The sequence below is a fragment of the Pleurodeles waltl genome, chromosome 3_1, assembly GCF_031143425.1.
Source record: "Pleurodeles waltl isolate 20211129_DDA chromosome 3_1, aPleWal1.hap1.20221129, whole genome shotgun sequence".
Taxonomy (NCBI): domain Eukaryota; kingdom Metazoa; phylum Chordata; class Amphibia; order Caudata; family Salamandridae; genus Pleurodeles; species Pleurodeles waltl.
Genome location: NC_090440.1, coordinates 521,792,228 through 522,945,660, shown reverse-complemented (window position 1 = coordinate 522,945,660; position 1,153,433 = coordinate 521,792,228). Strand labels below are relative to the sequence as shown.

General features: G+C 45.1%; 1 protein-coding gene and 1 long non-coding RNA gene across 4 annotated transcripts; one reads left to right on the top strand and one right to left on the bottom strand.

Moving 5' to 3' along the window:
• Positions 1–357,063: 357,063 nt before the first annotated feature.
• On the bottom strand, positions 357,064–1,011,839 carry LRRK1 (leucine rich repeat kinase 1). 3 transcript variants are annotated; one of them, XM_069222801.1, is made up of 34 exons: positions 1,011,367–1,011,838; positions 865,745–865,932; positions 825,898–826,061; positions 819,354–819,525; positions 817,742–817,921; positions 786,360–786,508; positions 753,669–753,895; positions 726,147–726,274; positions 725,865–726,028; positions 686,211–686,348; positions 633,765–633,877; positions 610,604–610,680; positions 604,985–605,114; positions 599,837–599,949; positions 598,087–598,301; positions 577,061–577,225; positions 549,428–549,600; positions 531,405–531,525; positions 528,603–528,762; positions 526,157–526,433; positions 522,117–522,288; positions 517,318–517,481; positions 514,730–514,869; positions 466,945–467,194; positions 450,037–450,203; positions 445,426–445,623; positions 441,670–441,947; positions 425,173–425,367; positions 419,661–419,812; positions 416,987–417,104; positions 411,157–411,273; positions 390,295–391,142; positions 387,560–387,661; positions 357,064–357,850 (listed from the first exon to the last, which is right to left on the bottom strand). In XM_069222801.1, exons 2-34 carry the CDS (start codon positions 865,809–865,811, stop codon positions 357,679–357,681), a joined length of 6,006 nt encoding a protein of 2,001 aa, XP_069078902.1. In that variant the 5' UTR covers positions 865,812–865,932; positions 1,011,367–1,011,838; the 3' UTR covers positions 357,064–357,678. The 3 variants fall into 3 exon arrangements, with proteins under 3 accessions (XP_069078902.1, XP_069078903.1, XP_069078904.1); XM_069222802.1 differs by lacking the exon at positions 1,011,367–1,011,838 and adding an exon at positions 878,487–878,559; XM_069222803.1 differs by having other exon boundaries at positions 357,086–357,847; positions 1,011,367–1,011,839.
• LOC138284246 (uncharacterized) lies at positions 1,011,239–1,058,529 on the top strand. Its single transcript, XR_011201369.1, has 3 exons — positions 1,011,239–1,011,403; positions 1,025,503–1,025,634; positions 1,057,530–1,058,529. It is a non-coding gene; the product is annotated as an uncharacterized lncRNA (long non-coding RNA).
• The last annotated feature ends 94,904 nt before the right edge of the window (positions 1,058,530–1,153,433 follow it).

The window sequence follows — 1,153,433 nt, the reverse complement described above, 5'->3', positions numbered from 1 at the left end:
ACCATATACTAGGGAATTATAAGGGTGTTCCAGTATGCCAATGTAAATTGGTAAAATTGGTCACTAGCCTGTTAGTGACAATTTGAAAGAAATGAGAGAGCATAACCACTGAGGTTCTGGTTAGCAGAGCCTCAGTGAGACAGTTAGTCATAACACAGGTAACACATTCAGGCACACTTATGAGCACTGGGGCCCTGGCTGGCAGGGTCCCAGTGACACATACAACTAAAACAACATATATACAGTGAAAAATGGGGGTAACATGCCAGGCAAGATGGTACTTTCCTACACCTGGCTGGGGATAGGTGGGCTAGCGCCAACAGCCTTTTGCCGTTGGTGCTTGATTTTCAAATTTTGCACATGAGTGCCTATGGCGCTTAGCACCTACTGGCTAAGGGGGGGCGGGCAATGGGGTCGCCTTGGTGGTCTCAGGGCACAGGTAGAGGCATTTAAATCTGGCCTCCAGTGTGGCATACTCACCTTTTGTGAATATTGCTGTGCCCCTGCTGACCGGCAACGCGACCCCCTCTCCTTTTTCCTGGAGCAGCCCTCCCCACCTCTTTTTAGGGTCGAGCCTGCTTTGCATGCGCTCGCGCATGCGTGTAGCAGGGAGACTCTTTAGTATTTAGAAAAGGGCTCCGAGCCCTGTCAACTTCACATCAGTGCTTTTTATTGGTTTGTGGGCTTCCCTAATTAAATCGGCTTGCTTTCATTAGTCGAAGGCACGCATAGGTCATGCCTTTTCCGGTGGCTAGCCCTCCTCGAGCGCAGCGACCAAGTACAGAAAACATGCGAGGCTCGCTGTTTTCCATCGGGCTGGTGGACTTTTTTTTAAACTAATTTACGAGCCCGATGTCGCTTGGCAGAAGTCGAGCGCTTTACCTACTTGATTTCACTTTTTCGGGTTACGTGCATAAATGCACTTTTGCCCGATAGGTGAAAAGTCGGGTTAGGAGTTTACAACGCGATCGGCTCTAACACGAGCAAACGCGAGACCCGATGCATTGTAAATGCTTGTTTCTCATTGTTTCCCTCGTTGCGTCTTGCCGGAGATCCCGTCCTGCTGGCCCCCTGGGAACCGGGCTGCTGACCTGCGCCCCGGTGCAGACGGCGGCACGCCCCCTTTTCCAGCACCAATGAGAATGAAGGCACTGGTCAACTGTTCACGTTTTGCCCCGCCATCCAGGGGAGCAGAGTCGAGGAGTCGGTCCTTAGAAGGGAAGCTGGGCGGGTTTGAGGGCTCGCGCGGAGGCCTTAGTCGTGGGGGGGGGGGCGGTTTCTGGGAAAAGTTCTGTTCCGGTCAAGGGTCAATTGTGCTCCGTGTTAATTTTGTCTCTTACTTTCCCTTTCTGTGTTTTTTTTCCAGTGGGCAGTGTGCAGGGGCGGGAGGCAGAGCTGGTATTTACCTTTTAATTTAGTGTCTCTATTCTGACTACGGAGGCTCAGCCACAGCTTTACCAAAATGAATTTTGTTAAATAACGAAAAAGCATCTGGGTCATTTCTTTGTTCGGCGGGCCCCAGCATCATTTAGGCAGAGCCGTTTCTTACACCAAGTAGCTGGGGCCGGACTGCAAGTTTTTTGGGTCGGCAAAGTGGGCCTCCTGTTGGATGGAGTCACAAACAGTTAGGAGCACACCTGCCTAACATCCCAGCAAATAATCAGCCCCAACTACATTTATCATGATGCAATGGGGCAGATTATTTGCTGGGATGTTAGGCAGGTGTGCTCCTAACTGTTTGTGACTCCTGTTGGATGGATTTTGCAAGCTAGTGGAGGGGGTGGATGGCAGGAGGCTACAGCCACCATCACTCATCATTTTGCACATAGGCGGTAATGACCTCGCATTAATTGGGAGGCGCAGTGTTTTCGAGAAGTTGATGGTGGAGATCTCATGGATAGCTGGGAGATTTCCAGAGACTGTTATTGCTTGGTCCCACATTATCCCACGTAGGGTGTGGGGTATAGGTGTGCCTTCTAAGAGTCTGAATGAGTCAGTATGGCGCCTCAATAGTAGGTTGCGGAGGATTCGCAACTCAGCAAAATTGAAGACAATTCCCCATGATTGCCTTAGAGGGGAGGCAATTTTTCGCAAAGATGGAGTTCACCTTTCCGCTCAAGGCAATGAACTGTTCATCGAAACCTTGTTGGCCTTTGCATAGCACATCTTGTCTAAATCCCAGGTCCTTCCAGCAGTGAGGGAGATGCGGTCGGTCAGTTAAGCAACCGAGTCTGTGGCGGTGAAGGGGTTGGGTTTGGCCACATATCTGATAGGCTCCTCAGCAGCCGGGGACAAGAAGGCTGGCAAATTCCTGAGGCATTTGTTTTTCAACTATGGGCAGAAGTAGTACGGAGTTGAAGGCAGGACCCGGACACCCGCTACAGCAATTGTCTTTGGCTCTACGGGTACTTAAGGACACTGCCCTGACATAGTGGGGAGTGGGACCTTGCACTCGGGGACCAGAATCAGCCCCGGCTGCCCAGGCCCATCTCCCAAAGGGTGCCGGGGGTTGCTCTGGCATGGCTGATTTCGAGCTCAGCTGGCTTGCTTACCCGTGGGTCCTCTCTCTCAGTGAGGGGGGTTCTGGATTTTGCCTTGTTCAGTGTCCATACAAGTTAATGGGAGAGCCCAGTGGCTAGCACTCGGGCTCACTAGTCTTTCAGTGCGCTAAGAACCAAGGGGTGGCCAAACTTAACCTCTAATCTGATGTCAGTTGCTGTATGTTAGTTGAGTTATGTCTGGTCTAATTTTTCAAAAAACTTTTGTAATTTTATCTTAATGTTGAATTGATTCAAAAGTGTGTGCTACTAATATGACATAATTTGTAATAAATTTGGCCTGAGAGTTGTATTCCCAAAGTGCAAACCTATCGGTCTCAGATCAATTTTTTTTCAGGTATTGCGGGAGGGGATGGGGTGTTACTGGCATAACATGGGAAAGGCACCACGAATTTCATGTTGTAGGAACCCGGGCCCAGGCATGGTCCCCAGCCTGTAAACACGTGCACGTATACAACAACTGGAGGTAGCTGTGCGAATGGAATGACAATGCAGCAACTTGGATAGTTGTCACAGCAGGCAGGGCAATACATGTACACTTTATATCCACACACAGTTTCTGACAGTAAAATGGCAGAAGGAGACCAGTCTTGCTCTTTCTTCTTCTATACTGGCCACCCTGCCAGCCGGATTGCATAATGCCACAGAAGAAAGTGCCAAACCACACGTGCTTGTATCACTCTCCAGTGTCAACCTCCTTTCCTTGTTACCACACCCAAACAGCTCCCCAGAAGAAGCGAGCTGAGTGACACTGAACAATAGCTGCTTGTCCTGAATTAGTTCCAAGGCGTGGCCTTTGGTCTCTATGCTCCCCCCTCCCTCCCAGTTAGAGTGGCTAACACTCCACTGTCACTTCGCAGGTTACTTTGTATATTCTTTCATGCGCAGAGACTGTTTATGTGGGTGGAGACACTTTGTGTACCTGGATACATCAGAAGATGTGTGTTGCGGAGAAGAAGGATTGTGAGTCAACAAATTCATTATTGGGTTTATTTCCTGAAATTAGGCAATTACTTCACTCTGCCTAATAATGCTGTGGCACAAATTTCAGCAGTGGAACAACACAATCAATCAGAACGCGAGAAGCTGTTTGTGGAAAATGTGTTTTTAAGATGACATATGTCCTCGTGTCTAAAGTGGAGGTGAGGACGTGTTTCGTGTTAAAATATAGAGCTAAATGGTGATTTAGCATTTTGCATAATTTTACATATTTTTACTTTTTTAATGAAATCTGCACACCCCTAGTTCCAAATCCTTTACTACTTTTTGGAGTAAGTCTTGACAGCTTGCTGTTGGCACATTCGGAGACACAAGTTCACAAAAAGATTAACTCTGTCAACTAACTGGAATGAAATATCCTTAAGAACTGGAACAGCAATGACAAAAACAACAGTATCCACCATGGATACTGCCCAGTAGGCACCTACTGTCCCAGGCCCTAAACAAAAGGCCTCATATTCTACTTTTGCGTAGAAATAGCCACAATACAGGTAAAGGGTGCTATAAAACAAAACACCTTGGCAGGATCCCTAACAGGATGGGCAGTTCACTAGAGTAAGCACATTGCGCCTCTAGAACTTAATACCTAATCCCGACTGTACCATGTTACCATGATGTATTGAAAATACGCACTGAATTAGAAATCTGGGCAGGACCTACAGTACAGTGACATTTCCCTGGTAACGTAGCTCCTAGGCCTTTCCATCAGAATCACTGCCACTCCAAATGTACTACAATGGGCAAGCTGAAAAGTGTGCAACTAGGCAACACTGAATTTAATTTTGGCCTCCTGTTGGGCCAAAACGTGTGCTCTTGGGCAACCACCTTTCAAACTTATTCATCTGCCCTATTTTTGTTCAAGATTACTAGTATTTTGAATCAACCTAAAAGCTGTAACTTTGTGGTTAAAAAAACTGCACTGGATATTACTTCGGGGAGGGTGGGTAGACGGTGCTGATTTTCATGTTCTGTTCACCGAAATGCAATATGGTAGTAAAAAAAATAACCGGTGGAACAAACAATACTGCATTACAACCTTAGGTCTCCAAATTACCCAGCTGTTTGATCCTGGGCAAATCATACTTTGCATGTGTCTCTTCCCCTAATCTGACAATGTGTGTGCACCTCAAATGAGGTTTAATGGAAGAAATAAAAAACAAAGGTATATTCATACCAAATGTGCCCAGCATGGTTTTCATTGACACATTTAGGTTTGTTTCACTGCTGGCCTCCACATACCCTATAAGAACTTCTAAAGGGAAATGTGTCCCTGGTGCTTCATTGTGAAGGACCTCTCCAGCACCTGATCTCCCCCTGCCAGCCACACACCGGCACTTCTTTCACAGCTCTAGGATGGTTGAAAAAGGGAGAGACCGGCACCCTGTCAGGTACAGCAGAAGTCCTAAGGAAAAATAAGGACAAATTAGCATCTGTAATTTACAATGTTGTTACAGGATGTGACGCCACAATCAAAATGTCATGTTCTTCTAATATTTCTCACTCAAAGTGGAACGGGCATATTTTACAAAAACAACTGATCATAATAATGCAGAAATGTGAAAAGAACATTTCTGCGTATTCGTTTCACTTTTTTCTAAATCTGATGTATGCTTTCCACACATCAATGTGTATTTGAGCTCAGAACCCTATTTTTAAACAGACAAGACAAAATGGTATTAAACAAAACCAAGCGGTGCCTTCGGCATTTACTGCCGCCTTGTGCCAGTCTGCCTGAGGATCAGGCAGCTAGCTGAGCAGCTGAGTGCACACAAGAATAGGCCACCCACACGAAGACAAACCTGCTAAAATACTGGATGATTGGCCAACATGGCGATTGTTGAAGTTTCGCGTGAGGTTATATATTCGACACCCGTGTAACCCAACCGTGGAATGGCAGCTGCCTCCTAGGTCTGTCCGCCCCCACCCCGTACTAGTGTCGTCACCCCCTGTATTGATGTCTGCATTGAATATTATTTGCACAAGAGACCATCATCAGTTTATGTAAAACATTATTCCGGTTGGGGTGAAAGACGTTACAATAAAGCCATGAGCCCCTGCCAATGTAGATAGCTAAGATACCTGGGCCCCGCCTTCGCTCTGTATGCGTTTACCTGGGAATTTCATCTGAAAGACTCCTCCCGCCAATAAAAATTCTTTGAATGTTTACAGCAGTCAGCGTCTACCGTCCCGGAGCAGTGGGCGGGGACTGCAGGCCTGCGTTGCTGTGAAGAATGTTAGCGCACATTTAGAGGTGAAAAAGAGAGATGACACAAAAGTTTGTATTTGAAGACGGTACATTGAGGTCTTCACCTTGACAAGAATTGTTTAGCACATTAGGAGTTCTTCAGGCATAAGGTGCAGATGGATGGCGAATAGGCAGCTCCTTGCCACCACACTCCATTGCGCCCAGAGGCCAACGGAGGATCGTTAGTAGCGCTTTACAAATGCATTTTAGACCCGGCGCTGCCTGGTTGTCTTAGTTCAAGACCTCGCTCAGCATAGCTGGTTTTCGTGCAGTGTTGTGTTGCTCGAATTTTAGTACAGCTGCCAGTACTGTACTAGCCAATGCAGACTGGCCTTATGGGAAATGAAACTTGAAGAACGACTGACCCGTCCGGGCTCCTTGCCTTCCAGAGGCACAAGCCTATCGGAACCCCATCCACCATTCCTCGTGTGCCAGTGATCCTGCTTCGGAAGTAGTGCATGAACGTCATTTATGGGTCGCCCCTTGCTCGCGCCTTGCGAGCTCTGCCACTGATTTTGCGACCCCGGGCCTCGGAAGTGGCTAATCAGTGCCAGGAACGCATAGGCAGCTTGTCTCTAGTCCTTCCTTACGGATGTCAGCTAGGGCTACACTCTGTTTTCTCCCATTTTTATTACACCGATAGTGAATAATGTTTGATTATTCACTATTACTGTAATAAAACGATGTATAAATAGCTGGAATATGACCTTCCCTGTAAAAAAAAAAATACTTGTAAATGTGTATTGTACGCGTGCTTGCCGGTAAGAGTGTGTTTATATGACAGAGAGAGAGAGTGTGTAAGTGTAAGCATGTGAGTGAAACTGAAGTTCAAAGTTCGTGTGATGTCACTTCCGCTACCCCAGCCATTTTGGTGAACTGACGTTCATGAAGTGGTGGCCACTCGTTGCTCCCTGCTGAGGCTGCGCCCGCGCTCGAGAGGAGCCTTCCTTCTCCAGGCAGTTGTGGGAGTGCCCTTGCAGCTGCTCTGCCAATACCCAGCACCTGTGAAACCCTCCTCAGCTGCACCAGAGCAGGGGCGTAGCCACCAGTGGGGCAGCAGGTGCAGTGGCACCAGACGCAGGGGCCTGTTCAACGCCCATAATTGCTGCATTTTACTACCCTAACAATAATCAAAGGGGGCATTTTCCTTACTTGCGCCAGCGCCCGTGGCATCCTCGCGGCGCTCCTGCACCAGAGATAAGTAGCTGAGCACCCCCGGTGCAAGGAAAGACGAATATCCATTGCCTGAATGAAACGGACTAGCAAGAACCAAGGGAGGAGCAAAGGGAAAAGGTTGACAGTCAGTGAAAGAATTTACGCCCCAGGGCACAAACATTAATAAGCCGGATCTTCACATTCCAAGCACACATACCTGTCTGCTGGCTACGACTTGACAGTCAACGGCTGAATATCAGTTGTTTTCCTTCAGCAAGATGGCCTTTCACAAGTAATGTCATAGCCCCCGCTAACGCCTCCAAAGTGGTGAGCTTTTGAAGCGTTTGTTAAATAACGATGACCAACCCACATTACTACAGGTCCTGCCACAATGCAACAGTGCTACTTCGTGAGTGCTTCATTAATAGAGCAGGCATTATTAACCCGGGGTCTGCCATGACGCCAACTCAGGGGATCCATAACTGCTTAAAAAATTAAATAATATTAGCAGTTTAATAAAGTACATTCACATACAAAAGCTTTGATGAACTATAAATATTAATGTGATAAAGACGAAAGCAAGGGTATTAAAAAAAAACTTGGAAGTAATTTGAGATGTGGTTCAATGGGCGACAACTGGAGAATGTATCTTAATTGAAGTATTTGGGGATGATCTTCAAAAGTAAACTCACTTTTAAAAATCACTTCGTTGCTCATAAACAAAGAAGCAAAGTAGAGGCCGGAGTCTTGGCCAGAATGGACCATGAACTGGGACACCATCCCTTAGAGGTAATAAAAGAAACATATCATGTACAAATTGTCTGTTGTATGGTGCTAGAAGAGAAAGAGGTAACGTGTATAGACAATAGTCGAGATCAATGTCTGGAAGAATTGGTTTGGACTCTCGAGGGGCACAGTTAACTGTGCATCAAGGTTGGAGCTTGGATTGATGAATAAAAAATTCAAATATTATCAAAGAATACTAAATTATTGGTATTGTATAACTACTGCAACTGAGGGATCATTTGAGATGTACAATCAAATGTTATGGCCAGCCTGGTGACTCCCTGCAGTGGCTGGATAATTTAAATAAATCAAGGTGATTGTTAACTCTAACGGGTTGCTGAAACCGAGTGAAACAAAAATAATAATTAAGAGGAAAAAAATGCTCAAACACTTTGTAAAATCATCTGCTATTGAAAAAGATCTAGAACACTGTGGTATCAAAAAGCAACATAAAAATATGATGGACATAGAATATTGCAGAGAATTACAATCTTAGCTAAAAACATTAAAAAAGAAACACTAGGAGGTGGTTGCTGATGCTGAGATTAGGTCAAGTGTCATGATTTTCTAACTGGAAGTTGGCTTTAAAATATGATTGTAATTGTGCTAGCAGGATAAGCTATATGCCTTTTTTGCTAAACTACTCTATTGCACTTGCTGAATCTGGAGGGTCACCCAAAACGCTACCCTTGTAGTTGTACAAGGCTACTGCCTTCACCTGGAGTTAAGCAGAATGAGCCCGGTGGGGGCAGCATACCCTGCGGTGATCCGTAGGAGTGTGAACAGAACCTTTTTTAACACTAGTCACTGGAGTGAGGCCTACAGGCTCACTCACTTTAAGTTTTGCTGCTGTGTGCTTAAATCATCCTTGGTCTACACCAGTTCAGTTAGATGTGAAGTGCTGTGAAGTGCAAGAGTGGTGACTCTGCACTGGTTGTATGTGTGCCTGGGAAGGGTTCAATACAGGGACAGAACAGTGCTGTAATGAGAGCAGGTACTGGGTGTATGTGTACCTGCAAAGGGAACAGTACATGAGGGGTGTAGTGTTGTATAGAGCATGTATTCTGAATGTGTGTGCTAGCTGTAGGTGTGTCTTGCAAGTGGCACAATACAGAAAGGCTACAGCACTGAGCAGCATGTACAGTGTGAATTTGGGCTGGGTGTATGTGTGCTTGTGGTGGCACAGTACAAGGAGGTAATGCTGGGCAATGTGTGTGTTGTGTACACACATAGAGTGCAAGTGTACCTGTAATGGTACATTACATGGAGGACCCTGGGTTCAATTTTGGGAGGCCCAGGCCTGCCTGGTGAAGACATGAAGAGGTAGAGGTGCATATAGATTTGGGTATTGCTGCATCTCTCAGTGGCAGCTGGTGGAATTTAAATATTGGTGGGGGGCTAAGAGCAATCATTGAATTTTTGCACACAAGCAAGCAAAGCCCAATGCTTTTTAATGTCGGTTTGGGACGGTCTCTCCCGAGACTTTTTTTATAATGCAATTTCGGCACTATTTCTTTGATAGATGGACCAGAAATACAGCTATTTTAGGGATTTATAAGGGAAAACACACTAATTCAAGCAATCTTTGACATTTTTTAAAACGTGTAGAATGTTAATTTCACCATATTATTCCACCAGCTGCAGCAGTTGTGATATTCTGTGACAAGGCAGCAACCAGAGGAAGTGAGTGAATTGCAGGCCCCTGCTTCATTCCATTACTTCAGTCTCCCGCCAGTTGCAGCAGCTTCAGATTTTTCCTGAAAGGGAAAGGGCTGCATTGACACTTCAAATCAGTATTGTGCCAAGCATCAGACAATGCAAGGTGACAGTTTGACATGATCGTACCTAACCAATTGCATTCCTCAAATTATATTTTTAGGCATGGGGAGATTAAGTGATTTTCCCCACATCGCAGGATGTTGAGCCAATGCAGAGACTTTAATTAGGCAACTTGCTTTCTAGACACAGGAGTATGTCCTGGATAAAGTACTACTTTTCAGAAGCTTCCGTCTTCGTTCCTTGTCAGTGAGCCAGAATTCAGAATGCTTTCAACTGCCTAATGTATTTCTTAATCATGCGAATGGACAGAAAGAGCAGGAAAGTGAATAGAGAGAAAGGAAGAAAAGAGGGAATACGATTTCACGAGAGGAAAGTGGTAAAATGATAGTAAAAGAAAGGAGAGAGGAAAGGAGGGGACAAGAGAGCATTGGATACTTTATTGTACCCATTTTAAATTCTGGTTTGCTGAGTGGTATGTTTGGTAGTGGTGCATGGTTTTTGTAGATGGTCTTTTCATTATATATGCTTTAAAATTCTTTTAGTGTTGAAATTGAAATGAGGAATTGTGGTTTTGTTTGAGTTTCAGTTCTCTTTGGGTCATCCAGGTTGGTAATTTGTCACTACAGTGATATGTCTTGATACCGTTAATTACTTTCAGCTATCACCTGGCCCCATTCCATGTGTGAGCACTTTAACACCTTATAGCTCATTAGCTAAACGCACTAGCATCTTGAACTTGTCACATTTGACCCTGGGCCACTCAGCAGCAAGACTCTGACCAAAGGTAAACATTGGACTTGATGTGTTTCCAACATTACACTCTCTCAAGATCTGAGATTGGGAGTTAATTGTATAGTGTTCCTTCTTGAAAGGTTTAGGGTGTTGAGGGGGCAGAAGGGCTTAGGAATAGTAACGCTTTCATTCCAGTGTGGATAATATAAATACGTACCACGCAACGCTCACAGCTGCCCTGACATGCGCGCGCATTGAATTAACTGGTTGTGACATCCGACAGATGAACTTGCAAGTGCCCGGGACTCACCCATCCTCTGCAGTTATCTGACATAGGTCGGGCCTGGTCTGCTAGAGAACGCTCATTGCTCGTCTTTCTTCCCCGGAGCATATCTGACGGCCTCTTCTGCCCTAACTCCCTGCTCGCTGCATGTTAGACATCACTCTTAACAGCACGTCGCCTCGTTTTTTCCAACCAACACAGGCTTCGCTGGAGTAAAACCATGCAGTAATAATACTACAGCAGGGCTGCGCTGTAGGCTAATGTGACAGGACACAGCACACTGACGCATGTACTGCTCCTTCCGCTCTGTAGAATGCCAGTGAATACAAATGTGCAAAATAAGAGGGAAACCAACAGAGCGAAAACATTATTTCAATGTAGCACAGTGATTGTTTTAAATCACAGTTCGCTAAAGAGCACAAAAAAGAGCAAGTGAGGAACGCAAGGAGAGGTAAAGAGACAAGACTGATTCACCCAAATTCTCAGTCTTGTCCCCCGCTCCGTCCGGCTGGTGTTGTCGACGGAGGTACAGGGTGCTGCACAGCAGCAGTGAATTCGTTCCCACCTGTGCTGCTGCATGTTCTCTGACAGAAACGGCGTAAACAGAAAACACGAGGCGCAGAAGCAAGCGCGGTGTATCTGTTCAGTGCATGACGCACGTGACCCGGCTCCACAGAGCCAAGGGCTGACGCTCACAGAGCTACGAGTTGACGCTTATGTCTTTGTGACGTTAGGTCTCTCCAGGCGGCAATCCCTCCCTTTCCAAATCGTCACCTTGTGACGACTTGGGAAAGGGTAGGGTTCGTGAGTGGTAGCTTCAGAAGTGACAGAAAGCCCCGGGAGTACGGGGCTGATACTGAACACGCCCGGGGCTGCTTTAAAACTATGCTGCTGCATCATGTGTTTACTGGGCGGTCCCTGGGGACCCCTTAGTATTGAATGTCAGGCTGGCGATATGTCAGCCCGCAGGCTCTTGAAAATTCACCACCATGTAAGTGGCACATGCGTACTGTGTGCAACAAAAAACTTTCCCGACTACCTGCCTGACGTCCGTTTGCAAGCCATCTCACTCCATTATAATGGAAATGTGGATGGCAATCAATTTTTGCAATTACCATCCATAAAGCTTGAAAACTTACAAGGGCATAGCTGCTCCTTCCAGGTTCAGAAACCACCCCTGGCATTCCTACATATAGTTTTGTATAGTGCTGCATTCCGGTGAGCTGGGTGGGACACACTGGAGAAGGGAGAGATAACTGTCCCCCACTTACACTTCATAGGGTGCTCTTTGATTCATTGAGAATTCACAAGAAAGGGGCATGACACATCTCAAAAAGGAAATGGGGCTGATAAGGGTGGAGCTGGGAGCCTGAGATTAACGCTATCATTCACATATTACAGTACCAACGCATCCAGCGTCTTGGAGGGTGCTCTATGATCAGGCACTCCCAACAGCTCCATTCCTGCTCAGGTGAGGTGACTGCAAGCAAACTTAGTTGCAGCACTGAGCAACTTGCTCCTTAGCCTATGCAGTCATGCTTCAGCAGCAATCAGAGGTGTTTCAGTGATCCTCATGCAGGGTAAGATTCCGTGTTCCCAAAGGGGGTGATTCCGATGCTCATGATCTCGATCTCCCTGAAGAGGTCATGCTCCCACCTCCTGACCTTACTCAGTCCACGAGGTCGAGTCAAATGGCAGTTCTTGTTTCTCCTGGTGACATACAGCTCAAAGTTCACAGGCTTCCCCCAATCCACACAGCACAATTATTCCTGGCAGCCCCTCCTGGCATACGGGTTGACACACCACTGTCACACAAGATGTCAGCCCACACCACTGGACCTCGTTCCCTCAGGCGCTCTCCTCTTCATCACAGGGCACACTGGTCTTGGCAAGCAGGCAGGCCGGCGCAGGTGCTCTAGGTTCCATGACAGGTGGTCTTGGATTTACTGGGTGATGTCCCGTCACCCAGCAGAGAGACTAGCAGGACTTGGCCTCCAGTCCTAGTCACAGGCAGAAATCCTGCAGAGCCTCCCCTCCTCATGCAGCCCCTTTGGATGCATTGCCAAGTGGCAATTTTTGCGGTCTCAACTTCCCTTTGTTATAATCCCTCCTAAACATCGGATGTCATTCAGGGTCCGAGTCTTCAAAAGTTTATGTTGGTCTTCTGCTTTTTGGAAAAACATTATCCTCTGCTCCCATTTTTCTTTGGAAAAAAAGTATTTCACAGTAGGTGTGTCTGGAAAGTTAATAGTTCTACAGCACAGGCCATGGGAGTGACTAGAGTTCACATCTGGATGTCAGCTAAAATGATATGTGCATCAAAAGGTTAGCCCAGGGCCCCAGCCTTACTCTTTATGATTCTCTTATCAGCCCCATCTCCTTTCCGAGATGTGCCCAGGCCCTTTCCTTGTGACCTCTCACTGAATCAAAGAACCCACAGGGGAAGCCATGTCCGCCCCTTGCCAGTGTGTGTCCCACCCAGCTTTCAGGAATGCAGCAATCCACAAATCTGTCTTGGGTAGATCTCTCTACCTCCTCTCCATGTTTCACCATATAGGCCTGGGTCTTACAAAATTGAACGCAGGGCCCTCCATGTATTGCACCATTCACAGGCACACATACACCCAGTGAACGCATACTACATTAACACACTGAACAGTATTGTATACTCCTTGCACTGTACCACTCAGAAGCACACATACACCAGCATTTGTACTTTACATGCATGCAGTGCCCAGCACTGTATTGTTTATGTTCTGTACCACACAGAGGTACACATACATCCAATGTCTACATTTAACATGGACGCACTGTATCTTTAATCTATTTTACCAATCACGAGTACACATACATTCAGTACATGTATTTATCATGCATACATTACGCACTACATTCTTCAGGTACAGTACCACTCATAGGCACATGCACCTCCAGCACACACATACACCTTGCAAGCACTGATCAGTCCTGCATCATCCCTGCATTATACCCTTCCTAGGCACAAATACACCCATCACAGATGCACAACGTCTGTGCTTTGCAGCACTTCAAACCAATACGATGTAAGCCAAGGGTGAATTAAGCATGCAGCAGTGGAACTTTAAAAAGTGAGTTAGCCTTGGAGGCCTTACTCCAGTGACACAGTTGAAAAGGACCTGCTCACTCCTACTAATCACTACCTGATATGCTGCATTCACTGCACTCATGCTGTTTAACTACTGACGAAGGCAGTAACCGTAACCTTCCACCACTATGAGAGTAGCGTTTGGACGCCGCTCCCGGTCCCACAAGATCATAGTCCATGAGACATGCCTATGCCATGGGGCACACACAGGATCAGTGTTTACCTATGACAGCAAAAATCAGCATTATCAATTCATACATCAGTACTGTTGGGCATTCGGGGCAAGGATGCTCGTCTGTTACCATGCAGATGACTTTTCCACCCCAATAATATTTGTTTGTGAATTAAAGAAACTATTTAATAATTTATGTGTTTCTTTGATGTATGCTTGATTCTGTACAGTTTTGTGGTTAATACCGTGGAAATTGGTTAGGAGGGGGTCTGTGTCTTTCAGGTGTGATTCACAGGGGGTCCACAGAAGTCTAAAGGTTAAGAACCATCACTCTAGAGAAGAGAGAATTGAGAATCAATACATGTTCCTTTCGTGAATTGGATTAGATCCACAACCTTGAGGCTTCCAGGAGAACTGATATTTTATTATTTTCACATCATTCTTAGGAATGCTTTATCTGTGTGCCACTGATGATTTTTTGTATATGATTTGCTGAGTAAATTACCCTTTTCAACTAATTATAGACGTACTGCAAGCCACTGAGCAGGTTTGGGACCATACAGAGAAATAGGTCTAATGCTGAAAGACCAATCTATAGAACAGTGGGCAGCCTGCAGGCCTGCGGGTGTTGCAGAGCCCCTCACCTCTATCTGCTCATACTCCAGAATGCTATACTGGGATGACGGAGCCTTTTTAGATCTTTCCTGAGACAGTGAATGAGCTGCCACTTGCAAGATCTTTTGTTAACTAAACCTAAAACAAAAAAATGCTCCAAGCTTGCCTATTACTTTCCATTGGTTGGCTTCATCTTCACTCTGATCTTTTTCCTTTTCATTGGTCAGCGGCAGCTGGTTTCCTTTTGCCGGTTTCAATACAGACAGCTTTAGAAGGATTTTGCTTTCACCTGCTTTAGATTCAGCACACAAGTTTACTACGTTGAGTGCAGATTTCCACCCTATGAAAGAGGAAAATGTAGTCACTCAAAGTGCCGTTAACAGGAAGCTTAAGTTGGCTGATCCATTGCCCCATGCTGTATGCTGTAGATGACAGAAGCAAAATGGGAATGGCACAACAACAGTCCAGTAGGTGAAGAGAGGTGGCTAAAAGCCCCTTAAGTAAGTATATTATGCATATTATTTAAAGTAAAATCAAAAGGTCTTGGCTAACACCAGACCTGAAAAGGGGGCTGAGGCGTGTGAGGTCTATTGTCCACTGAATTGTTTATTGAAGGTGAATGGAAAATATATTTCATGTGGGCAGATTCCTGTTCACCTTTTAAGCTAATAAACAAGGCTTCTATTTTGTAGAAGAAGGTGCTTGATGGAAAGAGCAATGTGCATGCCAACAAAGTGATTCTCAAAGAGCAAACTCAAATTGAGAAGTGCAACTCAAAAGTTATTTCCAGGAAAATTCAGATGTTTAGAAACATTTGAAAACAAGGAGTTCCACCCAAAGTCCACACAGTTCGTAATGTTCCGTTACCCTTACAAGGTCAATTGAGAGAGGAACTAGATAGTTTGTGTTAATGTGGAGTTATAGAACCCATATAATTTTAGTGGGTTAGTCCAGTAGTTTTAGCCAGGAAAGCTAATGGGAAGTGAGACATGTGTGTGGACCTCAGAGACCTAAGCGATTGCAAATGGATGGATCATCATCCACTTCCCTGCAATGGTGAAATGTTGATAAATGTGAGGGAAGCTTGGTGTTTCACCAAGTTGGATTTGTTAAATGCTTACCATCAACTGCGGTTTCTTCCATAGTCAAAGCACTAAACATATTTTTAAACACCTGACAGTGCCTGTCAGTTAGTGTGTATACCATTTGGTTTGCCCTCTGCGTGAGCCATTTTCCAGAGAATAATGCAAGGGCTGTTGTGCGGACTGAACAATGTTTTATTTTCCCAAGATGCCTGTCTGTTATGGGTTCTGATGTCACGTAAAATGATGCTGTGTTGGAGGGATGGTGCATAGACTGGAGCAGGCTAGACTCATGACAGGTGTAGGCGTAGAGAAATGTAGGATTACTTGGGACGCACATTGTTATGGGAAGGAGTGAAACCATAGTTAGAATTACTGGAAACTATTGAGAGGGCACCTTATCCAGGAGATAAGGAGCAATTATGTTCTCTTCTGGTACTAGTGGAGTATTACTCCAAGTCTGTTGAACAAAGTGCATGTTTAGTTTGCACTTGTTGATAAAAGAAGGAGCAAAAAAACCAGTGAACAAACATTTGTCAACAAGCATTTGGAAATGTTAAAGAGCCAATTGTCAAGGCAGTGGCATTAAAGCCTCTTGATCCCAGTGACAAAACAAAAGAGTTGATGGTAGCCAGTGGATATGGTTTGAGAGCAGTGCTTATGTAGATTGTGGGGGACAGTAGAGAGTGGTGTCATATGCATTGTGAATGTTGAAGAGGCCAAAAGTACATACTCCACCATTGAAAAAGAGGCACACGTGTGCTGGTGTGGTGTGCCACATTTCAGGACGTAAGTGATTGAATTGCACACCAACCACAGACTACTCGTAGATTTATTTTCAATCAAAGGGGCGGGGTAAGGCAACACTTTGCATGTCTCAGTGGCTATATAAATTGCAGGAGTTCACATTTGGGATCAAGCATGTACTTTGAATTAGGAATGTCAATGCTGATTGCCTGTCACCTTTGCCGTTATGTGACACTACTTACGAGGAACATGATGAATGGATGGTGGCCAGTGTAGAAGAATCATGTAAAGGATACTTTGGTGAAGATAAATGGAGAATTGCGATGTGAAACAATGTTGTGCTACAATTATTGGTGACAAAGTTCCTGTTTGGGATAGTTTTGCAAGTAGAAGGATAAGAGAAGTTTGAGTGAATTTTTAACTCTATGGAAAGAGTTGTCGGTAGTGAATGACATTGTTTGTAGTTGTGATAGATTGAGGCAATTAGTTTGAGGAATAGGTTGTTGGAACTAACGCAAGGAGGACAGGGAGATATGTCTGCTAGGAAGAGAAGGACCCATGTCAATTACTAGTGGCCCGACATGTATAGGGAGATTGAGAGACTTCTTTGGAATTGTGTGCCCTGCACATGCAGTGCGGAAAACCACAGCATGGCAAAACACTCCCTTCTGTCTGTTGAGTTTCCAAACAGGATATGGGAGAAAGTAGCCATTGACAGTAGCATTCATGTCTTTTGTAGCTCTTAGAAGTAGTCAGCTTGTGAGAGGGGATGGATTTTTAAATTAAGATCTCAAGGAGACTGGATGGCTTCCGCAGAATCCAACCTCCAATGAGCAAACAGAGCTGGGAATGTTGCATTCTCCGAGCCTCAGAAATATCCAATTATGGACGTCTGTCCTACTGTATTGAACAACTTATATAATACTTCGCACGTCTGATGAGGCACTAAAACACTTTGATTTTCTTTGAGTTCCTTGTGCCCTTTCAAATACATGACTTTCATTTTGGCCAGTGTGGAAGTGTTTGATGAGGCTTATGGGGTTTGGCGATGTGCTCCAAATAGGTTGCAGAGAGAGGGAATAAAAGCATGACGTGTTGCAGGGAAGTGTAAGAGTAGATGGATTTCATTGGCGAGTATTAACCTTTTTTAAATGGCCTGCATCTTGCGGTTATGTAGACAGAAAGAGACGGATTTCCAGTGCTCTCTGTAATTCAAGGTGGCTGTGAAAGCTCATTCTAACAGGCATCAAGTTCTGTTGCCTAATTGTCGCAACACAGTAGCAGTGTCCATCAGTCTGAGACTGTTTGAAATGAGTGATCGTCAAACCTGAGGGAAACGGAGAGCACAGCGATCTTGTTTGGCAGTAGGTGCAGAGCTAACTTTGAAGGAAAAGTGATTCAGTGCAACCATTGCTTGCGTATCAATGAGCAATGACCTATGTGATAAATATTATATATCATAAAGAACACTCTCAAAGGGCCTCGAGGGCACGTGATGGTAAGATAAAAAGAAATGTAAATACATGATGAGGTCTTTTGGGTTTCTGGAACCCATGGCTTTACTTCACCCACTGTCCAAGTACTCAAAGGCGGTAGCTCACAGTGAGCACAGCAAGGAGGATTTGATAAAAACAACAACACCCCTTTGGATGATGGCTTACTTTAAGGATTGAGCCTGTGAAGGCATGCGCTAGCACATGCGTCTCGCTTGTGAGACTGTTGTGTTCAGTAAAGGGCTTGAAGCCTGCCTATCGCTCACCATTTTTGGTTTACATGACACTCTTCTTTACAGCCTCATAATTCGTCAAGGCACGCCTGGCATCATTTCGTTCCTCTTTGTGGAGCAGGAATCAAGCACTAATTGATTCAACTTAATTAGTGCCCGTCCCCTGTTCCCGATGTGTTTGAGGTACTATTTTGTTCTTTTTAACTTCTAGTGCCCGACAAACAGAGGGCTTGTGACTGGCAAAAATGTGCCCAGCAAGACAAACAAGATTGCAATATTTTATTTTGTCAAGTTGTCTTTTCTCACTTTCTACTCATGTTTTCTTTTGTTTTGGCTCATGTGCACTGTTCTCAAACAATGACAATTAACTTGTTCGAAATATTGCTCACCCCAATCCACCACACCCCAGACCACCCCACTCCAGTCTATTTCCACTTCACTGCAGTCCAATTCACCCTACTCCAATCCAACCCACCCACCCCAGACCACTCCAATCCACTCCAATCATCCCACCCCACTCCAATAATCCCACTGCAGTCCAGTCCAACCAACCTCACTCCAATCCAAACCACCATACTCCAATCCAATTCGCATATACTCAATCCACCTCACTCCAATACAGTCGACCCTCCTCCAACACAATCCACTTGAATCCACCCCGCTCACAATCTAGTCGATATCAACCTACCCTACTCCAGTTGAATCCACCCCAATCCAAACCACCTTGATCTTCCCCACTTCAATCCAATATACCACTCTCCAAACCAGTCCAATCCATCTCACTCCAATCCAATACACCCCATTCCAATCCAATCCACCCCACCCCAATCCAATACACCCAAACCCAATCCAATCCACACCAACACAACTCAATCCAATCCACACTCACCCCTATCCAAGCTTCCCCATCCAATCCACCACACTCAATCCAATCCACCCAACACACCCTATTCCACCTACTCAGTCAAATCCACCTCACTCCACTACGGTCTATCTCACTCCAGTCCACCCCATCCCATGCCAATCTAATCTACCTCACCTCAGTGCAATCCGCCCCGTCTAATCCACCTCCTCCAGTCCACCCCAATCCACCCCACTCCAATCTACCTCACGCCAATCTAATCCACCACACTCTACAGCAATCCAGCCCACCCCATCCCAGTTCAGTCCACAGTACTCCAATCCATCCAACCCATCCCATCCCACTCCAATCCACCCCACTCCAACCCAACCCAGCCCAATTGAATCCACTCACCCTATCCCAGTTCAGTCCACCCCATGCCAATCCAATCCATCCACACCCCTGCACTCCAATCCACCCCCACCTCTATGCAGTTCACCCCACTCCAATCCACTTCAATACAATCCAACACACCCCACCACAATCCAATCTACCCCACCCCAATCTAATCCACCCCATCCCAATCCAATCAATCCTGTCCCAGGCCTGTCACACCAATCCAAGCCACCCACCAAATCCAATGTAATTCACACTCCTCGAATCCACCTCAATCCCATCCACCTCACCCCATTTCAATCCACCCCACTCCATTCCAATTCACCCCTCTCCACTCAAGCCACCCCAACCCAATTCTACTCCAATCCAATCCACCCCATTATTTCAATCCACTCTACCCCACTCCACTCTACAACACTCTCTGCCACAAAATCCTACTTCACTCTACTCAACTCTATGACACTTTATCCTCCTACTCCACTATACGACATTCAGACAAATCCACTCTACAAGACTTTACTCCCCAAACTCTACAAAAATAGGTTTTGTATAGACGAGACCTATTGGCTTTGCCAATGCTTGTTTGCCTTGGTGGCTGACATAACAGGACAGGACTTGTGGAAATACAGGTGAGGAGACAGAAGTTAACATCTCAGTTTTGAGTAACACGTATATAGTTATGCTTTCTTGCTGGAACATTAGTAACCACTGATCCAGTCAATAATGCAAGTTAGTGGTCCTCACCAGACTTAACGGCCTGAACTGCAGTCTGGTTCACCGGAGGAAGTGGAGGGGCATAAGCACACAATCGCTATGATATTGACTGACAAAGAAATACTAGTCAGGGCATAGTTGGCAATGAGTGTGGGAGCCTTGTGGAGGGACTGCCAGAACCAGGCCCTGCCCAAGAAAGCCACGTTGCTAGAGCCCCTTCTTAGGTGATCTACTTTGTTGGATTCCCTTTCTCATGCATCCCAGCTCCTTCCATCCTGACGTTCACAACAGTTTGATGATCCCATGCACTAGGCAGCTGTGGTGAGAGGAGAGACTTTGTAGAGGACACTTTATACTTAGAGTGTAGGGAACATTACGGTGGGGGGAGAACAGACTATGATCCCTTTTTAGGTAAGGAAAAAGAGTCCCTTTGCAGGAGTTAAACTCTTGGAATATAAAAAGAACTATGGCTCTTTAGTATTTATTTGTTTTTTTTTATAGATCTCTATACTATTCTAACACCAATGTGACACCCTTTTGCAGGAACTACATATTGAGTTGTGATAAATACTGAGGGGCATGTTTACAAGCCCCTTGCTCCTTCTTGTGCTGCCCTAGTGTCATTTTTTACGCTAAGGAGGCGTTAAGGAGGCCTCCACTGTGCGCTATATTTACAAAATGGAGCAATGCATGCATTGCTCCACTTTGCAACCCCTCGCGCCAATGTATACCTGTGTCAGGTGTAATGTATGCAAGGGGGGGCGTTCCTAAGAAGGGAGGCCCAAAAAACATGGCGCAGTGAAATTTTCAAGATTTCACTGCGCCAATTTTGCTGTCATATTTAATGCTTGCTTAGGGCAGGCATTAAACTGACACCCCATAATAACCCAGAGGCCTCCATGTTCTTTGCTGGACTAGCACCATAATTCATGGCGCTAATCCAGCAAAGCACCACAATAGCATCATAACTTATGACACTATTGTGCTAATTTGCGCCATGGTGTGCTGCTTAGTAAATACAGAGCTACCATGGTGACGTTAGGGGGGCGCAGGTCAATGTAAGAAAAGGGGCGCATCAGAGGTGATGTGCCACTTTTTTGTAAATATGCCCCTTAATAACAATACAAGGAATGATGAAAATGTATCTATAAATCATATGCCTTTCCTCCCCAAGCCAAGTGCCTATAGTTAAAAAACTGCCATGTGCTCCCTGTTTTGCATACTATGCTCTCTTGTGCAGGACAGGCTTCCCTTTAACCTTGCCCTTCAGGAAGCTCTGCTGAACATTGTACACAAACATGCTTTTCCTTAGAGAATATCCATTATTATTATACATCACCATAACTAAAGGCATAGTACACATGTGCGTTATAACCATTCCATTCCACATATACACCACGTGTCCTGTAGCCATTAATAATGGTTTCACTGGTGGATTCCCATGAGCACACTCAATGGAAGAATATCAGGCACCATCATCCCAGAAGCACCATCAAATGATAATCCTGAAACAGCACCTAATATGCAGGACCCTTAAATCATCATGCACACAGCATGGCAACCTAGCTATATAGTTGGCAAACTGCAGCTAAACCAAAGGTAAAACTACTGTGATATAACTAGCATAAACATATCACCGCTTGTGCATGCAACATTACTAGGAATTACCTACCTGGGCTGTGAGGAATAGTTAAGAAATATTTTTTCTCAAGCTGAGTAATGACAACCAGCCATCCAATGCAGGAAAAACATGAGAGTCCTTCAACACACCCACCCATGCACAGAAAACTCTTCAAATATCTCCCATTTTACCTTCACATTAACCTACAGAAACCACATATAAACTAAACATTGAACATAGTCTACTTATCTTTCACAATCAAACACCAGAGACATCTGATGTCTGATATTTAATGGATTAATGGACTTATAGCCTTCCTAGTTCCCAATGAGAATACACTATGGTGACAATGAAATGGTTGTTAGCGCTTTACAAATGTGAAGAACATAACATTTAAAAGTGATCCATCTAGCCACTGGCAAGGATTTAGGAAATGTGGGATGTGGGTCTGGGCTGATGAGAAGATGAGCTGCCTGACAGCTGAGCTTTTCATTCTTTGTATATAGGAGTAGAGGTAATGTAAGGTATGTTGTTGAAAGGAGAGAGTAGTAAAATGATAGTGGCTTGAACATTCTGTGGGAAACCTTGGTAAATAAAACTTGATGTCCTGCATCACTTTAAGTAGAAGGTTTGTCTGGAAACATGAATTGCTTATCATACAAGAGAGAGCTTAGAGTCCATGACCCCCAAGTCCCCTAAGTCCCCCCAAGAGCAGATGGACAGTGGGTGGTAGCTAGTCCACTGGTCATAAGGATGAACCTTGGTTTTGAACGTGTGCAGCTTAAGGTGACCTAGTGGTCACCCACTTGGAGGCATTGATTGATGGTACAGTAGGAAGATTAAATGGAATGTCAAGCTTCAGTGCAATATGAATGTCTTCAATACATGAAGTCAGGTAGTGAGTCAAGAAATACATTGAGAGGAATAGCTGGCAAAGGTCAAGTATGATGGACATCAGCTGTGGAGCGGAATGGGGCAGAGGAAAAGGGAGGAAGTTATGTGATCTGGGATCTGATAGGAAGGTGATTATCCAGTTAAGAACAGTACCTTGGATTCCTGTGGTATCATGTTTCTGTAGCAAGGAAGGATGACAGACAATTTCAAAGCTATAGGAGGTAGTTTTGAAGTTATCCCATGTGGTGACTAGTGCTATTTCAGTGCCATGTCCAGGGAGAAATTTAGGGCCAGATGTAGAGTGCATTTTTGCGGTCGCAAATGGCCTGATTGGGCTGTTCGCGACCACAAAAATACATTTTGGTATGTATTAATTCTAATTTGTGATTTGGTAACATATTACCGAATAGCAATTGGGAATTGCGACTACATACCGATTCAGTATTTGAAGGGGCGTGTCAAGGGCGTCCCTTGATAATACCGAATTGCAGCGGTATGTAGGAATGTTTTGTGACCTAAATGTGTTCGCAAAACAGTTGCATTTTACCACCTACTTCATGTAGGTGGTAACCCATTAGCAAACTGGACCCCTTCCACTTAATGCAAAAATGGACCACTGCCTACTCTTAAAAAATCGAAAGAAAACTTTTCATTTTTTTTTTTGTAAACACATCCCGTTTTTCTTTAAGAAAAGCAGGCTGCTTTTGAGAAAAAAAACTGCTTTATTCAAAAGCAGTCACCGACATGGTGGTCTGTGAGCCCAGCAGGCCACCATCCCTGTGATTTTAGCGTTTCCTAAAGGGTTGCATATTGCAAATTGCAAATGAGGTAGGTCAATTTGCAAGCTATTGTGAAGTGATGAATGGAACTTTTGGCGTTTGATATAGTCAAATAGTGCTTACCTAATTGTGAATCACAGAAAATAGCAATTAGGTAATCACTATTCCAAATATTGACACATCTGGCCCTTAATGTGATATTTGTCCACAGGCAGATTTTTCAATATGTTTCTCTAAGCTTGAATAATTGGACATAGCAGGATCTTGCTATGTTTACAACAGGTTTGATGTAGGAGTTTTGAACTTACTTGGAAAACAAGAGATGATTCTTTGTTTCTTGAATTTGTGGGGTTTAAGGATCGTGGAGTCAGAGCTGGGTAGCGATCGACTATCCCCAGATGAGTGAATTTATTTTCCAAGTACTTTGGTGTGCCATGGTGTACGGCTTTATAGATATTTCAGGCCACTTTCACAACGCTTTTTAGGGATTTCAGTTGAAGTAACAGACAGGCAGCTCCCCTATAGAACTGAGTTGCTGAGGATGTCTTGCACAGGATAAGTGTGTCAAGGATGGGGGTCAGATAGAAATAAAACTGATGGACTGTTATTGGATTACTAGGTAAATAAGTGGATAGTGTTGAGTTGAAGGAGGACAGACCAAGGGTCTTCTGTGGTCGAACACTTATTTTATGGTTTGAGGTGATAGTTGTCATTAGGGCCTGTTGATGAACTTTATTTTTATTCCTCCAGCTTGTCCTTGATCGTTTTTCTGCCCAGGAGCACTTTGTCATTTACATTTCTCTCCCTTGGTCTGTAATTTGGCATTCTTTCTTTTGCAACTTCATTATAACGTGCTCAGTGCTTGATGATCCCACAGATGTCAAAGTTTCATTTCCCTAGCCGTGTCTGCCAAACATCTATCTTTGCATGCAATACCAGTGAACAAATAAAGACATCCTTTCTTATTGAGTTTGTTGTTGTTCATTATTTTACTTTGTCTGTGTCTTTTGATCGAGTTCACACCTTTTTAAAGTTGATTTGACCATGGCTGAGAGGTAAGTACATCGCTTTCTGATATTTGGTGAGAGCTCGTTCAAACCATTGTGTGTGAGACCTTCTACAAAACATGATTCTGAGTCTGGTCATTAAGAAAGAGAGCAAACAGACCAGTCCATTGGGGAACTTGCTCAACAGATGTTCTGTGATTGCCTCTGCATTGGATAGGCACTAGCCCAAAATAGCTGGAATACCACCTTTCAAATTCTACAGGGCATTCCACAGTTTAATTTGCTTTCATGAGAGCTTTCTAATGCATCCAGTCCAACAGAAAGGTCACCTGCAGCATCACACTATAAACCAATTATTTACTCAAGGTTATTGCCCTGCTACTGAATCACTTTTCTGCCAGAAACACATACAATACATGCACAGCGACAGTCATGTATATTCCAAAGTGTATGTGATGTTTACAAAGCACGAACCTAGTCAAAAGGCAGCAAAGGATTATTCAGGGACAAAAGCATAGGCGCAGTCGCCATATGATTGCAGCTGTAGCTGGATTCTAGGACTGGAAGTGGGCGGTTACTGCATAAAGTTGCAGGATGCTTTTTATACGTGATGCTGAGAAGAAGCAGTGCGTTTTAAGATGTGCAACATAGGTGTTATATGAAGTTAAAGTCGTGTGCTTTAGAGTAATGATCCCAAATCTGATGTAAAGAGATTTGACTTCTAGAGATACAGCGGGACTTAACTTTGGAGATCTCACTGCCATTGGAGTTACAGCAGTATTGCATAATGTAGCAATCAAAGATCTCACTGTTTTTTTGGTTTCTGGTTGCATAGCAAGGTGTTGGGAGGGGAGGTCATTGAGCCAGTGTGTTATGCTGCCGCATCATGAGACTTCATTGGGAGATTTCACTTTTTGTGAACGGCAAGACACAAAATTATGACAGTTGACTGTTAATGGAAACGCCATAGCCCTGCAGCAGGTTGTATAGGCAGGGCCATCGGAATTATGCAGAAAGAGAGGGCCAAATTATGCAACAGGTTTGAGTAAATTATGCAGCAAGAAAAAGCAAATTATACAGCATAATGTGGCACATTTTGTAATAGTATAGCCATTATTTCGTCATTTAGTTAGAGTTTAATACCAAAATATTGCAATAAACAAGAGAAAGGTGACCAGTTCAGCTTTGCAGAGGCCCTTCACTGCGTGGCAACACGTGATACTGAATTTTTAGTAACTTTTGAACCGTTTGGGCTAGAATTTTTTTTTTAATTAAAATCTGGAGATAATGCGGCAGATGATGGATTATGTGGTAAATGCAGCAAATCTATAATTATGCAAAAATCGTTGCACAACTGCACAATTCCAGTGGCCATGCACATAGAAAACACTCTGCCACTAGGCTATGACACTATAATCAAATACTGTGAGGTAACAATGAGCAATGTGGTTACAATAGCACTGCTAGGTACTGAGAGAGAAATCGCACTGCCAGTGTTGTTATGCTAATAAAGCATGCACAACACGAGGGAGACCTGACTAGTTGTAGAGGGAAGATGGAATTGCAACATTTTATAGGAGGTGTGTCCCAATGCTGTGCCCATGGGTTTGCAATGACCTAATAATGCATAACAAGGATAAATGGAAGATGTGTTTGGATGGCATGGATAAACTTTGTTGAAGAAGATGCTACTGCCAGGTGGATTACAATGGCCCAACATGCACAATATGGGAGGATCACACTTAACAGGGGGGTTGCAATGGTGTTGACATTGCAAATTTTAGACACAAGTGGAGCTGCTTTACTTTGTACACATGGCTATTTCAAGTTCCCAAAAGATGCCTATCGCCTGCAGATACCTGCAGCGTTCTATACTGTCTCCCGTCATCTTCAACCACTACCTGGAGCCCAGAGGGGCACTACTCACAGATAACAGAATTAAGTTTCATCAATATGGCAACGATATGGAACTCTACTTGAAAGCCTTCTTTGCTCCAAAAATCTAATACATTGGACACTGCTTGTACTTCATCCAGGCCCAAGGTAGGCTGACCTGTAGGGCAATCAGGCAGTGCCCAATGGGCTGTTCTTACAGATCAGTATATGGGCTGGTTTTATGGCCAGTTTGGCTGGTCTTTACTGTTGATTTTAGTGATATTACCACTTTTTTACTGCTTCGCTAATGGGGACCATTTTAGGTTTGTCCTGCACAGCGCTTGCACTGTGCTTGCAAAGGCTTATGTTACTAAAAATAAATCTTTAAAGGGACTTAGAACTTGCTCCTACTTTGCCCCTTACTTACCTGAACTTCCTGCTTGTTAATTCTTGGTTCCTTTCCTCCTCTTTGGGCTTATGTTATGTACCGTAGTTATTTTTATTACATTTGTTAAAAAACTGTGTTTTGGATGATTTCTCTTTTATGATATCCTACTGCTAGGAGTTGTGTTGAATTGATGTTTGATGTTTACTAACATAACATTCAGAAATTATATCAACCACATATGGGGGCTATAAAAACATATGTGATCTCTGTAAATTTTTCTGTTAGCACAGATATGTTTTTTGACCAACGCAATATGAAAATGGATTTACCCATAAGAACATTTGAATAGGTATTGTATAATTCTGCTGAAATCTGCATGGGTGGAAGGCTCACTCATGGACACTTATTGGATTAGTTTTTTATCACTTTTCACTTTTATTATTACTTTGGTCACTCCTTTTCGAATATTACTTTGGTCACTTCTCTTTAATTTTATTCTTGGAAAATTGTAAACATAATAATACTAATCAGGGATGGATTTCACCTATCTTATATTTTGGACTTCAATCCAGCACTTGTGGTTAATTTCAGTTGCATTTATCTCTTCTTTTTCTCTCTTTGGGACTAATACATATCCTTCCTCTAGTCACTTGCTAGCACTCACCTACAAATAAAGTTTGTTACACTTTTGCAATGAGTCTCTGAGAGACAAGTAGATTTTTGGTGGAAGATTGCTTCTTTGAAAAATACGACCTCTTTTTGCACTCTGGGTGATATTCCTAAGTATTCTTTTTTTCTTCCAAAAAGAAGAGTACCTTCTTCTAATTTTTTTACTTTTACATCCTTGAGAAAGCCCCAGGTTTACATACCCCGAGGGGGCAAAACACGTGTCGGCTGTTGTTCCTCTCTATGTATCTCATAATAAATATCTACTGGATTCATAGACTGGACTGAATGTGCTTCTTAAAATCTGATTTTGATGTGAAGATTTGGACAATTAACTTGATATATGGGTCTACCAATACTTTGTTGCAGCTATATTTACTTATGCTGAGGAAAAAAAGAGGGTCCACACCTCATTGGTAGCTCATACCCCTAAAAAATAGGGCATTAAGAATAAGAGAGTGTTGGACCTTAATGAGTGCATTGTTCATTCAAATGTCACTCCAACATCACTTGAATTTACTTGCTGTTTATTGGCTAGCAGGTCACTTATTGCTCATCTGCTCTTCTGTTCTGCTTCTGAGTGAAGCGTGTCCGAACTACACTTTCCATTTTTTGGTGATTGGCAACTTGTTATGACGCGAAAAGATGAACTGAGCGCAAGTCAATTCATGTTGAAATGTGTGTAAACATGTCAGCCATCTTGCAATGGAGTATCGAGTGCAGATGTAAAGAAAGCAGCGAGTGGGCTCATTATGTTATGTTTTTCGTTACCTAACAATTACGTTTCTGATGAATAACATTTGTAAATATTTAAATTATTTGTGTATTTGTTTCTTAAATTACCAGTCACTCATTTTTAAAGACAAGTCATTTGTATAATTGGGCGACGTTTTATTTTGAATTGTTATTCACTTAGTGACCTAGTAACAGGCAATCATGAGTGCAGTTATCTTGCAGGCACTAGGGTCAGGATTTGAATGGTGCAGCAGGTGTTGTGGCACAAGGGCCAAAAGTTGTCATAACTCCTCTAAACACCAAGTATTGCTATATTTTACTACTGAACAGTCAGTCACAAGTGGAGTTATCTTGCATGCATTAGGGTCACGGTTTTAATGGTGCAGCAAGTGCAGTGGCAACGGGGCCACAGGGTATCAGAACCCCTCTAAACACAGATTATTACTGAATTTTAATACTAAACAGGAAGTCACAAGTGCAGTTGTCTTGCAGGCATTAAGGTCATGATTTGAATGGTGCAGCAGGTGCAGTGGCACCGTGCCCAAAAGCTCTAGGAACCCCACTAAACACATATTATTACTAAATTTTACTTCTATACAGGCAGTCACAAGTGCAGTTATCTTGCAGGCATTAAGGTCATGATTTGTATGGTGCAGCAGGTGTAGTGTCACCTGGGCTAAAAGTTGTCATAGCTCCCCTTAACATCAAATATTGCTATATATTACTACTAAACAGGCAGATACGATTACAATTACCTTGCAGTTAAAAGGGGCATGACTTGAATGGTGCAGGAGATGCAGTGGCACTTTACTAAATATACATTACTATACACTAACACAATACCATATTAAATAAGGTACAAATCAGGAGCTTGGAACCGTGGGATATTAATTCAGAATCTATCACAACTTAAACAACTATTAACATCAAATTTAAAACAAACGTTATTATAAACTTTTCTAATACTTATAATCCAGTTACTAAGGTAGAATGCAAAAGAAAAAAACAAAATGCAAAACCTATTGGCTTTGCCAATGCTTGTTATTTTGGTGGGCCACCCAAGACAGAATTCCTGTTATTTGCCAAGAACAGCAAGCAAGAAATAGTACAAACCTGGCTCAGTAATATGAAGTGAATGCCAAATCATTTGGATTCATCTTGGACAGCAGCCTCACCTTGCAAAGAAAACAAAGACAGCCTCGTGCCAGCTCTCTCTTCTAAAGAAAGTGGAACCGTTTTTTTACAGAAAGTGACTTCAGAACTGCTGTTCAAGCCCTCATACTCTCACACCTGGATGGTGGCAATGCCTGGCTCCACGGCAGCTTCCCAGACTCCACATAGCCAAGAACCCTTAAAGCAATAGTACATCTCATCCTAGGCCAGAAGAAATATGATTGATCACATCATCCACTTCCTGATGGAACTCCCCTCATTGGCCCGCACCATCTTCAAAACTAGCTGCATCATTTAGAGAGCCATAATTACCAGCACCCCCGCTTATCTCGTGGACAAGCTCAACAACTCTGGTGGCTCATGGAATACCCCCAGCCAGGCCGCCATGGTATTATAGACAAAGAAGTGTTAAAAAAATAATAATACAAGGCACCAGCCTTTTACACTTATTCACCCAGGGTCCAGAAACAATAGCCCGGTTTCCCTAAGAATAGCCCCAATGCTGATTCAATTTAGGAAAGAGTTGAACTCACGCCTCTTTAATGAACAGTACATCACAGTGCAGTAACAAATAACCATTTACCTCTTCTATCACTCGACATTATGCTTGCATTGTATTGCCTTTTTGGTTAGGGCTATAAAATGACCACATATACACATTTATTTACATCTCAGTGATTTGGCATAAGACACTTAAAACGCCTGAGTGCTAAATGTGGATGAGTAGCACGTGTCTCTTTGCATGTTGGGCCATGAGAGCTCAGAGGGATAAATAGGAACTTTGATTCTCTAACACACTTGAGTGCAAAAATGCCACTGCAGGTAGCTCCTTGTCCAGTGCCCTCGGGATAACTTTGCCACTGAAGGCCCACTAAAACGAGAAGCAGAGAAACAGAAAGGGCGCTGTGATCTTTAACATCAACGACAGACTTGCTGCTTGTGAGGGCCATCACGTGCACCATGGCGCTCGCAGAGCGGGATCTTTGTGTTTCTATCCCACTGAGCGCTTCACCGCACAGCCAGTGTGTGCAGGCTCTGTCGAGAAAGCAAGGGGATGGCTTCACGCTGTAAGAGAACTGTTGCAGGAATGATGTCATGTTTGGAATCTCTGCCAGAAACGGCCCATTTGAATGAACTGTGACACCAGCTGATTTTGCATCTCCAGCTGGAGGAGAGGCTGGGCAGATGGAGGTCGGAGGAACTGAGGGTAGGGAATAGGGACCATGATGAATGGCGCCTGAGGGGCGCTTTGTCTCTCTCCTCACCTCACAACATAATGAGTTCCCAACAGCTCAATCCTCCTGGAAGTGGAAAGAAAATTAGGCCTGAAGTGTGGACACAGGACGTGGGACTTCTTTGTGTAGCGTCCGAGGCAGGAAATTCTAGTCTCCTCGAAAAAAAAGTCATTGCTTTACCCCTCCCCCAAAACTTCCAGAAATGCACACACACATTGAGAATTAAAGATGCTTCTGCATTATCGCTTTCTCTATTTTGTCATGCATTGTTATTTAGCCACCCTTACAAATCCGTTCACGTACCATAGAAAGATCTTACTCATTCGGATCATGTGGTTATGCTGTCAGAAACTCTTGGCCGGGGTTTCTTCCACAGACCCACCAAGTCACAGTGTCAGTCAACCCAGCCATTTAGGATGTGGCATAAATGGCACTGATTTCCCCTGCCGTGGTCATAAGTCAAGTTAGTTGATGGATGAGAAAACTTCCTGCACGCCACACCTATTGATTTCTGTTTTTTTCACAATAAAATCTCACTTTGGGATTTTTTTTCTTGAGTAAGAAAAACAAGATTGCTGAGCTAGTGAAAACAATATAGCGCTTACTCAGCACTTACCTATTTCTACAGTGTATCTGTTTTATTGGTGGATACTCCAGAGGCACAGGGATCGCTAGGCAGATATGACTGGTGGTTCTCCACCATGGGAGTGGATGCCAGAGCGGCTGCTGATATAGGGCTATAGTACATACAGTGCCCTGGGTGTGTAAGGGCCATATGCACCCATTTTGTACATGCTGCAGGGCATTGTAGTATTAAAGAAGGAACCCCAGATGGATATGCAGCCCTTTTTATAATTGAGCTAGTGCAGGTGCTATATCTTAAGGGGCTTTCCCTAATTTGCTTTGGGTCATGACTCCATGCAATTAAGAAAACACTTTGCCGCCTTAAGGTGAAGAGGGCACAAGGGTATGCACTGACTATGTGTCACAAAGAGGTATCACATAGCCTGATGGTGCCACTAAAAGTTTGGAAAGACATCCACCTGTAGGCAGGTACAGTTACTCACTACACTCACCTGTAGGGGGATCATTGACGTGCAGGCAAGGTGCCACCTGCACTGTGAAAAACATGGTGCTTGTTTAAACAAACACTCTGCCTTTCTCTAACAAACTGCCCTAATGGCGGCCAAGAGTTCAGGGGTGCCCTGAGGTCAGTGGATCATATGTGATAGGGTGCACTGTCCTTGCTTGCATCTCATTAAGGGTGCAGCGTTAATAGGAACAGTGCACCCTATGTATAATATGGCTGTGGTTTGCGTGTGTGTCACCCACTCCCCCACGATGGTTTAAATGACCCCTTATCTAATTTTGAAGCCCCAGGCTGAGAGGCATCAAAGTGGTCCAACTTTCAGGGGAAGTTTTTACATCTCGCCTAACAGACAGCTCTAATCTGTTCACAGCAGACCTACTGTGGACCATACCAAAAATATAAAGTGGGATTCGAGCCCACCCACGTTCCTTTGATTGCTTCATATTCAATGGGTGACGTTATTCTTCTTGTGTTTGTCCCTCACACGTAGCATAGCTTCTTTACCATCCTTTTGATTGCTTGGCTTGTATCCTCCCACTGCACACATTTAGGGAGCTACTTTTTTTTTACATTAAGCACTCCATTAGAGTTCATGTGTTTTCTTGTTCTCTCTCTCTTTCTTGTGTGCTGATTAACCCTCTCAAGTAACCCGCACACTCTTGACTCACCGTCGACCATTTGCTGTACACCACTGACAAAAAAGCATTGAAAAAGCCAATAGTTCAACAAAAAAGGCTCATAGGTGTCACAAATGTTTTTGGATGTGGGTATTGAACAGTCGGGATGTTAGGGCAATTTAAGAATTTCTTCTTTTACAGTATGTATTTTTCAGGAAAGTATTTTACGATATCAGTTACTCAAATTTTAGAAATAGGTTGGTGAGATGTCATCAGAGGGAGTTTGTGCTTCTCTGAAGAGTTGTTTAAGGCAATTTTCAGCTGTGTTTACTATTTTTCTATTAGTGTAGATATAGTTTCCAATGGGCTTTGTATTGTTTTCTCCTCTCTTTTGAGGTTTTGGACAAATACTTCATTATGCATGCCCTGTAGCAAATTGACTTTCATAATTTTAATCTAGGCATGAACCAACATGCATTGTTTTTGCTGTTTTCATGTGCTATTCGAAATAGTGCACAACAAGGAGATGTACTGGTAAGTTGGGATAGTGATACTTTTGATATTAGTAGTAGAAGAAAAGGAGGATTGGTTCCAGTAGTTAATATAGAGCTTCTTGTTTTATAAAGTATATTATTGGTGTTTCTAATAAGAGCACATTTGGGTTTAGGTTGAGGTACGGCTCCTGCTAGGGAACAGATGGTTGCACTAGTCTACTGGGTTTGCATCTTTAGCTTTGATACAGATACTGGCAGCAATGGTCTAGGGCGGCCCTCTTGGAATGGTTCTGAGGACATTGAAGTATTTCATTATGAGTTCGGAAGTGGTTTAGGACTGTTACAGCGTTATCAAAATTGTCATGCCAACAGAGATTGAAATCCCCAACCAGCAATAGAATGATTGCATATCTATCAGATCTTCGATTATGTTCCATTTTTATTAGCATTTCTCAAATGTGGTTCATGGTTTATAAATTTGCTGATTGCCCACGCAGTAATGTTTTAGCACAAAGAACTTCACATCTTATGTTATTTTGCACATTATAAAGTGTTTGATGGACATTATGCTTGATCCCATTAGTCTGTGGTGCTGACATAAAAACAGCATACAATTGCCATGCTTCTTATACAACAGCTTATCACAGAACCAGCTTATATCACTGTTATTAACGTTATTCTTTGTGCTTTAAAAATTAGAAAATCATACAGAGTTGATACCCTTTACAGGTACCGATCAATTGAAATACTAATGCATTATTACTTTATCTTAATGTTTTAGAGTATCGAATTTTAAAGTTCTTTAAAAAATCTGTATTTTTCTGACTATCTGTTTCTTTTGAGATGTGGTTACTTTTATGACTAACCTTTAGACAAATAACGATTCTGAATTAATTATTTGCCAAAGAATGGTAGATAATGACGGAATTGAAGGAACATTAATTAGCGGTTAAAAAATTATCTTGTGGGCATTTAAAGAAGAGGCCCTTAGGGAAGTTAGGTTAGTTGATTGGCACTTGAGGTAGTCCTTATGTATCAGGACAACACCATAAAAATTCCCACTGTTCCTGCCTTGTCATAAGATTGAGAACCCATTGAGTACCACCCTTAGGCTACACTACCCACGGACTTCAAATACTGATGTCACAGAAAACACACCAAGGGCCTGATTTAGATATTGGCGGATGGGTTACTCTGTCACAATGGTGACGGATATCCCAACCACAAAATTTAAGTCCCACTGGACATAATGGGATTTAGATTTTGGCAGATGGGACATCCATCACCGGCGTGAGGGAGTATCTAAAGTATCTCAATATCTAAATTAGGCCCCAGGTCTCCATAAACCAGACTCTGACCTAAATCAAATCCCAGAGCATATTTCAAGCAACCCACAATGTTACAAGGCCACACCAGTGGTAAACGTGAATTATAGAAATGCCAGTGATATGAAGTGCCTTTAGATAACACAAGATAATACATCATAACAACATAGCTAAACATGACAGGCCTCGCTTGTAATCCTGGCTTCCCCAATTGTGCGATTCTGGACACAAAGCTTCAACACACGTTTTGGAGATGAAATTATAAAATTGAATGCCTTTCTTGCAAGCATTTCATTTATTTTAAAACTAGGTATTTTTCTGTCTGACATTTCATAGCAAATTACTTTGATGGAAATTTTAAAACAGTCATTAGGTAGGTCAGGTTCTAAGAGAAACCCTCCTGATTTGTCGTTTCAATTCTGAGAGCAAAACCGTAGGCAGAGCAGTGAATGGGTGTTGTAGGAGCATCAATCTTGTTACAAATGGAAGATTGTAGGACTCAGAAATATTGAAAACAAGAAATTATACATCTGTCCTTTTAATAATATTTCAGAGGCTGTAAATCAGGTGTCTCCAACCAGTCGATAGCGAGCTACCAGTAGCTCTCAGACACCTTAGGAGTAGCTCAGAGCCTTCAGCTGATTTTTAAATAAGCACAAGGTCACATTTTTCTTTTAAAGTTAAGGGAAGGCTGTGTTCAATTTACATTATTATCAACAGGGTGCAGAGAGCAGAGCCTGATAATGAGCACTGCTCAGTCAAATATATTGGTCAGGCTGGGGCATAAAGGTGAAGAACTGAAGCACTGAATTATATAACTCTTAAATGAAAGCCCTTGTAAGCTAATATGGAATTTTTTTTAATGAAAAGTTACCTTAATGATTAACTCTTCATTTGAATTTCCCCACATTTCAAAGAATCATATTTACATGCAGCAGGCCTTTTTCTGTCAGTGGCGGCCAGTAGGAACTGTGCCATACTTATAACTGAAAAATAGTCATTTTTTTCAAGTGGGAGAAATTTAAGAAAAAACTTTTTCTATGAAACAGTAAGCCCTAATGTCTTTCTTCACTTTCAATTAAGCCAATAACATCTTAATGTTTTATGAAGCATATTTCTTCACTTAAAATACCTCCCATTTACACAAATGCATTTTTTGCTATAAATACAGTACCCTGTCTACAGGGAGCTGGGAGCAAAATACTTGGTGTTTGCAAAAGCAACACTTGGAAATGGGAGAAAATGTAAATGATGAGTAATGGATGTAGATAAAGTTAACCTCCAGTTTAATTTCTTCGACATAGTGCCATATTTATAAGTGAAAAATACAGCCATTATTTTAAGTGGGAGACATTTAAAGTGCAGAAAACTTTTCACTGTAGAACATTTTTCTGAATTTTAAATTCCTCCCATTTGTGTCCCAGGTATGTCCTGTGCCACAGGTACATACGACACAGTCTCTCTGTCACCCATACACATATATCCCATTCATATGTACACACTAACATCTTCATATGTTCAGATATTCCCAAAGATCACACTCTGACTGACACACATGGCAGCCCTGTCATAGTGCTCCTATTTTGTTCAAACCTTAGTATCTGTTTCTTTGGACACTAGGCTTAAAGCCAATTAACCCCTTCGCTGCCAGGCCTTTTCCCCTCCTGTGCCGAGCCTTTTTTTGGCTATTTGGGGAAGTTCTTGCTTAGGCCCTCATAACTTTTTATTCACTTAAGCTACCCACGCCAAATTTGCGTCCTTTTTTTCCAACATCCTAGGGATTCTAGAGGTACCCAGGCTTTGTGGGTTCCCCTGAAGGAGACCAAGAAATTAGACAAAATACAGCGAAAATTTTGTTAAAAAAAAAAAAAATGGGGAAAAAGGGCTGCAGAAGGCGGCTTGTGTTTTTTCCCTGAAAATGGCATCAACAAAGGGTTTGCGGTGGTAAGATCACCATCTTCCCAGCTTTCAGGGAACAGGCAGACTTGAATTAGAAAACCCCTTTTTTCAACACAATTTTGACATTTTACTGGGACATACCCCATTTTTACTATTTTTTGTACTTTCAGCGTCCTTCCAGTTAGTGGCCGAAATGGGTGAGAAACCAATGCTGGATCCCAGAAAGCTAAACATTTCTGAAAAGAAGGCAAAATTCTGAATTTAGCAAGGGGTCATTTGTGTAGATCCTACAAGTGTTTCCTACAGAACATAACAGCTGAAATAAAAAAATATTGAAATTGAGGTAAAAAAACCAGCAATTTTTCTCCACGTTTTACTCTGTAACCTTTTCCTGTGATGTCAGATTTTTTAAAGTAATATACTGTTACATCTGCTGGACTCTTCTGGTCATAGGGATATATAGGGCTTGTAGGTTCATCAAGAACCCTAGGTACCCAGAGCCAATAAATGAGCTGCACCTTGCAATGGGTTTTCATTCTATACCGGGTATACAGCAATTCATTTGCTGAAATATAAAAAGTGAAAAATAGGTATCAAGAAAAGCTTTGTGTAAGGAAATGCCTCCTTGGCATGGTTACCCCCTAACGTTTTGCCTTTGCTGATGCTAAGTTATGATTTGAAAGTGTGCTGGGACCCTGCTAACCAGGCACCAGCACCAGTGTTCTTTCCCTAAAACTGTACCTTTGTCTCCACAATTGGCACAACCCTGGCACTCAGGTAAGTACCTTGTGACTGGTACCCCTGGTACCAAGGGCCCTGATGCCAGGGAAGGTCTCTAAGGGCTGCAGCATGTCTTATGCCACCCTGGTGACCCCTCACTCAGCACATACACACTGCTTCACAGCTAGTGTGTGCTGGTGGGGAGAAAAAGACTAAGTAGACATGGCACTCCCCTCAGAGTGCCATTCCTACCTCACACTGCCTGTGGCATAGGTAAGTCACCCCTCTAGCAGACCTTAAAGTCCTAAGGCAGGGTGCACTATACCACAGGTGAGGGCATATGTGCATGAGCACTATGCCCCTACAGTGTCTAAGCAAAACCTTAGACATTGTAAGTGCAGGTTACCCATAAGAGTATATGGTCTGGGAGTCTGTCAAACACTAACTCCACAGCACCATAATGGCTACACTGAAAACTGGGAAGTTTGGTATCAAACGTCTCAGCACAATAAATGCACACTGATGCCAGTGTGCACTTTATTGTAAAATACACCCAGAGGGCATCTTAGTGATGCCCCCTGAAAACATACCCGACTTCCAGTGTGGGCTGACTAGTTTTTGACAGCCTGCCACACACCAGATATGTTGCTGGCCACATGGGGAGAGTACCTTTGTCACTCTGTGGCCAGGAACAAAGCATGTGCTGGGTGGCGGTGCTTCTCTCCTCCTCCTGCAGGAACTGTAACACCTGGCGGTGAGCCTCAAAGGCTCACCCCCTTTGTTACGGCGCCACAGGGCATCCCAGCCAGTGAAGATGCCCGCCCCTCCGGCCACTGCCCCCACTTTTGGCGGCAAGGCTGGAGGAGAAAATGAGAAAAACAAGGAGGAGTCACCCCCCAGTCAGGACAGCCCCTAAGGTGTCCTGAGCTGAGGTGACTCTTACTTTTAGAAATCCTCCATCTTGTAGAAGGAGGATTCCCCCAATAGGATTAGGGATGTGCCCCCCTCCCCACAGGGAGAAGACACAAAGAGGGAGTAGCCACCCTCAAGGACAGTAGCCGCTGGCTACTGCCCTCCCAGACCTCAAAACACCCCTAAATTCAGTATTTAGGGGCCCCCAGAACTGAGGAAGATAGATTCCTGCAACCTAAAGAAGAAGAAGGACTGCTGACCTGAAGCCCTGCAGTGAAGACGGAGACGACAACTGATTTGGCCCCAGCTCCACCAGCCTGTCTCCCTACTTCGACGAAAACTGCAACAGCGACGCATCCAACAGGGACCAGCGACCTCTGAAGCCTCAGAGGACTGCCCTGCATCTAAAGGACCAAGAAGCTCCAGAGAACAGCGGCCCTGTTCAACAAACTGCAACTTTCTCCAACAAAGAAGCAACTTTAAAGACCCCTCGTTTCCACTCTGCACCCAACGCCCCCGGCTCGACCTGCAGAAAACAAACACCTCAGGGAGGACTCCCCGGCGACTGCGAGCCCGTGAATAGCCAGAGTTGACCCCCCTGAACCCCCACAGTGATGCCTGCAGAGGAAATCCAGAGGCTTCCCCTGACTGCGACTGCCTGCAACAAGGAACCCGACGCCTGGGACCAGCACTGCACCCGCAGCCCCCAGGACCGGAAGGAACCAAACTCCACCCAGCGTTCCCCCAAGTCTCCTGATAAAAATGGTACCTCACTTTTGTGGGTAGGCCTACTGTCCGCGAAAGAAAATGCCCCAAAACACTATCTGGACACATCAAAATTATCAAAAACAAAACTACCTGTTTTTGCGTGGGGGCACCTGCGTTTTTGGTCCTGGGCTCAGCAGCCATCAAGGGAAACCTACCAAACCCAGACATTTCTGAAAACTAGACACCCGAGGGAGTCCAGGGAGGTGTGACTTGCGTGGATCCCCCAATGTTTTCTTACCCAGAATCCTCAGCAAACCTCATATTTAGCTAAAAAATCTAATTTTTCCAACATTTCTGTGTGGGATTACCGCACTGGGACAAATTTCATACCACTCAACATTTCCCTCAGTCTCCCGGTAAAAATGATACTTCATTTGTGTAGGTGGGCCAAGTGGTTGTGAAAGGGAAGAGACAAAAACATGTCGACATTGAGGGGGAACCAAAGGGGGTCCAAAAGGGCAGTTTACAAAAAAAACCTTTTTAGGCTGACAAGTGCAGCAGACTTTTTATCGGTATAGATGAGACAATGCTGGGTGGTAGAAATTTTGTGGATTCCTGCAGATTCCAGAAGGTTCCATCACAAAAACGTGAGAAAATGTGTGATTTCCAGCCAAGTTGGAGGTTTGCAGGGCATTGTGGGTACGAAAATGGTGCGGGGTGCATGTGAAACACACCACCCTGGAATCACCCAGATGTTTAGATTTCAGGTGTGTCTAGGTCTTGTGGATTTTTCTACATGGCAGCGTCCCAAAGTCCATGAAGTGGAGCCCTCACCATTCCAAGTGGGACGATTTTGAGAGTTAGCCAAGCTCTCATGGGCCAAATGTAAAACCAAAACCCAAAATAATCATAATGCTGTGGGATAAGATGTTTTAGAGTGCGGGGAGAGCTGAAAGACTGTTACTCCCTTCAGTTGGGGTGGGGGCATAATCAGGCCCATACTAGTTGGTAGCCACCACCCCAATATATATATATTTTTTTTAATTCCCTGGCATCTAGTAGACTTTCTGCCCCCCGGGGTGTGGATCAGGGGTAATTGCCCCATCTGCCCACTGGTGGGCAGAACAACTTTGGCCCAAATATATTTGGGGTGGCCATACCCCCCACCCTCTTATTTTGGAGAAAAAAAACTTCCCTGGTCTCTGGTGGGCTTTCTGCCCCCACCCCTTTGGGGCAGATGGGCCTTCAAAAATTAGGCCCATCTTCCCCAAAGGGGGGCAGATATGGCCAACAGTAATTTGCCCCCATGGGGAGCGACCCTAACCCAAGGGGCTGCCCCCCTAAAGAAAACACAAGCATACACACACACCAATCCCTGGTGCCTAAGTGGTTTCTGCCACCCTTGGGGGCAGATTGGCCTAACAAAAATCGGCCGATCTGCCCCCAAGGGTGGCAGAAATAGTCTAAATACAATTGCCCCTCAGGGGAGTGACCCTTGCTTAAGGGGTTGTTCCCCACCTCTAAAAAAAAAAAAAAAAAACTAAAACATTTTTTCCCTGGTGCCAAGACGTTTCTGCTGCCCCCACCCCGGGGGCAGTTCAGCCTAATAACAATAGGCCGATCTGCCCCTGGGGGGGCAGAAATGGCCTAAAATAAATTTGCCCCTCCTCCCCCCAGGGAGCGACCATTGCCTAAGGGGTCGCTCCCCATCTATAAAAAAAACAAAAAAAAAACAAATTAGCCCTGGTGCCTAGAGGTTTCTGTCCTCCTTTGGGGCAGATTGACCGAACAAAAAATCGGCCTCACAACAATGAGCCAATCTGCCCCCGGGGGGGCATAAATGGCCTAAAATAAATTCCTCCCCCTCCCCCCCGGGAGTGACCCTTGCCTAAGGGATTGCTCCTCTTGCGTGAAATTTACGTTAAAAAAAGATTGGCCTCATAAAAATAGCCCCAAGGGGGGCAGAAATGGCCTAAATATAATTTGCCCCCCAGGGGAGCGACCCTTACCTAAGGGGTCGCTCCTCACCTCTAAAAAACAAAACAAACAACAAAAAATTATCCCTGGCGCCTAGAGGTTTCTGCCCCCCCTGGGGGCAGAAAAGGTCTTGAAAATAAATGCGACCCTTGCCCAAGTGGTCGCTCCCCTCATGCCAGTTTCCTTTTATAAAATAATCCCTGGTGTCTAGTGGGCATTTCAAAAGCCGGATCGCTTTACGATCCGGCTTTTGAAATGCTCTGAGAGACTTCAAAGGGAAGGAAATCCCTTTCTTTCCCTTTGAAGCCTCTCAGGGCCCCCATCACATGATCGGAAGAGAAACGCTGGAAGCTGGGCTTCCAGCGCTATGGGAGGTGGCCTCTGTGAGGTCAGCACGCGATCGTGCACTGACGTCAGGGAGGGGTTGGGGGGTCGGGGTGGAAGGGGAGGGGCTTTCCCTTCCATACTGCCTTTGGGGGGTGGGAGGGAAGACCACAGAGGGAACGCTCCCTCTGAGCTCTGTGCCCAGGACGTAATGGTTACGTCCTGGGCACGCGAGCACTGTGCCGCAGACGTAACCGTTACGTCCGTGGCACAGAAGCGGTTAAACTGGGCATGGGGGCATCTGTTAACAGTGCACAAGTTACTAAGCCTTCAGTAGCTCACAATTATTTACACTGATCAGAAGTAACTCTCACTACAGAAAAGGTTGGGGACCCCTGCTTTAAATCGGGACGCAATCGTTTAAACACAATACAAAACATGAACTTCAAAGCTCATGGTTAGGCCTTTCTCATATGTTTTCTGATCTTAAAACTGTTCAAATATGCAACTGAAACACTGACTGGATACATCACTTTATCTGTTTGTTTTCTGTTACTTTATATGCATTTTGGAGAGGAATAACTATATTTATTAATCACTGTCACTGTATAAAGGAAATTGCATTTGCATATCCTAGGGTACGGTTTAGCCAAAGGTTAGAGTGGGACAGCATTATGTTGGCCTCGTCTCTTCTCTGATATGTGCTCGAAGTTTGTGATAGTCTGCCTAGTGATTCTGTTGTGTTTGTGTAGCTACCACAATGGGTAGTGTGATTGGGAGAAACATGATGTAGACTACAGAGTAGAATACCCTTGCAGTGTTGGATGAATGATGATGTTTTGCCTAATGTTAACTGTTGTGTTAAATGAGCGACGACTTCGATATGTTCAGTGGTGTTCTTGTGTAGTGTTTCTCGGTGGTTTGTGCTGTTGAGAAAAGCCTGATAGCTGACTGCATGGCTTTTCTGTGCTATGATGAATGTATGCAAAAAAAATTGTCAAGTGTCTTCTACTGCCTTAATGTGTGGGGACTCATGCAGCTAGTGGTGTTGGAAGCAACTTGATAGCCAACCATATGTTACGTGTGTGCTGCGGTGAATGAAAGAGAAATGTTCTATCTCTTTTGTCCTGTTCTGTTTCTTGTGGTATTTTTTCATGATTATTGATTTTTGGAGCGACACACTTATTAGCTGTATATCCTATCTGTGCTGTGTTGGGTGCATGTCTGACATTCTGTTTACTGTCATATCTTAGAAGTTATTCTTTCCTGAGGGTACAATGCATACAGTTCCGTAATTAGATGAAATAACTTTAATTTGGTCACAAAAAAACATGCAATAAAACCTATTAACACGTTTCCAGTTCTTCTACACGAAGAAATAGCAGGTGAATGGTGTCAGGAATACTGGAGTAGAAGAAACTGCAAGGCCATACCTGTTCCCGAATGGCATCAGGCTTCCGAATGGCTCATGTTCTTGAGAAACCCAAATAATATTAGAGCCTCAAATGCATTCATAGTTTTCAATGGGGGGGGAGGGGGAGATAAGTTGCCTCCACGGGTATCCGCAAGTGTTAGTGAAGGCATTGAGTCAGAGATGAAACAGGGAAGATCTAGACCAAGCTAAACATTGCTGCATAACAGAAAGGAGATGCGCCCCAACGGTGATATCAGTAAAGTGTACAAAATGTATCAAGCCTTTCAGAATAAATCCATGGGTTGACTGAGCGCATTTGTTGTGCAATGCTCCAAAATATGCCATGTTAAAGTTAATTCCAGAGACTAAAGCTGTTCCTTAGGAAAATGTATCTCATGCACAGAAGTGGCATGCACGCGAGGGTCAGCTATGCTTTGTGGGCAGTTGGGCAAAAGGACTTCTGGAGTCTTGAATATGTCTACTGGTAGTGCCTACGTATTCACCATGCGTGGGTTGGTTTCTTGTGTACACAAACTAAAAATGCTATAAAATTCAACGTAAACTGATAGGTACGTGGTGAGTGAATCAGCTATTCTGACAATAGGTTGATAGTTGCATTTCATTAGCAAAATCCCCATGCTAGGCCTCTATTTTATCCTTCAAAATACAGGCCTCACTGAAGCTAAGTAGTTGCCTGGGTTCATTTTGGGAAAATGCAATGTGGCTGGACGTGTACACTAAACTATAAGAGCAGATCTGATGCATGTTTATGAAGTGTATCTGCATATTTTAAATCTAATAAATCATGTATACAATGAAGTGAAAAGCTATACGCCCTAAAAAAAGCAGAACACAAATTATTCTGGCTCCTGCATGGTAGAGTTCAAAGCTGCATTCTTATCAAAGCTGCATTCTTATCAAATAAAATACACTGGGAGCGACGTCAATGGACCCCCTATATAATACATTGATCTCACTGTGCATAGGAGCTCCAGGAGCTAATCGGTAACCACAAGGTCAGTGCTTAATTTGTGCTTGTGGTTTCCGGTGCTTAGCACCGGCACTTATTTCTGAGGGCCAGCGCTTAGTTTTGCGTCTCAAGCATTTATTGTGAGCAAAAGACACGTGGGAAAGACGGAGGAAGAGAAAAAAGAAGAAGAGTCAGAAAGGGGAAAAGCAGGAAGCTGCACGAGTGAGCTAAAGGGGCGGGGAGTGGCTGTTAATGGATTGAAGAGGCCCGAAGTGGCTTCAGGTTTACGCTGACTTAGTATTATGTGCTCGCACTTTTAATTGCAGCAGCCGCGTGTTTAGGAGGAGAGCTTTTAGCACGGCACCTTTTTATTTACAAATTAAGCACTGCACAAGGTGCAGCCACAATTAATGCATTCTGTGAGGCAACGTAGCCAATCGCGGTCCCCTAAAAATGATAAGTGAAAATACAAAGTATAAAACGATATCTGCAAGTTTTCATTACATTGTAGAACTCCTTTGCTTAAATCCAGATATTTTGATGTCTGCCAATGCGGGTACATTAGGAGTATAAAAAGTAGATGATTCATCATATTTTAAAATTAGATTATCTAAATTAAAATTCTTAGGTATTGAGAAGTTTACAAGTCTGTCAAAACACACCCACTCATGGTGGCAAAAGAAAAGAATACAGCCCCAGTAAAATTCACTTTGAGAAAGCCATCCTCCATTTTGAAACAGGGAGAGTCAGATGTGGTGTTTTGAAAGAGGGTAATACTTCTTGTTAATAGTCTGAATATTCCCTGTAAAGCCTACACATGCGTCAAGGTTGAGCTAAAAAAACTGTTGTCCAACCAGTACTTGCAAAAGGGTAATGGAATATATAAATAGTGGTCACAGGAAAAGAAAGGAAACTTTTATTCCATTCACACACTCTCTTTGCTGCAGAAAAAAGGACTCATCTGCACAACAGAAACATTGTGTCTGCTATACGACTCTGCCCACAACAGAACTATTTCATATCTGAGTCTAGAACAGGCTGAAGAAAGAAACCACAGAACTTTCTTTGAATGACAAACAGCTACAGGGTGCATGGCTGCTGATTTAAAAAGTGCTTTTCTAAGCACATGCCTAAATGGGAATAACAATAAGCTGTCACTGGCACAGTGAAAAGAAGACTCTTCAAATTTCTGTGTTTCCGTTTCATCTTAATTTCTTCATTAGGGAGGATTTGGATTTTATATACCTTCAACCCAATATCTGTGGTGATTATTCATTCAGATTTAATTCACCACAGAGGCAACTGGAAATTCTGGTGCAGGAGCACAGAGTCCTAAAAGTTACAAAACCACGCAACTCTTGGAACAGTCCATTGTGGACCTTTGAGATGAGCTGGGGAATAAGAAAAGCTCATTTATTATAACTTCAGCCAATCTCATGAGTCAATAATGAGAGTTATAATGACATTTGAAATGTTATATTAATCATTAGTTAATGGATATTTTCATGTTTTCTTTATTAATCAAACATAAATTACACAACAGAGCATAAAGTGTATCCTATAAATCTATCCCCAATCTATATTTCTATGATAGGAAAATACATTCAGAATCGAGTAACTCCTAAAGAGTTTTCTCATCAGAGAGCAGTCAAGGCTCAACAACAGAGAATCATCTGAGGCAGACAGTATCAAGAAATAGAATGTTAAATAGCAGACAGGATTATGTGTCTCAGAGTCTGTCTTGCCTCTAAGGCTGTCCAGTTGTGAATGAGAAAAATATGCCATCCAAGGCAAAAAGATCGAAAATCTCTAACAAGCAAATAGTGAATGGGGTTGGCATATGGGATAGCGTTGTATCATGTGTACCTGTTCTTTCCCTGGGACACTTTTATACAAAGTACAATGATGCAACAATTTCACAGATAAATGTTCAGTCATCCAATAAGAAGAGGACACTGCGAGACAGGAACAGTTTCTGTCAAGCTGGTAAGTTCTAACAAAGAGTGTTCTAAATACATGAAACATTTATATTAACATTTTCACTACAGAGCAACACTGAACGAGAGAACAGCCATGTACGTTTTTGGTATAATCATATTATATGATCTTTGTTCTCACACATCTTTAAACTAGAAGTCTATTCATAAACAAACAATATTTACGATTATTTAGGGAAGAGAGAGCTTCTACTACAGGTCATGTGATTAAAAAGAATAGAAAATATGACTTTTCTTTGTTAACATAAGAAATGTGTTATGCACACTATGCAAATAGAAAGAAACTTTTCATCTAAGGTAGTTTGTTAATGTTAGTAAGTCAAGCAATTGCCGGTCAGGCAGAGTTTAGAAAAGAAAGTTCACGTTTAAAATGCAGTGTTTAGTTGGACCTACAATGCACTCATACGGATTAGTATTTTAATCATTAGACATTATTAAAATCGTTAGCAGCTTCACACATGTTATGGTTTAGAACCATCACAAAAATTTCATTCACAAATGTATGTCAAAGTTCAGTTTCATGTTTGTCTACCTTTTTTAAATCTCTTATTTTCTTCATCTGGGGCCTAATTACGAGTAAGGCGGTTCATGGACTGACATACTTGTGGTGGCCATCGGACCACAGCAACCTTGAGAGTCCAACCGCCACACTGCAATGCTGGCAGTCAGATTGCTAGCACACCACCGCCACTGCCAGGATCAGAGATCCTGACAGGTTGGGGGGCAGTGAAAGTCATGGTCAGCCATTGCGGTGCCAAGTTCCGAACCACTGTGCTGATTAGACTTTTCTTTCTGCCAGCCTTTTCATGGCGGGGTCCTTGCCATGAAAAGGCTGGTGGAGAGGCAGTGCAGGGGCCCCCCTGTCAACACCCTCGGAATGCACACTGTCTGCTGTGGCAGATAGTGCATATTCTGAGGCTGTTGGGCCACCGTCTGTGTGATGACATTGCAAGCCAGCGGAAACATCGTAATACGGCAGTGGGAAGGCCTCTAGCTTGGAGGCCTCCTCCCCACCACTGTATTGGAGTTCAGGCGCTCAGACCACCTAACTCCTAATGAGGCCCTCACTCTTTCATTCAATTCTAATTCCTTCTTCATTCTTTTATTAAAATCCCTTCTCTTCTTTATCAGTAACCTTTTTATTGCCTTTGATCTAATTGCTACAAGCTTGATGTTTTCCACTAATAATGTTATAGAAGTTCTGGTTGCCAATCTATCTACTACTTTTGAAAGCTTTCTATTTTTCCCTCATTCAATATGACTCCTACAACAGGTATAATTGCTCCAAAAAATCTCCAACTAATTGTTTTCTTTCATTCACACTACGTGTGTATATATGTGCAGGTTTCAGTGTTAACGCATCTAAACTTTGTATATGATAAATTTTCTGAAATAGTAAACCTAAATAGCAAATACAATTTGCTGGTAATCTAAAAAAAGCATTCTCTCCACAAATAAAATATACTCCAGGTATAGTTGGATCTTCTTCTTGTAATATTTACCATGATCCTCCAGACAATTCAAACACATGATCACAATTTCTATTTCCCACTGCTATCTTTCATATACTGATTCTTATCATAAACACACATACTTTTCCTTTATGCCTTTTATCCAATTTTAGCTTAGGGACAGACATTTTTCTTCCAAACTCATCTTCTTCTTTTCTTCATACATCCATTTTAAGAACTTCCTTCTCATATGTAATCATTGTTCATTTCTCTTTTCTAACATTAAGAGAAAAGCTTTTTCTTGTGAATTCATAAAACGTGTTAGACTTCTCTACTGTGCCTTAACAGGGCTGTATTAGACTGGGCTTTTGTTGCAGTAGTCCCCTCACTTTTTGCCTAGTATTTGGTGCAACTCTGACTGAAGGGCACTGGGTTCCTGCTAACCAGGCCCCCAGTGTTCTTTCCCCAAAAATGCACAACTGTTCCACATTTGCCAATACCTTCTGCACCCCGGTAAGTCCCTAGTAAATGGTACCCCAGGTACCTAGAGCATGGGTACCAAAGAGAGTCCCCAAGGACTGCAGCATGTATTGTGTCACCCTCAGGAACTTCTCACCTAGCTCATGCAGACTGCCATTGCAGGCACCTAAAAGTGAAAACACAACATGGTACACAGCCTGTGCACCATGCCCCTTAACACTTTGTGCAATATATGTAATCACCCCTATAGCAGGCCTCACAGCGCTAAGCAGAGTGCATTTTATTACATGTGCGGACATATCTGCAAGAGCAGATATGCCCCTGCGATGTCTCTGTCGATTCATAGACATAGCAAGTGATCAGGGAAGCCATTTTAAATCCATGTGCTTGGCACCGGTCAATATGAGTTCCCCAGCTACATGATGGCTTCACTGAAAAGAGGGATGTTTGGTATCAAACATCTATTAACAAACCCTCTCTGATTCAAGTGATGGAATTTATTAATAGGTGAACCTAGAGGGCATCTTAGAGGTCCCCCTGAAAAACATACCAACTATATGTGTGCTGACTGACTAGTCCTAACTAGCCTGCCACCAACAAAGACGTTTCTGACCACCAAGAGTGAGAGCCTCTGCTCTCGGGTGGTCAGGAACAAAGACTGCTCTGGCAGAGGTATTACCACTCACCTCCCAACAGGGTGGGCTGCAAATCTGCATTCCAAGGAAGGGGGGCTTCAAAGAGCCCACCTCCCTTTGTATGCAGACCTGACTTCCCTCAGAAGTCAGGAGATGCTGACCCCCTCTGACCCAGGGACCATTTGGTGCCTTGGACAGGCAGGAAAATTAGTAATCAGAGAAGCGTGTCCACTCTCAGGTCAGTTCTACCCCTAAGCTGCCTAATAGGGACACATAACTTAAAGTCTGCCTTCTTGGCGATGGCAGAACTATGGACTCTGGGACAGGGATATGCCCACTTCCCACAGGGGGTGATCATATAGGGGGCATAGTGACCCCAGAGGTAGTTATCCCATTGGCTAATACCCTACACTCCCCTAACATTCCTAAATTCAGTATTTAGGGGAGCCCCTGGCACCAGAAAAGCAGGTCATGCCAACCTGAAAGAAGAAGAGGGACTACGAAGAGTCGCAAAAGCAAGAACAGAAGACTAGTAATTGACTTTGCTCCAGCCCACCTGGCCTCTCTACTGTCCTTGACATTTGTGTGACGACTTATCCTGCAACTGCCTGTGTCTCCAAAAGCGTGGGAGGACTGTCAGCCTTCAACCAAAACCCAGGAACTCCCGTGGAGTAGTGCAGCTGCGTCTCTGCATCCTGCAGGCACCCCGACCCTCCAGAGAGGAAGCCCACCTTGGTTTTGCCAACTCTGGACTTCCAGACGCCACCTGCAGCCTCTTTCTTCAGGCTCCTTCTACAGGCTCCCTTCAACTGTGAGCATCTCCTGCACTGGAGTCTGATGCCAAAAGACACCACTGCACCTGAGCCCCACAGGCCGAGGAGAAATTAGCTAAAGGTGTTCCAACATGCTTGAGGATCTCAAGGGTCGAGCTCCCCTGTGGATTGCCCCGAACTAGCCCCCCAGTCACTACTTGAAGCCTCTTTTTGACCAGACCGATCTCCATTGAAGTGAATTGGACACCCGACGTTGTGACACACCTTTGCACCTGGATACCCCAGAACTCCTCGAGGTGACCTGTTGGTGTGGCCTTGGACCTTTCCATATACTCACCTCAAGTCCAGAAGAACAGCCCTGTAACTCGTTGTCAAGTACCCATAAACAATATCTGTTTCTTCCCCTATTGGATAACATTAGGTCACCCCTGGCTGAACAGCATCTCTTCACTTGGATGCCCCAAAGCCTCCTGAAGTGACCTGTTGGTGCTGCTCTGGAGTTTGTCCCATACTTACCTTAACTCCAGAACAGTCCTGTAAGTCGTTGCGAAGTACCTGAATGCAGTATATGTTCCATTTCCCAGACTATAACATTAGGGCACCTGACCCTAAAAAGCAAGTCTGCACCCAGATGCCCCAGTGCCTCCTGAAGTGATCTGTTGGTGCTGCTTTGGACCTTGCCCCATACTTTGCTTAACTCCAGAAGAAGAGTCCTGTAAGTCATTGCTAAGTGCCCAAATGCAATATATGTTCCTTTTTCCATAGGTGCTCAAAAGCACCTCTGCACCTGGATGCTCCAGTGCCTCCCGAAATGATCTGTTGGTGCTGCCTTGACCTTGCCCTATACTCACCTCAACTTCAGAAGAACGGTCCTGTATGTCGCTGTAAAGTATCTGTATGCAGTATATGCCTTTTCTTCACAGGATAATATTACCGCTTCAGAAATTGCACTAAGCGTTGATTTTTCAAACCTGTAAAAACACGAAACATACTTACGTGATGATCATTGTGTCTAAATTTATATAAAGATAAGTGTTATTTTTATAAATTGGCATGGATCTCCTTATTGAGTCATGTGTATCATTGATTGACTGTGTGCAGCAAACGCAGCAAATGTCTAACACTCCTCCCAGATAAGCCTAAGGCTGCTCAACCACACTACTTCCCCTAAAAGAGCACTTTGGGATTGCTAGTGCCAGCCCTGTCTACCTATATGGGAAACGCCTGGACTCTTTGCACGGTATACCTCATTTGGGTATACAATATAAAGAGCCAGCTTCTTAGAAAGTGTTAGCAGGAAGAAAGGGTAAAAAATAATGCCAAGCAGTTTCCACTCCTCTAGATTGCGGGTGTAAATTAATGCTCCTTGTTAGTGGAACCTTTGAAAGAACCATGTCAAAGTTTGAGCAATAGTATTCAAGATATCTCTGCCTATATACTAAACTAATATACTGCAAGAAATAGCATAGGAAAGTGGAATATGGTGTAAACTTGTTCACCAGCTGAAGATGGCACGTGTGCACAAACATAACTATTTTTCACATCAACAGCTTTAGTGTATTCTTTTATTAGTCTAGAATAAACATTATTTGAGTACTCGTCATTTAGTCTACAAATTATGCTTCAACTCATCTTAATTTATACTTGGCTTAGAAGATGCACTTAAAAATTCTACTACAGATTTTTTTCTGTCAAGTGTCAAGTGTAAAACTAATACTATTGATGCTCCTACAAACATTAGGAGTGTAAGTAAAATCCCTAAGATTATTTTGCATCTAATTCTATTAACAGTAGACATTTTCTATAAAATCAGATCTATTACCAATAATTGTTTGTAACAGCAAGTTATTTTCTTCTTGTTAAAATTGAATTATACCAATAACTTCTTTCATCATGTTAGTTTTCTTGAAGTTAGTCTTTTCTTTTCTTCAAGCTTTGTTATTAATATCTAAGTATAGACATCTTTAACCCTACCCTGTGTTCTTCTAAAAAAGCTATCCCTACTTTTCTGCTGCTCCCTCGGACCTGGGTATTTTTCTTTTCTTCTTTGAATATTTTTGTTACCCATATTATATAATTCAGTCTATAAAATGTGATCACTTTTTATTTGTCATTTCTCTTTCGAGTTTCAAAGTTAATTTTGTTACCAAATATTTCTCCTTTTGATTTTTCTGAAGGGGGCTCAGGCAATTCTTTGTTCCAATCAAGCAAATCTGAAAGTGGAATGCTCAGAATTTGACTGACTTAGAATGTCCATTGAAGTGCTAGATATATTCAACAACACACTCTAGATCTCTTAGTTCTTCTGAGTGTATTTTGTTCTTCTTATGTGTCACTTTTACCACTTGATTCTGCTTCTTCCTTGATTGTCAGTGGTATGGATTCAACTGACACACTTTATTTCAATTTCTTTTGACTGTACACATTTGGCCATCTGGCATTATGTGGATCATTTCTTGTCTCTTTTCCAGAACTAGTTCCTTCCCCTAGATCCTAAAGATTTTCTACTTGTTCTGAGATTGATCAGAATGTGATTCCTTGGTTTTCCTTCTTTGGTGCCAAGAGCTCCAATATCACTGTGTGAGATATCTGACAACTGGACTTCTCCGCCTATCAGTTTCTTCACCCCTAATTCCTTCTTGTTGTCTCTGATCACAGACCATTCTCCTTTGAGTTTCACCTTGTACAACTTTCTTTGCTCTGGCTCACAGAACACTATTTTTTCATAAGGATCTCTTGTTCTCTGGGCATGCGAAGCATTCATCCAGTTTGGAATCTAGAACAATTGACACCTGTGTTTGTGATCAGAATAATTTGGAAAGGGGTCTTTTTAGTGTGGCTTTAGACAAGACATTTCACTAGTCTCTTTCTTAAGACCAAGTCTCCAGGACTAGTATTTTGGCATTTCTCTCGGTGTGGATTCACAGAGATAGCTTCACCCTGTCGAGAGACAGAATTACGACACCAGCCAATCTCTTACTGTAATCGAGTACAATGTCATCTGTAATATTCACAAGTGCATTTGTTCGACCTGCAGGTAATCTCATTGCTCTGCCCATCAATATTTTGTGGGGTGACAACCCTGTTATCCTGTCAGGTGTACTTCATAGGCTCATTAACACCAAAGGCAAAGTATCAGGAAATTTCAATGAAGTAGATGCACAACCTTTTGCCAGTCTTGATTTATTCATTCGGTTAAGCTGCTCCACTATGCCTGAAGCCTCTGGTCACTTACTGCAATGAAGCTTGTGTTCAACTTGTAATGCTGCACACAATATTTTTATAATCACACTGTTGAAGTGACTAACTTGATCTGATTGTACAGAAACCGGTATGCTGTACCTAGGTACAAGCTCCCTCAACAGTAACTTTGCAACAGTGAGACTATCATTTTTTCTCACTGTGTAGGCTTCCACCCATCTTGTGAAGGTACACACCATGACTAGGATATATCTCAGCCGATTACAAACAGGCATTTTGATAAAGTCCATTTACATCCTGTTGAAAGGACCACCTAATCTCCCTAGTGATTTAGTGTAACATGTTTGTTTACCTACTTTCATTTGTTGACATGCCACACTTCAATGACACAATTCTTCGGCTTGGGCTCTGAATCTGGGATTGAACCAGTATTGTTTAAAGGTTCATATCATGGCATCCCCTCCTAAGTGAGCTGGTCTGTGAAAATGTATAGTCATGGGAGATAATAGAATGTCTGGTAGTACTGGCCTCTCATCCACTCTAACCTAAATATTATATTCATCTTTCCCGCAGCCTGCTCTGATCCATCCCTGTTTTTCTATTAGAGATACACTTTCTTGCATTCATCTCAATTCATCCCAAGTGTCTGCAACCTTCAGCATCATAGAAAAAACATTTTCTTCTTGAGATTCATTTGTGAATGTTCCATTCAATGTACAGGGCACAATTGCACAATAGTGTGCTGCTTCATCAGCATATCTGTTGACATAACTATTGTTGCTCCTTTGCGCTTCACATTTACCACAGCAATTTCAGTTGGGAGTCGTAGAGACTCTAAACATTTTCTGACCTGTTCAGCATTCTTCATAGGTGAACCAGACAAGGTCATGAAACCTTGCTGTGACCATAATTGCCCAAAATTGTGGACAACACTAAAGTCATACTATCTATAGATATAGTCATTCCCATCTGGGCTGTCAAGTTGCAAGTTCTGGTGAAAACAAGCAATTCTGCAACGTGTGCTGAGGAAATTCCTTGAATCCACAAAGCTTCTATTATTTCTTGGATTGTACAAACAGCAATAGCTGCTCCAAAAATTCCATCATTTGCTCTGAGGCATAGGCCATCCACGAATAGGATGTAATCGGGACTCATTAATGGCTCATCTTTTTCGTCTGGTCTAGACTTGGTTCATAAGTCTGTGATATCAAGGCAAACATGCTCAAAGTCGTCCAACTTCTCTCTGTCAGGAATGGGTAACAGTGTACTGAGACTCAAGATATGGCACCCTTTCAGCACAATGTTACCTCCTGCCAGGATTTGCTGCTCATATTTGTTTGTTGGGTGTAAGCCATGTGCTGAGTCCCGTTTCTTGTAAGCAAAATTTCATCAGAGTGAGGAACCATAACTATTAAGTGATGACTCACCACTATGTTTTCACATCTTTCAAGACTTGCACATTCTGCAACTACTGCTTTGAGGCAGCCAGGCAAGGCAGCAGCTATATGATAAAGGGTCACAGAAAAATAAGCAACCAGTCTTTTGGCATTCCCCATGTGTTTGTGTTAACACTAAGAGAGTGCATCTCTCCCTCTCATTGCAAAACAAAATGAAATCTGTTGAATAATCTGGCATTCCCTGTGCCAGGGCAAGTGAGAGGCTTTCTCTAAAGTCGAAGAATGCTTTGATCCATTCATTGTTCCATGGAATCAGATCTGGCACATCTTTATGTGTCAACCCTAGTAAAGGTTTCACCACCAAGAAAAAGTTGGGTATCCAATCAATCAATCAATCAATCAGGGGATTTGTAAAGTGCACTACTCACCAGTAAAGGTCTCAAGGCACTGAGGAGGGGAGGGAGCGGAGGAGGTCTACAGCCACTGTCTACAGTCAACAACCATTCCCAAAAACATCCTCTCTTCATGTTCTGGGTGGATTCATTAGCAACATAGGTTCAATTCTTTCTTGTGACACTTTTCTCTTTCCTTTCTCAATGATGTGTCCCAAATATTGGAGTTCTTTTTGGCAGTACTGCATTCTCTGCCAAGTGATTCAATAGTGCAATTGTGTCGTTTTTGCAAGATTCTATTGTCTCAATGCTACAAGCAAATCACCAATATATTGCACCAAGACTGAGATAGAGGGCATTGTCAATGATTCCAGATTTCTTTTCAGGATCTGACTAAAAATAGAAGGACTCTCAGTGTAGCCGTGCGGGAAGTGACACCAACCTGTTACACAAATGACAAGGAGTCATCTTCTTCAGCAATGCAATAACAACACCTGTACTCAGATCAATTGGAGCACCTCTACCTCTACCTAGAGACACCATAGTTCCTCCTTGAGCACCATGCATTCCTGCTTGAAAACCACCTGTCTCCATTCCATTCAACCCATTTGCATTCTGTACTCACTACCATTCCCCACAAACAACTGATTTTGAAACCCTCTTTGTGCAAATTTCACCTGTTCCAACATAAACTTTTCTTGAAGTCTGCACTGTTTCATTTCAGGGTCATCACTGCAGTATTGTGCATGCTTTGCAATCTCATTCACAGACTTTGTCTGCCAATAAATCACATTCTGCTATATGTGCTGACTAATCTCCGGTCTCAGACCAAGGATACACTGTAAAAAGAAAAATCCCATATCTGCTGGATCAAGATTAGTATGCCCTATATGCTTCTGAAATGTTTTTATCAATCCCTCATAATATTCATGCACTGACTCTTTAATGTCACGATGAACTAATTTTATTCTCAAATAATCTAAATCTTTAGGTGGAACTCTACCCTGCAAAAAATGTTATCGCTTCAGTATACTTAGCCATTACAAGAGGCAAAGACTCATTTGCATTAGGATCACTTGTCGGTGCTGCATCTGTTCACTGAACAGAAATCTTAGATTCTGTCCACAAGTCACTCAGAACCACAATATAAAAGAATGTATTTAAATCAATCCACAACACCTTTGAAATGTAAAAAAAATCTCTTGGCTTACATATAGCATTGCATAGGACTTTTCCTCAGTTTTGGAAAATTGTTTGTAAATGATTCAAGGTCTCACCTACTCCAAGGCACATGCACATAACCTCCACCAGTATTTCTCTAAAAATATAACCAGTAGTTCCCATATCTGTTTCAGTATATGCAGTTTGTTTTATTTTCCTTTCAGCCTCCTATGCCTATTTCTTTTTGTTTTCATGTTTTGTGACCATTTGTTTTCCCAACTATCAAATTTACTCCATCTTTATATGCATTTTATCAATTCAGTAATATGTAATCGCATTCCTGCAGAATGTACGTTTCAATGGATTCATCATTCAGATTTACCATTACATTTTTCTGCAGTGGGACACTCTTTGAAATATCGTCATCATATTTCTGTGCTAATTCTGTTAATTTGTCATGTACAGTTGCAGTTCTCTTTGAAATGTCTTTACACAAATAAACTAATATATTTTTTTGATAACGATTCATATGATCAAGATCTAAACATCCCCTAATTATTTCTTCCAATTCAGTTTTTAATCTTGGAACATTTATTGGTCTCTCTTTTTCTGAGACTGGACTGGTATTAGACTTGAACTGGTATTCAGTCTTTCTGCAGCTCCCATTGTGACACCATTTCTGGCAGGCTCTTCAAACCAAGGGGAACATATGCCACCTTCTAGCAGATTATGTTCACCTAGTACTGTTTGTATTGTTAAAACAATTGTCTTCCTTCTCCTAATGCTTGAATAGTTTGTGGGGGTGTCCAAACACAATCTGAGAATTTTGCGATGTCGGATAAATCCATTTACTGGAATACCTCTAGTAGCTTCTTGACCTACTGTAGTTGATGTGCAAACAACATGTGCAGGCACTGATTGGGATGAAACCAATTTAGTCATTTGTGCTGGAGTCGTATTCACAGAAGCTATAGCATCCATAAGTATTACAGTCTGAGCAGTTCCCATTTGTGCTGGAACACTTGTAAGTTGCAGAAAATGTAATAGAAGGCTGTGCAAAAACTAGCTGTGTTGTCTGCATTGGACTAGTAACCTGTAAAACATCTGGATCTTTAGGAGTGTAGCTATGGCCACATTACTAGTCAACTGAAGTCCATCATTTGGTACAGGACCCACATAAGGTGGATGATGTATGGTCATCTAAAATATCATCACCTGAGTCAGTATCAGATTTCCTTTCATCTTTTGTTTCTTTGTTCCCTTTAATCCTTTTCTTCTTAGACTTTACAAATTCTTCAACCTTTGCATTCCTTTCATTAGTAAGTACAGGATATAGTCTAACACCCTCTACTAAAATGTTTTTCCATCTTTGATTTTGATCGTCCCAAATTGCACCTGCATAATTTCTCTTTGCTTTTTTAGTCTTTAGTACCTCTCTCTCTCTCTCTCTTTATTTCAAGCCATTTTCTCCCAAGCACTCAGTGATTCAAACTGTCTAGGAGGTGGCTTCATTTCATGAAGTTATTCTCATAATCTGTCAAGAATTTATAAATTAAATGTACCCAATCTAGAAAAACTCAATGCACCCTCTATTTCATTGACATTGCATCATCGAAGAAGCCAAACACATGTATGTAACCCTTCATCAATCCTCAAATGGTATGCTGGTGTACACTCAGGAGGTGCTCCCTCACCCTCACTTACTCGTATCATTACATCACCTCTCATGAGACTCCTAGGAGTTTTGAAAAATTTCATGACTGCAAATTAATGTCAAAAGAATCGATAATCAAAATTGCAGCTTCTCAGTTGTTTTGAAATTATTCCGTATTCGTCAAATCTCAGAACCCTTTTCTTCAATCACAATACAAATCCATAACACAATCAACCAATCACAGCGTGGATCTTGACATAATTCAACCAATCACAGAGCAGCATTACACCAACCAACCAATACCAGTTTAGCACAATATGACACAACAACTCACTCCTTGCAGCAGCTCACCCTCCTTTGCAATTTCTTCATACAATACAAAAGCTTCAATTCTAATGACTAAGCAACATAAAATAATATCAATCTTTGTCTGCTTCTACTAAAGAAAAACAATAGTACAAACAGCAGACAGAATTAGGTTTTACACCTTCTGTTCCTTAAATCGAACAGTTTTTTCCACTCACAATGATGAGTCATGGACCTGTGGGAAAACCATCTAATCAGTGTTATGTCACCTTTGCACATCAGGTTTTCCAAACACCAATCAAAGTTAGTACAAACACAACAGTGTATTACCCTATCTATTTGTGTAGTCGACAACATCTCACGACATACACTTCATCTAGCAGACAAGGAACCTGGTCACCTAGCCTGCCACTTGCCTGTGGCTTTCAGTTCCTGCTTGTTCCAGACTGATCTAGTGGCACCGTTGCTGCCTGGGTTTTCCCGTTGGAGATTTCCTGACTGGGTTTTCCCATTCACTGTTCTTCCCGCCAACAGAAGCCCCGCCCACCAAGGACCTATTTAATGCAGGCCACAGCATGGCAGTGTAGTCGACAACATCTCACGACATACACTTCATCTAGCAGACATCTAGCAGACAAGGAACCTGGACACCTAGCCTGCCACTTGCCTGTGGCTTTCAGTTCCTGCTTGTTCCAGACTGATCTAGTGGCACCGTTGCTGCCTGGGTTTTCCCGTTGGAGATTTCCTGACTGGGTTTTCCCATTCACTGTTCTTCCCGCCAACAGAAGCCCCGCCCACCACAGGACCTAATTAATGCAAGCCACAGCATGGCAGTGCAGCAGATGTGCGCAGCAGGCGTGATGCTGGTGTGTTGAAGGTGCGCCAAAGGCTAGCCTGTCTGTACCCGTCCGCGCCTGGATCATGCCAAGCACCACGACCCCTTCCCCGCCCTCCCCTGAAGATACACCATCACCGAACTCTACACACTCGACTCTGGACACCACAATAAATACTGCCACCATGGTGACCCACACTGCACGCTAGGACCTCTCACCTGCAACCACTGCTACTTGACCTGCCACAGCAAACACACACACACTAAGCACCCCACCCGAACACACTACCTGAACAAAAACACCAACTTGCATTCACCCTTTTCAACACACGCTCACTATGAAAGCATTGAACCGAGTTATGGGGACTCATCGCCACCCTCGCACCCGACATCATCTTCCTCACCGAGACCAGGCTCCACCCCACTTGTGCCCCAGACATCGCCACAGCGATCCCCGATGGATATAAAATAATTCACTAGGACCGCACCAACAAGCCAAGAGCGAGAACAGCCATTATCCACAAAGAGACCATACAGTGCTCCACCCCCACTACAATACCACCACCCTCCTGGAACATCTCAACTTTATGCTCCACATGGACGGCAATACAACCATCAGAGGCACTCTACCATACTGACCCCCAGGCCCGTGTTCCAGCTTCTGCAACACCACCATAGACTTCATTACTCCCCCTAGCCTTAGACTCTTAGGACTACATCTTCCTCAGCGACCAAATTTCCACATCGACAACCCCAAAGACAGCAACACTGCACACCTCCTCGACTGTATGAGCAGCCTCAGATTGACTCAGATCGTTCATCAACCTACACACACCGGAGGACAGACGCTAGATCACATTTTCACCTCCAGCAACTGTATCAAATACAGCCATGTCACAGAACTGACATGGACCAATCACTCCATCATCCACTTCAGCATCTCCAGCCTCCTGTACACCTCCACTCCCAAGATGACCAGCGCTCCCCACCGGAGGGAGAACAAAATCTCAGAGACCAGCTGGGCGGATGTCCTCAACACCTCGAACCCAGCTACCGCCACCAACCTCGAAGAAGTCGTGAAAAAACTGGATCACAAATTGGGCAACAGCATTGTCCTCATCAAGAGCAACCTCCAGGAAAAATCCTCCAAAAAGACCAGCTGGTACACCTAAGAACTCAGAACAGAGAAATTAGACAGCAAATAGCTGTAGAGGAGCTTGCACACCAGCAAGGACACTTCCAACAGAGCAGCGTTCAAGATCTCCCTCAACCTCTACCATTGCCTGCTGAGGGCTACAAGGAAGACAGCCCTTGCTGCACACATCGAAACCAGAGCAAACAACACCAAGGAAGTTTTCAACATGGTTAAGGAATTCTCCAACCCGGTTGCCAGCGAAAATAACATCACATCCTCACAGGAGCTCTGCGACAACCTCGCCCACTTCTTCCATGACAAGATCACATCGATATACAGAAATTTGAAACCCCAAACCACACCTATGGACTTCCTCGACAGATATGCCACCACAGAAACCGACACGAACCACACACCTGGAACATCCTCTCCACCCAGGACATCACCTCCGCCATGAAATCCATCCACTCGGGAGCACCCACAGACCCTGCGCACATCAAATGTTCAATCTTGAAAACCAAAGAATCAGCCAGGAACTCACCACCCTGCTCAACACCTCTATCACCACTGCAACATTTCCTGATGCCTGCAAACACACCAAAGTCAGACCACTGCTAAAAAAACCTCCGCCGACCGCAGCAGACCCAAAAACCACTGGCCAATCTCCCTGCTCCCATTCCCAGCTAATGTAGTTGAAAGGATAATAAACAAGCAACTCATGACATACCTGGAGCTGAACCAGCTACTAAATGCCTCCCAATACCGCTTCTGGAGCAATCACAGCACCAAAACTGCCCTGATTGCACCCACCTATGGCATCCGACCCTCCTTGACAGGGGAGAAACAGCAGCTTTGATCCTCCTCGACCTCTCTGCAGCCTTCAACACCGTATCCCACCATATGCTGACTGAAAGACTCCACCACATTGGCATCCAAGGGGACACGCTCAGATGGATCATCGCCTTCTTCACTGGAAGAACCCAGAGACTCCATTTCCCACCTTTCACCTCCGAACCCAAGTAGATCAGCTACGGTGTCCCCCAGGGCTCTGCCACAAGCTCTTCCACACATATATTATCACGCTGGCCAACATTGTCAGATCCCATTGTCTCAACATAATTTCCTACTCAGCCTATACCCAACTCATCCTCTCACTCACCAACAACCCCTCCACCACCTCCACAGATGCATGACAAGCATCATTGACTGGATGAAGAACAACTGCCTGCAGCTGAACACAGTACTGATCTCTGGCAACGGCAGTAACGCATTGAACATCTCCTGGTGGCCATCAGACCCACACCCACTTCCTGCGACCACGCCAGAAACCTCAGAATCATCACTGACAACAGCTCACCATGAAATCACAGATCAATATTGTCTCCTCCACTTGCTTCTTCACTTTGTGCATGCTACGTAGGATCCTTAAGTGGCTGTCCCTACACACAAGCCGCACTGTGACACAGGTCTTCATCACCAGATGACTGGAGTACAGCAATGCCTTGTATGTAGGAATCACCGCACACCTCCTACAAAGACATCAGATCATACAGAATGCCACAGCCAGACTCATTCTCAGCCTTCCCCGATGAACCCACATCACACCCCACCTCAGGCATCTCCACTGGCTCCCCGTACAGGGCAAAGGCCCACACCCAAAGGGGGCTATAGGGGCTGTAGCTGAAACCCCGCTAATGCCCAGGAAATATGAACACCAAGATAAGGAGTTTAGGCACGCAGAAAGGTGCCAACAGGAAGGCCAGGGCAGAAAGAAGGGGAGGAGGACATGGGTGCTATACAAACAAGTAAGGGTGTGAAACCCTGAGCCAATAGGATACTCTGCATTGATTCAAAATTCCCCCACCCCCCACAAGGTTTGTGGGGGTCATAAAAAGGGCTGACCTGGTGGGAACCCTTTCTTTCGCCGGGGCAGCCATGCAGTGTGCAAGAAAACCACCCCCACCCGTACAAACCAATGAAGACACCCAGGGAGTCGCAGGCTGGGAGAAACGGAGGCAGAGCAGCAAAGGCAGAAAGGAGTGTAAGAAGGATGGGGAGGCCACACCCGACACAACAGGGTGGCAGGAATACTTATCTTGGGAAGCCTTATGGCAGGGTAAGACAGTTAGGCTGAGGAGGTAGATGAAATACAATGCTCGCAGCCCACCTGCACCTAAGGGCAGGACGCAACAAGTAACAAAAGGTAGCAAGTTAAGCCAAAAAGGTAAAAAAGTACACCCCCGCAGGATAGGACAAACGCCAGCTCCAAGATGCAATGTGCTTAAAGACAAACCAGTGATTCATTTATGGCAAAGTGAGTTACAGTCTTGCAATATATAAATGTCAGTATGATTTATGTTAGGCCTGTCAATAATGATTTTTGACCTATAAATCACCTGAATGTCAGAAGTGATTTAAGACAAAGTACGTGATTTATGGCCCTAACAAAAACCAACAAGGGTGTTTGTGCTATAGCTCAATTTAATAATTTTAATAAACCATGGCCAATAATTTCCAAACGACAAAAAGGCTACGTGTATCATTATATGGTTGGGGAGTAGGCCTGCATGCAGAGGTTTACTAGAGATGCTAGTTCAAGCTGGTGACCCCCACACACACGGCTCTACACAACCAAGGACCCACATACATTGGCCACCGCCTGAAATTTCACCAACTGTCTAGAAGACTACACACTGCCTCCCTTTCACTTGCCCATACTCCCCACATCTACCCAAGCAGAAGTGGAGGACGCTCCTTCTCCTACATTGCAGCAAAAACCTGGAACAGCCTACCCAAGCACCTCCGGACCATCACCTCACTTTCAGATTTCCGAATGGCCCTCAAGACCTGGCTGTTCGAATAAGCCTCCAGGACCTGCAAGTCTCTGGAAACCCTACTGGGTGATTAGCCTCACTTTATAAATCTTGATTGTTGGATTGATTATGCATCTATCTCTATCCCGGGATCTTAGACTACTCCTTAGTCTGATAACCTTTTATCTTCTTTGACAGGAGCACAAATAACGCAATTCAAAACCTCAATAAGCAGATGCAATTCATAAATTCATAATTCACATCAATCATCACAATTTCAGCGCATCACCATATTGATAGTCACACCCATCGATTCACCAGTTCTTCAACTGCTACCTGAAACTGCTTAAGAACCTGTACTCCATCAGTCTTCTCAATCAGGTTCTGGACAACTGGGCTTTTATCTAATGTCGGCACTTTCTAAATACTGCAGCTTCTTTCCCTCATCATATAAACTTTAAGTCTGATACAATTTTTTTGCAGGAGTGGAGAGTCTAAAACTTACAAAACTTCTGCAACTCTTGATATACTCAATTTTGGACCTTGGAAATGAGCTGGGAAATAAGAAACTGCATCTCTCTCTAAAGCTCACTTATTATAACTTCAGTCAGATTTCAATCTTGGGAGTCAATAATGAGAGTTGTAATTAAATTTTGATTGTTTTACTAATCATTAGTTCTTAGATCTTTTTCATGTTTTCTTTATTAATCAAGCATAAGTTATAGAATAAGGGTGTCCCATAAATCCATCCCTAATCTATACTTCTAAAATAGGAAAATACATTTGCAATCCAGTAACTTCTAAAAGGTTTTCTCATAAGATAGCAGCTGAGGCTCAACAACAGAGAAGTGAGTCAGAGAGTATCAAGAAATAAAATATAAAATAGCAAACAGAAACAAGCATCTGAGAGTCTGGGTAGCCTCTAAGGCTGTTCAGTTGCAAGTGAGAAGAATATGCCAGCAAGAGCAAAAAGAGAGAATATCTCTGCAGCGAGCTACGAGCAACGAGTAGCTAGTGATTGGGGTTGGCATATGGCGTAGCGTTGCATCGTGTGTACCTGTTCTTTCCCTGGGACATTTTTCTACAAAGTACAATGATACAAAAGTTAAAACAGATTATTAGATAAATGTTCAGTCATCCAATAAGAAGATGAGGACATCGTGAGACAGGAACAGTCCCCATTGAATCACTAAGTTCTTGTAAAGAGTGTTCAAAATACATGATAAATGTAATATAAAATTTAAACTACCCTGCAACACTGAAAGAGAGAATAGCCTTGTAAATTATTTGTGATCTTTGTGCTCATTCATCCTTACACTAGAAGCCTGTTCATAAAGAACCAATATTTATGATTAATTTAGCAAAATAGAGATTCCAATACAGGTCAGGCGGTTACAAAGAATAGAAAATATCACTTTTCTTTGTTAGCATAAGAAGTTTGTGTCATGAAACCTATGCAAATAGTACCAAAAGAAACATTTCAGTTGAGCTATTGCAGTTTGAATTTTTTTAACATAGCAAGTGCAGGTCATACAGAGTACAGAAAGGAAAATTCACATTTGAAATGCAGCGTTTAGGTAGACCTACATTCCACTCCTATGGATTAGTATTTTAATGCATGTGCTTTTAATAAAATCTCTAGCACTGGTGATCATTTTGGTGCACCCAGCTTGAGGCCATGATCCCTATAATGGAATTGAATACTACCATCAGTAAATCAGAGTAAGAAACATTGCCCCAGGATCCATACCGTTAACTATTCAAACTATTCTATTTGTCCCATTTTTTATCAAATGTTTGAATGTTATTTTTTACATTACAGATCCCCCGCTTCCATTTTACATGTAAGGCATGCATATATCACTAGGAATGATTAAGGCAACAAAAATCTAAATTTGATATTTAAAATTCAAGAAACTGATTGCACCTCTTTAATCAGCTAACCGTATTGCTGTGCTGTGTCATATTCTTAACATTATAATTTCATTTTATAAAATACTACATTTACTCCTGTTTTTCCGCAGAGCATAGTAAATTATTTATGTCATTGGCCTGGTATAAACCCAGTTCTCTATTTGTCATCTTTACGAAATAATTGTGGCTTTATTTGTAATCTGCTATGATTTGATAAAACATAATCTGAAAATTAGATTTCAAACTGTGAGTGACTGTGTACACTATTATCACAAAATTAATTCTCACTGTGACCCATCTGTAGGACAAGGCCCCACTAGCGAACAGATTTGAGTTGTTCATGCATTAGTGTTAATTAGGTTATTTAGCCATTCAGTAAATGTAGAATCTCTGATGTAGATTGACTCAGAGACGGGGAGCAGGAACGAGTAGCCCTGAGATTGAGCAGATTGTGTACCCAGTTCCTAGAGGCCTTATATCACTCATACCATCCACCCTGATATATCCCTGTAATTTGGGAATTAGTGAGAATATCTTTTCAGGAGCCAGTGAGGAGGGGGAACCCTTGCGATAAGCGCAGCCTGCAACCCTGGGTTTATTTCCCCTGCGAAGTCACTGGATATGAATACGATTGGCTCCAAGCCTAGCTGGGTGAGTAATCTCCAGGGCAATAAAATAAAGGGTTATGCTAGCCCGAGTAGCCCAGTTAGGATCATGAGGGATATTAAGCTTTCTAGTTGTATCACTTCTAATAGAGCGCAATCCCCGGGCGAAGCTTGGCAAGGAAAAACAGATGCATTAGATACTGTTCTTAGCTGGAACATAGCAGGGCTGGAGAACAAAATGCAAATTCGAGAATTACGCCAATTCATAGACGAACATAAGATATGTATTTTTCAAGAAACATGGGCATTGGGGCCTAAATATAGATCTGGCTTCAAAAGCTACTGGGTTGCAGCGTGTGAGGCGACCTCCGGTAGACCCTCGGGCGGGCTGCTCATATGGTTAAGCTGTTCTCTCAAGTGCCAGATTGAAGTTGTAGATATGGGTTGCCCTGATTTACAGGCCTTAATAGTATCGACACTTAAGGACAGACCTCTCCTAATAATTAACATCTACAACAGGAATGCGGGCAGTAATTATGAGTCTAACGCTCTGACCATATTGGATAGCTTCCTTCATAGCAATATTTCCTCCCATTTCATCTTAATTGCAGGGGACTTTAACGTTACCTTTGAGCTCTATCCTCTGGCCCAAGAATTATATAAAGAAGAGGATGCCTATTGGGGCATCCCCCAACTAGTGTCGAGTAAAAGACCCAGGATGAATAGAATAGCTCATCAAGTTGTAGATATTACACTATCACATGGTCTTCGAGCTTGCAATGGTCGCTCCCGCTCAAATGTTAACTCTCACCATACTTTTAGGCGTGGAGTTCACAGGAGTCAGATTGATTACATTTTATTTGACATCCGATTGTGGGGTCACATGATTGACATGAGGGTTCTAGATCACGAAGAAAGTGACCACGATCCACTGATTTTATCGACCAGGGGTCTGCTGCCTTCGCTTGAAGTTCCCCACCCTAAGGCACATGCACCACAGCTTGCTCTGACAAATAACAGATGTAATGTTAAATGGGAGTCTGTCAATACCTCTCTTGGTTCCCTTACATCAATATATAGTTTATTAGCAGACCAAATGGAGCATATGCTTTTGTATTTAGAAGACGGCGATGGGCTTCTAGCAGCTCATACTGAACTGTTTAACTCTTTAAAGTATTTTTTCACTAAAGAGATTGTTAGTAAATCTAGAAAGAAGCGCAGCGTAGGGTGGTTTAGCAATACATGTAGGGAAGCCCAGCATAAGTTATTGAGAGCCCTGAGAGGGGGTCATGCAGAGCATATAAAACAAGCAAGGAAGGATTACAAACAGGAATGTTGTAGGGCGCGCAGGAGCTGGGAGGAGTCTAGATGGGTAGCTATCCTGGAGACTGGAAAAGTAAATGATATTTCCAGGTTCTGGAAATTGATAGCAGGTGACAGTGGGGACTCATCCCCCCTGCCTAGTACCTCAATCCTCTCCGCAGTGTGGGCTGAGCACTTTGGTCGATTATATGAAGGGCCACCCGAAGCTACCTTTAGGAACCTTGATGACAGCTTGACTGCCGGGGCCACCCCAAATAAATTTACTCTAGCAGAAACTAAAGCTGCAATAATTTCACTGAATTGGGGAAAGGCCCCGGGTCCTGATAAGATCCCTGGTGACCTCTATAAGACAAGACCTGACATATGGGCCCCTTACTTAAACCTAGTCTGTACTGCAGTTGCGGCAGGAGTTCCTGTCTGGTGCTCTTGTGAAGGAGCCGAGACAGTGCCCCTCTTCAAAAAAGGTAGCCCCAGTGACCCTGCCAACCACCGTCCGATATGTTTACTTGACAACTCCCAAAAAATGTTTGCGAAGCAAGTTCTGTTCCATCTTGACGAATGGATTTAAGAGTCCGAAGCTATCTCTGATCTACCGGCAGGGTTTAGACCCGCAGTTAGTGCAATAGATAAAGCCCTGAGGTTCCTAGCAGTCACATGGAAGAATGTGGATCTGGGGGGGGGGAACCTGTATGTGGTTTCATTGACCTCAGAGCTGCATTTGATTTGGTGCCCAGAAACTTGTTATGGTTGACACTATCCAATAAGGGCGTTCCAAAAGGTCTTTTGAAACTCATTGTTCGATTGCACGAGAATACTTATGCACAAATAAGGTGTGGTAAGGATGGCGAGATGACAGACCCAGTAGCCATCAAAAGAGGAGTCAGACAAGGTTGTGTTCTAGCCCCTACCCTCTTCCTCCTATACATAAACAATTGTATTCAATATTTAGAGAATTGAACCAATGACTCGCCCCAAGCTGACTGGGAAGAAAATACTGTGTCTGCTTTATGCGGACGACACTATCCTGCTAGCTAAATCACCGATGGGAATCCAAAATTTGGTTAATAAATTCTGTGTTTTCTGTAGAGATTATGGGCTGGATGTTAATGTCAAGAAAACAAAATTTATGATATTTAGTGCCTCGAGAAAGAGATCATGTGCAAAAATAGTAATGAATTCAATTTCTCTGGAAAGAGTCTCAGAGTTCGATTATTTGGGCATTGGCTAACGGATTCTGGCAGATGGGAGGCAGCTATCAGAAAAGGGGCACTCATTATAAGCCAAAGAGGTGGGGCACTAGAACACAAGGCTAGAGCTGCAGTGAGTCCCCCGTTGAATCCAATCTCCAAGAATTATATAATCCAAATCCATGCTGCGGCCCTATATGGAGTGGAACTCTTGGATTCCTACAGACAGCTGGATATTTTACAAACTAAAGAAAATCACTTTCTCAGCCATGTATCCAGGTTAGGGAAGGGCACACCAATGATCCCTCTCAGATTCGATCTAGGTTTAAATAGTATTAAAAACACAGCAGGTCTGAGACCGCTTTTATACTGGATTCGAATATGGAAATGGATGAACTTGAACCATTTAGGGTGGCAATAAGAGATCTCATAACATCCCCGCAGGGTTGGGAAAAAATCCTATGGTTGAGGGAGATTAAATCCGCCTGGGATAAGTTAGGTTTCCCTTACTATTGGAAGTACCACGAGTTGATCCCTGCTAACGCTAGACAATTTGTTAAAGGGAGGTACTGGGGGAAAATTAACAATGAGCTTTTCCACCGCAATGGGGTAGGCTGGTTAACTGCAGAGTTTATGCAGGTTAAACATGAACCCCGGCCTGAGAATTTCGTGGACCTCCCTATACCTGCACGTACCCGCGCCTTATTCCTCCAGCTAAGATATGCATTTTACCTGTTAACAGTTTTACGGCCCGTTGGTCGACAAGTAATCCCCCGACTGATAGATGCATAAATTGTCATCGATGCAAGGAAACACCCGAGCACGTGTTGTTCTTCTGTCCCCTTTATAAGAGCCATAGAGGGAGGTGGCTCATCCCTTTGTGCAAAGTTTTACTTTTGCAGGACCGAGCTAATGCTTTCAGAATATGCAAATATGACCCATCTACACTGGTAGTAAGCTCAGTCACCAAATATCTGTCTGTAGCTTGGTCCATCCATTATAGGTTCACCCTAGACTCGGGGCTCTGAGTTGGATTGGTATTCTATAGCTTATGGATGGGGACTCCAACTAGATTTACTTGGACAAGTCTAGCAGATTTTAGGCTTTTGATGTGTCATGTATTTCAACTCTGATGGGGAATTTTACCTAACCAGTGTGTGGATTTTAAATATCTCAGGTTCACTAGAGGGGCTTTAGGATATGATTTTTGGAATGCATATTTTACCTTTAACTATTATTAACCAAGGGTTCTGGTGATTTTACTAATCTTTTTTTCTACAGTGCAGTTTAATTGGCATTGAATGCAGTCCAAAATTGTGGATTATTTTTATAATTGTTTACATAATTTAGCCCCAAAAGTATTGTTTTAACAACCATTTCTATATTCTTACAGTACACCATATTGTATATTGTTTTGTTTGAATTTTTCTTCTTCTTTTTATTAGGATCGTTTTTATGTGAGTAGCTATGGTTTCAATAGTTTTTATAGATGCATTTTTAGCATAAATTGTATGGCATCTTTGAATGATGGACACAAGCTTTTATTATTGCTATGTATGATTGTTTTATTTTATTTTAATGGTCTAAATCTAGACCGAATAAACAATAATAAAAAAAATAAAAAATGTAGAATTGTCCTCTATACCACAATTCAATGATTGTTGTGCAGTGGAGTGTGCATTCTCACCATTTTCAAGTTGTCACTTGTCCATATTCACTAGAGTAGTTTCTTAGCGCTTTCATCCAGCTTTAGATCCAGCCATCAAACAACCTCCAGACCTGGTGCAAAGACACAAAAAGTGCTGCAAACCGGTGCAAAGTGTTGATAAAGTATTTACATTCCAGCACAACACTTTTTTGTACTGGAATATAGCCCTAAAAGTAGCACAAGAAATGCTGTGCACTAGTATGTGCCAATTTTCATAAAGGGAGAGTTCTATGGGCGGCACATGGATGTTCTAACTCATGGTTTTTATGCAAAGCTCTATCTACTAAAACTGGCACAGAGGGCTTTGCACTACAAAATGAGCAGCTCTAGCTTTGCGTTCTAGTGCCCCACCTCCTTCGGGCAGGCGCTAACAAGGAGAAATATTTTTAGTCCTCCTAACATTTCATATCTTATATGAATGTTACCCTGCACAGTGGTATTTAGTATGCCTAAGAATATCATCCAATACAAAACCTACTCTAGATATCATACACACACTTTTAGACTAAAATGCAAAGATGTATGTATGGGGGTGGGCAGCCTCTTTGTGTTTGCCACCAGAGTTGAGGATGAAAGCAGAACCATAACTTAGTTGATGAGGTTTTACAAGGCTGTCTCCCTTAGAATGACTCAGCACAGCAACTTTGTTTGCTGCCCTGTGCCCCCGACTCTTTTGATATTTCAAGTGCTGTCAAATCTACAGTAAGTTTACCTACTCCAAATACAAGTATACATTATCAGCTTAATTTTAGGTATCTCCAACTGTTGAGGAGGGCTCCTCAGACCTTCATTTCTCAGCAATGATAGATCTAGCCATAAGTCATTAAAAAAACATCAAACTCTCAATGCCAGTGTCATTCCTTTAATTTTATCTCCCTTCTATGAAGGCCAAAATTCGAATCCATTCCTAAAGACGTTTTGAGGTTCTTAAGAAAAATCCCAGAAGGTTTGTAGTAATGGAAAGGTGACCAGGTGTAACGATTTGACAGTCCCAATTTTTCACCATCTGTCCAAGCAAATTTCAGTAAATCTAGTTCATGTCCTGCTTCTTAAAGAGTCAACTGAACGCAGAGGAAGGCAGGGTTTCATGTGTTCTAGTGGAGAATACGTTAGCAAGCCTTCAGCAGAAAGCCATGATATTGTGTGTAAATGTTGCATTGTCTCATTGTCATGTGTTTTCTGTGTTGCACAAATACCAGCAATTATGTCAATCTGTGCCCCACAATTGATACAAAAATTAATTTCCCACTTCTATATTTGCGGAATGTCCGGGTTTTTGTTTTTCAAAGTATGATGACTATAATAATTTGGGCACTAATCAGGCAACCAGGGGCCGTATTATACATATGGTGCATTTGCATTGTGTGCGCCGGGAGCACCTTTTGAAAAGTGCACCTGTCACAAACAATGAAAATGCGTCATATTAGCATAAACGCCCTGCCCCAGAGCAGCCACGAACTTGCCCTGCCCTGGGTACAGAGCATTTATGTACCCAGGCAGGTCGCTCCATGCTCTGCCGCCCCGCGCCACCTCCACTTTACCGGTGGTATCCTCCCTAGCCTCCGTCCGTTTCCTTTTCTCTCCAAATCCCCTGCCGCTGCGTCCCCGCGGCCCCTCCGCCATCCCCTCTCCGTCTGTTTCGATTTCTCTCCAAATCCCCTGCTGCTGTGTCCCCACGGCCCCTCCCCCAACCCCTCTCCATCCGTTTCCTTTTCTCTCAAAATCCCCTGCCGCTGCATCCCCGCGGCCCCTCTCTCCTCCCCCACCTCCTCTCTGTCCGTTTTCCCGCCGCTGCTAATCTCTGCGGCCCCACCCCCCCCAGCCTTCCCATTCGCCCAGCCCTCCCACCTCCCAGCTGCCACTCCCTCCCTCCTCCCCATTTATGGCAGCCGCGGCACGGATGCGTCGCTGGCACGCCAAAGGCAAGCCCGTCTGTGCCCATCCGCACCAAGACCGCGCCCAGCGCCAGTCCCCCTGGCCACCTCAGACAAATCTACTCCCCCCTCACTCTCCACTCACTCAACCCAGGCCCTCGCCCCACCTGCACCCTTTCCAGCCCCACACACACCCATGGCTCCTTCACTTGCTACACCTGTCATTTCTTCTGCTCCTCATCCCTCACACCACACACTAACCATAGCGACCCCCTAACAACAAACACAACACCCCCAACGCATTACTCACCTGCTCTGCCCCCGCCCCCACCAACCAGCCCCGCCGCACACCACCCCACAACCAGAACACACCCCGCAACAACACCCTCATGCACCACACCAACACCACCCACCACCCACCACAACCACCTCAACTGCCTGCTCCTCAACACCCGCTCCCTTCACAAACATGCCATAGAACTCTGGGACCTCATCACATCACACTCACCTGACATCACCTTCCTCATGGAAACCTGGACCAACCCTTCCTGGGAACCCGCCAAAGCCATCGCCACCCCCAAGGGATACAAACTCCAATGCAAAGACCGACTTAACAGGCCAGGTGGTGGCATTGCCATCCTACACAGGGACACCATCAAAGTCACCACTAGTTCCCAAGACACTATCGACAACACAGAACGCATGCACTTCCTAATCCACATTAACAACAACTCCACCCTCAGAGGTACACTAATCTACACTAATCTACAGACCACCTACAGACCACCACGCCCTCACATCCGCAGACTACATCCTCCTCGGTGATTTCAACTTTCACTTGGAGAACCTTCAAGACCGCAACTCAACCTCCCTCATAAACAACCTCACCAACCTCGGACACAAATAACTGGTCACCGCACCCACCCACTCAGCAGGACACACGCTTGACACAATTTTCACCTCAAGCCAACACATAGCCTACACCCACACCACCGAACTCCACTGGACTGACCACCACTGCGTCCACTTCTCCTTCACCAAACCGCCCACACACCACCATCAACACACCACACCCTACCACATGTGGGACAAGATCCCCACAGAACGCCTGAACTCCCAACTGGCTCACAACCTCCCCCCCCACACCAACGACCCCAACGCAGGAGCACACAACCTCTCTAATTAGATCACTACCTGCGCAGACACACTAGCCCCCCTCAGAAAACACATCGCCACCCGCAACTTCAAGCATGCCCCATGGTTCACACCCGAACTCCAAGACTCCAAGCGCAAATGCCGCTAAGCGGAGACAATATGGCGACAAGAACCCTCTACAACCAACTTCTCCACCCTCAAAACTAGCATTCGCACCCATCACCAACTCATACGCACCACCAAAAGAGATCACTACACGACACGACTTGACAACAACTCCCAAAACAGCAAAGAACTCTTCACCATTATTAAAGAGCTAGCCAAACCCAAAGCCAGCAAAATAGACCCCACACACACACAGCCCCTATGTGATGCCCTCTCCAACCACTTCCACCACAAAATCCTGGACATCCACAACAGCTTCATACCACACACACCCACCACACACACCCCTCACTCACCCAACTCAACCCCCACTCATGACCCCCCACCACACTCACCACCTGCGCCCCCACCACACACGAAGAAACTGAAAAAAACATGAACTCCGTCCACTCCGGATCCCCCTCTGACCCCTGTACTCATCGCATCTACAACAAAGCCAGCCCAACCATCGCCCCCATACTCCGCAACATAATCAACTCCTCTTTTGACTCCACCACCTACCCAGACCCCTGGAAGCACGCAGAAATCACCGCTCTCCTAAAAAAAAGTGAGTGAGTAGCGCGCTCTATAAATGTTTTCAATTGATCGACTGATTTATGTGAAAAACAAAGCAGCTGCTTTGAAGCTGCTCTGTGTTTCACAGTGCAGGTGAAAACCTGCCTGCACTTTTATGGGGGATTAGAGATCCTGGTGCAGTGAGTGGATGCACCCTCCTGCAAGAGGATGGCTGAGTGATCCATGGGACCCCGTTCCCCCCACCACAGGGCTTTCATCATGAGGCGCAATTACAGTGCACCTTCTGGCAGCTTCTTTGCCTCTGCGCATGTGTGTATGATATGGCACGGGTGCAAAGGCACAGGGATTCCCTCGTTTGCATGAGGCCACGCCCATATGCAAATGAGGGAATGCCCTCTGATGATAGCAGTGGCGCTTTATGTGAGCCAGCACTATCAGCATTACAGAAGGGACCGTACAAACGTTTGCGGGCCCTTCTGTAACACTAAAGTGCCCTGGGGGCACACAAAGTGGGCACAAATGCCGTTGTGCCCCCGGGGTACTTCCATAATATCAATCCAGCTCTCCATTACATTTTGACATCTCGGGCCATATCATGAGGCTATTCTTTCCACTGCACTGATGCAGAAGGGGCTACACATTCATTTGTTTCTGAATTCAGGTCATACATTACCTCAGAAAATCTCTGAGATGGTGCATGTGCTGCTGACAGCAGAGCTTGAAACACAAAGAGAAAATGACTGCCCCATGTTTCTGAGCTTTGTTGTCTTGTGTGTTTTGTAGAAGAAGAGATACTTAAGTATTAGATTCAAATCTGTGGCCATATCATTTAAGGAGCACTCTTCCCTAGTCTGCACCACGGCACAGATCCTATTTCAGTTAGTGTGCTGCCCCCAGGGCAGTTGTGAACTTGTGCTTGTCCTGGGGGCAAGGCATTACTGAAAGGCTAACCAGCTCTTTGAAGCCTATTGTCCACCTGTTACTGTGTAGGTGGCAACAAAGCCTGCATTTCATTGGGGACAGAAACGCACTGCAGGAGGATATCTGGGTGATGGATCTTGGGGCCATCTTTCCCCACTTTCAAGGCTTCACTATAGGGGGCGCACTGGCTGTATGCCACCTTTTTTCACGCAGCCAGTGCGCTCCTTGGCAACTTCTTTGCCTCTGTGTTCCCGTGTATAATATGACAGGGGCTCAGGGGCAAAGTGTACCCTCATTTGGTTTGGCCACACAGTTTGATTAAGTGGGGAAGGCTGGATTGATCCCAGTTTTTTTGGCTTGCAGGCGAATAGTTTATTTCACTGAGCCACCTTTTTCTTCATTATCACATATCAGAGTGCCTTCAAATACATGAGCTCAGGATGTGCACTATGCAAAATCCTCTTGTGTTTGATATAAATAAGTTATAATGTTGCACTGCCCTGTGTTACTCAAGATTCACCACGCCAGGCGGCCTTGCATAGCTTGTTAATTCTCATTCTCATTCTAGGTTGTGTGTTGCCCTGCGTACCCTTGTGAGGAGCAAGAGTGATGCAAACCCTTTGATAAATAGGTTGCATAGAATTTTGCTGGGTTTACAGGCATCTGAGTAAGAGGACAATCTTACTGAGCACTATCCTTCCCATATCCAAAATCAGCAAGGTATTTCAAAATGTTACAGAATCCTTAAGTCCCTTCCATGGACATGTCACCTCAGGCAGGCTGGGCAGATCTCTGCCAATCAGTCGGGCATGTTTTTTGCCAACTAAAATAACATCCAGAGTCTGAATTAAATCTATCTAGTGTCTGTAAGAGTATCAGGACTTACACATTTGGGTGCCTCAAGCATACAATAATGCCATCTATATTCATTGATACAATATTTAGACCACTGCCCACTCGTATTCCTCAATCCGCCAATACATTCCCAAGGCGCATGGCCAATGGCTTCATCGCTAAAGGAAATAGTAAGGGTGACAGGGGGCAACCCTGCCTTTTAACCCTCTTTATTTCCCACTTTACTTTTTTGATACTATTCCCCCCAGTGCATACCTGAGCACTGGTATTGTGAACAGATGTTTGATCCATCCCATGAACTGTGGTACAAACCCCATTCTCCAAAACTCCATCCACAGATAACTCCAATTACGAGTATCAATGAATTCTCAATGTTCACCATCACCAGGACTTCTTCCATCACTTTCCACTGGGCCATGTGCATAAGAAAGTCTTCTCAAGTTCATAAGAGTCCCCCTCCCTACAACAAGGTGCAGCACCACTCTTTGTAGGTGTATAGCCAGGGCCTTAGAGAGTACCATTGCATCTATGTTCATTCTCGAGAGGGGTCTATAGGACCCAGGGTCAACTGAGTCCCTACTGGGTTTGGGTACCACAGATATAATAGCTTCCCTCAAGGATGGCGGCAATAAACAAAACCTCATGGCTTCCCCAAGGGGCTCCAGTAATCTAGCACATAAATGTGCTGCATATATTTGATGAAATTCCAATGGCAAGCCATTGGGACCCAAGGTCCTACATCGCAACATACTCTTAATAGATTCAAGAAGCTCCTCACCCTGCACCCCTGGTTAATGTCATATTGGGCTTTGTGTCCATTTTAGAGGTGAGGTTGTCCATCTAAAATGCAATTGAATTCCCTGGCCTATATCAGTAGGGTATCCACAAAGGGCAAAAGCTTCTCCGACAAGAATGCATAAAACTCCTTGTCACTGATGTTTGGGCATACACTTTTAAAAGGCATTTTTCAGAGCCATGCAGCACCCCATATAACAGGACATACCTCCCCTCAATATCCACCTTGAGGTATTTCATTTACAAGGGTACTGCTGTTGCCAGCCACATCAAGACCCTCCTTTTGTAGAAGAATGCAACTGCCCCTGCCCTTTCTTTCCACTTGTAGCACCTCCTCCTCTAACAAGTGAGTTTCCTGAAGTAAGGCTACATTAATCTCCTGTCACTTAAGAAAGCAATGTACTCTATTTTGCTTCACATATTTATTCAGGCCAGATTCTTTACGTATGGCCATTTGACAGGAACGCATCATCCCACCTTAATTTGCCTTGTTCTTTTGCACCGCTTTCCTCATCGGTGTGTGCAGTTGTGCACCACACTCACCAACTAGGCCTCCACTAAGCATTCTACTGTCAGGTCTTAATGTATATATATATTTGCAGTTACAGCCAAACAATGAACTGTTCCTCCATCCCTCCCTCAGCCACCTGGATAGATACTCACCTCAACCAGCTGTGTCTCCCCATACATGTTCAACAAAACCTTAAATCCACCTAGTCCCTCCACCCCATAATCAAAACCACACCTATATCCCTAAATCATCGTAAATATACCAACACAGGAGTTGCAACCAAACCTCCATCCCCCACAAACCAAGGCCCACAGGCACCAAACCAGCCAAACCTCTGAACTGAAAACAAAACTAAGAACAACAAAAAAACAGCATGCAGCATGGAGGTTAGACATTGCCAAAAGGGTGATTATCAACCCCCATGTTCACAGTTGCTCACTACAGGCCCCTAACTAATATCTACTCCCAACACATACCCAGTCATCAGGGATAATTAGCCGCTGTCCCTTCATAAACTCTTAATTATAGTCCTCAAAGGGATCCTTACCCCACCACCCATGTCCCTTGAAACCACTGCACAGGAAATTATGTAAACAGTCATGGAGACTAGTATCACGTGTCATGGAGCTCAGGTGTTTCATCAACCATCCCTTATGTTTCTCTACTTATCACCACGTCATCCCTCATCTGGAGTCCCCTAACTCAACTCATATCTTGTCCATCCCCAATTTACCATTGTTAGACCTGCCATCTTTTGGTGTGTTTCCCCTGTCTCTTTGCCTTCTGACCTCCTGTTTTTTATGATGTGCTGTTTTTGCTGGTTTATTGTCTCTGCACACTTTGCCACTGCTGATCAGTGATAAAGTGCAAGTGCTCCCTGTGTAAATTGTATTGGTAATTGGTTTTTCCTGATTGGCATGTTTGATTTACTAGTAAGTCCCTAGTAAAATGCACTATGCGTGCCCAGGGCATGTAAATCAAATGCTAATAGTGGGCCTGCAGCACTGATTGTGCCAACCACATGAGTAGACCTGTAAACGTCTCAGACCTGCCACTGCAGCGTCTGTGTGTGCAGTCTGTCCAATTCGGCCTGGCAAGTGTACCCATTTGCCAGGCCCAAACCTTCCCTTTTACTACATATAAGGCACCCGTAAATAGGCCCTGGGTAGCTCCATTGGCACGATGTAGTGTAATTAAAAGGTGGGAGACGTACTAGTATGTTTTACATCTCCTGATAGTGAAATACTGCCATATTATTTTTCACTACTGTAAGGCCTATGTCTCCCATAGGTTAACAAGGGGACTGCCTTTAAACATCATTTAAGTGTAGTTTCCCATTGGGAGCAGATAGAAATATGGAGTTTGGGGGTCTCTGAACTCACAATTTAAAAATACATCTTTTGGAAGAGTTGGTTTTTAGATTGTCTGTTTGAAAACACCACTTTTAGAAAGTGGACATTTTCTTGCTTAACCGCTCTGGGCCTCTTCCTGCCTGTGGAATCCACGTCTGGGTCAGACTGACAGTTGGGCTGTATGTGAATTCCCTCTAGACAGTGACACAAGGGAGCTAGGGTGTAGCCTGCATACCCTGATGAGTCTGCTGGGCTAGAGTGGGGAGGCAGGAGCTGACACTTGCTCCTAAAAAGGCTGTGCCTGTCCTCACACAATACAGTCTCCGCCACCCTGGAGTGTGTCTGGGGCCAGGTCATGGCAAGGAAGGATCTTGTCAACAAGAGAGACTTCCCTTTGAAGTTTGCCTACTTCGAAGGCAGAAAGGGGTATAAGTAGTGGACCCAAAACCCCAGACTTTTAGAAAACTTCTGGATCAAGAGCAACCTCTTCCAAGGAGAAGAGTGGAAGAGCTGGAGGACGAGTACTGACCCTTTGCTGTTAGTGCTTTGCTGGGTTGGCCTGCAGTTGCTGCTTCCGCCTTAAAGAGGGCAAAGACTGGACTTTGCTGTATATCCTGCTTGTGAAGTTTGTCACACGCAGCACTGCCAACTTGGGCCCACCGATGACAGCGTATCAGGAACAACGACGCTGCTGCCTGCACCGTGACCTGTAGACAGCGCATGTTGCACCGCCCCACACCGCAGCCCTGGTCTGACCAATGCTGCAGGATGCCATCACTGAGCCGCTGCCTTCACCGTGACCGGTGGGCACCGCACGTTACATCGTCCCACTTCTCACCAAAGCCCTGTCTCCATCAACGCCAGAGCTCCTGACTTCATCATCAGCCTGGAGTTCGATCTGCAACGCATGTGACTTCAAGGGCCCACCAACCTGCGGACCGACCCAGCGACGCCACACTCTGGATCTCATTGCGGGGATCATGATGCCCTGCATTTCCAAGGTACTGTTTGTGGGTCTTCCCAACACCATAGCTGGCCCGCGATTCCGCGGCCGGACTGAACTGTTGTATTTGTTGTTCACAACACCGTGATAGTCCCAGATGGAGCTATCAACTTCAGGGAACTGCATTTTTAAGTTAATTATTGCAAAATTCATATCTTTATTAGTGCATGTTGGAATTCTTTTCATTTTGGTCTTGTTTTACAAAGATAAATATTGGCTAATTTTCTAAAACTGGTGTGGTGTCCCCTTGTTGTGTTTTCACTGTATTACTATGTGTTATGTGCAAATGCTTTACACATTACTTCTGAGATTAGCCTGACTGCTTGTGCCAAGCTACCACGGGGGTGAGCAGGGCTTATCTGAGCTGGGTATCTCCCTTATCCTGACTAGATTGAGGGTACCTACTTGAACAGCGTGCAAACCGACTGCCAACTAGAGACCCCATTTCTAACAACCATCCTGTTTAACCACTGCTGGGGGCTCCATCTTTTTATCCCACCTGTCCCCTTGGTGTCTTCTTGCCAATGAGCTAATTCTCATTCTATGCAGGATCCACAAGCGGCAAGAAGCAACCACCAGAGCCAGCATTTGACCATTTCCTCTCACATCAAGCCACTCCCAAACCTCCTGTGGTGAAGTAAAGAATTGTGCCTTAACCTCACTCATCACTTTCAATTTTGTAGGGGAAAGGAGCACGTATTTAATGGCTATTGCCCTCAGCTTTTTTTAAATTTCAGTGGTCAAGGTTTTTGAACTCACTGTGTATAATCAGAGAAAATGTGCATAATCTGTCCCCCAAATTTGGGGTCTCTGGATCTCCACACATCTCGCAGGATTTCATCCCTCATGTGGTAGTTCAGTATTTTTGCAATTATGGTCTGTGGGGCGCATCTAGTAGGGGCTTGGGGGCAATGTTCTATATGCCCTTTTCAGCCCAGAAAAAGTCAGAAAGACCCTCTGTTTGAAAGAAGGTTTTAATCTATTATTCCAAGAAAATCTCTGGCTTCTACCCCTCCACTTCCTCCATAAAGCCCACAAAGTGCAGACTTCCATGCCTTGAGTGGCTTTTTGCTTCCTCAAATCTGTGTGTGGCCTCTGTCAGGGAACTCACAGTCGACTTGAGGACTTTAACTTTCTCTTGAAGGGATGCCACATTCTGCTCCATTTCCAAAATCTTTTGGCCACCTTTCATAGGTCTATCATCCAGAGATTAACATCCTTGGAGATAGTATCTATTTTACCTTACAATGTAGCTTCTGAGCTATTGATAGCAGAAAGGATCTGAGCACTGGAAGGTCCCTGCCGCTTCAATAGACCGCCATGGGCCTCCAAGGCTGCTACAACACTGCCACACTAGTCCCAGTGGCTACAAACAGGTCCTTCTTGGTCTGCTGTGTCCCTCCCGATGATTTATCCTTCACCATCCTGAGACCAAGTTCCTGGCAAATGCTGACTCCACGCAAGACTACCCTCAAGTTTCAACACTGGCCTAAGGCAGTCCCAACAGGATTTTGCTATCTTCTGCTGTTTAGCACCAGGAGCCCATCACCATTCCCCAAACCACCACTCCACACTGGGGGATAGAAAAAGGAGGGGTTCCCTCAGTGAGCTCAGGATCTCCAGTTGGTGCAGCCCTCCACATCCCAGGGGAGGGTAGGACTGCACAGACTTCCGCCAAGTCTGGCTGGCGGTGCTTCCTATGGGATTGCGACCGCGGCGGAAGTGCTGCGGTCGCACCGCCGGGACCGGCGGTTTCCCGCCACATTGATCCCGGCGGTTGTAATCCCCCAGGGGATTACGAGTCCCCCTCCCGCAGCCCGCAACCGCCATGAAAAGGCTGCTGGAAATGGGAGTCACTGGGCCCCTGGGGGCCCCTGCACTGCCCATGCCTCTGGCAGTGCAGGGGCCCCCTGCCACGGCCCCATGGAGCTTTTCACTGTCTGTATAGCAGACAGTGAAAAGCGCGACGGGTGCAACTGCACCCGTCACACCGGCGCAACACCGCCGGCTCCATTTGGAGCCGGCTCCCGTGTTGCGGCCGAGATCCCCGCTGGGCCGGTGGGCGGAAACTAGGTTTCCGCCCGCCCGCCGGCCCAGCGGGGATCTCCAAATAGCCACCGTGGGAGTGCGGCCGCATTGGCGGCCACGCAGTGGATTCAACTTGGCGGGCGGCAAGAGAAAGAATAAGAATAATGTTCTTGTTGTGTGATTTATTTGTTTGCATCTCATGCACATCATATGCTCTTTAATATGGTAAGGTTTTTAGAGCTGAAACATCTAGTAACATTACAGTCCGGTTTGATTCTCCTCGTCCCCTCAGAACATTCACCTTCACAGCCCTGTGCCCAGAACCCTGGATCAATCCCCAATCCACACCTTGAAAACTCACTGTCACGGACAGTGGAATTTTCAAACCTCACAGAATCGGAAACCTATAGGGAAGTCTTCTTTGTCGGTACGACAGCCATGGACATTGCCAAATCATTATATTGCAATACTGGCATCTTCTACCTAGAATCCAACCCTCAGCTGGAGTCAAAACAGTAGAATCTTTACACTAGTCTCCCAAGTCATTTATCACTCACACAAACATCTCCTTCATCAACTTCGCCGCCCACTTCTAAGTTCTAGCTACTTCTTTAGAGTGTCTTTACTCACTTCTTCTTTCTCTTGCTTCGTCATAATTTACCTCTGCCATCCAACCTCTGATGCCGAAATAATTTCCTCAATTCTACTAGATCATCTAAAACTCTCAAGTGACCCTTTCAGCCCCCAAACCATGAAGTACCCCACTCCTGAGATTTATTCTGCGCGAACAATGCTTCCAATCACGTTTACCTCTCCTAAAATAAAAGTACACTAATTTGTCCTTGAACTAGCCGCCTGTCTTGAAACTCTTTTTTGTCCAAAAAACACTATAATGTCTAGTGTTCAGTCACCCCACTCACTACCTCCACATACACATGCTGCTAATCACTTACAATGAGAATTTCTTTTAGAGGCTAGACTCATTTGTATTGGCAGCAGCAGTACCTTACAGCTTCCAGGTCCTCGATATTCAAAAACTGATCCCTGCCATCAAATCTAGAACGTATCGGAATCCTTGATGAATTACCTCTATATTTCATCTGTTGTTACCCATACGCTTTGTAATGACCTTGGCAAATAGTCATATACCTTATTAGTCACCAATGAGGTTTTTTATTAGAGAAGTATGAGGCTCTGTTCAAACTATTGCTCTGTTTTTGTGTTTCAGGGTAACCCATGGAAGAGCCTATAAGTACATCTCTCTCAAACCTTCATGTTACATCTTGGTCACAATCTAGTTTTGACAGCCAAAATCTTCTTGTCACACATACATTCCGGTGTACAGCATCTAACTTTGAAACTGTTTATCTACTTCACCCTCTCTACTGGCCTTCACTCCCAGCAGACCTGAGACCTTTCAATGCAGTCCACAAACTCAGGTCAGCCACTGAGTACAGACCATCCCCTGCACCTCACTGGAAATGAAAGATGATCAACTTCCTAACGTCTGCATCAACTAAATAGGCAAGCTCGACACATTGATGGGGAGACAATGCCTTTAGTGCTTAACTTTGTGCTCGATGTGACTGCAGCCCTTAGCTATGAGTTTGGGACCCCATCACGCCCTCTCACCCATGCCTTGTTCGCAATACATGTTATACTCTGGGTCTGCCTTTTGCAGGCCTCTCTTACATCTCCAGCACTTGCCTTAAGTGCATTGATGGGCTGAAACAGAATGTCCAGATCTTGGTTCTCTGACAACAATAGCTTTTTGTCAAGTGATGATCCATCTTAGGCTGGCACGCTCCTGAAAGTTCTTTTCACACATTCCAACACCTCCCTTCCAAAACATAGCACTTGGGTCTCTTCTGTTTGGTAGTTCCCCTGACAAGCACACTCATAGAATCTCCTAAAACTCCATTATTTCACATGCACACAGGCACATCAGTGCAGGCGCTCAGCCACTCAATCACCCACATACACTATCACTTACTAGAACTCGGCAAATGCACACTTCCTGCATCATCTCCTACACACACACTGTCAGAAGCCCTTTCAGAGGACCGTGGGGCACGCAGGGGCTTCTGGGGCCAAACATTATGACTGAGGACTTTTACTCCTGATGTCCCAACCTCTGACCTACTATGGATCCCAGTCATCTGGGCCAACTACCCCTTCTGCACTTGACTCTCAGTGGGAGGTGTAGTTGAGCAGTCAAAGCTCCCTTGGGGGTGTGGATACACATCAGTGAATATGACCAATAACTCAAAGGGCAAATAGTACAAACAATAAATCAATGTCCAGTCAAAAACACATTCTTATAAGAAAAAGAAGTATTTTATTTCTAACTAAAGCATACCCCATTCAGAAGCAACAAAACAATCCCTTTGAGGTTGGGTCTCTAGGAGTTGTCATACAAATCCCTGTCCCACCCTTCTTTGTGTAAAGTGTTTGGGGTTATTACCCATTTACTGGTGGCCGCATCCAAGGAATACTCATAGGCTGTACACAAGAGTTGCCCTTTGACTCTTCAGGATTTAGTCAACAGTGTCTATGGTGCAGCAGTAAATGATGATCTGACCACCATCCGTTCCCCGGCTACTTGCTCCAAGCCCATTCTGCCCCACCTTCTTCGCTCATCTGTTTATCTCTAGCCCCTCTCTCCTGATGTCTTCCCCCACCCACGTCCTTCTCTACTGCCCTACCTCTGTGCTGCCTCAGAGAAGCACGTGCCTACAAATTAAAAAAAACACTGATGTGGCCAGCACTTGCTGTGTCATTTCGCTTTTTTGTTTGTTAAGCCACGCTGCTGTGACATATGGCTACAAAACATTGCCAAAGTCAATAGTTATTTAAGATGATACTTCAAAGCTTGGTGTATTTGTATGCGCTCACAAACAATGTCGTAAGGTGCTCTGACTAAGCCCTAGGGCTGCATGTTGATATTATGTGAAACACATAAACCAGCAAATAAACATTCCCAGGACTAGCACTTTGTTCTCAAAGGTGACAATGATTTTTGGAACTTAAGGTCTGACTGTGATATTGAGTGAAGGCAACGTATAGCCAACTACTCCGGATCCCAAATGGACGCCATGCAGTAATACTTTCCAGAGACTACCCAAGTAGGCTGGGTTTTACCGATGACCGGCAGTGAACAGCTCAGCCCTGGGGCTCTTCCTACCACCTGTCTCTGCGGAAACGAATTAGGATCTAGCGGTCGACCGCGGTCTTGCCCTCTTGTCCCTCGGCTGCCCTCTGGATAATCATTTCTAAACCAGGGTATCCCATCCTGGTGAGTTTGAGCGCTCTGCGGCTGCTCAGCATACTGCATTGACCGGGATTTTCATCTTGCATGTCGTATGTTGTGCTGCATAATGAAAATGAACAGCGCAGCATAATCCCGATTCACGTACATTCATATCAATGGGCTAAATGAAGTCGCAAGGTATTAGAAATGCGCAAAATGTCTCACAGACATTGAAAGCAAAGGCGCCACATACAGTGGCGGTGAGATGAGTCGTGAAGAGGTCTACACACTCCAAGTGTTGTGTGAAGATGTGTCTGTGTTTTTTTTTTTTTGTTCGGGATACTGGACAGCCAGATTCCAGTAATATTATCCAGACATAACCCATAACGTGCTTAGCACAATTAGCTGCTCTCCTACTAATGGAATGCTAATCCCCCGTCCTGACAGCGAGGGATTATGGCAGTCCTGAAGGATTTAGGCAGCGGAGCTGATGACACACATGTACGTTTGTTTTCCACGAAGAAGCCTTTCGATGAACGCGGGTGACGGCGAGCGAGGGCATACCCAGGGCAGTGACGCTTTAAGAGGCGGACATCTGAGCCAGCTGTGGTGGCTGAAGCCGAGCCAGTCTTCCCCAGCCTGGACCATCTTTCAGACGGCTCGGCCTGTGTTAGGAGTCAACACAGGCTCCTGCACCCATTGAGGACCAGGAGGTCCCCATTCAGTCTAAAGCCGATCGATCAGAGCACAAGTCCTAAAAAAAGAAATGGGGGGACTAACCAAGTTAAGCAGTATACAAGTGACGTCATGGTGCATGTCATCCCAGCCTGACATCACAGCATCACAGGAAGTGACATCGCAACCCATGACCTCAAGGAAACTGACATCACAAGAAGTGACATCACATCTTAACACTTTACACACCTGTTGCAGGTCTATTATGGGTACATTTGAGCGAATAATGAGATTTACAAATGAGATTTTGTGTCTGGGTTGTGCCGAAAAAGTGACGTAAACCTGTCACAAAATGTGGGCCTCAATTTATATATATATTTTTTTAAATAAAAAGTTTGTCACAAATAAGTTGGCAACATGGAAAAAAATAGCACTAAATATATTCTTCAAAATTGGTTGCAAAGTCTACATTTTAAAATATTTCATGGGGTTAGGGCACCTGCTGCGCAGATCTTTGTGTGCCCAGTAATTCCCAGGTAACAAAAATAATAATAAGATAACCTTGGAGGGTAACACATTTGCTGGAGAAACATGTGTTTTCTCTTGTCGCAGTTTCTAAACAAATTAGCTTAGAGGGCTAAAGTGTTTCCTGCAAAGTACATCATGCAGATGACAGATTTTTATTTTATGTAGCTAGGTATGTGAGTTACTGATTTTAACACAGAGATCCTTTTGTTACTCACGGTTCATAAATTGTAATCCTTCTAATATAACACAGTAAGCTATAAAGGGCACGTGACTCCTACACCTTGTAACCCTCACTGTCCGATGTAACACAATTTGTACATTTATTTACACATTTATTACACTGCTTTAGCAGTGACCACTCTTTCTCTAACTTGGTTGATTTTACAGAGCATGGTGGGACGTGGGTGGAAGGAGCGTTACACCAAAGGGGGACATGGCAATGTTTGTAATGGGTTTGGACAGCTTACTACTAAGGTAACTATGTACATTCATGTCAAGAATGTTAAATAGGAAAACTACAAAAATATTACATGTTAGCATTCAGTGAATAGCCTTGTAGGAAGCATACAAAGCTCACTTGGTGCCTGTTTCCCCCTACACCGAAAAGCCACTATTCACAAGGAGGACAGTGATGTAACGAAACTCGAGGGGACCCCACTACAAAATTCATGGAGTGGGGGGCCCCAACACTCTGGACTCGGTCACAAACAATCAGGCAGGGGCCTGTGCACAGTGCCGGAGAGCGGCCCATGGAGCTCAGGTCCCCCTCTCTCCTAGGACAGTGAGGGCTGCAGAGGCTTTTGTTGTGCCACTGAAGGAGGGCACTGTTCCTTTCCAACATTTTCCAGTTTGCAACTGTTGTATGCCCTACCCTCTTGTTTTAGGGTTCAGTAACAGATCAATGGTTTGTGACTACAATATCAGTCACAAGTCATTAATAATTTGCAAAAAAACAAAGGTGACAGCAATGCCCACTGCTCACTCCCTGCAACAAACAAGGAGACATTAGGGTTAGGAAATTGGGTTATTGGTTGAAGGGGGGCAGAAATCATACTTAAGCAGTAACCATAATGCTGACCAAGGTGAAAGACAAGCAAACCCCAAATTATCCTCTGCTCAAGCCTCTGATAGCTTGACACAAAGCAGTCAGGCTTAACATAGAGGCCATGTGTAAAGTATTTATACAGGACACTACATGGTGATATACAGAAAAAAACAACACAAGAAAAATATCACTTTGAGACCAAAAATTACAAAACTCCAATCAGTAGAACCAGAGATTTGACGTTTTAAAGGATTAGATAAAAAATAGTGCTTAGAAGCACAAAGTGCAAACTGTGTTTATCTGGTTAAACCGGGGCAAAGTTACAAGTTGAGGCCGACCACAGGCTTGATGAATGGGCCAGGTTAGGCCCACCAAACAATGTACTTTAAAAGTGGGTTGCAGAGCGTTACAGGGTCCCACTTCGAGGATGCATCTCACAGCGGTGGCTGTGAGAAGCTGTAGGACTATGATGCTAGATCCTGCATTGGGGATGTGCCTCACTGCAGCGGTTCCAATGTGAGGCTGTGAGGCGATGAGTTGTGCTGTGTTGTTTCTGCCCAAGTGATCACAGCTGCGCTGGTGGAGCACCTTCAGGCTCACTTCAAAGGGGCAGACTGGGGTGGCACCACTTGGGGACAGGACACAGGACTCACAGCAGGCAGAGTCCAAGTACTTGATTCAAGGTAGTTCGCGCCTTTTCTGTTCCTGAGACTTTGATCAGGAGGCCACCCAACTAGCCTTTGGAGTCACTCTGGTGGTCCTGGGGGGCAGATGCTAGTCTAGTCCTTCTCACCCAGGCAGCAGGGCAGCAGAGTAGAAGTCCTTTTTTGCAGCACAGCAGTCTTTCGGAGTCTTCCAAAGGTGCAAATGTGCACTAAAGAGTTGGGGCTGAGGGTCCAATATTTATACCTGGTGCCAGCTTGAGATAGGAGAAATGGGTTCATCGCCTTAATGACAGTGTGAAGGTGCTCCCCTGGAGGTCTCACTTCACCAGCAGGGGATTTCAATTAGGTTGCAATTTTTGTTGCTCCCAGGGAACCCCTCTGGCAAGTAGGATCACCAAACCCTCCCTGTACACAGGCTCTGGTCCATTGGGCACAGAAAGGTCCTCCCTGACAGCCCTTCCTGACAATCGAGGTTGGGCTCCCCACGGCACATGGGCTAGGGCTCTCACAATATGGCAATCTTTTCATGTCATCACCTCCTGGCATATGGGGTCACCAGATCCCCACTACAAACGTGCTCTAGCCTGATCCACACAGCAATGCAAATGGCTCAATTCATTGCAGTCCTCCTCTGGCATATGGGTGTTGCCGACTTCATCTTGCACGTGGGCAGTGATCTGATCAGTGCACCACCTGTCTCCTCACACCTCGCAAAGGGAATCCACTCCACAGGCCTCCCCACTGGACCTCCCTTCAACACCCTCCTCTTCCTCACAAGGCACATTGGTCTTGGTTAGCAGGCAGGCACTGGTGCTCCAGACCAGGTGATCTTGAATTCCGTGGGTTATGTCACCTCACCCAGCAGGAAGACTAGCAGGCCTTGGCCCCCAATCCTGGTCACAAGAAGATGTTTTGCACAGCTTCACTTCCCCAAAAACCCCATCTGACTACTTGCAGGTGATGATTTTTGAGGTCTCAAGCTACCCTTCTTATGGTCCATTTCTAGATGCCAAATGTGATTTAGAGTCCGAATGCCTGATTTAGATTTTGGTGGAGGGGTTACGCCATCACAATGTTAGCAGATATCTCGCCTGCTGAAACCTAAATGTCATAGGAAACAATGGGATTTAGATTTCGATGGGTGGGATATCTGTCACTGCTGTGACGGAGTAACCCTTCCTAAATGAGGTCCTGAAGTCTTTGAAGTTTATTTTGTCTGTCTACTTCTTTTGAACTGCCCACTCCTCTGCCCCCTCTTTCTCTTGAAATCAGTCTGTCACAACAGGAGCAACTTCAAAGCCCCACTACACAAGCCATGGGAAGGACTACAGTTCACACCTGGATGTCAACCACAGTGATATTAGCCAAGGACTCTACCCTACTCTTTATGATTCTGTTATCAGCCCCTGCTCTGTGAAATCACTCTGAATCGAGGAACACCCTTTGAAGTGTACTGGCTCTTCTCTCTCCAGTGTGTGCCCCACCCAGCTTACAAGAATGCAGCAATACACAAATCTGTCTGGGGGGATTCCTTCACCTCCTCTCCTCATGTTTAACCATGCAGGCTTGAATCTTCCAAAAGAGAATGCATAATCCTCCAAGTACTGTACAACTCACAAACACACATACACCCAATGCATGTATACAGCGTGCAAGCACTACAAAGCAATGTATTGGTACTGTACCGTGCCACTCATAGTCACACATACACCTAGCAAATACATTTAACATGCATGCACTGCACTACATCCTTCATGTATTGTACCACTCCCTGGCACAAAAAATTCCAACACATGCATTCAGCATGCACATATTACACAGTTCTGCGTTATCTCTGTATTGTACCCTTCCCAGGCATGCATACACCCAGCACAAATACACTACTCATGTGCTGTGTAGCACTATCCACCAAACTGATGTTGGTGGATCATTGGTCATTGAGACAGGCTGCACTATAGGCCTCTGAAAAGTGGAAGGTGCATTTTTTCAAACCAAAGGGCAGAACAGTAAATTGATAATGCCCTCCAATGGTTGAAAATGCAGTCTTTGGTTTTGCATCTTTTGACAATTTGATATGCCAATAGCCTGCAGGTAAGTCAAATGTGCTTAGATACTTGGCAGATGCCAGTGTATCTATTAGCTCATCTTCCCATAGGGTGAGCATCAGTTTTTGTGACAGTGTTGAGCCCTCTGTAATCAACACAGACCCTCATCACTTTTCTCCCATTGTGAGAGTGTGGTTTTGGAACCAGCACTACTGGGCTAGCCCAGGGGCTGTCAGAGTGCTCTATGACTCCTAGTTCTAGCATCTTTTGCACTACTGCTTTGATACAATCTCTAACATGATCAGTCTGCCTGTAGATTGTACTTTTAATAGGCAAACTGTCCTCTGTAACAATGGTGTGTTGACACTATGTTGTCTGACAAGGTGTTAGAGAAAACAGTTCTGAGAACTACCCCAGGAGGTTCCTGCAGTCTTCTCTCTGAGATTCAGAAAGACAATCTGCTAGGACAACTCGATCCACTGAGCCATCTGCTGCAGTGTTGGAGAAGAGGTCACTCTCTTCCTCCTGTCCCTCATCAGTGGCCATGAACAGGGTCATATCAGCCCTGTCATAGGATGGGCTTAAGGTGATTCACCTGAGGGGGATTCTGGGAGTACCTAGGTCAACTAAGTAGGTGACCTCACCCCTTTTCTCCACTATAATGTGGGGACCACTCCACTTGTCCCAGAGTGCCCTGGGAGCCACAGGCTCCAGGACCCACACCTTCTGACCTGGCAGGTAAACAGTTAGGAGAGACTTCTGGTTGTGCCACTGCTTCTGCAGTTCTTGGCTGGCCTGAAGGTTTTTAGTGGCCTTTTTCATGTACTCATCTATTATATATCTGAGGCCAAGTACATAATCCACAGGTTGCTCCCAGCCCTCCCTTACAAGAGCAAGTGGAACCCTAACAGGGTGTCCAAACAGAAGTTCAAAGGGGCTGTAGCCCACTCCCTTCTGAGGAACCTCCCTGTAGGCAAAAAGGAAGCATAGCAGTAGGACATCCCATCTCCTGAGTTTTTCAGAGAGTCCCATGATCATGCCCTTGAGAGTTTATTTAAACCTCTCTACCAAACCATTGGTTTGGGGGTGGTAAGGTGTGGTGAACTTATAAGTTACCCCACATTCCTTCCTCATGCCCTTAAGGTATGCAGACATAAATAATTTGCCTCTGTCTGATACCACCTCTTTTTGGAAGCCCACTCTGGAGAAGATTCCCAGTAAGGCTTTTGCCAGAGCAGGAGCTATAGTGGTTCTTATAGGTATAGCCTCTGGATACCTGGTGGCATGGTCCACCACCACCAGTATAAATCTGTTTCCAGAGGCAGTGGGCAGGTATAGGGGGGCAACAATATCCATCCCAACCCTCTCAAAGGGAACCCCAACCACTGGCAGTGGAATTAGGAGGGCCTTAAGGGTGCCACCTGTCTTGCCACAGGTGACACAGGAGCGACAAAAAACCTTTGAAAATGTGGGACAAGTCTGTCCCAAGTCTTGCTGTGCCACAGGTCACCTGCCAGCTGTATGTCATGGGCAAGGGTCAACAAAAAATCTCTATACTGCAGAGGTACTACCAACCTCCTGGTGGCACCAGGTTTGGGTTCCCTTGGTTCTGAGTATAAGAGGTTGTCTTCCCAATACACCTGGCAGGTGGCATGGACATCCCCTGCTTCCTGAAGGACAGCTTGCAGTCTTAACTCTTTCAGTGTGAGGAAGGGTTTCTGTGCCATACTGAATTCTTCCCTGGCAGGCCCACTGCACCTAAAAGCGCAGCTACCTCAGCTTTCAACTCTTCAGGTGTAGGTTCTGCCAAGGGGGTGGATTCCTCCTCCTCAAAGGGGAAATCCTAACTGGAGGGTGGGGTAGTGGGAAACTTTTTGCCCTTTCTACCTTTGGCCTTGACTCCAAGATTACTTTCTCCTTATGTTTTTTTGGCCTGTGCCCTAGTCAAAGCACAAATATGCCCTGGGATGCCCAGCATTGATGCATTGGCCTCCAACTCCACTTCCGCCAAAGCTTAAGTCTCCAAGTCATTCTCCAACCGACACTCTACAGGTAAGACTTTGGACACTACAACTTTCTTTGGGCCAGTAACCCTCCACCCCCCAGCTGAAATCAACAACTGCCATGGAGTGTCATACAGTGTTGTTGTGGGTGTCAATCACATGGTACTGATAACCAAGTAGGTGATGCTCACGGGACACCAGTTTTTTAGTCACCATAGTGACATTGGCACCTGTTTCCCTTTAGGCCTCTGCCTGAACACCATTTATCAAGGGTAGATGCCTGTAATTACCCAGGATAAGGGGACAGACAGCAAGGGTGGCAAGATCAATGCCCCATCTGAGACTAAAACAGCCTCAGTAGTTTTCCTAACTAAGCAAGCCCCCTCCACACTTCCTAAAGTGAGCCCAGCTACACCCTTGGATTGGCTATGGTTACCTGACCCACCCCACCACTACTGCTGTTACTAGGGGCACTAGTGGTAGAGGTGGGGGTTGTGGTGGTGGGTGGCTTGGTGCTTTTCTTAGGACAGGAGCTGTATCCTGGCCTATGGCCTTTGTTCCTACAAACATAGCACCACGGTTTATTGTTATGGGAAGAGGAAGAGGTTTTGGACCCATCCCCAGAGGCATTTTGTGGGCCTGATGAAGACTTTTTAGGCTTGTTTTTGTCCCCACCCTTGTCCTGAGACTTACCTGTTTCTTTTTTCTTGTCTTTGTCACCCCCTGTGTGAGCTTTGCTGCTCACCCTTGTACTGACCCATTTGTCTGCCTTCTTTTCCAGTTCTTGGGGAGAGGTCAGATCTGAGTCTACCAAGTACTGGTGCAACAAATCGTACACACAGCTGTATATGCTCTCTCAGAATAAGATTGTATAAGCACTCATAATCAGTGACCTTGCTACCATGTAACAAGCCTTCCAAAGCCTTCAAAGAGCAATCCACAAAATCAACCCAATCCTGGGAGGTCTTTTTCCTGGTCTCCCTGAACTTTATCCTGTACTGTTCTGTGGTGAGACAAAAACCATCCAAAAGAGCAGACTTCAAAACTGTGTAGTCATCAGCATCCTCCTCTTTGACAGTGAGGATCTATCCCTATCCTTGTCAGAGAAGGAGAGCCAAAGTCTAGCAGCCCACTGTCTTTGGGGGACCCTCTGTACTTTACAGGCCCTCTCCAGAGCAGAGAACCACTTGTGGAACAACTTTACTAAGGTTCCTGGAATCAAAAGAGTCCTCCCTGACCATAGGCTCCCTGAAATCAAAGTTGCTGCTGCCACCATGGGCTACTAACCCTAACCCTAACCCCTGCCTCTCTCTCTCTACTGCCAAGGCCTCCCTATCTAGGGCTAGCAGTTGCAACCTCAGCTTGGTCTCCTCCAGCATCAGTTTCCTGAGTTCCCTGTCTAAGGAGTCTTCTTTTGGAGTTCAGCAGCATGTCTCCTCCGATACTGAGGTGGCATGAGAGTGGGCAGAGGAGGATCTGTCCCTAGTTTTACTAACCCTCTGGACTAGCCCTCTTCATACAAAGGGGGGCTACTAACATGGCTTCCCCTCACACTACCTGTAATGCTCCCAGCTGCACTAGGGGGGTTACTAGGGACCCTGTGATCCCCTGAGGGACCCTCCTGACCTTCCTTAGTATCCAGATCTCTTTCTGACATTGGAGAGCTATAGTCTATGTCCTCCACCCTCTCCTCATGGCCACCAGGATGGTCCTGGGCATCCTGGAGGAGAAGGCCTAGACGCAGACTCTTGTTAGGGTTCCTCCCTGTCTTCAGGTTCCTTTCTTTGCACTTCCCCCTCAACTCCTAAAAAGTGAGGCTCTCATAAGGAGAGTCCATAGCCTGAGATGCGCTCTGTCCTGAAGTCATGTTTGTGTTAGAGTGGTGTAGGGTGTGCCTAACCTCCCTAATGTCTAGTCTCTTTTAGAGAAGTTTGGATCAAGGGCTATGCCTAGACCCCTCTCTCACCCAAAGCCCCGAGACTATGTCCTAAAACTAGGTATAAGTGTAGGTCCCTAGCTAGTATGTGGTCTTTCCTGTGGAAAGTACCAAGTGACAGAGCGGTAAGTTAAATGCAAGTGCTTATCCTACCACTGCACCACCAATGTAGAAAGCTGGCCTGGTGTGTGGTGGGTTCCTATGGTCCTTACACCTTATACCAGGGTTCCCCTATTAGTAGAGTGTAGTCAGTGACTAGATGCCAAGCTCTCTAGCGGTAGCTGTCGATGAGCAGCCAAGGCTTATCCAGGAGACATGCAAAGCTCATGCAATACTACTGTAGTCACACAGCACTCACACACATGAAAGAATACACTCAGTTGTACAAAAATAAAGGTACTTTATTTTTGGAACACAATACCACTAAGTACTAGAAGGGCAACCCTCCAATAGGAGGTAAGTAATACACTAAATATATACACTAGTAAACAGTAATGGGCATAGAAAAGGTTAGAAAACAGTGCCAATAGCAATAACCAATAGTGACCCTAGAGGGAGCCCATACCATATACTAAAAAATGGAATGTGGACACAGGACCCCTACTTAGGTAAGTGGAATGTGGAGAGGGGAGCTGGAAGTACTAGAAAACCACAGAGGTGATTAACACTGTACCCCCTCACCCCAGTGACCAGGAAAGCAGGAGTAAAACACTGGAATTTTCCCAAACTACCCAAAAGGAGGAAAAATAAGAAAAGAAGACACCCAGACAAGATTTCAAGAAACCAGCAGTGGATTCCTGCACAAGAAGACCTGTGGAGAGAGGGGACCAAGTCCAAGAGTCACAGTGGAGTCCAGGAGGAGTAGAAGCTACTACCCACCCAGCTGTACTTGCAGGAGTTGGTCGACAGTGAGGAAGAACAGGTCAGCACTGCAGCCCTGGAGCCGGAGAAGAATTCCTGATGGATGCAGACGATGTCCCACGCTGGTGTGAAGATTTAAGATTGGTGTTGGTGCAGGGATTCCACCATCAAGCCTTGACAAAGGCAAACTCATGGTTAGTGGAAAAGTGGTCCTGCCGGGGGCCAGCAAGGCTCAGGAGGACTCAACCCAGGAGGGGGAGTCACAGGAGACCCTCAGCATCGCAGAGTGTCCCCAGAAGCAGAGGCAGCACCCACAGGAGTCCCACAGGACGGGGACACAGGAGTCGGAGAAGAAGCCTATGCAGCACTACAGGAAGGGATCCCACACCACATGAGCACCATGTAGAGGGCTGTACATCGCAGGAATGAGTGCTAGGGACTGGAGCTACACGTCCCCTGAAGATCCCTTGGAGGAGATGCAAACAAGCCTGGCAGCTGCAAGAGATGTGGTGCACTGGGGTACTGTCCTGCGTGGGAAGGCAAGGGCTTACCTCCACCAATGTTGGAAAGCTGGCAGAAAGGACCAAGAGGACTACTCCGGACCACTACCTGTGATGCAGGATCCATGCAGCTCAGGATGACAGCAGATCCACGCAGGCGGTCAACGTTTGCAGTAGGTGCCTGCGGATGCAGGGGAGTGACTCTCTCACTCCAGGGGAGATTACTTCTTCTTCTTGTGCAGGCTGAAGAGTTGCTGTCTTCTGAGGATGCACAGCCGGGGCATTGTTGCAAAGCTGACTGGAGCCGTGGAAACAAAGTTGCAGAAGAGTCTTGTTCGTTGATTGCAGCATTGTAGGTTCCTGGAGGGTCCGGTTGCAGTTCCAGTGGCCAGAAGTTGAAGTGGAGGTTGCAGAGGAATCCTGCTGGAGTCTTGCAAGCCAAATCTGAGGTCCCACCCAAGAGAGAGACCCTAAATAGCCCTGAAAGGGGAATTGGTCACCTATCCAGGTAAGTACCTATCAGGAGTGGGCTCTGAAGTCACCTGCCTGGCTTGGCCACTCAGATGCTCCCAGAGTTCCCTGCCAACCTTCGAAACAAGATGGTAGAACCCAGGGACCCTTTGGAGGTGCTCTGAGCACCACCCCTGCGGTGGTGATGGACAGGGGATTGGTTTCTCCCCTTTACATTGTCCAGTTTCGCGTCAGAGAAGGGAATGGGGATCCCTGAGCCACTGTGGACCGGTTTATGCATGGACAGCACCAAATGTGCCCTTCAAAGCATACGAATGGCTCAGGGAGGCTACCCCTCCAAAGCCAGTCATACCTAATTTCAAAGGGAGAGGGTGTTACCTCCTCTCCCAAAGGAAATACTTTGTTCTGCCTTCCTGATCAAATCAAGCAGCAGGAGGGCAGAAACCTGTTTGAGGGGTGGCAGCAGCTTGGACTGCCCGGAAAACCCTGTAAAACTGGTGGTAGCTATGCTGGGGGTCCTCTAAGGAGCCCCCATAGTGCATGGAATCATACTTCCAATACTTGAAACAGTACTGGGGTATGATTCTGACATGTATGATACCAAACATGCCCAGGTTCGGAGTTACCATTATGTAGCTGACATAGGTAGTGACCTATGTCCAGTACACATGTAATATGGCGTCCCCGCACTCACAAAGTCCAGGAAAATGGGCCTGAAGTTCGTGAGCGTGGCTCTGCTAGTACAGGGGTGCCCTCACACACAGGTACCTGCTCCCTGCCCTCTGGGCTGAGAGGGCCTGCCATATGGGTAACTTAAAGTGACCTGGTGGAGTGACCAGTAGTGAAAACAGGTGAATGCACCCATTTCACGCAGACTGCAATGGCAAGCTTGCAGAACCCTTTGCATGGGCTTCCTATGGGTGGCAGAAAAACTGCAGCAGCCATAGGGATCCCTTGGTACCTCAATGCCCTGGTACCTAGGTACCATGTACTAGGGACTTACATGGGGGGGCAGTATGCTCGGTCACAGTCTCTCAGGTGGGTGTCATACCCACAGGATTTGCAGGGGGCAGGCCTCACAACAGCCCATGGAGGCAGGTCTACAGACCGTCCGCCGGCAGTGACGGCTGCTCAGTGGTGGTGGTGGTGCTGCTGCTGCTGGTGGAGGGAGGGAGCTCCTGCCCATCCCCTGCAGCCTCGGATGGCTGCCCACTGCTGGTGCTGCTGCTGGTGGCTGTGGGGGAAAGTTCCTGTCCATCCCCTGCAGCCTTGGGCGGCTGCACAACCATGGTTGTTGTTGGGGGCTCCGACTGAGTCCCAGCACCAGGCCTCTTGTCCTTCCTGCCTGCTGGTGCAGGCACCTTGCCCTTCCTGGCAACACCTGGGGATGGCTCCTTGCTCTTCTTGGCAGCACTTGGGGCAGGCTCCTTGCCCTTCCTGGCAGCAGATGGGGATGGCACTTTGCCCTTCAGGGCAGCAGCTGGGGAAGGATCCTTGCCCTACCGGGCAGCACTTGGGGGTGACACCCTTTCCTTGAGGCTGCCTGGTGCCCTGGATCCTTTACAAGTGGGTGTGGACACTACTGGGCCTGTGGACTGGGTGGCTGAGGTGCTTGCTTGGGTTTTAGCCACCCTGGCCAGACGTGAAGGATGGGGGGGGTGGTAGGGAAGAGGTCAATGGTAAAGAGGAAAAGCTGCTTAGGGACCATGGGGCAGGAAGAGGAAGAAGGTTTGGGAGTGGAGGAAGAGGGAGTGGTTGTGGGAGGTGTCTGTCTGCTGTGTTTAGGTGCAGATGCATGGGCTGGATGCTGTTGTGAGGTGGATGGCTGTTGAGTGTCTGAGTGCTTGCGTTTGTGTACCTTAGAGGGGGGACAAACACAGACACAGGGGACATGTGCATGGCTGTTGTGGAGGTGTCTTCCAGTGAGGTGTGTGTTCTGATAGATGTGCTGGTGATGGCGGTAGTGGATGAGGATGTAGTGCATGCAGCTGTGAGTGTAGACGCAACTGGGAGGGAGGTGGAGGATGAGGAGGAGGGGGTCACACTGGAGGCAGTGGATGTTGGTATGTCTGCATATGGATGGTGTTTGTGTGAGTGCCTGTGGGATGATGTGTGATGCTTGTGTTTGCCTGTGCCACTCTTGTGTGTTGCCCTGTGTGCATGCTCATCTGCCTGTGTGCTTGGGATAGGTTGGGGTTGAGAGGAATGGGATTGGGAAGAGGGAGTTAGATGGTGGAAGCAGGGGCAATAGCTGCCATCAGAGAGGAGGCCAGAGCCTGGATTGATCTCTGTTGGGCTGCCAAGCCAGTGTGATTGCCCTCCAGAAATGCATTTGTCTTTTGCATTTGGGCTCCCAAGCCCTGAATGGCATTCACAATGGTTGACTGCCCAACAGAGATGGATCACAGGAGGTCAATAGCCTCCTCACTCAGGGCAGCAGGGCTAACTGGGGCAGGGTCTGAGGTGCCTGGGGTGAAGGAAATGCCCACATTCCTGGGTGAGCAGGCATGGGCAACTCAATGAGGGGCTGCTGGGAGGGCGGTACTGATATGGGGGTGGCGGCTGTACCTGTAGCTGGGGTGGTCACAGAAGTGTCCGCCATCACCAGGGAGCTTCCATCGGAGGAGGTATCTGTGTCCGACCTGTCCCCTCTAGTCTCTGCCGTGGTGCTCCCCTCGCCCTCTGTCCCACTGGTGCCCTCACCGTTGGTGTACTCTGCCTCCTGGGTCCTGTGGGACGCAGCCCCCTCCATCGCCACTGCCTCTGCTCCTCCGCCAAATGATGCTAATGCACATAAGGACAGGATGACAGGAGAGACAAAGGATACACTGGGTCAATGGCTGCACCACCACCACCATTGGCGTACCACCCTCACACACAGGGAACAGGCCTACGCACTATGCAATGCACTACCATTAACAGTGCTAGCCATACCGCCAACTGCAGCATACCTGGGACCCACGCAGCCCTGTCCAGTAGTGGATGCCTACAAACTAGGTAGGAGGAAAATCACATCAGATCCCTGCCCTACATGGGACCTACTCTGCAATGTCAGGCCTGGCCTAGGGGCACCCACAGACACACATCCACAACCCGGATACCACCCCACCAGGCGTAAGTTGTAATGATGGGCACTGTACTCACCCCCTTGTGGCTGCTGTGATGCCATCAAGCGCCTATCCAGCTCCGGATAGGCCACCGCCAGTATGCGGGCCATCAGGGGGTCAGGGTTCGACGGGAACCCCTTCCTCGTTGGGTGGACATCCCCAGCTGGGCCTCCGCGGTCTTCCGTGCCCAGCGTCTCTGGTCCCCCCACTGTTTCCGACAGTGGGTGCTCCACCTGCTGTAGACCCCCAGGGTCCGCACGTCCTTGCCGATGGCACACCATATACCCTTCTTTTGATGTGCGCTGACCCGCAGAGAAATACACACAGGGAAAGATATTAGTCAGACCGTCCTGCCTGTTACACTTATGGCCCACCATACACCTTCACATCGCCAGTTTCACACACAGGACCCAGCACACAAGCTACACGCCGCCCAGAGGACATCCACCAACCCCCTTACACGAGTCCTTCTCACACACCACTCCATGCATTCATGCCCCATCTATCGAGCTCACAGTGTACTCACCTGTTGGTCTGGAGGCCCATACAGCAGTCCGTACTGGGGTAGGACCCCATCCACCAGGCTCTCCAACTCCGCCAAGGTGAAGGCAGGGGCCCTTTCCCCAGTCACACACACCATGGTAGGTTCCAGACACAGGTCACAGCAGCACATGCAGTGTAGGCCCTCTCCTGTTGAAGGTGAGTAAACAAATACAAAATGGCGGTGACGTCCGCGGCGGTGCATACCGTCACCGCCGGCGTACATCACCATTGGCTACTGTACCCCATAGGGACCAATATTATCCAATGAGGCATTGCATTGTGGTTCCCAACCGCCTCCCGCAACGGCGCACAACGTCAGTGGAATTACCTCACTTCCACCTGTCCCTCCACACAGGACAGGCAGATGCCATTTCAGAGGGTGGGGGCAGGCCCTGGATTATAACTGCGTCACAGTTCACAATTGGATGTACAGGATAAATGCCACTTATACATTTCAAATTAACATCATGCATTGTACTGTTGTGGCTACATTGTTCAGTTTGTGACCGGCTCCGCACTCTTTTGCCCCATAGATTGCTACCGCTGCGGATGAATAGGAGATGGAGACATACCCCAGTGTACAGACCCCTGGTGGACTTGGCAACAATGGAGGACAGGCACATTATCCACACCTACAGACCTGACAGGGCCACAATGACGGAGCTGTGTGCCCAACTGGAGCCTGACCTGATATCTGCTATCCGTCATCACACAGGGATCCTCCCTCTTGTGCAAGTTCTATCAGTGCTCCATTTCCTGGCAACTGGTTCTTTCCAAGTGATAGTGGGCTTGGCAGCAGGAATGTCACAGCCAATTTTCTCAATAGTGCTGACCAGAGTGTTCTCTGCCCTTATTAAACACATGTGCACCTACAGTGTTTTCCCCCAGGTGGAGGATTTGGCCACAGTGAAGGCTGACTTCTATGCAATTGGACATATCCCCAGCATATTTTGGGCAATTGATGGAACACATATTGCATTTGTCCCCCGGCAAAATGAACAGGCATTCAGAAATCAAAAGAGTTTTCCTTCCATGAATGTCCAGATGGTGTTCCTGGCGTTCCAGTACAACTCCCATGCCAATGCTAAGTATCCTGGGTCTGTGCATGATGCCTTTATCCTGAGGAATAGCAGCATCCCAAATGTGATGGCCCAACTACAGAGACACAGGGTGTGGCTAATAGGTGAGCACTGGTTCCCACCCAGTGGATGTTGGTGTATGGGTATGATGTAGGCCATATGGGACAATGTGTGGCTAAATCTTGTCCCTACATATTTGCAGGTGAGGAATCCCAGGACAAGGCAGAAGAACGTTACAATGAAGCATATGGGCGTACAAGAAGGATGGTAGAACGTACCTTTGGCCTCCTGAAGGTCAGGTTTCCGTGCCTCCATCTAACTGGTGGATCCCTGTGCTACTCACCCAAGAAGGTCTGCCAGATAATCGTGGCATGTTGTATGTTGCACAACCTTGCCTTGAGACGCCATGTGCCTTTTCTGCAGGAGGAGGAGGCTGGAGATGGCCTTGTTGCAGCAGTGGACCCTGTGAACAGTGAGGATGAGGAGGCAGAGGATGAGGACAACAGAACTGCAGTGATCAGACAATACTTCCAATGACACACAGGTAGGACAGTGTTACTTCATCTTTCATTGACATTTTCTTGTTTATCTTTGTCACTGGCATGCTATTATTTCCCACTTCTATGACCACTCACTGTACCCTTTGATAACTCATTTTGCAGATGTTGGTGCCCCACTATCGCTCCTGGTGTGATCACTGCAGCCAACTACAGGTCTTTCCAATGTGAACATTATTGTACAGTTGAATTGCAATGTTTGAACCTGGTTAAACGAATACATACTTAAATCATTTGACATACTCTATATTTGTATTTTTTCAAAGGGTGTTTATTTAAGTGCTAAGAAGTAGAGGGGCAAGTGCATTGGGATGGGGTGATGATGGAGGAAAGTCCAGGGTATAGTTATAGTCTATTGGTAGCACAGGTGCATTGTCCAAGGGGACATAAGAAGGGGAGCAATGGCAGTTCGAGGTGGGCAGGTGACAGAGTGGAACACAAGGGTGATAATCAGGAGAGTCTTATTTCCTGGCTGGGGTCTTGGCAATAGTCTCTGGCTTCTACCTGGATCGCAGGGAACATTTGCGGGGTGGTTCACCTTCTGCAGGGGTGGGGTGCTGGTGGCCTGTGGGTTCTGTGGCGGGGCCTCCTGTCTACTAGCGGCAGCGGAGGTGGAAGGCAGTTCAGATGTCTGGCTAGTGGGTGGGGTCTGCTGTTGTGAGGCTGCCTCCCTCATAATGTTGGCAATGTCTGCCAGCACCCCTGCAATGGAGACCAGGGGTGGTGTTAATGGCCTGCAAGTCCTCCCTGATCCCCTGATACTGTTCCTCCTGCAGCCACCTGTTCTCCTGCATGTTGTCCAGGATCTGGCCCAGCGTATCCTGGGAATGTTGGTATGCTCCCAGGATCTCGGTGAGTGCCTCCTGGAGAGTCGGTTCCCTGGGCCTATCCTCCCCCTGGCGCACAGCACTCCTCCCAGTTTCCTTGTTGTCCTGTGCCTCTGTCCCCTGAACTGTGTGCCCCTGCCACTGACCCCAGGTCCCTGATTGTCTTGGGTATGAGGTGTGCGCTGGGGTCCTTGTAGTGGTAGACACACTGCTGACTGACGTGCCCTGGGGACAAAGAATGGGTATGCTGGGTGGGTGCTGTGGTGGTGGTTCCTGAGGGGGGAGGCTCTGTGGTGGTGTGTGACTGTGGCTGGGTTACCCACTGTCCAGAGGTCCCTGATGGGCCAGGTTGGTCATCAGATTCAGGGGACCAGAGTCGCTGTCATCACTGTGGGCCTCTTCTGTGGGGGGACTGAATATTGCTGGCACCTCTTCTCCACTGACATTGGCTGGGGTACATGTGTGGATGTAAATGCAGTGTTATTGTTTCTGTGTTTGACATATTGTGCATCAGTGGGTTGCCCTCTTTGGTTGTATTCACCCTGGCAACTTTCACTTGTGTGAGTTGGTATGTGGTGGGCTAGCTGATTCTCTCTAGTGTGCATGCTTTAGTGATAGGTGTCCATACAGGGCTGTGAGTGGTGTCCATGCATTGGTGGTGCATGCAGGGCTTGGCATTGGGATGAGTGAGATGTGATGGTGGGGTGGAGTGATGGGAGTCCGGGTGAGGGTGGGGATATGTGATGGCATGCAGGTAGGGGGTAGTAGTAGTATAGAGTTGACTTACCAGAGTCCAGTCCTCCTGCTACTGCTGCCAGGCCCTCAGGATGCATGATTGTCAAGACTTGCTCCTCCCATGTTGTTAGTTGTAGGGGAGGAGGTGGAGGTCCACCGCCAGTCCTCTGTAAAAACAAGTTGGTGCCTTGCTGCAATGGAACGTACCTTCCCCCATAGGTCGTTCCACCTCTTCCTGATGTCATCCCTGGTTCTTGGGTGCTGTCCCACGGCGTTTACCCTGTCAACGATCCTCCGCCATAGCTCCATCTTCCTAGCAATAGATATGTGCTGCACCTGTGCTCCAAATAGCTGTGGCCCTACCCAGATGATTTCCTCGACCATGACCCTTAGCTCCTCCTCTGAGAATTGGGGCTGTTTTTGTGGTGCCATGGGTGTTGTGTGAGTAATGTGGGTGAGGGTGAGTGGGGTGATGTATTGGGGTGTGTGATGTAAGGTGTGTGGGTGGTGTTTAGGTGTAGGTGGTGTGTGGCTCTGGTCTTGTCTGTGGTCATGGTGTCTGTCTCGTGCCAATGGTTTGTAGTCGTAAAGGTTTGTGGGTACTGTGGGTGTGTGTTATATAGTGGTGTAGGTGTGTGGGTGTGGTGTGTGTATGGGTGTCAGGTGTGTGTTATTTAAATTGACCAATGTTTGTGTGTTTGTATTTTGAACACGGCAGTGTGTACTGCCAATGGTTTACCGCCATTGAATGTCCGCTGTGGTGATTTGTGGGTCATAATGTGGTGGGCGTAGTTCTGTTGCTGTAATGGTATGGGTTTTGATACTGCCAGTTTATCACTGACCTTTGGTGTGGCAGAATTGTGTATGTGGCTGAATAGTGAAGGATTGGTGTGTGGATGTCATAATATGGTGAGCGGATGTCCGCTGCGGCGGCGGTAGGTTGGCAGCAGTCAGCGTGGCAGTAAGCAGGATTTACCGCCAGTGTCATAATGGGGGCCTATGACTCCCTAAAAGCCTACTATGACTTTCCCAAGACTTCGGAGTTTGCCAATGTTTGTTTGAAGATGTTCTCAGCGTTTCTAGTGAGAGTGTGAATGGAATAGGTTTTGCGCTTGCACGGCTTAAGCAAATCGCAGGTGAATTGTGATGCTTGTGAGTGAATAGGGAGTCTACGTACTCCAAATGAAGTTGTTTAAGGAGTTTGCATACTCCAATGAAGTTGTTTAGGGAGTCTGCGTACTCCAAATTAAGTTGTTTAAGGACTTTGCGTACTACAATGAAGTTGTTTAGGGAGTTTGCATACTCTAAAAGAGTGTGTTTAGGAAAGTTTTTGAACTTCACATGTGTGTGGCGCTTTGTACTAAAAAACAAAAAAAATTTGCCCACGTGGTTGTTGGTATACGGACCCTGCATGGTTTAAGACTCCGGAGTATTGTACAAGTGTATGAGGCACTTGGCTTGATGTTGTAATTTGTCTGTTTAATAGGTCAATCGGGCGAGGTTGACAAACTCAGAGTGCGTGTTAAAGTGAGTGATAGTTTTCGACAATGATTTGGTGAGTCCCATGTGCACCAAGAGGATCTAATGATCAGATGAGATTTAAATTTGCTGGTCGAATTTTGCTGGGGAGTCAGGGAAACTGAGATAAAAGGAGTATCTGTTAGAGCTAAAAGCCGCAGTTTAAAATTCAGTAAGGTTTCTGAAGCAATTGTGTTACCTACCTGTAGTGAACAGACAAGTTGTGTGTTGATTTTTATTTATTGTTCGTAATATTTCCATTTAGTTTTAAGTGGATCTGAATTGAGGAAGACAAGCCGAAGGGCTTTGTCAGCCACTGTACGTGTGAGGGTGACATCACTAGAGCCACGCTAGGAGAGGTTGGTTGCTGAGAAAAGTTGCAAATGGATTGGTGGACAACCATGAAGCGTAATTGGTTGAGAAGGCAGGTGAAAAGGATTTTGGGATTGAAATTCACTTCCTGATTCGATTGAAGCATAGCCTAAACACAGAAATGAACGTTTTCAAAGCATTAAAGAGTGCCCTAAGGGGAGGAGATGTGTTAATTCCAGTTACAGTAGGAGAAATTACACCGCCAGAAGGTACACATGCATATATTGTATTTGAAGAACAAGGTGCAGCGCCATGTCTTTGGTTAAAACAATGATGCAAAGAGACAGAGAAAGAAGGGAGCTTAGCGTTTCCTGCCCTTGGAACATTCAATGTGAGAATCTACAGAATCTAGAGAATCTAGAGCATTTAGAGAATTTGAGGAGAGTACTGTATGATTCGAAACCTCCACCGAGACCTGCACAATTCAAAGCATTAGCTATTTGGAAGTTAGTGGCCAGACATCAGAAGCAACAGAAATTTGAGCGAAGAATGAAAAAAGCTGAGAAAACTTTAGCTGAAGCGAGATGGGATAGTGAGCAGAAATTATGGAGAACTGTATCTTTACAGAGAATTAAGATGTTTACTGCAATCATATAACAGAATGAAAGCAATGTCAAACAGAATACCAAGGAGAAGGGTTTCTGTCATTCTGATGACATAGAGCAGAAAATGACAGAGGCTAGAAAGTCTTTGACTTATGATGAAGAATCAGATGATGATGAGTTTATTTTGCAATTATTGAGAAGTTGTCTCCTACCATATGCAGCACATGAGACAGGTCAAAGTACTAGTGCAGACTCTACATCTCCGATACCTATTGAAACTACCAAGAGACAGATATAGGTTAACCATATTGTCCCAAACACCACCACAGTTCAGACACCTATGCCACAGGTTGACGTACCGAGAATTTACCAAGATGTACCTATTGTAGATTCTGCAACGAGTTTAGTGGTGCCTACAGGACACGTTTTGCAGAGGATACAGTATCAGAAACCGACCCTGATCCAGATAGAGTCTACCCCTAATTTAATGTCCCCGATGCAAGCACAGACAATCCTGAGATACACCCCTTTAACAGGGTCACCGACAAAGACGTCTGTATTAACAAGTCAGAATACAGGAGTAATGTATCGTAGAGATAAAAACTTCCAACCAAGTCTGGACGCTGTGTCAGTACCCATTGCTATTGGTCCCGTTATACCATTGTTTACCTAGGGAAGCAATATCAGCAGTGAACAGAAAATTTTGGATTCAAGTTTAGAAATGGAAAGGTTCAATGTACATACAGGAGTGATGACTCCAGTGAAACTGGCCTTTTGATATGGAAGGTCCGTTAATTGACTTGAGTTATTCCAGGACTCCACCGAATAATCCGGGGATATCAGACGTACGTCCTAACCTTATTATGATGACACCAGAAACTCTGTGTCTAATGATACAACAAGTGCCCAGTCTAAGTAATAACAATATCTCATTACAAGGTTTGATAGCCAACAATTAACTGAATGGCTGGAAAGGTTGAATAGCACACCAGGATATTCAAATGAAGGAAGTCCTCTAAATTTGACCAGCCATAAATTAAAAGTAGAAGAATTCATTGAGGTGAACAATCGGTTTAAACAGAATTGACTCATTCAGTGAAGAGGAGTTGCGCTTTTTGTGCAAACTAATTACCAACAAAGCAGGATTGATACATCAGAAATTAGCATATCTGGCAGAGAAATACAACATAGAGATTGAGAAAATGAAGCATTTGAGAAGAAGTTACAGATTAGAATTTGACGCAAAGGACATTGAGAACATGAGAATACCGGGAATGAAAATTCACGTTAGGGAATCAATCCAGAGCATTCAAACATAGGGAACATTAGATAAATGGGAAGGCAGATGGGCAAAGAAACGAGACAAGAAGAAAAGAGATTATGCAAATTTAACTGTTAGCGTGCAGCAGACTGGTAACCCAGTGAAAATATTACCAATGAGAGAAATTCCGGGAGGGAATTTTGTCCATGTCCCTTGGATCAGAAGTGACATTCTGTCATTCACAAATGATTACCCCAGGTTGAGAGAGAAACCAGTGGAATGGTACCAGCAAACAGAAAGGTTAGTAAAACCTGCAAAATGCCTGTGGGAGGATTTGAATACCCTATTAGAAATAGTAGTTCCAGCAGACTTGTGGGTTGAATGCAAAAGGAGTGTAGATTAGCCGACCAGAGAACCTCCACGAGATCCAGCTACAGGTGCACCATCTCCAGAGGTAATGTAATACTATTTCAAAGTGAATGAATTGTTGAAGATGATAATTCCCCCCAAGAACATAGATTGGCAGAGGATAGACAGGACAGCACATAAAGGAAAGGAGTCCATACATGCGTATTATGAGAGATTGTTGCAGGCATTGAAACATTACAGCGGTACAGAAACAAGTGAGCCGAAAGACATGATTAATTTTGTGTTCAGGTTTGTTGAAGGATTAAGATCTGAAATTAGCCAGATGATTAAGAGTCATTTGATTTGTTGGCAAGCAAAGCCGATTGATGAAGTATCGCAGAATGCCAAATACTGTAGTGATGAGACTCAATTGAATCAAAGAAAGTTGAAAGAAAATGCAATGGTGATGCAGATTAAAGTGGCATAATCAGGAATGCAAGGATGTTTTCCATAGCAGCAGCGGGGATGCATGTGGTTTCAGAATCAGGCAAAAGGTAGAGGTTGACTTGGAATTGAAAATGTGAATCGTGGAGTTGCTTTAAATACGGTAGTTGCCCAGAATGATATGCACGCTATGAAAAGGATATTACCTTGCTAGGCATGTGGAGGCCTTAGACATTGGAATCAGGAGTGTCCCATACTAGGACAGGAAGGTGTTGTTCCACAGACTAATGAAATCAATTCTTTTCCAAACATGTGAGGACAAAGAATGAGAGGTCAAAATTTTAATTTCCATATTAATGTGAATCATGTGCAAGGTCTTCAGCCTATGCGTCAGGTGCAAATACCACGTTTGCAGATGTCCCAGTTGCAGCAAATGCATCCCCAAGTCAAAATGGTCACTCGGCAATCAATTCAGATACCTCAAGCCCCAATGGAACAGCAGCAGGTGATGCTTCCTCAGCAGGGCACTGGTCAAAGGTTTAACACAAGTAATAAAACAATACACCAATACCCATTACACATTGAAGATGAATCAAATGATGACTGGGTGAGTGAGAGTTCAGGTGAAGAAGAATGTGTGCTAGCAGCTTTATTAGAAGTAGACCAGAAGGGTTCATATGTGAAGGGAAGAGTGATGGGCCACAAAGCCTCATTCTTAGTTGACACAGGAGATACACGCCCCACAGTGAGAACTGCAGAAGTTCCCAACTTGCCCCTTTCAGGGAAAACAGTACAGATTGTAGGAATCACAAACCAGTATTTGACAAACCAGATTACAGAAACAGTTGCAGTTAAAATTGAAAAGGCTTACACAAATTTGTAGTTTGTGACTCGAGTCCGGTTTCCTTACTAGGAAGACATTTGCTATGCAAAACGAGATGTTCAATTACCTGTTCAAATGATGGGATTGCCATTCAGACAAACAGTGATGATGAAGATGACCAGTTTGAGGTAACAAATTGTGATTCAGTGAATGAAGAGTACCACTTGATCAGTTTCTTTACTGTTTTACAGCACAAGATCTTCCTTCTGACTTACAGGGAACAGTTAAAATGAAAGTATGGGATTTTGGTTTAATCAGAGGAGTTGAGCCAGTTAAAGTCCCAGTGAAGCCAAATGCAATTTTCCCCAGATTCCCCAGTGCCACGTGACACAGGATACTATTGAGGGGATAGCACTTATAATTGTGGAATTGGTAAGGCAAGGCATTCTAAAAGAAGTATTGTGCACCCCATGTAACTCACCTATCATGGGTGTACGAAAACCCTGTGGGGAATTTCGGATTGTTTAGGATTTGAGGAAAATCAGTGATATTGTGATTAAATGTTGTCCAGTGGTGCCACATCCAGCAGTGATATTGTTTCAGATCCCATGTGATGCTGAATGGTTCACTGTAGTAGACCTATCACAAGCATTATTTTCTGTACCTCTTCACTAGGATAACCAATTTCTTTTCTGTTTTAAATTCCTTGATCGAGTGTACTGTTGGTGCAGAATTCCTCAAGGATTTTCAGAGTCACCATTCATTTTCAATCAGATACTGAAAAGGAATTTGGAGTAATTGGAAATGCCTTTTCAATCGACATTGGTTCAGTACATTGATGATTTGTTAGTCGCTTCAAAGACAAGCATTAAGGCATAATACTATTGACTTGTTAAATCATTTGGGAAAGAGCGGACATAAAGTATTCCCAGCAAAATTGCAGTATTGCCAGAAATAAGTAAAATAAGTAAAATATTTTGGACACCAAATTGAAAAGGGAGCTCGAAAGATTTCCAGAGAGAGAGTCACAGCTATATTGCAGAATAATCCCCCTGCTACAAAGAGAGATGTCAGGATGTTTCTGGGAATGATGAGCTATTGTCGCCAGTGGATTCTCAAATTTTCAATAATTTCAAAGCCATTGCAGAAGCTGACTCACAAAGAAGTCACTGATCCCCTAGTGTTAGACCAAGCTTGCACGAAAGCGTTTACTGAGTTGAGAGAAAGTTTGTGCAAAAGCTCCGGCTTTGGGAATGCCTGACTACACAAAACCATTTATGTTTTGTCATGAGCGTGATGCATGTTCTTTGTCTGTCCTGACGCAGGTGCATGGTGGTGTAAACCACCCAGTAGCATATTTTTTAGCTACTTTGGACCCAGTTGCAGCAACTTTATCTGGCTGTTTGCGAACTGTAGCAACAGTTGGATTGAGCCTCACTCAGAGTGAGAGCACTGTGATAGGATATCCTTTAACTGTTTTGGTACCTCACTCCATTAATGTTTTGTTTACCCGACCAAAGACCGAACATCTTACAAATGCCAGATTGACCCGATATGAAACTATAATTTTGGGATCTTCAAATGTTACTCTGAAAAGGTGTACAGTGCTTAACCCAGCAACTTTGCTTCCATAAAAAAACGTTGAAATTGATAAATTTAAAGATGTTGAACATGACTGTCTGGAAGTTACTGGTTTGTGCATGAAACCTAGACCTGATATTCGAGATACCTGACTGGAAGAAAATGACCAAATTCTTTTTGTTGATGGTTCCTGTTTCACAGATAACATGGAAACACTGAAAACAGAGCATGCTGTGTGCACAATTTCTGGTATACTCAAAGCTTCCTGGCTTCGAGGAATGTATTCCGCTCAAGTAACTGAATTAGTGCCTCTTACTAGGGCATGTCATGTCTCTGCACAGCTTAAAGTTACCATTTATATAGCCAGTATGGATTTGGAATAGTCCATGATTTCGGTCAACTATGGTCACAGAGAAGTTTCCTGACCTCTTCTGGTTTGCCAGTTAGAAATGGTGATAGAATACATGATTTGTTACAAGCTTTACAAATGCCTGAAAAGATTGCTGTGGTGAAATGCACTACACACCAGTGATCACAAGATTTTGTATCAATGGAAAATGGGTATGCGGATCAAGTCGCAAGGTTTTGCGCATTGAATTGTATATCTTTCATAGACAAATGGGAACTGTTACCTGAAGGAGAGATTTGTACGAATTATCCTTTAACTGTGAGTGACACTCGAGAAGAGCTGAAAGCTCTTCACGAAGGTGTTGACAAAGATGAAAAATTTTTGGGTTAAAATGAAATGTGTGCAAAGGGAAGATGATGCTTGGGTATCAGGGGAAGGCCAAATAGTCCTGCCAAATAACCTGTTGACTCAAATTGCTACATATTATCATGGTTAAGCACATGTTGGGAGGGATGCTATGATCCGCATCTTTAAGCAGTCTTGGTTCAATCCAAAGTTTAGACAGGTTGCCAAAGCAGTTTGCCACCATTGCATCATTTGCCAGCAGATGAATGTGGGTAAAAGGACTGTGATTAATATGAGCAACATAGGAAGAGCGGGCGGTCAATTTAGCAGAATGCAAATGGATTTTATTGAGATGCCTGTGTGTGGAGGATTCAGATATGTGCTGGTGATTGTTTGCACTTTTAGTCACTGGATTGAAGCCTACCCTACATGAAGGAATGACAGCCTTAATGTAGCAGAGCTATTGCTTAGGGAACTGATACCTCATTTTGGTTCTATGGTCTCTTTAGAATCAGATAGAGGAATTCACTTCAACAGTGAAGTAATTCAATCCCTATGTTTAGCCTTAAACATTAAGCAGAAGTTGCATTCTAGTTACCGCCCTGAAGCATCAGGACTTGTTGAGCAAATTAATGGTACCCTTAAGTCAATATTTGCAAAGATGTGTGCGTCCACAAATCAAAAATGGCCAGATGCACTACCGCTAGTTCTGATGAGTATAAGAAACACACTCGACAGGAAGACTGGACTGTCGGCACATGAAATCCTCATGGCCAGAGCAATGAGGTTGCCATCAGTTCCTGCCAATGCTCGTGTGAACATAACAGATGATATGGTGTTGGACTACTGCAAGGGTCTGGCTGATGTGGTTCGCTCTTTCTCTCATCAGGTGGAGGCCACCACTGTGCAGCCATCACAAGATCAAAGCCACAACCTGAGAGCTGGAGACTGGGTTGTGATCATAAAACACGTGAGGAAGACTTGTTTGGAGCCTCAGTGGAAGCATTATCACTGTAGCCGGGTGCTGGAACACCTGGCTACCCAAGATGGTGGCCTCCTGACCGACCGGGACCCCGGGGGCACCGCGGGGTCGGAACCGGAAGACACGCCCCTCGGGAATCCGGATATCCGGATTCCCATCACAGAAATGACGACAGCGCATCCATGGAGGGCAGAAGAGGACACGAGGAACCAGGAAGAGGAAGAGGAAAACGACGCAGGAGATCCGAAGACAGACACTGACGCAAGAGGAGAAGAAAAGACGGAGTCGGAGACTGGAGAAACTAGAGAGCGACAAGGAGAAGAACCCCACGCGGAGCAGAGCTTCCTGGGGCAGCTGACTCCTGAAGACAGGCCCGAAGAAGGGAAAAGGAACCCAGAAACGCCGAGACACCGCCATGTCCCGGGAGGGGCGTGGCTCCAGCAGTCCACCTTACCCCACTCTCCCCAGATCCTCTCACTATACTAAACCGGTTCAAGGAGTTAAGAACAGAGCCACGACTTACCTTACCTTCTTTCCTTTCCCGGCTTCCCTGGTGACTGCGTTCCCCATGAGAGCTTCGGCTGGACCACAGAGGACCTGAAAGAGAGAAGAAGAAGTAGAGAATGGCCTTAGACATTGGAAGCAGGAGTGTCCCATGCTAGGACAGGAAGGTGTTGTTCCACAGACTAATGAAATCAATTCTTTTCCAAACATGTGAGGACAAAGAATGAGAGGTCAAAATTTTAATTTCCATATTAATGTGAATCATGTGCAAGGTCTTCAGCCTATGCGTCAGGTGCAAATACCACGTTTGCAGATGTCCCAGTTGCAGCAAATGCATCCCCAAGTCAAAATGGTACCTCGGCAATCATTTCAGATACCTCAAGCCCCAATGGAACAGCAGCAGGTGATGCTTCCTCAGCAGGGCACTGGTCAAAGGTTTAACACAAGTAATAACACAATACACCAATACCCATTACACATTGAAGATGAATCAAATGATGACTGGGTGAGTGAGAGTTCAGGTGAAGAAGAATGTGTGCTAGCAGCTTTATTAGAAGTAGACCAGAAGGGTTCATATGTGAAGGGAAGAGTGATGGGCCACAAAGCCTCATTCTTAGTTGACACAGGAGATACACGCCCCACAGTGAGAACTGCAGAAGTTCCCAACTTGCCCCTTTCAGGGAAAACAGTACAGATTGTAGGAATCACAAACCAGTATTTGACAAACCAGATTACAGAAACAGTTGCAGTTAAAATTGAAAAGGCTTACACAAATTTGTAGTTTGTGACTCGAGTCCGGTTTCCTTACTAGGAAGACATTTGCTATGCAAAACGAGATGTTCAATTACCTGTTCAAATGATGGGATTGCCATTCAGACAAACAGTGATGATGAAGATGACCAGTTTGAGGTAACAAATTGTGATTCAGTGAATGAAGAGTACCACTTGATCAGTTTCTTTACTGTTTTACAGCACAAGATCTTCCTTCTGACTTACAGGGAACAGTTAAAATGAAAGTATGGGATTTTGGTTTAATCAGAGGAGTTGAGCCAGTTAAAGTCCCAGTGAAGCCAAATGCAATTTTCCCCAGATTCCCCAGTGCCACGTGACACAGGATACTATTGAGGGGATAGCACTTATAATTGTGGAATTGGTAAGGCAAGGCATTCTAAAAGAAGTATTGAGCACCCCATGTAACTCACCTATCATGGGTGTACGAAAACCCTGTGGGGAATTCCGGATTGTTTAGGATTTGAGGAAAATCAGTGATATTGCGATTAAATGTTGTCCAGTGGTGCCACATCCAGCAGTGATATTGTTTCAGATCCCATGTGATGCTGAATGGTTCACTGTAGTGGACCTATCACAAGCATTATTTTCTGTACCTCTTCACTAGGATAACCAATTTCGTTTCTGTTTTAAATTCCTTGATCGAGTGTACTGTTGGTGCAGAATTCCTCAAGGATTTTCAGAGTCACCATTCATTTTCAATCAGATACTGAAAAGGAATTTGGAGTAATTGGAAATGCCTTTTCAATCGACATTGGTTCAGTACATTGATGATTTGTTAGTCGCTTCAAAGACAAGCATTAAGGCATGATACTATTGACTTGTTAAATCATTTGGGAAAGAGTGGACATAAAGTATTCCCAGCAAAATTGCAGTATTGCCAGAAATAAGTAAAATAAGTAAAATATTTTGGACACCAAATTGAAAAGGGAGCTAGAAAGATTTCCAGAGAGAGAGTCACAGCTATATTGCAGAATAATCCCCCTGCTACAAAGAGAGATGTCAGGATGTTTCTGGGAATGATGAGCTATTGTCGCCAGTGGATTCTCAAATTTTCAATAATTTCAAAGCCATTGCAGAAGCTGACTCACAAAGAAGTCACTGATCCCCTAGTGTTAGACCAAGCTTGCACGAAAGCGTTTACTGAGTTGAGAGAAAGTTTGTGCAAAAGCTCCGGCTTTGGGAATGCCTGACTACACAAAACCATTTATGTTTTGTCATGAGCGTGATGCATGTTCTTTGTCTGTCCTGACGCAGGTGCATGGTGGTGTAAACCACCCAGTAGCATATTTTTTAGCTACTTTGGACCCAGTTGCAGCAACTTTATCTGGCTGTTTGCGAACTGTAGCAACAGTTGGATTGAGCCTCACTCAGAGTGAGAGCACTGTGATAGGATATCCTTTAACTGTTTTGGTACCTCACTCCATTAATTTTTTGTTTACCTGACCAAAGACCGAACATCTTACAAATGCCAGATTGACCCAATATGAAACTATAATTTTGGGATCTTCAAATGTTACTCTGAAAAGGTGTACAGTGCTTAACCCAGCAACTTTGCTTCCATAAAAAAACGTTGAAATTGATAAATTTAAAGATGTTGAACATGACTGTCTGGAAGTTACTGGTTTGTGCATGAAACCTAGACCTGATATTCGAGATACCTGACTGGAAGAAAATGACCAAATTCTTTTTGTTGATGGTTCCTGTTTCACAGATAACATGGAAACACTGAAAACAGAGCATGCTGTGTGCACAATTTCTGGTATACTCAAAGCTTCCTGGCTTCGAGGAATGTATTCCGCTCAAGTAACTGAATTAGTGCCTCTTACTAGGGCATGTCATGTCTCTGCACAGCTTAAAGTTACCATTTATATAGCCAGTATGGATTTGGAATAGTCCATGATTTCGGTCAGCTATGGTCACAGAGAAGTTTCCTGACCTCTTCTGGTTTGCCAGTTAGAAATGGTGATAGAATACATGATTTGTTACAAGCTTTACAAATGCCTGAAAAGATTGCTGTGGTGAAATGCACTACACACCAGAGATCACAAGATTTTGTATCAATGGAAAATGGGTGTGCGGATCAAGTCGCAAGGTTTTGCGCATTGAATTGTATATCTTTCATAGACAAGTGGGAACTGTTACCTGAAGGAGAGATTTGTACGAATTATGCTTCAACTGTGAGTGACACTCGAGAAGAGCTGAAAGCTCTTCACGAAGGTGTTGACAAAGATGATTTTTTTTGGGGTTAAAATGAAATGTGTGCAAAGGGAAGATGATGCTTGGGTATCCGGGGAAGGCCAAATAGTCCTGCCAAATAACCTGTTGACTCAAATGGCTACATATTATCATGGTTAAGCACATGTTGGGAGGGATGCTATGATCCGCATCTTTAAGCAGTCTTGGTTCAATCCAAAGTTTAGACAGGTTGCCGAAGCAGTTTGCCACCATTGCATCATTTGCCAGGAGATGAATGTGGGTAAAAGGACTGTGATTAATATGAGCAACATAGGAAGAGCGGGCGGTCAATTTAGCAGAATGCAAATGGATTTTATTGAGATGCCTGTGTGTGGAGGATTCAGATATGTGCTGGTGATTGTTTGCATTTTTAGTCACTGGATTGAAGCCTACCCTACATGAAGGAATGACAGCCTTAATGTAGCAGAGCTATTGCTTAGGGAACTGATACCTAATTTTGGTTCTCTGGTCTCTTTAGAATCAGATAGAGGAATTCACTTCAACAGTGAAGTAATTCAATCCCTATGTTTAGCCTTAAACATTAAGCAGAAGTTGCATTCTAGTTACCGCCCTGAAGCATCAGGACTTGTTGAGCAAATTAATGGTACCCTTAAGTCAAGATTTGCAAAGATGTGTTCGTCCACAAATCAAAAATGGCCAGATGCACTACCGCTAGTTCTGATGAGTATAAGAAACACACCCGACAGGAAGACTGGACTGTCGGCACATGAAATCCTCATGGCCAGAGCAATGAGGTTGCCATCAGTTCCTGCCAATGCTCGTGTGAACATAACAGATGATATGGTGTTGGACTACTGCAAGGGTCTGGCTGATGTGGTTCGCTCTTTCTCTCATCAGGTGGAGGCCACCACCGTGCAGCCATCACAAGATCAAAGCCACAACCTGAGAGCTGGAGACTGGGTTGTGATCATAAAACACGTGAGGAAGACTTGTTTGGAGCCTCAGTGGAAGCATCCTCACTGTAGCCGGGCGCTGGAACACCTGACCGGGACCCCGGGGGCACCGCGGGGTCGGAACCGGAAGACACGCCCCTCGGGAATCCGGATATCCGGATTCCCATCACAGAAATGACGACAGCGCATCCATGGAGGGCAGAAGAGGACACGAGGAACCAGGAAGAGGAAGAGGAAAACGACGCAGGAGATCCGAAGACAGACACTGACGCAAGAGGAGAAGAAAAGACGGAGTCGGAGACTGGAGAAACTAGAGAGCGACAAGGAGAAGAACCCCACACGGAGCAGAGCTTCCTGGGGCAGCTGACTCCTGAAGACAGGCCCGAAGAAGGGAAAAGGAACCCAGAAACGCCGAGACACCGCCATGTCCCGGGAGGGGCGTGGCTCCAGCAGTCCACCTTACCCCACTCTCCCCAGATCCTCTCACTATACTAAACCGGTTCAAGGATTTAAGAACAGAGCCACGACTTACCTTACCTTCTTTCCTTTCCCGGCTTCCCTGGTGACTGCGTTGCCCATGAGAGCTTCGGCGGGACCCCAAAGGACCTGAAAGAGAGAAGAAGAAGTAGAGAATGGTACATTGAGAAAGAAGAAACTAAAAAGACTGATAGAAAGGACTTGTGAATTATTACATCTCTCACAAACCTAACCTCCTGAGTCATTTTGTATGTCCTTACCACTACGCCCGCCGCCACACTCACCAACTAGTACTGGTTACTACTACAGCTGTGAAGTTTGCAGGAGTTCGGAACTGGATTCATGCCAGCCATACTCTAAAAGTACCCTGTCCTTTGGACAAAGAGTCGTTGAGAGTACCAACAACTTCCAGACAAACTCAAGAATCAGAGAAGGAAGCTGGAGAATCAGAGATAGACTCTGAGCAGACTGAAGACGATCCAGACACTCCTGTGAGAGACGAAATGGAGGACCTATAGGAGAGTGGCATTGAACCAACCTCAACTGAGGTAGCAGGAGACTCTAGTCAGAGGAGGGCTCTTCCAGAAGCAGACGATCTTGAAAAATAAACAGACCCAGTGGCAAGAGTTGAGTTGGATCAAAGTCAAACCGATCTGACTCCTCCAAGAGAAATTGCAGGTACATTGAGTCAAAATCCTGCAGAACTGGAAGAAGCTGAAAGTCTAACATTGAAAAGAGCATTAACCAAGAGTCCACTGAAAGGAGATAATTGGCCAATATCACAAACTAAAAGAAAAGAATCAATTACAGTGTCAATAATCGAAGAAAAAGTAGACACCACAAGAAAGGAAGATTTGAGTGATGGAGAGTTAAAACAGAGATTGAAGACTGAAAAGAAAGTAAATTGCAAATCAAAGATACGAAGGTCGGGAATGGGCGTATGCAACAACTAGTGATTGGCAAAGTGAATTTTTGTCATTTTATTTTGATTGTGAAATTCCAGGTCAATACTTTGGCACGTGAAGTTGGTCTATGAACTGAACTTTGAGAATTCTGTGAAACTGAGAACAGAAAAGAGACAATTGAAACAGCAAAGAGACTTTTGAAGAAAACTGATTTGACAAGCTGCTAAACCAGTTTTTGATAAGTAACCGATTTAACAAAGGTTCTGGAAAAGAGACTGAAAGCTGGAAATAATTGCAAAGAAGATTTGTATTTTGCTGCATAGATTTCTTTTCGTTTTCTCCTTCCTCTTTCTGATCCTTTACAGTTCATGAGTAACCACAACGAGCGGGTTAGAAAGAATAGGTGTTGTAAATATATAGGGATTGGCTTAGCAATTGTGTGTATGATAGTATGTTTGCTATTGATTGTGAGAATGAGCTTTCCCAATAAAGCTGTAGCTAATCATACCTCTGCTTTAGAAACTACTACTACACTTACAGAGTTAGACAAGTTTAAAGGGGATGAGATATATTTACACATAGATAATTCACAAGGCGATCTTTCTTCTAATGTTTTCTATCACTTATTGCATGAGTATGTTGACACAATGAATGTGCGAGAGTGTTATGTTTGAGCGCAAATTCCTTCATGAGTGGAGGAAGGGATAACCTATCATAGTTTACCACTAACGTATGAAATTAGTTGCAGTCTTTTATTAACAAGGTTATATAACCAAGAATACATCCATATTTTTATTCAAATCATGATTTTGGGCCAGATGTATGAATCTGGCCCACTGCGATTCGGTAATTGCGATTTTTAAGAAATCGCAATTACCGACTCGTAAAGGGCCATGTATCACATTTGCGATTCAGTAATTGCGATTTCTTAAAAATCGCAAATGCAATTACCGAATGGCAAATTGCGATACTGGCCCCATTCGCAGCTATGAGCCTGTTGGCCCATAGCTGCAAATTTTTTGCATTTCGCAAATTGCGATTTCTGAAACAGAAATCGCAATTTGGAAAAAGCAAAGGGCCAGGGTGCTGGGGGCCTAAGGCCCCCTCTCTTGCACCCCATTTTTTTTTTCCCACATGTAAAGTACACACATGCCAAAAGGGCATGTGTGCTTTACATATCAAATTTCAAAATGCAGTTTTACTGCATTTTTTAATTTTGCACCAGGTTACCACCTGGTTGCAGGTCATGGTATTTTGCACTTGCAAAATACCATTCTGCGAAAAATCGCAATTTGCGATTTTTCGCAGAATTGCATTGCGACCTGGATTTTGCGAATCGCAAATTGCGATTCGCAAAATCCAGGTCGCAACGCAAAAAATCGCAATTTTTGTGATTTTCAGTTTTTGGTCTGCGAATGCATTTGATGCATTGCAGACCTCGATTTTGCACTCGCAAACGGCCGATTTCGCTGTTTGCGAGTGCAAATTCTGTTCATACATCTGGCCCTTGGTGTTTTCGTTTGTTCCTATTATTAAATAGGCTCTCTAGTGGATGGCTTCTCCACTGGTTCTGGAGGGGGCCTTGTGCCCAGTGTGCTTTATCCTGGGAAGGATGGGGTGAGTGGATGGCTTCTTCCACTGGTTCTGGAGGGGGCATTGTGCCCAGTGTGCTTCATCCTGGGAAGGATGGGGTGAGTGGATGGCTTCTTCCACTGGTTCTGGAGAGGGCATTGTGCCCTGTGATGCAGATCTTGGGGAGTGCAAGGTCAGTCTCTCACCTGGGTTTGGGTACAGGATTTGCAGGGGCCAGGATGCACTACAGCCCATGAATGCAGGACTACACACTGCACACCGGCGGTGACGGCTGCTCAGTGGTGGCAGTGCTGGGGCTGGTGTTGGGGCTGGCAGTGGTGGGGGGAAGCTCCAACCCATCCCCTGCAGCCTCGGACGGCTGCCCACTGGGGCTGCTGCTGCTGGCAGTGGTGCTGGTGGCGGTGCTGGCAGTGGTGGGGGGAGGCTCCAGCCCTACCCCTGCAGCCTCGGATGGCAGAACCACCATGGTTGGTGATGGGGGCTCCGAATGAGTCGCAGCACCAGGCCTCCTGTTCTTCCTGCCTGCAGGTGCAGGCCCCTTGCCCATCCCTGTTGCAGCTGCTGTTGCCACCTTGCCCTTCCCGGTCACAGCTGCTGGTGCCACCTTGCCCTTCCTAGACGCTGTTGCAGGTGCCTACTTCCTCTTCCTTGATGCACCTGGTGCAGGCACACTTTCAGTGCTGCTGGCTGGTGCCAGGGATCCTCTCCCACCTGCACTAGCTGTCGACAACTACTGTTGCTGTGGACTGGGTGGCTGAGGTGCTTGCCTGGGTTCTGACCACCCTGGCCCGATGTGAAGGATGGGGGGGAGTAGTAAGGAAGAGGTCAAGGGTAGAGAGGAAAAGCTTCTTAGGGACATTGGGGCGGGAAGAGGATGAAGGTTTGTGAGTGGAGGAGGTGTCAGTCTGCTGTGTTTGGGTGCAGGTGCATGGGCTGGATGCTGTTGTGAGGTGGATGGCTGTAGGGTGTCTGAGTGCTTGCGTTTGTGTAGTTTCAAGGAGGAGGGGGGCACAGACACAGTGGGAGAGGACACAGGGGATGTGTGCATGGATGTGGGGGTGGTGACTGCCAGTGAGGGGTGTGTAGTGATAGGCGTGCTGGTGATGGAGGTAGTAGATGAGGTTGTAGTGCATGCAGGTGTGAGTGGAGACGGTACTGGGAGGGAGATGGAGGACGAGGGGGACACAGTGGAGGCAGTGGATGTTGGTATGTCTGCATCTGGATGGTGTTTGTGTGAGTGCCTGTGGGATGATGTGTGGTGCTTGTGTTTGCCTGAGCCACTCCTGTGTGTTGCCCTGGGTGCATGCTCGTCTGCCTGTGTGCTTGGGATAAGTTTGGGGTTGAGGGGAATGGGACTGGGTAGAGGAAGTTGGAGGGGGAGGCTAGAAACACGGACAATGGCTGCCATCAGAGAGGAGGCCAGAGCCTGGATTGATCTCTGTTGGGCCGCCATGCCAGAGTGAATGCTATCCAGGAAAGCATTTGTTTGTTGCAAATGGGCTGCCAGCCCCTGGATGGCATTCACAATGGTTGACTGCCCAACAGAGATGAATTGCAGGAGGTCAATAGCCTCCTCACTCAGGGCAGCAGGGCTAACTGGGGCAGGGGCTGAGGTGCCTGGGGCGAAGGAGATGCCCACCCTCCTGGGTGCGCGGGCACGGGAAACACACTGAGGGGCTTCTGGGAGGGCGGTGCTGGTACGGAGGGTGGCGGCTGTACCTGTAGTTGGGGTGGCCACAGAGGTGTCCGCCACCACCAGGGAGCTTCCATCGGAGGAGGTATCACTGTCCAAACTGTCCCCTCCTGTCTCCGCTGTGGTGCTCCCCTCGCCCTCCGTCCCACTGGTGCCCTCACCGTCGGTGGATTCGGCCTCACAGGCCATGTGGGATGCAGCTCCATCCATTGCCGGTGCCTCTGCTCCTCCGCCAGATGATGCTAATGCACAGAAGGACGGGATGACAAAACAAAAAGGAGGGGGGAGACAAAGGATACACTTGGTCAATGACGGCAACAACACCCCCGTTGGCGTACACGACACACACACACACACACACAGGGAAAAGCCCTACGCATTAGTCAATCCACTAACAGTCACGAGGCTAGTCACCAGGCCATGGACAGGAATACCTAACGCCAATAGCAGCAAACCTGCCCAGTAGTGGATGCCTACTAGCTTGGTTGGAGGTGGTTCACATCATACCCTGCCTAACATGGGATCACCCCACCACGCGCAAGTAATATATTGGGGAACTGTATTCAGCCCCTTGTGGCTGCTGTGATGCCCTCAAGCACCCAGCCAGCTCCGGATAGGCCACTGCCAGTATGTGGGCCATCAGGGGGGGTCAGGGTCACGCTCTATGCAATGCACTACCAGTAACAATGCTAGCCTCCAGGGCATGGGGAGGGACACATACTGCCAACTGTAGCATACCTGGGACCCACACAGCCCTGCCCTGTAGTGTATGCCTACAAGCTAGGTAGGAGGAATATCACATCAGATTCCTGCCCAACATGGGACCTACTCTGCAATGTCAGGCCTGGCCTAGGGGCACCCACAGACACACATCCACCACCCGGATACCACCCCACCAGATGTAAGTTGTAATGATGGGCACTGTATTCACCCCCTTGTGGCTACTGTGATGCCCTCAAGCGCCCATCCAGCTAGGCCACCACCAGTATGTGGGACATCAGGGGGGTCAGGGTTCGACGGGTACCGCTTCCTCGTTGGGAGGCCATCCCCAGCTGGCCTCCACCGTCTTCCTTGCCCAGCGTTTCAGGTCCTCCCACCGTTTGCGACAGTGGGTGCTTCTCCTGCCATAGACCCCCAGGGTCCTCATGTCCTTGGCGATGGTACGCCATACACCCTTTTTCTGATGGGCGCTGACCTGCAGAAAAATACACATAGAAAAAAGTATCAGTCAGACCGTCCGGCCTGCTACACTCATGTCCCACCATAGCTCTCACATCCCCTTATGCACAGACATTGCCCACCATAAATGCAGCACGCTGCTCAGGACCCTTCCACCAATCCCCCCTTACACGAGGCCCTCACACACAGCACTCCATGCATTCATGCCACATGCATCGTGCTCACAGTGTACTCACCTGTTGGTCTAGAGGCCCATACAACAGTCCGTACTGGGGTAGGACCCCATCCACCAGTCTCTCCAACTCCAGCGGTGAAGGCAGGGGCCCTTTCCCCTATGACATGAGCCATGGTTGCTTCCAGACACAGGTCACAGCAGCACTTGCAGTGTAGGTCCTCTCCTGTTGAAGGTCAGGTAGCAAGTGAGTGGAGAGATAGGAAATGGCGGTCATGTCCGCGGCGGTGCGTACCATCACCGCCGGCGTACATCACCATTGGCCACTGTACCCAGAGGGCCCATTGTTAACCAATGTTAACACAACGGCGCACAACATCAGCGGAATTACCTCATTTCCACGTGTCCCTCCATTCAGGACAGGCGGACACCATTTCAGGTTGGGGGGAAGGCCATGGCACCTAACTGCATCACAGTACATATATGTACCATTTGGGCCTCCACAACAATATACTGTTACAGTCACAGCACGCAATGCAGTGTAGTGTTTGGAAATGTGGAATACTGACCAGCTGCTCACCATTTTGCCCCCTAGATTACAACCACTGCGGGTGAATAGGAGATGGAGACATTCCCCCGTTTACCGACCCCTGGTGGACTTGGCAACTATGGAGGACAGGCACATCATCCTCACCTATAGACTTGACAGGGCCACAATCACAGAGCTGTGTGCCCAATTGGAGCCTGACTTGATATCTGCTATCCGTCAGCCCACCAGGATCCCCCTCTTGTGCAAGGCCTATCTGTACTCCATTTCTTGGCAACTGGCTCCTTCCAAGTGACAGTGGGCTTGGCAGCAGGAATGTCACAGCCAGTGTTCTCAATAGTGCTGACCAGAGTGTTGTCTGCCCTGATAAAAACACATGTGCAGCTACATCGTATTCCCCCAGGTAGAGGATTTGGCCACAGTGGAAGCTGACTTCTATGCAATGGGACATATCTCCAACATTATTGGGGCTATTGATGTTACACATATTGCATTTGCACCCCCCACCCCCTGGAGAAATGAACAGGTGTTCAGGAATAGAAAGAGCTTTCACTCGATGAAGGCGCAGATAGTGTGCCTGGTGGGCCAGTACATCTCCCATGTCAATGCAAAGTATCATGGGTCTGTGCATGATGCCTTTATCCTGCGGAATAGTAGCATCCCATATGTGATGGCTCAACTCCAGAGGCACAGGGTGAGCCCTGGTTCCCACCAGTGGATGTTGGTGTATGGGTATGGTGTGGGCCCTAACGGTTAGTGTGTGTCTAACAGCTGTCCCTCCATATTTACAGGTGATTCTGGTTACCCCAACCTCACATGGCTACTGACCCCTGTGAAGAATGCCAGGACAAGGGCAGAGGAACGTTACAATGAGGCACATGGGCGGACAAGAAGGATTATTGAGAGGACCTTTGGCCTCCTGAAGGCCAGGCTTTGTTGCCTCCATCTAAATGGTGGATCCCTGTACTACTCACCCAAGAAGGTCTGCTAGATCATCGTGGCATGATGTATGTTACACAACCTTGCCTTGAGATGCCATGTGCGTTTTCTGTAGGAGAATGAGGCTGGAGATAGCCGTGTGGCAGCAGTGGACCCTGTGGACGGGGAAGATGAGGAGGATGAGGATGAGGACAACAGAACTGCAATAATACGACAATACTTTCAGTGATACACAGGTAAGACACTATGGGCCTCATTACAACCTTGGTGGACGGCCTCCGCCACCCGCCAAGGTGTTACCGCTGTGCGGCCGTCAATGTGGCCGCACTCCCGCCGTGCCCATTTTGACATCCCCGCTGAGCCGGTCCAGCGGGGATGTCGGCCGCAACATGGGAGGATTAAAACCGCCGGGACAGCCATGGCGGTAAACCGCTGGTCCCGGCGGTGCGACCGCGGCACTTCCGCCGCAGTCGTAATAGGCAAGATTGCACCGCCAGCCTGTTGGCGGTGCAATCGCCAAAACAGCCCTGGCGGTCTTTGACCGCCAGGTTTGTAATGAGGCCCTATAACTTCACTTTACAATGACAGTTTTGTGTTTAACATTGTACATGGCAGGCTGATTCTCCCACTTCTGTGGCCACTTACTGTACCCTTTGGCATCTCTAATTCCAGATATCTGTGCCCCACTCTGGCTCCTGGTGTGTTGTCTGCAGCCTACTACAGGTCATTCCTATGTATACATTACTATACAGTGGTATGGAAGTGTTTAAAGCTTGTTAAACAAATACATAGTTCAATCATTTGCCAGACTCCGTACTTGCATATTTTTTTTATGGTGTTTATTTGAGTGCCAATAAGTATAGGGGGATGTGCTATGAGCTGGGGTGATGGTGGAGGAATGCCCAGGATAGAGTCCAGTCTATGTGAATCACAGGTGCATTGTCCAAGGGGGCATAGGAAGGGGAGCAATGGCAGTTCAAGGTGGACAGGGTGACAATCAGGAGAGTCTTTGTTCCTGGCGGGTGTCTTGGCAATAGCCTCTGGCTTCTGCCTGGATCGCAGGGACCATTTGCCGGGTGGTTCTCCTTCTGTAGGGGAGGCTGGTGGCCTGTTGGTCCTGTGGCGGGGCCTCCTGTCCACTAGCGGCAGCGGAGGTGGAGGGCTATTCATCAGTGTGGCTAGTGGTAGGGGCCCGGTGGTGTGCTACTGCTTCCCTCATGGTGTTGGCCATGTCTGCCAGCACCCCTGCAATGGTGACCAGGGTGGTGTTGATGTCCTTCAGGTCCTCCCTGATCCCCAGGCACTGTCCCTCCTACAGCCGCTAGGTCTCCTGCAACTTATCCAGTATCTGGCCCATCGTCTCCTGGGAATGGTGGTATGCTCCCAGGATCCCTGCAAGTGCCTCCTGGAGAGTCCCTGGGCCTATCCTCTCCCTGTCACACAGCATTCCTCCCAGCTTCCCTGTTGTCCTGTGCCTCTGTCCCCTGAACCGTGTGCCCACTGCCACTGACCCCAGGTCCCTGATCGTCCTGTGTTTGTGGGATGTCCTGGGGTCCCTGAAGTGGTGGACACACTGCTGATTGACGAGTCCTGGGGACAGAGGTATGGGTCCGCTGGGTGGGTGCTGTGGTGGTATTTCCTGAGGGGGAGGCTTTGTGGTGGTATGGGACTGTGCCTGGGTAACCGACTGTCCGGAAATCCCTGATGGGCCAGGTTGGTCATCCAGATCCAGGCATCCAGAGCTGCTGTGATCACTCTGGGCCTCTTCTGGGGGGGGGGGGCTGCATGTTGCTTGCACCTTCTCTCCGGTGACGTTGGGTGGGGGACCTGTGGGGATGTAAATGCAGTGTTATTGTTTCTGCGTGTGCCATCTTGTGCATGGGTGTTTTGCCCTCTATGGTTGTTATTGCCCTGGCAGCTTTGCTTTGTGTGACTTGTTATTTGGTGGGCTAGCTGTTTACCTCTAGTGTGCATGCTTTAGTGATGGGTGTCCATGCAGGTCTGTGATGAAGGTCCGTGCATTGGTGTTACATGCAGTGCTTGGTATTGGGATGGGTGGGTTGAGATGGTGGGGTGTATGTGAGGTGGTGGAGTGATGGAGGTGAAGGTACGGGTGAGGGGTTTGTGATGGCATGCAGTTAGGGGGGGGTGTTAGTAATAAAGAGCTGACGGACCAGAGTCCAGTCCTCCTGCTACTCCTGCCGGGCCCTCAGGATGCATGATTGCCAAGACTTGCGCCTCCCATGTTGTTAGTTGTGGGGGAGGAGGTGGGGGTCCACCACCAGTCCTCTGTACTGCTATTTGGTGTCTTGCTACCATGGAACGCACCTTCCCCCGTAGGTCATTCCACCTCTTCCTGATGTCATCCCTTGTTCTGGGGTTCTGTCCCACGGCGTTGACCCTGTCCATGATTGTCCACCATAGCTCCATCTTCCTAGCGATGGATGTCTGCTGCACCTGTGATCCGATTAGCTGTGGTTCTACCCGGATGATTTCCTCCACCATGACCCTTAGCTCCTCCTCTGAAAACCTGGGGTGTCTTTGTGGTGCCATGGGTGTAGTGTGAGTGGTGAGGGTGTGTGGGGTGATGTGTTGGGGTGTGTGCTGTAAGGTGCGTGGATGGTATATGGGTGATGGTGTTATGTGGCTCTGGTTCTGCGGGTGCTCTTGGTCTATCTTTCTCAGTTGGCATTTGTTTGTATTCGTAATGGATTGTGGGTATTGTGGGTGTGTATTTTTAGTGGTGGGAGTATGCGGATGTGTGTATGTGTGTCAGGTGTTTGTAGTTTGAATTGTCCAATGTGGTGATGTTTTGTATGTGTGTGTGTATTTTGAGTGCAGCAGTATGTACAGCCAATGGTTAACCGCAGTTGAATGTATGCCGCGGTGATTCGTGAGTCATAATGCTGTGGGCATAGTTCTGTTGCGGTAACGGTGTGGGTTTTGGTACCGCCAGCTTATCACTGACCTTTTGTCTGGCGGACGTGTGTGTGTGGCTGTATAGTGAGGATTGCTATGTGTATGTGATAATATGGGTAGAGGTAATGAAAATTGTGTTGTATGATGCAAGGTGTGATGACACATTTAGTCAACAGAGGAGGGATTGTGAAAACTGTATTAATTACTAACAAATTTGCATTGATTAAGGGTTAAGAATTTACATGAAATAGGATAATATAGAGAAAATGTTGCGTCTTGGAAAATGTGCCCACTTGAGTGCCCACCATAATGCGTATGTCAATTAATAAAGAATTCACACTTATAGTTTAAATAATGTGCACATTTAGAATAAAATGTATTTGTGTATTAGTGGATCAAACTGATATATTAATGTTATGTATTTGCTTAAATAATATTAGGCGTTGATTAATTACGAGGTATCGGGCCTACTCGACGGAGCCTCATTTTAAGCTCCATGGCATAAAATAAATGTTTGTAAATGTTTTGTGAAAGCTGAAAATTAACATTGTCTATTGTTCACACGGCGCTGACCAAGCAATTTGTAAATGTCTTATACTTTCTCATGAGAACTGCTTGCTGAAACGTTCTGTACTAGAAGTTGATACTTTGTAGATTTGATGCCTGAGAAGATGTTGTTCCCAGGATCCAACAAATGCTGCACTCACTGCAGCTAGGATTGCAACAAAAAAAAAATGCCTGACGAAGCTGAAGATGGAAACAGGAGAAGAAGAGCCAATCATCGACGTGTGAAAGGCTATCTAGTTATATTTTAGATTTAGAATTTGGGCCCATATTTATACTTTTTTTGCACCGCAATTGCGTGATTTTTTTACGCAAAAGTGGCGCAAAGTTACAAAATACAGTTGTATTTTGTAAGTTTGTGCCACTTTTGCTTCAAAAAGCGGTGCAAATGCGGCACAAAAAAAGTATAAATATGGGCCTTAGTGTTTATTGGTTCTACTGTGAACGTACGAAATTTTGACCAATGACAGCGTGAATAAATTCTTTAGGGATTTTTTGTATATCCAGACTAAACACTTTGCAGGACGATTCAGTCATTCTTTCATTCTAGTCTTGTTCAAGTCCTGTTCAAGGAGCTGAGCAGTTCCTGATGTCTTCTCTTTCCTAACTTTAGCTTCATTGCTTAGTTTGTAAATGCTGTTGATGCTGTTTCCTTAGTCTAATGTTTTCTAAGTTGGTTCAGTTTATTCTAAAGCCCAATTGTGGCTGAGCCAATCCCTTTCACTGTCCCATTGCTGATGCTGACCAGACGGGTGTCCAACTGATGAAGAGAAATTGCAGTTTACTGATCCATTGTCTGTTGCAGATTTTTGTTCTTTCTTGTAGGTGCCAACCGCTATTTTGATAGAACCCTAGTTAGATGATTTGGAAATTAACTTTGTACTAAATTGTTTTTGCATGAAGCCCAAACATGCTATTCTAATTGGAGGGTTAGTAAGTATGCCCAATGTGTTGACAAATGTTATTAACAAAGAATTGATTTTGCTCATCTGTTGAATCTAGATGTATGCTATCTCTGTTGTTCAGTTATTGATGTTATTAATTTGTACTGTAACTCTTGAATGTTTAATAATAAATGTTTTTGCTAAATTGAGGTTCTTTGCCGGTTTGGTCAGCCTGTGTTGTTTATGTGTAAAGATTGTGTACATGGTGGAATCCCTGTAAGCGTAGTCAAAAAGTCCATCTAACGCGTCCCCTTATAAATAAACTATGAGAGAACAAATAAGACCAGACGCGCTCACACTGTTAAATGCACTCACTGACAGGGTGCAGAGATAAAGAAGAGTGGTAGATTCTGCAGCAGAGGGTGACAACAACCATGGCAGGGCTGATGGGCAGTGGCAGCAGCATGCTGCAGCAAGAGGGGAAGGGCGGGGATACGCCCATACAACCTGCACAGTGTATTTACAGGTCAGAGAAAATGCTGTGGTGCCCGGGGAACAAGGGTGTGTCCTTCCCCTTTCTCCTCCCACCCTGGCCTCTCTCAGACAGATGCACAGGACGTGAGCTTGGCCTGATAATCTCACATGTCCTGGCTGGCTCACAGAACAGCCTGCTGTACAGAGAAAGGTGGACTCCCAGTCAAAATAATTGGGCTAAATTAGGGCATGTGATTTTTAGGGAGGCCAAACATGATTTTGGGGATGCCTGGCCCCACTAGATTCCCCCGTGGCTACGGCCCTGGTTGAGTAGTGTACAGATAGAGGTGGGGGTGGGGGTGCATGAGTGCACGATGAGCAGTAAATGAGTGCTAAGTGGGAGGCGTGTGAGTGCAGGGTGAGCAGTTGGTGTGTAACTTCAGGGTGAGCAGTGTGTGAGTGCAGGGTGTGCAATGTAAGTGTTGTGTGAGAGCAAGGTAAGAGATGTGTGGGTACAGTGCAAGAGGTATGTGAGCAGTGGGTGAGTACAAGGTAACGTGTGTGTGCAGGCTGAGCAATGTGTGAGTGAAGAGTTAGGAATGAGTGAAGGTTGTGTGCCTGCAGAGTGAGCAGTTTCTGAATGTAGAGTGAGCAGAGTGTGTGTGCAGGGTGAGAAGTGAGTGAGAGCATGGTAGCTGCTGGGTGAGAGCAGGGTGAGAGGTGTGTGCAGGGTTGAGGGGTTATGAGTACAGGGTGAGCAGTGCATGAGTTCAGAGCGATTGGTGCCTCAGTGCAGGCTAAGAAGTGCAGGAGCAAAAGGTGTGCAGTGACTTCATGCAGCGTGAACAGTTGATGTGTTCAGGGTGAGCAGTGTGTGCATGCCAGGTGAGCAGTGTGTGAGTGCAGAATGTATGATGTGTGAGTATGCAGGGAGAGTGGCGTGTGACCATGCTTGATGAGCAATGGGTGAGTGTACAGGTTAGTTGGCTTGTGAGTAGAGGCTGAGCTGGTTGTGAGTGTAAGCTGATCAATCTGTAAGTGCAGAGTCAGAGGTATGAGTTCAGGATGAAGAGTGTGTAAGTGCATGGTGAGTGGTATTGCAGGGCGTGTGGTGTGTGAGGTTAAGGTGACTGCTGGAATAACACAGGTTGAGCAGTGTGTGGGCAGTCGGGGCAGTGTGTAAGTGCAGGGCAAGCGGTGCGGGTGCAGGGTGAATAGTGTATAATTGTAGACTGAATAGTGGGTGACAACAGAGTGAGCAGTGTGTGAAAGCAGGGTGAGAGGTGTGTGACTGCAGTGAGAGATGTGTGTGCATTGTGTGAGTAGAAGGTATGGTGAGTGCCAGGTGAGAGCAGTAAATGACTAGTGGGTGAGAGGAGTATGAGTGTGTGGGTGCAGGGTAAACAGTTTGTGAGTGCATAGTGAGTGGTGGGTGAGTGCGAGTTGAGCGATGGATGAGTGAAGGGTGAGCCGTGAATAAGTACAGTGTAAGAGGTGCGTGAGCTCAAAGGGAGGTGTGTGAGCAGTGCAGGATGAGCAGTGTAAATGCAACAAGGGCACTGACTGTGCAGGTTGTGCGATCAATGGACAGTCTGGGCCCATAGGAGTGATGTCTGAGTGCAGTGTGAATGTGCAGAGTGAGTGGTATGTTAGTGTGCGGGGCGTGTAGACCATTAGTGTTCAGGGTGACAGACGTGAGCATGTGCTGGGGGAGAGGTCTGTGATTTTAGGATGAGTGGCCATTGTGAAAGCTGTTTGAGTGCAGGGTGAGGTATGTGAGTGGTGTGAATGGTTTGAGAGCAAGGTGACCACTGTTTGTGTGCAGAGTGAGCGGTATCTATGTGCCAGGTGGGTGAGGCATGAGTACTGGGTGAGCAGAGTCTGAGTGCATGGTCAGCGATGTAAGTACAGGACAAGTATGGAGAGAGCAGTGTGAACACGCAGGGTCAGCAGTGCCTGAGTCCAGAGTGACCGTTGTGTAACTCTGCAGGTCGAGCACGGTACAAGTGCTGGGTGAGCAGTGAAGGACAGGTTGAGCAGTGTGTGACTGTGCAGGGTGAGCAGTGTGTCAGTGCGCAGGATGAATGATGCGCAAATGCGGATACTGAGTGGTGCATGATTGTACAGGATGAGCAATTTGTGAGTAAATCAAGAGTGGTGTGTGAGTGTGCAGGGTGATTGTGTCATGTGCCAGGTGACCAGTGCTTGGGGAGGGTGAGTGGTATATGTGTGGAAGACGATCAGTATGTGTGTGCAGGGAAAGCAATGTATGTGTACGCAGAGTGAGGTGTGCAAGTGCAGGGTGACTGGCAGGTGACTCTAAGGTAGTGGTATGTGAATTCCGTTTGAGCGGTAGGTGAGTGCAGTGTGAACAGTGAGTGACGGCTGGTTGATTAAAGTATGTGTGGTGTGTAAGTGCAGGGTGAGCAGTGGTCAAGTGCAGGGTGAGCAATAGGTGAGTGTGCGGTGAGTGATGGAGTGAAAAGTGAGCAATGAATAAGTGCAGGGTGAGAGGTGTATGAGTGCAAAGGGAGAGGCGTGAGCAGCGTTTGATAGAATGAGCCGAGTAAGTGCAGTGAGCAGTGTCTGCAGAGTGAGTGGTTCACGAGCACTCGCTGAGCTGAGTCTGGTTTCGGGTGGAGTAGTGTCAGAGTGCAGTATGAGATCAGAGTGAGTAGTGTGTGAGTGTGCATGGTGAACAGTATGTGAATGTGCAGGATAAACAATGTGAGTGTGCATGATGAGAGGTTTGGGACTAGAGGGTGGGCAGTATGTGAATGTGAAGGGTGATCGGTGTGGTGTGGTGGGACTGCAAACTGTGCTCAGTTTGAGCGCTGTGTGTTTGCAGGCGGTTTATGTGGGCAGTGTGAGGTGTTTAAGTGCAGAATGAGTGGTCTGAGTGCAGAGTGAGAGGTCTAAGTGCAAGGTGAGCCGTTAGTAAATGCAAAGTCAGTGGATCGTGAGTGCAAGGTTATTGGGGTGTGAGTGGCTGGTGAGAGGTATCTGAGCAGTGTGAGTATACATTGTGGTATCTGTGAGTGCAGGGTGAAAAGTGAGTGCAGGATGAGTGCAGTGAGTTATGCGTGAGTGCAAGGTGAAGAGTGTGTGTGCAGGGAGAGCACTGTGCATTTACAGGATGAGGTGTGTAAGTGCAGAGTGAGAGGTTTGAATGTGGTTGAGAGGTATGTGAGTGCCGTGTTTGTGGTTGGCACATGCAGAGTAAGTGGTAGGTAAGTACAAGGTGAATAGCAATTGGTTGCTCGGTGAGTGGCGACAGAGTGGCATCTGGGTGTAAGGTGTGTGAGTGCCTGGAGAGAGATGTCTAAGTGTACAGGGTGAGCAGTATGTGGGGCCTGTTCACAACCTCTACTTTGTAGTACAGTTACTAATACTACAAAAGTACTAGAAAATGCTATTCACAAACCTATGCACTTGGATCTCCACCTCAGCCTCTATTATATTTTCAATGGGGAGATCCTCAGACATGTAAGTTTGCTACTTGGTGGTAAATAAGGGAGGGACCACTGGATACTTACTACTAAGTGGAAGGAGTTTAGGGAAGAGTAAGAAGGGGAATAGGGATAGGTTTAGGAAAGCTTAGAGAGGTGGTTAGGGACATACACCACCCATAAAATAGAGAACTCAGTGATGTTCACAAACTTCACTTCTAAAGTTACTGCAGCCAAATAGGGACACAAAACGGTAGAAATGTACTCCAGCTCAGAGCTGGAGTAAGTATTACTAACACAGCTAGTTTTTATTTAAATACTCCTGTTCATGTTTTGTATTTCGGAGTCGGTATCCTGCAATACAGTGCTTTTATTTTTTACAAGATGACACCTGATTATAGCTGGTTGACTGTTGTTCATGTGACGTGTTTAATTTTAGCTTCGGACGAAATTCTTGGCTGGCTCTGGGGCTGTGACCAATCCCCGTTCCTGTCGCTGGGAACATACGTGGAACGGGATGGACCACATCCAAAGACATCCGGCCGCTTGGAATCATACCACAGAGGTGCCATTTAATGCATTACAAAAGAGACGTCTTTCATGCTGCAACATGCAGGTGAGGGATTTTCTGCCAGCATCCTACCAAAACAGCAGGGCTATCCTAAACAGGAGAAAAAAGGCACCGTGAGCCCACGCAGGATATAATGACGCCTTTAAAGAGATTAGTTGTTTCTAGACTACTGCGACCCCTCCATTAACGCCTTCTGAAGGGAGCAGGTGGAAATGTCACACTTCGTTTGTACAGAGACTTCTGATCCCAGGCTTATGGATTACGTGGGCCTCGAGACCTAGCTCTGCGTAATGACCGGTTTGCGCGCACACGGCGCTTCACACCCCAGCTAACATTAAAATATATCCATCCACGAGCTTTGAGTGCCTGCCAGACCTGTTCAGTTTCTGCACATACCAGTCCTATCCAGGACTATTGGACTGAAGGCGTTCGTTATCCCTTGACTTCCTCAGTTATTACACAGTTATTTCATTAAACCTTTTCCAGAAAACTCTGCTTTAAAACTTTAAGATGATAATTTGACATTCACCAAAATGGCCGTTCTTTCGAAGAAACACTAATAACTTTTTTCATTTGACTGTCAATGTTTGAAAAACAGCTTTCAAAGTGGAAATCCCAGTTCGGCCATTACTAACAACCAGCTCCAGTTGCTGCAAGTAGGGTTTTGTTCATTTATGAGTGGAGCAAGCTGAGTGAGAAAAAACATCTCGGGAGGATTCCCTTCTGAGCCAGGGTTTTTTTCAGTTTGCATCTCCAAACAGAGTGAGGCAGTCAATGTGTGACAAAGTCCTGATTGTGAGTATGGTGGAATATTTTGAGTTTACGCTAAATACTGTACCACTGTAGTCTCCCACTAACAGATTTTGACAGGTCTTACTCGGCGAAGTCATCAGAATAATCCAAGGCATGCAGATGTCACATGTAATTCTCCATTTTCCTGCACAAACTCATTCGTGGACGTTTTTGCTGCAAAGCAGGACGCTCCTAATCAGGCCCCTAATATTGGATGGTCGTTTTACTGGTAGGAGGTGGAAACAGCTGAGTGCAAGTGGGGTACTGATGAACAACAGATCTCATGTAAACGGAACAGAGGAATTTATGATCTTCTAAAATACACCTCCCTTCCATCAAGAAGGTGATGGAAGGATAGCTTGAATTAGTCTCAGCCACTGGTGATCGCTTTGGGACGTATTCCAGGTGATTGTTTGGTATGCCATGGATTCAGTGCTCGCTGTGCCACTGAAATCAGGCTAAACCCAACTGACAACCCCAAATCAGGGCCAAACCGGTCTTGAGCTGCTTGTGTTCTGGTTCAGGGAGGACCTGGCCTGGCAGTTCGGGCTGGACTCTTCATATTGGCACAAGGTCATGACTGATTTCTATATGACTGAGTCCAAACTGAGATGGCATGGTGGGCAAAAGAACAATGAGTTGGAATGCTACCCTGAACGACTGACTATGGTCAGACAAATGGCAAGCACTGCTCCCATCATCTTTTGTGCATGTGGTGTAGCCATTCATTCATGTCACACTCACATAGTGCCTGCACAAGGACACTGTGTAAGGCAGTTCTCTCAGGGAATACGATATCAGTGTAGCCTCATTCAGTTTGAAAAGCATGCTTCATAAATAAACTATAGTATGGACATCTCAGGTACAATAAAGCTTCCTGTTGCTGCATGCCAACCCATGTATTTGCAGCATAGGCAGAGGTGGCAATTTTAGCCCACCTGCTCGACATGTCTGCTCTAGTGCTGTTAGCCATACATTTTGTCCTAAGAAGGCTAAAGCACTGACTGCCACAAAAACTTAGGCCCAGATTTAAGAAAAGTTAGTGCCGCGTTTGTGCCATTTTTTGACGCAAAAGCAGCGCTAATTTAACAACATATTTATATTTTGACGCAACAGCAGTCTAGTGTAAAAATGATCAATTTAGTGTCATTTTTTGTGAGTGCTACCTCACCTTGCGTCGTTTAACGACAATGATATGCAAGGTAGGCGTTTCCTCCTAAAAAATTAAGCTATTGTCAAATTTAGAACCCAAAGGAAAAATGACGCATACGAAGATCAAGTCGAAAAAATGAGGCCAAGTCCGATTAGCGGCAAAATGTTAACGTCTTGTCAGACCAGGCATTAAAATGAGGCCCACACACTAATACATAAGGGAAACACACAGAAGGAGCACTGGAAAGCAACTGGACGCCATGGAACTGTTACTCCTACAGCTCGGCACCTGTAGGAGACGACGGCAACGACCCCAGGTGCCACCAGCACCACCACAATAACCGCATACACATCCACAGCAGCCACAAATGCAGCGTAAAAGGCGGGAGAGGATCTTTCACCAGCGTGCAAGCATCCTGACCCTCAGGAAAGAAGAGGCTATCAGACTCTACCATCTGAGGCGGGGGTCCATTGTACGCCTGCTCCACCACATTGCACCAGACATCACAGGAAGAACTCAGAGTTACACAGCAATTCCACCCATGACCAAACTCCTGGTTGTCTTCCACTTGCTGGCATCAGGTTCATTCCAGAAGAATGTGGCACAAGTGGGTGGGATCTCCCAACCATCCCTCTCTGACTTTCTTACGAAGCTCCTGGACGCCATCATCAGACTCACACCCCACCACATCCAGTTCCCCAACACCCAGGAACTGCAGGAGGAGACTAAGCAAGGTTTCTACCAAATTGCTGGCTTTCCGCATGTGCTGGGTGCAATGGATCGCACTCATGTCCAACTTGTCCCTCCTGCAGCAACTGAACACCTCTACAGGAACCACAAACATACCCACTCTATCAATGTGCAGGCCATTGTGGACCACTGTGGAATTATCACAAACGTTCTTGTAAAATATCCCGTAAGCGCCCATAATGCTTTTATCTTCAGGCACTCCACTCTAAACCAACAATTCCAGGATGGATAACTAGGCAATGGCCTACTTGTTGGTAAGGAACCATACAAATCATAACACACACAACACACCAAGCTTGTAGTACAAACTATACAAGTACACCGAACACACCTGGACAGGGAAACACAGATGCATAGACCACAACACATATGCCACATGCAACACCACACTGCATGCAATATACATCACCCTGACATACGCCCATATCTACAAGTTCCTTGCACCATCTGACTGACACATCACTGTTAGGACGGGTCGAGCAATGTCCCCTATGAATACAAAAGGTGGACACAAACAACTATGTGTCCACAGATTCACATAAAACACTTAGCAAGGAATCGCTCAGCTATGTGAATTGTATTGGTCATTCAAACATGAAACAACTCACATATTGGCACTGCTCCACATTTACTATGCTGTATAAATCTCAGGCAGCACTGATATATATTGCCACCGAGTGGTCCCATCACCATCTACATATCAGCAAAATATAATAGATATACTCTCTGTGTAAAACTTTCCCTTATGTGGTGTATAGTGCAGCATACATCGAAATATAACATCACCATCAATGAAAGATCATGTGCGGTAATGGACACATCACAGCACAACAACAAACATACCTGTAAATCCCACATCTCAATACCATGATACAAGAGTACCAACAATGGACTGCAGCAAATGGACTACTGACAATGTACAGGGAGAGACCAGAAATCCATATGATTGAGAATACATGGAACCTAGCAGGGCTGGACACCTGATGCAGGGCAGTGCTGAAAGGCACAGCATGCCCTGTCCTGTCCCACAGCTGTCTGAAAAATCTTGCATACATCACAATACATCCCATAAAACTGTCCCACGCTGGGCAAATGAACCTCCTGTACATACGTATGCCAGACAGCAATTGGCAACAACAACACTTTGTGCAAGGGAGGTATTTCAATGGCAAAGAGCTGGGATTCACATGTAACACACCTACACGTGTTACATGGCAGAAAACACACAAAATAGGTACACATGTCCACTACATCACTCTTCTGCAGGTCTAAAGTGAAGGCACTAAGAGCCACATGTCAGAAATGTTGGGCAGCAACTGAATCAGTGGTACTTTGCTTGTGCACCTTAGCGGCTTCCTACACCCAACATGTGTGTGCTGTATACAATATATGGTGCACCATGGTGCAGAGTAAGTGCAGTAGTGTCAACATGATTTATACCATTGATGGACTGTGTAGTATAATTGCCAAATGTATGGTGCAAATCCTGCACACTACATGGGGCACATTTAAAGCAATGGTGTGCCCTATACTTATGTGTGATCTGTGAAGGCGTCAAAATTACCAGATGAAAATTACGCATTGGAACCTCTTATATTCCTTTGCACCATTTTTGCTTTTGCCTAATGTGGGAAACACACCCATTGCAGGCATGATGCTGTGAACAGGCATAATATGATGGAGAGGTTCACTGAGTGTTGCACTGCTTGGGTATTGGCACTTTGCAAACATGGCACTGTGATTATTTGCCTAGTTGGCTCACAATAGTGTCTACAAAAATGAGACTAATCTGGTGCAAGGAGGTGCTAGGGCCTTGTAAATTTGGGCCCTTGGCTCAAATTTAGAGTGCACCACACATATATGGCATGGGTGAACTGTCATACAAAAATTTTCAATGACAATCACCATGTCCCTAAAGCACAACCTATGATCGGAAAGTGCACCACCACAGACCAATGTAACCTTCCATCCAAACAGGAACGCACACAATACCAGATGTTAGTCTGATATGCCACTCCACTCAAAACAAATATGGGCCATGGCACCTGGCAATTAACTAATGTGCATGAATGATACATGTTCTCACTTTACTTTGCAGCTGACCAAGGGTATTGCATCCAGCCATGGTTCATGACACCTTTTGGAAATCCTACAACGGATGCAGAGCAGGCATATAATGAGGACCAGAAATGTCATGGAGCAGACATGTGGCCTCCTTAAATCGAGGTTCAGGTGCCTACATCTTACAGGAGGAGGACAGTTATATGCACCACTCCCTGTATGCACAATTATCCTTGTGTGTGCCATTTTGCACACCATTTGTTGATGCACACATGTCCCCTGGGATGAACAAGTAGATGTCCCCAAAGAGGAGGATAACAACAATGGTGTACAACTGGAGGAGGGGGAACAACAAAACACTGCTGCTGGAGTATGCATAAGAGAACTAATTGTGCAATATTTTTCACATAGAACTGTACTCCAAGAATCACCATGTAAATAATTAAATAAAATCATGTAAACTTAGAATGTACATGGCTTACTCTTTTACACCATCACATACCAATTGAAACTTGCCCATATCTCAGAGAGCATGACTACACCACAACAGTTGTAAAAACTTGGGAACATAGGCCCGATATAAGAGGGCCTAGTGCATCCTTGTTCAACATTAATGGCAACCATATCACGCTAATGTGGCCCAATTATGCAAATATCTAAGCAGCACAAACTCAGTGGCGCAAGTCAGTCATTGTGCCACATTGTAACACCTTGTACCACAAAATGCCTGTGACAGGTATTAAGTATGCAAGGGGGTGTACAGTAGTAGGGGGGAGACATAATTATGCAGTGGAATCTAACAAAAACAACTGTGCCATATATTGCTGCTACTTTTAACACCTGCTTAGAGCAGCTGTTTGAGGGGGGCACATCATTGGTACCAATGGTACTCTCTGTACTGTTCATGGTAAGGGCCAACATTTTAACTCTGCCCCTGGACAGTACATCTATTGCATCAAATACCTTGTATACTATTGCTTCATACCCTGTCCCATGGTGCGCAATCTTAAAATACGGTGCACACATGGTGGTGGCAGAGGGATGCTAAAGGGGTAAAGAAAAGTGGCCCTGTACTGGTTGCTGTGCACTTTACTTTAATCTGCCCCATAATCAGGAACAAGAAACATCTTTAAAATAATTCACTACCACATGAACTTGTTGGTGGAATGTAGGCATTATCTGTAGCTAATATATTTTACATTGTCACACACATATCACACAAGAGTGTTGGCTTGACATGTGCCTGTAACAATCCTGGAAATATACAAGAAGACTGCTGTAAAAATATATGGGCTAGGTAGGAAAAGGCTAGCAAGTACCTACAATGGTAGATTTGCATCTGGTAGGTAACCAAGTTAAGCCTGAATGACAATATCACATGTGAGTACTGATTACATACTTCTCAGTTCCACTTACCTGTATTAGCAAGAGAGTGACATACAGAGACTAATACCCACAACTGTCTAGGTGTATCACGCCCCATCAACTAGGAATGTGCATGTAAGTCAAGCAATGGACTAACAAGTCACAGACCCTTGGCAAATTGTATCTCTGAAGAATGCCATAGAAAGCTTGATTGTGTCATTCCCTCTACTCATAGCTGACATGAGTAATCACAGTACCAAAATAGACTAATTGAGAATGTTACATAGTTTGTGGAATGGAAATGTGAGCATGTGGCCATGTATGATATAAGTTGCAAATCTACAGTAGAACAGTGGTCAGATAAGTTGGAAGACTTAGAGGGCTGGTCTTGCTGCAATAATGTATGGATACTGGTGTTACCTCTAAATACTAAAGGTCCGGCCATGGACCTGTTTGTGGACGATTTCATCCTGAAACAGATGCAAACACGTGGACTTCCAAAAATATTTTAGGTGGAGGGAGCCCACCCCATCCCAGGTGCACCATGAAAGCCTGGAGCACACCCTTGTCCCATCATAGCAAGACTCATAAACGTTCGATACCGGGACATGATTCCCCAAGCAGCTCGCAGTGCCCCTCCACTGCATGTAGGTAAAGCTCAGTTTACCTTCTTCCCCAATTTCTGTCTTTGGATACAGAGGCTGCACCACAGTTTCCTCTAGGTGAAGAAGGCTCTGAGGGAATGGGACCACAAGTAAGCGATTAATTACCTGGTCATGATTAGCTGGATTCAATGTCAGGTAGCAGGAGGGTCAAGATACTGCAACCGCCCTAAGAGGCGCTGGGGTTGCTGAATGGCAAAGGAGAATATGAAACACATGAAGTGGAGTTGCAGGTGAAAACAAATTACGCCTAGCCTGGGGCATTGTCCCGATCACCAGACCAGATCTTGGGACCCATGTGAAGACGAGAGGGGATTGTGGGATTGTAAATGTGGCACTGGAGATGCGCCCGGAGCATCTTGTGGGTGGGCTGGGAGCAGCCCGCGATGGTCCGAATTCGGTGATTGGGGGCAAGATTAAGACAGAGGATATGAGACACCAATTTGGTAAAGACGTTCCAGTAAGGGACTGGGTGGGGGCCAGAAGGCGGTAGTGATGCTTCCTAGTTAGCAGTATGTTTGGTTGGGGCAACAGGTGCTATGTGCAGTTGGGGAGGTGGGCAGTTTGGATCCTGCAGCACATTATAGCAGGGGGGGGGGCAGTGATGATTGAAGAGGGGTTATTGGATAGTTGTTGTAGTTAATGTTCAGGCAAGATACATACGACCAGTCAACATTGCTGAAGCACACAGGATATTCACTGTCACAGTCTGAACCCCAACCATCTTTGGCCCGGCATCCCCCGGTTGTCATCCATTAACCATACAGTGGGATGACCAAAGTTAGTAAGTCAACCCTAAGGATACTATCCTGGAATGTCAAATCAAATGGAGAGTGATGCTCCAGTACATCAAACCAGACTCCCCTGATATGGTTCTCCTACAGGAGACTCACCTCCTGGGTAATAGGTGTCATGCCCTTGACCATTGGGAAAATAAAAAGGCTGCTAATGTGGGTCATACCACCTCCTCTGGGGTAGTATTCTTAGTGAGGAAAATGCTGCCCCTCGTCATTTGGCAAATATGGCCTGATCTGCTGTGTCCCTATGTGGTGCTCCCTGGGACCTGGGAGGGTGGTGCATCTTAAACATACCTTCAGTAGATTTCACAATTTGAGTTCACGACTTGGTACTACCAGCCTTGACCACTCTGCTACACAGTCTTCCAGATGGGGAAGTGATCATGTGAGGGGACCTTAACGCAACGCTGAGTGATAGCATTCACCGACATCCCCCAGGCCCCTGAACTCGGTCAGACGACCATTAGCATACTTACTTACTGCCCAGGGACTGGCAGATGTATGGTGTACCCTTAACCCAGCAACCCAGCCCTTCTTCCTATTATTTAGGGGTGCATGATGGTATCTCCTAAATTGACCACGTTCTCATGCCGACTCCCCAGCTGTTAAAAGTCAGGGAGGCCACTAACTTAAACAGGGGTATTTCTGACTATTCTTCCCTGTGGCTGGTGCATGGTCGGGGCAAGAGGCCAAACACTACCCGCATCATATTGAGTACTTGGGCCCGTATTTATACTTTTTTTAGCGCCGCATTTGCGCCGCTTTTTGACGCAAAACGGCGCAAACCTACAAAATACAATGGCATTTTGCAAGTTTGCGCCGTTTTTGCGTAAAAAAACGACGCAAATGCGGCGCAAAAAAAGTATAAATACGGGCCCTGGTACCTAAAAGAGCCAAAAATTAGAGAATGCATGTTAGCCGCAGAAGAACATTATTTTCAGGGAAACAGCACTTCAGTCGAGTCTACACTCATGTTGTGGGCAGCTATGAGACAGTAGTCATGGAGGGTGGGTCACACCATGATGGCGCAAGGGAAAAAAACAAAAAAGGGCCAAATAAAAGGCTCTTGAATGTGAGTTTTTGTCACTTGAGGCCGGCTTACCTGATGAGGAGGGATCAAAGGGAGCCCACATACTAGCCCTGAAGCAAAAGGTATACTGAGACGTGGCCCAGGAAGCTGCTAATATGCACCTTAGGGCAACACAGGAGCACATCAATGTAATGGGCGACAAGACAGGAAAAATATTGGCTTGGCTGGAGAAGTAGGAGGCAGCGGACAGATGGGTTCCTGAGATCCAGAAGGAGTCAGGGGAACTTGCTAGTAGAGGACAAACCATAGGCCTAATGTTTGCCCACTACTATGGGAAAATCGATTATGCAAGGTATTTTGCCACAAAAAGAAAAGCAGGCGAGCTACTGGGTGACATCCCCTTCCCAAGCATCACTACAGAGGATAGGGAAGCCATAGAAGACACACTTTGCCTGGAGGAAATTGCTCCAGCCATCAGGGATGTGAAGTTGGGCAAAGCATCAGGGCCCAACGGGGGTACCAATAGAACCCTATAAGTTGACAGCCATTAAGCTTGCCTCACATCTGAAGCAGATATATGAGAAGAGCCAGAAGGGGTGAGTACTCCCTTTAGACCAGCGCCAGGCTTCCATAGTTGTCATCCACAAAGAAAGGACGCCCAGGGAGGACAGTACCTCTACAGTCAAGACCCAGTTCCTCAAACTATCAATGACCACACCGATTCATGGCAAATCATGTAAAGCCATGTGAATTGATGTGACATGTCCTACGCAAACAAGCTGGCAGTCCTCAGTATATGATAGGGCAAGCCTGACATCAAGAACCTCAAGAGTAACAACACATACATGGCCATGGGATCACAAATGTGCAGGTGTATGTCTGCAGGGGACTGCGCATCGCAATGCTGATGAGCTATCATGAGGATGGCAGATCACCATCGAATGCCCCCTCAAATCCCTGAGCAGTATACATTGGCCCTTGACACAGTCAAGGGCCTGCTGATTGCGCACAGTGAACTGAGATGACTACAGTCAACCGGTGTTCATACATGCAACAATACCCCTGTGTGGCCATTAGAAGTGTCACAGGAGCACTTATGACTAGGATGCCATCACTCCATGAGAGCACCACTGCCATATTGATTTATTCAGTTTGACCAATCTGCCACTAACATCAAAGTTTGAGTCACTGAACTTTGGAAATGTATGTTTGTAACACATAATACTTAAATGTATCCACCCATGTCCCGGCTAGGTGGACCAGGCTTGGTGCTGTCAATTTGAAGATGCACAAATGATTACATTTACATAATAAATGTGTATGTCAGATGATAACTTACAGCTTATCATGACCAGTACAAATGTCCCCCAATTGTGAAACATGTTTTACACAGATATGAGTACACAGATTTGGAACACTGGCCTACATAATAGGCAGCTGGAATAGAGATTTAGGGGGTCATTATGAACACGGCAGGACTCCCCGCTGTGTTCATGCTGGCAGTCTAAACACAGATTGCCAGCCCGTAGAAGACCCCGCCAGCCCTATAATATACATTCTACTGGACCGGCGGGCGGAAACAGTGTTTCCTCCAGCCGGTCCAGTGAATGCTGGGCCAGGACATTGCCAATGGCTCCACATGAAGCCGTTGTCAATGGCGCAGTGCGGCAGGTGCAGCAGCACGCGCCGCGCATATCACTGCCCGCAAATCAGGTAGTGTCCTGCACGAAGGGGCTATGCACGGGGGCCCCTGCACTGCCAATGACAAGTGCATGGGCAATGCAGGGTCCCCAGGGATTCCCCAGGGGGTCCCTGGAGCACCCCGTCTGCCAGCCTTTCCCTGGTGTGGGAAAACGGCAGGGAAAGGCTGTAGGAACAAGGGTTCTTTATCCGGGCTGTCCTGTCGGATAGGGAAATCTGCCATCGTCAGGCAGCCTGTCGGCGGTAGCCTGGCAGTGGCAGAGGGCCGCCTGTGGCGGTCTTCCTTTCTTTATGATATGGCGGTCTAGACCGCCATGTTAATAATGAGCCCCTTAGTGTGTCCAATCCCTAAATACACCACTGTATGATGCAGCACTTATCAGACATGATGCATATATTTTCACACCAAAAACATGTCACATGTATATCTACAATGACATGTCAGCACACCATCTCCAAAATTTTGCATGCATGGGAAACCATACATGACATGTGTTGCTTTGCATCATTAAGTCTGCTCCGTACAACACACCAGAGTGTGCACATACTCACATTGAAATGGCTTACAAGAGCTAATCCCGGCCTTAGTCAACAGAATCCTTTGCTAAAGATTTGTTAAGGGTATGATATGCCTGAACATGTTTTGCACATGGCCCTTCCCATCTTATGTTGTGTATTGTAACGTACAGTTGGAATTCTGACATGACAAAATGGTAGGGCCACAACATGAGTAGCATCACATATATACACTCAGTACACATGTGTAAACATGTATGTGGCAAAGAGTCTTCATACATAGGCGCATTTGCGAACAGTATAAGTTCTCCCATGCATCACGCACATATAAACATATGGTAACACATTCCTAAGTTACCGGTACACAATTAACTGCACATGCATACCCGTATAGCCATAACATACAAACTACATAGATTCATAGAACCTGTAACAAGGAATGTGAATGTGGATGCACTGTCAGCCTTTCCACCAAAATCCACACATGGCTGTTATGCGTCAAACAATTTGATGCACATGCAAAGGAGGATGTTGCTATGTTACAGGTTTATTTACCAACAGGTCTACCAACCCAAACTACCAGCTGATCCAGGACATCCCCTTCCCGGGTAATGAGGTCTGCTGTGCGCTCAACCTTGAAGATCCTATGCAGCTGGAACAGCACCTTCCCCCAGCACAGCTTCCTAGCCTCCTTAGGGGAGTCCATGATGACACAGCCACCCATTTTCACCATGTTGGGGAGGTGGTGGAACACTAACCATATGAAGCCCCCACCAGTTCATCTGGACTCATGCACTGTGCCCTTCCCTTGCCAGACATCCTGCAGTTTCCCTCCACAGCAACCAACAAACCCACAAAAAAGTATATAATAACCCACCTAACCCTAAATACCCCAACAAACTACGCTACCCCAAGACAAACATCTAACAATACAGAAGCAATAACAGGACAATAACACTGCACAAAACTTACAAATACAAACAAATAGGGCTGAACAGCAACAGGACACAGCACCAAACTCTCAGAAACCACCACTCCTCAACCAGCGCCAGCTCCACAAAACCTCTTAAAACCACAGACTGTAAGACTGTAAAATAAATGTGAAAGTAAATTCACTTTACCATGTGTTCAGCAAGGGAGTCCTGTTACCGCAATTTGTGGGCATTTGTGTCACGTTTTCTGATATGTGTTGTTCTTTTTGACACACGATGGCCATGCTTGGAATTTTTCCATGAAGGCTGGCAAGGCCTGTTGACCAGCAATTGATGCACAGGGGCCAGGCATTATTTTTGGCATGTGTGCTGTTTGTAGGACAATGGTATGCGTCAACATTTTTGGCATAATGATAACTGCAGCATGTGATGAGAAAGGTGAAGGCATCAATGGGCAGGTTTAAGGAAAGTGGCGCTGCACAAAGTAGCACCCCCTACCACCACGATGTGTGCGCTGTATCTAAGAAGTGGCGAACAATGGTGCAGGTTAGGGGGCAATTGTGTCATAATATTTTATGCTATTGATGTAATTCTCAGGGTTATTGAGATAAATCTGCTGATAAACCTGACCAGTACATAGTGGGGCCATCAAAATATAATGGTGTGCCCCCTTTTAACACCTGCTCTGAGCAGGAATTAAAATGTGCAGAACAAAATTACGGAAAATGTTCCTTTAGGCTTAAATGTGCCATTTCTTCAGCCCCCCCCCCCCCCCAACAGGCAAACACCCACTTTTCATACATTATGGCTGGCACAGGCATGATTTAACAGAAAGGGTGATAAAGTTGCACAATGCATGCATTGCACCAATTTGTGATTCTGTGGGCAACATTATGCCTGCACCATGCATGATGTATGCAAAGGTGCCATTCCCCCGTTAGGGTGGCCAAAAAATAACAAGCATTTACAATGCATCGGGTCTCGCGTTTGCTCATCTTAGAGCTGATCGCGTTGTAAACTCCTAACCCGACTTTTCACCTATCGGGCAAAAGTGCATTTATGTACATAACCCGAAAAAGTGAAATCAAGTATGTAAAGCGCTCGACTTCTGCCAAGCGAGATCGGGCTCCTAAATTAGAGAAAAAAAAGTCCACGAGCCCGATGGAAAACTGCGAGCCTCGCATGTTTTCTGTACTTGGTCGCTGCGCTGGAGGAGGGCTAGCCACTGGAAAAGGCATGCCATATGCGTGCCTTCGACTAATGAAAGCAAGCAGATTTTATTAGGGAAGCCCACCAACCAATAAAAAGACTGATGTGAAGTTGACAGGGCTCCGAGCCCTTTTATAAATACAAAAGAGCGCATGCAACGCAGGCTCGACCCTAAAAAAGCACAAAGAAAACTAAGATAATTCTTTGTGTAAAACATTCTGGCATTTGTTACACATGCTCAGACCAGGCACCAAAAGGAGGTACACCATTAATTATGGTGGGCCCCTATGTACTGTTCAAGGTTGGCCAAAATCATGGCAGTAACCTTTAACAGTACATCAATAGCATCAAACATTATGATGCTATTGCCCCCAACCCTGTGCCATGGTGCGCCTTATCTTAGAAACGGCGTGCACATGGTGGCGGTAAAGCGGTGCTAAGAAGTGCAAGGAAAGTGGTGTTGCACTGGGTGCAGCGCCACTTCCCTATTATCTGCCTCTAGGTTTCGGACAATTAACAGTGTCATGTCCTCCAGTAAGTGTGACGTATGAATCAGAGACATGTATGTATCGGTAAGTCACATTCTATATATGTTTTTGAGTGCTACCTATGACAGTCTGACTGCGACGTTGTAGATGGCAGTGGGTCATTCCTAACACTAAGTTGGCTAGGTCACTCAGCTAAACAAGTGCAATGTGTAACAGTTGCCCATGCTAATCTTTGTTCACAAATCACAAAGCTATGTTTTCCTGTCATGTCTTGCAGGCGGACCTCCACGCTACACGATAGGCAAGGTTTCCACTTTCGAAGACCCCAATACAACCAGTAAGTGTCACCTTGTATGTCACATGTGTACATACAATGTTGTGTCTGAGAGTGTTTGATGTGTATTAATCCATGTACAAATGGCATATGTGTCAATTTAGAAAACGTCATCTATCCTTGGGTATCAACTTCATGTTTGATGACATGCTGAGCATGTGGAATGATTTGAATGATGCACAGGTGCCAAAATGTGCTGCCATGGATTAGTGGGTCTCAGAAAATGTGTTGTATGCCCACAAATACACTGATGTCAGTCTAGATATGTGTCAGAGGTCCTGGCTTTCTGCAATGCATGGATGTTTCAAACATATTTTTCACAGCACCTGTTCCTGCACTGTGTGCCACACGTTGCACAACTGTAGTGAGGTCATAGTACAATATATGTACCTGGATAGAACTCTAGGAGGGCCTTTCGCAAGGAGACACTTACAACACCAGTGCTTCACTGCTCTTCAATAATGAAGTGAGGCACCGGATGTTAAAGGAGCTCTTTTGAGAAGGACAACGGTCAGTTGAGTACACATAGAGATTTGCGTTCTTCTCCAGATGGATGTGGGACAAGTCCATGGATTGTAGCAAATAAGATGTGTGCAGATAAAACAACAGATTTTAGCCATCATGATAGTTGTGAGCAAGCATGATCACATCATGTGTGTATGAAATGTGCCTGGTGAGTGTGTGCCTGATAGTTAGGAGGGGTTTCAAGTTTGTGTACAGATAGGGGCAGATACAAGTGAACACCCAGTGCTGTGTCACTTCTCTTGCGGTCCTTAGCTTCCCCCATCCGCCACTATGTGTGTGCTGTATATGTGTGGTGGGTAAGTGCCAATTGTGGTTAACGTCTTGATAAAAATGATGTACTGCTCATAGTTAGTGAAAGAGAATCTAATGCTAACCCTGGACTGTACATAGGGGTCCATTGTGACCAATGGTGTGCCCCCTTTTAATTCCAGCTCCGAGCTGGAATTCAAAGTAGCCACAACAAAATGATACAGCTGAATCTCTTAGATTGCAGTGCGCTATTTTGGCAGTCACCCTACCGGGGGAACGCCACCCTTGCATACATCATGCCTGGCACAGGCCTAATGTGGCGCAAGGGGTGACAAAGTGGCACAATGCAGGAATTGCTCCACTTTGCTGATATTCTGCTGACTATTTGGCCTTGTAAGCCTTATTAGGGTCATATTGATAGTGACGTGAATGTGGTGCAAGGAGGCCCTAGACCCTTTCAAATATTGGTACTAGTGTGCAACTTTGGAGAGCCATTATCCCTGTGACATCTACAAAATACTGTAGATGCTTGCTAGGCAGATTTGTATAGACTTAGGTCTTGCCCTTGTTGTTGGCTTACTGGTTGACAACATGTGCCATCAGAAAATGTTGTTTACAACGCATGCTTGTTCTTCTTCTACCCAACACAGTTACTAATGATACGTCCTCATGTTTTAGCTCCCACAATGACTCCAGCACAGAAACACCTATTCAAAAAATGTGTTGAACGTTTCCAACGCATGTGCAAGGTCCAAGCTGGGTTCCGGAAGATGTTTCACAGGTACCACACAGAAAAGTCATCGGTTCTTGGAAGACTTTCCCACATGGTGTACCAGCTCAACAGCCTGCAACCACCTCAACAAAAGGACTGTCTTCTGCACTCAGAGTATGTGATGCTCCATCAGTCCTGGCACCCTCAAAATCTACAGCACATCTGACACCAGTAGCACCACAACAGCCACCACTATCTGCCCCTGGGTCCACCGTGGTGGAAATGCATAAAGAGGTGGCTGAGGTCAAGGCTAGGTTGGCCAGACTTAAGGCAGACAATGTAAGGAATTACAAAATCCTAAAGTACATTACGAGAAAGCTGAAGAAGCTGTAGATGTGGCCACTCTCTACTTCCCATGACCTCCCCTTCCCCAGTCTGCATTGTGTAATAGTTTTAGTGGATTGTATGGAAGATACACATAGGTTAGGTAGGATGGAGTATGTTAGTTGTAGGATATAGTCAGTGTAGTCTGGGGGTCTGATTTAGTTTTTTTTTTTTTGGGGGGTGGTTGGGTGGGGGTTATGTATAGGTGTATATGTTTAAAAAAACAATTTTTGAAAAATATAAAAAATATATATTTGTTTAGGACATAGGATTAGTTAGTATATGTGAAGCTTTAAATTGTGTTGTCCTACATGTCTATTGTCTTATAACAGGTTTGGGGAGACAATGTTTATTGTGTGGCGTTATGTGTATAAGTTAAGTTTAGATTAGGATAGATAGCTGTAGAGTTAAGTTAAAATAAGTTAGTATAGGTTAGCTTAGTGTAGGTTGGTGAGAAGTATAGGTTTTTAATAGGTTGTGTTTTTAAGTACCAATAAATCCTGTTAGGTTTAGGCAATTAGGTATCCATGATGATTGACTATCTGGGTGTTCTCAGGTCTGCACTGACCAAGTTTGAGAAATGCCTTAGGATATACATTCAGTATTGATTTACATGTATGACTATGTGTATCCCCTATGACCAAGGAGCTGTCTGATTGGCAGCGGTATGGCATCAGCTACTCAAGACATTTTGCAGTGCAGTTCCTGGTATTCAGATTGTGTATGGATACAAAACCTTTGACAGGTAGTAATGCAACATCAACCCTATGAGAGATCCTGAGCCATTTGATGTACATTCAGAGTCCAAGGGTGAGGGACATGTCATGAGACGTGTAGAGAAAGTGTGCAATAGTGAGGAGGTGTCCAAATTGGCAATTGGTAGGAATTGAGACAATGACAGTCCATACAAGATAAGTCAACAGTGGTAGAGTGAAGAGAGCACATTGCCAGCTGTCACAACACTGGTGTGATCTTAAGCACAGAACTAAAGAAATACTGTTGATGTGCACAGACTGCAGCTACCAGGTGGTTTTATGTATGACTGTTGTTCCTTCCACATCTTCATCCTCTGATGTGTGTGGTGCCTCCTGTGCCATGGGTGGTGCTGTTGTTGAAGCTGAGGGGGGCACATCCACACATCAGGGGATAGAGATGTGGACTCAAAGGTCCCACCAGCTGCCATTTGTGTTAATACATAAGGCATCACTTCAGAAAGGAGAAACTGCTGATTTTGCAACACCGATGCTACATCACAGTGGTAGGCAGCCATGCTTTCCCTGAGGGAGGCCACTTCCCACTGTATGGACTTCAGGGCATTTTGCATGGTCCCTGCCTGTTATCTATTATGCTGCTGCAACTTTGGGAGGGCAATTGTTCAAGCCTCTGCCTCATGACAGCATCCAGGGACTGCTGGAGTCCACATAGCGGGGAGTGGGTGCCTCTGACGTCAGCTGAGTTGTCCTTGTTCGGACTGAGGCACCGCTGCATTCCCTCTAATGTACTGGACTCTTACCACTGCCATCTGAAAGGTGATGTCTGGGTCCCCAGAGTCCAGAACTGGTTGGTTCTGTGTGTTGGTAGTTGGGTGGTTCATGTGGAAACCCCGCAACACTGTTTGTCCTCCATGCGACTGGAGGTGGTGTATAGAAGGAACTCATGACATCCTGGAGAGTATCTTCATTGATGGTCGGCAGCTGATCATCCATGTTATCGGTGAAAACCAAGACAGGCAGGTCCACAGCAGGCAAGCCATCATCCTCTGCAATGGGATAGCGAAAGGTCAATCTTTGACTGTAGTGGCTGTTGAAATGGCGCATCATTTTCTTGCTTCTGGTGGCTTAGTGACATGTTACAGACCCCCACATGAAGGCACACATTTGTGAACCCCTAATGGCACACTATTCCACCTGAACATCATTTGTGTGTAGTCACCATTTGCACAATCTGCCAGTCCACATTTCCCAGTGTGTCACACCCACCTTGATATTTTAATCATGGTCTTCGACATATGTACCCCTTTTATTGACTTGACTGTGTAAACTTTGCAAGACATGGGCGTAGTTCCTGACTTGTGTTCACTCCACAAGTGGAGATGTTCAGATATACCTGGATTTTGTTCTTACAGTTATTTGAGTTCTAAAGTGACTCATCTGCCACCCTACATGTGTTGTTGGAGTAGGGAGTGAGCTGTCCACGTCAATCCTCCTACACGCTGTGAGTGATGTGTCCAGAATCCTGCACCACCCATTGTGAGATTCAACCACATTGTGTGTATGTGAGCAAACAGGATTTGCTCACCTCCTGCAAGACAACACTCTTCTGTGCATCTCAGGTTTCCTTGTTGCATAGCTGTAAGGATGGCTGCATTGCTGGACTGAGTTTTGTTTTGGTTTGCACACATACACACACAAGATGGTTAATTGCCATGTTGTGTGGTGAAGGATGCAGAATACATGACTATGGGGACAGATTTACTAGGCCCTACCACCACGGAGCTTCACTTTTAGCAATGCTCCGGTGGTGCTTTTCAATGCTCCATTTTTACAAGGAGGTATATTGGCACTGGTTGTGGCATTACACATCCTTGTAAAAATGTCTTCGTCAGAGGGGCGTTCAGTGGATGTTGCAGTGGCCGTTCCACCACAACCTCCATAACTTATCATGCTACCCCAGATTTACAATAAATCCAAAATTTGTAGCATCAGCAATTACTGACACCAACCCAGGGTTGGCTTTGAAATGAGGAGGTATGTTTTTATTCCTCATTGTTGTTTGCTTTTCCTATGTGTGCAGCATTCTGCAGCACACATAGGAGAGGCACAATGCCATGGATGTTTGTTCATGTACAGGAAGGTGTCCCTTCCTGCACATTAACAATCTGTCTCCTCCAAGCAGACACACATGCACTATGTGGCACTTAGGCACCAGCAGAGGGGAAACTGCAGGGGTGAGCCGTATTCCTGTAAATAAGGTGCATCCCTACATTTTAAAAAGTGGCACAGCCCAACACTGCTATTTTTGGTGCAGCAGCGCGCTGTACCACTTTGTCATGAATCTAGGCCTAAGTTGCTAGGAGGATGTATGTGGAAAGGCCATTCACTTCCATCACTCAGTGAACACACATGTGGTGGGAGGCGGACCTCAAACATTTTGAGACTTGATGTGTGGGTACATAATGTTGGGACACCACATCAAGGGTGGCATTTGTAGTTGTGGTATTGAGAATAGGCATTGTAGTATTCCTATTGTGGACTACTTTCAATGTGTGTTGCAATCATCATCAAACATTGTAAGTGGCAGACAGCATTCCTGTTAGTAGAGTTAGCAGGATGTGTTCCTTCCCGCAGATGTGCATTAGGACGGACAAGAGGAACACCCCTACATCATGCAGGTTATGTGGCAATGTTGGTAAGGTCCTCATATTTTTGGGATTAACAAGGTTAGTATAGGGCTACATTGACTATCTGTGAGAAGCACACATCCCTGAACATTTGAACTGATACTGCACAGCAGAGCAAGCAGAGCTGTTGCACTGTGTGTTTCTTGATCAATGGGTATATCTGTGCCAGTATATCCAGACACAGACATCATAGTGTTGTACCCAAGCATCTAAAAGTTAGGACCTATACCTGAGTGGTGGATAGGGATAAGTCATACTTAACATGCCAAGGTGAAGCACATTGCATTCCTTATCCTGGCGTATTTTCCTTGTGCCCCTCTCACACCTGACACTGCATTTAATAGGCATTCCATGTGTATATTTGTTATCTTCCCATGCAACACATGTGTGACCCACCCAGCATCTGAAGTGTTTGAACAGGTCAGCACATCTGGATTAGGTTCTCAGGGTGGTGTGGGAGTGACACGTGGGTGTGTGATAAGTTTGTAATTCTACAGGTTGTAGTTGTTTATTATGTGTTACATTGTGCATCACACATAGGGCAACTTTTCAAAATATTTAGTGCACTGATCCCACACCACCATTTTCCTTGCAGGTCCCTTGCCTCAGCCACTCACGCCATGGAAGCACATAATTTACATGACTACACCATGGTGGACATTTCCAAAGTAGTCTAATGAGTTTTGTCACTATTTTTGGAACTTTACTACATTGGCACCATGAATGATGGCACTAGTGCAGCAAAGCACAAGAAGGTCCATTGCTTACAATGCTTGTGCCACTTTGCCATCTGCCTTTAGCAGGCTTCACGCATGAGGTAATTAGATGGCACAATACAACCTTTATGAATTGTCAGCTTCATTACGTCTTCTCTCCCTGCGTAAGGGATATTTCCTTGCATGCAGCATTTCTGCCACAGGCATATAGTGGTGTAAAGATGTACAAAGTGGATCAATGCATGCATTGTGTGACTTTGTTGATGTGGCAGAAGGGGAATGGGGAGCTTTGTGTGATGCTAATGTTGCATTACGGTCTTGTAACATTGGACCCGTAGAGCAACATTGAGGCCACTTGTGGCTGTTCTTAAGCATGACTGTGTCCCTTTGTGCACAACACCAACCATTCCCACAATACAGGCAACCTTGTTACGTGGTGAAATGTGAGCTACTTGTACAGCAGCACAAATTATGATCACAGACATGCCCCATATGTTGCATATGTTCACAGTTGTGCGCATTCCCAAATGGTGCATGGAGGTGTGTGAGAGTTTTTGTTGGACCACCCTGTGCAACTCCCGTAATACACTCAGGGGGTCATTCTGAGGTTGGCGGGCAGCAGAGGCTGCCTGCCAAACTCAACTCGCCACCTGACCCCTGGTGCCGTCAGGACATCGTCCGACCTATTACGACTTCACCGCAGGGCCGGCAGAAACAGTGTTTCCTCCCGCCGACCCTGCGGTGAAGAGGGCCTTAACACTGACGCTGGCTCGGAATCGAGCCGGCGCCAATGTGGCTGTGCAGCGGGTGCAGCGGCACCAGTCGCACATTTCACTGCCCGTAATTCGGGCAGTGAAATGCGCGACGGGGCTGTGCATAGGGGCCCACGCATTGCCCATGCCATGGCACTGCCAAGTGCATGGGCAGTGCGGGGGGCCCCCCGGTACCTCCATTCCACCAGCTTTTCCACAGCAGTGTAAACTGCCATGGAAAGCCTGGCAGGCAGAATAGGAGTTGTAATCCAGAGCGCTGCCCTGGTGGATTACAACCGCTGGGACCACAAGGCTGGAGGCTGACTGCAGCCTTGTGGTGTCGGCGGTTTGACCGCAGTGTTTCAGCCGCAGTCAGAATCTGGCGGATCGGATCGCCACTACTGCGGCGGTCCAATGACCACCCCAAGTCTGGCGGTCCTTGGAAGACCCCTTGAGTGTTACACCTGGGCAAGTGGATCAGTGGCAACAGTGAAGCGATTGCTGGGATGGTTGAGAAATGTTTGGTGCACATGGGGGGAAGGTGTGGGCGCAACTAAAGTGTTGGGCCAGTATTGCCCAGGTTTCATGGAAAATGACAGGGTGCAACATTGCACCACATTTGGCAGTGCCACACTCCATCATTTTCAATATGCTTGGATGCACCATTTTGAAGCATATATGTCTCAGCCCTGTGTTGGCCCCTGCATCAGACCAATATTTGCTGCCGAGCCTAACGCACACAACTGTGCACCAAGGATGGCTGCACTGCGGGAGAGGTTATTTTTGGGCACGAAGGGACACCTTCCTGCAGAAAATACAATCTTCTCTGGGCATTTGCACTTTCTATGTGTGCTGCAGGATACAGCACAAATAGGAAGAGCAATAACACGAGGAGGAAGGATAGCATGTCTCCTTGTTATGCCATTCTAACACCACACCTGGGATGGTGTTGGATTTAGTCACAGCCTCAGGTCCATATGAAGTCTTAAATCTGGAGAAACAACAATATGCAATGGGTGTTGTAGTGGCACGCCCACAGCAACACCGATTTCCCACCCCTTCCAGGCAAAGTGCTGCATGTGAAGGGGCCATATTTACAAGGTGGTGTTAAGCCACAAAAAGTGACTTAATGCCATGTTGTGAATATGGCAGAGTGCATAGCACCACCAGAGTGTCATTAAAAGTGAGTCTCTGGTGGCGATAGGGCGTTTTGATTCTGGCACTATGTGTCCCGATGCGACCCGTTTGGATGCATTCAGTGTGTCCTATGTGCCTCCCCCTTCTGAAATTTGTAGATTTCCAGATAGTCCCCCACTGCAACTTATCATGCATTTGTGGTACGTCTTGGGAGTCTGCCCTATCCTGTGATTCCGGTGACCTGCTCCTCCGGAATGATGGCTGCCACCATTTCCTCCAGGTCATCCAGGTCCTCCTGGGGTGCGGGACTTCCACCTCCAGCCTGCAGTGCTGCCTTTCGGTTCCTGGCCAGTTTCTCTTTACTTCTGCGGTTGCAATCGTGCCAGCGCTTCTTACAATCAGTGACAGTCCTCTTCACCTCTGACACACTGTTGACTTTATCTACTATTGCCTGCCATATAGCCTCTGTCCTACCTATTGGCAATTTGGAGGTGACGAAGAGCTGGTGTTGGCGTTCCATGACCTCTCTGACCAAGATGTCATTCTCCTCCTCACTAAAGCGATACTTGTGCTTCCTTTTCTCCTTCTCCTGGGACTTTGCTGGCCCCTCCTGGCTTGTACTGGGCTCATTGGGATCTCTCTGGGGTCTCTCTTGGCCTGCATTCTCCATCTAGGCTCCCTATTTTTTTTTCTTGTTTGCGTGTTTTTTTCAGCTAAAGCCGCTAAATATTGCGTGAACATGATTTGCATGAAAAAAACGTGCCGCAAAACGTTCTAGCGCCACTTTTGCAGCATTAGTGTCATTTTTCCTTCCTGCATGTTGTAATGGTTAGCGTCATTTTTTTAATGCTAACTTTTCCTTAGCTCCATGGTGTGTCATTTTTTAAATATGGTGCACGGATGGTGCTAAGGAATGGCGTTAGCTGGTGGCAGTTTTATCCATCATTTTTCTTAAATCAGGGCCTTAATTCGAACTGCTGTAGTCTATAGATTCTGAAAATAAAAAAAGACAATCATGATTTTCAAGACAACGTCCAAAGTAAATGCACAAATAGCTCCTAAGGGACTGCCAGTAGAGAATGCTGGAATTCTGGAAGATATCCTGAACATGGAGAATGCTCACCATGCAGGCTCCTAACCTGTCTATTAGGAAACAGCTCAAGAATGTAAAAATAAAAACACTGGTTCTGTTCCAGGTAGTTCTTGTTCTGCTGGTAGTCTTTGTGATTATGATATTTCTGGTGGTTCGGGTTCTACTTTTGTTACTTTACTGCTGGTCTGACTAGTTCTGGTCATCCTGATCATCCTATTTTTCCTGGTGGCCCTGCCCTGGTTCTCCTGATGGTACCAGTTATGATCCTTTTAGTCCTGTCAGCATATGCTGAATATGGCAAAACGTTATTGTTGTTGGTCTTCCTAGTCCTTCTCGTTGTCTTACTGCTACTGGTCCTCTTGAGCTTACTCCACCTAGTTCTGGTCTGCTCAGTCCTTAGTTCTGGTGTACATTCTCTGACATATTGACAGGTCAGCCTTCACAAGAGACTCAACAATATTCGAGCCAATAACCTGCTCTTGGCCAGGATATACAAAATTGGCAGGAATTTGATAATTAGCATTTTTAAATTGCCAGCATAACCTGGCAGTCGATAAATTAAGATAACCAATCCAGAGTTTGTTGCAACATTTGCAAAGGTTAACCGCTCACCTTTCTGGTACTTAGCATTCAGGTGCTTAACTGGTACTAGTTAGTTGAAACTATGGACGAACAGTGTTAAAATGCCAAAACAGCAGATTAGGTGTCACACAATGTGCAACATTGCACATATAAGTTGCTTTTTTGACACTTAACTAAGTCAACTGCCACAAAATTTGGACTTCTATTGCCGCATAATTTCAGTGACCCAATCCACTATTAATAACCCGTCTAACATGAAGTTTCAACACGTCACTAAAACCTCTAAACTAAAATACTTTATTCAGTGGATACATTTTTTAAATACAGTCAAATAGCCCTCCAAGGCCTGAGAACTAACTTGTTCGGTCACTTCATAGGGCCAAGTTTAATCATCACTTTGACTATAACTAGATTATTTGGGGGGGGCATGGCTAACCACCTAAAACGGCGGACGCACTTCAGTGAGGCTCCCAACAGGCACACGGGAACTTACACAATCCTCTATGGTCCTGCAAGTTCTGTGCGACACTTGAATGCCCATGATACTGTGTGCCCCGTGCAGTGCCGTTACCTGCAAAACCTGCAGCTAGGCGAGGAAGGGAACAACTGCTGCAACTCCCCATCTAGGCCGGGAGACAGAAAAAACTTCACGGGCTTTGAGATGACCTTGGTGGGCCGGATTCGCAGTGACCCAGCTCCTGCCAGCTCTGATTGCTCTGACCATGGAGGGCGGGGCAGGCCCCCCAGCTGATGCCGAGCGACCATGAAAAATAGCCAAACAGAAGACCGGGACACCGCTGTATAGCACAGAAAAGCCCTGAGGACAACATCAGCTGGTGAAGAATGGACCCTGAACCCAGCGCGTGACCTCCTGATCGGGCCTACTCCAGTAGAACGAAGGATCAATAAACTGAGTTGCATACGCTGGGAAAATGGTGCGTGCTGGCACGGTGATGGGGGTCTGGATCTGATGCAGTCTTCCTGTTCAGAGTGAGAGCGAGGATCAGTGATGCTTGCTATAAGGCTGACCTTGATATGCCGGCATATTGTGAGGGAGATCGCCTTGCCTCAGACTGGATAACTTGCTTATGGTACAGCAAATTTGTGACTTGGAAGACTGTTGCCTGCAGCACTGATTACTATGGGGGCCAGATTGGGGCTGATGTAAGGAGCCTGGATCTCTGTTTTCTTCCTGTATGCCTACGGGAGCGCCGACTACACTACTCAGAAGACTCTGGCTCTCATTACAACATTGGCAGTAAATGCCGCTTACCGCCGTGCAGTAGACCGCCAACACACTGCTGCGGCGGCAGAAATCCGCTACAGCTATTATGACCCACAGGCCGGAATCCGCCAAAATCTAGACACCCAAACAAGTCCGACACACCAAAGGTCAGTGATAAACTGGCGATAACAAAACCTCCACCGTCACGCCAACAGGAATACGCCCACACTATCATGACCCACAAATCCATGCGATGGTCTTTCAACCGCGGTATTCCATTGGCGGTACACACCGCCGCGCTCAAAATACACACACATTTACAAAACACAACCACATTGGACAAATCGTATGTGTATCACACACCTGATACACATACACACACCACACCCACACACCCACACCACTATAAAACACACACCCACAAACCCCTACAACAAAAATTGAGAACGAAGCACAGAGAGACACCACCATCAACAAACTAGCATCCACAGGCACACAACACCATCACTCACACAACATCCATGCACCTCACTCAACACACACAAACACATCCCCTCACACATCACAACACACACCACCTCACACATCACCCACACCACACCATGGCACCGCAAAGACACCCCAGGTTCTCTGAGGAGGAGCTCAGCCACAGCTATTCTGATCACAGGTGCAGCACACCTCCATTGCTAGGAAGATGGAGCTATGGCACAGAATCGTAGACAGGGTCAACGCAGTGGGACAGCACCCAAGAACACGGGATGACATCAGGAAGAGGTGGAACGACCTACGGGGAAAGGTGCGTTCCGTGGTCTCAAGACACCAGATTGCAGTTCAGAGGACTGGCAGCGGGCCCCCACCCCCTCCCCCACAACTAACAACATGGGAGGAGCAGGTCTTGACTATACTGCATCCTGAGGGCCTTGCAGGAGTAGCAGGAGGAATGGACTCTGGCAAGTCAAATCTTAACTACTATATCCCCCACCCTACCTGCATGCCATCACATACCCCCACCCTCACCCTCACCCCCATCACTCCAACACCTCACATATGTCCCACTATCACAAACCACCCATCCCAACACCAAGCCCTGCGTGCAACACCAAAGCATGGACACCCATCACCAAAGCATGTCCACTACAGATACCCACACAGATCCCCAAACCAAATATCACACAAGGTCCTAGACAAGAATGTAAGCAGTGGGGTACAGGGTCACCCACCCATTGCACACAATGGCACAGACAGGTGCAATAATCATGCCTTTACACACCTGCAGGACCCCTACCCAACATCACCAGACAGGAGGTTCCAGACATGTCCACCCCCCCCCCACAGAAGAGGCCCACAGTAATGACAGCAGCTCTGTCCATCTGGGTCTAGATGACCTGCCCGGCCCATCTGGTACCTCAGGACAGTCGGTTCCCCTCACACTGGCACATGCCACCACAGAGCCTCCCCCCTCAGAAAACACCAGCACAGCACCCACCCAGCGGGCCCATACCTCTGTCCCCAGGACACGTCAAGCAGCAGTGTGTCCACCACTACAGGGAACCCAGGCAAACCCACAAACCAAAGAACATCAGGGACCTGGGGGCAGTGGGCACACGGTTCAAGGGACAGAGGAACAGGAAAACAGGGGAACTGGGAGGACTGCTGTACGACAGGGGGAGGACAGGCCAATGGAATCCACTACCCACGAGGCCCTCTCCAACATCATGGGAGCGTACCATCATTCCCAGGAGACGATGGCAACGGTACTGGCCAAGTCTCAGGAGACCCAGCGGCTGCAGGAGGAACAGTATTTGGGGATCAGGGAGGAACTCAAGTCCATCAACACCACCCGGGCCACCATTGTAGGGGTGCTGAAGGACCTTGTGAACACCAGGATGGACACTGGCATAAAAAGGGGTCCCTGACACTAGCCTTGATGATGAACTGCCCACCACCTCCACCGGCGCTAGTGACAGGAGGCACCACCACAGGACCACAACACCAGCACCCCACCCCTGCAGATGGAGAATCACCCCGCAAACGGTCCCTGAGATCCAGGACAAAGACAGAGAACAATGCCAAGACCCTTGCCAAGAAATGAGATCACCCTGAATGTCATCCTTCTGTCCCACTTTGTCACCCTGTCCATCCTTAAACTGCCCTAGCTCCACTTCCTATGCCCCTTTGGACAATGCACCTGTGAGACACATAACTGGACTCTGCCATGGACATTCCTCCACCATCACTCCTGACCCTTTTCCAACTCCGTCCACTAATGTGCACTTAAATAAACACCCTTGAATCACAAAACAATCTGGAGTCAGTCTGTGCTTTCACAAATGTGTATTTGCTATAAATAACAAAAATAGCAATTACCATTTTATTGTCAACATACCTATGTCACACAGTCCATGAGGTAACATAGCAGAGGTCACACAGTGGGACCCCCATCTGTGGAATGGAAAGTCAAAGTGACATGTCAGGGTCCAAACACTGGGTGAAAGTGACAGACATATGATAGGTCTAACAATTGTATGAGATGTAGGAGGCAGTGATGTCTTCTTACCTGTGTCTCACTGGAAGTATTGCTGGATCACGTTGTTTCTGTTGTCGATATCCTCTTCTTCTGCCTCCTCTTCTTCACTGTCCACAGGCTCCACAGCTGCCACAAGACCTCCTTCTGGACCATCCTCCTGCAGAAAAGGCACCTGTCGTCGCAAAGCCAAGTTGTGCAGCATACAGCAGGCCACGATGATCTGGCACACCTTCTTTGGTGAGTAGTGGGAGAACCACCTGTCATATGGAGGCACCGGAACCTGGCCTTCAGGAGGCCGAAGGTCCGATTGATCACTCTCCTCATTCACCCATGTGCCTCATTGTAGCGTTCATCTGCCCTTGTCCTGGGATTTCTCACTGGGGTCAGTAGCCATGACAGGTTGGGGTACCCAGAGTCATCTACAAATGTCGAGGGACAACTGTTAGACACACACCAAACCTTGGGGACAACCCCAGATCCAGACAACTATTCACAGGGTATAGGGTCCATGTTCTCACCTATTAGCCACACACAGGGGGTGATTCTAACTTCGGCGGGCGGCGGAGGCCGCCCGCCAAAGTTCCCCCACCAAAATACCGCTCCGCGGTCGAAAGACCGCTGAGGGTATTTTGGGATTTGCCCTGGGCTGGCGGGCGGCCGCCAAAAGGCCGCCCGCCAGCCCAGGGCAAATCAACCTTCCCACGAGGACGCCGGCTCAGAATTGAGCCGGCGTAGTGGGAAGGTGCGACGGGTGCAGAGGCACCCGTCGCGTATTTCAGTGTCTGCATAGCAGACACTGAAATACTTTGTGGGGCCCTCTTACGGGGGCCCCTACAGTGCCCATGCCATTGGCATGGGCACTGCAGGGGCCCCCAGGGGCCCCGCAGCACCCCCTACCGCCATCCTGTTCCTGGCGGGAGACCGCCGGTTTCCCGCATCTGACCGCGGCCGAACCACCGCGGTCAGAATGCCCTGCGGGGCACCGCCGGTCTGTCGGCGGTGCTCCCGCCGACCCTGGCCCCGGCAGTCTCTGACCGCCGGGGTCAGAATGACCCCCACAGTGCCTCTGGAGTTGCCCCATCATATAAGGGATGCTGCTATTCCTCAAAATGTAAGCGTCATGCACTGAGCCTGGAAACTTGGCGTTCACATGGGAGATGTACTGGTCAGCCAAACACACCATCTGCACATTCATTGAATGGTAGCTCTTCCTGTTTCTGTACACCTGTTCACTCCTGCGGGGGGTTACCAAGGCCACATGTGTCCCATCAACGGCACCTATGATGTTGGGTATATATCCCAGGGCATAGAAGTCACCTACCTCTGTGGGCAAACCCTCCACCTGAGGGAAAACGATGTAGCTGCGCATGTGTTTCAGCAGGGCTGACAACACTCTGGACAACACGTTTGAGAACATAGGCTGGGACATCCCTGATGCAAGGGCCACTGTAGTTTGAAAAGACCTACTTGCCAGGAAATGGAGTACTGACAGGAGCTGCACTAGAGGGGGATTCCTGTGGGATGGCGGATAGCTGAAATCCGGTCTGGCTCCGACTGGGCTCACAGTTCCTGGATTGTGGCACGATCAAGTCTGTAAGTGATAATGATGTGTCTGTCTTCCATTGTCGACAGGTCCACCACTGAGCTGTACACCGGAGGATGCCGCCATCTCCTCACCTGCCCCAGCAGACGTGCCCTATGGACGAGAACAGCAAGCACAGAGTCAGCCAACACTGAGGTAGTAAAAAAAGAATTTATTGCACACATTTGTCAATCCGCTATGTGCCTGTTACTGTGTGTATGCAAGGCCTAGATATGTGTGACGCATTTAAAAATAATGCCATGTGGCCACCTGAAATGGCGGCTGCCTGACCTGTAATGTGGGACAAGGGGATATGAGGTAACTGCGCTGGCATTGTACACCGTCGCGGTAGGCGGTTGAAGACCGCGGCGCAATCCTATATTGGTTAACATTGGGCCCTATGGGTCCCAGGAGCCAATGACGATGTACACTGGCGGTGACGGTACGCACCGCCGCGGATGTGACCGCTTGATGCCTGACCTTCGACAGGAGAGGACCTACACTGCAAGTGCTGCTGTGACCTGTGTCTGGAAGCGACAATGGCTCATGTGTCTGGGTAAAGGGCCCCTGCCTTCACTTCGGAGGAGTTGGAGAAACTAGTGGATGGGGTCCTCCCCAAGTACATGCTACTCTACGGTCCTCCAGACAAACAGGTGAGTACACTGTGAGCATGCTGTATGGGCAATGCCTGTTTGGAGTGGTGTGGATGGAAGATACGGGGGGTGACTGAGGCCTGCATGAGCGGACGGGGAGTGTATATGCATCAGGGTAAGGGTGGGAACGTGGGCCAATGACTGACGGTCCGGACGGTTGAAGATCATCCTTTTCCCCTGTACTATTCCTCTAGGTCAGCGCCCACCAAAAGAAGGATATCTGGCGTGCCATCGCCAAGGACGTCCGGACCCTGGGGTCCACCATAGACGGAGCGCCCACTGCTGGAAAAGATGGGAGGACATTTGCCGCTGGAGCAAGAAGACGGCTGAGGCCCAGCTGGGGATGGCCTCCCAACGTGGGAGGGGTGCCCCTCGCACCATGACCCCCCTGATGTCCCGGATCCTGGCGGTGATGTATCCGGAGTTGGATGGGCGCTTGAGGGCATCACAGCAGCCACAAGGGTGTGAGTACCGTCACATCCATCTGACTCTGCGCGCATTAGGAGGTGTCTGGGTGGGGGAGGTGGGCAGTGGGTTACCCTAGGCCAGGGCGAGCTTTGTAGGCAAGGACCCTTTGTGAGGCAGGCTACGTGGCGCCCGACCCCACCAGTGGTAAGAGCCATCTACACCTAGTCAGGCTCCTGTGACTTCCATGTGTGCAGCAATCGGGCATAGGGTTGTACACACCATGTCCCTGTGATTCATTAGGGAACTCTAAGTGCATGGCGTAGTGCAGAGGGCTCCTGTGTCTGTAGTGTCCGCCAACGGTAGCGGTATTGCATGCACTGAACATGTCTTTTTTCTATCTACCCACCCCCTTTTTGTGGTCTCCCTGTTCTTGTGTGCATTAGCATCATCAGGCGGAGGAGCAATGCCACCGGAGCAGGAGGGAGCGGCATCCCACATGGCCCTGGAGGGTGAGACAACGGAGTCTGAAGTCACCAGTGGGACGGAGGGCGAGGGGAGCTCCACGGCGGAGACAGGACCAAAGACCAGCGACACCGACTCCTCCTCTGATGGGAGCTCCCTTGCGGTGGCGGGCCCCTTTGTGTCCCCCGCATCAATAGGTATAGCCGCCACCCGCCCTACCAGCACCACCCTTCCAGCAGCCCCTCAGCGTGTGTCCCATGGCTGCTCACCCAGGAGGGTGGGCATCTCCTTCGCCTCAGGCACCTCAGGCCCTGCCCCAGTCAGCCCTGCTGCCCTCAGTGAGGAAGCTATTGACCTCCTGAGATCCATCACTGTTGGGTAATCTACCATTGTGAATGCCATCCAGGGTGTTGAGAGGCATTTGTAGCAAACAAATGCATACCTGGAGGGCATTCATTCTGGCCAGGCTGCCCAACAGCGAGCATTTCAGGCTCTGGCCTCAGCACTGATGGCAGCCAGACCCAATCCCCTGTACCTCAGCCTATCCCAAGCACACCATGAGACCAGTATGCACACACCTCAACACACAAGGGTGGCTCAGGCAAACATAAGCACCACACATCCCACAGGCACTCACACAAGCACCATACCCAGGCAGACATACCAACATCCACTGCCTCCACTGTGTCCCACTCCTCCATGTCTCCCTCCTCCCTCCCTGTCTTGTCTCCACTCACACCTGCATGCACTACATCTTCAGCCACTACCTCCATCACCAGCACGCCCATCACCACACACCGCTCACGTGCACTCACCACCCCCACTACCATTCACACATCCCCCTGTGCCCTCTCCCAGTGTGTCTGTGAGCCCTCCTCCCAAAGTACACAAATGTAGCCACACACCCACCCAACAGCCATCCACCTCACAACAGCCTCCAGCCCATGCACCTTCACCCAAAGTCAGCAAAGGTACACCTCCTACATCCACTACCTCTTCCTCCACCTCCAAACCCCCTCCATCTACCCGTCCCAGTGTGTCTAAAAAGCTTTTCCTATCAAATGTTGACCTCTTTCCTACACCTCCCCCCCGTACGTCCCCTAGGGCCCGCCTTTCCAGGTCCCAAACCAGCACCTCAGCCACCACATCACCGGGCACAGTGGTGCCAGCAATAGCGGGATTTTGGAGTGCGCCAAGCAACAGGGCTGCCAGTGTTCCAAGGAGTGAGGGCAAGGACATTTCCCCACCTCCAAAACAGAAAAAGTTGCCCACATACATGAGGGAGAAGGCGAAAACACCTACCACCAAGGGCTCAGGTAAAACAAAAGTGGAAAGTGGGAAGACAGCTGCGCCACCATCCAAGGTGGGTAAGGGCCAAAAAATCAAAGGCAGGTCCACGTCGACGCCAACCTGCATGGCGGACAAGACCGCCACCAGCACCACGACCTGCACCGCCACCACAGACACCGGCGCCAGCACCGCAGACACTGAGCCCTTCACCAGCACCGCAGACACTGAGCCCTTCACCAGCACCGCAGTCAGTGAGCCCGCCACCAGCACCGCTGCTACTGACACCGCCACCAGCACCGCAGTCAGTGAGGCCGCCACCAGGACCGCAGTCAGTGAGGCCGCCACCAGCACCACAGTCAGCGAGGCCGCCACCAGCACCGCCGCCACAAAGACCGCCGCCAGCACCGTTTCCACAGAGCCCGCCGCCTGCACCAATGCCACAGAGCCCACCGCCAGCACTGATGCCACAGAGTCCGCCCCAAGCACCGCCGCTACTGACACCAGCGCCAGCACCGCCAGCGGCCCCGCGACATCCTGAGCCAGTGGCACCACCGCAGACATGGCTACCATCCCTAGTGGTCAGTAATACGAGGCTGGTGGTCAGTTCCAGGAGCCTGGCCAGCTTGCATGTTGCACCACTGTCAGTGTGAGAAAGTAGCCTCTTTCTAGCCTTGTTACCCCCACTTTTAGCCTGTTTGTGAGTGTATGTCAGGGTGTTTTCACTGTCTCACTGGGATCCTGCCAGCCAGGGCCCAGTGCTCATAGTGAAAACCCTATGTTTTCAGTATGGTTGTTATGTGTCACTGGGACCCTGCTAGTCAGGACCCCAGTGCTCATAAGTTTGTGACCTATATGTATGTGTTCCCTGTGTGATGCCTAACTGTCTCACTGAGGCTCTGCTAACCAGGACCTCAGTGGTTATGCTCTCTCATTTCTTTCCAAATTGTCACTAACAGGCTAGTGACCAATTTCACAAATTTACATGGGCATACTGGAAGACCCTTATAATTCCCTAGTATATGGTACTGAGGTACCCATGGTATTGGGGTTCCAGGAGATCCCTATGGGCTGCAGCATTTCATGTGCCACCCATAGGGAGATCTGACAATTCTTACACAGGCCTGCCAGTGCAGCCTGAGTGAAATAACGTCCACGTTATTTCACAGCCATTTACCACTGCACTTAAGTAACTTATAAGTCACCTATATGTCTAACCTTTACCTGGTAAAGGTTGGGTGCTAAGTTACTTAGTGTGTGGGCACCCTGGCACTAGCCAAGGTGCTCCCACATTGCTCAGGGTAAATTCCCTGGACTTTGTGAGTGCGGGGACACCATTACACGCGTGCACTATACATATGTCACCACATATGTATAGCGTCACAATGGTAACTCCGAACATGGCCATGTAACATGTCTAAGATCATGGAATTGTCACCCCAATGCCATCCTGGCATTGGGGAGACAATTCCATGATCCCCCGAGTCTCTAGCTCAGACCCGGGTACTGCCAAACTACCTTTCCTGGGGTTTCTCTGCAGCTGCTGCCAACCCCTCAGACAGGTTTCTGCCCTCCTGGGGTCCAGCCAGGCTTGGCCCAGGAAGGCAGAACAAAGGACTTCCTCAGAGAGAGGGTGTTACACCCTCTCCCTTTGGAAAAAAGTGTCAGGGCTGGGGAGGAGTAGCCTCCCCCAGCCTCTGGAAATGCTTTGATGGGCACAGATGGTGCCCATCTCTGCATAAGCCAGTCTTCACCGCTTCAGGGATCCCTCAGCCCTGCTCTGGTGTGAAACTGGACAAAGGGGAGTGACCACTCCCCTGACCTGTACCTCCCCTGGGAGGTGCCCAGAGCTCCTCCAGTGTGCTCCAGACCTCTGCCATCTTGGAAACAGAGGTGCTGCTGGCACACTGGACTGCTCTGAGTGGCCAGTGCCAGCAGGTGACGTCAGAGACTCCTTCTGATAGGCTCCTTCAGGTGTTGCTAGCCTATCCTCTCTCCTAAGTAGCCAAACCTCCTTTTCTGGCTATTTAGGGTCTCTGCTTTGGGGAATTCCTTAGATAACGAATGCAAGAGCTCATCCGAGTTCCTCTGCATCTCTCTCTTCACCTTCTCCCAAGGAATCGACTGCTGACCGCGCTGGAAGCCTGCAAAACTGCAACAAAGTAGCGAAGACGACTCCTGCAACTCTGTAACGCTGATCCTGCCGCCTATTCGACTGTTTTCCTGGTGGTGCATGCTGTGGGGGTAGTCTACCTCCTCTCTGCACTAGAAGCTCCGAAGAAATCTCCTGTGGGTCGACGGAATCTTCCCCCTGCAACCGCAGGCACCAAAGAACTGCATCACCGGTCCTCTGGGTCTCCTCTCAGGACGACGAGCGAGGTCCCTTGAATCCAGCAACTCTGTCCAAGTGACTCCCACAGTCCAGTGACTCTTCAGTCCAAGTTTGGTGGAGGTAAGCCCTTGCCTCCCCATGCCAGACTGCATTGCTGGGAACCGCGTGTTTTGTAGCTACTCCGGCTCCTGTGCCCTTTCCGAGGGAATCCTTTGTGCACAACCAAGCCTGGGTCCACGGCACTCTAACCTGCATTGTACGACCTCCTGAGTTGTCCTCCGGCGGCGTGGGACTCCTTTGTGCAACTTCGGGGGAGCACCGTTTCACTCCACTTTGTAGTGCCTGTTCTGGCACTTCTGCGGGTGCTGCCTGCTTCTGAGAGGGCTTCTTGTCTTGCTGGGCGCCCCCTCTGTCCCCTGACGCAATTGGCGACATCCTGGTCCTTCCTGGGCCACAGCAGCACCCAAAAACCCCAACTGCAAGCTTTGCAGCTAGCAAGGCTTGTTTACAGTCTTTCCGCAGGAAAACACTTCTGCACGACTCTCCACGGCGTGGGACATCCATCCTCCAAAGGGGAAGTTTCTAGCCCTTGTCGTTCTTGCAGAATCCTCAGCTTTTACTGTCCAGTAGCAGCTTCTTTGCACCCACAGCTGGCATTTCCTGGGCAACTGCCCACTCTCGACTTGATCGTGACTTTTGGACTTGGTCTCCTTGTCCTTGTTCCACAGGTACCCTCGTCTGGAAATCCATCGTTGTTGCATTGCTGGTTTTGGTCTTTCCTGCAGAATTCCCCTATCACGACTTCTGTGCTCTTTGGGGAACTTTAGTGCACTTTGCACTCACTTTTCAGGGTCTTGGGGTGGGCTATTTTTCTAACCCTCACTGTTTTCTTACAGTCCCAGCGACCCTCTACAAGGTCACATAGGTTTGGGGTCCATTTGTGGTTCGCATTCCACTTTTGGAGTATATGGTTTGTGTTGCCCCTATCCCTATGTGTCCCCATTGCATCCTATTGTAACTATACATTGTTTGCACTGTTTTCTAATACTATACTGCATATTTTTGGTATTGTGTACATATATCTTGTGTATATTGGCTATCCTCATACTGAGGGCACTCACTGAGATACTTTGGCATATTGTCATAAAAATAAAGTACCTTTATTTTTAGTATATCTGTGTATTGTGTTTTCTTATGATATTGTGCATATGACACTAGTGGTACTGTAGGAGCTTCACTCGTCTCCTAGTTCAGCCTAAGCTGCTCTGCTAAGCTACCATTATCTATCAGCCTAAGCTGCTAGACACCCTATACACTAATAAGGGATACCTGGGCCTGGTGCAAGGTGTAAGTACCCCTTGGTACTCACTACAAGCCAGTCCAGCCTCCTACATTGGTTGTGCAGCGGTGGGATAAGTACTTTGCAACTACTTACCACTTTTGTCATTGTACTTTTCATAAGAGAAAAATATACAAAACAAGTTCAGTGTATGTATACCTAACCAAAAAGTTTTGCTTGTCTCCTTTCACTTCTTTTCTAAGTGCTGAAAAGTACCTCTAAACTTTCTAAAAAGTTCTTAAAAAGTTTTAAAAGTTTTTTTTCCTGTTCTTTAAAATGTTCTAAAACCTTTTTCTCACTTTTTCTATCACTTAAACACTTTCTAAAATGTCTGGCACAGGCCAAACTGTTGATCTGTCCAAACTTGCTTATGATCACCTTAGCTGGAAAGGAGCAAGGAGTCTCTGCATAGAAAGAGGTTTAAGTGTAGGGAAGAATCCCTCTAGAGAACTATTGGTTAATATGCTTGTTGAACAGGATAAGGCCAGAGGTGGCACTTCTGTTGAGAAATTAGCTGATGGTTCCCAATCTGACCCTGGGGCACCCCTAGCAAAAGATTTAGAAAGGAAACTTCCTAGCCTGCCCATTAGCAGACAACCTAGCATAGCTGGTACTGATGTAGAGTCACATCACACTGATAGTGTTGTCTCACATCACAGTAAGAGTATCCCTTCTCATCATAGTAGAAGTGCTGTTTCTGTTAGCCAAGCTGTTAGGGTGCCATCTGTTAGGGACAGGTCTCCTTCTGTTCATTCTCACCATACTTCTGTTCAAGGAATGTCCCACCCACCCACCCTGATGACAGAGTGTTAGAAAGGGAGCTCAATAGATTGAGACTGGAACAAACCAGGCTGAAGCTCAAGAAGCAACAGCTGGATCTGGATAGGCAGTCCTTAGAAGTGGAAAGAGAAAGACAGAAATTGGGTTTAGAAACCCATGGTGGCAGCAGCAGTATTCCCCATAGTCATCCTGCAAAAGAGAATGATTCTAGGAATCTGCACAAGATAGTTCCCCCATATAAGGAGGGGGATGACATTAACAAGTGGTTTGCTGCACTTGAGAGGGCCTGTGTTGTACAGGATGTCCCTCAAAGGCAGTGGGCTGCTATCCTATGGCTATCATTTAGTGGAAAGGGTAGGGATAGGCTCCTTACTGTGAAATAAAGTAAAGCCAATGATTTCAAAGTTCTTAAGAATGTACTCCTAGATGGTTATGGCTTAACCACTGAACAGTACAGGATGAAGTTCAGAGAAACCAAAAAGGAGTCTTCACAAGACTGGGTAGACTTTGTTGACCATTCAGTGAAGGCCTTGGAGGGGTGGTTACATGGCAGTAAAGTTTCTGACTATGAAAGCCTGCATAACATAATCCTGAGAGAGCATATTCTTAATAATTGTGTGTCTGATTTGTTGCACCAGTATCTAGTGGACTCAGATCTGACCTCTCCCCAAGAATTGGGAAAGAAGGCAGACAAATGGGTCAGAACAAGAGTGAACAGAAAAGTTCATACAGGTGGTGACAAGGATGGCAAGAAGAAAGATGGTGAGAAATCTCAAGATAAGCATGGGGATAAGGGTAAAACCAAAGATCCCACTTCAAATCTTAAACACTCTTCAGGGGGTGGGGATAAAACAAATTCTTCCTCTTCTTCTCAACCCACACACATTAAAAAGCCTTGGTGCTTTGTGTGTAAAAACAGAGGCCATAGGCCAGGGGATAAGTCCTGTCCAGGTAAACCCCCTGAGCCTACCACCACTAATACATCAAGCTCTAGTGCCCCTAGCAGTAGTGGTACTAGTGGTGGGACTGCTGGCAACAGTCAAGCAAAGGGTGTAGTTGGGTTCACTTATGGGTCCATCATAGAAACTGGGGTAGACAGTTTCTGTCACACCTAGTGGCATTGGCCTTGCCACACTGGCTGCTTGTCCCCTTACAATGGATAAGTACAGGCAGACAGTTTCAATAAATGGTGTTGAGGCCTTGGCCTACAGGGACACAGGTGCCAGTATCACTTTGGTGACTGAAAACCTAGTGCATCCCGAACAACACATCATTGGACAACAGTATAAGATTATTGATGTCCATAACTCCACTAAGTTTCTTCCCTTAGCTATAATTCAGTTTAGTTGGGGTGGAGTTACTGGCCCTAAGCAGGTGGTAGTATCACCTAGCTTACCTGTAGACTGTCTCTTAGGTAATGACCTGGAGGCCTCAGGTTGGGCTGATGTAGAGTTTTATGCCCATGCAGCCATGCTGGGCATCCCAGAGGAATTGTTCCCTCTCATTTCTACTGAAATGAAAAAGCAAAGGAGAGAAGGCCTGAATACTCAGGATCCCTCTCCAACAACAGGTAAAAAGGGTATCACAGTATCCCCTAACCACCCTGCCAATCAGGATACCATTCCTGTGGTGGGAGAAACCTCTCCTAGGGTAGCACCTGTTCCAAGGGAATCATCAGCTGGCATAGCTGTACTCCCTGAGGTAAAAGTACCTCTCTGTGGTATAACTCATATTGGTGAAAAAAAGAGCACAATTTTTGTTAACATGGAGCATCCCTCCAACCCTCCCAGAGAAACTTTAGTGCAGAAACTCTGCACTACCTCACAACACCTAGGACAGCATCCCTGCCCTAGTGTGGAGCTCATAGGACAGCATCCCTGCCCTGCTCCAAATCAAGAGAAACAGCATCCCTGTTCTCTCTTCCCGCCATATGGACAAAGTCTTTGCCCAGCTATGGCTTTACTGAGACAGCATCCCTGTCTGGCATTTTCATCACTACAAATAGGTTCAGTGGACAATTCCCACTGCTCTAAATTAAAACTTACTGATAGAAACTCTGAAAATACATCTTCACATTGTTGCTTAGCTAAAAAACTTCAAACAGGGTGGTTTAAATCCCCACAGGGAAGTAACCATATAGTGGATGATAAAGGGAGTAACCAGTCTATTGCAGAGCTACTCTCTACTTATCACCACTTAGACAATAAAGTCTCAACTGGCCAAGGTTAGCCTTATTGTCCTTCTTGGGGGTGGGGGGGAGTTGTGTGAGAAAGTAGCCTCTTTCTAGCCTTGTTACCCCCACTTTTAGCCTGTTTGTGAGTGTATGTCAGGGTGTTTTCACTGTCTCACTGGGATCCTGCCAGCCAGGGCCCAGTGCTCATAGTGAAATCCCTATGTTTTCAGTATGTTTGTTATGTGTCACTGGGACCCTGCTAGTCAGGACCCCAGTGCTCATAAGTTTGTGACCTATATGTATGTGTTCCCTGTGTGATTCCTAACTGTCTCACTGAGGCTCTGCTAACCAGAACCTCAGTGGTTATGCTCTTTCATTTCTTTCCAAATTGTCACTAACAGGCTAGTGACCAATTTCACCAATTTACATTGGCATACTGGAAGACCCTTATAATTCCCTAGTATATGGTACTGAGGTACCCAGGGTATTGGGGTTCCAGGAGATCCCTATGGGCTGCAGCATTTCTTGTGCCACCCATAGGGAGATCTGACAATTCTTACACAGGCCTGCCAGTGCAGCCTGAGTGAAATAACGTCCACGTTATTTCGCAGCCATTTACCACTGCACTTAAGTAACTTATAAGTCACCTATATGTCTAACCTTTACCTGGTAAAGGTTGGGTGCTAAGTTACTTAGTGTGTGGGCACTCTGGCACTAGCCAAGGTGCTCCCACATTGTTCAGGTCAAATTCCCTGGACTTTGTGAGTGCGGGGACACCATTACACGCGTGCACTATACATATGTCACGACATATGTATAGCGTCACAATGGTAACTCCGAACATGGCCATGTAACATGTGTAAGATTATGGAATTGTCACCCCAATGCCATCCTGGCATTGGGGAGACAATTCCATGATCCACCGAGTCTCTAGCTCAGACCTGGGTACTGCCAAACTACCTTTCCTGGGGTTTCACTGCAGCTGCTGCTGCCGCCAACCCCTCAGACAGGTTTCTGCCCTCCTGGGGTCCAGCCAGGCTTGGCCCAGGAAGGCAGAACAAAGGACTTCCTCAGAGAGAGGGTGTTACACCCTCTCCCTTTGGAAAAAGGTGTCAGGTCTGGGGAGGAGTAGCCTCCCCCAGCCTCTGGAAATGCTTTGATGGGCACAGATGGTGCCCATCTCTGCATAAGCCAGTCTTCACCGGTTCAGGGATCCCTCAGCCCTGCTCTGGCGCGAAACTGGACAAAGGAAAGGGGATTGACCACTCCCCTGACCTGCACCTCCCCTGGGAGGTGCAAGAGCTCCTCCAGTGTGCTCCAGACCTCTGCCATCTTGGAAACAGAGGTGCTGCTGGCACACTGGACTGCTCTGAGTGGCCAGTGCCAGCAGGTGACATCAGAGACTCCTTCTGATAGGCTCCTTCAGGTGTTGCTAGCCTATCCTCTCTCCTAAGGAGCCAAACCTCCTTTTCTGGCTATTTAGGGTCTCTGCTTTGGGGAATTCCTTAGATAACGAATGCAAGAGCTCATCCGAGTTCCTCTGCATCTCTCTCTTCACCTTCTGCCAAGGAATCGACTGCTGACCGCGCTGGAAGCCTGCAAAACTGCAACAAAGTAGCGAAGACGACTACTGCAACTCTGTAACGCTGATCCTGCCGCCTTCTCGACTGTTTTCCTGGTGGTGCATGCTGTGGGGGTAGTCTGCCTCCTCTCTGCACTAGAAGCTCCGAAGAAATCTCCTGTGGGTCGACGGAATCTTCCCCCTGCAACCGCAGGCACCAAAGAAGTGCATCACCGGTCCTCTGGGTCTCCTCTCAGCACGACGAGCGAGGTCCGTTGAATCCAGCAACTCTGTCCAAGTGACTCCCACAGTCCAGTGACTCTTCAGTCCAAGTTTGGTGGAGGTAAGTCCTTGCCTTCCCACGCCAGACTGCATTGCTGGGAACCACGTGTTTTGCAGCTACTCCGGCTCCTGTGCACTTTCCGAGGGAATCCTTTGTGTACAGCCAAGCCTGGGTCCACGGCACTCTAACCTGCATTGCATGACCTCCTGAGTTGTCCTCCGGCGGCGTGGGACTCCTTTGTGCAACTTCGGGTGAGCACCGTTTCACTCCACTTTGTAGTGCCTGTTCTGGCACTTCTGCGGGTGCTGCCTGCTTCTGAGTGGGCTCCTTGTCTTGCTGGGTGCCCCCTCTGTCCCCTGACGCAATTGGCGACATCCTGGTCCCTCCTGGGCCACAGCAGCACCCAAAAACCCCAACCGCGAGCTTTGCAGCTATCAAGGCTTGTATATGGTCTTTCCACAGGAAAACACTTCTGCACGACTCTCCACGGCGTGGGATATCCATCCTCCAAAGGGGAAGTTTCTAGCCCTTGTCATTCTTGCAGAATCCTCAGCTTCTACTGTCCAGTGGCAGCTTCTTTGCACCCAGAGCTGGCATTTCCTGGGCATCTGCCCACTCTCGACTTGATCGTGACTTTTGGACTTGGTCCCCTTGTACCCTCGTCTGGAAATCCATCATTGTTGCATTGCTGGTTTTGGTCTTTCCTGCAGAATTCCCCTATCATGACTTCTGTGCTCTTTGGGGAACTTTAGTGCACTTTGTACTCACTTTTCAGGGTCTTGGGGTGGGCTATTTTTCTAACCCTCACTGTTTTCTTACAGTCCCAGCGACCCTCTACAAGGTCACATAGGTTTGGGGTCCATTCGTGGTTCGCATTCCACTTTTGGAGTTTATGGTTTGTGTTGCCCCTATCCCTATGTGTCCCCATTGCATCCTATTGTAACTATACATTGTTTGCACTGTTTTCTAAATACTATACTGCATATTTTTGGTATTGTGTACATATATCTTGTGTATATTGGCTATCCTCATACTGAGGGTACTCACTGAGATACTTTGGCATATTGTCATAAAAATAAAGTACCTTTATTTTTAGTATATCTGTGTATTGTGTTTTCTTATGATATTGTGCATATGACACTAGTGGTACTGTAGGAGCTTTACTCGTCTCCTAGTTCAGCCTAAGCTGCTCTGCTAAGCTACCATTATCTATCAGCCTAAGCTGCTAGACACCCTATACACTAATAAGGGATACCTGGGCCTGGTGCAAGGTGTAAGTACCCTTTGGTACTCACTACAAGCCAGTCCAGCCTCCTACGCTCAGTCCTTGGCAGGTTGAAACAGTCTGGGCACAAAGCCCCCTCCAGAACCAGTGGAGTATCACATCCACTACCTCAGTCCTTGGCAGGATGAAGCACTCTGGGCACAAAGCCCCCTCCTAGAACCAGTGGAGAAAGGCATCCACTACCTCAGTCCTTGGCAGGATGAAGCACTCTGGGCACACAGCCCCCTCCAGAACCAGTGGAGTATCACATCAACTACCTCAGTCCTTGGCAGGATGAAGCACTCTGGGCACAAAGCCCCCTCCAGAACCAGTGGAGAAAGGCATCCACTACCTCAGTCCTTGGCAGGATTAAGCACTCTGGGCACAAAGCCCCCTCCAGAACCAGTGGAGTATAACATCCACTACCTCAGTCCTTGGCAGGATGAAGCAATCTGGGCACAAAGCCCCCTCCAGAACCAGTGGAGAAAGGCATCCACTACCTCAGTCCTTGGCAGGATGAAGCACTCTGGGCACAAAGCCCCCTCCAGAACCAGTAGAGAAAGGCATCCACTACCTCAGTCCTTGGCAGGATGAAGCACTCTGGGCACAAAGCCCCCTCCAGAACCAGTAGAGAAAGGCATCCACTACCTCAGTCCTTGGCAGGATGAAGCACTCTGGGCACAAAGCCCCCTCCAGAACCAGTGGGGTATCACATCCACTACCTCAGTCCTTGGCAGGATGAAGCACTCTGGTCACAAAGCCCCCTCCAGAACCAGTAGGGAAAGGCATCCACTTGAGAGACTGTGGCTTTGCACTCCCCAGGATAAAGCAGTGAGCAACCCACCCACTGAAAAGACTTGAGAGACTGTGGCTTTGCACTCCCCAGGATAAAGCAGTGGGCAACCCACCCACTGAAAAGGCTTGAGAGACTGTGGCTTTGCACTCCCCAGGATAAAGCAGTGGGCAACCCACCCACTGAAAAGACTAGAGAAACTGTGGCTTTGCACTCCCCAGGATACATCAATGGGCATGGAGCCCCCTCATGGATCTGGCGTCGTGCACTCATCCGACTGAGGTGCCCCCCTTTCCCTTCCCCCTGAGGTGCCTGTTTCATTTCGATCTGATGCCCCAGCAGTGTTCTCTCCTTTTGCAGTCTGGTATCGAGTGTGGGCCTCGCCCATGCATTTTGGGCCCAGTGGTCCACGGACTTTGAATGGTGCACTATCCGGACTTGTATAGTTGGTGTACTTAATTGTTTATACTGTATTTAAAGTTTTGACTAATGGATTTTTATTGATTACAATCGTTAACATAATTTCCTTTTGTCATTGCGTTCTTCCAGGGGGTTTGGTGGTGTAAATCTGTTGTTGCAGCATGTATTGGTGTGTGTGTTGTTGTGGGTGAGGGTGGAGGTGTTGCATGTTGCGTGTGTGTGTCACTCTCTTTTCCCTCCGTCGCCGCCGTCGTTCGTGCTCCTGGTAGAGGAGCAGGAAAACTATCGCAGGGAGGATTTGGAGTTCTGGCTCCATGGCATCCTGGTTCCTCGTGGGCTGTGTAGAGGTGAGTGTTTCCCCTTCCAAGTCCTGTTTCCGCCGTGTTTTTGTTCGTGTTGAATTGGCCCCGGAAAAGGTGGTGGATTAGCCTCTCATAATAGTGTGGGCGGTACATTGTTTTCCACCTGTCTGTTGGCGGTGACCGCCATGCTGTTTGTTTGTACCGCCATGGCGGTCGGAGTGTTAAAGTGGCTGTCTATGTTGGCGGTTTCCGCCATGGTCGTGATTCCATTTTTTTTACCGCCGGCCTGTTGGCGGTCTTACTGCCGCTTTAACACCGACCGCCAGGGTTGTAATGAGGGCCTCTGACTTTACATTACAGGATATACTGCAATGTAAATCATTATCCCTCCTGGCCTACTTAGCCCAAGCGCCTCGATACTGAAACATCGCCCGAACAGCCTTTAGTGGTTCTGAGGATGGGCTGCACTAAGTACATAAGGCAGGCTCCTCCTCCAAGCTAGGACAGCCTTGAATACGGATGTCCTCACTCTGAGAAATCACCAGATTATACAGGAGTGGACATAACACCTTCTACTGCACCCATTCCTGGCCATGACAAACTTGGCCCTATACAGAAAGAAATCTGAGACTCCAGGGTTGCAGTTGAACATCGCATTGGCTCTTTGCAGCAGGCTTAGGTCTACATTGAGACTATCATCGCAAGCTGACGGAGAGCATTAAAACAACATAGGTAGATCTTAAACACCTGATTCCGCAACAGGACACCCACTCTGCTGAGATAGACGACTTGCACTCTCAGGTTCATCTCCTGCATGACAAAGCAGAAGAAGCAGAGGGAAGGGCACAGCACAACAATGTGCGCATCACTGAGATGGTGAAGGGATGGAAGGCCCTAATCCAACGCAATTCATTGAGAACTGGCTGCAACATACAGTGGCACTGCAGGGCCTCTCAAATCTCTTCATGGTGGAAAGGGCGCACATATTACCCACACAAGGACCAGCCCCTGGTACACCACCGTGGCCTATGGTTGCACGCATCCTGAACTATAGGGACCAGGACACTATTCTGCAAAAGGCTAGAGAGTGTGCACCGATCATAATTGACAATTCAACGGTTTCTTTCTTTCCACACTATACCCTGGAAGTTCAGCAAAAAAAGTCATACAGTTTAGCAGCAGAAAGCCATCAATATTTTTGATACTCCTGAATCGGTCTGGGACTGGCTGGAAAAACACTACCCAAATGTTCGTCTACCTGTTGTCACCGGGGCAGCGCACAACCCTCCTGGTTGCGTCCCTTGTTGCCGGAAGTGGGAAGCCCGACCCCTAAACAAACACTGGAGGAGCAACTTGTGGTGCTTGCTACAATGTCTTCATCCAAACAATGTTGTTCTCCACATTCCTCATCCAGCTCCTTGAGTAATGCCCATTGGATTCTGGGACTTAAATGCTAGTGCAGCACTGTTGCCGATGATGATGCCTCAAACATCTGACACTGTTATATGATTGCCCCCCCCCACTTTTTAATTCTTTTTTCCCTACAGATTATATTTCAGAGACTCAATATCCTTTAAGTGTACATTTGATAAATATATCAGTCCTACTGGCCCATTGATAAAGGCTGTACTGCTGATGTATTATGTGTCTGTTACAGCGGCAAGGCTTAGTTTTGACGCTGTCTTGTAGTATTACACTTGTTCCTGAGTCACCCTAGGGAGCCACCCTTTTTTTACCTCAACTGCTTATTTAGTGAGTTATATGCCTGACTCATACTACCTGAGGTTAATGTTAGCCTATCCCAAGAGCAAATGCTACGACGTATGTGTTGTGTTCTTATGCTTGTTGTTATGGTCGAACAACTGGTTCTCATTGGACCCAGTATTCAGTTACAGTGAGGGTTACTTCTGCTCCAGTATTGCGGTTGGGGCATGCCCTGGTGGGAGAAACTGGAAGTGCGGGTATGAGACACTTAAGTGGATCATACCACAGCTATATAAATGCCTACTACTGTCAGCTCATATAATATACTGACATGGAACGACAGGGGGATAGGCACAGTACAGAAACAACACAGAATATACACCCAACTTAGTCATCGAAAAGTCCAGGTGGCATATTTACAAGAGGCACATCTCTCATCCACAGAAGCACTGAAACTTTGCCGTAAGTGGTGAGTGCAATAATTTGCTACAACCTTCTCGGCATATGCTTGAGGAGCAGCTATCTAGAGTCAAACTAGTATGCCATTCATGGCGCTTGATTCCAAGATAGACATTTATGGTCGTTAAGTACTGGTGTGACAAAACCTGGATTGTAGGCTGTTGGTACTGGGAAGTGTGTATGCCTTGAATACAGAATAGGACTGTTTCCTATTGCATCTCTCAGTGTTGGCGGACTGGCCCCATTTGCCATGGTTGATCGGTGGTGATTATAACGCAGTCCTTGATACTCACCTTGATCGGTCCTACCTGTCTCTCCCTAATGCGCTCCAATTCAACAAGCCAAAGCCCTGAAAGAGTGGTCCATGCAATTAACTTTGTTGGATTCCTGTCAGAAGTTGAATGAGGGTATGAGGGAATATTCATTTTATTCAGTCCCACACAACTTACACTCAAGCCTAGATCACATATTTCGTTCACCGCATCTCATTAGGGGCATTTTACATTCTATGTATCCAGAAAAAAACCTGTCTAATCATAGCCCACAAAAATTACATATTACCTGTGGGTGGATCCCCACTCCAGTGTCCACCTGATGACTCCAGCCTTGCCAGTTGGAGCATGCAGCCTTCAAAGACACCTTGGCCAATACCATTACTGCTTGTTTTGTGGAAAATGCGGGTATGGCTTCATCACCGTTAATTGAATGGGAAGTATTTAAGGTTGTTGTACCGAGAACATCTATGTTCACATCCCCTGGGGCATGCCAAATGGTACTACAGGAGATCAAGAAGGTGAAGAAATGGTTGAGTACACTAGACCAAGTGACGGCCCATAACAATGCCCGATCTAAAGAACTATAGGATTGCCGCACCCAATATGCAGAACTCCTAGAACGCCTGCGGGTGCTAGATTATCACGTTTACACAAATATAATACATACATAGGGTGATAAAGAAGGTGCCTTGTTGGACCGCTTGATCAGGCTGCAGTTCACCACCACCACCACTCTATCGATATGCAGGCCAGAGGGAATTATACTAAGGACGCAAGAATCGATTAACACAGCATTACGGGAATATTACACAAACCTGTATGGCCCTCTCCACACCCAGTCTCATGCTAACCTACACGGCCTTTTAGATGACATACCATTGCCACAAGTACCTAGGACACACTGTGCAGCCCGGAGTGCCCCATTAACACAAGAGAAAATCAGTTTGTAAGATTAATGATCTCCCGTACAATAAGGCACCTGGGCTGGATGGATTATCGGTCGAATTTTATGCTACATCTGCCACTCCATTGCTCCCAAACTTAGAAAAGTTGTATAATACATCACTTAAAGATGGATCCCTTCAGCCCACAACTTCCTAGTAACATCCTTGCTCAAGCCTGGCAGAGACCCAAGAGACATGTCATAAGACAGGCCATTGTCCCCGTTCTCCACAGAGTATAAAATACTGAGTAAAGTCCTAGCTACGAGGCTGCTCCCTCTTTTACCAGATCTTATCCATGCAGACCAGAATGGGTTTATGGTGTTCATAAATATATCAGGTGATGGAGGTTGCTAAAACGAGCTACCCGAATGTCTTCCCCTGACCTTCAGCAAGCATTTGACACCTTATGTTAGGATTATGTTTGCAACACTGAAATTTTGGATTCCCCCGTCTTATCTAAATTGGGTGAAATTACTATATACCAACCAAACGGCCTGTGCCCGGACAGGCCCATAAATTTTCTCTGCTTACCCAATTTTCCAACGCACTAGACAGGGATGTCCTTTGTCACCACTCCTTTTTGTGCTGGAAATGGAGCCACCAGTGCAGAGAATCCAACTGAGAGCGGATACCTGGGGTATTCCATAGTACAATACCATCATGCGATTTTTCTGTATGTAGACAACCTTATATTGTATTTCCATGACCTGACAATGGATATGTCATCACTCAATGCCCTCACTCAAATCGATGAGCTCTCAGGTCTGCGTATTAAGTACAATAAATCTGTGTTTTCACTTTTCGAGAAGGTGCTCCTGTTAGAAGTATGAAATTGGGGACGAATACTATCCTGATGGCCCGGCACACATTTCGTTACCTAGGAGTTCAACTTTACAGAACTACTTCTGATCTCTTGGAAGGTAATTTAAACAAAACAATTGCTTCACTCCGGTCACAGATTCAGTTTTGGATCACTTTACCTCTATCTGTGGCCGGGCATTTAGCACTGCAAATATGGTAATGCTTCCCTGTTTATTATATTATTTAGTTAATCTACTGGTGGTGGTCCCAATAGCGTATTATCGACATCTAAACACAATGCTTATAGATTTGCTCTGGTGCAAAACGAGATGCTAAATTACAACTCCCTCCAGACAAGAGTGGACTGGGTGCCACATACTTCATGGCATTTTGCTTTGCAGGCAAATTGCAATGGTTGGCATACTGGCTGGTGGGCTTCCACCTGACAGAAATAAATTACACACCACTGGACTGGCAGCAGGGTAAGTTACAGATTTTGTTGTTAACAGGAGTGCATCACTCCCCCGTCTACCTCTGATTCTAAATAATGTCCTAGTATACTTGAGTCAAGCACTTAAATACACGAAAGTTCCACTACACCAGGCACCCAACATACCTTTAATTGGAATACCGACACACCTGAGTCCACTCACATCCATTAGTATCTGTCCTTGGAACACAACAGGAGTGAACACAGTTGGCAATGTATTTTCTGATGGTGAGTTAATGTCACATCAGGACCACCCAAATGCATGGCTTATCAGAATCCCTCTTTCTTTTACATGCTGGACTATCCCGCTATATTTGCAAATATTAGGCACAGGAGGAGAATGAACCACCAACACATTCACTTATTCAGGCTGTACATGAGATGGTAACGGGCAGACACCTGGTCAAATGGCTGTGCAGGACCATGCAAGCACACTCATATATCTCACTGGCACCCCTTAGAGCGCACTGGGAGGTGGACATCGACCGGGGCTTGCATGACAAGGAATGGCGTTTCATGTTAGAATATCCCAGCAAGATATCATTCAACTCCCATTTTAAATTCATAGAGTTCTCCCTATTACATCGGGCATATTTTACACCACAAACATTACACACTATTTCCTACAGTGTCCCTGGATTCTCTGAGATGCCTTACTGGGTCCTGGTAATCTCCTACATATGCTTTGGTCATGCCCTTCCCTATAGACCTACTGGATGAGTGTCCATTTTGCCCTGGCAGATTTGAACACATTGGAACACTGCATATTAGGCCTTTATCCTCGCCCCAGATCCTCAAAAGCCCTCTCTCGCTTTGTAGACTTGGGATTATTTTTGGCCAAGAGACAAATAACAATATGGTGGACATTCCCTGTGGTCCCATCTGCAGCAGCTGGGGTAGAGAAGTAGACCACTGGGGACTGGCTGAAAGTCATGCACTTAGGAGAGAAGAATTCCATGTCCTCCGTTAGAGACCCATCTCCTTGTAGTGGGATGCCCCCCATGAATCATTTACATCCCAGAATGCTGCTGAGCAATGCTGAGGAGTGGTGGGTTAGTCCCTACCAGAACTGTGACTCCAAACCCCTAGTTTTCCTACCTAACAGCTTGTTGTGTGGTGGTAAAATACTGCTGGACAACTTGCATCTTCCTATGAGATAGAAAACTTGGGATGCCACTAATATCTAGAAGGATTCTCCTTCCTCCCCAACCATTCCCCTGACCACACCCAACAGGGTTAGGGTGGGGGGAGAATTCAGATACAGAGTTCTTAAGATTGTCCTTGGGACTGTTGATTGACAATGTTATCATTCATATCTTTGTTGATATAATTACAGAAATGAGATATCTATAACGTTGTCACTGATTATTGTACACTTTGTCTGATGTTTGCACTACCAAAGTAATGCTGTTATGATTCCTTTGATGCTTCTGTCGTAAGGACCCTTGTATCTACAAGACTGCTGGATGAGGGGTGGCAGCATCTCTGATTGTAGGTAACTGAGTCACTCCTACACCAGTTGGCAGCTGTCGGCCCAACTCTTTTGGTTTCCTAGCAGCATCCCACCAAAACATAAATAGTGAAGGTGATTTCTGGCAGCCTAGCTCATGGACTCTGAAATCCTCTCAGGGAAATCGAGGTGCAACAAGTCTTACCCTTTTCTCTTATTAGAAATGAGTCACTTACACACACTCAGGCAAGAAAAAAGATGCAGAACAGTTTTCAGTACATTTTTCTAAGACTTCAGTCTACAATAAAATACATGAGCTGCAATGATTAGGATAATGACAAGAGACAAAATCAGGATTGTGAAAATAAGCGATGTGAATATGAACAATCCCAACATTTTACAATAAACATGAATACACAAATTCTTCCCTACAGCGTATTGTCTACCCTAAAGACAGCAAGGAATGATAAACCCGATCTGCCCAAGCCATGTCCATGAACAGGGCCCCAACCCCATTACCATAGAACAAGGTCAGCCTCCAGTCTCCAAATCAGGTGGTGTAGAAACACAAAGGCTGAGGTCTGCTGCAAAGTGACGTGCAGTATGGATGGAATATCCTGGGTGAAACTCCCTCTAATTACCTTGGTCACACAGAGTGTTTTTATAAGGCTCATGTTATTGTCCGTGCAGACATCCTGACGTGGGTATGTATCTAAGTGTTAGATTGTGTGTGCAAACTTGGATCGGCAATATCATAAAAAAATGCCTGATATGTTCACATTCTGTTCTTGACTAACATGAAGCGAAAGGACATGATGACAATCCAATACGTACATTACTGATAATTATATCTTCATGTAATGGCAACTGATTATAAAATATATACATTTCTTATAAAATGCAAGAACTGCAAGTACTGCTATAATGAATTGTAATGAATCTAGATAAAAGGGCAACCGGATTGCAAGCCGAAGGTAAGCTAATCTCCTATACCCAAACAACTAAAACGGATCTACAACACTTCTTTTCACAATTGCCTTTCTCTTATGTCATAAAAAAAACAATAACATATGTTTTTACAAAAACAAGATTAATTTGAACACTTAAGTTATGTACGTCAGGGGCGCTACTCATAGAACTGTTGATTAAGATCCACAAAACAAGTTTTAGAGTGCAAGTCGCGTACTGTGTGCAGATATTGAGTTTAGGGATATCTAGGGACGCATACTCTGGGGTGGGGGGAGTAAAACAGTATATGTTCACATCTGTAAAACACACAACTTAAGAGTGTTCCCTGAAACATGGTCCTGAATATTTCATAGGGAACCAAGGATCACTCTGCCCTCTTGGTTTCTTTATCCAACCACTTGTAAAACTTCTCTACTGCATTCTCTGGAAGTGAAGGTCAGTCATACATTTATAAATCACAAGTGAGGTCTATCAGGAGTGATTGCCTTTGTTGTATTGTTTACTTTTACAGTGATCAACACTTTACAATATTCTTGAATGGAGTATGGGTACAACAACCTGGAACTCAAGATCCATCAGGAGCATTGGATATTTCCACACCTCACCAAACCCACAACTAACTCACCAGTACTATTGTGGAGTTATACAGTAAGTTTGGGAAAAAGGAATGGAAGAGTGAAACAGAGACACTAGTTGCACAGCTGGGCCTAATCTGCAATGCAGGAGCACTGAGGTGTGAGTGTGTGAAGTAGAGAGAGTGACATCACTGCAACTCACAGGAGGCCTCATGTCTGTAACTCCAAACACCAGTCCAGTGTTCACCAGCACAAATACACTTGTTTGTAATCTCTCTAATGTTCTTCACTCACCTGGATGTATACCATTTGTCAACTTCTGGGACCTGACTGCAAAGCCCAACAGGCCCTGTTTCTCTAAGTCCAACTACCAGCCCAGTGTTCACTTGCCCAAAGACACCTGTCAACTCTCAATTTAAGTGAACTCACCTGGGAGTAATCAACATACAGATCATGCTCACTCAAAGATGCGCCTGTCTACCTAGCTCCATCTTGACTTGCTAACCCATGATGAAACTATTGAGAATAGGAATGACACCTTACCCAGTGTGTACAAGTAGTCCTAAGGCCTCAAGATGCATCACCAGTTTGGTATTGGCAGCGGACACATTAGCACAGCATTGTGCACATGATACTCCAGTCACATCTACCACAAAGTCCTGGGTTTGCCTGCATCCCACTCCACTAGGCCTCCAAATGGTCAAAGCCATATCTTGCCTCTCCACCGCGGTGGTAAAATGTCATTTTTATGCCATCTTCCAAAGTGCAACTGATCTGCACATCTCACCAGCTGCTTGAGTCAAACTGAATTGGCATGCTTCACACCCTGTTCCATGGTTACTTGGCACAATTGGATTACCTACAACTTTACTTTGTCCAGGGTCTCTGCTTTCTGTAAGAACAAAACCTTTGGAGGCAGGTGTCACAATTCAACCAGTAACAATGTACGTTGTTCATCAACAGGTTGAACTGCAGCTGGGCACACGTAGGCTACGGAACAGACTACCACTACCACTCTGGATGAAGCCCTCAGTAACAACACTCCTGGACTTCTGGACATGGAGGAGGGTTCTGGCCTATCTTGGCAACCTGGTCAGATGGCAACAGTGAGTCTCACTGTGGCCACAATGTCACCTCGCAGCCCTTTTCCATCAACATCACAGGAAACCATTCGTCCCCCCAACCAGTGTCCCTAGCCCAGTGTCCATTAGTGCTGGATCCTGAGTAGCAGTCAACACTTCCGACATTGAGGGTCCAGGAACAAGTTGGAGAGGGCACCCTGTGGCAAGGGCATAAGCCCATGGTGGTGGGGTGCGTGGGAGGGATGCTGTGGGCCAGCAGGGTTGTTCAAGAATGCCATCAAACACATCTTTGGGGTCTATCAGGAGTCCCAAGGCTTAATGGGCCATGTGTTGACCGAACTCTGGGAAATCAAGCAGCTACAGAGGGACATGTATGAACAGATGGAAGCCCCCAATTCCAACATGGGCTCCCTAACAGGGGTGCTAAGGGACATATATACCACCATGAGCAGGGCTTTTCAAAAGCAGTCTACCCCTTCATTTGGCCCATCAACAGCAGGCCCATCAACATTGGCACCAGCCACATGAAAAGAGGCCCTGCCAGTGGAAGAACCAGCCACAGTGTTGCAAGTCACTTACCTAAACTCTACATGGTTCCGATGAAACAACGATAATCCCTGAATCCCAATGAGAACTGACAGGAAAACAATGAAGGACACACTGCAACCCTAGGAGTTTCCAAGGGGTATGGGTGTGGTGATGATAGAGAAAGAGAGAAATACCAGGACTTCTGTGTATTCAGATTTCTCTACTCCGGGCACTGTTGAGCTCAAGGATATCTGAATTCTAGTTAAGGCTTCAGGATACTGGCAATCAGGATTATTCAGATACAAGTGTCTAGACTCGAATTTCCCCTGTAATGAAACCACACTTTAAAACAGGAAAAACTAAACAGATCTTTGGCATTAACTAACGTCAAATCAACATACCAATAATTCACACTAGGAGAATTCCCCCGTGTGATTCAAAAATTATTCAGGAATTATCATGTATAGGGTTTCCACTGAGAGAAAATACCTGGGTAATCACAACAAAACTACTTCACATTCTTCAGTAGTCTCAAGAGTTAAAGGTTCATATGCAAATATGCAATGGCAATCAGATTATAGTTCTCACTTGTACCAAAAGTCTTTAGAACACCAACATCAGATTCTGATTGAGAAAACATGGATTGAAAACTAACTATGAGCAAAGATAAAGGAAGGCGCACTTATTACAAGAAATACGACTTTTCTCGAATGTCTTTTAAGTCACAGGATTGATCTGAATATTATTGCTGGCTTTATATAAGTTTAATTAATCAGCGATGATCAAGATCCCAAATTAAACAGAAAAACTTGTGTCTTGTGTCTTTTTGCCAGCGCAAGAAAGTGTGATGCGAGAGATAAATTGCTTGCTGCACACCTTTGACAGGTACTGTGGTAAATGCGGAGAAGCTCAGAAATACTACATCAGAACTCAGGAAGTGCGTTGCTGCAATCAGAAGCCGGTCACTGTGAAAGAATGGATGCCTCTGTGAAGAGACGACTGCCACTGTGAAGGGAAGACTCTGAAGACTGGAGACAGGTAAGTGTTGCTTCCAAGTTAAACAAGGCTAAGCAGGATTTAGTCTGAAAAGCCGGCTTTTATAGCCAGCCAAAACGAGGTGCAAGGAAATACATGGGGAAAACAGAGGAACTCGTTGGTCAATATTGTAATTGCTTGTTTCTCAAATGTCTTTTCCCATTAGGAAGATTAATTAAAGAACCTGCAGATGTCAACAGTTGACATGTGCTTCCTGGAGTACCTGGGTAAGGCCTCAGTGGTTGTAGACTGTTGACATGTGCTTCTTGGATTAGCTTGATAAGGTCCAGGCGTTCAGAAGTTATATTTACAACAAGCATTGGTCTAGATCTGCTTTAAACATTGCCATTATGTTAATAACTGAGTTGCCAAGTTACACAAGGTTTCAAAGGCATAACATGATTCGAACTGGTACTGTGATGAAAAGAAAATAACAACATCTCTGATATCACTCATAAGGGGAAATAAGGCATGATTAGCCCTGCTTACAGCTGGGACCATGACACACAGACATCGCTGCCTCTGTAGCAGCTGATCACCTCCACTCCTACAAGTGGGGACGTCCTGCAAAGAATCCAGGAGGTGCAGATGGCAAGACTCTCACCACTGCCGGCAAGTAACCGCGTCCTTAATGTCCTCCTTTGTGTGTCACATTCACTCTGTGGACTGATCCTGAATCACTACATTCCAGTTCCAATGGGAGGAGTACTCTGAACTTTGAACTTCCAATGGTGTGACATCTACTCCAATTAGTTCATTCACCATAGCTGACCCCTTCACATATTTTTTGGGTTGATTCATGACACATATATTTTCGGTAATTCCTAACTTCACAATAAAATCACCGACCACTGATTCATTGTGTGATGATTTTGCTTTCATTTTGAGCCATGTAGATATGTCAGACAATTTATCCCATTCGATGATGATCCAAGGTACTTGTTCAAGATGGGATATGTTGCATTTAAACAGTTTCCAGCACAGGATTACAACCATCCCACTCAAACACATACATACAAGTGTCTGGTCACACTGAAAAAATATTACAGTATTCAGTACACAGGCTGGCAACAAGTCTGAACTATTGGAAACTTAAATGTCTGTCTCATACTGAGTAACTGAACATATTTACAGGTACAGACCTCCAGACCATGAAAGGTAGGGATTTGTCACACATTATCCTGTAGAATAGGCAAACACTGAAATGGTTTTGATGTCATCTGTGTGAGCCTTTACACATCAAACACCAAAGTAATCCAACATCACATTATCAAAGATTCAGACAGATGTCAGTATAGCAGTTCCTGATCACAGAGCCATTATAATCCAATATTCATGCATCAGGTGATATAACACAAACATATGTCAGGGCTACAATGTTGAAACACATCTACAGGTATATACAGGTCATACTAAAAGAGTGTTTAGCCAATGTGAATGGGGAATAACTTGGTTATAAGCTAGGAATGCATATATTATGACCACATGATGACACACATGATGCATCAGGCTCACCACAGGACACAAAATAAGTTCAATGGGCACTTCTGAACTTCCATCCAAACACTGTGCAGGCTGTCTTGGCACAGGTCTCATACATTCAAACTATGTGACCTACATTACCTGGAACAATCCATGTCAATTTCATATGTCAGAACAACAACACATACTTGCCAATGTTACGACTCTGAAATGCCCACATGAAGATGTCATGGTGAAGGTACCTGTACAAAGAACAAAACAAGTATAGCCTTGAAACCATACATATGACACAAGTCACATCGCAAGCATCTGTAAAACCAAGTACATTGCTATAATTCTGACACAAAACGACATCATCAAGGTGGGGATTTGTCAAAAGCTATCTTATCAATCAGCCTTGACTGTATGTTTGCAGTGTATCAGCTCCCTGGCTATTTTTAAAACACTCAGCTCCACACATTCGGACAACTACAGGTCACTGGACAGTCCCAGTCATGACATCACATGGCATACTCACACTCATGAGAAGTAACTGTGGATGAGATCTTCTCGCAAGTCAGCTCCTTCCTCTTCACCACTGTCATCTTCAGTTGGAATTTCAGGATTCTCAGCTGGTGGCACTGCAGGCTTCCCCTCCTCTGGGATATACAGGATATTCCTCGCAGGGCAATGTTGTGGAGCATGCAGCATGCCACAGTGATCTGACACACTTTCCTAAGTGAGTAGAGGAGGGCTCCGTTAGTCCTGTCGAGACACCTGAACCTGGCCTTCAGGACAAAACGACACACACATTTGAGATAAAGAAATCCACCAAACAGACAACATGTACGTTGATGGAATGGAAGTTTTTTCTGTTGTGATAGACTTGTTCAGTGACTTGTGGTGACACCAAGCCAACATGTGTGCCATCAATGGCCCCCACCACATGTGGGAGGTGGGCAAAACCATAGAAGTCAGCCTTCACTCTTGCTAAATCCTCACGTCTGGGGGACCTGACATAGCTGTCAATGTGTTTCAACATTGCTGATTGGAAATCTCTCAACACCACACTGAACAAAGGTTGGGAGAAACCAGCAGACAGTGCCACTGTATGTTGAAAGGACCCTGTGGCCAGGAAGTGCAGTACTGACCTGCTGTGTACAATGGGTGGTATTCAGTATGGTTTAGTGTTAGCTGGCATCTAATATGGCTCCAACTGATGGCATAAATCCACTAATGTTTGCCTAATCACACTGTACAGCTGGATTATGTGGCGGTTCTCCATGGTCTGAAGGTTTAGCAATGGACGGTAGACAGGAGGTTGTCACATCCTCCCTCTCCCAGGGTACCTATGTGTGAAAATATATGATTTGGAACATTAGTCACTGTGTCCCCAGCAACATCCATGATGCATGCCAATAATATCATGTGACAAAGCATGTCTGAATGGATAGACATGCCAACCAGTACACATCGCAGCTGACAACTACACAAGGGTCAAATGTGACTCCCAGGGTTGTGAACACACGTCCAAAACATGGATTTGGGCGACCCCAACTATCTGCTACACAATTGCCCCTAGAAATGTGAATGTATTTTCCGACCGCCAAAAATACGATCAGCGGTGGTAGACAGTGCACCGCCGTCATATGCCATCGGCGTCCTGCAACACACTAGCTGGTGGTTATGTTGTAGGACCTACAAAACAAGACAGAATAAAGATGTTTGTGATGATCCTACACATATCCACACGTGTGATCCATTTTACAGGGCCATAGACAGTGTTTCAAACAGCCAAAATGGCGGATGTCTGACCTACTCCACTGGACATTAGAAACCACACATCGCCGGCAGCGGAAGCCATCTGCATGGTAGGCGGTTCCAACCACAGCAGACACAGCCGTAGACTAACACTGTTGCCTGTGGCAGCAACGGCCCAATGGCTGTGTCCGTAGGCAGTGATGACCACCTACATGGTGTACATGTCTGCCGCGTTGAGCAAAATCAGCCACTTGACTCCTGATACTGCTGCCAGCAACACCTCCATAACTTCAGCTCCTGTGTGCTGCCTCTGGGAGTAATCATGCCACATCCAGCAGGTAAAAGGGCCCCTGCCTTCTCTCCAGAGGAGCTGGAGAGGCTTGTGAGTGAGGTCCTTCCCCCGTATGAACAGCTCTATGGCTCACCAGAGGAGCAGGTAAGTACCTCATGTGCACAATTGACCCTGTTCAACACCATCCTTTTCCTCCTCACAGGCTACAATGTGCCCCTGTGTGCCAGTTAGACTACTTGTGTGCCTCTTGTTGCAGTCTGTGTGGCATCAATGAGGCGTACATGGTGCAGGCATTGGTGACCAGTACTATATGTTGTGTTCATTAACATTGCGTTGTGTGATGTTTTTTGGGGTCCTAGATTCTCCTTGTGTTGAATGCACATAACTAGGCAAGGAGACTTTACTGCCATACAATGACATTTCTTTGTTTATGGTGGTTGTAAATGTTAGACAACATGAATGTGCATGACAGCATGAGCTGTGTATGCATCTTGTCTGCGTCATTTGAGGATCTTGATAGCAATGTGTATTGTGCCATAGATCTTTCACCCTACAAATGGCCGTTCCAAACTGTTTTCTAGATGGCATATCATGACTCACTCTGCCCGTCAGTTTGCTACACAAGCCACAATGATGGTGGCCACATGATCTACTGTCATGCATGGAAGTGATGGAAATGTGTCATGTCTGGTCTGTATGCTCAGCCTTCAGAGACCAGGGCCTGGTAATTTGTCTCTGAGTATGGGACATAGTCCAGGCTGTGGGAGAGTCACTGTGGCTCTGCAACTGTGGTACTGTTGCCACTCCATGTGGACCTGCAGATCATGTCAGATGGCCGGCTCTAGTGGCAAAACGTGCCCTGAATAATGCCTTAGTCCATTGACTAGATTAGGAATGGGTACTGAGGTAAATCCCAGAACTAGTCCATATGTGCATTTTGCATCATTGTCATAGTGTGTCTTTGACTCATGACAGGTCCCTTACTCCTACAGTTTTGTTGTCACCTTCACAGAAGTAATATTTGTCCTGTACAGGCTTATTGCACAAATGAAAGGCCCACAGTGCAGACAGTGTGTAGATTCCTGGGAGGTCATGACATGTGACTCAGTAGCTTGGTTACATACCTGACATTGCACAATACATACCCTTTGTATGTTTTATGCCATCTCTGTGGGTTAGAAACATATGTCCAAAGGTGTGTACTGTGGCACAGGTACATACCACAGAAACCCACCCTCAAGAGGCATGAGTCTGCATTTGGTAGGCCACATGTCCACACACACAGGGAAGAAACATTCTGTACCCACCATTCCAACCTTTTTATTGTCACTCAAGTGTAAGGGTGAAGACTGTACTATGCTAGTTGCCTTTAGGGACTGTATTCAGTGAGTCAATCTTGCAGAGTGTGACTGTATTGGTCCAGTCAGGCCTAAGGAGTTTACCCTTCAGAAGCCACATTGGTGTGTAGTGTTTCATTGTGGTGCACATCACAGTACATGTTGCTGGAGCATGTGCTACCTGTTGTCAGTAGGCTTGCTTAGTCATTGTTGGCCATGAGCAGGGTAGTTGGTTAGTCTGCAGATGAATCCAAAAGTGTTTAGTCATGTCCCTGTACCTATCGGCATGTGTGCTTCACAATTGTGGTGTGTTGACAAGTTTAAAAGTTTGTGCTTGGTTTTTCTGCCGTGTGTGGCACAACCATTTTGGCAAAATTTTTTATTGGTAATCGCTTTATTTTTCTCTTGCATCTATACAGGTAAATGCCCATCAGAAGAAGGAGATTTGGAGAGCCATTGCCTGGAAGGTGTGGACCCTGGGTGTCCACAGCTGGCGGAGTGCCCACTGTCACAAGAGGGGGGAGGACCCGAGACGCTGGGCCAGGAAGATCACAAAGGTGCAGATGGGGCTGTCCTCCCAACGTGGGCGGGGTGCACGTTGGACCATGACCCCCTTAATGGCCTGTATTCTAACGGACCTTCATGGGCATTTAAGGGGAGCACAGCAGCACAAGGGAATGAGTACAAGGCATATTCCTGCCTGTCACATAGTCAAGTTGATGTGTTAGGTTCCGACATCTCCCCCTGATGATTGTGGATGGGCCATGTGTGACACACTAGATGAGTAACGGTGTAGATATTTAATGTGATACATACTGATGTAGCTTGCCTATTATCCCAGGGATTTAGGACACAACTGGGTACAATCCACAACAAATGTGCTGTACAGTGACAACACATGGCTGTGTACACTGATCAATCAAGTAATCTTTGTTGTTGTAGTGGGTATAAATTCTACACTACAGACCACTACTCCTCAGTGTTACAGGACAAAGAAAAAGAAGTGATGGGTCACTGTCCTCAGCCATGTGTCTGGTCAAGTGAGTAGATTGGCATCTGCCGCCCAGAGGCTACTTGTGTTCAGTGTCTGACAAGTGCTGCTGCTTCCCTACTCTCTATCATGTGAAGGTGCCCATCATACATGTGACAGAGCATACATTGTTCTTTGGGTGCAGCTACATTTCAAAACATTACCTTGGTAAGTGGGGAATGTCAGTTGACATGATTTATGTGTTATCACTGTTGCCAACATACCTTGCCAACATACCTTGTGCAGACATGTTACGATGTGTCCATTTCTTGTTTGACAAAATGTGTACACTCCTGTTTCATGCACGATCTACCTGTTTTTGTGGGATGATTTATCTATTCCCTTACATATATGTGCATGCCAACCTGTGTTTGTATTTGGACATATGTAATGGGGCTACATTTCACGTGGTACCCCAGACAGGAGTGTCACCATTGACTGTTGGCTCACACATACTCTCACCTGTCATTGAATGTAATTTGGGTTGTAGAATTGCAGTAGTAATGAAGGACAAGGCAGGTAGGACTAGTGCTTTTTCACACCATGCGCATTTCCACAGTGATGTAGCTTCCCACTGGGCAACATGTTAAGGGGCTTCAACAAGGACTTGCAAATCTCTTGGACTCTCCAACATTCAAAGGACTAATGGCTTCTACTGATGCAATCTGAGTATGTCATTGTAAGGGGTGCCAGACATTCATTGTGCTGTGGATTTTTAGAGATATATCTCCATGACAAGTTGCACATGTTTTCGACAGTGTACATTACCATGCTAAATGTGTAGTATATCTGAGCAACATCAGTATTACCACCCTGACTGCATTAGGGAAAATTACACATGGTGAAGTGTGCATTGTTGATATTTTCAGTGTGACATGAGTATTTCCATGTCACTTTCTTCAGGCTACTGTACTGCTGCCAGTAACATGGCCGGATTTTGGAGCAAGTGATCACGAACATACGGTGAACCTTTTCCTCTTTGTATTTGCAGCATCAACCCAGGCAGCAAAGGAGACAGGGCACAACCAAGTGGGGAGGCATCTGGCCGCGGGACCTCCAGTTATGACACCACTGACACGGAGGGACCCAGTGGCCCAGAGGGTGACAGGAGTGCCTCGGAGGAGACAGGATCAACCTCTTCATAATCGGATTCTACCTCCAGTGGCCACTCTCTATTGGTGGCGGACCCATCAGGATCTGCTTCTGCACCATCCTTGTCCACCACCACAAGTATTTTTGCCATCCTCCCTGTTGCTCCCCACTCAGTTGGCCATACCCACTCAACCAAGAGGGTGGGCATCTCCTTTGCCCCAGGCACCTCAGCCCCAATCTCTGTTACCCCTGCTGCCCTGATTGAGGAGGCTAATGACCTTCTGAGGAGTATCTCTGTGGGGCAGACTGCAATTGTGAATGCATCCAGGGGCAAGCCAATGTTAGCAGACCAATGCCTTCCTGGAAAGCATTCATAGTGACATGTCTGGCCTACCGAGATCTTTTCAGGCTCTGGCCTCCTCACTGATGGCAGCCCCCAAGTCCCTCCGCCCTCCACCTCCCTCTTCCCAATCCATATTCCCTATTCCTCTACCTGTTCTAAGCACAATGACACATCCCTACACACCCACCTCAACACACACAAGCAGCACACACCGCCACAAACACCACAAGACACACCAGCACGCAGGCATTCAACAGTCACCTGCAGACACCACATCACTTCAGACGACACGCCTACAGACCCACCGACCCACACACCACATACAGCATACCCGTAGACACCACCACAACACTCAGTGACACATCGACCACACCCATCATACACCCAGACAACATGTAACAACCCACAAACCTGCACGCCTCAGACACCATACACCCAGACACCAGCACACTTCCAGACACATCCACATCAACCATTCCCACTGACACCACCCCAACAGACACAGAACATCCACCACTTCCAGCATACCCACAGACAGCACTTCAACAGATATACACTCATACACCACTCCCACACCAGCTAGCACCTCCACATCCCAGCCCTCCAGGACACACAAACGGCGAGACTCACACATACAACAGACACCACCCAAACTGAAGCATACCTCACACACCTACACCCACACACAAGATGACCACTCCCTCAAACTCCAAATCCCCAACCCCTTCTGATGACTCTACCCATTGTCCCAAAGACAGAGTTTCCTTTTTTACCTTGCCCTTTCCCCTGTTACCTCCAAAACTCTTCCCAAACTCAAGAGGCCCTGACCCACATCCCAACCCACCCCTTCCACATCCAAGTCCTCCCTTGTCACATATGCCCCCTGCAAGCACCCAAGAAGAAGCCTACCCCTCCAAAGAAAAAAAAAAACTCCTCACCCATCCCAAATCCGACCTCCAAGGATGATCTCTGGGGTGCCTGCCTGCCCACTTAATGCCCCTTCCTTTGGAGGTTCCCTGGCAGTGATTGGAGTCAGGTATGGCATAGTAATGTGCATGGACTTATATGGACTGCCCAAAAGCCCTTTTTGCTCTTAAGCATTTGGATCTCAAAAAGCCAAGTTTTTTTTTTTTTGTGTACACCTTTGGCCTGCAATTACTTTTATACCTTTATGTTATTCCTGTGTAATCTGTGTTGAATGCCTACAGTTGTGTGTGTTTCACCCTGATTGTTGATCCCATTGCTGTTGTTTGCAGTATCTAACGTTGTGGGCAGCGCTGGTGTCACCCAAGACAAGGGTAGATATTCACTGTATAGGTATGTGGGTGGTAATGCAATTGGGGTGTCATTGCATTGTGTTATGTTTGCTATGGTAAGTACTTGATATTGTGCTGTCCAATGTCAGCATACATGGTATTAGAATTGTCCTCCTGATATGGACTGTACATCCGTCTCACGTGAGGAAGCTTGAGCTTTGTTTGTCGACACATAGAGGGTTTTGAATTGTGCTAGCGTGCTTTGCATTTGAGTGAGCATGTGTCCATCTTGATGTGTGTACCTTGCAGCTACTTTGTCTAGATGTATGGCCATGCTGTTGCTGTTGTATGTACTTTCTTGACTTGCACTCACACATTATGCAGATAGGCATGTCAGTTGGCTCTACTATTATTTGTCCATTAGATACATGAATGGCCTGTTCCTGTGCAAATGTTGTTTTAGGGGCATGTGCAACGTGAACTGTGTCCCAGTGCAGTATCCTTCCATGATTGCGCCTAATGCCGCCATCCCTATTGTGCAGGTATTGTTTGCATTGTGAGCTTTGGATATTTGCCTCTCAAAATATTGTGCATCCCATTGACCTTCCTTTATATTGCAATGTGGGTGATGTGTGGGTCCATTCCAGGGATGTTTCATGGAAGGGGTATTTAGGTTCCATGCCACAGCCATACATACATGTCTTCAATTTGACAATAGTCCAAGGCATGTGAGGAAGTCAGTTGAAATGGTAGATGTGATGTTGCTGTGGTGTTGCTGCTGTGTGACACAATGTTCTGTGCACTTCACAGTCCCTGTGCCTGAGATGGGCAGACGTGTGTTATTGTGGAGCATGGAAGTGCAGTGGGGGAGACATGTCCAAAGGGGGCATTTGATAGCTGTGAATGTTTTATTCGTTGTGAATGACTCTGACCCAGGACACAATAACATGTGTACTTGGTGCCCGTACTGTGAGCCCCATATCATGTGGATGACAGCACAATGATCTGTTGTTGAGCTTAATGGCACAGGTAAGTGAGTGTACTTACCATTGGTTTGGTACATGGCGGTATGCATTTTGGGCTCCATCGATGAGCAGTGGCAAGATGTCTGTGATGGGCTCCATGGCGTCAGAGAACATGTAATGCTGCCTGCAGGTGAGTTGCTTCCTTTATGCTCTCCGTTTCCACCAGCTGGGGCGTGGTGGTTGGACTGCCACAGTCACACTGGTGGTGTCCTGCCTTGCCACTGCAGCAGTATTTCCTCTATAGGCCCACCAGCATCCTAATACAGTGGTCTGACCGTCAAGCTGATGGCAGTCGGACTGCCGCCACTGCCATGGTGGTGCATGGACTGCCAAACTCGTAATGAGGCCCTCTGCATTTTCAAATTTTTTTATGATTCAAAACATGATCTTCCTTTTGAGCTGAGATACAAATACATTTCAATGTAGTAAAAAAAAAAATATTCAGGTTTACAAATTGCTTGCTTTAAAAAGCATCATTCAATATTTGTAATTCACACTTGAATCCCATTGAAGGTGATAAATGAGTAACCGTAGCATGAAAGGCATTTATTAGTATTCCATGTCTAGTTTCTGCCACAGGTCAAACATGTAATCAATATTTTCAATGCCAGTATACCATACAACAATACTTATATTCTGATATAGTACCATTGAATTTTACAAATAGTTCATAACTCGTAATGGTTAATTCCTTGAGAAATAACTAGTGCAATAGTGCTCATAATCCCAAGGATGACAATTGATGAAAACAAGTGCTTTAGGCCAGATGTATCAAGTTTCCCAATAGCGATTACCAAAATTGCGTTTTTTTTGCGAATCACAATTAAGTAATCGCTATTGGAATGTATGAAACTCCAGTAGTTTCATATAGCCATTCGCAAGGGCTCGCAAATGGACCTATCTCATTAATATTCATGAGGTAGGTCGCAATTTGCAACCCATTGCGAATGGCTATAATCACAGGGATGGTGGCTTGCTAGGCTAAGCAGACCACCATGTCTGTGATTGCTTTTTAATAAAGCAATCTTTTTTTTAAAATGCAGCCCGTTTTCCTTGAAGGAAAACGTGCTGCGTTTAAAAAAGAAAAATGAAAAGTTTTCTTTTCATTTTTTTAAAATAGGGAGTGGTCCGTGGGACCACTGCCTGCTCTTAAAAAATGTTTTTGCATGCATTCACAAAGGGGAATGGGTCCCTTTGGGACCCATTCCCCTTTGCGAATGGGTTACCACCAATTTGAAATTATTGGTAACTGCAATTGTTTTGTGACCACATTCTCAGTCACAAAACAATCACACATACCTCTGCAATTCGGTATTGGGAAGGGATGCCCTTGACAAGCCCCTTCCTAATACTGAATCGGTATGTAGTAGAAAATCCAATTTGCGATTCGGTAACAAGTTACCAAATCGCAATTTGGATCTGATACATACCAAAATACAGTTTCTGCGATCGCGAAACTGTTTGATACATCTGGCCCTTCGTTTTTAATCCTTATAAATGGCTCCTTGTATAAACAACAAGTGCAAGTTTATACCTTGTAAGATACTACCATGGGTCCACAATGTTGATTGCCACCTTCACAGAACAGGTAACATGATTCCAATATCATGTCTAGCTGCAGCAATAAGTTATCATGATTTCAAAACAAAGATACTATGGAACACAAGGAACGTAAACAGTCTGCTTCAAAATGGTTGCCACCTTCAGCAGGTCTTGTGAGAGTTATGTGGGCTCATGTGACATTTAGTCATCTTTGTTTTTATGCAGGTATTTCACAAAATGTGTCCTTCTGAGACGTGAGGCTTGTGCCCAGGCAGTATCCACATCCTGCACATGGGTAGAAATAGTGAACATACTAGGTACACTGGCAAGACTTTCTTATGACTCTGCCATACAAGCTCTTGGTATACAGTCACTTTGTGACTTACCAACCTTTAACACGCTTCCACTACTGAAGGCACACATGCTCATGAGCCTTTGGATAGCGAGACACACAGGACCAGTATGGAATGGGAAGATACAGGCTGCACCGTACCCTCACAATGGTATGAAGGAAACCCATGCATGTTTTAAATGTGCTCAATATACTGAGTTTTTATGAACAACTCTGAATTTGGGGTTACCTATTCTATCATGTGATTCAAAGGACATTTTGCAAAGTGTGTTCTTTTTTTAAAACTAGCTTAATGTCGGAAGCCAAAAATGTGAGGAAACTCAAATGTCATATTATTCTGTGTTTCCACACATCTTCCTATTAAAAAAACTGTACCACACTTGTGTGGCAGGGCCTTGTCACCTGCAACAGGAATGGCCCCAAAATGCAAAGTGGAAAGTTCAAGATTGTGCCTTGAAAATGTACCCATTTTGGCCATGTGGGTAGCTGCATGCTCAGCTGCCAGCCAGGGAAACCTAACAAACCCAGATTTTTCTGAAAGCTAGACACCAAGGGCAGTGCAGGGTGGTGTGACCTGTCTGGGTCCCTCAATGTTTTGTTAACCATGTTGCTGTGCAAACAACAAACAATGGTTACAATTGTGCATCTTCTTCACATTTCTGTCAGGGAAAAGTCCAGATCGCAAAATATCTACCATCCAGCAATTTTCACACACCTTCTGATAAACACAGTACCCTATTTGTGTGGATGAACCTATTTCTGTGTAAGGAAATCCACCAAAATGCAACGAGGAGCCATCAAGATTTCTTGTACCATTTTTTGCGATGTGGGCAGATATGGGTACTTGGGTCTAGATTCGGCCACCACCTGAGTAAAACTACCAGATGCAGACAATTCTAAAAACAGGACACACATGGGAGTCCAGGGCGGTGAGACTTGTATGGATCCTGCTACGTTTTTTCCTAAAAATATTTGTGCAAACTTTTTCAAGTTTAATAAACATATTTAATTTTCCCTATACCTTACCATATTTACAAGATGAGTCCTCCATTCTGAGCAGCCAGAATGGCACTGGTATTTAACACAATTTTACAGACATGGAATCCTGGAGAGGTTCAATAGTTAGCCCAATTTATAAAGGAGGTGATCGGTCACAACCTGACAACTATCGGCTCATAGCCTACTACTGCTAAGGGAATTAACAAAATGGACACGGGACCAAACAGATCATACCGATGAACCAAATAGTCTTCAGCCAAAAAACTGTCAAAACGACTAAAATCATGGAGCCCTCCCTCATATCAGACTACAAGTTAAAAAAGAAACAATTTTATTAATGCTTAATAGATTTTCAGTTCCCTTTTGACTGTGTTCAATGTAACATCTTGATGGGATATTCCAACATACCTTCTAAAAGCTATAGTTACTATACACTAATACTTGGCTTAAATACAAGGTAGAAGATGGCACCTGTCTATGAAGGAAAATTGCTACACAGCACAAACCGAAACAGGGTTGTGCTTTTGCGCTATACATATTTAACCTATTCCTAGCCGACAATACCGCAGTACTAGATGCAGTAAACTCACAACCGCCGAAAGTAGGATGGCAGCATATCTCAAATTTGTTGTATGCAGATGATGTTGTCATCTTTAGTTCAACCAAAACTGGCCTTTAGTGTTTGATTAATGAACTTCACTGCTATGCAAAAGTAAAGATAAAAAATAAAAAATACAATAATGGTAATTATACAGAAAAAACAAGGTCGAGGTTATCAAGCAAAGGGCTACTTCCAAGATCAAAAACAGGAGCTATTATGGAAGGCAATACAATAACAATCGCCTTTTACATCTTATATAGGACACTGAGAGGACAAAGGGTGGCACCCTTACTAAAGGTAATCCAAGCTAGAGTTCTTCCAATGTTGATATGGCAGTGAAGCATTTCATGGCAGTTACATAGCTATACTGGATTCAGCCACTTCAAAAATATTCAGCTATCTTTTCAATTTATCTAAATTGCATCACCAGCCCAAATATGTTTGGAATTTAGCCTGAATAAACAAACACTCGCCAGAAGGGGGGGCCTACGCTAAATGTTGTTATAGGTTGAAAATGTCAACAGACAACCTTTCAAACAAAGCTTTATGGGAAGAAATAGCAAGCAGCCCAGGTACACCAGCAAGACTAAGGGGGTCATTCCAACTTCGGCGGGCGGCGGAGGCCGCCCGCCAAAGTTCCGCCGCCAGAAGACCGCACCGCGGTCAAATGACCGTGGCGGTCATTCTGACTTTCCCGCTGGGCGGGCGGCCGACCGCCAAAAGGCCGCCTGCCCGCCCAGCGGGAAAGACCCAGCAACGATGAAGCCGGCTCCGAATGGAGCCGGCGGAGTTGCTGGGGTGCAACGGGTGCAGTGGCACCCGTCGCGATTTTCTGTGTCTGCTAAGCAGACACTGAAAATCATTATGGGGCCCTGTTAGGGGGCCCCTGCACTGCCCATGCCAGTGGCATGGGCAGTGCAGGGGCCCCCAGGGGCCCCACGAAACCCGTTCCCGCCATCCTGTTCCACAGGATGGCGGGAAGGGGGTCGGAAGGGGCTGCTTGCAGCGCCGCCATGGAGGATTCCTATGGCCAGGGGAAAACCGGCGGGAAACCGCCGGTTTCCCTTTTCTGACCGCGGCTTTACCGCCGGGGTCAGATTTGGCCAGGAAGCACCGCCAGCCTGTTGGCGGTGCTTCCGCGGTCGTTGGCCCTGGCGGTCCATGACCGCCAGGTTCAGAATGACCCCCTAAGCGCCGGATGTACGACCATTTTGCTTTACGACTCGCAATTTGCAATTTTTTGCAAATCGCAATTTGCAAGTCGTAAAACAAAATGTACAGTGGTGTCAACCACACTGTTTGCGATTTGCAAATGGGTCGCAAGGGACCTGCCTCATCAATATTCATGAGGCCGGTCACAAATTGCCACTCTTTTATTAATGGCAACAATCACAGGGACAGTGGCCTGCTGTGGTCAGCAGACCACGACGTCTGTGATTGCTCTGTCAATAAAGCATTTTTTTTAAATGCATCCCATTTTCCTTAAAGGAAAACGGGATGCATTTAAAAAACAAAAATGAAAAGTTACTTTTTCATTTTTTCTGAGCAGGCAGTGGCCCTCAAAAAATGTCGGCGTCCACATTCACAAAGGGAAAAGGATCCCCTGGGGACCCCATCCCCCCTGCGAATGGGTTACCACCAATTCCAAATTAATGGCAACTGCGATTGTTTTGCGACTGCTTTCATGGTCACAAAACAACCATACATGGGCCTGAAAGTTGCGATTAGGAAGGGACGCTCTTGATACGCCCCTTCCTAATTTTGAGTCACAATCCATATTTTGTGAGTCGGTAACAGGATATCGACTCGCATAAAAGGGATAGTACATCCAGCAAGACCATTTTATTGTTGCAAAAGGCGATTTTCGCAATTTGCAACTGCAAAATCTCATCGTACATCTGGCCCTACATTTAGACTCTGCCACACAAGCTCCTGGAATACAATAACTCTGGGACATAACAACCTCCTACACTGCTTTCAAAAAGTCCATCAACGATATTATGAAGAAGATATCCGTAGTCGAGGATGACGTTGCGGTATCGAAAAGATCGCACGCTTGGAAGCTTTAAACAACAATAAAACTCTTTAGCCACAGCAGTACCTTGAGTCTGGATCTGTGTTGGTTCTAAAACAAACATTTATAGATTACCGTTTTGGATTTCTGCCATCGCTTTTGGCAGACCTTGCTGGCTTTGGAACTTAGAATTAAGCACCCCCCATTTATGTGGGTCTGCTAAAGAGGACCTTGTTCACCTGCTCTGCATACGGTCGGGCCTGTTAGCGGATAGGAGAGAGCATTTGAGCGTGCCATTGCCTATGCAGATAAGCAGTCCTCGCTTGTTTTAACCCCGTGGACACAATCCTGAACTGCAGGTTTACAAAACGTGTATGAAGGGTTGACTTCAAATTAAAGAAACTGTGAAGTTTTATGTTAAATCGAAGAAGCCCAGCATAACTGTGAGTAACTGCCGCTACACATGCCACTTTCACAAGAATATTTCATTCTTGTATGGTGGTTCGATTTAAATCAATTACGTATAATATTATATTTGATTTATACTGTACCATAGAGGGACTCTGCTAGCAAGGGCGGAAATCTCCTATGGTAAAGTATAGGAATAAGTGAATTAAAGTTTATAACACTTTTGAACATAATTTTAAAAATATTTCTTGTATTTCTTGTAAAAAAAATGTTTATATGTATTAATTTTAAATGTAGAGATAAATGACAAAATATGTGAACTCCATATCTAAAGGGCTGTTTGATGTTTGAAACTGTGGAAATGTGTGGAAACAACAGGGAATGCCGAACAAAATATTCAATGTAAATTTACCTGTACCAGACTAGAATATGTAAGCTAGACCAGAGCCACTGTACATTATTTATAAAGAGAACAGAAAAAGACAAAAGGGAAAACCAAACAAAAGACACAACTTATGTGTACCTTACAACAGTATATAAGTAAGACCAGAGCCACCGAATATAAATAAAAAAAGAGTACAGGCAGTGCTACTTGGTTTCCCAAGAAACGAATCATACATAGCATCGGAGTATACACATACTAAGATGAATAATGATTATGTAAAGCATCTTTTATCTACCTTTAAAGAATGTCACTAAAGGGAAGCGTTTCCTCCCCCCAAGCCCATGGGGCCTTATAAAAAACCTAGAAAGGTGAGTTAGGCCACACCTAACAAAACCCCAAAACAAACACCCATCTATACTTGTCCATATATTGCTGTAACAGATATGCAATTTTACAGTATATTTGAGTAAGGATTGGCTTTATGGTATACAGTATACACCTATGGTGGTGCAGGGGCTTTTTTCAGCACAGAGTTTGCGTGGTTTGCAGTTAACCCAGGCTTGGATGTTGTGTTATCTCATCTGTACAAAGACACTATTTAGAATGAATGCCTCTACGCTTGAACAACAATGTTAGGCAGGCGATGATATAGGTTTTTTCTTGGTATACTACAGGTTTTCCATCATTGATCGGGTATGAGACCCTTATGCCTCCATTTCACACACATCTCTAGAATTTGAAAAGGATAGTAAGGAAGGTCTAGAAGCCCTGAATAAGGCAGAGTGATCCATAGGGCATGTTTACATTTGGCCGAAATATGTTGGCAAACAAGAGATGCGGGAGTCATTGGGTTTCAACTTAGCACCCCATTGAACTGTTATTAATCTTGGTATTGGACCCATAGAATAAAGAGATTTGGGATATTCCCATAACCATTTTAGTCTGAACTGGTCCGCTTCAATAGTCCAGATAATTATATATATATATAAGCTCAAAAATTTGATTGAGCCTACCAAAGTAGCTGTGATCTCCCTAGGTGAGAAGAGACACCAGTGATGAAGCATGCCACCATTGGGTGGGTGAGGTGTCTTCTCTCATTATCTTTAGTAATCCTGTAAACTAGAGTTCTTGACACAGGTATGATCAGTCCCTAAGCTCTCCCATTCTGTGGTGAAGAGAGAAATGTTTTCACTACACATTTTGGGAGGCAGACAAATTCGTATTTGGTAGTTCAAACAAGGTCTACCTCTACATTGGCAAATTTCAGTGCCTATTTGGATGACATTAAAATATGAAAAAACATAGGCTGACATATTGAGAATGGTGCCAACAGGCATGTGTGAGAAAAGACATACAGCTACCCTGACAGTAATGAATAATGTTATTAGCTCCCTAGGAAAAAAGAGCAGAAATTGAACTTATCAGAGTGTAATGTAACTGGTGGTCATGTAGAACGCTCTCTACCTTGGGTTGTGTTTGAGCTATATAAAACTGGAGGAAAAAAGTGAGGTTTTGAGTACAATTAAAAGCCATAGCAAAACACACATTGAAATTTCTGATTTGGATACCGAAAACAAGTGAGAACAGTCCTCTAAATGCTATTAAAAACATGGCAAAACACATATTTAAGTTTCTGATTTGGATACCAAAAATAAGTGAGTACAATCCTCTATTGGCTGTTATTAAAGATATGGTAAAACACAAACTGACATTTCAGATCTGGATACCAAAAACAAGTGAGAAGAAACTTTTGTAAGCTGTTATTAAAAGACATAGCAAAACATACATTGTTATTTCTGATTTGGATACTAAAATCAAGTAAGAACTATCCTCCTTAATGTGTTAGTCAGCTTGTTCAGACATACCTGGTGGTTTGCAATGCACGACCTGCCCTGCATATTGCGCTGCTGCAGTGACACTGACTCGTGCCACAGCTGAAGCAGTCAATCCAGCTGTATGTAAAGAGTACTAAAATAAACATTAACACAACATGCATACATTTTTAGGGCTAGTGTTAGAGTGTTTATGTGGGTTAAATTTGTGATGTGTGACTAACAATGAAGGTATGGGTGAATGACGTATATCGATGAGTGTTTGTAGGTTTGCTTTTATAGAGATGGATTCATAGCTGCCAAAATGTTCCGGTACATGCTTGAAAAGCTAAGCTAGTACCATTTTTTTCTTGGAATTCTGGGAGTTGTAGTTGTATTGAATCCACTTTAAACTCAGAAGTATAAGTCCCATAATTCAAAGAAAAATAACAGGACTCCTTATCTTGTCATACAAGGACTTGGGAAACTTGCCAGCCATGGAGAGTGGGAAGACGTTGGGGGAGGTATGATCTTACCTGGCACCACATTAGTGTTGTCCCATACAGCAGGTAGGCATGCATCATGGAGAGGACAGCCTTCTCGAGGGGGGGAGTGGAGACGGGCTCTAATCAGTCTCCATGAAGAACGTTATCCACTCAGTCCTGGAGAACTTCTTCTTCACCCTCCTTCTCTCATCCTGCATTTATTTTTATATCCCTACGGGTCCAGACCTCCTTTCACTGAGGGAGCAAGGCTGCAGCCCACAACTTTAACTGCAAAGGCTGACTTTTCCTAATTAAACTTTCTCTTTCTCTTCAACACAGGGAGCAGTGTGACTTCTCAGAGAAGCACTGGCTACATGATCCCAAAGTTTAAGAGGAAATAGAACTTATGGTGTAGGTAGTATTTATGTGGTTGTTAGGGAATTGTGTCAGGTGTGTCTTATTTCTTTCAGATGTATATCATTTTCCTATTAACTGCTATTCGGAGGGCTGCTATTTACTGGCCATGAAAGGAGAATCCACCAAGGTGCTGAGAGCTCCTATTCATTACCAGATGGAATCTCCACACTTAAGACAGAATCCTCTACCCACACCCACTCCCATAGTGCAGGGATTCGACCACCCATAAAATATGGTGGTAAGTTCCATGTTGTAACTATGTGGTCATACATTATGATTATTCTGACTCCATCCCTTAACATGAGTGGGTGGAGACATATACATCTAAACATTTAAGTAACTTTACACCCAGATTTTGTGAATAATAGAAAAAAGTAGAAAAGTTAATCAAAAGTGTAAGACTAAATGACACATGTAATTTTACTCACAAGTGTAAAATACTTGTGTTAATTGTCCTGTACCTGTTTCTTGCCCTACTCATTTAAACTCAGCCCCGCACTCAGACATTTTATTTTGTCCTAAGCTTTCATAATCAGCTCAGGAATTTGAAGGAGGTGTTTTTATGGGTACCCCTGGCTGTTAGTTAAGGGGCTAATCGCAGGGGCTAAATCTGTTTGGTGGCCTTTGGGCGGCAGGGGGACATATCGAATAGGTTGCACCATCTCTGCCCCATAATGTATCCTCACTTCAATGGCATTTAAGAACAGGTACAAGGAAGACTGAATCGAAGTAATAAATGGGCAAATGTGTAACTGACTCGTTTCAAGCTTCAATTTACACACGCATGTGTATTCCCCCCTGTGCTTTTTAACACTTGCTCTCTTGTAGCATTTGCAGCTTCTAAAACCAGGCAGGCTATGTGCTGCCTGTTAACATGCAATTGACGCCTTAATTTTTTTAAAGCCTGAGGAAATTTGGAGAAGTCACCGACCAAACACTCATAAAGCAGCTAATGTATATGACGTACTTACATAAAGAGTCGTTTGTTAGTCAGCTCGTGCCAAAAGCAAGTTTCCTTGCAATTAAATTGTCAGACTCAAACATTCATGAGCAGAAAGTCTCCAGTGACACTCCTGTTTTCGTAGTGTGAAGCTTTGTACGTTTCAAGCCTGTGAACTGAATTGCCTCTCGGTGCCCTATGAGGATGCCTGACAGCTGTAGAAGGTGGAAATGGGACAGTTGGATTGATTTCTTAATTGAAAAGATTTGTATTGACAGTTTTCTTATGTGCCGGTAATAGTTGTATGGTCTGATTAGAAGAGGCGGTGTAAATATATAGAAACAATTCCAAAACTCTGAATAAAATTAAGTCAAAACTTGTGAACGAAAAACTACAATGTACTGCAAATATATGCTGTGTGTGCCCATTAATGCGTAGTGCCTAATAAAACAAACAGCAAATATAAATATGCTGTCAATGCATGTGTTTATTTTTCATCTTGCAGATTACTTAAAACTATGAAATTACAATATCTCTGGTTAATCTTGCGCCTTTGTTTTCATAGAAACGGTATTTTATTTTATGAATTCAAATACAACAAGCATAGGCAAAGCCAACCAGTCTCCCCTTTGTGAACTATTGGCTTTGCCAGTGGTTTTTTTAACCACACTTCACAGAAACCATGACTCTATGCAGTATGGCTAAAGTTTACAAAATGCAAGTAACACAGCCTCCTGCATCATTTTTGTAGGTGCATGTGCCTCTCATGCATGCCTACAACATAATGTAGGCACTTTTATTTCTTTTTTGTAAACAATCTGAGTTGGAACTGTAAATAAAAAAGTAAATTACACAAGCAAAAGCTTTTTTTTATTTTTTATAGTGGGCTAGGAGACTGGAAGCACTATCAGAAAGGGTGGAGGGACGACACAGCTAAATGGGGGAAGAATTGAAGCCACACAGGAGGGAATGCAGAAGCAACAGGGGAAGGAAACCAACGCTGGGGGCAGGACTGAAATCAATGCTGGGGTTGGAGGAAAGCAACATAAAGGGTGCTGGTGAGGGAAAGGAAAGGGAAGAAGCACTACTGCAAAAGGGAGGGGTAGGGAGAAGCAGTCCGGCAACAGAGGGCAACACGGAGTGCAAGGGAAGAGGCGTAAACAAGGGAGACAGACACATCCTAATGAAATGCTTCACACAAAAGTAAAAAAACAAGCATTTGCAATGCAATAGGTCTCACATTTGCTTGAGTTAGAGCTATTGGCGTTGTAAATGCATAACTGGACTTTGATTGCCACATATATTGGTAAACCCTCCGCATAATTAGGTCCTCTCTAGCACACAACACCAGTGGCCCTGCATAGAACTAAACACTTCTATTTACCTTCTTCTTCTATCTTCAGCAAAAAATGTAAATATTGCCATTAATTATTATACTTGTTATATTATTATTTTGGGGTCCCCCCAATCTAGTGTGGGGACCCAAAGATGACCTAGAGAGAAAGAGCACATTGTGCGGTTGTAGGAAAGTACCATCTTGCCTGGCATGTTACCCCCATATTTCACTGTATGTATGTTGTTTTAGTCTATGTGTCACTGGGACCCTGCCAGGCAGGGCCCCAGTGCTCATAGGTATGTGCCCTGTATGTGTTCCCTGTGTGATGCCTAACTGTCTCACTGAGGCTCTGCTAACCAGAACCTCAGTGGTTATGCTCTCTCTGCTTTCCAAAGTTGTCACTAACAGGCTAGTGACTAAATTTACCCATTCACATTGGCATACTGGTACACCCATATAATTCCCTAGTATATGGTACTGAGGTACCCAGGGTATTGGGGTTCCAGGAGATCCCTATGGACTGCAGCATTTCTTTTGCCACCCATAGGGAGCTCTGACAATTCTTACACAGGCCTGCCAGGGCAGCCTGAGTGAAATAACATCCACGTTATTTCACAGCCATTTACCACTGCACTTAAGTAACTTATAAGTCACCTATATGTCTAACCTTCACCTGGTGAAGGTTGGGTGCAAAGTTACTTAGTGTGTGCGCACCCTGGCACTAGCCAAGTTGCCCCCACATCGTTCAGGGCAAATTCCCCGGACTTTGTGAGTGCGGGGACACCATTACACGTGTGCACTGTACATAGGTCACTACCTATGTACAGCGTTACAATGGTAACTCCGAACATGGCCATGCAACATGTCTAAGATCATGGAATTGTCCCCCCAATGCCATTCTGGCATTGGGGGGACAATTCCATGATCCCCCGGGTCTCTAGCACAGAACCCGGGTACTGCCAAACTGCCTTTCCGTGGTCTCCACTGCAGCTGCTGCTGCTGCCAACCCCTCAGATAGGTTTCTGCCCTCCTGGGGTCCAGGCAGCCCTGGCCCAGGAAGGCAGAACAAAGGACTTCCTCTGAGAGAGGGTGTAACACCCTCTCCCTTTGGAAAAAGGTGTGAAGGCTGGGGAGGAGTAGCCTCCCCCAGCCTCTGGAAATGCTTTGATGGGCACAGATGCTGCCCATCTCTGCATAAGCCAGTCTACACCGGTTCAGGGATCCCCCAGCCCTGCTCTGGCACTAAACTGGACAAAGGAAAGGGGAGTGACCAATTCCCTGACCTGCACCTCCCAGGGGAGGTGCCCAGAGCTCCTCTAGTGTGTCCCAGACCTCTGCCATCTTGGAAACAGAGGTGTTTGTGGCACACTGGACTGCTCTGAGTGGCCAGTCCCAGCAGGTGACGTCAGAGGCTCCTTCTGATAGGCTCTTACTTCTCTTGGTAGCCAATCCTCCTTCCTAGGTAGCCAAACCTCCTTTTCTGGCTATTTAGGGTCTCTGCTTTGGGGATCTCACCAGATAACGAATGCAAGAGCTAATCAGAGTTCCTCTGCATCTCCCTCTTCACCTTCTACCAAAGGATCGACCACTGACTGCTCAGGACGCCTGCAAAACCGCAACAAAGTGGCAAGACGACTACTAGCAACCTTGTATCGCTTCATCCTGCCGTCTTTCTCGATTGTTTCCAGGTGGTGCATGCTCTTGGGGTAGCCTGCCTCCTCTCTGCACCAGGAGCACTGAAGAAATCTCCAGTGGGTCGACGGAATCTTCCCCTTGCAACCTCAGGCACCAAAAGACAGCATCACTGGTCCTCTGGGTCCCCTCTCAGCACGACGAGCGTGGTCCCTGGAACTCAGCAACTCTGTCCAAGTGACTCCCACAGTTCAGTGACTCTTCAGTCCAAGTTTGGTGGAGGTAAGTCCTTGGCTCCCCATGCTAGACTGCATTGCTGGGTACCACATGATTTGCAGCTGCTCCGGCTCCTGTGCACTCTTCCAGGATTTCCTTCATGCACAGCCAAGCCTGGGTCCCCGACACTCTAACCTGCAGTGCACAACCTTCTGAGTTGTCCTCCGGCGTTGTGGGACTCCCTTTTGTGACTTCGCATGGACTCCGGTTCACTCTTCTTCCAAGTGCCTGTTCAGATACTTCTGCAGGTGCTGTCTGCTTCTGTGAGGGCTCCCTGACTTGCTGGACGCCCCCTCTGTCTCCTCCTCTAAGTGGCGATATCCTGGTCCTTCCTGGGCCACAGCAGCACCCAAAAACCTCTACCGCAATCCTTGCAACTAGCAAGGCTTGTTTGCGGTCTTTCTGCATGGGAACACCTCTGCAAGCTTCATCGCGACGTGGGACATCCATCTTCCAAAGGAGAAGTCCCTAGCTCTCTTCTTTCTTGCATAACTCCAAGCTTCTTCCAACAGGTGGCAGCTTCCTTGCACCCTCAGCTGGCATTTCCTGGGCTCCTGCCCACTCTCGACACTGTTGCGACTATTGGACTTAGTCCCCTTGTCTTACAGGTACTCAGGTCTGGAAATCCATGCATTGCTGGTGTTTTTTCTTCCTGCAGAATCCCCCTATCACGACTTCTGTGCTCTCTGGGGGTAGTAGGTGCACTTTACACCTACCTTTCAGGGTCTTGGGGTGGGCTATTTTTCTAACCCTCACTGTTTTCTTACAGTCCCAGCGACCCTCTACAAGCTCCCATAGGTCTGGGGTCCATTTGTGGTTCGCATTCCACTTTTGGAGTATATGGTTTGTGTTGCCCCTATACCTATGTGCTCCTATTGCAATCTATTGTAATTCTACACTGTTTGCATTACTTTTCTTGCTATTACTTACCTAATTTTGGTTTGTGTACATATATCTTGTGTATATAACTTATCGTCATACTGAGGGTACTCACTGAAATACTTTTGACATATTGTCATAAAAATAAAGTACCTTTATTTTTAGTAACTCTGTGTATTGTGTTTTCTTATGATATTGTGCATATGACACCAGTGGTATAGTAGGAGCTTTACATGTCTCCTAGTTCAGCCTAAGATGCTTTCCCATAGCTACCTTCTATCAGCATAAGCTGCTAGAAACACCTCTTCTACACTAATAAGGGATAACTGGACCTGCCGCAAGGTGTAAGTACCTCTGGTACCCACTACAAGCCAGGCCAGCCTCCTACAGCGGTGAGTTAGGGGCAAAAATGTTTTATAAAAGGAATGCCCCACAAAGCAATATGGAGCGAGGTCAAAGTGCAGCGAATATTGTAGTATCTTGACTGTAATGCTCAGAACAACCACTACAGGGCACCACTATAAAAATAACATTTGTAAGAAGCATGGTCATGTAACCATATAGTCAGCCCCTAAAGGGCATAACCACACGAAAACAGAATGGCAGAACATAATACAGTGTAACCAAATATTTAGCCCCTAGAGGGGGTAGTGCATTACACATTTCCAGGCCTAGTAGGCCTACTAGAATAATATTACAAACAAGGCCCTTAAAACACAAACTAAGCCCATGTCAGAGTCACCAGATCCTCGGGGTTTGTGCACGTTCCCAACACTTCCACCACAAGACAGCTCCAATACTCTAATTAGAATGATCAGAGAGACTAAGAGAGTCCAAGTGGGGAAAAGGGGATTAGGAATGGAACAGCTGGCAAGGAGACCTGTAGGAAACAAAAAGGTTAAAACACACAATATCAAAATTACATCATATGAAACAGTACTAGGCTATGACTCCAACCATTGTCATTCTGAAAACATTAACAACCTAATCATAAACTTAAAATGACTAGGCTTCAAGATGGCTGAATACCTGTGAGGGAATCAAGAAAGGTTAAATGCAATTTTCAGATTCAAGTATTATCCTTTTCATGAGGATTAGGAAACAATCTGAATAATTTTAAAGCATCATATGAATCGTGTTTGAGAAGCATATTAAGAACACATAACATTACATCTAGAACTCTGGCTTTTTGTTCTCTCAAATTGCCAGAACATGAATTGCGCACTTTTCAGATTTTCACATTAATAGTAAATACCATAGAATGATTGTGCACCATGAATAACACGAATTAGACTCAAGGAATAAATCACGCGACTTGCCAACTCGAAAGCCACCAAGTAAATGCCTTAAAATGGTAGCGTACAATGAGTAACATGAATTACACCCAGGGAATGAATCGCGCGTCTTGCCGATTCGAATACCACCATGTAACTGCCAAGGAATGGTAGCGCACAATGAATATCAAGGGTTAAAGCACAAGAAAACGAATCGCACATCTTGCCGATTCGAATGCCACCATGTAACTGTCAAAGAATGGTAGCGCACAACGAATAACATGAATTAAGCACGAAGAAGGAATCGAGCGTCTTGCCGATTCGAATGCCACCATGTAACTGCCTAGGAATGGTAACACACAATGAATAACATGAATTAAGCTCGAGGAAAGAATCGCGCGTCTTGCCGATTCAAATGCCACCATGAAACTGCCAAGAAATGGTAGCACACAATGAGTAACATGAATTAAGCACGAGAAAACGAATCGCGAGTTTTGCCGTTTTTAATGCCACCAGGAAACTTCCAAAGAATGGTAGCGTACAATGAATATCATGAATTAACACACAAGAAAAGAATTGCACGTCTTGCCGATTCGAACGCTACCTTGTAAATGCCATAAAATGGTAGAGCACAATTAATTTCAACAGTTAACACACAAGAAAAGAATTGCACGTCTTGCTGATTCGAACGCCACCCTGCAAATGCCATAAAATGGTAGTGCACAATGAATATCAAGAGTTAACGCACCAACAAAGAATCGCGCATCCTGCCGATTCGAATGTCGGCATGCAAATGCCACAAAACGACAAAGCGCACATGTACACTCACAAGAATAAAGTTGTTTTGTCATGCAAGATTAGGCCCAAGAACTTGAGTGCACTCGATAACGGGGTCGGGGGCCCAGCCCAACCACCGTCTTACCGCCCTGCTTAAGGATCATCAAAGTAGTATGAAGGTCAGAGGCCTGGAGGATCAAAGTAGGCCACCGGAACAGGAGCTCAGGAAGTTGCTGCTGCTCTGTACCGGGACCTCTGAATAGTGAGCACATGGAGCTGGGCTGGCTCCCTTTTTATAGAGTCGTGGCCCAGCCCACAACCACACCCAGGCATGCTGCAGGGAAAGCTTCTAGAAGGCCCTGGAAAGGGACCACACCCTGACACACTCTGAAAGCCTGCAGCAATACATTGCAAAAGCACCGTATTTATAAGCACCTTAAAAATAAGTCTTCAGGATTGAACTCTGCAATGCAAAAGGTTAAACAACAACATATCAGCACAATGCATAAATTACGTTGTTTTGAGAGTGCTGTTTTTTTTCATTCTAGTCTCCCGTAGAGCCTCACTGCCCTGGTGTTGACAGTACTCCCCTCTCCCAGACGCGCTCTAGGGCCTGGTTTGTCTGGATTGAGATGATGAAAGCGCCTCACAAGTACTGGAGCGTGAATATCAGATGCGGAAACCCATGAGTTACTTTCAGGGCCATAACCTTTCCATGAGATTAAGTACCATAGGTTACGCCCTCTCAGTTTAGAATCCAACACTTTCTTGACTTCATATTCTTCTTCCCCCTGTACTTGAACAGGAGCTGGATGAGGGTGGACCTTTTGGACTGCCTTTTTCAAGAGGGAAGTGTGGAACACTGGATGAATCCGCAATGATTTTGGCAATTGCAGTTTATAGGTCACAGGAATGATTTGCTGAAGGACAGTGTAAGGACCTATAAATTTGGGGTTAAACATGTGCTTCTTCTTGAAGTCTATGGCGGTCATTCCAACCCTGGCGGTCCGAGACCGCCAGGGTTGGGGACCGCGGGAGCACCGCCAACAGGCTGGCGGTGCTCCCATGGGCATTCTGACCGCGGCGGTACAGCCGCTGTCAGAAACGGAAAACCGGCGGTGTACCGCCGGTTTTCCGCTGCCCTGGGGAATCCTCCATGGCGGCGCAGCTTGCTGCGCCGCCATGGAGATTCCGACCCCCATACCGCCATCCTGTTCCTGGCGGGTTCGCCCGCCAGGAACAGGATGGCGGTATGGGGTGTCGTGGGGCCCCTGGGGGCCCCTGCAGTGCCCATGCCAATGGCATGGGCACTGCAGGGGCCCCCTAACAGGGCCCCAAAAAGATTTTCAGTGTCTGCCATGCAGACACTGAAAATCGCGACGGGTGCAACTGCACCCGTCGCACCCCTTCCACTCCGCCGGCTCCATTCGGATCCGGCATCCTCGTGGAAGGGTGTTTCCCGCTGGGCTGGCGGGCGGCCTTCTGGCGGTCGCCCGCCAGCCCAGCGGGAAACCCAGAATAACCGCGGCGGTCTTCTGACCGCGCAGCGGTATTCTGGCGGCTCCCGCCGGCCCTGCGGTTACCGCGGCCGGCGGGAGTCAGAATTACCCCCTATATATTTTGTGGAAAGCCACACTTTGTCACCTGGTTGATACTGCGGTCCCTCACAATGTTTCTTGTCATAATGCTTTTTGTATTTTTGTTTGGCTTTTTCTAAATGCTGTTGAATCAGTTTCTGGGTTTGATGCAAATGTTGAATGGTTTCTGACACAGATGGAGTAAGAGAACTTTCTTGAGGGATTGTGATGGGCAAGGTGTCAGGATGATAGCCAAACAAACCAAAAAAGGGTGTAACGCCAGTAGAAGTGTGGAAGGAGTTATTGTAAGCTAACTCAGCTAACCAGAGCATTGATGTCCAAGAATGAAGAGCCTTTTTAGCGTAAGCACGTAGGCATTGCTTCACTGTCTGATTTAGTCTCTCCGTTTGACCACCTGTTTGAGGATGGTGGCTAGTAGATAGTGTAGATGTCACTTGGAGTATTTTACACCATGTCTTCCAGAAACTGGAGGCAAATTGCGACTCTCGATCGGAGAGGATCACTTTTGGCAGTCCATGATAACGAACCACTCTATTCAGTAAAATAGTTGCCAGTTCACTAGAGGTGGGCAATTTCTTACAGGCAATGAAATGTCCATATTTCGTGAGACTATCGACTACCACCAGAATTACTGAATGCTGTTGAACCACTGGCAGACCGGTGATAAAGTCTAAGGAAATGTGCTCCCACGGACGACTTGGGGTTGGGAGTGGGTGTAACAACCCTTTCGGTTTTGAATGACTTGTTTAAGTGCGAGTACAGTCTTCGCAGTTGTTTACCATTGCTTTTACATCTTTTGTTAGGGTAGGCCACCAAAAATAGAGTTGGATTAATTCAAGAGTTTTAGGAGTACCTGGATGACCTGCCTTAGGTATAACATGCAACCAGTGAAACACTATCTTGCGAAGTTTGGTAGTGGGCACGAACAAACGAGCGTCATGAAAAGGTAATCCTTGCTTGATTGACCTTTTTGGATCTGCTTGAGCCCATGTCTGCCATTTCTCAACAGTAAAAGAATTGCGGATGTCTTCAAAGAAATCTTCAGTTTTTAAGATACATAGGACTTTGTCGGGAGCAATGATAGCTCTGGAGGGTTGAACTGCAGGCAACGTGGTAGACTCTTGGCGGGACAAGGCGTCAGCTTTGCGATTGTCTTTATCAGGCCGGAAGGTTACCACAAAATCAAATTCGGCAAAAAACTGCATCCAGCGTAACTGCAGAGGAGTCAAAAGTCTGGCGGAACTCATGAACTAAAGATTGCGATGATCAGTATATACCGTGACAGTGTATTTGGCACCCAACAAATGATGTCTCCATTCTTTAAAGGCGTCACGAATCGCCAGAAGTTCTTTTTCAGCACTGACATAGTTCTGTTCGGCTTCATTTAACTTCCGAGACATGTAAGCTACAGGATGAAGTTGACTAGTGTCCTTGTTTTGTTGCGACAAGACTACTCCTATTGCCACATCTGAAGCATCAGCTTCCACTATAAAGGGTCGATCCACGTCAGGATGAGTCAAGACTGGTGCAGTGGAGAAAGCTTCTTTCAAAGTTGAAAAGGCTTGGTCAGCCTCTGGAGACCATACAAATTTCTCTTTCTTTCTTAATAACTTAGTGATTGGAGCCACTGTCTGGGAGAAATGATTTATGAACCTCTGGTAAAAGTTTGCAAACCCCAGGAAACATTGTACATCACGAACAGTTTTTGGGGTGGGTCAATCAGATACGGCTTTTACTTTCTTTTCTGCCATCACCATACCTTGAGGGGTAAGGATAACCCCTAAATACTCAACTGTGGTAACATGAAACTCACACTTGGTTAGTTTGCAATATAAATGGTGCTTTCGAAGGACAGCAAGAATTGTCTTGACATGTTGGACATGTTCATTTTCATTGTCTGAGTAGATCAAAATGCCATCGCTGTAAACTATGGCAAATATGTCGAGGTACTCTCTAAGAACGTCATTCAAGAAAAATTGAAATGCTGCCGGAGCATTACACAGACCAAAAGGCATGACGGTGTATTCAAACAGGCTAAATCTCGTCTTGAACGCTGTTTTCCATTCGTCACCCTCTCTCTTTCTGATCAAATGATAAGCACCCCGAAGGTCAAGCTTCGTGTAGATTTTGTCTTTCTTTACTTGTTCCAGTAAGACCGGAATTAGAGGCAAAGAGTATTTATTCTTGATGGTGACTTTGTTCAAACCCCTATAGTCGATACAAGTTTGAAGTTCTCCATTCGCCTTCGGAACAAAAAACAAAGGAGAAGCTGCGGGAGACTTAGAGGGGCGAATGAAACCATTCTCCAAGAATTGATCTAGGTATTTTCGTAAATGTTGATTTTCATGTTCTGACAGGGCATACACACGACAGTTGGGAAGTATCGCACCTGGGACTAGATCAATTTGACAATCATAAGATCTATGAGGAGGTAAGTTCTCTGCTTCTTTCTCATCGAATACATCTTCGTAAGATGAATACTGTTTGGGCAACTGAACTTCTTTCCCCGCGGCAGTAGCTATGTAAGAGTTGCAAACTTTTGATACTTGAACCTTTTGAAGACATTGTTCTTTACATAGCGGAGATGAGAACACGACCTTTCGTTCAGCCCAATTAATCTCTGGATTGTGATGAGTTAACCATGGCAAGCCAAGGATAATCCCATACTGGGGAGCATGGATCACATCAAGGATAAGTTTCTCTTTATGTTTCTTTCTTTGACTTTTATCTTCACAAATCACCGACAAGGGGACAGTCTGAAGAGTTACCGGACCTCGAGTCAAGAGTTTTCCATCGACTGCCTGGATGATTTCTGGGGTCTTCTTTTCAATACATGGGATTCCCCATGCACGAACCAATTGGGCATCAACAAAGTTCCCATTAGCCCCAGAATCGACTAGAGCCTTCTTGAAGTAGGTCTTTTTCTTAACCTGAACTCTTATTCCCAGTTTGAGATGCCTAGATTGTGAAGGGTCCACGGTGACACCCAAGAGCAACCCTTCTCTGCATCTTGGGTGCTTTAGTTTTCTGACTCGACTGGTGCATTGGCTGCAACCTTCTGAACTGGACCTCGCTTGCTCTTTGGTTTGATTGGACAATCTTTGGCAAAGTGACCCTTCCGCCCACAATATAGACATTGTCCATTCTTTCTACGTAGGTCCTTTTCCTCTTTGGTCAAAGGTCTCCCGATGGTTCCAATTTCCATTGGTTCCGGCGTTCTTTCTTTTGGAGTTCTTGAGTCTCTGTTATCGTGAACACGCCAGGAATATTTTTCAGTCCTTTTGTGCGTTCCTTTTCATTCTGTTAAACGATGATCAAGCCTCAAGACAAGGTTTATTAATTCTTGACAGTCTGTAGGTTGCGGGTCGATTTGCGCTAAAATTTCTTTTAGCTCCTCTTTGAGTCCCTTGTAAAACAAGGCCGCTTGTTTTTCCTCAGGCCAGGATGTCTCAGCAACCAACTGATTAAAGTTGGCTAAATATGACACTAAGGGGGCCATTCTGACCCTGGCGGTAGACTACCGCCAGGCCAACGACCGCGGATGCACCGCCAACAGGCTGGCCATGCATCCATGGGCATTACCGCCGCGGTCAGAAACGGAAAACTGGCGGTGTCCCGCCGGTTTCCCGCTGCCCTGGGGAATCCTCCATGGCGGCGCTGCAGGCAGCGCCGCCATGGGGATTCCGACCCCCTTACCGCCAGCCTGGCTCTGGCGGTTTTGACCGCCAGAACCTGGCTGGCGGTAACGGGTGTCGCAGGGCCCCTGGGGGCCCCTGCAGTGCCCATGCCACTGGCATGGGCACTGCAGGGGCCCCCTAACAGGGCCCCACCAAGATTTTCAGTGTCTGCCAAGCAGACACTGAAAATCGCGACGGGTGCAACTGCACCCGTCGCACCCCTTCCACTCCGCCGGCTCCATTCAGAGCCGGCATCCTCATGGAAGGGGGTTTCCCGCTGGGCTGGCGGGCGGCCTTCTGGCGGTCGCCCGCCAGCCCAGCGGGAAACTCAGAATTACCGCGGCGGTCTTTTGAACGCGCAGCGGTATTCTGACGGCAGTACTTTGGCGGGCGGCGGCTAAGTCCTGATTCCCTTAGCGTAAGTCTAATAATTCACGATCTGCTGACAGTGTTACAGTTCTACGATCAAAAACTCGCTCAAACTCGCGAACAAAATTTCTCCAGTTGTATAACAGGGGACTGTCTTTACGCACAAGAGGAATAGCCCAGGTAGCTGCATCTCCAGACAGATATGATAACAAGAAAGCTACTTTGGACTGGGCATCGGAGAAAGTATGTGGTCTGCAGGTGAAATGTAGTTCCACTTGAACCAGGAAAGATTGTGCTTTCAAGGGGTCACCTGAGAAATGTTCTGGGGGAGCTAAAGGAATGGCTTAAGGAACATTGAGGGAAATGTTTGTAGGATTACCTCCAGAAGTCTGAGAAGAAGTACCTGGCCAAGACACACCTGTGGGACTTTGTTCCTTCTTCTCTACCTTATCCTGTAACTGACTCACTCTCTCAGATAGGCTAGTTGCCAAATCTTTTGATGACCCCACCTCTGCCTGGAGCTGGGTGATAGCCTTGACTAGCTCGTCCAGTGTGGCCATGCTGAGAACATACACAAACCAGGAGGATAATAATTTGTGGGCTCGCTATTCTGTCAGAGTCACCAGATCCTCTGGGTTTGTGCACGTTCCCAACACTTCCACCACAAGACAGCTCCAATACTCTGATTAGAATGATCACAGAGTCTAAGAGAGTCCAAGTGGGGAAAAGGGGATTAGGAAGGGAACAGCTGGGAAGGAGACCTGTAGGAAGCAAAAAGGTTAAAACACACAATATCAAAATTACATCATATGAATCAGTACTAGGCTATGACTCTAACCATTGCCATTCTGAAAACATGAACAACCTAAGCATAAACTTAAAATGACTAGGCTTCAAGATGACTGGATACCTGTGAGGGAATCAAGAAAGGTTAAATGCAATTTTCAGATTCAAGTATTATCCTTTCCATGAGGATTAGGAAACAATCTGAATGATTTCTAAAGCTGCATATGAATCGTGTTTGAGAAGCATATTAAGAACACATAACATTACATCTAGAACTCTGGCTTTTTGTTCTCTCAAATTGGCAGAACATGAATTGTGCACTTTGCAGATTTTCACATTAATAGTAAATACCATAGAATGATTGTGCACCATGAATGACACGAATTAGACTCAAGGAATAAATCATTCGACTTGCCAACTCGAAAGCCAACAAGTAAATGCCTTAAAATGGTAGCGTACAATGAGTAACATGAATTACACTCAGGGAATGAATCACGCGTCTTGCCGATTCGAATACCACCATGTAACTGCCAAGGAATGGTAGCGCACAATGAATATCAAGGGTTAAAGCACAAGAAAACGAATCGCACATCTTGCCGATTCGAAGGCCACCATGTAACTGTCAAGGAATGATAGCGCTTAATGAATAACATGAATTAAGCACGAGGAAAGAATCGCGCGCCTTGCCGATTCGAATGCCACCATGTAACTGTCAAGGAATGGTAGCGCACAATGAATAACATGAATTAAGCACGAAGAAGGAATCGAGCGTCTTGCCGATTCGAATGCCACCATGTAACTGCCAAGGAATGGTAGCGCACAATGAATAACATTAATTAAGCTCGAGGAAAGAATTGCGCGTCTTGCCGATTCAAATGCCACCATGAAACTGCCAAGAAATGGTAGCGCACAATGAGTAACATGAATTAAGCACGAGAAAACGAATCGCGCGTTTTGCCGATTCGAATGCCACCAGGAAACTGCCAAAGAATGGTAGCGTACAATGAATTTCAAGAGTTAACACACAAGAAAAGAATTGCGTGTCTTGCCGATTCGAACGCTACCCTGCAAATGCCATAAAATGGTAGCGCACAATGAATATGAAGAGTTAACGCACCAACAAAGAATCGCGCATCCTGCCGATTCGAATGTCGGCATGCAAATGCCACAAAACGACAAAGCGCACATGTACACTCACAAGAATAAAGTTGTTTTGTCATGCAAGATTAGGCCCAAGAACTTGAGTGCACTCGATAACGGGGTCGGGGGCCCAGCCCAACCACCGTCTTACCGCCCTGCTTAAGGATCACCAAAGTAGTATGAAGGTCAGAGGCCTGGAGGATCAAAGTAGGCCACCGGAACAGGAGCTCAGGAAGTTGCTGCTGCTCTGTACCGGGACCTCTGAATAGTGAGCACGTGGAGCTGGGCTGGCTCCCTTTTTATAGAGTCTTGGCCCAGCCCACAACCACACCCAGGCATGCTGCAGGGAAATCTTCTAAAAGGCCCTGGAAAGGGACCACACCCTGACACACTCTGAAAGCCTGCAGCAATACTTTGCAAAAGCACCATATTTATAAGCACCTTAAAAATAAGTCTTCAGGATTGAACTCTTCAATGCAAAAGGTTAAACAACAACATATCAGCACAATGCATAAATTACGTTGTCTTGAGAGTGCTGGATTTTTGCATTCTAGTCGCCCGTGGAGTGCGCACTGCCCTGGTGTTGACAGCCCAGCCGTAAAATAAAAGTTCCAGCCATGAAAGAACTTAAAAAGACACTGACTGGTGGGGGGAGGCAGTTATTTTGCGGTCCCCCCTAACCTAGTGTGCAGACCCAGAGATACCCTAGACAGAGTGTGTTTTGCTGAAATTTTTGATGGTAGTCCCATTGTCCTAGAACCAGAACACAATGAGTTATGGGCAAAAATGTTCTGTTAAAGGAATGCCCCACAAAGCATTATGGGGCAAGTTTCCGAGTGCAGCAAATATTGTAGTATCTTGACTGTAATGCTCAGAATAGCCCCTAGAGGGCGCCATAATGAAAACAGCATTTGTAAGAAACAAGGTAATCTAAACATATAGGCGGTCATTCTGACCGCGGCGGTCGCTGCCTGCCAAGCGGTTCCCGCCGAAAGACCGCACAGCGGTCAAAAGACCGCGGCGGTCATTCCGGCTTTCCCGCTGGGCCGGCGGGCGACCGCCAGAAGACCGCCGGCCGGCTCAGCGGGACAGCCCCGTCAACAATGAAGCCGGCTCGGAATGGAGCCAGCGGAGTTGAAGGGGTGCGACGGGTGCAGTGGCACCCGTCGTGATTTTCACTGTCTGCTAAGCAGACAGTGAAAATCTTTGTGGGGCCCTGTTAGGGGGCCCCTGCACTGCCCATGCCAGTGGCATGGGCACTGCAGGGGCCCCCAGGGGCACCCGTTCCCACCATCCTTGTTCCGGCGGTGGACACCGCCAGAAACAGGCTGGCGGTAAGGGGGTCGGAATCCCCATGGCGGTGCTGCAAGCAGCGCCGCCATGGCGGGTTCCCTGGGCCAGCGGAAAACCGCCGGCTCCCCTTTTCTGACCGCGGCTTTACCGCCGCGGTCAGAATCGCCCAGGAAGCACCGCCAGCCTGTTGGCGGTGCTTCCGCCGCACTCCGCCATGGCGGTCATGGACCGCCAAGGTCAGAATGACCCCCATAGTCTGCCCCTACAGGGCATAACGAAATGAAAACAGAATGGCAGAAAGTAATGCAGTGTAACCATATATGTAACCCCTAAAGGGTGTAGCGCCTTACACATTTTCAGGCCTACTGCAATACCATTGCAAACAAGGCCCTTAAAACACAAACTACTCTCAGCTGTAAAACAAAAGTTCCAGCCATGGGTGAGCTTAAAAAGACATTGAATGGTGGGATACACATAACCACAAACAAATACACATATATATATATATATATATATATATATATATATATATATATATATATATATATAAAAACACACACACACACATATACACACACACACACACACACACACACATATACACACACATGTACACTAAACAACTCATGAGAATGAGACCTTAAGACACTGGAGATGCACTGACCTGGTGAACGAGGGGCAGCACCCAGTGCTTAATTTGATCCGGTGGTTACCAGTGGGCAGACATTTTCTGCAAGCATGAGAGGGAAAAACACACAAAGGGGAAAGATGAAGGAAGTGAAAGATGGAAAACTCACAAAGGAAGAAAGCAGGAACCCACAAAAGAGAGCTAAAGGGGCACCAAGTGTCTGGCACTGGATTAAAGAGGCCAGGGTTGGATTCAAGAGTATGCAACCTTGCTATTCAGAGCATTGACATTTAATAGCGCCACAGTGTAATTATGTTAGATGGTATGGATTTATGTGGAGTGACTTGGATTGGAACTATGTGTAATGATGTTGAATTATATTGTTTGGATTGCAATTATGTGGTGTGGAGTGGAATTATGTGGGTTTGAGTGGAATTGTGTGGACTGGAATTTATGTTAAGTGTTGCAGAATTGTGTGGTATTGTCAGGATACTTCAATTTGATTTCCTCAGAAGCAGAAGATAACTCCTCAGTCCCGACCCGAGCTACTCACAACGAATATTAATCCTTTGTGCTGAGTACCCCGGAGGGGGAAAGGGGAATGGGATGGTAGAGAGACTGCCACAGAGATGATGAACGCCAGTACTCAGTCTGCCTCTTCACATCTAAGATTGGATGCAGCACCTGCAAGAGTCACAGTCGCAATTACTAGGGACATACAACATCAGTTTTTCACTTTCTACTCTCAACACTTAATTCTCTTTAATTCTATTATTTCTTCACTCACCCTGAGTTCTCTGTAGCCTTGCTTCTCTCTATAAATGATAGCTCTTCTTAAAAAAATGCTTATTACTGATTCTGGAAGAACTTCTCAACCTTTGTTAGAGATTGGTTTTATGTTGCTATATATATATATATAGTTGGTGATAATGCGTTCTTCAAATCAGTTGATGTTATTTAATTTCTCCTGTCTTATTGTGACTTCTGTCAATACTTGTATTTGTAAATGCTTGTTTATTAAAGTTCGTTTCTCCTTTCTTACTTCGACATTTGTTGATAACTTGTATTTGTAAATGCTTGTTTATTACAGTTAGTTTCTCCTTCCTTACTTCGACATCTGTCGATAACTTGTAGTTGTAAATGCTTGTTTATTTAAGTTCGTTTCTCTTTTAAACTCTATTTTGGTTTATTACCATTGAATTTGTAAATGCTTATTTGTTAACAGTTCGTTTCTCCTTTAAACTTGGCCTTTGTTTATAACCTTGACATTTGTAGATACTTGCTCTTTTAAAGTCTCTTTTTTCTTTGACTTTAATATCTTAAACAAGAACCTTGTAAACATAAGGTTAATTCATACATTAACTCTGTAGCCTTACTGACTTCCACGGGAACGGTCTACTATCAAACTCTTCGAATAAACCTTGACAATATTTATCCATTTTCTGTAATATAATATTCAAATGTAATTTTACCTCACTGGAGTTTCTGTTCTGAAGCGCGCTCTCTCTCCACACAGCTGATTCCTGTCAGACCTCAGTTGAAGTGCACGGCTTCCAGCTGGAGAGCTTGTAACCTAGCAACCAACCGATTGCAAGACTAGAACTGTAACTAACCTTCAGGACTCACAGCGGCCATCTTGGATCTTCTCTTCTTGATTCTTCCTTTGAAATAAGCGCAAGATTACTCTGCAAACCTTCTTCCAGTTTGGGCTTTGCTGTCTCCACTGAGGATATCTCTTTGCTTTTCTCATGCACTTCTTTGATTTGACTTGGCAAGTTTGTGTGGTCATGACAGGTATTGAATTGTGTGGTGTTGCATTCGACAAGGGGCAGTAAAGCAAGTCAAAATGAGTGAAATGTAAGCAAATATACTTCTGCCAGTTATATATAAGAATCTGTTATTACTGAATAGCCAGTACGGAACATACATTTTATAGCACATAAATCATATAAATCCCATGTAAAAACAATGCTATAGATGCAAGTGTGTGTTCAATACTAAAATCAATCTGGGCTTAGGAATAAAAACGGAGCACAATGTGCACAGTGTGCCAGCTAGCAACAAGACACCATAAATATAATTTGGAACATACTGATGCAGAATCAACCATATTAAATATATGTAGCGTTTTGCTAAATTTGCAACAAACTGTGCTGTAAAAGGCCGATAGAGCATCAGAATCACAAGCCCTTGAGGAGAGACGAGATGACGCACTACCTCGCGTTATGTAAACGTCTGAACAGAAAATGAAAAATAAGACTGGAAAAGTATTTTATTTTTATTTTAACAGAATGAAAAGTCTTGCCTCGCATTTCAACGAGCAGAGCTGCCTGAGAAGATTTATGGCCCCAATAAAGGAGATAAGCAATGCCCTGTGTGCAATGTCGTGAGTGCTGGCAGGAAGGGGCCCTGGAGCGAGAGACTCACGATGCAAGGCTAAGCAAGTTTCACATCATTGCTTCTAGGTTTAGCTGCATTCTACCAGAAAGGGCATATTGTGGCTTTCGTGAACAGGGAGCTAAACAACTGGGTGTTTCTTTTGTAAAATAAGCTTATTTTAGGAGCCAGAGGTAAACGAGGAGAGCACTGGAATAAACCAAAACAAATGTCAGCGACATGGGAGGAGATGGGAGGAACAGAATGCTGCAATAAAACGCAGGCAGCTACCAGCCTAAAACATCCACAGTGAAAGGGAAGCACCAAAGAAATAACAAAAATACTCAATCACAGCAACAGATAAAGAAACCAAAGTGGAATAATACAGTAGTTGGTCACTGCTCTGAAGCAGAAAAAGGATGGAGAAAAAGGCAGAACTGACCAGTAGCGACCAAGAATTTTTTAAAGGACACTGCATGTGTCAAATGACTTTTGTTTTAAGCCATAAGAAGTAAACAAAAAGTATACACGAGGTTTAACGCTTAAGCTCGACTTAAAACACAAGCAGTGGAACCAGTGATTCCAGCCAATCAAAGAAATTGCAATGAGGCAATGCTCCATGCAGGGGACGAATACAAGATTGACAACTTAGGACACCTATAAAAAGCAGCCAACTGAGAATGACAAGGAAAGCCAACCAATAGTAAGCAATGGGCAGGCAACAAGACCCTGTATGTTCTTGTTAAGCCACAAATGTCTCCCAGCAGACTGAGCATGTGCTGTCAAGTAGGCTCCACTTAAACAGTGGTGTTTCATTCTTATGACATAGACAAAGAAATCCCTTCGATTTCTGGAGGAAGTGTGAAATAATTGGTGAAATTTCCTCCAAAACAGCTAATGTGATGGGGGGATTCCACCAGTGGATTTGATCCACATTTCACATTTTTCACATTTTGAGAAATCAAAGAATTTGATATCACCACCAAGCTGTAAATCATGCTCACTGTACTTTGATACAATGGTAAACAAAAGGAAAATTAATCCTTAATGTGGCAGATCAAAACCATGAAAAATGCATGTTTTGTTGCAAATATTGTTGTATTTTACTAGGATTTAAGATTTCCATACTTATTAAGAGCTACTGGGAAAATTAAACTTTGAACAAGATCCTCTGCTTGTTAACTTCATCCTCTCAGAAAGAGAGGCCATGATTTCCGAGCAGAATTGTGGCCTGTAAGGAATCCACTCCATAAGAACGAAGGCTTGCAGTGCATGTATATTTTAAAGTACAACTAATAACTTATAAATAAAACAAAAATACATTTTATGAACATGTGCACAAACCAGGAACACCCCTATAAACCGAACAGTGCCCCAGAGTTATGTACTGTGGATTTGGTAGCTTTATTAAAGAAAAATCGTCTCTTCCATAAAGGTCTAAACAACTGAAGTATTGAGAACAAGAGATACAAACAGCAGAAAATATGGTCTCATACCTAGGGCGACACAAGTGACCACTAAAAACATTGCATGAAGTGTGGGGGTATCTGTCAGGTCAGAAGCTTCAGTGTATCATGCCATTGCTGTGAAGCATTGACTGTAGAATAGACGTTTCGAGTCATATGGTCTCACCAGCGACAGCACATGCACTGCATGCACTCTTGCTTATATGAGAAATTGTACACAAAAAAAGAGCTTGGAGCCCACCTATTGCTCAGCATTCGTTGGCTTCATAGTCACTTCTTTTTTCTGCCTCATAATTGGCAGCACATGTCAGCTTCACTTGCTCCTCTTTTCTTGGGCGCATGGACAAAGTACATATTGCTTCACCCTGAAGCATCCTTCTGCATCTGGTGCTGTGATTGAGGTTCTATTTTTATTTTTTCATCTTCCTGTTCTGTTGCTTCTTTTTTTATTTTCTGCTTTCCTTCATGTTGCTTCTTCCTCCCATTTTGCCTGTGTGCTTCTTCCCTTCCACCCCAAGCCTCTTTAGTCCGTGTTGCTTCTTTCCTTGCCCCATAACCCTACTGTTGTCCATGTTGTTTCTTCCCTCCCTTTGCCCCATGCAGTTGTCTGTGCTGGTTCATCCTTTGAATCCCCTGCCCTTCTTACCCTTATTGCCACTTCCCTCCAACCACCCCACTGTGTGTGTTGCTTCTTCTCTCCCACCTCCGCCCTTCTATTGTCGGGTTTCCTTCTTAATTCCCATGTCCTAAATGTGTTACTAGTTTTTGAGCTGACAGGTCAGTGCACATACTACCAGACCCTTTTAATTGTTACCCCAGGGGAATGCATAATCATCTTGTTTGCTACAGAACTTTAATAAAAGTGATTTATCCCAAAAAAAAAAACTTTGCAAATTGAGGTTAACTGGTACATAGTGCCACTGTTCCTGGCCAGTGGGTGTTAATCCTCCAATACTTACCATTCAAATAAATAAACTGATTTATACATTTCACTTCAATTCAGTTTATAGTTATAAAGTCATATCGCTAAAAAACATTCAAAATTTGCTTCTAATTCTCCTGTTCGGTGAGTGAATTCACAGGTGCCTCGAAGCTCTGCAATCACAACGCAGAGCTTTGCAATGGAGTGCAATGCTTGCCAGCTCTGCTTATGACTCCGGACCATGAGGAAGGAACAAATAAAAATGCACTTCTTTCTTGCGTGTAAGTGAAAAGGGCAGAGAAGTTGAACAAGAGCACGCATAGTGCCAGAGAGACACAGGATGTGTAACAAGGATTGGCCTTGCCAATGGGTCTCACTTTAGTGAGACCTATTGGCTTTGCCTATGTCATTTAGTCATGTCGTAGAGAAGCTTAGCTACTGTGCACCATAGCTAAAAATATATTTTAAAAAACCACTAGAAACGCTTTGTTTTAACCTTCCCTTAAAAAACTTTAAGCCATGAAGCACTGCAGCCACACTGCTCTACAACATGTGGAAGAGACATCTGCAAAGCCACTGTTTTTAATATACGCGAGACCTGTTGGCTTTGATAATGATTCTTTTTAAAAGTTAGCAGAAAACAAAATCAACATTTCTACGGTGCCTATAAGTGTACATCGCAAGATGTTTGTACTGCAGTAGATGGACAGACCAGCCCTAGTTCGCACTCTTCTCTGAATGTTTCACAATGGAAGCCAGTCATTGATGGCACCATCTGGACAGTTGTTGAGCCTCTGGATATCTGCTAACTGTATGTGATGCTACCTTTTGTTCGTTTTTGGGTCCCGGCTACAGACAGCTTTGATTGTTTTTATTGGTTGTTTCATTCTTCCAGTATGAACTAATGTGGAATTCTTGTAGAGTCCAATGTTCTTCGAAGCTTCTCGGTGCTAAGGTAGTGCCCTGGTCATGAGTGGTGAAGTTAAAGGATATACAAATGCGACTTTGACGATTTTGTAAACTGAAGTAGGTCAGATTCTGTGTGAAGTTGAATGGAAGAGCATTCCATTCCTGTAGGGCTGTTACAGAAAATAATCTATCGCCAAATGTGAGTTCTTGTTTTAAGACATCAAATGTATTACATATAGGGTACTATTTTCTCTCTCAACCCCTTCCCTAAGTCGTTTATTCACATCCCAATCTTTTTAAATCCCCTTCCCTTAACTAATCCTCTCCCAACATCCCTTTTCCCTATCGAAGCCAAGCTAATTATTTGCCACCTACCGTGCTAGCAGTCAGCTGTGATCTTAAAATGTTTTTTAACCATTTGAAGAAGGATGCATGCACATGGGATTGATTTTGTTTTACAAATCCCATTCAAAGATGGCTGACTCAGATGTGCATGAATCCACAGTGGCCATTTTTTAACAGGATTTGTAAAAATAAAATTAATCGAAATATGGTCATGAAATGTATTCAGAGAGGACCACTTCAACCGTGCATGTATTCACTGTATACATCTTTGAACAGGAATAGTAAAAAATAAAAATAAGTTATATTTATAATGTATCTTCTCCTAAAGTAGGGATTGCCTGTAAGACGTTATTAAAAGTCAGTACTTGATATCTTAAGCAGTCTGTGATGTCAATGACAATGTGTAATGAAGGTTTGCAGGATGGTACAGACTGTTTAGAGATTCACCAGTAGGGGATAATGGTTAGAAACAATATCTGCATATTCACATACATAACACCCTTCCACTCAAATCATGTATATACATATATGTGAAAGCACCTTATAAAACTGTCAATTTTTAAAAAAAGGTATTGTTCTGGGAATTTAAATTGCCTATGTTGTTACGTACTGGGGTAGGTAATGGCGCGCTAGGAAAACTGTTTGAGGATATCTTTCAAGAAATAGACTCCCCAGTAAGAAGTAGCTTCCCTTATCCCTATGGAAGGTGACTTCCACCCTCAATGAATTTAGCCTGAAGCAGTTACACCCACTAGAGCCCTATGAACATCACCAGTCATTTCCCTCGCTAGATGAAGTAGCGTGTGCAGTGTTGGAAAGGAAGTTAGAAGACGGGCCCGACAACACACGCTAGAAGACACAATAACACAGGCCATGAGGAAATACACACAACAACCCCCCCCCCCCCCCCCAATCGCCGCTCCCTAGAACAGGCTAAAATGGAGCTTAACACCCTCTACACCTCACAGGTAGAATATGCCCTACAACGGCTGAAGGGACGCCACTATGAGCACAGAGAGAAAGCGGGCCGCTTACTGGCTGCCCAACTACGCCAACGGGAAACAGCACTTGCTATACCGGCACTACGCACCCAGGATAACTTACTCATTACACACCCCCAGGCGATTGCAGAAGAATTCGGCCGGTACTACCAAACTTTATATTCCTCAGAAACATCGGAAGACACTGCCCGCTTAGACGCATTCCTGCAGAGGACGCACATCCCCCATCTTACAGATGAAGGCAGGGCTCTTCTAGAAGGGGATATTAGTAAGGAAGAGATACAACAAGCAATAGCTAATCTATCATATCACAAAGCACCGGGGGAGGATGGATTTACATCTGAATTCTATAAATGGACGGGAACCGACACTGTAGATGTCTTATACGAGGCATTTCAAGGGGCCGAAAGGGAAGGCTCCATACATCCTATGTCTAATAAAGCCACTATCACAGTCTTGCCGAAACCCGGAAAAGACCCACTTCTTAGCGGAAGCTATCGCCCTATCTCTTCTTGAATGGAGATATTAAAATATTAGCGGGAATACTGGCCACTCGCCTTAAAAAAGTTATCCCCTCGTTCATCCATCACTCCCAAGTAGGCTTTGTACCGGGCCGCTCCTCCAGGAATCACCTCCGCACACTTTTCCATGCCATTTGGGCCGCCCGCGATACACGAGAAGAAGCTCTAGCCCTCTCGTTGGATGCCGAGAAAGCGTTCGACCGAATAGAATGGTGGTACCTCTTCGAAATCTTGAAACAATTCGAGTTAGGAGAAGGCTTCATTAACAAGGTGCACCTCCTATATGGCTCCCCGACAGCACAGGTAAACTGTGGGGGGTTCCTGTCGGACACTTTTGAGATCCGGAGAGGGACACGTCAAGGATGCCCACTATCACCCCTCCTATTTCTACTCGCGGTGGAGCCTCTGGCGGCAGCCATCCGTAGTTCCAACCTCATATCAGGAATCCTGCTACCAGGCGGAAAATCTGACATATATTTATACGCAGACGATATCTTACTTACCCTCACTGACCTGCCCACTTCCGTCACTGCCCTGAGGGAGATTCTAACGGAATTTGAATGCATATCAGGATATCGAATCAATTGGGACAAGTGCGAAGCTCTACCACTTTCCCCAGTCACAGTGAGTGCCTCCATACAAGGCTTACCGATTAAATGGAAACACTCCCGACTAAGATATCTAGGAATTGACGTGAATACAGGGTTGGTCAATGTGGTGTCAGACAATATAGACCCACTGATCAATACCATGAAACAGGACTTTGAGAAATGGGGCCAACTGAACCTCTCCATGTGGGGCAGAGTACAGGCGGTGCAGATGGTAACCTTGCCGAGGTTCCTATATGTCCTAGGCATGCTCCCCTTACAGATCGCCTTACCTGTATTAAGAGAGATAGACCGCTGTATCCGCTCCTTTGCTTGGGGATCCATGCGCCCACGACTACCCAAAACCACCTTGATAGCCCGTCGGGAATGCGGTGGACTAAGCCTTCCCTCGATCGAACACTATTTGTACGTATTACATCTTTCACAAATGGCCCTCCTACTCCCAACTGTAAGAACCCCGCCGCTATGGGTGGACGTAGAACGAGCCCTTACAGGGGCTCCCTACGGCCTCCAGCTATTATACGATACGAGCCAAAAATGCCCCCGACCGACCAATCCTATGATAGGAGCCATGAAGAAAACCTGGCAGCGGGTACATCGGCTCCTTAAGATAGACCCCTACTTACATGACAGGGCTCCGTTATGGGGCAACAAAGGGTTCCAAATCGGAGGGAAAACTATTACCTGGAAGGATTGGGGTCAACGAGGCATCAGACGAGTGGACCAACTTATATCAGGGGAAACCTGGAAAACTTTTAGGGACCTACAGGTGGAATTCAACCTCCCGGAATACCACTCATGGCGTTACCTCCAACTCAGACATTGTCTTAAACAGAGACTAGGTGCCCTTCCCCGACAGCTCCCGCGCTCTCCTATACTACACTATCTAGAGACATGGGGGAAAATGAAAGGTGCGATATCGGGACTCCAGGTATTGCTGAATCGCCACCTCTTCTCACTCCCACTCCTGACTTCCCTCAAAAACAAATGGCAGACGCACCTACAAACTGAATATGACCTGGAGGACTGGACTGACCTGATCGAAGCCAGGGACCGCGGAGCACGCGAGGCTCGTCTGAAATTCTGCCTCTTTAAGACACTACATGATTGGTATTGGACCCCACAAAAATTACATATGGCAAGACTTCTCCCCCATGCAAACTGCTGGAGGTGCCCACACACACACTGCGACTTTCTCCATATCCTACACGATTGGGCAGCCGTACAACCTTTTTGGAGAACAGTGGGAAACACCCTCCGAGAATCCCTACCCCTCCCACCACTCCTCACCCCATCTCTTCTATTGCTACACGACATGGGAGAACTCCATAAGATCACACAAACTCAAAGTAGACTCCTACACACTGCGCTAGCAACGGCCAAATTATGCATCCTTAGACACTGGCGTGCACCGACCGTCCCCTCCCATGATGAATGGTTGACAGCAATGTACCAAGCAGCCACACACGAACAACTTATCTGCAGTTTACAGGACAGAACGGAGGTGTTTCTCCAGACCTGGTCATCCTTCATCTCCGGACACTAGGACCAGATTACCCCTAGAGAACTCCACAAAAAACCACGTAGTGGGAATATACCATTCCTGCTATCATACCCATGCAGGTACATCCACCCATACCTAACACACCATCCCTCCCCTCCTGGACTCAGATGACCCCCACACCCCACCGGTAGAGAGGTAGAAAGCTACTGTATAACCTATGATAAAAACCGCTGCTCACCATCCACTATTCATTGACCTTTTTGGCATAACCTATTCCATTATTCATATCCCAATCCTTATACATATTATTGATGTTCATATCACCGTGTCATTCCCCGATCCATTCCCCCCCCACCACACCCCCCTGCCCCAAAACATCTTATAACACTTTATAGTCTGGCTCTATTTTTCTCTTCATATGGAAGCAGCCACTATAATGATTTGCCTTTTGAATTCACACGGCCCCCTCCCCTTGGTCACTATCGCTATCACTATCACTACTAATATCACTACTAATGTTAACATCATTATTATTACAGTGATTTTTATTGTTACTATCGTTGCCACTTCCTTATTCTTCTTCTGCCTATTAGACACCATGGACACTAATACAATCCATATATACGCCCTCTTTCCCCTTACCCCTTCCATACCATCCCTCCCTATTCTACATTTTCTATACACTTAGATTCCTACCCAGACACCTCTCCCCCTCACCCGCCACCCCCCCCTTTCTTTCCCCATTCTCATAACCCACACTAATCACTACTTCTCTTTATATCCCTCAGTATACTCCTAATGGTCCCCCACTACCCTTGACCGTATCCCACCCTTACCACAAAACATTATGACTCACACTCTTTAAATGACTAGCAGCATATTCCAGGGAGACTCAAGGAAATGGCAAATGGGACACCTGGTTAGTATTGACCCCGACTGTTATTACAGTAGAATTGTATAACGAGGACATCATGGAGCAAATGGATCCTTGTTTTTTTTGTTCTCTCCCTCTTCTTTTATAAGTTGGTTTCATTGATTCGTTTAACATATCTCTGATTGTATATGCATTATTATAAGAAAAAAGCCGCAACTATGGCAAATGGCATTGCAATAGACAAGAGAGATATCAAATAACAATTGTACATGTATAATGCCTAGAAAAAACAGACATGTGTATTGATAATGACTCATAGAATGTAAAACTGTACTTGTTGTCTTCCCTATGAGAAAACCTGATTGGAAACAGAAATGGCTTAGGTAAACACTATACTATGTAATATGATGCAATTAACAATTAAAAAAAATACAACACAAAAAAAAAGGAAAGGAAGTTAGAGCAAATGCAGGCATTATGGCATAGTCAGGTTGTCCACCCAGTGAGAATTTCTTTGGACAGTTTCTAATGGACTGAAATCTGTTATTGTTGTTACTTAGCAAAGGAAGGTCTTTTGTCTCATAAGTGCAGAAATCAGGGCCAGAATTTACAGCTCCCATGTGCGCACAACCACGAATGAAGCATGAAACAGATTCCAATATCAGTGTGAATGTTTGGTGGATTTTGGGTGGTTAGGGAACCTCTTTACGAGAATGCAAAGGGAAAGTTTCTCACCTGTGCATTGACTCAGAGATATCCAAAGTCTACTTAGTGACAACTGGCATTTTGATGTGTGTCTTAGACTGAAGCTAGAATCTGGTCACCCACCTGAACATATCTGTGCTCGTGAATATTTTCCTCCCCAGTCTGACTAAATCCCACTAGTACTTGATTCTGAGGAGCTTTAGTCACTAGAGTGACAGTTCTCTTTCTTTGCTTGATTGCACTGCCTGTTCCTGTCTCTATTGCAGGCCTTTATGAAATACCTTACCTGGGTATGATCGGGAGACACTGTGCTCAGGAGCAGTGGGAGTGGGCAGGAAGCGGTAGTCAGATGATGGGATTTTGTATAAAAGGCTATTATGAGTCCCACAGGTGTTGAGAACACCATAGCTCAAATTTAATAGCACAAGAAGAGTATACCGAACGCTTAGTGAGTCTCTGATCGAGGAGGATGGAGAAGTGCATATGAATCTTTGAAAGGTACTAACTCTAGAGAACTTGAGTTAGAGAAAGTAACTAATTACTTCTCCACCAATGGATCTTTCATAGATTCACAAGCTTAAACGAGAATAGCAAGCTGTGTAAGACACAATCATAAATCAGGAAGCAGCCTCACTAGAAACAGGTATATGTGCTGCATTCAAGTCCAGGCAGCAGCACTTGATGAACACGAGCCTTCTTTTCCATGTAGGTGCTTTATATATATCCCCCCATAGAGTGCAACTGTTTCCAATATGTTTTGGTGAAATGCAGCTTCAACCGGCTCCTAAGAGGTGTTTTGCTTTCTCATTGCAGAAAGTACACAGGCTGAGACAAAGTAGGCATAAAAGGCCCTGTTTAAACAAGGGTAGCCTCTCAAAGGCACCCAAAGTAAGAGTGGGTCAGATGTTCTTATAGCCTTAGTACTGTACATGTAAAATGTAATGCGCATAGCTCCATCTAGTGAAGGCAGTGCTCTCTCAGCCAATGTTGAAGGTTTTGGGAAGGAAGAACGATGTATCATAGGTTCATTTAAATGAAATACTGAACATACCATTGGCATGTTCAGTCAGGGTTGAGGGTTGTGGAAAGGAAGGACGAAATATCATAGATTTGTTTAAATGGAAGACTGAACATACCTTTAGCATGTTCAGTCTTGGGTTGGTGCACAGGGTGACTTTGTACTTCATGAAATGCAAAGTGGTTCATTTATCTTGAAGGTTTGTAGCTTGCTGGCTCTTCTTGCCAAAGTGAAGGCCAGGAGAAGTGTTCTTTTCCAGGAAAGATATTTGAGACCAGCTCTAAATACAGGCTTAAAGAGTTTTAGTATAAGTTGGCTATGTACTGTATTTAGTTCCCATGGCACTGGAAAACATAGGACTGACGAAAAGGCACAGAATTATCCCTTCATGAACTGTTTCATCAAAGAAGGAAGAATCATCGCTTGCCCTCACAAATTGAAATTTCAGCCAAAAGGACTCTTACTGATGTGTACTTAGGCCTTCCTTGGCCAGGTAGAACAGACATGGTGGACTCTGATGTGGTTGTACGAGGATAGAAATCGGGCTTTTAGCCTTGAACCAAATGCAATAATGCTTCCACTAGTATTATAGTTTGTGTCACACAGGGGAGGGTGCTTGCAGCCTTGCACCAGTATTGCCCTGTGGTTTGCTGAAAAGTTGAAATGTCGAAATTCTACATGGTCCTGACCAAAGATATCCGGATGGATGATTTCAAATGGTGATGCACTGTCTGCATCTAGAGAGAAGCTTCAGGTGGCTATTCAGCGGAACTGGTGGGTAAAGGGCCAGCAGTAGCAGGTTGGTGTACCATAATTGAGGTGTCCATGCTAAGACTGTCAATATCAGTGAACAGGACTCCACTTCAGCCCAGGGAAAGTAATAAAAAAGTGTAACAAAGAAGTTCAACCACATCATTTGGAAGGCTTTGCCACTGGGGCTGCTTGATAGTACCTGCTTGCTTAGTATGGACATTTGTTCCTCAGCAGGGTGGCAAACAAGTGTAACGTGAGATGACCTCGCAGCTTGAAGATTTGTCGTAGTTGGACTTAATGGAGCTCACACTCATGACAATCCAACTGAGGGCAGGTGAGAGCATCTGTATGCCTGTCATAATTCCTGGTAGCTATTCCACAGAGCTATCAACTATGTTCATTATTGCCTCGTCTCACAATAGTTATGCCTTTTGTGATAAGAGTGACTTCTTGTCCCTCACTAATTGTAAGTAAAGTAAGTCTGCCATTGATACTTTGCGAATTTCCAGGGATGAATTTTTGGGCACTATGTGAGGGCAATAAACTGTTAGTGGTGTCATGCTACGGCACATTTTATACACTGCCTGTGATTCAAATGTATCGGGTTCTGAAAATAAGCCTTCTGTAGGCCCAGGAATGTGAAAAACTATCCTTACTGTGGCAACAGTGTGGCCTCTTGCAAAGTGACCATCTGAAAGGACTGTATTTGAGAAATCCTTTCTCAAAGCTTAGTCTTCAACTTCAAGAATCTGTAGTAAAATCCCTGATTTATTTGGGCATTTGGTACTTTCCTGATTGCTCCCTTAAGAAGAAGTCCTTGCTCAAGTTCTTCAAAGAGAGGTATTGCTCTTACTTGGGTGAATAATGACACAGTTTTTGTAGAAATAGAAGAGTGCGTCTTGATATTCTGGAGTACCCAAAGGTTTGCCGTAATTTTGGTCCATGCTCCCTAAAGAGAGTTCAGTGGACATATTCAACATTTTGGCTTCCACCTCCGGTTGAAAAGAGATGGTTTTTAGCCCTGCCTTGTCACCTGTGTGACGCAGTCCCTACAAACTTGCAAAACCCAATGTTTGACAGATGGTAGGGCCAATGATGGCAGTGGAGGTGTTGGCTCGTTCTTTTACCATGGCCTTAGTTTCCTCTCATCTATTTTCTGGCATCAAAACCATTCATAGAGAGATGTCATGCTACATCTGAAAGTCATACTATTCAAGAATAGCCAGATAATTCCAGTGGCAGTGCTGATCCTGCGCCACAGATTGGTTATGCACCTAAGATCCCAATCTGGGCAGAGTTGAGCTAGGCATAATGAGATTATGGAACTGCCTCTCACCTGCTGCCGCAATGAAGGTGTTGGAAATTGGGTTACTGGTTGACTGAGGTGTTAGCCCTGGTCAAGCACCAAAAACAATCCTAAACAGGGTACGGTACAAGCAACATCAAATTAACCACTACTCAACCCCCTGGTAGATTGGTACAGAGCAGTAAGGCTTAATTTAGAGGCAATGTGTAAAGGATTTGTACAACACTTCAGAACAGTAAAACAGTGAAAACGCCATGCAAAATGATCCCACACCAGGTTAGAAAAATAGTGCTGAATTTAATATATAAAACAAGTCCAAAGTGACAAAAATGCAATCAGTAAAACCGGGGTTATGAATTTTTAAGAATAAACTGAAAAATAGAACCTAAAAGCATAATGCACTGACTGGGGATATCTTGTTGTGCTGGACCAGGTCAAAGTCAAAAGTTCAAGCCGACCGGAGTGCAGGTTGGATACAGTCCCAGATTAGACCCGCTGAAGTTTTACCTTCTTAAGTTTTGTACCAAAAGTCCAGTTCATTTAGAAGATGTTTGCCAGAAGCAAGGAGAGCTTCGCTGGCAATGGTCACCATGGCACAAGGAGCAGGATAGGCATCGCGGACGGGCAGGCTGGAGTCTTGCCCTGACAATCCATGTGGACAGACATTGCTTGCTGTGTGACTAGATGGATTTGCGGCAGCTCACACTGTTTTTTTGTGCAAGCCGCAAGATTCCAGAGGGATCAGGCCTATTCGTGGTTGCGAACAGCCCAAAAGCTTGACTTAAAGAGCTTGAGAGTCATACACATGGCCCAGGATCAAAGAGATGCCTCTTGGGGGGGTCAGGAAATCATTGAAGACGAGTCCAAGAGCTGTGAGGAGCTTGTTATGTCCCTGAGGCTCAGATCAGGAGACCAGCAGACTAGCCCTTTGAGTCATTCTGAGATCCTGAGTTCAAGATGGAGGTGCAAGTCTAGTTCTTCTTCCCCAGGCAAGAGGGCAGCAGGCATCAGGTTAGCACAGCAGGTCAGCAGTTCCTCGCAGAGCAGCGGTACAGCAGAGGGGCAGTCCCTGCAGCAGCACAGCAGTCCTTCCTGGCAGAGTATCCACAGGCCTAGAAGTATACTAAAGTGGTTGCGTTGGAGGTCCTTCTTTTATACAAATGTGTGCCTTTGAAGTGGGGGGAAACTTCTGAAGGCATGCCTTTGGAGTGCACAGATGCCCTGCCTTCTCTGCTGTTGCTCCAGGCTCCAGTGGGTATGCAGCCCTTTGTGTGAAAACAGGGCACAGCCTATTCAGGTGTCAGTTAGGCTGGCTCCAGGTCCTCCCTCCCATCCTGCTAGTAATAGCCCATTAAGTCACACCTAAACTCCCATTGTGCATGACTGTCTAGGATGAATACACAATTCCCAAATACCAACTACACCCAGTCATGTGACCAGAGATTGGCTGCAGGTACCAAACAGCTAAGGCAAGAAAATGCCAACCTTCTAAAAGTGTTGTTTTCAAAATTTGCAATTTAAAATCTGACTTCACCGAAATGGCAATTTAAAACTGCACACATATGCTATGTATTGGCAGACCTGAGACATGTTTAGAGGGCTACTTACGTAGGTGGCACAATCAATCCTCCAGGCGCACTTGAAGTATTTCATTTAAACGCCCTTGGTACATGTAGTGCACTCTACTACAGACTTATAATTAAATATGCGAGTTGGGTACAAGCCAATGTTACGATGTTTTCGGGAAAGAGCACAAGCAACTTAGCTAGCAGTGGTAAAGCGCGCAGAATCCTACAGCCGGCAAAGCTAAGTCAGCAAAAAGTTAGGGAGAAACCAAGCCAAGGATGCCAGGTCTAACAGATGGAATCAGATATGGAATAGACTGACAGACATGCTGGGGCTACAGCTTGTGCTCTACATTTCTTTTCAAGGCATTTTGATGCAGGCTGAACTGTGCCCAACACCGTGATTAGATTAAGCCCCTCCTCCAGGCATAGTCTAAGATTGGGTTTGGTTTGACCGTCTGTGGCTCCTTAAATTCTGAGGGGAAGTACTGTAGTTCTACTGGAGACATTGGCAGAACAACATGGAGGGCAGGTATGGAAGCAGAAAATGTCATCCGGTGGTGAATGTAGTTGCAGATTGCCTTGTATTATCTTGAGTTAGAATGAGAATGAAGTATCTCCACCCCTAATCTTCCTGATGCTTGCCTTCTTCATCACAGGCATGTTCTGGAACCTCACCTTCTTACATCTTCTGATTCCGTGTCATTAACCTACAGATTCTCCTTGGCCATGTCCAATGAAGTGAACACACTGGGGAGATTGCAGGGCCTAGTGCTGTTAGCTCTTGGGAAGGCAATAATAGAGGTTCATATATCTGGGGGGAGGAGTGCTGGTACAGGAGGATATTGTCAGGGCAGCAGCAGAACTGGCCCCTGAGGAGCATAATAGTATTGTTGCTGCAGGACTAGCTTTTCGGTAAGTCTCCATGATTTGTTGTAAGATGCCCACCAAACTGAAGGGAGTCTTCACCATGGGCAGATCCCTCAAAAAGAATTTGTGTTCATAAGCCACACTCATAGTGATATCTATGACTTTCCGACCAAGTGAGAATCTTGTGAATTGTACCCTTCATAGCTTTGCGGTTGTGGTAATGTTCTCCATAAACCTCTCCTTGTGCGATCTTCCATAGTCCTCTTTCTCTTATTCAAGTATGGAATGAACTTCTAATTGAGTAGGGCTGTAATGCGTATCGGACGCCTGATCCTGGTTTCTAATGTCTGCTTCCATGCCTGATTCTAAATGGTGGGCAACTTCAATGGCAATTTGTGCACATAGAAGTATAACATCAGACTGTCCTGTAATAGAGAGATGGCAATGTCCACTGTTGTCGATGGTATTAGTGCTGGCACAGTAAAGAGTGGTGGTGTTGTCGTTGACATGGTTATTGTTTAAATTTTGATTATTTGTAGAAGGAGGGAGATCCCACATCAAAGATGATTCAGAGTCCTTGTCAGGGTGAACCACAAAAGTCACTAAATAAACCTGTGCTCAACCCTCTGGTAGCTTGACAGCCCTCAGTTTAATTCACATACACATCAATTGCATCACCACTGTTTACTAAACGCTCATTTGATTTACCCCAGGATAGATCAATTGGCTTTGCCAATGCTGCTGTAACTTGTAGACAGTAACCACCTACAGGAACCTGTTTAAAGATGGTTACATGACACAATAGTGACCACCACATCACTGAATTACCATAAAATCGCTAAAACAAAATGCTAAATGTGTAGCCATTTTAGTTATAGCTCCATGCACGTTAGTTTGACACACTAGGCCGCTGTGCACTTTGACCTAGATAAATTTTATTCGGCTTTGCATTGTTATTTTTACAATAACCAGTTTTACGGTCTTGTTTTATTTTCATCTAACTGTTTTTGCTTAGCCCAGCACTGTGTTCTCAAACAAGACACTCTTGATCACTTTGTGCTTCAGTCAAGGCTACAGTTTGGTACATTGCCGGCGAACGTGGTAGAAGTTTAGTCTCCAACATTCGTAGAAAATACATATCCTTACGTAGGGACATTTTCTTAGAACATCAGCTGTGTTATTATAAAAACACTTCCTAGTCCCATTACACGTTAAGAGGGAGATTCCAGCCAGGGAACCACGACTGTATGCTGATCGCTGAATGCTTCGCTGCAGATGCTAACGCAGACTACAGGCCTTTGCTCAGGTATGAGGGTTGATGTCCTCCAGAGGGAACATGAAAGGCAGAATTAGAGCTTAAAATGCTGTGCTCAGATTATGACTTAGATAGGAAATAGTCCATAACTCCTAATGACAATATGATAGCGTTATTCTTATGCTTCACTCTCCTCGTCACCATTTTAATCTTGTCATGTTGTGTCGTCCTGGTTATTGCAGCTCACGCTTTGCTATCTAAAATGCAGTCGTTTTATTAAACCAGTCATTAAAACTTATACTGCTTCTTATTGTCATTTATATATGAGACCTAAGTGTGAATGAGAGAACCGGATGCGACCTGAGTGACCACGACTTCCCTGAGAAGCCTAATATGTCATGTGCTCGGCTGCCCAATCATCCCTATCCTCTAGTAGAGATGAGGCACTGCTAGTTAGCTGGAGCAAAACCCGGATTTAGGGCGGCAGGTGTCACCCGCAGTGGGTCAGACTCAGTCTCCCACACTGTGTACAATCTTGCTGCTCAAAATCCAGTAGTCTCATTAGAATAATGAGAGCCTACGGGACAGGTTCACCTGTCATAGTTGGCGCAACGAGGCATATCGCATATAAAAGTTTAGTGAAAGGTGATAACTTCATTAATTTCCCAAAGGAAGTGGAATCCGTGTCATCTGGGGCAACGGTCTCATCTGCCATTTATAATCGGCAATTACAGTTCCTTTCTTGAAACATAGTGTGGTTGAACTCAAAACATAATAATGATGAATGGATCTGTTTTATTAATAATTTTGATATTGTGTGCCTCCAGGAAACCTGGGTATGCAGCTGTGAGCAAATGGCACTGGATGGTTTTCGTTCATTTTGTTCCTACGCTATTCCTTCAGCTGCAGGCAGAGGAAAGTGTGGGGGGGGGACTGGTGGTCTTGCTCTCTACCTCATTAAGGGCCAAATGTAGCAATTTCCGATTTTGCGAATCAGAAATTGTGAGTCGGTGCGACTCACAATTTCCGAGTCGCAAAATCGGATGCAGAACGGTGTCTCAGACACCACCTGCGAATCGCTATGGGGTCGCAAAGACCCACCTCAATAATATTAATGAGGTGGGTCGCATTTTGCAACCCCATAGCGATTCCCTGCACTCACAGGGATGGTGGCCTGCTGGAGACAGCAGACCTCCATGTCTGTGACTGCTTTTTCAATAAAGCAGTTTTTTTTTTGTATTGCAGCCTGTTTTCCGTAAAGGAAAACGAGTTGCAATACAAAAAAAATAACGAAACCATTTGTTTTTGTTTTTTCAGAGTAGGCAGTGGTCCAATGGACCACTGCCTGCTCTGAAAAAACATTTATGGGAACATTCACAAAGGGGAAGGGGTCCCCTGGGGACCCCTTCCCTTTTGCGAATGGATTACCACCAGTGTGACACTGGTGGTAACTGCGAATTGCTTTACGACCGCGTTCGCGGTCACAAAGGAATTTAGCATCGCGGTGCGAGTCGCAAATAGGAAGTGGACACCCCTTCCTATTTGCGAGTCGCATTCACATGTTGCGAGTCGGTACCGACTCGCAAAATGTGAATGAGCATCGCGATGCGCGTTTTGCATGCCGCAAACTGCGATTTGCGCAGTTTGCGCCATGCAAAACGCTACCTACATCTGGCCCTAAGTTCTTTATATTCTAAAATGTTGAGTTTTTCTCTATCTTACCAAATCTTAAATTTATATTCACCCAAAGTAGATCATGTTCTTTTGTCAGCTGATCTTTCATCTTTCAGCCTCTGGAACACTTTTGAGGTCTGTCCTTCCCCCTTTAGTGACCATCATCCTTTATGTGACAGTTTTACATTCCCATACTTACCTCCCCAAGCCACTGAGTCAAATCCCTTTTTTAACATATGTCTTGAATAAGGGGGGTATGGAGAAAAAGGGCATCCATTAATCCCTAAGTAGTCTTTAGGGACTTGATCCTAAAGAATGAGGCAGAGATAGAATGTTGCCTATCAGACATGGCTGATCCAGTGGATAGCTGCAGAAGCTTCTCTGGGATTTGTAAGTCAGCAACAGTAGCCCTAACCTTGAACAAGCCTAGAAAAGATTGGTCTGGCCAATCGTGGTTCAACCAGGAATGCAGAATAGCTTATAAAACCTTAAAAAAGCCAACAAAAGTAGTCCCTCCAGACCACAATATAGTAAGGCAGGCAAGACGGGCGTATAAGCAGTCAGTAGAGAACAGGAAAGCTGAGTTTAGACCAGGAGCCTGGGAAGACTTGGAGGCAGCAGCCCTTTTGAAAGACAACCGGGCATTTTTGGAACTAATAAATCACCCTTTTTTTTGCCGGAAAACTGCCTACGGGTAGGGAATGCCACATTGTGGAACAAGATAAGGTGGAGTGCTTTTCAGGTATTTTTTCCTGTGGTGATTTTTTCATCTAATGTCATTGCTCCTATCTCAACAGCAGAGCTATCTAAATTTAGTCAATCGATCTTGGTATGTGAGGTGTGAAAGGCAATTGTTACCTCTGCAACAGGGAAAGCACCAGGTCCAGATGAGGTCCCAGCTGAGTTGTTCAATACAACCCTGATTTTTGGGCCCCACTGATTACTAATGTTTTCGGAGCAGTGGCCAAGGGGTGTCCGATTGAGACTTGGAGAGAACTGATGATAATTCCTATCTTTTAAAAAGTAGTAAGGAGACCCCCCCCTCCAACTGTAGTCCTATCTCCTTTCTTGATGCCTCTGGGAAAATCTTTGGTAGAGTAATCCTGGGTAAGTTAGTAGCCTGGGTGGGAAAAAAATCATTCTTCTCTGAAACCCAATAGGGTTTCCCCCCAGACTAGGTACTACAGAACATATGTTAAATGTAGCTCTGATACTTGGTAAATATGTCAAGGCCAGGAGAGGTGCTGTTCATTTGGCCTTCATGGATCTCTCCTTTGATGCAGTGGACAGAGATATTTTGTGGGATCTTATGGCAGATGCAGGGATAGACCCTGGTCTTCCACATGTTGTTAGAAGTCTGCATATGTATGGAAGTGCCCTGGAACACAAATACCTCTCCCATGAAACAGCCCCCATATTGCAACACAAAGGAAGGTCAATGGGATGCACAATAGTTTGTGAGACAATTTTATCCAAAGCTCACAGTGCAAACCATACCTGCACAACAGGGATGGGGCACCAAGAGCACTCATGGAAGGATGCATTACACTTTGCACATGCCCCTAAAACAACATCTTCTCAGGAACTGACCTTTCATGTATCTCATAGGCAAACAATATTTGAGCCAACTGACATGCCTATCTGCATAATGTGTAATGTGTAAGTGCAAGCTAAGAAAGCACATACAACAGCAACAGCACAAGCCATACATCTATATGAAGTAGCTTCAAAATGGACACGTGTTCAGTCAAATGCAATGGAAGCTAGCGTAATAGAACACCCTCCATGTGTGGACAAACAAAACTCTAGCTCCCACACATGAGACAAATGTACAGTCCATATCAGGGGACAGGTCTAACACTATAAATGCAGACATTGGCCAACACAATATGAAATACTTATCATACCAAACATAACAGCATGCAATGACACCCCAATTGGATTTCCACCCACATATTCATACACTGAACATCTATCTTTGTCTTGGGTGACACCAGCACTGCCCACAAAGTCACATATTGCAAACAGCAGCAAACAGATCAGCAATCAGGGTGAAACGCACACAACTGCAGGCATACAACACAAGTTACTCAGGAACAACATAAAGGTAGAAAAGTAATTGCAGGACAAATATATACTCAACAAAACAACAACTTGGGTTTAATCAATCCAAATGATTTGGATCAAAGGCCACTGGCCAGTCCACATCAGGTCATGAACTTTACTGTGTCCAACCTTGACTCCAATCAGAGCAAGGGAACCTCCACAGGAAAGGGCATCAAGTGGGCAGGGAGGCACCTCAAGGATCATCGTTGGGTGGGTTGGTGTCAGATTTGGTTGGGGTGGGATTGGGGGGGTCTTTTTCTTTGGAGGAGTGGGCTTCTTCTTTGTGGGGGAGGGGTATGGGTGCTTGCGGGGGGCATGTGTGAAAGGAAGGGGAGGTCTTGGATGTGGAAGGGATGGGTGGAGATGTGGGTGGGGGCCTCGGGTTTGGGAGGGCATTTAGAGGTGACAAGGGCAAGGTCGAAAAGGAAACCCTTTTTGGGAAAATGGGTAGGGTCATCAGAAGGGGATAGGGATTTGGAGGTTGAGGGAGTGGCCGTCTTGTGTGTGTGTGTAGATGCCTTGTATGTGTGCGTGTGTGAGGTGTGCTTTTATTTAGGTAGTGTGTGTTGCATGTGTGAATGTGGGTGTTTGAGTGTCTTGGGGGCTGGTAGGTGGAGGTGCTGGGGAATGTGGGAGTGGTGGAGCTGTGGGATTGTTGGGGAGTTGTCTGTGGGTATGGTGGATGTGTCTGTGTGTGTTGGGGTGGTGTCTGCGGGTATAGTGGATGCGGTGGAAGGGTCTATGTGTGTTGGGGTGGCGTTTGCAGGTATAACTGATGTGGTGGATGTATCTGAGTGTTGTGCTAGTGTCTGAGGTTATGGTGTCTGAGGTGTATGGGTCCGTGGATTGTAAGCTGTTGTCTGGGTGTGTGGTGAGTGTGGTGGAAGTGTCACTGGCTGTTGTGGTGGTGTCTGTGGGTATGCTGGATATGTGTGTGCATCAGTGGGGGTGGTAGGGGTGTCTGTTGAAGTGGTGGCTGATATGGTGCCCTGGATGAATGTTTAGTGCCTGCCTTGTGGTGTTTGTATCAATGTGTGCTGCCTATGTGTGTTGAGGAGGATGCGTGGGGATGTGTCTGTGTGCTTAGGATAGGTAGGGGAATAGGGAATTTGGACTGGGAAAAGAGAGGGGGAGGAATTTGCGGGGTGGCTGGCTGCAGTCATTGAGGAGGCCAAAGCCTGAAAAGATCTCTGGAGGCCATACATGGCACTATGAATGTCTTCCAGGAAAGCATTGGTCTGCTAAAGTTGGGTGGCCAACACATGGATGGCATTCACAATGGTAGTCTTCCCCTGAGAGATACTCCTTCAGGAGATCAATAGCCTCCTCACTTAGAGCAGCAGGGGAAACAGGGGGTGAGGTGCTGGCGGCACTGGAGACGCTCACCCTCTTGGGTGAGCGGGCGTGGCCAAGTGGGTAGAGAGCAACATGGAGGGTGTCAGTAGAACTGGGGGTGGCGGACAAGGATGGTACAGGAGCAGGTCCTGATGGATCCGCCACCACTATGGAGTGGCCACTGGAGGTAGAATCCAAAGATGAGGAGATTGATTCTGTCTCCTCTGTGGCACTCCCCTCACCCTACGGGCCACTGGGTCCCTCCAAGTCAATGGTGCCATGACTGGAGGTACCATGGCCAGATGCTTCCCCGCTTGGTTGTGTCCTGTCTCCTTCACTTGCCTAGGATGATGTTGCAAATACAAAAAGAAAAAGGGTCACCACATATTCCTGATCACACATGAACAACAGCGGTGTTTAGCAAACATTACCATGATGTCAAGTAGGGCCCAGCAACAAACTACATCAAAGTGGCTCCTACATGTGCCATACCATATGAATGCATGCATGTGAACTCTCAACAGTTGCCCACAGGAAAATCAGGATGTGAGACAACTCCAATTGCATGGCTGAAGTTGTGCAATCACAATAACCATTGAACAAGTAGGAGGCCACCACACATTCAATGCTTTGCCTCATGGAGAACACATCAGTTATCTGTTGTCATACAATAGTAGGCCAATGCCAAGTTCATTCCCACAGATCCCACACAAGGTCATGCAAACATCTATTTGTCACATACACAATAACACAACAAGATGCTCCAAAAACTTAACATGTTGCTGACAGCAGTACAGTAGCCTGAAGAAGGTGACATGGAAACAGTCATGTCACACTGCAGGTATGTCAACAATGTACACTTCACCATGTGTAATTTGTCTTAATGGAGTCATGGAGGTAGTACTAATGTTGCTCAGATATGCAACACATTTGGCGTGAAAATGTACACTGTTGACAAAATGTGCAAATTGTCAGGGAGATAGGTCTCTAAAATCCACAACACAATGAATCAGCAAGCCCCAGGGAAATCACCACTTCTGTCTGGCACCCCTTACAATGACATGCTCTGATTGCACCAGTAGAAGAAGAGTCCTTTTTAAGTTGGAGAGGCCCAGATATTTGAAAGTACTTGTAGAAGGCCTTCAACATGTTGTCCAATGGGAAGCTACATCACTGTCTCCATTTTGGTGCTGCAAACCCAGATGTCCGTGGATTAATGGTTGTACCCAACCACTTGTGATTCCAACATGACTGAAAGTCACTCCATGATGCATGTCAACAGCCAGGTAATGAACCCTTCACTGTTACATATGTGTATTGCAGATTTCCACATGATGCCACATCAATGGCAATGAAATGCACATTGTGTGTAAAAACTCTAGTCCTACCTTTATGTCCTTTATTGCTACTGCATTTGTGCATGCCAAATGACATTCAATGACGAGTTAGGGTATGTATAAGCCAACAATCAATGGTGACACATTCCTGTCTGGGGCACCACATGAAATGTAGCCCCATTGCATATGTCCAATTGCAAACACAGGTTGGCATGCACCTATATGTGAGGGAATACAGAAATCATCCCATTTACACAGGTAGACCATGGATGAAACAGAAGTGTACACATGTTGTCAAAATAGAAAGGGACAGATTCTAACATATAGGCACAAGGAATGTTGGCAAAAGTGATGGCACATAAAACATGTTAATGTACATTCCCCACTTACCATGGTCTGTAGCTCCCCCAAAGAGCAATGTATGCTTGAACACCTCTATGATGGTCACCTTCATATCACTGCCAGTAGTGAGCACCAGCACTCGTCACACACTGAAAACAAGTGGCCTCTGGGGGGCAGATGCCAATTGGCTCACATGACCAGACACGTGGTTGAGGAGTGATCCATCACTTCTTTTGCTTTGACCTGTAACACTGAGGAGGACACCCACTAGAATAACAAACATTACTTGATTGCTCAATGTGCACAGCTGTGAGTTGTCTCTGGAGAGCAAATTGTTTGTGGATTGTACCCAGTTGTGTCCTAGGTCCCTGGGTTAATAGGCAGGGCACATCAGTGTGCACCACATTACATATCTATACAAGCAGTTACTCATCTAGTATGTCACATTGGGCCCATTCCCAATCGTTAGGGGGAGATGTCCGAATCTAACACATCAACTTGGCTATGTGACAGGCAGGAATATGCCCTGTACTCACCCTCTTGTGGCTGCTCTGCTCCCTTCAAACGTCCATCAAGATCCAGTATATATAACAGTCTAGGCACACGTCGTCTTATATGTCTTATGAATACAATTAAATTCAGTCCCAATAAAGTCCTCAAATTCTTCTTGAGTTCTTCTTGTAAAAATCACTCCAGCCAAAGCCAACACATGTTTCATCTGGGGTGTGTAGCCTCATGACTTCCTCAGGGCTTATATAGGCTGTAAACAACATATAACATGTATTCTTTAAGTATAATGTCCAAAGTAATATTTTCATACCACCATATGGTTTTGTGCTGTAAACATAGTGACTTAAATATGCATTGGGTGGAGACCAATCAATTACATTAGTTCTTTATACATTACCTAAGTTTTGCCACATGTGATACACCACATTCATTATATTTTGTTTTTTGTTGTATTATCTCACCCCAGTGTCAATTACATGCACTCCCAAGTGAACCTGTAACCCCATATATCGGGATCTATTAGAAATATTTTCATGCACAATCCGTGTTATGCACCCTTCCACACTATTGACCTATTCTTTGTTACCCCTCTGATATTCCTCGTTAAATGTTGATCCGTTCATAAAGTCTGTATCACGATTAGCGTTCTGTTTTCATTATGCAGTTCTTAGAATTAATCGTTTTTATTGGGAAGAGAATACGTCCAAAAGGTTTCAACGTATCCTAAATATGATTAAATAATAGTTTGGTACAAGTGTTTCTCTCATAAATAATTATAATTGTTGTAATTCTCCTTTGACACTCTTGTTCCTCATTATCCATAACTCCCTCACTCACCTCTCTGATCTAGCGTATCCCCGCATGTTGGAAAGGTTTCCCATCCGAACTGTAGCTTTAGCCTAAATACACAAATACATTGGGTTACTGAAAGCATATCCACCGCGGGATACCACTTTGACTAAAGATTTCTCATTTTTAATTAGTTCTCACTCCTTCACTCACCTGTATTCGAAAACATATTGCTGTCTAGGGCCGCGAGTACGCTACATGGCTCTCAAACAGAGGCCATTTCCTGTCTCAACGTTTAAATACGTTACCTTTCAAACAATAAAGACAGAAAGGGGACTATGCCTCTCTAAAGTCTTCGCAGATAGTTGGGTATCATCCGAATCCATGTTGTGGACACGTGTTGACAACCATGGGGGTCAGATTTCACCCTTGTGTAGTTGCCGCTGATGTGTACTGTGTGTCTGGTCTATCCACTCAGAAATGCTTTGTCACATGATATTGTTGGCATGCATCATGTATGTTGCTGTGAACACAGTAACTGATGTTACAAATCATGGGCCCAATTCACAAACATAAACTTAGATGTTTGGTCTAAGCTTAGACCAAACATCTAAGTTTACAACTTTGGGAATTCACAAAGGGCATTTACGAGTAGTATCTTTACGTCCTCACTTGGGCGGATCTCCACCTGAGTGTGGATGAGAGATGACAAACAGAAGTATTTGGACAAGTGACCACTGGGCTGGTGTTTGCGGTTAGTGAAGCAGTGCCTCATGAGAGTTGGAGTCATGTCACTCCCTCTACTGCACACACTATACAAATGGTATCCTCCTAGGTGAGGACACTTCAATTGAGAGATTACAAAGAGTTGTATCTGGACAAGTGAACACTGGGCTGGTGTTTGGAGTTAGAGAAACAGGACCTCCTGGGAGTTACAGTCAGGTAACTCTCTACTACACACACTAGACACATTTTGGGTATTACATATCTGCATGCGAGCTGCATTTAGGTTTGGGCATCCATTTACATGTTGAGACATGCCTTGAGTGCTGGGATGATTTTTTGATACTGTAAGGCTTACAGGCACCATTTGGACATATGGCATGTGATGGCCTTGGTATCTGTGCTGTTGGGTCCAGCAATACAGATTGACAGAGTTAATATTCAGATAGTCTGGGTATTGAATGTTGGTTAAGTACATGAACAAGACAGTGGCAAAAGCTGAGCTGTGAGCATGCAGGACATTGCATTTTTGTGACAGTTTTTGTGTTGAGACTTACCAGAATCCACTTCCCCGGGTATTCCTGTGAAGCCCTCAGGATGGCCAAGACCTTCTCCTCTCAGGGAAAGAATATTAATGGGGGACCTGGGAGGGCCACCACCAGTCTTCTTGACCTGCAGCTGGTACCTGGAGATCAGGTAACGAACCTTGCCCCTCAGGTCGATCCACCTCTTCCCGATGTCCTCCTTTGTGTGTAGGGTGGTGCCTACAGCAATCACTCTGTTGACTATCCTGTCCCAGATTTCCATTTTCCTACTGAGAGGAGTGTGCTGGACCTGTGCTCCAAAGAATTGTGGCTCTACTCTAATGATTTCATCCACCATGACTCTCAACTCATCCTCTAAAAAAACGTGGATTTTTGGACTGTGACATGCCTGACAAATCAAGGGGGTGACAGTGACTAACTAAACAAGACAAGTGAATATGAGGAACAAATAGACTAGGGGGTCATTACAAGTTTGGCGGGTCCAGGACCGCCATGTGGCAGTGGCGGTCAAACCGTAAACAGGCTGGCGGAGAAGATTGCCAAATTATGACTATGGCAGTACTTCCAACAGAATACAACCAAACCAGCACCGCCACTGCGGTCAGGCCGCCACAGACGACAGCAGCCAACTGCAGGTTGGTGGAGACTATGGCCCTCATTCTGACCTTGGCGGGCGGCGGAGGCCGCCCGCCAAAGTCCCGCCGTCAGGTTACCGTTCCGCGGTCGAAAGACCGCGGCGGTAATTCTGACTTTCCCGCTGGGCTGGCGGGCGGTCTCGTTCAGACCGCCAGCCAGCCCAGCGGGAAAGACGCTTCCACGATGAAGCCGGCTCGGAATCGAGCCGGCGGAGTGGAAGCTGTGCGACGGGTGCAGTTGCACCCGTCGCGTATTTCACTGTCTGCGCAGCAGACAGTGAAATACATGTAGGGGCCCTCTTACGGGGGCCCCTGCAATGCCCATGCCAGTGGCATGGGCACTGCAGGGGCCCCCAGGGGCCCCGCGACCCCCCCTACCGCCATCCGGATCTCGGCGGTCCGACCGCCGGGATCTGGATGGCGGTAGGGGGGGTCAGAATCCCCGCGGCGGTGCAGCAAGCTGCGCCGCCGCGGAGGATTCAATGGGGCCGCGGTACACTGGCGGGACCCCGCCAGTGGTGCCGGTCCGACCGCGGCTTTACCGCCGCGGTCGGAATCCCCATTGAAGCACCGCCGGCTTGTCGGCGGTGCTCCCGCGGTCCTCCGCCCTGGCGGTCAAAGACCGCCAGGGTCAGAATGAGGGCCTATGTTTCCGCCAGACAGATTATGAGGTTGCACATCGCCAAGGTTTCTGCCGCAGTCGCACCACCATGGAAACCCAGGCGGAAAGCAACTGTATAAAAGGAGACACTCACCTTCAGGGAGCCATTATCATCTGGAGCCACCGTGGAACCAGAACTACACATCCTCCCTCTGCTCGCCCAGCAACTTCAGAACCATCACCGACAACAACAATAGCAACCATGAGTACACACACTTACCTGTCACTGTTGTAAATTGTGAAAGTACATATGCACACACAACATGCAAATCAAGAGCAGGTTGCGAGGGCAACACTCACATGTAACACCACACTTACACGCACACTCACACACAGCAACATGCACACCTGCACATACATGGTACACACCCTACAGCCATCACACACACACACACACCCATCAAAAATACACACCAACCCCCAGATACACAGCACCGGCATAGTCACACACAAAAACACACCACCACCAAACGACACAACTACACCACAATCGCTACATCATCAAAACATTGTCAAGGATACACAATAGACAATACTCCTTGAAGAATCATACATACAACACCCAGTACCACCACCAGGGAACGAACACACACAACCACACATCCAAAAAAGGCACTACACGACAGACCTCGCACATACATGGTACACACTCTACAGCCATCACACACACACACATTCACACACCCGTCAAAAATACACACCAACCCCAGGTACACAGCACCGGCATAGTCACACTCAACACACAACACCACCAAACGACACAACTAGACCACAATCGCTACATTATCAAAACACTGCCAAGGATACATAATAGACAATACCCCTTGACAAATCATACATACAACACCCAGTACCACCACCAGGGAATGAACACACACAACCACACATCCAAAGAAGGCACTACACAACACACCCCGCAAATATACTTCACAACGTACCTGACATACCATTCTCAACACACACTCATGCACACAGTCCAATCACACAAAGGCACACAGCACTGCAACAAACACATGGCAACACAAACACCACACAATACCAGAACAACAACATGTCCACAACATACATATGGCCATTACACAACACACCCATCACTCATGGGCAAATGCAATGCACACAACCACACATGCTTCCCAAACAAACCAGGTAGCACAACCACCACTGACTAACAAATTTTCACATACAAATAGTGTCAGCCAAGACCAAAACTGCCCTAAGTAAAGAAATGCAGGACAAAGATATGACATAGAAACCAATAACAGGTTGGTCCTAACATATATTATCATCATAAATGAAATATCAATGTCCAAGGCCAGAGGCCAGTCCAACAAATGTGTGTGCAACATGCACACAAAGCACATGTTAGTGCCCCCAACTTGACTCTTGACTGCCATGTAACCTCCACAGGGAGGGGCATCAAATGGGCAGAGAGGCACCTCAGGAATTGGGGAGGAGGTAAAAGGGGTTTGGGCTTTGGATTGGGAGGGGGACCTTTGGGTTTAGGTTTGGGAGGGGGGACTTAAGTCGAGGCTTTGGGGGGGGCTTGGGTACTCGGGAGGGACTGACTTCTTGGTGGGGGAAGGGCATGGATACTAGGGGGTGCAGGGGAGGTCTTTGAGGTGAAAGGGCCAGACTTGGGAGGGAAACAGAACATTTAGGGGTATCACAGGGTGGGAGAGGAGTAGGGAAAAGGAAAACTCAGAGAGGAAAGCTTTCTTTGTCATACGGGACAGTCATAGCAGAAGGGTTTGGGTGTGGAGGGAGAGGGAATGGTTGTAAAAGTTGTAGTTGTGGATGTTTTGGGTGCGTGTGTGTGAGGTATGCTTGTGGGTGGTGGGTGTCTGTTGGGTGGGTGAGTGTGGGTGTTTATGTGGTTTGGAAGGGGGGTGGAGGTGCTGAGTGATGCCGTGGTGGATGGGTGACTGTCTGTTGGGGTGGTGACTGCAGGTATTGTGGATGAGCTGCATGTAGTCATAATCGTGTCTGTGGTTGTGGTGTCTGTGATGACTGGTGTGGATTTCCGATGGTCTGCTCTTGTGATGTCTATGGGTAAGATAGGAGTAGAGTAGTGGATCTGTGAATGTTGGTGTTGTGTCTGCAGGTGTGTCTGGTGCTGTCTCTGTGATGCTGGTTGTGGTGGAAATATCAGGGCAGGTTGTGATTGTTGAAGTGTCTGGAGGTGGATGTTGCTTGTGTGCATGCCGGTGGTGTGTCCTGTGGTGCTTGTGTTTGCCAGAGCTACCCTTGGATGTTGAGGTGGATGCATGCTTGCCTGTCTGTGTGCTTTGGCTGGGTCGGTGGAAGAGGGGTTTGGGATTAGGAAGAGGAAGGTGGAGGGGGGAGGGAAGACCGAGGGTGACTGGCTGCTGTCATTGTGGAGGCCAGAGCCTGAAAAGGATCTCTGTAGGCCAGCCAGTGCACTGTGAATGCCCTCCAGGAACGCATTACTCTGTTGCACTTAAGTTGCAAGTCCCTGGATGGCATTCACAATGGTTGATTCACACAAAGAGATCAATTACAGGGTGTCAATTGCCTCTTCACTGAGGGCGTCAGGGCTGGCCGGAGCATAGGTGCCTACGGCCAAGGAGACACCCACCCTCTTGGGTAAGCAGGCATGGCCAACTGGATTGGGAGCTACAGAGAAGCGGTGGTAGAAAGGGGGTAGTGGGCAATGGTGGTGCTGGGGTGGTCCCAGATGGGTCCGCCACCGCCAGGAAGTGTCCACTGGAGGAGGACTCTGAGGATGATGATGTAGATCCTGTCCACCCATGGCACTCTCCTCTCTGGCCAGTGGGTCTCTCGCTGTCGGTGGTCTCTGCACCCTGGGTCCCTTGGCTGGCAGCATCCCCACTAACTTGTGCCCCATTTCCTTCCCCTACCAATGCTGATGCACAGAGAGAAAGAAGAAGGGAGAGAGGGAGAGAGAGGGGGTCATCACATCCTTCACATACACACATTACAACATGTAGAACTGTGAGTATACATCTCTTGGCAAGAAAGTCACAATTTAAAACCCTCAGATACCACATCATGTCCAAATATGATACTTCAAACCACCCTATTTTTCAAATGTCCACTGACATCATAAGCCAGGTATTTGAACACTACTTTACCATTCCATCAAATCACCTGTAACTCAAAGGCAGTATTCTCATCATGGCTTAGCCAAAGCACATATTGCCTCACCATACAGCACATCACTGTCCTTCAAGTCAGTCAAAGTCACACCTGCCTAGTACATCACCAAAAGTCATGTTCCATGCAAGGAGTGACATTTCTCATCACATACGAGATGGCACCTAGCCTTCCAATCACATGTCTAGCTGATCCTTGTGCATAAAACTGACACAATGGCAACATACACTGATGAATACACAACATGGGGCAGTCCCATACAGTGTCTATCTCAATTTGATATTCCATGTCTGGAGAACAGCAATGTCAATACATGTACCAAATCTGACAGGATTTTCTGCAGCCACTATGCACAGACATTGCAAAATACACCATGACTCCATATACTGGAACTGTGGGCTACCTAGCACCCATGATACATCCACAGACCAGACAATCACAGAGAGCATAGTTACAACAACAAACCATGGAGATCCCACACTTTTTTATGAGGGTTCATACCATTTCACCTGACATGCTGAATCAGAGCCACAACATGACAACATGTGTACACATACTTCACTTACAGCTGACCTGACATGTGCTACCCATGAGAAAAATACTGACAAAACACTTACCCCACTGAAAACCTATTCACACATGAATGACACATGCACCTACATTACTGCTATGTAGCTGACTACTTATTCCATAACAACAGCATGTGATAGTGAAATGGAAGTACAGCTAAACTATTATATGTGGCTCAAAAGAGGTGAGCCAAGACCAAAAGCTGTTCAGACTGGATACATCAGCTAAAGTAAGTGTAGCAATGAATAGCCCACTATACAGTATCAGCCAACAAGTATCCTTTGAGACATGGTGTAGGCATGTTATACCATATGCAGCACTCTTATAGGTATGGCATTGGCATATCTAGCATGGATAAAGCACATTGTCCAAGGGTAAAACTGCCTAGCCACTTACCTCATCTACCACAAAGAAATTGAGACACAACTTATCTGTCACATATCATAATAATATCAAGAAACGTAAAGGGCTAAAACACAAAATGAGTTCCCCATTGTTGGATGTCCATTTGTTACAAACTCCACATACCCCATTGAATGATGTTAAGTTGACTATGGGGACACCTCCTTAAATCACATATGGACAGTACTATATTGGCCATACCAATTGCCTGAATGAGATGCCTGCCTCATATGACGTATACAACTGTGTCAGGACACTGGATAACTAGGTCCTGTAACTAATAGTTGAGGCCCAATCTTTCACATAGAGAAGATCCATTGTAATGGAAGTGGTATAACACCTTAGAGTGACATGAAACACTAATAGGATTATTGGAAGGATAATACTGCATCGTACTGACATATACATGACTGGGTAGAGTAACACGTGGTTCAGTCACATGTGCATCTCCATATGCAGTCATACATATCACTGGGCACAGATGATCAACATGTTTCCATGTACAACCCAAAGGCAAGATCATCATTTTTTACAATGGCAAATGGAGTACTGTGTATTCCTATTAGTCAACATACCTGTAGCACCTACTACATGGTCACTGCTGCTATACTGAGACAGCATACACTAAACTAGCAGAGTAAAGTACCTGGATTCAGTCAGTTTTCACCCCCTTGTGGCTGCTGTGCTGCCCCCAAGTGCCCATCCACCTCAGGGTATGCCACCATCAAACTGCGTGCAATTAGGGGGGTGGATCAGAGTCTGACAGGCACCCCTCCCTCTTTGGGAGGACATCCCCAGCTGAGCGTCAGCAGTCTTCCGGGCCCAGTGTCTGAGGTCCTCCCATCGCTTTCTATAATGAGTGTTCCGCCGGCTGTGGACCCCTAGGGTCTGCACTTGCTTTGCGATGGCACACTAAATCCCCTTCTTCTGATAGGCATTGACCTGCACGGATGACACAGACAAAAGTAGAAAGTCATGTCCACATGCACCATACCAATAGGAGTGGACAATACACATCGGTCGCAGCAAGGTGGCACACATAACCATCCTCTCTGCTCACACGCCTCTACAATATACCATCTGCATGCATCAACACCTTGACAAGTACGCCGTCTGACACAACACCTATCACACATTGCTATGACATTGGACTCACCTGCTCCTCTGGTGCGCCATATAGCTGTCTATACAGGGGTGGACCTCCTGCACTAGTTTTTCAAGCTCTTCTGGGGTGAAGGCTGGGGCCCTATCACCTGCAGGATGTGGCATGGCAGCTTCCAGAGGCAGTACACAGCAGCTCAGATAGTGGAGGTCTTGCTTGCAGCAGTGTCAGGAGACAAGTGAGCAGTACTGCAGAAGATGGTGGTCACGGCCGCCACGTACATGACCGCTGGCGGACATTGCCATTGACCCTATTCTGCCAAAGGAAGCAATGTCTCTACACCGTGGTTGTGACCACCTTAGGTCACTTCCACATGTCCAGCACAGTATTTTGAGCACATTTCATGTATGCTGCTGTTTCCAAATCTGCGTAATATACTTCACAGCTACTTAGATGTTACTATTTGTTGGAATAAAATGAATAAGTCCAACAATATGTGAGATTTATGTAAAAGTGCTAAGTCTTTTACACATTGACAGTTACAGTAGTTACAAAAGTTATAACCTATTGTTACGTTTGGCAATGTGCAACAAGGAGGGTCAAGTAGGATACATAGCTATGTGTGGTACTGTATATGTCAGATGTAGTAGCCGTCCTCGACGGCTGTTAGGTGTGAGGAATGTAAAAAGCTGTAATAGATGTATGCATTCTGCATTTCTCATACTATTTGTACTTTTTTCACATAGTTATCCTGCCATGAGGAGAGTAAGGCAACCACCAGTGTACCGTCTACTGGACGACCTGCACACAATGGAGGAAAGGCATGTCATTCAGACATATTGTTCAGTAGTCATACCATCATGGATCTATGTGATCAGTTGGCGCCAGATCTGATGCCTGCCATTTGCAATTCCTATAGCACACCTCTCATCATTCAAGTTTTGTCAGTGCTACACTTCTTGGCCTCAGGGTCCTTCCAGAATGCAGTGGCTCTTACAGCAGGGATCTGTCAGCCCATGTTCAGTCTGGTTTTGAAGGATGTACTGTGTGCATTGTTTAACACCTGGACAGCTACATCAGGTTTCCCCACCGAGCGAATTTGGCCTATGTGAACACAGACTTTTATGAGCTGGGACACATTCCACATGTGGTAGGGGCCATTGATGGCTTAGATGTAGCCTTGGTCCCTCCCATTGCAAATCAACAGGTGAATAGGAACAGGAAAAACTACCATTCAATCAACGTTCAAGTGGTGTGTTTGGCAGACCAGTACATCTCAAAAGTCACAGCCAAGTATCCCGGATCTGTGTATGTTTCCTTCATCATGAGAAACAGCAATTTCCTGCTGCTAATGGCATGACTCTACACAGAGAGGGCCTGACTGGTTGGTAAGTTACCACGGAACTGTGTATTTGCGATTTATGTCTATTGCCATCACATTATAGCATGTCAGACATACATGTTTGTCTTGTTTTCACAATTTGTTCACAGGTGACTCTGGCTATACAAACCGTCCTTTGCTTTTGACACCAATGAGGTTACCAACCATGCCAGGGGAAGTCTGCTACAATGAGGTCCACAGGAGGACAAGGCGTGTAGTTGAGCGAACGTTTGGGCTTCTAAAGGCAAGATTTAGGTGCTTGGACTTATCTGGAGGAGCCTTCCTCTACTCGCCCAACAAGGTATGTCAGATAATAGTTGCGTGCTGCATCCTCCACAATCTAACCCTGAGACTTTAGATACCATTGATGGCAGATAAGGGAAAGGCAGCTAAAGCTGTGGCTGGTAATGCTGATATGCCAAGTGATGAAGAGCCATAGGAAGATGGAGCTGGTGACTCTAGGGCCGATCTCATCAATCAGTACTTCAACTGACATACATGTATGTAAATTAGACCTATTGTAAAAATGTTAGTGTGAAACCAGATGTAGATTTGTGGCATCTCACCTCCTTACTTGCTTCTTCTGTAGGATTGTAATTAACTCCAATGCCTATGAGTGAGTTGAGAATGCAGGCTGAAAGTGTGTATTGTGTAAGGGCCAGATTGTTCTGCATTCACATATAATGTTGTAGCAGATTCTAGGTGACACTTCTGGTACAGAATTCACAGATCTGTCCTATCCTCTTTCACTCACAGACTTGCCTTCATTCTGTTTTGCTCTGCAGCCTTAACTTGAGGGATACTGTGTCAGAAGCAGCTGGGAATTGCTGACAGACATGAGGTGTACATGACAGGTACCTGGTGATATTAGTTTAGTGTAAGTGGGGTGTAAAGTTAATGGTTTAACCATCGTAAGACTGAGGTGGTAAATGGTTTCTCCTCTTGGATGGAGGATGTCAAATGGTGTATCATGTGTCTGGAGGAGTGTCTGGCACATGTGTTAAGGTTGGAGTAAATAGTGATCACCATTGTACCGAGTTTTCATTTTGTTCTGACTTTGCAGTCCAAGGTGCATGTCACTGTAGACTGACATAGGTGAGTGACAAACGTGCAGGTATGGGACCAATGTTAGTATATGCTTTCAGTACTGGGTTTCTCTGTTCTGATCTCTGTATGTTCCATGGGATATGTGAATTAGAAGCTCTGGAATGGGTATGTGAAGAGCATATACCAGGTGATACAGGGGATCTATCAGTGTGGCCCTGCTGTGTAGCTAGATGAACAAGAGCCTGACTTCTGTATCCTGTGTCTATCCATTCTATGACACAATTGCATACATCCCGAAGGTACTCTCTGTCATGCTTTATGTGTTGATTGCAATATTGACTATACATTTGTATTCACCTAGATTTCGACCTGTTTAACATCTGTCCTGTGACATTTTTGTTGTAAAGAGTCTCCTGCTGAAGGTTTCTCCATTTGATATCTATTACAATGTCTGTTTGAAACAGGGGTGGGGTGGATTACCACAAAATATAAGCATGCATTACTATTTTAAATGGATTATAAATAACATCTACACAGTACCTGTGTTTAAGTGTGTTTTACTGTGTATATAAAGAGTAAACTGTAACCATAATACTGATAAATAAGTACATAACAGTGATGGGCGAAGTCATGGTGGATGATTTCATCAGGGTAGCTGCTACATCAGTTGGTATCACAATTCCAGTGTCCATGTGGGAAAATGGAGTTAGGTTTCAGAACTGTCAACAGGGTGTATCTGTGGCACACAAGGTGGAGTAATCAGGAGAGGTTCACTTCCTGTCAGTGGGTTTGGTCTTGGAATCTGTTGCTGCTGGATGTCTGTGTGGACATCCACGTTTGCAAGGGAGGTTCTTCAGCTACAGATGGAGGGGTGTCTGAGGCATGAGGTTCCCCTAGCACGGCCTCCATTCCACTAGCAGCTGCAGATATTAAAGGGGCAGAAGTTACATTGCTACTGGAAGGTGCCTGATGTTGTGTTGAGAAACTAATCAGGGTGGTATTGATGTCCCTCAGCACCCCTGCAAATGTGCCATGTGAGCATTTTGTGCCTGCCACTGCTGCGTGACGTCCTGGTGGTGGTCCCTCTGCAGCCCTTGATTTTCCCCCAACATTGTGATGATTTGGCCAATCCTGTCCTGGGAACTTTGGTATGCTCCCAAAACCTGGGAGATGGTTTCCTGGTCAGTGATGTCCCCTTGAGACCCCATCCTCGGGCCCACAGCACCCTTCCTAAGCACCCTACCCCCATGTGCCTGTGCCCCTGGCAAAGGGTGCCCACTCCCAGTGGTTGCAGTTCCATCATTGTCTGTGGTCACAACAGGAGACTCAGGTACCTGTACTAGGGGGCACAAGATAGAAGACACTGCCCTTGGGTCACAGGTTTGGGAGCAAATGATTGCCTGTGATGTTGATGCAACAGGGTTGCTAGGAGTTGCTGTGGACAGGGCAAGGCTGAGAGTCATTGACTGACCAGGTGTCCCGGATGGGCAAGGTTGTTCGTCAGTGTCCAGACATCCAAAGCTGTTGTCCTTACTGGGGCCTTCATCCTGAGGAAGACTGACAGTCTCAGGTATCCTCTCCATGGTGGCAATGGCAAGGTTACCTGTGGAGGGAGTGAGACACGGAGTTCAGTATAAATTGTGTTTAGTTGCATTTGTGTGAGATGCAGACAGTGGCCTAACATGATTTCCTGCAATGACATTGACAGATCCTGCACAGCATACCCTCATTTTACATACAACTCTGTGACTAGATTTCCATGCTCCATGTTTGGATTAGTTATACTAGGATGGTACAGATTGCACCGCAGATGGCATCTGTTTATTTGATTATTGACATGACTGTTCACCTCTGTTACCTAGTGAATAGTCAAGCTTGCTAGATGTTACACATCAAAGCTGCACAAAGGTATTCTGGTGGGAATACAGTATGTAGGTATGCAAGGGAAATTGTCCTGTATCTAGATGTTGTGCATGTGCATTGACTCAGCCATCTTCCTTTCCAAACCAGGTTTTGGATATCTGTGACCAGTAGGAATGGTCACACAGCTGTAGCTGTGTTTTGCTTTGATTGCTATTGTGAGTGAGCCACTGTATTGCTGTCATTGCCATGTACTGGTCATCCCTGGAACAATCTAGATGGTACAGCTAGTAATTGGGTTGTACATGCATTACATGTGATGTGTTTTGCACATTCCAGGTTTTCACAATGATGGGTTAGTGCATTCTGGAAGTTGTAGTGATACGATTAGCCTGTAGTTCACGTGCCATTTCCAAGGGCTGTGAGGGCAGTTGGGGTCAGTGGAGAGGTGGCATGCCAGAGAGGGGTATTAGTTGATTTGGTGAGAGGTGTAGTGGCTTAAATAGTTAAATTGGGTGTGACTGGGTGTGGAAGCATGCAGCACAAGACATTGGTGTGACATAAACATTGTGGGTAGTTACCAGACCCCAGTCCCTCAGTATGACTGTGAGGCCCTCTGGGTGCAGTACGTCCAAGACCTTCTCCTCCCATGATGTAAAGGTAGGGGGAGGAGATGGGGGCCCACCACCAGCCTGCTGTACGGCTAGCTGGTGCATGGATGCCATGGAACACACCTTCCCCTGTAGGTCATTTCACCTCTTTCTGATGTCCTCCTTTGTGTGAGGATGACTGCCTACAGAATCAACCTCGTTGACTATCCTTTGCCACAACTCCATTTTCCTGGCAATAGATGTTTGTGGGACCTGTGCTCCGAACAGATGTGGCTCTACTCTTACAATTTCATCCACCATGACCCTCAAATAGCCATCAGTGAAACATTGGTGTTCTTGTGGGGACATGGTTGTGTAGACGGTGTTTGAGGGTGTTGTGAATGTAAGGGTGCAGTGTTGGGTAATTGGTGTGGTGTGGGTGCTGCGATGTGAGTTGGAGACGTTTGTAGCAGTTTATCTGTGCTAGTGATGTGTGTATTGTGATAGTTGTTCTGATGTAGGGTGTGTGCTGAGTGAAATGTGTATGTATGCCTATGGTGTACAAGAGCTAAATCTTATTATTTTGGCTTTTCGGTGTATGGATTATGGGTTGTGTAGGGGTGTATTATATGCTGCTGTGAGTAGGTGTGTTTGGTGTGTGCATGTGTGTCAGGTGTGGGGTATTCAAACTATCCAATGTGGTGATGTGTTCTAACAGAAGTGAGTGGTGACTGCCACGTTTCGGATCGCCAATGGTTTTCCGCCATGGAAGAACCACTGTGGTGATTTGTGGATCATAATGTGTGGAATTGTGTCGGGCTGGCGGTGCCGGTGGTGGGACCGCCTCGTTTCCATCCTCCAGTGTCCTGGTGGTTTCGGAATTTCGGCTGTTTTTTGGCAGGCGTCACAATGTGACTCTTAATACAGAGGTCAGACTACTGCCAACATGGCGGTATTTTGGCGGCTGCCACCGCGGCAGCCTTGCAAAGACAACCAAAATCATAATGAGGCCCAATGTGTATGAAGGGTGGAAAATGTGAAGGTGGAAAAAAGGGAAGTTTTATAACAAAAAATGGATGACATGATGTGTGGTCTGTCTTGCAGTGGAAATGCAAAAGATTGTGGTCTGTGGAGGGGTGTGTTTTATAGTGTGTTTTGCAGGTGTGTCCACTTGGCCAATATGCATTAGCTGTGTTGTTTTTTAATTCATACAATGTGCACTTGTCTGTTACTTTGGTGGACGCGGACAGTGGTGTCCGACTGCAATTGGCTGACTGCCATGAGGAGACCACCAGGGCGACTGTGTGATTGTAACAGGTTCAGTGGTTGGCAGTGGCACTGATGATGCTGGAGGTCGGGTCACCTATTTACAAGCTGCTGCACCGCTGGCGGTCTGCCTTTTTTGCTTGGCGGATGGCAGTCCTGCCTGAATATCCAATAATACAGCAGTCCGGGACCATTGGTGTGGTGTTCTTTTTAGGACTGTCAACATGGGAGTCTGGCGGTCTGACCACCAAACTCGTAATCAGGCCCTAAGTGTAGAATATGCAACAAACAGCCAAATCTCTTTAGAAATAAATAAATTAATAGTCCTAGCATATGTACCAGACACAGAATTAGCTAACACCCACAACAACTCAATAGAATCCACCTACAACCAAGCACACAAACAGAAACTAAATTGATTAACTATTTTGAAGACATTTGGGTTGGCAGATTTGCTGGCCACAAATGCTAACCCAAGTTCCAAGAAGTATGCTGAAATGTATATGACAGCACTATCACTGAAGAAGCCAAATTCAGCATGCTATGGAAGGAACGGTACAATGCCTTCCAAGCCACATTAAGCCAAAACCACCCTACCCAATATCAAAAGATCTTAGAATAGAACAATCTGTAACACAAATTAAACCCAAAATGTCTAAAGAAATGTACAAAATGCTACAATGCAAAATAAAAATCTTTATAAATTACAAAGGAGTACCCTACCTAGAAAGCATAGCAAAAACATTATAAACTACCTAACAATCTATTTAACACCAAAATGCAACAGTGATTTATGTACACAAAAAAAATATTTATTTATAAATATTAGTTAAATTACCTCCATAAATCAGTATGCATTAAAAATAAAAATACAAAATATAATTAGACTGATAAATAAAAATAATTTAATTTAATTTAATAAATATATGTCATAAACACATTAATACAAAATGTAGAAAAATGCAAACGAACAAGCATTTCATAACAAATACATTCAAAATACAACATTTTATTTAAAATAATTTAACAATAAATAACTTAGAGAGCAGCAAACATTACTCACAAACATTTAAAACATAAACTCACATTACGGGTTTGTAGCTGATGACCATGATTCTACTCCAGTTCACAAAAAATGAATCTGCAAAAATTATCAAATGATAGCTCAAATAAAATGCAAAATTAAAAGTCCAACAGATATATCAACAGAACAAATCTATAGTCCATGGCAGCAATAAAATCCTGAATACATTAAATGGATAAGAACACTCCCAGAATCACAAAAAAGGAGATTAAAAATTAACCTTAGTAAAAAATAAAAAATAAAAAATTCATTAAAAAAAAACTCATTCAAAAATAAAGGAAATGTTCTATTCTGACTAAGAAATATACAAAACACGGTATACCCACCATCGCATAACAAAAACCCCAAAAACAATAGAAACAATATCATAATGCTTTAGAAACATTATTCAGATAACAAAATGAACTAATAAAAGTAAGTAAGCTACACACATTATACTAAAGCCTACTGCACTGCACTACATAAAACCAAAACACCTAACATCAAAGTACACAACTACAAAATAACACACTACTCTACACTTAACTGCACCTACCCACATCGCTCATACCGCCAAAAACCTAAACATTAGTTTAAAAGTGGTCTCAACTTACCTGTACACCAGCATTTGTGACCACCAGGAAGAAACTTGGGTAAGTAAATAAAAATAATTATTATAAATATAAAAGCTATATAATAAAAATGAATACAAATGTTTCTAAATGTTAAATATTGTAACAAATACAAAGTTATTGGTAAACGTTATTAAAATGAACGATAGAATAAAATTATCAATAGTATAACTGTATATATTTATGAACTCTAGTTATGTTGTTTGCAAAATGTTCATCTATTAGCTTTGAAATAAGGATGTTTTTGTTAAACAATGTTTAAAAAGTCTAAAAGTACAAAAGAGCATCTAAACACCATGTGTTGTGTAAAATTACATTAGAACATGTTTGTAAATATTAAAATAAAAATATAAATGTATGGCAATATGTAAATGTATGGGAATACAGAAAAATATCAGTAAATGTATTGATTTGTTTTATTTAAATAAACCTGTCTAGAAACTAAAGTAGCTGAATCTATGTGTTGCAATTATTTTAAAAGAAATATGTTAATGCATAAAACACTACAAACCATGTGAAAAGTCAATAGACATAACAATACAGTAATTTACCTGTATACTTCTTTACAAAACAACTGCCACTAAGAGTAACACTAATATGTTACCTACATACTACAATATAATGTATTTTGGGGAAGACACTATACATTAAAAGGTCGATATGTACAATTTTCACTATAAGCTAAGGCATTTTGGGAAGATCTTAGGGGCTGATTATGAGTTTGGTGGATAGAAACATCCATGCGCCAAACTCCCGACGAGGAAGTCGCTGGCCCCATTATAACTTTCCCACTGGGCTGACCTGCGGAAACCAAAGTTTCTGCTGTTGAGTCTTGTGGGAAAGAAGTGGCAGCATTGCTGCCGGCTCACAATAGAGCCGGTGGAAATGCTGCTGCATGCAGGGGACACCAGCACCCTTGAAATGCACATTGTCTGCACAGTAGACAGAGCGCTTTTCAAGGGTGCTGAGCAGGCGGTACCCCTGCACTGCCCATGCAATGTGCCCCTTTTGGTCCCCTGCACTTGTTCTCCACCAGCCTTTTCCTGGCGGTGGAACCACCGTGAAAAGACTGGCAGAGAACAAGTTGTAATCAGCAGGGCCCTGGCTGAATACTACCTACACGGCCATCAGCTCGTTGGGATCAGAGATCGTGGCGAGGACGGTGATAGATTGGCAGGTCGGCTTGCCAACCTCGTTATGTGGCAGACAGACAGCCGCATCGATCCGGCCGAACACCGCGAGGCTGGCGGTCCTAGGACCACCAGACCTGTAATCAGGCCATTAAACAGCAAAGGGGTCTGATTTATTATTCCCACTCTAAAGGTGTCACATTCACTATTTCCACTCCAACCTAAGGTTTTTTTGAAAGGCGCTGGATATTAAAGATGTCATATTTACTAATCTCTCTCCATTGTAAGCTATTTTGGGGAAGGTGATGGGCATTAAAGGAGTCTATTTTACTAGTCCCACTCCAACCTAAGCTGTTTTGGAGGAAGGTGTTGGCCATTAAAGAGGTTACATGTACAATTCCAATTTCCACTATTTTGGGGAAGACATTAAAGTGATCTCATTTATAATTTGCACTCAAATTTAAGCCATTTTGGGGAAGTTGATGGACAATTAAGGCATCCAATTTAGTATTCTCACCTCAATCTAAACCATTTTTTGGAAATCTTTTGACAATAAAAATGCTGCATTTCCTACAACCACTCAAATCTACAATAAATACAAATCTGTATTTTAATTTACAAAGACTAAACACAATAAAAACTGTTACATATGAAGCATATTTAAAATAATAATATTCACAATAGAAAACAATTTGCATCAAAATGTTGCTTTTCAAATTTTGTTTAATTTGATTTACAATAATTGTCCTTGCTGTAAATAAAAATGCATAAATACACTTAAACAAAAATAAAATATTTATACATAATTTCAAATTATTTAATATTTTTCAGTTTAATTAAATGTATACAAAAAATGAAAAAAATAACATCAAACACAAAGTAAAAAATAAAATAATTAATCAATACATTAATTGAAAATAATATCAATACATGAGCATTAAAAAATAATGTTAAAAACATTTTACAAAATTGAATATTTGTATATACTATTTTAAGAAATTAAAAAATAATATTATTTATAGTATACTTACAAATTAATAAATATGGCAACAATACAACTTCACACAAAAAATAAAACATTAACATCTGTAAAATGAAAACCTAATTTTTGAAAAGAAGACTTAAATATTTGAAAAACATACTTTGAAAATGTCTCCTTTTCCTTCCCATATAAAACTAACACCCCATTACTATCACTACTAAAAATAAGTACATAGAAAAAATAGCACAAATTATTTTTTATAAACCACATTTTTGTTAATCTATGCTCAAATAAAAAATTGCAGAACCTCCTATGAAAAGCATAACTACTAAATTAATAAACATATTAAACATTGCAACATAAGAAATATTAATAACGTATTACGTTAAAAAAATACATATAATTATATTTTTAACCACAATATATTTAACAATGACATTAAAATGAACTCTTGAAAACAATATTCTTATCTATGATTTTCCTGTAAATTATATTCTCTGAATCACGATATAGGTACAACAATTTTCTGATTTCCCAATATTAAAAATGTTATATTTTGTACAAATACCTTTAAAGGCACCATGTGCACTTCTATATTGTGTGCCATGTCATATTTTCGCTCAATCTACATCATGCCCTTTTGAGAACTTGACCTCCAAAAAAACCTTACAATTCGATTCATCTTAGCCAATATATGGTTTGACCTCCCAAAATACCTGTGAGAACTGGTATTTTTAAATCATAGACTTAGCTGGACCGAATATGATCCATTTCTGCTGAGGTACTGTATGTATTTCTACTGTGGTGCTTATGTATATACTTGTGAGCTTTACTGTTAAAGGCAGAAGATCTATTTTACTGCGAGTTCCTGAAATGCATAGTAACTGTAGGTCCATCAAACACCCTGGAAGGGTTGGAACATATTTAAATTAGATCAATAACAACTGAGTTATGGGGACTCAAGGAGATAAAGGGAGGTGGCCCCGGTTGGTTTTACCTTATACTGACTGGAACTCTCTTGCTTTTACATGTAGGAAATCCATGTAGTGTTTAGGAACAAACTTGACCCACCTGGCTCTTAGAGAAGACTAGTTTGTGTGAACAGACATTCTATTAATGCCAATACTATGTCATATCTTGTAGTGGTATCACTGGCAATTTGAGATTGATACAGGATGCAAACATGGATGACTTTTTCAGTCACAGATATGTTGTAGACACATTGTGGATCTCACTCCGCCATAGACATCTCTGTTGAGTCCTTGTGAATGGGAACATAAAGGCTGTACCCAAGGTCACTGCAATTATGTGATTTTGTGGCTGTAGTGTTTTCTACATAACTATGCATATGTTACATTATCCATCATCTGCTGCATAATCTGCAGGGTTTAACAAAAAAAATGTTTCTAATCGAACGGATCAAAAGGATACTATAACTCAATGTCGTTTTACAGCAAAAAAAATGCCTTTCACAAAGGCTGACTAGTCACTTTTCAGTTACTTATTGCTGTATTTGAGTGGCTTAAAATAGTACTAATGAGGTGAAACCTTTGTCTACAGTGTTAACGTGTAAAAATAACAAAATATTGTCATATTGAAGCAATGTACAGCATTATTCTGCATAATTTGTGTTTTGTGGCTGCATAATTTAGTCTACCCTGCTGCATAATTTAGTCCTCCTCTGTTGCATAATTTCAGTGGGCCTGGTTATACCCACACATTGTTCCACTCTATCAGCAACAACAAGCAAACTCAATCACTCGTGTTTCATTTAGTGGTCACCAGAGGTCACAGCTGCGAACCCTGGTAGAGACCTTGCAACTCCTGGCACTAGCTTTGCAAGTCTAGGCCACAATGGCAGAATTGTGCCAAAAACACAGAGGTGGTTTTGCTTTCCTTATTTTTTGTCCATTTTTCAATATAGTAATACTGAATAATATTCTACGACTCACAATTAGTTTAAGAAAATGTAACACACTTTACTGGAAGGATCCCTTTGGTGACAGCTGTGGTAAGTAAAAGTGGTTTTAAATGTATATTGTGTGCATGATTGAGGGTGAGAAGGTGTTTAGGTGAGAAAGAGGGTGTGTATGTGTGAGTGAGCATGTGTGTCTGCATGTGTAATCAATTACGAGTGAGAATGTAATGTAATGCTTGTGAGTTTGTCAATGGCCCTGACATACTAGGGCAAAATACTGGCACTGGCATACTTGAGTCAGTTCTTAGCATAACAGACACCTGTGACAATATACTGGCACTGGCACACTGTGGATAATTCCTGGCATAAAGGGCCCTAATGGTAAAACACTGGCATTATCTTTAGGTAATTCATGGCATACCGGGCACCCATGGGAAAATACTGGCATAAATGAGGAAATTCTTGGTATGTGGATACCAGTGGCAAAATGCTAGTAGTAGCACATTGGAGGTAATTATTGGCATAAAAGTGGGCAACCTCGCTTAGGGGAGGGTGGCAACCATGAAAAAATATTGAGGTAATTTCTGACATGAGAGTAACTATGGTATATGGATAGCAAAATTTGCAAAATTCTGACAATGGAATAGTTTATGTCATTTTGGTATAAGGGGGTGCCAGTGGCAAAATACTGGTCCCATCACAATGGATGTGATTTTGATATATAGGGGCACCTATAGCCCATTTTGCAAAAAATGGGGTCAGCTCCTAAGCAACATCAGGTTTCACTGGTTTGGCACACCATGAAAGAATTTAAATATTTAATGAGTGCCCTTTCAGCGCCTATGACATTTCAGCAAATGTATGTCACATTTGTGCTTTAAAGTGCACTATTTCACCTCATTCAATCCAATCTTTCCTCAGGGGGAGAAGCCCTCTAGAAGAGATCTGACTTATTTTCTTTGCTTGCTCCCTTCAGTTCAGGGCACGTATTATGTCCCAGAACTTTCGAATTTCAAGTGAGCAACACAGGAAATCGGGAGGACATCAGGAAGAGGTGGAATGACCTACGGGGGAAGGTGCGTTCAGTGGTATCCAGGCACAACATCGCGGTACAGCGGACTGGCGGCGGACCCCCACCTCCTCCCCCACAACTAACAACATGGGAGGAGCAAGTCTTGAGCAAGTCTTGACCATCATGCATCCAGAGGGCCTCGGAGGAGTCGGTGGAGGAATGGACACTGGTAAGTTAAATCTCAACTATTATATCCCCCACCCTACCTGCATGCTATCACACACGCCCACCCTCACCCCCTCCCCTATCACTACAACTCCTCAATAATGTACTCATAACACAAACCACCCATCCCAACACCAAGCCCTGCATGCAAAAACAAAGCATGGTCAGCCCTCACCAAAGCATGCTCACTGCACATACCCATAACAACCCCCTAACCATCATCACACAAACCCACACACAGGAATGCTTGCACTGGGGTACACAAACACCCACCCATTGCACACCATTACTCACACACATGCACTAATCATGCTCTTATATCCCTGCAGGACCACTATGGAACGTCACCACACCGGAGGGTCCAGACATCTCCACTCCACCCACAGAAGAGGCCCACAGTGACGACAGCAGCTCTGCCCTACTGGACCCTGATGACCAGCCCGGACCATCGTGGGCCTCGGGACAGTCGGTTCCCCTTGCACAGGCACAGCCCAACAATAAACTTCCACCCTCTGGTAACACCAGCACAGCACCCACCCAGCGGGCCCATACCTCCGTACCCAGGACACGTCAATCAGCGGTGTGTCCACCACTACAGGGAACCCAGGATAACCCACCACCCCAACAACAACAGGGACCTGGGGGCAGTGGTAGTGGGCACACGGTCCAGGGGACGGAGGCACAGGAACACAGGGGAACTGGGAGGGCTGCTGTGCGACAGGGGGCGGACAGGCCAAGGGAACCCACTCTCCACGAGGCCCTCTCTTCCATCAGGGGAGCATACCACCACTCCCAGGAGACGATGGCCACGGTACTGGCCAAGTTTCAGGAGACCCAGCGCCTGCAGGACGAACTGTATTTGGGGTTCAGGGAGGAGCTCAGAACCATCAGCTCTGCCCTGGGCACCATCGTAGGGGTGCTGAAGGACATACAGAAGACCATGAGGGACACCGTGGCACTCCAAGGGGCCCCTGACACTAGCATGGACGATGAACTGCCCACCACCTCCGCCAGCGCTAGTGGACAGGACACCCCACCACAGGACCACCACACCTGCACCCCACCCCCTGCAGACGGACAACAACCCCGCAAGCGGTCCCTGAGATCCAGGAACAGGACAGAGCAAGATGGCAAGACCCCCACCAGGAAATGAGACCACCCTGATTGTCCTCCCACTGTCTCACTTTGTTACCCTGTCCCCATTGGAACTGCCCCATCTCCCCCATATGGGCAGTGCACCTGTGCGACTAATGGACTGGACTCTGCCATGGACATTCCTCCACCGTCCCCCATCACCATATCACTACCCCCCTCCATTTTTTAGCACTGGAATAAACACCCTTGAACCACAAAACAATCTGGAGTCAGTCTGTGATTTGGTAAATATGTATAATCAATGACAGTGTCAACATGCTTTCCAATTTTATAGCCAACATACCTATGTCACACATCACAAGTCCTTGAAGGATGCAAGCAGATGACACACGTTGCTAACCACACCTGAGAAACCGTAATGGAAAGGTACAGCTCAGTGACCAAATACTGCTATGAACTGACAGACAGGATAGAGGTAGAAGTGTGAAAGTGAATGTAATGGTAAAAAGAAAACTGTTCTCACCTGTGTGTCACTGGAAATATTGCCGTATGACTGACTCCCTGTTGTCTATGTCTTCTTCCTCAGCGTCCTCCTCATCACTGTCCACAGGCTCCACAGCTGCCACAACACCGCCATCTGGACCATCCTCCTACAGAAAAGGCACCTGGCGTCGCAAAGCAAGATTGTGAAGCATCGAGCAGGTGATGATGATCTGGCACACCTTCTTTGGTGAGTAGAATAGGGAACCACCTGTCATATGCAGTCACCTGAAACTGGCCTTCAGGAGGCCGAAGGTGCGTTCGATCACCCTCCTAGTCTGCCCATGGGCGTCATTGTAGCGTTCCTCTGCCCTGGTCCTGGGATTCCTCACTGGGGTCAATAGCCAGGACAGGTTGGGGTAACCAGAGTCCCCCAATAGCCACACCCGGTGCCTCTGGAGTTGACCCATCATATAAGGGATGCTGCTATTGCGCAGGATGTAGGCGTCATGCACTGAGCCAGGGAACATAGCATTTACCTGCGAGATGTACTGGTCTGCCAAACATACCATCTGTACATTCATGGAATGATAACTCTTCCTGTTCCTGTACACCTGTTCACTCCTGTGGGGGGGACCAGAGCTACATGGGTGCCATCAATAGCACCTATGATGTTGGGGATATGTCCAAGGGCATAGAAGTCACCTTTCACTGTTGGCAAATCCTCCACCTGAGGGAAAACGATGTAGCTCCTTACGTGTTTCAGCAGGGCAGACAACACTCTGGACAACATGTTGGAAAACATAGGCTGGGACATCCCTGATGCCATGGCCACTGTTGTCTAAAAAGACCCACTTGCAAGGAAATGGAGCACTGATAGCACCTGCACGTCAGGGGGGATTCCTGTGGGATGGCGGATTGGTGACATCAGGTCTGGCTCCAACTGGGTACATAGTTCCTGGATAGTGGCACGGTCAAACCTGTAGGTGATGATTGAATGTCGCTCCTCCATTGTCAACAGGTCCACCAGCGGTCGGTACACCGGAGGATTCCGCCATCTTCTCAAATGTCCAAGCTGACGGTGCCTAGGAAGGACAACAGCGACCACAGAGTCAACAAAATCCCAGGTATGTATCCACAGATACACAGAACACGACACCAAAGACAAAAATTCTTCCTGCATGTGTGTCGAGTGTAGGCCCAGGTATGAGTGACGCAGTTGCAAATTAAGCCATGTGGACCCCTGAAATGGCGGCTGCCTGACCTCTAAACTGGGACAGTGGGATGTGAGGTAACTGCGCTGGCGTTGTACACAGTCGCGGTAGGCGGTCGTAGACCGCGGCGCAATGCTGCATCTGTTAACATTGGACCCTATGGGTCCCAGGAGCCAATGATGAAGTGTGCCGGCGGTGATGATACGCACCGCCGCGGACGTGACCGCCATTTTCTCTCTGTTCAATCACTTGATACCTGATCTTCGACAGGAGAGGACCTACACTGCAAGTGCTGCTGTGTCCTCGGTCTGGAAGAGACAATGGCTGCTGCGTCTGGGGAAAGGGCCCCTGCCTTCACTGCTCAGGAGTTGGAGAAGCTCGTGGACGTGGTCCTCCCCCAGTACACGCTACTCTACGGTCCTCCAGACCAACAGGTAAGTACACAGGGAGCACGTTGTATGGGCTATGCCTGGGTGGACAGGGCTGGTTGTAAGAGGGAAGGGGGCAGAGTGCAGTGAACATGAAGGACTATGAATGCATGTGCCACATGGCAAGGGCAGGGATGGGGGCCACTCACTTCGACGGTGCTCTTGCTAATGACTTCTCTTCTTCCCCTGTGCATGTCATGTAGGTCAGCGCCCACCAGAAGAAGGACATTTGGCGTGCCATCGCCAAGGACGTCCGGACCCTGGGGGTCCACCAGAGACGGGGCACCCACTGCCGGAAAAGATGGGAGGACATTCGCCGCTGGAGCAAGAAGACGGCGGAGGCTCAGCTGGGGATGGCCTCCCAACGTGGGAGGGGTGCCCGTCGCCCCATGACCCCCCTGATGTTCCGGATCCTGGCGGTGGCCTACCCTGAGTTGGATGGGTGCTTGAGGGCATCACAGCAGACACAAGGGGGTGAGTACACAATCATTCTGGGGACTTTGCGCGCAGTTGAGGGGTCTGGGTGGGGGAGGAGGGCTGTGGGTTTCCCTAGGCCAGGGCGACTTCCATAGGCTAGGCCCCTCCGTAATGCAGGCCATGTGGCACTCCACCCCACCGCAGTAGAGTGCCAAGTACAGGTATACATGCCCCTGTGGCATCCATGTGTGCAGATGTCCACCATAGCCATGTAGGCCATATCCCAGGAATTGCATCTGTAGAGGCCAGGAGCACGGCGTAGTGCAGGGGTCTGCTGTGTCTGTATTGTCCGCCAACGGTAGCGGTATGCCATGCACTCAACCTGTCTTTCTTCTGTCGTCCCTCACCCTTTTTCTGCTCTCCCTGTTCTTTTGTGCATCAGCATCATCAGGCGGAGGTACAGTGGCACCGGAGCACGAGGGAGCTGCATCCCACATTGCCATGGAGGGCCACACCACGGACTCAGGATGCACCAGTGGGACGGAGGGCGAGGGGAGCTTCACGTCGGGGACGGGATCACCAACCAGCGACACGGACTCCACCGCCAATGGGAGCTCCCTTGTGGTGGCGGCACCATCTGTGCCCCACACTTCTACAGGTACAGCCGCCACCTCCCCTACCAGCACCGCCCTCCCAGCAGCCCCTCAGCGTTCGCCCCGTGTCCGCTCACCCAGGAGGGTGGGCATCACCTTCGCCCCAGGCACCTCAGGCCCTGCCCCTATCACCCCTGCTGCCCTTAGTGAGGAGGCCATTGACCTCCTCAGGTCACTCACTGTTGGGCAGTCTACCATTGTGAATGCCGTCCAGGGTGTAGAAAGGGAGTTGCAACACGGTAATGCATTCCTGGAGGGCATTCATTCAGGTCAGGCTGCCCTTCATCGAACCCTGCAATCTTTGGCCTCAGCACTGATGGCAGCCATTGTCCCTGTGTCTAGCCTCCCCCCTCCAACTTCCTCCACCCAGACCCAAGCCCCTGTACCCCAGCCTATCCCAAGCACACCAACAGACAAGCATGCACACACCTCAACACACAAAAGTAGCTCAGGCAAACATAGGCACCACACATCCCACAGGCACTCACACAAGCATCAGACACATACACACACAGCAACATCCACTGCCTCCACTGTGTCCCCCTCCTCATCGTCTCCCTCCTCCCTCCCAGTGTCGTCTACACTCTCACCTGCATGCACTACATCTACAGGCACTAGGACTCGCACCAGAACACCCAGCACCACACCCCGCTCACCTGCACTCACCACCCCCACTCCCATTTACACGTCCCCTGTGTCCTCTCCCAGTGTGTCTGTGACGCCCCCTCCCAAAGTACACAAACGCGGGCACCCACACACCCAACATCCATCCACCTCACGACAGCCTCCAGTACCTGCACCTGCACCCAAAACACCTAAAGTGACACCTCCTACAACCACCTCCTCTACCTCCACTCCCAGACCCCCTCCAGCGACCCATCCCAGTGTTCGTCATAAACTGTCCCTCAGCAACGTTGACCTCTTTGCCCCCATCCCCACCCCTCCAATTCATAAGTCCCGTAGTAGCACCTCAGCCAAAAAGTCTCCAGTACCAGTGGTGCGTGTTACAGGTGTGTGGAGTGCACCGGCCACCTGGGCAGGCAGCAAAGGCACTGCCAGTCCACCCCCTGTAAAGCATCTCAAGTTGGAAAGTGGCCGACGGGACAGGGTGAAGACTCCGGGTGGCAAAACTGCTCACAAGGGTCCCAGGAGGATTGCAGAGTCAGCTGTGACTCCTCCAAAGGTGGTGAAGGGCCAGAGGAAGTCTGCACAGTCTGGTGAGAGCAGCACGGCAGAGAAGGGCGCCATCCTCCCCGGCGGCCGGGACGCCACCACCAGCACCGTCGTCACTGGTCAGGAGACCACCGCCAGAGTCATTGCCCAGGAAGGCACAAGTATCGTCACTGGTCAGGAGACCACCACCAGAGTCACTGCCCAGGAGGGCACAAGTATCGTCACTGGTCAGGAGACTACCGCCAGAGTCACTGCCCAGGAGGGCACAAGTATCGTCACTGGTCAGGAGACCACCACCGGAGTCACTGCCCAGGAGGGCACAAGTATCGTCACTGGTCAGGAGACCACCGCCGGAGTCAGTGCCCAGGAGGGCCCCGGCTGCCACAGCCCCGCTGGAAAATGAGGGACCGTCATGCCACACACCAATGCACAGGTCAGAGCCCGCCATGGCAAAGCACCGCTGAACAAGGGAATCACCGCCATGGTGAAAACCGCTGAACATGGCACAGCACCGCTGAACAGGGCAGAGAACCGCTGAACAGATCAGGGATCGCCATGGCAAAGCACCGCTGAACAAGGGAGTCACCGCCATGGTGAAGACCGCTGAACAGGGCACAGCACCGCTGAACAGGGCAGAGAACCGCTGAACAGATCAGGGACCGCCATGGCAAAGCACAGCTGAACAAGGGAACACCGCCACATCAAGCATCATTATCCCATGTACAGCTGGGACTGTGATGGTACATGAACCGTCACGGGGAGCTAAATGCAGTGTGGGCACCATTCCCCCTCCATAACCAGTGGAGACTGTTATCCACTTGAGAGACTGTGGCTTTGCACTCCCCAGGATGGAACAGTGGGCAAGCCACCCACTGTAGAGACTTGAGAGACTGTGGCTTTGCACTCCCCAGGATGGTACAGTGGGCAAACCACCCACTGTAGAGACTTGAGAGACTGTGGCTTTGCACTCCCCAGGATGGTACAGTGGGCAAACCACCCACTGTAGAGACTTGAGAGACTGTGGCTTTGCACTCCCCAGGATGGTACAGTGGGCAAACCACCCACTGTAGAGACTTGAGAGACTGTGGCTTTGCACTCCCCAGGATGGTACAGTGGGCAAGCCACCCACTGTAGAGACTTGAAAGACTGTGGCTTTGCACTCCCCAGGATGGTACAGTGGGCAAACCACCCACTGTAGAGACTTGAGAGACTGTGGCTTTGCACTCCCCAGGATTGTTCAGTGGGCAACCCACCCACTGTAGAGACTTGAGAGACTGTGACTTTGCACTCCCCAGGATACATCAATGGGCATGGAGCCCCGTCCTGGATCTGGCGTGGTACTGTAATCCGGCTGAGGTGCCCCCCCCTTCCTTTCCCCCTGAGGTGCCTGTTGTATTTCTATCTGATGCCCCAGCAGTGTTCTCTCCGTTTGTGGACATGTATCTTTTTTGGGCCTCGCCCATGCATTTTTGGACCAGTGGTGCACGGACATTGATATGTGCATACCTGCACTGCTTCTCGTAATGTATATACTTTTGAATATATATATATATATATATATGTATATATTTGGTAACTGTATTTTGATACATTACAATTAATCGACTGATTTCCTTTGGTCTTTGCATTCTTCCGGGGGTGTTGTGGGTTGTTACTGTGATGTTTTGACATGCATAGCTGTGTGTGTTATACTGTGCGAGGGTGGGGGTGGGGGTGTTTCGTGTGTGTCCCCCTGACTTTTGCCTCCCCCCTCCCCTATGTCGTAGGTGCAGTACTCACCGTTGTCTTCGCCGCCGCCGTTGCTGGTGTTCATAAATGAGCAGGAAGACAAGGGCAGGTAGGATTTGTAATTCCGGCTCCATGGTGTCCTCGTTCCTCGTGGAGTGTGTTAAGGTGAGCGTTTTCCCATTGCAAAAGCTGTTTCCGCCGTGTTTTTATCCACGGTGAATCCGCCCCGGAAAAGGTGGTGGATTGGCGGGTTGTGATACTGTGGGCGGTACATTGTCTTCCGCCTGTCTGTTGGCGATGACCGCTGCACTGCTTGTCTGTACCGCCGTGGCGGTTGGAGTGTTAAAGTGGCTGTCTATGTTGGCGGTTTCCGCCACGGTCATGATTCCCTTTTTTTTTGTCCGCCGGCCTGTTTGCGGTATTACCGCAGCTTTAACACCGTCCGCCAGGGTTGTAATGACCCCCATATTGTCGAATCAACACCCATGCAACCACTGCTCCCCACTGTTGATCATAGTTATATTGAGTGCAATGACTGCACATGCTGTGCAGCTCAAAGGAAGTTATGCCTTGAGTGTTAATGTGCCAGAATACTATCGATTGGTTGGTGAGTCCGCTACAGATAGCATCACTACCACAGCAGGCCCAAAACCCATACCTGCTTCTGCATACTGCATACTGCAGCACTGGAGCCAATCCATACATGAAGAATGTTGTCTTGAAACTTCTCCAGTATAAATAATTACATTGCTTGAAAACAAGGTAATAGCACAGTTATTCGTGCAATAGCAACTATGCATCGTCTTTCACCAGACCTTCTCTACTGGTGTTAAAAAAACAGGTAATAATAATTGTGATAAGTCCAGCTTAACAAAATAAACTGTTTTACATATAAGCCATATACAGAAGGCAGCAAGAAACTCCTTTTTATGCTGAGTCTACTAGACAGAGCATGCATTGGCTGTTGCATACCAAATTGTGGCTTACCATGAACATAGAGGGGCTTAGAGTCTGCTCATTGCTTACCATTGGCTAGATTACTAGTCACTCTCCTTTGCTGCCTTCTTATTCGTATCCCAGCTTCTAAATCTTGTGATTGTGAGTCCTATGGAAGATTGCGTCTTTACCATGTGTGTTGTTTTCCTGGTGTCTGAGCTCAATTTTAGGAAACTACGGCCCAAATTTATACTTTTTGATGCATATTTTAATGCCGGTCACAGCCATTCCAACACGCCAGCCGGGTGTCCTATTTAATGATTGACGGTAGCCGGCGCTGCGGCCTGGTTAGCGTCAAAATAATTGACGCTAACCGGGGAGCGGAGGCGTAGGGAAGACTGGGGGTTGTGTGTCAAAGAATAGTGCAAGTCAGGTTAAAGTAAAAAATATTGACTCTAACCTGACTAGTGTCATGTTTTGACGCACAACCCCCATGGAAATGACTCATGTTTTAGCAAAGACAGGAGTCATGCCCCCCTGCCCAAAGGCCATGCCCAGGGGGCTTCTGTCCCCTGGGCATGGCCATTGGGCACAGTGGCATGTAGGGGGTCCCAGTGGCAGGTAGGGGGGTCCCACGTTAGGCCCCCCATGCCACTTAAAAAAATAAAAAAAATTAACTCTACTTACCTGTACTTACCGTAGATGGGTCCCCCAATCCATGGGTGTCCTCCAGGGGTGGGCATGGGTGGCAGGGGGTGTCCATGGGTGCAGGGAAGGGCACCTCTGGACTGCTTCCATGGTCAGAGACCATGGAAATGAGCCACAGGTCCTCTACCACCTGCTCTGACCCAGGCATTAAAACAAAATAATCTAAACAGGCTTAGAGAAATTTTTTAAAGCCCTCCTCCCGTGCGTCATGTTTGCACGGGAATATAAATAAGGCACAAATGCCTTTGAGTCATTTTTTTGCCCGGGAACGGCTACCTTGCATCTCATTAACGCAAGGTAGGTTTCCACAGTAACAAAATGACTAACTCCATAAATTTGGCACTAGACGGGTCTAGCGCCAAAGTATAAATATGGAGTTAGGTTTGCGCCGGATTTGCGTAAAAAAAAAATGACACAAATCCGGAGTAAACAGAGTATAAATATGGGCCTACGTTTTAGGTCTCATCTAGAGACAGTGCATGCACATTTGCTGAGATGGAGGTAGTTTACAATAAAGGGCTTGGAGCCCGCCCATTGCATACCTTTCATTGGCTTCATTGTCACTCTTCTCTGCTGCCTTCTAATTGCTCAGTGTGTTCCAGGAGTCACTCCTTGTCCTTTCTCTGGAACACGGATCAAGAACAAAGTACTTCATCTTGATTAGTGTCCATGCACTGCTTGCGCTCTGATTGAGGCACTATTCCTTCTTTCTCTCCCACTCTCCCTTGTCCATGGTGCTTCTCCCCCCCAATTAACCCCTTTCTGTGTTTCTTCTTCATTGTACCACCCCTTCTCTGTGTTTCTTCTTCCGCTAACACCCACCCCTTCGGTGTATTGCTGCTCCTCATTCCCCAACCCCTCCTGTTATCATAGCTTGCCCACACACCATCTCCTTTGCCCATCATTCCTTGCTTTCCCGCCACATCCCACCTGAAAAAAGCACTATGAGGTGGTGCCAGTGCTGGCCACATGTTAGTGCTTTTTGATTACCTTTATTTTTAGCTATGCTGCACAGCCATGCTGCTGTACAACATGGCTAAAAGACAGTGGGGGTCATTCTGACCCTGACGGGCGGCGGAGGCCGCCCGCCAGAGTTCCCCCACCAAAATACCGCTCCGCGGTCGAAAGACCGCTGAGGGTATTTTGGGATTTGCCCTGGGCTGGCGGGTGGCCGCCAAAAGGCCGCCCGCCAGCCCAGGGCAAATCAACCTTCCCACGAGGACGCCGGCTCAGAATTGAGCCGGCGTAGTGGGAAGGTGCGACGGGTGCAGTGGCACCCGTCGCGTATTTCAGTGTCTGCATAGCAGACACTGAAATACTTTGTGGGGCCCTCTTACGGGGGCCCCTGCAGTGCCCATGCCATTGGCATGGGCACTGCAGGAGCCCCCAGGGGCCCCACGACACCCCCTACCGCCATCCTGTTCCTGGCGGGAGTCCCGCCAGGAACAGGATGGCGGTAGGGGGTGTCAGAATCCCCATGGCGGCGGAGCGCGCTCCGCCGCCATGGAGGATTCTGCAGGGCAGCGGGAAACCGGCGGGAGACCGCCGGTATCCCGCATCTGACCGCGGCCGAACCGCCGCGGTCAGAATGCCCTGCGGGGCACCGGTGCGGGGTCAGAATGACCCCCAGTGTCGCCTCCTGCATACAAGAGACTTATTGGCTATGCCAGTGTTCGATTCTTTTTGTATAAGCACTCACAGTGAGTGCATGTTTTTTTGAGCTGTCTCCCTCGTGTGCTTTTGTCCCCATACATGCAGCTGCTTGTCCCTATGTGCTTCTCCCCATGCCTATTGTGATCGCCACTGTGCTTGTCTGTTTTCCATCTTCCTCCCCTAGTTTGGTTCCACCCCTACTGCCCTTTCCTTATATTTTCTGTGTCTCCAGTGGCGTAATATTAGCCCCTGCGTCCCCTGTGGTGCCGGTCCAAACTCTAGTGGGACACCTCAGCATAGTAGACTGAGCAAATTGATAGGTGGGGATTGGGGGCGTGCATATACAGGGAGTGCAGAATTATTAGGCAAATGAGTATTTTGACCACATCATCCTCTTTATGCATGTTGTCTTACTCCAAGCTGTATAGGCTCGAAAGCCTACTACCAATTAAGCATATTAGGTGATGTGCATCTCTGTAATGAGAAGGGGTGTGGTCTAATGACATCAACACCCTATATCAGGTGTGCATAATTATTAGGCAACTTCCTTTCCTTTGGCAAAATGGGTCAAAAGAAGGACTTGACAGGCTCAGAAAAGTCAAAAATAGTGAGATATCTTGCAGAGGGATGCAGCACTCTTAAAATTGCAAAGCTTCTGAAGCGTGATCATCGAACAATCAAGCGTTTCATTCAAAATAGTCAACAGGGTCGCAAGAAGCGTGTGGAAAAACCAAGGCGCAAAATAACTGCCCATGAACTGAGAAAAGTCAAGCGTGCAGCTGCCACGATGCCACTTGCCACCAGTTTGGCCATATTTCAGAGCTGCAACATCACTGGAGTGCCCAAAAGCACAAGGTGTGCAATACTCAGAGACATGGCCAAGGTAAGAAAGGCTGAAAGACGACCACCACTGAACAAGACACACAAGCTGAAACGTCAAGACTGGGCCAAGAAATATCTCAAGACTGATTTTTCTAAGGTTTTATGGACTGATGAAATGAGAGTGAGTCTTGATGGGCCAGATGGATGGGCCCGTGGCTGGATTGGTAAAGGGCAGAGAGCTCCAGTCCGACTCAGACGCCAGCAAGGTGGAGGTGGAGTACTGGTTTGGGCTGGTATCATCAAAGATGAGCTTGTGGAGCCTTTTCGGGTTGAGGATGAAGTCAAGCTCAACTCCCAGTCCTACTCCCAGTTCCTGGAAGACACCTTCTTCAAGCAGTGGTACAGGAAGAAGTCTGCATCCTTCAAGAAAAACATGATTTTCATGCAGGACAATGCTCCATCAGACGCGTCCAAGTACTCCACAGCGTGGCTGGCAAGAAAGGGTATAAAAGAAGGAAATCTAATGACATGGCCTCCTTGTTCACCTGATCTGAACCCCATTGAGAACCTGTGGTCCATCATCAAATGTGAGATTTACAAGGAGGGAAAACAGTACACCTCTCTGAACAGTGTCTGGGAGGCTGTGGTTGCTGCTGCACGCAATGTTGATGGTGAACAGATCAAAACACTGACAGAATCCATGGATGGCAGGCTTTTGAGTGTCCTTGCAAAGAAAGGTGGCTATATTGGTCACTGATTTGTTTTTGTTTTGTTTTTGAATGTCAGAAATGTACATTTGTGAATGTTGAGATGTTATATTGGTTTCACTGGTAATAATAAATAATTGAAATGGGTATATATTTGTTTTTTGTTAAGTTGCCTAATAATTATGCACAGTAATAGTCACCTGCACACACAGATATCCCCCTAACATAGCTAAAACTAAAAACAAACTAAAAACTACTTCCAAAAATATTCAGCTTTGATATTAATATGTTTTTTGGGTTCATTGAGAACATGGTTGTTGTTCAATAATAAAATTAATCCTCAAAAATACAACTTGCCTAATAATTCTGCACTCCCTGTATGTTGCGGGGGGGCTTAAGTTTTGTTATGCCACTGTACCCCATCCTCATTTGTGCTGCTTCCATGTTCCCCGCCCTCCTCTGTCCCTTCTGACCCACCCTGTTGCTTCATTACCCTCCTTGCTTCCGCTGCTCCACCCCTTTAAAAAAAAAAAAAGACTTTGCACATCTCAACCCAGACTGGTAAATAAAAACAAAAAAAGTGCCTGCGTCATTGTGTAGCCACGCGCTTGCGTGGTGCGTGTGTTCACAAACTAAAGCAGGTGGGCGAGTAAAAGATTTTATTTACCTTTAGTCATGCTGCACTTCATCACTGATGTTGTGCAGCGTAGCTAAAACCATTGGCAGATCCTAATGACTTTGCCAATTATGAATAATGCTAATACACCTCGGCAAACACTTTCCAGATAAAAGTAACACATGGTCAGGCCCCTGGAGGTAGAGAGTGTGAGGTACAAGTCATGGCGGTTCCTCTGTACGTGGGGCACACTGCAAGAATAATGACTTACTCACCTAGGGGAGGAAAGAAACAACTAGATCTTATTACTTGAATTTAGGCCTCGGTAATCAGTCTCTGCCTGGAGCGGCAACAGTGGTTTATGGGCAGAGATCAAAGGCATAGAGAATGTCACGCTGGAAATGTTTGTAATTGCAAAAGCTGTTCTGCATACTGCAGGGGACTCTACTGGGAAGTAAAACTAACGATGCTTTTCTTGGAAAAGTTAAATGCAAAGTAGTCGCGTAGGGACTAAGATTGAGTATCGGAGTTCAGTGTGTAATTCATTTCATATTAAAACCCAGCCATTTCACCAGAAAAGCATATTCTTCCATTAGGGGTGCTTACAAGCAAGTGATTGTCTTCTAAATTAATCAAAATGTGAGGACACCACAGCAAAAAATAAATAAATAAATACATAAATAAATCTGAGCGAATTCTGGGCAAAAAACGAGATGCATATTCCAAACGTTATTGCAGAAAGGCTGGTACAACATGTGAAAGCATGAATAAAACTTCTGAAATGAAAAAGACACATTATTCTTATAACTCTGCAATTGTATTCCTGGTTAAAGAGCATGTAGACCCCTTGGGCACAGAGAAATTACAGGGTACTTGGATACACATTCATAGTAACATGCACACATTCATATGTTAATCCACTTAAAGAAACTAAGGGGTGCATTACGAGGATGGTGGGTGGACAAGCCGACCGCCAAACTTGCAGGGATGAGGCTGTTGTCAACCTGGCTGCCTTTACCCCCTGTCGTTTTACAACGTTTTTACAGTATTGGTCTCGGCTGGCTGCCTTAAGGGTGCCAAGGCCAAAACATAGCACACCTGCACCCTCTGAATGTGCACTGTCTGCAAGCAAAGCAGACAGTGCGCATTCCGAGAGTGCTGGGGAGGGGGGCCCCTGCACTGCCATTGCCCTGTGCCCTATGGCCCCCAGCACTGTTTTTCCACCAGCTTTTTCATGGTGGGATAACCACCATGAAAAGGCTGGCGGAAACTGGACTCGTGGTCAGCGCGTAGGCACTGAACTCAGTGCCGTTGTGGCTGACCAAAACTCCGACCACTGTCAGCCCGTTGGGAGCCATGTTCCTGGTTGATCCCCTGATGGTCAGACTGCTAGAGTTGTAATGTGACGGTCGGACCACTTGGAGTGCCACGATCCGACCGCCACCGCGGCATTAGCAGTCCTAGAACCGCCAATGTCGTAATCAGGCCCTAAATGTATCTCCACCACCTATACTGGTTCCCACCTACCTATCAGACCTCCTCCGTTGTATATATGCTGTTGCCACATTATTGTCAGTGTTTGCAAATGTATCCACATAAGCTATTTTCGGAATTCCATGATGATTAGGGGCCTCTCTCCTGTGATTATGCTATGTTTATGTGATGCATTCTTTAGCCTTAAGAAACTCAATAAAATTGTAATTAGAAAAAGTGTATCATTCATAAATAACACACTAGTATGTATTTTTATTAAAAGAATAATTATATTTGTTGTGAGTGGTCTATGTGCTCTTGAACTAGACATTCTATTGCACACTACGCTCCAACTCCAAAGAGTACACCTTTACTGCTCATCTTCACTATCACATTAAATTCAAAGCCTAAAGGGTACCTGCAAAATCAGTTAGTTTGCAATATAATCTCATTCCTGTGTTTCCAAGAACAGTGGTAAAGCTTGTCAATAGGATGGCCTAACTGTCCTTCATTAACACTAACTCTTGGGAACTACCTTGACACGGGTGGCAAGCGAGGTTGGTTCAAAACTCTGGATCTGAGAGAGCACTGTATACCAAACAATCAGTTTAAGTAATTTACTTGGGGCCCCATTCTCAAAGGGATTTACATGTAGTAAAGTTACAGGTGTGGACTGTGCACATTCAGGGGGAAAGAGTGCGCCGTGCGGAGACTCCACACTCGTAACTTTACTACATATAAATCCCAGAGTGAATTGGTTCCTAAGTGCTTAGTATAATATGGCAGATGGCTTGCTCTTTGAGGAAGCTGATTAAGAGGCTTTTTGCACAAAGAAGTTAAGAGCAGACTGTAGGCATGTTCAGTATCCAGGGTACCTAAGCCAGAGACAGCAGCTGAGCTAGTGGCGTAGCAATAAGCTGATCCTACAAACTTTGCTGAGACTGCCGTGAGTGTGGACCTCTCAGAGACAGGCACCATTCGCAAGTGCTGCATATCAGAATAGTACAGGGCTACAATTCTAATTCCAAAGAACTCAGGGCTAGGTGTACAGAGCATTATATGGGCTGTTTGCGACCAGTAAAATGCATTTTAGCATGTACAAAAGGCAAAATGCCACTCAGTAACTTGTTACTGAATCACATTTTGCTTTTGCGGAAGGGGCCTGTTTAGGCCATCCCTTCCTATTAACGAATAGCACTGGTATGTATGAATGTTTTGCGACAGGAATGTGGTTGCAAAACATTCATATTTCACCGACTCTGTAGAAGAGGCAGTAACCCATTTGGAAACATCAAGGGGTCGCCAAGGGACCCCTTCCCCTTTGTGAATGTGGGTGAAAAAAAAATTAAGAGTAGGCAGTGGTCCCATGGACCACTGCCTACTCTTAAAAAATTAAAAGAAAAGTTTTAATTTTTGTTTTTGAAATGCATCCCATTTTCCATTAAGGAAAACAGAATGCATTACAAAAAAAATTGCTTCATCGCAAAAGCAATCATAGACATGGTGGTCTGCTGACCCCAGTCATAAGAGTGTGAGCGGCTGTGTAATGTGGAAGAAGCTATAAAACCTTGTGGGGTTGTTTAATCTGCTTATAGTTTAACAATGCTTGGTGTTTGCTCAGTAGAGCCATATCAGATTGATTTGCAAATCCTTGATACAAAGGAATTTGCAGTACATATCAACACCTGGGAATAATACTTGGTATCCCAACAAATGGTGAACGGCCATGATGGCCTTGAGCAGGCTTAAACTTCTGAAAGTGACATAAGGGCGTGGCTTCGGGCGTCAAGATGGCGGTCGCACTCTGAGAGTGCTCTGGACCCCTCCGTCATCCGCCCTCAGAAGCCGCCATCGAGAGGTCTACCATGCTGCCCTGGCCGCCCCTGTGAGCTCCTGGACCTCGGGGAGGCCTCCGGCGCTAGCGCTGGCTCAGTCCGAGCCGGGAGAGCTGTGAAGGCTGGATACGACCGGGTCGGTGGGTCTCCTAAGATGGCGGCCTCCTCCGGCGCCGGTGCCGTGTGCGGGGCTGGAGTGCCTGGGGCGAGCTGAAACCTGGTGCCCCCGGGGGACGGGAGAGCGACGAAGCCGGCGTTCTCCGTTGGTCCTCGGAGGGCCGGACTATGAGGTGCTGGACCCGTGGGCCCGGCGAGAGGCCCGGAGAGAGTGAGCCCCGGGAGAGGGGCTCCCCTGCCTGACTCGAGTGGACGTGGTCGGGCCCCTGGACAGGGGCTTGCCCGCTAAGAAGACCGCGCGGAGTGTCCTACGGAGGGCGTCTGGACCGGATTCTGCAGTCCGGAGCCCACGGGCCGGCTTGTGATACCCTGCCTATGCGAGGGGAGAGTAGCGAGGACGACGTGGAGGAGGTGAGCTGTGCGACTACGGGGACGTGACTGTGCGGCACGGCCGCTGATCCTGGGCGACCGGGGTGAAGTGGACGCCTGCGGACCCCCCTGGTCCGCCCGCGCAGGAGCGCAGTTGCCCCTCACGCCAGAGAGGAGAGGAGGAGGGGAGAAGAGAGATCGGGGCCCCCCTCCCCATAAGTAAGCAGCGTAATGGGAACTCAGTAGGGCGCAGCGGGCCTGAACATTAAGGCTGTGCCCTGCGATTCACAATCCCTAATTTTAAAGAGACTCCCCAAAGGCTTGCCCCTATTCCTCAGCCGCAATTTTGATAAAGCACGCCAATAACCTCGGAGATGGGAATTTAATTGCGACGCGCTGGGGCTCGCGGATGGTCATCGAGCCCCACGACTTCCCGTCTTTCCAAAACTGTCTGATAGGAGAAGAAACCGGCCACGGGGTAATCCAGCTACACATGACTGAGTGGAAGCCAACAAATTCAAAGGTCCTTGACATATTTCGCTGGCACACCCTGTTGGGGCCCGACCGCTGTGTCTTCCCTGTAGATGCGCTTAGGGTGCTGAATTTGGACGGAAGAGCTGCATAATTCGATCTGGGTTCTCCATCCCCTCCCTCCGAGATAACATGGGGAAAGACAGAGCAAGTAAACACCCTCCACCCTCTCAACCAAAGATTGATCAATTTGCAACGCCAACAGGTCCGAGAGGGGGCGGAGAGACAGCCGTGAGGGACCCAACACCAGACGGAGTGAATGCCATCCTCCTGGCAATCCAGTCTTCGCAATCAGCTGTAGAGACTAAAATCGGAGAGGTGCGTGAGGAGATGGGCCTTATCAGGCAGGACCTCAGAAATGCGGCAAATCGGATCACTAACGTGGAGGGCAGAGTCTCCTGCAACGAAGACGAACTAGCTGACCTTAGAACCAAGGTGGCCCAGTTACAAACTCGAACAGCAGAATTACATAGCCGGGCAGAAGATGCGGAAAATCGATCGAGACGAAACAACCTACGTTTTGTAGGATTCCCGGAAGGCGCGGAAGAGAATAAAGCCACAGAATTTTTAGAGCAATGGATCAAAAGCTGGATGCCAGACCAATCTCTTTCACCTTGGTTTGCAGTGGAACGTGCGCACAGGGCCCTTGGTCCTCGCCCCCCTCCGGGTGGTCCAAAACGGCCGATGATTGCCCGAATCCTCAACTTTAGAGATCGTGACAATATCCTCAAAGAGGCGAGGCGCTCTGAAAATCTTCAGTGGGACAACTACAAAATCTTAGTATTTCCAGACTATACCCGGGAGGTCCAGGTCCGCCGCCGCTCATATGAGCAAGTGAAACAAAAACTTAGGGCGATGCAGCTTTCGTACATGCTCCTTTTTCTTGCGAGACTCAAAGTTATTATGGCAGACAAGGCGTACTTCTTCGATTCCCCGGAAGAGGCATGGGACTGGCTGACTGAGGAGGGCGTCGGGGCTCGGAGGGGCCCGGCGGCGCGAAGAGGGGAGCCCTTCCGGGGGGATCCCCCCCCCGCTGGTGGGCCCTGGCGGGGTCGTAAACGTACTAGGTCTCGAAGAGGAAGACGAGGACACTTGAACACTTCTGTGAACGGAGAGGCGGTGGGAGAGGCTGGCCCACAAATGGGAGGGTTGCCCGTTGAGTCTCCGACGGGACAGATTCAGGCGCAGGCCGAGGAGGAGGGCCGTCTGAGTCAATCCCCAGCGCTTGGCTGACATGTTCCATGGAGCCCCGAATGGAGCGCATGGGGAAGTTTGGAGAGTCTGGTCCACCTTGAAGAAACCCGTGATGGGCTACAGCGGGGATACAGGCTCCCCTCAAGTACTGTAAAATATGGCTTGACTTCTAGTGAATAATTGTAAATGATCCGTCTTACTGGAGGGGTCCATCACTCCACTCCTATGGCAGTCCGTATGGCTGTCTTGTTTTGGTTGACGGTTAGGGCGACAGATGCTTCCTGGGTGGGAGTATGGGGTGGGGGGCGGTTTTGGGGGAGGAAGGTTAAGTTAGGGTTAGATAGTTGTATTTTGAGTATTGCGTTATTAAGTTTTAATTGGTCATTCCTTAGCCCACTGACTGGCATCCAAAGCTGTAAGACTCCTACGCAACCCACGTCTGGTCCACATTGACACAAATCATTTCTTGGAATGTGAACGGGCTGCTAGATAAGATCAAGAGATCTGCAGTAATTAACACTCTCCGTAGATATTCCCCATTGGTAGCCCTATTGCAGGAAACACACCTCATGGGAACTAAATGCCCTATGTTGGCCCGAGGGGGATTTGATAGGGTCTATCACGCAGGCTTCTCTAGGGGATCAAGAGGGGTAGGTATCCTGCTTCATCGCTCACTACCCATGGTGGTAACATCTACGAGATCCGATCCACAAGGCAGATTCATAGTAGTCTCAGGACTACTTCGTGGCGTGACATTGAATCTTGTATGCGTATATGCCCCCCCAGCGGGATTTGACACCTTCTTATGTTCACTTCGACATGTGGTGGCGGGACTCCCCCAAGGAATCACAATAGTAGGAGGAGACTTTAATGCGGTTCTAGACCCTAGATTAGATGTGTCAGGAGATGTCACAGCGGGCAGGTCGGCCCGAGCCACAGGCCTTAAGAGTTGGGCAGACAGCTTAGGCCTATGTGAAGTGTGGAGAACTTGGCACCCTATGGAGCGTCAATATACGCACACGTCTGCTGCCCATCAGACACACTCTAGAATTGATCTAATATTTATGCCGGCCATGGACTTCTCCGGTGTCACGGGAGCAGAGATACTGTCCCGTGGGGTGTCGGATCACGCACCGGTGCGAGTCCGACTGGGAGGAGTAGACCTCACCAGGCGCCCGGTATGGCGCCTAAATGCTTGGCTCTTGCAAGATGAAGATTGTGTCCTCGAGATTAGAGATCGTCTCACGCAGTACTTTGAACTGAATGTGGGAACAGTCCAGTCGTCAGGCACGCTATGGGCTGCCTACAAGGCTACCTTGAGAGGGCAGGCTAAGTGCCTCTTGCGAGCACGTGAGCGCATTCGTGAGTCACGTGTGTCCGAGTTAGAAGCGGTAGCGTTAAAACTGGAACGCCAGCAAGCAGTCTTATCCGAAATCCCCACATTGAGGCAGCTCACCAGGGTCCGAGAAGAAATTAAACACCTAACACTTGAGTCAGCGAAGCATATGTGGAGGGCATCGTCCGCCCGAATTTATGGCTGGGGGGACAAAAATGGGAAGCTCTTACACTGGTTGGCCACTCGACCCTTAGCTAACAGAATCATTCCCGAAATTAGAGATAACACAGGTACCCTTCACAAGACACCCATCGAGATTGCACAGAGTTTTGCTTCCTATTATGCATGCCTATACGCAGAACACCCCCGGCCTACGGTTGAAAAAGCTTCCCCCCTCCTAAACGACATAACACTCGCCAGAGTGTCTCAGGCGACTAGGGACAGGCTGGACGAAGCACTTGACCTAGCGGAAGTAACGAGTGCGATTGCCAGTCTGGCTTCAAGCAAGACACCAGGTCCGGATGGGTTTCCTGCGGAACTGTACAAGAAATGTAGTGACATTCTGGCCCCACACTTACTTGAGATGTATAGAGAAGCCGAGCAGAAAGGTCACTTCCCCTCAGGGATTGACCTTGCTACAATAGTAGTAATCCCGAAGACCCAGCCCCCATCGCCAAATTGCTCGGCTTATCGGCCTATCTCCCTCCTCAACACTGAGATCAAGGTGCTAGCCTTGATCCTTGCCAATAGATTAAAAGAGGCAATGCCCGTCTTGGTGCACCCTGACCAATGCGGCTTCATGCCTACGCGGAGCACCAGGCACTGTATTAGGCGTCTACATTTAGCCTTAGCACACCGTAAAATCCTGTCACACACCCCTCTAGCGCTGCTCCTACTTGATTTCGAGAAGGCCTTTGATACAGTGGATTGGTCCTATCTTGAACAAGTACTTATTAAAAACGGCCTTGGACCCAAGTTCCGAGGTCTTGTGGGACTGCTCTACTCTAATCCGACGGCTCAGGTCCAAGTAAACGGAGTGGTCTCAGGGGTGTTCCCGATCGGGCGTGGTACCAGACAAGGATGTCCACTATCCCCCTTACTCTTTGCATTAATAATAGAACCCCTGGCGAAGTTATTTCGAGAGGATCCTCGGATGGAAGGCTGGTCTTGGCCAGTGTGTCCAGAAGACCGTGTGGCACTTTATGCGGACGATGTCCTATTATACATAGCCAATCCGGCCAGGAGCGGTCCCCGTATCATGCAAATTCTGGATGTCTTCTCGGAGGCATCGGGTCTCGCCCTAAACCCCCAAAAATCCCTGTTGGTTCCGCTCCATCAATCTAGAGATTGTATGGACTGGCAACAAAGTATTCCAGTGCGAAGAAATAGCTTCAAATACCTGGGGGTGCATGTCGCAATGCTCCCTGAATTAGCATGGGAGCTCAATGTCACACCTTTAACCAGAAGAATCAAAGACGATCTTCAACGTTGGAAGGACCTTCCTCTTAATTTGCTGGGAAGAATCGCACTCTATAAGATGATGGCCCTTCCCAGACTTCTCTACCTCCTTCAAAACTATCCTAACCCTATCCCCATGAAATGGTTTAGAGACATGGACTCGCTAGCACGCCAATTTCTATGGAGTGGTACCCGTCCCCGACTAGCGCTTAAAACCTGTCAGAGAGATGTTAATGAAGGGGGCTTGGGAATGTCTAATGTCCATTACTACCACCTGGCGACGCAACTACTAGTGATCAACGACTGGTTGGGGGGGGGTTGGACAGATCCGGCGTACCGTCTGGAACTCCAGACATTGACCTACCCCAAGATCTTTGACGCCCTATATGGTGGTAAGATCACTCGTGAGACCCCTGGGGTGACAGGGGTGGTGCTGCAGGGATGGCGGACGGCTCAAAAGATCTCGGGATGGTGGGGACGCCTTACTCAGCAGACCCCACTGTGGCGGGGGACCTGCTTGGGCGAAGTTGTGGGTCTTGAGGGATTCCAGAAATGGGATATTATAGGCATCTCTACTCTGGGTGATGTATGGGAGGGCACGAGCATGCGTTCCTTTGAGGATCTCCAAGAAATCTTTGCACTAAATAAGACACAGTTCCACAAGTACCTCCAAGTACGACATGCCCTTCTGACGCAGGTCCAGCCAGGGAATAGCATACCCGTAAGCAGTCCTATGGAGAGGAGGGCTCTGATGGGGAATCTGGGTAGGGGAGGTGTCTCCCAGGTGTATTGCACATTAATCTCTACTACGGCCTGCTCCCTGGAGGAACTTCGTCAGAAATGGGAGGGATGGGTGGGCCCTCTTGAAGAGGAGGACTGGACTGAAGCTTTGGCAGCTCCCCACTCCCTGACTATGACGACACGTCTCCGACTAGTACAGACATATTATCTTCATACTGCTTACCTTGCACCCTCCAGATTGCACAGAGCAGGACTCCGGCCTACGGCTGATTGTCCCCGCTGTATGAGCCCTAAAGCTGATTTTTTCCATATGGTGTGGTCATGCTCGGTTATCAGTACATATTGGAAGATGATCTCGCGTGAGGTCTCGTTGATTCTGCAAGTTGACGTGGCGCTGACACCATTGACATCCCTATTAGGGGTTATGGGAGAATCGGGACTACGTAGAGCAGAACGTACCTGGCTGGGGGTGGCATGCCTAGTGGCCAAAAGAGACATCGTGGCGGACTGGAAAGCCACTATGGCTCCGGCCCTGACCAAATGGAGGAGGGGAATGGACTGGTGTGCCCAATGTGAAAAGCTCGTATATGAGGTTAGAGGGTGTCCGAGTAAGTATAACAAGATCTGGGGGAAGTGGGACGGAATGACATTTTAACCCCCTGGAATGCGGACCGACATAGTGGAAAGAAGAACCCTTACACACTCCACCAACTCCTTTGGAGGGAAATGAGACACATACGTGGCACGTTGGTATTGACATGTACCGTCTATCTACTCAAGGTGCTGTCTGGGGCTTTGGAGCTGACCACTGTTTGGTGCCCATTGGCGCCTTGTTACTTTATTTTTAGTATATAATTGTATTGTTTGTTTTGTATTACTTTATTTTATTGCAAAATCAATAAAAATTCGTTATAAAAAAAAAAAAAAAAACTTCTGAAAGTATCTACACTGATCCACAAGGGAAAAAACTGACATGGACATGCTTTCTGAAGGGTTACAAGATTGGGAAAGCAGGGAAATAGTCAGGAGACATCAGAGATCAAACCTATGGATGGGTATCACAAAAGTGGGATGCAAGGCCAAATCAAGAATAACTGCCCATGTATAATTTCAACACCACAGCTGTGTAATTTACTTTTTAGCCTGCATTAGGTTTGCCAGAGTGCTTGCGCAATAGTTTAGTGTTTTATTATCTGTTGATGATTGGAAGCATGAGGCAGGCATCAAATCTCAATTACATCCCAGCAGGCATCAAAACTCAATTACATCCCAACAGACAGAATTGTCTGGAAGCTGTCAGGTGAATTACACAACTGTAACTAGCCTACTGCATGACCGGACTCCAATTTATGTAGGCTGATACTGTATTTTCAGTATTTTTGCAAATTCATCAACATGTCTGACTTTGATGCAGATGATGGCTGCCCTTATCTTTCCAAGAACCTGCAAAAGTGTTGTCACTTAGATATACACATCAACAAGACACGTGATGTAACATCAGTCTCGAGCAATTGCCGAGTTACTTCAGTTTCAAGGTCAAACAAGGACAATAGCCAAAACAGTGTAGTCTGAATTGTTGTATTTTTACCTTATTTGTTTAAAATAGTGCGCCCTACACTATCATCTTGATGCTCATTGGTTTTACCAGACATTCCTAATTTGATGTTGGAAATTCTATCTTAGATAAGATGCAGTATAAGAGGACCGCCACTTGACCACTTGTCAGGAGAGGTCTGTGGTAGATGGCTTATGTTATCTCAGCAGGGGCAGTGTTAAGGATTCTTTGTCTCATGCTGAAGTCACATATGACCTCATTTTAGAATGTGGAGTGTTGGGCACTTGACTGGGAGGAGAGAAGCGAAATGGCTGTCTAGGCTGTTGGTGGATAGGATTCTCCAATAAAGAACCTACTTATAACTTAATGGATCTGGAAAATCCCTCTTTTACAAGGACATTTGCCACAGATTATCATGCAAGATACTGCCAGACAAGATCCTGCCTGCCAGAGATGCTGCCATATTGCACTTTCTTCTGAAAGCTGATATCGAGCCTGAGTCCGCAAGGAGCTGATGCAACGCCTGTTTGCCTTCTGCAGAAAACGGCCTCCCTGACTACTGAGAATTAAGACAGTGTTTGGCTGTAAGCAAGTATGCAGTGTGCTCATTTTTTCTAAGAAACTCTACATGGGTGTTATGCTACTCCATGCTCTCCTAGCATAGCGAATAGAAGTTGGTGTTAGGTTTTTTAACCATGGTAGAAGTGTTCATTTTATTCTTGTTGTTCGCAACATACATTTGGGCTGTTTTAATTATATTCAGTGTGGTTGTTAAAGAAGTACTGAGCAACAGGGTCAACTGCTAAAATAAACATGCCTTTTTAGTTGAAGTGACTTTCTTTTCTTAGCGCAGTCTGTGTGTGTAGTATTGAAAAGAACAAAAAAGGTTTACCTATTGGGTGGGGTTCTCCAGGGCTACAAAAACCTGTCCTATACATTTAAGCATTGGCGCATTGAACTACGTTCACTCATGACACCCATGAGTGTTAAAACAAACCTTGTGAAGCTGAGCCACAGACTCAGTCTATACAACAATGAAGGCCACTAGTGCTAGCAAACTATGAATGACCCTCATGTGGTAGCCCCGTCAAGGTTATAACAGGGACCAATGCAATTGGTGGGATGTTAAGAACTAGGCATCAATTTTTAACTACAGGGAGGTACAGAAACCTGAGAGGCCCCTGTTGGACTGAGGAACAATCTAATTAAGGGTTGATTGTTTAAAAACGAACTTAGATGTTGGGGTCTTGTGAGGGCTGTGATAGTGAAAGCAACGGCCACTAACAGAGTAACCTTGAGTGAAGATGAGATCCCTCAGAGAACGTTTTCACCCAGGATCTGAGGCAGCTGTAGATAAGCCTGATGTGCCTGTGCTGCAGTCCAAACTGCCTACCTCTCCAGAGAGGGCAGAGCTGACAGCAATGGATCAGCTACTAAACCTAGGAAGTATGACAGAATTTCAGGGGTTGCTGGGGACTTGAGATTTACGAATGCTAAGTTTGCCAAAGCTAAGTCAGTGTCATACTGTGGAAGAGATGCACCAAAATGTCCAAAGAGAGGACACTCGGCCCTATTGTGAGCCCTTGGAACCGGAACCTAGAACCAGAAGGTTGGTAGTCCTCAAGCAGTAATGCAAGAAGTGAAATAGCCTCACTTTATTTCAACCCTTGATCCAAGGCACAGATTTAAATTTCTTGGGATACACGTGTGCTATAACTTTGGAATTTTCCTCTGGCTGCTGTAATGAGACTATCAACAACAGTTACAACTGGATAACAAAACAGACAGTACACCAGCTCTAGGACCATTCCCTTTCACACACACACACACACACACACACACACACACACACTGTCCCTCAAGGTTAGTGTATTCATGTTGGGTTATGTTTCTGTATATAGTGGATTTCAATAATGAACCTCTTTCTCTAGAAAAGAGATGGTAACTTACTGCCCTATATTCCACTATCTGAAGTCCAGTTCACAGTTTGAGTCTACAATATGTGTGAGAACAGTAGGGTTCAGTTCAGTCTCAGCTTTTAACTATAGAATATGACACTTGGAAATTTGCCCCAAGAAACCATGCTTCAATTTTTATTGCTTTCCTGACAGTAGGTATGTACACTTGTCATGAGTAGAGCAAAGCGTGCTGATTTTTATTATATGATTGATAAGCATCTCTGCTGTTATGATTTATGAAGATGTGTAAATTTATGTGTGGTGCCAGTATGATGACACTCCTTCAATTTATTACACCAAACAATTTTTATTTCAAATGCCTTGTGAAATTATTTCTCAATAGCTTGAAAGTCTGTTTTTGTGTTATCCACCTTTTGTTCCGCACCTTAGAGCTTTGGACGTCAGTCACTGACTACCTTCACTGTGAGAGGCAGCATATGGCCAGTGTGTTGACAATGGCCCATGGATACCTACCTCTCCCCACCAAAACATCAAATGTCAATCACAAGGCCTGAGACCAGAACTTCTTTATGTTAGGGGTCGTCAGACCCCCCCAGCTGTATTTATTTCACACACGCACAAAACACTGATAGATAAAATTTGCACTGTAACCACATTTACATCTTGTTCACAAGTAAGACCTAGTCTTAACAGAGCCTCTAGTACATAGGAGTCACCTAACCATAACTAGTTTGTTTCTGTGCAACCAACAATATAACTGTTCCAATAAGATCATGACTGCCTCTAGAGGATGGGCCCCTCTTTATGGGAGGATCCCACCTTCCCTCTCCCATACAGGGAACTATCCCGCCTTGGAAGCTCTTGTTCAAGGGGCCCGGCTGCCCTTAGGATGCCTCCCTTGGGCACCCCTACACCCAAGTTCCTCGTCCCCCAAGGGCCTGTGCTAGCTCACACCAACTGCGCATGCACAGGTGGATGATAGGAAAGGTCTGCATGCCAGCAACCCCCCCAACCCCTTGAGCCACTGCAACCTCCTTTTGACTTGCTGCCAGTACCCCTTGGAGGGTCCAGTGATGCCGATGTTTTTTAGTTATAAAAGGGTACCATAAAAGGACCCAATAGTGCCCCAGTCAATCATGACCTCATCTGCCAACCTGGATAAATATGACAGATCTAAACACAACATATACTGGATGCTAGAAAGAAATAGTGTTAATCACATAACTTCTACAAATCCTGATTCAATTCCTAGCAGGGTAAAAAGTTAAAAATGACCACACCCATGTACGATCACCCCCTGCGCCTCTTTCTCTGGGGATGGGAAAACCAGAGCTGCACTCATGCTGCTCCCGGGAAGAGCGTGATGAGAGGCTGCAGTCGGTGCCGTGGCTCCATTGCTGCAACTAACAGTGGTGTAGGGAATGGGGCAGTCTGTGATCCAGGAGTGTGGGGGGAAGAGAAGGAGTACAGTCTCCACAGTGGCGAGCAGGAACAAAGAGACCTTTTCACCTCCCTTAGCCTCCAGAAGACCATCAGTGCTTCTTTTGATCGATGGCCATGTAGCCAATGCTTGCACTGGCAAACCTCCAGGCCTAGGGCCAGCACCACCATAGCACCAGCTCTTCAGAGTTGAGAGAACCTCCGAAGTATGGAAAGGGAGTCGCTGATGACCCATGGATACCTGCCCCTCCTCACCAAACCATCAAATGTCAATGACAAGGACTGATACCAGAACTTCTTAGGGTTAGGGTTCTTAAAACTCCCAGCCATTTTAATTTTACACACAAAACATTGTTAGTCAAAATATGCACAGTAACCACATTATTTACATCTTGTTCACATGTTAGACCTATCCTTAACAGAGCCTCGGGTACAAAGGAGTCACCTAACCAGATCTAGTTTGTTCCTGTGCAACCAACAAACATAACCGTTCCGAGTGGGATCGTGACTGGCTCAGTGACCCGTCCTCTTAAACCTCACATTCAGATGATGGGTCCCTCCTTAGGAAGCCACACTCGGGCAACCCTACATCCAAATTCCTCATCCTCCCAAAAGCCTGTGCTAGCTTGCGCCAACTGTGCTTGCCTGGGTGGTTAACAGGGAAGGACCGCATGTTAGTGACTGTCCCCAACCCCTGCACCACTGTAACCTCCTTTCAACTTGCTGCCAGTGTCATAGTTGGACTCTCGCTCCTTCGAGACTGCTGGTCTAGGGGTGACAGCATTTATGTTTGTAGGCAACTGAGTCACTCCTACAAGTCACAACTGTTGGCCCACCCTCCTGGCTCACAAGCAGTGCCTTCCCAAAACTCAGAAAGTAAAGGTGATTTCTGGAAGCCTTACGCATGGACTCTAGATGAGACCTCTCAGGGAAGGCTTGGTGGAACGGAAGTAACTGTAATGTAGCATGAAGTCCACAAAAGGAAGTCGTTTCTTTCAAGTTTAATGGCGGAAACTGAAGATACAATCAAGACATATAAACATCCCAACCTCCAGTCCTCAACATCTCTCTCCTTCTCAAGCTCCTTGCCTCCCGCTCCTAGCAACCCAAAGATTCCAAGCTCTAAAAACATGGCTACAGAAGAAAGTTCTGAGCCATGAGAAACATGAATACAACCAATACAACACATCTCCCTCCCATTTGAATTAACAAAGGAAAAAACAGGAAAACAAACATTTATAAAGAGTAAAGTACATTCTATAACTTGATATACAAATATTTACATTTAGACCTTTCAGGTCAAAATATAGGGGGTCATTTCGACCTCAGCGGTCTTTTCACAAGACCGCTGAGGGACCGCTGTGCTGAAGACCGCCAGTGGTGGCGGTTTTCCGCTCAGCGTATTATGACTGCTGGCAGCCCTCTGTCCTTTTCCAGACGTAGAGCCTCCACCTCCACTGCCACATCAACAGAACACCGACCACCGAATCACGTTCTGTGATTCGGTGTGGCGATGTTCTGTTGACGGTGTGCTGGCGGCGGAGCAGCCCCCTTGGATCCCGTCCCCTCCCGGAAGATCAACGGACAAGGTAAGTTGATCGTCCGTTAGGGGCGGGGTGTGTTGTGTGATGTGTGGGTGCATGGGGCTATGCATGTGAGTATGTAGGGGGGGTGTGAGTGCGTGTATGCATGCAGGGGTGTAGTGTGAATGGAAATGTGTGCATGTCTGTATGGATGTGTGTGTCTGAATGAGGGTGTGCGTGTATGACTGTGTGTGTGTCTGTTGGCATGTTTGTTCGTGTGTGTGCAGGAATGTGTGTTGGTGGTGTCTGCATGCATGTCGGTGTGTGTCTGTGTTGTGATGTCAGGGGTAGGGGTGGGGAGGGGGGTCCTGCCACCTTTGGGGGGTGGCAGGGGTGTGGGGGGTGTTGGGGACGGACTTGGGGGAGGGGGGAAGGGGTGACGGAGACCCCTATCAGTGCCAAGGAAGGAATTTCCTGGCACTGATAGTGCTTACCGCCATGGATTTCATGGCGGTTCCAAACCCCATGAAATTCATGGCGGTAAGCCGGGTCATGATACCGCTGGTGGTCTTGTGACGGCCGCCAGGCTGGAGACTCAAGTCTACAGCCCAGCGGTCCTCTCCGCCATGGCGGTCTGACCGGAGAAGTGGTGGATGACCATGACGGTAACCGCCATGGTCATAATTCCAAATTTTTTACCGCCAGCCTGTTGGCGGTAAAACCGCCACTTCTCCATCAACCGCCAGGATCGTAATGACCCCCATAGTCTTTAAGATGAGAAGGCACCTTAGCAAGCAATCCTTTTAGATTTTGTTGAAACTTCATCCTCTAGAGAATGCAAGCTTCTACTTTGTCGTGTTTTGAAATTTTCCAAGTCCACGGTGTTGCCACAAAATCTGACGACTCTATTTAAATTCCAAATTCGACCATCTTCAGTCTTCACCGTATTGGTGAAGAGTTTCAGGACTTTCATAGGAGATGATAACTTCTTCCCATAACCTTTCAGAAGAGGTCTATTGATCATGACCCAATCACCTATTTTGACGACAGTTTTTTTCACAGAGTTCTTTCTGTCAAAATTTTGTTTGCTTATTAAGGATTTCTCTTGTTCCTTATCTCTTCAATTAACATCCGTAACATTCTCCCTTTTTCCACTCAAAAATTAATTGACCCAATTCGGCTCAAGAACCGTATTGCCTCTTCTTCCACGAAATAGAACTAAAGGCGTTTGACCTGTGGTGGAATGAGGAGTGTGTCTATACACAGCTATCTTTTTCATCACTTCTTGTTTCCAATTCAGCTGACTGTCTTTAGCCATGGTGATTGTTTCTTTAATGACACGGTTAAACCTTTAGACTAAACCATTACATTCAGGGAGATATAAAGCACACAACTTGTGTTTGATACCACACACCCTAAGAAAACTCTCCATTTCTTTTGAAACCAATTGAACACCATTATCGGTAAGAAGTGTGCTAGGAATGCCCTCCTTAGTTATCAAGTCTTTGAGAAAAGCAATTACTTTCTCTGTTTTAATGCCTTTGGTGAAGCAGATTTCAGGCCATCTTGAATACATGTCTACCACCACAATGATATAATCAGATGAACCTCCACTATGTATAGGACCCACAGTGTCCAAAGTTATATCCTCCCATGGTCCTTTAGGCTTACTTCTTATCAACGTAGGCTGTACCCTGGGCTTCATGGCTTTTTCGCTTATCGCACAGTGCACACAATCCCAAACCACCCTCTCAACTTGAATATCCATACCGGGCCACCAATAAGATGACCGCAGCCTTTCCTTGGTTTTGGACATGCCCAAATGACTACTATGTGCATGATCAATTAACTGATTCCTCACACTGGACGGAGGTATCAACCTCGTACCTCTAAGAAGTGAATCATGATCTACTGCCAATTGATCCCTCACTACATTGGGATTTACTTCTCCAACCTGTCTGTATTAACTTCATCACCTTCTGTAAAACCATGTCCGATTTGGTCTCATCACGCCACCTTTCTCCAGAAATAGTTTCGTAATCTACTTCACACACTCTTTCAAACTCTTCCAACTCCCCATCCAAACTAGGCTCATCAGGATTAGATTAAGCAGGTGGCACTAATCTGGATAACACATCAGCAGAATAGTTGTCTGAACCTGGAACATACTTCATCATGAAGTCTTACTCCTGCACAGCTATTATCCACCTAGTGATCCTGCTCAACACCGCTTCCATACCTTTGGAATTAAATATTTCACATAAAGGTTTATGATCAGTTTTCACTACAAAGGACCTACCCCACAGAAACTTCTTTAATTTTTTAATCGCCCAAAATACCGCCAGAGCTTCTCTCTCTCTATTACTGAATACTTAGCTTCTGCTACCTTCAAGCTCCTAGAAATAAACACAATAGTGTTCTCAGGACAACACACACCTTGTTGTAATACTGCAACTAAGACTTTACCACTAGCATCGGTTGTTAGAATAGATTGTAAGGTGGGATAAATGTTTTTTAGTTTGGGAGCATTGGACAGACTATTCTTTAGTGCGACAAATTCCTTCTCACAATCATCATTCCACACAAATTCTTTGCCCTTTTTTTAGTAAGAGTCTCATATTGTAGCAAGAACTAGCAAATTCCTTAACAAACTTATTGTAGTACTCTGCCATTCCTAGAAACCTCATAAGTTCCTCTTTGGATGCGGGTGAGGCCAAACCACGAATGGTGTCAGCAAGACCTTTCTTAGGTATCAATCCACCTCCAGTAATGGTATGACCTAGGTAGTCAATTGTATCAACCGCAAACCTACACTTCTCAGCCTTAATGGTTAAATCATGCTCAGAAATTCTACTTAAGACTCTCCTGAGAGTCTCATTGTGCTCACAATTGTTTTTATCATACACCAAAATGTCATCTTGGTAAACGCAGACACCACTAATTCCTCTTAATACCCGCTCCATAGCCCTCTGAAAAACAGATGCAGCAGAGATCAGACCGAAAGGAAGACGAATAAATCTGTACGTTCCAAAAGGAGTAATAAATGCTGTCAGGTTCTGCAAGATTCATCTAGTTTTATCTGGTGATAGGCTGAGGTTAGGTCGATCGTGGAGAAAACATTGGCCCCTGACACCATAGCCAACAATTCAGATATATTAGGAAGCGGGTATTTGTCTACAACCACATTCTTGTTAAGCCTACGTAGATCCACACAAAGCCTAATGCTGCCATTAGATTTTTGAGCAATAACAATAGGGGACAACCAATCAGTCCCCTCCACTTCCTCAATGACACCTAGATCTTTCAACTTCTCAAGTTCAGAACGTAATTCATCCCTTCGCCGCAAAAGAAACGTTCCTAACCTTACTGCAGTAAGGCACAGCACCTGGAAGTAGATTGATTTTATGGGAGTACCCTTTCATGCACCCGATTTTACTACTGAAGACCTTATCAAACTCTTTGCGTAATTCCTCTGAAAGAACAGAAGCAGACATAATGCTTCCCTCTGCAGACTTCTGTAGTTGTCTTAATATAATAGGGGAGAACTGTTAGGGTCAAGCATCACTCCCAGATCTTTCTGGTGCCACCAGCTTATAATACTATCCCCCTTTTTAGATACATAGATCTTCCCTGAAGCGTAACGTCGTTCATATTCAATTAATCCAACAAAATATCCATGAAGATTTATTGGCTCACCACCATAAGCACACGGGGTGATATCTGGCCGCAACAATTTGACTTTACCTTTTAACTCATTCTGATAAAATGTGTTAGAGACTATAGTAATCTTTGCCCCCAATTCAAATAACACCTTAGTTTTTTTTCCTTCTACAGTGATATAATCTAGAGGCCCACCCAAACTCTTCTCTGAAACTTGTAGAACTATTTGGCCACACGCAAAGTCTGAGTCATCATTGACCTCATTAGAGTGATCATCAATAACACTCAGTGTCTGCTTAGATATTTTTAGATTGCAAACAGCTGAAAAATATCCTTTCTTCTTGCAAAATAGACAAGAACTATTAATAGCTGGACAAAGTTTGCTGTTTGCTAAGTGACCTTTTCTGCCGCATCTATAACATTTCTTTCTACTAGTACCAGTTGTTTCTCTGCCAGAAAACTTGTTAGGTTTAGATTTTGTACTACCAACCACATTGATATCTTTTGAATCACTACTTTTGACAACTTGGACACATTTAAGGGATTGCTCAATTCTCTTAGCAAGTGATACCACTTGATCAATTTGAGGATCATCTAATAACCATAATTCGTTGCGTACTTTTTCAATATTACAACCCAACATGAATTGGTCACGAATCCTTTCCTCCAAAGTTGATCCAGACTTACATGACGACGCTAAACGCCTCAATTCTGTAACATAATTTTAAACAGTTTCACCCTGCATTTGTTGCCTCTTGCCAAAGTAGTACCTTTCTAAGATAGTACTAACCTTGGGGAGATAATGAAGGTCTAACTTTCTAATGCATATCTCATATTCATTGAGATTGATAGCTTCACTATTTGGAAGATCGGGAAGATGATCAAAGATTTCTTGACCCTCTGTTCCCAAACAGTGAAGCAACAATGCTGTTCTTCTTTCATTACTTAAGGATGTACAACAAACCCTGGCATATCTTTCGAAAACCTTTTTCCATTTTCCCCATTTGATGGGAGGTTCTCCAGGAGTGGAAAGAAAGAATGGTGGAGATGCAACGTTCTGCATTAGAATTAGCTACAAGCTTCAGTATACAATACACATATGTGGCATCAACTTGATACAAGGCAGCAGTTAAATGAGCAACGAGAGATGACAGTACGAGGTCTCCCTGGAAGAAAGAAAATGTAGAAACAGCAATGTTTGTCTAGTATTCCTTTTGAGCACTTCAGCATACAATGTACATATATAGCATCAACTTAGTTCAAGGCAGCAATTGAATGAGCAACAAAAGATGGGAGAAAGAGGTCTCTCTAGAAGAAAGAAATTGCAGCAACAGCTTTTTGCCTTGTGATCCTTTACTGACAAAAGAGCATGGACGCTGTTGTTTTAATTTGTGAGGGAGTTACAATTGCAGCCTGCGTGTAGTAGAGACGATGTTGTGCAGAGTCAAGAAAACGTCAAAACAGTTCAAACGAGGCGTGTGCCTCAGCATGAATTCCTGCTTTCAGTGGCAATCCAGCAAAGTCGCCTGTGTGCAGTAAAAGGTGAGTAGAGGCTGTCCCTGTAAAGCCTCACTCTGTAGCCACCACTGCTCCAGGTGCTGCTACTGCTGTATGAGTCCCTGGAGCTGTATCCGCCCCCGTAGCCACCGCTCCTGGACTCAAGGTGGCTGATGCCGTCGTAACTGTGTTGGCCGCCTCGTCACCTGTGGCCGCACCTGTAGTAACCACGGCTCCGGTCCACAGCTCCGGTCAGACTTCCTCAAACCAGGGAAGAGCTTAAGCGCTGAGTTAAAAAAAATAAAGTGCGCCTGAGGGTCTCTCGGGAAAAGCGCATAAAAGAGAGGTGCGTCTACTTCCTCAAACAAGGGAAGCGCTTCAGTGCGGATTACAGCGCTACGTGAATTCTCTCAATTAAAAAGAGAAGTGCGCCCGAGGATGACCAAAAGCACAGCTAATCAGGAAAAGCGGGGTGCGCCTCAGCATGAACTTGGCACAGTGTCTAAAGGAGAAAAAAAAAATAAAGAAACAGCAGTTGCTTGAAACCGAAATCAAAGGCCGTTGGTTGTTTACCTTTGAATAAGGAAGGAGTTGGGATGTCGTCTTCCACTGCGAAGGTCGACCCAGCTCGTCGCCAGTGTAATGTAGCATGAAGTCCAAGAAAGGAAGTAGTTTCTTTCAAGTTAAATGGCGGAAACTGAAGATACAATCAAGACATATAATCATCCCAACATCAAGTCCTCAACATCTCTCTCCCTCTCAAGCTCCTTGCCTCCCGCTCCTAGCAACCCCAAGATTCCAAGCTTTAAAACCATGGCTACAGATGAAAGTTCTGAGCCATGAGAAACATGAATACAACCAATACAACAGTAACCCTTTTCTCTTGTTAGCAATAAGTCTCATACACACATGGGCAATGAAGAAGCTGCAGGAGAGTTTTCAATATATTTATTGAAAAGAATGAAAATGCATGTGCTGCAATGATTAGATGAACAGTCATAAAAGCAGAATTGTGAAGAAGAGAGCTGTGAATAAGCAACCCCCCACCATCTTATAATTAACATAAGATATAAAATTCCTAACCAGGAAAGCCTAATTTTCTACCCTAGTGCGAGCTAGGTATGATAAACCTAATCTGCCAGTACCATGTCCATGAGAAGCTCCCCCCAACCCTTGTTACCTTGGAATGAGACTCTCTGAAGACACAAAGGCTGAGTTCTGCAGCAAAGCGACATGCAGCATAGATGGCATCTGGAAGGAACCTCTCTAATGACCTTGTCCGTGTGAGGTGTATTTATACAGATCATGTAGGATCCCTGACGCAGGTATGTACCTAAACAACTGCTGATGTGGCAGACTTGTTTGGGCAATTGCATAAGCAATCCCTAACAAGTGTGCATGATGTTCCTATCACATGCTAGTGAGAAAATGACATGATGACAATACCTGCGTGCATCATTGATAGTGACGCCGATAATGACGCCTTCTCAGAATGGCACTGATAAAGAAAATCAAAACATTTCTTATAAATGTAAGCAATGGCAGAAGGCTAAAAGAAATAATAAAATAAATGAAATAAAACAGAGCATACTAAGCAGGTAAAAGGACACTAGGTGATGAGGCAACAGGTCTGTAAGCCAAAGGCTAAGCTAACTCCTGTGACCAGTGGGAAACTAAAATGGATTCACCACACCAGCACCCCTTGGAGAGTCCAGTGAAGCCAATGTTATTTTGGTTTTTAAAAAAGGGTGCCGTTAAGGGACCCAAAGTGTCCCCACCAATCATGTCCTCACCTGGCACAGTCCAGCACAGTTCCCCTACTATCTGCCCCCACATACTAGACAGGCAATCAAGTTTTTCAGAAACATTGCATTATCTTCTTTCGATAAGTGTGCCCCATCCTGCAAGACAACCGCTCACCACTGTTCAACAACTTAACAAGCCTTCCTCTTCAAGTGTTTTGCCAACTCATTGAGCGCCTAGCACTTGTGCGGGAGCCTGCTTTCCTAATGATACTGCCCTCGGGCATCCCGTAACATCCACCAACTTACAACCTCTTTGCCCATGTAAGAACACCAGCACATCTGTAGCACCTCTTGCCCTTGTACTGACAGGAGACATTGAGGTATCCAGCAGCCCCATCTCCTTATCATGTCCTCCACTTGGGTTGACAGGAGAACATGTGAAAGTGAGAAAAATGAATGGCAGAACATTTACATGGTCAATCTCACATAGCACTTGTAACTGTAAAAACTTCCACCTGTCTTTCTTTGAACTGAGTAACCCACCAGCCCCACCCATGCCACTGCTATGGATGCACCAATCCAAAATGAATGTGAACTATGCTCTGCAGGATCTAAGCATGCTGACACCAAGGCCCTACTGAGTACCCTGGCCAATTGGAATCTTGTGAGTGGCGACCTGTCTTCATGAACCCCAAAAAGGTGGGGGGCCCAACTACCCCTTGTTCCCGGTGATCCATAAAGCCTACAAGATTACCCAGCGGACAGCATGCATTCCATTGGGCCCTGTAAAGCAGGATGAGGTCCCCTGTACTCAACTGCTTGGCCCTTGTACTACCAGATGAGAGAGGATACATTGCATTACTTCCTTCTAAGAAAGGGTAATGGTGACCTTCTAGGAGCCATTTGGCCATTGAGTATCTGCTAGCTGCAAACCATCCAGTTCTATCCTTCTTGTTCTCTGCCACAAGCTCTCCCACCTTTATTGCCCTATAGACCACTGGGGAGAATCTGCTTTAAACCAGCGAACCTCAACTGTTGACCTGCACATACCCTCCAGGCGGCCTAAGATCCTCACTAGATTCAACATCTCTATAGGGCACCTGGACTCCTATTTGCAGACCTCCAATCTCTGCAAGCCCTTTGAGATATTGTAAAGCTAATCGAGATGTGGAAAGCTAATCTAGTGGAACCCTACAATATGACTGACAATAATTATCCAGTTGCAATTGACCCCACGCTAAGCCTTATTGGGAATGAAAAACCACTCAATCCCTAGGAAATTTCACAGTGGAGATTACTAACCTGCTTCATGATACCATTGAATAGGGCTCAAAACCATCGGGAGGTCAATAAACCTGGTAGCCGTGGACTACCCCATCTATAATATCAAATTGCTCTTCGCCTTCAGCACACATCTTCTCTTACCAACAGTTGCATTGTACCTAGGACATTCTCCTGTATGCCCCTGCATGATATATTGCAGAGACTTAGCCCCAAAAAAAGGCCACCAGTAAAAAGGTTCCCTTGTGGTTGCTTGGAAGTGATTGCCCTAAATCGACCATCCATAACCCTCCTGTTGTATGGAAACTCAGATCTGCCAGAGAAGGTACATTCCAATATGCAGTGGCACTTGGGTGTGTCTGTCCAACACTTTCGCCAAGCGGGAACCGTCAGAATACCGCTGCGCGGTCAAAAGACCGCCGCGGTTATTCTGAGTTTCCCACTGGGCTGGCGGGCGACCGCCAGAAGGCCGCCCGCCAGCCCAGCGGGAAACCCCCTTCCATGAGGATGCTGGCTCCGAATGGAGCCGGCGGAGTGGAAGGGGTGCGATGGGTGCAGTTGCACCCGTCGCGATTTTCAGTGTCTGCTTGGCAGACACTGAAAATCTTGGTGGGGCCCTGTTAGGGGGCCCCTGCAGTGCCCATGCCATTGGCACGGCACGGCCATTGGTGATGATTGTTTTACAGTTTGTGTGGCACAATCCAGAGATGGCAGTTCACTAAATTTAAAAAATGTTTGCTGCACAGGCACAATGCATCAAAGATCGTTGTGAGCGTTTGTGCAATGGATTTGCGTGAATACTGCCATGGCATAAGGTTGTGACTTGTTATAGCTTTGTGCATGGTGTGTACTGTATGCGTAATTTAACCAGGTTTGCGGTTATCTGAACTCTGTGGCATACCAGCATACATTATTCCGAAGTATTGCGAGATCTCTAAGCAGTTTGTTGTTTCTGCTGTGGGGGATTTTGGCACAAACATAAATGCTTATGGCCATTCCCCTTCTCTTTGCACATAGCCTAAAGTGTATTTGTTTAGGGGACGTGGGCTGCAGGTGCTTTAGGTACCTGTGAACCTCCTGGTTTTTAAGATTGAATCGGTAAACCAAAGATATGTTAACACTTATGAACGTTCATTTTGGCATCAGGGGGGTCATTCTGACCCTGGCGGTCATGGACCGCCAGGGCCAACGACCGCGGGAGCACCGCCAACAGGCTGGCGGTGCTCCCATGGGCATTCTGACCGCGGCGGTACAGCCGCGGTCAGAAACGGGAAACCGGCGGTGTCCCGCCGGTTTCCCGCTGCCCAAGGGAATCCTCCATGGCGGCGCTGCTTGGGGATTCCGGCCCACTTACCGCCAGCCTGGTTCTGGCGGTTTTGACCGCCAGAACCTGGCTGGTGGTAACGGGTGTCGTGGGGCCCCTGGGGGCCCCTGCAGTGCCCATGCCAATGGAGGTGGCAAACCTGAAAGGAGAAAGGTTGAAGCTCGATAAACCACCTCAGGATACGATTGTTGGTATTTTTATATCTCGAGAGCCAGGTAAGGGGAGCATGATCTGTATACAATAGGAAGGACCTTCCCAAAAGGTAATATTGGAGGCTTTCGATTGCCAACATAATGGCAAGACACTCCCGCTCGATAATGGGATATTTCTGTTCCCTGGGAAATAGTTTACGGCTAATAAAGACCACGGGATGGTTTACTTCGGTTTCATCCTTCTGAAAAAGTACGGCTCCCAATCCTACATCGGAGGCATCCGTTTGAAGATGGAAGGGCTTATTAAACTCAGGGCATTTCAAAATCGGTTGAGTAGTGAGGCATCTCTGTAAGGTACGATAACTACGATATTGACACGGGCTTAGTCTAGTAATGGTTTTCGGTTGTCCCTTTCTCAGAAGGTCGGTCAAGGGCGCGGCCAGGGTGGAATAATGGGGTATAAACCGTCGATAGTATCCTACCAGGCCTAAAAAAGAACGTACCTCCTTTTTTGAGGTGGGAGCATCGATGCGTAGAATGGCTTCAATTTTATTCATTTGGGGTCTTAGTACACCTTTCCCTATGTGATAGCCCAGGTAAGAGATATCATTAAAGGCCAGTCGGCTCTTAGAAGGGTTGACTGTCAGTCCAGTCTTTCGTAATGCTGTAAAGATTTTACCTATATGCGTTAAATGGTCTTCCCATGTCTCTCTAAATATGACGATGTCATCCAGATATGCGGCAGCATATCCGGTATGAGGTCGTAGAATGGTGTCAATGAGGCGTCGGAAGGTCGCGGGGCCTCATGTAGCCCAAAAGGGAGAACATTAAAATGATATAGTCCGGAGGGGGTAGAGAAGGCCGTTTTTTCTCTATCTTCTAGGGCCAGCGGGATCTGCCAGTAGCCTTTTGTCAAGTCGAGAGTAGACATGTATTTAGCTTTCCCCAATTTCTCTAAAAGTTCATCTACTCTTGGAAGGGGATATGTGTCAAACTGGGAGATAGAATTGACTTGTCTAAAGTCAATACAAAAACGTATAGACTCATCCGGTTTGGGTACCAATACCACAGGCGAACACCAGGGACTTTGAGAAGGTTCTATAATATCTAGGTCTAGCATTTTCTCTATTTCACTTTCTACCAGAACCTTCCTAGCTTCGGGGATACGATAAGGGCGTAACCGCACTATCTTACCAGGAGGGGTTATGATCTGATGATGTACCAACTTAGTTCTACCGGGTATCAGGGAGAACATCTGAGTATGTTCATCGAGGAGTTTGTTTAACTGCTTGCGCTGCTGAACCGAGATGTCCATATTTATGACCGGTACCTCATGCCCGCTAGGGCGATCAGTTGGGCACCACCCTACCTCCAATTCCTTAACGGTGTTAACCAGACATCCTCGGACCGGGTCGGTCATAGGTTCTTCCCATTTTTTTAGTAGATTAATGTGGAAGATCTGTGACCTATTGGGACTATCGGTGAGCTGAATTTTATAGGTCACGGGTGTTATTATTCCTGTCACGTTGTATGGTCCCTGCCACTTTGCTAACAGCTTGTTGTCTGAACTGGGGAGAAGCACTAACACCTTATCCCCTATGGAAAAAGACCTCAACTGGGTATTCCCATCATAATACCTTTTCTGTTTCTCTTGAGCCTTCTCCATGTTTTCTCTTACGTTTTCCCACACCGTGTGTAGGTGGGTTTTTAACTCCTGGGTATATTTCAGAAGGGTCTTTTCCCCATCCTCCTCCTCCCACAATTCCACTGCCATGTCTAATAGGGTCCTGGGTTGTCGTCCGAACAACAGTTCAAACGGACTATGGCCCGTAGAAGCTTGTTCATGGGTCCTGATAGCGTACAATACTAAGGGGAGTTTCCTATCCCAGTCTTTACCTGTCTCGGAGATGGATTTCTTTAGAAGATTTTTCAGCGTCCGGTTATACCGTTCCACCAGACCATCAGTCTGTGGATGATAAACCGACATCCGCAATTGTTTGATCCCCAAAAGTTGACATATTTGTGTCATCAAAGAGGACATGAATTGGGTACCTTGGTCTGTTAAGATTTCTCAGGGAAAACCAATTCGGGAGAAGAACCCTATCATGGCGTGGGCAACACTCTTGGTGTTAATACTACTAAGAGGGATGGCCTCGGGGTACCTTGTGGCGTAATCCACCAACACTAATATGTAACGGTATCCTCTGGAAGAGGGTAGGAGAGGACCAACAATGTCCATTCCTACTCGGGAGAATGGAATATCTATGATAGGAAGTGGTTGCAAAGGGGCTCTTCTCCTTGTCCCAGGATCAATCATTTGGCATTTAGGACACTGTTGACAGAATTTCCTAATCTGAGAAAAGACACCTGGCCAATAGAACCTCCTCAACAGATACTCTTCAGTTTTTTCCCTCCCATAGTGGCCACCCCCTGGCTGACTGTGGGCTAGGTGCAGAACTTGTTGTCTATAGGGTTCGGGGACTATCAATTGCCTCTTTTCTTCTCGGTCATTGCTAGTGACTCGATATAATAGGTTTTTAACTATTGTGAACGATGGCCCTCTATTTCGGGGGGTCCGGGGCCTTGCATTTTTCCAGGCATGAACCAAACTTGGATCTTCTCTTTGGCAGCTCCGAAAGGGGGGAAGGTTAGTAAGGGTAAGAACCGGTGTAATTACCCTCTCTGGGTTCGTATTTTCATTTGCGTAGGCTTTTCTGGCTGCTCTTTTTTCACCTCGGGAGGGTTTGTACCGGTCTACCGGGGAAGGTATAGGTATGTTATAGAAGGGAGCATTTTTCCACCAGGTATTCATTTCTTCAGAATGTCTTGTACTATCCAGAAGCTCCGAGAATTTTGTAAAATCCGTTCCAATAATAGCTTCTTCCACTAGTTGTTCCACTACCCCCATCCTTATGGGATTTTCTTTTCCTTCCCATGACAGGGTCGTCCAGGTTAGAGGATATTCCTTGGTTTCGCCATGAATACAACAGATGGACACAGTAAGACCTGTAGTAAAGGTAGGGTTATCAAGTAAATCAGCCCGGATTACGGACTGACTGCATCCTGAATCAATGAGGGCCAGGGTGGGTCTTCCATGGATAACGAGTCTCTTCTTATAGGGGGTGTCGTTTCCCCCGGTATAAAAGACTCTTCCCCTAGTAATTCCTATCTCCATTGGTTCTGGTTTTTCTGTTTTTAGGGGGCAAACCCGGGCTATGTGTCCCCATTCACCACAACTAAAACACTGTGGTTGTTGAACGTACGGCTTCTCCAATCCTCGCATTTTTCCAATATCATCGTTGGTTCTTCGCCCCACTGATAAGGATGAACTGGGACTCTGGCGAATGGGGCTAGGCGTTGGCCTAGGGGGGGGGATTTTGAATTCGAGAGAGCGGTGAAAGGCACAGGCTAACTCGATGGTGGTGTTAGTGTCTGGGTTTGGATGTTGTTTGATCCAGTGACGCGTGTTGGGGGGTAGGGCGTCTAGATATTGTTCCAAGAGGACGATCTCAATGATGTCTTCCCTATTAGTCCCAATGGGGCCCAACCATTTGAGACCCAAATCTTTGATCCGGAAGTATAGGGCTCGGGGGTTCTCGGAAGGGCACCACTTGGCTTTTCTAAACCGGACTCGGTAATGTTCTGAATCAAAACCCACCCGTTCTAGGATGCTCTTTTTAATGTCCTGATAGGGAGTTATTCCGCCGGGGTTCACGGCTTGATAAGCCGCTTGGAGGGTTCCTGTCAATAATGGGGCGATATATTGACCCCATCGCTCCTGAGACCAGGTAGCGGAAGTGGCTACTCGCTCAAAATTGGTGAAGAAGGCATCCGGGTCTTCGCCTTCCTGATACCGCTGTAGGACCGAACTGGGCACATTCGGATGCACCCGGGTGGCAGCAATGGTATCCGTGAGATTTTTGATGGCAGTCTCATGAACCAATTGATTGTTGGCCATGATAGTGGCCTGACTTTTGAGCGCGCTTTGTAGGGCCTCCCTCTCCACTTTAGCCTCCCTCTGTTGCTCTTCCCACACTATTTGCAGGTGTCTCTGCCCCTCGGCCAACTGCTGCATCATATCTGATATCGTGGGTTTCTCCTCCATGGTCTTGGACTGCCTGTCGCCTGGTCCAATATCCCACTTCTGACACCACTGTGAAGGGTTCTTTATCCCGGGTTGAAGGGATATTGGATTAAGGCGACCGACGCGTGTTCAAGGGTTTAATGAATTTATTTCGTTTTGGGGTCTAAGATGAATTTATCATCTTCTCACAATGTCAGGGTTGATTTTAGTCTTTCAACGAAAATAATACAGTCCCCTTTGTTTTTATTCTCTCTTTCAGGGTTCGGGTAAGGTTCCTGGTGTGGTCTGGTCCGGCTTAAGAAGATTCTGGTCTTCCCATATGTCAGCGGCCCAGGTTCCCCAGAATAAAGAAGAAAAAGAAAACAGGTAAGTGGAGATTAAGTAAATATATAGAGTTATTTAGGTTTAGTAGGTTGGTGGGGGATAGGTAGGTGAGGGGTTTACTTTTCCTGTGTCTTCCTCCCTACCGCAGCACGTTGTGGAGTTCCCCTTATTTTTGATAACAGCTATTTAGGGTTGGGTTCCGTGAGGTTAGAGGGTATACTGGTTGCCCTTTACACGGTCTCCCCTCCCTTATAGGACCTCAGCCCTTTGCCCTTATATCCCCAAAATCCCGAGAACCACCCGGCACCCCGCTCCCATTTGCGGTACGATCGTACCTCTGATGGCCACGCCCCTCCAGGGACGCGGCCGGCTTCTTGGCAGTCTCCCGACTTCACTGGGTCAGGGGCGGGAGGCTCCCTAAGTATCTCTCTTCTTCCACGTCGCTCGTCTGTCTTGGGGGGACTCGCTTCGTTCTGGTGTGCGTTTTTCTGTTTGTCTTTCTCCGTTGAAGCTCTCCGAGTGTTTCTCTCTCTCGCGTCTCCCGGGTTCTCCGCGGCGTCTCCTTTTTCAATTTCCTTTCTGGCGTACATGACGTTCGACGTCATGACGTCCAGAGCTCCTCGGGTGCCCCCCGGGTATTCCTCCTTAGTTTCCGCATTTTCCTGTAAACCGGCGTCAGGAGACGTCCGGTTACACCCATAAAGGCCTCCAGGGTCGACACCCATGCAACCAATCCTCACCCTCGGCCCAGGCCCGGGATGAGCTCTGCAAACCTGAAGGTAGCCCCCAGAGGTGGCCCCCAGCTTCCCCCCATATCGTCAGCTCTCTTGAGTTGGGAGAGTCTCTGGAATTCTGCTCATTCACAAGGAGCAGATCCGTAAACAAAGTAGTTCCATTGAGTGTCAATGGCTACTATATGTGCTTTTTTAGACCTTTTTTTTTGTCTCATTGGGACATTTTTATTTTTTATTTTGATGAGCCCCTGCAGTTTCTCCAGCAATTACGTTACACAGGAAACATGATAAAACAAAACAAGTGTTGCTTGTTTAATTTTTTTAGTGCGCCATGGATCTAGGGAGTCTGCACTTCCTGCTTGTCTATGTCACCTTCGGTTTCAGTAATGAAGCTAGTCCACAAAATGGAGTAAGAAAAGTACACATAAAAAATGTTAAAATAAAAGACATGGTTTAATGGCAAATACATCAGACGTGAGCAGTAAGGTGCAAATTTGTTATTTTTGCAAAATAAAACAAGCATTTGCAATGCAATGGATCTTGCTTTTGCTTGAGTTAGAGCTATTGGCGTTGCAAATTCATAACTGGACTTTTCTTGCCACATAAGTTAATCAACCCTGCCTTATGCAGTATGTGCAATAATTACATAATTAGACACAAATGACGCATCTACAGACTAACATAATGCCAGCAATGTCCATACATGTCATTGTGAATATACCGGATAGGAGCAGGACATAACAAATGAAGTAAATATAGTAAAGCAAAATATAGAAGTGTAGCTTAACCCCTTCGCTGCCAGGCCTTTTCCCCCTCTTGTGCCAGGCCTGTCTTTGGCTATTTGGGGCAGTTCATGTTTAGGCCCTCATAACTTTTTGTCCACATAAGCTACCCACACTAAGTTTGCGTCCTTTGTTTCCAACATCCTAGGGATTCTAGAGGAACCCATAGTTTGTCGGTTCCCCTGGAGGAGACTAAGAAATTAGTCAAAATATAGCGAAAATTTAGTTTTTGTTTTTCTTAAATGGAAAAAAGGGCTGCAGAAGAAAGCATGTGTTGTTTTCCCTGAAAACGGCATCAACAAAGGGTTTGTGGTGTTAAAATCACCATCTTCCCAGCTTTCAGGAACAGGCAGACTTGAATCAGAAACCCACATTTTTCAACTGAATTTTGGCATTTTACTGGGACATACCCCATTTTTGTGCTTTCTGCCTCCTTCCAGTTAGTGACAGAAATGGGTGTGAAACCAGTGCTGGATCCTGGACAGGTAAACATTTCTGAAAAGTAGACAAAATTCTGAATTTAGCAAGGGGTCATTTGTGTAAATCCTTCAAGTTTTCCTACAGAAAGTAATAGCTAAAATAAAAAAATATTGAAATTGAGGTGAAAAAAGAGCCATTTCTGTCCACATTTGCTTCTATAACTTTTTCCAGCTATGGCAGATTTTTGAAAGCAATATACTGTTATGATTGCTGGACTTTTCTGGTTGTGGGGATATATATGGCTTGTAGGTTCATCAAGAACCCTAGGTACCCAGAGCCAATAAAGGAGCTGCACCTTGCAATGGGTTTTCATTGTATCCTGGGTATACAGCAATTCATTTGGTGAAATATAAAGATTGAAAATAGGCATTAAGGAAACCTTTGTATTTCCAAAATGGGCACAAGATAAGGTGTTGAGAAGCTGTGGCTATTTGCACATCTCTGAATTCTGGGGTCCCTATACTAGCATGTTAATAACAAGGCATTTCTCAAATAGTCGTCTTTTTTACACACTGTCTTACATTTGGAAGGAACAAATGTAAAGAAAGACAAGGGGCAATAACACTTGTTCTTCTACTCTGTGTTCTCCCAAATCCTCCAATAAAAATGGTACCTCACTTGCGTGGGTAGGCCTAATGCCCGCGACAGGAAACGCAACATGGGCACATCATATTTTTACATTGAAATATGAGGTGTTTTTTGGAAAGTGCCTAGCTGTGGATTTTAGTCTCTAGCTCATCCGGCACCTAGGGAAACCTACCAAACCTGTGCATTTTTCAAAACTAGACATCTAGTGGAATCCAGGATGGGGTGACTTATGGGGCTCTCACCAAGTTCTGTTACCCAGACTCCTTTGCAAACCTCAAAATTTGTTTAAAAAAACACTATTACCTCATATTGCAGTGACAGAAAGTTCTGGAATCTGAGAGGAGCCACAAATGTCCTTCCATCCAGCACTCCTCCAAGTCTCCTGATACAAATGGTACCTCAATTGCGTGGGTAGGCCTAGTGCCAGCGACAAGAAATGCCCCAAAACACAATATGGACACATCACATTTTCCCAAAGAAAACTGACATATTTTTTGCAAAGTGCCTAGCTGTGGATTTTGGCCTCTGGCTCAGCCGGCACCTAGGGAAACCTATCAAATCTGTGCATTTTTGAAAACTAGACACATAGGGGAATCCAGGATGGGGTGATCTGTGTGGGTCTCACCAGATTCTGTTACCAAGAATCCTTTGTAAACCTCAAACCACATTTCGGTGACAGGATGTTTTGGAATCTGAGAGGAGCCACAAATTTTCTTCCACCCAGCATTCTCCCAAGTCTCCTGATAAAAATGGTACCTCACTTGTGTGGGTAGGCCTAGTGCCTGCAACAGGAAATGACTAAAAACACAACATGGACACATCACATTTTCCCAAAGAAAACTGACCTGTTTTTTTAAATGTGCCTAACTGTGGATTTTGGCCTGTAGCTCGGCTGGCACCTAGGGAAACCTACCAAACTTGTGCATTTTTCAAAACTAGACACCTAGTAGAATCCAGAATGGGGTGACTTGTGGGGCTCTCACCAGATTCTGTTACCCAGAATTCTTTGTAAACCTCAAAATTTGGCAAAAAACACCTTTTCCCTCACATTTCGGTGATAGAAAGTTCTGGAATCTGAGAGGAGCCACAAATTTCCTCCCATCCAGTATTCCCCGAGGTCCTCTGATAAAAATGGTACCTCACTTGTGTGAATAGGCTTAGTGCCCGCAAGAGGAAATGCCCCAAAACACTACGTGGACACATCAAACTGATCAAATATAAAACTACCTGTTTTTGCGGGGGAGGGGGCACCTGCGTTTTTGGTTCTGAGCTCAGCAGCCATCTAGAGAAACCTATAAAACACAGACATTTCTGAAAACTAGACACCGAGGGAGTCCAGGGAGGTGTGACTTTTGTGGATCCCCCAGTGTTTTCTTACCCAGAATCCTCAGCTAACCTCAAATTTAGCTTACAAAAATCATATTTTTCCCACATTTCTGTGTGGGATTACTGCACTTGCACAAAATTCCTACCACTCAACATTCCCCTCAGTCTCCTGATAAAAATTATACCTCACTTGTGTAGGTGGGCTGAATGCCTGTTACGGGAAGAGCCAAAAACATGTTGAAATTGATGGGGGGCGTGACCAAGATGGCTGCCGGAGCGGACGCTTAAGCGAAGAGCTCCACTCACGGCCCACCAATACTTCAAAGATCCTGTGCCCTGCTGCATCCTAAGTCGGGGATTGATGCAGGCAAAGATCTCCCTTCCCGGCCGGAACGCACCTGAAGATTGCGGAGCTCGTGGAGGCGGCGCCTGGTGCGGGGAGCCGGGGAAGCGGAGGCGGCGGCGCGGCCTACGCCTAGGGCCGCAGGCCTTACCTCAATGCACCGTGCACTGGGCGGTGGCATTGTGGGATCTGTCTGGTCCCTCTGGGCCCCCGCCGGGGCTCCTCTTGATTGACGCCGCCGGGACGCCCGGGGTGGGAGCAGCGGCGGCGGCCATCCCCGAGGAGGTGAGCTGCGCGCGCTGCGCTCCGGCCCGACCGCGCCCTAACTGGACGGCCCGAGGGCGCACTTGACTCGAGCGGGCAAGCGCGCGCGGCGCATGGGAGCCGGCTCCTTGTTTCGTCCACCGGATCAGCGAGATCCTGGAGGGATTGCGCTGGGCTCATTGCCGGGACAAGGCGCGGTCCCCCTGGCCCCCAGCTGGATCGAGCTCGGTGTGCGCTGGATCGAGCGCGCTGAGACAGGGACGGGGGCTGGCCCCCCACAGCACGGCAGAGAACGTGCAGAGTTAATGGAGCCACAGGAAAACAGCACAATTTAAAAACTAAGCATAAAGGTGGACTTATTACAAAAGGAGACAAAAAAAAAAAAAGAAGAAAAGGAACAAAGAAGACCAAGAAAAAGTTCAACACAAGTGACAATTCACTTATCTAGGTGGAAAGGCGACGGTCATCATCAGAAGTAAAACAATCGAAGGGGGAAAGCACAGCTTGAAAAGGGGACAAAGTCATAGCACTCCGGGAAAGACAGGCATCTGGCAACAAGAAACAAGGTGTGCTGGGAGCGGAGTGGCTCACGTACTAGCCGGTGAGCTGGGCTAAGGGCTGTATAATTTATAATATAAAGGGGCACATGACCGGTCGCAGCCCTGGGCGAACAAACTCTCTGGGGCACTACTCTCGGCCCACAATCACACAGTACATCCAGCCACACTACCCGTGCAGTATACATTGGCCCCTCTGACAACTCCGAGTAGCTTCTCTGCTGAGCGGTGACCCCCTCAATCGCCCGGCCTGTGCCCCCCGACGACCACACCCAACTCGGTCTGTATTCGCGGAGCGGGTGGAGCTGCCTCTGTGAAAAAGCATGGTAAAACCAAAACACCCCAAACCGGGGATCCATGGGCCCCCCCGTCAGCTGGTCATTCGGACATGCAATCAGCAACACTTCTTCAACTGAATGAAGCATTGCACGCGCATTCCCTCCAGTTCGACAAAATCATGCAAGCAATAATGGACACTAAGGGGGTCATTCTAATCTTGGCGGGCGGCGGGAGCCGCCAGAAGACCGTACCACGGTCAAAAGACCGCGGCGGTCATTCTGAGTTTCCCGCTGGGCTGGCAGGCGACCGCCAGAAGGCCGCCCGCCCGCCCAGCGGGAAACCCCCTTCCACGGGGATGCCGGCTCCGAATGGAGCCGGCGGAGTGGAAAGGGTGCGACTGGTGCAGTTGCACCCGTCGCGATTTTCAGTGTCTGCTTTTTCAAAATCTTTGTGGGGCCCTGTTAGGGGGCCCCTGCAGTGCCCATGCCATTGGCTTGGGCACTGCAGGGGCCCCCAGGGGCCCCACGACACCCGTTCCTGCCAGCCAGGTTCTGGCGGTCACAACCGCCAGAACCAGGCTGGCGGGAAGGGGGTCGGAATCCCCATGGCGGCGCTGCCTGCAGCGCCACCATGGAGGATTCTTCAGGCCAGGGGAAAACCGTCGGGAAACCCTTTTCTGACCGCGGCTTTACCGCCGCGGTCAGAATTGGCCTGGATGCACCGCCAGCCTGTTGGCGGTGCATCCGCGGTCCCCGGCCCTGGCGGTCTATGACCACCAGGGTCGGAATGACCCCCTAAATCTTTATTGGAAGGGAAAATCGACGCCGCGGTACTGGAAGTCTCAATGCTTCGTGCTGACCATCGCAAATTAACAGAAAGGGTGCACAAAACAGAAACAGCATTAAAAACCATCAAACCAGAAGTGGCAGACATGAGAACCAAAATCCAACTAATGGAAACGGATATAGCTCAACTGCAACGCAGGGCTGAAGACGCTGAGGGTCGATCAAGACGCAATAACATCAGATTCCTCGGCATTCAGAACGTATTGAGTCCCCAAAAGCAGAGGAATTCATAGAGAGTTGGCTGGAAAACACACTGAACGTGCAGGACCCTGCCATAGCTCCAGTGATAGAGAGAGCCCACAGAATCACGGGCAGACCACCACGGCCCGGAGCGCCATCTAGCCCGCCGATAGCGCGCTTCCTAAACTACAGAGATAGAGACTCGGTCCTCCAACACTTTAGAATCTCAAGCCCAATCAGTCTGGAAAATAGCACGGTAACGGCCTACCCAGACTATACGAAGGAAGTACAGCGCAAGAGAGTCGCATATGTTAAGATCAAACAATTACTGCGTGAACATGGCATCACCTACTCACTCATGTTCCCAGCACGCCTGCGCATAGTCATAGATGAAAAAACTCTAATGTTTTCCACACCTGAAGACGCATGGACATGGATCCATGCCAAAGGATTCGCAGACCCAGCCAAGGAAGATACAGCAAATGAATAATGGATTACCCCCAGCTCCAGAAAGAAGAAAAAGGCTAAAGCAACCTCTGCCCTACAAAATCACAAATGGCAGCAGACCAAGCATAAATCCTAAAGGAAGCCGGCTCATTCACCCGTTCACTATTAGACACCAGGAGTGAAACAGATACCAATGACACCGCCTCGCATGGAGGGGACTCCAGCCCATCCCCCTCCCCGTTGCTAGTTGGCCCAGACCTCACCCCGCGCTCGGCGGCCGAACTCTAGGGGCTCGTAGTGAACGCCCACAGCGCCTCCTCCGGGCGTTGCGGCAACCGGAGCGGGACCTTCCCCTTCCTCAGTAGTTACATGTCAAGGATTGCGACGGTCATTGGAGGGGAGTCAGCTGACAGCTGCATTGGAAGCATTAACTGTCTCTTATTATATAACTCGGCCACACACAGGATCGCACAGGCAATGAATCATCCTGAAGGTGGGCCAACTAAGGGCCCGACCTCAATCAATCCACGTCCCCCACTACCTGAACGGTACCCGAATGGAACTGAACTTCCTGGACGCTAGACTAGGCACCGGTTGTGCCACTTTGTTTAAAACTGGACATCGCCCGAAATATCCTTTTTGTTGTTGTTTTTTTGTTTTTCCTTATCTTCCTCTTTCCCACTCTGGGTTTATTCTTCCTCTCTCAGGATCTGGGTTGCATGCGGGTGGGTGTGTGGGGGGGGTGGCTGGGGTGGATGCGCGGAGGTGTGGCGGTGAGGGGTTGATGCGCATAAGAATGGGATCTTGGGAACAGCCCATATAGTTCCTTATAACACCACTCAATACAATGAAGAAGGAACCCGTATATAATATAATAACCTGGAATGTGAAGGGTATGGCCGGAATAAATAAACGAAATAGGATACATGCATATCTAAAACGCCACTATATCCATTTAGCAATCCTCCAGGAAACACACATCACACCGGAAGACATTACGCGGCTAGAAAAGAGTTGGGCGGGATCAATATACAGCTCTGGTAACTCGTCCTTCGCTAGAGGCGTGCTGATCTGGATAGCCCCGGGGGTCCCCTACACAGTGCAACGCAGCATAGAAGATAAGGATGGTAGGTTCATACAATTAAAGGGGCTGTTAGATGGGAAGGAGCTTATGATTAATGGGTTATATGTCCCGAACATTAGACAAGGCGAATTTCTACAAAAAACAATATCACAATTAACAAATGACTTAACTACACCCTGCGTATGGGGCGGGGACATGAATTGCGTCCCGCAAATAGAGATGGATAGATCACACCGCCCACTGGTGGCCGCCCCAATAGCGAAAAATTCCCAGACATTACGATTGTGGATAACAGAGTGCCGCCTGATTGATATATGGAGGCATCTGCATCCGCATGACAGAGTATACTCCTACTGCTCCCCAGTACACCTTCTACACACCCGGATTGACCTCATACTTACATCACAGGACCTAACACATAGAATAATGAGTGCAGACTACGCCACCAGGGTAATCTCAGATCACTGCCCACTTATTGCGCAAATTAGATGGGGCAGACATCGCACCTGTATCCCAACCTGGCGCCTACAAACTCAACTACTACATGACCCCCCATTCGGAAAAGAGATAGCCTCGCACATCTCTTCATTTTTCACCCAAAATGTTGGGACAACAAGCTCCAGAGCTATTGAGTGGGATGCACACAAGACAGTCATAAGGGGGATATGTATATCAACGACAGTAGGAGTACGTCAAACACTGACTCGTGAGCTCCGTAAACTAGAACAAGAGATTCACTCTTCTGAATGCAAATTTGCAAAAGGCACGATCACACAAGCGGAGCTCTCTAGTATACGCACTAAATGGAACGAGACAGACAACCGACTCAGGCACTTTGACCACTGACATTACATGGCCCGTACACATGCAGAAGGGGACAGATCCGGCAAATTACTAGCATGGCTCATAAGCAATGAACGTCGGAATTCCCCTATAGATGCCATCCGCCTTGATACATGATTAATAGTTAATACACAGGCAGAGAAAAACAGCGCCTTTAGAGAGTACTATAGCTCACTATACAAGGCCCGACCCCCACCTACTGAAATACAATTAAGCGAGTTCTTCAACGGCATTACCCTGAACCACTTAACGGCCACACAGGTGGCGGACTTAGATAGGCTGATAGATATTACTGAAGTGCAACAGGCACTACAACAATTAAAACATGGCAAGGCGCCCGGTAGCGATGGTATACCCATTGAATACTACAGTACGTTCTCATCTCAAACTTTAGCCCCATACCTAGCAATGCTAATGGAGGCTCTCAAACGGGGCCAGCTCCCTGACACTTGCCGTGAGGAGCTGATAGCGGTACTACCTAAAGCAGGCCGCGATCCATTACATGTACGCTCATACAGGCCACTATTGTTGCTAAACACAGATTGCAAATTACTTGGCAAAACCCTAGCCAACCGCCTTCTCCCATACAGATCAGAATTGGTCCATCAAGACCAATCGGGCTTTATCCCTGGCCGCAATACTTTCAGCAACATTAGGAATCTACTGCGCCTGATGGAAAACTCCCCTGAAGGCGAGTGGCATCGGGTAGCAGTATCACTAGACATAGAAAAAGTGTTTGACACACTAGGGTGGCCCTTCTTGATAGCACTGGCTGACAAATATACCCTAGGACAAGGTGGCTTTATAGCCTACGGAGCAGTGCGACAAGCAATACGAGCATGGTAGAAAAGCGGCTACGCGGAACCTAATATTTCCCCCATGCTTCATGAATTGCTAGGAAGCATAACTGCCTCAACAAGCATATCGAACATATACAAAACCCTTACTACTCAGACCGAACATAAACAGGAACAAGCAAAAAACAGATGGGGCTGTGTACTATCAGAACCCCTAACACAGCACACATGGAAACAAGCTATGAAAATGATTTACAAAGTATCCTGCAACCCCCGCTTCCGGTACATGCAGTTTAATTACGTGCATCAAACATACCTATCGCCGCACCGCATAACACGCATGTTGCCCCAGTCGTGCCCCAGATGCGGTACAATAGAAGCCACTTTTTTTCATATGACATGGGACTGTCCCCCGATCCGAAACACGTCGACTGACATAATAACCTTACTGGCCGAGTGGACAGGCACTACACTAACCCCCAACCCCAAATTATGCTTACTGTGCATAGGACCCTGTCCCAAAAAAACGCAAACAAACACTTCGATGTATCGCCCTAGCATTGGTGACGTAAAGGCGCCTCATAGCCATGCAATGGAAAGCGCCGAGCGCCCCTAGTATTGTCCAATGGCGGGCTGAGCAGCTACTGTGGGCTAAAGCTGAAGCACAGACACTGCAGAACCTATTGGACAAAGGAATCCTGGTCAAGGGCCTAGACACTTGGAACTCATTCGTGATTGCTGTAGAAAGCAAGGATGACGAGCGTCCTCCCTGAAAATAGTAAACAACAGACAACACCTGATATTCAAATGAGAACCCCAAGACACTAACACAGGCGCTCATTGTCACATACATAACAAGTCGTAAACCAACATATGCATTGAAATACGGCCAATGGGGACAGGCCAGGTATATCACTAGGGGGCCGTAACACTTAACTATATGGCCGACTCTGGTGTGTCTGGATGCCGTGGGTGTCCCCCTCTTGTTCCGGAGTTGCCGCGCCATCGCCTTCCTCTTGAACGGGGGTTGGGCCCCAGCCCTCTCCTCGAATTACTCCTGGGCCGTGAGGGAGGCAGTGCGGCCCTGGCCGGGGAGCGGGCTTGTCAGCGCTAGAAAGGGGGGCCGCACTCCTCCCCGCACCTTGTTCTCCCCCTCTGCTCTTCCCCTGCCTCCCCCCCACCCTGGCGGCGCTCGCTCAACCCGCTCCGGCTCTTTTCTTTATGTCCTTCCTCTGTACCCTTAATTCTTTCTATTACTATCTTATATGGTGAGCCAATTATGCATCTCAAATGTACATTATCTCATCGCCCCTTTTGCCCTCGAGAGCGCGGGTTCCCGCACTCTCGTGTGTGCATGGGAGATGGGGCTCCTACACAGGAATTGAAGATGTGGCAAAGCAAGACGATTTCACTGTATCTGTGCCCTGGAGCAAATTGTAATCACCTGTATTTCACTCTAATGTTGCCTGTTGGCTGATATAACAATAAAAACATATTTAAAAAAAAAAAGAAATTGAGGGGCAAACCAAAGCTGGTCTAAAAGGGCAGTTTGAAAAAAATGTTTTTAGGCTGACAAGTGGGGCAGAATTTTTATTGGTATAGATGTGACAATGCTGGGTGATGGAACCTTTTGGAATCTGCAGGAATCCACAAAATTCCTGCAGATTCCAAAAGGTTCCATCACAAAAATGTGGAGAAAATGGGTGATTTCAAGCAAAGTTGGAGGTTTGCCAGGCATTGTGGGTAGGAAAATAGTGCAGTGTGCATGTGAAGCACACCACCCTGAACTCACCCACATGTTTAGTTTTCAGATGTGTCTAGGTCTCGTAGATTTTTCAACATGGTAGCGTCCAAAAATCCAAAAAGTGCAGCCCTCACCATTCGAAGTGAGACGGATTTTGAGAGTTAGACCAGCTCTCATGGCCCAAATGTAAAACCAAAACCCAAAATAATCAAATGTCCTCTTGCTTGCCTTTGGGATAAGACCTTTTAGTGTGCGAGGGAGAGCTGGAAGACTGTTACCCCGTTCAGTTGGGGTGGGGGTATCACAATGCACATACTGGTTGGTAGCCACCACCGCACTTTTTTTTTTTAATTCCCTTGCATCTAGTAGGCTTTCTGCCTCCCTGGGGAGCAGATCGGGGGTAACTGCCCCATCTGCCCAGCAGAGGACAGAACAACTTTGTCACCATATATTTGAGGTGGAGGTATGGCCATACCCCTCCCTATTTTTTTGCGAAAAAAAAAAATCTTCCCTTGTCTCTGGTGGGCTTTCTGCCACCCTTGGGGGCAGATGGGCCTTACAAAAAGAGGCCGCTTTGCCCCCAAGGGGGGAAGAAATGGCCAATAGTAATGTGCCCTCGTGGGGTGCGAACCTTGCCCAAGGGGCTCCCCCCCAAACAAAACACACACACACCAATCCCTGGTACCTAAGTGGTTTCTTTGCCCCGCAGGGGAGCAACCCTTGCCTAAGGGGTCCCTCCCCATCTGTAAAAAAGTTAAAAGAATAAAAAATCCCTGGTGTCTAGTGGTTTATGCCCACCATCTGCCCTAAGTAAAATAGGTTGATCAGCCCCCAAGGTGGGAAGAAATGACCTAAAATAAAATTGCCCCCCAAGGGAGCGGCCCTTGCCTAAGGGGTCGCTCCCCATTAGTAAAAAAATAAAATAAATAATCCGTGGTGCCTAGTGGTTTCTGCCCCCAAGGGGGGGGCAGATCTGCCTAATTTAAATAGGCCGATCTGCCCCCAAGTAGGTCAGAAACGGCCTAAAATAAAATTGCCCCCCAGGGAAGCCACCATTGCCTAAGCGGTCGCTGCCCTTTAGTGAAATTGTCATTAAAAAAAATCCCTGGTGTCTAGTGGTTTCTGCCCCTCTTGTGGGCAGATTGGCCTAATAAAAACAGGCCGATCATAAAATTAGGCTGATTTCCCCCAAGTGGGGCAGAAATGGCCTAAATACAATTTATCTCCCCCACCCCCACCCCCCCCACCCCTGGGGAGCGACCCTTGCCAAAGGGGTCGCTCCCCTTCATTGTATACATAAATCAAAACAAAATCCCTAGTGTCTAGTGGGCATTTCTGCAGCCCAATGGCTTCACGATTGGGTTGCAGAAATGCTCAGGCAGACATGAAAGGAAGGCCTTTCCTTTCCTTTCATGTCTTCTGCCTGCCTCCACCCCCCGATCGGAAGAGAAAAGCAAAGCATTTCTCTTTCGACTGCACTGGAAGCTGAGCTTCCAGTGCGATGGGGGCGAGCTCTGATGAGGTCAGCGCATGACGTCATGAGACGTCACTGGGGGGGAGGGGATGGGAGGGGAAACGATTCCCCTTTCATCCCTGCCTATGGGAGGTAGGTGGGAGGCCCACAGGGGGAGTGGAAGCAACCCCTCCCCCCCCCCCGGGACCACATGCAGGACGAGGTGGTTACATCCCTGGCGCCTGAGTGCCACGGTCGAGGACGTAACCACCTCGCCAAAGGCACCCGAGCGGTTAAAGCTATGCAAATGTTAGGCGATGTAAGATTGCATTTTCTGAACTTCCTGTTTCATTCATTACTTTTTAGACTTTTGGGGGGAAAGTGTAATGGAAAATGCACCATTTTAACACTGTTTTTTTCAAAATGTTCTCAATGGCCAGTAAAACTGAAACATACCTGGAAGGGCAAGGCTTACCTGACACATCTATTTTAATATTTAATGTGTTTCAGGACTGTTGGCCTTTTGGCACTATTATGTGAAGTTGTGATTCACATATTTGTGAACTATTTTGACTGATAATTTCTAACTTTTCCTGCGGAAGTACGTCATAACATCCTGTACTCTCCTACTGGATCCATCAGAGCTCTGCACACTAAAAAATGGTACACATTACCAATGACATCCCCTTTTCAGAGCACTGATCCATCTGAAGAGGGTTTTGAGGCATAATGACTAAGTTTGTTTTGTGTTCCTAGGGGTGGATTGATTTCAATAATTCAGGTGCAGCAGATTCTAGATTAGGGCATTTAGTTTGTCTCGAACTGAGGCTTGAAGGGCATGAACTCCTCCTCCAGTCGAGTAAACAAGAAGTCAAACTGTGACTTTGGTCTCTAAGCGTGCTATACCCTATAGCGATTTGGCAAAAATGTAAGGTCCGCCTGAGATGTGCACTTGTTTATTTTAGGTGCTGGAAGAAGGATCTGATGCACTGTTTTGGCCTGTAGTTCTTGTTCTAAAAAGGCGGCCCTGTCTGTCGCACAGCCATGTCCGCTGAGGTGGCATCTTTAGCAGCTCGCCGATGGCTTGCTAGGATCTCTAGACAGATGATTGCGTGTGGGCCAGAGGTGGAACTTCTTTATATTTCACGGTATGTGGGGTGCGAGGTGGGTGGAACGAAAGGCTGGGATACATAGTTGGGGCGCCCCATCCCATCTGAACAGTGTAAGAGATAACACGCAATCCTGTGATGGTGCGCAACAATGATGTGTTATGTGTAATTGGTAGGTTCTGACGCCTACCTCTCCATCTTGAGGAGCAAAAGCAGTGTTGCTGTGTGAGCCTGAATTCGAAAACAAAAACCATTCCTCTCGAAATGAAGTCTCAAAGTACACCTCAATTTGTATAAAATCAAGCACAAAATAAGCTCCCACCCCAAGTGGGGAAGTGACTTTTAATGGTTTGCGCAGAAGGAACAAAACAAAATATAACATGCAAAAGAATGAGCACCTATTATTCATTGGATATAACTCACCTAAGGAGGCAAAAGGTCTGGTCAAGGACCATTTGGGAAAATCCCCTCAATCAATCAATCAATCAATCAAATTTTTTTATAAAGAGTGCTACTCACCCATGAGGGTCTCAAGGCACTTGGGGTGGGGGGGCAGCAGGGTCATTGTTCGAACAACCATGTTTTGAGGTTCTTTCTGAAGAGCAGGAGGTCTTTGGTTTTGCAGAGGTTGGTGGGGAGGGAGTTCCAGGTTTTGGGGGCAAGGTAGGAGAAGGACCTGCCTCCTGTGGTGGTGCTTTGAATGCGGGGGACTGTGGCTAGGGCGAGGTTGGCTGATCGGAGGTGGTGGGTGGGAGTGTGGAAGTTCACTCTTTCGTTGAGGTATGTCGGGCCGGTGTTGTGGAAGGAATTGTGTGCGTGGATGAGGATCTTGAATGTGATTCTCTTGTTTATGGGGAGCCAGTGAAGGGTTTTGAGGTGTGGTGAGATTCGCTCATGGTGGGGGATTCCAAGGACGAGGCGTGCGGCTGTGTTCTGGATTCTCTGGAGTTTGCGTGTGAGTTTGAGTGTGGTGCCAGCGTAGAGGGCGTTACCGTAGTCTAGTCTGCTGCTGATGAGTGCATGGGTGAGTGTCTTCCTCGTCTCTGAGGGCATCCATTTGAAGTATTTTTTTAGAGCGCGGAGTGTGTGGAAGCAGGAGGTAAGAGCATTGATTTTCTGTGTCATGGAGAGGAAGGGGTCCAGGATGATGCCGAGGTTGCATGCATGGTTTCAGGGGTAGGTGCGGGTCCTAGGGTGGTGGGCCACCAGTAGTCGTCCCATACGGTTTTGTTGGGGCCGAAGATGATGATCTCGGTTTTGTAGGAGTTAAGCTTGAGGTGGTTAGTTGTCATCCAGTTGGCGGTGTCGAGGAGAGCTGCATGTAGGTTGGTTTTGGCGGTGGTGGGGTTGCGGGTGAGGGAGAGGATGAGTTGGGTGTCATATGCGTAGGAGAGCATAGTGATTCAGTGTGATTGGAGGATTTTGGCTACGGGGATCATGTAAATGTTGAAGAGTGTGGGGCTGAGAGAGGACCATTGGGGGACTCTGCAGATGATCTTGGTGGATGGTGGAGTGGAAAGGTGGGAGGCGGACTCTCTGGGTCCGGTCAGTGAGGAAGGAGGTGAGCCAGTCTATGGCTTTGTGGCGAATTCCTATGTTGTGGAGATGTGTGCGGAGTGTGTGATGGCAGACAGTGTCAAAGGCTGCGGAGAGGTCTAGGAGGATGAGTGCGACGGTCTCGCCTTTGTCGACTTTGGTCCTAATGTCGTCAGTGCATGCGATGAGGGCGGTTTCCGTGCTGTGGTTCTTGCGGAACCCGGATTATGAGGGGTCAAGAGTGTTGTTTTCTTCGAGGTAGTGGGATAGGCAGGTGACTAGTTTCTCGGCGACCTTGGCGGGGAAGGGGAGGAGGGAGATGGGGCGATATTTGGAGAAGATCTCTGGGTCAGCGTTGTTTTTTTTTTAGGAGAGCAGTGATTTCCGCGTGCTTCCAGTGGTCTGGATAGGTGACGGAGTCGAAGGAGGAGTTGATTATGTCGCGGAGTATGGGGGCGATGGTTGGGCTGGCTTTGTTGTAGATGCGATGTGGACAGGGGTCGGAGTGGGATCCGGAGTGGATGGAGTTCATGGTTTTTTCGGTTTCTTCATGTGGGGTGGGGGACCAGGTGGTGAGTGTGGAAGGGGGATCATGAGTGGGGGTTGAGTTGGGTGAGTGAGGGGTGTGTGTGGTGGGTGTGTGTGGTATGAAGCTGTTGTGGATGTCCAGGATTTTGTGGTGGAAGTTGTTTAAGAGGGCGTCACATAGGGGCTGTGTGTGTGAAGGGTCTATGTTGCTGGCTTTGTGTTTGGCTAGTTCATTAATGATGGTGAAGAGTTCTTTGCTGTTTTGAGAGTTGTTGTCAAGGCGTGTCTTGTAGTGGTCTCTTTTGGCGGTGCATATGAGTTGGTGATGGGTGCGAATGGTGGCTTTGAGGGTGGAGCAGTTGGTTGTGGAGGGTTCTTTTCACCATATTTTCTCCACTTGGCGGCATTTGTGCTTGGAATCTTGGAGTTCGGGGTGGGTGAACCATGGGGCGTTCTTGATGTTGCGGGTGGCGATGTGTTTTCTGACGGGGCTAGTGTGTCTGCGCAGGTGGTGATCCATTTCGAGGTGTTGTGGGCTCATGTGTTAGGGTCGTTGGTGTTGGGGGGGGTTGTGAGCCAGTTGGGAGTTCAGGCGTTCTGTGGGGATCTTGTCCCACATGCGGTAGGGTGTGGTGTGTTGATGGTGGTGTGTGGGGGTTTGGCGAAGGAGAAGTAGATGCAGTGGTGGTCAGTCCAGAGGAGTTCGGTGGTGTGGGTGTAGGCTATGTGTTGGCTTGAGGTAAAAATTGCAGCGAGCGTGTGTCATGCAGAGTGGGTGGGTGCGGTGACCAGTTGTTTGAGTCCGAGGTTGGTGAGGTTGTCTATGAAGGATGTAGAGTTGTGGTCCTGTAGGTTCTCCAAGTGAAAGTTGAAATCACCGAGGAGGGTGTAGTCTGTGAGCCCTCAGACTCTTCCTTTCACTGACAGTGATTTCCAGATTTTGATTGATTTAGTACTTTTTTTTTTTTTTACTTAAACTTTGTTATATTTTGCAGGTGTGGCAGATTTTATTTATTTCATAAAGTTATACTGTGGAAGTAATTACATGACGCAAAGAGAGTGAAAGTAATTTTTCCACACCTTTTCTTATGGAGTGCCACGTGTTCCATTAAAAAACAAGCACAATAAAAAACAAACAAGGACAAGCCGATTCAAAGCATCATGGCCACCATGAGCAAGAGTGTGAAGGAGAGACACAAAAGAAAAAAATATTTCGCTCACAGTAAAACATATTGGCAATCGTACAGTAATCCATGTATTAGGGTCGGTCCCCAAAGCAGTACCAAAATGGCCCTAAGTCCGGAGAAACGTAAAGCATTTACCAACGATATCAAGGTATTTTTGCTAGGCAAGCCCAGGAATGAATGAAAGTGGTGGACGTGGTTAAAGCCCACAGATAGATAACACATTGAAAAAGCAGCACTTGCGCGCTGATAAGCTCGACTTTAAAAATATCAATCGATTTCGTGTTTCATGGAACTATTTTATTGCACTTTAAGGTTTTTTGTTTCAGGTGGTGTCACCTTTGCCTTTTGCGCTACAATCCTAATCTTTTAGAATGTCAATCAAGTCAGTGGCAATCATGGCACATGGTATATGGGCTGGCATCGCCAAGGCCTGTCACCTGAACCCCCATCCCAGTTGGCCCCCCACAAGAACTCCCTCCCTTCACACTCCAGGTCACACCCAGCATGGCAATACCTCACCTTTAACAACAACAACTCATTGGAATTGAGAGTCGTGAACTCCGGCCATATTTTTATTTTAGTAAAACAAAATTCAGTCAACAAAACTTTTACGCAGTAACCCGATATTTTTTACACAGTATGTACATTTTCAAGATGCCTAGCCTTAATAAAGTCTGCTAACACATCAAAATTCCTGCCACTAACTAAATCATTCCCTGTGCATCCAAAATATCAAATATCAATGACTGGTGATGAGATCATGACTGTCTAGTGAGTCACACGGCTTTAAGGCCCCAGGGATAGTATCTCCATAGGTGGTTGGATTGCTTCATCCCCTCCGCCAAGCACTTCCAGTTGCATGTAAACCATGTGGAAGGGGCCCTCCTGCCCGCCAGGATACCTACTTCGGGCACCCCCTCCACACACAGACTCTAGTCTGGGCCTGTGCTAGCTTCAAGTCTGCGCATTTGCGGGTGGTTGGCCCTAGGGACCAGATGCCAGCGACCGCTCGCAACCCCTCATGCCTCTTGTTGTCATTCTCCCTTCCCACTAGCACCCCCTGGAGGGTCAAATTACTTTGACATCCTGCTGAGGTAATGAAAAGGCATTACATTGTCCCCCAAGCCATGATCTCACCCTTCCACAGGCCAGCACAGTAGACCGACTATCTGGCCCCCCACCCGCAGTCATTCCTTTTCTGTGGACGATGGACCAACCATGCCAAAAAATACTTGAGTAACATGTCATTCTCCACCTTGGTAAGGTGCACCCCATCCTGGAAAAGAAACAGTCCCCTTGTATGCGTCCGTGTGGGATGATGGCCAGCTTCGGTAACCTGAACAACATGGCAAGCTTATTATTGATTCTTTGAACTCGGTCATTGAGCGCTCTCACTGAAATGCCGCCCCTCCACTGCGGACGGGGGATGATATTTAACCATGCAAGCACAACCTGCGGAAATGTTTTGGCCCGCCAGCCAAATTCAGAAACCACTAGTTCAAATAGCTGTCGTTGACCCAAAGGGATCAAGTCATTCCTCCCAAGATGCATTCTGATGACGTCTGGTTGAAGGTAACCTCACGGGATCATCGAGTCCAAAACCAATCTCAGCTGTGTGAGGCACAACCATCTTCTCCCCAAAAAGGACATACCGAATCCAGCTTGTGCCACATGTGAGGCAACACCAGTCTTTACATACCACTCTGTAGCTCGGCAAACATAAGAATGGCTGATCACCCACACTTCTGCAACCCTAGGTGCTCCTGCGTTAACCGGGAACCTCTGGACCTCTAAATAAGAAGACAAGACAGAAGTACATTGTAAACAACCAGTATTTATAGCAGGTGCAACCTCACATACCTCTTGTAGTAGTCTGAGGACCACCTGCCAATTTTTCAAACCGCCGCACGCGACACCCATCGCCACTGTAGCTGTTGCCATCCAATTCTAAATGAATGAGTCCCAAATTCAGACGCGTCTAAGCCTTATGTGCCCAGACTGCACTTGAGAACCTGCGTAAACTGGTAGTGGCAAGCTGTCAGCATGCACCAAGACGGTACCCCGCGACAAATTAGAGCGCAAGGCTAAGAAACCCTTGAAATTAGAAATTGCACAGCACATATTGCCTTGGGCCATTTGCAGCAGTACATGGTTACCTTTCCCTTCCTGGTCCATTTTGGAATGAGGGATATTGACCACCAAGGACCCAGACTCCATCAGCCAATGAAGGTACCCCATCTGCACCCCCCACCATTATATCATTCTTGTTGCTGGCCATCAATGCACCTAATCTGAAGGCCCCATAGAAGTCTAATGTAAATCCCGCCTTTTACAGGGCGATCTCACACAGGGATGTACAGATCCGAACAAGGACCTCCAAGATGGCACAAAGCCTCCCTAAGTCAATGGGTTGACCTAGTATCAGACTTGACCCCCTTAGGTGCTGCCACCCCTTAATGGCCCTCCTCACCAGGAAAGATTGTGTGCCATCCTGCACCCCTTGTAACTGGGCAAAAAAGGAAATTGTGGCCGTTTAGCACCTAGCACATGCAACAGACCTCCCACTCTCCTTCAAGACTTCCAGGAAAGCCAAAACTGATGAAGCGTCTGCCCCAAGATGCCTTCCCCCCCCCCCAAATAACCCAAGAAATTAACATATGCCGCAACAGCCCCCTCACAAGCCTTTTCTGTCTTTGGAGCTAAGCTGGCTGCCACGAGGCTTGACAGTCTTGAGCGCTGATCTGTCAAAGATGCTCTGGGAAGGGAGTTGAGCGTTCCCCCGCTTGTGGATGGTGGGAACTGAACACCTGCATCCTAAAACTGGAGAGGGCATCAGCAACATTTTTTGAGACCCCGGGCACATGTTTCACTCTAAAATTCATGTTCATTTGGAGACACAGTAAAACAATAATTTACTAGACTCACAATATTATTTTTACACCTGGCAGCCGGTTGATTTATGCACTCAACCACCAACATATTGTCAGACCAAAAAAACACCGACTGATTGCAGAATCTATCGGGTCAGATTGATAATGACACCAGAACAGGGAATAACTCTAGGAATCCAAGTCACCAGGCCAGATTCAAAACATGGCACCAAAAGCCTCACTGCCTGACACATCTGTAACAAGGCCAAGCTCCTCATTGGACCTCGATGAAGTCTCGTAGTAAAGCTTCCCAAATTCACATGTCCTGCTTAACCGCACTGGACAGCCTAGTGTGATGTTGCTTAACCTTCAAGCCTGACATGGCTTGTGCAGTGGAGAAGAGCGTCCCATGGGAACGATACGCAGGGCAAAACTGAGCTGCTGTACCAAGCACTGCAATTGATGGACAGTAGCTTTCTTTGCACTCACAAAGGCTCTGAGTGCTTCGGAGAAGGAAAGTACTTTGTCTCTTGGCAACCTGGATACCCCCGCAACATAAATCCAATTCAATTCCTAAAAATTCCATTGTGGTGCAGGGACCTACAGTTTTGTCATGCGCCTGTGGGACCCCGAGTTCAAGCATCAGACTCTTAAAAATGCCCAACGCATTTGCACAGTGATCTGACCCAGGAGGACCCAGGAATATGAAATCATCCAAATAATGTAGTATCCACTGATGCTCTGCTTTGCGTCTGAAGGCCTACTCCGGGAAGGGGGTACATTTTTCAAAATGGGAACACGACACAGCACAGCCCATAGGCATGCACTTGTCAAAGTAGAACTTCCCCTCAAACTGGAAACCCAATAGATGAAAATCATCCGGGTGGACCGGTAGCAACCTAAAGGCAGATTCAATGTCCGATTTAGCCATTAATGCCCCGAGTCCCAGCTCCCACAGCACCTGAATCACCTGATCCAAAGAAGCATACTTGACTGAACAGAGAGCCCCATCTATCGCATCATTCACAGATTGGCATTTGGGTGCCGACAGGTTGTGAATCAATCTGTACTCTCCCGATTGCTTCTTAGGGACAAACCCCAAAGGGGAAGAAACAAAATCCTGCATTGGGGCCCTAGCAAATGGACCTGCTACACGCCCCAAGTTTAACTCTTTGAGAATCTTTATTCTAGCCACCTCTGGAATGGCCCACAAGGAAAGCTGGTTCTTTGAGCGTGGGGATCCTGAGTAGCCCTGCGCTGGAATCCTGAAACCATACTAAGACCCCCTCATACAAATCTTGCATGGCCGCCTGGTTATGATATACATTAAGCCATGGAACGATAGCCAGTAACTGAATTGGAGAGTGTGCTTTAGCCAAAAAATGAGGAGAGCCGGCCCTGCTGCAAACCGAGTCACTGATTACAAATCCTACTGAATCCGAGGAGTGGCAACTATTGGCAACTGTATCACAACTGCCAGCTCTATCAAATCCCATAATCTTGCTTTTTGTTCCCTTTATCTCTGGATTTTTTTAAAACACTTAAACTCAGGGTGGGTGAGCTGACTGCAGAAGGAGTAGCAATGTTTAAAATGGTAGGTTTATGCAGGACGGGTGCACATATGTCTTTTGAAACCCCAGCAATCCTCACACTACTCCTGTCGGATGAACTGGATGCAGACCCTGAACTTGGCCGAAAAGGCTCACCCCATTTCCATGTGGCCAGTTCATGTACTCCAGCCATGCGATTATGTCAATCTGGTCCCAACCCAGACTAGGCTTGTTAGTCTTGATCCTTCTAAACTCTTTATCATAGTCTTTCCAAGCAGTACCCCGTATTTGTCATGACCACTGACAATCCTATTCTGATAGCAGGCAAGCTGAGCTCCCTGATCATTGAAGCGCTCTGCAATGAAGGCCTGGTAAATTGAGAAGGCCCTCACCCAATTGTTAAGTGACTCTTCTATCTTCCTCTTGTGAGGCCATTGTCCACACTCCCTTCAGTGTGCACACTCCTTGCAACGCTTAACCTCATCCTTCTCTGATCTGTCAACCAATAGATCAAAGATATCAATGTACGCGCCTTTCCAAATCTTTTCCTTAACCTCCATCAGCAAATGCAACCCCATGCACTCATGCTCAGAACGGATATCACCAAGATCCAACAGGGGGACAAGTGACGCGTACCTGACTCCGCCGTTGTCTGAATGGATGAAGATGCCACAGAAGTGCTTGCCTCCGCTGATGCCTTGGCTGGTTGTTGCGAAGCTATTACTGGCACCGGTGTGGCCACACAGGCCAACGCTGGTGAATTGGCCTCTTTCACATGACCACTGCTCGCTCCCACTAATGCCCCCCCTTGAGACACTTGGCCTCCTTTTGAGGTGTTAAGGTGGGAAACCAAGTGCTGTGCCTTTTCCATCATGTCTTTCCCCCTTGTCCCAGTCAATGCACCACTAACCAAAGATGGGGACAGCATTCCCACCTCTGACACCCACAGTAGGATGGATGCCAGATGCCCAACCACGTCCTGTTGCATTACCCCCTGTTATTGGCTGCAACTGCGGACACTACCAGCAAACCACTCGCGGTTAGCACCACCACACTCCCTGGTGCTGTCTGGATGGAGACCCGGTTGGCTCCCAGCACATCCTGTGCCATAGCACTCGCGAGAAGACCCACTAACATGGGTGCCATTTGCTGATCTTGTGGAATCACGGGCGCCGCCAAACTGTCACACCAACCTGCACTGGGACTGACTGTCCAGGCTCTGACAATTCAAGCCTGGCCCCTCTGCTTTTCTTTTGTCCCAGAACCCTTTTTGGGATGGGGAAAATGCTTCCTTAGGGGGTGTAGAGTCCAGCTGGACTCGTTCTATTGTTTCTGCCAGCCACTCTGCTGAGGGCTGGTCTTACATGTGTAACCCACACCCACCCAACACAAGCGTCACCAGTCAGGTGACCCTGCCAATAAAAGGGGCCGGGCGCACGTGCCTGAGGCCAGTTTAGTAGTACCCTACCACCGTGTCTGTGTTACCTTACTTACCAGCATGAGGGCCTAGGGCCCCACACTACAATGGCGACGAGTGGGTCCGATCCCACGTGGCAAGGAGCATCTTCTACGATGTGCGGGGGGGAGAAGAAGGCCGGCGCAGCCCCAGCCCAGTCACCCCACGACCTGGGGGCTATCCTGCCACCTCTCTACGCAAAAGTGGCAGCGCTCTGGAGCGGCGCGCCAACAATAAAACAGTAAGCCAACAGCGCGCCGCAGCACTGCCAATACGGCTGCAGTCGCCGTAAATGAGGCACAATGTGATCCCTGTGTCGGCCGAGAAGGGAGAAAGCAACCGGGCCGTTTTCCCCTCTTTCCTGTTACTTTTAAATAATGCCGATGTCGCGCCGTGAAGAGGAGAGTCATAGTGCGCTACAAAGCGGCCCGCAGCTCTGCCAACCCGGCTTCGGCCGCCGCTAGCAAGAAAGGGCAACGGTGCTGCCTCGCACCGGAATCCAAAATGCCCAGGGCCGCCCAGTCCACATAAAGATGCCAGAAACGCGGCCCACAGCTATGAAGGAAGGCTGCTGAGCTCGCGTGTGAAGAAGAAAAAGGTGCTGTTGCGCACCGAGCAAAGAAATCAAAGTGCCGTGCCCAGGGCCGTCCCTCCACACAAGTGACCCGATCAAGAGGTGCCGACCTGCACCGGAAGAAACAAAGTGCCCAGAGCCACCCCCCAGCTGCCGCGTGGTCACAGGAAACATCGGTGCAGACACGCACCAAAAACAATTTGAAATGCATCGGTGCAGAGACGCACCGAAAACACTGAAATTACATGGTGGACACACGCACCAAGTACAATAAAGCTGCCCTCCCCCCCCCTTTCATGGAAAATATAAACATGTGGAGTGAAGCTTCGAGGTGCTGACACGCACCTAGAGGGGAAAAAATGTGCCTGGAGCCACCACCCCCCCCTCACTGGAATTCGTGCCCTCAGCATGCCTCTTCAAACGAGGCTGTGCAAGTTAAAAAAAAAAAAAACAGACAGAAGGAAAAGATAACATGAAGTGAGAAAATGAGTAAAATGCACTTACCTGAATGCCTCCTCCAGCAGCGTGGCTCCTCAGCATTGTTTCACCAAGTCTGCTTCAAACCAAACAAACGAGGCCGGTCGGGAGAAAGACTGTCTTCAACCTAGAAAAGGAGTGCACTACTGGCATCCAGTGGCCAAAGTTGGTACTGCACCCTATTTCTGTTTTAAAGGAAAACAAGCTTGGATGAAGGCAAGTTTATAGCAGCACCTTCAGAAAGTGACTGCTCCACACCAAGAGTGCGCCCGTGGACAGAAACGGCGCAGAAGACGAAAACGGCGAGGAAGAAGGAAGTGATCGGGGCGATGCTGCAAAAGGGAAGGACAAGACTGCAGCTGTCCCAGCCAAGCTGCAATGGTGAGAAACGGACGCAAGTGCCACGTGAGGTACGAAGAGCACGCGCATGGCCTGCGCAGCCCCTGGTGGCCGTCCGCCGCCACCGCCGGAAGAACGCCACATGCCCCAGCAGTGATGAACATCAACGCAGGACAAGAAAGGGACCTGCCAGGCGTTACCACAGGACGCCCAGAGAAAAAAAAAAAAGAGACTGTCACGTGCGCAGCGCGCACAGAGAGCTGCGCCAGAGAATGTGACAACATGGGTAAAAGTCTGTGAAGATGGAGAGAGTACCCGAGAGCGTGACGTAACGCACGGGACAAGAGGCCATGTCAGCTGGCCACACAACGACGGAAGATGGCCACCGTTGGCCCATCAGTGAGCAGGTCATCTGAACTGACCGACCCTGCCAGAGCAGATGGCAGGAGTGAGCGCCGCAACAGCACAGCCTTGAGGCGCAAGAGTGGCACCCTCGAGTGAAGAGAAGGAGGAAGAGAGCGGGGACCCTCCTGCCACAGAGAGGTCCACCAAGAGGATCCGGGAACGGACCAGACCGGGAGAGGTCTGCCTGAAGAGCAGATCATGTCCTACCCGCAGGACTCAGCCTGTGAGAGGCTGCGACCGAGCAAGATGCACCAGAGGAGGTGCAGTGATAGGTCCATGTGACGCAGCATGCGACCTGTGGCACAACGCCACATCGAGGACGAAGAGGAAGATGCACCAGCTAAGGTGCAGTGATAGGTCCGTGTGAAGCAGCATGAGACCTGTGGCACGACGCCACATCGAGGATGAAGAGGAAGATGCACCAGCGAAGGTGCAGTGATAGGTCCGTGTGAAGCAGCATGAGACCTGTGCCACGACGCCACGTCGAGGACAAAGAGGAAGATGTACCAGCAGAGGTGCAGCGCAAGGTCCATGTGCCGCAACATGCGACCTGTGGCACGACGCCACACCAGGGAGAAGAGAGAGTGGCACGATGCCAACAAGAAATGAGGAGAGGAGTGTGACAGACCGGTCACACCACAGATCAACTCCATCGCAGGTGTGAAAGTGGAAGGAAGTAGAGTGACACAACTGAGGACTCGTGCGAGCAGATGAGGAGGCACCCATCAGTACAAGACAGTCACCGGGGTGAGCAGAAGTCACTGAAGACAGCGATGCGGGTGGTCCCCACGCTTCCCAGTGCGACCCTCCTGTCACCAGCTGCTTGGCTGTGATGGCATACCTGACGCCGACTGCACAGGCCACACAAGACCCGCCGTGGCCACTACGTCCATCAAGTGGTCCTTCCGCCGACGAAGCTGCCGCCACCTGGTTGATCTGCAAAAGGATGAAAAACATCATCATCATCATCATCATGAGGTGCATCACCCAATCATCGAAGGAGGAGCACAGCACCACCTGAGTGGAGACAGTCAGCAAAAAGAACCGACGCTGACAAGGCATGTCTGGCAATGTAGAAACTTATAATCTGAACACCTGCCATGAGCCCCGTGAACCAGACGCCTGCCGGTGAGAGCAGACCAGATCATTTGGACCATCCACCCTTGGGGTTGCACAAGACTAGGACGTGGCCCTGTTGGGAGTTCAGAGAGACTCCTTTGGCGTGGCCTACGTTGGCCCGCACAGCCCACGCAGTCCCGCCACAATCCAGGGACAAGGGCCTCCAACAAATTCCTGTGAGAGCGGAATCTCGCTGAGAGAGAATGCATCTGAGACAGCTCCACGTCAGGCATCCGGAAGCACGGAGGTCTCATATCGAGAGACTGGTCACCTGAAGACTTTGCAATATGGCCAGAGCACCTGAAACCAGAGGGCTCGGGCAAGCGGACCCTGCATTCAACCACCCTTGTGGCTCCATGCGAGACTAGGATGTGGTCCTGTAGGCTGTTCCTCTGAGACGTCTTTGCTGGGCCTGAGATAGGCAAGCACAGCCCACACAGTCCCGTGGAAGACCGCGGAAGGGCCTCAAGGAGACTCCTGCTTGATGGAGGTTTGGCACGAGAGGGAAGACTGCTGCTGCTCTGCCGCTGGTCTCCCAGGTGCCCCAGGCCGTCACGCCATCTGCAGTCTTAGGAGGTAGACGATCTCCAGAGTCAGAATGCCATCCAGAACTGGGTACAGTGGACTCCCCACTGCTCCAGATGCACCCGCATCAGAAACTGTAAATAGACTTTGACCACATGAGCCCAGGCAGGACCGGATCGACAATATCCAGCGAACTGTGAGGTCGTGGACAAGCGACTGAAGTATCTGGACTTCATCCACACAGTGTTCGTGCCCAGCTGTACCTGGTTAAATTATGGACTCGTGCAGAGCTATCCGGGTGCTTCCAGCTGCACCATGTCCACTGCAATTCTGCGGTCTGCCTTTTCGAGGCCGAGAGACTGATTGTGGTGCTTTGTTATTGTTTCTTTTACAGGTTGGACTTTTGTTTGGTTCCTCAATAAAGTTTGGGAGGGATGTAGAGTCCAGCTGGACTCGTTCTAGTGTTTCTGCCAGCCACTCTGCTGAGGGCTGGTCTTACATGTGTAACCCAGACCCACCCAACACAAGCGTTACCAGTCAGGTGACCCTGCCAATAAAAGGGGCCGGGCGCAGGTGCCTGAGGCCAGTTTAGTAGTACCCTACCACCGTGTCTGCGTTACCTTACTTACCAGCATGAGGGCCTAGGGCCCCATACTACAGGGGGCACACCTGCTCGTCTCCGTCTTACTGCCTGATCACTGGAGACGGCAGGCTGAGCCCTCAATGACACTATGGCCTGGTCCGTAGCGTCCATTCACAGCATTAAAGCTTCAAGCAGTTCCTCAGTGCGAGACCGCTTTCCCCCCTATTTACACTATCTGCCATGGCGTGAGAACCTCTGTATTGCTATACACCAAAGAACACCAAATCGCGTATCCCAAGCCTCCATTACCAGTTAGTCCACATAGCGAACGTGCAAAAAAACAACCCAAAAAAAAATAGGGAGAGGGGGTAACCCCAAGTTATCCTTCCCAACTAAAGCAATGTAAACCACCAATGGGTTAACAAGAATTAATGAAGCCTACCACCCTCACCATGAAACACCCCACTCACAAACCCCCTCTCTCCTATATCCCCATGTGACCTCACCTAAATCACCAGGGTACCCACCGGGCCGCCACCAAGATGTACTCAGGTTGGGTGAGCTAGTCTCCAACCAATACGGATCCCAGTGAGGCGCACGCTGGGCTGCTCTTGATGGTTGCAGTCAGTGTTGATCCAACGACGATCAGCTGAAGCTCCTCGGAACCCTGCAAACAGCAAAATAACAAGAGAAGGTAGAAAAAGGAAAATCCGCTCCTCGTCACGTTTGAAGCTTTCTGTTCCCGAGTAGCGCAGGAACCAGTTGGCGAGCGGCGTTGAAAAAACCCGCTCGCCGCTCGCTCCCCCTTTTATCAGGGGAAAGTAACCAGTGCGTTCCGTACCACCAATCAGGAGAAGTGTGGCGGGGGCTGGGGCCGCAATGCGCCCCTCTCCCCCACTGCCCGAGATGCCGGTGTGCCCAGCATATTTGGGGCCCCCCGATGGGTGGGGGACCCTTCCAAAATTGCAACACGTTGTAGATTATTCAGAATTTAACAGCCAAACTAGCATTGGAGCGCGAGGTTAAAGCACGTGCCAGCACGCTTCGTACAGCACTGCCCTGCACGACTGGTTCACTCTCTAGCCATGTTCTGGTTCTCTGCTTTATGCACATTACGTTTTTTGGAAAATTTGCTAATATATAGAAAAAACGAGTTTCATTATTAATACCTCAGCATCCAGGTATGTTCCCCAGTTCCTGCTTTGCTAAATGTAAAGATGATCAAGGGGTAAAAATGTGGAGTTGTGATGGTCAACGAAAAGACTTGGCCCATGTTCTGGCGATACGCAATGCATGTTCTGCGAATTAGATAAAAGTCAGCTGTTCAAAGAAACTCACCTGTACCGGATTTATATCTTGCCAGTGCGTCACATTTCCATTCCCACTAATCTATTTCTTACGGCAGAAAGGAAATTGTGTTGGCAATGAACAACGAGTAAAAACATGCATACAATTAAATCGGAGAAGCCCTTATTGCACTTATATGCAGAGACCTTGGGGTGCCTTTCTCCCACTTTCCCCCATATTTATCTCCTCTCCCGCCCCTTACCTCACCATCTGCACACCCACTGCCCTTTTCTCTTCAGCGCCTTATCTTCATCTGTAAATCCACTCTCCTCAGCCCACTCTACATCCCTTCCTACCTCACCCTCCTGTCCTCTTCTCCTAGATGGTAGTTCCATCCATCACTCTTTCCTTCACTGATTCCTTTCTCCCCATGATTTTGAAGCGGTGTGGAGTCTCATAGGTGACATGTTAGCACTACAAAACACCACGAATGTATACATTTATTTAAACACTGTCGCGCCCCAGCTCACCTTGTTTACCCAGATTCCCATTTCCTGCCACAAAATGTATTCCCCGTGAAAATGTACCGCCTCTAACCAAGTTACTTATCCTCACAATCGAGCACTAGCAGAAGCTGGGTGTGAGCCCTGATCAAGTGCATGCCGCTTCTTGGCATCAAGAGGTAAAGGAGGGTGTGGAGTGGTGCACACGGAGAGGGCAGCTGGTGAGGACATTAAAGGCATTCACGATTATCAGGTCCGCTATCGCTTCCTGGTGTTATTTAAGATGCACTGAGCACCATAAAACCCTCTGACGCTTTGCAGAACAATGGGGAGATCAACTCCATTCTCAGTCTAGGGAGGTCCTTTTCACAGCACTAGGTTCGGATTGTTCCATGCCGCGAGGGCATATACACTAAGTGTTCTGCCCAAGAAAATATTTACGTTACAATGAGTTGCATAATTGTCCCTTCCACTACTGACGTCAGGTGCCAGGTGGGTCTGCAATGCTGTTGCCACACAGCTAGGCACGTAGGCCTTCGGTGAATTATGCCTCACGGGCCACGTTTTTACTGAGGAACCCACATTTTATTGTCATGATTCCAAAATATCTGAAAAAGGTAATATCTTAAAGCATAGCGAATCTAAACATAGGTTTGCAAATTAAAGACATGCATCGCTTAAAGATGTTCAGCAATCACAGACACAAAATAATTAAAATGCAATTACATAAAAATCACTAGTCCAGCATTTAAAGACTCTTCTGTGTTAGTACTGGGCATTGCGTGTCTCACAACTACTGCAGACCCCGGAGAGACAGATCTGTGCGTCCGACATTCGTGTGTGGGTGAGTCTGGCAAATAACGCTGAGCGCCTTACTAGAGAGGACTCATTCCACCACCCCAACAATGAATGATAGCACAGATCGGAGGATGAAGGAACAATTCTACAAAATGTTTATCGCTCATTAAAACATATCTGGTCAGCTCCACACTATACAAATGTCAGCCCAGAAACAACCTGTAGACTTCCCCTGACAATGGCCGATTGGAATAATGTCTGACCATTTCCACCTCGCTCTGAATATTTTCACCGAATGTGTACCTTCCTGATCCTCATTGAATGGGACAAGGGGTGCTTAAGAAAGCAACCAAAAGCCAACATTACGTTCTAAGGATGCTAGCCAGGAAAATCAGGAGAGTCTGGTGTCGGTAGGAGACAAGTGCAAGTCGATGACAAAGATTGGATATGTTCCAAGGGCAGGTAAATCAATGATGGGCTAATGAACTGACCACAGGGAAAAGCACAAAAAAGATAATAAACATCATCACCGAACACTCGAGAGCAAAAGTGCAAGTGAATGAAGCACAGCAAACAAAAACACAGATCAGTAGAGTGCAGGGGAACATATGAAGCCCTAGTGTAAGAGATTCCAATCAATCAGCACCCCAGGGTGTCAGCAAAGAAGCAAAAAATGTGGCGGGGTGAAATGTCACTTGTCCAATGGATTCCTGCAGCAGATAGCAGGAGTGCGGGCAAACAAGAAATACAAGCTGATTTCAACGCTCACTCATGACAGCTCGAAAGCCATCGCCCATCTGACAACAAACAGCAATAACCAGTATTGCCTGATTGAGTTTTCATCACGGATATTGAGGAGGGCGGGTGAGGGGTTGCCTAGCGAAAGGTAAGCATATTGGGAGTTTTGTTGACCTCGGAGTAACTTTAATTTCTAACGAGATACTCTATGAGTTTGGCCCATAAATGATCTGTATGGAGTAGAATAGCTGACTCGAGGGGGTGCAGTGGTAAAATGTCTTCTACAGATAAACTAGCATGGAACTGTGCGAGCCCATCAGGAGGGACACAAGATTATACACTCTTTGAGAGGTGCCTTTCACATCTTTTCACTTATTCACCCCCTGCTTGTATCTGCACTTGCTGGAGATTGGGCTGCAACTTTCTTTAAAGAACAAGACGGATTCATATTGACATTTTGCAACTGTCAGTACCCCTTTCATAGGGCCACAGGGCAAACAGGACTGGGCCCAAATGTGAGGGTTGAGGCCTTTTACTGCCAATGTCCAGGGGCCGGAGCTACAATGGGTCCTGAGAAACTGGAAAAGTACCTCGTCAGCACTTGGCTCACAGAGGTAGCGGAGTTCAAGCAGCCCAAGGCTTCTTGGAGAGGGGTAGTATTAGATGCAGGGTTGAACACAGGTTCACAACTCAATAATATGTTCAATATCGACAGTAAGCCAACAGCAATATGTCTCGTCTACGTGTGAGCTATTGGCTTTGCCTGAGTCTTTTAGCCATGCTGTATAGCAGTGCAGCTGCTATTCAGCAAGGCAAAAATGTAGTGGCATGTTGCAGAGGAGAGTAACATGCAGTGGAGTGATGTAGAATTGTGTGACGTATCATAGAGTCCTGTGGAGTCGTGAAGAGTAGAGTGCCATGGAGTAGCATAGAGTAGAGTGGCATAGAGTAGAGTGGCACAGAGTAGAGTGGTGTGGTATAGAGTGGTGTATTCAGGTGATATTCAGGGTTAGACACCACTAGAGTCCAAGTCTTGGTAGTTCCACTCCCACTCTTTCAAAGTCAAAAGTCTTCCATTGCCAATAACGCTATGTAGCAGAACAAGTTCCCCTGGGCCTTTTAGCCTGTGATCAGTTTTACCGGTTCCTGCCGGGGTTGCTTTATCGGAGTCTCCAGGAGTGTTCTACACTCAGACATCACAGCGGTCTGTATCAGCTGCCTGAGGTGAGTAGCACTCTCTGCCTTGGAGGGGATGTGGTGCTCGCTCTAGTTTTGGGGTAGGTTTCTCTGATCCTTCTCTCAGCTAAGGGGCAATCATACAGGTTCCGATGCTTTAGTTGGGGAGCAGGGCACTCACAGCTCACTATGGTGGCCTCGCCCCTCCGCCCCAGCGAAACTAGGTCATGAACCTTGCTCTTCACAGCAGCCCCAGTTACTTTACCTGCACACAAGCTACTTCTGATCGGAATGACCATAATTCACTCTTTATGGTGGCCTCCTCTGGCATATGGGATCCTCCTTTAGATGTGCCCAGGCCCCTTTCCTGTGACCCCTCTCAGAATCAAAGAGCACCCTGTGAAGTGTACCAAGAGCCTGGATCTTCCTTCCTCCAACGTGTGTCTCAACCAGCTCCCAGGAATGCATCAATCCACAAATCTTTCTTGGGGAATTCTCCACCTCCTCACACTCTTCCAGTCAGCTCTGGGCCTCCACAAATGGAACCCAGAGTCTTCCATGCCTTGTACCACCGACAGGCACACATACACCTAGCATAAATAAGCAGCCACATGCACACTGCACAGCACTACATACTAACTTGATGTAGGCCAAGGATGAGTTAGGCACAGGGCAGCAGAACTTAACATAAGTAGGCCTGTAGGCCTCACTCAAGTGACACAGGTAAAAAGGCCTGTTCACTCCTTCTGATCACTATGTGGCATGCCGCCATAACTTTGCTCGTGCTTCTAAACTCCTGATAAAAGCAGTAGGCATTCACCACTCTGAGAATAACTCTTTGGGCGCCTCTCCCAGTCCAACAAGACTGCAATCCATAAGATAGTTCTATGTCTTGGCGCATATGGAAGATATGTGTTGACCTATGACTTCAAAAATCAGCACCAGGGATCCAGATATTGTTGCAGCTGGGGCACTTGCTGGGGGTGCACGTCCATCACCATGCTAGGGACTTTTCCACCCTAAAAGCAACAATATTGGTTGATCTGCCTGAAAAGAGAACAAATACAGTTGTCAGGATGGCGTAATTTGAAATTATGGAGTAGTAAGCACAGGATTTACCAGGGACTGTAATTTTTTAAGACCCCAATTCATTGTTTGCATGTCTTCTAAGCTCTCTATCTTATTCTCATGTCTGCAGACCTCAGGTTTTGAGTTATGAGGTGGATCAGTAAAACAAACAATGGTTCTGGATGGACCATGAAGTTATGCATAACTCACTAAAGTTACAAATGTATCAGAATAATAAGGGCACAAAGAAAACAATTACAACAAACTCTGGTCAGTTTACAAAAAATACTGGTATTGAGCTCAGACATAAGATCATATCTTACGTACCATACACATTAAACACAGGCTTATGGTCTCTCATCTGTGATCACCTGAGCACAGAGCACTGAACAGTTATTTATAGAAACCGCCACATTGTATAAATTTGATGCAAGCATTTTTGTAAACTGACCAGGTTTTGTAATTGTTTTCTTTGTGTCATTATTATTTTGATATATTTGTAACCTTAGTAGGTTAGTCCTAACTTCATGGTCCAACAAAAAACTTTGTTTGTGTTGTTCATATGCCCCTGATTCCAGGTGGTCTTGGGTTGCCCTTGTTTTTAGTAAGTATCAACTGGGACCAGAACGGAGGGGGAAGGGTAATTTGTTGGTGTAGAAACAATTGGCCAGTTTTACATTGTTTCGCTTGTAGAATGTGTATATATAATACGGATGAAACAATGGTGCAAAAATAGTTATACTCAATATCATAATGTCTTTGTTTCGGACAATGTACACACTATTGTACATAATAAAAATGAACAAATTAGCTTAGTAACAATATCAAGACCAGGATCCTACTCATACATATGTCTAGTAAGGGATTTCTCCCATACAAAAGGAAGATGTATTTGTTGAACGTTATTTAGATGGAGTACAGCTGGACAATCACAGCTCTGGTGAATACCTTTTCCCTGCAGTCCACTGAAATCCAATAAAACCATTGTCAACAAATCACCGAGGCTCATCAATGCTAAACACACCACTTGCATGCATATCCGTCCCATATTGTTACGACTCGGTCGTCCCATTTCCAGGGGGCGCTGTAAGGGGACTGTCAGAAGCCTGGGAATCACCTTGAACACCTATCTAGAGTCCCTTGCTGACTCCTGTTTGTTTCTCTTTTCTCCATGGTACACTTGTGTAGGACTACATTTGCTTCTTGGGACTGCAAATCCCATAATGCACAGCTTGGTAGTCAGTAAAACCCGGATTCTGTTTCCCATTGTTTTCAATGGGAGAAGTCCAGTTGCTCCTTTTCACTGGATCCTCTCCTCCAGGACTTGCAAGTGTCCGAAACCACACACACCTGAAACCTCTCCTGTGTAGCCCATCTTGGAACTGCTTATAAGCAGCCATTTCCTCAAGCTCCCAGTCGTGCATCGGACTTCGATTCCTTTGTGTTACAGACCCCTTGTCGGATGGTGTTCCAGTTTTGTTCCTGTTCTGTTCCAGCCTGTTCCTGTTTCCTGTTTCTCTGCCCTGCTCCTGATTGTTCCAGCCAGAGTCTGCTCCCTATCTCTTAGCCTTGTATCTGTTTGTTTCTTCCAAAGCCTGCTCCCTGTTTCTCTGCCCTGCTCCTGCCTTGTTTCAGCCTGAACCTTCTCTCTGTTTCCCATTCCTGTTTACTGCCCATTTCCTACTCCCTGTATTCCAGTCCTGTCCTTGCCTGTTCCAGCCAGAGCCTGTTCTCAGTTTCCCAGTCCTGTCTCTGTTTGTCCCAGCCAGAAGTTTGCGCCCTGTTTTCAAGTCCTAGTCCCGCCTTTGCTTCAGCCTGAGCCTGTTCCTAGTTCTTGCCTCTGCCTCTTTGTTTGTTCCCTTCTGTTTCTGTTTCTTCTTGGTTCTTTGTGTCTGGTAAGTGTTCTATCAGTCTTCACCAGTGTATATGTGTCCTCCTGTGTACTGGGGTTGGCTCCTGGTTTCCAGGAGGCAATTCCAGCCCCCATCCTTGTCCAGTGTTATACGTTGTATTTCGTGCCTAACAGTGACAGTGTGCTATTGCTGTTTTCTCAGGAATCGCCACTGTGTTTCCAGCTGGACCCACAAGAGCGTGTCCTGTGTATGTAAGTACTATCGTGTTTGTGCTCTAGGGTCCAGAGAGAGAATCACTTCTGCTGCCTCCTTTCTATGGGGCTGGCAGGGTGACTATCTGTAAGAGCAAACTGCACAGAGGCATTGAGATTCCCTGTCACTGTGGGAGGTTCTGCGCCTTACTCTGTGTACAACCCCAGCGTGTTTGTCCACTGGTAATCCGTTTCCTGTTTGTTCACACAAGGGTTGCTCTGCTTTTACTTTCCTGTTTCCTGTGCCTATCCATAGCTGTCCTTTCCGTGTATGCCTTTAGCTGCTCTTCTGCCCCAGTACACTACCTCTTTAGGATATTCGGTGACCTCAAGGGGTGTCCCAACCAAAGTCCTGATCAGCCCCGCCCGAAACCATGACACATATGTCTGCAACTGATGAACCAGGTTCCTGTTTGTGGTTAGCCCACCTGCATCTCATTTTGAAGCACATTTCAACAGAAGAGCAAAACTGGAGTGGGGCAAGTAGGTGCCCAATTTTTGTTTTTTTTGTAAACACCAGCTGGCTACTGATAAGAGTGGGAGTAAATATAGTCTCTTGCAATCACAGAGACTTCACCTAATCATGTATCAATATGGAAAGAGGGCACAATGCACCATTTCTGTAAACTGGAAATGTATAGCTCAATTACCAACACAGCTGCTCAGAGACGTGTGTTCCGTAAAAATACACTTGAATTAAACAGTTCATGACAGGCAATGTGACCCCTCAATTTTCTTATTATTTAATTGTAATTAGAGGATTTGACACGTTGTTATAGAGGGATGGCAGGTCCACCATGTACTATAAGACATCATTTTAAATTACTGTATAAAAAAATGCTTTTAATCTGTAGGACAACTCAGAGGAAAAACAACTATTTCAGTATGTAGCTAGCATGTGACAGGGTTCAATATCAGTGGGGAAAGCTCCTTGCATCATTATTCTGGTAATTAAATGATCAATTATCATTACCAACCCAACATCATAGTATGTACTGCACATACAGTCAATTGCATTACACGATCATTCCTTATATTAACACCATACTCACTAGAAGATTGGCCACCAAAATGGTGCACCTCCCTAACATGGAACATAACTACTCAGACTCTTTCTTGGACAGCACTCGAGTGACTGGATTTTTAAGTCTTTACTTCCACTTGATGAGTGCCTGTGTTAGATTCTGTGTGGTCTAGTCAACTGTTTGAGAGTGGTCATACGACAGTTTTTTATGGACAGGGAGTAAATGGTACAAATAATTTCTTACAGACAGCTTTTGTCACTAAATTGTTAACTGAAGTTACCATGGTCAGATCTTCATCAAAGACTCTTCTCAGGCCCAGGCCCTCTTACTACTAAGTACAAAGCTCAATCCCAATAGTAGGGGTAAAGCGGCATGGAGCAGGGATCTTTGTACTGGGCCTGGGTTGTAACCTTAAAACAATTTAAAAAACTCAGCTGTAGGGTCGGAAAAAAAAAGACCATTTGTTACCTTGTCAGAGTATTGTGTCTAACTACTTAACAGTAATTTCAGGTGATGTTGACTGACTAAGGTATGTGGCTTGTCAAGTTGGATGAAGAATGGCTCGGGGGGAGATGGCTATATAATAGCGCTCCACTGCCAAAAGAGAAAATCTGGTCCAGAGGCGTTGGGAACCCCATGCTTTATCAGTTTGAGTGGAGGTAGCCCCTAGATAGGATGGCATAGCAATCGGGGTCTCAGTAAAAGTTGATTTGTTTGATATTTGGTCTATTCTGTGTGCAGGCCTGCAGACAAAGTCTCATAAAAAGTTCATAACTAAGAGCAGGGCAGGGCAGGGCTAAGAGATGGGGGTCAAGAGCTGTTATGTGAGCCCAGTTCAGGAATAGAAAGAGAACAATGAATGATGTAAACATCTCACAAGCATTGGCAAAGCCAATACATCTCACCTATATGAGAGTTATTGCCTTTGGCAATGTGTTTTAGTCATGTTGCACACCAGTATGGCTGCAGTTCAGCATGGTTTAAAGTTAGTGGCATAGAGTGTTGTAGAGTGGAATGTAACAAAGTTGTGTGGCATTGAGTGTTGTTGAGCAGAGTGTAATGGAGAGGAGTGGTGTAGAATGTCGTAGAGTGGAATGGGGTAGAGTGTCGTGGACTGTAGGCGTGGGCAAAACAGAGTTTCAATCTGCTTAGTTACATTAAAAGTCTGCAAGATTCTGTGGTGTTCTGTGAATGGGTGGAAATAGGCATGCCGCACTGCTTGTGTTGAATTTTAGCCCTGGGAGCTCGTTCCATCCTGAAAAATCAGCCCGGACGGCACCACGCGGTGTACCAGAGGGTGCTGTTTCTTGAGTTGATTTTGCTGCTGCTCAAATAGATTTTCTATTTGGCAGCTTTCTGACTGTGAATGATCACATCCGCCCTCGTTGGAGAAATCTTGCTAGGTGCCCTTCCAATGACCGAAAACCACAACAGGAGTTGCCAAATCTCACTCCCCAACTTACCGTTGGCCAGACGCGTGTGAGAAAAAACTCTGCCACGCAGCGGTTGGCAGAATTTGTCTGGAACTCCACGTTGAGTAACCAAAATTCCACCAACTCTGCCAGCAGAGTGGAATTTATCACCCACCCCTAGTGTGGAGTGGAGAAGAGTGGAGTAGAGTGTCAAAGAGCTTACTATGATAGAGTAGAGTGGAGTAGAGTAGCATAGAGTAGAGAGTGGAGTGGATTAAAGGGAACTGGATTAAAGTGAAGTGTATTAGAGTGGATTGGAGTGGACTGAAGTGGAAGGGATAGAAGTGGAGGGGAGTGGAGGGGATTAGAGCTGTTTATCATGGAGTGGAATGAAGTGGATTAGAGTGGAGTGGACTGCAGTGGATTGGAATGGACTGGCGTGCAGAGGAGTGGATTGGGGTGGAGTGGATTAGAGTGAATTGATTAAAGTGGAGTGGATTAGAGTGGACTGGATTAGAATTAAGTGGAGGTGATTAGAGTCAGTTAGCGTGGATTGTATTGGAGTAGAGTGGGTTGGGGTGGTTTGGATTAGAGAGGAGTGGAGTTGAGCTCAGTGGATTGGATTAGAGTGGCATGGAATGGAGTTGAGTTGAGTGGAGTTGCTTAGGGTGGAGTGGATTAGAGTGGAGTGGATTAAAGTGTAATTGAGTGGATTGGAGTGGAGTAGATTAGAGTTGAGTGGATTGGAGTGGCTTAGAATGCATTGTAGTGGACTGGATTGAAGTGGAATGGATCTGAGAGGACTAAAGTGAAGTGAATTAGAGTAGATTGAAGTGGATGTGCTGCACGTGTACTACACTTGCAGCAAGGCTGACCCTATTACCAGATCAAGTTCGAAGATGAACTGCCCTGGTTTCAGCAGCCTCCCAGGTCTTAATGCTGGTTGGAGTGGATGGGAGTGGATTAGAGTTGATTAGAATTGTTTAGCACTGAGAGAATTTGAGTGGATTGGGGTGGACTGGAGTGGATTTTAGTGGATTAGAGTACAGTGGAGGCAATTAGAGCGGAGGCGCTTAGAGAGGATTGGAGTGGATTTGTGATAGTGGGTGAGAGTGAGTGAATTAAAGTGAGTGGATTAGAGTGGAGTTTATTAGAGTGATTTAGAGTTGAGTGGATTGGAGTGCTTAGAGTTGATTAGAGCGGAGTGGACTGGAGTGGATTAGGGTATAATTGGTTGGATTAGGGTGGAGTGGATTAGAATGGATTGTAGTGGACTCGAGTGGATAAGAGCAGAGTTTAATGGAGTAGATTAGAGTTTATTATAGTTGATTAGCATGGAGTGGATTGGAGTGAACTGCAGTGCACTTGAATGGATTGGAGTGGATTAACGTGGAGACAATTAGAGTGGACATGAGTAGCCTTGATTGGGGTGGAGTGTATTAGAGTGTAATGGAGTAGATTAGATTGAGCTGGAGTGGATTAGAGTCAATTAGCGTGGATTAGATTAGAGAAGATGGTTTAAAGTGGATTTGAGTGGACTGGAGTGGATTAGAGTGGACTGGAGTGGATCTGAATAGAGTGGATTGAATGGAGGAGATTAGAATGGATTGGAGTGGATTAGAGTGAGTGGATTGGAGTAGGGTTGAGTGGACTGGAGTGTAGTGTATTAGAATGAAGTGGGGTGGATTAGAGTGGCGTAAACTGGAGTGGAGGTGAGTGGACTGGAGAGGATTAGAGTGGATTGGACTAGAGTAGAGTGGAGTTGATCAGGGTGGGGTGGTTTAGAGTGGATAAGATTGGAGTGGGCTAGAGTGTAATTGAGTGCATTTTAGTGGAGCTGATTAGAGTGGAGTGGATTAGAATGGATTGAGTGGACTGTATTGGAGTGGAGTGAATTTGAGTGAACTGTATTGTAATGGAGTGGATCAAAGGGGACAGCAGTGCACTGGATTAGAGTGGAGTGGATTAGAATGGAGTGGGGTGGATTAGAGGAGTGGAGTGGGTGTGACACACATACACCACACCTGCAGATGGGTTGACCCTATTCCAAGATCGAGTTTGAAATGAATTGCCCTGCATTCAGCAGCCTTCCATTTCTTCATGACGGTTGGAGTGGATTATAATGGAGTGGGTTATAGTTGATTAGCATGGAGTAAACTGGGGTGGATTTAAGTGCACTGAAGTTGACTGTAGAGAATTAGAGTGGAGTGGATTGGAGTGCATTAGAGTTAGTGGATTAGCGTGACTGGATTGGAGTGAGGTGGAGTGTACTGGAGTGGATTAGAAGAAAGTGAAGAAGATTAGAGTGGAGTGGAGTATAGTGGAGTGTGAGAGTGGATTACAGTTGTATGGAGTGGATTGAAGTTGATTAGCATGCAGTGGACTGGAGGGGATTAGAATGGATTGGAGTGGATCTGATTAGAGTGGATTAGAATGGAGTGAACTAGAATGGATTAGAGTGGTGTGTGTTGCAGTGAATTAGAGTGGAGTGAATTGCAGTGTATTATAATGGATTAGAGTGGAGTGTATTAGAGTTGAATGGATTGAGTGGAGTGGATTGGAGTGGATAAGAGTGGAGAGCACTGGTGTGCACTGGAGTGTATTAGAGTGAGCTGGAGTGCATTGGAGTGCATGGAGTCAATTAGGATGGTGTGGATTACAGTGGAGTGGATTAGAGCAGAGTTTATTGGAGTGCAGAGAATTAAAATAAATTAGAGTGGAGTGGGATGGGATGGTGTGGATTGGTACGTATTACAGTGGATTTGAGTGGATTAGAATAGAGCGGAGTAGACTGGAGTACAGTGGGTAGGATGAGATTAGATTGGACTGGAGTGGATAAGTGTAGAGTGTATTAAATTAGGGTGGAGTGGATTAAAGTGGAATGTATTAGAACAGAGTGCATTGGAGTGGATTAGAGTTACGGTAATTAGAGCTGAGTAGATTGTAGTGTGTCCCTGTGTAAACAAATCTGGCTACATACACTCAACTCTACAAACTCATAGCCTATGCACATTATGAGAAAAAATGTTGGCAGAATACTTTTTCCCTGTGTGACAGTGACAGAATATATACAGCAACAACAAAAAGAAACACTAACGTGCAAGTGTGAGAAAGTAGCCTCTTTCTAGCCTTGTTACCCCCACTTTTGGCCTGTTTGTGAGTATATGTCAGGGTGTTTTCGCTGTCTCACTGGGATCCTGCTAGCCAGGGCCCAGTGCTCATAGTGAAAACCCTATGTTGTCAGTATGTTTGTTATGTGTCACTGGGACCCTGCTAGCCAGGACCTCAGTGCTCATATGTTTGTGGCCTATATGTATGTGTTCCCTGTGTGATGCATAACTGTCTCACTGAGGCTCTGCTAACCAGAACCTCAGTGGTTATGCTCTCTCTGCTTTACAAATTGTCACTAACAGGCTAGTGACCAATTTCACCAATTCACATTGACATACTGGTACACCCATATAATTCCCTGTATATCGTACTGAGGTACCCAGGGTATTGGGGTTCCAGGAGATCCATATGGGCTGCAGCATCTCTTTTGCCACCCATAGGGAGATCTGACAATTCTTACACAGGCCTGCCAGTGCAGCCTGAGTGAAATAGCGTCCACGTTATTTCACAGCCATTTACCACTGCACTTAAGTAACTTATAAGTCACCTATATGTCTAACCTTCACCTGGTGAAGGTTGGGTGCAAAGTTACTTAGTGTGTGGGCACCCTGGCACTAGCCAAGGTGCCCCTACATTGCCCCCAATTCCATGATCCCCTGAGTCTCTAGCACAGACCCGGGTACTGCCAAACTGACTTTCCCAGGGGTTTCACAGCAGCTGCTGCTGCCAACCCCTCAGACAGGTTTCTGCCCTACTGGGGTCCAGCCAGGCCTGGCCCAGGAGGGCAGAACAAAGGACTTCCTCAGAGAGAGAGTGTTACACCCTCTCCCTTTGGAAAAAGGTGTCAGGGCTGGGGAGGAGTAGCCTCCCCCAGCCTCTGGAAATGCTTTGATGGGCACAGATGCTGCCCATCTCTGCATAAGCCAGTCTACACCGGTTTAGGGATCCCCCAGCCCTGCTCTGGCGCGAAACTGGACAAAGGAAAGGGGAGTGACCACTCCCCTGACCTGCACCTCCCACGGGAGGTGCCCAGAGCTCCTCCAGTGTGCCCCAGACCTCTGCCATCTTGGAAACAGAGGTGTTGCTGGCACACTGGACTGCTCTGAGTGGCCAGTGCCATCAGGTGACGTCAGAGACTCCTTCTGATAGGCTCTTACCTTTCTTACTAGCCTATCCTCCTTCCTAGGTAGCCAAACCTCCTTTTCTGGCTATTTAGGGTCTCTGCTTTGGGGAATTCTTCAGATACCGAATGCAAGAGCTCACCAGAGTTCCTCTGCATCTCCCTCTTCACCTTCTGCCAAATGATCAACCGCTGACTGCTCAGGACGCCTGCAAAACTGCAACAAAGTAGCAAAGACGACTACTGCAACCTTGTATCGCTTCATCCTGCTGGCTTTCTCAACTGTTTCCTGGTGGTGCACGCTCTGGGGGTAGCCTGCCTCCTTCTTGCACCAGGATCTCTGAAGAAATCTCCCGTGGGTCGACGGAATCTTCCCCCTGCAACCGCAGGCAACAAAAGACTGCATCACTGGTCCTCTGGGTCCCCTCTCAGCACGACGAGCGTGGTCCCTGGAACTCAGCAACTCTGTCCAAGTGACTCCCACAATCCAGTGACTCTTCAGTCCAAGTTTGGTGGAGGTAAGTCCTTGCCTCCCCACGCTAGACTGCATTGCTGGGTACTGCGTGATTTGCAGCTGCTCCGGCTCCTGTGCACTCTTCCAGGATTTCCTTCGTGCACAGCCAAGCCTGGGTCCCCAACACTCTAACCTGCAGTGCACAACCTTCTGAGTTGTCCTCCGGCGTCGTGGGACTCCCTTTTCTGACTTTGGGTGGACTCCGGTTCACTCCTCTTCTAAGTGCCTGTTCCGGTACTTCTGCGGGTGTTGCCTGCTTCTGTGAGGGCTCGCTGACTTGCTGGGTGCCCCCTCTGTCTCCTCATCCAAGTGGCGACATCCTGGTCCCTCCTGGGCCACAGCAGCATCCAAAAACCCTAAGGCGACCCTTGCAGCTAGCAAGGCTTGTTTGCGGTCTTTCTGCGTGGGAACACCTCTGCAAGCTTCCTCACGACGTGAGACATCCATCCTCCAAAGGGGAAGTTCCTAGTCCCCTTCGTTCTTGCAAAACACCAAGCTTCTTCCATCCGGTGGCAGCTCCTGTGCACCCTCAGCTGGCATTTTCTGGGCATCTGCCCACTCTCGACAGTGTCACGACTCTTGGACTTGGTCCCCTTGTCTTACAGGTACTCAGGTCCGGAAATCCACTGTTGTTGCATTGCTGGTGTTGGTTTTCCTTGCAGAATCCCCCTATCGCGACTTCTGTGCTCTCTGGGGGTTGTAGGTGCACTTTACACCTACCTTACAGGGTCTTGGGGTGGGCTATTTTTCTAACCCTCACTGTTTTCTTACAGTCCCAGCGACCGTCTACAAGCTCACATAGGTTTGGGGTCCATTCGTGGTTCGCATTCCACTTTTGGAGTATATGGTTTGTGTTGCCCCTATACCTATGTGCTCCTATTGCAATCTATTGTAACTTTACACGGCTTGCATTACTTCCTTTTGCTATTACTGCATATTTTTGGTATTGTGTACATATATCTTGTGTATATTTGGCATCCTCATACTGAGGGTACTCAATGAGATACTTTTGGCATATTGTCATAAAAATAAAGTACCTTTAGTTTTAGTATATCTGTGTATTGCGTTTTCTTATTATATTGTGCATATGACACCAGTGGTATAGTAGGAGCTTTGCATGTCTCCTAGTTCAGCCTAAGCTGCTCTGCTATAGCTACCTTCTATCAGCCCAAGCTGCTAGAAACACCTCTTCTACACTAATAAGGGACAACTGGACCTGGCACAAGGTGTAAGTACCTCTGGTACCCACTACAAGCCAGGCCAGCCTCCTACAGCGAGTGTGGAGGGGAATAAAGAAACAGTGACAATGGAAATGGTACCTGAATCACAGCGCAATCAGTTGGGTGGGGGCACTAATTAAGGTGAATACATTTGTGCTTGATCCATGCTCTACAAAAGAACAGGAAGTGATGCCAAGGCACACTCTGGCCAATTAGAAGGGAGCAAAGAAGAGTGACAATTCAATGAATGCAAACTCCTTATTGTACACAATAGTGTCTTGCAAGGGAGAGTGCATGCACTTGTGAATGCTACTCATGCAGGCTAAACCCTAAAAGGAACAGACGGAGCAGCAAATAGAGTGAATGGGGAAAGTAAGATAATGTGTGAGAAAATACAAGAAAATTAAAAAGTGATTGTAAATAGAAACTGGAGAAAAAAAATGGGAAGGGTGAAAAAACACAAAGGAAGGGTACCAGGATGGAAGGTTGGGAAGATGAAAGGTTGGATGAAGGGGTGAAAGAATCAATTAAGTAAAAGGTTGGAAGGAAGGGTATACAGAAGGTTGGATGAAAGGGTGAAAGGACAAATGGATGGAAACTGCTAACACATACATACATACAAAGCACTACACAACACCAGCCCTTCAAACCTTAACAGCCTCATACACTTCTGTACACCACCCAGGGGCCTCCGCTCAGCCAAACTCTCACTGGCACGCATACCCCACATCCAGAAAGCTGGAGACCGACCCTTCTCATATCTCTCCCACAATGCTTGAATGACCCCCCCCCCCTCCCACACACACACAGTATCAGTCCACATAAAGCTAAAGACTTGGCTCTTTGATTAACCCTACCACACAACAGCTGCCTGCCCACCTGCAGAGCACCTGTGTAGCCTAAGAGGTGATTAGGGCAAAGGTGAAAGGGTGGGCTGATGACTAAAGGGATGAATGAATGAATCAATGGAGTAATTAATGGAATGTCAATGGATTGTTGTAATAATAAAAGGTTGGAGTTAAGGATCAAAAGTGGATGAATAGAAGGGTGGGAGATTAATGGATAGATAGGAGGATGTACAGGTGTAGACAACTAATCTAGTAAGTGTCAGGATTACTTGCTTCACACATTCAGTGTCATTACAGGTTTGGTTCAAAGTAGGGGTATTTTAATTTCCTGATTGCTCCTTTGATCCTGTCCGTACTCCCAGTTGTTTGTGAAGAATTAACAAATTATTGTAGATGAGCAGTGCTTAATTTGTAAATAAAAATGTGCCAGTGCCCAAAGCTCTCCTCTGAAACACATGGCTGCTGCAATTGAATGTGCAAGCATGGAATACTGAGGTGGCATAATCCTGAAGCCAACTCTGGCCTCTTAAAACCATTTACAGCCACTCTCAGTCCCTTCAGCTTACTCTTGCACCTTTCTGCTTTCTTCCTTTGAGTTGCTTTTTCGTTTTTCTCTTCCTCCATCTTTCCCATATTTGTCTTTTGCTCATAATAAATGCTTGTGGCAGAAAAGTAAGTGCCGGCCCTCAAAAATAAGTGCAGGTGCCCAGCACCAGAAACCACCATCACAAATTAAGCACTGGTGGACACCATCATTGCCCTTTGATACTATATGGGTAATAGAGGGTACTGGAGAATGGATGGCTCACTTTCATTCTTTGCAGATAATTGGTCAGGAAAGATTGGATTACTTTTCTGTATGTTTCGACATAAATACAAACCCCCCAAGGTGGGCTGTCAGTATGCATTGTTCCACTACAACGAATGCAGTAACACCTTGCGAAAACAAGGACAAGTACATACCAAACCCACAGCAGGGCTTACCCTATTCCTAGATCTAGTTTGAAGATGACGTGGCCTGGATTGAGCACCTTTCCAGGTCTCAAACCTGGTTGTTAGACTGGCACTAGAAGCGGATCTGCTTTAGGAGAAAAGTGCTCATTACAGTTAGAGGCAATGAGGGTGATAACAGAGTGTGTGTGTGTGTGCTTTATGTGTGTGTATGTATTTATATATATATATAAATATATATATATATTTTTTTTTATATATATATATTTTCACTGAAAAAAGGACGATCTAGTTATAATATAAAATTAACAAAAAAGCCATAGAAATTCACTTAAGGAACCAAAGGTTACAGGAAAGTTATAGTCAGGCTCACATTTTAAACGTACAAAACCATAAAAATTCACCAGTTACACTTAGAGTTACCTCAACTAACTATAACTCGTGCCCTAAGGTAACTATAACTCGCACCCTCGCCATGTACTGCAAATTACCCCACAAATTACGGAAATCATGCCATCTTTCATAGCATCATTGATAATATCAATGTAATATTTGCAATAAACTTTTTGACAGAAAAACTGTGCATGACGGGGGAGAGTTATAGGCCCTAATACCAACCCCCTATAAGCACCCAACCATGCACATCCTTCATCCGTGCGCAGGGGAGGCTGCCCGTAAGACCTGGCCTGCAGCCAGACACTGCAACCAACACCCCCCAACCAACCAAACCCATGCTGTGCACATCTCTTTCGCCGTGCGCAGCGGGAGTTAGCCGCAGCTTCTCTGGGTGTGAGAATAGGTGTGAAAGGGTAAATTTGGGGGTGAGAGTGACTGTCAGATTGTCTGGGTGCGAGAATGCGTACATCAGTGTTTTAGTGGCTGCATGAGGGTGTCAGTGGATCTGTGAGTGGGTGCGTGAGTCTCTGAGTGGGTCTGTGAGTGGGTGCGTAAGTGTTTAAATGGGAGTGTGAGTGGGAGAAATTGATTGAAAGAGAGACAGAAAGAGAGAAAGAAAGTGAGAGAAAGATTTTTTAGGCTTTAATATCTCATATACTTAGCATGAGATATTTTTGTTGCATTTAACATAAAAAAGTTTTTTTTTTTTTTTTAAGTATCATGTTTTTTTTTTTTTTTTTTTTAATGATAATGAGTCCAGCTGGACTCGGACGCCCATAGCTCAGTGTGATGGTCTGTGGCCTTCACACGGAGCTATGTTTTTTTTTTTTTTTAGCCCTTTATGGGCTTATGGGAAGCCTTCTTCCCCCACAGTGCCAATGCTTCAGCAAGCACGGAGCTGCTTTGACAGCAGCTCAGTGCTTGCTGAAGCATTCCATTCTCTGTCCTCTGCATGCAGGGGACATAGATAAAACGTTGGATTTTGACAGCAGGACCTGCTTTGAAGGTCCGCTGTCAAAACCCAAAGTGTTTGCTGTGGCTTGGCTGCAGCCAAGCCACAGCAAACAACTATGTCCCAGGAATGGGCATCACCGGGACATAGTAGGAGCCAGTCCTCGGGGGGTGGTCCCCAGGGCATGGGGGTCCCATAGAGACCCCTTTAATTTTTATTTAACATTAGCCTTACAATAAAGCTCTGGGGAGATGGCAGTCCCCAGGGCAGCGCAGTGGCCACCGGGGAGGTGGCAGTTTAAAAAAAAGCCCCTGGGATTTGGCCCACCTGGGGGCATTAAACGAACGAAGCACAGGAGACCGCGCTTCATTTAAAAAAAAAAAAATACAAGTGGATTTGTGGATCAGTCGGTTCGCCGCTCGTAAAATAAAAATAAAATGCTTGTTAGCCTTGGGGTTCCCTTTGGGCCCCCACCACCAGAGCTGAGGGATCAGGGTGTTCGTACCTGGCACTTTTGGGGTTTTTTGTACTTTGTTTTTGGGACTTTGTTGAAGCCGAGTCCCAAGTTGGCTGACAACACTCGCGAATCCTTCGCGTCCCTAGATATATAAATTTGTTTTCCCCTTAATGTTTCAAATACTACTGAATGGAATTACACCAAAACAAAAAAAGCTGTCTTTCTGGGCCAGGGCCTACCTTCCTGACAAATTTAGTGTAATTCCGTCCAGTAGTTTTTGTGCTATCGCTGTTCAAAATCCCAGTGGAAAAATGAATGGGGAAAATGTGTTTTGGGACCCCCCTTTTTTCTCGGGACCCCACTGGAGGAATCACCCCAAAACTTTCCAGGCAGCAGCAGAAGGAACTAGCAAATTTTGGGGGAACGTTTCATGAAGATTCGTCAAGCGGCGCCAAAGATATAGGTTGTAACTATGACTACCTGGTGGCAAGCGCCACTACGTAATATATATATATTTGCATTTAGAAAACATATGGAAGGAAATCAGAGGTACACCCGGCACCACTCTTGATATCCTTAGTCACAGGTGTCAAGAAAGCAACATAGTTACTAACAGAATGTAAACTGAGATTTAAAATTCGGTTTTCTTTTGCAGTTCCCTCTTGTTGCTGTTCGTCAAACACTAGCGCAGTGAAACACAGACTGTGGAAGGTCAAGAGCTAAACGACAGGTCACTCCCGTGATGTCATGGAGGGTGAGGGGGGGTCAAATAATGCATAAGGTCTCGTCCGGTGCCCCTGAGATTTTGGTAAATTTGGTTTAAAAAATAAAAAACACTTAAGTTGGCGCACTGTATTGAGTTTCAGAATCAGGCAAGATCTATGGATGGCTGCTGCTCATCTTATGCAATTATTTCTGATGGAATGAGGACTGAGTGGTTGACTGATTTTTTTTCATTCGTTGTTTTCATTACCATTTGTCAGAAGAAAGGCCCTTTTCATTCCAATTTCTAGCAGGATAAAAGTGAGTTTACACTGAAAGCTTCAAAAAATGCAAGGCTTTGGTTAGCAAGTCCCTCTTTGGCACTCTCTCAATAGAAACAGTGGGCGCATAGGCCCTCTGATGTGACTGTAATATAAAGAACACCACATGGGCATAAATAATTTGTGAAAAATTACCAGGACCACCATTGTGAGGGTTATAGGCACCAGATATAAGCTTGTGGCGTTAGGGCCCACTATAACATATAGTTAGGCTGGGGACTTCGGGTTGTTTACTGACCTGCATGGGTGCTCGTGTTTTGCCAGGAAAATGGTTTCAGAAAAACAAGGAATTAAATCAAGTGATGAGCTTATCGAAAAAGGAACAGGTAGGAGGAGTCGGAGAGTCATATAAAACAGCAATTCTAAGCCGTCTGTCAATTTGCATAGCACTGAACTATTACAATTTACTTGTTGAAAACTGCCATTATTAAATGATGCAAGCCGGCCATATCTATTTGAAGGGTGTCGTTTTGAGTGATGTATATGGTCAACTACATCTTAATATGTGGAAAATATGCAAGTGACTCACAAAAGGTAAACAACTTTTAAATGTTCTTCTCATATTTCCATTGGAGATAGTATCTAGTTCATTAGTGTCTTCTACAGTTCCAAAAGTCAGATGAGCTCTATTGGGGCTAAAAAAACAACAACATAACAATCACAATGCGGTCTATAAATGGAAAAATGCACTGTAAACCATATTTACATGCATATATTATGCACAATGCAAACCTCGGCTATGACTGCAAAGCATGGTATGTTTGTGTTGTGACAGCCGTTCCTGAAATTAAGTGACATCAGTGCAGATGCTCTGTGTTAATTAATCTGCAATCTATATCTCTTAGAGTTGCTCCCATCTTTCAGAGGTCAAGGAAGGGCGGCTTGGCAACCAGCGTTTGTTGGTGTTACATAAAATTAATAAATGAGTGGCTACCACATTGTCCTGGAGCCGGCGTGGGAACGCAAGGGAATTTGTTCATTTTTGGGTCCATGAGCCTTCAAGCATGTGACTCATGGCATCCTGCGAGACCACGCAGGGCATCTTGCTTCAGTGAAAATACTCATGTGACCTCGACCCAACCTAGGACATTAAGTGGGATGAAGAAACTGGGGGGGGGGGGGTCTAAAAGGAACATGGCCTATGTAATTCAGTTTGTTGGTTAAACATGTAAACAAAAAACCTCTACTTCCCATAGTGTGTCGCCCCAGTAGTATTTTGCTGCTTCTCTATACTTACTAGTCTTTGATCCAGATGTATAACACAATTAACTTACACCTAAAACAAGCCACGATCATTGGCTTTGTCAATGGTTGTTAACTGTGTAAAATAAATGAACAACAAAATGATTTTGCTGTAAATAATATTTAAAAAATTTCAATTCTTAAATTATGAGACTCTGAATTAAACATTACTAAGGCCTTTGGAAGGTGTGGTGGTCTTCAGTGTCTCAATCACTAATTCTTCCCTTCATACCATATTTCTCTGCAGTCTTTTCTCTTTTCGTCTTTTTCGAAACCGCCATCTGTGCATCCCACACTTCATCTCTTTCCTCTTTAGAACAGTCTTATCACTCTCCTCCGTATGTACTTCTTCACGTTTCCTTCACTTCACCTTTAGATAAGCTTTGTTTGCATCTCGTTTTTCTTAGTTTATCTGGCAAAACATGAGCCTCATGCAGGTCTGGCCAGTAAACACTCCCTCTCCCATGCATGTATTTCGTAGCATCTCCCTCGCTTTACCACCCTCACACACAACACACTCACTCACCTCTAAGCAATGCATTTTTTTTCCTCATGCCTTGTCAATATGTTAACCACCGATTATCTCCTTCTGGCACATTTGCATAGAATCACAGTTGCAACCAGCATACGTGACCACTCAGCTGTGCTCTTTGCAGAGAGGCCATGCATTGGATGGCCATGCATTCAGAATACCATTATGCCCCAGTGTTAGCCACTGTGAGAAACTCTCATGTCTTTCAGCCTCAACTCCGAAACTCTCAATTGTGGCCTGTTACAAACACCTGGAGGCCACTCAGCTCAAAGTATGCACTACACAAGAGTAATTAATATGTGTCACGCAAAATACAGAAACAAAACATTCACGAAATAACAAACACGTTTTGGCAACGGAAGATTGAGTAAAATGTGAACTAATAAACGGGACTAAAATCATTACCGTGGATAACATGGTTCACATTCATTTTTCAGAAACCGGACAATGTTATTATCTGTGAAGTTAAGGACATGATTATACGGCCCAATAGGAGCCCGTTTCAATGATCGTGTTTAATTACTACCGGGTCTGAGACCCAGAAGAGCCCAGCCCACTTAAAACCCTGCCCCCACCAATAATTAGGTGAACCAGGCTCCCATTATTACGAACTTTCCAGTAAAGAGGAAGATTTTGAAAAGTAATCTGGGAATGTATTTACCATACTGCCTTGCATTGGAGTGGAGGTAATTTTAAGGGGGGAGAAAGCGGAAATTAAGCCCTTGGGGTTTTAAAAATCAGGAGTCCCATGTCTGAATCCTTCTTGCTGACGTGTTATGGCATGTTACCTGTTCCCAATAGACACCGACTTAACAAGCGGAAAGATTAGATTTGAAGACAGAGGAAGGCCCCACACATTAATTCTGGCACTGTGAAGACAATAATCAATAGTACATACAGTGCGTTGAAAAGCCAGTCCTGCGGCACCGAACAGACAAGCAAGGATGTACGCCTCGCATCTGCGAGGGGTGTCTGAATTGCAGGCGGAGGAATATGGTAGACAAACTGAGTAAACAACCTAATGTAAAAGGGTGGACGAAGCTTATATCGAAGCTCTGACCATGTTTATTTTATAAAGAAACACACTAACAAACAGATCCCCCCCCCCCCCCCCCCCAACGTATCATATTGCACTAATTAAAGAAATGCTGTCCTCTGACGAGCGACACCAGGTGACAACCCTGAGCCATTGCAGTCTTTTCCTTCGCATGGGGTAGGGTGTACATTCTGCTTTTCTGGTAGCACAGTTCAGCAGTTCATCCATGCAAAATTGAATCCTGTCATAGGCGATGCCAAGGAAAGGCTCCTGCGCACTACTGGTGATAAGTTATTATTCACCTCAATGAATGTCCTTAATGCTTCAGAAATTCGAGAAACGCTCCTTGGGAGTCAACGGACTGGAATAAAATGAGGGAGAGAATGGTGTGGGGGAGGGGTTGGATAAGGTGGGCAACACATTTTTAAAACACTACACAGTAGATATATTTTAAGCAAGATCCAGGGGGCGATCTTTTAGCAGCAACATTTTTCCCTTTTTCAAAAAAGAAAGTTTCTGGGAGGAGGCCGCTGAAGGGAGTCAGTCTCTCCGGCCTCCCAGCAGTGCCTCGCTCATAGAGGTCCGATTTAGGGGCACAGCTACCGTCTCTTGCGCATTTCCAGCCTGCCGAGCTCCTCGTAGCCCTGGTAGAACACGTCAAACTCCCCGGCGCTCCAGCCCCTCCAGACAGCCAGGCACCAGTCCATGTTTTCTTTCATGAAGCAGCACACAACCGTGTCTTTGCCCACCACCGCCGCGTCCACCAGGCTTCTGGGGGGAGGAAGACACAGCGTTATAGAATAGGGTTACAGTAGCTTTTCTAAGAAAACAGCTGGCAGATCCTGGAAACATCTGACAATATAAACGTTCTACACAAGGATCTCTATTAATAATTAAAAAAAACGTCGCGAGGGGGAATTTATTTCATGCAACACAAGCGAGGGTTTGCGCAAGCCCCGTGTGAGGCTTTTTCAAGCCTCGGATTGCCTCGCGTGCTGCTGTGACGGGCTTTGTAAGAAGGGTCATTTGGGGTTTGGGATGTAATTAAATCAAAATCCGTGTGTGGTGCGCGCGTGAAAGGCCGCACGCCGCCAGTGGAGATGGAAAAGGCGGGCTCCCTCCCCTCCCCTTCACCTTTCAAGTCTTTCTTCGCTTTAACCCACGTCATGGCAAATTCGGTTCATGAAATAAGAGCTCTGAATACATATTCTTTAGCGCTTACCTGCCTTTCTCACATTTACTGAGTATTCCTTGTGCTCTATGAGAAATACATTGTTTTTCTACCTCCTTCATTAGTAAACTTGTGGGTGTTACGGAATTCTAATTCGAGCAAGTCTTTGGCGCGCCCCCCCCCCCCACCCAACCCCACCACACACAAACCACACACACACACACACACACACACACACACCTCTCTCTCTCTCTCTCTCCAACCAGCTCCCCACCCCCCGCTATGAGCAGTAGGGAACGCGCTCACACTCACAAAGGCACCAATCTGACTTTAAGGCATGTTCAGGTATAAAATCAGGTACTCTAGGGATGAAGGCGCAATATTTTACGTGGGTGCTCTGGGCTTAGGCAAACAGCATTTCTTACACTGACTGACTAACATCTGTAGCTTTGGGCTCATCTCAATGGAGCTGTGATATACCCTTGTGGCGAAAGCACACTCAGCAAGCTATGATATAGCATATTATGTCCACTTAGCTTCAATCGCATGAACTATGGTTTGTGCAATCTGGACTACGTCAAGAGATGATTGGCAGCAGACCAAAATAAACTGATACATGACTGCAAAAAACTTAAAAAAACTTATTCAGGGCCATCGCCCACCATCAAATCAAGAGAAGAGTCCACATCGTTCTGGCTCAAAGACGCCACAAGCCCTCTCCACCTACTGTCTAACAAAAGGTGTCTACTGAGACAACATACAACAATCAACCTTCGCATGTCTAAAATCAACCTACGGTGCAGTGCTGGACTACTTGCCCAAATCCTACACAGTAGGGAATCCCCTAAGACACCTAGAAAAGACTCCCTGAAGGCTACCGACTATCCAATCTTAAGAAATCAAATTAATATGTGCCTGTTCCACACAACCACACCCTCTCTCTGTTATGTAAGACTACTTTCACATGTCAGGTAATGAAGAATAAGATGTGGTACTCAATGAGTGCTGGTGCAAATCACCTGCAACCACCAACAAATTAAGGACTGCATAGTGGCCTGCATCTTGATCAACAGCACACTTAAAAAACCTGATACCAATATTTAGAAGCACAAGACAGGGATGTCCGCTCTCACCCCTGTTGTTCATGCTGGCCATCGATCCCCTTGCAAGCCTTCTGCAGGAGTGACACTCACAGAGAGGTCTCGCGTTCTGCATGCAACCCCTCCTCTTATCCATGTATGCTGATGATATTTTGCTGTTTGTGAGAAACCCAATGACCGACGTTTCTGCCATTATCCGTAACATAATAAGATTCAGACATCATTCCGGCCTGGTCATTAATTGGTCCAGGTAGGATATCCTCCCCGTCACCAACTTCACAACGCCGACAAACCTGCAGTTCTCTATAGGTTGGGATACAGACTCAGTCAGACACCTTGCCATAATCCTTAACTGCAAGAAGGATACTCTATTACAACAAAACTATGGCCCAGACATGGAACCACTAGAGATACGGATGGAGAACTGGATAAAGCTCCCCCCTATTGCTTGCAGGCAGGGTTGCTATTATTAAGATGCTGGTCCGCTCCAGTCTTTTATACCTCTTCATGAATATACCAATTCCATTTCCCAAGAACTTCTTTAACATGCTCTGCAGGTTCATGATTGCACGAATTTGTGCAGGAAAGCAACCCTGCATCACCTGAAACATGTTAACACTAATATATAATAAGAGTGGATTGGAGGTGCCAGACCTGGAACCTTATTACCTAGTAGCACAATGCTACTATGTACAGCACTAGTAACATCCTGATGCCTGACTTCCATATTTACATCCTGAATGTGACTAAGTGGGGGACACACTGCTTAAAACTCTGCTCCCAGTTGGCCTGCTTGGGCATCCACACGAAATAAAGATTATTGTGACAACCTGTTGGGTCTGGCAGAAACTTAGCCGTTGACTTGGTTATTCTACACTCTATTCATCAGCAATTCTCCTTTCAGACAACCTGTTGCTAACACTCACTATAGAGAAATGAATACAGCGTACCCTGACACAGTAGGGGGTGGCAAACTAGGAGATCTGTACCCCCACCACACAAGTCTGCGACACAAACAGCTCATGCAGGACAATGCTCCCCATCCCCTAGAACGGTTCTTACATATGAGGCTCCAACATGCAGACCAGATTGCCCAGGACAGCCCAGACTGTCTCCCTGGATTTCCAGACAAACCTAAAGACTTTCCTCCTTTGACCCAGATCATACGTGCAGAGGAGTCTGCTGGCTGGGTGTCCCGACTGTATAGAGCATGCTCCTCTTCATGCACTGATGTCCTGGAATGTTCGCAGAACACATGGTCCGGAGTTATAAGCACAGAAATCACTGCATTCCTATAGACCTACTATTGTATGCAAATCAAACTGGCTTCTATGAATTATGAACATGCACTTATCCATTTAAAATGTTTACACCAGCTCTATTCCGCACCTGCTTGACGTGTAAGAACAGACCCATCCCAACCACGCAGATGCACAAGATGCTTTTAGGAATAGGCAGATTGCATACACATGGCATGGGAATGCCCTGCCATACAGTCCTTCTGGGGAGAGGTGGCTGACATACTTGCTAGGATGACTGAGGTACAGCTGTATTTCACTCCACTCATAGCTCTTCAGGGCTTTGTCAAATCATTACCGAAAAGAGTGCGCAGATACGCAGCCATTGCTCTATTACTAGCAACAAGGATTGCGCTGTACTGGGGAGGTGTAAATGCACCACATGCACAGGACTGGATAAAAGATCTTACACAATGTACCACCCAAAGCGAGATCTATGCCAGCTGGCCGCCACCAGCTTCTAGACCCAAGGATTTCTGAGGACCTCTGAAGGCATATTTAGCCCAGACTGCAGACCATGCCACACCCCCAGGCAAGCAAAAATCGGACATTATCGCCTCTTCGGTGACTTCCTTGCAGGCTGCAGAGCAGAGTGGTTCTCTGGCTCAAGCATGCCCACTACAACCCCTCTCTCGAGCCCGGAGGCCACTCTTCGCCATGCCAAGATACTAAAACGTTAGCACCAAATACTATACTCTTGTTTTACTGACTGCCCTGTCACATCTGCCTCTGCAAGCTATTAGTACCCATGCCGCTAGAATGAGGTTTGGTCTATTGTTTGATGGCTGCCACATACAAAATGTAACGATGCATGGTGCTTGTTTGTATGTTGTTTATACCATAGCAATAAAAATGTATATTAAAAAAGTTAACGACTGCATATAACTCCACTTGCCAACTGCAGTGGCGGCATTTTTAACAAGGGGGCATGCAAGGAAGTGGGAACCGATAAACCATGGGCATATTTGCAATTTCTGCCCTTTCGAAGGGGGCTTCCTCTCTTCTTCAACCAAAAGTGCCTCTCACCCCTGATCAGTCTTTTTCACAGCTTCCACTGGCTCTTTCGTCTCTACTCATCCTCTGCAGCTACTTTCTTTTCATGGCACTCAATTCCCCCACAGTGCCAGTGTGCTATAGCGTTAGCATGGCCATTCGGACGTGTGGGCGCTATAGGGCCAACCACCATTACCAGGCTTCTTAGAGACAGAACAGTGACAAAGAGAAAAACAACTGGGATAGAAAAAGAACCGGTAACAGCGAGATAAGGAAACAGGAAAGGTAGAGAGGTGGAAAAAAGAGCCAAGAGACGGAATCAACAGACGGCAAGCCTTGATATTTGGCTACTATGGTGTCCAGCAGCTGCGGCAATCGGCAGCACCGGTGGCGAGCTCCTGAGAAAATCTTTGGGCCCATGCACTTTTATTTTTTCGACATACAAAGTAATGCCTGTAGGACTAAATTCCGCACAAAGCACTGTAAATGAGTTTGCCTCCAGTTCCCGTTCCTTCTGCCTTTGTGCAAATAGTCTCCTTTTCATAGGCCTCAGATTCTGGTTGTACTGCATCGCAAGGATAGCTAAGCGGGTGCATGTACCTGCAGCAAAGATCTTGGTGCAGCAACCTTTCACCCTTCAGAGAAAATTAAAAGGCAGAAGCAAAGACCTCGACAAAGGGAACACTTATAAATTACAGTGCCTACACCACATGGCACTGCAGCAACAAGTTCTGTCTTAAAAAACAAACTATTTTTACTTTTGCATTTATACACCTTGCAGCAATACATTTACTCCGTTATGCTTCCTCTTAAAATCCCCTTCATTATCTCGAGCCACTCACAGACTCTTCCTCGCTCTGCCAGTTATGATAAGGGCCTCGCTATTACTGTGTCCTATTTTTGTCAGGAGATGCTCGGCAGCTGCCGGTCAGAGTGGTCACTGGCAGCCCGCAGCTGGCTGTCACTCTGAAGGGCTGCCAGCACCCCCAGCTGCTTGTCAGCATTTACCTGAGAGCTATGACCCGCATCCTCCGCTCTGTTAGCCAATCAAACAACAGTTAGCACTTACATGGAGCTCGCTTCAAAGCCATGACCTCTTTCCTGCTTTACTCTCCACAGGCGATGGGACACTGGCGCCTCCAACAGCTGTGTTTTAAATAGCACCGAGTCAACAGTGGGAGGAGGCAGAGATCCACCCCTGTGGGGAGAGTTCCAGGGTCCAGCACACAACACATTTAAAGCGACGGGGCACTTTAATCTGGCCGAAGACTACAGGGCGGAAGTGATGGATCATTAGAAGACTGGACGATGGGACCTCCACTGCAAACAGGGAGCAGAAAACAGATGATGAAAGCAGGTACCTACTCCAAAGGGCGACAGTCTGTCCCTGTTGTAATAGTAACATTCCGTCCTCAGTGGGGTGGAGGTCTTTTAACGGCGTCAGCATGCTTCTGCAGAGGGCAACGATGGTCACTGGCTTACGGATGCACAATTTTGGTCTCTAGCTCAAATGGATCTAAGTTGCAAAAAATGTAGCGAACCGCATTGATGTGCAGTGGAAAACCCTTCGCAAATTTTTACTGGTCATCTTTCTGTTGCTTATTGCTGTATTTGGGGGTCAGACTGGCAATAATGCGGTTGAACCTTTCACTGTATAGTGGTAACATGTAAAAATGACAAAGTTGTGAGGTAACACCATCACACATTGTGCTACATTATGCCACACAATTTGTGTTTTCTTGCTGCATAATTTAGCAAACTGCGGCATAATTTGGTCGGGAGAGTGGCAAGCGGACCGAAGGAGCAGAACCAAGATGAGGCGCTAGGGCTAGGGAGTACAATCTGAGAGGTAGAGGCAAGAGAGTGAGAGGGGCAGGTTGGCTAGTTGGGGGATGACTGAAGGCTTGCATCTCTTCTAAATAAGCATATTTGAAAAGAGCTGCACATATATTTAAGGATGCGTTTATGGTATTTACAAAACACAAACCTGGCCGAAAGGTTGCAAGCGAGTCAATCAGAGGACGAGGCAGTGGGTGTTGAGGGGATTGAAGCAAATGGGCTAAAAATGTGGGGTCAATGGAAAGAAAAGCACAGAAAGCGCGTAGATTCAGAAGTGTGAACTTAGAGGAAAATGGGGGGCAGGGGCGTAGCTTCAAGGGGTGTGTGTGGGGTGTTATACCCCCCTAGCAAATGTATCTTGTATTAAATAGTTGGGTGCAGGTGCTTTTAGTCGAGTATGGTGAGATGTCTGTCGGATTTCACCAGGAATTTTACACACACAGACAAAAACGCATACACACTCCCCTCTGTTTGGCAATACTTCAAAAATGTTGGTTATTTCACAAACTAATGAGCTTTCTCTCACCTACTACCCATACCAATCTGCATTCTTTTCCCTTTCTGCAACCCTTAGGCCCCTCTTGCGCATCCTGCTTTTCTATAATGTATTTCAACATTATGTGCCAGCGTGATTGTTGGGAAATATGAAGCTCACACCCCCGAAATGTGAGCAGAATAAAAACAAGCCTTTGCAATGCAATGGATCTTGCGTTTGCTTGAGTTAAAGCTATTAGTGGTGTAATTTCCTAACTGGACTTTTCTTGCCACATAAATTGAAAATGAAAAGTAAAACAGTAGAAATAAACGAGCCAATTCAAAGCGCCATGGCTGGCATGAGCGTAAAGAAGAGACACAAAAAAAAGGAAGTTCGTTTGCAGTCAAATGTATCGGTAAACGTGCAATTATCCATGTAAGAGGGTCGATGGCCAAGGCAGTAACAAAATCGCCCCAAGGAGGGACAAACGTAAAGCATTTACCCATCACAACGAAGGATGTTTTAAAGGCAAGCCCATGAACGAGTGATAGTGATGGGCGTGCAGTGGGCATGGTTAAAAGCCCAAGATAGATTACAAAACGTCAGAGCACTTGCACGCTCGACCTAACTACAGGAGAGTGAGGGAAGAAGACAGATGAGGGCTCAGAGGAAGGGGGTCAATGGGAGATGGCAAAGAAATGATTTCAGGCATGCTCTCTGTGCTGAGCGCCAATAGAGAATCTGCCAGCATGGCAGAGTGGGAACGATTGTCTCACCCTACAAGAGAATAAGAAATGAAAGGAAAAACTGAGTCTTCCATGGTTTTAGATTGGGAAACGAGGCAAGAAATGCCACAAAAGCTAGATGTAGAGCAGGGGGGCGGTCAGCATGGCTCCAGGGCGGTTGGAACTATCCCACGTTCTCAATATATTCACATAAGAAGGAACATTTATGTAAATTCAATTGCAAAAGAACTAATTCACATGTGTTGTGATCCTGAAAATATGTACTTTATCAGGGGCCCTGGGACCTTTAGTGGAAGCCCCTTTTGAAATAAAAGTTAATGCTGTTTTTAAGGAGGGGGACGTCTAAAGAATGAAAATGTTGGACAAGACAAGTTTCCCCAATGGGAGCACTAAATCATATTTCATAGACCAATAAAGTTCATGTGAGAATATTTCTGGCGATTGTCAACTCTTTTGGGCTTGCAAAACCTTTGGAAGGGAGGACTCTCCGAGTAATAAGTCATCCATAACGATGGTGAACCCACAATTAGTTCAGGGGAAGCTTTGAGCAAAATAAATCTTTTGGCAATTTTTCAAACAGGCACTTACTGTAAGTGAAGTCACAGCTACAGCTTTGGCGTTGCCGAAAATACTTAACAATTTTGGTCCAAGAAGATATGAGACAGTTTAAGTCAGAACAGATGTTATCATAAGCGTATCTTGGTAACCAGCCCAACCTTCCCAGACAAAAAAAATACTTAACTCACGTTGGGTCTACAAGATGGCTGCCGTTCTTTTTTTACTCACCAAGCCACAAAGAATACAAAGCTTGCCATAATTTCACGTTTTAAAAATCAAAGTAATCAAATATTGTGCATTAATCAAGTATAACACACAGGCCAGGACAATCGGTCCTTCAGCAGATTTCGCATAAGCCAAAGAGAAAGCACGCCAGATAGTTACACACATGTATACAAGTGGTCCACATTTTTCATTGGAATCAGTCCGTTGACAGACAGTGTGACACATTACGTGAAAAGACGCCCCATAAACATGAGGGGAACCTGTGGCCAAGCCCGACCACTCCATTGAGACAAAATGAAAGCCGGATGTGAGTCACCTTGACTGCATTCAGGACAGCAGAACCTTCCAGCAAACCCCAAACCCATGTCAGGAGACTTTAGGACCCAGTTAATGAGCTGCCTAGGGTGCCAAGCATTATAGTAGAAAGCAGATGTGAAGAGGGCGTTCAGCGGGTTGCACAGGTAGATAAACCTGGGGCGATGTTATATGGTTGTGCTGAACAGACTGCAAGGGTCCCTTGCCTTTCCCAGCCATAAACCACAACGAACAGATACAATGAATGCAGTCCCAGGAAACAAGCAGTGGCAATACTGCGCAAAGGGAGAGAGTGGAAAGGGCTGTGCCCAGCCACTGCCGTCCACACAACCGCAAGTGTGTTCCCTCAATGGGCTCCAGTTACTTTCCGCGTGCTGCATTTTCACCACTCAAAGATGTATGACTGCACTGTGTGAAGCAAAACTGCAAACTTCAGATGCAAAGGCATGCTCCTGTTACAGGTACAGGCTGTTCGCAGAGTCAGCTGCCCGGGGTCGAGTTGCTGTTTATGTTGGCAGCAGAGGGACGCGCCATCTGCAGTATTTAACGAAAGGCAAATATATGGTCGCTAAAACGTCATAAGAAAAACTACAGCAAGCTTCACTGAGCCTTTCCATTCCTTTCTGCCTAGCTCTGTAGGATGTAATTTGGCAGTAGTTAATTTTATTAGTAAACCACGGTGAATGGAAATGATATATATATATATATATATATATATATAGCGTGCACACTGCAAACAAAGTGTGATGTAGGTACCAGGTACTTGAAGAAAGGCCAGGCAAATCTAGGGATTTAATGTAGAAGCTTCCACCCCACGACTGGACGCCTGGCAATGACAGGCGAGGGCTGTAAAATCCCTGCTGGTGGAAGCCTACTGCCCCTCACTGCCTTTGACAGGAGGGCATGCAAAGCTCATTAGCAGGAAGTTATCCCTAGACTAATCAGGCCTGAATACCTGTGCTTAATTTGTGCCTGTGTTTGTTGATGCGAGGCACCAGAGCTTATTTGCAAACACCAGCACATATTTCTGAGAATCCACCACATGGTGGCGCTTTGTGTGTATTTTATTTTTTTTACAGCATGGATTAGTGGAGCATTTAACTATTTAATATATGTTAAAACATGATAAAATCAATACTTAAACTTACAGCTTAAAGTGACATGTGAGTAGCTTTAGTCGCAGTGCGTCTGTGTGAAATACCTTGAGCCCTGGCACTTAATGGTTTACAAATTAAGTATTGTCATCTACTGGATAGGGATTACCTTATGTTACCCTTTCCTGCCAGGGCTTTGCAGTCCTTTGAATCAAATTACGACCATCAGGAATATTATTTTATTATGAGGTCCGTGGTCTTTCCAAAATATGTGCTATTACTTAATTTCTGAATGCACTATGCAATTAGTTGAACCGCCTGAAATGAGGAATTTTCTAACCTACATAGAGGCTCGGAGAACGAGCTAGAATATGCTGTTTTAGATACAGCTAAGTAGAGGTCCAAGCCACATAGACACTTCACATCAGACTATATGAGCACAAAAATTTCACCCTGTCAAAACACAGAATTGCTTACATCCAGCACGAGCAGAGAAAAAGCTGCTCCTGCAAAGCTGGGTGCAGGCAGGGGAGTCAGACGCAGGGGCGGCTCCTCCGCAGTGGCAGAGGGGCGTCACCCCACTGGATGAGCCAGCAGATTTAAAATAAAACAACAGCTTGCAATAGTTTTATTTTTTATTTGTCATCTGCTGGCTCAGCCAGCAGGTGCAGGGAGGGTAGGGGCAGGGCCACGGGGAGGTGGGAGAGTGCACTAAGTACGCAAGTGTGTTTGGCTGACCGTTTCAGGCCGGCCAAACACACATGCGCACTTAGGTTTCTCCAGCCCGGCTGTATACACAGCCGGGCTGGAGAAACAGCACAGACTCCAGGCTTGTGTCTGAGTGGCAGTGAATGCTGCTCAGACCAATCCTGATGCTGCTTACATGCTATGTTTAGCATGTAAGCTTCGCCAGGATTGCTGGGGAGCCTGTGCTGGTGTCCCAGCGAATGCTGGAACACCACAAGAGGAGCGAGGCAGCAGGAGACAGCGACAGGAGACAGGGGGCACAAGGTAAGTGGTTTCCTTTATTTTTTAAAACAAAATCCCCCTTTGTTCTTCTCCCCCACCCCACCCAACCCCCCTTCCTTGACATATGCGGCAGCTTCCACTGGCCAGGGGGACTGTGTGGGCCTTGGCTGGCCCACACAAAATTCCCAACTTTAAAACTACAGTGGGTGCACAGGCTGAGCATTTGTCGCCCTTAATGGGACAGGTATGCCCAGACGTGGGTCCTGTGCTCCCCATGCCAATGGAGCCAAGCTAGCCTGGCTGATGCTGGGTGATGCCCCAAAACCAGTCCCAGGATGCTTGTTTTCAGTCCAGGGAGGACCTGGCTTGGCAGTTCGGGCTGGACTATTCCCAATGGGCAACGGGGTCAAGATTGATTTGCATGTGGCTGGGTCCAAATTGGAATGGCATGGGTAGCAAAAAGTGATGGATTTAGGCCCAGAGCTCTGTACCGGGGGTGAATGTTTGACATTGTTCAGCATTCCGTCCATCACTTGTTCTTATTGCTTTTGCAACCCTAATTGGGATGGTATGCTTAGACATGGGTGCTCCCCATGCCACTGGAGTCAAGCTAGCCTGGCTGATGAGGGGTGATACCATGAAACCAGTCCCAGGATGCTTGTTTTCAGTCCAGGGAGATCCTGGCCTGGCAGTTTGGGCTCGACTGTTCCAATGGGGAGCAGGGTCAAGACTGATTTGCATATGGTTGAGTCCAAAGCGGTAGCAAAAAAACAATGGATTTAAGCCCAGATCTGTCCTGGGGGTGAATGTTTGACATTGTTCAGCATTCCCTCCATCATTTGTTCTTTATGCAGGCTGAGCAACTGGGCACCCCAATAAAAAAAAAAAGTAAATAAACAAAGTGTTGCTGGCTCCTGCACTGGCAGGTGGGGCCGCAGGGGTTCTGGGACATTCACAGCATTTCTCGACATAAAAAATGCTGTGGGGTGCCCCGGGAGGACACCAGAGCACTCCATATAAAAAAATGTAAAAAAAGAATACAATTTATAAACCAGGTTGCCAGCTCCTGTGCGGCATATGGTGCTGCTTGCATGTAGTCAGTGGGGCATCAGGGGCCCTAACAAAAAATAAACATGTGGATGTTCTGGGTGGGCATCAGGACAGCCGTAAAAAAAATAGAAACAAAATAATGAATTATAAATGAGCGGCAGAAGCAGCTCATTCATTATTCACTGCTCCTAGCAAGGAGTGACCCATTATGCCCTGCAAGGGCTTTTTATTTATATTTTTGAGATCCTACAAGGGGTAGAGGCACCACCAAGCATTATTTTAATGTTGTGGGGGGGCTGTAGTGGGTGGAGGAGCCCCACAGCAACAATAATAACAACAACAAAAAACAGTATGTTCCCTGGGTCATTAAATCCATGACCCCAGGAGAACTTAAATTTTTTTGTTTAGAGCACTCCAAGCTGGCATGTTTTGCCCAAGGGGTGTTAGATGCAGGGCCTGGCACGGTGTGGAAGGGTTTGGCGCCCACAGTGGGTTCGATGGCCAGGCCCTGCAGCCTAACATATGCTGTGCAAGGCCAAAGACCATATGTGGCCAAGGGTTAACGTTACATATGGTAATAAAATATTACTTTACGTTAAAAAACAACGGTAGAAACTCAATGAAAAAAGCCAAAGATTAAAGTGACATCATAGTTAGGTATGTTAACATTATCTTACTTTGCATAAAAAATATATATTTTTTAAATTACTGAAAAAACGAAAAGGTTAAAGGGACATTATAGTTAGTTAAAAATATCAGTGAAAACATACCATTTTAAACGAACACAACCACAGAAAATTCACCAGCTACAGTTACCTCAAGTAACTGTAACTCGTGCCCTAAAGTAAGTATAAGTCTTGGTCTGGTTGTATAACAACTCTTGTGTAGTATGGTATGGTATGGCCTGTCATTGTATAGTATGCTATCGTATGATATGGCCTATCATTAGATAGTATGTTTACGTATGGCCTGTCATTTATAGTATAGTTGGTATGGCCTGTCATTTCATAGTATGGTATGGTATGGAATGGAATGGCCTGTCATTTCATAGCATAATATGGTCTGGTCTGTTATTATATGGTACGGTATAGGATGGTATAGTATGGTATGGTAAGCAATGGCCTGTCATTGCATACTATGTTATGGTAAAGCTTGTTATTGTATAGTATGGTATGGCCTGTCATTCTATAATATGGTAGGGTATGGTTTGTCATTATGTAGTATAGTGTGGTATGATATGGTGTGGACTGGCCTATCATTGTGTAGTATGGTATGGTATGGCCTGTCATTGTATTGTACAGTATGGTTTACCATTGCATAGTATGGTGTAGTCTGCCATTGTATAGTATGGTATATTATGTGTTGAATCTGACATTCTTGGAGTCGTTCTCCCCATTTTTTGCCTTTCAATCCTCCTGTTTTTGATAACATCATTTTTGCTGACCATAGGACTCTGCACACTTTCCACTGCTAACCAGTGCTAAAGTGCTTCTGCTTTCTCCCCAAAACATAGTAACATTAGCTTCCACCCAATTGGCACCTTTAATTTGCTTGTAATTACATGGAAAAGTGGTACTACCTGCACTCCGAGCTGGTAAATTAAATGCTGCTAGTGGGCCTGCAGCACAGATTGTGCCACCCACTTAAGTAGCCCTTTTAAACATATCTTAGGCCTGCCAGTGCAGCATGTGTGTGCAGCTTTAAACTGCCATTTAGACCTGGCAAAATAAAACCTTTGCCAGGCATAACCCTTCTTTTTTAGTACATATAAGGCACCACTAGCATAGGCAGTGTGTAGTGTTATCTAAAAAGTTGGCTGTCTATTTTTACCCTTTACATGTCCTAGTAGTGAAAAATGCTTACATTTGTTTTGCACTACAGCAAGTCCTACCTCTCCCACTGGATAACAGTGAGTTACCTTATTACATTTAATAAATTATATTGTTTAATTGGGTGCATAGGCAAGTCAGTTTTTGTCTTTAAAGAATTGTAATTTAAAACCCTCTGTAATGGTAAAGTTGGATTTTAGGTCTCAATTCTGAAAATGCCACTTTTATAAGGTTGGCATTTTCTTGTCCCAATCATTTGTTGCCTGTCATATCTATATCCTGGGTCACATGACGAGGTGTAGCTGGCAGCTGGTCTTTCTGTATTACTCCAAGACAGTAAAGCAAAGGGGAATAGGCCTGTCAGGATGGGCCATCTCTGTCAGGATGAGGGGGAAGCTGTCATCTACCACCCTTGCACATCACAAAGACTCTGCCTCAGCACACTTACAAAAGGTTTCAACACTAGTCTTGTGTTCCCCTCAGACAAGCTAGGGCCTGGTCATGGTGGAATGAAATTCCAGACACTTCTGTAGGTGGAGGACTCTAGAAGTTTCTCCTACTTCAAAGTGGGCATCAATCAATTAATCTGGATTTGTAAGGCACGACTAATCACCCTCAAGCGTTTCCAGGTGCTTGCAGGTATCATCAGCTCATTTGAATAGCCAGGTCTTGAGGGCTTTACGGAATTCCGGATTAGAGGTGATGGTCCGGTGATGTGTGGGGAGGCAAGCGATAGAGAGGGGAAGTGTAGTCTTTTTGACAGTTGGTGGAAATTCTGGTGGTGGTTAAAGCAGGTGGGTTCCTGGTTGTGTCGAACTTTGAGTGCATGAGTTAGCGGCTTGAATAAACACACCTGAGGGATGGTGTAATGTGGGATCGTGGAAGGTCAAGGATGAGTTTGGCTGTGGCATTCTGTATGGTCTGAAGTCTGTTTAGCGGTTGTGAGATGATATCTATGTAGAGGGCATTGTCTGGTGATGGGGGCTTGTGTGCGGTGGTAGCCAGTTGAAGATCTTACATTGCATGCGCAGAGTGAAGAAGCAGGTGGAAGAGACGGTGTTAATCTCTGATTTAATGCTGAGCCTGTCGTCAATGATGAATCCGAGGTTTCTGGCATGTTTGGAGGCAGTGGGTATGGGTTCTAGTTCTGAAGGCCACCAGGAGTCGTTCCATGTGTTGCTGCTCTTGCCATAGATCAGAACTTCAGGTATAAGTAGTTGACCCTCAGACCCAGTTCTTCAGATCACTTCTGGACCTGTGGACTCTGCCAGGAAGAAGGACTGACCAGCTGTGAAGTCAGCCCTGCTGACCTGCTTGCTGGCTAAGAACTTCTTTGCTAACCAGGGTCTACTGTTGCTGCACCAGGACTCAGCTCTGCTGGAAGTTGCGCTGCTGTACCTAGCCTACTTGTGGAAGCCCAGGACTCCAAGGAATCTTAAGGAACTCTATGCATCTCAATGCAGTCCACCTTCGACTTCGGCACAGCGCGACACAGCTCATCCTCACAGCCAATGCATCTTAGCACAAGTCTTAGCAGGCCCCCGTGGCTTCAATGTTGACATAGCCTGACACCAATACTGGCCAAGCATGATAGATGTCTTCGCCTGCATCAATGCACTGCAGTGCAAGTCTCTGCAAGCCCCCCGGCTTCCTCCACAATGACGCAAGACCTCGCATCGCAGCTCTTCGTAGATGGTCATTGACGCTGGCCGACACAGGCCAATGCAAGGATGTCTTGATATCAAGGTCACAAGATACTTTTCAGCAGACTGAACTGAGTCATGTATCTGGCCCACTCACCACTATGGTCAGCCTGATCTTGGACCTGGTCTACCACGACCAGATAACTGCAGCAGGCACTTTATGCTTCCTAGTGCTTGACTTCTACAAAACCTGTAAAACTGCATCTCTTCAGTTCTATAAATTGGAATTTTGTCTTTTTGGTGTCAACTAATTTATTAACTTTTACACCATTCTCCTAAATTGGTGTGGGATTTTTGTTCTGTTGTGTTTTCACTTTATTACTGTTTGTGTGCTACATTATTACTTTACACATTGCCGCAGACAGTTAAATCTGACTGCTTTTGTGCATAGGGTTGTGAACAGGTTAATGTGGGATTGATTGCATTTCACCCTGGCAAGAACTGTGATTGCTGCTTGAGTAGGGCTGCATCCCCCTCAACCAGTAACCCAATTTCCTACAGCCTGTCATTGTATATTATGGTATGGTCTGCCACTGTATAGTAAGTTATGGCTTGTCATTGTACAGTATGGTATGTCACTGTATATGGTATAGCTTATTATGTCCTTTCATTTTTTAGTATAGTATGGTACGGCTAGTAATTATACACTATGGCACAATATAGTATGGGTTTTCATTTTATAGTATGGTTTGGTACAGTATGGTATGGCCCATCACTATATAGTATGGCATGGTATGTATGACCAGTCGTATGGTTATGGTCAGTTACTGTAAAGAACGGTGTGGTAGAGCTTGCCCTGGTATGGTATGGCATTGTATAGTATACTATGGCATTGGTTGTCATTGTATGGTACGGTAACGCCTGTCATTGTTTAGTGTAGTGTGTTATGGTATGGTATAGCCTGTCATTGTTTAGTATGGTAACCTTTGTGATAATTAACACATTAAGCTACAGGAGGTGGTGCAATGGGAGTGGTCATGCAAACAAAAAAGTGCTTTACATTATAAGGTTATTTTAATGTTAACGTGTTCTATCCAACCTGTAATTGTGCAAACATAAATCAATTTAAAACGCAAAACTGGTAAGCAATGAGCGGGTTCTAAGGCCCATGTATGTAAAGAAAATCCACAAGTGTCAGTGCCTGCGTTGTCTCAGGCAAAACAGCACAAGCGACAGTACATGCCCTGTCTCAGGCGATACCGAAAAAAAGGACTATCAGCCCTAAATAAGGCATGTAGTCTGATGCCCCAGTGTCAACAGAGCCAACAGGGGCACCTCTGAAGGAAAGTGGAGGGTTCGCCCAACTCCAAACAGCTCAGGCAGAGTAAGGATTGACAGACAAGGCAGGCAGATTGAGCTTCTGGCAGAAAGGGTACTCCCCCGTCCTGTGTGGGACAGAGTACCCTCTCTGCCAAACTCTAGATCAGGCCGATTTTTAGCGTGTAATGAATTTAACTGGAAATAATTAGTTTTATTGATGACAGTACTGAAAATTCATCTGTATTTTACTATTAAGCAAACTGACTCGCCTGACTCCAAGCAAAAGCTCTCTGTGATGATCATTGCCTTAAATGGCCACCAATTCACTGAGTTCCAGAGAATATATAAATATTTTCCAAAACCAGGAATTGCTGTGACTGTAATGGTGGTTTTGTGGTGTCTTTCATGTGGTTCCAACAGCAGAAAGCCTACTGTAGGAAAAATAGTCATTTCCTGTTAGGCGTACAACTTATAATGATCTCATTTCTAAGTACAGGTAGCCCTGATCTAAGTCTGCTAACGTCAGCCCTTACTAGGTTCAGGATTTATGTTTCATGCTCTTTGGCTCTACACAAGGTAGTTCAATGTTCATTACTTCAGCAGCACTGGAGCTTCCGATAAATGGGTGTTCACAGAACCCTATTATGGGGGAGTGGCTGTTGTAAAGTCCCCTCTCTGAATGGTCACCCCACACTTTTTGCTGCTGGATGCTGTTGCTTTTGACCTGAAAGTGTACAGAGGCCTGCTCACCAAATTGTACTGAGATTTTGAAACCCAATTGGCAAAGACTTTACCACCCCATTACGGCCCTAGTAAATGGGACTTGTGGTGCCCAGGGCAGGTATGGTAAAAGGGTCACGAGGGCCGAAGCACTGATTGTGCCACCCAAGTGAAAGCAAAGCCTGCAGAACAGCCATGTCAGCCTGAACAAGCAGCTTGTCTGCTTGAGTTCGACTTTGCCCTCACCAGTGCAGATAGCACAGGTCAGTCACCCCTAAGGCAAGCCTCCTATAGCCTAGGAGGATAACACGGGCTGACACCTGGGCAGTCCCAAGATGTCCAGGACCATGATGGCCCAGGCAATTCCCCCTCCTGTTTGGTATCGAACACTGTGCTTTTTAACCCTGAGCACGATTCTTGTGCCCAGGATTAACTGGCATGTACCCTGGTGGTGTCCTTAGAGGATGCCCATCAAGACACCAGCTTTCCCCTGCCTTGGCAGTCTCTCCTGAGCCATTTGACGCCAAGACAAGAGTCTGCCCCCTTCTGGTCATGCTAACACTTCCCCCAGGATGGAGACAAAGGACCTGGGCAGGAAGGAGGTCACACCTCCTCCCTCCCAGGATGGCTAGTGTTTACAGTAATCAAGGCAGTGAGCCTCAAAGGCTTCACCACCCTTGTTATGTAATCTCTTGTCCCCCACTCAAGGATAACGACCTTCTCACCCTGACCAAGATGGCAGGTGGGAAAATTAGCTATTCAGGAGGCATACACCTCTGCCATGTTGGCAAACCTTAGAAATAGTGGGTACTGTGTAGAAAAGTGATGCACTCCCACAGGAAGTTGTCACTTCAGGGGCACATTAGCCACAGGGGCCAGTAGTCCATTGGCCACTGTCCCCCATATCCTAAAAGCCCCCTAAACCAGGATTTATGGTGCTCTCCTGGCACCAGAACCATAGTTCTGACTTTGAATCTGAGAAGAGGCACAAAGAAGACACCATCACCGACAACAGGACTCCGGACTCTGCCACAGCGCAAAGAGAGGACACTTAAGTGCCCTGAAGAGAGAATATGCTGAAACTGTGTGATCGACGTGTGGCTGTGGTCAAAACGTATTGCTCCCAGCAAGAGGGACACCAGTGGATGCCAGAAACTAAAGCAGACTCCTTTGACTGTTGGCACCAGTCACCTGCAACCTCCTGAAGAATCATCGTGCTATATCCCTAAAAGTGCAACCCGTCGGGCCCCTCTTGAGTGAGCCCAAAGAAAGCTGATGACCTGCATCCCAGGAGTGGTAGTGAGGCTCTAATCAAGTTTCGAGCCACTATCCCTTCTGGACGACCTCCAGCCGACAAAGTAACCGTGGACTACTTTTGCCACTGCCAAGGCTTGTCTGTCGCCAGCACATTAACCAACAACTTCTCTGTCATCACCAACTCCAGAGCAGTTCCCTAGTATAGTGACCGACAGTGACAATGACTGCGGTCCTGAGAATCTGCATCCTGAAGGAGGCAATTCCGAGAGGCACAGCAAAGCATCTTTCGCAAGACTAGTCCCTGTGGTTGACAGCTGTAAGGCCATCTCTGCACCCGGAACCACCGGATGTGGTGGCATAGTTCCAGCTGTGGAATCCAGGTCCTGGGACCTCAGAGGCCTCTACTTTCTCAGGGTAGAGTGCCCCCTGAAGTGTGCTTTTGTCAAGTGCTGCAATTTTCACAGCACCCACAGATCCTGTTAGCACCAAGGACAGCCAGAGCACCTCTGCACCCGGACTTCCTGGGCAAGGTAACTGGAAACTGAATGTTGAGGCTTGGTTTAGGAACGCACAAGATCTTAGCTCTAGGTGGGCTCCCCAGAGCTTATCTCAGAAGTGACCGATTGCACACTAAGCTTACCTCCATTGACCACCATGGTAAAATGTTCATGATGGTACTGACCGCCTACAAGTATTTCCCCATTGTCTAATGTTGAATGTTTGATGGTCAAACCACCAACTAAGTTTCTGTCATTTTCCCCACCACTGTAAATGTGCAAAAAGTGGTTACTGCATTTATATTTGGATGTTTTAAAGGGAAAAATCTGCATTATTTTTCTAAATTGGTGTTGGATTTCTTTTGAGTCATGTCATTTACTTATCCATGTGGGTGTTGTAAAATGCATTACACATGTTCCTCTAAGTAGCCTGACTGCTCTTTGCCACACTACCAGTACAGAGCTATGGTTTACTAGTGTGAACCTGAGGTCCACTTCTGGATAACATACTAGTATTACATGGTAAGACTCCCCAGTCATACCACATAATACTGCCACCTTGCTACAGTGGTATTTTCTGTAGTTACATTATGACCGCTGGCACTCTTGCTAGAGCAAAGACTACATGCTCTCCATTCAGCTACTACTACTGCCTTTGCACACCCTCTACCACTCCTGTTGTATCACTTATCTTGTAATCTTGTCACTCACTTGAACGCCAGTCTTTCCTTTTCAATACACATTACACAGGTTTCGTCCATCTATCAGCAAGCTAACATTGTATACAAGATTGGATTTTTTACTATCATTTCTCTTCCACTAGGCTTTTCATTCAGACCTCGGTCCCACTGTTCTTCCTTGATTTCCCATCTATACTCGGTTTATTTTCCGCTGAATCTCCTGAACACAATGGTACAATGCCAGTTCCGGTTTCCTTACCCTCATACATGCACCATTTCTTCTCTTCCCTGTACTTACTACCTTTTCAGGTCTAGTTTCACTTTCATTGTTTATTATTTATGTATTCCCTTTAAAGATATTCAGTATTTTACCCACATCTGTATTCTTGTGTCAGTCTTTATGCACTGGCGCTCCACCTAACAGATTCTACTTTAGTTTCTTAGTGTTGATCGCTTTTACCATTTACCAGGATTAATTCCCCCCCCCCAACAACCTTTTTGGGGTTCTCTTTATGAAGAACGATGTTCAATACCTCATCTAAACTTATTTCTGACTTCCCTAAAACTAATCTTGCACTCCATGAGTCCATGTATTTTTGCAGCTTCCTCCTCATATATTTCTTTCCCTCTGCATTCCGTGTTGCTCTGCTGCGTGTGTGCTTCTCCCCACAAGCCTTTGTCTTGTGATCGCCCTTGTGCACTGCCCTCATGTTGCTTTCTCGCCCATCTGCTTCGCCTCACCTTCTCCATGTTGTTCTCTCACTTGTTCCTTCTCTTCCCCACCCCGCCCACCCACACCCTCCTTTCACGTCCATTGCTTCTCTATTCACACATCTGTAACCTGCTCGCCGTGTGCTTCTCCCCTGCCTGCTCCATGTTACTCTCGCCAGCTGCATTTCCTCTCCACACGTGCACACCTATGTTGCTTTTGCCCCATTTTGCTTTCTCCAACCTTCATCAAAATAAAAATGCTTTCACAGTTTTTTCTTTTAAGTTATCCATCCACCTCGATGGCAGCTAAATAGATTAAAAAGGCTACAACATTTTTAAGGTGCAGGTGTGCATAGTGCATACGCCTACTAATTGACACAGTCGTTCTCGTCAATGTTTTTTTAACTTTTTTAACTTGAGCTTTGCTGCCTCTGGGCTTCTGTGTAGCAAGGCTAGAAACCATTGGCACAGACAGGCAGTAGGTCCCAATGATAAGACATGTTGGCTTTGGCAATGCTTGTTATAATTCTTATCATCTTAAATTTTTTGTAAACCTTGTAAAGTGCTTAGACATCTAAAACTATGTTAATGTAATACTCTATTTATTCTCAGTGTTTATAAAGCACTGCATGCAGGGGTGAGAAATGGAAATGTGCTGATTTTGCTGTCAGCATTGGAAGGTCAGGTGTGTTGTTTTTCATCTTTATGGTCAGACATTTGTTGCTTTGTGGTCCTCCCACGTAGTCACTAAATACATATGTTAGCCAGGTGGTTGGACAGGTCTAGGTCGGGTTTGATGGTGTCTTTTTTTAAACTTATATGTATTATGTATTGATAGCACTTCATGCATCAAAATAGCTTTAAACACTTGACTATTCGTTCCAGCTCAGTACCGCCTGAGACTGCCTGGACCACCTTCATTAAGACGCGAAGTACAGTGTGATGCACCTACCAATCGATTGGTAGGTAACTCACGACACACCTGTCGTATACACAATGGTAACTGACCTGTGTGGCAGAAGAATGGAGGGCTTAAGTTTGGTTAGAGAGCAACAGACTCCTAAGCCAATCAAACGACATTGGCTCCAGTCCCAGGGAAAACCCAAGGAACTCTCGTATTCTCAGTTACTGTACAGGGAGGAAGTTCCAAATTGATGAGCATGGGTAGTCTGTATGCAGGGACAGCTTTCACTTCAATAATAATTTCTCTGCTGATTCTGGACACGTTGGGTATTGTTCGTTTATTTTCTGCATGCATTTCTGTGCAGGACAAACATGCAGAAGCATAGTAGAAGAAGAAGAAATGACTGGGCTACATAGGCCAGCTCCTAAGACTCATATCAACATCTGAGAGCAATTATTATTGGCACTGATTCAGTCATTGCAATGACAGATCAGTTGGTTGGCAGACTGAACTGGGCAGTTGGCTCCACCGCAGTCAATCTTTACAAGGATGTTGCCCAGCCCGAGTCACTCGGTTATCCAGAGAATGTCACTCTCTAAAGCACAAAACTAAATGTGGCAAGCATGTGTGTACTCTTAAAGCACAACACGCAAAGGGTGGGGGCATTAGCTGAGGCTGAGAGAGAGAGAGAGAGAGAGAGAGAGAGAGCATGTGTGTGTGTGTGTGTGTGTGTGTGTGTGTCTGGGCGCAGAGAATATGATGTAAAGGAGTGAGTTAGGGAGGAGACCCTAATATCGATGCCACGAAAATAGACCAAGATCTCTGGTGTCTGGATTACTGTACATGCTGAAATACCCTGTAGATATATTTCTGGGTTCGGATATGCAGTAAAGTATCCAGTAAAGCAAAATATCTTGAATGGAGCCCTGTCCCTCCTGGAAGCTACCACAAGAAAAATACCCTAAAAGATGTGATTCGAGCAGTTAAGCAATATCATTAAAGGATAGGGCAAACACAGGTTGTTATTAGTCAACATGGATTAAGAGTGTCCAAGGTAAACTATATTCAAGTCTTGGCCCTCATAGCTATCAAAGTACCTCTGGAATACGGGATACGTTCTGTAAAGCTGAGGCCGATAAATGGTTCAGTGTAAGACATCCAAATGGGCCAAATCTAAACTTCACAGCCAGAATTCGATTAGTTCCCCTCTGTATAGAACAGAAACACAGTGCCCAGGCAGCCCCGCTCTATCTCCCTCACTTCAACTCTATGAATGTCTGTGCAATACTTTCATGTGAAGATTCAGCAATGCACTGCAGGTTGCCCTTCTCTCCAGAATCACGATCAATGCGCTGAAAACACTTAGGGTGGCACTCTAAGAGTTAGCGCCCGGTTTTAAGTCTCATGTCGGTCACCATGACCCAGAAGTCCTCAAAGTCCTTGAAACACAGCTAGGGAATGTGAAACTCATATGGGCAAGTCGACATCCTGGCTATTGTCTCTCTACGTAGCAGTGTAACAAAATAGTTCTTAGTCAGGAATAAGCTTCCCACCAGCTCAAACACACAATCACCCCTTCCTTAAAAAAGCTTATCAGAGGGCCTGAGGTCTAAGAAATTTTACTGATTGCCCACGCTTGGCTAAAGGCCTAGCCCTAGAAACGACGCTCAACAAACAGCATTGATTCAGTCTTGATTTAAATTGCTTACAGTGCAACTGCAAACCCGGCATGTCCTCATTGTACGACACTGACACTATCCTCAAAGACATCAAAAAGGAACTGCTAATGGCCAAAGATCATGGATATACATGTGTCTTGATCATACTTCACATATCCGTGGATTTGACTATTCTGTTAATCACAGTACTCTACTTCATTTGCAGAATGACTCTGATTATTTTCTTTTCTTACTCTTCGACCTACCCATGAGGTGACAATGGTCCCTTCAGGACATGAGTAGCCAAAATCGCTGGCAGTGGTGCCTCAAAGACATGATTTATGTCCCTCTTCAATGTTTACATGGTTGTGCAAATATCAATGTTCAGTCATTAGAAGATTGATTCCCATAAGTAATCTGACCGCACCCAGTCTTCATGGGCGTGGTGGTGGTCAACTTGCTGCAAACTACGTGCTACACATCTAGGTTTGGATCTCTACCTCTTACCAAATACTTTTGAGCTAGTGGTTCTCATTTTGAGGTCCGTGGATCCGGATTGTCTTTTATTTCCATTACTTATTTATTAAGGGCCAGATTTAGCAAAGTGTTGACTTGCCCGTGCATCACACAAGGGGAAGCAAGGGCAACACAACAGTAAATTCAGATTTACCAAGCCACGCAAGGCCATCTTGATTTGCCCTGCGGTGCTTGGTAAATCTGGAGTAACACAAGAAGTGTAAGTTGCTGCCTTGCGTTACTCTGCCGCAGGGAGGCGTTCCATGGATGGAGTGTTCCCATGCATCCATCCATGGATGTTGACGCATTCCTAGATTACCATAAGTAGTAGACCTGTAAATGAGTCAAAATGATTCGGATTCCTAGGGGAGTTGTAACAAGGAGAAATATCTTCACTTTTCCTTGTTTTTCCTCTTTCTACATGTGCAACATTTTACAGCACACATAGAAAGAGGAAAAAGCCTCAGAGTATTGTTTTTGTGTTGGAAGTAATCCTTCCAGCACAAAAAAATCATGCCTGCAACGCAGGCACCCTTGCCCCATGACACAAGCGTGCCTGTGTTGGTACTAGGCAGCCAAAAGTGTGCCAGCGCAAAGAGAGGACAGGAATGTGCCATTTAATGTTAAATATGATGCATTCCTGCTCTCTCCCTTTCCTCGCAGCGCAGCAAGGTTTCTTGTTGTATTGAGTTGCATAAAATATTGGTAAACCTGCCCCTGAGTATATATAGGTATGTATATGTTTTCTATGTTTAACTCTACATGTATTTATCTTCAAGATGCCTAGGGGTTTCCATCTATACCTACTTATATATACTTCCCTTCATAATATTTTGTGAGTCGATCGTTCTGCCCTTGATATTCTGACGTCTGACCGTTCCACTTCGAATATTCGCCAAATCTTACATTTCACCATCTTCGTTGTTACCACCACCTCTCTTTGTTTTAAATTTGACACTCTAAGGGCTCTGAGAAGGGCAATTTGTACAATATTAGAAAGAGCCAAAGGCCTTTTAACAGCAATACCTACATTTATCACATTCAGAAAAATGCCATTCTTACTAGAGGAGGACATAAACCGTGCCTGTTGCAGTGATTCACATGAATCGCAGCGTAGTGATCCTACAATCCTTAGGTTTGGGAGTTGGCGAGGATGGAGCGCGACAGTGTAAAAGTGGTGGGATTTTTCATTCTAAGCTCCTCCTCTTTCACACCTGACATCAGTTTATACATTAGACATCCATAATATGCGTTTCACTAAGAGATAGTTTAAGATTCAAAACTTCAGCTCTGAAGAAGAGGTGCAAAATGTTTAATCACTGAAGTGGCTTTCTCCAGATAAAGGGTGGCATGACTGCCTGCCGTTTCCCAGGCAATGCCTCTCTAAGCAGCTCTTTGTAGAAATAGTCTATATAGGATGAGAACCCAACGCTCATCAAGGAGGGCTGGATCCGTGACAGGTTTTCAAACAATCAATGACTTTCAGTACATTTACTTCATGTGCCTATACTGGGAAGCTGGACTGGATCTGGCCCTCATGTGCCTACTCTGGACACCTGTATTCTACACTGAACAGCCCATACCTTTTAGCTGCTGTGCCAGTGTTTGTAAAATTGTAGGTCTGGACCTTTCTATGGCCCAAAGAATGCCAGAGTCAGAATAAGTCCGCTTTCAGTTCAATATACAGACAATAATGTATACAAATTTAAAATATTATATTCCTTAATCTGCACGTGCACATGCGGTGTATAGGATGTGCTTTATTCAGGTTGCTGGAGTTGAGTGTGAGTGCAGTTTTGAGATAGGTACTTGACTTGGATTTCCAGTCTATCGGTGTAAGGATGTCCACTGGTAGGGGTTCAGGATGACCCCAAACCTACACCACCAGCAACACTGGACCAGCTGGGTGCAGAGGTAAAAGCTGAAGTAGATTTAGAATGGGAACCTATGTTATGTTAAGTCTTTTATAGAGCCCATGGCTACCCGTAGGCCTCCCAGCACAGAGAGCGAAACTCTGAGAGGTAGACAGAGGGGTTATGCTTTAAATAGCCAGGTTTTTAGTGCTCACCGAAAGGAAAATTCATGGCTAGTAAGACGAAGGCTGAGAGGTAGGGAATTCCATAACTTGGCCACCCGTTAAGCCAAAGAGCTCCTACCCCATCTAGACTTCTTTACTCTAGGGATGAGAGCTAGAGCTGCTGACGAGGACCTAAGCTGTCTAGCAGGTATGTAGAAGGAAGCTAATGTCCTAAGCAGAGAAGGACCTTATTGTAAAGGGCCCTGTGAACACAGCACAGGGTTTTAAACTTTATGCGATGTTCAACTGGGAGCCAGTGAAGTGAAGAAATATCTGATTTGGCCGATGCATACCTCTGTATATTTAGGAGCAGACGGGCCGAGGCATTCTGCACCACCTGCAACTTTCTGATCACAGATTTAGGGGATCCAATGTCTAAACGTGAGATAAGGGCCTGGACACATAAGCCTTTTGGCGACAAATGGGAGGATTTTAAAAACCTTCCTCAAAAGCCTAAGCAGACCAAAAGAAGTGGAGGAAACCTTATTGGCATGATATGTCATAGTAAGCTGAGGATCCAGCCAAACTCCCAAACTCTTAATGAGTTCCTTGGGTGGGGGAGATTTCCCAAGGATTCCAAAACAGAAGGATTATATCCCAGATGTGGGTGGTGTGCTAGTATCATTACCTCGGTCTTGTCATCATTAAGCTTAAGCCTACTTGAAGGCAGGGGGCGAGTGATGAACAGTTAGTACTAGTGGTTGTGGATATTGAGACTACCAACTGAGTGTCGTCCGCATACGACACCAGTGAAAGACCATACGGCTTAACAATCTCTGCCACATTTAACATATAAGTGTTGAATAGCATGGGACAAAGAGATGATCCCTGTGGCACTATGGAGACTGGTGGCACTATGAAACAGATCTGCTGGCAGCTAAGTACCTGTGACTTTGGAGGGCAGACCTAGGGGGTTTAGGTGAGCCCCGGGGGTGGGGGCACAGGTCAGTACCAAACGCACACACTCAGCGACACATGGGCAGCCGGGTGCAGGGTGCAAACACAGCATCAGGCTCCCAATGCTTTTCAATAGGGGTCCCCCAGGGGTCACAAAGATGCTGCAGGCTGGGTCCAGGGGTTCGGTTACGGGAAACCACAGGCTGGACAAGGAGGAGGGCTGCCTACTGAACATTGCTGGACTGGTGGTCGGTTTCCCCACGGCCAGGGGGCTGCAGGTGCAGGGATACCTTTAAGCATCTGGAATCTTCGTCCGGTCCTCTTAAGGTCAGGGGGGTCCTCTGGATTTAGGCTACAGGCGTCACTGTGTTGGCAAGGAGGGGTCAACCCAGGGTGGACACAAGGTCAGAATCACCTGGGTACCTGCTCTGGGCCAGTGGGCCACCTGGACATTGGCCATAGGTGTCGGGTGCAGAGTGGGCAGGACTCACGGATCTGGGGTGGTTCTGGAGTCTTTCTTGGTGTTTCTTGTGGACAGGGCCATTGTTCTCGGGAGTTCTTGGTCCTCTGGTGGGCAGGCAGTCCTCGGGGGTTTGGAGAGGTCACTGGTCCTGCAGCTTTGTCACCTTTTCGTAACAAGGCTTCAGAAGCTGCAGACATGCTGTTAGGGCTGGGGCCAAGTCAGTTGGTATCTGGAGTCTCCTCTGCTGGGGTCGGCTTAGCAGTCCTTCTTCTTGCTTCTTTCTTTTTTTCTTGAGGTCGCCAGGAATCTGGTGAGCTAAGTTCAGGGGAGCCCTTAAATACTAGATTTAGGGGCATTACAGGGGGTCAGAGGACAGTAGCCAATGGCTACTGTCCCTGAGGGTGGCTACACCTTTCCTGTGCCCACTCCTAATGCTATTGGTCCCTGTCCTCCAAACCAAGATGGAGGATTCTTTGGAGTATTCTTCGGGGAGGGGGGTCACTTCAGCTCTGGACACCTTAAGGGTGGTTCTATCTGGAGTAGTTACTCCTCCCTGTTTTACCTAATTTTCCTGTCAGACTTGCCACCAAAAGTGGGGCTTCGGGGGGGGGGGGGGCATCTCCACTAGCTTGAGTGCCCTGGGGCACTGTAACAGGAGGCCTGAGCTTTTGAGGCTCACCACCAAGTGTCACAGTTCCTGCCGGGGCAGGCTTTGTTCCTGACCCCAAAGAGCACAAAGGCTCTCAGACCATGGGGTGAGAAACTTGTCTGTTAGTGGCAGGCTGGCACAGATTGGTCAGTCTTACACTAAAGGGTTGGGTAAAATACAGGGGGCATCTTTAAGATGCCCTCTGTGTGCATTGTACAATAAGTCCAACACTGGTGTCAGTGTGGGTTTATTGTGCTGAGAAGTTTGATACCAAACTTCCCAGTCTTCAGTGAAGCCATCATGGAGCTGTGGAGTTTGTGATGACAAACTCCCAGCCCATGTACTTAATATGGCCACACTGCACTTACAATGTCTAAGAATGGACATAGACAGTGCAGGGGCATATTGCTCATGCAGCTATGACCTGACCTGTCGTACAGTGCACCCTGCCTTTGTGATGTAAGGCCTGCTGCTTACTTATGCCACAGGCAGTGGGTGCCATGTCGACCTTACCTTTTTCTCCCCTTCAGCACACACAATCTGCAATGGTAGTGTGCATGTGCTGGGTGAGGGGTCTCATAGGGTGGCACAATTCATGCTTGCAGCCCTTAGGGACCCTCCCTGGTCACAGAGCCCTTGGTACCACTGATACCTTTTACAAGGGACTTAGCTGTGTGCCAAGGGTGTGCCAATTTTGGAAACAATGGTACAATTTAGAGAAAGAACACTGGTGCTGGGGCATAGTTAACAGGATCCCAGCACACACTCAGTCAAGTCAGCATCAATATCAGACAAAAAGTGGGGGTAACCATGCCAAAAGGGGAACTTTCCTACAAGTGTTTAAACACAAAATGTTCAAGAAATATTGTGCTCAGCTTCTTCTCTGCACAATTAACTACTTTTGCAAGCAGACAGTGGCATGTCCACCGTGGTGAGTGAGCGGCCTGCCACCTTAATCTGCAGAGTTCCTGCCCGCAGCAAACAATTCACAACCACACTTCATACTACCTTCACAACCTGGGCCCTACACATCACTTCTGGAATTTCACAAGTATACTTTACGTGCCCTTCTACACCTGTCACTTGGTATCGCTCTAGGCGCTATGGCTCAGGAATGCACTGTTTTCTGTCTCGCTGGTTCTTTAAGCCTGATCAAAAGTATGGGACACGAAGCTCCTGTGCTGTTGTCACCTCTGCCCTCAGCCACCACTCCTTTCATTCATGAGATATATGCAGATATTCCAGAGAGTTTCAGAGACTCGAGGCTGGTCAACATTCTGCTGCATACTTGTGTTGAATATGCTGTCGGGCGAAGGCCTGATGCCCTCATACAGTGTGCGTGCAGGCTGAATGAACCTGCCTTCATGTAATACCACATGCCCACAGCAGTGTTACTGACGTAGGTCATGAAGGGGGTCAGTCAGCTTACATGATGGCTGGTGTGAGGGGTACACTTGGAATCAGCCAAGGGGCTTAGCTCAGGGGGTGGCAAATATGTAATTCCAAAGCGGAAGGAAGACAGAGGGAGCCAGGCACTACCGGAAACGGAATACATGTACAGCAAGAAGCCAGCAATTGGTAGGGTGGCGGAGTCATGAGGTGCACAGTCAGTAACAGCCTATGTCGTCTATCACTATACATACATGCTTTTACGTAAATTCTCTCCCCAAAAGAAATTGAAAATAATGTAATTGCCACAGTGAAGCAGCCCTGGCTAGCCTTGTTAGTCACAAAGGAACAGCGTTTTGAGCTAGCTTTTGGGTTGTGCACCTGCTGTATGGACATGCGTATACATTAGTGCCTTCAGCATGGCAGCTGTTTTCTTCACACTCACCACGGTGTTGAAGGTCATCCCACTGGCAACACATATGGGAACTGTGATGCTGCATGTAATTGGGGTAGGGGCAGCGAACGCATGGGTAGATTCAAATGTGTGGCTAAAAACAAAATATTCTGTAAGCTTTCTGGTCTTGTTTGGTGCAGTGGAGAATAGTAAATTGTATATTTTTAGTGCTATGAGGTCCCAGCCTGTGACAGAAAGCAGTGTGAATATGTAAGTCATTATTTTAAATTTGCATCACACAGTGTAAAATAGAATGCAAACATGTGCAAAAAGGTTAAAGATAAAATGGTGCTTCCAAAATATAGATTTTAGTAATGCCCAGACTGTTCTTAATGCTATTTGTTTAATTAATGTAACTGTCACTTTAAGGCACACACTCCACAACTCCACTGGTAACTCACTTGCACTACCAGTCATAAAGAATAAATGTTAGTCACCAAAAAACTTCAGGTGATTTCATCAATTAAAGCCAGTACAAGCTCCCAGGCATCCTTTCCATTTGTAGATTAACCAGTTACGCACATCTGCATTTCTTTCAGGCAAGCAGGCACCCTGGCAAAAAGGCTTGTTTATTGTTTAACTGCGTATCTGCCTTCGGTTTTACGCACAGAAGACTCCCTGAATGACACTTCACCTGAAGCATTTAAACTTTAGGAATTAACCGCCCTAGACGGTTGTTATTTCACAAAAAGTAAGAGAACGCTTTTTCATAAATTCAAAAAGCGCATGTGGTGTCCATCCGATCCCGCCCACTTCGACCTATGCATTGCTCCCATATGAATATACTCACTGCCATCCCGTGGGTCAGGCCGCCGTGCCCCCGTACCCCTGAAACCCTGGTCATTACGCCACATTCTACTACTTCGGCTCCGTGGGACCGATTGTCGAGGCTGCTCACTGGGACAGGGAGAGATTGCCTACCTGTGGTAATGCACACCAAGCTATGTAATGTGTAGAAACACTGCGTAACGCCTTTAACTCACCCATAAGATTCCAGCTCTTGAGCTTTCAATACAGCAATGACTCTGCCGCGCTGGCCCCCCGCCTCCTTCTCCAGTCCAATGACTATGATATCGCCACCTTGCCTAGAAACAGAAAATATTTGCATTAAGGGCCTTTCGTCAACCTACCAGAAGCAGCTGGACGTGACTACGGCTACCGCTGCGTCACCAAATGCAGGAAATGCCGCCTAAATACAGGCCTCTGGAGCCGCATCATCTGCTGTTCCAAATTACACTTGACGTGTGGGCGATAGACCTTCAAAGGAGGCAGCCCTATTTGACACAAGGCAGAGTACAGCTCTTAAAAACCCTTTTCCAACCCACTCAAAAAGTACAGAAAAAGGAAAACAGCCCACAGTGTGATGTAAGTATGGGACGGGAAAGGAAAGGATATCATTTTACAACAGGAGAGGAGCACAACTCAACTCCTACGATTTCCCAGACCAAGCATAATCTTCAGCCCTAATTTGTACAAGATCATATTTTACAATGATGTGGCTTTCTTGATTAAGCCCTTGCAGAGGAGGTACATAGCCTTGAACTGCATGCCTCACTAATTGCTGGAGTGCAAAATTTCTTAGGCAAACTGCACGGTTCAAGCACAGTGCACTCACTGACACAGCCCTGGCCTGGGAGCCAGCCCAGGATTTACATTGTTTCGCTGTCATTAGGTTTTAAACATTTAATGTAGTTAATGCTACCACCCGTGGCATGTTGGTGGCCTACAGGGGTGCCAAGGCATGACTGTATGTGTGCTTTTTCTTCCTTTTGTCATTCGATAGTTCTTCGCCTCTGTAACATGCAGCACCGATACCCAGCAGAAGAGAAGTTCATAATGTGTTTGTAGTGGCAAAGCAAAAGCCTCGATTCTCATTCGATGTGGTGCTTATAAGCAAAGATGCATCAAACAACATTCACAGGCCTCAGGCTTTGTGATAAAGGCCAGCAGTGGCTTAGGCCCATCAAAGATGCCTTGCTTGATCCATGCTCGGTTCATGGATTGGCTAAAATCAGAAAGCTGTAGGAGAGTGGTAGGAGGAAATACTACCATCGTATCAGAAGCAACACCTCTGCCAAAGCAGTAGCATCGGCAGAGATGGTGGAAACCATGGTCCCCATTATTGTTAAACTGGTACTGCAACTGCAGGGCCATTGCCAACACTAGCAGAGGGCATTATTAGTATCATGATAATCAGGTACCACTCACTCTGATTTGACATGGAGAGGTGCAGTTTCATCATCTCATGGTGAGCCCATGAATGTACCAAAAGAGAAAAATTAGTTTAGTGACTTTGTTTCTGTTGAACAAATGCCTTTCTCACGAAAAGCTACTTATGGTCTTATATCTTTCACATTGTGTGTTTTTAAGAGTAGATGCAAAGACCACCCACGTCAATTTCCCTTCGATTGCTAGAAAAAGGCAAATGATACTCTGGAACCTTCAAATAATTAAATCCAAAGAAGCATACACATATTTTAATCGTATTGCTTGCTAATGTAATGCACCTCTAGGACCCTTTATGAATGTCTCCATTTGGTAAAACAAATTGATTCTGGTTACTAGGATCCTACTGTGTTTATATCTAATATTCAGTATTAGTGATGTGTGTTTTCAGTATTGTAATACAGCCGCAGCTCACTAATATTACAAATATTCTCCGTGACACCCTCCCGTTTCTCATATGTGAGGTCCTGTTTCGATCTAAAAGAAACATTTTTTATGGATGTTGAATTAAATATAAACACAACATTTCTCTGCAAAATGTCTGTAAATGGACTCTCATACATCATTCACATTAAAAATAAACTAAAGGAAACAGCATTTAAAACAATCTGTTTAAGAAATATTCAAGGTCAGCAGGGCAAGACTTTCTGCAGAACAGAGCTGACACTATCAGGGGGCCCCCTGAAAGGCTGGGGACCTGGGCCAGAGCCTGCTTTTAAAACGACTCAGCATGGCTAAAACCTAAACTTTAAATGTGGTTCTGTCAACACTACTTTGTGCCGAGCAGCTCACTCTCTGAGGGATCCATAAAGCAACACTATTACGAAGGATCCCTCTTACAGACATCTTAGGTTGAAGAGAAAGCCTCTTTGGACACAGAATGCTGCCCCACTACGCTTAGAAGGCATGAATTTGCCACAGTGATGTTTTGGAGTTATTTTACTTATTTTATATTTATTTTGACACCATTGTCAGTTTACTCATGCCATTTCCTGCACTGCCACTGATGTGAAATATTTTCTGCCATCACTTCCTTTTATGTCATCAAGTGGCTAAATAGTTCTCATCACTAAGAATTCTCAAAAAGTGAGAGTTTTGTAGTAATAATGTAATCAATCACCCCATATAAACAATTCGTTTTAAGAAGAGCAACTTAGCATTACAAGCACCTTAATCTTTGATAATGTTTGCATTCTGAACGCTATTTAGATGTTTCATGGAGTGCCTCAGGAACACTTGATATTTACAGAGTATTTGCTATTAGTAGCAGACTGCAAACTGAATCACTTCTAGGCAGTCTCACTGTTTGCAGATAAGGAAACCAATATGAACGGAAAAAAGCGATTTTTGAGCATGACTCATTGGGTCATTTATGAACCCGGATAACCTGATCTCCTGGTTTCACAGTTCACAACTTGAAACAAATCATCGTCACTCATTCATCCATCCACTTACAAATTCACGAAAATACTGGTTCTACAGGATCACTTACCTGGGAACCCAGAGTAGGTCTTTTACAGCAAGGATCTTTGTGGCTTGTAAATATGACGTATTTTCAGCTGTTTGCATCTCGCTGCTTTCTGACATGACAGGAGCCAGATTAAGTTCCAGGGCAGGCTCCTCACAATCCGTGGAAAAGGGTAAACTAGAAGAGCTAACTGGTGAACTTAATAGACTGGAAGATGAGGGTGTAATTCTATTGGATGTTGTGGAGGAGTAGGAAGACAATGAAACGTAGTCCGTAAGTGAGTCTTGATGACTTAGTAGCTGAGTGCCACCTTCTTCGCTAAAGATAATAGTCATATCTGCTGAACCATTTGTGTCAAGCACTTTCCTGTGGGCTGAACCTATAGAGAGGCTCTCAGCAATTACTTCAGGGGACAGCTGTATCGGAAACACGCCTCTTAAGGGACTACCATCTCCACAGCAGTATTGTGCACAAAGCTGGTACGTTGCCGCATGGAACATAACCAAAGAGTTTGTTCGATCATCCAGGCACCAAATGAACTCCTCACCGCCACAACCCAAACTGCAGATGATCGACTTAATGGAAGAAGGTGGACTATAAGGCTCTACTCGCTTTGTTATCTCCATCATTAGGCAGTCTATGATAAGGATGCCTGGCCCGTTGCTGTACCATACTTCAGACGTACTTGTAGTGACCTGCATGGCTTGCACAGGGTAAGGGTTCTGTCTGGGATCATCATCTGCAATCTTGAATGCAGACTTGTTTGCTGTGTGAGAGCAAATGTAGGAGCCGCTGTCAACTGGAACTCCCTGTGCTACTGTGTACACAGCAACAAGTCCATCAGCTAGGCCGGCAAACACCAGGACACTTTTCTGTAGAAGACAATACATCAAGTCAACAACTAGTTCTTTGTGCACAACTTAAACACTTACCTCCTTAGTGCAACACTCCTTAGAATCATACCTGCATTTTAACTAATTGAAAGTCGAAGTGGTCACCTCCAGTCAAAATGACTTTGCCAGTATATTACTTTCCTTGTCATTTTTACCTTTGAGAGCAACGCACTGGTATAAAAGTTAATAATCTGAACCTGCACAATGAATTCCATATCAATCCCAATGTAGTAATGAAAAAACAGATCTACCATTGCCACACTAGTGATCTTTAGAATAATTTTAAAAACTACCCAGTTACAATGATCCTTTGGGTCAACTTCCCATTCTTTGATTATGATTTATCGAAAGATAGCTCATGGGAGTGACCATTAAGACATTCCTCTGCATCTTCAAAGGTTGGGACTTAGCCATTTTTACAACTTCTGACATCAGTTAATCTGGCTTTTTGGGCTACTGCGTCCTTTCTTGCCCCAGTAAAGAATACCGAGCTCCAGAAAATAAGTCTGGAGGTAAAATTCAGTGACAGAAGCAGGTTTGTATGTCAGGGGTACGGAAAATACTCTTCGAAGGGTACCCTAATCAAATCCAACTGCTGAACTTGCAGAAAGAGGAAGGAAGTATGGCAGAAGGGGCAGCAGTGAACAGTGGCGGGGCATAAATACTCAGTAAAAACTGCACACAGCGAGCAAGCCTTAGTTTCTCAAGTGGCTTCCAGGAGGGGGTGGTTTTTTTAGAAATAAAACTGTATAACAGGGCCAAATAATGCATTTTTGAACTTATTTTGTACTGAAATTTGCTAAAAATCCATAGGCTCCGAAGAGTCAATCATGAAGTAGACCAGTACATACACTGTGAGGCAAGCAAGCCTGCCCCTCTTCAGGGGTGTTTGGGGTTTAATACTTTGAAAAAGTGTTTTTTTTAATACAATTTCAATAAAATGTCCTAAAATATAATGGTATTAGAGTATTTAAAAAATATCGGTACGTAATTTTGCACAGACTGCTTTTAAAATGCATATAGCATTGTCTTCCGATATTACAGCATACGTACTTAAATATGCTATCCTCCACCTTCTAAACTGATTGTAAGTCATACTTTCTGACTGATGATCTATTTGAGAGGGGCAGTGTGAAAACATTTAATGTTAGACAAAACTCTCAATCTAACATTGTAGACAGCAGAAATAAGATCTCGATAAGCCATATTTGAGAGATATTCTACAAATTATGTGGGCTTGGGGATCAAACGGTAGTAGCCATAATATTATAAAATATTTGATGATAAAATGCCTCTGTCAGTCATGAAATAAATGTGATAGCATGAAGGAAATATAAGCAATAGTTTTCCTGAACTCAGCATTAATTGCAATAATTCTGTCCTCGAACATCGACTTGTTCGTTTCTGAAAACATATGCACTCAGGGCCTCATTACGACTTTGGCGGTCTTATTGCAAGATCGCCGCAGTGGCGGGGGTAAAAAAAACTCCATGTTGCCGGTAATCCGACCCGCCGTATTAGTAGTACTCTATGAAGACTGCCAAAATACAGCCACAAAATCTACGCAGCCAGGACTCAGGAAAGCGGGAATGAGGCAATTCCACCACCAGCAACGCCAAGCCGACAACCTTCCACTTACCAGTTTACGACCCTCAAACACCACAGCATTTACACCATGGCGGAAAACCATTGGGAGTCCGAACCGCCGCACTCAGAATAAACTCGTGCAAGAACACACCACCACATTGGACAGTTTGAGTAACCCACTCCTGACACACATACACACACCAGACACACCTTCTCACAGCACTATATAACACCGCCCCACACAACACAGAGTCCTTTGCAAATGAAATGACCACCACATACATGGGAAGCCACAAACCTATTACTCAGCACTCATACACCATAGGCACATTTACACTTCACACTCACCACACAACTGCAAAAACAGTATTATACACACATCACAACTATACACAAACACCACACTCAACCAGCAATCACAACAAAACACCGCCACCCCACCAAGCACCCTACACACACAACACCCACCCCACCCACAACACAACCAGCATGTCACATCAAAAGCACCCACACTTCAGTGATGATGAGTTGAGGGTCATGGTCGATGAAACCATCAGGGTTGAACTACAACTGTTTGGAGCACAGGTACAGCAAACATCCATACCCAGTAAAATTGATTTATGGCAGAGAATAATTGACAGGGTCAACTCAGTGGGCAACCATCCACGCACAAGGAAGGACATCAGAAAGAGGTGTAACGACCTATGGGGGAAGGTGCGTTCCATGGCTTCACTACACCAGGTAGCTGTGCACAAGACTGGCGGTGGGACCCTACCTCCTCCCCCAGAGCTCACATTGTGGGAGGAGAAGGTCATGGACATACCGGATCCGGAGGGCCCGACTGGAAAACCTGGAGGACTGGATTTTTGTGACGACTTCCCTGGCACTAAACGACCTGTCCAGCATGCTTCCTCACCACCCAAACATTCCCCATTTCACCCCATCTCACACATTATGCCCCTCTCCTGCATGCCACACCACCACCCTGGCCCAGTGCCCACACACTCCCTGCCAAGTGCAGGAATAGCATAGCCAATAACAATCGCTACCAGTCCCACAATGCACAAGCCCATCTACAGCAATACCTGCAATGTGCACTCCACATCACATCACTTGCATGTATGACTATTGCACTAATTACAACAAATGGATGCATGGACTGAGGACCACAACATGGCAATGACAGTGATGGAATGGCACTACACAATGCAAAACAACCCCAATGGAGCATGGTACACATGTCAGAATCCACCATCCACAAACTGTGTTAGCACAGCTGCACCGGTCATTGCCATTGCTGGGAATCAAGTCAAGCCACTGTATACATCAGACAAAAGGACAACCAATCACACCTCCACCATTGAACCCTTTCTCTCTCCATCCACAGGTACTCCTGCCACTGCCACCATGGAGAGGATACCAGAGACAGCGAGCCCTCCTCAGGATGAAGGCCCCAGTGAGGACAATGGTGCAGAATGTCTGGACATTGATGACCTACTTGGCCCATCTGGGACCCCTGGCCAGTCTACCACTCCCTGTCTGACCCTGCCCACATCAAACCCTGCCCCTGTGGTACCAACAATACAGCCAACCCTTCATTCCCAAACCTGTGCCCCAAGGGCTGTACAATCAATTGTGTGCCCCACAGTACAGGGACCTGAGTCACCCCGTCACACCAAAGACAATGAAGGTTCTGCTAAAACTCGGAGTGGCACACCGTGCCAGGGGCACAGGCACATGGGGGCAGGGTCGTGGGAGGTGGCCTGTGGACTAGAGGATGGGGCTACCAAGGCAGTCACCTGACCAGGAAGCCATCTCCCAGTTCCTCGGAGCATATCATCAATCCCAGGACAGGATGAGCCAGATAATAACCATGTTGGAGGAAAACTAGAGGCTGCAGAGGGAATACCACCAGGAGGTCATGCAGCAGTGGCAGGTCCACAATACCACCATGGCCTCCATTACAGGAGTGCTAAAGAATATCAACACCACCCTGCGTGCTTCTCCTATTCACCAGCAGGCCCCTTCCACTAGGCACATCACATCTGAGCCATCTACATCTGCGGCTGCTAGTGGAATAGAGGCCCTTTTAGGGGAACCCCAGGCCTCAGGCACCCCTCCCTCTGTAGCTGAAGAAGCCCCCAAAAATGTGGACGTCCATCCAGACATCCAGCTGGAGCAGATGCCAGGACCAAACCCACTGCCAGGAAGTGACCCTCTCCTGATTACACTTCCTTGTGTGCCACTGAGACTCCCTGTTGACTGTTCACTGACATTACTCAATTTTCCAATCGGCCATGGACATTGGACCTGTGCTACCAACAGCTGTGCCACCTGCTATGAGGCTACCATCTACCATGACCCCACTCATCACCTGTTTGTCACTGTATGTAATTTAAACACTTTATATCACAACAACTGCAGTCGTGTCTTTACTTGCACACATACAAATGTTTGGTCTGCAAAATGTCATGTGGGTATGGCCCCCTAATCCAACAGGCAGTGAAATGGACTGCAGATGGAGGCATCCTCTGCAGGAGACACAGAACAACATAAATGGCCCAGGTTAGAATTAAGGGAGTCACCAGTACAGCCACACACCACAGTAAATCCAAATATCCAACCTGCAGAAAGGTCATGACAGAGACTACCATCAGGCTTGTAGGCAATGTACCACACAAAGCACATATGTAGTACATAGTTGTCCTGTTCAGTGTAGTTAGCCATTTAAACAGGGCACAACAGATATCACTTCCACATCACCTGTCACAGATAATACATCACAAAACACTCTAGCTGCCATCTGTATTGCACTAAACTCAACTCTGTGAACAATAACCAAATGCTAATGAACAGGAATGGAATATGCAATCTGTAGGAGTGCCAAGGATGAACAGGACACAGTCACTTGCTGGAATGACATGAGGACAGGAGAGTGTAGGACACACACCACAAGACAGGGCTGTCCATAGGATATGTCAATTTTGCAACCTGCAGAGAGTGTACATATGGTAGAGAAGATACATATTCAGTCAGCAGCTTACATCCATTCAGTCACCTCACACAACACACACATAGGGGTAGGAACAATTTACACCACCACTGATAATCCAAATTAGGACCATTGACAGCAAAGTATGTTGAAATAGTACACATGCAAATACACACACAGCATACCTGTATGTTACTGGACGTACTGATTGATGAGCTCTGCCCTGCACCTTCTTCATCTGCCTCCTCATCACTTTCCACTTCTGCATCACCAGCCACTGGTCCAGCTGCCTCTTCATCATCAATTAGTAAGGGTATCTGACGTCTACGGGCCAGATTGTGGAGATGCAGCAGGCTAATATGATCTGACATACCTTCTGAGGACTGTAGAGGGGGGCACCTACAGAGATGTGCAGGCACCTGAATCTGGCCTTCAGGAGGCCAAATGCTCTTTATATCACACAGTTCGTCCTGCCGTTGGCCTCATTAAAATGGAGTTCCCCTTCAGTGGCAGAGTACCTCAATGGTGTTAACAGCCAGGAAAGGTTAGGATAGCCAGAGTCACCTCTGTGCACAGAGGTAGGTCCTGTCAAAATACAGGGACGGACAAAGGGAAGATTGTGATGAAAGGTGCCATTACAAAGACATCCATCCAATTGCATACATACCAATGAGCCATGCTCTCTCTCACTGTAGTCATGCCATCATGTGGGGGACATTGCTGTTCCTCACAATGTAGGAGTCATGCAGATATCCAGGAAACTTGGCCGTCGGGAAATGTATTGGTCTGCCACACACACCACCTGAACATTGATGGAGCGGTAGTTTTTCCTGTTTATATACACTTGTTCATTGGCACTGGGCGGGACTAATGCTACATGGGTGCCATCTATGGCCCCTATCACATGAGGGATGTGTCCCAAATCATAGAAGTCTGCCTTCACATAGGGCAAATCCCCTCTTGAGGGAACCTGATTTAGCTGTCCATGTGTTTCAATAAAACACAAAGTACATCCTTCAGCACAAGACTGAACTTGGGCTGTGACATCCCTGCTGCCAAGCCCACTATAATCTGAAAGGAGCCTGTGGCAAAAAAGTGCAGCACTAATAGAACTTGAACTGTGGGAGGGATGGCATAGGGATTACGTATGGCAGGCAATAGATCAGGCTCCAACTGGGTACATAGATCCAGGATGGTCTGGCGATTCAGACGATAGGTCTGAATTATATGCCTCTCCTCCAGGGTTGCAAGGTCCACTAGCAGATGGTACACTGGTGCATATCTGCATGGCATGGTATCTAAGATAGAAAGGAGAGATTGTACAATGTGATATGTACCCACACATTAGCACTACATATCATTGTCGCACACACCTAACACTGTTGACATACCAGCATTATGAGGCAACTGTGTCATGCATGTCAGATGTATGAGCCAAACCAAGATGCCACAACATAGGCCTACTCCACATTCAGCTGTTAAAAGTGTGTGGCACACTTATTTAGCTGCATCAACGCATGAAATGTGCAGAAAATGGCAGCTGCCTGTCCTGCAGCACTGGACAGATGGAAGTGACCTAAGTACATTGGCGTATGTGAGCATGGCAGTAGGCTGTCGCAACTGCTGTGCAACTCCTCATTGGTTAACATTGCTGCCTATGGGTGACTGGGGCCAATGGTGATCACCGCAGTGGGACACGGTCCTGTACACGGAGGCCATGACTGCCATTTTCTGTGGCCTTGCTCACTTGACTCCTGACACTCGTGCAAGAAAGATCTCAACTTCGTGAGCTGCTGCTGTACTGCCTTTGGGAGCCATCATGCCACATCCTGCAGGTGATAGGGCCCCAGCCTTCACCCAAGAAGAGCTTGAGAAGCTGGTGGAAGGGGTCCTACCCCTGTATAGACAGCTGTATGGGGCATTAGAGGAGCAGGTGAGCCCAATGCCATAGTCATATGTGATAGGGGTGTGTGTGAGGGTGAATGGTGTACGTGTTCCGGTCAGGAAGTAAATGCGTGCAGGGGGCATGGAATTAATGTGTGTGATGCGGTAGGATGGGCATGTGTGGGCATTTGGTGGGCCTGATGTCTATAGTCCAGTGCTGTTGGTATGGTGCCTGTCTACATGACTTTCTCCTTATGTCAGTGTCACCCATGCAGGCCAAAGCCTATCAGAAGAAGGGGATCTGGTGTGCCATTGCCAAGCAAGTGCGGACCCTGGTGGCCCATGTCCAGCGAAGCACCCATTGCCAAAGGCGGTGGAAGGACCTGAGACTCAGGGCCCAGAAGACCGCGGAGGCCCAGCTGGGGACGTCCTTCCAACAAGGGAGGGGTGCCTGTCGGACCCTGACCCCTCTAATGGCCTGCATTTTGATTGTGGCCTACCTTGAATTGGATGGGCATTTGAGGGCAGCACAGCAGCCACAAGAGGGTGAGTAATCACTGTGTCCCGGGACTTGCCTGGCCTTAAATGGGATTGAGTGCCTCATTCCTGGCAGAGTGGCATTGTAGTACATGCTACATGTGTATCAACATCAGGAAATGGTAAACTGGTGGCACCCTGCCAGAGTATATATTGTAGATGTATCTCCATGTATAGCAGTAATTGGATGTAAATCTCCCTGTTCCATGCCTCTCCATGTCAGTAATGTAGTGGTGCATTAATGACATAGGCACTTGTGTGACTCCTTCCTGGCCATACAATGGATGTGAGTGTCAGTATCACCCTGAGCATTATGTATGACCAGCTCCTGCCATCTGCATCAATGGCTCTGAGGTGTCAGTCCACTGCTATCTGTGTAGCTTACCTGCAAATGTGACTGTGTGACTCTCCTTTATCACTGGGACTTGATACAACATGTATTGGTTCTGGATATTGACAGATTGTGGGCATCGCATTACAGTTCCACCACAAACCTGGCCTTCATGGGACAGGATTACTGGCCTGATGGCTGACTGGACATATGTAGGTGATCTGCTAGCTGTAAGGAATGTGTAGGTAGGCAACGTTGGATTCTGAAACATGTTGAAAAGATGAAGTATGATTGCACAGAAAAAGCATTCCTAGGAGCAATGCTTGTGGGGATGTGGCCTTCCAAACTATGGTTTTGTATTGGCGGTAATAAGTGCCCTGGGGGAACACTTATGTGTCACCATGCTGACAAAGCCCTAGCTAGTCCTATGCTGCATTGCTGACTGACTGCTTACTTCATGCCAAAATGGATATCAGGGAGCACTTCTGATGGCCTGTGACTCTTACAGCTTGTCTTGGCTCTTAGGTAGTGGCAGATTATGAGATGTTTGGGTATTGCATGACTAATGATGTGTTGAGGTGAAGGTGATTTTGTATTCTGTCTCCTCATGCTGCTTAAGTGTTAGTGGGATGTGTATTGGGTGCACTGGCAGTGGTGCTTGTCCATATGTGCCTACTGCATGCAAGTATTTACCCCATGTGATGTGTGCTGTCTGGCCTCCGTGACAGGTTTTGCAATTTGTAGAATGATGTGTTTGAGGGTGGAGTTGTCATGGTGCCTATTCCAACTGGTAAACCTGCAGGTGTGGTGGCATGAGAAGTGGTCCATGATATGGTATGTGTGCTCCAGAGGTTCATCTGTTATGACACTGCACCCAATGATGTGTTAGGACGGTGAACATGTGGTACATAGCCCATGGTAGATGCACTTGGCTGAGTAGTAATACATGTGTTTTGTGGCAGCAGCTCTGGTCTTGTATTAGGGCCTGACTACTCACATGTTTATACCACTGATTCACATAGTACACATCTGATGTGAAAAGTTTTGGTGTCTGACTTGTACTGGCTAAATCTGAGTTGCCCTCCATAATAGCATCACTATACTGAGTGGGCAGCCATGTCTGAGGACAGGTAGGTGGTGTGTGAGTGGAGCTGTCTTCACTGTAATGGGCAAGTTACAGAGGACATGGACTAATCACTGTGTTATGTTGTGTCAGCTGCACATCCAATGGGTGGTAGGGGTATGAAGAGGGAAGATATGTATTCCGACACTGTATTGATACTGCATCCAGGGCATGCTGTGCCACCTTCAAAGGGCAGTGGTTGGTATCCTGGGGATGGGTGTAGTAGTGCTGTCCTACTTAGGTATTGCTGTAGGTGTGAGGGTTGGCAAACAGGTGTGGGTAGTGGTGACATGTCATGGCAGTATGTAGGTTAGGTGTATTGGCAAATGCGATTGCCTAGCCATGATATGTATTGTGACAGATGTGCATGTGTAGTTGTGTCAATGGGAGGTATATGTTAACCATTTTGTCCATTACCTCTATCTCTCTCTCCGCCTCCCTCTCTCACTCTTTGTGTGCATCAGCATCGTCTGGTGAAGGAGAAGGGGCACAGGCGAGTGGGGAAGCAGAAGCTCACGGGACCCAGGAGGTTTGCACCAGCGACACCGAGAGACCCAGTGGGACGGAGGGCGAGGGGATTGCCACATGGGAGAACGGATCTGCCTCCTGTTCATTGGAATCCTCCTCCAGTGGACACTCCCTGGTGGTGACGGACACCATCTGGGACCACCCCAGCACCAACTTTGTCCGCCACTCCCCTTACTACCACCGCCCTCCATGTCTCTCCCCACTCGGATGCCTGTGCCTGCTCACGCAGGTGGGTGTCTCCTTCGTCGCAGACACCTCTGCCCCTACCCCAGTCAGCCCTGCTGCCCTCAGTGAGGAGGCTACTGACCTCCTGAGGTCCATCTCTGTGGGTCAGTTGACCATTGTGAATGCCATTAAGGGACAAGCAGCTCAGGTACATCAGAGCAATGGGTTCCTGGAGGGCATCCATGGTGCCATGGCTGGCCTACAGAGATCCTTTCAGGCTCTGGCCTCCACTCTGATGGCAGCCAGTGTCTCTTTGTCTACCGTCCCTCCTCCAACTACCTTTTCTCAAATCCAAACCCCTCTCCCCATTCCCATCCAAAGCACACATTCACACAGTCATGCATCCACCTCAACAGACAAGAGTTCCACAGACAAACATAAGCACCATAAGACACACCACCGGCATGCACACAAGCAACAGCCACCTACAGACACACCAACATTCACTCCCTGCACTGACTCCCCCACCACTCCCTCTCTCACAGACACTACACCAGACTCACCTACAGCCACCACAGCATCATTGAAGGATCCAGCCACCAGTCCCATCTCACCAAGGCAGCACAATATTAGACATCTACACCAGTCACCACATCTGCACCCACCACAGACACCCCCACATGCAGCACGTGTACCATCCCAACAAACAGTCACCCATTCACCACAGCATCTCCCAGCACCTCCTCCTCACCTCATAAAACACCTAAACGTTCACATTCACCAACCCAACAGACACCCAGTACACACAAGCATTCCATGCACACACCTGCACCCAACACATCCATGAAGACACATCTGACAACCACTCCCTCTCCTTCCACTCCCAAACACTTTTGCCGTGACCGGCCCCGTGTGTCAATGAAAAATTTTCCTCTCAGAGTTTTCCCTGTTCCCTACCCCTCTCCAACCCTGTGAGACCCCCAAGCGCTCTGTGTCCCGCCCCAAGTCCAGCCCTTCCATATCCAAGTCCTCCCCTTCCTCCCCCAGTAGTGCCCAAGCCCCTCCCCCTGCCAAGAAGTCTGCCCCTTCCTAGGCCCAGGACCCCTGTCCCAAACCCAGACCCAAGTCCAAGGACCCCCCTTCGAAGCCCAGATTCAAGCCCAAGTACCCCTCTCACAGACCTCCCCCCCAACCTAACCCTCCAAACCCTGAGGTGCCTTCCTGCCCCTTTGATGCCCCTTTGATGCCCGTGGAGGTCATTTTGCAGTCAGGGGTCAAATAGGACACAGTGCAGTGCCATTTGTGCCTTTGTAGGCATGGACATTGGACTGGCCAATGGCCTTATGTTTGTATATAGTTGGACATTTTTGTATCCATTTAACCTTCTGAATACATCTGGGATAACATGTTGTTGGATTCCATGTTAACATGCTTGTCCTGCCTTTCTTTCTACATAGCTGTTTGGTGTATGTGGGCTTTGTTTGTGTGTGTTTGTGTGTATGTTGGTTGTGCTGGCGGTTGTGCCTAGGCTGCATGTGTGTGTGTGTGTGGCCCTGCCATTGGGCCTGCTGTAATTGCTGTGTTTTTGTGTTGAATATGTTTGTGTTTGTTCTATGCATGTGTGTAGCCAAAATGTGTATAGTCATTGTTGGCATGTGTGATGGTGATGTTGTGTGTCCTTGTGTGGTTGTGTGTGATGCGTGTGTGTGGTGTTGGCTATGTCCCATGTGCTGTGTGTGGTGTGGGCGAGGTGTGTCGAATTAGTCATTGAATGGCAGTGTGATAGTGTTGATTAGTTACGTAAGTGTGTGTCAGTCGCAAACCGTCCTGGATGTGTGGTTGTTGTGGTTGGGTGTGTACTAATGCCTTTCCCTCCAGTGTGTGCTAGGTGTGTGTACTTATGCTTGTTGTCTCAATCGCTGGTTCCCGAGTAGTTGTGCAAGCAGAAGCAGTGGGAGGACCTTGAGTTCTCGCTCCATGGCCAGAAGGTGAGTTGGTTTCCATCAGGGTTTTGGTGGCAGTGCGACTACGGCGGAAACCCTGGCGGTGTGCAGCCTCGTAATGTGTCCGGCGGAAACATGGTCCCCGCCGGTCTGAAAGTGCCTATCCCCATCAGAGGTGGCCTGATCTCGCTGGAGGTACTAGCAGTAGTTTGGCTGTGTTCTGTTAGGAACACCGCCATGGTCAAAATTTGGCAGTTTTCACCGCCAGGCCATCAGTGGTACAACCGCCGCCACCACCATGGCGGTCCTGAGACCGCCAAACTCGTAATGACCCCCTTAGTTATCAAATACAATTTTTACCTGAGACAAATCAATTTAAATATCCAAAAAATGCAATTCTGATGTAAAACCACAATTTTGTCATAAACTACTAGCTCCTTGGTTTTCAGTAAATATCGTCTGAAAACCAGATATCGGTGTTTGACACATCTAAAGATTTTGTCTCATAGGAAAATGTATCACCATCACATGAAAAGGATGTCTATATGAAATAATAATGCTACAAATCACCACAGTTATGTAAGGCTAGCGTTATACCAGGAGTGGGTACAATAATTCCATGGATCCCTACCTATTCTAAGGATTACCACCATTATGTCATGGTCAATCTTCTTTCAGGGATGGGCACCAAAGCGTCATGGTTGACCAAAATACGCCCAGAATTACCAATTTTGCTATGACCAACATTAAATTAGGGGTGAGCACCAAAGTGCCAACGATCCCCACATTAGGCCAGGGCGAGCAATATGTCAAGGGTGGCCACTACTGCTCCATGAATTACCAGAATATTCAAAATATGAGCACTGTTATGATAGGCGCCAATTCTTTGCATGGGTGGGAGGGATGGGAAGTGTGACAGGGATGGAGAATGTTACAGGGTTGGAGACAGTGCGGGGATGAGAAAGGTGACAGGAACTGTGCATGTGAAGGTGGGGCTAGGAATGTGAGAGGGATTGGGAATGTGAGAGGGATTGGGAGTGTGAGAGGGATTGGGAGTGTGAGATGGGTGTGGAAGATGAAAGGCAGCAGGGACTGGGAAAACAACAGCGCTGGGAGTGTGACAGGGATGGGAAGAGTCTCACCACCTGTAGGTGTGGCAGGGAAAGGAATGGGACAGGGCTTGGGAGTTTTACAGAGAGGGGGGAGTGTGACAGGGATGGGGAGTCTGATAGGATGGGGAAAGTGGCAGGGACTGGAACGTGACAGGGAAGGGGAGGGAAACAATTAATGGAGGGTGAAAGGAACTGTGTGGGTGACATGGAAAAGTTGTGCAAGAGAGATAGGAAGACTGAAGGAGAGGATGAAGCCAGGCGGTTGATAGGCAAAAGGAGCAAGACGGATAGATAGTGTAACATGGATAGGCAAGATGACAGGGATGTGAAAGTGGTAATAATGAGGCTGTGACAGGGATGGGCATTTTGGCAGGCAAGGGGGTGGTGGCTTGGATGCAAATGTAATATATAACAAACAATTGTTCAATGTTGACTCATTCAAAACATAACAACTCAATGACTTGGTGGATGCAACTGCTATCCACAGAGGTTAGGTTTTTCAAAAGTTGTATATAATATAAGCATTTGATAACCTGGCTAAAGAGTTTATGATCCAACCACATCAACTTTTAAGTAATGGAATATATTCACAAGAGTACACAAATAAAATCCATAATAATTATATAAGGTAAAGTGCTCACAAATGTAAAATGGTGCCAGCGTTAATAGAGACTGAAAAGCGCATCAGAATAAAAGACATATGATTCTCGACTAATTGAGTCTATAACTGAGAAATAATTTGAAAATGGCCAAATTGAACATTTGAAAACATATTTTAACTGCTATATTTACATATAATAATTGGGGCTGATTACAAAATGAATGAGTATCTCTACACTTGGAGGTGAACTCAATATTTGGAACGGACAAATATTTGGCCCATGAAAATCACAGGTTTGTACGTTTTCACATGAACAAATACATTCTTGTGTATTTGACCATGTGCATATCTGCCGACAATGTTCATAAGCACTATGTACCGTTTTCTTTTTTACTCACAGAGAAAATATTTTCCTCATGGAGAAATCCCTTTTCTCTACACCCAACCATTTTTTGAGGTGTTCTATTTCCTTTATTCCCCTGCCCCTAGAAGGGAATGTACTGCTGTCCTTGTTAGTGGTAAAGACACATCATGCTCCAATAATTTCATAAAGCTACTGTGTTGTTCTCAGTCCAATTCCACTAAACATGTCCCAAAACGTTTATTGGCAATTTACTTTATAGAGTCCCCCTGATATTGTCTTGTGCTGTCTTTTTTGGGCGTGTCAATTAGGGTTGCCCCCTTTCTCAGAGGGAAAAAAAACTGTCTATTTGTGGTTTTTGGAGGATCTGGAAAAGGCAGAAGAAGGTTCTTAAACAATGATTTGTATAAAATCCTGTGTATTTTATTTAAAAAAGCCACTCTGTCTGAAACCCATTGAAAACCATTTAAGAACAGTGCAGGCAGCTATAAAATACTTCTGATGTGTTTTATCTTGTATTTATTGTTTGAGTTTATGTATTGAAGGAGAAAAATACCGAATTTTGAGGGTTTTGATTTTTTTAACCCATCTTGTCATGAAAATTCCAGCCAGGTAAGTAAAATATTAGTCAGGTGCCAATCCTAAAGTCAAGCGATGCTCAAAGATAAAGAGTTTTTGTTTAAAAAAATAACTTGTGCAGTACCATTATTCTTAAAAGATTCACACACAGTGTAGCACACACTTCAAGTGAGGACCCTGGCTGGCATCAACAAGGGACAGAAACCTGGATGGGCATATATGCATGCATTTTAGAAGACTAGCGAGCACTGGTAGAGCACTGGTAGTGCATAATAACTCCATACTCGATCACACCTACTGACTCACCTGCAGACAGCCAGAAATACCTGCTGCAAGTTGTCCAGAAAAGTTCAGCACAAAGTGTGATTGGAATTAATGTAACTACGGGCCATATGTACGAACACATTTTCCCATAGACACAGAATGGGTAAAACCCTTTGCTACATCTGGCCCTACATCTCTCAGACCCTGAAATCACTAAACTGTGAGTCTTAATGACTCAGGCCCTGATTATGAGTTTGGCCGGCAGAAAAGCCCGCCCACCTAACTCCCGCGGTCGGGTTACCCCGCAACCCCTATTATGGCTTTTCCACTGGGCTAGCGGGTAGAAACAAAGGGCCTCATTCTGACCCTGGCGGCCGGTGACCGCCAGGGTCACCGGCCACGGGAGCACCGCCGACAAGCTGGCGGTGCTCCGAAGGGCATTCTGACCGCGGCGGTTCAGCCGCGGTCAGAAAGGGTAAACCGGCGGTCACCCGCCGGTTTACCGCTGCCCTTCTGAATCCTCCATGGCGGCGGAGCGCGCTCCGCCGCCATGGGGATTCAGACACCCCCTACCGCCATCCTGTTCATGGCGGGAAACCGCCATGAACAGGATGGCGGTAGGGGGTGCCGTGGGGCCCCTGGGGGCCCCTGCAGTGCCCATGCCAATGGCATGGGCACTGCAGGGGCCCCCGTAAGAGGGCCCCGCAAAGTATTTCAGTGTCTGCTATGCAGACACTGAAATACGCGACGGGTGCCACTGCACCCGTCGCACCTTCCCACTACGCCGGCTCAATTCTGAGCCGGCGTCCTCGTGGGAAGGTTGATTTGCCCTGGGCTGGCGGGCGGCCTTTTGGCGGCCGCCCGCCAGCCCAGGGCAAATCTCAGAATCACCGCAGCGGTCTTTCGACCGCGGTGCGGTGTTCTGACGGGGTTACTTTGGCGGGCGGCGGATGACCCCCAAAGTTTCCCCCAACTGGCTCAGCGGGAAACAGCCCACAACATTGACACCAGCTCATAATCGAGCCAGCGGCAATGTTGCAGTGCGTTGGGTGCAATAGCACCCGTCGTGCATTTCACTGTCTGCTAAGCAGACAGTGAAAAGCACGACAGGGCTGTCCATGGGGGCCCCTGCATTGCCCATGCCAAGTGCATGGGCAGTGCAGGGGTCCCCAATGGAGCCCCAAGATCCTGTCTCCGCCAGCTTTTACATGGCAGTGCAACCACCATGTAAAAGCCGGCGGAGAGGGGACTTGTAATCCCAAGAGTAGCGCTGCCTGTAGCTCTGCCCTGGCAGATTAAGACTGCCAGCACCGCCAGGTCATCGGCCAGCGAAAAAGTGGTCCGACCGCCACCACGAGTCTGGCGGTCGTATGACTTGTATTGAGGACCTGAGTGACTTCTTACACTTTATAGTGCTCAGTATCCACAGGTCGCTTGCTCCTGATGTATGCCTGGTCAAATCTAGGCTTGAGATAAAATAGGGGAAGTTAATGATGGTGTTTAGAGGCTAAGCATGCCATGTTAAAATCAATTTTAACCACCATAGCATTGGCGGCCAGTGAAGAAATCTCCTAGCATGAGATATCTTGGCATGCTTTTTTACCCTAAAGATCAACTAGAGAAATTGGAGAGCAGTGATTTGTGCCAACTCGAGTTGCTGATGAGGTTCATGGGGAGTCAAGCAAAAATACTATTTCCGAAGAGCTTCTGTTAAACCACCACTACTTCCTGCTTGTCCAAAAGAAATGGCATTTGGTTAAGTATAAAAATCAACTAGTCACCGTTGAGCTTATTTAGGGAGAGAGGGCTATTTTAGCATTGACCAGAAAAAAAATGGCCCTTAGACCCTGGAGAGGTTGGGAAGGATAAGAACATCAGTGCTGTCAGAGTTTGAAAGTATGGAGCGATTGTCAAGGAATGAGCTAAGATGATGTTCAGTTCGTCTGGGAGGGTGGAGTTCTGCTTTATTCTCTCAAGTACGAAATTCAATTTAAAGATAACAGTTGGAAGGTGATTATAAGCTAAAGATGTTTAAAATAAAAAGGAATGCGTGGGACCGGTCCTCTGGTTACCGGGACTAGCAACCTTAGAGAAAATGTCAGAGAAATGGGACAAGATGATAATGCAAGAGAGAAGAGGACACTTGATAACATAAAGGAGGAAAAAAGAAGCTGAGAATAGGAGAGTGTTTCATGATCAGGGTAGGAGCCTTAGAGACAGGACGAGACAAGAGTGTCAGGCTGAGTGTCAGAAATGGGAGAACTGGCATGAGGGAATTGGGATAAGCATACATGTTTGGAATAGAAAATGTCATAAAGCCTATTCCCAGAGGCAATTTTATTCAAGAATAAATTAGCAGGATCTAGCCAGAGTTAATCTGAGGGACTTCAGGTGGGACAGAGATCTAGGAAAAATAAAATTTCCCTGAGTATTCCTGACATATACTTGGAGGTCTATGGTGCACCAATGATTCTGGTGGAAATAGTTTTTTTTATAGTGAATCAGATACCTTTCTAATTGCATGCATATGAAAGATGCACCCAGGTTTGACTTGGGGCAGCAGGAAATCACACATGTCTACTCAATGGCGCTAAATTAGGCTTTAGATTGTGGAAGCTTGATGGGGAATGTTTAGGCCAGGAACGTCTTGGGATGGTGTGATGAGTTTTGAAAAGGCAATCGGATCCGTTGCTTAGGGGTAGAAAGTGATATAAAATATATACTACAGTAAAAACAAAAATCTATGCCAAAGGTGAAGCGATGTAAAAGGTCTGGAGAAGGGATGAGGGAAGGAGAAAAAATGAATAATATGGAGTCATGGGAAAGGAGGCAAAAGAAAAGAGACAGGTGATCTTTTTATACTAGACAGGTAAGAACATTTTGGTCCGTTAGTATGGGAACATAACAAGCCCCAAACTCTGCCAATTCATATGGGTGTAAACAGAGACATTTGGAGGAAGTCAGGGGTACCAAGACTGGCAATAATAAAGCTGTAACGAAAGAGCAAAGGGTGGTGAGAGGCAAAGACGTCAAAAAAGTATGATGACTTTGTATTTGGATAACTATCTATATTGAAGAGGAATATGATGGGATCTGGAATAAATGGGGGTAGGGATACAAGATAGAAACAGAGGGAATGCCCATGTAGAGAGACAGCAGCTTTCCCCACCATGACCAGAAGGTCTAATTGCGTGTATCAGGCAGTGGGCATTATGAGAAGAGTGGGCAGCCACTGGTCAGTGAGAAAAGTTGCAATCAGGCAATAAAGGTCAATAATCTGAAAAAGAAGAAAGATGAGGATGTCAAGTCTGCTTTTAGAGGCAGAGAGTGTGTTACCCAATTTTAGTGCTCAGGTAAGTGGAGGTGCTGGGACAAAATGAAGAAAGAAGGTTATGTGGCGGGAGAGGGAGATGTAGGATGTTGAGGGAATAGTTGTAGAATAGACGAATGGAGAGGATAGGAGTGAACAAGGATAGAGAAAGGGAACAAAGAAGTAGACAGTGAGTGGAAAAGGTACAAAGGTTAAAGAACGCACTGAAGGGATTGATATGGTGATAGTGTGGCTGGGCACTGGACTGTGCAAGTGAATTTGAAGATACATAATTGGATATAAGTATTGGCACCTGAGGGAACAGCGACTCCCAGGTCTGAAATAAAGATTTGACAAGTAACTCCAGCACATAAGGCATTTTCCAATGACCAGGAGCTGTCGTCACTGGACATATCCTAAATTATATACAACTCGTTTCACATCAACAATTACAAAAATGAAACCACAAGAACCAGTTTCAGTGTTATACTGTATGGATATGCAGTTTCAGTGTCATGCTATATACAACGCTATACATGTTTCGACTTTGGATCCCCTCTAGTTAAATGTAAATGTTTTCTTTATAATTACCTGTCACGAAGCTATACCAGTTCCTGAAAAAACACACGCATTAGGAACACACTTAGGCCCTCATTCCTACTCTGGCGGGCGGCAGTCGCCGCCCGCCAGACGGGAACCGCCATATGGCTGCTCCGCGGTCGAAAGACCGCTGGGGCCATTCCGACCTTCCCGCTGGGCCGGCGGGCGCTAACATTGTTAGCGCCGGCCAGCCCAGCGGGAAGGCGGCCTGCAACACTGAAGCCGGCTCCGAATGGAGCCGGCGGTGTTGCAGGTGTGCGACGGGTGCAGTTGCACCCGTCGCGCTTTTCACTGTCTGCTAAGCAGACAGTGAAAAGCATGCTGGGGCCCTGTTAGGGGGCCCCAGGACACCCGTTCCCGCCATCCTCTTCCTGGCGGTGAAAACCGCCAGAAACAGGTTGGCGGGAAGGGGGTCGGAATCCCCATGGCGGCGCTGCTTGCTTGCAGCGCCGCCATGGAGGATTAGCCCAGCCGGGGGAAATCCGGCGGGAAACCGCCGGACCCGGTTTTCCGACCGCGGCGGTAACACTGGATGGGGGACTGGTGGGATTGTGTGCCCCTGGAGGTGTGATTTGGGCTTTGAAGCACCGCCAGCCTGTTGGCGGTGCTTCAGTCATCCACAACAGAATGACCCCCTTAATTTGTTATTTATGTTATTTTATGTCTAGTATGGATTTTGGTTATTATGGTTTTATAAATAAAAAGACCAAACTCTCTGAAATGCTTATTCATTCTGTCACACACGTTTTCTACTTTTAAGACTGATTTCACATAACTAGAACACATGATTTAAGGACATATTGCCAGATAATGTTTTAAAAAGTCTGAAAGTGTAATAAGAGAATACTGGCTGGAGAATCAGCCGTAGGAGCTAAGCAGCTCCCATGTCCTGCTTATTACGACCTATGTACAGGGGCAAGATGACAGGCAAATGATAAGAAAAAAAGGAATGGAACGGAGAGACGAAGAAAAATCTATTTTGTGGGAGAAAGAAAAAAGTACCAGTTTGGTCAGTTGCCAGGAAAAACATTTATGCAAGTAAGGTTGTTGCATTACATTCTAAATTGACAAATTGACCAAATGCACACGTTTTTAGAGTTTTAAAAGATAATAGTTGTTAGGGCTGCCTTTCACACATTTCTAGCCAGAACAAAGGCAAACCTTAAAAATAATTCAGTTTATGTTTGCATGAAGAACTCAAGCAGGTTTTATAAAAGTGAAAAAAATACAGGTCAAAAATAGCAGACAGTCAAATAAAAAATAAACCCCCCAAAACTATGGGCGAGAACAACTTAACCCCACCAAAACTTATATTCATCAAAAACAACATACAACATCTAGTCCATACCGGCTCAACAACATGACCATGGATGGATTCGAACCCAACTATAAATCCAATGCCAAGTCACTTGGATTCATTCTGAAAACTGATCTCATGTTAAAAGAAAACATTGCCAAGAAAATTAAGATGATGTGGTAGCAGCTCTTTCTACGAAAGAAAGTGAAAACATTCTTCCTAGAAATAAGCTTCAGAATGCCGTTCAAGCCATGAGAGAGTACTCTCACATCTAGATGATGGAAATGCACAACCGTTAAGACTCCACATTGCCTCACTCCAAGGGCTTCCCGCATGCTGTGGCACTCTTCATCTAGGATATAAAGAATGATAACAAGATTATAACAAGATCACCCCCTAACCTGATGGAACTACACGGCTTCATTTATGGGCCTACATCATTTCCAAAACCAGCCACAGAGCCACTATAACAGGCACCCCTGCCTACCTGGCTGAGAAGCTCACTATCTCTGGTGGCTCTTGGCACACCCACAGCTAGGATGGCATCCGAATCGAGGCACATAATTGTAAAACTATAAACAACAAGGCTACAGAGGCATCCTCTATAAGTGCACCAAAGATCTGGAACAACATGGAAGGAATGTAGTTTTAAAAATACTTACCGAATCTAGACTGGCTGTCAGAAGATATGCAAATAATGCTCCCTAGTTGTTGTAAACAGAAATACTTTTGGCATATAAAATGCAGATGTGCGGATCTATCGCATTTTGCCTCCTCACCTTTTTCTCAATTGATACAGTTAGGAAGAAGGTGACAATGGCTGGCGTGTCGAGCACTTTCTCTGGTGTATTTAATGGACACATCCCTTGTAGCTGGTATACGGATATCTTCTGATCCTATAAAAGAAAGGGAAATTATACTGAATTGGTTAAATGATGTATTTCTTCCAGTTGAACAACAGTTCGGGTCCAATTAGGGTGGTCCCGTGTGACGCAGGTGCAAATTGTGCTAGTAAGTATGAGCGCAGGATGCACAAGTTTCAGTGAGATGCACATTCAATAATGGGGAATTACGTAGAATTTGTGCATTATTCCACCCATTACTGAGCGCATGAAATGTTATGCCCAGTTTACTCCTGGGAATTGCAAACTGTGGGGAGGACATCCCAAAGAGCTCCTTCCCATTGTATTATTCACAATCGTATGCGCAGAGTTTCTGCCTCAACCTCTCCCAACTGTTTCAGCACGGAGTTCTACAAACCGAGTGCAGAGTCTCAGCACACACAAGTATAAGTTTTAGTAGTAAATGTGGGAGGGCCAGGAGAGAGTGGCGGGAAATTGGGGAATCCTTACCACTAAAGAGGAGCAGAAAAAGGAGGAGAAAGGAAGGAATTAGTGAGTGCCACAGAGGTGGTTAGAGAGGGACGTTTACCCACCCACAAAGGAGTAAGCACATTGCTATTATAAACCTGCACTTCTAAAGTTACTACAGACGAAAAAGGACCCAGGACAGTAGTAAATTACTCCAGCTGAGCAAATGACAAACTACTAGTACTGGAACACCCTTCCATAGAAAATAATGGAAATAAGAACCTAAAATAAAACCCATTAGGAAATAATGTGACATTAACCTCATTAGAGTGGGCGTTGGCCACACTACCTCCCTGGTGTGGGTCACGACCAGTGGCCAACCCCAGGGAGGGGGTTGATGCATCGGAGGATTTTTTTTAATTAAAAAACCCCCGGAAACAGAGAAGATCTTCAGTGTCTCCCTCTGACCCCCCACCCGCCCTTTTGCGACACGCTGATGCACAATCTGTTTTCCTGAGCAGAGCAGGAAGCAGCCGCAAGGCCTCTTCCTGCTTTAGTGGGGAAAACGGGCCCAAACAGGCCTCCCGGACATTCGGGAAGGCCTCAATGGAAAAGGGAGAGTCTCCCCTTTCAAACGAGGCCTATTGAACAGGTTCCCTGGCCCTCGATCGCAGCTGCGATCGAGGGCCAAGAAACCCCAATAGACACCAGGGATTTAGCTTTGGGAGGTCAGCCCCCTCTGCAAACGTGCCACCCCCACCCAGGGGCCTTTAAATAAAATAAAAAAATGTAGATTCACCCCTGGGTGCGGGAGGAGGGGTGGGGGGCAGGGCTTTAAACATTTTAAAAAACATTTATTAAAAAAAAGAAATTGACAGGGGGTCGCCTGTGAGGAGGGCGACTCCCTGTGGGGCAATAATTTTTGTAATAGTTGTATGGTTTCCCTGGGGGCCACTGTGGCCCCCAAGGAAACCATACAACTATTAAGAAATATATATATATATATATATATATATATATATATATAGCAATCACTTTTGTCAACGCGTGTGTGGTTTTCTGGGGGCTGCATTCGGCCCCCAGGAAAACCACACCCACATATAAAAGTGATCTATATATATATATATATATATATATATATATATATATATATTTGCCACCAGTACTCTTGCAGTTGCAGCTTGTGTCTTCAAAGCAATGCACATACTTCAACTAACGCGTTTCAACTGTAGCTTTTAGGCAGCAATAAAAAAGTCAAGTAAGTCTTGTGATTATGTTTCTGCTACAAAAGGATCTGACTTTTGTCTAGTGGCAGTTTTGATGTCATAAAGTAGCGCAGAAGGTTTATATGTCTACTGCAAAGATCAAATCTGTATTTTATGTAAATAGCTGAGTAGATTAGTAAAGTCAGACATTACCTGCACTATAATACAAATGAAATATATGTGCGGGGGGGCTACGGAGAGATGAAGGGCACTTTTGCTGGGTGGTAGTGAGGGAATTCAAGGAGGAGGTCATGGGAGTGGGAGCACCAATAATGATTATTGGGCTGGGCGCTAGAGGCGCTAAAGACTGTGACGATTGGTATGTGACAAAGTGAAGTAATAGTGTGTCTTTTTTTGAGTGTCTTGAAAGAACATGCTGATTGAGGGAAGAAACGAAGGTAAGCTGACCTCTACTGTTGCACGTATCACACACACACACCCACCGGCAATTTGGTGACTCTACGTAGGCTAGTGTTTTAGAGCGACATTTTAGCCAGTAGCAGAGATGGCATCTCATTGGATGACTGCTGCTCAAGCCTTCACTCGCGTTATAGAGGACAGCTCTGATGTAGGATCAGACTGAGACATCAGATTCTGAGACAACATCTGAGGGATAGGACAATGGTGCAGACTCTGGGAGTGATTTTTCAGTCGGAGGAGTCCCATACGATAACTCCTCTTCCAGTGATTATGAGGGAGGTGATGAGGACAGTCCTGCTGTCCCTTTGCAAGCACAGTCTGTACAGCGGGACAATAGCGGGTTAGCCCAACCCAGAGAACAGGTGCATGCGGCAGCAAGCACAGAGAGAGTGCTTTCTTGGGAGCTTCCCAATTAAGTTCAGCCCCAAATTCCACCGCTCAAATCGTATTGTGGAGACATCAAAATTATCTATCACAAAACAACCTGGTTTTGTAAGGCAGGCACCTGCTTTTTTGGTCCTGGGCTGGTCGGCCATATAGGGAAACCTACCAAACTCAGACTTGTGTGGATTCCACAAAGTTTTCTTACCCAGAATACCCTGCAAAGGTGAAATGTTGAATAAAAACTCAATTTTTTCTTGTATTTCTGTCACACAAACTACAGGAATATGCTGGGATCCACAAAATTCCTACCACCCAGTGTTTCCCCACCTTACCTGATAAAAACGCAGACCCACTTGATTGCCTCTACAAGGTGCCTGCGTCAGGAATAGAGCACCCCAAGGTTAACAGTTGCCGTCATATAAGGACCAACATTGACCATTGTGTGATCTATTCCTGTTGCAGGCACTAGGCCTACCCACACAAGTGAGGTACCATTTTTATCGGGAGACTTGGGGGAATGCTGGGTGGAAGGAAATTTGTGGTTTCTCTCAGATTCCAGAACTTTCTATCACCGAAATGTGAAGAAAAAGTCTTTTTTTTTTGCCAAATATTAATGTTTGCAAAGGATTTTGGTAACAGAACCTGGCAAGAGCGCCACAAGTTACCCCATCCTGGGTTCCCCTAGGTGTCTAGTTTAAAAAAATGCACAGGTTTGTTAGGTTTTTCTAGGTACCGGCGGAGCTAGAGACCAAAATCCATAGCTAGGCACTTTCCAAAAATCACATCAGTTTTCAAAGTAAACATCTGATGTGTCCATGTTGCGTTTTGGGGCATTTCCTGTTGCGGGCACTAGGCATACCCACACAAGTGAGGTACCATTTGTATTGGGAGACCTGGGGGAATGCTGGGTGGAATGAAATTTGTCGCTCCTCTCAGATTCCAGAACTTTCCATCACCGAAATATGAGGAAAAATAGTTTTTTTGGTGTCAAATTTTGAGGATTCTGGGTAACAGAACCTGGTGAGAGCCCCACCGGTCATCCCATTCTGAATTCCCCTAGATGTCTAGTTTTTAAAAAATGTATAGGTATGCTAGGTTTCCCTAGGTGGTGGCTGAGCTAGAGGCCAAAGACCACAGCTAGGCACTTTGCAAAAAACACATCCGTTTTCATTGGAAAAATATGATGTGTCCACGTTGTGTTTTGGGGCATTTCTTGTCGCGGGCACTAGGCTTACCCACACAAGTGAGGAACCATTTTTATCGGGAGACTTCGAGGAATGCTGGGTGGAAGGAAGTTTGAAACTCCTCTCAGATTCCAGAACTTTGCAGCACCAAAATCTGAGGGGAAAGTGTTTTGTTTGGGACATTTTGAGGTTTGCAAAGGATTCTGGGTAACAGAACCTGGTGAGAGCCCCACAAGTCACCCCATCCTGGATTCCCCTATATGTCTAGTTTTCAAATATGCTTAGGGTTGGTAGGTTTCCCTAGGTGCCAGCTAAGCTAGAGGCCAAAATCCACAGCTTGGCATTTTCAAAAAAACCACGTCAGATTTTAATCTAAAAATGTGATGTTTCCATGTTGCGTTTTCTGTTGCGGGCATTAAGCCTACCAAAGCAAGTGAGTTACCATTTGTGTCGGGAGGCATGGGGGAAACACAGAATAGCATAACAGGTGTTATTGCCCCTTGTCTTTCTCTACATTTTTTCCTTCCAAATGTAAGACAGTGTGTAAAATAGACATCTATTTGAGAAATGCCCTGTAATTCACATGCTAGTATGGGCACCCCGGAATACAGAGATGTGCAAATAACCACTGCTTCTCAACACCTTATCTTGTGCCCATTTTGGAAATATAAAAGTTTCCTTGATACCTATTTTCACTTTTTATATTTCACCAAATGAATTGCTGTACACCTGGTATACAATGAAAACCCATTGCAAGGTGCAGCTCCTTTATTGGCTATTACTACCTAGGGTTCTTGATGAACCTACAAGCCCTCTATATATATCCCTGCAACTGGAAGAGTCCAGCAGACGTAATGGTATATTACTTATGAAAATATGACATTGCAGGAAAAAGTTGCAGAGTAAAACGTGGACGTGGGGGCCAGCAGCTAAGGGTTTAAATGATAAAAAAAAATGTTAAAATATACATTAAAACTATTTAATTTAAACACATATGAAGTATACTGATTTATTGTTTAATTATAAAATATTTTATTTTAACAATTAATAGTAGGTTATATTTAAAAAAAATATTTAAATTACTTTTATTTAATTCTGTACATCACGTTTATGTATGAATGCACTATAAATGTTTACCTTTATATGGGAATTTCAAATTCAAAATTAAGATAATATTTTTCTTTAGGTCTAAAGTTATAATCAATAAAGACTGTAAATTTATAATAATAATTATCATAAACATTTTTTGATAAAATGTTTCCATTTTAATAAACGATTTTACTTTACTCTATACCATAGGGACATTCTGCATTCGGGGCAGAGACTGCTCTATGGTAAAATAATTTATATGTTTTATTATTTTTTATATATTGTTTTAAAAATATAATTATAATTATTATTTGTAACTATTTTACATAATTTCATTTAATTGAAAATTATTTCATACAGAGTTATATAAGTCCCTACCTCAGTTCTAATGGACGGTTTTGCAGTATCATTTGTTGGCAATATGTGGTGCTGGAATTAGCGCTTTATTCGCAGTGGTAAGTCACACTAGTAAGTTTGGCTCCAGCCGCTATTTCAGGCGGTAGAGACATGTTAGTCTAGACTAAGTGAAAAAGTTATTCAAAAGTGTAAGTGTAAAGCACACATGTAAATTACTCACAAGTGTAAGTTACCTTTGTCAATACCCTCCATTATGTCAAATCCTTATTATCACACAGAGTTTCAAGCGTAATCCATGTCTTGTGTGTGTAATAACCATGTCCTACTGCAAATGTATATATCTTACGTACCTTACCATTGAACTGCTGTCCGCTAAATATTTAGTTGCTCACTTGCATCACAAATGTATTTATTATGTAATTTATCTTCCATTTGCAGATGTTGTGTAAGTTCTTATCAACAGAGAGCTAGCACATATACCAAACACTCTAAAATAAATTAAGTATCATATCAAGCACCATGTTCTGTATTATCATTACTAGGGATGATAGCAGTTTTTTTATTCAACAAGTTCATTATGGATATTCAAAAAGTGCATACCGATGTGGCTGTCCAAAGTGCATTCTGTACTTTCAATTGACGACATATACTCATTCCCGGGCTGCTCATGCTCTGTACTTCTACCAGACCTTTTTCAATGTTCACAACAGTGTAGTTTCTGTGGGCAGCAATACAATTTGTTAGAATAGTATCTGTTCCAATAGTTCCCCTGAAGTGTACAAGTAGACTTTAAATACCCAGCCCTCTCCCTGTGTACAAAACACCATTAGACCTAAGCATCTGGCTTCAGTGTATGTCCCTATCATTCTTAGGTGATACTTGAGTACCACACAGTATTGATTGCATAACAAAATATTGACCACAAATATATGCTGGCACCAAAATATTGTCAAAATATCAACTATAAAAATATCAACTTTACATACACAATGTAAAATATAAAATATTGACTGTAAATATATTGTGGTAAAAAATGTAAACATTATTTTGGTAAGTGCATGTATTTAATAGTAATTAACATTATTGTAATAAAATAAAAATTTAACTATTCTTTAAAAAAGATATATTTTTATATAATTTATATATATGAGACAAAAAAACAATAGGAAACATTTTTAAGTAAAATAGATATTTAAAACATTTTATTAATACACTATTTAATATTAAATTATAAATGACAACAAATTTATTTATTTACATAAAATAATGGTTACTATATGTTATTACTATATATGAAATAATGAAATACAGCCTGAACCTGTGTAATTAATACTTAAAAATACATTTTTGAAAATAAATAGCAAACATTTGTATTTTCTGAAAATGTAATACAAAATAGATTTTTTTTTAAAAAACAAAACAGGAAAAAAAAAAGAAATACCATCTTTTTAAAAATATGTATACTTTAACAGTGGATGTATTTAAAATATCTTAAAACATTTCCAGGATGAAGTAGTATTTAGAGCCTAAATTCTATTAAAATAAAAAAACAACAAGAAAAAAACAGTTTAAATGCAGTATTCTAACTACGATCTACAAATATTTTAGACAATGAATACATTTGGGAGCAGGCACCTTTACAATTAAAATTCCAATCGAATAAACATTGAGGACCAAGCAGAAACATTGAAGGTCAGATTTACTAATCTAAATCAGTCTTACAAACTTTGTGGAAAATACATACATTGGGCATGGTCAGATTCACTATTATAGCTGATGTTAAAAGGTATTGGGAAAATGTTGGGGGGTCAGATTCATTATCCTACCTCCAGCCTAATAAACATTGAGTAAAGTGCATACCTTGAAGCCATGAGACTTGCTATTGCAACTCTAATCCAACATATTTATTGAAGGATGTGTATATATTCAGTGGGGCTTGGGGTGGAGTCAGACATACTATTCGGACTCCATTCCAACAATCAATAAAGAAAGTGCAGACATTGGAGAGGGAGGGTTGGATCACATATTGTGGAAAAAGCATACATTAAAAGGGTCAGATTAACTATTCTAATTATAGTAACATTGGGAAAAGTGCATACACCGATAATAAGGGGGATGTAGAGGGTCATATCTTTGTTTCTGACTCCAGTCCAACATCAAAGAACATACATACATACATGCAGGGTGAAGGGAGCTCTCAGATTTACTATTCCAACTCCAGTTTAAGAAGCACGGTAAACGTGCAGACATTGGTGGGGAGAGGTAACATTTCCTATTCTAATTGTCCAACCAACACTATGGCGAAAATGCATACATTGGGGAGTCAGATTTAATATTCTATCTGCATTAACTGCAACCTAACAAGCACTGGGGAACATGCATACACTGGGGTGGAGGTGGGTAGAGTGGGGAGGGGGGGGTCACATTTACCAATTTTAATTCCAGCCCAACAATTGGAAAGAGCAAATACTAGGGTGTGGTAGGGGCTGGGGGTCAAACTCAAGCCAACAAAGTTTTAGAAGTACCCATTAAAATGTATTGATATTCAAACAAACACTTAAAAACTCAAATTTAATATTTAAATAATAAAAATAAAAAAATTAGAAAGTTTAAACATGTCTGAAATGTGATTGTTTTCAGTTATTTCATTTAAATAAAAATATTCTTCTTCTCTCATAAAACACAGACACCTGACATAAATCGAAATATGTTTTAATAAGAAAAATGCACAACCAAAGAATGGTGGGATAATCAGATGTTTTGGTGGAAGACAAAAAAATGCATCTCAATAACAGTCATCTACATTTATGAAATACCTTAAACTGTAAAGAGAAGCACAGCAGTTTCTCCATGAAGGCAACTCTTGGAAGAAATAATTGTTAACCTTACAAAAGCATGTACAATTCATTTTCACAGATTATGTACTAAAAGTAAATTCCTATATGACAGGAATCTACCATTTTGTGAGACTAGTGTTCAAGAGTTTCACATGGGTTCAATGTATCCCAGAAGCAAAAACTAATTGACTTTTTTAATACTGTAATAAAGAAAAGAAAACATTCATTTTGTATTGAATTGAGATTTTTTTCCCTGGAGGAGTCATACCAATGTTTTGCTGCACAGATTGAGTGAAGTAGACACACAGTATACCATATGACCAAGCAACCTAACGGACTGTTTTAAGTAATGGTTGTACACAAGAGGATATTTGCAGCCATGTGCTTAATAGATGACTAATGGCCAAGACATTAAATGTAGGAATAACAGACCACACCTTTCATGTTCTTTGCCATCCCAGAATACCACAGTGCGCTCTGGTCCTTGTGAGGAGAAAAAGGAATTCTGCTTCCCGCACTCTAGCAGGTACATGAGAACAGCAAAGCTGGGATCTTGCATCTGCCACACAACAGATGTTGCCAATGGACGCTGTAGAAAGCAGAACAGTGCAGGTAAGCACTATGTTACAATAACTTTAGGTTAATATTAATGCATGTTTGTACATCATTGACATGATCACAGTAAAGTGATGTTACACATGCATTTCGGGATTGTGCATTTCCCGATGAATTAATGTCATGAAAAATAAATGTGACTGTCACAGGTTGAGCACAATAGAAACAATCTATAGAATCTTTTTTTGCTATTCAAGAAAATGATGCAAAGTATATTAGATTTACTTTGACTTTGTTACCAAGGCCAATCATTATTTTCGATAAATTAAGTTTCAAGTCCATTACTACTATTACTTAAATGACCAATTGATAAGACAGGCGTTTCTTCAAGACATCTTTTCAGACTTACTTTTTCTGAGTTCACAAATACTAAATGGAAATCCTTTCTACCGAAAGTCATAACATCAATCAATAGTTGGAAGCAGGGATTCTTTTGAAGCAGACATGTCACTAGATGTTACATTTAGAGGTTTAAGACTTAGAGAGTTCTCTAACGACACACTGTAGCATCTTACAAATGATCCGAAAAGACCCATCTCTATGGCCTTAATATAGTAGTCATGCTGGACATTTTTTGAGGTGGGACAGGTTTTGCTGAAATAATTATTTTCTGAGCTACAAAGGTAATCCTTGATTTTCCACATAGTCCATTCTCAGAGCTAGTCCCACCCTCAACCAATCACATTGCATGAAACATAATGAGGAAGCAATATTAAGCATTGCACGTGCGTTTACAGTCAAAACAGAATCTTGGTTGATTCTTCGGCTTTTGAATCATGAAAAAATTACTTAGTTGTATTTTTTAAACATTTCCTCTTTCTGTATATATGTGGTATTTGTATTCAGTGAACTGAACCAAAAGCAATCAGAGTGTGTACAAAGTCAAAAGCAAGGAAAGTCAACGAGTGGTAGCAGGGTTCTCGGAGCAGAAGAGAACTGTTACTGTGAGATTTTGTAGTGTTCTTTAAAGAGGTGTGTCTTTGGCCTTTTCTAAAATGGAGTAGGTTTGGGGCAGTCCTAATGGATAGGGGGACGCCACTGCAGATCCTGGGTGCATAGATGGAGAAGGCCAGTTACTTTATTTGTTTGCATACTTTCATCTCCAGTCTTATGGTGCCCTGAAGGCCACTGAAGGTGGTGAGCTTGCTATCCAGGAGGTGGCACTCTGGTTGTGATAACTCGGCAGATGTCTGAGTTATTTTGTGTTATATCCATTTTTACCTAGCCTTTTACCTGTAGGAGGTGCTTGGTGTTCCTAATATTAAGCCCTATTGGCTGATTAGCACTATAAGAAATTATATAAGGTGGATCACCACATATAAGGTTGCCCGTTGTACTCCATTTACAAAAATGCCTTTTCTGTGCTTCACATCGATTAAAACCATGGTGGTCCTACACTGAAATGTTTTAAAAATGTCCCTATACACTAGGAGATAACATTTTAATGTAAATTTGGGAAATGTACCTCCATTCTGTAGAACTTATTTGTTATTGCAAATTTGCCATACCACCATAGCTTAGTGGACCTGCTACCATGAATATTTTTTTTCCATAAGCAGCTTCTGCGATGGAGGGGTAAGCACCAGTAAAGCAGAGGTAGTCCTTGGAGAAGTTAGGATTCTGAGGACTGATTGGTCTATTTGAGTCGCATGGTCTTGGTGGACTATGACCCTTGTGCGGTGATCAAAATATCCTTCTGGAATGGAACCCTTCTCTAGAGTGTGGTCAAGGTTGATGTCCCTTAGGCTCAAAGAGGATAGGAAGGTGTTTTTCAATAAGAAGGCAGACACATATACCATAGGTTTATGAACAAAAAGGCAGACCCATATACCATAGGGTTATGAACAAAGTCTGTTTGTGTTGGAGCCATTGGTGTACTCAACATTAAATGCATAGATGACAGAATGAAAATATTGATATCGACCATGAAATCCTTGACATTCTTCATCAGAACTTTCAGTGTGATCTGTAGCCTGTTCTGTAACTCTCAGCTTTATATATGGTGTTTTATTACAAACTGGGTAGTCATCTGTGCTGTGACTGACAGAAAGATAAACTATGAACAAGGAATGGTCTACTTTCTTTGACCTTTGGTCCTTTTGACAATGGAGAAGGATAATTTGTCAATAAAGAGCAGGTATGATGCCTGAGACAGCAGCTGAGAGGTAAACAGTTGAATACTAATGTTAGAATCTGGGTCTCTAGTTTGCAGAGGTATACACAATGGCCAAGTCAGAGTAAGTCAGATACACAACCTAAATTAACCTGTGCTCACTCTCTGGTAGCTTGGAATAGAGCAGGCAGGCTTAACTTAAAAGGCAATGTGTAAAGTATTTGTGGAACACACATGCACCAGCCACAATGAAAACACCACAATAAGACTCTACACAGGTTTATGAAAATAGAGATTATTTATCTGAGTAGATCAAGACTAAAATGACAAACATCCAATAAATATATCAAAATAAATTTACTTTAAAGCATGTCAAAAAGGAGCGTTTTATACAGGACTTCCTTTAAAACCATTATGGTATTTTTGAAGAACACGTTTATCATAATGTGAGGAGCATAGTGAAGAATGATCAGGGCCCCTTGGGTCCGGCCAGGGTATTAAGGCAAAATTAAAACATGCTTAATCTCTCACTGCAGGGAGCATAGTAAAAGTCTCCAAGACTGCTTGGGTCTAAACTGCCAGGGAATGTACTGCTGGGGCGGGGGGCCAAGAGCAAGGAAATACCTGGTGCGGGCCGGTGCTGTGGCAGGAAACAGAGTTGTGCTGGAGAGTGGTTCACCGGACGAAGAAGTGTAGGTGTGAGCAGCACGTCACCATTGCCTAGGCAACCAGATGGGGCACTTGGACTGCAGCGCTGGAGAAAGAAGCAAAGGTGCTGTGCTCTTGGGAGAACTCTCGGCATGGGACAAGCAGGTCAGGTGGGCACTGCACTCCGACTGGGCGCACAAGAAGACTTTTCTCCGATAGAGAGAAGATTCTTGCTGGTATGGTAAGTGTCAGTGGGGATGCTCACAGAGCCTTTGATGAGCAGTGCAACAGGCTGAAATGAAGCCGCTCATGGAGTCTTTGATAAAACAGGGGGGCAGGCCAAGATGAAGCCACTCTCAGTCCTTGATAATTAGTGCTGTAGTGCCAATTAAGCCGCTCACAAGGTCTTTGATGTCTTCGAGACCTCAGGGTAGAACACAGGGCAAGCCAGCATGCCCTTGGAGTTACTCTGGGTGCAGTCTGTAGCACCTCTTGGTAGGGTAGATGTCAGCAGGCATCTGGTCAGCGCATCAAAGCAGGGCAGCAGTTCCTGGGAGCAGTCAATCACAGCAATGGGGCAATTCTTTCAGCGTAGTAGCCTTTACTCAAGCAGAGGTTCCTCCAGATCCAGAAGTGATCTGATCTTAGGGATTGAAAGTCTCAGTACTTATGCCAAAAAGTGCATTTGATGTGGGGGATGACTTCAGAAGGCTTCTCTGAAGTGCACAGATCTCCCTTTCAGCCAAGTTCCAGCTACAAACTATCAGTGGGAGGTAATCAGCCCCTTTGTATGAGCTCAGACCACTACCCTTTGAAGTTAAAGTGTGAGCCCTTCCCGACCTCCTCCCCAGAAAGACCCATGAGTATGGAGATGAATGCGGATGTAGTTGAGTATCCTGGTTTGTGGGTGTTTGAAGGGAATGCACAAGTGCAGCTGTCAACTAGCCCAGGCTAGATGTGCATTGGAGACAAGCTGTAGGCACACAGGGCAGTGAGGGCACATAAATGCCCACTTTCTAAAAGTGGCATTTCTAAAATAGTAATAGACGCAGCTACTCTTCTCTGATCAGGAATCACAGCTTAAGGAATTCCTAATGCTGGCCTATGAGAAGGGCAGGCCTCACAGTAAAGAAAAATTACTTTGGGACTTTTCATTACCAGGATGTATAAAACTAAAAAGTACATGTCCTGTCTTTCACTTAAATGGCACCCTGCTCTATGTGCTACCTAGGGCCTACCTTACCGGTGATGTATATGCAAGAAAAGTGGAGTTTAAGGCTTGGCAAGAGGTTTTAGATACCAAGTCGAAGTGGCAGTGGAACTGCTCACACTGGCTCTGCAGTGACAGGCCTGAGATATTTTCACAGGTCTACTTAAGTGGGTGGCACAACTAGTGCTGCAGGCTGACTAGTAGCATTTAATTTACAGGCCCAGGGTATATTGTATATCATTTTACGAGTGACTCACATGTATATTAAATATGCCAGTTGTGGATACATCAAGGTTACCATGTTTAGGAGAGAAGCACATGCACTTTAGCACTGCTTAGCAGCGGTAAAGTGCTTAGAGTCCTAAGGCCAACAAAAAGATACAGCAGCAAAACAGGATGTAAAAGGCAAAACGTATGGGTTAAGACCACCCCAAGAATGCCAAGTCTAACAACTAAGCTCAACAAAAACAAACTGTATATCATAATCTATCCTATTAGTAGCTTGTTTTCATAAATAACTTCAGATCTGAGTACTTCCATTTCTAAGCAATGTAAATAAGAGGTTTTACTATCAAGCCATTTAATGGTGTTTAATTTTATAATTTTCTGAAGGATAGAATGCGGAGCTGGACACCACCAAAAGGCATCCAATAAATCAAACAAAACCTGCTTCAAAAACACTTTTGAATGAAAAAAGTGAAAAGTACTGCTTTCAGGGTCCCCTGCTTAATGGATCAACACAAAGGCAATCTCATGCGCTGCAGTGCACCCTGGGACCCTGGAAATGTGCAATTCAATCAAGTCAAGAACAAGTTTATTTCAGTTTAAAAAACCCTTGATACTGAAATTACGTCAAATTTCATATAAATAGTATTGCAAGCACATAAAATGAAAACATAAAATTAAGAATATAAATAAAGAAAATAAAATAAAAAAAACTTTCGAGAGACTGGTAAAATTCAATCCTTTTTACATGGGGTGAGATACTTCTGTTGTAAAAAGTGTTCTTGGATCCTGCATAAAGGCAGAGCTCCTCTAGTCTTCATTAAAATTATCAAAGACTCCATTAGAGAACTTAAAAAGTATCTACACTGTTGCAACCAATATCTGGTAAACTGCAAACTAGTCAATGAAAAAAACATAATTTAACTCATCTTCAATTAGTGCTTTAGACATGGAACACATTGAGCCCTAGGTGCTCATGGACATTGTTCCTCAAATAGACAATTCTGTTTTTTAAGCTGTTGGCATAAATGATAATGATGTACACATGAAATTGTGTCATTTTAGGCCACTTTTTCTTTGCTGAAGGCAACTTAATTAATTGATAACAGTACCATATTTGTGCAACATGGTGAGTTACCTTTTCAGGTTTGGTATCCCAACACTCCATCATCAGGGTTTGCAGTCGGTGGAACTGCACTTCCTCTAGTCGTCCCAGTATTGGACGGATACCTTTGGACAATTTCTTGGCAATCTGAAGTTGATGATGACCAAGTGCTGGCCTCTGCCCAGACAGCAGTTCATACAAGACCATACCATAGGAGAACATGTCCACCTATAGGAGAAAATGCATGACATACAGCAATAGCCAGGATACATCACACAGGCATTTTAGGATAAACACCATACCATGTATGTTTTCAACATTTTTATTTATCAGACTAAAATATTCATGAATATTGGATAGACCCTTTCTGAAATCCTGACGCATCAACCCACACTCTCAAAGAAGGACCTCCCACATGCTTTTATAAAATACCCTGAACATCTCCTAAGGAGGACCTGGCATATTTGAGTACCTGATTACACTCTGCACTCTTAAAGTAAGTCCAGAATATTCAACAAATTGTAGAAAGACAGTTAGAATTAACTAGTCAGTAACCGGAAAGAGAAGCCCTGAGGAAGGCACCAAGGTAGCTGTAATTATCAGCTTCTCCTCCATTTTGGAGGTGTTTATGGACAACAGAAGACATAAAAAGCCAAATAGATCGAGGTTTGGTGGCACAATGGGTTAACTCAGAGGGATGGTAGAAATGAACACCCAAGCACAGTCCAGCCTCTCTGATGTCTCGCTACCATACGAATGTCCTGTTTTTCTAATGGGACAATCTATCTTACATTTGATGTTTTAAATATACACTTTTCGGCTAATACTGTTCTTTTACAGCCGTAACAATAGATTGACAGCAGCAACAATGAATTTTCAAGTATAAATGTAATACTGTGATTCAGTTAGAATTTGATTAGGTTCGATATATCATAGAGTGAGGCATTAATTCATGCTATATAATACACCTAAACCTTTAAAAAAAATATATATATATGTATATATATATATATATATATATATATATATATATATTTATATAATATATATATATATATATATATATATATATATATATATATATATATATATATATATTCCATAAAAGGCGAAACAGTCTTCCAGCGAGGAGAAAAAGGGAATCCGATAAAACGCTGCAGAAAAAAAAAATAATACAACAATATTCAAGCATCATTAGTGAGCATACCTAGCTATATTCCTTACCGTTAGATTTATCGAGAATAACATTGCAACTATTATAAGAGAACAATGAAAAAACAATTTTGATCCCATGGTGGCATCTGTTAATTTCGTATTTGGCTCCTACACAATTTATAAACATTACGTGTGAGAGTAAGTGGGCATGCGAGGTGTGTCCAAATTTTGTGTGGGGGGTACATATACCTATTAAATGTGTTCTCTTAAACGACGAGGGAAAAGGGTGACAACCAATTACTGGCAAATGACTACAGACAGAAACATTAACATGCAGTACTCACAAGGTTATCCCCATTGATACGCCATATTAGTAGTGCACCTCAGTACCCTGGTGAAGCCTACAGGTCTGTCGTTCATCTTAGCTGGTTGTTAGTAGTATAATGTCTCATTAAGCCAGATTGGGGCCACATGGCACTATCCCTTAAAACTGTTATTTCCAACCTAGTTCATTTGTGCACATATGCAGGCTGCTATTTCATGTCCGATGGTTGCCTAGCCTTCCAAGCCATAGCAATAGCCAGTTTAGCCAGAACCAGGGCTAGATCTAGAAACCTGGGAATTTGCCTTATCTGTTTTGGTCTATGAAAATTACCTAAGTGGCATGAAAATAGGTGATGGGCTAGTGATTTACCAGATAGTTCAGATAAAAATCTACCACTTGTGCCCAAACAGGAATGATCAGTGGGCAAATGCCATTTCATAGGTATAAAATCAGCACTCTGCATTTGACATCTAGGGCAAGCATCCAACAGACCCAGATATATTTGGGCTATTCTTTTCTGTGTAAAATATGTCTGGAGCAAATGAACAAGTTACTTACCTCCGGTAACGCCTTATCTGGCAGAGACATATTCTAGTTGCATATTCCTTACCTTTGAATTCTCCACTGGCGTCAAACTGGATCCAGAAGATTTTCATGAACAGTACACCTGTCCGCCCTTAGGTGACGTTGATCGACTCTGCGTCCGTCATCGGTGTTGTCCACACCGGATAAGATGTCGTGGGACCTATATAGGCCCCAACCCAGCGTACTGACATCAGTTTCTTTTCACAACTTTCCAAGCCAGAATTGCAGAGCCATAAAGAAACTCACTACTGGTGCGTCAAAACTAAGGCCCTTTAAGGGGAGTCCCTGCCCCTAGAAATCAGTTCACAGAGTGGGAGGATGTGTGAGTCGGTAAGAGACCTGAAACTAGAATAAGAGGGTCATTCTGACCCTGGCGGCCGGTGGCCGCCAGGGCCACAGACCACGGGAGCACCGCCGACAGGCTGGCGGTGCTCCAATGAGCATTCTGACCGCGGCGGTTCAGCCGCGGTCAGAAGCGGAAAGTCAGCGGTCTCCCGCTGACTTTCCGCTGCTCATTGGAATCCTCCATGGCTGCGGAGCGCGCTCCGCAGCCATGAGGATTCTGACCCCCCCTACCGCCATCCAGTTTATGGCGGGAAAGCCGCCATGAACAGGATGGCGGTAGGGGGGGTCGCGGGGCCCCTGGGGGCCCCTGCCGTGCCCATGCCAATGGCATGGGCACGGCAGGGGCCCCCGTAAGAGGGGCCCAAAATGTATTTCACTGTCTGCCTTGCAGACAGTGAAATACGCGACGGGTGCAGTAGCACCCGTCGCACCTTCCCACTCCGCCGGCTCGATTACGAGCCGGCATCCTCGTGGGAAGGTCGTTTTCCCCTGGGCTGGCGGGCGGTTTAACTGGAACCGCCCGCCAGCCCAGGGGAAAACTCGTAATACCCGCCGCGGTCTTTTGACCGCGGCGCGGTAATTTGGAGGGCGGGATCCTGGCGGGCGGCCTCCGCCGCCCGCCAGGGTCATAATGAGGCCCTATGTCTCTACCAGATAAGGCGTAACCAAAGGTATGTAACTTTCTTCATCTGATGGAGACTTCTAGTTGCAGATTTCTTACATCTGAATAGATACCCAAGCAATACCATCCCTGGAGGTGGGTTTGTGAACCAAGTTCATACCAGAAAATCATGCAGGTCAGAACGGGCAAAGTGCCATCCCTACGGACCTGACTGTCCTGACAGTAATGCTTGGTAAACGTTTGCAGGGATGCTCACTTGGCCAGCTGGCAGATATCAAGGACAGGAACCCTGCGTGCTAACGCAGTGGTTGCTCCTTTGGCTCTGGTAGAATGAGCACACAAACATTCAGGGGATTGCTTCTTGGCTAGTGTGTAGTAGATCTTTATACAGAGTATAACCCATCTGTAGAAGGTCCGGTTCTGCTCTGCCCAACCTTTATTTGCACCCACATAACTGACAAAGAGTTGATCCTCCACCCTGAACTCTTTTGTACGATCAAGGTGCGTAAAAAGTAGGCAAGATTGGCCTACTTGAAAGGGTGTAACCACTTTTGGCAGAAAAGAAGCCCTAGTGCAAAGCACCACTTTGTCAGGATAGACAGAAAGGTATGGAGGCTTGGACAACAAAGCCTGCAGCTCACTCACTCTGCAGGCAGGTGTAATGGCCACCAGGAAGGCAGTCTTTAAAGTAAGAAGCCGAAGAAGACAATTGTAGAGAGGCTCAAAAGGAGCGCACATCAAAAACGTCAAAACCAAATTCAAATCCCATTTGGGCATAATGAATAGGGATGGAGAAAACATGTAAGATGTTTAAGGAACATATGTACAATAGGGGACTTAAGCAAAGAAAGTTGATCATGCAACCTCAAAAAAGCAGAAACTGCAGACAAATAACCTTTGAGAGTGTCCTTAGCAGAGTCCTGTTGGGCCAAAAAAAGTATAAACAACAGAACCTCAGATCGAAGGGTAGGAAGGGGGTCAAGAGATTTGTCTTTGCACCATGTCTCAAATGTCTTTTAACAACAAGTGTATACTATCTTGGTGGAGGGATGCCTGGCTGCCAAGATAACGTTACAGACTTCGGGCAGAAGGTCAAAAGCTGTTAACTGTCAATGCTCAATTTCCATGCAAGAAGGCAGAGAGTGGACAGTTTCAGGTGCAGAACCCTCCCATGCTGCTGCGACAGAAGATCCTCCTGAAGTGGCAGTCCGACCAGAGGATAGATGGACATGCTCAGCAGCTCAGAATACCAGACTCTCCTTGCCCAGTCTGGAGTCACATGGATTAATTTGGGCCCGGTTGTTCTTGATCTGCTTCAGATCTCTGGGCAGAAGTGGTATGGGTGTAAAGGCGTACATGAGGCCTGAGTTTCACTTGAGATGAAAAGCATCTCCAAGCAACTGCCAGCTTGGAGACTCCAAAGCGCAGAACTGTTGGCACTGCATGTTCTCTGTGGAGGAGAACAGATCTAACATAAGCTCTCCCCACTATTGAAAGAGACCTTGCGCCACCTCTGGATGGAGATGCCATTTGTGATCCGTTAGGCATTTTCAACTGAGTTCATCTGCTGCAGTGTTCAGAGAGCTGGCCAGATGTTGTACCACCAGGGAAATGCCCTGCTGTTCCAGCCACATCCACAGGAGCGGAGCCTCTTGACAGAGGGTTCATGACCCCAACTCATCCTGCTTGTTGCAGTACTACATGGTGGTGGTGTTGTCTGTGAACACCTGAACTGTCTTTCCCTTGACAGAGGGAAAGATGCTTTCAATGCAAGCCAGATTGCACGGCGCTCCAACAGGTTGATGTGGAGTCTGGATTCTGTGAGAATCCAGATGCCTCTGATCTCCACCTTTCCTAGATGACCGCCCCCTCCCAGGACTGATGAATCTATCACTACTATCAGATCTGGTTGGGGAAGAGAGAGGGATCTGCCTCTAACCCAATAGCGGTTTGTGAGCCAACAATGCAGATACTGAGCAGTTCCCTCTGAGATCTGGACCTTGTGGAAGAGATTTCCCTGATGCTGTGCCCACAGAAACTTCAGGTCCCACTGCAGAGCCCACATATGTCATCTGGCATGTGTCACCAGCAGGATGCAGGAGGCCATGAGGCCCAGCAGCTCAGAGTCATTCTCACCGAAATTCAAGATAGAGGCTGAAACCTCGATATCATAGCATGATTATTCTGGACTCCTGCTCAGGAGGATAAGCATGAAACCCCACAATCCACAGTAGCTCTAATAAAAGGGAGCATCTGAGAGGGAGTCAGGTGTGACTTCGGCACGTTTATGGTGAATCCTAGCAAATGCAGGCCATAGTCTGGAGGTGGGAGATGACAGCCTGGGCGAGCCCGCCTTTAACAGCCAGTCATCAAGATAGGGGAAGCCTGAAACCCCTGATCTTCGCAGATGAGCTACAACCACCACCATCACCTTGGTGAACACCCCAGAGGAGCTGGTAAGGATAGTTGGGAGCATGGTGAACTGAAAATGCTTGTGGCCTACCGTAAACCGCAGGTAACATCCTTCTTGAGGAAGTGATTGAGGGATCGAAGGTCTAGGATAGGGCAAAGGACATTTTGCTTTTTTGGAACCAGGAAGTAGCGGGAATAACAACCACAACTGTCTTCTGGTACCGGAATCCTCTCTGTGGCTCCCTTGGCCAAGAGAGCTGTAACTTCCTCACGGAGAAGGGACAAGTGATTCTTCATCATCCGACCGTAGGATGGTGGAATAGGAGGAGGGTAGTTTTGATGGGGAGGAAGTAGCTCCTTCGGACTATCTGCAAAACCCTCCTGTCTGACATGATGGATTGCCAGAGGAGCAGATGATGGCGGATCCAGTCTCCAACTGGTCCCTAATGAGGGAGACCCAGACTAAGAAAGTTTAGAGGCTGCTGCAGAGGGAGGGATGGTGGACTGGCCAGACTGCTGGCTCCCTGATCCATTAGGTCAGTAGATTCCATTCCCTCAGCCACTAAGAGGCTGGCCAGCATGCGTGGCACGGTGGCTGGAGAGGAAAGGACACAGTTGGAGACCCTTTCTGTAGTCACAAAAGGGGCAAAGGGCAGACTGGAGGTGGTGAGGGGGCCGCCGCGTGGCCCAAGGGCCTGGCTATAGCCCAAGAATCCTTGAATTGCTCGAGCACTGAGTCTGCCTTGTCTCCGAAGAGATTGGTGCCACCAAACCAAAGGGCACATCCACCAAAGATGCTTGGACATCCCCTGAAAAGCCAGATGTCCTCAGCCAGGCATGGCACCTCAATGCCACTGTCTATGAAACCTCTCTGCCTATTGATTTGGTTGTGTCCAGTCTGCAACAAATCATGAACTTTGCTGCCTCTCTCCCATCAGCAACAGCCTAAGAGAGTACAGCCTGGGCCTCCTTTGTGGCAGCACTTGCACAACCGTGTCCCACAGAGTGTCGGAGTAATGGCCCAAAAGGTATGCAGTGTTCACAGACCGCAGTGCAAGTTTGGAGGAAGAAAATATCTTCTTCCAAAGTCAATCCAGCCTTTGAGATTCCCTATCTGGGGGAGTGGTAGGGAATGCGCCCTCAGAGGTAGAGGCTAGGATCATCAAGCTCTCAGGAGTGGGGTGTTGATTCAGAATGCTTGGGTTGCCCGGAGCTAGGCGGTGGCGGCGGGCAATCGTCCTGTTCACAGGAGCCCCTGAGCCGAGTTTCGGCCAGGTACCCAGAAGGACGTCTGTGAGGGCCTTATTAAATGGGAGTAAGAGTTCTGAGGTGGAAGCTCCTCAGGAGGTTAGTCCTGACTGTCACCAAGGGCAACTCAAGGTCCAAGACCTCAGCCACCCTCCTCCCCACCAAAGAGTAAGAAGCTCCCTCTTCCGTAGCCACCGTAGGAGGAGAAAGAGTGCCAGTACCTGGAGACGTACCCAGTTAGCAAGCTTCACTCAAGTCTGAACACCAGTCCATATATTCTTCAAGGTGCTGGTATTCTAAAGGGTTCAGCGACCCCTCCCATTCATCCGACCGGCTCGGAATTGGCATTGTCCGACACCCATATGGCTCTGCATCAGAGTCTGGAATTACAATAAGGTTGGCACCGCCCGGGGCTGTGGGCAGTGCCAGGGGCATCGGCGTACAGACCGGTGCCAGGGACGGTCAAGGTGTACCGACCAGCATTCGTCTGGATGCAGAACGGAATCTTGGGTGCACAAAAATGAGGCGCATTGCCTCAAAAAATTCTCCAAGTTTGTCAACGGTGGTTCCGGCTCCCAGAAACTCAGGGAGGCACGGAATTGGCCCAGCTGCAGGTTCCTTGGAACAAGGCCTGGAGCGTTGATGCTCTCTCATCTTGTTAACTGATGGACAAGGGGAAGACGAAGCATGCTTCGATGACTTCTTTTTTTGTGCTTACTCAAACATCCCAAGAACTTAGAATGGGATGATGATGACTTTGGTCTCTGTGACTGATCTTGGGACCTTCCATGTGACCAAGACCTCGACCTGCATGGAGCCAAGTGTCAGCTGGCACTAGCTTTAGGGACCGTTCCCTAAAAGCCTTAAGATTCATGTCCTGGCACTCGCAGCATGACTTCTAGTCGTGGTCGTGCTCCAAACACCAAAGGCACATGAGGTGCTGATCTATCACCGACATGGACCGATGACAGGACCCACAGGGCTTGAAACCGGTCTTCCTAGATGACATCCTTGACACACCAAGAGTATAGAAACTCGAAAAAGCCTCAATAAAGAGTGAAAAAAGTAAAAGACAGCCAAACAGGGGTTGTTCTCTTCGGATCAGCATTTGGCACGGAAAGAAAAGAAACAATGTTAGTGCACTGGGGTGGCACTTATATAGGACGCGCAGTGTCATATCTGGTGTGGACGATGCAGACGACAGACATGGAGCCGATCAACACCATCTAATGGTGGGCAGGGGTATTTCTCACGAAAATCTTACGGATCCAGTCAGACGCCTGGGGAAGATTCGAAGGTAAAGAAATCTGCAACTAGAAGTCTCTATGAGGTAGTTCTGGGTGGTTTTCTTGGTGTATAGCAGTATTTTGTCCCACTCTTTGTCTGATAAATCCTTACCTAATGTCTCCTCCAAGCATGTCCTTACATTTGTCAGCTCTAACTGCAGAGCAGTAGAAATGGTATCAAAGACGAGCTGTGGCTTGTCTGCATGTTTTGTATGTCAATATCACCTGAAGGATGGTGTTTGTAGGTAGCTCTATATCACCTTATCTTCAGGTGTTCTGGGCTGCCATCATCAGGGCGTTATGAGTAAAGTGCAAGGGTGCCACATGTGTGCAGTGTCCCATTTAAATACAAATCCCCAACTACATTCACACCAGCATCTGTCCAATGGTGGTGGTTATGCATTCTGGCTACAGTCTGGCTAAATTCTGGGAGTAGCTAGAGAGGGATATCTGAAGTGTTCCACTCGTGGAACCTCAATCACCTCCACAGCCATTGCCAGCTTTGTCTGGCAACTTTCATTGTCCGGGGACAATAAGGAGGAGAGGAGCATTATCTACAATCACCTTGTATGGTGTTAAAGGCTCCACCATGGCTTAAAGTTCTGTGTTTTTTGGGCCCAGACAATAACCATCTCATTGGTCTCTGATCAGCATTTTTGCTATAGCAGCAGGTCCCATGAGCAAAAGTGGGAGTGGGAAAATTTAAGTGAGTGCCTAGCTGACATGACGACCCTGTCAATATTACTGGATATGAGGTGAGTTGTGCCTCTAAACATTTGGAACCCCAAGGACCATGTTTCCGACACCACAGGGGACTGTTGGCCTCCTACAAATCAGGCTGCTCTGTAGAGCAAAACTAGAAAAGAAAAAAAAATGAGAAAAGACACTACTTGATCCAATGAACTTGCCAAAAGTAGCCAAAATTAGACAACAAAGTCATTAATGCCAATAAGGAGGTTTTGGGTTTCCTCAATTACAACAGTGTATTATCTGCCAAAGATTGATATATGGGCCCTCATTATGACCTAGGCGGTAAATGCCGCCTACCGCCACAGCGACGGCCTCCGAAAAGACCGTTGCCGTGGCTACCTACCATCTGCCATATTATGACCGTAGCCAGAATTCCGCCAGAAGGCTGGCGGAATTCTGGCTACGGTCATGGCGGCGGACGGCATGTTACTGCCTGGAGGTGTTCTGGTGGCGGACGCTGCTGCTGGCAGCAGCGCCGCGTCCCATCTCCTGCCCGAGGACTCCCTGCAGGCAGGTAAGTCGGGTGCTCTGACAGAGGAAGGGAGAGGGGGGTATTGTGTGTGTGTGTGGGGGTGTGTGTGTGTATGTTTTTGTGTGCGTGCATGTGGGTGTGAGGCGCGTGGAATGCGTGTGTGCATGAATGGGTGTGAGTGTGCGTGTATGTTGTGTTGTGTGAATGCGTGTGTGCTAGGATGTATGTCAGTGTGTGTTGATGTGTGTGTGAGTATGAATGTATGCATGCGTGGGTGAATGTGGGTATGCATGTGTGTATGCGTGAGTATGTCTGTGCGTGTAGGTGTGTGCATGTCGGGGGTCAGGAGGGGGAGTGTGGGGGAGGACTCTAGGGAGGTGGCGTGGGAGACCCCTATCAGTGCCAGGGAAGGTATTCCCTGGCACTGATAGTACCTACCGTCATGGTTTTCTTGGCGGTAAGACTACCACGAAAACCATGGCGGTAGGCGGGGTCATAATCCCGAGGGTGGGACTGTGACGGCCGCCTGGCAGAAGACCGAAGTCTCCAGCCCGGCAGCTGTTACTGCCCTGGCGGACGGAGTGGTACATTGGCGGTTTGGCTTGAACCAAACGACTAATGTCATATTTTTGGGAAAGGTACCACCAGCATGTTTTATGGAATCGTACTATAACAGCCTTCCCACAGGGTCATTGGCAGTATCCCTCTTCCATATGCCACGGAAAATAAGGACCATAATTGATGTGCTAGTTTGTGCTCTATAAGTGGTGTAGAATTCCCATGGGAGGCTGTCAAGTCCAAGCGTTTTACCTGGTGGGAGCAATTCTATCACTGCAGCTATTTCCTCTATGGCATTGGGACTTCAAAGGAGAGAGCTTGATCTGCATGAGGCGCGGAAGAGGTAGCCCATCCAAATACTGCTGTGGCACTACTGGGACATCACTCTGGGGCACTGTGTACAACTTAATATAATAGTGTGCAAAGGCTGTGTTTATATCTATTTGAGTGTGAAATAGTGTGCCATCTTGATCCTGGATCGCACAAATGGGAGTCCAGGACACCTCCAAGTGTATCAGCCAAGCCAACAGATGACCAGCTCTGTACCCACTTGTTGTGTAGCCTTGCCACATACTCTTGGCATTTTTACATGTTTCAGGCCGGCCACTTGAGTATCACTTTGCTTTTTCTCTTCGACTGTGGTTGGAAGGAGGGTTGGATCAGTGACTGCCACCTTCTCATGGTCTCGAAATTCCATTCCATTTTAAGGGCCTCATTACAACACTGGTGGTCCAAGGACTACCAATGCCGTGGTGGCAGTCGGACTGCCACATTACGACCCTGGGGACCACCGTCCCCACTAGGAACATGGTACCTGACGGGCTGATGGCAGGTGGCGTTGTGGTCAGCCACGACAGCGCTGAGTTCAGCACCACCGCGCTGATCACTTGTTCAGTTTTCGCCACCCTTTCCATGGCGGGGCTCCCATCATGAAAAGGCCGGTGGAAACCCAGTGCTGGGAGCCACGGAGGGGGGCCTGCACTGCCCACAACCATGTCACTAGTTTGGCGGTCGGCTACTAAGTGTCTCATCTCGCAGTGATTTCCTAACACTATATGTAGTCATAATACAAAGGCCTCGAATTATGACTTTAAAGGCATCTGACTCGGTTGCTCGCTCTACTATGAAGCATACATTCTCCTTAAAGTAATAATCTATTTGCTCCTCTTTTGATGTGCAGGATGGTATATGCAAGAGTGCTCCTACTGACAGCATCAAGGTGGGGATCCTTCATAGAGGTGTAGTCCAACCCAAGGTAAGTAAAAGAGGATTGTGGATTGGATACAACCCTGCTGAAACATTGTGCAACCTTGGAAGATAGTGCTGTGACTCTGTCCCACAAAAGCAGGTCAAGAAGCGTATGGACAGCATGCACTGAGAATAAAACAAGAACTCCTTGCTCTGTAAATAAAGCCCCCTCCAAATATCCAGGACCTGCCAGTATCATAGCCAATATGTAAATTTAGCCACCAATGCTACTGCTTGTGACTCCATAGAGGGAGGATGTGACCTATCCTTCTCGTAATCTAGAACCATTCTGCAGTTCCCTCCAAAGCCAAGCCAATGCCTGAAAGTGCAAACACACTGGACACAGAGCCTTAAGGAAGTCTGCCTGGTGCATATATACTCACCAGCGTCATAGTCCTGCCAGCAAGAGTATCCTCCAACATTGTATATCTGTCCTCAATGTCAACCATAGAGTTAAGCTCAATATGGCTGCTCAAGTCAATGCAGTGTGCACCTCCTGCTTCCACATCCTATGCCTGCTACGAAAGATCTTCAAATGGTTGCCTCAGAACACCAGATGGACCGTCACACAAGTACTCATCACCAGCAGGCTGGACTACAGCAAGACACTCTGCCAAAATCTCCAAACAGCTTGTACACAGACTCCAGGCCATCCAGAAAAGCGTTGCAAGACACATACTCGACCCCCCATTCCGCACCCATATCATACTGCACCTCAGGAAGCTTCAATGGCTTCCCATTCCCAAGCGCAGACAATCCAAACTTCTCCTGCACACATACAAAGCCATACACAGAAGAGGGCCAGAATACCTGAACAGCTCCATGCACTTTCACCAACCCACCAGACACCTATGCTCTCCCTCACTTTCATTTGCACACATTCCCCTCACCTGCAAAAGCAACACTGGAGGTCGCTCATTCTCTCACATTGCACCCAAGTCATGGACAACCTCCCTCAACACACAAGCCTCCCCCTTACTTCTTGAGGTCTGTAGGAAACTGAAGACCTGCCTCTTTGTATAAGCACCTTGGGCATCACACGCCTACACACCTGTCCAAGCGCCTGGATACCATCTCTACGATACTTTACGTCTCTCTATGTTACACCACTCCAGTCTATGGCACTTTACTCTGCTCTACTCCCCTCCACTTTAAGACACTTTACTCCACAATGCACCCCTCTGCTTTTGCTCCTTCACTCTACCACACACTATGTCCCTCTACTCTACACCCCCTTTCTCCACACCTTACTCCATTCCCTCCACTCTACAACATTCTGCTCTATGACCCTCTGTTCTACTCCATTCCACTGTACATCACTCTACGGAATACCAGTCCACTCTACGACACACTACTCCACCCCACCATACTCTATGCCACTCTATAGACCTCCACTCTACTCTACAACATTCTATTCCACTCTGTCACTCCACTCTACTCTGCTCTACTACATGCCACTACACTCTACACCACTCTCCTTCATTCCACCCCACTGCACTCCGCTGTACGTCACTACTCCACCCTACCATACTCTACTGTATGCCACTCTACTCCATGACACTCTACAATTTGTACGATTTAATTTTCAAACATTAAAACAGTAATTTGCAAAAAATATAAGTACACACCAAACAAATACTCAAATTACTAAATATAAAATTCTTTTATATTGAAAAAATATGCAAAAATCGATTTATTTTATTGGGAAGGTTGGCGCTACATCTCGGCAACTACCTTTTCAATGTTTGGTTTTATTTAGGAAAGGTGAATCCTCAGGTCAGATTCCACCTATCCGGAGTGATTTCGGTTTTTATTTGTTTAGGTATGCAAGATCTGAGAAAGCTTTTTCACATAAATAAGTGAAGGGGAAAGGAAGTAAGCCATAAGGGCCTCTCATCTCTCCCTAGCCTCTCTGTCACATGTACTTCATTTGTTTTATAGCACCTATCATACCACTGTAGGGTGTCAGGGCACTTTACAGGGGACTACAAGGTGTAGGATTCACATGTCATCCACACTGGTAGGCATTTTCTAAGAGTGCTTGGTCCGGAAAAGAAACAAACTTAGAATTCAGAACACAGCACAGTGATTAGCGATGACGTTAGCGCAGTGCATAATTTTTAAATAAAAATGTGCCAGTGCCCAAAGCCCTTCTCTTAAACACGTGGCTGCTGCAATTAAATGTGGGTACATGGAATACTGAGGCTGCATAATCCTGAAGCCATCTCGGACTCTTCAATCCAAATAATGGCACTCTCTGCCACTCCAGCAGCTTTCTACTTTCTCCCTTTGTGACGCTTTTTCGTTTTTCCCTTCCTCCATCTTTCTCATATGTGTCTTTTGCTCGCAGCAAATGCTTGAGGCAGAAGAATAAGCCCCGGCCCTCAAAAGTAAGTGCCGGTGCTCAGCACCGGAAACAACAAGCACAAATTAAGCACTGCGTTAGCAATAAGAATGTATTTCTATCCAAGCAAACCTTTTTTAGCAGCACAAGGAAAATGAAAGACTAGGAAAAAAACAACTTTCTAATTTGTGCCATGCGGTTTGCAAGCAGCTCTTTAATGGCAGTTCACAGCTCACTGTGCTAGATTACGATTATGAACTGCCTAGTAACAAAAGAATCTCTGTGACAAAAGCAGTAACCCACTGTGCCATGCACATAAAATACTGTTCTTTGCATGATACACATTCTTTGCAGCAGGCATATTAACCATCTACCCTACCTTTGAGTCAAAACTGCCACTGCACAAAACTTCCATCGCTCTCCAGCAGATACATTAATCACCTGAGTTAGCTTGACGCTTTTATTTTTGCAGTACAAGGAGCTTTGCAGTGCGTTTAAAACAGCTCAACAACGGAAGTAATAAATATGAAAACACGCACGCACGTGTTTGTCAGAGGCCCCAGCTGGAGAAGTGCCTTCCTCCCAGCCCAGGCCTGCGGACCCCCTGGGAATGTGTGACGGACTCCTTGGGGTTCGCGGACCACAGGTTGGGAACCACTGCTCTACTCCATTCTATGCATTCCATGACACTACTCTACGCTACTTCTGTCTATGACACACTACGCAATTCCCCCAATGCCACTTTACGCAACTCCACTCTACTCCATTCTACTCTACAACACGGTACTCCACTCTATACCAGTCCATTCTATGCCACACCAGTTTACAACACTTTTTGCCACCTGTCTACTCCACTCTATGCCCCTCCACACCACTTCACTCTACAATACTCTACTCCACTTTACATCACTGTACTCTACCCCCACAACACTCCACTCTACAGACCTGCCAACTTGAGAGGAAAATTGGCCGTGTGAAGAGGGGGAATGGCTTTGGAGGGGGCCAAAGCATTATGGCGAGAACTTCCTGAGGGGGCCTTCTGCCCTGTCCCCTGCCCCCATTGATCTCCTCCTTCCACCATAAAACCCATGGTTGTTGAGGCTGCTGGTGATGTCCCGGGGTGTTTTCACACCACTTTATGGACATTACCTGCTTGCAGGGTCAAAAGACGATCTGCAAATCCACACTTTGCAGTGGTTTCTAGCTCACCTTGCCTGCCACTGTGATTTTGGCTCCTCACAGGGTGGCCGTGTGATGGCAGTCAAAATCGTGGACACACTGTAGCACAGTGTGAGTTGGCAGGTCTGACTCTATGACACTGTATACACTCCTCTCCACTCTACAACCATCCAATCCATGCCAGTCCACGAACATCTATGCCACTGTTCTCCATTCTATGACTCTCTTCTCCACTCTACGCCACTCCACTCCATTTTAGCCATGCTGAACAGCAGCCCTGCTGGTGTACAATATAACTAAAACTCAATGGCAAAGCCAATAGGTTTTGCATAGGTAGACCTATTGGCTTTGCCTGTGTTTGTTTTAACAAATAAAATGTTCCAATGAGTTATTCCCACAGTTCATGACTTGATCGCCAGCACACCAATGCAACACACCACCACACAGCCAACAGTATTTAATCCATACCTAAAGACCTAACATCTTACTAAGGTTAATATCTGATTTCATATTTGCAACAACATAATGTATGAAATAGTGTCAGAAAATCGAATCCAAGCATTTAAACATCCAACACAAAGCGGGTATTCATGTTTGTCAGATGGTATTTGAGCTGTTTTTCAAAATTGAGCATAATTCAGTTTTCGTGGAATAATATAAAACCAAAGACATATGTGAAAGAATCAATGTCAATTAATTTACAGAATGCTCTCCCACGTTGTAGTTAGGTTTGGAGATATAAATAAATCTCTCGTGGAGTTGCAATTACTTGCCACAGAAGGAACCCCAACACCTCTCCTCTACCAAAAGACACTTTGACAACACATTGGATTTATATTTTCACATTTCCTTATAATTAGGTAACTACATTTATGGAAAGGTGGGTGTTTGCTTGGTGCTGTTAATGTTGTGTTTCCCATTATGGTGTCTGTGTTTTTCTTTATGAAAAACATACTGTATGTGGCTGAAGTCCATCATATATCAAAACAGACTTATTGTTAGGTAACTGATGCTACAATGGTCTGCTCCAGCGACATACGTTGTGCTAACAGACATATTCGTATAATTCTTCAATTGAGTGTACTGGTACTGATGACATTTAATGCAAGTAATCTCATAAATAACTTGAGCCAGCCCACATGCGGATAGCAAATGGGTGGAATATGAATGCTTTAATAGCTGGACTTGTCTAAGCACTGAGGGAACAGGTAGGAAATGGCTAACGGTTACTGAAAGTTAAAATCCTGCAGGTTGTAACAAGGGGCAATGACTTGGCGGAGAAGGAAAGAGGGGCAATTTCTTGGTGCAAGAGGAAACCCACTCCAACATATCCCAATATAATGGTCCAAAATTCCTTGGAAACCGCAGGGGTATCCAAATGTGCCAGAGGGAGCAACACTCTAAGCCTAACCTGCAGGAGGGCCGGATATCACCCAGAAGAAAACAAGCACTTCAAGTCTGTTTACAAGAAGACACACTATAACCTAGAAGAAGTGAGCGCTTCAGCTCTTGTTTGGAAGATTATGTTTTTATTTCATAAGAGAAGTGAAGTTCGGGAAAGGGGGCAGGATAGATATCTGTTTCTGGTTGCAGGTCACTGTAAAATGTTCAACAATACTGACCTACAATAACACTGGATCCCCTACATCACCTACCACTACATCACAAGGTAAGTGTAGATTATTCTTAACTCAACCTATACTTAGCCTGGAAGTTATGTATAAGAGAAGTTAAGAAAAGTAATTATACTATAATCATCCAATGTGGTACTAGTTCGATGTACCGAATGCCATACTGTATTCAGGAGATTATTGCATGCATATAGTAAACCCCCACTTCTGAAGCTGGGAAACTGTTTGCCATAAACACAAAATCTAAGGTTTGCTACTGGAAAAAGCAAAATATGATACACAGCCAAAACACAGTTGAATGATGTATAAACGCGTGTAACGCTCTTGTAACAAAAAAAAAGGTATGTTAAAAGACCATTTACATTGTTACCTTTTCATCATAAACTACTCGGGGCTTGATCTCAGGAGCTTGATATCCAGGAGTCCCTTCCACGCCAAGTGCTCCCTCGTGAAAAGACTGCCTGGAAATGCCATAGTCGGACAGCTTGACGTTCACATACTCCTTGACATCCAGAGACCACACTAAGATGTTGTCCGATTTCAGGTCGCAGAATATGATGTTCTTCTTATGCAGGTAAGCAAGCCCAGCTGCGATCTGGTATGCCACTCGCTGGGTCAGCATATGCCCAAGTGGCATAAAAAGAGAGCCTACGCAAAAGCACAATAAAGAAGCAAATGACAAACGAAAATATCTTTTTTCCTAACTTGGGATCATGCAACAAAAAATTGTCACTGGTGTAAAAAAAAAAAAAAAAAAAAAAAAAAAAACAATGCGAACTCTAACGCAGTGTCTGGAGTTCGATTAGTACAGAATGGAACAAAATGATTTGACTCGAGCCATATTACAGAAACATTTTTGCTCGAAAATTAGGTAAAACTATTGAATAATCACTACAAAAAAATAACACAAATCGATTTTGCACTACTTTCGTTACTTATGTAACACAAATTAAACAAAATGATTTATTCAAACACAGACTCCTATTTCATATCTGACAGGATAGTGGAAGTGTATATTGGTGTGTATTCATGTGGAGACATAAGAATCCTTGACGTGAGGGTGGATACCAGTGGATATGAGGGAAATGGCGTGGTCCTAGGGAACAGAGTGTATGATAGCAGGGGAATGAGGCTTAGGTGAGCAGTTTACAGAGTGAGTGGAGTATGAGTGTTCGCTAGAGAGGGACTTATCCAGTAATACTGAAGTTAGAAGGGCCTCCTGCGTCTCAGTCTTAAGGTCTAGATCTCCTATAATAATTAGGGGAGTGGAGCACAAGGGAGTCGATTATGTTGCGGTTGTCAAATAAAGATCCAATGGCTCCTGGCCATTGATGGATGATGACAATTTGAGCCCGAATGTTAAGAGAATGGCATCAACAATATTCCTCAAAGCAGAGATTGAGCTGCCAGGGTAGGCATGGAACTTTGGCAAGTAGTCTGCCTAGAAGGTTAGCAGAATGCTTTAACTACCTGTGTGAGTGATATGAGGTGTGTGGGTGCACATGTGTATTTATGTGTGGGCAGTGTCTGTGTGTACACGCCAGTGTAGGTGCCCTGGTCCATGTGGAGGCCTGTCTGTGTTGCAGTATCTTAGTAGATAAAGCTGGGCAATATAGTGGATGTGGTAGGTGAAAACCGACTTATTGCAGGTGGACCAGGTGTTTCATAGGTACAATCAGGGTTGGATTGGGGAAGCGGGCAGTGAGACATTGGGCGATAGGCCAGTGCCTAAAAGTCACCTGTGGGGGCTGTTTTTTAAGCCTTGCTATCTTCGCCAGCCCCCGCCAGGTCACTGTATTGTGGGGTGAGCTGGCTGTCAGAGGGCAGGGCCTTGCATCACTAGGTCTGCCATGGCAGACTTCAGCCTGGGCCCTGTGGGTCTGCACAGACCCCCAGAAGTAGTAATCTTTCTCCCCTGCTAGACTGTCAAACTGAGGCGGGGATGGGAAGAGTAAAGCAGCCTTGCTGGGAAGGAGGGACTTCAGGTGATGTGGCCACTGGGCCATCTTCACTTCAGCCCACCCACACCTCCAATGCCAACCAGAAGCTTTATTCTTTGCTTCTTCCCTCCTCTGCCAGGCCATAGCCCTGAGGCTATGGTGGACTGGGGAGGGGGTGGGTGGGATGCGGCCTCACTGTGGGGCTGTTGTTCCTCTGGCTGTAGGGCTATTCTCACCTCTTCCCCCTTGGGTCCGGCCCATCCCAAAGGGAGTGTCTCTCCCCTGATCCTCCCTCACCAGCCATCACATCACATTCAGGCTTTTGTAGACGGGGAGGGTGGAAGTATGCAGGGGCTTTGCTGGGGGCCAGGAGTTGTCACCTCAGACTTAGAGTCTTTTGGGCTTAGTGGAGGGGGGAAATCGTGGGGAACCAATGTATTTGCAAACGCTTAGCTGTGAGGCCACCTTAATCAGAGCTGCAACTTTGGAACTCAGGAACTAGGTTGGAGTCCAGGCACTGGCTGAACATACTGTGATTATGGCCAAATCACTTAATCTCCCAAGACCTAAACTTAAAACGAATTTGATCTCCTGTGATGCAATGGCTGCTCATGTAAATCCCTCCAGTGCCCTTGGGCTGAGTTCACGCCAGGGGTACCTCCCTAATAAGGGCGGAGGAGCGTCGTCCCCCCAGCCAGCAGCAGCCACTGCAAATCCTTTCACAGGGAAGGGATAATAAACTTTGTTTATTATCCCTTCCCTGTGAAAGGGGCAGGGCATTGGGAGTGACTAGAAGAGGGGAGTGCACTGTGCACTCCCCTCAGAGCTCATATGTGTTTGGCCGGCTGTCTCGGGCCAGCCAAACACACATGCGCACAGTGCTCTCGGCAGCCCAGCAATGCTTTATTTTATTAATTCCTCGCCCCAATGCCCCCCGCACGCCACCCTGCCCCCAGTAATCCCCACGAGCCACGACTGGTTCACACTATATAAAACTACAAATGAAAGGTAAAAAAAAAAAGGTGAAAAAAATGACGTGTATTGTTCATGTTTTAAAATTCTGTAAAGGGCAGAGCCAGATAATGAAAGAGGTGTCATATATATATATATATATATATATATATATATATATATATATACACACACACATACATATATATATATATTCGTATTTCTTTTTCACATGGCTTTTCTGCCTTTGTTATTTTGACGATCAGTCACAGATTATTAGGCAGGTTCACAACTTATTATAAAGTGCATTTGCTTTACTTTTACTGTTTAAAGAACATACCGATTAGGGGAAAGAAATACTGGATTTAGGTGATTATCTTCATTTTCCAACCCGCCAGGATGTTGAAATACCCGTCAAGCCAGTAAAAAACCGCCAGGTGACAACTCTAGCCTGATCAGGTGTTGTGGCCCTTGGACCATTTTATTTTACCAGGCCTGTCCAGCCAAAATGCAGTGCTTCTCGTGTTTACCCGTGATAATGCCTCTATAAGCTTTATAATGCTAACGTTTCCAAACATTTGCATAAAATGAGTCCATTGAGATTAATCAATTGCTGCTTCTTGAAAGGGCACGAACCGGAAATGTGGGCAAACCTTTCATTTTTTTTTTTTTAAGGAGTGCAAATCGGACCCGACCCTGGGTATAATTAGGTAGTACCGGTAGACAACAGAGGCCTAGTGAACACTGGTAGAGAACATTGCATAAGGAATGTGAGCCATCCAGATAACACGCCAGACTTCTTCACTGACTCTCGGGCAAACTTTAATCTTGCCACTGGTACTGACACTCTCAGCTGAGAAACCAAGGAGGCAGGCTCCTACAACTAAAGAACCCGGAGACTAAACATCACTGAAAGACAGAGTCTAGGGAGACTAAGACAACTCTCTTCTGATAGGCTTTTATTGGGGTAGACCTTTCCTGGCTGGCACATGCTAATCACTCTTTTACTGTTCTTTTAATGTTCGCATCATGCATCACCCATGTCTTTTCTTCTGATATGCTGGTCCCCTGCAGTATTTTACTCAATTTGAAAGTACAGCCACCGAGAATAAACCAACAGTTGTCAAAATACCAGTAGTGCCCCCAATATAACTGAGGGAGAAAGTCAAGTCCAAATATTTACATATATTTATGTCTAATGAAGAAGAAACAAGACAAAACAGTTGAAAGGTTACCTTTTGAGCGTTCCAGTATGACGCTGTTGAGACTTCCCAGCGGCGCCAGCTCCAAGGCGAAGCACAGAGGATGGATGCAGATCCCAATGAGGGCCACGATGCAAGGGTGCGTCAAGGAGTGCAGCATGCTGGCCTCTAGCCGGAACTCAGAAAAATTCCGCATGGCTTCCATGGCTTGCAAGTGCCTGAACATGGTATCTGGCGTCAACAATATAAATGTGACACGTGGTCATTGTAGCAGTTTGGCAGTTGGAGTCAATTGTACTGTTCAGTTAATAAAAGCCATCGACTTTGGGGACAATTAAACAGACTCATTTGTATGAGTGAAAAAATCTGTGTTACCATGATAGTCACCAACGATACAAAGAAGTTTTGGATCTTTTACAATAAATGAATATTTCTGTTTAGTTCTCTCTAATTGTAAACACTTGTTTCATGGTTTAAAGGACACCATCACGGCAATCGATGCTTCAGGAAGGGCTGTATTGGAGCATGCAGCCTCAAAGACCATATTATGTCTCTATTTAGGCTGTTTATCTAGTTTCAAATCACTTTACGTTTGATCTTTATGAAAATGAAACAGTATGGTTGGATATATATGGCCCAAAGCTATAGAGAATTTGTGTTCATGACTAGATGTAATAAACTGCTCGTCACACTTGGAGGTCCTGGCGTGGCACTGATGACCTGCAGGTGGAGATACTTTATGTGGTCTTGAGTAGGTATTTTGGCTTCAAATGATTTCTATAAGGAGTATAGACTTTAGTGTGAAGATAGGGACCTCTGTGTGATTTAAGGTAGGTGAGGAGGACTGCTTCAGATATCTGGTAACTAGAAATAGTTTTGTATGGTTTGTGGTATGCATAGCAGTTGTTTGAATACATAAAGAATGCTGTGGTTGCTAAGTAAAGAGGTGGAGACTTGCATGTCACCAGATATGGGATTGGGAGACTTATATTCTCATACTGTATGTATCATAGGTTGTATGATGTGCAGGATAGTTAGAAGTGGCAGCAGCAAACTATAAGAAAGTAAGCTGTAGACCATGATGTATGAAAAAGAAGCCAAACATTTTTGTTGGTCCTTTGTATTAACTAATTAGAAGCTTGACTGAATACTATCTGAAGGTAGGCAAGACTCTTAGGAAAGAAACTGTTTACCATAAAATGTAAAGGGGCTGCTTAGTATGTAGAATTATGGGTTATCTGGTAATGACTAAAGAGACTGTATTGTACCTGTGGATGTTTCACATTATATGCAGAGACTACCTTGGTGTTGGATTGCAGGATGTGTGGTAGTGTTTAGGGTCAATGGGCGATTGGCATCAAGGGGAGCATGTGGTCTCTTTTGAGAATAATGGCTGGTTAGATACAAGGACTAAGGTGTGTATGCCCAGGATAGATTCTGGTTGGTATCACAGTCTATACTGTATCAAGATGAAAGGCTACTCGGTGTCTCGAAGAGGAAACAGTTGAGTATCCAGAGCAGAGGAGTGTTCATGTTGGAGCTTTTGGTTTTCGATAAAGAGTGGCTTTTTGTAGTCCTGAATGGGACATGATTTGGTGCCCGGGTCTGTTTGATACAGGATTCCTTCTTAATTTCTTCTAGGAGTGTAGGGCTAGAGTTATCTGAGGGAGGAGAAGTATAAATTGTTTTATTTTCATGTTTGTAATGAGACAACAGGACGACAGAAAACGTAAGTAACTTGTGACAACCTCAATATGTTAGACACAATATCTTAAGTGTACATTTAAGCCGATACAAATTAAGTGAATGTGAAAAAAATACTCTGAAGTTAAGTAGAGGTATTTATTTTATTATTATGATGTTATTCATCCCTTATGTTATTTGTTTTATAATGAGTCTAGATTTACTTTAGCCTTTCATTCATCTCTATTTCATAAATGTTTATCTTTCATGGAGGAACAAGATTCGCACCCTTTCCTCTGGCCACTCTGATAGTCTTACGGAACCTCTATTTGAGCAGGCACATCCTTGGAGTTTGAAATGTGGTCAGACTTTGCTTGGGTGATAGTAGGGCAATCAATTTTTGTATACGACCCACGGTCTTTCTCTTTGACCATTTAGGTGCTGGATTGAACATGCAACTTTTTATCTGAGAGCCTAATATCGTCTCAAGGTTATAGAAGCAACTCGCTGTCCAATAACAAATTGCTTTTCTGCTGACAGCTCCCTTGCACGCGGCTGGTACATCACACCAAAGAATGTATTCAAGTAAACAGGAAGCGAGCTGCCACAGACACGACAGCCACCCACTGCCGCATCCGTTGGCCTTCTGAAGCGAACTCGAGTTTTTTCACACAGCTTAAGGCCCTCGGCAGCCGGGAACACTAAGGGTCCTCAGAGAAAACGTCATCTGGGAGCTGTTGCACTATCCAGACACAAACAATCGTCCATATCTCAGAGATATTCATTGGCCTTGAGCTAAGTGGGACCCCCTAGAGGGGTTCCAAGCAGAGAAACGCAAGCTCTAGGTGTTCAACGAACTAACGTGCAAAGGTTAAACGTTCTCTGCAGTAAACACTCACGAACAGTTCACTTTCTGTGAGTTTTCTGAATGCCAGCCAACACTTGTGTGCAGATTTCTGGAAACAGTGCATCTATTTTGCTTTTCTTTTAAAAAAATATTTGAAGTGGACTACAGATAATACGAACAGTAAAACTGTAAGTAAAAAGTAAAGACTGGAAGATTAGAAGCTGTGCGTCACTGAGAAGGACGATGCCATTATATAGAGGAACACTATGTGTTACTCAGCAAGACAATGGCATACTTACAGAGGTATGGAGCTTGTTAGTGAGCAGAAGGATGCCATACCTATAGAGGTATAGTGCGTGTTACTCAGCAGGACAGTGCCATGCCTTTAGAGGTATAGTGTTTTTTACTTCTGTCATACCTATAGAGGTACAGAGTGTGTTACTTAGAAGACCAATACCATGCAATGCCAGAGTGTGTGAGTGTGTGTTACTCAGCAGGGCACTGTTAAACCGTTCTACTGTGCGTTACTGTGCTGAGCAGTGCCATGCCTTTAGAGATGTGGCGTGTGTTGCTCATGCCATACCTACAGAGGTACTTACAGCGTTATTGAGTAGAACAAAGCCATGCCTACTGAGGTATAGAGAGTGTTATTGAGCAAATTTATAGCGGTATAGGGTGTGTTACTCAGCAGGACGATGACATACCTATAAAGGTATAGTGTGCGGGACTGAGCAGGATGAAGCCTTGCCTACAGAGGTATAGTGTGGAACTCAGGAGAACAATACCATGCCTATTGAGGTATAGTGTGCAACTCAGCAGAACAATACCATGCCTATAGAGGTATGAATGTGTTACTGTGCAGAACGATCCCATGCCTATAGAGGCATAGTTTTACTCATGCCATACCTATAGAGGTACCGAGTGTGTTACTGAGCAGGATGGTGCCATATCTACAGAGTGTGTAACTGAACAGAAGAATGCCATGTCTGTAGAGGCACAGCATGTGTTACTGAGCAGGACAAGGCCACACATATGGGAGCATATTGTGTGTCACTCAGCAAGGCAATGTCATACTTATGGAGGTATGGAGTTTGTTAGTGAGCAGAAGCAAGCAATGCCTACAGAGGCATAGCATGTGTTACTATGCAGAAGAATGCCATGCCTATAGAGGTATAGTGTGTTTTACGTCTGCCATACTCATAGAGGTATAGTGAATGTTACTGAGCAGAACGATGCCATGGCTATAGAGGTATAGTGTGTGTTACGCAGCAGGACGATGCCATACGTATAAAGATAGAGGGGGTCATTCCGACCCTGGCGGTCATAGACCGCCAGGGCCGGGGACCGCGGATGCACAGCCAACAGGCTGGCGGTGCATCCAGGCCAATTCTGACCGCGGCGGTAAAGCCGCGGTCAGAAAAGGGAAACCGGCGGTTTCCCACCGGTTTTCCCCTGGCCTGAGGAATCCTCCATGGCGGCGCTGCAGGCAGCGCCGCCATGGGGATTCCGACCCCCTTCCCGCCAGCCTGGTTCTGGCGGTTTTGACCGCCAGAACCTTGCTGGCGGGAACGGGTGTCGTGGGGCCCCTGGGGGCCCCTGCAGTGCCCATGCCAGCATCCTCGTGGAAGGGGGTTTCCCGCTGGGCGGGCGGGCGGCCTTCTGGCGGTCGCCCGCCAGCCCAGCGGGAAACTCAGAATGACCGCCGCTGTCTTTCAACCGCGGTACGGTCTTCTGGCGGTTGACCCCCAGAGTGTGTGTTACAAAGCAGGATGATGCCATGGCTATAGAGGTATAGTGTGTTTCACTCATACCATACCTATATATGTGCAAAGTGTGTTACTGAGTAGAACAATGCCGCACATATAAAGGTACAGTGGATGCTACTCAGCAGGAAGATGCCATACCTATAGAGGTATAGAGTGTGTTACTGAGCAGGAAGATACCACACCTGTAGAGTGTGTTACTGAGCAGGATGATGCCATACCTACAGAGGTATGCTGTGTGTTGCTCAGCAGTGCGAAGTCACACTATTAGAGGTACAGATTGTTACTGAACAGGACAATGTCATACCTACAGAGATATAGTGTGTGTCACTGAGCAGGAAGATGCCATACCTATGGAGGTGTCAGCAGAGCTCCGGCACTTTTTGATCAGGAATCTCTTCACCGCCACTGGCTTCCCTTGGTAACGTGCTCGATAGATAACTGTCCCGCTCCCTCCTTGGCCAAGTATGTTGTTCTCACTTTCATTGTGTTCCAGGTCTTTGATTTCCAGAAACAGCCTGCAACAAATCACACAAAACTCAGCAAGCCTCAACATTTAACTCTGAACATTTCTCTGACCACTGTACAACTGTCCCATGGCTGGACTCTGTTGCTCTGAATTATTTATGGTAACATCCTGTGAAACTTTCAATCACCACAAGAAATAGGTAAAAAATTTATTTGGAATGTCTACATAGGTTGAATTATCATAGATTCGTTCGTTTTGTCAGTTTGTACTACTGTTACTCCTATCTTCCAAGCAATAAAAGCACAGTTTCCATCTCTGGTATCCATGGATGATGGTAGCTTTGTCTGACACCTGCAACTAACAGCTGACCCTTTTCAGATCACTTATGGGCGAGAAAAGAATCGGAATGAGTGTCCAGTCATATTTATTATATGTGAAGAGGAACCACTCAAAAAATGGAGGTTACTAATTAATTGAAAGACAGTTGAGACAGGCAGACCCATCCACCCTGACACAGCAGATGTACTTTTTAGTAGGATGGCAGCTGTCCTTTGAGGAGCATCTTTCATGACTGACAGCCTAGCTCCACGTCATCATGGACACTGTTGCCAGTCCTGAAATGTAATCAAGAAATCAGTGATTACAGGTGTGTTTGTCTAATTAGTTAATTAAAAGCAAGCCAAGACCACAACCATTCTAGAATGGATTATGTTGGCATATGAAAGACCAGTAATATAAATATTGTCTGTGATTACAAGAAGGGGGGTGGTCACTCTAGTGAGTACTGTACACCCAACATCACACCAACTACTAAATACAGGTGCTTGAGCGGTTTAATGATGTAATCAATACATTACCATTAGACCGACCGCAAAAATGCCTCCGACAGGGAATCATTCCCTGAATATTAAATTCACTGTTACAAGTGCGGTCTACAATTAACGCAAAATAGTCCTGTGAAGTGCTTCTATTCCAGCTGAATCATGTCTGCAAAGGGCGTCAACCGGGCATACTACATGCAGTAACTGTACCACAAGACCTCGCCCTAAACCTCGATGTATAGAAGATGAATCTGCAACAATAAGAAATCCCTCCTGGGCAAAAGTTGGTGCCCCAAAAGAAAACGGTGCACAAAGTCCACATTTTCCCCATTATATGGAATTGTTTTGTAAGCTCCTGTTTTATGATTATCCTTAGCACCATGTCGTAACACCAAGAGACATAATTTTCCTTCCAAAACCTCAAAAAAGCCAGCAGTTTTAGGCAGCAACCAAATGATAAAATGAAAATAAAAACGAAAGATTAATAAATGTACAGATTACAAAAACGTAATCCGCTCACTGGGACTTGCTTTATATAATATATGACTCTCACATACACCAATATTTGACACAAGTTTCATAAACTGCGCAAGAAAGGCCTGCAAGTGTAAAGGGCAGGGAGTAACCGCACTGCAGACACAACAATTCTAATCATCGACTGATCAAAGTACAAAAATGACGACTCTTCAACCACATCAGAAAGGCCTGTAGAGGCAGAGCGACACCTCAAAGCTCTCCTCTACTGACATAATCGAAAAACACCCCAGCTACCTCTGCTGAACGATGCGCATGAGTACCCTGGGAACAGGTGATGTATAAAGGTAGAAGAAATGTTTCTTGTCAGGGAACGGGCTTCTGCTTTGCTGCTGCACTTAAAATTAAAATTGTAAAGCTGTATGGTTTCCAGGTTACTCTTTCCTTTAACTTCTTTAATATTAATGGATTAGTCATCTGTAAAGGTTTAAATTCACCTCTAACTATTAATGGAAAACAGAGTTACCTTCAAACTACCTGGAAACTACTCCTTCAAGAGCTGCACACATGCAGGGGCTCTGATTGCCCCCCAGAAAATCTATGATAGATGTTGATGCTTCCAGTTGATTGTGACCTAATATTCTGATCTTAGTAATGATAAATCAAAATGCTTCCAACATCAGATTTTATGTGTTCTACCTCTTTCCAGCTCAAATGACAATTTGTACTGAGCAATGCAAGGAACACTTTACGAATCAGCAAATTTTTAGGTCGCAGCCCATCAGATAGCCTACCATGAATACTCCACTCTACGCCACTCTACTCTGCGCCACTGCACCCAACTCTGCACTACTCCACACCACTGCACTCTGCACCAGCCCACTCTACACCGCTGCACTTTACGCCGCTTCATGCTACACCTCTGTACTCTAACCTGTACTACTCTACTCTCTGCCAATGCACTCTTTGCCACTCTACACCACTACAGAATCAAGTGCCAGAAGTGTCATTTTGTTTACGCCTTTATTAATGGACAACAGGCGTATCCAACAATGCTGCAAACCTACACAAACTAAGGGCTCCATTCTTGATGGGATCATCTTTAAAATTTATTTTGGGGCCATGTACACACTGGCAGGGGGAACACCAGCACACAAGGACAACAGGGGTCCTGGTCTCCATTTTGCTGGTGGAGGACCGCCTGCCACATATTGATAGGAACTCACTGCTTCACACCAACTATCGGTGCAGTGGCTGCTCTGAAGACAGAGCATTTTGCCAGGTGGGTGCCATGTTGTTTTGGCTCCACTCTGCAAAGAATTATAATTTCCAAAAACCTACAGGCAAATCGGAAGTATGTTTTTGAAAAACAAAAAACGAAGGCCCCCTCACACAGAGTTTTCTTCTTGTGCATTACGGTTCATGGTTTGATCTCTCTGCCTGTGGCGGAGTGAAACCTAGCGATGGTCGTCCTGCCCTAATAGAATGGAACAGCATTGACTATGATCCGGTGGCCCAGTGGAAGTGGAATGTATTGGTGTATGTGCAGAAACTTACAAAGTAGATTTGTAAGATTGTCACGTAGAACGTCCAACTTTAGTTCTGTAGGCAATAGACATTTGATGGCTCTTTTCAAGATGGTGCTAACTGCGGATGCAATTCACATTTGGTTGACTTGAAGTCTGGCTTTACTCTGTGCTGATAGTATGTGCAGTAGTTTGGAACGGGGGTGGGCACAAATCTTCCGAATCAAAATGCAATTCATTATGTGATTTTGATTTTACACACTTGCTTGACGGCACATCAGTTGGGTGCAGGGCCGGCTTTAGGGCAGTGCGACTGTTGTGACTACAGTGGGCGCTGACCTCAGGAGGCGTGCTGTGTGTAACAATTAATTACAATTTAAAAATATCTGCTGCAGAGTTCCTTGTGCGTCCAGCTTTCAGGCAGCAATAAAAAATATCAAGATGACTTTTGAGAGTAATGTTCCTGCTAGAGAAAGATCGAGTATTGTCTAGTGGCAATTTTGACTCATCATAAAGTATGGCAGAGGATTAATATACCTGCTGCAAAAAAAACAGATCTGTATTTTATCTGGCTAGCTGAATAGAGTAGTAAAGCCAGCCTTAACTAGTGCTTTAAAGCAAATTCAATGTAGGTGATAGAGGGGCTATGGAGAGATGAGGGGAAATTTTGCTGGGTGGTAGTGAGGGAATCAGAGGAGGTCATGGGGCACCAAAAATTATTCTTGGCCCGGGCGCCACCAGCTCTTAAGCCAGCCATGGTTGGGTGAAATGATAAAATGATTTCTTATGACAGACCAAGTTGTTCTGTAGAACTTTTCCTCCGTGATTATAGTTAGAAGGTTTAGTTGTTCTTTATTTATTGTCTATGAACATAAACAGGGCCCAAACGTTAGAGCACTTTATAGCTGGACATCAAACTTTCAAAAGGACAGTAAAATGAACATTGCTAATTAAACACTAATAATTGCATGTGTGTAATAAGACAAAAAATAAAGCTGAACATATGAAGGCATATTATTAAAAGACTGGAAATAAGATTAGTGAGTTGGAGAGGCCTGTTTTTAAAGGACATAAGAGGAAAGGTGGCTGTAACAGGTGTGTTGCAGTAAGATCAAAAGGTTTATGCTTTAGAAAGGCTAACATGGAGATGGAAAAAAGGGTAAAGTGGGGGAGGGACTAGAAGATTAGGGTAAAATAGTACAACAAGAGGAATGATAGAATAGCAAGTAAAACAGAATTGTTGAGAGCCGGAATATAGCAGTGGCAAAGGAGAAATGAGAGGAATTTAAGGCTGTAAACAATTTCGATAGGTAGCGAAGTGGTGTAGTCACTGGTAAAATAGGACCACTAGTCATAGCCAGTTTGGAGAAGCCTTTTGAAAATAACATTCTTTTTTTAACAAACCATGCAAAGGAATGGTACAGAGAGTGGCGCAGAGAGCAGTGGAGGAGAGTTGTATGACATAACCATGCATGCCATTACCACGCATGCCTTTACTACCCTGTTATTACAATGCATGTGTCTTTACCATGCATGCCTCTGCAACGAAATATTTTACGACACATATGCCTTTACCTTGCATCCCTGTACAACTAAAATGTTGTTAAGACATGCATGGTAAAGGCATATGTGTGGCAAAAAATTAGGAGGTAAGTATAATCCCTAAATTTGTGTGTGTGTATATATGTATACATATACATATTCTTACCGCCCAAAAACCCGTACCCACCGTAAAGCCTAAAAACACCCTTGCCACCCAAAACCACAAACCCACCATAAACCCTAAAAACGATCTTGCCCCCCCCAAAACCCATACCCATCCTAAACCCTAGAAACACCCTTGCCACCCAAAAACCCATAGCCACCCTAAAACGACCTTGCCACCCAGAAACCCATACCCTCCCCAAACCCTAAAATGGCTTCACATTTAGGTCCTAAGCTGATGACACACAAATCATTGTCTTGATTAGTAAGAACATCGTCTACAAACGGGAACTATTCCGGTGTTCTATGACTGTGGTTGCCGGTTTGATGCAAGCCACCTGCCTGAAGCTGAAAACAAAATCCAGATTTATACCCTGTGCACCCAGCTGGTTGCCAGATTGGTGGACCCCAGAGCTTGGCCTTACACATATTTCTGCCACATCTTCCAACAATATGGATTTTGTACTTGACTCAAATCTTTCTGTCCTGGCCAAATCACACAGATTACTGTACCCTGCTTCTTTACCTTTGTATGATTTGCCAAATCATCCCTCTATTTCTTGTCTATTATAGGACATCTTTTGTGGTGGCCACCATACTATCTTGGTTAGTCTATGGCAACTCTCTGTAACCCTGTTATGCATCTCATTGTCTCCAAGCTGTGCAGAATTCTGCAGCCCGACTAGTACAGAATATTCCTCCTTGAGCTTCTATTGTCAATCGTCTTGAATTTCTCCAATGGCTACCAATAACCAGACGCTCCATCTTAAAATGATTTGCATTCAAGCCATACACAACTTGGGTCCCATGAACCTCAGATATAGGTTCCAAATCTACCTGCAATCAGCCGTTGTGTGCTCTTATACCTTCCTGTCTTCTGTTGCTTTTTGGATCAAGCATACCCGCATTGCTGGACTCTCCTTATCCCTCCCTGTGGTCAGATATTGGAACTCACTGCATCCGGGAGTCTGTAAACTGGACAAAATCTCATCTTTCAGAAAAAGGGTTTCAATCTTGGCTGTCTCCACTTGCTTAGTCCTTCTTCATTCTTCTTGAAATCTGCTCCCTTCCTATAGCACTTAGAAGACCCGAGGGGAAACAGTTAGAAATTTGCAAAACCAAATGCATTCATTCCATGAATCTATTTGTGCATTTATTCTTTCATTGAACTCAGGGAAGAAGAGAAGACCACAGACTGACAAGTCGGACGTTATTGAGCTCTTCAGCGTCTGTTATGGGTTACTTCAGCATTTGGGAGTCTAGGCCAATTTTAAGGGAGTCTGGGAAGATATTTTGTAGAAGAGATAAATTAACTAGATTAGCCCATAAACCAAATATGAAAGAAGCTGGTAGCAAAGGTCTGTCTTTAGTGATAACTGCTAAAAAGGTGTGTGTGGAATTGTTTGAGGGCATTTACCTGTTTTATGGTTGTATCAAGTATCTTTCAGCAATTTCTTTGAAGTTCCACCATATGTTCCAAGATTTGTTGTTGGTAGTGGAATTTTAAAGTGAATCACGCAAAGCAAGTCCAATGGATTTAACATTCTCAGAATTTAGGACATTCTTCACATTTCATCTGTCGATATTTGTAGGTAAAGGATGGCTGGGATTATTAGCTGACTTTACAAATACAAAGAATAGGTGTCTAGGGTGGTTGTTTGCAAAGATGGTTAGGGATCTCTTAATAGAGGCATTTTCATTAATTATGTGTCTTACATACATTCCTTAAGCATCTCTAAGGTTGTTAAGATTAGTGAAAGGAGTGATTAATTTCTATAGCTCTACAAAGAACTGTGGAGCAGGTGCCTCAGATCTCTTTCTTCCATTTTTTCAGGGCCAAGTTTTCAAAGTGCATTCATGCACTTGTTAAGGTAAGTAGTGGTGCCATTAACACTGTGAAAGTGCAAAAGTGCATAATACTAGGAATAATCTTCAAAGCAGTGATTGCCAAGATGCGGATGCCAATATTTTTTGTGTCATAAAAATATATTATCTCCTTTTTAATTTGACTGCATGCTTAGCTTGCAGAAAGCAAAAGTAGAGACTTGAAAATGATCAGACCAGTCAATAAAGGTTTGGTCATCAATAACAAGAAGCAAGGGGCATTTAAAGTTTGTCAGAGCAGACAAACTGTTATAAATTGGTGGCCCACCTGCCTTGCCAAACTCTTAACACCCTTGCTGCATTTGGACAATGAGAACCAATGAGTTTACATAAGCAGAACCTGAACCGGCTCTTTGGCAGAGGACCATCTTCCAAATGGAAGACGCAGTGATGCCTCTCCACCCACCACACACTACATTCTAATCATTCAAACTGAAATCAGACAGTGTACCAGTGGACACCACATAAGCACAAAAACCACACTAATGCCTGGCAAATGCCACATCAGCCAGCCATTAGACATGTCAAGCCTTACACAATCTCATTACAGACAACATTCTAGACGGCCTACTCATTAATGAAACCTGGTTCTATCATGATTCGCTCCCTGCCCTCTCATAAACCCTACCAGGGGGCATACCTGTGGGACTTTCCAGGATTCAAATAGGCTTCCGGACTTTATACTATATTTGTGTAGTGAATTCCAGCCTTTCGGACTTTAATTTGAAAATGTCATTCATTTGAGATCCATGCTGGGTTTTGAGGAAGCCAGTCTGCTCTTGCTAAAAACACCAATACCTAGAATTCCCTTCTCATTGCTTTGTCTCCTCCACTGCAGGCCAAGGATAGGTGAAGGAAATCGACCCACCTGTGGCTGGCAGGTGCTAGCCCGAGGCATGTGTTAACAGACGGCTCTATTAAGCCCTAGTTTCCATCAATCTGGTGTTAGTCATTGTAGCAGTGTTCTTCCCAACTGACTGATATCTTGTTTCCAGAGTTACTAAGCTATTGTTAATCGTTGTTTCCTGAAGATTTCTGAATCCTGAGCTGTAGCTAATTCCTTGTTCTTTGAACGAGCACAGCTTGCAGTTCTGCCTTGATTTAATTTCTGAGTCCTGCGCTAGCACTATTTTAATGCACCCTTGTTCCTTGAACTTGAACTGCCTTCAGTGCTCCCTTGATTCCTGAGCCAACACTATTTAAGTGTATCCTTGAATCATCACTACTTCTGTATTTACCCTTTTATCTTTTCACAGTGCTTGCCTTCTTCCCATTTACCTAGTTCCGGTTTCTAATTTGCTACATTCATTTTCCTGTTGTCTTAGCTTCCAGTGCTCTTGTGTGGTTTGTTACTTGCTTTCTGCCAAGTGTGCCTTTGTTTTCCCTTTCTGTTAAGCACTCCTCAATGCTAGATCCTCATCAACTGTTGTTGTCTAATTTAGATTTACACCCTTGCTGTTACCGTCTGTGTGTTCCCGTTTGAACATCAGGATTCAGGGGCACAGATGGCAACTTTGGTAGTGTTTCTTGCTCACCTTGAGTATGGTCTTTGAGTTACTTTGATAACACTGCTATAGGTCTCAGGTCCACAAACCCTACCTTTGCATGTATATCCTATATGTAGGTCCTGGATTCTACCTGGCTGCAATAGGTCCACGCAGAGGATTCCCAGGATGACACCAGACTGAAGCTAAGCTGCAGAGGGGAGCTATCGCTACTGTAAATATTAGGTGGTGCCAAGAATATAAGAAAGACCAGAGCAGAGGTGATTCCCAGTCCGCCATCGTGCACCATGGCATCATCAAGGGGTGTCTACCCTCCAGACAGACACCAAACTTTGTTGATTTCTGTCATGAGTCATTGTCATGAGTCAAGAGAGAGGAAAGTCCGCTACGCAGTGAACATGCTTACTGGAGGAAGTGCTTGCCAGAAACATCTGCTTTTCGCTTCTTTTAAACCACACAAAATTTAAAGAAACTTTGTCAAGAAAGCTGCATATGTCTTAGGAAGAGATGTGTCATAGAAATACATTTTAATGATCTACTACATATGATAGCTCTATTTTAATTTGTGAATCAAGAAGGCCAGATAGACCATGGTGATCAATACTTGCTAAAGAAGGAAAACGTCTCCTGCAGGGAAGCCTTGCATTAGAAGATTGTACAGTTATTAATAAACATGAGTACACGGTAAGCAAGGACTGGCCAACTAGGGTTATGGTAAATACAACTGTGAGGCATTCAGTCCAAAGAGAAGTGTCTTCTATTGGTAGTATTTACTCCTCAGCAAAAATCTCTGGTAGATTCTAGATCCAGGTAATGATACAAAGGTATATGCCCCTCCATTGATAAAAGCTATAGCCAGGGACACTGCATGTCATAAGGGAGTGTCTGTAAGTGACATAGGTCCTCTTTGCTCATCTGTAATGCACTAACACTTATTTTCCTGCCAGGGAACTGGCATTGGTATATGCAATGAAAGGTGCGATCACTTGCCCCCTTCTTTACGCTCCTTCAATGCTTACACTCTCTAAGTGGTTTACATAAACTTATAAGAAGAATGCGATCTCGGAATCCATTGAGTTTTAAAACTACACACTTTTATTGAATTTGTAGTGTGCACTCTTGCATTTCAAGAGTAAAAGAGATCTCAGGTTCCTGAACTGATCACTAGACCCATTGCCTAATACTGTGTTATTGAATTAGTATAGCATTTGCTGCCCCTATAAATGGTGCAAAAGTGCTTGTCCACATGGGTAACAGGCTACACTATGTAGCATGTGGTTGGAAGAGTGCTGTTTTTGCTTTGAGTCTGTCAAGGAAGCATTTCCATAATGTGTGTGATGCTCAACGAGGTGCTGTTCTTATCTTAAGGAATGCAACGCTAAGGAGTGATGGATGAGGGCATCTAAGAGATGGATTCACATTTTAATAGTTTATTTCTGTTAGCAGCTTAGAGCGTCAGGTCCCTTTATTTAATTTGTAGTTTGTATTTTGTGTTCTCGATCATATTTCTAAGCTGGCTTTTGCAGGAGGTCGTCCACTCTCACTCTCATCTAACAGTGCCAACAGAGGTAACATGTGTGACTAAAGACTGATGGGGATGGGAGATATACCTGGATAGACTGCATTGCAGGGCTCCTTTTTATGATTATTATTATAAGAAGTTGGTTGAAGAAATGTGCCAAGATGAATCATTGTCATCCATTTGTAACTAAAGGATGGCAGTACTCAGAGTATGTGACTATTTGGGACATGCAGGATGGATGGACTATGTTATTGTTCTGCTATTACCAGCAATTTGTAGCAGATCACTTTGTTCTTGGCATACCTGTCAGATTCGTTTTGAGTGGTTAGGTATGTTGCTGGCAACCAGGTCTATCTCATCCATTTCCCAACAAGGTTCCATAAGACCTTTCATAGAGTTTAAGCCAGTCCAGTTGATCAAGGATCAGGTAATGAATTGGTAGTTGATATATGCTGAAATGGACTTTATATAAAATTGATATTGGGAGGAGCATCAAGACTACAGTATCTACTCTACATCTTGTGGTTAGAGGTAGACGGTAGGGTACACATAGCTTACTGTGTCTGTGAAGGGTGTGTGGGTGGCTAAGATTAGAATCCCATTGTCATTAGACATGTTGCAGGTCTTCAGGGACAGAGTGGCAGTGAGTACTTCTAACATCGATTGTAGAGGCATATCTTTTGCGTATTCCATCTGTAAATCAAGATAATTGCAAGGTTATATTAGGTGGAGGCCACCAGTGTCTATCAGGTGCATGTGACTGTCATCTTGGCATGGTGTGCTGGTTGGGACTGTATCCTAACTCTGGCTAGTGCTTATACTGGTAGAAGGGTTATCTTTCTGAGTGCTAACCCAGGTCAGTGTTCATGGAATTATCTAGGTACCAACGGTGTTTCAATCTCTGTTCTGAACTGTAAATGTAAATGTTCCTACATGCTTAGATTCTTGTTTGGCAAGGCGGGCTGTGAATTCTCCAAGGGAGAAATTTGGGCCCATGTGGAGTGGGTCTGCACCATTCAAGGCACATATTAGTGTGGCACGGGTTTAAGCTGTGCTACCTGTAATGGTTCTCTCTGATAATCCCCTGCATTTGTTACTGCATTTAGAGTAGTATTAGTAGAAAGTCGTATCTGATGATCGAATTCACAGCTACAAACACAAAGTGGTCAGCAACTACTTAAAGCATTGCTTACAGGCACTTTACCTATGCAGATTCTGTCACATCAGTTCCAAATAGATGTCGTCAGCAGGTGATAATGGTACCCTATGGTAGAAACTAGAAATCAAAACCTGATTGCGTGATGTGATAGAACAGCTAATCTAACAACCAGCACTTAGATTATGCACTATAGTCTCATATTCGCCGTCTTTTAAGAGTGTTTAATAAACAATGCTGCAGGGGCTGATAGATGTAAAATATAGAGGGGAGCCAAGTTACAAGCAAAACAAAACTAATCATTATATTGCCCAAGTGTAAAAACAAGTGCAGGCAGCAGGTGCGGTAGTCCTTTTGTGTACCTTAAAGCTTGCTGCATTCGCCACGCCATCGAGAAACAGCACATCTTACTTTGTTAAGTGTACACACTAGGACCCAGGGGACAGGTCCTACAGGACGGTAGAACAGCAAGCATGTCAGGTTTTTTGAAGCTGTGCCTCAAGCATACCTTTCAAACCTAGACATACCCAATTTTCTTCTGCCTGCACAGAAGATTAAACTTGTTTGTTGCTGACTACTCATTATGCTCAAATACCGTGACAGTGTGTCGACTACATCACTCTGATTACTGCCTTATACCCTATGATTTGCCAGATGGCAAAACAAACCTGTGATTCTTTGAACATCTGCAGGATATGTCAGACTTGTTCAACAATATCCCTTTTAACCCGTCCTACACCCAGGAACTGTTTGTTTTTTTAGAGATGGGGAGCGACCCATTAGGCAAGGGTTGCTCCCCTGGGGGGGGGGGGGGAATTGTATTTAGACCATTTCTGCCCCCTTGGGGGCAGATCGGCCGATTTTAACCACTAGGCACCGCAGATTTTTTTTTTGCGCCAATTTCACGCAAGGGGAGCGACCCCGTAGGCAAGGGCCGCTCCCGGAGGATCTTGGGGTGGGTGGGGGGGGGGGGGGAGAATTTATTTTAGCCCATTTCTGCCCCCCTTGGGGGCAGATCAGCCTATTGTTATCAGGCCGATCTTCCCCCGGGGGGGGCAGAAACCTCTAGGCGCCAGGGCAATTATTATTTTTTTGTTTGTTTTTTTAGAGATGGGGAGCGACCCATTAGGCAAGGGTCGCTCCCCTAGGGGGCAAATTGTATTTAGACCATTGCTGCCCTCCTTGGGGGCAGATTGGCCGATTTTCGGTCAATCTACCCCAAGGGGGCAGAAACCACTACGCACCGGGGATTTTTTTTTTTTGCGCCAGTGTCACGCAAGGGGAGCGACCCCCTAGGCAAGGGTCGCTTCCGGGAGGGGTTGTGGGGGGGGGGGCAAATTTATTTTAGGCCATTTCTGCCCCCCCTGGGGCCGGCTGAGCTAGAGGCCAAAAGCCACAGGTAGGCACTTTGCAAAAAACATCTCTGTTTTCTGTGAAAAAATGTGATGTGTCCACGTTGTGTTTTGGGCCATTTCCTTTCGTGGGCTCTAGGCCTACCCACACAAGTGAGGTACCATTTCTATCGGGAGACTTGGGGGAACGCTGGGTGGAATGAAATTTGTGGCCCCTCTCAGATTCCAGAACTTTCTGTCACCGAAATGAGAGGAAAAAGTGTTTTTTGGGCCAAATTTTGATGTTTGCAAAGGATTCTGGGTAACAGAACCTGGTCAGAGCCCCACAAGTCACCCCATCTTGGATTCCCCTGGGTTTCTAGTTTTCAAAAATGTGCTGGTTTGCTAGGTTTCCCCAGGTGCCGGCTGAGCTAGAGGCCAAAATCCACAGATAGGCACTTTTTTCTATCAAAAAATGTGATGTGTCCACGTTGTGTTTTGGGCCATTTCCTGTCACGGGCGCTAGGCCTACCCACACAAGTGAGGTATCATTTTTATCGGGAGACTTGGGGGAACGCTGGGTGGAAGGAAATTTGTGGCTCATCTCAGATTCCAGAACTTTCTGTCACTGAAATGTGAGGAAAACGTGTTTTTTTAGACAAATTGTGAGGTTTGCAAAGGATTCTGGGTAACAGAACCTGGTCAGAGCCCCACAAGTCACCCCATCTTGGATTCCCCTAGGTCTCTAGTTTAAAAAAATGCACAGGTTTGGTAGGTTTCCTTAGGTGCCGGCTGAGCTAGAGGCCAAAATCTACAGGTAGGCACTTTGAAAAAAACACCTCTGTTTTCTTTCAAAAAATGTGATGTGTCCACGTTGTGTTTTGGGGCATTTCCTCTCGCGGGCGCTAGGCCAACCCACACAAGTGAGGTATCATTTTTATCGGGAGACTTGGGGGAAGATAGAATAGCAAAACAAGTGTTATTGCCCCTTGTCTTTCCCCACATTTTTTCCTTCCAAATATAAGTGTGTGTGTAAAAAAGACGTCTATTTGAGAAATGCCCTGTAATTCACATGCTAGTATGGTCACCCCGGAATTCAGAGATGTGCAAATAACCACTGCTCCCCAACACCTTATCTTGTGTGCCCATTTTGGAAATACAAAGGTTTTCTTGATAGCTATTTTTCACTCTTTATATTTCAGCAAATGAATTGCTGTATACCCGGTATAGAATGAAAGCGCACTGCAGGGTGCCGCTCATTTATTGGCTCTGGGTACCTAGGGTTCTTGATGAATCTACAAGCCCTATATATCCCCGCAACCAGAGGAGTCCAGCAGACGTAATGGTATATTGCTTTCGAAAATCTGACATTGCAGGAAGAAGTTACAGAGTAAACCGTAGAGAAAAATTGCTGTTTTTTTCACCTCAATTTCAATATTTTTCTTTTTCAGTTGTTATTTTCTGTAGGAAACCCTTATAGGATCTACACAAATGACCCCTTGCTGAATTCAGAATTTTGTCTACTTTTCAGAAATGTTTAGGTTTCTGGGATCCAGCATTGGTTTCATGCCCATTTCTGTCACTGACTGGAAGGAGGCCGAAAGCACAAAAGATTTTAAAAATGGGGTATGTCCCAGTAAAATGGCAAATTTGTGTTGGAAAATTGGGTTTTCTGATTCAAGTCTGACTGTTCCTGAAAGCCAGGAAGCTGGTGATGTTAGCACCGCAAACCCTTTGTTGATGTCATTTTCAGGGGAAAAACCAGAAGCCTTCTTCTGCAGCCACTTTTTCCCATTTATTTTGAAAAAAACGAATTTTTCACTGTATTTTGGCTAATTTCTTGGCCTCCTTCAGAGGAATCCACAAAGTCACTCTAGTACCTCTAGAATCCCTAGGATGTTGGAAAAAAAGGACGCAAATTTGGCTTGGCTAGCTTATGTGGACAAAAAGTTATGAGGGCCTAAGCGCAAACTGCCCCAAATAGTCAAAAAAAGGCCTGGCACAGGAGGGGGAAAAGGCCTGGCAGCAAAGGGGTTAAAGTGAAATCCCTCGTAAATTATTAAATTATTCTAAATTTAGACGGGGAACCATCTGAAGCTAAAATGTTGGACTTCTTCAAACAGCTTGTGTAGCCACTGCTTTTGCATGCCCCTTGTTCTGTAGGTGATCTCTCGACATGAGGGTGTCATCAGTGAGAATGCTTTTCTTTTATTATTGCCTTTTTAAATGTGTTCACGGAGGACGTCTCAACTTTGTGGTGATCCTTACAAATACTTAATATAATGAGGTCATGCCAGACCATCCACCAAGTGCACTACTGTGAGTTTGGAATAATGTCTGCATGAAAGTCCAGAAAGTGACAAATCATAAACTAGTTTGGGAAATACATGAAAATTAATTATAAGTAATTTCATGAAGAAAATTTGGTAGTCCATTAATGACCACCTTCTTGGAGGTGATAACCGATATGAAAAATTGTATACGTAAATACTTTTTAGCTAATGGGGTCTGATAGAACAAAACGTACACTTTTGTGTTAGCTTTTGCTATGCCGAAGCATAAGGTGTCCCTTACCAGACACACACGAAATACAGAAAAAGTCATCTGTAATGGCCCTGCAACTCAAATTTCGTAGGACAACTCCTCTTACCAGCTGCTAGAACAGGCAGTTTCCTTGTAACGGACCTGGAAGCTGTTCTTCAAACATTACTCATTCACAGCAGTGTGTACTCTATATTCAGAACGTACATTCCTTCTTGAAGTTGGTTATCCTATTAAAGTATCTTGCAACTCTATTTTCACTGTTAAGATGAAGACACTAGCTAAATGAAGGCCAATATCAGACTCTGTAAACGTGAACTGAGCGAGCATGTTGGTAATAGAAGACAGTCTATCCACTGATAACATGTGAGTTATGTCATATGTAACTTTTGATCGTTTCTACATATGTTGCTCTGTTACCACCTCCCACAGTTGTGCAGTATATCCTAGCCTCACACAAAGCAATGGATCAGTGGAATGTAGAGGAGTTCTGCCACAGTCAGAATTCTGCCCTCTGGGTGTAAAGGCATGGATTATGCTCAAAGACATGGAAATAGATCACAAATTGTGGATGGGCTCATTACACCATAGGGAATCAACAAATGGTTGAGCCAACTAAATCATTCTTTTGCTTTACTGCCATAGCATGTTTTACCCACGCATAACCCCAATTACTGAACACAGACTACCAAGTAGAGCATTTTTGGGAAAAGGAGGACACATAGGCTTTAGCCAGGCATCATGTCAACAGAATAGGGTCAATAACTTATCTAAATTTAGTGCCATCCTGGGTGAGTATTCCAAGGAGTAGTATTGAGAGGAAGCCTGCATACTGAAAATGCATATGTTGCAAACATGCTTTCTGAGATAACAGCCTTTCCTTAGTTGATCAAGAATGAATATGCTGTGGCTGAGGGCTCCTCGTTACATTGTAATGGCACAAACGGGAGAAATAGCTTAATTGCATAATGAATGCAATGTTCACCATCCTTGGTGAAAAATGTCGTATGGGAGGATGCCCCAGGATGAAGGCAGTGGCTGACCTGCTGCACACAGGAGACAAACTGCCTCTGTTTTAATTAATGGGCAATGTAATGAAAGATTATAAATCAACAGTAGGGTGACCTCTCACCAGCTGGGTTATGGCATCATCAGGGGGATTATCTGTTCAGGTTGATGCCAATCTTTGATTATATTGTAGTATCCAACATATCTGGAGAGTGGAAGGGCCCTGGAAGTAGTCACCGTAACTTCTAGAAGGCCCTGGTTGTTGGGGACGTTTGAGGTTAATAGCTCATTACAGGACACTAGAAAATTAAAACAAAAGGCTTTGAGATGGGCGTAGGACTGTGGCGGATGGATGTTTTTAGGGAGTTCACCTACAAGGATACACCTTTTTTGACAAGGTTGCAGCACCTGTATCAGTTTGTTTTCCCAGGAGTCCAGATTAAAGACTTGAGTCCAGGACTAGCAAAAAAGAAGGAAATGCTTTGTGAAGAGGGTGGGCTCTCATTGAACCACAAAGAGTGTGGTGGCAAAGCTAAAGACCAGAGCCAGGATTTTTGTCAGTACCACTGGGAAGTATTCACACTGAAGGGACTTGTAATGCTTACCCCAGATACTCACAATTGCAATATAACCACCATTAAAGCATTACTTTCATCTTGGGATAGGATGTCTCAAGTAATGATGATTCGGTGGAGATTCCACCCTATAAGTCAAATCCCCAGGGCTGACCACTCAGCTAGTTCTGGTACAAGGACCTGCTTCGGCATGCTCCAAGACAACTCTCAAGAAATATGGCTGACAGCTGCTCCCACAAAGCGCAGGATTTGTTGAAACAAAAAAAACCTCTGTCATCATCCAAATGTGCTACAAAATTCAAAAACAAAATGCCTTGGGACCCGACTGTAAAAGTCTGAAGTTTGGCTGATTACCAATGAACTTGAAATTAGAAAAAAAAAAAAAAAAGATATAGATGGTTATCTTTTGAATCAATAAAATACAATAGCACAGATTGTATCAACGAGCTAATAATTCAGTTGAACACAAATAAAAATGCTGTGGAATTAAAAATAACATAGAGCTGCTCACCCTAAAGACCAACAGGGAATGCAGGGAACTGGGAGCCCAAATGCACATTCATCTACGTCATTCTCAGTTTTTAGCGGTTTTCTTACCCTAGTCATGAGTCTGAGTTTACCCTTAAAATTGTAACCACGGACGCAATTATACTAGCTGAAAATAATTTCCTTTTCCCTATTTAGTTTATTTCTGAAACAAGTAGCTTCCAAGCAATGCCTCAAGTATAGTCCTTTTACATTACCTAGCAGGGAAATCGGTCATAAACAGCTCTGGGACCAATTCTCGTAGTGGGACGGGTATAGTAGGATGATTTGGGCATGTCACGTAATCCCGTTCTACAGCATTAAGAACACAGTCTTCCACGTTGAAGTAATGCCCGCCTTCTGCTTTCCCATCAGCCTCTTCTTGCACAGTGCTTGGCAATGAACAGATGTGGCAGGGGATGTATTGTTCCAGCAGCAATGTACCATCACTTTCAGTTGCGGTAAGTGCTGTAAAAGCAGAGAGATACATAGGCACATAGTAGATAAGCATTCAGAATCAATACAACTCATCAAAAAAGTACCTAATCAACAAACGATAGTAATGAGTAATAGTGTAGGTGAGCTCTGTGTATAGCTAGGAATTTAACAATAATGTAGTCTACCTAGGCTTTTGGTGGTATTTTAATGATACTGTGGCACACAGAATGAATATGGTATTGATGCACGTGTAGGGATGGCCAAAATCTTATATCTGATTATCCCAGTTTGGGACCAGTGTCATCTTAAGGTTTTTTGTGGCCCGGCAAGACACTGGGGCACCTTGTTTCGAACAACTTCACATTAATTACCCATTTTCTGCTATGTCCTGGCTCCATGATGCCAAACAATACAGAAGTACACATTAAGCATCCAGAAATGTGGTCCCATTGAAATATGTCTTGCTCTGGTACCAACAGTTCTTAAGATAACACTCGGTTGGTGGTCAGAGGTAAAGGTAGGCATCGAGAAAGAGGTTGAAGTAATAAAATAGACAGAGGTGATACAGGGAACAAAATCTATTTCTATGAAGCCAGTTAGAATTGCCCACTTTGTCTACGCCTTCAAATGACTCTGTGAGTGATTCAACCAAACGTTCAAGTCTAGGGGAGTGAGCAAGCCTTTCAAATGAAACTCATGGACAGTCAGAGGCTTTCTCCGTGTCAAGGTGATAGCATAGAAATACGTATTGTGAGCTTGGGCAACATCACCAAGTAAAGACGCCTATGAAGCAGATTAAGGAAGATGATAACCATGTAGACCCTAACCATGCTTTATGTGAATAAGTTACAAAGAACAAACATACACTCTGGCGGTCTTGGCGGTCGTAATCTGCCAGGGCAGCCTACTGGATTATGAGTCCCCTTTCCGCCAGCCTTTGCATGGTGGTCCGAACGCCATGCACAAGCTGGTGGAAAGGGAGCGTCGGGGGCCCTATGGGGGCCCATGCACTTGACATTTGCAATGCAGGGGCCCCCATGGGCAGCCCGAATTACAGGCAGTGAAAAGTGCAACAGTCACACCTGACGTACCGCAACATTACCACCGGCTCGATTACAAGCCAAAGTCAATGTTGTGGTGAGTTTCTCGCTGGGCCATCGGGCGGAAACCTGTTTCTGCCCGCCGGCCAGTGGGAAACTGGTAATAGATCCCGCGGAGGGACGGTCGCGTTGGCGGTCATCCCAACGTGGGACTGTGGTGGGCTGCCTCCGCTGCAGCCAAAGTCGTAACGAGCCCCTAGCTCTCTGTGAAAAACACACATGTTGGAAGCTGAGTGTGTAAAATTTCTCATTCTTCCAGCTGAAGTAATAGCAATTAAGAATATGCCTTGTAGCGGACATGTAGAAGGCTGAGGCTGAGTGAGAGGCTAAATAAACAAAACAAGAGCTGGGTTGCTATCAAAGAAAGGATGAAGTCAGACATGCACAACAAAATTATAGCCATTTGTAATTAGTCATAATGACTTCGGATGTGAGGAGCACAAATCTGGTGAGGACTGTACCCTTGCCTTCTGACAGTACATGCTCCTCTATACGAAGCTGAAGAACTATATCACGGCCATGAAAGGAATACTAAACACTGTGGTTCTGATTCACAAAGGTAAACTTACAGTTTTATGTAAGTTTATGATTTTTTGCAGTTCACAAAGTAATTTTACTAGTAGTATATATAATACAATGGTAATGAGAATCTTTAAGGCGGTTGGTCTGGGGATGGGGATTGGAGATACACAGCACTGAGTTCAATAGTATGCTTAGTTTAGAATACATGTTTTCACTTTCTTTGTGTCACTATGATAACATGTAGCTATTTGTATGTATGAAGATGAATAGTTCAATATGGCGCCCATGTTACATAGACTGCACTACGTTTAACAGACATAATGATATCATACAGAAGTCAACATTTCAATCAATCATATTTTGAATGTATATTTTCACATACTTTATGTTATTTTTCTGTGTCAGTGCAGTATGTGGTTACATGCATATGCGCCTTTGTATGAGGAAGACAATTCAATATGGCGCCTCTATAATACCATTTGTCTTGAGAGATTGCTTCCTGTCATTGAAGGCTAATATATAACACACTGTTTGTCGATTACCCTTCATCTGAAAGCAAAGCTGTCTGGCCGAAATGTATTAGGTGTTTTTGCTCGCAATAAAACTGAGACCTTGAAGTGTGTGTTGTCTGTGATATCATGAAGTTATTTGGAATATATATGTATGTTACTAACAACCATAACATATATACTAATATTTCTAGCTTGTGTAAGTTACCCAGCCATCATGATAAGGGTATACATAACTTTTGTTAATTGACACTCTATATGGAAAAATGAAATTCACATTACTAGCAGCTTCCGACTGTGGTAATACTTTTTATAGTTTCAAAGATGGGGCTATGAGTATAGTCATCCTGAAGCCCAATTTGTTTTGTCTTTCTGAAAAGTCGACAGAATTTAGGTCAGGGCTGAACTCCTGTTCCTCTAAAATGAGTTTCAAGGTCTACTGATGGAGTAATGGGATATTTGCATGAATCCAAAAGTGCAGTTTTTGCATCGTGATCTGCAGAATCCATTTGTCCCATGCTATAGATATGGAATCTCCCTCATAAATGCACTTAATTTTGTAACTAGACACTAGAGCATTAACCTTCATTAACAAGGCTGACAACGTTGACTCCTTTGTCTCTATACACATGGTGGGCATAGGCTTTAAAAGGGATTCGGGTTTCAATTAGTCTCTGGCATCCAGGCAGAACAGAAAGGCAAGATAGTCGGTTCCTTGTAAAGTGGCACCTTGAATCTTACTGTAGGTAACATATTCTGAAATAAAAATGACAACACAACTCACTCCTGAATGAAGTATAACGTTTATTTGTGTACTCAATCGTGCAAACAGGACTTTCTACACAAAGCATGACTGCATAAAACTACGCCTATTGATATCATATTACCCCCAGCTCATATGAGCAACAGCAAATCTAAACATACACATTTAATCTACCTATTGAAAGTGGCGGTTTGCAGGGTGCAGAAGGGGCGGGCGGCGTGCGGAGGGGGGGCTAAAAATTAAATTAAATAAGACAAAAAAACACTTACTTCCGCTCCCGCACCACACCGCTGCCCGCTCCTCTGCTCCTCCATCTCACTGGCGCTGCAGGCACAGGCTCCCAAGCCTGCCCTCCGGCCAATCCTGACACTGCTCAGAGCAGTGTCAGGATTGGCTGGGAGCGCCCAGCCAGGGTGCTCCCAGGCAGGCTGGGAGCCTGTGCAGGCTACCACCAGCCCAGCAACCGTGTGCTGGGCTGGAGAGAGACCTGTGCGCATGTGTGGTTGGCCAGCCCGAGACGGCCAGCCAAACATACATGAGACATGTCCATTTTGAGACACACATAATCCACTTGTAGAGCTCAACCCTCAATCTGAGGAAGGTCTCATGTGCTGGATAACCACTAGGGCACAGTGAGTGAGTTTTAGTTCCTATACATACGCAAGTGAACAAAATCTCCTCTATGCTCTGTGCTTCCACAAGTAGGATGGCAACAAGGGAGATGGTATGGTCCAAGGTCCACTTTCAGATATTTATTACAAGTTAGCAGAGGAGCAGTGAGGATGCCACTTACTTTGTAAGCAGGATAAAGCAGTGCTGTTGCGTGAACCCAAAAAGATTTCTGACAGCTCTAGCAAGTTACTGAAGATGATGATAACAATATTAGTAGTAATAATAATATTATTATTACTACCTTGCCTCTGCTACTTCTCTTCTCCTTAGCACTCACAATATCCAATCTAAGACAGCAGGCAAGTAAATGTTCAAGAAAGAGGTCTGTGCATCTCCATTACATGGACAGGTAAGGTGGCGGACAGAGTATGGTGTGAGGAAGTTTATTTGCTGTGTTCTCAATCTGAATGTTTGAAACCGAGTGTTGTCAAGCAAAGATTGTTGTCTTTGTTTTAATTCTAGTCAATACCTTGTAATTGCAAGTGCCTGCTTCAAGGACAGAAGGCATTCAAAGAGAAACCTAAAATGTAATTGCACCTTTATTTATGGCCATTCTTAGGGACATGCTTGCTAACCATGAAATGGCTGTCCATGCTGGCTAATCATGACATGACGACCCATCAAAGACATTTCTTCAAGTTCTTGGGGGAATATTGGCCAGTCCTGATACTATGATGCATCAGATGACATATTTCTGAATATTTTTGGAGACCTTATGGCTGTCTCAATATAATATAATAATCAAAATCAGTGACATATTTGTTCCAATTCTGGAAGCCATTCTGGCTAACCAGTGCCTTACTGAGCCCATACTTCCTTACTGTGAGCATTTCCGACAACATTTCAACTATCTATGGAATAAAGGTAGCCTAATATTGCCATATTATAACCACTCTAGATATAATTTTGGCAATCCCCAGCATAAAAGCAGCACATCTTTGACTTATTGTTTCCATTCTTGTCATAAATTGAGCAATTCATACAAAAGACAGGAGCGAGAGGGAAAATACTCCTAGGTCACACTTATTTATTAAAAATACAAGACCTTGTTATGATATCTTTTTGCAACTGGTACATGATTAGTAGTAGTGGTCCAGGCTAAGTTACCACTAAAGATCTGTATGTCAATGCAGTGTCCACGTGACCTCCTCTGCACTGCAGCTAGCAAACTGATGTTTCAAACAAAATTACTACACTTCTAAAGTATATCTGAAGTTGATACATAAACCAAAATCCATGCTGACTTCAGGAGACGTTGCTGATTTTGGTTTCGTCCCACAAGTGTTGCACTTCTTGCCATAGTTGTTATCTCTTGACTTGAGAGGAGGTATTAGATCATCTATATAGTCTGAGCTTTTATGATATTTTTGCTAGAGTGAACCCTGAGCAAGTGTGATATGTGGTATTAGTATGCTATCTGATTCTGCGATACCAAAATAATTGGGAGATAGCACTGCTGCCTACTTCTAAAAGAGTTGTTCTGCAGTCCTGTCTAGTGCCTGTTATTTTAAAATCTATATAACCTTTGATTTATTCACTGAATATCTTCCATGTAGAGTCTTAACGCATAACATGACTGAGAATCTACTTGGTAAGGGCTGGGTGGTAAATAAAAATGAGGAAAATTAAAGGCCATGTGAAATTGCATAGTGTGATTTTTATTAACCATTATTATTAACATATATTGCTCTTTAGCCAACTTTTAGGGAACATTATATTGAAGAATCTACTGTTTCTATACCTTATTTCACAGTTATCTTGCTCAGGAGGAGATCTTACATACCTAAGGAAGGTAAGGCTGGACTTACATGCTGCAAAAGTACTTGAATGTTTCGAGTACACTTTCAGACTGTCTGGAGTTTTACAAAATCTGAATGGAAAAGTGTGCTCTAAACATTTCATCAGCAGGGTGGTAAGAAATCCCCCCAAAGGAGGTTGAGTTTGCTCTGATTATTTAATTCGAGGAAGGGATTTACACACCACCGTAATCAAAGTTTATTGGTCGCCAATGAACGTGGGTCTTTGTTGATTCACCTGTTGCAGGATACAATTCTTATATCATGTTGATTCATGTGAAACACATTTTGTCTGGGACAGGAGCCCATAATTTAGCAGCATTGCTTCCAGAACACACCAGATATCAAAACTTCAAGCAGCAGACATAAGATTAGTGAGGTTTAGCTTGTGAGAGTTGCTTTTATAAGTCTGCATTTCTTATAATCTGACATCTAGGGGCAAATCTATCCAAACAGGCGGAGAAAGCACACTTATTAAAAAACATACATTTAAAGAGTGTATGGGAAAAAAAGAAAATCCCTTAAAAAGTAGGGGCACTTTGAAAAGGAGGACTAGAACCCAGCTTTTATCCAGTCTAAGCCAGGAAGCAGAGAGACTGGGAGAAAGGCGTGAGGCCTACAGTGGCCATGAAATAGATGGGTCCAGGAGTAGATCACAAAGACAATATTCACTTCACCAAAATAAGTAGCTCCAAGAGCTGGAAACTGGAGAGAGCCTTACGTCAAACTACTGCTGAGCACACAACTAAAGAAAACTGACGGAAAACTAAGCAAGTGTAGACAAAAGGGAATAAGGCAACTGGGGAAAGAGAGGCAGCTCTTAATGGGCATGCTATATGAGAAAGAAGCATAAGAAAAGGGAGCTGGAAAAAGGGTATAAGCTTTAGCAGATAAAGAATAAGAAAGAAAGGACGTTGTTTGTTCAGATTGACTATTTGTAGCAGCTGATTATAGGCGCAAATGTCAAATGATTCCCCACAATATTTCCTTCTGATATTAGTAACAAAAAACGACCTCTAGACAGTGAGGCTTCTAATCTCACAGACGCCGTATGCAGACGGGATACACGCCAGCAATGTGTTTATTCTACTTTGAAAGCAAAGTGTTTGTTCTTTCCAATTCATGTTACACCTGTTCAGCTGATAATACAAAACCCTTACTTAATGCTCTTTTTGTAATTGTATTTACAATGGCTCCCAGATATGGATTTCCTCCAAGAACGATTAAGTTGAGAACCTTACAACAGGAGAGATATATGTGTTGGCTATGGAAGAAGGCCAAAAAGCAAAAGCCACTTTCCGTAATAACTCCGGTGCACTTCGTCCGTAGGCTCCGCAAAGTTATCGACTTCAGACACCCTTCACAAGGCAGCGAGACTAAGAGGAAGGGTGCAGCAAGCTTACATTTACGAAGAACCAGGGGCTGGCGAACCACTTGGCCCCAACTTCTTGTTTCCATTTCCCTCTGTGATAGTGTGAATTTTCTAATATGTTTATTAATGATTTTGTGCAACTAAAATGTGTAATAAATTCACGTGTAAAACAAGTGATATTTGAAAATGGTTACCAATGTTTGTTTTCTGTTCCTAACTGAGCAAAACTCTAACTAAATGTTGTGGTTAATTTCCATAATTAAAAGCTTCCATAAAAGTGTTTTCGAAGTTTGAGTAGATGTGTCCTCAGCTACCCCTAGTGGGTTGCTGCATTATGTCTTACAAGGTCATGCTTTAACCGAGCATTGCATAAGTTGAATGTCCTATTGTTTGAGAATGTTACTAATATTTGCTCTTTCCTCGAGGATGGAAGTAAAGTGAAACAGTAAATGTTTCTTCCTGAGACAAGGTGTTTGAGAGGCAATGAAACAATGGAGCTACAGACGAGACGGAAGAGGAAACACTACTATTGAAGAAAATGTTCTAGTTAGTGTAGAATTGTTGTATTTTAGGTAATCAATTTGGTTGTTGATTGGCTGAAGCGAAACCACCCCATAGATTGACCAATCATAAGCTTCTTAGGATTTAGTATAACAACTTGGGTAGAATTCTCTAGAGTGGGAGTTCAGAGAGAGAGAGGGAGAGATGTTGAGGAAGATGACCAGTGATTCCATATTAGAGACTTGAGAGATAGATGCCAGTGATTCGAGTCTAGCTGAGTGGGTTTAGCTGTCGTTAGGCCCAAATCTTCCGATGACATAACTGATGGTGTCTCCTGCTGAAGCAAACTACTTGCTGTTTCTACTTCCATTACTGGTAATATATGTAATTGTAATGTAATATGAGTTTCTTTTGCTATCAGCTGCAACTTATGATTTCATTGCTGCATATTACTAATATTTTTTATCATTAACTGAGTTAAAGAGTTTTTCTTAATTTGTGTTACTAAATTCTTTTCACATGAAGCCCAACATGTTGATGCTAATTTGTGGTTATTGAGGGAACTAATTTGAAATGCTCATGACATACCTTGAGATTATTTGAATGCTGAACTAATGTATACTTTGCCATTATTACCGGTTTTAGTATTACTAATAAGTGTGATTGTTTTAGAGATAATATGTCTGGTTGTCTTAATCAAATTGAGATATATAAGACGTTCTAATCAACCGTTATTGATCCTATACGCTTACCATTTGTGTTTAAGAGTTATTTTCGTAACCTTAGCATTGTTAATCTAGGGAAATACATTTTATAATTCTTCTTATTAAACTAGTGTGTTTATTGAGTGAGGTTTACTATCATGGATTGTGTTGATTTTTGTTGATGCTCACATTACTCATTGATGACATCCACTAAAACCTATGTCGCTTAGATCCATCGTCCTCTAGCGCAGAATCCACTATTCTGTGAAAATAATAGCTAGGATTCTGTGGTGCTGGAGCACCTCCCTTGACCGCTCATGAACCCGTAGAGCTGGACAGCTATCGAGAGAACCATGTATATGGAGCTAAGATAGTCAAGTGTGGAGAGGATGGTAATGTGAAGGAGACTATAGGCTCTTAGAGTATTAATATTCGTACGGTATGTACCATTACCTAACTCTATGTTGAGACTCCTTCACGATCCCACATGGGGATGGACTACCACTTATAAATGACTTAAAACAGGTGACTCCAAGCATCTGCTCTAGAACCAGCAGCCAGACACCTTGTCCAAAGAATGCATGCAAATCAGGCCAGCCACTGCCATACAGGTTTCTAATCAGCCACCTGCCCAGGATTGATATGATGGCTGAGGTCAGGGCTTTTTTCAACTCCAATTCTGCTGGAGTAAATTAATCTGATATACAAAATGAATACCAGAAATGGAGGATGTGCCACCTAGCTGAGGTGAGGTAACCTCATTTGGACTCTTGCCTTGGAGCACAGTAAGGAATTAGTTTGGGGGGGGAGGGAGGGTTTGAAGAAAACCTGCCATTATCGATTGGGATGGATATAAGTAAGGAAAGGTATGTGACATGGATGCTATTTTTCACCCAGCATGAGCAAGGAGGAGCTGTGCCATAACCAGCTCCAAAAACAAAAACAAGTGACAAGGTGGATGCAGTGGTTTTAAATCTACTTGCTTGTCCTCAAAATAGAAAACGTGCAGCCTGAAGGAAGGAGTTTCGAGACCCTGCCTTCTTCACACAAAGGAATATATTACACCCGAGATTATTTAATTATTTATGACATTTATATAGAGCAGCTCTAGCCATCGGTGCACCACAGTGCTTTACATCGAACACTATATATACATAAAACATCATAAAAGTGGGTTATGAACAACAAACAACAAACAGTGCAAACCTACTCAATGACATGAACCTTGATGGATTCGAGCCCCAACATTCACTGAATGGCAAATTACTTGTATTCACTCTTGACCCCAACCTCACCCTCAACACAATAACAAAAAACAAAGACAGCCTGGTATCAACTCTCTTTGTCAAAAGAAAGTGACACCATTTCCTCCAGAAAGTGACTTCAGACTATTGTTCTCCTGCCTTGAATAGTGATAATGTCCTGCTCCATGGCCGCTCAGACTCCACATTCGCATCCCTTTAGGGCATTCAGTACATCGCAGGACATCATATCCGGGGACTGAAGAAATATGATCATATCATCTAAGAAACTGGATTATTTGTTAAAGGGGGAGAGAACCCTCTCCAAAGAATAATCACAATCCCTTCCAGAGTGAACAACAAAAGTAACTCAATAACCCTTAACCTTGTGGTAGCTTGGCACAAAGCAGTCAGGCTTAACATAGAGGCAATGTGTAAAGTACGTATGCAGCACTCAAACAGTAATAAAGAGGAAACATGACACAAAGAAAATCACGGAACAATTTAGAAAAACAGAATATTTCATAAAATAAAATGGCACCAAAACAACAAAAAAACAATCAGTAGAGCCAGAGTTACACGTTTTTCAAACTGTAAGATAAAAATAGCACCAAGTGTGGTTATCTGGTTGCACTGGATCAGGTGAAAGTCACAAGTTTAAGCCGACTGTGATGGAGCATGGGCCAGTACAGGACCAAGTTCAAAATACTGGGATATGTGCCTTCTGTCCTTGCTTTGTGGCTCTCTGCGTCGCTTGGGTTTGCATCCGATGAAGCTTTCGGCTGCATGGAGAGGCTTTGCAGCGCTTTATGTTGCTCAGCGTGGGAGCCAATGAAGACAGCAGGTAGCAGCTGTGCAGCTCCACGGGGCTTGGTGGCACTCTGCGTTGCATCCAGTGAAGCTTTTCGACAGGATTTGGGTGGTGTTGCTCTGCAGGGCTTTGCGTTGCTCAAGGTCAAACCCAATGAAGCTTTTAACTGCAATCTGCATGGTGCAGCTTTGCGAAGCTCTGCGTCACTTCGCTTCTGAATTGATCAAACCTTTAGTAAGGCAGGGAGAATTGCACTCTGACTCCAGGCAAGAGTCTGGGGCCTTGAGGGAGGCACTGCAGGGGTGGGGGTGGAGGCCGGACTCACTCCCACAGAGGGCAGCAGAGGGGACAAGATCACATTCAGTTGGTAATAGCTGGAAAGCAGGAAGGGCCGCTGGAAGTTTGTGTCTGCATATAGCTGCTTGGAGTCACTTTTGTGGTCCTCGGTTCAAGGCAAGCAGGTCCTCTCTTCCTTCTTCAGAGAGAAGGGCAGTCCTTCTTCTGAATCTTTTCAGGTCTAGGAGTGTACTAATGAGAGGTTCTGGGTTTTCCACTTTCATACTCAGTGCCAGCCTGATAGGAGGGAACTCTGCTTTTGTCCAACCCTGGAAGTGGTTCAGGTCACTTATTCCCCTTCCCCTGGTTTTGGCTACATCCTGTCTATGGAAATGAAGGCCCAGGTGTGCGTGTGGGCTGCATTTGTCGGTGAGAGCACAGGCATTTTCTTAAGGCAGGAAGGCGCTGGGTATAGCTCTCCGGCTACCCTTGAAGCTCAAGAAGGACTGGGTAGAACCACCCAGGCCAACCTGCTTAGGAGATGAACACCATTCCTCACACCCAAGGCCTTTTTGTACCTTGTTTGGAGGGAATAGAAATCACACCAGAGGAGATTCATTAACAGTCATGTGACCCTGAACACTGGTGAGAGGGCACCTTTAGTTAGTCAGAAAAATGTCAGCTTTCTAAAAGTGGCATTTTTAAAATAGTAATTTGAAATCTAACTTTACTAGTATAGAGGATTTTAAATTACAATTCAAATGAGTGAGGGAATTATTTCTCTAGCTGTTCCCAAACCGAAAGTATCACGTATTAAATGTAATAAGGTAACCCAATGTTAGCCTATGGGAGGACTAAGCTTCCTGCAGTAAAAATCAACCATAGGAGGACTCCAAGGTAAATGCTTGAGTGGTTTGATTTAAACATAAGGCATTGCAGCAATGCATGGCTTTTCACTATCATGAAGAGCTGGACATTGAGGGTGAACAGTTTCCAGTTTTTGCCTAGGGGTAAACCAAGGCAGTAATATTACATGACAGTTAACTCTGTTTCTACCCACTGCAGCCCCAGCTGTAAACCACCAGGGATTGCACTTTGACTGGCCTTTGGGCTGAATGAGAAGCACATTTTGGGCATGCAATCAACGTAATGAACAAATGTAGCGACTACCTTCCCAGATGAGAGACACCTGTCGCAAACTCCAACACAACAACAACATGGGCAGACTTTAGCCCTTGGAACAAAGAAAGCAATGCTCCATTTCCACTAACATAACTACATGCATTGAAAAAAAGTACTGAATGATTACTGATCACAGTCTTAGCTTCATAGTACATGTTCAATCTGGTAAGTGTTAGACCCCTTAAATGTAGATACTCTTATTATTTTTCAAATAACCTCCTCTGGATAGAGCATCATCAAAGCTCTCACTTGTGAATATGTGACTGAAGTACCATCCTAAATACATATCACTAATATGTATTTACATAATTCCTAGGAACACTTGTGATGTTGCAACCTATCCTGGTGACTTAGCAATGTATCCTTTCATTAATGAAAACTTCTTCTTATGTAAACTTTTTTCTGTACAGGGTGCTGAAACAAGTCGTTGATTGTGACATGCAGGGTCTGACACAACCACCTGTTTTTAACCTTATGGATGGAGGTTTTGCACCACTGAGTGAAATATTCTCACACAATTGTAACATTTTAGGGTTTCCTTCATTTATCATCTTTTCACACTATCTCACCATAACAGACATTTAAATCACATGAAACTTTAGAATCTTTCAGAATGCCTTACAGTGCTAGATCCAATGATAAATCCTGACAATTCTTCGGTGAAGCTCTATCTGCAAGGGCTGGATGTAGAAGTCGATTGTTAACTTCTTTCTTAGAGGCGCAGATGAAAGGGAGGCCTCACTGCCCTACACAGAGAATGCCTTTGAGAAAGAAGAGCCTGACATCACAAGGAGGACAAAGCACAACGGCATAAAAACACCTCCAAAGTTCTGGGACCCAATTATAGGATTATTCTTGCATGGCTAGAGTTTGGACCCGTCTAAGATGAGGACTGGAGTAGAGCCGGAGTTAGATCTGGGCGAGGGATGGAGCAGAGCTGGAGATGGTAGATTTTGACTACAACTGGAGCAGGCAGGGCTGGGGGAGATATCGAGCTGGCTGGAGCGCTGTGTTTCCTGGTAATGGTGAGAATCAGGAATATAGGAAGTGACTGCAAGAGTGTAAGTAGATTGGATCAGATGACAGTCTATATTGGTTCTTTCCTACCAAGATACTGGCACTGGGACAGTCTTTCAGAGGCACACAAGACAAATGGGAAATAAACTGCGATTTAGCTCTTGGTAGTCCCAGGGCTAGATGTTCATTTCTTTTGGATTAGATCAGTAAGAATTCTTGACTTAAATAAACAAGTATCTGAGTCAGATGTGTCCACAACTTCTAAGTCCAACATTGTGGAATCAGGGCCTCAATGACAAATTAAAAATGCAACTATCCAGTCTGTAGGAAGCCGGCCTGGTGTGTGGTGGACACCTATGGTGTTGTCACCTTATTCCAGGTCCAGGTATCCCCTATTAGTGAAGTTTAGGCAGTATCTAGGAACCCAAAGGTGAATTCTGGTAGCAGAGGACCTGCAAAAGAAGGGGACAGAGTCCAGTCCACGATGGAGTGTCAAGTGGGTGCAGCAGCCACTACCCACCCTTCTGTGGCTGCAGAACCAGGTCGATGAGGGTAGATAAAGACCAGCTGTGGAGCCCGGGAGCTGAAGAGGAATCCTTGGAGTGGTGCAGATGGTGTCCCCCATTGGTTGTCGGGGTGCAGATGGTTAGTGGTGCAGAAGAACCACCAACAAGCCTTGGCAAATGCAAAAGAAGAAGAAGAAGTGTTTCAAGGCTGAGGTGGACCAGCAAGGCCCAGGGGACTCAACTCTTGGAGGGAAGTCTGAGGTGATCCTCAGCTGTTGAGAGAGCCAACAGAAGCAGCTGCAGCCCCACAGGCAACCCATTGGCAGCAGGCACATTAAGTCACAGTCAGTCCCAGGCAGAACACCTGAAGAGTAGTCCCACGTCACTGGAACAGAAGAGAGGAGACTGTGCTTGGCATGAAGAAGTGCTGGGGCCGGGGCTACAGGAAGCCTGAAAATTATTTGGAGCAGAAGTAAACAAGCCTTGGCAGCTGCAAGAGTCACGATACACAGGGGTACTGTCCTGCAAGTAGAGGAAATGGCTTACCATCTCCCAAGTTGGACAGCTGGCAGAGAGGACCAAGAGGACCACTCCAGACCACCACCTGTGTTGCAGGATCCACGAAGTTCTGGAGGAGAGCAGATCCACGCAGCTGGTCATCGTTGCAGTTGGTGCCTGCAGATGCAGGGGAGTGACTCTTTCACTCCAAGGGTGATTCCTTCGTGCTTCTTGGCGCAGGCTGAAGTCCTGCGGACCTCAGAGGATTCACAGACAGGGAAATGTTGCAGTTGCTGGAAGGAGCCAGAGAAACAATGTTGCAAAGCGGAGTTGTCACTGGAGTTGCAGATTGTCGGTTCCTGAAGAGTCCAGTTATGGTTCCAGTGGCCAAACGTTGAAGTAAACGAAGAAGAGGAGTCCTGGTGGAGTCTTGCACATCAAATCTGAGGAGTCACCCAAAAGGGAGACTCTAAATAGCCCAGGAAGGGGGATTGGTCACCTAGTAGGGTGACCACCTATCAGGAGGGGGCTGTGACATCACAATCTTGGCCTGGCCACTCGGATGCTCCCAGGGGCCTCTGCACATCTTGGTTTCAAGATGGCAGAATTAAGTGGCGACCTGGAGGAGCTTTGGGCACCCCCTCTGGGGTGGTGATGGACAGGGGAGCAACCACGCCCCTTTCCTTTGTCCAGTTTTGCACCAGAGAAGGCATCAGGGGTCCCTGGACTGGTGCAAACCGGTTTATGCAAGGAGGGCACCAAATGTGCCCTTCAAAGCAAACCAGTGGTTTGGGAAGCTACCCCTCCCAAGTCTTGTAACACCTATTACCAAGGGAGAGGGTGTTACCTCCCTCTCCAAGAGGAAATCCTTTGTTATGCTTTACGCTGCCTGAGCTGGTCAAGCAGCAGGAGGGCAGAAACCTGTCTGAGGGGCGGCAGCAGTGCGGGCTAACCGGAAAACCTAAGAAGATTGGTAGAAAGATTGCTGGGGGTTATTTGGACATTTACAGGATGTGAAGCCAAATTTGTACCATCCACTGCCTATATCAACACTGCTCTTGTGTTTCTGATAGTAAAAATTAACTTTTATTTCACCCAGGCCTGGTGGAGATACATGCCATTAGCCCATGAGTCTAGAAGTGCTGGCACATGCAGGCAGTGCCCAAAATACACTTGAATAGAGACACTAAGGAGAAATAGTGTAGAAGCATAAGTAACATTCACATAGTCTTTCATAACAAGATTCCTAGCTGATTTTAGAGGTTTTACAGCACATTAAGGAATAATAATATACAGCCCATTACGAACCTGGCGGTCTCATGACCGCCAAGTTCGAGAATGGCACTCATATTACGACCACAACGGTCGTGTCGCAGTCGGACCACCAGCACCGCCAGGATCAGAGATCCTGGTGGTCTGGCAGTTTTGGTGGTCCTCATCCGACAGAGCAGCGCTAGCCTGGGGATTACGACCACATTCTCTGCCAGAGATTTCATGGCGGCAGCACCGCCATGAAAAGGCTGGTGGAGAACAGATACAGGGAGCCCCAGGTGAGCCTCTGCACTGCCCACACACTTGGCATGGGCAGTGCAGGGGTCCTCTTGGCCAGCACCTTCGCATTGTTCGCTGTCTGCTTTGCAGACAGTGAATATTGCGAGGGTGCTGGTGCACCCTGCAACCTACAGCTTAGATGACGGCTCAATTATGAGCCGGAGACAATGCTGTAGGCCATTTCCAACTAGGCCAGTGGACGGAAACTGAGGTTTCCGTCCATTGACCTAGCGGAAAACTTGGAAAGGGCCTGGCGGGGAGGTAGCCACAATGGCGGCAACCTTCCTGTCAGAAATTCGGCGGACTGGCAATACCCTCTGCCGAACTCATAATGAAGCCCATAGTGTTTATTGTGCTGACCGCAATAAACACTAAGCCTTAACTAAAGTCAAAAAAAAAAATTCAACCCAGATGGTTTCTGTAGCTGTAATCAAGTCATATATGTCACAGCATCCATATTGGCTTGTTGGAGATCACTAAGTGATTCTTCTGCAGAAGCCTCTGTATAGGTGTTTTAATTTTCAGATTTATATTTTTGTATGTTGTTAACTATCTGAAATATGTATTTTTTTAACACAATTAATATCTGCAGACTGATCTAATATAATTGTCTTTCAAACAAATCTCCTGTGATGTATATGTGTGTTTAATATTGTGTTTTAGTCGTGCCACTTTTCTGTGCAGACACCATCTTGAACAACATAAAAACTATGGGGGTGATTCTAACCCTGGCGGTCGGTGATAAAGCGGCGGCCAACCCGCCAACAGGCCGGCGGTCCAAAAAATTGAATTCTGACCCTGGCGGGAACCACCAACACAGCCCGCCACATTAACACTCCGACCGCCACGGCGGGACCGACGAACAGCGCGGCGGTCACCGCCAACAGACAGGCGGCAGACAATGTACCGCCCACACTATTATGACCGGCCAATCCGCCACCTTTTCCGGGGCGGGAGCACCGCCGATAAAAACACGGCGGGAACAGACTACGAACGGGAAAACGCGCACCTCTACGCACTCCACGAGGAAGGAGGACAGCATGGAACCCGAATTAAACATCCTACCTGCTCTCGTCTACCTGCTCATCTACCACGAGTACGAACGCCGGCGCAGACGACAACGGTGAGTACTGCACCTACGACACAGGGGAGGGGGGAGGACGAAAGGTTACGTGCACACACATACGCGATACACCCACCCCCCCAAACCATGTAAACACCAATGCAGAGCAAAAAGTCACAGTGACACCACCCAAACCCCCGTAAAAAAAGCAACGACATAATTAAATTGTGACTCGAAATTTATAGGAAATAAAAACCACTGATAAGTCACGGTCAAATAGCAATAACAATAAAAAAAAAACAATTCAATATCCAGTGCATACGATAAACCGAGGCAAAAAGTCCTGCACATCTAACGATATTCCAAGTGTCCGTGGGCCAAAGTGTATCAACACAAGGGCAAAGCCCACACAGGAGACCTGAGTCCTTTGGAGAGAACACTGCAGGAGCATCTGATGAAAAAACTACAGGCACCTCAGGGGGAAGGGAAGGGGGGGGGCACCACAGCCACATGAGTCCACGACGCCAGATCCACGAAGGGGCCACCATGCCCACTGTGCCATCCTGGGGAGTGCAAAGCCACAGTCTCTCAAGTCTCTACAGTGGGTGGCTTGCCCACTCAGCCATCCTGGGGAGTGCAAAGCCACAGTCTCTCAAGTCTCTACAGTGGGTGGCTTGCCCACTCGGCCATCCTGGGGAGTGCAAAGCCACAGTCTCCCAAGTCTCTACAGTGGGTGGCTTGCCCACTGTGCCATCCTGGGGAGTGCAAAGCCACAGTCTCTCAAGTCTCTACAGTGGGTGGCTTGCCCACTCGGCCATCCTGGGAAGTGCAAAGCCACAGTCCATCAGGTGGATAACAGTCTCCACCGGTCAAGGAGGAGGCATGGTGGGCACAGTGAACCGTGAACAGTAGCTCGAGACAGATCCGGCACTGTCATTGTGCCAGTGGTGCTTGAGACGGCGGGGCCCAGCGGAGCGGTGCTTGAGACGGCGGGGCCCAGCGGAGCGGTGCTTGACAGGAAGGGCCCAGCGGAGCGGTGCTTGAGACGGCGGGGCCCAGCGGTGCTTGAGACGGCGGTGCCCAGCGGAGCGGTGCTTGAGACGGCAGGGCCCATCGGAGAGGTGCTTGACAGGAAGGGCCCAGCGGAGCGGTGCTTGAGACGGCGGGGCCCAGCGGAGTGGTGCTTGACAGGAAGGGCCCAGCGGAGCGGTGCTTGAGACGGGGGGCCCAGCGGTGCAGTGCTTGACAGGAAGGGCCCAGCGGAGCGGTGCTTGAGACGGCGGGGCCCAGCGGACCGGTGCTTGACAGGAAGGGCCTAGCGGAGCGGTGCTTGAGACAGTGGGGCCCAGCGGAGCGGTGCTTGAGACGGCGGGGCCCAGCGGAGCGGTGCTCCTCTGCACGGCGGGGCCCTCTTCAGCGGTGCTCTTCTGCACGGCGGGGCCCTCTTCAGCGGTGCTCTTCTGCACGGCGGGGCCCTCTTCTGCGGTGCTCTTCTGCACGGCGGGGCCCTCTTCAGCGGTGCTCTTCTGCACGGCGGGGCCCTCTTCTGCGGTGCTCTTCTGCACGGCGGGGCCCTCTTCTGCGGTGCTCTTCTGCACGGCGGGGCCCTGTTCAGCGGTGCTCTTCTGCACGGCGGGGCCCTGTTCAGCGGTGCTCTTCTGCACGGCGGGGCCCTGTTCAGCGGTGCTCTTCTGCACGGCGGGGCCCTGTTCAGCGGTGCTCTTCTGCACGGCGGGGCCCTGTTCAGCGGTGCTCTTCTGCACGGCGGGGCCCGGTTCAGCGGTGCTCTTCTGCACGGCGGGGCCTGGTTCAGCGGTGCTCTTCTGCACGGCGGGGCCCGGTTCAGCGGTGCTCTTCTGCACGGCGGGGCCCGGTTCAGCGGTGCTCTTCTGCACGGCGGGGCCCGGTTCAGCGGTGCTCTTCTGCACGGCGGGGCCCGGTTCAGCGGTGCTCTTCTGCACGGCGGGGCCCTGTTCAGCGGTGCTCTTCTGCACGGCGGGGCCCTGTTCAGCAGTGCTCTTCTGGGGGGCTGGCTGTCCCCTTGCTGCTGATTGAAGTGTCACTGCTGGCAAAGGGTGGGCTCCAGAACCCATGCACCACAGTGACACTCGAAGCTGGGCTGGTGGTGGCTGAGGTGCTCTTGGGACTCTTTGCAGATGGAGGGGGTGGGTCAGTGGAGGGAAAGAGGTCAAGATTAGCAAGGACCAAGGTAAAAGGTAGGAGAAGTGGTGATGGGAGTGGAGGGAGAGGATGTGGTTGTAGGAGAGTCAGGTGTGCTGTCTTTGGGTGCAGGTGCTTGTGCTGGAGGCTGTCGTGAGGTGGATGGCTGTTGGGTGGGTGTCTGCCTGCGTTTGTGTGTCTTGGAAGAGGGGGTGACAGACACAGGGGGAGAGGACACAGGGGACGTGTAAATGGTAGTGGGGGTGGTGACTGCACGTGTGCGGACTGGACTGGAGGGTGTGCTGGTGATGGAAGCACTGGCTGATGGTGGTGTGCATGCAGGTGTGAGTGTAGACGTCACAGGGTGGGAGGAGGGAGACGAGGAGGAGGGGGACACAGAGGTGGTAGTGACTGTTGGAATGTCTGCATCTGGGTGTTGCTTGCGTGAATGCTTGTGGGTTCTGTGGTGCTTGTGTCTGGATGAGCTGCCCTTGGGTGTTGAGGTGTGTGCAGGCTGGTCTGATGGTGTGGATGGGATAGGCTGAGGAACAGGAGACAGAGACAGGCTGGAGGCAGTCAGAAGAGGGAGGCTGGAAACAGGGACAATGGCTGCCGTCAGTGCTGAGGCCAGAGCATTGAACGATCGTTGATGGGCAGCCTGACCCGAATGAATGCCCTCCAGGTAGGTATTGCTCCGATGCACCTCCCTTTCTACCCCCTGGATGGCATTCAAAAGGGTAGTCTGCCCAACAATGATGGTCTGAAGGAGGTCAATGACCTCCTCACTGAGGGCAGCAGGGGTTACAGGGGCAGGGGCTTAGGTGCCTGGGGCGAAGGAGACGCCCGCCTTCCTGGGCGAGCGGGCACGGAGCGTAGACTGAGGGGCTGCTGGGAGGGCGGGGCTGGTGCGCTGGGTGGCGGCTGTACCTGTAGAGGCGGGGGGGCCCGGATGTTGCCGCCACCGCTAGGGAGCTCCCATCCGAGGACGTGTCGCTGGTGTCACCACCGGTCCCCGTTGTGGTGCTCCCCTCGGCCTCCGGATCACTGGTGCCCTCGGTGTCTGTTCCTGGTCCCACCGGGGCCTTGTGACTTGCAGCTCCCTCGTGCTCCGATGCCAATTCTCCTCCGCCTGATGATGCTAATGCACACATGCACAAGAAGATGAAGAAGAAGGGTGGGGGGAGAAAAACGAAGACCAGGTTGAGTGCATGCAATGTCAACACTGTTGGCGGAGAGGACAGACACAGGAGCCTCATGCACTAAGCCGCGCATTCGGGGTACACTACTCAGTACTTCTGACTAGGACAACAGGTCTAGAGACGACAAAGGCGCACATGTGTGATGCTGGACCATCGATAGCTGTACTTGTCACCCTACAGAGCTGGGGGCCGGGAGCACAGGGCCATGCCTAAAGGAGAGGACTACACTACAGAAAGCGCCCTGGCCTAATGTCACCCACAACCCTCCTCCCCCACCCAGACGCCTCCACTGCGCAGAGAGATAGCAGAATGTGCTGACACTCACCCCCTTGTGTCTGCTGTGATGTCCTCAAGCGCCCATCCAAATCAGGGTAGGCCACCGCCAGGATCCGGGACATCAGGGGGGTCAGGGTACGACTGGCACCCCTCCTAGGTTGGGAGGCCATCCCCAGCAGTGACTCGGCGGTCTTCCTGGTCCCGTGGCGGATGTCCTCCCACCTCTTGCGGCAGTGGGTGCCCCGTCTGATGTGGACCCCCAGGGCCCGGACTTCCTTGACGATGGCACGCCAAATGTCCACTTTCTGATGGGCGCTGACCTATTTGACATGTACAGGGTGGGAAGGAAAAATCATCAATTTTCTGCATGTTAGATGCGATTGGCCCCCCCTCCCCAACCTTGCCATATGGCACATGCTCTCATCTGTCGTGCGTTGCACTCCCCATTCGCACCCCACCCCACCAACTTACATCCACCCCACTCCACACAGGCATAGCCCATTCAATGTGCACCCAGTGTACTTACCTGTTGGTCTGGAGGACCGTAGAGTAACGCATACTGGGGGAGGACCCCATCCACAAGTTTCTCCAACTCCTCAGACGTGAAGGCAGGGGCCCTTTCCCCAGTCGCAGCAGCCATTGTCACTTCCAGACCGAGGTCACAGCAGCACTTGCAGTATAGGTCCTCTCCTGTGGATGATCAGGTCTCGAGTGATTAAGCAGATAGAAAATGGCGGTCACGCCCGCGGCGGTGCGTACCGCGACCGCCGGCGCACCTCGTCATTGGCTCCTGAAACCCATAGGCCTCAATGTTAGCCAATGCGGCTTCATATAGCGGTCTTCGACCGCCTACCGCCACGGTGTGCCACGCCAGCGCATTGACCTCACATCCCATTGTCCCACTTCACAGGTCAGGCAGCCGCCATTTCAAGGGCCCACATGGCATAATTTGTACAGCGTCACACAGGCCTAGGCCTTGCATTGCCACACATACACGCCTTTCAATACATAGATAATCGTGTGCTATGCATGCAGTGGTGAACGTACCTGTGATTTGCTTGACTCTGTGCGCCATGTTGTCCTTCCTAGGCACCGTCCACTGGGACTTGCGAGGAGAAGGATGAATCCTCACGTGTACTGACCGCTGGTGGACCTGTCGACAATGGAAGAACGCCATATCATACTACAATACCGACTTGACCGAGCCACTATACATGAACTGTGTGCCCAGCTGGAGCCAGCCCTGATGTCCCCCATCCGCCAACCCACAGGAATTCCCCCTCTAGTGCAGGTTCTGTCAGTCCTCCATTTTTTGGCAAGTGGCTCATTCCAGACAACAGTGGCCATGTCATCTGGAATGTCTCAGCCTATGTTTTCAAAAATCTTGTCTAGAGTGTTGTCTGCCCTGACGAAACACATGCGGCGCTACATTGTATTCCCTGAGGAGGTTGATTTGGCCACTGTGAAGGGTGATTTTTATGCCCTTGGACATATCCCCAACATAATTGGTGCCATTGATGGGACCCATGTGGCTTTAGTACCCCCAAAAGACGATGAGCAGGTGTACAGAAACAGGAAAAGTTACCATTCGATGAACGTCCAGGTGGTCTGTTTGGCTGACCAGTACATCTCCCATGTGAATGCCATGTTCCCTGGGTCAGTGCATGACGCGTATGTGATGCGAAATAGCAGCGTCCCTTATGTGATGGAACAGCTACAGAGACAACGTGTGTGGCTAATTGGTGACTCTGGTTACCCCAACCTGCCTTGGCTATTGACCCCAGTGAGGAATCCCCGGACCAGGGCAGAGGAACGGTACAATGAGGCCCATGGGCGAACTAGGAGGATCATTGAAAGAACCTTTGGCCTCCTGAAGGCCAGGTTTAGGTGCCTGCATATGACAGGGGGATCCCTGATGTACTCACCAAAGAAGGTGTGCCAGATCATCGTGACCTGCTGTATGCTTCACAATCTGGCATTGCGACGTCAGGTGCCTTTCCTGCAGGAGGATGGTCCAGATGGTGGTGTTGAAGCAGCTGTGGAACCTGCGGAGAGTGAAGAGGAGGAAGACGAAGAGGACGACCCAGACAACAGGGACAGAGTTATCCAACAGTATTTTCAGTAGCACACAGGTAGGAATCACCCACGCCATTTAACATTTACTGAAAGCCCCCTGCATCTTTACTTTGTGTATTTCCCCCCAGTTCTTTTAAACTGATGTTTGATTTTCCCTTCCCTTTTCAGTGCTGTATGACCCACTGCGTGACTTCTGCTTGGTTAGCCCATGGACTAATGCTTATTGACATCGGTATGTTGTCATCACTTAAATAACAGAACATTATTGATAAGTAATGTGTTATACATTTGTAAATAATACAGGCTGACTCCAGAATGATTTCAGTGCAATGAGTGATTTATTTTTAGTGCTAGATATTGGTACATGATATTAAAACGGTGATGGGTGAGGGTGGAGTTATGTCCATGGCAGAGTCCAGTTCTCGGTCGCACAGGTGTATTGTCCATATGCCTGTGGAAGGATGGAGCAGGGGCAGTTCAAGGTTGGACAGGGTGACACTGTGGGACAGTGGAATGACATCCGGGGGGATATTAGGCTGGCGGGGGTCTTGGCATCCTACTCTGTCTTCCTTTGAGATCTCAGGTTCCTCTTGCGGGGTGGTTGTTCTTCAGCAGGAGGTGGGGTTCTGGTGGCCCGTCGTTCTGTGGGGGCCTCCTGACCACTAGCGCCGGCGGAGGTGGTAGGCTGTTCCTGGCTAGTGACAGGGGCCCTTTGCGGTGCCCCATGGTCCGGCAATGTGGTTTCTATCCGGTTGAGGGCCTGGACTATGGTCCCCATAGCGGTAGCGATGTTCCTGAGTTCATTGCTGAACCCCATGTACCGTTCCTCCTGCTGTGCTTGGATCTCGGTGAACCTGGCCAGTACCGTCGCCATCGTCTCCTGGGAGTGATGATATGCTCCCATGATGGTGGTGAGGGCCTCTTGGAGAGTCGGTTCCCTGGGCCTGTCCTCCCCCCCCTGTCGCACAGCAGCCCTCCCAGTTGCCCTGTTTCCCTGGGCCTCTGTCCCCTGGACGGTGTGCCCACTACCACTGCCCCCAGGTCCCTGTTGTTGTTGGGGTGTTGGGTCAGCCTGGGTGCCCTGTAGTGGCGGACACACCGCTGATTGATGCGTCCGCGAGACAGAGGCATGGGCCCGCTGGGTGGGAGCTGTGCTGGTGTTCCCAGAGGGGTTTGGATCTGCTGTGGCCTGTGTCTGTGTGTGGGGAACCGACTGTCCAGAGGTCCCCGATGGTCCGGGCTGGTCGTCAGGTTCTAGGTCGACAGAGCTGCTGTCCTCGCTGGGGGCCTGTTCTGGGGGTGGGATGGACAAATCTGGACCCTCCGTGGCGGTGTGTTGGCGGTCGGGCCCTGCAGGGGTAAAGGAGTATGGTTATTGTTTCTGTGTGTGCCATGGCGTGCATTTTGAGTGCCCTTGTCCCCCAGTGCTGGCATTCCCTTGTGGGAGTTGTTGTGAGGGTTTGGGGGGGAGGGGGTGTATGGGTATGTGCAATGGTCATGCTCTGGTGGTGGCTGTCTATGGTTTGTGTTGGCATTCAGGGGTTGGTGTTGTTTAGGGTGGGTTGTGCTGGTGAGACATTGGCAGGGAGGTTGTGTGCTGGGGGGTTGAGATTGGGGGTGAGGGGGGGGTTGGCATGCTGGTGGTTGGGGGGGGGTGAAGTAGTTGAGATTCGACTTACCAGAGTCCATTCCTCCGTGTACTCCAGCGAGGCCATCAGGATGCAGGATGTTTACCACCTCTTGCTCCCATGCTGTGAATTGGGGTGTAGTGGGTGGGGGTCCGCCGCCAGTCTTCTGCACAGCGATGTTGTGCCTGGAGATCATCGAGCGCACCTTCCCCCGTAGGTCGTTCCATCGCTTTCTGATATCTTCCCGATTTCTGGGATGCTGTCCCACAGCGTTGACCCTGTCTACGATCCTTTGCCATAGCTCAGCCTTCCTTGCTATGGTGGTGTGCTGCACCTGTGTGCCGAAGAGCTGGGGCTCAACCCTCATGATTTCCTCCACCATGACCCGGAGTTCTTGGTCCGAAAACCTTGGGTGTCTTTGGGGTGCCATGGGGTGGTGTGGATGAGGTGTGGGGTGGTGTTTGTGGTGATGTGCGTGGTGATATGTGGTGATGTGTGCGTAGATGTGGTGTGGGTGATGAAGTTGGGTTCCTGTGTGTGTTGGGGTTTTCTATTGCTGTGCTCGCTCTCTCTATCTCTATCCCTCTCGCCTTCGCTCCGATTTTCAACTAGTGGGGGTTTGTGGGTGATGTGGGTGTGTGTTTTATAGTTGATTGGATGTGTGGGAGTGTTGTTTGTATGTGTGTCAGGTGTGCGTATTTCAAATTGTCCAATGTGGCTGTGTTTTGGAGCTGTGTGTGTATTTTGAGCGCGGCGGTGTGTACCGCCAATGGAATACCGCAGTTGAAAGACCGCCGCGTGGATTCGTGGGTCAGAATGGCATGGGCATGTTTGTGTTGGCGTGACGGTGGAGGTTTGGTCATCTCCAGTTTTCCGCGGCCCGCTGATGAGGCGGCCTTCCTTGGATGTCGGATTTTTGGCGGTTTCACAGTTGGTGGTCAGAATGACCGTGGCGGTTTACCGCGGCGGTAGAATGGCGGACTTCTGACCGGCGGTAAGGGCCTTTTACCGCCGAGGTCAGAATGACCCCCTATGTGTCACTCACTCGTACTTCCTAAGCTCCTCAATGCACACACCCGCCCTCACAGGCTCCGCAGCAGTTCATTTTTATTGCTGTATTGTTTTGCTTACCATGTAGTTTCCATAGTGTGGATCTAAAATTCTGACTTATACCTACATCTTACGCTTCAAAAGAAACTGCTGCCACCATGAAGTTTATCCACTCCGGTGCCCCATCAGATCCCTGTCCCAACAATGTCTACTCCAGAGGACTGCAAGCCATCAGTGTCATGCTCCCATCTATTCTGAATGCCTTCACTTCTTCTGTGACATTCCCAGATGCTTGGAAACATTTCCATTGCCGAAGAAACCCTCTGCGAACCCTTCAATGTTAGCCAACTAATGACCAATTTCCCTGCTACCATTCCCAGCAAGACCTTCAAGAAAATCATTAACAGACACCTCACTGAATAACTCAGTGAGCACCAACTACTCAACACCACTCAGTCTAGATTCTGACCCAACCACAGAATGGAAACTGCCCTCGTAACTGGCATGGATGACATCTGCATGACTCTGGACAAAGGAGACAATGTGATCCTCAACCTCCGGGACCTCACTGCAGCATTTGACACAGTCAACTACCCAATCCTCATTCAATGCCTACAAGACATCAGAATCCAAGGACACACACTGATGAATCTGCTCCTTCCTGACTGAAAGGACCCAGTTAGTCAGCCTTGCTCTGTACACCTCAGATGCCTGTGACCTCATATGTTGAGTTCTGGTAGGAGGCACCGTGAGCCTGACCCTCTTCGAAGCATACATGATCCCTCTTGCCAGCATCATCCCTTCTCACAGTACCAACGTCCTCTCCTACGCCGATGACACACAACTCATTTTCTCACTCACAGACAAGATGCCCAGTACCCAAATCAAGTTAAATGCCAGCATGACTGAAACAGCCCACTAGATGAAGACCAACCATCTAGAGCTGAACACCGACAACACCAAAATCATGATGTTCAGGAAAAGCACATCACTGTGGGGCTCCACCTGGTGGCCAACAGAGCTAGGACCCACACTCATCACCCATGCCAAGAACCTTGGGATCATCATTGACAGCAACCTCAACATTGTCTCATGCTTCCATACCCTGAAGATACTCAGGAAGATTTTCAAATGTCTCTCATTCAGCACCTGGCAAACTGACACACACGCCATGGTCACAAGCAAGCTTTACTATGGGAATACCTTTTATATTGAGATCAATAAAAAAGCTCACCACAAGGCTGCAGAACATTTAGAACTCGGCGGCTACAATCACTCTCAACCCCTCACGTTGCACTCACATCACAACACACCTGAAGGAGCTCCACTGACTCAACATTCACAAATGAGCATAATTCAAACTCCTCCCAGACACCAACAAGTCACTAGAGAACACTGGTCCAGCATATCTCAACAATCGCATCTGGTTTCAGAAATCTTTCAAGACACCTCGCTCGTCCGGATCCCATGCACAAATCCCATGTACACTGAAAGCCAGACATGGTTGTTAAACCTTCTCCTATAATACTCGGAAAGTATGGAACGACCTGTAGCTACACATAAGAGCCTCCTCCTCACTTTTCAAATTCCATAAGAAGATGAAGACCTGGCTTTTTGAGTAGTCCCACTAGGCCCTAGGTGTGCCTAGACTCACACCTTCTCAGTATCAGGATACCCTCCCGGATAGTAGTGTGGTCTACAAATCTGCATAATGTAACATACACTTGACCTATGTAAAGTCATATTGTCAATGTTTCACAGTTTGTGTGAACATCTCCGAAAGACATTAGCAAAGAACAGTGGTTCTTAACCTTTTGCCTTCTGTGGATCCCAAATGAATCATTACTGGAATCTGGGGATCCCCACTAGGGCATTACAGTAGGGTAACAAATTTTGAGGGAGCCACGCTGCACAGTACATGGAAGGACCCGCCTCTGGACTCACGCAGGAGCTCTGAGGCCAGAGTGCTGTGCTGAAGGGGCCAACTGGAGCTCAGGCCCCTGCACCTCGGGGGCTGGGTGGGCCTTTGTTACGCCACTGGGGAATTGTTGCAATCCGAGGATGATGGCCTAAGCAATTTAGGAGATTTGAACTGTGAAAGAAATACACAAGAAAAAGAAATCAAAATTTTATGTAAGGGATGGAGATTTTCTAAATTCATTTTAGGACACGCATCATCCATACTATATTCTGTTTGATGCACTTGCATTGCTCCAACAAATCAATTTGAGTATACCAACATAATTTATAGTTTCCAATTTTAAATTTCTTCACATTTATAAAATGTGTTAACATTTTCATTTTCAAATTTTGCCCTCATTATTTATATACATATTATTACTGTTATTATTATAATAATTTTTTTAAACAATCGCGGCCAACCTGAATAGAAGTTGCAGGCCTACGGGGGCCCTGTCCCACAGGTTAAAAACAATTGCTTGCATAGAGGATGCTGAATAATTATTCATTAAATGGATTAGATCTCTAGTGCTAAGGGAATGTGATGTTTATTTTCTATGTGCTCTGATTTGCTGACAAAATTATACATTTGCTTACACCATGATGAATCTGCCAAATTTTTGATTTAATATGCAATAAATGTGTATATAACCCCTTGATTTTGAAGGTAAGGGGAGATTTTTCTAAGCTTTCTTGTGCTTCTAGGGATGCTGCTCAACTTTCTAACGATGTTGCTGCCCATTGGGACTTAGAATATTTTCTGATTTTGGCATTCTCTGTACAACCCTGCCTCTGACACCCTTCATGGCATATTGATTATGTACTGCTTATTTTGAAATTTGTAATAAAACCCTTTAACTTCATTGATCTAGACCTCAGTTATTGAGTAGACCCCATTATTTACTGAGTTATTATACTCTGCTGATTTGATGTTCAGGGAAGTGTCTTAATGTTGGGACATATTTGGCCCATGAAAATGAGGTTTAACACTGATCCTGGGAGATTTGACTTCGGTACAATTTTGTGGTGTCTAAATTTTGGGGTACCATTTTGCTCTCTCAGTCTCAACATGAGTGTGAACATACATGTATTGTAACACTGACAAAATGGTAGTATAATCATCCAGATACTGATCATCAGCCATCACTAAAGGTGTAGCCCAGGATAAGGCTAAGTACGTAAGGCTTATAATAAAGCAATCCATCCTCATGGGGACTTATTACTAATAAATAATTGAAGGCTTTAATGTCTTCTGGACTGCTGACACCATTTGTCTCTTTTTAATTTCTTTTTAATTCAATTTCTTTTACAGATGGTAAGTTTATTTGGCCAGGAACTGTGAAGCCATAGTTAGATTCAGTACCATGAAAAGAACGGGAATGCTTTCTGGACAGAGCTCAAACAACCAACACAGTAAAGTGGCTAGCACCTGACCAAGTATTTATCAGGTGAGAAGAGGATAAATTGAACAGGGATCATCATAATCTAAGAAAAATATGTTTTCCTTGTTGCTCAACATTTATGTAATGATGAAGGGATTTAGTAGTGCGTAATCAACCTTGTTCAATTATTATTGAATAATGATTTGTCTGTGAACTAATCAAACTTAATATAACTTGGTGAGACTGACCGTATTAATGGAATTATATTTATTTTCTTACATGTTTATTTCAAGTTGAAAACGCATCAATCACACAAATAAACATATCACTTGTTAGAATACATAAATTAAAACACAAAGGGGGTCATTCAGACCATGGCGGACGGCGGAGGCCGTCCGCCAAGGTACCGCCGACAAATGACCGCACCGCGGTCAAAAGACCGCGGCGGCCATTCAAACATTTCCGCTGGGCCGGCGGGCGCTCTCCAAAAGAGCGCCCGCCGGCCCAGCGGAAATGCCCCTGCAACGAGGACGCCGGCTCAGAATTGAGCCGGCGTAGTTGCAGGGGTGCGACGGGTGCAGTTGCACCCGTCGCGTATTTCAGTGTCTGCAAAGCAGTCACTGAAATACTTTGTGGGGCCCTCTTACGGGGCCCCTGCAGTGCCCATGCCATTAGCATGGGCAATGCAGGGGCCCCCAGGGGCCCCGCGGCACCCCCTACCGCCATCCTGTTCATGGCGGGTTTCCCGCCATGAACAGGATGGCGGTAGGGGGTGTCTGAATCCCCATGGCGGCGGAGCGCCCTCCGCCGCCATGGAGGATTCAATGGGGCAGCGGTAAACCGGCGGGAGACCGCCGGTTTACCCTTTCTGACCGCGGCTGAACCGCCGCGGTCAGAATGCCCTTGGGAGCACCGCCAGCCTGTTGGCGGTGCTCCCGTGGTCGGTGACCCTGGCGGTCACCGGCCGCCAGGGTCAGAATGACCCCCAAAATGTACTAAATGCCATCAGTTTAAGACAATAGATAAAATTCCATTAAACACATGGGTAAGTGTATGTGCATTATAAACCCTAAAATATCTAATAATGAGAATATTACAACTGAGTGTCCTAAACATCCACTTGAGCTTCCTGCAGTGGCCTCAATTACCTGCATCTCACATACCACAAGTCATCACAAAATGTGATATTGCAAATACTAATTGACTTCTTGTATCTGAGTAACAAATACTGAAAGCAATAATGTAATTCTGCATACTCCTATTTCGGCATGCAGAATAATCCAGTATATTTTATACTTGCAGTAGACAGGACAACAATATAAGACACGAATTTCAGGTTCTTTAACATCAGCACAATAAAACAGGTCGTAGCTAATGGTATAATACTTAGCATGAATTTCATGTACAATGTTTTTGCTCAAGGTAGATCAATTTGATAAAAATATCTCTCAAATTTCTTTGTGGGTTTAAAATCCCAAAAATCCTTTGGGTATGTGAGCAAGCCACTTCTGTTTTCAAAATCCCAATACTCCTGTTTTAAATGTCTTGCATCATTTAACGTAATTCTGGGTTAGATTTAAACATTCAGAAACCCCCCAGTATGTCAAATCAGGTATGGATATTGTGCAAACAGAGTACAGTACTTGGATTCTTCATGTGTAAAATCTTTTGCAAGGTGTTTTAATTGGACCCTAATGATTAATTCAACCAGATGCATACCCATTAATAAGTACTCTGAGATTCACTATCCATTCAATAATTTTATATTGAGATCCAATTATACTAGTATAGCAGGAGAACCTGTAGACAGTTTAAAAGAGAATCTAGAAACTAATCTCTGTGACAACTTATTTGCATGTAGAGGACAGCTGTCAATGCTTTAACACGATATACTGCTATTACTGTAGATATAGCAGAACATGCACATTTATTGGTAAAATTGCTAGCAGCAGTGGCTCTAGGTAGTAAAGTCAATGGGCTCTTAATCATATGGGGAGATTAGGACAGACCAGGACAAAGTGTTTGCAAGTCTCAACTCAAAGTAGTCAGACTCCATCCAATACTTTTTAAATGGATGTAACACCTCAGGTCTTCAAGAACCGAAACTGTGGGGCCTTGTCAAAGGAAAATAACAAATATTGAATACATTGGTTTACCTTTTTTAGCAGCACACTTTTCTATTAAAGAGGCAACAAAATGCAAAACCTGATCAATAGTGCTGACCTGAACCCAGCTTCTAAATGAGAAAGAATGTTTGCCTTATTCATCCAGGTCTTCAATTTGTCTAGCAATATTTTGCCTACACTTGTTAGGCGTATTACCATTTAATCTCATAGGGCAATAATAATCAGGATAATCTAGAGCATCTTTTATATATATATATATAAAAGATGCTCTAGATTATCCTGATTATATACATGGAAAATGTTACTTACCCAGTAGACATCTGTTTGTGGCATGTCGTGCTGTAGATTCACATGCTTTGCATATGTCCGCCATCTAATGTTGGGCTCAGAGTGTTACAAGTTGCTTTTCTTTGAACAAGTTTATCCCGGAGTCACAGGATCGAGTGACTCCTCCCCTCGGTGATTCTGCGCATGGGCATCGAGTCCTTTGTTAGATTGTTTTTCCACAGGAGGGTGAAGAGAGTATATGTACCTATATAGTAAAGAAATGAGATGTCCATGCAATGTATATACAAATTTAAATATATAGTACTACACTGGCCACAGGCTTCCGAGGAGGAGGGAGGGCGCATGTGAATCTACAGCACTACATTCCACAAACAGATGTGTACTGGGTAAGTAACTTTTCCCGCTCAATGGCATGTGTACCTGTAGATACACATGCTTTGCATGGACTGTAAAGCAGTTGCCTCCCAAATTAAGCGGTGGCTAGCCTGAAGAAGTTGGAGTAGTTTGAATTAGTGTTTTAAGCACTGCCTGTCCAATGTTTGTTTGTTGGCGAGATTACACATCCACATTGTAGTGTTTAGTAAATTTGTGTGGTGTAGACCATGTGGCTGCTTACATATGTCTGTTATTGGTATATTCCCTAAGAATGCCTTTGAAGCTCCTTTTTTCCTACTGGACTGCGCTTTACGAGTTACTGGTATCTGTCTTTTAGCTGTAAGATAGAAAGTCTGAATACACTTTACTATCCATCCGGCTAGTCCATGTTTTTAAATAGGATTTCCTTTGTGAGGCTGCTGAAATGCGACAAAGAGTTGCATGGATTTTCTGGAATCTTTTGTTCTGTCTATATAGTACATGAGAGCTCTTTTAACATCAAGGGTGTGAATAGCTCTTTCAGCCAATGAATCTGGCTGTGGAAAGAAGACTAGCAATTCCACTGACTGAATGATATGAAAAGGTGAAACCACTTTTGGTAGGAATTTTGGATTTGTCCTAAGAACTATTTTGTTTTTGTGAATTTGAAAGAAATATTCTTCTGAAGTGAATGCCTGAATTTCACTAACTCTTCTTAAAGAAGTGATTGCCACTAAGAAGGCAACCTTCCATGATAAAAACTGAAGAGGGCAAGAGTGCATGGGTTCAAATAGTGGCCCTATAAGTCTTGTGAGTACAATGTTAAGATTTCACACAGGGGCTGGTGGAGCACTAGGTAAAATAACCCTTTTAAGACCCTCCATAAAAGCCTTTATAACAGGAATCCTAAACAGGGAAGTATGTTGCCTGTTTTGGAGGTAAGCAGGTATTGTTGTTAAATGGATCATATTAGAGGAGTATGCAAGGTCTGCTTTTTGTAAATGTAGCAAATAGCAAACAATATCCTGGACTGATGCTTTAAGTGGGTCAATGTTTCTGGGCTGACAGTAGTAGACAAAACGCTTTAATTTAGCCGCATAACTCTGTCTAGTTGTGGGTTTGCGTGCTTCCTTTAGAATATCCATAAATTCAGATGGAAGTTGTAAGTAGCCAAATTTTATGACTTCAGGAGCCAAATCGCCAGGTTGAGTATGCTGAGATCTGGATGTGTGATTTGACTTCTCCTTTGAGTCAACAGGTCTGGCCTGTTTGGTAGTTTGTGATGCGGTACTACAGACAGATCCAACAGTGTTGTGTACCAATGTTGACGTGCCCACATGGGAGATATGAGTATCATGGTGAGAGAGGTTTGTTTTATCTTTTTGATCAGAAATGGAATTAGTGGGCAAGGTGGAAAAGCATAAGCAAATATCCCTGACCAATTGATCCATAGAGCATTGCCCTTGGATTGAGGGAGTGGGTACCTGGGTGCAAAGTTTTCGCATTTTGTGTTTTCTCTTGTGGAGAAAAGTTCTATGTCTGGGGTTCCCCAATTTTGGAAGTATTGCTGAATCACCTGTGGGTTAATCTCCCATTCGTGTACTAGTTGCTTCGTCCTGCTTAAGAGGTCCGCTAGTTGGTTGTGTATCCCTGGAATATACTCTGCCAGTAATTGAATCTGACTGTGAATTGCCTTTTTCTAAATTGTCTGTGCTATAAGGGACAATTGAGATAAGTGTGTTCCCCCCGATTTTGCAGATAAAACATTGTGGTCATATTGTCTGTCCTTATTAACACTATTGTGTGTGTGATTTGTGTTTGAAAGGCTTTGAGCGATAGGAATACTGCTAGTAATTCCAAGTGGTTTATATGATAAGTCTGTTGAATTGAGTCCCATTCCCCCTGTATAGTGAGGTTGTTGAGATGAGCTCCCAAACCTATCATTGATGCATCTGTTGTGATTGTGGTCTGAGGTACGGGGTCCTGAAAGGGCCGCCCCTTTGACAGGTTGGTGGAATTCCACCATTGCAGAGAGCCGTGAGTCTGGCAGTCCAGCAACACGCTTAATGGTAGCACTTTGAATTGGTAGTGCTTTCTTGCTATAAAAAATCTTAGATATTTTCAATTTATGGGAATGTGGATGTAAGCATCTTTGAGATCTAATGCTGTCATGTAATTCTGTTTTTGTAGTAGGGGAAAGATGACTTGTAGAGTGTCCATATGAAAGTGTTCTGAAAGGATGTATTGATTGGTCTGAGATTACCATCTTTCTTTGTTATAAGGAAGTATAGTGAATATACTCCGGATCCTTGTTGGGATAAAGTTGCCATCTCTATAGCACCTTTGAGTAGTAACAATTGTACCTCCTGTTTTAATAATTTGAGATGTTCCAGAGTAAGTTTGTGTGAGTGAGGGAGAATGTTTGGTGGAGTAGAGATGAGTTCTAGGCAATAGCCATGTTGGATAATCAATAGAACACATTGATCTGTAGTAATGTTGTGCCATTGTGGGTAAATATTTACCAGTCTTCCTCCCACAGGAGATGTATGCTCTGTGGGGATGTGTAAGAAGTCACTGTTTTGTTGAGGTGGAGGAACCTCTTGGAGCGGCTGATTTAGCTCTTCCTCTATAATTTGTTCCTCTGTAGGAGCCTCTAAATGAACCTTTGTTGTGGAAGTGTGACCCTTGTTTTTGTTGGGATGTGGATGGTTCTGTGGTTGATGATTTGAAACCACTCCTAAACTGTGGCCTACGAAAAAATACCAGAGTAAGGAGTAGTTTATAACACACTCATAGCTTTTGTTGTCTCGGAGTCCTTTTTGAGCTCGTCTATTGTAGTATCAACTTCTGCCCCAAATAAATGTTGTTTATCAAAAGGCATATTTAATACCGCTTGTTGAATCTCTGGCTTAAAACCTGAAGCCCTTAGCCATGCATGTCTCCTAATGATGATGCTGGTGTTGACTCCCCTTGCTGTTATATCAGCTGCATCTATAGCGGATCTGATTTGGTTATTAAAAATAGCCTGTCCTTCAGCTACTATTTGTTGTGCCCTTTTTGATGCTCTGGTGGAAGATATTGCAACAAGTCTTCCATCTGATCCCAATGAGCTCTGTCATACCTTGCTAGGAGTGCTTGAGAGTTTGCAGTCCTCCAATGGTTAGCAGCTTGAGTCTCCACTCTTTTACCTGCTGCATCAAATTTGTGACTCTCTTTGTCTGGAGGAGGAGCATCCCCTGTAGACTGTTTATTGGTTCACTTTCATGCTGCACTGACCACTATAGAGTCAGGTGGTAGCTGTGCTCTAATAAAAACAGGATCACAGGGTGCAGTTTGTATTTTTTTTATTTACCCTATGTGTAATGACTCTTGATTTTACTGGTTCTTTAAAAATATCTTCAGCATGTTTAAGCATGCCTGGAAGCATAGAGAGACACTGATACTCTTTATGAGTAGACATTAAGGTGTTAAATAAAACATCATCCTCAATGGGAGCCATATGTAATTGTACATTATGATATGCAGATGCCCTGGCTATAACCTGATTGTAAGCAGTGGTATCTTCAGGGGGAGATGGCCTTGCTGGGTGTAAATCAGGATCATGTGAAGAATGGTATCTGTGTCATATATATGTCCATGGATCTTCATCCTCTTGAGGATCGGATGAATCATCCCTATGTGGTGAAACAGGGGATTCTTGTGGAGAGAATTGTGCAGGTGAAGGTGGTGATGGTGGTGGTGCTGGTGCTGGAGTAGCAGATGGTGGAGTAGCAGGAAGGAGAATGTGGTGGTGAAGGCTGCTGTGGTGACTTTTGTTTCTTTCTTCTTTTATTTAAAGAATTTAGTAGGTGGAGGCCCAGCATCTAAAGTTTCTTGAAAAGTTAATTTTCTTTTGATTGTTGGAGGAGGAGAGGCTATGATCTTTCCTGTGTCCTTATGTAGATGGATCTTTTGTTGCTTAGCGTCCATAACATCCAATATGGGCTGTATCTCTGATGACTCCTCTGTAGCTGGAGCATATCTACCACCGACAGGTTTCAGCTCAGAAAGCTTGGATACAGAATGCTTGAGTCGAGCCGAAAATGTCATCTCCAAAAGAGCTGTTACTTTTTCGGCTCTGAGGCGGAAGAGTCAGATTTTTGGCTCTGTACTGAAACAGATGTGGCATGCTGTTTGTTGGGAGCCAAATGCATTTTGGTCTTTTGTTTCTGTGCAGAACCCGAGGGTTGGTCATCCGATTATATTTTTCAGGTCCGACCATGGCTCGCAGGCAGTGGAGGACCAAAGAGCAATGTAGAAGTCTTTTAAATTGTCTTTGGGCAGTGAGATGGGGCTGGTGTACTCAGGTACTGCGCCGGTTGGATGGATTGGCTGTCAACATCGGAATCTTGATCAGAATGAGAGTCTGTGATGGAACGGTTGTATGCTGTGCTACTTCTTCTTGCGCCTGTTTGTTACCGAAGATGTCAGGTGTGTGCTCTGATGACTTGGATGCCATCTCCATTCAACACGCTCTTCCATCCCTAAGAGTCTTTTTGGATCGAAACGACCGGCAAGCTTCACAGTTTTCTTTTATGTGATCCAGAGACACGCAGAGATTGCACACCAAATGTTGATCAGTGTTGGGAAATTTGGCGTGACACCGAGGGCAAAACCGAAACAGAGTCCGTTCCATCAGCCTAACATTGTTCGACTGAAGCATGTCGAAGTAGGCCCAAAAAGGGCGAGGTTACCCCTAAGGATGTGTAATCGACCCTGACGACTACAATCGGATTGACTACAAGAGTGGAAAATGCGATCAAAACTATACCAATGTTTATAGAAAGTTAGAGAAAAGTTCAGCTAATACCGAACCGAGATATACCGGAGCGAGAGGAAAGTTGTCTGAACCCGACGGCATAAAGAAAACAATCTAACAAAGGCTCATGCGCAGTATCACTGAGAGGAGGAGTCACTCAAACCCGTGACTCGGTGAAAAAACTTCTTCAAAGAAAAAGAACTTGTAACACTCCAAGCCCAACACTAGATGGCGGACTTATGCAAAGCATGTGCATCTAAAGTTACATATGCCATCAAACATATATATATATATATATAAATATATATATATATATATATATACATACATACACACACACATATCCTCACCATCCTCACCAAGAAAGGGGAATGAAAGAAAAACTGAAGAAAGGGACTCCGTTTCTAAGACTGTGATCAAAATAATTCTCCTAGTTTTTTATATACTCATGGTACTTTCCCAGTTCTGACCCACAGTAGTGATTACTATCTCCTCAAGACAAAAACATATTTATTAGCTAGGCAAATCCATTGGGAATAAAAAGAAAGTACTAATAATATTTATATTAAGAGACACTGACATCCTCTGAATCCAGCATAGTAAAATGCTGTATTCATACTATAGGCTGCATAAAAATACCAGGTTTGCTAGTTGTTGCCAAGCTGTCATGCGCATTAATGTGCCAAAAAGCATGGGAGTCTTTGTTCTTGGCTATTGTCAGCAGGTCAGACCATTGTTGCGATTCCCAATGCTCCTCGCTCAACTTCAAAATTGTTTTGTAAGCCTGTCTTGCACCAGGTATGTCTGTTTGCCCTTGTCCTTGAGAGCATTTAAAAGGCTTGTCTTTGCATGCAAACAAGCACTATCAAACCATACATTTTGCATAGATATCAGCATAATAGATATTAACCTATTTTTATGTTTAATTGCCTAAAAATGTCCAGTTTTGAAATTAATCTTACATGGTTCTGAACCACAGAATGACCATCATTGTGTGTAGAAGCCAGAGCCTGTATATCAGAAATTATCAGAAATTATAGTACCATTAATCTATGCAAGTGTGTAGCAGATAGGTTAAATGGGGTGGAGGGGTAATATTTTATCTAAGAATATTAGCTAAGGGAATGCCTTGTATGAAAAAATCACTTATGAGGGTCGAAGACAGGGGGTTACTATTATGTTGCTCATAGGATTCCAATACTGAACATGAAGAAAAATATAATCAATGTTACTAAGACAATCCACCTTCTTGTGAGTGGGGCATGTATTTTTATCTGATGAAGAGGTGCCATTGCAGGCAAATAGGCATAAAGAAATGCTGGTGAGCTCTGGGGCTGTGTTGGGCCACCTTATCATTGGATAAGCTAATAACTTAGTTATACCACATATACCATCCTCCTATACTATCAAATCACTGAAGACACTCAAACACTCATATGTGATATTAAAATCCCCAGCTACAATGGAAAAATGGAAGAAAATACTCTTATCTCTTATTTTTCATATTGCCTCTATCATTTGAATAAAGCCACTGAAGACCCAATAGGAAATTGGCTAATTTCAGAATTAATAACCCAAGGTCATGCAAGGCCATGTCAATTAGATTAACTGATAAAAAACGTTGACCCCTATTGTAAATACTGCCCGATGGGCATTCCACTCTATCGCACTATGCTATAAACTGTGTATTCGGAAAAAGATAAGGCAGGAGTAGCCCAAGTTGCAAGATACAAACATGATGGGCTTCCATAAACTTAACTCAAGCCACATCAGTAAGTCTTGAATTGAATCATATTATATTCTATATAAAACCTTAAGGGTTGTGGAATACACTCCTTCAAGGGAACATTGCTATCCATGACTGCATTAGGCATTATCATCGCAGTCAATTCACTTCAGCCAGTGCAGACACTTTGACTACCATGGATTGCTAAAATAGCATTTGGTTTTACAATAATATTTTCCTTAATCACTGTTTGTTTTCTAAAGTGCCAGGGGATGCAGAAAAGGATTCAGAGAACATAATTTGAAAGGTGGATCCTATGGGACGGTAGTGTCCTTTGGATAAAGGTTAACAGACCCTCATCAAGTTCCTTACTTGCAACAAATTTGCTGCAGGTAGTCATATGGTTCATGAGGGAAAAAAACACATTTTTTGGAAAATGTATCGAACAGGATTACACAGTAGTAATGCCTTACACTTCTATTCCTAATGGATAATTCTTTTAGTCAGTGTTCTTAGATTATGAAGTTTAATCTTTGTGGGAACCCTTTGGAGGTTAGAAAATTCCTACTATTTGAACTGAACAATAATTATAATTGACTACATATGTACTAGATCTTAACAGATTGCCTTTATCATAGTTTGGCTAGCGGGCACACTTACTGACTTTCGGATACAACCTAAGCCTCACTACATTTAATGAAACACCTGATGTCACTCTCCCTACTGATTTGTTCATCAGCAACAAAGTGCCATCTTTACCAACTGCAGGGACTCTATCCTTTTTTTGGTTATTTAGCATTAGCTATCACCTTTTACCTGACCTCTGTGGCTAGTTTTTGCTTGAAATTCCGAGTTAGGGGTTGACTAGTGTCATTACTTAATTGGTTATTATTACCGTCATTCACTGTATTCAATTGCGGCTGATGCTTGATGTCTGAAGTGGACTTGCCTTTGTTTCTCTATTGTGAATACCTGGCATTTGTACTTAATTATTCCTTGGTATCTCGAAAAAGGCTTTAAGGAGCACATCCATCAGGTCCAGAATTAAATTCTTCCTATCATTAATCTATTTTTTTAGAGAATCTTTGGCTTTCAGCACACTATTATTCCCAATCTCAGAATAACTGGCATCTTATCCAAATGGGCAAGTAGTCTTTTTATATTCATTTTCCTTATCGCTGTCTGTCATACTACAGTTTTGAATCACCTAAGCTGTTATTCTATAGGCATGATACACTCCCCATAGAGGTTTTGATTAAAGAAGGATTCATCCTTTCTATTGCATTGTTTAAAAACTGGGTGATTTTTCTTGTCAACTGTTTTTTCCAACTATAATTGATCGTTTGATAGAAGGGTTTTTGTTTGAGGACCCATTTTTTTCCTGTATGTTCAACATGGTTTCCACTCTCACAGTTACCTCATCTATTTCAGATAAGGCTCAATTCCCGGCTGCATGCTTGGTCAGGCATTTGAAGCTGATGTCTAGAGGTTGGCTTTCTGTGGTTTTCCTTTTTCCCTTTTCCACTTAGTATGCTAGAACAGACATAGCAGATGAGTTCAAAAAACAAAGGTACTGAGACAGACTATAAAGCAACTTCCAATCAAGAACAGCAAATAGCTTAAAATATTTATGTTATGATATAGCCAAAAAATAGAGTGATATAGCATTGATACAGTACGTCTCTTCATTGCAAAACACTACACAGTCCTTGTTCCAGACCACTGGTTCAAATATCAATCAATTACCACATGGCTGGAGGTACACAACACACTCTTGTTTGAATAAGCATTAGGAATATATAAAAAATGTTTAGCCTAAATGTATTTTGAAATACAGACAACTTAAACGGTTACGGCTGAACTCCCATTTGCCAATAGGTAGAGCAAATGCGCACTCTTCATTGGGCAAGCTCGACTGGTTTGATTTGATGGTCACACCTAGTCCAAATGCCCACCCCATCACAGCATGACCAACAAATGTGTTAAAAAGTGGCATAACCAGCTTTCTCCAAAGTTCACCTTACACGAAATTACACGCTTCAGGGGCCACAGTCGACTGGCTTGATGGTCACACCTACTTTGAGTGGCCATCCTCTTGCCAGATTTATGAAAAATACTTAAACGTATTGCTTTAGGCACACAATCAGGACACTCCAGAAACACATCTTAGTTGAGCTCTCCTGGTCAATAATAGCAGTGTCTGGGCCTACGAGAAAATTAGCAATATGATCACTACACTGGACACCATGAAAACGTACTGTGATGCGAAATAAAACATAAGATAAATGGTACCTTAGTATCCTGCCTTTATATGGCTTTTGCTGGGCATGGATGGGCCTACCCTTAGCATAAGGTTCACAGGGACGCAGCCCAAGCATCTCCCATATTGCAGGAGTCAAAGGCTCCATTTGAGTCCCAGGTCATAGGTAGGTGGGATCACAGAAGGTTGCTGGAGCTTGAAGACTTTAGCAATCACAGCCCAAAGGCATGAGAAATTATTTCCACTCTTTCCACAGGTTTTGGTGTGTTGGGGCATCATATATATTACACCATCTTTCAAATAGTAAATCTGGTTTGGCAGTTAGGCACATGTGTGACCTCTTGTTTTTTTCACTCACTAGCACCTATTCTGAATAAAGATGCATTGAAGTAGTTTAATAGGCAACTGCCAGTCTTAATTTTATTGTCCATTATTCAAAATCAATGCTGAAAGCTGCCGAAATGTTGGCCACAATAGGGAACTACAGTTGCCATCTTATAAGTAGTAAACTCTGATTGACCTTTATCTAGTTAAGCACTTATGTGGTTCAAAATTGTCAACCAACTAGGCCTTTTCTGAATAAAGATGTTTTGGATACAGAGCTCTATAAAGTTGTGGCAACAAATAAATGGTTGAATCACCTTCACATGTTTCCTATTTTCTTGTTTGTTAATGGACTGGTGAGTACCTCTGTTGCCATTGTTAGTAGTTCTCGTTCTGATTTAAATTCGACTAGGTTATCCTGTGAAATGATATACAAGTTATGTTTTGGCTCCAGTGCGGAAAGTTGTGTGCTGTGAATCTAACTGATATGTCACAACTATGTGTGATGGTCTGAGCAATGTTGATTGTCAGTTTTATTATACTGTATTGTATTTGCATTTACATAGTGCTTATTACCCCTGACGAAGTATTATAGCTTTTTATAATGGGTAGCAGACTACTCCATAGCCTAAAGTTAGTGGTTAATCTAGTGGTTACTAATTATTGCTGTAGATTTGTTGGTCATTGGGTTAGTCTTGTGCTCTAATGAAACTGACGTTTTCTACATTTTCAAGTGGTGATGTATTATATTAAGAGGCTTTAGGTGTATTTTGTTAGAATTATTCAATGTAAGTGGAAAAAGAGGAGTGAGGAAACATGGAGGAGAAGGTTCAATAGTATGAGACAGCAAGGACAGATTAAACGGAATTAACCATTGTGATATATGGATGAGTAGATTGGTTTTGGTGTTGCAGCAAGAGTTATTCCAAATGAGTTTGTGTTCTCTAAGGAGGGGTTGGTTGTTTTATTGGACTGTACTAGACAGTGAGGTGGCAGGCATGGGTAGGTTATTTTCATGTAAGTGTTTTGGGAATGTTGAAATAGGATGTGTTAGTTATTGGGTTTATAGTTGGCTGAGGGATGCACCCTGTCCAAGTAGGGACCACAATCCTAGTCAGGGTAAGTCACAACAAAACCTAAATTATCCTGTGCTCACCCTCCAGTAGCTTGGCACAGAGCAGGCAGGCTTAACTTAAAAGGCAATTTGTAAAATATTTCCGCAATAACTCACACAGTAACACAGTGAAAACACTACAAAAAGTACTCCACATGATTTTAGGAAAATAGCTAATATTTATCTGAATAATACAAGGCCAAAACAACAAAAATCCAATATTCAAAGTCAAGATATCACCTTTTAGAGGTTTAAGTAAGTCTTAATGCATAGGAACAAATTGATGTATCTCTTTAGCACGAAGTACCTGGGATGCGTAAAAAAAGACGGTGTGGTCCGCTGAGTAGGTGTGGCATCGAAAAGTGAAGCGATACCTTGATTTTTCCAGCAGAGCTAAAGCTGTTAGAGTAATTTCATGTAACTATAACTTGTGCCGTTAGGTCATGCACAATTTTCTAATCAATAATATTTTTGCAAATGTTTCACTGATGATATCAATGATGCTACAGAAGGTGTCATGAATGCTGTAATATGTGGGGTAATTAGCTGTGCATGGCAAAGGGGTGAGTTACCTTAGGGCACAAGTTATAGTTACTTGAAATAACTACTTGTAACAGCTGAATTTCTATGGTTTTGTGCATGTAAATTCAGAATCTAACTATAACATCCCTGTAACCTTTGTTTTTTTCAGTGAACGTCTGAAGTTTTTTAAATGCTAATTCCTAATTAAAACATCCCTTTAATCTAAGTTTTTCCAATGCATCTCTATTTTTTTTTTTTAACACAGTGGGGTGCTGGCCGGCGGACCTGCAGCCAACCCCATGTGCCATGTGCGGCAGGGGTTGGCTGCATGGCTTGGTCTGTGGCCAGGCCCTGTGGCCAACCCTCTCAGGCATTCAACCCTGCGTCACTCACGACCATTGGCTGTGCATGGTAGAGGTTGGGTGCAGGACCTGTCCCTGGCCAGGCCCCGCAGCCAACTCCCCCAGGCATCCAACCCCACGCAATGCATTGCCTTTGGCCTTGCGCAATGAGGTTGGCCAGTCTTGTGGCCAACCCCCAGGCACATCACACCACGCACGGCCTGGGGGGAGAGGTTGAGGTATAATTTTGTTTAAGTGAGCATCTGTACCAGAATGCATCCTGACCTGTTTATTTATCCAAGAAGAGGCCACAGTTTTTGTTCAAAATTTCTAACCAACTGGAGTACTTTCTACTGGCTAATTCGAAAATGTTACCTTGTTGGTTAAATATATAGTATATATTTCACACCACAGCTGAGTGAAGGACCCAGAGATAATGTCTCCAGTGACCTTCTGTGGCCATAATTTTAACAAAGTGATTGTTCCTCAAGCATCTCCTCCCCTTTTCTTTATTATTTAAACCATGTCCCCCTCGACATGGCCCACCCAGGGGCTCATAAAACACCAGGTGGGGGTTTCTGCGTTTGTTTGTTTTTTCTGCCGGATCCGCAGATTTCCGACGAACATTTTTAGAAAATGTTTTTTTGCCCTGGCCAGGTAAAGAGGGACCCCAGCACCAAAACTACAGTGTCAGGGTATTTCTACCCTGCCCCCTCTTCTTTATTTTTACTTTCTTTTTGGGACTCAGCTGAGTCCAAGTCCCAAAAGGGCTGCCAACACATACTGGTTGAAGTGTTGGCAGCCAATCAGATTTTAGCACAGGGACTGTCAGATCCAGGGCCGATCTGCATCCCTAGAAATACACATTTATTTTTTACTTACTATCTCAAAAACTACTGAACGGACCAATTCACAGAAAGCACGCTTCCTGGACCAAGAGCTAGCTTTCGGACAACTTTGATGTAATTCCATCCAGAAGTTCAGGCTGCAGTTATGTCTAAAATCTCTATGGGAAATTGCATGGGGAAAACTTGCTTTGGAACGCCCCTTTATCTTAGCCCATGCTTGACGAATCACCCCGAAACTCTCAAGACAGCAGCTGAAGTGTGTGGCAAACTAGTTTTAAAAATTTCTTGCAGATTTGTCAAACTGCACTTAAGTTCTTCGCAATGCTTATTTACCCATTCTATTCTAATTCTATTGGGATTCTGCTAATGTCATCAGTGATACCTTTCTCGTTATTTTAGTTTTTTAGTGAAACATTTTGTGTTGTACATGACTCAGGGGCTGATTCAGAACTTGGTGGATGAGCTACTCTGTCACAAAGTGACAGTTATCCCATCCGCTGAAATCTGAGTCCCATTATGAGACTTAGATTTCAACGGATGGAATGTCCATCACAGTTGTGGCGGAGTAACCCATCCGTCAAGTTCTAAATCAGGCCTTCAATATCATTGATTTTTTTAGCATTGCTTTAGAATAATAAAATGCTTAGATATTGGGGCATATTCGCAGAGGTAAATTTAAATATAGATTTTACTCAAGAGTATATTTACTTCTACATTTAAATGTAACTTTTCACTTTTTTGCTAATCACCAATTCAGAGTTTAAATTGTAATTTAAATGTCAAAATAACTTATTTATTTCAACATTAGTTCCTATGGGATGTTAGTTTATTTCCCTGCCTTCATGGTTTTCTATAGTGTTGCCTTCATGGTTTTCTATAGTGTTGCAGTACCTGTGAGCGACCATGTGTGCTGCTTGACCTACTCCAAGGCTGGGCTGGAGCACATTTATATCTGTTTTGACACCTTTAGGGCCTTAGTAACTTCAGAAGTTTTGTTTGTGAAGTTTTACTGTGTTCCTCCCTAAACCCCCTCCTTAAATGTCCCTAAGCCCCTCCCATTTAGGACTAAGTATTCTCCATTTTCCAACCACTCCCCCTTGTCCCTCTGACATTTACTACTGAAACGTATACCTACATATGCAGAGATCTCAGACACTGTGGGGGAGATATCCACAGAGAAACGATAGGAGAGTCAGAGGGGAAGGACTCCACACGTAGATTTGTTTACAGCATTTTCTGGTACATGCATAAAATTACTGTAGTACTATTGTACATACTTTAAAATGTAAAACTCTGGCCTGGTTTGAATCTTTCCTGAGAAACCCCAACTGTTGAAGATCAGGACTAATGCACTTCTCATCCAAACGTGTGCTACACAAATCCACATGCATCCAAACATCAATTCTTCTTAATCTCTGCATGTAGACCCTAATATTGAACTTCCACAACTAAAGTACAGCCCTTCACCAAAATGCAGACAACATGAAATTTTACTTAAAATCCTCCGTATTAGTGGATACTTAACTCCTCAGAAACTGCGTATCTCACCTTAAAACTTAAATGCATCAGAACGTCATCCTTCTTAACCGACGTAAAACAAAATGCCTCCTCCTTTCAACTTCTACCAAAAGCAGATTTGACCCAAGCTTCTTGGATCTCAAAACCATCATCTGGACTAGTTGAGGTTTATTGTATATTTCCTCTGTGTTTGGCCCAAAGGCCTATAAGTGACTCACTGGTGTTTAGAAATATCACTTGAGCAATTTGTATTTACATTAAAGCACCAGTTGATCCTCCCCTTGCAACAACCGGGCAAGCGTTTTCCAATTAATCACATTCGGCGTTAGTCCTGGTTATTTGTTTTTTGGACACAAGGTGGCCTATAGACCTGAGGATGGTTCTGTTTAAATTGTAAAAGGGACCTTAACATCATCCAATTTAAACTTCATAGAGGTCGGCTTTAGTTGGGAAGATTAACTTTGGGCATTTCTCCTTGAGCATTCGGAGGAAATCACTGTACCTCTATGTTCTCTTGATGTCATGTGTCTCCCCTATTTTCTTTTGTTCTTTTTTGTATGTAATGTACGTTTTTTTTTTTTTTGGGATGAGCTGTTCGCTCATAAAGGGGTGGGGTCATCAATAGGGTTGTACAGACATGATGTATATAGAACTTTATAATTCTTTTCTGTCACAAATGATAAGATCATATACAGATACCCTCTCTGAGATTTATTTCAGTGATGCACTAGATCCAGTTTTGGGAAGAAAGTCCTTTCTGAGGATTAAATATTTTTGGATTGATTCTTGAGGCAACTTTGAGTAAATTCTCCACACACCTAATGATTTTACCTCTGCAGGGTTAATGGGAGGAGTCCACAGTAAATGTGACCATGCTGAATCTTGCCAGACACCGATATTCTCCCTAGGAGCTCGAATTGTGTTACTAGTGAGCTTCAAGAATTTCTGACAAGCCTATTTCTGGATGTCCAACAAGCAAGAGTTAAGGTTGTAGACAGAAACGGGAGCAACCTTGTCCAGACTAATTGTTAGCAGTTTATCATATGCCTACATTACTGCAAGACAAATGTTAAACAGAAGCGATGAGAGAGGTGAAACCTTCTAGAATCCATATATGTCCCAGGTTCTTTTACACTGAAATTTGGGAGGGCTACTTTTTAGGCCTGGTTAGTCAAAAACGCTGTCCTTCTCAGTCGAGCTTCTAAATGCACCACACATTAGCACTGGTAACTTTTAGGTGAGAGTGGTCTTCTGCAATTAACTGCAAGTACAGAGTTTCCTGCCGAGCAAGACACGGTTCTTGTGTTTCATTTGGCACCAGGAGAGAAAATCAGGCTACCATAGACTGGGCAAGCATAGGAAAACCCAAAGCAAAAAGACATTGGACACAGATGCAGAGAAAATTTGAACTGTTCAGAAAAGGTAAAAAGCACACATCAAGGGAAACTAAGTGAGCCAAGTTTCAGTAGCTGACAGTTCAAAAAAGGAAACCTTTGAATTTTGATCTCCAAACTCCATGGTACCCACTACAATGTTTTGCCCTCTGAACGTTCACTGGTGAACAAGACCTGGAATGGTTTATTGTAGGGTGCTTGTCATTGTGTAGTGAGAAACCAGTTTCTGGGAGAATCCTTGCATTAGTAAGCCTGGCGCAGAATATTGCAAATCAAACTTTCTACTCCGTCAGGAGTCAACAGAGCGACTACAAGGCAGGTCTCAAAGGTTTTACTTAAATGGAATAAAGCCTTCTATGCTATTTTGTGAGTTGCATTGGCCTTTTAGCTCGAATAGATATCTAAACGTGTGTTTCAGAGTTAAATTAGGCATTTGGTGATGGATTCTAAAATAGTTTGCATTAAGAGGCAAGTGCTCTGTGGTTAGTAGGTTTTTCATGAATTCTAACCTATATTTATTTTTATCCAGTTGAAAACTCTTTCATATTGTATTTCAATCTGACTGTATATTTCCCCCTTAAGACCTCTATGACATGTATGTATATATGACATATCCTAGATTCCTTCGTTATTTCACCTTTCTCTTTGTTTGTGATATTTTGTACATCTTAGTTGTATTTTTCTCAAACAATATTACATTATTACCACGGTGGGTTGCAATTACATTGTATAATGAATAAATACTCTCAATTTATTCTGAAATGTTAATTATTCTCGAAATGATTCATCCAACAAGGCCACTTGGTCAGAGACACTGAGGAATTGTAAATGTGAACGATCGGTGAACATGAACAGTCTGATGCTCCAACCAATTTCTGAAACGTTATTTCTCCTCCCAGGGGCTACCTACTATCTTGCAGGAAATATTTCTGAAGTCACATTTACTCCAGTTTTTCTGAATACCTTCGAGCTAATATGCATCTCTGTTTTATATCTCCCTTTGTATTGCTCTTTCCACAATACACACTCTGTACAATGTAACATACTGGCTGGTAACAAACTTTTATTTCAACTTTTATTAACTGTTCTAACCTATTGTAATGCTTCAGTTCATCCGAAAATGTGAACGGTAACTTTGCTAATATTATACATAAAGTTTGCCAATACGCGTTTTGGTAGATCAGCTCCACAGAAGAAGGTTAACTAAACAAACATAAAAAACACTGATATAACCACACAAGACACGCTGTGAAGTAAAGAGAAAAACCTAAACGGGTGTGCCCTCTAAATGTTATAAACCACAGAGTAGTAGCCCAATGAAAAAGATCTGCAAGGTCTATAAACTGAGTGAAATATTTCTCCTGTCAATTGTAAGAACATTCAGGCATCTTTCATCTCTCCCCATAATCAATTACCATCAACCTTATTACAAACAACACAACGCACTACACCAAAGTGATAACTGAAGAACAGGGACATCTCTGTGTGGCCAGATGCCAATCAAAGCACCTAACAAGGTAACTGTCCTTATTAAAGAATACTTCTCTCTGCAACTTCAAATGTATTGGTGACCTCATGCAGAGTAACTCGAAGTTCAAATGGGGTTTAGGAGGTGTGAAGAGCTTTTGATAGTGAGGAATGAGCTTTCCTGTAGGGCTGCAGATTCTGTTGCCGGGAAGGTGGCTTTACAAAGGGTGGAGGCACCAACGCAGGCAATAGCAGTTGCTAAAACCAGGGCTTGAACAGGGATTGTTTCCTTGTGCTTCCCTGTGTCAGGTAGTTCACATTCTCAAATGAACCCATTCCATTAGAAAACAATTGTAACTAGCTCTATTTCATCCTACCACCCTACAATGAGACCAAAGAGAAAGGTCACCCTGGTGAAATATAAACTTTAGACTCACTCTGCAAACACAAGACAGTGCAGCAGAAGCTGGTGTTCTTTTAGAAAGCAGAACTGCAGACCAAGCCAGCTGCATTAGCCCGCTTTTTGAAGAGGAGAATCTATACTTACAGATATCTTTCTCGCTGCATGCAACCAGAAAAGAAGTCCTTTGAGCTGAAGCCTTCACAGCCACACAAATTTACTTAAACAATTCACTACAAAGAAAATACCCAGAAATTCAAAGACATCTTACCTGGAAACCACTGATCTATGAGCGAGTTCACATGGTCTGTGATAAAAGCCATTGCTGAGAAATCTCTCATTTCGGACTGACAAATCAACTTAATGCCTTCACTCTTCTTTTTATTCCAATAAAAATCTGACGATTCAACACTAGACAGCAAAGAGAAATGAATGGAGATGCTTAGCGACAATAGCTGGGTTACACAGAAGAGATCAGCGCCATAAGCAGTATTCGTGGTTTGGCTTAGGCTTGGTTAGAAATGAGATATGGATCATTACTGCCCAGATAAACTGAACTAGAGGAAAGTAGTTTCTAGTGACAGCCATGACGCAAGGCTACTAGGGCCTTGATTATGAGTTTAGCAAAGTAAAATTCCCTTCTGGAATTCCGAGCCACTCAATCATAAATGAGCCATTGTTTCTCCACCTGTATTTACACCATGTGCTGGAACAAAGGACCTGATTTTACCAGCTGGAAAATCTGGTTGGTAAATTTGCCTTGAGAAAGTGTGGCATTGCTCATTCGCTGACCCACAATTGACCTTCAGCCAAGGAATGGGGAGCAATCAATGTCATCCATCCATCCACCCAGCCAACATGGTCCCTTTCCTTTGTGATCCTCAGCACCTCCCTCAGTTTATCCTTCACCCACACAGAAGCAATTATACACATTTACCACCTGATCAGGGCAGGGGTAAATGTGTACTTTAATACCCCCAGAATAGGAACACTTTGTGGAATTCTGCCCAGTAATTAAAGGTCTGCAGTAGTTATTTCCTCATCCAAGCGGTTGATTTCTTGACTTCATGGTTGCACGGTAATAGTAGAGTGTTACTGCATAGTACTCATAAATATGGCTGCACCCCACCAGTACTGTGCAACTCATCACCACAGCTTAAACAATGAACAAGTTAGGCTGCTGGAAGGGCACTATCAGGCCACCAGAATTAGTTGCTCTCAAAGGACACTTACAAACTGCCCACTGACAGTGTGATCAATAATTGGTGAATTGAAATACCTGCTTTGGCAGGACAGTAAAACATTACTGATCCTTCCCCCCCCCCCCAACCACCCCATTTCCACCCCACTCTCAAAGATCATGGGCAGATTGCATGAGCTAGCCAAAGACCACAAACAGATCTCTTGAGACATCTATCTTTAGGGTTACTGAGAGTTTAACCAAGGTACCCACTTTAGAATCCACTTAAAGGTTGTTTGAGGTAAGTGGCTCCATAAAGTCAATTACAATTTCCATAAGGTAGTAGAGTGCAAAACCACCATGATATTGTGATAAGTGCCTTGCTAAGAGCCTGATTTAGAGTCTGGCGGAGGGGGTTGCTCTGTCACAAACGTGACGGCTGTCCCGTCCACGGTATTACAATTCCACTAAAGCCTATGGAACTTGTAACACGGCGAACGGGATATCCATCACGTTTGTGACGGAGTAACCCCTCTGCCAAACTCTAAATCAAGCCCTAAGTCACCTACTATTTATCCGATGTGAGAGCCTGGTAAATTAAGCTAGTGATTACTTGTGGTAACGTTACATAAATAGCTCTTGAAGTGTCAGTCCTAACACTCACATACAAAGCAAAAAACCTTGCTCCACAAAGTCACGAGGAAGCTCCCTTCTTTTTCTTTCTTTCCCTTTCCCTTCTACCTGCACCTCGAAAATAAAATGTTTTTAGTATATACTGCACATTTGAAAAAAAATGCAAATACCAAAAAACTCAACTACATGTTATTTTAGTTTAAAGCCCTGTTAACTAACCAACACATTATTTATAGTAGCTGCCCTATAACGTTATCTACTGCAGCCCTGTAAAATCGCCTACATGAGGTTTCATCCCTACAGTGTCCCTCATTACGAGTGGCCCAGTTATGTCCTTCGTTACGACTGTCCCTGTTATATATGCAATAATTACCGCATCCCAGAATCAGTCTTGAGGTCTTCAGAATATATGGGGTACGCCTATTGCAAGTTGTGTCCATAGAATGGGGCCCACTGTGCGAATTTTAGCGTTTACCACATCAAGACAATATTTTTCCCTTTTCTCCTTTTAAATTCCAGAAGTTTAGAGCTACCGAAATGTAATGGTGATTACAGTTTTTATCACACTTTTTTATAAATTGGTGTAATAAAAAATGCAAAATTCAAAATTCTTATTTGTGTGGCACCAGGATGAACTGCACATATCAAAAATGTTCGAGCCACTCATAATGAGCTAGCCTGCCAACATAGCCCAAGAATACCATGAGACAGCTTCTTGTTATTACCACGAACAAATCAAAATGATATAAAAGTCAAATACTGTAATCTACAAAACTAAGGGAAATGAACTGTAAATTAAACGTCAAGTTATTTGTGGAGCTATACTGTAACGTCATCTGCAGCATATCTGTTGTAACTGCTCTGTAAAGTCATCTACAGGTCACAACTGATAGATTGTCCAAGATTCCTGCACTGTGAAGTCACCTACACGTTACCTGTGCCTACTGCTCTATACAGTTTCCTAGAAATTATCGGACGTAATTTCACTGGAAGGTCACCAAGGATTAACTGCGCTGGAGCGCCTCCAAGCTGCTCTGAAGAGTTACCTGAGGTAGCCGCCCTCGAAGGTCACCAGCAGGCCTTCTTGCCAGTAGACAGTCTGTGTTCTCTTCACCCGGAACGTGCTGCACCGATTCCTTGGGTGTCCAGTAAAACTGTAAACAGCAACCTTTCTGTTCCTGGACTTAGAGGCCTTCTTGTTTTCAAAGAGCTGAAAGACATATATACATAGGATGCATCAATTGTGGAAAACCTAAAATGTTTCACTGCACCATTTGTTCGGAGCACTACACGATGAAGGAGCTGTTTAACAGTTCCTCTTTGTATTTGCTGAAAAATATATGTAGTTGCACAATAAACAGAATTATAGATGTTAATTAACAGTGTAGTACTCGAAGGAGGACACAAATCCAAAGGCTGAGCTTGGGCCCACTCCACACAGGAGAATCCTTCTCCAGCTTAAGACGTCTTTCCTATTCCAGGGATGTCCAAGAATGGCCCAGGAGTGCCACATAAAATATATTTACATACAAATAATCTAAATGAAATTAATCAACACAGTCTGTTGTTATCCTGAAAATTCGAGATGAGCCTGACTCTCATGGACCTACGCTTCACACCCATGTCCAGTCCTGACCATCACTGTTTGTGGAGTTAAACAAATCAACACATTTTAGACGTTTCTACTGATTTTGTTTCCAGCATCTGTTACAAGGGTTTTGCCTAGATGTAAACAACTATCTATACGTTCAAATCTGGACAAAGTGAGAAAAGCAGACCCTTCCACTTTTGTGGCATCCTGCTATCCATGATTCCTAGCCATCAGAAAAGCCCTCTTTAAACAACAAGCACTGGCAAAACCAGTATTTCTCGCCTTTAAAAACTATTGGTTTTGTCACTCTTGTTTTCCTTCGGCAAAAAGCATTTTGTGCCGATACAGTACAGAATTGGTCAAATAAGTGGGGGGGAGCACATAAGGGACAGAGCAAAACTGAGTGTGTGGTTTTGCATAGGATAGAAGCAGACTAGTGAGAGCGCAGCACATTGTGATTGGAGTCAAGGGGTAGTTTACAGAGGGTAAGCACGTGAGGAGAAAAAGACACATGAAAGCGCAGAGGGGCACAGTGACAGTGGGTTGCAGGGAGCAATCACATGAGGGAGACGGGGGGGGGTTGGTTTTGGCTTGGTTGGAAAGCATGCACACGACTACACAAGGGAGAAGCAACATGGAGCACAAGGGTTGGGTGTTTCCGGGGACGAGAAGCACACGAGGGAAAGAGCAACTCAGAGTACAGGAGAGGGTTGTCCTGCAGGCACGGGAACACATGAGGGAGACTGCAACAGGCAACACAGGGTATTTTGGGTGGGGAAAAGAAACACATAATGGAGAGGGAATCACACTAGGCACCTGACAAAGAGAAGAAGACAGTGGGAAGAATTACACGAGGGAGGGAGTTGGAAACCACACACACTCTAATTGAGTACTTAACGAAAAAGAAACAAATAGTTCTCTAAAAATCAGCAGTGCAAGGATACAAGTCAGACAGTTGAAAAGATGACAAAGAGGATATGCTCCAGGGAAGGGTAAACACAAGTAAACCCATTTAATAAGAAGTAGGCGAATAAGAATAAAAATAAAAATAAACTTAACCAATGGTACAGCATAGGTTGACTGTAACATTTTTGGTAAGCCCACAAAAAGCATTTCTCAACCAGATAGCTTGCCATCTTTAGTAGGCATGATGTAAAACCAAATATTTAGAAAGATGAGGCTGTGTAAGTGTGAGAGAGAACCCCTCTTAAATCCATCTTTTTTAATTTTCATTATTTATGTAACAGTATCTCCTCCTGTTTTCTAATTTGACTCTTGCTTTTATGAGGGCATAGCATTTAAGGGTTTAATCCGTTTATCTGGTTGGGAGCTTTACTGGCATTGTTTCACAAATTATTTTAGTAGTAAGTGTTTTTCTTCGGAGACACAATTCGTACAGCATTCTCACACCTTCTACATCATATAGGTCTTCATTCATGAAGGTTTCTCGGTTCACCTCTTGTCCACCAGAGATGTGATTCTAAGGTCATGCTAAAGTGATCCACTGAACCAGGTGCAACCAACGTGGGCCCATGCTGGAATTTCAAGTTATAGACAAAGCAAACTTATACAAAGAGAAATGTAAAAAGACTTTTAATAGGAATCATTTACACAGTCAGTGCTAACTGTAAAATCTTACATGGATTTGGCTTTCTTGCAAGTATGTTGGACACAGCCCTGCCTTAAGCCTTACTGTCCGGCTCAGAAGGAAGTGTGTAGCCCTCCAAATACCCTAAACACCAGGTCATTCATGAGGAGGTCAGATTCCTATTTTCCAGCTCTTAGAAGTGCATCATCTTCCAAGTTGTGAAACACCACAGCACTCCCAGCAACTAACCTATAGATGCATAAGGTGACTTAGTCTGTAAGGTTACTGTGGAAAGAGGAAACTGGCACTAGATGTACTGGATCAGCATGGAGAATCCCAGGGACTCTCAACTCCAGAACTTGCACTAGGGGTTTGGTACAGGATTGTGGAGCCAATGCGAACAGATGGGACCTTTTGTCCCTCTCATGGTTCCCTTTGCTTGCTGTCCTGGAAGCAGATGTTTAGAAATAGACCCGGTTTTCCGTGATGATGTAGGCAGCGCAGGGATCCACAGCAGACAGTGTACCACTCTTTATAGGACGTTGTGGTTACAGGCAATAGCGAAGAAACCAGCAGCAGTTGGAACCTTTTAAAAGCACCTAATGATATTGGAAAGCAGGGGGACTAGGAACTTATCAGCAGGAGCCAGGATTCAGCCCCATCTATCAGCCCTCCATAAAAGGCAATGTGCAAGGATAACTCTGCATACCAAACTGATTAATGTGAACTGCATTATTACATTTACTTAGTTTGTACCTTTTGTCCAGGGAAGTTCAGCTGGGTGGTGATAAAGGGAGTAGTATCTGCATTGTGTTCTCTAAGAGGATGTGTTGCCTTGCTTATAGCTGGAGGTACATGCCTGGTAAGTATGCTCCATTTTGTTTCTAGGCTCTTTATGGTGTCTTGTTATTGTGTAATGAGAGAGAGAGGTTCATTTTTGCAGGATGCCTGATGTTGTTTTTCATAATGTTAGCGGGCAGTGGCTACTCCCCATGCTTAACTGATGAATACTTACACCTTGATGAAGATGTATGTATGCACATATGTTTGTGATATTTCAATAGAGCAAACATATCCAAAAGGCAGCGGAGTGTTCTACAGGGCTGACAACAATCAGAGTCAATGAGTAAGAGGAGAGGAAGATGGGTTGTTGATGGTTAATGCATTGTGATGTAGTGTACTTTAAAGAGGGGAATCTTCAACTCTTTCCTAAGTTCAAACAGCATTAGGGTGGCCTTGATCGATACTAGGATTTTATTCCAGATCCTGGGTGCGTGGATTTGGTTTGTCTGCAAGTTAAGCAAGGCCGCTGGTCGAGACAGTTTTCTAAATGATACAGCTGGTTTTGGTGAGTGTGCAGGTGGCATGAGGAGCCAATATAGGTCCATTAGGATGGTGGGGATGTGATCACATTTCTTCATTCCTGGATGAGACGTGCGAAGCATGCAGGATGCCATTAAGTGGTGTCAGTGTGGAGTCTGGGAGGCAATGGAGTAGGGCATTACCGCCATACAAATGAGAGAGTATGAATGTTTGAACACAAGTTTTGAAGTCCCTTTCTGAAAGAAATGGTTTGATTTTCTTTAGAAGAGAGAGATGGTATGAGGCCATCTTTGTGTGGCAATGTGTTTTTTGAGGGTCACATTGTAGTCTAGGGTGAATCCAAGTGACTTTGCATTTGGTGAAAGTTAAGGTTCATGCCACTGATACTGCCACTGGTAGAGAGGGGTTTGTACTATATCTTGTTTATTGTATTCTTGATTGGAGATCCAGGTCTAGATGACGTGCAAGCAGACTTTGTTACATTGGATATCTGTTGCAGGAGTAGACTTTCAAGTACAGTTGAGTATTACTGGCATATTGGTGAATCTTGATGCTGTTCTCTGTCAGAAGGGCACACAGCTGGGCTAATTCAGCCATATTTTTGGTAGAGAGGGGTTGCTTTTCCTCTTTCTTTGTCAAAGTTTATGAAGAGTCAGGTGTTCCACTACAGTTACCAGAATGTGGGGGGTATTAGGGAGTCACCTATCACTTTTAGATGGCATAAGAGTAGGAGCTTATGTTTCAGATGTTCGTTTTGAGCATTGGCAGTGTGTGGGATATTGAGGATGCTGGTTTTGCTATGGTGGCACATTTTCACTGGTGAGTTCCTGTTTGTTCTTTCTCCAAGCCAGTGGAAGGAAAGGGCTAGTAGTAACAGAGTTTACCCTATCTCTTATCCTTTGCGCTGTCTGAAAGTCTGGCTGCAGTCTAGGGGGAACTTGATGCTAGGTATCTAAATAGCACACGGGTCAGAGGGGCTAGAGACTCTAAGCAGGGACCTCTGGCCCATTTTATGCTTTTTAGGCCGATAACCTCTGCTAGTCTATTAGTGTATTGAACATCATTTGAACCATGACAATTACGTTTGATTTTTGTGTCCACTTCCACGTGGACAATGGTGTACATGAGTACACCCACTGCACATCACTTCTCTTATTACATGAAAAAGAGAGTCTGGGGTGTATGTGAGAAAGATTGCATGTGCACACAACTCCCCTGCAATGCTCTTCTATAGGTTCAGCTGATGAGCACCCTGTACAATTTCATATTCAGCTGAAAATTTGAAAGACAAAGTAGAGTATGTCATTGTTTTCTGTAACCAGAAAACAGCAGTATTCACTTACATGCAGATCCATCTCAGACAGGCTGATCAGCATTCGGGCTATAAACCGCTGCCAGAAACCAACTGGGACAAAACTCATCTTAAATAGCCTTTGGACACAATTTGCAGTCATTTGTCGTAACCCATGGATGTCTAACCCAGGCTTGGCAGGAAGGAGATGAGGGAGGAGGTACCTGGAAGAAAAGTGACACAGTGGTTCAGGATTTTACCAGATCTAATATACCAAATCTAATGCGTTTATGCTATGAAGAACAACTCAAGATTAACTTGCTACAAAGAAATATTTTATGAAAAAAATCTTCATATGTCCTGAATTTCCATGGCATGTGGCAGCTGTTAAAACCCAGATGTTAAAGGTGAAAAAGTAGACTACATAAATGGTTTGGCTGCAAACACATTTCAAAATGCCTATGCCTTTCTGCCTGCCTGTCCATTCACAAAAGGCAGGAAAGGTTATAAATAAGCCATGGTAGTCCTTGAGACTCAGCGTCTCATTTAAAGATAAAACTGGCCAATTTTAACCCACCACTGTGGTGAAGGCCCAACTCTGCCACATTTTGCCATGGAAGGGGAGCATTCTTTTGCTGCAGAGGAGGCTGCTTCACCTGCAGTTGCACAAGCCTCCTTAGGTGGGGCTATCTATGACAACAATTCCACCTCTGTCTATTTGAAAGTCATATAAAACTGTGAACTCGGAGAGCATCTGAGTACACATTGACTCTGGCCGGTGCCCAAAGCTCTCCTGCTATTATTAAATGTGTGAGCACTGAATGCTGAGGCAGTGTAATCCTGAAACCATTTCGGGCCTCTTTAATCCATTTCCTGCCACTCCCTGCCTCTTCAGCTCCCTCTTGCACCTTTCTGCTTTCTTCCTTTGTGAGATGTTTTCGTTTTTATCTTCCTCCGTCTTTCCCATACGAGTATTTTGCTTGCAGTAAATGGTTGAGGCAGAAAAATAAGTGCCGCCCCTCAAAAATAAGTGCCGGTGTCCCCGCACCGGAAACCACTGGCTCACATTAAGCACTGACGATGTTACTAAGTGCACTGCCCTGCTTACAGACGTGACTGAGAATATTTACTTTTGTATTTTTGTCATGTCTATGTAAAGTGTCTCTTGTGTATCAACATTTTGGTACTCAGTCTACATCACAGACATAGAAATACCTAAATATATCCGAGGATTGAACGTTTAATAGTGAAAGAGGTAGAGGAATCCATGCTTTGTTCGATGAATGCACGAAGGAGGGCTTTCCTTTCCAGCAAAAAGACAAATATTTCAGGAAAGATAACCACCATAAACACAAAATCCAACTGTACTTTAAATTTTCATTTTATTTTTCTAATTCAAGTTAACTCCGTTTACGTTTTGCTTCTTGTAAGAACCAACATAGTGAAATTAATTTCAAAATGAAAATGATGTATCACTCATTTCTACATGTCCATGTGACAATGTATACCATTCCTAAGTGAAAAACTATGAGGAATTTAAAGTTTTTCACGTAGGAATGGGGTGCAAAAGCGGAGGTGGTTGTATGCACAAATGATAATTGCATGTGTTTTTCCGCGCACATTTCGCCATGTTTTAGACTTTTCCTGGCGAAAACAACTCGACATGGGGGGCGTAAACTCGGTTTATAGCCGAATCGGGATTCCCGTAAATAATGTAAACGGGGGTCAGGGATTTTCATTCTTACTATGAAGAAAGTAACAGGGGGCTCAGGGATTTGTATTCTTTCTAGCGACCTACTATATCTTTCAACGAGCAATGACACGTTTTCTACCTTGCTGGCAATTCAGTCCGCAACCCTCTCAAAGGTAAACTAATCCAAAAGGCCGATTAACTGGAAAAGACAGACACACATTCCAATAACTCCGGAATCCAGATGGTTTGACTAGGAAGATTAGCTGTCATAAGCTTTTAGGCAACTTAACAAGAGTGGCCGTGCTGCCCTACTTTTAAAGGTAAGCAGGAATTCGCGTATCAAAAAAAGAAATCATAATGCGGAGCGCTTAGGAGCTTTCCATAAATGATCACAGCGAGGCTAAGCTGCTCCTTTCTCACTGGAGACTGACCATGCATGCCTGGGAGTTTATGAAGATGCTGTTAAAGATAACGGAGAAAAGTCTGGGAAAGCTGAGCTGTGACCTCGTGCACAGCTTTCTGTATCAAGATCAGATGGCCATGTAGAGCAGATGATCAATAACAAACCTAAAATCTGCATATGCGATGTACATAAAATTAAAAAATGCAAGTGAGTGGGTTAAAAAGATTTTCAATGTACTGGCTTGGTGCACGTAACGTTAGCGTGCAAGACTGACCGTCTCCAGGCAACCGACAATCCGTTTTTAATTAAAAAAGTACAAACTCCATGACCAGAAGGAACTATGAACACAGTGACATGGCCAAAAAGACCCGGACAATGCGAATGGGGCTTATGCCAGAGCCCGCTGAGACCTTTATTGCTGTTTATTTCTTAAAAGACATCTCCTTGTGGGCCATGTTTGATGGAACAGCACTATCCGCACCCCCTCAAAAAAAGTCTACTGCTCGGGAGGGTAGGGTGCCAGATACTGTGAATACGCACAGAGCTTAGAAAGTACTTACAATATTTCAAATGTAAATGAACTAAGGGAGATATTATTGATTTATTCCTAAAATATTTTCTTTAGACCTATGCAGACTTCACAACATTCAGGCATGCTTGCTGGACAGCTTCTACATCCTTCTACATTGGTGCATTAGTGACTACACCGTTGGCTGACTTTATTGAGGTGCATTTTTTTCAAGGTTACCTGCACTGAACCCCAGACCATCCACAGACTGCACCGATCGACAATTAATGGGATGTGCTGTAAATGGAATTTACAGTGGTGAGCGGGAGCTGCTCGGTGGGCTCACCAGGATCAGATGCCCCAGCCTATGTAGGTGTTTCACAAATGACGATATATCAAATGAAGCAAGCCATGGGGTCCATTTGTACCGCTGCCTGTTTCCGAGACATTATTGAAAGCTTGAGCGCTAGAATATGTCTTTTTGGAAATGGCATCAATGTCTGTATGAGTATTGGAAACCTGAAAAAAGACACTATTTGCATGGTTTACAGAACTGGAAGGTTAGTTAGAGAGGGAAGACATCGGTGCAAACTGATGCATCTGTGGTGGAGAACACCTAAATCCTTCAGCCAGTAAGGGTCGGGTCACTGCTGAAATCAGCTGGAGAGCTAACCTGACCTATTGTTAGCAAAGGTATAGAAATTATAACCATTACCTGTTAATAACCATTGCAGGGCGAATCAAGGGTAAAGTAGTAGCTTTCCATAACATAATTACAAGGACTAGCTGTGTTTCTAGGTTCCATGGTAGAAAACAGATTGTCAACTGTCCAGATTTACAAGACCAACTGGCATTACTTGTCAACCATTCCTTTCATGGCAAAATAAAGCAAACCAACAATCAGACATCACTGCATGGGAGGATGTGGTTCGTGGATCTTTAGAATGTGCTGATAAGGAGAATAAACCCCTCTGCAAGTTAGGCTGTCTGACGATCTGGTAACCAATTTTAGGATCATACGGTATGGAGAACAGATATTTGATCTGACCCAGAAGGTGTAAAAAAAAGGACCAAACTACATGAGGATTGCATAGATGGTGGCACGGAACATCAAATTCAACAATAATTTGCCCTATCATAGCATATTCCATTACAATCAATAAATGTACAGAAGGCGTGTGGTTCATTATTATCAAGGATCTCTACAAGAATATAGAATACTTAATAAAATGCTAACAATTCATGAGTTCCTTTTTCTTCCAGCCACCTAAGTAGGCATGGTTTCTAAGGGTCTAACTACTGAAATGTGCAAACTGTTAGCTTTGTAATTATGTGTTTGATAGTAATCTGTGTGGTTAAGTAGAGCTAAGTAGTCTTCAGTGTTGTTAAGCTGATTTTGTTTGCATGCAATCATATCATCTAAATCATTCCACCTCCCCAACTTTGATGACTATGTTTGATGCCTCTCAATGATGACTAAATTCTTACCGGTTATTAGCAACAGGAAGTGCAATTTCAAACTTTGCGAGAAACTGGAAATACTGTTCTTCGGTTTGTTCAGTAAACCCTGTGCCAACCAGCAGCATCCTGAGGTCCTCGGCTTTAATGACACCATTTTTAGCGACAGACTTTGAGCTTCTGATGTTAATTATTCTCTCCAAACATTCTGACAGCCAAACTGGATCAAGAAAATACAGGTTTCTCAAACCATGGCTCGTGTCCGGGAAATGAAGCAATGTTCCAGTTTCAATCAAAAAACTAATGGCTGAAATAAGAATCAGTAGTTTAGAAAAGTGCAGCTCTATTTCAGAAAACCACAAATGTACTTATTTCACTGAATCCACCTTTTCTTTACATTTTGAAGTATGCTTTGAAGCCTCTTCTATGAGGTCTTCTGTAGTCAACTATTGGGTCTTCTCAGTGTGAAAAGGTGCATTTGAAAGTATTTATAAACAATATCAAAGAGTAGTGTGCACCACTATTTGGGACTTTCATGTATGGTGCTACTCACATCATGAGGTAGTTTATGTTAATTTATGCATCTGTGAAATCCCAAATTAAGTGATAACCTGTTGCTGATTACCAGCTGCAAAGGAGTGTTTTGATCTCCACATTCTGGTGCAGGGAATCCTGTATTTGTACATCACAATTTACTCAAATATGGAACCTATATTGTAAAGTAGGAACTCCACATCAGGATGTACAGGGCACATTTATCACGTGTGCTGTTTCACAATCTTGATCTATAATGGCCCCTTTCAGATGATAATTAAGCTTTAGACTACAGAAAGGATGTTCTTTCAAGGTTGGGCCACCCTACCTTGTCTTCCCCTACTGTGTTCCAATTTAGAACCTCAGCCCTCTATTTTTGGGTCCGAAAAATAACTTAACTCTTTGATCAGTAAGTGAACTAAGTGAACCATCCACGTGCTATCGAAAGTAAACCAGTCAGCTGATGTATTTACATGAACAACTATGAGCCTGAATGAGAGTTTGGAGGACAGGTCACTAAGTAAGAACTTAGTAGTCTGCATGTCTGCTAAACTCATGGTTCCTCTACTCTTTTTAGGGTTGGGGGGAGCACCATGGTTCTGACTGTTGAAACTTTTGACCAATGACCCATTGGACATTGGACTGTCAGTCACAGTACCGCAGCCTGTCTGTTCTATTTAGAGCAAACCTTCCAAAATACTTTTTACTTCTTTGGGTCCACCAGGGCAACTCCTGATTTGGGTTTATTTGTTTAAAAACAAAGAACAATGCTGACTGGGAACATTAAACATGGCACCTGATCAGTAAAGTTTCAGTGCCTTCCATGGAGCCAGTGTGATGGAGGCTCTGCTGAAGGTGAAGAGATCTCCATCTGCCTCACAAAGATATACAAGCATGGTGGTCAGTGGCTCACCATGCCAGTGGATTACAACAATCCAATCCCCTGGTGGACTATCAGACTGTCTGCCATACTCTAAATTAGACTCTCTTTCTGCTTACTCTCTTATGTCCCCCAAGATAATGCAGCTGAGTTACTCAAAAAAACAGGAGCCTATCTGTGCCATAGTAAGTCAACTCAGATATGGAGCACTAGTTTGTCTGTGTAACATCCAATCACAAGCCTTATTTTACAGTGACCTTCACCCACGTTGAGAATGGGTATTTCAGGGTCTTCAAACCAAAGAACGGGAATTGATTCTCAATAAATGAATCTATATTAGGCCTGGGCTGCCTTACACGATAATAATGGGCGACTTCTCACCAGCAATGCAGGACTGCCTCTGTTTTGAATAGGGGAATAGAGTCAATAGCTAACCTGCCATCTGTGTGTGGACTCTAAGCCGGGCTAATCAAACATGATCTTAACTCCATAAATACTGTCAGGCTCCAACTTACACTCCACCCTGAGGTTTCTAGGCGCTCCATATCACAACAGAGTCTCAGAATGCCAGGAAGCTGTCATAATTGCCCTTTTTAACACTTCCATGAATCTGCTAATACCTATTTACCACTGGTACTATGGCCTGGCACACATCTCCAGGCTCCTTACTAATGTCTTTATTTTGGTTGTTGTGGCACAACCAAAGAAGTCCTACTTCGACCCGGAAAAGCATAACAAAAGACACTGCAGCATCTCCAGGACAGGCTGACTATGACAGCCTCCACCACCACCAGGACAGAAAGATTAATAGAGCCCTTGATCCACTTAGGCAGGTCGAGGAAGCTCACACTCACTTTCCTCATTCCCCTCCTCCCATACTTGCACAAGTGACCCTAAACACCTTACAGTGCAACCTGACCTGACGAACACACATATGCATGCAACACACACATACTCACACTTAAACATCACTCCTAAGCCTCCATTCAATGTTACAAAACAGTTTCTCTTACAACTGTGGTGGTTTCTACAAACAGATTTAAAGGTCAGAAGGTGACACACCTGCCTGGAGGTCCTCATAGTCCCGAATATCATTTCCAGGGCTCTTCTCTATTATTTGCTCAATCTGTAGGTCGGTGAGGTATTGGACATCATCAGTCTGACTTCTCCGCTGTTGTTCAGCCAGGATGGATTCCTGGAGGTTGAGGTAACTTTTGGGTACCTGCACATTCAAAAGAGTAAAGAAAGAAAATCACAGAACGGGAAGCTAATTGGTCACCGGAAGTTATGGTACATCACCTTTAATTAAAACACATGCACAAGTTCTGGTGGCAGTTGATGTATTTTGCAAAAAGCAAGGGCGATTCATCAAAATAACATTTGGTGCCTTGCATTGTAAGCAGGCCTACAGATTTCTAATATGTAATTTACAATGCACGCCATGGTGCTCTTAGTCTGTCGCTTTTAAAACACGAAGAGTCTTTCTAGACCCGGGTGGGAGGTCCGCTTGTCAACCAGGGTGGTAGAGGCTACTGCCTCCTCCAGTATCTGGAGGGCAGCCTGCTCTATTTATTGACCCCTCCCGATCTGGCAGAAAACGTTGCCACAGCTCGTCTCACGGAACTGAGAGTTTGCTGAGAAGGCACCTTATTAAAGACACTCATTAGGCAAACTTTCTTTAGAAAATGACACCCAAAGTGGAAGTTTGTTTCTGCAGTGGAAAAAAATGTCCCTGACATGCAAAGTGGTTTTGCCCTGTTTGTGGGCATTTTCTGTGCCCTTGTCTGCCATGCTTGAATCACAGACAAGAACAGGGAAAATAACTGACTTTCACCCGACCCTCAACAAGGTGGGAGACCCATCTTTCTGACCTGCCAGCCTCTCGGTGGCGGTCTACACTGGCTGAGGCAGCATAGGCTCCACATGTGTAAACAAAGGGCTTCTCCTTACTCTAAATAAAGGGGGGGGGGGGGGCATGAGCTTGATAGGGAGGGGAGGAAGCACCACTGGCTTACCGTGGAGCTGCTGCTTCACCAATCTATAAATAAATGAGGCACTAATTCCGTTTTTCCTGACTGTTGTTTAGTTCCTAGAAACACATACCACTTCATCCCTCCCCATGATTCCACCCGATGGGTCACCTCCCCTCAGACCACGCATATCCTACATTTGCATCCATAACCGTAGACTTAACTTTGTGATCCTGATGGGCCGGAGTGGCATCATTTTCTTTCCGCTCCTACGATATGCAGTTGGCTTGCTAACATGAACTGAACGTGGAAAGGTGCAATATTTTGTAACAATGTCAAAGATATCAGATGTGTTTGGTCTTTTTAATCTTTAAAGACAGTGACTGTGTACATTACACAAAAGTGATTTATGTTTCTACTGAAATATTTTCCAACAAACTACAGACACAATATTTTGTTGTACTTTTCCTCAAACCTCCTTCTGCATTAATGCCAAAAGGAAAAGTTACTCAGTTTCTTTGTTCAAAGCTCCCGCACATTATTCAGTACTGCGAGTCCTCAGGCAGGTCAAGGAGCCTGGGCTGCGTACAGTTTCAGAAAGTGCACAGCCGCAGACCTGTCACTCACAATCGTGCACCTTTTACATTGGTTGGGCGTCTCTCGGCAGAGGTCAGAAATGTAGCATGGGATATGCAAAATGTTTCTTGAATGGAGAAAGAGCTGCAAACAAACACAGTAAATTTCCTTTTTATAGGCATGGCCTAAAAACAGTGCTTAGCTGGTTTCTAACTGCTCCAGTGTTGGAACATAATAAATATGATCCACAGATGGAACCGATCTCCCCAGCATCTCAGAGCATGATCTAGCACAGAAGCTGCGATTAGAATTTACATCTCCTGATTCCATATTCAAAACATGAAAAACTGTATCAGATCTCTCCAGGGCTGGGCGGTGGTGTGCCTAAAGACTAACAATACCAACACAGTCATTGTAAAATATTTTTCCTCACACCACTGAAAACGTGTCCCGATTCCAATCTCTCCAAAATGATGAAACCTTCCATCATGCCACTGTCATTTCGCTTGTTTGCCTCTACCAAACGTTTCTAGACATCATTCTGCCTGACCTAAAACAGTCAATCCAGCATACTCCAACCCAGACTTCTCGATGCACTTCTGCACCTTCCTAATATGCTATTCATACAATATGCATTTTGCTTCCATATCCTGTTGCCACAAACGGACCACCTTCACTGACAAGTTTTCCCACTATGTGGTTCCATCTTACCCAGCCTTCTTGATCACCTACTAGAGCAACTCCTACTTGTACCCTGTATTTGGCAACTCCTTCTCTTGCCAGTTCTCCATACTTTAGAAAACTTTTTCCATTTCCTGTAAATTGAGCATTTTCACCCACCATCAAAATACGTTTTTTACAACTCTTCCCACCACTGATGAACACCTCCATCACACACACATATTCGCACCCTAGACCACCTCATTCAATCCCCTTCCTACATCCATCTTCATGAATCCGACGAATACCAGTTCTGAAAATACTCAATAATCCCCCCCACCTAATTTGCGATCCTGGACAGAGAGGGTACCGGTCATACCATATTCCCAGGTCAGTTAACCCCCATCCAGTTTTCAGCTCCAAGATTAGATCTGCAGTGTGATCTGTATAAGTAAGCCTTTCTCACATGATGGATATGATGACTTTCAATGGATGCACAATGTATGCTTATTTGTACTGTAGCATGCTATGTGCCGTACATTGGCGGGTCCGAACAATAAAGTGCTTTGCATACGAATCATAGGAATACCAATTATGAAGAGACACTGCCCCGGATCGCAGATATGCCTCTTGATCCAGACTCAAGGGGATTACTTACCAATCTCCCAACCAGCTTCTGTGAGCTGATGGTGCTGCCAACATCCTTCACGCTGCAGGCCATGTGGAAAATAATCTGGCGGAGGCTCTCCAGGCCCTCGAGGCTCTTGCAGGACAACTCACTGCGAAGGAAGCGGATGGAGAGATTTCAGCACACGCGGATTAGACACTTGAGATATCCCCACTCTATTTGTTACATTTTGAAAGGGAATTATTTCACAAACCACAGCTTTACGAACTTCATCCCTTAATCCCTCAAACTTTCCTTAAACGCTTCTGGTTTTCGAGCTTGAAAGTGGTGCAGTCCACTCACTGCTTTATTTTGGGATATATTTCTCAGAAATGTCTCCCTCATTGGGCAAGTATGAGTTGTGCTTGAATTTACCAGTTACTTTGGAGACTGATAAGCCTAACCCAAGGGTGCGGCGAAAACCCTGGTAAAACACCACCATTTGTGGATGAGCATGTATTGGCCAGGTGTAACCATAGTTTATCACTGGTATATAAATAGTTGGGGATGGTATCTTTTTTGTGTCCCTTTTTCATGTTTATTATCAAGGTGGTGTATGCAGAGCCATTTACAACCGATTTATTAAGGGATTCCAAGTAGACAACATCTGATGTTGCTGTTGTATATTTTCAATGACTCTTTCAAATATATGAATCAATGTACGTGCATTGTCCCACCATTTTATGTTGCTGCGTATTTAATCAATTCTAAGATTATGTATTTTTCGGTGTGCTTCACCCAGTAGTGCAACCCAAAATGATGCCCTCCCGTTTCGGAATGTTTAGAGGGGCCCCCGAGTCTCACAGATATTCTTTGGCCTGGGGTAGAAAAGGGCCCCCTCTGAAGGGTTTGTGAGCCCCCCTGCACCGCCCATGCATGCACATACCTTCTTCAGTGTGTGTAGGTTTCGAAGAGACAAGGCTGCAATCCCCCAGCACCCTTAGTTCCAGGTCTGGTACAAAAGGCAGAGCCCTGTGGGACGCATCAGATCCCGAGACTAAGCCAAAGGGTATTTCTAAAGGGGAGTATTTTTAGGATTTTCTGAGGGTGACTGGGACCCCCGGGCTCTTAAGGTTCCAGGATGAGATTTCCAAAGAGTGGAACCCAAAAATATGATGTAAAACTGGTTGGAAGTTCCTGCTTCTGACAGGAGGACATTTATTTTTTCTTGCTTTATTTGCTTACTTATTTGGACGTTTAATAAAGGGTTTAACATCGTCTCGATAATACCGCAGGACGCTATGAGTATGGCTGAGAACCAACGAGCAAGCGTCTTGAAGTTACCCTCCGGTAATGTCCACTGACAGACCGCGACAATGTACGGTTTATGGGGTGGGGGCTCCCTCTTCCAAACATTTCCGCGGGTTGTGCAAATATCTCACACAGAAAAGTGCACATTCAAACACTTCGACATATGTTCACATCACAGAGGAATACGATTCATACATTTTTGTAAGAATATGGACAGTTTAAATGCACACGCTGGAACTTTTCTCCACTTTCACATACTTGGTGAATAGTAGTGCTTATGGAGAAACACACCCTTTAATTACCAGCCACAGCAACAGTAAAACAAAACACAGAAAAATAAAAAGGCTGCCGCCGCATCTACAGCTGCTGCTATCTTTGTGTTACTCCATATTTCACTGTCTTACAATATAGAAGCTAAAATAACATATTATTAGAAGATGTGAAATGAATGGCAAGGGGAACTTTAAAACTGGGGACAGTGCTAATCATCGTGTGTCTTTCTTACATTTTAAGTCAGTTCAGCCTTTGAGGTGTATTTGCGTACTAGTAACATGTTATTTGCACTGCGGAATTAGGGTAGCAGATGTACGTAAAATATTATTTTGTTCCCACTGAGTTTGCAGAAGATCATATTGAGCTCTAGTTTGAATCCATAGCTGTTAGAACACTATAATTTAAATCATTAATAGGCCTGGCCTTGGCAATCGTGCCATCGTTTTTTACAAACTTATACTATATATATATATATGTGATCCAAAAGCCGGATACACCTGCCCTGGCACTGAATTGCCTTCATCTTCAGGCAGCTTTGTACAGGTGATCAGGCAAAATACTGTTTTCACAGGGCAAAACAGTCAATGGATGAAGTGGGCGGGCCCACTGTTACGTCAGAAGCAAAACGTGAATGGCACCTAACAGAGCAGCGGGTGAAGACGATTGGCCAAAAGTCCCTGTATAAATCACGCAATATCACTAGTGTTATGCCCAGTTCTCACAGTCTCATTTGGAGTAATAAATATGCTCCAACCTTTACAGGTCACCTATGCCTCACTGTGAGCCAATCCAGTTGAGAACCACTGCTCTACATCAAATTTTCAAAAGTGTCTTTGTATTTCTATTAACTTCGACTAGGTTTTTTTCCCAACAATATCTCTATTTTTTTTAAATTTTGGCTCCAACATCAATACAAGCAGACGGCATAAATTCAATAAAGGGGTAAACTAATTCCTCAAATGAACACATAGGCCCTCATTATGACTTCGGCGGTCTCAAACCTAGATGCCGAAGTCCCGCCAGCCACTAGATAGCCAGGGCCAGAATTTGTGCGGAGAGCAGCCAGCAACCATACTGGCGGTCGGCGGTGCAGTGGCGGCTGCTCCGCCTGCACCACCATGTCATCACAACACCGCCACACCTATTACAAGTTGGTAATAGGTGTAGCGGTGTTGTGGTGAAGGGGCAGTGCCGGCAGAACAGGCCCTAAGGATCCTGTCCCCTCCCAGACATCCACAGTGTAATGGTAAGTGGCTGTCTGATAGGGGAAGGGGGGTGATGAGTGGTATATGTGCACACATGGGGTGTGAGTTTGTGTGATTGGAGGGGGGTGGGGTTTGTGTGCGTGATTGTGTGAATGGATGCGGGGGTGGTGGCGGTGTGTGAGAGTGTATGTGTGTTTCTGTATGAGTGCGTGAATGCATGTGTGTGTGTGTGTGGTGCGTGCATGTTTGGAAGGGGTGCAGGGTCAATAGGTGCTGAGGGGGGACTGTGGCTGTGTGGGGGGGGCTGAGGGGAGTCGCATACTGGTGACAGGAATGTAGATTCCTGTTGCCAGTATCCTTTCTGCCAGGGATTTCCTGGTGGTATTTCCACTGGGGAATCCCTGTCGGAAAGGAGGTTCCTAATACAATTGGTGGTCTATGGTGGACCGCCGGGCAAAGGTGATCCACCTTCGCCCCGGCGGTTCGACTGCCCTGGTGGTACAGGCGGTGAACTGGCTGCTTTGCAGCCAGATCACTGATGTGTTCATAATCTGGCCAGCGTGGCGGTGCTGGACCACCAATGTTGTAATGAGGGCCTTAGTTTTCTAAGAAGGTAGGTGGAAATCAAGTGTGCAAGCAAGAAGATCAAATATTTTGTTCAACACTTATGGGATTGGTGGATTTGTATTTCATCTACCATATAATTTGTACAGGAACCATAGGGAATGTTTTGCTCAACAGACCTTTAGCAGCTAATTACCCTGGCCCCATCCTTCTCAGAGTCTACTCCCTCAGAAGAGCCCAAAAATCTATGAAGGCACCTCTTTCTCACCAGATCGGTACATGCCGGCTGCCCTACACCCTTTCAGTCAGCTACTGACATAAGTTCTGAAGGATTTTCTAATTTTCTTGAAGCAAATAATTTTGTCCTTCAGCACATTCAATACCTTTTCCATAGCATATATGTGCCATATTTTCGACCACCACTGGTCCAAGGACAGCGAGGACTCCTACTTCCAATAATAGGCCAGATTAGCCTCCCCACCAACAGAAAACAGGATACTAGTATTCAGATGGAGTATCTAATATGTATATTCTGTTCTCCCCAGAGTGGTCTAAGGCTATGACCGTTGTGTCTAGAGGTAGAGCTACTCAAGTCTTCTCTTTCATTAGGGTTATTAATTCAGCCCAATAAGGCATCACTTGTGGACATGCCTTTCAGCAGCATGCCCCTGATTTGGCACCCCTTCCAGCACAAGTCCAAACCCCTAAACAGTGCCTTCAACCAGACTGGGGTCAAATATCAGCAAGTGAAAACTTTGTATGCATTTTCTTTCTATTAGGTTCAGGTTGAGATTCTGCCAGCGACTGGTTGAGAGTCCAAGGTCTCACGGCAGTAACAACAATGGTGGTTCATTGGACCTGGAAACATTTGAGACCTCTTGTGAATCACACTGCGCTTTGCAGAGTCAAGAGTTTGGGACTTTCGTCCCAGTGTTTCTGCAAATATAGGTTCTCCAATGATGATTTCGTTCCAACTAAGGGAGAGGTGGCCCTCTCCAACATTCAATTCCAATAGTTCTGACAATGGATGCCATCTTATGGGGATATGACAGGGAGCAACTCTGCAAGCCCTGGAGGAGAAAGGGGCTTGGTTTTGGTTAGAGAAAGCACACTCTTCCAACTAGAGGGAACTTTCGGTGATCAAGAAAGCTCTGCTGCAATTTAACACCAGCCAGATGGGAAAAAGTATTAGTCCGAACAGACTGTCAGGTAAAAGAGAGTTACTTGAATTGCCAAGAGGGAGTGAAGAATAAGTTGCAGGCCATAGTAGCTCATGAAATTTCCAGTTTGGCAGAAAAGGATTTCTTAAGCATCCAACTATGTTCACCCTGGGCAGAGGGCACGTTAAAGTAGACAGCTTAAGTCTCAGCATGCTTTCTTCAATGTTGTTCCATTTATCCCTGTCTGTGTTTAACCAGAAAACTGTTAGGTTGGGCAATCCCTGGTTAGACCTTTTCACATCCCCTCTGAGTGCTCTAAGTCCCAGCTTCTGTATGGAAACATGGTGTCCTCAATGGTGTCCTCAGGCCTGGGCCGAAGATGTGATGACCATCTCTTGACCCAAGGGATTTCTGTTTGCCTTTCCCCCCATTCCCCTTTCCCTAGGGGTGCTGCAGAAGACTGAGGGGTTGGCAGTCATACCAGTGGCACCATTTGGCTGCGAAGCTCGTGGTTTCCCTTGTTCTTAAATTGGCAACAAGCAAAGCACTCCATCTTCCCTTGGATCTTTCTCCCCTTCAGTTCCCGTGTTTCACTCATTCCCATCTAGCACACCTCCATCTCATGGCATGGAGTTTGAAAGATTAAATCTTCAAACATTGAGAAACTAGGCAGAAGTAGCCATAGACATCCAGGCTTCTAGGAAACCTCTACACTCTCCTCTTATCAAAAAGACTGGGGTAATTTTGCCAAGTGGTGTACAAAACGTTTTGATTCAGACTCTTGACCCTTCCAGATTCCAGATTTTTTTGAGTGACAGATTTCTCAAAAGTCTTTATCCAGCTACCCTACTCATGTGCAGCCACCAGGGCACTTTGAAGGGGATTTCCTTTGGTATCTAGGCTTCTTAAGTGCTTCTAGTTAAAAAGACATCCAAATTCCATCTAAGTTCCAACTTGGGATTTAACAATAGTCCTTAAAGGTCTGCATGAAAAGCTTGTTGAACCTTTGCATTTGGCTGCAATTCCTTGGTTTTCAGCTAAGACAGCATTACTTCTTGCAATAACATCAGCCAGGGGAGTTGGGGGAGGCGGGATTGTCTCGGGGCATTAACAATATATTAGCCTTACTTCAGAGTCTTTCCAGATATGATAACTCTCTGTCAAGACCCTAAGTGTACTTGTAAAATAAATTCTAAATTAAAATAAACTCTACATTTCTTTTGAATGAGAAGATCATTCTACCAGTCTTCCAGGATGCCTCTGGGGAAGCTTCAGATTCACCATTGGATGCCAAAAGAGCTTTATTGGTGTATTTGAATAGAACTAAGGTGTTTCACATTTCAAGCTCCTTAGTCATAACCTATGGTTCTGGTAACAAAGGGAAGAAGATTTCTATCTCAAATCTAAGTAGGTGGGTCACGCAGGCGATTGCTCAGGCCTGTAAATCTGTGGGGTAATGTGCTCCATAAAACATTCAAGGGTGCATTACAAGAAATTTGTAAAGTAGCTACATGGTCTTCTCATGCTTTTGATAATCACTTCAGACTTACTTTGGGAGATTCTGTATCTGAGAATTTTGGATTTGATAGCCTAAAATTAGCAATGACGTAACTGCTATTTTTCTCATATAATATATTTAATGAGCAGTATTATGTTAGTTGGTGCCCATTTATATGAATGCTTTGGTATAAACTCAAACAGTGATGACTGAGATGAGGAAGATGGGTGAAGGGGTAACAAACTCGCTATTTACCAGTAACCTTCATCACACTGGCAACAGTCCTCCTGGTTTCAGTCCTATTCCCTCCCTCCTAGCTTAGGCACCTACCACATACCTTATTACTAGCATGCTGTTTTTGGAGGAAGGGGGATATTTATGCATCATCTGACATTCTTTAAAGAAAGACTGCTGTGTAGTCTGTTTTCTTTGAGCATAGGTAAAGCTTCCTGGGAGGTGGGGTACACCTCAAGCAGTGAGGACTATTGTTCAGGGTAATGAAGGTTACTGTTAAGTAACAAGTTCATTACCTCTTCTCTGTTTCCACCATTACATTTCCCTACCATGAAGCAGACAGCAGAATAACTATTGTAACTATCATTACAAAACAGAACAAACACATCAAGGCCGGAAAACCACGTACTCTAAACAGTGTCTAAACCATGCATAGGGCGTGCTGCACTCATAACTATGCAAAAAATACAGATGATGGATGGAATGTGGGACAAATCAAATATTCTCCCCCAGTCACAGATCTGGGTCCAGTCCATCAGTTTGTTTTTGTTCACCATGCCATTCCAGTTTGGAACCAGCCATGTGCAAAGATGCCTTGACTGCGCGGCCTGTGGGTACAGTCCAGCCGGAACTGCTAGGCGAGGTCCTCCGTGGACCAGAAACAAGCATCCTGGGGCCGGTTCCGTGGTATCACCCCTCATCAGACAGGCTAGATTGAATCTGGTGGCATAGCGAGCACAGGACCCACGTCTGGGCATACATTTCCCGCTTAGGGTGACCAATGCAAAAGGAACAGATGATGGACAGAATGCAGACCTAATCAAGCATTCACCCCCAGTCACAGATCTGAGTCCAACCCAGCAGTTGTTTTGCTCCCCATTTGAGTTTGGACCCAGTCATACGCAAATCAGTCTTGACCCTGCTCCTCATGGTAAAAGTCCAGTCGGAACTGACAGGCTAAGTCCTTCCTTGGGGTGACAAATACAGTAAGATTTCTATGATGGTTTAATCCCAGATCTGTGACTGGGGGTGAGTGTTTGAAAAGTTTCAACACTCCATCCGTCATCCTTTTGTGTTGCTGCACAAATAACTATGGCTCAAAAAATGAAATAACCAAGGGAGCAGCATTCCTACACTCCTCCTTCACTCTCTGCTATCATTTTTATCTAGGTCCAAGCACTTGCACTATAAGTAGGCCTCAGCCTAGTCCAACTTGCATTTGCTTGCCTTGACCGTGGGAATAAGATACAACATACTCGCATTCCCAAATAATCCCTGGTAGCTAAGAATGGGCTTTTACCACTCAATGTGATGAAAGCTGAGTCCACTGCATACGTTTCTTCACTGGAAGTCATCTTTACAGCTCTTCGAAAGGTGTAAAAATGCCGAGACCAAAGTGTTTAGTGAACTCATACAGATATACTGTATACACTCTGACTGGACACTTCCCACTCTACATAAGCCCATGTCTTGGTACTGCAGGTGCATTATGGCACAAAGCTAGAATTAGAAATGCATGTTGCTAATAAGATGACATGTTCATTGGCTACGAGTGTAAAACATGTAGCATTCTGCCTCACCCACACAGACTTCGAAGTTCACATCTTCGAGTTACACACCCACACAGAATCACGTTTGATCTCTGCTTTAATCTTGGTGCCACCTCAACACAAGGGCCTCCAGTCGTTAGTAACAAGTCCCCCCAGTCAGTGTGTCTGCCTATTCAGCTCAGCGAATTCATTCACATTTGCCTCAGTCCCGGATAGGGGCTTTGGGGCACTTGGCATTGTTTTGCGTGGGCTGGCACAGACGAGGCTGGTTTTACTGCTGGGGGGGGGAGAGGGGGGGTGGGACAGTTTGTTGCTGGGAAGGGCCAGCTGCATACCCTGCCTGCAGTACATCAGCGCTTTAAAAATAAACCTTAAATACAAATTGTTTTAAAGCGTGCTTCCTGGCCCCTGCAGGTTTGCCACGAGCAGCCCTGAACCTCAGGGCTTTGGAGGTCAGGAGGAGTTAGGGTCTGCTGTTTCTTGGTTCAGTGATTCCCGTATACAAATATTATAAACTTTCAAAATCAAAATTCAAAAGAGTGTATTTCTTTATTATGTGATGTTTGCAACATATTAGTATATTATTGCTTAGAGTGGCAATTGTTAGAATGGAGGGGCCCGCGGGAAGCAAGAGCAACGCTCTAGTCTTCCCGCGGGACAGTTCGGGAAGGAAGTGACGGCGAAGGAGACAGGGATTGGGGAAAAGGTAAGTGGGGGTGGGTTTAAGGGGAGGGAATAAAAGGGGTTGGGGGTGGAGGGACCGGCCTCTTTCCGCGCTCCCATCGCGTGGTTTAGTTTGTAGTGGCCGGTCCCTCGGGATCTTCACTGCGGGACCTTTGTTGCGGTTCAGGTAGGGTGGGGCCCAGGGCGGGGACGGGGTATATGGGTATCCCCCCTTTCCTTTCTCCCCTTTCCTTTATGCAGCAGGTCGGGGCGCGCTTTCATCCCGCGCGCCCCCCCCCTCCTCCTTCACATCTACGGTGGGCGGCCAGACGCTCCTTTGCCCGCGGCCGCTCCCCCCCCCTTACAGGAACAAGGCACGTGTCTGTCGGCCAGCCGGCCGCACTCGCGGCTCCGCGGCCACGGGAGCAGGGGCTGGGTTTAAGCCACCGCGGCCCCTGGGGGCCCCGCCAGCAGGTCTTTTTTGTTTTATAGGCCCAACATGCCATTACAGTGGCGGCGGTCCAGATTACACTGGCTCCGACCGCGTGGGGGCCCAGTACAAATAAAAAAAAAAAATAATAATAATAATAATAATAATAATAATAACAATAAATAAATAGAAATAAATATATATAGATAATACTACGCGATAGACCCAGGCTGGGCTACTATATTTATCTAGGTGGGGGAGCCCACATCATTACAGTATGGGGCCCTCGCCACCGGCCTTAAGGCCCAATTAAGTGAGTAAGGGCCAATACAGGCCCCCTTCCCCCCCCCAAAAAAAAACAGTTTTTTTAAAAGCAGGCTGTTACACAAGGCAAAACCAACACACTATCGGCCCCCCCCCCCTTGCCAGGCCCTGCGCAGGACCCCGGGAGGCACCAGGCTATGCAGGGCCCACGTATCCTTCTCAACACACCCTTTGTGGCCCGCAGCAGGGGGGTACAGGCAGGTAAGGTTGGGAAGGACCTCCGCCCCAGCGCTGTGGCAACCAGCCACGACGCAGAGGCGGTACAAGCTGCGCTTCGCATTGGTATGGGTCCCGAGTGGAAGGGGACAAGAAGTCGGGGAGGAAAGTGGTTTAGGCAGCGCGATGGGAGCCAGTGGCGCATACGGCCACGCAGCGTGCGGAAGGTCAATGCCAACGCAAGAGGTTGGCAGAAAGAGGGCAATACCAACGGGGTGCAATACGGCCCCGGCACGTTGGTCAGAAGCGCTAGAGGGGCCTCCGGCGGCCTTCTCTACTCCGCAGGATCGAGGACAACACAGAGATGGCGGACGCCATGTGGGTCACGATGACATGTCTAATAACTACATGATGAGGAGTGGGAGTGAAAAAAAAAAAAAAAAAAACGGATGGATGTGTGCGAAGAGGATGTGCTGGAACTTAACTATGGAGAGGATCTGGAATGGGAAGAGGGGGAGATCAGGGAAACGGAGGTACACAGCACAAGGGGGAGGGGAAGAGGACGCAGGAGCGGTGCAACCCCTCTCTCCGCTTCTATTTTGCAGGAGCGGGACAACAGCAGTGGTCCCCAGGAAAGAAGGCAAGAACAAGCACGGGGCCGAAGGGCCCGGAAGGTTTTGCGGCCGGTGGCTACACATGGCAGAGGTAAAGGGCAATGGTGGTCGGTTTGGGGGGGGATGGTGCAAAAGGGGATGACACTCCAATTTACAAGTCCGTTGGGGTAGGGGAAGGTTCGATATTTGACACACTAACAGGTAAAGATAAGCAGGGCGGGGAAAAAGGCACAGAGCTGCAAGCCAGAGGTACAACTGAGGGCGGGGACAAGGCTGCAGGAGAGAAGTCAGACACAGAAGAGAAGGAAGGGGGAGAACAAAAGAAAAGGCTACCCTATATGGGTCTGGCTATGCCATTGGCTCACACATAGCGGATAAATCAAAGGCCAGAATATGGAGACACGAGTACGTAGACGTTTTTAAACTGTTACATAGGGACATGCAAGCCAAAGAAGGGTCTAAGGAAGAGGAGTGGGAGTTTGCCTGTAGGCCGAGGGTGCAAATTAATATGGACAATTGGACATCAGCGTTTTTAATCTTTACAAGCATTTATTGCGAGAAATACCCTGACAGGGCTATAGCACTACTTAAATACATGGACATCATTAGGAAAGTGCAGATGCATTTTGGGGGTTTTGCCCGGCTGAGTTTGGACGAGGAGTTCAGAGCTCGAGTGAGCATTAGCCCAGATAAGCCATGGGGGGAGGTAGACCCAGAATTATGGATGCAGTGGATGAGATCATCACAATCCGCAGCATCGACACATACGGCCAGTGGGTTACCAGTGGTATATAAGCCATTTCAGGCACGTCCCGCCCCAGGGGGGGAGGGTGTGGGACAAAGAACAACACCCAACACGACAGGAGCGTGCTCGAATTTCAACAAGGGTTTCTGCTCCAGACATCCTTGCAAATTTAAACATGACTGCTCCAAGTGCGGGGGCCGTCACCCGGTCACGCAATGCTTTTCACTCTCCAGTCCCTCCGAACAATGGAGGGCTGCTAAAGGCAGAGGGACAAAGGGCGCTACTGCTCCAAAAGGGGCCTACGCCTGTTAGGTTAGACTTTATCTTCACATGGCTGCGTATACACATGTATAGGGCAGCTGCTTTAAGTTAACAGAAGGTTTTCAAGAAGGTTTCAGGGTCAGTTACCAAGGCCACCGGGTGAGACGCTGGGCAGACAACTTGTGGTCTCAAAGGAACTACCACAGGTGGTAAAGAAAACATTTGACAAGGAACTGTCATTGGGCAGAATTGCGGGCCCATTTTATGAGTGGCCAAGTCAGAATTTGAGGATATACCCATTGGGAGTCGTGCCGAAGAAGGCCCCGGGTGAATTCTGGTTGGAACATCACCTCTCATGGCCGGAGGGCACATTTTTTAACGATTTCATTGCAGCGGAAGACACCAGAGTGGTGTATGCATCTGTGGATGATGCTATAAAAATTGGTCAGGGCATGTGGCCATGGGGCAGAACTGGCTAAATGCGATATACAATCAGCTTTCAGGCTATTGCCGATACATCCAAGGGATTTTGATTTGCTGGGGATGCAGTTTGGAGGAGCAATCTATGTGGACAGGGTCCTGCCCATGTGTTGCGCATTTTCATGCGCCTTGTTCGAAGCCTTTAGCACCTTCATGCAGTGGGTTTTTGTCAAGAGCAGTGGGCATTATGCGGTGACCCATTACTTGAATGACGTCCTTTTTGTAGGAAGGAAGGATGCAGGGGAATGCCGGATGGCTCTGGAAAAATTTCAGGACATGGCACAGCAGATGGGAGTGCCGTGGGCACTCGAAAAGACCGAAGGTCCCTCATCGTTTCTCACCTTTCTGGGTATTGAGTTAGACTCCAATACAATGTTGGCCAGATTACCAGCACAGAAGGTAACGGAGATGCTGGTTCTCTTGGTCACGGTGAAGGAGGCATAAAAAAAAAAAATAATAGATTTGAGAACAGCCCAGAAGCTGTCAGGGTACCTTAACTTTGCTTGTAGGGCAGTTAGGGGGGGGAGGACGTTTTGCAGGCGTCTAGGTTGTCCGTGTTAGGCGCAGTTTTGCCACACCACAGAATAGGAGTGTCAGTGGGGACTCAGAGAAGATGTTAGGGTGTGGGAAACATTTCTGAAACAATGCAACGGTATCCATGTGGTCCTGCGAAGAAGAGACAGTATGGCAGGTGCAGATATTTTCAGATGCAGCTGGTGCGCATGTATTTTGTGTTTTTTCTGGGATGGTAGATGGTGCGCAGAGGCGTGCCCCAAGACAGTGGACCCGGCAGACATTTGGGTATGGGGGGTATGATGATCACGGGACTGGTGGAGATGTCTTTAGCGGAATCCACTCGGCGATGTTTCCGGTTGGCCTGGTTGGATTTTTCAGTCTTTTGAGCGGTTTACAGGAAATTTTTGGGGACAGAGTGACAAACAGCTAGAGCATCGGGCGTTGCGTTTTGTGCTGTGCATGATTCAAAGAGGTTTATCAGCGGCCACTATCGGGGGTAAACTGGCGGGTGAATCTTTGTATGGGAAATTGTTTTTGATCACGACCAGGCAAGAAATGATCTGTTGGGGAGAATGTAGAAAGTTTTGGGGCAGAATCAGAGCGGTAGAGGGTAGAACGGCCAGGAAACCCATTGATTTTGATTTGTTACTAAAGTTGTTACACGTACTGCTGGTATGTTGCGCAGACGAATACGAACTAGCACTTTTCCGCTTATGCATGGTGTGGATGTTTTTGGAGCTTTTAGAGTGTCAGAATTGTTTGGGTGGGGGCAGCAGTTGGGATACGATTCAGGGAGGTGCGCGTGCACGGTGATCGATTATGGATCATGGCTTAGACGATCGAAAACCGATCAACTAGGTAAAGGAAAGTGGGTACGGTTAGAGAAAGGGGGCAATGTATTGACCTGCCCAGTCACGGAATGGAACAAGTTTCAATCCTCACGGATGTCAAACAAGGAATCCAGGGTTTTTGTGCACAGATCAAGGTCCAAGCTTACTAGCTTTCAGCTTTTACGAGTGTTAAGGATGGCGTTGGGACGTGTGGGTAGCCGGGCCATGGTTTTTGGCATGCATTCGTTTAGGTTTGGGCCAGCTACGGCCGCGGCGCATTTGGGTTGGGACTGGGCAAAGATCAGGGCAATAGGCCGCGGGCGGTCAAAGTTTTTGTGAACGTTACGTTAGACCCTGAAAGGTGGGGAGAGACAGCTGTAGGGGGTTTTGGAAAAAGGGGGGGCGTTTGTTATGTTAAAAAAAAAAAAAGATCACATGTTACAGTTGTTTTCCATTGCAGGAGATGCGTTTGGTCCATCGCAGGGCAAGACGGTTACATGGCTGGTCGGCCATTCATTTGTCCATTGGGCAGCGAAGTTCGCGGAGGAACAGATATATGGTCGGGCCCTGGGACTATCCAGCAGGCAGCACGAGGTGCTATGGTGGGGAAAGAGCGGAATGCGGTGGGGTAACCTGCTTCCTTTCATCACTGCTAACCTATTGAGCTGGGGATGTCCAGATTTGTTAATCATACATTTGGGAGAGAATGATCTCGTAAAATGGTCAGGTCTCACGCTACTGCAACACATGCAGAGGGATTTGGAGATTCTCAAAAAAAAAACGCATAGTACATGCTTGGTGTGGACAGAATTGGTTCCACGTAGAGTGTGGAGAGGGGCAGTAAAGTATGGAGCCATGGTGCGGGCTCGAAGGAAACTTAACAGAGCTATGAGGGTTTTTTGCTGGGCGCAAGGGAGAAAAATATTGAAATATGGGAACATTACAGAGCAGGAGGTTGCACTGTTCAGAGACAATGGTGTTCACCTGTCCACACTGGGAAATGCATACTATCAGACAGATCTGAGACTGCTGTTTGAAGAGTTGTGGGGAGAGAACTTGTGGATTACAAACAAGAAATGAGAAGTACTGGTCGCAGTAGCGTGGCCTTAGGGGGGGTGGGGCAGCAAAACGTCAGGTTTCTCCTGGTTGGCAGTAGATGGGGGAGGGTGGTGAGTCAGATGCGGGCTTGGCCACCCTTCCAGGGAATAAACAAGCAGGTGAAGGCTCTGAGTGGGGGTACGCGCAAACCAAATGGGGCATGAAAGGAAAAGGGGAGTGCGTAGGGGAATGGAAACGAGATAAGGGTTTGAAGGGGAAGGATGAGCGAGGAGATGTTAATGGGAGGGCTTTATTAAAGTTACGGTTACGTTTAAAAGTTAATGGTTATGTTACTTATGCAATCCTTTCCTAATAAATGACCTTTTACACTAAATCAGCTGTCACTGAATTATTTCCCGATGGAGGGGCCCGCGGGAAGCAAGAGCAACGCTCTAGTCTACCCGCGGGACAGTTCGGGAAGGAAGTGACGGCGAAGGAGACAGGGATTGGGGAAAAGGTAAGAGGGGGTGGGTTTAAGGGGAGGGAATAAAAGGGGTTGGGGGTGGAGGGACCGGCCTCTTTCCGCGCTCCCATCGCACGGTTTAGTTTGGCCTCCCACCCACCCGGCAATTAGAAGAGCGATTGGAAGGACGGAAGTTAGAGTCAATTAGCAAAGGGGGAGGGTAATTGTCAGTTAGGGCAGGTTGCAAGGGCGAGCGAGCAGTAGATGGGGGAGGGTGGTGAGTTAGATGCGGGCTTGGCCACTCTTCCAGGGAATATTCAAGCAGGTGAAGGCTCTGAGTGGGGGTACGCGCGAACCAAATGGGGCATGAAAGGAAAAGGGGAGTGCGTAGGGGAATGGAAACGAGATAAGGGTTTGAAGGGGAAGGATGAGCGAGGAGATGTTAATGGGAGGGCTTTATTAAAGTTACGGTTACGTTTAAAAGTTAATGGTTATGTTACTTATGCAATCCTGTCCTAATAAATGACCTTTTACACTAAATCAGCTGTCACTGAATTATTTCCCGATCGATTCTAATCATTAGCTTAGAAACATTCATGCCCCACTATCGCTGCCCTGACAACAATGCTTTTATTGACCTAAGAGGAAAGTCAGCTGTCTTTAGCCCTCTGTATGTGGCTTAGGTATTACTGTAAATGGAGTAGCTTAGATATTTGCTTTTGTGCAGCACATACCCCAAACTGATGTATTTCAAGGTGCTCTTATGTGATAGGGTAAAGAAGGCACTGTGAAATAAGACATTTTCTAGGATCACACAGTGTAGTCAAGTGGAAACGAGGATTTTGGCAAGATTTCCTTGTTTCACATTGTGCAATTGAGCCGCTACATGGTTACTTCAGTCTCTTACCTCTTTTAGATCAAAGTTTAATGATTTTTGTTTTCTTTAAAACACTAGGGGCCAGATGTATGAAACCATTTTGCATTCGCAAACGGTGCGAATGCCCGTTTGCGAATGTAAAATGCCATTTCAGAATGTATAAAATACATTCTGAACGCAATTTTAAGGAATTGCTAAAATAGCGATTCCTTAAAATTGCGACCCTGTTTAGAGAGTCGCAAATTGCAACTCTCTAAATTAGAAATCGCAAATAAGGTTTCCTTATTTGCGATTTCTTAGCACATGTATGAAGCAATTCCTAAATGCAATTTTGGCATTTAGGAATCGCTAATTACCACCTAATTTGAACTTGGTGGTAACCACGTGCAAAATTTAAAAATGCATTTAAAATGTATTTTTAAATTGTACATGTAAAGCACACATACCCTTTTGGCATGTGTGCACCATACATGTCCCCCAAAATGTTTTTGGGGTGCAGCAGAGGGGGCCTTAGCCCCCCCAGCACCCTGGGGTTTTGCATTTCCAAAATTGCGATTTCTGGTTCAGAAATCACAATTTTGGAAATGCAAAAAATTTGCAGATGCGAATGGGGTTGGTATTGCAATTTGCGATTCGGTAATAGCATTTGCGATTTTTAAGAAATCGCTATTACCGATTCGCAAATGTGATACATGGCACTTTGCGAGTCGGAAATAGCGATTTCTTAAAAATCAATATTTACGAATCGTAAAGGGCCGTGATGATACATCTGGCCCTAAGAGTGCACAGGCTATGGATGTTTCATAAGGACTGGTGATAGTCATGTTTGGAGAGGGTTATGTTTTAAAATAGTAGATATAATGAAAATCAGATACATTAAAACAATTATCCTATGGGACTCATTTGTAGCAGATTAATTAAAGGAAATAAGAACAATCCTGTTCATAAAATGTATACATACAGCATTACTGTACATTTATTCATGCAATTACGAAGAAATATATTCTTACAGAAGTCAATTTTCTCAGTTCATCAGAAATATAAAATTCAGTTACAGATATACGTGCACTATATACAGTGAACAAAGTGCAGACGGTGCAGTGCATCTCCGCCAAGCAATATTGAATTTTCCACTCGACATCATAATTCCGAGTTATAGCTGGAGGCACACATCGCAGAAGAATTTTTTGAGTGGTGTTGTATAACTCCGACAGAATTTTCTTCTGCACAGCTCGAGATGTTTAGATGAGTCTTGTCTTTAGGCTCGGTCCACACCTTCCAATTATGCAGAGGACCAGGGCACACACAGCATGTGCATCGTGTGTTGTATGACTGGGATGCTGGGTAGGGTAGTTCAAAGACATGCCAATTGGGAACCTGCAATCACAGTTATAGGTGAAAACAACCATGGATGCACAAGGGGATTCTCACTGGTGTCCCTTTAGGTCCAACAAAGTTCTGTTGTTTGAAATTAAGTTAAAGAATGAAAACGTGGTGGGTCAAGGAGTAGTGATTCTGGGATGCATGGGGGTAATCCTGTTTGCACATGTCCACTAAGAACATCATGAAAAAGACACTTCAGATGTTCTGAAATTCAGACATTTCATTTAGTCCAGAATGTAGTGCTGTGCTTCATAATGAAGAAGGAGTCCCTTCTGAACAAGTGTTTGTTCACTGAGGACAGTGCATTTGACTTTCAGTACAGATCATTTAATGTCATTTTCTATATAAGAAGTTTCAAAATTGTTTCACCAGTAGATCGGTCATGACTTCACACCACAGGGGTGATTTATGTTGGATGATTCTTGTGCAGACTTCCTGATTGGTCTTTCCAATGTGTAATTTATTTTAAGGACATGGTATGCAATAGATCTCATTCTTAGTTCTGCAGTTTGTAAATACCATATGCACTATTTTGTTACTCGAATGGTGAACAATGGAGCCCTCAATGGTTTGCTTGCAACAGGAACAATCTCCACAGAGATGATGCCCTTCTATTAGTGGGGTGTTTCACATTTCCTAAATTGTTATTTGGTTTGTTGGTGTAGGTAACGTGTAAAATCTATCTAGGTGGTCGTCCCTGAGGTTTTTTCTTCTTTTCAACATAAATATTGCATGGTACATAGCTGATTTGGGAGAAGACAGGATATGCCCGTTGTGGTTAATAACCTTCTTCAATTTATTGGTGGCCGGACAGAAGATTAGTACACAGACAATGGGTGGTGGTGCTTGTTCTTTTACCGCTGCTCTAGTAGTACTTCCTGTAGTTCGGGCCTATAAGTAGGGTTCAGGGCCTTTAACAATAGGTGTAACCCTTGGTAACTTGCTATAAGGCTATAATGAGTTGTAAAACACAACACAACATATTGGCAGTTATTTTGAAACATTTCTTGAGGTGAGATCCCCTGCAAAACCCCCTTGCAATCACCAGGCTCGCTCACTGTGGTCGCTCGCTATGTGCAGTAGGGGGGCTGGTCTGGCAAAATATGCCTGGGCAGCGTTTGGTTCCCAATTTGTAGTCTCTCATTTTTTAAGGACCAGCAGATGTAGAACCCATTTGCCTCCTTGATACTATTAGAACCCCTACCAATTTAATATAGCCTTGAAAACTGTCTATTAAATTGTAATTGCCCCTAACTCCATCTCTGCAGCTATTGTAGGTGCCTTGATGCAAACAGTGGGAGGTGGTACCAAGCACAAATCACAGAATACAGAATGACAGTGTTAATAAACTTAAGAGGCATCATACTGGAGCTGCTTTTGTAACTGAATGCTATAAAGAGGCAATACCTTGTGTTGGTCTCAGGTTTTAAAATACATAGATACCTTGAAATCAGTGCATACTTTATAGGTAGGAAAAACAGATTATGTAGCAGCCTTACTGTAAATGTTTGAAACTGATGTCAGGATAGCCAGTGGCCCTTGACCCAGATGGAGATCGGCAGAGTGCTAGTACGTACGCCCGGAGCGTTGCAATTCTTTCCAGCCGGAACTTGGTATCAATAAAGTCAAGATGTGTCCCTACCACAATAACAGCAGCATTTGGAGCCTTCGCCTGAAAGACACAAGCACACTCATTTGTTGCTTCGCGTCCGAGTGATGCATTTACTTTCACCATGAATAATGATATGAGCAACACTTACCTCTTCATACACGCATCGGAGACATAAGAACATTCTTCAGAGAAAAACCTAACCCGGCTCTTATTTTCAAAACGCATAAAAACTTTAGCCAACATTTTGCTCTAGCCTTCCAGTCACTGCTTACTTCAATTTCAGACTTTGTGAAGGAAATGTACAAGCAGTTCTACCATATGGAGAGTATTGTACTGGGGTAAGGACAAATAAAGATGCCGGCAAAAGTGCCAAAGGCATTAGAGCAATTATTCAGGATACAAGAGGAGACCCACTGCAAAACGCTGCCTGCCAAGGTGAAAGACCAGGAACTCGGACTCTCACCTGGCAACCAGTGATTCCAAAGAGAATAAAAACTTCTAATTACATAAGTAAAGATAGACAAGGCACTAAGGCCTTCATTCTGACCTTGGCGGTCGGCGGAGAGGCGGCGGTCGGACCGCGAACAGACCAGGCGGTCCAAAAAATGGCATTCTGACCGCGGCGCTCACCGCCGCGATCGACCGCCACTTTCCCACTCCGACCGCCACGGCGGTCATGACCGACGGGCTGGAGTTTGCGCACTCCGGCCCGGCGGTCGACCCAAGACCGCCAACCGTATCATGACCCTGCTTACCGCCGCGGTTTTTGGCGGTCGGGAACCGCCATGCGAACCATGGCGGTAGGCACTATCGGGGCCAGGGAATTCCTTCCCTGGCACTGATAGGGGTCCCCCCCACCCCCCACTACCCCCCACGAGTCCTCCCCCCACACCCTCCACCCCCCCAGAGGTGGTACGAACCCCCTGCCCCCCCCACCCCGACATGCACATACACGCACCCCGACATGCACGCACCCCCAACATGCACATATGCACACCCCCTACACACACACATACACAACGGGGGCACATACCCGCACACATACATGCCAACATGCGCACCCGCCGAACTACACACATTGCCCATAGGCACAGCAGCACCCCCCGCCCGCATGCACGCACTCACACACCCCCTCTACACACCCCCATGCACGCACACAACACACAACACCCCCCCACCCCCTCCCCTCACAGACGATCAACTTACCTTGTGCGTTGGTCCTCCGGGAGGCGACGGGAGCCATAGGGACGTGACCGCCAACAGAAGACCGCCAACAGAAGACCGCCACACAGAAATGTGGGTCGTAATTCTGGGGGCGGTGTTCTGCTGGCGTGGCGGTGGAGGTTGACCAGTCTCCACTTTCCCGCCGACCGCCAGTGTGGCTGCTGGCGGTTTTCCGGCAGAACGCTCCCAGCGGTCGGAATACGCGCAGCGGCATACCGCCGCGGTCGGCGGTCTTTACCGCGGCGGTAACTCGGCGGTCTTGCGAAAAGACCGCCAAGGTCAGAATGAGGGCCTAAGTGTAGCACTAGAACATCTACTAAATCATCTTTCCCTATAAACAAAACTAACTCAAATCATAATCTAAAATCTTCCAGGTAACTCTTTTACTACCCACATGTACTTGTTACGAAGGGTAATCAGAAACATTAACATTTTCAACCAAAACATTGTTTTGCAATTTCTGAGTGGTTACAGTATTCTGTTCATTGGAAAAATCAGAACAATATACATCACTGTAGAAGAATTTGAGTGACTATGTTATCATCTTTGGGCTTACTTGACTCATACAAAATGGAATCTTATTCAGGAACAACTTGAGTATATCTGTGCTTGGACGTCAGTAATAGGGACCAACCTGCTTTTATTCTACCAACCTTTTCCATGTAACAAAAAAGCATTTTTAGAAACTCGTTCAACCTTGAAAGGAGAAATCAATTTCGATTCCGCTTTTTCTTTTTTTACTTTTTCTAATGAGTATTCAGTCTCCTACATGAAATTTTCTCTCAGTGGCATGTTACAATAATCATAATATTGTTTTTGTCTTTCCTGTTTTTTCTCTACTATCACCTGCAGAGGTGGCATAACATTACCCTGTTTGAAGTCGGAATCACACAATGGGCCTAACCAATTAGACAAAACTCTTGATCTCCATTTTCTTCCCCCTGAAAACTCAAAGGGAGTAATGCCTGTAGTTGAGTCTGGTGTAGAAGAATGCACAGTAATTTTGTCTTTCAAAAATGTCTTTACATCAATACCAGAAGAAGGGATGGTTTGAATTCCTTCTTTAAGGAAGCGATTCGCTCTGTCCACTAAACCATTGGCAGAAGGACTATATAACGCAACTTGAAGTGTTTAATAAAAGAGAAAGTTTTTCATAACAGTTGAGACAAATTGGGTGCTGCTGTCTGTTAAAATTTCTTTGGGAATTCCCTCTAAAGAAAAGACATCCTTAAGAAAAAGCAACACAGATTGTGTGGAAGCTGACTCTACAAAGGAATAGTAGACCAATTTAGAATAATAATCAATTAGAACTATTAAAAATCTATTACATGCAGGTAGTAAGATAAATGGACCAGAAACATCCAAAGCTATTTTATGCCATGGTTGATCAGGTAAGGGAAGAGTGTGTAATAGTTTTACCACAGTCTTCCAATGTTTATCAGAACCTATGCATCAAGGACACAAATTAATAAGAGGTGTAACATAGTGATTCACAGAGGGCCACCCATAATGCTCCCTCAGTTTTTTGCATGTGGCTGTGATACCCAAGTGGCCTCCAGGTGCTACTTTAATTGTTCTCTCAATTGTCTAGGGGGAATGAAACAACCACTTCTGATACATATACTGTTTTCACAGGATAATTCTGAAGATATTTGAGCAAATGGTTTCAAAGGATCTGGAAGATAGGGAATGGGTGGCCATCTTTTTTTCAAGTAGTTCAAAACATTTAGTAAAACATCATCTTGAGCAGTTCTTTCTATTCAATCTTTCTCAGAAATGGTTCCATTAAGTTCACATACAACATCAATAGCAGCAGCAACACATTCATACTCTTCCTTAATGTCATCACAAGCAGACAATGGCAGTCGTGAGAGACAATCAGCACGAACATATTTACCACCTTGAAGATATTTGAGGGTAAAATCATACTCCTGTAATTTAGAAAGTAAATGCATCAGGCGTGCAGAAGCTTTTCCTAATCCGTTACTATTCAATAGAAAGACTAAGGATTTGTGGTCAGTATATTTCAAACGAATTGCCCTATAAGTAGGTTTTGAATTTCTGGACAGCCCAACCGCAGGCTAATGCCCCTCTTTCTATTGGAATATAGTTGATCTATGCTTCCTGCAGACATTTGGAAGCAAAAGCTATAGTGTTTTTCTTACCATTCACTCTTTCACAAAACACAGCTTCTGTACCTTTCATGATGGAATCTACAATGATGAAACATTTTTCTTCAGCAGAGAAATGACTTAGAGCTGTGCATTAATCACTAGCTCCTTTTTAATTTTGATAAAAGCTTCATTCGTTTTTTGGTCCATGAAAACGTAACTCCTTTTTTAGGTAACTTCCTTGAAGGCTGTACAGTCAAAGCTTTGTCAGGTACAAAATGAGCATAATACTTGCAAAATCCCAAAACTGATCTTAAGGGAACCTTATCTTCAGGTGCTGGTGCTTTAAGTATTGCTTCAACATCACAAAACGTAGGTCTAATACCACCAGCTGGAATGGTGTCCCCCAGATAATCAATTTGTTAACACCAAAAGTTAATTTTTTTTTCAGGTTTAACTCTGATTCCTCTTGCACACAAAATGTTCAATACCTTTTCCAAGAGTTCAAGTTTTTCTCCCATAGTGCTGGTGAAAATGAGAATATCATCTTGGAAAGAATGCACATTCTTTATATCTTTGAATAAAATGCCCATTGATTTCTGAGAAACACTTGCAGCTGATGCAAGGCAAAAGGTAACCTTAAATGCTTATATGCACCAAAAGGCATTACAAATGTAGTGAGTCCTTGAGAATCAGTATTTAAAGCTATGTCATGGTAGGCAGAATGTAAGTCTATGGCTGCAAAATACTTGGCTTCTCCAAAGTCGGCTAACATTTCTTATATGCAAGGTAAAGGATAACAATCCACTATTATGTTACTGTTCAATGATCTTAAATCTACAGAGAGATGAGGTCTCCTGTTTTTTTTTCTGGCAAGGACAGTTGGGAAATCCCACTCCAAAGAGTCAGTAGTAGGTATCATTGCTTCTTTAGTCAACTTATCTAAGAGTTTATTTCAAATCCTCATGTACACAGATAGGTACTGGTCTGACCGTATGAGTAACTGCTGTGGCATTTTTTAAAAGTATTCTTTGTGATAAAATCCGGTCACAGTACCTATTTCATTTTTAAATACTTTAGAAATTTTAGAACTCATAGTGGTTAACACATCAGTATCAGACTCAATGGATAAAATAGACATTTCACCAAATACAATGTGATCCTTATGCCCTGGCTTTAAATGAATGCCCAATTTGGCTAAACCCTTCCATCGTACTAAATCCCTTTCATTGACGGAAACTTACATCTTGGTCCAAACACTCCTGCCCAAAATTTGTCATAATGAATGAAAACAACCAAGTAAATCAATTTCTTTGCCTCCAAATGCTTTGGGGTTAATATTGGGTGTTTCAAGTTTGAATGTGGTAGGCCATAGTGAGAAAAAAGTTATATCTGCCAAGACACTGATGGGTGCCCCCAGAATCTGCCATAACATTGATATTTTTACTGCTAATTACAGCTTGGCAAATAGGACCCTTCGCTTTCATTTCTTTTTGATCACTATCTTTAGTAAATAGAACATCAGTAAATCTATTGGTCCAATCCTGTACTTCACTGTCAAGAGGGTACCCTTGAACATCTAAATTATGTATTCTAATACTAGATCCAGTAGTTTGGAGCCCTACATACACTTTGAAAAAGGATTTTTTTTTTATATTCCAAACATTTCTTGCCAATAGCAGGGCATGATGGGTTGTTGCCTATGTGATTTCTAGATCACCAGTGGTGACAAATAGTTTGTTTTCTTCTGTCTCTTTCACTTTTAGTATTGATCATAGAAATAGTACTTTCTTAAGATATATATGATACTGGTGAATGCCCCTCTTGATTGGCCAGTGCTTGAGTGTAAACAATAGATCAGTCAATGCTTTTAGAAATATCTATCACTTCTCAAAGAGGTGGATTCCGACAGGCAAATCATCTTTCCTGCATTTAAACAAAAAACAGTTCAAAACAAACTGGTCTCTGATGTACATGTCTGCAGAATTCTGAAATTCACATGCTGAAGCCAGAACACGTAACACTGCTAGGTACTCTTTGATGTACTCACAATTAGAATGTTTACGTTTAAAAAAAATATGTCTTTCTAGGAGTACACTATCTTCTTCAGAAAATTGTTTTTTAAATCTTCCTTTGTCTTCTAGATCAACATTTCAATCTCCATCACCTCCAGAAGCAAATACATGAGGAAGAGTATTGAAGATATATTGGCCAGCAATACCCAAGTGATTAAATGGCAAGGCAAATTTCCTGGGAGGTTCATATCTAAGCGCATCAATGGCTACTAAATAATTCTCAAAAATGTGTATCCATGGTTTATATTTAATTTCCGATTTGCCAGGGCTCTGTAAAAATGGTGGTGGTTGTACTACATTTTGACTGGTAGCCATGAGCAACTAAAACAAAGTTTGAGGATACAATAAATAAGGGTAACCTCAAATATAAAGTTCAAATGTATAATGATAAAAGTATGGAATTTCTGAAAAGGAAATTGAACTCATCAGTAAGTAACAGCTTCACAGTACAGATGAACAAATAATGAAAAAAAATGTGAACGTTCTTGGCGAAATTCCAATCAAACAGCCAAAAATGAACTGGAAACAGCCCAACTTGAAGTGGCCACCGAAACAAAACGCAAAAGTTTGTGAGTAATCCAGTAAGAATAAACTTGAAAACAGCCCAACAAAACATGGCCGCCATGCACATGATGTCATCACGCAATATCCCACAATCCTGCAGTAACACTTCCTGCCTGCAATGAGCGCACACAGGATCCAGTGTGCAGTCAGGTACGTATACGAGCAGCGTGAGTCAGACTAAACAACAGTGCCTGGTGCCACAGAAATGCCTGCGAGGTACTCCAGCACGGAATTCTTCAGCACAATAATGTCTGGAACGAGAATGCTGCATGACAGCAGCAAGCACGAGCTCCCACAGCCATAGAATGTCAAGGTAATAAGCATGCAATGCGATGATTTGAAAAATGCCCTTGCAAGAAAGGCTAACTGAAGAGAGTCAAACGTATGGTCAATATCCCAAAAAAGGTTCAAGGAAAAGGGTGAGCGCCACACACCTGATAGTATGAATGAGGTAGTACGTTCTTAGAAAACGTGATATCGGCCAGCTCTTAACAACAAATGGTCCTGCCAGTAGGTCTTCAGAAATTTGGGAACTTCGAAATGTATCCTTGACCCCACTTTTGGTACCAGAAGTGTAGTATCGGAGAAAGGACAAATAAAGATGCTGGTGAAAGTGACTAATGCATAAGAGCATTTATTCAGGATACAAGAGTAGACCCTCGAAAAAACGCTGCCTGCTAAGGTGAAGGACCAGGAACTCTGACTCTTACCTGGCAAACAGAGATTCCAAAGAGAATAAAGAACTTTACATTCACAAAACTTCTAATTACATAAGTAAAATTAGGTAAGGTCCTCATTACAACCCTGGCGGTAAATGCCGCTTACCGCCGTGCAGAAGACCGGCCAACATACCGCTGCGGCAGCGGAATTCCGCTACAGGTATTACAACCCACAGCTCGGAATCTGCCATAATACAGACACCCACATAAGTCCGCCACACCAAAGGTCAGTGATAAACTGGCAATAACAAAACCTCCACCGTCACGCCAACAGGAATACACCCACAGTATCACGACCCACGAATCAACGCGGCGGTCTTTCAACCACGGTAATCCATTGGTGGTACACACCTGATACACATACACACACCACACCCACACACCCAATCCAATATAAAGCACACACCCACATCACCCACAAACCCTTACTACCAGAAATTTGAAAGCAGGCCACAGAGAGACACTACCTAAAACAACACCAGCATCCACAGACACACAACACCATCACTTACACAACATCCACGCACCTCAAACAACACACACCAACACATCCCCTCACACATCACAACAGACACCATCTCACACATCACCCATACCACATCATGGCACCTCAAGGACACCCCAGGTTCTCTGAGGAGGAGCTCAGGGTCATGGTGGAGGAAATCGTCCGGGTAGAGCCACAGCTATTCGGATCACAGGTGCAGCAGACTTCCATTGCAAGGAAGATGGAGCTATGGTGCAGAATTGTCGACAGGGTCAACGCAGTGGGACAGCATCCAAGAACACAGGATGACATCAGGAAGAGGTGGAATGACCTACAGGGGAAGATGCGTTCCGTGGTCTCCAGACACCAGATTGCTTTACAGAGGACTGGCGGTGGACCCCCGCCTCCTCCCCCACAACTAACACCATAGGAGGAGCAAGTCTTGGCAATACTGCATCCTGAGGGCCTCGCAGGAGTAGCAGGAGGACTGGACTCTGGTAAGGCAAATCTTTACTACCTCATCCCCCCCCACCTGCATGCCATCACATACCCCACCCTTACCCTCACACCCATCACCCCAACAACCCACAGATACCCAACCAACACATCCCAAAAACAAGCCCTGCAAGTAACACCAATGCATGGACACCCATCACCAAAGCATGTCCACTACAGAGACCCACACAGACTCCAAACCAACTATCACACAAGGACCAAGCCAAGAAAGCAAGCACTGGAGTACAGGGTCACTCACCCATTGCACACAATGGCACACACAGATGCAATAATCATGCCTTTACACCCGTACAGGACCCCTACCCAACGTCACCAGACAGGAGGTGCCAGACATATCCAGTCCCCCCACAGACGAGACCCACAGTGATGACAGCAGTTCTGCACAACTGGATCAAGATGACCAGCCCGGCCCATCAGGGACCTAGGGACAGTTGGTTCCCCTGACACAGTCACAAGCCACCAGAGAGCCTCCCCCTCAGGAAACACCACCACAGCACCCACCCAGCAGGCCCATCCCTCTTTACCCAGGACACGTCAATCAGCAGTGTGTCCACCACTACAGGGAACCCAGGCAACCTCACTAACACAGCACGATCAGGGACCTGGGGGCAGTGGGCACACGGTTCAGGTAACAGAGGCACAGGACAACAGGGAAGCTGGGAGGACTGCTGTGCGACAGGGGGAAGACAGGCCCAGGGAACCCACTCTCCACGAGGCATTCTCCAACATCATGGGAGCTTACCATCATTCCCAGGAGACGATGGCAAAGGTACTGGCCAAGTTTCAGGAGACCCAACGGCTGCAGGAGGAACACTACCTTGGGATCAGGGAGGACTTGAAGTCCATTAACAACACCCTGGTCACCATTGCAGGGGTGCTGCAAGACCTTGTCAACACCAGGAGGGACACAGTGGCACAACAAGGGGCCCCTGACACTAGCCTGGACGATGAACAGCCCTCCACCTCCACTAGTGGACAGGAGTCACCCCCACAGGAACACAACACCAGCACCCCACCCCCTGCAGATGGAGAACCATCCCGCAAACGGTCCATGAGATCCAGGAACAAGACAGAGAACATTGCCAAGACCATCGCCAGGAAATGAGACCCCCCTGAATGTCACCCTTCTGTCCCACTTTGTCACCCTGTCCATCCTTCAACTGCTACTTCCTATGCCCCTTTGGAAAATGCACCTGTGAAACAAATAGACTGGACTCTGCCATGGACATTCCTTCACCATCCCCCCAGCCCATTTTACAACCCCATCCACTTATCTGCACAGAAATAAACACACTTCAATCACAAAACAATCTGGAGTCAGTATGTGCTTTCACAAACGTGTAATTGCAATAACCATGGAATATAGCAATGTCAATTTACTTGTGTACATACCGATGTAACACAGCTGTAGGCCTGAAGGAAATATAGCAGAGGGCACAAAGTGGGACCCACATCTGTGAAATGGAAAGGCAAAGTGACAAGTCAGGGTCCATATACTGAGTGAAAATGACAGACTTATGCTAGCTCCTGAAATTGTATGAGATGTGGGAGGCAGTGACATCTTCTTACCTGTGTCTCACTGGAAGTATTGCATGATTATGTTGTTTCGGTTGTCGATATCCTCTTCTTCTGCCTCCTCTTCTTCACTGTCCACAGGCTCCACAGCTGCCACAAGACCACCAGCTGGCCCATCCTCCTGCAGAAAAGGCACCTGCCGTCGCAAAGCCAGGTTGTGCAGCATACAGCAGGCCACGATTATCTGGCACACCTTCTTTGGTGAGTACTAGAGGGAACCACCTGTCATATGGAGGTACCGGAATCTGGCCTTCAGGAGGCTGAAGGTTCGTTTGATCACCCTCCTAGTTCGCCCATGTGCCTCATTGTAGCGTTCCTCTGCCCTTGTCCTGGGATTCCTCACTGGGGTCAGTAGCCATGACAGGTTGGGGTACCCAGAGTCACCTGCAAATATCGAGGGACAAGTGTTAGTCACACACTAACCCGTAGGGACAACCCCATATCCAGACACCTATTCACACTGTATTGGGTCCTTGGCCTCACCTATTAGCCACACACGGTGCCTCTGGAGTTGCCCCATCACATAAGGGATGCTGCTATTCCTCAAAATGTAAGCATCATGCACTGAGCCTGGAAACTTGGCATTCACACGGGAGATGTACTGGTCTGCCAAACACACCATCAGCACATTCATCAAATGGTAGCTTTTTCAATTTCTGTACACCTGTTCACTCCTGTGGGGGCTACTAATGCCACATGTGTCCCATCAATGGCACCAATGATGTTGGGGATATGTCCCAGGGCATAGAAGTCACCTTTCACTGTGGGCAAATCCTCCACCTGAGGGAACACGATGTAGCTGCGCATGTGTTTCAGCAGGGCAGACAACACTCTGGACAACACGTTAGAGAACATTGACTCTGACATCCCTGATGCAATGGCCACTGCTGTTTGAAAGGAGCCACTTGCCAGGAAATAGAGTACTGACAGGACCTGCACTAGAGAGTGTATCCCTGTGGGATGTCGGATAGCTGACATCAGGTCTGGCTCCAACTGGGCACACAGTTCCTGGATTGTTGCACGATCAAGTCTGTATGTGACTATTATGTGTCTCTCTTCCATTGTTGACAGGTCCACCAGTGGTCTATACAGTGGAGGATGCCGCTATCTCATCACCTGCCCCAGCAGACCTGCCCTATGGAGGAGAACAGCGAGCAGAGAGTCAGCCAACACTGAGGTTTCCCAAAATGTCATTTGCACAAATGTATTAATCCACAATGTGCCTGTAACTGTGTGTATTCCAGGCCTACATAGGTGTGACGCAGTTATTATTAATGCCATGTGGCCCCCTGAAATGGCAGCTGCCTGACCTGTAAGGAGGGACAAGGGGATATGGCATACCGGCGCTGGCGTTGTACACCGTCGCGGGTGGGCGGTCTAAGACCGCGGTGCAATTCTGCATTGGTTAACATTGGGCCCTACAGATCCGAGAAGCCAATAACGATGTACGCCGGTGGTGACAGTACGCACTGCCGCGGATGTGATCGCCATTTTTTTTCTGTTCATTCACTTGATACCTGACCTTCAACAGGAGAGGACCTACACTGCAAGTGCTGCTGTGACCTCAGCCTGGAAGCGACGATGGCTTATGTGTCTGGGGAAAGGGCCTCTGCCTTCACTTCGGAGGAGTTGGAGAAACTAGTGGATGGGGTCCTCCCCCAGTACACGCAACTGTACGGTCCTCCAGACAAACAGGTGAGTACACTGTGAGCATGCTGCATGGGCAATGCCTGTTTTGAGTGGTGTGGATGGAATATACATTGGGGGGGCTGAGGCCTGCATGTGCGGATGGTGAGTGTATGTCGTCAGGGCAAGGGTGGGAACGGGTGGCAATGAGTATGACGGTCCGGACGGGTAAGTAATTTCCTTTCCCCCTGTACCATTCCTCTAGGTCAACGCCCACCAGAAGAAGGTTTTTTGGTTTGCCATCGCCAAGGATGTCCGGACCCTGGGGGTCCACCACAGACGGAGCACCCACTGCTGGAAAAGATGGGAGGACCTGCGCCGCTGGAGCAAGAAGACGGCGGAAGCCCAGCTGGGGATGGCCTCCCAACGTGGGAGGGGTGCCCGTTGCACCATGACCCCCCTGATGTTCCGGATCCTGCCGGTGGCCTATCCGGAGTTGGGTGGGCGCTTGAAGGCATCACAGAAGCCACAAGGGGGTGAGTACACTCTCATTCAGCTGACTTGGCGCGTATTATGAGGTGTTTGGGCGGGGGAGGTGGTCAGTGGGTTCCCCTATGCCAGGGTGATCTTGGTAGGCAAGGTCCCTTTTGAGGCAGGCTATTGGCACCCAACCCCACTATTGGTTAGAGCCATCTACACCTAGTCAGGCTCCTGTGACTTCCAGGTGTGCAGCAATTGGGCTTAAGCCTCGTACCCCATGGGCATGTGATTAATCTAGGAACTATAAGTGCATGGCGCAGTGCAAAGGGCTGCTCACTGTCTGTTGTGTCTGCCAACGGTAGTGGTGTTGCATGCACTGAACATGTTTTTCTTCGGTCTCCCCCCCCCCTTTTGTGGTCTCCCTGTTCTTGTGTGCAATAGCATCATCAGGTGGAGGAGCATTGGCACCAGAGCAGGACGGAGTCTGAAGGCACAAGTGGGACGGAGGGCGAGGGGAGCTCCACAGCGGGGATAGGAGCAGAGACCAGCGACAACGACTCCTCCTCTGATGGGAGCTCCCTTGTGGTGGCGGGCCCTTCTGTGCCCACTGCATCAACAGGTACAGCTGCCACCCCCCTCTACCAGCACCGCCCTCCCAGCAGCCCCTCAGTGTGTGTCCCGTGCCCGCTCACCCATAAGGGTGGGCATCTCCTTCGCCCCAGGCACCTCAGGCCCTGCCCCAGTCAGCCCCGCTGTTCTCAGTGTTGGGCAGTCTACCATTCTGAATGCTATCCAGGGTGTTGAGAGGCATTTGCAACAAATACATGCATACCTGGAGGGCATTTATTCCGGCTAGGCAGCCCAACAGAGAGCATTTCAGGCTCTGGCCTCAGCACTGATGGCAGACATTGTCCCTGTGTCCAGCCTCCCCCCTCCAACCTCCTCCACCCAGACCCAATCCCCTGTACCTCAGCCTATCCCAAGCACACCATCAGACCAGCATGCACACACATCAACACACAAGAGTGGCTCAGGCAAACATAAGCACCACACATCCCACAGGCACTCACACAAGCACAATACCCATGTACACATACCAACATCCACCTCCTCCACTGTGTCCCCACCTCCACATCTCCCTCTTCCCTCCCAGTCTCATCTCCACTCACACCTGCATGCACTACATCCTCAGCCACTACCTCCATCACCAGCACGCCCATCACCACACACTGCTCACATGTACTCACCACCCCACTACCATTCACACATTCCCAGTGTCCTTTCCCAGTGTGTCTGTGAGCCCTCCTCCCAAAGTACACAAACGCAGGCACACACCCACCCACCAGCCATCCACCTCACGACAGCCTCCAGCCCATGCACCTTCACCCAAATTCAGCAGACATACACCTCCTGCAACCACTACCTCTTCCTCCACTTCCAAACCCCCTCTATCTACCCGTCCCAGTGTGTCTAGAAAGCTTTTCCTGTCAAACATTGACCTCTCCCCTTCACCTCCCCCCACCCGTCCTTCCCCTAGGGCCCGCCTTTCCAGGTCCCACACCATCACCTCAGCCACCACATCCCCAGGCACAGTGGTGCCAGCAACTGCGGGGTCATGGAGTGCGCCAACCATCAGGGCTGCCAGTGTGCCACGTAGCGAGGGCAAGGATATTCCGCCACCTGCCAAGGTGAAAAAGGTGCCCACATCCCGGAGGGAGAAGCCGAAAACACCAGCCACCAAGGGGTCAGCGAAAACAAAAGGGGATAGTGGCAAGACAACTGCGCCACCATTAAAGGTGGGGAAGGGCCAAAAACTGAAGGGCAGGTCAAGAGAGGGCATGGTGGCACAGACTGAGGGACCAATGTCACACCTTCTGTCCACGTCCACGCCAACCTGTACGGCAGAGAACACCGCCAACTGCACCGCGTCCGGCACGTCTACAGCCACTGCGACAGTCCCGAGCCTCTTCCCCGGTGGGCCGCCGTCTGAGGCTGCAGGAAGACATCCTGCTTTCTCACTCAGCAGGTGCTGGCACATGCCCCGCCGCCACAGACCCCGCCGCCACAGACCCCACCGCCAGCACCGCCGCCACAGACCCCGCAGCTAACACCACAGCCACAGACCCGCAGCCAGCACCGCTGCCACAGATCCCACAGCAAGCACTGCCGCCACAGACCCTGCCACCAGCACCGCCGCCACAGACCCCGCAGCCAGCACCGCCGCCACAGACACCGCCGCCAGCACCGCCGCCACAGACACCGCCGCCAGCACCGCCACCACAGACCCCGCAGCCAGCACCGCCGCCACAGACCCCGCCGCCAGCACCACTACGACAGACACTGCTGCAAGCACCGCCACGACAGACACCGCTGCAATCACCACCAGTGGCCCGTGACATCCTCGGACAGCGGCACCACCGCTGACATGCCTACCATCCCCATTGGTCAGTCGTCCGAGGCTGGTGGTGAGTTCCAGGACCCTGGGCAGCTTCCATGAAGCATTACTGTCATCACTGTTGTCACCTGCAGGTGGAATGCGAAGCCGCAGCAGTGTGGGGTTTGTCGCTGCCTCCATGGCGTATCATGCTACCTGTACCTCGTCAATCTCGCACACACACCCAGGTGAGGGAATTGTACTGGCCACACTGCACGTGGAGCACTCTGGGCACCAGGCCCCCTCCAGAACCAGTGGAGAGATACATCCACTACCTCAGTCCTTGGCAAGATGAAGCACTCTGGGCACAAAGCCCCCTCCAGAACCAGTGGAGAAAGGCATCCACTACCTCAGTCCTTGTCAGGATGAAGCACTCTGGGCACAAAGTCCCCTCCAGAACCAGTGGAGAAAGGCATCCACTACCTCAGTCCTTGGCAGGATGAAGCACTCTGGGCACAAAGCCCCCTTCAGAACCAGTGGAGAGATACATCCACTATCTCAGTCCTTGGCAGGATGAAGCACTCTGGGCACAAAGCCCCCTCCAGAACCAGTGGAGAGATACATCCACTACCTCAGTCCTTGGCAGGATGAAGCACTCTAGGCACAAATCCCCCTCCAAAACCAGTGGAGAAAGGCATCCATTACCTCAGTCCTTGGCAGGATGAAGCACTCTGGGTACAAAGCCCCCTCCAGAACCAGTGGAGAAAGGCATCCACTTGAGAGACTGTAGCTTTGCACTCCCCAGGATAAAGCAGTGGGCAAAGCACCCACTAGAGAGACTTGAGAGACTGTGGCTTTACACTCCCCAGGATAAAGCAGTGGGCAAACCACCCACTGGAGAGACTTTAGAGACTGTGGCTTTGCACTCCCCATGATAAAGCAGTGGGCAACCCACCCACTGGAGAGACTTGAGAGACTGTGGCTTTGCACTCCCCAGGATAAAGCAGTGGGCAAAGCACCCACTGGAGAGACTGTGGCTTTGCACTCCCCAGGATACATCAATGGGCATGGAGCCCCCTCGTGAAGCAGTGGCGTCGTGCGTTCATCTGGCTGAGGTGTCCCCCCCTCCCTTTCCCCCTGAGGTGCCTGTTTCATTTTGAGCTGATGCCCCAGCAGTGTTCTCTCCGTTTCCAGTCAGGTATCATGTTTGGGCTTCGCCCATGCATTTTGGGCCCAGTGGTCCACGGACAGTGGTCCACGGACATGGTGCACTATCCGGAATTGTGTAGTTGGTGTACATAATTGCGTTTACTGGATTTTGAACTTTGATAATGAGATTTAACATGATTACATTCGTTGAAATCAATTCCTTTTGTCCTTGCGTTCTTCCAGGGGGTGGGAGGGTGTATGTGTACTGTTGCTGCATGTATTTGTGTGTATGGTGTTGTGGGTGGGGGTGGGGTGTTGCGTGTGTGTGTCACTCTATTTTCCCTCCCCTCCCCTGTGTTGTAGGTGCAGTACTCACCGGGGTAGTCGCTGCCGTCGTTGGTGCTCCTGATATAAGAGAAGGAAGACCAGCATCAGCAGTATCTGCAATTCGGGCCCCATGGTGTCCTGTTCCTCGTGGGGTGTGGAGAGGTGCATGTTTTCCCTTCTGTATACTGTTTCCACCGTGTTTTTGTTCACGTTGGTTCCGCCCCGGAAAAGGTGGAGGATAGGCATCTTGTGATAGGGTGGGCGGTACATTGTCTTCCGCCTGTCTGTTGGCGGTTACCGCCGAGCTGTTTGTTTATACCGCCGTGGCGGTCGTGGGGTTAAAGTGGCTGTCTATGTTGGCGGTTTCCGCCACAGTCGTAATCCCATGTTTTTTTCAGCCGGCCTGTTTGCGGTATTACCGCCGCTTTAAAACCGACCGCCAGGGTTGTAATGAGGGCCTAAGTGTAACACTACATCATCTACAATGGAGAGTTAAAGAACTAAAGTGCCTCTTGGCAAAAACAACATAACAGGCCTTTTCCGTCTATGCCCCATCCCATATCCATCAGGCCCACCCCAGTAGAAATATAATATCTTTAAAGAAACTACATCACAATGTATTAACCATCCAAAATCCATTGTGGTCTCCGAATCTTTGGTGAATTTAAGCTTGTCTTTGCTCCCAGACCGCGCTCCACTAAGGAAATACCATATGCATGGATACATACATAGATACATACATTCTTTTTGCCTTCCTTTGTATTTAGTCCTGGCTTGATCTACATCTTTATTAAATCTGATTTTGATTCCGAAGTTAGTGCAGTTGAGGGCAACAAAGATACACCTTTTTTTAGTGTGTATCATTTAGTCTCTACACCAACCCTGCAACTTTTTTAAAGTATTCATGATGTATGAACACTTTGATATGTCTGGCTGACCTAAAGCAAGGTGACTGAGCTACTATGTTGAAGGGTCTTGTGGACATCTTAAATGCCCAAAACTGGCCAAAGAATTCCATTAAAAATAATTGTGCATTTTTACTGAAAATCCTAACAAATAAATGTATTTTGGCAACACAAATTGGCTCAAAAAGCATGCATGCCAAACAGAATTTGGTTAGCCCTTTTCTCCTAGGCTCAGGCCTAAAAATATTGCTCAGGATAGGGGTCAGAGCTGACCGAGGTTCATCCATACCTTTCCTACATTGCAGAGTTGGTATGATTGTAATTGTAATTGCATTTATATAGCACTTACTACCCCTGACGAGGTGTTGAAGCACTTTTGTCGACTAGCACGCTACTCCAGAAACCAAAAGGATTAGTGGTGAATTAGTGTAGGGGAATACGAGTACAGTATTTATTAGAATAGGGAAGTATGATTTAATTTGAGAGTAGGACGTGAGTCTGTTAGTTGGATTGAATAGAATAATGGAGGTATAGAGGAGGGAAGAATCCACAAGTGTTGATTGGGAGATCATAGTAGCAAGATGAGGTTTGGGATGAGTAAAGGAGAGAAGGAGGAGGGGAGAGTCTGTAGAAAGGGATTGGGGAGATCATAGTAATAAAATAGGGTTTGGGATGAGTTAAATGAGAGATAAATGAGGGAGAATTTAGTAGGGCTGTTTGGGAGATCATAGTAGTAAACTGTGCATTGGGGTGAGCCAGGAAGGGTAGAGGAGGGAAGAGTCCAGGAAGGGTTATTGTAGAGATCACAGTAGTAGAATGGGTTTGGGATGAGTAAGAGTGGAGAATAGAGGATAGAGAGAGTGTGTTTTTTTCTTTTTCCACTTGTACAGTAGGACTAATATTATATATATATATATATATATATATATATATATATATATATATACATATATATACTCATACATCTACACATATATACATATATACATTTAACTGTAAACAAAATATACATTCGTTAAAACAGGTGTAAAGAGTATGCATATGTTGTAAGATAAAATAATTATACCTAGTTGTACACAGGAATACACATATCTAGATATATACATATAATGAAATTATAAATGTTTACATATACAGGGATAGGCAGTCCATTGCTGTTTCAATATGGTGGGTATGTAGGAAAGAGACCACTCTTGAGTAGTCTTCTGAAGATGATTGATTTATGGCATGATATAATTTATAGAGCGCATGAATAACCGTGGGTGTCTTTGCACTAGGAATCCAAGGAAAATGGCTAAGGCAAAAACAGCAGGGGAACATAGCCCTAATTAGACAGACCGGGACAAAGGAAAAAGCCAATATTTCAATTGTTTTCGAAAAGTGAGGAGATAAGTTTGATTTCTGAGATGCAGAGGCATTTTGTTTCACAGCTGGTATACACGAAACTGCGACGACCCCAAGAAGCTGTATGTATCCTTGGAACCATGACTGAAAAAGATGGAGCCGATCTGAGATTTCTATGAGGTCGATACCACCTTATTTTTCTTGTGAGACCTCTGGACTCAGACAGGGTTTTGTGAGCTACACAGAGTGCCTTAAAATCCACTCTTTCCTTTACAGGGAGCCAGTGAAGTTCCCGTAGGTTACTTGACACTGACAAATATTTAGGCAGTAGCTGCATTCTGTAGAGTCTGAAGCTTCCTTAGAGCTGGATATTGCATGGCCATGTACAGGGCATTGGAGTAATCAATCCTGGAAAGGACAAGAGTAACAACTACAGTGTTTTGTACCTGAAAGGAAACACAAGGTAAAACTTTCCTCAGTGACCTAAGAAGAAGACACCACTTTATTAACCTGATCTCTGAAGGAGAGATCAGCATAAAAAATTACACCCAGATTTCTTACATTGGTCACTGGCACAGGAGTAGTACCTAGGATGCGGGGCCACCATACATGACACCAGAAAGTAGTCTCTTTTCCAAAAATAAGTACTTCAGTCTTGTCAGAATTTAATTTCAGGCAATTGTAGGTCATTGATTTCACAAAGGCATTCATACATTTGTTAAATCTGTCTGCCACCTCCTCCACATTTCCAGAAACTGATACCTCTAGCTGGGTCTTGTTGGTGTATGTAACTGTTGCAAAGCCATAGGAATGGATAAATTTAGTCAAGGGTGCTACATACATGTTGAAGAGCTTAGGACTTAGTGACGACCCCTGGGGAACTCCACAAGGGAGGGGAAAAAGGTTTAGAGTGAAAATTCCCAAGGGCCACCGTCTGCTCTCTGTTGCTTAAAAAAGAAGTAATGAGGTTATGGGCTGCTCCACAGATCCCAATTTCAGTCATTTTTAGCAGGACCGTATGACACACTATAACGAAGGTGGTGGAGAGACCCAAAAGGACCACTGCCACTCTATCTCTGTTATCTTTAATGTCTCTGATATCCTCAGAGACTCCGTGCTAAAATCTGTCTGAAAACCGAATTGTGCATTATCCAAAACATCACTTGCTTCCAGCTATTCAGATAAGCTCATATTAATAAACCTTTCTAAGAGCTTTGCAGCAAATGAAAGGTGCGAAATCGGGGGAAAGTTTTTCTACTCAGTTCGGTCTAATGTGGAATTTTTTTTAACAGAGGTAGAATAGAGACCTTTTTCCACTCAGAAGGAAAGGATCCAGACGAAATTATGACATTCAACAAAACGGTCAAAACTGCCACAAGATTAGCAGCAAGATCTTGAACTATCCTTGGCGGCATGGATCTGAAAGTGCTCCTGACTTTACCTGGCCAATCAGTCTGGTTGTTAAGTCGTTGGTCAGCAGTGGAAAATCAGCTAGATCCGCTTTCTAAGTCAACATCTTGCAAGCAGCAGATGAAGGGAAACAGGAAGTATTGAATTCTCTATACACTGACTCGTCCCTATGTTTAAGAAAGTTCATCAAGTTATCCCAAAATTCCTGACTGGGAGGGTTGCTAAAAGAGCAAGCCAGGCTTGGAAGAGATTGAAGAAACTTAAAAGGTTCTTTTGAGGAATTAGATGCTGCTTCGATTTTAGCAGTGAAATATTTTGACTTCTCCTCTAAACTTAATATTTTATATTCTCTAATGGCTTTCCTATAATTGCTTTTTCGAAACTCACTATAATCACACCGGCACATCCTCTCTAGTCTACAACATTTGTCTCAGGGCAATAAGTGCTGGAGAAAACCAGGAGGCAGAGAGTCGGCTTCTAGGGAAATTCAAAAGTTTCAGATTCTCTGAGTTTGGTAATTTGTGATATTTTGCAGCTGCTATGTTGGGCTCATTGCCCAAATCTGGCTTTGTCAGCTCGAGGCACTCTGCCAGGGTCAACTTATTTAACTTTTTCCAAAGTCTTACCATTTTAAATTGCGTTTCCTTATTTGTATCGAAGGATGGCCGCTGGGTAATAAGATTAAACTGATCTGCCACATGATTCGACCAGATCAGGGGTAGTGTGCCATTACAGAAAAGACTGGGATTGTTTGAAAAAATCCCGTCTAGGATATGACCAGCTTTGTGAGTGGCCACTTGACTTTTAGTTCCAACTTGAAGCAATATAGTTTGACTACTGTACCATGATGTTGCTGGAAGTGCACATTCCGTCTAAGAAATGGGCCTTTGCACCCAGGGGCCCATAGATTAAAAGTTTGTGCATGGTAAAATTATCTGAGATTTTACACCTGAAGGAGAGGGCTTCACAATTAGCAATGATAAGTGGGTCTAAAATTACGCTTTAAGAAACGAGGTGTACTATTGCAAGCCCACCACCTCGTTTACCAAGCCTATCAAGTCTGCTGATGGAATAACTTTCAGGCAGAGCTAATACTAGATCAGAATTAGAGGTATCTTGGAGCAATGTTTCCAGTAGGAGTACAAAGTGTGGTGTGTAAGGCTCCAGGAACTCCAAAAAATCCAAATTATGTTTGACAATTGATCAAGCATTGCCCAGATAGCAGAACACAACATTATTATTAGATGCAACTTGCTCTGTTATCCCTGCCTGCCTTCTGTACGGTTGCGCTGTCATATGTCATAAATAGAATTGTGATCAAGCTACTAGACTGCTACCTCTCAAAATGGTGACCTCTAGCTCTAACAGGCGAGTAGGACAGCGACAAGGACGTTAAGTGCAAAACAGTGCAATACATCTTTCTCGTCAAAATAGATAGTTTATGAGTCAAGATAAAATCAATCAAAAAGAGCCCCTGGCAGCAACTGCCACTAACCTGCAATGAGATAGTAATCTGTGGATCTTATATTTGGGGGTAATGAATTCCATAGTTTGGCCACTTGAACAGAGAAAGATGTACCACCTATTGGGTCATTCTAATGCAACTGAGAAGCTCTTTATGGGCCTGGTTATGAGATGACTGAAGCAGAGGAGATCTTGCTCCAGACAACATTAAGTTTTCCATTTTCTCCAGGCCTGGAATTATTTGGTCTGCAAACTCCAGACAATGCTCCCACTGGACAGACAGCAAGCTGCCCAGATGAACCCTCCCACAATTGCCCCCCCCCCCATAACTTGCCTGTAACCCGTCTGCTGACACTTTCTGCCTGCTCAAAGCAGGAGGAAAAGGTTAACAACAGAAAGGGGGAATACACACCAGTAAAGGACTCAGGCCCTCATTAAGACTCTGGTGGTTATGAGCTGCTTTGGCGGCGGTCCGGTCTCCACATTACGACCGTGGCAGAGCCGCCAAGGTCTGACTGCTGGCACTGCCAGGTTACCGCCAGGCGACAAGCTGGCGGTGCTGGCAGTCTCAGTCCGCCTGGACAACGTTGCAAGCAGCGCTGCCCTTTGGATTATCAGCACCCTTTCTGCCAGCCTTTGCATGGCAGTCCCACCACCATGCAAAGGCTGGCAGGAACGGGGTGTCGGGTGCCCATGCACTTGGCATGAGCAGTGCAGGGGCCCCCATGGACAGCCCCGTTGTGCTTTTCACTGCCCGAATTACAGCCAGTGAAAAGTGCTACAGGTGCAGCTGCACCCAACGCACCGCAACATTGCCGCCTGCTCGATTACGAGCCAGTGTCAATGTTGTGGTGAGTATTCCGCTGGTCCAGCGGGCGAAAATGCTGTTTCTGCCCACAGACACAGCAGAAACTCATAACAGGGCCGGCGGAAAACCGGAGTTTCTCTGTGTCCAAGCTGTTACCTTCCACTCCAATGAAAAAAATCATAACCGCTAGAATTAGGTGCAGGGATACTGGCCAGAATTGTAGCTTCTGAGCCCTACTTGCATCTCTACATCAAATTCCAGCCAATTTGTAGTCTAGGTGTGCTGGTGTAGGCAATGATGCATCAAGTGTTGCTAAGACAGGTAGGATGTGAGAGCTACATCCTGTGTTTTGAAGATTTATGAAGTGTTCCACTGTAGACATCTGGTGTTTCTTCCCAGGAAGTTACATGTGAATTGAGACTAGCTCGATAAGCTTGCAAAGTCCCACGTGAGGTCATGTGGCATTGAAAGTTCCAGAGCTTACAAACATTTTGCCACTGTTGGAATGGTGAGTGTTGAGTGGGTTTAGCAGTAACCGCATGTGCTAGCAGGATATGAGGGATACATCACACTTGTATTCACAAAGCCAGGGCTGTAGCTACAAGCCCAGAGCCAGATGCTTGCTGCAGATTTTGGGGGGTATTTTAGCATCTCTGTAGGGGACATTCCTGTCAATGTATCAAAAATTCGTGTAGCTTCCATGATAAGTACATTTACCAATGAAGTCCCTGTCTAAAGAGTTACTAGTGCTATTTTTTCATTACAATACTTTTTAAGTTTGCCATTGAATGTCACCATTGATGGGTTCAGTGTGTATTCTTAAATAAAATCACTAAATTATTTCTTTGTAAAAAAGTCTACTGTTTTCCTACTATTTCAGTCAGGCTGATGCAGAGGGTATACACCCCTAACTGCAGCAACACCAATGTGGTAATTAAAGGGTAATGATTCAGGCCTTGTTTCTCTCATTACCAGAAACCTTGTTTTTGGTGGCTCTATTCATAAGCAAAAACTCTTCTTCACACAGTGAAATACACTGTACAACTGTTAAATACTGTTGCCCGAGGTCTCTGGCATCTTATGCAATTCAAAGTAGATTTGGGGTCATCAGCATACAGTTGGACAGTCTCATGGCTCTGCTGAAGGAACTGTGGCAGGGAGCATATGAAGATGCTGAACAGTAGGCAAGAGAGTGGGTGATCTTTGGTATATGGCACAAGACACTAGCAAAGTGGAAAACTCAAGTGACTGTATATTTGTTTTGGTAACTAGTGAGAAACGTTTTGACTCATTACAGAGGCGATCCACCTTTATCATTCACTGTTCAAGCCATTCACATAGCTTTCTGTGGTCAACTGTGTTGTGGGCTGTATGGAGTTCAGGAGGTTTAAGAACTTGCTTGACCATGTTAAGAAATGGCTCTTCACTATGTTGGCTATCATTGGTTCAGTGCTCCTTGCAGGCCTGAATCCTGAAGGTCATGGAGTCTATTCTTCATTCTTTGTGCTAGAGTTGAGGCGGTTGAAGACAGGTTAGTAGTTTGCCAGTGATAGGGATTGCAAATATTATTCCAGGAAGGCAGGTGATAATGGTGTGTCTTAATGGCCAGAAATGACTTTAGGAAGCAAGGGGAGATTGATCATGTTTGTTGTTTCTATCAGACGAGAGCGTATGAACTGTGTGCAGATAAGCAATGGTCTATAGGAGAGATAGGGATTTTTCTCTTGAAGTTCACAATCCGCACCACAGCAATTGGCAAGTGTTTGAGCAACTTGAAAATCCATTGTTTCAGAGGTGATGGATTGGAACTGTTGAACAGTTGTCCACATCAAAGGCATCCGTGGCTCTCTGTAAGTTGCTGAACGTATAGACATGAGCATGGTTGTACCTTCTTTCCATCAGGTTTGCTGTGTGTGGAAGTGTGTGTGTGTGTGTGTGTGTGTGTGTGTGTGTGTGTATATATATATATATATATATATATATATACACACACACACACACACACACACACACACACACACACACACACAGACATGCATTCCAAGATTAACCCTTGTTCTCACAGAGATGGGTGAATAAATATCTATTTAATATTGTATGTGGTCGGATCTATCTCATTATTACAATTGTGTACATATTCTTACAGGCGTGTCAAGTGACATCCCAAAAGTGTCTCCTTTTCCTCCCATTTCTGGTGCCCATTATAAGGGCCCAGGGAATCCATTTGTTGGGATGAGCAGCTTTTCTTACATTTGGTTATTTTTTATTTCAGGTTGGAGGGTGTGTAAATAGGATGTGTAGTGCACTGCCTGGAGGCTAGGTCCACTGGCCTCCACTGCTCAGGTCACCTTCCCATTGTCAATATTCCATTTCCCGCAAGAGGAATGGACAGGGTTCTTCTGTTAGAGCCAAACTCTGAAGCAAAAATAACTCTGATATACAATACTTGGCATCTTGAAACATGACAGCATGTTCAGTAGCAATCTAACAGAGTCCTGAGATCATGGCGTGTAGGTGATAGAAGTATCATTAGCTTTATCATCTACAAAACAGGGGCAGACGCTGCGTAATAAATAATGAAGGTACATCATGCATGACAACATTTTAGAAGTGGGAGATTTTAAAAATTAATACAGGATTTTTCCCCCATTTACTTCTATTCATGCAGGGGCAATTTCAGGCGCGAGGCAGCCAAAATAAAGCCATGTTTAGCTTAAAGAAATCGGGCGTTCCCAACCTGAATCAGGTCTATTGGCATGTATGGGGCATATTTTCACAGAGCAGAGGTATACAAAGGAGGGTCATACTTGGCACAGAGCGTAGCGAGGTGCTACGATGCCACAAGTGCTATTTGACAATACTAGTCGAAGAAAAACCAGTTCTGTTTTAAATATACAGACAAACTACGAGTTTGCTTGAAATTTTGATTTAATATTAGGGTTATGGGTGTAAGGCATGCATTAAGTGACAGAGGAAATCATTCTCACCGCCAGAGTTTTGGCAGACTGCTATGTTTCCTTTCATGGTTTCATGCAGTCTGCAACTGAATCACGAAAAGGGCTGAGCCCTGCAATGCTGGGAACTGGAGGGCAGGTGTTAACAGCTGTTTGCTGGCAGGCACAGCATACAGGACAAAAATCCGTGCACCAAAATGCAGCAGAAAGCAAATCTATGGTAGAGATACTGCCTAAGGCATACGAAAACGTACCTCATGTGATTTGTAGGATTGAGTAGACTCTGGAGGATTCAAGGGGATTTGTTGAATTGTGCTAGAAATTGTAAATATGTTATGTACACATTCACACTGGTTCCTTTCAAAACATCCTAATCTGAAAACCCACTCCACAGTGATATATGATAAAGCATTTCGATTTTGTCTTTTCAGCATTTTCTATCTGTACTTTTTGCATCACCCTTTTTTCATTCTTCTTCTTTTGTCCTTTCTCTTTTCTTCCTGAACTAACTACAGTGTTTTTTGACCTTTCAATTTTGACTCTACAACTCTTCATTTTTTCTGTCTCTTCAATTCACCTACCAACTCCTTGTGCTCCCAAAGCAAGGCCACATTGAGTAATTCTACTATTCTGGCATTTCCCTGGAAGCTACAGATTAGCGGCTGCTTTCAGAGCAGGATGTGCTGCCTTGACCCAACTATGCCCAGATGCCCAATGTGCTCACTGTCTCCTGCAGTGTGGGGCTGGTTTGAACATATGGGGCAGGGATGATTAGTTTTCATGTCTGGCCTTGCCACATATGAACACTGCAAATTACAGATTATATCCACCCCCTCCCAGCGTCTAGTTCTGACTGGGTCACTCTCCTTTCCCTAGTTGCACCATTTCCCTCTGAAATGGAAGGTAAGCATGCCTCTGCCTCACCCTCTGTGTCCCATTGTACTTAATAGCAGAAAGGCAGCTGTGACTAGCGGGCAGCGGTGTATGGTGCGGCAGGAAAAATATTTGAGTATCAGTGGTCAGTCGTAAGAAAGGCCAAAGCAAAGGATAATGTCACAGAGAGGAGTGAACGAGGTAGAAGCGGACAAAGAAAAGGTCATCGTGGGCTCTCTCAATAGAGTTATGTAGAGTTAGTGACACCATCACTATGAGTAGGAACAGCATGCTAGAGAAAAGATGAATATGGAAAACACTGTGCTGAGACTGCCTTTTGGCAGAATTGTGTGGAGATTCACCATGGGGGATAGATGGTGGAGTTGTCCTCCAAGAAAGTCCGGGTCATGGAAAACAGCTGTCTTTGTGAAGGGCCTGTGGCGAAAGCCTGGCGGGAGAAGGCTGCAAAAATTATTAATGTTTCCATAACCCTTTTGAAGTACCTTAAAGGCAGCAAGTTGGGAGAGGCGCCAACATTAGGGGAGGATTTAAGAGCAGCTTGTGTTCCCTTGGGTTAGGAATAGTTTGTATAATGTGAAGAGTTTCGGAGTGCCTAGTATTAGCTAAGATGTGCACCCATAAGGTACAAATGACATGGGTGATCCAGGATTGATGGTGGGATGATATGGGTGAGGTAGGCATACTCAGATTCACATGACAATGTGTGTGCTAATAGTGAGGTTCTGTGAAAGGGTGGAGGGGGAAAAGAGGGCACTGCGAATCACATGAGTAAGGGAGTGATCTTTCAGAATGGCACATGCTGGGACTGGTAAAGACTGACACATACCACCACCCACAAAAAAAATATGAAATTAACATGTCACTGGATGTATACTATTCATGATCCACTCAAACAACCAGAAATTAAACTTCGGTCAGTGACAGAAACCTCAAATGTAAGGCGTACAGGTACAATCTCCAGCAGCGCTGCACAGCCATGCTCGTAAAGAACGCATGCTGAACTACTCTCTGTAACATGCCATAACAGCAATGGACATCAACTGCATGGAAATGTACCCTAAATACATCATTTAATTGATTAATACTGATCGGTTATGCACAATGCCTTTAAGTAAGGACTGTGAATTTGTGTCATCACCCCAATCATGTAGCCCCTGGTGGCAATTTTGCTGCTGAGCCCATTCTATATAAAACCACCACTCAAAGTGGGGCAGATTGTGGGGACAATATTACGCAGACTGCAGGGACAATTTGATGAAGACTGCATGGTCTATTTAATGTAAAATAAAGGATGAGGTATACAGGGGTAATTTCAACAAGATGTGGGAGAATTGAATGCATATTTCAAAAACATTTAGCAATGTAAATCCCAGGGATGTCGGTCATGGCACACTGAAGGCCAAATATGGCATGTAAATTGAGCTAGCAATTTTATATGAGTTATGTATAATGTGAATACACTTTGTGAGAGTATTTTAATGCAGATTGTCTTAAAATGTTGTTATTTTTGTGCCCACCATTCATGCAATCTATGGTACATTTCATTCTGTTTTGGGGCAATTCAATCCAGATGCGAGCAGCAGATCCATGGCTCATATAGAAGTATTTTCATGGCTAGCAAGGTGGGAGAATCAGATCTCCAGTGAGGATGATACGCACTTTGGTTGTCACACAGAAATAGCAAATGAGGACATGTCATTGTGCTTGGACGCACTTTAATGAGGGCCGTGGAAGAAATAAATGATTATAAGGAAAAGGCCACTCTAACTACTTGTGGCAGAAGTACTGTAATATGAGCTCAGTTGCCTTCTGATATCAGGGAATTTCATGAGGTATTTCAAGGTGACTGACTCTTTTCAGTAATGTACTTGGTCATACGTGTTTTAAGAAAGTATGATGGTCTCATCTTTGGCGCCATATATTCATAAAACCTGTCTTAACTGAAATTATAAACAAAAAACTCACTTCTAAGAAACAGTGCAAATGGGTGACCTGTGATAACATAATTGGTTCTCCTCTCTAAATCCAGGCATATCACATCCATCATGCATTACAATAAGCTGTCCGTCTTATGTTTCATTTTATTATTGATAGGATGATGTTTATTCTGATTACCTAAAAATGGATGAACCAGGATCAAAAAGGGGGGTAAACGTTCTCTATTGGCACCCCTAGTGAACTACACATCCTTTTGTGTAAGAGAGCTTTCCTTTATAAAAACAAAAGACTCATGCAGATGGTAGTGCTGCATAAAAATCACTTCTGCTCAGCCGAATCAGCTAAATGTCTGAACATCTGCAGTCCTGCATTTGCCAAATTTGATCATTGTTTGTGGGAACCTTCTGTGAAATCCTACAGGCTGAAGCTAGTTAATTGATCAAACTACTTGGTTTACAATGCCAATTTGTCTTCCAAGAACGCACATATGTTCATCATATACTGTGTCTGCAGGCTCACAGAAGCCTGAAATCCCAAGTGAGATATGGAGTGTGAAATGTAAAGGCAGCACTCTCCTACCTCAATGCTCAGCAGCCAGAACTGAAGTTTTGCCACCGCTTCTTCTCCGAGAGCCAGGTTCCACACAACCACGTAGAGTGCTTTGTCTGTGAAGAAACACTGGTTGACTGTTGACATGCTTGCAGGGCCCCCAATGTCCCACACGTTGAACATCACTGAATCAATCTGTATATTCAAGAAAAAAGAGCAGAAACAAGTCAAACAACTTGCATAGTTCAAGAATTCAGGTTTTTCCTTTCAAGATGCACGTGCCTTATTCCGAATCCCTCTGAAGTGATAGACAACCCTTTCGACATGGGGTTTTAACAATGACAGAGCCAGTGTACCCTTTTAAACAGGACCTTACACTTCCCACACTGATTGACTCAAGAATATTATTCAATAAAATCTCACAGCAGGCCATCTACCTACAGACATTCAACAAAAAGTTTGACCTTAGGTGGGAAGTGTCCATGTTTGATGCTTCAAGTATGTTATTTAGGAATTTTCTCTGTTTAGAAAAATGCAACTACTGCTTGAGGCTGCTGAGGAATATCTGGTGTTCCTCCAAAACTATAGGCTGAATTGCCTCTCTCTACTGGGGAATGCAATCTCCTTTTAGAGTGGCCCGCTAATTGGTGTGTTATTTACTGTACCTCATAATAGCCGACTCCAGTGATTCAAAATTTATCGGGTGAGATAAATGCCAATCAAATTACAAGTTTGTGGGCAATAAGATGAAGATTGTGATGCTTACCGCACCCAAAATCTGCATGTTCTGGTAATTATTGGATATCACCGCCCCAAAAATATTGGCAGGCTTAGCCTGCCAATATTCATCTCGAAACTCATAATTGTGATGTGTGGTAGCAGCTGATACTGCACCTAATGCAATTAACTGGGTTGCTCATAATAAGGGCCTCTGAAGTAAGGAATGAGTTGTTGCCTCATCCGTAAGACACATTTGGATCTTGTAGGTGAATGGAAGAAGTGTCCTCTCGAACAACTTCTGGATTTATTGATTGTACATCAAGGAACCATGTCACACAGCAACTCTGTTATTACAGGAATCACCCTAGTCTTGAGTGAGGTATCTTTCAAAAATCCCAGGTGGGACAGAGAAAAAAGGGCCTACGTAACGTACTTGAGTACTAGTTGTCCTATGGGAAATGTGAATTGAACACGTTCCTATTGAGGAGAATTAAACACGGCTGTCATACAAATGAGTCAATAATAAAAGTGTTCTGCTTTTAAGTGCTAAATCAAAACAATATACCACATGGAAATGTTCAACATGGAAATGTGAGGACCTAGCACTCCAGAATTTGTGCTGATGGTTGGCTGCATAATGTACTGCTCTCTAAAGGTCTACATGTTCCAAGTTTTCATTTGCAGAAATACTTCAAAGCACAATCAGCAAGTTTCTTACTACTTCCAAACAGGAAAGTTAAACTAATCACTTGGAGACTACACAGGGCACAGTTTATGCTGGTTGTTCTCCAATTAGTGCTAGTGGTGTTCCAGGACAAACTAAAGTTTGGCACTTGCCTATGTATTTTCCCTCACGGCTTTAGAAAAAGAATAGTTTTTTCAAATGCCATTTATGGCACATTTGACGGAATAGTTATATCAGCAGCAGGACCGTAAATAAACTGGAGCTGCAGTGAGCCCCGGGACTAGAGTAATTTAGTGGTGCCACTATGCAGACAACATACAATTATTACAGTGAAAAGATTATGGTACTGGAAATTTGGAACAATCTCATTCTTTCATAAAACCTAAAATTCAGTATTATGAGAATGTTAACATATATCACAAAAACTTACACATAACCCTATGCAAGCTAGATCCCAGGAACCAGTATTTGTACACTGTGGCATGCCACCTATGTCTGGCTACAGTTGTAGATATGCAGCTCTCTTGGAATTTCAAGAGAAGTGACAACGTTGTCTGCCTGAGGACTTCCACCACCACCATCCTAAAAGTATGTCCAAGTCTACCTAAAGTTGAAACAAACCAAGACAGAATTTAGTCTCATCGTCAACCCCAGGAAACAAACTTGGGTCCAGAGCTGGCTTGAAGAGCCAAAGCCTCGGTCCCATCCTCCAAAATCTCTACCTGGTTGTATTATCCTTTTCAGGGGACCGGCGGTACCCCACTCACCCTCCAATCAGAAACCTCCACAACTGCTGATTTCAGGTTTCAAGTTCTCCAGGATCCGGTCCTCTGGCACCCTATTCCAGACTTCCAGTCAGTGCCACACATCATCAGGGTCATCAAAGAAATGTGATTTGCCCCCCCCAGAGATCATTCTCAACCTGGGTGCGTATAGCACCATATGGGGAAGTTAGGGGCTATGATGGCCCACGGAGGAGGTCGAAGCGGAGCCACCAGCGCACAGTGTGCCCTCTTAATAATAAACATGGGGGACAGTCCACTAGGCTTCAGAGTGCCACATATCCAAGTCTCTACAAACTGCTCAGAGTTTGCCCCCTCGGCCTCCTGCAGGAACCCCAGCAGATGCACATTATTGAGGCAGGACTGCCCCTCTGCATCCTCCACCCTAGCCTCGAGAGCCCCAGACCAGGACATGGCCACAGCCACCAGCTTCCTCAACGTTGCCACCTCTGTCTGAAGCTCCCCAATGGACCCCTCAGCCAAGTGGACCCCCTCAGAGACCTTGTGGAGGTCAGTGCACAGTAGATTTACTTTGAAGGCCATCCTCTCTATCTTGTTCTCAGTGACCACCCTAGCGCCCTAGCGCCCTGAAGGACCTCCTACAACTCAGCTCTCGAGGGCTCCCCCACTGATGCCTCAGATTCCTGGTCACCCTAACCAGAGGTAAGCCGCGTGGTACACTGCAATGCAGGGGCCGGAGTCCTATAGCGTTCCACTGTATTCTCCTGAGTGGCCCCGCCTACTTATTCCTCCCCATGTGTGGTGAGGAGCAAGAGCCTCAAGGAGCACCCGCACCCTGAGCCCCCCATGCAGCAGACTCAGGGCACTTCCATTTACTCCAAGGGGGTAAGATAATGCAGCCAACTGTAATCAGGTGCTCCTCTCAGTTCCCCAGGTGGCCAAGCACACAAAGAGCAGGCAGGCATACCAGTCCATTGCCCCTAAATTTCCTAAAAGTATTGACTCAACTCTGCATGCAAAACCTCATCTACATACAACTTCTACAGTAGCTGACCACCTGACAAAATGTCCCAAACTGGCTCTCTTCCCTGTCCCGATCACACTCACCTCACTTCACCCAGCCCAACCTGTCTCCAGGATTTACTCCCTCAACCCTACTGGCCCCTTCTTTTCTTTCCACCCATTGTCCGCTGCACATGCCATATACGCACAAGTCAGGCTCCACTAATTTATTCTCACTAACCTCTTCTTCTGTACAGCACTCCATAGCTTTATGGCTAGGTTCAGGCTATAGAAATCCTTCATACATAAAGCAGTACTGAATAATAGGACACATACAATTTCATGTCTAGAATGTCCATATGCACAATGGACAACAAGGATGACTACTAAAACCTCAGTTGTATGTTAACGGTAGTGGCGATGCCTTGATTGGGCAAAACCCATTTTGATGTGACGGCTCTAGTTGAAGAGGCTTTGATCAAATATGGAGTTACTAGACTTATCATGATTATGAGAACCACTGAACTTAAGGGACCTAGCAAGCTTCATCCAGACATTTTGGCTGTAAAAAGCAGCTGAATTGTCTGTGTGAAACTCAGGAAAAATGGGTAATTACTGTGGGATTCGGATGCAGTATTCATGGTAATTCCTAATGTGTGATGGCACACTGAGCTTGAAATGTGGAATTCCACAGTATTTCACCCCATATCTAGAGTTACCTGTGGGCTCAGTTTTGGTAGTTTGGGCCTATTAAATGGGGCACTTTTGATGCCTACTTAAACATTTCCCCATCATGATAAAGAATATGCATTACAGGAAACACTGCAACCTGAATAGAAAAACTGAGTGAAATATTGTGTAGGAGGTATTCAAAGAATAAGAAGGTTGAATTATAAAATGTACATCACATCAAACATAAGTTGCAGAACGTATGTCATTGGGACAACCCTATTAAGGTGCAATCCATGAATTGCTGGCTCTTCCTGTACTTAAACGGCAAATTGCATCAGGTCAGCCCCACAACCTCAAAGTTACACAGCTCAACCAAATCAGATCATTTAAGTGCGCTTTCTTATTCAGGCTGTTAATATTTGTGCTCTTTGAAGAGAGATGTTTGCATGTGGCATCAGGGTCCATAAACATCAAAGTTCTCTTACCCCACAACCTGCAGGCTTGCTGGTAACCTAAAAAGGCCTCCCCTCATAGGTAGTTAACTTTTTGATAGCTTGAAGCTTTTCCCTTCACCTAAGTGTTGTTCTAAATGAAGTTGGAGAAAATATATACTCTGGAGATATTAACCATAACAGATGGACCTTTCTTGCTAGCTGCCTTGTTACTAGGTCATGTTCACCTGATTCTGCCAATTCCACAAGCTGTATTCCCACATTTTTCATTTTACCACCAAAGTAATTCCATAAAACAGAAACTTCATCCGTTGTGTCCACTTTCAATACCAAGGTGCAGATTGTGTTTGGCACATTATGTGTTCTACCCCGGTCTTCAGGTTGTAGACTGAAGTAAAATTTGGAGTTCTCAAACTTCTGTACCTATTTATTGTCTTCTTTTTTGTTTGCATTGTTCCTTTCACCACCATCACTCATGTATTTAGGGCCCCCACATCTTGTTCTTTTAATGAGATGCGGCCCTTAATTTTTTCTAGTGTCCGATACAGCATATAAATCATGTACTATATACTAAGTGAGGTACTTGGCAGGCTCTTCAACAGTGGCATAATTTTAGATTTCCTTTATATTTGCCCAGTCATCCCACAGCCCTCTTCGCAGAAACCCTTAGAGGGCTGATTACTACAGGTGAAAAACTCCTCCTTATTCTTAAGTGGGCACTACTTTCTCTCCTTGGGGCCATGTGTGTGCAGCTATTTTATTTGTGTACAGCTCTTCTAAAGGGTGGCCAGGATCGCATTTTCACATAGCATGCACGCTAGCACGGCACCTGCACAAGCCTACTCCAGTAGCAGCCCTTCCTTTTCCCTCTGCATCTCATTGCTACAATGCTGATGTCTTTGGGTGAGTACTGATGACGTAGGGAACCCCTCAGAGGCACTCTGGGGGTGATTCTTACCTTGGCGGGCGGCGGAGGGCGCTCGCCAAAGTACCCCCGCCAGAACACCGCACCGCGGTCGTCAGACCGCTGCAGTGATTCTGGGTTTTCCACTGGTCTGGCGGGCGACCGCCAAAAGGCCGCCCGCCAGCCCAGTGGAAAACAACCTTCCCACGAGGACGCCGGCTCTGAATGGAGCCGGCGGAGTGGGAAGGTGCGACGGGTGCAGTTGCACCCGTCGCAAATTTCACTGTCTGCAATGCAGACAGTGAAATTCAAAGTGGGGCCCTCTTACGGGGGCCCCTGCAGTGGCCATGCCATTGGCATGGGCACTGCAGGGGCTCCCAGGGGCCCCACGACACCCCCGAACAGGATGGCGGTATGGGGTGTCAGAATCCCCATGGTGGCGCAGCGAGCTGCGCTGCCATGGAGGATTCTTTTGGCCAGCGGAAAACCGGCGGGAGACCGCCGGTTTTCCACTTCTGACCGCGGCCAAACCGCCGCGGTCAGAAATGCCCTGCGGGGCACCGCCAGCCTGTTGGCGGTGCTCCCGCCAACCCTGGCCACGGCGGTCCATGACCGCCGGGGTCAGAATGACCCCCTCTGTGTCTTCCCCAGCATCCAAGCATATTTCAAGACAACGAAGAACTTCAGACAACCACATCTTGTTTTCGAGAAGTACTTTTTTCATCAGACACACTTTCTCAGAATCTGGGAAGCCAGAGAGTTCCTATATGGACGTAATAAGAATCAATAGGGATTTCAAAAAGTTTTACTGTACTTTATACGTTAAGGTTTGTCACCATATGAATGATGACATAGCTATTTTTATTTGCTAAAATTACCTAGCTAAAATTACCTACCAGGAATTACTAAAGAATACACCACTATCTTGAAGAAATCAAAAAGAATAAATACATACTATAAGTCTATAAGACTATGAAAACATCCGATTTAGATGCATACTCGGCAGCACTGGCAGGCTCACATAGAAATGTTAATTCGCATACTGTATGCAGTATATGGACTGTTTAATGGCCATGACAGCTGTCCAGGTCAATGCAATCAATATTTAAGTTTTTTAATACTTGAGCTGGTAAAATGTGTTACAGATAGAATTTTATAATGTATGCTTGCTAGTGCTATTGAAACAAATACTTTGAGACTAAAGAAAATATGCAATGACTGATTGTACCTGTCAGACTATTTTAACAAAATAAAAGTATAGCCACAATAATATTTAAAATAATAATTACTATTATAAGCATGCAATATACCATTTGCCTTATGTGGACTTATGTATGCTGAAAAGACTTTTGACCAAGTAAACAAGGACCTCGTTGTATATATCTCATTTTGTATTTGGGGAACATGTCACAAAACATTTTAAAACTCTTCACTTTATAGCGGAAGCAAAAACTTGTGGTACGGGGAAAGTGTTTTTTTCTTTTATGGTCTGAAAATTAAGCCTCTAACTGTAGCATTTTGACAAAAAGATATCATTGAAATTAAGATGGGTTACTCAAAGGCTGAAATCGTCCTTTATATCAAAATGTTAATTTTGATATTACATTATACTACTACTCACGCAAACCTTATTTTCAACAAATGGAAGAATTAGGAAAATTATGGGGATACAATATCGATGTCCATTAAAATAGAAGAATTTCTTTTAATTAACAGCATCATGGTAAACAGGCATGTTGCATTAGGCTACAAATAGGCTAAAGAGTGAATAACATATTTGGGTAATCAGGTTTCTAAGAATATCAATGAAAGTTAAACTAATTAGAAAAATAAAATATAATTATGCACTGTACAACAATAAATGCTCACAGATCTTAGTGAACAGAGAAGGCCTGGCCCCATGAAAATATGAAAGTCAAAATGTGAAGTCTACCAAGCCTGTGATTTTTGTAGTTATTTGGCATTTCTTCTGAGCAAGCAAAATCATTTTCATAATCGGGCAGAGTTTAAAAACCAAGATCGGTTGGGTAATATTCAAGCAGAGCAGGGTTTAAGGACTCTGATTGTCTTTTCCCAGATATTACAGAGATTAAAGACAAAGGATGGAAAATCTTTATGGCCACTGGACGCACCCAAGCTAAGGTGCAAGCTGCTAGAGAAAGAAGGGAAATTAGTAGGAGCTCATAATCCATTATGTAAAAATGATATGCCAGAAGAACCTTCACATTAAATGTTTCAGAACAATAGCAGTGGAATATTTCCCAGTGCCCGTTAGTGATTAAGCTGCTTTCACAAATTGGGCCCCCTCAATTCTAAAAGTCCAAAACAGGTGTACAGGCTCCAGGCCCTCTACACAGGGCATCTCTTAACAATCTTCCTGAAAGCAATTCAAAGACAGGAAAGCCACCACCCATGCAGAAGACTACTAAAAACAGAGCTGCACAGGAAAACATTTAACAAGAGCCCCAGAGAAAGACCATCAGAATGTGTTCTCCAGTTGTTGGTTTTACTCTGTGTGTAAAAGCTACTTCAGAGCACTGAAGATTTTGATGAAAAGTAATCATCATTCAGGGAGAAAGGAGATAAGGGTTCAGTTTGTTACGCTGGATTGCTGCCACTCTTAGGTTCCTGACATACTTCTGCTGGTATTGTGGGCCTGTGTTCCACTATTGCACTGTGTACTATGCAGAGGAATTGGACTTGATCCTTATTTCATTTGGAGCAAGAAGTATGGTTTCAGGGGAGTTTTAATGCAAGTGTGTGCGAAATGTGCATAATTCTCTTTCACATACTTACGTGAAAGCATGGGAAAATTATGCAAAATAAGCGTGATTACACAAAATGCAAATCTGTCATTAGCACAATATTTTAGAAAAATATGTGTCCTCGTGTTAATTTTTAATGTGAGGACTCATTTTGTGCAAAAAATAGTGCAAAAAACACAAGTGGCATGAGCAACAGCTGCTCACATTCTGGCTATTTGTGCTTGTGGTATATATTTGACAAGAGTTGCACATTATACATATAATGGAATAATTTCAGGAATTTTAAGAAACAAGAAATTCCTGAAATTACGTGAATTACGCATGAATTATATTTCACACAAACCTAGTCTTATGTGTTCAGCGCATTCAGACTGCATGCTTTTCTCGTCTTTATAACCAGCTGACAAGTTTCCTGAGCAATAGTAGAAATATGGTGCAGAAATCGAACACGCTATGGAAAGATCTCTTCTCAGGATACCTAGGGCCTAATTTAAAGTTTGGCACACGGGAAAGCTGGTCCACCACCCTGCTGGAGTTATTAAGAGTTTCCCACTAGCTCGGTGGGCGTAAACCTCAGTTTCTGCCCACCGACCTAGCGGGAAACAGGCTACAGCATTGTCTTCAGCTCGTAATCGAGCCGAAAGCAATGCCGTAGCCCACAGGGTGCACCACCACCTTCACAATGTTCACTGTCTACTTTGCAATGGTGCTGGGTAGGGGGCCCCTGCACTGCCCATGCCAAGTGCACGGGCAGTGCAGGGGCCACCCTGTGGTCCCCTGCACCTGTTGTTTGCCAGCCTTTTCATGGCAATAGGCTTGCGGAGAACAAGGTCGTAATCTGCAAGGCAGCGCTGCATGCAGTGCTGCCCTCACGGATTACGGTCTTCACCAGGCTGCCGAGATCATGGATCCTTGAGGTGCTGGCGAAACCCTGCCGGTCTGACCACCAGGGTTTTAATGTGCCGGCCCTGACTGCCACTGTGAGTTTGGGGGTCTGAAGACCGCCACACTCGTAATGAGGCCCTAAGTGTTTCTTTTGAGAGAAGGGAGGAATTTTCATAGTAATGTGAGCTATACGCCAAAACCCTTGGGAACAATATAGAGCCCAGAGTCAAACATCATAGCACTCAGCTAAAACCATCAAATGTAATTGTTGTCAAGGGTGCACCATGCTTATGGGATTCATCACATGTTGCATGACTAGTCACAAGTAGTAAAACAAGTGAAGGTACATTATTCCTCCCCTTCCACACTCCTGTCCCATTTGGAGTTCCCACAAAAATCAATAATTGCCTCAGGCATCTGAAATTATGCAGAAAATGCTATGCAGACTTTATGAAGGACTCTGCATGGGTCAGGAAGCCTGTGAGCTTCAAGTAAAACTAGAGCTGTATGACTGACTCATCAACGATTTAACACTGGTGGAACTACATTATTTGTACAGCATGCTGGATATTATCAGATATTTAAAAAAAACGAGTGTTTGAAAATATTGCAATAGTCCGTATCAGAAGAAATAACCACCAAGATTATACATTTCTTGTAGAAATCTTCATACCACTACTATTAGGATGAAGTATAGTTAGGCTAGTGGCTGTTTTAAAGTGATGTCCAGGCTTGTCACAACTATTTAAACTGTGGTAACAGAATCGCAATCTACCAACAGCTGCGAGGGCACAAATCGTACCATTGTGGTGGCTCAAAAACTCATTCATTACGGTTCAATCTTATCCATTTAAATCCCAGAATATTTGTTCTAAAACAATATTTTACTCTGAGATAAAGTATATCATGTCACGAATGCAATATATATTTACATCCTACATGTTCTCCTGACTTTCTGTATTAGTGAAAACTACAGATATGTACATAAAAATGAGTGGCAGCACAGCAAAATTAAAATATTGCTTAAAGTTGGCATTGTTTGAGATAGCACACAATCATTACATTGCTGTAAAAATACTTAAATCGAAAATATCAAGAACATAAAAATTGAAATTTTAAATTCTGGTCTGTGGTAAAAGTAATAAGTGGCAGATTTACTGCTTATCTAAAACATAAAGTGAGTCCAGAAAACATAGCAGTGAAGAAGCAAAAAACAGCAACGTGGGAATCAATTAAAAAGGTGAAACGGCCAGGAAAAGAAAAATTGGAGGACGAAAGCAGGAAAAGTGGAACAGGTAAAGGAATCTGTCCCACCGATGATTTTACAATGAAGAAAAGAGTGAAAATACAAATCTCCATCTCCCAGCCACAATTTTTTTTTTTTTTTTTTTTTTTTTTTTTTTTTAGGTATGATGAACTAAATGTTAAGGACACTTATGATAGTTTAAATGAAGAGAACGCAATTCAAATCAGCACACTAATGGAAGTCTACAAAGAATCCCAAGCAATCATGCCGGAGCACTAACTGACCAAGGTCCCCCTCAAGGCAGTAAATATTTGAACTCACTGTAAATAATAACATTATTCAACTTGAAGGTTTATAACTCCCTTTATACAGTGCTTAATTTGTAAATAAAATCGTGCTGGTGCCCAAAGCTCCCCTCTGAAACACATGGTTGCTGCAATTAAATGTGCGAGCACAGAATACTGAGGCAGCGTAATCCTGAAGCCATCTCGGGCCTATTTATTTCATTTACAGCCACTCCCTGCCCCTTCAGCTCACTCTTGCAGCTTTCTGCTTTGTCACTTTGTGACGCTTTTTCGTTTCTCTCTCTTCCCATTCTTTCCCATATGTGTTTTTTGCTCTCAGTAAGTGCTTGAGGCAGAAAATAAGTGCCGTCCCCCAAAAATAAGTGCTGGTGCCTCGCACCAAAAACCACGACTGAAATTAAGCACAGCCTTCATATTAGGTTAAAACTTCTTCCTGTGTAATGTTACTTGTATATTATTACCCCGGTATGTTGTACTAGTCTCGCAGCAATATTCGTGCACTGTAAACTTTGTGAACGAATTAAAAATGCAGTCTGTGGAAAATCTGGTGGCATGGCATGTTCACATCGTTAAAATCTATTTTTAGGTTTCAACTATATCAAACCTGCCTGCAAACGAGCGAGAACTGAATGAATGGCCGACCCTCAAAGACGAACACAGCAAGGACTGTATGAAACATCTCCTTCCTGTGATGTTCGGTTGTCTAAAAAACAGAAACCTATAGATCACCTTGATGGACAGCCCTAAACCATTTTCATTCTGAATTCAATTAACTGGCCATCTGAATATTTGTACTCTGCTGTTCAATCATATTTTTAACTCCTTCAAAAGAGATTAACACATACTTTATGAAACTATGACTTGAGAGTGGTGCTTCTGTCAAGCACACTTTTATGGTTATATAATTGAAAAGGCTTTTTTTTTTACTTATGTTAATATTCATTAATCCCACTTTAAAGATTTAAAGACTGTAGCTGAATGCACGAATGTTAGGTTGCTGTTCGACCAAATCTCTTTTACACATTCCATTGGTTTGACTTTCATTAGAACTCTGGATTCTTTTTAAAGGCCTTTGAATAACATCTAATTTATGGCACTTCTTGCCTTTAAGATTTTACGTGCAGGGAACGGCCTCTTCAACATGACTGGCTCCTTTGTATTAAACAAACAGCACAGCTGTAACTTAAATCCTCAAGTTTGCCAAGTTAGCAATTGACATTCCGCGCCCTGTTTGATCCTGCTAGTTACATCTGTGTATGGTACAGTGGAATTGCAAATGGGTTAATACATTTGTTATGATGTATTTAATTGCTCTTACTATCATTTGAATAACTGTGAAATTCTAGTTAATACAAACAGAATAGTAGAAGCTCCACAGAGGGATGCAATCATCCAGTCTTGTTGCCACTTTGATGGCTCAAGTTCTCTGACCATCACATATCCCTGTGAGACTGTCAGTACATTGGAATTTCTGCACTCTCATCTTTCAAAAGTGCCTATCACAGAGAACTTGGGAAAAAAGGCATCAGGTTTGAAGTCAGAAGAACATGCATAATATATTCACCTGAATATCCAAGGAATGTAGTTAGGTCTCAAAGTACATTTGTCCTTAAATCAGAGCGGGAGAAACAAAAACTAACAAAGCAAAACTCTGTAACTGGATAAGCACACTTTAAATCCTTCCAACAAACTTAATTTAGACCGCACATTTTACACAAACAGAATTCTACCTCCTCTAATTTATATTAAAAGTGCTCCAGATGAAAATAAATATGAGTTAGGGTCATGGCTACAGCGAGGACCCATGCAGATGGGTCCACGCCGAGCATTTCCTGCTAGACCGTTTCCACAGCCCGATATCGGATTGAATTGAATCATGAATATAGGGAGCATTGGCGTACCCAATGGTGTCTTCCAAACCAACATACTATAGCCCTAGTGATGTAGATTTTGGAATAGCCGAGCTCCCTCCCCTGCCTTTGTGACTCAAAAAACAAGATGGCCGCCTTTACACAGAGAAGAGTGAAAATCAGCAAGTGCGACCATGGAGACTATGGCTGCGATGGGCCTGTGGCGATAGAGACTGGAGGACTTGCCTCATGGGTGTCACCAGAGAAAGGCATATCTTGTCCAGAGAGGGGCCACTGAGCACAGGACACCAACAATTAAATCGCATCAATATCTCCCCTTACTGGTTTGGCAGTGGGTTGTGGACCCTCTAACAAGCCCAGAGTGACTCCAGGCTAGATGTGACAATATAGTAATGCTAGGCTGGTGTTTAGATTTTAATTAAGGTTTAACACCTTAAGAAAGGTGGCATATTCGAGGCTTGTGGGGGATCTAATGCACTCATAAGATGGTGGTTCCATCACTGGAGGACCTGAGTAGTAAACATAATTGGAAGTGCAAGCTGGTGAGTCTGTAATGGCATCTCAAAGCACATCACAGGCAGTGTTCTTGTGGTGCCTCTTGGGATATGAATTGGCCAGTTCAGTGCTGAAAACAGACCCACAAATAACTTATGATCTAGAAGTCTCCTACCCCCCCTTAAGACAATGAGTTTCTTGGTGGTGTCCTGACATCTATGGATTGGAGAGCCCTGCATAAACCTTAATGCGAAGGCCTGCAAGACGACCCCAAAAGGGCACATTTTCAAAGACCGTCTCAGAGCCCAGGAACCTGACCCTAAAATGCTAAACACTACAGACCAAACAGAAGTCATGGATCAGGATAATCATCCTCCACGAAATAACAGTGAAATGAGATCTCAGGAAACTAGGGGTTATATTCCCTATACGATGGCCAAATTCAAGAAAGAGTTGGTCTAGCTGCAACAGGACTTTGTTAAGTTACTATCAAAGTTGGACGATTCAGTACAGAAAATGTAACGTAGAATGGACTAACTGAGGTAGTGACACAGGAAGCAGCACATGAAAGAGATGAGCTGACCGTAAGAGTAGAGAAACTATAGAAACGATGTCCATGGCTGGCAGACAAATCCCGCATGAACAATGTATGAATTGGAGGCATACCTGGAAACGGTAACTGAATAAGACTTACATGAATATGTTCAGGATTTGTTTAAATTTCCTGTTACTGTGCCCTGACGACCTCTCAATGGAGCTAGAACATACGCACAGAGAATTTTCCACTTATCAGACTCAGAACAACCTAATTCCAGATGTCCTACCTAGAATTCATTATTTCAGACAAAAGAAAAAAATAATGAGGATGGCTAAACGGATGGACGGATCCCGTAATATTTAGTGGATCTACTTTAATACTTTTCAAAGATGTTTTTCCCACTTTCACTAAAAGAAATTTTTTGAAATAGCAACAGGGTACTCAAGAGATCTCTATTGATGGGGTTTTGCGGTCATTCTTTTCTTCACATTCAAATATAAACAACTCAATCTCCTCAAGGCAAGAGACAATCTTTTTGTTTCAACTATGAGGGGAGCAAGATAATATGGAAACATTCCCAGATGCATAGTACCAATGGAAATCATAAAAAGCAAGAGGTGGGATGCTGGCAGGAAGCAATGTGGGGATTCACCGATAGCCAATGACGATACAGAACAGAGAGAAGCAATACAATGATAAAGGATGGTGCTGATCATCACTACTTGAATTGCTTACCAGTGGAGATGCCATTTTGAATGCCTCGGCTTGGACTTTAACAACTGAGACCTTTCACTCATTTGAATGTGTCCTTGGAAAGTTGGATGTGGGGAACTTGTAATGACTCCTTGCTGAGATGGCTGTTGCTCTGATGTGCTCTCATATCCCATTAATCCTTTGAACACGAGTTACAGATTTGGGAGCTCCTTGATATCTTTTTCTTTCTTTGTCTGAAACTTTGGGCCGTGGAGGAGACTGCATCTCCCGGTGGCCAAGAGCTGGCCTGACAGAATTTGGCAGGTGAAAGAAGTACGGGATGAGGGGCTTCGCACACATCCCTACATCCACATAATGTAGCCAAGTTAGATCAGGTTGAAACAGGGGTTAGGAATGGTTCCCTCCTGGTTTACATTTCACTGATTTATGATGTTAATGTTTGTTTGTATGTTATTATGGCCAGAGAAGGGTCAATGCTAGTGTAGGTAGGCATGAGCTGGGTGTCTCTCCAAGCCAGAAGGTAGAGAGAGGGGTTCAGGATGGTATATGCAATGTAGGTAAACTATCTAGGGATACAGAAGATAATAACATTTGATGGACCAATAGTACAGATTTCTATCTTTTAAAAACGCTATGATACAAGATAAGGGACACGTTTTGAATATTCTGACTTTGAATGTACAGGGACTCAAGTCCCCAATTAAGCACAAATCCCTTCTTAATTGGCTTCGTACAAGAGAGGCTTATTTGGAGTTGTTATAAGAGACTCATCTCTAATGAGATGATGTTAAAAGGTGTAAGTTGGGATATTATCCACATATGTTCCTCTAAAATGCACTTACTAAAACAAAGATTACTGCTATTCTGAGTGGACGCAACTCTCCCATTCAGATGGCCCCAACATATTAAGATAAAAAAGGGAGGATGGTGCTTATACGTGGTACAGTCTAGGATATGATTCTTACAATAGTGTTAGTTAGTGGTCCAAAAAGAAGGTAAATTAATGTTTATTCTGGACTCTTCTCACATATAGCCCATAGATCCTTCGATACTTTGATGGTCGACGGAAACTTTAATGTTGCCCTTGAACCGAGCATTGATCAATCACACTACTCATGGCAGGCAATGAGCCCCACTTGCTTCTTGATCCCAGGTGTACTGACACGGAACATATCGATGTTTAGAACACACAAAACAAGGGGAAAAGGAATTACACTTTTTATTCTAATGTACATAGATTCTACTCAATTATACTTTCACCTCCCCTTCCATATACTTTTGGCTTAGATGATTAGATTTTGTCAGACCATGCGCCTGTGATGATAATAATGTGTATCTCTCCCCTGACAATGCCCCACTAAAGGCCCTGGAAAATAAAAGAAATAGCATTTCAAGACCCTGAACTTTGAGAAAAAATATTTTAAAGAAAATGAAACAGAGGGGAGGGGAACGCTTGAGCAACCCATTTGGGATACGGTCAAGAAAGTGGTGAGAGGGGTACTAACTAAGAATACTTTAACATTTCTCTGATTGGCTAAATTAAAAAAACCAAATCTTGAAGCAGAGGTCACCTGTCTGGAATCAGAATTTTAAACTTAAAAACACAAAAAATCACAAGCACTGCCAAGGGCAGGGGTGAGTAGCACTAATGAAGCAGCCCACAGGCTGTTCGAACATGGCTACTGTACTGTGAGAATGGAGAAAAAGCAGACCTATTGTTGGCCTACAAAATATGAGCACATGGAATGAGGAAATATACAACGTCACTAAAGGGTACAGCGGGTCAATTGCACATGTAGGCATATTAGAGAACTTTTCACAATTTTACAGTAGCCTTTACAGGAAAGAACAAACAGATACACATATCTGTTTATCCAGTTGATGTGGAGTTTCTGGGATTCGGCACAGATATAAGGAAGGAGCCTTAACAACCAGTCACTTTTGAGAAGATAAAACAAGCCATCAAACCCTTCCCAGTTCCGAGTCCCTAGGCCCAGATGGGTTTTTAAACTCCATTTATAAGGCATTTGTGGCTCTCCTCGCACATTTTTTGACTAAGATCTATAATTTATTTATTGACCCTCACACAGTCACATCAACGATGATGGAATCCCTCCTCACGGGGATAGTAATACCAGGCAAAGGCCCAAAATCCTATTGATTTTATTGACTAACTGCCCTTTTGAACACTGACATCAAGACAGCTCATTACCATAATTTTTGCCATAAAGCCAAAATATTTGTGCCCAATATTGGTGTCTCCTTTCCAGTCTGGTTGTATTAGGGACAGGTATACTGGGATTGTATCAGAATAGCCCCTGATATTATAAATAGATCAAAAGTCAACAATAGCCAGGTGCTACGTCTTTCACTGGATGAGGAGGAGGCACTTGACAGAGTCGATTGGTCATGTCTGCAAAAACTTCATAGAGAAGACTACCAGGACCCTGAATCAGACTCCCAATATTGGCCAATTTTATAGGACATTCCACCAGGCTGTGAGTGATAATCTTATGTCTCGAACCCAATATTTTTGACTAGAGGTACTTGAGAAGAGTGCCCCCTTTCATAGTCTGTTTCTCCACTGATGATGAGGCCAATGTACCAACTTATAATGGCAAAGTCAAAAATAACTGATGTGTAGACAAGAATGGGCCTGTAGTATGTGGAACTTTTTCCAGATTAGATTCTAAGCTTTTTAACAAAACCCTCCCTTTCTCTACCAGAGATAATTTTGGAATGGGAATGCTTACACAGGAGGCTTGATTCACAGTTAACCACAAACAAATTAAGGAGATGGGTGTGGGAGCTGAGAAAGAGGAGAGTGAGCCAATAGCATTGTACTATCAGTTTGCACTAGCCCCAGTGAGAATTGACTAGTGTGGTATAGCCAAACCTACCAGTATGAGTGACATATACCACAGTAATGTACCCCTGCTGCTACCCCAGCTGCTTGATATATTGTTTAAGGGCCGTTGTCAGTGGGGATAGGCTTGAAGTTTTGTGAGTTGGAAAAATAAATTAACTTCATGCCACAGTTCCCCTACCTCTTTGGGTCATTGTTTGTGGTGATCCAGCCTGATATTCTGAGGTCTATATATAAAACAGTGTGGGGCTTTATATGGAACAACAACCCACTGTCTATTACTGAATCACTACTGAAACAAGGCCCTGTGGACGGAGACATAGGTGTCTCCGACATTGGTAGATACATAATGACAGCCCAATTGACACCGGCGCTGTTGTGGTCCTTTCCAGATTGTGATAAGCAACTGTGCTGAATGGAGCGGGAGGTGACAAAAGCACCGAGCATCATTTGTTGTGGATCCCCCACCCAAGGCCCTTAGATCCTGGCGACCCCTGATGTAAACTACATAGGCAACTCTTGTGTACTGGAACAATACTGTTCAGACAAGAAGGATAATGGCTTACCCATCCCTGACGCTTTTGGTGTGAAACTTAGATTTTCCACCAGGTATAATTGATAGAGCTTACCTGCTATGGGATTTGGGAGTGAATCACTATACTTGGTTCAGTTATATTAGAACTGTGCCCCATACAGTAGAGACAACTAGATCAATAATTTTCGGCTGGGACTTAAGGATATTTACATCCTCACCTCACTACTATACTGGGCTAGACAACTCATGACTAAGGTGAATGGAGGCAGGGACCCAACGAGGGTCTAAGTCATCTTTGTTGATAACGATACTAACTGAGTGCTGCCCTGACTCCACAGAGCATTAGGCAAACATATTCCACTGTCAAACTTAAACTGCACTAGACACTGGATACGGGATCCTGATCTAGAACTGACCAAGACGGATTGGATTTTAATATGCAGAAAGCAGCAAAATCCACAATCTGCCTCCAATATAAACTCAATGCATAGAGGATGATGCAAAAATAGTATCTAGCCCCAGTCCAAATGAAGGCTATGCCATAGTGGTCCTGACACCTGTTGGAGGGGGTATGAGTTTAGAGGGACATTAATTCATATGTTGTAGTAATGCCCGCAGATACAATACTTTTGGAAACTTGTCCAGGATATCACTGAACTGCCAATGACACCCCAGACCATGCTATTGGGCCTAGTGGAGGTGGAGGGAATATACCATCTTTTCCTTGGCTACCTGAAAATTACTGACCCGAATTATTGTTTGCAGCTAGACTGAAGGCAGCACATAGATGGAGAGGCCCTGACTTGCTGACAATGACGCTATAGTGTATTAAGGAGTGGAATGTCAATGAAATGAATGACTCATTGCAGTTCTTAGAGACAAACTGTCTCAATTTGAAAACATATGGGCCCTCCTAAAACAGGTTGCTAAAAGGGACATGACAGCACCTAGATCCCAAGACCTTGTACGATTGCCAGAAGATCACATACCACATGACGTCTGATCTGATTGAACTCGGGTACCATAGGCAGGGATATAACAAATCCCAATTGCAGAAGAGGGCCCCATGATGAGACCTGCAACCACCTTGTTATTTAACACAAATGCTTCTATTACAAAGTACATGTACACTGAGTGTATATAATTTCCTCTGTGTCTCTTTTATTCAAGGAATGTTAAGTTTAACAATCATTTTTTTCCTGGCCATGGAAAACTTTAAATAAACTTGCTAAAATGTGGATCTTTATTTTATTATTTTTCTTTATTTGGGCATTTATTTCATATATCTTATTGACAGGTCTCATGAATGCTTAGGATTTAGCAAACAACTGTTTGCAATCAGAGCTACAACTGGATGAGCCCAGGCCTTTCAATATACTCTTAACTGGGTGTCCAGTTCACCAGAGCAATAATATTGAAAAAAGTAGACTGTTCAAGGCAGATGGCATGCCTATATAGACACAATGGAATAGGAATCTGGGTCTAGTCTATTGCTTTTTCATAACTCAAGCAACCATTGAGAGTTATGACTGGAAACATTCATATTGTGCCGCAAAGGTGAAATTTAGATACCTTCTTTTCTCCTCATGGCACACATAAACAGAAGCATTTGCTAAAATTAATTTCATTGATAAAAAAAAAGAAAAATACAACAATCACAAGACAAACAGATATTGCAGAAGGCAGTGGCATGAACTATGCTAACTAGCAGTCAGGCGGGGTTATTGCTATGAACAGCTGAGCAGTTTCCAGGAAAGCAACATCTTTGAGATCTGGGAGGGGAGTACAGACACCTCACTCCCCCAGCTCTCTCGGCTAATTTTCATAAATCAGCTTTAAAAAAGTGGGAGGGTTCATAAAAAAATCAGCAACTTTATGTTAATAGGTTTCCATCTATGTTTGGTTGTAGGTTTGCGATGTTCTGGAATTCTCAAAGGTTTACAGGAACACACCAAGGAGGCTTTGACAATCTCAACTTCCCAGGGCTAGTCCTGGGACTGTATTACGAATAGTCTGCGCTGTCGTTGTTTGCCCCACAGGACACCTTCAAATTGCTGCACTGGGCGCAAAGAGGGACAGTGCACCTTATTACTGATGATGCACTGCCACCATGGTAGACACAAGCTTGTGACTGCCCTGGGAGTAGTGCATTAGGGAAAAGCAGAGTGTCTGCTTCAAGCAGCCGCACTGACTTACTTTGCGGGCAACACCTGCCTGCACTTTAAAGAGGGGATAGAGATCTGCCTTGCTGGTCGATGGGGGTTTATCTGGGAGGGATCCATGAGATCCCCAATCACCAGTGCAAAGGGCTGCCCTCAGGGGGCACACTGACTGTGTGCCACCTTTCTTTGGCGCAGTCAGTGTGCGTCCTGTCACTTATAACAACATTACACGTGTAGAAAGGCAAAGCATCTTTCTCCATTGCATGGAGGCCCATCCCCATGCAAATGAGTGAAGACCCTCTTAAAATAGCACCTGCGCTGTCAGTGTGCGGGTGCTTTCTCTATTACGCACAAGTGTATGCTATTCCCTCTGTTATGCCAAGTGCCAGGGCACTTTAAGGAATAGAGGGCCATATGTACGAACACTTTTTCTCATAGACACAGAATGGGTAAAAACCTTTGCTACATCTGACCCATAGTCCCTGTAAGTCTTTTTTAGAATCTTAATTCACACAAAGGTCGAAGTTTTTCCTCATGTAACTGCATATGGTGTATCATTATGCATGTGAAAATATTTCACTTGAAGTCAATTATACTTTGTAACTTTTAAGTTTCCTTTTTCTCTAGGAGAAAATATTTTCCCCGCGGAGAAACAAATATCCCTTAGACCCTCTCCGGTTTTCAGAGCGTTCTCTTCACACTGCTACCTGCGAAACAAAATGACTTCTGACCTTGCCACTAGTAAACCTCCAAGCATTGTGAGGGTGGGACTGGGATGATATGGGATGATAAAACCTCCCAAAATGTAACACAAACTTGGGAGTTTTTCATTGTGCACAAACATTCCAGAGCAGCCAATCCCTGAAATGCGCACTCTATGTCCTTGGGAGCAGATTTACTTCTGCGTAATGTTAGACCACACTAGGATAATACTATGTATGAGTACATAGATTTAGGAGAGTAAATTCACGGGTTGTGAATGCAAAAGCGTACCTGCATTTCTAAATCATATAAGTTAAACAAGTAAAGTGAAGTTATACATGAAAATTATGTCTCTTTGTAGGAGGTTCAATATATTTAAGTAATTTTCACTGAGCTGTAACTTTTATACTTATATTTTAAATCCGTTAATTGAATAGCTTGATAAAATGCAACATTGACCATTTTATCCTTTCTTTTATAGTTCATCTGAGCTATAGATAGCATTTACAGCACTTATAAAATATTGATTATAAGTTGTGGCAGCATCTCTCAATCCTCCTGGCTCCTGGGTTTTCCCGTCTTTTACAAACATGTGCACGCGTGGCTAAGTTCAAAATGAAGCTCTGTATCTATGAAATGTGTTCGTTATTATGGCGCTTGCTGTGTTTCTGTGGTAAATCTCTTGTCCGTTTGACAGTTTTAAATTGCGGTGCATCAACCGTCAATTGAAAATTGATTAAAGATTAGAACTGCTCAATATTTTGAGGACAATTCTGTGGTGAGCGCTCATTCACCTTTGAGTTGGATCCCGCTGGTCTCTGGAGCTCCCACCTCGTTGTTGTGACGGTGGCGTCAGCACTCATGAGCTGGGCAGGCTTCCCGGTTTGCAGAACCTCCAAAATGGTTGACTTTCCTTGCCGTGGGGGTCCCACAACGATCATCTTCATCAGTTTACATTTTTCGGCTTTTCTGAGCTGAGCTCGTAAATAAGACAGCACAGCCCTTGGCCCTAGGCAAGCAATAAAACAGTGAGAAAATTAGAAGCACTCATTTTATACAACATTCTTACGTTCACATCTTGGAGGTTTAGGCAGCAAGGTCTTTTCAAATGAATGCAAGAATACATCTTATAAACTGAAACAATATCACTTAACAAGAAGCTGGGCACTGCATAAAGGAAGTGGATGACTACTGGGTGGCGATATCTAATCCACCTAATACTTGCAGCGCCTACACTCAATTGCTTGTTTAAATCACCAATTACCAGTGAGTCGAACAATAACTGTGAAACAATGAATATTGCCATCACCATGTAAAAGCCCAAAGTTCTATCTCCGAGGCCTCTGCACAGTGCTTAATTTGTAAATAAAAACATGCTGGTGCACAAAGCCCTCCTCTTAAACAAGTGGCTGCTGCAATTAAATGTGCGAACGTGGAATATTAAGGCAGCGTAATCCTGTAGCCATCTCGGGCCTCTTTAATCCATTTACAGCCACTCCCTGCCCCTTCACCTCACTCCTGCAGCTTTCTCGCATTGTAGCGCTTTTTCGTTTTTCTCTTCCTCCGTCTTTCCTATATGTGTCTTTTGTTCGCAGTAAATGCTTGAGGCAGAAAATTAAGCACCAGTCCTAAAAAATAAATGCAGGTGCTCCGCACCAGAAACAGCAAACACAAATTAAGCACTGCCCCTGCATCTTCAGAATGTATCTTTCCACTGTGACATTAGGAAAGTTTGAAAATGGGATGGAGTCTTTGGCTCACAATACAAAAGGTGCATTTTCTTTACTCTTACTCACAGATCATAACGTTTCTGAACTACTTACATGAGTTTATCAAGCAGAAAAAAAGAAAGGGTGAAAATAGGCTACAAATGAATAACTTCTGTTTGAAGCGCTAAATGCATTTACATGGCACCGTGCAGAGTAATTGTCAGCAGTATGCAATTGTCCCATGTCCCCCTTCCGTCTCTGTCGACGTGCCTTTTGCTTGTATTTCGTAGGTGCCCTTGTGAAAGTCATACTGCTGTAATAAACAGTCCTTTTCTCTGATGCTGTGTACACGCCATGGAGACCAGTTACATTCTTACATGGGTGGAACGGGATAGGTCTGGACATACCAGTGTGAAAACGTTACTTGTCATCACACTCATTCGTCTTAGTCCACAAAACTTCTATATGATCAAAGAGAATCTCTCTGAATACGCAGGAGTGCAGGAAACCAACTTGGGATAGTTCTAGGCCTGTCTCCTTGAAGCAATGCATTTTTAGCGGCATAGATGAATGTTTATGGTCCTCTCACCCTATCCCAGGGGATCAAACACGCTGTAGGTAATTACCAAAAAGGTAATTACTAGGCCAAACCAACACAGACTTTTTTACTTGCTAACAAAATGGGACAAAAGAATGCACTAAAAGGACACTCGAAACACAGTGATCTCTTTAAGGAAGCAACAATACCAGCAATACTGTCTTGCAGAAGTTCAATTTCCAAACGCCAACTGAGCAGGTGCGTCCCATTTCAGAGCCACAGCTGCAAGGGACTTACCGTCCTTCCTGATTTCTCCGGGCAGGTTATTTATATTCAGCTCTTCGATATCCAGTTGCCAGAGGCCAGTCAGCTGGCCAAGCTCCGCAGGAAGTTCTCGGATACCCGGATTACTGGGCAGAGAAAGAAGCGTACATATTAGTGGCATCTGCACTGTGCAATTTCATTCCAGCTCTGCCCTTCTCAGCTGGGTGTTTTCAATGGAACGGAAACCACTTCCAGCTGTAGATGGTCCCTGCTCAGGAGCATCTGGAAATGCATGGCAAGCCTTGCACTTGAGCAGGTTACTTGGAGGCTGTTGTGCGACGTGGCAATGGCTATTATTAACAAATAACGTCTAGGGCCCTGATTACAGTTCGACTGGATAACTCTGACCCTTCTCAAGCCGGGGGTTGCACATAGATTCAGAATTACAAACTGTGCAGTTTAACACAGCCAGAAATTACCAGGAGCGATAATCTCTGCACCCCTGCAGTTTTCTCCTGGTACATTTCGGCAGGTCAAACTTGCCAATATGAACTTGGACAGAGGCCTGGTAAATAGCCTGGCCAATTCATATGCTATGCCCCATTTTGATGGAAAAAACTTGTAAGTATTTTGGGGTAATTATTGTACCCAGTGAAATCCCAACCCCACTGTATCAGATTTCACCGGGTGCAATAACTCTCTCCTTCTCCAGGGCCCTTATAATTAGGGCCAGAAGAAGCCCGAATTGCATCGTGTACGTTTTTCTACGTCAAGGGGCACTATGATGATGTCCACAGATCTTCTTTTCAGGTCTGGAAAATAACTGAGTTTGTAGTGTGCACTGATTTAGGTCTGGCAGAACAAGGCTTTAGTCTTTTATGAGGCTAGGCCTCAGAACCAGCTTCAAATACTGGACATGTTGGTACTTTGACTATTCTAGTTAAGCCCTAAACAATATACATAAGGATATGGCATAGTAGTCCATCACCACACTTGTCAAATGGAGTCAGTGCTACAGCAGTGCAATATTTCTACACCAATTGCAATGGCAATATAACCTCAACAGCTGTACAAAATAGTGTGGCAGCATCACTACTATTAGCAGAAGGTTTCCCTAAGGATATAATGCCAGCCCTGCGACTGTCTGCAGCTCACAAAAACATAACTGTTGAAGTTGTGCTCTCGACCAAGTGTACAGAAACGATAGGACAACAGCAGAACAGCCTGCAAAAGGCATTAGGAACGGTAGCAGTAGCAATGATAACTGTGTTAATTGTACAGAGAAAGTATAACACCATTTCTGCTACCACATTATACAAACACTCAAGGTGTAATACCAACTGCACAAGGTATACACTAATGTGGGGGCACCTGTGGGCTCAGATGTTTGATAGACTGACATAGTTGTTTCTGAATGAAGTCAAGTTTCACCAGGTGTTTGTGTCATGCCAATGTCTGATTAGAGAAAGAATCACATGCAGTGAATGAAGTGGTAATTCAGTCACCCACATGGTCCCCATTTTGAGCTAGAAACATGTAAATGCACAGTTCAAGGTGCAGGCAAAACAGACAGAAATGGTAAATTTAGCCCCAGTACTCCATTGCCTGCTATGTCAAGTCCCTCATAATTGGTATGTAAGTAGTAATGTCACCCTTCGAACAATATTTTTTGGTTGGAGGGAGTATTTTCTCCACATGCATTAGTTTTTGCTTACATTATAACTCGATCACACTACCCCAGCATGTTGCGATAAGAATGATTAGATATCACGGTTGCTTGATTTATTTTATAAGACGCCAAATGGATTGCACTTGTTCAGTGATTCCAAATGTGAAGTGATAAAATATCCTATTGTAATATCACTTTGAGTTACGCTTTGAAGGAATTCGTGGTCATGTATAAAGAGTTAATCACAATTGCATAGGTTACTGTGAGAATGCGGAGTGTATGATATACATGTTAGGTATGCTTTAGCATTTATATTTTAGTTGTGTGTATATATGTGTGTATATATATATGTGTGTATGTGTATATATAAAATGAAGATTCCCAGAAAATATCTCCAGGAGTGAAATTTAAGGACCAGTTTAGCACTTGAGGCAGGACTATTGTCTTTGTTTGAATCTAGGTCAGAGGTTGATTTTGCTGGTTGCCCTGTTCTGCATGCAGATCTCTCCCCTTTCGTTGCTCCAATAAGTTAGGCTCAGGAACTCTTTTCTTAGAATCATGGGGTACAGAAAAGCTAAAGAATGCTGATATGTATCTTTATGTTTATTCTAAAATGTGCCCAGCTCTACCTAACCAGCAAATCCTTATACTTACTCCAGTGGCCTCTATCTCAAGGTTATAAAACTGTTTGGTCTTAAGCCTTCGTCTACCCAGAACTAGGCTGGCTGGTATACAAGGAGAGAACATTTTCAGCCTGAAGACATTTAAACAATGAAAATTACACTGCAGACCCAAACAAATTCGTAGTTTTGTACTTAAAATATATGAATATTTATGATAAAAACACACTAACCAATTATACTTATACATAGTACAACTACAATGTATCACGACAACCAAATGTGAAAAAAGAATGGTTAATACATTACATCATATTCAAATACAGCTGCACACATTGCCCATGATGGATTTGAGCTGCAGAGACTATGTATATTGGTTGTATAAAGAGTATGTTTAGAATTATGATTAAGCCCAATATAAACTCATAAGTAATCTATGGAATGAATGTTTCAAAAATACCTAGTGAGTCTTGTTGAATTTCTGACAGCTACCCGCACTATCAGTAAGTATCACATAATAGGTCAATGTAGTTCCATGAATGTCAGTGATGTTCTACATATGCCCACCACATGGCTTCTAGCATGGTAGTTGTGTTTAACATAGTGGGGCAACATATAATCTGCCATGGCAATGTGTAACTTTCATAGTGTTGTAGTGTGGACACTGGCATCAGGGGAGTATTTGGAACATAATGTAGAAATCTAATCTGAAAGGTGGGAAACTTTATGAATATTAAAATACATTCCCCTAGACACCATGAACAACATGGCACCCTGATCAGCATCCCATCACAACGGGCAATTGCCTCTCACAAAATGCATCATTGACCCTTTCTCCTGTTTAAAAGACTTTATTTAACTAATAATATACAAACACTTGAGCTATAATAATGCATAGCTTATTAACAATATAATAGTATAACAATAAACTATTAAAGACTTTAGGATGTTGATGTGGGAAAAGCAGGGAATTGGGGAAAGTAAGAATTTAAGAGAAATACATTTAATATAAACAATCCTCATTCTATTTCACATAATTCTAAACCGACTGATCTACTTACTTCTACTCCTAAAGCTTCTACTATATTCAGAGTTATTTTATTCAAATTCATCTTGAGACAAACCCAAAGCTGAAATCATAATGGGAAAAGGATCTCAGAGTAAATTGGGACGTTATAAAATTTGGTCTCGTATTCATAAAACTTCTAGAACAGCTAATGTTACTCAAACCCTATTTTTTTTTACTTATCACAGACTTTATTTTACACCTCTCCAATGCTCTAAATTATCATTAACCTTTTTTGAAAAACAGCTATTTTCTGAGAGGCTGCTGTATTGAATGTGCTCTGGCATACCTGAGCAGCACCCCGTTAAGCTGGAAAATTTACCTTCATAGCGTTAGCGACACAAAAGGTTTGAGGGGTGCTTAACCTTCAAAGGAAAAATGAAAGCATCACAGAATCGATGTAGGATCTCATATGTTTAGTGTTTACTGTATTTGATTGCCTTTTTAGATGTCTTACAAAATTGTGTGAACTGTGAGTCAAGTTTCTATACATCTTTGTAGGGTTTTGTGCTATTGAAAAAATAAGCCTGTAAATCTTATTGCTTTCAAGTCAATTAATTTGAAAATACAAGGTACAATAGGCACCGCTAGGACTAATGTTTTATAAATATCTTTGGGGCTTGTTGAGAAATACTTCCAAATTTGCATGAAAAGGGTCAGCCTTACTCTCACTTTGCAATGAAGAGCTGACTTGAAAATCTGTGTCATTCGTGTTTCAGTTCTCAGTTCGGCAAACTCTGTCACTACAAAGACCCAAATTAGGAGATGTGTGGAGCAGGATTTCCATTGTGGAATTCCATTTTACATCATTATCATTTGTCCACTGGGCCTAACCTTGAATTTCTTGTGTGGAGGAACACTAGACCCCATTTTATCGTCTGAAAAATACAGCTGGCAATATCTCTTTGGGAAAGCGCTGCATTGCAGCCTGGACCCATTTTCCATCCTCCACCCCAACCGGCCTGAATGTCAGCCAAGGCACCCTCCCCTAAAAGCACTGGAGACCTTGCAGTCATGTACCAGTGGGTCAGAGCACTCGGTAAGTGTTGGTACTAAATCCCACGGAAATCTGTGCAAAATACCAGCCAGATAAAATGGTTCAGTTCTGTTAGTCCCCATCCCATGAGAAATAATATGTAACTGCAGGAGTTCCTTGAGAAGATTCTGGTCAGTAACAGTAACTCCGGCTGCCCAAAATCTTCACATAGAATTCCACAGTACTTATAATTGGAGCATAAGTAGGTATAAGAACTTCTATGAGATGTTTTTAAGGGTTCTAAGCAGTGATGTGCTGTTCCAAGTTTTACGCCTACGGTTTTATGCAGGAGTTCAAGACCTTTGGAGTAGTGTTTTTTTATTTCTGATGTTCTAAATTTTGTTGTGTATATTGTTCAATATTTTGCGGTCTTTCACCCGGGTTTAAAACCACTTTTAGAACTGAGTGTAAGAAAAAAGGTTTTTAGTCTACTGTCTAAAAAATTAATTAGGTGCCTACTAGTAATTTGTTTGCAGTGCAGTTAGCAAGTCTTTTAAACGCAAACCTATAGCCCTGCAAATACTGCATACAATGGGCCTTTAAATCTAAATTCCAAGACATTATGTAATCCTAATGTATGTATGTTTAATGTGTTTCTTAGATTGAAAATCTTGATAAACTCCAGTTCTTCAAGGCACAATATTTGATTATTGCATCAAATTCGTTTTTTCATATAGACGGGAGACTGAAGAATATACATTTCCAACAAATCTGCAGCTTTGGTATCATTGATATATATTTATTTTTGTGCTGTTGCTTTTCTTCTAAATGAAACAGTTCACATACTCACTTTCCAAGATAAAGTTCTGTTAGATTTTTCATCTGGCAAACAGATGGTGGGACGCACTCCAGCTGGTTGTCATTCAAGCAAAGGACTTCTAAAGAGTCACTCAGGAAAAGGGGCAAATCCAATGCGCACTCTGAAATCACAAGAAATAAACAGTAGCTATGGAAAACAAGAGTCCCTGGTTAAAAATTCAATTTAGGAACTTAAATCGAGAGCTTTAGATGGCAGAGGTTTGGGGAGTCTTAGAATAATCTGTTCTACACGCTAGAAAAACTAAGACTTCAATTCCATCCAAAACTCCCAGTAAACTATTCAAGTCTCTACTGGTTTATAATTTAAACTTCACTTTAACTGCAGAGGATCCAATTTATCCGTGCAGTCTTCCTCCCGCAGTGTTTTTGTTTCTTTTGCTTAAACCACGGCTAAATAGAGCTCATTTATTCAGGTGTCAGCAGAGTGTTGGTGGTCAGGGGAAAGAGCAGCTCTGGAAGATAATTGCCTCCTCACCACAATTAGAGTCTCCAACTGAACCAGAAGTCTTAGACGCAGTAAGAGGAGACCTATAATCCATTGAAGGCCAGCTTTAAGGGACTAAATTTAGATGCAGTCAGCCCTGAGGGACTGTTTTAATTTGCTGGCGCAACTGCAGGTCAATGTACAAGGCTCAGAGATATGAAACCATATCTGCAGAGAGAATATTTGGCTCAAGAAAAACTGGTTGTTTTTGTGTGTTTCAAAGACCGATTAAAATATATCTTTGCCTGTTGCAAAGAGGCATTGTGCTCCAATGTGGTTTATCAGCAAAAAAGGTGTTTGGTTTCTATGAATTATACATATGGGTGGTTTGCAAGGAAGGGTTCTAATACAGATCTTGCTACAGTTCTATTGTTCATCTTTATATTTTGCCTTTTGGGGAAATTCCATTAATCTTTCTTTATTCAGATTCAATCTTATCCCAGGCCCATTAAAAAGCACACGATAACCTACCCCCGAGGCTCGATGACTTCTTGAAAGTACTTTGGTGAACATGAATTAGAAACTTGACCTTCAGAATCCGATAGGAGCAGTGGCACACCTTAACCACTGATCTGAACTTTAGCAGATAAGGTACAAGGGCAAAAGCTGGAAGGTAATTTTTCTAGAAAGTGATTTATTTAGTGATTAGTTTTTGAGCTCCATATCTCACGTTCATAAACCTGAAGGCTAAGATGTAATTGTATTTATATAGTGCTTACTACCGCTGACAGGTGCTGAAGTGCTTTACAGCGAGTAGCACACTACTCAGGAACCCATGTGCAAGTAGAGTGCATAAACTTGGTATTGATTTCATAGATGAAGCCCCTCTTGGTTATCAATCGAGCCAGGAACAACACGGCAACATACCTTAATGAGAGCTTCTTTGGGTTGGAACACTACTTTTCATTACGTTTTATTTACTTACAGTTAGCATACAATTAACATATTCTAAAGCAAACAATCCTTATTAAATAGGGTGTTGTAATATCACTTTGGATCACGATCTTTTGGATTAAAATAGTTGAAATAAGGGGCCTGTAGTGTATTCACCAACAAACATTATTCACAGAATTGTATGTACAGGCTACATAAATAAAAAAAACTAAAGACAAAGAACTATATTATCTATGATTTAAAGCTGTTATGTTTTCTGAAGATGACTTAGATTTTCTGAACTGTTCAAGGTTTAGATGAAGGGCTGCACAGTCTAATAAGTTGTGATCCCAGCCAGAGATAAGTTCTCCTTCTCCCCCTATTATGGCTGCAGGCGTAGAAGCAAACAGGCCCTAAGGAGGTGTACTGACATTGTACCACAAAATGGTGGTGCACTCAGTGCAACCCCTGACGACTGCCCTCTCTAAGGAGTAAAAGGGTCTCTCATGTCCCCCGCAGACCTCACCCCAGTCACTCTCTGCACTTCCCTGTAGGGGGATTTCTGTCCCCTCTTTAAAGTGCAGGAACTGTTGCTACACAGAGCAAGATGGAGCAGCTGCCTCAGTCAGCCGCTTTGTGTTTCTTTGAAGGTGCTGCCCGCAGATCAGTGTGAATCTATGGCTGCCTCGAGGGCAGATCGTTAGTTGTTATAGGGTGCACTATCCCGGTCTGTGCCCGGGGGACCTAGTTTAAGGCGCGCTGTGGTGCAAACAGGAACAATGTGCCCTGTCTATGATACGGGCTCAGATGTGATTTATTGAGCAAGGAGATTTGCACAGTAGCACCTCTCCATAGGTGAGTTTGCATCCCATGCATATGGCAGTGCTGCAATGCTAATGGCCTACTATATCTGGCTCTGCATAGAATACTGAGTTCATTTAAAAGTAATTACCACCCACAATGAATTATTTCTCTCACCGGGTGCCAAACATTTCTGTTGTTTAGAAACAGCCATAGGGTAAAGCATGTATTCTGTATTTGTGTATGATTAATTTAGGATTCCTCTAGCTTCAGTGTCTTCTTTTATGAACTTCAATCTCCTTGAATTATTTTTGGATGGGTAAACAGCACTTCGACACAAGCTTCTTGTGTGTGAGGGAGGCTAAGTGGAATTTTATTGGTTTGCTTTGCATAAAATTATCATTTCTGTAAATAGCCACAAGGCTGCGAGTAAACAGAAAACAGAGTAAAATCATTTCTGAAATTCTATAGAAGCGGGGCATTCGGAATTATTACAGATAACGTGATATTCAACATCTGATGATACAGTTATTTTCTGTATTGGGTTTAGGATAAATGAGCTGCCTATTTAGTAGGGGTCTGGTTATAGTTTTCAAAAGTATTCACTCTACGTCTTCTGTGGATTTTTTAAAGTTTCATTCGAGATTGATGGACATATTTCTCTGCAATAAAGAGGGATAGGACAATATTCTGAGCACAGCCCATGCATTACAATAAAGCATCCATTGGATTATCTGTGACATAGTGTGTTTGGCAGGAACACCAATTAGGCTGCAGCTGGACTGCGGCTAAGGGCGCTTATTTTGCATTGAATCAGGTTCCAGATTTTCATGGGTATATATGTTTGGGCTGCAGTCTGGGTGTCTGTGTATGAGTGCTACAGATAACTTCATATGGGAAAATATTTTAAACAGAAGTTGTAGGAGTATAGTGGTGACATCAATGAGTGTTGATGCTGATCAGACAAAAAAGTTGTTAGGCAGATAACTGGCTGTGGGCCGCTGACTGAACTAGAAGGCTGCAAAGTGCTGTCAAAGCATCTTCGGGAAGCATTCTTGGAGGTAGTTCCGGGCTGGAGTTTAAGTTAGAAACCTACACAGGACTCCTCTCCTATCAGATTGTCTCTTTTATACCAAACTAGTGAATGGAAGACTGTTGAGGTGAGAGACGGACCTGACAATCAACAGGATTACTGTTGAACCACCAGGATTACATGAAAAATATGAATGGAAGTATAATTCCTAAGACTGGCTCAAGTGTCAGCACGTACTCAGTTTGCAACTAAGGAGGGGCCTAGAACCACAAATTAAATCAGAGACCTAAGCACTATAATCGTATAAGAGAAGCAATTTAGGTGGTTAATCTATTAAACATAATGCCGGAAACTCAGCTTTGATCATTATCAATGGCGGCTCACCCACTATGGCGGAGGAGCATCACCTCCGCAGCTGCAAACCTCTTACAATAAAACCATAATAAACCCGGTTTATTGTGGTTTTATTGTAAAAGTGGCAGTACCACGGGGATGACGGAGGAGGAGTGCACAGCACTCCCTCTCAGTGTGCATGTATGTTTGGCTGTCTCAGGCCAGCCAAACACAGATGCGCACAGGGCTCTCTCCAACCCAGCACTCTGTTACCAGGTTGGAGAGAGCAGGCAGAGACTTCCACTCTGCCTCGGAGCACCCAGCCAGGGCCCTCCAGCCGATCCGAATGCTGCTTTCGTTCTGCCAGCAGCATGAAAAGAGCATTCGGATTGGCCGCACGGCAGGCTGGGAGCCTCTCCCTGCTGAGGAGATGGAGGAGTGGCACAGCGCAGCGCGGCAGGTACGTTTATTTTATTTTTTTCTATTTTTAATTTTAATTTTTATATTAACCCCCACACCTCGCACCGCCGTGTCCCTCCTAATCCCTGCAAGCTGAGACTGATCATTACCACAGTTATGTTACGTTGGTGGTGGTTTCAGTTTAAGGACCAGACAGCGTTACACACATGACCTGATAGAGTGGAGAACACTTCTTGAACTAGTAATGTCAGGAGGAATGAAACGGAAGTGCTGGTGGTAACTCTGCTCTGCCACAATGACAGTGCATAGAAAAAACATAAAGCGAGTGGAGGCACCTGCTGTGAGTTACCAACCGCACTTCCACAGTTTGGGGATGCCTTGTGTCATAAGTAGTTGAAAAGCTGATGCTGTTTTTTTTCACCGCCGGAAACAGTGGTAAAAGGTTGCTTGTCGCAGGAACTTTAAAAGCATGGGCTTCACTTAGCTGTAAAAGTATAAGCATTTGTTGACATATCTAAAGTAACCAGCAAAACACAATATATTAATAAAGACAAGAAACAGCAACACTGCTGCACCATACTAGAGCACAACAAAACAGTCAAAACATGAACAGAACACAACATGGCACTGTAATAATACAGTACAAAAGCACTATATAAAAAATAACATAACACATCACCACCACGAGAAGATGCCATCAAAAAAATACGGACAAGACTTCCTGTCATATATTACCATCTCAAGAAATCTGGTTTGATAATTCAGTGGTAACGGGGTTTGCCCCACGCACCGCCTTACTTATCACCATGACAAGTAATAGTACCGTTTGTGAACCCGCCCTATACCTTTTGAAGGTGACTTCTGGCATTTTTAGCAGTCATTCCTAAAACCATACTCCCACCAGCTCCTGAGCTTATCTATAGGAACATCAGGGATTACTCCTGTCCTGCAAGTGATGGGGCAGGACTGTGTAGCTTGCATTGGTACAGCAGGTTTCCGGGTGCAGCATGGCCCAGAGGCCTGAGGGGCTCGTTCAACCCTGATTATTGCTGTATTTCACAGTTCAAACAGCGGCAGGAGGCCCATTTCCTTCCTTGCATTAGGGTCCATGACACACCAGCTACGTCACTGAGTGTCATTTTGGTATTTTGTTAAAAAAGGAAGAGCATTCACCATCTGTTTGCCCACCATGTTCTTCAAAACTTATCATATTTTCACCTCCACAAATGGCTGACACAATCTAATTTTTACGGTGCTCCCAAGATAGAGTAGACTGAAAAAATGCTATTCTCGCACACCTACAAGTTTATGTTGAGTCAGATTCTATTTCCTTGAGTCATTCTTTTTATTAGGTAAGGAAAGGAAACAATTACTTATTTAATGAATGGGCAACTTGCTTTTGCGATGTACTGTTCCAAAACATTCTTTGTGGAGTCCCACCAGTCATTTCTAACAGACCATTATCACCTTCATACAGTAGGCCCAGGATCGGTGTGATTTGTCTGCGAGTGAAGCCGCCCTCGTTGGAGTTCACAGATTCTGGCAGCTTTAAAGAAGCCGCAGTAACAGTAGAGAAATGCTTCCGCGTGCAAAAGGACCTACATTACATCAAAAACACTGAGGAAAACGGCACGCAGCTCTCCTACCTGTCTCAGTCCCGGCTCGAGACCTGCTTTTACTAGAAAAGAACAGAATCCGCTTCGTTTTAGTGCCCTCGTCGTTTCTGCAAAGAGGAGAAAATGACATCTTTAGACAGAACGTGATTTTGCTTACAGGATTAAATGCTAAAGACACAATTGAGCAACATAGGATTTTACAAAACGGGGGATTTCTGTGGATCAGCTTCATGTGATTTTAATGTTAGTAACTGGGAAGATCTCAGCCAATAACAAAAGATTTCGCTCTGACCATATGGAATGGATGCTTAGTGTAAAGAATGCATATTTCAACCATTTGTGACTGAAACTGTATAACAAAAACAGATCAAAACATCAGAAGCTACCACATTCACATACACTGTGAGTGAATGTACCTAATGATTAACATGTATGGAAATCTTGAATGCCCAGGTGACAAGAAGCTTCGATCACGAATACCTATGTTATAAGGGCCGCTTAGCACAGAGGGTGGCAGGCAAGAATTAGTGAAATAAAGTGGTACGCTTCAGTTCACCCTTGGTCTCTCTGCTCTATGCACGGGCAGCGCATGCATAGCCGAAGGTGTGATCTATTCTATCTCCATGCCCAGCATACATTGGACTCCATGGGTAGCACAGGTTGGACTTTGTTCACTGCGCATGCGCGGCACAGTGATCATTACTAGAACAGCTTATTCCTCCCATCACAGTTCCCTTCCGAAGCACGTGCTTCATTTAACCTTCTCTGCTACAGAGGGTGTAGGGGCTGGGGCACCTTAACAGAAAGTGTGCATCCTTGAAGAGGGGCTTGTGAATGAAGGAGAGAGCCTGTAAGAAATCTTTCACTGAAATGGAGTACGACATTAGCTTATATCAACTCACAAAAATTACAAGTGCACATTTTTTTGCAGTTTTTACAGTGGTGACTGCCACATAACTCAGGGGGAGAGGAGGTGAAAATATATATATTTTTAAAAAATGCACTTACCTTGCCTCCGTCCCTGCCGCCTCGCTTCTCTTGTGGTGTCCCAGAATTCACTGCTGGGACACCAGCACAGGCTCCCCAGCAATCCTGGTGCTGCTTTCACGCTAAATTTAGCATTAAAGCAGCACCAGGTTTTGTCTGCGCGGCAGGGACTGCCACTCAGACACAGCGCAGGGGTCTGTGCAGTTTCTCCAGCCTGGCTATTAAACACAGCCGGGCTGGAGAAACCTAAGTGTGCATGTGTATTTGGCCGGCCTCAGACGACAAGCCAAACACACGTGCACACTTAGGTGCACTCTCCCCTCCTCCCATGGCCCAGCCTGCCCCTCCCTGCACTGCCGGCTGTGCCAGAAGCAGAAAAATAAAACTATAGTAAGCTATTGTTTTACTTTTCTGCTTCTGGCTCAGCCAGTGGGGCGATGCTACTTTGCCATAACAAAGGAGCTACCCCTGAGTTTTTATATAGCACAAGCTTGACCAAGGGCATAAGAGCTCATTACACGAACACCAGAATTCTCTACAAAAGGTCAGAATCATTTTTTCCATTTTTAGGGGCGAGCACAAAGTGCTCCATCCCGTGTTTTAATCTCTCTTTGGGCTTCTAACCATGCCCATGTCACGTCAGTCACTTTCATTGGTTTGTGGGCTTGCCTTTTAAAATCCAATTGCTTTGATTAGAGTAAGGCATGCATACTTCATGTCTTTTACAGTGTTTAGCCTGCCTCAAGTGCACTGACCAACTACTGAAAACATACGAGGCTCGATGTTTACCGTCTGGTTTCTGGACTACTTTTTCTCTTTATTATAGAAGCGCGATCTCGCTGGGCAGTAGTTGAGCGCTTTGCATAACATCGATCCTGTTACATAGGTAATTGCACTTTTGCCGGTTACATGGATAATTGCACTTTTGCTGATAGGTTTCACTGCAAGTTAACTTTTATTTCCCTTTGTGTGTCTGCTTTGCACTGATGGCGGGCGTCAGCTCGCTTCTGTGAAACTTTTACTTTTCAATTTATGTGGCAAGAAAAGCTCCATTAGGAGTTAACAATGCTAATGGCTCTAACTCGAGCAAACGCGAGACCCATTGCATTGCAAATGCTTGTTTTTTATATGCTTAATTAAGTGATTTGCCCAGAATCACAGGATGTTGAGCCGTCTTTGACTCAAACTTGATTTCACAGTTTCAAAGTTGACAGTTGGCCATTAGGCCACATCTTAGTATTAATGACTGGGTGCTAGTCATTGTGACAATGCTTTGTCTTTTATATACAAATTTTCTTAAAGGCCATTGGCAACAGACTAAAAGCCTATTTTAGAGTGCGGTTACTCCCCTGACTGAGTAATTGCATTCCAAATTTGGAGATGTCTGCATCCCCAGCAGGCATGTCTTTCATTGGCAGGAATTGCCATCATAGTGCTTTCTGTCAAATAATTGAATGTGTGCCGTCAACATAACAGATTTTTTTTATTTTCAATAACAAAGTCCCAAAGGATGAATTTCTCTTAGAAAAAAAAAAATCAATCAAAACCACCCACCATGGGAGTTTTGTCCCATGGCTTGGAGGTCATAGAAAGTGTTTAACTTTCATTTACCCCCACATTTTGGGTGGCGGCAAGCAACAAAAAAAGTGCCATTTGTTCGCCCACTCTAAATAGGGAGGACAGACAAATGGAAAAACCTCCAACAGCCGTTGCCCTGTTGGGCCGTCAGAGGTGTATGTCAGCAGTAGAGACTGAATTGTATTCACTGCTGACATACTGAAGGTCCTCCCAAGGTGGATGGACCTTCAGTACGATGGAAATGTTACTTCATCCCTGTTACGACGGAGTACCCTTTCCACCGCATTCAAATCAGGCCTAATGAGCCTGTGTAATTCCTGTTCGGGACCAAGTCAGGATTACAAGTGGGGTGAAAATCTGGTATCGAGCAATTTTTTCACCACAAACATTTAGTCAGACAAAAGCTTGCGAAAAATGCATTGAATAACAATAGATGGATACTGAGTTTTGAACCCCAAAAATGATCTCTATTATCAGTTTTCCCCAATTCTGACCCAAAGACCTTGTAATGAGGAGGTAATAAGACACCTAGGAAATAATGCATTATCATATTGGTATTTCTTGGGTGCTGTATTGCTTACTCAAATACAGGGCCACTTGGATTGAGGCACTATGCATTTTCAGACACTTGAAAAGTTGGCAACAGAGACCCAGTCATCCTTTAAAAATCGTTTGAATCATTTTTCAGGGAGATTTTATTTAATTGTAACCACACACCGCATACTCTATTTAATCAGATGTGCGTCTTGAGTTTTTTCTATGCCAGCTTTAAAAATATGCATATAGAGAACATATATTAGAACATGCAATATGTGCACCCCATGCACATGTTTTCAAACTGGCATGGAACAAATGCGATGCCTCAAGTTTTCTAACTAAATTGGGTTTTTACAGTACGTTTAAAATGCATACAGTAAATGAATGACACATTGCATGTCTAAAAACATGCGACTGCTAGTCTTAGAAATAGAGATTTCTTTTTTACCCAATACATCTTTCAGAGCAAAAACGCCCAGAGGAAGGCCGAGAGTTCTGACAGGGTTTGGCCCTCTTTAACTAGTTGGAAGGATTTTGGATCTAGTTCTGTCCTTTCTCCTAAAGTGTGATGCTTGTTTAAGTGCCATAATCTGGCTAATTTCCTCGTGGAAACCTAGCATTGGCCTCTGCTCCATGTCCGTACAACACATTGAGATAATCTATTCGCCCGGAATGTGCTTAAAATGACTATTTCAAAACCTCTGCCCCCCAGTTTGTGCTGGACTGAATTAGATGTATCTTGATCATACAGATAGGAGTGAGAAGAGTCAGATTATTCTGACAAGGGTGGTCATGACCCCCTCAAAACGCAGCACGGGGTAACCCCCTTTACCCACGCCCCCCCACACACTGCAGCCCAAAAATAGCCACTTGTTGAAACATCGGTTAGCCGCTTGACATGTTCTCTCGTGCAGTCTCACTGTGCCTTAGCACTTCCGTCCAAGCATGCGGAACCTGCCTTGGGCTGGCACCAGGCACTGCAAATTAAATGGGCCCTTTCAGCATCCGCATGTTTTAGAGCAGGCTGCGGTTTGGCAAAGCCCTGCTTGGAGTTTACGGCCTTCCTTCATATAAAGCTCGCCGTCAATGGATGTTGCTCTTCATGCAGAACACAGCTGGTCTGAGAAATGGAGAGAGACGTTGTCCAAAGCAAGAAGAAAGTTATTCTATTGTCTCGTAAATGACCCTCTCAAGTATGCGGATGAGTCATGGCCTGGAGCAAAGATGTAGACCACACTCACCGTGAGACTCTAGTGCCCAGTTAATGCTCTAGTATGTCCCCAAATGTCAGGTAAAAACGCAGGTGTAGGTAACTTGCACATTCTAAGCACTATCAGAGGCAGTAATAATCACAACAAACACAGGGCCGAGAGTGAAGGTTCCTTAGGAGTTTCAGAAACTCCCTCTAATCAAAATGTTAGAGGTTTATCCTCTCGGATATCTCGGCTGCTCTGAGGCTGGGATAAGCAAAGCTATTTCAACATCAGTGGAAACGAGAGGCATGATGGACTGGACAGCATCAAGGAGGTAGGTCACTCTTGTCAAGCGGCTCAGAAGCTGTGCCATAGCTGCGATTCTCTTATCACACCTGTGACTAAGAATTGTGGCCCCCATTGCACCATGGGCTCCTTGAATATTACTAACTTGTGGAATCCCTTATCCTGCTAGACTGTGCCAACAACTGTGCATGCAGGTGGAAATGTAAGTGAAGACCGCACCCGTGCATATGCATCGTCCCTCTGCCTTCTATTGTAAGACCTCATCCACATCCATGCTGTCTCACTAAATTTACAATAGTGTACATTGGTTATGGCTGTAACAGTACTTTAAGAATTTTGCTGGGCGGGGGAGCAGGTGCTGGTAAAATGAATGTGGCCCAAAGACAATCGTAAGACCCAGGAAACACTAAGGCCAAAGGAAAATTACATTCTCAAACACTGAGAATAAGATCCTCTACTCATCAGGTCTTCATGATGACAAGAAAAAATTTGCTGAAAGAAAGAACCCTGGATTCTAAAATGAGAATGGGCTGCATCTGTGTTATATCTATACATACCTTTGATATTGTTTTTTGCAAACCTAAAAAGCACTTGTGTCAACACTGATGCGATCAGTGCTTTACAGACCTCCCAAAAATAAAATAAATATGTGACGTTTTGTAGTTCCAATAACTGCCTCAGGCATATTCTGAAAAACAGAGAACAAACATCTTCCTGAGTGATGACACCCAAAAAATTAGTGAGACTGAAAGTTAACGGAGACACACAGGCCCTCATGACAGTGGCGGTCTTTTTGGAAGACCGCCGTGCTAGCGGCCACCAAAAGACCGCCAGTGTCGGTGGTCTCACAACCGCTGTATCACAAGTCAGAGACTGAAGACCACCAGATTACAGCCACAAACCCAACACCGCCAGGCCAGCCTAGGGCAGGAAAGGTTCCACCACTAGCACCGCCACGCCGCAAGGAATCTCCCTGCCATATTACGAGCAGTAATATGGCATAGCAGTCCTTGCATGGCAATGCGGCATTGGCGGTGGAAAAGCTGACATCCACCCCCTCCTGGATGACCACCTCTAGTAGCTGTGAGGCTCAGACAGGTAGGTGGAGCGACTGAAAGAGGGGGTGTGTGAGGCAGGTGCATGTGTGTGGGGTGTCGGAATGGGAGTGCGTGCATGTGTGACTGTATGCATGCGTGGAGGGGGTGGAGGTGTGTATGAATGCGGAGTGGCCCAGTGGCTTACTTGTGCTGCGAATTCAACAAAAACAGACTACAAGAGATATAGAGGCTGCTTATGACTCTCAGGGGCACAAAGTGGATTCCCCGGCAGACATTATCTGGGTCTTTAGGGATTATTATGAGAATTTGTACAATGAGGATACATTAACCCCGTGGATGGATATGAAGCCTTACTGGGTGCTTTAGATAAGGAGAAGCTGAGTGCAGAGGAGCGAGCAGCTTTGGAAGCACCAATATCTTCTGAGGAAATAGCAGAAGCAATTAACTTACTTGCTTCAGGGAAGGCCACAGGGCCAGACAATCTACCCCTGGAGCTTTGGAGTTTTTGTAAAGCCTTTTTAGCGTACTTTGCTAAGATCTGCTTTCTGCTATTTTTTAAAAGGCACAGTCTGGGAAAATTCCTTCTTCATGGGAAAGAACTAACATCATTATATTTAAGAATAAAGGCAAATCCCTTCTTAACCCTGGGTCTTACAGGCCGATTTCTTTAGTAAATGCTGACGCTACAATTTATACAAAGGTGCTGACCAACAGGTTGGGCAGAGTCATCTTCTCCTTGCTGTCATTAAGGCAGTATGACTTTATTCCTGGGCATTGGACAGTAGACTATGTTTGGAGGATATTAGCTTTGTCTGACATTAGTGAAACAGCTAGAGTGCACTTGGGTCTCATTTTAATTGATGATGAAAAAGCCTTCAACACGGTTTCATAGGTTTTTTTGTGGCAGGTCTTAGCGTGGAAAGGGTTTGGCCTGGGTTTTATCAAATCGGTTAAAGCACTGTATTGGGTCCGTAATGCCAAACTGTGGATAATGGGGGCAGAGTCTGAGCATATATTAATTACCAGGGGAACTAGGCAGGGTTGCCCTTTTTGCCCGCTGTTTTCGCTCCCTATATGGACCCCTTTATAAGAGGGAAATGAATTAATAAGGCTTGTTGTGGCAGGGTTGCAGTGTATAAGGTAATGGTCTATGTGAACGACATTGCGGTGGTAACGGCTGAGCCCCCCACCGCTCTGGTGGGAAAAGAGAAAGCCCCTAAGTATTTTGGGCCAGTCTATGGCTACAGATCAAATGAAGGGAAGACTAAGGTGATCTGCTCTAAAGAAACAAGATTTGAAGATCAACGGGTGGTGGAAGAGGCAGTGCACTTAGTAAACCGAATAGCAGCAGGTATGGATCATCTGGATGAAGCAAATTTTGCTCCACTGCTGCATAATATCAAGCAGGACCTTATGAGAATCAACCATGTTAATTCTTTATTGGTGGAGAGGGGCAATGTGTTAAAAATGACGATCCTACCAAAGGTACTATATGTATTTAGGGCTGTTCCCTTGGAGATTTATAGATCCTGGTTGGCAAAACTTGAGTGTCTACTCTAGTTTTCTGTTGGAATATAAGAAACCTAGAAGGGCAGCTAAGTATACAGTATGGTCCTCCCTAAAGCTAGGTGGGGGGGGCTGGGGGAGTACCTTATTTCACGTTCTACTGTTGATCCTGTATGCTTCAGCATATGGGGATTCTTATCGCGGGTGGGACACTTGGGCTAAACATTGCAAAATCACCAACAAATTATGAGTGGATTTTAGGGACAGAGCCAGATCTTGCTTTTTGATGAATCTCGAACTCAGTTACTATAAGAAGACCAAATTCAAGATTATAAAAGGAGTATTTAGGATGTGGAGACAGCTAGCAAGGACAACTGGAGTCACCAGATTTAATCGGTACACACCCTAGTGGGGTTCACCACCACCGGCACTCTTGTCCATTTTCCACAATGGAATTTACAGGAAATGGGCACGGCATGGTATTACAGCACTTGGCGATCTCTTTGAGGAGGGACAGTTACACTCCTTTAATGATTTGCAGGAGTCTTTCGGTTTAAGCTGTGGCGTCTTTATTAAATTCTTACAGATTCGAGACTTTGTTTACAAATTGGTTAAGAGTCAGTTTTCGGTCTGTCATATCCCCCTGATTGAAGCCAGTATTAAGGGGGGCAGGATGGGAGCAATGCATGATTTATTGATTCAAATACTGTCAGATGATTTAGAGGACCAAAATAGCAAATGGGAAGCCAGGCTTGGAGTGGAGGTGTCAGTGCTTCAGGGGTCATTTGATATCGGTGGGACCATGCCCTTCTGACTGCAGGGTGAAAGAGTCAACACTTAAAAAGAATATTCTATTTGTACAATACTCCGACCAATCTGTATAAATGGGGCAGGAGGCCTGACTGTTATTGTCATAGATGTGAGGCAGAACAAGCGGAAACTATACATATGTTTTTTCTCTTCCCCTGTATTAAATTCTTTAATACGGGAGATTGGGAATTTTCTTGGCTCCATTATAGGTGAACAGCTCCAAATTACCGCTGGATGATGCTATCACAGTTTAAGGGCAGTATGGGGGGTAATTGCCCTCTGGATAAATAGGCCTGTCTGCTATCTGTTGCTCTGGCTGTTGCACGATTGTGCATTGCATCAGGGTGGATAAGTCCATAGCCACCTACAGTTACTGAATGGAGGTCCCGCTTCCTGACAACACAGAATATGAAGATTAATTTATATGCGTGTTAGGGGCAAAATCACATAGACGGGGAGCCAGGGCGTGGTCATATGTAGTTAAGTGGATCGATAACATGAGCTACTACTTCATATGCACTCGCACTATACAGCTGCATCGTACCTTAGGAGTGACCTGGTAAACTGTTGCATTAACACTGTATACATTAGTTGGATTTTTTGCGTCTTTCCGTCTTCAGCTTGGGCCGCTCCTTTTACATTAAGCAGAGTTCATTGTTGTGTTTTTTCAATGCGTATTTGCTTTATTGCTATTTGCGCTGCATTTACATCTCCGTTTGCTGCTATAATGTATTGCGTCAATGGAGTAACGGGAGGCTTGAGTTTTGTCTTCCTGTTTTTAGCCTGCGCGGTCTTTCATTTATCGAGTAGAGTGATCTGTCAGGTTTTGTGACGATAGCTATTTGGTTGTCTGTATTACTGCACTTCATTATTTGCACCGATTTGCACTGTATGTATACCTCTGTTTGCTTCTATAATATATTGTGTTAATGGGATAATTCCCTCTGCTGCTCTCCTTTTTTAAATGCAAATTTTAAAAGTTCACTGGTATTCCTCCAGTTATGCCGCTGAGTGAGGCTAGCTCTGCAGTTATTGCGAAGGGTGTGGCTTCCCTCCAGGCTTCTTCTCAGTCGGATTACTGAGCTTCCTTTCTACTGTCCAGTCCCTTAGTGCTACCCGATATGGGTTTCTGAAAATGTTAATATCCATGCCTGTCCCTTACCATTCAGGACCTCACAAACCTTCTAGTCTTTTCAAGTCTAAGGGGCACAGTCAGATCCTTAATTTCCAAAATACAATTTTAACCATAGTAACATTTACTAATAGAAACACAATGTGTACCTGTTACATGACTAAGAAAACTGTGGGCCTCATTATGAGTGCGGCAGTCTTAAGACCGCCACACTTGCGGTAGGTAACACTGTAACCACCGCGGACCCGGCAGTAAAGAACACTGCATTACAAGTTTGGCGGTTTGGCCGAAGCCACAACGCCGCTGGTGCGGTTGGACCGAACCAGCTGGCGTTGAGCTCCTCCGGGCTGGCGGCCGGCCTAAGACCGCCAGTCATATTAGGAGGCAGCAAACTGCCAAGCTTTTTTCTGTCGGTCACCCTGACGGTAATGCACCCGGCGACATGAATCCCCATTCCTGTCACTGGCACACGCATCCCCACACGCCCACACACTTGCAGACACATCCCCTCACACTTGCAGACACACCCCCCACCCGACCGCATACATCTAGACACCCCCACCCTACCGCAACATAGTGACACCACCACTCGCTAGCACACAAACAGGCTCGCACCCCCACTCATCAACACACCTTCATACATGCATGCCCACTCATCAGCAAACCTTAATACATGCACCTCCACTCATCAACGCTTTCCCTGACATACACCCCGACTTGCTCTCATACTGACATTCACACACCCCACTCGCTCATACTCTGACATACGTGCCCCCACTCGCTCTCACTTTGACATACACGCACCCCCACTTGCTCTCACAAATAAGCACCCCCCCTGCATTCATACACATAAGAATCCCCCATATTTGTAACATTTCGATCTGTGATAATGATACTTAGCAGCAACCTCCTGACTACAATATTAGGTAATCCCAGCTCTCAGTACAGCAATCTTTTGGTTGACCTCTGTGCCCTCCAATTTCCCACCATTAATTTAGTTTGCTTCTACTCTAGCATCAACATCTCCGTATATAGCTCCTGGATCTCAGCTTGCTTCTGTTTCTGTTGAAACAAGCTATAACTTACGGTTTCGCCCCTAATACCAGCTTTTAACCCATCCCACAAAATATTACCACCCAAAACCCAGTAACTCCTCAATCCACTTGAACGTGTGATCTAAATATGTTTAATCAAGCAGAAGCTTCTTATCAAGCGACCAATCCTCCACTGATTTACCAAACCCTGTATATAGAATTTCTAACACTAGTGGATTGTGATTTGAAAGAGCTCTGGGAAACCTCTCAATAGCTATCCAGTCACCAAGAGATGTAGACACAAAAAAAGAATCTGAACTAACTAATTTGTTGTGCGGTTAAGAAAAAAACAGATACTCTGGAGCTGGTGCCTTTAGCTTGCCCAATACATTGATAAGCCCCTGACCCTTAACCACCCATTGCAGTGCCCTAAATACTAATGGCTTCCTGTCAGTATAGGGGTTGGATCGAGACAGACCCTCCTTGGTATCAAAGTGTATCCTAAAGTCCTCACAAAAAACAATAGCGGTAGGCCAAGAAGAGAGTTCAGTGTCCAAATAGTTAAAAACCATGGTCTAAATTCGATCTGTAAATGGTACATAGGGTAAATCTCCCTTCGCCCACGCAGCATTCATGTATAACCCACCAACCCAGTTTATCAGCTGTGCATGGGATTGCTGATCCTCTACCTCTAACCACCCCCCTGGAAGCCGAACCTTGATGTGTACAGCCAAGAAGTGATAGCCCAGTATCAGTCAAAAGTCTCCTGTATGCATACTACATCTGCCCTCATTACCTTCAAACCTAGTGCCAGTCTCCTTCTTTTACCCCAGTCATTAAGGCCACAAATATTGATCTTGCAAACATGTAGTCTCTGATCAGCCATTCACCCCCTTATCTGGTCTGACTGCAAGAAGCCACCCGCCATCCATCAAGCCCTCAAACTCACAGTGAGAAAAAGGCGCAGAGAAAATCTGAACCTGCATATGTTTAAGTGACAATAAATTAACATACCTCCTTTGTCTGCTGAAAAACCCTTCCGTATGCTCTAAATTCACTCTTCACCCAAACCCCCTTCTCCCAAGATCCCACCTTCCCAACCATCAGATGTCCCCCCTCCTAATGATTTGACGCCCACCCGCCCCAACCCACCACTAGAAGCAATTGGACCAACCAGGCCCGTGGATGGATGTGTGCCCTCCTCCTGAATCTGACCCACAAAAAGAAAAAGAAAAAACCCAAACACCACTAATCCATTCCCTCCTGCTGACCCATCATGGAGGCCCATCCCCCACAAAAAACACTCAACACTCCCATGTAGGCACCATTGAAACACCTACCCAATGAACAATCAAGTTCATGATCACAGTCTTAGTTAAAAAAAAACACGTTCAAAGTACACAGTATATGTTGGGAATTCCTCATAAAATCCTGTCCCTGTCCTATCTTTCACTTTATACGTGACCTACCCTAAGCTCGAGCCCGCACATGCACCAATGCTCTCCAAAAATCATTTTGCTTTAATTTATGAGGCGAAAAAACACGGCCTATCCTGAATGACCACCATTAATTTAGCTGGGTTCATTAAAAACACCTGTGTCCCATTGTTCTGAAAGGATTTTATTATCTGCCTCAAGCGCCACTGCAGCTCCACTGTGGCATGACAAAGTTCAGGCCAAACAAAAATTGAGCAACCTTCAACAGTACATTGTCAGTCTGGATGGGAGAGTTTGAAAACTGCCTTTCTGAGTATGAAATTCCAGAAAAAGATCAGTATCACCCTAGGGTTTTTACCCTTTTTACCCTTTTGGCCCTACCCCTGTCAAGGGTGCTGTTTGAATGGAAACCTATGGTCCAGCTGAATCTCAAGGTCCCAATTCGCACTGGTCAGTTCCAAGAAGGCTGCTCTGAATAGCTCCACTATATAATTTCAGGTATCTGCACCTTCTAGACCTTCTAGGCCTTCTGACATGCCCAAAACTCTAAGATTATTTCATCTTGCTCTGTTTTCCAGCTCCTTGGCCTTCCAAAGTGTATTGGACATGTACAACACAATTGCTTCACATACTTTCTTTCATGCTCCCAGCTCACACTCCAATGAGGTTACCCTATTTTCCACCTCATTCATCCTTTCCTAAAACTTTGGGATGGATAACTAATTTTATTTTTCACTCTCTCCGAGCGTTTGCTGGTGCCTAAAATTATAGGTATTTTTGTCTGATGAGATATCATCAGAACAGGACGGCTGAGTGCCCCCCTTTTTAGGGGAGCCCGTCAGGCGTTGCAGCGCCAGCCTGGCGAGGAGCAATTCCCAATGATGATGCTAGTCATCCATTGTGATGCATGAGGGTTTTGCTCCTGACACCTTGGGTGCCCTAGGCTAGTTATACACTTTTGGAACAGTGTACCTTTTTGTATATCCTTTCCTAAAACTCAGGGCATGTTTTGGCCACACTTCGACTGGCCACCTTTAGCTTTTGATAGGTGTTCTGAGCCCTGCGACTGTCAACCTAGGTTTATTCACAGTGTGCCATGACGCCTTGATATATTGCCTGTAATGTAATTACGTCGAGGTGACTCGAGCTGGCTTCTTTCCCATCTGTGATGCTCCCACCCAGCAGGGGTGATGCAGTATAATCCCACCTCAGGTCGCATCCTGCACTGGTCAAGCCACCAGCCTCCACCTGCTGTGGCTTCTTTTTCCTGACCATCAAGCTGGGATTGTGTGGGTCCTCCTTAGACAATGGATTGCTACTTGTCCCGTCTCAACTACTTGAGTCACTGGATACACTGTCTTGAGATGCTCTTCGCTGGTGGTCTCCAGTGTTGCCTAAATGCTCCTTCTTGGGCCATTCCGTTTCGAGATCAGCATGCCATTCAGTCCGATAATGGCCCATCTAATTTCGCAGCTGTGGTGCAGCCTCTCCAGTCTCTTTGGGGTTGACCTTCGGACCAGATACACAGCTCTCTACCCTGACCATCCCATTGGCCCGTTCTGCTCCTTCCTCCATCTCAACGGGGTCTATCACCCCTTCTCTGGTAACCCCTGACCTACATGCTGAGACCTCGCAATACAATGAGCTGGCTACTGGGTCTATATCTGCAGGATGTGCCCAATACACTATTTCCTGCCGCTGCAGGCTCAGTGAGCTGGCCTCCCGCTGATTGTACCCCCTCAGATTTTGAGCCAGTACTCACAGTTGCAACTTCCCAACTGGGTCCTTCTCGGGGGCAATATCAGTCAAAGTGGGTCATGCAGCCACTGGTGGGGGGGTAGGGGTCCCCAGATTGCATCACCACTAGTGAATCGTAATCTTGCTTAGCCGGAAACTCAGCACCTTATGCAGCCCGACCTCGGGCCGGTATTTAAAAAATATCTTTAACCTTTCTTTCAACCCTACTGCCAATCCTGCACCTGTACCTGCTCATGCAGGGTCTGCATCAGGGTTGCCCCCACCTGAGGTCTTCTTCAACAGGGCAGCATTACTCTGCATGCTGGCCTTCATGGATCTGCAGGCTCAAGTGTCTCAAACAGAACCTTCCCCGCAAGGCTTGGAAGCACACGCCAGCTCAGGAGCCATCCGGGCTGTAGCAGAGGGCAAGGCTTCCATGTGACGTCTCAGTCCCACTGTATCCGGAGCAATGCACCACAGAAGGGTGCTGAAAGCACAAAGTACCACTACCAGGATCCCGTGGACCATAATGCCCCCAAGCAGCAGGCAGTCCAGCACCTCATCCACATCTGCCAGCCAGCTGAGGGTCAGCAGTGGGGCAAAACAACTATGCCAGGTCTATTCGACCACCTCACATGGCCGCCATCTTGCCTCTCCCAGGAATACCAGTAAACTGATCTAAAGTGGTCAGTCTGACCTCTACAATTGAAAACAGAACTTCTTTTATACTGCTAGGAGGACTTCTGGAAGTTGCAGCTTTGTTTCAGTTCCTCAACTTTCCAATTGTTTTGTAAGATCCTGTCTCTTGGGCAGTTTACGAGACTGTCCACCTTTCCAGGACCCGCTGTTATCATGCAGTCCATTGTTAAAGTCTCCCTTGCTAAAGACTCATTACCCAAGTCTCTGAAGACGCTTTATTACACTCTTGCTGAAGAAGTTTTCCATGACTTTCTGGGCCTGTAAACTATTATCCCACCTCGAGTCTACTTTTTTCCAAAAAATAAGTTATTAAAAAGAATGTTGCTTGACCAGTTTCCGCCCTTTATTGAAAATCACAGGCTCTTAGGCATATTTCAGGCAGGTGTTTGATAGGCTTGAAAATCGACATAATGTAGCAAATACAACACACCTGAGACCTACTTCAGCGCCAAAAAGATATGCTGTCCAGGATATCATTGAATGCCCAATTTTCTTGAGGGTTAGGAAAAATGCACTTGATCTAAGCTGATGAACTGGTGAATATCAAGGCCCTTTCAGGTGAACGGATACCAGTCAACACAGCTGTCTGGTTGCTAAAGACATCTTACGAATATTCTGAAAGCTGACCTAAAAAAGCACTCCACCCAGTGATTATCATTGGCTCTGTGGTTTGTAACTCATGCTTGCTTTTGATTTGCTGACTTAATTTTTTTTAGGCTGCCCAGTATGTCTTTGTCCTTCCCATGGAGCACAGCCTGTTTACTGTATTCTTCCATGAGTGCTCTCTTTCTGTAAACAGGCCTATACATGTTGTTGTTATCTTGTCACATTTATGGTGAATTCAAAGTCAGAGACCAAATATCAGTCTCCGTGTTCCGAGGGAGCTTGGAGTTTACTTTCCTTTCTCTGACTTCAAAGTGAGAGGATTTATCTGACAAACTGGGGGTGTGAAAGGAAAGGCTTTTTTCTAGCACACAAAAAATAAATGTCTGTATAGAAACTGTGCAAATATTTCAGAATATGTCAGAATAAGGAAAATAGTAAAAGTATATGTCTGTGCAAATGTAATGGTCATTTCAACTCTACTCCACTCCACTCTATGCTACTCCACTTTATGTCACTCCACTTTATGCTACTACATGCCACTTTACTCCACTCCATGCCACTCCACAACACTCTTCTCCACAACTCTACGAAATTCTATGATACTATACTACACCCTTTATGCCACTCCATACCACTTTACTCTACTCTACACACTCCACTCTACACCAATCTATGCCACCCCACTTTATGGCACTCTATACCACTCCACTCTATGCTCATCCACTCTACACCCCTCCACTCAATGCCACTCCACAACACTCAATACTCCACAATACTCCACCCTGCAACACTTTACGCCACTCCACTCTATGCCATTCTCCTCTATACCACTAACGTTTAGCTACAATGAACAGCAGGCACACTGGTGTACATCATGGCTAAAACTCATTGACAAAGCCAATAGCTCTTGCATAGCCAGGACCTATTGGCTTTACCAATGTTTGTTTTAGTTGCTGACATTGGTAGGTGGAATGGCCTCACAGGGTTCTTACTCTGCACAAAGGATTTGTGTAAGCAGAAGACATGCATTCAGCAAGTGTGTCTTGCATCTCAGTATTGTGGATCAGTGGACTATTTGAACTCCTGGTCACAGACTTGAATCCTTATGGTTCCCCCAGAATTCTCAAACTTCTATCCATAGAAGGTCAATAAAATGTGTACCATTAAGTTGTGTAAAGTTATATGTAAAGTGTTTGCTGTCATGTGTGAGAGCCAGATATGTATTTTTACCATGTTCTATGAGCTTGGCTCTGCAGCATAATTATGATAGCACACAAGGATGTAAACTAAAAGAATAAGCCCCCTGCTCTATGGATTAGTTAAGAGGTGCATGGTTGCAGCTATCCCACATAATAAAAGTTAGGTGTCATGCATGAGGGTCAGATATGCATTCCAATCATGAACAGAGATGGGAGGAAGTAGGCAAGTTTTAAGAGCCCTTCAGAAACGGAATTATTCCTGAATTTTCAAGAGTGCAGGTAGTGATTTTTATAGTTTGGCAGAATGCACTGTGACAGGCAGCCCTCCCAGACTGGCTTTTGTTGAAAGAAAAGCCTCAATCCTCAGGTGGCGATGGTAAAGTGGAAAGCCTCAATTCTCAGTTGGATTTTGGAACAAAGACTTCTTCTGGGATGGCAGCACCGCAGCTTCCAGTACAGGAATAATAGTGCTATTTCATGGAGAGCATGCTATGCAGAGGACCTAAACCAGACTTTGCAGGATGGACTGCTGACAGCCAATTAAGTGCTCTTAAGACAGGGGCTTTAGAATTTTAAGTCCACGGATCCCATAGAAATCTTGCAGCTGAGGTTTAAATGCCTTTCTTCGCTGCACAGGATGTGTAGCGGGGATTGGTGTAGGTTTTGACAAGATACCACAGGAGCAAAAGTGGCTTGTAATCAACGTGGAAATCCTAGGAAAAGAAATCTCCACATGATAATCCTAAAGATATGGAAGATTTTCAAATGTCAAATCAACTGTAGTGCCACTGGCAGTTCACGTCAGGGATGACTTCAAGGCTCGTTACAGATTCAAATGGTGCTGGAGACGATACCAACCCAGTCAGTCATCGAGGAGTTCATGTAAAAAATCAGGGTATTGGTTTAGCTGGAATTTCATTTTAAGTGGTTTTGGGTCATCCAGTGGTTGACTGGGAAAAGGTATAGTCCTAGGGCACAAGACATGTCTGGCAAACTGTTTAAGATTGATAAAGATCTTAAAAAGCGGTAGTAGGTAAAGCTAAAAAAGTGGATTAAGAAGCGATACAGAATGGAAGTGGGTTTAAACATGCTTAATAGCAGGGACAAAGGTGGAGCCCTACCAACACTAGAACCAACAGGTTGGGGAGTAAAGAGATAGAGAGGGAGAGTAAGAGGAGTATGACATAGGTCAATAAAAATCAAGAGTTCTGGTGCAGGATTTCGTATTGGATACCCAGTTTGTGAAAGCTGATGGCGTATTGTCGTATGGTGTGTCAAATGTGGCAAATAAATTCAAAAAGCTGAGAATGACAGCATCGTTCCAATGCAGTTATGATCTGAGTCACTCTCAGGTAACAATGAAAGAAGATTCAATTTCACGATGAGGCCAGAAGCATCATGAGCCGGGCAGAATGTTCTGGAAGTCAATGTCCTCCAACAGATGTTGAAGTGTTACTTTTTGGATTTGATAAGCTGTATCTGATGGTATTCACAATTAAACCTGCCTCATCTAATTCCCACTCACACACCTGTGCCTCAGTGAGTTTGATCATGATGCCTTGTATCTGATTAAGCTAAATGGGGAGACAGTTTTTTTCTGATCTGCCTGCCTGATTCTGGAACTGCCTGTATAACTGTTTAAGTTTCTAGGCCAACCTGTTTTCTTTTCAGAGACGGCTGAAACATGATTATTCTCGCAGTAATTTCTAGCCTGAAATAATAAGGTCCAATCACAAGTTGAGCAGGACTGTATAACCCATGTTTTCATGCAATAATGTCATTTTGTGTGATACCCTGTGGTGATCCCAGGTGAAAATCAAGTAATACTGTATGCATAAACAGGGATCCACAACAATACATATTGCACAAAAAAACAGCCAGCAGTTGGGGAAATTGCCACCATATTTTTACTCCACATCAGACCATGTGGTAAGTGTTGCAAATTTCCCTGAAATCAATAAATTATCAAGCACCAAAGGGGCTTGCCACCCACTAGGCAAATAATAAGACGCACATCCTTAGGAGATGCACAAATCCCCTCAACATGTGTGAATACCTCATTCTAACTGGGTACCTGGTACACATGGACACCATTCTGAATCCTGCAAGAACACCATTGGTGTGCCTGCATACATGCCTTCATACATAATTACACTGTACAATCTGAATGTACTTTAACGTACTGCCTTAACAGATTTTAAGGATGTAAGACACACAGATGCTTAAATACAGATCACCCTTGGGTAACCTTCTTGTCACATTGCCCTAAAGTCACTGACGGATCCTTATATTTTCACAATGATTGACACAATTCCAACAATGCCCACAAAGATGTCACTGTTACAGAACAAACATTACTGGATTGCAACTGTCACATATAGAACATTGTTTCAGATAGGTGTTTCACACACACACTTCACCATATGCACATTAGTACTCTTTGCTGTTACCCCAACAACTCACTCATCTGTCTCTTCTCTTTAAGAAAGTCTGGGTATCTACTGTATGCTTGGCTAATGAGCCCACTACATAAACATACAACTGTGCCGAACGGCCCAATAACTTCAGCCACCAGTTTTAAGCAGTGAGCTGGACTGTTGGAAGGGTACTGCCAATGCCTATACTGTGCTGGTGCCAGACTTCTCTGAGGCATGCAGCATAACACTGCAGTGTGTCAACACGTGCCAATACCAGGAGAGAGGGATGAGGCCAATGAAAACTGTAGTGATGATGCAGAAGACGGACAAGTGTGACAAGGCCAACTGATGCAAGTATGGTATCAAGGACTACACACACCATGGGCTAGCACCTTTAGAATCACCACAATCACTGATATACCCAAAAAATAAAAGCTAACACTTAACAGCAAATTTGAGTTTTGTTATGTTCATGAAAAACGGGATTACCACCCTTCTCTAGTTGTATGTGAATTTCTCTCAATGACTCCCATTCCACCCACAACTAACCAAATACCAACACATGTACACTACACTTACACTACTCCTCCCCCTCTATCCTTCCTCTGACAGCAACCTCAGTTATTCTTGTCCACTGGCCACACTGTCCTACACCCAACCTATTCCCAAGTAACCCATTACCTATACCTGCATATTACAAGATCATGATAAACACAAATGTGTACAAAGCAATATGACTCTATGGACCTTCTTCTTCATACGTGTGTGCTCTGCCCCAGTTGGCTGGGCAGCACAGGCAGACGTCCAGCAAGGCTTGAAAGGGGAGTACCCGCTGGTAGACGTAGGAGAGGATGAGGCAAAAGGCAGCCGGACTTTTCCCTATTTCAGTGAGTGTGTTACACATGTCCATTGCTGAAATCCCAGCTGTCCTGCCAGATCAACTGCAGGATAATGCCCTGCATGGGTAGCTAACAGAAGAATGAATGAATAAGTGATTGTTACACTTCTAAATCGTGAACATACCTCCTAAAAGTGCATCTTGGCGCTAAACAGTCTTGACAGCTGACTAAATTCTGAACAGGGATACTAACATACCTAAATAAAATAAGAACGGCTTTCTAACACTAACAAGTGATTTTGTGATTTTCAGCCTCACAGGGAGGCTGTCCCACTTTAAAGAGTCCTGCTCCTTCAGCGATCTACCTCTCATCTTAGGGCTATAAAATCTTGTGATTGAAAATATCAAGGAACTTTTTGATCAGATATTTACTTTAGGATTTCAGAAGGAAAACGCTGGTAGAGATTATTCATTATACATTTCATTTCCTATTTGAGATCATATTTGAACAGATAAGTAGTCTGTCCAAATAACTGAGGTACAGTGGTTATCCTGGTAAGATCACAAATAAATCAAATTAATTTTTTGGCATAATCTCCCAAATGATATCTAGCGTATGAATGTGAGAAGAATCACAGGACCATGGGGAAAATTTTCAAAATCCACAAACAGTGGATGCAAACAATAGCAATAGATTCATCTTGAAAACGATCAGAAAAATGCTTTACGGTAGAGGACACAGGTTTTTTCCCCCAAAAGATACCACTGATTACACTTCTAGATTAACTTTTACCCCACTAGCAAGCAAAATGTAGTATAGCTAAATCGTTCAACCCATGGTTGACCAATGATTTGAAAAGTCAGAGACATAGAGTTTGTCAGTGTGAATGCAAATTATGAGTGACTTATGAAGAATGACCTAAGAGACGATGGCCATCTAGGCCTTTACATTGCTTGCAGTGCCTTAAGCCTCATGTTCTTCAGAGGCTTTGAAGAACACGACTTTACTAGTTCCATATGATCCATCCTGGGTGGTGTCCAAGGGAGAACACTGGGCACTGACAGATGTAGTAATGTTAGTACCAGTTGTTGCTCAGGTGATGGAGGTATGAGCTGGTAGACCTGCAGAAGTGGTGGCAGATGATATTGTAGCACAAACTGCTCTGCTCCTGGATCTGTGAGCAGATGACAGGGCATGGCTTGTAGATAACAGTTCTTTCATCCTCCTCTTGCATGCTTTAATCTGCAAGGGAAGTGGCTAATGATTCAACTGCCATCTTGCAATGAATGACCACAAGACGAAGTACACTGTGCAGGGACATTATACTCTCACTAGGCCTAATGTTTTAATGTATCATTTCTGAAACACCATTGTTATACAGGTTAAGAACAAATTTCACACACATTTTATGTCCATACAATTTATCCTGGGATACACACACACTTTTACAGTATGCCTGCAACATTCTAGGTCCACGCAGCTCTTGAGAGCAGTGCAGACAGTGCATGCTTTGCAGTCATGATATAATTTCTTCTCTGTCACAGTGACCCATGTCCAAGCCAGGCCAGAAGACATGTATCAAGTGGATATTAATCTTCTGTGTTAGACTGAGCCAGTGAGAGTCACTTGTCATAAATGTACACAACCTCTCCATACAGTAGAACTGCCTGAGCTATATTTTTCCAAATTTGAAGCTGATATTGTTGGACTCATGCTAAAAGATGTGTCAATGTGTGAATGGTGCATACGCTTACCTGACTTTCCACTCACCCTGGTTCCAAACCTCTGGGAATGCTTTTAAGGCTTACAAGTTTGATACTGGGATGCACCATGTTCTTCTATGGCTCAAATGAGAGGGGTCAGATGGAAGCCCCGCTCCACAGTTTCGAGTCTCAAGTCTCCCTGCAATGTTTTGAGAGCATGTCTCTTATTATTCTCTTTAAATCACTAAACCGCTTCTAGTAGTCTTTCATTTTCTTAAGCTACAAAGAAATAGCAATATCCTTGTCTGTGATCAATTCCATAGCTTTATTCCTAACCTTGGTGTTACCTTCACCATCAGGTGGTCAATTATCTTAGCTCACTTCCTGCTGACCTCCTCTACTAGCACTTGTAGCACCTTTTTGGAAATGTTCTGTTCCCTTATAACTTATTACTGTGTCGGCAATATGAAACCTCAAAATAAGGGGCAAAGTCTTAAGTCACTGAAGCTCAGCTGCAAGAGGAGACTTGTTCCTCGAAGGAGCTGTAGAGGTGTTTACTGGATGGAATGCTGGGCCACTGTTCTGATAAAAGCTTCTGCCCTCCTGGTCTTAGGTTTTAGCCTTTTAGCTGGTGGAACAGCGGTAGGACAAATGGGAGCTTTCCACCTCCCCAAAGAAATGGAAACCAATAATAAGTGAGATGATGCAAGAAAAGAAAGATCTACAGTGCCACCTGTAGGAGTGAGAAATCTGAAGCTCAGTTCTAGTGGTAAGATATTGGTATTCGTACACATCAAATAATGAGCAATTCATGTTATTAGCAATTACAATCAGCTCTGGTTGAAGTATTTTCAGAGCCTAAGCAAAGTTAATCATTTGAGTGCTTCCCCTTCCCTTAGCAACAAGACCACTGCTGAGGCTATTTTTGCAATATTTGTCAGTCTTGTACAGACAATGGTAGGAAAATGCCTTTGGGGGCCTTATTATATGACTGGTTTCAATCAAAAGTATAATTTAATGATTAAAAGATAAGTGGAGAATTCTGGTATTTGCTCTTCTCCCTTCCTGATGCTCAAAAGAGTGACATGAAATACTACTGGCAGCGAATCACTCAGTACAGGAGGTGAGGTGTTATTTACGTTTATTTACCTTTAATTGTTTCTAAAGCTCAATACACAAAATAATCTGACACAGATTTTCTGCAGCAGATTCTAAAATAATTGCACTAAGAACGTATATATGCAATAAAAGTAATATATGTAACAGAATTCCCATCGCCAAGTACAGAGCAAATTGCTTACAAGCATAAATGACAACAAGTAAAAGGACAAGGCAGTGCAAGACAAACTTGATGCTCAATGGTCATAAGGCTTAAGCAAACGACACAAACATGAATAACAAACAGTTATAACCAGCACCACACTAATGTGCGAGAGCAGTCTACGGGCAACGAACGGTGCACGAACCTCAAATAGAGAAGGATGGCGAGAAAGACAACACTGCAATTTAAAGGTGGGTTTTGAGGAATTTATGTAACAAATCAAAAGAATCTGCAAGCTTGATACTGTTACGAGTTCGGTAATTTATGACTACAGATGTGTAAACTTCTATTCCCCCGTTTTCCTAGAACTGTAGTTTGTAGAAAAAGAAGGAATTCATATTTGGTTTAAGCACTATTTGGCCGCAGATCGGAACAGAGAGCCCTCCAGTCTGTTCACCAGACACACGCCTTTCACTCACAGACCACAAACTGGATGAAGTGGAGACATGACAAGCTGGGCCTTTGTCCCATCAACACTGTTGTTCCTAGGGCCCTTCAGAGGTGGAGGAGCGCTGATGGTGGACTCATGGACCACCCACCAGTGCACAATCATGGACTCCAACCCCCTGCCCAGGACACTGGTGCCAATGACATTCAGCTGAAGGCCAGTAATCACACAGTTTCCCTGGACCACAGAACAAGGCCTCGTAAGACACTGAACTGGTCGCTGATGCACACACGAAGACTCCATGTGTGAGCCAAGCAAAAGAACCCAATTAAGAAGAAAACCTAAAAGTAATTTGGTATACCCACCCATACACAAAAAAACACTGCAAAATAGCTCCCAAGACTGACACCACTTTACTTTCACATCAACTCACACAAACAATTTTGAAAAGCTAAGACTTAGCACATAAGAAGCAAAGCAACATATTCTATCAAACAATGTTTTTTTCCAGTTTCGTTGACTGCCAGATCCGCAGGGAAGGGCACCCTGCTAGACAATGCATTGCAATGCCTAACAATACTGATCGATGTGTCAAGTGGATGCAAAGAACACAACCTAACAATAACACTGAGCGTCTCTGTTGTGGACATTGCTGTCCGATTATTATAGACCAAACCGAGAAGCCACATTAAAAGCGCCACTCACTTGCCAAGCTGGTTCTTGGAGACGTCCAAACATTTAAGATATTTACAGGCCCACTTGGCAGGAGTCGGCCAGCCCACTAGTTGATTTCCCGACAGCTTCATGGAAACGATAAACTGGTTTGGAAGTAATCAAGAAAAAAAGACAATTTAGTAATCAAATGGAAAAGGAACTACAATGTGGAAGATTAAAAAACTAGCAAGGGGCAAACGCCTAAAGACAAATTACTGAAGATTTGTTCTAACACGCTTCGTGTATTCTAGCATAATGGCAAAGCTCAGTTATTATGTGCAGCTAATTTGTAAACAAAATGTAATAACAGTTAAGAAATTGATGTTGATTAAATAAAGCTACTTGTTTTCGGGAAAGGGGGACGTAAAGCAAACTAGAGGAGTCCTTCCAGCAGAAACATGCACATCAAATATTAGTGAAACATATTCCAGCAGAAACACGTGCACTGATTTTTAAATCACACTTGGTACATCAGCAACGAAAGCGTATCAATGGGTTTCTGTGAATGTAAAGTTTCATGAAAAGGGCTGATTGTGACTCACCCGTGGAAAACAACCAAATAGAACATTCTAACACTTCAATATTCGCCCAGCAGAGACAGGAAGGCCGCCGGTCCGTGTAACAACCCTATATTTCACACATTATCAATTTGTTGCAAACTCGGCACTTTGATTGACACATAGCGCGAATGCTATTAACCACTTGAGTGGTTTTTTCCCCACCAAAATCATGGGTATCCTAAAGGTACCCAGGGATTGTAGATTCCTGAGAAACTGAGAAAATAGCCAAAACACAGTAACAATTTTTTTTTTGTTGGGGGGGGGTGATGTTTTTCTTTTTCTAAAAATGGCATCAACAAAAGGTTTGCTGCATTCAGGAGGGAGCCGATTTGTAGCAAAAACATTTTCCCACTGCTCTTTTAAGAAACCCATGGGTAATTCCTGAAAGCTATACGTTTTTGAAAAGGAGACAACATTCTGAATTCAGCAAGGGGTCATTTGTGTACAACCCTCTAGGTCCTCCCCAAAATCCTCTCCCCACCCCAAAAAAAATGAAACTGAGTAGGATATAACAGCCATTTGTAACAACCTTTTTCATCTGTAATTTTTTGACATAATGGCCGATTTACAACAGCAATATGCTCTTAAGCCCATTAAAACCTTCTGGTCGTGGGTATATATAGGGTTTTGCAATATGCACAGCCAACAGCTCAGCTGCACCTTACAATGGTTTTACATTGTTTAGTTACTGTATATCAATTCACATAGTAAAATATAATGAATGAGAAAATGGTAGTAAGGAAACCTATTAACTCCTGAAATGTACACAAAAGACGGAGTTTAGGAATAGTTGTTTTTTGTACACTTCCAAATTTGTGGTTACTCATACTCTCATGTGATTCAGAGGGCATTTTGCAAAATGTCCTCTTTATTGTACACTAACTGACATTTGGAAGACACATATGCAAAGAAATTCAATTGGACATAAGAAATGTCATACTATTCTGTGTTCCCACACATGTACTGATAAAATCAGTACCCAACTTATGTGGCGAGGCCAATCTGGGTTGTTTAGTTCTCACAAGTTTTTTTTTTAACTTACAGAGCATTGCAAACCTCAAACTTCAGCTAATAATGTGCGTTTGCCTCACATTTCCTAAGGAAAGTTCTGGAACCTACTTGACGCCACAAATTTCCTACCAACCAGCATTTCCAAGTCTCCCGATAAAAACTGTTACCTGCTTCTGAGGGTGGATCTAGCGCCTGCAACAGGAAAGGGCATGAAACTCAATATGAACAGAACATATTTTTTCAGTCCAGGGTGGTGTTACCTGTGTGGATCTCATGAGGATTTTTAGCTTTAGCCAGAAGCCCAAACAAATCTCAAACTTTAGCAAAAAAAAAACACATTTTCTTCACATTTTTTTAAGGGTAAGATACACAATATGGGTATCCACAAATTTCCTACAGTCTGGCATTCCGATATGTTTCCTGATGAAAGCGGTGCCCCACTTGTTTGGATGGGCCTAGCCCAGTGACAGGGAAGGAGCCAAAACTCTTCCTGGACTCCCCTGCCTAATTTTCAGAAATGTATGGGTTTCTTCAGGTGGCGAATGACCCCCAGATCCCAAATAGTGCCGCCATTCAGAATGGCAAGGAGGTCAATATTGGGATTTAGCTCCATTTTGCTGGCACATATGTAAAAAAACAAAACAAAAATCATCTTTCTTGCAATAGGTATAGGGATGCTTTAGTCTCCAGGAGGGTAGGAAGACTGTTGAGTGTTCCGGGGTGAGTGCGAGACCACAAGTCAGGGTGGGCTAGGTCACACCCTATTATTTTAGATTGGGTTGTCCCTTTTTGGGATGGCTGTATTTGCAAACGCGAGGTGGGAAGCCCACACCTCTCTGTTTTACCCAACTGTAAACTCCTTAGTGACTAGTGGGCTTTCTTCCATTGCCTCCCAGGAGACAGTTTTTCCTATCTGTCCATCAAGGGGGCAGAAAGCCTCTAATGCCTCTGCTGTAGTGGGGATATAACCTTGTGCCAGAATGGGCTGCCCACATTCTTTTGGCACCATGTTGAAATCCCTGATGGCTATTGAACTTTCTGCTCCTGGGGTCAAATTAGGAACAAACACCCTCTCTGCTCTCCAGTGGGGGTGTAAGAAAAACTGTTCCTTTTTAGGGGTGGGATATGGCCCAATGTCAGGGTGGGATGGCCTTACACTTTGAATGTAAAATCCCTGGCGTCTAGTGGGCCTTCTTCCTGAGGAGCACATAAAGGGCAACCTCCCCAATCAGGGCACACTGCCTATCTGCCCCTTATGAAGTGGGGAAAAGGTCCGATGTCAGAGAGGACTACCTCCATTATTATGTTTGTTTGGGCGCCATTTTGAAACTTCTGGTGTAGTAAGCAAACCCTCTGCCTCTTGACAGGGCAGAAAAAGTGGTTGACCTCTCGGGGTAGGGGTATGGCTCAATGGCAGATTAGGCACCCGCTCCCCGGTTTTGTGCTCAAATGTAATATCCCTGGTGTCCAGGTGGCTTTTGCTCCCCCAATCAGTCCCCATGGAGGGTTAGAAATCCTTCAATGCCTCCTTCTGGGGTGAGGCCATCGGCCCATGCCATGATGGTCGCCCCATGTTTTTTTAAAAACGTCTCCAATGCCTAGAGGGCTTTCTCTCCTGCCAGGGGGAAAGATTGGGGTTGAATGCCCAATGAGCCTCCCAGAGGACAGGAAGACTGTACTGTTCCCTTAGGGGCTGGGCACATGGGCCAATATCAGGGTGCACCACCCCCATCTCTTTATTTATTTTTAGTGCACACAATCCCTGGTGTCTGGTGGGCTTTATCATGCTCTCCCCCCACTGCAGATTAGAGGCAACCCTTCTCAATGTGCCTCACAAGGGAGCAGAAAGACTGCAATGCCCTCTATTGGGGAGAGGGCAAGATCCTATGCATGTTGCCCACCACCGCATCACTTTGCTTTTTAACACTTTCTCTAGTGTCTATTAGGTTTTTATCTCACTAGCTTTTAGGTGGAAAAATCAGCCCAGCCTGATCCCCTGAGTGGGCAGAAAGACTGCATCACTCTCTTTTGGGGTTTAGGCATGACCCTATGCATGGTTCGCCACCCCACACATTTGTTTTTCTTTCACCAATTTCTATGGTGTCTAGCAGGGATAAACACCTCAATCTGCCTCTCATAGGGGAAGAAAGACTGAAATATTAGGGAAAGTGAAGAGCACAAATGCCCTTGCCCAAAGGGTTGCTCGGCAAATCCTACAAAACAGTCCATGGTGTTCAGTGGATCCCCGTGGAATGTGATCACCTGGTGCTTAGCAGTATAAGAGAGGTATCACTGGAAAGCTAAGAAGAGATGAGGCCTTGATTTTCTCTACTATCACTACCTCTGTGTCTGGAAAGTCAGAGCCATTACAAAGGACAAACCACAAGCCACCAGTTAACCTGTTTTAAGGGACCACACCACCCCCTGCTCCCAAGGATTGGGGAAGGGGTGGATCAGCTGTAGCAGCACTGTTTGTCAGTCAGCTACTGTCCCAGCATTGATAACCTGTCAGATTACCTCTCAAGGCAAGAGAAATTGATCCTTAAGTACTCCACCAAATAAAAAGGTATAAAAATGTCTTGTGTGTACTTTATTCACAGAACACAAGTATCATATAGTTGATGCAGAACTTCTCTGTAAGCTTATCCAACATGCGTTTCAAGTCAACTTCCTCAGGGTTGGGAAAAGTAACAAATGTCAGGACATTATGATACAAGCAATATTCAAATTTAGAATAGATAACCTTCACCATTTGCCAGTAACAAAACACTAAAAGTCAAAAATATGAATATACTGAGCGAGGAACTGAAAATACTACATAACAGTCCCAAATAAGTCACAAGTTCATGCTTCAAGTGGACACACATACAATATCAAAAGATTGTGGAAGTATAAATCCAATCCTACCTGTGTTACAGCACAAAATGTATTTCCTAATGTGACACATCAGAACTATTGACACTCCAAAACACTATAGTAGTAAAAAGCAGGACAAAAGAACTGTGTGGTGACTAAGTAGTAGGAAACGATCTGAGTAAGAGCTCACCTGTCATCAGTATTACCACTCAAGTCGCTATTATCCAAAGCAAGTAAAGGCAAGTCCCTAATTTGCTGAAAAACAATATCAATAATGGCATCTAATCAGATATCTCACTTAGTATTCTCCAAAATGTTGTGCACTCACTACATTTTCGCTTAAACAAAAAAAGACATATGGTCATGCAAGTGTTTACATTAAGTGAAACTGGAAGGCCCCATAACCACCAAGTGATAACAAGCTCAAAACTCAAGGCTCATCTTAAATGATCAGAGTAACCAACGAATCCATGAATTTATGAATATGAATTGTCTGAAAAACTAAATATCTATATAGTTTTAGAACTTACAAATTAGTAATGATATAATAAAATCACTATGGCCCTCATTATGACATTGGCGGTAAATCCCACTTACTGCAATGCCGACTGCCGCCAACATACCACCGCCACAACAGATATCCGCTAACCATATTATGACGCACACACACCAATACATCACTATTCAGACACACACACAAATCCACCAGCCCAAAGGTCAGTGATATAGTGGCAGTAGCAAAACACACACCGTTACACCAACAGAACAATGCCCACAACATTATGAGCCACGAATCACCATGGCGAACATTCAATGGTGATAAACATACAGCACCACATTGGACAATTCAGACTATACACACCTGACACCCATACAAACACCACACCCCCACACACACAACTATAAAACACATACCCACAATACCCATAAACCTTTACGACTAAAAACCATTGCCAACAGACTGGCATCACGACTACTGACAAGACCAGACCCACCACCATCACCTATACACCACCCATGCACCTTACATCACACACCCCAACACATCACCCTACACACCCTCACACACACTACTCACACTACACTCATGACATCACAACGACACCCCAGATTCTCTGAGGAGGAACGGAGGGTCATGGTGGAGGAAATCTTCCGGTTAGAGCCACATCTATTTGGATCACAGGTGCAGCAGATATCCATTGCTAGGAAGATGGAGCTATGACGGAGAATCGTGGACAGGGTCAATGCCGTGAGACAGCACCCCAGAACAAGGGATGATATCAGGAAGAGGAGGAACGACCTACGGGGGAAGGTACGTTCCATTGCAGCAAGACACCAACTCACTGTACAGAGGTCTAGTGGTGGACCCCCACCTCCTCCACCCCAACTAACAACATGGGAGGAGCAAGTCTTGGCAATCCTGCACCCTAAGGGCCTGGCAGGAGTAGAAGGAGGACTGGACTCTGGGAAGTCAATTCTCCATTTCTATCACCCCCCATACCTGCATGCCATCACATACCCCCACCCTCACTCCCATCACTCCACCATTTCCCACACACCCCAACATCACATCTCACTCATTCCAATGCCAAGCCCTGCATGCTCTACCAATGCATGGAAACCCCTCACGGTCCTTCATGGACACCCATCACTAAAGCATGCACACTAGATAGAATCCACTAGCCCACCAAATAACAACTCACACAAGGCAAAGCTGCCAGGGCAATAACAAACATAGAGGGCAACCCACCCTTGCACAAGATGTCACACAGAGAAACAATAAGACTGCATTTACATCCCCACATGTATCCCAGCCAATGTCACTGGAGAAGAGGTGCCAGCAACATCCAGTCCTCCCACAGAAGAGGCCCACAGTGATGACAGCAGCTCTGGTCGCCTGGATCTGGATGACCAACCTGGCCCATCAGGGACCTCCGGACAGTCGGTTATCCAGCCACAGTCTCACACCCCCACAGAGCCTCCCACCTCGGGAAACACCACCAAAGCGCCCACCCAGCGGGCCCATACCTCTGTCCCCAGGACACGTCAATCAGCAGTGTGTCCACCACTACAGGGATCCCAGGGAACCCCACAAACCCAGGACAATCAGGGACCTGGGGTCAATGGCAGTGGGCACACGGTTCAGGGGACAGAGGCATAGGTCAACAGAGAAGCTGGGAGGACTGCTGTGCAACAGGGGGTGGACAGGCCCAGGTAGAACCGACCCTCTTGGAGGCACTCACTGCGATCCTGGGAGCCTACCAACATTCCCAGGATACCTTGGGCCAGATTCTGGACAAGATGCAGGAGAACATGCGGCTGCAGGAGGGACAGTACCTGGGGATCAGGGAGGACTTCAAGTTCATTAAAACCACCCTGGTCTCCATTGCAGGGGTGCTGGCAGACATGGCCAACAGTATGAGGGAGGCAGTGGCACACCACTGGACCCCTGACACTAGCCTGACTACTGAGCAGCCCTCCACCTCCGTTGCTGCTAGTGGACAGGAGGGCCCGCCACAGGACCAACAAACCACCAGCACCCCTACCTCTGCAGAAGGTGAACTACCTCGCAAACGTTCCCTGCGATTCAGGTAGATGCCAGAGACTATTGCCAAGACACCCGCCAGGAAATAAGACTCTCCTGATTGTCACCCTTGTGTCCCAAACTGCCACCCTGTCCACCTTGAACTGCCATTGCTCCCCTTCCTATGCCCCCTTGGACACTGCACCTGTGATACAAATAGACTGGACTCTACCCTGGACTTTCCTCCATCATCAACCCAGCCCATTGCACTACCTCCTCTTCTTCAGAGAACCGCAATAAACACACTTAGAAAAATACAAGTATGGTGTATGTCAAATGATTTCAAAAGGTATTCGTTTAACAAGGTTCAAACATTGCAATTCAACTGTACAGTAATGTTTACATAGGAAAGACCGGTAGTTGGCTGCACTGAACACACCAGGAGCAATAGTGGGGCACCAACATCTGCAAACAGAGATACCAAAGGGCAGAGTGAGTGGGCATGGAAGTAGGAATTCACAGCCTGCCAGTGACAATGTTACACATCAAACTGTAAATGAAATGTGAAGTTACACAGTTACCTGTGTGTTACTGGAAGTATTGACGAATGACTGCACTTCTGTTGTCCTGATCCTCATCCTCCTCATCTTCACTGTCCACAAGGTCCACTGCTGCCACACGGCCATCTCCAGCCCCCTCCTCCTGCAGAAAAGGCATATGCCGGCGCAAGGCAAGGTTGTGCAACATACAGCATGCCACGATGATCTGGCAGACCTTCTTGGGTGAGTAGCACAGTGATCCACCTGTTAGATGGAGGCAACGAAACCTGGCCTTCAGGAGGCCGAATGTCCTTTCTATTATCCTTCTTGTTTGCCCATGTGCCTCATTGTAACGTTCCTCTGCCCTTGTCATGGCATTCCTCACAGGGGTCAGTAGCCATGAGAGGTTGGGGTAACCAGAGTCACCTGCAAATATCGAGGGAAAACTGTTAGCCCCACACTCACCCTTAGGGCCCACAACATACCCACACACCAACATCCACTAGGTGGGAACCAGGGCTCACCTATTAAGCCACACCCTGTGCCTCTGGAGCTGGGCCATCACATTTGGGATGCTGCTATTCCTCAGGATAAAGGCATCATGCACATACCCAGGATACTTAGCATTGACGTGGGAGATGTACTGGTCCGCCAGGCACACCATCTGGACATTTATGGAGTGAAAACTCTTTCGATTTCTGAAGACCTGTCCTTCTGCCGTGGGGAGACAAATGTAATATGTGTTCCATCAATTGCCCCAATGACGTTGGGGATATGTCCCATTGCATAGAAGTCCGCTTTCATGGTGGCCAAATCCTCCACCTGGGGAAAACAATGTAGCTGCACATGTGTTTAATCAGGGCAGATAACACTCTGGTCAGCACTATTGAGAACACTGGCTGTGACATTCCTGCTGCCAAGCCCACTGTCACTTGGAAAGAACCTGTTGCCAGGAAATGGAGCACAGATAGCACTTGCATAAGAGGAGGGATCCTGGTGGGGCAACGGATAGCAGATATTAGATCAGGCTCCAATTTGGAACACAGCTCAATGATTGTGGCCCTGTCAAGTCTATAGGTGAGGATAAGGTGCCGGTCCTCCATTGTTGCCAAGTCCACCAGGGATCTGTACGCGGCGGATGTCGCCATCTCCTATTCATCCGCAGAGGCTGCAATCTATGGGGCAAAAGAGTTAGCAGCTGGTCATTATCTGTACATAGCAACCACTACAGTTCTATGCATATTGTGATTGTTGTACAAATTACTTACCTTCGGTAACAAAATATCTGGTAGAGACATATTCTAGTTGCAGATTCCTTACCTTATAATTTTCCCCCAGGCGTCAGACTGGATCCGGAGATTTTTCTTTGAGCAATACCATTGTGCGTTGGTAGGTGGCATCGGTCGACTCCGCAGGTGTCGTAGGCGTCGTGATGACGTCGGGAGTAGTACATAGATGCTGCCCTCGTGCAGTGATGTCAGTTTCTTTTAAAGACTTTCCACGCCAGAGCGCAGAGCCGCTAAGAACACTGAGATTAGTGCGTCAGAGCTAAGGCCCTGAAAGGGGGAATCCCTGTCCCTAGAAATCAGTTTGCAAGTAGGGAGGATGGATGGGCGGTAACGAATATGCAACTAGAATATGTCTCTACCAGATAATTCATTACCAAAGGTAAGTAACTTGTACATCAGATAGAGACTTCTAGTTGCAGATTCCTTACCTTAGAATAGATACCCAAGCAATGCCATCCTCGGTGGGGGGCTACGAACAAAGACCATACTAGAAAGTCCTGCAGGACCGAACGACCAAAGTAGCCGTCTCGACAGACCTGACTATCCAGGCAGTAATGCTTAGCAAATGTGTGCAGTGATGCCCGCGTAGCTGCCTGACAGATATCCAGGACAGGAACTCCGTGTGCTCATGCAGTGGAAGCAGCAGTTGCTCTGGTGGAATGAGCCCGTAAGCCTTCAGGAGGTTGCTTCCTGGCCAAAGCGTAGCACATTTTGATGCAAAGAAGCACCCATTCAGAGATGGTATGCTTTTGCACCGCCTTCCCTTTTTCGCCAATGAAGAGTTCATCGTCCACCTGGAAATGTTTAGTACGATTGAGGTAGAACGCCAACGCTCTTTTTGGGTCCAGACGGTGGAGCCTCTCCTCCTCATGGGAAGGATGTGGGGGTGCGTAGAAGGTAGGCAAAGTGATAGACTGGCTTACATGAAATGGTGTAACCACCTTAGGTAAGAAGGAAGCTCTAGTGGGTAACACTACTTTGTCAGGATGTATATACAATTATGGAGGTTTTGAGGAAGGGCATGAAGCTCACTCACTCTGCGAGCAGAGGTGATAGCGACCATTAAGACAGTTTTTAATGTGAGGAGCCGCAAGGGACAATTATGCATTGGCTCAAAGGTGGTACACATCAAATAAGTAAGTACAAGATTAAGGTCCCACTGAGGCATGATAAACGGAGTGGGAGGAAATAAGTGGGTGAGCCCTTTTAAGGACCTACTCACAATAGGAGATTTGAAGATAGATGGCTGATCAGGTAGCGAAAATGGCAGATAAATACCCCTTAAGGGTGCCCAAAGCAGAGCCCTGCTGGGCTAAAGAAAGAATGAACAGAAGAACCTCTGACAGAGGGGCAGAAAGGGGATCAACAGATTTGTTGGTACATCATGCCACAAATGTATTCCAATGGCAGGCATATACAGTTTTAGTCGATGGACGCCTGGCTTCCAAAATAACATTGCAGACTTCGGGTGGAACGGCAAAAGCTGTCATCTGTTGCTGCTCAATCTCCACACATGAAGGCGGAGGTTGGACAGGTTCGGGTGCAGAACCATCCCCTATAGCTGCGACAAAAGATCCACCCGAAGAGGCAGTCTGAGTGGAGGATCGATGGACATGCTCAATAGCTCTGGATACCACAATCTTCGAGCCCAGTTCGGAGCCACCAAGATGACTTGGGCCCAGTCGTTCTTGATTTTCTTGAGAACTCTGGAGAAGAGGGATAGGCGGGAAGGTGCAATGGAGGCCTGAATTCCACTTGAGACTAATAGCGTCTCCGAGTGAGTGCCGCCTTGGAAACTCCAATGCGCAAAACAGCTGACATTGCCCGTTCTCTGCGGAGGCGAACAGATCTAACCAAGGCTCTCCCTACTGCTGAAAGAGACCTTGTGCCACCTCCGGGTGGAGACACCATTCGTGATCGACTGTGCGTCGCCGTTTGAGTTTGTCTGCTCTGGCGTTGAGGGAACCAGCCAGATGTTGAACCATCAGGGTAATGCCCTGATGTTCCAGCCATGTCCAGAGGCATAGTGCTTCCTGACAAAGGGTCCAGGATCCTACTCCGCCCTGTTTGTTGGAGTACCACATGGCGGTAGTATTGTCCGTATGCTGCACCATTTTCCCTTTGAGAGAGGGAAGGAATGCTTTCAACGCAAGCCTGATCACCCAGAGCTCCAGCAGAATTATATGGATCCCCGATTCCGCCGGAGAACAGAGGCCTCTGATCTCCGCCTTTCCCATGTGGCCGCCCCAACCCAGAAGTGAAGCATCTGTGACTATAGAGAGATCTGGTTGGGGAAGGGAGAGGGATCTACCATGGACCCAATTCGGATTCAAAAGCCACCACTGCAGGTCTTTCGCAGACCCCTCCAAGATCTTGACCATGTCGGAGAGATTCCCCTGATGCTGCGCCCACTGGAACTTCAGGTCCCACTACAGAGCCCGTATATGCCATCTGTCATGTGTCACTAGCAAGATGCAGGATGCCATGAGGCCCAGCAGCCTCAGAGTCAGTCTCACCGAAAGCCAAGACCGAGGCTGAAAGATTGGAATCATATCCTGAATGTCTTGGACTCACTTTACGGGAGGATAAGCCCGAAACTGCACTGGGTTCGGAACTGCTCCGATGAAAGGGAGCGTCTGAGAGGGAATCAGGTGTCACTTCAGCATGTTTATAGTGAACCCCAGCGTGTGCAGGAGGTTCGCCGTAGTCTGAAGGTGGGAGACGAATGTCTGGGGCGAGTCCACCTTCACCAGCCAGTCGTCGAGGTAGGGGAAGACTGAGACCCCCTAACCCGTGCAGATGAGCTGCAACCACCGCCATCACTTTCGTGCACACCCGAGGGGCGCTGGTAAGGCCGAAGGGGAGCACGGTAAACTGAAAGTGCTCGTGACCTACCACAAATCGTAGGTAACGTCTGTGGGCAGGCAGGATGGGAATGTGGATGTAAGCGTCCTGCAAGTCCAACGCTACCATCCAGTCTCCTGGGTCTATGGCAGACAGACCCTGAGCTAAGGTGAGCAGGTCCTGAAGGTCTAGGATAGGACGTAAGCCATTGTCCTTCTTTGGTATCAGAAAGTAGTGGGAATAACAACCACAACCTACTTCTGGCACAGGGACCTTTTCTATAGCTCCCTTGGCCAAGAAAGCAGCAACTTCCTGGCAGAGACGCACCAAATGATCCTCCAGAAGATGATGGAAGGATGGTGGCACGTGTGGTGGAGCAGATTCGAAAGGGAGAGATTAGCCCTTCCGAATGATCTGCAAAACCCACCCGTCCGTGGTGATATGTTCCCAGTGGGGCAGGTGATGGCGAATCCTGCCACCAACTGGGGGGGAGTGAGGGGACGGACTAGAAGGATTTGGAGGATGCAGCTGGGGTAGAGGTGGACTGGACAGACATCTGGTTCCCTGTCCCAAGGCCATGTGGGATTCCTCGTCCTCGGCCACGCATAGGCTGGCCAGCGTGCGTGGCACAGTGGCTGGGTGGAGGACGCGACAGGGTGGCCCTTCCATATCCACGAAAGGGACAAAAAGCAGACTGTGGTGGGCGAGTGGCCGAGGAAAGACGAGGGACCGAGCCGTACCCCGGGAATCCTTGAATCTCTCCAAAGCCGAGTCTGCTTTGTTTCCAAAGAAACGGGTGCCATCAAAGGGCATGTCCATGAGTGACTGTTGGACATCCCCTGAGAAACCAGAAGTGCGTAACCAGGCGTGGCGCCGTAAGGCCACTGTCATTGCAACCGATCTGCCCAGAGAGTCGGTTGTATCCAGCCCACAACGGATTGAGAAGTTTGCCGCATCTCTCCCGTCGTTCACTGCTTGGGAGACGATAGCACAGGCCTCCTCCGGTATCTGCGGCAGGACTTGCGCAACCGTATCCCACAGGGAGTGGGTATAATGGCCCAAAAGGCATGCAGTGGTCACAGACCCCAGGACTAGACTGGAGGAAGAAAACAACGTCTTGCCAAACTGTTCCAGCCTTTTGGATTCCCTATCCGGGGATGCGGAAGGGAACGCGCCTGAAGAAGAGGAAGCCTGGATAACAAGACTCTCAGGCATGGGGTGTTGGGACAGGAATTTTGGGTCATTCAGAGTGGGCCGATGGTGGCGAGCGATAGTCCTGTTCAAAGGAGCCCCTGTGTTGGGTTTGGACCATGCACCCAAAAGGACACCTGAAGTAGAAGCCCCAGGCTGAAGCACCTCCGTCAGGAGATTAGACCTGACTTCTACAGTAGGTAGCTCAAGGCCGAGGATCTCAGCTACCTTACTGACCACCATACCATAAGTTGCTCCCTCCGCCGTAGCCATGGTAGGAGGAGACAGCATTCCAGCGTCAGGAGAAGTATCCAAACCACTGGCTTCACCCAAATCCTGTGCCCAGTCCATAGCAGGGTCATCCTGGTATTCATATAGGTCTAAGGACCCCTCCAATTCCTCCCCATATTCGTACCCATAGAAAAAAAGGGTCCGAATCCGACCTGGGGCGAATAGGCCCCACCGAAGCCAAAGGCGGCATCGGCCGACGCCGCTCCGAATCCTCGGGGATAAGAATTGGGTCGATGTCGATAGTGGGCACTACCGACGTGGGGAGCGTCAATAATCGACCTGGCGCCGGGGAAGGTCTTGAAGGTGCGATCCGCGCACGGATCTGGAGGTGACCTGGGTGGCTGGGGCGAAGTCGCCGGCGCGGAACCTAAAGACCCCTCAGCCGAACCCCTTGGGCCCGAAGGCACTGTATCAGGGTCGGCCCACGCAAAGATGAGGCGCATGGCTTCGTAAAACTCTTTCAGTTGGGCGGGGGTCTTTCCGGTTCCGGGAAACTCGGGGAACTGCAGAGTCGCTCCATGGACGGAGGCCTAGTGTGTGGACGCTCGTCTCACGTCGCGTCGGCCGAGCGACGGGGCGAAGTCGGAGAGCGATGGGACTTCTTCGACTTCTTCTTACCTTGACACGAGGATTTCGAAGAAGACGACTGATCCGTGACCGATCTCGAGACCTTCCTCTCAGAGGACGCAGAGTCAAGTGCCGGGCTGCTATTTGGTTTAGGGACAGCTCCCTCAAAGCCTTCGGGTGCATGGCCCGACACTCGGAGCACGACTTCGGTCGTGGTCGCACTCGAGGCACCACAGTCAAACATGACGAGGATCTGTCACCATCATCGTCCGATGGCAGTCGTCAAAAGGATTGAACCCGGTCTTCGGGGACATTTCGACGCACCAAAGTCATACACAAAAAACGTTGCCAAAACGGTTGAATTGGGGCGAAAAATTGCCTAGGGTAGCTCATCTCCAGATCAGCGCGTGGCGTGGAAAGAAAAGAACTGACGTCTGCGCGAGGGCGGCGTCTATCTACTACTCCCAACGTCATCATGGTGACCACGACGCCTGCGAAGTCGAACGACGCCACCTACCGAAGCGCAAGGGTATTGCTCGAAGAAAAATCTCCTGACGTCTGTGGGAAAATTCTAAGGTAAGGAATCTGCAACTAGAAGTCTCTATCAGATACATTATTTAGGTGTGATAGGTCCAAAATGTGAATTTGTGTAATGTGACGCAGTTAGGATCCATGGCCTGCACCCCCCCTGAAATGGTGTCTGCCTGTCCAGAATGGAGGGACAGGTTGAAGTGAGGTAATTTTGCTGACGATGTGTGCCGTTGCGGGAGGCGGTCGAGAACCGTGGTGCAACTCCTCATTGGTTGTCACTGGGCCCTATGGGCCAATGGTGATGTACGCCGATGGTGTCTGTACACACCGCCGCGGATATGGCCGCCATTTTCTATCTGTTCACTCACTTACTACCTGACTTACAACAGGAGAGGACCTACACTGCAAGTGCTGCTGTGACCTGTGTCTGGAACCGACCATGGCTCGTGTGACTGGGGAAAGGGCCCCTGCCTTCACCTCGGTGGAGTTGGTGAGACTGGTGGATGGGGTCCTACCCCAGTACCGATTGCTGTATGGACCTCCAGACCAACAGGTGAGTACACTGTGAGTACGATGCATGGGTCATGAATGCATGGAGTGGTGTGTGTGAAGGCCTCGTGTGGGGGGGTGGTTGGTGGATGGGCCCTGGGCAGCGTGCAGCATGTATGCTGGGCCATGTTTGTGCTAATGGGGATGTCAAGGAGCATGGTGGGCCATAAGTGTAATAGGCAGGAAGGTCAGACTAATACCTTTGCCTGTGTGTATTTCCCTGCAGGTCAGAGTCCATCAAAAGAAAGGTATATGGCGTGCCATCGCCAAGGATGTCCGGAGCCTGGAGGTCTATGGCAGGTGGAGCACCCACTGTCAGAAACGGTGGAAGGACCTGAGACACTGGGCACAGAAGACGGCGGAGGCCCAGCTGGGGATGGCCCCACAACGAGGAAGGGGTGCCCGTCGAACCCTGACCCCCCTGATGGCCCGGAGGGGTGGTATCCGGGTGGGGTGTGTGGGCCTTGTGGGTGCCCTTAGGCCAGGCCTGACATTGCAGAGTAGGTCCAATGTTGGGCAGGGTTCTGAATTGAAGGTCCTCCAACAAAGCTAGTAGGCATCCACTACTGGGCAGGGGTCTGTGGGTCCCAGGTATGCTATAATTAGCGTTAGGTGTCCCTATCCATGGGCTGGTGACTAGCATTGTGACTGGTAGTGCATTGCCCAGTGCGTAGGGCTGTTAGCATCATCTGGCGGAGGAGCAGAGACACCGGCGACAGAGGGAGCTGCATCCTACAGGAACTAGGAGGCCGAATCCACTTACAGTGAGGGCACCAGTGGGACGGAGGGCGAGGGGAGCACCTTGGCAGAGACTAGAAGGGACAGTTTGGACACGAATACCTCCTCCGATGGAAGCTCCCTGGTGGTGGCAGATACCTCTGTGACCACCCCAGCTACAGGTACAGCCGCCACACCCAGTACCAGCACCACCCTCCCAGCAGCCCCTCAGCGAGTTTCCTGTGCCCACTCACCCAGCAGGGTGGGCATCTCCTTCGCCCCAGGCACCTCAGGCCCTGCTCCAGTCAGCCCTGCTGCCCTCAGTGAGGAGGCTATTGACCTCCTGCGATCCATCTCTGTCGAGCAGTCAACCATTGTGAATGTCATCCAAGGGGATGGCAGCCCAAATGCAACAGACCAACGCATTTCTGGAGGGCATTCACACTGGCTTGGCAGCCCAACAGAGATCAATCCAGGCCCTGGCCTCCTCTCTGAAGGCGGCCATTGTGCCTGTTTCCACCCTCCCCCCTCCAACTTCGTCCACCGAATCCCATTCGCCTCAAAGGTAACCTATCCCAAGCACACAAGCAGGCAAGCATGCACACAGAACAGCACACAAGAGTGCACATGGCAAACACAAGCACCACACTTCATCCCACAGACACTCACACAAACACCATCCAGATGCAGACATACCAACATCCACTGCCTCCACTGTGGACCCCTCCTCCTCACTGTTCACCTCCCTCCCAGTAGCATCTCCACTCACACCTGAATGCACTACATTCTCATCCATTAGCACCATCACCATCACACCTATCAGTACACACCCCTCACTGGCAGTCACCACCCCCACATCCATGCACACATCCCCTGTGTCCTCTCCCACTGTGTCTGTGCCCCCTCCTCCCAAAGTACACAACCGCAAGCACTCAGACACCCAACAGCATCCACCCATGCACTTGCACCCAAACACAGCAGGCTGACACCTCCTACAACCACTCCCTCTTCCTCCACTCTCAAACCTTCTCCCTCTTCCCACCCCAATGTCTCTAAGAAGCTTTTCCTCTCCAACATTGACCTCTTACCTCCCCCCGTCCCATACGTCAGGCCAGGGTGGTCAAAACCCAGGCAAGCACCTCAGCCACCCAGTCCATGGGCACAGTAGTGTCCACAGCAACTCCAGGTGGGAAAGGATCCTGGCCACCAGCCAGCAAGACGGAAATGGTGCCTGCCCCAAGTGCTTCAAGAAAGGGCAAGGAGCCAGCCCCAGCTGCTGCAAGGAAGGGCAAGGAGCCGACCCCAACTGCAGGAAGGAAGGGAATGGAGCCAGCCCCAGCCGCAGGAAGGAAGGGCAAGGAGCCAGCCACAGCTGCTGCCAAAAGGGGCAAGGAGCCATCCCCAGCTGCTGTCATGAAGGACAAGGGGCCTACACCAGCAGGCAGTAAGGACAAGGGGCGTGGTGCTGGGACTCAGTTTGAGCCCCCACTACCAACCGTGGTGGTGCAGCCGTCCGAGGCTGCAGGGGATGGGCTGGAGCCTCTCCCCACCACCACCAGCTCCACAAGCAGCACTGCCACCAGCACCACCACCACCAGCAGCAGCAGGCTCAGTGGGCAGCCATCCAAGGCTACAGAGGATGGCTGGAGCCCTCCCCCCAACACCACCAGCAGCAGCCCCAGTGGCAAGCCGTCTGAGGCTGCAGGGGATGGGCTGGAGTCTCCCCCCACCACCACCAGCAGCACCGCCACCAGCAGCAGCAGCAGCCCCAGTGGGCAGCCGCCCGAGGCTGCAGGGGAGGGGCTGGAGCCTCCCCCACCACCACCAGCAGCACCACCACCAGCAGCAGCAGCCCCAGTGGGCAGCTGTCCGAGGCTGCAGGGGATGGGCTGAAGCCTCTCCCCACTACCACCAGCAGCAGCACCACCACTGCCACCACTGAACAGCCGTCTCAGCCTGTGGACAGTGTGTAGTCCTGCATCCATGGGCTATTGTGTGGCCTGGCCACTTGAAATCCTGTGGGTGTGACACCCAGCTGAGAGACTGTAACCTCGCACTCCCCAAGATCTACATCACTGGGCATGATGCCCCCTCCATAACCAGTGGAGAAGCCATCCACTCACCTCATCCTCCCCAGGATGAAGCTCACTGGGCACAATGCCCCCTCCAGAACCAGTGGAGAAGACATCCACTCACCCCATCCTTCCCAAGATGAAGCTCACTGGGCACGATTCCCCCTCCAGAACCAGTGGAGAAGCCATCCACTCACCCATCCTCCCCAGGATGAAGCTTACTGGGCACGGCCCCCTCCAGAGCCAGTGGAGAAGTCATCCACTCGAGAGACTGTGGCCTTGCACTCCCCAGGACAGAGAAATGGGCATGTTGCCCCCTCCAGGACCAATGGCGTTGTACCATCTTCCGGCTGAGGTGCCCACATTCCATGTCCCCCTGCCTATTTTCGACCTGATACTCCTGCTGTGTTCTCTCTGTGTTGTTGCAGGAGTGAGGTTGGGGCCTTGGACTTTGTGATGTGGCACTGTGGCCCACGAACATTGAGGACTGGGCAGTTTCCCTTGATTTGTACATATGTATATACTTTTTTATTTAGATGTACGTATTCCTACAATATTTATCTTATTACACTCACTTTAATCTATTGTAGTTGTCCTTGCAATATTCCTGAGGGGTACGGGGTCAATATGTTATGTTACTGCATCTGCTTGTGTGTATGTTATTGGGGGTGGCGGTGTTGCGTGTGTGTGTCACTCTCTTTTTCCTCCCCTCTCCCCTGTGTTCTAGGTGGCTATAAGAGCATGGGGAAGACATGCAACTTGGGCTCCATGGCGGCATGGTTCTTCGCAGAGGATCCACAGGTGAGTTGTTTCCCTTCTGTGCAGTGTTTCCGCCAAGCTTTTGATGTTGTTGGTACCGCCCAGGAAAAGGTGGCGGATTGGTATGTCGTAATACAGTTGTCTTCCGCCTGGCTGTAGGCGGTTACCGCTGTGGTGCCTGTCGATTTCGCCCTGGTGGTTGGTGTGTTAAAGTGGCTGTCTGTCTGAGCTGTTTCCGCCATGGTCATAATTTGGCGCTAATTACCGCCGGCCTGTTGGCGGTATTAGCGCCACTTTATCACCAACAGCCAGGGTTGTAATGAGGGCCTATGTGTTACATTTGTGGTGTAACATCATCAGGAACCTATTATATCAAAGCAAACTGGGGAGTATTCACTAAACCAAGGAATATAAAGACAAATTTGTCAAAAGACGTGGTGAGAATCACCGAGCCGGAGGGTACTTTGCAGATGTTGTCAGTATATTATATATACCACTCAAAGTATCTATCTGTAGCCTTGTTAACAGGTACCATCTCAGAACAGCTAAACAAACGATCACAGAATGAGGACTTGGCCTCATCCACAATTCAAGAGATCTCTTACAGCAGCCATCCTAAAATCTGCAGCACATAATCCAATATCCATTTACAACAATGAAAGTAAGCACAGAAACAAATACCTACCAATGTTTTTATACCATATGAAATCAGCCAGGTCAAGCCCTGAGTATACTTACAGGTGTCGGGCAAGTATCCAGCTATTGAAAATAAAGAAAGGATTCCATATATTCCAAGAGCTGCCACCTTGGATTAGTTATTGTCTAATGAGTTTAAAGTAAACGAAGTCCAAACAGGTAGTATTCTCACAACAACTACTATGCAGTTCTAATGATCAAACATATTAAGGGCTAGAGAAAGAACCTAATGTGTAAGTGTAGTGTTTTATGAGAAGATCTCGAATTGTGGAGTGTCAAGGCACAGTTATGTTACTTACAATAGCTTGAGTCTCCTAAAAACGAATGCCATTTATTAGCAATAGTCAAACCTTGTTCAACTCCACTTAATTTCAAGATACAAAGCAGTTCTTTTCTTCTCAATTTTAGTTCACAGGTTCCTCTTCTGGAGTCTTCTGGTACTGTTTTAAACCATGAAATTCAAAATTCAGAAGTGCATCCTGTGTACTGTATTCAAGAATATGCATTGCAATTGATTATTTTGAATCTCCTTGTCGACTGTTCTCAAATGTTCCAAAATTCTGTCTCGCAAAGGTCTAACATATAACTTAAGACATTTGCAAATTGAGATATGTATCACAAAATTTGTACCAAAATTAATGTTGCGCTTACTCTAATTTTTCCCTAATCTACAGATCGTTCCCTAATTTACCTTTCCCTAATCTACAGATCGCGCAGTAGGCACATTTATAATAATCTTTTATAGTTGTGGTCCTCCAAGGTACAATAGTTGTTGACCCGGGACAACTAGGACTAATGATATTCCTTAATGTACGTCCTTTACAATAAGTAATGCTAGGGTGAGAAGTAATATATTCTTTAGCTACTATATCTTCCATCAAAATATTCCAGTGTTTGTTCAGGATTTTACTAAATTGACAGACTTCTGAGCGATAAGATGTTGTTAGTAGAACCCTATCTTTTGCTCCAAGAAATTTTCATGTATTATCTTTTAATATGATTATACTATCAAGTTGCTTGGGTTTTGAACAGCCATCTTTAACAGTTTGAATGTCATAACCGCCTATCAAAATCATTGATCAGTATCATTAATATGGAAGAAATCACTATTCATACTACAATTCCTTTTAAGGTGTGTACTAGACGCATGTAGCAGTGAATTACAAGAGTTTGTCATGTGATGAATCCAACTACGAAGTGACTAGGAGACATTATCATATGTAAAAAAAAATTGGTGTCTTTCCTTTGCCCTGGAGCACCCAACTTTTGTTTTCGGTAATATAACTTAACTGTATTGTTAGTTGTTGCTATTAATACTTTGTGTGTTCCGCTTTTACCCAACCACCATTTCTTATTACTTACTTGTCAAAGTCAAAATACTGGTGGCCCAAACAGGATGAAGCAAAATTATTTTATATAAAAATCATTACCAAAGTAGCATGCCCGAAAAGCCATGTATTTCCAAGAAATTAGTTGAGAGACCTTATCAGATGACTGCCTATGCAGAGTGAAGGAAACATTGCAAGAGAGCACACATACAAAGTAATAAACAGGACTCCAGGAACATTACACCTAAACCAGAGACAATATCATGCAATTATGGCCAGCATTGAACAAGCTAAATGCCACAGCAGACATACTGTACTGGAGGTGCTGCAGCATCGTAGTTCCTTTAACACTGCAACACACTCTGGTAGCACTTCCAGGCCACTAAGACACCACTAATACAAAGGTGAGACTTGAATGAAACTGTAGTTTCCTGTAATGGACAAGTTAGAATAAACGATTATTAGCATATGTCCTGCTTGCCTGCAAACTGAACAGTGGCCACAGCATCCAGCCTCAGTTATCACTGAGGACTCCTATTTCTCCCCATGGGCGAATATCAGCATAGACCTAACTTCCCAGATGGGAGATTGGCATTAGTGCCAATCAACGCATGCACTAAATCCCCAGTGGTTGAGTTGGTTGTGATGCCAATCTCTAACAAAATCAGGCCAAAACTAGAAAAGGTCTTTGTCTCCTTTGGATTACCTAAAGAGATCCGGATGGGCCAGGACATACACTTTCAGGCCATTTCAAGACTAAATGAACCACCTCAACATCAAGCACTGCAGAATAACTCCGAGATGGCCCCAATCTAAGAGATTTTGAATGTTTTATGTGCATTTTGAACAACAGTATGGATGGACCAAGGTGAGGTCTGTGTGGGTGCCACAAAACATTTTTTGATGGCATATATTAACATCTCTTATTTACACACTGTGCTCTGTCCTCTATGTTGTTTGGTCAACCTCCGAAGAACACTATGCATGCAGTTTGGAAAATGAATAACTTTGACATGAGTTGGCAATGCTAAGCCAACTTGCTAACTCTAGGGGAAGGCTTGAACGTTAACTGTTGTGGAAAAGCTGAACCTCCTACGAAAGAGGCCTGTAGACAGTGGTATCCATGAAAGGAACTATGGTGACTGCCCAAAGGAGCACAAAGCAAATTTCCTAAAACATCTTATGGTCCATGAAAACCTAACAGAAGGAAGGGTTGACTCAAATGACCTGACCAGGATGGACGAGGTGCAAGACCAACCCATCTTGAGTGCAGTGCTGATGTGGAAATGGCATGCCTCTGTGACCACACCACCACCACTACACTAACCAGTCTGCATGGGATACACAACATCTAAGGGGCACTCTATGAGGCAGCAAACACTAACCAGAGACACCACATATGCAAAAAATCCAGTGCCCACCCAAAGACTATGTGTAAGGCATGTGCTGTCCCCTGGAAATAAGTACTAAGGAACTGGCCATGACAACATCTAAAGTAGGGAAGGATATAGTGAACCATACGGCCACACAGCCACTGTGCATCCCCATAGCCTGATGTCACACGTATCTGGAGGCCAGGCTTAGCTGAAAGAATAAATACAGGTGTGGGAGCTGCTTGGGGTTCTTGCTCATATGGAGTAACTGAGTGTCAGGGTCCTGTTTGTCCTGCAATGACTCCCAGAGGCCTTGCTCCAGATCTCTGGACACGCAGGGCCGGATTATGAGTTCAGCGGATGGTTTTCACCATCCGCTGAACTTCCGACAGGGAGGTTGCCGCCATTGCAGCAGCTTCCCCGCCGGGCCCATTATGAGTTTCCCGCTAGCAGGAAACACCCGACAGCATTGCCTCTGGCTCATAATCACAGCAATTTTCACTGTCTGCAAAGCAGACAGTAAACATTATGACGGTGCTGGCCAGGGGGAGGTCTGCACTTCCAATACCAACTGCATGGGCAGTGCAGGGATCCCTTGCACCCGTTCTCTGCCAGCCTGGTGGAGAACAATGTCGCTGGGATGACTATTCCTGGCAGTGCCGGCAGTCCGACCACAGCACTTCCGCTGCAGTCGCAATATGTCGCTTGGGCTGCCTCATTGGTGGTGGTTCAACTGCCATCCGCAAACCTGACGGTCATGAGACCGCCATGTTCGTAATGACCCACACAGTGTCTGAAGAGATTTAAAGAGTCAATTACTAAGGTTTATAAAGGGCACAAAGAAGCGCAAAGCAGCACACATCATGCAATAATATAAATACTATTATAAAAGCCTGTCGAAGCAGCAGAAACTTGTGTAATGCCATGCAAATGCCCGCACAACCTTTAATAACCCCAGTAGTCTACTCTTAAGTATGATATCCTTCCTTTTCCTGCTCCTTGCTTCTCTTACATTGATGTCTCTGCCATTACATCTGTTTTACACATTGGGAGGCCTCACTGATGCGGTTTTGATAACACTGCAGTTAATGGCAATGGTCCGCCTTCCTATTGAGTTATACGTCTGATGGATATAAGACTCTGATGATCCTTACTTTATATTGTGACTACAGTGCGTATTCAATGACCTCACTGATGTGTATATTTGGTGTTGTTATCAATAAATGCAAAAATAAATTTAAAAAAAAGTATTATATCCTACAACAGCCTGTTGATCAGGTCCTAAATGGGAGATTTGATACATGTTGTGTATGGTGATCTAGTGATATAGTGTGCATTAGGCAACACTGAGGCTGGGTGGTTATGGGCTTGTAATGGTGAGATTTAGTGCTGCATGCTTCAGTGTGAATTGTATGGTGATGAGTGGTGCCATGAAGAGAGGAGGGTCTGTTTTGGGTGCATGCAACTGGGGTGGTCTGGTGTGCTTAAGCATGGTGGTTTGTGGGTTAATTGTGAGATAGCCTTTGATGGGATGTGGCGTACCATGTTGATGTGGTGTTGAATGATATAGTGTTGGAGAGAGGGGTAGTGGGGAGTGGTGAATGTGTGATATAATGTTGTGAAAGTGGAATGTGCAAGCATTGGGGTTGGGTGGAAAATCATAGTCGGACATGTTGATTTAGAACAGTGTAATGCTGGAATGCGTGATGCATGGAGTGGTGGGAGTGTGGGACTGACTGGTGTTTTGTGATATTGGGCAGTGTGATGTGGCTTTCAAAGTAGTGGTGTCATGAAGGAAACTTAAATGGTGGATAATGACTTGACACTATACAGTGGGAGCCTGCTGTGTCACGCAGCTAGGTATAATAGAACCGTTTCTCTTAGTGAGTGTCAATAAACCTACCCGACTGAGTCTGTCAACCTGAAATGTATTTAAGACACATGTAGAAACTCTCCTTTTTCAGTATCTCAGGTGCTGGCATCTGAAGCATCTGTGCAATGGGCATAAAAAAATTAAACTGTCAGTTTAGGGCAGAAGTGAGCCTTTCTTTCCCTTGTATAGCACCAATCATGCATCATGGACTTGAATATGCTGAGTTTCATCCAGTGCCCTAGAACAGGGATGCTCAGAACTGGTCTAGGAGCACTAAATGACCACTAACGACTATGTGATTGATTCAAGTTTCATTTATTTTATGTAATTATGTGCCATGCAAACTATCCCATTGTGAAAATCTAGCATGGCTCCACCAGTGGTTGACCAACATTGGGTGCCTTTCACTGTAAAAATGGTGATCACAAACACAGCACATTACAGTGTGAACTGTGCAAAGCCAAATGTCTTTCATAAAGATTTAAACGAACCTACGGGTCAAACGTACTATGAAAGTGGTGCCAAAAGTTGTCACAAATTGCGTACAGAAGTAAACAAATACTGTTTTATTTTGCAAACCAACCTATGTGCTAAAAGGTAAAGGTAGGGTCACAAAATTCCGCATCGTAGGGATCGAAAAATGACCTGCCTAATTACTGTTCATTAGGCAGTGGTATTTGTGACCTCTGAGTTTGGCTACAGTCACACGGATGGTGGCCTTCAAGGACTGGGAGTGAATTACAAAACAGAAAACTGCTTTTTTTTTTTAAAGCAACCAGAATTCCGTAACGCAACCGGGGTCTTCTGAACCTATGCCCACATCCACTGAACCTGCCACTCTGATTGCCAAAAGGGAAGGTGTCCTAAGGAGTTCTGATTCAGATACCAGTCCATCTTGGAAGTCGGTAACTAATCAATTGTTTGGGGCTAGAATGATGTTTCCAAACCACTGATACGCAAGTTACAGAATCACAAAATGTGGAAGGAAAGCTCATCTTTGTAAGTACTTGTAAAGTCAGTTTGTGATTCGAAAAGACTTTTCTGAAATCATAAAATGGAGTGGATACATATGTAAAGGATTCAAGGTAATCAACCATCTATTTTACCGAATCAGAGGGTTTGTGACTGCAAAAGCCCTTTGCACATCCGGCTTTATAATATGTATGTGGGGCAAGGAAACAAAGTATCAAAACCCTATAAACATGACAGAGATAACTTCAGAATAGCCCTAAAGTGGCACCATATCATGTGCGCCACCTTCAACCAGTCCTGGCTTTTAAGGCACCAGCATTTTGAATGGTGGGAAAGCTGATCAGTAATAACAAGAGTTGTTCTACCAACAGCTGGAATGAAGACCTGGATACAGCGGACATCCCTCCGCCAGCAATTTGTAGTGCAGTGACACATGCTGCCGCAAAGTGTAAGGCCCTTTGCAAAGGTTGACTGATCACCCCTCTGTTGATTATTTCTGCATTTGAGTGCCAAAGTGGTACTAATGAATCCATTGACCAGATAGTGTTAGGTGTGTGAAAATTCTGAAATAATGAGGTAATACTAACACTAAATGTGCAGCATTACACACATATTTTGCCTTTTGTTGCTGCATAATTTGGTCTGCCCCACCGCATAATTCCTGTGGGCCCACCCTCATTGTCATATGTAAGAAATCTTGTACATTGATTTACACATGTATAATTTTATTACAATGTATAATATGCACATGTGATGTAAAGTGCTCTGACACCCTACACTGGAAGGAGTGGCGCTATAAAATAATTAAACTGAAAAAAATTGTGGTTATTTATGTAAATACTCGTACAGACTTATTTATCTGACATTTCAATGCATTCATATCTTTTTTATATAGGATTGAACAAAGTCAAAAGCTTGCTACCAAATCTTAGACTCTCTTAAGTAATTGTTTAGCAATAGCAAGCCATTCTCCTTTATTTTACCTTCATTGTTCTGGTATCTAGGAGATAGGCTCGAGATAGCTCCCAGCAACGAGTGCTGATGGCCATTTAAACCAGGTGTTGTCTGTGGCCCAGCTGGAGGTGAAATAAGAAAGCCCCCTCACACTGCCTGCATGTTGATGCTCGTGCAGCAAGCGGAAAATGTGAAGGAGCTTCTAAAACTGTTCCGGAAAATTACACCGCACAAGTTCAGCATATGGTACTGGGGCCCAAACTTCTTGACAGGTGTGACAGCGACCATCCTGTGAAATTAGTGGGTGGTCACCATCCACCCGCCTATATCCCCCACTTGTACTGCAAGTGTTTGTAAATCACTTTATATTACCAACAACAGGTGATGAATGGAATTCTTGAATTAATCTCAGCCACTGGTGTCGCTTGGGCCGAATACCAATTCATTGATTTTCTGCCCACCATACCACCTAAGTTTGGACATAGCCAAAAGCAAATCAGTCTTGTCCCTGCTCCTCCTGGGAACAGACCAGCCCGAACTGCCAGGCAAATGACTGTTACTCAGTTTCCCTTCAGACACCGGCAAATCTGGAGGTGCAGTTGTGGGTTTCTCTGACTTACCTCTTAAATAAACACTCATGGATTTTACCCTTACTGCATGTGTTCCTACTTTCTCCATATTGGGGATGAGGATGAAAATTGTTTGTCCAGCAGCCCACCGACATTGTGTTTACAAATTTTGTTAAGACGGCTCAGGAAATATTTGGTGTGAGCCATCTTCTGCCACTGTGGACTTTATTGTCGCAAGCTTTTTGTGCTGTGGATGCTGTATGCTGCCTGAAACCTGCATTCTCCGGAGTGCTTATCCAAGCGGCAGTCTTGTGCAGCTGCCTTCTGCGTGACATGAACTGCAGCTACAATCAATTCTGGGAAAACACCACAGCGTGAAGTCTTCATGCAGTGTCGAAACGCCATAAGGAGGTTAGCAGCGGGCATCTTTAATTGGAAGCTCTCTGTCTCTATAACCATAACGCTGTAATGCATATTTATGTTTATGGGATTTAAGCCATTTTACCCACTAATTGGTTTGTCAGTTTCGTATTCTGCTCTGAATCTCAGGTACCTTATAATTTAAAATAAGATTTTCACATTACAACTTGTTTTGGCTGAGGGTGTTCTGTGGATATTTTGCTAGGAGCAGCCTTATAGGGCATATTTTCATGGCTTCAAATTTGCAAATTATTCAAATTGCAGTCTTCTTACAAAACTCAGGAAACTCTCCGACCCCTTGGAAACAATAGTTCTCCACTTTTCAATTTTTATTAGTAGTAATCTAGGCCACTCAGTTGGAACCCAAAAGTAAATTTGAGCTTTTGTTCAGTCATTTAGGGAAATGCGGTCAACAAATTTCTGATATTTTACCCAGGGTTGATACTCCACCAGGTCGTTTTGGGATGTGGGATGTACATAGGCTGTTGCAAGACTTACTTCCAAATTCCCAGAGCAATGTAGTGTTTTACATAAACGATTTACCTTCCTCAGGTACAACCAAAATGCTGAACAGTGTGTAGAAGAATATATCTCAGCATTGAGATTGTTGCCACCCACGCATACATTTGGTATCTCTCTTGATATTTACATCAGAGATCAGTTTGTGTACACCTGTTCATCAAAGAAGATTCAAGAACACTTACAAGCTGTAGAAATCCCACCTTGTCTGAGGTTATTGATATGGCCAAGAGCATTGAGAGATTCATAATAGTGAGCATGTTAATGGCTTCTGACTCGGCTTGATATAACGTACCACTTGTCAGTGCTGTTGTTGATGGTGGTTCTGTGGATGCTATGTCTGATAGGGGCAAAGTCACCAAATTTGGGAATAAAATTGTCCCTGGTGTATATTTTAGGTGTGCATCTTAAACACATGCTAGCAACTATCTGGATTGTCCTGCAAAGAACAAGCAATGTAACAAGTGTGGTAAACTGGGCCATGTTCAAAGTATTTGCAAAAGTTAGAGAGTACCGGTCAGAGTCAGCAGTGTTGGATTTGATCATAGGCAAAATATTAGTGATCTGTCAAAAGTGGTTCTCACTATTTGCTCTGAAGATGCCACTATTGAGAAGGCTAAGGGTCCTTGGTGTGATGTTGAAATTGGTAAGGCGAAAGTACTGATTATGGCTGACTCTGGAGCACCCATTACTGTTATTTCAGACACTTTGTATTTTGACAGTTGCAACAAAACCCCTCTTAACAAAACAGATGTTCACCCAAAGGCTTTTTGGAGAACAAGATATTGATAATGTTGGGTTATTTTGTAGACTTTGTAACTTGCTTGAATAGAAGCACCATAACCAATATGTATGTAGCCATTAAGGGCAGAAACATTGTTAGCTAGCCAGTCTGAGAATCCTTTGGTGGTGACTGGTATGCATGAGAGTGATGATGAGTTAAGTGTGGAGAAAGTCATTCGGGATTTTTCAAACATTATCTCTGGAAAAATGATATTATCTCCAAATTTGATCACTTAAACTAAAAGCAGGTGAAGTCCCTAATGTACACAAGGTATGAGCTGTCCTACTTAGTCTAAAGCCGGAACTTGCAAAATTGTTGGACCAATTATGTTTAGAAGACATTATTAAACTCACCAACTCTTTTGAATGTGTTAGTCCTGTAGCTATTGTGAAGAAAATAAAAACAGGTGAGATTCATGTTTGTGTGGACTTGCACACCTTAAACAGAATTATCATCATTGACTGCCATCCTGTGACCAAAGTATATGAATTACTGGCAAATTTGGGAACTTAAAAATCTTTTCCCTGTTAGATCTCAGATCAGCATTTATTACTCTCTTTGGCACTTACACATTTTTATCCATGCGTTTTGGGTTGGCCACAGCAGTGTCTTCCAGAAGTTCATGGATACTGTATTGCTGAGTATCCCTGGTGCACAAGCTTACCAAGGTGATGTTCTCATTTTTTCAGAGACCATAATCTTATTTTAGGAAGAGTATTACGCATTTTCAAAGTCAAAGATGTAAGATTATGGATATATATATATATATATATATTATCCTATGAAACTTGGTTCCTTTCCATTGAAGTCTAGGAGTTTTCTCAGTCCAAGGCAGTGTTCTACTTCATGTTCTACTTTGTGTGGGGTGTGGGAGGGCTTCATGGTCACTTTCTGAATGTAAGGCAATGAGACTTTGGCTTGAGCGTGTCGCAAATGTTTCTGTTTTGTGTCCATGCTCCTAGTTAGTGCCTTGTGTTTCTGACTATTCTTTTGCTCTTCTCCAGGTTGGTCTTCTCAGTGTTTCCAGCCCTTCTGATTCCTCTGGATTTTTGTTTTTTTGCAATAGGCTTTTTCCCTGCTTCAGAAGTGGTCCTTTTTCAAGGTCATCTGCTAGCATGAGTTTTTCCCTGTTGGCATGGTGACTTTGAAAAGGGATAGCCCTTTCTTTAGATCCAGGATCTGAAGTATGCCACCACGCCCAGCCATCGACACTAAGCTGCCTTTCGGGCTTAACTGTGACCTTATAGTAGGAACAACTGAATTGATTAACAGGTCTTACCGATACAAAACGTTACAAGCTTTAGCACTGTTATCAAGAGCGATAGGGTGTGCAATCTATAAACTGACTCTGGTCTTGAACAAGGGCTGGGCACATAAGCTGAGTAGTTCCAAGAATCTTACCTATTATAATTTTTTTAAACCTGCTTAAAGTTTTCCAAAATAACTGACCAAGGACCTGGTCACAAATGGCATAAAATGCAAATACAGACGGTGTTACCGGACCCCTTGAGCAACTTGCATGGAATTCTAGTCCTATAAAGAGATGGTTTTGCTATTGGCTGATAGGTCCAAATTCTCATTTTTTCCCATGGAAGCCATATACAGCCTTCACCCTGCAGAGGGATACCGGAGAAGTATTCATCAGTGGCCGCTTTCACCAGGTGCAACATTGAGATTTGAAAACACATTGTTCAAAATCTTTTGTGAAGCGGTTGGAACAATTGCGCCTGACCTGAGCTTACTTAAAGGAGATGGCTGGGCTGCTCTGACTAATACTGTCCTAATAGGTTATAGCTTCTACTCAGTACGTGGAAAACCAAGGAATCTACACCACACCAAATCACCAGAAGTGCCTCCATGTTGATATTGCTTATTTGTGGAACTTAGTTTTGTTTCCACTGAAATATTTTTGAGAAATATTTGCACAAGATTTTCACAAATCATTTAAAAACCAGAGGCATGCCCAGCCATTCCGGTTTTGAGGGAAATACTTTCATAAGTGCAGGATGCTTAGTTATTTATCTAGAAATGAACAAGCTACAAACAGGTTTCGCTTTCAGGAGAGGAGTTCCTGGGGAGTTCGTAAACCATGCCAGGCTGACCAACCTTACTGTGCCAGGCTCCAGACGCCCAAAGGTCCAGTGGATGTCCATCTGTATATGTTTCTACAGGTGTGATCCCAGCTGATTTTGGACACTTCAGTTCTGGATGTACTGCTAAAAGCTTATTCAATTCACTTCTTGGCCTTGCTGCCAAGTACGCACCTTTCTGTACTCTGTCACCCCGAGACCAGAAGAAGAAGCCAACTCTGGAGTACAGCATAAGGGCCCCCTACACCAGATGCACCAGTTGCACCAGACCCAGTGGAAGAACAAAGCCAGGCATGATAATCAATTACATTCCTTATCCTGAAATCACCAAAAGACCTCCATCTACTCATAAATTTGTACGGAACCAACTGCTTTCTTATGAATCCCCACTTTAAAATGCTCACTTAGCAGAGGATTCTGCCACTCATTCATGTAGGGTAATTTTTTGCTTGAATGAACTTCTAGGATGCTTAACTTAATTTGCTGGGCCGGCCTTCCCATCTACCTTTTCTGAGGTTCAGTGTGGAATCATCACTGGTAGCTCTGAATGCTGCTCTTCAGTCTGAAATATGCCCCTTTGAAAGTTCACATAAGACCTGTACACTCAGATCAGTGTCTTACACAGGGAAAGCATTATGATTAATCACAAACTGAACAATCTGATAAATGCCCCATCCTGGGATCAGGCTCTCTAATATACCATCTGCACTGTTGAGGTTCACAAGGATTATTTGCTTAAGTTCCACTTCATCTTAGCCAGGATCTGGAGCATATCAAAACCTGATTCTTGGCAGACATAGGATTAGTCTTCCACCCCCTAAGCTCTGTTTCTAGCTATTTCTTCTTTTGATACAGAACTTGCCTCAGCCATGGGTTGGCTGTAGGTGCTTGGGGGTGTGGAGAGTACTTGTTGCCCAGTACTAATTCATATTCAGTCACATGGTCACCTTTCTGGGAAATTCTGATGGCTTCAAGTTTGTTCTTCCTCTTGTATCAGGTAGCTAGTGTGTCTGTGACAGGGTCCCTAGGTCCAGTATATCCAGCTTTATTTTTACCTTGCACTAACAGATGTTGAATCCTTCAGCTGTCCTCAACTAGCTGGCAAAACCATGTCTTCCTCTGTCCTCTACAATCAAGGATTAGGCCCACAGTCACCAGCAGGCTCAGGATCAAATTAGGGCGGTGGGGTTCATAACAAACTGGAATGTCCCAATTGGAAGGAGTTGACATAGCTTTGAGAACACTGCTGTTTTTTGTCCATTGTGTTATTGCACACTGAAAATATAGTGACCCAAGACTATTAGAATCTGCAGTTCTAGCTCGATTCCTGGCTCCAGCACCACCTGACAATTCACATTCTTTCAGGAGCAGACAATGCTTTTTCCTTAAGAAGATCACGTTATGAAGATGGACAGCTTTAGGTCGACAGGCAGCGTTTTGGGCCTTGTTCCTTTCAGAAGATGACACTGTCCCTTCTAGTCTGCAATGATATCTGCTGTCAGTTCAGGACCCTGGTTTGTGGGTCAGTTTAGTACCCTGTTCCCACAGATTTTTCCAGCATTGCTCAAAGCTGAGTGAGGAGGATGCTGTTCACTTTCCCATCGCTCCTAACTCCCAATATGGTTCTTTGAAACGTGGCTCTGATCATAGCGGTTCTGCCATTTTGTCCCAGGAGACCATAATTCATCATATAGTGTGTGTCTGGGATGGATTTTGCCCCTACATACTTGTCCTAATTCCCATCCTTCTCTAGAGATACCATCCTACATTAGGATTTTGTGTGGCAATTAAGAGGGCAGGGTTTCATCCCTTAGGCCCATCTCTTCCAGTCTCACTTTACACACAGGCCTCTTGTAGACTTTACAAAAGATCGACTTATGACCAACGAGTCTCCTGCCACGGTCTTCTTTTATTGCAGCTTTGGCTCCAACACTGCTGGAGGCAATGGGTTAAGGTTCTGGTCCCTCCTTTGAACTAGCCTCTATTTCTCTCTGTTATGCAGGCCCACAGTTTGAGCCGTTGGAGGAGGTTCCTTTCCCCAAAGGCCTCTTTTTTCATAGCCATCACCATTATTAGGAGTTTGGACGAGTTGGGGCTCTTTCAGTGTAATCCCACCTGCTTGACAATGTTTGAAACTCATATGATGTTGAACTTAAGTCAGAGGTTAAATTCCAAGCTTAACTCAGACTTTCGGGGACCAGAAGGCTTTTGTCCCCTATCTTTTGTTACAAATCTATTTTCAGAAGCTAAGGCATAAATGAACTTGATGATGTACAGGCAGTGCTAGTTTCTGTCTGCAGATGTCCAGCATTCTCATGGAACACTCATTAACTCTGGCGTGGCTTGAAAAGGTATCAAAAACTGTACTGCTACCGCTAGCCCAGGGTTTACATTTATGAATTATTTTGTCCATCAGCGTGGACCTTGAGTTTCTGGGGCACTCTAAAGGAGCGATGGTAACATTAGTGGAGAAATGTGGGGGTGGTTTCCACTTCAGATATCTGCGTAGATGTTAACTAGGCCACTCTCTCCTTTCATTTGGCACTAGAAGCTTGGTGTTACATGTGACGTCGAGGTTGCTTTTGGTCATAGTGCCATGTCAGGCACTTCTATGGCCTAAGTTGTTTTACGTTCTATGGCCTAAGTTGACATAAGTACTAGGATGAGGAAATGACATTCAGAAAATAAAGAGGAAGAAATAAAGATAATAAAGATAATTTGTAAGTAACACAGCCATTTTCTGGGGTGTGCTCTTCAAATGCAGTCAAAAAGGGCAGAGAATATCCTTTTTAAAGCTGAATGACTGCGGTTACCTTCCTCTATGACCGCACACTTCAGACTAACTCCGCCACACACCAGATGAGCAGGGCATGAGATTAGGATATAGGTCGTATTTATTTTAATTTTACAAACAGAATGGTTACACCAATGACAGGCAGTAGGCTAAGCAACCAGGTACTGGTGTCACCAGCATGCCACTCTTGGAATATCAGCAAGGGCAAGAAAGGAACCAATGTTTTTACTTACATTTCTCAGGACCTTTGTGCATATTAAAATAAAGTCCTTTGTCCAGCATACTCTCTTTTTGACGCCTTGCCCAGAATACAGATAAGGAACTCATTTATGCATGCACAAGAAATATTGCTCCCGAATTAGATGTTTTATTGGATTCATTTATGTATTAACTTGTGTTATCACTCTATTTTAATGCATAGATTAGATGTAGCAATTTTGTGTGCCATTCAAGGAGTGTATTAGATAAGGGATGTCAAGCATAGGTCCAAAATGGTGAGATTTCCAGGATGTCTACATATGATAGAATGTATTTAGAAGGAACTCAAATATGTAGCCAGTTATCTTGAAAATCTGCCATGGATTCAGAACTCCTGAACGTATGATGGACACAGCAGTTTTAGATCTAATGCAAAGAAAAAAATCACACTGAAACATTTCAAACACATAAGTTATGTTGCTTCTTGATGATTACTTAACAGGTTTCATTCTCTTGTGATAGGACTCAGAAACCTACAATATTAGTAAATGTCCCTTAAGTTTGTGTGCTTTATGCTGGGTGAGTAGAATGCAAAGGATGTGTTGTGGGTTCTCCTTAGTGCCTGGGTTGGACACCCTTTTTTAGCATTAGAACCGTAGCTTGTACCTTTTATACGTAGACACGTTTTTACACAGTTCATATTTTTTAGCACAGCTAGGTTTTAGCTCATTGTTTATATTTTAATTAGCTGCTTTATTCTTAAAATACATAGTTGTTCGTGCTACACATTTTATCAGCCCTTTTTACACATTTCACTTTGTGCCATGTTCAAGGCTGCCATGTTCAGTACATTATATTGCAACTCTTATTGCCACTCCAGGAGCTCAGGAGTCAGTCCCCAATTCCTAGACATATTACCACATCAGGTCTGTTCTTAGAATGCTGAAAGAATTCTTATATAAACACTACGTCGGCCTTGCGGGGGCCTGAGGGCATTCCAGCCATGACCATTCTGCGACACACATCATTCCATTGACAGCTTCACTGATCTTGGTGCTGGCTCTTCAGCCACCTGAGAGGATTGCCATCCAGACAACAGACAGACCCCCTTGCCAACCTTTCAGGCATGGGGTTGGGGTCCTTCCCTTAGACCAGGATAGGCAGAAGGATTGACCCCGGTATGTTCTCAGATTTTAGTTATGGGGGTAGGTAGAAATCTCTAAGCTTTTCGGATCATACAAAGATGGTGTTTTTTTTTATCCTCTTTACACTAATTGTAATGATGATCCCTGTTTTATATTTCATCTGCCTAATTATCGCAGCTCATGCGTTTTATAATAGGATGCAATTACTTCAATAAAGGCATTGAAATCCATTTTGCATCACTTATTCTGCCTCAACATGTAAGATTTCTGAGTAACTGAGCAAAAGGGGTATGATTTGTTTGCTACAACTTTCATGAGGAGTCAGAGTGTCATGTTTAGGTTGCCAAAAATCACCTTTCCTTCCTAAGGTTAGGTGAGGCACTGCGGGCTAATCAGGGAAAAGGCTGACAGATTCCAGCTGGTGTGGGGCCACACGCGGTGGTGTATCTGCCCTAAAACATGCAGTCTTATTACCAAAATAGGAACCACACAACAGAAACTGGAAATACGATGTTGCCTTAAGAGGTTTAAAATCAGACTGAACAATGTGACTTTATGGTGTTATGGAATCTACATGGAGGTTTGCAGAACTGAGAGAACAGATTTAGAGAAAAAGCTATGTTTTCAAGCTACTTTGAAAGGTCAAGTAGCTCCCAGTACTTTGAATACAGATAGGCAAGATATTCCAAGTGCGTGGATTTGATGGACAGAGTGATCCACTGCCATGTGGCACCTCCACAGATCTAGTAGTTTAGAAGTCAAGAAATAAGAGACTAGCCACAATTAAACTTTATTGACTAGACTTCAGTACTACTGAGATGGGTAACAATAAGTATCTGTTATTCAGTACCAAGATACACGTGGATGAACATATTTAATTAATATTTTCTCATGAAGTATTCAGTAAATGGATTCTTTTTTAGACTTATTTCAGACTAGGCCCTGTTTTAGAAGCTAGGCCAGAAAGTGCAAATAGTGGGCTTCTTTCTGCACATCAAAGAAATGTTCAGTAAATAAGATGTATTTTCCCAAAGTTTTTTATTTCTATTGTGGTACAGCACACATACAATTGAGACATGTTGTGGAACATTCTGGAACTGGCCATGACTAGGGGGCTAGGCCAAGATGCAATTCTTTACTCTTTGTCATGATAAACTCTAGTCTCTGAAACCCCTCTGTTGTGAATCATGAAGAGTGGAAGGGTGTCAGAGCTGTGCGTTCTCTTGTTTTTGTCATTATGGAACTTACTCCCAGCAATTCCAAACCAGCGCTTTCTCCCTTGCATTATACTATGTTTCTGAGTTACATCACAATCAGAGTCCAGAATATGGTCTATAAAGGATACTTTGTTTCCTTGTACAAGACGTTGAGACAGTAAGTAACTACTCAGGTTTTAGACCTGCAGTGTTTCTAGTCAGCCAATGTTACTGACCCTGCAAACTTTAAGGTGCTTCATTTGCAACACACTCCCCCCAAAATTAGCTACCCCATACTAACCAAGCAATATTTTACAAAAGGTTGAGATAGGCTAATATGGGTAACTTTTTTTTTGTTGATCCTTGACCCGTTTTTAGCGCCATTCCAACCATGCTATCCTAGGCAACAGGTCTGATGTCGACCTCCCTGAACTGTGTCTTGAGCCAGCTGGTGAATTTACAATGCACCACCGTTTGACTCAGCAGAGGCCTAAGAGGCCAAAAACCTTTCCTCATCTGATAAGCTTCACTAGATACTCTCTGATGCTCTACTTGGATGACTTACACACTATTGCAGGATCTCCCTAATCATTGTTTCATATAAAGAGCTTGGAAATTGCCCTGCTATAAATAGTGTGAGCACTATTCAAACACACCGAAATAAAATAAATAAAAGTCCAGACGTAAGTGCTTCAAACACTACTAACTCATGTAACCCGAGCGTCCATAAAAAAAAGACTAGATTGCCTGTGACATAAAGAGACATTAAGTGATGAGCCTGCTGCTCTTTTGTTCTGCCAAAGACAGTCTGAAGTTAATGACTGGGCATCAGATGGTGAATGTTATTGCTGCTGCCCAAAAGTCCCCTATGCAATACAGGTAGGCCACGCCATTTGCGCTTTATGCAGCAATATCAACCACACAATAAAAGGACACTCCAGCAATTCTGTTACTCACTGAGCGTGGGTAGAAGACCACGGGTCTCTTTATTGATGCCATCACCCATGCGATGATTTAAAGCATTATAGTAAAACGAGGAGGTGGTCCCTTGCAATTTCCCCTTTATGGGTTTGCTAAAGTGGGCTAAACCGAGTCCATGACATAACATCCCTCCTCAACCAAAAGTAAAGAAAAAAAAATGACACACTGAGTAAGGAAAAAAAGAAAACAGCTAGCAAAAGAAATCATAGGAAAAACAGAAGAACTGGAGAGTGCACAGCCACACCCAGATAAAACTGAACATAGCACCGGTATCAAAAGTACACTCATATCTAGTAACTGAAGGTGTCCATTTAATGCAGAACAAAATCCTTCAGCCTTGTGGACACTGCTGGATGCGGTCTGAAACTGCATCTGGATACTCCTCTGTGTTGGCTGGGAACATTGTTTTCCAGATGTCGGTCTGCAGTGCTAGGGGTAGGATTAGGCCCACCCAGGGTTGTCAGTGTTGTCCTTGTTCAGCCACTTTAGGGTCTCTTTGTAACCTTCCAGGAAGACTGACATCATCCCAAAGCCCCATTGCATTTCCTCAGGGCCGTCACTGTCTGGCTCAGGATTCTCGTCACCTGAGGTTGATGAATTTTCACTTGTGTGACGCTTGGAGTGTTTGCACCGCTTAAAGAAAGCAGTGTTTCGGGTAACTGTCGCCTCACCCCTCGTGGCGATGATCATGGTCCCAGTACTCTTGTGATTTTCCATGGATATGGTTCAAAAGGTAAACTAAATTTGCTCCCTAGGTGTCGATCTCTGATAAGAACTGCATCACCTACTTGCAAGTGACTGTGACGTGCTCTTTGCTTGGAGGATATCAGGTTATTTTTCTCCTTCCGTTGACTCAGGGCATCAGACACTTCATTTGGATCGCAGAAGGCATTTCCACGTGAGGTATGCTATCCGTGAGGTGTAGGTTGATGCACAGTTCAGTTGGAGTGACTCTTGTGGTGATGTGTGGACTGAGGCTGTACTCCATCAAGAGTGCATACAGTGCACAGTCCATGTTTTGGTAATCGGCCAGTGCGATGTATAGTATTTTGTTGACAGTCCCCAAAAAAACTTCCCCCTCAGAGTTAGTCTGTGGCGATCTGGGCGTAGTCTTCCGGTGGCATATGCATCTGAATTTCAGGTTTTCAGTAAATTCCCGACTGTGAATTTTCTTTTTGTCTATGTTAGGAAAAGCTATTGCATTGACGGGTTGAGTTTTTATTGGCCATTGCAGGGCTGCCTCCATGTGTGCAGCACATGCCTTGGAGAGTTATTTGGAACGACCAATGGTCAGTATGTTAACCATGGACATCTCAGCAACTTGGAGTATTTTTTCTCCTAATGCCGCAGATGAACAGCCTTGGATAAACTGTGCTCTGACTTCATCCTCGAGCCGGGCATAAAAAGAGTCAACTGACCTTTCAGGTTGTTGCTGTGCTTGCCACAATAGAAAACGCTCATAGTCTGGGTTAGCCAGTGGCTCGTAATAGACCGTCAGTGTATTCTTTAACGTGTTGTAGGTGAAAGGCAGGCCTATCTCCATAACTGATTTGGCGATTTTGTGTATTGCAGCGACTCCTAGGTAGAGAAGCATTGGGCATCTTCGGTCGTTTTTGAGGGCCACTGCAGCAAAATACGCTTCTAAGCGATCCACCCAATCCTTCCATTTAGCTTCTTGAGATGACTGGGGTCCATCACACACACAAAGGCTCAAGAGTGGCTATAGAGGCCATCTGTGAGTGCATTTAGTCATTGACACATGTGATGAGTGTGTGCTGGGAGAGCCTTCGGGAGTAGTGGCGAGGCGCGGTGTGTGACGCTGGCTCTGTGGTAAGGCGGGAGGCAATGACACTGGAGGGGCCAAGACCTGTGATGGCCACTGCAAATTGGAGGTCAAAATGCGGTCTTCCCCCGATCTCCTGGGCAGTCGCACACAACCCACTTCACCTGACATCTGAGGGCACGGTTACGGGCGGCAGGCATGCAATAGACTCACAAATATGGAATGTCCCACTGTACAGAATCAGCAAAAGGGAGCCAGGGCTGGCTGGAAGACTGAGTGTGGTGGCATGAGCACTGGACTGATGGTACAGCAGGAGCACTGAAATCATGGCACAACAGGAGAGAAAAGCTGATTGGGTTCGCATGAGGGCGGATGAAATACTTCTCTGATGTGGAGATCAGACCTGGCTTGTGTGGCTCCTTGTCTGAAAGCCCTTTTAGAGAATGTCAGCACTCTGGAGACGTTACCTGGGTATGCGTGAGGGGTGGAATACAAAAACATGGCCTGGCTGGCACTTAGCGGCTGGTGCGCCTTGCAGGCTGTTTGGTGCAATTGTGGTGACCGGTAGCATTGGTGTGCCTTGGGAGATGCTACTTCGGGCTGTGCTGAATATGAGAGAGACACCAGGCTGAGGGGAAGCATGCAGCAGGGTGTAGAGGATGCCAACGTAACAGTGAAGAGAGTGGCCACCAGTGGCGGCCGGCAGCTTTAGGAGGTTTAAGCACACATACACACATAGACACACACTCATTCTTTCACAATCAGACACGCACGCACGCACATCCATTAACAACAGTCATACCATTCAAACATGCACGCACCAAACATTCATTTTAAAACATCACACACACTCATTCTTTCACACACGCACGCACATCCATTAACAACACTCATAACACTCAAACATGCACGCGCGCACCATTCAATTTAAAACATCACACACATACACACACACACACACACACACACACACACACACACACACACTTACCTTCAGCCTCCAGGTCCCAGGAGGGTTGGGACTGCTGCTGGCAACAGTCCCAGCCTCGTCACAGAGTGGGATGGGGTCAGTGAGACTGCTGACCCCACCCCACCCCACTCTGTGACAAAGTGTCACTGATTGACACTTGCCCTGGGCGCTTCAGTGCTTAAACCTGAAGCGCCCTGGGCGAGTGTCAATGGGTGACGCTTTCCTTGTCACCCAGGGTAGGGCCTCTAGGCACCTTTGCTGAGCCGAGGAGGTCACGCCCATAGGAGCTGTGACCTCCTCAGCCCAGCAAAGTTCAGCTCAGGCAGCCAGGAGTCTGTGCAAACCACGCATGGCTCACTCCTGGCTGTCTGAGCTGAAAATGAAGAGTGTCTCTCAGGCTGGCCTTTGTTCAGCCTGACAGACACTTTTCATGAGGGGCAAAAGGTGTGTGGGGGGGGGGCCCTCCCCCCTAAAGGACGGGCCGCCACTGGCCACAGGGCAGGAGGTCGCATGAGTAGGAGCTGAAACGGCGGTGGTGGTGCAGGAAGGTGGAAGACTGCCAGTAGATCAACGTGCAGTCGGGTGTAAGAAGCCCTTGTCTCCAGTTGTTATGGCTGCTGCTCAGAAGTCCCCTACGCAATACAGGTAGGCCAAGCCATGTTTGCTTCATGCAGGGACTATCAGCCATGCAATAAAATGACCAGCAATTCTGTTACTCATTTACTGTGGGCGGAAGGCCACGTTCTCTTTATGGATACCATCACCCACTTGATTTTTTAAATGACCGTAGTAAAACGAGAAGGGGGTCCTTTGCAATTTCTCCTCTTTCAGTTTTCTAAAGTTGGGTAAACCCAGTCCACCAGCAAACAGTGAATGTGTAGTTGCGGCATCACCCGTGTGCGCTCCTCAAACTGATTAGGAAAACGCTGCCACATGGCAGACAGAAAAAACATATATGCGTGGCAAGCTTTAATGCTGGCAGTGCTGCGGCTATGCCACTGGTAGTTTAGTACACTGTAATTGGGCAATCATAATGTTTAACTTGGCCGTAAATTGCCTTGACATTTTAGGAAATGTCGGCGGTATTATAAAACGTACGTGCCTGCAGCAAAGCGCGAAAGGTGAGCAAAGTATTAATTGTATTCTTCTGCCCTCTAGTGACTAGAGGAAAGCATTGCAGGCCTGTATCTTTGTTGAATTCTTTATTTTTTGTTGATATTGGAGTGTCAGTAGTTGTGAATTTTTAGAAAATTCAGTTTTATTTCCTTTAGTTTCATTTTATCTAGTCCCTAAAAGTACCAACAGCAGTACCTGACAATGCAGTGTAGTGGCGTTGGAAGTAAGGGGGGGGAGGCTGCAGCAGCAGCACCCCCATAAATCCTTCATGAGAGTTCAGAGTGAGAATTAAGAGGCGGGCGTTCAAGTACAAATTGTCTCATTACAGTGAACTTTGTCAAAGTGCTGCTAATTCCCTTAAAACGGAGAGCTGTGTTTACTGTTACTTTCTCTTACTTTATGTTGTAATTTTAACTATTGGCAAACTTTCTGAGATGCACCTGAAAGGCTAATGATGTCACAGCAGTTCAGATGATTTATTTCTAACATACATAATGAATTGGTTACCTTGCAAAGTGAAGTTCAAATATCTTAATATATATGTGTATCAGAATAATCAAGATATTTAAGTTACATGACGGTAGTTGCCAGCACCTACACTCTAAAAATTGTTCCAGCACCACTGATCAATGCAAGTAACATCAAATTGAGCAAACCTGCCCTCATGCAGTTCTGACTGAGCTATTCAAAGTATTTTTTATTTATTTCAAGCCATGGCATTTTAAGAGAAATAACGTACAAAATAACAAAGTGTTATTTAAAAACAAATGCAATCAGATTTGTGATCACATAAAGGGACATAGTTCTACTGAAAGGGATGAATGAAGATAATGAACAGTACACACAATATTGTACACATTTTAAATACGATATAGTGTTGCATTGAATTCATTAATTTATTTGTTCTTTTGTCAAAAGTTGCTAACCATTCTACAGCAGCTCTACTGCGCCTCCACGTCCAATTATAAATAAAGGGAACACCATAGTTCATTTGCAGGAACCTGGTAGTGTTCGGCCAGACAATCAGCCAGAAAGATGCAGAATACAAGCACGTACCCTGCTGGCATTCATAGGTAACTGACTAACACCCAAGTTTACGTCAGTGACTTGGAGAACAAGAGTCCGGATGAGCCTCAGGGTAGAAGGCAAGGTTGGATATAGGCCTCTGGTTGGGCAGGAAAAAAGGACAAAGAGGGCTGTAGAGAATCAGACTACATTATTCAATTGTCAGGGCGAAGATGTTGATCTTTAAGTAGCTTCTCAATTGGATTAATTTTGCTGTCTCAGCTATAGCGCGCAGGGGTTCCACAGTGAGGAGTGGTGGGCATTGAAGGATCGACCACCACATTTCTTGGATCTTATGAAGTTGATAGACAAAAGACACTAGTTGGTACATTTGAGGCTCTTGGTTGGATGACAAAGGACAATCAGATATGTATGGTAATTCATGAACAACAATGGAGTGGCTTGTGAACAAGGCAGTGTCCCAAGCATTCATCTTGTGGAGGGTCAGTGGCTGGATTCCAGTGTTGTTGTGACATTTTCAAACAGGCATAGTTATGAACTTTCTAGAGGTTTGAGGGAGATAGATTAGGGAGGCCAGTATAGAGACTGTTGTAGTAAGTCAAGTGTAACATAACCAAAGCAAGAAAGAGCATGTTTCTGAAAGCAGTTCATTGCTCGAACCACGTTTCACAAAAACAAATTATGGAAATGGGTTTGAGATCGCATTTATTAACTGGCTGTCTTGTCAGCAGGAAGTGACCTGCAGGAAGTGATATATGGTGAATCTGTGGAAGGCAGGAGGCTCTATCGGGCCCCACCAGACTTACTGGTGCACCTCAGAAGATATAAGGTCTGTGCTAGGCTGAGTGGAAAACTGGGTGAGAAGCGCAAAAAGTGTCTAAAGAATTTGCCCATCAGACTTTGAGGAAGCGCTCTCTGCCCTTCCACCATCTAGGGCAGTTGTCGAAGGCAGCCAGAGTGGCCAAGATTAGCAGTGGAAGGCAGGCATAAAGGTTGAGGACATGAGGTGAAAGGGATGCAGTTTTAGGAAGGTGGTGCAAGACAGTGAAAAAAGCAGTAACAAGAATAAGCTCGAAAGGTTTTTGGAATGGGAAGGATATGGAGGCTGGCAAGGGGTAAAGGTCAGGAGGGTAACCAGCGGGAGAGAGTATCACACAGGTATTGCACAAATAGCCGAATAATTGGCTTGGACTCCAAGATAAGAAGTTTCTATTGGGTTTTGTTGCTGGCAAAAACCCAACCAACACTATTATAGAGTGAGGTGGCCTGACTTAGGGACGCATGAATAAGACTGGGTGACAAGGTTGATGACTTTCTTAAAGGGTAAGAAAGAGTACTTTAGGAGAGCAACGCGTAGGTTATTACAACAGTTTAATTTGCTCATAAAGAGAGTATTAATAAAGGACTTGGAGAAGTGGAACAAGAGCTAGGAGCAGATTTTAAGGCTATTATGTAGTTGGTGTCTAACTGCAATAACTATGTTGGTGATGACGGAGAGTTGGTGAAATTTAATACTAAAAAACACACCAAGATTACTAACAGAGGAACAAGGAGCGTGAGCATTAGGGAGGAAAATATCTCTCGGATTGTAGGGCCATGTAAAACTGAGCAACAGCAATGGATCAAACATAGGTTTAAAAAACACTCACATGAAGCTTACAATACGGCAGCCATGCAAAATGGGTCCTCAAAATCCTATACTCGCCACCCAAACAGCAAATTACATTCATAAAGCACTTTATACTCCATGGTATCATGTCTTATAAAAGGCATTTACACATTCCTGGATGAGTGTGACATTGCCAAGGTGATCTATCTGGACCTCTCAGCACTCATGCTTAATAGAGAGGACCACTCGACCTTGAGGGAAAACACTTAGAGGGATCAGAAGTGAGGGGACTATTCAACAATTGTTTCTCTCCTTCCTGCAATGTGGCTGTCAATCTCTTTTCCTTTGATTTGATAGGTCTAAGTGGACATCTTTGCATTATAGAGTGCCTCAAGCATTCAAACTTACAACAATCATTGTCACCAGTTATTTAATGTTTACATTCATCTACTTTCAAACCTTATTAGATTACTTGGCTGAAATGCTATCATTTGATGACAATACGTATTCGATCATATGTTCTGACAATATGGCCCTCAATTTTCTTTTCAGATCTGCACACCAGCGTGGCTGGTGAATGGTGCATAATCTTTATAAAGCTCAGACATCCAACCCGGTTCCAGTGCTTACTTTGTATAAAAAAATTGAGTGCTGGTGCCAGTATTTCTGCTCAGATGCCACTGGCTGGTGCAATTAAACATCAGCATGCCAAATTCTTAAAATGGTAGTCTCAAATCAAATCCACTTAAAGCCTCTTTAATCCACCATCAGACACTTCTTGACCCCTTCTCTCACTCTTGCAGGGTCCTTAACTCTCCCTTTGTTACCATTTTGCCATCTTTTTCTTCCTCTTGGGCCCAGGAAGTATCTGATGTGGAATCTAAGTGCCTGTCCCCAAAATTATGCTGGCAAGCACCAGCTCAAATTAGGCACTGCCTGGTTCGGTGGTTTGGTGGTTGTAGTTGTTTGCGACTAGTGTCTTGGGGCACTTCCTACCATTGCTGCACAAACTGGCCAAAAGAGGTAGTGTAGGGTGCAAGAACTCAACAGCTAACCAACAGACAAAAAATGTAATGTCTAGTTCAGTGCTTATCTTTTATGGAGAACAGGAAGTACTTTAATGTCACAGAAGGAAACAATACTACACAATCCAATTAATAAGTTAAACTGCAGTGTTTGTTAACCTATGGTCGCAGAGTCCTGGGGGTTCGCAGTACCTATTGAAGGGGGTCTGCTGACTCCTATGAATCTAACCATTATTTTTGTTCAATAAATGTAAGCACTTTGAGAGGTTCCGCCTACTAGGGTAATAGCTTCATCAAGTACTTGAAATCTATTGTACTGCCACCCCGTTTTAAAGCATATGGGTATTTAATATGTGCCAAATCGGTGAAGATATGTTTCAAACAATCATAAGCATTTAAAACACATTTTTAGTCAGTAAATGATTTTCAGTTCAGGACGGAGCATATATGAATGTTCACAGTTTTTTATTCTGAACTAGCACTCAGCTTCTGGCTAAAACACTTTTTTATTGCTCATGGTTTTCTAGGCAGGCACTTACAGACTTCAAGCATGCACACTTCTTGCATTGAAACAAGGGGCATTTCTGCATTTCCAGCAGAGCTAAAACAGCTCCACAGTCAGAGTACTGTAGCCTAGTAGATAACATGTACTCTGCCATAATGAACACCTAGGCCAGAAACAAATAAAAGGAAATATTAGATTACAATCGCAACCTGATTGCACAGATAATGCTGTTTGAGGACCATGTGTCTATCCTGTCCAGTGAGTCAATTCAACTACAGGAGCATATGTTTGGTCCAGGTTAGACTGCAGCAATAGCCTTTACTGGGAACTCCTCATTTACTCACGGGCCAAATTACAACATGCATAAAAGTTGTCAGTCCTGGTGATTTTTTAACCTGTAAATGATTGCATAAATATACACTGACTTGCCATGGATCGCAATATACATCTTAAAAGTCTGTGCTAGTTACCTTAATCGTGGTACAACAGAATATTCAGAGTTACACAAATACCTGACAGGTTCCTTCAGTCAGAAAATTACCATTAACGATTCCCCGATTAATGGCAAGCAATATTTAGGTAAATCACTAAATCCACAGGGACCTTCCATTGCACACCAGGTAGATTGAAAATCGCCTCGCGCTGAGGAAGACCCTTGAAAACCTTCTTTTTCTGATGTGTTATTAGTGTTTTCCTCAATTTTAGTGGCTGTTAGAAATGGGGTCTCTAGTTGGGAGAGGTTTGCACACTGTCCAAGTAGGGAGCCTCACTCGAATCAGGGTAAGAGAGTCACACAGCTAAGACAACCCCTGTTAACCCCCTTGGGAGCTTGGCTCAAGCTGTCAAGCTTATTTTATAGGCAATGTGTAAAGTATTTGCACACATACATAAACAAAAAAAAAACACAGTGAAAACACCCCAAAGTTACTCCAGACCAGTTTGGAAAAATAGCCAAATCTGAGTAAAACAAGACCAAAATGACAAAAATCCAACATACTGAAGCAAAGATGTGAATTTGCAAAGATTATATCTTATACAGCACTTACAAACACAATAGCTCCAACTGGGGCTATCACAACGTCTTGACAGGGTCATTTACAACAGTCGACGTGACTTGCAAGGGAGTGCGGGCCAGTCATGGAGTTGCACGGACCCTGGGTACAGTACCTTGGAAGACGATGAGGAAGCAAAGACGGTCGACGGAGCCCGAGAGGTGAGGCATCACTGGAGCAGGTGCGATGTCAGTTCCTTACCGCCACCAGGGAGGTCAGGCATATGTTCCTTACTGATAGGCAGGGAAAGTGAGGAGTTGGTTACTTATGGTTGCAGGGGAGATGATGCAGCATTGGTGGCTAGGCACCGGTTTCTTACAACAAGGCGGGGTCGATGAACAAAGCTGATCAAGACAAGAGAAGCGTCAACTTCACAGTGTCACGATCACACCATGGGTCACAGGTGGTTGTAGAGTCAGAGCCCGATGACACGGACATCAGTGACAGTGCTCTGGACTCACACTGGAGCAGGAGTTTGGAGGCACTGCAACGGCAGCGGTAGCATTCAGCAAGGACCACAGCTCCGGTGCAGTCAGCAGCGCAGAGTTGGACAGCGGCGCCAGTTTCGAAGTCACTCTGGAGTCGATGTGCTTGGTTTCTTGGTTGCACCAGAAGCCACTCCCAAGGGCCCAGGAACTGGATTTGGCACCACCTGGCAGGTCAGGACTCTCAGCAAGAGAGACCAGGTGCTGGCAGATGACGTTTTTGATGTCCTTGAGACTTCTTAACAGGATGCATGCTCAGTCCAAGCCCTTGGAAAACCTTTGGAAGCAGGATGAAGAAAGCAAAGCCCAGCCTTTTACTCCCAAGAAAGAAGCAGCAAGCAGCAGGCCAGCACAACAAAGCGAGAGGCAGAGTGGCAGTCCCTCCTACATCATCCAGCTCTTCTTCCTGGCAGAATGTCCTCATTCCAGAATGATTCTAACAATGTGGTGTCAGAGGGCCAGTACTTACACCCATTTCTGTCTTTAAAGTAGGCAAATTTCAATGAAAAATCTTTGTAGTGCACATGACCCTCCCTTTACCTGTCCTGGCTCAGACACACTCCAAGGAGTTGGAGACTGCTTTGTGTGAGGACAGGCACAACTCTATTCAGGTGCAAGTGTCAAATCCTACCACCACTCTAGCTCAGGGAGACCCATCAGGAAATGCAGGGCACACCTCAGCTCACTCTGTGTCACTGTCTAGAGTGAATTCACAAACAGCCCAACTGTCATCAATACCCAGACGTATATTCCACAGATAGGCAGAGGCACAGAATGATTAAGCACAAAAATGCCCACTTTCTAAAAGTGGCATTTTCAAGCCTACAATTCAAAAACTAACTTTACCAAAATATGTATTTTTAAATTGTCAGTTCAGATACCCCAAACTCCATACTTCCATCTGCTTCCAATGGGAAATTACACTTAAAAGACATTTCAAGGAAATCCCCATGTTACTCTATGGGAGAAACAGTTGTTTGCAATAGTAAAAAATGTATTTAGCAGTATTTCCCTATCAAGACATGTAAAACATACCAGTACATGTTCTACCTTTTAAATACACTGCACCCTGCCCATGGGGCTGCCATGGGCCTACCTTAAGGGTGACTTACATGTAGTAAAAGAGAAGGTTTGGACCTGGCAAGTGGGTGCAACTGCGAGGTCGAAATGGCAGTTTAAAACTGCACACACAGGCACTGAAGTGGTAGGTTTGAGACATGTTTACAGGGCTACTCATGTGGGTGACAAAATCAGTGCTGCAGGCCCACTAGTAGCATTTGATCTATAGGCCCTGGGCACACACAGTGCACTATACTAGGGACTGACTAGTAAATTGAATATGCCAATTATGGAAAAACCAATCACCAATACAATTTAGACAGAGAGCACTTGTAATTTGGCACTGGTCAAGTGCCCAGAGTCCTAAAGCCAGCAAAAACTCATTTCAGCACAGAATCAAAACAGGAAGTCAGAAGCAAAAAGACAGGGGAAACTACGTCAACTGCTGACAGGTCTAACAGTGGCTCTCTAAAATTTGGATCAATATTTAGTGCTGCATGTCGTTACTTACAAATACTAAAGGCAAATCAATCAAAACTGTAAAGATTTCAACTCAGAGATGGTCCTGTAAGTATGCGGTAAAAATAGCCCCGGCTCTTCACAAACACCTAACTCAGATATTGAACTCAAAAACCTAAAAGCCTTAACCACATTAGAACCTAGGCTTAGTCACAAACTCAGGAGGGTTACTAAACATCTGTCCAATCTGTACAGGTGTACCATTTCACTTATCTTTGCCACCTGCATACACCTTTTCCAATTTGCATAGTTTTCCCACACAATGCACTACATTGCACTGAATCATTCCTGGTGGCATTTGGGTTTACCAATACAAATTATATTATAGACATAAAAAATATAAATAAATACAAATCTACTTGTGCTCCTTAACGTGCATGTGCTGTTTGCAGGACTTTCTACAGTGATGGGAATGCAGTATTTATAATCTTTTATCCAAGGAAATTCTAAGATTCTTCCAAATGCAGACCATTAGACCATAGTTTGACTTGAGATGTAGTTGTTTTTGCCAAGATTCAAAAGTATGGTTTGAGACCTACTCCACTCAAGACGTTTATCATAGTAAAGTGCATGATATCCTTTTTAGAAGCCCCTTCCTATCTCTATGAGAGCCACTATATCATGGGTCACTACATTGAATCTTCAACATTATGTCATTACACTGGATCCACTACATCATGGCTCACTACACTGGAAGCACCACATTGAGGATCATTACATCATCAGAAGTAATCAAGTAAGAGTAAGAGTTATTTAAAAACATAAGAGTTGAGATAACGAAAACAAATATATTTAAAAAAAAGGAGAAGTCAGATCAGCTATGAGCCGCCGGACTATCCAATGACCACCGATAGTTAATCGAATGCAGCCCACTTCTGCCCTGTCGGCGTAGTTCAGGGCAAGAAACACAAACAAGCCATATTGTTACACCTTGACTCTCCAATCATGAGGGTTTCAATCAGATGTGACTTCAGTGTTGACGTGCCTCTAAAATAATGAATGTAAGCTCACTGAACATGCAATGGGTGACATCCAGAAATGGTAAACAAGGGATTTATGTATTTATTTGTTTTTCTTTGTTTTGTGCTAAGAGACATCGCAACATCACAACCTTGCTGTGGGAACCTGTCCACAGCAGACACATGTGATTCTGTACTTTTACACTGTCCAGGGTGAGTCTGTGGGATGCAAGGTTTGTGTACTGAATCTAAGAAAGTTTTCAAGTGTACACATACCCAGAGTATAAGTACTATTCATTTGTCTGATTCCTGGCATTGCAAGGAAGCAAATGAACTGTAATGTCCTCTGCAAAACTAGACTGGGGAACACAAAGTGCGTAAGTAACCTGGATTCCAGATTAGTTGGATTGCCAGGTACGATGTTATCCAAATAAAATTGGCATACCACAACAGTTTTCATGTCTGTTATGATCTTCAGAATAGTTTTATTTTTTATTTTTAGGCGTGTCATTAGCATAGTCCTTTTGACTATACTGAAATTATACAAATAAATATACTTACTGAAAGGGGCTTAGAGCCACCTCTTTCATCAATTGGTCTGTTGTGTCATTCACATTTTGCTTCTGTCCACTACAGCATACAGCATGGGGCAATAGGTCAGTTAACTTCAGCCAATAGTTAACTTCACTTTGAGTGACTGCATTTTGCTCGCTCATAATGAGTTCATCCACAAACAAGGTAGTTCCCTTCAGTGCTAGTGTTTTTGTTTTTACTTTATAATTACTTTAATACTGCATTTGTGTTTAGAGTCTGAAAGCATGATGCTTTATACCAGATGTGAGCACAGGTCACATTCCATGCTTTATTAGTTCCTGTCTCCAGACAATGCAGTTGTAAATTCCTTTTGCAGTGTCCTTTGTTTATCTGACTCCTGGTATTTCACAGCATAACAGATAGTATCCATTTAAAGTACTTTTCTAATAAGTTATCCTCTTTTTACTATAAATGCAATACACAAATGAAAAGCTTCAGTATAATACATGTGAATTCATAAGCAAACAATTCATCAGAACATGTTCATTCTGGGCTCAATTTCAGCAATGGTTTTCTAATGAACTTTGCCCTGGAAGAAAACCGGCCTCTATTGTGGTAATTTGCAGCACCTATAACACTTTAAAAAAATGCATTACCTTCTTTTGCTTATTCGTTCTTTCCTTCTTTCATTCCGTCCACCTTATTTCTCTTTCTTTCATTCCTTCCTGTTTTCTTTTTTCTTTCTCTTTCTGAGTTTTTTCTTCTTTCCTTTAATTTTTCTTTCTTTCCTTCCATTCTTTTCTATATTTCTTTCCTTCTTTCTTGCTTTCTTCCCTTATTTATTAATTTTCCTTATAGTCATTCTTATTTCCTTCTTTCTTTTTCCTCTTTGTCTTTGTAGCTATCTTTCTCGCTTTCTTTCCTAGCTTCCTTCTGAGGTTTCTTTCCCTTTTTCCCTTTCTACTGTTTCTTTCTGTCCTCTAATTTTTTTTGTTTGCTTTCTACTTTTCCTTCCTTTTTCTTTCTTGTCTTCATACCTTCTTTTCTCCTTTCTTTCTGTGTATTTCATTTTTTCCTTCCTGCTTTCTTAACTCATTTTTCCTTCCTTTCCTTGTTTTTCTTCCTTTTTTCTTTCATCCTTTCTATCTTTTACTTTATTTTTTCCTTCTTTCTTTCTTGGCTTCCTTCTTCCCTTTCTCTTCTCTTTCTTTCTTACTTTTCTATTTCCGTTCTTTCTGGCATTTTTTTGTTCCCCTTTCTTTTTTCTTATTTCCTTTTTCTTTCTTCCCTTCCTTCGTTCCTTCTTTTTCTTCCCATCTTTCTTTCATGTTTTTATTCTTTCTTTCCTTTCTTCATTTTCCTTTATTCTTGTCTTTCTTTCATACTTTTTTCCTTCCTTTAATTCATTTCCTTTGTATCTTTCTTCACCTTTTCCTTATTTTCCTTGCCTTGTCTTCTCGTTCTTTCTTTCTTTCTCTTTCGTTCTTTCTTTCTCTTTCTTTCTTCCTTTCTTCCTCAAAGGCAAAAAGCTAGTAGTCAGTGGCAGAAAGGTTGACTTTTTTAGGTCTCTGTTAGCCAAGGTCTTTTGATTGCACTAAAATTATGTGCATGACATATTTACTTATAAGGGTTTTCAACTTCACTCCATTTGTCAGTGGTAGCGTCATTCACATGTTTTCTCCATCCCACTCGAGCATGCATCAAGGGGTGAAGTGTATCAATGCACAAAATAGTTCCATTCAGTGCCAGGGACTAGTATGGTAACACACAACCACAACATCTTTGCCTTTACTCAATGTTTTTTTTGGAGTGACTGACTGCCAGCAGCTTCCAAAACAATAAAGGTTTGCAAAAACCATTACAAAACAAGACAAGACATGCCATAAGGCTGGCAGACAAAGCAAGACCTATTGTGTCTGCCAATGCTTGTTACTCTTGGTATTGTAGAATTGTCCCAGCATGCAATTTCCTAGTTCTAAAGGGAATGCCAAAGTCTTCTATCCATGAAGGCTCATTCTGACAGGTGCAAAAAGTGTGATAGCTATGTATGCAGATTTCTCACTGTGACACGATTCCTGAAGTCTGAAATCACTGCAATGCTTGGCGATGAAGCGCTCAGCTATGCTCCCATATTTTTCATACAATACTTCCAAGTCTATTTAAGAGTTGTGAATAATTATACGGTAAAGAAACTCTGCTGTGTTTCTGGTTGGTGCAGTGCTCTACCGTAAAAAATGATGTACATGTCTAAATTAAGCTTCAGGAAGTGCATAAGTGAAGAGCTGCTTGTAGCAGCAGCCATTATCAGTGTGTTTGGAAATGGAATAAGATAAAACAGAGTCTGCAGTAGCAATGATGATAGGGGTGAGCCACACTGTGGCAATGACTGAAGTATTTGGGGGTTGATTAAATGTGCTTTTGTAATCCCAGCGGGACCTATAGCAGGATTTAATGACTCCATCGAGATTATGAGATATGCTGTTAATCAACAGATCCTATGTATTTCAGCCAGAAATGTCAGCTACGGGATACAGCCAAGATCTACGGGTGAAATACCTGAAATTAATAAAGAATAAACAACGAGGAGAATCAGGACTAGAATTACTGAAACCCATGGTAATTCCTCATTGCTAAGGAGATCCTCATGATTCCATTTGTAATCCCAACCAGAGAGCTACAATGCCCCTGACTTTGGTAACTCCACGGGCAGGGGATGAACTTAATAGAGTTGGCAACAGGGCACTCATAATGATGCCCTAGGAGGAACCTATATTCAGCTTTTGGGACGCTGGCATTCAGTCTCTATATGGAAGGGAACTGGGAGGGGAAACAAAATAAAATTGCCAGAGATATTCACATATATTAAATATTTATGGAAGTCAGCCAATAAGTTCTACACTATTAAATTTCACTTCAGCCATAAACCACGCAATTGGATTGAGATTGATATTTAATAATATTTAGGACATCCGTTGTAGGAATGTGTCCACTTGCAAAAATACATCTTCTAATGTGAGCTAATATGAAGTTTTGATGAAGTGACTTCACTCCGCAGATCACTATTATTCCATCCACTCACTAATCATATTTTAGTCATGTTTAACTTATCTTCTCATGTATCCCTGCTGCTGACGTTCCAAATTACTGTACACTGACAAACTAGTCTAACAGTTCAATTTTCCACAGAACTATATGCCATAGCTGAACACATGATAAGCATGACACAATTTTGCAAATTTAAGACAGAACTGCAAAGTGAAAGGATTTTGCAGACTTGGCCCTATTGTGGTGCAACACTGTTAATATTGATAGATGTGATGCATAACATTACATTTATCCAGCTAGCTTACAAAATTCCATGCACAATTGTTTTATAATTAGAATAATATGCCATCGGATGCAACAAATTGATCCTAATGTCTGATTTCTGCCATTCTGTGGCTACTCCATCGAGCACAATGAAGCTTTGACTTTATCCTAAAATTATTTTTGTCAAGGACTCATTTTTTCACAATCGATGTCCCGTGTTATCAAGTGTTTCAATTAATTACACAGTTCACTTGCCGGAGAAAGTATAGACTTCCAGGGACCTTTTCCACTTACTTCCAGCTGAAACAGTCCCTGTGGCATTTCCTTCAGTACATTTTCAGAAAAATCCACTTCCTTGAGATGATTTTTCCAGAAAACAGTCAGTGTGTCCGGGAGGAACTCTATTGCATTTCTAGATGCTCTGCAGTATTTCTAGAAAGGAAAAAAGAGGGAGGATCATGAGACATTAGCAGCATGAATTCTAGCTTCGATCAATTTCACCAACTACTTGCTTTAGAAACAAAGACAGGTTTATTTACATCAGTCACTAGCGCAGGATTCAAAGTTATCCAATAAAAAATCATTTGGGGTGTAGTCACCTGGAAGGAGAGTTTATTTTAAGTTCCCACTTTATGCATTAGAAAGGTTCTCTGAGAAGTCACATGTTTGCCCCATTTGTCAGGCGTTGTGCTTTGGGCTAGTTGGAACAGGCTCGTGGTAACCCGATGCTGTCAATTTTGAGTTATTCTGAACTAGATCTTCTTGGAAAAAGCCTTGCTTTGACCATTATGGCACACACAAGCTCCAGTATCAGAGCTGTTTTAAAAGGAACGAAAAACAGCAGATCCTGGAGCTACTGAAGTCAAATACACGAGTTGTCTGCTTAACTTCTTACATCAACCAGCACAGTCAGTTCCCTCTTGCGAACTGACTTCAGGGCCATGATGACACACATTGTAATCTATTTACTGATAATTTCCATTACTCCAAGACATTACAGACATTAATGGTTTGAGGGGGCCTGCCTCCCTAGGTAAGGCGTAACTCATAAAACGCCTCTCTATCCCGAGAATGAACCACAAGCACAGTGTTACATAAACAAGCTATATTAGTCATCCTTACAAGATCCATCCTCAGGTGAGGGCCAGAATATACCACAGCATGTGCATTTGTCAAGCACATGTTCGTTCTAAAGGGTGTCTTGGCACTAAAATAACAGATGTTTATGGTTAATTAACTCAATGGAACTCATTTTCTCGACTTTGGAAGGATGAAAGGCTGAGTGGAGCCGCCAAGATTTGAACCTCTGACCATCAAGTTTAACACAGATCACTAGAGTGGGTGCATTAATCCACCATCATGACCCAGCTATAATGTCAGATACAAGGAACAGGGGACTTAAGGTAATGCAGATTACCAATAAGTAATCACCTTTTCTTCATTCTTCCTTATTTTAGTGATTACTTGTTTGAGGAATACCTAAGAAAGCATTCTAAGCTGCTCTGCAGGCAGATTATCATCTAAAGAAGAAAACTACCACCTGTGCAAACTTTGATTGTTAACCAGAAACACATTAATCACATACAACAAAAGGGAGAGAACCCCTGGCTCAAAGTTCCTCGATCCCAGTATTCCCACTGCATCTAATAATATCCAAATGTAGAAGAAACACCTCACGCTGCTATCCGGCATATCTCTGCCAGGATGACCTTTCTAGAACCCGGCCTAAGACACTGACCATGCCCTTGCTCAAACACTCCACTATGCCAGCCAGCATGGACATTGCAAGAGTCAACTCAGAACATTATCCAGTGTCTCAGGTCATTTGTACAATTGTTGAAGTAGGGCTGATACTGACTTGTATATGGCAAGTACTTGTCTAAAGTGGTTTTTTTGGTGAAAAATGGTTTGGAATGTAGCTGGAGCAATTGTCAGTGGCTGAGATTGATTCAATCATTCCTTCCATCACCTTGTTGTTTCAGGTCAGGAGTAGACAATTTTAAACTTTGTTAGACCCAGCTAAAGTAGATGACCAGGCAATTGAAATACTTGAAAAGTAGTACTGTAAACAACTGCGCAACAAATAGGCTACTTTATGGATGTCCAGGGAATACAGCCATTTAATCTGGACAGAAATGCATAGAATAAATCTCCTGATCTACTGAAAAATAATGTACAGCCTTTTGATACAAAGACCCCTTACCCTCAACACCAATATGTCTACGAACATCCTAAGAAAGGGAGGCATACAGAAAAGAGACCTCCAACTCTTCCAAACTCCTGACCGAAGTAATAGCTGTTACTGTAAAGACATTAATATCTGAAACGGTCCAAAGGAAATACCCTGCAGAACCCGCATTAGTGAAAGACTCCAACTTGCTACCAATGACCTATGGAATTGATAAAAAAGACAATCACAATAGACGGAAAGCATAAGACTGAAATGTCTCAACACTACCTGAAAGACCAAGGAAGGCAATTATGGAAAACCACTGTAGCTAGATGTAGGAGGCTGGACTGGCTTGTAGTGAGTACCAAGGGGTACTTGCACCTTGCACCAGGCCCAGTTATCCCTTATTAGTGTATAGGGTGTCTAGCAGCTTTGGCTGATAGATAATGGTAGCTTAGCAGAGCAGCTTAGGCTGAACTAGGAGACGTGTGAAGCTACTACAGTACCACTTAGTGTCATATGCACAATATCATAAGAAAACACAATACACAGTTATACTAAAAATAAAGGTACTTTATTTTTATGACAATATGCCAAAGTATCTTAGAGTGTACCCTCAGTGAGAGGATAGGAAATATACACAAGATATATATACACAATAGCAAAAATATGCAGTATAGTCTTAGAAAACAGTGCAAACAATGTATAGTTACAATAGGATGCAATGGGGAAACATAGGGATAGGGGCAACACAAACCATATACTCCAAAAGTGGAATGCGAACCACGAATGGACCCCAAACCTATGTGACCTTGTAGAGGGTCGCTGGGACTATTAGAAAATAGTGAGAGTTAGAAAAATAACCCTCCCCAAGACCCTGAAAAGTGAGTGCAAAGTGCACTAAAGTTCCCCTAAGGACAAAGAAGTCGTGTTAGAGGAATAATGCAGGAAAGACACAAACCAACAATGCAACAACTGTGGATTTCCAATCTAGGGTACCTGTGGAACAAGGGGACCAAGTCCAAAAGTCACAAGCAAGTCGGAGATGGGCAAATGCCCAGGAAATGCCAGCTGCGGGTGCAAAGAAGCTTCTACTGGACAGAAGAAGCTGAGGTTTCTGCAGGAACGAAAAGGGCTAGAGACTTTCCCTTTGGTGGACGGATCCCTCTCGCCGTGGAGAGTCGTGCAGAAGTGTTTTCCCGCCGAAAGAACGCCAACAAGCCTTGCTAGCTGCAAATCGTGCGGTTAGCTTTTTGGACGCTGCTGTGGCCCTGGAGGGACCAGGAGGTCGCAAATTGGACCAGGAGAGCGAGGGGGCGTTGAGCAAGACAAGGAGCCCTCTCAGCAGCAGGTAGCACCCGGAGAAGTGCCAGAAACAGGCACTACGAGGATGCGTGAAACGGTGCTCACCCGAAGTCGCACAAAGGAGTCCCACATCGCCGGAGACCAACTTAGAAAGTCGTGCAATGCAGGTTAGAGTGCCGTGGACCCAGGCTTGGCTGTGCACAAAGGATTTCCGCCGGAAGTGCACAGGGGCCGGAGTAGCTGCAAAAGTCGCGGTTCCCAGCAATGCAGCCCAGCGAGGTGAGGCAAGGACTTACCTCCACCAAACTTGGACTGAAGAGTCACTGGACTGTGGAGGCCACTTGGACAGAGTCGCTGGATTCGAGGGACCTCGCTCGTCGTGCTGAGAGGAGACCCAAGGGACCGGTAATGCAGCTTTTTGGTGCCTGCGGTTGCAGGGGGAAGATTCCGTCGACCCACTGGAGATTTCTTCGGAGCTTCTGGTGCAGAGAGGAGGCAGACTACCCCCACAGCATGCACAAGCAGGAAAACAGTCGAGAAGGCGGCAGGATCAGCGTTACAGAGTTGCAGTAGTCGTCTTTGCTACTATGTTGCAGGTTTGCAGGCTTCCAGCGCAGTCAGCAGTCGATTCCTTGGCAGAAGGTGAAGAGAGAGATGCAGAGGAACTCGGATGAGCTCTTGCATTCGTTATCTAAAATTTCCCCAGAGACAGAGACCCTAAATAGCCAGAAAAGAGGGTTTGGCTACCTAGGAGAGAGGATAGGCAACTAACACCTGCAGGAGCCTATCAGAAGGAGTCTCTGACGTCACCTGGTGGCACTGGCCACTCAGAGCAGTCCAGTGTGCCAGCAGCACCTCTGTTTCCAAGATGGCAGAGGTCTGGAGCACACTGGAGGAGCTCTGGACACCTCCCAGGGGAGGTGCAGGTCAGGGGAGTGGTCACTCCCCTTTCCTTTGTCCAGTTTCGCGCCAGAGCAGGGCTAAGGGGTCCCCTGAACCGGTGTAGACTGGCTTATGCAGAATTGGGCACATCTGTGCCCAACAAAGCATTTCCAGAGGCTGGGGGAGGCTACTCCTCCCCTGCCTTCACACCATTTTCCAAAGGGAGAGGGTGTAACACCCTCTCTCAGAGGAAGTTCTTTGTTCTGCCATCCTGGGCCAGGCCTGGCTGGACCCCAGGAGGGCAGATGCCTGTCTGAGGGGTTGGCAGCAGCAGCAGCTGCAGTGAAACCCCAGGAAGGGCAGTTTGGCAGTACCAGGGTCTGTGCTACAGACCACTGGGATCATGGGATTGTGCCAACTATGCCAGGATGGCATAGAGGGGGCAATTCCATGATCATAGACATGTTACATGGCCATATTCGGAGTTACCATTGTGAAGCTACATATAGGTAGTGACCTATATGTAGTGCACGCGTGTAATGGTGTCCCCGCACTCACAAAGTTCAGGGAATTGGCTCTGAACAATGTGGGGGCACCTTGGCTAGTGCCAGGGTGCCCTCACACTAAGTAACTTTGCACCTAACCTTTACCAGGTAAAGGTTAGACATATAGGTGACGTATAAGTTACTTAAGTGCAGTGTAAAATGGCTGTGAAATAACGTGGACGTTATTTCACTCAGGCTGCAGTGGCAGGCCTGTGTAAGAATTGTAAGAGCTCCCTATGGGTGGCAAAAGAAATGCTGCAGCCCATAGGGATCTCTTGGAACCCCAATACCCTGGGTACCTCAGTACCATATACTAGGGAATTATAAGGGTGTTCCAGTAAGCCAATGTAAATTGGTAAAAATGGTCACTAGCCTGTTAGTGACAATTTGGAAAGAAATGAGAGAGCATAACCACTGAGGTTCTGATTAGCAGAGCCTCAGTGAGACAGTTAGTCACTACACAGGTAACACATTCAGGCACACTTATGAGCACTGGGGCCCTGGGTTACCAGGGTCCCAGTGACACATACAACTAAAACAACATATATACAGTGAAAAATGGGGGTAACATGCCAGGCAAGATGGTACTTTCCTACACTAGATTACCAGAGCTCACCCAAGGCAAAGCTAGCCTGGGGATATTGAAGAAAGTCCTTGTCCTCCCAGGCTCTAGCATCCAGATTCACAGAGGAATACAACATCAAGTGGTGAGCACTTAAATGTCCTGTTGCTGCCACCTTATCCTCTCAATGTGTAGAACTCTAAGTGATGATGAAGGAGTGTGAATGGGAGAACACACTGAGTAGCAAAGATTCCACTGGATGGACCCCTTCCAGATCTGAGCAGAGAAGAAAAACACCTGGATAGGATCGATATGGCACAAACAACATCACTCGAACTACTTGCCTCCTAACTGTGCTAAGGCCATGGGAATGAGAGGAAAGAGTGGTAAGACATACAACAGTGGTGAGCAATATAGGGTAAAGGACTCTGTTTCCACAAGACTGTTCACTCAAATTCCCAAGCTAAATATGTGCAAGAGAGTAGCTTTTTGATGAGCACAGAAATCTGTGTGTGGCAGACACAATTTCCTAAAAGTCCAAGTTTCCTTAAAGACAGAATAATTCTAGGTAAAGGGTAACTCAGTTGATCCGCCCTTACACTGAACACCCCTTGAATGTGCTGCCTACATCAAAGCCACAGGCCGTTCTCACCACTGGAAGATGGAGACAGCAAAATTATAAAGACAGAGTGTGTCACCTCTGGCACCTTATATGAGCTTTTGCCACCAAGACGTTGTCCATTTGATCAATAACCCCCAGATATTGTCACATGCGGGACAAATCACAATACTGCTATTCAGATTGTGAAAATTTCCTCAAAGAGAAATGAAATATGATTCTGGTCCTATTTCTTTTAAATGAAAACCTTGATTTTGTTGCAATTCGGTATTGTGGGTGAAGCAGAAGACTACAGTGCGTGAGGATAGTGCCCCTATTCTTTTGTTTTCTGGCCCATAGCTAGGAACCACAGAGTACCCCACAAGTTCAAGGGCAACAATTCCTATTTGCCTTTGCAGCTAAAACCAAATGTCTCAAAGGAGATATCAGAAAATAGTAACTTTCACCCTGGATATATCAGGATCAATCTACTCTTCCACCCTCATCACATCCACTGCTGCCTACATGCAGTATAATATATTGGACAAATAGAAGGAACAAGGAAAGAAGAATGGGATAAGTGAGGAAACAGAAAATGAAGATCACCACTCTGCCTTGGTACTCTGCTGGAGTTGGGCATCTGCAGGTAGGAAAAGTAGTGTAATGGCAAAGAGGTGATCTTTAATACTCTGCCATGAATGTTCTACATTTAACAAACATGGAAAGGATATACCTTAAAGGTATCTTTAAGTAACTACCCCTCTCTGTTCTACGAATGAAGCTGGCATTTCAGCAACTGAGATGCAACAAGACATAAATGACTGCTGAAATGCTCATCAACTTACTTCTCTATTTGCAAGGAAATGACCTCTAGCTTTGTAAATATGCACTTCCTGATAGCAGCTTAGAAGAATAGATGATTCCTATTCGTTACCACAAATACATCACTTAATATATACTATCAGTACTTGAAATCCATGTTATATATACATGTCAGGTTAGATCATATTCGTGTAGGAAGGCTTTCTGTTCCTTCACAAAATAATTCAAAGTTCAAAAAGAAATTCTCAGTTCCCAAAATCTTTAACTACTAAAATCTATGTACATAAAAAAATCAAAGTTAATTATCTAATTGATATCGAGAACACTTCTCTAAAATAGAATTGTTCTTCAGCAAGCTCTTAAGGGTGTAGTTGTTCTTACAACATGAATCAATAATCCACGTCCAGTGCCATCTCCAAACCTTTGGGAATTCTTAGGAAATGTAGTCACAATCGGATGTCATCACATGACTTCTCCACGTACACAAAGCCTTAAACGAGGCCAACTGACAGTCTGAAAATACTGCCAGCTTCTCTGCCCTTTAAACAGACTCCGGTTGGATGGATTTAGGGTATGATGCCCCCTCACCAACTATGTTAAGTGTCTCCACCTCTGCTGCCTGACAGGAAAATGTGATGGGGAGAGAGCCAAAGGGATAGTGTCTGTAGAATGCGGGCCTCCATCTGTCTGATTTTCTCCAGAGACTATGCATTTGCAGCAGCCTTACCGAGCAAGCATTGCACATTCTGCAACTCTGTTGAATTAATGTAGGAATTGGAATTGTGGTGGCGAATCCTACGTGAAGCAGTAGACAACACTGATTAGCGAAAGGAAAGCTGTTGCCAGTAGACACTAACTTAGCACAGGTAGTTGCGTAACACAGTAAAAGTACAGCATCTCTTACATATCTGGAATAAATTTGAAGCTAAATACAAAAACAAGACAGACAGGAAAGCCTGGACAAGAGCAAACACAGGATACATAGTAATTTTTCTGCAGGTTGTGGAAGCTTGACTATTAATATTCTACAAGGTTCGGTATGAATGCCGCATGACTCACAACGTTAATGCCTAACTTGGATACACAGGCCCACTAAACATCTCCATAAGATATTTTGAATGAACAACTATTCTTGTTTATCTGGGACTGGTGCCTAATTTGTAGAAGAATAAGTGCCTAGTCCCAAAGTTTTGCTCAGAGGTTTGCGGCCGGCGCTATGAAAGGTCCTGTGCTGAATCCCCAGGCTGCGCAGTCTTGATCCCTTCGACCACATGCCTTTCTAGTTCACTAGTAGACACTCCCTGCAGGTTCTTTTTCATTCCTCCTTTCTTTTTTTGTCCCTTTTTTTCATCTTTATTTTTCCCTCTGGTCTTCCTCTTGTGTGTTTTACTCTCTCTTGCTCAGTCTGTTGAGGAAAAATAAGTGCCAGCGCCTAAAAATGAGTGTTGGTGGGCCCCACCTGCAACCACTAGCTCAAATTAAGCACCGCCTAGGACAGGGTTCTGCAAAGTCAGTCCTGGAGAGCCGGGTCCATGCCAGGTTTTTAGAATATCCACATTTAGAAAAAAAGATGTTTCAGAAATCTACATTTTTAGGGTCGAGCCTGCGTTGCATGCGCTCGCGCATGCGTATCGCAGCGAGACTCTTTTGTATTTAGAAAAGGGCTCTGACCCCTGTCAACATCACGTCAGTGTTTTTTATTGGTTCGTTGGCTTCTCTAATAAAATCTGCTTGCTTTCATTAGTCGAGGGCACGCATATGTCTTTTCCGGTGGCTAGCCCTGCTCGAGCGCAGCGACCAAGTACAGAAAACATGCGAGGCTCGCTGTTTTCCATCGGGCTCGTGGACTTTTTTTTCTCTAATTTACCAGTGCGATCTCGCTTGGCAGAAGTCGAGCGCTTTATATACTTGATTTCACTTTTTCGGGTTATGTACATAAATGCACTTTTGCCCGATAGGTGAAAAGTCGGGTTAAGAGTTTACAACGCGATCATCTCTAACATGAGCAAACGCGGGTCCCGTTGCATTGTAAATGCTTGTTCTAAATGTGGATATGCTAAAAATCTGGCATGGACCCGGCTCTCCAGGGCCGACTTTGCAGAACCCAGGCCTAGGACGATGATAAGTATTTAAACCAGAATGCCCTATGAAAAACGTTGCAAACAGATGGGATGGGTGCACCTGGAAAACAGCAAGAAAACTGGTCAATAGCTATTTCTGCTTTGAAGCTAAGGGCTTCCCTTCTGCACTTTGTATGATATGGCGTCATAGCGCTTTTGAAAGTCTAGCGATATCCCACATGGTTACATCACAGAGTCTGATTCAGCTAGTGAGGAGATGCTGAGGGCATCGTGTTCTGAGTCCGCTTTACTTTTTCCAGAGCAGGTTTACCCTCCAATTCTGAGTTTTTCCAACTAGGAACGATGAATACAGCATTGGAATATTCTTTCTGACCCGTGAAATAGTACAGAAATTATGATTTCCACATTACTATTTGGCCACGCAAATTCCTCTACCGTGGTGCTTCTCGTGGGTCAGTGAGTGCAAGATAAGGGTTGTGAAGGACACGCCTGTACTCCAGCAGCTTACTGCCGTTGAAGTACCTTCACTCATGAAGACAAGGGACACTTTAATGTGATTTCAACTGTTGTTCCAAACGTCTCCTTTATTAAATGAGGCAAAATGCTGAGGAACACGGAAGTCATCCGTGGCCATTCCAAGACAAGTGTTCAGTGTTTTTTCGGGGGTGTCTTGGAGTGATGCTTCTTTGTCCATAGAGGAGAGAGTTTTTACAACAGACTGATGTCACTTGGGTGTCATGGTGCCCTTTACAAGGAGCAGACACTGGTGCAATCCTGCTGCCTTTTCACGTGTTGATGCTGTTGCACCACTGCTATTGGCTTCACTTTGGACCTTACTGCTCGCCGTCTTTCAATGAGGCAGCTCTCCTGTCTGGGCACTTGGACTAGAGAACATCTTTACCCTCAATCTCCACTCACACCGCCATTGTTCTACATGCAGTGCAGATTCAAAGGGGAGGCTCTGTAGGGCGTCTTTGGCTGAAAAATGTCTGAGTTTTCAAAAAGCAACACGGTCTTGATGGTGATTGGTCTGATATACACTAGTATAGTTAGGACTCACAACAGTGTATACCAAGTGCAACTTCAGTACTGGTGAAAACAAGAAAGAGCAGCTCATGGTTCAGTATGTGAATGTTGAGCGAAATGTGATTGAAGCATATATTGGCCATCTTTCTTAAGGCGGTTTACCAAGGGAAAGGCACAGAGACTTGCTGGTGCAACACACTGACTACACTAAATGGAATAATGTTGATATACTCGAACATTGGTACAGTGCATCTCAGCTTCCACCAGGGAGCCAATGAACTCTAAAACAGTAACTGTAACTTTACTCACATCCTGAATACCTATTTGTGAGTACTCTCATTTTGTTTGATCCCAGTGTCCCACTGTGTAATTGAAGAGGATGTGGATGGTGGCTGTGCTGGGCTGGAGCATGTTTATTACACTATCTGTTTCACTACTAATCTTAGACACATCACCCACTAACACCCAGATTAGGCAAAGGAAGTACAGAACCAACAGTTTGCCATGGTGCATGAGGTAAATGACACTTAACCCATATCACTGCATTACGCATTCTAAAACCACACCCACCAATCTATCTGGACATGCCAGTGTGTGTCTGTTCTCGACAGAAGTCACCACTGGGCAAATATTAGATGCAAGGGTCTTGCTGTAAAGTTGGCTTGTGCACTTCTTGTTAAAGCCTTCTCATGCATTACTATTAAAGAGACAAATTCTGAATCCATTTTCAGCTTTTGGTCTCCAGGCTGATAAGAGCTGGAAATTTAATAATGGTAAAGCTTATGCATGACTTTGATATCTTCAAACGTTTTTGTTATGAAGCTTCTCCCTTTAAAGACAGTTAAATGATGAAAACAAGGAAGCCTCGCCTTTCTGCCAAGAGTCTTCCTCCATCATTTCTCCTCCCTCTCCTGCTTCTTTTAATCATAAATAAAACAGCGAACAGAAGCTATATTGGCGACTAGCACACTTATGCCACCATGAAATAAAATGAATCTGTAGTTCAGTGCAGCGTGGGATGGGTTACTGGACAACGATAGGGCTTTGGAGGACTTGCCTTGTCTGCTTACCTAGATGCCATCTGGAGTCAGAACCTGTAAAGTATCACTGAGCATCCACGAGTGGGTGACGCTGTGCCTACTGCCCACAGCTGTGGTTTTGCTCTAGTTAAAGGAAAGTGCTTACTTCATCTAATGTATACAGTAGATCAACCAGGGCTTCCTAACCCTCCTGCCATAACCAAACCGAGGCCGGAGCAGCTTGTTTGAATCCCTTAGGTCAGCGGTACTTAAGATTCTCACTTCTGTGGACCCCACTGAAATATTACTTGAATCTGGGGACCGCACTGAGTTATTTTTGGAAGCCAGGGACCCCTGGCGTTTCTAGGATTTGTAACTTAAAATAATACAATTATACAAAAACAAGTATACAACAAACAAATGCTCATATGTTGAAATATTTTGTTTAATTCACAATCAAATATAGAAAAAGTTTTCACATTTTCAATTTTGCATCTTTAATTGTATATACTTTATACATATTAAGATATTAATTTTAATATTTAATTTTGTAAAACCATCGCACCCAACCCCCTTAGTAGGACTCACGGACCCACAAGGGTCCTCGGACCACGGGTTAAGAACCACTGCCTTAGGTGACTTCACCTGCCTAGGAGGGACCTACGGATCTATTACTACAGACACAAATATTTTTGTTGATACTGATAAAAGTTCCCCTTATCAAAAATTACTTGCTACAAACAGCTCAGTACAAATTGCCGGGACTTTAGTATGCTTCTCGAACCACTGCAACGCAGTGAAAGAGTTGGAGACTGTGCACCGCACCTGCCATCGCCTTGGGGAAGCAGTAAAGAATGTGTTTTCTCACTTACCTCTCAGATCGTAAAATGGACGCGCGATGGCCTGTTTTACATCTTCTACAAATGTTGCAGGTACTTACCAATAAAGGCAGGAGTCACAAGCGCACGCGCCCCTTCTATGCTCAGTTCAGCAGCCTCAACACTGCGCCCAGGAATTAGCAAACACCAGTGGAAGTTAAACACGTCAATTCACTGTGTTCTTTATTTGTACGTTACAATTGCGTTCAAGAATTTTTTAAGGCATGACCAAAAATATTTTGTAGGATAACAATATTTTATAATTCTCAAACGTATTTTGGAGTATGTAGCATTTTATATGATTACTCACAATAACCATTTTTCCTTGTCTTCTGCAAGTAGGGTGACCACCCGTCCGTAAATTTCACGGACTGTCCGTAATTTCGCCCTGCTGTCCGTTGTCCGTGATGAAAGCTTTAACGGACGGCATTTGTCCGTAATTTTAGCCTTTCACCTAAAGGGCAATGGAGGCAGGGCGAAATTAGGGGCAGAGGAGTTTCCCCAGCTGGGCTGGAAGGCAGGGGGTCTCCTGTGCTCTGAGGGAGGGAGGGGCAGACAGATAAGAAAAGGCCTTCTTGCCAGGGGGTCTCCTTCCCTAAAGACATGCAAATGTAGGCAACTGGTAAATCTGCAAATACAAAGGGGCTTGAAAACCTGCATTGACTTTACTAAAAGGAATCACTTGAAGTTTTCTGGTGGCAAAGATATTTCTTTCAGAGAGGTATTGTAATGATGTTCCAAGGTGAGCTGTGGAGTGTGTGGTTTTAATGGAGTGTTATACATTTTTTTATCACTAAGTATAAATTGTATATTATTCAAATCTGTATTTGAGAAACACTTTTTTTATTTAACCGAAATGTATTTGCGCATTTTGTAGCAGCCTTTATTATGATGTAATTGTATTTTTCACAGTTCTTTCAGGTACCTCGGTACCTCATAGTACTAACAAACATTGGCAAAGCCAATAGGTCTCATCTACGAAAGAGTTATTGGCTTTGCTAATGTGTTTTAGCCATTAGCCATGTTATACACCAGAGTAGCTGCTGTTCAGCATGGCTTAAAGCTAGTGGCATAGTGGTGTGGAGTGGAGTAGAGTAGCATAGGAGCAGTGGCGTAGAGCCCAGTGTTGCAAAGTACAGTGCAGTGGGGGTGCAGTGCAGTTGTTTAGAGTGCGTTAGCGTAGAGTGCAGTGGTTTAGAGTGCAGTGGCATGGGACAGAGTAGAGTGGCATAGAGTGCAGTGGAGTAGAGTGGCATACAATAGAGTAGCAGAGAGAGCAGTAGTGTAGAGTGGTGCAGTGGCATAGATTGCAGAGTAGACTCACGTTGCAGGGAGTGCAGTGGTGTAGTGTAGAGTGGTGCAGAGTAGGGCAAAGTGCTGTAGAGTGGAGTGATGCAGAGTAGAGTGGCATAGAGTGCAGTAGTACATAGTACATTGGTGTATAGTACGGTGGTGAAGAGTGCAACACTGCAGAGTAGAGTGTCTGCAGTGATGCAGAGTGGAGTAGAGTGGCACAGACCAGTGACGTAGAGTACAGTGGTACAGAGTAGAGGGCAGTGGCGTACAGTGCAGTTGTTTAGAGTGCATTGGCGCAGAGTGCAGTGGCATAGAGTGGCATGGGGTAGAGTTACATAGAGTGCAGTGGAGTAGAGTGGCATACAATAGAGTAGCAGAGAGTGCAGTAATGCAGAGTGGTGCAGTGTCAGAGTGCAGAGTAGACTCATGTGGCATAGAGTGTAGTGGTGTAGAGTGGTGCAGAGTGGAGTATTGTAGAGTGGTGTAGAGTAGAGTATAGTGCCTAGAGTACAGTGGCATAGAGTAGAGTGGTGTAGAGTGCAGAGTTGCAGAGTAGAGTGTCAGTGCAGTGGTGTAGAGTGGTACAGAGAACAGTGGCATAGAGTACAGTGGTGCAGAGTAAAGGGCAGTGCAGTTGTTTAGAGTACACTGGTGTAGAGTGCAGTTGCATAGAGTGGCATTGGGCAGAGTAGAGTGGCATAGAATGCAGTGGAATAGCGTATATTGGTGCAAAATGCAGAAGTACAGAGCAGAGTGGTGTAGAGTATAGTGGCGGCCAGAGCAGTGTTGCAGAGTGTCAGCTTGCAGTTGTGTAGAGTACATTGAACTAGAGTGCAGTGGTCAGAGTGGTATAGAGTACAGTGACGTAGAATAGATTGTTTCGGAGTAGAGTGCAGTTGCATAGAGTGGAGAGGTGCAGGGTAGAGTGCAGTGGCACAGAGTGCAGTGGCATAACATAGATTATTTCACAGTAGAGTGAGGTGGCTTAGAGTGGAGAAGTGCAAGTTAGAGTGGAGTTGCATAAAGCATAGAGTGTGATGCCATAGAGTAAAGTAGTGTAGAGTGCCATGGCATAGAGTGCAGAGGCGTAGAGTAGATTAGAATGATGTACAGTGTATTGATGAAGAATGCAGGGGCATAGAGTTGAGTGTTACAGAGTAAAGTGCATTAGCATAGAGTGTATTAACTTAGAGTGCAGTGGCGTGCAGTGCAGCGTTGCAGAGTGGCAGAGAGTGGAGTTGTGCGGATTAGATTGGTGTTGCCTAGACTGGAGTGGTATGGCGTGCAGACGAGCAGAGCGCAGTGGTGTAGAGAGGCGTAAAGTGCAGTGGTACAGAGTAGAGTAGAGAGGCATAGTGTGAAGTAGCATAGAGAGCAGTGGCATAATGTGGAGTGGTTCCGAATGGAGAAGAGTGCAGTGGCATGGAGTGGAGTAAAGTGGAGTGATACAGAGTAGGGTGCAGTGGTGTAGAGTGGTGCAGAACAGAGTGGAGTGGAGCATGCATGGTGTGGTAACACACTGCCATTACAGACAACACATTTTTGATTGAAATGACCATTACATTTGCACAGATATACAGTTTTTCAAATCAAACTATACTGTGCACAGATGATGATGTGTGGAAATTGCATCACCTAATGCAATGATTTGTTTTAATCATGTAAAGGTATTTGTTTCCAGCACAGTTCAGGATTAACAAAAATGTGCTTGCTTTGTACTTCTAATTCTGATATATTCTGAAGTCTATTTAAATGTTGTCATGTGATAGAAAAAACTATTTCCTAACCCCAGTATCCAGCAAGATTGTCGCATAAATCCTCTCACTTTGAAGTCAGAGAAAGGAAAGTAAACACTAAGGGCCAGATGTAGCAAAGGTTTTTACCCATTCTGTGTCTATGGGAAAAAGTGTTCATACATATGGCCCTAAGTTCCCACCGAAGACAGAGCCTGACATTTGACTTTGTTCTTTGAATGCACAGCAAATATGATAAGAACAAGATTTACAGGCCTGTTTACAGAAAGGGGGCACTCAGCAGGATACTGTAAATAAGGTTTTGGCAAGGGAAGGGACGGATTCAAGCTGCATAGCCTAAAACAAATAAAGCCAGCAAATTGAAAGCAACAAATTGTGAGTTACAAACCAGAAGGCCAATGGCAAGCAACGGGCAGAATGCATTCACAAGGAAGCACTATGAATTTACTTAAAGTGACAGCTGTGGGATACTTTGTGGGGAAAGTCCAGTATTTTAGTCCATATCTTGCAGAGGTTTGGTACATCAATCACCCAGGCAGTATGACAAGAAGACCTGGAGTGATTTTCATGTTGCAAGATAGGTCTGTACACCCATTCTATCAGTTTGCCACCATTTCCTATGGTACAGAGCTTCTGGCACACCTCTTGTAGGGTTAGTGCTAGGTAGCAGACATGAAATAGGGCATTTAATGATTATTTAAGGTGGTTGTAAGTAAGGAGTTGACCGGGGTGAAGATGGTAGTCTGCCACAAGGGTTTGAAAATTTAGTAGCTCACTGTTCAGAAACAAAGTCCCCAATTTTAAGACACCTGCAACATGCCACTGATGGAGTTGCTCTGAGCACAGCCATCCTGTGCGAGTGGGAAGGCTTAGCAAAGGTAGTGCAGGAGCATAGGGTTTCTTCGTGTCAGTGAGTTTACAGGTTCTGGCAAGGCAAGAGAAAGCCATGCATGATAACCCCGGATGGTGATCCATAGAATGGTCAGTAGGAAACGATGAGCAGTGCATTAAGCCTTCCTTAAAAGTCTTTACTGGTAAACCCCATCTCATGCAGGGAGGTGGGCAGAAAGCCAGTGAGCCATCCATTGGACATCTGCAGCTGAATAAAAGCATTCTAAGTCCAGAAGATCTAATCCACCCGCAGTCACAGTTAGCTTTAGAGTGGAAAGAGCTCCCGAAGGCGCCGCAGCGACCAAATCAGATGTGTGGCCTGTCTGAAGAAGGAATGAAGGACAAGCAGGGGAAGGTTTGCAAAATAATACTATCATTGTGGTAGCACACCATCTTCGCTAGTGCCACATGGCCTCTACAGAAAGCAGAAGAGAAGACCAAAAAGCAAACTGGGCTTGGAGAGATCGTTCGCTCTGCCGAGATTTTCATCCTGGAAATCAGTGTAAGAATGGTAGATATTAATCACTAAGTATCAAAAGGTAACTGGTTCCCAGTTCAATCTGAGATCTAATTGTGTATGAAGGCGAAATCAGTGCCATATGTGAAAGAAACACTAATAACATTTTAAAATTTGTAAATTTTGTGTGTGCAATTTACATCCCAAATATTTTGAAGATTGTATGTTTACTTGACACTTAGGGATAATCCAGATCTCTAGTTTGGCTTTTGCTCAATTTCAAAACCATATAAAGACATGGACTAAGTGAGCAATTGCCTTGCACAACCTTGCAAGGGGTCTGGCCCCTGCTCACCCTTCACAAGCACTAAGAGCGAACCATTGCACCAGAAGAGTTTGCCAAGGTGGATGGGTGTTGATTGTTCAACCACTTGACAGTGCTCCTTCTGTTTCGCTCCTGTGTGCAGACAACTCCCCAGGTACCCAATACCTTCAAATAGTCTTGGTGGACCCATCTTGTCTGATTTTAGGAATTGTCCCACCTTGTTCTTCACTTCTTTATTTATCCAGTTGTTAGCAACAACCCTTTGAATTACTTGCCGTGGATCTCCCATTTGATCTCGATTTCATCCTACTATTTTTTTATCTTTGATTGGTAGTCCGGGCTCCCATTTCTGAGATAAATGTAGAGTCCCAGACATACACTCTAGTGCAGTGAGACTACAGACAAGTTATGGGTACATCACATCCTGTCATTAGGTGTGAGACTGTCGTCCACACCATCTGACCTGCCTCTTTAAAAAAATGAGGTTGAAAGTCCATGGGCGGTTGGGATAAGCCAGATGTTTTTGTTCAATTTGTTTAAACTAGCATAAGGTTAATTACCTTAATGTTTCCCAAACTGTTTGCCAGGGGTTTTAAAATGTTCAGAAACATAATCAAAATGTTGCTGTTACTTTCTCTTCAGGAAAGATCGGGTAGAGTTGGGTAGGGGTGATGGCCTTGCCGTAATTTACTACTGAACAAGGACGTAATGTGACACCTGAATGTAGCACACCAGGAGGCAATCACAAAAGGTCCACAGAGAACAAATAGTGCTATGTTAAAAAAGAGTACATAAATGCACTGACAACATAGTGAGGCATGGCCTCTCTTGCGTGTGTCTGTAAAACTGATGTTTGTTCTTGAATTTTTGTCCTGAATTTTTACCCTTTGTCCTGAATTTTTGTCCTGAATTTTGACCCTTTGTCCTGAATTTTTTACAGTCCTGTCCAGAATTTGCCTCAATGCCAGGTGGTCACCCTATCTGCAAGAGGCTTAGCTTGAAATGGAGTCACACGAGGTGTGCACACTTTCATTGCCTTGTAACCCCTTTCAGACCTCCCGACAATCAGTGTGGCCTTTCAGCTGTAGATTTGAGGTACACTTGTGAATGAGATGGGAAAATATGAAGGGCACATATGGGGGCAGTTCTCTTCATAGGTGCTACAAAGGTCCCTTGTTCACACATGAGAATGGCACAATCCGAGGCAGCGTGAACAAAGCAAGTGCTGCATACATTAGGAGATGCTTAGTGCACTATGCGCAACTTGGAAAACCTGAACCGGTAGATACAATAGTCCAGCTGTTCCACATGTGCAGGAGGCTAGAGGCAAGGGCAGCTGGCATCATTTCTCCATAGGGTTAACACCCGGGACTAGAATTTAATGGCCACAGAGTCTGTAAATGTTTTTGATCACTACTCATGTATTTCTTGTCCCAGACAGCACAGATATGGCATATGGGATAATTATATGCTGGATTGCTTACAATGAAAAGTTACAATAAAGGCAGTAGGCCTGACATCTTGATTGTGAAGAGCATATGCTAAAGTCAAGAGGCATTTAAGAGTAGATTATAATTACCATGTATTGAAGTTTACAGACAGATATTTTGTTAGATGGAATGTCGCAAATTAACTTTGCAGGTAAGGATTTTGGTGTTGGTTACCACATCTGACAAACCGTAAGGGGAGATTTGCACTCAAAATACGTTTTGCTACTATCTCTTTTTAGCTGTTCATTGAGATCCCACAGATTACTGTAGTAGGCAAGGGCTTGTTACCCCAGTGACAAACCATGATTACAGAAGATTTGTATCAGCATCCTTGTCATGCCCTTTAAGAGAGAGAACATTTTGCTTTGCAAACTGTAATTTTGTATACTGTGTAGCTCAGTGTAGGCGGTTTCAGTTGATTATGGTCACAAGCCAATGATAACAGCAGAAAAATTATTTCTGAAGTCATAGGTCTGATACGTTTAATATGAAAAGTAAGATAAATGCAGTAGACAAGCCATATTAATTGTAGAAAGCATATGTTGAAGTCAATAGTCATTTAAGGGTGGGTTGTTAGTTCTTTGTAATAAAGCCTACGTATATTTGTTACAGAAATGTCACAGATAATCTTTGTAGGGAAGGATTTCCTCAACACCTTAGGAAGAGACCATTCTTATCACAAACTCTTCTTAGCTCCCTGCCAGGATCTCGTAATAAGGAAAATCATTAAATTAGACATATCCATGTATATATAAATATCTATTTAGGTACATAGAGGCCTTATGGTCAGGTCAGCACTGTTCTGCTACTGCTCTGTCTAGAGCGTCATTCATACTCTGCTTCCAACCATGACATCTTAGTGCATGGGGTAATGCTTCAGTCCACATCAGTCACTGGCTCTAATGCCCTATGAATTATTGCATTTTTAAATTCCATGTGTACATACACCCGAAAACAAGCGTGCGTCAGTGCCAGGGCTGGTTGACCAGTAATTCAGTCTTCAAATCAAATCTAATGAAAACTGGGTTTATAAAGCGCAAGTACTCACCGTAAGGGTCTCGGGGCGCTTGGTGGGTAGGCCTCCGAGCTTCAGTTGAAGAGCCAGGTTTTAAGGTCCTTCCTGAATTGAGTCAGCGATGGAAACTGCCTGAGGGGCAGGGTGTTCCAGGGTCTTCCATTTTCTCCTTTTATAGTTCCCCTTTCATTACTTTCCTTTGCCTTGTTTTATTTTATTATTTCTTAAGAGCATACTACAGCTCTCCAGGCAGTGCTATGAGGTCACTTGCTTGCTCTTCATTTCATCAGCATTGTGTCACATTCCATATGACCGCTTCCTTTAAACCAGGAGATCTTTATGGAAGGCTGTTATTCATAGTAAATAACTGTTTTACCATTCCAAGATGACCAACGCGTTGTTTCTAAATTTGGCGGTAATGCTTGAACATTAAACGAGCGATAGACTATTTACAATACCACTGCAAAATGGACGCTTACTGCTATGCTTAGTTTAGTTATTGCAAGGGCAATCTTGCCATGTTTGAACAACATGTTTTGTTTTTCCTTCTTTTATTCTTACAATTTGTTGTGCATATATTGATGAGTTTATGTGTTGACCTGCAGTTGTGTTAGAGGGGGAATACAAGAATGAGTCAGATGATGAATGAATGGACGCACAAATTCAAAAATGAGACAAAATACGTTTGATCACCTACTGACTGCCTAAACTCATCAATGACACAAAATGCACTTTCATTCCTTAGTCAGCCCTTTTGGCATTGCCAATGCTTGTATTACAGAAAATCAAATAATGTTACATTGCTCATAGAAATAAATTTGAGTGACATCTTTGATTTCTGGAAAAGCATATCAAATCAAATTCTATTTGTGCTCAATGCAGGTTTGTGTTTCATACCATTCAGCTTATAATGGCCCAGCAATTTTCCTGCACCTGTCCACCATTTTAAGCATGATGGAACGGGGCTGGAAAACTGTGTTTCAGACATCATGCCCTAAGACGTATTGGCCTGCAGCCCTGTGGTGAAGATGAAGCCAGGTCAGCGAATTCCGATGGTGGAAACTGGGTCAGTTGTCTGAAACCTAACAATTTCTGAAACTCTAAATAAGATTTGGAACTGCAGGTTTGGCCATGCAGGAGAAACACTGACTTATGCTCTCTAAATGACCACCTTTGTCTGCTAATCAATTTTGTTTGGAGTAGCAATATTTTTTAGAGCTCAAAAAAGATTTTCACGTGACTAAATAAATCTACTTCCATAGGTGGGGGGCTTTCTTTTTTAAGGTGGCAATGATCTCTGAGTTTACATATACCCACACACTCACACTATCTAGCCCCCATCCACCCTAGAAATGCTGAAAAATGTACTCTTGGCAGAGGCAAGTGTGGGGAGGGGACAGGAAGCATCTCCAAATTGGTGGGCATGTAGGGCAAGGAATTTCTCTATGAAGAAAATTATTTTCTTTGAGGACGAGGCAAGTGGAAGACTTGCACAAATAAGATGCCAAAAAATAATAAATCTACACCCATGACGAGGTATGAAACCACTAGAGCATAGGTTATCTTACTGTTCGCTCATCAGGCCCATACTACCTGCTGCTACTCAATGAACCTCCATGAGGCAGAGAGTTTGTAGCCATTAGGACTGCACAAGTTTAAATAAAGAAAGGTTTTGTAGTGAAGAGCAACCAGAAAAAGATTAGACAAGTACTTTAATTCAGCATCCGTCTGCCATTCACATGGGCCTTCAGCCTTCACATTTATTAAGGGTTCATCTTATGCGAGATTTCTAACCAGTTTGGCCATAAACGTTTGACCAGATTCCTAAATGTGTGTCAGACGACCTTAAACTTGGTTCCTATTGTTTCCTGGATTATAAATTAGTCCTTTTGGCCCATTGCTTTAATTGTTGATGGACCTAACTGTAACTTTCTGAAGGCACCTGCCTTAAAAACACATTGGTGAGATTGCTGTTTAAGATTTTAATACTTGGTGCTGGCTCGTTATTTAATTACTGTTCTATATACGATGTGGAAGGCAACATTTTCTTTCCATGTAACGCCTTCTGTCACTTAAGGAGATATGCATGGCTTAGTTTTGTCTCTTACGTCTATGAGGAAGAATAACCACTTGGAAATGCTATTGAGATTTGTGAATTACACTAATCCTATAGAATTAAGAAGGTATGTGGAAATATGCCTCCACTCCCAATAAATTTTGATATTTCCACAGGGAAGGTGGTGATATGTTGGGCCCTCCCATTCATCCAGCAGATTTTTGTTTTCAAGAGAGTAACCTCCAAAGCGGGAGTTTGTCTATTGAAAATAGATAAATTACCTTGGCACAAAAGGAATTTTCTCTCTGCGCACTGTGATCACTGTTTGACTTATCTGCTTGAAATGCAAGGGCAGTCCGGGGCAGAGAAAGTTAGTGATAGTCAGCATGCCATAAACAGGGCCTGTCAACAGGTACTGTGACCTGATGGCTCTGTGCCAGACAGGCTATTTGATTAGAGGTTTCAAGTGGCAGAGTCACTGGAGGTTCTGCTGCCGAAAACCTCCAGTTCCTCCACCAGTGAACAGAGGGAAGAGGGAAGCTTGGTGTAGGTGGAGCACCACAAATTTACAGTAATGCTCCTTGGAGTTGAAAAAGTAAAGAGCTGCAACATGTGCTCCAAGGAAAGAGCACTTCTTCCTTTTGCTCCATGATAAACAAGGAGAACAATTACCTGCACCAGTGTCTTGCCCTATCCGGAGCACTTCACGGGTAGTACCTTTAATAGTGATAGTGCAGCACTGCATCCGCCAATGACCGTAAGGCCGCCCCGCCAATTCTAGTCCTGCGGGCCACCTAGAGTAATCTACAGTCCTTATTGTTAAGGCAGCACTGTCCCTCAATTCCTGTGCAGCTGATGTCTCCTTGCTGCTCGGGGGACAAACTAAAACTATCAATAGAAAGAAATTAGTGACATTACCACATCTGATCCTCAGCTTATCACCAAATCTTGGGCAAGAACCAGTTAGAATTCTAAACCTTTATGCCATGAAAATACACAGGAAGCACAGGAGTCACATGAGGTATTCTTCTCAATGTCAGATGTTTCTGACAATGGAGTAAATATGGATTCAGTAACATAGGATGGCACCGGGCCTGACTTTTCTATCTCCTGGAATGAGGCTGTGGGTAAAAGGGATGCAGCCCAGCCTTTTGCTGGAACTAAGGATGGCAAAACGTATGCAGTAAGATCATTAGGCTGGTTGACTAAAATCTGATGGTAATGTAATCATTCAACATTTCTTGCAGACACAACCTCAAGGGTAAGTGAATCACTCACTCTGTGCCTGTGAAAAAGGCTGCAGGACCCTGCCAGCAACCAGTTCTGTCTACCACATATAAACTATTCACTGTCCATCATGAGGGGAAAAGACCATGCATCTAATAAGATTGTCAATCAAAACACAAGGTGGCCATTCTGAAGGCCTCTAAGCAAGTGGGCTCATTGGCTAAAAGACTTGCAGAGGTGGAACAGTGGACAAAATAATTAGTTGAGACTTCCCAATCACTTAAACAACAGGCTTTAAAATTAGAACAAGAGTTGCTGGGTGTAGTCTAGAAACTAGGAGACAGAGGTAACTTATTTACATGGGATAACCTTGGCGTTCTGGATATTCCAGAAGTGGGGTGGAAGGGTGATCTTAGAGGCCATATAATCAGATTGTTCCAGAAATCCTTTCCCAAGTTCGCTGACTGGGACATGGATTCTCAGGTCCATTTGGTGCACCATGTTCTAATTAAAAAACCTAAAGGCAGCCAGACGGACCCACAATATCGGGCTACTTGACTGATACTGGCAATTTCATTCTGTCAGCTTATATATCAAAATGCCTGGCCAATCTGCACAGGGCGGAATTGGGACAGAAAAGAGGCATGAGCACCCAAATAAAAGTGGCCCCCATTTGAGAATTAGCTAGCTAAAAATGCGACGCATGATTGTAAACTAGGCATGGAAGACTGCAGGGATTTGAGCTTGCTTCAGGCAATGTTTGTTTTACGATCAGGGAAATCAACCATGAAAATCAGCCCAGCAGGCCATAAAACAGGCCGACAAACAGCCGACAAACAGCCAACAAACAGCTCACACACTGACCAGTCTCTTAGGCACTGTCTGGTTGTCCTATAGGCCAACAGGCCATTCCAACCAAAGTTGAAGAACTGCTGTTTCACATCTACTCTGACATCTGCCATGCAAAGGTAGCTTGTTTCTGGAAAAAGATTCCTCCGCTTCAAGCTGTAGGGACTCAGGCCTTTCTAAAGGAACCTTCAAATCTGAAAATCAGTTGTGACAATTGCACTCTTTAATACACATCGGCAGATCAAGCATAAGAGTTATTAAACGCATTGTCAAAGAGGGCACGATCTTATGTAGATTGACAATTGCAAATTATCATGCTTTTTAGTTTTTTTTTCCATTGTGTTTCTATGGAGGGGGAAGTTGTCTTTCTTTGCAGTTTTTGCGAGCTAGTGTCTTCTAGAGTGGGTAAGGTTTCTGAAGCCAAGAAGGACTCAAGGCAGAGGATCCAGGGAGAGACAAAAGGCTTTTGCTGGGTCGGGTTTAGGTTGGATGAATTGAGATGGAAAAAAAGAAAGATATACAAATGAAATCGCAAATCTGTCTCTTGAATGGAATTGATGTTGACAAAATTTAAAAAAAGAATGGAAGGTGCCACATTTTCACTAGAAATGCCAATGGATTAAGATGATGGGCCAAAATCTGCACAGTTCAGAAGGAACTGTAATACTGAGACAGAAATTAGGTGTCTCCATGGAAAACTTCCTTCTCCAGCAGAGCAATCGAAACTTAAGTGTCTGGGTAATAATGTTTTAGGTGTTACAAAACAAGATGTCCTCATGCCTGGAAATGTAGTAAAATAAAAGTAGATAATGGTAATCAAATGAGACACTCGTAGACTGCTGTTCTACATTCTGTAGAGTCCTGTGGATTGATGGATGGCTTTCATATCTGCTGAGAAGTTGTATCTGGTTTTACGCACCCTTCAGCCCCCCACAATCAATACTCTAGTGAAAAGCTACTGATATGTCGCCATGTAATTACATTCAAGAATTGTCTCGTAATATAATCTATTTGCTTTAGAATTATCCCAAGCTTTTTTAGAATAGGAGCTCCCTTCTCATAAATGGACATTTAAGCGAGCCCTGCTTACAATTTAACAATATTGAGACAATAGGTACAAAGTGCTAATGACCTTTAATTCTAATAATATAGATACTTCTACGGGTGCAGTTTTAGGACACCCTAAGTGTTGTTATCACAGGGACAACCTTAAGCTACTCCAATTACCTTCAGGCCTTTCTTCTCTCATTAGAACTTTAGCACAGTTCACAAACTCAAGACAATGCCCCAGTTGTTCTGGAAGTGAAAGTATACAAACGACTTGTTAATATTAGAATGCTCCTCAAAAAACTTACAGGAGATGGCCTAAAGGACATAGCTCCCAACATCTCAAACCCTTTGAGAAGATTAAAAGCATGGGCATATCCTGCATTACACGTAAAGCAGCAGGCTAAATGTGCTAGTATTCAGAGTGTTGCTGATATACAAGGCCAAGAAGTCACCAGATTACAATGAGTGTATTATTGGGGACTGCATTTCCCACCCACCCTAGTGTCAGACGAGGCACAGATGACAGCACTGCCACGCCTGCAGCCGCGATCATAAGTGCACCTGTTCTCACGCAACACAGGGTGCTAGATTCCAGCAGGGATATCATTGGAGACTGCATTTCCTAACCACGTTAGTGCCAGAGGAGGCGCCAACGGCAGTATTGCCATGCCTACACTACAGCTGCAGTGCTCATAAGTGCACCTGTTCTCCCTCAGCGCAGAACACGCCCAGACCAAGGGCCTGCCCATCCGCCAGCCCATCCGCGCCCGTCGAAGCCCAGAGGAGGCTGGGCTCGGCAATCAGTCTAACGCCTAGCTCAAGGCACCAGTATAGTTGGGGCCTGTCTTCTTGATGCTTAAAGCCCTTAAACTCATATTACTGATTAACGGGCCCATTGGCCTTGGCTGGTGAATTAAAAGTATTAATTCTTTTAATGTTATTTGTTTGTATATGGTTGCCTTTCATAACTCCTGCTCTAGTGGGAAGGTGTGGGTCATATTTGGCTTTTATAGGCCAGCAAGGTCTTTGTGCTACGACTTGTGGCCACACTCTTTTTATCACCCCTGAAGTATTTGCAGTGCTCTTAATCTGTTGTAGTAGCCGCTGAGTGCCTATATCTGCCATGGTGGGGTGTACTCCATTATTTCTTATATTGTGGAAATTTTAGAGTTAGAATGGGAAAAAGGAAAGCATTTGATGTGGCAAAAGGCTCCACTAAAGCCAAAAAACCTTCTTAAATTGGCAGGAGACAATTGTGTGATGGACGGGATCGATAACTTGCTGGAAGAACGTGAAATAATTGTTAATCCCACTGCCCCTCTCATTCTTACAGTATCGCCAACACATTCTTGCCCATCTATAATTAAAGACAATAAGTGCATCCCGAAGATCTTTGAAGCAAAGGCGTCGGTTTTAATTGTGGGAAACACCCACAGTGGAAATCCCCAGAAGATTCTTATTTGAAACCCTAATTTAGGGTCAAAATTGCCAGAGCAGACTAGCCCATCTATTGAATGCCAAAACAGATACTCTGATCTTTATACTTACGAAGTGGACAGTGACAGGACGTGGAGAGGAGGGGTGAAAATATCATTAATACCAAAATTCAGTGAGCAACAAGGTGCGCCAAGGGTTTTGTAAAGTTTGGTGGATAGCATTCTTGAATTGAGGGAAGACGTCTGTGACCTCGAGAAGGCTGTTGATGTTTTAGAGAAAAAAGGTGGTGATGCACTAGGTCAGAATACAGCCAGACATGATGAGGCGACATTAGGAGGGATAGGTGGGGCCCCCTCAGAAAGGCCTAGAGGGGAACCCCGGACCATAGGTCCTAGTGTATCTCAATTTGTGACTCAGAACAAGCATATGCCTCCAAATTCCTTTAATCTGTTGGAGCCTCTGCTTAACCCAAATAAAGCATCTAGAGGGGGGTAAGATCAAAATAGAAATCCCATGAGGGGGAATCCAAGGGCTTAAGTCCCATCAGGGTTGGAAATATGAAATGGTATATCTGGTAACAGATGCTATGCTCCTGAACACCCATATAGAGATTGACCCCAAGCATTCTAATCTACCAGGAAGGTCCATAGTGCGATTTACACTCAAACCCCGGCAAAACCGAACCAACCCATAGTCTATTTAAATCAGGTTCCAAATCTGCCAGAGAGTGTGAAAGATGATCAGGATTCACTAATAAATAACATTTCATATTGGCAGTTTTTAGGTATAAAGACCTGGTAGACAGCTTAATGGCAATCGATGCACGCACAATGTGGCGTGCTAATACTCAAATCCAGATTGAATATAAAGCCAAACCAGAAATGGAAGAAAAACAAATGCATAGCACAGATCTTGATGAATACAGGATTTCTATGCAAAGGGGGTTCAGCAAAATCAATTGACAGAGTAAGGAGTGTATTCAGAGATTATTTGGATAGGAGTAACAGGTAGGGGGTAATGAAGGAATCTGAGTGTGGGGCTGGTCTTTAGCTTTACATAAAGGATGGTTGAGCTACTTGATTGAAAGCAGAAATTATGGAGAAGACTGATTAGGAAACTCCACTCGTGATTGAAGTTAAAGCTACTAGTAAAAGTGAGCTGGATGGGGCACCCAGCATATGTGAGTCTCTACATTTTAATAAGGGTCTACCTTAACAAATTAAAGTGCTGTCCTGCAATGTGGCTGGGATTACCACAATGTTATCTGAACCAGACTAGGGATGGTTCATAGATGCTGAGTATAAATGCCTCTTTCAGGAGACTTTGTGTTCTGCTAATATATTTAGGAATGGGTTCACATCTTTTTCCACAAAGGCTGTTCAGCTAGGCAGGAGAAGACCATGGGGTGGTGTAGTGATCTGGGTTAAAATATCACTCCAATGCACAGCCCCAATCCCCGTGGACTCTCCAGATGTATTGGCAGTCAGATAGGATCTTTGCTCAGGTGCACCTGTGAAAACATTTATATGTACTGGGTGTATATTCGTAATGGCAAGTGCATGGTGATACACATGCTTGAGCACACAGTCTCAGAGCTAACTGGAAAAGTATATTCAGTAATGTCTGGAGACCTTAATACTATTATTGAACCCATGGTTGTTACTCCCCACTATCTGACATCTGAACAAGATCACCAATGGAGGATCCTGCAGTTAGAGCTTACCCCAGTGAAATGGACACCAGGGGCAGTGCAAGTGTTAGTGCTAATGCTAAATTATGACCCAAGGGCAGCTAATGGGAGAATACCCTCTGATAGGGAAGGTAGGATCACTTTTAATAGACTGTGTAATTGCAGCCAAATTGATTATTTCTTAGTTGGTTTAAAGCTTTGACCTTTTTTGTCTGATATTATTGTACTGGATAGGATGGATGGTAATCCTACTGTCCTGAGCTTGACTTTAGTGGGTAGCATAGCAGAGAAACCTCCGATTATAAGAAGCATTGATATCGGGGGCATCTCTCATACAAACAATGAAAAAGTAATTCGGTGGGGTTGAGTAGTCAAACACCCTGAGACTCTGGAAACAGTTGTCAGAAAGGTCAAGGTGGAAGCAGAGAAACTAAAAATTCTCCTCGAAGCATGGAATAACAGCATTACAGGATGATCATGGAGTACTTTTGTCCCTGATCGTAGAGACCAGGGCAAAAGGGTTGACACCAAAAATGCATGGTACAACAAAGCATGCAGGACTGCAAAAGTAGATTTAATAGTGGCAGTTAAATCCAAATGTAGGAATGATTGAGTGAGGTGCAGAACAGTAAATATGAGGGAGTTGGCCAAAGAAACTGGGAGAACACTCTGTGGGAAAATTTGCATGGTGCAATGATATCCAAGCACAACAAATCCTTTTGGAAAATAGCTATAGTGAGTGCTAATGGTATTGAGAGAGATCTGGAACACTTTGTCCAACCCCAAGACTGTGTAGCCCATTTTAGTAATTTAAACACAAGCAGAGCAAACCTATATCGGGACGGTGAAGATCTGCCATTAGATTCCAATTCGGGAAATCAAAATAGACTAGAATTTGAGTTAAGCAAAACTTTGGTGGCCATTAGGTTTAGTTCTGTGTCCAGAGCTCCCGAGCCTGATAAGATCCCAAATTACCTCTTATATGGCCCATCCAGAAGTGTGGGGCCGCTATATTAACTCCCCTTCAAATGCAATCTTGCAGGGTATGGAGACCCCTTTATCCTGGAAAATGGCAGAGATTATACCTATATATAAGAAGGGGCAAAACAATGATCCAAGTAACTACAGGCTGATTAGCTTGACAGGTATTGGCTCATCTCCGAGAGTTAATTCAAGATAAAGATGTGCTAATGTATTTTCAAGTGGGTTTTAGAAGTGGTGTTAGCAGCATAGAGCAGGTTTTTCATTTGAATTGTGTCTATTGGAAGACTTCAGTAATCAACATAGGCAAACTGTGTGTGGCCTTTGTTGATTTGCATTTAGCTTTCAGTTTGGTTCCAGGGGGCAAGTTTTGAAGGGTCCTGAATGTGATGGGCATTCCCTCCAACCTGTTGACCATCTTAATGTGACTACACCTTGAAAACCTTACCCAAGGTAGGTGGGGGAGCACAGAGAGTAAACTTTCCCAATCATGATTAATTGTGGAGTCAGGCAGGGTTGTGTTCTTGCCCCTACTCTGTTTTCTTTCTACATTAATGTGATTGTGGATTTCCTGATTCATCAAAAAGGGGTGGGCAGAGGCTGCCCACCCTGCTTATTGCTCTTGAAATACCCCCAGGGATTAAAAAGTTGCTAACTTCAATTCATTTTGTGTACAGTGGGGGCTACAGCTGAACAGCTCGAAAACCAAATTAAAGACAGCCCTGCGATGCAAACAAACCACAACAGTAATATATATGTGGGTACTGCTCCAATAGAACAGGTTTCGAATTTTGACGATTTGGCAGTAAGATTAAGCCCAAACCTAAATCGGGCTCTATAACTACAAAAATCATGATTACTATTAACTCACCAGACAGTGAGTATACTAAAGATCTACAAAAGGACTGTATCCAAGAGGGCAGCTCTGCGTGGTTCGGGGGTGTGTGCAAACATAACATTTTGACTGTGGTCAAAAATAAGTATTTTAAATCCCTATTGGGACTGCCACTGAGTACGCCAATGACTCCTGTGTCCTTGGATTTAGCAATAAGGAGAATAATTCCGAACGTTGAGTGTAGACGTTGATCGACTGGTATTGGCTATGGACTTCAACAGCTTTAGAAACGTATTGAGAGGGCCTAAGAGATCTTATATGACCCCCTGATTGTGTTCGGAAAATATTTTGGTTGAGTTTTTTGCAAAGCATTACTGAGGAAATTTGGACTGGATAGATTTTGGTTATTCCCAGAGGAACTACGCTCAGTCTCTAAAGCTGGCCTAAAATAATTGTTTTGGGAATTTGTGGCTGTCCAAACTGTCCATTATTGTAAAGCAGCATTGGCAATGGAGTTTATAGTTTTTACCCCATTCACACAGTATGAGTTTACATTTGGTGAAATAACACCTCCTCTCTCACCTAAACTGTATATACAATTTACATACAAATATCATCCCACAAAAGTGTTCTGTGGCGAGTGGGCAGAAGCTGTACCTAGGGAAGTCCTTTGCACCACCTGAAAAAGGGCCTCAGACTAAATAGATCACATATTTTTATACCCAGTCTATAGCTGTCACAGAGTAAAGTGGATAGACCCCCTTTGTACGAAATAGAGCACTAGCCAGCATATGGAGACTTTTAGGATACTTAGTATAGATACTAATAGATTGGTCATATATTCCATCTAAAAATTTCTTATGTCAGTCTGGATTTGGTGAAGTAACTGTGTCCAAGCCAGAGAGTAAATGTTGATATTTTGATCCTTCTAAGGATGTAGAGGCCATTAAAAGTAAAGGCTTGACAGTTTGATCATTTCTCAGACTATGGGGGTCATTACGACGACCGCCAGGGGTAATGTGGCGTCCGTACCGCCAACAGGCTGGCGGTACGGAGACCCGTATTACGACCCCGGCGGTGATAATCCGCCAGGGCAGCGCTGCAAGCAGCTCTGCCCTGGGGATTATGACTCCCCTACCGCCAGCCTGTTTCTGGCGGTTTGCACCGCCAGGAAGAGGCTGGCAGTAAGGGGAGTCCTGGGGCCCCTGGGGGCCCCTGCACTGCCCATGCCACTGGCATGGGCAGTGCAGGGGCCCCCTAACAGGGCCCCGTGCAGCTTTTCACTGTCTGCATAGCAGACAGTGAAAATCGCGACGGGTGCTACTGCACCCGTCGCACAGCCGCAACACCGCCGGCTCCATTAGGAGCCGGCTCCTATGTTGCGGCCTCATCCCCGCTGGGCCGGCGGGCGTAAACTAGGTTTGCGCCCGCCGGCCCAGCGGGGATGATGTAATGGGGTCCGCGGGAGTGCAGCCGCATTGGCGGCCGCACGGCGGTTAGCGCCCAGCTTGTAATGACCCCCTATATGTTCTGTGGCGAGTGGGCAGAAGCTGTACCTAGGGAAGTCCTTTGCACCACCTGAAAAGGGGCCTCAGACTAAATAGATCACATATTTTTATACCCAGTCTATAGCTGTCACAGAGTAAAGTGGATAGACCCCCTTTGTACGAAATAGAGCACTAGCCAGCATATGGAGACTTTTAGGATACTTAGTATAGATAATAATAGATTGGTCGTAAATTCCATCTAAAAATTTCTAATGTCAGTCTGGATTTGGTGAAGTAACTGTGTCCAAGCCAGAGAGTAAATGTTGATATTTTGATCCTTCTAAGGATGTAGAGGCCATTAAAAGTAAAGGCTTGACAGTTTGATCATTTCTCAGACTATGGGGGTCATTACGACGACCGCCAGGGGTAATGTGGCGTCCGTACCGCCAACAGGCTGGCGGTACGGAGACCCGTATTACGACCCCGGCGGTGATAATCCGCCAGGGCAGCGCTGCAAGCAGCTCTGCCCTGGAGATTATGACTCCCCTACCGCCAGCCTGTTTCTGGTGGTTTGCACCGCCAGGAAGAGGCTGGCAGTAAGGGGAGTCCTGGGGCCCCTAGGGGCCCCTGCACTGCCCATGCCACTGGCATGGGCAGTGCAGGGGCCCCCTAACAGGGCCCCGTGCAGCTTTTCACTGTCTGCATAGCAGACAGTGAAAAGCGCAACGGATGCTACTGCACCCGTCGCACGGCCGCAACACCGCCGGCTCCATTCGGAGCCGGCTCCTATGTTGCGGCCTCATCCCCGCTGGGCCGGCGGGCGTAAACTAGGTTTGCGCCCGCCGGCCCAGCGGGGATGATGTAATGGGGTCCGCGGGAGTGCAGCCGCATTGGCGGCCGCACGGCGGTTACCGCTTGGCGGGCGGCAGTAGCCGCCCGCCAAGCTTGTAATGACCCCCTATATGCTTAATCAGGGAAATTCCAAATCTTGTTCAATAACAACATGCTTGAATAAGATGCTTGTTTTGTCACCTCAGCCACTTACCTGGGAGTCACCATTTCTGTTGAAACAGAGGAGATGTTTAAATTGAATTTTGAGCTATCTTATTGGCATCAACCACTCTCCCCCACAAGTGGAATATACTTCCTTTGGGGATTATGGGCTGGTGTAACATCATCAAAATGATGCTGTTACCTAGGTTTGTATATCTCTTTCGGCACTCCCCTTACGGATTCTAGTTGTCTTGTTTCAGTATGTCAAGTAATTCTCGAGCAGCTTCATATGTCTGTACCAGAAGCCGCTTTGTTACCTTTGCTATGATGAGGTAGGACACTACTGTATGGACCTAGAATGTAATCTGTACTCTGCATAACAGATATTCCCTGACCATCACACAATCTTCCTAGTGATCTTTCTGACTAAAAGTTTTTTTTTAAATCATCTTGCTTCAGAAATGCTACATTTAAGACTCCTTCTCTTTATGAGCTATTATGGGCGATAGGTGCTTTGCCAAAAGATTTGCTATTCCTCCGATAACTAAGTATACCTCTCTTTGGTTCAACTGCTTCCCTTCCTGCTTTTTCATGATTCCTTCCATGGTCAGTGCCATAGTTCTACACTAGGCCAAGTAGGACAATTCTTTGGAAATTCTATGGATGGCCTTTTTAAAGAACTTGCAAGTATGGGGATTTTTTTAAAGAGAATATTGCCTAATGATATTAGCTTGGCATCTATTTTTTTAATTGATCTGTTGGCAGCTCCTTCCCGCAGGGTATGACTGAGCACTTATGTAATAGTTTGAAATCCAAACAACTTGATAACGTGTTGTACTTAATGGACAGATGGAATGCATAATTATAACAGATTGTGATGTCTGAGGTTATTGTTGAAAGTATTACACAGGGGCTTACCACTGTCAACACGTTTAGCTTGAAAAACCATCAATTTAAATTAGTACTAGATCTATAATATTACCAGAAAAGGGGCCTGTTGATCAGACTCACATTACTTTCACTGTGGGCTTCGTGTTTACACTATTCATCTTTTCGACATGTGCAGCTGGAACTGGCAACAGGTGTTCAGAGAAGTAAATAATTTTTGTTGGTAATACTATGCGTTCCTTTCCAAAGCTACTTTTGTTTGTTCATTAGATGTTCGACCTGCACAAAAGTGTGTTTTCTTACAGTGGTTATGGCTGACTATGTTGCTAGAGACTGGCTAGATAAAACTTATCTAAATTTTAGGACTAGGTGGTTTAATTTGTCGACATTTATGGCTTGAGAATTCTATTCTGTCTGCATGCCCCAGTGATATGAGATATAGATCACATCTGTATTCCTATCCTTGACTGATAATGAACACTCCCAATCTGAATGGTTACCTAGGGGATGCACATTGTGACTATGAATTGATCAATACATTCCAAAGTAGACACTGCCATATGCTCTTGTGGAAATAAGATGTATATTTTTGTGATGGTTTTACGGATTTGCTAGCTGTATTTGGAGGATAAGTCTCACATAGTTTGTATTATCTCTAACAAAAAATAATTAGGAAAAAGTGATAAGGAGATGTAAGAACAGAAACTGAATTAATGATAGAGAAATGTCCTTGGTGTGGGGGTCTGAATGGGGCGGAGCTGGTTTGTGGTGGAGGTTGTAGAGTTTGAGGGAATGTGGACACCATGAAATGGAAGGAGACATTTATGTTTCGAAGCATTCTTTAGAGTTTGGCAGATGTGGGACACCTGTCAAAATGCGATAGATAATGCCCTATGTAAAGTGCACAGAGTTTCTATATCCTCTAAATAGGAAGGACAGACATCTGCTGCTTTTTTACTGGATGACTGACAACTGCCAAACTCTACATACGGCCGAGGGGTCTTTTATTTTTAAGACTAAGAAATGAATGCTTTCATTGTTCCTGGTCTCCCAGTGAGCACACCCATATCTGGTTTTGCTGATCCCTGTTTGCATGACTGAGAATCTAGTGATTTCAGCTGTGTGCAGTGTTGAGGCCTCTCATAGGTATTAATGAAAGAGGCCTTTGGGCCCTTGCAAGGACAACATTTTGTTGGTTGAAGTCATGCCACCTTGTTGGCCCTGGGAGGCCTGACAGGGTCTTTGATGTTTCTCGGCCCTTTTTTTTCAAATGAATACACACTTTAAGCATTTGTTTGTACTGCGTAGAAATTGAAGAAGAGGCTCCTGGCGATGTAATCAGTATTGGATGCTCTAGATTGTATTATCCCAAAGCTTTACCAACTCTGAACCAGAAAACCCAAGCTTCCTGAGATACCTTTATTCACAGTGGACTGAGCACATAAATTAACGGGAATATGTTTATGTTTCTTGTTAGTTTCTATCAACTCTGAATTTTAGATCTTACAACTTTGCACACTTTTTTAGCTGTTCAATAACATATTTATGTATACATTAAATAAACATACACATAAAATGAATAATTCTTAGTCTTTTCAGTCATGTGTCGCCTCATATCAAGTATCTCCTGCAACGATTTTACTCTTTCTAGCTTGTAAATCTTATTAGTACATAAATAAATGACTGTCATTGCCCCTGCCTGTTAAATGCCCCTGCTTGTTAGTTTCACTGACATGAGAAAGACTTACAATGCAATTAACAGTAGTAAACATCTGCTTTCCAGGTCTCTTGGTTTGCTGAGTCAATTTCTGAATTCTCTAGAGGATACTAATACACATTTTAGGAAGAATATTCGTATATACTTGGCTTTCCTTTACATTTCCCACCCTGCGTTTTTATTACTTATTGTACTTGCTTTTACATCTTTTAGTAGATGGTGTGCCCTGACCAGTGCTTAATTTTTAAAAGAAAATATGCCAGTGCTCAGAAGCCCAAGACTGACACTGCTGAATGTCAGTGTGGTGAATAAAAAGGTTCTGTGGTCTTTAATGGACCTTAGACCAATTGGAGGCACGTCCTTTAGGGCGGAGGGGCCACGCCCCCCCACCTTTTGCCCCCATGAAGAGTGTCTGTCGGGCTGAACAAAGGTCAGCCTGACAGATCTTGTTCAGTTCAGGCAGCCAGGAGCAGACATGCGCGATTTGCGCAGACCCTTGGCTGCCTGAGCTGAACTTTGCTGGGCTGAGGAGATCACAGCTCCTATGGGCGTGACCTCCTCGGCCCAGCAAAGGTGCCTCGAGGCCCTCCCCTGGGTGACGAGGGAAGCATCACCAATTGACACTCTCCCTGGGCGCTTCAGTTTAAACCCTGAAGTGCCCAGGGCGAGTGTCAATCAGTGACACTTCGTCACAGAGTGGGGTGGGGTCAGCAGTCTCACTGACCCCATCCCACTCTGTGACGAGGCTGGCACTGCTACCTTCCCGAGGGAAGGCAGCAGTCCCAACCCTCCAGGGACCTGGAGGCCGAAGGTAAGTGTGTGTATGTGTGTGATGTTTCAAATTGAATATTTGGTGCGTGCGTGCATGTTTGAATGGTATGAATGTTGTTAATGGATGTGCGTGCGTGTGTGAAAGAATGAGTGTGTGTGATGTTTTAAAATGAATGTTTGGTGCATGCGTGCATGTTGGAATGGTATGAGTGTTGTTAATGGATGTGCGTGTGTGTCTGTGTGTGAAAGAATGAGTGGGTGTGTGTGTGTGTGTGTGTGTGTGTGTGTGCCCCGCCCGCCCCCCTCCCTCCTAAAGCTGCCGGCCGCCACTCCTTAGACCTCTTTAATCTACCACCAGATACTCCCTGTCCTTTATCTCACTCTTGCAGGTTCCTGCTTTCTCCTTTTGTCACAGTTGTTACGTCTTTCTCTTCCACCTTCTTTCCCCGTGTGTGTTTTTCAGTCTCTTGCTCTGGGTCACAGTCTGATTAGGAAAAACAAGTCACCTGCAATTACTCAAATTAGGCAATGTCAATGACGTATCTTTGTAAGGGTTGATACTGCTATAAAAAACAAAGAACAGTCATATTTATAGCTAAACAATTTTGTTTATGTCTCCAAAAATACGTAGGACACCACAGACTAAACTGATCAGGCCACATTCGAAGCTCTGTGGTTTTACCATTTATTTGGAATTACTGAAAACATTTTTTTTTTAAATATTTCAATAATCACAGGATGTGTTTTGCTGATACCTGCTATGCATTAAATCCATTAGGGCCTGATTCGGTAAGCTCTTGCTGTAATTGTATTTATTTATTTATGCACTTTTATGTAGGGCGAACATGGAACTGAGGCCTCAAAGCAATTTATATGCCCGATTAACAATTTACTGAGCACAATAAAACAAGTACAGAGCAAAGAAGTATAGGATTAAGGTTACAAATACTTTATATGCACCCTGACAAAACAATTGGTTCACCAGGATACAGTTTAATAAACAAAATGTGGAGCATAAGAGGATTAAACTTAACAGTGTATTACATATGTAAAGCAGGCTGACAAAACAATATGGACCCCTGCCTACACTTCATCTTCAATAAAGCCGACAACATCATCGCCCCGCACCTCCATACCATCATCAACACCTCGTTTTCGTCTGCTACCTTCCCCGAGAGCTGGAAACACGCTGAAGTCAACGCCCTACTGAAGAAACCTACGGCTGACCCAAGCGACCTGAAGAATTTCCGCCCCATCTCGCTCCTCCCCTTCCCTGCCAAAGTCATAGAGAAGACCGTCAACAAGCAGCTTACCAACTTCCTTGAAGACAACAACCTTCTCGACCCCTCTCAGTCCGGATTCCGAGCCAACCACAGCACAGAAACCGCCCTCATCTCAGTCACAGACGACATAAGAACCCTGATGGACAACGGAGAAACAGTCGCCCTCATCATCCTCGACCTCTCGGCTGCCTTCGACACCATCTGTCACCGCACCCTAATAACCCGCCTCCGCTCCACCGGGATCCAAGGCCAGGCCCTGGACTGGATCGCCTCCTTCCTCTCCAACCGCTCCCAAAGAGTCTACCTCCCACCTTTTCGCTCAGACCCCACCGAGATCATTTGCGGCGTCCCACAAGGCTCCTCGCTCAGCCCAACACTCTTCAATGTCTACATGAGCCCCCTCGCCGACATCGTACGCAAACACAGCATCATCATCACCTCCTACGCCGACGACACTCAACTGATACTTTCCCTCACCAAGGACCCCACCAGCGCCAAGACCAACCTGCAAGATGGAATGAAGAACGTTGCAGATTGGATGAAACTCAGCCGCCTGAAACTGAACTCAGACAAAACGGAAGTCCTCATCCTCGGTAACACCCCGACCGCCTGGGACGACTCCTGGTGGCCCACGGCCCTTGGCACCGCACCGACCCCCTCAGACCACGCACGCAACCTCGACTTCATATTGGACCCACTTCTCACCATGACCAAACAAGTCAATGCTGTATCATCCTCCTGCTTCCTCACCCTCCGCATGCGCCGAAAGATCTTCTGCTGGATCCCCGCCGATACCAGAAAAACAGTGACCCACGCCCTCGTCAGGAGACGCCTGGACTACGGCAACACCCTTTTCGCTGGAACCACCGCTAAACTCCAGAAACGTCTGCAACTAATTCAAAACGCCTCCGCCCGCCTCATCCTCAATATACCCGCAACAGCCACATCTCAGCACACCTGAGACACCTGCACTGGCTTCCTGTCAGCAAAAGGATCACCTTCCGTCTCCTCACTCACGCACACAAAGCCCTCCACAACAAGGGACCAGAATACCTCAACCGTCGCCTCAGCTTCTACGCTCCCACCCGTCTTCTCCGCTCCACCAGCCTCGCTCTTGCCGCCGTCCCTCGCATCCGCCGCTCCACGGCGGGTGGGAGGTCCTTCTCCTACCTGGCGGCCAAGACTTGGAACACCCTCCCCACCATCCTCAGGACCACCCAGGACCACTCCGCATTCCGGAGACTTCTCAAGACCTGGCTCTTCGAGCAGCAGTAACCCCTTCCCCCTAGCGCCTTGAGACCCGCACAGGTGAGTAGCGCGCTTTATAAATGTTAATGATTTGATTTGATATGTTCATCTATATACAGCAAAATTACAGCTGGTGAAAATAAAATTACTTGTATATACCAGGACTTCGAGTGAATCTGGGTGGATGTGAGAAAGGGGGATGCCAAGAGCAAATGGAATCTGGAAATTCTGGAAACTGAAGATGGAACCTTAGTGGAGAAAGAGGTCAAGCATAAAATAGTTGACTTGAGAACAGAAGGGAACATGAAAAAAACAAAAGAAAAAAGAGACATTAAAAGGTGGTACATAGACTCAGGAAATCTTCAGAGCAGATCGGACGCTGGTATTGGAACAGAAGTAGATTCAGCTTGTTCATGAAGAGAGTCATGTGTCAGGGGGTAATCTGACAATAAATATGATGCAGTAGCAATGCTCCATTTTAATTTCAACACTCAAGCAGTGGAATAAAGAGAAAGAGGTGGAAGCAATGTGTCTACACTGACATTTAATGTATTATCACACCCTACCAACTCAGTTTTCATGATCAATGCATATGAGACCCATGTTTTAATGAGACTAAAGAGGTCAAGGTCATAATGTTTATGTAGTACATGATGCAAGGCAGATTTCACAGTTTTTAAGACAGGAATTGTCAGTCATTCGAGGTATATCTGAATAAGGTTGCAGTGAACAGCTTTCCTTGGGGGGAACGAGTTTTTGATGAGGACCTATGTTCACTCATCACAGGAATGGACTGGTAGAAAGGAGTCTCAGTAGGAGGGTAGGTTGCATTGCATTGAAGGTCAGCTAATTTAAAGCACAGGTATAAGGAGTATAGGTCGTATTCTTTTAATATCCTCTCTGGAGAAAGAGAAGGATGTACGTGTTCTGTGGGACTAGTGAAGCATATGTTCATCAGAGTAGCTCTCCAGGCAAATTTGTAGCTAGAGTAAAGGCGCAAAGAGTTCCAATTGGGTGAAGAGTTGAGTGAATGCTGACCACTGATCTTTCAAATTGAGTGATCAATTTGATTAGTTTGTCGATCTTGTTTGTCCATCACAAACGTGATGGATATCCTGACCACCATATTAGGATTCCCATAGGATATAATGGGATCATAATACAGCAGACGGGATATCCATCATGTTTGTGATGCAGTAATGCATCCGCCAAACTCTAATTCAGGCCCTAAATGACTTATATGTTAACCTAAATGTCATCTCCGGCAGGTCAAGATTTGGAAAGGGAAGGTTAAGGGAAGTGTTGGATATCACAAAGTTCACTTCATTTCAGGGGAGTTATGAATATTACACTCTGAAGACCTGGACAAGGTGAATACTGGTTACGGTCTGTAAGGAGCAGGTAGACCATCATCTTTGGGGTCTGTTGTTTGCCTGAGTTTGTTCTGGATTGGAATTGTATAAATATTGACCTGAGTTTGTAGAAAAGTTCAGAATGGTAGAATTCTGCCCTGGAAAGCTTCTGTGTTCATAAAAGTATGGCACAACAGAGGGGACTTTCAATCAGAGCAGGTGGCTGTCCTACCTCTATATCCATGGTTTGTGGAAGTGCCCTTCTAGTCCTATTTCAGTTTCTACCATAGTACTGTCTGGTTTTGAAGCTTGGCAGACACTAGAAAAACAGAGGTATGAAAGATGCTTACACTTGTAGTACACAGAGGGCCTTATTTAGCGTTTGACATACAGGTTACTCGGTCACAAAAGTGGCGAATGTCCTGTCCACCATGTTACAAGTGCATTACAGTCTATGACACTTGTAATATGGTGGACGGGATATTCGCCAAGTTTTGCCAAACTCTAAATAAGGCTTAAAGCCTTTTAATTGAGGAATATGCCCAGGGTACTACAAGAGTAAGTCACACCTACTCATATCAAAATCTTTCTGAATCTGACCCATGACTGCAACCCCAGAAGCACATTTCTTTATTGTTTTTCATTCTCATTAGGTTTTTAACAATGAAAGCCATTACAGATTTTCCTTGTTATAGTTTCTAGAAAGATTACATGGTTTCTTTCTAGGGGATAACATTTGACCAAAAATAATTTTGCCGGATTACTTATTAGACAACATCTTAAAATGCTCATGTAGATTGACTGTGGCAAATACTTTTACCTGCTCTTTCTTGTATCACTGCTGAAAATCGGGATTGGTATAACAATGTGTATTTGTGGGGTGCTTGATGAACTCCATGTGTTTAAGTCATTCACAGGAAACAATGAATACACCACAGCAGGCATGCTTGTGATTACACAGTACCTACCAGTGGGCAGGCCCAGGGATCCGGAAATAACTTCAGCTTGTTTTTGGAAACATTCAGATTGTTCAGTGATTTAAAGCAATGAATGAAAAGGACAGGAAGCTCGGTCAATTGATTGTCAGATACATCCAGTTCTTGCAGTTTTCTCAGTCCAATCCAATTTGTTGCTAAAACACACATTCAAAAGGTGTGACAGAATAAAAATGTCAGCATATTGCTCTGCATTGGTTTTGAACTTCAGGGTAGTTCATTACTGTAAGGCCAAGGTACAATTGCAAAACTTACCATTTTCTTCGTCAAATAATTTTTCCAAAAGGTTTTTGGAAGCAGACAGTTTCTGAAGATTTGTGAGATGCAGAAACCCAACAGAAAGACAAGATAGCCTGTTGCTGGAGATATCAATTTCAAGTAATCTGTAAGGACAACAAAATGGTCAATAACATACAGTGAGGTTATTAGGTTTTGCTATTATGGGCTATATGGCTAAATATTTGAATCTGTGCCACACCATCTCTACATTTACCATAATTAATACTTGGGAAAGGATTTCAAGAGAAATGAAATACATAAAATTACTACTTAGAGCAACATAATAAGTCTAATGGAAATAGCATATTGGTACTCCCACATCCAAATATCACTGTTATCACAGGTATTGGTTTTCCTGGGACTGAAGAATACTGCTTAGTTTTTACTTTTCACATGAGAAATGGAAAATTACAATGGGAATACCGCAATCAATGCTGGTGTTAATTCTCCATTTTCAGACCAATCTTACTAGGTAATTCCAAGTATGACCAGTAAAGTGGTAATCTTGCATTCTTGTAATTCTTGATTCAGCAGGAAAAAGGCTTCTGGGTGAATCTGGAATAACATGGGCCTGCATGTATATTTTCTTTATATTAGCTTCATCTTTTCTACAATTCCAGAAAGAGTGCAGTGAATCCCTTACCGAAGAGTTATAATTGTGTTAGTAAAGTGCACAGAACACTTCTAAATGCAAAATTTTAATGATCTCTTTACATTTTCATTTTCACTTGGCAGTAAATACTCTGAGTGTCTAGATTACAATTAATCACACAATAAATAACCTCTTTTCACTGTTTTGCAACAAACCCCTAAGATGCGTGGAACACTAAACCCTATAAATGAAATCAGTTTTTATGGATCGAAAGACCACTACATTAATACAGATCATATTGTACTTCTTCCAGTGATTACTTTTTTAAATAATCATTTGGTTTAAGAAGTAAATTAGTTTGCATAGGGTTTTAGAATTTAGTATGACCAGCCGGCAACAGGCAAAGCCATTTACAACTAAAAGAAATGTATTGGGTGGATAAAGTGCAGATTGAAAAGATAGAAAAGAAGCACGCACATTGGCATCGTTTTTAAAATAAGGATGCCACGAGATTCAAGTTTGGAAAACTGTGAAGAGTTTTTGGAGTCATCGGTCTTACTGAATCTTTTGCTGTAGCTCTTTAAGTATGTAGATTCAAATAATGGCATCTTTGAATTTACTTGTATATATATATATATTTAGAAATATCAGATGTAATTCGGAAATGAAACACTGACACATACAAAGATATAAAACTGATCACTTTAGAAAAAGAACATACTTGACAACTACTGCAACTATAAGTTTTGTAACAGTAGCTAATGAGATTGATTGCTGGATCAAGTAAGACATAACCCTCAGAATTTCGTGATAATGCGTAAAGTACTGCTGAAAATGTCCATACATTTTCTAGCTGTAGGAATTGAATTTTTTTTTAGTTTACATAGTTGATGGATGCATGAGATAATACTTATTACATCAATTATGACATGCACACATTTTACGATATATAGATTCACTAATATGCATATCCTATAAGAGGCCAATGTCTGCCACAGTAATTTGTAAAAAACCTAAGCGGAAAAGGCAGGGTCACAGTAATTGGTTCCAACAGAATAAATGATGTCCCTCAAGTTCACTATAGAGGCGTCCTTTAGTGAAGACTCACACAAAAGGTGCAAAGAAGTATTTTGGGCAGACGAAAGACTTTTAAAAGAGTATAGGATCTCCAAGCCATTATAGTGTTTGCGGTTTTCAAAACTTCAGATCTCCTATTTAAAAGATAAAGAGCAATAACTTGGGCCATATGTCTATAGAACATTTAGGGCCAGATGTACAAAGCATCTTTCCGGTTGCAAATAGCCTGATTCTCAGAATCGGGCAGTTTGCGACCGGAATAATTCTTTTACTAATGTACGAAATGCGTTTTGGTAAATTGTTACCAAAATACATTTTGCTTTTACGATTCCGTACTTGGAAGGGGAGTGTTTAGAGCGTCCCTTCCAAATACTGAATTGGCATGATATGTATTATTTTTTTGCAACCGAATTCCGGTTGCAAAACAATTATGCTTTATCACCAGTTTAAAACTGATCAAAACATGGTGGTCAGCTGACCTCAGCAGGCCACTATCCCGGTGATGGCTTTGATTCCTAATGGGTCGCAAATTGTGACCTACCTCATTAATATGCCTGGGGTAGGTCTAATTGCGACCCACTATGAAACACTATTGAAACTCAAAAGAGCATCATAAATCAAGAATACTGATTTCCTAATTGCATTTGGAGAGAATCACAATTAGGAAATCGATATTCCTAATGTTAGTACATCTGCCCCTTAGTTACTTGTTGTGAAACCAGGACCTAGAATGGCATGAACTTGCATTGACCGAAGTCCCGCCCATGTAGAGCAACAGTATACCTTCTAAACGCATACAGTAATTACCAAAAAATATATAGCACAATATGCAGTATAATATATATGAATAAATGAAAGACTGAAGTGGCCAGTTTTAATTATTTTTGGTCTTATTGCTAATTTTCCCAGGAAGTATTTTTTGTTGTACTAATGTACAATATTATAATTAATATAGATTGGAAAGGGATATAAAATATTAAGAGTGGCACATAAGTACTGTGTTTTCTAAATATGAGTATCTTTGCCTGAGGTATATAGATCTCTGACATTTAGGACTGGTAAGTATTTGCATTGTTTTTGTGACTGCAAATATTGAGTACATTTCACTTACATAGCTAGAACAGATAGTCTTGTTTTGAAATGTATTGGTTATGCCAGTTTGGAAATGAGGCTTGGCGATTTAAGAAAGAGATGTCTGCATTTCAATAAAAAGTAGAAAATAAAATATTGCAATATGCCAATAATTAAAATTGATTTTAATATGAAAATTAAGCCAGAGTTTTTTTTTTTTTTACAACAAATAAATGAATTACCAATGCCCTAATCCCCATTGTGAAATATTAGAACAAAAATATTTTTAGGTTTGGTCTTTTGTCTTCTGGAAGGAATTTCATGAAATTTCACATGCAGAATTTAACTGTATATGCTGATTGACTGCCAAATTTGATGGAGATCCATTCATGTGGCCCAAAGTTATAGGCAAATCAAATAATGTCTTTCTATGGAAAGTGAAGCTGGATCATAAATTTTATAGTGGCAGCTGCCACAGAATCCAACCAGTTCTGAGAGCAGACATTTGGTCACTACCAGAGTGCAGAGGTCCAGTGTTTCACCCTTTAATTCCCCATTTCCCCACCAAATCCCGGCTAGAGTACTGGTTGTCTCTAAGAGTGCTCCAAACCTTTGATGCCAAGGAGGCATTGGGACAGTCAGCTTTGATCAGCCTTTCTACCCGTGGTTGTGATATTTGTCTCGCCAGGATGATTTGCAGTGTGGGTTTGGATTTTAATGGCCTTCTGCCTAACCTGTTTCAACTACAACATTTTCGTTCTGTAGGGGCAATGGATCTTCTGCCCTTCAAAATGAACTAAGTGGATGCGTGTCAGAGTATTTTTAGTAAAGCATTTGTGGATCTTCTCTATTTAATCAGTGGTGTGTTGTTCCTGTAAAGGTGGAATGGTTCTTCTCTGTTATACACTACAGTAAATGTTCTTTTCTCAAGTGCTGCACATACGAGTATTGAAAGTGTTAAAGGTTATCTGAATAAATGTACAAAATAAAAGTTCACCTTATGCTCCATCAAAGATAAAATTCAGTCCTTTTCATAAATCAAAAATTAATTTGCAAAGGTACAAAAGGCTGAGCTAATATTCTACAGCTTTGTACTAAATGCTCTATCTATGGACACGGACAACAAACAAGCAATGCAATAGATGTCAAGCTTATAAAATGTATCTGTTCATCACTAGACTTGTACCCTTCTGAGTTTATATCTCAGAATGTCTGTCACAAAATCTTTGTGAGCAGCACGATCAACATTTTAAGAGTGCATTAAAGAACAAATTCAGGTAATCAAATACGGGTGGTGTCAAACACTGTCTGGCCATGCACTATTTCTGCATGCATAATACACAAAAATATTTTTGATGTGCAAGAAGTTTCTTCTCCATTTACGAATAATACAATCTTTCAGGATCTCAGTTAGAAATCCAAAGCTTTTATTCAACTTCGTGCACTGATGTTGGGATATAATAGAGATCGCAACCTCCAACTATTTTTGAACTACAATTTCTGCACAGACAAAAGGCCAAATGGTTTTTGAATGCAAAATACCAGGTTTCTGACTGGTTTGTACATCTCTTGCATCGCAAAACGAAGGTTGGCTTGCAAAGCAGTTGGTGTGCAAAGCAGAGAATGCAACTTGCTGTGCAAAAGTTCTTTCCTTTTCTCTAAGGGAAACCGGATTTGCCTGTGCAGAAAACCCTACTACCCCACGAAAAGCAAGGGTAATTCTCTCCCCTTTTTGTCCTGGAAAGGGAGTTAATCCAACCTTTGAACTGAATACTTTTCTGATCCTTTCCAGGGTGATACGGGGTCTGGTCGGAGTTTGTTAATGCCCACAAAACACAAACTTACAAGACCAAACCACACTTTGTAAAGTACACTTCCCAACCCTTGGGTGGGATTTACTTCTTCAGATTTTTCGGCACTTATCATAGAGTAATTTGCAGCAGAAAACCCATTAACACCTGACAGGAATCGTTTAGTGAATTCTTGGCAGTAGTAAAGCAAACATTCTTGGTTGTAATCCTACATTTATGGCAGACCATTTCTTGGTCTATACGTTTTAAGGAAACAACGGGTGCTGATTTTTAGTTTGGAAGGCAAACATTCAGTGCACTAAGGTGAGTCATTTTAACAGCTGCTGATATGCTGGTGAAAAGTCTGCCGCATTTAGATTGCTCCACCAGAACTGCAGAGTACTTTTCATCAAAGATGCCACAACAGGAGCCACATTGGGAAGAAAAAACATGTGGCAGAAAATCCAGTAATGCCTGACAATGCAGACACTACTTTCATCCAGTGTGGACACTGGAAATATACACCCAAAGTGGGGGTGCCTTTCCAATGCGCCTTTAAATAACCTTGTTAACATGCACTGGGCAATGTAAGACCTTCATGCTATGCAAGCTTCAGCACTGGCCACCGACTGCACTGCTCCGACTAATAACATGCTGCAGCAATAGCATGCAGCAGAATGTCGTGGGCAGCAGCGTGAATACCAAGGATGCAGAAAGGCAATCCCTGCACGAAGCAGGAGCATGGGGCACACATGTAAAGGAAATTAAACAAGACGCGGGGCACAGAGGGCCAAACCTGTAAGGCATGCCTGTAAAAAGAAAAGAAAAGCGAACCACGGAAGCCCATTTTCACATCTGGGTTACTGTCTGCTAACAAAATTAAAAAAGAAAAAAAAAGGAAGTTGCTATTTCTTTGGGAAAACAAAAGAGCAGCAACAAAAAGTTACGGGGGAAATAAGGAAAGATGTAAAAGAGCAGCAGCGGAGTGTCGCCCCACCCCCACAAGCAGCTGCAATCCTTTAACAAAGAAACAATAATAAACTGTGAGACGGCCGGCCAAACACACATGCACACTGAGGGGAGTACACAGTGCACTCCCTCTCGTCCCGGTAAACTGTGTTTATTATTGTTTCATTGTTAAAGGGGCGGGACCGGGACGAGAGGGAGTGCACTGTGTACTCCCCTCAGTGTGCATGTGTGTTTGGCCGGCCGTCTCAGGCCGGTCAAACACACATGCGCACTGTGCTCTTTCCAAACCAGCACTGTGTTGTCGGGCTGGAGAGAGAAGGCACAGGCTCCCAGTCTGCCTGGGAGCACCTTAGCTGCGAACAGCGACTTTAAAAGAGGCCGAGAAATAGCCATGGATGTCAATTCACCAAAATGCCAGTGATAGCAGAAAGTGACATCATACGCCCTTTGACCTTCCCTTTCACTCATACACACAATTCCTCTTACAGAAATACACTCTCACAGGCAAGCATGCACACAACATACATTTTAAAACATTTGTTATTTTACTTACTTCCGCTGGCCATATTCAGCTAACTGTACTTCGTTTTCATTACACTAATAGTGAATAATGTAATATTATTGACTATTAGTGTAATAAAAAAACTGCTGGAAAACAAGGAGTGTGGAGCACCAATCGAGCTGCACCTGTATTCTGGGTACTGATTTTGCCACCTCTGAGGCCAGGGGTCGCAAAGGCAGAGCCAGGGGTCACAAGGGGCAAGCCAGCTGCGACCTCTGGTGAACTCTAAATGCTGTCCATGGAAATAGCTGTAGGATAAACACCGGCATAAGGAGTGCGTTAATGTGAATACCACAACAAATGTCTGAGAGTCACTTGGGGATGTTTCTCTGCATGTTAAGGGCAGCATACTACCTTTAGGAGAAGAGTCTATCATCATATTCATAATGGTCTTGCAAGCAGTTAGCTTTGCAGAAATTGAGGGGGGTCAAGCCTTCTAGAATGAGAGGCAAAACTGCCATCACTCATGGTGGGTTTAATTCCAACAGTAGTTAAAGCATGGGAAGTCCCCTAGAAGTGTGAACAAAGAGTCTGCACTTTCTTGGGCTGTCTGTCTGTCTCCGTTACCATCCTCTTGGAAATCAGGCAACTCAGCACTATTCATTTAGTACAACTCTTCTCTCTTCCTCAAGGAAGGTACATTCTCCATGTCGTATAGGGCCAGTCAGATCTACAGTTATCACCCAATGCAAAGGAAAAAGGAAACCTTGACTATAGACCAACGTGAATCAAAGCTGGGAATAAAATCACAGGACTTCTAGCACTAAATACTCCAACCTTGGATCATTATATGGGCCAGAGCTTTCTGTTTATTGCCTATTTGAATTCAAGTAGAAGATGGTCAACCCATTAGCGCTGGCGTTATCAACAGCTATTTAAGGGAACAGCATGTCAGCCACAATAAAGCTGTTTATTTTTTCCAAAAGTAAATAGAACTGCAGTCCTTCTCGGATAGACGTGTGTCTGGCGGTTAAACATATTGTGCTGAAAAGCTACTGTGATACACATGGCAGCTAGTCTGTGTTCTTCTCATGGCCACTTGTCACTTTTTCTCTCCTCGCCTCTCTTTTCGTCTCCTTTCCCCAGTCTTGGCATTCCCCTCTCTCTCTCTCTTCTCTTCTGTACCTTTCCTCTTCTCTTCCTATTAGGGGTTTCCTGTTTCTGTGTCTTAATGAGAATGTACTTTTCTGATGCTGTCCTAATTGCACAGGTTAGATTGGTTATGTTTCTGACAATATTTCTAATCCGGTCATTACATGTTTCAGGATCCTACCCACTGTTTGGTATATTCCCCTTGGTATATTAACACTGTTTTAATGCCTTAATCTCTCTCCTATGCCTACCTGAATATAGAAGGGATCTAAGAGCTGAACATGACAGAATAGCCTATCATCTGCCTGTCTGTTTACATTGTCTTGATATCTTCTCCATGCACCTCAGCCTTCTGTTGTAGTTAAGCTTGCCTTTCTTCTTCCATTTCTAATGCTAGATTTGGTACTGCCTGTATATGGTTCTAGTGCTATCTAATTCACTTCAGCTGGAGACTGATGGCTTCACAATTCTATGATAGAATGTTTATGCTTTAGTTCTCATTCTCTCGCTTTTGCCATTGTGCGACAAAGCACATCAGCCCATAACTGTTATCTATCCCACGGACAGTGTCTCATAATAATAGTTTTAATGGGGGGTTTGTTTGGTGCTCTATAACATAGTCTGCAATTGTGTCTTTCACATCAAAAACACACCCTGCTCAATTGCAACTCTGCCAGGGTTGTACGTCAGAATATGAAGGACAGCAATATCACCCTAAGAAATGTCTGTGGCCTAAATATAGAAAAAACAAAGTATCCTGAAGGTATCTATATTTCTATCTATACATATATATAACTATATATTGGTAAGTATAAATTTGCTATGCATAACTCCACATCCATGAACCTTGAAAAAAATATACATATATATAATTTCAATGCAAATGCTGCAGTGATATTATCAATGATGTTATAGATGATGTCATTAGTGATGTAATATGTGAGGTATTTAGAAGTGCTTAGCGAGGTGAGGGTGTGAGCCAACCCCCAGGCAGACAGCCAACCCCAAGCTGTGCATGGACACCCACAAATTACAAGTTAGGGGCTGCGAGGTCAGCAACAGGGCCCCCACGGTCCCCCACATAGTGCAGGAGCCAGTGTTGCTCCTGCATGCAGGAAGCAACTATGCTAGCTCCCTGTGGGCTGAAGCAATATATGTTTCCCTGCCCAGAGGAGTGCTGTCTCCCCTTCATTAAAATATTGGTCCTGGGGGATGGGGGTCTCCAGGGCTTCTCAGAGGCTTGGTGAGAGGAACCACATGTCCCCCTACAAAATGCGTAGCCAACAGGAGGTGGGAGGGGTGTTAGGGGGTTACATGCTCCTCTGCAAATTTGTTGCAACATTTAGAAAACAAAAAACTATTGGCTCCAGAATCCCTCTGGGACCCCATTACCAGCCCTAGGATATCTCTACCCTATTCCCTATGTTTTGTTTTTATCCCGAGTCCTAAGATAGCTGCTGCCTCATCATTGTTGATGTATTGGCAGTCAGTCACATCTCAGCAGGTGATCTCTGGGGCTGCGGAGCCGCTGCAGCGTGAAAAATACAAAGTATTTGAGCATTAATTGTGTATTTACACCAGATCACAAAAATCACGATTTCTGGACCAAGATCTAGCTTTCTGCCAAATATGGTGTAAACGGGTTGAGCGATTTGGGCTGTAGCTATCTCTAAATTTCCTAGGGAGCTTTACAGAACCCCTGAATATTTCCAGCTAGGAGCTCAGCTAAAAAACAAATTGGGGAAAAGTTTGTGAAGATTCTTCAAACAGTGGCAAAGATGTTAGCAAACCAAAAAATGAATTTCCTATTGAAACACGATCCTAATTATAACTACCCAGTGGTGACCGCCACTGGGTTTATATATAGAAATTCACTGATAAAACCAAAGGTTACAGGAACGTTATAGTTAGGAAATAGAATTAAAAAGAAACATAGAAATTCACTTATAAAAAACAAAGGATACAGGGATGTTACAGTTAGGCTCACATTTTAAATGTACAAAACCATAGAAATTCACCTGTTATAGCTAGAGTTATCTCAAGTAACTATAACTCGTGCCCTAAGGTAACAATAATTCGCACCCCTGTAACATTTGTTTTTTTTCAGTAAATTTCTAAGTTTTTTTAATGAAGTAATTTTCATTACTATACGTTAATCCTACCACCGCTGTGTAAGGCCCTGTAGCCAACCCCTATACCCACCCAAACCCGTAGAGTGCACAGCTGATAGGGTTGGCTCAGGCCTGGCAGCCCCGCATTTCGTTGGACAATCTGCCCCGGGAAGATGGCGGTCCTAGGGGCTGCGGGGGGGTCAAGCGTCCCCCTTCATTTCATTTAACAATCTGCCCTGGAAAGGTGGCAGTCCCAGGAGCTGCAGGGGGAGGCTGAGCGCCCCCCTGCATTTCATAAAACATAAGCCCAGGGAGGTGGCAGTCCCAGGGGCCAGGCAGCTAAAACGCATTCAAAATTTCAGTTTTTTTACATTTTTGGTGGATCCGTGGATCCGCTTCGTCTCCCACCGAAAACTTTAAAAAATTCTTTTTTGCTCTGGGACAGCAGAGCTCAGGCATCAGAGTGTCCCTACCCTGGCCCCTTTTCTTATTTAAAAAAAAAAAAATTCTGGGACTGAAGCCGAGTCCCAACATGCCTGCCAAAACTTCGCTATTGAACTGTTGGCAGCCAATCAGATCTCAGCACAAGATCTGGAAGGTGTGTGGATCCTTTGCGTGCATGTATCTATATATATATATATACTGTATATATATATATATATATATATATATATACACACACACACACAAAAATTAGTATTTTATTTAATTACACAAAAACTACTGAATGGATTTACTCCAAATAACAAAAAAGGTCATTGTCTGGCCCAAAAGCTACCTTTCTGCCAAATTTGGTGTAATTCCATCCAGTGGTTCGGGTGCTGAAAAATGCATGGGGAAAAGATGTTTTAAAACCCCCTTCTTCTTGATCGCTGCTTGACAGATCCCCCCGAAACTTTCCAGACAGACACTGAAGTGAGCGTCCTATTTAAAAAAAAAAAATTGTAAAGATTCACCACATGGCGGCAAAGTTATTAGCAAAACAAAAAAACACTTTTTCTATAGAAACTAGGTCCTAACTATAACTACCGAGTGGCAACCACCAAAACTTCCTCCTCCTGGTCCCAGAGAAGACAGGCAATCCATGTGGGCACAAAGTGGTAGATTTATTTCAGCCTTATAAGAACAGAACGCGTTTCTGCGCTCTGCCTTTGGAACAGTACTCGTTTCTGCACTCTGCCTTTGTCAACGGTTGGGAACGGGAGGAGGACGTTTTGGATATCGAACGCTATGGTGCGGCACCACCAACGCTTTGATGTTGACCAACAATGCCAGAGAACTGTATGTATATATATATATATGTATATATATATATACATACATATATATATTGTTAGAAATGGGGTCTCTGGTTGGCAGTCAGTTTGCACTCTGTCCAAGCAGGGACCCTCACTCTAGTCACGGTAAGGGAGTTACACTCCAAAGACACCCCCTGCTCACCCCCTTGGTAGACTGGCACAAGCAGTCGGGATTATCTCAAAGCCAATGTGTAAAGTATTTGTACCAAAACACACTGTAATACAGAGAAAACACTACAAAATGGACACCACACCAGTTTAGAAAAATAGCCATTATTTATCTAATCAAACAAGACCAAAACAACAAAAATCCAGCATACACAAGTCAAAATATTAATTTTCAGAAGAAAAAGAGTCCTACTCTATAGAAAACAATGGAAACAATGTTGTTACATAAAGTAGCTGGTTTGCGTCAAAAATAAAGGTGAACTGGAGAGCGCGCGTTGAAAAAGTCAGCGAGGGTTTGATTCCTTACTCGCAAGTGAGGCCGTGTGGCATTTCTTCTCCGGTTGGGTAGACGATGCATCGTTTTTCTCACCCGCAAGAGAGCGATGTGTCGATTTCCAGGTGGGGCACCTCGGATCTGCGCAGGTTCATGATGACTTCGACACCCAGTGACGATGCGTGAGAAATGCGGTCATACGGTGATGGAAAACCACCCTGCGTGGGGCTTGCGTAATTTCAGCAGCTTCAAGCGGGTGTCACGTGGTTTCTCCAGCAGTGATGCAAGTGATGCTTTGAAATCAGCCGCGAGGCAGGTGGCACGTTGACATTTTCCCTGCACTGCTCTCTGTGCATGGATTTCTGTACTTGTTCTACCAGCTTCACCTTTCAAGGGCCCAGGGACTGAATAGGGCACCACTACGCAGGGCAGGAGTCTCAGCAGAGAGTCCAGGTGCTGACAGAGGAAGTCTTTGATGGCACTGAGACTTCAAAACTGTAGGCAAGCTCAGTCCAAGCCCTTGGAGATTCTTCACAATCTGGAATATTCCATAAAGTCCAGTCTTTGTCCTCTTTCACAGGCAGAAGCAGCATCTGCAGGATAACCCAACAAAGCACAGTCACAGGCTGGAGCAGCACGTCTTCTCAGCTCTTCTTCTTGGCAGAGGTTCCTCTTGGTTCCAAAAGCAAATCTAAAAATCTGGGGCGCTGGATCCACTACTTATGCCCCTTTCTGCCTTTGAAGTAGGCAAACTTCAAAGGAAAGTCTTGGTTATTCACAAGAGCCTACCTTCCCCAGGCCTGGCCCCAGACACACACCAGGGTGTTGAGCACTGTATTGTGTGAGGGTAGACACAGCCCATTCAGGTGTAAGTGACCACTACTCCCTCCAATCTAATCCATATGGCTCAAAAGGATATGCAGGCTACACCCGAGCTCCCTTTGTGTCACTGTCTAGAGGGGACTCACAAACAACCCAGCTGTCAGTCTGATCCAGACAGGGAATACACAAGCAGGCAGAGTCACAGAATGGTTCAAGCAAGAAAATGCCTACTTTCTAACAGTGGCATTTTTAAACAGACAATTTAAAAACCAACTTTACCAAAAGATGTATTATTAAATTGTGAGCTCAGAGATCCCAAACTACAGATCTCTATCTGCTCTCAAAGGGAAACAGCACTTTAAGGATATTTAAAGGCAGCCCCCTCCATGTTAACCTATGAGAGAGATAGGCCTTGTAACAGTGAAGATCGAATTTGGCAGTATTTCACTGTTGGGACATGTAAAACACATCAGTACATGTTCCACCTTTAACATACAAAACACCCTGCCCCTGCGGCTACTTTGGGCCTACCTTAGGGGTAGTGGGTACACTTGCAAGGTTGAATTGGCAGTTTAAATCTACACACACACACACACTGCAGTGGCAGGTGTGAGCCATGTTTACAGGGCTACTAATGTAGGTGGCACAGCCAGTGCTGCAGGCTCACTAGTAGCATTTGATTTACAGGCCCTGGGCACCTCTATTGCACTTTACTAGGGACTTACTCATAAATCAAATATGCCAATCATGGAAAAGTCAATTACACACGCAATTTACACAGGGAGCACTTGCACTTTAGCAGTGGTCAGCAGTGGTAAAGTGCCCAGAGTACCAAACCAGCACCACAGTCAAAACATGGGAAGCAGAGTCAAAAAAGACAGGGAGACTATGCCAAGGATGCCAAGTCTAATATATATATATATATATATATATATATATATATATATATATATATATATATATATATATATATATATATATATATTTGGAAAATGTCACTTAACCAGTGTACATCTGTTCGTGGCATGTTCCGCTGCAGATTCACATGCTATGCATAGTCTGCCATCTAGTGTTGGGCTCGGAGTGTTACAAGTTGTTTTTCTTCAAAGAAGTGTTTTCGAGTCACGGGACTGGGTGACTTCTCCTCCATTGTGCATGGGCATCGACTCCATGTTAGATTGTTTTCCCGCAGAGGGTAAGGTAGGAGTGATAGAGTATAAAGAAAAGAGATGTCCATGCAAATGGAATATATATATATATATATATATATATATATATATATATATATATACATACATATGTACAAGTGAATGTTGAACTTAAATGGCTACAGGCTCCCGGGGAGGGTGCATGTGAATCGGCAGCGGAACATGCCACGGACAGATGTACACTGGGTAAGAGACATTTTCCGTTCAAAGGCATGTGTAGCTGCAGATACACATGCTATGCATGGACTACAAAGCAGTTTTACCTCCCATAAAAGCGGGGGTCAGCCTGTAGGAGTTGAAGTTGTTTGAAATAGTGTTCTTAGTACAGCTTGTCCTACTGTGGCTTGCTGTGTTGCTAACACATCTACACAGTAATGCTTGGTAAATGTATGCGGTGTTGACCAAGTGGCTGCTTTATACATTTTGGCCATTGGTATGAAGCTCCTTTATTCCGTGTGTGGAATGTGCCTTAGGTGTAACTAAGAGCTGTCTTTTAGCTTTTAGGTAACATGTTTGGATGCATTTTACTATCCATCTCGCTAACCCTTGTTTTGAAATAGGGTTACCAGTATGTGGTTTTTGGATCGCTACAAATAACTGTTTGGTTTTCCTAAATTATTTTGTTCTATCTATGTAATACATTAAGGCTCTTTTAATATCTAAAGAGTCTGGCTGTGGGAAGAAGACTGGTTGTTCCACTGTTTGATTGATATGAAATGGTGATTTAACTTTTGGGAGAAATTTTGGGTTTCTTCGAAGTACAACTTTATGTTTATGTACTTGTATGAATGGTTCTTGAATTGTGAAAGCTTGGATTTCTTCTTAATGAAGTAATTGCAACTAGGAAGGCAACTTTCCATGTCAAGTATTGAATCTGGCATGAGTGCATAGGTTCAAGTGGTGGACTCATAAGTCGTGTAAGCACTATGTTTAAATTCCACAAATGTACTAGAGGTGTTCTAGGTGGAATGATGCGTTTTAGACCTTCCATGAAGGCTTTGATAACAGGGACTCTAAATAAGGAGCTGTGTTGTATATTTTGCAACTACACAGAGATTGCAGTGAGATGTATTTTTATGGATGAAAAAGCTAAATTAGCTTTTTGCAAATGAAGCAAATAACCTACAATGTCTTGTATTGATGCTGAAAGAGGGGTAATTTGTTTAGATTGACAGTAATACACAAATCTTTTCCATTTGTCTGCATAACACTGCCTGGTAGTGGGTTTCCTTGCTTGGTTAATTACTTCCAGACATTCAGTTGGTAGTTGTAGATAACCAAACTCTATGACTTATGGAGCCAAATCGCTAGATTGAGTATGTTGGGATTTGGATGCCTGATCAGTTGTTTGTTTCGTGTTAACAGATAGGTCTGTTTGGGAGTTTGATATGTGGTACTACTGACAGGTCTAATAGCGTGTACCAGGGTTGACGTGCCCACGTTGGCACTGTATGAGTTGGAGTTTGTTTTGACACAGTATGTTGACTAGAAATGGAATGAGCGGGAGAGGGGGAAAAAGCATAAGCAAACATCTCTGACCAATTCATCCATAGAGCATTGCCCTTGGATAGGGGATGTGGGTACCTGGATGCGAAGTTTTGTCATTTTGCGTTTTCTCTGGTGGCGAATAGATCTATGCCTGGTGTTCCACCGTTGTGAAAGTATAGCTGAAGCACTTGGGAATTAATCTCCCACTCGTGTGTCTGTTGATGATCTCGGTTGAGAACATCTGCCAATTGGTTGTGTATCCCTGAAATGTATTGTGCTACCAGGTGAATGTTGTTGTGGATTGCCCATTGCCAAATCTTTTGGGCTAGGAGGGAGAGTTGGGATGAATGGGTCACTCCTTGTTTGTTTAGGTAATACATTGTTGTCATGTTGTCTGTTTTGATAAGGATGTTCTTGTGAGTGAGAAGAGGCTGAAAAGCTTTGAATGCTAGGAATACAGCTAGCAATTCGAGGTGATTTATGTGAAACTGTTTGTGTTTGGCGTCCCATTGTCCTTGAATGTTGTGATTGTTGAGGTGTGCCCCACGCCAATCATTGATGTATCTGTTGTAAGTATGGTCTGAGGCACAGGGTCTTGGCCACCCTTTGTTTAGGTTTGTGGAATTCCACCACTGAAGTGATAAGCGTGTTTGGCGGTCTATCAACACTATATTGTGAAGTTGACCCTGTGCTTGTGACCATTGCTGTGCAAGGCACTGTTGTAAAGGCTGCATGTTTAGTCTTGCATGTGGGACAATGGCGATAAAGGATGCCATCATGTCCAACAGTTTCATGACGAATTTGACAGTGTGCTGTTGGGCTGGCTTTATTTGTGTCAATAAATTGCGAAATGCTTGTATTCTTTGTGGACTTGGGCTTGCAAGTGCTGTTTGTGTATTTAGTGTGGCTCCTAAATACTGTTGAATTTGCGCAGGTTGTAGGTGCGATTTTTGGTAGTTTATGGAGAACCCTAGGGTATGTAGGGTTTGAATTACATAATGTGTATGGTTTTGACACTGTGTATGACTGTTGGCTTTTATTAGCCAATCGTCAAGATATGGGAAGACATGAATGGGTTGTCTTCTTAGGTAGGCTGCTACTACCGCCAGGCATTTTGTGAATACCCTGGGAGCTGTTGTTATTCCGAAGGGTAACACTTTGAACTGATAATGTTTTCCCTGAATTACAAACCTGAGATATTTTCTGTGCGCTGGATGCATGGGTATGTGAAAATACGCATCCTTGAGGTCTAATGTTGCCATGAAATCGTGCTGCTGGAGCAGTGGGACCACATCCTGTAGTGTTACCATGTGACAGTTTCTGACAGGATGTAAAAATTGAGGGTTCTGAGATCTAATATTTGTATTAAGGTTCCGTCCTTTTTGGGGATGAGGAAATACAGTGAGTAAACTCCTGTTCCTATTTGATCTTGTGGCACAAGCTCTATTGCTTGTTTGAGTAATAGAGATTTTACTTCCTCTAGCAACATGGCGATATGTTGTGTGGAGAGGTTGCGTGGTTTTGGTGGAATATCTGGGGGAATTTGTGCCAATTCTATGTAATAACCATTGCGGATAATAGATAATACCCAGTTGTCTGTTGTAATGGGTAGCCAATTGGTGTAGAACCTCTGCAGTCTTCCCCCCCACAGGTGAGGTGTAAGTTGGGAAGGGATGGATTAAGTCACTGCTTTGGCTGTTGTGAGGCTTGTTTGGATAATTGATATTTTCCCCTGCCTCTGGGGTATTGGCCTCTGTAAGTGCCTTTGAACCCACCTCTTTGATATTGAGATTGGTAGGTTGACTTTGTTTGTGAGGTGGATGCCTCAGGTGTTTGGGTTCTAAATCCACCTCTGTATTGGGGCTTACGAAAGGACCCCCTGTATTGCACTGTATACACTGGCTCTTGGAATATTTGGTGTGCATGCTTTAACATGCCTGGAAGCATGGGAAGCGACTGATAGGTGGTGTGTGTAGAGGATAGTGTGTTAAAAAGTAAGTCATCCTCTAAGGTTCTCAGTGTGCGTGGCGACATTGTGGTAGGATGCCGCCCTAGCTAAGACCTGAGTATATCCAGAATTATCCTCTGGTGGTGATGGCTTAGAGGGATAGCAGTCTGGGTTGTTATCTGAAATGGGATCTGGATCATACAGATCCCATGGATCCACATTTTCTTGCTGTGAATCAAATGAAAGTGCAGGAGATTGTACAGGTGTGGGAGTAGTAGAGGGAGAGATAAGCATGTGAGGAGAATGAGGAGGAGACTGAGGAGGAGAAAATTGAGGAGGTGGAGATTTGTGAATAGATTTTGGCACCTTAGCCGGTGGCTGAGCAGTGTCCAATTGTTCTTGAAATGCCAATTTCCTCTTAGGCTTCAGAGGAGGTGCTGTTACAATTTTGCCAGTGTCCTTGTGGATGTGAATCCTGGCTTGCCTTTCATCTATATTTTCCATTTGTGAATGTTCCTCAGTGAATCTATGGCTTTCTTTGAGTGCTTGCGAAAGTCCATGTTCCTCTGTATAAATTGGCCTTTTCGGCTCCGAAGCTGGTTTTTTCGGTATCGAAAGGCTGGGAGTGGATCTTGGCCTCGGCTCCGAAAGTGATTTTCGAGGTTTCGACTCGAAGGATCGATGCCTGATAGTCTCGGAGACAGAACTTCGGCTCGAGTCCGAAGGCTTGGGTGGCGTGGCCTTTTTTGGTGCTGAAGTTGTTGATTGGTCACCGAAGGTCTTTTTACAGGTCGAGTCATGGCCTTCCGGCAGTGGCGTTCCCAAGGCCTTATGTTTGGGCTTGGCCGGGGCACGGGCAGGCGTACTCACGTGCTGTCCTGCAGTGACCGGTCTGTCCTCCTCGGACTCCTGTTTGGAGTCAGACCCTTGGACGGAGACTGCTGTGTGCCTGATCTCCTACTCCTCGACGTCGAGACGTTCGGTGTTCTTGGGCGCCATCTCGAGTCTCCGTGCTCTTCTGTCTCGGAGAGTTTTCTTCAAACGGAAGGACCTGCAGGCCTCGCAATTTTCTTCCCAATGGTCAGGGGAGAGACAGAGATTACAGACGAGATGTTGGTCTGTGTAGGGAAATGTTGCGTGGCCCAGAGGACAAAAGCAGAATAGAGTCCGGTCCATGAGGCTTCCACGCGGTCGGCCCGACTAGGTCCGAAGGACGAGTAAAGATGTTCGACCCGACGGTACCGAAGTGTCGATGGAAGATGGTACGCGATCGAAACAATACAGACAAGAATTAGGAGTTTTAGAACTTTTCCGACTCGAACTATCGGAGCGAAAAGAAACACGTCCAAACCCGATGGTGGAAAGAAAACAATCTAACATGGAGTCGATGCCCATGCGCAATGGAGCCGAAGAGGAGGAGTCACTCAATCCTGTGACTCGAAAACACTTCTTCGAAGAAAAACAACTTGTAACACTCTGAGCCCAACACTAGATGGCAGACTACGCATAGCATGTGTATCTGCAGCTACACATGCCATCGAACATATATATATATATAGGGGGTGATTCTTACCTTGGCGGGCGGCGGAGGCCGCCCGCCAAAGTACCCCCGCCAGAACACCGCACCGCGGTCGTCAGACCGATGCGGTGATTCTGGGTTTTCCACTGGGCTGGCGGGCGACCGCCAAAAGGCCGCCAGCCAACCCAGTGGAAAACAACCTTCCCACGAGGACGCCAGCTCTGAATGGAGCCGGCGGAGTGGGAAGGTGCGACGGGTGCAGTGGCACCCGTCGCGTATTTCAGTGTCTGCAAAGCAGACACTGAAATAAAAAGTGGGGCCCTCTTACTGGGGCCACAATGGCATGGCCACTGCAGGGGCCCCCAGGTGCCCCACGACACCCCATACCGCCATCCTGTTCCTGGCGGGCGAACCGGGGGGGTCAGAATCCTCCATGGCGGCGCAGCGAGCTGCGCCGCCATGGAGGATTCATTTGGGCAGCGGAAAACCGGCGGGAGACCGCCGGTTTTCCACATCTGACCGCGGCCAAACCGCCGCGGTCAGAATGCCCTGCGGGGCACCGCCAGCCTGTTGGCGGTGCTCCCGCCAACCCTGGCCCCGCCGGTCCATGACCGCCGGGGTCAGAATGACCCCCATAGTCTGTAATTGCCAGTTGTTTGCACCCTGTCCAAGTAGGGACTCTCACTCTAGGCAGGGTAAGGGAGCTACACAGCTAAGATAAACTCTGCTCACCTCCTTGGCACAAATATCCAGGCTTATCTCAGAGGCACTGTGTAAAGTAACACAGTGAAAACACTACAAAAGGATTCCTCAACAGTTTAGAAAAATAGCCAATATTTATCTGAGTAAAATAAAACGAAACCAACAAAAAACCAACATACAAAAGTAAAGATACCACTTTTTGAAGGTTTAAATGAGTCATAGTCCATAAGAATCAATGGTTGTAACTTTTTAGCACGAAGTAACTGGAATGCGTCAAAAACCCAAACCATTTGAGCTGCAGGAGAGGTGAGGTGCCGAAAAGCAAAGTGATGCGTTGGTTCCTTACTGCACAGGAGAGGTGATGTGTTGATTCTTTCCTTGCCTCAGTTCCTTACTGCGGAGTGAGGTCGTTGAGAAATTGACACTCAGGGACAATGTGTGTAAAATCCAGATGCACTGTACTGATGAAGTTGCGGTGACACAGGCGCTGCCTCGATTCTGCAAGCGCAGGATGGGAGTGTGTCAATTCTCTAGCCACGGGACAGGCGCAGCATTGATTTTTTTTACCCACAGCGCGTCATGGGTGGTTTTTCTCTTTTCGATTCACCAGCTTATACTTCCAAAGACCCAGGGACTGGGGCTGGCACCACTTGGCAAGCAAGGACTCTCAGCAGACGGGCCCAGGCATTAAAGTCTTTGATGTTCCTGAGACTTATTAACAGGAGGTGCGCTCAGTCCAAGCCCTTGGACATCCTTGGAAAGCAGAATGTATAAAGCCAAGTCCAGTAATTTCACTCCCAGGACAGAAGCATCAACCAGCAGGCCAGCACAACAAATCAACAGGTAGACTGGCAGGCCCTCCTACAGCATCCAGCTCTTCTTCCTGGCATAATGTCCTCAGGCCAGAAGTGTTGTAACTTTGTGGTGTCAGAGGTCCAGTACTTATACCCAGATTTGTCTTTGAAGTATGCAAACTTCAAAGAGAAGTCTTTGTAGTGCACAAGACCCTGCCTTTCCTGCCCTGGCACCAAACACACGACAGGGGGTTAGGGACTCCTTTGTGTAAGGACAGGAACTGCTTTATCAAGGTGCAAGTGTCAGCTCCTCCCATAAATCTAGCTCATGAAGGCCCATCAGGAAATACAGGACACCCCTCAGCATCCTCTGTGTGACTGTCTAGGGTGAATTCACAAACAGCTCAACTGTCATCCTGACCCAGATGTGTATCCACAGACAGACACAGGCACAGAATGGTTCAGCAAGAAAATATCCACTTTCTACAAGCAACATTTCCAAACTTACACTTCAAAAACCAACTTCACCAAAAATTGTCTTTTTAAATTGTGAGTTCAGAGACCCAAACTCCATAGCTCTATGTGCTCCCAATGGGAAATTACACTTAAAAGATATTTGAAAGCAATCCCCATGTTACCCTAATGGGAGAGATAGTCCTTGCAATAGGGAAAAACACATTTAGCAGTATTTCACTATCAGGATATGTAAACCACATCAGTACATGTCCTACCTTTGGAGCTTCTTTGGGGGGGGTGAAATACATGTAGTAAAAGGGCAAGTCGGTGCACAATATATATATGCTTATATATATATATATATATGGAAAATGTCACTTACCCAGTGTACATCTGTTCGTGGCATTAGTCGCTGCAGATTCACATGCTGTGCACAGTCCGCCATCTGGTGTTGGGCTCTGAGTGTTACAAGTTGTTTTTCTTCGAAGAAGTCTTTTCGAGTCACGAGACCGAGGGACTCCTCCCATTTCAATTCCATTGCGCATGGGCGTCGACTCCATCTTAGATTGTTTTCCCCGCAGAGGGTGAGGTAGGAGTTGTGTATGTTAGTAATAGTGCCCATGCAATGGAATGAATACGTATGTACATAATAAAGGTAAAGTAATATATTTACAAATGTACAAATGTTCATGATCTACTTCTAAACGGCTACAGGCTCCCGGGGAGGCGGGTGGGCGCATGTGAATCTGCAGCGACTAATGCCACGAACAGATGTACACTGGGTAAGTGACATTTTCCGTTCGATGGCATGTGTAGCTGCAGATACACATGCTGTGCATAGACTAGGAAGCAGTTATCTCCCCAAAAGCGGTGGTTCAGCCTGTAGGAGTTGAAGTAGTTTGAAATAATGTTCTTAGTACAGCTTGACCTACTGTGGCTTGTTGTGCAGTTAACACATCTACACAGTAGTGCTTGGTAAATGTATGAGGCGTAGACCATGTTGCTGCCTTACATATTTCGTTCATTGGAATATTTCCTAGAAAGGTCATGGTAGCACCTTTCTTTCTGGTTGAGTGTGCCTTTGGTGTAATAGGCAGCTCTCTCTTTGCTTTATGATAGCAGGTTTGAATACACTTAACTATCCACCTAGCAATGCCTTGTTTTGAAATTGGATTTCCTGTATGAGGTTTTTGAAAGGCAATAAATAGTTGTTTTGTTTTTCTAATTAGTTTTGTTCTGTCAATGTAGTACATTAGTGCTCTTTTGATGTCTAATGTATGTAGTGCTCTTTCAGCTACAGAATCTGGCTGTGGGAAGAACACTGGTAATTCTACTGTTTGATTTAAGTGGAACGGTGAGATAACCTTTGGTAAAAATTTTGGATTTGTCCTTAGAACTACTTTATTTTTATGTATTTGTATAAATGGTTCTTGTATGGTAAATGCTTCAATCTCACTCACTCTTCTTAGAGATGTGATGGCAATCAAAAATGCAACTTTCCACGTTAAGTATTGCATTTCACAAGAATGCATGGGCTCGAAAGGTGGACCCATGAGTCTTGTTAAGACAATGTTGAGGTTCCATGAAGGAACAGGTGGTGTTCTTGGTGGTATAATTCTCTTTAGGCCTTCCATAAACGCTTTAATGACTGGTATTCCAAATAGTGAAGTTGAATGAGTAATTTGCAGGTAAGCTGATATTGCGGTGAGATGTATCTTTATGGAAGAGAAAGCTAGATTTGATTTTTGCAAATGTAGTAAATATCCTACTATATCTTTTGGAGATGCGTGTAATGGCTGAATTTGATTATTATGGCAGTAATACACAAATCTTTTCCACTTATTTGCATAGCAGTGTCTAGTGGTAGGTTTCCTAGCTTGTCTTATGACCTCCATACATTCTTGTGTGAGGTCTAAGTGTCCGAATTCTAGGATTTCAGGAGCCAAATTGCTAGATTCAAAGATGCTGGATTTGGATGTCTGATCTGTTGTTTGTGTTGTGTTAACAGATCTGGTCTGTTGGGTAGTTTGACATGAGGTACTACTGAAAGGTCTAGTAGTGTTGTGTACCAAGGTTGCCTTGCCCATGTTGGTGCTATTAGTATGAGTTTGAGTTTGTTTTGACTCAACCTGTTTACTAGATATGGAAGGAGAGGGAGAGGGGGAAAAGCGTACGCAAATATCCCTGACCAGTTCATCCATAGAGCATTGCCTTGGGATTGATCTTGTGGGTACCTGGATGCGAAGTTTTGGCATTTTGAGTTTTCCTTTGTTGCAAATAGATCTATTTGAGGTGTTCCCCAAATTTGAAAGTACTTGTTTAGTATTTGGGGGTGAATTTCCCATTCGGGGGTTTGTTGGTGATCTCGAGAGAGATTGTCTGCCAACTGGTTCTGAATCCCTGGAATAAATTGTGCTATTAGGCAAATGTGGTTGTGAATCACCCAATGCCATATTTTTTGTGTTAGGAGGCACAACTGTGTCGAGTGTGTCCCTCCTTGTTTGTTTAGATAATACATTGTTGTCATGTTGTCTGTTTTGACAAGAATGTATTTTTGGGTTATTATGGGTTGAAATGCTTTCAGCGCTAGAAATACTGCTAACAGTTCTAAGTGATTTATGTGAAACTGCCTTTGATGTATGTCCCATTGTCCTTGGATGCTGTGTTGATTGAGGTGTGCTCCCCACCCTGTCATGGAAGCATCCGTCGTTATGACGGATTGTGGCACTGGGTCTTGGAAAGGCCGCCCTCGGTTTAAATTTGTACTGTTCCACCACAGAAGCGAGATGTATGTTTGGCAGTCTATCAACACCAGATCTAGAAGTTGACCCTGTGCTTGTGACCATTGTGATGCTAGGCACTGTTGTAAGGGCCGCATGTGCAATCTTGCGTATGGGACAATGGCTATGCATGAAGACATCATGCCTAGGAGTTTCATTACCATTTTGACTTGTATCTTTTGTGTTGGATACATGGCCTGTATTACCTTGTGAAATGTTTGAATTCTTTGTGGACTTGGAGTGGCAATCCCTTTTGCTTTGTTGATTGTCGCTCCTAAGTATTGCTGTGTTTGACACAGCAAAAGGTGTGACTTCGCGTAGTTGATGGAGAAACCTAGCCTGTGAAGGGTCTGTATGACATATTTTGTGTGCTGTGAACACTGTCTTAGCGTGTTGGTTTTGATTAAGCAGTCGTCTAAGTACGGGAACACATGTATTTGCTGCCTTCTGATATGTGCAGCTACTACTGCCAGGCATTTTGTAAAAACTCTTGGCGCAGTTGTTATTCCGAATGGCAACACTTTGAATTGGTAATGTATTCCTTGGAATACGAACCTTAGGTATTTCCTGTGTGAAGGATGTATTGGTATATGGAAATACGCATCTTTTAGGTCTAATGTTGTCATGTAGTCTTGCTGTTTGAGCAGTGGGATTACGTCTTGTAACGTGACCATGTGAAAGTGGTCTGATTTGATGTAGGTATTTATTGTTCTGAGATCTAGTACTGGTCTCAGAGTTTTGTCCTTTTTGGGTATTAGAAAGTACAGTGAGTAAACTCCTGTGTTTTTTTGTAGATTTGGTACTAATTCTATTGCGTCCTTTTGTAGCAATGCTTGAATTTCTAGTCCTAGAAGATCTATATGTTGTTTTGACATATTGTGTGTTTTCGGTGGGACGTTTGGAGGGAATTGGAGAAATTCTATGCAACAACCATGCTGGATAATTGCTAAGACCCAAGTGTCTGTTGTTATTTCCTCCCAAAGTTTGTAAAATTGGCTTAGTCTTCCCCCCACAGGTGTTATGTGATGGGGTTGTGTGACTTGTGAGTCACTGTTTATTTTGAGGAGTTTTGGGGCCTTGGAATTTTCCTCTATTTCTTGGGAATTGGCCCCCTCTATATTGCCCCCGAAAACCTCCCCTCTGATATTGACCCTGGTAAGTAGGCCTTGTTTGTGAGGTTGTGGTTTCTGTGGGTTGACCTCGAAACCTCCCCTAAAAGGTGTTTTTCTAAATGTGCCTCTGCTCTGCGGGGAGTAGAGTGCGCCCATGGCTTTGGCTGTATCGGTGTCTTTTTTTAGTTTCTCAATGGCAGTGTCGACCTCGGGCCCAAACAATTGCTGTTCATTAAATGGCATATTGAGCACAGCTTGTTGGATTTCCGGCTTGAACCCTGAAGTGCGCAGCCATGCGTGCCTTCGTATTGTGATTGCAGTGTTTATTGTCCTTGCAGCTGTATCTGCTGCATCCATGGAAGACCGTATCTGATTATTTGAGATACTTTGTCCCTCTTCCACCACCTGTTGCGCTCTTTTTTGGAACTCCTTGGGTAAGTGTTCGATGAAATGTTGCATTTCATCCCAATGAGCTCTGTCGTATCTTGCCAAAAGTGCTTGTGAATTGGCAATACGCCATTGATTTGCTGCTTGTGCTGCAACCCTTTTTCCCGCAGCATCAAATTTGCGGCTCTCCTTGTCTGGAGGTGGTGCGTCTCCTGAGGTATGAGAGTTGACTCTCTTACGAGCTGCCCCGACAACTACTGAGTCTGGTGTTAGTTGTGTTGTAATATAGATTGGATCTGTTGGCGGTGGCTTGTACTTTTTCTCCACCCTTGGAGTTATGGCTCTGCCTTTAACTGGATCCTGAAATATTTGTTTTGAATGTCTTAGCATTCCTGGGAGCATGGGAAGACTTTGGTACTGGCTATGGGTGGAGGATAGGGTGTTAAACAGAAAGTCATCCTCAATTGGTTCAGAATGTAAGGTGACGTTTGTGAAATTCGGCTGCCCTTGCGACCACCTTTGTGTAGGATGTACTGTCCTCAGGTGGTGACGGTTTTGTAGGATAGGAGTCTGGGCTGTTGTCAGACACTGGAGCATCGTAAAGGTCCCATGCATCGGGATCATCCTGACTCATTGTAGTATGAGCTGGTGAGTGCATCAGTGGTGGAGTTGTTGCTGGTGATGCATGTATTGATGGTGGTGGAGACGGTGGTGGGGTTGTTTTCCTTGCCACCTTTGCCTGTGGTTGCTTGTCCTTTTGTTGAAAGGCAAGTTTCCTTTTTATTTTGATTGGGGGAAGAGTGGTTATCTTCCCTGTGTCCTCATGAATATGAAGCCTTCTTTGCGTGTAGTCAGGCTCTACAGCTTGAAGCTCCTCTCCAAATCTATGTAATTGGGAGGTTAATCCTTGTTCCTCTGTATAGGAACTAGTTTTCGGCTCCGAGGCTGGATGTTTCGGAATCGAAACCTTTTCGGAAGTCTTTTTAGGCTCCGAAGAAACCTTCTTTGGTTTCGGCGTGGTGTCTCGGTGCCGAAATTCTTTGGTGCCGCTGTCTCTGTGCCGAAGTTTCTCTGAGCCGCTGTCTCTGCTCCGAGGTTGCTGTGTGGCGGTATCTCGACCGGAGTCGGATGACTTCGACACCAGCATGCCCTTTTTCGGTGCCTTGGATCGGTCACCTAGTTTTCGGGTTGAGCCATGGCCTGTTGGCTGTGGCGTCCCCTGGGCTTTTGTGGGCTTCTCGGGAGTCTTGATTTTCGACGTCTTACTCACAGTTTTGTGTGTTTCTTCGGCGTCGAGTTCTTCAGAATCCGACTCGTGGACGGAGAAAGCTTCTTCTTCCTCCTCGAAACTTTCTTGACCTGTCGACGTGGACGCCATTTGTAGTCTCCTGGCTCTTCGGTCTCTCAGCGTCTTCCTCGACCGAAACGCTCGACAGGCTTCACAAGTATCCTCCTTGTGCTCGGGGGACAAGCACAAGTTACAGACCAGATGCTGATCCGTATACGGATACTTGTTATGGCATTTTGGGCAGAAGCGGAATGGGGTCCGTTCCATCAGCCTTGAAGTCGCACGTGGCCGGGCCGACCAGGCCCCGACAGGGGATCGAAAAAACCCTGAAGGACCACCGGAGCTCTTCAAAATTCGGTGTCGATTTGTTCTAACTAACCCGATACCGAACGCAAACAATACCGACGTTTTTTTCCGAGATTCTAACTAACTTTCCGACCCGAAACACAGAGTGAAAAGGAACACGTCCGAACCCGATGGCGGAAAAAAAACAATCTGAGATGGAGTCGACGCCCATGCGCAATGGAATCGAAATGGGAGGAGTCCCTCGGTCTCGTGACTCAAAAAGACTTCTTCGAAGAAAAACAACTTGTAACACTCCGAGCCCAACACCAGATGGTGGACTGTGCACAGCATGTGTATCTGCAGCTACACATGCGATCGAACATATATATATATATATATATATATATATATTGGCCTTTTTTGCAGGGTTATTCCCAAACATTTTGCCTTCTGCTCCTATTTGTTCTGACCTGTGTTTGTTGGCTTTAGAACTTTGGCCACTGTACAACTGCTAACCACTGCTAAAGTGCATATGCTCTCTGTCTAAATTGTATTGGTGATTGGTTTATCAATGATTGGCGTATTTGATTTACTAGTAAGTCCCTTGTGAAGTTCACTGTGTGTGCACAGGGCTTGTAAATCAAATACTAGTAGTGGGTCTGCAGCACTGATTGTGCCACCCACATGAGCAGCCCTATAACATGTCTCAGACCTGCCACTGCATTTCAACATTATCTTCATCTCCCTTATCATCATTAACAATTTTCTTGTATCTCAAATGGATTCCACTATACTCGATGTCAAAACTTTTTGTATGGTGGGGAGACTCTACTATTGGTCAGTCATGCGACCCCCAGCTCAGTTCGAAAGAGAGCTCTTTTTTATATTTATGCTTCCCCTACACATCTGTATGTATACTTTCTTGTGCTGTGGAGATGCATGTGCAGAACTCTACTTACATTATGGGAACACACATTCAGGTACCTTCTATGTCCTCCTATCTCTTAAGAGCATCGTCCCACTGGATAAAGGGTGTATTCAACCCAGCCTAATATATTACTCCCACACTGTTTTGCTCCTCTTCCTCAGGCTGCTTGATTCAGTGGTTTCTATTCTGCACACTTCAGCACGTCCTTCATCCAGTGTTTCAACTTGGGGACTTTATTAGATTCTCCAGTTATCACAATCAATTTTTTGCCAAGCACAGCACTAAGGCCCTCATTACGACTTAGGCAGATGGAAAAGCCCATCCCGCAAAGCAGACAGTGAACATTGCGATGGGGCTGGCCAGGGGGCCCCCTACACCCCGTCTCCGCCAGCCATTTCAGGGCAGTGCTACCGCCATGAAACCTCTGGCGAAGAAGGGAGTCGTAATCCACAAGGCAGTGCTGCTTGCAGTGCTGCCCTGGAAGACTGGGGTGTTAGACCAACTGGGACGTAATGAGGCCCTAAGTCTATAAACTTGCATTTACTTTTGTTTCTCCTATTCCTCGTCATACCATCTGGGAGGAAAAATATTTTTGTAGGGTGATATTTCAGCCATAACATTCCGGTAGTATACATTTTGCTAGTTACTGATCAAAGTTAGTTTTAGGATTGTTCAACAGAAAATCACATTGGACTCAGTAAGTCATTCTTGTTTAATACTCTGCAGTCAATGTGGGGATATCATGAGCATAATATGTATGACAGCACCACAACTCACCGTGTACAGAGAATTTCATCTGATGACTTTACATTTGGAACTTCAGTCAGTTGGTTATCACTTAGATTAAGTTTCTGAAGGTGAATAAGACCCCATGGAACTATCGAAGGCAGGGAGGTGAGGCAGTTAGCAGACAGATCCAGTTCCACAATGTGGTGGGAAATATCAATAAACCAATCCAATTCAACCCATGGCAGCTTGAGGTTTGCCCACTGTACGCAGGTAGCCTAAAAATCAGAAACGGATCATCGTTTGCATTATTTACTTCCATGGATGCAATTATTATTACATTACGACACTGACACATATATATATACAAGCAAAAGCATTTACACCAATGTATTGCAAAAACAAAGTCCAATTCAAAACAAAACTCTGTATAGTATATTTCCCTAATTTTTATTGAAATGTAAATCATAAATGGAACATTAAATCTAATTTTTAAAGTATTAAACTAAAAAATTAGTGAATCTTTTTTTTAGTACAGAAAAACCCACCTTTGCAAACTCTCTGTGGCCACTGGTTCCAATTTTTGAAGCACCGATGAGATTAAAAACCAAGTAAAAAAAAATACCCTATTAATGGTACAAGGGGATGTCATTTCTTTCTGATAGCAGTAATGCACTTACTAAAGTTATATATCCTGTCACCAGTTGGTGGAGTTGTTGGGGGAAGAAAAACGATCCTCAAATGTTGGATCAAGTAGTGTTTGTTTCAGGTCAACAGCAAAAGGATGAAAGAGAATGTTAGCATGTAAATCCTTTTAAAGCACTTTTCAGGCCTGTCATTGCAGCCTGTGTGCAGTTTTAATCTGTCAGTGCGACCTGGCAAAATAGACCCTTTGCCAGGCATAAACCTCCCTTTTATTACATACAAATAACCCTTAAGGTAGGCTCTAAACTGCCCATAGGGCAGGTGCAGTGTGTTTAAAAAGGTAGACATGTACTTTTAAGTTTTACATGTCCTGGTAGTGAAACTCCTAAATGTGGTTTTCACTGCTGTGAGGCGTACCACTGCCTTTGGATAACATTGGGTAACCCTATTACATTTCATAAGTGATACTCTTTGTTTGGGACAGGTTGAAATGTCAAGGTTGGTTATTAAAGCATTGTAATTTAAAATCCTCTTTAATGGTAAAGTCGGATTTGACGTCTCACAATTCTGAAAATGCCACTATTTGAAAGTTAGCATTTTCTTGTCCTAAACATTTGGTGCCTGCAGTCTGTGTTCTGTATCACAGTTGACCTTTGGGTATTCCTCCCAGACAGTGAAACAAAGGGAATGAGTGGTTGACAGGATGGGCCACCCTGCCAAGATATATGGAGTGGAGCTGTTCCCTGGGCCACTTACATTTCAAAGGAACTGCCTCAGCACACTCACAAAGAACTTCACACTAGTTTTTTGTCACCCCAGTTCCCTTGGAGCTAGGGCAAGGAGTAAGGAAATTTCATAACGGACTGTATGTGTGTGGGCTCTAAAAGTTTATTTGACTTCAAGCTGCCACCAGGTACAAAAGTAGGACAACTTCTTGAACCCTGCACCTGGACCCTGTGTGAGGTAAGTTCTGCCCTTCAAGTGGTAGCCACCCAATCCTGGGCTCTAGTAAGTCGTGCTAAATGTGACCATAAAGCCTAAAACCAAAACTTGGGACTCATAACATTTTCACCCCAAAAAGTGCCTTAAGAACTGAAAGCCCAGGGGCCATCCAAAAACATAACCTGTGGGAGATACAAAGATTAAAGGTTAGTCATGTTCTCTGAGTCTTCAGCAAGCTCTGACTAACAACTTCTTCACTATGTTTGATCATTCCAGTTTAGAGACCCAACAATCCATCCCTATCTTTAACCTATCACAGCATGAACTAACTCAGAAGGAACTCTCTTTACTGAGCAAAGGTTTGTTCTTTGTTATAACTGAATGCACTGATTTTTTCAGACTTAGTTCAGAGCTGTACTAGTTCTTTAGAAAGCTCTGATTGCGCCACTTTTTCCAAGATAGGGAGTCCCTAGATGTACCACAACAGACGCAATTCAGACCTCCTTCATTTTTTACTCCCCCTAAGGCACTAATGCCACCAGAAATATTAGCATTCGAGAAAGTGGTCATTAAAGATATTGGTCACCTTAGAAATAAAAGATCCTTTGTTCCATATAATATCACCAGACCCGAAAGACTGTCGCTTCAGACTCTGAAAACCGACATCTCCATCATAATTAAACCAGCCGACAAAGGAAGAGGCATAGTAATCCTAGACAAGGATTCATATGTGGCAGAAATTATGCACCAGTTGAATAATATTAGACACTATAGGAGACTCACTACAAATCCTTTACCCGAAATTAAACAGATTATTCTAGACATTTATATCTCATGGCCTACAACTAGGAATTCTTTCCCAACAGGAATATGCATTCCTTAATAAAAAACATCCCAGGACCCCTGTCCTTTATTGCCCCAAATTCACAAAGACATTAAGAGCCCTCCAGGTCACCCCATCCTCTCTGGATGTGACTCTGGACTGGAACCATTAGGTGAATATGTTAATAACTTAATTAAAGACTTTGTTCCTATTTTGGATACCTATGTAAGGGACAGTACATACATGATTAAATTAATTGAAGGAATGAGATATGACCCTTCCAAAGAAATTGTGGTGACACTTGATATTGAGTCATTATACACCAACATTCCTCAAATAGACAGCATTGAGGTGATCTGACAGACCTTAAATACCTGCCCTGCCCCATATAGGATTCCAACAGATTTTATAATTGGACTACTTGAGATTACCCTATCCAGAAATTATTTTCTTTTTGGAACAGATTATTTTGAACAATGCTCCGGTGCATCTATGGGAGCTAATTATGCTCCAAATCTGGCCAATCTGTATTTTGGCGATTTTGAACGCAAGTTTGTTACTTCTGATAACAATCCTATCTTTTGGAACAGGAACTATTGGAAAAGATACATTGATGATATCTTCATGATTTGGGAAGGGAATGAAGAAACGCTTCAATTATTTGTTCATTATTTAAACAACTGTCAACACTATCTTAAGTTTACCCATAACGCAAATCAACACAGTATTCCTTTTCTGGACATTCTGATAAAAAATGAGAAAAATCAACTAATTGTTTCACTCTTCCGTAAACCAGCAGAACGTAACACTCTACTACAATACAATAGTTTTCACCCTCAGGCACTGAAAGGTATATTACCATTTGGCCAATTCCTCCGACTTTGTAGGAACTGCACCAAGGAAAATGACTACTTCAGAGAAGCAGCTATACTCAGTCAGAAATTACTTGGGAGTGGCTACCCCAAGCGATTAATTCAAAATTCCTTCAAAATGGCATGGTAAAATCCAAGGGAGAGAAAGGCCCCCTATAAATAAGATTGTCTGTGTCGCAACATTCTGTCCCCAAACCAACAAGATTGTCAAAATTATCAAAAAAAAGGTCAATACTGAAAACTCTGGCCCCTTTTCAAAATACCCATCTTTTCTCTTTCAAGAAAGGTAAAAACCTTAGGGACCACTTAGTTCATGGCGATACGAGAATTCACAAACATTCGCTAACATTACCTCTTCTTTTTGGTGTAAAACCAATTATGGTTTAAATCTCTTTTATAGGTTTTGTAATGCAAAAGAAATACAACATACTCACCTACAACCCCAGGCCGGTGGGATAACAGATAACGTGAGGGGGGGTAAGAGAAGAGGGGGAAGAGGAATGCTGAGCCTATGTCATGGGAGACACCCTGTTCAGTATACTAATTCTAATCATGCAAGATGTGGGAGAAGGACCCAGGCCTCGACCATCAGTCTGGTTTGCGGGAGGTCTGTGATGGGTTTGTCAGGCATAAGATGCGCAAGTAGGAAGGGTAGGTTAGTTCCCAAAATTCATCCAACAGGTTTTGTATACATGGCCCCCATGTTTTATCAAAGAGAGGCAGCAAGCCAGTCACTGCGGCTGTCAGCCTTTCCAAGCCCAAGAGTGCCCATAATCTGTGTAGCCAGTCATTGTATGTGGGGATGGTCGTTGTACCCCAGTGAGAAAGCAGTAACAGTTTAGCAGCCCCTAGTGCCAGGGTAATTGCTTTCCCCTTAGGTGTGCGGAGTGGATATGTTTGAGGATTGGGAAGGCCCAGCAGCACATAACTTGGAAAGCGCAGTATAGCGGTAGTGTACATGTCGTCGATTGCGGTGAGGACGGCTTGCCAGAAGGGGGCTATATCTGCGCAATGCCATAATATGTGAGTAAGTGTGCCTTTCTCACCACATCAGCGCCAACACTCGCCATGCCCGGAAGCCCTACATTGGGCTACCCGTACGGGTGTGTAGTACATGTAGTGTGCTATTTTCAGAAACATTTCTTTGGTGTTCGTCGCCTGTGCTGTGACTCGTGCTTGGTGAAGGACACCCCGCCACTCCCCAGCTGTGAAACTGCGCTCGCATTCCCTCTCCCATCTACGTCTTGCTGATGTGATGGGGAGTGTAGGTGTTGTGGTCAGGAAGGTGTAAATGTCGGACAAGAGCCGTTTGTCCGTATCTTTGGTCAGTATCCCTTGCTCAAATTTCATGAGGGGGTGGCCGGCATGTGGGCGTAACAAGGGTGAAGTCACCCAGTGATGGATGGCCACGAATTGCCAGTAGGCCGAGGAAGGGAGACCATACTCTTTTTGGAGGGTGTTGAAATGCATGACGCCATTTTCATCAAAAAGGTCGCCTATGCGTTTGCAGTTCGCTACCTGCCATGACGAGAAGGTGGGTTCGTCAAGTGCAGGAGGGAAGTCCGGGTTACCAATGATCGGTGTTTGTGGGGACACCAATGTGGAAAGTTCTTTTGCGATCTGTACCCTGTCCCAGGCATGTAGTGTGGCCCTCAAGGTCAGGCATATACCCCAGGTGGTCTGTGTCTCTTCGGCAGCAATGGTACCCTCCAAATATGAACTCCTGCCACCGCCTGGTCTATAAAGCACCAGTATTTCTCTGTCATGCGTCGGTGCCATTCAACCATATAGCGCAGCTGTGCGGCTTGGTAGTATCTTAAAAGGTGTGGGACCCCCAATCCGCCCTCGGACTGTGGTAAATATGCCTGAGGTCTTGACATCCTAGCCCTCCTACCGCCCCATATGAATTCCCAGATGAGGGTTTGCATTTTGTCTAATAGGGCGGGTGGGGGCGGCAGTAGCAAGGTCTGCATGAGATAAAGTAACTTAGGCAAGAGTGTCATTTTTGCTGCCACTAGCCGCCCCAGCCAGGAGAGGCCATGTGACTTCCATTTGGTTAAGTCAGAGCGAGTAGTGTCCAGTATCTGATTGTAGTTACTGTCAACTGTAGCCGCTATAGCGGGGAGGATACGCAAACCTAGATACATAATCCCCTGCCTGGCCCATGGAAAAGGGGAGGGCAGAGTCCAAGGAGGTCTGGTCGTCCTCTGAGGTAGTAAGGTTCAGTATGGAAGATTTAGTTAGGTTGGCTTTAAACTCTGACATCTTTCCAAAAGCCGTCAGCTCCGCCATGACGCTGGAGAGCGATGTCTGGGGCTGTACCAAGTGAAGGAGCATATCATCTGCGTGAAGGGCCAGCTTATGTTCCCTGCCACCCATTGGCACTCCTGAAATATCCGGGCGTTGTCGTATGTGCTCAGCAAAAGGCTATATGTATAATGCAAATAGTAGTGGCAGTAGAGGGCAGCCCTAACGAGTGGCCCGTTGTATGGGGAACTGCAGGGATAGGCCCCCATTCCCAGCAACTGCCGCTCTAGGTTTGTCATAACTGCACCCAATCCACCCTCGAAATCTGGGGCTCAGTCTAATACTTTTTAAAACTGTGTGGAGGTATTGCCAGTGAACTCGGTCAAATGCCTTCTTCACATCAATGGAGAGGAGAAGTGCTGGAAATTTTAGCTTGATGGACCTTGTCCAGTAGGTGGCATAGTCTCTTGGTGTTGTCACTACAAGACCGTTCAGGTATGAAGCTGGTCTGATCTGGGTCAATCAGGTGCTGCATGTACGGGTTCAGCCTGTGGGCCAATATGCCCGTAAAGATCTTCACGTCTACATTAGCAGTGTAATGGGGCGATAGGAAGAACAGCTCCGGAAATCCTTCCAGGGCTTAGGAATGACTGTCATTATACCCAGTTGCATCGTGGGTGGGAGGGAGAGAGATGGGCCCAACGCATTATAGAGTTTGGCCAGAATTGGAGCCAACTGTGCCCCTAGCGATGTATAAAACTCTGCCCCAAAGCCATCCGCACCCAGAGCCTTGCCTGGCTTCAAGCGGTGTATAGCCCCGAGGACCTCCGTTGGCATTATATCATTCTCTAGTGTGGCACTATCCACAGGGGGGAGACGGGCCACCGGCGCAGAGTCCAAGTAGTCCTCCACTTCCGACTGGTCGACCCACACCGCGGAGTAAAGTTCTGCGTAAAATTGTTAAAATTGTTGGCGGATTGGATCTCCCTGGCAGGTCAGAGTTCCGTCAGGCAGCCTGAGCTCCGCCACTCGGCGCTCCGTGGCCTGTATATGGAGTCTATGTGTATGCAATCCTCCCGCTCTGTTCCCCCCTGTGTAGAATTTTTGCTTAGTGCGGAGTACAGCATACTTCGCTTTACCCTCATCTAAAACTCGTAGCTGTCTTTTCACTGCCAGGGACACGGACTGTCTATGTGTCTCTTCTAATGCTCGTATATCATCTTCTAGCTGTTGACGCTTGTCACAATGCAGGGCGTTCTGTCTTGCAGCTATCGCTATAAATTGTCCTCTGACGACCACTTTGAGAGTCTCCCAGAGGGTTGCAATACTGGTTTCAGGAGTATCATTTTCAGCCAAAAAGTGGCTGACCGTGTCCTTAATTTCCGTAAGGGTGTCCCCATACGCTAAAAGCCTTGTATTAAGACACCATTGTCGTCTACCTGGTTTGTGGGCCGGTAGCGTAAGGGAAAGTGTGAGTGGGAGTGATCTGAGATCGAGGCCACCCCAATAGCCGAGCTAGTGGACAAGGTAGTAATGCGTGGTGAGGTGAGGAAGAGATCTATACGGGCATATGTTTGGTGTGCAGCTGAAAAGAAAGAGTACGCTCTATCTGTTGGGTGTTGTTGTCGCCGGTTGTCCGTCAGGCCCGCCCCCTGAAGCCAATCCTGGAAACCCTGTGTGAAAGCACCCGTCTGACCGTATCTTTGAGCTGACCTGTCTAGTTGGGAATCTGGTGCCAAGTGAATGTCTCCACCCACCACTATGTCTTCGTCAGGTGTCGTCAGAACCTTCCCCAGTGCATCCCTTAGAAAGCTTTCTTGCTAGTCATTTGGACCATATATGTTAGCAATCGTTAAGTGATGCCCTTGCATATCAATTTGCAGCGAGAGGAGCCGGCCAGGGATCTCAGCCTTCCTGGGAAGTTCGTGGCCAGCAGGATCGCCACTCCCGCCCGCCGCCCAGGGCCCGATGAGTGGAACTGTCGGTCAAACCAACGCATCCTCGTCTTCTTCCAGTCTTGGCGGAGTAAGGGTGTCTCCTGCAGTAGGCATATATGGCAGTGCACGTCTCGAAGCTGGAGCATGAGGGCCTGTCTCTTCACCGGAGCATTAAGACCTCTCACATTAAGACTCAGTATAGTTATCATCTAAAAACTGACAGATGTCGCTACATTATATGTCGTCTTAGTGAGTAAAGCGTGAGGTGATTATCCCCCGTGTAGTCAGAATTGATAGGGTAAAAGGCATCTGTCTCCTCAAGGATGTTGTACGGGATAGGGTAAGGTGAACATATAACTTGGGGAAGACTTGAAACAACGTTCCCCGCCTGGGAACAGTCTTCAGCATCATCGGGGGTCTGTTCCTGTACATTGAACCGCTAAGGGTTTGACCATCTATCCGTTGAAGTCCGGATATCCCAGTCCTTCATAGCTTTGGCCATGTCATCGGTTGGGCATTCACCAAGACCACTCACGGGGGTCCAGTCCAGGAGGGCATATAAAATTGTGCATGGCTGTGTAATGTAGTTCAGTGGTCCGAGTCCACTTCGGGCACACTATCCTGGCTGCGTAGGCTTCTAATTAGTACCGCCTTCTCCTTTTGTCTCTCGACCGTTGAGGGTTTATGAGTTGTGCGTCATAGATTGTTTGTTTCAGGCGGTCCTGGCCTGGGCTTCGTTACCGCGCCGGTGGCACTGCCATCTGGTCCCGCTCTTCAAGATTCTGTGGCATCCCCTCCAGTCTCTGAGCTTCTTCTAGGGTGCGGATACTGCATAGTTCGTTGTGCCATGTGAAGAGTAGTCGGAAGGAGTGACCCCACTGGTACTTGATGCCTTCCTCCCTGAGGATTTCAGTCACTGGTCTGAGCAGCCTACGGCGCTGTAGTGTGAGCGTAGAAAGATCCTGATATAGCCCGACCCGATGGCCTTCAAACTCGATAGTTGTCGTGTCTCATATTGCCGCCATGATAACCTCTTTCTGTTTATAGTAGTGTAAGCAAGGTAATATGTCTTGAGCCTGTCCCGGAGTGTGGGCAGGTCTGCCCGGCCTGTGCATTCTATCAAGCACAATGTCCTGCTCCTTCAAGGATGGCGCCACGTGACAGAAGAGATGCACCACAAAATCTTCCAGGGACCCCGCCTTAGCCTGAGCCGGAATCCCTTTTATCCAAATATTAGAGACATGATCTGTTTTCGAGGTCCTCTATTTGATATTGCAAGTCTTGGTTCTTATCCTGTAGGGTGAGGAGTTCCCTTCTATGACAGTCCAGCTCTTCCTCTCTCGCATCCTGCGTTTGTTCTACTGAGTCCACTCGCTGGCCCAGATCTATCACCTCCTTTTTGAGGTCTTTAATGTCTGCTGCTATGTCCCGTTTCAGCTTTGCGAAGTCTTCACGTAAGGACCCGAAGAGTTGTTCCATAAATGCTCTTGTCAAGGGAGCTCCATCACCCTCCGATGGCGCAGGTCCAATCTCATCACCACCCTCCGGTTCTTGTGGTCCTGACTGCACCATTCTTTTGGCAGGGGTTTTGGCAAAAAGATCTCTGAGGGAACCCTCCTTTTTGCTGTGGTTCTGGGATGCCATTCCGGAGGCCCCAACGTGACCGATGTAATCCGTGGTTGTGTCGCCTCTCTAAAATCGCCTCGGCCGGGGTACTCAGCTGGGCTTTGGTTTACTTTATGCCACCTTCACTCTATTCTGTGGCCCAGCGCCGCGGGGTCCATTCCCGTCGGCTCCCCGTCCGCCACTCCGGGGGTCCCTCACGAGCCACCCCCCTTCTGTATCTCTGGTTCAGCCCGCCTCTCACCTCTGCTCCACACTGTTTACAGCCAAGGCTCCTCTCCCGGGAGCAGCCTGCCAAGCACCCCGTCCTATGGGAGACCGTCTTCCACCATTCGCATGCTGTTTCAGCTTTACTACATCCGGTAGGCCAGGCTGTCAGACGCCTCTGATCTGCGCTCCGCGTATGCCCCTCAAGAACACCTCTGCATGGGGCGGCCCCGACCGGGCCCTGTCCCCTCACTCTACTGCAGGTTCACTAGGTGGGCTTCCCCCGTGCTGCCGCCGCTGCTATCGGGGGGCAGCTCAATGGGGTGCAGCATTCTCCCCCAGCAACGCCGTTGCGGGGAACCAATACAAAAGCTCTGTCCCCGCCGCCGCCGTTTGCTCTGCGGGCTGTGACTGTCACGTGGCCGCCATTTTGAAGTCGCTTCGGCCGCGGCCCTCGGCGGTCTGCAACTCCGGGCCCCACAAGGCCCAGCATCGCCTTTCTGCGCCACCAACCGATCACCGGAGCATCCAAGGGGCCCAGGACATCCCCCTACTCCCTCCGGCGGCGTGTTCCGGTTCCTGATCCGGGTTGCTGTGCCATCCGATGGCAGAGCTCCGGCAGGACACTTCTACTCGGCGGCCATCTTGGCCATGCCCCCTCGTTTAAAACCAATTAAAGGTCATCACAAATGCAGCAACTGTGTTGCCTATATACGTCTAATAAAAAACTTTTTGTACATGGTGACATTTAATATACTTTGAGACAGCACACGAACTGTGCCTCGACCAATGTTGTTTATTGTGTTTGGTGCCCCTGTGATTTGATTTATATTGGACAGACAACCCAAAAAGTGCAAACAAGCATCAGCCAGCACAGAAGCTGCATCAGATGCTGCATTGAAACAGCACCTATGGTCCAACACTACCAGGAGCGACAACATACCCTCGAGGACTTTAGATGGCAAGTCATTGAAAAGGTTATTCCTTCACCCAGAGGAGGAGACATTACATTGAACTTACAGAGACTGGAATGTAAATGGATTGATAAATGTGATTCCATAAGAAAAGGACTGAACTCCATGGAAGAATGTAGGAAGTATATTACACTACTGAACTGATGTGTCATATTTTATGGTGTAATTGTATATTACAGTCAGTATTTTTATGTACCAACTGTTAATTAATGGAACAGTCTATTTCAGGTTTCAATTGCCCCTCCCCACGTGTTACTCTGATCTCCAAATAAGCAAGTCCCTTGCCCTTCTCCTTATACATATGTTCATGAGCCACTCCTAATAATGTATATATGAGGTTATTATTTTCCTCATTCCTTATGTCCTTTTCCTTATTACTTTCCTATCTGAACCTTTTTTGCTTTTCTCATTTTTTATGCCCCATATCTAGCACTTTGCAGAAACTCTGTTACATTCATATTGGCTGAGTGAACATATCTACATTTTAATTCTCCCGAATTAATGGTATTAGCGACCCATTCATCCAAATGACATTTACCCCTTATTTTGGGAAGCTGATCCGATCACCTTCTGAATGGTTCTGGGGCAATTCCATTACCTATTAAGTCTGAGGTGCTAGGTTCAATTCTCCATTTGACATATTTTTCCCCCTTATTTTTTTTATTTCTGCTCAGTATTAATTTCTAATAGATTACATTCACCTCTTATACGTCTGTTCCAATTCACATTCAACTTTCTCATAATTATTGTTTATATTACCTAATCCAAACAAGCCCAAAGTATAATATCTTTCTCTTTGACTTGTTCACCGCTGTTTCTGATTGCCTTTTGCCTTCGGGGGAGTGCCTAAGTCAGGCTTTGTCTCCAGAGACTATTTATAGAAGGAGAGTCAGGTCTGATTTTCCCTTGTATGAAGAATTTAGAATACAGCATTACCCACTGTGGAAAGATGCTGCCAGTCTACCCAGCTCCTATATTAAGGTACAAAAGATTATTTTCTACCCTCAATGCCTTTCTTTTTTTTAGGTGACAAAAGCACAATTCTGGGTCAGACAGTGGCGAGATGTGTCTTAATATAATTTGCTCCCAAAAAATACTAATTTTAATATAAGCTTATTTACTGAATTGAGCCCCCTTTTTTCCAGATACCAATACTCGACATCCAGCTCAGACTTTAATAATTCCAACCTTTCACCAGTACGTATATTATTTTAAATATACCCCTTTTTGTTTCTAAACATCATAGCACACTCCTTAGTTATAATCTTTTCCTTGACAGTTCTCCAGGTAATCTTTGCCCTCATGAGACCCTAGTATCCATCATGAGGGTCGAAACGCTGTCGACATGTTCACCAGACAAGACCTCTTTGATTATGTTTTGAATTATCAATCAATGTATTGACAAGCATACATTATAACTTAATAAGAGGCTGTCTTTGCAGAGAGACACTAAAGATCACAAAACTATAAGCTATTTCTTTATTGCTTTAGGGTGTAGTGTCTCTTTTCTTACTTGGAGATCACTTTTTTCAACAATCCCTCTTTGTTTATTTTCCTAAAGTATGATTATAATAAATGATTCACCATGATATGCTGATGCAGCTTCCAAAACATAAAAAAACAATGTTTTTCATTTATGTGTTGGTTCTGGATTCAGTGGAGCTTTTTTAAAAGATTCTAGACAGATGATTTTCGTCTTCATTTAAGAATTGTTTGCATGAGTTAACAAGTAGCAAGATTTTTCTTCTATAATATTTCAATTGAATGAAAATGACTTTTATGTGAATATGTGTTTTATGTTACGAACCGAAAGGAGGCCAGGACCTACCTGCTCGCAGATCGGTCCAAGGTGCATAGGGGGTCATCCTGACTTTGCAGTAGGCCCTGCTACATTTTTCTCTGCAGTAGCAAATCCTGTTCAGCAACTCCTCGCAGAAGGGGTCTCCAGCCTCGTAGAGCCCTCAACAGCTACAGCCTGCCCACTGGAGATGTTCGGCTTCCAAAAAAGTGATACAGTCCAAACCTAGAAATCTTCACTGCAACTTCATCCAGCATCTCCCCGACGACGATGCCTCCTACTCCTCCAACACCAACGTCTGCCTTGCACCTCTGAACTACCTTCCCAGACATTTCACTTCAAAATTTCTTCTACGTCTGAAGGTAAGCCAAGACCGGATTCAATCCACTCCTTGTATCCGAATCTCGTTCCATTGCGTCGGCAATAACTTTCAACTTTCTCCCATTCTTGCACGACTAGGTTTCGGCATTTGGCACTTTGATCTTTTATGCACTAGTTTTTACATAAATTTTTTAAAATTTCATATCTTTGGTTCGTCATTTTGGTGTCAAATACTTTATTCAATTTTAAAAGTTTTAGTTTTTCTAAACTGGTGTGGGATTTTTCTTGTGTTTTGTTTTGACTTTATTATTGTTTAAGTGGTGTATAAATACTTTACACATTGCCGCTACATTAAGCCTGACTACTTTTGTGTCATACTACAAGAGGATTAAAGACAGGTTAATTTAGTGACTTTTTGTGGTTCACCTTGAAAGGGATTGTGGTAGTTGCTTAAGAAGGGTTTTTCACACCCCTCAATCAAAAACCCAATTTCTTACAGCTGCTCAAAGCAAATGGAATTGGAAAAACTAATAACTAGAGAGACAGCTTGATTCTAGCTCAAAAGTACTTCGTGAAGTCTGCTCAGAAAAATAAAATTAAAATACCTGCAAAAGATGCTGTTTTCATATGAAATAGTTAATACAGATTTTTTCCAGGCAGTACATCTGGGTGGAAAATATGGAAAGAGAGAGAAATTATAATGACAGACCAGATTGAACAGGTGAAGTTTAAGGCTCTGTGTTTGGCTTACAGAGCATTTCATGCTAAAGATCTGCCTCTATTACAACCTTACTGCAGACTTACATAGCAAGGAGGGCACGGAGGTCGACAAATGTGCAACTCTTAAGGGTTCCAATAATGTGTACGATGAGATGCTGAGGGTGTTCTTTCTCCTATCTTGGTCCTAAACTATGGAACTCCGTGACAAGTAGCCTACGCCTGATGCACAACACACTTTTAAGAAGTCCCTGAAAACCTGGCTTTTTGGAATTAGCCTGTCATTTGATGAAGATTCATCTGTGAGCGTGCGTAGTCAGTAAGTGTTGGCTGGATGCTAGTGCTGGGACTCATGCTGGTAGCCATGTACTTTACAAATTCCAACGGAATAGAGTAGAACAGATTACCTCCGGAAGACAAATACTGTCATTCAAAGCCTTCAGAATGTAAGCTAGCCTGCCCTCATCGAAGAGCTGGAACTTGATCTTGAGAAGATTATTGTCACATTTCCTGTCATTGAATAGTTTCCTAAGACACGAAAATGGAAATATCTTATAAAGAATAACCTCTGGGAAAGGCGGAAGTCTAAAAATCTCAAAAACCTCTAAAAACCTGGATACAGGTTGATCCAACAAACAAACTACATTAATTTGAGATATATCTGTATTGAAAAGTATTAAACAGGGGTTGTTAGAGGGTGCTAAACAAAATGTCCACACTGCAACACTTCTACAATGGCAGGAGGCAGAATCCTATTCATATCTCCCTTAAAATGCTGCATTTAAATGCTGCATTGAGTGTGATCAATATGGCGCCCGGCACCCAGAAACAAGGTGATACCTTGATCCACGAGGGACCACCAAACAAACAGAGAAAGTGAGGCCCATGTTTGCAGCACAAATGTGCCCCTTCCTACAAACATGCACCAAGCATTCGGGGTCTTGATTGGCCTGGTCGAAGGAGCGGGTGCCTGATAAGTCCCGGAACTACACTGGGGCAGTCAGGCAGTGAGTCGGGACTACCGCTCAAATTGGAAGCCTCCCTCAATCACCGCAGAGGAATAAGTAAGAGCAGGAGAGCAGTAAGGCTGTGAAAACAAACCAAGATGAGGTAGGACCAGTAGTACAATGGTGGAAAGAGACTCATATTGATGATCAATGTGAATTTTCAATGGCAGGCGCAGCCTAATCTAACTTTCAGCACAATATAAAAAACAAGTTGCAAGTGTAGGATCCGACACAACCCAGGAGACCAGCAGACTCAAAGCTACCGTAACGTTGTAATCACTTCACAGTTGTGAGAGCCTAATAATTATATCACAGTTAGCATGAGTCTAGCAGGATTGCAGTGGTGGAGCAGGTAATGGTAACATACTGTTATTTCACTAGTGGGCTGTGACTGGCCTCATGACAGCTGGTGAGACCAAGTTTGTCTTTCCTAGATGGCAAAATTAATACCCTTCCACACTGTATTGATGGTCTGAATAACCAGCTACATGAATAACATACAATCATTGACTCAGCTATGCGCAGAATTCCAGATATCGAGGACGAAGCTTCCGAATGAGCCAAGGGTGATTGAGCACTGCTAAGTGAAATGGACAGGATAAAGCTTACGAATGAAGACCTGGAGGCCCATTCACACAGAAACCACATCCTCATCCTATGACTACCAGAATTAACAGCAATGGGCCACACAGAAGATTACATAGAGAACACAATAGCAGAGCTATCAGGCTGATGTAATCCCTCTCGGATGTTCGTGGTGAAACTTGCCCATCTATCTCATTTAGGCTTCACATTCGGTGAAGCACAAATGAAAAATTAGAGCTAGTAAAGAAAAAACTGCAATCACTCAAGCTGCAATATGCAATGCTGTATCCAGCGAGGATAAGAGTGCCAGTGGGCAGCACATTGCATATATTCTCAGAACCTCAAATTGGCAACCACCTTCATGAACAAACTTTCACAAACGTGCCGGAATGAGAATTCTGGGTGCAGTTTGGCGAACAATCAACATCTGAGTGAGGTAGATACACTTTTCAAAATATACTTGCTGATAAGCACCCATCGGCCAACCTACAGATGCACGCCTAGTTACTTTGAATATTAAATGCTGGAAGGAATAGTAAGATGTTGTTACCTTCTAGTTAGGGGTTACACTGATGGAAGGTCTACTGATCAGTTGGGGGTCAGTGTGCAATGGGGTGGGCAAATGAGAGATTTTATATCAAACGCAATAAAACAACTCCTTGTAAAAGATGACAAGAAACAGGTTCGAGAACACAACAATCAGTGCTGTAAACTGTACACTTTCAAACTGCATATTGAATAATGCTGCCAAGCAAATTATAATCACTTCTGCAGTCAGGATTTTATCATGCAATGTGAGAGGCCTTAACAACCCTATAAAAACACAACAAATCATGGCACATATCAACAGACACAATGTTGACCCTGTCTTCTTAAAAGAGACCCACCTCTCAAGACAAGGCAGTAACAACATAGTGAAGAGCGCGGGTGTACACAGATTTATTTTCCTCCTGCTCAACATATGCTAGAGGACTAGCCATCCTATTTAAAAAAAAAAAAGACAGGGTCACCTTTTAAACATATTAATACTAGGTCTGACCCAGATGGTAGATATTTGATTGTCCACTGCATTATACATATGTCATGTTGATAAACACCTATGCGCCTAACCACGATCACCCTGAGTTCTTCTCCACTATTATGACCCATTTCACAGCACTTACATGTGGAAGGAAAGCCAGGACAAGGCTGTTACCACCGACACCAATGGTGCAGTGGTACAGATATATTAGAAAAGTTAAAACTAGAAAGAATAATTATGTACAAAGAGGCCCAAGGGCCAGTCCAAATTGTCTATAGTGCCCGTAGCACACTGGGCACAGGATAAGCCCCCAACTTGACTCCTGACTGCAAACCGCTGGCATCCACTGGGCAGGGGCATCAATGGGGCATGCAGGCACCTCAGAGGTGAGGGGAGGCGGGGTTTGGGTTTGGAGGGGGGTCCCTAGGTTTGGAGGGGAGGGCCTTAGGCTTGGATGGGGGGGTTGGGCTTTGATTTTGGGGGAGTGGGCTTGGGTTTGAGAGGAGTGACTGTGGGCTTGGTGGAGGTGGAAGTCTTAGTGGGGGAGGGGCATGGTGATGACCATGGCAGGACTGGCAGGTGGAAGGAAGGGGTGTGGGGAGGGTAACAGGGTGCTTGGGGGGTAGGGACTAGTTCACTGATAGGAAACAGGGAAAAGTCACACAGGAAACGTTTCTTGGGGGCACGGGGACAGTCATGGCAGAAAAGTATGGGAGTAGTTGAGAGGTGTGTACATGGAGGTGATTTGGGTGCAGGTGCGTGCTTGGATGCCATATGTGTGCTGTGTGACTGTTTGGTGGGGGACTGGGCATTTAGATGTAGTGGGGGAAAGGAGATTCAGGGAGATGACAGGGGGGATGTGTGAGTAAATGTTGTGGTGGTGTCTGCAGGTAGGGTGGGCGGGAGGCATGTGGGGGTGTTGTCACTGGTGCTGAGTGTGCATGTGGTGTATGGGGTGCATGTATGCTGGTCTAATATTGTGGTGAAGGCTCCAGCTTCCCCACTCGCTGGTGCCCCTTCTCATTCACCAGATGATGCTGATGCACCCAAAGACAGAGGAGAGGGAGGGAGAGTGGGAGAAAGAGGCAGGGTGCAATGGGTCAATGCCAGCACAACAGTCACACAGAGGAACAACATCATTATCTGCTGCCATGCCATGGCATGCAATGCCCTCACCTATACATGCTACAACAGCGGGACACCATTGGGGAAACTACAGCTATGCTGATGTGAACTGCTGAAGGTGGTACAATTGCACCCGAGTACTTGATGTGAATCACACTTGCCCAGTACTTGGCAACTCCACATGGCCGTTTAGGGAATCAATTCCTGTACTCTGAAACAACTGAATCCTGCATGGGTAGGTAGCATGCCTATCAAGCTATTGACAACTAGCACAGTGACATCTTGGCCCACTCTGCCTCACTACACAAACAGTACATGGAAGCAGATTGAGGACTCACTTATCCCCTCTGGCACAGTGGTAGACAAATACAGATGACACTGCCCTGACTCCTTAGGTGGCAGGAGCTGGGCTCCCAAACTTGGTTGAGAGTGACCACACAAATTACACTACAAGTAACTGCACTCCTAAGTCACTGTCTGCATGGTATGGGCACACATCTGTGATACCAGTCCTGCCAGGGTGGATGATACCCATAGTGGACAGGCATCTTCCTAGAACCTACGCTACAGCTTTCCACTAGAACTCAACCGAAACCCACCTAAGCAACACATTAATGATGTGAGAGTGTGTACTTACCCCCTTGTGGCTGCTGTGCTGCCCTTAAGTGCCCATCCACCTCAAGGCAGGGCAGGCCACCAACAGAATGTGGGCCATTAGTGGGGTCAGGGTCCGACAGGGCACCCCTGCCTCGTTGTGAGGACGTTCCCAGCTGGGCCTCCGTTGTCTTCCGGGCCCAGCATCTCAGGTCCTCCCACCTCTTTCAGCAGTGGGTGCTCTGCCAGGCATGGACCCCTACGGTCCGCCCTTGCTTGGCGATGGCCCACCAAATCCCCTTCTTCTGATGGGCGCAGACCTGCATGAGTAACACAGACAGAAGGACAAAGTCAAAGAGTGGCATCACAGAGACAGCCCACATCTCGTGCCCACACTCACATGTCTTCATGTCACTTACGCTCAGACTCCTCACCCATCTCCATGCGTTCACTATCTGCCTCGCTTTCATCCACATACACATCACTATCAGACAGGACAGTGACATTAGACTCACCTGTTGCTCTGTTTGCCCATACAAATGTCCATACAGTGGTAGGACCTCGTCCACAAACTTCTCAAGTTCTTCCTAGGAGAAGGCTGGGCCCTATCAACTGGAGGACGTGGCATCTTGGCTACCAGAGTCAGAACTCAGCAGCACATGCAGTGGAGGTCTTGTGTGCAGGAGTGTCAGGAGTCAAGTGAGCATTGCCACATGAAATAGCGGCCACGTTTGCCGCGGACATCACCGTCACCACCTGCCGCAATCACTATTGGCTCCAGTCTCCCATAGACAACCATGTTATCCAATGAGGAGTTGCACGGCAGTTGTGATCGCCTACCACCATGACGACTAACACAGGCGGTATGAGGTCACTTCCATCTGTCCTGTGCATGCAGGACAGACGACATTTTACAAGTATTTCGTGAATAGTGGCTGAATGTTAGGTGAGTCATTGGTGATATTTGGTGACTATTGCACATCTTTATTGTGTCCACACAGTCAATGCAGCTTCTTCTGACTTCTACCTCTCCTATTCCCAGATACGGTGCAATGTTGAGGAAGAGACATGCTCCTGCTTACCGGCCCCCAGTCGACCTTACCACCCTGGAACAGTGACACGTCATTCAGATGTATCGTTCTGAACAGTCAGACCATCATGGAGCTGGTGACTCAAAAGGAGCCTGATCTGTTGCCTGGCAACTGTCATCTCAATGCCATCCTTCCCACAATACAGGTGTTGTGAGTCCTCCACTTTATTGCTACAGGGTCATTCCAGATGAAAGTGGGCTTGGCAGCAGGGATGTCAAAGCCGATGTTCAGTAATGTTTTGAGTGATGTACTCTGTGCCCTGCTAAGACATCTGCCCTGCTACATCAGGTTCCCCCAACGTGCTGATTTAACCACTGTCAAAGCTGTCTTGTACGATTTGGCACATGTCCCTCATGTGACAGGGGCTATGGATGGCACACACGTTGCCTTGGTGCCACCCAGGAGAAATGAACAAGTGTTCAGGAACTGAAAAAATATTTATTCTATCAATGTGCAAGTGGTGTGTCTCACTGACCAAAGTATCTCCCAAGTGATGGCCAAGTTCCCTAGTTCTGTGCATGACTTCTTCATTCTGCGGAACAGCAACATCCCACACATGATGGCACCACTACAGAGAGACTGGGCCTGGCTCATCGGTATGTATACATTTGTATGTGTGCCCCTGTACACTTAACTCTCTTCACACCCTTGCCCTATGTCCCTCCCGGTCTTGGCATGGGTCCTACCTCTGTGCCCACAGGTGACTCTGGCTATCCCAACCTTTCCTGGCTATTGACACCTGTGAGACATCCGACTACGGATGCTGAAAGCCATTTCAATGAGGCCCATGGTAGGACAAGGCGTGTGATTGAGAGAACCTTTGGCCTACTGAAGGTCAGATTCCAGTGCCTACACATCTCCGGAGGTGCCCTACTCTACAAACCACTGAAAATGTGCCAGATCGTTGTTGCCTGCTGCAAGCTACACAATCTGGCCCTGATATGTCACATCCCATTGCTGGATGCAGAGGAGGTGGCAGCCGGACCAGTGGCTGATGAAGGGGACATGGGGAGTGATGAGGAGGAAGATGATGAGGATGCAGCTGACTCCAGAGCAGAGTTGATACAACAATACTTTCACTGAGCTACATGTATGTGTCAGATGTATGGTATGTGAGCTGTACTCCTGGCTGCCTTGTGACATAGATCCTCCTCGACCCAACCCCACCCAATTCTACCTGTTAGCACTGGTAGAATTGGGTAAAGCTCTGCCTCTGGGTGGACTTGGCATGGTCACAATTGCCCATCAGTGGAGTTGTTACGGTGCACATTTCAGTGCAATTCTCACCCTGCTGTTGCGTCGCTTCACTTGTGACATGTTTGTGCATTTCCATTGATCCTTGAACTGCCATATCAACTGCAATATGTGTGCTAAACATTGTGGTGTCAACAGTATTGTTACCTAGCCTAAGAGTCCACATTGGGAGGCAGTGCAACATTACTGTATCTGACTGCGGAACATGCCTTAAGTTTAGCTTTGTGTGCTGTGATGGAAGGACCATTGGGGATGGTTGCCTTGGGAATGTAGGTCTGACATGGGCATATGGTTAGAGCTGACACTTGCCATCTCACCCTTGGGACTCTGTAATTGTAGTGCATGTGTGTTGTGTGAGCATATTTGACTCCTATAGTGATTGTTGTCCCTTTCTTGTTCTACTTGCAGGTCATTTGTGTGGTGCACTCTGGTTTTTGCATCACCTGTTGACTCCCTTGACACATGTCTCCAGCCTCTGCCTGCGCCACTATCATCCTTGCTGCATATTGCCCCCCCTTCTGTCACTCTCACAAACTTTTGCAGGACAACAGGTTGACAGTTAAACATGTTATGCCACAGTAAATGGTACTTCTTACAATAAAGCACAATAAAGTAGCTGTGATCAATTGTGTTTATTTGTGTCTGACACGTTCAAGGGATGATGAGTGGGGTCATGGTGGGTGAAATCATCAGTGTAGTTAGCCCAGGTGTGGGTAGTCTGGGTCCAGTAGAGGGGCCATGGGAGAACAGAGAGATGACTGTGGACAGTCAACAGGGTGTCTCTGTGGCACACAAGGGAGTATGTTCAGGGGAGGGTCACTTCCTGGCGGTGGTGTTGGTCTTGGCATCAGTTCCTGCAGGATGTCTGGTTGCACGTCCTCACTTGCGTGGGGTCCCTCAACTACAGGGGGAGGGGTGCTGGTGGTCTGTGGGTCCTCTGGCAGGGCCTCCATTCCACTAGCTGCCACTGTATGGGAGGGCTCAGTTGGGATGTGGCTAGTGGAAGAGGCATGCTGGTGGGTGGATGACTCGCACAGGATACAGGTCAGTTCATTCAGCACCCCTGCAATAAAGGCCATGGTGGCATTGAGGGCCTGCCACTGCTGCATGGCCTCCTGATGGTGTTCCCTCTGCAGCCTCTGGTTCTCCTGCACGGTCGTGAGGATGTGGCCCATCGTGTCCTGGGTTTGGTGGTATGCACCCAGGACTTGGGAGAGGGCCGCCTGGGCAGTCTGTTGTTGTGGCTGCCCTGTCCCTTGGATAACAGGTCCCCTCCCACTGTGCCCCTCGCACAGTGTGCCCACTCCCAGTAGCACCAGGACATTCATTGTCTTGGGGATGTGCCCTTGACTCTGGCCCCAGTACTGTGGGGCACACTTCTGATTGGCCCGTGCCTGGGGCACAGGTTTGGGGAAGAAAGGCTGTCTGCAGTGTAGTTGCCACATGGGTGGGGGAGTCGGTGTGTCCAGGGTGGGGCTGCTGGGTATGGACTGACCAGTCGGCCCTGATGGGCCAGGCAAGTCGTCACTGTCCATACATCCTCTGGGGCCTTCAACTTGGGAGGGCTGTCTGACCCTGTCATCCGCTAGTGGTTGGCAGTGGCGGCGGGACCTGTGGATGGTAAGGGAGTGAGTTCCATTTTGGAGATGTACTTGTGTGCCACATCGTGTGATGCACAGTGTAGCCTGACTTGCTTCGCAGTGATGGCAATGACAGCTACAGTACTGCAGACATTGTTTGTGGGATGCGGATTGTGCCATTGTTTCCATGTGCCATTGAGGGTTGAGGATAGTGGATAACATTGCTGTTATTGCCATGTTTCGGGAATGCAGTCAAGGCAACCAGTTGGTGCGGCATGTAATATGGTTTTCCATTAAGGTGTTCCATTGTGAAGTGGGACTGCGATCCTCTGATATGTAGGGAGTGATGCATTGTGGCAGTTGTGGTGCTTGGCATTGCGCTTGGTATCCGTGCATTAGGGGGTGATTGTGTGGGAATGGTGGCAGTGGGGTGGTGTGGCATGCAGGGGAGGGGTGTGGGGTACCTGGGGGGGGGGGGTGCAGAAGTGTGGGATGGAGTGGATTGGGGAGTGACAGGTGGTGGGGACACAGGCTGAGCAGGAGTGGTTGTTGCCGGGGGTATTGTTGACTTACCAGAGTCGAACCATCCAATGATTCCAGTCAGGCTCTCAGGGTGCATGATGTCCAAGACCTTCTCCTCCCAGGATGTTAACTCAAGGGGTGGAGGTGGGGGCCCACCACCAGTCTTGTTCAGGACGAACTGGTGCCTGAATGCCATGGAACGTACCTTCCCCTGTAGGTCGTTCCACCTCTTCCTGATATCCTCCCTTGTGCGTGGATGTGTACCCACTGAGATGACCCTGTCAACGATCCTCTGTCACAACTCAGTTTTCCTTGCCAATGATGTTTGCTGGACCTGAGCTCCGAACAGGTGTGTCTCTACCCTGACGATTTAATCTACCATGACCCTCAACTCATTGTGAGTGAAACATGGGTGCTTTTGACATGCCATGTTATGTGGGGGGTATCTAGTGCGTGTAGGGTGCAGTGTGGGGTGGTTGGTAGGGTTGGTGTGTTTGGATGTGGGTTGTGGTGTTGTTGCGTGAGTGTGTTGTGTGCCTGGTGCGATACGTGCAGTTGTGTGGTGTGTGCTCAGGTGCCTGCGGGATCTGTGTGAATGGGTTGTCGCTATTTGTGCTGTTCGTAGGAATCGCAAGGGATGGTGGGTGTGGGGGGGGACGTGTTTTATAGTGCCGTGAGCAGGTGTGTGTTGTTTGTGTATGTCTCGGGTGCAGGGTTTTCAAACTGTCCAATGTGGTGTTGCCTACTATTGGCGGTACCTTTTTGAACCGTGGAGGTACACACCGCCAATCACATTCTGCTGTGCATGGACAGCTGAGCAGGAAACTAACACGTAATAAGGTGGACGGAATGATGTTGGCGTGGCTGACGGTTGGACAGTCATTATTTTGCCATCAGTTGGCCTGGCGGTGCTGAATTTGTGGCTGTATTTGGACAGTTTTCACTTTGTGACTCACAATACGGTGGTCACTGTACTGCTAGCACTGACGGTATGGTGGCGGTATTCTGTACGGAGGTCTGGCCCAGAAACCACCAAAGCCGTAATGTGGCCCCATGTGTAGATGGAACCGACATACCAGAGATATATTGTTAAATATGCTTCACCAATATAAATTGTTACACATCTGCAGCGCCATGCACCCCATGGCTGTCAACACTTATTTTGATATAAACAAAGGATTGCTGTATACATACGCAGCATGTTGAGAATCGGTTAAGCATTTAAGGCTGTGATTCAGGGTGAATGAATTGCCATGGAACATAGAATCCTGAAATCAATCCACACTAGGCTTAAAACACTAGAGTCTGAAATTAAAGCCAAAGAGAAGGCACACACTAGGTCTAAAGATCACAGAGCACTAATGCACTATATGACAATGGAATACAAAGAAGATGCGGACAAAGAAATATACTTCTTGGGAAAGTATGCATCAGCAAAAATATACAGTGAGGGGAAAGACCAGGACACATGCTGGCCTCCAACATCTGCCCACAGTGGGTGGCATCAGATATCACATTGAGATGGAGTCTGAGGAGGGAACAATAGTGTACCACTCAAAAGAAAACTTGGAGGAATTAAATCCTAAAACAAGCTTTATGCTTAGCAGAATAATATTGCTGATAGAGAGGTACATATTTATCTATTATGATGTAACTTTAGCGTGGTTGGAGGAAGAGGAGTGAGAGGCGTTATGGCCCTCCCTAAGCCTGAAGGAAATAAAAAATGTGATCAGTGGGCTGGGCAGTGACAGGCTCTTAACAGAAATATACAAGCAATATGCTGGCACACATTTACTGCTGCTCTATGAAGATTTAAGAATTAATGAGATAGTACCACCTTTGCAATACAAAGCAATTTTCATACCATTACTGAAACCTGACAAAAAACACAATGGTATCCTTACACACCCTGGTCTTCAATAAGTGTAGACTTAGCTAAACTATTAGCAAGTAGGCTTCACGCCAGATGCATGGACTGGTTAGGCCAATTCAATCAAGTTTCAATCTGGGAAGATCACCGACAAATAACATGCATGCATTATTTGCTCATACCCACCAAACAGAACCCAAACTACAACTACTTTTTTTTAGATACAGCAAAAACTTTCAGCTTTATCCAGTGGCACATGCTGTTTGCAGTGCTGCAAAGATTGGGACAAGGCAAGGCTTTTGTAAACTGGATTAAACTGCTACATAAACAAAATGAAATGAAAATGTATAAAGTGCAGACAGCTGTCCTGAAGGTAGTGTCCCGGCATTAAGCCATTCAGGTAACTTCCATTCCTTTAGAGTTCACAAAAGGAAAAGTCTTTAGCCTTTTCTAAAGGCCAATTTCAGTTTTATATCCCACAAATGCTTCGTCAGAGCAATCCAGAGCCTAGGGTCCCTTGCAGAGAAGGATTTTTAACCTATTCTGACTTTGCGGACCCTAGGAGTACATGGTGAGTGCTAGTCAGCAGAGCTAAGTGCCCTAGAAGGCGTGTACTCTTACACTCTGTTATTGAGATACATGGGAACTATTTTTTTTTTTTTTTAAGAGTTTTAAAAATAAGCACTAAAGCTTTAAATTTAACCCAATGTATGATCGCGGGCTAGTGCAAAGTGCTTAGGCAATTCTGAATAGATTGTCTTCTAAGAATGTTCCAATAAACTGTGAAGCAGCATTTTGCATCAATTGACATTTATTAAGCAGTTCTTCTGGAGCCCCCAAATACAGCACATTAGCAAAAGCCAATATAGCTGTAATGCGGGCATTGATAATATCTATGTGTGTGTCCACTAGCAAAATCTTTATTGTCTTTTAAGGTTATCAGTAAAGAAAAGCAGGTTCTGGTTGAGGATCGTATCCATGGCTTAAAGATTAACAGCCTCATCAGGAGTCAGGCGGTCACTATGCGGCGGTCTGAGCGCCACAGGATCAGAAATCCTGGCAGTCTGGAGGTAGGTGGCAGTCCTAATCTGCCAGGGCAATGCTGCAAGCAGCTCTGCCCTGGGAATTACGAACTCATTCTCTGCCATCCTTTTAATTGTGGTAGCACCGCCATGAAGCTCGCAGAGAACAGGTGCAGGGGCACCTCTGGCCACCACCCTCGCAATGTTTACTGTCTGTTTGCATATGCACCCTGGTGCACCCTGTAGGCTACAGCACATTGCCAGCTCGGTTACAAGCCAGAGACAATGCTGTAGCCTGTTTCCCACTAGGCCAGTGGGCGGAAACTCAGGTTTCCGCCCACTGACCTAGTGGGAAACTCTTAGTCACTCCGGCAGGGAGGTTGCTGCGAAGGCAGACTTTTCCATCTGCCAAACTCAAAATCGGGCCTTAAGTCCTATCCAGTTTTATACCTAGATTTTTCACAACTTTTGTAAAGACGGGAGGTTTTCCTAAGCCAGCTGGCCAGAGACTGAAGAATCTATGAAGGCCAGAATCTCTTATTTATTCATTCAGTTTGAGGCAGTTTGCATGCATCCAATTGGCTCCTGCCCAAAGGCAACCCTGAACATTAGCTACTATTTAATTGTCAAATCGATGAGGCAAAAGCATTAATTGTGTGTCACCTGTATAGGATACAATGTTAAAACCCCAAGACTCCACAATGTGCGCCGAGAGTGTCAAATACATGTTAGTGTGGGGCTTAGCGCAGAGCATTGTCACACTCAGATTTCCCTTTTCCAAGAGGTGAAAGGAGCTAAAAATATTTCTTGGGCTCTATTTGACAGAAATGATTTTAGCTACCTCCAGGCTGAATCCACAATTGTAGCCTCTTTTAATTTCATAATAAGAATCTCGTGGGATTCCGTATCAAACGCAGAAGATAAGTAAAGCAGACTCAACACAGCTTTTTTGCTCTGATCAAGATGAATTCTTATAAATTCAGTAACTGCCTGCAGCGCCACTGCTGTACCAAATCTGGCATGAAAGCCAGGTTGGGAAGAGTGCATGTCTCCATTATCTTCGATACATGTGGTGAGCTCACTCTTCCTCGGTTTTCCATCATTTTTCGAAGTGTTGGTTTTGTGTTTGCATTTAATGCATTTTAAGAACGGGCAGTAGAAAGGCCTTTTTCCACGTAGCCAGTGCAACACCCTCTGCCAACAACCTATTAAAAAGTTTGTTAACTTCAATATTAATTAAAACATCCCCCGTGACGAGATAAAAAGTAAATAACCAGCTCTCCATATTAATACATATAGGAAGGGGAATAAGGCATGGCTGCCCTTGTCAACTATTTTGTTCATTTTTGCAACAGAACCTCTTTCAAGCCTTCTTAGAGAATTTGAGAACCACAGAACCACAACCCATCTCACTCATCCTCGCTTCTTGAATTCCACAAGAAGCTGAAGACCTGGCTGTTTGACTAAGTTCCAGGAGGCTAGCTCACTCCCAACACCTTCAGCCTATGCAACCGCTCCAGTGACTGGATACCCTACCAGGTGATAAGCTGTGCTCTACAAATAACATAACATAGCTTTTGGAAAGCAGAAAATTGTGTGGCCTCATGCACAAATTATATTATTTTATTAGACAGGTGCAAATACCAATTTAAATGCTATTACAAGCAGTCAAAGTCAACAATGCTACTGCTCACTAAGCATACAGTGCCTACCTAACTAGAATATCCCTTCTGTGAGAAATACCACTGGGATACAGGTCAAATCATGGGGGGAAGCAATGGTAAATGCCTAGATAGTATTTCCACACATATTGAAAATTGTGTCAAATTCAGTCGCTAACAGGCACGATATCCACACCACTGGTTTCATGGCACTGGACACATTCTGCATTTCAAATTTGATAAAGGGCTTGGCTAGGTTGAACTGCTGAATAGAGTGATTATGACAACAACAGGAAAATTCACTAGGTATACTGCACACTAGTATGAAATAGAGCGGAGAAATCTGCAAAATTAAAATATTATGCTTGCTCTTATTATTACCATAGATAAATAACCACTGTACTTTTGTAAATACTAAACAGTTAGCATTAAAAATGCTTCACTGCAGACAACTGAGTGCTCTCAGAGATTTGTATACTGATAAATCCGACATGACACCTCAAACATATTCAGCTAGAGAAACATCAGACCTTCCAACTCACACGTTGCCACTGTGTATCACACAATATCGGCTCCCATCACACGGTCACCCGGTGAGGACCCGATATTACATGGCATGCAAACACTTAGCTGGAAACCCCTGCAGAGAGATAATTGGTTTGAAGTTCTGTACAGCGGATTTACCTTACGAGGTGTGAAACCTTCCCAGGACATCGGCTGTGACCTGAAAAGCTTTATTTTGATGTTGGAGGGGTTGAGGGAGTGTGAGGTGGCATGGGGACTCAGAGGCAGTAAATTAAAAATGCCTCAGGCTGGGCTCAACACTAAGGGGGTTATTCTAACTTTGGAGGAGTGTTAATCCGTCCCAAAAGTGACGGTAAAGTGACGGATATACCACCAGCCGTATTACGAGTTCCATAGGATATAATGGACTCGTAATACGGCTGGTGGTAAATCCGTCACTTTTCCGTCACTTTTGGGACGGATTAACACCTCCTCCAAAGTTAGAATAACCCCCTAAGTCCTGCCTCCTCCAAGGCCCCGCCCTTTCCTCACATGGTAAAGTTGCACAAATTAGCAGGTCTGCAACATGCACTCCAATAGACTGCCCAGGATAAACTCGCACACACTTCCACATACCTGCACGTATCCACTCACACACTTCTACAATCAATCAATCCATTTATAGAGCGCGCTACTCACCCGAGAGGGTTTCAAGGCGCTGGAGGGGGGGGGAGTTACTGCTGCTCGAAAAGCCATGTCTTGAGGAGTTTCCTGAAGGCAAGATGGTCCTGGGTAGTTCTTAGGTGTGCGGGGAGGGAGTTCCATGCTTTGGCTGCCAGGTAGGTAAATGATCTTCCTCCGGCGGTGGTTCTGCGGATCCGTGGGATGGTGGCGAGAGCGAGGCTGGCTGAGCGGAGCTGACGGATGAGCGTGTAGAACGAGAGGCGGCTGTTGAGGTATTCGGGGCCCATGTTGTGAAGTGCTTTGTGTGCGTGGGTGAGGAGCCTGAAGGTGATCCTCTTGTTGACGGGGAGCCAGTGCAGGTGTTTCAGGTGGGCGGATATGTGGCTGTGGCGAGGGATGTCGAGGATGAGGCGTGCAGAGGCTTTCTGTATGCGTTGTAGACGTTTCTGAAGCTTGGCGGTAGTACCTGCGTATAGGGTGTTCCCGTAGTCCAGTCGGCTTGTGACGAGGGCATGGGTAACTGTCTTTCTGGTTTCGGCGGGGATTCATCGGAAGATTTTCCGGAGCATGCGTAGGGTGTTGAAGCATGATGACGAGACGGCGTTTACTTGCTTGGTCATTGTGAGGAGGGGGTCCAGGATGAATCCAAGGTTGCGTGAGTGATCCGAGGGGGTTGGTGCGGTGCCCAGCGCCGTCGGCCACCAAGAGTCGCCCCAGGCGGATGGGAATTGTCCGAGGATGAGGACCTACGTCTTGTCTGAGTTCAGTTTTAGGTGGCTGAGCTTCATCCATTCCGCGACGTCTTTCATTCCTTCCTGTAGGTTGGTTTTGGCGGTGGTTGGGTCTTTGGTGAGGGAGAGTATCAGCTGGGTGTCATCGGTGTAGGAGATGATGTTGATGTTGTGTTTGCATGCAATGGTGGCGAGGGGGCTCATGTAGATATTGAAGAAGGTTGGGCTGAGCGAGGATCCTTGGGGTACGCCGCAGATGATCTCGGTGGGTTCTGAGCGGATGGGAGGGAGGTGGACTCTCTGGGTTCTGTCGGGGAGGAACGAGATGATCCAGTCTAGGGCCTGTCCTAGGATTCCAGTGGTGTGGAGGCAGGTTATTAGGGTGCGATGGCACATGGTGTTGAAGGCAACCAAGAGGTCCAGGAGGATGAGGGCGGTTGTTTCTCTGTTGTCCATCCGAGTCCTGATGTCGTCGGTGACTGCGATGAGGGCGGTTTCTGTGCTGTGGTTGGCTCGAAATCCAGATTGGGAAGGGTCGAGCGAGTTGTTAGCCTCGAGAAAAGCGGTCAGCTGCTTATTGACGGTCTTCTCAATGACCTTGGCCGGGAAGGGAAGAAGAGAGATGGGGCGGAAGTTCTTCAGGTCATTGGGGTCTGCCGTGGGTTTTTTCAGGAGGCCGTTGATTTCTGCGTGTTTCCAGCTCTCGGGGAAGGTGACTGATGCGAACGAACTGTTGATGATGTTCTGGAGATGGGGGATGATGACGGAGTCAGCTTTGATGAAGATGTGATGGGGGCAAGGGTCCGAGGTGGAGCCGGAGTGGATGGTGTTCATGATGCTTCTGGTCTCTTCTGAGCTGATAGGGGTCCAAGAGCAGAGTGTAGTGGTGGGGGCTGCTGGTTCGGTGGTAGGGGGCGGGGACTGGCGTCCGAAGCTGTTGTGTAGATCTGCGATCTTTCGGTGGAAGAACGTAGCGAGGGAGTTGCAGAGTTCTTGTGAGGGTGTGATGTCGTTGGAGCTGGCGCTGGGGTTGGAGAGCTCTTTGACGATGTTGAAGAGTTCCTTGCTGTTGTGGGTGTTGTTGTCTAGTCGCTCTTTGAATGATGTCCTTTTGGTGGAGCGGATCAGCTGGTGGGGTTCACGGGTGGCGATCTTGAGGGCTGTCATGTTTTCTGTGGTTCGTTCCCTGGGCCAGGTTTTTTCGAAGGTTCTGCAGGATTTCTTAGATTCTTTGAGGGCGTCCGTGAACCATGGGGGTTTCCTGATGCTGGTCCCACCTGTTTTTTTTTTTAAGTGGTGCGAGGTTTTCGGCACAGTTGGTGATCCACTGTTTGAGGCTGTGGGCTGCGTTGTTGGCGTCAGTGATGTTGGCTGGTGGGTTTTGGTTCAGTGTTGAGAGGAGCTGCTCTGTGGAGATTTTGCTCAAGCGTCTGCGGGGGATTTGTTGTGTGCGATGGTGGTGAGTCTCCCGTTTGAAGGTGAAGTGGACGCATCTGTGGTCGGTCCAGTGTAGTCCGGAGGAGTGGCTGATGGAGACGTGGTTGCTGGCTGAGAAGATGGGGTCGAGTGTGTGGCCAGTGGTGTGGGTGGGGGTGCTCACCAGTTGCTGGAGTCCGAGGTTGTCGAGGTTGTCGGTGTTGTTGTCATTGTTTTTCTCCAGGTGGAAGTTCAGGTCCCCGAGGAGGATGTATTCTGGTGAGGCTAGGGCGTGCAGGCTGATGAAGTCTACGATGGTTTCGCTGAATTGGGCGCGTGGGCCTGTAGACAAGTGTTCCTCTGAGGGTGGTTTTGGGGTCGGTGTGGATCTGGAAGTGTAAGTGTTCGGTAGCGAGGGGTGTGTATTCGGTGGTGGTCGTGATGTTGATGGTGTACCTGTAGATGATGGCGATTCCTCCTCCGGTTTGGTTGACATGGTCCTTCCGGGTGATCTTGTAGCCGTCTGGGATGGCTATGGCGATGTCTGGGGCCGAGGAGGTGTTCATCCAGGTTTTTCTGTGATGAAGGCGACGTCTGGTGCTGTTTTGTCCAGGAGGTCCCATAGTTCGATGGCGTGCTTGTGGACGGAGCGTGTGTTGAGGAGGATGCACTTGAGGTGGTTGTTGTTGCGAGGGCCGATGGGTGGCCTGCAGGTTCGGAGGAATGTGTATTTGCAAGCTTGACAGGTAAAGGGTCCATGGGTTCATTTTGGGCTGGCTTGGTAGCAGGTGGCTGTTCGTCCGGTGTTGAGGGAGTTGAGGGAGGCGGAGTCGTATCTTAGTCGGGTGCTTTGAGTGCGGTGGGGGCCAGGGGTTCTGGCGCTGGGCGCGGTCCAGGCGTGGATGGGCGCAGCGGCCGCCATAAGAAGGAAGGAGGGGAGGAGGGGTCAGCAGGGAGGCGGGAGGGAAGGTCAGCAAATGGGAGCAGGGGGGGCGGGGCCGCACGGGTGGCAGCGGCGGGAAAGAAAGCGCACAAGACTAGAAAAAACAAAAAATAGGAAAACACCAATAAAGGTAGAAAAAAACGCAAGATCAACGTGGCGGGGGCCTGGGCAGGTGGAGCTGCTGCGGCGGGGAAGCGAACTACCCAAGGGTCAAGGGTCGCTGTCTGTGCCGCGCAGCAGCTGCCATAAGAAGGAAGGAGGGGAGGAGGGGGCAGCTGGGAGGTGGGAGGGAAGGTCAGCAAATGGGAGCGGGGGTGGGGCCGCACGGGTGGCAGCGGCGGGAAAGAAAGCGCAAAAGACTAGAAAAAACAAAAAATTGGAAAACGCTAATAAAGGTAGAAAAAAACGCAAGATCAACGTGGAAGGGGCCTGGGCAGGCGGAGCTGCAGCGGCGGTGAAGCGACCTACCCAAGGATCAAGGGTCGCTGTCTCTGCTGCACAGCGGCCGCCATAAGAAGGAAGGAGGGGTCAGTTGGGAGGCGGGAGGGAAGGTCAGCAAATGGGAGCAGGAGGGGCGGGGCCGCACGGGTGGCAGCGGTGGGAAAGAAAGCGCAAAAGAATAGAAAATACAAAAAATAGGAAAACGCCAATAAAGGAAGAAAAAAAACGCAAGATCAACGTGGCAGGGGCCTGGGCAGGCGGGCGGAGCTGCAGCGGCGGGGAAGCGACCTACCCAAGGGTCAAGGGCCAAGGGTACACACAAACACATTCCCACTCACCCACGCAAACGTGACACACACACCGATTCACATTGACATACATACACAAACACCGCTGATATGCAAGCATTCACTCCCCCTCCCACGCATACCCACATTCAAGCCCCCTCACCCGAATGCATCCATTCACACCCTCCCTCCACACCACATAGACCCATTCAGTCTCCCCTTCCGCACCGCACACACGCACTCACCCCATCCACATTTACCAACATTCACGCACCCACCTCAGCCCGAAATCACGACACTCACACATGCCCTTACATACTCACACACGCACACTCACCCCTGCCCCTCCCCTGTCGGACGATCACCTCACCTACCTCTTCTGTTGAGGAGGGGATCCGCGAGGGGACGAGTCCCGGCACTTCCACTGCCGGCAGCGCCCCGCCATCAGGACACTGCCACGCCATAATATTCATCATAATATGGCGTGCAGCGTCTTTTTGGAGTGGCGGTGCTGGCGGTGAAACAGCACGACTGCTGTCGGATTTCCATCCGATTTCAGGCGGATATCTGAAGGCAGTCGTAATGCAGCAGTCTTTCTGCACCCGCGGCTTTGGCGGTCTTGAAAAAAAAATACCAAAGTCGTAATGAGGGCCTCAGTGTGGGTCACCAAGTTCCAGTAATGATTAATGTGGAATTTACAGAAGTCAGAAGGTTAAAAACTGCTGCTCTAGATATTAAACCATTTTTGAAATATAGATAGTCTGTTATAGAAACCCTTTATGACATGGCAGGCTATATTGGATCATTCCAGATTCAGACTACTGCCAGTCAGGATATTTGCAACCTTTTCAGCAAGTACATTAACCTAACAAACTACCTGGCTCCTGCAAACAAACAAAAAAAATCTACAACAAATACATTATCTCACTGGGCTACATTTCACAGCAGGCCAGTAACCCTATGAAGGCTGTAACAATCACACCTGGTTTAGGATGACACTTCCCCAGCCCAATAGGTTAATCCAATCACTACGCCATATTGGAATCTAGAGATTGTGCATTGCTCCTGAACGGCTGATAAGTGGTTGTCACTACCAAAACCTATGTATCAGGGATAGCAAATGTCATGGAAGTTGCTGGCTGAAAACAGACACTGGGAGCCAGGATCTGTACTGGCAGAGGTAAACGGCGTGCTCGCTTTCCCAGTCAGTGGTATTTAATCCTGCTTTGCTGGCCCATGCTGAACGAAACTGTACAATAACACATGAAAAGGCAGAACTGTGAATTGTAAAAACTTACTGCTTCCGATGACATGTTTTCCGTAAGGGTGGTCGGTTCAGTGAAGTACTTCCTCAGGAGAAGCTTGGTAAAGTGTGGATTGTCCATTAAGATGTATGAGCAGAAGTGCGCACCGTTCTGCAGCAAAAATATGGCTACTTCCTCGTTCCCTACGAAGAGAAAGATTAAAAAGAAGGTGTTTGATTGTTCTTCTCTTTGTTAATGCCTGAACTCAGCGGAGGACTTGTTTACACATAAGGAAATACCCTTGGTTGTGCCAAAGAAAGAACAAAGCCTGAACACAGAGTCAGTCTTGTAGACGTGCACAGGGGAAATCCACTTCTGTTTTTGATGCTGCGAGGGGAAAATGAGCTCTAAAAAGCAAACGGAAAACTGTTTTTCAAATGTATCACTATCTCACAAAGTAAACTTTAAAATGAATGATAAACGTGTCACACCTGAAGGTCTGGAGAGTTGGAGTGCTGAAGCCAGTATAGCGGTCACCGTGATTTTTTTTTTGCATGCAACGCATACTGATACTTCAGTCCTTTCAAATGGCTTCTTATTTTGACAGATAAAACGATTTAATGTGCATGCAGATGTACCTGATTTGCAGAGGAAAGTTTGATTCAGAGGGGAATTCAGGATTAGAACCTTCCATAAATAGTCATAACTTTGGTCATTAATGAACATCTTCATACCTCTGAGTGTGTGCAGTCTTCAATTACGGGGAAAGCCAGGCGTTTGTGGTGGGTGGTTACCAGTAGTACTTAATTTGTTAATTAAAATGTGCGGCTGCTGGAATACTGAGCCAGAGTAATCCTGAAGCCATCTCGGGCCTCTTTAATCCATTTACAGCCACTCCCTGCCCCTTCAGCGCACTCGTGCAGCTTTCTGCTTTCTCCCTTTGTGGCGCTTTCTCGTTAACTCTTCCTCCCTCTTGCACACAGGTGTCTTTTGCTCGCAGCAAATGCTTGAGGTAGGACAATAAATGCCGGCCATATAAAATAGGTGCTCATGCCCGCACCGGAAACCACAGGCTCAAATTAAACACTAGTTACCACTGATTTCGGTAGAGTGTATCTTTTTTGGGGAGGTTTTTCAAAGGCAGGGAACCCCACTGAAGTCTAGGGCAAGCATATTTTGGCAAATCTGGAATCTTAATTCAGCCTTCATAAACTGTAGATTATGAAGGATGAATTGTTATTTTTGCCAAAATTATTTAGTGTGCTCGCTCCCTATAACTGTTTAGAAAGTGTGACATGTAATTAGGGTGCAATTCCTCTCTACCCGCCCAGTATTGTCCCTTTCCCACTTCTACATACACATATTTCACACAGAGCTGGAATGCCCATTTAGGAAGACAGTAGACCACTGCCGACTCCCCCTCAAATTAGCCCAATACTATTCTCAAAAGGGATGAGGTCTCAAGAGGGACCTTCCCCCTTTGCTTATCAATTTGCGACTGCAATCACTGGTACCATGCCAAATTTCAAATCAGAAACAATGCCCTTCTTAAGTCCCTTTAACTGCAATTATGTACGAGTCTCTAAATTATTTTTATTTTTTTTATTTAATTTTGTAGCCCCGGGTACACTATCACCAATGTATGTAGAAAGACTGGTCTGAAACATGTCTGATCTGGGTCACCATACTGAAAGTGGGAAAGTGTCATGCACATAAGGACTGGTTTGCGTAATGAAGTTAATAAGTTCAAACATCAACATCCCTTCAGTAAGGAGGAGTAGTAGTCATAGTCGTCATGTTAGAAATAGAAAAGATTCCTTAAGTTTGTATTATGAGTAGACCTGTTAACATACATATGGGTTTAATAAACAGGTAGACTGTAGTGTCAGGATGGCATGTACAGCAAGAAAAAAAGGTTGTGTATGGCCAGTCAGTGCACGACGTCAGCAATTACCACATCTGAAAATGTTGGGATTATTTTCGTTTATGCTGCGTACATATTATAACCAAAATTATTCAAGAAACGCATATTGTTAATTAAAATGTAGGTTACGGATTGTTCATTTTACACTTGTCACACAGCAAATGCAGACAAAATGCCCTAATCATTCCTGTAGGGACTTTAGGTATTGATTGTGTGTGCTCGACAAATATTGTGCAATGGGATGAGGACCTTGGATATTTTGCAGTTTTAGTATAAACTTATTCAAGCGGCTGTACATTCTATGCCTTCGCGGATGATGCAAAGCTCACTTTGAGGTTAGACTAAGAGAACAGCTCAAAAATATTCCTCCTGCCTCAAAGATTTATCTGTGTGGATGAATCAAACCTCACCGACACTAAACGGATGTCCTGCTGCTTGGACAAATCGTTGGTGGCCTGAAACTCTGGTAACTCTTCCCTCACCATCCAAACATGCGAGGAATTTAGGAATTATATCGGATTCTAAAGTTTCTTGTGAAGAACATATTAAGATAGTCGCTGCCAGCATTATCGGAAAGTTTCTCCCTTTTATTCCCGCCTCTTCCAGGAAATCTTTGAAAGAAGCACCACTGGTAATATCAATACTTGATTACTGAGATTTCTTTAAAGTTGGGCGTCCAATTTTTTATTATATTTATTTAACTCAGACTGCACGTTTTACAAAATGCATCGGCACATACAATTTTAGGCCTCAATAGAAGGAAGCCCATTTCTTCACATCTACATTGTTTTTGCTGGCTGCTGATTCCAAAAAGAGGCCTGTTTATGGCTCTTTGCCTATGTCACAAAGGTATTTTTGTGACATTTCAAAGTTCCTATACGTCTCCATTGTTTTCTTGGTATCTACCACCTCGTTGTCTTGCGGTCTGACTCACAGCATTTGGTAATGCTCTCCAAGTTGAAAAAGGTCAGTTTGGTGGTATCCTCGGTCAGTCACTAAATTTAGAACATGGAACACCCTACCTGTCGCTCTACCGGACGAATCTTACCAAGTCAAGTTCATAAAACAATTTAAAAATATTTTGTTCGATGCTGTAATTTAATCAGGCCCCCTAGAATTATGTGATTCTGAGGCCGAGGCTTTTTTTTTTTGCAAAGTTGTCGACTTGCCCCATAATCCGTCATCTGCTAAATAATCAGCATTCTAGCTGAAACGCATCAAATATTACTAAGAACGCGGCAAAGGGTTTTGCATGCAGTGGAAAGCCCTTCAAAAGTTAACTGGTTATCTTTCAGTTGCTTATTTCTGTTTTCAGTAGTTAAACCGGTACTAATAAGATGAAGTCTTTTCCTGGACACTATTACCATGTCTCAAAATGACAAAATAATGAAGTAATACCATAAAAAATGTGCTGCATTATGCTGCATATTTTGCCTTTTCTTGCTGCATAATTTGGGCAAATCGCCACAAAATGTTGTGCTTCCTGTCACATCATTCCAGTAGACCTCAATTAACTGCCTTATTAAGAGTTTGGCAGTCCCACCACAGGACTGCCACACTCACAGGGAGGGCGCCACCGCCATATCGGTGATAACCCCCCCCCCCCCCGGTAATATGCGTTCCCGCCAGCCTGGCAGGAGCAGTGTTAGGATACTGGCCTCGACTCCTTTATCCTAACACTCCAGCACCCTTGGAATGTGCACTGTCAGCAAAGCAGGCAGTGTCTATTCCGAAGTTGCTGGGCAGGGGGTCCCCTGACATGGTTGTGGACAGTGCAGGGGCCCCTTGTGGCCCCTTAGCACTCCCTTTATGCCAGTCTTTTCATAGCGGGCTCCCTGCCATGAAAAGGCCGGTGGAAAGAAGTGTTGTAACCAGCCAGGCGGTGCTGGGTTCAGTGCCGTCATGGCTGATTGCAAGCCCAACCACCATCATGCCGTCGGGTACAATGTTCCTGGCGGGGATGGCGGTCCTTTGGCGGTCCGACCTCCAAAGTTGTAATTTGGCAGTTTGACCACTAAAGTCGCAGCGGTCCTACTGCCACCACTAGTGTGACGGTGTCATGACCGGCAAACTTGTAATGAGACCTATGATCAGTGAAGCTACAGTGGAGTTTGGGAACAAACCTTCCTTTTCCTGCAACCCTGGGACACTTAGTTTCCAGGTATCTGTGCATTTTTATAAATAATCACATTCATTTATTTATTCATTCATATTTAGGCACCCCTAAGAACAGGGTATTACAGTAATCCTGCCTCAAAAGGACAAAAGCCTAGACAACTGCTTTATAGGTATCAATATTGACCTTAAGGATTTTGAGTTCCAAACTTCGGCTGGGGGACTCACCACATTGTTCTGGCCACCATTTCCTCCAAGAGGAGCCACCCAATATTAAGACCTGTCATGAATAAACTGATTACATGTGGTCGAAAAATACTGTGCAATGGTGTAGAACATGAAGTGATTATTGGTACAGCTGTAGGGAACCAAATTAAACAGTATTTTCTTTACTGAATGAGTGCTTTTAGATTTAATAGTGTTGGTATCTTATCACTGATCATGATATCAATCTGTTAGAGAAGGGACCTAGTGATATTTGTATTTGGCTCCAGTGGCGGAGACTAATTTAGGGGTGGATACAGCTGTGTCCAGAAATCTTTTTATCTCCAACTGGGTATCAAAGATTGTCGTATTCAGGTAACTCTATAGAAGCTAATAGTGCATTTCCACATCTAAGTTCAAGCCCTGTTTCACACTGTCCATGTCCATTATCCATTTGCTTTATTTTGTGCTCTTTAGCAGGTATCTATTTCCACTGCATGTCAATTTAGGGATGTGTTCCCCTGCAAATAAAAACTACCAAGTGTGATCATGTACACAGAATACATGATTTGCAGAGGACAAATACCTTGTTTCAGTGGGGAAGCTGGGACTAGACCCTACCCTGACTGGTCCAAAATTTGGTGGTAACTAAATGACACCTCCAAAGATTATGTGTGACTCTGTTCTCTGTCCAAGGAGGGTGAAGCCAGGTGATTTCGGTGGTTGGCACACTGAAGTCAATATATTCTTTTTGGGATGGTGGAATGCTATCTGTATTTAACCACAGATTCTATCTTGACAACTGACTCCATTTTGTGTTTAGCTTAGCTTCAAGTGCTGTCACATCAGTGGCACAGCTATTTTTCCATGCACAGCTTGTTAACGTATTTTCGCTTTTCTCACCAGGGAAGGGAACATAACATGGGGATGCAACGTTGATAAGAGTGTACAAGGATGAGAATGTTTATAGAAGAGAAGGGTACGGCTCTGTCTTGGAAATAAACCCTGGGATTCGGCCAATCCTCTCCGTGTTTTTCAACACTGACCAAGTACAGCCAGTGCTTGAATTTTACAACTTACTCAGAGGGAGGGGGTTACCAGAACCTTCCTCTTCAGTTTATTTAAAATATATAAGGTGGAGAAGCTTGGTGCTAAGGCAGAAGGAGATCATTTCTGAGGGTGGACTCATTGCTCAGAACAATACCATTAGGGTGAATTTTTCCTGTCTCAGCTGTCCAGGGTTCTACAGCTTGACATTGGCAAAGACGAGGTTGATGTTGAATTCAATCCCCACGGTGATACATTTTTAATTCTTAATTATCTAGCGTTACTGTATGCATGTAAATATATATATATATATATATATATATATATATTTACTGCATACATATTCATCGTTGATATATTGCATTTTCTTTGATTTTTATTATTCAACTGCTATGATTATTTTAGTAGCTGCATGGGTTTTGCTACATTCAAATTAAGTGCTCACTTTAAAACTTTTTTATACTTATGTTTGAACCCTGGGAAGTACCTTAATAAATGTATTACTCAGACTAAGAGTTCTGCATTCTTTGCATTTCTTAGCTTCGTTACCCCTTAGTGTGAAGCAAAGCAAAACAGATGGTGAAGAGGCTCTACATGACAGGGGACTCCACTGCAGTCTTTGGAAGTATTTCCCATTTATGGAGGCTGAACATGATTCCAGGGTGGGTGGCTCTTTTCAGAAGAGGGTGAGTTGAGGGGCATCATATTGTACTGAGCAGCTAGCTGGCACAATGTGAAGCAGAGAGTCCAGTTTTGACTCTCTGCCTATATTGTACTGAGTTATATTGCATTGTAACATGTACTTACTTACTGCCTCTATGTGGAGCGCTGAAACGCCAGACTATATGTTCTCAGCACTTGAGTTTCCAAGTCCATGCTGTAACTTTATCAGTGGTGGGGGCACTCAAGCTTCAGACCTCTCACTTCTCTAAGCCATGCACTATTTCAACACTTTGGGGGCAGTTTCCAATCCTCTCTACCTTTCCCGCTTTTTTTCATCCTTATGATCAGGAGTGGACAAGCAGCACAAAGCAAACTGTGCTGCCAATAAACACACTTCTACTTTGTGGGAAGAGTTCTCTGAATTAATGTAATGTTCACTGTAAAAAACAAATACACTGGACAGATTTTCAGGAACAAGCTGGCATGTAAATTTTGATGACCCAATACAATCTCTACGCTGGCATTCTGTGGGTGTAGAAGGGCCTGTTGGTACCAGCCCTGCTAAAGAATCCTGCAAAATTTACAGATTGTACACACGTGCATGCCCTCTCCTCGTGTTTTACTCTACTGAAATGTTTCATTGACTTAACAGAGTGCCTCCACATAAATACTTTCTCATTCCATATATTTACTCCATACACTGCTTACATTGTACAAAATATTGTTTTGACTACATGCCAGAATTTTTGTCATGGCAATGCTTATTTTCTGCTAGCTGTGATGCCAGATTATGCGGGGGAGGTAAGCAGCCCACTGGATCGGTAAGTGCCATGCGTCTCTGCCAGGTCATCTGCATTCCCAAATACAGCCAGACCCTGGAGGACTAAAAATGGTAAGCATCCTCTAGAGCTTTCTACACTCACAAAATATAGTGTTCAAGTCAGGAATCAAGGCTTTAGCACCTCAAGGCATATTTAGAGCTCTGACAGTTTGTTTTGGAGTTCCATTTTATTAAAGGCAACAATCCTAATTTCAAATGTTTTCATTGCTCTCTAATAGTCTTACAGTATGGGCAGGTTGGGAAGGAGGCCTCAAGGTCGCAGGGACTGCAACCCCAACAGCTTCCTATTGTTTGCTGTCACGACACATCCTAGCCTCTATTTGGTGTCAAAACAATTGAAGAATAGGTTAGACAGTTCTAGATAAGTTAGACTCCAGATATGTTTTTGTTTTGTATTTGTTGCTTTAACTTTCTATTTTTAAAATGGAAAAATACCAGGTTTTGATGACTTTTGTTTTACTTGAATCTTGAATTAGCTATTCTTCCCTTTGCCTGTCCCCTTCTCTAGCCTTTTTTCCCCTCCTTGGCATATTTGTATACATTCACACATTCATTCAAATTTACTGTGACTTGCCACAACTTTAGCTCACATAATCCGCATGAGCAGGAAATGTGACAAATAAAATCTCTTTTTAAAACATCATGCAGTTATAGCATGTTTCTCATTTCCGAGCCTCCCTGTGCATAAAATACAGATTTTTACTGCCATCAGTGCTGGAAGCAGAAGCATGCAGCTGCCATCTGCTTTATAATAATTATGTCCAGGCCACCAAAACTGGACACAGTCTGCCAACATAGAGTGGGACTGTGCTGCTGCCTAGTGGCATTCCTCTGGCAGCAGCTTTTCACAACCCTTACCTGTACCTTAGGCATACAGCATTGTAGATTGTATGCATGGATCTATTTATCAATGTTTTGTGCATGTTGGAAGGTGATTTATTAGTAGGTGTTGGTAGCTAACCACCAATAGTAATAAGGCCACAATCACAATATAAGGTCTAGTCCAGGTCTCAGTAAATGAACTCCTTGCTCAGGCCTTGGTATCTGGCAAAGAGCTGGCAGGCTCAACTTAGGAGACAGGCGTGTAAACCATTTGAAAAACACCAATACATTAAATAGGACCCAGCACACAATAAATTCTACGCCAATTTAAGCACATAAGACATATTTGTATCTTTAAAATGATACCAAAACGAGAAAAATCCAATGTAGGGAACCAGAGACATGAATTTTTAAAGATTAAAAGTAAAACTAGCACTTAGAAGTAAATAGCACTCAAAGGGTTAAAAAAGGTTGCACTGGACTGGGACAAAGTCAAGAGTTACGGCCGCCTGCGATGTAACACTTTCACACTTACTTCCAAGAGTGAGTCTTGATGCAGGACAGTGGTCCACAACACCAATTCAAGGTTCCAGAATTTTTGAGTTGATCCTTAGGACACTGGGACTACAATTCCCAGAATGCACATGGCAAAATCTTTAAAAGTCACTGAACCCTGTCTAGAAGGGCTCTTCTGGCAGGAGTTGATGCAGGTGACTCTTGGCAGCTCCTTTTTACCTGTCGCTTACAGGAAGTTCACTCCTGGATCCTTTAGAAGCCAGGCAAAGTCCTCTTTTGTGAAGCCCAGAGTGTGGAGCAGGTGAAGTTCTTGTGAGTGCAGTCCTTCTTGGTGCAGACCTGGGGTTCAGTAGGGCAGTCCTTCTTCTTGTTTCCAGACAGGGATCCACAACACCAAGCCAAGTCTCTTGAAGCTCTGGGGTGGTTCTCGGGATGTTGGGACTATGTTTCCATGAATACACCTGGCCAACTCCTTCAAAGGCCACTGGAAGGTGTCCAACAGGAGTCTTCTTGATGGAGATGGTACAGATGAAGCTCTATTAGCCTGTTGCTGTTGGGGAGTCCACTCCTTCACTTCTTGAAGCCAAGCAAAGTCCGTAGAGCTGTAATTCCTCATTGTGCAGCAGGTACACTCTTGCAGAGTGCAGTCTTTTGGGTTCTAGCAGGGCAGTCCTTCTTCTCCTTGTAGTTTCAGGCAGTGATCTAAGTTGCTGGGTAACTCTACCATAGTTATTCAGTGTTCCTGGGCTGGCAAGCAGGGGGGCACCCCAGACCACTTCCTGTGAAGTGTCTCAAAAATCAATACTAGGAAGCCAATGCATTTACTATTAAACACTCCAAAAGAACAACACAGAACTACAACAGAATGAAGTGAATAATAGAAACAGCATACATTTAGTTTGTGCAGTTGAATTATTCACAATCAATTAGTATACATTCAACATCAAATGTTAGGTCAGGCATCCATAGCTAACACTAACTCGAAATGCATTTGTGGGCTTCATGCAAAAATAAAAATAAGACAAAAATGAATTTGGAAAACATCTAACTATGGAAGTAACCAAAATAAGTGGTTGCATTTTCTAAAGAGAAAACCTGCAAAGGAAAACAAATGCACATTGGTTATAGCTCTCCTAAATGGATCAGCAATCAGTAGTATCTTCATCAGCAGAGCGCATGAACATCATGCCTTCATTAATCAGCATCAGGACATGAAGGGGAAACAGTTCAGCAAAGTTGGGCCTAATATAACTGAACTGTTAAAATCATAGACAAGAACTAAACAGAATCTCTAAAAATGCAGAACTGAAAAGAAGCTCAAAAAATGGAGAACTAACTTACATCACCTAAAGCTTTGCTATATTATAGTCACAAAAGCTACTAGTAAAGCCTCTATTTGACAAGACTGTGAGGTGGTTTAGTGTACAACCAATAAACTCTCATCTGTTTCAGAAGTATCCCTTTTCGTTCTCTGCACCCAGGATTGGTTCACGTTGTCACTCCATTCTTCTCTCCGGTCAGCAGCTTCCATACGAAAATGACAATTTAAACTACATAGAAACATGACATGTTGCTTCCTGACAAACACCAAGGCCTTTTGTTAAAAGGTGCAACTATTATCTCAAGGAAAGTACAAGAAATGAAACATGAGCACAAGACAAAAACATGCAAGTCACACAGGATGTTGGATGAAGCATTATTTGCAACATTGTGTTTCTGGAAAAACACTAAAACATGGGCCTTTTAACTAATGCTAAACATGAAGAATAAAACTTTTCTAATAATTTCTAACTAATAGTTTTTGTAGTACATGTTATTAATCTTCTTTTGTCAGTATAGCTAATTATGATTAAACAAAATACATTTTCATTAGACATTATTATTTTCACACTTAATTTCATTGTGGCTGACACCGGGGCAATCACATTTTCAAACCACACGTCTATTTTTCTAGCACACGGTTTCCAGTTAGGTATTTTAATACATGTTATTACACATTATGTTTTAGTGACATATATTTATTAATACTGTTTTCTCTCTAACAAACCCTCCTCTGATGACTATATGTGTTGTCACAAAATAACATATATTAATACTAGTGAGACAATTCAAAACTTAGTTTGTTTGGTATATCAATTATTAGGTTTTCTCAGTTTTCTCCATTCTCCAGAATTTCTCAAATTTGCTTCTCATCTTTTCCTTTTTTTATTTCTTTCCTCCTATGTTCATTTTTCACCCTTTGTCTTTGTACAAATCTATACAGATTGTAAAGTCCAATTATGCAAATGAGACATACAACCACTATTAATAATGGTTTCAGTATCATTCTCACAACCATACCAAGGTTTCCCAACCAATTTTTCACTTCAGTAAAATGTTTGCTTAGAATTTCCCACACATTTTGCTCTTTCAGGTCTTTCAGATCGAAATTTAGATTTGTCAAATTTCTAATATAGCTCTTAATTTCTTTACTGGTATCAGGAATAAAAGTGGAACAATGTTGCACTTTAAGCATCCTACAGGCCCTGCCTTCCTTTGCTAAAAGGATATTTAAGGCAGGACGGTTCTGAAGAACCATCAAATATACCTCAACCATTTCAGTATCCATCAATATAATTGCTCCAGAAAAATCTGTTAGCATTTTATCTACAATATTAGACAGCTTTCTAATTTTCATGTCATTCAGAACAACTCCCACGAAAGGAATACTTGCTTCATATTTATCTCCAACTATTTCTGGATTTCTTGCCCTTTTTGATCTTGGTCTCAAGTTCTCATGTGTATCATCTATGTTGTCAATATGATAACTTTTAGAAAAAAAACACTCCCATGTAACAAGTCCCATACCATCCCCTAGGGAAGACAATAATAGGCATTTCTTCCACAGTTGTAATAAATCCCAGGAATCACAGGATCTTGTACATTCATCATAAAGACCCATCTTTTCTTGAATAGAAATACATGTCTGCATTCACTCGTTCCCACAAACTTAGGCCCTCATTAGGGGTATGGTGGGTGGAAAAGACTGCCCGCCAAAGTCCCCCAGGTCAGGAGACCGCCAGTGTGGCCTCCTTCCTGCTGGCCCTATTATGAGTTTCCTGATGGGCCACCGGGGCAGAAACGTAGATTCTGCCAGCGGGCCCAGCAGGAAATGCACAACAACATTGATGCAGGCTTGTAATACGGCCGGCGGCAATGCTGTTGTGAGTCGGTTGCACCAGCACCTGTCATGCAAATTTGCGTGACTGAGCTCGCCAGGGCGGCACCGGCACTGCCCATGCTAAGCACCTCGTCTCCTCAAGCATTTACATGTTGTGAAACTGCCATGTTAACTCCAGCGGAGAGGGGACTCCTAATCCCCAGGGCAGCCAGGGGTCCAACCGTGGTGTTTTCGCCACCGTCATAATGTGGAGGCCAGACTGCCACCGTGAGTTTTGCGGTTCTAGGACCACCAGACTCGTAATGAGGGCCTTAGTATCAGTTCTGGATTGCCATCTGTATATACAAGTTTTTCTAAATGTTGGTAATCTAAAGCAAGCTTCCCATGTGTATTAGGTACACTATATGCATAGTCATTCTTGTAAGTATGTTTCACTAAACCATTCTCTATTTTTTCCTTCATTGCCTTTCTTCTATCATCAGTTTGAGCCAGGAAAGTTTTCTCAACTGGTGAAAGTGTACATGTTAGGTTATTGCGATGAGCATAAGTAGTGCCAAATGTTAGTGTGGGTTTAAAGACACATCCTACAATGTCTGTGTTCCTAGCTTTAGCAACACTACTCAAGTGTTGGTTAACTGGACCAGAAGAAAAGACCAGGTCAACATTAGAATAGAAATAGTGTATGTACTCCTGATTATAAAGCTGTGTTAATAGGAGACTGCAACAAATCCCATATGATAGTGGTAAGGTTTGAAATGTAATTCCTTCCTTCACTGATGAAGGAATTTGCGTACATACATAGCACTCTCTCACATATATTGTTTCAACATATTCATACAATAAGTAATAGAAAACACTAGAAGAAAGATCTCCTTGACAATTGTTTAAATATAAGTATTTCTCATCTCTATTAAACGCCTCTAATTTAGAAAGTGTAGTAGACTCTGGAGAAGGTGTATAACTAGTTTCAGTTTTATCATGCACACTCATACTTACAATCAGCAACAAACTTCTGAACACAAATACAACTGCCAATCCAACACACATACATTTGCCACCCCTATTGTTTCTATTGAAATTGATATCCATGGCCTGTAAAGAATCAGAAAGCGAAAGAAAATGAAAAATAGATTTAACTATACAGCCAAATCAAAAATAATCTTCAGTCTTCTTTGCAATTATTTACAGCAGCATTCACACTTTCTCCAGAGCTTGTCAAAAATCGGTTTAGCAGCCTTGTCAAAATCTGTTTTCAATGTCTCTTGTTAGATCATAATTTGCTGATCACTATTACTTCCAGTGTATAATGTCTCTCTTGTTCAATTGGCAATGTGATTTCAAAACTCAGTTCAAATGTGATTTCAAGTTCCAAAATGCAGAATTTGATTCTCAAAGTCAAAACAAAAGGACATAAACTTGTTTTCCCATTCATCGGCTGCAAGGTATGGTGATTCAGGACCTGAGCGTCTTTGATTTGCAACTCTTTTTCTTTTTGATGTTCGATTTGCACTTGTTTCTCCTTGTTAGAAATGGGGTCTCTAGTTGGTAGTCGGTTTGCACCCTGTCTAAGTAGGGACCCTCACTCTAGTCAGGATAAGGGAGATACCCGCTCAGATAACCCCTGCTCACCCCCTTGGTAGCTTGGCACGAGCAGTCATGCTTATCTCAGAAGCAATGTGTAAAGCATCTGCACATAACACACAGTAACAAATGAAGACAATACAAAGGGACACCACCCCAGTTTTAGAAAAATAGCCAATATTTATCTATATTAAAAAATACCAAATAGGATAACAATCCACCATACAGTAAATAAATCTATATATTCTGCAAGATTTACTCAAAAATACAGTTCCTTGAAGTTGATAGCTCCACCTAGGGCTATCATGGTGTTGTGAGCAACAAAACCAACAGTTCAGGCCAGCCGCGGCATCACGGGCCAGCTATGGTGTTGGGAAGACCTGCAAACATTACCTTTGTAATTGCAAGGCATCGTGATCCTCGTGATGAGCTCTGGAGAGCGGCGTTGCGGAGTCGGTTCCGGAGTCGGTGTGGGAGTTGTCGGGGCCTTGAAGTCACACACCTTGCGGATCGAACTCTGGGCTGATGAAGACAGGAGCGCTGGTGTGAATGGCGTCGGGGCTTCAGTATGAAGCGGGACGATGCGACATGCAGTGCCCACAGGTCACGGTGCAGGCAGCGGCACGGTGACGGCGTCCAGAGGTGTCGGTGAGACCAAGGCTGCAGTGTAAAGCAGGGCGGTGCTACGTGCAGTGTCACCAGGTCACGGTGCAGGAATCAGCATCGTTGTTGCTGAAGTACTGTTGTTGGTAGGCCCAAGCCAGCGGTGAGGGACGGTGCTTCGTGACCTTCTCGAACGGTGTCCACAGGCCACGGCGGGCAGCATTCTTTGTGACGACACTGGAGTCAATGGTGCTGGCGTCAGTGGACCTGGGCTGCGGTGGGGGATGGTGCTTCGTTTACCTCACAAGCAGTGTCCACAGGCAGCAGCACCAGTGTCAGCAGGAGCGGTGGTGTCGGGGATGCCCAGGCTGCGGTGTGAGCAGGTGAGGCCAGAGTACAGGGCCCACAGGTCGCTGTGCGAGCAGCGGCTCAGTGAAGTCATCCGAGGACGGTGTCGGTGAGAACAGGGTCGCCATGTGAAGTGGGGCAATGCGAATTCCGTGCGGCTTCGGCAGGTCACGGTGCAGGCCAGCGGCTTTGTTGGCGGCAGCGCAGTTGTTTCTCCTCTTGAACAGCACATAACACACAGTTCCCAGTGCTGCAGGTCGAGGAAACTGAAGTCTTTGGTGTCCCTCAGACTTCCAACAGGAGGCAAGCTCTACTCCAAACTCTTGGAGAACTTTCTCAAGCAGGACACAGCAAAGTTCACCCTTTGCACTCTTTTCAGGCAAAAGCAGCAACTGCAGGCCAGTCCAGCAAAGCAACACAGCAAAGGGACAGTACTCCTCCTCCAGCTCCTCAGCTCTTCTCCATGGCAGAGGTTCCTCTTGATTCCAGAAAGATTATAAAGGTCTGGGGTTTTTGGTCTTCTTCTTATACCCCATTCTGCCTTTAAAGTTGGCAAACTTCAAAGCAAAGTCTCAAGTGTTTGCAGGATCCCTCCTTGTCCAGACCAGGCCCCAGACGCACACCAGGGGGTTGGAGACTGCATTGTGAGAGGGCAGGCACAGTCCTTACAGGTGTAAGCAACCACTCCTGCCTCCACTCTAGCTCAGAAGGCCCATCAGGATATGCAGGCTACACCCCAGACCCCTTTGTGTTACTGTCTAGAGGGAATTCACAACAGCCCAACTGTCAAATTAACCTAGACGGGGAAACCACAAACAGGCAGTCACAGTATGGTTTACGCAAGAAAATGCCTATTTTCTAAAAGTGGCATTTTCAAACTCACAATCTAAAAAACCAACTTCACTAAAAGACGTATTTTCCATTGTGAGTTCAGAGATCCCAAACTCGATATTCCTATTTGCCCTCAAAGGGAATCAGCGCTTTAACGTTATTTAAAGGCAGCACCCATGTTAACCTATGAGGAGATGGGCCTTGCAACAGTAAAACCCGAATTTGGCACTATTTCACTGTTCGTGCATGTACAACACACCAGTACATGTCCTACCTTCTAAACACAATGCACACTGCCCATGGTGCTACCTAGGGCCTGCCTTAGGGGTGCCTACATGTACCAAAAGGGAAGGTTTTGTCCTGGGAAGTGGGTACAGTTGCCAGGTTGAATTGGTAGTTTAAAACTGCACACACAAACACTGCTGTAGCAGGTCTGAGCCACATTTACAGGGCTACTTATGTGGGTGGCACAATCAGTGCTGCAGGCCCACTAGTAGCATTTGATTTACAGGCCCTTGGCACCTCTGGTGCACTTTACCATGGACTTACCAATAAATCAAATATGCCAATTATGGATAACCCAATCAACAGTACAATTTACCTAGGGAGCACTTGTACTTTAGCACTGATCAGCAGTGGTAAAGTGCGCAGAGACAATAAATCAGCAAAAACAGAGTCCAGTAAACCATAAAAGCAGGAGGTCAGAAGGCAAACACTCCTTCACTCAGATCTGTGTCTTCTGTTGTTTCTGCTTCCTCATCTATGCTTGACAGTGTATCAGGAACCTCTTCCGTTGTGTACAAAGTAGACCATATATCCAGAGAGTGATGGCAAAACTGGACTCGCGATTGTTCTTGATTTAGAAGGGTTTTTGATAAGCACTTCTCTGACTTGCTTCATCTCCACCATTAGTCACTTCAGGAGGTTTCAAATCTGCATGACTTTGATTCAACTCAACTCCACTTTCTGCTTCTTCAGAAAGCAAGATTTGCTTTATCTCTTTTTCCCAATTGTCTGCTTCAGGGAGAGTCTTCCTCAGACCTGACTCTCCAGCTACATTCGCTTCTGATTCTGCTGATAGAGAAGTATCAGGATTATCCTCTATTTCATCTCTCAGAGGTGTACCTCTGGGATCTTCACAAGTTTGCAATGTCTTTGCAGTCTCTTGAAAAGTCTTTGCCACTTGGTCTTCTTGAGACTGTATGACTTCTGCTAGTGCTTTCAGCAACACTGAATTTTCATCATCCAAAGGATATGACACTTTACGAGTGTGGCTCGCATGGACTCAGCTCGGGTCTCCAGCACACTTCACAGCAGTCGTTGTTTCAAGGATAACCTGGTACGGCCCCTTCCACATAAGCTCCAAGCAAGTCTTCCACACCTGCTTCTTGAGCAGCATCTGTCTGATTCTACGGAGGCCGAAAAACCAAATTTGGGGATCAACTCTCTAAGTAACATCTTTGCTTCTGTGAGGCTATCATTTCTTCTTTTAGGGTAGGCCTAAATTCAGTGACTAAATATACAATCACCAACATGTATCTCAAACCACCACACACAGGCATCTCAATGAAATCCATCTGCATTCTGTTAAAAGGACCACCTGCTCTTCCAATGTGACTCAAATTAACAACAGTTCTCTTTCCCACATTCATTTGCTGACATGTAATGCATCTGTGACAAATGGCTGCAGCAACCTATCTAAATTTTGGATTGAACCAGGATTGCTTAAATGTTCGAAACATTGCATCTCTGCCAATGTGAGTTTGTCCATTATAATGGTAATTTTTCCATGATAATTTGTCTAGCCATTTGCGTCAGTAGACTGGCAAAACCACCTCCCCTTCATTTGAAACCAAATTTTATCAATTTCTCTTTCAGTGCAACCCAATTTTATCCAGCTTTTCTTTTCATCTTCTAGAATCTCATTCTGCAGTCTTTTAATTTCTTCCCAAGTGTCAATCACTGTCAATAAGAAACTCTGACTTGTCTCATCAGTAATCATCGCACTAACATTTTTACATACTTTATTAAAAGTGACACAGTTAAGTACACAAAATCTTGCGATGTGATCTGCATAGGAGTTAACCATGGAGAGTAAATCGCTAGACCTCTGGTGAGCACTGCATTTAACCACTGCAATCCTTTCAGGCAATTGCAGAGCCTGTAACAAATCACAAATTCTATCACCATTTCTAATTGGTAAGCCAGAAGTAATCATAAAACCTCGTTCACAGCACCAAATCCATACTAGCTGTCTGTAAAAATCATAATTTTAAGCTGTGCAGAAATACAGCATGCTCTAGTAAGAGCCATCAGTTCAGCCGCTTGTGCAGAAAATACTCCTTGAAACCATGAAGCTTCAAGCATGCCAAAGATGGTGCATACAGCATAACCAAGCCTCAATGTTCCCGCATTGTCTCTTAAACAGGAACCATCAACAAAAATGATTTGATCATTTTTCTCTAATGGTGTTTCCTATCAGGTCTGGGTTTGGTGCATAGCTCAGGAACCTCTATGCAGTCATGTTCCACTTTATTAACATTTTTAGATTCAGTATTTTCTATTGCTATCAAGTACAGTGCACTTCTTAAGGGTGACATTTGGCGATCCTAAAATGAACAATTCATACTTGGTCAACCCGGCATTTGTCAAATACTGAGTCTTGGTCCTTGTAAGCAAGACCTCAACTGAATGAGGGACCAGTACAGTTAAAAGATGTCCCATCACAAAACTCTCGCTTTGAACGAGGCTCAATCCAGCCGCTGTCACGTTTTTTAAACAGCCAGGCAAAGCTGCAGCTACAGGATCCAAAGTAGCAGAAAAATATACTACATAGTGATTTACGCCACCATGTATCCGTGTTAGGGCAGAAAGTGCACAACAATCACGTTCATGACAAAACAATAGAAATGGCTTTGTGTAAAGAGATATTCCTAGAGCTGGTGCCCTGCTCTCAATTCAATAAATGCTTTCATACAAGTTTCATCAAAGGGCACATAATCAGTTATGTCTTTGTGAGTCAATCTTGTTAAGTCTTGGAAATAACAGGCACTTCTTTCAAAACCCCTTGCCTAACAAAATCTGCAATTACAGGAGTAACTCCTTCAATTACACCTGGTGCCAAGTGATATTGAGAAGTTTTCAGGAACACTGCATTAGATTTAACTGTGACTTTGACTGGTTCAGCTCCTTTATTTAGATCAGTATATTTTCCAGAAAGATCCCAAACTTTCAAAACAACTGTATTTTGTAAATCAGTTGGCAGGTCTAATACTGTAAATGCAGGATAAAGAGTAATCAATGGAAACTTTTCATTAGCTAGATTACAGTCGATGGTAGGGATGATTCCTCATCATCACTATTTGTTTGAATGGCAATTCCATTATTTGTACAAGTTATTGAACATCTTGTTTTGCACAGTTAATTTCTTCCCGATATACATACTGGACTTGAGTCACAGACTACAAATCTGTGAATGCCTTAAAAAGTACCAATTTTAACAGGAATTGGCTCATTAATTGGATTTGTCAAGTGTTGATTCGCTACTCCTACAACCTATACTGTTTTACCAGAAAGTGGCACATTGGGAACTTCTGCAGTTCTGACAGTAGAGCGTGTAGCTCCTGTGTCAACCAAGAATGAGACATTGGGACCCATTACTGCTGTTTCATTAAAATAAGGACCACTCTGATCCACCTCTAATGAAGCTGCTAGCACACTTTCTTCTTCATCTGAACTTTCACTCACAATTTCATCGGAAAACATTGTTTGCAATGATGCGTTTACCACAAAATGCATTTCCAATTAAGCCATTACCACTAGTGTGTCTTTACCAAGCATGCCTTTACACCATATGCCTTTACCATGAATATACCTTTACTATGCATGCTTTTACAACGAATTTCGTTCTAAAGACATGAATATATGCGTGATAAATGTTTTAAAAGTAAGTATTTTTTTTATTTTGTAAAGGCATGAATGGTAAAGGCGTAGCAGGTAAGTACAGGTAAGTGTTAAGTGGTTTAAGTTGTGTGTATATATATATATATATATATATATATATATATATATGCTTTTTAAGTTGGATATGGGTTTTGGGGTGGTAAGGGCATTTTAGGTTTTAGGGGCCTGGGTTTTGGGGTGGAAAGGTCATTTTTAGGTTTTAGAGTGGGTATGAGTTTTGGAGTGGTAAGGGCATTTTTAGTTTTTAGGGTGGGCATGGGACTGAGGGTGATAAGGATATTTTTAATTTTTAGGGTAGTTATGTATTTTGGGGAGGTAAGGACATTTTTAGGTTTAGGGTGGGTACTTGATTTAGGGTGGTAAGGGTATTTATAGGGTTTAGGTTGGGTATGGGTTTTGGAGTAGTAAGGGCATTTTTAGGTTTTAGGATGGGTTTGGCAATGGTATGGGCATTTTTAGGTTTTAGGGTGGGTATTGGTTGGGGTGCTAGGGGCATTTTTAGGTTTTAGGGTAGGTAGGGAATTAGGATGGCAAGGGTATTTTTAGGGTGGGTATGGGTTTTGGGGTGGTAAGGGCATTTTCAGGTTTTAGGGTGGGTATGGGTTTTGGGGTAGTAAGAGCATTTTTAGGTTTCAGGGTGGGTATGAGTTTTAGGGTGGTAAGGACTTTTAGTTTTTAAGGTGAGCATTGGACTGAGGGTGGTAAGGTTATTTTTAAGTGTTAGGGTAGGAATGGATTTTCGGGTAATATGGACATTTTTAGGTTTAGGGTAGGTATTTGGTTTAGGGGGGTAAGGGTATTTTTATGGTTTAGGTTGGGTATGGGTTTTGGAGTGGTAAGGGCATTTTTAGGTTTTAAGGTGGGTATAGGTTTTGCAGTGGTAAGGGAATTTTTAGGGTTTAGGGTGGGTATTGGTTTTGGGGTGGTAGACGCATTTTTAGGTTAGGTACGGAAATTAGGATGGTAAGGGCATTTTTAGGTTTTAGGTTGGGTTTGGGTTTTGGGGTGGTAAGGGCATTTTCAGGGTGTAGGTTGGGTATTGGTTTTGGAGTGGTAAGGGCATTTATGGTTTTAGGGTGGGTATGGGCTTTTGGGTGGTAAGGGCATTTGTAGGTTTTAGGGTGGGTATGGGTTTTGCAGTGGTAAGGGCATTTTTAGGTTTTAGAGTGGGCATTGGTTTTGGGGTGTTAAGGGCATTTTTAGGTTTTAAGGTGGGTATGAGTTTTGGGGTGGTAAGGGCATTTTCAGGTTTTAGGGTGGGTATGGGTTTTGGGGTAGTAAGAGCATGTTTTAGGTTTCAGGGGGGTCTGGGTTTTGGGGTGGTAAGGGCATTTTTAGGTTTTAGGGTGGGTATGAGTTTTGGGGTGGTAAGGACTTTTAGTTTTTAGGGTGAGCATTGGACTGAGGGTGGTAAGGTTATTTTTAAGTTTTAGGGTAGGAATGGATTTTGGGGTAATAAAGACATTTTTAGGTTTAGGGTGGGTATTTGGTTTAGGGTGGTAAGGGTATTTTTACGGTTTAGGTTGGGTATGGGTTTTGGAGGGGTAAGGGCATTTTTAGGTTTTAAGGTGGGTATAGGTTTTGCAGTGGTAAGGAAATTTTTAGGGTTTAGGGTGGGTATTGGTTTTGGGGTGGTAGGAGCATTTTTAGGTTAGGTACAGGAATTAGGATGGTAAGGACATTTTTAGGTTGGGTTTGGTTTTGGGGTGGTAAGGGCATTTTCAGGGTTTAGGTTGGGTATTGGTTTTGGAGTGGTAAGGGCATTTTTGGTTTTAGGGTGGGTCTGGGCTTTAGGGTGGTAAGGGCATTTGTAGGTTTTAGGGTGGGTATGGGCTTTGCAGTGGTAAGGGCATTTTTAGGTTTTAGAGTGGGCATTGGTTTTGGGGTGTTAAGGGCATTTTTAGGTGGGTATGGGTTTTGGGGTGGAGACAGCATTTATGGTTTTAGGGTGGGTATGGGTTTTGGGGTGGTAAGGGTATTTTTAGGTTTTAGGGTGAGCATGGAATTTAGAGTGGTAAGGGTGTTTTTAGGATTTATGTTGGGTATAGGTTTTTGGGTGGTAAGTGCACGTTTAGGTTTTAGGGTGTGTATAGGTTTTGGGGTGGTAAGGGCCATTTGAGGGTGGTTAAGGGATTTTGGGTGGTAAGGGCATTTTGTTTAGGTTTTAGCGGGGTATGGTTTATGGGGCGGTAAGGACATTTTTTAGGTTTTAGGGTGGGTATAGGTTTTGGGGTGGTAAGGGTATTTTTAGGTCTTAGGGTGGGTATCGGTTTTAGGGTGGTAAGGGCATTTAATGGGTTCAGGGTGGGTATGTGGTTTGGGGTGCTAAGGGCACTTTTAGGATGGTATGGGATTTAGGGTGATAAGGGAATTGTTAGAGCTTAGATTGGGTATGGTTTATGGGTGGCAACGTGTGTGTGTGTGTATACAACTATATATACTATATGTAATATATATATATTTAAACACATTCACAAATATATACATAAAAAAATATTTAAATATATACATAAACATATGTATAAGTGTGTGTGTGTGTGTGTATATATATATATTTATATATATATATCCAATTTTCCTCTTGGTTAAAGGAAAGCTGGGACACCTCCAAAATGCTGACAATATAAATAAAAGTTTATTTGGAAGAAAAGACTCCCCTCCAAAGCGTTGCGGCCGTAGCTTTGGTCACGGATGGAGCATGTATCTGAAACAACACTATAAATACATCAAAATCTCAATATTAACACTCCCACAGTGGTGGCCATCTTGGATTGGTGTGGTATTCCTTAATCATCCATGTTATTGTTCTCTTTCATACATGAAACATTAATCTTACAGTAATTTATTTCTTTAACCTTTATTATAAAACAATATTTTATTATAAGTCTGAATTTATTTATGCTATTATATAGCTCATTCTATGTACCCATTTTTTAATTTTTATAAAATAACATATTGTTATATATCTTAATTTAATATTGTTATTGTATATCTTTCTATTATGTATACCAGTTAAATTATTATAAATTATATATATATATATATATATATATATATATATATATATATATATATATATATCCCCACCCTGTTGTTCCCATTCTTATATTTACTGACGTTTCATGTTTTTATACATTATAAGTAAAAACATCATGCCCCTGTGGGCAAAAAAACATTCAATGCCATCAATCCAATATTAATTTTTTCAATTCTTAATTCCTCCGGGTGTCCATAAATCTTAAGTACACTTTAACCGGACTACTAAAACTCCTGGTATATCTCATATTCCATTATATGAAACATTCATGTCCATATAATCCACGCATCCCTATCTTAATTCGGTGTAATTCCGCCTAATTTAGAATAGTTTATAAAAAACAATGGTGAAATCAAAATCCCAAAAAATATCCACAAACCTTATTAATGTGAATAAAATAGTATAATCTACATACCAAAGACGCTCGTATATTCACAAATCCTGTTTTTCTATCCCAAATGTATACTCATTTCTTCACTGGAATTTAACCCTAAAGGATCAAGTGTGTCAAATTCTATTATATGTTTAGATTCCAAAATCCGTAACTCTTGTTCCCTATTTCCTCCTCGACAATTCATTTTCACCTGATCAACCACTACAAACCGAAGTTTTCTAAATGTTTGTCATGAAAATGTCTAGCTACTGGGTAATTTTTATCATAATTTCTAATAGCTCTTCTATGTTCTAATACCCTTTTCTTGGCACTGTGAATTGTGCTGCCCACGTATATCTTCTGACAAGGACATATTAAACAATATACACAGTATGCTGTGTTGCAATTGAAAGGTCCTTTGATAACATATTCTCTCATAGTATTTGTCACTTCTGTTTTTTTTTGCAATTTTCACTATTCCTACATGCTTTACATTGCATGCAACAATACAATCCTGATGGCATCATATTTGTAGTTTCTTGCCCTTGCTCACACGTCACAAAATTGTGACACATATCCACTCTCAAGGATCTGTTCTTTTTTTAAAGTGATGTGTGTTGAATCTCGTATAAATGTACATAACACTGAATACTTTGAACTAAGCTAGAGGGATGTGAACTTCGAGCATAAAGTAAACTATTCCCTGTTAAGGTGGTAGTTATTTTTAACTACCACCTTAACACCTAAAAATTCAATATTTGTTGTACTATGATGTTCAACAAACTCCAAATTATAATCATTCTGATTTAAACTTTGAACAAAACTCATGGCCGATGGCAGTTCTGGAGCCTGGCTGGGACCACTGCGTTACTGCTTCTGTATTCCGGATGTCGTATTGAATAATATATATATGTATATACATATATATATAACAATATTATATATATATATGGATTATACTTAGCATTTTATTTTCTACCTCACATATGTACATTTGTCTTTACTAACCATGCCTTACAACAAAATTTTCGTACTAAAGGAATGCGTGATAAAAGCATTTTTGTGGTAAAAAACTTTCGGAGTAAGTGCATTTGTTGTAATGACAGATGCGTTGTAATTACCATGTTGTGAAAGCAATCATGGTAATTGCACTCGTGGTTCTGTCATACAACCAATTTCATCACTCAATTCATCCTCACTGTGTAGCGGGAATTGTGTAATGAGTGGCTGACTGTTTTGACATAACCTTTGACCCATGTTCTGCTGAGGAACCATTATCTGCTGCTGTGTAATTGGAGCTTGAGGCATTTTCAATTGCTGCTGTGGCATAATTTGCATCTGCTGTTGCATTAGCTGTTGTGGTACCTGAAAATGTGGTACTTGCTGTTGTTGGGGAATTTGATTTTGCTGCAGAATCTGCATTTGATTATTCATATTCTGAACATTTACATTAGGATTCCGATTTCTCGGCCCTCTCAAATTTGGAAAATGATTATGTTCAGTCATCTACACAACACCTTCCTGCACCATCATTGGACACTCCTGCTTCCAATGTCCAAAATTACTGCAAGCATGACAAAGTAACATCTTCCTCATTGTCTGCATATCACCTGAATTAACATTAGCATTCAAAACAACACCTACACGATTTCAATTTCCATTTAAAAAACCACCACGTCCTGTGCCTCTCGCCTGTCCCTGACTCTGGACCATTTGCATGTTTCCCTGTTGTTGTGGAATTCCCTGCATCCCTGATTGTGCGGCTCTTATCTGCACCACCATCACTTTTTCTTTCAGTTTTTTCTGCTTCGTTTCTATTTTGTCACTGCGATATTTAGCAAACTTCAATACTTCATCAACCGGTTTTGCTTGCCAGCAAATTAAATGACTCTTAAGCATGTTACCAATTTCAGGTCTTAACCCTTCAACAAACCTGAACACAAAATGAATCATGTCTTTAGGTTCAATTGTTTCTGTACTGCTGTTATCCTTGAATGCCTGTAACAACTTTTCATAATATGCATGTATTGGCTCCTTTGTTTCCTGAGCTGTTCTATTAATTCTCTCACAATCAATATCTTTGGGGGAAATTCTTGTTTTCAAAAATGCAATCACTTTCTAATAACCTTTCATTACTTCAGTATATAGTGCACCTGTAACTGGATCTCGTGGAGGTTCTCTTGTCTGCCAATCAACACTTATTTTGCATTCAACCCATAAAATCAGCGGGAACCCTTATTTCTCACAGAGTAATTAAATCCTCCCACAGGCATTTTTTACAAACCTATTTTTCTGCTGGTATCATTCTACTGGTTTCTCTCTCAATCTTGGGTAATCATTTGTGAATGGCAAAATATCACTCCTGCTCCAAGGGACATGAACACAATTCCCTCCAGAAATTTCTCTCATTGTTAATAACTTTACTGAACGAACAGTCTGCTGTGTATCAGTAGAATTCAAATTTGCAGACTCTCTTTTCTTCTGCTCTCTTTTCTTCACCCCTCTGCCTTTTCATTTATCTAATGCTCCCTATATTTGAATACTTTGAATTTATTCTCGAATGTGAATTTTCATTTCAGGTGGTCTCATGTTCTTAATGCCTTTTGAATCGAATTCTAATCTGTGACTCTTTTTCAATGGTTTAGATTTCTCAATATCCCCTTCATATTTTTCTGCAAGTTCTGATCATTTATGAAGTGCCAATCCTGCTCTGTTTGTGGCATATGTAGACATGAAGTGTAACTCATCTTCATTATATGAATCATTTCAAGTTAATTCAAGTGTTCCCTCAATCATGTCATTTAATTCTAACTTTAATCTTGATAGGTTCAGTGTTCTTTCCCCTTCAGCAATTGGTTTCATTACTGATGCTCCACTCATTTTCTCCAACTGTTCTGTTAACTGCTGAGCTGACAAGCCTTTTTAAAGAAACATTATTATTCACATTGGGCACACATTGTGGAGTATTACACAGCTGACCCATTACTCTCTCAGGTGTCATCAAAATGTTATTTAAATCTGAACTTGACTTCCCCAACTTTTGTGAAATCCTGGAATAAGTTAAGTCTATAAGCGGACCTGTTTTGTCAAAAGATTGATTTATTGGAGACATAACTCTTGCAGTATCATTGAGTTTCTCCATTTCTTAATTTGTGTTGAAAAGATTCTGCATATTGCTCTCATTATGACTCTGAGCATACAATGGAACAACTGGACCAATTGTAACATAAGCAGTTAATGCTTCTAGGCTTGATGGAACATTCTAATTTCTCAAGTACATTACTCCAGAACTCTGACCTGTAAGTACTGAGGAACTTGATTTGGGTATTGTTACTAGAGTATACATTGGCATTGTCTGGGCTTGACTAACAACTTGCACAGGAGTCATTAAATTAGGTGTAGACTCCACCTGAGCCATCATTGGTTTCTGGAAAATCTGTGGTGCCACTGGTACTGTAATAATCAGTGCAGAGCTCACAATAGGAACTGTACAGTATACTACAGGCCGAGCTACAGTCTGAATCACAGGAGTTTGAGTTACTGTAATAGCAGGAACATTAGTTGTGACCTGTAGCTGACTCTGTATTACCACAACTGGAAGTGGTGCACTTGGACTAATATTGGTACCTGGACTTGCCTCTTGTGCCGCATATGGAGGAAGTCAATTTCTCAATACATTTTGTTATAAATTCTTCATCATCTGAGTCACTATCATAAGTCAGTGGTCACTTAGTTTCATCTGACTTTGACTCAATTTTTTCAAGATCCTTATTCTTTTTCTTTGGTCTAACACTGTCCTCTTTCTTGTGATATTGCAGGAAACATTCCAATACCCTGTAAGGTTTCTGTCCTCCTACATTTCTGCTCATTATCCCATATTGCTTAAAGTTTTTAACATTAAGGCTCTCAAATTGTAATTTCTCTTGTTCTCTGGCCACCAGCTCCCAAATAGCTAAAGCTTCAAATTGGGCTGGTCTTCGAGGGGGCTTTAATTCGTAAAGTACTCTTATCAAATATTCTAAAATTCTCATATTAAAACTTCCAGGAAAACTTCCAGGAAAAGCTAAGCTCCCTTCCTTCTCTGTAATTTTGTCCCATTGTTTTAACCAAATATGTCCTGAAAGACCTTTCTTCTCAAATACAATGTATGCTGGTGTACCTTCTGGTGGGGTAATTTCTCCTATTCTGACTGGAGTGAAAGCATCTCCTTTTATCGCACTTTTTAATGCTTTGACATTTTTTATTTTCACCTTTAATTGACTTAAAACTATGAATTTAATTCAAAACAGGAAGTATTTCAATCCCAAAATCCTTTTCGCTTGCTACTCTCAACCAAAAGCTGTTCACGTCTGTACACCAATCCATTCACAGCTCCTTTTTAACAACCAACCAATCTCAGCGCGGACCCAGTGGCATCACACTCGCTCACACAGCGACTGACAAAGCATCATGGCTCGTCCTTAAAACTCATTTCACACAAAAAAACGAACTGCAAAATATTGCGTGCATTAATGAAAAATCAACAGACCAACTTGTCTGCTTACTACAGATAGGGCTCAATCACTTCGGAAGCTTTAAGGAATTTTCGACTGCAGCTTTTAGCTCTAACAGCTACTCCTTCGACTTTAGCTTTCACTCATGGGCAAGTAAAATTCGACCTGCAAATTTCACCCTTGACTGATACCGGATCTTCCCTGCGCACTCAGGAATCACCAGGTACCTGTCAAACTAGCACTCCCTTAAGATACACACTAAGAATACTATTTGTTAACCACACTCGATTGACGAAACATGGTAAACAAGTTACCACAACAACCAAATGCCTCATACACTTGTACAATAATTCAGAGCCTTAGACCAATGCAGGGTCCGTACATCAACAACCACCTCGGCAATTCTTGAGCACAAAGCGCCACAATCATTTGAAGTATGACAACTTCCCTACACTCATCCTTTGGAGTACGCAAAACTCTCTACTTCTCTCATACATCACAATACACCTGCAACTTGCCAAAGCATTGCAAGGGCAAAACCCTACTCAGAACTCAAACAACAGTGGGAACACTGGGAACATACCAAATCTCATCTAACCAAGCATAGGCAAAAGCAAATTTCCCAAAATCATAATTTTAAACAGGCATTTGCAAAACCAAATCTTTCAAATCCAGGATGAAGAGGATTCCTTCCTATTGTGACAAAACAATCCTCTTTTGCTACAAAATTCCACACAGGCCAGGTTGGTTACCCGGCCCTCTTTCTGCCTTTTGCCCTGAAGCTTGCAGATCTCCACCCAACAGATGCCCCACTGTCTCAACACAGGACACTTCACACCTCATTAAGGCAGTTTGGCTAAGCCTGGCAGAGGCTCGCCAGAGAAGAGCTGGATTTTGGATCACAGAAAAGTAAGTTCTATAACTTATTTTCTGTAATAGTTATAACAAATCTAACAATAGCAAGTTGTTGGATTTAATCTATCATTTTGAGTCCAAGAAGGACATTTTCATTTTTAGCTCTTTTCTAGCAATAGTTATACTTTATTAAGGTATTCCCATGTTAGCCTATGGAGCTAATGTACCAAAATGAGGAAACAATTAAATTGGCAGTTTTTGCCTCACCGGGACATATCAAACATCTTTTATAATGTCCCTGCTTATAGTTACAAGGAACCCTGCTCCTAGGCACTTTGGGGAGACCTTAAGGGTGACATATGTAACAATAAGGTAGTTTGAGACTTCGGAAATACCTTTAATTCCAAAGTCGAATTTTCATAAACATTTAATTTGAGAACAGGTTGCCTTCAGGGATGGCTTTTAAACTGACAGCAGGCACCACAGCAGTGCACACTTAAGTGCATTAAATGTGCTGGGCCTCTAAACCTACATGCCCTACCATATACGAGGGACTTACAAGTAGGGCGTCATGTCAATTATAATCATGCCTAATTTGTATGTACTTTTAACCAGAGCACAGGCCCTGGGTTTGGTTAGCAGAGCCCAAAGCACCCTCAGAGTTAGAAAAACACTATCCAGCAGTCACAAAAAAGGACAAAAAGTGGTGGGGGGGACATTGCAAGAAGCCCTGGTTTCTCACAGTGCAACTCTTCACTAGATCAGAACAGTACAGATGAAACTACAAGGGAGTGTATTTCCAACACGTATGTCCTACATAGTCCATGAAGCCCCAAAGGCTCACCAGTTTCAGGATAAATACTGGTTATGTAAAGGAGCATCATTTCCGTCTATTGAATGTACAGTTAGCCAATGTGATTGTCCAGAAAACTAGACACAGATCTGGCCATCCTGTACATATAACAGACACATCTGTGAGAGCTGTGTATGAGGGTGGCTGGTCCTACAGGGATAAGGTATTTAGATGTCTAAGAAGATAGTCAAAATGAAAAGGCAATATTTAGAATAATTCTTGTTAGTTAAATATACTCTGTGACAAAAGCAGTGGTTATCCAGAAAATTTCACAGATTCAGCCTCACTAAATCTGAGATATGGAAGGGATTGCAGTCTATATATTCTAATTATGCAACCTATTTTTTTTTCTCCAGAGACAGGACAGAAGGCTCAATGGCCAAGTTTTAACCTCAGTCTACCAGACTAATTTAATTCGAACTTTATGTAGAGATGTACTGTTTAATTCTACTGTTAGCATAAAAGGCAGGTAATGTGTCCCCTGGGAATGTACGGGAGGTGGGGTGGCACTCTGTGTTTTGAAATACACCCCATCAAACCTGCAGTCGGCCCTGTCTGAGACAGCTACCGCCTTACTAGGCAAAGACAATCTGTTTAGATGTTTCAGTGTGCAAAAGGGAAGTGAAACTTAAGTGCAAACAGGAAAGGAGAAAGCAGATGAAATTAGAGTATTACTTTGAGCTATCACTCAAAGCAGCTCTCTGCCAGAGAGGGTGAGTGGTCGGTAGATTCTCCTGTTTCCCGTTACAATAGATCACCTCCCCTCATTGAGAAAGAGGGGGGTTGCTACTTGTACAAGAATCAGAAACTGGGGAAACATTTACTGCACATCTAATAATGTGGTGCATCACAAGGACGAATTAGGGTGAACGGTCAAAGAAAGAATACAAACAGCTGCCATGTTTTTGGAAAATATATTTTTTAGTATTACATTCAAAGGTTAACAAGAATATCCACAGAGTAAAGAAATGTAAGGTAAATGCATACAAGGGTAAACAGGGCACAGATGGCGAGTTCCTGAGTCGTCAGGGACAGTCACATATTACATTCAGAGGTTAAGGCATCTGAATACCCTTTGTCTTTTGGAGTGTACCTAACATATAAAAAAAAAAAAGAATATAGAGCAGGTGGCAAGATTTCATGTCAACAGATACAAACCTGCATAAGTGTAATGGTAACCAAATAATTTCATCCTTTTCAACAATTATTGCGACACTGTAAGAGTGTGATCATTGCTTCAGAAATGCACGCTTAATGTGCTCAAGGACAAACATTTGGTCCCGTAATTGATCTTCAACTCTTTCAAATGAGGCCATTTGAAACATCGTTTAGCATGGAGACTGCCTGAGCGCTTGTGTGCGCCTACACACATTTTCGACACTAACTGTAATGTTGCTATCCATCTGATCAAACATGTTAACTACTGTTCAAGATGTGTCATTCATTTTGATCCTGCTATTCCCGCCTGGATTTTCCTATCAACTATCTGCCAGAACAAGTGTCACAATATCACTCTCTCCCAAACCGTTTTCCCCTTGCACCCGAGTTTCCTTCAGTATCTTAAAGTCTTACATAGGAAGTATGTGGACCTGCGTGGGTAAGAGGACTGCTAAACATATTCTGCAATTGCTTGCACAAGGGTCGTGAGACTGAGCTTTTTGCCATGCTGAAAATGGTTCAGCAGGACTTTGCAATGATGCTATCCAGCATAGTGGAGGCCTCCCGGCCCCACCCCTCACCACAAGGCTACAGATTCCAGCCTTTTCTCCCTGATGGATCATTAGAACAAAAAAAGCGATTAAGTCCGAAGGTAAATTCTTGGACCAGGGCGAAGAAGCAAATGGACCTCAGTGGTGAAGTGACCTGAACGGTTACAAAATACATGTTTGTCCTGCTCAGAGCCTGTAATAACACAACCTGTGGCTTCAGTGGGAGCTCACCTTTGAAGGACCTTCACCAACTTCAGTCTTGGACATTTGCCCATTGGAGGATTTTCACCTCCATACAAAAGACTGAGGGCCATATTTAGAGTTGGACAAGAGGTAGTCCAGCTGTCAGGGTGGCTGAGGACATTAGGTCTGCCACCCTGATGGGCTACAGCCTGCCGAATTTGGAGATCACTGCTGGCTCAGAGGTGATCCCCGTACCTTCAGAGAAACCAATGTCTCTGCAGTTTCTCTGAAGGTACAGAAGGTTTGGCAGATGGCTGCTGCCAATTTTGACAGCCATCCTCCCAGCTTTTTGTTTTTCAAAAACAAACTCCTAAAGCGATAGTATGTTTTTGAAAAACAAATGAATAATGAAACCCACACCCAGGGAGTTTTTTTCTCCCTGGGCATAGAGGGTCATTATTTTTCTTTGTCAATCTGTGAAGGTCAGGTTTTTCCTGGTGGTGACAAAAAAAAAGCAATCACACCATCAGCCCCAAGTAGGGCGAATGGTCTGATGGCATTATTTTCTTATTAAATTATTGGCTATTTTCAAAACCAGTTCAGGAATGTGTTGTTTCCTTGACCACAAATTTGTTGTTACTGCTTGAACAGAACACTCACTTCTTAGGCTCACCTGCTGCTGTTAACCAGATTGTGTTTATTAAGTTAGTAAGGGTCACCTACTACCAAACCTATAATCCAGTTTCCGTACCACTGAGCTTACGTCTGGAAAACCAAAATGAAGCTGTCTTTGATACAGAAGTTCCCAAGAACAGCCATCGCCATTCAACAATAGATTTATTATTCTGAAAAAAATTACAATATGGTTTCTTGAACATAATGGCATAGCATACATTTTATTAAACCTTAAGATGTATTTATCTGCAACAGTAGACTTCAAAGGCAGGTCTTAAACATGGTATTGTATAGCAATGGACAGATACATTAGCAGGCAATTCTTTGCTTATCGAATCAAAAATCGCATTAGTCTATTTTTTGATTTTTAACCTCTAGTTGTGCCAAGAAACCAGCTCAATTATGTTTATTTCTAAATGTACAAATAGGTATATTTAAAATTATATATTTAGCTATTGATGATACAAAGAATGCAGTAATTATGTAATGGGCCTCTTTTGCAGACCTTGCACTGTTGCCTGTGTAGCACTATGTCAATTAGAGATCAGGTAAGATTTCCAAAATCATTTCTCCATCATTAGATTTTCTCACGAGTGAGAAACATTTTGACAAACTAAATAAAAAAAACAGGACCAATTACCTGCCATTACAGCTGCATAAAAAGGTACATTCTTGAGGTTGGGGAACTCGTTCTTCTTTTCCGCACAACAGTTTGGGTCAGCACTGTATTCAAGTATCAGGAGTTGAACTACTTCTAAATGACACTGCTGGCAGGCCACAGCCAGCATCCAATTCACCAGCCCCTTGTAGTCACCTCGACCTATTGAAATAATGTGATTGAACTTTATTCACTTACAATATATAACATGACATATTTCTGATGTCTTATACAGCATGTTTTCTTTTCCTAGACATTCAGTCATGTGCACAACTTCTTCTTGACCTACAGTCCTCTCTCTGTGTTTCAGAAATCAGCAAGGATGGGGACGAGGAACGATGTCTAATATTTAAAGAGAGTGTCTCCCACTGGGATTGAGCATGAACTCAGTCTCCGTTATCTTATGCCAACCCCAAACAATAACACAAACACGACCCCACCCTTAACACCCCCCAAGACAAACACCTGTCACCTAATACCCCTTTCGCTTGGTTGTATGCTGATCTCAAACGAAGAACTAAACCTCATGATAGCCAATCAAGAGTCATTAAAGTCAGGGAAGGCTGGTAACCACACCACATTCATGGTTAACATGCCCTACAGATTACAGAACCAGGTCTCCTGCCCAGCTGTTCCTCTATATTTTAAAAACTCTGATCACTGACTCTCTCCCTTTCAAACTCTCGCCCCAGTATGGATTATCCACAATAGACAAATTATCCTGTCCTTGCAGCCACACAGAAATATTTTCCATCAAGATATTTGGAAATCCTTTTTGTGCTTTTTCTATAACATAAAAACCATCAGACAGCAGAAAAAACGTATCAATGGATCTAAAGTATTCTTGCAGATCGCACCCTCCTCTTTCTGTCTGAGGCATCCAGCTCGACAGCTCAGACTACTTTGTCCACTCATCTGCAATCCCACGCAGAGGTGCTGCAAAAAGAACAACCCAAGCCAGAGAAACCCATTGCTGTCTTTTGTAACGTTTCAGACAGGGCAGTTCCAAAAGGATCGAATCTCCACAACACCGGGCTATTCGAAATAAGGGCAACTTCTGATGACTTAGCCTCTGATCGCTGGAACCCAAACTATTATGTATTATTGCAAAGGGGTTACATGTACCAGTGTGAAACTACTATTGTGAAGTCCTCCCCCAGTGGGTGGACGATTACACAGTGTCTCCCTGCAAGACCAGCCAAAGTGGTTGTATTTAAATAGTTTGTTTTTAACTACTTGTTTATATTTACATTATTCAGGACACCGAACAATGTAAATATATAAATGGGGCAAGAATACTAACAACTCTCCAACAGATATGATTACATGATAGCAAGAGAGCAGATCGAGCTTTATTTTTAATCAAATATTTGAATCTGCTGTTTCTGTGGTGGAAGCAGGTTAGGAAACCTCTTGCTCGGTCTGCGCACTGTGCGTATCTTTATTAATTCCTTACAGTAGCACTTCCATCTTACAAGTGCTGGCCAATGTCACCCAGAGGAGAGGCTGCTCCTCTTGGTCTTCTATCAGATGCTAATGTTGACTCACACCTGCTTCCTCTAGTTTATTTTCAGTAGGCCACGGGACAACATACCAGCCAAGGAATCCAGCAACACCTTCACAGTCTCCTTGTGTCCGAAGTAGGCCGCCACCACTGCCGGGTTGTCGTCGGTGGGCTCCAGCGGTAAATCAGCCAGAGCATCCTGGAGTAAAAAGACCACGGTCTGCCGATCACCATACCCAGCGGCAATGCTTAAAAGCTGGCTCTGTCGAGAGAATGAACAGACCATGAATCTGGTTTTACAACCTGAGCGAGGGGGAAGGTGCGGGAGGAATTCCACCCGCTGCATTCCCAATTATCCACAAGACTCGTGTAAGAACTAATAATCTCGGGGCTTTCCAAGTTATTGATTCATATTGCTATGCTAAAGGCTGCTTCCCACCTCAGTAAGCCGGCTGATGGAGCAACCCTCGGTTCATGGAACACGATGCTGGCTGACGGCCACTGGCCAAGATGTGAGGTCTGCTCCTGGCAGGGGCGCAGCTTGGTCAGCGAGAGTGGAGGGGCATGAGCTTCAGATTTCCCGACAACCACACTGGCATATAATGTTAAAAAACATTATATGACAAACAGGGTGCATGAGAGGGGCTTGCACACTGGTAGAAGTATTACGTGAGAGAAACACAATATTTTGTAAAATAATTAACATTTTTAGGGCATTTTTTGTCACTGCTAGGTGAAAACACCTCACCATACCAACTGAAAGAAACTGTACCCAACTATTCTTTGGAAAATACATTTATTAGGGGTGTATAACACGCCAAACACCCCCACCCCAAAGCTACGCCCATGGCTCCTGGACAAAGTATTAAACACCAGAGGCAGGCACTAGAGGGCAGGCATTTCCGATTCTTGGATGCATGATGTGGGCAGTAATAGGGTATGGAAAAAACAGACCAAGTAGCAGGTATTGTGTATCACTTGCCCAACGTCGGAACTGCCTCAGTGCACTTTCTGGGATGAAGAAATTGATTCATAAGGAACTTAGGGCCATATGTACGAACACATTTTCCCATAGACACAGAATGGGTAAAACCCTTTGCTACATCTGGCCCTTAGAGATTGCAGAGTCTGAAGTGGGGATACTATTGATGCCAATGTTTAAATTCCAGAGCCCTACTCTAATAACCACAAACCGCCTATCTCCTGAATTGCAGGGTGCTCATGGGCGTGGTGTATACTTTGAGGAAAACAAAAAGTGCTTGCCCTAAAACTGCCCTAAAAAAATCAAAAAAAATGTTGGATGGTTTACAGTCTGTTCAAAATCTCCATTCAAGCATTACCACCTTCAGTTCCTCACCAACACTAGGTCTGAATTGCTGCCTTCTCCAAGGCAGAACTGGGGAGCCAAAAGCAGCAGTGGCAAAATTGCTCAAAACAGCCCAGCTCCCATCATCTCCTCGAATTTTTTCTCTCGCTTTCCATTCATCCATCCATCCATCCGTTCTTTCTCTCCCCATCACTCCTATCTCTCGTCCCTCTCTCTGATTGCTTTCTCTCTCTACCTTCCCCCTCCATCTATCTCTTTCGCTTTTACTTGAAGCCTGGAGGGGCCTACTGAAATTAACCTCCAAGAGCTGTGTAAATTGACAGAGGCTCCAGGAGCGGCCCTGGGCTTTCAAAACCAGGCTCCGGCCAACCAGGGAAACGCTTAGTGGAAACGAGGCCTGCCGGTCCCTGCTCTTCTCTAGCTTAGTCTTTTTATAGCTACAGATGACTCAACTGCTAGATAAATGACATCCTCAGGCATCATGTTATGTTATCATCATTCATATATCACATTTGTGCTGCAATCACGACTTGTATTGCAGTAAGCTGTCCAGAGAGTGCATTTCTGCATGGCTGGGGCACCTTTTGCTACCCTGAGTCAAAATCACACTGCGTTGTTGTGCTTGGAGTATTGTGAACTGTGAGTAATGTTTGTGATTGGTAGTAAGTACAGTGTATTGTACCTGGTATGTGTGATGTGCACTGGATGGTGAAGATTCCCTATGATTTGACTGTGACCCTAATGTTCAATATATGTCTCAGGTAGACCGGAATGCTGACACATTTGCAATGTGTATGACTATGTCTGAGCTGTCTGACATAACTTTCTTTATCTGTCCTTTTTCAGTTCTTGCCTACTAGATGGTGCATGAACTGCATGTTGTGAAAAATATTGCTAGCTTACAGTGGCCCTAGAGAACGCCCATGGCTTACTATTAGTTGGCTCCTTTGTCACTCATTCATTTGTGTGTGGGGGATTTCCTTCTTCTTCTTGTATTTGTCACTCTCCTGGTGCATTGATGCATTACTGTGTGCTTACACTGCTTGCTTTTTCAGGAGCTACTTTTTTCTTTTTGTTTAAGCACTCCATGAGAGTGTATGTATTTTCCATCTTTCTCCCTACTGTGTTTCTCTTCCCCTCTCTGTGCTGCTCTCTCCTGACCAGGTAGTTCTTCCCCCCCTCCACCATAATGCACTTGCCCTCGTGTGCACCCCACATCTTTGTTGCTTTCTCACTTATCTCCTCTCACAGTTCCATGCTGCTCTTCCTTTCTTGCCTGTTTGCTCTCTCCCCAGGCCTTCCGTGTTGCTTCTCTCCACCTCATTTAGCCATGCTACAAAGCATCAAAAAATGCTGAACAGCATTAATTAAAGATACTGGTGCCTTAGGGAAGACCTATTGACTTTGGCCAGGCTTGTTCTAACAAGGTGATAGTCATCCAATGCCTGGCCGATTACGTCATGGTGAGTTCCTCAAGAGAATTATACTACCAACTCTATAGACTGGTGCTAGGATGTTTGCAAGAGGTTGTGGGATGTTCTATTTAAAGTGAGTGTTCTCTTAGATCTGGGAGTGATGTGCCTGCGTCATTAGCACCCAGCTCCCTTTTACCCCGTTTTCTCTAAATGACATTGCTGGCAGGCCGGGTTAGGTGTGCAATGAGAGCAATAGTTGTACTTGGTTGGTCATGTATTGGCAAAATGCCAGAACATTTTACTGGATGTGAATTAGGATAGCAGTACTTAAGGCAATCATTCCACAAGATATCCCTCCCTTCACGTGAACATCAATATGACCATTTTTCTTCTATCATGGGAATGGCTGGTATTTGGCACATCTAAAATGGGTGGAGCTTTTTGGTATGTTTCCCACTCCACTTTTTATCCCCAAATCTGATAATGCTCTTGAATTTAGGAATAGACTGCACTGAACGTAGGAGGGGACACCAACTTCAGAGGTGCACTAGGGCTTGAGCCACAGGAATATTTCTGCTAGGAGCTTGTCAAAGCGTATCAAAGCTTGAGCTCTGCTGGGGGACAGCAGCAAGGCTTTTAGCCATTCTTTTCATCTCCTTAATTCAGATAGAGCTGCTGCTGCTACTCCCCGTGAGCATAGGAAGGGTAGATTTTCTAGGTGATGCTATGACAGAGCACACACCCGATGGGGGAGGGGACGGGCATCGGTGTGGGAGGGGGTTATTGCTTTAAAGTATTAACAAACTGCATTGTGTGAAGTAAAATGAATGTCTGCCCATTAGTAAAGGAATTCTAGCACCAGCACATGGGCGCTATTGCTGCTCTTTCATCACTTCACTAAATAACCTCTTATTGCTTCCAAAAATAAAGGCGAAAATCACAATTTGAAACTTGTTTTTTTAACTTTTACACTGTCTATTGTGAATGACACCTTAAGGCAGTCCAGGCTCTTCAGGCACCACAATGCTTCTATTTTTTTTAATCATACAAGTAGAGGCTGAAAATCCAACCATGCAAAGTGTTACTGTCTAAAGGGTCTTGCCTGCCTAAAGTCCATGTCATCCTATTATATTTTAGGAGGTGATCAAGTTCATTTACAATACTGCTCCCTCCGTATTTAAAACCGAATGTAAACCGTGCTCACCTATTTTATGGAAGTGCACTGTTTCATTCACATCATGCATGCAAACAAGCATGGTCAATGACATTCGAGTGACATTAGAAAGGGTATATAAAGAAAATGTTTTTGCCAAGCTTTACCAACAGTAGGGTTATCATCAGAGCAGAGGCAGACTGGGAAAAAAAAGAAAGTGGGAGCAACTGACAGTAAAACATTGATTGACTGTATGCATCAGAGAGAATTGTGTAAGAATGTGAGGGTACAAGAAAGAACATGGCACAGTAGAGCAAAAGAGATAAAATGGCTGTGCATTATCAATCAAACCCTGTGACGTATATTTTATCTATTTCCTACTTTAATATGGCACTCTAAGGAGGAAAGCATCTGTCCCTGCAAGATTATCAGATATATTACTATGGAGGCTTTGAGATCACTAGCAAACCTAATCATTTTTGCATTACCACCCTGCATTGCACCAGATAGGGTTGCATTTGCTTCCTGTTGCAGAAATGTGAAGGGTCTAGCGCTAATGTCCACGGTAACATGGATGGCTTTAGCCTCCACTACCCAGAGACAGGGATTTTGCTAGATTTTGGATCTATTCTGGTATCACGCTTCGATTTCCAAGACATACACATTGCAGATCCCCATGTTAAAAGAAAATTAGCACCCAACAAGTGACATTCTGAGGTGACCACTTTTTCAAGAAGGGAAAGAAGTACTACTTCTGAAGGTAAATCTCCCTTCCAGCAGGTTATCCACAAAGTCGATTTGACTAAGAGAGCGAAACCTGCCACCCGTTGTAGTTGCCCTTTGGTTCCAAAGACATGGTTTAAACAGTAATCATATAAAAGATTGATGTTCTTGCTCCTATTACCCAATTGTGAAACCCGATAAGCAAAATTTGTGTCCAAACCCCATTCAAGCACCGAAACAACTGTAATTACTAAATCAGTAGTCTTGAAATCATATCCATGCGCCTAATGTTTCCTTATAGGTGATGGGCCAACATTTCATATTTCATAGTAAAAAAAAAAAAAAGGTCTGGAATTTTCTATCAATATTGCAAACAAATAACAGGAAACTATTCTGTATTGCAAACAAATAACAGGAAACTATTTCTAAAAACATCTTGAGTTTGCAGTGGAACTTAAATTCATATCAGAAAGTTGTTCCAGAAACAGTGAGGTTGTTACATCAGCTGTGGCTGGTTTTGCAGCATTTGAGGTACAATCCACAGAATTGCCGCATCTGAACCTCATGTGCCAAAAGCTAAGTGGTAGAACCGTTTGAAGGACAGCCACATTGGCAGGCAAGTGGCATTAATATTGGGCAAATATTAAGGCCACTTTTAGGTGATGTGCAAGAAGCTTGGATGGAACAAACTGAAAATACACCCAAGTCCTAGAAGGCTCGTCAATCGTTATGGGAACCCAGCAAAAAGCTTTATTATTGTGAGCGAAACGGAAGAAAACAAAGATAGAAATATGTGATTATTATTAAGGCTGTAAAAAAAATAAAGTTGAAATGACATTGTCACCGCTTGTTATTACCATACACAAAATGGAATCACTGCTTCTACAAATACGCTGAGATATTTAAACAAGGAAATCAAACAAAATGTCTTATCATTTCTGAGTGAAAAGTAGGAGGAGTGGGAACTAGTGTGGGATGTGATTTAATGCAACGTCTGGTGAATGACATTACATTATGAAGCACAGGTTGTTAGTTTTGCCACACACACATCCCCCCTCGCCCCTAATTTCTTCCCCAATTAGCAGCACTACACCAAATATTTTGGTTAGCATACCTGGCCGGGACCCTTGCTCATTTTGGATGCCATCAACACCTGAACTCACAGCAGGGAAAATCCAAGTGGCAAACGCCAGAATTAAACACACAGAACACATGCTAATCAAGGTGTACATTCCAAGCACCACCATTCCAACAACGCCTTAAAGAGACAGACCATTAGGACATTATCTTAGCAATATTCATGCAGTTTAACATTCTATCGGTGACCCTCCAGCTCCCAACTCAACATGGGCAGTCCAGTAAAAGAATTGAGACCTGATAGTTCCCAAAGTTAGCAAGGATGCACGACCCCTTAGCCAAGAGGTACTACTGGCCATAAAGCCCCATGTTATTTGTATAATGATGCAAGTTGTGTTTCGAGTCAAATTTAATTCACACTCTTATGGTGTTTGCAATTTTAAGTGCACTATTTTCTAGCGTGTAAATAAAGTACCCATTCATTTTCCAAAGAGTTCCTTTTACTGGATACTGTGCTTCTTGTGTGGAATTATTTGTCTCAACTGTATCTCGGTTCTAAAATCTCTACCACGTTGAAGTGTAAAGCTTGACTGGTCACTTTGTGCATAGAGTTAAAGCAACCTTGTTATCCAAGAGGCCCGAAAGTACCCTGGTTTCTGCATAGTGTGCACATGGTTCCCGAGGCGCTGGGTTATCACTGGTAAACAACAGCACCCACCACAGACACTTCCCAGCAATCACTGACTGCCCTAGAACCCAGAGAAATTGTCTGACAGTTTTGTAATGAACACTACAGGTAGACAAATAAACAGAGAAATAATGTTGTATTGCGTTAGATAAAGAAAGGCTGAAGATACAAATATTCAAAATTTGTTATTCTATAAAAGTCAGTTTGATCACAAAACAGAGGCATTCCTTTATCCCGAGATTTTCAACTACCTTTTCCAGCTTCAGTATGTTTTCTTCACAGGATGACTTAATGAGCTCAAGGGCTTTGCTGGAGTCTCCTTCCTTATATGCAGCCTGGATGCTTCCTATCACAGGGCACTGGCCGGCGGAGCCATTGCTCAGCGTGGGTTGCTTGTTTCCCATGTCCACAGTGACTGATAAAACAAAAAGGATGCATTTCATTAAACGTACACATATGCTTACAAAGCTGTAGTGTTAGTGAATCATTCGATATATGAAGAATTCAAGTCATTGAGTTTAATATCTAAAATTAAACAGGATTGGTAGGTGCAAACGAGAAAAATCAAAACACAATTACTAGAAACGGATGACATTTCTACCATGTATTTCTATATGCTGAAGTCTCTGTCGTAATCCATGTATGTGTTAAGTCTCTAAGGTCTCTTCTCTATACAATGCTTCTTTGTGATTTTGGTCTCTAAGAATCACATCTCTCTGGTGTGAACTATGTAAATGTTCATTCATTGGAGAACATTTGGAGTTCTTAGAGTATGTTGGATGTGTTAGTACTCCATGATCTCCTCTCTGTATAATGCATTTAGGATTTGTGGCTACGGGTCACATTTCTCTCGTGTGCTTAATTTATGTGTTAAGTCAGTATGGTTCCCTCTCTGTACAATAGATCTTTATGATATTGTTATACATGTATTTGGTATCTGGATTGGACTATATAAGTACTCTAATGTTATAGTATCTTTCCTAGATGATGCTTAATACTTTGTTTTTGGCATCTCTATGTATTAAGGTATTTATTTAGAGTTTTGATGGCCTGGGATCCAAACTTCCGGTGTGGTACCAGCGGCAGGGGCTGTCATATTGTAGCCCCCTCGCAGTAGTGAGCATTGGGTTTTTTTATTTGATTATGTACAATAATACCAAACAAAATAAAAAATAAGCCAAGTAAAAATAGACTTAAGAATAAATAAATCAATAGGGAAACAAAGGGAAATAATAAAAAAAAAAAACAGCTAGTAATACAAAGCGTATTAAACCCTCTAAAATAGGCAAACAATGCTTGCTGTATAATTAATTGGAAGTAATGAAAACAATTCGAAAACCAGGGGACGAGACAACCAGGGAGGAAGGAAGGAGGAAACAATGAGGAAGAGGCTTACATCACGAGTACAAGGAACCTGCAGCCATACCATACTAATAAAATAGCCCTTTCTTGGAGATAATCAATACCAATGGCAACAAAACGCACTTCGTCAAAAAACACAAGAGAAACTTTACCTGACAGATGCCATATTGGAAAAGCAGAGGTAAATGCTACTTTCATAACACTTGCAGAAGCCGCACGGCTCATGTTCTCCCATATAAGGGTCAAGACAGACCATGGAGGGACAGAGGAAATATTGCTGGTTTTTCTGCAGCATTTCCGTCAGAGATCCCTGAGAGTTTCGTGGAGCATTAACGTTTTGTGTAGGGCTGTTTGTAATTTTAATTATATCAATGTAATTTAGCTTAAAGTCAAAGTTACTATCCGCAATTACATTTCTGACGAATAGATAATCTGCCTATAGTTCCAGGTGTAAAACTGGTCCGGACACATTTATTTCCTGTAGTAGTTCTCCAGCTCTGCCAGGCTGCACCACGAGATTTCAATCACAACTTTGCACACCAGACAAAATGACACCAGCATACAGTATGCGCCAACCTAAGCCCTGACATCACTTCCGGATGCTTTTTTCTTGTCCCTGGTAGGAGTGCTGAAATGATCCCAGGCAGCATCAGCAATAGCAATAAAACACACTTGGATTCCTTGGCATCTTATTTAATGGCAATGACTCATCAGGAGAGGTGGGGGAGCGGGTGGGAATCTGCAGGACGATTATGTGTCCACCAGTAATGGTGTTACCAAAGCTAAGTACATTTTAATTCTGATAGATGCATCTTCCTGGAGATTTAGTACAAGGAGGTGGAAATTAGTACCAGGAATCAGTATAAGGAGGTTGAAATAAGTAGTGCAAAATAATCAAGGAAATTATCCAGCACAAACCGGGCAACGGATCTGTCACTGCCTTCTTGGATTATGAGGCAATAATGTTTAGAACTGTATGCAGAGATTACCATTTCGCTATCCAGTTAATGTCACTAACCAGAATGCCCGTTGAGAGACGTGGAAACAGCCATGGCCATAGTGTCCTCCAGAGGGTTTTTCTTGGACAAGCCATAAAAGATCTTAATAAATTTGATAACCAAATGCAAAATGGTGGGCTTGGTCATTACCATGCCTTTCTTGGCTCTGAAAACCCCCACAAAGAGTAAGTCATCCGCTTAATCCTGTCATATGCAGTCAATGTAGTAGAAGATGACATGTTTGGGAACCAGTCAATGCAACCGCGTCCTCTTACTTGGTGGGATAAAGAGGAGAGAAGGATGGATAAGCAATGTGAAAGGCTGAGACCAACTTCCGCAAGAAGGCTGGGCAGGTGCAGAGGACCAAGTTGTACAGGTACAAAACTGTGAAAGAGGGACAAACATAAAGAGCCTGAAGATCTCTGACCTAATGCACTGAAGAGATTGCTCCAAACAACACTGTCTTCAAGATAAGAATTTGAACAGGACAAATGTGAATCGGCTCAAAAGTAAATGCTGCTTAAAATAGATAATACCAGATTCAGATCCGACAGAGGAACAATGAAGGGAGTGAGAAGAAACAGGTAAAGCAAACCTTTCAGAAAACACACCACAAGCAACAACTGCTGAACCGGGCACACATGAAGGGAGACAGGGCAGCCACGTATTGGTTTACTGTAGCCACTACCTGCCCCAGGTAAGCAAGGAACAGTGTGTAATGCTGAATAGCAGAACACAAGCTAGTCATGACTTAAAGAGATTTTAGGCCTTCTAACTCGCACCATTACATAAATGTGTTCCAGTGATCTGCATAAATGGATTTTGTGGCGTCGCTTTTGGCAGCCAAGATGGTGTCTGCAACTCAGGTGGGGAGGCAAAAGAACTATCACTGCTCCATTGGGGATTAGAGTAGAGGGCATATTCATCCTGCTGCAACAGAAGGTCCACCTTGCATGAGAGAGAAAGACGTATCCAAATACTGAATGCCAACAGATCAGCATAGCAGATCCTCCTTGCCCAATCCCAATGCCGCACTTTCTCCAGGAATTTCAACAGATGCAGAATCAGAGGAATTGCATACAGCAGGCCCGGAGAACCTGAAGGCATCCCTTGGGGAACCATTCAGAGTGAAGAGCTTATCACAAAATTAAGTATACTTCAGTGCCTACTCACAAAGGTATATTTATACGTCCAGATTTACTACTAGTGACCTTCTAAATAGTTTTAAATCATTCTCTAAAATACACTTGAGGTCTGAAAACAAATAACATATATTTTAACACACAGGTTGGTCCGCATTCAGTCCTGATGAAGACCCAGGCAGATGTTTCACAGTAATAATGCCTTTCAGGGACTGAAATGTCAATGATTAAGTTAAATTGCCTGTACCTAATCCACAATCCTGTGAGCAGCTGAGAAGAGATAAACGTCTGCCCCTTTCATATGAGACGCATAAATCGTATTATTCTGGACAGGTAGATTAAATTAGTTTATTGTATTTACTTTGTGAATTTGAATTTTGTTGTTTATTTACTCAGTCACATTTTCCCTTGATGCACTGCACAAGCACCTTCACTTTGCACCAATGTAGGGCCTTCCATTTACATTCGGTTGAATTATTCTAATTCAGAATTGTTTGACTATACGAAAAAACAGACCCATGTGTGTTTTGTTAACTTGCGTTTATTTCTGATGACTTATGCCTCGCATATACAGTTACTAAGCAATTGTATTCAAGTCACTTTCTTTGCTCAAACAGAACCAATTGTCGGTGTGTACGAAACGTTACCCAGGTTCGGAGGAAAACAGGAAAACCCTACTAAAGCTTAATGAACCTCAGCTCTGGGCAGTCGTATATTTACTATTGCTTTGAGTCCTTTTTGGCTGGCTGCAGTAACTTTAGAAGTGCAGTTTGTGAGCAGGAAACGTCCCTCTCTAACCCCTCTGTAACACTTTCTTAAATCCTCCCAACTCCTTGCTAAAGCCCACCTATTTTGTAGTAAATATTTCCCAATTTTCAACCACGTCTCCCTGGTCCTTCTCACACCTACTACTAAGTATTAAGCTTAGATGTGCAAATATATCCTCATAGAAAAGACAGGAGACGTGGAGGTAGAGATTTACACTTTAAGGTTTGTGGATAGCATTTTGTATTAATTTAGTAGTACTATTCTAGTACTACGAAATTATAACAAAATACAGTTTGTGAATAGGCCCCTCATGTTCTGGGCAATGGCGAAGAAGTCCAGGATGGACACTAGAATCTTTAGATCACTTCAATTACTTTGGGTGTAGTTCCCACTTTTGCTTCTTGAGAAAGGGGCAACTGAGAGCATCTGCTCTCACATTGAGGGAATATGCCAGATGGGCCACTAACAGGAAAATCCTCCATCGCTACGTTCATGCTCAGGCGAATCACCTCTTGATGCCCTCACAATGACCACTGGAGGGCCATCATCCTCCATCTGGCAAGTAAAACAAACAGCCATGAGGGCAATTAGACGTAAGACCTGTGGGAGTGGGAGATCAATTTGAGTCAGAAGTCTTTCCCAAATATCTATGATCATGTTGGAGGAGGAAAACTCCTCATGTAGGACATGTTCAGCTCTGCACATTTGAAGGTCAAACTCTGTGCTAGAGTAAGGTAGGACGTTTGGACATAAATGATAGACCCCAAGTCATGTAGAAGTCATTGTAAGCCTAAGATGCTGCCTTCACCAGCCCAGCTATCCAAGTATGGAAATATAAGGACTCCTGACCATCTCAGTTAAGCCGCCAAACTACCAGCACTTTCTTGAAAACAAAAGGCGCTGTCGTATGCTCAAATGTCAAAACCATAAGATGATAGTGCTAGGACACAAACATGCAACACCTGTGAATGGGGAGAGCTGAAAGATGGAAGTAGGAGTCCTGGAGATACATGGATACCAGCCAACCCCCAGTATTTATTGCCATCAAGACTTGGTTCAGAAATAGCAAATTAAATGACAAGTTGAGAAGGCAGAGACCTCAATTCTTCTTGAGGACTTTGAAGTAAAGATACTAGAAACTTGTGAACTTTCTTCTACCTGCACCACCTCTATGGCCCCCTTATCCAAGAGGGCATGAACTTCTGCCGCTAGAATGGAAACATGTGGCAGAGGTCAAAGCCTAGCAGAAGGAGGGCAGTTTGTAGAGTGGGTCAGGAATGGAATGGCAGAGTGTAGTCCTTGCTGGTCAACTGGATCTGTCACAGTCATCTCCCAACTGGTGGAAAAGTGGCAGACCCCCTCACCGGATGTGGGTTTGGGTGGGGAGTTAGAAAGGTTTTCAGCCAGAAGAGCCAGCAAAGGACACAGGGGACTGGATCTGCTGTTGTTATTGGCAACACTTAGTTCTACTCCTGCTATAAAAGAAGTAGTACATTTGATGAGGTGACTGGATAAGAAGGTTGCTTCTGTCAGGACTGCTGAGCTCTGGAACAGACCTAGAACATCCTGTATTGCTGATAGAACTACCTCACTGGCAATGCCGGACTGATGCACGGAGCAAGTGCTAGCCCTATTAGTCTTAAAATGTTGCAGGAAGCAATCTGCCTACGCCCAGAAAAGTCACTCACCATTAAGGGACATGTCCAACAGAATGGCCTGGACATCTCCAACAGAATGGCCTGGACATCTCCAGGAAACAAGTGAAACATATCCAAATGTAGCAACAAAGTGTTCTGGTGGTTCCCTAAGACCTGGCTTCAGTAACTACAGAACCCGAACTGCACTTCAGTATTTAATTTAAAATATCCAAACCAACACCGATGAAATCGAAAAATGGCTTTTTCATGTGTTCAGCAGTGTTACAACTGCCAGTTAGGCCAATTCCTTCAGGGTATGGATATAGTGGCCCAGCAGGCACATTGCATTTGCTTTATGAAGAATGAGACTGCCTAATGCAGTAACTTTCTAGCTTATGCCATTCAGTCTCTTCGACTCCTTGTGCAGAGGAGCCATATTGACACAACTGGGTATCAGACAGGAGACGAAGACTAAACCACCAAACTCTTGGGCAACATAAATGAGGATAAGAATTTGGAGTTTGTCTGGATCTAGCATATGGCGTCTGGCAAATTGCCTGTAGACTCCTGCACCAGAAAAGCTATTTTCTCAGGCAGCCAATACAGGTGTCAGTAGTGCCTTTGAAAAGGGGATTTGTAACTGAAGAACTAGTTTGTAAGATTTCCACCAAAATCTTAGACTTTGATTTCCCAGACAACAAAGTCAGGTTCAAAGTTTCCGCAGCTTTATGCAACATTGTGGTAAACTAATATACTTCCTCTGTCAGGAATCCAGAGAGGAAAGGAATGTCCCCTTCTGGAGAGGTAACTAGATCAGTGGCATTGTGTAGATCAAGAGAGGCCAGCATCAGAATAAGGAGGGGGAATCAGATTGTCTGCATCAGAATCATCATTTTCCATGTGATCAAGCAGTTATTCCTTCAAAGTCCTCAACCACATAGATACGGTGTCCAAGTTGGAGCTGAATAACTTCTCAATCATGGCAAATTTATAGGTCCTAGAAAGTGGCTGTTCCACAAGTCAAGTTCTAAATGTTTTTGCCACTTGAATAATTTCTGCTAACTGTAATGGTGGTCCCAATATCGACTCCAAGCATGGCACGGAGGTGGTCTTCAGAGGCAGTGTGGAGGGCAGCCCCGAATTGGCAGGGAATTATAACATTGTCCACACTTTTTTTCAAGGAGCTGAGGCTAGAGCAAGTGGAGTCAGAAGTGTTGGGCGGGGCCTCTGTAGTCACCAAGCTGAAAGGAGCAGGTCCTCCCTTGAAAAGTGGTTCAGAGGGCCAAGAGCCATCCTAAAGATATCCAATGAGGCCTGACAGAAGGACTGGACTTTAATTGATACTGCAAATGGAGCAGGGAATTCAGACTGGATGTTCAGCTGCTTTAAATAAACTGATGAACAGCAAGAGCCTGACTTCAGAGAACAATGTCATGACTCCAAACAGTCCCCGGAACAGGATTGTTTCCTTAAGGAAAAAGAATTTCCCTTTCCTCTGGCACTTTTTTTGTTTGTTTGTAAGACATATTGGGAGGTCATTACTCTTCAGGATATTTACCTGTAGGAGAAGGGGTACACTGTTTAATTTCTCTGCGTGCCATGAGCAAAAATAGCTTGTTTTCCCCCTACTTGATGACCTTTGGGTGCATCAGGGAACAAGTCACATACTGCAGAAACGTGGTCAGATCCAAGACAGCAAAATGGAGATGCTGAGTGGATTTGATACAGATATCTGCATGTGGCACTTACAATAGGGCTTGAATCCACAAGTCTTTAATGGATATATTTGACCTAATCTAAATTGAGGAAATTTGTCAGTAAACTACCGAGAGAGCACTGGACTGCGTCAAAAAACACAAACTGTCAGCAGCAGGTGGCTCCCTGTTGTATATCAGTGTCATCATATCCAGTGGTCGGTCTCAGCTGAAGCTGTATGTTCAGTGGCAGTGGTAAAGAGCTACTGTCAAGGAAGAAAGTTTTCTGACCAGTCTGACACCTGGGAGGACATCCTTAAATTGAGGAATCTGCAGGAAGACGTATCCACCAGAATCCAAATTATTGGATTACCTGTGTTACCTGTAATTTCAGATTTTTGTCTGCTTATTCTGACCAGGGAGCATACTTGGCTACAGAAAAAAATGTTTTGAGGTGACTCCCTCTCACAGTTACATGTGCTGCACTTGCAATGCTCACTGCATGAGTTAAAGAAACGGTATGGACCTGGGGATGCCTCGAGTTTTTTTGCACGCAATTGAATATCTCGCGTACGTTTGGCTTTCAACTGACTAAACAGTCACCATCTACACAAGATAATTTTTACCTAAAAGCAGAAGCTAAAATGGGGATCTTGCTGTAAATGAGCATCACAAAGCTAAAACATCCTCTTGCACGTAACATGTATACAACCCATAACTCTCACAGGAATTAAACCTATTGAATGAGGTATAAAATACATGATTAGGTCAATATCAAGGCTGGTTAGGAACAAGTCAGACCTGCATACATACTCCCAGGGAATGAAGGCTGTTACTAAGCTTTAATTTTGTATTTTCAAGTTCCCTTCCCACCTAATAGACAAAATCTTGACATGGGTTTGCCCAGACAGGAGCTTGTAAACGTTTGGGGGTCTTGAGGAGCTATGAGGACTGCTTTAGGCATTCATCCACACTTACAATTATAATAAAAATAGCAGCAAGACTTGAGGAGGCTTGGAAAATAAAAATGATCTCAAGGAACTAAATGAGGCAAGAAATGGACAGTCCTGGTGGACGTTGTGGAGTTTTCTGGCCTCAGCGTAACTGCACACGTGCTCCGAAAATACACCACATCACGGTTGCTATTGCTTACAAATGTGCAGCAAGGAGCTGCAGAGGGGGACCATTTGTTATTTTTTTATATAACACAGGACGTTGTTAAGGCCTTTGGAACTATGACTCACCTTCAATTACTGTGTCTATGTTATTCAAAGACACGATGACCTGTAACCAACTTCATCCTGCTGCCGAGATGCCCCCATCTCACAATGCCAGATTTTCCTCAATATACAATGCATCATTATTCTAAAGTGTCCACCACTCACACGTTCAGTGCCTAAGACTGGCACAGATTTCTGTTTGGGGATATCAGCCAAACATCTGTGTAGGGACTTTTCCCTTACCGAGGAAGTCACAGTAACTTTTTTAAAGTTCCTGATCACGGAGCTGTAGGGCATCATGTATACAGAAGTAATGGTCCATGTTATGATGCAGGACTTGAAGATAACATCACGGTTTCCAAGGAATTAATTCACCCCTCTGGTCTGGCATACACTGGATGTAATGTGAGCAGTGGACATCCTACGGAACTATGGAAGTAGATTTTAGAGAGGCAGAGGGACAGACCTTTAAGACTCACTGACAAGATTAGGTTTGTATGCCCAAGGATCTGAGAATGTTTAAGCTATTTGCAAAGCTTTTTAAAATTTCGCAAATCTTGAGCGTTTCAATAGTTGGAAATGCGGAGGGAGAAAGCACTCCAAAGTCAGTGCAAACAAATTCCAATACCTCATGCACACAATTGAGACTATAAGTGCACAAGACTTCCATCTCTAGAAATTGCTCAACACTACAACGGAATCTCCCGTCTGGCCCTCGATGATCAAGAACGGGCCCCAGACCACATTACCATAGCATGTCCTTGGATCACAGACAGTTCTGATGGGATTAACCCACCAGCTGGGACTGTAGCCCTTTGTTTAAGAGGCAGATTTTGAAAAGACCTAGCTGGAGTATGATTAACTGTGCTTACTATCTCAAGGTAGAACCTGACCACTTGTTCTGATTCCATCTGCCCATTTATATGCTCCAAGTGAATTACTCCACACATTAGCTGCCTTGTTTAGGTCGAATTCTCTCTCAGGTACTAGAAAGCACTCTACTAAACACATACATCAATAAAAATAAATTATAATTTTGCCAATAACGAATTCCTCATATGACTTCGAATTTTATAGTTGAGATCGTTTTAGTGGCTCTATGAAGGCAGGTTTATCAGCAGAGGTCATTTAGGAGCATTTTCGGTTGCAACTGCCTTCTTTTTCTTGGCCAATGTGCTCTACTCTGCAGCCCCTGAAATATAACTAGTCTGGCTACTATTCCCGATTTTGTTAGCTGGTGATTTGTGTCCGTTATCAATTGCGGACAATTAAAATGCTGCAGCCTCGATGTTTACTAAGATCATCATTATGAGGGTTCCAGAGTTTTCCGATTGCAGTGGAAACCTTTTTTTTCACACAGAGATCAGAATTAAAGGCGGGCGTGATACATTTCGCACTCTTTGGATACAATTTGACTGGTCAAACCCGCTAAACTATGCTGGAGGCAAAGAACTGCTAATTGCTGGGATGTCAGTTTTGGAGCAGCCAACACCATCCTCGGCATGTTAGCTGGGAATAGGTGCTATGTATCGCCAAGATCATACTGTGACACCTCCCTCCACGGGTGCTGGAACAATTTTCTGAAAGGGGGTGCTGCAAATGCATCAGCTCATCATTATCTCATGAAGGAACTAGCGTATGAGCAAAACGCATTCAAATGGGCAATAAAATGACTACATTTAAACATTTTCCGAAATATATTTGCTAAAATGTAGTATGACTGAGTCTGGTCAATTTACAGTGTACACTTAAGTTATGTGTGAATGTGTGAATGAAAACGCAGATTACTTTTCCACGGACCAATGCTGATCAAAATATTGTACAAGGATTATGCCAATTTATTTCAAGGTTATAATATTGTTTGAAAGATGAGGTAGGTGATCTACCAGAATCAAGATAATTCTTATCTTGGAATAGGTAGATTCCCTCAAAGTGTGTCACTGATTACAACCTCAAATACATAGCCTCTGTACTTAAAACTACAGAAATCCATATCTGGGCTTAATAAAAGTGACTTAAACCTTTATTCATGTTAATAGCAGTTCGACTCTGGAACTCTACCCCTGATAACACCGTCAGTTGCCAAGGTCCTTCTACTGACATTTTCCCTCTAGACCGTAATGTTGCCAATACTTGGGGTACCGCACAGACCCTCATTTGATTAGCCGGTCACTCACAGAGCTGTTTGCAGAGAGAGTCCTTAGTCAGCTAGGCAGGGACGGCTCCTCCATAGGGGCGAAGGAGAGTCCCGTTTTCCCAAAGAATTATGTGTTTATGATTGTTTTTTGGGGCAGGGCCACGGGGGTGACGTGCACTGGGGAGGGTGGGGGAGGGGGTGGGAGTGCTCAGCACTCCCCCTCAGAGCACATATGTGTTTGGCCGGCAGTCTCGGGCCTGCCAAGCACACATGCGCACAGGGCTCTGTGTTTCTGGGCTGGAGAGAGCCTGCACAGGCTCCCAGTCTGCCTGGGAGCGCCAGCGCTCCTAACCAATCCTAACACTGCTCTAAGCAGCGTCAGGATTTGAGCAGGGGAGGCTGGGAGCCTGTGCCTGCAGCACCAGCGAGACGGAGGAGGCAGAGGAGCAGCGCGGGAGTGAAGGTTAAGTGCTTTAAAAAAAAATATATATATATATATATATATTTAATTCAATTCTACCGCTGACCCCCCTGCTCGCGAGCGTGCCGCCCCGCCCCTTTCAGTTAGCAGGAGCCGCGACTGCATCTAGGCAGAGTTTCATACCCCGTAGCATATATCTTAATATTTCCAAAAGTGGACACTGTATTTTTATGCACAGTCCGCAGTAACTGAAGACCTCAAGAATGAAAGTCCTCATCATTCTGAATAGTCTGCAGGACTGAAATGAAACCTGTGAACGCAACAGTGAGGTACAAGTGGAGAATGAGATTAAATGAACCAAACCTGTGCCTTGCCAATCAATTAAGCCATATCATCCCACCTGATCATGTTAAAAAATCAAATCTGACTGAGCAGTGATAAATGTATACAAATTGCTATATGCTAGTTTGTATTTGGTGCGTACCCCAGAGGTTGTGCTAGCTATTTATAATAATCATCAATTCGCAGGACCAGATCTTTCTGAGTTTCTTAAAGAGTTACATTTAAAAAAGAGTGGTCTCAAACGTTACTAACAATATTTTCGATTAGAGGTTCTAATTTGTTGTATTTTTGTAAAGCCCCTAAAAGTTTTTAGTTGGGTAGCCCCTATATACCAGATAACAATTCAGAGCGTCTAAATAATGTAAAGAAGCATTTTTGTTAGGGTGAGAGATATAAATGTAGCCACTCAGTCAGTTTAGACCACAATCCTAATTTATTTTTCGCAGCTCCTAAAAGTGTGATGGCGTTGGCGAGCACTTATGTGTCAGTGCAAGTTTTGACGAAATCCTAATTGAGCCAGAAATTTGGGTTTGTACCTGAATCGGAGATATGAGTCCTGCACTTTCGGGTTTTTCCCCAACATATTTCACCAGAGTTGAACTGGGGTAACACATCTGGGAACACTGTGCAAAACGAGGGGGAAACGTGGAAATCAGTGCTCAAGCTCTGCTCTCGCGGCGAGTCCCTCAATCCGAGGACAACTCACGATCATGTTGGCAATGCTGCACCTGATAATTACTGAAGCCTGCAGTACCAGTAGTTACAGGGTATGAGATTTCAACCCTGATCACCTCCAAAAGTGTAATGAGCAACTAAGCCTCTCAATCACAAACTAATCACATACCTGAGCATGGGTGGGTTTTCCTTGCTCGTACTAAGATTTACAACCCCAAACCTGATTCACAAATGTTTCAGACAGAGGCTTATCTTTGTTACTATTTTATGAACATAACTGATATAAGCATGTTTGACCTGACATTAGTACTGTTAGCAGTCTGTCTTTGGAATTTTTGCAGTTGATGAGTACGTATATAGGTTTCTTCTATTTACCTTCATTTAGATTTTTTTATTTTTTTATTGTGAACAACACACTTACACTGCAAGTTCAACATCTCCAAAATTAAGACAATGAACAATTATAAGATTAGTTCAAATAATTTTCCTGTGAATCATTTTTCCGTATTGTGGTTTTACTTTTGCCTCTCTATTAAGTGTGGGTGTTTTGTTCACTTTCAAATACGTCCCTGTGATTTTTCACCTGATGTGTAACTGGTGTAGAAATCGGGGGCCAGTTCACAAAAAATCATCATTTTTAAGTAGAGATTTGAGAAGGATTCGTTTCTCGACAAGTCATTTGCCATGAAACGGAAACAAAAGGTATGTTTTAAATGTTCATTTTCGTAATGCTGCTTCATATGGTGAAACTGTTGGAGAAATTGAAAAAATATCTTCTGGATTCTCTTGTTTAAACTGAAAAATGTTTATAAAAATTTCCCTGACCTCTCACTCTCTGTGAAAATTAGGAATTTTGGTTCCTATTCCCTCTCTTACTACATTACCTTCTCTAGGATCATTTAGATGTGGGCATAGAAGTGCAGATGTTTGTGAACACTGACAAAGTTGTGACTTTGACTTGGCAATTTCCTTTTAAATGAATTCCTTCAAATTCCCTTGAAGCAGGGTTTCCTGGCTTTGCTGGACTTTACAAATAAGCTTAAAAAATGTAAAGATATTAACAACATTTGCATGGACCTCTCCCTTGACAATCTCCTGCAGACACTGAATTCCCTTAGACTAAGGCATTTAGGCACAACTATCAGAAATGCCACAGGCGTAACCAACATGTCACTCATACATGTCTGCACAATGTCCAGACAAGGATTCTACATTTTACATGACTCTTTTTAGGTATATCTTTAAACTGTTTCATGAGGTCAGCCCCTATATTCCACACAAATTAAAATTAGGGAGTTGCTTTCCTAATCTTCGTCACATAATTTGTCCCCCCGCACATTCAAGCATTACAATGCAGTGTGTCTTCTTTTGCAAGTCAAGAGCTGGAAAAATATATATCAGTGGATAAAAACACTGCAAAAGTTTCTAGAAATCGTTTTTGCATCTGTGGAATTGAAACCTCTCTGCCCTATGCCTTCTGCTTTCATCCTCTCCAGAGTGCTGGCAAGTGCTATTAAAGGGCAAGTTCTAAAACGACTTCCCTTTTCAGCCAAACCTAAATATAGGGAGGAGCGTGAGGTACAGATTAGTAATTGTTAAATGCAGCATCTCCCTGCTTAATCTTTGACATTCTTAGAACTCGCACCAAAGCTGACAATTGAAAGGACAGCAATGTTTTTATTCTTTTGCTGCTATCTCTCCAGGATATCTGGGGGTGCTACAACACCCCAACTTCCAGCGTCACCGCACCCTAACAACACCAGGAGAAACATAAATGCCTAAGACTTTAAGATAACAGATCCAAACGGTATGTGATATCACTTCCTGTGTAGACACGGGCAGAAGAAATCGTGTGACGTAACCTCTGCGTACGCCTATGATTTTGCCTGAATGACGCTATTATATTTTGCATATTAAACTGAAGAGCGAGCCAGAATTTTTATGGTCACAAGGCTTTTTTTGACCCAGAGCTATTTCTTCCAAAAAAAAACAACACTCCTGCTGGAATACTGCTGCTACTGTGATGCTGCATCATGCACACCCACACTTTCGGCGCATTATGTAAAATAATATAAATAAAAATCCTGTAGTGAGGACACAGGAACCGGGCTCAAGTTCAGGATGTGATAAAGAGGATTTAAAATATCCTCGCAGACTGAAAACAAAATCCATAACTGGCAATAAAAATGCTTAAATAATGCAGAGTCGGTAGCACTACAGCATCTCATTAATTATTACTCAGATCTCAAGTCGCTGAGACATTCTAGATGGCTCCAGAGATTCTAGTCATTAGAGCCTCCCTCTAGGCATCAATACCTTCCCAGCATGCTGAAGGACAAACAAGGAGGCGGGAGAGTGACTGCACGTGCCAGCGAGGATACAATGTACCGACAAACACTAATAAACATTCAGGACTCCGACTAAGTGGACGACTAGATAATAAGGGCCTCCTTAGTAGCTAGCTCGTACCTGTGTGTGTGGGTGTGTGTGTGTGTGTGTGTGTGTGGGGGGGGGGGGGGGGGGCGCGGGGGGGGTAGGGGGGTTAATACCGGGCCTGGAGTTGCTAATACCAGCCATCACCAATCACCAGGCCCAAAATAAGGGAAAGCAAATAAGTCCCAGAATTACCAGGCCCACAAGTGGTTACTGTTAACCGTCCCCTTACTTTTCTGTGTACTTAAAGTTTGTGCCTGAAAATGTTCACGAAAAAGCATGGGTTTATCCGTGAAGCATTCCCACACACAGAAAAAATACCACTTAACGCTGCTCAAAGTGAGGTCCTGTCTGAGCAGTTTGAATCTTTCAATTGTTTTCTTGTCTAAACGAATAATGTGAATGCACATTATTTGAAAATACCCATCTGCACTAAATTTAACATTGATATAAATTTCAAATAGACACTTGGTTCTATTTTTATTCTCTATAAATGTCAGATGCCCCCATATGACCATACTCTCTTTCACGACTATTTCCATCCATCTTCACTCCTAATGGACGAGGGTGGGGAGCACGGTGGCTTCATACCATGACTTTTAAACTTACCCCCCAATCTTCCCTTTAACTCCATATACTTTCTGCCGTATACCCTAAACCCCTTACTTCTTTTCGCTTCTTCCTTCTTTTTGCTTTATTTTTCCTACTTGTTTTTTTTTAAACAAATCCTAGTACTTTTCACAACGCGTTTTTCCCTCACACATATTTTATTTTCGAACCATTGGTTACAAAACAGCTTGTAGATCTAACAAAATATTTCGGATTAGTCATTGGTTACAGGATAGGTCACGATAGTACTCAACGCATAAAGTTTGAAAACTATTATATAACTTTCAGTCCACCAGAGTTTTTAAATTTCATCATCTCCCTCCTTACATCCTGTAGCGTAATTTTTTTGTATCTTACAGATTCCTGGAATCTGTCTAGCAGGTAAATTCTATATAAGCAAAAAAAATGCTTCAGATCATAAAGATTCTCCTCAAGTGAGTACTTTGCAGTTATTGACCGATCCATGGCTAAGAATTGTAATAATATTTTAGCACACGGTACAACAAACTGTTAATGAAAAGTGATGCGACTACCCAAGTCAATGTACAGGTGCTGAAGACATAAAGGGCCACGTCATTGTTGCCAGGATATACAGGTAGACCCGCAGCCTGACAAAAAGGGTCTGCGTAATTGCACGATTCTACATAGTGTACAAATACGCAGAGAGGGAAAGGAACAACCTCGGCAAATGCACAGGTTTTTTTCTCTCCGTTAGAAAGCCTTTCTGCTACACCCTCAGCAAATATGCAGGTTAATCAGGTCTCCTTCTCATGCTAGAAGGGGGGTTACAGCAGCCCTTGCAGGGAGTCACTTTGCAACCTTATCCAGCATGGTAAAGGGTCAATTGGAGTTTGGGAATCCCGCAAATGGCCGTCCACATGCCACATGGTAAACCACGCCTTCTAATGCCCACTTCCCGTGCCTTGCGTGGGATCTATTAATGCAGATTTCTTCTCACTCGTGGTGAAGAAATTGGCAGTGGTAAATGCATTTAGGACTGCCAGGAATCATTTTGTGAATTGCTAGGAATAAAAGAGGGATTTTCCACAATAAGCTTGCCTTTAAAGCAGAAAGGTAATTAGTGAATATGATCCTATTTTAAAAAAAATAATTCACATAAATGACTGGCATTGGATAAGGTATAAATGCAGACCACAGTGGGTAATATTCTATGTTATGCATGGTTTCCTTAGGAAGCCTCTATCATGTACACCAGATTCTAAGTCTGCTAAATCACTGATTTGAACGCACAACGGTTGATAACAAAACTTGTTACCCTTCTGTTACAATGTCATAAAGGTCTTCTAGGCCAGGCTGACTGGGCTCTCTGAGAGCCTGTCAGTACAACACTGCCTATCTACTTTTACTGAATGTAGAAAGCACAGATGCAGAAGGGGGAAATTAGGCAGGGACGGTGGTGGGGTTTGCAACTGATGGCAACGCACATGATATCACGTTTTGGGATTGACTATCCTGAAAGGTTTGTTGGGGAACTGAAATGGTTACAACCTTGAGCAATGGTGCCACCATGTAGCCATGTAAAAAACTTCGATTACAATTCCCAGGGTCATTCATTTTATGCCCCATGGAGTAACCTACGACACCGCCTTCAAACCTCAGCTTTTTATGCGCTATGTTTAAGGTCAATACTGAACATCACCAGCTTATTTTTAATCCTATGAAAATCAAATGTTGTTTATGGTACAAGCATCTTCCTCCATGGACGCCCCTGAGGCCCTCTGTAGGTGCATTGTCCTAATGAGTATCCCATACTGAAGCCAAGAAGATAATTTTAGATACAAAAGGTCTGCACCACCTATCTACTGCAGCAGAAGTATCTTTAACCCATAACCCGTAAAGCAGTTTAAACATACTGTGATGTGTGTCTTTTGACAAAAGCAGACCCCTGAAAAGTATTTTGGACTCCATCAGAGGGTTACTATTTCTGGTTTCCAAGCAAGAGACAGCCATTCACTCATCTTTCTCAGCTCTACCATGGGGACACTGCTTAGAGGAGACACATGTCTTAGTTATGGGTGAGCTATGTCTACGGTTAATTTCAGTCATGGCAGTTTTGCTGGTATGCTTCAAAGGCTCTCTCACTTCTAGAACATTCTGCCTAAAGGGTAATAACTTGTTATTTATTGAATATTTTTTGTGCTAGTAGTACAAGTTACTTACCATCGGTAACGATATATCTGGTAGAGACATATTCTAGTTGCAGATTACTTACCTTAGAATTTTTTCCCAGGCATCAGACTGAATCTGGAGATTTTTTCTTCGAGCAATCGCATCAGTAGGTGCTGTCATTCGACTCCACGGGCATCAGTGGCGTCGTAGTCGCCGTGATGATGTCAGGAGTAGTACATAGATGCGGTCTCAGTGCAGTGATGTCAGTTTCTTTTCACGACTTTCCACGCCAAATTGCAGAGCCGTGAAGAACACTTAAATTGGTGGGCCAGTGCTAAGGCCCTTAATGGGGAAGCCCTGTCCCTAGAAATCAGTTTGCAAGGGGGGAGGATGGGTGGGTCAGTAAGGAATCTGCAACTACAATATGTCTCTACCAGATATATTGTTACCAAAGATAAGTAACTTGTACATCTGACAGAGACTTCTAATTGCAGATTCCTTACTTTAGAATAGATACCTAAGCAATGCCACCCTCAGAGGTGGACTGCAAACCAAGATCATACTAGAAAGTCCTGCAGAACTTAACGACCAAAGTAGCCTTCCCTACGGACCTGACCATCCAGGCAGTAATGTTTCGTAAACGTGTGCAGGGATGGCCACGTTGCTGCCTGGCAGGTATCCAGACAGGAACTCCGCATGCTAACGGTGTGGAAGCAGCCACTGCTCTGGTGGAATGAGCACATAAGCTCTCCGGGGGTTGCTTCTTGGCCAAAGCGTAGCACATTTTGGTGCAAAGAGGTACCCATCGTGAGATGGTACGTTTTTGAACTGCCTTCCCTTTCTTCGCACCTACATATCCAACAAAGAGTTAACAACCAAGACCTACTTTTGGCGCAGGGACCCTCTCGATGGGTCCCTTGGCCAAGAGAGACACAACTTCATGGTGGACAAGTGCCAAATGATCCTCCGGTTTACGGCTGACTGATTGAGGCATGGCTGGTGGGGCAGATTCGAAGGGGAGGGAGTAGCTGCTTTGAACAATCTGCAAAACCCACCTCTCCGTAGTGATGGATTCCCAGTTGGGCAGGTGATGGTGAATCCTGCCGCCAACTGGATGAGGCTGGGGGGGCAGACTGGGAGGGTTTGGAAGCTGCACCAGGAGCAGGGGTGGACCGGGCAGACCTCTGGTTCCCTGTCCCACAAACACGTGGGATTCCGCGTCCCCAGTCACGCAGGGCCTGAACAGCATGGGTGGCACAGTGGCTGGGAAAGGGACGCGACAGGGAGAGGGGCAAAAGGCGGACTGTGGGGACAAGGAACAGTGGAAAGGCAGAGGGACCGAGCCATAGCGCGGGAGACCTTGAACTCCTCCAAAACTGAGTCTGCCTTGTCTCCAAAGAGATGGAAGCAATCAAAGGGCATGTCCATAAGGTTCTGTTGGACATCCCCTGAGAAACCAGATGTTCGTAACCAGGCATGGCGCCTCAAGGCCACCATTGTCGCAACCGATCTACCTAGAGAGTCAGTCGTGTCCAGCCCACATCAAATAGTGAACTTTCACGCATCTCTCCCATTGGTGACAGCTTGGGAGACGAAAGGACGGGCCTCCTCTGGTATGTGCGGCAGAACTTGCATGACTGTATCCCACAGACAATGAGTATAGCAGCCCAAAAGGCATGCGGTGTTCACTGACCGCAGCGCTAGACTGGAAGAAGAAAACATCTTCTTCTCAAATTGTTCCAGCCTTTTTGATTCCCTATCGGGGGGTGCGGAAGGGAATGCTCCCAAGGATAAGGATGCCTGGATAACTAGGCTCACAGACAAGGAGTGTTGGGACAGGAATTTAGGGGCATTCGGGGCGGGCAGATGGTGGCGTGTGCATGTCCTGTTTACAGGAGCCCCTGTGTTGAGTCTGGACCAAGTACCCATTAGGACATCGGTGAGGGCTTCAATGAATGGAAGAAGAGGCTCAGAAGTGGAAGCCCCAGTTTGAAGCACCTCCATCAGGACATTAGACCTGACCTGAATAGAAAGCATCTCAAGGCCGAGGACTTCAGCTGCCCTATTGACCACCATGGAATAAGTTGCTCCCTCCAACATAGCCTCGGAAGGAGGAGGGAGCATGCCAGCATCTGGAGAGGTATCCAGACCACTGCCCTTGTCTAGCTCCTGTGCCCAGTCCAAGTTAGGGTCATCCTGGTATTCATAAGGGTCCAGGGACCCCTCCAATCCTTTGCCGAATTCAAACCCATAAGAATAAGGGTCGGAATCCAACCTGGCGTGAATAGATCCCATCGAAGAAGGAGGCAGCGTCAGCCAATGCTGGCCTGACTCTGATTCATCAGGTATTATGATTGGGTCAACGTCGACGGTGGGCACCACCGACATTGGGAGCGTTGACAATAGAACCAGCGCCGGGGAAGGTCTTGATGGTACAACCGGGGCCAGTGCGGATTCAAAAGCGGATCCGGTGAGAACTTCGGTGGCCGGAGCCACTGGCGAGGAACCCGAAGGCCCCCAACCGAACCCCTTGGGCCATGATGCGGTAACGCACCGTAGCGGGGTCAGGCTGCCCAAAAATGAGGCACATGGCCTCATAAAACTCCTTTAATTGGACACAGAAGCAGGCTCCAAAAACCTAGGCACCGAGCATCAATGCTCCTCCTGCATCGCATCAACCGAGCCACGGGGTGAAGTCAAAGGATGACGGAATCTCTTCAACTTTTTCTTCTTCTTACTTTGACCTGAAGACTTTGAAGAAGACGAGTGGTGGTGGTGGCTCTGGTGGCTCCGTCGGAGACCTTCCCCTCGAGCAAGACAGGGACCAACACGGAGTCGAGCGACGGGCCGCCATGAGCTTGAGGGACCGCTCCCTCAAGGCCTTCGGGTGCATGGCCCAGCACTCGGAGCACAACTTCGGGTCATGGTTGCACTCCAGGCACCACAAACAGACCCTCAGACAGCCAGCCAAACACACGTGCACTTAGGTGCACACTCTCTCCCTCCTCCCACCTGCCCAGCCCCGCCCCTCCCTGCACTGCTGGCTGTGCCAGAATCCAAAAAATAAAACAATATCAAACTATTGTTTTATTTGTCTGCTTCTGGCGGCACCAGTAGGGTGACGTTCCTTCGCCATAACGAAGGCACCCCTGTTCATTTTCGTGTCTATTTGATGTCACTCAGAACCCCTCAATTAAAAATATCCTCGTAATTCACTGTCATGCGGCTATAATTTTATGTCTTAAACGGAAAGGTCACATATTATGGGAGACACTGCTGCAATTGCAGACCTACCACAACTAAACTTTCAGGTAAGCCAGCAGAGAAGTAACAGGATCTCTTCCAGGAGCGTAAAATGTACATTTTACACTTTGTGGATCGGTGCAATGATCACATGCTCTGTAAACCTAGTAACATTAGAGGAAGTGGCATCATAAACCTTCGATCCAGATTTGCTTTAAATTTAAACTGTATTTATTAAGAACTCATGTGTCAAGCATGTTGAGAAATATGGATTTAAAGCGCAAACATACAAAAAACTACTAAACCAGAAAAACGTGAAGGCATCTGATGTGTAAAAAATCAAGTCACATTTATTAAATCACAGTAGATGTGATGCATCAATATAGCTGTAGAAACTGCTACTCCTAGCTCCCAAAAAATGAATTGCACATAGTTGGAGCCTTGACCAGAATGTACATGTGGTTAGAGCCTTGAGACTGTACACACCAAGGGCCTGAAGGTTTTGCACACATAGGTAGATCATAATTACTGGAAACCTCGCCCTCAGAATAAGGCACCGCTCCGAAGCACATAAAAATATCATATCTAGGTATTGCTACGAGTTTAAAAAAATGGCATACATTAATTACAATATGCATGAAAGCAGACAAAGGCACCTCTTTATGTTAGCAGAACATTTATTCCTGACACAGCTGTCTTTGCTGACCACAAGAAAAACTTAGCTTCCTCTACCACATCCTGTGTCTGGCATTGTTTTAGTAAAAAATACTTTGTGAACTGTGGGTACCAAAGCAATCTGGTTCGAGGTCCAGTGAACACCTAAAAGAGGCAAGACGTTAGATCATAAGCCAGCAGAGACCAAAGCTGAGAAGTCAATGCCTGAACATATTTATGTTCCATTGTGGGATGTATATAGACCCATGTTGCAGGGAGTGACTGCAGCTCTAGGTTTCTAAGCAAAGGATTTTTTTCACATTGAAATTAATTTTCTGAAAAGAGTTTGGAAGCCAATACTCAATTTTTTTAATGGAGCCATGAGCGATGAAGCTGCTCTGCGTGTCAGAAAAAGGAATATCTTTACCAGGAATTCTCTGGCAAAGTGTTTATTGGTTCGGATAGGTAGGAGGGAGAGGAGATAACTAGGATCAGAGGATTTTATGCTTCAATTTTATGAGCTATAATCTCTGCAAGAACATCCCTCCCCACCACACATGATGTGTCTGGCAGATAAAGAGTGCATCATGTCCAATCAAACTGTAAGCCAAGTTCCCACTCATCTGGAAAATACTTTATACAAATCACTTTGCTAACTTCATATTTGTTGTCACGTGATACCATATAATATATAATATATGTACATATATAAACACATAATTTTATATACATTTGTTTTCATACACGGCTTGCTGCAGCAGTTTTCCTCTTTAAACTATTGAAAATTACATATTTTACTATTACCATTTTTTAATTGTACTTAATGTATTCACTTGAAAAGGGTGAAAGCGGTGTTTAAATTGAATTGAAAAGTTCAGGGGCCCAAAGATTTTCCTTGATGCCAAATCTTACCACCACCCTACACTTCCCATCTTCTGAGAAGGTACTTTTTTACACCAGTTTCCACTTTATGTTACTTCCGCCTTACCCTTTTCTAGCACCTTTCTACCTTTTATGCTCTTGCTGTGTTAAACTTTGTTGCCAAATACGTCTTAGTCCACCGAATGAGTGCAAGTACCGATCACAGCACAAATTAAGCATTAAATAAAAGGATGAGGTGGGACTTCAGACAGATGTGAAACGCAAGTATTTATGTAAATGAGCCATCTTGGTGTTAAGCTAGTGTAGGATCTTGAAAGAGAAGTGCGGTCTAGACTGGATTTCGCTAATTCTTTCTTGTAGGGTACTTTTGTAAACAGCATAGCTGCAAATTAGCCACCTTTATCTGAAAATAAAAGTATTTATTTGCCAGTCCAGTAGACAGACTTCACAGGATCTCATAAAATTCTTAACACGAGCAACATAGACTTGTAGTGAGCATCATAAACTGTTCTCTATGCAGTGGGAATTTCTGATTAAGGCTTTGTGGCTCTACCCCTCCAATTTTTATGTCTATAAAAGGTTCCCCTCAATCTTACACTGAAAAAAAGCCTGACTGCCTCACCTTTCCTCAGAGCATCATCGGACAGCAATAACAGGAATCTCTCCACTAAATGCAACCACACCGGGTTCTTTGTTTACAGATTAACTAAGATCAGTAATGCAGTTGTTATGGAGTACTGTAATCAAGTAGCGCCACATTCTGGAAGGCTGCAACTGAGCTTTAGACGTATCAAAATAATATAAAATGAATGCATGTTTGTCAGCAACTGTCTGTGAAACTCTTTATAGCCTGAGAAGAGATGCTGTTTTTCCATTGTATTTACAGGCCAGGAGGGCAAATGTGCAAAAACAGTCCCGTGCAGTGTTGCTTACTTATTATACTGGACTGGAAATAGACTACATACAGTACAATGGTACAACCCGCCTCTTGCCCCCCTGAACCTTTCTTTTAGGAGTTTGGGTCATGTCTTTCACTTGCTTGTGCATTTCACTTTGGTTCTTTTTGCCCCACCATTTTCAAATTTCACCAGTCGCCACCATCTCTATGATAGATTTGTAAACTCATCTTGCTCCCGTACCTCAGTTTTAGTTGCCTCATGATTTTAGCTGACAGTTAACAAACCTCTAAACTAAGTGCACCATCAAAACGGGCAGACAGGAATAAGCAACACTGGTCATTGCAGAACGAACCTTCAAGCTCACAGCTTGCAAAAAAACAGTTTTTTCTAAAATCAAGCATCTTCCATGGAATTTGAATCCATAAAATGACTAGTTATAGAGTCTATGTGGTGTAGGTCTTCATGTTTTAATGATAGAGACATGATTTTCGAACCCACAGCTCCCCCTTTGGTTTTGGTGGTACAAGCATGGACTCCTTCTGGATGAGAAACCCTTTGATTATTTAAAGAGTGATTGATAGGGAGATGAGAATTGTCATAACACTGATGGAAGTGAATCATCTTTGAGAATGTTTGCCACACTTTACAAAGCGACTCAGAGTGGGGCTTCAATCTTTGTTACTGTCGGAGTACATTCCCAGAGCTCCTTACAATGTGAAGTAGAAAAGCTTTTCTTCAGTCTGAATGGACTAGGCCTCGATAAGAAGACTGAGTGTTAAAGGAGGAAAGGAGAGAATGCTTAATCACATTACCTGCATAAAGGGCTTCACTGGTGACATCCATGTTCCAAGTAAACATGTATATAACTAATAAGAAGATTATGGGTTGCACAATGAAAATGGCCAAAACAACATGTACGTAGATCCAAATTTAGATGCTGAAGAAAAGGATTGAAGGGGAAGGTGGGGTATGATACACAGCATTAACTGAACTTACTTCTGCTTTGATCTACCATCTTCCTATGGTCAACCAACATTGACTATGTCCTCCTTACATGGCCAGCATGAAGGTAGGCACTGGTCCACGGAAAATTGAAGATAATGTTCAGAAGCTTATTTGGACACTTGATGGTAATGAGCAGTGTAGTCTTAGCATGTAGCTTCCAGTATATTTTTGGCTTGCTAGGGCCTCTGTATTCACAATGAAACCTCCACACGTCTTTTGCAGTAGTTTTCAGGCTTTGACAAGTGGAAGCAGATTCTCCTACATCAGTTAATGTCCGCATTCTTCACTTTTGGGATATGGAAAGTGGAAAGAAGGCTGATAGCCCATTGGACTAATGCATCCACTTCCTAAATCTGTGTTGGACCTCATGGTCGCTGGCTGGAATCCCTGTGGGTCCACTCAGCTGTTCATCATCTTGAGAATGATAAAAGAAGTATCTCTGGTCTGGGTAACTATAACCATATATTATTCAGCTCCAAGGTGACCAAAACCTGAATTTGCACTTTACATACCCATGTTATGATGTGATGGGTCCCTTTCATAAATATCCTCAGACACGTAGTAAATGATGGGAATGGGTAGCACCATGTCTTTACAGGTGTAGCAATGTACACTAGAAAAACCTTTCACTAGGGAAAGGTAAGGGGTGACTTCAGGAGCAGGGATTTAGGCTTCAGCCCTAGCAGCTTCATGTACATGTAGCATTCCCCTCATGACAGAAATAGTTCTAATTTGTGGGGCACCCCTAGACAGGTTTTGAGGGGTCTGTTTTTAATCAACCCCTCACTGCTAGACTTTGAAAAGCCACATACCACAGATAACTCATGTCCAGAGCCAGTAAGTCAGTTTCTGATGCTGCCTGCTGTCTGTTTCATAACCAGATAATGTTGTAAATGCAACTTTCTCATTGTCAATTTGATTTTTAGAACACTGTGCATGCAGTAGACCACTAGCACCTGGTACTGCCAAGACATTTCCTGTCACATTTCCTCAATGGGCCCTTGGTTGCTGTGACAACATCTAGAGGAGAGAGCGCACAGTCCACTGTATTATCCAGAATGGCCACAATTGGTTGAAATCTCACAATGCATAGATGGCGGTGGCCTAAATGACTAGGTCAAGTAGAGAATAAGAGAAGACATGAAGAATGGACTCAAGAAGCTCTGCAAATGGTGCTCATAATAGCCAGTCCTGTGGCTAAGGGTACCTGTGGATTCCGGGGGGTTACCATGGACATCTGCCCCTGTCAAGGGCATTGAGATTGCTAAAATATAGTGTTCTGTATTGATAAATCTAGCATTCCGGACATAGCCTGAGAGCACTTCAGTGAGCCTCAAAAGGACCCCTGAGGTCGCACAGACAACAATCCATTCCCGACAGAAATCTGTTTCAGAACAGAATCTCAGTTGGCAGCAGTTGTGAGGTAAGTTACATGAATTTAAAAGTACATCGCTGTTAAACACACTGAAAAGGAATAAAAGTGCAGCACTGTTAATGCATTTCTCCTTTGTATGTTTTTTAGGTGTGGGGAACACCAGTGACAAAAAAGAAGCATTCTGAAAGTTCCCAACAGGGATCATGAAATACATTTCCCCTTGTTCTTCATTTTTATTGCTTCCATAAAAGTTAAAAGTGCAGGTGAATTTGAAATACTACAATGTCAACTTCTGTTAACCTTCAGAATAGGCCACAGCCCTTACAATAAGAATGAATAGCTCCCTGTTATCTCACTGTACAATCTGCTGAAAGTACCATTAATTTTCTAATCGGCACTGGTGCATAACTAGTACCCCTCTTTGTTGGTGACATCCTCAGCAACATACATCAGTGGTTACAACATTAACTTTGCCTGCCGTTCAGGCCTTTCCTGCTGGAGTGCAAGAGGGTTGAGGCACAAAGTGGCTGCCTTTACAGAAAAGAAAACAAGCATTTGCAATGCAATAGGTCTCACATTTGTGAAAGTTAGAGCTCTTGGCAATGAAAATGGCATTTCTTTTTTACTTTTGATTTTTTGTATGCAGTGGGGTGATGATATTTGCATAGAGCTATTGCCATTCGTATGACCTTATGGTGCTCGAAAACCAGAAAATAGGATATGAGGGAGAGGAGAAAGAGTAATATGCTGGCTGAGAAACGAAATAAGTAACAACATCCTGGAAAAAGCAAACACTCATAGAGAATGCTAGATTAGGTTAAAGCATGTGAAATGTAAGCAGGAATAACATGGTTATGTTAACATTTTTACACTTATGATGTGCTGGCTGAAAAAAAACCTGCAACATTTAGCATTCTAATGTGCACAAAGCAGGGAATGGGTGCAGTACCACAGGCTGCCATTTGGTGTCCTTTGGGACCTCTTATGGCCACCTAAGGTACTGCACCCTGCAATCTTAATTCAACACATCCCCAATGACTTTTGGGCACCGTGCTGAAAAATGAAGCACAGCAACTGTTTTGTGAAAAGTTTTACTCTGTACATTCAGGTTATGAGGGAAAGGAGACAAGAGTAATACGCTGGCTGAAAAAAAACATAGGTAACAACATTCTGGAATAAGCAAACACTCATAGCGAATGCAAGCTTAAATATAGCATGTGAAATGCAAGCAGGAACAACATGACGTTAGCTGAGAGCAAGAATGCTCTACACATGAAAAGGGAAGCTTTGCCAAACATGAGCAGGAAACTAAGAAAAAATCATCCCCCATCAGTTAGTCTCTGCGTCCAAAGAGAAAAAGGAGGGACAAAGAGGCATGACTGACCACTAGCAAGCAAGGATTTTCAAATGACATGGAAACAAAATGCCTTTCAGCCGATCGAAGTATAATTAAAAGTATACAAGAGGCTGTATGCTTACGCTCGACCTAAAAATCTATTCAAATGCAGGTTAATGTTTACCTTAATTACCCAGTCCATTTGCCTTGCTACAATCTTTGCTGCATAAGGGAAGTCTATGGTAGGGAAGTTTTTCTTAATTTGTATTTCAAACTGTGACACAAAAAAATGCAGAGAGCTACTTATTTCACGCAGAGAATGAGTCCAGGTTGCAGCAAGGGGGAACAGTGACATCTGCATTATAGTGCTACAAGGTTGCAGTCAATGAGGGAAAGCATTCTGAATATGCACACTATTTTAAACATGTAGTACACCCAGTATAAGATAGGCGGCACAGAACACTTGCAGAGATTTGGAGTTTTAAAGTGTTAACCTTCTAGTACCATCACCCACACGCACATCCTTATTATTTGTTCAGCTCAAGCAAGTAATCTTATGAATGTGTTTCATTTGCTTTCTAAAGACATTTGCATTCTTCCTAAATCTAAACCTGGCAACCCTCCTGATTCAAGTCACGTGCTTGCAGAGACTTGCATGCGCACTGTAATGCACTGTATTTTTGTTTGTGGTTTAGCTGGCTGCAGCACAGCATGTTAAACTGCACTGTATGAGCACAACCAGTAGTGATGGCCCCCCAGGCTGGGTGTAGTTAATCCAAACATAGTTCTTGTGCGAAAAGGGCCATGGCCCAACAGGTTTAGTTCACCTACACCTAAACATAATGCTGTAACGCCCACAGCGTAGTGCAGGTAACCATAGAGACTGCTCAACCTGCCCATACACATACACATGACTAGAAGGGAGAAAGAGGCATGACTGACCACTAGCAAGCAAGGATTTTTAAATGACACTGAAACAAACAAATGAAATGGCTTTAAGCCCACTGATGTATACTAAAGTATACAAGCAGCCTCACGCTTACGTTTTACCTAATAATATGAGTAGGTAACCCAAAGAGGGAATGACATTTTATTGTCTGGTTGTTAGCCAAGAATTCTGATTTAAATAACATTACATAATGTGCTTATAAGGCATTTCAGTCTGCTCTTGGTCTGTTACTGCCATTAACTTTATTGTTCTACCAGCGTGCACTTACACACAAAAAAGTTTACCTCTCATTCAGTTTTATACAAAAACCATTCAAAACATTAAGAAGCCAAATGTCGACAGTCAACGTCAGACTTATTCTCTTTGGCAATGCTTGTTTGTATTTTCCCTTAAAGGAAGAAACAGACCCAAAGTGCCCCTTTTCCTTGCAGAATAGAGATCTTGGAAAACATGTGCACAGTTTAAGGTGAGTAAGGTACTTCTATAAGATTGCTATTACCAGAGATTTGATATTTTAAATACTGACACAGGAAGATCCCCTTCTCATAAATAAATTTCAATATTCTTTCTGAGTAGGGATGCTATGAAACTAGCAGTGCCAACCTTAGCGGTCAGTCAGTCATACGTGGTGGAGTGTAGAACAGAGGCCCAATAGACACACGGGACGAGCTTCATTCAATGAACTCCTAAAATTTGGCTTTTTCTAAGCTGATCAAGAACGCATTCACAAGATTTCACATGTTCACTTCTAATCTTAAGGATTTGATTTGCTCATGTTTGGTCTACACAGAAGTCAACCTCCAGTCCCACAAATTATAGCATCTATTTTTACAAACTCCGAAATAATGTACCACAGACAGTTTACAATGCTCTAAATTTTCGTTGTGGCATTGTGTGCATCTACTTGGCATGTTTAACATAGGGTATTTATTCAGACCTGAATTATTACTAGTTTCCATGATTTAGGTTCTCCTCCAATGAAGATGAGGGTGAATATAATTTGTTGTGTACAGACATCACACAACATCGAAAGTGCTCAATTACATCATATTCACTTTCAGGTGAACAGTTGCTAGACTGTTCTTTCAAATATCTTCTTTTTTGCTATAATAATATTCCTTGAAGGAATTCAGTTCATATTTTAAGTAGCTCCTAAGAATTCTACAGCATGGCGTCCCTTAGATATGTCAGGATTCAAATTTTAATATCCCAGTTGGTAATTTCTGAAAGGCTGCACCTGCGATCAGTGCATGGTGACTGGAAGTGGGGAGCAGCAGAATTCAAGAGTTAAGCAAAAAGTATGTCAAGGTAACATTATGTTGAAGAGGCACACGTAAACAGGCCGGACATACTATTGTACACAATAATGCAATGCCAAGATAAAGAAAATAACCCATAAATAACAGACCCTTAAAGAGTGAAAGCACTCCTTACTTAATTGGTGTAAAACATGAACCTCGAATTTGTTAGTTATATTTGGAAAAAACAGTGCGGGGACTTTTAGAACATTCGTATGAGTGACAACATAAGTTTTGTGTCCCAGTGGATCACTTTTTACATCACTATCAATTGTTCCAGAGAACTCTGTGTTGACCTGTTGGACACAGTGTCTGGGGACCAGACACTGATTATGCACTTACTGCGAGTAAGTGGTTTTAAGGGAACACTCCCTAACAGACGGTTCCAGTAAAGATCAAATTGAATTAAGCAACGAAGAACAGAGGTAAATTTTTGTTACTAAAAAAAAAAAAACGCTTGACTGCAGTCAATTTTTTTACTCTAATGTATTTTTCATAAACATCTCTTATTCCCCCTTTTGTGTGCGTTAGATCAAGCAACAGGATCACGGGTACAACACTGGCATAAACACTAACACACTTTGAAATGAGAAGTGTGTTGAACCACCTTCACAACAGGCATTTGGTTTTGAGTCGCACTAATTGTGGTTGCACCCACAACTGCACATAGATGATGGTAAAGAAGGTATATGCATCTATTAGAAGGGATAATGTTCTGTTATATATTACGTTTTTGCGTCAACACTATTTGTCTCAAATTAACTATTGACATAAGCTGAATCAGGCATCTGTCACTGATGTATTACAAGTGTTTTTTGTTAATTTTCACTATATAATGACGGAAGGAGGCCTGCAATGATCACAAGGGGTGAAGAATCACTGCAGACACAGAACACATCCCCTCTTCCTTGTTACTGACTCAAAGAGATACCGAGGTGTCACATGTGGCATGGGCTGTTGCGTCACACAAACTAAACAATATTATAACTGACTGTATTCAGATTTACTACTTTTCACTGTCATCTTTATCAACAACACCTTCCGTAAAAATGCATCGTATTTTCGTCCTCACTCCAGAACACAGATTCAGTCCCATAGGTGGTTTCTAACACAGATGACAGTACCAAGACAGTCATAATATTAGCAATGTGGAGGTGAACAATACAAACAAACCTTGTCAGCCAACGTGGCAACTGTACATTTTTGTGGTCAAAAGTCTGCACAAGTTTATAGGTTCAAGGTTTACTGAACACATTATATATATATGTGTGTGACAATCTGACAATGACTCCCGTGGTTCTGTTAGACCTTCTGAAGGATTATTAGCAAAGTAAAATTAAAAGATCACAATTAATCCCAGACTGCTATCAATGGAAATATTATCTGTGGGGCCCCACCCGTTTGTGCAGTACAGGTAGGACAATAGGCATCTGTTCACTCACTCATTTACGGTTAAAGAGAAGTTCGACACCAAGCTGCAATGACCTACGCACCTTGTCATAACTCAGATCCGCACTAGATGTCCACAGCCGTCTCAGCCAGCACCGCTCTCGGGGTGTCGGGCGGGACAGTGGCCGGGTGCTTCTCTTCCAGCGTGACTGCCCTCGGGGACTCCCGATGCCCCGGCGTACGCCTCTGAATCGCTGCTACGCGGAAGCGGCGCGAGGGCTTCTCACAGCAGCGACCAGATTTGACACCGTTCCTCCAGGCCGAGGGATGCCTCTTTGTCTGCATGGACACGGGGGGGTTAGCCTTGAAGGCAGTTTTCATCTCTCTCTAGCCCATTACAGTGAAATCCAAGCCTCGTTTGCAGCGGGATGGAGGGAGGGGGACAGGGCCTCGGGAGGAATATCCAGCTACTGGCTGAGCTCACATTTTTAATTCCATAACAGCCCCAGATGGCTAGAAATCGGTGTCATCAGAGTCTTCGTTAACCATTCTCAGGATGCACGTGCAGTTTGGGAAATAAACCTCCGTACCGAAATGCTGCACATATAACCCCCGAAAGGTGGATTTATGTGTAGGGATGGCGTTTACCACATCTGATGGACAGACGACTGCGCGGATTCCGGTTACCAATGGTCGATACAAAGACTTCTCACTCGGTAGCTGAAAGACAGGGTTCTGCAGCTAGAAATCGATTAAGAGCAGACTGAAACAGGTACTTGGGGTTAAACATGGCCGCAGGCTGTACTTAAAATAGTACATATGACGGGGCACGGGGCCTGGTCCTCTAAAGGCGCCTGTCGACTGTATCCACAGCGCGCATTTCACGGGCCTATAGATCCGGACAGAGACAAAACTACTGTACAACTCTCTGATGTCTGCCCAGCCTCACAGCCCTCTATAAACATGATAGATAGATAGATAGATAGATAGATAGATAGATAGATAGATAGATAGATAGATAGATAGATAGATAGATAGATAGATAGATCAGTCGAAAAATTATCTTGCAAGTAGGCAAACCTGAAACCAGGGTTGGGAACGGGGTGGCACGGAAATACCGTGACATCAGTATTTATCTTGACTACCGTCTCCCCAAGCATCTCAGTTCTTCCCTTCATGCCCCACTTTTGTCCTCAGAAACCACCATCTCTCACGGTGGCAAGAATAATTCGAGCACTTCTGTATTTGAAACCAGCCTCAACACCTGCCTGGACTTGAGACAAACCCCCGACAATCAAAGTCTACACAAGAAAAAATATCGCAATGTGTAAAAAGGACACTTTTCAGTTCGTAAATGGTAATGGCCACTTCTTCGAAATAACCGCCACCTCCCCACTGGAAAGAAGACACCATAACCTTTAATCCACTCCAGAGTCCTTGACAGGTTCAAGCTGATCGCGCGAGAACCTCACTCTTATCAAACATGGCGAGGCAGCAGCTGAAACAGGCCAGCCTTCAAACCGCTGACACAGATACCTGGGACCTTGTAACGGGCGTCTATGCTCAAAGGCTATGGACCTTAGGAGATATGGAAGTTTTCAGAATTTAACGACCGACTCTCTTTTGGCAGTACCGTGATTTAGGTTAGGGTAATAACCCGACCCCTCACGCACACTAGAAGCAAAACTTCTTCAGTGAGGCCACTCTTCGCTTGCATCAGCCTGTTGCTAGTGGGCCCACCATGAGCTCCTTACTTTACAATCGCGTTTGTGTGAGTATCCTAACTGTAAATGTGAGGGGGCACTGCTTTCTGAAAATGTGCCAAAAGATGACCTGGTGTGATCTTGAAAATTAAAATGGTATAAAGATGGATAGGAACTGGTATATTAGTTATCCATCTTACACACGATTAAAACCTCAGAAAGGGTTTGAAAGGGGCTTGACTTGCGTAGTAAAGAAATATAAAAGAACCCCTTGCTCCCCCATTTTTACGTTAGACCTTATAATAAGGCCCAAAGTAGTAAGAGGCGGAATAAGTGAAGGATGGGCTGTCCATATTATTTCTCTGGACAACAGACATCCTTCATCCTACATTTTTCATTCAGACAAGAAGATCATCTAAAGGTAACCCCAGCCACCGGTGCATCGAAGCTTTTTTCTGGTGTCTTCTAGAAGAATCTGAGCTGGTTGCTAGGTGCAAAGGTAAGTGAAGATTTCTCAGTAGAGAACGAAATCACGAAAATGAAGCAAGCAACAAAGGTTTGACCAAACAGAACTAGGAAAAAAAGAATCAAAAACTTCCAGAGCATTCACACTCAATTTTGTCATTTATGGGGATATTTCTGGGTGGCACAACCTTCTTGATGATTTGGGATGAATAATTATCAAGTAATAAGAATTGAAAAAACAAAGTATTACATTTGACCCATTTGTGTCTTCACTCTGCATGTCTCAATTTGTTTTTAATCTCTTTTGATTTACGAGAGAAAACTCTCTGCTCCTTCATAGTGTATTGACAATACCAATAATCTTACAATGCATTTTGAAAGGGTCTTTGTGAATGGTTTTGCAAATGCCTTTAAATGCAGTGGTTGACAGTGGAGGATGGAGTACATCAGCCACTTGAGATACCAGTGCCCTTACTATCCTCTTCTATCTGAAAGTGTTACTTTGTTTGGGTCCATCCTTTACCAGCATTTCTTTAGAGGTCTCTTGTCTGAGGAACAAGCTAGCCAGTGACTCTTTATGGATTTTGTGATTTTAGTGATTGTGCTTACCTACTACTGAGTGACCACACATTACGTTAAAGCCTAGAAAGAACATGGCACAGGTCAGCATCCCCCTATAACTCTAGCTCTCAAACTCCCACTGTTTATCTCCTTCAAGCAATATTATTGGAAAATAAAAAAAAATACTAGCAGAAAAAAATCAATGAAGCCACAAATGGACGATGAGTAGAGTTACAAAAAGCACAAGGGTTTATCAATCTCCACTTTACCTTATGGTCAATCCTCAGATCAAATACTTTTGCAACTCCTTGGACAACTTGTTTGCCAAACAATTACTAACAATGAGTGCAGCTATTGCCCTTGAGAGTCAAATACCGGCAGCCACAAACACAGGACATGGCTACAGCCTCTCCTAGATCGAAACCCTACCCCTCTTTCAGAGCCACTGAAGACTGAGGGCAAGTATGCCCAGCTATCATTGTCACCTCACATGCAATATCCCTGAAAGCCTTCATCAGTGTTTAATATGTGATGGTAGTTGAAGGCAGTGAGCACCAACACCCTTTTTTGGGGGCAGGTACATCTTTTTTCCATCAACCTTTGAAGCAGAGTGAGTGAGAGAAAGGTAGAAGTGAGAGAATGAAGAAAGGGAAAGATAGGGAAACAGCGGCAAAAGTAGAAATCAGAGATACAAAATATCCTGTAAAAGTGAGATAAACATATACGTAGTGTATGGTAGTGGAAGACGATGAGGTAAAATCAAGATGAGGTAACCCTGGAATTCGGTAAACCCATCATTTGGCAGCACTAGTGATGAGATACTAATATAAACTCTGCACCTACCAGCACCCCCACATAATCAATGTCTCTTTCCACAGTCCAGTAAAGAACTCTACATCATGCAGTCTTTGAACAACTCCTTTACCAAAAAAAGCCAATCTTGACCCAAGCAACTACAAACCTTTTGCAGGTTTCCGCTAACTCTAAAAAAGAATCCTGGAGAAATCGGACTGCGAAACTCCAAACTCACATTGAATCTCAGTGTCTTAAATACTACCCAATCTACCATCTGCCCTAAACATGTGAAAGAAATGGCCTTATTCAGAGTCAGGGATGACCTACTCGATGTAGCTGATCAAGGCTCACCATGCATGCCAATTCTCAAAATCTTTCTGGTGCATTCAACACTGTTGACCACAACATCCTCAATTACAGTTTATTATCAGTTGAGCATATCCACTTTCTAAAGCGTCGCAAATCCATCTTTATTGACTGCTCACAAATAACCAGCCTGTAGGATTTTATGTTTATTTAATTGGTCCAACACTATATCCCTGTTTGGTAATACCCTTAGTTCAGGGGGTGGGGTAGATTATTGTTTGAGGTTTGGACTTACTTTCCTCAGGGTGAGCAATCTTGTAAAAAAAGTTGAGGAAACCTACCCCTTTCTCACAAATAATACAGAATTCTTTGTTGTGTATATTCAATTTTCATTTATTTGAGATGTATGTTCCAGATGATACATTTGGTTCATTTGTAGCACAGTAGTATCTGTAGCCTACAAGATTTGGCTACAACCAGCCTGTGCAACCTGTCCTTTTCCACCAGCCAGGTCACCTGCAGACTATCACAGGCATCCCTCTATTCTTTTCTCTTTAAAAAGAATGTGAAGTTCCTTGTGGACTTCCTAAGAGCCACAACTGTGTCTTTCACGTCTACAGGGTTGACACATCGTTTTACCTGATAGCCACAGGAGAAAAACATCACTAATGTTATGGCCTTATAGATACAGATGCTTGGATGTATCAGCAAGGTTCCAAGTCAGAAATTCTGGTGCTTCATCTGCCCCACCCACCAAAATATGTAAACACACTGCTCATGCAGATTGTGTACTAGGAACTCTGTTTTTATCAAAATCAGTGAGGAACTTAGTCATAAATTGTGACGTGGGTCTCAGTTTCAACTCCTGATAGGAGCACTGGCCAAAGACACTTTCCTTCGAAAAATCCTGCCCTTCATCCCTAAAGTATACATTCCAAAACCATGATGATCGGGGCACTATTACATTCACACCTTCACACCTTAACTACAGCAAGTTTTTGCATATTGGTTTGCCTTGCTACCAAGAGTTATCAAAATGTTTCAAATGTGGCCTTCAGCCTCTTTTCTGGCCTACAGAAGCAGCAGCAATTGCAAAGAAGTGAAAAAAAGCTTTAGTAGCTACTGACAAAAGCAAGAATCATTGCCAGAAGCCTGTGCCTAATCTTCAAATGCCCAGGAAGCTCAGTTCTGTTGTACCTGCGGAACATAATTAAATGCCATAACCTTGCCCACTGTGTATGTTTGCGGGGAGTCTGGGCGTATATACACATGCGGAGTCCAGATAGAATTCTGAATAGTAACGTTTATTAGTGACATCTGGATGAGGAAATAAACAGTTGTAAGGATGTTAGTGATGGATTCGCTGCTAATGGTCTTCATTGTGGTTTTACAGGGTCTTCTGGCCAGATGGTGCCACTTGGAAATCGCAAAGAAATTAGAAATAGCCGTATGAGAACAGTAGGAATGCTTTTTTCCATTTTATCTGTCACCACACCATGACCTCTCCCTCACCAACCCCAAACATACACACTCCCTTCCCTCCAAGACGCACCCGCTACGCCACAACTCTCCAGAATTGCAGTGGCTCTCCAGTGTCCTCTAGGGGCGTGTTCAACTCTTCACTCCATGCGTTAGGCATTTCGCCCAGGCTGGTGGTTTCTCCCTGTATGTCAGTTTCAGATAGGCTCCCTCCAAATTGTGTATCGCCTCCTCGATTCCCTTCCTACCTGATCTCTCCTTCACGTCCCTTCCATGCAGCTGCGGCATCCTTTTCTCCTCCTTCTCTTTCACAGGATTGATCCTGGTCGTCGGACGCTCTAGTCCGTCATTAGTGTTGTTTGTCTCTGTGTTCTTCCTGCTTTAATCCTTTCTCTCTTTCTACTGCAGGAATTTCTGAGGTATTGGGAGCCGGCGGTGTGGATTCAGGGATTCACACCAGATAAGTAGGTTGGTTCGGGGCCCATTTCCTCACATCCCTCTTCCCTTACTTTCTCACTAGTAAGAATTCCTTCTTGTGGATAGCTAGACAAAAAATCCACATTAGGGTGCTCCATTCCATTCCTATGTAGGGTATGGAAATGGAAGGTCTGTAAGGCTAAGAATCAACGAAGCACACGTTCGTTATTCCTTTGTTGCAGGCCATCCACTACAGGGGGGCATGATCTGTAAAGAGGGTCAATTCTCGACCTTCCAGCTAGTATCACAGGGTTTCAATGGTCCATTTTATTGCGAGTGCTTCTTTTTTCACCACTGCGTAGTTCTTCTCTCTGGGAAACAGTTTCCTACTAATATACACCACCCAAGGTTCCACTCCCTTTTCATCAGCCTGGGACAGGACAGCCCCAAGACCCATCTCTGATGCATCTGTTCGTAAAATGAAGGGCATAGTGTAATCAAGGCTGATTGGAACTGGCTCAGAGACAAGGGTCTGTTTTAGAGTAAGGGAGGCCTTCAGGACGTCAGGACAGGGCTGTTGTAACTTGAGCTCTGTTTTCATAGACTTCTACAATAGATCGGTCAACGGGGCCACCAGCTGAGAGAAGCATGGAACTAATTGTCTATAGTAGCCAAGAAACCCTAAAAAAGCACAGAGATCCCTCCTGTTTCTTGGTAAAGGAATTTTGGAGATGGCCGTTATCTTCTCGGTGTGGTCATATATGGCCTTCCCCCAGGTATTTTACCTTTCTTGCTGCAAAGTAGCTTTTCGCAGGGTTGATCTTCAACCCACTTGCCACGAAGGTATGTATGATGGCATGTAAATGCTCTAGGTCAGTGGCTCCCAACCTATGGTCTGAAGCCTCCTCAGGGGGTCAGCGACTGATTGGAAAATTTAATAATTTTAACAGATTAGGTCCCCAGCTTGCGTAATAACTCCATGGGGTTCCATGCATTCCAATAATGATTCAGTGGGGGGCCCGGGTTCCAGTATTGATATAGTGAGGGTCCACAGAAGTCAAAAGGTTGGGAACCACTGCTCTAGGTGTTGTTCCCACGATGAACTGTATATTATGATGTAGTCTATATAGGTGGCAGAATACTGTTCGTGGGGACTCAAACATTGGAATGTTGCAGGGGGCTCCGTGCAGCTGAAAAGGTAGTATCGTAAAATGACACAGACCCCTTGAGGTAGAGAAGGCCGTTTTCTCCCTGTCCTGTTTCTGAAGGGATACTTGTCAGTACTCTTTAGAGAGATCCAACTTACTGATATATTTGGCCTCTCATAGTTTCTCTACCATCTTGTCTGCTCTAGGGAGCAGATGCATGCCAAACTGTGATATTTTATTTACTTCTCTGAAATTAATGCAGAAACTCACTGATCCATCGGGTTTTGGGACCTGTACGATTGGGGAATTCTATTTGCTGATGGACGGTTCAATGATACCCATTTGTGACATTTGCCTAACTTCTTTTCAATGGTGTCCCACCAAGCTTCCGGAATGCAATATGGCCTTAACCACACTATTTTCTCTGGGGGGGTATTAATGGAATGTTCCAACAGGATGGTTTTACCCAGCAATGGGCAGAACCTTCTGAAGGGAATGGGGCCACACGCTTAATTCCTGCTTTAGTGTATCAGAGAGGTCTAAACTTTGGAGGTGTAAAGGGGTGTAATGTCTGGGCAACTCGACCATAATAGGTATAGGCCCTTCCCATTTTTCATATTTGAATTCAGAATTCATAAGGGATAAAGGATAGATCGAGCATGTAACATTTAATGTGAATTTACACAAATGGAATTAAATTATATTGGAACAAAAGCCACTCTGTGGACTAATAAGACTGAGTTTGGAATCTGGTGAAAAAGAAATAGTTAATGAAGATAGGGGTATCCAAAGGATGAATATTAAAAGATTTACAAAAGATGGTGCTCAGGTCCCCACCTGTTTTAAGTGAGAGGTCAGGCCTAATGATAGAATATTAGGGGAGGGTCTGAACACATCAGAATGGGAGTGCTCTTTAAATCACATTTCTGTTGCAAACAAAAAAATTCAATCGTTCATCAATAATAAAATCATGACCATACTGTACTTCACCATCTATGTGGCATCAGTAAGTCCACAGTTTATGCGCTGTGCATTTAGATTTGAAGAGGCTTAATCAAATGATTGATCATTTTCAGAGGGGGGAGGGCATGGTCTTATGCTTGGTAGCTAAGCATGTATAAGAGGAGATTAAAGCCTGTATTATCTCAAACAATTAAGGGTTAGTTGTAACTCAAATGATAAGGCATGATTTTTTTTTATAGATGGTCACCTGGAGCTTAAAAGTCAACAGTGCAATAGCACTGGAGCAGATCTCTTTGGGAAGGTGAGGAAGTACAGAGTAGTCTAGAGGCACAAAGGTGAAGATGAATGCTTGCTAATTCATCTTTACAGACCAGACTTACCTTAACGCGGGCAGCATCCTGTGCCCTGTGCCTGGCCAAGCACAAACAGGCTTGACTTAGACAAGCTTTTGGAGTGACAGAGGCACACAACTGTGCTCACTTGCAGCATGTCCTCACCACTGGCCTGTTAAGTTATGGCTTGAGTGCTAGACCCTATCTAAAATACAAGTAAATCATAAAGACTCAATTCAATCCAACCAGAGGTCAAAATAATGTAGCAAAAAACACTCACTTTTGTTTGCAGTCTGTGTGTCCCCCACCACTGGCCTGTTAAAATATGACTTGAATAAGAGAGGAGGCAATCGAAAAAGGAATAACGTGATTTGGAAAGATACATTTACTAACCAGCATCCAGCAATGTCTACACTGCATTGGAAACTTCTTCCCAGTGCAAGGCTAGGACAAGGAACATAAATAATAGGGAAAATAATAGGGACAAAGAGTAATACATAAAAGCAATACAAGCCAAGGTCTCCTCAAACACAAGCATGACAGAGTCTTGTGGGATATTAGGACAGGCGCCAAATGCAAAAACAAGGAAATCAGAGAGTCAATTCTATCCATACAGCATGGAGACTGAAAAAATGTAGTGAAAAACACTTATATTATAGAAGTACCTCCTGAACCAGTGCATGCTGATTGTATCAGAGTTTATCTGTATCCTCCCACAAAATTTTGGAGGCTGCTGCTTTGGCAGACTTGTGGCTCAACCCTACAGGCTGAAGCTAATGACTTGAAGGAAGCCACAGAGCACTTTGGTGAACAAGAACAAATATTGCCCACACTGCCTTTTGTGAGATCAAAGGGAATAGTAACATTTTTACTGTACCATGTCCAAAAAATGCTTACATATTTGCCGTGGCCATAAGAGTGGTCATTTGTGAGATCTACCTTATCACACACAAACATCTGCAGCAAGTGGTCTCAACACTGTCAGTTTCTACACCTGCCTATTATCTAAATGAGAAACTGAGGTTAATGATACATTCAGAATTCTTAAGAAATCATTTGACAGCCTTGCCATGGTTCCTGAAAGCATGCAACAATATAGCACTGTGGCCCGCTGCTAGGGCCTTGCACTCGAATTATAGCCCAGGGCGGCAGGCAAATGTTCGAATGTTGAAGCAGAAAGTCTACATCAGCCAGTTCTGTCCCTAAGCCACTCTATTGCCTTCAATGGAAATTATCAGCCTTCCAGTGTTTTAGTAATTCTTAAGTTTATAGAATAATTTAGAATTGTCTCTAAAACAAACATAACTAAAAAAAGAGTTTGTTTTGTTTACCATCATGTTGGTCCATATTGCTCCCTTGAAAATCCCTTGACTGCTCGATACCCACACACCAGTACATTCTGAGAGGGTGTTCGCTGTGGCCCACTCAAGAGCCTTATTTTCACAACATGGAAAAGGATTGGCAAATTCAAAATGAGTCTTCTTCTGTTGGATATGGGCAGTTATAGTTGACGTCTCCACTGGAAAAGAGAAGAAAATGAGAACTATTATTAAAATATGTACAAATGCAGATGTCACTATCACCAGTTTCATCCAAGCATTGGCAAAGCCAATAGGTCTCACTTCTTTAGCTACGATGTACACCAGCATGGCTGCTGTTCTGCATGGCTAAAAGTTAGTGGCGTAGAGTGGCACTAAGTGGAGTAGAGTGATGTAGAGTGTTGTGTCATGGAGTGAAATGTTGTGGAGTGGCGTACAGTAGAGTGGTGTGGAGTAGAGTGGAATAGAGAGAAATATCAGGGAGTAGAGTGGAACAGAGGGGAATAGAGGGGAGTGGAGTGTTGTGTCGTAGAGTAGCGCAGAATGGAAGGGAGGTGGATGGAGGGGAGGGGCATAAAGTTGAGAGGCATAGAGCAGAGGAATGTAGGTCCGAGGCGCATAGAGCAGAGGAGCATAGGGCCAAGGGGCATAGAGCTGAGGGGAACAGAGTGGAGGAGTGTGAGGCACAGAGTGCAGGGGTACAGAGTGGAGTGGTGCAGAGTGGAGTAGAGTGGTGTAGTGTGTTGTACAGTAGAGTGGAGTAGAGTGGCATGGAGTAACATAGATGGAGTTGTGTAGAGTGGACTAGAGTGTCGTGGAATGGCGCAGAGTGTAAGAGTATCAGAGTAGAGTGGAGGCACATAGAATGAAGTAAAGTGTCAGAGTGCAGTGGCATAGAGTGGAGTGGCATAGATGGAGTGACAGAGCAGAGGAGCATAGTGTGGAGTGTCCTAGAGGGGCATAACAGAGTGGAGTAAATAGTGAAAGTTGAATAAAGTGTCGTAGAGTAGAGGGGCATAGAGTGGAGTGGCGTGGAGAGGAGTAGAGTGGAGAAGAGTTGTGCAGAATGCCATAGGGAGGAGTAAAGTGTCACAGTGAAGTGTTGTAACGTGAAGTGCCAGAGCAGAGTAAAGTAAAGAGTGTAGTAGAGTGGCACATAGGGTTGAAGAGTTAAGCGTTGTGGAGTGGTGAAGATAGTTGTGGAGTGGCATAGAGTGGAGTGGCGTAGAGTGGCACAGAGTGTTGTGACGCAGACTGTCATGTAGTAGGGTGTCGTAGAGCAGACTAGAATGGAGAAGAGTGTCAGAGAGGAGTGGCCTAGAGTGGAGCAGAGTGGCGCAGAATGCCACAGAGTGAAGTAGAGTGGTGCAAAATGAAGGGGCATGGCGTAGATGGTCATAGAGCAGCATGGCATAGAGTGAAGTATCATATAGTTGAGTAGATGGTCGTATAATGGACTAGAGTGGTATATAGTAGAGTGGTGTGGAGTAGAGTAGAGTGGCGCAGATTGGCATAGATTAGAGAAGAGTGGCATAGAGTGGAGTGGCATAAAGTGGAGTGGCACAGATTGGAAAATGCATGGTGTGGTAGCACACTGCCATTACAGAAAACACATTTTCAATTGAAATGACCATTACATTTGGACAGACACACAGTTTTACTGATAAAATTATACAGCACACAAATAATAATACTACTGTTACAGACAACACATTTTTAATTTAAATGACCATCATATTTGCAGACATTCAGCAGTACTGATAAAATTATAAAAACGATAATGTATGAAAATGGCATCACCTAGTGTATTGATTGTAAAATATTTGTTTTCACCACACTTCAGAAGTACAACATATGTGCTACATTTGTGCTTTCCTCGTTTTGATATGTTCTGCAATGTTTGCACAGTCCATTTTCAGACATTTAAATTGTGTTGTGTGCTATAAAAAGGCCTTTCCTCTCACACCCCCGGATTGCCACAAAAATCCTCTCACTTAAATGTCACAGACAGAAAAGTAAACACTAAGCTCCCTCAGATGACAGAGCCTGACATTTGACCTCTGTCTTCGAATGCACAGTAAATGTGAAAAGATAAAAACAACATTTAAAGGCCTCTTTACAGAAAGTGAGCACTCGTGGAAGAATCCAAGGAGCGAGTCAGAGGTGGCAAACAAGCTGTGCTCCACATGTGGGACAAACACATGTAAAGCCTAAAACAAATAAAGCTAGCAAATAGAAAACAAGCACATATGGGATAAAGCCAATGGTAAACAATGGGAAGAATGCTGTCCAAGGTCAGCTTTCAGAATCTCTCAGCTGAGTCTTTAGCAACCAGACTGCTGCATTTTCTGGTAGGCACCAAAAGATTGTTTGCTTGCACCTACATGCAATACAATTGAGTTACAAAATGGTGTAACATAGAGTGATGAGAAATTAATGCCTTACGGATGATAAACCATTAAGACACTAGCATGTCATTCATGTGAGCTTGCGCCTATAATAGAGATCTGCAAGATGATAAATACTCTTGCCTAAATAGTGTTGACAAAACAAAACTGCTCCATTGAGTATAAATTTTGTTTGATTAATTCAAGTGGGGTGATATATTATTATTTGATATTTAGGCCACAATATTCAGGCACCAGATAAGTGGCTTCAGCAGCATATCTATCCAGTGCAATCTCAGAATTTGAGAATTTGAACCCAGAGAAAGCAAACATTCGGTGCCATAGCTATAGTTAGGTCGTTGTTTCCAAAGAAAAACAGTTTTTTTAACTTGCCTATATCTTTGGCATCTTCACAAACTTTTCTAAAAAAAAGTGTGCCAGTGATTCATGTTGCGTATGGGAACTTTCAGGGTGATCCATCAAGCGGGTGCTGAGAAAACAGGGGGTGGGGGGACAAAAAACATGAGTTTCCCAGGTTAATTCCCATAAGAGCTTGAACAAGACCACAGCCCGAACCACTGAACAGGAATTACACAAAATTTGGCAGAAAGGTAGATTTCTGTTCACAGATTACGCTTTTGTATATAAATCTGTTTAGTAGTTTTCAAGAAATTAAATGTGACATAAATTTGAATATCTACAGCCATGGGTCCATTTTGATGTTTTCGCAGCAAATTGGCAAACGCGCGCACCAACAGGAATGCTCTGATTGGTTGGCCGCAACCTGATCAGAAAGTTGTGGCTGCCATTTTAGGTAACGGGACACAGTCCCCAGGGTTGATAAAAATAAAATGAAAAGTGGAATTAGGAGTTCAGAGTCAAGGTGGAGGTACCCTGACTCCAGGGCTGTGATACAGAGGTCTTTGAGGGTCAAAATATGACCTTAAAAATATTTGTTTCATGATGCACGATATTCGTGAATAAGTTGGGATGCTCAATGCAGCCCCCAGTGTAACGTCACAACAAATTCACGAATATCGGTGAAAAAAAATATATATATACCATTCACAGACTCATTCATACACTAAATCAGTGGCTCCCGACCTTTTGACTCCTGCGGACCCCCACTTAAACATTGCTGGAAGCTGGGGACCGCCCAAGCAATTTTATGATTTAAATTTCAAACATCAAAACGGTAATTAAAAAAAAATATACAAACAAGTACACACCAAACAAACACTCGAATTGATAAAGATATAATTATTTGATACTTAAAAAATATGCAAAGATAGAAACAAAATGTAATAGGAAGGATGGCACTGCATCTCGGCGACTACCTTTGCAATGTTTGGTTTTATTTAGGAAAGTTGAATCCTATGGTCAGATTCTACATTTCCCAAGTGATTTCTGTTTTTATTTTTTAGGTACATAGGATCTGAAAAGGCTTTTTCACATAAATATGTGGTGGCAAAGCAAGTAAAATCAAAAAGGTCCTCTCATCTCCCCATAGTCTCTCGGTCACATGTAATTCATTTATTTTATAGCACCTCTCATACCAGTGTTTCGTGCTGGAGCTCCTTATAGAGGAATACAAGATGTAGGATTAGCATGTCATCCACACAGGTAGGAATTTTCTAAGAGTGCTTGGTATGGAGAAGCACAAACTCAGGATTCAGAAACCAATTCAGTGGTTAGCGTTGACTGTAATAATAAGAATGTATTTCTACACAAGGAAACTTTTTTCAGCAGCATAAGGAAAATTGAAAGACTGGGAAAAAAACAACTTTCTAATTTGTGTCATGCAGTTCATGGCTCACTGTGCTAAATTACAATTGTAATTTATAAACTACACAGAAAAAAAATAATCTCTGTGACAAAAGAAGTAATCCACTGTGCTTTGCACATATAAAAACTGTTCTTTACATGATACATGTTCTTTGCTGCAGGCATATTAACCATCTGTGCTACATTTGAGTCAAAACTGCCACTAAACAATACTCCCATCTCTCTCCAACAGGTACATTATTCACTAGAGTTATCTTGACACTTTTATTTTTGCCTGAAAGCTGCTGGATGTACAAGGAACTTTGCAGTGCTTTTAAGACTGCTACACAAAGGAAGTAATAAATATAAAAACACACGTGTATGTCAGAGGCCCACAGCTGGAGAAGTGCCTTCTTCCCGGCCCAGGCCTGCAGACCCCCTTGGAAATGTGTCACAGACCCCTAGGGGACTGCGGACCACAGGTTGGGAACCCCTGCACTAAATCATTCACTCATAGAAGCACTCAGACCCTCATCCACCCACTCACAGATCTACTTAGACTCTCACACATCCACTCACAGACCCACTCCGACACTGATGCACCCACTCAAAGATCCACTCAGACCTTCATGCACTCATCACAGACCCACTCAGACCCACTCACTCACACACCCACTCACAGATCAGTGCCTGAGTGGTTCTATGAGTGTCTGAGTGGGTCTGAGTGGGAGCATGAGGGTCTGTGAGTCGCTGCATGAGGGTCTGAGTGGGTCTGTGACTGGGTGTGTGAGGGTCTGAGTGGGTCTGTGAGTGGGAGCTTGAGGGTCTGTGAGGGGTGCGTCAGTGTCTGACTGGGTTAATACTACAGGTATATTTTAGCTTTATCCATGATGTCCACAGGTATGACTAAAACCGGAGTTTGACAGTGATGCTGAGAGTAATGTTTCACTCCGTCTCTGATAGCCGACATGTCTCTGCCCTGACAAAGAGCCTAGCCGTATACCTCAGGGCTAAGGATCTCTATTAAAATCAGTGTGCTAAAGCCGAAAACTAACTAACTAGGTACAGAAGCACTCAAGTCCTACCTGAGTGATGATGCTGATACAATGACCTATTTAAGATTTTTTTTAAATAGTTATTTAGATCTCATTCATACTTCCAATCAACTGTGTTGCCATGACACGTGACAATGCAAGTGAAAAGATCACTGCAAATCACTGTAAGCCAAATGAGAAACTCATGTAGAAGCTGGCGACCTGCATTCCGGTCTACCCAGACTTGTATTACTACTAGTGCTATAGTACATAGAGGAGTAAAACTCCAACCTCAGCCTTGCATTCTGCATCGACTGTACATAACAGAATACAGCAACCTTTAAGAAAAGTTAAAAAGCTTAAAGAGCTATCCCATACCCTATGTTGTAGGGGGTTTCTTGCTCCTGGTCTGGGAAGGGACGGTGTCCTTTGTAAACACACACTGACAACACAAAGATTTAAAAATAAGTATATGTTGTAGGTTAGAGCCAATATTTAGGCTCAGTTGAATGCTAGCCAAAGGTCTCTCCTCATTGGTCACATAGAGTACTTATTATGCAAAGAAAGAGAGAGATTGTTATTGCAATGGTCTAGCCATTCAATGACTACAAATTATCACACTAGCAAAATGTTTGGTTCAAACTTTATAGTTAAGTTTTGATGGACAGCAGACCATGGTCACTTCTGGCCTAATGGTAAATCTCCTGGACGGTCAGTCAGTAGGCTGAAGGTGCAGATCATTGTATCTCATGACAGTGCCTCTGTTTATTGTCCAGTGTTTTGACTTTTAAACATTCCTAGGGATGTAACATTAAAGTATTTTTCCACTCAAAATCTTTGGTTTCAATGTCATAGCTAAGTCTGGGCACCACATGCTAAGGATTCACTTTTGTCCTATTGGTTAAAGTCTCAGACCCATACATTGAAGGTTGAGGGTTCAAGTGTATGTATGTGTGTGGTCATTTCCCTGGGTCACCGGTGCCTAAATCAGTCAGGGGAAAAAGGGCCATGTGGCCTTTAGAAGGCTGAGAATGCTGGGCCCCGGAGGATGGAGGACTCAAATTGGGGAAGGGAGGGGGGGAGGGGCATGCAGACCTGCAGGCAACTCCTGCTGTGCATAGCCAAAGGGCGTGCGCAGCGCTGGGGTTGGTGGGGTTAGTCGCAGGGTCTAACCCCACTGCACTCAATCGAAGGCCATGCACGGTTGGGTCGTTATAGGGGGAGACAAATTATATATACTTTTTATTCATAGCCCCAGGGAGGTGGCGATTGTAGGAAAGTCACTCTTTTTGGCATGGTTACCCCCACTTTTTTTTCACTGGGATCCTGCTAACCAGAACCACAGTGATTGTGCTCTCCCCTCTAAATTTGGTTGCTCTGGTACCCTATACACCCCACAGTTGGCATACTTGTGTACCCCTGTAAGTCCCTAACATATGGTACTTAGGTACCCAGGGCATTGGTACATCAGGGGGCCCGTAGGCTGCAGCATGTATTATGCCACCCATGGGAGCCCATGCAAACTTTGTCTGCAGGCATGCCAGTGCAGCCTGCGTGAAAAGGAGCATGCACCCTTTCACTGCTGATCACTGCACCAGGTCACTGTAAGTCACCCCTATGATAGGTCATGATAGGTGACTGACATCAGTGACCCCCTCTGATAGATGGTCACTCAGCAGAGTGACTAAGGTCCCTGTTAGGGCTATTTAGTGGCTCCCTTGCAGGTGGGTCCCCAGATTCACCACGCAAGACTCCACCAGGACTCCTCTGCATTGACCTCTTCTGCTCCTGGCCACCGGAACCACTGATGGACTTCACAGGAACCAAACAAGCCTGTAATCCCGAGAAGTCCTCGCCTTGCAACATTGTTTCTCCAGCTTCCTCCAGCAATTGCAACATTTCTAGGGCTGTGCATCCTCTGGGGTCGGCAAGACTTCAGCTGCACCAAAGAAGAAAGAAGTAATCTCCCTTGGAATGAAAGATTCACTCTGCTGCATCCGCAGGCACCTAAGGCAATGACATCCAGCTCTTGGAATCTATTCTCCACAGGAACTGAGTGGATCCTCAAACACAGGTGGTGGTTCTCTTTGTCCTCTCTGCCCTCTGACTGACTTGGGAGGTGGTGAGGCCTTGAAGGACAGAACCCCTGTGCACCATGACTCTTACAGCAACGAAGGCTTTTGACTCCTGATCCAAGGGATCTGCAGGCTCCAAGTAGCCCCGGCCTCCAGCACTTAATCCTTGCAAGTACGGTCTCTCTTTTGCTGCTCCAGCGACGTGAGTCTCGTCTCCAGGTGTGGTGATTGGGCCTCACAGCAACTTACTGTGCAGGGTGCCTGTGGGGGCTGCGGCTGCTTCTGCTGGCTCTCCCAACTGCTGAGGGTCAGCCTGGGCTCCCCTCCAAGGGTCGAGTCCCCTGGACGCTGCTTGTGCTCTTCTTTGCAAATCTGTTTCTGCCCAGATTTGTGTTTGCCAAGGCTATTTGGTGTTCCTCCTGGCGTTGGACTATCTGCGACCGGTGTGGGACATCTTCTGGATGTCTCCAAGGACCTCTCTGCAGCTCGGGCTCCACAGCTGATCTTCATCTTCCACTGTCGACCCGGATCTTCACCCACAGAGGGGTGAGCAGTGGCTCCTGCCTCACCTAGACACTCCTGCATGACTGGACTCTGCCCCTTATTTTGCAGGTCCTCTTCTTCCAGAATCCATTGTTGGGTTCCACTGGACTGGTCCTGTTCTTGCAAAGTTCCTTTTCCAAGCCCCCTTGTTAGTCTTTGGGAAGACCATGTAACTTTCTTCTGCCCTCTTGTTTGCTGGGGGTCATCTAGGTACTCACCTCTTGGGGTCCCAAGTTCTCCCAGCTCCCTTCTAACTATCCAAAATCTTTGGGTGGGAGAACCTAACTTTGCATTCCACTATTTTAGTGTATGATTTTGCCCAATAGGGCCCTAGCTATTTTCTGCTAATTTTATGCCAAAGCTTGTTATTTTTCTATGCTAATTCCTAATACTTAACATGTTCCAGTTGGGGGGGACTGCCAATAAGTAATCCAGTTCAGTGTTACTGTAATAAAGTCCCTTTATTTTTGCCACACTACTTGGTTCCTTTCATGTGAGATAAGTGATTATGTAACTATTCTGGTATTGCAAGAGCTTTATGCTCCTCCTAGATTTGTCTTGGCTGCTCAACGCATCTACCACTACAGAGCCTTGGCTTCCTAGACATTGTCTCACCAACTAATAGGGGTTGCGTGGACCTGGTATAAGGTATACCATAGGTGTCCACCACACACCAGGCCAATTCCTACAGCAGTCCAGTGGGCTTTAGTAAGCCCTAGGAGGGGGCCCTGTGTGCCCCTCCTTAAAATAATATGCCCCCAGGACCTGGTCCACCCTAGGGATTTTTTTTTTTATCATGGGAAAAATCGCAAATATTTGTGATTTTTGCAGTGAATTAGAAAAATGCTTTTTAGCCCTGGTGGTTCCTTGGGGACCACAGGGAGAAGGCTAGGGTAACCGTACCCTGCCCCCTTTTCTTTTCTTTATTTTTTTTTAGACTCGGCTGGAGCAGAGTCTCAAAATGGCTGCCAACACTTCCTGGTTGAAGCAGCCAATCAGATCTCCGCACGAGATTGGCAGTGTTCGTGAATTTGTTGCGACCCTATATATATGAATTTGGATTTCCTTTAATTTCTCCTAAACTACTGAAGGGATTTACACCAAATAAAAAGGATCATCTACAGACCAAAAGCTACATTTCTGCCAAATTTGTTGTAATTCCAGCCAGTAGTTCGGGCTGCAGGCATGTCTAAAGAGTCTACAGGAATAAACACTGATAACACACTTTTCTGGTCCCCCCTTTACCTCTGCCACTGTCTGACAGATCATCCGAAACTTTCCATGCACAAAATAACACTAGGGGGCACTTTTTTTTTTAGAAATTTTTGTGAAGATTTGGCAAACGGTGCGAAAGATTTAGGCAAGCCAAACAATGCTTTTTCTATGGAAAGTAGGTCCTAACTATAACTACCAACTGGCAACCGCCAGTAGGTAATATACATAGTATTTCTATAGCGTGAACCTATCCAAAAACCAAAAGGGCAGTCATGTCGTGGACAGTAATACATTGTGTTGTAGTGGCCTTTAAAGAAGTGAAACTTCAATTCTTTCCTAAACTGGAGCAGCTTTCAGGAGATCCTGATGGATGTGGGGATGTTGTTCTAGATCCTTGATAGATAGATGGAAAAGGCCTGATGCCTTATCTTTCTTTTTTTCACTTCCTATTCTCCAGTCTGATGCTGCCCTGGCTTTGAGTGTGCTGAGAACCACCAGAGACCGTAAGCTTGTCTACAAGATCAAAGTGGGTTCTGATGATGTATCTGGAAATTATAAAGTTGGATTTGAAGATAATGTGCACCAGCAAAGGAAGCCAAGGGTGTTCCATCATTACTGAGGTGATGCCATCATACCCTTCTTCATGCCCTGGCTGAGACATGGTGTGATGTGTAGGACGCCCTCAGGGAGTGGCAATGTTGAGTCTAAGAGGCCATGGAAGGGCGTTACCACCATCCAGACACTAAAGTTTTGAGGCTGAGGTTGGTGTCTCGGTAAAGCCAAGTATCTGGGCATTCGTGAAAGTTGAGGTTCAGAGCTGCCAAGTTTAATTGAGACAGGATTGTCGCTGCAACAACAGGAATTCTGTCTTGGTTGGGCTCAACATAAGGTAGGTCAACTGCTTCGAAGGCAGCTGAAAGGAAGAGCAATATCAGGAGGCAGGGGTCATCTTCATTTGTGGCCAAGAGGGCACTGTCTATGATAGGTAAGGTAATAGTTTATATGCTGCAACATGAGCGGAAGTCAGACCGGCAGTTGTACAGGAGATGATTATCATTTAGGAGATCTTCGAACACAGACTTGTTTTTGAATGATCTTGCCAATGAATGGTAAGTGAGTGGTAGGCCTTAAGATGGTGATTTCAAGAGGGTCTTGGTAACGTAATTTTCACAATTTTCAGCACATCTTAGTTTTATCATGGTGTAAATGTCACATATTTTGTGGAAAGTGTACCAATTACTATGGCTGTGGGAAGTTTTAAAGGTCTTCCTTCTATAAGCTGTTTAGTATCTTTTAATCTTTTCAATATTTGTGAACTTAAGTTTACATAATAAAAAACCATAAGAAAACATTCACTAAATGTAGGTTTGGGAGAGAAAACTAAACAAACACACTAAAATTCTCTTAAAAATGTGTGTTTCCATTAAACATCTCCCAAGTGAAGCTGGAAATTTTTGAAAACTTTGCAAACTTTGAGGGAAGCCAAATTTCATCCAGCTTTAATAACCAATCTTGCCCTTATAATTACCCCAGTTTACACAAGGTGTTTGGGAAGGGACATGGGTTAGGGACTTCTTTCCATTTTCCTAACCATATGAATGCATTGTCTGTGCTATACATAGAGTACTAATACGCTTGGGAAAGCTAGTGCAAGACAGCTTTTTTCACTAATTTCATGGTGTAAATCTGATAACAATAACATGCCTAAGTTAAATGAATATGCCTAAAAAGATTGCACACAACGTGTTCACAGTTGTACACTTGACATTCTTTACACCCTCTTCAGAAGAATGGATTATATTGCTAAATCTCTTAACCCTGGTGCACTGCGGGGTTTGTGCTCACAATGGACCATGCAGTCCTGCAGAGCAGATCCATATGTGACAAACTTGACATGAAATCTGCTGCTCTATAGGGAATGGGAAGCCTATTTTTAGGTCTGGTGATAATGCTTTTTGATTTTAGTAAAAAAATAGACAAATATATCGTAGAGCATGGGGCAATCAGAAGCCCAGTTCAGCCATTAGCTAACTTCACCATGAGTGACTGTATTCTGCCCTTTTACAAGGAGCACCAGTGGCGCCTGCCACTCAACAGGTGTGGCGGGGTGGGGATTGGTGGGATGGGCGTAAAAAAAAAAAAACACTTACGTTAGAGGGGTGACGCATTTGTCTCCCCTCGGTCCTCCTCCTGCATGCACAGGCTCCCAGCCAAACACGACGCTCCTGTCACCAGTATGACAGCAGCGTTGTGATTGATCTGAGCGGCCTGCTTTGCCACTCAGACTGGAAATGAGAGCCTGGGCATGTTCTCCACTCGGCTGTGCAATACAGCTGGGTGGAGAACATGAAAAGTGCGCATGTCTGTTTGGCCGGCCTAACATGGCTGGCTAAGCAGACACGGGCACTTTTCATTTATTGTGGTGCCCTTCTCCGGCCCCCTCCCTCCAGCTCAGCCCCACTCTGCCCCAAAATACAAGGAGAAATAATATGATAATAATGTAGTGTACGTTATTATCATTTTATTTTTCCTTTTTGGAAAATCCAGCAGTGCGACGCTCCTCCGCCTTAGCAGAGGAGCCGCCACGAGGGGCACATATGCATAAAAAGTAATTCCCTTTTGTGCAGGGAACTATGAGTTTTTTCCAATGTTTGTTCTAATACTGGCGAAGGCCCAGCAACTCCCATTACAATGTTTTATAAAGACCATGGAGAAACAAAATTATCAATCTCAAAGCCAAAAGGCTGCCACTGCTTGTTTGACTTCGAAACCCGGTGGCTTAAATTCAACTAGTCTAGTTATTTTAACCTACAGCCTTTGCCTTCTCGCTCCTGTAGGAACTACTTATAATGGGAAAGCAAACATAGTAACTCCCAAAATCCAAAGTGTTGTTGTTTAAAACAAAGTACAATGGGCTAAAAGTGACCCACATGAGGAAGATATTTCTAACAGCTTGTAAAAGTGTAATATAATAATTTCCATGTTCAGCGATGCTTCTGAGCTACTGTGCTTTAAAACACCACTTGCAGCTGTTTTTCCAAAATATGTTTAGGGAGAAAACCATAAATCTCTGCACAGGGATATTTACATTCTTTCACTTTTTGAAAAACAGTTACTCAACTAGTGTGCTTTAACTATATCATTTACGAGTACAACTTTAACTTAAATCCAATGCTGTTATGTAACCATTCGCAGCTGTAAAACTATATCAATCCTTTACTATTGTTCATGGTTAACTGTGTCCTAAATACTGTAATCTGTATTCTTTCCCCAACATTTCCTAGAGGTAGAAGGGTAACAATGACTTATACACATCAAAACTGCATTAGGTTTGTTAATATTTTACCAAAGATAACTATTTTATTTTTTAAAACAATTCCTGGAGGAGAATACCACGTTTATCAGAATCCAATTCTTTACATGTTTGCATTCAATAGGGCCCCCAAAAATATACTTCGGGCTACAGCCACCGTTACAAAAGATCACACACTCTATAGTAGGCAGCGCTCTGCAAATCTCTTAAAGAACTACCACCGAGACCCTGCTGATGATATCTGTACAACCAACGTGACTCACTCTCCAGATCGCTGAACTGCGGAGCGGCTTCCTCAACCCGAGCACCGGCTTATTTCCAGACAAAGTTTTTAAAACGTAGGCACTTGTTTTATATGTACAGATAGAAACACATCAGTAACACTGATTGCCCGCAGACCCAAAGAACAGCAGCAGCATTTACCTGTGAAAAACTCAGTTGCAGCGAAGGCATCTTCAGGTGCAGCCATCCATCAGCCCGTATCCTTGCATCGGAGGCCGAAGGCACGCGGAAGTTCACAACTTCACTTTCAGTTTCGAGATGTAAATCATTCACAGACGCAAAACCATGGGCTGCGCGGGCTGTTTGGAATCACGTGTTACTGCAGTGGCAAGCAGAGGCCACCGGGCTGTGTGCCGGGCAGGCACTCTACTGGGGAATTACATCCTTTCCTAACAATAGGCCGCTCAGAACGACCCATAGGGGCTGAGACAGAAACAGAATATTTTACATAAGGATTCCGTTTTTCACTCATGATGGTCAGGTTCTCACGGGGATTTGATGGGAAAGACTGACAGAAAGACCCCAAGATTTTTCTCGTGTTGGCAGTTAATTATTTGAAATAAAACGTCTGTAAAATTGGCAACATTAATATGCTGTGTGATGATTGCAGCCTATTACGTTGTAACACTGTAAGCAAGTGTCAAGTAAAAGAAGTCTTTTTGATTGCGCCTGGTTTCGCATTTTAGAGTCTGTGTTCTTTTTTACCAGAGTCCTGGATAAATAGCACTGTACATAATAAAATGATCTACCAGCCCACTTAGCGATACCCATTTGATCAATATCACAAGGATGAAGATCTGAACTTGTGACCTGCAGGTTACTCACAGATTTTTACCTTAAGAACATTAACCTACTAAGGTGCGTACACGGCTGTCTGCTGGCCAAGCCAATCGGGTCCTTTACCTGCAGAGATCTACCTGAATTGATTACGTCTCAGCTTCCAAAACTGCTAAGGTAGTTCAACTGAATAATGTGTGTCGAAATGCATTGTGGACAATACTGGGACCACAGGTTTGATTCGTAGCGACAGAGGCACGTGTGGTCATGCATTTTTTTTTACAGATATCCAGATACATGCTTCATAGCTTCATAGGTTCATAGCTTCCAGCTCTGTCAAGATAGCTCCGTAGGTAATATATCCCCAAACAAATGCCTGCTTATGATGCACAGAACATAGCTGTGTTTCTCCGCAAGGCTATCTAAACTTTTAATCTTCTGATGGCACTGACATCAGTATTATTAAGTCGGCATGTGCAAAGAAACGGGGCAGTCAGCCAACCAGTAAAGATAAACCTCAGAGCAGTCACTAGTGAACTGCATCCCATGGGAAGAAAGCAAACATAAGGCACACCCAGACTTGCTAACCAGGCAGATGAAAGTTGGTGGTACGAAACATGTAAAGTACATTCTAGCGACGGGGCAAGATGGCATTAAGTCGATATACAAAACCGATAAAAGATATTACGGACCGTGCAATGAGTGTTCCTTACAGTTTTCCTACAATGGCGGGCGAGTTAAGCTAACAAAGACCTATGAACCATAAAGAGCGTCACAAAACAGTGTGTGGGTGTAGATGAGAAAACCTACAGTTGATTCCTCAATGTGTCTCTGTATCTCATAATTTTTGTATCAACCATCTGTATCAGATTTACAATTATCAGCTGTGTCAGTGTACTAATGGCTATTAATCAATATTGTAACAATGTAGGGAAGATATTCCACTAAAGTTCTGTACATAGATCTCAAACAGACCCCACTAAATTACCGTGCCTTAATCTGGAAAAGAAGCAAAATTGAAAATGTTTGGTTTAGACCTCAAATAAAATGTTGTACCTAGATGTGGAAAACCAAAACAATTAGGACGAAGCTGGCTAAATTAGAAAACAAATCTTCCCACCATCACCTACTTTTGCCCCGAAGCCACCCAGCACCCTTGAATTGAGCACTGTCTGCTGCAATTATGAGCCGGGAACCATGCTGGAGCACCTTTCCCACTGGGCTGACCGGGGGTAGGGGGGCTTGGTTCCCACCCTTCAGCCCAGTGGGAAAGTTGTAATGGGGCTCGTATGGAGACTGCCAGGGCTGTGGAGCTCTCCTCGTCTGGAGTTTGACAGTCGGGTGTTTCCAACCGCCAAACTCATAATGACCCCCATGTAATGTACAAGAAAACATTTTAAAGATGTATTAGGAATTCATAAGGTACCTTAAATGGATCCCATCAGTCTTGAAGGAGCTATGTTAAATCAAAAGTTTAGAGTTTAAGTTTCTGCTGAATACAGTGTTGTGGGGCAGAAGAAAGATTCGTTTTTTCACAGAACTTGTTTTCATTAGGAACAGTAAACAATGGTCTTACCAGGATAACTGCTGTGAGCCGATACAGAGGAGTTCAGTATTTGTGGAAAATAGTTTGAAGCAATGTTCTTGTCATTGAGGCGGATCACTGATGCATGAGGAGAAGTTATAAGGGTTTATTTCTTCAAAGATGTTTTGAATGTATAAGGATTATAAGCTCAGGTATTCAGTAATGGGCGGACAGTGTCCAGCTATAGCGGCATGTGCACAATTCACCGATAGTGAGATGCACTGTGGCATAATATGGGTGCTATAAGACTTAAAGAAAATGGTGTATTCATCCCTACAAGCCAACTACTTAACACCACATTAGATCACCTTCAAGTCTAATACATTGCCTTTCTTCTTTGAGTCCCCCCTTTTAGGTCCCTCTTTCCCTCGATTCCATGTTTCCCCTGCTTCCTAATTCATCCTCTGCCTCTTTCTACTCTGCTCCAGTCTCTTCTTTCCGCTTTGTCATACTTACCTTTAGGGTGACAAATATGTTTTATTTACAGACCTATGAGGGGAAGATAGGAGGGAAGAAGCAAAGTGCTGCACTACAAGCTCCCTATTCCTGGGGAGCCTCACTAGGGTTTTTATGCCATTGGTGAAGGAGCCCCAAAACAAGGGAGGAAGATGAGAGATGCCTCTGTGAAGGCTCTCCCAAGTGTTCTTAGTAGCTACCAACACTCAGAGGGTAAAATATTTGCAATCAAATTACTACCTGGCGCACTATACTTGCAATGCTGTTAACCAGAGCAGGAAGGCCTAGCCAGGTCTCACCCACTGCTGCTACTTACTATTTTTGGGGCCCATTGCCTACAAAATATGAAACCAACTTCTCAAATGGCTGCAAGCCTCAGGATATGAATTGGTCCCAGGTCACTCCACTTGCTCAAATTCCCCCCTACCGACACATTGTTTTCTGAGAATCAAGTGATCACAAGGCTACACTAGCCAATCTCTAGCCAGCCTGTCTCCCTGGCTCCTCCATCACAGACTCCAACATCTACCTGCCATTTTTAAAGGACCATTGTGTCTATTCTGCTTTGTCTTGAATTAGGAGGCCAGCACCTGGTCCATATGCAACAAGTGCAAAGAAACAGTTCATAACATTACACCAGTTAAGTATGCTGCTGTCAATCCACCACTCTTCTGGCGAAACTGCGTTTTTAATTAACTTAGATGGGAGATAACTGCCTGTCTAATTCTAGAAGACATAGAAGGAAAAAGGCATGGCCTGTGCCTTACACCCATGTGCTCAGCCTCTTCTTTGTATCTTCTAAAATGGCAGCCATCAACTGCATCCACCATTATCAGAGATAGAATGAAAACGCTTATAAGGACTGTGCAAACCTCTCAAAACGTTTAGGGTGTTGTCAGATTTGGCAGGCATTGGGTTGTCACTCTCACTGCAAGTGAAATTTGAGTGCCTACCTTTTCTTGTGTTTTTACTTACTACTGGTTATTACAGTTGAGCAATTTAGCGCCAACAGGAGATATCCAAAACCCAACTGAGTGGAGCTTATTTTCTTCACACTAGATGAAAGAAAGGTTGAGTTTGCAGCAACAAGATTCACACCTTAAACCTCCAGGTTGCCCTCAGTTAACCACAAGATGAATCTTGATCACCAAAGTATGGTACCAGCTATAGAAGCTGTGGGGGTGTATCCTGGAAAAGCTGGCTTATGTGTCTTAAGGCACGTGTTGCAGAGATGACTGGTGTGCATTGAGCACATTTTAATGTAATGCTTTCAATATACTTTGCTCAGGTTGTTGATGCACTTGCTTGCAAAAATCAATGTTCAATCTGCTGCTCTCATGTTTTATGATTATTCAAACATTTAGAGGGTAAAGGTGGCTGCTTCAAGGATTGCATTCAACCCGTTGATCACATTTTCCAATCCAGAATAAAATGGTATTCTCACTAAAGCACTGATGGAGGACAGAAAAGGGGAAAGGTAGGGCCAGGAGAAAGGAAAATTGGGCATGACTGAGAATGGTCGTTCAGATAACCTATGAATAACACATTTGGATGTCACTTAAATGTACCTTACGGGACATTTGTCTGATTGAACACGATTACCCTAGTCTCCATGACCATAGAGGGTTGTCCTCATCTTGTGTACACGATTTACAAATGTGGACCACTTTTATTTGCTATCCATTTCGGAATGGTGGCGAGGATTATTTTGGTGCCTGGGTCTATTTTGAGTTCCACTACGTTGAGCGGGACATGCAGGAGCCCACTACAGCCTTTACAGACTGACTTACGACATTCCATGAAGCAAGACGAGATCCCAACAGTGGTGCTGGCAGTGCCCCGCGTGTCATTTAAGGCTCACCAGGGCGAAAACTGCGAGCCATGGCTTGCCCCCACTTGTCTTGCAAGGGACGCCCTCAATATCAGAGTATGCAAAGGCAGCTGAAGCGACAAAAGGAGCGAGGACATTTTCATACTAGAGCAGTGGTTCCCAACCTGGGGCCCGGGGACCCCTGGGAGTTCCCGAAGCCTTCTCAGGGGGTCCGCGACTGCTTAGAAAATTAAAAATTATTAACAAATATTAACAAATTTGGTCCCAGGCTTCCATTAATGACTCAGTGGGGGTCCCCGGATTCCAATGATAATTCAGTGGGGGGTCCCTGGGTACCATTAATGATGAAATGGGGGTCCACAGAAGTCAAAAGGTTGGGAACCACTGTACTAGAGAATACAAAAATAACACTGGCATCATTTCTGTCTTGTTTTGGTAAAAAAAAAAATAAAGCGTGCTGGCTGGGGACGGTGAAACTTGCAACTGTTTCAACTGGTTGATCAGCAACCTGTCACCTAACAGCATGCCCTTTAAGGCTTCGCAGGCCACAGTCTTCCCTAAACCCGGAGTATGAGTGCCCTACAAGCTAGGGATTTTGATTCTTCTTCACTGTCCTCTGGTGGAAAAGGAAAAAGGACTTGAATATTCTGCATGCTTTCCTGTGAGCCCAGTTCTATTGGGCCCTACTGTTACAGTGGGCCTGAGAGCTGCGCTACCAAAAGTTTCAGAACGCAGCACTACTGCAGCCTGCAAGCCATGGCAGCCTTACCGACATCACAATGAGGGCTTTCATTCTAGTCTTTCCCCTTACAACACTGTGCCTTTACGTCCATTAACCTGCTAGAAGATGTCAAAGCAACACACATACGGGAACTGAAAACAGCATCAGTATGGCGAGATCCGCTTCTGGGAAGGTGGACAGAGACAGAAAGGAAACGCTGCGACTGGAGACAATCTCCGATGTAGCTTGGTAGGCTTCTTAAAGCAGAACTGCTGCGGCTCATATACAACATTACTCTGCTATGATAGTGCTTCTTGTACATTGGGCAAAAATCATGCTGGTATCTTAGCATGGAGTATGCATTGATTTGAAAATGAAAAAAAAACTACAAGGAAGCATAGATCTAGATGGGAGGTAGACTGCAAAACCGTAAAGCAATAGTGCAAGATGGCAGACGGAGTTCACTGAAATGTGCAATTGACATGGCCGGGATGGCACAGCTTTCTGCCCCCCCCCACACCCCCCCACCCAACCATCTACATATCAATAAGTGCAAAATGAAAATGTTTTGGGCTTGCCCTGTTTCTTGTTAGGGTAATCTATATATAATCTCCACTTTATTTGCTAAGCTTATTAACAGCAGTGTTGTGTGGGAGTTTATGTGTAGCTTCCACTGTGCTGTTTCTCCTGTCTATAAACAGGGCACTGTGTGTAAAGCCTGCACTGTGCTTTCTTGCTCCGTCTATTACTATGACAGTGTGTGTATGTGTGTAAGTGTATATATGTGCGCGCGTAAAGACTGCACTCTGCCTGATCTCTCTATGAATTGTGCAGTGTGTATAAAGCACTCTCTGTTCTTTACCAGCTCGTTCTATAATACCGCAGCGTGTGTAATGCGTGCACTGTGCGGTGCTGGTCCTCTAGCTAAATGAACCTGTCTCTATAAGTTCCATCTCCAAACACAGCAGTGTGTTTATGTTTGTGTGTATAGAGGTTCTAAACTTACACAGTACTGTACCTATTTTCTTTGTAAATGTGGCAGTCACTAAATTCCACCCACCACACCTTGAGATGCCATCTACACTACAGCACCACTGACCGCGTCACTTTACTACTTCATACAACATAGCCACATCACAAAAAGCTATGCAACGACATTCCACAAGACACTACTCATTAGATTCAGTACCACACACAAACTATACACCCATACTGGAAACACCACAACACACTACACCAAACCGCACAGCAACACTGCTCCCTTAACATCACCACACTGCAGCACATGAAAACAACTATAGACATTACCGACTTATACTATCTCTATGTGATACATTACTGTACAATATATACTACTAAACTTCAGCAGTGCATACCTTCAACCACACATTACACCACATCACCTTCATCTGCAAACCCCCAACTGCCTTGCTCTGGATTCGCAAACTATGGCAGTGGCCAGGACAACAAGGCAAGTAACACTCACCCATGGAAATTAGCCATATATGTCAACCTGCATTACACAACATACTGTATACACACCCCATGATCCATTGCCGTTCCATCACACCACAACACTTGCATGCAGAAAACACACAATGCCATACATCCTGAAACACAACATACACACAATTGATACAACACCAACAAATCACACCTACCAACACAATGACACACTCATCTACACAACACATCCAAACAAAAGCACATCAGAATCCATCACAACCACAACAACACTCACCTGAATGTTACACATGGCAACACAACACATAACCAAACATACACAACCAACATCAGGTCCACATGCAAGTGGCACACATACAGACACAACCACATCACCCACTCTAGCCTCTCTGCCTCAACCAGCCAATCCACTCACATACAAACCTGGAAGCACAATATGACACTTACAGGTTCCATTGTCCATTGTAGCGTGCACACATGAATATAGTTTACAATTGTGATGTTATTTTTATGTTAGTGCAAGTATTAATTTGGTAATGAATACTTACAACAAAATAAAAAGGTGTGTATGTCATTAATGTGTGACCCCAGGTGTGTCCCCATTAATGTCTGACACAGATGTTTTACAGACATTTGCATGTCACAAGTGTTTTAAAAAAAATATTACTGTGACATGTACATTTCTATAGAAGTACAGAGCTAACGTTAAGTAATCAACCAACATACACAAGTAATACGGAATCCTTACTTTCGAGTCGAGTGACAACAGGGTCTTGTGGCCTCCGTAGTTCAGTGGCAGCAGCAAGGGCATGTCTACTCCAGTCGTGTCTAGTCGAAAAAAAAACGGAAGTGGAAATGGGAAAAAAGGTACGTTTTTACCTCATTTCCCTTCCAATCCGCCAACTTCTGTGTGGAGATAACATCACCACAGTTGTCTTGGTGGGAATGCACATCGTGATTGGCTCAGCAGGAACAGTGGCTGGAGTACCGCCTCCAGCCACTATTTCCAAAGCCGCCATCGATGCGGGTGGAGATTCCTGGTGGAATTGGCAGGATCAAGCAGTCTTTTGTCTATGGTCCCACCAACATCTAAATAGGGCAGACAGACTGCCAAGGTTGTCTACGGGTTTTCCAATGGAAACCAACACCGGACCGTTATTGCCAAGATCTAAATCAGGCCCTAAGTGTTGATTGGTCTTAAGACCTTTTCTCTCCAGACATTGATGGTCAGTAGCGTAAAATGAAATGACTAATCTGGATGGCATATGCATAGTAGGAGCCTGAGGGTCTAAAGTTATCCCTGGTGAAACTCCACATCTTGAGACATGTGGTCATTGCACTGGGACAAGGAGAAGAAAGAAAAAAGCATCAGCAGAGGGGGGCAAATGGGCACAATCGCCATGGTGGAAAATTGTGGATTAAATGACTACCACAGCCCTATTTTGAAGGGACCAAGAGTCCCAAACTGCATTGGGATCAGAGTTTAACTATGTATTAGAAAATCAATGGATATGCAGTGATGAATCATAAAAGATGTACTGCAAGAAATTATTAATAAAGATGGCAATCTATACCCCATGATCATTATATAATGTAACAGTTCATTGGGATTCATTCCAGAAGCTCCTTGGGAGGTTTTCTTTGGCACTTCACTAGAACATAGCCTGGAGGCCATTAGTGGTAGACAAATAGAAACAAACAGTGCATACTGTAAGTGGTGTGCTTTTCATGTGGAGTTTCATACAACTCTGCTAACATCGATGACTATTGCACAAAGAACAATCATCGGAAAAAGGCAGAGTTGGCCTTCTCAGCATTCAAACTCAAGATCAGCATATCTTACAAATGGTAGAAATGAGGGCCTAACTGGCATAGCCACATTAACTGCTAGCTGTGAAATGTGTGACAACACGCTTGTGGCATTTATTATTCATTTGCAATATGATTGTAAACATACATACATCTGATACTTGTGTGGCAGCTGAGCTTTCTTCACAAGAGTACAGCTTAAAAAATAGTTTGTTGAATTTTCTGTAACTACATGTAAAATCGGAGCTAATCTTTTTTATTAGGTGGTCCCAACAACTTGTGCATATTTACGAACTGTGGTTGTCTAAAATCAGTGGTGAGGCCAAATGAATATTTTAAATGATAAAGTGCATCAATGAATTCATGTGCTATCTGATGAGACCACAAGCCTCAAACTAGGGTAATAGACCACTAGCACAAGTGAAGACTTTGTGTAGTGGAACACACCACATTTGGCAAGCTAGTACTTGCGGCTATGCCTTACCTGCACAAAGCAGCTGGGCACAAAGAGACACACCTTGTCTATCTCATAAAAATGAATTAAGTAGAAACTGTCTGTGTTGCTCAGTGTTTAAGGTAGACAATGCCTAGATGCAGGTCTGCATTTCACACCGCACTCCTATCTCTGTATTTGAATTCCAATGTGCTGGCATTGGTAATCTTGAGCATTAAAGGAACAGGGGTTGCATTTACACAAAGTGGCCCACTGTGAAAGGAAGAATGGAGGAGCATGCTGTGATGCTGAGACCACTGCCTGCTCTTCACAGTGCCAATAGACTTGGGATGCAGTGTGCAGGCTATCAGAAACTGACTGCTTATGCTCTGCAAATGACTGCTGTTGGAAGTCTATAACCAATTCACACTTTGCAAGTAAAGAAAGGTTGCAAACTATTTGTGTATTACTTTTAGCGGACTACATATAACAGAATACGTAGGATGGGTGGCCTCATTCTGAGTCTTGAGTTAAATGTCAAATAAGAAACAGAACAGTTGTTTGTGCTCAGTTTCACATTCCAAGTGATGAGCAACTAGTAATTGAACTCTGGGGAAAAAGGTACCAATTTAGAGTTCTGCAATTTTAGGTGGAGGGAAACATCTAGTCTAACCATGCACTAAAACTATAAAACTGCATGATTCCCCTCATTCTAATCTGCAATACTCCGACTCAGGAGATAACTTTCCCTAGCTGTTGGAAATGGTAATTTTTGCATGGTTATCCCCAAACCTTTTGCCTTTCTCCTCCTATTTTTCTGACCCTCTTTTTGTTGGCTTTAGGACTCTGAGCACTTTACCACTGCTAATCAGTGCTGAAGTGCATGTGTTCTCCCCCCTACAACTTGGTATCAGTGGTTTACAACTGTTAGGCTTATTTAATTGACCTGTAAGTCCCTTGTAGAGTGGTATACCATAGACTCAGGGTCCGTAACTTAAATTCTACCAGTAGGCCTGCAGCGCAGACTGCGACACCCACAGGAGTAGCCTTTTAAACTCGTCTCAGGCCTGCCACTGCACTTTCTGCGTGCATAGCTTACTGCCACATTGACATGGCAAGTTAAACTTCTTGCCAAGGCCAGAACTTCCATTTTACTAGACCTGAGTCACCCCTAAGGTAGGACCTAGATAGACCTATAGACATGGTGCTGTGTATGTAAAAGGAAGGACATATGTCTTTATGTGCCCCATGTGCTAGTAGTGACAAATAGCTTATTTAGTTTCTAACTACTGTGAGTGCTGCTCCTCTCATAGGATTGCATTGGAAATACCTTGACATATGTCTAAGTGGTATCTTCTGAGCTATGAGGAATAGCATGGGCATGTTTAGGATGTTTAAAATGGTAGTGAGAAATCCTGCTTATTGGAGTTTTTATTGCCATTGTGGAAATGCCACAGGATTCAAGCTAGCCTGGCTGATCAGGGGTGATACCCCGAAACCGGTCCCAGGATGCTTACTCCCGCTCCACTGGGGACCTGGCTTGGCAGTTCGGGCTGGACTGTTCCCATGGGGTACATGGTCAAGACTGATTTGCATATGGCTGGGCCCAAACTGGGGTGGTGTTTTGGGCAACAAAACAGATGGATTAAACCCAGATCTTTGTGACTGGGGGTGATTTTTTGCATTGCTCAGCATTCCGTCCATCATCTGTTTTTACTTTTAGAAAGCGGGCATTTCTCTGTGCTTATATCACTATTGCTTTGCAGCCTAACTCCAGTCCATGTCTGGAGCAGAGTGACAGCTTCAATTGGTGCATTACAAAGGAGGGGTTGGGTGTGACAGAAGAGGCATCTGCATATGGATAGTCTTCCTGGACTGTGGGCAGGGAGAATCAGTCACACCTTACATGTGAATAGGCTGTGTCATGCCCTCCCACAATAGACTGAGTACCCCCTACTGATGAATGAAGACAGAGCCTGGTTTAAAGGATGGTGTGCTTCACTTGAAAGGGCTCTTTTAAACTTACCCCTTGAACAAAGGCCCCAGGATTTTTTGGAGCACTTCTAGAACTGGGACTGAAGGTCTGTCAGAAGGACTGCTGGACTGCACAAAGGACTCATCTGGATTGCTTTTCTACTTGTTGCCCTACTGCCAGCTCCTCCCTGACTTGGGTTCTCCTGGGCATGGCTGGACTGCAAGGAGGAACTGCCCCTACCAGTCTAGGGTGCTGGCCTCTTCATCCACTGCTGCCTGCCTTGTGTACGCCCTACCGGTGTTTTCCCAGAGGCCCTGCACATTGGAAAGTGCTGTGTGCTACCCCAGGATTCCCCTCTTCAGCATGGGAAGAGTGCTAAAAGGCCCCAGCTCTTGGACCAAGCCAGTTTGAGGTCAACGTTCCACCAGGCTCTTGAAGCACAGTGCGTGTTGAGCGCTGCATTTGCTTTCCTCTGGGTGATTCTAGTGCAGGGAGAGTGCTATTACCTGTTCTATGACAGAGAGCGCATGGAGGACTGCTCCCTGAGTTTTACCTGAGCATAGCACAAGGTGAATGCGTTGTCTCCCTCCAGAGCATGCAGGTCACACATGAGTGCCATTCCAGGACTGCCTGTCAGAGTCTCCTCTTCAGCGTGCCCCTTGGGGGGAGAAGGTGTCTGGAGCCATGTGAGGAAGGCGGTTGGCCCGGTAAGGATGAGTTGAGTCAGGACCGGCGTGCCATCAAACTCACTTGTGCCAGTGTGGGTGCAACCCTACATGCATTTGTTATTGTCAGGACAGACCTTGAGGACACCCCAGCAGCCGCAATCCAGTCTGAACCCGTAAGTGATGGCACCTGGCAGTCAGAAACCCCTCTAGAGGGGCTCTACCACTACCAGGATGCGGAGTCCACCCGGAGACCTGCTGAGCAGCCAGGACAGAGCTACACTGGTCAGTGAGCTGTGCTAACACTACCTGGGACCATAGGAGGTCTCCTGCGTGACCTTGCCGTGGTGTCTTCCCCTTCCTTGTTTCCCAGAGTGCGTCATCTGGTTGCCCCCTGGGGTGGGAACCCAGGAAGAAGACCCTGGAAACGGCAGAAAGCAAATCCAAAGGACACTACTGACGGGGCAGGGAACCCTATGATGAGACTGCTAGGTGAGACCTTCAAGGAGGCCCCTGAGTGCGAGGGACAGGTGCTGCAGAGATTCTGTCCATACTTGTACCACAATTCGTCTGGTAGATGCGCAGGAGCACCTGTGGCCAAACCATCCCTTATAACACCATTGTAATCTTACTAATAGGAGCACAGGTGCTCCTGGGCCTCCCCCGTTCTTGGATACTTCTGAAGTTCTGTCATCGAAGTATATACCTGGTGGAGTCTACTGGGGTTCCTCATGCTAAAGGACATCTGTAGGCAATATTCACTGGTGATATATGGTGATTCTTGTTACTGCATCTCAGGCCCTGACACTATCAGGTATTGACATATTTATTCCTGCATAGCGCGGACGGTATTCATGATCTTGTCCTGCATGGATAGGGCAAAAGTACTACTCCAGGAGTGGTTTTTCATGCACAGTATCTAAGACTTGTGTGTTTATGCCTGAGGGTACAAGTGTTTTTCCATCCCATGTCATGCCCTAATGTACGTCATCTGATCTGCGTTCATGTACAGTACTTATGATTTGCGGCGTTATGGTTCTCAGGATGTATATACAATATAAGAAATGTATTTTATTTGTATATAATCAAGTGGAGTCTCTTTTGTTGTGTAATAATTGTGTCTGGTGTGAATGTGTTGCGCAAAAGCTTTACACACAACCTATGAGGATAAGCCTGACTGCTCTGTGCTAAGCTACCAGGGGGTGAGCACAGGTTATCTTTGGTATGTAACTTACTTGCCTTATCTAGGGTGGTAGGTTCTGCCTGACTTAGGTGCATACCCTAGCCAACCAGAAATCCAATTTCTAACACTAGCGTAACAACAGGTATTCTGTGGGCAATTTTACATCCCAATATTTCCATGCAACTTGGGATTAAAGCCATGATGTATATTATTAATGCACATGATGCAGATATGTCAAGTTTACATGCAATGCAGCAGAGCAACAAAAGTTCCAAGGCTGCATTGTGTGAAAATGAGAAAGCAGGCCAGCTATACATCTATTAAGATATGTTGGTTTCACTTTCCCCCATCACTGGTGCACTTTTGGCTGTGTTGCGCTAATGCACACACCCTTGCATCATAGTCAAAGGGTGAGTGTGTGATGTTAAGCATAGGTTTTGCACTGGAGGGTAACCTTGCGTATAAAATGTGATGCGTAGCAAGTTTAACACATTTCACACTTTGTATGCGTGATGTACAGTGCAGCACAAATGCAAAGCTGAAAAAGTTTGGGGGAAAGAAAACTTTTCTCAAACTGTACATCTACCTCAAGCAGACATTCATTTTTGGTGTAAAGTCCAGTCTACAATTTTTAGTAGACAGGGCTTTGCGACAAACCCAGTGGGTGGTTGCTTGACAAAATGTAGCTCAAAGTAGCACAAAGAGCTTCTTTATGTTACCTCGGGTTACCTTTGAACACAAATCAGGATTTGCACTGGAAAGCAAATCCCACAAAAACACTTTGCTCTGGTTTGCATCACTTCTATAACACAAACCCAGTGCAAAGAGTTGGAAAATCTGCCCTAAATCTCCAATAACTGCACAATGCTATTCCAAAAATACACTGAATTGTTAATATAAAAGGTTTTAACATGGTGCCCATCACCCAAAGTATCAAATTTAAATATTGACGGGCAGTATGCCTTTATGTTTGTAACGAGGGTCGTATTTTTAAAATAGTTGGATGCTTTGTGAAACAAGTAGACGTTTTTAAATGAATGTGTGTCTTTAGAAATCTATTAACTGACTTTGTCCCCCTAGCCATGTGTTGTAACTTTTAAAGTAACAAAATGTCCAGTTGTCTTTCAGATGAATGTAAACAGAGATGCGTATAGAAAATAAAAACAGAAGTCGTTTTTGGAAAAAAGGTTGTTCAGTGATTACATTTTAATTGCATCTAACGTTTCACATTCCATGATGCGTTTTTAGAACAAGAAAATGGCTTAAAACATTATTTTATACTGCTGATCTCCTCTTCCATAAAATGAGTGTCTATTGCAGCAACCCACTCACCCCTATTTCCACGCCCCTGACCAATTGGGTCTACAAATAGGGAAATATGAATAAATCCCGAGGTGACCCACTGCTGTTTCGTTTATTTTTAAGGAGCTTCTTTTTCTGAGGCTTGAGCTACCGATGTAACTTTTCTGCTAGTACGAAGGACAGAATGTGTAAACATTACTCCGCTACTGCTGCTTATCAAGGCCGGACTGGGGAGCCAAAGGCAGCCCTGGTAAAACAAAAGAATATGCTAAAACCAACACCTTTCCCATACTCTCACCCCCTTTCACTTCCATTTTCCTTGTGCCTCTCTGCTAGATCACTCTCTCTCCTTCCCCTTTTGATCTTTCTTAAAGCCCCTTGTGCCTGCTGCGCAGGGCACAAGTCCTTAAACAAGCACTTGCAATGCAACTTGTCTCGCGTTTGCTTGAGCTAGAGCAATTAGCATTGCAAACTCCTAACCGGACTATTCTATTCGTGCCACATAAATTGAAAATGAAAATAAAACAGTTTCACATAACTAACTGGACTTTTCTTGCCATATAAACTGAAAAGTAAAAGTTTCACATAAGCGAGCTGACGGCCACCATCAGTGCAAAGCAGACACATAAATGGAAATAAAAGTTTACTTGTAATGAAACCTATCGGCAAAAGTGCAATCATCGATGTAACCGGCAAAAGTGCAATTAACTATGTAACAGGGTTGGTGTCATGCAAAGCGCTGGACTTCTACCCAGCGAGATCACGCTGTGAAAAAAAGAGAAAAAGTAGTCCAGAAACTGGATGGAAAACGTGGAGCCTCGTATGTTTTCAGTACTTGGTCACTGCGCTCGAGGAGGGCTAAACACCCGGAAAAGGCATGACTTATGCATGCCTTTCACTAATGAAAGCAAGGAGATTTTAAAAGGCAAGTTCACAAACCAATAAAAGAAACTGAAGTGACATGGGCGTGGTTTGCGCTCGCCCATAAAAAAAAAAACAAAGAAGTGGGGGGACTAACCAAGTTAGCCAGTATGCAAATTACAACATGGCGCTTGACATCACGGTATGTGACATTGCACGTGTCATCACAGGAAGTGGCATTACAACCCATGACCTCAGAAGAAGTGACATCACAAGAAGGGAAATCAGGTCTTAAGACTTCACACACATGTTTAGCAAGCCTGAGGAGCACTTTTGACCACATCACAATATTTAATACAAGAGACATTTTGCATCAGGGTTGTGCCAAAAAAATGATACAACCCTGATTAAAAAATCTGGGCTTCAACTTGTATATTTCTTTTTTAAGCCCTGCCACAAAGAAATTGGCAACAAGGTGAAACATAGCAATAAATCTGTTATGCTTGATTGGTTAGCAGTTTAAAATATTTTATGAGGTTAAGAAACCTGCTGCAGAGATCTTTGTGTGCCAACTAAATCTCAGGGAACAATATTAATGGTAAGATAACTCTGGAGGTTAACATATGTGCTGGAGAGATCTGCATTTTGTCTAGTCCCAGTTTTGAATTAAAGTAGAATAGGGGGTTAATATGTCTCCTGCAAAGCACATTATAATACACAGATGACAGATTTTATTTTATGTCAATGATAAGTGAGTCACTTTTTACACAAATACCTTTTTGTTACCTGCAGTTCATATACTGTAATCCTTTTAAAATACCACAGTGAGTTATGAAGGGCTTGTAGCTCCTGTACCTTATAACCCTCACAGTGTTATGTAACAAATCCTGGACATTGATTTACACACATACTATCTATTGTCAATGCCTAATGTGTACCTGTGATGTAAAGCGCTCCAACACCCTGCATTGGGATAAGTAGAACTATAGCGCTATGAAGAAACAAAACAAAATAGTATCATTTAATGTGTATTTGTGTAAATACTGGGACAGATCAACACATCTAACTTTTCTACAGTGCAAGCATATCTCTTATTTGCAGGGACTGAACAAAGTCAAAAATATGCCTCTCAAGTGCCTGTGAAGCAATATGCTATGTGCCTTTGTTTCCCCTCCCTTGCATTTATATGTGAGGCTTCCAATAGCTCCCAGTCAGGATGCGCCCAAAAAAAATGGCCTGGTGGCCCCTTAACTTTGTCCTTTGTTATGGGCCCAGCTGGAATCTGATAAGCACCTTCCTGGGCAGCACATTGCTGTTCGGAAGAAAGCATACAATGGGCAGGCGCTAGCAATGTGCAAGTTTAGCATATTCCTGTGGGGCCCAACTTCTTGGCAGGGTAGACGGCGTCTATCCTGTGAAAAAAGTGGGTGGACACAGTCTTCCCGCGTGCACTCTGGACTTGTGACCTGCTGCTGCAATTAACATGGGGTGCTGGGGAGAGTGACAGAGGGGGCGACCTCTTTCAAAATGGCCTCCAATAGTTCCAGCGCATACTGAAAATGCCCTGTGGAATAAAAGGCCAGTCTGGCCCTGTCAAGCAATGCTTATCTGTCTGTACGCAGTACAATGAGTGAATCTCACATAGATGCTGTACATAGGGCGTTGTGTGTGAATCTAGCAATGTTGTAGTACTTAGTCTGTCTTTTTATAAAGGCTCTGTGTGTGCTTTCAAAGCCATACTGCTATACTGCTGCTGTCGCTTTCTGTTTCTCTGTAGGACAGTGTGTGTTAACACTCGTACTGCTGCTTTCTGTTTTTTGAAGTGGACAGTATTTGAAACTTAAACCCCCATACCCACTGTCTGAACGGGCAGAACAATGTATCAGGGTTTTTGTTCGCTCCCGGATATACATGTTTTCTGAATGTAGTGGAAAGTGTGTTTGGTAGTGGGTAAGAGTGTGTGTGTGTTTGCGCATGTGCGTCTCTTACACTTCTGTATTCGTTCTCTCAATTAAGAGGGTTGTGTGTGGTTTAGTGTGTAAGGTTTATAATTCTTGCTTTCCCCTTTCCCTAAAGAAATGCATGTGTGTAGTGTAAAAGTTCTCTGAATGAAGGGGGCTGTGTGGGAAGCAGGGGTGGCTTGTACCCTTTGAAAGTGGTGGGGCAAGTGTAGTGACCCACCCCTTCCCCCCCAAAAAAATACATGAAACAATTCTCCCTCCAAAACCCCAAAGTAAACCACCCCTCGCTCCAAAAACCCACATAAAACCATAACACTAACAACAAAATAAACACAACCACTACACCTACATGCAATACACACTTACATGAATTACACACTTACATGTATTACACACACATGCATTGAAAACGCCACTTACCCACGGGTTGTGCGTTTTCCTCTGTGCTCTTCTCCTTCTCTGATGCCGGAAGAGCTGCCCTAACTAATTCAGAAGCTGCTCTCATTGTGCTAACCAGCATGAGAGAAGCGCCTAGATTGAAATGAGTGGCCTGGCATGATGCTCCTTCAGGCCCTAGAGGCCTGTGCTCGGTCTGCACCCAGATGTCTTAAGGCAGCTGAGAGGAGAGCTTCAAAGTGCGCATGCCACGTTGGCCAGCACAAAACAGCCAGCCAAAGTGACATACACATTCAGTCAGCCCACTGCTCTAGTCCTCTGCTGCCAATCCGCAGCAGAGTACACGCCCAGCATGTTGTTGGGCCGGTAAAATAAAATGGCAATACAATCTTTTAATTGCCATTTTATTTTTGCCTGTGCGGCTCGCAGCGGAGGGGGGGCGATGCTCCCCCACCCTAGAGAAGAAACCGTCACTGGTGTGAAACTTACACTTCTGCTGTACCTGTTCTCTGAATCAAGATGGCTGTGTGTGTGTGAAGCTTGCTCTGCTGGAGGGCAGTGATTGGGCTGTTTAGACTGTGGTGTCTCTCTTCTATGTACAAAGAAAGCAGTGTGTGCAGCACTTTTCCTGTGGAATGAAGTGTGTACAGCACTTGCTCTGGGGTGACATAATCAGTGTGTATATGTGATAAAGGTAGGGGACAGCTTGCAGAGTTGCTCTGGTTTTGTAGACCGAGTACCTAAGCTATACAAAGATCCATTGGGATATTCATGTCCAGCTAAAACCCGAAGACACAGATAGAAGTTTAGAAGGCTGATTTGAGGAGACCTTGGAAACAAACATGACCTCCGCAGTACTGCAATGGTTTAGTACCTCGTCAGTTCTTGCAGCAAAAACACTTTGCCCACAAACAGCGGACTAGGATGGTGTCCCGGTGAGGACGCCCAAGCCAACGCATCTGGAGTCAGTGATGTCTATTCCAAGACATTTAGGAGTATGTAAATTACTATTCCTGTAGAACCCTATCATGACTTTGTGAATTGGTCCCACAACATTCCAAATGAGATATGCAGGGATTATTCATACACAATTAGTACAAATACATAACCCACTAGGCCCTTGAGAAGCACTTCAAAGTGCTGATTTGTCTTCTTCATTGTGCATCTCTTTCAAAATCTACTCAGTGAAAAGAGGCTTTCTAACAAATGATCCAATGACATGGTACCCCCAAGGAACCTTCCTTAGGTGGTAGTACAGGCAGCACCATGTTCAACATTTACCACGCACAATAGCAGAGTTGAGCAAAGGTACTGGTACCATTTTGGAATATAGCTCCTTTATGTCCCCTATTACGAGTTACAGAATATGGGCCATGACAGAATGCATTAAGTCCTGAGTTAGCACTACAACTTTTACTCCTAGGTGGTATAAAACCCACAGTCATGCTGCAATAAGGCACATCCACTTGCAGGGTAACTGAATGTGAATTTGTCAGAAACCAGTAGGGGTTTGGCGCTCAGTTGACCTGAATCAATGTTGTTAGGGTTCAAACATATATTGTTATTCTAATACAGTCATACAGGAGGTAGAAATAATAAACTTTTATTCCACCCTGTATCATAACTTGTTTTTGCAGCGTGCAGCATTATCCCCTGCCATGGTCTCTTGGGGCTCATCTGAGTGGACCAGCCACAATATGAAACTGCGCCCTGATTTAAAATACAGATGCCTCGGGTGAGCTACCGAACTTAGATTTAAGCTTTGCGAGCATATTGGCCAAATCCCCAAGCAAGCTTCTGTCATGGATGTCAGTGGAAGAGTACAGAGGGCCCTCCTCAGCATGGACAAAGACTTGTCCAAAATATATCGCAGAAACTGATAGTTGTAACTGAACAAAGAGCCAAAAATATAAATGTATTTGTGTAATTGGGCCCATAAATGTGACCATCGGCAGACCTGAGCCAACTGAGAAACTTCTGTTGTATATCCCTACTCCACTGGCTAGCCAAAGTGATAGAGGTCATCAACAAGCATCTCACAACCCACCTAGAACACCATCACCTACTGGACAAAACACTCAATCAAGATTTAGAAAAAAAGCACAGAAACAGCACACACAGCTGCCGTCAACAATATCCGGACCATCCTGAATGGCAAAGAAACTGCGGCACTCATCCTGCTCAACCTCTCCACAGCATTCTACACTGTCTCCCATAAAACACTCATCAGAAGACTCCCTGAGCTTGACACCAAATGACCTGCACTCAACTGGATCTGCTCCTTCCTCACCAGACGAGCCCAAAAGGTCAGACTGCCACCTTTCACATCAGAGATCAAGAGCCTGAACTACGCAGTCCTCCAAGGATAATCTTTCAGCCCTACCCTGTTCAACATCTACATGTCTCTGCTCACCAACACCATGTGAACAAAGGCATCACTTATCTCCTACGCCAATAACCCCCAACTCATCCAATCCTTGACCGACAAGGCAACCACCACCAGAGCTAACTTCACCGATAGCATGATCGTGGTAGCAGAATGGATGAGCACCAAATGCTTGAAGCTCAACTCCAACAAGACAGAAGAACTGGTCTTTGGAAACAGAACCTCCCTGTGAGATGCTTCCTAGTTGGTTACGGACCAACGCACACTGATCACACCATAAATCTGGGGATCATCCTCCACAACAAGCTCAACATGATGGCAAAAGTGAACTCAGTGAGCGCTGCCTGCTTCCACATCATACATATACTACAGAAGATCTTCAAGTGGCTGCTACAGAACACCAGATGTACTGTCACACAAGCACTTATCACAGGCAGACTCGACTACGGCAACATACCCTATGCCAGAATCCCCAAGCAGCTCCTTTACAGACTTCAGAGCGTTCCAAATGCCACTGGAAGACTCATTCATGCCACACCCACATACCACCCCTTCTCAGAGAGCTGTACTGGCTCTCCATTCATAAACGCAGCCAATACAAACTCCTCATGCATGCATCCAAAGCCTTGCACAACAATAAGCCAGCATACATGTACAGCCACATACACTTTCACCAGCCTACCAGACACCTATGCTCTGCCTCACTCTCACTCGCACATACCCCCCACATTCTTTACAGTAGAGCACGAGGTTGCTCGTTCTACATCAAACCCAAAACATCAGAGCCTTCTCCTCGCTTCTGGAGTTCTGCAAGAAGCTGAAGACCTGGCTCATCAAATAATTGTATGGGGGCCACAGGCCTATACATCTACTCAAGCGCCTGGATACCTTCAGGGGTGATTAGTGCGCTATACAAATCAACATAACATAACTTTTTAAAAAAACAGACAAGTGAGGCAGAGTCTAGGGGTTATCTTGACAACTCTGTTTGCTGAGAAAACCATGAGCCAGATGTACAAACACATTTACTGAGCGCAAACTCTACAATTCGGTAAATCACAGTTTTAAGAACCAACCTATGTACTAATAGGTTGGTAATTAAATTTTTTTACTGATCACAAAAATACTAGCTGCGCATTGCAACCCGTATTTTGTGACCAGTAAATACAACATTCGGCCCCAGATTCATTAACCCCCGAGATATGCGGCATAGAAGATTTTGAATGGAGAGAAAGCCAGCAGAGACACAGGAGAATTATCACTACTGCAATACCATGTTAATTCTTGAAAACACGGTCATCTGCAAATGTTCACAAACTATTGTGCTGTGTTTCTCTGCAATTATTTTTTTTCTGTTTCTTGTGCCCTATTTTGTTCTCCACGTTTTAGGTGCAGCTTGGTGCCAGCACCTCTAGATTAGGGAATCAAAAACTGCAGCACCATATGCTTAGGGAATAAAAGAGGGTACAGACATAGGAGGTGCAGAAAGTTACAGGTTGCAGAAAGACATTCCAAAACAGTATCCGGTCGAAGTTTGAAAAGAACTAAGACGTGGTTTGAGCAACCCAATTAGATCTGATTTTTCTTTATGAAAATCACATCCAAGTGTGAATCTTTATTGGAGGTAGGGAAGGTGTAACATTGCAGTAGGTTGGTGTCCGATAGGAAGAATTTGCAGAGGGATGTGTAGGTGCCTTAGCATTTTTGCACAATTGAGGGTGTCAAAGACCAGCTCTAGAGGACAACACTTCACCTGCAGTCAAAAGGCCTTCAGGCTCAAGCGTTTTTATAAATGAAAAAAGAAAGAAAATCCCCTCTTAGCAGTTTCTGAAGCATTTCACAGCGGCTGTACAAGACACCAAGAGTTTGCTTCTAAATGAAGGATAGGTGAAAAAGCGGAACCAATACTCATGTTACCCCTGGACAATTTCTCTACCGCACCCTTTACAAATGGGACTGAAGGCAATCGTTGAAGTCCTCATTGGATGGAGTAACAGGGGACTGGCGTTAATCCTGCCTTGGTAACTGAGGCCGAACAGCAGGAGCTGTGTGTCCCAGGAAGAAGCAGTCCAGCCTGCCACCAGCCCAGGAACGCCTCGCAGAATTTCAAGAGGTGTGATCAAGCCCAGACCTTAAGACGTGTAAGAAAAAACAAGTAGCACCTGGCCCGTCAGACAGGAGGTGAGCACCATGCAATAGGCACCTGAGCAATGGGGTGAGGTCTTGAGTCACAGAAGCGGCGAGTTTAGTTAATAGTGTAGATTGGGTCCATCACACTCCCCCTCTGTTCTTCTATGTCTTCCTTATCTACTGTTAAGATCAACTCTAACATCAAAATTACACCGACACAGTGACACTTTTGTTGTTATGTTGCTAGGGTGGGAGTACATCCCCCAGCAGACACTTCTGTCACCCCTGTGCCCGCAGCACGGGGGAGGGGCTCCAGTTGACTCTGGCAGTAGAAGGCGCTCAGGGTGAGCAGCGGCCTGGGACACTTTTGTTTTTATGCTGCTAGGGTGGGAAAACATCCCCCCAGCAGATGCCTCTGTCACCTCTGAACCTGCAGCAGGGAGGTGGGGCTGCGGTTGAATTTGGCGCTCTAAAGTGCTCAGGGTGATCTGCGGCCCGGGACATGACCGAGCCAAGAGCGGGCCCATCTTCACACATTAGAGGCTGGACAGGGTCCATTCTCTTGGCGGGAGAGTTCAGCTGGAACCTGTAGTATATCAGGAGCCTTGTTACTATTAATTCTACAAAGGCTTTATACTTCTTTAATTTGTTGCATTTTAAACCTTGTTTTCCACTGTGTGCTACATTTACTTTCCCTAATCATCAGGACTGGGAAACAAAAACTACTGCAAGGTGAAAAGCCCAATACTTCCTATGCTTCCATACACCAGCACCACAATGGACAGCTTTTTAGCTAGAGCAGTTGGGGTAATCTCTAAATAAATCGAGATGGCCTAGAGGTGACTATCTGGAACATAGCGATTTATCCACCAGCCTACAGCCCATACCTCCTTCTCTCAACTCAGGCATCACAAGCATCGTAACTGTAACTTCCATCGAGCTGCCCAAGGGAGCGCCGAGTCTTTGATGTCAGAGTCCAATAATCGTGACTATGACCCTATGTCAACTTTTGAAGGGAGACCATCCACTAAAAGGAAGCACCAGGCAAGGGCACAGGCTGCCACAGGCCCGAAGTAACTGATAAGAAAGCTAAGGATAAAGCCAAGTCCACAACAGTGGAACATGCACCAATGATCAGCCAGACCCAGCCTCCTGGCTCTACACAGTGAAAAATGGGGATACCAACTGGGACTGCATCGTTGAGAAACTTAAGGACCTGATCACTTTAGAATTATTCCCTTAGTTGCAAAAAGTTGAGAGTCTAGAAACTGCAGCCCTAATTACCCATAAAAAACCGGATTGCACTATGGCAGCCGAGCCAACTAACACCTGAAAGACAGACGCTAATTCTTGCATGGAAAGACATAACAGACATCGCCCATCGTCTACTAATGCAATGACTCTCCGGTCTACTACTGCGGGAGAACCTCAACTTGCTCAGACCCCTACTCACCATCAGGCTAATTTGACCAGCATGAACTCTGGCCCAAACTCTGAAAGAGTGGCTCCCCATGCTGGCCCTTCTAATCCCATCCATCTTAATTTTCCACCTGATATAGCCTCTATGTTGTAGGGCTGGCTAACGTTCCTCGCCTGCTCCCAGCCAGCACTGAAACCCAAGTTAATCTAAAAAACTAAGGGCCTGATTTAGATCTCGGCAGAAGGGTTACTTCATCGCAACGGTGCAGATATCTCATCTGCCAAAATCTAAATACCATAGAAAACAATGGTGTTTAGATTTAGGCAGATGGGATATCCGTCACCGTTGTGATGGAGTAAGCCCTCTTCCGACCTCTAAATCAGACCCTAAGTCTGCCACTGGCTAGTTAAAAAGTCAGACTTTAGCATTTCAGAATTCAAGAACCCATCTTATTTGTTAGAAGGGTGGTCTGGATTTGACCACCAAGCAAGCAATCTGATGGGGGCTGTGTGGGCATTAATTGCTGAAGCCCGTATTTAGCAGGTCATATCATTCTGAACTGTGCACACCTTGTAGACAGGAACTTTGACAACAATCCCATAACTGCTCTGCAATTGGGGTATTTTTTATCATCAACTTGCCGTCCCACATTTTGCTAGCAGAGGCCAATTATTCAGACCCCCTGAACATTCCAACAGACTCCCCATTGCTTCCCTCCTCATATATAACAGATTTAGCCCCTATCTGACTGGGAGGGCCCAGACTGACTAACAACTGCACAAGTGGCATCCTTCCACTCTGGTGATGAGGGCAAGGGAAACATGGACATGCCTGCTTCTAGGGAACTGCCTTCTGAGCAGCACAGGATCTGTTCCAGCAGATCTGACAAACCTGATCTGCTGGAACATTGCTGGTCTGAGTTCCAAGGCATTTATTCATTTGATAATTGTACATCCATAGATTTGGACGAGGCACTCCGTTTATTCCTCCTAGCTGTAAGGTTCAGTCTCGAATAAGTAATCACAGTCATTTCCTCCAGTCCCACTATGAAAGCACTTGGGTCAGATGGGGTCCTCATAGACCAATATAAGGACAACATCGAGCTGTGGGACCCTATTATCACCAACACCCTGAAAGCTCAGGCATTCCACAAGATCCCCGTCTCTTGCCAATGGTCATCATTGTCCCAATTAAAAAAAAAAAGGCAACAGGCAGGACCCCTGCTGCTACAGGCAGATTTCACTTCTGGATTCTGTTGTTAAAGTGGTGGGTCGGGTCATCTTGTTGAGGACTGAGGCTTAGGTTAAACAGACTGGGGCTCTAAGTAGGGTCTAATATGGGTTCAGAGAGGGCCAGGGGACTCATGAACAGTGCCTTAGCATATTGGATAGGGAAATATACCATAGCTAATAAAGAGTCTGCCTTCATGAACTTGAGCAGTGCATTTGATCATGTGAACCAATCCAAGTTATGGTTCATCCTTCAATGGATGGGCATGCCAGAAGACGTGGTGGACCTTCCCAGATCACTGCATCATAGGGTGTCTACAATTGTTAGGTATGACACTGATGGGGAATGTATTTCACTTTTCTCCCTCTCCTGAGGCATTCACCAAGGGTGTGTCCTGGCCCCGATTTTGTTTTTGTTGTATGACCTAAACTCATTTCTCACTGTTAACTGTCATGATCTACCTACAGTAAACTCCAAGCCTGTGCCAGCATTACTGTATGCAGGCGATGAAGTCCTCCTCTCCCGAACAGCTAATGGCTTAGGGACTCCGGTTGCAAATTTTGTATCATTCATGGACAAACTGGATCTACACACCAACATTACTAAGACTCAATGTATGGTGTGCAGCTCGCAAAGCAGCAGCATTAGACCAATCACCATCAAGGGCAACTATATTACTCAGGTTAAGGATTTCTCTTACTTAAGAGTAATATGTGATGCCCGTAACAGGTTTCTGCCCTGCTTCTCTAACTGTTGCCTTAATTTTATTCATGCTATCGAGCCCTGTTTGACGAATTTGAAAGTCAGTAGCAAACCAGCACTCCGCCTCTTGGAAATTTATAAACAGAAGTGCCTACCAGTACTCATATATTGGACTTTAATATGGGGATTTTGAGACTGTATTTGTCTGCAGAGAGAAGAGAACCGTTTTTGCAGATGTTTGCTATGTTTGGGACCAGGTAGCTTCCAGCATTTTTTGCATGAAGAACTGGGCCTTGCCCACGTGACTGACACAGTGGGATTCGCACCACTATTTCTCTGGGCATCCATGAAGTAACCTTATGACTAACCAAGAGGTTATTGAAGATTGTCTAAGTGACTTTGGGCTCAGGATCCCATGGCTCAATTACATCAAGACAACAGCGGAAGTTTTGGGCAGGGCTGAATTGTTTACCACACGCCAAGCCACTAGAAAAGGGGGTTTGGGAGAAGATCAAGGAACTCTGAGCGATTGCTAATAAGAAGAGCAGGAAGCTTATGAGCCTAAACATGAGAGAGTTGGTTTGTCTTCAGGTGCTAAGCCTTCTCTCTCATATGTTTGGAAAAGGGCACTTCTGACAACATTCTGTGTGGGAACTATCAGATATTGGTGGTCATTACAACCCTGGCGGACGGTGTTAAAGCTGCGGAAATACCGCAAACAGGCCGGCGGACAAAAAAAGGGAATTACGACCCTGGTGGAAACCGCCAACAAAGACAGCCACTTTAACACATCGCCCGCCACGGCGGTACAGACAAACAGCGCGGCGGTTACCGCCAACAGACAGGCGGGAGACAATGTACCGCCCACAGTATCACAACAGGCCAATCCGCCACCTTTTCCGGGGCGGATTCACCGTGGATAAAAACCCGGCGGAAACAGCTTTTGCAATGGGAAAACACTCATCTGAACACATCCCACGAGGAAGGAGGCCACCATGGAGCCGGAATTACAAATACTCCCTGCCCTTGTCTTTCTGCTCCTCTACGACCAACAGCGACGTAGGCACAGAAGATACCGGTGAGTACTGCATCTACGACACCGGGGACGGGGGAGGCAAAAGTTAGGGGGACACCCACCAAACACCCCCACCCCCACCCTCGCATATCACAACATACACACCAATGCATTTACAAAAGTCACATGAACAACCCACAATCCCCCCGGAAGAATGCAAAGACAAAGCGAATTTCGGTCAAACATTGTAATGTGCCAATATACATGTCATACAAAAAAATACTGATATATATCTCGAAATCTGTCATAATTATATATACAATACAAGAAGTAGTGCAGATATGTACACAACAATGTCCGTGCACCAACAGTCCAAAAATGCATGGGCGAGGCCCACAATAGATACCTGACCAAAATCCGAGAGAACACTGCCGGGGCATCAGATAGAAACACTACAGGCACCTCAGGGGGAAGGGAAGGTGGGGTACCTCAGCCAGATGAATGCAAAGCCATATCCACGACGGGGCTCCATGCCCATTGATGTATCCTGGGGAGTGCAAAGCCACAGTCTCACAAGTCTCTACAGTGGGTGGGTTGCCCACTGTTACATCCTGGGGAGTGCAAAGCCACAGTCTCTCAAGTCTCTACAGTGGGTGGGTTGCCCACTGTTACATCCTGGGGAGTGCAAAGCCACAGTCTCTCAAGTCTCTACAGTGGGTGGGTTGCCCACTGTTACATCCTGGGGAGTGCAAAGCCACAGTCTCACAAGTCTTTACAGTCGGTGGGTTGCCCACTAGACCATCCTGGGTAATGCAAAGCTACACTTTCGCAAGTATCTGCAGTTCTCTACTGGTACTGGGTGGGACTGGTGCCCAGACAGGATGAGTCTCCCCGTGAAAGTTCATGTCCTGTCACTGTCCCAGCTGCACATGGGATAAGGATGCCTGATGTGGCGGCCTATTCATACCCACACAGTGTTTGCCTTGTTCAGCGGTCTTCACCATGGCGGTCTTTGCCCTGTTCAGCGGTCTTCACCATTGCAGTCTTTGCCCTGTTCAGCGGTCTTTGCCATGTTCAGCGGTCTTCACCATGGCGGTCTTTGCCCTGTTCAGCGGTGCTTAGCCATGGCAGTCTTTGCCCTGTTCAGCGGTCTTCACCATGGCAGTCTTTGCCCTGTTCAGCGGTGCTTAGCCATGGCAGTCTTTGCCCTGTTCAGCGGTGCTCTGACATGGCGGTTCGGATACTGACATTGGTGTGTGGCATGACGATCTCCACACTGGACATTGGTGTGTGGCATGACGATCTCCACACTGGACATTGGTGTGTGGCATGACGATCTCCACACTGGACATTGGTGTGTGGCTTGACGTTCCATCATTGCCCAGCGGGGCTGTGGGATCCTGGTCCCTCCTGGGCTGTGACTCTGGCGGTGGTCTCCTGACCAGTAACAATACTTGGGCCCTCCTGGGCTGTGACTCCGGCGGTGGTCTCCTGACCAGTAACGACGGTGCTGGCGGTTGTGTCTGGACCGCCGGAAATGATGGCGCACTTCTCCGCCGTGACACTCACAACAGGCTGGGCAGACTTCCTCGGGACCTTCCCCACCTTCTTTGGAGTTACAGCTGACTCACTAATCACCTTCGATCCCATTTCAGTTGTTGTCCCACCAGGAGTCTTGACACGGTCCCGTCGTCCACTCTCCAATTTCAGAGCCTTTACAGGGGGTGGGCTGCCAGTGCCTTGGCTCCAGGTCCTACTGCCTGCCCTGGTGGACGGTGCACTCCAAAAACCTGGAACACGCACCACTGGCACTGGAGGCTTTTTGGCTGAGGCGCTACGACGGGACTGATGAACTGGAGGGTGGGGTGGGGGCAAACAGGTCAATTTGACATAGGGACAGTTTCTGACGGACACTGGGATGGGTAGCTGGAGGGGATCTGGGAGTGGAGGTGGTTGTAGGAGGTGTCACTTTAGGTGTTTTGGGTGCAGGTGCAGGTACTAGAGGCTGTCGTGAGGTGGATGGATGTTGGGTGAGTGATTGCCGGCGTTTGGGTACTTTGGGAGGGGGCGTCACAGACACACTGGGAGAGGACACAGGGGACGTGTAAATGGCAGTGGAGGTGGTGAGTGCAGGTGAGCGGCTTGTGGTGCTGGGTGTCCTGGTGCGAGTCCTATTGCCTGTAGATGTGGTGCATGCAGGTGTGTGTGTAGACGACACTGGGAGGGAGGAGGGAGAAGAGGAGAAGGGGGACACAGTGGAGACAGTGGATGTTGCTGTGTCTGTATGGGTGTGATGCTTGTGTGAGTGCCTGTGGTGTGTGTGGTTTGCTTGAGCTACTTTTGGGTGTTGACTTGTGTGCCTGCTGGTCTGTAGGTGTGCTTGGGATCGGCTGGGGTGCAGGTGATTGGGTCTGGGTGGAGGAAGTTGGAGGGGGGAGGCTGGACACGGGGACAATGGCTGCCATCAGTGCTGAGGCCAGAGATTGCAGGGTTCGCTGAAGGACAGCCTGACCAGAATGAATGCCTTCCAGGAATGCATTACCGTGTTGCAACTCTCGTTCTACACCCTGGATGGCATTCACAATGGTAGACTGCCCAACAGTGAGTGACCTGAGGAGGTCAATGGCCTCCTCACTGAGGGCAGCAGGGGTGACTGGGGCAGGGCCTGAGGTGCCTGGGCCGAAGGTGATGCCCACTCTCCTCGGTGAGCGGGCACGGGGCGAACGCTGAGGGGCTGCTGGGAGGGCGGGGCTAGTAGGGGAGGTGGCGCCTGTACCTGTAGAAGTGGGGCGCACAGATGGTGCCGCCCCCACAGGGGAGCTCCCATCGGCGGACGAGTCCGTGTCGCTGGTTGGTGATCCTGTGGCCGACGTGAAGCTCCCCTCGCCCTCCGTCCCACTGGTGCATTCAGAGTCTGTGGTGTGGCCCTCCATGGCCTTGTGGGATACAGCTCCCTCGTGCTCCAGTGCCACTGTACCTCCGCCTGATGATGCTGATGAACAAAAGGACAGGGAGAGCAGGAAAAGGGGGGGAGACAGAAGAAAGAGTTTTAGTGCATGGCATACCGCTACCGTTGGCGGACAAGACAGACGCAGCAGCCCCATGCATTACGCCGTGCTCCTGCCCTCTGCACATGCAATTTCTGGGATATGGCCTACATGGCAATGGTAGAAATCTGCGCACATGGATGGCAAAGGGGCAACTATACATCAACTTGCCTCTGTTCTGAGCTGGGGTACAGTCCCACATGGCCTACATTACGGAGGGGCCTTGCCTACCTAACTCGCCCTGGCCTAGGGACACCCACAGCCCACCTCCCCCACCCAGACACCTCCACTGCACGCAAAGTCCACAGAATGAGGTTGTACTCACCCCCTTGTGTCTGCTGTGATGTCCTTAAGCGCCCATCCAACTCCGGGTAGGCCACCGCCAGGATCCGGAACATCAGGGGGGTCATGGTGCGACGGGCACCCCTCCCACGTTGGGAGGCCATCCCCAGCTGAGCCTCCGCCGTCTTCTTGCTGCAGCGGCGAATGTCCTCCCATCTCTTCCGGCAGTGGGTGCCCCGTCTCTGGTGGGCCCCCAGGGTCCGGACTTCCTTGGCGATGGCACGCCAAATGTCCCTCTTCTGGTGGGCGCTGACCTACATGACATGCACAAGGAAAGAGGAACAGTCATTACCTACTGCACCGTCAATGTGAGTGACCCCCTCCCAACTCTGTCCATGTGGCCCATTCATTCCCATGCATTTCTGTTGTAACAACTCTGCCCCCTTCCCTCTCCCACACAGCCCTGTCCACCCAGGCCTAGCCCATCCAACGTGCTCCCTGTGTACTAACCTGTTGGTCTGGAGGACCGTAGAGTAGCGTGTACTGGGGGAGGACCCCATCCACAAGTTTCTCCAACTCCTGTGCAGTGAAGGCAGGGGCCCTTTCCCCAGACGCAGCAGCCATCGTCGCTTCCAGACCGAGGTCACAGCAGCACTAGCAGTGTAGGTCCTCTCCTGTCGAAGGTCAGGTATCTAGTGATTGAAGAGATAGAAAATGGTGGTGACGTCCGCGGCGGTGACGTCCGCGGCGGGGCGCATCATCACCGCCAGCGCACCTGTTCATTGGCTCCTGGGACCCATAGGGTCCAATGTTAACCAATGCAGCATTGCGCCGCGCTCTATGACCGCCTACCACAACGGTGTCCAACGCCAGTGCAGTTACCCCACAATTCCATTGTCCCAGTTTAGAGGTCAGGCAGCCACCATTTCAGGGGCCCACATGGCTTTATTTACTACTGCGTCACACATACCGAGTCCTACACTCAAAACATTTCCCGGATGGGTTAATTGTCTGTTGTAGTCTTGTGTGTGACTGTGGGTACATACCTGGAGGTATGGTGACAGTTTCTTCGCTGTTGTCCTTCTTAGGCACCGTCAGTTGGGACATATTGGAAGATGGCGGAATCCGCCGGTGTACCGACCACTGGTGGACCTGTTGACAATGGAAGAGAGACATTTGATCGTGACCTACCGGTTCGACCGTGCCACAATCCAGGAACTATATACCCAGTTGGAGCCAGACCTGATGTCACCAATCTGCCATCCGACTGGAATCCCCCCTGAAGTTCAGGTGCTGTCAGTGCTCCATTTCCTTGCAAGTGGGTCATTTCAGACTACAGTGGCCATGGCATCAGGGATGTCCCAGCCTATGTTTTCCAACGTGTTGTCCAGAGTGTTGTCTGCCCTGCTGAAACACGTAAGGAGATACATCATTTTCCCTGAGGTGGAGGATTTGCCTACAGTGAAAGGTGACTTCTATGCCCTGGGACATATCCCGAACGTCATAGGTGCCATTGATGGGACCCATGTAGCTCTGGTCCCCCCCGCAGGACTGAACAGGTGTACAGGAACAGGAAGAGTTATCATTCCATGAATGTCCAGATGGTCTGTTTGGCAGACCAGTACATCTCGCAGGTAAATGCTATGTTCCCTGGCTCAGTGCATGACGCCTACATCCTGCGGAATAGCAGCATCCCTGATATGATGGGTCAACTCCAGAGGCACCGTGTATGGCTATGGGGGACTAGGAGGGTGATCGAATGCACCTTCGGCCTCCTGAAGGCGAGGTTCAGGTGCCTCCATATGACAGGTGTGTCCCTATTCTACTCACCGAAGAAGGTTTGGGACATCATCATCGCCTGCTCCATGCTCCATAATTTGGCATTGCGACGTCAGGTGCCTTTTCTGCAGGAGGATGATCCAGATAACGGTGTTGTAGCAGCGGTGGAGCCTGTGGACAGTGATGAGGATGAAGCTGATGAAGAAGAAAATGACAACAGGGAGTCAGTCATACAGCAATATTTCCAGTGAGACACAGGTGAGTACATTTTCAGGTTTAACATAACATTAACTTTCATACGTCTACCTCTATCCTGTACCTACATTTCACTCACTATTTGTTAACTGAGTTGTCCACTTCCATTTCTGTTTCACAAATGTCGTAACCTACGTGTCAACAGCTTGCACCCTTGAAAGGCTTGTGATGTGTGACATTGGTATGTTGGACTTCCAATGGGTAACCATTTTTGACACTGTAATTGACTATACAAAGTTCAAAATCATTGACTGACTCCAGTTTTATTAGTGTTTCAAGGGTGTTTATTTAAGTGTATAACAATGAAGGGGGGTTGTGAAATGGGGATGGGTTATGGTGGAAGAATGTCCATGGCAGAGTCCAGTCCATTAGTCTCACAAGTACATTGCACATCTGGCCATTGGAAGTGGAGCTGGGGTAGTTCCGATTTGGACAGGGTAACAAAGTGGTACAGTGGGGGGACAATCAGGGTGGTCTTATTTCCTGGCGGGGTCTTGCCATCTTGCTCTGTCCTGTTCCTGGATCTCAGGGACCGCTTTCGTGGTGGTTGTCCGTCTGCAGGGGGTGTGGTGCTGGTGTGTTGGTCCTGTGGCGGGGCGTCCTGTCCACTAGCGCCGGCGGAGGTGGTGGGCATTTCATCGTCCTGGCTAGTGTCAGGGGCCCCTTGGAGTGCCACGGTGTCCCTCTAGGTCTTTTGAATGTCCGTCAGCACTCCTACAATGGTGCCCAGGGCAGAGCCGATGGTCCTGAGCTCCTCCCTGAACCCCAAATACTGCTCCTCCTCCTTCAGACGCAGGGTCTCCTGCAACTTGTCCAGGACCGTTGCCATCGTCTCCTGGGAGTGGTGGTATGCTCCCATGATGGAGGAGAGGGCTTCGTTGAGAGTAGGTTCCCTTGGCCTGTCCTCCCTCTGTCGCACAGCAGCCCTCCCAGTTCCCCTGTGTTCCTGTGCCTCCGTCCCCTGGAATGTGTGCCCACTACCACTGCCCCCAGGTCCCTGTTGTTGTTGGGGTGTTGGGTTAGCCTGGGTGCCCTGTAGTGGTGGACACACCGCTGATTGACCTGTCCTTGGTAGGGAGGTATGGGCCCGCTGGGTGGGTGCTGTGCTGGTGTTACCAGAGGGTGGAAGTTCGGTGTTGGGCTGTGGCTGGGCAAGGGGAACCGACTGTCCCGAGGCCCACGATGGTCCGGGCTGGTCATCAAGATCCAGTAGGGCAGGGCTGCTGTCGTCACTGTGGGCCTCTTCCGGGGGTGGAGTGGTGTTGTCTGGACCCTCTGGTGTGGTGACGTTCCTTCGGGTTCCTGGGGGGGTATAAGTACATGATTATTGCATGTGTGTGTTTCATGGTGTGCAATGGTTGGGTGTGCGTGTACACCAGTGCAGGCATTCCTGTGTGGGGGCTTGTGTGCTGATGGTTGGGGGTGTTCTGGGTATGTGCAGTGGGCATGCTTTAGTGATGAGTATCCATGCTTAGTTGTGTCATGCAGGTCTTGGTGTTGGGATGGGTGGTTGGTGTTATGGGTACATTAGTGAGGAGTTAGGGTGATAGGGGAGGGTGTGAGGGTGGGGGTGTGTGGTAGCATGCTGGTAAGGTGGGGGATATGATAGTTAAGATTTGACTTGCCAGTGTCCGTTCCTCCAACGACTCCTGCGAGGCCCTCAGGATGCAAGATGGACAAGACTTGCTCCTCCCATGTTGTTAGTTGTGGGGGAGGAGGTGGGGGTCCGCCGCCAGTCCGCTAAACCGCGATGTGGTGCCTGGATACCGTGGAACGCACCTTCCCCTGTAGGTCGTTCCACCTGTTCCTGATGTCCTCCCTATTTCTTGGATGCTGTCCCACTGCGTTGACCCTGTCGACTATTCTTTGCCATAGCTCCATCTTCCTGGCTATGGATGTGTGCTGTACCTGGGAGACAAATAGCTGTGGCTCTACCCATACGATTTCCTCCACCATGACCCTGAGCTCCTCTTCGGAAAAGCGGGGGTGTCTCTGGCGTGCCATGGGGTGGTGTGTGTGATGTGTGAGGTGGTGTATGTGGTGATGAGTGTGGTGAGTGTAGTGGTATGTGGTGTTTGTGCGTGAATGTTGTGTGGGTGATGGTGTAGTGTGCCTCTGTGTGATGGGGTTCTCTATTCTGTGCTGTCTCTCTCTGGCCTTCTCTCTAATTTTGGGTCGTAGGGGTTTGTGGGTGATGTGGGTGTGTGTTTTATATTGTGTTGGGTGTGTGGGAGTGTTGTTTGTATGTGTATCAGGTGTGTGTATTTGGAATTGTCCAATGTGGCGGTGTTTTGGAGCAGTGTGTGTATTTTGAGCGCGGCGGTGTGTACCGCCAATGGAATACCACGGTTGAATGACCGCCGCGTGGATTCGTGGGTCGTAATAGCATGGGCGTGTTTCTGTTGGCGTGGAGGTGGAGGATTTGTTTCCGCATGTTTATCGCTGACCTTTGGTGTGGTGGGATTGTGTGGGTGTCTGAATTTCGGCGGATTCCGTGATGTGTGTCATAATAGCTGTGGCGGTCTACCGCGGCCGTGACGGTGTATTGGCGGTCTTCTGCACGGCAGTAAGCGCCTTATACCGCCAATGTCGTAATGACCCCCATTATCTTTGCTGCCCTACTGGTACCAATTTGACCAAAAGTCTATTTTACTGTGTCCCTGTGATGAATCCTCACCCTAAACCTGAGCATTTCTTATTCTTCTGCAAATTCTATCAAATACCCAATCATACTTTTTTTGTCCCAATTCCCAAAAATCAGGGCTTCCGTCAGCATAAACCGGCCTTTTATTTTCTCTGTATGTTACTGGCTTGTGATGTATGCCACTCAGTGGGTGCATTCCTAAAAAGTGCTCTATGCAGGCGAAAGTCTAGCGACTTCTAGATCACTTCCAGGGCTGATTTGTACATTAATCCATTAGGTATATATATATTGTCTTGAAGTTCTTTTTCTGCTAATGCTCGCATTTTTAATATTGTGCTTGCAGCATTGAAGTTGGTCAGATATCTATGGGGGAAGTAATATAGTATGGCTATGCTTTTAACTCTCAGCTCCTTTTTATCTCATTTTTAATGTTTTTAATCCGATGTGTGCGGTGTATGCTCTTGTGGGGAATGTACTAGTGGTCCTGGTGTGCAGTGGGCCTGGAGGACCTACTGTGATTTGAACAGTGTGATCATTCCTATAATTTTTTAGGGAGGTGGGCATCCACCCTTGTGGGGAGGACACAAGATGTCTCATCACATTTTGATTCAGCACTAGGTCTCTGTATCCATTATTACTGCAACGGTTATTTGAATTGGTGTTTTGTGCATATGCGACGGAAAATGCTAATAAAAACAAATTTAAAAAAATGTTTTTTAATAAATCAATGTACATTTGCATTGTGTTGTAATATAATTTCATGTTGGTTCTTTCATGATTATACATTTATAATCAAATAAAGAAATTAAACAATCAATCAAAGAAAGAAAGAAAACCACTTAGAAGCAAATCTTCTCACTGTATGTTGTGAGATTATCGAATAACAACGTTTTTATAACAGAATCTTTCTCACAACTGAAAATGGTGCTCTGCCAAGGAACACCTCAAGGCCCACTTGTAACAACTTCTGAACTCTGCTCAGGTTACACTCACTTAAACGAGGGCCTCGGTGTGTCTTCCACTGAGATTCCTAATACCACGAGATGCACCTTCCTGTCTTGTGCAAAATGTTTGAATTACGCTCATTCCTCTCGTCAGTAGGCCTGCTCCTTCAAACTTAGGTTAAGCTATACCAGGATTCTCCTACCTGTTCTGAAATAAGAGCTAATTATGCTTAATGAAAAGCATCCTGAGCTACTAATACTATTATTTTTGTAACAGTGGTTGAACCAGACAAGATTATCTAAGTGGCCACCGCATGCAAAATTATAAGCAGTGATCACTTCAGTGCGTCAGGGATTTATCAGATTTACGTGGTCAATTTGGAATGCTCCTATGCGAGTAATACCTAACAGCCACTGCAACAATGCCTCTGGTACCAAGGTAATAATGTGAGCATACCAGTGCTGCAAAATGTATAAGCTGAATATCAGCTTTAAATCCATTTTGCAAACTCAGCCGTTTTTGTCCAAACATCAGTATATGTTTCACACATATTCGTGTCTATTCAAGCTTTTCATATTTGGAACACATATATTAATTCAACTAAACCTAAGCTTGCAATTTATTAGGCAGGGCTGCACACAGGAGAGATACTTACGGGTAGATGGAGAACGACCAGTTGCTCACGAGCAACAGGTTAGAGAAGCCTGTCCATAAATGTCCATCTTAATAGCATACATATACACTTCAAACATGTCTGCTCCATCATAAGAATTATTCAGTTCCTGGCTAGCTGAGCACTCTGATCATCAAGCAATTCTATTCCAGACTGTCATTATACACATAAATAAATGCAACTATTTTGTCTGATAGCAAAAATAATATGCTTAATTAGCACAATGAGTTCCCCTTATGATTCATTTCAGTTCCTCAACAGCATGAATCGAAGGAAACCAACTTAAATGAGTTCTAGTTGTAAGATCAAACTTATTTACCACCAGTTTTTCACTTCTATGCTGTACCCTGACAAAGGTCTCATTTACAGTCCAAAACAACTTTCATACTATGATACCTACAGGTCTCCCTACTCATCCCTTCAAAAGCTCGCCATGGACGACGTAGCTGCAGAGACTATTACATAAATGCCTTAATATGTGACCCTATGTCAAAGCAGGGCTTCTCTAACAGGAGCTTATTTCATTGCAGTTCCCACATCATCACTGAACTGCACCGAAAGGTTTACATGCCCTCCCACACTAATGCAAGATGTTTGCCTTCCTAATAAAAACTGACAACTAAAGCCTAATCTACAAAAAGCCTTTCATCAGCAAACAGATGTCCTGATACCTTAACATGTGCAGTCTGATCTTAGCATACAGAGACGGAGGATCATCTCTTTATGGATCAATTGTAGTGCATGTAGCATCATAAACCAGAATCTCAGGATTACATAACAATGCACACCACCACTCCTAACTGGGTATCTTTCTACAAGCATGAAATGAATGTAAGGGGGATGTGGTGGAGGGGTAGAGCAAGGTATAGAATAGTTAAAGAATTCAGCAGTATGAATGTAGGGTGGCTCAAGCCCCATTCTTTGTAGTGAGTGAATATGGGTTGCATTTAGTGCGTGGTGGTGTAGACGGACCGTAAATCAGGACCCATTTCACCAAACCCACCTTTCCTCGCCCCATTTAGAGGTGGGGGAACCACAGCAATACCACTAGCAAAGCCTCACCTGCCTAAATTGATGGTAATCCATAATCTGGCGGTCCATCTACCACAGGAACGCCTGGTCATGGTGAGGGCGAGGCAACCATTACTGCAGGGAATATAGGCATCACATCCATTTGTTTTTTCTTTAGAGAAAACAAACTCCCCCGCAGGGAGCAATTCAATTTTCTCAGACAAGAACCAGTCCTCTAATAGCCTTTTAGCACAGCTTTATCATGATTAATTTTACCATGCTTTCAGTTTTTGTTGACGAGGACCGTGAGGGGACAATTGACTATGTGAACAAAGTAGCAACTGAAGAGGATACAAGCACATAGGGTAAGAGCTGTGATAGGGTCCAAATTATATCACCATTGATTTTGTGGGTGCACTGGCAAGCCACAAGATCAAAGCCTTTGAAACACTACCGCATGCAACTCAAAACAGAAGAATGTATCTTATATGTGAGCAACAGTTTAGGCCTCTAAATCGTAGAAGAAAAGGCACTGCACAAGAGTTATCAAAATAATTTCCCTCATGAAAAAAATTACCTGAAGAATTTAGCTCCAAAAAATAAAAAATCCTATTTTAAACATTTGTATGAAGAGAAAACTCATGGTTAGGTCTCTCTATAATTTAATTTGGCAGCTCAACCTCCCTAGCAAATATGAGCAAAGATTTGAACCTAACTTTGCAAACTGGTTTCCAAACCTAATAGTATAAATACACAAAAGACTAAAATGAGTAAGCCTGGGTTTTTACCATATTTTAAAATAAGAAATATTATATAAAGCACTCATTAATTTGCAACTAATCTCAGACATGATTCTTTCTGTCACAATATCTATCTTCATGCCAAAATTGGTGAACATCTGTCGAAAAGGCTTTGCTGCAGGGTAAAGATTTATTAGCTTGAGGAATTTGAATGGACGCCACAAAAGTGACTTATCAATCACCTTAACCCCTTTGCCAATGTGCACCTGTGTTTCTTTCAAGTATCTTTAATTAGCTTATTTTCTCATGTATCACATAATAAAACACATTATGGAGTGTGTTAGTCTTAGACAATATCTACGAAACGAGGGACTGGTCCAATTTTCTTGAAAGAACACACATGAACACAATGCACATTACATTACTTGGATAAACAGTGGCTTGGCCCATCTTCTTGTTAAAAGTGCAGTAAACTTATCATTTAATACAAATCAAGAAGCATTATAAATTGATTTGCCTCACTTTAGTTACAAGGTCAAATAGATTTGGGGAATTCCAAATCACTCCCTTTTTATGTCTGGCTGGATTGGGAAGCTGTTTACCTACTGCTACCAATTTGATCAAATATGCATTAAGAGTTGTTTGGCTCTAACGAGAGGACTACTGGTCTTTCTTATCATGCTAATGGTTGTTTAATGTATTATTCTGCCTCCTAGAGAGTGCTTATTTTGTCATGCATGAGGGACTACTTTACATTTCAAAAGCACACAGAATCATCACTCATTGAATTTGTTATCTCATAGATTCATTACATCCGGGAAAAAAATATTTTTTTGTTTCACTTTTTCACCTCAGTAGGCCTTTAAAATATTTTAGTCAGGACTCAAGTCAGACCTATTGGCTTACTAATGCTTTTTAGGTCTTGATTTGGAAATCTCAGCAGTCTGAGGGATGCTTGTAAGGCCTGACTTATTAGCTTTATAATGCTTGTTTATCTCCAATGGCACCCAATAATAGTAAATCAGTCAGATTAACTATTATTAAACAAACTGGTATGGCTACTATAACCTCTCAGTGTCAGAACCCCTTTCACTGGGCCAGGGCACACAGGGGCTAGTGGGCTCAGCTGCGAGTGTTGAAGCCTATAGTTGCGGTAAGACATGGCCTCAGTGGCAAGTGCTTGTCACCGACACCATGCCTTACCGCAACGCGGTCGACTTCGGATTATGGATTTATCACGTTCTGCAGTTTGAGCGTTGCTTCCTTTGGAACTATACACTACCTAGAATTACTTTGGGTTTTTTCTTCAGACTCTCAGGACTTCTGACCTAGACGTGTTGTATTTTCGATTCTACCAGTGAATACTTTTGTGAACACTTGGTGCAACTACAATACATTTATTTGCGGCCTACTGTTGTTTTTCCAGACTCTCAGGACTTTCTACTTAAATGTGTGGAATTTTCGAGATTACTAGATGATCTTTTTTGTATAAGCCTACTTTGTGACTTTTGGGGACTCAGCCTCAGTCTTATAGTCCATTTCTAGATACCAAAGGTGATTTAGGATCTGGGACTTTGGAGTTTTATGTTGAGGTTCTGCTTCTTTTAAAGTCTATACTTTCTCCTCCTCTTGAAAGGCCATTGGTCACATCAGGAGAGACTCCAAATCTGATGAGTCCACAACATATGCCATGGGAGTGACTAGATTTCACAACTGGATATCGGCCACAGCCATACGGCCGCCAAGAGCATGAGTGCGGAGGAGAGACACAAAAGGAACAAGCATTTGCAATGCAATGAGTCTCACGTTTGCACTAGCTAGAGCTATTAGCATTGTAAATTTCTAACTGGACTTTTCTTGCCACATAAATTGAAAATGATAAGTATAACAGTTGACATAAGCAAGTCAATTCAAAGTGCAACAGCCGCCATGAACATGTGCGCGAAGGAGAGCCACACAAAAAAAAGTTTGCTCACAGTCAAACTATCGGCAAACATGCAAGTATCCATGTAACAGGGTTGATGGTCAAGGCAGTAACAAAACTGCCCCAAGGAGGGACAAACGTAAAGCAGTTACCAATGATAACAAGTATTTTTGAAAGGCAAGCCTATGAAGGAGTGATAGTGATGGTCATGTGGTGGATGTGGTTAAAAGCCCACAGACAGATTACAACAGGCCAGAGTGCTTGCACACTCGCCCGAAAAATGCAGAATGCTTTGCATCAATTGGCACGAAGCAACCTTGGGAGCATTGCTCTTTCCTGCACAACAACTGAAGTGGTGGATGCAACTTACTGGTTTGTCACTTCTGCATCACCTCCTCACTCTTCTTGAATCATCACCACATGCATTCTCACCTATCAAATATGGTACTAGACATCAAAACATATGAAACAAGCAAAGACAATTTCAATTGGTCCAGCTTATAAATGAAAGTGACTCAAATCACTGGTGAGTATGGGTGTGCAAGTCCTTATCATACATGTACTCTGCCACTCATCTTTCCGGTCATAGATCTATTCACTTACCTTATAATTCATTCTTGTATTAACTGACTCACCCATACACAATAAAAAACACTCACTTAACTCGCCAAGAACATGCAAGATAAATTAAATTAATAGAACCCAAAATGGCATACACTTACAATAACTAATAAAATTAAACATAGCAGTGGCAGACGTCTTGAAAGTTTATTGTGCATAATGTATAATTGCCACAAAGTTTCAACATGGCTGCACGGTTTAGAGGCAACATGCTGGACATATTTGAACAGTAAAACAGCCATACACTATGGCCAATACCGTTTCAAGATAGCAACCGGGATTAGAAGCTCTAGATGAGGCCCACTAAACGCTCTAATAAAAATAATTATTATAGAGCAGTCTTAAGGATTAATGGGGCCATAACCCTCCAATGAATTGGGCTTTCACTTCACTCAAATGCATGGAGGCATACACGTTCTACACCTGCGACATAGGTCCCTTTGCAACCTAAATGCGAGTCCGCTGGGACATATCGTCTCCAGGAGACTTGATTCACTGCTAGACCCCCTTTGGAGGTAAGTAAATATCCTTAAGGTGAACTGACGATTGCTGTACACTCCATGCCAACCAGCCCTTCTACTGGGAACTTTTTTGCAGAGCCGCTGGGAAGAAGTTCCGCAGATGTGGGTACTACCATGTCATTCACCATCTGCTACATAATTTGTACATTTTGACAGCTGCTTTTATTTCAAGCCTAAATGGATAAAAAGTATTTGCAATCGCTCCACGTGGAGTGCAACACTGTGACAGACATTACAAAACTGGAGCGGTTACCTTTTAGCAGAGGTTTGCTTTATTCAGGCAAATGAAGAGGTGGCAATGTTCCTCATGTGGCATAACAATTGTTAATCAAGTGGGATGGAAACAATGGTTCTTTCGCCAAGAAAAGGGTTTCTCTCTCAATTCACATAAATGGATGTTTATATAACAGTCGATGTTCTCGAAGCAACAGTTACTTAGGATATGCAGATTTCAGAAGAATCTCAAAACAGTGCATTTATTTTTAAGATACAGTGATTACTTCCAGAAGCTCTACAGTTTAAACAGAGGGTGAAACAAAAACTAAAGGCAAGCTTTACTGGCATACAGGGTTATTGCTTAAACAAGGCACATCTTTCATTGCAAGTGTGTACTCGCAGGCTTCTTTTCTGCTGACCTCAACAATGTTTAGGTTTTTTACACTTAACTATGGGCAAAAAGGCAGTGTCAATAAAAAAGTATTTTTTGATCTTGTGCCAAACACATATTTTTCCTGGTGAATAACAATTTAGGGAAGACTGCTGAATGCGTATATTGTTCGTAACTAAGAAAGAAAGCATTTCTATGGCACTGGGATCGCATTTGTAACAAGGGGAGTTATACATGTCAAAGTAGCCAGGCATTAATGCAACCTTTGCCTTTCTTCACATCATATGAGGCATACTTTGCCTTCCCTGGTATAGAGGTTAGTTAACACGCCTTCATAAATAGGTCTCCCTTTGCAATAGAATTCCAGTGTTCTTGTCTGCAGGGACTGGCACTCTCCCAGTCACCTCAATAACAAAGAGACAACGTCCCCAAAAATCTATAGGCTACATTCATTCCAATGAACATATCTGTTATCTTAAAAAACCTTGCCCTCCCTTGATTGTGGAGTCTATCTGAACTCTCAGCCTTATCCCATCTGGCCTAACGGAAGACATTCCAGGACACTGCTGATAAGCACAGGCTCCATCTATATTGTTTTGTTACTGACACTCAAACATACATCAAAGACTCAAAGCAAAAATCTGCTTCCATTAACCCACAGTGCACTCAACATATTACAGAGCCAACAGAAGAACATTTCTTGAAGTAGAGAAAACCCAAGCTTTTGCTACTGAATGCAGGGGACTCTTATAGTAACGATTTACTACAAGGAACAAACACCTCATGAGAATTCATCCCACTGCACAAGCAAATATACAACGTGAGTGAATTATCCAACTGGTTGGAATTCACCGTATTCAAGCACAAAAATACAGTGATTGAATCCCTTCTTCAAAAGGAGCTTGCAAAATACCTAAACATTCTTCAAAAGTGGATCGAAAGGAAACAAGGAACTACACAGACAAGCACGAAATTTGCAAGCCAGTGAAAAGTCACTGGAAACCAAACTCTCATCTGCATGAGAGTCTTCAACTGACCACTGTGGAAAGGCAACATTAACTTCAAAGAAAGCTCTTTTAGGAGTGCAGTAAATCCCAGCCTAGTCTCAAGAAAGACTTCATTCAGTGAATTATAACCCTTCTGCATGTCACTCATATCTGTCGCAGATACTCAACCCTACTTCCCACCACCACCCACGTTTACAATTCAAAAAGAGTAACTGTATTGCTGGGGTGGAAGAGCCTTGCAAGTTCTGGGTCCAACACTATGGAACTACCCTCCTTAGCCAGTGTGGGTAATCACCGATCACCAGAAACTCACAAACTCCTTAATGCCTGGCCGTGTGCCTCAAACGGTGATCTGGTAACACTTTATTCCTTACTGTGGCAATACAGCATCAGGAAACACTGTACATGACTCACAGCGCACATTATAAAAACTACATAGATAAATACAAATCTGGATGAAATGCTACTACTACAATAGAACACTGCGAGATTTCATCTGGATCTCTTTTAGGCCATACGGATGCTTAATCAGATCCTTTTATTGGCTGACTATGTGGTTCTATCGAGACCATCCAGAGAGTAATAACAACACTTGGACTCCGTCCATCTCGCAATATTTATCAACACAAACTCCATAAACGAATCACTCCCAGGTCTGATTTCAACATTTGTAACATACAGCACTGGCCCACCGTAAGGTCTGAGTGTCATCTGGCTCCTGTAACTGGATTTCTACATCTCTGTTTAACAAGCACAGAGACAAAGTCACATTTCAAGTAAATAAAAAGCAGAGTACATTGTGAGTAGAAGTGTTTAAAGGGGGTTAATGTTCACTGTGTGCTATCTTTGCAGTAATTTGTGTGAGAAAGAAACACCTTGCAGTCATAAGACCAAAAGTTCACAGGAACACATAACACGCATGAATAAAAATGTAAATAATGCCCTAATTTGACAGAACTTAGGCATTGGTAATCAGAGGCAGTGTTTATCCACAGTTGGCCAACTCTCAGGAAGACAGGATTGGCACCAAGATATAACTTGCCGCCACCATCTCATTTCTTTTCTTCATTTTCCTAATCCCTTCCTTTCCATGAGTCCTTCATTGTGCTCTATGCCTCCTCTCCTTCGTCTTTCAACTCTATCCAATTTCTGCCTCCTTTTCTACCTTAACTTTCTTACTCTCACCTCTCCCTTCCCTCTCCCTTTTCCACCTTCCTCGTTATATTATATTTCCTAATTACCTCCTGTCCTCGCTGCCTTCTTTCTACCTCTCAACCCTTCCTTTATTTTCTCCTTTTGTCTCCCTCTCCCACATTACACATCAAGCCCTTCTCACTTCCTCCCCCTGAGGTCAACCACTAGGCCTGTGCTGAAGTCACCCATTTGTCATAGTGAAGGCTTTGGCTCCAGCTATCACTATTAGAGACCTGGTACTCCCCTTCCAGACCTCTTGGTTCATCTCTGCAGTCACTCGCCAACGTACCCCTGCATAAAGAAGTCCTAGGCTGGAGGAAGATCTTTCACATACCTGGAAGCAAAAGGGGGGGGGAACACCTTACCCCTTCGTCTCAGACAGTCGCCATCAGTGCCTCAGTTCAGAAAGGACCTCAAGACCTGGCTCTTCAACTGACCTCTCAGCGCCTTAAGACCCTTTGGGTGAGTAGTGCAATTCAAAACATATGATTGATTGATTGCTAAATGAATGAACTCAAGAGGGTTTCAGTGGTTCAATCCCTAGTGGGGCCAACATGGCCGTTCATTCGTACAAGTTATGAAGGTGGCCCGGTTTAACGGTGCTAACAGGTATCATAAGTGCATTAGAGTTGTGCTCCATGCTATACAAATATCCTCATTAAGTATCAATCCAGTGTTATAACATTGGCTCATTGGAGCATTTGCACCGGCGTAATGATTGCAACAAGGAAGACCATAGGGGCCTGATTTAGAATTTGGTGGATTAATCCTGGCCCCCTTTTGTAAGAAAATTGTTGTACAGAGATTTTCATTTTTGATTTTTATTTTTGGATCATTAGAGAAGTAACTCAGATTGGGTAGACATTACTGATCTGGGACAAATTTTTCTGGATGACATTTTTAAAAACGGCAGATGTGTTGCAGTGATAATGTAATATTTCAGGAACCATGAGACCTACATACTTCATTTTGATGTCAAAACATAGGTTTTGGGGATCAAGTAGTCTTATAGAGACATAAAATAACTCCTCAGGGCAACCCTTCTGCCATTTTTCAAAATGTCAGCTATAATGGAGGAAGAAAGGACATATATAGACATGAAACAAATAATATTGGTTTTTAATCCTTTTATGTATCCACCCAACAATGTTTATGATCCCGATGTGAAAAAATAATGTTTATAAATCCTGTTTTAGACATATTTTCATAGTTCACTCTATTTGTTTTAGCAATTGCTTGTGGTACATTTGCAGAATGTTGAACATTTGAGAAGAGCATATCGACAGACATCTTTTTGAAGCACAGGTTTTTCAAGTCATAAGTTCTGAGGGTAGAGGCTTTAGAAGTTTTGTATGTTTTAGCATCCCATCAATATCTTCCCAACCAAATTCACATGGATCTTTCTCTACATATGCACGATCTAAAACATTTGCACATCTTCTAAACAAGTAGAACGCTCTTTTAATGTGTCCACGCAAAGAATATGATGTTGGCAGAAGGTCATTTAGTAGGACTGATCTCCTTAACTCACTGTACCGAAGTTCGTTAAATGTGTGACAGTCAACACTCATTGTCCACACAACAATAAGGTATTTTTCCATGTCTTTAAAGTCACATTGTTCTTCTGCCTCAGCAAATCCTTTTAGAAACTTCACAGGTTCAGGAGTTAAAGTCCCAAGCTTTGTTCCACTTTTGCTCATAAGGTCATCACCCGTACGAATATGTGCCTTGATAATAACACTGGGCATCCCTGGGTCAAGTTTCTTGTACAGAATATGAAGCGGGATTCAGTGTCTTTTCTCATCTGGTCCATAACTCTGACAATCCTTGACTTATGAACATTGCAACAAATTTAAGTAGCACAATGATAATGTGTGTCATTTGACAGTACAATCACTTGATTGGAACCATTTTGAACAGCCCACTCACCATGAGTGCTGTTAAATGCTTGAACAACATGGCCTGTAACCTTTGAATAAATCTCTGCAGGCACCAACTCCTCATTGACAATGAGTCCACTTGTAATAATTGAAAATGCAGTGTTCACTGAAGCATTAGCAATGTTTTGCCGAGTTAACATCTTTAAGTTCATCTTGTTCGATGTTGATGACCAGAATTTATCGAATTCCACAGGTATAGGTGTCGAATTTTTGATGTAGGCAAGGTCAGTTGTTTCACTTGTAGAAATTCATCTGATTCTATCGACAGATAGTTCAAGATAACTGTCAAAGACACTGACTTTGATATCTGTAGAACAGTTTGAACGACCTCTCCGCAGCTTTGTATGGATGAAATCTTGATCATTCGGAACTGACATATAGTCCACAACAACAGCAGTTTTAAATGAGGACACCTTTTCAGATTGAAATTCTTCAGGTGAAAGGTTTTCTTCAAGCTCTTGTACGAGTTTGTGCTTCACTGGTTTAATTGCAGCATCCCCATCAAATAATGTGTTTGGTGGAAGAAGATAATGCGGCAGAATGTCCTTGATAAATTCACCTCTTTCTTTTGCTACATCCACCTCTCCATGTACTTGTGAAAGTTATTTTTTTGTAACCTGTTTTGTGGGGGCTGGTTGGACGAAACTCTTACTATGACAACTAAAGCGTGGAAGTTTAGCTTTAGTGATTATGTCCAACATGTTTTTTTTCTTTCAGTACAAATCTCTCCTGCTTCAGTTCTGCATATAGTTTCAATCCATGTTCCAGAGCATCTAGTAGATGTGTCTTCATATCGTTATCCACATACTGTTTGGTCACAAAGTTGTGTAGTTGCACAGGCTCAGTCATTTCAAACGGGTTTCCTTGCTGCTGCATGAAATAAAGAAGGCTGTCAACATGTTTATTAAAATGTTCCCCTCTCTTTACCACAAGTTCGTGGGAAGGAACAGTTTCAAGGTGGTCCATTAATTTTGAATTTGTCATCTCGCTGAAAACACTGCAAATAGAAAGGAATTTATGGGAAACCAGCTGCCATTGAGCTACATATTCACTTTTATGTGTCTAACCAACAATTCCCTTGGAGCCTTTCTGTGATCTCTGAATCGTTTGTTCCAGCTACATATCTGAAGCCACAGCATTGAATCTTTCCTCTCTGTCTTTCAACACGAAAAATGTTTTTGGATTCATTTCCTGTAGAGGTATGGTTTTTCCATGTCTATCTTCTCCACTCTTTCCAAATACCAGGACCCATATCTCAAGTAGTTTATGCAATCATCTTCGAGAAACAGTAATCAGTGACTCCGCAGTGTTCACGTGCAGCTCCCAATCGCATTCCCGATCTGCATGTGTAAAACATTTCACTAGTACTTGAAAAGTTCTAACTTTTTCTTTACATTCTTTGACAAACTCTACGAAGTTGGATTTCAGGTTTTCTGATTTTGAACCGAGTGTATTGAACATTGCCTGGCTTTGCATTATGTCTTTTGAATGAAGTGCACATTGTGCCTTGTTCACTTCTGAGAAAAGATATGCAACACCTAATTTGTCAATCTTGTCCCAGAAAGCCTTCCAATGGAATGTTTCTATAGCTTCAGATATGATGAGCATACCTTGTAACCAATTAACATAATGATTCCGCTCAATATTGACTGAATATTTTGCTTCCAAAGATTTCAGCCTCAATAAGTGTGTCGTCTATGCCACATCCACTGAGATAACTTCCTGAAAACCACAATGCAACTTCTGTCATGTGGAAAACGATCATCATTGGATAAAGATCATCAAATTTTACAGGACTGCTCATAAAAATGCCGGCTACAATACGGAAAACACCTTCTTTGCAGAAAATTGCCAGGGTAGGCTGGTTTTCAAGCTGGGCATGCAAATTTAGGAAATTGTTTAGAGCTGTGTATATTGTTGCATAGTTTGTTAACGATAATGGTATTACTGGTAAAACCCAACCTTCTTCAGTGGAACAGTATTCTGGGAGATAAGAGCATGAATTCAAGCCTACAGAGGAACTGGCTTTCCTTCATTCTTTAGTCCGCACCGAATAAGGTTTATGATAAATTAATTTAAATCAGCTTTACAGATCACAGCATCAGGTAGAAGACGACAGGTCCTCAGCTGCTTTGAAACTTTTTGGTAGATTGGGACATGTTGACAGCTTGTAGTGATTTTGCACACATTGGCAAGGCAGTTGGGTTACAATTTTGCAGCTTTGTTTTTTTATGCCTACAGCTGACACAGCTTGTTTTCCAGCAGCTACTTCATTGGTACAGTCTTCCAAAAGCACCATGGCGGTATCATGTGTGCTGGATGTTCCAGACAAAGAAGAGCAGTCTTCAAAATCAAAATTATCAAGAGCAGCAAATCCTTTCCTGGTAAAATAACTTGGAAGTGGTGTGCTGTCAGATTCACAAGTTTCACAGCATGAGCTGCTAACAAGATCCTGCTCCATACATTGTCATTATAACTTGTTGAAACACCAGTCCTATTCATTACTCTACTTTTGTACTTGTCATAGATTGAGTGGGCAGTCATCATGAGTAGCAGTTTTTATTGTGCCATGATGTAATTCATAAAACAGGATTTGGAAAAGACAGTACATTTAAACCATTCAGTTCTTGGGATTGTCTTCGACTTCTTCGCTTATATCTTCAAAGCCATCATCAATGTCAGCGTCTGTTCCAAACTCAAGAACTTTAGTTTGAAATAGTTTGATTTGCTGATATTAAACAATGATGCAAAAAATGTTAAGCCAACATTAGGCATTCTTGTTAAGTCCGATGATTTGCAGAGCTCTGGGCATCACAAAATTTGTCATTAAGTCCAAATTCTAAATCTCTCAGGACATTTCTTTAAATGGTTCCTGTTCAGGAGTCATATCATCTGAGAACACAATAAGTGGCTCATACTCTTTGTTAGACTGACAAAAACTAATTCTGTCGTACATTCTCATAAGAAAAATCTTAATTTCATTATTATGGATCAATAAAGTTTCATCAGTGTTGACCATTATTTCTCCTATCTCAGTGAGTTTGAACCGGTAGCCAGTACTCACGAGTGCCTTTAAAACTTAATTTGCTTTTTCATAGACTGCAAACTTAGCAGAAGCCTGGCGGTTACGTTGCTGCTGGGAGCTCATTGTACATTCATATTTTCAAATGTATGAATGGATGCAGTTCGGGCGGGCATACAAATCTACTTCAAACACATTCAGCTCACAGATAACACATTAAAGATCCTCTGCTTTCTGATCAGTTGTTGGAGGTGGGTGAGTGGTAGCTATCGATCTTCTAAGTGGATGGACATTGGATTTGGTAGTCTTCACTTTTTCAGAATACTCAGATTCTTGTTGTGATTCAATGGTTTCTGCTATTTAACACATTTTTTCCAGACATTTTTCCACTGTATACGACTTGTAGCATTGTTGTAACAATAATAAAATATTTAATCCTCTTCACCCACCACTTTCAATATTTTGTGAACTTTGTTCTGCTGTATTTCTGCAGCATCTCAAACTGTCTTCTGTCCAGCCGCAGTTGATGCAAGCTTTTCTTTTGGATTAGTTTGGCATATGACATTTTTCTTTGTTGAAGCAGTCCCCAGATTTTGTAGTTAGCAAAACTCGGTCAGGAGGTAAAGATCCTCTGCTATCACCTGCTTCGCTCAGGTTTATGAATTTGAATCAATGGAAAAACTAAAACAAAATCAATATTAAAATAAATTACCAATATAATGGCTAAAACACATCATTACAGAGCTGCCATTTTGAAAAATGGCACAAGGGTTGTTCTGAGGAGTTATTTTGTGTCTCTATAAGACTACTTGACACCAAAATGAAGTATATAGGTCTCATGGTTCCTGAAATATTACATCATCACTGCAGCACATTCGCCATTTTTTTTTTTTTTTTTAATTGTCCAGACAAAAAAAAAAAAATCAGCCTTGATTAGCAATGTCTAGTTAAGCTCATTTACTTCTCTTATGATACAAAAACACAAATCAAAAATGAAAATTTCCGGGCAACATTTTTTTTTTTTTTACAGACGTATATCAAGGGGTCAGGACTAGATGGGTTACTCCGTCACAAACATGCTGGATATCCTGTCGCCGTGTTTCGATCCATTTATAGCATATGGCGACCTTAATACGGCGGACAAGACATCTGTCACGTTTGGGATTGAGTAACCCATCCACCATACTCTAATTCAGGCCCCTAGACTAGGAAGATTGAAGATTACCAGTAAGTAACCAGGGCAATCATAAGTAGGCTGAAGTGGGATTTGTAGCCCTGCCTACCTCTCTAACCACTACAGGATAGTTTTCTAGGGCACTGAGCCAAGTGAGCCAGCATGAGGGAGGTAAAAAGCAGGTACCTCCTGCAGCAGAAGCAGCATTATGTTTGTAAAAGGCTGAGACATGAAATCACAGAATGAGCGAGCACGTGCTGCTGCAACATAGTCCACCTGAGCGCTGCCTCACTTTAATAGGGAAATGTGACTCAAAGCATACTTCACTGATATGGTTATATGAAGACAAAGGTATCCAGTGCTGTGACAGGTGGGGGTCAGGGCACAAGCTTTTGAGGGCTCTGTGCGGCTACTACAAAATACACTTATACATTTCAACAGAAGGCCAAGTCCAGCATAGCTGCCAGGTGGCACCATTTGCTGGAAATGTCGTCAAACGTTGAATCAAGTATTCTTTTTCAGTGGACTATGTTCTGATGTGAACAAGGAGATCCTGCTGGTGGAATTAATGAAAACAACCTTAAGACAGTCTGCCAAAAACAGGATGCAGTGAGAGGGAGACCCAGAATGGACATAATATACTTTAGGATCCACGGACCTTGCCAACATGACTAGACAGTGCTAGAAGCAGCGCAGTCAATCGGGCACAAGCAGGAACCAATACAGTCACTTAAGCATAAGCCTCCATCACCTGGGCTATCCTTGCTTGCTACATACTCCCTGAAACTATGCTTGGCTACAACAGCTGACCTGCAGCACCATTTGGTGCATGTACACCAGGAAAAGGGGAAACTGTAATGGGTGCAGAGGTTGAAGTGAACTAAAAAAACAGTATGGGAACTGTAATGATGCATGCAGTGGGAGTGGGGTCAGTGAGTGTGGGGGCAGGGTCAAAGGTGTGGCTAAAAAAATCAAAATATTCTGTACTTTTTTGGTCTTTCGCAGTCAGGCAGCAACATATAAAATAACTTAAATGAAAAATAAATAATAAAGTTGTTACTTGGGAAATGCATTATAGCATATTATGAAACCTCTCTTAGTTAATGCGCAGCAGAGGTCAGTGTGTAACCAGAAAGCCCCAGAAATTAAAACCTGGTTGGTGCAGTGGAGAATAGTGACTTGTCTTTTTAGTGCTACAAGCTCACAGCCTATGACAGAAAGCACTGTGAATATGTAAGTATTATTTTAAGCTTGCATTACACACAGTATACGTTAGACTGTTACAAAATGTGCAAAAAGGTTTAAGAAAAATGATGCTTCCAAATATAGATCTTAGTGATACTTAGACTTGTCTCAATCCAATTTTATTTACATTACTGCCCCTTCAATACCTTGAGGGGTAGTAAGCGCTATATAAATACAATTACAAGCACACACTTTACAGCTCAGTTGTTAACTGTTACACTACCACTCAAAAAGAATAAACCTTTGTCATCACAAAGTTCTCAGTGATTCGATCAATTAAAGCCAGTACCCACTTCCAAGCATTGTTTACATTTGCAGATTATCTCATAACATACATTTGCATTTCTTTCAGGCAAGCAGGCACCCTGGCAGCAAGGCTTTTTAGCTGTCTGCCCGGCTTCAGTTTCGCAGCACAGGAGACTCAATGACTAACACTTCAGCTGAAGGATTTAAAATATCAGAATTAACCATCTCACGATGGTTGTCTTTTTTACAAAAAGTAGGAGAACATTTTTTCAAAATCAAAAAAGTATGGGGACGTTACCCTCCGATCCCTCCCACTTCGATCTCTGAATAAGTGTTTCTCGAGCAAGTGAGATTATGTTCGTATTTGTGTGTGTGGCAGTGTGAGTGAATATTGCAATTTTACTGCCCATGCTTTCCTTACCACTTCTGTGTCTGGAGAAGTTTGTGCTTATGAGACATTTGTACTACTGCAATCCGACCGAACTGCATGCCCTCATTATCAGAGCATAACTTTCCATCACTGCTGCCCACACATCAATCCATCTGTATTATTTACTTTGTATTTATTTATTTTTGTGATCTTATATAGAGGGGACATAGCCAGAGACATCACAGCTCTTCACAATAAGGCCAGAACATATTGATAACAAACAGAAAATATACATGTAGGTGGATTGGTCACCAGTTTAGCCACTCATTGGAGGCAGAGCACTTCACACATATTCATTGTAAAACATAACAATGAAATGCGGACAGTACCGACGTATGTGAGGATCATTAATAGTTTGTGTAGGTTGAGGTTGGTATGCTATTGGAGGGCGCACAAGATCAGAAGGGGACATGACAAGGACAGTTGGAGGCTCCTTGGGAGGGAGTTTAAGATTCTTGTGGTGCTTCGGGAGAAGAATTGATTCATGAATCGCTTGTGTTTGAAGATAGTGTGTTTGAGGAGGAGCAATTGAGCATTTCTTGAATCTTGGTCCGCACCTGAAATGTTCAGTTTCTCAGAGAGGTACAAGGGTAGAGAGGAGTGAATGCCTTTATAACGGGTGCACGCAGATTTAAACTGAGCTCTCGTCTCTATGTGAGGCCAATAAAAAGAGTAAAGAATGGGGGAGATGTGATCTAATTTCTTGTGTCCTGTTAGAAACGGAGTCTCTAGTTGATAGTGGTTTGCACCCTGTCCAAGTAGGGACCCTCACTCTTGCCAGAGTAAGGGAGTCTCACAGTTAAGATAACCCCTGCTCACCCCCATGGTAGCGTGGCAGTCTGGCTAATCTTAGAGGCAATGTATAAAGTATTTGTACACACACACAGTAACAGAGTAAAAATATTACAAAAGGACTCCACACCAGTTTAGAAAAATAGCCAATATTTATCTGAGTAAAACAAAACAAAAACAACAAAAATCTAACATACACATGTGAAGATACACATTTTCAAAGATTAAATGTTATATAGTACTTAGAAACATAATAGCTCCAACTGCGGTGCTCTGGACTCACTCCGTGGCGGGACTTCAGAGGCATGGCGTCATTGTCAGACCTGCATTGCAGGTCACGGTCTATGCATTCAGCAGGGACATTGGCTCTGGTGCAGGCAGCGACGCTGGGTCGGAAAAGGGTGCTGGTTCCGAAGTCGATCTGAAAGTCAATGTACCAGTATCTTTCCTCGAGGGAAACACATTCCTCATGTTTTGTGTGAGAGTCTACCTGGCACAGGTCTCCTAACCCCTGTCCATCTGACACAGCATCAACCCCTCTTTTGCCAAAAGTGGCATCACCTGGGTCATTCCTGGGGTGCTCTGACCTCAGAGCTGGCAACCCCTGATCCACTGGTTCTTCCTCTGAGGACTGCCTCCCTCTCACCCCTCCATCTGGACTTCTGCACCCCCTTCTTGCCAGAGTGGTGCTGCCCGACACCAGAACTGGTGGGACTCTGGCGACAGCCACACACCCCGTCCCCAAATTCTCCTGACAATATGGGACTCCCATCAGTGGATGGTATCCTGGTACAGACCAGGCCCCCCTGCCTGTGCCCCTTCCGAGAGCAATCCAAGTACGGGAACTGGAGATAGGGCACCGGGGCCTCTTCCCACTCCCACTCCTTCTCATGCTCTTGGAAAGGACATGGGACTCTTCTCCTCCCCTAATACTCTGGGGCCTGTCTGGAGCACTGCAACCCTCCCCCTCACTCTGATGGAGAAAACCTGAGACACTTCCCTTAGGATTACTCCCCAATGTCTCTTCAGACCCTCTTGCACCCAGAGGTCTGCCTCCAGTGCAAGTTCCCTGGGGTCTGAGAACTCATAGTCCACCAGGTGTTGGCATAGCTCTGGAATACAGTGACTGAAAATATGCTCTCCAGCAATCAAATTGTACAGCCCATCATTGTCTGTTACCTCACTGACCTTGACTCAACCATCTAGTGCTCTGCAAAAGTAAATCAGCATACTTCACTCAAGTTTGAGAACGAAGTTTATTACTCTCCCTAAATTTTACCCTGTAACTTTCTTAGGTGAGACCATACCTCCTGGTAAGGGCTTCTTTCATGGTGGGATATCTCATCCAATCTTCTGAATCTATTGCCAACAAGGTGTCCCTCTCCTCTATCAAGAAGTAATTCCTCAGGCCTGCCCCCTCAATCTCTCTCAGGGACCCCGTTCATTCTCTGTGCCACCTTATCACCCCTGAACCACTGCTTTATGTCATCCCCCACAACAGAATAGTTCACAACATCCTCGGGTATATGTACCTTTCTCTTAGACTGCACTGTAGAACTGCTGCCACCAACTGTGCTGGACCTGCTTTTTATGTCCAGCTGCTTCCAGCTCAACCCTTGAGCTAAGATCATTTTACTCTACTCCATGGCACTTTTTTTCCCTCTGCCTTTCTTTTCAGCCTAGCTAGTTCCAATTGGAGCTCCCTTTCATGCTTCATCTTGAGCTTTTCCAGCTCCATTTGGTGCTTCCTAGACTCCTGCCTGTCTTCCAGCTCCTTTGGGGACCGACCTCTCATAGAAACACTGCTGCTTGGCCCCCGGCAGATCCTAGTAGGGACTTACTAGTAAATGAAATATGCCAAGCTTGGATAAATCGATCACCAATAAAATTTAGACAGACAGCATATGCACTTTAGTACTGGTTAGCAGTGGTAAAGTGCCCAGAGTCCTAAAGTCAACAAAAACAGGTCATAAAAAATAGGATGAAGGAGGGGAAAACGTTTGGGGACAACCCTGCAAAAAGGGCCAGGTCCAAGATGTTACTAAGTGGGATGCCGTATGTAGGATTGCTCTCAGTGGACCAAGTTTTGGGAATGCCGGAAATTAGTGCAATTCCATAGGAAGTCTAAAATGCATCAGAGCCTGGACAACAGATTTAAGGTCTTGTGCTGCGATTAAGTTCCTGATTCCACAAAGCAGCCGTAGCTGGAACCTGACACTCTTAACCATGGAGGCAGTAAGGCTATGGAGGTTAAGATATCTGCAAGGGTGAATCCATGAGATTGGGAATTCTGAATAATTAAGGGGTCATCGTCAATGTTCAGGAGGAGTTCCATCCAGTGTTGGATTGAAAAGTTAGCTTTCTTTAGAGGAATGAGAAGAAATTTGTTTTTTGTTGGATTTAGTATGAGGTGGTTGTTTGCAAACCAACCTTGAATTCTTTTCAGGGAATTGGATATTGGGATAAAGTCTTCCTGTCTTGATACTTTCAGGTAGATTTGGGTGTCGTCAACATACAAGTGAAAGAGGACTCCTGAGTCCCTGAGGATCATGCAGTGGGGTTCAAAGTAGTGACATAAAGTTCCTAAGGTCAGACTCCATATTATATAGTCCTGACTACATCTTAGTTCACAGAGTCTGACACCTTCCTTAACGTAGATAATGAAAGCCACCATATTCCCTGCTTTATGCAGAATCTTTGGCAGGTCTGCCTCTTAACGCAAATGTCGCCAGACCTTATCTTTCTAGTAACAGAGATAGTGTCAAGTTCTTCGATTAATGACATAGATACAATATCTGATGCAACATTCGTCTGGGCCAAATGTCACCTCCTCACCATGTCAAGGTCAAATAAGAATACATACAGACATAAAATCAAAATAATGTAGTCTGAATTGACATGCTTTTGCCTCATATATCTATAAGGAGACTTCTGGGACAGATACCTTGATGCAAATAATCTATGTTAGACATTCCCAAACTTATGTCAGAAATTCTACTTTCTGATAAGATATAGAATATAAGGACTATCACTTGACCACTTGTCTGGGCAGGTCCTTCGCCCAGATTATCACCTGAGATTCTGCCAGAGATGGTCTCACCTGCTGCCACCACATTTCACACTTGGCAGATGATACATCTCGTCTGAAGACTGAGGCTGATAGAGGCAAGTCCCAGAGGAAGACAGTCTGACTGCTACTGCAGTCGGTGTTTCCCCTTTGTGGGTAACACGGTCTTCAAACCTCTGCTAATAAAGACAGGGTCTGCTGTCAACAAGGTATACATTGAGTCTTTTCTCCCTAAGAAACTCTTGACTGCAAGTGGTTCTGCCTTTCTTGCTCTTATTCTAAAGTGCATAGAAGTAGGCATTAGTGTTAGATTCATTTTAACAATGCTGGAAATTTTAATTTTATTCTTGTTATTTATAACATGTCAAGTTGCAGTTTTTATAATATTCATTCATTCAAGTAGTTGTTTTAGATGTGCTAAGAAACAGATTGTTCCTGTAGTAATAAATGTTTTCTACTTAAAACTGATCTTTCTTCTTAGTAGAGTGTTGATGGCGCTGTGAATAACAAAATAAGGTTTTTGTTGTTTCCACTGTACCCCTGATCCCTTCATGAGATTGTTAGTAATCCAAAAGCAACATTTCTATGTAATTTACACATTGAATAGTGTTTTGTGGGGCTACAATAACTTGTCTTTCACATTCGTTGCTGGAGCATAGAACCAAGTTCACTCAGGACACCAGTGGGTGGGAATTTACACCCTGAATTACGCCAATCATAACTTTCACAACAGTAGAAGTTGAAAAGGGTTGGGGAGAGAATCAAACCTTGGAGGACCCCTCATTGCAGGCTCACTGGATCGGACACAACATCCCCAAGTTTTACAGATTGTGAGTGCCATGTTAGGTATGAGGTGAGGCACGTAAGAATACCATCAATACCCATCTGAGGCTTCAGGGTGTCTAGCAAAGCCTGGTGGCTGACTGTGTCAAATTGAGCACGGAGGTCAAGGAGCACAAGTAGACAGGAGTTACAAGTGTTGAGGATGCAGAAGGGGTGGCAGAATTGAAGGCTCAGTGCTGTGGTCGTGACGGAATCCAGATTGAAGGGAATCAAGAAGGTTGTTGGCCTGGATGTGGGATGACAGTTGGAAGGCTGCCCCACTTTCAATCACCTTGCCTAGGAGAGGTAGTGTGGAAGTTGATAAAGTCATCAGGGTCCAGTGATTTTTTTTTTTAGAAGAGGAAAATCGTGACCCCTTTCTTGGCAGTCTGGGAATGAGCCCTGGTCGAGGGATTGATTAACTAGAGTTGTGCAACTGGGGAGAAGCAGTTTAGCTAGGAATTTTCTGATGGAGCCCAGGATGTCCTTGCAGGGATGGTTAGAGGGTTTCATCTTGTATAGAGTTAGAAGTAGATCTGCCTCTGAGGAAAAGATGACCATGGCAGCTGCGCCCTGCAAGGAAGTTTCTCCTCAAGTATGTTGTTGAGTTTGACCGAGAGGTTTGTCGAAGAACTGTTCAAAGTTATTGCATAGAAGAGGAATACTTATTCTCTACTCTGTTGATTTCCCCTGCCCAGGGTGTTGAGCTTCATGCTGGAACACTCTTGGACTTGGTTCATCTGATGCTGACACCTTCTTCATAGAAATCCCCTTGCCCCTTTCAATGCTTTATTAGACTAGAGATGCTCCTTTATGAAACACATATTTCGGATACTCTGCATCTCCTACATGAATATATGTTTGATGTTTTTCCTCATCACATACAGATTCCGATTGCTCAATCAATTTAATATGTATGCGCTGATTATATTTATTACTATATCTCGCTAACTGATTTCAATTGTGATTTGATTCATTTATTAATTAAGCCCTTATGGTTTGGACACCATCCTCTCTGTTGATTCTGTAAAGTCTTATTGGTTTCACTGTGTTTGAATTGTATTGCCGATTATAAATCCTTTCTTACGCTTCAAGTCAACAATCAAAGGTCCATACGACCAGTGGGGTGACTTTGCTGAGAGATTGAGATTTAAGGATCCCCGCTCCATCACAGGACAGGTTGGCAGGTATGACTTGTTTATGGGGAAGATGGATGTTTATTATGACACAACACGCTCTGTATGCAACACTGTACTGCTTTTGCCTTGCTGAACCTTTTATGTATATCTTAGTGAAGCTTACACTGTTCTTGTCTTTGTGGTCCCTGATGCATTTGTGTGAAGGAAGTTTGCACTACTTTTGACTCTGACGTTCCACGCTTGGTTACATGTGTTCTGTGAATAGCAGCGTCACACAGTAAATATCTGTTAAAATGCACTGATTAACATTGTCCAAAATATATAGTGAGACAAATTTCAAGACCTATGTGAGATCGTTTCCGTATAACGTTCTGCTTTCTCCATTATTACAAGCCCAAAAAGTTTGAAAATTTACTTTCTTCAAAGATGTTTCCCAAAGTTACTGTTATGAAAAGGGGAGTGGAACCCTGCATTATGTTTTTATAACCTAGGTACCACAAAAATCATTAACAGGCATACACGTATTAGAGAAACAGTATTCAGAGGGAGAAAAGACGCATCGCATGTGCTATTGTAATCAATAGCAGACTACTTCCTTATTGACTTGCAGGCAGATGTTGTAACCTGCATTCACGTCCCCTGATGCACACCCTGTCCGAGGCTTTTTTCTTTGCTAAAAGGACATTACAGGCATTACATAAGACAGTGCCTAAGCATATAACATCTGTACTGGACTCTTCCTGGTGGACTACAAAGCAGTATATGCCCCAGTCATTGGCATTAGCGAATCTACCCAGCAGTGGTGCAGAGCGGGGGCGAGCACCAGGAGGCCCCATCGGCACAGTACCCAGCTTGAGAGCTCCTGACAGAGTCTGGAGGGAGGGCCCTCTTTGTAGTTTGCGGGGGGGCCCTCAAGTTTTGTTATGCTACTGCTACCCAGCCCAAGGCTCTCCATCTGAAACTGAGAAGCTGCATCTTTAAAGCAGTGAGCCTCAGGCAGTAGAACTTCCTAACCACCATGTGGGTGTGTTTCCACAAGGCTACTGCTTTCACTTTGTAAGATTCACTTCTGCCTGGCCTTTCGTTCCTCACTATATTCGAAAGAGGAACACAGCTAAATCAAATATTCTTACATTTATAGTTATTAAAAAGTTTGGTCGGATAGAATTTGGAGTTCTTAACTTACAATAAACAAAGTATAGGTGGCTAGATGGATAAACTGCTAAATACACCAAGGCCTAATCCCCGAGACCTTCTCCAAGAAACAGCAATATCTTCAAGTTACTAGTAATCGACAACATACTAACAATGTCCCTAAATGTTATGAGCAGGCACACCTTAGCCAGGAAAGTATTGTAAGGCAAGATCTACACTGCCATCAAGGCACCTCTAAAAAGAGACAATGCCTAGTGTCCATCACTGTCACAAAGACAAACAAGCTTCTCTAACAAATATTTTAAGTAGGAGTATGAAAAGAGATACCACGTATAATCTTGCAAGAATGTGCTTGTGATTAGGGTACTGGCACTAGTCAGTGTCAGGACAGAGGGCAGATAACTATGTAGGCTTAAAACAAATGGATGACCCTTTCAAAGTAAGGTACCAGCATTTTTCAACGCCATTAACTCTTGCTTTTCTTGCTCTTGCTTGTTAATTCATACAACTTTTAAAAACATTTTGACATGGGTCTCATCAATAAAAACTACATAATGGGTTGCAGTGATAGAAATAAAAAATAAAAAACATTTTGTCCGCAGTCCATCTGGCCCCTGATGACTAACAGTGTGCAGAGCATAGGTGGGGCATACAGAGTACAAACGAGAAAGTAAAGGACTGTTGATGGTGTGCAGTGTATGCGTTGATGTGCTTCTAGCAAAAGGGAAAAATGCTGCCACTCCCTGTGAAATAAACCAATGGCTCAAGTGGGTTGACCTTTCCCGATGCTGTATGCTGTAGTGGGTGGAAGTAAAATGTGAATACAAATACATGACCAACGGATGAAGAGGGCTGACAGAAAGTCCCTCTCAGTAAGTATATTATAAATAACGTTTTAGTCAAATCAAAAGGTCTTGGCTAAGCACAGATCTAAATTGTAGATAGCCTGTTCTCCGTTTTAATTATTTTTAAGTTTTCTTGAGGTTGAGGTAGAGCCCTATATGCAAAGGCCAAGGGAGCATAATAAAATGGGAGCACAATATTTTTATATCTTTTACCACATGCCATTGTGTGCATTCTTACTGAGTAAGCTCCCTGTCGATTTTTTTTAAATAAGCTGTGTGACTAAACAAGCAGCACAGGAAAAGAGATGAACAGCAGTACATCAGTAGATGTAGGTGTTACAAAATGCTGCCACGGTCCTTTCAAGAGGAGGACCTCATTGTAAGACAGGTCTTACTGTCAGGTAATTGGAGCGAGAATTATTATGGACGTACTTAAGGAAATAACTTTCACTTAAATAGCAATATTAGATGCTTATTGGTGTGCATAAATAAAGAGCAGGAACTTTTTAGAGATGTAGAGACAGATCTTAGATGTTTCTTGGCAGTCGATAAAAGAGTAATTTTACAACAGATAAGAAAGCTCGGCTCTGACTAAAGCAGTTTGTGCCTCTGAGGAAAATAAGTAAATGAGTAACTTAATGTTCTCTGCCTCTGTGCATCAAAAGGGCGAACAAATTTTAAAAAATCATATCTCACACGAAGGGGATGTAAAAATATAGGTGAAACAAGCACTAGGCTTCTATGCTAGGAACTGTACTGAAAATAGCAGACACCGTGAGTGGACGCTTGACGCTTCCCAGACGCCCCCCACCCCATGTTATAGTGTCTATGTCCTCTTATTGATATGAAGTGTGATCCATGCTCCCCAACTTGATCTACAATATCGGTATTCCGATTTATAAATAATTTAGAAATGTGTACATTCAGTGCACCAGAATGAAGGACCAGAAGGGACAACGAGATGCCACAGAAGACGTTAAATAATGGATACAGATACTATTCAAAGAGGTTGCAGATACAACAAACTGAGTTAGTGCTCGCTAACACTTCTGGCTTACGATGCACCCGTTCAGCCCAATAACTAATTACACCTGCCATGTGCTATCCTCTACCCACTGGGAGATCACTGTATGTGCTCCCTTCCACCGGGGGTATTTAGTGGTGGGAGTAGGATGACAATCATTGTTTCCAGGTAGACTGAGCCTTTCCAGCACCAGCTGAGGCTTGCTGGCAAGCTCATCCTTTTGATGGCCCGTTAAGCTAGTAGAATGTTTTCTGTAGTCCCTGTTCCTGTGAGCTGTATTTGCCATCAGGGTGTAGGGTGTGTCTGAAGCTGGCTTTTCCCAACATCGTTGTACTGGGTTTGGGAGAATCGTACCTCTTCTAAGGGTCCATAAACTTTAGAGGTTCAGATTCTGCTTTAAGTTTTCAGTATCTGAAACGTATCATCCTTGTTTGAGCCAAGAAAGGGGAGTGAGCAGGCCTCTGCTCACCGTTTTAAGGGTGTAAGTGATACTGCCCGTCCTCTACTGCCCTTTCTTGGTGGAATGGTAAAAGTGGATCCTAAGATGGAACACGTTTTTGGCTACAGCCAGAGTACTGCAGTATGGAACTAGATTTGCTCAGAGAATTCTAGGATCCATATACTCAACACTGGACATTTGTCTTGCCTCTTTTTCCCAGATCACACTAAGAAAATGTCATCAAGGTTTCCATAACAAGCGCAGAAAATCCAGGAAAGAGAGGAATGGTAGAAGGTTATAGATTGTGCGGGATAGTAACTAGATAGAACTTCCTAGCAGTGCTAGGATATTTAATAAAGGTCGACCAGATTAAGAAAGCGCTGCTTTGGCATACATAATAGACAGCACGGCAGAAACACAGATAATAAATAATGTTTTAATCTGTCCTTGAGCTGGGCGATTTCAGGACACATTTTCTGTATCTTACATAAATAGTTTTTGTGTGTTTCATTCATGCTCAACACACATAACCTTTGGTCTAGTAGACAAAGCCACACCTACTGGCCTTTCGATTACCTTTTCAATGTCATTTGCCCGAGGGCAGACACGGGCCTCTACCACTGTATCGGATGAACATTCCAGACTTTTCTTTTTCGAATTACTTGTATGTTCTCCTAATACATTGAACTAGTAAGGTTTAAGACTATCTCTCGACCCCTCGATCTGCACTGTATTTTTCATGCTGATAAGCACGCTCAAAAACTTACATACGCACACCCTTACCACTAACCAGGTCCATTTAAAAGGACAGGCACAGCTCAAACTCCTATTAGAAAGTGTGCCACAGTCTGAGACTTCAGTCACTACAGGACTGACGATGCTAACACCAACCTTGGACTTCCAGACACTCTCCAAGGAATTCTACTCAACAGTCTGAACTCAGCCTCTATTAACCCGACATATCAGCAGCGCTGGGGAGAAAGCAACAAACTAGTGGAATTTTTTTATTTTTTTATTTGTAGTGGTCCCAGGAGGGGAATAAGTGAGTGAGGACAGCAGCATATGGAGGTGTTTTGGTTATTTAGGAGAAGTGACGCTGCCCTTGCCAGCAGTTAGTACATACTCTATCTGGAGATATGAAAGAGGGGCTGTCCGGTCAGAGTGTTAATGTCTGGGTGACATAGTGGCAACATATTAGTAAAAACGGATCGGATAATCTAGGACAGAAACAACTGGATGTGTTGCACCCTAGGTGTTATGCTATTGCTTTTGACACCATTCTTCTGGCCGTGAGGCAGAAGTACATGAGCCATTTAAAGTTTGATGGAGCAGAGGTACCACCATAAATCATAGGTGCTCCCACGCAGCCCTGACACATTTACAATTCTCCCATTCTATTTACAGAGTGGTGTGGAGTGTTGTAGAATGGAGAGGCAAAGAGTGGAGTGGCGTAGAGTGAAGTAGGGTGACACTGAGTGAGTGGCTTGGTGTGTCATAGAGTAGGATAGAGTGGCATAGAGAGGAGTTGAGTAGAGAGGAGTGTCAGAGTGGAGTGTTGTATAGTGGCATAGAGTAGAATGTGAGGGTGGAGTGGTGTAGAGTGTCGTAGAGAGAAGAGACAAAGAGTGGAGTACAGTGTTGTAGAGTGGCATGGAGCAGAGTGTCGTGGAGTGGCATATAGTGGAGTGACAATGTGGATTACTGTTGTAGAGTGAAGTGGCTTAGAGTGTCGTACAGTGGAGCGGCATAGAGTGGCGCAGAGGAGTATAGTGGCGTGCAGTGTGGTGTGGAGTAGAATAGAGTGGCATTGAGTGGTATAGATTGGAATAAAGCGTCAGAGTAGAGTACAGTGTCGTAGAGTGAAGTGGCGTAGAGTGGAGTGGCATAGAGTGGAGTACAGAATAGTAGAGTGGAGAAGATTGGAGTAGAATATCGTATAGCAGAGTGTCAGAGTAGAGTGGAGAGTCATACAGTGACGTGTCTTAGAGTGAACTGCTGTAGAGTGGGGAAGTGTGTCGTGGAGTAGAGTGTTGTTTAGTGCCATTGTGGAGAGGCATAGAGTACAGCGGGGTAAAGTGAAGTGGTGTAAATTGGAGCAGAGTGGAGTGACAGACAAGAGTAGCATAGACTGGAGTAGAGTGTAGTGGAGTGTCAGAGTGAAGTAGTGTTGTGAAGTAGAGTGGAGTGGAGCAGTGGTTCCCAACATTTTGACTGCTGAGGCCCCCCACTGAATCACTATTGGAAGCCGAGGACACCCAAGTTGTTTGTTTGATTTAAATTTCAAACATTAAAACAAACAGTTATTTGCAAAAAATACACAAACAATTATACACCAAACAAACACTCAAATTACTAAAGATATAAGTATTTTATATTGACAAATATGCAAAAATCGAAATGTTTTAATAGGAAGATTGGCACTGCTTCTCAATGACCAACTTTTCAATGTTTGGTTTTATTTAGGGAAGCAGAATCCTCAGGTCAGATTCTACATTTCCCAAGCCATTTGTTTCTGGTTTTAGGTACATAAGATCTGGGAAATTGTTCACATATAATGTGGTGGGGAAAGGAAGTAAAACCATAAGGGCCTCTCTTCCCTCCATAAACTCTCTGTCAAATGTAATGTATTTGTTTTATAGCACCTCTCAAGTAGGGTGTCTGAGAGCTTTACAGTGGACTACAAGGTATAGGATTCACGTCATCTATACTGGTAACATCACAAAACAAAATAAAATGATGGACAGAGTGTTGAAACTTTTCAAACACTCACCCCCAGTCACAGATCTGGGTTTAATCCATTGTTATTTTGCACGCCACGTCACCCCAGTCTGGACCAGCCATCTGCAATTCAGTCTTGACCCTGATCCCCATGGGAACAGTCCAGCCTGAACTGCTAGACCAGGTCCTCCCTGGACAGGAAACAAGCATTCTAGGACCGGTTTCAAGGTATCACCCTTCGTCAGCCAGGCTAGCTTGAATCCAGTGGCGCAGCGAGCAAGGGACCCACGTCTGGGCATACTCCTGCCACTTAGGGCGCACAAAGCAACATCACAAAATAAAATAAAATGATGGACAGAGTGTTGAAACTTTTCAAACACTCACCCCCAGTCACAGATCTTGGGTTTAATCCATCATTATTTTGCTCGGCACGTCACCCTAGTTTGGACCCAGCCATATGCACATCAGTCTTGACCCTGTTCTCCATGGGAACAGTCCAGTCTGAACTGCTGGACCAGGACCTCCCTTGCCACGAAACAAGCATCCTAGGACCGGTTTCACGGTATCACCTATACTGGTTGGCATTTTCTAAGAGTGCTTGGTCTGGAGAGGCACAAACTCAGGATTCAGAACATAACACAGTGGTTAGCATTGACTTTAATAATAAGAATGTATGTCTACATAAGCAAACATTTTTTACAAGCACTAGGATAATGAAAGATGGGGCTAAAAACAAAACTTTCTAATTTGTGCCATGCAGGTTGCATGGAGCTCTTTGATGGCAATTCATAGCTCACTGTGCTACATTACGATTGTAACTTAGGAAATGCACAGTGACAAAAGAATTTCTGTCACAAAAGCAGTAACCCACTGCACATAAAATACAGTTTTTTGCATGACGCATGATGCCCCTTCTTTCCAGCAGGCATATTAACCATCAGCGCTACCTTAGATGAGTCAAAACTGCCACCCAACAAAAGTCCAATCTCTCTCCAGCAGGAACATTAATCACCAGAGTTATGTTGACACTTTTATTTTTGCATGAAAGCTGGTGGATGAATTTGCAGTGCTTTTTAAAACTGGTGGATAAATGAAGTAATGAATAGAAAAACCCACATGTTTTTGAGAGGCCCCAGCTGGAGAACTGCCTTCCTGCGGACCCCGTGGGAATGTGTCACCAACCCCTGGGGGTACGCGGACCACATGTTGGGAACAGTTGGAGTAGAATATCCTACAGTTGTGTCAGAGTGTCATAAATTGAGGTGTGAAAGTAGAGAGTTGTAGAGTGGAGTGGCATAGCGAGGAGTGCAACAGAGTGTTGTAGAGAGGAGGAGCATGGAGTGGCATAGAATGCCGTAGAGGGGATTGGTGTAAATGTAATAGAGTAGAGTGGCATAGAGTGGAGTGTTGTAATTTGGAATAGAGTGGAATATTGTTGAGTGCTGTAGAGTAGAGTGGCACAGAGTGGAGTACAGTGACATGGAGTACATTATAGTACAGTGGCAAGGAGTAGATTTTTGTGGAGTGGCGTAGAGTGGAGTATAGTGACATAGAGTGAAGTAGAGTGGGGTTGAGAAGTAGCAGAGTGCAGTGAAGCAGAGTGTCAGAGTGGAGGGGCATAGACTGGTAAAGTGTGTTGTGGAGTGGCATAGTATGGAGTGGTGTAGTGTAGGGTGGAGTTAAGGGGCGTGGAGTATCTTAAAGTAGAGCGGAGTGGCACAGAGTGGAGGGTCATACAGATGAGTGGAGTAAAGTAAAGTGGAGAACAGTGTTGAGGAGCACTGTGGTGTGGTGTAGAGCGGAATAGCACAGCGTGTAGTAGCAGTAGCGAAGAGTACAGTGTCATGCAGTGGAGTGCCATGGAGTGGCGCAGAGCAGAGTAGGGTAGAGAGTTGAAGATTAGATTTTCGTAGAGCGGAGGGTCATGGAGTAGGGTTGAGTGCAACAGAGTAGAGTGGTGGAGTAGAGTGTCAGAGTGGCATGAGGGAGGTGCATGGAGTAAAGTAAAGTCACATAATAGTGTGGAGTAGCATAGTGTGGAGTGTCATGGAGTGGTGTAGAGTGTCAGAGAGGAGAAGAGTGGCATGCAATTGATTAGAGAGGACTGGCGTAGGACAGAGTGCACTAGGGTGTCACAGAATGGAGTGACAGTGTTGCAGAGTGAAGTAGAGTCATGTAGAGTGGAGTATTAATGGTGTGGTAGCGCACTTACATTAAAAACAACACTTTTTCAAATGAAGTGACCATTACATTTGCACAAGCATACAGTTTTACTGATAAATCCATACAGCACACAAACAATAATGTGTGGACAATCAGTATCACTTAGCGTATTGATTCGTTTTGATCATATTGAAATATTTGTTTCAACCACACTTAAGAATTACGAAGAAATGTACTTCATTGTGCTTTGTTAGTTTTGACAGTCTGAAATATTCGTGCAGTTCATTTACTGGCATTTACATGTTGCTGTTTGCTAAAAAAATTAACATCCTACAGTCTTTCCTTTCACACCCCCATTACCCAGCAAGATTGTCACATAACTCCTTTCACTTTGAAGTCACAGAAAGAAAAGTAAACACCAACCTCCCTCGAAAGACAAAGACTAACACTTGACCGCTCTCCTGGAACACACAGCAAATGTGACAGGATAAGAATTAAATTTAAATGTCTGTTTACTGCCCAATAATTTCTGAACTACAGCATGGGTATTTTGAGGGCGGTTCCGCACTCCTCACTCCCCTACTTACAGCGTCAATGAGATGTGCATGAAAATGAGGAAAAAGATTGTTTAAGTATGCTATTAGAAAAGAGCACTTACCAAAATAAAGCTTGTAGACGGAACATTTTTCCTCACAGGCATGCAAGATAGATGAACTGGTAGTGGCAAAGATAAGTAGAATCAGTGAAGCAGAAACACTATAGGCAAAAAACCTTTTCAAAATAAATTTCACATGTTTACTGGGTTCTGAACTAGCATACAAGGGAGACAACAGAAAACACATGTATTCTTGTGGAGTGCTTATGACCAAAAAAAAAAAGAAAAAAAAAAGAACAACGTTCCCAGAAAAAAAGCACTCATGGAAAAATGTAAGGAACCAGTCAGAGAGGTGGTAAACAGGCTATGCTCCACAGGAAGGACAAATGCATGCTGGTGGACAGCAAAAAAACAAATAAAGGCAGCAAATAGAAAGCACACAAATATGAGATACAATACACAAAGCCAACGGTAGGCAATCAGTGGACTGCATTCCCAGGAAAGCTTTCAGCATTACCTCAATATGGCTTTACAACCTGACAGTTGGGTTGTCTGTTAGGTTATGACCTAAAAAGAGGTGAGGGGCTGGTGTCCGTTTGGGTTAGCCACCAGCAAAACCCTGCAGCCAACCCAGTGCTGAGCAAGGGCGAAAGACATGCACAGCAAGGGGATGGCATGATTGTGTATGGTAATAAAAGGTTAATTAACTTTAAAAAAAAAAAAATTACTGAAATAAATAACAAAGGCTAAAGTGACATTGTAGTTAGATATTTTCTGAGACCTGAAAGTTAAAAAAACAAAAAACAAAAAACAAAAAACACTGACACGTCCAGAGCTGGCAGCTTTTAGAGTTTTTATGTTTTTTATTGCTGGCAGGAGGGCGGGGCACGAGGCATCCACACCTTCCACATTCCACTCACTGCCTTCAATATGCCATCTGCCAGCAATTTAAACAAACTTTGGGAAAACCAATAGCTCTGGCCTAGGCCAAAGCTATTGGCTTTGCCAATGTGTTTAGGCCATGTTGTTCACCAGCGTGGCTGCTGTTCGGCATGGCTAAAAGTTAGCGGCATAGAGGAGAGTGGTGAGGAGTGTCTTAGAGTAGAAAGGGGAAGAGTGGAGTAGAGTGTTGCAGTGTGAAGTGGCAGAGTGTCATGCATTGAAGTGGCATAGTGTGGAGTCGAGTAGAGTGGCATACATTTGAGTGGCATGGAGTAGGGGGCAGTGGTGTACAGTGCAGTGACAGTTTGCAGTTGTGTAGAGTGCACTGGCGACGAGTGTAGTGGTAAAGAGCAAGGTGGTGTAGAGTGCAGTGGCATAGAGTGGGTGGTGCAGAGTGAAGTAGAGTGCTGTAGACTGCAGTCGCATAGAGTGAATTGTTTTAGAGTAGTATTAAGTGGTGTAGAGTGGAGTGCTGCACAGTAGGGTGCAGTTGTGTAGAGTGGCAAAGAGTGTCATAGCAAAAAATGTGGTGTAGAGTGCAGTGGTGCCAAGTAGATTAAAGTGGAGTACAGTGGGTAGACGTAGAGTGCAGGGGCATAGATTTGAGTGTTACAGAGTAAAGTGCATTGGCGTAAAGTGTATTGGCATAGAATGTATAGAGTACAGTGGCATAGAGTGGAGCTGTACAGAATAAATGGTGTGACCTAGACTGGAGTGGTGTAGAGTGCAGTGGGGAAGAGTGCAGTGCTCTAGAGTAGAGTGGTGAAGAGTGCATTGGCACAGAGTAGAATAGTATGGGGTAGAACAGAGAGGCATAGTGTGAAGTGGCGCACACTGCAGTGGGGTAAAGTGGAGTGGTGCCGAGTGCAGTGGAGTGGAGTGGTGCAGAATAGAGTGGAGTGGCATTGGGTGGAGTATCCATAGTGTGGTAGCATCCTGCCATTACAGGCAACACATTTTCAATTGAAATGACCATTACATATGCACAGACATACAGTTTTACTAATATGTGTGGAAATTGCATCAGCTAGTTTAATCATTCATTTTGATCATATTAAAATATTTATTTCAAACACACTTCAGGAATAACCATAAAAAGTGCTTCATTTGTGCGTTTCTGATATATTCGGAAATACTTGCACAGTTCATTTAAACCTTGTTGTGTGCTAGAAAAAATCCCTCTCCTGCCCCCCCCCACTATCCAGCACAATTGTCTCATAAATCCTCTCACTTTCACAGTACGAGAAGGAAAAGTAAACAAGCACCCTTGGAACACAGGGCATGATATTTGACTCAGTCTTTGAATGCACAGCAAATGTGACGAGCTAAGAACAAGATTTAAAGGGCTGCTAACAGAAAGCAAGTTTGTGGAAGTGTTAGACCTGGCATCCTTTGCGTAGTCTCCCCTGTCTTTTGTGCCTCTGCTTTTGGTACTCTGGGCACTTTACCACTGCTGACCAGTGCTAAAATGCAAGTGCTCCCTCTGTGAATTGTATGTATAATTGGCTTTTCCATGATCAGCATGTTTTATTTACTAGCACGCCCCTAGTAAAGTGCACTGGAGGTGCCTAGGGCCTGTAAATCAAATGCTATTAGTGGTCCTGCAGAACTGATTGTGCCACCCACATGAGTAGCCCTGTAAACTTGGCTCAGACCTGCCACTGCAGTGTCTGGGTGTGCAGTTTTAATTTCCAATTCAACCAGGCAAGTGTATCCACTTGCCAGGCCCAAACCTTCCCTTTTTATACATGTTAGGACCTGGGTAGCCCCTAGGGTAGGGTGCAGTGTATGTTAAAGGTGGGACATGTACTGATGTGTTTTACATGTCCTAAAAGTGAAACATTGCCAAATTTGTTTTTCACTATTGCAAGGCATATCTCTCTCAAAGGTTCACATGGGGGCTGCCTTTAAATAATCTTAAAGAATAGTTTTCCTTTGAGAGCAGCTAGAGATTTGGAGTTTGGGGTTTCTGAACTCACAAGGTAAAAATAAATCTTTTAGTGAAGTTGGTTTTTAGATTGTTAGTTTGAAAATGCCACTTTTAGAAAGTAGGTATTTTCTTCTTAAACCATTCTGTGACTCTGCTTGTTTGTGGGTTCCCTGTCTGGGTCAGACTGACAGTTGGGCTTTTTGTGAATCTCCTCTAGACACAAAGGGAGCTGGGGTGCAGCCTCCAAATCCTGATGAGCCATCTGGGCTAGGGTAGAGGAAGGAGTGGTCACACCTCAATGGGCTGAGCCTGCCGTCACACAATGCGGTCTTCAACCTCCTGGTGTGTGTCTTTGGCCTGGCCTGGGCAAGGCAGGATCCTCTAAACAACAAAGACATTTCGTTGAAGTTGGGCAACTTCAAAGGCAGAAAGTGGTGTAAGTATTGGACCCAAAACCCCAAACTTTAGATCACTTCTGGATTCAAGGGGAACCTCTGCCAAGGAGAAGAGATGAAAAGCTGAGGAGGAGTGCTTCCCCTGCCTGTGACTGTACTTTGTTGTGCTGTGCTTCAGTTGCTGCTTCTGCCTGTGAAAGCGGACAAAGACTGGACTTTGTGGTACATTCCTGCTTGAGAAGAATCTCCAAGGGCTTGGATTGAGCATGCCTCCTTTTTTGAAGTCTCAGGGCCATCAAAGACTTCCTCTGCCAGCACCTGGACTCTCTGCTGAGACTCCTGCCCTGCCAAGTGGTGCCCTATCTAGTCCCTGGGCCCTTGGAAGGTGAAGCTGGTAGAAAAAAGATGGAAATCCACGCACAGGAAGCCATGCAGGGAAAATTTAGATGCACCACCTGCAACGTGCCTGAACAATTACGCGCTATCTGCTTCGCGGTTGAAACCGACGCCCCACCTGCATCGCGGCTGGGAGATCGACGCACTTGGGCTAGAGAAACGATGCAACACCCGCTTGCGGCTGCTGATAATGATGCAAACCCCACGAAGCATGGTTTTCCAACACTGTGTGACTGGATTTCTCATGCATAGCCACTGGGCATCAAAGTCATTGTGGACCTGCACGGATCCAAGGTACCCTGTCTCGAAATCAAAGAATCGCTCTCTTGCGGGAGAGGAATATGACGCAGTGCATACCCGACCGGAGAAGAAACAACGCAGGGACTCACTTGCGAGTAAGGAATCAATGCATCACTCACTTTTCTGATGCACACTTGGCAGTGAGGCTTTATTTTGAATGCAAAGCAGGTACTTTGTGTAAAAATCAACGTTTACATTGTTTTCTATGAAGTAAGACTATTTTTACTTTTAAAAATTCATATCTTGACTTGTGTATGTTGGTTTTTTTTTCATTTTGGTCTTGTTTGATTTAGATAGATGTTGCCTATTTTTCTCAACTGGTTGCTGTAGTGTTTTCACTGCATTACTGTGTGTGTTGGTATAAATACTTTACACATTACCTTTGAGATAAGCCTGACTGCTTCTGCCAAGCCACCAAATGGGTGAGCAGGGGTTATCTAAGTGTGTATCTCCATTATCCTGACTAGAGTGAGGGTCCCTGCTTGGGCAGAGTCCAAATTGACTGCCAACCAGAGACCTCATTTCTAACACTGATGATCAGCGGTCAGGATAGAACTTGTATTTGTACTTGACATACACTGATTAAGTGTACACTACTGTTTTCAGTGCAGACCATTGGGTGACCCCATACTACTTGTTTTGATTTTGTTTTGCTTTTTCTCTTTTTGGACCTTTTCCGCTTCCATTTTTTGAGATTTTTAAAATTCCCATTGGGAACTCTTTGATCTGCTTTGGAACTTTGCACTTTTGACTTGTCAACATGTTTCAATCTGGAGATGCACCAGCTGTAGCTGTTTTTGAGTTGGAGAAGCTGAAGAGTTACACAGTTACCCAACTGAAACAGTTCTGTAAGGATCTTGCCTGTCCCATTAAGAGCTCTACTAGGAAGGAGGAACTGCGAAAGGCACTTAGGGCCTGTGTGACAGTGTAACAGCGTGACAGAGGAGGAAATTGAGGGAGAGATTGTGCAAAGTAATCATAGTGGTGTAGTGGATGTACCTGTGTAGTGGATGTACCTGTTCTGCCTGGGGGAGGGTCTCCAGGGCAATTGGCAGTGTGTCACCCAAGGGTCTCACTACAGAGCAGTAGCAGGACGGACAGACAGGCAGAGAGGATGCACCAATTTGAGTTGGAGAAGCTTATAATGAAGATGGGGGAGAGGAAGCTGGCCATTGAGGAGAAGAAGATGTCGCTGGCTCATGAGCTTAGTTTGAGGGGACTAGATTAGAGGAGCTAGTCTAGTGGAGATGGTGGCAGCAGTATCACAGTGCAGCCCGAGAGGAGGGTGAACATTCCTAAAGAACTAGTGAAGGATTATAAGAGGAACAATGATATCTACTTGTGGTTTAAGGGGTAAGAGTCTGCTCTTCACTTGACCATGGTCCCTGAAGCACATTAGGGGGCAGGTCTGTGGAAGCACTTTGAGAGTAGAGGGGAGGGATTATCTGACATCCTTAGGGACTCCTCAGGGACTCACTTACTTTATCATGAAGGACGCCTTACTCACAAGGTATGGTCTCAGCCCTGAACCGTACAAGGACAAGTTTTGGTCCTACAAAAAGAAAGAATCCCAAACTTGGCTAGAATGAGTTGACTCTTTCTGCAGGTCACTGGATGGTTGGGTGAAGGGCAGTAAGGTAACAACTGATGAGGGGTTTACAACTTAATTGCTTGGGAGCACTTGTACAGTCTTTGTTTTCCAGAGCTGTGTCAGAAGCTAATTGACCCCAAGCTAACTGACCCCAGAAAGCTTGTTAAGGAAGCAGACCGCTGGGCGAGCACCAGGGTCCAGAAGAAGTATGGGGGAACACGCCAATGGTGTGCAGGGTCCCCATCAGAAGAAGTGGGGGGTAAGGGTAAACAGAGGGAGTTCTCCAAAGGGCCCCAACCCAGTTCCCAGGGTAAGGATTCCCCACCCCCATTGAAAAAAAGCCATGGGTCTCTACAGGGAAACCTTCAGTAGTCCCCATATGTGTTATGCAAGTGACCAGGGGGTCATGTGAGGGGGAATCCCAAGTGGATACCGGCACCCACTCAGTCACAGGGTTTGGCCAGTGCAGCACTTGGGGTGGAGTTGGTTCCAGGTGGGTGGGAGCCAGATGAGAGGACCCTTGTCTCATTAGGGGACAATGAGATGGCCCAGAGAACCTTTGTGCCTGAAAACACTAAAAAGTAGAGGAATTGGGTGACCATCAATAGATAGAGGGTGGAGGCTCTGAGAGACACTGGAGCCAGTGTGACTACTGTGAGAAATCACCTGGTGTCTGAGGAGCAGGTAGTTCCCCATGCACTTCACTAAATAGTTGTGGTAGACATCTCAGAGCACCTGTGCAGAGTGGTGCAAATTCCCTTTGAATGGCGGTGAGGTCTCAGGTGACTTGATAGTAGCTGTGAGTCTAACCATGCCTGTAGATTGTTTGCTTGGCAATGACCTGCAGGATTCCCCTTGGATGGAGGTAGAACACAGGTCTCACTTGGAGATGTTGGGTCAGCCTGGGTGTGTGTGTGTGTCCACCCGATCAATGGCAGCCCATCAGGGTGCTCATGAGTCCCTGGAGCCTGAAAGAGTGGACCAGGTGTCTGCCAGAATGAGGAAGGGCAAGGGGCATGGGAAACCCACTCCAGAAGTTCCCATGGTCTGGGAGGAGGCTGAACATGAGGGGAATGCCCCAGCGCGTACAGGGGAACACATGGCTGAACTGGGGGAGGTCCCTGAGCTGACTCAGTGGCAGCAGGAAGGGGGACCACCAGGGAAGCATTCTGTGAGGCACAGAAGACATGCCCTACTCTAGAGGGTTTGCGGCTGCAGACCAGGCGTCTGGCAAGGAGTCTGGTTCACATCGGATTCATTGGGAGGGTGGTCTCCTAAATATCGAGCCTAAGGTTACTGAGCCTGGGTTGGCCCATGTGCGGGTGGTACCCCAGTGCTTCAGAGCTTTCCTATTGGGTCTGGCTCAAGATCTACCTTTAGCTGGACATTTGGGGCAGGACAAGACCTTCGAGAGGCTTGTTACCCACTTTTACTGGCCCCCAAATGTACATGCACTCAGATGCGCACTGTAGGTCTTGCCAAACTTGTCAGGGAAGTGGCAAGAGTGAGGGGAAATGTAAGCCTTCCCTCCAAACTTTTCCTGTGGTCAGCACCCTCTTTGAAAGGGTTGGTATTGACATTGTGGGGCCTCTGGATCCCAAGACAGCCATGGGCAACCGGTTTATCCTGGTCTGGGTGGACCATGCCACCTGGTACCCAAAAGCCATTCCCTTAAAATCAATCACTACCCCTATGGTGGGACGTGCATTGATGGGGGCTTTTACCCGCATGGGGTTCCCCCAGGAAGTGGTCTCTGATAGGGGTACAAACTTCATATCTACATATATGAAGTCTCTATGGAAAGAATGTGGTGTAACCTAAAAGTTTACCACTCCTTACCATCCCCAAGGAAATGGTCTGGTTGAGAGATTCAACCGCACCTTGAAGGGCATAATTATGGGCCTGTCCGAACCCTTGAGGTGTAAGTGGGATGTCCTCTTGCCATGCCTTCTGTTCGTCTACAGGGAAGTGCCACAAAAGGGCCTTGAATTCAGCCCTTTTGAGCTGTTGTATGGTCACCCTGTTAGGTGACCTTTGAGTCTGGTTAGGAGGTTTGTTAGGGGTATGGCACCAATGTTGCTCCCTTAACAGAGTTAACTTCCAAGAAACAGCCAAGGAAAGTGATCTGGAATGAGTCTTGCCAGACAGCTTTTGACACCCTGAATGCAGCCATGTGCACGGTACCCGTGCTCAAGGCAGCCAACTTCTCTAAAGAATTTGTTAGGCAGACTGACGCTTCAGAGCATGGTGTAGGAGCAGTCTTGTCACAGTTAAATGAAGAGGGCCTAGACCAGCCTGTAGCCTTCATTAGTAAGAGGTTACTTCCCCAGGAACATAGGTGGAGTGCAACTGAGAGTGAAGCTTTTGCTGTGGTCTGGGCAATGAGGAAGCTGAGACCCTAATTGTTTGGGACTCACTTCCACGTTCAGACAGACCACAGGCCCCTCAGATGGTTAATGCAGATGAGGGGCGAGAACTCAAAACTGTTGAGGTGGTCTATCTCCCTACAGGGAATGGACTTTTGGTGGAACACTGCCCCTGAACAGAACACACCATATCTCATGGTCTGTCCAGATTCTTCTGCCTTAGAGAAGAAAACTCCCATGAGGTTGGGTAGGTCTCCCCACTTTCAGCTGAGGGGGACACATGTTAGACCTGGCATCCTTGACGTGTTCTCCCCTGTCTTTTTTGCCTTTGCTTCCCATGTTTTGACTGTGTGCTAAACTCTGTTTTTACTGTTTTTCGTACTCTGGGCACTTTGCACTGCTGACCAGTGCTCCCTGTGTAAATTGTTTGTGTGATTGGCTTTTCCATGATTGGCATATCTGATTTACTAGTGCGTCCCTAGTGAAGTGTACTGGAGGTGCCTAGGGCCTGTAAATCAAATTCTACTTGTGGGCCTGCAGTACTGATTGTGCCACCCACATGACTAGCTCTATAAACCAGGCTCAGACCTGCCACTGCAGTGTCTGGGTGTGCAGTTTTAACTTGCTAATTCGACTGGCATGTTTACCCACTTACCAGGCCCAAACCTTCCCTTTTTATACATGTAAGGCATCCCTAAGGTATGCCCTGGGTAGCCTCATAGGCAGAGTGCAGTGTATGTTAAAGGTGGGACATGTACTGATGTGTTTTACATGTCCTAACAGTGAAATACTGCCAAATTTGGTTTTCACTGTTGCAAGGCATAGCTCACTCATAGGTTAACATGGGGGCTGCCTTTAAATAACCTTAAAGTGCAGTTTCCCTTTGAGAGCAGATAGAGAAATGGAGCTTGGAGTCTCTGAACTCACACGTCAAAAATACATCTTTTAGTGAAGGTGGTTTTTAGATTGTTAGTTTGAAAATGCCACTTTTAGAAAGTTGGCACTTTCTTGCTTAAACCAATCTGTGCCTCTGCCTGTTTGTGGATTCCCTGTCTGGGTCACACTGACAGTTGGGCTGTTTGTGAATCACCTCTAGACAGTGACAAAAAGGGAGCTGGGGTGTAGCCTGCAGATCCTGATGAGCCATCTGAGCTAGAGTGGAGGGAGGAGTGGTCACTTACACCTAGAGGGAGGGTCCCTGCTTCAACAGAGTGCAACCTGACTGCCAACCAGAGACCCATTTCTAACAGGAAGGATACAGAAAACACAGTTTAGGCAACGGGAGAGATAAACTAAACCTGGAGAGCCTAAAGCAAATACAGCCAGCAAATGGACAGCCACAAAATGTGACTTACAAACCACAAAGCCAATGGTAATAACAAGCGGAATGCATTCCTAGGTCAATATTCTGAAAGTCCCCCAAATATCTTTAGCAAACCAGACAGCGCAGGCTGTGACCTAAAAATAACAAAAGTGCTAAGACAGCCAATGTTGGCTGCCTTATAGTGTTTTTTGCTGAAAACTTTCAAGTCTCAGAACATGTCTAATTTAAAAGGTTGAGTTACAGTGTTAGGTTCCTGAAAAGGCTCCTGCAATGCTGGCTCACAAGATTTATTTGTGGGTGCAGCCACAGTTTCTACAAGGAGTGCAGAGGATGCCTGTCTTTCTCAGAGTGGAGTAAATGTGGCTCATTTAGTACTACTCTAAGCAGGTTAAATGAACATTTCAGCCACTAGGCATGAGCACTAAGGTGCACTTATTTAATAGAATTTCATTCCTGATGAAGCATTTGGCCCTCCAAACATTAGCTCAGTCCTGGGCACTCATATGGAATTATGTTTAATGTAGGTAGCAACAACAACACTATTCCAATGGAATAAATCACCCACCTAATTGTGTTTTACTACTTAATCATGTCTGCTGGACTACTCAATGGCTCCTCAGTGGGATACAGACTGAACGTTTCTGTGGCTTGGGTTGAGGGTCGAGGTGGAGTAATCATGTGCAGAAGGGGTGACCAGGTGCAGTGGCAGTTCAAAACTGTTGTTCATAGAGTAGGATTGCTGCAAGAAACCCAGCCAAAATGAGTCAATATCCTTTGAGTGTGGACTGCCCAATCTGGTAAATTGTTGTTCAAGTCCCCATTCCAGCTCCGTTAGTCTTTTGGGCATCTTCTGTTTCCATAAACCGCCACATCTTTACTGACCACAATTTGTGGTGAAGATTCGTAGATGTGTGCTTAAAATAACCTTTTCAAAGGGATCCGTCATTTCAAAGCACCAAGGATAGAAATCCAACTTTGGGGGATGCAAAGTCTTCTTTCTACCAGCTGATGCAGGCAGATGTCAGCAGACGTGTGTCACTTATGGTAATTGTTGCCTTCAAGATGGAGTCTTGGGAAGAAACAATGCATTAAGAGAGGAAAGAAACACGGACTGCCAGGTCCTCGCTCCCAAACATCGGCATGCTTTGCTGAGACTGGGCAGGAGGCAAAGACTTGTGTTAACTTACACTTGCAGAGTTGACACCCATTTTAGACCAGACCTTTCAGCCTTTGTGTTGCCTGGCAGCAGGTTATCACCAATTATCCTTGTGACAATAAGATGTTAATATCCTTTAGTGCCAAGTCCGGTGTCGTCTAGCAACCAACCGTACATGCGCATTTGCTCACAAAGCAACATGCAACAGAACCTGGGTGACGGGAAGCCAGGCAGGTGACATTTAGTTTTGCAGGAGTAGTTTGTGAGGAACTACACTGAAAGATGTGGCCAACCATCGAAGCCAACTGTAAATCTTTTTATCAAAATGTGTTCATATTTCTAAGTTACTGACGACCCCCAAAGCATAAAAGTTATTGGAAAGCTTACCATACCATAAACAGGCATTGGCATAACCAATAAGTCACGCCTAAGCAAGAGATATTTGCTTTGTCAATGTTTTGTTTAATCGTGTTTTACAGCAGCTTAGCTGTTATGCAGCTTGTCTAAAAGTAAAGGGGAAAAAGTGGTGTGACATGGCCAGCTTCGACTTCTTCGTAGCAACTTTTTTTTCTTTACTTTCAGCCAAGCCGCAAAGCAGCCGCGCTGCTTTACAGCATGGCTAAAAGACACCGAGAAAGAAACAGCTATCGTATAGGCGAGACCTCTTGGCTTCGAAAAATGCCTGCTTTTCAATGCAATCACATACATCCCTCAGCCACCAGGCTACAGTGTTGTTTGGGCAGAGTTGCCATCACTAGCGTGGCATGACAGTCCCAGGTACAGAAAATGCACAATGGCTCCCACAAACAGGTAGACCGAACTCACTTTAAAAATCATGGACGTTGATTTGTTTATGCAAACGAAATCCTCCTTTTCGAGTTTTAGAGAAAACAAACCTTTGCTGAGCTGCTCATCAAACTTACTGGGCAAATTGTCATTGCCTTTAATGGAGCTCTACAGCAGAGCCCAAAGATGCCCACCTCCCTGACATGACTCTTCGACTATAGTGGGCGATCCTCAGCCAGGGGAGAAGAGACATAGGCCTCAACTGTTGTGCTGGGCCAGAGGACCACACTACAGGCTCTAAGAAGGCCCATATATTCATTTTAAACGAAATTTATTTCATGGCGGAGTTTTTTTATGTCCTGAACTACAAATATAATTCACACCACCTTCCTTCTATCGAGTGGTCTAAACTCGATGTGTTTGATGACAAAAATAAATAAAGCTAAACAGATTAATACAATAATGAATAAAATTATTTTGCCGACTGCACAACACGAACTAATGATTGCATACCTACACTGTGCACCTGCCTTTATCAAGACCGGTCAATATTGTACTTATTAACCAGGGGTTGACCAAGATTTCAGCACGGAATGGGTGTGTGGTGCACAGTGGGGCATATCTTTTGATCCTGTCGTAAGGACATGTTTCCCTTAGTTTTTTTCCTAGTCTCTTCAATAGTCTTGAGGAGGGTTGCACACGTCCTCTATCGTGACCATGCACCTTCGTACCCCACTTTCGAGGCGTAGCAAGGACACTAGGGGTCCTAACACCAGCAAGGACAATGCCCACAGCCTTTGTTAGTAAAAGAGCTGTAATGGAGCTGCAGTGGGCCCAACGTACCCTGGGTAAGGGTGCCACTGCACCTGCTGCAATACTAACTTTTGGGACCGCAGATCCGAACACACCATGCGGGATGTGGCGAGCTGTGAAAAATAAATATTTGCATTTACCCAGCGAGCAATTGTTTTAGATGAAGCATTAAATGGAAAGAGGGTCAGGGCGTTCTACTCAGAGAGACTTTGAAGTCTGGCCAAAGTACACTTTTTATTGTGTTACTATTTTAGCCTCTGCATGTTAAGTGTGTATTCACTGAGAGTACAAATTACCATAGCACTATGACGTTCTCCACAGCAAAGTAACTCTCCCTTTTGGTTAACTGGTGTGCATTAATTCTTGATTGGACGGATTAACTAACCAGTATTTACGAAGTCAGTCAGTCTTGTGCCACGGAAAAGTTCCAACTTGTGCTTGTGTACTTTAGATGATTTTAAAAGCATGAAGTACACATAAAAGAACACCCATAGCTGTGATCCAGGTACCGGGTGTTGTGTAAACATGCATGCGTAATGTTCACCCTCTTCAGTTTGACCTCAGTTAAAACTAGAAAACTAGTGGGCCTTCCCAAGGAATACCAAAAGACTGATCATGAAACATTAAAGAAAAAGGGGAAAACACTGTTAGAGTCTGCAGGCCCCACTAATAGATATTTGCGCATGTACTTTCGACTAAAACGTTAAAGTGGTTAGTTTCCCACAGAAAGGAATTCAAAAGAGTTGACCTTATAGCAGCTGCCACCGTCTCAGCACTGAGATCTCTAAATATGCTGGACGGTCCACCGCCTTGGTGTAAATGATCGCTTTTTGGGTCTCACTAGCCTAATGTCAATCCTGATTTCACTTTGTAGGAGGCTGGACTGGCTTGTAGTGAGCACCAAGGGGTACTTACACCTTGCACCAGGCCCAGTTATCCCTTATTAGTGTATAGGGTGTCTAGCAGCTTAGGCTGATAGATAATGGTAGCTTAGCAGAGCAGCTTAGGCTGAACTAGGAGACGAGTGAAGCTCCTACAGTACCACTAGTGTCATATGCACAATATCATAAGAAAACACAATACACAGATATACTAAAAATAAAGGTACTTTATTTTTATGACAATATGCCAAAAGTATCTCAGTGAGTACCCTCAGTATGAGGATAGCAAATATACACAAGATATATGTACACAATACCAAAAATATGCAGTATAGTATTAGAAAACAGTGCAAACAATGTATAGTTACAATAGGATGCAATGGGGACACATAGGGATAGGGGCAACACAAACCATATACTCCAAAAGTGGAATGCGAACCACGAATGGACCCCAAACCTATGTGACCTTGTAGAGGGTCGCTGGGACTGTAAGAAAACAGTGAGGGTTAGAAAAATAGCCCACCCCAAGACCCTGAAAAGTGAGTGCAAAGTGCACTAAAGTTCCCCAAAGAGCACAGAAGTCGTGATAGGGGAATTCTGCAGGAAAGACACAAATCAGCAATGCAACAATGATGGATTTCCAAACGAGGGTACCTGTGGAACAAGGGGACCAAGTCCAAAAGTCACAAGCAAGTCGGGGATGGGCAGATGCCCAGGAAATGCCAGCTGTGGGTGAAAAGAAGCTGCTACTGGACAGTAGAAGCTGAAGATTCTGCAGGAACGACAAGGGCTAGAAACTTCCCCTTTGGAGGATGGATGTCCCACACCGTGGAGAGTCGTGCAGAAGTATTTTCCTGAAGAAAGACTGCAAACAAGCCTTGCTAGCTGCAAGTCGTGCGGTTAGAGTTTTTGGATGCTGCTGTGGCCCAGGAGGGACCAGGATGTCGCCAATTGCGTCAGGGGACAGAGGGGGTGCCCAGCAGGACGAGGAGCCCTCTCAGAAGCAGGCAGCACCCGCAGAAGTGCCAGAACAGGCACTACGAAGAGGAGTTAAATGGTGCTCACCCAAAGTTACACAAAGGAGTCCCACGGCGCCGGAGGACAACTCAGGAGGTGTTGCAATGCAGGTTAGAGTGCCGTGGACCCAGGCTTGGCTGTGCACAAAGGATTTCCACCGGAAGTGCACAGAGGCCGGAGTAGCTGCAAAAGACACGGTTCCCAGAAATGCAGTCTGGCGTGGGGAGGCAAGGACTTACCTCCACCAAACTTGGACTGAAGAGTCACTGGACTGTGGGAGTCACTTGGACAGAGTTGCTGGATTCAAGGGACTTCGCTCGTCGTGCTGAGAGGAGACCCAGGGTACCGGTGATGCAGTTCTTTGGTGCCTGCGGTTGCAGGGGGAAGATTCAGTCGACCCACGGGACATTTCTTCAGAGCTTCTAGTGCAGAGAGGAGGCAGACTACCCCCACAGCATGCACCACCAGGAAAACAGTCGAGAAGGCGGCAGGATCAGCGTTACAGAGTTGCAGTCGTCGTCTTCGCTACTTTGTTGCAGTTTTGCAGGCTTCCAGCGCGGTCAGCAGTCGATTCCTTGGCAGAAGGTGAAGAGAGAGATGCAGAGGAACTCTGATGAGCTTTTGCATTCGTTATCTAAGGAATTCCCCAAAGCAGAGACCCTAAATAGCCAGAAAAGAGGGTTTGGCTACTTAGGAGAGAGGATAGGCTAGCAACACCTGAAGGAGCCTATCAGAAGGAGTCTCTGACGTCACCTGCTGGCCCTGGCCACTCAGAGCAGTCCAGTGTGCCAGAAGCACCTCTGTTTCCAAGATGGCAGAGGTCTGGAGCACACTGGAGGAGCTCTGGGCACCTCTCAGGGGAGGTGCAGGTCAGGGGAGTGGTCACTCCCTTTCCTTTGTCCAGTTTCACGCCAGAGCAGGGCTGAGGGGTCCCTGAACTGGTGTAGACTGGCTTATGCAGAAATGAGCACCATCTGTGCCCATGAAAGCATTTCCAGAGGCTGGGGGAGGCTACTCCTCCCCTGCCTGAACACCTTTTTCCAAAGGGAAAGGGTGTAGCACCCTCTCTCTGAGGAAGTCCTTTGTTCTGCCATCCTGGGCCAAGCCTAGTTGGACCCCAGGAGGGCAGAAACCTGTCTGAGGGGTTGGCAGCAGCACCAGCTGCAGTGAAACCCCTGAAAAGGCAGTTTGGCAGTACCCAGGTCTGTGCTACAGACCCGTGGGATCATGGGATTGTGCCAACAATGCCAGGATGGCATAGAGGGGGCAATGCCATGATCTTAGACATGTTACATGGCCATATTCGGAGTTACCATTGTGAAGCTACACATAGGTATTGACCTATGTGTAGTGCACGCGTGTAATGGTGTCCCCGCACTCACAAAGTCCGGGGAAATTGCCCTGAACAATGTGGGGGCACCTTGGCTAGTGCCAGGGTGCCCACGCACTAAGTAACTTTGCACCTAACCTTTACCAGGTAAAGGTTAGACATATAGGTGACTTATAAGTTACTTAAGTGAAGTGAAAATGGCTGTGAAATAATGTGTGCATTACTTCACTCAGGCTGCAGTGCAGGCCTGTGTAAGAATTGTCAGAGCTCCCTATGGGTGGCAAAAGAAATGCTGCAGCCCATAGGGATCTCCTGGAACCCCAATACCCTGGGTACTTCAGTACCATATACTAGGGAATTATAAGGGTGTTCCAGTATGCCAATGTAAATTGGTGAAATTGGTCACTAGCCTGTTAGTGGCAATTTGTACAGAGAGAGCATAACCACTGAGGTTCTGGTTAGCAGAGCCTCAGTGAGACAGTTAGGCACCACACAGGGAACACATACATATAGGCCACAAACTTATGAGCACTGGGGTCCTGACTAGCAGGATCCCAGTGACACATAATAAACATACTGAAACCATAGGGTTTTCACTATGAGCACTGGGCCCTGGCTAGCAGGATCCCAGTGAGACAGTGAAAACACCCTGACATACACTCAGAAACAGGCCAAAAGTGGGGGTAACAAGGCTAGAAAGAGGCTACTTTCTCACACACTTTTATCCCCAAAGTTGTTCCTAATACATTTTACTTTACACCTATGCAGAAAAATAGCAACTGCAGTACAAACTCACTGAGAAAGTAATGAAATGAAGGTTGAATTAATGTAAATATATTCAATATTCCGATTAAAAATATGCATATATTTCTCTCAGGTTCTTTTTCTTAATTTTTATGGTTAACATTTTTGTTCGAAAACACCAATTGTAATATTCAAATATTTCATGTACATATCACACAGCAAGAGCATTCAATGACATGCAAAACTATCAGGGCAGGTCCCATTGCAACGCATAATCACACAGAGGGGTCACATTCTTTGTGTTGCTTTCCCATCGGAAATCCTATAAGTATGTTCCCCCTAAGGGTGTTCCATGTTCTTGCAGAGCACAAAGTAAAGCTGGTTAGGAAGTGTGCCCAATATGTACCCCCATACATAAACAGGGGTCGCTACTGCCTCCGGATTCTAGGTTATGGGGAGACTGATGGCTGGTAGCAGGTTATTATGGTCTAGAGATGTGTGCTTTTTTTTTTAGAGCTCCCTGTCCATGGTGGACTTGCTCCGTTCAGTCGATCCAATCCCCATACATGGATCCTTGCTTTCATCAGTGCATGTAGAGTTAGTCTAGTTACGGATAAGAACAAGTGAGAGAGAGCAAGAGAGTGTGCTTGTTTTGTGTGTCTGTCTGTGTGAGAGATTTCTGAAGGAAAAGCAGCATAGAAAGAATGTGAAAAAGGGCAGGATAGCCCTAGTGTTATTCAACATTGCTCCTACCCTGACAAAAACTTCACTCAAGGTAGAAATACAATTACCTTAGGCAAATGCTTGTTTATATTTTGCTTGCATCATTTTTAGGTCACAGTCTACTAAAGACGTCTTTGGGACTTTCAGAAAGTTGACCTAGGAATGCATTCTGCTCGTTGATTACCATTGGCTTTGTGGTCTATAACTCACGCGTTCAGGCTTTCCATTTCCTGGCTTTATGTGATTTAGGCTCTCCGGGTTCTGTTTGTCCCACCCATTGCCTAAACCTTGTTTTCAGTATTTTTCCACAACTCTCTTACTGGTAACAAACCTTTAAGTCTTGTGCTTATCTCGTCACTTTTGCTGTGCATTTAAAGACCAGGGTCAAATGTCAGGCGCTGTCTTACAAGGGTGCTTGTTTACTTTTCTTTCTCTGAATTCAACGGGAAAAGATTTATGTGACAATCTTGCTGGATACTGTGGGGTAGGAACGAGTTTATTTAGCACACAACAACATTTGAATGAACTGTGTAAGTATTTCAGAATATTTCAGAATTATGAAAGCACAAATAAAGCACATTGCTTGTTACTTCTAAAGTGTGTTGTAAACAAATACTTTAATATGATCAAAATTAATCATTAAACTATGTGATGTAATTTCCACACTTTTGTCTGTGCACTGTGTAGTTTTATTGGTAAACTGTATGTCTGTGAAAATGTAATTGCCATTTTTATTGAAAATGTGTTGTCTGTAATGGCAGTGTGCTACCACATCATAAATGCTCCTTCCTATGCCACTCCACTCTACTGTGCAGCATTCCACTAAACACCAGTCCACCCCACTGCACTCTACATCACTGTACTCTATGCCACTTCACGCTTCGCCTCTCTACTATACCCTGTCCCACTGCAGTCTGCACCCCTCCACTCGATGTCTCTCTACTACACCCTGTACCACTCTACTCTATGCCAATGCACTCTCCACCACTGCACTCTGCATCATTCCAGTCTGGGACACACCAATCTGCTCTGCACACCTCCACTATACAACACTGTACTCTACGTCGCTCTGGAAGACTGCACTCTACGCATTGCACCCTATGAAAAGACATGTTACGCCAATGCACTTTCCTCTGTAACAGTTAACTCTATGTCCCCGCACTCTATACCAAACAACTGTATGCCACTCTAATCTACTCTGCACCACTGCATTCTACAGCACTTTACTCTATGCCACTACACTCTAAGCCACTCTACGCAACTGCACTCTACCGTGCACCACTGCACTCTACACCACTTCACTCTGCTCTGAAACAATCAACTCTATACCACTACACTTTACTCCACTGCACTCTATACCAATGTACCCTACTCTGCTTCACTGCACTTTACGCCATTCTACCCCACACCACTGCACTCCGACACTCTACAGTGCAAAACTACACTCTCTGTCACTGGACTCTATACCACTCTACTCTACACTACTCCACTCTATGCCACTGCACTCTCTGGCACTCTACTCTACTCCACTCGTCACAGCTGCACTCTACGCCACAACTCTACTCCATGCCGCTGCACACTATGTCACCTGAGTCTACTCTAAGCCACTGCCCTCTGCCTCACTCCCCGCTACAACACTTCATTTTGTAACACTCTACTCTATGTCAATGCACTCCACTGTGCGCCACTCCACTATATGCACCACTCTAATCTATGCCACTGCACTATACAATGCTGCATTGTACACCACTGAATTCAATACTACTGCACTCTATGCCACTATACTTTGTAACAGTCGACACCAATGCACTCTACACCAGTCTACTCTATGCTACTTCAGTGTATGCCATTCTACATGACTCCACACTATGCCACTCCAATAATTGACACTTTCTGCTACTCCACTCTACATAACTTTGTTCCACTCTTCGCCATTCCACTCTACGACACACCATGCCACTGTCCTCTTTTCCACTACCTTTTAGCCATGTTGAACAACAGCCATGCTGGTGAACAACATAGCTGAAGCACATTAGCAAAGTCAGTGACTCTTGCATAGGTGAGACCTATAGGCTTTGCCAATGCTTGTCCCTCTGGGATTTTTCTACAAGGTACGTTTGCTACCCGACATGCTCCAGAGACACCTGCCCTAGAACACTAGGTGAGACAATGTAGTCTCTTATCCTAGAGGTACATAGGAAAAGCCCCTGAAGTGCAGACATTCTGTATTCTTAAATTTCCCATGAAGGTTAACCACAGAAAGACGTCAAACTGAATGGGCACAAATAAGCTTTGGATTTTTGGAGGCGAGGAGCGGATCAGGCAACAGAAAGTAAACCTTGGAGGATTAAATAAAGAGAGGCTTGAAATCTACTGCTACCAGTATACAACACTGCATGAGTGTAATGAATAACAGTGAAGCTTATTACGTAAAAAACCAACATAGTCTGAAACATAAAGGCATGTAGTAGGTGTATAATGTTAAATAAATTATTTTTAAGATTTAGAAATTAGGTAAGCCTTATGACATGCAACAACAGTACATCTTGATCCTGCTTGATTAATCCAAAAATGTGGCGGGAAAAGGAAGCAGTTTATGGAACCATTTTGTGGTAAAAATAAAGGTTTAATCATCAAAATATTAAAGGACTGTGTTACTAAAACTATTGACTGGCTACCAACGGCCATGATCAAATGGTAACCATTTGCAAAGTTTTGATTCTGTTACTAAATTTTTTATTTATTTCGGTTTATACAAATATTCGCACATGGGTTCATTTATAAAAATCTTAATAAATGAATCAATTAAAACGGAATAAAATGTAGTGTCACTACATTACAAAGAAAATATAATCTGAATGACCAGAGTTACTTCCAGATTTGGTTAATAAACAAAACCACTTCAATGGTCCCTTTATCAGTAATTAGCGTATAGAAATCTTCAAAAGCTTTTTGGACTGTACGAAGACCTACATCTCTAATCAATTGCTTTAAATACCTTTTTCTTTGAAACAGGGTAACTGGATACAGAAGAAATCTATTACATACATTATTTGTTGTCTTATGCTCGTGAAAACCAAGGGTTTTCTTAAGGCCATAGATGCGAAACTAGAGACCCATGCGAAAAATTAAGAGATGTCTCACAATCAGACATGAAACACATAAGTGATAATTTGCAGTTCTTACTTTATCCTTCACTTCTGACAAATTGCTCAATGATTATATGCTGTAAATCGGAGGTAAATGATCATCATGTGCTCTTTCAAACCAGTCATATTTAACATACATATATGAGCAGCAACAACTAATTGGTTCTGAAGGCATAGCACGTATCGTGCACACGTCTTCCAACCTGTGCTCTGACCTCCTGATTGTAGGTTGCCTAATCATTCATAGGTCCTTAAAACCACATGCTGCTACCGACTTTGCATTAAAGCTGGTTAAAGATATAATACAACATGTACTGTATATTATAGCTAGATAATTTAAGGAGCATAAACCAAACTCTCCACTCAGTGCTGCTACCCGAAATGCATGGGGTAAAGCCCAGAGTTATTCTAAACACCTTACCCTCAAAGACATCACAAATGGGAAACTCTTCCATCAACAGACTGGCTATTTGTTCAGATTCGTAGGGATTATTTAGGCTTTATGCAAGTGAGAGGCTGCCATGCACAGCATTAAACTAGCATAAAGAACTTGGGGCTTGCACCTTAGCTAGTTATCAAAAGTCACGCCTAGATATGTATATGAAGATACCTGCTCCAATCTTCTGGCATTCAGGAACCAACATTATGATTTAGAGTTCTTCCCAAACTGGATGACCTGAATCTTCCAAGTATCAACTGTAAATCTATTTACAATATTAACTAAGGATATTTAACTGCTTCTTCTGCTCAGCTGTGGTACGGTGTAATAGGATCAGGGCCTATGCATAGATAAGTGCATCGATTTGGCAAACGTATTCTCTTAAAAGGTTTCCCTTTGTTTCCTGCAAACGTACATATAAATCAGAAAGGAATTTCCCTTCGTTTCCTGGCAGCATACAGGTAAATCAGAAAGGAATTTCCCTTCGTTTCCTGACAACGTACAGGTAAAACCAGAAACGAATAACAAAATCAATAGTGGCACCATAACACAACCGTACTTGAGAACGTTACGAATTAAAATTCTAGTGTGCACTGATACCCAGGCATCTTTATGAAAGGCAATTCAAGGGTAAGACGCCCCTCAGGTATGACCACGTCCGAACCTTACTGGTTCAACTGGGATAAGGTGACTCTCGGCCACTCGATATTTCAGTGTCCTGAGTAATAAGTAGGCAAATGTTATTGAGGATAAATACAATAGCGAAATTAAGTTATAGGCAGTGAGATCCACCCAATTACCTTATTTAAAGATCGGCTTGATTAAGGAACGTGACCAACTAAGGGATGACAAATCATAGTTTATTTTAAAAGTAAAACAAGAACACAACAACTCAACCCAAAGCTCTGGATTTGTTTTCGTAATAAGCCATTGATATACCTTTAGGACCAGCTGCTCAACTAGATTTTAATCCTGTAATAACAGTTATGCTTGTACTATTATTAATTTCTAGGAACCATGCACCTTAAAGGCTCAGAGTTCAGAAACATCCTCTATAGCGATCCGGTGAAATAACTAAGATAACCAACCCAAAGATCTACTTTAATTGTGCTAGAGGAAATTTCTTGTTCTTTTCTTTATCTGTTAGACACCAAACACTAAAAACCTATAAAATCCTTTTTAGGTCAAAACCAGCCAAACACCACAGCTGTGTCATTTGCTAAGGATATCCTGGGGAGATTTGGAAAGCTTCACTGGGAATGCATTCTGTCCGTTGTTTACCATTGGCTATGTGGTTTGTAACTCACATTTGCTTGCTCTCTATTTGCTGGCTCTGTTAGTTTAAGGCTGTCCAGTTCGAGTTTGTCCCTTCCCTTGCCAACCCTACTATAACACCACTGCTCATTTTCTGTAAACAGGCCTTTAAATCTTGTGCTTATCTTGTCACATTTGCTATGCATTCAGAGACAGAGGCCAAATGTCAGGCTCTGTCTTCCAGAGAGCTTGGTGTTTACTTTTCGTTCTCTGACGTCAAAGGGAGAGGATTTATGTGACATTCGTGCTGGCTCCAGAGAAGTGTTTGAGGAAGGCTGTACAATATTATGTTTTTTCTAACACACATCAACATTTAAATGTCTGTAATTCAACTGTGCAGATATTTCAGAATTAAAAAAACAAAAAGAAGCACATTTTTGGCAACTCAGAAGTGTGGTGGAAACAAATATCGTTATAACGCTGTATACTTTTATGAATGAAACTGTATGTCTTTTCAAATGTAATTGTAATTTCAATTGAAAATGTGCTGTAATGGAAGCTTGTCCACACACCATGCATATTCACCACTATGCCACTCTACTTTGCACTACTCCACACTACACCAATCCACACTGCGTCACCACACTCTACTCTGCACCACTTCACTCTATGTCTCTCTGCTCTATACCACTCTACTCTGTCACACACTCTACATTCTGCACCACTCCATGCTATAACACTACACCCTATGCCACTGCATTTCATACCAATACCACTCTACACCAGTGCACTCTCTGCCAGTCCACTCTGTGCAACTCTAATCTACTCTGCACTCTACACCACTGTACTCTACTGTGCAGCACTCCACTCTACTCTGAAAAATTCTACTCTACACCACTGCACTCAGCACCACTCTACTTTGCACCACTGCACTCTACAACAGTGCACTCTACACCACTTTCCTCAAAACTAGTGCACTCTATGCCACTGCACTCCACGTTAATCTACTCCGTACCACTGCACTCTATGCCACTATACTCTACAACACTCTACTTTACACCATTGCCACTTTACTTTACACCATTGCACTCTAGGTCACTTCACCCTACCTTGCTGTACTCCACATCAGTCCACTCTATGGCACTCTACTCTGCAACATTGCACTCTGTGCCACTGATCTCATTGCCACTCCTATCTGCACCACTTACTCTATACTCCTGCACTCAACTCTGCACTACTGTACTGCACTCTACACTGATGCACTGCATGCCACTACACTCCATGCCAATCTACTCTGCACCACTGCACTGTACGCCACTATATTCTGCAACATTCAACTTTATGCCACTGCACTCTGTGCCACTCTACTCTACACCACTGCAGTCTCCACCACTCAACTCTGCTCCACTGCATCACTTTACTCTGCACCAATGCACTCTATGCCACTACACTGTACACCTTTACAACACTCTAATCTACTGTGCACCACTGCACTCTATAACACTACACTATATGCCACTTTACACTATGCCTCTCTACTCTGCACCACTTTACTCTGTGCCAGTGCACTCTACCCCGCTCTGCTATGCACCCCTGCACTCTTCGCCACTGCACTTTACACCACTCAAGTCTAGGCCACTCCACTGTACTCTGTGCCACTCCACTCTAAACCACTCACACCACTTTACTATGCAACACTACACTCTTTGCCACCGCACTCTATATCAATGGACTCAACACCATGACTATGTCATTGCACTCTACCTTGCACCACTCCACTTTACCCTGCGCCACTCCACTCTACACCACTTCATTCTACCCTGAAACAATCCACTGTACACCAATGCACTCTACACCACTGTGATCTACTCTGCACCACTCTTCTTGATGCCACTGAACTCTACGCCAATGCATTCTATGCCACTCTATTCTACACCACTGCAGTCTCCAACATTCTACTCAAAACACTCTACTCTGAAATACTGCACTCTGTCATGGGACAGTAGGCCACTTTACTCTGCACCACTCTACTCTGTGCTACTGCACCACTCTACTCCAATGAACTATATGCCAGTGCAGCCTATGCTTCTACACACTATGCTCCTACACCTCCACACTCTACACCACTATAATCTACTCTGCACTACTCTACTCTGTGGCAGTGCACTCTACCCCACTCGGCAATGCACCACTGCCCTCTTCACCATTGAACTCTACAATACTCCAGTCTAGACTACTCCACTGTACTCTGTGCCACTCCACTCTGCACCAATGGGCTCTACACCAATGGACTTTATGCCACTTCACTTTACTCCGAAACAATCTACTGTATGCCACTGCACTCTACTCACTTTACTCAAAACCAGTGCACTCTATGTCAATCTACTCTGCACCACTGTACTTTAGGCCACTCTACTCCACTCCTTGACACTACTTAATGATACTCTACTCTGACACATCACTCCTTTGGAATTTACTCCACTCTAAACAACTCTACAACTCTACTCCACAATGCTCTACACAACTCCCGGTTTGTCAATCCATGGCACTTTACTCCACTCTCTTATACAACACACTACTCTATTCCACTCCACCCCACTCCTCTCTGACACTCTACGCCACTCCACTCCACTCTGCTCTACACAACTCGACTCTACAACATTCTATGTCATTCCACTCTCCTCTATGACAATTTACTCTGCTCTACAATTCTCTACTCCAGTCAATGCAACACCCTCTACGCTATTGCAGTCTACACCACTCCACAACACTCTATACCACTCCACGACACTACTCCACTCTATGACACTACTCATTCCATGACACTCAACACCACTTTGTGCCACTTCATGACACTCCCCTCTCCTTTACCCCACTAACTTTTAGCCATGCTGAACAGCAGCCACATTGGTTTACAACATGGCTAAAACATGTTTGGCCATTCCAGCAGCTCAATGTTTAGATAGTCTCGTGTTTTGTCCTTTAAATTCTTTCTGGAATTTCCTAATATTTGCTCCAGTGATTGATGCTTGCAACTTAATATCTACAGTAAATATTGTCGAATCCCCCAATGCTTTAATAGTCATTCCTTGCAAATCAGAAGCTGTTAATTCATGGCATCTTTCACTCTGCATTGCGCTGTGTGTGTGTTGGCTGCTGGCCCTAGGAAGCAGCAGACAGCAGCAGTCTCAAGCACCGGTGCTTGCTCACCATGAAGACTCCAAGAAAATGGGCATTGTTTCATCACATTATGATTCCTTGGCCCTTGAAGGAGAAGGAATCACAATGACAGCGAATAGCAAATGCACATGTAGAGGCAGTGTTCATGCTTGTGCATAATGAAGCACAACAGAAAGGGAACATCAGAAGAGGCATCCAATGCCTCCAGACTCAAAATGGGCAGTGTCGACCCGCTGGGAGACAATATGCTCGATTCCCCCTCATTAAGCACCCTCCATCTCCTGAATGGGCGCCGTCTCTGCATATCACTGATTATATTGCCTTTTGGCTCAGACGACAGATCCCCAAGGAGGTTAGATCTCGTGTAAGATCTGAGTGCCCCCGCCCTTCCCTCTCTGATAAAGTTGCAATGAACCCAGAATTGGATGCCAAGGTTGTGATGTTTATTAGCAAAAACAGCAAGGATCCTAGGAAGGGACTTGACAAAGGCCTGAAATCTTGCCAGGACTGGTTATTGAACCTTATTGGCCCCCTAACTAAAACGTTCGAGATGGCCGAGGAGGCGTACCTCAACGAGACATCAGTGGATCCCAAGGAATTGCACCAGTGGGCCCAAACGACCCTCTCTCTCTTAGGAAATGCAAACGCTGCTCTCTCTAATGAGCGAAGGAAACACATCCTCCACAATATCGATCTCAAATTGATAGCTCTAGCAAGCAAGGAAGGAGGCCCTTCCAGGCAGGGTCATCTCTTTGGAGATTACTTCAGTAAAGACATGGCAAGGGGTTTTTAGCAGGAGTTTTTAGCTCCATTCAAAAGTCACAGAGGGAAATAAAAATGGTCTTCCAGGATAGGTTTTTTGGCAGGGCCAGAAGAATGAGGGGTTGGTTCCTTAGCCAAGGTCAAGATTCATCAAAACCCTTACTGGGGCGCGGCAACAGGTTTGCCCAGATAAGCTTTGGATAAGCCAGGGCTTCTATCCCCAAAACAATGGACCCGTAGCAGGTTTTCGTGAGGAGATCGAAAGCAAAGAGGTTTTTCTGCAGGAAAGAGTTTTCAGAGAACCTTTACATACCTCTACAAAGATGGGAGACAGGTTGTCCCAATTTTGTGGGAATTGGAAGCTAGTGACAAAGGACCCCTAGGTCTTGGATGCTGTCAGGGCATACAAGCTGGCGTTTATAGATCTCTCAGTCCAGGTGAAGAGACCTGCAGGGATAAGATTTTCAGAGGAAGACTCAAGGTTGGTGAACAAGGAGTTAGAGATTTACTAGCCAAAGGAGCTACTTGAGAGGCCTCAAACCTAGGGTCATGGTTTCTACTGTGTAATGGGAGTACTCTCTGGCAGTGGGATTCAGGGTCCTCCAGACATCCTCTAATCACATTTTATCCATAGTTCTCTGCAATGCAGTCAACATGCCGGGTTTAAGATTTTTGTTGTGGAATGTCTATCATTCTGTCACTCAAAAACATAGTTCAGGTCACACACCAAGAATAGGAAGAAATCAATAAAATGTGACAGCCTCCACTATACCCCAGTATAAATCTATGTCATCACCATTTAGGGCATATTTATTAGTTATGCATAATTCTAGTCAATCCAATAGACCATGGTCCAAAACATATCTCCTTTCTAGTTTCACTTTAGTATATCTATACTCAAATAGTACACCTAGTGCAATCCACAGTGTAACCCCCTTCTGCATCTGTTGAGTACATAGTCAAATACATTTGCCCATCCATTTTTTATGGACCTTCTCTTTCCCTGTATCACATGTTTGAGATAAGTCCAATGTGTTTCTCCCAAACTGACTTCTACCCGACAGACAATGTCACCCTTGTTATAAGTGTCTTCTGTGCCAACTATCCTTCTGCTCAACAAACACACTGTTCCTGTCCCTTTAAGCCCTAGGCAACCTTCCTATTTCTAAAACTTTGATGCTGTGCCCATATTTTCAGTTGGTCCCTCAATTTCAGTAATCATTCTCAGGCTGCAATCTCTGTTGTAACAGTAACATAATTTATAAAGTTGCAAACAAGCTTCTATTTTGTTATTTAAGTGACAATTTATGGCAGGTATTCTCTGCAAATCTGTGCCAACTAGCACCCTGAATGGGTAAACAGCCCATGACAACCCATAGGTACAGTAGCCCCAGTTCACGTTGTGTATGCTCAATTTCCACCTATGTATACTGTGTTTGCCTATCTTTCATTTACACATTAGATTCCAAGTTGAAAAGACGATCTGTGAGTTGGAGTTGATAATGTATAAATTCTCTTCCCTCGCCCCTTCAATGTTCATAAATGGTTGTATGACATTACATCGAATGTCATTACAACACATACCTTTGTCACGCGTCCATTACCACGCAATGCATTTACCATGCAAGACTTTACCACACATATGCTTTTACCACAAAACTGTAAGTATATTACAGGTAAGGAAAGCATATTTATATACTGTGTGTATATATATATATATATATATATATATATATATATATATATGCATGGTCTCTAGTTGCCAATGACTTGCACCCTGTCCAAGTAGGGATCCTCACTCTAGTGAGGGTAAGGGAGTCACACAGCTAAGATAATTCCTGCTCACCCCCTTGATAGCTTGACATGAGCAGCCTGGCTTATCTCAAAGGCAATGTGTAAAGTATTTGTACACACACATATAGTATCACAGTAACAAAATCGAAAACACCACAAAAGTACTGCACACCAACAAATATCCAACATACACAAGTAAAGATACACATTTTCAAAGATTAAAACCTAGTATAGCGCTTAGAAACACAATAGCTCCAATGGGGGCTATCGCAGCATCTTGACGGAGTCGCTTCCAATAGTCCAATGCCACTCACGAGGGAGTGCGGGCCGGTCATGGAGTTGCACAGACACCGGGTACAGGAAAACGAGGAAACAAAGATGTTGCATGGAGTTGGGAAGGTGAGGCGTCAGCTCCTTACTGCTAGGCAGGGGAGGTGAAGCATCTGTGCTTTACGGCTGCAGGGGTGATGCGGTGTCGGTTACTTATGACAAGGCAGGGTCGACTAATCCCGCTGGTCAAGATTCAACCCACCAGTACATGTCCTACTTTTAAATACACTGCACACTGCTTATAGGGCTCCTTTTGACCTACTTTAGGGTTGACTTACATGTAGTAAAAAGGTAAGGTTTGGGCCTGGCAAGTGGGTGCACTTGCTAGATTGATATGGCAGTTGAAAAAACTACACACACAGGCATTGCAATGGTAGGCCTGAGACATGTTTGCAGGGCTACTCATGTGGGTGGCACAATCAGTGCTGCCCACCAGTAGCATTTGATTCACAAGCCCTGGGCACACACAGTGCACTTTACTAGGGACTTACTATCCAGGAAGAAACCAATCACCAATACCATTTACACAAGGAGCACTTGCACTCTAGCACTGGTCAGAAGTGGTGGAGTGCCAAAAGTCCTAATATCAGCAAAAATGAAATTCAGCACAGGATCAAAAACAGGAGGTCAAAAGCAAAAAGACTGGGGAAACCACGGCAAGAGCTGACAGATATATATATATATATGTCCCACTGGCGGTCTCAGTAGGTAGTTATAGTTAGGACCATGTTTCCACAGGAAAATGATTTGCCTATATCTTTGGCACCGTTTGACGAATCTTCACAAACTTTTCCAAAAAAAGTGTTGCAGTGATTCTTGTTGCCCATGGAAAGTTTCTGGGTGATCCGTCAAGCGGGGACCATGAACAAGGGGGCTAAAAAAACATTGCGTTTCCCATGTTAATTTCCATAGGATTCTTTAGACATGACTACAGGCCGAACCACTAGACGGAATTACACCAAATTTGGCAGAAAGTTAGCTATAGGTACGAAGATCACGCTTTTACTTATCTGTAGTAAATCCGTACAATAGTTTTTGAGAAATGTAGGGAAATTCAAATTTGTATAGCTGGACTCATTTCCATTTTTTTTTATTAAATACATTTTTTATTTTAGATTGGAGACAAATAACTCATTCCAAGTATATCAGACATCAAAGCCTAAAAAAACTCTCTCTCCCTCTCACTTTCTTTCACTCTCCATCTTTCAATCAATTCTCCCACTCATACACCCACTCAGAGACTTACGCACTCACTCACAGACCCAGTCAGACACTCATGTAGCCAAACACAGATCCACCCAGACACTCATGCACTCACTCACAGCCCCAATCAGACCCTCATGCACCTACTAAGACTTATTCAGACAGCTACACACTCACTCACACACCCACTCAGACTGTCACCCACCCACTGATACCCTGATGCACCTACTCACAGACCCGCGCACATATTGACGCACCCACTAAAACACTGATGTACGCACTCTCACACCGAGAAGACACTCTGACAGCCCCTCTTTCTCCAAGATACAGCCTCTCATACCTATTTTCACACCCACAGAGGCCGTGGGTAACTTCCGCTGTGCATGCGCAAAGGGTCGTGCACAACATCGGGTTGAGGGGTTATAGGGGTTGGTCGCAGGGACTGGCTGCAGGTCAGCCCTTGCAGGTATCCCCTACTGGGCATGGGAGAAGGCAGCGCATGGTTGGGTGCTTATAAGGGGTTGGCCTCAGGGCCTGGCCGCCGGGCCTGACCTTTGGCGGTTGGAGTCACGTATAGCAATTAAAATGACTATACGTTAAAAAAAAAAACATAGAAATTCTCTGAAAAAAAACAAAGGTTACAGGGACGTTATAGTTAGGTTCTGAATTTACTCATACAAAACCATAGAAATTCAGCAGTTATAGTAAGAGCTCTCTCAAGTAACTAAAACTCATGCCCTAAGGTAACTATAATTCGCGCCTTCACCATGCACAACTGATTACTCCACATATTATATCATTGATGAAATATTCTATGCCATCTTTCATGCTCTTACTGCAACATTTGCAATAAACCTATTGATGAGACAACCTTGCGTGGTTGTCCCTGTAACCTTTGTTTTTTTCATTGAATATATATATAAATATATATATATATATATATATATACCTAGTGGCAGTCGCCAGTAGACAGTTATAGTTACAACCTAGTTTCTATATAAAAAGTTTTTTTTTACTTGCCTATATCTTTGGCGCCACTTGACGAATCTTCACAAAACTTTTCAAACAAATTTGCCAGCCTGGTCAGCTGCTGCCTGGAAGGCTTTGGGGTGATTCGTCCAGGGGGGCCAAGAGAAAAGGGGGGTCCCAAAACACATTTCCCCCATTCATTTTTCCATAGGGATTTTGAACAGCGATAGCGCAAAAACTACTGGATGGAATTACACCAAATTAGGCAGGAAGGTAGGTGCTGGTCCAAAAAGAGTGCATTTTATTTGTTTTGGTGTAAATCCTTAAGTAGTTTTTGAGAAATTAAGGGGAAAACAAAGTTGTATATTTAGGGACTCAAAGGCATTGTGAACCCCAACATTCTCGTGCTGTGATCTGATGGGCTGATAACACTTCAACAGCTTCAGTTGCTGAAGTGTTGTCAGCCATCTTCGGACTCCCAAGGGACCCAAGGGTAGGTCGCTCCCCCTGCCGCTGCAGCTCCTCCAGGTTCCTGAGTTCCTGAGACCCACCTCACAGTAAGTACCCCCCCCCCAGCCCCTCGCTCTGCCCCGCGCTACTCACCCTCTCTCCTGCTCCTGCTTCTTTTCTTCTTTTCTTCTTCTCTGTTCTTCTGTTCTTCTGTTCTTCTGTTCTTCCTCCTCGCTCCTCGTCTGTAATCTTCTTCTGTACTCTTCTTTCCCCCGTCTTCACTCTTCTTCTCTTCTTCCTCATCTTCTTCTGTGGTCTTCTGCCCTCTGTTCTTCGTTTTTCAGTATCTTCTTCTGTATCTTCTTCTGTATCTTCTTCTGTGTTCTTCCTTTCTTCTCTCCTTCCGGTCTTCTGATCTTCCTTTCTTCTCTCCTTCCGGTCTTCTGCTCTTCTGTTCTTCTGTTCTTCTTGTCTTCGGCTCTTCTGCCTCCTCCGTCCTCTTCTCCCCGCGCCTGCCCTCCTGTTCCTGCCTCATCCCCCTCCCCCACTCGCATCCCCCTCTCTATCTCTCCTATTTAACCCGTTCACTATCTACCTCCCTCACTCCTCCTATATACCTATCTCTCTATCTCTCTATCCCACTATCTAACTCCCTCACTCTCCACCTCCTCCTATCTTCCTATCTCTCCATCTATTTCCCTATCTATCGATTTCCCTATCTATTTTCTCTATCTATTTCTCTATCTCTCCCCCCCTCCCTCACCCCCTCTATTACCTATCTTCCTATCCTCTCACTCTACCTCTCACCCTCACCCACCTCTACAACCCCCTATCTTCTCAACCCTACTCCTATCTTTCTCCCTTATCTCCTAAACCTCCTAACACTCACCCCCCTCCACCCTTAAACCCCCCTCCCCCAGCTCTTCTCACTCTACCTGCCCCCCCCTCCCTCGCGCTTTTTCCGCCGCGACCTCCTGCACGCCCCCGCCCCCCAGCTCCCATTCGCCCCCACCTGACCCCTCCCCCCCTCCTACCTCATATGGCGGCCGCTGCGCGACTGCGCGCAGCGGGCGCGCCAGAGGCAAGCCCGTCTGCGCCCGTCCGCGCCTGGCCCGCGCCCAGCGCCACGACCCCTGGTCCCCAGCTCTCCCAAGCCCCGCTGACCCGCTACGACCCCACCACCCTCCACGCCCTCAACCCAGGACGCTCCAACACCTGCTTCCAAGCTCACCCCAAACGCACCCATGGACCCTTCGCCTGCAACTCCTGCAAACGCACCTTCCACCACGCAACAACCACGACCACAAGCCCACGCGCCATCAACCACCTCAAGTGCATCCTAGTCAACGCTCGCTCCGTCCACAAACACGCCATTGAACTCTGGGACGTCCTGGACTCCATAGCACCGGACGTCGCCTTCATCACGGAGACCTGGATGAACGCCTCCTCGGCCCCTGACATCGCCACTGCCATCCCCGAAGGCTACAAGATCTCCAGAAAAGACCGCACCAACCAGGTAGGAGGAGGTATCGCCATCGTCTTCAAAGACTCCATCAGCGTCACCACCTCCACCGAAGACACCCCTCTCGCCGCTGAACACCTGCATTTTCAGATTCGCACCGATCCGAGGACCACCCTCAGAGGATCCCTCGTCTACCATCCTCCCGGGCCACGTGCCCCTTTCAGCGACGCCATCGCCGATTTCATCTCCCCGCACGCCCTCGCCTCGCCGGACTACATCCTCCTAGGTGACCTCAACTTCCATCTGGAACAAAACAACGACCCCAATACCACCACCCTGCTCGACAACCTCGCCAACCTCGGCCTCAAACAACTGGTGAACACCGCCACCCACATCGCCGGACACACGCTTGACCCCATCTTCTCCGCCAGCAAACACGTCTTCTTCAGCCACGCCTCCGCCCTACACTGGACCGACCACAGCTGCGTCCACTTCACAGTCCGACGCGAGACCCGCCACCTCCGCACCCAACCCATCCCTCGTCGACAGTGGAACAAGATCCCCGAAGAGCAACTCTTCTCCGCACTCGCCGCCAACCAACCCACCCTCACCACCGACCCCAACGACGCAGCCCTCAACCTCACAAACTGGATCTCCAACTGCGCAGACATCCTTGCTCCCCTCAAACGCACGCATCGACAGACCAACACCAAAAAACCTCTCTGGTTCTCTGACACCCTCAAAGAATCAAAGAAAACTTGTCGCGCCCTTGAGAAAGCCTGGCGCAAGGACCGCACCGCTGACAACATGACCGCCCTCAAGAACGCTACCCGCGAACACCACCACCTGATCCGCGCTGCCAAAAGGAACTTTTTCACCGACAGACTGGACAAAAACAGACACAACAGCAGAGAACTCTTCAGCATCGTCAAGGAGTTCTCCAACCCCAGCGCCAACGCCAACGCCGTCACGCCCTCACAGGATCTGTGCGAATCCCTCGCCACTTTCTTCCATCGCAAGATTAGCGACCTCCACGACAGCTTCGGACACCAGACCCAACCATACACCACCGAACCGGCATCCACGGCCATCACCCTCAACAACTGGTCCCACATCAACACGGAAGAAACCAAATCCATCATGAACTCTATCCACTCCGGCACCCCTTCGGACCCCTGCCCGCACTTCATCTTTAACAAAGCCGACGACATCATCGCCCCGCACCTCCAGACCGTCATCAACTCTTCTTTTTCTTCTGCTACCTTCCCCGAATGCTGGAAACACGCCGAAGTCAACTCCCTACTAAAGAAACCTACGGCTGACCCGAGCGACCTAAAAAACTTCCGCCCCATCTCTCTTCTGCCTTTCCCAGCCAAAGTAATAGAGAAGACCGTCAACAAACAGCTGACCACCTTCCTGGAAGACAACAACCTGCTCGACCCCTCACAAACCGGATTCCGAACCAACCACAGCACTGAAACCGCCCTCATCTCAGTCACTGACGACATCAGAACCCTGATGGACAACAGTGAAACAGTCGCCCTCATTCTGCTCGACCTCTCGGCTGCCTTTGACACCGTCTGTCACCGCACCCTAATCACCCGCCTCCGCTCCACCGGGATCCAAGGCCAGGCCCTGGACTGGATCGCCTCCTTCCTCTCAAACCGTTCCCAAAGAGTTTACCTCCCTCCGTTTCGCTCAGAACCCACCGAGATCATCTGCGGCGTACCCCAAGGCTCATCACTCAGCCCGACACTCTTCAATGTCTACATGAGCCCCCTCGCCAACATCGTACGCAAGCACGACATCATCATCACCTCCTACGCCGACGACACCCAACTTATACTCTCCCTCACCAAGGACCCCGCCAGCGCCAAGACCAACCTACAAGAGGGTATGAAGGACGTCGCAGATTGGATGAGGCTCAGCCGCCTAAAGCTGAACTCTGAAAAAATGGAAGTCCTCATCCTCGGCAACACCCCGTCCGCCTGGGACGACTCCTGGTGGCCCACGGCCCTCGGCACCGCACCGACCCCCACAGACCACGCCCGCAACCTCGGCTTCATCTTGGACCCTCTTCTCACCATGACCAAGCAAGTCAACGCCGTGTCCTCCGCCTGCTTCCTCACCCTCCGCATGCTCCGCAAGATCTTCCGCTGGATCCCCGCCGACACCAGAAAAACCGTGACCCACGCCCTCGTCACGAGCCGCCTGGACTACGGCAACACCCTCTACGCCGGGACCACAGCCAAACTCCAAAATCGCCTGCAACGCATTCAAAACGCCTCGCCCGCCTCATCCTCGACATACCCCGCAGCAGCCACATCTCCGCACACCTGAGACACCTGCATTGGCTCCCTGTCAGCAAAAGGATCACCTTCCGACTTCTCACCCACGCACACAAAGCCCTCTACGACAAGGGACCGGAATACCTCAACAGACGCCTCAGCTTCTACGTCCCCACCCGCCTCCTCCGCTCCTCTGGCCTCGCACTCGCTGCTGTCCCTCGCATCCGCCGCTCCCTCGAGTCCTTACCCCCCCTCTCACGGCTAAAAAACATTTTTTTTTATTTTACGAGCGGAGACACTCGTATAAAAAAAAAAAATGCGGCCTCGCACTGCGTTAGCCTAATGCCCCCAGGTGGCCAACCCTGGGAACTTTATAAAAATTAAAAAAAAGTGAGGGGTCCCTGGCCCCCTCCCGCTGCTCCGGGACCACCACCTCCCAATAGCAATCTCTTAATTAATGCAGGGGGCTCTATGGCCTCCATCTACCCTGGGGACCACCACCCACCAGGAAACACGTTATTTGGTGCGGGGGGCATGCCCTCCCGCTGGCCCGGGGACCGCCACCCTTTGGGGCAACACTATATTTGGGTTGGGAGGGCGTGGCCCCCCGCTGCCACAGGGACCAAAGTCTCCGGGGCAAATGTTTACAAAAAGAAAGGGGGTCCCTATTGGACCCCGGCACCCACCACTCCCCAGGGCTAAGTTCTTGTTGGAGGCATCGAGCCACAGATGGCATTGGGGACCGGCACCCCACCAGGGCCGGCTCCTGTTATGTCCCCGGGACATAGCTGTTTGCTGTGGCTGGGCTGCAGCGCTGCAGCCAAGCCACAGCAAACACTTCGGATTTTGATAGCGGGACCGTAAGAGCAGGTCCAGCTGTCAAAACCCGAAGTTTCATGTCTGTCTCCTGCACTAACTATAACTTCCCTGTAACATAAACATCTTCAAAGCAGAAAATAGCTTTAAATCACTATGCAGTACCATAGCTTCTGCATACAAATGTTAAAGCATTAAATACCTAGGCAACGTAATTGTAAAGCTATATTAGGCCTATATATTCCATGTCCAGCCACTTCCGGCCCTTCAGCTCACTGTCATAGTTGTGACGTTTTTCTGTTTAGAGTGCATCTTATGTAAAAATGTCAAAATAAGTCTGGTGACTAATGCTCTTTCTGGAGAGAGAATGTACTTTTATCTAGTGGAAGCTTGGAGTCATCATGAGGTAGCGCAGATGGTTAATGTGCCTCCTACAAAGATTGTGTGCTAGGCAAACCTCCAAATGCATATAATGTAAATAATGGCAAAATAACTCTGGCGATTTACGTTCTTTCTGGAGAGAGAATGTAATTTTGTCTAGTGGAAGCTTGGACTCATGATAAGGTAGCGCACAGGGTTAATGTGCCTGCTGCAAAGAACGTGTACTAGACAGATCACAAAGTGCATATAATGTAAAATGTCAAAATAACTCTGGAAATTAATGTTCTTTCTAGAGAGAGAATGGCTTTGTAGTTCCGTCCCTGGGTCTGAAGTCAGGCAAGGTCTCTGCTATGTGTCCTGGTGACCCTTTGTTTTGTCCACGGTCCCTACCCCCTTCAACACACCTCAGAAATGCTTTTCGATGTGCCTGAAAGTACTAGCACTAATAAAAAAAACAAATACATAACTATTTACCTGCATTATCCGAGAAGATATTCCAGTAACCTACAGATCACCCAAATAAAAAGGTAAAATGAAATAACTCTTATTAGATAACAGTGTAAACAATGTAAGCAGCGCTCTAATACCGCTGCTCGAGTTCGATCTCTCAGAGCCGTGAGCGCAATGGCAGCCATGGAGCGCAGACAAAAGAAAAAAGAAGTTTGTTGACAATGAAGTATATCAGCAATCGTGCAATAATCCATGTAACAGGGTCAGTCTGAAAGGTGGTCACATAACTGCCACAAGGCGGGACAAACAAAGCATTTACAAATTACATCAAGTTATTTTTGAAAGGCAAGCCAACGAACGAATGAAAGTGATGGGCATGAGGTGGGTGTGGTTAAAATCCCACAATACTTACAAGAGGTCAAAGCACTTGCATGCTCAACCCAAAAAGCACTCTTTGTGGGCCAAGAGCTAAATTTCTGCCAAATTTGGTGAAATTCCATTCAGCAGTTCGGGCTTTAGTGGCGTCTAAAAACTCTATGGTAATTAAAATGGGAAATGCACTTTTTTTGCCCCGTCTGCTTCCTATTTTGCCAGTCCCCACTTGACAGATCACCCTGAAACTTCCCATGCACAACAAGATTCTTGTTGGGCACACATTGTTTGGGAAAATTACGTGAAGATTCGTCAAATGGTGCCAAAGATTTAGCCAAGTCAAAAAATGCTTTTTAATGGAAACTAGGTCCTAACTATAACTATCTACTGGCAGTCGCCGGGCCAGTAGAATATATATGCATATGTGTGTGTATGTGTATATATATTTATATATATATATATATATAACACAATATATATATATATATATATATATATATATATATATATATACACACACATACACAATATATATATACTCACACACACACATATATATGTGTGTATATACATATATATATACACACACACATATTAATATTATATATATATACACACACACACACATTTTCTACACACACACCATAAAACACCCTTCCCACCGAACCCTAAAATACCCTTAACACTCAAATACCCTTACCCTCCCTAAACCCCAAAACACACTCACTGCCTGAATGCACTTACCCACACTAAACCTAAAAAATGCCTCACCACCCAAAAGCCCTTACCTATCCTAAGCCCTAAATATACTCTTACCACCCAAATGCACCAACCCACACTACACCCTAAAAACACCCTTACATCCAAATGCTGTTACCCACCCTAAACCCTACAAATTACATGTCAAGGGCATGAGCTATAGTTACTTGAACAATTCTAACTATAACAGTTGAATTTCTATGGTTTTGTGCACGTAAATTCAGAACCTAACTATAACGTTCCCGTAACCTTTGTTTTTTCTATGAATTTCTATGGGTTTTTAATTCAGAAGGGGGGATGGCTGCAGGGCCTGGCCTGTGGCCAGGCCCAGGGGACAAGCCCATGTGTGCATTCAGCCCCATGCCATGCATAGCCATGGCATTGGCTGCAGGGCCTGGCCTATGACCAGCCTCAGCGGACAATCTCTCGTAGGCCTCTAACCCTGCGCCGCGCACAGCCTTTGGCCATGTGCAGCGGGGATTGGCCGCAGGGCCTGGTCTCTAGCCAGGCGGGGGTGGACGTTTCATTTCTGTGAAATGCGCAGCAGTGCCAGAATGCATCCTGATCTGCTTATTTATCCAAGAAGAGGCAACAGTTATGCGCAGAATGTCTACCCAACTGGAGTACTTTCTACTAACTAATTAGTTGGAGCTACCTTGTTGGGTAAATGTATAATGCATATTCCACACTACAGCGCTTAATGGACCTTGAGGTAATGACTCCAGTGACCTTGTGTCTCAGTAATTTTGGCAATGTGATTGTTCCTTGAGCGTCTTTATGCAGACATCTGCAATAACTTGAATCCTAATGGAGAGAAGACAACAAGACTACAAAGAGTTGAATCACCACCAAATAAGGGCTGCCTCCTCTTCATTATATGCAGTAAGTGCTTCATTGTTTGGTGAACACATGCCCATATTCCTCTGCATTAAGAGCACATTTCCAAATCAGTGGGAGGTATGCTGAGGGGCCTTTCGGTGAGTAGTCCATCATCCTGGCAAACGGCAAGAAGAAGTTGCATACCTCTAACGTATATGTGGCAGGCCAAACAGGAAGGGTTCAAAGTTATTTTGCCCTACTAGGGACCAAGGGGAGAGCCTGAAAACCCCTGCGGTTCCTCCAGCAGGAGCCAGCATTGCTCCCGCACACAGGGAGCAGCTTAAATTGCTGCTTACTGTGTGCTGGAGCAATCTTTTCACCCATTTTCCTGCTCACTTGACAGCAGACTTACAGTTTGCTCTCACTTGGCAGGAGCTGTCATAGCTCCCGCCAAGCGAAAGCAAACTTCTATCTCCTGAGGGTGGGCACCTCAGGAAACAGGGAGCCGGCCTTGGGGGCCGTGCTGTCCCCCTCCTTTGTTCTTCAGGGCCAGCCCTGGGGAGGTGGTGGTTCCCAGGGATGAAAATGGCCCAGGAGGGAGGGGCGTGCAGTTTCCCTTCCCCTTTAGTTTCTATCTCTGTGCCTGGGAAATTGGTGGTCCCTGGGACTCTCTAGAGTCATGGAGAGGCCCTTCCCCAATTTGCTTTTAAAGCCCCAGCGAGGTGGTGGGCCCCAGGGCTCTTTAGAGTCTTTGGATGAAGTCTGCACCCCCCCCCCCTCAGTAGGAGCCCAGGGGAGGTGGTGGCCGGTGATCCTACCAGCCTAAAGAGGGGGTCCACGCGGCCCTCCTCCAACATATTAATTATGACCAGAGGAGGTGGTGGTCTCTGGGGCTCTTAGGAGTCATGTGGAGCAGTGCCCATGCTGCCCCCTCCATTTTGTTATAAGCCACGTGCTCCCAGGACCTATCCCACAGGGGAGGCTTATGTTTAAGCTACACAGGAAAGAGCAATGTTTTTTTTTGTTTTTACATTTTAGCCACAAATTTGGCACCAAAAATGTTTAAAAAATGCTTTTTTCCCCTTTTATTTTTTTTTATTTTTTAACTTTTTCTTTTTTTTTTTTACTCGTCTGAGTCAGAGTCCCAAAATAGCTACCAACATTTCCTGGTTGAAGTGTTGGCAGCCAATCAGATATCAGCAAGTGGAATGTTGGATCCATGGAAGATCCGCTTCCCTAGATATCCATATTTTGTTTTCGTTTAATAACTCCAAAAATACTGAACAGATTTACACCAAATAACAAAAAGGGCAAAAAGGGCTCTTTCTGGACCAAGAGCTACCTTTCTGACAAATTTGATGTTATTCCAACCAGTGGTTCAGGCAGTAGTCATGTTCAAAATCCCTACGGGAAACTGCATGGGGAAAAATAGTTTTATGGCCCCCCCGCTTGACAAATCACCACCAAAACTTTCAGCACAGCAGCTGAACTGACTGTTGTACTAGTTTTTAAACTTTCGTGAAGATTTGTCACATGGTGCCAAAGTTATTGGCAAAACAAAAAAATGCTTTTCTTATGAAAACTAGGTCCTAACTCTAACTACCTACTGGCAACTGCCAGTCCATAATATATATATCTATATATATCTATATATATATATATATATATCTATCTATATATATATATATATATATATATATATATATATATATATATATATATATATACTTACGATTTCATTGTAAAGCTACATGTGTGGTAAAGTCATATGCACAGTAAAGGCAATGTGTGGTAAAGGAAATATGTGGAAACTGAATTGCAAGATAAAGGCAATGCATGGTAATGACCACGTTGCAAGTGATGTTTCTCTTCATGAATATATGCCTCACTATCCCATCTCCGAAGCCCGGCTTACATTTCATTGTCTTCCCTTAAGATCATTGCAGGCTGTAGTATGTAGCATATCCATTATCTGCACCTCTTCTATCTCAAGGGTTCATTTTTTTCTGACCCCTTTTCTTGGACAGCACAGTCTAAGTTTGATTCTGCCTGCTCTTGGATCTGTTTCACAGATATCTGCACCTCTTCAGGTGCTCCTCCAAGTTTACGTTTCCCCTTTGTGCAGTGCAAATTCTGTCTGATAACACATCCCATGCCAATTCCATAACACATCTGATTCTCAGAGGTGGGATTTCAATCATGGACGACCTGAGGCTGCGCTGTATAGAGTCTGGAAAAAACATAATTGGTCAATCTTCATACCAGGGTTCTCCGTGTTTTTTCACTTGTTGTAGTATCACATTCCGATCACTCAGCAGTCTTGCGATAGCCTACAGTGCCATCTTAGTTAACAACGGTCACATCAATGCTCTTTGTGTCCTCTCTATACTTACGCACAAGAGATTTCAAGATCCACTTCTCCAAACACACTTCCATTGACGGAGACTCCGCACTTACTGGAAACTCAAGTTTTTTCTCTGACATTACCCCGCTTCATCCTCTGCTCTGTTTTCTACCACTTAAGTGAGTCCAGATAGCCCTCGTGAACAGTGGCTTTCATCTTTTGTGCACTAACACCTTATACAGATCTGCGCCCAGTAGATTTACCTCCAGTGAAATATTGTCAATTTTATTTCCTAGTACAGATATGGATCTCTCAATCACTAGTAGGATTTGTGGGAGGAGGGCTCAGGCACAGCATGAAGCCAGTTCCCTTTGTCATGATTCTATTATTTCTTGTTAGCTCGATGCATCTATTTGCATTGATGAATTGTCTTATGTTGTATGGATTGGATGCTTCTCTCCTTACCGATACTGCTTGCTTTCGTAGGCAAGTTGTTGGTTTTATCCTCTTAGTTGTTCTCATATCATCTCTAGCCCTATCAAACTTCAGGCCTATTCCGCCAGAACTTCACCATCCCGTCTCAGCTCTGGGCTTCCTGAGGGGACTGTTCCCATTGTTATTTTATAATAATAATAGTTGCATTTATATAGCCCTTACTACCCCCAATGAGGCATTGAAACCCATTACTGCAAGTAGCACACTACTCTCTAACCCAAGGTTAGAGCCTAATGAAGAGTTTTTTGGAAAGTTAGTTTAGTCGTGTTTTCTCGAGAAAAAAAAACACTCTTACACGCATTACTCCAGGTTGTGGTGGAATCAGATGTCATATTTAGGGAAGGTATGGGATGTTATTTCATGTGAATGATTGATGGGGTTAGTAGATAATACAGAAGAAAGAAATCTTATCGGTTAATTAGATGTCAATTCTAGCAAAGGACTTGGGGTATGTTAGTTTGTGCTAATGAATGGGGGAGTCAATAATAGCATAGAAGGAGCTGAAAAGATTGATAGACTGTAGGCAAGTGATTGCAGGAGTGTGTGGAGGAAGTATTGTGGGTTATGGGTTGCAACAGGGCAAATAACACAAGTACAAGTAGAAATTTTAGCCAGAGGATGTGCAGCTTTGTGTACGAGGTAAATAGGGACATGCATTTTGAAATAAGAGGAGCAGGCATGCAGAGGACTGTAGATATTCAACTGTCAAAAATCAAAGTTGTGTTTTGTGCAGAAGAGATTATGCAATATAGTGGAAGGAGATTGCTGGACTTTATGCAATCATAAGTAGCAAAAAGCAAGCATTTGCATGTTTGATAGTACATTATTTTATATGCAATTATACAGGGAGTAGATGAGAAAACGATTTATTGGAAAGTATGTTGAATGGAGTTCTTCCATAAGATCTTGACAAGTTAACCAGAGTTTCTGACTGTGGACAGAGCAGGCTTTAGTATTGCTATGTGTCGTGTTTTGTAGAAGGTTATGCATCAGGGAATCGATGAGGATCATTTGGGAATAGAAAGCTCTTAATCATTATTCTAAATTCCAGATGGTTTTATGTGGCTCATAATTGTGTTGGGAAGGAATTCCAAAATCTTCCAGCTTGTACTGAAAAAGTAGCCCCGCCAAATATTTCATTTTTGTAAGGTGGAATGATAAGTCAGGTGACTAATCTAGTATTCGTTGATTTTTAGCTGAAGGAATTCCACACCTTTATCATGTATTGCCATGTGAGTCATATAGAATTGTCTGAATGGGAATCTTCTTTCGACCTGTAACCAGCGGACTGCCTTCAAGCCAAGAGATTCATGTGCATGTCTTCAAATGTAAAAGTAATCTTGTGGAAGAGTCTTGAATTCTCTGGACTCATGGCTGAGAAAGGAATCATGTGATACAGGCGATATGTGCGTAATCAACTTTTGAGAGGACAATAGATCTTGTTTCTTAAACCTTTTGTTGAAATATAAAATAGGGAACAACACAACTTCAAAGAGCAAAAGTCCAACTTGATTAGTTTGTCCCCTTGGGCATTTATTGAGACTGCATGGTTAATAGCCAAGGTTTCTAATGTATTTCATTATTTTAGTCAGTGGTTGTAGATCATCTGGCCAAAGCACTGGTAAGTTTTCTAATCTTGAAAACTGAGTAGTTAGATTTTTGGTGCATTTAGTTTAAGATCGTTCCAGATCATACATTGATCCATGACTTTGAGGCAGTTTTTGAGTCCAGAGTTTTGTACGTTTTTAGGGTTTTCCGGTTTGAGTATCATTTGTGTTTCGTTAGCATAATAGTAGGAACTAAGGTCAAAACTGTTGACTAGCTCTGGTAATGTTTTCATATATCTTAAAGATGAGAGATGATAGATCCTTTAGGACTTCCTGTTGTAAAGGGTTGAGAGAAGGGAGTCAAATATATAGCATGGTAGCACACCATCAAGGTCGGAAGAGATCCAAGCAAGAGTTACACCGTACAAACTGATTTCCTTGTGTCTGAGAATCAAGGTTTGATCAAGAACTGTGTCAAAAGCCACACAGAGATCCAGGAGAAGCCATGCTACTCCATCGTTTTTGTCAACAATGTTTTTTAAGCAATCCCATACCATGATTACATCAGACTCTATGCCTCTTCCCGGGCGGACTCCCATTTGCTAGTATGTGATTGTCTTCTAGTATTTGATAGTATGTAAGAGATTTGTACACATACTGCTCTTTTCAGGAGTTTGCCAAGGAATGGTCCATTAGAAATTGGTCTTTATTTGTAAGAGTCTTTTGGGTCCAGGATGTTCTTCGTGATTAATAGTCATATGTATGCTATCTATAAATCCTATGAAATGATTCCTATGCATATTTATTGATTATGTTCATTATTAGCCTATCTCCTACATTGATAGAATTTTCTTGAATGTTTGAGGATAGCATGGGTCGAAGGGTAGACAGCTGGGGGATGTCTTTCACAAAGTAAAGACATTCTGTTATTTCTTGGTAGGACCACAGAGATGCACACATTTCTTTTGGAGTGCTTGTATTAGGAGGTAGTTCGACATGAGTCTAACAGGTCTGCATCAGTTGGGAAGTAAGCCACCGGTTTGTTGAAGAAGTCTTCAGAGTGAGGGATAATTTTTGTTGTGTTTTATCGGTTCTAGAATTCCATTTGTATTTTTTTTTTTTTTTTTAAAGAGGTCCTTCATTGGGCATTTGGTGTTATAGGACCTGCTTCATAGTGGATGTTCTTTTATTTGTTGATGTATGGTTTATATATTTCTTTGTGCCTGTGTAGACATCTTTTGTCAGAGAGTTCTCATATTTCTGCTAGTTGCACTGAAGTGTTGACATTTGTGTTTTTTATCGTTTTAGGTCTACATTCATTTAAGAGGCTTTATTTTACTTGCTTGGGATGTTGAGAGGTTTTAATGGGTGTAGTTGTGTCAGAGGCTGGTCACACATTCATGTGGCTTCTTTACATAGTTTATTTTCTCAAGCATTGTTTTTTTGGTTCGATGAATTTCAAAGCCATCCATATTCAGCTCACTCCAGAGGCGCTAGGTTGCTTTCAAACCAGATAAGGCAGTTGAGAATCTTGAAGCGATCTTAAGTGAGGAGATAAGGTGATGATCAGGCCAGTTTAGATGACCACTTCCATGGACTGTTCCAATGTCCGAGTTGCAGAATATTGTGCCTAATGTGTGGCCTGCTGTGTGGATAAACCCAGTGCAATCTGTATTAGGTTGTATGTGTCCAAGACTGATAAAATCAGGCCTGGGCGATATTTAAATTATGCCAGCATAATTTGCATAATTTCAGGAAATTTGCTTTAGGCTTGCTAAATGGAATTCCTGAAATTACATCACTATGCACATTTATGGACCATTTGCTTTAGACATGTACTGGAAGTGCACTACTGAATGTAAAAATATCCCGAACGCAGCTGTACACAGTGCTTTTTTGTACTATTTTGTAGCATGAAATGATGCAAGAGCATATTTTGTGCCAAAATACAGTGCTAAATAACAGATATGGATTTCGCATTATTGCGTGTGATTTTGCAGAAATTTGACCTAATTATGAAGAAGCATAGTACACGAATTTCACACTCCAATTATATGTCATTTGGCTGAGGCATTTGAAATTTCTCCAACGTCAAGATTACATTGGCTAGCGTGGGCGATGGAAGTTCTGATGTGGCATCAACAAAGGCTCCATTATTCAGAAAGAGATGCAGAATTTCTGGCCCAAGCCCTTTAGAGACCCAAACAGGCAGCAATCGGAACCGGATGCTCTTTTACCTGGGACCCCGGCCTGGAAGAACAAAATTTGCTGTTTAAGTAGGAAAGTATCCATTGTGGACAGGTGACATTGATAAAGTTGCATCCCAAGCCCTAGGTTCAATGAGAGGAATAAGCCTAATAATCAGGTGGCCTTAGATCAATGGAAAGCCAAACTCTAGATTACTTTAGTGGGGGAGAAGAGGGACATTATCTAGACTACTGGGGCTCAAGCTCACGTGGAAGGAAGGAGAAGAGAGGATGAGCTCCCCTGACCTGTTCTCCTAACAATAGACTGACTTCAATACACATTCAAACTTTTGTCCTCCGACTCAGGTGAGTAAAACAATATCTTCACTATCAGATTAAACAGCTAAACCCGTCCTTTTCTTGCTAACAATGAATGCTATCTGGGCAAAGATAAAATCTTAACCTAATGGGCAATATTTGCTTAGCACAGTCAAAACACACATTTTTTGGAATGCACATCTTCCCCTTGCATCTGTATTGCTCATAATTCTCAATACTGTAATAAATAAAACACGGGGCCCGTCGAACAGCCCAGCTGGCTCGATGAATACGTTTTGCAAAAGTTTTTGTTAGCTTTAGGCTTTGCTCCATCACAGGAATCTGCAAATAAGATTGTACCCTGGTGAATAAAAATAACAAACGAGCTCATTCGGGTATAGTAAAAGAGCTGCCTTCTTTCTGCAGTGCCACACTATCTGATGAAGGAAAACAAAGTGATAATGGGTTGTAACTTGGCCCGCCAAACACTGGACATTTATTGAATAAATCACCAGCGCTAGAAAGTGGTGTACCACAATCCTCTTCCTGTTGATATAGATAATTGTATGCAAAAGATGTTTGCCCATTGGGCGCTTGAGGGATTCCCGACTTATCCCCCGCGTCCATCTAAGCGCTCTGCAGCTTTGCAGCGTTGCTTATGCCAAACATTTCCAGAGAGGATCAATAGAACAGGAAAAACACAGACTGTGCACAGCTGATTGCCCTGCTGTGCGTTTATTTTCAGTGCACCTGCTGAGTACCCAACTCTGTTCACAGTAGTCTCTCCACCCTGCGTTGTGTCCTCTGGTCCACTCCCACGGTGTTATCTCCTATCATTTTCATAAGTGCATCCCTCCGTTGCTCGTGATATGCCTCTCTCAACAATTCTGCTTTTATTAACTTCTCTGCTGTGGTGTCACACAGTTCATTTCCTTCCCTGCACTCCACAATGTGTCAGGCTAACACCTACACCTAGCTAGTATTTCTATTACCTTTGTCTTCTGAAGTCTTATGTGGCTAAGAATTTCTCTTTTTATTTGAGTTTTTGACATGCATTATTTTGTCATACAAACAGAATTCTATTTCACTTTTTTGGGAGGCCAAGTTATACAGCAAGTCAAAGTCATCTCCTCCTCCTGCTTCAACACCCTCTGCATGCTCCAAAAGATCTACAAATGGATACCCACCAAAACCAGAAGAACAGTCACCCAAGACCTCGAAAGCAGCAAACTGGACTACGGCAATGCCCTATACGCAGGAACCACGGCCAAACTCCAGATGAGGCTGCAACCCATCCAGAACGCCTCTACAAAATGGAACTTTCATACTTCCTGCTCAAAGAGTGGCTTTTGCAGTTCTTTCTTTGACTTGGAGGTGCCGTATGGTGCTGCCAGGCAGTGCCACGTTTATTCCCAAGGCCATCCCAGTCTTTCTGTTTCCACCCCCATCAGGAGGAAACCCAATTATGGCCCTACTAAAGGGGAATGGTGGCTCTATTCTCCACTGGACTGCTGCTAGTGAAAGGACCCAAGTTCCTCAAGGTGGAGGATGGGAAGTACCACCTGTTTTACGGTTGATGGGAAGGTGTGCAGTAAACCAAGAGAAAAAGTGCGGAAAAAGGATGTGGGGATACTGCAAGAAAGTAGGCAGGATTGGGTATAGACATTTGTCTAATCACTGGCTAGTGCACAAGATAAGATTGACATCAGCACCACCTCCTCACAACATTCCAGAACCTGGGAAGAAACAGCTGGAAGAAAAGAAGACTCTGTTGGACTTTTGGGGAAACAAGACTGAATAGTGCCAAAGTCCTTTTGGCACTCAAGGACTGGAAACACAGGACTGAATGGCTCCCGCATCTGAGGAAGGCCCAGCTGACTAGTTAGGACTGGACCATGGGAGAGCCATAGCTGGAGAGGGGTATGGTGCTTGGAAGCCTTCCCTGCAGACCTGAGGGCTGCAGGAGAATCTCCAGCAGTTACTTCCCCAGCACCATGAAAACTTTTGGAGTTCTTAACTGTGGCAAGTAACAGGGAAAGAGGCTTATGAGCTATGACGGGAGTCCCCCAGAGGAGCACAGGCTTTATGATGCTGACCAGTTTGCAGCAAGATTTCCTTGTTCTCATTTCCGGTGGAAAAGCGGCCTCTGCTGGCAATTTCTGGTAATTCACTGACTGTGGGACATTTAGGCCCTCATTTTGAATTTGGAAAGCCGCTGCAGCCAACAGCTATATTAGGAGTCTTTGGAGGACTTCCACCCATTTATACCAGCACTGCCACAGCAGCAAGACTCCGCCTGCTGTATCACAAGCTGTAATATGGCTTGGCGGAGTCTTGCTGGCAGGGTGGTCCTGGCGATGCAAGACCGCCTGGACCCATTCCCTCCTGGACGACCTCCTCAACGGAAAAGGTAAGTGATCGTTCGAAAGGGGGTGGAGAGTGTTGGGTGCATGTGTGTGGTGTGTGTGCGTAAGTGTGCGAATGGGGGTGTATAAGTGCGTGTATGTGTACGAATGGGGATGTATGAGTGCGTGTATGTGAGCAAGTGAATGGTGATGTGTGTCTGCATGTATGCAAATGAATAGGGGTGTTTGTCTGCATGTATGCGAGTGAGTGGGGGTGTCTGTGTGAATGTATGCATATGCCGAGGGGTGTGTATGTGAATTCATGCATGCATGAAGGGGTGGAGTGGTGGGTGCATGTGTGTGGATGTGTGGGGGTGCGTGTGCCAGCGACAGGAATGGGGATTGCTGTCGTCGGCTGTGTTTCCACCATGATTTTCGTGGCGGGGTGACCGCCACGGAAAGCCTGGCGGTCTGCAGTGTTGTAATCCAGCCGGCATGCTGAGGCGTGCCGCCGGGTTGCAGGTGCTCACCGCCCGGTGGGCCGGGCATCGTTGTGGAGGTTTGGTGTCTGCCAAACTCCACTACTCGTGATGTGGCAGTCTTTATTGCTGGGTCCGCAGTGGTAAAACTGCCATGGCGAGGCTGGCGGTCTGATGACCGCCAGCCTCGCAATGAGTGCCTTAGATTTCATTTGCTCCTATGGGTACCTTATGGCTATTTTGCAATAAATGTTGGAAAATTGCTATTGCATTTTCCTAAATTGGTTTAGAAAGTTTATTGTGTTCTTAACTTTAATCAAGCATGGTACTGGTTGAGCATAACATGAATTTCTCTATGTAATGGCCAGCTGTTTTTTTCCAGGGCTACCAGAGGTTTAGCAGAACTGTGTTGTGACCTCACTAAGGTGTGCTTATTACGTTTAGTAAGGGTTTGCCCTTCCTAAATAATAACTCACTTTCTGATAATAATCATTTCTGTGTAATCCAGCTTTTCATTCACATCATGAGACATGCCATAAACATTCCTGATTTTTACATTTTTGTTTACCATTGCTGATATTTCTGAGATTATCATGCCTTTCTATACACATACCCACCACTCTGTTGTTGAACAATTCCCTCTTTTACAGCGTTAAAACAAGAGATATTAAGAGTTGTTTGTATAGAAACATATTTGCCTGCAGCAGTTCTCTGCTTGCAAGGGTGAGGCTGAAGGGTCCAAAAGGACTGAACAAACTGGGGTCAGAAGGAGTTTACAGGAGTTAGATCTAGGAGCATGCCACACATATTGGGGTTTCTTTGCCTTACAATTGTGGTGGGGCACTTATTTGCTATGTAGTCTACTCTCACTCATGCCAACACTGCATGGGTGGAGTATGATGCAGGATCTTCTGTTGCCAAAGATAACTACAATCACACCCTTCACCAGCGTACAGTGCTACTCCAGCCACTTGGTAATGCTTAATGTTTGAGGGAGAGAAAAGAAGGCGTCTACTGCACTCATGCTCATCACTATTGAACACATAAAGACTGTATGCCATAACCACTTTAATTGTGTCTATTTATTTTCTGAAATCATAGTCTCAAAACCATGCCTGCTGGAGTCTCTTGTGTGAAAAATATTTTTTTTGTGTTGAAGAGTGCGAGTGTAGCAGTCACCTTTCATTTTTATTGCTAAAGACATCTTGGAGACTTTCATGAAGTTGACTTAGGAACGCATTATGCCCGTTGATTACCATTGGCTTTGTTGTTTGCAACTCACATTTTCTGGCTTTCTATTTGCTGGCTTTACTTGCTTTAGGCTCTCCAGGTTCAGCTTGTCCCTCCCGTTGCCTAAACCATGGTTACTGTATTCTTCCACGAACTCGCTTTCTTTAAACAGGCCTTTAAATCTTGTTCTTATGTTGTTATATGTGCTGTAGACGTCTTTCAGCTGACTTCAAAGTGAGAGCGTTTATAGCAAAGAAGAATGCACATTACTCGCCCCAAGGAGCCCGCTTGTGCCGCTCCTATGCTCCATTTATGAGGCTATAACGTAACACTCAAATAGCACATCATGTAACATGCAGATAAAATATTTTTATTTTACCTTGATAGATAATATATATGTTATGTAAAGCATTCTCAGACACAGAGAGTAGCGCTATAAAAGCGATATTTACATTGTTATTTATGCAGATACTGGGACAGACCAACACATCTGACATTCTTATAGTCCATGCATTTCTCTTGTAAACAGGGACTGAACAAAGCCAAAAGCATGCCTCTCTTAAGCACCTGTGAAGTGATAACAAGCTTTAGCCTTTACTGTGCCATTCTTTCCATCTGCCACAGAGCACTATTTCTTTAAAATAGATTTGACTTGGCTGCGTTATCACCTCTAACCTACACCAATGTGTTCTTTTGAAACACCAAATCCTCATCACTAATATTTCATAGCACTTTAGCAGACATCTCTTTCTCCTGTTCCTACCTTTTTCATACGTACGTATATGCCACTCTTTGTAGTTATGCAACAGGTTCAGCCGCACATGGACCATATGGCATCAAGGACATACTGAAAACTAATTCTTGCTACCGTTTGAATATTTTTCACAAGACACAAGGATATCATCTCATCTACCTCTATGCCACTATACTCTATGCCACTGATCTCTGCGCCGCTCTACCCCGCAACACACTACTCTACTGTGAACGACTGCACTCTTTGCCACTTTACTGTACTCTACAAGACTGTACCCTAAACCAATGCACTCTACTTTATTACGCACCATTGCACTGTTTGCCACTGCACTGTACACCACTCCACTCTAGACCACTCCATTCTACCCTACCTGGGTGTGTTCGGTATCTTAAGAAATGAAAGGGGGTTCGATCAAACTCTCTAGCTTGGGGCAGGGCGGAAGGGAGGGGGTCCCCAGGGAAGCATCGCTTGTCTGTCTCACGGACAAGCACCGACTGGATCGAAAATGCCATTTCCCGTGTCAACAGGAGATTCTGCAATCTCACACTTTGGACTCAAACAAATCCTCGATGTTTTTGATTCGATAATGTATAAAGTGCCCTTTGAGGAGGCAGCTGTGTGCCAGAAGGGAATGAAACATCTTTCTTGGTTTTAAAGTAGAGGGCCAGATGTTTTAATAGTCACGAACCCTCAGGTTTGTTAAAAATCAAAGGTTTGTGACCACCAAACGCATTTTTGGAATGCATTAAACTCATTTAAAGACTCAGAAAAGTTTTTCTAGATTCGGGAATTTTTTTTCTTCCGAATCGTTAAATGGGTTTAGAAACGGATTTAAAACTGGGAACAGGTACGTTATCAGTATCCCTTCAAAATTCAGAATTGGCACTCATTGTTAATATGCTGCCTCGTGGCCGGTGCATTACTAGCCAGACTTTTATCTTGTTAAATCCAGACCAGTAAAAATATGGGGAAAAGTAATGAAGTACAGTGTTTTCGCTTCTGACAAACCTAAAAACAGCAAACATATAAAACAAGCATTGGCAAAGCCAACAGATCGGGTATTGGTTGCAAGTCTTTTTTGCTTTGGCAGTTCTTGTTTTGTGAGTCATAGTTTCTGGAAACCTTTGGGGAGCTGTGTGTCCACATCAATCAAAATATTGGTGTCTAATAAAAAAAAAAAAGCACAAAAAAACAATCACTGTAACTGACAGGAGGTACTTTGTGTGTGAATATGGTTCCTGTGAAGCGGCTGCATCTCATACCATACAGTGAAGTCAACCAATGGCCAAAGCGGCTGACCCATTCCCCCCATGATGCATGCTGATGTGGATGGGAGAAAAATATGAATGATACAAAAACAGACTAATGGATGAAGTCTGGCTGAAAACCCTTTTAAATAACTATGTTATCCACATACTTTTAGTAAAATCAAAAGGTCTCCGCCAAAACCAGCCTCTTGCCTTTGCTAATCCTTTTTTGTAGTGTTTTTGTAAATCTTGTTTACCAATAGAGGGCTGAAAATAATATAGATAGATGGATAGATTAAACAGCACAGCTTCATTTACTAATGTAGTAGATAAATATCTGTATAATCATCACATACATGTGCACTGAAAGCAAACTACAAAGCCATACAAGCAGGACATACACACTAAACAGGGTTACAAGTATAACTGTAGTCCTCAATAAAATACCTACGAGCATGACACGCAGGAGTACAGTTACAAATGCAGTTCACTACACCAAATTAAGAGGAGGATAATTTTATAAAGTACAGTTTCAAATGGTTCACAATTTGGTACACTGTGAAATAGCAGTAATCAGATAAACATAGGCTTATCTAAAATGATTTTACCAGAGCACTGGTTCTTAGCTCCTGCTAATGCTGGAATGTGCCCTCTGCATGAAGAGCGGTTAGAAAGCATCTTGCTGTCACATTGCTCTAAGCACTAAATGAATAATAAAGTGAAAGCAAAAACAGTGGTACTGAAGGGAATGCTCTTGTGTGTGGATGTGCTTCTTGAGAAAGAGTAAAATGCAGGCACTCAAACTGAAGTTAGCCAATGGCTGGAGTACGCTTACCCATTGCCCATCCTGCATGCAGTAGTGGATGGAAGCAAAATGTGAATGACACAACATATTAATGGATGAAGAGAGCTAGCTAAATGTCTCTTTAAGTAAGAGTATTTTTAGTGAAATTAAAATGACTTGGCTAATGCCAGACCTAAAACAACAGTTCAAATTTATTTAAGAGCTCACCAAATCATTTCAGAATGATTATTAGCAGAAACAAAGGGATTAATGCAATATTACAAAAGAATAGTGACTAATATTCATCAATTCCTTTGCACTTATCAGCTGTTCTAGAACAGCAAAATGTAAACAAATGGCCAAACGTTTCGCTTGGACGGATGGTAATCCATTGGGTATCAATGGTTTGCACCGCAAACCTTTGAAAAGTTACTGAATCCCAAGTTAGGTAGGAACTGATTCACAAAGGGGAAGGGGTCCCCTGCTGGCCCCATTTCTTTCTCGAATCATAATGATAGCCACTTCAGTGGAAGTAAGCAGCGGTCGAAAGGAACATTGACAACCCTCACTGAAGTTTTACTAAATTAAAAATCATTTTTAAAACAGATCAGTTTCCTTTAAGAAATATTGGCTGCTTTAAAAAAAATAAAAATAAAGATGTTTACATCTTGAAATACACTAACAGAAATGGTGGTCTACTGTGCCTTGCAGGCCATCATTCATGTGAAGGTGGCCAATCGGAGGGAGCTGCAATGTACGGCTTTCGTTCTGCAAACATCTCTGAATCTTACCTATCAGTATGTAGGTCACGTTCCAAAACAGTTTACTGGTTGAAAAAGGTCAGTTAGCAATTTGCAAGAGGTTTTGGCGATCATTATTTTAGTATGCTGTACTGAAGAGTCAAAAATGTATCCATAATTGAAAAGGTGTTTTGGGGTGGCACAAATGACTAAACAAACATCCAATTTTAAGTAACACATATTCCCTGACATTTTTTGCCCAGGGCAGGAGGAGTGCGGTACTTAGAGAATCATGGCAGAAAAAGGGTGGCGCCGTTCCACAAGCTATTTTCATATTAAGTTATATATGTATGGTTCAATGCCAAGGTTTCTAATGTCTTTCAATATTTTTGGCAGTGGTTGTAGATCATATGGCCTAAGCGCTGGTAAATTTCCTAATCTCACAATCTGAGTAGTTTGATTTTTGATGCATTTAGTTTAAGATAGTTCCATATCATACATTGATCCATGACTTTGAGGCAGTTTTTGAGTCCCGAGATTTGTACGTTTTTAGGGTTTTCCGGTTTGAGTATTATTTGTGTTTCGTTAGCATAATACTAGCAACTAAGGTCAAAAATGTTGACTAGCTCTGGTAATGTTTTCATATGTATATTAAAGAGGAGAGATGATAGATCCTTTAAGAACTCCTGTTTTTATGTTGTAAAGGGTCGAGAAAAGGGAGTCAAATATATAGCATAGTAGCCCACCATCAAGGTCGGAAGAGATCCAAGCAAGAGTTACACCCTCCATCCTGATTTCTTTGTGTCTGAGAATCAAGGTTTGATCAAGAACTGTGTCAAAAGCCGCACAGAGGTTTCCAGAGAAGTCAAGAAATTCTGTTATTTCTTGGTAGGACCACAGAGATACATAAATTTTTTCTGAAGTGCTTGTGTTAAGAGGTAGCTCTGTATGACAGCTGTTGTTCTCTTGTTGCTTGACATGAGTCTAAGAGAGTCTAAGTAAGCCACTGTTCTTTTCTTTGTTGATGTATGATTTATATATTTATTTGTGCCTGTTTAGACATCTTTTGTCTAAGAGAGTTCTCAGATTTCTGCTGGGTACACTGGAGTGTTGATATTTGTCATTTTAACCTGTTAGGTCTACATTCATTTAAGAGGCTTTATTTCACTTGCTTGGGATTGTAAGATGTTTTAATCGGTCTTTTTTTGTCAGAGGCTGGTAACACATTCATATGGCTTTTTTACATAGTTTATTTTCTCAAGCATTGTTTTAGTGGTTAGATGAATTTCAAAGCCATCCATATTCAGCTTAATCCAGTGAGGAGATAAGGTGATGGTGGTCATGTCAGTTTAGATGACCACTTCCATGGACTGTTCTAGTTTAGATGACCACGTCCATGGACTGTTCTAATGTGCAAGTTGCAGAATATTGTGTCTAATATGTGGCCTGCTGTGTGGATAAACCCGGTGCAATCTGTACAAAGTTGCGTGTGGCCAAGACTGATAAAATCAGGCGATATTTAAATTATGCCAGCATAATTTCTATAATTTCAGAAATTTTTTTTTAGGCTTGCTAAATGAAATTCCTGAAATTACACCACTATGCAAATTTATGGACCATTTGCTTTCCAAATGTACTGGAACTGCCTGTAAAAATACACCTCGAACGCGCGGGAACAATAAAACAATAACTGTGCTTTTTTGTACTATTTTGTAGCATAAAATGATGCAAGGACATATTTTGTGCCAAAATACAGTGCTAAATGACAGATATGGAGTTTGCATTATTGCATGCGATCTTGCAGAAATTTGACCTAATTATGGAGAAGCATAATACACGAATTTCACACACTCCACTTATATGTAATTTGGCTGAGGCATTTCAAATTTCTCCAACCAGATGTTTACGTCTTCAAGATTGCATAGGCTGGAGTGGGCGATGGAAGTTCTGATGTTGAATTGATAAAGGCTCCATTGTTGAGAAAGAGATGCAGAATTTCTGGCCCAAGCCCTTTAGAGACCCAAACAGGCAGCAACCGCAAACTGATGCTCTGTACCTGGGCCCCCGGCCTGGAAGAACAAAATTTGCTGTTTAAGTAGGAGGTTACAGGTTGTGGACAGGTGACATTGATAAAGTTGCAGCCCAAACCCTAGGTTCAATTTGAGAAATAAGTCTAATAATCAGGTGGCCTTAGATCAATAGAAAGCGAAACTCCAGATTACTTTAGTGGGGGAGAAGAGTGGCATTATCTCGACTACTGGGGCTCAAGCTCACGTGGGAGGAAGGAGGAGAGAGGGTGAGCTCCCCTGACCTGTTCTCCTAACAATACTGACTTCAATACACATTCAAACGTTTGTCCTCCGACTCAGGTGAGCAAAACAATATCGTCACTTTCAGATTCAACAGCTAAACCCGTCATTTTCTTGCAAACAATGAATGATATCTGGGCAAGGATAAAATCTTAACCTTATGGGCAATATTTGCCTTAGCACAGTTAAAATACACATTTTTTGGAAAGCACATCTTCCCCTTACATCTGTATTGCTCATAATTCTTAATACTGTAATAAATAAAACACGGAACCTGTGGAACACACCGGCTGGCTCGATAAATACGTTTTGCAAAAGTTTTTGTTAGCTTTAGGCTTTGCTCTATCACAAGAATCTGCCAATCAGATTGTACCCTAGTGAATAAAAATAACAAACTGCCTCATTCGGGTATATTAAAAGAGCTGCCTTCTTTCTGCAGTGCCACACTATCTGATGAAGGAAAACAAAGTGATAATGGGTTGTAACTTGGCCCGCCAAACAATGGACATATATTGAATAAATCACCAGCGCTAGAAAGTGATGTACCACGATCCTCTCCCTGTTGATACAGATAATTGTATGCAAAAGGTGTTTTGCCCATTGGGCGCTTGAGGGATGCCTGACTTATCCCCCGCGTCCATCTAAGCGCTCTGCAGCGTTGCTTATGCCAAACATTTCAAGAGAGGATCAATGTAACAGGAAAAACACAGACTGTGCACAGCTGATTGCCCTGCTGTGCATTTATTTTCAGTGCACCTGCTGAGTACCCAACTCTGTTCACAGTAGTCTCTCAACCCTGCTCTGGTCCACTCCCACGGTGTTATCTTCTATCATTTTCATAAGTGCATCCCTCCGTTGTTCGTGACATGCCTCTCTCAACAATTCTGCTTTTAATAACTTCTCTCGTGTGATGGCACACAGTTAATTTCCTTCCCCGCACTACACAATGTCTCAGGCTAACACCTACACCTATCTAGTATTTCTATTATCTTTCTCTTCTGAAGTCTTATGTGGCTAAGGATTTCTCTTTTTGTGTTTTTAACATGCTTTATTTTGTCATACAAACAGAATTCTCTTTCACTTTTTTGGGATGTCAAGTTATACAGCAAGTCAACGCCATCTACTCCTCCTGCTTCAACACCCTCCACTTGATCCGAAAGATCTACAAATGGATACCCACTGAAACCAGAAGAACAGTCACCCAGCCTTTGTAAGCAGCAAACTGGACTACGGCAATGCCTTCTACGCAGGAACCACAGCCAAACTCCAGAAGAGGCTGCAACCAATCCAGAACGCCTCCGCACGCCTAATCTTGGACATCCCCCGCCACTGCCACATCACAGACCACCTGAAAAACCTGCAAGAGAATCACCTTCAAACTCCTCACCCATGCTCACAAAGCACTGCACAACACCGCACCAGAATACCTCAACAGACGACTCTCCTTCCTACACCCCGACCAGGCGTCTCCGCTCGGTAGATCATTCTTGCACTTCCTTGCCAAAACGTGGAACACTCTTCCCACCCACCTGCGCCAGACCAAAGATCTACTTACCTACAGGAAACTTCTCAAGACCTGGCTGTTCGAGCAGTAGCAGACGCTCTCCCCTCCCTGCCCCCCTCTCCTCCTCAGCACCTTGAGACCCTCACGGGTGAGTAGTGCGCTTTACAAATCCCCTGATTCATTCATTGATTGATTCCTCCACTATATTATGCCTGCATTGATCCCTGTCGTCCGCCCACCCCCCTCCACCAGGGGTGCCGATATTTTCCCCAAATGTTGCTCAATCTTACTTGTGTGTTTAGGGAGCGCACCACCCGCTCTCTTTGTGCAGCACTCCAAGGTGGTATTTTTCCTTCTGGTGCAGGACCACACCGGCTGCATCTACAGGGTCCTCTACTGTTCCTTTGCGGAAGCCAATGATCTTCCATTCACACCCTCCAGCTCACACTCAGCAGGGATTGACTCTGGCAGATCGACGGCTGCCACCTCAGTTCTTCTGCCCACTCAAATGTAGCCCCTTCTCCTCCTTGTAGATGCACCTCTGCTCCCATCATCTTCACAACTTGAGAGCTGCTACAGAGTTTGGCCCATGAGATCGGGACCTGTAGCGCAATCTGCCAGTCCCCACAGCTTTAGTATCCGAAAATCCTACATCCTGCGTCCCTGTCTCTTTCACCGTCATTACACAGGCTGCAAGGGGATTGTCCTCCTCACCTCCATGCTTGCTAGATCCATTTTAAGGTGTCATGCCACTGTAATTCGAAAGCTGCTTTCAGCTGTGTCAGATTTATTATGTTTCTTATAAGGCATGTGAAAGATTTCGGAATAGGCACAGGACCTATTTCCTAGGATGTCTTGTCCTGAGTGGCACACCCTGGAAAAGGAAGGGGTGGTGTCAGCAAACAAATACTTTCCGGAGATTAGCCATCTGGGAGGGCGGCAGATATGGTTGGTAAAGTTAAGGGCCAGAAGTATCAATGAGTTTTGCATTCGCAAACGGTGCGAAAAGGTAAGTGTGACCATTTGTGAATGCAAAATAGCATATATCATCAACTCCAAGCCAATAGTAACCGTGTGCAATTTAAAAAAAACTCACCACAAATGCATTTTTTAAGTGCCATGTAAGGCTCACATGCCTCACTGCATGTGTGCTTTACATGTGCACCACCATTTTTTGGAGTGCTTCAAGGGGGGCCTTAGGCCCCTAGGCACCCTTGGTTTTGCATTTCCTAATTTGTGATTTCCTATTAGGAAATCGCAAATTAGGAAATGCAAAACCATTCTTGCCTGTGGGTCTTTAGGCCCATAGGTACGAATGGTGTAGCGTTCCTAAATAGCAATTTCCTAATAGTTATTGTGACTCTGTAGGAATCAGTATTAGAGAATCACTAGTTTCTTACATACCATTTTGACTTTCCTAAATAGCTATTTCTTAAGATATGCCATTTAGGAAATGCAAAATGGAACTTTCATACTTCTGGCTCAAAGAGCGGCTTTTGCAGTTCTTTCTTTGACTTGGAGGTGCTGTATGGTGCTGTCAGGCATTGCCACATTTATTCCCAAGGCCGTCCCAGTCTTTCTGTCTCCACCCCCATCAGAAGGAAACCTCGTTATGGCCCTACTAAAGGGGAATGGTGGCTCTCCTCTCCTCTGGACTGCGGCTAGGGAAGGGACCCAAGTTCATCCAGGTGGAGGATGGGAAGTACCATCTTGTTTTATGGTTGATGGGAAGATGTGAACTAAACCAAGAGAAAAAGTGCAGAAAAGGGATGTAGGGATACTGCAAGAAAGTAGGCAGGATTGGGTATAGACATTTCTCTAATCACTGGCTAGTGCACAGGATAAGATTAACATAAGCGCCACCTCCTCACAACATTCCAGAACCTGGTAAGAAACAGCTGGAACAAAAGAAGATTCTGTTAGATTTCTGGGGAAACAAGACTGAACATTGCTCAAGTCCTTTTGGCACTCAAGGACTGGACACACAAGACTGAATGGCTCCCGCATCTGAAGAAGGCCCAGCTGACTCATTAGGACTGGACCAATGGAGAACCATAGCTGGAGAAGGGTATGGTGGTGGAAGCCTCCCCTGCAGACCTGAGGACTGCAGGAGAATCCCCAGCAGTGACTTCCCCAGCACCATGAATCTTTTGGAGCTCTTAACTGTGGCAGGTAACAGGGAAAGAGGCCTATGAGCTCTGACAGGAGTCCCCCAGAGGAGCACAGGCTTTATGATGCTGCCCATTCTACAGGCAAGTTTTACTTGTTTTCATTTCCGGTGGAAAAGCGGACTCTGCTGGCAATTTCTGGTAATACACAGACTGTGTGACATTTAGGCCCTCATTTTGACTTCGGAAAGCCGCTGCAGCCAACAGACCACCAGTGCTGGCGGTCTGCTGAACACCATATTAGGAGTCTTTGGAAGACTTCCACCCATTTATCGGCAGAGGTCCGACTCCGGAGAGGCGTATGCATCGCCAGCACTGCCACAGCTGTAATACGGCTTGGCGGAGTCTTGCTGGCATGGTGGTCCTGGCGATGCAAGGCCATCAGGACCCATCCCCTTCTGGACTACCTCCTCAATGAAGAAGGTAAGTGATCAATCGAAGGGGGTGGGGAGTGTTGGGTGCGGTGTGTGTGTGCGCGTAAGTGTGCGAATGGGGCTGTATGAGTGCGTGTATGTGAGCAAGTGAAAGGGAGTGTGTGTCTGCATGTATGCAAGTGAGTGGGGGTGTTTGCATGTATGCGAGTAAGTGGGGGTGTCTGTGTGAATGTATGTGTATGCCGAAGGGTGTGTATGTGAATGCATGCATGCATGCAGGGGTGGGGTGTGCATGTGTGTGGACGTGTGGGGGTATGTGGGTTGGTGACAGGGATGGGCATTACTGTTGCTGGGTGCGTTTTCACCATGGTTTTCATGGCGGGGTGACCGCCATCGAAAGCCTGATGGTCTGCAGTGTTGTAATCCGGCTAGCAAGCTGAGGCCTGCCGCCAGGTTGGAAGTGCTCACCACCGGCCGCAGTGGTGCGGCCACACCGGCGGATCTGGCGGCATTGTGGAGGTTTGGCATCTGCCAAACCCCACAATGTGGCAGTCTTTACCGCCGGGTCCACAGCGGTAAGACCGCCACAGCGAGGCTGGCGGTCTTATGACCGCCAGCCTCGTAATGAGGGCCTTAGATTTCATTTGCTCCTATGGGTACCTTATGGCCATTTTGAAATAAATGTTGGAAAATTGCTATTGCATTTTCTTGAATTGGTTTAGAAAGTTTATTATGTTCTTAACTTTAATTAAGCATGATACTGCATAAGCATAACATGAATTTCTCTATGTAATGGCCTGCTGCTTTTTCCAGGAGTACCAGAGGTTTAACAGACCTGTGGTGTGACCTCACTAAGGTGTGTTTATTAAGTTTAGTAAGGGTTCCCCCTTCCTAAATAATAACTCACTTTCTGATAATAATCATTTCTGTCTAATTCAGCTTTTCATTCACATCATAAAACATGCCATAAACATTCCTGATTTTTACATTGCTGATATTTCTGAGATCATCATGCCTTTCTATAGACACACCCACCGCTCTGTTGTTGAACAATTCCAGCTTTTACAGTGTTAAACCAAGAGATATTAAGAGTTGTTTGTATAGAAACAAATTTGCCTGTAGCATTTCTCTGCTCGCAAGGTGGAGACTGAAGGGTCCAAAAGGACTGAACAAACTGGGGTAAGAAGGAGTCTACAGGAGTTAGCTCTGGGTGCATGCCACACATTGTTTTTTTTTTTTGCCTTTCAATTCTGGTAGGGCACTTATTTGCTATGTAGTCTACTCTTACTCATACCAACACTGCATGTGTGGAGTATGATGCAGGATCTTCTGTTGTCAAAGGATAACCACAATCACACCCTTCACCAGCGTAAAGTGGCAGTCCAGCCAGTTGGTAATGCTTAATGTTTGAGGGGGAAAAAGAAGGTGTCCACTGCACTCATGCTCATCACTAACGAACACATAAAGACTGTATGCCATAAACACTTTAATTGTGTCTATTTATTTTCTGAAATCATAGGCTCAACAGCATGCTTGCCGGAGTCGCTTGTGTGAAAAATATTTTTTGGGTGTTGAAGAGTGCGAGTGTAGCAGTCATCTTCCATTTTTAGGTTGCAGCCTGCCAGACAGTGCAGCTGTCTGGTTTTCTAAAGACATCTTGGAGACTTTCAGAAAGTTGACCTAGGAATGCATTCTGCCTGTTGATTACCATTGGCTTTGTTGTTTGTAACTCACATTTTCTGGCTTTCTAATTCCTGGCTTTATTTTCTTTAGGCTCTCCATGTTCAGTTTGTCCCTCCTGTTGCCTAAGCCATGGTTACTGTATTCTTCCACAAACGCGCTTTCTTTAAACAGGCCTTTAAATCTTGTTCTTATGTTGTCATATGTGCTGTAGACGTCTTTCAGCTGACTTCAACGTGAGAGCATTTATAGGAAAGAGCAAAGAGGAATGCAGATTACTCGCACCAAGGAGCCCGCTCGTGCCACTCCTATGCTCCATTTACGAGGCTATAACCTAACACTCAAATAGCACATCATGTAAAATGCAGATAAAAGATTTTTATGTACCTAGATAGATAATATGTATGTTATGTAAAGCATTCTCACACCTGGGGAGTACCGCTATAAAATAAATAAAATAGTAATATTTACATTGTTATTTATGCAGATACTGGGACAAACCAACACATCTGACATTCTTACAGTCCATGCATTTCTCTTATAAACAGAGACTGAACAAAGCCAAAAGCATGCCTCTCTTAAGCACCGGTGAAGTGATAACAAGCTGTAGCCTTTACTTTACCCTTCTTTCCATCTGCCACAGAGCACTTTTTCTATAAAAATAGATTTGACTTGGCTGCGTTATCACCTCTAACCTACATAAATGTGTTCTTTTGAAACACCATATCCTCATCAGTAATATTTCATAACACTTTAGCAGACATCTCTTTATCCTGTTCCTACCTTTTTCATACGCACCTATTTGCCACTCTTTGTAGTTGTGCAACAGGTTCAGCTGCACATGGACCATATGGCATCGAGGACATATTGAAAACAAATTCTTGCTTCCATTTGGATATTTTTTACAGGACACAAGGATATCATCTCCTCTATGCCACCATACTCTATGCCACTGATCTCTGCGCCACTCAACTGTGAACCACTACACTCTATGCCACTTTACTGTACTCTACATGACTGTACCCTAAGCCAATGCACTCTACTTTATTACACACCACTGCAACGTTTGCCACTGCACTGTACACCACTCCACTCTACCCTACAGCACCTCCCTTTTCGCTACTTCACTTTACTCTGAAACAATCTATTCTACACGACTGCACTTTATTACACTCTCCTTTATGCTGTGCCACTTTAGGCAACTCTACACCACTGCGCTCTAAACCACTTCACTTTACCCAATGTGCTCTACACCACTTTACTCAAAACCAAAGCACTCAAAATTACTGCACTTTAGTACTCTGCATTACTGCACTCTAGACCACTAGACTCTACAGCATCTTACGCCACTGCACACTATGCCATTGCACGCAATGCCACACTACACCATTACGCTCTACATCACTGCACTCTACACCACTCTATTCTACTCTGCACCACTCCACTGTATGCCACTGCTCTCTACAGCACTCTAATTTGCAATACTCTACTCCACTGCCCTCTATGCCTATGAACTCTATGTCAATGCACTCTAAGACACTGCACTCTCCGCCACTGAACTCTACAGTACTCTGCACCACTATTCTACACAAATGCACTATATGAACTTTACATCACTATAATTTACTCTTCACCACTGCACTTCATGCCACTGCACTCTACTCAACTGTATGTTACACCTATGCACTCTAACCTGCACCAGTCCATTTCACCCTGCACAACTTCATTTACTCTGAAACAATCTACTTTATGCCACTGCACTCTACATCACTACTCTACTTACTCTGCACCAAAGCACTCTACACCACTTTATTCAAAACCTATGTACTCTATGCCAATCTACTCTGCACTACTGTACTTTATGACACTTTACTCTAGACCACTCTGCTCCACTCTATGACTCTCTACTCCATTAAACTCTTCTTCACTCTCACACTCTACTCCACTCTACTCCACATTATGACACTACTCCACTCTGAAACGCTATATGCAACTCCCTCTACACCACTCCATGTCACTTTGCTCCACTCTATTCTATGTCACACGACTCCACACCACTCCTCGCCACTCCAGTAGTCCACTCTATTCCACTCCATTACTCCAATCCATGCTATTCCACTCCATGACACTCCACTGTAGTCCTCTCTATGCCATTCTATGCCATTCCACTGTAATACACTACTCTTCTCTGTGCAACTCCACTCTCCACTACTCTAAGGCAGTCTACTCCACTCTACTCAACACCACTCCACACCACTCAACAACACTATGCCCTTCCACTCTACGACACTGTACTCCCTCCACAACATGCCACAGCTCTATGCCACTCTACTCTGTGCCACCACATGCCACTCCACGGTATTCAAGTCAACACCACTCCAAGCCTCTCTATGCCACTCCATAACACTCCACTCGAGTAGAGTAGAGTCGAATGGCACACTACATATAATTCAGCATAAACATCAATTGCTACACTCCTCTGATGAGCGGAGCGCGTATGGAATTAGTATTACAGTGCTAAAAGCTGTCATTTCAGAAATGTTTGGAGTAAATAAGATGAGGATGACATTCAAGTGCTGAAAGAAAAAATAAACGACTGTAGTGAGAGATGATAGAAAACTGCTACTGGAGCAATGACTATTAGAGATTCATATCTGCTAACTTTTGTTAGCAATTGGGTGTTCACAACAGAAACAAACGCAGCAGCCAACTTCCTGATACATCTGAATCCAGGATAGCAAGGTACTGCGCCTTCTGACAGACACCTTTGGCTATAATCGATTGATAACAGGCATCCTCTTAGGGATGACAGAAGAGTCAAATGAAGTAGGAGGAGTGAGGGCGACTGTATGGGGTTTTCAGACCTGCTGCTACGTAAAATTATTAAAAATGAATCTTAAAATACTTACAATTTAAATATGTTAGAGGACACCCAGATTTACACTTTAAAAATTCTTTCCGTTCAATTCCATGCTGTGCTGGTGTCCTGGCAGAGGCAGCTGCAGTCAGCAAAAAGACACCGAAAGCAGGAGTTAGACACGGGGAATGCAGACTGGGTGTGTTCGGTATCTTAAGAAATGAAAGGGGGTTCGATCAAACTCTCTAGCTTGGGGCAGGGTGGAAGAGAGGGGTCCCCAGGGAAGCATCGCTTGTCTGTCTCACGGACAAGCACCGACTGGATCGAAAATGCAATTTCCCGTGTCAACAGGAGATTCTGAAATCTCACACTTTGGACTCAAACAAATCCTCGATGTTTTTGATTCGATAATGTATAAAGTGCCCTTTGAGGAGGCAGCTGTGTGCCAGAAGGGAATGAAACATCTTTCTTGGTTTTAAAGTAGAGGGCCAGATGTTTTAATAGTCACGAACCCTCGGATTTGTTAAAAACCAAAAGGTGTGTGACCACCAAACGCATTTTTGGAATGCATTAAACTCATTTCAAGAGTCAGAAAAGTTTTTTCCAGATTCAGGAAGTTTTTTTTTCCGAATCGTTAAATGGGTTTAGAAACGGATTTAAAACTGGGAACAGGTACCTTATCAGTATCCCTTCAAAATTCAGAATTGGCACTCATTGTTAATATGCTGCCTCGTGGCCGGTGCATTACTGGCCTGACCTTTATCTTTTTAAATCCAGACCAGTACAAATATGGGGAAAAGTCGTGAAGTACAGTATTTTCGCTTCTGACAAACCTAAAAACAGCAAACATTTAAAACAAGCATTGGCAAAGCCAACAGATCAGACATTGGTTGCAAGCTTTTTTTGGTTTGGCAGTTCTTGTTTTGTGAATCAAAGTTTCTGTAAACCTATAGTGTCATGGAGCTGAGTGTCCACATTAATCAAAAATATTGTTTTGTCTCAAAAAAAGCACAAAAACTGTCAATGGCTCTGACAGGAACTACTTTGTGTGTGAATATGGTTCCTGTGAAACAACAGCATCTCATAACATACAGTGAAGTCAACCAATGGCCAAAGCGGCTGACCCATTCCCCCATGATGTATGCCGAAGTGGATGGGAGAAAAATGTGAATGATACAACAACAGACTAATGGATGAAGTCTGGCTGAAAACCCTTTTAAATAACTATGTTACACACATAATTTTAGTAAAATCAAAAGGTCTTAGCTAATACCAGTCTCTTGCCTCTGCTAATCCTTTATTGTAGTGTTTTTGTAAATCTTTTTTACCAATAGAGGGCTGAAAATAATATAGATAGATGGATAGATTAAACAGCAGAGCTTCAGTTACTAATGTAGTAGATAAACATCTGTAAAAGCATGACATACAAGTGCACTGAAAGCAAACTACAAAGCCATACAAGCAGGACATACACACTAAACTGGGTTACAAGTATAACTGTAGTCCTCAATAAAATACCTACGACATGACACGCAGGAGTACAGTTATAAATGCAGTTCACTACACCAAACTAAGAGGAGGATAATTTTATAAAGTACAGTTTCAAATGGTTCACAATTTGGTACATTGTGAAATAGCAGTAATCAGATAAACATAGGCTTATCTAAAATGAATTTACCAGAGCATTGGTTCTTAGCTCCTGCTAATGTTGGAATGCGCCCTCTGATAGAAGAGCAGGTAGAAAGCATCTTGCTGTCACATTGCTCTAAACACTAAATTAATAATAAAGTGAAAACAAAAACAGCAGTACTGAAGGGAATGATCTTGTGTGTGGATGTGCTTCTTGTGAAAGAGTAAAATGCAGTTACTCAAACTGAAGTTAGCCAATGGCGGGAGAACGCTCACCCATTGCCCATCCTGTATGCAGTAGTGGACGGAAGCAAAATGTGAATGACACAACAACATATTAATGGATGAAGAGAGCTAGCTGAATGTCTCTTTAAGTAAGAGTATTATACATATGATTTTTAGTAAAATTAAAACGACTTGGCTAACGCCAGACCTAAAACAACAGTTCAAAAGTATTTAAGATCTCTCGAAATCATTTCAGAATTATTATTAGCAGAAACAAAGTGATAACTTTAATATTACAAAATGATAGTGAATATTATTCATAAATAAATTCTTTTGCACTTATCAGCTGTTCTAGCACAGCAAAACGTAAACAAATGGCCAATCGTTTTGCTTGGACAGATGGTAACCCAATAGGTACCAATGATTTGCATTGTAAACCTTTGAAAAGTTACTGACTCCCAAGTTAGGTAGGAACTGATTCACAAAGGGGAAGGGGTCCCCTGCGAGCCCCATTTCTTTTCTGAATCATGATGATAGTCACTTCAGTGGAAGTAAGCAGTGGTCCAAAAGACCATTGACAACCCTCACTGAAGTTTTACTAAATGAAAAATCTTTTTTTCTTTTTTAAAGCAGATCAGTTTCCTTTAAGAAATACTGGCTGCTTTAAAAAAAAAGAGGTTTACATTTTGAAATACATTAACAGAAATGGTGGTCTACTGTCCCTTGCAGGCCATCATTCATGTCAAGGTGGCCAATTGGAGGGAGCTGCAATGTACGGCTTTCGTTCTGCAACCATCTCTGAATCTTACCTATCAGTATGTAGGTCACTTTCCAAAACAGTTTACTGGCTGCAAAAAGTCAGTTAGCAATTTGCAAGAGGTTTTGGCGATCATTATTTTAGTATCGCTGGACTGAACAGTCAAAAATGTATCCATAGTTGAAAAGGGGTCTAGGGGTGGCACAAATCCCTAAACAAACAACCAATTTAATGTAACACATATTCCCTGAAATTATTTGTGAAGGGCGGGAGGAGTGCGGTACTCATGGCAGAAAAAGGGTGGCGCAGTTACACAAGCTATTTTCATATTAGGATAGTTCTGGCAAGTTAAATCTGTGGTGGTTTTATCACCTTTAATTCTGGGCACAATAATGCACTAAAGTCTTCGGGGGTACAACACAGGGGGAGGGGGGGTAGAAGGAGAACACTTTATAAAGGTAACTCTTGGCCAGCAGTCTTAAGAGCCCTACATTCTTAAAATATTTTCCCACAGAATAAATAATGCACAGCTTGCTCTCATCATCTGACCCTCACTTATGTCCGGGTGACATTTAAATTTCAGATAACCGAGGGAGCATCACTTTCATAAAAATTTTGTTGGCACGTTAAGCATTACTACGAAGCCCTCAAATCGCCTTACTAATACATAAGTCATTGTGTCAAACACTGAATCAGGGTGCACACAGCGTGCCAACTAGGCTTGAAATGATACACTGAATACGGAAGATATACATGCCAACATTTTAGAAGAGGGTAAGTGGCAGGTTCAGAACAATAATCGGAGAATGTATTTTCCCCGTGACTTCTACTGAAACAGAGTTAATTTCTCCATGGATCGGCCTGTTGGCATGTATGAAGATACACGGTACCCCAAAACGTAGTTTCGAGCTGGAATAGGAAGGGGGCGCCACTCGCTGAAGCCAGAGCGTTGCGGGAATAGGAGGTCAGTGCGTCGCTGCGGTGAAAAGGAACGACAACGGGTCGGAAGTACAGCGAGTGAACGCTGCTCGTTATGCAGAAGACGCGAAATGTGGAAAAGTCCCTCATAGCGCTGCGCAGAGACCGCGAGGAGAACTGAAAACAACTTACCTCATGTCTGACTGCTCGTAGCCAGTGGGAGAGAGAGGTGGGTGTGCGCAGAGTTGGGGTGCTGAGCTCCCGCTTGAAGCTGTAACCCTGCGTCTCGGGTGTCTCGCTTGTCGAATCCTGGGGGGGTCCTCTAAAGCGGCCTGAGGTCTGTTTATTTCTGCATAAAGGAGCCCCCTCGGATCTTGATTCTACAGAGCGACAGGACTCCCCTCCTCACAGGCCAGAGGAAAAAGAAATTAGAAGCAGCCCATAAAGGCGGATCCTTCACTTCCTCAATCCAGAAACCCTCAGTCAGCCGTGCCAGGGCAACTAGCATAACAAAGCAAACAGCCCAGACATGAAAACTGTCAGAATGCAGCGGACGCATGCACGGCCCTGTTGTGAAGTAGCACGTTTTGTCCCGTTTATGCACTGCTGTCACTTGGCTTGTTTGTCCACCAACAGTACTAGCCCTGTCGGAATTTGTAGGCTTTTAATACGGCTCGTGAAACTACAGGTCCCACAATGTGTAGTGCTGCCCGCTGAAATAAAGAAAAGACAAGAGCGACTGACGGTTTCATTGCCTGAGGAAAGTGTAGTTATTAGAGCGTCTTCTTGGATAGTGTAGCCGGTGTCCGCAGTACCACGGCGTCCAATTAAACGGCACAGAACGACGGCGAATTTAGCCCTTTAAGCTAATGGATATGGACGTTGCAAATGTAAAAGCTGAACTTCGCGCCCAGTTGTGTGGGTGTATGTGTAAAGTTGTGGGTCAAGTTAATCACAGTACCTTCCCAGAGACCCACTAACAGACGCGCTCTGTGCCGGGACAGACATTGGCTTGACCTTTAAACATATAGGACAAATGTCTAGAGAGCTGCCTGCATCGAAGCTTTCAGAACTGGTCTGCCGGTTTAAGTTTGCTTAGAAGCACGTGATGCAGCACTTTGCACCCTGCAAATCTCTGGTGCAAACTCAAGGACAAGCTGCGGTCAAGCAGATGGACCTTTAGAGGAGGATGACAGCAGTCAATACATTTTAATACCGTGAAGCACATTTTGCCCCCACAAAAATGACAGTGTTGGATTTTCAAACCATGAGTGTTTATTAAAGTATTAGCAAAGTTAAAAATTCAAATTAGTTGTAAATCAGTAGTCAGTACATTAATGCATTAGTCAAAATAATTCAGCTCAATTCAAAATCATAAGAGCAACGACAAACTATTGTAAAGGTATCATTAAAGGAATCAAAGCAGACTCAGTCTGCCATGAAGGAAACAACACTATTTTAAGCTAGGAACAGTCGAGAAAAGTTAGGGAGATGTCAGTCAGAAGATGTCAGCACGAAAAGCCCCTGAAAGGCAATATCAACGACTGAAATAAAGATTTGTCAAACAAGAGGGAAAGGTCATTGCCCAAGAGAATATCTTCTTCGGATGAGAGAAAGACATCTCTAAAGGGAGCAGAAAGGGCTTCTGAATGAAAGTCTACATTGCATTAGTTAAAGAACACAATTTCATTAACTAGCTACACCTACACACTATTTCCATGAAGGAAAACAATCAGGGTAAGACATTTCCGATAACACACACAGGAGTTTCTGCTAAACAACCTGTGCTCCATGTCTCCAACAACATGATACACTCGTTCCAGGATGTTCTCACTCCCATGTGTTCGCTCATTAATTCACTCTCCAAAGAATGCACAAAGATAATTATTCACACCAGAAATAGCAGAAAAGATACATCATTTAACATTTGTGGTAGCATCTTTTTCCCGGAAGTGAGAAGAAGGATAAATACACAACAAAATAATATGGCAATTCCACATCAACCATTTTAAACTCAAGCCTACATTAGCTATGGTTAACTTTAACATGAATATTACATGGTAAATATATTTGTGTGTTACAGATTAATATTAATGTGTGGGCAAAAAATATGAACATTCCAGTGTGGCGAGTTACGAGTTCACATTTGCCATCCACATGCATGGTTAAGAATGCACATTGCCGTTCTGAGTTCTCGTCTCCTTGTTCATATTGCCTACCCATGGCTTCTTCTGGACATACTCTGACGGTCTAGAGATGTCTGCACACTTGAGGGCGAACTACAAACGCATTGAGGAGTATACATTGTCAGCAGAGTGTTGGCTTCTAAAAACAGCAATCAAATCGACATCTCTCATTATCACTTTGTGTTTTTTTCACTCCTGTTTTCATTTTGTCTTGGGGAGGTTGTTTTTCTGCCCATCCAGCAATTAGGTCATGTCCCCTGTCCGTATCATAGTTGAGTCTATATATGGTATGGATATTTGAAACAGGTTTCAAAAGAAACTGGCATTATCTATATTGGAGGCACACACATTTATAAAACACACACCCTTGCTGTTTAGGGTCTCAATCACCAATGCATATCTGCCTTCTGGTTCAGCCCGGAAATCGTTCACTTGAAAGGGTGCGCCTGGCACTATCCATGTCAACCCTCCTCTTGCATAGGTAGTGTATTTAGCTGCTCTTGCTCTTCTCGCATAGGTAGCATATTTAGGTGTGAATATCTCACAACATTTTGTTTTTTGGAGTTTTGCCACTGCTCTACAGGCAAGTGTGTTTCCTGTAGCATTGCTACGGTAGTGCTGTATTTTCTAACACAAGAGTGCAATCTTTTCCTCTTGGAGTATCACTTAAGGCCCCTGAAAATCCATTTAATAATTGCTCTCTGTTTTCCCCCCAACCACCTACATTGGGCTGCTCCCTATCCTCAAATATAGCTAGGTGGTTGTTCTGCTTTGCTTCAGACTAAGAGGAAACAAAATGAAAGGACTGCAAGAATCTTGGTTTTTTCAATATTTATGAGTCTTCTGCCATAGCTGATGTTATTTTACAATATTTTGAGTAGCACTACTTACTATAGTGGCATCTAATATCAGCAGACACACGTGGAAGAATTCCTTGATTCGTAAAGAAAGGAGTGGAATGTTTGGAAGTGGAATGTTTGCTGTTATTATAGCAAAATTCAGCCAACTAAATAAAAAAATAATTCGGTCTTTCTGATCTTTAACAAAACCACACAAATACATTTCTGACTCCTGATTTATTCTTCCTGTCTATCCATCTGAATGTACATGATGTGATAAGGAGGGACCTAGTTACATCTTTAGATGTCTACAAAACACTTCCCAGAATTTTGAAACAGCCCGCACACCCTTGTCTGATATTAGCATTTGTGGAAGTTCATGTTACGACTATATGCTGTACCAAGAGTTGTGATATCTCCCCTGCCAAAGGTAATCCTACACAAGGGACGAAATGTGCCATCCTAGAAAAAGAATCAACAACCATCATGGCTGTATTATACCTTTTAATCCTACACAAGGGATGAAATGTGCCATCCTAGAAAAAGTATCCACAACTATCATGGCTGCATCATACCTTTTATCTTCAGGCATCTCTCTAAGAAAATCCATTTTTATAACTGATCAATGTTTCTTAGAAGCTAGCATTGAATATAATAGTCCTTGTGGAGCTTTCTTATTTGCCTTACCTCTGATAGTCTTCATGTGTCAGAATATATTGAGGAATATCTTTCTTCAAATCCTTCCATCAGTACCTCCTCTCTACTAATCATAAAGTCTTTGCCTCTGCATAATTTATTCTAAACAATATTTATGTCTATCCTTTCGAATATTCAAGCACATATATGTAGTGGGAATATGCACGGTTTTGCTACAAAACAGAAGACCCAGCTTCATTTTTTTATCTCGACCTGCTCCACCCCATTAAGATAATATTTCTGGAGTCATCCTTCCTTCACTAAATGGTGTATTTATTTTCTGTAAGGGCTACAGCCTTGAGAGAATGACTTTTTTAATTTTCCTCTTTTACTTCTCTTCTTTCTGTACGTGCAACAGTATATTAGCATTACTATTGCATGTCTCAGGTTTATAAATAAAAATAAAGTCATTCTGACAAAATAAAGACCACTTCATAAGTCTAGTTGACACTACTGTAGCGTTGTTTAAAACATTATATATTATAAGTATATACTGTGATTGGATATGTCGAATGCATTTAATTATGTTTCCATTCTTTAAAAGCTAATTTGATGGGCATTCATTCTTTTTCAGCAATGGTATACTTTCTTTTAGCTGGAGTAATTTTTGATAGCGAAAACTGCTACATGATATAAAACCAGAGAATGCCATTTTTTAAAATACTGCTCCTACAGCGGTGTCCAAAGCATCAGCTTCCAACAAAAAAAGGAAACTGCAGCTTAGGGTGCTCTTAGGGTGCTGTTATATGGGAACTTAAACGAATCTTTCTTTTTAGACTCTTAAATGCTTCACCTGCTTGTAGTAATAGGAGCTATAATGGTAGAAAAAGTAGGAATATAGGCCCTCATTACAACTGTTTTGTGGATTGCACCGCCAACAGGCTGGCGGTGCAATCTTGGGAATTACGACCATGGCGGAAGCGCTGCGGTCGCACCGCCGGGACCGGCTGTTTTCCGCCACGTTGGTCCTGGCGGATTTAATCCTCCAGGGCAGCGCTGCCAAGGGGATTACGAGTCCCCCTCCCTCCAGCCTTTTCATGGCAGTAGGCACCGCCATAAAAAGGCTGGCGGAAAGGGGAGTCGCGGGGCCCCTGGGGGGCCCTGCACTGCCCAGGGGCCCCCTGGCACAGCCCCATGAAGACGGAATGACACGAGTCATGTCCAGGGTTGTGGCACTGGTGGTGCAGAGAGAGGCCAAGTGGCACCTCCTAAATGTGCACGGCGACCATAGTTGGCACAAATACACAAAGTTGTAGCTGGTGGCTGGAGCTGCGATGACAAAAAATAATGTGGGACAGTCCTAGGTCTCCCCAATACCTCCTGCGGGACCTGACTGGGAGAAAGACATTGATGGGTGCCAACAGGTGGAGAAAGTGGTATACCAGAGTAGGGGGTGTCCCCAAAAATAGGAAAAGATATGGACTGGCTGGAGTGCCTACTGCGGAACTGGAGGCCTCTCGGCGTCGGTGAGATGAAATGTCATGATTAAGAGGTTTGGTGTCTTGGGGGTGGGGGGGTAAGCATCTAAGATGTGCACTTGTCTCTGAAACCTCAGTTCCCTATGTACCAATAAGGTTTAATAACATATGTTATCTTGTTGTGCGGCTCTTTCAACCTGGTGACTGCATAGCCTTGCTGTTTTGTTCTGAAAAAGATCTTAAATCAAATAGATTTAATATTCTGTTTTTCCCCATAACGTTTCTGTTGCTATTGGGAGATTTCTGCCCTGGTGTCAGAGACCTCTGCTTCCTTGTGAAAAGTTATAAGTAGTAACTTTACACTCAAATTATGCCCCATCTCCTGAATTCAGACGGTGAGACATAGATGTCTACACTTTTGAGTAACTTTACATTCATAAATGGTAAATTTCCAAAAGTATTAAAGTGTAAGTTTACACATTGAGATTTACACACATACGAGTTTACCTTTGTGAGTAGCGGGATGGATTTTTAAAAATATTTTTTAGAGAGGGACCAGTTAAAAAACAACTTCTTGAAATCCATTTGTGTCCTTTGGGGGAAAATTATAAATCCCAAGTATTTTACTGTTTCCTGATGAAAAGGTATCTTTTCTAGCTTAGCATATAATTGATTTTTTCATGGGCATTCCAATATTTTCTAAACATGGGTTATAGGCGCTTTGTGATCTCTAGAAAAATAACATCATCCAGATAATTGCAAATTGATTTAAATATTAATTTTAAAACCTCAAATGCCGCAGAGACATTGTATAACCAAATGGCATTATTGTGTACTCAAATATCTTACACTGATGAAAGAAATTAGTCTTCTACTCATCGCCTTCTTTTATTCTCACCTATTGGTAAGCCCTTCAATTTAGAAAAAGCATCTGGGTTTAAACTGATCTAATAAGATTGTAATTAAGGGTATAGGGCTTCTGTTATTGATTGGTATATTATTCAAGGCTTTATATTCAATGCAAGTTCTTAAGCCGCCAATCTTCTTTGGGATAAATATGATTTTATTTGGGAAGGAGATGGATTGATGAATAAAAAAAGGTTTTATATTCAATGCAAGTTCTCAAGCCACCAATCTTCTTTGGAATAAATGTGATTTTATTCAGGAAGGAGATGGATGGATGAATCAAAGAGCCCAACATTCATCCATATATTGTCTTCGATAAATGGTCTCTTTCAGTCATGGTGTAAATTATACTGCAAGGTAAAGATACCCTTCAGATGAATTATATCCCACAATCATACTTAGAGACATGCACAAGGGGGCCGAAAACAATGGAGAACTGCTCTGTGGAAGTTTAAACGGATGGGACTATTAGACCCCTAACTCTTGGGGATACGTGCTCACTCACTACTTGGGTTATGGTCACTTTCTATTCAAAAGGTGTAGAGCACTGTTTAGACTTCTGAAACCTTAGGTCAGTGCCTGGCACCATGTTGTGTGGTTGCATTGGATTTTCAAACCCTAGACATAGCTCACACCTTTTTTGGCATCCCACACTTTTCATCTTATTTGTTGTCTGTCCTGAAGCATCCTGGAGCCTTCGCCAGTTTCCTGGTTGGCTCTAAGATGATCATAGCATCACCCTGTGACTGGTAATCCTTGTTTCAGTCATTATTTGAATGTAACATTACAGCTGGTATCCATACTGTTGGAAATGGCCCTTCTGCAGGGTTATCCCCAGACTTTTTGCCTTCCTCCTTCTCTTTTTCTGACCTCATTTTTGCTGGTTTTTAGACTCTGCGCACTTTGCCACTGCTAACCAGTGGTAAAGTGCAAATGCTCTCTCCCTTTAAACATGGTAACATTGGATCATCCCCAATTGGACTATTTAATTTACCTATACATCCCTAGTACTGTGCACTATATGTGCCCAGGGCCTGTAGATTAAATGCTACTAGTGGGCCTGCAGCACTGGTTGTGCCACCCACTTAACCTTGTCTCAGGCCTGCCATTGCAAAACCTGTGTGTGCAGTTTAACTGCCAATTGGACTTGGCATTTAAAAGTACTTGCCGAGTCTAAAACTCCCCTTTTTCTACATATAAGACACCCCTAAGGTATGCCTTAGGTAACCCATAGGGAAGGGTGCTGTGTAGGCAAAAGGCGGGACATGTACCTGTGTAGTTTACATGTCCTGGTAGTGCAAAACTCCTAAATTCGTTTTTACACTGCTGTGAGGCCTGCTCCCTTCATAGGCTAACATTGGGGCTGCCCTCATACAGTGTTTGAGTGGTAGCTGCTGATCTGAAAGGGGTAGGAAGGTCATATTTAGTATGGCCAGAATGGTAATAGAAAATCCTACTGACTGATGAAGTTGGATTTAATATTACTATTTTAGAAATGCCACTTTTAGAAAGTGAGCATTTCTCTGCACTTAAATCTTTCTGTGCCTTACAATCCACATTTGGCTGGGTTTAGTTGACAGCGCCTTGTGCATTCACCCAGACACACCCCAACCACAGGATACTCAGCCTCACTTGCATACATCTGCTTTTTGAATGGGTCTTCCTGGGCTGGGAGGGTGGAGGGCCTGCCCTCACACAAGGGACTGCCACACCCCATACTGGGACCCTGGCAGACAGGATTGAACTGAAAGGGGAACTTGTGCACTTCTGAGCCACTCTTTGTAGTCTCCCCCACTTCAAAGGCACTTTTGGGTATAAAAACAGGGCCCCTGCCCAACCAAGACAGACACTTCCTGGAGAACAAATCTGAACCAGAACCTCCATCCTGCCAAGAAGAACTGCAGAACTGCCTGGCTGCCCAAAGGACTCACCTGACTGCTTTCTGTGAAGGACTGCTGCCTTGCTGTTGCCCTCCTGTCTTGCTGCTCTCTTGCCGTGCTGCAGAAGTGCTCTCCAAGGGCTTGAATTGAGCTTGCCTCCTGTTCCCCGAAGTCTCAGGACCAGAAAAGACTTAGGGGGTCATTCTGACCCTGGCGGTAATTACCGCCATGGCGGAGGTCGGCGGTAGCACCGCCAACAGGCTGGCGGTGCACCGCTGGGCATTCTGACCGCGGCGGTTCAGCCGCGGCCAGAAACGTAAAGTCGGCGGTGTCCCGCCGACTTTCCGCTGCCCTTGAGAATCCTCCATGGCGGCGGAGCGCGCTCCGCCGCCATTGGGATTCTGACACCCCCTACCGCCATCCAGTTCCTGGCGGTTCTCCCGCCGGGAACAGGATGGCGGTAGGGGGTGCCGCGGGGCCCCTGGGGGCCCCTGCAGTGCCCATGCCAATGGCATGGGCACTGCAGGGGCCCCCGTAAGAGGGCCCCAAAAAGAATTTCAGTGTCTGCCTAGCAGACACTGAAATTCGTGACGGGTGCAACTGCACCCGTCGCACCTTCCCACACCGCCGGCTCAATTCTGAGCCGGCGTCCTCGTGGGAAGGGTGTTTCCAGCTGGGCTGGCGGGCGGACTTTCGGCGGTCGCCCGCCAGCCCAGTGGGAAAGCCAGAATGACCGCCGCGGTCTTTTGACCGCGGAGCGGTCTTTCGGCGGGAACCGCGTGGCGGGCGGCGACCGCCGTCCGCCGCGGTCAGAATCACCCCCTTAATCTCTTGTAGAAATTGCCTGTGCGCCGAAAAACGATGCACAGCCTGCAAAAAACGACGCACAGCCTGCACCGCAGTGAAAAATCACTGCACGCCGAATCCGGAACGACACTGCCCGACTCCGCAGATTGATGCAGCGCCTGCGACGCGACCGGAACTTCGACGCACGGCCCACTGGATCGACGCACAGCAGACCCGGAACGACGCAGCCCGACTTCCAGAGACGAATCGCCGCTGCGCCTACAGTGCAGGAGAAATTTCCGCACATCGCCCACTGGAATCGACGCAGCGCTTGTGACTTCGACGCAAGCCCAGGTTTTTCCACGCATCGAACCCGGGGCGTCCGAAAACCCCGCAACCCGAAGAGGATCCGAGTCCACGCACCGGAAATCGACGCACGGCTTCCCCGCGTGGAAAATATCGATGCAAGTCTGTGTGCTAAGGGGCGAAAATGAAGCTCACCTACCTGTTTTCCACACATCTCCTCCTCTGCGGCCCCGTCTGAGGATTTTTCCAATGCAAACCAGGCACTTTGCCCTGCAGAGACACCTGTTGTTTCTAGAAGACTTTAAGACACTTTATATTGCTTTTGCAGTAATATTACAATTCCAAAGACATTTTTCAGTAATATTTCAAAGTATATTTATTGCATTCTAATCGTTTTTTACCTGCAATTATTCAGGTAAAGATTCTATATTTTTACAAACACTGTGTGTGACTTACCTTGACTAGAGTGAGGGTCCTTGCTTGGACAGGGGGTATCCTGACTGCCAACCAAAGACCCAATTTCTAACACATACCCATTGTCTGCCTTGTGTCTTTTAGTTGTTTAGATCTGCCCAAGATTCATTACCGTTGAGTCAGAGTGATGTTGTCCTTTTGAAACAGACAAAGGCCCTCATTACAACCTTGGCAGGGCGGCGGAGGCCGCCCGCCAAGGTTGAACCGCCACCTATGCAGCCACAATCCCACCGGCCGCATTACAACGTCCCCACTGGGCCGGCGGGGATGTCGGCTGTAATATTGCAGCCAGCTCCTGATGGAGCCGGCGGTGTTGCAGCTGTGCTTTTCACTGTCTGCTGTGCAGACACTGAAAAGCAGGGTGGGGCTGTGCCTGGGGGCCCGTGCACTGCCCATGCCAAATGCATGGGCAGTGCAGGGTCCCCCAGGAGCCCCGCGACTCCCCTTCCTGCCAGCCTTTCCATGGCGGTCTCTAGTGCCATGGACAGCCTGGCGGGAAGGGGAGTCATAATCCCCAGGGCAGCGCTGCAAGCACCGCTGCCCTGGTGGATTAAAACCGCCAGGACAACGATGGCGGGAAACCGCCGGTCCCGGCGTTGTGACCGCAGTCAAAATATGGCGATTTGTACCGCCAGCCTGTTGGCGGTACGATCGCGAAAACAACTTTGACCGCCAGGGTTGTAATGAGGGCCAAAGTCTTGGACAGTGAATTCCACTCCTGGGTTTCTTTCGTACCCCTTTTTGCTCTTTCTCTGTTAATTCCACAGCTGCTTGGTCTGGGTATACTTAACACTGTTCACTAGTATAGAGGTGAAGGGATGGCAAGGACTTGAGTGATGTTATGGGCAATGATGGTTGTTAAATCATAAGGGAAAGACAACACAGCTTCTTCCTTGAAACAGTTATTCTGGTAGTACTGAGATTCAAAATGAATCTTTCTTTGTTTTCAACTGATATTGGGATTACGTTGTTGTAATCAAGGAAATCATAATATTAGCTGCTATTGTGGTGTGTCTAAAACATCAGAACTAACCTTTTCTTGTTGAGAATTAAATCAAGCCATTAAATAGCTCTGATTGTGATGTGCAATAGGACCTTACATTAATAAGGTACCATCAACTCCCCTAGCTGCATAGCGTACTCTTTTCAGTGACTAGCCAATTCAGTCTTCTTATAACACACCAAACTGCAAATAATCCAGTGGCTCCTGGGTCAATATGTGGCCCCAAAACAAACACTTTAGAAGCTGTCATATAAAGGTACAGTTATGAATACATGCTTATCATGATTCGCTTTCATGTCATCCCTACATTCTTCTTTTGACTTCTTTTATCTCTTGGGCAACTCTGGGCTCATTGTCAATGTTAAGCTGTCTTATTTTCCTCTTGCATCTTCTGAGGTCTCTATGGACAGTTCTTTACAAAATGGTTTCTCAAGCTACATTGGAGATGATCGTATTACTTAGTCTGGATGAGTTTGAGGTTGAGTTTCCTTTCATTTGTTCACTGATTTCTAAGCATCTAAACATTTTCAACTTCAAGTAATCTTTCTGCCTTCATTCACACTATCTGAAGTCTAATGGTAACAGCAGGTTCACTAGAGCCTCAAAATCCTTAGGTCTATTTGTTATGTGTGCAAGTAAACCATGTAATTCTTCTTCAAGTCCTCTGTAAAAATGAGGTCCTTTGTTTTCATTAGGCCACTGTGGGTCTGAAACAGGCTTCTTGTGTAATGCATTGAATAAGATATATTTTACCTTGTTGCAAACATAATAACTCATTGTCTGATGTTTGGGTTAGTGTCCTTCTATCAAATATTTTTAAAATTTCCTTTTAAAAGTCCTCAAAATGATAGAGTAATGGACTATTTTGTGTAACTAAAAGAATGGACCTGACCCACCCCCATATTTTTCAGGCAGTAAGCCAACATGGGCCTCTCAATCTGTCTGATCTGTTCTTTATTGCAGGGATGAAATGGCAGATCGATGCAAAGCTTGCATAGAAAGACTCTCAATTAAGCACTCTCTACTTGAACTAAATGAGGAAAAGGGAAATGAGATAAGAGAACAGTAGTTGGTCAAGTGTAACTGGAATCTTCCTGCCTGCAAATACATAGAAATCTATTGTAAGTAGTGCTTCAAGTCTTGGGTTTAAGCTCAGCATAATAAATGTATGCTTACCTATAACGTACCACATTCTTATTCAACTCACTGTCCTCTATAAAGGAAAAAAAGATAACATTCATAAGGCATGTTTCTTTTTCTTAGCATAGCTTCAATTTTCTCTTAGGTGACTAGTAGATGTAAATGAAATCTTAGTTATACCAAACCATCTTATACCAATACAGTAGTAATTGAAAAAATATATTTTTGACAGGGCAAATTTCTGTTTCTGAATAAAAACCCCAAGGGCTAAGAAACAAATCATCTGCAAAGTGTGCAGGGCTACTTAGGAAAATAGTGTCAGACGGTTCCGAGTCTAATGAAGAACTCAAAGAATCATGAAGTGTTCTCAAATAACCTAACATCCAGTAAGTTCAAGCAAATAGACAAAATAGCAAGTCCGGACATTACCTGCATCCAGTGGAAACTGGTAAGCACTGTAGTACTTATCCAAAAATGCTGCATGAGACTTCCAAGTCTTTCCAAAGCAAACGCCAGTGGCACAGCTACTGATACCTACTCACACAATTGGGATCCAGTACTTCCTATCACTGGTGTCCTCAAATCCTGGACCGCCTCCACTCCTTGTTTGTTCATTACAGATGGTATGAGATTTGAGAGACAACCCATTATCTTTCCCTGCAGGAGCCTTCATCTGACACATCATGTTAAGGTATTGTTTACTAAGATTGCTCACAACAATCACATTCATAACCCTGTGCCAGATAGCCTTCATCATATTCCACATACCCCCTCTCTCCTCAAATAAAAATGCCTTCTAAGTTATGGGCCTCATTACGACTTTGGCAGTCTTTTCGGAAGACTGCTTGGTGGCAGCCACCAAAAGACTGCCATGTTGGCAGTCATCCAACCACCGTATTAAGACACACAGTGAAGACCGCCAGAAATCTGAGACCGCCAGGACACTGGAGGGCAGGGAAGAGGTGGTTCCACCAACAGCACCGCCAGCCCGACAAAAATCCACCCACCAGATTATGAGGCACAAATCAGCGCAGTGGTTCTTCTATGGCGGTAAACTATTGGCAGTGCGAAACTGGCCAGTCACAACTCAACTTCAGGCAGAACATCACTTCACATTGGATAGTTTGAATACCTCACACCTGACACACATTCGCACACCTGACACACCTACTCACTGCACTATATAACACAGTCCTACACAACCCACAATCCTTTGCAACCAGAACTCCATTCTCAGCCAGACACCAGCAAAAAAATATAATTAGCAAACAACAGGCACCGCTACACATTACACTCAGCACACATCACACTTGCACAACATACAGTTAACAAAATAACACAACACATATCAACCATCACCCACTCGCATCACAGCAACCACACATCTTCACAAACATTTTTAATCCTTTTATTCACTTCCTCACTGTCTTTACCAGCACTACCATGTCCCCACAAAAACACCTGTGTTTCACTGTTGAGGAGTTGAGGGTCATGGTGGATGAAATACTCAGGGTAGAGCCACAACTGTTTGGAGCACAGGTCCAACAAACATTGATTGCCAGGAAAATTGAGTTGTGGCAAAGGATAGTCGACAGGGTTAACTCAGTAGGCAGCCATCCACGCACAAGGGAGGACATCAGGAAGAGATGGAACGACCTACGAGGAAGGTGTGTTCCATGGCATCACGCTACCACATCGCTGTGCATGAGACTGGCGGTGGGTCCCCACTTGCTCCCCCACAATTCACAACTTGGGAGGAGAAGGTCTTGGACATACTGCATCTGGACTGCCTGACTAGAATACCTGGGGGACTGGAGTCTTGTAAGGACCCTCAACAGTAATGTCACACCACTGTATTGTCCTGCATGCCACCTCACCACCCAAATCCTCCCAAATTCACCTAATTACCCACAGCACCTCCCACCTATTCACCTAATTCCCCTCTCCTGCATGCCACCACTCCACCCAGGCAAACTGCCCCACAGCCATTGGCAATGGCACGTTAACAACTGCCAAATCAAATCACTATGACTCCCAGCATGCACCAACACTATTGTATGAAAACTTTGAATGTGCACAACACATCACATTTCATTAAAGTGTATAACTAAAGTATAGCTACACCATCTAACATGTCCCAGTGGGGCCCAGTACATGGCAATGACAGATATGCAAGGGCACACTCACAATAGCATACAAAACAACATACGCCTACAGCTGAGTGACCATTCATAATGGCTGCAGACCAAAGATCCCAATCCAGAAATAGACTCACCTGTGTAGGAAAGTAAGATAGCTGAGACGACGCACATGCAACACATCTAGATACAGGACTATAATCCTTGCATACCCACATACTGTGTTCCCACTAGGACATAATTGTGTATTGTACTGCCATAATTTGTGACAACTAGCAAGCCTCACAAATCACTAGGTAACAGAGGTGAACAGTCATGTTAATTATCAGACAATAATACAACTCATCTGCAGTGCAATCTGTACCAAAGCTCTATCACATCTCCCAACATCGAGTATGGAAACCAAGTCACAGAGTAGTAATTACAACAAAGGTATGCTGTGCAGCATCTGTCGATGTCATTGCAGGGAATCGCGTAGAGCCACTGTCATGCATCTCCTGAAGAGGTAATCTAACACACATTCCAACCTGAACTCTGTCTCTCACTCCCTCCACAGGTAACCCAGCCATTGCCACCATGAAGAGTATACCAGACACTGCCAGTTAATCTCAGGGTGAAGGCCCCATTGAGGACAGCACGCCTGGATGTCTGGACAACAACGAACAACCTGGCCCATCTGGGACACAAGGTCAGTCAACAATTCCCTGCCTCACCCTGCGCCACCCCCAACCTGTGTCCAAATGCCAGTTCAATCTATTGTGTGCCCCACAGTACAGGGACCTGAGTCGAACCTTGACATCCCAGACAATGAAGGTCCTGCTACCACTGAGAGTGGGCACACTGTGCCAGGGGCACAGACAGCTGGGGCTAGGGTGCGTGGGTGGGATGCTGTGGGCAAGAGGGTGGGGCCTTAAAAGGACACTGATCAGAAAACCATCTCTCAAGTCCTAGGAGCATACCAAAGTTCCCAGGACAGGATGGGCCAAGTTATCACCATGTTGGGGGAGAATCAAAGGCTGCAGAGGAAATACCACCAGGAAGTCATGCAGCAGAGGCAGGCACATAATCCCACCATGGCTTCTGTTGCAGGGGTGCTGAGGGGCATGAACACCACCCAGTGTGGTTCTGCAACACACCATCAGGCCCCTTCCACTAACAACCTAACATCTGGCCCATCTACATCTGTGGCAGCTAGTGGAATGGAGGCCTTGCCAGGGGAACCACTAGCCCCAGACACCCCTCCCTCAGTAGCTGAAGAACCCTCCGCAAAGTGGATGTCCACCCATACATCCGGCTGGAGCAGATGCCAAGCCCACTGCCAGGAAGGGCACCTCTCCTGATACGTCACCCTTGTGTGCCACTGAGACACCCTGTAGACTGTCCAGAGACATTTTTTTTTTTTTTTAAATATATTTATTGGTTTTATTTTCCAAAATATGATACAAATTGTACAATTTGCAACCGCAGGATGAACCAAAACAATGACTAATTATCTAAGTCATGTAACAATTACACACCCCCCCAATATGCACTTCACGGAACACTTCTAATCTTGCGGTATCATTTCTGGCTGCACCCTCCATGGGTTTATCCTTCCTTGTTCATTTTATATAGGCATTCGCTTGAGACCAGTGTGGACCTTGCTTTGCGTGCATGAGTTCCCTAAATGTCTGAGGGGGGCCTCAACTTAATTAGTGTGTGCGGGTGGCTCCCCTGGTTTTCTGCTCCCCATGCGTCGCTAAAACTGTGGTGACATAGATTTAGTGGGCGACTATTACTGGACAAATGGGGGAAGATGGTGTGCTTACTCTGTGGTGCCTAGGTGTGCTATGGATTTTGTTTCCAAGATGGGGGGTGCAGAGGAATTTATGCTATGGTTGTTGCAGATACGCGTGCCCGGTTCAAGGCGGCTTCTCATCGTTTTTGGCCTCCAGCTTTGTCACCATATCCTCCCATATAGAGCAACCTGTGTGTTGTCGCCCTTCGCGCACCATTCTTTTTAGTACCTGATATTCAGTGCGAGCCCAGCGTGTTATTAGAGAGTGCCAGGATTTCAGGTCAGGAGCCTTAGCGGCTTTCCAATGCATTGCTATTAACCTTTTGTACATTAAAAAGGCCAGGTCTATGAATTTGTGTAAATGTCTTTGTTTTTTTGGTCTCTTCCTAAGTCCCAGCAGACAGGACCCGGGGTCTGCTACTAGTGCAAGTCCCGTTAGCCCAGATACCTCCTCTACCACCTCTGCCCAGGCCGTTTGTATATTCGGGCAGTCCCATACCATATGATAAAAGGATGCCGACGTTGATCTACATCTAGGGCATATTGTTACTGCATCAGGGAACATGCGCTTTATTCTGGCTGGGGAAAGATATGTTTGATGCGTGTAATTAAATTGGGTATATCTAAATCTGGGATTCCTTGACACACCTCTGATGTGGGACAGGACCTTGGGCCAGTCATCCAGTGGTATCGGAGTGGGGAGTACTGCATTCCATCTACCCCATGCTTTCCCTGTTTGTGTATCCGGTGTCCTGTTGAGGGTTCTGTATAGATTGGATATTATTTTTGTTTGATCACTATATTGTAGAAGCTGGTGAAACACAGGGGAGATCTCTGGTTCCGAGGTGCCCATTCCCCATATTCTCCTGATTTCGTGACATACGGCATGATATGTCAGGAACTGCCCCGGATTTATCTCCGTAAGGGCCTGGATAGCCTCGAACGTCATTAATTTACCGTCTTCATAGCAATCCCCTACGGTCAGTATTCCTGCTTCATTCCACAGCTTTACGGCTTGCATCCTCGCTGCATTTCCCACCAATAGGAAGTTCAGCGGAACGTATGGAGAGTATGGGAGCTTGTCCGCTCTTTTTTGCACAAACCTGGCCCAGCACGTATGCGCAGCTGCAAGCAAAGGGTTGACCCGTGCCGCTCTGGGGGGCTTTGACGATAGCCAATTTAAAAGGGGGATCCCATTCCGCCGGGGCTCGAGGCTCATAGGTTCCGCTTGCTCTGGTCTGTGGATCCAATGTTGGACCCATTGAAGTTGTGCGGCTGCGTAGTATTTTTCAAAATTCGGAGTTCCTAGGCCACCGTTATCCAGCGGATGCTGCATTGTGGATAGCGCCACTCGTGCTCTGCCACCTCCCCAAATAAGCTGCAGTAATGCTGTGTTTAGATTGCTGAAGAAGCGTTTGGGAATGATTATCGGCAGGGCCGCAAAGTAATATAAAAGCCGAGGTAGAATCAACATATTAGCAATCGCCACCTTGCCGGGTGGCGAGAGAGGGAGCTTGTTCCAGAATTGTAGGGAGCCTTTTATAGAAGTTAGCGCCTTCCCCAAGTTCCCATCTCTTAGGTCTTCCGTGGCATGGTATATGTTTATCCCTAAGTATTTAAATGTTGTAGGGCACCACTTAAGGTGCCCTACCTCTGGAGGATCATGGTTGCTGGGAGCCCTTTTAACCAGGGGAAAGACACACGACTTCTCCCAGTTTACCACAAGGCCAGACAGGCCTCCGAATTCAGCCAATAAGGATATTACAGGTGGAATAGCTGCACAACCGTTCCTAATATATATCAAAGCATCATCAGCATATAGTGAGATCGTGTGATGTAATCCATTTCTAACAATTCCCCATTTGTGCTCCATGTGGCGAACTTTTGCCGCTAACGGTTCCATTGCTATGGCAAACAGTAGCGGGGATAATGGACAGCCCTGCCGTGTCCCCCTGGAGATCGGGAAACTATCCAAGATCACCCCACCTGACCTCACCCTCGCGCTCGGATTAGAGTACAATGTCCGAACCCAGCGGATGTAATTAGGGCCTATTCCCATGCGGGCCATCGTGGCCAACAGGAAGTCCCATTCGAGCGTATCAAAGGCCTTTTCTATGTCCAATGAGAGCACCATTTCCTCCTGTGCGTTCTTGGGGGTATCTCCTATTATACTCAGCAACCTACGAATATTTAGGAAGGTGTTACGCTTGGGGATGAAGCCGCTTTGATCTGGATGTATCAATAAGTGCATGAGGGGGGCTAACCTGTTGGCCAGTATTTTGCCTAATATTTTGCAGTCTGTGTTTAACAGCGATAGTGGTCTATAAGATTTCACATCCGTGTGGTCACGACCCTGTTTAGGGAGTACCACTATCATAGCTTCCCTTTGGGATGTGGGTAAGCTTTCTTTAGTCCACGCCTCCTGAAACACTCCCAGCAGGTGGGATTTCAGACTGGGTAAATAAGCTTTGTAATACTCCGAGGGGAGGCCATCCGTGCCGGGCGCTTTGTTCCTGGGCAGCTGTGCAAGGGCTAATTCTATTTCTGCTGCTGTTATAGGGGTTTCAATTCCATCTCTATCTGATTGTGGTAGTTGGGGTAGGAAGGAGTCCGTCAGAAAGGCCTCTAGTTGTGTAGCTGTGCACGAAGTACGTTTAGTGTATAAGTTAGAGTAGTAATTCCTAAACTTCTCATTAATTTCTGCTTGTGTAGTAGCCATCTCTTGCGCGCCCACCCGGATGGCCCCTATTGGAGCTTGCTGTCTATCCTCGCGGAGTAGCCACGCTAGCATTCTGCTTGATCTATCACCTTCCGTTTGCAACCTGGTTAAGTAATATTTATAGTCGTGGCAACGGAGCCTGCTATCTGCCTCGTTGTATTTTAAGCGCTTTTCTTTAAGGACAGTGCTGGCAATTTCCCCCCGTGCCACCGCTTTCTCCGCAACTCTCAGCTCCTTCTCAAGTTTGCTAATTTCCGTCTGTAAGGAGCGTCTCGCTCCCCACGTGGTGGACATACATACTCCGCGGGCCACTACCTTGTGGGCGTCCCATTCTATCGCCCGGGTTGTTGCAGACATAGCGTTTATTTCCCAATAATGGCCTATAGATTTCCCCAGTGTTGCAGCAAATGCTTGATCTTGTAAAGCCTCCGCCTGGAATCTCCAAGTGGGAATTGCCTGACGTGCCCTGCCCCAGTTCAGAGTTACCCGCAGAGGCGCATGGTCTGAAACTGTCTTTGCCAAATATTCGGACTCAGTGGTTAGCGCCCCTATTTCGCGGGTGCCCCATACTATGTCAATTCTAGTGTGGGTGTTGTGTGGAACCGAATAAAATGAATATTCTTTTTGCTCTGGGTGGCCTAACCGCCATACATCGAATAGGCCCATAACGTTTGCCCATTCTTGTAGGGGGCTTGTATGCTTCCTGTTGGTTGATGCGCTCTGGTGGGCGCTATTTCTGTCTAGTGCTGCTACTGGGGTGCTGTTAAAGTCACCTCCCCAAATGGCTAGAGGCATGGGGTGGGACAGCAACGTTGGGGTGAGAGTGGTAAGAAAGCCTGTAATGTTACTGTTGGGGGCATATACCCCAACCACAGCCAGCTGTATGCCATCTAATTTGCCCTCAATTACTACGTACCTCCCTCCCTGGTCTATCTTGTGTGCTGACATGAGGAATGGAACTCCCGCTGCTATCCAAATCAGCACCCCTCTCGCAAAGGTCGAATACGTTGTGCCTATCAGCTGGCCCCCTCATTTCACGCACAGGTCTCGTAGATCCCCCTCTAGTATATGTGTCTCTTGCAAAATAGCGATATGCACTCCTTGTCTCTTAAGTCGAGCATACACTCTAGCCCGTTTGCTCGGCATCCCAAGGCCCCTGACATTCCATGTTAATATGATATATTGGTTCCCCATGTTACTTCTAGAAGACATCTTGTAGGGTGCAGAGGGTATGTTGCTGTATTGTGGGCCTGGTTTTAATATTGGCCCACCTGGTCTCTGCCTTTCTACTGCTAATATTTAGATATAGCGGGTGCAGGTCCATCTTTTGTGCATTAAGTAATTCCGATCGCTGCATTTCTACTAAACTACTAATCCCCTCCCCCCTGATTAAACCCCATATTCTATTCACAACTACGGTGAAACTACAAAACTTAAAAATGTGTAACATAACTTTTATTCAGTTGGATTCGCACATTGGGATTCTCATAACTTACAGATGTGGCTCTTATAAGGGGCTCACAACATGCCGCAGACTGAGTCTGCCAATATCTTCAGGCGCCCCCCCTTGGCATATTTCCGTTCCCTCTGGCCCCACCCACCCGCCACATGCCACCTGTTTGTACCCCAAATCACTTAGCTTAGTATTTATATCAAAGATGTATATTGTCGGAAGCGCTTTATCCCCACATCTCGGCAGTGTCATGAAGTCTCTATAATTTTCCCAGATGCTGCCGCCATCTCTGGTGTTCACTCTGGACCTAAGCAGGTGGATTATAGTTCATCGGCAGATCTTGGGGTGACCTTCGGCCCACCTAGTTCTCTTGTTGCCGTGGATACGGAGCTGGCTGTGTCTGAATCCGGCTCCATCCCCACAAGCCCGCCGGGAGTTATACTGCTGCTTTGCATGTGCAGCAGCGTCTCTTTAAGCACTTTCGCTCTTTCCTCTGCTGCTTGCCAGTCATTGGGCTGGCCTCTGGTGCGCCGTTTGAATCGCTTCCCTGCAGTGGGTCTCCGCCATTTCTCGTCCTCCTCTGCGTCTTCCCGGGGGTGTGCAAGGCCCTTGGCATGAAGCCATGTCCAGGCATCCTCGGTGCTGGTGAATATATGAGTACGGTCCTCCATCACTACCCTTAGCTTGGCTGGGAAGAGCAGGGCATATTTTATGTTCTGTTCTCGTAGGCGTTGCTTGATTTTAACAAAAGAATTGCGCTGATTCTGCACCTCTTGCGTGAAGTCTGGATAGGCATTGATGTTCGAGTCTTCATACTTGAACGGGCCCTTATTGCGGAATTTTTGCAATATTGCGTCTCGGTCTCTGTAATTCAGGAACCTGGCAATCAGTGGTCTAGGGGGCTGGCCGGGGGCTGGAGGCCTGCCCGGGACTCTATAGGCCCTTTCAATCGAGAAAAACTTGGATGGAGCCCCATTCAACACTTCCTTGATTAGCCACTGCTCTAGGGAAATTTCTGTTTCCGGTTGACGCATACTTTCCGGGAAACCCAAAAATCTCACGTTATTTCGGCGCGCCCTGCTCTCCATTTCCTCGGATCTTCTCCAGAGTATCTTCAGCTCTTCATCCATGCGCTGAATTTGTTTTTGGTTCCCTTCCGCTATTGGAGTTAGTTCCGCTATTTCAGCTTCAGTTGTTTTTACTTTCTCAGCTAGGCTACGGTGATCCACTCGTAGAAGATTCAGGTCCTGCGCCACTGCATCAATTCTGCCCTCCAGGGACGACTTAGTGTCCAGTATTGCCTGCAATACTTTCTCGAATTGAGTAGAGTGCGCTAGAAGTGTGCTTTCCAAGGATTGTAGGGATGGGCCAGGTTGTTGATCTGTGGGCGTTGTCGCTTGGGTGGTTCGATCTGGGTTCTTGGTTGACTTGGCTCTACCGGCCATTTTGGCTGCTATGAGATTGCCTCCCGAACTGCAGGGACTTCGCACTGGTGGGCTTGTAGTTAGGCAGCAAAGCAAAGGAACATCTAGGGGGTGATTCTGACCTCGGCGGTAAAATGCCCTTACCGCAGGTCATAAAACCGCCATAACACCGCCGCGGCCGCGGTCAACCGCCACGGTCATTCTGACCCACAACGGCCAAACCTCCAAAAATCCGTCCTCCACTGCAGCCCGCCACATCGGCGGGCAGCGATAAACTGGAGATGACCAAACCTCCACCGTCACGCCAACAGAAATACGCCCATGCCATTACGACCCACGAATCCACACGGCGGTCATTCAAACGCGGTATTCCATTGGCGCTACACACCGCCGCGGTCAGAATACACACACATCACCAAAACACAGCCACATTGGACAATTTGAAATACACACACCTGATACACATACACACACCACTCCCACACAATCAACCAACTATAAAACACACACCCACATCACCCACAAACCCCTGCGACCATAATTACTGAGAGAAGGAGAGAGAGACACAGCAGACAATCCATAGCAAGACACACTGAGGCACACTACACCATCACACACACCACATAGTAGCACAAAGGACCACACACCAACATACTCATCATCACATACACCACCCCACACCTCACCCACACCACCCCATGGCACCCCAAAGGCACCCACGCTTTTCGGACCAAGAACTCCGGGTCATGGTGGAGGAAATCCTAAGAGTGGAACCCCAGCTCTTCGGCTCGCAGGTGCAGCACACCAGTATAGCCAGGAAGGCGGAGCTATGGCAGCGGATCGTGGACAGGGTCAACGCGGTGGGACAGCATCCCAGGAATAGGGAGGACATCCGCAAAAGATGGAACGACCTACGGGGGAAGGTCCGATCGATGGTCTCCAGGCACAACATCGCGGTCCAGAAGACTGGCGGCGGACCCCCACCCACCCCTCCCGAATTTACATCGTGGGAGCAAGAGGTCTTGAACATCCTGCATCCTCAGGGCCTCGCTGGAGTAGCCGGAGGAATGGACTCTGGTAAGTCCAATCTCAACTACTATATCCCCCCCACCCCACCAGCATGCCAACCCACACCCCCACCCTCACCCCCAACCCCCCAGCACATATCCTACATGACAATGTCTCACCAGCACAACCCACCCATCCCAACACCAACTCCTGCATGATAACACAATTCATGGGCACCCATCACCTATGCATGACCACTGCACTAACCCCTCCCCCCCACTAAATACCCTCACAACACCTCCCTCAAGGGAATGCCTGCACTGGGGAACAAGGGCACCCATAACACGCACGCTATTGCACACACAGAAACAATAACCAAACTCTCTTACCCCATGCAGGACCCGAACGACAACACACCAGCCAGGAGGGTCCAGAACTGTCCATCCCTTCACCGGAACAGGCCCACACTGAGGATAGCAGCTCTGTCGACAGTGAACCTGATGACCAGCCCGGACCATCGGGGACCTCTGGGCAGTCGGTTCCCCTCAGGCAGCTACAGGCCACACCAGACCCGACCCCCTCTGCCGACACCAGCACAGCTCCCACCCAGCGGGCCCATGCCTCTGTCTCTAGGACAGCTCAATCAGCGGTGTGTCCGCCACTACAGGGCACCCAGGCTAACCCAACACCCCAACAACAACAGGGACCTGGGGGCAGTGGGAGCGGGCACACCGGCCAGGGGACAGAGGCCGGGGGAAACCGGGCAGCTCGGAGGGCTGCTGTGCGACAGGGGGGGGAGGAGAGGCCCAGGGAACCCACTCTCCAAGAGGCCCTCACCACCATCATGGCAGCCTACCACCACTCCCAAGAAACGATGGCGACGGTACTGGCCAGGTTCACTGAGGTCCAGGCACAGCAGGAGGAACGCTACATGGGGTTCAGGGAGGAGCTGAGAATCATCGGGACCGCAATGGGGACCATCGTCCTGGCCCTCCACAGGATAGAGGACGCGTTGCGGGACCATGGTGCACCACACAGGGCCCCTGTCACTAGGCCGGACCAGGAACAGCCTACCACCTCCGCCGGCGCTAGTGGACAGGAGGTCCCAACACCTCGACAGCCCCCCAGAACCCCACCTCCTGCTGAAGAACAACCACCCCGTAAGAGGAGCCTGAGACCAAAGAAAAAGACAGAGTAGGATGTCAACACCCCCGCCAGCAGGACATACCCCCTGAACTCTTCCCACTGTCCCACATTGCCAGCCTGTCCAACCATGAACTGCCTATGCTCCATCCTTCCCCAGGCAAAAGAACAATGCACCTGTGAGACTGAGAACTGGACTCTGCCATGGATATTCCTCCACCCCCACCCATCACCCTTAGAATCACATGTACCGATATCTAGCACTGTAAATAAATCACATTTTGCACAATAATCTGTTTTGAGTCATGCTGTCTTATTAACAAATGTATTACATATCACTGTTCAATTTCTGTTCTGTCAATTAGTCATGACAACATACCAATGTCAATACGCTGTATTTCATGGGCGAACCAAGCAGAAGTCAGGTACTGAGTCAGACAGCACTGAGAAGGGAAGGGAAAGGCAAAAATTACTGAAAAACATCTGTGGGGAACTACAGAAAGTACAGATGCAGGAGGCTAGAAGCAATTGGGAAATGGCATGGGTGATTCTTACCTGGGTGTCACTGGAAATACTGTTGTATCACTCTATCCCTATTGTCTGTGTCGTCCTCTGAGTCTTCCTCCTCTTCACTCTCCACAGGCTCCACGGCTTCTACAACACCACCATCTGGACCATCCTCCTGCAGGAAAGGCACCTGGCGTCGCAAAGCCAGGTTGTGAAGCATACAGCAGGCCACGATGATATGGCACACCTTCTTTGGTGAGTACATTAGGGATCCACCAGTCATATGCAGGCACCTAAACCTGGCCTTCAGGATTCCAAAGGTTCGCTCAATCACCCTCCTAGTACGCCCATGGGCCTCATTGTAGCGTTCCTCTGCCCTTGTCCGGGGATTCCTTACTGGGGTCAGTAGCCACGGCAGGTTGGGGTAACCAGAGTCACCTATTAGCCACACACGTTGTCTCTGTAGCTGCTCCATCACATAGGGGATGCTGCTATTTCGCATCACATACGCGTCATGCACTGACCCAGGGAACTTGGCATTTACATGGGAGATGTACTGGTCAGCCAAACAGACCACCTGGACATTCATCGAATGATAATTTTTTCTGTTTCGGAACACCTGCTCATCGTCTTTTGGGGGTACCAAAGCCACATGGGTCCCATCAATGGCACCAATGATGTTGGGGATGTGTCCAAGGGCATAGAAATCACCCTTCACTGTAGGCAAGTCACCCTCCTCGGGGAAAATGATGTAGCTCCGCATGAGTTTCATCAGGGCAGACAACACTCTGCTCAAAATCTTAGAAAACATAGGCTGAGACATTCCAGATGACATGGCCACTGTGGTCTGGAATGACCCACTGGCCAAAAAATGGAGGACTGACAAAACCTGCACCAGAGGGGGAATCCCTGTGGGTTGGCGGATGGGGGACATCAGGGCTGGCTCCAGCTGGGCACACAGTTCATGGATAGTGGCACGGTCAAGTCTGTATCGAAGTATTATATGGCGTTCTTCCATTGTCGACAGGTCCACCAGCGGTCGGTACACGCGAGGATTCCTCCTTCTCATCGCAAGTCCCAGCGGACGGTGCCTAGGAAGGACAACATGGAGCACAGAGTCAGCCAAAACACAGGTACGTACAGACAGCTTGCACAGTTAAAGAATGGCAATGGGTTGAAGGCGTGTATGTGTGGCAATGCAAGGCCTAGGCCTGTGTGTCGCAGTCAAAATTAAGCCATGTGGGCCCTTGAAATGGCGGCTGCCTGACCTGTGAAGTGGGACAATGGGATGTGAGGTCAATGCGCTGGCGGGGCACACCGTGGCGGTAGGCGGTCGCAGACCGCGGCGCAAAGCCGCATTGGTTAACATTGAAGCCTATGGGTTTCAGCAGCCAATAACGAAGTGCGCCGGCGGTCGCGGTACGCACCGCCGCGGTACGCACCGCCGCGGACGTGACCGCCATTTTCTATCTGCTTAATCACTCGAGACCTGATCATCCACAGGAGAGGACCTATACTGCAAGTGCTGCTGTGACCTCGGTCTGGAAGATACAATGGCTGCTGCGCCTGGGGAAAGGGCCCCTGCCTTCACGTCTGAAGAGTTGGACAAGCTCGTGGATGGGGTCCTCCCCCAGTATGCGCTACTCTACGGTCCTCCAGACCAACAAGTGAGTACACCGGGTGCTAATGGAATGGGCTATGCCTGTGTGGATTGGGGTGGATGTAAGTTGGTGGGGTGGGGGGCGAATGAGGAGTGCAACGCCCGACAGATGAGAGCATGTGCCATATGGCAAAGTGGGTGGGGGGGGGGCAATTACATCTAACATGCAGGTCATTGATGAGTTCCTCCTTTCCGCCCTGTACATGTCTAATAGGTCAGCGCCCATCAGAAGATCGACATTTGGCGTGCCATCGCCAAGGAAGTCCGGACCTTGGGGGTCCACAACAGACGGGGCACCCACTGCCGCAAGAGGTGGGAGGACATCCGCCGCGGAACAAGGAAGACCGCAGAAACACTGCTGGGGATGGCCTCCCAACCTAGGAGGGGTGCCAGTCGCACCATGACCCCCCTGATGTCCCGGATCCTGGCAGTGGCCTACCCTGAATTGGATGGGCGCTTTAAGACATCACAGCAGACACAAGGGGGTGAGTATCAGCACATTCTCCTATCTTTCTGCGCAGTGGAGGCGTCTGGGTGGGGGAGGAGGGCTGTGGGTGACATTAGGCCAGGGCGCTTTCTGTAGTGTAGTCCTCTCCCTTAGACATGGCCCTGTGCCCCCGGCCCCCACCTCGGTAGGGTGACAAGTACAGCCATTGAAGGTCCAGCATCTCCCATGTGCGCGTTTGACGTCTCTTGGCCTGTTGTCTTAGTCAGTAGTACTGAGTAGTGTACCCCGAATGCGCGGCTTAGTGCATTAGGCACCTGTGTCTGTCCTCTCCGCCAACGGTGTTGACATTGCATGCACTCAACCTGGTCTTCTTTTTTCTCCCCCCACCCTTTCTCTTCATCTTCTTGTGCATGTGTGCATTAGCATCATCAGGCGGAGGAGATATGGCATCGGAGCACGAGGGAGCTGCAGGACACAAGGCCACGGTGGGCCCAGGAACAGACACAAGGGCACCAGTGATCCGGAGGGCGAGGGGAGCACCACGACGGGGACCGCTGGTGAGAGCAGCGAAAGCGACACGTCCTCGGATGGGAGCTCCCTAGGGGTGGCGGCAACATCCGTGCCCCCCGCCTCTACAGGTACAGCCGCCACCCAGCGCACCAGCCCCACCCTCCCAGCAGCCCCTCAGTCTTCGCTCCGTGCCGGTTCGCCCAGGAAGGCGCGCGTCTCCTTCGCCCCAGGCACCTCAGCCCCTGCCCCTGTTGCCCCTGCTGCCCTCAGTGCGGAGCTCATTGACCTGGTAAGGACGCTCATTGTTGGGCAGACGACCCTTTTGAATGCCATCCAGGGTGTGCAAAGGGAGGTGCAACAGAGCAATGCGTACCTGGAGGGCATTCATTCGGGTCAGGCTGCCCATCAACGAGCGTTCACTGCTCTGGCCTCAGCACTGACGGCAGCCATTGTCCCTGTTTCCAGCCTCCCTCTTCTGACTGCCTCCAGCCTGTCTCTGTCTCCTGTTCCTCAGCCTATCCCATCCACACCATCAGACCAGCCTGCACACACCTCAACACCCAAGAGCAGCTCATCCAAACACAAGCACCACAGATCCCGCAAACACTCACCCGAGCAACACCCAGATGCAGACATGCCAACAGCCACTGCCACCCCTGTGTCCCCCTCCTCCTCGTCTCCCTCCTCCCTCCCTGTGACGTCTACACTCACACCTGCATGCACCCCAACATCAGCCAGTGCTTCCATCACCACCTCACCCTCCAGTACAGTCCACACTCGTGTAGTCACCACCCCCACTGCCATGTACACGTCCCCTGTGTCCTCTCCCACTGTGTCTGTCACCCCCTCTTCCAAGACACACAAACGCAGGCAGCCACCCACCCAACAGCCATCCACCTCACGACAGCCTACAGCACCAGCACCTTCACCCAATGACAGCACACCTGACTCTCCTACAACCACCTCCTCTACCTCCACTTCCATCTCCACTTCTCCTACCCTTTACCTTGGCCCTAAAAAACTTTTCCTGGCTAACCTTAACCTCTTTCCCCCTGATGACCTCCCCCATCCATCTTCAAAGAGTCCCAAGAGCACCGCAGCCACCACCAGCCCAGCTTCGGTGTCACTGTTGTGCCTGGGTTCTGGAGCCCACCCTTTGCCAGCAGTGACACATCGAGCTGCAGCAAGGACACGTCCAGCCCCCCCCCCGGCAAGAGGACCCGCAAAACCAAGGACCGCCGTGCGAGGACCGACAGGGCTGCCCCCAAGGAGCAATGTGCGGCCACTTCACCACCCACACCATCTGGGGGAGGCAAGGGCCCGAGAGCCCCATCAAAGGAGCGGAAGGGCAGCAGGAGCGCGGAGAAGGTGGACCCCACATGCCACATCCCAGCTGGGAAGGAGGACACTAAGGAGGCCAGGAGTCCGTCCCCGAAGGGTCCAGAAACGTCACGGTCCGAGGGCGACTGAGCAGGGAGTCGAGGCCAGGTCTGGCTCCCTTGACCTGCTGGATGAGCACCGCTGAACAGGGCCCGCGGGGCAGGAGAGCACCGCTGAACAGGGCCCGCGGTGGAGAAGAGCACCGCTGAACAGGGCCCGCGGTGGAGAAGAGCACCGCTGAACAGGGCCCGCGGTGCAGAAGAGCACCGCTGAACAGGGCCCCGCCGTGGAGAAGAGCACCGCTGAACAGGGCCCGCCGTGGAGAAGAGCACCGCTGAACAGGGCCCGCGGTGCAGAAGAGCACCGCTGAACAGGGCCCCGCCGTGGAGATAGGCACCGCTGAACAGGGCCCGCGGTGGAGAAGAGCACCTCTGAACAGGGCCCGCGGTGCAGAAGAGCACCGCTGAACAGGGCCCGCCGTGGAGAAGAGCACCGCTGAACAGGGCCCGCCGTGGAGAAGAGCACCGCTGAACAGGGCCCCGCCGTCTCAAGCACCGCTCCGCTGGGCCCTTCCTCTCAAGCACCGCTCCGCTGGGCCCTTCTTCTCAAGCACCGCTCCGCTGGGCCCTTCTTCTCAAGCACCGCTCCGCTGGGCCCTTCTTCTCAAGCACCGCTCCGCTGGGCCCCGCCGTCTCAAGCACCGCTCCGCTGGGCCCTTCTTCTCAAGCACCGCTCCGCTGGGCCCTTCTTCTCAAGCACCGCTCCGCTGGGCCCTTCTTCTCAAGCACCGCTCCGCTGGGCACCGCCGTCGCAAGCACCGTTTATGGTTCACTGTGCCCACCATGCCTCCTCCTTGACCAGTGGAGACTGTCATCCACCTGATGGACTGTGGCTTTGCACTCCCCAGGATGGCCCAGTGGGCAGCCCACCCACTGTAGAGACATTGAGAGACTGTGGCTTTGCACTCCCCAGGATGGCCCAGTGGGCAGCCCACCCACTGTAGAGACATTGAGAGACTGTGGCTTTGCACTCCCCAGGATGGCCCAGTGGGCAGCCCACCCACTGTAGAGACATTGAGAGACTGTGGCTTTGCACTCCCCAGGATGGTCCAGTGGGCAATCCACCCACTGCAGAGACTTGAGAGACTGTGGCTTTGCACTCCCCAGGATGGTCCAGTGGGCATGGTGGCTCCTCGTGGATCTGGCGTCGTGGACTCATGTGGCTGTGGTGCCCCCCCCTTCCCTTCCCCCTGAGGTGCCTGTAGTTTTTACATCTGATGCCCCTGCAGTGTTCTCTCCAAAGGACTCAGGTCTCCTGTGTGGGCTGGCTTTGCCCTTGTTTCTCAAGACTTTGGCCCACGGACATGGTGGAATCGTAGGTTGTGCAGGACTTGGTACTTCAGTTATACACTGATGTGTGTGTCATTAGTTTTGTTGTGGATATCTTTCATGGTTGTACGCTAATTTTCTGGAGCTTTTTGGTACATAAATATTTATTCCAAATATGATTATGTCCTAGCATTTTTCAGGGGTGTTTGGGTGGTGTCACTGTGACTTGGTGCGCTGCATTGGTGAGTACATAGTTGGGGGGGGGGGGGTCGCATATGTGTGTGGCCGTAACCTTTCGTCCTCCCCCTCCCGTGTGTCGTAGGTGCAGTACTCACCGTTGTCGTCTGCGCCGGACTTCGTACTCGTGGTAGATGAGAAGGTAGACGAGAGCAGGTAGGATGTTTAATTCGGGTTCCATGCTGTCCTCCTTCCTCCTGGAGTGCGTAGTGGTGAGCGTTTTCCCGTCCGTAGTCTGTTTCCGCCGTGTTTTTATCGGCGGTGCTCCCGCCCCGGAAAAGGTGGCGGATTGGTGAGTTGGAATAGTGTGGGCGGTACATTGTCTGCCGCCTGTCTGTTGGCGGTGACCGCCGCGCTGTTTGTTTGTACCGCCGTGGCGGTCGGAGTGTTAAGGTGGCTGTCTGTGTTGGCGGTTCCCGCCAGGGTCAGAATCCCATATTTTTTACCGCCAGCCTGTTGGCGGGTTGGCCGCCGCTTTAACACCGACCGCCAGGGTTAGAATCACCCCCCTAGTACTAATTTGGCTTATTATGACCTGAGTGTTTAGTGACTAACACTGCAGTCATTGATGAATTCTTTGATCCACCTATACGTTCCTGTGGGGCTGTCCACCAAACCCACTGAGGTGTGCAGAGGGTGCAGTCGTTAGGGAAGAACACTTGTTCCTTATTGTGTGGCGGCAGGGCTTGGTGCCAGAAGTTTCCCTCCGAAAGAGGGAAGAAGTGCTGGACGGTCGGGTGAGGCGCCAAGACACGGGAGAAGACACAGGTTGAGACGCTCGCAGGGCACTGCGAATATACCTTGCGCCGCTAGGAGCGTTTGCGGCGGGGACCCTCCGTTAAGGACCCCAGGGCAGGCCCCATATCCACAGTCCAGCCCAGCCATCCATTCTGCGTTAATTAAGTAAGCTGTGCTCCCAGGAGCGCGCGGTCCGCTTCTTATTTGCCCAATCGCGAGGATGGAGCGGTGGGGTGTAGGGGGGGGCGCTTGCCGTTCCCGAGGTGTACCTCCTCCGTGTAGAATTAGTGTTCCCCACCTCGTATGCGCCCTCCTCACCTTATTCTTTCATTTCCTTTTTCTTCTTTTCTTTTTTTTTTCTTTTTGAAGTTAAAATGTGCCTGCACCTCGAATCCCCGCTACCCGCTGGGCCACCGCCGCTTCGAGTCCACTTTTCCGGGCCTCTTCGCTGCCCCACTGCTATTTTTGCCCGTGCCGGTCGCCGAAATCCAAGATGGCGCCCCGGTTCCTCGTGTCGGTGAGCCGGGGCGCCTGGTGGGATGAGCTGCCCGGTTCACTGCCGGCCGCGTCTTCCCTGCTCCCCCAGCCGCAGGTTGGTGGGGAGGCAGGAGGCGGCCGCGCCCGGCGATATCGCGACCGGGAGTGCAACCGCAGCTCCCTTCGCTCCGTACTGCTCCCGTCGCGGACCAGCGAGTCCCAATCTCGCCCCGTTCGCGATCCGAGGAGCGCTCGCGGCATCTGTTAAGTGCACCGGTCTTCCCCGGTCAGGTCGCCGTCCCGGCCGTTGCTACCAGGCCGCCTGGGGGGCGCCTTCCAGGATGACTCGAAGTGGCCGGAGACGGAGCGCTCGGATCAAGCGACCGTCCCGGCCGCCATCTTGGCTCCTCCCCGACTGTCCAGAGACATGACTCAATTTTCCCTTGGTACAAGGACACTGGACCTGTTCAGCTAACTGGGGTAGCTGCTACTCTGATGAATCCATCTAACATGACTTAACTCATCACCCCTTTTCACTTTTTACCACTTTGATTTTGCCCTTATTGATCAAGATATGCACTATAAACCACAATTAAATACAGCAACTGTATATGTGTCTTTATTAATACCTCAACAATTGCTATGCTTGCCAACTGTGGTGAGCTCATGCCCCCCTGCATTGAACAGCCAGTGTAATGGTCATTAGACGGAGCCTACCACAGCATGAGACATATTACAACAGAGATGTCACAGGACAGGTGTCTGAGAGTTTGCAATCCAGGCAAACAGCGTAGTATAGTCAGTATTCCATTCTTCAAATAGAGCATGACAGAGAGTATCATCAAGATGGAAGGCATGGTGGCACACAATTCACAAATACGGGTAATATAACTCATGCCCATGGTAACCCACCTACAAAGCAGGGGCAGCCAGTATGGACCTACATGTTACCAGGCACAGACTCATCACGTACACACAACATAGCTACATGATCACATATCCCATGGAACACACATGACATCACTAAGGACCCAGTACATTGAACATACACAAACATAGGGCATATACCTGGATTATTCTTCATACTGCTTTCCCACTTTACAGTAATCTGCACTTTATACAGCTACTTCAGAATACAAACACAGCTAGGCTCCATGGTCATCACAAACTACTCCACCCACTGTGTAGCCAGAGTCCATGATCAATTCTTCACACAAGTGCCACATACTTCAACTGACATGAACAATACAATTTCACATCCCCCCAACACCACTGGTATTAGGAAAGGGTGAAGCAGTCCCATTGCCACATGTATGAATGGAGTACAAACAAGTTTACATCCTCCTGTAACTATATCCAAATCAGCTCTATCAGTCATTAACAACTCTGATGTCTTTTATATACTAACACTGGCTACTGACAATGAATACCAGAAGCCATAGGTTGCAGTGGCAAACAGGAAAATTAAAGTTCAGTGAGTGGGAGGAAAGGAGGATAGGGGAATGCAAGAAACATAGTTCAATACTGGATAGTCTATTCCGGAACTGAATGTTAGGATCAGATGTAAGTATACATCTTAGAGCTGACCATCTATAACTGTACACCTTACAATTTATCCTTCAGCTTCCCCAACTCGCATATACACCAGAACTGATGAATCTAGTCAGGTGGTTTTGTGGCAGCCCTCCACATCAAAATGTGCACATTCAACACTTGTAAAGGTCCACTTAAATACCTGGATGTCAGTGGAAGTACTGATTTATGATCTATGTCCTAGAGTCAGCTGCTCCTTCTTCCCCTGGCTCTTCATCACTTGCCATATCCGCATAATTAGCCACTGGTCCTGCTGCCTCCCCCTTCATTTGCTATCAATGGTATCTGACGTCTCAGGGCTAGATTGGGGAGCATGCACCAGGCACCGATTATTTGGCATACCTTGTGAGGTGAGTAGCGGAAGGCACCTCTAGAAAGTTCCAGGCACTGGAATCTTGCCTTCAGGAGCCTGAATTTTCACTCCATTACACACCTTGTCCATCATTGGGCCTTATTGAAACAGATTTCCTCTGGCATGGCTGGGTACCTCTCTGGTGTCAACACCCAAAGAAGGTTAGGATAGCCAGAGTCACCTGTGAACACGATGGTAGACCAAAACATAAATATCTTCAGCGACTGCCAATGATGTGATGACAGGTGGGATATCACTGAAACGCGCAATACTATGCATACTTACTAAGCACCCAGGCCCTATCTGTTTGTAGTCATGCCATCAGATGTGGACATTGCTGTTCCGCATTATGTAGGAATCATGCACTGATCCAGGAAACTTGTCTGTGACTTGTGAGGTGTACTGGTCTGCAAGACACACTTATCTGTATGTTGATTGAGTGGTAGTTCTTCCTGTTATTATACACCTGTTCATTGGCACTGGGAGGGACTGGGGTTACATAGATGCCATCAATGGCTCCTACCACCTGAGGAATGTGTCCCATCTCATAAAACTCTGCCTTCACAAATGCCAAATCCGCTATTTGGGGGAACCTGATGTAGATGTGCTGGTGCTTCAACACCAGACTGAACCTGGGCTGAGACAGCCCTTATGTTAAGGCCACAGTATTCTGAAAAGACCCTGTGGCCAAAAAGTGTAGCACTGACAAGACTTGAAAGATGGGAGGTATGGAATAGGGATTGCAAATGGCTGGCATCAGAACTGGCTCCAACTGTGTACATAGATCCATGATGGTATGGCGATTCAGACAATATGTCTGGATGATGTGCCTGTCCTCAATGGTTGCCAGGTCAACTAGTGGATGGTGCACTGGTGTTTGTCTCACTCTTCTCATGGCAGGATAACTATGGTGAGAGGAGAGAATGTACAATGAGTTATGAAGTATGCACACATCACATCACCACCACATTGTATATTACCTCACACCTAACATCTGTAGAAGTGGCATAGGACTTCTGAAATATATAATGCAGAACACAGATATGTATCACGTTAACCCTCATTGCAGAAAATTGCCTTACATGTCAATTGAAATGTACATATGAATCATATGTCATTGTATATTTGTGGGTGACTTACCTGACATGTACTCATTACACATGTTTCAGTATCTAACCATACCTGGCTGTGACCTATGTACCACAGAGTCGCTTTACATTGTTCTCAACACATAGACAGCCTGAACATGTCATTGTGTAAAGATAGTCACAATATGTTGCACAACCATGCAGGGCCAACATACGGTTACACTACAAATAGGGGGAGTAAGTGAGTGACGCAGAATATTTAGCGCATCCACGATTACCTGTGGCCAAAATGGCAGGCGTCTGACCTATTGCAGTGGACAGTTGGAAGTGACCCAAGTTAGCTGGAGGAAGTTGTCATGGTGGGAAGCGGTCGCAAAAGCCATGCTACTAGTCATTGGTTAACATTGCTGATTTTGGCAGACTGGGGACAATGGGCATGACCGCAAGCGGTGACGGTCCTATACTTGGCGGCCGTGACTGCCATTTTCTGCAATTATACTCACTTGACTCCTGACACTGTTGCTAGCAAGACCTCTGTGACATGAGCTGCTGTGTATTGCCTCTAGTAAACATTACAAAAGAGGCCCAGCTAAAAGAACTACCACAGGCTGGATAGAAAAAAAGGATTTTCTTAGGTTACCCCTTTCTTGGCATGCTTCATCATTGGGTTTCTTCCCATTCTGCTACAGAGCGGAGCGTGCTACGACCTATGGGATATGCGGAAGCACTGATGTAGTCTTGTCAATGTGAATCACAGGAGGGATAGGAGTGGTGGGGTCTTGGGTGAGTTAAAAATCCCTGTCTCCTAGAATTCCAATGATTTAATAGATCTGTTGGAGGCGGTATGATTAAAAAGGGGCTGCGGAAGTTGGGGATGTAATGTACCTGACTTCCTAGTCTACATGTTTCGGAGCCTTACCCCTAGGCTCCTTTTCAGGACCAAGGTGGACTCCCTGGTGCCACTCCTTGTTTGACTACCACCATAAACAATAGGTATTATCTTAGGACACCACATTAGTAACGTCCTGCAGGTGATAGGGCCCCTGCCTTTGCCCTCGAATAGCTCCAAAAGCTTGTGGAGGAGGTCCTACCACTGTATAGGTAGCTATATGCAGCACCAGAGGAGCAGGTTAGTACAATGGCCCAGCCATGTGTGATAGGTGTTGTGTGTGACGTTTATTCGTGCATGTGAATTAGTGAGTGCGCAGCTGCATGCAAATGCCATGTTGTGAAGGCGTTTTAGCAGAGAGGATGGGTATGTGTGCCTACTTGTGTAGTGAACAATCCTATTGCCATGGTGCATGTATACATGACTTTCTCCTTTTGTCTGTGTCATCCATGCAGGTAAGCGCCCATGCCAAGCAAGTTTGGATCCTGGGGGTCCACAGCCAGCAGAGCACCCATTGTTGCAAGCGGTGGGAGGACCTGAGACGCTGGGCCCGGAAGATCATGGAGGCCCAGCTGGAGATGGACTCCCAAGGAGGGAGGGGTGCCCATTGGACCCTGCCCCACACCCTGCCCCCCAACCCAATGGCCTGCATCCTGGCGGTGGCTTACCGTGAGGTGGGTGGGTGTTGGAGGGCAGCACAGCAGCCACAACTGGGTAAGTACTGACTGTTTCCGTGTACTTGGCTCTGGTTCTATGGTGTTTGCAGTCACACTTTAGCAGCTGTGACAATGTTATAGGTGCTACAGGTATGTAGAATAGTGGGAATACTTTGTAACCACATTGCCTATTACATGTAGATCTGGCATTAATGATTCGCTTAGTATACTTTTATTTCATCTGTGTCAAGACATTTCTATGACTTCATGTGGAGATGCTCAGATGACAATGCCACATGTGTAAGTTCACACAGCCATTTAATGGTTGAAAGCAGCAGTTTCATCCTACCCATAGAGTATGTCCTGGTCCAGCCTTAGCCATTAGTTCTCTAGTAGCTCTAAGATATCTAAGCACTCCCATCTGTCGTGATCACCTGTATTAGCCGCTAGATGCCTGACATAAATTGTACAGGAGCCATGTCACATTTCTTATGGCACAGGTATCGTCTTAATGTGAGGCAGGCCTCTCCATCACTGCACAGATATGGCCAGGATAAAACTGTACATATGGGTTTGTCCCATCTTCTTCAAACTATGGGGAATGTGAAGGTAGTAAGGGAAGGCTATTCAACTGTGGGCGTTTGATTTTGCCTATTTGTCCTTTACAATCATATCTATGGCATTGCGATATGGGCAAATCACATTTAGCCCAGAGGCTTTGTTCCCTAGGTGATCGGTAGCTAGGCAGTGCTAACCTATCACTATTCACTATTTGCAATATCCATGCAATGTGTGCCAATGTCCTACTAATTACAGTGACACATATGTTATTAGCTGCCTACATCATGTCTCAATGGTTACTTGGGGTCACAGGTAATAAAGCGGGTCAATCATTACTACCCTCTGCCTAGATGATGTGGACAGTTTGGACAGGATTTGTCATAGATTGACTTAAGATTTCATTGTATGATGGTTTAGCTGAACTACTGTTTCGGACACAGGTATTGCAGTGGGATATTTTGTCAGTGCAGCAGGCAGCTGTGTAATTCCATGTGTTCATTGTGTGTTCATATCTCTTCAGTGGGATATGTGTGTTGTGTGCACTTAGCTACAGCTAATCACATGTCAGGAAAGGTGTGAGTGGTGCAGCTTCAATCATGTAGTCATGGGTTGGAACTGTAATAGCATGTCAGGTGGTATGTTATGTGCCCTATGAATTTATTGCGGCTGGCTACTGTTTAGGTGTCCTTACACTGTACTCAGTGATTGTCTGTGGATGTCTCGTGAGCTATGTAGCCCACTGTTGCTTCACATGCATGTATGAAGTGATGTAGTGTATCTACAGTGTCTTCAGAGGTTCCTCAGGAATTTGGTACATTTGGTCAAATGACTGTTCTCAAAACATGTATTATACACACCAGATGTCACCTGTGTGGTTGGGCCTCATGTTGTGGCTATATCAGTGATAGTTTCCGGGTTCAGTCAGGCATGTGGTCTGAATGGCAGGTGCTGTGGGGTCTGTGAATTGAGTTCATTTACTATCATGGGACATGGACTGGTCAGGTGTAGATCCAATGAATGCATGATATGTTGTGATTACAGAACTGTTTGAACTACAGATTAGAGGAGTATGGAGAGTTATGATCCAGATTAGGACAGATTTTCTGCCTCAGCCAGGGAATGATGAGCATGCAGACATACCTTTTCAGGTGATTTCTTAGAATGCTCCAGCCGTGCTACCACATTTGGATCATGATGTGGTTGAGAGGGTAGCCATGATGGGGTGGATAGGAGTAATATGTTGTGACATGATGTTGGGTATGTGGGTTACTAGATGACAAAGCCTAGCCAGGAGATGTATAACCACAGTTGTCCTTGTTCTAATGTGTGCATGTGAAGAATGTGATGACTCTCTCTCTCCCTCTCTAGCTGTCCCTCTATCTCTATTTGTGTGCATCAGCAGATGAAGGAGACTGGGCACAGGCGAGTGGGGATGCTGCTGGCCATGGGACCCGGAGTGCTGATACCACCGACAGCGAGAGACCCAGTGGCCTGGAGGGTGAGGGGAGTGCCTCGGGGGAGGCCAGATCTTCCACTTCGTCATCCTCAGAATCCTCCTCCAGTGGATACTCCCTGGCAGTGGCAGAACCTTTTAGGACCACCCCAGCACCATCTTTGTCCGCCACCCCCTTACTACCACCGCCGTCCTTGTAACTCCCCACCCAGTAGTCCGTGCACGCTGTCCCAGGAGGGTGGGCGTCTCCTTCGCTGCAGGCACCTCTGTCCCTGCCAGCCCTACTGCCCTCAGTGAGGAGGCTATTGACCTCCTGAGGTCGATCTCTGTGGATTAGTCGACCATCATGAATACCATCTAGGGACTGGCAACTCAAATCCAGCGGAGAAATGCATTCCTGGAGGGCATTCATAGTGTACTGGCTGGCCTACAGAGATCCTTTCAGGCTCTGGCCTCCACACTAAAGGCAGCCAGTCACCCTTTGTCTTCCGTCCCCCCTCCACCTCTCTCTTCCCAATCCCAAACCTCTCTTCCCCATCCCAGCCAAAGCACACAGAGACAGACAGACAAGCAAACGTCCATTTCAACATCCAAGGGTACCAGTGACTAACACAAGCACCACAAAACCCACCACCAGCATGCACACAGACAACACACACCTGCAGACACACCAACACTACCTGCACTGCCTCCCCTACCACCCCCCACCTTCACAGACACTACACAGGACACACCTGCAGACACCACACCCACATTCAGCAATACAGCCACAACTCCTATCCTACCCACAGTTACCACAATAGAAGACCCGCAGACATCCACCCCATTCACCACATCCACAGCCACCACAACCACAGACTTGACTACAAGCAGCACATCCACCATACCTGCAGTCACCACACCAACAGTCAGCCATCCACCATGGCATCTCCCAGCACTTAAACCCCGCTTCTCCCAAAACACAAAAACGCCCACACTTGCCGACCCAACAGACATCCAGCACACACAAGCATACCTTATACACACATGCACCCAAGACATCCCCGAAAACACCTCTCACAATCACTCCCTCTCCCTCCACTCCCAAACCCTATTGCCATGACCATCCCTTGTATCTAAGAAATGTTTCCTCTCAGAGTTGAACCTTTTCCCTACTCCTCTCCCGCCCTGTGTGACCCCCGAAGATCTGTGTCCCTCCCTGTGTCCAACCCTTCTACCTCCAATTCTTCCCCTAGCCTGCCTACAGGTACCCATGCCCCTCCTCCTGCAAAGAAGTCGACCCCTCCCAAGAGTTCCCAACCTTCCCCTAAGCCTCGACCTAAGCCTCCTCCTCCTAAGCCCAAGTATCTGCCTCCCAAAAACCCCCTTTGTCCCTCCCATGCCCTGAGGTGCCTGCCTGCCTCTTTGATACCCCTACCTGTGGACGTTGTATGGCAGTCAGGAGTCAAGTAGGGGCACTGGAATGTGCCATCTATGCATGCTGCACATATTTTGTGCCAATGGCCTAATAATCTTGTACATAGTTATGTATTTAATTATTTATTTATTGCCGTACATCTGGGCCAACCAGGGTTTGGTTCCAAGGTTACATTTTAGTCCTGCCTTTCATTCGTTATGGCTGTTTGGGTCTTGCCTGCTTAAGTTTGTGTGTGAGAACGTTTTGTGTGTGTGTGTGTTGATGGTGCTACCAGTTGTGTGTGGCCAGCATGTGTGGGTGTGTGCATTGCATTTGTCCCACTGTGATGGCTGTTTATTGTGTGATGGGCATGTATGAGTTAGGGACATGGATTAATGTTGATATTGTGTGTAGTGATTGTGTGGACATGTGTTATTTCGAGTGTTGTGTGCCCTTGTGTGGTTTTACTGTGTGTGTGAGTGTATGTGTTGATTGTTATGTCTGATCTGTTGTGAGTGCATTGGCAGGATACGACGTATGGCTTGTTGTATGGATATTTGATAGTGTGCATTGGTTCTCTGGTGTTGTTAGGTTGTGCTGTATGTATAATTTGTCAAGGGGGGGTGTGTATTGTGGATGTATGATGATGATTTTGAGGTTTTGCGGTTGTGATGTTGTCATTTGGTTGAGTAGTGTGTTGTAGTGGTAGACTGTGCCTGTGCTGTGTAACTGGGTGTTGGTGTGTGTTTTGAAAGTGTGTGTGTTTGCCGTAGTGTGTTTGTGGGTACTATGTATGTGGCTGTGTGAGGGATGTGCTTGTTGATGTGAGGGTACGTGTGTGTGTGTACCCATCACCACGCGTTCAAGATGAGAATGTGTGTGCGCCTCTATAGATTGACATTGTGCAACTGTATCAGGTAAGTGTGTATACTCACGGTTGCTGTCGCTGTAGTCGCTGGTTCCGAAGTTGTTGGGCGAACAGGAGCAACAGGAAGACGTGTAGTTCAGGTTCCATGGCAACTCCTGACAGGTTTGTGTTCCTGAAGGTGAGAGTCTCCTTTTGTAGAGTTGATTTCGGCCAGGGTTTCCATGGTGGTGCGACTGCGGTAGAAACCTTGGTGGTGTGCAGCCTTGTAATCTGTCTGGCGGGAAAATGCTCTCCACCGGCCTGAAAGTGGCTGCTGTCATCTGTGGCAGGCTGACCGCACTGGCGGTGGATTGGCTGCATTCTGTTGGGAGTCCCGCCATGGTCCTAATTTGGCGGTCTGCTCCACCAGCCTGTTGAAGGTACGACCGCCAACATGGCGGTCATGAAACCGCCTAACTCATAATGACTTCCTATATGTCTTAAAATCATTTACCCCACCTCCGTTGTTCAAGACATTTTTTATGGCACTCTTAAAGTGGGTAATGTAAACCCTTTTATGAAAAAAGGTAATGCAGACCGAAACAGCTATGCCATCAATAGACCTAACAGTGGTTTTCCTATCTTGGCAAAAATCACAGAAAAGTGCATTGCCAATTCAAATGTAAAATTTCACTTGCAACAAATATCCACTGGGCCTGCACAAATGGGGCTTTAAATCTGTGCGTAGCACTGAAATCTGTGCACTCAAATTATAGATTTCACCCTTAGAATTTATAATAAAGGCAAATAGTGCATGCCAGTACTTCATGACCTGCTGGCCAGCTTTGATACCATTAACCATAACCAGCTCATTTGTCCGCTACAGTGCAAAATGGGCATTGACAGCACAGTACTGAACCGGTTAAGGGCCAGATGTAGCAAAGGTTTTTCCCCATTGTGAGTCTATGGGAAAAAGTGTTTGTACATATGGCCCTAAGTCTTTTTCCTTTCAATCTGCACTTCCTTCACGAAAACAGTTGAATTTCAGCATATCTAGCTGATATTCCCCAGGTTTCCATTCTTGCTGTCTTACTGTTTCATTTATAAGTTGAACTTTCCTGGGAAAATAGTATCTAACATGAGTATTGAATTCCACTAATAGAGAATAATACTGTATCTAAAAACTGAAAACACCTAGAAAATTGATGCTCTACCTCAATGCCCCTCAGACATCAACTCATGTGAGGCCCAGATGAAGTGCAAACTCAATGATGGAAGAAGAAATGTATTTCTTGTTCGTCTAACACCTCCAAGACCCCCACAAAGCTTGATCAATAAACTACACATTCTAAGCATATTGCAGAAGATTGTCTATTTAGATACATGTCTTGCTTTGATGATGGACAGTCATCTCATTCTTGGAGTGTAAAAACAAAAAAAGACTTCAAAACCACAGTACATGCGCTTGTGGTATCCATTATTGAATACAGAATTGCTTTACTAACTGGATTACTTCCTCTCGGACTTGCCATGGCTTGAAAGACACAGCCAGTATATAAACTTGGCTACGCTTATCTTTACCATAATCATTTGGTCAATAACATTGTTTTGTCAATAAAAGTGATTGGTCTACTGTATACATTATTCTAAAGATTTCTCAACTCTTTTCTTCAGTTGTTTCAACTAAGGTAGTGCCAGTTCATTAACACACTATTGATAAGACAAAAAATGTTTTTCGTTCACCACGCAGCGAATTTGATTGCGCTATTCCTACTCTTCCTGGCACAGTGATTCTTTACAGAAGAATGTACTGTCTATCAGAAGCTGCTAAAGTTTTTGCAAGAAACCCTTCAAAATGGCCTATTAAATGTTCAAATTCACCTGGCTGTACTTTTATGTGCATTTTTTGTTACCATGAAGAATCAAGAGCTAGCATTAATTATTGTAGATGAAACCAAGTAGCCGTCAAATACTGCTAGCCTCTGCCTTTACTTTGGGACATCTTAGAGGCTACCACAATTTCTTTTTTGGCTTACTATGAGTGAAAATATTCGGTCCTAAGGAAGGAGCTTCTGGCAATGCCTGTGAAAAACAGAGAGTCTTTTGGGCAGTTTCTTGTCAACATTTTGAATCCTTTTATAGATCATAGGAATCTAAAGTTCTTACAAAACATGCAACACCAAAATATCTCTCAAGCCCCTTTGGCATATTTCTTTCTCTAGTATAAATTTCTTGTGACATATACCTGACTCTCAAAATGTTTTGGGTAATTCCATCTCTCACTACCTTTTTATGGAGGATGAGACCCAAGCACCAACCTTAATGTTTTCAAACAGAGTCATAGGATTGGCACAAAGTGTTTTTTTTTTTTCCAAAGGGTAAGAAATCACCATTTTCAGATCAATCGAGACACCGTTGATATATTTGAAAGACATCCTGACCTGCGTTTTCAGCAACAAGCATCATATATTCAAATTAACAAACTACAAGAAGTGCTAAAATATATTGTGGTTCATCAGTGTCTGGACATCAGGGAATTCTCTTTACTTTATATTTTGCTCTTTGATCTTTTTTGGTGGCTCTCAGTAAATCAAGGCAGCCAAGATTATTTTTAATCCCTTTGCTTCTTTCATTTGCAATGTGCCTAGCTGTGGATTTTGGGCCCTAGTTCAGCCGGCACCTAAGGAAACCTAGCAAATTTGTACATTTTTTTAAAACTAGACACCCGGGGGAATCCAGGATGGGGGTGACTTGTGTAGCCCTCACCAGGTTCTCCTCCCCAGAATCCCCTGCAAACCTCAAACCTTGCCTAAAAACCCATTTTCCTCACATTTCTGTGATGGAAAGTTCTGGAAGCTGAGGGGACCCAAATTTCCTACTACCCAACGTTACCCAAGGTCTCACGATAAAAATGCTACCTCACTTGTGTGGGTGGGCCAAGTGCCCATGACAGGGAAGGCCAAAAATATATTGTGGATACATCACAGATGTCACAAAACAACCTTGGTCTCCTGTTTTTGTAAGGGGGGTTGGGGGGCAGCTGCATTTTTGGTCCTGGGTTCTACGGCCAGATAGGGAAGCCTACCAAACCGAGACATTTCAGAAAAATAGACGCCCGGGGGAGTGAAGGGAGGTGTGGCGTGTGTGGATCCCCCAATGTTTTCTACCCAGCTTCACCTGAAAACCTCAAAATTAGTTAAAACAATCATATTTTCGTTACATTTCTGTGTGGGATTACTACGCTGGCACAAATGTCCCACTACCCAGCGTTCCCCTTGGTCTCCTGATAAAAATAATGCCTTACTTGTGTAGGTGGGCCAAGTGCCTGCGACAGGGAAGGGCCAAAAATGTGTAGAAATTGAGGGTGAACCAAAGCAGGTCCAAAAGAGCAGGGTTTATTTCATATATTTTTAGGCTTATTGTGCTTTGGGCACCCGTGCAAGTGGGGCAGAGTTTTTATCAGTACAGACGAGGCAATGCCGGGTGGGAGGAATTTTGTGGATTCCTGCAGATTCTGGAAGTTTCCATCACAGAAATGTAGGAAAAATGTGTGATTGTAGGCAAAGTTGGGGTTTGCAGGGCATTGTAGGTAAGAAAATGGTGTGGGACGCATGCGAAGCACACCACCATGGACTCCCCCAGATGTTTAGTTTACAGAAGTGTCTGGGTCTGGTAGGTTTTTCCAGGTGGCAGCGTACCAAAGTCCAAAAAATGTAGCCGCTCACTGTTGCAAGAGGGACGATATTGGGAGATAGCCAAGCTCCCATGGCCAATATGTAAAATCAAAACCCAAAAGAGTCAGATGCCCTCTTGCTTGCCTTTGGGATGAGATACATTAGTCTGCAGGGGGGTAAAAAGAATGTTGCCACTTTCAGTTGGGGTGGGAGGGCGTAACCATGCCGATGTTAGTGGGCAGACCCCATCCTTCTATTTTTTTCAAGAAAATGCTTCCCTGGTCTAGTAGGCTTTCTACTTCACCTAGGGGCTGAAAGACAGCCCATTTATTTTTTGGGGGGGGGTGGATGGGGACATTACCATGCCCATTCTGGGCAGCCCGTACCCCTACACTACCAAAAGAAATCCCTGGTGCCTAGTGGGCTTTCTGTCTCCCTGGCAGGGGAGGAAGGAAAAGGGGCAGGTGGGAGCCCATTGCCTCCCTCTGTCCCCGGGCGGTAGGAGAAAGACTGTGATTTTGTTTTTTAAATGGAAGTATTGGGGCGATTGAAATGCCCATTTTGGGCATCTCCCACCACTAGATGTATAAACAAAATCCCTTGTGCCTAGTGGGCGTTCTGCCCACCTGGGGGGAGGGGTAGATTGGGGACTGTTGCCCCCATCTGCCCCCGGAGGGCCAGAAAGAGTGTGCTGATTTTTTGGGGGGAGAGGTGAGCATATTGCAATGCCTATTCTGGGCAGCCCCCACCCCTAGATGAATAAAAAAAAATCCCTGGTGCCTGTTGGTATTTTGGCCTCCAGAGGGGACAGAAATATTGCTTATTTTTTAGGGGGGAGAGTTGGGCACATTGCAATGCTCATTCTGGGCAGCCCCCACACCTAGATGAATTAAAAGAAATCCCTGGTGCCTAATGGGCTTCCATCCGGGGATCCAGAAAGACTTTGCCAGTTTTGGGGAGGGGTAGTGGCATTACAATGCCCATTCAAAGTAGCCCCTACATATTTATAAAAATGAATGTGTGGTTCCTAGTCGACTTTCTGCCCCCTGGGGGAGCAGACTGGGGGCTATTGCCCCCATCTGCCACCCAGGGGGGGGGAGGAGTGGAGGAGAAGCACTGAAAATGTGCAAAGAAATTAAGGGGGGGGTCAGAAGCCCTTGCCCAAGGGGCTGCTCCCTCCTCCCCAGTGCCTAGTGGGTGGACCCCTGCTGGTGGATCACCCGCATCTGGCGATCCCCAAGCAGGAATCCACTAGCGAGGGGTAGATTCTCCCCTTTCCAATGATACCATCTGCCTCAGTGCTCGGTAGCTTAGATAGCCTTCTGAGCACCAACGCAGTGAAAGTGAAATGAGCCAACCAGCTCATTTCACTTTGGTTTTCAGTGAAATGTCAGCGCGCCATATGCGCTGATCATCATTTCATTGAAAACCCAAAACAGCCTCGGGAACTGGGAAGCTATTCCCCATCTCCCAAGGCTGTTTTGTCAGAAAGGAAATTCCGCTGGTGCAATGTGCATGGAAGGCCGGGAGCCATCCGCACATGAGCACTGTAGTGTCTGAGTGCTCCCAGCCATCCCATACACAAAAAGGGTCAAACCTGCCCATTTTGTGCTCAAGGCAAAGCGATTATGAAAAATCCTTATAATGTTTACAGTAATTACTTGCTGCGCAATATCCACAGCATGTTTGGCACATAGACCTGCAACAAATAAGTGAGCACCTTTTTCAGGCTTTTGATAGGTGGAATGTGGGGTGTTACAGATTCTTATGGACCACTGGAACCACCTCTACATCCAATGTCATAGCCTTTAGCCCCTCACTACACAGCACCTACACACCATCTCTTAAACATTTGTCTTGTATCTCACCACCATGCCACCACAAAAACATCCCCATTTCACTGATGACGAGTTAAGAGTCATGCTGGATAAAATACAGAGTAGAGCCACACCTCTTTGAAGCACAAATCCAGCAGACCACTATCGCTAGGAAAATGGAAATGTGGCAAAGGATAGTTGACAGGGTCAATTCTGTAGGCAGCTACCCACACACAGGGGAGGACATCAGGAAGAGGTGGAGCGACCTCAAGTGGAAGGTACTTTCCATGGCACCAGCTAGAGGTACACAAGACTGGCAGTGGTCCCCGACCTCCTCCCTTACAGTTCACATCACAGGAGGAGAAGGTCTTGGACATCCTTGCATCCTGAAGGACTGACAGGAATACCTGGGGGAGTGGAGTTGGGTAAGTCCATACACCAACATTGTCACCTAAATGTATTTGCATGCATGCTCATGGATTACAGTATGCCAACCTCAATGTCACACCACTCACCACCCCTGTGTACAACTGTCCAAAGACCCCCTTCTGTCATCTCAGATGTGGAGAGAACTCATCTGGGGGCATAGTATCTGGGTGTGGTGTGGGTACGGTTTCACCATAACCAAAATGACAACTGTGTGCCAATTTGTAATATCAATGCTCAGAAACTTAAGAATGGAGAACACACAAATTAATGGTTCATATCAGTATACGCTGCGAGTATAGGACAGGCAATGATGATGCAATGGATAGCTGCCTATAGAAAAACCACTTACAGACTGCTACAACTGTGTCCTCTACTACTCTGTCCCATTACCCATAAAACTGTACACACCTGAGGGGGGGAGGGCTGATAATTGTATAGTCTGTGGGCATAGGACATCTAATGACAGGAATGCTACGGACAGCTGCCACTGGGATGCTACTTACAGGACACCCTGCTACTACTGTGTCCACTGATACTCTGGCCCTTCTAACTCCCATCACCCATAAAACTGTACTCACCTGGGGAAATTTCATATCTCTGCAGTGTGTTGTACTTGGTATAACCTGTCTCATTTAGCCAGGTAGAATGGTCAATCCAAATCTAATGTGCACATCAATGTCCACATGGCAATGTGCAGCTGTCTGTAACTTAAACATGTTGTTGATCTAACTGGGAGGAAGCATGAAACTGATGATGCTCTACCACTGCTGCCAAGATATGGTCTATGAACAGACATATAAGTCCCGAGATGCCCAGACATCCTGTAGCAAGGTGACCTGAAATAAAAATTCTCCAAAACCCCAAAGGGCAGCACTCTGATATTGAAAGTAGAGGTCCCTGTCACATAAGGGCATCAAGCAAGGCCAATCTGTTCATGGCCCAAAGCATTACTAACTGTTAAAAAATGATCACACATATCACAATACACCTAGTAACAGTCTGTTTTGCATCTTCAACAGGTCTTTCTGCCATCAGACCATTCAAACCACTCCTGAGTCGGCCCTTCCTCCATGGATGCAGACCTCAGTGAGGCCACCACTCCTGGCTGTGTGGATGTTGAAGACGAATCTGGCCCACCTGGGGAACCTGGTCGGATGACAACTCTCAGTATCACCCTGCCCTCATCGACTCCTCCGAGCCCTGTTGCTTCGACATCACAGGCAACCAGGCACCCCAAAACCTGTGTCCAGAAGACAGTTACTACTATCTTGTGCCCCCCAGTCCAGGTCCCGGAGTCACAACTCGAAATCCATGACAATGATGGACCTGGCACTAGTTGCAGTGGACAAACTGTGCCAAGGGCACAGGCACGTGGGGTGGGGGGGTGATGTGGGTCAGCTCCGTGAGGCATCTAGGGACAGGTCTGTTCAGGAGACAATCTCCCAAGTCTTGGGAGCTTACCAACAATCCCAAGGTGTGATGGGCCAGGGACTTGCCATGCTGTGGGAGATCAAACCGATGCAGAGGGACAACCACCAGGAGGTCATGAAACAGTGGTCGGCCCTCAATGGCCACTTGGCCTCCCTCACAGGGGTACCTAGAGATATGAACAACACCCTGAGCAAGGAGAGACAACAACACCACGCCCCTTCCATTGCTCAAGTTACACCAGCCCCTGCTACCTCTGCAGTAACCAGTGGAAGGTAGGCCCTACCAGGGGAAAGATCCACTTCAAACACCCCTGCCTCTGTAGCTGGAGAACCCCCCACAAGCGTGGATGTCCACCAAGACATCCAGAAGTTGCAGATGCCAAGAAACCATCCACTGCCAGGAAGTAATAACTGACTGATGGAACCCTGTTGACTTTTCTCAAACCACTTTCTATTTTCCATCATAGGGGGACACTGGACTTGGGACTACAAATGTAGTGGCTGCTACTCTGATGATCACATCCACCATGACTGATCCCTTCACTGTCTTTTTTCCACACACAACCATCCCAATATCCTGTGCACAAGAAAATAAACAGTACTAAAACATCATCTATATATTGTGAGCATTTATCACCAATGTGAGTGGATGTTTGTGAAATGTGTTACATGCTTCTGATTCAAACATAAGAAGGTGATGTTAGGAGGGACATGTCACAGGTAATACCATGCTGAGGATCCCTGACAGCACACATACCCGTGTCGAAATTTTCCCAAAAACATTTTCATTACACTGTGCAACACACAGGCAGCACAATTGTCAGACCTGTCTTAGTCAAGTTTGTCCAAAAAAATATATACTTTAGCTCAGGTGTCTGTAAGAACTATCCCCCTGGTCACTAAAGTCATGGACATGTCAGGCTGTGTCCGACTGGATAGGCCAACATAATGATTGAAATTATCATCAGCTTCACCCTAAACACATACCTACACCATGCCTAGCAAAACTACATACCCATTATACAGACAGAGAACAGTACTGCAGTCCCTAGTCAGAGGTCATTCCACTTACAATGGTCATACATCTGTAGGCATATGACACACCTATGTCAGTGCTGTGTCACAGACACAGTGTGTCCTACAATGAGGGAACACAATGACCGCTATATACCAGTCACACAGGACAATTGTCAATGTGAATGTGAAGATAGAGGGAATGGTTTGCACTGGATAACTTGACGGGGGGACACAAAATCATAAAAAGAACACTATTGTACCCACTTACCATGGCAAACAAAGCCATTGTGTAGCACAGGTCTCTGCCCTCCCATTGCCCTGGCAATCTGCACAATGGACTCCTAAACCTCGCCACCCTCGGCCTCAGACAGCTGTTCTCCACACCCGCACACATCGCAGGACACACACTGGACCCCATCTTCACCTCAAGCGACCGGATCACCATCGAGACCATTTCCACCCTTGACTGTACCCACCACCGCTGCATGCACTTCACAATCGCTGCACCCAGCAGCCACACCCTCACTCCAGGACCCCCACAGAAAATGGAACGAAATCACCAACGAGCAACTCACCTCATCGCTCGCCAAATCCCTCCCTCCCCCTCTGACGATGCCAACACAGCAGCGCGCAATCTCAGTGCATGGATAACCAAATTTGCTAACACTAGCACCCCTCCGGCTGACATCGGCCAAACGCAAACCTAAGAAGGCCAGCTGGTTCACCACCAATCTCCAAGAATCAAAGCGTACCCGCAGACGTTTAGAGACAAAATGGAGAAACAGTCAATCCAGCAAAGACCTCTCCTCAATCAATCAAGAACGCAAGGAAGGACTCACTCTGGGAGCACGTCAGCTCCTCCACACACAACTTGAAGGAACTCTTCTCAGTCATCAACGAGTTCACAGATCCTCCCTCCGAAGCCACCAGCACCCCCTGTCACAGGAACTCTGCATCAAACTTTCCACCTTTTTCCACCACAAGATCCAGGACATCTACAACAGCTTCCTGGCACCAGATCATGCGACCTACCCACCCAGACCATCCACGGCTGGTCCATTCTCACCAATAAGGAAACAGTCAACATCATGAACAGAACCCAATCTGGAGCCCCCCCTGGATCCTTGCCGGCACCACATATAAATCAGAGCCAGCGCATCCATTGCCCCGAGCTTCGTAACACAATCAACTGCTCCATCAGCACGGGTACCTTCCCTGAGGACTGGAAACACGCTGAAATACATCCTCTCTTAAAGAAACCTTCAGCCAACCCATCAGAACTAAAACATTTCTGGCCCATCTCACTGCTACCCTACCCCGCCAAAGTACTAGAAAAAGCAATCAACGCACAACTATGGAATTTCATTGAGGCCAACAACTTCCTGGAGAGCTCCTAGTCTGGCTCCCGCAGCAATCACAGCATGGAGACAGCACTCTTAACAGCCACCGACGACATCCGATTACTCCTAGACCGCAGCCACACTGCAGCACTCATACTCCTCGACCTCTCAGCAGCTTTCGACGCGGTCTCCCACAGCACTCTGCGTACCAGACTCCATGTCATAGTAATCCACGGAAGAGCCCTGGAATGGATCCACTCCTTCCTCTCCGGGAGGACGCAGAGGTTCAGACTCCCGTCCTACACCTCCAGACCTACAGGTGTCAACTGCAGAGTCCCCCAAGGGTCCTCACTGAGTCCCACACTGTTCAACGTATACATGCCCCCTCTTGCTGCCATCGCCAGAAGCCACAATATGAACATTGTGTCATATGCTGATGACACACAACTCATCATTTCCCTCACCGAAGACCCGGCCAAAAGGAACTTTCATGCAGTAATGCAAGCCGTCGCCACCTGGATAAGAGAAAGCTGCCTCAAGCTCATCTCTAACAAATGGGAGCTCATCATTTTTGGAAATGCCACCTCAGCTTGGGATGACTCCTGGTTGCCACATCCCTCAGCACACCCTCTGCACCAACCGAGCACGCCCGCAACTTAGGAATCACCCTCGACTCCTCCCCCCATCCATAACCTGGCAGGTAAACTCTGTCACCTTCTTCTGCTGGCACACACTCTGCAAACTCTGGAAGATCTTGAGATGGATCCCAGCAGACTGCCGCAGAACAGTCACCCGTGCTTAGTCACGAGCAAGCTCGACTACGGCAACGCCCATCTATGCCGGCACCTCACCTGGGAACATCAAAAAACTTCAACTCATCCAGAACGCTGCCACCAGACTCATTCTGGACCTCCCATGCCGAGATCACATCTCTGAACACCTGAGGACACTCCACTGGCTACCGGTCGAGAAGCGAATCACCTTCAAGCTTCTCACCCACACGTACAAGGCCATACACAACACAGGACCAGCCTACCTGAACCACTGCGTCTCCTTCCACACCCCCAACAGATCCCTTCACCCCACCCAGATGGCCCTGGCCACCATCCCTCGCATCCACAAAACCACCGCCGGGGGACGATCTTTTACCTACACTGCAGCAAAGAGCTGGAACAACCTCCCCCTGCACTTCAGACAAAGCCTGTCGCTCACCATCTTCAGGAAGAACCTCAAGATGTGGCTCTTTGGATGAGGCCTCTCCCCTCTCCCCCAGCACCTTGAGACCCTCACGGATGAGTAGCCGTGCTTTACAAATACTGATAGATTGACTGAATTTATTAGATTGAACACAGTACCTGCATCAGTCGATGTCCACTTCACATGTCGGACCAACTCCATCCATCTTCCAATGACACAACTCAGATATGTCCACATTAGGATCGCATAGTGAAGAAACCTGGAAGGATAAAAGTGTAACACAAGAATGTTAGCCAGGTGAAGGCTTACATGACCTAAAAGATTGCATAACAATTTGTTAGTTGACTCAGACTGTGCTTTGCAGTGCCCCAAACTAAGGTGTACCTCATGAAAGTCACAAGTGCAAGTCAGTGAAACCTAGTAAACGTCTGCTGCATGCTGTATACATCAAATGACCTGTCAGATGTTCACACAGAGACCCTTCACATACAACCATGAACCACACAGTAAACCTAGAAATCGGTAAAATCACAGATCATTACATACTTACACTCAGGTGAAGTACTGATGAGATCAGCCTGCATGTCTCCACCTTCATCCACATCAGTCATCCTCACTTGGCATTTCTGCAATCTCACCCTGTGGCACTGCTAGCTCCCCCTCATCTGGGATGTATGTTATCTGTCAGGGCAAGGTTGTGAAGCATGCAGCAGGCCACAATGTTTTTACACACTTTAGCAGGTGAGTAGAGTAGGGCTCCACCAGACCTATCGATGCAGCAAAATCTTGCCTTCAGGAGCCCAAAAGCCCACTCCACGACACGACTTGTCCTTCCATGAGCCTCGTTGAAGTGGACTTTCCATGGCGTGGTTGGGTTCCTCATTGGTGTCAACAAGGAGGGACGGTTTGGGTATCCAGAATCCTGTGTAAGGGAATGCAACATGGTTAGAAACATAAGTTCAGGGCATCATCACGTGGCAGCAGACATAGCATGCTAACAGACATGACATATATAACTCACCAACCAGCCAGGCCCTCTCTGGGTACTGTCGTGTCATCATCTGTGGAATAGCTCTGTCCCACATGATCACTGCATCATAGACTTTACCCGGGGTACCAGGCACATACTTCGGAGATGTAGAAGTCCGCCAAACAGACAACCTAGATTTTTATGAAATTGAAGATTTTCTTGTTCTGATAGACCTGCTCATTGCCTTGTGGAGGAACTAAGGCTACATGGGTACCATCTATGGATGCCACTACATGTGGGATTTGTGCCAAACCATAGAACTGTGCCTTCACATGGTCAAAATCCTCATGTTTAGGGAAACTGATGTAGCTGTCCAGGTGTTTTAACAATGCAGATAGTACATCCTTCAAGACAAGACTGAACATGGGCTGGGAGATCCCAGCAGTTAGTGCGAATGTATTTTGGAAAGAACCTGTAGCCAGGAAATGCAGCGAAGACATGACTTGCCCAATGGGAGGTATGCTAGTTGGATGACTGATGGCATGAATTAGATCTGGCTCCAACTGACGACAGAGATCAAAGACAGTAAGTTTGAAACACATGACGATTCTCCATCGTCTACAAATCTGCCAGTGGACAGTAAACAGGAGGGTGTCTAACTCTTCTTATTCCAGGAAAACTATGTGAGAGGAAATAAGGTATTTCCATCAATCATTGTGCCGTTTGTATGTGACAATACATTTGTCACATACAAACATTGACATGCCCATTGAAAGAGTGAAAACATGTCACACATAACATACCAATGGAATCAGTGTTACCATATTGACTTTCTTCAGATTGTCCAAAATAAATAGATCTATCCCTAACATCATATCACAGTGACAGTATTTGAAATTTACATCAGACATTGGCGGTGATCAATTGCCCAAAACACATGCCTGCCCATGGCCGAGAGGGTGGTGAGAGTACCCCTCTTGATTTCTTTGAGATGAGCATGCCCACATAACAACATGACCCATCTCACGGTAAATACATGTATTTGTAGTCAAGGCCAACACAAATGTGTAGGATGTAGTACTGTTTTAAACATTGTGATGCATTGTAAAATGGCGACTGCCTGACCTACTCCACTGGACAAAGGGAAACGACTGTGACCGCCAGCGAAAGTCGCCAGAGTAGGACATACCCATTGGATAACATTGCTGCCTATGGTGGTCCTGGGCCAATGGCAGGGTCCGCCAGCGGTGACGGTCATGCACGTGGTGGACATGACTGCCATCTCCAGCAGAATCTCTCACTTGACTCCTGACACTGCTGCCAGCAAGACCTGCATGACCTGAGCTGCTGTGTACTGCCTCTGGCAGCAATCATGGCACGTCCTACAGGTGAAAGTGCCCCTGCCCTCTCACAAAGAGAGCTGGAGAAGCTTGTGGAGGAGGTTCTTCCCCTGTATAGGACAGCTCTATGGTGCACCAGAAGAGAAGATAAGAGCACCATATGCAGATCTGTTTCAGTTGCTCACCTCCAACATTAGGTAATCCTGCCCTGGCATATGCTTTAAAAGTGGGATTGTGTCATTTGATCCATGTATGTGCTATCATTGTGCTTACAGGGTATAGTTACTGTGCATGTACCTACATGAGGTGAAAGGTTTTGCGTCCAGAGCCAACTTGTAAAGTGTTCAATGAGTGTCCTCTGATCCACCATGGAAATGATACACATGTGTAGCTAAGGTGTGTGTTGGGCACCCTTATGGTGAGTGTGTGCAGTGATTTCCCTCTACTGTGTGGCCACAGGTGGACAGGAGTTTCAGGACAGGGTCTCATTGACTTGATACCATTAGTTTACTATGACAGTGGCTGTTCTTGTGTGGGACTTGTGAACATGATTTTCTTTCTTACCGTCTGCATCCCTGCAGGTCAATGCCCACCAGAAGAAGGGAAATTGGTTTGCCATCGCCAAGAAGGTGTGGACCCTGTTGGAAGAGATGGGAGGACCTGAGATGCTGGGCCTGGAAGATCGCAGATGCCAGCTGGGGCAGTCCTCCTAACGAGGAGGGAGTGCCCGTCAGACTATTACACCTCTATTGACCTGCATATTGTCTGTCTCCTACCATGAGTTGGATGGGCATTTGAAGGCAGCACAGCAGCCACAAGGGGATAGCTTCAGTCCTAGCTCATGTTTGACTACTTACCAGGTGAATGAGTGAGGGAGTGAATGTTACATCTGAGTATGTGGAAAGTGTCATGTGTCACAGTTGTTCTGTGCTCACATTGGTGTACTTAGGTCATGTATTTCCAACACATGTGCACATCCATTTGGACTCTGCATCTGGTAAATACCATGAATTCCCCTCAGTCCTATACTACAGCATGGCTAACATTTGAAATTGTATTGTCTTGGTGTGATCAGCTGTAACTCCCCAGGTGGGTGTAAGTTCATACAAACGAGTAGATCATCCCTAATATTACAGTAGGAAGGTGGGTAGGTTCTAGGACACAGTCCACTATTATATATCATAGAATATGTCTATGTGAGTATGTAATGCAGAAGTGGGCAAGGCATCTCAATTGAATGTTACTCACTGATGTGTCACAGCTTTATGTGATGCATTTGTGTCCATCATACATGTTACATGATTTGAAGAGATGAACTCTTGTCAGCTGTTGCAGAGTTATTTCCCTTGGTAAGTGAGTTATGTACATAGCCATGTGTAATGTTACACCACAATTGCCCAAATGCATGTCGAAGGCCTGTGTGCTTGTTGGAAATGGGGTCTTTGTCTGGCAGTCAGGTTGCCCCCTGTCCAAGCAAGGACCTTCACTCTAGTCTGGGCAAAGGAGAAACACACCTGGTTAACCCTGCTCACCCCCTTGGTAGCTTGGCACGAGCAGAAAGGCTTAACCCAGAATTAATATGTAAAAACACACAGTAATACAGTGAAAAAACTACAAAATGGATGCCACACCATTTTAGAAAAATAGGCAATATTTATCTAAATCAAACAAGACCAAAATGACAAAAATCCAACATACACAAGTCAAGATATGAATTTTCAAAAGAATAAGAGTCTTACTCCATAGAAAACAATGGATTTTACACAAAGTATCTGGTTTGCATAAGAAATAAAGCCGAACAGGCTAGTGTGCGTTGGAAAAGTCAGCGATGCGACAGTTCCTTACTCACAAGTGAGGCAGTTTTGTTCTCCTGTTAGGTCTGCGATGTGTCATTTTTCTCCCTTGCAAGAGAGCGATGCATCAATTTCCAGACAGGGCACCTTGGATCCGCGCACAGGTTCACAATAACTTTGATGCCCAGTGACGATGTATGTGAAATCCAGTCGCACAAAGTTGGAAAACCACGCTACATGGGGTTTACATCGTTATCATCAGCCGCAAGCAGATGTTGCGTTATTTCTCCAGCCGTGATGCATCAATCTCTCTGCCGCGATACAGGTTTGAGTGTCGATTTTTGCCCCGAAGTGGCTGGCGAGTCATTTTTCAGCTGCATTGTAGGCAGTGCATCAAAAATTTCCCCGCCAGCTTTCTGTGCATGGATTTCAGTCCTTGTTTTGCCAACTTCATTACTCAGTGGCCAGGAGACTGGACAGGGCACCACTCGGTAGGGCAGGAGTCTCAGCAGAGAGTTCAGGTGCTGGCAGAGGAAGTCTTTGATAGCCCTGAGACTTCAAAACAGGAGGCAAGCTCAGTTCAAGCCCTTGGAGATTCTTCTCCAGCAGGAATGCACAACACAGTCCAATCTTTGTCCTCTTTCAGGCAGAAGTAACAACTGCAGGCCAACCCAGCAAAGCACAGTCGCAGGCAAAGGGACAGTACTCCTCCAGCTCTTCTCCTTGGCAGAGGTTCCTCTTGATTCCAGAAGTAATCTAAAAATCTGGGATTTTGGGTCCACTACTTCTACCCCTTTCTGCCTTTTAAGTAGGCAAATTTCAAAGGAAAGTCTCTGTAGTTCCCAGGATCCTGCCTTGCCCAGGCCTGGCCTCAGACACACCAAGGGGTTGGAGACTGCATTGTGTGAGGGCAGGCACAGCCCATTCACGTGTAAGTGACCACTACTCCCTCCACTCTAGCTCAGATGGCCCATCAGGATATGCAGACTACACCCCAGCTCCCCTTGTCTCACTGTCTACAGGGGAGTCACTAACAGCCCAACTGTCAGTCTGACCGAGACAGTGAATCCACAAACAGGCAGAGTCGCAGAACGCTTTAAGCAAGAACATGCCCATTTTCTAAAAGTGGCATTTTCAAACTGACAATTTAAAAAACAACTTTAGCAAAAGGTGAATTTTTAAATTGTGAGTTCAGAGACACCAAACTCCAAATTTCTAGCTCCTCCCAAAGGGAAACTGCACTTAAAAGATATTTAAAGGCAACCCTCATGTTAACCTATGAGAGAGATAGGCCTTGCAACAGTGAAAACCGAATTTGGCAGTATTTCATTGTTAGGACATGGAAAACACATCAGTACATGTCCCACCTTTAACATACACTGCACCCTGTCCATGGGGCTACATAGGGCCTAACGTAGGGGTGTCTTATAGGTATAAAAAGGGAAGGTTTGGGTGTGGCAAGTAGGTACACTTGCCAGGTCGTATTGGCAATTTAAAACTGCACACACAGACATTGTGGTGGCAGTTCTGAGCCATGTTTACAGGGCTACTTATGTGGGTGGCACAACCAGTTCTGCAGGCCCATTAGTAGCATTTGATTTATAGTCCCTGGGCACCTCTAGTGCACTTTACTAGGGACTTACTAGTAAATCAAATATGCCAATAATGAAAAAGCGAATTACACATACATTTTACATAGTAGCACTTGTGCTTTAGCACTGGTCAGCAGTGGGAAAGTGCCCAGAGTACCAAAAACAGCAAAAACAGAGTCCAGCACATAGTCACAACTTGGAAAGCAGAGGCAAAAAAGACAGGGGAGACCACACCAGGGATGCCAGGTCTAACAGTGCTTGAGCTACATTTACCACTGTGACACAATAATGTGTATGAGATTTAAGCATGTGACATTCATGATGTTGTCTCCATGCATGAGATGTCTGACAGTGGTGTCCTTCTGACACAATTAGTAGGAATGGTACATAGGCAATGAATGGCCATTCACAAAAATGGACCAGACAGTCATTTGTCAATATGATGTGTATACTGCTTTCAATGATCACACCTCACTGATTGCATTCTGTAATATGTCCCTGCTATAGCTATAATCTTACACATGGGGCTAGGCATTTTGGCCATGTCATGCTTGAAATGTGACATCACTGGGGCTGTTGTGCTGGTTGTATTACACCTGTGTATAGTTTGGGATGTGCCCACTGAGTGTAGCTACCCACCATGGATTGTCTTCCAACTATGTTTAGCCTACTGATTTAGGGCCAGATGTAGCAAACGTTTGCAAGTCGCAAATGGGTCACAGCGCTATTTGCGACCTCGCAAAATGCAAAATGGGATGTACAAATCTCATTTCGGAGTACCAAATAGCGATGCTCCCCATTACCGACTCGCAAAATTTGCGACCTGACTCGCAATTACGAAGTCGCAAATTGCGACTTGCAAACCGTATGCAAAACCCAGTAACAAATTGCGACTAGTCGCAAAAAGCCCGTTTTGCACACCCAGATTACCACTGATTCCAAACAGGTGGTAACCTGAACCAAAGTATAAAAGGAGACCCAGAAGGCATCTGGGTTACTCAAAATGGCTGCATTATACGTGATTGAATGGAGGAGGAGAGTCCAGGCTGCCCAGCAGAGGAGGAGGAGGCAGAGACAGGAGAGGATATACCGAACCAGGCAGACACTATTTCAACAAACTGAGGATGAGATTTATGACAAATACAGACTGAGCAGCGCAGTTATACTAGAGATCATTGAACTGCTGAAACCTCAGCTGGAACGCCAGACAATGCGCAGCAGCGCCATACCCACACATGTGCAAGTGCTATGCTCACTGCACCTCTTGGCCTCGGGTAGCTATGAGGGGGTGATTGCAGTGGAAGGTGGGGTATCCCAAAGTGCCCTCTCAAGATTCTTCAGACGTTTCCTAGATGCCATACTCACACACATGTCCAGATATATACCTTCCCAGGAATGAGGCAGAAATTAACAGCACCAAGTTGGACTTCTACAGAATTGCCAACTTCCCCCATGTAATAGGGTGTGTGGACGGGACACATATACCAATTTGCCCACCTGCAAATCTGGAATATGTGTTCCTCAATAGGAAATGTACCCACTCACTAAACATTGAGGTGGTATGTGACGCCCATAATGTCATTACTGACATTGTGGCTAAATATCCAGGGAGTACACCTGATGCATACATATTCAGGCACAGTGGGATACACCAACGCCTAGAACCTGAGGAGTTTGGAGAAGGATATTTATTAGGTACTGACGACTACACTGTGATGCCTTACATACATATTATTGCGTAACCCTGTGATGCCCTGCTAAGTTTGCCTCTTTTGTCAAACAGGTGACAGTGCATATGCCCTGAGACCATGGATACTCACCCCATACCTAACACCTGGCAATCAGAATGAGAGGCGATACAACATTGGACATCGGCAGACCAGAGCTGTAATTGAAAGGACGTTCGGCTTGTTGCCTGCACAAAAAGTGGAGGATCACTTCCGTATGCCCCAGAAACAGCACGCAAGATCGTTGCCACTTGTGCATCCTACACAACATTGCCACCAGATGTGGGCTATATCTCACCCCTGATGACACAGATTAGGAGAATGAGGAGCAAGAGCTACCACACCGACAGCCTGGGGATGGAAGCCTCACAGTGGAGGGCAGACAGAAACGGAACCACATTGCAACCCACTACTTTGGCAGGTACGTAGCAACCGTGACAACACTCACTAATGTAAGACACACATTGCCCAGTTGTGTAGTTCAACAAATTAACCCTTTTATTGCAGGACTATAATGGGGAAACAATAGTCAACTAAACTACATAATGAAAAACAAAAGTGTAATCTCACACATTAAGTGCATGTGCCTCTGTCACACTACATATTAGTAGCTCACAGCCTCCTGCAACTGCGGCCACCATGGCTCACTCCAGGTTGGTCCCCTGATCCCTGGCGGGCACTGCTACTCCACATCACACGTGCATCAGTGGCAGACACACTACTGACACTGGAGACCTCCTCACTGTCCTGCGGGGTATCCCCAATGCCCCTTGCTGCCTGTCTGGTCTCCAGCAGGTCCACTGCATGGCTGATGCGGCCAAGTCCTCTAGCCACATCACCTGCAAAATGGCCTAGTTCCACTTGCATACTGACTGTGCGCCTTGACAGGCAGGTTGTTGTGGTAGCCAGGCGCCCTATAGACACACTTAGGGGGTCATTCTGACCCCGGCGGGCGGCGGGAGCCGCCCGCCTGGAGGGAACCGGCAGAATACCGCTGAGCGGTCAAAAGACCGCCGCGGGTATTCTGGGTTTCCCACTGGGCTGGCGGGCGACCGCCAAAAGGCCGCCCGCCAGCCCAGTGGGAAACACCCCTCCATGAGGATGCCGGCTCCGAATGGAGCCGGCGGAGTGGAGGATGTGCGACGGGTGCAGTAGCACCCGTCGCGAATTTCCGTGTCTGCTGAGCAGACACTGAAATTCAAAGTGGGGCCCTCTTACGGGGGCCCCTGCAGTGCCCATTCCATTGGCATGGGCACTGCAGGGGCCTCCAGGGGCCCCACGTCACCCCTCACCGCCATCCTGTCCCTGCGGGCGGAACCGCCAGGAACAGGATGGCGGTGAGGGGGTCAGAATGCCCGGCGGAGCACCGCCAGCCTGTTGGCGGTGCTACCGCCGACCCCGGCCCCGGCGGTCCTTGACCGCCGGGGTCAGAATGACCCCCTTAGTCTGTCTAAACGGGCAGCAGTGTTGCGCTCCCTGCGCTGTGCTTGTGCCCTGTCAGCCACCACTTCCCTGACCAAGTTGTCTATGGAGGTGGTCGGGTTAGCCATGTGAGCGTTCATTGTAGTGAACCGGTTGTCCACATTTGCAAACCCCTGCGTGAGTGTGTTCTGCAGTCTGTTAAGGTTACGGTTCATTAACCGCACATGGCTACTTACTTTTGAATGTTCCTGGTGCTGAACTGTCTAGGTCTCCGATGCCAAGTACAGCCTCCGGCTCCAGAGTGGTCTCCACCATCGTTTCGATGGCTGTAGGGGGTGGTACAGTAGATGGCCCTCCTCCAGTGCCATGAGCCTCCCTCATGCACTCCGCCACCCTTTCCTTGGTCCTGGAGCGAAGGTCATACCACCTTTTGCGGACCTCATCCAGTGTGCGGTGGCTGACTCCGATGGCATTTATTTTGTTGAGGATGTCCTGCCAGATTTTCTTTTTGTGGCTGTCAGGGACACTCATTGCTGCCTTTTAAAAAAACTCATCTTGGTGCAGGCAGCACTCCTCTGTGAGTACCTCCAACTCCTCCTCTGAAAACTTTAGTTTTCGTTTTCTGCCAGCACTGGGTGTCTCCTTCTCCTGTGTAGCCATTGTTGCTGCAGCTCCTCTCACCTGGGTGTGACTCTGCAGTTTGGGCTGGGTGGGCTCCTCCCTGTTCCATGGAGTTACTTCCTGGTTCTGATGTCATCACTCAAAACCAGGAAGTGGGTTTTTCAACAGTTTAATTTTCACCTGCGTTCAATTTGCGAGTCAGTCGCAATTTGCGACACCGGACCATACCCTTGTGCAATTTGTGATCTCGCAGGTCGCAAATTGCGGTGCGACTCCATACCTAATCGCTATTTGGTATAGCGATTTTTCCTGGCATCTCGTTTTGCGAGTCGGAAATAGCGATTCGCATGGAGTCACTATTTCCGACTCGCTATTTTTTGGGTTCCTACATCTGGCCCATAGTGAGTTAACCCCACTGAAGGAAGTCTTGCTTACCATGTCTGATTTGTGTGTACTGATGTCGTTTTTCATTCTACTGGCATTAGGTGTATTCCATGTAGTGATAGCAGGCTCTATTTCCCTCCTCCTGCACAATGCTGTTGACAATGTGATCCATAGACCAAGAATACTTTTCTGTTATTGCATTGGGCAGGTTTACATGTTGATAGGTGATGTGATTTGATGGTATGTGTCCCTGGTGATTTGGTTTATCCAATGTCACTTGATGTAGGTAAGGCTTCCTTATGACAGAGTTAATCGCTTTTACTTGTGAATCTATGTAATAGTTTGATAAATGATTTCAGGGCAGGGTTGTGGTGAGGATGGTATTTGGTCTGTGTCAATCTTTACCTACCTTAGCAATGGGAATACCTTGCATGTCTACTTCTTCTATTTTTATTGCAGTAAGTGACAGCCATTATTGGTAGATAGATCACCTAGATATGGCTTAGTTAGTGTGGTTGGTCTAGGTAAACTGTGCTTATGTGATTTAAAAAAAGGAAGATCTGATGGTGTGTTTCCCTAAGTAATATGCTCAACGTGCGTTGTTTTGTTACAAGATGTTGGCATTTTTCGTATACTTCCTACGGGGGGAGGTCAATTGTTCTCAGGATATGTTTTGCACATCTGGATAATGAAGGAAGTGTTCTTATTTTTATGCCCTGACCCTACTTCACTATCTTTTATCAGCATCCACACTAGCAGGCAAAAGAGATAGGGCACAGGTGAGTGGGGAAGCTACTGGCCACTGGACCTCTGATCAAGACTCCACAGACAGCGAGGGACCCCGTGGCTCGGAGGGCAAGGGGAGTGCCACGGGGGAGACTGGATCTTTCACTTCATCTTCGGAATCCTCCCCCAGAGGCCACTCCCTGGTGGTGGCAGACACATCAGGGACCCCTCAATACCATCTCTGTCCGCCACCCCTGTTCTATCACTTCCCTCCCTGTAGTTCCCCACCCAGTTGGCCAAGTCTGCATACCCAAGAGGGTGGACATCTCCTTTGCCCCAGGTATCTCTGCAACAGCCCATGTTAGCCCTGCTGCCCTCAGTGAGGAGGCTATTGACCTTCATAGATAGATCTGTGGGTCAGTCCACCATTGTGAATGCCATCCAGGGACTGGCAAACCAGATCCAACAGAGCCATGCGTTCCTGGAGGGCATTCACGGTGCAATGGCTGGCCTACAGAGATCTTTTCAGGCTCTGGCCTCCCAACTGATGGCAGCCAGTTAGCCATTGTCCCCCGTCCCCCTCCACCTTTCTCTTCCCAGTCCAAATCCACCCTTCCCTGGCCCAGCCAAAGCACACAGACAGATTTGCAATCATCCACCTCAACAGACAAGGTAAGCGCCCACAAACGCAAGCACCAGAAGACACACCACAGGCATGCACACAAACAACATCCACCTGCAGACACATCAACAGTCACAACCTGCCCTGTCACCCCCTCCGCCCACAGCGTCACAGACACGACACCAGGCACACCTACAGACATCACCAACATTCACTGATCCAGCCACCACACTCATCTCACCTGCAGACACCCCCGCAGCAGACCCTCAGACATCCAACCCAATCATCACACCCGCAGACACCACAATCACAGACGCTCCTATATGCAGCACATACGCCATACCTGCAGTCACTACCACAACAGAAAGCCACCATCCCACTGTGGCATCCCCCAGCACCTCCACCCCCCGTCAGCCCAAGACACATAAACGCCCTCCCTCATCTACCCAACAGACACCCACCACACACAAGCCCACCTCCCACAAACAAGCACCCAAAACATCCACACCTACATGTCATAGAACCACTCTCTCACCCTCCACACTCAAACCCCCTTCTGGTGACCATCCCTATGTGTCTGAGAAAGTATTCCTATGTAATCTTGACCTTTTCCATATTCTGCCCCCATGACACCCCCAAATGATTGGTCACCCTCCCAAAGGCCATCCTTTCCCTTCCACCACTAAGGCCTCTCCTCCCCCGCCAGCACCCATGCCCCTCCCCGCCAAGAAGTCCACCCCCCCAAACCTAAACCCACTCTTCCCAAGCCCAAACACCCTCCCCCGCCACCCGCCAATGTCCCCTGAGGTGCATGGCTGCCCCCTTGATGCCCCTACCTGTGGAGGTTACATGGCAGCCAGGAGTCAATTTGGGGCACCTTTTTGTGCCTTTTGTGGTTATGACACTATTGTGGTCTGGCCAATGGCCATGGACTATGACATTTGTCATATCAATGACATTAAAGCCAACCAAATCTTGGTTTGTTGGTTACATCTTTGTCCTGCATTTGATTCCCTAGGTGTAGGTTGTTCCTGGTTGACATTGGTTGAGTGTAAGTATTTGTGTGTGTGTGCTGCTTGCTGATCCATGTGTGGTGGTTTGATGTATGTGTGTTTGTGTTCAGTGCTGTGGTCCCACAAGGGAAGAGTGTGTGTAGTGTGTTGGGTTTGTAAGTGTATCATAAATATTGGCGTCAAGGTATTGCGTTGTGTTTGTAGTGGTATGTGTTTGATGTGGTAATGTGCAATGTGGCCATGTATGCCGTATGCCTTGTACCCTGATGTGGCTATTATGTGCATGTTATGTGTGTTGTGGAGTTTTGACAGTGCAGATATGAAGTGTGTTGAGTTGTGCTTTTTTTGCTTTGCCTTTGTGTGCATGTGACCATTTAGGTGTGTGTCCCTCAGGGCTTTCTGGTGTTTTGTATGGTGTCTGGAGTTGTGTATGCTTTGCATACTTCCCCTTCACCCATATGTACGCCTGTGCAGTACATTTGTTATTGGTAATTTGTGTCTCTGAGTTGTGAACGGGCAGTTTGTGTGGGTATGTTATTTTTGGGCCTTGTTTTAAATGACATGTGTCCCAGTAGGGGCTCCTTCCATGTGTACCTGTCTTATTGTGGTGTGTTGCTTCATGTGTTTCGTATGTTTGTGTGTGTGTCTATTGTGCATTACCTAGTTTGATCCTATATGCTATGTGTGTGTGTGATGTGTGTGTTGATTGCTGTGTGGTTTGATGGAGGTGTTTTGTGTCAATGATGGAACATGGATGTATATGTTTGTTGTATGTGTGTCCAGACCATGGCCAGTGTTGTGACACATCAGGGACCCCTCAATACCATCTCTGTCCGCCACCCCTGTTCTATCACTTCCCTCCCTGTAGTTCCCCACCCAGTTGGCCAAGTCTGCATACCCAAGAGGGTGGACATCTCCTTTGCCCCAGGTATCTCTGCAACAGCCCATGTTAGCCCTGCTGCCCTCAGTGAGGAGGCTATTGACCTTCATAGATAGATCTGTGGGTCAGTCCACCATTGTGAATGCCATCCAGGGACTGGCAAACCAGATCCAACAGAGCCATGCGTTCCTGGAGGGCATTCACGGTGCAATGGCTGGCCTACAGAGATCTTTTCAGGCTCTGGCCTCCCAACTGATGGCAGCCAGTTAGCCATTGTCCCCCGTCCCCCTCCACCTTTCTCTTCCCAGTCCAAATCCACCCTTCCCTGGCCCAGCCAAAGCACACAGACAGATTTGCAATCATCCACCTCAACAGACAAGGTAAGCGCCCACAAACGCAAGCACCAGAAGACACACCACAGGCATGCACACAAACAACATCCACCTGCAGACACATCAACAGTCACAACCTGCCCTGTCACCCCCTCCGCCCACAGCGTCACAGACACGACACCAGGCACACCTACAGACATCACCAACATTCACTGATCCAGCCACCACACTCATCTCACCTGCAGACACCCCCGCAGCAGACCCTCAGACATCCAACCCAATCATCACACCCGCAGACACCACAATCACAGACGCTCCTATATGCAGCACATACGCCATACCTGCAGTCACTACCACAACAGAAAGCCACCATCCCACTGTGGCATCCCCCAGCACCTCCACCCCCCGTCAGCCCAAGACACATAAACGCCCTCCCTCATCTACCCAACAGACACCCACCACACACAAGCCCACCTCCCACAAACAAGCACCCAAAACATCCACACCTACATGTCATAGAACCACTCTCTCACCCTCCACACTCAAACCCCCTTCTGGTGACCATCCCTATGTGTCTGAGAAAGTATTCCTATGTAATCTTGACCTTTTCCATATTCTGCCCCCATGACACCCCCAAATGATTGGTCACCCTCCCAAAGGCCATCCTTTCCCTTCCACCACTAAGGCCTCTCCTCCCCCGCCAGCACCCATGCCCCTCCCCGCCAAGAAGTCCACCCCCCCAAACCTAAACCCACTCTTCCCAAGCCCAAACACCCTCCCCCGCCACCCGCCAATGTCCCCTGAGGTGCATGGCTGCCCCCTTGATGCCCCTACCTGTGGAGGTTACATGGCAGCCAGGAGTCAATTTGGGGCACCTTTTTGTGCCTTTTGTGGTTATGACACTATTGTGGTCTGGCCAATGGCCATGGACTATGACATTTGTCATATCAATGACATTAAAGCCAACCAAATCTTGGTTTGTTGGTTACATCTTTGTCCTGCATTTGATTCCCTAGGTGTAGGTTGTTCCTGGTTGACATTGGTTGAGTGTAAGTATTTGTGTGTGTGTGCTGCTTGCTGATCCATGTGTGGTGGTTTGATGTATGTGTGTTTGTGTTCAGTGCTGTGGTCCCACAAGGGAAGAGTGTGTGTAGTGTGTTGGGTTTGTAAGTGTATCATAAATATTGGCGTCAAGGTATTGCGTTGTGTTTGTAGTGGTATGTGTTTGATGTGGTAATGTGCAATGTGGCCATGTATGCCGTATGCCTTGTACCCTGATGTGGCTATTATGTGCATGTTATGTGTGTTGTGGAGTTTTGACAGTGCAGATATGAAGTGTGTTGAGTTGTGCTTTTTTTGCTTTGCCTTTGTGTGCATGTGACCATTTAGGTGTGTGTCCCTCAGGGCTTTCTGGTGTTTTGTATGGTGTCTGGAGTTGTGTATGCTTTGCATACTTCCCCTTCACCCATATGTACGCCTGTGCAGTACATTTGTTATTGGTAATTTGTGTCTCTGAGTTGTGAACGGGCAGTTTGTGTGGGTATGTTATTTTTGGGCCTTGTTTTAAATGACATGTGTCCCAGTAGGGGCTCCTTCCATGTGTACCTGTCTTATTGTGGTGTGTTGCTTCATGTGTTTCGTATGTTTGTGTGTGTGTCTATTGTGCATTACCTAGTTTGATCCTATATGCTATGTGTGTGTGTGATGTGTGTGTTGATTGCTGTGTGGTTTGATGGAGGTGTTTTGTGTCAATGATGGAACATGGATGTATATGTTTGTTGTATGTGTGTCCAGACCATGGCCAGTGTTGTGTGTGAATTGTATTTGTATGTGTAGAGTAGTTATGTTGTTGTGAGTTTGTATTTTGTGTGGGGTTGTGCGACCCTGGGCCTGTGTTGTCTTGCTGTACGTATATGTGTGTCATTGACGTATAATCTGTGTGTGTGTGTTTGTGCGGGCTAACGTGTGTGTGTGTTTTGTATGTGTGGGATTCCTTGATGCTGTATATGAGTGTGTCAATGTGCTGTGACGTGTGCTTGCAGCCCCTCACCCCCCACCCCCCATGTTATGGTTTGTTAAGTTACAATTTTAAACGTTCCACAGTTGACATAAGTCAGTGTGTGTTTACTTACGGTTGTTGTCGTCCTCACCGGAGTAGATTCCTTTGTCTTTCTGCGAGCAGGAGCAGCAGGATGACGTGTAGGTGTGGATCCATGGTGGCTCCGAATGTGTATGGCTTCCTCGAGGAAGTGTCTCCCTTTGTACTGTTCGTTTCCACCTTCTGATACGTGGTAGTTGGATCGCAGCAGTCACATTGGCGGTGTGCTACCTCGTAATGGGTCTGGCGAAAACATGGTCTACGCTGGCATGTTTGTGGCTCTGACAGACTGCAGTGTTCTGGGCTGTCTGGCTGTGCTGGTGGACCACTGGCAGTCTTCTCGGTGCACCACGGCCAAACTCATAATGTGGCAGTCTGCTCCGCCAGCCTGTTTGCCGTCGGACCACGACCGCCTCCATGACATCAGAGGACCGCCTAACTCATAATCAGCCCTTAAGACTGCAGCAAGAAAGGAAGGGTGAATTATATTTTATTAGGAAAAGTACAGGTGGAGATAAAGTAGAAAAGATGTGAGAGTGTGTGTGTGAACAAAATTATGAAATATGTGTCATTTATTTAGAGAAGAGCCAATTTGAGGGGAATTTATTATGTGTGTGGAAACAATGCTTATTTCAATTTGTCTAGATATTGAGATGGTGCTTGTTTTATGTCTTTAGTGTTTCCTAGAATTTAGCATGTGAAAGAGATTGTTGATGCAATTAGTTTAGCAGAACTGAAAGGAGTTTTGGTTCAGTAGTTTTAGATATATTAGGAGCTATTATTCATTCAGTAGGTATTGCTATGAATTATTTCAAGACTAGACATTTTTCAATTTTAGTAGATAGAATGACGGTAGATATTCAGGAGCTTTTAGATATGTTAATGAAGGAATGCTTGTGATTAGAGCAATAATTATGCAGACCAGATTAGCATTAGACATTGTGGCGAAGGAAGGAAGAGCCTCCAAGGTAAGGAAGGCAAAGAAATACTGCACGTGTGTCCCGACTGATAGTAGAATTATAGATTCTTATATTTATAATATTACTAATATTTCTATTGTGATTAAATCACTTGTAGGGCATAAGTTATGGGAGAGTGTAGGCTCTTGGTTTAGTAATCTAGGAAAGGGTTTTGAAAAAGTTAGTAAATGGTTGGGTGACGTAGGACATAGCCTGCTACAGCTAATATAATAATAGTAATGGTCAGGGCAATAATTCTATTTCTTTTTATTAATTGTATTAAGTGTATAATTAAAAGAGGCCAAGGTAATAGGTTGAAGCAAAGAAAAGATTCTGTGGAATTGGGACTGGAATGTTTTAAAAGCAAATGTTTACAACCGGATGAAGATGGCGAAGAAAATTACTGAAAGTAGATGAAGATGATGGCTGAGTATAAGATGATGGCAGATTAAGCTGTGCCACATTTTTGTAAAACACCATGTTTATTAGAATGGATGCTGTTTCTGATGATCTGTTCAAACTGCTCCTGCATATTCAATTTCCCAAACAATGTCCCCCAGGGTGTCTTCTCTGCATATCTCCTGCAGACTCCGCAGAGCACAGAACACAGTGACATAATTTTCCTTTGAGTTCAATGTACTTTGAATTATACTTTCTTTTTATGCTGTATGTAACAATTTGAATGTCTTCACCTGTAGCTTCCTGATGTGGACCTAGTTGAAAATCAAGTGCATGGGCTATTGTTTCACTAATATATCATAATAATAATAATGTGTTGTGCATCTCTGAACAGTAACAGAGTAAAAGCTGCCGGAGAGGACTTCAGTAGATATGAGTTAGTTCTAATGTGCATTATAAATGAGGTATCAGTTGTTGATTTGCATAGAATGTGTTATCACTTGTCATAGCAATATGTGTTTACAGCTTTTGCTCACTACTTATGTTAGAAATGTGTATAAAAACCTCTGGTTTTGGGGGTGAATCAGAGACTCTCTGACTTCCTCCAGAGACTCCGCCCTATTTACTCGAAATGTTTCCTTTTGTAATAGATATGCTGTTGGGCTCCTGTGTGATTCTATTAGATTTGATGAGACTTTGTCCATCTCTGTATTGATTTTACTGTATTTCTTAACCTTAGAATTATTCTAGTTTCTGACTACGTATTCTGCATTTATGTCTTTAACTATTATTTTGCATTGCTTGACTTTGAGGGTTTGTAATTAAACCCTTTAACTTTTATCTGACCTAGAACTCAGTTATTGAGTGGTCCCAGTTACTATTTACTCTGTTCATTTGTGTGGCCTGACGATGAGGAAGATGGCATCTCTTATTACAAGATCAAGAGTGTGCCAGAACTGAATTGCCTGAGGTAAATTTTGGTGTGATCTGAATATTGGTGTGTGTTTCAATATTGGGGTTTTGCTCCCACATCTACAAGACTCAAATTGCCCACTGGATGTAGACCAGCAGTCTGAGGCTGAACATCAACTGCACCAAAATCCTGATCTTCTGGACAACACTTCACCGTGGGACTGCAGGAGGCCAACAGAGCTGGGATCAATACCTAACATACCACATATATCACACCAAGAACCTCTGGATTGTCATCAACAGCAAACTCGACATGAGGTTTGTTTCCTTTTTGCTTCTTTACGTGCTGTTCTACCAGAGGAGATGACACACAGCAAAGAATTGCTGGAAAAGTGGCAGTATCAAGGTGATGCCTGTGTGTATCATAGTCTAAGTAGGAACCAAAATTCATTATCTCCCTTTCTGTACACATCTCTCTATCGTGTGCCATTGACTATGAAAGTGGGCCATGAAGTTTATAGTCCCATCCTGTAATGGAGGTTTTAACTAGGTGAGGGCAGCATAAGGTATTCACCAACCAGTCACCCACTCAACCTACTGTCACTCACCTACCCCCTTACATAATCCATCCACTGACATTCAGTCCCACCTGATAATTGAACTCCCTGATACACCCATCCATGCAACTTGGCACATTCACATGCCCATCAATAAAAATGATTGTTTGCTAAAACAAAAAGCCAAGCCTTATTGATGCTCTTTCACTAAAAAAGCCAGATTTATTGGCTTTGCCAGTGCTTCTTTTAGTAATGTCTAAATCAGGTTAAACTTATAGAAGACATACACTAATACACATACTAATGCAAAAAGTTTCTAAATGCAGACACACACCTGGCCCTCTGCTCCTTCTCCCAATGCCCCACTCCTGGAAATAGGCAGAGGGACAAGGCAAACAGATAGTGATATCTTAAGGATTTAGGGGTCCCCTGTTTGAAGCAACTTTGAGTTCTTACCACTTTGCGGCTCATTCAAATCCTAGTGATGCCAAACAATATTAAATTAAATATTAAACCTCCCGGAACTGAGGCATGCAAAAACAGCTGAAAGCTCAAGCTGCCTTATGTCCAACAGCCAAACAATATTTAGAGAAGGCTGGAACAAGCACTGATAAAGTGATTGCCTTTTGAGTTTGGATCTAGATTGTTAATTGTTACTCCAATTGTAGGTAAAAATGCTAAGCTAGACTTGTTAGAAGTGTATGGGACTTGTGTAGTATTGAAAAAAGACATATGGACATAGCATTTGAAAATGTAGCTTTGGTTGCCAAATATTTGTAATCATAAATATATCCCTATCACTACTGGTGTTATTGTTGCAACTATGAAAATCAAAGTGCTGCTCTGAGGATTTTCATCTTTCTATTGGTTGAAATATATCAGCTTTCTCCTAACTTCTCTTTCCCCTGCCTTGTCCCTCTTCTCCTCTTTTTGGTCCTCTAGATTAAAATATTTAAAGACAAATATAGTATGCTTAACTCTATTACAATCTTACATATTCTTCAAGGTAAGAAGGTGGTCTGTGAATTCTGCTTTCTTTGATGCATTCACAAAGATCATGATCATCACTCGATTCATCTGTATTGGATCTACAACCACCAACATTGGATCTTACACAATCTTCTTTTTTTTTTTCACTCATCTCGTGTGAGCATACCTCCTTAACATCCTTCTTCAATCTCCTTTCTGGCACATTCTTCTCCCTTTTGATACAAAGCTACATTCCTCAAACTCCATCTTCGACCACCCTAACCACTATGAAGAATTTACAAATTCTGTCCACACGTAAGGGACCTTTCAATTTAGAAAGACCACTCTTTACACATCCTGACTTGATCTTCACCCAATCACCTTTTTCTGTTTTCCCAATTGATTTACAGTACTCTTATCTCCAGTACTCACCCAATCCTTCAGCCACTCTGGTAGCAATTTGGTGCCTGGTGCTCGTCCCTTCAATTCTTGAAAAGGGCATTTTTGTGTGAGGCTGTGTATGGTTGTGCAATACGCCCGCACCATGTCACACACCATTCTCTTCACATCACAAGGACTAGCTAATGCCTTCTGAACGGTTCCTTTAATAAATCTATTAGCTCTATTAAATATCCCTTTTATTTGGGGATTATAAAGAGAGGTGAGTGAATGTCTTACTTCCCAGTGCTCAAGAAAGTGTAACATCTCAGATGATGTCAAGTGTGTGCCATTATCAGTTATGAGTAGCACTGGCACACCCTCCTCTGAAAAAAAAGTCTAATTCCTTAATGGTTGTTTAAGTGATAAATGGTCACAAACTTCACAATTAGCCATTTAGAATTTACATCTACCATCAATAAATACATACTTCATCTCATTCGACAACTCAGCCATTGGACCTATAGAATCCAAACAAACTGTATTCCACGGTCTACCCTGATCCTCAATATGTCCTTCAGAGACTTTATTGCCCACTTTGAATCTTTTCTCACTTTCATCGTAAATCATATACTTTTCCTCCCATTCATTAACTTGTGCAGCCAAATCAGGCCATCAAACTTCATTTTTTAACCTTCTTTTTGTCAAAATCTGACACAAATATCCTTCATGGAACAATGTAACTAACTTTGACCTCAAACCTCAAGGTGGTACAATTCTGTCATCTCTCATTATAACATTTTGACCATACATAGTGAGTTCATTAAGAATTGTAAAATATGGTTGTGCAGCTGAAGGAGTCGCACTCTCTTGCATGGCTTCATTGTGTATCAGCTTAATTACAATTGTTAGTAACACATCCACTTTCATTTCCTGTTCCCACTCATGCATTGTAAATGCTCCTGAAACATAGTTCATTGCATCCTGTACCATTGCTACTGCACCATCCATTTCATCCTCTTTTATGACAGGTGAGCCTTCCACATGCTCCCAATCCTTGTGCATTCTAGACAGTCTGCTTGTATATGCTGCCAAACTTGAATAAATTCAACAATGTACATATCTTGCAGTCTAGGTGCTAATCTTGCTAGTCTAGCTGAACATTTTCCCGCACCCCCAGGTCACAGTATCTTCATTAAAGGTTTGTGATCCATTCTTAAAGTGCATTTTGTGTCCCACAGGTACACATAGGAATATTTAGCTCCCATTGCAGCAGCTAGAGCTTTTTGCTCAATGACTGAATGCTTTTGTTCAGATTGTGTCAATGAGCGAGATTCAAATGCAACTGTCTTTTCTTTCCTTCCATGAATCTGGGACAATATCGCTCTGATTTCAGAGATGCCTACATTGACTGTCAACACCGATTTGAGTCTGGTGTCAAATTTAATGCTGTCAAAATGTCTGCTTCACAAATTTCAGTTTTTATCTTATCAAAATACATCTGTTGCTCTTCGTTCGACATAAACCTATTTCCCTTTCACAGCAATTTTTCTAAAATTTTCAAAAATGATCTCAATTGATCTTTTCCCTTAGGACAAGGGGCCAGCTTGATAGCATTCAACTTAACACCGTTTGGGCTTTGTAACCCCTCCAGTAAGTGTGTATCCTAAAAACTCAATTTGCTGAGTTTGAAATGTACATTGTTCTTGACTCAATGTTTGACCCGCTGCTTACAGTCTCTTCAAAACCTTCATAAATATTACATTATGTTGTTCTACTGTGTCCCCAAACACAGGAATATCATCCTGGAAGTAGATATCATTTTCCATACCATCAAAGAGTTGAGACATCATTTGCTGAAATGCAGTTGCAGCGGAAACTAAACCAAACGGCATAAGAATGAACTGACATGTACCCTCTGTCGTTATGAAGGCAGTGAGTTGATTGGAACTTTATGCTGCTCCACTTGATGGTAGGTTCTTTTCAGATCTAATTTTGAAAAGTATCCACCACCTTTTATGGAAGAGAACAACTCATTTATATTGGGAAGCAGAAAGGTGTCAGCAACAACATTGTGATTAAAAAACTTCAAATCCACACAAAACCTCAGACGTCCATCTGATTTTTGTGTGATCGCTACCAGTGATATCTACTGGGATGTTTCTGTGGGTTCTATAACACCTCCCTTAAATATCTCATCTAAGAATCCTTTGACTTCACTTCTCACTGACAATGGTACACGCCTTGATTTGTATTGTACCGGACTAGCGAAATTCTTTAAAATTATCTTATGCACCTATCCCCTTAAACATCCCATGCTTTTCTTGAAAACCCTTTGTGCATTTTGCAATACTTATCTCACAGACATCTCCTCCACTACTATTACTTGATTACTGGCTCTAGTATTGATTATTATATTAAGATCATACTGATACATCCATCCTAAAATGACTGTACCATCAATCGGTACATAGACCTTTCCTGTAATTTTACGTGAACCAAACCTTATGATGACTTCCATGTAACTTACTATGTCAATTGCCTCCGCTTGGTATCTGCCTGGGTTTATGTCTTTGGACAATAATTCTACATCCTTTCAATTTCACTTGAATAATTTCTCCTGAATAATGGTGTACATGGAACCAGAATTGCGTATCAACTGTACTGTACTCCCACACACTTCAACTTCCACTTTAGGTCTCAATAGATGTCTTTTATCACTGCACCCTACTCTCTTATCTTCTACCTCACTTATCACTAAACATTTGTTGTACGTTCTTCAACTTTACCAGTTTCTACTATACCTACTCTGGACTTGAAATTTTCTTTGCTCTGTTTGTTGCTCTCTCTACACATTCTCGCAAAGTGACCCTTGTGATCACACTTCCTGCATTCTTTGTTGCCGCAAAATATTTTTTGTAAGTCAGAAGTATGATGTGTACATCGACTACATCCCTTTGTTTTATTTCACACATTACTTGATATGCCCCCGGCACCTCCCTTGTTACTGTTTTTAGAAATTGCATTGATCTTTCTCCTACGACTACAACTGTCCCTCCTCAAAAACTGCAACCTCTTAACTGTTTCTGCCTTTCCTGGTTAGTTCTTTCATACATCGCTGCAAGTCTTCAATTACGTTGACCATATCTATGGCATCTTTAATTGAAGGATCTTTGACAGTATGTTTTTATCTTTATGCTGCGCACTGAGTTGATCACAAATTAACTAATCGCTTGACTGTTAGTTCTCTGAGTCTGGATACAAACTCATCAATAAATTCATGTTCTGCTTGTAGTGGCGTATACAGTGCCATTACAAAATGTGTTTCTTTAGCAGCTCTAATTTCTAATCTCATTAATGCCTCTTTATATACGTTATCCACAGGTTGACCATTAGTTCCCATTGCCACAAACTAGTATTTGAATATCCATTGCCCCTCACTTCCTAGCGCATTTAACAACAACGCTTTTTCCTTGCCAGAGGATCATTTTGACCATTAATGCCACAATTTCATTTTCAAACATCTTAATCCAATCTTCCCACATTATCAGTGGTACCCCTGGTTGAGAAAAAAAGAATGGAGGGGGACTAACATTACTGTGTGAGGGTGTTTCTGCAAAAATCTCCTGTAGACAACAAATTAAAATGGTGTGACTATGTAGAGTATGGTCTTGAACTGTTTAATATATCAATATAAAGCACAGTATCCAACTAAACAGTCTTTGCACATATCAATGTTCACTGTCTGTGCAGCCAAGTGCTTGGGCAGTGCAGGGGCACCCTGTGGCCCCCTGCACCTGTTCTCTGCCAGCCTTTTCATGGTGGTGTTACAGCTATAAAAAGGCTGGCAGAGAACAATGTTGTAATCTGAAGGGCAGCACAGCATGCATCACTGTCCTGGCGGACTATGTTACCTACCATTGCCAGGCTGCTGGGATCATGAATCCTGGCGGTCTGACCACCAAGGTTTTAATGTAGCAGTCCTGACCGCCAAGTGAGTGTGGTGGTCTGAAGACTGCCACATTCGTAATAAGGCCTATGGTCAAGGTGGAGAGGGTGAGTTACAGTGGAGATAGAGGTCCAGATAGACACAGGTGTTTGTGTGTGAGAGAGATAGACATAGAGAAGAGTTGGTGATAGAGAAAAAGTGGCGGAGTTAGAGAAACAGAGGTGGCCAGAAAGGAATACGATTTTTAGAGATGTGAATGAAAAGGAACAGAGATAGGATGAAAGTACGGGGAAGTGATGTAGTGAACTAATGTTGAGAAAAATTGAGAGCTTAGATAGAGAGACAGCTGTGGGGTAGAGAGAGTGAGGTAGTAAAGGATATGTGAAGTAAAGAGAGAGAAATGAGATGGAGGGATTAGGTTCTGAAAGGGATGAAAGAAAGGTAAGGTAGTAGAGGCATGGAGGAAAGTGAGGTAAAGATAGAGATGTGGTTGTGTGAGAAGTGAAGTAGATTGAGGTGAAGTAAATGGAGCGGAGATACAGGGAGGTCAAATAGATAAAGCAATGAGGTACAGTGAGAGGGATGAGGTAGAGGGAGTTAAGGTATAGAGAGAGGATCTGAATGATTGATTAGGATATAGGTAGAGAGTGATATGGAAAGTGATAAGGTCCTGAGAGAGAGTTAAAGAGAGAAAAGTGAGTGAGGTACATTGGGTATACTGAGACAGGTCTATTGTAGCAGTTTACGTGCGATGAGTGATGAGGGCAAACTATTAACAGAGACAGTGGAGCGAATGAAAGGAGAAAGCACTAGCTGGAAAGAAATATGACATTTTACAGTTCAGAGAAGGTAGGGTGTGTGAGTCGTTTTATTCACCACTTCTTATTTGTCATCAACAAAGGCCACTCTCTAGCCTGTATTTTCAATGCAGGCAATAAAATGACTTTAACTTTTTACAATTCTGCTTCCCTCAAAGTGCATTGTCCAAGTCCCAGAGCAGAGCAACCACATTCCTAAGTTCCTGACATTTTTTCTCAGAACTTCGAAGAGACCTTGCCTCCTGAAGGGTGTTGGTCAAAATATTGAATAAAAAATATTGTGATACAAAAATATTGTGTCAAGAGTATCAGGATGTCAAAAATATCAGTAAAAGGAATACTGAAGATGTGAAGAAGTGTTGTTTTCAATATTGTTGGAATAAATATCAATTTAGAAAATGTTTTATATAATATTGTCTGTAAGTTCTATTTCATATGAATTTTATTGTAGTGTGTTTTATTTTATATTTTTAATATTTTTGTATTTGCGTTATTAGTAAGATAAATTGTGACAATTTTGAAATTTGTATTTTTAATGATATTAATATGTATAGATAAAATATATATCCTTTCTTTTAGTAGTGGGACGTTGTGTTTTTATTGGATAAGGGTGGCGGGATTTTCAAAATGTGAATATTTTAATGTAAATGTGATAATTATTTTAATGGAAAGCCAATTAATATTGTAAAGCTGTGTAAATGTAAATCTATTGTAAAATGTATCAAAATAAATGTAATAATGTAAAATAGTTGTACATTTATTTTTTATAAAAATATTTAATTTTTAATGTAATTGTTTTTATTTTAAAATATTTCTAAGTATTATTTTAACTACTGAAAGTTTTAATGTCATTGTAAATATATTGTTAGAATCTTTTTTAATTTTTATATTCCCAATAATTTAAAACACTTTGAAATGCTAGTGAAATTATAAAAAATAAAATAAATATGTATTATTAATTATGTATAAATGTAGATTCTGTTGTAAATGTTAATGTTGTTGGTTTATTTATGAAAAATTATTAACCAACATTTTAATAATTACATGTTTTATATTTTTTATTATTGAAATAAGATTTGTTTGGAACATATTTGCTCAAATGTATTAATGTTAATGTAAAAATATGTGCAATATTTAATTTGAAAATTTGTTTAATTTGTTTTTTACTTTTATGATTTTCATTTTGGGAATATGGATTATGTATATGACATTTTAGTGTCCAGCACTTTACATAAAATGTTTTAAATTGGAGTAGGAATAGTAAATGTCACCCCTTTAATGTCCAACACTTTCTTCAAAATGGTTTATGTTGTATTTATATGCAGTAGGATTATTTAATGTTATCTAAGTAGTATTGTTGGTATTTAGGAAGATAATTAAAAACGTAGTTGTATATTTGTAATAAACAACATCATTATTTACATTTTGTTATAGTATACATATGTAACGCATTTTTCTGTTTTTTTTCCAAAGTTTATTTAACGTGTATCTTTCAATTTTTAAACATATATTTCTAGTTAAAACTTTTAAATAATGACAAAACACTTTTCTACCGCATTTTGATTATTAAATAAACAATAACTTATATTTGAATAGTATTGTATTTTGTACATTTTCCAGTTATCTCTATTGTTAAACTTTTTTTTAACAGTTGTTAAATTGTTTCATATACATATTTTTAACATCACTTTAACATGATATTTTTCAGTATATATTAAATAATTGTATATTTTTAATACTATTATTTAATTTATACTACACTTTTTTTTATCATTCTTTACATCGTTTTTTTACATTTTTCATTTAATATTTTTTCATATATTTTTTAATACATGTAATAAACATTTTTTACTTATTTTCCCATTCAGTTTTTATTTACCGCTACTTTCGAGGGAGTCCAGGGAGGTGTGACTTGCGTGGATCCCCCACTGTTTTCTTACCCAGAATTCTCAGCAAACCTCAAATTTAGCTAAAAAATCACATTTTTCCCACATTTCTGTGTGGGATCACCGCACTGGCACAAAGTTCCTACCACCCAATATTCCCTTCAGTCTCCCGATAAAAATGATACCTCACTTTTGTAGGTGGGCCAAGTGCCTGTGACAGGGAAGTGCCAAAAACATGTCAAAATTGAGGGGGAACCATAGTGGGCAGTTTGAAAAAAAAATGTTTTTAGGCTGACAAGTTCTTTTTGGCCAAACTTTGAGGTTTGCAAAGGATTCTGGGTAACAGAACCTGATGTGAGCCCCACAAGTCACCCCATCCTGGATTCCCCTAGGTGTCTAGTTTTAAAAAATGCACAGGTTTGGTAGGTTTCCCTTGGTGCCGGCTGAGCTAAAGACCAAAATCTGCAGCTACAGACTTTGCAAAAAACACGTCAGATTTCATTGTAAAAATGGGATGTGTCCATGTTGCGTTTTCTGTCGCAAGTGTTAGGCCGACCCACGCAAGTGAGGTACCATTTTTATCGGGACACTTGGGGGAACAGAGAATAGCAAAACAAGTGTTATTGCCCATGGTCTTTCTCTACATAATTCAGAGATGTGCAAATAACCACTGCTTCTCAACACTTTGGGGGTCATTACAACATTGGCGGTAAAAGGCGCTTACCGACGTGCAGAAGACCGCCAATACACCGCCGCAGCCGCGGAATTCCGCCACAGCTATTATGACACACAGCTCAGAATCCGCCGAAATTCAGACACCCACACAACTCCGCCACACCAAAGGTCAGTGATAAACTGGCGATAACAAAACCTCCACCTCCACGCCAACAGAAACACACCCATGCTATTACGACCCACGAATCCACGCGGCGGTCTTTCAAACGTGGTATTCCATTGGCGGTACACACCGCCGCGCTCAAAATACACACACTTCTACAAAACACCGCCACATTGGACATTTCGAAATACACACACCTGATACACGTACACACACCACTCCCACACACCCAATACTATATAAAACACACACCCACATCACCCACAAACCCCTATGACCAAAAAATCACGAACGAAGGCCAGAGAGAGAGAGCACAGAATAGACAACCCCATCACACAGAGGCACACAACACCATCACCCACACAACATCCACGCAGCAAACACCACACACCACTACACATCACCACACTCATCAACACATACACCACCCCACACATCACACACACCACCCCATGTTACGCCAAAGACACCCCCGCTTCTCCGAGGAGGAGCTCAGGGTCATGGTGGAGGAAATCATCCGGGTAGAGCCACAGCTATTTGGCTCACAGGTACAGCACACATCAATAGCCAGGAAGATGGAGCTATGGTGCAGAATAGTGGACAGGTTCAACACCGTGGGACAGCACCCAAGAAATAGGGAGGACATCAGGAAGAGGTGGAACGACCTACGGGGGAAGGTGCGTTCAACGGTCTCCAGGCACAACATCGCGGTGCAGCGGACTGGCGGCGGACCCCCACCTCCTCCCCCACAACTAACAACATGGGAGGAGCAAGTCTTGACCATCATGCATCCTGAGGGCCTCGGAGGAGTCGGTGGAGGATGGGACACTGGTAAGTCAAATCTTAACTATCATATTCCCCACCCTACCTGCATGCTCTCACACACCCCCACCCTCACACCCTCCCCTATCACTCCAACTCCTCACTAATGTACTAATAACACAAACCACACATCCCAACACCAAGCCCTGCATGACACAACTAAGCATGGTCACCCCTCACTAAAGCATGCTCACTGCACATACCCAGAACAACCCCCTAACCATCATCACACAAACCCACACACAGGAATGCTTGCACTGGGGTACACAAACACCCACCCATTGCACACCATTACACACACACACATGCAATAATCATGCTCTTATGCCCCTGCAGTAACCCAAAGGACCGTCACCACACCCGAGGGTCCAGACAACACCACTCCACCCCCAGAAGAGGCCCACAGTGACGATAGCAGCTCTGCCCTACTGGATCCTGATGACCAAGCCGGACCATCGTGGGCCTCGGGACAGTCGGTTCCCCTTGCACAGGCACAGCCCAACACTGACCTTCCACCCTCTGGTAACACCAGCACAGCACCCACCCAGCGGGTCCAAACCTCCCTACCCAGGACAGGTCAATCAGCGGTGTGTCCACCACTACAGGGAACCCAGGATAACCCACCACCCCAACAACAGGGACCTGGGGGCAGTGGTAGTGGGCACACGGTCCAGGGGACGGAGGCACAGGAACACAGGGGAACTGGGAGGGCTGCTGTGCGACAGGGGGCGGACAGGCCAAGGGAACCTACTCTCCACGAGGCCCTCTCCTCCATCATGGGAGCATACCACCACTCCCAGGAGACGATGACGACGGTCCTGGACAAGTTGCAGGAGACCCTGCGCCTGCAGGAGGAACAGTATTTGGGGTTCAGGGAGGAGCTCAGGACCATCAGCTCCGCCTTGGGCACCATCGTAGGAGTGCTGAAGGACATACAGCAGACCATGAGGGACACCGTGGCACTCCAAGGGGCCCCTGACACTAGCCAGGACAATGAAATGCTCACCACCTCCGCCGGCGCTAGTGGACAGGACGCCCCGCCACAGGACCAACACACCAGCACCCCACCCCCTGAAGACGGACAACCACCACGCAAGCGGTCCCTGAGATCCAGGACAGAGCTAGATGGCAAGACCCCCGCCAGGAAATGAGACCACCCTGTTTGTCCTCCCACTGTACCACCTTGTTACCCTGTCCATACTTAAACTGCCCCAGCTCCACTTCCTATGCCCAGATGGGCAGTGCACCTGTGAGACTAATAGACTGGACTCTGCCATGGACATTCCTCGGCCATCATCCATCCTCTTTTTACAAACCCCTCACATTTCTGAGCACTTCAATAAACACCTTTGAAACACAAAACAATCTTGAGTCAGTCTGTGATTTACTAAATATGTATTATCAATGACAGTGTCATAATGCGTTTCCCATTGTAAGGCTAACATACCTATGTCACACATCACAAGTCCTTGAAGGATGCAAGCAGATGACACGTTGGCAACCACACCTGTGAAACCGTAATGGAAAGGTACAACTCAGTTACCAAATAGTGATTGAATTCGACAAACAGGATAGAGATAGACGTGTGAAAGTTAATGTAATGTTAAATATGAAAATTTTCTCACCTGTGTCTCACTGGAAATATTGCTGTATGACTGACTCCCTGTTGTCGTTGTCTTCTTCCTCAGCTTCCTCCTCATCACTGTCCACAGGCTCCACAGACTCCACAGCTGCTACAACACCGTCATCTGGATCATCCTCCTGCAGAAAAGGCACCTGGCGTTGCCAAGCCAAATTATGGAGCATGGAGCAGGCGATGATGATCTCGCACACCTTCTTGGGTGAGTAGAATAGGGATCCACCTGTCATATGGAGGCACCTGAACCTGGCCTTCAGGAGGCCGAAGGTGCGTTCGATCACCCTCCTAGTCCGCCCATGGGCCTCATTGTACCGTTCCTCTGCCCTGGTCCTGGGATTCCTCACTGGGGTCAATAGCCAGGAAAGGTTGGGGTAACCAGAGTCCCCCAATAGCCATACATGGTGCCTCTGGAGTTGAGCCATCACATAAGGGATGCTGCTATTCCGCAGGATGTAGGCGTCATGCACTGAGCCAGGGAACATAGCATTTACCTGCGAGATGTACTGGTCTGCCAAACATACCATCTGAACATTCATTGAATGATAACTCTTCCTGTTCCTGTACACCTGTTCACTCCTGTGGGGGGTGACCAGAGCTACATGGGTCCCATCAATGGCACCTATGACGTTGGGGATATGTCCAAGGGAATAGAAGTCACCTTTCACTGTAGGCAAATCTGCCACCTCAGGGAAAATGATGTATCGCCTTACGTGTTTCAGCAGGGCAGACAGCACTCTGGACAAAACGTTGGAAAACATAGGCTGGGACATCCCTGATGCCATGGCCACTGTTGTCTGAAAAGACCCACTTGCAAGGAAATGGAGCACTGACAGCACCTGCACGTCAGGGGGGATTCCAGTCGGATGGCGGATTGGTGACATCAGGTCTGGCTCCAACTGGGTACATAGTTCCTGGATTGTGGCACTGTCAAACCGGTAGGTGACAATGACATGTCGCTCTTCCATTGTCAACAGGTCCACCAGCGGTCGGTACACCGGAGGATTCTGCCATCATCTCAACTGTCCCAGCTGACGGTGCCTACGAAGGACAACAGCGATGAATCAGTCATTATTCCTCCAGGTATGTACCCACAGTTACACACAAGACTACACCACTCACAAAACCCTTCCTGTATGTGTGCTGAGTGTAGGCCTAGCTATGTGTGACGCAGAGGTACATTAAGCCATGTGGGACCCTGAAATGGCGGCTGCCTGACCTCTAAACTGGGACAATGGGATTGTGGTGTAACTGCGCTGGCGTTGCACACCGTCGCGGTAGGCGGTCCTAGACCGCGGCGCAATGCTGCATTGGTTCACATTGGACCCTATGGGTCCCAGGAGCCAATGAACAGGTGCGCCGGCGGTGATGATGCGCACCGCCGCGGACGTCACCGCCATTTTCTATCTGTTCAATCACTAGATACCTGACCTTCGACAGGAGAGGACCTACACTGCAAGTGCTGCTGTGACCTCGGTCTGGAAGCGACGATGGCTGCTGCGTCTGGGGAAAGGGCCCCTGCCTTCACTGCACATGAGTTGGAGAAACTGGTAGACGGGGTCCTCCCCCAGTACATGCTACTCTACGGTCCTCCAGACCAACAAGTTAGTACACAGGGAGCACGTTGTATGGGCTATGCCTGTGTGGAGAGGGCTGGTTGGAAGAGGGAAGGGGGCAGAGTTCATAGAACATTAATGCATGGGAATAGATGGGCCACATGGCCAGAGTAGGGAGGGGGCCACTCACAACGACGGTGCAGTTGGTAATGACTGTTCCTCTTTCCTTGTGCATGTCATGTAGGTCAGCGCCCACCAGAAGAGGGACATTTGGCGTGCCATCGCCAAGGAGGTCCGGACCCTGGGGGCCCACCAGAGACTGGGCACCCACTGCCGTAAGAGATCTGAGGACATTCACCGCTGCAGCAAGAAGAAGGCGGAGGCTCAGCTGGGGATGGCCTCCCAACGTGGGAGGGGTGCCCGTCGCACCATGACCCCCCTGATGTTCCGGATCCTGGCGGTGGCCTACCCGGAGTTGGATGGGCGCTTGAGGGCATCACAGCAGACACAAGGGGGTGAGTACACTCTCATTCTGCGGACCTTGCGTGCAGTGGAGGTGTCTGGGTGGGGGAGGTGGGCTGTGGGTGTCCCGAGGCCAGGGCGAGTTCGGTAGGCAAGGCCAATCCGTAATGTAGGCCATGTGGCACTCGACCCCAACTCAGCAGAGTGCCAAGTCGAGGTATAGTTGCCCCTGTGGCATCCATGTGCGCAGATGTCCACCATTGCCATGTAGGCCATATCCCAGAAATTGCATGTGCAGAGGGCAGGAGCGCAGCGTAATGCAGGGGGCTGCTGTGTCTGTCTTGTCCACCAACAGTAGCGGTATGCCATGCACTAAAACTCTCTTTCTTCTGTCTCCCCCCCTTTTTGTGCTCTCCCTGTCCTTTTGTACATCAGCATCATCAGGCGGAGGTACAGTGGCACCGGAGCATGAGGGAGCTGCATCCCACATGGCGATGGAGGGCCACACCACGGACTCTGAATGCACCAGTGGGACGGAGGGCGAGGGGAGCTTCACGTCGGCCACCGGATCACCAAGCAGCGACACGGACTCGTTCGCCGATGGGGGCTCCCTTGTGGTGGCACCACCATCTGTGTGCCCCACTTCTACAGGTACTGCCGCCACCTCCCCTACCAGCACCTCCCTCCCAGCAGCCCCTCAGCGTTCACCCCGTGCCCGCTCACCCAGGAGGGTGGGCATCACCTTCGCCCCAGGCACATCAGGCCCTGCCCCAGTCACCCCTGCTGCCCTCAGTGAGGAGGCCATTGACCTCCTCAGGTCACTCACTGTTGGGCAGTCTACCATTGTGAATGCCATCCAGGGTGTAGAACGAGAGTTGCAACACGGTAATGCATTCCTGGAGGGCATTCATTCTGGTCAGGCTGTCCTTCAGCGAACCCTGCAATCTCTGGCCTCAGCACTGATGGCAGCCATTGTCCCTGTGTCTAGCCTCCCTCTCCAACCTCCTCCACCCAGACCCAATCTCCTGTACCCCAGCCCATCCCAAGCACACCTACAGACGAGCATGCACACAAGTCAGCACACACAGGTAGCTCAAGAAACACAGGCACCACACAACCCACAGGCACCCACGCAAGCCTCACCCACGTACAGACACAGCAACATCCACTGCCTCCACTGTGTCCCCCTCCTCCTCTTCTCCCTCCTCCCTCCCAGTCTCGTCTACACACACACCTGCATGCACCACATCCACAGGCACCATAAATTGCACAAGGAGACCCAGCACCACAAGCCGCTCACCTGCACTCACCACCTCCACTCCCATTTACACGTCCCCTGTATCCTCTCCCAGTGTGTCTGTGACGCCCCCTCCCAAAGTACACAAACGCCGGCAATCACTCACCCAACATCCATCCACCTCACGACAGCCTCCAGTACCTTCACCTGCACCCAAAACACCTAAAGTGACACCTCCGACAACCACCTCCTCTTCCTCCACTCCAAGGCCCCCTCCAACTACCCATCCCAGTGTTCGTCAGAAACTGTCCCTCTGTAAAGTTGACCTTTTTGCCCCCACCCCCCCCCTCCAATTCATCAGTCCCGTCGTAGCGCCTCAGCCAAAAAGCCTCCAATACCAGTGGTGCCTGTTCAAGGTTTGTGGAGTGCACCGGCCACCAGGGCAGGCAGTGTGACCCGGAGCCAAGGCACTGGCAGCCCACCCCCTGTAAAGGCTCTAAAATTGGAGAGTGGACGAGAGGACCGTGTGAAGACTCCTGGTGGGAAAACAACTCACATGGGTTCCAAGGGGATTGGAGAGTCAGCTGTGACTCCACCAAAGGTGGGGAAGGGCCAGAGGAAGTCTGCCCACCCTGTTGTGAGTGTCACGGCGGAGAAGTGCGCCATCATTTCCGGCGGTCAAGACACAACCGCCAGCACCGTCGTCACTGGTCCAGAGACCACCGCCAGAGTCATTGCCCAGGAGGGCCCAAGTATCGTCACTGGTCAGGAGACCACTGCCGGAGTCACAGCCCAGGAGGGCCCAAGTATCGTCACTGGTCAGGAGACCACCGCCAGAGTCATTGCCCAGGAGGGCCCAAGTATCGTCACTAGTCAGGAGACCACCGCCGGAGTCACAACCCAGGAGGGCCCAAGTATCGTCACTGGTCAGGAGACCACCGCCACCGCCGGAGTCAGTGCCCAGGAGGGCCCAAGTATCGTCACTGGTCCAAAAAACACCGCCACCGCCGGAGTCAGTGCCCAGGAGGGCCCAAGTATCGTCACTGGTCAGGAGACCACAGCCAGAGCCATTGCCCAGGAGGGCCCAAGTATCGTCACTGGTCAGGAGACCACTGCCGGAGTCACAGCCCAGGAGGGCCCAAGTATCGTCACTGGTCAGGAGACCACCGCCACCGCCGGAGTCAGTGCCCAGGAGGGCACAAGTATCGTCACTGGTCCAAAAAACACCGCCACCGCCAGAGTCCGTGCCCAGGAGGGCACAAGTATCGTCACTGGTCAGGAGACCACCGCCACCGCCGGAGTCAGTGCCCAGGAGGGCCCAAGTATTGTCACTGGTCCAAAAAACACCGCCACCGCCGGAGTCAGTGCCCAGGAGGGCCCAAGTATAGTCACTGGTCCAGAGACCACCGCCACCGCCGGAGTCAGTGCCCAGGAGGGCCCAAGTATCGTCACTGGTCAGGAGACCACCGCCACCGCCGGAGTCAGTGCCCAGGAGGGCCCAAGCATCGTCACTGGTCCAGAGACCACCGCCACCGCCGGAGTCAGTGCCCGGGAGGACCCCGGCTGCCACAGCCCAGGTGGGCTATGATGGAACGTCATGCCACACACCAATGCCCAGTGTAGGGAACGTCATGCCACACACCAATGTCCGTACCAGAACCGCCATGTCAAAGCACCGCTGAACAGGGCAAAGACCGCCATGCTGAAGACCGCTGAACAGGGCAAAGACCGCCATGGCAAAACACAGCTGAACAGTCCTTAACCGCCATGGCAAAGCACCGCTGAACAGTCCAGAACCGCCATGTCAAAGCACCGCTGAACAGGGCAAGCACCGCCATGGTGAAGACCGCTGAACAGGGCAAAGACCGCCATGGCAAAACACCGCTGAACAATCCTGAACCGCCATGGCAGAGCACCGCTGAACAGTCCAGAACCGCCATGTCAAAGCACCGCTGAACAGGGCAAGCACCGCCATGGTGAAGACCGCTGAACAGGGCAAAGACCACCATGGCAAAACACCGCTGAACAGGGCAAGCACCGGGTAGGAATGAATAGACCGCCACATCATGCATCCTTATCCCATGTGCAGCTGGGACAGTGACAGGACAGGAACTTTCACGGGCAGACTCATCCAGTCTGGGCACCAGTCCCCCTCCAGAACCAGTGGAGACCTGCATCCACTCTGTCTGTCCTGCACAGGATGAAGCACTCTGGCCACCAGTCCCCCCCAGTACCAGTGGAGACCTGCATCTACTTGAGAGACTGTGGCTTTGCACTCCCCAGGGTGGCACGGTGGGCACCCCACCCACTGTAGAGACTTGAAAGACTGTGGCTTTGCACTCCCCAGGATGGCACGGTGGGCACCCCACCCACTGTAGAGACTTGAAAGACTGTGGCTTTGCACTCCCCAGGATGGCACAGTGGGCAAACCACCCACTGTAGAGACTTGAGAGACTGTGGCTTTGCACTCCCCAGGATGGCACAGTGGGCAACCCACCCACTGTAGAGACTTGAGAGACTGTGGCCTTGCACTCCCCAGGATGGCACGGTGGGCACCCCACCCACTGTAGAGACTTGAAAGACTGTGGCTTTGCACTCCCCAGGATGGCACAGTGGCCAAGCCACCCACTGTAGAGACTTGAGAGACTGTGGCTTTGCACTCCCCACGATGGCACGGTGGGCACCCCACCCAATGTAGAGACTTGAAAGACTGTGGCTTTGCATTCCCCAGGATACATCAATGGGCATGGAGCCCCGTCGTGGATCTGGCTTTGCAGTCATCCGGCTGAGGTGCCCCCCCCTTCCCTTCCCCCTGAGGTGCCTGTAGTATTTCTATCTGATGCCCCGGCAGTGTTCTCTTCGATTGTGGTCAGGTATCCTTTGTGGGCCTCGCCCATGCATTTTTGGACTGTTGGTGCACGGACATTGTTATGTACATATCTGCACTACTTCTCGTAATGTATATAATTATGACTGATTTTCATATATATCTGTATATTTTTGTATGACATGTATAGTGCCACATTACAATGTTTGACCGAATTTCGCTTTGTCTTTTCATTCTTCCGGGGGGATTGTGGGTTGTTACTGTGATTTTTGTGAATGCATTGGTGTGTATATTGTATTATGCGAGGTTGGGGGTGGGGGTGCTTGGTGAGTGTCCCCCTAACTTTTGCCTCCCCCCTCGCCCATGTCGTAGGTGCAGTACTCACCGTTGTCTTCGGCGCCTACGTAGATGTTGGTCGTAGAGGAGCAGAAACACAAGGGCAGGGAGTATTTGGAGTTCTGGGTCCATGGAGTCCTCGTTCCTGGTGGGATGTGTTCAGGTGAGCGTTTTCCCATTGCAAAAGCTGTTTCCGCCGTGTTTTTATCCACGGTGAATCCGCCCCGGAAAAGGTGGCGGATTGGCGGGTTGTGATACTATGGGCGGTACATTGTCTTCCGCCTGTCTGTTGGCGGTGACGCCGCGCTGCTTGTCTGTACCGCCGTGGCGGGCGGTGTGTTAAAGTGTCTGTCTTTGTTGGCGGTTTCCACCAGGGTCATAATTCCCTTTTTTTGTCCGCCGGCCTGTTTGCGGTATTACCGCAGCTTTAACACCATCCGCCAGGGTTGTAATGACCCCCTTTATCTTGTGCCCATTTTGGAAATATAAAGCTTTTCTTGATACCTATTTTTCACTCTTTATATTTCAGCAAATGAATTGCTGTATACCTGGTATAGAATGAAAACCCATTGCAAGGTGCAGCTCGTTTATTGGCTCTGGGTACCTAGGGTTCTTGATGAACATACAAGCCCCATATATCCCTGCAACCAGAAGAGTCCAGCAGACATAATGGTATATTGCTTTCAAACATCTGAAATCGCAGGAAAAAGTTACACAGTAAAACATTGAGAAAAATGGCTGTTTTTTTACCTCAATTTCAATATTTATTTATTTCAGCTGTTATTTTCTGTAGGAAAACCTTCTAGGATCTACACAAATGACCCCTTGCTGAATTCAGAATTTTGTCAACTTTTCAAAAATGATTTGCTTTCTGGCATCCAGCATTGGTTTCACATTTATGTAACTAACTGGAAGGAGGCTGAAAGCACAAAAAATAGTAAAAATGGGGTATATCCCAGTAAAATGCCAAAATTGTTTTGAAAATATTGGTTTTCTGATTCAAGTCTACCTGTTCCTGAAAGCTGGGAAGCCGGTGATTTTAGCACCGCAAACCCTTTGTTGATGCCATTTTCAGGGAAAAAAAACACAAGCCTTCTTCTGCAGGCCTTTTTTCCCCATTTCTTTGAAAAAAACAAAAATGTTGCTGTATTTGGGCTAATTTCTTGGTCTCCTTCAGGGGGAACCCACAAACTCTGGTTATCTCTAGAATCCCTAGAATGTTGGAAAAAAAGGATGCAAATTTGGTGTGGGTAGCTTTTGGGAACAAAAAGTTATGAGGGCCGAAGCACGAACAGCTTTAAATAGCTGAAAAAAGGCCTGGCACCTGAGGGGGAAAAGGCCTGGCAGCAAAGGGCTTAAATTTTTTTTAGCATGTGTTAAATTGTTTCATATACATATTTTTAACATCATTTTAACATGAGATTTTTTCAGTATATATTAAATAATTGTATATTTTTAATACTATTATTTAATATATACTTCACAATTTTGTATCATTCTTTACATAGTTTTTTGACATATTTTACATGTTTAATATTTTTTCATATTTTTTAATACACGTAGCAAACATTTTTTGCTTATTTCCCATTCGTTTTTATTTACGGCTACCTTCTACTTTGTAGTCTAGTTATGTAATTTTAGTCTATTTTCTGGCATCCAGGTCACGGTAAGGTGCTGCTAATCATCAGAACAGGTAAGTCCTTTTTACAAGTTTAGAATATTTTTTTTTTAGGGTTTTGATGGCAGGGGGATATAGGGATGAGGTCCAGAGGTTAGTTATAGTGTGCTTGTGGGTTTTATGTACATCTAGTTTTATCAATTGTAGTATTTTTCTATAGTGTGTAGGTTTGGGTTTTCACACAGTTTTAGATAGTGTATGGATATTTTATGTTATATTGTGTTATGTTACTTGCTTTATGATGAGAAGGACCTCATTACGCGTTTGGCAGTCGGACCGTCATGATGTCTTACAGACTGCCCTATTATGAGTTACACTGGCAGGACCTCTGAACGCCAACCAAAGAAGGTAGACCGGCAGCAGGGCGGAGGCACAGAAAGAGGAGGTCTGACCTCCAGCGACCAACTACTGACTGTATTACAAGCCCAAAGTTGCAGTGGTGGGTACCTAATGTTGGTCCGAACCATGGCAGTTCGTGGTCACCAAAGTAATACGCAACGGCACATTGGATGGATTTGAAACCAACACAGCTAACACACATTGCCACACTGGACTCACCTGCAAAGGACACTATAAAACACACTCCTGCACACACCATAGTCCTCTGCATTTGCATAACAAGACAGAGCGACTTTTTCCCACACTGCACAGAGCACAATTTTTTGCACCATCGCATACAACACCCTGCACATACTTTTATCCAGTCACACCTTTTTGCACTACCCCTCTTTAGTAAGTCACTATCACTCTTCTATATACACTTTTTTCCCCACCATGTCACGTTCTAAAAATCCCCGTTTCACAGATGAAGAGGTAGTAGTCATGGTGGATGAAATCATAAGAGTAGAGCCACAATTGTTTAGAGCCCAAGTCCAGCACACTCCTCTCAGTAGGAAAATGGGAAATGTAGGACAGGATAGTTAACAGAGTCAATGCTGTAGGCAATGCCCTTCGCACATGGGAGGACATCAGGACGAGGTAGAACGATCTCAGGGGAAAGGTCAGTTCCCTGGTCTCCAGGCACCAGCTGCAGGCTAAGGAGACTGGTGGAGGCCCTCCCACGCCCCTACTACAACTCTTTCCCTGGCTGGGTGGAGAAGGTCTTGGCCATCCTGAGGGCTTGACAGGAGTGGAGTCTGGTAAGTCACAACATTAACAATGTCACCAAAATGCCATGTCATGCATGCTCACTGCTCACCTTTTGCAACATTCACTGTCACTCCTCTCACCAGCCCAGTGTCCAAAAGACAAAAAGACCATTGTCTGGCATCTCACAGTTGAAGTGTACTCACCTAGGAGAATTACATTTGTGTAAAGTGTGTGTTTTACAGAGAGTTACATGACTAGAACTCCCAGTAGGCACTGTCCTACAACTCCAAACAAAAGACCAGTGTTTCCTTGTCCAAATACCCTTGTTTGTTTACTCCCAATTGTAGTATACCCACCTGGGAGGATAACATATGAATAGTGTGTGTAATACATGACTGCTAAGGCCATGAGGCACTGTTACTGTTACTCTACTCAGCCATCCCTGTGTCTTTTTCTCCAAATACCCTTGTTTGTTAACTCCCAATTGTAGTGTACTCACCTGGGAGGATAACATACAAATAGTGTGTGTAGAACAGGGACTGACATGACTGCTAAGGCCATGAGGCACTGTTACTGTTTCTCCGCTCAGCCAGCCCTGTGTCTTCTTCTCTAAATAAAACACAAGAAAGTACGGGGTTCTCTAAAAGAGGACGTCGCGGATATCAGCGTAGCCCTGGGTTGTATGTATTCCTATTTGGAAGGGTAGTGTCAGTGAAATGTCAGTTGGTAACTGCAGAGTACATGTATGGGGAGGAACAACGGGGGGAGGGGATTCCTTTTACGGACTAGGTGGTCTCACACACTATATAGTGTCATGCTTCATCATTTGACCACCTAGACCCACCCAGGTAGGACAGTGCCATCTGGGCGGACTCAACCTCACTGTTAAAGGAACAGGAGGGAGTGCGTAAATAAACTTGTTTCTGGAAAGATCGGGATCCAGCTAATCTACTGAAAAGACTAAAAACACCTAAGCAGACACCTGTGAGGAGTAACAAATTTAATAGTGGTGTCTGACTGGTGTAGTTAAAACGGGGGTTGGGACACCTCTGTGAGGACAAGGACTCACAGGGTCACCTAACTAATAGCCAACATGTTTCTGCCCTCAGAAGTGAGCCAATGAAGGTCTTGGGGCATTCGTCAGGGCCTAGGATCCCTACGTCTCACGTTGGAGGAAATTACTCTGTGTGAAAGTCAACGAGTGAGAAAATAAAAGGTCTACCTTACCCAAGGAATTACCTTGAGGCGGCCTATGGGGGATAAACAAATAATTAGAACACTAGTGGCACACAGCACTGCAAAACCAACCAACTACACACGTGTCAAGGGGATGCATTCATGCACGACGCACATATGTTCAAAAAGGTAAAATACATGCGTGGAGTGACCGAGTGGGTATATCTATACAAGTGGACAGTCCTACCACTGCAGGGAATTACAGTTCTTACCCTTTTTCTAGAGGCTACTGGCCTCTGGTATCCAGGAGGGGGAGTGTCCCCTTATAGTCACACACTAAGGGAAAAAGGAGGGAGACGAACACAAAGACAAAGTGAGGAAAGGGAGGGAACAGGAGTAGTCAGAATAGATACAGGGGGAGAAAGTTCCCATTAGGAACCCACTATTATTGTTAAAAAAGATACTGCTTAGGAGAAACAATTCGGAAACCGAAGTGGCTATAGATAATAGACATAAAAAGTAAGATTAAAATCAAAGAGGGAAGGCTTATCTGTGCTGCCTGTGATCCGGTAAGCCACTCACTACATCAAAGGGGACGCTCGCCGTGCGCCTATTTCGTCCTCTCCTTGGACCGCTTGTGACAAGTGGCTGAGGGAGAACGATCTATTTATGGCTGTAAGATGTTCCAGGTGCGCCCTGTTGGCACGGTAATTAAAGTACAATTGAGGTTAATCACCGCCGCGGGCCTCTTTGTGTTTCTGACCTCGATATGATTGCCGTAATGGCGGGCGCCCCGGCTGAGCCGGGGCGCCGGCATGAATGCGAGCGAGTGCAAGGGCGGGCCTCTTTGCGTTTCTGGCCTCGATTTGATTGCCGTAATAGCGGGCGCCCCAGCTGAGCCGGGGCGCCGGCATGAATGCGGGCGAGTGCAAGGGTGGAGCCCGGGCCGGAAGATTCCAGCCCGAGCGCCACAAGCGGAAGCCTCGCATTCCCGGTGGCCGCTGGGAAACGTAGTTCCCAGTGGTCCCGTGGCCCTAATGGCCGAAAAAGAAAGGAAGAAGGAAGGAAAGAAAGGGGGGTTGGGGGTGGGGGGGGGAAAGGAAGAAAAAGGAAGGGGGGGAAAAAACGAAGGGGGGGTGGGGTTGTTTGGTTAAAGGGATGCAAACAGGGGAGGAGACAAGAAGGAAAAGAGAAGGAGAGAAACGAGAGGGAGGGAGGGGGTGACAACCGAGGGGGGAGGGGAGGGGGGGGGAAAAAGGGGGGAAAAAAGAGAGAGGGGGGAAAAGAAAGGAGAGAAACGAGAGGGAGGGAGGGGGTTTTCTTCCCCTAACAACCCCGCCCCTTCTTTTCCCCCCCTTTCTTTTCCCCCCTCTCTCTTTTTCCCCCCCCTTTCCCCCCCCCCTCCCCTCCCCCCTCGGTTGTCACCCCCTCCCTCCCTCTTGTTTCTCTCCTTTCTTTCCCCCCTCTCTCTTTTTTCCCCCCTTTTTCCCCCCCCTCCCCTCCTCCCTCGGTTGTCACCCCCTCCCTCCCTCTCGTTTCTCTCCTCTTTTCCTTCTTGTCTCCTCCCCTGTTTGCTTCCCTTTAACCAAACAACCCCACCCCCCCTTCGTTTTTTTCCCCCCCTTTCCTTTTTCTTCCTTTCCCCCCCCCCCTCACCCCCAACCCCCCCCCCCCATTTCTTTCCTTCCTTCTTCCTTTCTTTTTCGGCCATTAGGGCCACGGGACCGCTGGGAACTACGTTTCCCAGCGGCCACCGGGAATGCGAGGCTTCCGCTTGTGGCGCTCGGGCCGGAATCTTCCGGCCCGGGCTCCACCCTTGCACTTGCCCGCATTCATGCCGGCGCCCCGGCTCAGCTGGGGCGCCCGCGATTACGGCAATCAAATTGAGGCCAGAAACGCAAAGAGGCCCACCCTTGCACTCGCTCGCATTCATGCCGGCGCCCCGGCTCAGCCGGGGCGCCCGCCATTACGGCAATCATATCGAGGTCAGAAACACAAAGAGGCCCGCGGCGGTGATTAACCTTAATTGTACTTTAATTACCGCGCCAACAGGGCGCACCTGGAACATCTTACAGCCATAAATAGATCGTTCTCCCTCAGCCACTTGTCACAAGCGGTCCAAGGAGAGGACGAAATAGGCGCACGGCGAGCATCCCCTTTGATGTAGTGAGTGGCTTACCGGATCACAGGCAGCACAGATAAGCCTTCCCTCTTTGATTTTAATCTTACTTTTTATGTCTATTATCTATAGCCACTTCGGTTTCCGAATTGTTTCTCCTAAGCAGTATCTTTTTTAACAATAATAGTGGGTTCCTAATGGGAACTTTCTCCCCCTGTATCTATTCTGACTACTCCTGTTCCCTCCCTTTCCTCACTTTGTCTTTGTGTTCGTCTCCCTCCTTTTTCCCTTAGTGTGTGACTATAAGGGGACACTCCCCCTCCTGGATACCAGAGGCCAGTAGCCTCTAGAAAAAGGGTAAGAACTGTAATTCCCTGCAGTGGTAGGACTGTCCACTTGTATAGATATACCCACTCGGTCACTCCACGCATGTATTTTACCTTTTTGAACATATGTGTGTCGTGCATGAATGCATCCCCTTGACACGTGTGTAGTTGGTTGGTTTTGCAGTGCTGTGTGCTACTAGTGTTCTAATTATTTGTTTATCCCCCATAGGCCGCCTCAAGGTAATTCCTTGGGTAAGGTAGACCTTTTATTTTCTCACTCGTTGACTTTCACACAGAGTAATTTCCTCCAACGTGAGACGTAGGGATCCTAGGCCCTGATGAATGCCCCAAGACCTTCATTGGCTCACTTCTGAGGGAAGAAACATGTTGGCTATTAGTTAGGTGACCCTGTGAGTCCTTGTCCTCACAGAGGTGTCCCAACCCCCGTTTTAACTACATCAGTCAGACACCACTATTAAATTTGTTACTCCTCACAGGTGTCTGCTTAGGTGTTTTTAGTCTTTTCAGTAGATTAGCTGGATCCCGATCTTTCCAGAAACAAGTTTATTTACGCACTCCCTCCTGTTCCTTTAACAGTGAGGTTGAGTCCGCCCAGGTGGCATTGTCCTACCTGGGTGGGTCTAGGTGGTCAAATGATGAAGCATGACACTATATAGTGTGTGAGACCACCTAGTCCGTAAAAAGAATCCCCTCCCCCCGTTGTTCCTCCCCATACATGTACTCTGCAGTTACCAACTGACATTTCACTGACACTACCCTTCCAAATAGGAATACATACAACCCAGGGCTACGCTGATATCCGCGACGTCCTCTTTTAGAGAACCCCGTACTTTCTTGTGTATTTTGAGTTATAGGGAGCTAAGTACGGAGTGTTCCTCCACATTTATCCCCCCTCCTCCCTCCTCTTCTCTCCATGTGTAATGATAGTTGAGCAGCTGCTAGCTGCGAGAGTCCCTTCTAGTGAGTAATTTTTGCTCCTTTGTCCAGGACCACACACCAACACTAAGGTTGTTTGTCTCCTTCGTTTCCACCCCCCCCCCCTACTGCCTCATACCAGTGTTCTTTCTTCCCCAGTATGGCGGAAGGACTCTCCTTCAACGATGAGGATCTGACAGCCATTTTGTCGGCCCCCTCACTTCTTGGTGACACAACCCTCTCCAAGAGTTTGTCCCAGTTGGGCGACTGGGACACACTAGTAGAACTAAAACGATCTCATGTCAAAACTTTTCTCCACGGGGCTGTTTTAACTGAATACCTCCGTAGCAATACAGCACCCAATGGACTGTTGGTCACCAATGCCCCACGCATATTCCTTGAAGATCTAGAATTTAGAAAGGATTGGGCTTTGATAGCATGGAAGTGTACCAGAGATTGGCTCATCCTGATCATAAAAACAGCAACAAGGTTATCCGAGGCACTTCTAATTCAGATCAAAACGAGTGAGAATAACCTAAAAACAGGGCTGAGCATTCTCTCCTTTAAAAAGAAACTAGAGGAGGTAAACAAAAATATGAACGAGCATAAGGAATATCTCACTCAGCGAAAGATCTCTAAATTCCAAAAAGATCTCGATCGGTTCTCCCACGAGAAAATATACCCTTACACTAAATCCAATTATATAGCAAAAACTAACAACATATCCGACACTTCATCTGGTGGGAATACCAGTTCAGATAATGATAGTACATCATCAGATAATATGCAGCAACGTCGTGGACGACGTGGGCAACGCCGGGGAAGGTGGAATCACCCACCAATGCTTCCCCCATACCCTCCATACCATAATCAACAATGGGGTTGGCCTTCCCAATATGGACTCCCACCTCAATACCAGGCGCCCTTTTTCCAGCACCCTGCACAATGGTCATTTCCTGAGCCACCGCAGCCTATTTTAGACAGAGGCAACGGGAGGGGAAAAGGAAAAAGGAAAGAGGTACATTGGAGGCCAAGAGAGGACACCCCAGAGAATACTGCACAAAGGGAACCCCTCCCAGGGACAAGCAAAACACTTTAACCAGCCTGACGGATAATCAAACAGATAACATTATCAATCTGAGCAACCGGGTTCTGAGTGAAATTGAAACTAAGGCACTAAACAAGGGCTTAAACTTTGTGCCCACGCCCAAAATTGACTTATTTAAAACCCGAACAGAACTAGCGGGTTTGTTCCGAAAAATACGCTTGAAAACATTCTTTTTGGGTAAACATTACGAGGCCTCCGAAGAAAACACTGGTCTACGCCCCAAGTCCACTTTCTGCCCAACCACGGGACAGATGCCCCCCGAGGTCCTGGCTTTTGAGAAATCAGTATCCTTAAAGGTCAACGCACTTACTGGGATCACCAACAAGACATACCATAATATGAGTACGGCCGAGCTTTCAGCTCTGAAAGGCCTAACATCTGACCCCACGATAATCATTAAACCAGCAGACAAAGGGGGAGCAACGGTAATTTCTCCACTTAAAATGTATAGAGATGAGTGCGAACGTCTATTGGGTAATACCAACCATTATAAACGCTTATCTCGAGACCCCACACCTGATATTCAAGACGAAATTTCCTTTTTCGTGATGAAAGGCATGGAGAACGACTGGATTACTCGACATGAGGCAGACTTCCTGATACAGGCTAACCCTAGGATTCCCTATTTTTATATTCTTCCTAAAGTGCACAAAGGGAAAATCCCCCCTCCAGGGAGGCCCATTGTATCCGGGATCGGATCGGTTCTAGAACCCCTTTCTCAATTCGTGGATTTCTTCCTTCAGCCACTGGTCAGAAGAATTCCAACTTACCTAAAAGATACGATGGATGTGTTAGTCTTATTAGACTCTGTGTCTTTTGACACAACTAGAGAATTGTTGATCACCCTGGATGTGGAATCCCTGTACACCAACATTCCCCAGGAGGCCACTCTGCAGGTCATTAGCGACCTCTTGGAAGCCAATAGAGGAGAGTCACGTACGCCCCCTGACTTCATACTGGACCTGGCACATTTGGCTCTCACAAGGAACTATTTCAAGTTTGAGGATAACTTTTTCTTGCAAATACAGGGTACATCTATGGGTAGCACTTTCGCACCTAGCCTGGCTTGCCTTTACGTTGACCACTTTGAGAGACAGGTAGTCAACCACGATGACAACCCGTTCTTCCAGCAGATTAAACTCTGGAAACGATATATAGATGATATTCTATTGGTCTGGACAGGAACTAGAGATGAGGCTATGAATTTTGTAAATTGGTTGAATACAGCTAACCCTTTCCTGAACTTCACCATGACCATAGGTGACAACCAACTAGCATTTCTTGACTTATCAATCTATGAAAGCAATGGGGCCCTAGCCACAGAGGTCTATTATAAACCCACAGACCGGAATAACCTGCTCCAGTTTCAGAGCTTCCACCCAAGGTCCCTGAGGGAGAATCTCCCTGTTGGTAAATTTTTACGTCTGCAACGGAATTGTTCCACCCTCACAGACTACCGCAAACATGCTGATAAATTGGCTATTAAGCTACAAACCAAGGACTATCCTACACATCTGGTGAAGAGAGCATACAAAAGAGCGTGTAATAATAACAGGGATCAACTACTGCAACCACGCACTAGGACGTCAGACACTGAACAAATAGTGTGTGTGACTACTTTTAACCCACTATCCAATAAGATTCAGAAAATCATCAAAGAGGAGTGGAGAATCCTTATATCTGGGGGTTTACCTTTTCAGCAGCCACTACATGCGTTTAAAAGAGCCGCAAACATACGGGACATGGTTGTCCACACAAGACCCAAAGAAAACAACAATTCCCTCACGACACAAACCACACTATGGGGCCTTCCACCACCTAGAGGACACTACCCATGTGGCAACTGTAGTGTCTGTTGTTTTACTCAAAAATCAACCACAATAGACCTAGACCTTAAGACTCCATGGGCTCAAAGATCCCTAACCAACTGTAACAGCAAAAACGTGATCTATTTGATTAGATGCCCCTGTAACCTCAAATACGTGGGAATGACCTCTAGAAAGGTCGCCACAAGAATCTGTGAACATAGGAGTACGATCCATTGTAAACGAGAGGCTACTAAATTGACTAACCACTTCCTTTTGGAAAAACATTCTGCAGATGACTTAAACTGGACGGTCATTGAGCAATTACCTCCATCGACCTCCAATATGACACAGAGACTGCTCCAGACCGAACAACGTTGGGTCTGCAGATTACACACGGACACCAATGGTCTTAATGATGAGATCCCCTGGTTCACACTCAATAAATGAGTTCTCCGACTAATCTATGAGTCCTCCATGCTGTCCGCCTCTGCCCTATCTTTTCCCCCCCCCAAAAAAAACCCTCCCCTGATTCTTCTCGGGTCCCTTGCCCTGGGACCCCTCTGTTCTTTTACCCCCTACTTTGTCTCTGTTCCCCTCACCCCCTTTGTCTTGCCCTTTTTACTTTCCCTTCCTTGTACTCCGCATCATTTTCTTTCCCTCTCGTTCGTCTCCCCCTCCTTGTTTTCCATTTTCTTCTCCCGTTTTCTTCCCCTAACAACCCCCCCCTTCTTTTTCCCCCCTTTCTTTCCCCCCCTCTCTCTTTTCCCCCCCTTCCCCCCCCCCTCGGTTGTCACCCCCTCCCTCCCTCTCGTTTCTCTCCTTTCTTTTCCCCCCTCTCTCTTTTTTCCCCCCTTTTTTCCCCCCCCTCCCCTCCCCCCTCGGTTGTCACCCCCTCCCTCCCTCTCGTTTCTCTCCTTCTCTTTTCCTTCTTGTCTCCTCCCCTGTTTGCATCCCTTTAACCAAACAACCCCACCCCCCCCTTCGTTTTTTTCCCCCCCTTCTTTTTTCTTCCTTTCCCCCCCCCTTTCTTTCCTTCCTTCTTCCTTTCTTTTTCGGCCATTAGGGCCACGGGACCGCTGGGAACTACGTTTCCCAGCGGCCACCGGGAATGCGAGGCTTCCGCTTGTGGCGCTCGGGCCGGAATCTTCCGGCCCGGGCTCCACCCTTGCACTCGCCCGCATTCATGCCGGCGCCCCGGCTCAGCTGGGGCGCCCGCGATTACGGCAATCAAATCGAGGCCAGAAACGCAAAGAGGCCCGCCCTTGCACTCGCTCGCATTCATGCCGGCGCCCCGGCTCAGCCGGGGCGCCCGCCATTACGGCAATCATATCGAGGTCAGAAACACAAAGAGGCCCGCGGCGGTGATTAACCTCAATTGTACTTTAATTACCGCGCCAACAGGGCGCACCTGGAACATCTTACAGCCATAAATAGATCGTTCTCCCTCAGCCACTTGTCACAAGCGGTCCAAGGAGAGGACGAAATAGGCGCACGGCGAGCGTCCCCTTTGATGTAGTGAGTGGCTTACCGGATCACAGGCAGCACAGATAAGCCTTCCCTCTTTGATTTTAATCTTACTTTTTATGTCTATTATCTATAGCCACTTCGGTTTCCGAATTGTTTCTCCTAAGCAGTATCTTTTTTAACAATAATAGTGGGTTCCTAATGGGAACTTTCTCCCCCTGTATCTATTCTGACTACTCCTGTTCCCTCCCTTTCCTCACTTTGTCTTTGTGTTCGTCTCCCTCCTTTTTCCCTTAGTGTGTGACTATAAGGGGACACTCCCCCTCCTGGATACCAGAGGCCAGTAGTCTCTAGAAAAAGGGTAAGAACTGTAATTCCCTGCAGTGGTAGGACTGTCCACTTGTATAGATATACCCACTCGGTCACTCCACGCATGTATTTTACCTTTTTGAACATATGTGTGTCGTGCATGAATGCATCCCCTTGACACGTGTGTAGTTGGTTGGTTTTGCAGTGCTGTGTGCCACTAGTGTTCTAATTATTTGTTTATCCCCCATAGGCCGCCTCAAGGTAATTCCTTGGGTAAGGTAGACCTTTTATTTTCTCACTCGTTGACTTTCACACAGAGTAATTTCCTCCAACGTGAGACGTAGGGATCCTAGGCCCTGACGAATGCCCCGAGACCTTCATTGGCTCACTTCTGAGGGCAGAAACATGTTGGCTATTAGTTAGGTGACCCTGTGAGTCCTTGTCCTCACAGAGGTGTCCCAACCCCCGTTTTAACTACACCAGTCAGACACCACTATTAAATTTGTTACTCCTCACAGGTGTCTGCTTAGGTGTTTTTAGTCTTTTCAGTAGATTAGCTGGATCCCGATCTTTCCAGAAACAAGTTTATTTACGCACTCCCTCCTGTTCCTTTAACAGTGAGGTTGAGTCCGCCCAGGTGGCACTGTCCTACCTGGGTGGGTCTAGGTGGTCAAATGATGAAGCATGACACTATATAGTGTGTGAGACCACCTAGTCCGTAAAAGGAAGCCCCTCCCCCGTTGTTCCTCCCCATACATGTACTCTGCAGTTACCAACTGACATTTCACTGACACTACCCTTCCAAATAGGAATACATACAACCCAGGGCTACGCTGATATCCGCGACGTCCTCTTTTAGAGAACCCCGTACTTTCTTGTGTATTTTGAGTTATGGGGAGCTAAGTACGGAGTGTTCCTCCACATTTATCCCCCCTCCTCCCTCCTCCTCTCTCCATGTGTAATGATTCTTCTCTAAATACCCTTGTTTGTTAACTCCCAATTGTAGAGTACTCACCTGGGAGGATAACATATGAATAGTGTGTATAGTACAGGGACTGACATGACTGCTAAGGCCATGAGGCACTGTTACTGTTACTCCGCTCAGCGAGCCCTGTGCCCTCTCCTCCAAATACCCTTGTTTGTTAACTCCCAATTGTAGTGAACTCAATCTTTCTAAAGGACGGCCTTTGTGTGCCACATATTCACTTTGTTGACTGTTCTTCAACCATCTTCCATTTCCAATAGGAAGAGTACACTGGACTTTGGACTTACAGTGGTGTGGCATCTACTCCAGTGATTTCATCCACAATGACTGACCCCTTCACTGTTCTTTTCAACCATGACCCAATATTAATTTATGCACACATTTTCAATAAATCCACCTATGACAAAGTTAGTATCTGCTTGCTTCTGTTCCACATTTTGCTATGTGGAGATGTAATACCATGTGAAGCAAATGAGGAAGACACAAGATGCTAATGCAAGGGGGGAGATGTTACAGGAACAGTTTCCTGCTAAGGATCACTACCAACACACAAATACATGGCTACAAGTGTCTGGTTACGCCAAACATTGTATTCCACTGTACAGCCTATAGACTGTCCATATGTCTGGTCTGTCATAGCCAAGAATGTCTGACACATATTGTGGCAAGGTACACATACCAAGGTACAGCCCCCCAGACCATGGCAGAAAAGGCCTTGTCAAACATTGTCCTGTAGAATAGGCACACAGTAAAGTGAATGGTGTCTCCAGCTTGAGGCTTATCACATTACAAACCAAAGTAATCCAACTTCACATAAACTAAGGTACAGACAGAGGGCAGTGCAACAGTCCCTGATCACAGGTCCATCATAATCCATTGACCATGCATCTGGTGGTATGACTCAAACATGTATCATTGTGATGGCACAGGCTATGTGGACTGGAATGATGAAACATATTTACAGCTACGTACAGGTCATGCAAGAATAGTGTTTAGCCTATGTGAAGGGTGAATGTCATACTTGCACTTGATAACAACGTATTTTATGGTCACATGATCACACACATTTCCTGGAACAATCCATGTCCGCTTCCTATGTAGGAACAGCATCAGATACCTGCCAATGTCACAACACTGAAATGCCAAAATGAGGATGTCATGGTGAAGGTACCTGTACAAAAACAAAACAAGGAGTATAGGCTTGTAAAAATTCCTATTACACAAATCATATGGCAAGCATCTGGAAAGGAAATTCCATTGCAATGAGACTGACATAAACAAAGTAGCTACATCAAGGTGGGTATCTGTGAAAGGCTTACCCTTCATGCGCCTTCAGGCTAAATATTGCAGAGTGTTAGTTTCCCAGTTGTTGCCAAAACACTCTACTCCACACATTATGACAACTACAGTTCTTCGTACAGTCACAGTCATTACATCCCATGACAAACCTACACTCAAGAATAGTAGCTATTGGTGAGATCTTCCTGCAAGTCAGCTCCTTCCTCTTCACCGCTGTCATCCTCACTTGGCATTTCATGATTCTCACTCGGTGGTTGCCTCTCGAAATGTGACCGGATATCCCAACCACAAAAATCACCTTCGGGGGGGTGGACTGTGCCCCACAGTTAAATGCCATCTTTGCCCTGCAACATACTACAATGGTGTTTGAGTAGTAGGACCTACATAACAAGACAGGATAAGCATGTCTGTGAGCTCAAAAAAACATTTTTGGAGGTGTGACACAGTTTTTGAAGCCCAATACTACTTTTCAGGCTTCTAAAATGGTGACTGCCTGACCTACTCCACTTGTTATTAGGAGCCCCCAATGGCTGTGTCTGCTGGGGGTGACGACAGCGTACATGGCAGACATGACCACTGTGTTCTGTAGAATCACTCACTTGACTCCTGACACTGCTGCCAGCAGGACCTCCGCTACCTGAGCTGCTGTGTGCCACCTCTGGGAACAATCATGCCACATCCAGCAGGTAATAGGGTCCCTGCCTTCTCTCCAGAGGAGCTGGAGAGCCTAGTGATTGAGGTCCTACCCCTGTATGAACTGCTCTATGACTTATGCCGCACCAGAGGAGCAGGTAAGTTCCTTATGTGCACAGTTTTCTCTGTGCCTCACCATCCTTTCCTTCCTCACAAGCTAGAATGTGACCATGTGTGCCGGGTGAATGTCATGTGCCTGTAGGTGCAGTCTGTGTGCAAATAATGGGAGGGGCAATGTGGAGGTACTGGTGGCCAGTGCCATATGTAAAGTTCATTCATATTGTGTTGTGTGTGTTTTTTTGGGTTCCTAGGTCCTCCTTGTGTTAGATATACATAACTAGGTGAGGAGACATTACTGCCATACACTAATATCTCTCTCTTCATGATTGTTGTATATGTCAGACGGCATGTGTGTGCATGACAGCATGAGCTGAGTATTCATGTTGTATGAGTCAGTTGTGAGTAATGTGAGCAATGTGTATGGTGCCACAGAGATTTCTGAACACATCTGCCCTTGCTAACCTATTGTTTGGAAGGCATATCATGACTCACTCTGCGCTTTGGGTTGCCACATTCACACCACATGCCAATTTGCTGTTGGCTACAGGATGTACTGTCATGCATGGAAGTGATGGGAATGTAGTGTCATGTAGGTTCTGCCTGCTCAGCCTGCAGAGACCAGGGCCTGTCACATGTATCGCCCAGTATGGGTCCTAGTCTAGGCTGTGTACTCACAATGGCTGACCATCTGTGGCACTGTGCCCAGTCCCTGTACCCCAGCAGATCCTATCATGTGGCCAATATGAGGCTCTAGTGTACAATCCTGCCCAGAATGCTTCATTCCTTTGATTAGATTATGTATGGATACAGAGGTAAATTACTAATCTAGTCCACATGTGCCCGTAGCATCATTGTCAATGTGTGTCTTTGACTCATGACAGGTCCCTTACTCACACAGCCCTGTTGCCACCTTCCCACAGGTCGTATTTGTCCTGTGCAGGCTTACTGCATAAATGACATTTCCATAGTGCAGACAGTGTGTTGATACCTGGGAGGTCATGATAAGTGAGTCAGTATCTTGGTCACATAGCAGAAACTGTACAAAGCATGCCTTTGTTTTTGGGTATCGTCTCGTAAGATAGACACATATGTACAAAGGAGTGTTCTGTGTACAGATACATAACACAGAACCCCACCCCCTGAAGTGGCATGAGTCTGCATTTGTTAGTCCACATGTCCACACATGGGCATGGTAGACACTTTCTGTACCCACCATGCCAGGCCCTTCGTTGTTAACCATTTGTAATGTAGGAGTTTGTACTCTGGCAGTTGCCTGTAGGGACTGTATGCAGAGAGGCATTCTCACATAGTGTGAATGTGTTGGTCCATTCATGCCTGAGGAGTTTACCCTTCAGAAGCCACAGAGGTGTGATGTGTCTCAGAGTGGTTCACATCTCAATCAGGTTGCTAGAGCTTTACCTACATGAAGTCGGTAAGCTTGCTTAGTCATTGCAGGGCCTGAGCAGGGTAGTGGGTTAGACTGCAGATGGAGAGATGTATATCTGTAGTCATGGCCCTGTACTTATTGGCTTGTATGTGTCACACTTGGGGAGTTTTGACAAATAGGAAAGTTCTAGCTTGATGTTACTAACATGTATGTGACTCAACCATTTGTGATGAGACTTGATTTGTCTTTTGCATCTATGCAGGTCAACACTCATCAAAAGAAGGGAATATGGAGGGCCATCGCGAGAAGGCGCGGACCCTGGGGGTCCACATCATGTGGAGCACCCACTGCAGAAAAAGGTGGGAGGACCTAAGATGCTGTGCCCGGAAGATCACAGAGGCCCAGCTGGGGCTGTCCTCCCAACGTGGACGGGATGCCTGTCGGATCATGACCCCCCCCAATGGCCGCATCGTGGCAGTGGCCTATTCAGAGCTTGATGGGCATTTGATGGCAGCACAGCAGCCACAAGGGGTTGAGTAAAAGCATATTCTTGCCTGTCCACTACCAAGTGATTGAGTTAGGTTCTGACAGCTCCCCTTGACAATTAGGGTTGAGCTATGTCACACAATAGATGGGTGATAGTTTGTGCCATGTTGTATACTGGTGTACCTTGCCTATTGGCCCAGGGGCCTACCTAGGCCACAACTGTGTACAATCCACAAACCACTTGCTCAGCAGGGACCACATATGGATGTGTAAATTGATCATTCAAGTACTGTTTGTTGTTGTAGTGAGTATAATTTCTATGCAACAGACCACTACTCCTAACATTTCCAGGCCAAAGGTAAGTAGGTGATGGATCACTGTCCTTTGTCTGGGTAGATGTGTATATAGGCATCTTCCATCCAGAAGCTAGTTGTCTTCAGCGTGTGATTGGTGCTGGTGCCTCACGGCAGTCTGTACTGTGAAGATGTCCAACATACATGTGATAGGGCTTACATTGTTTTTTAGACGCAGCTCTAGATCACTACTTTTCCTTGGTAAGAGGGGAATGTCCATTGACATGATTTATGTGCCATCCCTGTTGCCAACATTCCTTGTGCCTACATGTCAGCATGTGTTCCTTTCTCTTTAGAAAACATTTGTAAGCTGCAGTTTCATGCATGGTCTACCTATGTTGATGGGATGATGTCTGTATTCCCTCACAAATATGTGCATGGCAAACTGTTTGTGGAATAGTACATTTACAATGGGCATACAGTTCATGTTGTGCCACATACATGAGTGTGTTACCATTGATGATTGGCTGACACATACCCTCACCCATCATAGCATGTCATTTGGCATGTGCAACTGCAGTAGCAATGAGGGACATGACAGGTAGGTCTAACATTTAGAACCACAGCGTGAATATCAATGCCCTTGATGTGGCATCATGTGGAAAAGTGAAATGCATATGTGTAATGAGTTGTGTAATGAGTAAGGTTGTGCCCTGGCGGTTGGCATGCGTCATGGAGTGACTTGCACTTATGTTGAAATAACATGTAATTGGGAACAGGCATACATTAACAGACATACATCTGTGTTTGCATGTGCAAAATGGGGACAGTAATGTTGCTTCCCAATGGGCAACATTTTGAGGGGCTTCTACAAGTACTTGCAAATATCTGTGTCTCTCCAACATGCAAAGAACTGATGGCTTCTGCTGATGCACTCATAGTATGTCATTGTAAGGGGTGCCAGACATTAGTGGTGATTACCCCTGGGCTTGTTGATTCGTTGTGTTGTGTATTTTGGGGACATCTCTCCCTGGCATACTACACATGATGTCTACAGTGTCCATTTCCATGCCACATGTGTGGCCTATCTGAGCCACATTAATACTACCTCCGTGACTATATTGGGACAAATATAATTTGGTGAAGTGTGCATTATTGATATGTTTCCAGTGTGTTTCCAGTGTGACATGGGTATTTCCATGTCACCTTCTCCAGGCTTTTGTACTTTTATCATCAACATGGCATGATTTTAAGCATAATTTATTAATGTTGGGCCATTATGTATATGTCAATTGGATATGTGTATTACCTTGTGTGGGATCTGTGGGAATGCAGTTGGCATTGGCCTGCTATTGTATGTAAACAAGTGACTGAGGTCTGCTCCATAGGGCAAATCTTTGAGAATGATGGTGTCTCCTAATAATTGACTGGTTATTGTGATCGCACAACTTCAGCCACGCAATTGTAATTGTCTGAGATACTGGTTTTCCTCTGGTCAGCTGTTGGCAGTTCATATGGCATACATGCATATGGTATGGCACATGTGTGGGACACTTAGGAGAAGTTTGTTGCTGGGGCCTACTTGACATCATGGTAATGTATGCTAATCAGAGCTGTTGTTCACGTGTGATCATGGACATATGATGAACCTATTTCTCTATGTATTTGCAGCATCAGCATCAGCACCAGCAAGCAAAGGAGACAGGGCACAGCCAAGTGAGGAATCATCTGGCCACAGGACCCTGGGTCAAGATACCACCGACAAAGAGGGAACCAGTGGCCTGGAGGACGAGGGAAGTGCTATGGGGAGACCGGACATCATGATAATCATCGGATTCTTACTCCAGTGGACACTCCCTAGTGGTGGCAAACCCATTGGGGCATTCCCCTATACCATCCTTGTCCACCACCCCCATTCTCTCACTGCCCTGCCTTTTGCTCCCCACCAACTTGGCCGTGCCCGCTCACCCAAGAGGGTGGGCATCTCCTTTGCCACAGGCACCTCAGCCCCAGCCCCTGTTACCCCTGCTGCCCTCAGTGAGGAGGCCTTTGACCTCCTGAGAAGTATCTCTGTGGGTCAGACAGCCATTGTGAATGCCATCCAGGGATTGGCAAGTCAGCCAAAAAGCATTTATGGTGCAATGTCTGCATTTTCAGGCTCTGGCCGCCTCACTGACAGCAGCCAGGCATCCCCCCTGCTCCTTCCCCCCCTCCACCTCCCTCTTCCTACTCAAAAAATCCCCCTTCCCCTACCTAGCTAAAGCACACAGAAACATGCGCATCCACTCCAACACACAAGAGCAGCTCACACAAACACAAGAATTACAAAACACACCGGTATGCACGCAAACAAGTCACCACTTCCCCAGACACCCCCACCACCCACGGCATTACACACACCATATCCAGCATATCCAAAGGCACCACACCAACAATCAATAACACACCCACCACACCTATCATACCCACAGACACCACCCAGGCAGACCCCCAGACATCCACCACAAGCACCACACCAGCAGACACCACAACAGACACACAGACATCCACCAAATCCAGCATACCTGCAGTCACCACAACAGCCATACACAAATCCCCTACTCCATTCCCCATCATCTCCAACCCACAGACTCCCAAGAAACATAATGACACTCACTCACCCACCTAACAGACACCCACCAAACACAAGCATACCTCCCAGAAGCACACACCCACAGCAGACAATCACTCCCTCTACCTCCAAATCCTGCCCCCTTCTGCTGACTGTCCCTAGGTCCCTAAGATTTTTTTTGTTTGATCTTAACTTTTCCCCTGCTCCTTCCACCCACTGTCCTAAATCCAAGAGTCCCCCAACCACCTCCGATCCCCTCCCTCCCACCTCCACAGCCTCCCTTGCCCCCCCTGCAAGCACCCATACCTCTGCCCCCCAAGAAGAAGCCCACCCCTCCCAAAACCAACCCCCCCACTCCCAAGGATGATCCCTGAGGTGCCTACCTGCCCATTTGATGCCCCTTCCTGTGGATGTTGCATGTAAGTTAGGAGTCAGATTTTGATACAATACTGTGCTACTATAGACTACAAAATGAACTGGCCAATGGCCTTTATTCTACTTCCATTATTTATAATAAACCCAAACATTTGTTGTTTCATTGTCCGATAATTCCTTTTCTACCATTATGTTGTTCCTGAGTGACTTGTGTTGTGTGTGTTTCAGCCTGTTTCAGCCTGCTTGCGGTTCCTTTTGCTGTTGTTTGCAGTATGTGACTTTGTGGGCAGTGATGGTGTCCCCTATGGCAAGGGTATATGTTGAGTGTATTGATACATGGGTGTTCATGCAATGGTGGTGTCATGGCATTGTGTACTGTTTGTTGTGATAGGTATTTCATCTTGTGTGAGCATGTATGGTGTTAGACTTGTTCCCCAGATATGGCTCATGTATTCATCTGTCATGGAGTGTGTTCAGTTGTGCTAGCTTTGTTTGCATTTGACTGTGCATGTGTCCATTTAGCTGTGTGTACCTTACAGCTAGTTCCTGTAGATGTATTTCCCATGCATTTAGGACTAGGTTTGTTTGTCCCTGAGAGAGATGTAGGGCTAATTCCTGTGCAGATGTTGTTTTATGGGGATGTGCAAAGTGATATGTGCCGCAGTGCAGCCTCCTTCCCTGAGTGCTACTGATGGCCCCCATCCAAACTGTGCAGGTATTGAATACATAGTGATCTCTGTCTATTTGTCCCTCTGTGTATTGTGTGTGCTATTGTAATTCCATTGTGATGTAATGTGTATGATGTGTGTGCCCATTGCAGGGCTGTTTCGTTGGAGTGTTGTTTGTATTCCATGCCACATCCATATGTGTGTGTGTTGAATGTGACGTGAGTCCATGGCATGTGTGCAATGTGAGTGTGTGAATGTCGCGCTGCAGTGGCCCGCGGCGTCTCCTGGCCGGGCCGCGGGGGAAGCTGCGGCCCGTGTTAAAGGTCGGGGGCCCGCGGCGTCCCTTTTCTCCGGCCGCGCGCTGTTCTCTTAATGCGGCGAGGCCCTTTTTTACTATGGTGTCTTTTTCTATCTATTGCTATAGCCCCTTCCCAATCCAAAATGGTGGTGTTACTTCCTCCTGTCCATCACTTCCTGTCTAGGGGTATATAAGGGGAATCATTTCTTCTTCTCATTGCGTTGCAACACTTCTGCTGTGGTGGTCACGCTCCGGCTGGTCTTCGCTTGGACGCCAGTTGTTCCTGTTTTTTCTTCAGCCTTCCAGTATTTCCAGGCTCCTGAGTGCTAATTCCTTGTGTACTCCTTCTGTTCCAGGGAGTTCCTGTTGGAGGTTTTTTCCCCTTGGGGGTTTTCCTCTGGGACTCCTTCTAGAGGGCACAGACTGTGGTGGCGTACTATTGTCAACAGCACCGTGGCTACCGGAAGGGGTCGCCCCTACCTCGGTCAGAGCAGGACTTGCAGGAACCGGGGCCGCACACCATCCCTCTCCGATACAGACGGTAAGCCCAGGGTGAATCGTGACAGTGAATTGTTTTTGTATGTGTGATGTTTGTGTGTTTTTGGTGTTGTGTGAGAGAATGTTGTGTACCATTCACTGACCCTGTTCCTGAGATGGCCAGACGTGTGTTTTTTTTGTAGTGTTGCGGTGCTGTGTGAGTGACCTGCCAAAAGGGGAGTGTATTGTGACCATGAATGTATCCATCTTTATGTCTGTTTCCGACTGTGTACACAATGAGACGTGTACTTGGTGCCCATAGCATGAGCCCCATACCATGTGGACGACGGCACAACGATCAGTTGTAACCATTGATGAGACAGGCCGATGTGTGTACCTATGGTCGGTTGCACACACTGCGGCATGGATTTTGGTCTCCGAGGATCAGCAGCAATGGCAGGATGTGCGTGATGGGCTCCATGGTGACACCGGACTTGTAAGGCTGCCTGCAGGTAAGTGTCTCCCTTTATAGTCCTCGTTTCCACCTGCTGGGACGTGGTGGTTGGGCCGCCACAGCCATATTGGCGGTGTGCAACCTTGTAATGTATCCAGCAGAAACACTGTCTCTGCTGGCATGTCGTGATTGTGGCGGCCTGTGCTACCTGGCGGTGCCAGCGGAACCACAGCAGTCTTTGCTCGATAGGCCAGCATGGCTCATAATCTGGCAGTCCGGCCGCCAACCCGATGGTGGTTTGTGCTTTTTCAAAAATATTTTTCCCATTTTTGGTTGATTATATTTTTGGAGTACATGGATACAGAGGATGATCTGCAGCTACAGAACAGTAAGTCATATTTAATTTATTTGTTTTGAGTGGAAAATGTTATACGATTGTTTGAAAATGCGTATTTTATGTGGTATGATTAATTTACGTAACGGATTGACTTTGGTTTTTGAGAGTTTTCGGTGAGGTTTATATTTTTAATATAAATAATTTGTATATTATTTTATTATATCAATCATATTTAAGATTGGAGTTTTATTTAATGTTTTGACTGATGTAATTAGCTGTTTGCTAAGTTAAAGTGCAATTTGGGTTACAAATTTCTCCATTCATATTTGTTGGTAGCATTGCTCTTTTTGTAGTGCTGCTACAATTTTATAGAGTGTAGGTTGGGTTCTGGTAAGTGTGGATTGGGTGGCATTGTGCCATTCTTCCACTGCATTGTTTGTTTGTTCCGGTGCCAAGGTGCTCTTATAGCCATTCCACCATGGTATTTGGAGTTTGGGTTAACGTCTATGTCTGGAGCAAAGTATTCTTCCAAACCCATTAGCTTTGGAATAATGTATTTAGGGTTCTTAATTTGTGCTCCGACCACCATATTATAAGGTTGGTGGGCAGACCCGCGAACTTATCACCGTCCACGCAAGGATCAAGTGATCCCGATGGGCTGACAGCGGTCCTGGTTCTAATCAGCGCTGCCCTGCTGTTTTGCTTTCACTAATGACCGAGCTGACAAAAATCTCTGGAATGCACTTCTTAGTTTAAAGAAGACATTTATTATTATTCCACACGAGGTTCTTAAAGAAAATGAAGGAGATTAGTAGGTCGAAGGCACACATTTAAAAATAGTCACAGCAATGAAAGGAAAATATATCAAAGTGATTCTCAACTGCAATGTACAGAGCAAATATATGTGAATATATTATAGCATAATTGCAAAGCAAAGGATAAAGCAAACATTAATCACCATAGGACCTGCCAAGCTCTTCATCTTTCTCATGCCAGCAAGTTGATGACCCCTGTTCAACTGCGAGAAAAAGATATCCACCCTCACAGGAAAATGTCAGGCATTTGACGTCCAATCCTGACCGGAGTCTCGGAAATTCCCTCGCTACTGAGCAGGGGCACCTCTTTTATCACTTAAACAATCATGGAAAAAGCCTTCTGAAAGGCCCTCCCCTCTCAGATGGAAATATTCAAACATGCTGGCTACTGTAGGTCAGAGTTGGAAGAAAAACACTGAAAATTGGCCAACATTTCAAGGCTCCCCTTCCAAGGCCGACCTGTTCCCTTCACTGGAGAAAACAAAAAATATGTGCTCTCTTATCATGCTATCGTGTTCGTTAAGAGAAAATATGAAAAACACAAGTTTAGTTTACCATGTGGAAAAACACAGCTCATCTGCAATGTCTCAACTGCAATGTCTAACGCCACGATAAAGCCAATAGGCAGCTAAACTGAATACAAAATGTAATCTGCAACTGGTGAACATTGAACGACTAACATGCACAGTGGTGAACACAAAGTCAGTGGTCAAACCTACCTATTTTCAATACATTTCCACCCTTTGACCAATGACTTTGTTTACTTTTTCCTATTACAAAGAAAAAACAAAAACATTATAAGCAAATCAAGTTTGCCTTGTATACAGCAACATAATGCAATGATAAAAGCAATCACTGTAAAGCAATGGAAGAGAACTAACATAGTGATCTTATAAACTTTAAAATCAGACACACCTTCAATGAAAAGACTGAAGCTTATATATATTCTAATTGGGATAATAGCAGACTGAATAGTGTCTCTAGGATAGCAAGTTGATGTAGAATTAGATGAAAACATAATGAGTTCTAATCATGTAAATGTACACAGTCCACCTGAAAGGTTTGCTGGAATGCTAGTGAAAGTCAAGTTTTCACATGAAAAACAGCCAGCTAACTGGCAATTTTGCTTAATGAGACTGGCAACAGTCAACAGATGATAACAAGCCATGGGTTAGTTCCAGTGGAAGAATGTTATCAAACAAGTTGACAGAACATCCATGGTACTCTGTATTGTTCCCATGTAGAACTTGAATCAGAGACGCAATTAGCGCTAAATGGATCCATAGCAGGAGGAGCGTTGCACAAAGGTTATCAATCAGGTTCAAGTTCGGGTGTGGTCCCATCCCCGACCCCACACACAAACGCCCGAAGGGGGACCACACAGCACACTCATGGTCAGTGGCAAGTCGTAGTAAGATCTGTAAAAGAAACAAGTATGACTTCTCTTGCAAATAACATCTGTCATCTGAAATGTGCTCCCCTTTTTTCTTCCCTTGTTTTATAATCAGCAGGACGTTATTGGGGCCCTTTGCTATAATTTCTGCAAGTTCTGGAGGGCCATTTGGGGATTCAACCCACACCTTAGCACTGAGGTTTGTATCTGCTGCACTACAGCTTCCCTTTCCTAGCACTGTCAGAAGGGCTGGGGCAGTCCCTTTCCCTACCAAACCTCCATACTCTGCACTTATGACAAGTTGGGCAATTCTGTCTCCAATCTGTATGAATAAATCAACTTTTCCACTATTTAACAGAATAACTTTGATTTCTCCTTGGTAATCTGCATCAATCACTCCCCCCTAAAACCTGAATACCTACAAGGACCAACACAGATCTGGAAGCAATCAATCCAAAATACTCTGGGGGAATCTGTATTCCAACACTTCTTTCACACAACGCTATGTCTAGGGGTTTTAGTCTGTAAGCTTGTGAAGCATATAAGTCAAGTCCTGCAGATTTAGGTGTGGCTCTGTAAGGAGCTAACGCTCCAGGTTTTATTTCCTAGTATGTGATGGTATTGGTGGTCACATGTGGTTGTATTTGCAAAGCTGGGGTTAACATTTGCATCAAAGGTGCTTCCGCATTTGTTAATGGTCTATTGTTCCGAATCTGGAGGGCTTCATTTAAATGCTCTCTACAGTTTTTCAAAGTTCCATCAGATAATTTTCGCAATTGAGCTTTCAGTAAACCATTCATTCTCTCAATCAGTCCTGAGGCCTGTGGATAATCAGGAATATGATATATCTACTCAATATTGTGCTGAGAACAATAGTTTTGTACCAATTTGCCTTTGAAGTGTGACCTATTGTCACTCTGGATCTGGAGTGGTACTCCATAGTACAGCATTACAAGTCCAGAGTTCTGATAGTATTGTGCTGAGTAGCACGTTTGCAAGGGACAGCAATCAAGTATCCAGAATAAGTGTCCACTGCGGTACAGGCGTATTACACCCGCTACTAATTGGTAGTGGTCCAATGTAAACAATTTGCCATCTGTTGTGTGTGCTGACAAATAGGACATTGCAAAATCACAGTTTTGATCAAATCTAAGGGAATGTGCATCCTTCTAATCTCTGCCCACCTGCTTTTTCTCACAGATGTCCACATTTCTGATGCGCCCACTTAGCCATCCCCACCAAGTCAGAATTCTGGGTTGACACTTCTGCCTCTGAACTTTTGTCTTTGACGTCTGCAAGGGAATTGAACCAGCGTTCTAGTGAGTCAGTGGGACAATGAGCATCTATGACTTTACTCTGTTTTAACATTTCCCAAATTTCCTGCCACAATTCTTTGCTCCACATCTCCTTTGAATGAATGAACCAGTGATGTGCATGCCATGTGGAAAGCCAGACGGCTAATCCATTGGCAGTGACCCAAGAATCAGTGTAAAAATGACACATCTTGGGCAGCTCTTGCTTTAGAACCTCACACACAGTGTACAACTCTGCATATTGGCTACTTTTCCCTTCTCCTGTGGTAGACAACTTTTCAGTAACTGGTTTGTATGGCACTGCTTTCTATTGTCTTTTATTATCCACGTATTTCAATGAATCATTATTGAACCACACATGCTTTCTATCCTCAGGGGCCAAGAATTCAAATGGTGCACTCAATTTCACTGGTGGCTCTCTTACCTGTGGTATTCCCTGCACCCTCTCCTCATCCTGTACAGGGGCTTGTGACACCTGTTCATGTAGGGCTGTAGTGCTTGTCGGTCCTACTCGAGCCCTGTCTTGTATGCACTAGATCCAGTGTATGATTCTAGTCTCTTGTGCATGTCCTATATGGTGAGATTTAGGTGAACTCATTACCCACTGCATGATTGGTAGTCCAGATTTCAGAATTACATTATAATCTAGTGTGATTTGCTCAGTATTCACTAGAGCCCAATAACAAGCAAAAAAATGTTTTTCAAAAGGAGTATAGCGCTCCCCAAAGTCAAATAGTTTTCTAGTCCAAAACCCCAGGGGCACCCTTGTCCTCCCCTGTTTCTGCCACATACTCCAGTTTGCATATTGTCCCTGAACAGTTACATGTAACTCAATGTTTCCCTCTTCCACTGTACACAAATCTAAGGTCTGTTGGATTATTTCATTTGCCAAATCAAAAGCACACAGCTACTCCTCACTCCGTTCAAACTCATGTTTTTTCCTAGTTACTTCGTACCAAAGCGTTAAGATTTTGCTCAGATGAGGGTCATTCTGTTTCTAAAAATCAAACAATCTCATGAACACCTGTGTCTCCTGCTTTGTGCCAATAGTAGCAAACTCTAAAATCTTTTGTTTTACCTGTAACAACATCTCTCTATGTTCTGAATTCCACTGAATTCCCAGAAACTGCACATTTTGCGACAGTACCTGTGTCTTGTCTGAATTAATTGTACACACCGTACTCTGCAAAAGTGGTCTGAATATACTGGTAACATCGTCAACTTCTCGCTCAGTATAATCTTTTAAATAATGCATTTCAACTCCTGCCAAAAACTGTGGGCTGCTCTGCGCACCAAGATCTACGCTCTGCCCATGAGGCTCAAACTGGCCCCCACCTTTTTTAACCTACTCATTACTGGAATGGGAAAAGACAGATTCTCCTGTAACAGCTTGGTAAATTTCAGCTTTGTCTTGAAATAATTTGTTCTGGCTAATTTGTTCACATACATTCTTATTTTCATGTTCCAGCTGTTTACATCTCTCATCTATTTTTCTGTAAGCAGACAAAAGTATCCAAACCCTCCTATCAAAAACAAAAGGGACATCATTCCTTTCAAAAAGCACCTTTTCTAAATATGAAAACACTTTAGTTTTATCCAAGCACCCATCCCAAAACTTAGAAAGTTCTGATAAACAAGAAAACATGTTTGTCACAACACCATAAGGCAGTTTAATTTCACATGCATTTTCAAACATGGTTTGTGGTGCTTCCTTTAATTCTCTAAACAAAAAAAAATATTTACACTTTTAAATCGTGCACTTCCAACCTCCAACTCCATTTTTTTTATCCTGCTGACTACGCCAGAATGTTTTGCTTTCACTAATGACCGCGCTAACAAAAATCTCTGGAATGCACTTCTTAGTTTAAAGAAGACATTTATTATTATTCCACCACGAGGTTCCTAAAAAAATGAAGGAGATTAGTAGGTCGAAGACACACATTTAAAAATAGTCACAGCAATGAAAGGAAAATATATCAAAATGATTCTCAACTGCAATGTACACAGCAAATATATGTGACTATGGGCCAGATGTATGAAAGCATTTTGCATTCACAAACTGTGCGAATGCCCGTTTGCGAATGCAAAATGCCAGTTCAGAATGTATGAAATACATTCTGAACGCAATTTTAAGGAATCACTAAAATAGCGATTCCTTAAAATTGCAACCCTGTTTAGAGAGTCGCAAATTGTGACTCTTTAAATTAGAAATCACAAATAAGGATTCCTTATTTGCGATTTCTTAGCACATGTATGAAGCAATTCCTAAATGCGATTTTGGCATTTAGGAATCGCTAATTACCACCAAGTTGAACTTGGTGGTAACCATATGCAAAATTTAAAAATGCATTTAAAATGCATTTTTAAATTGTACATGTAAAGCACACATGCCCTTTTGGCATGTGTGCACATTACATGTCCCCCAAAAATGTTTTGGGGTGCAGCAGAGCGGGCCTTAGCCCCCCAGCACCCTGGGGGTTTGCATTTCCAAAATTGCGATTTCTGGTTCAGAAATCGCAATTTTGGAAATGCAAAAAAATTGCAGATATGTACGAACAGGCCCATAGCTGCGAATGGGGCCGGTATCGCAATTTGCGATTCGGTAATAGCATTGGTGATTTTTAAGAAATCGCTATTACCGAATCGCAAATGTGATACATGGCACTTTGCGAGTCGGAATTAGCGATTTCTTAAAAATCGCTATTTCCAAATCGCAAAGGGCTGTGATGATACATATGGCCCTATATTATAGCATAATTCCAAAGCAAAGGATAAAGTAAAAATTCATCACCATAGGGCCTGCCAAGCTCTTCATTTTTCTCATGCCAGCAAGCATGAGAAATGATGACCCTTGTTCAACTGCGAGAAAGAGATATCCACCCTCACGGGAAAATGTCAGGCATTTGACGTCCAATCCTGACCGAGATCTCGGAAATTCCCTCGCTAATGAGCAGGGCCACCTCTTTTATAGCTTAAACAATCATAAAGCCTTCTGAAAGGCCCTCCCTTCTCACATGGAAATATTCAAACATGCTGGCTACTGTAGGTCAGATTTGGAAGGGTTTAAAATTGGCCAACCTTTCAAGGCTCCCCTTCCAAGGCCGACCTGTTCCCTTCACTGGAGAAAACAAAAAATATGTGTTCTATTATCATGCTTTCGTGTTCAGTAACAGAAAATAAGAAAAACACAAGCTTAGTTTACCATGTGGAAAAACACAGCTCATCTGCAATGTCTCAACTGCAATGTCTAATGCCACAATACAGCCAATAGGCAGCTAAACTGAATACAAAATGTAATCTGCAACTGGTGAACATTGAACAACTAATATGCACAGTGGTGAAACACAAAGTCAGTGGTCAAACCTACCTATTTTCAATACACCTAGTGATTACAGCCTTGTTCTACGCCAGCCTTTTCATGGCGGTCCCATGCCTGTGGTCCCCCTGCCCAACACCCTAGAAATGTGCACTGTCTGCTGTGCAGACAGTGCGCATTTCAAGGGTGCTGGTGCACCCTGCATGCTGCAGCATTGCCGCCGGCTCAGATAAAACGATAATTTTACTTTGAATTTGCCCACTGGAGGGTGATTAACTGTTTATTAATATTTTGTTTGGCTTAAGCAAACCACTGGGGATGAAATAAAAATGTACAGGACTACTTTTACCAAGATGCACTTTGCAACTCACTTAAGAGGTCCAGTGGGGTAGAACTGGTATTTAACTAAGTGATCAGGTGCTTGCAGTTAATTTGCAGAACCCTAGCATTTGGCCTGTGAACAAGGAAAGGAGATGTCTGAAACGTGTTCGGCCTGAAAAATGAAAATGCTAAAGCATTCTCTGTATGTTGCTGGCTTTGCTGCATTCCATAATAAATAACCTGTTGGTAGTGCGCTTTTATCTGAGGACAACTCACACACACACACACACACAAACACACACACACAAACACCTCTCCCCGCCCTTCCCCTCCCCCATCCTTGGCTTGGTTTTCCCTCTTACTTTTTGCCTTCAACCCCCCTCTTTTTCTGATGTTTGTGCAGGCCTTAAGACACTGCACTTTACCACTGCTAACCAGTGTCAAAGTGCTTCTGCTCTCTCCTTGAAACTTGGTAGAAATGGCTTATACCCAACTGGAATAGTTAATTTACTTGTAAGCCTCTAGGAAGTGACACTACCTGTGCACCTGGCCTGTAAATTAAATGCTACTGGGTGATCTGCAGCACTGACTGTGCCACCCACATAAGTAGCCCTTTAAACATGTCTCAGGCCTGTCATTGCAGCCTGTGTGTGCAGTTTGAAACTGCCATTTCGACCTGGCAAAATAAACCTTTTGCCAGGTCCAAACCTTCCTTTTTAATACATATAAGTCACACCTATGGTAAGCCCGGAGCAGCGGGTAGAGTGCAGTGCATTAAAAAAGTTAGGCGTGTACTTTTAAGTTTTACATGTCCTGATAGTGAAAAATTCTTTAATTTGATTTTCACTACTGCAAAGCCTGCCTGTCTCTTAAGATGATACTAGAGTTACCTTATTATATTTATTAAGCTGTCACTTCCAAATGGGAACAGGTAACCAGTTCGTGTCTGGAGTCTTTGGAATTATAATGAAAAATCAATTATAATGAAAAATCCTCTCTTATGGTGAAGTCAGATTTCAAATTACAATTTTTAAAATACTACTTTTAGAAACTTGGCATTTTTTGCTTTAGCTATTGTGTGCCTGCAACCTGCCATTTGGTCACATGACTGGGTGTAGCTAGCAGTTGGGATTTGTATATTCCTCCTAGAAAGCCACACACAATAAAGGGCTAGGTGTGCCTGGATTGGCCATCACTGGCAGGAAGATGGAGCTAGGCACAGCCCTACTTACAGCTGACTAGGCTGTGTCCTGCCTTCACACAGAAGGCTGCATACCCCATGGGATTAGTCATGAGCCAGAGCTGAGGAAGCAGGAAATGTGTGCACTTTGAAGGGAAACCTCTAGAACAGTGGTTCCCAACCTGTGGCCCAGGGACCCATGGGGGTCCGCGACCGCTTGGAACATTAAATAATATTAACAGATTAGGCGCCAAGCTTTCAAGAATAACTCAGTGGGGGGTCCCTGGAATCCAAAAATGATTCAAGGCGTCCCTGGGTTCTATTTACGATAGAGTGGGGTTCCACAAAAGTCAAAAGGTTGGGAATCACTGCTCTAGAAGGTTTTCAAAATTTAAAGGAAGCAATTTTTCTAAATATTAGATCTCAGCCACACCAACTCTTCAGAACACTTCTGTACCTGTGGAGATTGTGCCAGGAAGACCTCTGTGCTGCTGTGAGGATTGCCACTCTGCTGGACTGCTGCCTTGCTGCCTGAGTCAGAGGGTTAGACCTTCACTTGTATCCATGACAACCAGAGTGACTCCAAGGGCTAGTCTGCTGGCCTGCTATTCAGAGCCACAAAGACATAACAGGGTCCCAACCATCTGAAGCAGCAGCTCCAGCTAGAGCAAACCCCTCAGGTCCTAGACCCTTGGGTGGCCTTAGTGGAGCTGAAGTGAAGTTTTGGGGCTTTTCAAGAGTGCAAATAGGCAATATGGTGCCAAATCATCACCAACGTAAAGTTTTGTCAACCCAGCCCTTCACAGTATAGCATTGACCGCTTGCGGGGAGCGCCATCGTGAAGCTCCAGCCCACCACTCATGACAACAACTGGATCTTCGCGCTATATTGATGACCATCCACAATGACGGGCATTCTGTTCACACTATATTGACGACCGCCCACGACGATTCCCTGCTCCTCATGGCCCCCTCCACTGGGAATGGGACTCTGTGCATTGGATTGAGAAGGTAACTTTTCAGTTGGACTAACCTGGTCTCTGTGTCCATCCCATGCTCCATCGCCGTTGGCTTGAACATGTGACTTTCTTCCGGTCTTGTACGACCAGATAGTTGCAAGTGGCACTTTGGGCTTTTTGGCACTATTTTCACATCTTTAAAACTGCATGTCTCTAGTTCTACTGATTGGGTTTTCGTCATTTTGGTTTTGATGTCTTTATTAGATGTTGCTCTATTCATGTAAATTGGTGGGGGATTTTTCTTGTGCAGTGTTTTTACTTAATTACTGTTTGAAGTGCTGCATAATACTTTACATATTGCCTCCGAGTTAAGCCTGACTGCTCTGTGCCACACTACCAGAAGGTTCAGCACAGTTTAATTTGGGGTTTTCTTGTGCCTCTTCCTGACAAGAATTGTGATTGCTGCTTGAGTAGAGTTTTACTCCCATGTACCAGTAACCCAATTTCTCACATATATATTTATTAATACTTGCCTTAACTATCCACTGGTCTTTTACTTCTGCTGGCATAATGAATCATAGTATTTGATCAGCTTGGTTATGGTTGTAGTACTTAAAAGCATTTTGAAAATATTTTTTGAACTTCTGTACATTGTTCAGTATTTGAGGCATCTGATGGATGACATTCAAAAGGTCCGATAAGGACCAATGGACATGTACGACTCCCTTGTAGGCCCACACCGGTTTGTTGAAAGAAAACTTAATAGCCTGTGAATCACAGTCAGTCAGCCTAAGGCCACAAGCTTGTCAAGCACAGGGAAGACCGACATTTATAATATACAGTAGTTGCTATTATTGGTCACATGGAGAGTTTCACACACAGACTATGAGTAGGTTCCCTGCTGAGCTACTGGGAATGTGAGAACGATCTTCACACGTAGCAAAAATGTAAGCAGTTTTTCAATAAGCTAATTATTTATTTCTCGCTTTGAGAGCCCTAGTTCCTTAACTTCAAAGACACGTACTTCCTGTTGCTAGTGTTAACCTGAGCAAGAAAAGGCAGATGAAGCAGTTGCATTAAAAAGGGCTAATGCATTTTCATTTCTCCACTATACATATAATGACATACATCTGCAGCAGAATATGGCACACCGCCGGCATGCATGGAAGGAGTACCTGGCTGTTACAAGGACTGCTGTCTTCGTTGCATGTGATTTGATTCCCTTTTCTCCCTCTTAAAGAACATGGATGCCAGCGCTGCGAATCGGACCGTTTGCGACCGCTAAAAAGCTTTGAACATCTGGGGCCAGATGTACGTTTTGTTTTGCAACTCGCAACACAAAATGTACAACAGTGTTAAGTACACTGCTTGCGATTCCCAATCGGGTCACAAATGACTTACATCATCAATAATCTTGAGGTAAGTCGCAATTTGTGACTCCCATTATGAATGGCCGCACTCACACAGATGATGGCCTGCAGGGGACAGCAGACCCCCATGTCTGTGACTGCTTTTTAAATAAAGGTTTTTATTTTTAAATACAGCCTGTTTTCCTTACATTTCTTTTCATTTTTTTTAGGTGGGACCACTACCTGCTCTGAAAAAATATTTTTGCTTCGATTCACAAAGGGGAAAACCTTCCCATTTGCGAATGAGTTAACACCAGTTTGAAATTGGTGTTAACTGCAATTGTTTTGCAACCTCATTCACAGTCACAAAACAATCATACATACCACTGAGACTCGCAATTAGGAAGGGCCCCCCTTGGAACACACTTTTCCTAATTGCAACTCACAAACCCTTTATGCGATTCAGTAAATAGATTCCTGAATCGCAAAATTGAGTTTGTACATCGGGAAATGCTTTTTACTTGTCGCATATGCCCCGATTCTCCATACAAGACAAAAGCTTTGTACATCTTGCCCTCATCAGTTTCCTTTCTTATGGCTTCCCTCTTGTCCAGGAAGAATTGATGAAGGTGTTGTCAGAGCATTAAAATTTACTTACCTGCCACTTTGCCTTGCCGCTCCTTACTCAGTGGTTCCTTTCTTTCGCTACCCTCCCCACCGAATCCAGACATTTCTCTAATGCTGTTACAGCATGAGAGAAGCCCTGGGGTTGGCCTGAGTGGGCTTAAATGCTGTTCAGGGAGGAAGTGGGAGCCTACATTTGGTCCTCCGCCGGCTGTGCAAACCAGCCTGCTGGTTAGTTCTTAGTGCACTGCAGTTTGGCCGGCCTCAGATGGCTGGCCAAACTGACATGCGCACTTAGAGGGCATCACTACTCCACCTCCTTCCTGACACAGAGGATGCTGGCCCCGTCTTAGACAGTGGAAAAATAAAGTGATACTGTATTATCATTATATTTCTCTGCTGGAGTATTGGCAGTGGGGCGGCACTCCTTCGCCATAGCGGATGGGCTGACCCTGGTAGCCCAGTGAGTTGCCCTTTTAGTGAGAAGATGCCCATATGTAGCAATCCAGATTAAAGGAATACAGAGTACCACTATTCTCCGCCAATACACTCTGTCATTCTACTCTGCACCACTGCACTCTGACACTAAACTCTACACCACTTTGGTCTGTACCATTGCATTCTATGCCACTGTATTATATTTCCACACCACTCTATGCCGATCTACTGCACTCTTCGCCACTCTGCTCTGCATCACTTCACCCTATGCCACTGCACTCTACACCACTCTACTTGGCACCAATCCACAGTACCCCACACCACTTTACCTCACCTTGCTCTACTCTACACCACTGCCCTCTATGCCGGTCTACCCTAATCTGCACCACCCCATTCTCTACACCACTGGACTCTACTGTGCACAACCCCACTCAACTACTGCACTGTATGCCACTCCACTTCACACCGCTCTAATCTACACCACTGCACTATTCACCACTGTCCTCTACAACATTCCTTTCTAGGCCATTCCACTCCACTCTAGTCTGAACCACTCCAACCTACGCCACTCCACTCTACTCCACTCTACGGCACTCAACTCTATGCCACTCCACTCTACACTCTACAGCACTGAACTCTGTGCTACTGGACTGTTTGCCATTGTGCTCTACATCAGTACACTTGATGCCAATGCACTCTGTTTTGTACCACTCCACACTATGCCACTGCACTCTTTGCCACTCCAATCTACACCATTCTAATCCACTCTGCACCACTGCACTCTAAACCCCGCAATCTGTCACTACACTCTGCACCACTCTACTCTATGTCACTTCACTCTACACTGCTTCACTCTACTGTGCACCACTCCACTCTATGCTACTGCACTCCACACCATTCTAGTCCACTCTGCACCACTCCACTCTACACCACTCCACTTCCCTCCACGCCTCTGCACTTTTCTCTGTGCCCCTGCACTCTACTCTACTCTGCATTACTCTACTTTATACTACTACACTGTACAACACTCTTCCCTAAACCACTGCACTGTATGCCAGTGTTCTATACACCACTCTACTCCAAGCAACTGCACTCTATACCACTCAATTCTGCACCACTGCACTTTACGCAATTGCTATCTATGCCACTCTACTCCATGCCTCTCTCCTCTACTCTGCACCACTACACACTTTACCGCTGCACTCCACTCTGCACCATTCCACTCTATGCCAATCCACACTACACCACACCACTCTACGTCAGTGCACTCTGGAACACTGCACCATGAGCCACTAGATTCGACGCCAGTGCACTCTACATCAGCAAATATTATGCCAATGCACTCTATTCTGTACCACGCCACCCTGTCATGATGCTCTTTGCCACTCCAATGTATGCCACTCTAATCTACTCTGCACAACTTCACTCTTTTCCCACTGCAATCTATGCCACTCTACGCTACGCCATAGCACTCTAACCTGCACCACTGCATTCTACGAGATTTCACTCTTCTCTGATGCACTATATAAAACTACACCTATGCCACTCTACTACACTCTGCACTACTCACCCTATATCCCTCCACTCTTCATCACTCCACTCTACGCCACTCTGTGCCACTGTACTCAACACCACTGCACTCTATGCCACACCACTACACTCTACTCTAGTTTGCAGTATTCTACTCTTTGCCACTACAACACTCTCCTCTAAACCACTGCACTGTACACTAGTGACCTCTACATCACTGTGCTCAAAACCACTGCACTGTATGCCACTCTACTGTGCACCACTGCATCCTGTGACACTGCTCTCTACTCTATTCTATGCCACTCTACACCACTATTCTGCCAATGCATTCTACGCCACTCTACTCTGCACCACTGCACTCTGACACTGAACTCTATCCCACTGCATTCTGCGCTGCACCGCTCTATGCCACTGCTCTCTGTGCCAATGCACTCTAGGCTACTACACTCTAGTCTGCATCACTTTACTTTACACCACTGCACTCTATACCACTCTGCTCTGCACCACTCCATTCTGTGCCACTGCACTGTACCCAGACTACTCTATTTTGCAGCAATCCATGCCTCTGCACTCTGCCATTGTATTCTGCACCACTCTACTTTACACCACTGCACTCTCTGCCACTGTACTCTGCACCACTCTATGCCACTACACTCTATGCCATTCTACTCTGCACCCCACTGCACTCTACGCCACTGCACTCTACATCATTGCACTCTATGCCATTCTACTTTTCACCACTACACTCTACTCCACTGCACTCTATGCCACTGCACTCTATGCTGTGCCACTGCACTCTACTCTACTCTGCAGTTCTCTTCTGTATACCACTGCGCTGTACAACACTCTCCTTTAAACCACTGCACTGTACACCAGTGTTCTCTACACCACTCTGTTTGAAGCAACTGCACTCTCTACCACTCAGCTCCGTACCACTGGAGTTTACACAACTGCTATCTTTGCCACTCTACTCCAAACCTCTCCACTCTACTCTGCACCACTGCACTCTTTGCCACTCCACTCTAGGACATGCCACTCTAGGCCACTCCACTCTACTGTGCAGTACTCCACACTATACCACTCCACACCACTCCACTCTTTGCCAGTACACTTTATGCCAATGCACTCTATTCTGTACCACTCCACTCTTTGCCACATCACACTTTGCCACTCCAGTCTTCTCTGCACCACTGTACTCTACACCACTGCATTCTATGCCACTCTGTTCTACGCCACAGCACATCTGCCACCACTCTATTCTATGTGACTTCACTCTACTCTCATGAACTCTACAAAACTACACTCTATGCCACTCAACCCACTCTATACCACTACACCCTATGACACTCCACTCTTCATCACTCAGCTCTATGGCACTCCAATATATGCCACTGTACTCAGTACCACTGCACTAGATGCCACTGCATTCTACTCTACACCACTGCACTCTACTCTGCAGGGTTCTACTTTATGCCTCTACAACACTCTCATCTAAACCACTGCATTGTACACTAATGCACTCAACACCACTGTACTCAAAGCCACTGCACCTTATGCCACTCTGCTGTGCACCACTGCACCCTATGACACTGCTCTCTATGCCACTGTACTCTACTCTGCACCACTCTACGGCACTATTCTCTATGTCAATGCACTCTACACCACTCTACTGTGCACCACTGCACTCTACGACACTGAACTCTACTGTGCACGACTCTGTGGGCCAGATGTATGAAAATGCAATTTAGCATTTCTTCAATAGTGACTTCATAGAAATTGCTATTTAAGAAATGCAAAATGCAATGTACTAAGATACCGATTTCCTAATAGTGATTCCTACATAATAGGAATCGCTATTAGGAAATAGCTATTAAGTAATACCATCGCATTTGAGTCAATGGGCTGGTTTTGCATTTCCTAAATGGTGATTTCTTATTAGGAAATCTCTATTTAGGAAATGCAAAACCAAGGATGTCAATGGGCAAAAGTCCCCCCTTGGTGCACCCCTAAAATAGGGGTGCACCTGTAACACACACATATGCCTAAGAGACACGTGTGTGCTCTAATGAAATTAAAAGAGGCACAATTGTTTATGTCTGTAGCTCTGCATCTCTCGGTTCAAGTGACATTTATGAACCATCCTCATGGTGTATGATATCAGCAGAAGCCCTTGATGTCAACTGTAGGGCTGTAGTATATAGTCACCTGTTATGTATTCTGTTAATATAACACAATGGCGGTCATTACTGTACAGTTATGGTTTAGCTCCAGTTTCAATTGAAAGGCAGTTTTTATTATGCCTGTGTCTTATGGCCCCATTAATGGATTTTCACTAAATTGGCATTTAGTTGGAGGAGGCAGCTAAGGCCTGGTGCTCATCTGTGAAGTGGAAAAATGTTAAGAGGTGAAAAAAAATTGTTTTTCCATTTTAGCTGTTATAGGGAAATGTGCTGACAACTGCAGTCGAGATGCACTGAATGGATTTACACCAAACAAGGTATGAAGCCCGAACTTTACTCAGAAAGCATGCTTTTGATGGTTTGGTGTAAGTCCATTGAGTTTTATGATATATAAACATTTTAAAACGTTACCAAATTGGCTTTAAAGGGTGAACACATATGTATATTTTTGCCGTTTAGGATTTGCGGATCCTCAAAGGATCCAGAAATTTAAAAGAAAGCAGACACAGACAGGAACATACACACACACAATAGATAGATTCTTATGATCAATATAAGCATAAGTGTAAATATTTCATTGGAGACTGTTAAGAGAAATATATGCATATCTAAATAAACTTTCTGTAATGATATATCTCTAAAGTGAATTTACTTTATTGTATAACAATTCTTTATTAAATTAACTAATAGTGAAATGGGGGAACCACCTTTGAGTTTCAGGGAAAATGTATTTCTCTCAGAAATGCAGTCATTAGTTTTCACAATGGCTTGCAATAATCTGGAGTCCTTTTCGAAACCATCTACCTCTTCTGTGCCTTTACATACTAAGACTCAAACAATAAAAATATGTTCAAAGTCAAATTATTCTATTTAGTCAACACCACCTCTGTCCAGCTCTCAACTGGTAACTGCTTCAGTCTAACAATGTACAAAATCTTTACTGAAGGGACTTCACCAAAATAAAAGGGCCCGATTCACAAAGGGACTTACATGTAGAAAAGTTACAAGTTTATATTTATTATAACTTTAAACTAAATCATCATTTTGTTCTCTAACAAGATAATGCACCAAACAACAACTATAGATTACAGACCAGTAAAAACCATAAACACTTAACATTTAGTTGCTTGCAGATGACTGCCTTATTTAGAGATCCCTAATTGCCTGCGAGGGATCGTGGTACTGCAAAGAAAGCCGCCATCACCACCTCTACCACCACCTCCCTTCACAGCCCTTCTGGTTTGCCAAGTGGGCAGCATGGTTAAAGCATCTGCTTGGCAAATGTTTTTGTTTGGGAGTTGTTTTTTTTCTAAACAAATAGCCCTGATTTGCAGGAAGGTTTTTTTAAAAATAGTTTTTCTGACAGTGTCTGCCATGCCTTGCACCATGGACATGAATCCTCATTATGGTGGAAAACTTATAATTGTTAAATTTTGTGCTCTTTGGGATGGAGTAGAGATTTAAAATTGCATTGCCAGCAGAGTCTCCACTGGTGTATAATCTTGGTGCTTTCCATCTCAATAGAGCTGGGGAAAACACATGTTTGGTAGAGCAGGAGCACCACAGGATGTGAGCTGGTGATCTATGCCGTGAAGCTCTAAATAAGGCCCAAAATCCTACTAAGTTGTAAGCCCCTACATCCCGTACAGAATCTGACACTTCTGCCCTTCTAATTGGTCGCCAGCGACTCATAACAGACTAAGGGCCTCATTACAAGTTTGGCGGTCCTCACATAGCCAAACTCGTGGTGGCGGCCAGACCGCTGCACTCCTGGCAGTCCGACCACCAGATTAAGATCCTGGTGGTTGGACTACCAGGAGACTGCCGCCTCTGCCAGGATCAGGGAGACCGACGGGTTGGCAGCAGTCAAAGTCGTGGTTAGGCCACTGTGGTGCGGCACTGCTGTGCTGATCACGACTTTGCTTTCCGCCAGCCTCTTCATGGTGGGCTCCTTGCCATGAAAAGGCTGGCAGAAAGGCAACGTTGGAGGCCACAGGGGGGCCACTGCACCAGGCGTCCCCCTGCCAGCCATCGCAGACAGTGCGCATTGCGAGGGTGCTGCCTGCGACGGCATTGGCCTCGGCTTCCTGAGGGAGCCAAAGCCAGTGCCGCCACACTGTTTCCACCGGGCTGACCGGCAGAAACATCATATTACAATGTTTCCTCCAGTCAGCCCAGTGGATACATCGTAATACGACGGTGGTGAGGCCGCCGGATTGACGGCCGCCTCACCACCTTCGTATTGGAGTTGTGGCGGTTCAACCCCCAAACTCATAATCAGGCCCTTAATGATTTTGGAAGCTGTGACTTCCAATGTGTGGCACCTTCACCAGTTTTAGTTGAGTGGAATAGGCTTTTCTCCTCTTTTACTCGCTTTCATTTTTGTGACTTCAGTCTTAAAGTACATTATACATTTAAAGCTTCAACAACATGGCATTAGAAAAATAAATACTTAATCCTAGACAGAGAGGTAGATGTTAGCAATCAACATTGTGAATATCATTAGTGGGGCAATATAGGGCATGACGAGAAATCCAGCATTTGTGATATCTATGTAAGCAGTTCTTATTTCCCTAAGTTGAAATATTTTTCTACTCCTTCTATGGCCCAGTTCTCACAATTCACAATATCATATGTTTTCTTCTGTGGAACGTTGTATTGTAAATTCATACAATAATCTACATCAGTGCATGATTAATGTGGCTCCTTTAAAAGTAATGTATCTGGGGATACAGTAGATAGTGTATGAATGTTTTCCATTCCAACATATCTTCATCCAGTGTGTCTTTATTCCTTACACATAATTCACCTGCAATTACCACTTGTCTACATCCATAATGTTTAATGCTGTTCTCTGCTTCTGGAGGGTTCAAACTCACCCAGGTACGGCTATGTGCCATAGACTCTTAATTAACATTGTGATTTTGGAAACCTGCATTTTCCATTAGGTTTCACCTTTGCTACCACTTGTAGCTGGACTACATAAATTCTTAGCTAGTGGTTTGGGAAAGCTGCATCTTCACAGCTATTGATGTTTACTTGCCTCGCTGGCTTTTAGAAGTGGTGTCTTCCTGTGGGATGAATCTACGTACTACCTAGATTCTTAACTCATCTGGGGCCAGATGTAGGTACAAAAAAATTAGCGACTCGCAATTTGCGAGCATGTGCGATTCGCAAATTGCGTGTTGCTAATAGGAATGCAGGTACAATGTCCGTGTACAATTTGCGACTCGCACCCAGAGTCGCAACGCAGATAGCGAGTCCGCTGTCTGCGAGGTTGCTGTTTGCGACCGCGCAAAAAACGGACTCGCAATTTGCGAGTGGGTGTCGCAAATTGCGAGTTCCATGTAAATTGATTGCAGGTGCTGCAGAACAATCCAGAAACCACTCCAGAACACTCTGGAAACACTTCCTGGCACATGATGATGACATCACAGCCAGGAAGTTTACTAATACCTGGGAGGAGACCACACCCATTTTAAACTGCTGAACAGCCAACAGGAGGAACAGCAGCTACAATGGCAGAAACACCAAGAAAAAGAAAACTGAAATTTTCTGAGAAGGAGCTGGAGGTGCTGACAGAAGAATGCTGTCAGCACTATGATGATCTCTTTGGAAAGGCAGCCCTCAATGTGCCAGACTCAACCAAAAAACAACTCTGGCTGGAAATTCAAGAATAAGTGAACTCCCTGGGGGTCAGCCACAGGAGTGTGGATGAGATCAAAAAGAGGTGGTATGGCCTCTGCTCCCGGACCAAGGAGAGGGTGGCAGAAAGGCTCTGGGAGATGAGAGGCACAGGAGGGGGACCATCATCCGTACCACCACCCACACCCCTGGAGGAAAGGGTGGAGGAGACCCTGGAGCAGGAGGCAGTGACAGGATTTGGAGATCTGGACACCTCTGAGCCCACTACATCAAACGGTGAGTACCATGTGATATGCCTGTACCCCCATCAATGCCATACCCCCACCCACCATGTACACAGGGGCATGCACAACCAAGATAGCTCCATTTCAGGGTAGCGAACACCAGAATGATGCATTATGGGCAATGTAGTCAAGAAGGCAGTAAATAGGCAAATGTTTATTAGGAAGTGTGCAACAGATAGTAGACACTGACAGTTTGTTCCCCATGTCCCACAGGTCTCCCACAAGACACCACCACAAGCCACAGCAGCCAGCCCCATGAGGAAAGTTTGGCCGGCCTCAGATGGCTGGCCAAACTGACATGCGCACTTAGAGGGCATCACTACTCCACCTCCTTCCTGACACAGAGGATGCTGGCCCCGTCTTAGACAGCGGAAAAATAAAGTGATACTGTATTATCATTATATTTCTCTGCTGGAGTATTGGCAGTGGGGCGGCACTCCTTCGCCATAGCGGATGGGCTGCCCCTGGTAGCCCAGTGAGTTGCCCTTTTAGTGAGTAGATGCCCATATGTAGCAATCCAGATTAAAGGAATACAGAGTACCACTATTCTCCGCCAATACACTCTGTCATTCTACTCTGCACCGCTGCACTCTGACACTAAACTCTACACCACTTTGGTCTGTACCATTGCATTCTATGCCACTGTATTATATTTCCACACCACTCTATGCCGATCTACTGCACTCTTCGCCACTCTGCTCTGCATCACTTAACCCTATGCCACTGCACTCTACACCACTCTACTTGGCACCAATCCACAGTACCCCACACCACTTTACCTCACCTTGCTCTACTCTACACCACTGCCCTCTATGCCGGTCTACCCTAATCTGCACCACCCCATTCTCTACACCACTGGACTCTACTGTGCACAACCCCACTCAACTACTGCACTGTATGCCACTCCACTTCACACCGCTCTAATCTACACCACTGCACTATTCACCACTGTCCTCTACAACATTCCTTTCTAGGCCATTCCACTCCACTCTAGTCTGAACCACTCCAACCTACGCCACTCCACTCTACTCCACTCTACGGCACTCAACTCTATGCCACTCCACTCTACACTCTACAGCACTGAACTCTGTGCTACTGGACTGTTTGCCATTGTGCTCTACATCAGTACACTTGATGCCAATGCACTCTGTTTTGTACCACTCCACACTATGCCACTGCACTCTTTGCCACTCCAATCTACACCATTCTAATCCACTCTGCACCACTGCACTCTAAACCCCGCAATCTGTCACTACACTCTGCACCACTCTACTCTATGTCACTTCACTCTACACTGCTTCACTCTACTGTGCACCACTCCACTCTATGCTACTGCACTCCACACCATTCTAGTCCACTCTGCACCACTCCACTCTACACCACTCCACTTCCCTCCACGCCTCTGCACTTTTCTCTGTGCCCCTGCACTCTACTCTACTCTGCATTACTCTACTTTATACTACTACCCTGTACAACACTCTTCCCTAAACCACTGCACTGTATGCCAGTGTTCTATACACCACTCTACTCCAAGCAACTGCACTCTATACCACTCAATTCTGCACCACTGCACTTTACGCAATTGCTATCTATGCCACTCTACTCCATGCCTCTCTCCTCTACTCTGCACCACTACACACTTTACCGCTGCACTCCACTCTGCACCATTCCACTCTATGCCAATCCACACTACACCACACCACTCTACGTCAGTGCACTCTGGAACACTGCACCATCACCGAGGCACAGCTGCTCCGTGGTCAGCGCCTGCAGAACAATATGTTAGGGAGAATTAGTGGGGTTCTGCACCGCTTTGTGAGGAGCAATGAGGCCAGCATGCAGCAGCTCCATTCCCAATTGGACGTCATTGGCACAAACACTGGGGACCTAGCCCTGTCCATGCGGGAACTGGTGGCAGGACTACTGTCACAGAGCGAGGGTGGGCGGCGCAGGGACCGTCAGCTGCTCCAGAGGCTGGACAGGATGGCCACATCAATTGGCAGACTGGCAGTCAACACCACTGGCCTGTCGAGAAGGACAGTTGGCCTCCAAGTTGAAATGGGCCACTTTGCAGGGGATGTGGCTAGAGGCCTGGGCCGGATCACACATGTGATTGATTTAATGGAGGCACGGCATCTGTCCAGGGGCACAGGGGACACCCCCCAGGACAGCGAAGAGGGTTGCACAGTGAGCAGTGTCTCTGCCAGTGACACTAGGGTGCTCCGGAGTGGGAGTACCAGGCAGAGCACTGCAGAACAACCTGGGACCAGCCAGGCTGGCAGAGGCCGCCGTAGGACATAGACTGAACCCTGTCCCTGATGTTGGGGCACATGACAGCAATGTGCCCCATGAATGGTTTTTGTTTTTGATGTACATGAACAGGTAGTCATTGTAAATAGTTCAATTTCTGCACATATTAAATAGTTTTTATGTTCCACTTAACAAATGGAGTTTTTGGTCAATAGGTGAGTATGGTTGAAGTTGACACGTACCTTCCAAAGTATTGGGTTGCGATGTGTTCCCGTCTCAGTCTGCCTTGATTTGCTATACTCCGATCCCCATGATGGCGATGTGGTTGCTCCTGCTCTTCATCCTCTGAATCTGGGTCTGCAGGGGTGAGAGGTAGCCCACGTCGGGTGGCAATATTGTGCAGGATGGCGCATGCGACAACAATTTTGAATGCTGTAATGGGGGTATACTGGAGGGCACCTCCACTGCGGTGGAGGCATCTGAACCTTGCTTTCAGCAATCCGAAGGTGTGTTCTATTATGTTCCTGGTCCTCTTATGTGCACTGTTGTATCGCCTCTCGGAATCATTGCTGGGTGTTAAGAACGGAGTCATTATCCATGGCCGTAGTGCATATGCACTGTCACCTGTTGGGCACAAACATTACACTGTTAGAAAGTCCTGGTTGGTGTGCACAGTGACCTGTGTGTATGTCGACGAGGTGTATGCAGCTCTACCTAGGAGGTATCCGTCTCCAAACTCCCCACGTTCCAGGCGTTGGTGTATCCCACTGTGCCTAAAAATGTAGGAGTCATGGGTACTGCCTGGAAATTTTGCGACAATGTCGGTGATGACATAATGGGCGTCACAAACAACCTGAATATTGAGTGAGTGGGTACACTTTCTGTTGCGGAACAGATATTCCAGGTTTGCAGGAGGGCATATTTGAATATGTGTCCCATCTACACACCCTTTGACATGGGGAAAGTTGGCAATCCGGTAAAAGTCCAGCTTGGTGCTGTTAATTTCTGCCTCATTCCTGGGTAGGTATATGAAGTGAGACATGTGTGTGAGTATGGCATCCAGGAATGCCCTGAGGAACCTTGACAGTGCACTTTGAGATACCCCACCTGCCACAGCAATGACCCCCTGATAGCTCCCTGAGGCCAAGAGGTGCAGTGAGCATAGCACTTGCACATGCGTAGGGATGGCGCAGCCGCGCAGAGTCTGGCGTTCTAGCTGTGGTTTTAGTAATTCAATTAATTCTAGTATGGCTGCGCTGCTATGGCGGTATTTGTCATAGATCTCTTCCTCAGTTTGCTGAAAAAGAGTCTGCCTTGTTCTGTAAATCTTCTCCTGTCTCTGGCTCCTCCTCCTCCTCTGCTGGGCTGCGTGGGCTCTCCTCCTCACTGCTATCAGGTATATCTCTGCCATCTTGAGTAACCCAGATGCCTTCTGGGTCTCCTTTTATACTTTGGTATTGGTTACCACCTGCTCTGAGTTAGTGGTAAATGGGACATGCAAACTGGGCTTTTTGCGACTAGTCGCAATTTGCGAGTTGCAATTGCATATGGTTTGCAACTCGCAAATTGCGACTTCCTATTTGCGGGTCGCAAAAAATGGGGTTGCAATTTTTGCTAGTCGCTAATGGCTCGCACCGCTTTTTGCGAGTCGGAAATGGGATTTTTGCATCTCATTTCCGATTTTGCACAGTCGCAAATAGCAATTCGGGCCATTTGCGACTCGCAAAACTTTGCTACATCTGGCCCCTGGTGCTTTTAGGATGAGCACCAGATGAGTTAAGTCTCATGGTTACACTTTTTACAGTTGTTGGTTGACCCATTTATTTTTAACTCTGCTGGTGATTGGTGGAAGCTGCCTATTCCATTGGTTTGCACCTTTATCACTCACCCCTGGAAGAAACCTTGTCAACAATTCTCTGTGATCTGAAACTTACCCTTTAGAATGTAAGATCACCTTTATCAAGATAACTTTCCACCCTGCAGACGAACCAGTTACGGCTAATCCTCAATGGTCCATTTGTAGGAAAAATGATTGAACGAGCACTGTTCACTCAAAATTTCTAACAGAAATCAGTCTGTTCTCAGACCACTTAAGAGTGTTGGACTGCAAGAGTAACCAAACCTACACTGATCCCAACCTTAAGGTTATGTTGTACAGAACTGGAGCTAGCCACTTCCTTTGATATAGTTCATCACCACTCCCTCATAATAACAACTGTCCTACAAAAAAGCTACTATGCTGAATATCCTCTTAACAGTCTGACTAGTGTCACTTTGCTCCTCTCTTTTACACCACATTGTTTCTGCCATGTTTATAGTTTACCTTAAGGCTTGACCATTTCACCATGCCCCTTCAATGTCTACCTAAGCCGGATACCAAACCTCACCAAGTCATTCATTCCAACCTGCTACCAATATGCAGTGGACATACAATTATACTAAAACAAGGAAGACCAATGGATCTAGACCTCTCAGAAGGATTAGACTAAACAGTTGACAAGTTAGTACTAATGAACCATCTGAAACATAACACATTCACAACAGAAATCCTAACCAGTGGAGCATGTGAAAGATCTTAGACTCAAGCCTATGCCTTGTTGCCCAGTGACAAGAAATACTTTCTCCACCAAGTCAACCCTTCCCTCTGTCTTCCTTCATCTTTGTTTCCCACAGGAGTTACAAATTACCACTGTTCCTCCCAGGATTTATCTACACACTAGAGGGCCTGCTTTACCTATTTCTAACATTGGAAATAATCCAAAATGTTGCAGCTTGTAGGCACCTACATCTTTGCATACATGTCCACATCACACTAGTCCTCCACTTAAACTCACAAAATACCTGTGGTCCCATGCTTCACAATGGAGACACTCATTGCCAACAGGATCTTTTACAGCATTGCCTAATCTTAATCCAAGTAAAACTGCAAACGTATGCAAAGAACAAGACCATTCACTCCAAACTGGCACCTTGACTAAACAGTCCTTCCTTTTAAAAGTCAAGCCATCAGTGGAACCTCCTTCATCTCACAGGCAGAAAAATTATGGAAACTCTGCCAACAAGGACAAGAAACAGACAAAACTAAATTGAAGTGAGGATTCTTGTGAAAAATGTGTTTTTGATTAAATGTAGTTTGTCTCTCACCTCCTTATTTTCGATAGCATAGGTCAAATTATGTTCAGCTGACATCACATCATACAAAAGCCAATATTACTCCATGATAGAACTTCATCTCAAGACTTGACATACATTGATGGCCGTAACTTAAGAGTGTAATGTATGTGGAACCGTCATTAAATATTTATTTTCTCTATGATAATAGTGTAACTATGACTTTGATATGGTTCAAAATCATGTAAGGCTTGTTGGGATGGATTCTATTCCCCAAGTCATTCCAGATAAGATAATGGGCTTCCTATCTGACTTAGAAACCAGCAAATGGGATATGGTCTAGGTTACTTACTGATTATCTCATTGCTCTAATTTCTTTTCCCCAAGCCAGGCATGACTTGTGAGAAAGCTCCACCTCCTAGATGTAACCCCTGGGTACCATAAATCCTTTTTTAGGTTTACTTCCAGCATTCCCCAAACATCAGAAAATCATGTCCTGGTAACAATGCCCAAACCTAAGGCCAAATCTGTACACCAACAAGTGGCAGAAGGGTGGATTAAGGTCTGGTACGAGGAAAGGAAAATCAGAGTAATGCAATTATGGTAAGGAATCTAGGTATTAACTCCTCATTTTAATTCCTAGTCCTTGTCCATCCTCAATATGATATATACCCAAGCTAAGAAAAACAGCTCTGAAAATATTTTAGGGAAATAAGTGATAGGCATTGAATAGAATGCAACAACTAAATGTAATTTGATAGAGAAAAATAAAATAATCAAGAGCTTCATTACTTTGCAACATCAGTTAAGAACCAGAATGAAAATGAATGAAAATCTAATTCCCCACATCTAATCATTTGCGAACAACAAAGGTATATTGAACCACCCGAAGAGCTGTTAAACATATGTCAGACTCAAAATACCCCCCGCCTTAGGTCAAGATGCTGCCATGTCCTTGTGGACATGATCAACAAATTAATCAGACACAGGATTATCTGAAATGTCATGGTCTAAAGAAATAATAGTCTTCACCCAATGACTCAGCTCAAAAGAAGATATAAATTTGTTACAGGCAGCCCCAAAATTAACAAAGGTATTGCCAGGTAGCCTAAAAGGAGCTGTTTGAGCTAGATAAATGGATCCTGGCCTACAAACATCTAGGCAAGGCAATTTTCTCAGGAGTCATAGTATGTTTTGATCAAAGCTAGAGGCAATTTTTGGAACAAACCTCATATTCAACTACAACATCGTCAAACAAATTGGAAAGATAAGGAACGTAGCTATCCAAGAACTTTAAGTCTCCTAGCCATCCAGCTGAAGTGACAGCCACCAAAAGGGAAATGTTACTTACCCTGTAAGCATTTGTTTGTAGCATGTATTGCTGGTGATTCAAATGTTCTGCATATTACATGCACAATGGCACACCTCATGGTGGTTGGTCTACAGGAATAATGCGTAGCACTGGGAGCAGTAGTGGAAGGATGTCCTTTCCATTACTCTGTACGCATTGTCTAAGACAATGTTCTTGGGGCAAGAGGCGTCAAACCCCGGGGAGGGTCCGAGGCCCTGGTAACAAGGCATAGATGAGAGAACTGTGTCTGCATCTGGACAGCAAAGCAAAGTAGAAGCTCTTCCCCTGATTTACATTTCTTCCACTGGTGCCAAAGTTGAAAAACCAGTTGGGCCCTAAGGAAAGTGAGATAAGTCGCTGAAAACAGGGCCCCCTTGTTACACGTCTGAATATGATGGTGGAAAAAACAATCTAACATGGAGGCAATGGCCATGTGCATTTACAACTAAATAAGGAGTAACTTTGGCCAGATGTAGCAAGGGTTTAGCAAGTCGCAAACGGCAAAAATCGCAGTTTGCGAGTCGCTAAAGCCACTTTGCTATGTAGAAATGCAATGCATTTCCGACTCGCAAATAGGAAGGGGTGTTCTCTTCCTATTTGCGACTCGCAATGCTATGCATTTTCATTTGCGACTGCGATTGCGGTCGCAAATGAAAGCGCAGTTACCATCCACTTGAAGTGGATGGTAACCCAGGCGCAAACGGGAAGGGGTCCCCATGGGACCCCTTCCCCTTTGTGTCTGGAAAAAAAATAAAAAATTCAGAGCAGGCAGTGGTCGAAGGGACCTGCTCTGAAAAATACCTAAACTAAAGGTTTTTTTTTTTTTTTCAAAGTGCAGCTCCTTTTCCTTTAAGGAAAACGGGCTACACTTTGAAAAAAAAAGACTGCTTTATTTAAAAGCAGTCACGGACATGGTGGTCTGCTGTCTCCAGCAGGCCACCATCCCCGTGAGTGCCCTGAATCGCTATGGGGTCGCAAATTGCGACCCACCTCATTAATGTTAATGAGGTGGGTCTTTGCGACCCCATAGCGACTCGCAGAAGGTGTCTGAGACACCTTTCTGCATTCCAAATTGCGAGTTGCAATTTGCGAGTCGCTGGGACTCGCAAATTGCAACTCACAATTTGGTTTCTTGCTACATCTGGCCCTTTATTCCTTGTGACTTAAAAGACTTCTAAGAAAAACAGCTTGCTAATGTCCTAGTTCAACACTAGATGGCAGGAGTATGCTGAGTGTGAATATCTACAGCAACATATGCTACAAACCGAAAATTATGAATGATAGATACTTCACAGAAACATCTCTCAGAAGTTCAAAATAATGGATAAAACTTAAGGTAAATCCCAAGAAGACATTCCTCCTCAAATACTTTACAGTATGCAAAGGGGTTTATGGCTGAAAGACCTCCCATGGCCTCAGACAAAAACCTGTATTGCTGCCTATTAAATGTTTGAAGGACGTCCAACAACTTCTCCTGAGGTAAAGGTTGTAGCCCACATAAAGTCAAAAGAAACATCAGTTGAAAATTGAACCTGAAGTTCCAGCCTGGCTAGAAGGTAAACACAGCCAGATGCAGGCAATATGGAAAAAGAAAGAGATTGAAAAGCCTTGACCAGACTCTGTGATATATAAGATGAATACATAGAATCTCTCATAGTATGTTTCACCAAAGAAAAGTCCTTCTTTAAAGCATCATCCATGTTTCTATCCAGTGGATCAAAGGTAAATAAGTCCCCCAACACCATTGATGAATGACCAGCCAAATTAGATGAAACTGGATATACTATCACTGATTGAGACATATACTGATTAGCAAACAGGTAGACCTTAGTCATATATGTGTTTTTGATTTTTTTTTTTATAAATTTACAACCAAGGTGAAATTGGTGTCTCACCTTACAGGTACAGCACACATCATTAGGTATAACAATACAGCACATCAATATGGCAGCAATATGTATTCAGTAGGCAGAACCAGAGTAGACGACGTTGAGTCAATGCCTGTATCCGCCTCCCCTGCCCTCACCCCAAATACCCCCTACTGTGTCGACCTGGTGTGTCCCTGTGAGTCTATGGCATATCTGGGCAAGGCTTCAAGTGTTTGCCTCTAACATCCGCCCACGGTCCATATTTTGTAGTGTTTATTTCTGCAACCTCTTCCTTGTAAATAGGGTGTTCCATGCCCATGCAAACGTCCATGCCCTTGGCCCAAAGCTCAACTGAGGGAGGAGCTTCATCCTTCCGCACCTTTGTGTTGCCTCTCTTGGCGACTATTTGGCCGAGTCAAGAAGAGCCCTCTGAAGTTGTGTGCCCCCCACCTCGTTTGTTACATGAGGAAGCACTACCCTAGGGTCCCTCAGAATTCCCAAACCAGCACCCTCTCCAACCTCCCCAAAACCCCCTCCCAGAAATGAGAAAGAGCAGCACAATACCAGAACGTATGTGATTCATTTCTAGGGGAGTGCCCGCATCGCAAGCACCCTCGTCAGATATCAACCCCATATGGTAGAGCTGGGCCCTAGTGTAGTAAACACGTTGGAGCAGCTTCAGCTGTATATGCCAAAACTGCGAGGCAATTACCGCCTCCCTAGGGGCCTCCAGTGCCTCTCTGCAGTTGTCATGGTCAAGTTCACTGAGTTCCTTTTCGCAGGCCCTCTATGCAACCACCTTGGGATCAGGCAAATTTCTTAAAAACATCTTATAGGACTGCAACAACTTGCGCTCCTCGATTTTGTAAGGTGAAGCTTAGCCTCCAATGGAGAGTGCTCCAGTGTCTCCTCAGTTGCCTGGAGCACCAGCGTTAGGGCATAGCAGAGTTGTAAGTACAGAAAAAACTGTGTATGGTGCAAATCGTACCCTTTCACTCACTCTTGGAAGGATTTCAACGTCCCATTATGAAGGACATCTCCTAGGGTTGAGATACCAGTAGTGTCCCATGCTGTGAAGCCCCGCATGGCTGTGACCTGCAGGAAACAGTTACCCCACCACAGTGGGGTCTTCTGCGTTAGCCTGTCTGTCCATCCCATAGCCCTCTTAGCTGCAACCCAATCCTCCAGTACCACCTGGGAGGCCAGATGGAGGGTTCCCGGTAGAATGCCCCATATAGCAGATGCGAGAAGCCCTAAAGTCTCATAGTCCACCCCCTAAGGGCATTGGCTGGATCCACAACCCCCTGGAACCACCAGTCAGAAATAAGAAGATGGGCCACCCAATAATACAAACGAATGGCCTACTTGACTATGCACCCCCTCAAACACCAGTCTGCAGCTCTTCCCCAAGGCAATGAGAGTAGTCCTCTCCCCCGAGCAGCATCCTTAGAAGCATGTCTACCTTTGTGAAGAAGGTCTTGGCAATTGGAAAGGGGTGGTTTTGCAATTGGTAGAGGAGGCCCCATCTGTGGCATCCTAGCAATAAGGGTCTCATGGAGATTCCTGTGAGAGGGGAATCCTGAAATGAGAGGGAAGCCTGAAGCAGCTCTGCCAGTGGACGCTGGGAGGCATCATGGCCTTCAAGGAGACGCCTATTCATCAATGTCGTCCTCAGTCTTTGCAGGTTTGCCATCCATGGAGCCTAAACTCCTTCAAAGAGATCTCTGCAGTGGACTCCCCCACCACTCCCAATGCACCCACATTGAACTATGTAGATAGATTCCACCGCTGCTCAGAATGCCACATCAAAGTGGACATTGTAAATAAACTCCAACACCGTAAGAAAAGGCAGGACAGGACCAACAGTGCCCAGGTGCGCTGTAACCTCATGGACAGGCGATTGAGCGATCCCGACGTCATCAACACTACCATTCTGCCTAGAGCAGTCTGATTAAACTTCAGAGGCTTGACGTGATGCAGGGTGCTCCCATCTGCACCTGTTCATGCATTCTGTCCTGTAAACATCCTGAAAAGACTCAGTGGTGTTTTGTTGGGTTGTTTTTTTTCTCCCCCACAGGTTGGACTCCTCCATTTTCAATAAATGTCCTGCTAGACACATTCTAATATTTTCACCAGCCACTCCGGTGAGGGCTGGCTTCCACATTCACCCCACACCCATCCATCACAGGTGTCACCAGTCAGGTGACCCTGGTCATAAAAGGGGCCGAGTGCACGTGCTCTGGGACAGTTACTACTACTACTGCATACCATGTGTCAGTGTCATCTGTTGTGCTATATAAGGGCCAAGACACTACAATGTGGTCCAGAGGAGCAGCTGTTTGACGTGGATGGCCTGCAAGGGCAGCAGAGCTCTCTCACAGAGTGGCTGCCATGCTCCGCAGTGTAGTCATGTCCCTCCTTAGTCAGATATTTTTAAACACTAGTCTTTTCTTTTTCCTTTCATTCAGCAAGAATAGCTTCCTTTACTAAATTAATCATAGGAACTGATGATGGGAAGGGTGTCCGAAACTGAGAAAATATGTGAAAACTAGTACTTAAGACCTCCTTCTCCCCAGAAAATCCCAAATATACCTTCAAAATGAAATCCAACCCATCCTTGTCAACAAACTGACCTCTAGGGTCAGGAAACTGTGAAAAAAAACATTAATCATCACCCTGAAGACCATGAAATGACATTGTATTTCATATAAAATGGGAGAAGAAGAGCTGGAAGAACATGAAGAAACAAGGGCGCCCAACAAGTCCTGTTTTCCATATTTGCCCTTGGACATGAGCTTCAGAAATTCTGACAGCTGCTGAGCTGTCGAGAGGTAAAGCGTAGGTACAACAAAAAACGAAGACCAGGCTAGATGTGAGTCCAGCCACCCACCACACAAGTCCACGTCAGAAGCACTACAGAGTACACATGCTACAAAGTGACTGCGAGGGCAGACCGAAAAATAGGTGGTGACTAAGGCAATTTTCCATTTTTGGAGCATGTTGAAGTAAACCTAAAAAACTGTGTAATTCTGCGTGGTTGTTGTGGTAAGGTTTTACAAAATATGAATAGAGTAAGTTCAATCCTCACTTTCTTTATTACAAAATATCATTTGCCATATATCACGATTGTGAAATGTGAAATCACAATATAAATTCATTATTCAGTTAAGATTAACAATAGGAGATACAAAATGGTAAAACCAAATGTGGGTAATAGAATAATACACAGTATAAAAAGCGTTGCATAATTGAATAACAGTCTGAAGTAGCAGAATGGGTCAATACTCCGTAAGCTGGTCGCGCTCTGCACAAAGGTTACCATTGCCACAGTTATGACTGAGAAAGGAAAAGTCTGCAGAAAAAAGCAAGACTGGTTAACACTCAGATTTAGAATGCAAAGTTTCTGCAACAAGTACATTTTCCTGTGACTCGTATAGAACTTGCAGAACAGAATAAAGTCCAGTGTGCTTTGATATGAAATATTACCACAGGGGCACTTTGTAGAATCTATTTGACAATACCCACCAGAAGAAACAGTGCCAGGCAGTGGGCCAAATTAAACCCACACAGGGTCAAATAAAACCTTGCTTGGGAACTGGACATGTAAAGGACGTTATCTTCAATTACAAATGGGATGGAAATATTAGCATGTGAATTCACTGATGGCTTCCGGTACTCAATCTCCTTAAATTCTCAACATGTTGAAAGTAAGTTTACTTGACAGTATCTCTATATATAAATGTTTATAGATTCTGGATTCTCAAATAACTGTCGAACCCCAGATTTATAACAATTAAGGTACTTTATCAAAGGTATATCACATCCTTTTTCAACAGCCAAGCAGTCTTGTTGTATTGCTCCCGTTAATCTAGCTTCAAGTTTTACCCAAATAGTTGTCCATAAAAATAGAGATTCTGGGCCTGATTTAGAACTCAGCAGATGGAATACAAATGTGACAGATATCATGTCCAACGTTTTATGATCTCCACAGGATATAATGGGATCGTAATATGGCAGACAAGATATCCATCACATTTGTGACGGTGTATTCCCCTTCGCCAAGATCTAAATCAGGCCCTTCATCTTTATCAGATCTTTTGATCCCAGCTTATCATGGCGCACATATGTCAAACAGCTCTGTGGCACAGCCTAAAAGCCTCCGCACAAAATCTTCTGATCTCTGGATCAGTCTGCAGTCTGAGGATCCCCATAAACTCACCCTATATGTCGCCATGGAGATACACAATGACCTGTGGATTGTCATCATTTTGTGGATTCTGTTTCTGTCCCAGTCTTGTGGCAAACCTAAACATTGCCTCTAATTGGTTCGAATGATCTGTATTTACAAGAATATGGTGCATTCCTGCCTTTTCCCTTGCACTGGCACCAATTTGGCTGTGTAGTGTCAACGCAGGCACCCTTGCACCATGGTGCAAAGGTGCCTCAGTTGCATACAGGATTGTTTTTGTGCAAGAAGGTACAACTTCCTGCAGCTCCTGAGGCATTGTCCTCTTTCTACGTGTGCGGAAAAATGCAGAACACAAAGATAGAGTAAAAAACAAGGAGACAAAAATATTTCTCCTTGTTAGGCCCCTCCTGGGGAGGTGTATCTTTCTGGCACAGTCCCAGGTTTCCCAGTTATGATGAATCCTGGAATGCATCAAAAATCCATAGGAATTGTGTGGGAATACTCACTACGGGTGAAGTCGACCTAGCTCCCCATGTAGTGGCAATACAGTGCCCCCTCATGACCACTTTCAAGGTGTCCCATTCGAGCCCTCAGGAGTCCACCAGTCCTGCGTATTCTGCAGACAACCTGGAGATATGTGAGGCTGTGGTATCTCTATATGTTGTGTCTTACAGTGCTTCCGTCCTAAGCCCCCAGGTCAGAACTGTGGCCCATACTCTCCACCCCAGCCCCAGTGAAATGTGAGGTGACGTGGGTTGTGATTTGAAAGAGTCCTACCAATATACTCGAAGTTAAAAATAAGGGGCCAGCAGTCCCAACTGCAAATAAAGTCATCTAATCATGTATGAACCTGATGCCCCGAGGTGTAATAGGAGTACTCTCCTTTTCCAGGGTATCCCAAGCGCCAGACATCATATACATTGGACAACTTAAACCATCTTTGAAAGCATTTTGTTGCCTTAATTCCTGGAGTTCCCGGGAGTGGCAGCACCGACATATCCCGGTCAGTGTCATGTATGCAATTAAAGTCCCCACCCCAGAGTCCTGGGGCTTGGGGACCCAACAGCATAGTTGGGAAGACAGTGTCTAGGAATGCGCCCTGCGAATTGTTGGGGGCATAGAGGGACACAATAGAGAAGGGGCATCCATCCAGGTTCCCCTCAAGAATTACGTAGTGTCCCTTTTTGTCAGCCAGGACTCCAGTCTTAACAAACGGTACCTCAGGGGCGACGCAGACATGGACTCCTCTGGCATTGGCCAAATAACCAGTACCATGAACCTGTCTAGCCCATCTCTTAGCCACTTTATTAAGCTCCCCTGTAATCAA

Bases quoted from the DNA above. Each gene is read 5' to 3' on its own strand.
- LRRK1 (XM_069222801.1), bottom strand. From the start codon at position 865,811: ATGTACTGGTGTGTGGGTATCGAGCAGTCAAGGGATTTTCAAGGGAGC. The intron at 633,878-686,210 runs GTAAGTGGAAAA...CTTCCAAACCAG, and splicing joins AGGGACTGTTTCAGCTGGAA to TTTATCGTTTCCATGAAGCT. The intron at 445,624-450,036 runs GTATGGCATCTT...TGTTGACGCCAG, and splicing joins CTCTGCTGACACCTCCATAG to ATACCATGTTCAGGCACTTG.